Genomic DNA, 1114935 nt, shown 5'->3' on the forward strand with positions numbered 1-1114935 from the left:
AGTCATGTCTGACCCTTGGGGTGACGCCCTCCAGCGTTTTCATGGCAGACTCAATACGGGGTGGTTTGCCAGTGCCTTCCCCAGTTTAACCCAATAAGCAGACACAAATTTGACATTTAGGATGGCAATGGTCGGAGGCCACCAGCCCAATGGAATAATATGTCAACCTCCCGGGATATTCTGTCTGCTGTCTAAAAAGAAAAACCAGTGTTCTTCAGCATAACTGAAATCCCAGTGTGAAAACTGCAGGGCAATCGTCAGGCATGAGGATGAAGTCAGTTCCTTGCAGTTCATTGTTTGCAAATCCAACGACGGAGCTTGACATGTGAAACGTTCCGCATTCCAAAATAAGCACTGATCCAATACAAGTCATAAACCTCCACATTCTGGGGACTCTGTTGTGCAAGGGGATCTACCCTGCCCTTCAATCAAGATCTGGGTTTTGGACTAATTACTCCAATGTGAGATGGTGGCCTCAGAAGAAATGGACTAAGAAACTAGGGACAGTTGCTAACCACAGGCTGGGAAATTCTTGCATATTATTTGGGGGGGGGGACATATAAGGTTGCAAAGCTTTGCCTGGCCACCAGAGACAGGTGGGGGGGTTGGTTGCCAGCTCCATGATGGGAGTCTCCTGGATATTTGGGGGCAGGAAGCCTGGAAAGGACACAGACCTTAGGATACAATGCTATAGTGACCACTCTTGTAGTCGGGAGCCGAATTGTAATTCCAGAAGATCTCCAGCCACAACCTGGAGATTGGCATCCCTATGAAGGTGGGATTTGGGGAAGGCTGGATTTTAGCAGGGTATGATGCCCTGATAAAGCAGCCAATGTATCTCGGGGAAAGGATTTATGTTGCTTGGAGATCAGCTGTAAATCCAGGAGATTGCCAGCCGCCACCGGGAGGTTGGCAAGCCAGCTGTCTCGAATTACTAAGACATTTCCAGATCTCACACACAAACCAGACTGTGGGGATTCCCTGAGCCCTCAAAGGAAAGCCTGGCCCTCACAGGAATCTCATAACGAAGATAGTATACTACATCTTAAAAAAAAACACTGTTTTTACTGGAGACAAAATTTTCGTTATATCGATGCCACGTTAACTGCGCATGCGTCAATCCTTCCCACTCTCTCTTCTAAACCGCGTTAGACGCCGGTGGGCACGACACGCATGCGTACTACCCGTCGTCCAAAACCCCCCACCCACCCCCGCCGTCATGTTCGCCAAGAAACGCGCTAGTGGAAGCGCGCGACAAGAGCCTGCTTCCTCCCTCACCCGTCCCACCGTTCTGATCTCCTCAATGCGCGTGCGCGCTGAGCCCTACCGCGCCCCTCCTTTCGACGACTGCGCCGCACGCCCGCCTTCCCTCCACCGTTCTCTCCGCCCCGTCAGCGCGCGTGCGCAGCACGATCCGGGAGCTGCTGTCTTGTCAGTCCGCGCCTGTCCGTTGAGAGGGGCGGTCGCGTGGAGGAGAGGGTCCCGTCGCTGCTTTCGCCCTTCGCCGCCATCGACGCAATGGCTGAGCCCGCCGCCCAGTTCCCGTACATTTCTTCCTCCGCGGGAGGGGGCTCCTCGGAGCCGGGAGGACGAGACGCCAAGGGGGCTGGTTCCCCCCAGTCTTGTGCTGGTAAGGGGTGGGGACCAGGAGAAGGAACAGCGAGAGAATGTGAAGGGTGGAGGGGAGGGGGGTGGCTCGCGAGGGGAAGAGCCTTGAAGGGTGGGGGTGGGGGTCGCCCAGACCCCGAGCAGGTAGCCCACAAATTAATTGGGGCTATTAAAAAACGATATTAATGTTATTACACTATTGCCCCCTCATGCATTTAGGTGTGCCAGCTTTGGGGCTCTGCAGAATTCCTCTTAAAACTGTTACCTTGGAAAGGGGAGGGGCTTGTAATTGAAAAAGGAACATTTATTTGCAGCAAAGCTACCAAAGAATGCATCTGTTAAGACCAAATGGCATTTTTTTCATTATGGCCAACCCAGGTAAGCTTTTGAGTTACCCTGGATCCCCTGTCGAGGTAGATGCCAGAAAATTAAACGGTCGCTTTTCCAGGGGATAAGGCCACTCCGAATATATTTTTTCAGGTGCAATATGGGGATGCTGTGAGACTTCTGATCGTTTGGTATTGCCTGCAGCTGTTCCTCAGGCAGGGTGTGTTATGTTTAAGAACCTCACTGTTACTATGGCACAATTTTAGGAGCAATTCTGACAGTGCCTGTAGAAAGTCCAGGCTTTGTTGGGCAGTGCACAGGATCACAAGATGTGACATTATGAGTTATACAAAGTCCTTCCTCAGGCTGGAGGTTAAAATAAGCGTGGAGGTATGAAGTGGGATGTACAGGGAAGGATTGAGAATGTAAATTAGGGTCTGGCAATGCAGAAGTGGCTAGGAAGATGCCACGAGACAGGCGGCCTTCAATAACAAGAAAAATTAAAATAATGCCTTTTATTATAACTACCCCATATTTGTTGTGCCTAGTTTTTTTGAGCCCTTCCTTGGTTGAATATAATTTTTGGAGGAACTCCACGCCTTTCACCCTTCAAACCGCTCCCTCCACCCCCCATTTGAATTTTCTCTCCTCCAAACCAGAATTTCTGTATAATTCAGCAGTGTGTGTGTGCTTTGTTGGTCTTAAAGGTGCCACTGGACTCTACTTTGTGATTGTTAGGCATTCTAAGAGTATTATTTTAATCATCCCTGTGGCAGTTTGGTGGGGGAGGGATTAAAATCTGAATGAAGGAGAAAAGGAGGGGGAGGCAAGGGAACCTGAGAAATAGGGGTGTGGCAGATGGGTTTGGGTGGATCTATTCCGGAAGAAAAGGGGGACTGGGTTTTAAGGCAGGTTGGAATCCTCTGGAAATGTGCACCTTTAAGATTCCCACTGTAATATGTGCAAGTCAAGAGGGTTGATTTACAAGCAGGAGGTTCTCATGGGGACTAGATTGCCCCCCCTCCCCTTGCCCTGGCACACACCGCAAGCCTACTGAGAATTGCTATGAATGTGATGCTCTTGATAATTTTTTTCATGGGTGAGGGAGCTGAACAGTTAAGAGTGCGTTTACGACAACATTGCTGGTAAATGTTAAAAAAAAAACAAAACCCACAACAAGAGCAGAGTGGGCGGGGGAGGTTGTAGGAATCATGAGCAGCAGGTTTTGCGATCTTCTCTGGAGGAGGCCCAAAGCACGCTCAGTTGAATCCTCCTTTCCACACGGCTGCTTGGATTCTCCGCCAGTCATTCCGCTGTTTTCGTTTCAACCATTTCGGATGCCTTGAAATCTGTCGGGCATGATGCCTGATTGGAGGGCTTCGATTGGGCAAATTCTCCCTGCCCAGTGTGGAGTGGGGCAGGGGAGATTGTTCACGATAAGGAGGGAGCCCTTGGAGGTGGAGGAGCCTTACAAGCAATTTCCTTCGGGGGGGGGGGCAGCTATTTGACTGGGGCAATGGACCTGCGGGCAGCAGGTGCCGAGCTCTGCTTTTGTACCTTTTCGGAATAACTCCTGAGCAAAATGAGCATGGTGGCTCGCTAAGCCGAGTATGGGGAAAAACACCAGATGGGCTGGAGGCTGGGAAAGGAGTGATGCCTGGGTTGGAAGGTAGGGATCCAAGGAGTTTTGTGTCCGTCCCCCCATTGGTGGAGCCGCCCCCGTTTCTGACTGAAGATGCCTCCTAACACAGCAAAACAAGAAACCAGTTCTCCGATGCCGATGCCACCCCCCCCCCTCTTCAGTTTCAGTGGTACCAGCTATAGCTTGGGGGTGATTCAGATCTTCCTGGTGTGAGCTAATTCCTTCTGAAATCCCCCCCCCCTAGAAAAAAGCAGGTGAACCAGCTGAAGGGGGCGTTGGCTTTGCCCGGGCAGATGCACTGCCCACACTGCCTCCTGATCTTGCATTGTTAGCTCCCACTTGAAGCCCGAGAGCTCATTTGGGTCTTCAGAAAATCCCGCCGCAACCCTGCCGTAAATATTTCTCGGGGGGAGCTTCGGGATCCTTCTTTGAGAAGGCCACACCGAGGCAGCGAATCCCTTTTGTGATGGCTTCTGGCAACTGGCGAGGGGGCAGGGACAGAGCCCTAGACAAAGCGAGGCGCTATTTAAAATATGCACCCCTTCTCTCCCCACCCTCTCAGTCGCCTGGGGTGGGCTGGAAACCAGAGGGGTGCTTTCTTTAGCCGGCTCAGCCTCGGAAGCCAAGAAAAGACCAGCTCTTTGGTTAAAAAAAAAAAAGCTGCACTGCAGATGCTTCTCTTTGAGGCTGAAAACCACAGCCCGGTGACGAAGCTTAAAGGGACCAACCGGGTCCAGCGACTTTGATGTGACGTGACTCTTGTCCTTTCGAGCTGGGTCAGAGCGGACCTGCGTTTCTAGTCTGTGGGGTTTGTTTGGAAATGCCCGACTCTTTCCCTTGCATGGGCATCACATTGTCTGCCCCTGATGTGGTAGCGGCTTGAAGCGCTGATCTTGTATTGTTTGAAGCATATTGTGTACTTCGGAGCCATTGTGTTTTTATGTCTCCCACCTGTCGGGGCTATCACAAAATCCTGAGCCCTGCGTGGACGACGGTATCCTCTGCAAGGGCGTGAGCAGATTTTCACCACTGATCTGCCTTGGAGTCAAGGTCAAAGCCACATTGGCTGGCTGACCGGTGGTTGCGTGCAGCTAGCGCATGACTTCATGAAGATGGGCAAAGAGGAGGCGCTGCTATTTTCTATGTTCTGAGCCCAAGTCCTTGCCGGTGGCCTGAGCATTTGTCATCTCTGGTGCCACTGTTCCAGAGGGGTGGGAAAGAGTGCCTTTTCCCAGTTCCGAAGTGGCCTCTCCAGGCCCTCCAGCAGGTTGCCTCGGGAGTCAGCCCCTTATTTATTTATACCTAAATTTCTCTACTCCTTCTGGCTCTGCCTACTCAGGGCAGTTTATATCCTAATTAAATACATTAGTTAAAAGAATGAAAACACGGCATTGATAGATGTTCCTACTGTTGTTGTTCGCCTCTGTTGATTGTCCCGTACAACCTACTCTCACCTTCTGGGGAAGACTTGATGGAGGAGAACCCATTCCCTGTTGTTTTGTCGATGGTGCATTGGTCTCAACCAGGGGTAGTCAAACTGTGGCCCACCAGATGTCCATGGACTACAATTCCCAGGAGCCCCCTGCCAGCATTCGCTGGCAGGGGGCTCCTGGGAATTGTAGTCCATGGACATCTGGAGGGCCGCAGTTTGACTACCCCTGGTCTCAACCAAACACCAGGCAGAAGAGCTCCATTTTGCAGGCCCTTTGGAACTGTGAGAGCTCCTGCTGCAGGGCTCGCTGCTCTTCTGGGAGCTCAGTCCACCCGCTTAGGGCCAGGACTGAGAAGGCCCTGCTCCAGCTGAGGACAAACGCCCATCTTTTGGGACGGGGACTACCAACCTGTTTGCATTGGCAGAGCAAAGTGCTTTTTGGGGAACATAGGCGGTCCCTCAGCCATACCAGGCCCAAACATGAATGCCTTGATGGTCAGTGTCAAGATCTTGAACTTGATCTGGGATTCTGCTGGGAGCCAGTGCATCCTGAGCTGGTGCTTCAGTCTTGCCATGACCGCTGAACCCTCTGGGAAGGCTTGTGAGGCTGTGGAGTCTCCCGGCTTTTGAGGTTGCTCACTGTGGAGTCCAATGAGGGCTCTTGCCCCTGCTGAAGGCCGATATTCCTGCATCGTCTTCCAAGGTTGCAAAGGTGATTTTGGTGTTGAGCTATGCATTTGATGCCTCAGAAGCTGGTTTGTGTGCACACAGACGTACGTGATCTCAGCAGACATTCTAGCCATAGGGGAAGGAGGCATACCTTGATAATGCGCATAATACCTAGTTTACAGATGTAGAATGCATTCTTCCAAATGAGAGAACGAGTCCCATGGTTTTTGTGCAAAGCGGCTTGGATCCCATGGATCTGTTCTGCTAAGAGCGGCGCCTACCCCTTAGTCCGTGGACTTGTCCTCTGACGCAAGAACCTCTTCTGTCTGGGGAATACTCCTGGTATTGGGTGGGGGATTGCTGTCAGGACTGCCCCCAACCCACCCACGGATGCATTCTGCTGTGTTCTTTGGGGTCTTAACAGTGCAGACGCTCAGCATCTCTTTAAACTGTAGGCGCAGGACAGAGATGTGACGTTTGTCTTAACAGTACAGAAGGGGAAATGCTTTCGTGCCGCTGTACCGATTTATAACAACCCCATTAGGAAGCAAGTGGCGTATTTTGCCTGTAGAGGAGGCGATAACCGAAAGGAACCGGAACAAGAATCTGGCAGCTAGACGATCAGCTGCTGAGTCATTCTGACAGGACCCAGCATCCCAGTCCTTGAGAGGGGAATAGCATCAGGCCTGCCTCACAGGCCCCTGACCCAGGTAGGCCATGCAAGTCTCATCTCGGAAGCTAAACAGGGTCGGCCCTCTTAATACTTGGGGGGGAGACCACCGGGGAAGGCCTCAGTGAGCCACCCTTGTTTGTCTCCAGCCTTGAAAACCCTGCGGCATCATGAAAGTTGGGTGTGTCTTGACAGCAAAAAAAACACACAAACATACAGAGGGTGGAATGCCTTTTCCATTCACCACGCTTGATTCCTCCCGACAGCAAGGTGAGGATCGTCCAAATGATGAGGCTATCACAGTTCGTTCTCTTCCCCTCCCAATGGAAAGGGCGGTGTGCCGGATTGCATAACCTGGTCTGCAGAACGTGGACGTGGGCGGTTCCTCCAGCGTCTTGTCAGTCTTGGGTCCGGCTTTGCCCCTGGTTTGTGGGCTTTCTCCTCCGTGGCTGGCGACCATCCTTTATCAGAGCACGGCCCGCCGAATCCATCATGCAGAATCGCTCAGTAATACGGGCATCTTGGTAAAAATCCCACGGTCGTTGGCGTTCCTTCCCCACTGCATCGTTTTCTGTGCCCTGCAGCATCGGGACTGCACAAGTGAATGAAAACCACAGCCTTGCAAGCGTACCGTCTTGCGAAACGCTTCCAGAACAGCACGGAACCATTTTGCAGTTGGTTGCACTGCCTGCTGTTGGTCCTGCTCAGGTCTTGGGCGGGTTTGTATTGTCCTTGAAGCCCCGTCATTTAAAGGGAGGGGGAGAGAGACAGTTGTCTGCCCGTGGGCTGAGCTGAGATTCCAAAGCTCCGGCTCAGTTCTCCTTCACAGCTAGAAAAATCTAAATTATGCAGCAGCTGTATATTGCAGTCAGGTCCTGCTGCAGCTATGAGCCCCCTCGAAGTCTGTGGTTAAAAGCAAAACCAATTAAAGGGCTTGAATATAAATCCATTAAGAGGCACTTTGGCTCTGGGGACCATGGCGCAGTGTCCAGACATAATGTCAGATGGCAGCTTGGCGCTTCGTGAACGATCCCCATGCTTTCATGCTCCTCCTTCGTCTCGAGGACCCAGAATCAGCAGCGTCTGCCATAGAACAAGCAGTAGTTTGCCGTGACATCTGAAGAGGCAAGGCTAGATCTTAGGTCTTCCTCCAAATCGGGGTTTAAAGCTGGTTTTGAATCCAGTTTGGAGGGAGTGCATCATTTGACGTTGCTGTATACGGAGACTTGCGCGGGGGGGGGGGGATTTGGGGAGTGTTGCTGCCATCTCGCAATCACAGTCCACTTTCTCTTAAAGCACTGGTTCTCCACCTTCCTACTGCCGCGACCCTTTAATATAGTTCTTCATGTTGTGGTGACCCCCAACCACAAAATTAAGCTAGTGTTCTTTCACAGCAATTAAACCGAAACTGAACAAAGGTGAGCAGATCCATGGTTCATGATTGTATATAAATTCGGGTTTTTTTCCTGGGTTTCTCAGTTCAGTTCTACCTCTTGTCCCACCATGCCGATCTCGCTCTTTTCCGCTGCTCCAGGCAGACGAACGCTGTATCTCGATCTACCCCGCAAGGCTGTTGTGTGGATAGCGCCCCTCTGGCCAAAGCTGCTTGCCCTGCCGTGAACCCCGTGAAAGGGTCGCTCGACCCCCAAAGGGGTCCCGACCCCCAGGTTGAGAACCACTGTCTGAAAGGCAGAAGGGCCCCTTGTCTAGAACCAGATTATTTAGTGAATGTCCCAGTGCTTCCTGAATTCATGTTCTTGTCGTATTGCAGTCAGTGGGACTGTGTGATCTTTTGACTGGAAAAATCCGGCTTATTTGCTTTTGGCCACCTATTTGTGTACCTATAAGTGGTGTTTTTATGTTGGGTGACTTTTCAATCTTTCCATGTTGTTGCCGGAAAAGCAGGCACGCAGTACTGCCCAATACCGTCAGAATCCTACTTTTATTGGGTGCGGGGTATGCGTGATTCATTTTGGCCATGGTGCTGAGACTCCCTAAATGTGTCAGGAAGCTCTTAAAATGGCTGACACGTTTTTGACTTTGTCACGTGATTATTGAGGCTGTTCAATACAGGCCATCAGTCAAAGTATAAAAGCTGCAGGTTGAATTTCTGCTTGTGTATCCCCGAGAAAATGAATTCTGAGGCCTGGTCTTAAAGCTACTCTGCAGCCTTGATTTTGAGGGTTGCTTAAACCAGGGGTAGTCAAACTGTGGCCCTCCAGATGTCCATGGACTACAATTCCCATGAGCCTCTGCCAGCGAACTCATAGAGTTGGAAGGGGCCATACAGGCCATCTAGTCCAACCCCCTGCTCAACGCAGGATCAGCCCAAAGCATCCTAAAGCAGATGGCTTGTGTCCGAAAACAACATCGCTCTGGGGTCTGTTGCCGCCCTTGAAACAATGTTGTTTGTTTTTATCCCCCCCCCTTACACAAGATGTCCTAATTGTGCTTCCACCTAAAACAGTAGCAAAGTTGACAACCCGGCTTGCCTGTCCTCTTTGTGTGTGTGTGTGTCTGTACGCACACGGGGGGGGGGGGGCGCATTAGGAATACACTGTACTCTTCCACAAAGGCAAATACTAGGCAGCGTTCCAGCTTTGTCTTGGCTGGCAAGGAGGGACACGCTGCCATCATAACACGCAGCGCTCCGCTGTGACCTGCAGCTAAAGCGCAGGCTGCTGTTTAGCCAGGGTGGCTTTTATGCTGCGTATAAAGGACTGTTCCCCTCGGTATTGCATGGAAGTTCAGCCAGGGAGGGGTAGCAACAATACCCGTGCAAGGGAGATCCTTCGCTGTCCTCGATGAGTGGAGAAGGCAGCCGTTGTAGCTGAGCGGCTCAGGAAGGCCCTGGCTCAGATCTTGTATTGTCCACAAACTGACAGGGCTATGGCTAGAAACACTGGGTTGAGATCACCTTTTCACTCCCTTGCCTAAGGGCGACAGTGAAATGAAGTCTGGAAAGGAAAGGAACCGTCCTCTTTTGCCCATAGCCCTGATTAGAGGACTTCCCTTATTTATCTCTCTACATCAGCCTTTCTTAACTTGCTTTACCCTTGAGGAACCCATGAAACATTTTTGGGGCTTTGAGAAACCCCAGAAGTGGCACAGTCATGCAGAATATGGTCGGGAAGCACAGCTGTGTCCATGCCTACTAGGGGCCCCTCTCCTTCCCCACCCCTCCAGGCCCATCATTGGCCATTTTGGGAGGCGGGGCAGGTTGACATGCCCATATAGGGTCATATCATCCAATAAATGTTTTAACAAATTTTAAAATATATTTGAATTATTTAACCCACCCATTTGGGAAACCCTTCCAGGGCTATTAAGAAACCCTAGGGTTTCGCCAACCCCTGGTTGAGAAAGCCTGCTCTACGTACACCCTGAGCATCTAATGTAAGGGCCGTACCAAGCCGATCCCAAACCGTTCTTTTATATATACGATGGGATGGGATGAGGGGAGGCAAAGTGCTGGTCTTCACTGCAGAACAAAAGCTGTGCTCTTTATCCCAGACACATGAGAGCCGGTGGAGGCCGTTCGGTAGGGAGAGTAACTTTCCTCATCCTTAAAAGGCCTTTTCTTTCCATCAAACCCACAGTGGCAGTCAAAATTAGTTCTCCCAGGTAAAATTATCCCGTTCAACTGATTTTTGTTCTTTTGCCGATGTTCATTCTGATCCTTTGGAATGTATGCTCTTTAAAAACATACGCAGAGACAAACCTCAAGTATATCTAATGCCAAGGTCTTATTTGAGGCTTTTTGAGATTGCCACATTTGTCCCTCGCTGCCTGACATTTTTGGGTAAGTGACTTTAGGTCTGGCCAGTCTTCTTGCAGTCCTTCCATACCAGTGATCATCTCTTCTCCCAAGTTATTTTGAGTCTAAAGGTAAAGGTATCCCCTGTGCAAGCACCGAGTCATGTCTGGTCCTTGGGGTGATGCCTCTAGCGTTTTCTTGGCAGACTCAATACGGGGTGGTTTGCCAGTGCCTTCCCCAGTCATTACCCTTTACCCCCCAGCAAGCTGGGTACTCATTTTACCGACCTTGGAAGGATGGAAGGCTGAGTTAACCTTGAGCCGGCTGCTGGGATTGAACTCCCAGCCTCATGGGCAAAGCTTTCAGACGGCTGCCTTACCACTCTGCGCCACAAGAGGCTCTTCAATTTTGAGTCTAAGTCTTTGCAAATAGGACCACAGAGTTTACCGTGGTGCCTGCCAAGGTGATAACTGCCCCACTTTGCCACTTGTGGCTCAAGAAGAAAGCACAATAGCAGTTTCCCTGCCTGGAAATGAATCCTGCTCATCCCAGATGCACAGGCAAGCCCTGATTTACATGGTGTGCAAATCACTTATTTGCATGCCATCAGCCTCTATACCCTTTATGTTGAGAGTCAAGATGGTCCAGGTTTTGATGATTGCTGGGAGCATCTTTCTCCCACATGAAACCTACCCATGACTGGCCACTGGTTAACAGTGGTGGGCTCTTGAAGTGCCATAAGCAGGCAAGGAGATTGATAGTTGTTCTGTGCATGTCTCATGCTTCTCTTTAGCCAGCGCTGCTTGTAGACTTCTGGCAGTATCTGACCTTTGAAGGATCTGAACATCCAAGGTAGCCCAATCTTGTGAGAATTTGGAAGCTAATCAGGGTTTACCAAATGGGATTTGGGGCTGTGTTAAATGGAGTTTCGTGTCCAGATCACAAGAGGTGATGGTACCACTTTACTCTCCTCTGGTTCGGCCTCACTTGGAGTCCTGTGTTCAGTTTTGGGCACCCCAGTTGAAGAGGGATGTAGACAAACTGGAGCGTGTCCAGAGGAGGGCAACAAAGATGGTGAGGGGGTTTGGAGACCAAGACGTATGAGCAAAGGTTGAGGGAGCTTGGTCTGTTTAGCATGGAGAGGAGGCGACTGAGAGGGCATCTGATAACCATCTTCAAATATTTAAAAGGGTGCCATAGAGCAGAGTTGTTCTCTCTTGCCCCGGAGGGACGGACCGGATCCAATGGGATGAAATTAATGCAAAAGAAATTCTGTCTAAACCTCCAGAAGAAGGTTTAGACAGTTAGAGCGGTTTCTCAGTGGAACAGGCTTCCTCGGGAGGTGGTGGTTTCTCCATCTTGGGAAATTTTTAAGCAGAGGTTGGATAGCCACCTGATGCAAAGGCTGATTCCGTGAAGGCTCAAGGGGGTGGCAGGTTACAGTGGATGAGCGACAGGGTTGTGAGAGTCCTGCATGGTGCAGGGGGTTGGACTAGATGACCCAGGAGGTCTATGATTCTATGACCCTGGCTAGTACTTTGGTGTGAGCCCTCCAAGGAATACCAGGGGTATAATTTGGAGGCAGGCAATGGCAAACCCAGATCTGAATGCCTCTTACCTTGAAAACCCTATGGAGCAGAGACAACCAAGCTGTGCTTCTCCAGGTGTCTGTTGGCTACAGCAGGGATAGGCAACCTGTGGTCCTCCAGATGTTCATGGATTACAATTCCCATGAGCCCCTGCCAGCAAATGCTGGCAGGGGCTCATGGGAATTGTAGTCCATGAACATCTAGAGGACCACAGGTTGACTACCCCTGGGCTACAGTTATCACGAGCACTTGCCATGTGACAGGGGCTCATGGTAATTGTAGTATATGTACACCTGGGGAGTCACCATTTGGCTCCCCCTGCTGTGGGTTCACCATGAGTGAGTTGTAATTTGACAACACTTTTCCGCCACCAGCCTTAAGGAACGGCCCAACTGATATTCCTGCGGTATAAGAATCAGCAAAAATGGAACAGAGTTCCCCTTCAGCGCTGAGCAAATGCAGAGTGGCTTAGCAGAGTAATTGAAGCATGTGAGCTGTAAAATCCTGTGGTTCCAAGCTCATTGGGTGGCTCTAGGTCAGAACATGCTGGCAGGGGCTTATGGGAATTGTAGTCCATGGGCATATGGAAAGCTGACTTTTGGCCACCCCTGCTCTAGGTCAGGGGTAGTCAACCTGTGGTCCTCCAGATGTCCATGGACTACAATTCCCATAAGCCCCTGCCAGCGTTTATTGGCAGGGGCTCCTGGGAATTGTAGTCTATGGACATCTGGAGGACCACAGGTTGACTACCCCTGCTCTAGGTGACCTGCCATTGTTGCCAAAAATGTTCCAGAATAGTTTTAAGCGTTCTTGTTATTATACTTGCATCTCTGCTACGGTTCTCTTGATAACCCTGAGTGACTCAGTTCTAAAAGGTTGTGGCTGTGTAAGAAAGTGAGACGGATTTGGCCCTTAGTGACCATTCCAAGATCTTAATTGCTCATCACACCCGGTTTAAACTCTCTGCCAGCAAAGGGTCTTCAGAAATAATGATGTGTAAAAGATGGCGTTGAATGTAATTTGGCCTATTTAATGTCCTTTTAATGATCTGTGTGATTAATGGATTGTTATGTAATTGGATTGTTATGCATGGTTTCAGATAGGTTTTGCGTTCCTTGTAAGACACTTTTCGGTTGCATTGGGCATGAGCCTGTGGAGTAAATATATAAGGTTATTAACAGCAGCTTCTACAACGAGAGGAATCCTTCCCTCCCACTGAGAGCTGCCCCAGACAAGATGGAGAAATGCTTGATTTTTTTTTTTTAGTATATTCCTACCTTGCAGTTTTATTCCAATGCAGAGTGCAGCTTGTGTGTGTGTGGGGGGGACTTCGCAAGGCCCCTGCACAGAAGCATCTAGAGCTTTACGTGCAGGCAGGCCGCACGCAAGCCTCTTACAAGGTCTGATAAATCAAAATAAAAGGTTCTGTCGAAAGCAAATCCTGTGGGCTCATGACACTGAATAGCCCCATTGGCAGCGCAGCTGGGGTTGGAGGGATGATGGATAAGGGGGTCCAGAGGCTGAGGCTGAAAAGTCTTTTCATTATTCATTGATTCCTCCTTTCTCACAACAGAAAAATACAATCCGTGCTCTCCCTCTCTCCTGCCCAAGTCTTGCTTGAGCCTAGGGAAGACATTGCAAAAAGGAAAAAAAAAAGAAAACCTGAACAATGCGCTTTTGTAAGCTAGGCAGAGCCCCTGTGGAGACCCCTGGTGCTCATTGTACACTTGCTATCTGCGCTTTGCTGCAGACAGAGATGCTGTTCATCACTCTTAAGGAGCGCTCCCATTGACAGGTTCCCCTCGGGTAGAGAGTGGTGAGAGAAGGGCCTGGCAAGAACCTCCTCCCTTTCTGCTGACCGAGTAGAATCCTTGCCAATAAACTTTTCCCCACCCGGTGAGTTCCAGTGGAAAATATGAGTCATCTGTCGAGGCCTGCAGTGAGTTGGACAAACGGGTTCCGCGATGGCTTCGAAATGCGCAGGGCGCCACCTTTTCATAGATCTATAGTGTTGGAAGGGGCCTCCAGGGTCAGCTAGTCCAACCCACTGCACTATGCAGAAACTCACAACCACCTGCCCACCCATGGTGACCCTGATTTCATGCCCCAGTGATTCCCCAACAACAACAACAACAACAAAAATCTCCAGAATCCAGTCTGGCCTGGAGGAAATTCACCTACCATCCCACAGTGGTGATCAGCAATTCTCTGGGTAGGCAAGGAAGGGCCCCAAGAGACGAACACTGGCACATCCCTTCCTGCCCACCCACTCACCATCTGCCTAAGTTCACAAAACCAGCATTTGTTTCAGATGATTATCTAGCCTATAACAGTCCTTCACTGAAGTGTGGCTTCTGTTTCCTACAGTGGACAGTAGATGGCTAGGTTGAGCCATTACTGGGGCACACCTGAGGCTTGTCAGTGATGCACCTTGCTTGGCGTGCTGGCAGTCCCAGGATCCCAATCTGTGCCAACTCCAGTTGAACAGGGGTTTGTTTATTGAGAATATTTATCAGCCACTTTTCCTCTTTTGGGAGCTTGAGGCAGATTACAGTATCCATATTCATAAAATACATAAAATAGATTGCATGAATGTTAAATCAAGGTTTAAAATCACTGTTTAGGACTGCATTAATCTAATAAAACCATCTTCAGCTCGACAGGGAGGGGGGCCAGCACTATCCGGGCCGTGGCGAGCCCAAGGTCACCCAGCTGGCTGCATGTGGGGGAGCGGGGAATCAAACCCGGCCCGCCAGATTAGAAGTCTGCGCTCCTAACCATTACACCAAGCTGGAAGGGTGGGGTGTAAATGTAAAAATGAATTAATGAATTTTTAAATTAAATAAATTAAAAAGACAATGGGGGCTGTAGGGATTCAAACCATTTATTGCAGCCTAATGAAACATAAGTATTGCTTAAGAAGTCAAAGCATCTTGGTTCATTTTGTTTTCTGTTTTAAGCCTGCTCTTCTTACGGGATGTGTACCTGGGCTGAAGGCTACCCAGCAAGCTTCATGGCAGGGTGGGAAATCTGAACCCTGTTCCTAAGAGAGCCAGTATGGTATAGTGGTTAGGAGTGCGGACTTCTAATCTGGCATGCCGGGTTCGATTCTGCGCTCCCCCACATGCAGCCAGCTGGGTGACCTTGGGCTCGCCACGGCACTGATAAAACTGTTCTGACCGAGCAGTGATATCAGGGCTCTTTCAGCCTCCCCTCCCTCACAGGGTGTCTGTTCTGGGGAGAGGAAAGGGAAGGCGACTGTGAGCCTCCTTCGGGTAGAGAAAAGCGGCATATAAGAACCAACTCTTCTTCTTCTTCTAATCTGTCACTCCGAGGCCAGGGCTCTGCAACCGTGGACAGTTCAGTACAAGTGATCAACAAAGGGGGTAGCAAGGAGTTGTTCGTTTGTGTAACTGAACCTGACCAGCCGGACATTACTGATAACTGACCTGTTGTGGAAAGTCTTTTATTAGGAGGTGAAACCAGTTTGAGTCCAGGGGCACCTTGAAGACCAACAAAGTGCTATTCAAGGTATAAGCGTTCATGTGCGAGCTCACAGCCATGAGCTCGCACACGAAAGCTGATACCTTGAATAAAACTTTGCTGGTCTTTAAGGTGCCCCTGGGCTCTGGAATTTGGTTCTGCTGCTTCAAACCAACATGGCTTCCCACCTCAATCTGTATTAGGAGGTGGCAAGCACAAAGTCTAGTGAGTAAAAAAACTGTGCAGTAGTGTTAGAACACTGACCTGAGTCTGTGAATCGTTCACCCTTGGATTACTGGCAGCTGGTCACCTCGGTCATTTCCCAGTCTGTAAAAGATCTCTGAAAAGTTCATTAGTCCCATAAAAATCTTTGCCTGCCATTTTCTTCACATACTCATTGCTCTAGCACAGGGGTAGTCAAACTGCGGCCCTCCAGATGTCTATGGACTACAATTCCCAGGAGCCCCCTGCCAGCGAATGCTGGCAGGGGGCTCTTGGGAATTGTAGTCCATGGACATCTGGAGGGCCGCGGTTTGACTACCTCTGCTCTAGCATCCCTCCTTCCCAACCAGTGTGACTTATTTTTTTCCTTTAAAAAGCCACGCTTGGTTCCATGTCATGTCTACATTTGACTTGAGAGCTGCCGGTTTTAAAGTTGAACCTGCACCCCTCTGGGTCCATGCCCAGTACTTCCAGAGCTGCCTCGGCACCTTGTGTGGGAAATGCAGCATGAAGATTTCCTACTTAGAAGTAATCAACAGGAATCATTGGCTTCTTCAAGACTAACCAGTTTTTGTTCTCGCATAAGCTTTGGTGACCCAGAGCTCACTTTGTTGGGTGCATACCAGTCTGTTTGCGCCTGTGTTGGACTCTAGTGTGTTAAAAACTGAGAATGAGAATCCTAGTTTGTTGGCCTTCAAGTCATCACAAGACCCTGGTTTGTTTCATGTCAACACTAACTATGCTAGCCCTCTGAAACAAAGTGTATAGAGCAGGGGATCCCCCAACATGGTGTGTGTGGATGCCATGACCCCTTGCCAAGTGAGTTTAGAATATGGGTGTAGCCAGGTGGGTCTTTTACCCAGCAAGGACACTGATTGGCCATTGGAGATTTGATTGGCAATGCAAGTTTCCTTTTTAAAGTTGCTGTGGCTGTGGCTGCCATTGCTGCACAAGGATTTTCACTGTGTGACCGAAGGTGAGCTGTGGTGGTCCTTTTGTGTCAGAATTTGTGACAGACCGTCCTGTGTCAGAATTCCATAGCGCCCATGGGCTGAAAAACCCTTGGTATCGACAGAGGTAGCCAAACCGTGGCTCTCCAAATGTCCATGGATTACAATTCCCATGAGCCTTTGCCAGCATTGGGCTGACAGGAGCTCATGAGATTGCAGTCAATGGACATCTGGAAAGGCATGATTTTGGCCACCCCTGGTATAGAGGGACACGTGGCCAATGGTGCTGTTCACATTTAACATTAGTCCTAGTAACTACCCTATTAATGAGTCCTATTAGAAATCTCTCTGTGTGGGGCATGCCAAGAGCATAGCCTCCCTCAACTGGAGGAACCCATTTCTCTCCGGTACTGTGACCTTCTTGCGGCATCTAAAATGTTCTGGTCATTAGAGTGAGATTGCATTTAATGCTTCTTCTCCTGGCATTTCTAGCAAGGGGGGAAAAACTGTCTTGTGGATATTGCTGTGCAACTCGGGTTTCTTTTCTCTTCTTAAGCAGTCAGGTCAGATCCTTCAACAGGCTTTGCAACATTGAGACGAGGCTTTGCCACAAGGTGAGTGAAGCCCCACTGACCCTCTTTTCTCCCCCGCCCTTCCCCAGGGCCTGCGTTGCAGCTCAAGACCCGGAACCCGAGTGGCCGAAGCAGGATGAATGAAATGTGTTATTTCCCTCCTCTCCAAGGTCTTTGAGTCTCATCCTCTGTATTTTCCTTTCAGATTCCTTTGTTTCTTCCTCTCAGCCTGTCTCTCTCTTTTCGACCTCGCAAGGCAAGTCTGTCATTTTTCTTGTACCCTAATAAAAGAAAAATGTTGAGAAAGAGGCTGTAACTGGGGACAGAGTAGGGTCCTTCTTCTCAAATTCCTCCGTGAAACCTCCAATTCGCACCAGAGTATCTTGTCAAGTTACATTCGGCAGGTATTAATTCATAGCCAGGTGGATCTGGGGCTTCCACCTGCAGCATCGCCACTTTTTAGAAAGGTATTCAGCATTATACACACAGAGACACACAAATTAGCCTTGAAACCTGACATGCTCCCCCAAAATATTGATTGGGCCCCATAGATATGCTCCATTAATGATAGCGCTTTCCCCGGTGTCAGGATAGTACCTGACATGAGGGGTTTCTTGTGTCAAAGGAATTATGTCATACTTGGGGAAGGCACTCCCATTAGCCGAATGGATCCTCGAGATGCAATCCTATAGTTCTGTGGACCCAGATTGTCAGTGGTGGTCTTCAAAAAGGACATTCTGCACACATTTGCCAAAGAAAATTAGCAAGTAAATTCAAGCAAGTTTTCTAGGCATTATTTCCAATCGCAGAGATGCTTGCCCAGAATTATCTTTAAGAATCTGTGCAATGAAATGGCAGGCGTGCACTGGTTTTCCGGAGTTAGGATGTTTGAGTCGCAGTTTCTCAGAAATAATGGTTGCTGGAATTACGAAGAGGAAGTGCTGTCTGTGTTAACAGACGTCTTCTAGCTGGGCTCTCATCTCTGCATGGGTTTTCTATGCTTAACCCTACAAAATGACACCAAGGAAGTGGCTGTGCCAGTGGAGAAAGGTGCTTACAGCCCTTAAGACCCTTGGATCCCGCGGCCAGTCCGTGGTTTGTATGTAGGCATTAACACTGGATAAGAATGCCATTCTAAAGGACTTCAGTGATTGAAGCAAGCTTAGTAGAACTTGCTGGAGCCAGTGTTGTGTAGTGTTTAGGAATGTCAGACTCTAATCTGGAGAATCGGGTTTGATTCCCTCCCCCTATTCCACATGCAGCCAGCTGGGGTAACCTAGTCACAGTTCTTTTAGAGCTAGTCTTTTAGAGCAGTTCTCTCAGAGCTCTCTGAGCCCCACCTATCTCACAGGGAGTCTGTTTTGGCAAGGGAAAGGTGTTTGTAAGCCACTTTGAGACTCCTTGGGTAGTGAAAAGCGGGGTATAAATAAAGGCTCGTTTGGCTCAGTTGACTGAGACAAGACTTGCTCTGAAGCAGAAATGCTGCATTTCATGCCTGTGAAGTTTCTCATGGAGGTCATAGAATCACAGAGTTGGAAGGGTCCATGCAGGCCATCTAGTCCAACCCCCTGTTCAATGCAGGATCAGCATTGCCTCATAAGCAACCACTGAGCGAGCATGTGAGACAGGGCAAAAGATCTCACGTGCTGTCTTCAGTTAAAGAGGCGACTTTTGACTTTTCTACCTGTAGAACCCTTTGCTTCTTTGTCTTCCAGTCAAGTTACTCTAGCCAGTGGAATGGGAGAGCGGCAGAGAACACGCTTGGCATGCAGAAGATCCTAGGTTTGACCCCAGGCTCCTCTTATTAAAAACCTTCTCAGTCTGAGGCTTTGAAGAGCTATAGCCAGTGACCCTCCTGCATTCAAATTGATGTTCTCCTGTTTCAAGGAGGGCCCACAGTCTAGCATTGGAAGCTCCTTGCTTGCAGAAGGTCCCAGACTTAGTCCCCACCATTACCAGTTAGAAGTAATTCAGCCAGCAGAAAACAGGAAAGATGTTCTGCTGGTTAAGAGCAGAATAGGTAGAGGACACATCAGAAGGACATATAAGGCAGCTTCATGCAAGAAGAGGTTTGAAAGGCATATCCAGATCCGATGGGTTGCAGCCCTGGTCTCATGGTACTCAACACTGGCTCACGTATATATCTGAGAATGTAACCAGCCCTCCCTTGCCTCTGTGCTTTGCCAGGAAAGGTCAAGGGACAAGCTGCCCTTGTCAGAAAGCTTGTCTTCTATTAACAGCTACTTTGTTGGGGAGCATCTGGGTTCCCTGAAACGTGACTTGAAAGCAACATGCTCATGGAAGCTCAGTGGTAGAGCATCTCCTTCGTGGGTAGAAGGTCCTAGGTTCAATCCCTGCCCTTTCCAGTTAAAGGACCTGGTAGTAGGTGATGTGAAAGACCTCCTCCTGTGCCCCTGGGGAGCTGCTGCCGGTCTGAGCGGACAATGCTGATGTTCAATGGACCAAAATTCTGGTTCTGCATAAGGCAGTTTCATGAGCTTGGCATCTGCTGAGACCACTTTGACCCAAGGAACTGGATGTCACTCACAGATATGTCCTCCTTTAGCCAGTATGTTCCAGTCTGCCACTACTCTATAGCACCAGTTGCTCCTCAGAACTAAGCAGGTTCCACCCTTGCCACTTTTTGTGTGGCTTGCAGGAAGCACCTTGTGACCCCATCCTCCCAAGGAGTCAGTGTGGAAGCTTACTGAAGGATCACCCTTTTTGCTCAGTCTTTTAACAACAGGAGCCCCAGCGGCACAGTCAGTTGGTCTTCTCTGGCATCTTATATCACCCCATCATGAGTGCAATCCTGGAGGGATCTGATTTGCCAAGCTTGCTGCCACAGGATGCGGCAGTGGCCTTCAGCATGGGTACTTTTAGAAGAAGAAGAAGAGTTGGTTCTTATATGCCGCTTTTCTCTACCCAAAGGAGACTCAAAGAGACTCACAGTCACCTTCCCATTCCTCTCCCCACAACAGACACCCTGTGAGGTGGGTGAGGCTGAGAGAGCCCTGATATTCCTGCTCGGTCAGAACAGCTTTATCAGTGCTGTGTTGAGCCCAAGGCCACCCAGCTGGCTGCATGTGGGGGAGTGCAGAATCGAGCCCGGCATGCCAGATTAGAAGTCCGCACTCCTAACCACTACACCAAACTGGCTCTCTTTTGAAAGGGGATGGGCTAAATTCACAGAGCTGAGGTCTTGTTGCTAATTATAATAGCTGGAGGGAACATCTTTGTTCAGAGGCAATAATTCTGTATAAGCCAGTGGCGGAGGTGGTGGGCTCAGAAGGGAAGGCTTTGGCCTCCAGGCCTTGTTGGTAGACTTTCTAGGAGCATTTGGTTGAAGGGGTGGAATCATTAGTAATGGCAGGACAGGCTTCCTGGAAGTCCATATGCCCACTGCTACCAACCTCTCCTGTAATGTGCGGCTGCAGAGAAGTGTTGGGTGTGCCCAAAGACCCATTCTCTGTTCATGTGGGCCCACTGGTAAGACCTCAGGGGCCTTGAGCAGAACCACACCTGAGTTGCAATGTCAGCAACACCGGGATCTTCTCTGATGTGCAGATGCTCCTAGGCAGACATGGGAAGACTTCCATCATGGAAGTTCCACGTTTGGAAGCCACAGATCTCCTCCAAAGAGACCATTTTGGGGTTCTTACACGAAAGGCGCACAGGGTACCGAGGTATCATGCAGAACCGCAAAGGCCCCTCAATAGTTCCAGGCAGCACGAGATTTTTCAAAATGGCGGCTGGGGACAGCCCTCCCACCCTGTGAAAGAAAAAGGGGGTTTAGAAGAAGGAGAGTTGGTTTTTATGCCCTGGTTTTCACTGCCCGAAGGAGTCTCAAAGCGGCTGACTGTCGGCTTCCCATCGTCTCCCCACAACAGACACCCTTTGAGGTCAGTGGGGCTGAGAGAGCTCTGAGGGAACTGGGACTGACCCAAGGTCCCCCAGCTGGCTGCATGTGGAGGAGTTGGGAATCGAACCCTGCTTGCCAGGTTGGAAGCCGCTGCTTTCAACCACTACTCCACGCTGGCTCTTTTAATTATAAAAATTCTCCCTTTATTTGGGCGGGCTGACTAGCTCCCTCCCAAAGTGGCCAATGATGGGCCTGGATGGGGTGGGCCTCCAACCATTTAAACCAGGGGTAGTCAACCTGTGTTCCTCCAGATGTTCATGGACTACAATTCCCATGAGCCTCTGCCAGCAAACACTGGCAGGGGCTCGTGGGAATTGTAGTCCACGAACACCTGGAGGACCACAGGTTGACTACCCCTGGCTTAAACCATAGCCTGTGCCCCTGAAGCACCACCTCATTTGGGTAAGGAGGCCAGAACTGCCCTTCTGGATCAGCCCCGAGGTCCATCCACTCCGGCACAGAGCTATCCCTTGCTGTTTCTCCTCCCTGTCGAGTATTCAGAGGTGCCCCTGCCTCCGAACAAGGAAAATCAATTTTGCTGCGATGGCTAACAGCAATAGCTGCTTTCTTGCCTTTTGGAAATGCACGAAGTTTCCTGGAATAGAAAAGCTTTAAAAATGAAAAACGTTCAGCACAAATTGCAGGAAACCAGTTACAGCCTTTTTTGGGGGGGAGGGGGAGACATTTTTCTTACAGACCCTCCCCCCACTACTTAAAAGTTCCCATGAGACCCAGCTTGGCTGCCGAGTGCTGGCTGACTTCTTCTCTTTGGTGCTGTGGCTATATCACGTGCTGTTATGGCTGCTTTTGCACGCACTGTCCTCCTCCCTTTAGTTTCACCTTTGTCTGTTTCACTGGCTGTACTGAAGCAACAAGAGCACAAACCAGTTCCAAATAGTTTTCCACCAGAGGTTGTTTGTTTTGGTTAGTTTTGTTTGTTTGTTTTTTTGGGGGGGGGTAACAACCAGAAGCCATATAGAGGGTGGAGCAGAATTGTTCTCTCTTGCCCCGGAATGGACGGACCAGAACCAATGGGATGAAATTAATGCAAAAGAAATTCCGTCTAAACATCCGGAAGAAGTTCCTGACAGTTAGAGTGGTTCCTCAGTGGAACAGGCTTCCTCGGGAGGTGGTGGGTTCTCCATCTTTGGAGGTTTTTAAGCAGAGGCTGGATAGCCATCTGACGGAGAGGCTGATTCTGTGAAAGTTCAAGAGGGTGGCAGGTTACAGTGGATGAGCGATTGGGATGTGAGTGTCCTGCATAGTGTAAGGGGTTGGACTAGATGACCCAGGAGGACCCTTCCAACTCTATGCTTCTAAGCAAGGATGACAGCAGATTGCTGAAGGGCCTAGCGCCCTCTTCATGTGACTCCTCAGTCCCTATTGTGGAAATCTTCCCCCTCCCATCCCCACACATCTGGGAGACTCAATGACAATGGGAAAGTGGGATAGCAAGAACTCCCTGGTTCCCCTATCCTAAGCTCTTCATAGAGTCTGTGTTGGGCTCATCTTGACAGCCTGTTGGAAAAAAGGGCGGACGGTTGAGTCTAACAGCAAAAGTTCCTTCTTCCTGTTTTTGTTTTTTAATCTGGGGCTTTCCAGGCTGCTTTCTCGCTTTTTGAGGGTTGAACGAGAGCTGGAACGCCATTTTTTGAGGCTCCTTGCTACCCTTTCCAACCTGATGTGTCTTCCAAAGAACCCATGCATGCTGCGTCACAGCAGATAGTAGGGTGGCCCCTATAGGGCCTAGGATGTGCCCATTCTCCCACCAAGGGCAGGGGTGGCCAAACTGAGGCTCTTGAGATGTCCATGTGCTGGCAAGGGCCCATGGGAATTGTGGTCCATGGACATCTGGATAGCCAGCCCTGCACTAGGGTGTGTGTTGCTGGGGGATACTGATACTGATAGGCAGGCTGTGGAGGAGGTTCCAGCCTTAGGGGTACAGAATTTGCTCAGCCTATAGAAAGTCTCGGGTTCAATCCTTGGCATGTCCATTTAAGAGGATCAGGTAGAAGGGTGATGTGAAAGACCTCTGCCTGAAGCCCTGGGCAGCTGGCTGCCTGTTTGAGCAGATAATACTGCCCTGGATACTGCGATGTTCTGATCCAGTTTAGGTGCAGCTTCATATGTGTTTTTCAGGCAAGGTTTTCCAATTAGCTGACTGTTAATAAGCTCCCATGGAGCTCTAGGTTTCCTGTGAGTACAGCTGGGAGGTCGTTCTAATTAGCCTTTCTCAGACCCTCGGTTTTTCCTTTTTAGAAGCATTAAGCACCAGAAATGTGCTTTTGAGAACACATTAGCTGCCTGTCTTAATGTTACTTAATGCGATTATGCATATGGCGTATTGTAGCATGCGTACTAGGAAAAGACACCATACTCATAAGGGTATAGCTACAGCTGTGGGATTGAAACCAGTTGCAGACTTTAGTGACCAGCTCTGCTTCCAGAAGGAGGCGCTTCATAGAATGAAGGCGAGAATGTTGTTTCCCTTCAGATCTCGGTGGCGTGCTCAAGAACAGCAGCCTGTAATCTGGAGAGCTGGGTTCGATTCCCAGCTCCCCCACATGCAGCCAGCTGGATGACCTAGGGCCAGTCACAGCCCTGTTAGAGCTGAGCTCAGAGAGAAGTTCTCAGAGCTCTCACAGGCCTGCTCACTTCACAGGATATTTATTGTGGGGAGAAGAAGGGAAGGCGATTGTAAGCCATTTTGAGACTCCTTCAGGTAGTAGAAAACAAGGCATAAAGACCAACTCTTCTTCTTCAGGCCTTGCTAGTTCATCTCCATTTTGTTTTGTCATGGGCTGGCTCTTATGGGAGGTGAGGGTGTGTTCTAGGTACCGTAACAAATAACTGAATTGTATAAGGAAAAGGCCCCCAAAATGGTCCTGTGGGCACCATGGCACCTACAGAGACCTTTTCTGAGGCCCACTAAGAGTTGTGTTTTCTTTTTAGTGGGTGACTCCTGATTGACTATTGGAGAGCTGATTGCCTGAGCAGAGCAGGTTTTTTAAAATGCTTCTTTGGCAGCAGCTGCCATCCCAACGCAAGGATCTTCACCATGCTGCTGGAGTTAAGCTGTGGCAGTCCTCTTGCGACTGACTCTACCTCCTGCGTCCGCCATTTTCTGGTGGCACCCTGTAGGCTCAAAACGGTTGGGGACTCCTGGTGTAAGGGGTAGCCATTTCTCTAGGTAAAGGTATCCCCTGTGCAAGCACTGAGTTATGTCTGACCCTTGGGGTGACGCCCTGTAGCGTTTTCATGGCAGACTCAGTATGGGGTGGTTTGCCAATGCCTTCCCCAGGCATTAGCCATTTCTCTACACATATCCTATATGCAGCTGTAGCTTTCCAAGGTCTTGGGTTTGCCCCAAACTGCTCCCTGCAGTCTTTTAACCAGAGTTGAAGCAGGAGTCCTCCCAAGCTGTGTAGGTGATTTGTACAGTGAGTCCATCTAGTGCTCTGCTCTGTCCAGCCTGTGGCTGTGATTCTTCCCTGCTACCCGGTGTCCTTTATTTGGAGACACCAAGGCTTACATGTGGGTTTTCCTACACGCAAAGCACGTTCTCAGCCTCTGACATCTCGCCCTTTTTCTCTCAGTGGCAGCATTTAAATACCACCGACCTGTTCCACTGACGCCACCTGCTTGAAGGGCCTTAATAATTTAAAGCATGAGCTCGCTGTAATATATTTCTTTGCCCTCCCACTCGAAGCAGAGCAAACGGTATCATGGAGAGGCTTTGAAAAGTTGCTTTGCAAACCGGTTATCCGCTGGCATATCAGCAAGCTTCCCTGCACCACTGAAAGCCTTTCTTAAGTTTTCGGAACTGGCCCATAGCTGTGCCAGCTTGGGTGCTGGAAGCAGCGAGTTCCCTTGGAGGTGTGTTTGATCTCAGGCAGAAATGCCTCGGGAAAGCAGAGTCGTGGACTGGTGGCATTGCAACATGAATCTCCGCCCAAGCTCTGCCTGTACCCATTCCACAGAAGGTATCCATTCCCAGATTCGACAAACTTGTAAGGTGTCAGGAAGTGCTGCACGTGTGTGTTCGTCCTGTGTTCCCATGGCTCTGCTTAATATAGGAGATCTCAGGAGCCTTATTACCCTTCTGTTATGATTGCACATTCAACGTCAGCCTACTGTCTACGGACGGAGCCAAGTTGATTTCTTACCTAAGAGAGTTTTTCACCTGCGTTGCTCCCGTATTGGGCATTTTGAGTTTCTTACTCCGCGGTAGTGGTGACCGTGAACGTTTTCTGTTTGGAAACATGACTCCACTGAAATCTGTGAGATCTGTTGCCAGGTCAGAATAGCACGTCCATGTTTTGGAAGAGTGGGTCCACCCAATGAAAAATCGGTTGCCGAAACAGCTGGCTGAACAAGCAGTTGAGCCCCTCAAAAATTTTCTCCCCTGTGCGTCATTTCTAGTTAATGCAAGCAACACGCAAGTAGGGATTTTGGCAGTTCACTGCAAGCCTCAAGTCTTAGTCTAGGCCTCAGTTGTTCCCGAGAAGTTCCTTTGTGGATTACATCCTCTGGCTATAGTAGCACTCTGGGCCAAAAGATAGCCTTACTTTCCCATGGTGTTGCAGCATCAAGTAATTTAGGAGTAACTCCAGCTCTGTTGTCAGATGTGTGGCCAGATTGCTTTGGGGCAATGCACCTTCAGTACCTTTCACAATCACAGTCCCGTTTTGAGGAGAAGCTCCCAGAATTGTACCATGGTGTAAATGCCACCTTGGTAAATTAGGGATTATTTTGGTGGGAGCACCTGCCTATCTAGCTCTTCATTGTACGTTCCCTGTCTGCCAGTTTGCCAAGGCTTTCGTTTGCCCCGAGATCCCGTCCAATCTGAGTGAGGCCGTTTCAGTAGGACTAGATAGCCTCCTTTGACACCCTTGTTGCCTTCTGTAAACATGCACTGGCATTCACAGGTACTTTCAGACACTCAGATGCACTGATGATGTAGCTTCTGTTCACCCACCCAGCATGCCACGTTCTTTTGCACACTTGATAATTTTTTTGCTGGCTTCAGCGCTCCATGTGCTATGAAACTCGACCATTGGTAGCTTTATGTTCACGTGGATGGCAGCCCCCCTGTGAAGTGGCTTCCCTGTCCTTTGGGTGATGGTCCCATGCATGTTTGCCAAGGCTGGTGTTTTGGCGTCTTGTCTTCCCCTCTAGTTCTAAGAGCATGCTGCCTGCTTCACTGTGTGAAATCTGTAACAGCTACTGTATGCATCTCTCCCTTTCTCTACTCTGGACTCTCAAGAAGGGACAACACCTCATCCTCTGGCGGAAAAATTGCCCTCCAAGGCTGTCTCCCCCCCTTCTCCCGGATGCTTTTCCTCAGCAGACTTCCAAATGTCTCACTTGGCGCATTCAGAAAACCAGAAAGAAGTGATTGGTAAACCAACGGCCTTCAACTCAGAAGAGTTCAGTGATGGCAAGAGATTGAGCCGTTTCAGTGGGACCAGTGAAGATTCGGGCATAGAGGCAGCTTCTGTTGGATCCCCTGGCCCAGAGGAACCCTTATTCTCAGTTGGATCCAAAGCTCATAATTATGAGCCAGTGAGTCAGAACAGCTCTCTTGAGTGCGATAACTCTGTGGGAGAAGTCACCAGAGGCAGTACGCCTGATCTGAATAGCCATGACCAACCGAAACAACATGCTCCAGATAAAGAATCCAAATTTACAGTAGCAGCCAACTCACAAGAAGGACCTGAGCAACTGTCAACCAGAGTCATGCATTCTTCTTCCCCTTCCTCCTCCTCTGCACTCCCTGGTGATTCTGTTGTGGACAAAGATTCCCCAGAATCCCCTTTCGAAGTCATTGCCGACAGAACGGAGTTTGATAAAGAGTTCAAAGAGGCCCTTGCCAGCAACTCCAATGACATCGGTAGCAACTGGGTCATGCACGGTGAACGGGAGCTGCTCACGGACATCCCAGAAGATAGCGTTTGTGAGTTTCGGGCCAAACCTCGTGTTGGGGGCAGAATGCCACCGGGGCCCGGGCTGTCACGCCAGTCTTCAGGCACAACCGCAGCACTGGAGGAAGTGTCCAAATGTGTCCGTGAGATGCACAACTTCACGAGCGAGATGATGAGCTGGGACTTGATTCCCAAAGATCTCGGGGAGAAGACTGCCAATGCAGGGAGCTCAGACAACTCTGCGTCGCCTACCAAAGAGGCAGACGGTGGAAAGGCAGAAGCAGGTAGAACGTCCACCCTCAAGATCAATGCCCACCAAAAAGAAAAGGCACCTTCAGATACGGAAAAACAGCCATCTCAGAAACGAGTGAATGGGGAGACAGCTGCGGTGAAAACCGCTCCCGCAGTGGAACGGAAGGCTGATGTCCATTGGCCAAATCCAGGCTTACCTGAAACTGCTGATGGCGACAGCTCCGGTGAGTCAGATGACACCGTCATTGAGGACGGTGTGGCAGATTCAGCCTTGCGAGGCGAGAAGGGCACAGAGCAGTCTCGGAAGCCAACCTCTGCGCCAGCAGCCTCTGTCAAAAAGAACGGGTCACATAAGCCCGGCCAAGGAGCCGAAATGCCATCTAAGACTCCAGAGGGCAGCTGGGGATTTATTGATGACTTTGAAACCATCCAACCTAAGGTCAGCGTTCTTGGAGGAAGCCCAGTTGGTGCACCACAGTTCCCCAAACGGTCCAATCCAAGCTTACCTGGTAAAGAGGTACAGGATGCAGGTGATCGTGAGCAGGGCTTTTTTGGGAAACAGCCCAGAATCGAAAACATTTCCCCCAAAGGAACATCTGCTAAGGACAATATCAAAGAGGTTGCCCATCCAGATGCTCCAAACGGCGAGAGCTTTATGGACTTTATGAAGGAGTGCTTGAAATCCAAGGGGAACGAGTCTCCCGAAGACCCCATGGAAACGTTCTCCGAAGCAGAACTAAGAGCAGCGAGATCCGAAGTGTTGGCTCCACACTTTCACGATTTTGAGCAGGAACACCTCACCATCAAGGCCCTCAAAGAAGCTGGGAGAAAGGCAGAGGTAGAAAAGCCAAGCAAGTTCTCCCGGCCAGGATCAAGGCAGTATGGCGAGAGGTTGCCAGATCCCCCCGCGCCCACTCAGAAGTCCGCCCTGGAGAAGAGACCCCTCTGCCTCGAGCAGGCCGTGGATGTGAAATTGTCTCCAGCCTCTGCTAGCTTTGGCATGCATGATGTTCCCCGGGCAACATCTCAGGCCCCTCCTCCTGAGCTTCCCATACCCAATGCTATAGTGAAATTGCTGGCTAAAGTTTCAGGTAAACTTGCTGTTTCACATTACCGCTTGTACCCAACTTCAGAAAAATAGCAGCTGTTTTCCTTCATGGGGCGGTGATGGTAATGGGACATTTCACTTGTTGTTCATCAGCCTTGCCACCAGAAGCATAAAGCATCTAGGAGTATATCGGGAGTGTGCAGACCCTATTTGTGAGAGCTACATTGCCAAAATACAACCCTTTCCCCCTCTCTCTACTGTCCTCCCATAAAGCTGGCAGGTCCCGGGCTTGGAGAGCGGCTCTGACTCAGTAGTAGAGCATCTGCTTGGCATGCAGATGGTCCCAGGCATCTCCAGTTGAAAGGATCAGGTCATAGATGATGTGAACCCCCCCAGAGAGCTGCTGCTGGACAGACAATATTGACCTTGATGTACCAGTGGCCTGATTTCAGTATAAGGCAGCTTCATGTTCAGTCATTGGCATCTCAGTATAAAGGATCTGGAAAAGACTCCTATGGTGGGCCTGCTCAGGGCCTGCTGGACCTATGCCCACTCCAAGGTGTTCCCAGCACCTGGAGAAACTTCTTTCTCTCCCTCTTTCTTGTAATTCACCGCTACCACCTGACCTTTTTTGCATAGTTGCCCACTGAGGGGTCAGGATTACCTGCTTCTCTTCCAAGTTCTGAGGCGGTGCCTCTGTGTCTTCCACTACCCAGCACCTGGTCACCATAGGGACAGTTTACTGCATTTTGTGCCCCTGGAGGAATGGCCATTTGCCAACTGCTGTCCTTCCTTTTGGTGCTCCTTTTACAATCGCATGTCTGAGACAGTGGAGGTCCGTGTGGTACAGAGAACCACTGCCAGCATCAAAAGTTATAAAGTATTGATTAAAAAGAAAGTGTTCACAAGCATGCTTTTAGCACAGCACCAGATTGAGCAAGAGTTCCAAAACAAAAGAGTAAAACACAGTTCCTCTGCCCCTTTTTACCAATTCCTAGAATATAGGGCAGGCTCCTTAGCCTAGGACATTACAGATGGAAAATACTTTGATGCTTTCTTCAGCTTTCCCAGCCACCACATGGCTAATGGCTGTCTCCTTGGTTTTCTGTCTCCTCCCATGGACTCAGCCCAAAAGAAAGCCCTCCTTGCTGCAAAGATTTTTTGAATCACCACTCTTTTCCCAACCACTGACCCTGTCAGGCCAGGTCAGATTATTCTCAGAGCTTCTCTAGTATTTTGTTCCTCCAAATCTCTGTTCCCTAGTTGGCGAAGGGTGAGAACTGGACTCTCCTATTGTCTCCAGCTAGACCCATTAGCATTTGTATGAAGGTGAGCTATATCTGGAAAACTCTTCAATTGACTTCTTCCCCCCTCCCTCCCAGTCTTTTCTCTCCCCAGCAAAAAAAAAAAAAAAGGAAAAAAAAAGAATGACGATTTTGCTCAGTTCAAACCTCCAAAGCGAAAATGCATTTCTTCTCAGCCCCTAAGGGCCATGGCCAGTTAGACTAGACAGCACCGGCTTAGACTAGGTAGATGAATAGCCCCACTGTGTTTTGGGCCGTTGCATCTGTTTGTATTCATTTGTGCAAGAGCTTGGAGGGTCCTATTTTTAAAGAAAGGGTACAAAAGTCAGTTGGAGCACAAAACTATGCTCGGGGGGGGGGGGGTGCTCAAAATACACTCTCGCCCTCTTTGTCCAGTGGCTTCTGAGATGCTTGCTGTCTTCTCTCTCCAGCTTCTTGTGCTGAAGTCCCCAAACAGCTGGCCAAGATTGCATTTCAGCAAAGAATCTCAGTTCCCCTCTAATCCCGTCGATTCCGATGGCCCCCGTGGGTCCGGCAAGGAGTAGATGCCACAAATGCTTCTGTTGATGGTCTCCAGTCACATGGCTGAGAGATTGTGCTGGAGGTATTTGTGCTAGAGATCAACTTTGGCCCAGGGAGGCTTGGGTTTTGTAAGAGGTTATTGTCAAACTTGGTTGCAGATTGTGATCGAGATTAGTTCTGGGGAGGGATTTGGCCAGGAGAGCTGCTGGTGAAACTGTTTTGAAGGCCGGGGGGGGGGGGGGGCGAGATGCAGCTCTGAATTTAAAGATTTCCACCCAGGAGCCTTCCCGTTAGGTTAGGGAGTCCTGAATCGGGGCTTTGTTTGGTCTTGCAATATATGCTTAGAGTGGCCTTTCTAAAAGTAGTATTTAAGTGGATAGCCATGTTGGTCTGAAGCAGCACAATAAAACACCATCAGGGCCCAGGGGCACCTTTAAGACCAACAAAGATTTATTCAAGGCGTGAGCTTTCGAGTGCTTGCACGCACTCGAAAGCTCACGCCTTGAATAAATCTTTGTTGGTCTTAAAGGTGCCCCTGGACTCTGATTTTGTTTAGGTTAGTATTTGAGAGACTGGATGGGAGTCTTTTATGCCAGACTTGTGACTGTTTTAAAATTCCATCGTGGTGGATGTAGACTTCATTTTTGAGTTGTAATTGTCCGCTTAGGAGCGAGGTGGAGTTCCGCTCAGTTCTTGTAAGGCCTCTCTTGCCGTTGGGAGGAAACCTCAGGACATCTGCGCAAACCTCCATACTGCACGGAGATCCTCCGAGTCTGCTGACACAGTGTGACACAGGGGTTCAGATGTCTGATTAGAGCCTGAGAGATTCAGATTCAAGCCCCCACTTGGCCTTGACCATTATTGGGTGACTTGGGCCCAGTTGGTTTCTCTCAGGCTAACCTACCTCACAGGGTGGTTGTAAGTACAAGCTGTTTGTTCTGTGCTCCTTAGACCAGTGGTCCCCAACCTTTCTGAGGCTGGAGACCGGCAGGGCAGAGGGCCGCACCCGCGCAGCGCGCATGCGCGGCACTTTCGCGCATGCACGAGATTCGCGGGCGCGGCCCTGATTCCCTCTCCCCGCCCTCCCGCAATAAGAAGCTTCCCGGGCCGCAAGCTTGCGGCCCGGGAAGTTTTTTTACTGCGGGGGGGCGGGGAGAGGGAGCCGCGGCCCGGCGCCATGGCCTTTGCGGCCCGGCACCGGGCCGCGGCCCGCAGGTTGGGGACCACTGCCTTAGACGACGGGAGAGGTCAAAGAGACTGAGTTAGGAACAAAGAGGAGCCCATTCTTAAGCTTACCTGTACCATTAACTCTGAGGGTGGCTTTTGCCATGTCTCCGCCCTGCTCCTACCCGTTTTCTGACCGAGCAATTAGTGGGGGGCCTGCAAGGATTTTCCACTGTCTGCCTTCCCTCGCTGTTTCCTCTTTCCTTGCCTCAGCAGGCCCCATTGCCTTTCTCTTCTTCCTGCTTTCTTCTGTCCTGCCTGCCAGCCCACCTTGATTTGCTCCCTCTTCAGCTTTCCCTAGGAAAAGCCACCCTGGTCGCGCCACTGGGCCCAGCAGTATGAATAGCAAGACTCCAGTGCTTTCTATCAGGCATGGCCTCAGGAAGTTTTCCATCCAGAGACATGGGAGGCAATGGAGACGAGGCCACTGCTGCTTCTGCCTAACATGGCTTCGCTTTGCAGAAAGCAAAGCTTGGGAAGTCTCAGCACAATTGTTGCAGTTACCTAGCAACATCCAAAATGGCCGCTAAGAGCTCAGTGGGCATTCTTTTCTGAAAGCTAGAGGCATTGTTTCTATTATTCTGGGGGTGCTTAATCCCACTGTGTGTTGTTGTTTTGCTTTGTTGTTCAGTTCTCAAATTCTTCTGGTACCTTCTTCAGGTTCGTAGAGGAACTCCCCCCCCTCCCCATCTGTCCCTCGATCTCCTTTGCAGATCTATTAATCCACACTCTGGGTTTGATTTGACACTAGCTAGGATACTGACCTGACCTGTCCTGTTTTTATACTGATAAGCACCGGGAAACTGCCATAGCTCAAAGGCAGAACACCTGTTTTGCCCGCTTCTGGCTTTGGCATCTCGAGTTAAGGGACTTTGAGTGGCAGGCAGAAAGACCTTTATCTCTGCTTAACACCCTAGAGAGCATCTGGCAACCAGGGAAGATTAGTATTAGAGCAATGGTCTGGCTCTGTAAGACAAAAGGTGACACCACACGGGGTTCAGCCGTTTCCCCCGCTAATGTGAGAAAAGTGAACGGTTCACTATCAACACACTTTACATGCACTCGCTTGATAATCACTAGGGGCCAAGCCCGCTGCATTCAGGAATACAACAGGCACTAGATGCGGGGGGGGGGGGGGGTTGGAAGAATTGTGGGGAAGGCCTCCCTCTCCCCCCAGGACCTGGAAAGGCTCACCGGCAGGGGCAGTTCTCATTCAGCAGGGATCTGCAATCTCTGAGCCTCAGAGGGAAGTGGAAGGAGGAGGGGGTGGTCAGGGGTGGGGGGACGGAAGGCAATTGGCTGGCTGCTGAACAGACAGGCATACAAGTTGGAGGAGGAGGCACTCAGGGACGGGACAGCTGCCCTGAGTGGCTGTTAAGAGCGGAGTGGCACTTAAGCCATGAGACACGCTCCTCCTCCTAGGCCGTATAGCCAAAATAATATATTATGTGGAACAGATGGGAAGCTGCTATTTGTCAAGTCAGACAGCAAACGCTGGCAGGGGCTCATGGGAATTGTAGTCCAGGGACATGTGGAGGGCCACAGTTTGACTACCCCTGCCATAGGGGCATAGGGATGCGGGTGTTAGTCGGAAATGGGACAAATATTTCCCGAGCCTGTGGTTTTTCCCTTGAGGGGGGGATGCTCTGCCCATTTTGCAATAAGAAGCAGGCCATTGTTCCAATTCAAGGCTCACACCCTCGCCAGTCCGACCAGGACACTCCAGGCTGCTGTGCCTTCTCTGGTGGCGGTGGAAAGTGCGATCGAGTTTCAGCCGACTTATGGCAACCCCGTAAGGTTTTCAAGGCAAGATTCATTCGGAGATGCTTTGGCCTGTCTCTGTGTCACAGCCCTGGATTTCCTTGGTGGTTTCCCATCCCTGCTTAGCTTCCAAGAGCTGACAAGATCAGGCCAGCCCGGGGAATCCAGGTCCGGACATCCCTTCTTGAGCGCAAAGATGCCCTTCAGAAATGAGGCAACGCCGGAGAGACTTGCACAGAGGAAAAGAGAACTAGTCAGTGTGCGGTAGCGGTTAAGAGTGGCGGCCTTTAAGCTGGAGAACTGGATTTGATAGCCAACTCCTCCGTATTCAGCCTGCTGAGTGACCTTAGGCCAGTCACGCTACTGTCAAAGCGCTCTCTGCTTACCTCACAAAGTGTTTGTTGTGGGGAGAGGAAGGGGAGGTGATTGTAGGCCGCTTTGAGGCTCCTTCAGGCAATAAAAAGCGGGATACAAAACCACCAGTTCTTCTTCAGGAGACTCGAAGTCCAGGCCTTGGCAACTGTGAGGAGTGTTTGCGTTGGTGTATGCACCCTGGCAGACTCCCTTTTGTCTCTGTCATGCTTGCAGGCTGCTGCTTAACTAATGGGTGATCTTAGCTTCCTTTCTGTTCTCCTGGGAGCAGTGGCTTCAATGACATGGACTTTCCCTTTGGGAGGGTTAATGAGGGGGAATCATCATTCTGCCCTCCCCCCCCCCCCTTTGTAGGTCAGGGAGCAAGCAGTCTAGAAAATGTTTTTTTTTTATGAACTTATCTTTGGAAAGCTGCCCATTGCCCATCTCCCACAAGGAAGGAGCAGCCCTCCCAGTGTCAGAACAGGGAGCGTGTTGTGCTCAGTTGTAAATGCACCTTCTGTGTCACTGTGAGGCTGCTGGATGGTGGGAGGGGCCGTTTCTGCATGGTAGAGCACGTGCTTTGCATGTGCAGAAGTCCCAGGGATGGTCTCTTGGATCTGCTGTTCAGTGAGAACCAAAGGATTCCAGATTCTCTTCCTCTCCCTTTCCTTCCCCCCCCCAAGTTAAACAACTCTTCTGTAGCAGACCTGGACTAGAGGGACCCTCATTGGTGTGATCCAGCAGACCACTCCTGATGTTCCTATGAGGGGAAGGCCTCGGCCTCCCTGCCCTGTTGCTGGCCCTGCAGAGGGACTGTCTGGCCCCTGGGTGAGGCAGGAGGCTGGACTGGAGGGGACCCTCCCAGGTCTGACCCAGCAGGGCTCTCCTCTGTCCTTATGAGGGGAAGGCCTCGGCCTCCCTGCCCTGTTGCTGGCCCTGCAGAGGGACTGGCTGGCCCCTGGGTGAGGCAGGAGGCTGGACTAGAGGGACCTCCCTGGTCTGACCCAGCAGGGCTCTTCTGTGTCCTTATGAGGGGAAGGCCTCGGCCTCCCTGCCCTGTTGCTGGCCCTGCAGAGGGACTGTCTGGCCCCTGGGTGAGGCAGGAGGCTGGACTGGAGGGACCCTCCCTGGTCTGACCCAGCAGGGCTCTCCTGTGTCCTTATGAGGGGAAGGCCTCGGCCTCCCTGCCCTGTTGCTGGCCCTGCAGAGGGACTGGCTGGCCCCTGGGTGAGGCAGGAGGCTGGACTAGAGGGACCTCCCTGGTCTGACCCAGCAGGGCTCTTCTGTGTCCTTATGAGGGGAAGGCCTCGGCCTCCCTGCCCTGTTGCTGGCCCTGCAGAGGGACTGTCTGGCCCCTGGGTGAGGCAGGAGGCTGGACTAGAGGGACCTCCCTGGTCTGACCCAGCAGGGCTCTTCTGTGTCCTTATGAGGGGAAGGCCTCGGCCTCCCTGCCCTGTTGCTGGCCCTGCAGAGGGACTGTCTGGCCCCTGGGTGAGGCAGGAGGCTGGACTGGAGGGACCCTCCCTGGTCTGACCCAGCAGGGCTCTCCTGTGTCCTTATGAGGGGAAGGCCTCGGCCTCCCTGCCCTGTTGCTGGCCCTGCAGAGGGACTGGCTGGCCCCTGGGTGAGGCAGGAGGCTGGACTAGAGGGACCTCCCTGGTCTGACCCAGCAGGGCTCTTCTGTGTCCTTATGAGGGGAAGGCCTCGGCCTCCCTGCCCTGTTGCTGGCCCTGCAGAGGGACTGGCTGGCCCCTGGGTGAGGCAGGAGGCTGGACTAGAGGGACCTCCCTGGTCTGACCCAGCAGGGCTCTTCTGTGTCCTTATGAGGGGAAGGCCTCGGGCCTCCCTGCCCTGTTGCTGGCCCTGCAGAGGGACTGTCTGGCCCCTGGGTGAGGCAGGAGGCTGGACTGGAGGGACCCTCCCTGGCCTGACCCAGCACGGCTCTCCTGTGTCCTTATGAGGGGAAGGCCTCGGCCTCCCTGCCCTGTTGTTTGTACTCCAGAGGAACCAGCTGGCCACTGTGTGAGGCAGGAGGCTAGACTAGAGGAACCACGGTCTGATACAGCAGGCCTCCTCTTATGGATTTTACTCAAAAAAAAATCTTGCTGGGCTGTAAGGTGCTAGTGAACTGGAATCTATGTGCTATTGCAGACCAACTCAAATTACCCTGAAATTGTCTACACAAGTGAATTTGGGAAACAGGCATTCCCCTCCCACTCCCTCAACAGAAGCTTAGGTAGCTTAGAAAAGTGCGCAGTAGACCGACAATTCCCCTCCCAGTCAGCTCTTGGGATCTGTCAAGGCTTTGCCTCATCCCGTCAAGCTCCGTCCCCGTCCCCCAGAGACAGGAACTCGCATTTGAAATAAAAACAGAAAGCTGAGGGTCTGAGGCTGATGCAAGAACAACAAGCAGAGCCCTGTCTGTTCCTACGCGGAGGCTCATGAAAAATGCAGGTTCAGAGGGCCGGAAGGCCAAGAGCCATCTTCAGATTTCCCAGCAGCCGGCCACAGCAGAGCAGTAAACTTGAGCCAGAGTGCAATGAAAGCGGAATCACCAGGGAGGGTCCCTCCAGTCCGTTTCATTTAAAAGAGCAGCCGAAGGGCTCCCTCCTCCTTCTCCCCCCCCCCCTTTTCTGGCTTTGCCATCCCTCCTCATTCGCCATCGATCGCTCTTGAGGCGCTTTCCTCCGCTGCGTGTGCAGGAGGAGTTGCCGAGATCAAAATCAAAACAGTCTCCCTTGACAATTCTCTAGCAACCTCCTTTTCTCCTGTGTTTTTATTTTCATTTTGCCCTTGCTCTGGGCAAAACCTGCAAATCCTTTCCTTAGTCCTTTCTCCTCCAGAGCCCTCCCCCTCGTGGCCCTCTTTACAGCTATTGCCGAGGGGTTGGGGGGGCAACCTCGCCAGGGCGTCGCTGCCGGCAGGGATTTTGTGCAGGTAACAATCAGGCAGCCTCCCCGCCGTCTTCCAAGAAATAGGTCTGCTTCTGTTACCTGTTCCATTGAGGGACCAGCACCCATAGTGCAGCTGCGGGAGTTCACATCGCCTCTCCAAACGCCCATGCCCACACACAACCCCGGGAGCGTAGAAGCACACGTTGGGCTTGGGGGTCAGCCCAGAGGTGGCTTGTTGGGCAAACCCTGGCGATGCTTCCGCTTCTTGTTTCTGTGTTTTGTGCAGGCAGACCTGAAATGCACCCTTCGCGTGGAGTTCAGCCGGGTGACTCAGAGCCTGCTGCTCCGGAGGGGTGGTGGCAGGCAGCCCCTCCCTGCTGCCTCAACAAGGGGCTGACCTGGCTGCCAGCTGCCTGGCAGTGCCCTTTTTAAAACCCAGAGGGTTGAGTGGGTCCTTGGTTTGAGACAACAGTGCCTTCTTCTTTGAGAGAGCTACATATTGCAGACAAAGCTCACAGCCAGGAGCATTTGCACATTCGCCTGTGCAAGTGCACATCATCGGAGAACTTTATCTCCCTCCTCACCATGATCAAGCACCGTCTCCATACTGGGTTCCTGTCTCGTACCAGACACTGCCCAGGCCAGCTGTTGTGCTGCACAAAATCTTGTTGAAGATTCGAGTCCACCCCTGTCAGCAGGTGTTCTCAGGGTTTCTTTCCTCAGCGGAGGGATGAGTGTTAGTTAAGCCCTAACTCAGGAGAATCCAGAATCTTTGGCTTGCCAGGTGTCTGCCAGAGTTCTTCCAGCTGGAAGCCCAAGTGTGTGGTGTTCACTATTATTATTTGTTATTTGTTATTTATTTCGATTTATGTGACCGTCGCTCTCGGAAACCGGCTCGCGGCGGTTCACAATATTTCAATACAAATACAGTACGTTAAAGATCATTAAAATTCCCCATTAAAACTCCATAAACAATGACTCAGTCACAGTGATGGCAATTTAAGAAAAAACTATTCCCATAAAGGCCTACTGGATGAGCAGAAGGGAGCGGGTGGATAATTGGGCATAGGGTGGAACAATCTGGGGAACCAGGCCAGTCCCCTCCAGGGAGAGGGGCCCGATTTAGTTGTTTTTGTTCAAGCTCAAAGCTGGTTACTACTTTGAGCCCGTAAGTTGTAGAGTAAAACCAGAACGACCCATTGGTCTGCAGCCATGGGGGTGTTTCAGTGCTGGTGGTCGTGGTACCAGCTCGCTTGGGTTCTTTCGGCGTTGCGGATGGTCAGCGGGCAATCTGGAGAGGGCCTCGAGGGGCAGGGGATGTCAGATGTGTGGAGATAAAAGCCCCTCTCCAGCTTTTTGAGCCCCATCCACACCTGCATGGAAATGGTCACCCTTGCATGCTGGCCTGTGAATGAGGTCTTGGAGACCTGATTCAGCTCAGTGGGAGAGCATCCGCCAGGCACACTGAAGGCCCCTTGGCCAATCCATGGCATCTCCACTTAAGGAGCAGGCAGCAGGTGATCTCCAGACTGTCTGTCAGCCAGGCAAGAGATATGAATGGGTGATTTGCCACTGCCCGCCTCCACATCCTGACCCCTGGTGTTCCTTGGAGCTCTCCCATCCAAATTCTAGCCAAGACCTGAGGAGGTGGGGCTTGCCTGGACTCTCCAGGCCAGGGCACCAGTGGTCTGTGTAAAGCAGCTTCATCTCTAGTGGTAAAAATACTGTTTTGTGTATTATTGAGGGGGCAGGTAGGAAAATAAGATGTGGTGTCCCGTCGTCGTCCCCCACAGGTATTCTAGACGTCCCCCATCGCTTCTGCCTTAAATTCAAAATAGTGTGTGCTTGTCCTGGCACCCAGGAGCCATCCCTTCACCCACACAGGAGGAGATTCCAAAGAGCAGCGCGGGGGCTTTATCAGCCTTCCTTTGCCAGTCGCAAAAGCAGTAGTGCTGGCCTGAGTCGTTTTGTGTTGATTCCAGAAGAAAGATGTGGTCACTAGGGAACTGTCACTCAAAAGGTTTCCTCCACTGTGCAGGGCGGGGAGGGGACATTCGACTTTGGATCCCTGTGGAACGCTTGCCGCTTTTTTCCAGTCTTCCACCGTCGCATTGCCCATCCCGGGACCTTCTTCCCGGCAGCATCGGCCTGTGCCTGCTCACGGTCCTCCATTTCTTTCCCCTCTCCGGCAGTGCGCGATCTGATCTTCTGGCGGGACGTGAAGAAGACGGGCGTCGTCTTCAGCACCACCCTGATCTTGCTGCTCTCCTTGGCCGCCTTCAGCGTCATCAGCGTCATCTCGTACCTCATTCTGGCGCTCCTCTCTGTCACCATCAGCTTCCGGGTCTACAAGTCCGTCATCCAGGCCGTGCAAAAATCCGAAGAGGGACACCCATTCAAGTGAGTAGGCTCCGGTTGGCACCAGGGGCTGTGCCGGCATCGCAAGCCGCAATCCTGTCTCATTGGCTACTGAGGCATCTTTTGGCCTTGGTTTTCTCTCCTGTAAACCAGGCATTCTTGGTGTAGTGGTTAGGAGTGCGAACTTCTAATCTGGCGAGCCAGGTTTGAATCTGCACTCCCCCACATGCAGCCAGCTGGGTGGCCTTGGGCTCGCCACAGCAATGTTAAAGCTGTTCTGACAGAGCAGTGATATCAGGGCTCTCTCAGCCTCACCCACCTCACAGGGTGTCTGCTGTGGGGAGAGGAAAGGGAAAGTGACTGACTGTAAGCCACTTTGAGACTCCTTCGGGTAGAGAAAAGTGTTATCTAAGAACCAACCCATCTTCTTCTTCAGTACTATCAGGGCTCTCTCAGCCTCACCCACCTCACAGGGAGACCCTGTGAAAGGGAAGGTGAATGACAGCCGCTTTGAGACTCCTTCGGGTAGAGAAAAGCAGCATATAAGAGCCAACTCTTCTTTTTCTTTCCTGAAAACCCTCGTGAATTCTCCAGTGGGATGTTAGACTGCGGGACTGTCTGCCTCAAGGCAGCACAAAGGCTACTAACTTATATGGCTCTTAAATAGATTTAAGAAGGTGGATCGGTAAGTGGGTGCTTGTCATTATTTGTTTATTTTAAGATTTTTAAACTACCCCTCTCTGAAATCGGTCTTGAGGTGGTGTACAACAATAAAGATACAAAGTACCAATACATCAAATAAAATACTAAAATTCAATTAAAACCAAATTCTGAAATCCTACTGAACTTACTTCGCTCTGGACGAAACAAGCCATTAGGATATATCTCATAAGAAATATATCTTATGACATATTTGGGGTGGGGGGGGATGTATTCCAACAGAATCCCCATAATAGGGGTAGGCAGGGGAAACCCAGTTGGATAGTTAAGGTGCAGCCTGGACCTCAGCCAAATGCCCGGTGGAAAAAGGGCTATTATGCAAGCCCTTCAGAGCTAGTTAAATGACCTTGAACTTGATTTGTTCCTCAGTCTGAAACCAGTGCAACTGGGAGAGCACAGGTCAAATGTTGAGCTCTCCTTTGGGTCCCTGTACGGACCTGTGCAGTCACATCTTGGACCAGATGAATTTTCCAGATCAGCCTCAATGGTGCACAGAGGCCAACCAGGGGCCAAGTTCTTTCCCTGACTGCCTCTGAAGGTGGAGGTTCCTCTCAGTCACCGTGGCTAGTAGCCTCATGGACCTATCCTCCATTTATCTATCTAGTCCCCTTTTAAAGCTGTCTATGCCTGTGGCCATTACTACATCCTATGGCAGCAGATTCCCCATTTTAGTTGCTCACGGTATAAACCTTTGGTACATTCAGAACCTACTGCCCATCAGCTTCATTGGATGTCCTCAACTTCTGGTCTTTTGGAAGTAGGAGATAAAGTCGTCTTTGTTGACTCTTCCCACCCCATGTGTAATTTAGAATCATAGAATCATAAAGTTGGAAGGGGCCATACAGGCCATCTAGTCCAACCCCCTGCTCAACGCAGGATCAGCCCTAAGCATCCTAAAGCACCCAAGAAAAGTGTGTATCCAACCTTTGCTTGAAGACTGCCAGTGAGGGAGGGGGAGCTCACCACCTCCTTAGTCAGCCTATTCCACTGCTGAACTACGATGACTGTGAATTTCTTTTTCCTGATATCGAGCCTATATCGTTGTACTTGTAGTTTAAACCCATTACTGCCCATCCTTTCCTCTGCAGCCAGCAGAAACAGCCTCCTGCCCTCCTCCAAGTGACAGCCTTTCAAATACTTAGAGGGCTATCATGTCCCCTCTCAACCTCCTTTTCTCCAGGCTGAACATTCCCAAGTCCCTGAACCTATCTTCATAGGGCTTGGTCCCTTGGCCCCAGATCATCCTCGTCGCTCTCCTCTGTACCCTTTCAATTTTATCTACGTCCTTCTTGAAGTGAGGCCTCCAGAACTGAAGAAGAAGAAGAAGAAGAAGAATTGGTTCGTATGTGCCGCTTTTCCCTACCCGAAGGAGGCTCAAAGCGGCTTACAGTCGCCTTCCCATTCCTCTCCCCACAACAAACACCCTGTGGGGTGGGTGAGGCTGAGAGAGCCCTGATATCACTGCTCGGTCAGAACAATTTTATCAGTGTCGTAGCGAGCCTAAGGTCACCCAGCTGGTTGCATGTGGAGGAGTGCAGACTCGAACCTGGCATGCCAGATTAGAAGTCCGCACTCCTAACCACTACACCAAACTGCACTCAGTACTCCAGGTGTGGTTTGACCAGTGCCATATACAATGGGACTATGACATCTTGTGATTTTGATGTGATGCTCCAGTTGATACAGCCCAAAATGGCATTTGCCACAAGTACCCCAAGGGTCTAGTTCACACACAGTGTTACCTAGAAGTGTATCCCCCATCCAGTAGGCATGCTTTTCATTTTTCTGACCCAGATGCAGATAAACTTCAATCATGTCCCCGCCTTAATCTTTTTTCCTAGCTGAACCCAGCCTCTTCTCCTTGATCCTGTGCTGTGAGCATCCTTCCCACTCTGGCTTTTCAGGAAGCCAATAAGCATCAGTCCAGTTCGACCGGCCGGGGGTGGGGGTGTCATCTTGTACAGCCCTGGTGGCTTCATGCAGTCTGATGCCTCTGTTTTTACACTGTGCTTCTCCCCTTCTCCTCCCCCTTTTCTCCCCCCCCCCCTCTTTCCCAGAGCCTACCTAGACCTGGACATCTCCCTCTCCTCAGAGACCTTCCACAACTATATGAGCTCCGCCATGGTGTATGTGAACCACGCCCTGAAACTTGTCACCCGCCTCTTCCTGGTGGAAGACTTGGTGGATTCGCTGAAGGTCAGTGTTGGCTCAGATGACTCTTACTGTGCTATGCAAGCTACACAGCAGAGCCCTAAACAGCAGCCTGGTGAGGGAGCCCCTGTCTGCCAACGGCAGGCCTGCTGCTGCCTTTCAGAGCTTTGCTGCTGCTCAAAGCGTGGACGCTCTTTTCTTATTGCTCGACCGGAAGCAGCAGCATGCCAGAGCTGCCTCCTAATTCAAACCATTTGCTGAAATCATTTTCCATTTGTAACCAGGTTAAGCGGCAGGGGTTGTTTGTTTTATTTAAAACAGAAAACCAAGAAAAAACTTTAAAGATTAGCAATTAGTTAAGACTTTGAAAAGATACACAAAGACAAAAATGCCCCAGTGGTGGTAGAACTACCTATACGTTTCTATAAATGGCTTCCAAATGTCTAAAAATGAGTCCATGTGATCCATTGATTTACTGGAGGGGGACTTTTCCAGTAAGAGTCTTTTAACAGGCCCCGACCTGGTGGGATGAGCTCCAGGAAGAGCTGAGGGCCCTGAAGGAGCTCTCACAGTTCCGCAGGGCTTGCAAGACTGAGCTCTTCCAGCAGGCAGTCGGTTGAGGCCAGGTTATAGACGATCTGGGATGCCCTGAACACCAAGGCTGGTGGGTGATTGTGCAGGGAAAGGGCCATTGGCCCCTGCTAGACTGGGGAGGTGGGAGGGAGTAAAATGGGATTGTGCTGCCTGGGAATTCTATCATTTTATCAACTTCTTGCTCATTCATTGCGGGTGAGATAGGATGGGAAAAGTTTTGCCTGAATAAGTTGGCCCAGCCTTGCTGATAAGCAGCTCAAATTATCCATGGTAATCCTTTGAGAGTTTGTTTTGCCTTCTCATGGCCCCACTGAAGCTTGCTATCAAAACCATTCTAATAATTCCATGGATAATTAGTAGAAGGGCTATAATAATCACTTGGAAAAATTCAGAGCTGGCATTGACAGCTCAGTATAGTTGAGAGCCAACTTCGTGTAGTGGTTAAGAGTGGCAGCCTCTAATCTGGAGACCCAGCTTTGATGCCTCACTGCCTCTCAGCATGCAGCCAGCTGGGTGACCTTGGGCCAGTCACAGCCCTGATAGTGCTGTTCTCACAGAGCAGTCCTGTCAGAGCTCTCTCAGCCCCGCCTACCTCACAGAGTGTCTGTTGCGGGGAGAGAAAGGGAAGGCGACTAGAAGCCATTTTCAGGTTCCTCCAGGTAGCGAAAAGCAGGATAGGACAACCAACTCCTCCTCTTATTTCATCCCAGTTGGCATCAGTATAGCGCTTAGGGTCAGAGCAGTTAGGTGGTGTCAGAGCAGTTAGGTGGTGTAGTGTCATGCTAGGATTGGGAATCCCCACTCTGCTGTGGAAGCTTGCTGGGTGACGCTGGGCCAATCACGTGTTCTCAACATCACCTACGTCGCAGGATTGCTGTGAGGATCAAATGGGAGAGTAGTGACCAATGTAAGCTGCCTTGGGTTCTCATTAGGGAGAAGGTCAGGGCATGAACAAAGTACCCCAGCTCCAAATCCCTGCCCCGCCGTAGTGCTTCCCAGGCCAGGCCAGCTCTGTTTCGCTCTGCCTAACCCACATCAAAAAGATAAAGATCGTAAAGATAAGATCGAGAATGGGGAAATCACGCTCAGCGTTCTTGAGTTCCTTGGAGGAAGGACAGGATGGAAATGTGCTGGATCATCCACATGATTGGCAGGCCTGGTGCAAGCTCCCTGTGCCTTGATGAGATGGGCAGGACATCAAGTGCTAGAGGGTGTTTTCCCAAAAGGTGGTTGGGTTGAATTTTTAAAAGGCCCCTTTTATCATTCATTTTTTAATTAATTTATTTATTTATTGTTTGGACTTAGAGCCCGCCACTCTCATGACTGGCTCGTGTTAAAAAAAAAAACAACATTAAAACCATTCTGGACGATCATCTATATACAAACAGATAGAGCCTCTTGTGACGCAGAGTGGTAAGGCAGCAGACATGCAGTCTGAAAGCTCTGCCCATGAGGCTGGGAGTTCGATCCCAGCAGCCGGCTCAAGGTTGACTCAGCCTTCCATCCTTCCGAGGTCGGTCGAATGAGTACCCAGCTTGCTGGGGGGGTAAATGGTAATGACTGGGGAAGGCACTGGCAAACCACCCCGTATTGAGTCTGCCATGAAAACGCTGGAGGGCGTCACCCCAAGGGTCACACATGACCCAGTGCTTGCACAGGGGATACCTTTACCTTTAACCCCCGCAAGAATCTAGTACAGGAGTGGGAAAAGGGATAATCAAATAAAATGTTAGACTCTAAACAAACCCACTTTTAAGCCCAGCTTTTCAACAAGCCCATTTCACAGCAGTGGGGAATCGTGCTAATAATTCTTTTTCCAAAGATTGTGCTGAAGGCATCATCTCTCTCTGCCTTACACCAGGGGTTGTCAAACTGCGGCCCTCCAGATGTCCATGGACTACAATTCCCATAAGCCCCTGCCTTACACATTCTGTGCAATCGTTTCCATCATACCCCAGAGCTTGAGCAGCCATTCTGGTTTGCTGGGGCACAACTGGTTCTTCCCTTATCGTGCAAAGGCTGTTTTTGCTTCTGCCAATGCATTTAGCAACATTTCTCTGTATATTATTGGCACTAATCCTTAACACGCCGCGGACTAAATAATTCGTTAAGCCCTCAGGGGGAGGGCTTTGTCCGTGATGAGGAAGGGGCCTGATTGGCCCCTTCCTCCTGACAGACCATCGGCTGGGCCTGGCCGATTCCCAGCCTGCTGAAGGAAGCAACTGCGAGCCGCTCTCTGCGCGGCTCGCAGTTGCTTCCTTGAGTGTGGCCTGACGCGTCAGGCCACCAGCAAGGGAGCCCCGGGGGCTCCCTGCCCAACGGCCTGATGTGGTGAGAGGCGCAAAGCGCCTCTCACCGCGTCAGGCCCGACAAACGGAGCCCCCGGCAGCCACGCTCCGCGCGAATGCCGGGGGCTCCCTGGTCTAGCGCCCACTGTATTTAGATACAGCGGGCTTGATTACTAGTCTCAATATAAAAAGCTAACATAGAGCATACCGTCATAACAAGGGCGGTAGAATGCACCATACCACATTAGAGGGCAGGGGAAGGTTTCAATTTTTCACAGCATGCAAATGGCTGGAAGAGCACCTTTCTCCCCGAAACGTATGGAGAAGGATTAAGCATGTGCGACCCCACCCTGGGCTGAAGTGGTGCCCCGTTGGGTGGGTAGACAACAGAAAAAAGAACCTATCCTAGGCTACAATAAACAATTTCAAATGAATGCAACTAAACGTGTCTAATCTCTTCTTTTTATTTGAACAACCAAAACGGCCTCTAGATTATAACCGCTTTCAAGTGAGTTTTCATCAGTGGTTGTTTTTCAACTTACTGTTTGCTAATGAAGTCCTTCAATAGGATCAATTCTTCTTGGCAGGATTTAAATAATATATATGTGGCCTTTGGCTTACAGGTACGGGGCAGTCTAGTCAAAAGACTGTTCCCCAGCAGGTCCAGCTGGTCAGCTGCGATTGGCCACCTTGATGTAACCTCCATGCTGTCTGACCAGAGACCCTCTGAGGAGGAGGGGGCAGCTTCCTTTGTGCCCTGCTTTCAGGGCTTCCTAGCTGGCTGCTAAAGGAAGGTGAACTAGAGGTTGCACACACCCACCCACAAACACACACAACAATTTCTATTTTGTATTTTCGGTTGATGCGACCATTTAGAATCATAGAACCATCGATTTGGAAGGGGCCCTACAGCCCATCCAGTCCACCTCCCTGCTCAATGCAGGATCAGCGTCCAGCATCCATGAGAATTAGTCACTTGAAGACCACCACTGAGGGGGATCTCCCCACCTCCTTAGACAGCCGATTTCACTGCTGAACTACTCGGGCTGTGGAAAAACTGACAGTCTGTCCAATGGTAGTTGACAAGGCACCCTACTTGCACGTGATGGTTTTACGTGCCAGGACTGCTTTTCAACCACTGTTTCCAAAAATGGTACACAAACCAGTTTGAAAAATACCAGCTTGAAATTGCACACCCAAAATTAGTGCCGCGACAGGCTCGGCAAACACTTGGCAGAGCTGGCTTTTGACTTGCTTTTGAGAGAGCGAGGAGGGCAAAGGCAACACTTGAGTAGGGGGGTCCAAAGATCCTTGGCAGCTGCTGGGGTCAGCAAGGGAGGTAGCATTTCCTGAGCAGCCCCAAGACACTGTATTGCTTTGCAGAGTAAGTAATCTCCTGTCCCTTCCCCACCCCAGGCCCCTCTTAGAGGTAGTTCCAGATTTTAAAAATTCATTAACTTTTAGAGGTCTGCCTTTCTCCTTGACCCTCCTCAAGCCTGATTCCAGGATACAAAACAGTGCAGTCTGACAGCCTAAGGCAGGGGTGACCAAACTCGCCCTCCAGATGTCCTTGGACCACAGTTCCCATGAGCCCTTGCCAGCACGCGCCTGGCCTAAAGCAAACTTAAGCAAAAGATGACAGGAGGAGGGATAGGAAGGCCTGGCCAAAATTGGGGAGGAGAGAGAAGGAGACTCTGAGCAGACATGGGGAGGATGAAGGTGGCTGGGAGAAAAAAGGTGGCCGGAAATCCACTGGGGCGGAGACGAGACACTAAAGGGGAGAAGGGCCATTGCTGGAAGCCGCCATCCCTCTCTGCATCACTGCAGCTTCCTCTGCTCTGCGTCAAGAGCCGTGCAGTGCTTTTGAGACCAGGAGGGCCCTGCAGTCTCACTGTTGCGTCAGCCCCAAGCAGCCCATCGCACACCTTTGATTCCAGCTAACGGCCCGCCTCCTTTCTTCCCTTGCAGCTGGCAGTCGTCATGTGGCTGATGACCTACGTCGGGGCCATCTTTAACGGGATCACCCTCCTCATCCTCGGTAAGGCGCTTCTTTGACCACAGCAGCCTAATACAGGGTCTCAAAGGGCACTACGGACTCTGTGAAGCCCGTTCAGGGGTTGCTAAGGAGGCCCATCCCAGTGCCGTAGTGGTAATCTGTAGGAGGACCTGGGGGCTACAAACGTTGCCCTTATGCTTTATGTTCTATGGCAGGGGTAGTCAACCTGCGGTCCTCCAGATGTCCATGGTCTGCAATTCCCATGAGCCCCTGCCAGCAAACGCTGGCAGGGGCTCGTGGGAATTGCAGGCCATGGACATCTGGAGGACCACAGGTTGACTTGCCCCTGTTCTATTGGACCAGTCCCGCTTAGGCTGCCTGCCTTGGTTACCTTTGTGAACTCTTGTCTTCTCTTTTTTTCCTCCCCCAGCGGAGTTGCTGGTTTTCAGCCTCCCCGTCGTCTATGAGAAGTACAAGGTGAGTGATACTCTTTTGCCGCAACCCAAGTAGCCAGATCTAGCCTGAGTTCCTTGAAGTTTGGAAGTTCAGCAGGGTGCGCCCACCCTGTTCCTCCTGGCCACGTTCAGCAGGTAGACAGGAGACTGCCAAGGATGCTAGAGAGAGGCAGGCCTCTCTGCTCATGTTATAAACTGAAAGCCCCATGAAGCATTTCCAGACGTTGGCTGCAAGTTGGTGGCCTTCCTTCTGAGCTCTGGGCAGCTTTTTGCGTCAGCCACATGAACACCAGCTCCCCAAAGCGTAGCTTCTCCTTGAGGCTCTCAGCCAAAGGCCTGACCCCTTTCACTGCATCTCCCTGGGCTGTCACATAGCTGGGTGGCCATTTCCTCCTGGCAACTGGGGTAGGAATTTGGGAGTCCCATGGGAGGTTCCCAGACCTGTGCTGATGGCAGCGGGTATGGATGGCATGCTTGGGTCTTCATGTCCTCAAACTTTGCCCTGTGTTCTAGAGCTCTAAAAAACAAGTATTGGGGCGTGAGGGGAAGCGGGACATGGCTTAGTGATGGGACTCTGTGTTGCACGCAGAAGGTCCCAGGTTCAATCCCCAGAGGACCCAAGCAGTAGGCGATGTGAAAGACTTCTGTCTGAGTAGACCAGGGGTAATCAAACTGCGGCCCTCCAGATGACCATGGACTACAGTTCCCATGAGCCCCTGCCAGCGAATGCTGGCAGGGGCTCGTGGGAATTGTAGTCCATGGACATCTGGAGGGCTGCAGTTTGACTACCCCTGAAGTAGACAGTCCTGCCTTTGATAGACGAATGGTCTGAATTTAGGATACACGATGAAAAGGCCACACGGTGTAGGTTGCAATGTGTGAAATTAGAATTTGAATTTAGCATACAGCCGCTTCGTACGTCCATTCTGAAGCATTGCAGGGAGGGAAGACGTTGCGCAGGCGTGAGTTTGACTGCACATGCGCAACCCCTGCAATGACAACGTCATGCTTCTTTCTTGAATGCCTTCTTTGGATTCCTCCAAACGTCACTGGTTGTTCATTCGTTTGCCCTCAGACCCAGATCGACCACTACGTCGGGATCGCCCGGGATCAAATCAAGTCGGTGGTTACAAAGTAAGTCTCTGCGAGTCCCAAGCGTGAAATCCCTGATATGTTGCGGGGGACCTTCTGCCATCTCCCAGCAGCCTGTCTTGAAGGTCTGCCATGTTGCGACGGTTTCCCTTTCTGTGCTTTCCGTGTCTTCAGGCAGCTAGGTCTGCCTAATTCTTTGAGGGGAGGGGGATTCTCCACCTCATCTCCCTTAATGGCATCCATTCTGCTCTTTCATCTGGTTCACCCTCCAGTCTGCTCCTCCTCCCCCCAGCCTTGCATCGCATTCCAGCAAAAGCCCTCAATTTGTGTGAGACAAGCCACAGTGAACAAGCCGTTTCCTTTCATAAGGATAGATTCAAATTAGTAGCCGTATTGGTCTGAAGTAGCACAATCAAACCAGAGTCCAGTAGCCCCTTTAAGACCAACAAAGATTTATTCAAGGCGTGAGCTTTCGAGTGCAAGCACCCTTCGTCAGACGAAGGGTGCTTGCACTCGAAAGCTCACGCCTTGAATAAATCTTTGTTGGTCTTAAAGGGGCTACTGGACTCTGATTTGATTAAGCCGGTTCCTGTAAAGCAGCTACCGGGGACGCTGTGGCTTCTCTGTGCAGAGTTCATTTTTTGTGGCCAGCTTTTTAACCCCCCTGAGAACCTCTCTAATTTCATATTTTTAATCACTGGTTTCTAGCTTCACTTGAGCCCCTTCTATCGGCTTCTCAAAAAAAGATCCTGAATGTGTGCTGTACACTGTGTGTGTGTGTATAAAATAATAGATATACAAATGTATGCAAATAATATATAAAGCCTGTATGTTATTGCATATTATTACAAGCTTTAGCCAAGTGCGCATCCTACTTATAACTACAAAATATAAAAAGAGAGAAACCATTGATTTATGTTTCTTACCGTTACTTACGCTTCCCTGCCACGCCCCCAGAAGTGACATCACCTCATGTAGGACGAAAAGAAGAGTAGGAGCAGAGAAGACAGGCTGCCCCACCCCCCCATACCATCCCACTTCAGAGTTTCCATGGACCTCCTTAGAAGCTCCCGCAGGAGCCCAGGGAATCCACGGATCCCTGGTTGGGAATCCCTGCTCTAGGCTGATCCTGTCATGAGCACGGGCTTGCACTTGATGGCCTCCGTCGCCCCTTCCAATTCTGTGTTTCTTTGGGAGACGATCCATTTGTCATTGTTTCTCTCTTCTTCTCCTTCCCTCCGCAGGGTCCAAGCAAAGGTTCCCGGAGCCGCAAAGAAGAAATCCGAATAGCCTTGCCAAGGAGCCAAGGGCCAAGTCACCATCTTAAAGCAAAACGAGAAAAACACACACACACACCCCACCCCCGTGTCATAGCTATAACCATCGTTACTTGTACCTATGAAGGAACATGCCGAGTCAGCTTGATGTCTGCATTGCAAGCTTACTGGTTTTATTTTTAATTATTATTATTATATATTGCCCCCTCCCCTCCTCCTCCCAATCCCCTTTTAAGCCTCAACACTTGGCTCAGAATACACTGGACTGCACACAAACTGGTGTCGGGTGTTGGAAGCTGCGGCGGGGGGGGGGGGGGGAGAGAACCAGCACTCCAGGCGATCCCGGCTCAGGGGGCACGTCAGCTAAGTCACCGGAAGCGGGTGCTGCTGTCTGGCTAGCGATGCACGGCTCCGCTTGGCGGGAATGGCTGTGATTTCTTTCCCCTTACACGAGCCTGTTAAGCTGAAGTAGTTGCGCAGCGGTGGCAGCTCCCTCTTTTCTCTCTCCTGCCTTCCCCCCGATGCCCCGCCCCCAACGAACGGAATCCTGGGGTGAGTCTTCCGCCAGAGCGGAAGGCACGCCCGCCTCCGTCGGTCTGCCTCTCTAGGCTCTTCTGCCTTTCTGGCACGGATTAATCTATCATGTTTAAGGGGAGCTTCCCCCCCCCCCACCCTCCCAGCCACACCCTGCGTTCCTCTCCATCTGCCCCACTGAAGGAGAGGGGGATTCTCCACCCCGTCTCCCTTAATGACATCAGTTCTGCTCTTTGGTCTGGTTCCCCTTCCAGATTGCCTCTCCTCCCACCCCCACCCCCACCCCCGGCCTTGCATCACAATCCAGACCAGCCAGTCCTTCAGCCTCGCCCTCCCCTCTCTCCCCCCCCCCCAGGTTAATAAAGTTGTAGCTTTCCGATTGTGAAACGAAAATGTCTGTAAACTGCTGTATATGTTCTTCTCCATAAGCTATCGAAAGGGTCCGCGTGGGACTGCCCAGCCACGGTCATCCCCCTGCAGTCCTTAAGAGAAGTGGGGAGAGGGGGCAGAGCCACGAGCTCACGGCAGGGGCGGGCAGGAATCGCAGGGTGCGCTCTGAGAACTTGCCCTGGCTTAGCCACCATACCCCCAGCTGAAATCTTAACTGTGGTCGTCCTCCTTGCCAACTTCAAGGCGAGATGGGGAGCCTTGGGCAAGCTGAGTGAAAATAAGAGGGGTGCAAGGTCGGTTTGGTCCTCGGGCTGACAAGGGGGACCCATCCTGTGTAGGGAAGGGCTGGCGAGGGGACCAGAGAGAGAGAGAGAGAAATGGCAGCTAAAACTGACATGGACCAGCTAATACTGACAAGGACCAGCTCAGTTCCCTCCTCTGTGATGGTTCCCCGAGTGGAAAGGAGGGTACGGGAGGCAGCTTGTCTTGTGCCATTCCCTGCATGCCTTGCCCAGCAGCCTTTCCTTAGTCCCGTTTTCACTTTACAGCCTGCAGGTCCGGGAAGCAGCAACACAGGCAGGAGCAGAGCACGAGCGGCGGGCCTCGTGAAAACCGCGCAGTCGCGCCCGTTGCCTCTTGGCCCGCCTGCCTCGCAGGAAGCGGCCGGGCATGAGCATCCTGCTGCAGTGGCCGAAGCCCGCAGTTGCTTGCCCCCGTGGTTTTGCGGGCCTGAGAGCCGGCAGAGGCTGTCCTGCATCAATTTTCAGAGGCAAGAGAACCTGAAGCCGTATCTTCCCATTTAAAAAACGTGGAACAGGATGGGCATGCGTCAACGAGAAGCGCACCAGTGTCTGAATTATGCGCTCCTGCTCGCAAACGCACCTCCTCCCTCCGAGGGGGACCGGCACTGTCTCCTCACAGATCTCCCCCTAGCCCCACCGCTGCCTCCTCCCGTCACCTCCACGGGGCCTACATCTGCACTGGAAGCCCTCCGGGTCCCCTCTTTCCATCTCTGCTCTTACTGCTGTGTTTGAATACCGTGAACAGACCTCTCTGTGCCAGGCGGGCTTACCTTTTTTTTATATATATATATATATATATATATAAATACACAAAAAAGAAAATGTACGTAGATGGGAGTCCAGAAACGACAGAAACCTTAACTAACTCAGCTCTTGCGTTCGTGTGCGTGTTTGTACTGTGCGTGCAGCGGTTAAAAAATAAAAAATAAAAATTAAAAAGGCCGGTGTAGTGCCAAGGGAACAAAAAAGACCTGGCCGAGAAGTTGAAATAAAAGAAATGCAATTTGATGTGGTATTAATAAAAAGAGCACAAAGTACAAATCCCATGGCGTCGTCCTGCGAGAGTTTTTTGTTGGCTTTCTGTTGGGTTTTTTTGCGCTTTTGATTACTAGAATCCCGGAAGAGGAGAAGCTGGTAGCCAGCCCATTTGGCAAGGGGATTTGAATGTTGTTCATTCGTTGAGATTGACCCTCAAGGTGGGTTCATAGTTTGTGAGTTTCCTGCATTCTAGATGGCCCTGAAGATCTCTTCTAACTCTGTGTTTCTGTGATTCTAGGGCAGAGGTGTCGGTCCGCAGAACAGTTCGATTCGAGTCCAGGAGCGCCTCTGAGACCATCAAGAATTTCAGGGTAGAAGCATTTGGGAGTCAACCAGCTTTGGAACTCTTGTTGGGCTCAGACGTGCTCCTGGACTGAAATTCAGCCATAAAGTGTTGGGCCCTTTTCCGTCTGCTGCTGCTCACACTGAAGGAGAGCAGTGGAGAGACCTTGCCGCATGCTGTCTTCTAAATCTAAGCTACATCTTCAAATTGGGGAAGGCCCTTGTGGGCTGCCTAATGCAACACACACCCCTGCTGCATGCGGGATAGCCACAGCTGGAGCCTCCTGGCCAAGATCTGCTTCAAGACCACCAACGTGGAACTCAGCACTACCGATGGCAAGAGTCCTGGTTCTGTTGCCCAACTGCCCTTTCTACCAGGAAATTTACACAGATGCACAACCCAGGTCTCCTCATCTGAAGCTTACAACTATTCGCCACAGTCTTGCCTTTGGTAGATTTTCCTCTTCCATGTGACGGGCCTTCCAGTAGTTGAGGAGTGCCATCACATCACCCCCTTCATCTTCCTTTAAAGGGCTTCTTCAGACCAACTGCAATCTTGACGTGCCCTTTGGAACCCATCCTTCTTAGGTATGCTTTCTAAGCCCCCTCCATCTTCTTTAAGGGGCTTGTTCTTCAGACCAACTTCAGTCTTCACATCCCATTCAGAACGCATCCTTCTAAGGCATGCTTTCTAAGCCCTCTCCATCTTTCTTTAAAGGGCTTGTTCTTCAAACCCACTACAAAGTTGACATCCCCTTTGGAACCCATCCATCTTCCTTTACAGGGCTTGTTCTTCAGACAAACTACAATCTTGACCCCCCCTTTGGAACCCATCCTTCTAAGCCAGGGTTTCTTGTTAGCCCGGGAAGGGTTTCCTGAATGCGTGGAGCTAATTGTTTATATATCTATATATATTAGGTTAAACATTTATCAGTGATATGAGCATATGTGGACATGTCAACCTGCTTCCCCCTTCCCAAAATGGCCAGTGATGGGCCTGGAGGGGGTGGCAAGGGGAAGGGCCCCGAGTGGGCATGTCCACCACTATGCTTCCCAACCGTATTCTGCACGATCACGCCACTTCTGGGGCTCCTCAAAGCCTGAAGAATGTTTCAGGGGTTTCTCAGTGGTAAAAATGTTGAGAAAGGTTGTTTCAAACTGAAGTGTGGGTCCCGCAGCTGGTCACAGGACTCCTGATGGGAGGCAGAGTCAAAAGAGCACGGCTACCTAGCCAAGCTCCAGGAACAGCAAAGCTCTGTTCAGCTGATCAGAGTTGGCTTGCCTTGGGAAGGAGAGCCTAGAATCGGGGTGCCCAAACTCTTCCAGCTCGCGGGCCCATTTGGGATTTTGACACAGCAACAAAATGGCTCCCGCAGGAGGCAGATCCAGCCACAAAATGGCTGCTCTGGCTATCCTTTAGGTGCCCCGTCAAGAACCTTGTGTTGGGATGGCAGCTGATACCAGGGCAATGTGTTTAAAAAATCTGTAGTCAGTCAGGAGCCCCTGCTTGGCAAAAGTTCTAGGTGGCCTTGTCTGCTTTCTAGACCAGCCTTTTGGCCATGGAAGAGCCCCTGAAATAATTTTTCAGCAAGGAGGCCCAAAAGTGATGTCAACTGGCCACATCTCCCTGCCACACCCCTGGAAATGACATGTCAGTAGAAGTGACATCACCACCCGTGTTAATGGGCAGGCTAGAGGACTGTGGAGGAGTGATAGGAGGTGGTTTGAGCTAGGAGAAAGCTTGTAGGCTCTGTTTCCCCCTCCCAGGCACAGAAACCACGAGAACAATGGAAGTGGCCATATTCCTAGCTTGCGGTCGAGGAGGAAAAGGACCTCCAGGGCTACCACAGACACACACACCCCAGACACCTGGTTGGGAATTCCTGTTCTAGACACACTGGTGCCATGGACGGGCTCACACAGAAGCCAACCAGTAGGTCCAACAAAAAGGCACAAAGGCTTTCATAAAAACACAAGAGCCCTGCATGATCAGTCCAGGGGTCCATCTAGCCCGAACTTCCCACCCCAACAGTGGCCAACTAGTTCTTCTGGTGGGCCAACAAGAGGGCAGAGGCCGAGGCCTTCCCTTCATAAGAACGTCAGGAGAGCCCTGCTGGGTCAGACCAGGGAGGATCCCTCCAGTCCAGCCTCCTGCCTCACACAGGGGCCAGCCAGTTCATCTAGAATAGTAATCCCCAACCTGTGGGCCGCGGACCACATGTGGTCCTTTGACTAATTGGAGGTGGGCCCCGAAGAACGCCTTCTCCCCCCCCCCCGGCCCTTTACTTCATCCCCCCCGGCCCTTTACAACACACTTCATTGTTGTGGCGTGTCTGTATCTTATTTTGAAGGGATGTTTAAACATTACCATAGCGATCGGAGAGCGTTAGGGCAGTGGTTGAGAGTAGAGGAGTAAACTACCCCACACAGACACACCAGGCCTCAGTAAAAGGCGTTGAGTGGCCCCCGGTGATAAAAAGGTTGGGGACCACTGCTCTAGAAGGCCAACGCCAGGGCCTTCCCCTGATGATGTCTCCTGGCTCCAGGATTCAGAACTTGACTGCTTCTGACCAGAGAGGTTCTCTTCAGTCATCGTGGGCAGTAGCCTCAGCTAGACCTCCGTGAATCTTTTAAAGCTTGTGGCCATCGCTATACCCTCTGGCAGCCAATTCCTCTTCCGAGCTTCAACACCTCACGGCTGCCAGAGGTTTGTTCCTAGAAAGTCAGCCCACGAAGCATTTAGAGGTTTTCACAAAGACAACCGGAACTCCCGAAGTTGCATTTTAAAATACTCATTTTAAAGGATTTATTTTTGACATAACTTGTTTTACAAAACTTAGTGCTTATATATATATAATATTTATTTTAAAAAAACACGCTGCATATTGATGCAAAACACTTCACGAGAGACACAGACGAGGTTTCCGACATAGTCACAAGGTCATAAAGGGCCAGGGGAGAGGGGATTGATCCTATACTTCTGTGTTTAAATGCTTTATAAGAGGAGCCGGAGATGGGAAAGGTTCGGGGGTCAAGGCAAGTGCTAAATGGGGTTGATCAGGAAGGGGAAAAGTCCCATCAATGGAAATAACAGATGTCCAGCGAGGTTCTATGAACAGCATTGTAAGTGCAACTTTTCTAGGCATTCTTGCTGCCGCAGGACGAGGCTCGTAACAAGGCCTTTCTCTTCTAACTGAAGGGGAAAGCAGCAAGGTACTAGTCCTCATTGATCTCCAATTATTTTTTTCTTTCCAGATGAAGGACTCTTGTGGGAAAACATCTTAAGGACTAACGCAGATCTGTTTCCTCTATAACAGGGGCTACCATCTCTGGATGTCCATGGACTACAATTCCCATGAGCCCCTGCCAACACTTGCACGGGCTCATGGGAATTGTAGTCCGTGGACATCTAGAGCAGTTGTCCCCAAACTTTTTATCACCGGGGACCGGTCGACGCTTGACAATTTTACTGAGGCCCAGGGGGCGGGTAGTCTTTTGCCAAGGGATGTCGCCGCTGCCTGAGCTTGCTTTCCCACCGGCGCCCTTGACTTCCCGCCGTCCACTAGGGGGTGCTGCTAGCAGCAGCTGCACAGTGCCACACTAAGGGGGAGCCCCAGCTATGGTGACCACTGGAGAGCACCAAAGGTGAGCCGGCGGCAGAGTAGCAGGGCAGCCCCCGAGGCAGCATGCAGGGAGGAGGATCAGGAGCTGGGGCCCGGTACTGAATGATCCAAGAACCGGTACCAGTCCCCGGACCGGGGGTTGGGGACCACTGATCTAGAGTGCCACAGTTCAGCCACCCCTGCTCTTAAGGTGCTGCTGAGCTGAAGCCAGGACATGGATGGCCTAAGCTACCACAATCATGTCAGATCTCAGAAGCTACCCGGGGTTGGCTCTGATCAGTACTTGTACGGGAGCCTACCAAGAGTCAAGGGTTCCCCGAGGGTGACTTCATAGACTCATAGATTAATAAGAGTTGGAAGGGACCTCCTGGGTCATCTAGTCCAACCCCCTGCACTATGCAGGACACTATTGCTCATCCACTGTAACCTGCCACCCCCTTGAACCTTCACAGAATCAGCCTCTCCGCTTTGCAAAGGCGGGCAACGGTGACCCACCTCCGTTTGCTTCTTGCCTTGGAAAACCCCACCAAGGTCACCTTCAGCTGGCTGCGTCTTGACAGGACCAGGACCTACCTTGTGGATGCACAAAAGCAAGATGATTCAAAGGGACAGGAAATGCAGGAGCAATAGGGGGAGATGGAAATGCAAACATAACCCAGAAAAATGCAGATTCCCTTTGCAACAGCAGTCACTAGTAACCGTTTCTCCGGCTTGGCTCAAGTGGTTAACATCTGCGATGTATGAGGAATCCCAGGCCCTCGCTAACCGGTAAGAACCTGTTGATGCAATGTCAGAAATGACCGCTGCTGTTAAGTGGCCTATTTCCATTTTTCAGCATTGTGTCTCAGTATTGTGTACTTTCATATTTAGTGGACTTTTGCCATTCACCCACCCATAACTGCATTATAAATACATCATCTGGCTGGTGAGGACCCCCTCCCCAAGGTGAATCATACAATCACAAAGTTGGAAGGGCTCCTACAGGCCATCTAGTCCGACCCTCTGCACATTACAGGATCGATCTAAAGCAGGGGTAGTCAATTTGTGGTCCTCCAGATGTCCATGGACTACAATTCCCATGAGCCCCTGCCAGCAAATGCTGGCAGGGGCTCAAGTCTCCTCAAATGCTGGCAGGGGCTCATGGGAATTGTAGTCCATGGACATCTGGAGGACCACAGGTTGACTACCCCTGATCTAAAGCATCCATGAGGGTTTCAGGTCGGTAATCGGGCACAGGGGGCTGTTGTCCAGCAAAGGATAAAACAGAATAAAAACTGGTTTGTTTTTCAAGTGCTAAAACAGTCCAAATAGATGTCCCTTCTGCACACTCCCTTCCGCAGCGAGTGGAAACTAGTAACAAGAACAAGCAGCCAGGGGTTTCTGGCCCTTGCCAGTTTGCTTCTGAACGAGCTGGCTCCCCAATCCTTTATTCTTAAAAAAATAGGTTTTCTATTCTGTGAAAATCCAACCCAGTTATAAAATATAGAGCAGTCCGGTCCCACCCTCCACATCTGGGGACGGCAGGTGCTTGTTCCAGCCAGGGAAATGTAGAATGTCCGACCATTGTCTCTCTTTCCCCAGGAGGGCCGAAGCTGAAGGCAAGACCCTAATCAGCATATTGGGACAGTTAATACGGAGAGGGCCAAACTAAGGCTCCCCAGGTGTCCAGGGGCCTCTCCCCAGATGGTGGGATCATGCTAACTGTAGTCCATGGACATCGGGGGAGCTACAGTTTGGCCACGCCTGGTTTATACCACCAGCTGTAGGTTGTGGAATGGTGTGGTCTAACCTGATCAGGTCACAGAACATAAGATGGGTTGATATTTAGATAAGGGGCTCCCATAAGAAAAGCCCTGCTGGGTCAGACCAGGGAGGGTCCCTCCAGTCCAGCCTCCTGCCTCACCCAGGGGTCAGCCAGTCCCTCTGCAGGGCCAGCAACAGGGCAGGGAGGCCGAGGCCTTCCCCTCATAAGGACACAGGAGAGCCCTGCTGGGTCAGACCAGGGAGGGTCCCTCCACTCCAGCCTCCTGCCTCACACAGGGGCCAGCCAGTCCCTCTGGAGGGCTAGCAACAGGGCAGGGAGGCCGAGGCCTTCCCCTCATAAGGACACAGGAGAGCCCTGCTGGGTCAGACCAGGGAGGGCCATCCAGTCCAGCCTCCTGCCTCACACAGGGGCCAGCCAGTCCCTCTGCAGGGCCAGCAACAGGGCAGGGAGGCCGAGGCCTTCCCCTCATAAGGACACAGGAGAGCCCTGCTGGGTCAGACCAGGGAGGGCCATCCAGTCCTGCCTCCAGCCTCACACAGGGGCCAGCCAGTCCCTCTGCAGGGCCAGCAACAGGGCAGGGAGGCCGAGGCCTTCCCCTCATAAGGACACAGGAGAGCCCTGCTGGGTCAGACCAGGGAGGGTCCCTCCAGTCCAGCCTCCTGCCTCACACAGGGGCCAGCCAGTCCCTCTGCAGGGCCAGCAACAGGGCAGGGAGGCCGAGGCCTTCCCCTCATAAGGACACAGGAGGGCCCTGCTGGGTCAGACCAGGGAGGGTCCCTCCAGTCCAGCCTCCTGCCTCACACAGGGGCCAGCCAGTCCCTCTGCAGGGCCAGCAACAGGGCAGGGAGGCCGAGGCCTTCCCCTCATGAGGACACAGGAGAGCCCTGCTGGGTCAGACCAGGGAGGGTCCCTCCAGTCCAGCCTCCTGCGTCACCCAGGGGCCAGCCAGTCCCTCTGCAGGGACAGCAACAGGGCAGGGAGGCCGAGGCCTTCCCCTCATGAGGACACAGGAGAGCCCTGCTGGGTCAGACCAGGGAGGGTCCCTCCAGTCCAGCCTCCTGCCTCACACAGGGGCCAGCCAGTCCCTCTGCAGGGCCAGCAACAGGGCAGGGAGGCCGAGGCCTTCCCCTCATGAGGACACAGGAGAGCCCTGCTGGGTCAGACCAGGGAGGGTCCCTCCAGTCCAGCCTCCTGCCTCACCCAGGGGCCAGCCAGTCCCTCTGCAGGGCCAGCAACAGGGCGGAGAGGCCAAGGCCTTCCCCTGGTGTTGCCTCCTGGCATTTGGTGTTCAGAGGCTGACTGCTTCTGAACATGGAGGTTCCACTTTAGCCACCATAGCCAGTGGTTGGTGATAGACTTACCAAGGAAAGCCCTACAGTGGAGGAAGCCAGTGGCACACTTGCCTTGAAATCTCCTTCTCTGTGTCTCACTTGCCTTGAAAGTTCCTTCCAGGGTTGCCATCCATTGGCTGTGACTTTGTCATGACATAACAACCGCCCTACCTGAGGTACAGCTTTCCCTGGACGGTGCCTATCAAAATCTGCCCTGCACGTCGAAATGTGTTCTGTCACAGAGACAGGCTTGGCCTCACCATTTCATGATCTGCTGCATTTCTGCATACAAGGGAACTCAGTTCACAGCAGTGCAATTGGAACAGGGAAGTCATCACAACCAGGACCAGGGAGAGGGACGGTCTTGCTCAGTGTTGGATCCCTTGGCCGTTCGTTCATCTAGGGTGGGCCTTCTCAACCAGGGTTTCACAAAACCCTGGTGTTTCCTAATGGCCCCAGAAGGGTTTCTCCAACTGGGTGGGAGGTAATTGATATTTTATATATGCTTTTGAAAAAAGTTAATGATCGGGTAATATGACCTTTCCCTTAACCTTCCCCTCCTCCAAAATGATGGGTCTGGAGGGGGTGGGTAAGAATGGGACCATGGCCAAACGAATCCTTGTCTTGTTCAGTCTTGGGTCCCTTGGCCGTTCGGTTCATCTAGGGCAGGCTTTCTCAACCAGGGTCCAGTGTGAGTGTCTGGATGATGTCACTTCTGGTGACATGTGATTTCTGGGGGCGTGGCAGAAAGGTGTGGTCTGCTGACATCACTTCCGGGGTTTCTCAAAGCCTGAAGAATGTTTCAGGGGTTTCGCAACAGCAAAAGGGTAGGAGAAGGCTGGTCCAGTGTCGGGCCTCCAGCTTCACCCAGGGGTGGGTCTTAAGTTACCAGCAACATTATCACAGACCCAAGCTACATACTGGGAGCAAAGGAGTGGCGGCTTCTAATCTGGCAAGCTGGGTTTGATTCCCCACTCCTCCACAGGCAAGTCAAAGTCCTGATATGGCTTTTCTCACAGAGCAGTCCTTTCAGAGCTCTCTCAGCCCCACCTACCTCACAGGGTGTCTGTTGTGGGGAGAGGAAAGGAAGACAACTGGAAGCCGCTTTGAGACTCCTTTGGGCAGTAAAAAGCCGGGTGTAAAAAATGACTCTTCTTCTTCCAAGTCTTTTTCCATCCATGCTCTTCAGGCTGACTCCATGAGCTGCTTGCCGGGACCTTGACAAACAGGCATTCGCACCCAGAGCGATAGAATGCAGGCTGTCCCAGCCTGAGAGAACTGGAAAGCTGGCACAGGATCCGGGAAGATAATGGGAAGAAAAGGAGAGCCTTCTAAAAGGGGAGGGGGGAAACTGTTGCAATTCTGCAGCTCACCAAAGGTCAGTACTTATATACCACTTTGTACAGCAGGAATCCTCAACCTTTCTGAGCCTGTGGGCACTTTTGGTTTTCCGACACAGGCCGCTGAGCACTATCACAAATGGCTGCTGCAACAGGAGACCTTTTCACAGGAAACCTGAGCAACCAATCAGAAGCCCTGGGGGAGGAGGAAGCTCCACCTAGCTCTGCCTACTTTCTAAAAGCGCTTGGAAGGTACCAGAAAGATGCTGGCAGATGCCATGATGCCCACAGGCACTGCGTTGGGGACCCCTGGCCTACAGCATCTAAGGCAGGGGCGACCAAACTGTGGCTCTCCAGATGTCCATGGACTACAATTCCCATGAGCCCCTGCTAGCTGGCCACCCCTGATCTAAAGGAGCAACGTTTGAGTCTAGTGACATTTAAGACCAACAAAGATTAATTCTGGGTATAAGCTTTCATGGGCATGCACAGGCATTTGGTTGAGATTGGGCATGATGAGCAACGGGGAATTCCAAACTTCCCTCCCACACAAACACACACTGGTTCTTGGGTATTAGACCTACAGAACGACCCTGCTGTGATCCATTCCACTCCAGACGACCAAATCAACTGTCTTGGAGGGGTGGAGGGATCTCTCCATCATACCGCCATCTTGTTTTATTGTGTTTTGCTGTATTCTATTGATATGTTTATTTTATTGGGGCAAGACATGGGGATTTTATCGTTGTGACATTTTACGTGCAATGTTTTACGTATATGCTGCAAACCCCCGCGAGCCAGTTCGCTGGGAGCGGCGGTCTAGAAACCAAATTATAAATAAATAAAAATCAAACTCTTGGTGTGCGTGCACAAGAAAAGCTCATGCCCAGAATTCAACTCTGCTGGTCATAAAATTGCCACTAGGCTCCAACGGTTGCTCCAGACCAGGGGTAGTCAAACTGCGGCCCTCCAGACGTCCATGGACTACAACTCCCATGAGCCCCTGCCAGCATTCGCTGGCAGAGGCTCCTGGGAATTGTAGTCCATGGACGTCTGGAGGGCCGCAGTTTGACTACCCCTGCTCCAGACGAACACAGAAACTGCATCCAGCATCCAAAGGAGTAAAAACTGCCACAAAAGCAGGCGATCTTCCTGCAAAGCAATTTGCAGCAATAAGGGGGACCTTGGGGGACTCACCCAGGAACACCCTACCCAGCCACTGTCATACCCTACTGCTGGATTTATCTAACCGGGTTGGATGAGCAGTGAGAGGCCTTTCACTTCACATGCCGGCTGTCCCTTTTCATGGGAGACGAAGGGGACTGAACCTGCCAACCGTTCCGCTGCCATCTCAAGCCCTTCCATTTTCGCTTGACTGGCAGCCCAATTCTGTCAGATCTCGGAAGCTACGCAGGGTCGGCCCTGGTCAGAACTCAGGCGGGAGGCCCCCAAGGAAAACCTGGGCTTCTACACCCAGGCAGGCAACAGCCTCTGCTCGTCTCTTGCCCAACAGGGTCGCTGTACGTCAGCGGAGACTCAAAGGCACTTCCCACCCCAATTCATGCGCCGCCGTCGCTCCATCCTAACCCCTCCCTTCCCCTCGGCCTCCAACTCCTGGAGCAAAAAAAGAAGAGCGGGGGGAGAGGGAGAAAGAAAAATCCCAGAACCCTGTAAATGTGTCGTAGTCCGAACAGAACATGCAAATTAAATCGCCATTTTGACAAACAAAATCGAACTCTTCCTGGCCTCGGCACCACCCCTTCCAGTTGCCCAGCTTTGGAAACGTCGGCTCCCCGGGGTCTGTAGAGTTCAGGGAGGAAGAGAAGCAGCCCCCTCCCCTCGTTCAGCAAAGCCCACCTCTGCTCCCGCCGCAGGGAAGCGCGAGTCTACCGGCTATGCCGTACACACAGGCCGATTGTAACCGAACGCCATCTTCGCCGCTCCTTGGATGGTGGGTTTGACATCCCGGGACTCCGAGTCAAAGCTGGCTACGGGTCTCAGGCCCAGCTGGCCCGGATGCAGCGCCTGGTCGCTTTCCGCGTAAGCTTCGAGGATCGTCTGTTTTTCCGAGGCCGTGTACTCCAGCGAGAAACGGTGGACCTGAAGGATGTGCCGTTTGATGGTGCTGACCTTCAGGGTCGCCAGCGTGCCCCCGCACACCATGCAGATCAGCCCGTGCCGCTGCTCATCGTAGTCCATCAAGTACTCCACCCGCCAGCGTGGCTGGTAATTCCGGCGCTGGCCGCGGCGGGACGGGGTGCCGGCCAGCAGGGAGACGGCTTCCGCGGGTTGCTGCGAGGGAGCCAGTCTCGCCCCTGCCGATTCCTCCTCTTCCTCCTCTTCCTCTTCGCCCACAGCCACGGCGCCATCTTCTTGGGACTCCTTGGGGGATGAGGGCGCCTGGAGGGCAGGCAGGAATTCCCCTGGAAAGGCAAAAAATAGGAACCCATAAGTTCTGTGAAGGTTCAAGGGGGTGGCAGGTGACAGTGGATGAGCAATAGGGTTCTGAGTGTCCTGCATTGCGCAGGGGGTTGGACTAGATGACCCAGGAGGTCCCTTCCCACTCTATGATTCTATGAGTCTATGAAGTCACCCTCGGGGAACCAGATGGGTGTACGGTCCCAACCGGCCCTTGCGGTGCTGAAGGGGAGGGACACGCCCACTTTGGCACTGCATTTTATGGTACAAAATCCCACACTGCAGGGTGAAATTTGAAGATTCTGCAGAATGTATTCAAGATGAGTCCTGGAAGAGGACTGTGGAGGTCAGTTTGCAAGGCATGGAAAGTCGAAGCAGGGATGCTTTCTCCATCGGTATTTCGTGACAGTCTTGGGGTTTCTTGTTGGCCTTAGAAAGGTTTCCCAAGTGAGTGGGAGTTAATTAATTTTGTATAACTTTATTTTCATAGCCTGCCCTTCCCGGTGGGTCATATATGGTCATGCTGACCCACCCCTCCCCAAATGACCAATGACGGGCCTGGAGGGGCCCCAGGTGGGCGTGTCCACAGCTCTGCTTCCCCACCATATTCTGCATGATTGCACCACTTCTGGGTTTTCTCGAAACCTGAAGAATGTTTCAGGGGGTTCTCAAAGGTAAAATTGTTGAGGATGGCTGCTTCAGATGCTTTTTCATGAGGGCTAGAAACTTTCGTCCTGTTATTTAAGAAAATAAAACAAAAATATTTTATGGCACTTTATCTGATCAAGAATGTTTTGCCTGCGCTGGCCAAGAATCATAAGGTCCTCAAAGATCACATTAATATTTTTTCGCAGCTTCTAACTAAAAATGTTTTTGTCCTGTGTCTGTCCGGACCTGAATTTGTATTGAATTTATTCTCTCTAGCTTTCCTCATGTAGTTCCATCTGTGCCATTCATCAACTCAGAAAGATTCTCTTGAAATCATTAGTTCAGCAGTGGAATAGGCTGCCTAAGGAGGTGGTGAGCTCCCCCTCACTGGCAGTCTTCAAGCAAAGGTTGGAGACACACTTTTCCTGGATGCTTTAGGATGCTTTGGGCTGATCCTGCGTTGAGCAGGGGGTTGGACTAGATGGTCTGTGTGGCCCCTTCCAACTCTATGATTCTATGAGATGACATTTAAAAATAGAAACATGCTTTTTTCCCTCTTGAACCAACTGGGCAAGAATATTCCCTAGGAGGAAGCAAACCTAAGGCTGACATCCACGCAGAGACACAACAGGAAACTCACAAAGGAAAGGTCTGCAGTGAATCATTCAACCACAGTGAGTGCTGGCCGCAGAGTTTACCCCCTTAGGAAAAGACCTAAGCTATCATTTATGCATGCCATCATACAGAGATGCAGCAGAGAGCGTCCTCCAAAGTTCCCACTCCCAGAAACTTCCTAATTTTTTAAACTAATGTATTCCTCAGTAAACAGTTTGGAAATTTCTGCTACACAATTGAAATCCACATATCCATCCCGTAATGCATGCATGCAGGAATTGCTTTCTGCATGAAAAAGAAAACCATGGAATCTGCATTCTGATTGAGTTTAATATTGGCGGTAACATTAAAAAGTATGATTCTGTTTCTACTCCTTATGATGGCGGAGAGAAGAATTATACCCAGTCCATCCTAGATTCCAATTCATAGGATCACAGAATGATAGAATCAGAGTTAGAAGGAACCTCCAGGGTCATCTAGACCAACCCCCTGCATAATGCAAGAACTCACAACTACCTGCCCACCCACAGTGACCCCAATTTCATGCCCCAGGGATCTCCCCCCCAAAAAAAAAATATTCCAGAAGCCAGCCTGGCCTGGAGGGAATTCCAGTGGCGATCAGTAATTACCTTGGTATGCAAGGAAGGGCCACAAGAGACAAACACTGGCCCATCCTGCCCACCCACTTCCAATTCACCTTAAGTTCACAAAATCAGCCTTTCCGTCAGATGGCTAACCAGCCTCTGCTTAAAAACTTCCAATGAAGGAGAACCCACCACCTCCCAAGGAAGCCTGTTCCACTGACAAATCGCTCTGTCAGGAACTTCTTCCAGATGTTTAGCTGAAAAATCTTTTGAATTAACTTCATTGGTTCAGGTCCGACCCTCTGGGGCAACAGAAAACACCCTCTAAGAGGGGTAGTCAACCTGTGGTCCTCCAGATGTTTATGGACTACAATTCCCATGAGCCCCTGCCAGCAAATGCTGGCAGGGGCTCGTGGGAATTGTAGTCCATGAACATCTGGAGGACCACAGGTTGACTACCCCTGCTAAGTGACAGCCCTTCAAGTATTTGAAGATGATTATCATATCACCACTCAGTCACCTTCTCTGCAGGCTAAACAGAGGGAGCTAAAAAGGTCCCCCAACCTTTCCTGATACAATGGTCTCTAAACCATTTCTCTACATTTTTCTTCAGTTGTGGTGCCCAAAACTGAACACCGGACTCCAAGTGAGGCCTAACCAGAGTGGAGTAAAGTGGTAATATCACTTTGCATGAACTGGATACTATACTTCTTTTAATACAGCCCCAAATCCCATTTGCCTTTTTAGCCACCGAGTCACACTGCTCACTCATGTTCAGTGTCTGGTCTACTAGGACCCCCAGATCCTTTTCACATAAACTACTGCCAATACAAATCTCACCCATCCTATAGAAATATATAAGATTTTTCCTACTTAAATTAAGAACTTTACATGGGGCAGGATGGCCAGATCCAATTTGGGAAACTCCTGGAGATTCAGGGATAGATCCTGGGGAGGACGGGGACCTCAGTGGGTGACGATTCCACCGAGTCCACCCTCCAAAGCATCCGGATTCTCCAGGGGAACTGATCCCTGTAGCTGAACTGTAATTCCAGGGGGTGAGAGTTTGAAGGGAGTATCAGCTCAGAGATGAGAGATAATTGGAATCCTGAGGAATAACTGGAATCCTGATGACATTTTATGATTTGAAAGCAGCGCTGCTGGATACTAGAATCATAGAATCATAGAGTCATAGAATCATAGAATCATAGAGTTGGAAGGGGCCATACAGGCCATCTAGTCCCACCCCCTGCTCAACGCAGGATCATAGAATCATAGAATCATAGAGTTGGAAGGGGCCATACAGGCCATTAGTCCCACCCCCTGCTCAACGCAGGATCATAGAATCATAGAATCATAGAGTTGGAAGGGGCCATACAGGCCATTAGTCCCACCCCCTGCTCAACGCAGGATCATAGAATCATAGAATCATAGAGTTGGAAGGGGCCATACAGGCCATTAGTCCCACCCCCTGCTCAACGCAGGATCATAGAATCATAGAATCATAGAGTTGGAAGGGGCCATACAGGCCATTAGTCCCACCCCCTGCTCAACGCAGGATCATAGAATCATAGAATCATAGAGTTGGAAGGGGCCATACAGGCCATCTAGTCCCACCCCCTGCTCAACGCAGGATCATAGAATCATAGAATCATAGAGTTGGAAGGGGCCATACAGGCCATTAGTCCCACCCCCTGCTCAACGCAGGATCATAGAATCATAGAATCATAGAGTTGGAAGGGGCCATACAGGCCATTAGTCCCACCCCCTGCTCAACGCAGGATCATAGAATCATAGAATCATAGAATTGGAAGGGGCCATACAGGCCATTAGTCCCACCCCCTGCTCAACGCAGGATCATAGAATCATAGAATCATAGAATCATAGAGTTGGAAGGGGCCATACAGGCCATCTAGTCCAACCCTCTGCTCAACGCAGGATCAGCCCAAAGCTGATCCTCTTTAATACTCGATAGGCCAGTCATAAGGGAGTTCTCGAGAAGCAAGTTAAAATGAGGAAGGCCTTTTCGAAGCTCTTATTACCGCAAAACAAAACTCGGAACATTCATTCTACATTTGCCTCTCACGGTCTCCATGCTCCGCTACCCGTACCGTGTGGACAATGTATTTTTGTGATTTCCACCTAGAGCAGCGGTTCTCAACCTTCCCACCGCCGCAACCCCCCGCCTTCCATGATCGCCAGTGCGCCGGAGTGCGCAATCCTATGACCCCCTTTGTGTCGCCAATGCCGCAGGTAAATGGTTCACAACCTTCTCCCCCTTTGGTTCTCCGAGGCCGCCTGAAAGGGTCGATCTACCCCCCTGGGGGTCGCGACCCCCAGGTTGAGAACAGCCGACCTAAAGGCTGGCAGCCCTAAAGGCTGACCCTCCCCCGTCTCCCCACAGCGCCCCCCCCTCCCCGACCGCACTCCCTCACCCTTGTCCGTCTCAGGATCCGTTTCCGGCAGGGAGTCCTCGGCCTCTGCCAGACGGGAGACCTTGCGGTTCCACTCCCTCACGATGAGGGCCTTGACCGGGTGGCTGAGCTGCGTGGAGTCCGGGTGCTTCTGCTGGATGTGGCGCTTGATGGTGCTCATCTTGAGGGTGGCCAGGGCACTGCCGCACACCATGCACACCAGCCCGTGGCGCAGGCCGTTGTAGTCCATCAAGTACTCCACTCGCCAGTGCTCCTGGAAGTAACGGCGGTGGTCCCTGCCGCGGGGAGGGGCGGACAGGCCGCACCCTCCCGAGTCCCAGGGACTGGCCTCTTCGGACCCCTCCTCGCCGGCGGGAGGGTCAGGTGACAGCGCTGGGTCCGCCTCCTTCATGCTCAGATCCTGGGGGCCTGCTTCAGCGTCTGCCTCTGGATGGGGGAGGAGGGGCAGACAAGATGGATGTTAAGTCCTAGAACAGCTGCTCTGAGCTCCTACAGGGCTCAAAATTACACGGGTGAGAAAGAGATCGGTGGCTGTAAAGGAAACCCACCGAGCTAGGGGTGCCCACCCTCCAGATGGCATCTGGAAATCTCTCAGAGTTACAACTAGGGGTGTACACTTCAGCTCGGTTCGGCCACCTTCGCGGTCACCAAAGCCCTGAAGCGGTGCATAGGAGGCCAGCGGCCTTGGGCTTCGGTGATCGCCAAGGCAGCCAAACCAAGCCAAAGTGCACACCCTTAGTTACAATTGATCTCCAGACAACCAAAATCAATTCCTTGAGGGGAAATGGCTGCCTTGGGGGTGGGGCGGGAAGTCTATCGCCTTGTACCCTTGTTGGACCTTCCTCTTCCCCAACTCCTCCTTCCCCAGGCTTCACCCCAAAATTTCCCGGTATTTCCTCACCCAGAGTAGGCAACCCTAACAAAAGACCCCCCGATTGGAAAATATCTGCCCCAAGAAACCAAATAAAACAGACCTAAAGACAATTAACAGTTCCTATTCACCAAGGACTGTCCCTGTTTTCTGACCCTTGTTTTCTAAGATCCCCCTTTTGGCAGGAGGGGTCTTCCCATTTTGAGAGTTGCTCGTAGTGGCAACTTTCAAAGTTTCTACCCCCTCTCCCTGGGTCTCTAGAAGTTCAGTCTCTGAACAGGGAAGAGATGGATCTTCCCCCTAGCACATAGCCATATACATGGCCGCCATGTGACACAGTTCCTTTTGAACTGCAGCTAAAACTTTATAGACCAATAGCACACCCCACCCATAAAGCCAGTCAACTGAGAGGGTGCAGAGGAGAGCAACAAGGACGATCCGGGGCCTGAGGACCAAGCTCTATGAGAAAAGGCTGAGGGACTTGGGAATGTTCAGCTTGGAGGAGAGGAGGAGGAGAGGGGACAGGATGGCTTTCTTTAATTATTTGAAAGGCTGTCCCTTGGAGGAGGCTAGGAAAGATTCCTGTTGGCAGCAGAGGAGAGGACCCATAGTCATGGGTTTAAACTACGTACAGAACAGCACCAGCTAGATATCAGGGAGGAAATTCTTCAAAGTCGGAGTAGTTCAGCAGTGGTTTTGGCTGCTCAAGGAGGGGGGGAGCTCCCCTTCACTGGCGGTCTTCAAGCAATGACTAGACAGATACTTATCCTGGATGCTTTAGGCTGATCCTGCGTTGAATGGGGGGTGGGACTAGATAGCCTGTAGAGTCCCTTCCAACTCTATGACTCTATGATCACCCATTTGGCTCTTAACTCTGCAGATCATAAAGCATCCTAGAACAAATAAATATATCGAGCGAGGAAGAGTGATTTGCAGTGTGCAATGGGAGATATGGATAGGAAGAAAATGTGCTCAAAGAGCGATCCTGATTAGAGTCACCAGTTATCCTCATTATAGAGGCATGTCCTCTTTATTCTGTGGTATCTGTCTTTTCTTCAAAAAAATGCTTCCGTGTGCCAATAGAGTTCAGCAAGAGACCAGGCTTCTCTTCCCTTCTGAAGAAAGGAATTCTATTTCCAGAAAACAGCTTCATCCAGTAGCTGTTCAAGCCTCTTTTGGAAGGTCTCAGTGGTCTGAACACACTTTTAAGTTGTCTTTGTAAAGACTTTTGTGGCAGAATAAATCACATTATAATCAACATTCTGTGCCTCTCACGGGGTTTTCTCAAGCTCCCCCTGTAGGCTGGCAACCCTAGAGTGTTCCTTTCAAAGTCCTGTTTTAATCCATGGCATCTTTTCTTAACTTGTGGTGAGTAAGGGTAAGAAACCGTCTGGATTTTGTTTTTCTTGTAGGTGATAGTAAGATTCATTTTTATACTAGAAGCAAAGCCCGTTGCACCCAGGGAAACAACAGGCGCTAAGATACACAACTGCACTGTGTCCTATTACTGTTAGGTGGATTGAGTACTGATTGACAGATCGCACCCAAAGGGTGCTCGTAAATGGTGTAAATAGTTCAGCATCTTCTTGGAGAGGAGTGATGAGTGTAGTGCCTCAGGGAACATATTTATAAATTATTTGGATGAAGGAATAGAGGAGGTACTTATTAAATTTGCAGATGACACTAAACTGGGAGGGGTAGTAAACATACCAAAAGACAGAATCAGAATACAGGATGATCTTGACAGGCTGGAAAACTGGGCTAAATTTAATTTCAATAGTGATAAAAGTAAAGTTCTGCATTTAGGTAGGAAAATCATATGCATCACTATAGGATGAGACTTGTCTTGGCAGTAAAGGTAAAGGTATCCCCTCTGCAAGCACTGGGCCATGTCTGACCCTTGGGGAGTTTTCATGGCAGACTCAATATGGGGTGGTTTGCCAGTGCCTTCCCCAGTCATTACCGTTTACCCCTCAGCAAGCTGGGTACTCATTTTACCGACCTCGGAAGGATGGAAGGCTGAGTCAACCTTGAGCTGGCTGCTGGGATCAAACTCCCAACCTCATGGACAGACAGCTTCAGACAGCATTTCTGCTGCCTTACCACTCTGCGCCACAAGAGGCTCTTACGTCTTGGCAGTAGTATGTGTCAAAAAGTTCTGGAGGTCTTAGTAGACCGGACGCTGAACATGAGTCAGCAGTGTGACTCGGTGGCTAAAAAGGCAAACGGGATTTGGAGCTGTATTAAAAGAAGTATACTGTTCAGATCACGTGAGGTAATGCTACCGCTTTACTCTGCTCTGGTAAGACCTCACTTGGAATACAGTGTTCAGTTTTGGGCACCACAACTGAACAAAGATGTAGAGAAACTGGAGCATGTCTACAGGAGGGTTACAAACATGGTGAGGGGTTTGGAGACAGTTATATGAGGAAAAGTTGAGGGAGCTTGGTCTGTTAGCCTGGGGAGGAGACGGCTAAGTGGTGATATGAAACCATCTTCAAATATTTGAAGGGCTGTCATATGGTGAAGAGTTGTTTAGTGTCGCCTCAGAGGGTCAGACCAGAACCAGGGGGTTGAAATTAACTCAAAAGAATTTTCGGCTAAACATCCAGGAGTTCCTGAGAGCTGTTCCACGGTAGAACAGGCTTCCTCAGGAGGTGGTGGGTTCTCCTTCTTTGGAAGTTTTTAAAGCAGAGGCTAGATAGCCATCTGGCAGAAATGCTGATTTTATGAACTTAGGCAGATGGTGAGTGGGTGGGCAGGACCGGATGAGCCAGTGTTTGACTCTTGTGGCCCTCCCTTGCATACCCAGGGAATTGCTGTTCAACATTGTGGGATAGTAAGTGAATTTCCACCAGGCCAGGCTGGATTCTGGAGATTTTTGTTGAGGGGATCACTTGGGCATGAAATGGGGATCATTGTGGTTGGGCAGGTAGTTGTCAGTTCTTGTACTGTTCAGGGGGTTGGACTTGATGACTCTGGAGGTCCCAACTCTATGATTCTATGGAGAAAACGGCTATTTGGAACAGAGAAGGAGGCTGTGTGGCACTCCCCTCTACAGAGAGACAGAGACAGAGAGAGAGACAAAACATCTCTCCCATCTCAATTTGCTCTGAGAAGCCATTGGCTAGAAGGTCCAAATTTAAAGGAAAATAATCCCATAACAGTCAATGAGGAAGTCAATACACCATCCTCCTGCAACAGCTTCTTCTGTCTGCGCTGTAACTAAATTTAAGGCAATGGCAATTTGTACAGCTTGTTGTAATTGTTAAGAACAGCAGAGAGCTGGATTTGATTCCCTGATCCTCCACATGCTGGGTGACCTTGGGCTAGTCGCAGACCTGTTAGAAAATGTTCCCACAGAGCTGCTTCTCTCAGAGCTTTCAGCCTCGCCTACCTTACAGGGTGTCTCCTGTATTGAGAAGAAGGGAAGGCAATTATAAGCCACTCTGAGATGCCTTTGGGTAGTGAAAAGCAGGGTATAAAACCCAAGTCTTCTTTTGCTGGGAAGGTGCTACTGGTAAACAGTGTCTCACCCCTCCACATGTCCCCATGGTACTTCTGTGCCCCATCTACATTTCCCCATCTTCCACGCCATCGGTCTTAAATGTGCTTGGAAAGACTGCAGCAAGACCAAAGTGGTAACCATATGGAAAGAGAAAGTCTACATCCTCCCATTCCTACCCACATCAGCATTATTTTTCCTTGCTGCAATTGCCTGTGACGGCTACTTCCAATGGATTCCTCCCTTCTCAGGTAACAAATTGCAAACCTCACATGACTTACTCATGGGTAAACATTCCCAGGGCAGAGGCTTTTTGTGGCCGCCCTGGGTTCCAGAGGGCCAGCAGGGGGGTATTTCTGGGTCTCCCATAACCCCACTCCCTCCAGAAGGTGCATAGAGGCTGCGCTAGGAGGTGGCTCACTGCACCCTCCCCTGTCTTCCAAGTTGAAAGAGGCCAGGAGGCCAGGGCAACTTAGTGGCAGTGGGGCATGCTCTGAGGCTCTTCTTCTACCCAGCAAACTTCTGAAATTGGTAGGAAGTCAGAGGCAAAGAGCTGACTCCTTATTAGCCCTTCTTGGCAGAGGGCTCCCTCCTGGTTGGGGTTAAACTACCAGGGCTGGCTATTTCTGGCTGAGGGCTATCTTCTATTGGGGGAATACTTCCATGGGGGCCAATCAGGTTGCAGATGAGTGGTCCTTATGCAACTTTTAAAACATAATGTTTAGTGATAGTGGATAGTCATAGGCCTTTACAAAATATGTTTTCCTTGTAATTGCTGCCAATTTATGTTTTTAGGGTGTTTTTTTAAAAGCGTGTTGTATTTATCATAGATTGGGAATTCCCCTCCCCCCTCCCCCAAGCTCTGTCAAACCCTTTTGGGGAGGAAAACAAACATTCTCCTGTGAGAAAATGGGTCTAACGCATTTCAACATGGCGTCTTCCATCCAACCCGGGATTGCAATATCAGTCAACCGGCCTGCCAGCTCCTCCCCTCCCCACCACGGCCCTCTCCCATCTCACCCCCGGCTGCCGCTTCTCCTTCCACGTCCTTGGCAACCAGTGCCGATGCGCGAGAGTTCCAGGCCTCAAGGATGGCGGCTTTCTCGGCGGGGCTGAAGCCAAGGGAACTGGGGTGCGCCTCCATCACATGCCGCTTGATGTCGTCCAAGTTGAGGCTGGGCAAGGAAGAGCCGCACATCATGCAGAAGAGACGGTTGCCCTGTGGGTCGTAGTCCATAAGGAACTCGGACTGGAACCAGCTCTGCAGGGACTCCTTCAGGTACCGCTCCAGGTTCTGGGCCTCCCCAACTGAAGAGCCTTTCAAGGCTAAGCCAGAGGACCGGCAGGCCCCACGAGATGACAGGGGGCCGGGACCACGCCGCTTCCTGCGCCCAAGGCCCAGCGGTAACTCTCCTGTAGGGAAAAGCAGGTAGAAAGAGCATGACCCCTAGGGGCATCAACCATCAACCAGGGCCTGGAGACCTCCTGGAATTAGAACTCATCTCCAGGTGACAAAGGTCAGTTCCCCTGGAGAAAAGGGAGGCTTTCAGGGGTGTATGGTATGGCACTGTGACCTAATGAGGACCCCGACCTCTCCACCCCCAAATTCTCCAAGAATTTCCAACCCAGAGGTGTCAACCCTTCTTCTCTTTGCAGGGATGATGGACGTCCCAAAGGTGTCTGTAGGAACCAGGATGCTTGGCTATAGGAATTCTTGGGATCCCCCGGAATTACAAATCTCCTGACTACATAGAACAGTTCCCCTGGAGAAAAAGGAGGCTTTGAAGAAGAGCTGGATTTTTATATCCTGCTTTTCACTACCCAAAGGAGTCCCAAAGCAGCTGACAAATCCCTTTCTCTTCCTCTCTCCACAACAGACACTCTGTAAAGTTGGTGGGGCTTAGAGATCTCTAAGAGGACTGTGAGGTCACCCAGCTGACCACTACACCACGCTGGTTTTGGAGGGTGGACTCTATGGCATTGTGCCCCACTAAATTCTCTGCCCTCCCCAGGCTCAACCCCCAAATTTTTGGGAGTTTCCCAATCTGAATCTGGCCACCCTACCTCCCCATCCCTTACCAAAGACAAAGGAGGACCTAATAACTCTAGAAATTCAGAAGGGCTTGTCCCTACTCTGCCATAAAGATAAAGGTAAAGGTATCCCCCCTGTGCAAGCACCGAGTCATGTCTGACCCTTGGGGTGACGCCCTCTAGCGTTTTCATGGCGGACTCAATACGGGGTGGTTTGCCAGTGCCTTCCCCAGTCATGACCGTTTACCCCCCAGCAAGCTGGGTACTCATTTTACCGACCTCGGAAGGATGGAAGGCTGAGTCAACCTTGAGCCGGCTGCTGGGATCGAACTCCCAGCCTCATGGGCAGAGCTTCAGACAGCATGTCTGCTGCCTTACCACTCTGCGCCACAAGAGGCTCTTACTCTTCCATACGCCCACTGAAAACCCAGCAAGCAAAAGCATCCTACCTTGGCACCCCTGCTGGGCGCCGGATCCCTCGGTGGGCTCCCTGGCTCCGTCAGTCTCCGCCTCCAGGCCCAGGTGGGCGTCCCAGCTGTTCATGATGCCCTCCTTCTCACGGGCACTCCAGGCCAGAGAGTAGGGATGTTTCTGCCGGATGTGTCTTTTGATGGTGCTCAGCTTGAGCGTGGCCAGGGAGCTGCCACACACCATGCAGATCATGCCATGGCGGGCAGCGTTGAAATCCATCAGGTACTCGGCCCGCCAGTGCTCGTGGTAGTAGCGTCGGTGGTCCCGGCCAGGGATACGGCTCTTCCCAGGCCTCGAGGCCCGCTCTTCGCAGTGGTCCGTGTACTTCCGGCCTCCAGAAAGCAGGAGAGTGGGGTCTTTGGGGGTCCCTCGCAGCAAGCCATTCCCGGCAGGGTGTAAGGGACGGCCCATGCTCCGCCCCGAGCCGTTCGCGGAATCAAATCCCTCTTCCGGGAACCGGAGCTCTTCTGGAAAGACACAAACCCTTGACTTGTAAGGGAGGGAAAAGACAGCAATATGATAACCATCTTCAAAATACTTGAAGGGTTGTCATAGAGAAGATGGAGCAGAGTTGTTTTCTGTTGCCCCGGGGGGGGGGGGGGCAGAACCAATGGGTTGAAATTAATTCCAAAGAATTTTCAGCTTAAACATCCGGAAGAAGTTCCTGACAGAGCAGTTCCCCAGCGGAACAGGCTTCCTCGGGAGGTGGTGGGTTCTCCTTCTGTGCAGTTTTTAAGCAGAGGCTAGATAGTCATCTAATAGAAATGCTGATTTTATGAACTTAGGCAGATGGTGAGTGGGTGGGCAGGAAGGGATGTGCCAGTGTTTGTCTCTTGTGGCCCTTCCTTGCATACCAAGGGAATTGCTAATTATCACTGTGGGATGGTAAGTGAATTCCCTCCAGGCCAGGCTGGATTCTGGAGATTTTTGGTTTGTGGGGGGGGGGATCATTGGGACATTAAATTGGGGTCACCGTGGGTGGGCAGGTAGTTATGAGTTCCTGCATTGCACTGCGGGTTGGACTAGATGACCCTCGAGGTCCTTTCCATCTCTATGATTAAAATAGACAATGAACTATATTTCTTAGTAGAGTGTTCCAAGCACCACCTGTACATGAACTTTTCCACTCTTTGAAAGCCCCCTGTAAGGTAGGTCAGTATTAATTATCCTATATTGCAGGAGAAAAGGCCAAGGCGGAAGAAGAATGACTTGCATAAGGCCACCTCATCATGATTTGAACCAGGGATTTCTGGACTTGGAGCAGAATCAATAGAGGACAAATCCAGGATAGCAGATGGAAAAGCACGGGTTCAAATCTCCATTTGAAGACCATCCAGTCAGTGAGTTTTATATATTTTATTTGGGCAATCTTTTGTCTCCCAACCTAACGTAGCTCAGGGCGGTTGTGAAAATAAAAGGAAAAGAGGGAGGTCCCTATAGGATTAAAATGTAAAGAAATTAATATAACATCAGTCTTCATGAAATCCATAAAAGCTCAACAGAACCTCCAAATGCAGAAGCACTCTAGCTTTGAATACCAGGTTACAAACAACACTATCTCCAAGTTAAAAATAGATGGTTGGGATTAAGCAACCTGATCTAAGAAAGCCATTCTGGACTTCTCCTTTCTAGGACAACCGGCCAAAATATTGTAACAAAAGATGCTAATTTTGCTGAATGGAGTACAAGGTCCCTTTAAAAAAACACAGCCCAGGTTAGAAAGTGAGGAGGATCACAGTCTTAAAGGGGCATGGGGGAAGAAAGGAGGGGGGTTCTTAAAGGGGCAGGGATAGAACTAGTAGGTCATTACCATCTGTTAGAGAAAAATCTTAGAGATATTGAAGAAGAGGGTTATTACTAATAGATTTGGATGAATGACCCAAAAGCTAAAATCTGACAGTAGAGCAGAGTGGGGGGTGGGGGTGGATGGGGGGGTAAGAAAGTAACCTCTCCAGGTATGTCAGACATCTATAACTTTAAATAAGCTGATAGTGGGGGGGGGCTGATCTTAGAGAGGCACAGAGAACAGATGGGGGGTTCTTAAAGGGATAAGTGCACTATATTCGAGCCGCCAGCTTCAAAGGGCTCAGAGGTGCCTAAGGATAGGGACCCTCCAAACCACATCTGGCTAGAGAGAAGGAGCAGGAAAGGTGTGCGTGTCTCTCCCCACCCCCCTCATCCTTTACCAGGAGTGCACAACACGCTCCCCCTCCCGCCTGCCCTACATAAGGCGCAGCTGGATCCATTTTGCTGATGACCCTGAGAGGGGGGGGGGAGGAGGAGAAGGTGGGTGGTTCCCACCCCCACCCCCTTTTTTGAATGGGATGTCCTCTGCTGGGCTCCGGGGGACAGGAAGATGGCAAGAGGAGACACGGGGAGAGGGGGGGGAGATCTTAAAGGGCCCCCGCCTCTTCCTCTTCCTCTCCTCCCTCCCCCCTTCCCCAGATGTGCAAGCTTCCACCCCACCCCCATCCTTTCGGGTGCCCACCTAAGGCCGGCAGGTGGCGTAGAGAGAGGGAGGGAAGGAAGGAGAGAGGGAGAGGGAGAGGGAGAGGGGGGGAGGTGGGTGGGGAGAGGAGGAGGAGGGGGGAGAGGGAGAGAGAGAGGGAGATTGGCAGGCCCTGCCTTTTGTTCTCACCTGGATCGCGGGGCTCGCGCTTGATGGCGAAGGCGGGGGGCTCCATGCCCGGCTGCGATGGCTGCAGGCATCCGTCCCTCGCCCCCAGCCGCGCCAAGAGGCCTCGGCGCGCTCGCCTCGGCGGCGGCTGACCCAAAGCCAGCGCTCCGGAGCGGCTCTCGAGCGGCGGCGGCGGCGGCACGGGGGAGGAGGGGGGCTGATTCACTGGGCTGCTCTGAGATGCGGGGGGGAAACGAGAAGAGGGGGGGGGGGTTGTGGTTATAATTGGGGGGTTTTCTGGCCGGGGGTTTCCCGCGCGGCGTGCCAAAGGGGCCCTCGGCGGAACGAGGAGCCAGCAGGCTCCGGCTGGGCAGGGTGGGGATGCCTTTTTCCCCCCCGGGGCCCCTTGGGCTCCTTTAAGGGCTCCTGGGTAAATTTAAAGGGGCCGCAGTCTATTTCTGCCGGAGAGGGGGGGAAGCGGAGAGGGAGAAGGGAAGGGGGGGGGGAGCGCTGCTTTGACACCCCACCCGCCCGAAAAGGCGTGATCCGCAGGCAGCCCTCCCCCGGCTCCCGACTCCCTGGAGCGCAAATCCATCCGGAGATCCCCTTCCCCCAATATTTTCATTCCCCCCCACCCACCACCCTCTGGATCTGAGAGTCTGTGGGTGGGGGGGTGGCCCCTGCAGCTGCCAAGCACCACCACCACTCTCCCCTCCCCCCCGCCCGCCCCCACCCACCCACCCACCCACCCACCCGTGCCATTCAATCCGACTGGATCACCCCCCACCAGGGCTTTCAAAACCACTGGCTGCAAACCTCTCCGAAGGAGGCGAGATTCGTGTCCAGGGGCGCCTGGGAGACCGAGGAGAAGCTCTGCAGGGGGTTTTGCCTCCCCGAAGCTTCAGCCCGGGTGATCCAACCTGACACGGGGTTGGACTAGATGGCCTGCAGGGTCCCTTCCAGCTCTGGGATTCTTGCTGCTCCTGTGCAAACTACATACTAGGGAATTGATTTTTGCTCTCTGTCATGTAAGGAGCTCATAGTCTGAGGAAGAGTGCTTGCACCCTGAGTAAATCTTGGTTGGTCTTAAAGGTGCCACTGGACTCTTGATTTTATTGTGCTGCTTCAGACCAACACGGCTTACCCATTTGCACCAATTAATACATACTAGGGAGTAACGCTTAGCTTAGAGGTGGGGGAGAGGCAGGTGAGGGCCTGGGCCGGGGGGTGTGCATGCCTGCCTGCCTGCATTTTTCATTCATAGAATCACAGAGTTGGAAGGGGCCTCCAGGGTCATCTAGTCCAACCCCCTGCGCAATGCAGGAATTCATAACTACCTGCCCCCCCCCCTACAGTAACCCCAAATTCATGCCCAAGTGATCCCTTACCATCAAAAATCTCCAGAATCCAGCCTGGCCTGGAGGAAATTCACCTACCATCCCACAGCGGTGATCAGCAATTCCCTGGATAGAAGAAAAAGAAGAGTTGTTTCTTATATGCCACTTTTCCAGGAGGAGTCTCAAAGCGGCTTCCAATCGCCTTCCCTTTCCTCTCCCCACAACAGACACCCTGTGGGGTAGGTGAGGCTGAGAGAGCCCCGATATTACTGCTCAGTCAGAACCGCTTTATCAGTGCTATGGCAATCCCAAGGTCACCCAGCTGGCTGCATAGGGAGGAGGAGCGGGGACTCAAACCCGGATTGCCAGATTAGAAGCCGCTGCTCCTAACCACTACACCAAACTGGCTCTCACTACACCAAGCTGGGTAGCAAGGAAGGGCCACAAGAGACAAACACTGGCACATCCCTTCCTGCCCACCCACTCACCATCTGCCTAAGTTCATGAAATCAGCATATCTGTCAGATATCTAGCCTCTGCTTAAAAACTTCCTATGAAGGAGAAGGAGGAATTCCTATATTGCCCTCCTGTCACAGCTTTGCCAGTTGCCCAGCAGGGAGAAATTCAGGTGTGGGACTTTGCAGCATACCAATGCAATCCTTTGCTGGAGGGGAAGGGCCCTTCCTGGATTTTTTGCCTGTTGGAGGTAAAAGAGCCAAGCTGGGAGAGGAGTGGTCCTCCAATTTAGAGCCCTGCTGCTTTAGAGCTGGGTAGTCAACCTGTGGTCCTCCAGATGTTCATGGACTACAATTCCCATGAGCCCCTGCCAGCATTTGCTGGCAGGGGCTCATGGGAATTGTAGTCCATGAACATCTGGAGGACCTCAGGTTGACTACCCCTGCTTTAGAGAATTGGGGGGAACCAAGAAAGAATTCAGCCTATCCCGCTAGTATTGCAAAGTGACCAAAGGGAGCCTAGCTCCTATTGTGCCTTCCACAGAAACTCTTGTGCCTTTCAGAAGAATAGAATCATAGAGTTGGGAGGGACCTCCAGGGTCATTAGTTCAACCCCCTGCACTATGCAGAAACTCACAACTACCTACCTACTCACAGTGACCCCAATTTCATGCCCAAGTCATCCCCCCACCACCACCAAAAATCCCCAGAATCCAGCTTGACCAGGAGGAAATTCACCTACCATACAGCAGCGATCAGTAATTCCATGGGTATGCAAGGAGGGGCCACAAAAGAAAATCACTGGCACATCCCTTCCTGCCCACCCACTCACAATCTGTCTAAGTTCACAAAATAAGCAGAAGAGTTGTTTTTTATACCCTGCCTTTCTCTACCGAAAGGAGTCTCAAAGTGGCTATAGAAACTCCTTCTGTTCCTTTCCCCACAACACACACCCTGTGAGGTAGGTGGGGCTGGGAGAGCTCTAAGAGATCTGCCCTGTGAGAGCAGCACTAACAGGCCTGTGACTCATCCCAGGTCACCCAGCTGGCTGCATATGGAGGAGCAGGGAATTGCTGCTGCTCTTAACACCACGCTGGCTCTCATAAAAACCTGCAGAAATTAGCAGCCGATGTTTTTCACTGCCTGCAGAGAGGCACAGCATTAGGAGCAGTTGTCCTCTTGTCCAAGCCACAAGAGCGCCGACCCTTTCAACCAGGGGTCCCCAACATGATGCTCACGGGCACTATGGTGCCCACCAAGTGTTTTTAGGTAATGGGTGGGGCTCTTGCCCAGCAGGACTCCTGATTGGCTAGTGGACATTGGTGGTGAAAATATTTAAAAAGTTGCTGCAGGAGCAGCTGCCCCCACAATCTTCATGGTGTCTCCGAAGGGAAGCTGTGGGTCTGCAGAAAAAAAATATTTTTAAACAATGCGTTCCTTTGAAAAGGCTTCCTGCTTAACAGAGGTTCTGCTTGAGCTGTTTTGTGGCTGGCCCCGCCTATTACGGTGGTCATTTACATGGCAGAGTACTTAACACAGCAAGGGTGCACAACTGGATTAAAAAGTAGATAAAGCTTTAAGGTAGGAATTAACAAACCTGAGAGGAAAGAGGAGGGGCAGAGGCAGGTTCCTAACTGCATCTCTAGCGGAGAGAGTAAGATGGAGGGTGGCACACCTGAGAAGGTTCGTTCTTCTTATGCCCCCCAGATCTGCCCACCAGATGCATCACAAGGCAACTCCTAGTCCAGCCAATCTGTTAAGCAGTAATTGCACGTTAAATGGTTAATGATTTAAATGTTTAATAATATCGACACAATTCACCGAGTTCCATTTTCAGGGTATTGCATTTGATATTACAATGTACACTGTCCTAGGCTGTAAACCGCCCTGAACCACAAGGAAGGGTGGTATAAAAATGTAATTTAATTAATTAAACGATTGATTGATTGATTGATTGATTGATTGATTGAGGGGGGAATTGCCCTGAGAGGAGCAGTCTGGAGGCAGACAAGGAATTACACTCAACAGAAGAGAAGAAGAAGAGCTGGTTCTTATAAGCCGCTTTGCTCTACCCGAAGGAGTCTCAAAGCAGTTTACGATCGCCTTCCCTTTCCTCTCCCCACAACAGACAGCCTGTGAGGGAGGTGAGGCTGAAAGAGCCCTGAGATTCCTGCTCGGTCAGAACAGCTTTATCGGTCAGGTGGTGAGCCCAAGGTTACCCAGCTGGCTGCATGTGGGGGAGTGCAGAATCGAACCGGGCTCCAATCTACGTACAGGAACTAAGGCCTTCCCCTGATGCTGCCGCCCATTGCTGGGTTTCAGAGGCTGACCGTCTCAGTTCCTGGAGGTTCCCTGTAGGCATCCTTTGGCCCACCTGCCAGATTGTTACAGAAATTGCTAGGCAAGAGCGGAGGAGTTCTGGCACAAGGAATGCCAACTTGCATTCATACCAATGCACTTACCCTCTTGTTTGCCTCCTGCACACCCGGGTCCTGCTGACACAGATCATGCCCAGCCTCACTCGTACCATCTGGATAAATTGCTCAAAACTGCTGCTGGATCTCCCACTTTGCTCACCCCACCCTGCCTTTCTCTGACAAAGGGTCCCTCCTTGATCGTCCTTTCTCTGTTGGAGGATCTACAAGAAGAAGAAGAAGGAAAAAGAAAAAGAAAAAGAAAGAGGAGGAGGAGGAGGAAGAAGAAGAGGAGGAGGAGGAGGGAGGAGGAGGAGGAAGAGTTGGTTCTTCTATGCCGCTTTTCTCTACCCAAAGGAGTCTCAAAGTGGCTTCCAGTCGCCTTCTCTTTCCTCTCCCCACAACAGACACCCTGCGAGGTAGGTGAGGCTGAGAGAGCCCTGATATTCCTGCTCGGTCAGAACAGCTTTATCAGCGCCATGGGGAGCCCAAGGTCACCCAGCTGGCTGCATGTGGGGAAGCGCAGAATCAAACCCGGCTCACCAGATTAGAAGACCACACTCCTAACCACTACACCAAGCTGGCGCAAGGTGATATGCTAGCCATCTTCAAAAATTTGAAGGGCTGTCACATAGAGAGAGGATGGAGCAAAGTTGTTTTCTGTTGCCCCAGAAGGTCAGATGCGTTAAAATTAATTCAAAAGAATTTCTGGATATACATTAAAAAGAAATTCTAGATAGGTAAAGTGGTTCCTCAGCGGAGAACAGGCTTCCTCTTTGGAAGTATAAAAGCAGAAGCTAGATAGCCATCTGACAGAAATGCTGATTTTGTGAACTTAGGCGGATGGTGAGTGGGTGGGGAGGAAGGGATGTGCCAGTGTTTGTCTCTTGTGGCCCTTCCTTGCATACCGAGGGAATTGCTAATTGCCACTGTGGGATGGTAGGTGAATTTCCTCCAGGCCAGGCTGGATTCTGGAGATTTTTGGTGGTGGAGGGGAATCACTGGGGCATGAAACTGGGATCACTGTGGATAGGTAGGTAGTTGTTCAGGGGGTTGGACTAGATGACCTTGGAAGCACCTTCCAACTATGTGATTCTATGATTCTAGCTTGGTGTAGTGGTTAGGAGTGCAGCCTTCTAATCTGGCAAGCCAGGTTCAATTCTGCACTCCCCGACATGCAGCTAGCTGGGTGACCTTGAGATCGCCACAGCACTGATAAAGCTGTTCTGACCGGGCAGTGATATCAGGGCTCTCTCAGACTCACCTCCCTCACAGGGTGTCTGCTGTGGGGAGAGGAAAGGGAAGGAGACTGTAAGCTGCTTTGAGATTCCTTCAGGTAGAGAAAAGCGGCATATAAGAACCAACCTTCTTCTTCAAAATACTAGGTGATAAACAGGTCGACAAGCAGGTACTGCTGTTAATGGGTGGTGTGGTATTTTATGCTGAAGCATACAGAAGAATTCCTCTGGTTGTCTGCCCAGAATCCTCCCCATCCCCCTCAAGGAAGGTTCCCTGATTATTCCATATTATTACAGGCCTTATGTTCCTCTTTCACCCTGCTTTGGAGCTCAGTCAGTTATCATTTTGACCACAAACCTCCAGTCACTCCATTTTCTTTCCTCTCCATTGCAGCCGAGGTGCCATGAAATAAATAAGTAAACCTGATGAACTCATACAGTCCTAGAACCATAGAGTTGGAAGGAGCTCTACGGGCCATCTGGTCCAATCTGCGGCTCAACGCGGGATCAGCCTAAAGCAGGGGTAGTCAACCTGTGGTCCTCCAGATGTTCGTGGACTACAATTCCCATGAGCCCCTGCCAGCATTTGCTGGCAGGGGCTCATGGGAATTGTAGTCCATGAACATCTGGAGGACCACAGGTTGACTACCCCTGGCCTAAAGCATCCAGGATAAGGATCTATCCAGCCACTGCTTGAAGACTGCCAGTGAGGGGGAGCTTACCACCTCCTTAGGCAGCCCATCCCACTGCTGAACTACTCTGACTGTGAAAATTTCTTTCCTGATATCTAGCCGGTACCATTCTCCACATAGTTTAAATCCATTACTTTGGGTTCTGTCCTCTGCTGCCAACCAGGAACTTTCCCAGTCCTCCTCTAAGACCGTTTATGCACTGGGAACCTCACTGCCCCACCCCCCTATCAGGAGGACAGATAGGGGGTGGGTGAGGCACACTGGGCCAAATGCTCCCCCATGTAGGTGCAGGAAGAGGTGGTGCAACCTGCCATGACTAAAACTCCACCCTGCAGCCTGGCATGAAACCTCCAGTGCATAAACGGTCTAAGTGACAACCTTTCACATACTTCAAGAGAGCCATCATGTCTCCCTCTCTTATTTATTACAGTCATAGACCATTAAATATCAAGTATTTAAAAAATCTGAATAGAAAGAATATGGAACTTAAACATTAGACATCATAACATGCTCCCTCCACTATTACCATTAATTATCTTCTAGTTCTGCACAAAAGGCCTCATGTCCCCTCTCAACCTCCTCCTCTTCAGGCCAAGCAGTCCCTCAGCTTTTCCTCATGGGGCTTGGTCCCCAGGCCCCAGATCATTAATCGAATCATAGAGTTGGAAGGGAACATAGAGGCCATCTAGTCCAACCCCCTGCTCAAGGCAGGATCATCCAGTTTCAGCTTCCCTGGTTGCAGAACAAAGACAGAGTCTAGGGGCACCTTTAAGACCAACAAAGTTTTATTCAAGGCATAAGCTTTTGTGTGCAAGCTGACTTCCTCAGATGCAGTAAAATAAAATTTCTTCGACCATTACATAGAAGGAGAGAGAGGGTGGGAAGGGTTAATTTCCAGTATGGTTTAGCTGAAGTTCAGATGCCTAATTAACTGGGTGATCATAGCTGAGGCAGTTGTGAATATTGTAAATCAGCATACACGTACAAGAGTTAAACAGAATAAGTTCAGTGGTAGCCCCAAGGTCTACCCAGTTCAACTGAAGATGCATAACTAGACAGGCAATAAATACAGCTATGACTGGAACAGCACATTTGGTACGAAATTTAAATAGCAGCATATTGGCATTAAAATGATAAAGGAATAAATAGATGTGAGAACTGTGTGTTAGTCCTATGGTTGGAATAGACTGACAAGTTCAGTTTCTGCGTATAATTTCTGGGTCTATGTAGTGAGATAATAAGCCAATGCCCCTGTTAAGCCCAGGGGGCTCCATTATCCTGAGTGTTTGAAATAATTTGCAATTCAGCAATCTCCCATTCCAGTCTGTTTCTGAAATTCCTTTGTCGGTCTTAAAGGTGCCACTAGACTCAAACTTTGTTCTGCTGCTTCAGACCAACACGGCGACCCATCTGAATCTAGCTTCCCTAGTTAAGAGCTTTATTGGGACCCAATCTGACATGGATGGACCAGGACAGCTTCAAGAGAGGATTGGATTAATTTAGGGAGCAGTGATCCATCAGTGGCTATTAGCCACAAGGTATAGATGGATTCAAATGGGTAGCCGTGTTGGTCTGAAGTAGCACAATAAAAACAGATTCCAGTAGCACCTTTAAGACCAACAAAGATTTATTCAAGGCGTGAATAAACCAGTTATGATGGTCAATTCTTAGTCTGACGAAGAGAAAGCTCACGCCTTGAATAAATCTTTGTTGGTCTTAAAGGTGCTACTGGATTCTCATTTTAAGGTATAGATGGGACAATTTAAGGTATAGTCTGGGGCAATGATGCTATGCATTGGGGGGGAACTGTGGGAAGGCTTCCAGAGTTCTGGCCCCACTAGTGGACCTCCTGAAGGCCCCTGGGTTTTGGCCACTGTGTGACACAAGAGTATTAGACTGGACAGACCATTGGCCTGATCCAACATGGCTTCTCTTATGTTCTTATGGTCAGATCTCAGAAACTAAGCAGCGTTCACCCTAGTGAGTCCTTGGATGGGAGACTGCCAAGGAGATTGCCAAGGATGTCCAGGGTTGCTATGGCAATGGCAAACCACCTCTGACCTTCTCTTGCCTTTATAACCCTGCAAGGTCGCCGTAACTGAGACGTAACTTGACGACACTTTTCTTCCTCCCATCTTTGGGAGCCATGTGTATCAAAGGGGGCCTGTCCTGTGGCAGGTCCCTCCCCCCTATATGTTTGCCTGACAGTGGCTCTTAATAATCTTAAGCACTGGTTAGAAGCATTTCTATTTATACTCTGTGGCCTAATAGGTTCTGACAAAATCAGATTATTTTTGTACTTCACGTACACTCGCCTTTCACTCTGTTTACATCGTTTATCCCCACAATACCACTTTGTGGCAGGTTAGGCTGAAAGTATGTGATACCCTGAATCCTCAGATGACTTAGGCCAGTGGTTTTCATGCTGGGGCTGGGGACCCCTTTGGGGGTTGAACGATCCTTTCACAGGGTTCTCAGCAGGGCAAGCAGCTTGGCTGGGGGGGTGCCATCCACACAACGGCCTTGCAGGGTAGATCAAGATAGAGCGTTTGTCTGTCTGGAGCAGGGGAAAAGAGCAAGATCGGCATGGTGGGACAAGAGAAAGAAATGAACTGAGAAACCCCGGGAAAAAAACAATTTATATACAATCATGAACATTGGATCTTCATGCCATTGCTCAGTTTCTGTTTAATTTCCGTGAAAGAACACTTGCATAATTTTATGGTTGCGGGGTCACTACAACATGAGGGACTGTATTAAAGGGTCGCGGCATTAGGAAGGTTGAGAACCACTGACTTAGGCCAAAAACAGGACTTTGAAAATGTGTCCAGAAACAAACCGGCTACTGGTACGGCTCTGGCGAAACCCAATCATTCCTCCTTCCGGCTCACATTTCTGAACAGCCTTCAGTCTCCAGGGTAACCAGGAAGTCCCATCTCCACATCAGTCTAGTTAGTACTTTGAAAAATTGCAGGTCATGTTAGGTTTTGGTTTATACATGAAGGAGAATGAGGCAGCAGGACCCTGTGGTGATAGAAAAGACTGGTGTGCTTCTCAGTGCAGGCGGGGGATTCCTCCTTTGAATGTTTCTTTACATTAACAAAAAACGTGCCAACAGAAGATTAGCAGCCCAGAGATGAGCCTGAAAATGCATTATAACAGGCTGCCCACTGATACCTTTTCTGGCATCAGTCAAGTGTCTTTAGAAAGTAAGTGGGCCTCATGGGGCTTTTGTCAAGGAAGGCTTCTGATTGGCCACTGGAAATCAGTTTGGCTGTGCAGATGTTTTTAAAATGCAGGTGTGGCAGCAGCTGCCAGGACAGCAGAAGGAGCTTCACTGAGTGTAAGCTGCAGGAGCCATTATGTGCAGCAACCATTTTTCTGGCAGCCATTTTGTGGCTGTGCCAGAATTCCATTGGCGCCCAAAGGCTCAAAATCATTGGGGACCCCTGCTTTCCAAGAATCCCGTAGTTCAATGTTATTGTTGAGCATTCAACACATTATCCCATTTTCCTCCCAGGGAGCAGTTATAGCTCTCCACCATTTTGTGCTCATAACCATCCAACGGCCTGTAAGACAGAGCTCTATCGCCAGGCATATGGTTGAGGCCACGGTGGAGTCCTAACAATCGATCTAGGACTCCCTGTGTCCTTCTGATTGATCTGGTGCCTCACTCCCACTAGAACAGCAGAATGGTTGTCCCCTGGCTGAACAAGGGGGAATAGTTGTTTTTTCCTGCCGCCTTGGTATTAATAATATTTATTATTAAGGGGAATTATGGGGTTTTATTGCTTTTTATTCTTTTATCCTTGTAAACCACCGTGGGCCCAGCCAGGATCAGCGGTATATAAATCCAAGATATAAATAAATAAATAAAAGGAAGGAGGTTAGGCTTGCTTTTACTTCATGAATTTTTGAATTTGGAAATCTCTAGGTGTAATCTAACATTCCAGCCACACTGGCACTGTTGCCCCCGACACTGCAAAAATGCCAGCTTGAAATACACACCGGCTTGAAACAAGCCTACAACATAGTCTAATATTACTATTTCCCACATTGTGGGGGTATGCTCCAGCATGATATACAACAATCCTGTAATGCAAATTGGGGTCCTAACCCTGAATATTCTGGGCTGAGACAAATCTGCAGCAACAATCCTGTAATATAGCGCCAATCAACCTTGTTGACTATACTCAAGGTTGCTAAAGACAGGGTGGCTAACCTCCAGGTAGGATTTGGCGATCTCCTGGAATTACAACTGCTCTCCAGCCGACCAAGATCAGGTCCCCTGGATTGGGTTACCAGCTCTGGGTTGGAAAATACCCGGACACTTTGGGGACGGAGCCAGTAGCAGGCGGGATTTGGTGCGGGGAGGGACCTCAGTGGAGTAAAATGCTATGGAGGCCACTGTCCAAAGCAGCCATTTCCTCCAGGGGAACTCTCTCTCTTTACTCTGGATTAGCTACAATTCCAGAGGATCCTCAGGTCTCTCCTAGAGGCTGGCATCTCTGCCCATGGAGAAAATGGCTGCTTGGGAGGGTGGGCTCTATTTTCATTTCTTACATTATTACATTATTTCTTATCCATGGCATTACGCGCCTTGCTCAGGCTCCACCCTCACATCTCCAGCAATTTTCCAGTCCAGAGTTTGCAACCCTTCTAAAAACAGTGCTGGAAACTGCACTTTCTACTAGAAACGATTCCGCCTTGGCGGCCTCCGCCGCGCCTCGTGCCCCTCTAAGGGAAAATGGAGACACGCTCTCCTCCCCTCCCGCCCCCTCCCAGAAACAGGAAGCGCGGGGCGTGCCCCTCTAGCGCCCGCGGCTCTATGGCCAGGCCCCTCCATCGGACAATGAAACCATAGAGCGGGGAGGGGAGAGGCGCGGAGGCTGGGGGAGCCGCTCTGCCGGGCTGGAAGCAGGGGCCTCTATGGTCCGAGGAGCCCGGGCCAGCCAGCCAGCCAGCCAGCAGCTGCAGCAGAGCCGAGAAGGGTCCCCTCGCAGCTGGGCAAAGGGTGGGGGCGCTGGGAGGCTGGGGAGGGGGCTGCTCCGCGCCCCCTGCCTGCAGTGGGGGGAGGGGCTGGCTAAAGGTCACTTGCGGGGGGGGCAAATGGCCCGTGGAGGGGACGGGGGGGGGTGGGCGGGGAGAAGAAAGGAGGAGGGGGGCATATTTTTTGGGGGGAGGGGGGGTCAGCCAAGGCCCAGGTGGAAATTCCAGTGGGGGGGGGGCAGGTCAGGAGGGGATGGGCCTGTGGGGCCTTATGGGGTGGTAGAGGGGGGGGGGGCCTGGCCGGGGTGGAGTGCAGAGGGGGCATTCAATGGAGGGGGGCAGGTCAGATGTGGATGGGAGAGGAGAGGAGAGTTTATTCAGGGTTCAGGTGGTTGGGAGCCAGGTGGGTGTTGAGAGACCAGGGGGAGGGGGAGGGTTGGTAAGAAGCACCTGAGTGGGTTTCAAGATGGTAGGCAAGAAGGAGGCCCTGGGCCTATGGGGGGGGGGTGAGAACATGAAGGGGATGGATCAAGATGGGAGAGGTGGAGTTTGATGGTAGAAAGAATAAAGATGGAGAACCTGAGGTAATGGGGGGGGGGAGCTGGAAATGTATGGTTTCGGGGCACAAAAGGGAAATTCAATGTTTGAAGGCTGAGTTGGGGACAGTGGGGATTCTTTGGGTTTGGCATTGGGAAGGCTGGACTCCAGAGTGAAGGAAGTGATTTCCCCCTGTTTTTCCCCATAGTGGTTTTGTGATTCCCCCCCTTTCCTTGTTCAGCCAGCAGTGAGCTGATTCTACCCTCTGGTCCAACGAGATCCCCCCCCTTCCCCAACACCCACACAGAGGTAAGAGATTTTCTGTAAAAAAAAAACAGATTTCAAGGTAAAATGCCAATCTCCCCTACCTAATTGTTTTTTTAAGGGCTTTGTATGTATTTTAGATCTGGTTTTAATTATTTTAATGATGTGGTTTTTTGTTGGTTGTAATGGCTTTTAATATACGGTTTTATGATGCATGTTTTTAGTTTGTTGACTGCCTTGGTGACCCTTATGAGGGCAGAAAGGTAAAGTAGAAATTGATGAAATGAACACTTGTTTCTGTAGCTCTGTAACTGCAGTAGGTACACAAGGGCAATCTCAGTATTCCCCTTGGGGAAAAAAGTAACTTTAGCCATCATGAGGGCTAGAAGCTTAAGTTCAAAAACATGAGGATGTCTTTAAAATAAATTCTCAACAGAAAGCACAGAATAATGCAGCAGGTTATTTTGACTTCTTAAAACTTCTGTGTTTAAAACAAAAGGGTGGGGATCCCTGCCGCTACACACCCCTTGATCAAATTTTGATTGTTTATTCTCCCAAATCATATTTAAAATGCGCCGTGGATGGGCCAGGCACACAAACTGGCTCTGCCTCTCTATCTTATGATAGTTTCCAATCTCATCCAGTAGGTTGCCCAGGATCTCTGCCCACATCCTGGTTTCTGTGGTCTGAAGACAAAGATGCTTTTGTCAGCAGGGATAAGTAAATAATTTTGGGTGGAGAAGCGGGGAGAATAATCTGATTGGGAACGGTCTCTGGTATCCCTATTCATTTTCATTTTTAATCATATTTTAACCCAGACTTTCTCAAGGAGTAGCAAAGAGTGTACTTCTCTCTGTTTTTGTCCTCACAACATCCCTGCAAGGACCAAGTGTGCATGGTCCTTGCCCGTGGCTATCCAGTTAATTGAATAGCTCATTTGGGATTTGAACCTGGAACTCTGCGATTTAACCACTACATCAGATGGTTCTGAAAGCTGTTTCCTTTTAAGAGGCAGCGAGATGTAGTGGTTAAGAGCAGCAGATTCTAGTCTGGAGAACCCCCACTCATCGTCTGTTGTGGGGAGAGGAAAGGGAAGGCAACTGTAAGCCGCTTTGAGACTCTTTTGGGTAGAGAAAGCGGCATATAAGAACCAACTCTTCTTCTTCAGTAATATCAGGGCTCTCTCAACCTCACCCACCTCACAGGGTGTCTGTTGTGGGGAGAGGAAAGGGAAGGCGAATGTAAGAAGCTTTGAGACTTTTTCGGGTAGAGAAAAGTGGCATATAGGAACCAACTCCTCCTCTTCTTCTTCAGGTAATACATGTACCTAGAACCCCAAAATTAAATGTTCCAACAGGACGCAAGAATCATTTGCATACAGCATCGCGTCTACATGCCAAAGGGACAGCATGTAAAAATACTGAAAACCCAAATAAAATGCTTACTTTGTACTTTATATAGAAGCATAGAGTTGGGCCCTACAGGCCATCTAGCCCAGCCCCCTGTGCAATGCAGGATCAGCCTAAAGCATCCAGGATCAGTATCTGTCCAGCCTGGGAGATAAGCAGGGTGAAAATATTTTGAGCACTTCCTTCTGGTGTGCTTGGGGCCTTTGCCACATCTTCCGGCTCGCTCATCCTAATCTCGGGGGAATTAGAGTGTTGTGGGGGCACTCAACCGCATTCAAGGAGAGGGCTGCCCCTGTTGACGCTTTTCATTCTTCTGCAGCTGGGCTTCTGTGCCCCCACTTCCCCCCTTGCAAATTGCTCATGGCATTAAAAGCAGAAGCTCCCCTCCTGGATTACATTGAGGTATCTCTGAAGTGCAAAAGAGACGAAGAGAAAATGGTTGCCAATCCGCTCGTGCCGGCCCGTGACCCCGTGACCCAGGATGGAGCCAACAAAGGCCTTGTGGGCAGAGGTAGGAAGTATGCCCCACAGGAAGGACCCCTCCCTCCCTTTTTGGCATACCTCCATGGGGCTCTTAAATAGATGGCACGGAAAAGGCAGTGGAAACTAGTAATTACAAAAACTGTGAGGAATCAGAACAAGTGGGTCCCATGACCAAATCGGAGATGGGGCTGCCCCTGCGGCTGAAAGACAGGAGGTAGGGTTGGATAGGGAAGAAGCACCAGAGCTCCACTCCCAATTCTGGAAAGTGAGTCGGGTTGGTGGTCACGGTGACACTGATTCTTGATTTTTGGAGTTGAAAAGGTAGTGAAAGAAGTAGGAAAGAGTCCGCCGTTCTTGGGAACTGAGCTTCATTATGAACACCACCGCTTTTGGGGCTGGTATTGAAAACTTATCTGCAATGTCCATGGGAAAATTTCCTCTCTCGGGTCTGGTTTGCTTCATCGTTGGTGTTTTATTTGCGAAAACCCAAGTACCATCATGCAAGAGGGGGAGGTGCTAATGCAGAATCATCATCATCGAGTTGGGAGGGACCTCCAGGGTCATCGAGTCCAACCCCCTGCAGAATGCAGGAAATTCAAACTGCCTGCCCACCCACAGTGACCCCAATTCCATGCCCCAATGATGCCCTTCCCCCCCCCAAAAAAAACAGAATCCCTGGCCAGAAGAAAATTAAGTCTGTGCCCCACCTCAAATTTATAATATAAATTAGACCATAAAACTCCAAATGCTTGTTGTCATTATTGCAAGGGGTAGTCAGACTATCTCTATCCATCCATCCATCCATCCATCCCGCCCTCCCTGGAGGCTCAGGGCGGTTTAGATAAAATGTATAAACAATACATGAAACAATCCATAACATATAAATAACCATAACATTAATACTAATAACTGATGATTATAACAGTACATAGTGCAACCAGGTCCAGTGCGAACTGAATTCTGGGATGGAGGGAGCAGGGGCTTTAGTTTTAGATGATGTTGGTTATGCCTGGTCTCAACCAAAGTATGATGAATGAATGAATGAATGAATGAATGAATGAATGAATGAATGAATGAATGAATGAATGAATGAATGAATGAATGAATGAATGAATAAATGCCTGGGGGAAGATCTTTTTGCAGGCCCTACGGAATTGTTTTAGCTCCGTCAGGGCCCTGATCTCCTCTCCCTGATCTATGGCTGTCCAGATGTCCGTGAACTACTCTGCTGACAGAGGCTCATGGTAATTGTAGTCCATGGACATCTGAAGAGCCAGTTTGGCCACCCCTGCCTACACCAGTGGATTAGCTTGATACGGAACAGGAGGAAATTACACATGCCCCTCTCAGTTCTCCTTGGCTGCCTCTCCTTATAGAATTAACTGGCTAATTGCTGATTCCACCCTGGCCAGTAAATAAAGCATCCTGTAAGAACTGAAAAAAATCTCAGCAGTTCCATGAAGACTTGGTTTTATAGTAGGCACTGCAAACCGAGTTTGGAATCCGCACTGAGGAGAAAGGCACAATACAAATGAAATAAATAAGTATAACATCGATGTATGTCTGTATGCATATGTGTGCCTAAGCTGTATCCCATTAGCAACCTGTCCCCCTCCCATCTGTGGATGTCTAAAACTGTAGATTGGGGCCATGTGGATTCTGAAAAGATGTTTCCGCATACTTGCAGGATCGCTTCTCCCCCCCCCCCCCAGGTTTGCAGGAAAATCTGACTTTAAGAAGACAACAGTGAAGGATTTAAATCCTCACACACACCCCACCCCAAAATAAAGATGTGTCCTTTGCACAAGTGCAGAAAATGCATCAAATTTCCAGCAGCATCACAGCAGGTCAGGAGCTTATTGGGACTGATTGTTTGGGAAGGACCGTAGCTCAGTAGTAGAGAATCTGCTTGCTGTGTGGGTGGTCCAGGGTCCTATCCCTCACATCTCTAGCTAAAAGGAAAGACCTCACCCTGAGACTTTTGAGAGCTGCTGATCTTGATGGACCAAGAGGGCTTAATTCAGTATAAGACCGCTTCATGTTTTCATGTACATGTGAAGCTGCCTTATACTGAACCAAGCCCTCTGTCCCTCAAGGTCAGCATTATAAGACCAGCAGCGGCTCTCCAGGGTTTCAGGCTGAGGTCTTCCACACCACCTCCTACCTGGTCCTTTAAATGGAAATTAGGAGCCACAGCACAGTAGCAGAGCCCCTGCTAGGCATGCAGAAGGTCCCAAGTTCAATCCCTGGCATCTCCAGTCAAAGGGATCAGGTGGTAGGTGATGTGAAAGACTTCCCCCTGAGACCCTGCAGAGCCTCTGCCGTCTGAGTAGGCAATCAAGGGTTTGATTCAGCATAAGGCAGCTTCACGTGCAGAACTCACACAAACAGAAGGGAGCAGGAGCTGTTAAGTAGTGCCTGATGCGCAGTTGGGCTCCATCTTGACCCACTTCGTTCCCCCTCCTAGGAGACCAGCCGGTTCCCCCCTTGATGGCTGGGGATGGCCAAGCAAAGAACTGCACTTCCTGGAAGCAGGAGTACCTGATCGGCAAGAGCTCGGGACACGACCGGCTGGTGTGCATGGTGTGCGGTGGAGCCTTGAGTGCCTCCGGTCCGGCAGCCGCGCGGGAACACATCCTGCAGCATCACGCCCACTCCTTGGACTTCAGCCTGGAGGAGAAGCAAAACATTCTGGAGGCCTGGAGCGAAGGAGTGATGCTTGCCGATGGAGCAACGCAGCCTGCCTGCGAAGGTACAGCCCGTCTCTCTTTCACATGGCTTTGAGCGTCTGAACGTCTCTTCTTGGAGATGAGCAGCGCTGGGAAAGTTCAGAATGCACAGAGCACTCAGTCAAAAGGCTTGGAGATCAAAGGCATGGAAGAGCAAGGCCGAGGCCGGTGGTACAAATTAGGTAAAATCATTTTATTGCTCCGTTTTATAAAGCTACCAAACCAACGTGGTTAAAAGCAGCGGCTTCTCATTTGGAGAGCTGGGTATCATTCCCCCCCTCCTCCACATGCAGCCAGCTGGGCGACCTTGGGCCAGTCACAGCCCTGTGAGAGCTGTTCTCACAGAGCAGTTCCATTAAAGAATCATAGAGTTGGAAGAGGCCATTCATGCCATTATTTAACCCCCTTCGGGTCATGAAAAGTGGTGGATAAAAACCAACTCCTCTTCTGTTTCAAAAAATCTGATGAATTCCCCCAAAAAACATCTTCATGGAAATCTGCAAAGTGTAATACAATAATAACATGGCTGAGTTCAAGTCACACAACATGTATTATATTAAAAATTCTAACCTGGCAAGCCGGGTTTGATTCCCCACTCCCCCACATGCAGCCAGCTGGGTGACCTCGGTAAAGCTGTTCTGACCGAGCAGTAATCTCAGGGCTCTCTCAGCCTCACCTCCCTCACAGGGTGTCTGTGGTGGGGAGAGGAAAGGGAAGGCCACTTTGAGACTTGGCATCTAAGAACCAACTCTTCTTCTTCAGTAATCTCGGGGCTCTCTCAGCCTCACTCACCACACAGGGTGTCTGTTGTGGGGAGAGGAACGGGAAGGTCATTGTAAGCCGCTTTGAGACTCTTTTGGGTAGAGAAAAGTGGCATATAAGAACCAACTCTTCTTAAAAGCCCCACCCCAAAATACACAGAATCATTAGCACTTGTTATAGCCTTGAGATTACTACAATAAGTCTCAGCATTTCTGTGCAAGCTCGGGTGAGGGGTTTAATTTTTAGGTAGTTAAAAAAAAAAGAAAACGGAGTAATGAAATAATTTCCCCTAACTTGCGCCATCGGACTTGGCCTTGTTTTGGCTCGCTTCGCGACTGGCACGGCTCTTTATCTTAGGCTTGGAGATCAAAGGGCCCCGTTGCCCGAACGCTGGGTGCCGGTTCTCTTCTTTCCCCGCCCCTCTCTCTCCCACTCACACCTGTCTTTTGTAGCATGGCGGGAGGAGGACAGGGTTGGCGGCAGATGGGTGTGGGGTGATCCGTTGCCAAGGGCGGAACAGACTGTGCTTGCTCGGAGAGGGGAGGGGAGGGAGACATGACGGATGGGGAATAGGTTGAAATTAGTCTCTTGGACTGCATCTTCAATTCCACGCAACAGCCTTGCGCAACTGAGCAGAGTGTGTTGGGGTGCGTGCCTGCTACAGAATTTGAATGCTTGCCTCCCCCTCTCCCTTGAGTTGGCACGGACTTCCTGGGTCATCTAGTCCAACCCCCTGCACTATGCAGGACACTCACATCCCTATCGCTCGTCCGCTGTAACCTTCCACCCCCTTGAGCCTTCCCAGAATCAGCCTCTCCGTCAGATGGCTATCCAGCCTCTGTTTAAAAATCTCCAGAGATGGAGAACCCGCCACCTCCGAGGAAGCCTGTTCCACTGAGGAACCGCTCTAACTGTCTGGAACGTCTTCCTGATGTTTAGACGGAATTTCTTTTGAATTAATTTCATCACATTGATTCTGGTCCGTTCCTCCAGGGCAAGAGAGAACAATTCTGCTCCATCCTCCAAATGGCACCCTTATAAATACTTGATGGTTATCAAGAATCATGGAAGGGACCTCCTTGTTCATCTAGTCCAACCCCTGCACTATGCAGGACACTCACATCCTAATCGCTCATCCACTGTCACCTGCCGCCCCCTTGAACCTTCACAGAATCGGCCTCTCCGTCAGATGGCTATCCAGCCTCTGTTTAAAAGTCTCCAGTGTCTTATACCTTGCAATCTCCCTGCAAACAGCAATCCGGAGTCTTGGGTAAAAAGGAAGTCTGACCCGCCTCTGATGTCAGGTATCTTCATCTGGAGAAAGCATGCAGAAGGTCCAAAGTTAAAGCAAGAATCAAACTTCATTGCAGAAATTAAATGTGTCAAGTGCCGTTTAGGGGGGCAGGCAACTTCAGGTGACCTCACGCACCATTGTCAAAGCATGAGGTGAGCAGGTTTAACTTTGCTTGCCTCCACGTCACAACCCTGGGCCCTCGTTGGTGTCCCACCCAAGTAGTAACCAGGGCTGAACCTGCTTAGCTTCCAAGATCTGACAAGGTCAGTCCAGCCTGGGCCAGCTTGGCCAAAGTGGAAATTAACTAGACTGAGCTTATCCACGTCTGTGTTTTCTGAGCCTTTGGGGAAGGACAGGCTATAAATAAATTTTGGTTGTTATTATCCGTTCATCACAGGGAGAGTGAAGCCACCTCCAACCATCTTTCCCAGCCCCCACTTTATCCGCTGTGATTTCACCAGTGCTCACCCAAGCCAGGCGAAGTCTTAATCTTTAAACTGTAGCTGGTATACCAAGGGCGCTAAATCCTATGCCCGCTTTCTTTGCTCACCTAACTCATTGGCGAAAGGCACTTGCCGCTCAGCACATGGAATTGAGCTCCTTGTCCATTTTACGAAACTTCTTTCCCTCCCCAGCACCAGGAAACCCCCAGAAGCGCCCGGAGCCAGCGGAGATCGAAGTTCTGATAGATTCCGAGGAGCGGCCGGCGAGCTGGAAGCACGGGCAGCCGAAAGCCCGGGGCGGTGGGTGCTGGAGTGTGGGGCAGGGGGAGCGAGGGAGGATGGCCATCTAGACTTGGACTCCTCTGATCCTCTAATCTTCTGTGGCAGAGACGGGACGCTCCGACCCCGGGCAGCAAGCGCAAGGTCAGCGGAGGCTGCACAACGCTGAGAACGCCAAAGACATCTGGAAGGACCAGCCTGCCAAGGTCACAGGTAGGGGGGGCTGCAAGGGTGCTGGTGCCCCCCCCCCCCGCGGGAGGGTCTTTCCTTCATCGCACCTCAGGAGTTGGCGGTCATTAATATTGTGGCACAGAGTGGTAAGCAGCAGAAATGCTGTCTGAAGTGATGTCCATAAGGTTGGGAGTTCGATCCCAGCAGCCGGCTCAAGGTCAACTCAGCCTTCCATCCTTATGAGCTTGCTGGGGGGTAAAGGGTAATGACTGGGGAAGGCACTGGCAAACCACCCCGTATTGAGTCTGCCATGAAAACGCTAGAGGATGTCACCCCAAGGGTCAGACATGACTCGGTGCTTGCACAGGGGATACCTTTACTTTTACCTTTACTTTTACCTGTGTATTCTCATCCAATGGGTGAGAGTTAATTCATTTTTAACACATCCTTTAAATTTATTAAATGTTTATTGGGTCGTAGGACCACATATGGTCATGTTGACCTGCCCTCCGAAATGGGTGGAAAGGGGAGGGGCCTTGGGGTGGGCGTGTCCACAGCTCTGCTTCCCAACCACATTCTGCATGATTGCGCAGCTTCTGGAGTTTCTTGCATCGTGAAGAATGTTTCAGGGGTTTCTTGACGGTAAAGAAGTTGAGAAAGGCTGTCTTTATCCCATGCAGCCCTGCTCAGACACCCCCACGCCTTGCTGCTCACGGGTGACCGCTTTGTCCCCTGCGCCCACCCAGGTTCCCTTTTCTGAGGACTCCGCCTCCTTTTAATTGAAGCACTTTTCCATTTTAATGTTGATCACTGCTGGCTCTTACCGTTCTTGTTATGGTTATTGTTATTACGGTTATAATGTACTCCCCTATGTTTTATGTAAACCGCCCTGACAGTCAAGTCAGGCACAAATGTGCTTCTGTAGTAAGCACAAAGCCAAGAACTGCCCCCAGTTCTTGTTTTCCCATTCAGTCGATGTTTTTCTGGAGTAGTTTAGTTTCAAGCTGCTCGGATTTTGCTTCCAACTGGGCCAGATGGCTGTAGCAGGCTTGTGCGAAAGCGCCTGGAGGTCTCAACGCCAGACTCCAAAACTGCTTGCCCTTTCGGGAGGGAACAAAAGGTGCACGAAGCTCTCTGGAGCTGCCTCCGGAATACTAGCTCATCCAAAATGATTTTGAAGGAGGTGTCTGCCCAGGACTTAGGTCACCCAGAGCTGTGCCCAGGCACAAGTTTTCCAGCTTGGCTACAGGGCTCAAGAGGAGAGCAACAAGGGCCTGGGGACCAAGCCCTCTTGAGGAAAGGCTGAGGGACCTGGGAATGTTCAGTCTGGAGAAGAGGAGGTGGAGAAAGGACAGACAGGATGGCTCTCTTGAAGGATCTGAAAGGTTGTCTTGTGGAGGAAGGCAAGGAAAGGTTCCTGTTGGCAGCAGAGGAGAGGGCCCACGGTAATAGGTTTCAACTATAAGTAGAACAATATTGGCTAGATTTCAGGAAAAAATGTTCACAGTGTAAGTAGCTTGGCCTTGGGAGGTGGGGAGCTTCCCCTCACTGGCGGTCTTATCCTGGATGCTTTAGGTTGATCCAACATTGGGGGGTGGGGGTGGCCTGTAGGGCCAACTCTAGTCTAGGCAGGTTACCACCTGGAACTGCCCTTCTGGGAACAGCCATGCTTGTATCTTGGTGGTTATTTGCAGTTTGGTGGCAGATACAAGACATCCAGACTACTGGCAGAGGTGAAAATATTTCTTTTTCCTGCCAGCGGAAGAAAGGGTTTCTTGACAGCCCTGGAAGAGTTTCCTGAACGAATCGGAGTTAATTAATTTATTGTATATTTTTAAAATTTGTTAAATGTTTATTGAGCGATATGACCATACTAGCTTTAAAGCCCGTTCCTAAGAACGGGCCTAGAAAGGGCCCCCTCCCCTAGCCCCCCGACAGGCAGCTTAAGGTGGCTTTGCGCGGCAGCTCGCAGCCAGATCAAGTGGGGCGGCCGGGGGCTGGCCAGCTCATTAGCAGGCCCAGGACAGAGCTCCTTAGCAGGCAGTAAGCAGGCCAAGAGGCCCTCGTTAGCAGGCCCTCCACCACGACCCTTTGACCAGGGCCCTCTCCGTTTACCTGCTGCTGGCTCCAGGCACTGAGGTGTGTCTGAGAGCAAAGAGGCTAGAGTCCAGGGATGGAGGGCGGGAGCTGCAGGGGCAGGGCCAATCAGGGTGCAGCCAACTTTGCTGGCTTCACCCTGATTGGCCCTATTCCAACTTGGACAGCCGGACACGTTCCACGCCCCAGGCAGTTTCACAAATATATAGAGCAGTGGTCCCCAACCTGCAAGCCGCGGCCTGGTGCCGGGCCGCCAAGGCCATGGCACCGGGCCGCGGCTCCCTCTCCCCGCCCCCCCCACAGTAATAAACTTCCCAGGCCGCAAGCTTGCGGCCCGGGAAGCTTCTTACTGCGGGAGGGCAGGGAGAGGGAATCAGGGCCGGGCCGCGCATTGCGCATGTGCTATGCGCGGGCGCAGCCCAATGCACGGGCCAATGCGTGGGTGCGGCCCGCGGGCGCGGCCCGGTGCGTGGGCGCGGCCCCTGTGGGCGCGGCCCGATGCCCTGCCTCAGAAAGGTTGGGGACCACTGATATAGAGGAACCATGGATGGATAAGGATATGGTCCTGTCGGCCCTCCCGTCCCCAAATGGCCACTGATGGGCCTGGAGGGTTGGGGAAGGGAGGGGCCCCGGGTGGGCTTGTCCACAGCTCTGCTTCTCAACCATATTCTGCACGATCGTGCCACTGGTGGGGTTTCTTGAAGCTTGAAGAATGTTTCAGGTGGTTCTCAATGGTAAAGGAGAGAGGCTGATTTAGACAGAATGCTGGACGCTGCTGGCAGAGGGGGTGTTGCCCTTTGGCTGCTCCTTCTGCAGGAAGAGTGAAGGGAAGAAGGGAGTTGCTGCTCTCCTTGTCTCTCCTCGCAAATAATTCGTTCCCGTCCTGATACTGTCTGTGACGTCCAGCTGCAGAATGAGGCAGGAGAGGGATCGGTGCTGAATCCCGGAGGGTTACTTTGGCGTCCAGGGTGGGGAAGGACACATCAGTGCTTCATGCCATCCCTTTGCCTCCTAGGGAAAGAATGGCCGTCGGAATGCGGTGTCCCCGGTTCAGCGCCTGCCGAAATCCGGATCTTCACTGATGGCAGCTTCCCCGCCGGCTTTGCCTTGAAGCTGTACTGCCGGACCCAGCCAGGTGGAGGCGCTGTGGCCTTTTTTATTGTTAGAAAACAAAATGGGGACCAGTAGCATCTAGCAAACTGAAATGTACTCGCAAACAGACCCAAAAGGTTGTCAGTTCAGGTTTGGTGCATGCATGTGTGTACGTGTGAGAGAGAAAAATATGCTACCTCATCATATCTGAAAGGCTGTCCTTTGGAGGAGGGCAGAGAGCAGTTCCTGTTGGCAGCAGAGGGCAGGAATCAAAGTGATGGCCTTAAATTACATGTAGGATGGCTAGCTATTGGGAAAAAGAATTCCACAGTCAAGAGTAGTTCAGCAGTGGAATCTGCTGCCTAAGGAGGTGGGGAGCTCCCCCTCACTGGCGATCTTCAAGCAGTAGCTAGACAGATACTGATCCTGGATGCTTTAGGACAGTGGTTCTCAGCCTGGGGGTCAGGACCCCTTTGGGGGCCGAACGACCTTTTCACAGGTGTGGCGCCATTCACAACAGCCTTGTGGGGTAGATTGAGATAGAGCATTTGTCTGTCTGGAGCAGCAGAAAAGAGTGAGATCGGCATGGTGGGAGAAGAGGCAGGACTGAACTGAGAAACCCAAGGGAAAATCCAATTTATATACAATCATGAACGATGGATCTTCATGCCATTGCTCGGTTTAATTTCTGTGAAAGAAAACTTGCATAATTTTATAAGGAACTGCATTAAAGGGTCGTGGCATTAGGAAGGTTGAGAGCTGCTTTAGGTTGATCCTGCACTGAGCAGGGGGTTGGACACGACGGCCTTTATGGCCTCTCCCAACAACCAAATGGGGAGGAGCGTTCAGAGTCGGGCTCAGTTGCCTGTAGGCTCAAGCCGCTGCCCCCTCGTTTCCCTCCTTTGTTACCTTGGAAAGATCACAACGCGGGTTCTCAGCTAGATGCTCACGGTGGAATTTAGGAGCGGATGCGTGGGAGGGGCTCAGGGGCATTCTGGTAGCACTGCAGAAGGACAAGCGTACAACCCATCTCGTTTCAGAACCACCCCAGGACTCGGAAGCAAAGCCAGCTGCCAAGAAGAGAACGGGGGAGAAGCCGTGTAAGTGGTTGATTCTCTGCTGGAAATGGAATTTTGTAATAGTGACGGGGGCTCAAGTGGGAGGGGCCATTTCCTTTCCTTTCAAGGAAATCTTGCAGCTGGCATCTACAGGGAACCGCCTCTCAATGTTCATTTGGAGGGTCCCAGAAGAAACCGCTACTCTCTGGTCCAAAGAACAAATGTTCTTTTAAGTTTTCAGGACACAAACTTTTGGGAACCCCCCCCCTTTAGAAAAGCCACTGGCCCTCATAACTTTTGAGAAATCCTTTTAGAACTCTTAGAATCTGATCACCCTTTTTAAGGGGAAAAAAGTAGAATCTGTCTTGTACATTTGTGTTACTTTGTTTATCCCAGAGCGAGAGCCAACTTGGTGTAGTGTTTAAGAGCGACGGCCTCTTATCTGGTGAACTGGGTTTGACTCCCCACTTCTCCTCCCCATGCAGGCTGCTGGGTAACCTTGAGCTAGTCACAGTTCTCTCAGATTCAACTACCTCACATGGCGTCTGTTCTGGGGAGGGGAAGGGAACGGGCCTGAAATCCGCTTTGAGACTCCTTTGGGTAGTAAAAAACAGGGTACAATAAACCAGCTCTTCTATACAATCCCCATTTTTACCTCAAAACAATCCTGTGAGGTAGGTTATGCTGAGAAGGTGACTGGGTCAAAGGTCCCCTGATGAACTTCATGGCACTGTGGGGATTTGAACCCACGTCTCTTAAGATCCTGGTCTGACAGTTGTATCACTGCATCAAATGGGCTTTCTTTGAAGGTTTAGGTAGAGAAATGTAATTTCAGACTTTTGGGGGACGTATGTCTTTAAAAGTGGTTTATTTGCTTAAAACCTTGAATATCTGCCCCAAGGGACTTTTTGGCAGCTAAATGACTCCCTGTCTCACTCCCTTCTTGCCAGATCGGGATTGCTCCGTCTCTCTGCTGCGACTCCATTCCACAAACTCTCCCCACCGCCTGGGCTTGACCCAGTCCAAAGCCCCCCATCCCCTTGGCAGCTCTTTTGCCCGTGGCAACGTCAAAGACTGTGGTGCCAAACTGGGACAGCGGAAAGCCCTGGAGGTCAAGGCGGGAGACCCCTTGCCCCCAGCCAAGAGCTTTGACCCCGCCTGGCGAGCCCGTTTCCTCATGGACTTCAACACTGTCACTGGCCAGCTGGTGTGCATGGTCTGCGAGAACGCCCTGCGCCAGGTGTGCCTGGCCACCGTCAAGCAGCACATCCTCCAGTGCCACGCCGAGACCCTCCACTTGCCCCGCGAAGTCCGTCGCACCATCCGGGAAGTCTGGGAGTCCCGGGGACAGTCCCCCACTCCACCCCTGCAGAAATGAAGGGCTGGCCAGACTGTTTCCTAACCCACTGGCCTCTGGGATGCGGGGAAATAGCAGTTCCAGATAGCGCAGTCTGAGGCTGGAGGAGAAGGTGATGGCATCCACTGTTGAACTGGGCCCATAACCCTTTTGGGTGTCTGTGCAGTTGTCGGAGTTCCTGTATGTAGGTTTCCACGTTCGTTCTCTCTGTCTCTCTTAATCACTACAAAATTGTGTGATGGGGCAGCAGTAGTAGTTTCCCCAACTCCTGTCTTTTCACCTCCTGTGTCCCTCCCTCCTCCCCCTGCTGTCCTTCTGGAGTCCAACAGACAGGGCAAGCCCCACAGACCAGAGAAGCCAGAGCGGCGGCGTCACCCACCAGGAGGCGACTTATGAACTCTCCAGACTGCACCGCCAGCCGCCTTCTTGCTTCGATCTGGGAAACAGTCCGTCCTCCTGTGTCTCCCGCAAGGGAGTCAGGAAGCGGACGCGTCAGCGCCGGTTAGGAGTGGCCTTTCGAACCGTTGGTCGTACCCAGTCGGTTCCGCAGACGTGCAGCGGGAGAGTCAGCCGGCGGTTCCCCACCTCCTGCACCAAGCAATAACCAGCCTCTTGCATTAGCAATAATTCCTCATCCCGCCTGACCCCCTTCCTCCCGCCCCGAACATTCCACTGACCCCAGCGCTAGCATCACGCACCATTCGTAGCTGTGACTGGGCACCCCGTTTCGGGCCCAACTGTGACGTTTTATTTTGTAGACCATTTCACAGGGACGACTTGTATTAAGGGACAATAAATTATTTTTGATGATATCTTGTAGCTCTTGTTTACTTGCCTGCAGCTCTCCCTCCGTCTTTTCCCTTTTCGTGCTCTGCCCAGCCCGGAGGCCCTGCCACTTTTTGGGGATGCTTTGGAGTGGGCGGTGGGGGGAACGAGATCAGTCTTATTCCCTCTTGGATTGGCTGGAGGTTTTAGCAGTGATGTGGAACGGCTCATAAAGCCTGCATCTGCAAGGATGCACGGAGCAACTTCTAGGTCAGTGGTAGGTTGTGACAGAGGGCCACTACTTGCTCTAATGACTATTAGAGAGCCAGTTTGGTGTCGTGGTTAGGAGTGCGGACTTCCAATCTGGCATGCCAGGTTCGATTCTGCACTCCCCCACATGCAGCCAGCTGGGTGACCTTGGGCTTGCCACGGCACTGATAAAACTGTTCTGACCGGGCAGTGATATCAGGACTCTCTCAGCCTCACCCGCCCCACAGGATGTCTGTTGTGGGGAGAGGAAAGGGAAGGCAACTGTAAGCCGCTTTGAGCCTCCTTCAGGTAGGGAAAAGCGGCTTATAAGAACCAACTCTTCTTCTATTTTTTAATTTAATTTGTTTTCAAACTTGTATGCCGCCATTCCCCGAGAGCGCTGGGCGACTTACAACATTTCATAAGATAAGAATGAGGATGAAAGCATATTAATCATTTAGAAACCGCCCTGAGCCTTCGGGGGAGGGCGGTATATATAAATATAAATAAATAAATAAGGAATCAGATTTATAATAAAACAATTGGAAAACTCAACAGTTTTCTGTAGGAAGTGGAGAGGTACAGTGCTTTGTGTTCATTTCGGCATGGCACACAAGAGGTTTATCATTTTTTGGAGGGGGGCTAATTTATTGGTGGCGTTTGTGGGCCTCGGCTACAGTCCCGGTGGAATTGCTCTGCCTTGCGGAGATATTTTAAGCCCCACATTGTTTGTCTCTTGCGGCCTTTCCTTGTGGGCCCAGGGAATTGCCACTGTAGGATGGTAGGTGAATTTCCTCCAGGCCAGGCTGGATTCTGGAGATTTTTGTTTCGGGGGGGGGGGGGGGGGGATAACTTTGACATGGAATTGGGATCACTGTGGGTGGGCAGGTAGTTGTGAGTTCCGGCATTGTGCAGGGGGTTGGTCTAGATGGCCCTGGAGGTCCCAACCCTATTCTAGGGCCCTGAACTTTCTAAAAGGAGCCTCCATGCTCAGAGGCAGTGCACCTCTGAATATTGCTGGCAGCATAGAGGTGAGAAGGCCTTGTCCTCTATGCCCTGTTGTTCGCCTGACACAGGAACTGGGCAGCCACTCCGTGAAACAAGATGGTTGACTGGATGAACCATTGCTAAGAAGGGGTGGTGGTCTGTTGGAGGTGGTCCTGTGAGCCTTTGCATGCGCACGAGCATAACGGGTTCTTTTTCTCCCCTCCAGGCTGCGGCCCAAATGCCTCCGCCCCAGTGCTGCTTCCGGGAGAACAGTATTTGGGGCTGGAAGGGAAGAAGTGAGAAACTGAAGCTCATCCTATGGGGCTCCTCTGCCTCCTCAATCTACCCACTGGGGGAGCCATCTGCTAGAGCAAAACTTGTATCTCAGTCTTCCACTGACAGGCAGATGTTTGTCAGGCGGCAATGCTCCCGGGTGTGTGGCTGGGTCAGATTGCCTGTGGGATTTCTGGCTGGGGCATCGGAATGCGTGTTTGTGTGTGTCCAGCGCTGTCAATTCCCTTCTGATTTGCAATGACCCTGTTAATTGTTATTGTTGTTATGTGCGAAGTCGTGTCCGACCCATCGCGACCCCATGGACAATGATCCTCCAGGCCTTCCTGTCCTCTACCATTCCCTGGAGTCCTTTTAAGTTTGCACCTACTGCTTCAGTGACTCCATCCATCCACCTCATTCTCTGTTGTCCCCTTCTTCTTTTGCCCTCGATCACTCCCAGCATTAGGCTCTTCTCCAGGGAGTCCTTCCTTCTCATGAGGTGGCCAAAGTATTTGAGTTTCATCTTCAAGATCTGGCCTTCTAAAGAGCAGTCAGGGCTGATCTCCTCTAGGACTGACCGGTTTGTTCGCCTTGCAGTCCAAGGGACTCGCAAGAGTCTTCTCCAGCACCAGAGTTCAAAAGCCTCAATTCTTTGACGCTCGGCCTTCCTTATGGTCCAACTTTCGCAGCCATACATTGCAACTGGGAATACCATAGCCTTGACTAAACGCACTTTTGTTGGCAGGGTGATGTCTCTGCTTTTTAGGATGCTGTCTAGATTTGCCATAGCTTTCTTCCCCAGGAGCAAGCGTCTTTTAATTTCTTGGCTGCAGTCCCCATCTGCAGTGATCTTGGAGCCCAGGAAAATAAAATCTGTCACTACCTCCATTTCTTCCCCATCTATTTGCCAGGAATTGAGAGGGCCGGCTGCCATGATCTTTGTTTTCTTGATGTTGAGTTTCAAGCCAACTTTTGCACTCTCCTCCTTCACCCGCATCAACAGGCTCTTTAGTTCCTCTTCACTTTCTGCCATTAGAGTGGTATCATCTGCATATCTGAGGTTGTTGATATTTCTCCCTGCAATCTTGATCCCAATTTGTGACTCCTCTAATCCCGCCTTTCTCATGATGTGCTCCGCATACAAGTTAAATAGGCAAGGCGACAGTATACAGCCTTGCCGAACTCCTTTCTCAATTTTGAACCAATCCGTGATTCCATGTTCAGTTCTCACTGTTGCTTCTTGACCTGCATATAAATTTCTCAAGAGACAAATAAGATGCTCTGGTATTCCCATCTCTTTAAGAACTTGCCACAATTTGTTGTGCTCCACACAATCAAAGGCTTTAGCATAGTCAATGAAGCAGAAGTAGATGTTCTTCTGGAACTCCCTAGCTTTTTCCATGATCCAGCGTATGTTGGCAATTTGATCTCTAGTTCCTCTACCTTTTCGAAATCCTGCCTGTACTTCTGGAAGTTCTCGGTCCACATATTGCTGGAGCCTAGCTTGTAGGATTTTGAGCATAACTTTGCTAGCATGAGAAATGAGTGCAATGGTGCGGTAGTTTGAACATTCTTTGGCATTGCCCTTCTTTGGGATTGGAATGTAAACTGACCTTTTCCAATCCTGTGGCCATTGCAGAGTTTTCCAAATTTGCTGGCATATTGAGTGTAGCACTTTTACTGCATCGTCCTTTAAGATTTTGAATAATTCAACTGGAATGCTGTCACCACCACTAGCTTTATTGTTGCTCAGACTTCCTAAGGCCCATTTGACTTCACATTCCAGGATGTCTGGCTCCAGGTCAGTAACTACCCCACTGTGGTCATCAGGGATGTTAAGCTCGCCCTGTTAATTAGCATCCTCCAAAGCAGTGGTCCCCAACCTTTTTATCACCGGGGACCGGTCAACACTTGACAATTTTACTGAGGCCCGGGGGGGGGGGGGGGGGTTAGTCTTTTGCCGAGGGATGTCACCGCTGCTGCCTGAGCCCGTGTTCCACTTGCTTTCCCACCGGCCCCCCTGACTTTCTGCCGCCCACTGGGGGGCGCTGCCAGCAGCAGCTGCACAGTGCCACGCCAAGGGGGAGCCCCAGCCATGGCGGCCGCTGGAGAGCACCAAAGGTGAGCCGGTGGCAGAGTGGCAGGGCAGCCCCTGAGGCAGCAGGCAGGGATGAGGGTGAGCTGCAGCCCGGTACTGACTGATCTACGGACCGGTACCGGGGCTTGGGGACCACTGCTCCAAAGCAACCACAGCCTTGCTCAGGCATGCAAACTGAGGGTGGTGGCTTTCTTGACAACTCTGATTCTATGAAGGCTCAAGGGGGTGGCAGGTGACAGTAGATGAGCGATTGGGATGTGAGTGTCCTCCATAGTGCAGGGGGTTGGACTAGATGACCCACGAGGTCCCTTCCAACTCTATTATTCGATTAGTCCTGTGAATCGGCAATCTGCACCCTCTTCCATTGCAACATAGGAGTCTCAGGCCAGCCCTTTCAAAAGGCCACTACTGCATTCTGCCTCATTCGTTCTCTTCGTGTCCTCCTTGCTAAGCTCTCACACTTCGGCTCTCCACCTTTTTCGACCACGACGGCGGAGGGTGTGAAATTCACCTGGCAACTAATAATGGGAGTAGCAGCTGGAAGGAGAAAAAAAGGCTGGGCCTGCCAGGAGCTGGTCAGTGCACGGACAAGCAAGAGGAGAGAAAGAGGGGCAAGCCATAGGTTAGGATACACTGGCCCAGGCCCCCAAATCCCTTAGGTTGGGCCTGGATGGATCACCATGCCAAGTAAATCTGGACTCCGTACCTAAAAGGTTGGGAGTTCCTGGTGTCTAGCTGTGTTGGCTGCCAGCAGGGGGCGCCCTTCACCTCAGGACAATGAGTTGTCTCACCTGGGTGCTGAGATTTTGAGCAAGGCTGACCATTTCGCCCCATCGCTTGGCGTAGTCTGAATCTGCGCTGCTAAGGATGGAACTTTCCCCAGGGACTAGAAGCTCGGAGCCTGGGGGAGGGCGCCGTGCATCATGGGAAAGTAGTGCCCTTGGCGGAGGAAAACCCTGAGATCCGGCCTGTTAAAAGTTCAGCGCTGTGTGGGTCCCTTCTGCCAAGGCTTCCAACAAAATAGGACTGACCCCCATGGAGTTAAAAACCCTGGACTCAATCGATGTTCCTAAGTTCCTGCACAGAGGCTCCAGTCTGAGCATGCAGCTCTTACGTGGCCATCCTGTCTCAGGATCTGGGGAAACGCCCCATGGCTGTCCATGTAAGGGGAGGGATACCTGCTGACCACATGGTTGATGAGCAGACACAGGTTACTAAAGCCGGCTGCAAGGAGTCACCCACCTCCCCGTGTCTCTTGCACAGCTGCGGCAGGGTCTGCCTGGACATTTTCTTGTATAATTATAAATTCCAGTCCAGGAGTACTGCAGAAGCCAACAAGATGGAGGGGGGGGGGGGGGAGAAGCTTTTGAGAGTTGAAGTTCCCTTTGTCACATACAATTAAGGAAGCTTTGGACTAGATGGCCTGTATGGCCCCTTCCAACTCTATGATTCTATGATTCTTTGAGTGCAGGGGGTTGGACTAGATGACCCATGAGGTCCCTTCCAACTCTATGATTCTACGAGTCCTGAAAGCTTACACCTCCAATATCTTGTTGGCCTCCAGAACCCAGCTCTTTTACTGCAGGCCAGCATGACTTCCCTCCGGAAATGAGTATACTCCTGTTTCATTTGCCAGGGGGTTTCCGCAGAGGCACCTCTATAGCTCTGTCAGTGTGTGCAACTTTTTTTCAGGGGGGGGTCCCATATTTCCCCAGAGCCTGCCCCCATTCCCCAAGACAGATGGACCACCTTGTTACAAAACAGATCACGTTTAATAAATTACGGCGGAGGCCCGACACATGGGCCCAATAAATAACAAAGACAAGAGCCAAAGAAAAAACGGCTGGAAAGGGAGAAACCCCCAGTGGGGTCCTGGACACATCTGCTTCCTTCCCAGTTGTGTGTATGGGGGGGGGTTCTTCCAGTTACTTGGAGGACAAATCTTTTAGACATCATACACTCACTGTGGATGGGTGGGGAGCATTTCAGTGGTCACAAGGGCTTGCTGACACAGCCTGATTTAGAGTGCTGTCTATGGGGAGTGGATTCCCCCACCCACTAATTCACTTTTTAAAAATATAGCAACTGATCGCTCTTATTGTCTTTTAAAAGAGAAATTTCTCTTTGAAGAGAAATCAACGCACCCTTTAGTAACTTCTGCCCTTGCAGCTGTTTTGTTGCACACCACAGGGGGCGCTCTGATAGGAAAGGTCTAGAGCAGGAGTGGCCATACTGTGGCTCTCCAGATGTCCTTGGGCTACAATTACCATGAGCCCCTGAAAGTGGCTCATGGTAAAGGTTGTCCGTGGACATCTAGAGAGCCACAATTCGGCCAAACTTGGCCTAGAAAGACATTGACTTCCTATGAGGACCTGCAGAGAGAAATTCTGAAAACGCGGCCTTCCTTTCTCTTTGAATGTCTCTTTGAGGCGTTCATTAGAAGCTGAATTCCAATTCCTAAAAAGAGGAAAAGCAGCAAGTTGGATCCCAGGGAGAAAAGAGATAAAGAATTAAGAGATTTTCTGTTTATGATTTCCACGCTGCCCCAGCCACAGCAGCCCAAAATGGCTGCCAAGTGCTATTCTTGGGGGGCAGAAGGACCCTCTCAAGAACCAGATGGGAGGGGAAAACATTCTAGGTTGCCACAGAAGGGAGGAGTGGAAGTTATTGTACCCCCAGAAACCCTAATTGGGAACCATCTTTGCGACTGTTTTGTTGTGGTACATATCATTTGCAAGCAAGGCTGGGCCCAATGAAAATCTCCCCATCTCTCACTGTCAAAAGGCAAGCACGGATGTGTGCCTATCTGGGACACAAATTTCTTCTTTGCAAATCTGTTTAAGTGGACGGGGAAGGACTCCTTGTGTTGGGCCTGGCAGAACAAGCGTAGCCCTTCGCTTTCCCCCACCATCTGCTTTTGAAAGTGAATTTTCTAATTTTGGGGGGGATGCAGCTTTCCTGCAATGGCTGCAGGGGTGTATGTGTTGTTTTTAATGCATTCCTGCGGTGTGTTTTGTAACACTGCTCTTTTCAGATGTGCCAGGGTTGCCAGCTCCAGGTTGGGAAATACCTGGAGACATTGGGGGTGGAGCCTGGGGAAGGGGAGTGGCCTCTGCAGGACACAGTGCCCTGGACTCCCCTCTTCCGAAGAGGCCGCTTTTCTCCAGGTGAGCAGATCTCGGCCTCCTGCAGATCAGTTGTACTCCCCGGGGATCTCCAGCCAGCCCCTGGAGGCTGGCAACCTAGGGCCGCAGGGCATATAGCAGGTAACCTCACAACTCGCTTAGACAGTGGTGTACTCTGATCTGGGACAGAGAGGGGGAACGGACAGACTTCTCGGAAGCGGGGACCCACGGTTGATGCTTAAATTTGCTGAAAGAATTTTGAGCGGGGTAGGTGGAGGAATTACGGATAAGCTGCCCAAGTCTGCCAATGCAAACCCATAGGCGGGGGATAATCGTGGGTCAACCGATGCACCTTTTTCCTAGGGGGAAGAATCCTCCGTATATGTCTCCTTGGAGGCCGCGTTTGAGGAGGTCTTCCTATATATCCCCCCCCCCCCCATGCAATAAGCCAGTCTCTTGCCTAAACACCACTGCTGCTCTTCCAGAAGTCGTTGCTGGACGTTGAACAGTGGGAATGCCCAGAAGACGAGCAAAATTAAGGGAACCAAATTAAGGGAACCCGCCAGCTGATGACACACACCGGTACAAACCCCGCCTGGCCTTCCAGGATCAGGCGGCAAGGAACAAAACAGCGAAAATCCACCCCCAAAACATACAAGAATATTGCATCGCAAGATCAATTAGAAAGACACCCCTTTCTGAATTCTTTGTGTCCTTTGCCCCAAGGAATCCAGAGTAAACCCTAGAGGAGACTTTTCCTCCCACCTGCCCCATATCCCCCTCCCCACAATAAAAAGTTCCCATGTTCCAACCCCCATGGCCTTAAAAGTGGAAGACTCATCCGTATACTATATTGTCCTGAGAAGAGGGACAGAGGAAAAGTGTCTAAACACTTGATGGGGGGGGCGGGGGGGAGACAGGAAAGAGATTCTCGGTGCCCCCTCTATTTCATTCCCCCACCAATATTTATCAATAGGTTGACGGGTTACAAAGGAACCTCCCAAATTAAAAAAAAAAAACCAGCAGTGCAGTTCCAATAAATAAATATGAGAAGAGACCATGAGGCCCCCTCCCCGAGAGGCAAGAAGTGGGGAAAGGTGGTCTCATTGGCAGCCCCCTCCCCAAATCCTTTCTACTCCACGCCAAAATGTTCACCCAGAAGAGATTCGGTGATCCTGAGCCTCAAGATCTGAGGAAAGTCAAAGGGGTGGGAGGCCGCTCTGCCCGGCCCCCCTCCCACACACGCACCCCTTTCAACCCGCAGGGCGGCCCCGTGCCCCTCCTTTCTCCAAAAAGGGTTGAAAAGGAAACAGAAGCAGCGTCTGGATCAAGAGGAGAAGGGGGGAAAGGGGTGCAGAGTAGCCCCCCAATTATACACACCCTCTCCACCCCCAATAAATTAAACCTGGCCGCAGCACACACCCACACGCAAACCCCGCCCGACCCCAGGTAAGAAAGTCTCGAGAAGCCGACGCCGGTGTAGAAACACGCTGTCCTCCCCATGCTGAAGCCAGGCCCACAAAAATGGGCTTTTCTAGAACTTGGGGGACTTGCCAGTCCGCGGGGGCCTGAAGGCAGCTGACGATCAACTCGGTGTTCCGCGGGATCCAGTCCAGCAGCCGCGAGGGTCCCCGATCCCCCCTCCCCAACCTGTGTGCCTCGCTCTGGTTTGGTCCAGCAGCCTTCCCATGCTGTCCGTCGGTCCCTTATTGCACGACACCCCCCTCCCTTCCCGGTCCTGAGATCGACGGCGGCAGCCGGGCCTCTTCCCGCCGGCCCACCTGGCTCACACCTCGGTCTCCACCCCGGCCAGCTTGGGCGTGAGGATGCGGGGCGTGACGCCGGCGTTGAGGTCCGTTTCGAATTCCAGCAGTTGGCCCATGAAGTTGAGATTGGGGGAGATGACGGGGCGCCGGCCCTTGACGTACTTGTAGGCGTCGCCCATGGTCATGAGCGTGTGCTTCATCAGGTAGGCGATGACGATGGTGGCCGAGCGGGAGACGCCCGCCTGGCAGTGGATGAGGACGCCCTTGCCGCTCTGGTGCGCCTCCTCTGCAGCAGAAACAGGGCAGGGTTAACGCGGGAGATGAGCTACAGGCCTCCCCCCCTTATCACTGCTCCACAACCCAGAATGTGCTGTGCCATCACCCCCGTCAATGGCTGTGCTGCCTTTTTCAACCTTTTGACTATGGTGGAGCCTCTGAAATAATTTTTCAGGCTTCCAGGTACCCCGGAAGTGATGTCAGATGGCCACACCTCCCTGCTTCGCCCCGTCCCGTCCCGCCAGAAGTGATGTATCCCTGGAAGTGACATCACTGCCTGTGTTAACAAGCAGGCTAGAGGAGGATGGAGGGAGAGAGACAGGAGACAGTTTAAGGTGGGAATAGGTGTGCAGGCCCCGCCCCCTCCCAGGTGCAGAAACTGGGACAGAAGTCACCCTGGAGAGGGGGGAAATGAGCCAGTTCCCTAGCTTGCAGTCAAGTCTATTCCCTAGTTGGGGATCCCCGATCTTGGGTGATCAATGAATGTTGGCCAAGGCCTTTTAGGAGCTCTTCCCAGGTTCCAGGGGCCCCTTGTCGTAGGCAGGCCGCTTGCACTGTGAACAAGGCTAAAGAAAGCCTGAGCTAGGAGTGAACTAACTACTGTGAACCTCAGCTCTCCCAGGAGCTCTTTCTACCTGGTCGGGGCCAGGACCAAAAAGGCCCCGGCCCCAGCTGAGGCCAGGCGTGCTTCCTTAGGGCCATAATAAGTAATGAGGATGATGTTCTACTTCTGAACCATGTAGCTGTGGAAGATCCAATTAAAAACCTTCGCCTGCTTGCTGTCTGCCAATTGCGTTTTAAAATTACAGAATCTACTTCAGGGATAGTCAAACTGCGGCCCTCCAGATGTCCATGGACTACAATTCCCAGGAGCCCCTGCCAGCATTTGCTGGCAGGGGCTCCTGGGAATTGTAGTCCATGGACATCTGGAGGGCCGCAGTTTGACTACCCCTGATCTACTTGCTCAGTCTCATAGAAAATGAAGGAGATGCAGATGTTTGCCCACCCCACAGCAGGCCGTACCGATGAACTCGAAGGCCTCCTCGAAGTACTGGCGGAGGTCCTGGCGGCTGTTGTCGGTGGCAGGCAGGCGCTTGTAGCGTAGGCGGCCGCTCTCGGCGTGGTAGAGGGGCAGGTGGGTGGTGACGTTGAGAACGTGGCCCACGTTGAGGCTCAGCATCCGCTCCAGGTCCTGCGCGTCTCTTTCGTTGCCCAGGAACAGGAAGGGCAGGATGGCGCTCAGCTCGGCATTCTCCAGGTCGGGCGTCAGCGGCGGGCCCAAGTCATCCGGCACATCCGCAGTCTCCGACGTCACCAGGCTGCCTGTGGTGGAAAGAGCAGTGGCCGTTCCTAGACTGCTTTGGAGTCTACAAGTCCTGTCCGTCCCTTTAGAAATCTGCCCTCCAATCTCAAGAGTGGGACCCAAAGCCAGTCAGAACGACCTTATTCCCCCTTCCGGTCATCCTCGAAACAATCGCCCTGTGAGGTAGGCCAGGCTGGAAGCGTGTGACTGGCCCAAGGCCACCTGGTGGATTTCTGTGGCACAGGTGGGGATTCGAACCTGGGTCTCCCAGGCCCTAGTCCAGCCTTTCTCGACTTTTTTACCCTTGAGATAGCCCTGAAATATTCCCCAGGCTTCGAGAAACCCCAGAAGGGGCGCAATTGTGCAGAATGTGGTTGGGAAGCAGAGCTGTGGATACGCCCACCCGGGGCCGCTCCCCTTCCCACCCCCTCCAGGCACATCATTGGCCATTTTAGGAGGAGAGGCGGGTCAACATGACCATATAAGGTCATATCACCCGATAAATGTTTAACAAATGTAAAAATATATATGAAAACTAGCGAGAAAGCCCATTGCAAGCAGGAATAAAATGGGCGCTAGGACCCAGGGGACACCGGGAGGTGCACATCTCTCTCTCTCTCTCTCTCTGTCTCTCTCTCTCCCTGCATGTCTTGCAATGTGCCTTGCAGCAGGAGGCATAGCAGGTAATTAGGGCTCGTTCTTAGGAGGGAAGGAGGGCTAGTGTGCAGTTTGGAGAGAGAGAGAGAGAGAGAGAGAAATCTCTCTGTCTGTATCTCTCTGCCTCCGTCGCAGCAGGGGCGGCTCTGTGTCACTGTCAGCAGCTAGGGGCAGCTCTCTCTGTGTCTCTCTCTGCCTTCCTTGCAGCAGGAGCAATAGGGGGGAATGAGGGCTCGTGTTTGGTCTGGCAGGGCTCTGTGTGTCTCTCTCTGTCTCTGGCGTGTCTGAGAGGAATGTGGCTACTGTCCAGGGAGGGAGGGCAGGAGCTGTAGGGGCAGGGCCAATCTGGTTGCACCCTGATTGGCCCTATTCCAAGTTGGACAGCCGGACACGTCCCACCCCCCAGGCTGTTTCACAAATATACAGAGGAACCATGGATAAGGATTAATTCCCACCCATTCAAGACACCCTTTCAGGGCTGGCAAGAAACCTCAGGATTTCATAAAAACCCCAGTTGAGAAAGCCTGCCTGAGGCTAACCATGACACCCCTCCAGCTCCCCTGTAGCAAGGAAATTGCTAAAAATTGACAGGGCTCAGAGAACTGACTGGGGAAAACCACAGCTATGCAGGCAAAAGAGATCACCCCCCATGAATCACCACTAGGGCTTGTTTGCCAAAAGACGGGGCTGTAGCATGAGGCGTATTCAGGCCAAAGCAATTACAACCCTCAGCAAGCCATGGAAACCTGTAGACATGACCGGTTTATCCTGTCCAGGTTGCCTGTAGGAATACAAGCCATTACTTTGCACAGGGGGAAGAGACAGAGAGAGGGTGCTTGCTGAAGTTGGCCCTGGCTTTCCGAAATTAAAGGCGATGGGTTGGAGCGGGAAGATCTTTTCAACTGGGGCGTGTTCTTCCCTCCCTGGTTAGTCCTGGATCGGCCCCAGTTAGTCCTGGGATGGGAGGCTGCCGAGGCAGGCCATGACAGAGAGACAGGCCATGGCACATCACCTCTGAACATCTCTGGCTTTGAGAACCCTATGACGGTTGCCCTAAATTGCATCCTGCTTCTCACGACCCGAAGGAGTCTCAAAGCAGTTCGGAATCGCCTTCCCTTCCTCTCCCCACAACAGACATCCTATGAGATGGGTAAGGCTCTGGGAGAACTGCAACTGGCCCAAGGTCACCCAGCATGTGGAGGAGCAGGGAATCGAACCCGCCTCTCCAGATTGAAGGCCGCCACTCTCAACCACTACACCAAGCCGGTTCTCTGGGAGAAAGCTGCTCCTTGCATCATGGCTGGTTCCCTTCCCCCTTCCTTGCCCCCTCCCAACTCACAGAGGTCTCTGCTGAATTTTTTTTGTGAGCGCCATTTCCTTTGCGGTTTGCAGGCCTTGGCAGGGCAGGCCCTCTGTTTCCCTGCCCTGAAACATCTGCTAGGTAAAAGGACACCAACCCTCCTTGTGACTCCCAAGTTCTCGGAAGGGGTGGGGAGAGGGAGAAAGGGAACCGGCCAGTGCAAGGAGGTCAAAGAGATGATGTCATGGGCCCAGCTGGGCAGAGCGCCTTCCCCTTCAATAGGTTGTGAGCAGGTGCAACAAGGGAGGGGAGGGCTGATGGGGAGGGGAGTGAGGCTTGTTCCCCCCCTCGCCATCTGGTCACCCAGTCAGGATGAGGTCACCGAAAAGAAGGGGAGGAAAATTGGAGGGCAACTAAGAGGATGAGGGTATTGGGGCACCTCTCTCACGAGGGACGGCTGAAGAGTTTGGGGCTGTTCAGTTTAGAAGAGTCGACTAAGGGGGAACATGGTGGAGAGTTTATAAAGTTATGCGTGGGGGTGGAGAAAGTTGACACAGAGGAATTTTTCTCCCAAAAGGCTGGCACTCGGGGGCATCCCATGAAGCCAACAGGCTGAGGGTTCAGGACGGAGAAAAGGAAACACCACTTCACGCAGACTGAAATGTGGAATTCGCTGCCAGAGGATAGAGTGAAGGCCACAGGAGGAAACAGCCTGAACAAGGAATTGGGTGATTCGTGGCAGAGAGATCGATCAGTACCTACTAGCTATGGTGACTGAGGGGGAACCTCCACATTCTGGGGCGCTAATCCCAAAGCTAGGAAGCCACACCTGGGGAGGGCCTCGGCCTCCCTGCCCTGTTGCTGGCCCTGCAGAGGGACTGGCTGGCCCCTGGGTGAGGCAGGAGGCTGGACTGGAGGGGCCCTCCCTGGTCTGACCCAGCAGGGCTCTCCTGTGTCCTTATGAGGGGAAGGCCTCGGCCTCCCTGCCCTGTTGCTGGCCCTGCAGAGGGACTGGCTGGCCCCTGGGTGAGGCAGGAGGCTGGACTGGAGGGACCCTCCCTGGTCTGACCCAGCAGGGCTCTCCTGTGTCCTTATGAGGGGAAGGCCTCGGCCTCCCTGCCCTGTTGCTGGCCCTGCAGAGGGACTGGCTGGCCCCTGGGTGAGGCAGGAGGCTGGACTGGAGGGGCCCTCCCTGGTCTGACCCAGCAGGGCTCTCCTGTGTCCTTATGAGGGGAAGGCCTCGGCCTCCCTGCCCTGTTGCTGGCCCTGCAGAGGGACTGGCTGGCCCCTGGGTGAGGCAGGAGGCTGGACTGGAGGGACCCTCCCTGGTCTGACCCAGCAGGGCTCTCCTGTGTCCTTATGAGGGGAAGGCCTCGGCCTCCCTGCCCTGTTGCTGGCCCTGCAGAGGGACTGGCTGGCCCCTGTGTGAGGCAGGAGGCTGGACTGGAGGGACCTTCCCTGGTCTGACCCAGCAGGGCTCTCCTGTGTCCTTATGAGGGGAAGGCCTCGGCCTCCCTGCCCTGTTGCTGGCCCTGCAGAGGGACTGGCTGGCCCCTGTGTGAGGCAGGAGGCTGGACTGGAGGGACCCTCCCTGGTCTGACCCAGCAGGGCTCTCCTGTGTCCTTATGAGGGGAAGGCCTCGGCCTCCCTGCCCTGTTGCTGGCCCTGCAGAGGGACTGGCTGGCCCCTGGGTGAGGCAGGAGGCTGGACTGGAGGGGCCCTCCCTGGTCTGACCCAGCAGGGCTCTCCTGTGTCCTTATGAGGGGAAGGCCTCGGCCTCCCTGCCCTGTTGCTGGCCCTGCAGAGGGACTGGCTGGCCCCTGTGTGAGGCAGGAGGCTGGACTGGAGGGACCCTCCCTGGTCTGACCCAGCAGGGCTCTCCTGTGTCCTTATGAGGGGAAGGCCTCGGCCTCCCTGCCCTGTTGCTGGCCCTGCAGAGGGACTGGCTGGCCCCTGTGTGAGGCAGGAGGCTGGACTGGAGGGACCTTCCCTGGTCTGACCCAGCAGGGCTCTCCTGTGTCCTTATGAGGGGAAGGCCTCGGCCTCCCTGCCCTGTTGCTGGCCCTGCAGAGGGACTGGCTGGCCCCTGGGTGAGGCAGGAGGCTGGACTGGAGGGACCCTCCCTGGTCTGACCCATCAGGGCTCTCCTGTGTCCTTATGAGGGGAAGGCCTCGGCCTCCCTGCCCTGTTGCTGGCCCTGCAGAGGGACTGGCTGGCCCCTGGGTGAGGCAGGAGGCTGGACTGGAGGGACCCTCCCTGGTCTGACCCAGCAGGGCTCTTATGTTTTTATTCTAACACCAAATGCCCTAGGTTTTTAGAATGCAACCTGAGTTATAAGAGTTATAAGGCAAAAAATATGCTTTTGGGGAGGATCTGGGTGACTTTGGGCTTTTTTTCCCACTTGGGAACCTTGCTGTTCTCTCCCAGCTCCTGCTGGTCTGGACCAAACTTTTCTCTAGCCCAGTGCCCTGTTTCCAACAGCCAGAGAGCCCAGAAGATACCCAAAGCTTAGCACTGAAAGGTAGACTGCCTTTGGACATTGAGGTTCCTTTTACATATCACAGCAGCAGTATAAGCCTATCCTCTGTGAATTGTAGCGGTTCAAGTATAGGACTTTGATCTGTGAGACTCGGGTTCGAATCCACACTCTGTCATGGAAGCTTCCTGAGTGAATTTGGGCCAGTAGCATGCTCTGCCACTCTAGTCTACCTCACAGGGTTGTTCTGAGTATATAGTGGAGGAGAGGAGAAGGAGTCTCCATTGAGGAGAACAGTGGGGTTTAAAAGAATTAACTTAATTAGTTAAATAACAATATTATAAGATCCCTACTGGACTGGACCAAAGCCTTGGACAGGAGCCAGCTGGATGCTGCTGGAAACCCACACGATACACCTTTCTTCTGGTTCTCCCAGGTATACTGACTCTATTCATGGAGGTTTCATGATCACAGGCAACACCCCCCTCTAGCAGCTTTCATAGAATCATAGAGTTGGAAGGCACCTACAGGGTCATCTAGTCTAACCCCATGCAGAATACACGAAATTCACAACTATCTGCCCAACAACAGGGACCCCAATTCCATGCTCAAATGACCCCCTCCCCCCCAAAAAAGCAACACACCAGAATCCCTCGCCAGTCTGGCCTGGAGGAAATTCACCTCCCAACCCTAAACCGGCGACCGATATTTACCTGGGCATGCAAGAAAGGGCCACAAGAGTCAAGTGTTGACACAAGCCCTTCTGCTCAGCCACTCACATTCTGCCCAGGTTCACCCAAGCTTCCTCTGCCTTCTTTTAGTTCTTCTTCTTTGAGCCATCCAAGTTAATCTGAGAACCCAGCTCAACTGAGATTGCTCCTGACCCACCGAATGTCACCCCACAGCCTTGCCCCTTTCCTTCCCTGCTCCCCACCTCCCTGCTCACCTCTCCTGCCCGTCCCCTCCTGTCCATCTTTGTTGAGCAGATCCAAGACCAGGTGCAGGTTAGGCAAGGGCTGCTGCGGTTTTGACGGTTTGGGAAGGCCAGCCGGAAGAGTCTTCGTCTCTGGGCTGGCACAGCCATTCTGCTCTTCGGGCCAGAGGCGCTGCAGGGAGGAGTCCCTGCCGTCGCCGACCCCCCGCGAGGAGATGAAGTCCAGCATGGCCAGCTTGCCCTGCTGGAGGCGCCACCGGCCCGCGGCGTCGGCCGCCCCGAAGTGCATAGCCCCCTGCAGGTGGCTCTTGGTGAACTCCATCAGGTTCCGGCAGTCCAGGATCAGCGGGGAGGGCTGCTGCTGGGCCCGCGACTTGGTCATCTTCTTGGCCAGCTCGTCCGGCCAGATGGTGCGGACGCTGTAGTCGTCGTCGTCGTCCCCGCCGTAGCAGCTGGGGGCTGGCGAGGAGCCCCCCCGGGGGTCGTAGGCCACGATGGGGTCGCTGCTGCAGAAGCTGCAGGAGGAGCTGCCCGACTTGACCGACGGGTTGCACGCCAGGCAAGCCAGCGACCGCAGGGCTGCCGGCGCGCAGGGGAGGCAGCCCAGCTTCTTGACCGACGGCGGGCTGGAGCAGCTCAGGGAACGCAGGCTGGAGCGGCAGGAGAAGCAGCCCAGGGAGCGCAGGCCGGACTTGGGGTTGGGGTCGTCGCAGCGCATCAACCGCCAGCAGCCCCGGCAGCCGCATTTCAAGGGATGCATGGTGCCAGCGGGGCTGGAGAGGCAGGAGGAGCTGGTGGAGGTATCCAGTACCGGCTTGGAGTTCTCCTTGAAGCACCTCTTCTTCAGCTTAGCCTGGGGCAGAAAGACTTTCAGCGGGGGCCCCAGCACCTTCTTCTCACCGGCCTTCAGACCCGGCTCCAGGGAAGGGTTCCTCTCCTGCGTCTGGCCTTGCGTTCCACCTGCTGGGAACTTGGTCTCGGCGGGGTGGGACTGGTTGGGCTGGAGCACCGTCTTGCGGGCCTCTTCCCCGGGCCCCTTTGGAGCTGGCGCGGCCTGGCCTGGCGGCTTGCAGACCGGAGAGTGCTTCTCGCCGCCACCGTTGTTGGAGAAGCTGTGGTTGAGGCGCAAGGCCAAAGTTTTGGGTCGCTGCAACACGCCGATCCGTTCTTCCAGAGGCGAGGGAGGCATTGGGAAAGGTGAGCTGCAGGGAGAGAAAGGGGCAAGGGAAGATTGCTGGGTCAGAAGAGTCTTAACTCTTCCAAGACTTAATTAGGGGGTCCTTATATTTCTAGTTGTAGTCATGGAAAGGATGCTTAGAAACACACCTTGCTGGTCTGCTCCGCTAGAATTCCGAAGACAGGCCTTAAAAATGTATCCTGTCTCTGTGGCAGGCCGCCTACACACTTCCTCACACTGAGGAAAGATTTTCCCTCCAAAAATAGTGTTGTTCCCTCACTGACTATACAGATCATAGTTTTTTTTTAATTATAAAATGAGAAAGATGATTGTCCGACCCTGTCACTGACAGAAGATTTGGCATTTAGCTCAGCCCTGGAACTTTATTGGGAAACTCTAGAAACCTTGTTCACTAAAGCCTTTTCAGTACTGAACTGAGACAATGTTAAAATCCAACAACAAATTAAAAGATTTTATTTAACATACAGGGGAGGGTTAGATGGATGAGGAGTTAAAGCTTTGATATAAAAATCAGTTATTATCCCTGGAAGATTTCTCCCCTTTCCCTTGGCCTGAATTGGGAGTCTCACAACACAATTCACTCTACCAATTATCTTTCCCAGTCCTCCCAAGCTGTTTTCACCCTATGCCTCTCCGACTTATAGAATCATAGAATCATAGAATCATAGAGTTGGAAGGGGCCATACAGGCCATCTAGTCCAACCCCCTGCTCAACGCAGAATTAGCCCTAAGCATCCTAAAGCATCCAAGAAAAGTGTCTATCCAACCTTTGCTTGAAGACTGCCAGTGAGGGGGAGCTCACCACCTCCTTAGGCAGCCTGTTCCACTGCTGAACTACTCTGACTGTGAAAAACGTTTTCCTGATATCTAGCCTATATCGTTGTACTTGAAGTTTAAACCCATTACTGCGTGTCCTCTCCTCTGCAGCCAGCAGAAACAGCATCCTGCCCTCCTCCAAGTGACAACCTTTCAAATACTTAAAGAGACCTGTAACTGCTCTCTCTCTCTCTGCCCCTCACTCCTCTGCTTCCCAATGATGAAAGTGGAAGAAATCATTCAGAGAAAGCACTCTGTACAAGCTCAAGAGCCAGGGCTTCCTCAACATTTGAAATCACTTTCTCTCATGTTAATCATGGATCAAGTTGCATTAATGTAGTCTATGCTGTCATTGGCCAATTCAGAGGAAAGAGAGGCGGCAGAACGTTCCCACCATTCACAATTCTTGGATGAGTTGCCTCTGAACCTGATTGGTTCTTTGCTTAAACATTCGCAATTGGCTGAAACATCTATATAAGCTTCCAGCCTTTGACATGCCCTCATTCTGCTTTGTTCTTTTCTGTGCTTGAACATTTCAGCACTGATTCCCTTACAATGGAGCCTGATTTATACTGGGCTCTAATCCTTGCTCATTCCTTCTGACCGCTGAAATTGTTTTTCTTTTGTTTTTACTCCATTTTTATCTCCCCTTACTCCACCGTGGGGACGGAAAGTGGCTTACATTGCCTCTTCCTCTATTGGATCTTCACAACCACCTTGTGAGGTAGGCTGAGCTCAACATGTGGGCTGGATCACCCAGAGATGGAGACTCAAACCTAAGTTTCCTGGATCCTAGCCCAGTATTATGAGCTTCTTGTGGCGCAGAGTGGTAAGGCAGCAGACATGCAGTCTGAAAGCTCTGCCCATGAGGCTGGGAGTTCAATCCCAGCAGCTGGCTCAAGGTTCACTCAGCCTTCCATCCTTCCGAGGTCGGTAAAATGAGTACCCAGCTTGCTGGGAGGTAAAGGGTAATGACTGGGGAAGGCACTGGCAAACCACCCCGTATTGAGTCTGCCATGAAAATGCTAGAGGGCGTCACCCCAAGGGTCAGACATGATCCGGTGCTTGCACAGGGGATACCTTTACATTTACCTTTAGTCCAGTATTCCCAGCTACCACGCTACACTGGCTCCCAACCAGCAACATCCCTTGAGGATCGGAGTTTTCCTCCCCAGATGTTGAGCAGAAAGATCTGGGTTCAAATCTCCACTCAGACCTGAAGCTCACTGGCTGACCTTAGCAGGTGTGCCTAACTTAAATGGCTGGGAAGGTAAAACCAAGGCACATGTAGGCTGCCATGAGATCACTGCAGAATCAAATCGTAATAAGATAGTTATGTTGGGAATGGAATGCCAAATGAAGTAGGTAAGCTCGATTCAGCAGAGCTGCTACCGGTTAGCCAATCTCAAGATAGACAGTTCTCTCTGTGTGTGTTTACTCCATGCTCAAATAATAATCGTTGCCAAATTCTGCCTCAGGAAAAAGGAGCTTGCATTCCGGAGGTGGTAATTTAGAAGGCTTGCATCATGTTTTAATTTATTCTGCTCCTGCCAGCCAAGGAGATGAGAAGAAAGTCCAATCCCTGACAGCGAGAGAGAAATCGTTGCAAGCCCGTTGGGCTCTGGAGATTTCATAAGCTACAGCTCAAGACTCTTTCAAGCTTATTGTGGCGCCCATGGGGGCCTGGTTGTTTGCTTAAAGGAGGTCAAGGCACTGAGCTACTTTCGGATGAATTTCACAGCCAATGGCGTGCTTGCATAGAATTACAGCGGGGATCCCTAGCTGTTTTTGAGCCTGTGGGCACCTTTGGAATTCTTGACACAGTGGTGGTGGATGCAGACCCAAAATGGCTGCTACAAAATGGCTGCCCAAGGAGGCGGAGTCAGCGACAAAGTGGCTGCCGAGCTTCTTTCATTCACAGTTAAGAATCATAGAATCATAGAGCTGGAAGGGCCCAGACAGGCCATCTAGTCCAACCCCGTGCTCAACGCAGGATCAGCCCTAAGCATCCTAAAGCATCCAAGAAAAGTGTGTCTCCAACCTTTGCTTGAAGACTGCCAGTGAGCAAAGGATGGATACACACTTTTCTTGGATAAGAGTCTTTATGCCATGTTAAAAGCTGCTGACAAAGCGGTTTTTAAAAATCTGCACAGCCACTCAAAAGCCTTGTTGGGCAAAATTCTCACCTACTTTCTGAAAAACCTTAGGGGGCACCATGTTGGGGACCCCTGAATTGGAAAGATGGTCCTTTCTGCCATACACTGCTTGCTTGGCAGGTCTGGCCTAATCCCCGCTTAAAGTGTCTTTTGGCTGAGCAAAGGCATGACATAGAGGAAGAAATAGCAGCTGGATACCACAACTTTGATCGGCAGCTGTCAGAGAAACTCTACCCTCTGGGACAGCTATTTGTTTCCAAATATTTTTGGGAGAGGGATGGTGGACCAGGATGGAGGACACCACCCAAAGAGGAGTGATAGCCCCGTCCAGGAAACCTTCGTTGAGAGGAGAGACTCATTCTGGTTAGTGTTCTATTTGCCAGATGACTTGAAGACGAGGTAGCCAACTCCAGGTCTGGGAAATCCCTGGAGATTTGGGGATGGAGGGACTTCAGCAGAGTATAATGCAGGCTTTCTCCACCAGGATTTCATAAAACCCTAGCGTTTCTTGACAACCCTGGAAGGGTTTCCCAAATGGATTGGAGTTAATTAATTTGTTATATATTTTTTTAAATTGTTAAACATTTATTGGGAGATATGACCTTATATGATCATGTCAACCCACTCTGCCCTCCCAAACTGGCCAGTGATGAGCTTGGAGGTGGGGAAAAGGGGAGGGCCCTGGGGGTAGGCGTGTCCACAGCTCTGGTTCCCAACCACATTCTGCACGATTGCGCCCCATCTGGGGTTTCTCAAAGCCTGAGGAATGTTTCAGGGGTTTCTCAAGGGTAAAAAAGTCGAGAAAGTCTGATATGATGTTGGACAGTCCCGCCATTCCCTCATAGCAAACCGGTTTCCGTAATCTGGAGATCAGCGCTCCTTCTGGGAGGTCTCCAGGCCCAGTAAGGAAAGGGGCACCCTTCCACTTCCACTTCCTCCACCTCAGCCCCGTTTCCTGTTCCTCCAACGAAATCAGGGATCAGTCTGGCCTGCCTCCCGGGGCCATCAGACACCCAGTTCTTGCCCTGCCCTTTGGAGAGACAAAGTCCGAATGGCAAAAGAGCAGCTTGGGAACTGTGGTGCTATGGTGTGGACATGTGCATCTCCTCATTGATGTGCATTGCCTCTGGAGCGTACGTGTGCGTTTTCCTGGTGTGTGCACACGTGCGATTTTCCAATATCTTCCTCCTTCTCCCTCCATGAATATTCCTCAAAGCTGCCTCCCTCTGGGAGCTCTGAGGCTGGGAAATGCCTCTCTATCCAGGGAGCATTTCCCTCCTTGCTGGAAGAACCAGAGGACGAGGCAAGAAGAAAGCCCGACACATCTGCGCATGTTGCATATTAGCATTGCTCCAAATCAGGTCTATACATGAATGTTAGGTCTTTCTCAACACCAGAGAGTCTTTCAGCTAGTTAGTTGGCAAGGGCTGAACCCAGGTGTAGTAGTTAAGGGTGCTGGACTAGTATCAAGGAAATCCAAGTCTGACTCTCCACCACATGCTAACACCTTAACCTACCTCACAAGATTGTTGTGCAGGAAAACCTGAGAACTCTGTAAGCTACCAAGTCCCCATTGGGGAGAAAGGCAGGGTACAAATGAATTAAATAAATAAATGCAAAGCAGGTGCTCTGCCAATAAAACACAGCCCTTCCCTTTTCTTTCCTGCCTTAGAGGAGTGCTGGATTCGAACTTGAGCCTGAATTGTGGCTGTCCTGTTGAACGACCACCGTCATTTTAGATGCCACCATGGTTATGGCAATTAGGGTGTTGCATCTGGGAGACCCAGATTTGAATCCCCCATTCTGCCATGGAAACTTGCCAGGTGACCTCGGGTCCTACCTCGCAGGGTTGTTGTGAGGATAAAATGAAAGCTAGCAGAAAGATGGAAGCTGATTTGGGCTCCAACTGGGTAAAAATAATATTTAAATTTAAAAAGAAATCTGCAGCTGGTTGTTGTAGGTTGCAGAGAACAGCACTGGTGCCTCTGGAATACAGGCACAGCCCCACACACAGCAGAGGGTGTGAAATTTAACTTTTGAGAGACTTCCATTGTAACAGCCAAGTTTCGAGCCCTTATGGCTGCAAAGGGTAGCTCAGAATCATGTGCTCAGTTCCTTTGGCCGTCTCCAAACCCAGAGAGATGACTGACCCAGATTTCACAGTAGTTGCCACAACACAAGGAAGCAAGAATCATGGAATCCTTTTATTAATCATTTACAAAATATTATTTTGCTTGCTCCTAATCGATCAAGGTTATCCCATGGGCTGTGTTTGTTTGGGTTTTGCTCTGGACTGTCCTGGGAAGGAAACCCTCAAGGATACACTGTTTCAGAGTGGTCATTATTCCGGGGCGTACAAAGAAGATTCCGGCGTAAAATGGCTGATTTAGAAAGTATCAGGGAGTTGCAGCCCATCCAATTATGCCGCAGTCGCGATACGCGTTTCCTCCCAATGACAGGCGTTACATTAGTTGAACAAGCCTTCCTTATCGCCTCAGCCTTCTGCTGTGAAGGATCATGGTATTCGGGGTGCCTTCAATTCGGCTTGCCATAGGAATTTCGCAGGCGGGACCTCTGGAAGTTCACACGGTTCAGTTTTCCCCGTTTACGGTTTTTCTGCTCGGCACATAATATAGCAGAGGTTGCCCTTCATGCAATGGAGGAAGTGGGCTTTTGCCCATAGCAGCTTCTCCCCTCCCTCATCTCTTGGGCAGGCAAGCAGAATTTGGGTTAACGGGCTGGGCCATAAGCTGAGAAGTCCTCGGCGCTGAGAAGACCTGTGGCCAGAGCTTGCTTCACAGTCTTAGGTTTCCTGAAACCTCTCAGCCTCATCTGCAGTAGAAGGATAATATTGGCCTACCTCACAGGGCCGTTGCAAAAGGTTTGCAGCAAGATAAGCCTTCCGATTTGAATTAGGGGGATAATCACACCGATCACTTTACAGGACCGTTGTTAAGGATTACTAGGTGATGCTCAATATTGTATTATGATAAATTTGAAAAAATCAATCTTTGTGTGGTTTTTCATAGAATCATACAGCTGGAAGGGGGCCTGCAGGCCATCTAGTCCCACCCCCGGCTCAAGGCAGGATGAGGCTCAAGCATCCAGGATAAGGATCTGTCCAGCTGCTGATTAAAGACCACCGGTGAGGGGGACCTCACCACCTTCATCCTCGGCGCTCTCCTCTGAACCCTCTCGTCATTGTTCTTTTTTGTTGTTGTTAGGTGCGAAGTCGTGTCTGACCCATCGTGACCCCATGGACAATGATCCTCCAGGCCTTCCTGTCCTCTACCATTCCCCGGAGTCCATTTAAGTTTGCACCGGCTGCTTCAGTGACTCCATCCAGCCACCTCATTCTCTGTCGTCCCCTTCTTCTTTTGCCCTCGATCGCTCCCAGCATTAGGCTCTTCTCCAGGGAGTCCTTCCTTCTCATGAGGTGGCCAAAGTATTTGAGTTTCATCTTCAGGATCTGGCCTTCTAAGGAGCAGTCAGGGCTGATCTCCTCCAGGACTGACCGGTTCGCCTTGCAGTCCAAGGGACTCGCAAGAGTCTTCTCCAGCACCAGAGTTCAAAAGCCTCAATTCTTTGACGCTCGGCCTTCCTTATGGTCCAACTTTCACAGCCATACATCGCACCTGGGAAGACCATAGCCTTGACTAAACTCACTTTAGTTGGCAGGGTGATGTCTCTGCTTTTTAGGATGCTGTCAAGATTTGCCAAAGCTTTAAGCTATCCTAAAAAGTAGAGACATCACCCTGCCAACTAAAGTGCGTCTAGTCAAGGCTATGGTCTTCCCAGTTGCAATGTATGGCTGTGAAAGTTCTTCAAGGTGTCACAAAACTCTTTTTACCTTCAGAATAAACTGCGTATATTAGCCACATGACGGCTGCAGTCCCCAGGACACTTTTCTGGAGGAAACCCCATTGATTAACATGGGAATTACACCTGAGCAACGTCCCCATAGTTGCATAGAGACATACACAGAAAGAGCAGACCTGCATCTAGTGACGCAGGGCTCAGGATTCAGCATTTCTCAGCACAGAATCTGCATCTTCCTGACACAGAACACTGATTTTAGTTTGGTGCATACTTTGCATACTTGTGAAATGCATCTCGGTCTTACTTGTGTTTCTTCCTGGCAAAGCGATAACTCTGGGTCTGTACTAGGAACATGGTGCTTTGAAGAGCAAAGGCTTGTTACGAGAGCTCCCCAGTCCCCTTCGACTCTCACTCCTTCCACAGAACCTCAAGGTAGTCTTTGCCAAGGCATTCAGCCTCAAAAGGGGCACCATAATACTGGCCTACCTTACAGGGCTGTTGGAAAGACTACAAGATTGAACACTGAAATGACGGCTGATACTATTTTGGCCTATTTTACAGTCTGGGGGACCAGGGGAGGGGTCTTGCCTTTAACCTCACGTCAAACCCTTAACAGGAGTGAGATTTGAGTGAACTTTGGCTCTTTGGGGGAGGGGGCGAATCCTATATTATTTATTTCTTTTGTATCCCACCTTCCTCACCAACAGAAACTTCCTACATTATTCTCCTTTTCTCCATCCTGTGGGGCAGGTTAGGCTGAGAGAGCATGACTGGCCCAATACACACACACACACACACACAGAAACTTTCATGGCAGAGTGGGGATTTGAACCCAGGCTCTGCATCCCAGTGTGTTAACCACCACCCCACACTGGCTCTCCTCATACAAGAGAGGATCTCTCACTATTAAAACCTACAAACCGGCCTTTACAGCCTTCCATTTGGATTCTCTCTATAAGCACGCAACTTGCTTTTTAAAAAAATACGTATTACAACATCAGCATCAAATCTGATTTTTTTAAAAGCCAAAAAAGCTAAGAAATAATTTCCCAAGCCTTTATCCTCCCTCTATGCGTTTTTTTCTTTAATTTTGGTTTTTAAACCACAACATAATGGGTAGAAATTGGGTCGAATACAGCAAAAGAGCTCTCTGATGTCAGAGAAACACAGCGGGGGTTTCCTGCGGAGCTGTCGGCAGCCTGGCATATCAGGGGGCTGCTGGGGGGGGGGGACAGGAAGATTCTGGATTCCCCCCCAAACCTACATGCTCCATTCCTGCCCCAAACCAGTTATCGAGCCCTCTCCAGACTTTCCTGCAGGGCTCTGGAGGAAGGTTCAAAGGCATTAATTTCACACCCAGCGGTGTGCCAAGGAGAGATTAAAAAAACCCCTTTCCAAAATTGGCTCATCCCAAAAGCTATCTGAATGCTCTTGTATGACAGGCCTTTGAATGTCCAGGCCTGTGTATGTTTTGGGTGCTACAGACCCTGGAGGGCTGCCACAGCTGATCACAGATGTTGGAAACACATTTCTTGCGACAGAGCAGTTGTGAGGTTAGCTAGGAACTGTAGCTACATCAACTGGCCCCGTGAGATATTCACAATTTATGGGCCCTGGTTTGTCCCCGTGCCTGGGGGCATGGTCACTGTAGTCCAGGGACACCTGCTGGAGAGCCACCCCAAAATCAAATGTCCAACAGGACAAATTTTCTGCCCAGCCTAACTGCATTAGGAAAACCCTTTCCAGGGGTTGCAAATATTATAATGATGATACATGCAACATACATGTATTCTCCCCCAATGTAGGACAAAGTCCTTGTTGTTCATGCACACACATTCCCACGTACCCAGCTTCCAGTTGAAACACACACACCCCTCCAGGATCACAATTATTATTATATTTAATCCCACTTTTCCCCCTGATTGGAGACTCAACGTGGCTTTTCATGTCTCCCCCCCCTCCATTAATCCTCACAACAATAGTAGGTTATGGGGCATCAAGCCCCCCTTGGCCACTAGCAGGGTTGAGGGGGCAGAGCTGCCAGATCCAGGTTGGGAAACTCTTAGGGATGTGGGGTGTAACCTAGGGAAGGGCAGAGGCATCAATGGGGTACACTGCTATAGAGTCCACCTGCCCCACCAAAGTGGTGGTGGGTTCTCCTTCTTTGGAAGTTTTTAAGCAGAGGCTAGAGAGTCATGGGACAGAAATGCTGATTTTGTGAACTTGGGCAGGTGGTGAGTGGGTGGGCAGGAAGGGATGTGCCAGCGTTTGTCTCTTGGGCCCTTCCTTGCATCCCCAGGGAATTGCTAATTGCCACTGTGGGATGGTAGGTGAATTTCCTCCAGGCCAAACTGGATTCTGGAGAGTTTTGGTGGTGGAGGGGAATCACTGGGGCATGAAATTGGGATCACTGTGGGTGGGCAAGTAGCTGTGAGTTCCTGCATTCTTCAGGGGGTTGGACTAGGTGACCCTGGAAGCCCCTTCCAACTCTATGATTCTACAGGGGCACTGTTCTCTCTAGTCTGGAGATGAGCTGCAAATCCAGGGGATCCTCAGGTCCCACCTGGAGTCTGGCCTCTGGAGTAGGTTAAGCTGCCTGTCATGGACCTAAAGTCACCCAAGAGGCTTCCATGGTTGACCCTGGGTCAAGGGCTTGGTTAACCTTGCCAACCTCCAGGTGGAGGCTGGAGACCTCCAAGAATCACAGCATTCAGACAACAGACTTTGCTAATTTCTTTATTATTTACCTATTTATTTAAAGCATGTATTCCACGTCTCTTGGAGAAAACAGCTGCCTTAGAAGATGGACTCTATGGCATTCTCACCCCCCTAAACCCTCCTCACTCAGCTCCCCCCCACCCCAATCTCCAGGTTTCTGAACCTGGAGTTGAAAAACCCCTCCCTGCTCCAGCCCCCCTGCCCCTCCTGCCCTGCTCCGCTCCCGGCGGCCTCCTTCCCCCTCCCAAGCCGCCACAGCCTCCCACCCCCCAATCCAGCCGGCACGCAAAAGCATCTTCTCCGCAGGCCTTCTGCTCAGGAGCCCCCCAACGCTAACCAGCCTTGACAGCCTCCACCTCCCTTCCCCCGGATCCTGCAAGCACGGAGGGCGGCTGGGGCGAGGGGAGGGGGGGCGGAAGAGAGAGATCAGACCGAAAAATGGCAACTGCAGCCTCTCGCGGAAGGGAGGCGAGAGCACTGAAAGGCCCCCTACCCTCCCCTCCACGTCCCCGTCCATCTCACACCACCTTTGGCAAAATATTCCCCCCTTTTCATAAGTCAGAGACTCAGGCTCTCCTCTCGTCACAGATCCTGTCAAATGGTCACACACACAAGCACATTCCAGAGCCCTCAGGACGGAATGGCTGAGGAGATCCAGGGGATTCCTCAAGGTGTCCCCTCAGGGCTTCCCTGTCTTGGACTGGGCAGGCCTCAGGTTGCCCAAGTACCTGTTGGAAATTTGGGGGAGGGACCTCTGCAGGGTGCAATGAGTCCACGTTCCAAAGGAGACTTTTTCTCCAAGGGGGACAAATCTCCATCGGCTGGAGATTGCTTGTAATCCCAGATCTCCAGGCCCCTCCTGGAGGCTGGCAACCATGCTTAACTGAGGTACACAAATGTCCTTTCTTCCCCCTCCTGTGCCCTTCTGAAATGGCACACTGCATGCTGAAGCTCCTATGCTCTCCCCTCAAATGCTCAACATTATCCAGAAAACACCTTGACTTGTGAGGTTCAGAAAAGGGTCCTCTTTGTTTGATGGGGCTGCAAATATTATAATGATACATGCAACATACATGTTTATATTATAATGATACATGCAACATACATGTACGTTCCCCCAATAGAGGACAAAGTCCCTGTTGTTCACATACACAAAGCACCTTCCTGCCCTGTAAAATACTGGTGTACAGTGACGTGCACAGACAAATCCACGCGCCCCCAAGCTGTCATGAACATTCTCTCCAGACTGATCCATGTACGTCTACAACTTTGTGTTCTTCTGTACACTTAACACCCAAAGTGCACGAGAAGGGATTCCAACCCCCTCAGCCCGGAACCAAGATGCAATCCTTCTGTACTGGCCTACCTTGCAGGACTCTTGTGAGAAGATGCGAGCAAAAAAATCGCCAGGCTCCAAGATGCTATGCGCGCAACTCGTGTGTTCCTTTACACACACGCACACACATATGTACAGGCTTTCCTCTGCGGGCGTCACACAGAAATGCGCTAACCTCTGCAAGAGGGGACTTGTGCACCAACAAGCTAATTTCCCCCTTGATCGTTCATACAGTTCTTGTTCACACTCCTCACTCCTTGAGGCTCAGCATGACCTTAAAAATGCACCTATAATGGGCCCCCCACACGCACACTCACCCCAAAGCACACGGTGGATCTGTCGTCTCCTGGCTTCCTTTTGGGCAACTGTTCTGCTCTTCCCTGAGCCAAGCGGAGAGGTACTGTCTCTAAAAATACCACCCTGAGCTCATGGCATGGCAGCACCACCCAATGAGGGCATCTGCTCCTCGCGTTTCACCCCATGAGCTCATCACTTGGCCCCAGATGTGCTGTGTTGGTTAATGGGGGAGGGGAGGCGGGAAAATGAGGCCAGCAGAGCGGGAGGCCAAGGGACTTTCCACAGGCCCTGAGCCTAAAGAGGTGGGGCAGGAGGGTACTGCTCAAGGAACTATTCACGAAGACAGTTTTATAAAGCGCTGTCAAACTTTTAGGCAGTGTTCTTGCACTATTCATTGTGTGCCATTTTATGGTTTAATTGCATTTGCTTTTAAAATAACCCTGTGCTCCACCTGATGTCTCAGCAAGACAGGCGGACTGCAAGTGGAATCAGTCAATCAATAAGGCTCTCCAAACCAGCTGATGGGCAAAACCCATGGGCACACCAGGCACACAACCGAAACGGATGCCGTGGTGATCGTGAGGGATTCAGTGTGCAAGAGCCTGGTACGCCATGGTTAAGAGCATCCGCTATGAGCCAGTGGTCACCTGTTTGAATCTCAGCTCGGCCACAGAGTTACGGGCTCAGTTCACAAACGCTGGGCAAGGCAAGGGTTAAGGGAGCTTAACCGCGGTTTGGCATGCAGGAAGAAACTGGGGTTTGCAGTCAGACAGCCACTGAGAAGCCCTGCTCTGAAATGGATTTGCAAACTTTGGTTTAAGCAAACCGTGGTTTGATAGGGCATCTGAACTGTCAAACCAAGGTGTCACTCTGCGACCTGAGGCCTCCGTACTTGGAGACTGGCACGCTCAGCAGATGGGAAACAGATGTGGAACGGCAGCCCCAAACCGCAGTTTGCCTGCTTTTGGTCCAGAAACTCCAAATATGGATTGGGTTCTCAACTCTGGGTAGCCCCAAAAGCCATAGTTTGGCATGATCCTGGACGGTATGATCTTTGGTTACTCCAAGAAGGTGTGATCTCTGCCATAAGCTTAAAAAACGTTTCCCTGCCAATGTGCAAAATGCATATGCAACTGGCCTACTTGACAGGGACGTCGTAAGGATTGCTGAGATGGCGTGCTTGAAGTGCATTCTGCAAGGGGAAGAGCCTGCTCTGAACCAGCAGCGCACACCTTTTCCCGCCCTGCCATCCTGCACCCACCCAGCCAAAGGTGACATCCGCCTGGGACAGTTTCTCTGTATCTAGAAGAGCCGTTTCTTCCACCCTTAGACACCAAAGGCTGAACACAGGCTGAGTGTTCCTGATCCATCGTCCACAACCTTTCCCACAACTCCCTCCTGCCGAGCCGTAGAATTCCTGCTTTGGTCGCAGAAGATTCCAGGGTCAACCCCTGACACCTCCAGTTAGCAGGATCTCAAATACCAGACATGGCAAAATTGGGCAATGTACTTTCAATGTGCTTTTGCAGCTGGATTTTCCTGTGCAGGAAAATCGACTCCTAAAGTGCATCGAAAGTGCATTATCCAACGTGTGCAGAATGGGCCAGGCCAGAGTTTGCAATATTGGGCAAAATAATGAAATCTGTATAGGGCATCTTTACGACATGCCCCTTCTACCAGCAACCTTGTTCTGCTACTTCGTTCTCCCTTGCCCTTGCATCGACCTTGTGGCAGTCGTAGATTCACACATTCAGATAAGCTACTTCATTTCTCATGTGCCCCCCCCACACACACACACTGTAGAAGGCAGAAGGGCCTCCTCCCCCTGCATAGTGGTACTGAGATGAACTGAGCCCCAACAACAGGTCTGGCTGGGCAAATAGCAGAATTGGGTTAGGGGGAACCTTAATTCAACTCGCACCAGATCTAAAATCTATTTGGGACCAGAGAGGATACGGTGGGTTTTTTTTTACCTGTCTTCCTTGATCCACGAGGGTGCATGCTCACATGCATTCCCCAAGGGATCACTAAAATTCCATGCGCTCTTTGGTAAAAGTAAGAGTGGATCTAGCCCTGAAATAAGAGCAGTCTATCTGATTGGGGGCGAGGGGGGTCAGTGGGGAATCTTTAAGGTAAAAAACAAGGGAATCTGCAAAAATATGCACGTACAAGCTGCCATTGCCTACAAAGCACCCCTCCAAGCCATGTCCTGAAAAATCTACCCTTCCTTATCTGTTTTGAAGGAGTACATGCCACACTCCATGAACGGAAGTAATAAAGGAGCAGACATTAATAAGCTTGTAAAATCTTCTAATTGCAGGCAATCTGCTTTGATCACAGCCATATTTGCATTCATACACAGGATATTGTGCATGCTCAAAGCGCTTCACACATTTAGTAATCCTCCCAACATCCCTGTAAGGAAGGCCAGTATTCTTACCCCCTCCCCCAATTCCTGACCTCGGACCATCTCCACAGCTCACGGCAGCCCCCCCGACTTTCATTTTAAAGGCAGGGTCTACATGCTGCGAGGCAGAAGAACTACAAACTGGCACGTATCCTGCGCCCAAGAAGGTGGGCTCAGTCGCCGCTGACAGACGGGGACGCATGTGCGCTCGTGCGTGCAACCCGCGCACCACTGTTGGCGACACAGGCGCACGCGTGTACGCTTCTTATGCACGCCTGGGGTCTTTGGAGTTCGCACGTCGTGAAGGTGTTGGGCAGCTGGCCACCTGCCTGTCAGCCGCTTCTCCAGAGGTAGAGGTGGGCGCATGCAAGATCCCTGCAGGTAGAGTTCCAGCGCACGTGTACATGCACGCCTAACTTAGGGCTGCGGGTTGCAACCCGGTTCTATATAAAGCCGCCTCTCTGGTGTCCCCGGCCTGGCATCAGCGACCTAAAATAAGCCCTCGATGTCACTGCGGAGGCCGGGAGGCGTCAAGATACCTGTAAGGGGAGAAGCGACCAGCCTCCCGTTCCCTCGTTGAACCTCTTGTGTTGATGTCTTACCAAGGAAACCGGATTCTCTCTCTCTCTCTCTCTCTCTCTCTGTTTCCTCCCCCCCCCCATGCAAGCCCAGCGCCGCCCCCCCCCCGCTTCCACCTCCCACGCGCCCCCCGAAGAATGATCTGTCACAACAAACGAAGGCGACAGCCACCACAAACAAACACCCACTCGCGGCCACCTTAGGAAGAAGCGGGATCCTGGCTCCGACCCCCTCCCCTTTGCAAGTCCTCCGCTTTGACGTTGCAAACCTGGAAGATCCAAGCCCCCCCCCCCTCCAAAAAAAAAAATCAGGTCAACCCGATCTCCCCCAGCGTTGCCTCTTCGCAGGTATGCAACCTATCCCCCCCCCCCCCAAAAAAAAAGAAAAACTAGCAATGCCCTCTCTGCAAATGCATCTGTCTTCTAGACCCTGCCGTGACTAATTTATTCCCCGGGCTTGGCCACGATCCTCCAGCCAGCATTGCACGCGTTCCCCCCACCCCACCCCGCCCCATCCCCTCCGCGATCTCACCTGCATCAGATCCTAAGGGCGAAATCCATGGGGCTTCGGGGCTAGCAGGAGAGGGCTGGGAGGGGGCGCGCAAATGGGGATCCTCTGCTGGCTCTGGATTTGGCGGTCCTGCCTCCTGACGCCCTCGGAGCCCCCCAGTGCCAAGTGCCCCCCTCCCGCTGCCGTTGCCTGTCCTTCCCCTCGTTGATCTTTCTTTCCCTCCTCTGCTCCCGAGCAGCTTTTTGACGGGAGAAGGAGAGGGAAACAGACCGGGGAGGGGGGGGGAGGAAGGGTTGTAGGGTGACATCATCGGCAGCCAATAGGAAGGCGGCCCGGCTCGCTGGGCGAATATTACGCGGCCGGGCGTCACGTGACCCGGGCAGGCTCCTCCATTCATCGGGGTAGCAACTCTCCCCCCTCCCGGCGGGGGGAGTGCTGTAGGGTTGCCAACTCCAGGTTAGGGGGATACCTGGATCTTTCAGGCTTCAGACTGGGGAGGGAGAGGTTTAGGGAGAGCTGGCACCTTGTAGGGCAGGGGGGCGTGCAGCCCGCCTTCCAAAGCAGCCGTCTTCTCCAAAGGGGAAGAAATGTTTGAAAGAAATAAATCCAGTTTTCATTCCGGGAGATCCCCAGCCGGCCCCTGGAGGTTGGCAACTGTAGGGGCTTCTCTCCCCCAGGGGTGTGTTTGTGCCTTTCCGCATCAGGCCGGTACGCGAAATGTTTCACCGTCACGATGAGGAATCGATAATAAGAAATGTCAGAAGGATGATGATGACCTAGTTAAGCGGGAGTCCTTTTCTAATGATTCCTGGTGGAGAAAAACGAGGCTTCCGTCGCAATGCCAGAAGCAGAGTTGTCACGATTAATGACTCTATCATCACTCGCTTGAAATTATTATTTCGCCTTATTCGCGTGCAGGGGTGGGGGGTGGGGGTGGGGATGAGATTGCAGCTTCAGGGTGACCGGCCGTCTCTCCCGGTTGTCGAGAGCAATTAAAACAAACATGATGCAGTTGGTGCTTTTTACTGTCCCTTTATTTACAGGCGTGGAAAAGCTCGGATCAGCAACATTTCAGTGCCAGGATTTTCTGCTGGGGAGCGAAGCAGAGAGCTCAATGACAGGAGAAGCAAGATTTTTTCCCCCGTGCCAGCAAAAGGCCTCCTATTTTACACCAGATGAAACTGCAAAACACACCAGCCAACCCACAGTAACGGTATCTGTTCTGCTTACTTGGTGATATCTAATAATATATCCCTTGTCCCTCTTTGAATGTACGATTAGACAAACTGAAGAAGGATGTCCATCTCGGGAACACATATAGCTAAATGGAACCTCCACATTCAAAGACAGTATATCTCTAGCCATCGTTGAGGGATAAACAATGAATGAGGCCCTCCTGGTTTGCTCTTTTGTCCATTGGAAACAGGAGGCTGAGATTTGGGCCTCATCCGGCTGTGCTCTTACCCATAATCACATTTGGGCTGACGATCCCCCACGGTGACAATCAATCTCCAGATGGCAAAGATTAGTTGCCCTGCAGAAAATGGGTACTCTCAAGGGTGGGTTCTACATCATCGTACCCTCCTGAGGCCTCTCCCTTCCTCGAATTTCACCATCCCCAGGCTCCACCCCCAAAATCTCAAAGTATTTCCTGACTTTAAATGTGGGGAGAGGAAAGGGAAAGCGATTGTAAGCTGCTTTGAGACTCCTGGGAGAGAAAAGCAGCATAGAAGAACCAATTCTTCTTCTTCAGTAATATCAAGTTTTTTTGAAAATAATTCAAAAGAAATTCCATCTAAACATCCGGAAGAAGTTCCTGACAGTCAGAGCAATTTCTCAGTGGAACAGGCTTCCTTGGGAGGTGGTGGATTCTCCATCCTTGGAAATTTTTAAACAGGCTTGATAGCCATCTTACAGAGAGGCTGATTCTGTGAAGGCTCAAGGGGGTGGCAGGTTACAGTGGATGAGCGAGAGGGTTGTGAGTGTCCTGCCTAGTGCAGGGGGTTGTACTAGATGACCCAGGAGGTCCCTTCCAAATCTATTATTCTATGATGATTCTATGCTTCTTCTTCTTTGAGCCACTTTGAGCCTCCTTCGGGTAGAGAAAAGCAGCCTATAAGAACCAACTCTTCTTCTTCAGAAATATCAGGACTCTCTCAGCCTCCCCTCCCTCACAGGGTGTCTGTTGTGGGGGGAGGAAAGGGAAGGCGACTGTAAGCCGCTTTGAGCCTCCTTCGGGTAGAGAAAAGTGGCATATAAGAACCATCTTCTTCTTTCAACTTTTTATGATCCTATGAGTGGGGATTTGAATCTGGGTCTTCCAGATAGTAGACTGAGGCTTCTTACCACTAACCACGTTGGCTCTCACCCATTCATCTACCAACAACAAACCATCTTGAAAAAACTGGGACAGTCTCTATTCAGAAAATAACCTTACAACCTTGCCCTCCAAAAATAGCGGATATCAGGAAAAAAAAAATCACAGTCAGAGTAATCCAGCAGTGGAATAGGCTGCCTAAGGAGGTGGTGAGCTCCCCCTCACTGGCAGTCTTCAAGCAAAGGTTGGATGCACACTTTTCTTGGATGCTTTAGGATGCTTAGGGCTGATCCTGCGTTGAGCAGGGGGTTGGACTAGATGGCCTGTATGGCCCCTCCCAACTCTATGATTCTGTGATTCTGAATTTAGATTTTGTGTCCTCGCCATAGCTTGCCTATTTCTTTCAAGAGCCAACATGGTATACTGGTGAAGTGCGGTGGAGAACTGGATTTGATTCCCCACCTCCTCCACATGCAGGCAGCTGGGTGCTGTTGGGCCAGTTACAGTTCTCTCAGAGCTCTCTCAGCCTCACCCCCATCTGTTGTGAGCAGAGGAAGGGCAGGCAATTGTAAACCCCTTTGAGACCTCCACCACTTTCAAAGGTCCTGTCTGCCACCATCTCCAGCAGGCATCTTGACATTTCCAGCAAGGCCTCCAAACCTACCTTCACAGCTATTTACACTTCAAATATGACTCATCTTCTTCCTCTTGGTATCAATCCCTACTAGGGATGACAGGCTCCAGGTGGGACCTGGGGATCCCCTGGGGTTACAGAGGATCTCCACACTGCAGGGATCAGCTCCCCTGGAGAAAATGGCTAATTTGGAGGGTAGCAAATGCCATGGCATTATACCATGTCAAGGTCCCTGTCCTCCCCAGGCACCAGTTCCAAATTTCCAAAGGTTTCTTAACAAGAATCTGGCAAACTGACCCTGCCCCCATCCCTGGGGAACTGGCCACCCTAATCCCCCCTTCAGTTTCCCTGCCCAGTTCCCTCACTCCTCTCCTTTCAAATCCCTTACAAGCCCAACAAAAAACAAACATCTTCTCCAGTTTTTATATTTTAAGAAGGCGGAATTCTTCTTTGTTTAATTGTTGTCATCCAACTGGCTTGTGACCAAAATCTTGGCCATTTGGAACCGTGCCTGTTGGGATCTTCAGATCGTTCCATCCGCCTGGATTATTTATCTTAAATTTGAGGTTTTAAAAAACAAGGCAAGCCAGAGCTGCAACCTTTAGCCTATCATATAGATCAGGTTTATAGACTAAAACCTATTGATGAGCCCCTCCCCCCCGGCCTTCTTAATTAATCGGGCAACAGATTTTTGGAATGTTTATTGTTAAATACTGACCCGATACCATTGGTCCATCCAGAATAAGAGACTGAGACTCCTTAGGGTAGAGAAAAGAGGCATATAAGAACCAACGTTATTGTTATTGTTATTGTTATTGTTATTGTTATTGTTATTGTTATTGTTATTGTTATTGTTATTGTTATTGTTAATAATAATAATAATAATAATAATAATAATAATAATAATAATAATAATAATAATAATAATAATAATAATAATAATAATAGCAGCATTTCTATGCTGCCCTCCCTTCATAAGCCATGATGGGCAAAAGCCCTACCCGGCCCTACCCAGGTGTCTCCTTATACATGAAACGCAGGGGTCTACAACATGGGGCCTGTGGGCCCCATGGGACCCCCAACAGCACACTATGGACCCCTGCATTTCATGTATAATCCTCATCAGAAGCCTACATAAAAACATGCAGCCCATCTAAAACAATTGCGGCAAGTGTGTGTGCCTAGCGAAGAACAAAGGAGAGGGTTTGATTGTCTGCCTTTGCATGCAAAGTTATGCAGGTGAGATCAATGGAAAGAAACAAAACTGGGGAGGAGAGGAAAACACAGGTTGCCTAATTCCCTGTGCCCTGGATCTGGCGGCCTTTTGCCTTGTATTTGCCTTGTATTGCGATAGAAAAACATCATTTGCCGGGTGACTCAACAGCCAGGCGCCTCGTGGGCCTCTCACAATAGGATGAGTGTGCCTGTTGGTCACTGGGATTGTTTGTGTCACCCTAGGTGTGTGTCATGCAAACGTCACACAGCCCTGTGGACTGGCGCCCGGGTGCTTGGCTGGGGCCTACCAGTTAACCCTTTGGTGGGCAGGGCCCAAGTAACGTTCCTCTCCTAACAGGGGCCTTGGCTCCTGGACGAGCCCATCTTGGACGGCCAGTCAACACTCCCAATTTTGTTTCTGACACGGCATAAAGCGAACGGATAATGGCAACAGACTTGCAGGCTGGTAAAGAGCCCTTCTTCCCCCTCACACATCCCAAGCTCAGGCCTGCTGGTTTGGATCCTAACAGGGCTGCCAACTCCAGGTCTGGAGTCGGGTTTAGAAGTATTTATTTATTTATTTATTTATTTATTTATTTATTTATTTATTTATTTATTTCCACCCCTGAGATCTACATCTAGTGCCATGGTTGGGGGGATTAGAGGGGTTTCTAAGAGTGCCGAACACACATTAGGTGGTCATTCTAAGCTGATTGTAGTTGCTACAAGTACAACGATATAGGCTAGATATCAGGGGAAAAAATTTCACAGTCAGAGTAGTTCAGCAGTGGAATAGGCTGCCTAAGGAGGTGGTGAGCTCCCCCTCACTGGCAGTCTTCAAGCAAAGGTTGGATGCACACTTTTCTTGGATGCTTTAGGATGCTTTGAGCTGATCCTGCGTTGAGCAGGGGGCTGGACTAGATGGCCTGTATGGCCCCTTCCAACTCTATAATTCTGTCATTCTGTGCTAAATAGAGATAAGGGTTTTTATTTTGTGGGCATGTTAATTCCTAACAACAACCATGTGACTTAATGAAACCAGAAATGCAGGGTGCAAAGGGAACAAAATGGGAGGCAGAGAAGCGGGCCCACAAAAGCATGATGAGGGCGGGGAAAGAAGAGAGAAGCCACTCGAATACTGACCATACGCATTGGATTACTGTGAATTCCATCCCCTGTGAATTCCCTCCCTGGAAACTCCCAAAAGAAACCTTTCCTCTGAATCCGTACCTGACAGCAGCTCTTTCCACCAGGTTGGAACCACAGCTGAAAAAGCCCTGGCTCCAGTTGAGGCCAGATGCATCTCTTTAGGGCTATCACTGTCAGGTTGTTGTTTGCTGAGCGGAGAGCCCTTTGGGGGGCATATATGGAGAGGCGGCCCCTCAGGCATTTGAGGGATGGGAGCTGGGAAGGCTGGTACTTCTGTGGAGTACAGTGCCATACAAAAGCAGACATGTTCTCCAGGGGAACTGATTTTGGTAGTCTGAAGATTGATGGTGATGGGGGGGGAGATGTCCAGGTGTCATCTGGAGGCTGGCGATCCTAGTTACCACCCAGTCATCCACTGCCCTTTACTCCTCTGCTGGGAACGGGGGTGGGGGGTTGCTGGGTCACCAGAGAGGCAGCACAAAGGCCAGGGTCTGGAGTTGCCAGGGGTCGTTTGGAGAAGGGCATGGTGAGGGGGAGCCTTGGCAGTGCCATGAGACCACTTCTGAGAAGACCCAGGAGTGACATCACCCCCGTGTCACAAGACCCCCCTAGGAATTCCCCCAATCTCCATGGTAAAGACCATAGAGTTTGGAAATGCAACCGGAATTCCCCCAACCTCCCTGGTAAAGACCATAGAGTTTGGAAATTCAACCAGAAGAAGCAACATTGCTGTGTCCACAAGGTGATTCTATCCCTCTGATTAATCCCCTCACTGAGAACAGGCAGTGTGGGGGGAGAGCTGGCATTAGCATTTCTGTGCCAATTCAAGGGCTGCAACTGGAGACCCGACATCAGCAGTGGGTAATTCAGGGATGGGATGCCCACTCCTTCAGCACTCCCTGCCACTCTTTCCCCACCCTTCTGTGGAATCAGTGCTGCTGAACACTGGACGGGCATGGAGAGATTCCTTATTTTATAAGCATGAAAAGCAGCCCTGGTGGGAGTGAAAGAAAGCAAGGAAAGGAAGGGGATCCAGCTTCGGAACCCATTCCCTCCTGCCATTTGCGGGGTCAAAACCACTCTCCCTTCACTGTAGGATGGTAGGTGAATTCCTACCAGGCCAGGCTGGATTCTGGAGATTTTTGGTGGAGGGATCCCTGGGGCATGAAATTGGGGCCCCCATGGGTGGGCAGGTAGTTGTGAGTTCCTGCATTGGGGGGTTGGACTAGATGACCCTGGAGGCCCCTTCCAACTCTATGATTCTATAGGGGGAGTGGGGGAAATGACAAGAGGCGGTGGCAGAAGCTGGCTTTCTCCGTGGCACTCTTCCTCCGTCACAGCCTCAGAGGCAGCTTTTCACTTCTAAAAGAATTCAAGGAGACGCTTCTCTTGGCTCTTGCAGAGGGTCTAGCCGCTTAAGAGGATAGCTTATCAGCAACTCAAGGGCAGAGCTGTTGTTTTGCATGCAAGGGCCGGTCGGCCTGCCCTTTGGCCCTTGGGATCTGCAGTGCAAGGGTCTCCAATAAACCTGCCTCTGCTGTGGCAAGGAACACTCTGGAGTTCATTTTGAAACAGTGGTTTTTCTCTCATAAATGCAGCTGCCAGAACCTCTTTTTCAAGCCGGTGTGGTGGTGAAAAGGGCCAGACAAGTGCCTTGAAGATCCAGGTTCAAATCCCCACTTCCTGGGTCACCTTAGGCCAGTCACAGACTCTCAGCCTAACCTACCCGGCAGGATTCTTATGTGGATGAAACGGAGGGGAGCATAAGAATGTCACCTGCTTTGCATCCCTAAGGGGAGAAAGATGGTGCCAATGAATTTAGGACATCAGTTTGAGAAAGGGGCAAAGGAGGGGACTTTTAACCCCTTCCTCTCCCACTGGGAAGAAGTCAAGACTCCACCTGCTTCTAGCCCCACTGGGGGCAACTTTTTGGCATCAGTTAATTTAGCAAGCGGCTTCCACTAAGGCTGCCAATTTCCAGTTGGGAGCTGGAGTTATTCTGGAATTACAGTGGATCTCCAGAATGCAGAGAGCAGTTCCCACGGGGGAAATGGTACACCTTGTGACACTATTGCTACTGGCCCCAAATCTCCAGCATAAACCGCTTTGTACCAGATACACCGATGGCCTGGCTTGCTATAAGGACTGCTTCCGGTATATCTGTCTTAGATTCCTTTGGGGAACTCTTTTCCCAGCTGGCTCCATGCGGAGTGGGAAATAAAACCCGGCTTGCCAGATTAGAAGCTGCCACGACGCCACACTGGCTGGCCTGCATTTTGAACCTGATGCTCAGTTGCCAGCTTGGGAATGAGAAATCCTTGGGGGTTGCCTGTGAGGAGGGCAGGGTTTGGGGAACGGAGGGGAGGGTCTTCCGTGGAGGATCATGCCATGGAGCCCACCTTCTGAAGCACCCATCTCCCCCAGGAGAACTTATCTCTATTGCCTGGAAACCAGTTTTAATCTTGGGACATCTCCAGCCGGCACCTGGAGGTTGGCACCACTCTGGTACTCCCTGCTCCCACCCAGCTTCTCAGGGATAGTCAAACGGCGGCCCTCCAGATGCCCATGGACTACAATTCCCATGAGCCCCTGCCAGCGAACGCTGGCAGGGGCTCATGGGAATTGTAGTCCATGGACATCTGGAGGGCCGCAGTTTGACTACCCCTGCGTTAGATGGTTGGTTTGTCCCCTGCTTGGCCATTTAAATGAATCCATCTGAACGGAGGCCTGGGTCCCTCAGAGGCAGCAGCTTCCCGGACCGGCTCAGAGGCCTTTGCCTTCTTCCTTTCCTGCAACAACAATAAACTCATTCCAGGGACTTCACAGCAGGTGTTGGCTTTAATTACACAGCGTGTGTTAGTCACTGGTGCACACCCTTGCGCTGGGTTAAACCGGCTCATCGGGAACTGGGAAGCAGTGTGTGTGTGTCCAAATCCGTCTCCCCCCTCTCTTCGCAGGGCCCGGGTGGGCAAAGTCTGCCTTTCCTCCCAAAGGGTGGGATCTGGCCCAGTCGGTCTAGACTGGCCCGCTCAATGCCTGGCGAGAATCTGACGGAGAGAAGGAGCAGAGCTGGATTTTCCCTTGGCTCACATCTGTGCTGAGCAGGGTGGGAAAAAGTGGAAAGGAACTGCTGGGAAAGAAAGACCAGGAGTGTGTGTGTGTTCTCTATGGGAGCAGTATCTGCCTATCTGCCTGAATCAGGCTTTCTCAGGGGGTTAGAATCATAGAATCATAGAGTTGGAAGGGACCTCACGGGTCATCTAGTCCAACCCCCTGCACTATGCAGGACACTCACAACCCTCTCGCTCCTCCACTGTAACCTGCCACCCCCTTGAGCCTTCAGAGAATCAGCCTCTCCGTCAGATGGCTATCCAGCCTCTGTTTAAAAATCTCCAAAGGGGTTCTTGATGGTTCTGGAAGGGCTTCCCAAATAGGTGGGAGTTAATTTTAAAATATATTTTAAAAATTTGTCAAGCATTTATGGGGTGATATGACTATATATGGCCAGGTTGAACCCCTCTCCCCAAAAGATGGCCAATGATGGGTCTGGAGGGGGTGGGGAGGGGAGGGACCCCAGGTGGGCGTGTCGATTTCCCCTAACCTTATTCTGCATATACCACTTCTGGGGTTTCTCAAAGCCGGAGGAATGTTTCAGGGGTTTCTCAATGGTAAAAAAGTTGAGAGAGGCTGGCCTGAATGTTTATATATCCCCTCAGCCAGGTGGCATAGAGAAAGAGATGAATACTGTCCTGCAGGTGGAACTATTGGGGGGGAGGTACTTAAGAAGGGTTGCCAACCTCCAGGATCTCCCCTACCTTAGGCCCCGCTCCTCAGATCTCCAGGTATTTCCCTACCCAGAGCTGGCAACCCTGGACTTAAGAGGCTAGTAACAGTAATAAATAGGACACATTCAGTATGTTTTAACCTTAGGTAACACAGGTCCATTCCGCACAGCGCTAACGTTGCCGAAGTGTTACCATTGTGTAACGCTATTTATTTTGTGTTATTCACGACGTCGTACACAATCTGCAACACTCCTGCAACACTCCCGCAAAAATCGCTTCGTTGTAGCGATTTTCGGGGAATCCATAAAAGTGGATTCCCCCCCAAAAAACCGCTTGACTCTTGAGAACAACCTGCAACACATCCAAAAAAGACATGTGCGTTCTCAAAACAGCGGTAGCAAGCATGTCCCTCCCTAATGTCTCGTACCCAAACTTCCGGCGTCCCGATCGCCATTTTTTCGATTGAACTGGCTGTGTGCGTTACCGAGACCTGCCGCTTTTGCTTCCAGCGCTTTTCAATAGCGCTCAGACTTGGTGAAATGGCCCGTTGTGCGGAATTGCCCACAGTGTATCGCCTTTGAAAAACGGTGCAAGGGGCTTGTTAAAGGCAAGGTTGCCAACCTCCAGTCCAGGGCTGGAGCTTTCCCAGAATTACACTGATCTCCGGACTAACATCTATTTGTTTAAAACATTGATCTCACTTTTTCTGGAGAACGTGGCTGCTTTTGAAGGTGTGCTGCAGGGAATTATACTGATGTCACCCTTTCTCCGTAAACCTCACCCTCTTCAGGCTCCGCCCACAAAAGCTCCAGATATTTCCATGCTTGGAGTTCAGCAACCCTATTAATAGGGCATCTCCATGCTAGGAACCTCTACCAGGAGCTGTCCTCTTGAAATGCAGCGAGGCCTAATGCTTAGAGGTGTACTAGCATTGCCAAAGCACTAGATAAGATCCCCATAAAGAATTAATGGGCCTTACTATGTATCTGTTTTGAAGGCCATGTTTGGGAAAACTGCAACATGGCACATGGAGCTCCCAATGGGGAATCTAGCTCCCCCAGTGCTGTTTTGGGCTGGGGGAAATTGGGGGGGGGAGGGGTGAAGAAGAAAAACTGTTTTATATCCCACTTTTCACTACCAGGAGTCCAAAAGCAGCTTACAAACACCTTTCCCACAACAGACACCCTGTGAGGTGAGGCTGAGAGAGCTCTTGAGAGAACTGCTATCTGAGAACAGCTCTAACTGTCAATAGCCCAATGCCGCCGGTTCTCCAGGTTAAAGTCCACCACTCTTAACCACTATGCCACACTGGCTCTCTTCTTCCCTGCCATGGTCCAGGGATTCAGTTCCTCTCATAGAATTTGCAATACATGCTTGATAGGGTGAGCTACCTATGGATAAGGTTGACAGCCTACAGGTGGAGATCTCCTGCTATTACAAGGATTATAATGGATTTCCAGACAGTAGAGATCAGTGCCCTGGAGAAAATGGCGCTCCATGGCAAGGGTGGCAAGCCTGTGGACTACAGCAGGGGCTCATGGGAATTGTAGTTCGTGGACATCCGGAGAGCCAGTTTGGCCACCCCTGTCAAAATCTCAGGAAATCTCCAACTACGCCTCCCCCGTCCGAAGATTGGCCACCAAGACACAGCCCTGTCCGTTTCCTTTGCAAAGACCGGGGTGTCGGAAAATAAAGTTTTCTGCGTCAGGCCAAGGACCAGTTACTAAGCCAGCCGCTCCGTCAAGGTCTGGCGCCAGGCGTCTCCTTGCTGATGGGTCAGGCCTAGGAGAAAAATCCATACAGCGCCTTGGCTTGTTGGGCCAAGTGGAGGAGGCCCCCTCCCTCCTCACCCGCTGACGGCATCGCCGGGTTGCCGTTATCTTTTATGCATTCCGGGCAGATCCGTCTAGATCCTGCTAAATGCAGCTTGCATTTTGCAAGCGTAGCAGCCTGTCGCTACCCGGCTTCCCTGCGCCTCTGTAGGGAGTCGTTTTCTTTGTGAGATGAGTTCCAGAAGCTTGCAAGAGAGGAAGAGATGGGCCGCTTCCCAACATCCTGTCTCTCTCTCTTCTGGTATTCCGTCACTCTGTTGCATGACCAAGAAGCAGGACCCACAACGGAGCTGTGCAGGGTACGAGGAGGTGAACTACCCACATAGCTATGTGTGCGTGTGTCACCATGTCTGCCCCACTTGCAGTTTCGTCCCTAGCTGACCCCTTCTGTTTTCTCCCACTTGAGTGAGAGCGATCAAGAGGGGTAGCCGTGCTAGTGTGTCAGGAGCCGTAGAAAACAGCAAGAGTCCAGGAGCACCTTCAAGCAGCCTTCTTCGACCTTTTGACCGCGGAGGAGCTCCTGAAATAATTTCCCAGGCTTGGAGGAGCCCCGGAAGTGATGTCAGCTGGCCACGCCTCCTGGATGTGACATGCCCTTGTGAGTGACATCACCACTCGCGTTAACAGGAAGGTTAGAGGAGGTGGTTTGAGGTGGGAATAGGAAGGCAGGACCCAGCCAGTCCCAGGCACAGGAACCATTAGAGCAGGGGTAGTCAACCTGTGGTCCTCCAGATGTTCATGGACTACAATTCCCATGAGCCCCTGCCAGAAACAGCATCCTGCCCTCCTCCAAGTGACAACCTTTCAAATACTTAAAGAGGTCTATCATGTCCCCTCTCAACCTCCTTTTCTCCAGGCTGAACATTCCCAAGTCCCTCAACCTATCTTCATAGGGCTTGGTCCCTTGGCCCCAGATCATCTTCGTCGCTCTCCTCTGTACCCTTTCAATTTTATCTACGTCCTTCTTGAAGTGAGGCCTCCAGAACTGCACACAGTACTCCAGGTGTGACCAGTGCCGTATACAATGGGACTATGACATCTTGTGATTTTGATGTGATGCCCCTGTTGATACAGCCCAAAATGGCATTTGCCTTTTTTACCGCTGCATCACACTGCCTGCTCATGTTTAGTTTACAATCCACAAGTACCCCAAGGTCTCGTTCACACACAGTGTTACCTAGAAGCGTATCCCCCATCCAGTAGGCATGCTTTTCATTTTTCTGACCCAGATGCAGAACTTTACACTTATCTTTATTAAATTGCATCTTGTTCTCATTTGCCCATTTTTCCATTGTGTTCAGATCTTGTTGAACTCTGTCGCTATCTTCCGGAGTATTTGCCAGTCCTCCTAATTTGGTGTCATCTGCAAACTTGATGAGTAGTCCCTCCACCCCCTCATCTAGATCATTAATAAATATGTTAAAAACTACTGGGCCGAGCACTGAGCCCTGAGGTACCCCGCTACTCACCTCCCTCCAGTCTTATGAAACACCATTGACAACAACTCTTTGCTGAAATAATTTCCCAGGCTTGGAGGAGCCCCGGAAGTGATGTCAGCTGGCCACGCCTCCTGGGTGTGACATGCCCTTGTGAGTGACATCACTCGCGTTAACAGGAAGGTTCGAGGAGGTGGTCTTGCTCTTCTGTGTATTGCTGGAATAAGCAAGATCTGCAGTGTGCATAACTGAACGGAATATAAAGAGTATCCTGCAGGGGGCATCGGGGGAGCTGCATAATTAGCAGGATAGGGTCTTCTGGAGGATTTTAAAATTATCTCCTGATTTTTGAGCACGTTTCCTGCTTGCTTGTCTCCAGAACCAACCGAAGAAGGACTGCAGACAACAGATAGACAGACAGCGAGGACTCTCCGCTCCTCTCTCTCTACATTGGGGGTGGGGGGCGTGAACTGTAGCTTCTCCAGATGTCCAAGGACTACAATTCCTATGAGCCCAGGGCTCATGGGAATTGTAATCCATCTGGAGGGCCACAGTTCAGCCGGCCCTGCACTTGACCGTATCGTATTTCTTACGGCATCAGAGCCGGCTGGGGATTTATCCATCCCCTCTTTTTAAACTTGCCCCCCGTTTTGAGAGTTCTGGCCAAGGAAACCTTAAGTCCTATGTGTCAAACACAGAGGGAACTTTCATTAACCTATATTTTAAAATAAAACCCCAAACTGCAGTTCAATATTACCACCTGCACTTCCAGGTGACCTAGTCGGGAAAGGAACCTTCAGGAATGAAAAAAATTGGATTCTGGTGTGCCCCCCCCCCCCGAAAAAAGAAAAGAAAAGAGAAAAGAGAAAAGAGAAAAGAGAAAAGAAAAGAAAAGCACGCTGGAATGGTCTTCTAGGCCCTCCATTATAACACAAACAACAGCCCAAGAATGGTGCCCCCTCCTTTCCAAAAGGGAGGGGGGAAACAGAAGGGAAAGATTTGCAAACCCTTCCCTCCCCCTGCAAGAGTGATGTATTCTGATTGGCTAGCAATGACATCATGCTTTGAGCGGAGGGGGGCAGAAACGGGAGGGGGGTCTTTATTGCATGTGCAGGCGAAGGCCAGCTGGGGCAGCAATTCTCAAGGGAGATTTCCACTCGCACACAAAGCATTTCGCCCCCCACAACTCCCCATTGCCTTTGTTATCAGCTTTAGAAGGTGCCAAAATATCCTGATTGTTAACACACATAGAGCACATATCGTTCACCCTTTGCCCATTGCTTTACGTGAACTCCAGCAGAAAATGGTCTAGAAATTGCATTGTTGTTATTGCTATTGCAATTAGATCATGTGCCAACGTGGAGCGTTAACACACTCCTTTGTAACTTGGGTTGTAAGGGCTGGGTGGGTGGAGCTGAAGGGCCTTCTGTGGCCAGCATTTATGATTCCCAAGAGCCGTGAACCTGACAACTGCTTGAGGTGAGTTCACAAACAGGGCATGAAGATGGCAGATGTCCTTCCTAGTTCTCCTTCACCACGGAGGCCCGCCATGGTACGAGTCCGCCTGCTGGCGACGCTCAATCCCTGCTAGATTTGTCAGGTCCCTCCTGGAACCCAGCGGGGATGGGGGGGGGGATTTACCAGGAGTGATCGCTACATCACTTTTGTGGCCATGTTCCAGCAATGCTCCAGTATGGGGGCAAAGCAATTCTACAGCAAAAATAGCTTTGGCCATGGAGATTTTGCCCAAAGACCAGAGCATTGCCGTGACATGATAGCGTTGCTTCCCGAACACCCTGGAAGTGATGTCACCCCATCACTGTCAACTGAGCATGGGCCTCCTTCCTGTTACTGGTCAGCCCCCTGAAAGTCAGTTGATCATTGGAGGGAGGCACAGCCTGGTGGTGGGGGATACGCTGCCTGTTACCTGATGGAGGGGTGGGGGAATGAACACCCTGGGTTCTGTGATGTCATTTCCAGAGAAACCCAGAAGTGTAATTGGGTAGCTCTAGGAATCACTAAAAACTCTATGGTTTTCCTAGTACTACCCCCAAATGACTCCCAAGGTTTTCCCCAGAACTGACACTGTGGCACATAGGATGACGCGGTCTCCTCCATGTCCCCATCCCTGGGACTCCTGCCAGTTGCCATTCTCCCCAACCTTGTCAGAAATTCTCCTCAAACCAGCCCACCTCACAGGCTTGTTGTGAGGCTAAAGGCAGGGAAGGGAAGATAGGCATGTCTTCTTGAGTGTTAGAGGAAGGGTTGATTTATAAAACAAAATAGGTGTTTTCCTCACTGTAGCCAGCCGCCAAACATGGGTTCAGTATGATTTAATGAGATGTTTTGTTTTAAGGAGAAGCATTGGGAGAAAATTGTTTAACCTCACCTTCACACACAGAGAGGGAACCAATCCGCCTGAAAACCCCTCTCCTCCAATCAGTTTAAGATCCAAGCTGAATCCCGCTGTGGAACCCTGGAGACTCACACAGGGGATTTCTCCCCACACGGAAAGCAGGAATCCCCGCCATGAAAGGGCAACATTCCCATGATGTCACCTCCATTCCGAGCATGAATTGTGGAGACTGCTCCCTTTCAGCCTCTGGGGGAAAGTCCGCTTTCAATATGACTCAACAATAGATTCGCCGTCCTGCGTTGGGAAAATCTTGGATATCTTGGATCAGACCGTGGGGAAGGACTTCAGTTCCTCTTCTGGTAAGCAGCAGAGTCATAAAGTTGGAAGGGGTCACACAGGCCATCTAGTCCAACCCCCTGCTAAGTGCAGGGTCAGCCTCAAGCATCCAGGATAAGTAACCATCCAGCTTAAAGACCACCAATGAAGGGGAAATCAGTCCTCCCCCTGAAGGGAGTAAAGGTAAAGGTATCCCCTGTGCAAGCACCGAGTCATGTCTGACCCTTGAGGTGATGCCCTCCAGCGTTTTCTTGACCGACTCAATTCAGGATGGTTTGCCAGTGCCTTCCCCAGTCATTACCGTTTACCCCCCAGCAAGCTGGGTACTCATTTTCCCGACCTTGGAAGGATGGAAGGCTGAGTCACCTTGAGCCGGCTGCTGGGATCGAACTCCCAGCCTCATGGTCAGAGCTTCAGACAGCATGTTGGCTGCCTTACCACCCTGTGCCACAAGAGGCTCTCTGAAGGGAGTAGGGGCCCCCAAAGTGGGCAATACGACCAGTGGTGGAAAGATCCAGAGGGGCAGTGAGGAATTTTGGGGCGGTAGAGGGTGGCTGCATTTTCTGCTGTGGCTGCATTTTCCTAGTGAGAGATAGAATCATAGAATCATAGAATCATAGATTCTATGTTTCAAGGTGGCTTGCCATGGCCTGCCTCTGGGTAGTAGTGACCCTGGACTTCCTTGGTCGTCTCCCATCCCAGTGCTGGCCACAACAGCTTCAGAAAATAGGCAGTATGGGATGCTATTTCTGCTGAGCTCCCCCCTTCAAATTCTGCCTTTCCAGGCTCCATCCCAGATCTCCAGGAATTTCTTAACCAGGGTTGGCAACCCTTCCCCAAAAGTCCCCATGTCTGGGAGGCTGGGAAAGCCTTTTCCTGCTTGCTCTTGGCCATGGGATTGCCCATTGCTTACCTCTCTCTCTCTCTCTCTCTCTCTCTCTCTCTCTCTCTCTCTCTCCCCACCTCTTGTCTTTCTCCCCAATGAGGACCAAAAATGGCTTGTACAAATGACTTTTCCAAAGAACTTGTGTGTGTGTTTGCAGGCTAAAATATGGCCACTGTACAACAACTACGAAGAAGTGTAGGCAATACAGTTTGTTTTGAATGTGCAATAGTCCTAACATCAGGAAAGAGGTGTGTATTAATATGAGGAGGGCACTAGGGATGTGGCCTAGGGGCCAAGGGGGCAGCAGGCTGGAAAAAAATTGGGAACTACTGCTCTAGAAGAACTGATCACTCTTGTCTGGAGATGAATAATCATTCTGGGAGATCTCCAGTCACAGCCTGGAGGTTGGTAATGGTATAAAAGGAAGAACAAGAGCTTCCCCCACTACCTGAAGGAATCTCAAACCCACTTATAAACACCTTTCCCCACAACAAACACTTTATGAGGTAGGTGGGGCTGAGAGCTCTGAGAGAACTGTTTTGCAAAAACAGCTCTAAGAAAACTGACTAGCCCAAAGTGGAGGAGTGGGGAATCAAACACAGTTCTTCTGATTAGAGTCTGACACCCGTTGACTGCTACACCATGCTGGGTAGCCTTGTCAGTCTACCTGTTGTAGCAGAAAAGAACAAGAATCCATGGCACCTCAAAGACTATCAAAATTCGTGGCAGGGGATGAGCTTTCGTGAGTCACTGCCCTCTTCTTTGGATGCAGCTAGAATGTAAGTTCATCTTATATCTTGGAAAGTGGAGTGATTGCAAAGGCCGAATAGCAGGAGGATGTCAGTAGCAGGCGTGATTGGATTAGAGGTTCTATGCAGACTGGTAGCAGGCATGGAGAAATCAGCATTGGTAATGAGACAGGAAACCTAGGTCTTGATTCAGTCCAGGAGAATGCATTGTCCTGAGCTTCATTCTCAGTGCTGTGGTAATTCACCCTCCGAAATCACTCCAAGATACAGAGGGATTCACCTTCTAGCTGTATCTGAAGAAGTGAGCAGTGACTCACGAGAGCTCCTCCCCTGCCACATATTTTGTTAATCCTTAGGGTGCTTCTGGACTCTTGCTGTTTTCTACTGCTACAAAGGAGAATCTGAGGAATGCACTACAGGGGAGTGTCTATCATAGACTGTCTCTGCCACTATGGTGGAGCACAGAGCCAAGCTAGAAGCAGACCATGAAAACAACTTTAAAAGGCAGAACCCCTCAGGAAAAAGCCTAGTGTTTTGGCCTAGTGCCTGAGAGACTGTGAGCTAGGCACCAGGTGAGCTTAAGAACAAGGATGCACTCAAAAGGCCAGGTGCTCCAGTAGACACTGCTCTGTACCTAACCACTTCTATATAAGGTTGTCATTTGCTCACCATGAGTGGAGGAATGCCTGCTTCCTACAGGTGCTCTCCCGTTCCCTTGCAGCCTCTCAATGGGGCAGCAGGAGAGAAATTGATCCACTGACATTGTGACATCACTTCCATCTACATAACCAGAAGTGATGTCACCACTTTGTGGGACAATCTAGAATTTACTTCAAACTCTATGGTTTTCTGCCATACAGTTTCCAGTGAATCCTAGAGTGTCCTGTGCCGAAGTGACGTCACTCTTGGTTATATAACCATTAGTGATATAATCACATAGGAAAAATCCCCATTTGGGTGAGTCCAGCCACCAGCAGTCTCCCAGGTGTTTCCAGGACCTCTGCAGGTGAGGAGCATGAACAGCGGGCTTAGGGAAGAAGATCTTAGCTGGAGGACTTGACCTGCTGTTCCCAAACTTTTCAGTCGACTGGCCCACAAGTCCAAATTTACTTGATATGGTGACCCATCCGAGGCTGGCCCAAGGTTTTGGAATGCCCTAGCAAACTATAGGATGCTTTAAGATGCTTTGGGCTGATCCTGCGTTGAGTAGGGTGTCGGACTAGATGGCCTGTATGGCCCCTTCCAACTCTATGATTCTGTGATTCTATGACCTTATCACCCATCTAGTTGCGTGTCTTATTTGTTGCAGTGGTTTTGAAAAACCGACAAACATCTCGGAAAGACTGTAGCTGCCCCCACTAACCTAACTGCGGGACCTTTTATTTCCTTATGTCCCCCATAGGGCTCTTCGCTCTGCAGGTATGAATTTGCTGGTTGTCCCAGACCCCAGGAAGTACGCCTGGCCTCAACAAGGGCCCTGCCCCCGACCTGGTGGAATGAGCTCCAGAAGAGCTGAGGGCCCTGTCGGAGCTCTCTGGGTTCTGCAGGGCCTGTAAGACGGAGCTCTCCCGAATAGCCCCAAGCAAGTGGCATTCCAACATATGGGGGGTACATTCCAGGCTTAGACCACCCTCTCCTTTATTCCCTCTGATCCCTCCTACGTTTCCAAGAAACGTGGGCAGGTTTTATGTGGTCAACCTGTCTACACAGACATGGAAAAATATATGACATGGAAGAAACAGCTTCCCAAATACAAAAGGCACCAATGGAAATGGCGGCGGGGGGGGGGTGTATTACGAAAGACTGGCCTGAGGCCCATTTTCAGAAACTTCAGGACCCACTTTTGGGCCCTGGCCTTGGGAAACACTGGCCTGCACCGATTCAGACTGTGTCAGTCTGAAGCCACAGGGCAAAGCGGGAGTCCGCGGGCACCTTGAAGACCAAAGAAGTTTTATTCGAGGTATAAGCCTTCTGGTGTGCATAGTGAGAGCTGCTCCCTGGAATAAAACTGGGTCAGCATTCAAGGTGCCCCTGGAAGCCAACTGTACTCCAAGACTGTTAGGGAAGTGTTGGTCCTTGAAGAACTCCAGCGGGGCTGGAGTTGGTTCTCCGTTGGAAGGTCTCACTGATCTGATGACTCAACAACAGGGGATAAGACTCATTGTCACCACTGCCAGCCCCTGCCTTTCTCCCCCTCGGTTCATGTTCTATGGAATAGGGCTGAGGAATGGGACCCAAATCCTCGAACAGTTTGTCTGAGTCGGACTAGGGAAACTGAGTTACTTCTTCCACCCTATGGTCCTTCCGCCCTGCTCCGTCATTATTTTCCCGGAATCAGCTGCAAACAGGATATCAGCTGGGGACCCATGAGGCACTGGGCCATTCCGCACCCATTAAAAATACTGTGAACTGTACTTTTTGCAGACACTATATTTTTGTGATTTCACATGACATCATCCGCATCCTGCCTTCCTACAGAAAAACTCTCACTACATCCACCAATTTGTAGTGAGAGTTCGGAAATCCCAAAAAGTCAATTCCCCGAAAATAAAGTGTTAGCTGGCGGTGAGCAACCAGCTCGCCACCAGCCAAAGAAAGGTATAGAGGCGAAGTAGCATGACATTCACCTTTGAAATGTCCCACCCTCGCTCCCGCCTCGCTTATTTCCGGATATGGGGATTTTTTTTCTTTTTGAAAATAACGAACAGCCTGGAGCAACAAATACCTGTTCACGCAGGCAAAGCTGCAAAATGGTGAAGTTTTCCTGTGATTGGCCTGAATTGTGCTTCTCGCATGTTCTCTTTCCCCAAACAATCAAAAAACCCTTACAAAAAAAGCCTTCCCTTTCCAAATACACATAGGCACACTACTTCCCCCTTAAAATAAAAGAGAAACCAGGCAACAGCCATTCCTAAAGACCACACTCTTCAGATGGTTGCTTGCAGTTAACTCTTGTTCGGCTTCTTACTGAAATTTTCGTTCTCTTGACTTGTTTACAGCCCAATCAAGACTTCCTGTTCTCTCACAGTCATACCATTCATGAACCAATCAGTCAGGTCCGGTTGGGCTGCTTTGGCTCCCTCCAAAGCAACAAGAGGCGGGTTCAAATCCCAGCAGCAGAGACGTTCAAAACCGCCTTCTGGCCTGAACGCACCCAGACAGGGCTGGGTAATACCTCGGAGTACCTTGGGGTCAATACCTCGGAGGGAAGATTTGCTGAAGGGAGGGACCTCAGTGGGGACGTGATGTTATAGGCTCCTCCCTCTTAAAGGGCTGCTCCCTCCAGGGGAACTGATCTCCGTAGTCTGGACTCTGTGTTATAATTTCAGGAGAACTCCAGGCGACACCTGGAAGTCGATAATTCTAAAAAGATGAATTAAGCTGGTGATTGGGGAACAGAAGGTATAGGGTCGCCAGCTCTGGGCAGGGACACCAGTCCCCAGGTGGGACCTGGGGATCCCCTGGATTTACAGGTCATCTCCAGGTGATAAGAGATCAGTTCCCCTGGGAAAAAAGCTGCTTTGGAGGGTGGACTCCCTAGCATTACACTCCACTGAAGTCCTACCCTGTCCCAAATCCTCCCACTCCTGGCTCCACCCGCAATATCTACACAAGCTCTGGTTTAAGAAATTCCTAGTTATTTGGAATCATAGAGTTTGAAGGGACCTCCTGGGTCATCTAGTCCAACCCCCTGCACAGTGCAGTACACTCACATCCCTATCGATCATCCACTGTCACCTGTCACCCCCTTGAACCTTCACAGGAGGTAGCATCTTGGCAGGGCAGGGCTTGGGGAAGGGAAGGAGCTCAGCCAGATATTATAATAACAAAACACCTACCCTCCAAAGCAGTTGTTTACTCCCGGGGAACGGATCTCCAGGCCCCACCTGGCCATTGGCAACCCTGGCAAACCAAGCAGACAGAAGTGTGATTATGCCCTGGGAGGAGGAATGACACAGGGCGAAGGCACACATGCACCACAGCAGTGCTCAAATGCAGGCTGAAGAGACGTGCGCTCTTGTGGCAGCGTCGCCCACGCTGAAAATTCTCCATCCAGCCACGTGCAGTTCTAAACCCCCCCCCCCCAATTTGAGCAGGGTGGGCCACAGTCTGAGCAAAGAGAAAGGCGAATGACTCAGGCCATTGAATTCTGGATAGAGGTGGGGTGTGTGGCAAGGGGACATTGCTGGTATTAAATCGGTGGCTTCAGTGAGACACGGAGACACAGCTCCAACACCCAACAACTTTAGTAGAACAAGACAACACTGAACCAGAGGTTCAGGTAACCAGAACTGGGGAACTTGCATACATTCTTGAGTCTTCCACCAAGGCACGCTATTGGCTGTTGGAGACCCAAGATTGGGCCATAATGTCTATCGAATGATTGGCTACAAGCCCAAGGCTTGAGAATCCCTAGCAAGGGGTCAGGATCCCAGCTCTCAAGCTCAGGGTCTCCTGTGTCCCGACACAACAGTTGCCGTCTTTGTCACTTCCCTCATTTGAACAGTTGCCGTTTCCCAAAAAAGATCTCAGGGTGTAGCCGACAAAACCAGAAAGTGACTCATTTCTATATTTTCGTGCGTTTGGCAATTCCAGTTGCCTGTTCTACCCAATGAAGGGCCTGTTTTTAACCCTTGCCATGTTGACAGGAGGGCCAAGGTACGGTTGCAAAGGATTCTGGGGCAGTGTAGGCCCACAATCAGTTCATGCAGACATACGTTTGGAACTCTTGGACTTCTTGCTGGCCCAAATACCATGTAGCCCATGTTTGGTGTAGTGGTTAGGAGTGTGGACTCTCTCAGCCTCACCCACACCACAGGGTGTCTGTTGTGGGGAGAGGAAAGGGAAGGCGAATGTAAGTCGCTTTGAGACTCCTTCCAGCAGAGAAAAGTGGCATATAAGAACCAACTCTTCTTCTTCTTCAGTAATCTCAGGGCTCTCTCAGCCCCACCTACCTCACAGGGTGTCTGTTGTGGGGAGAGGAAAGGGAAGGCGACTGTAAGCGACTTTTAGCTTCCTTCGGGTAGAGAAAAGTGGCATATAAGAACCAACTCTTCTTCTTCAGTAATCACAGGGCTCTCTCAGCCCCACCTACCTCACAGGGTGTCTGTTGTGGGGAGAGGAAAGGGAAGGCTCCAACAGGTCCTGCCAGACCAACCTAGTTTCCTTTTTTGACCAAGTAACAGGTTTGCTGGATCAGGGAAATTTGGTTGATGTCATTTACTTGGATTTTAGTAAAGCTTTTGACAAGGTTCCCCATGATGTTCTGATGGATAAGTTGAAGGACTGCAATCTGGATTTTCAGATCGTTAGGTGGATAGGGAATTGGTTAGAGAACCGCACTCAAAGAGTTGTTGTCAATGGTGTTTCATCAGACTGGAGAGAGGTGAGTAGCGGGGTACCTCAGGGTTCGGTGCTCGGCCCGGTACTTTTTAACATATTTATTAATGATCTAGATGAGGGGGTGGAGGGACTACTCATCACGTTTGCAGATGACACCAAATTGGGAGGACTGGCAAATACTCCGGAAGATAGAGACAGAGTTCAACGAGATCTGAACACAATGGAAAAATGGGCAAATGAGAACAAGATGCAATTTAATAAAGATAAGTCTAAAGTTCTGCATCTGGGTCAGAAAAATGAAAAGCATGCCTACTGGATGGGGGATACGCTTCTAGGTAGCACTGTGTGTGAACGAGAACTTGGGGTACTTGTGGATTGTAAAATAACATGAGCAGGCAGTGTGATGCAGCGGTAAAAAAGGCAAATGCCATTTTGGGCTGTATCAACAGAGCCATCACATCAAAATCACAAGATGTCATAGTCCCATTGTATACGGCACTGGTCAGACCACACCTGGAGTACTGTGTGCAGTTCTGGAGGCCTCACTTCAAGAAGGACATCGATAAAATTGAAAGGGTACAGAGGAGAGCGACGAAGATGATCTGGGGCCAAGGGACCAAGCCCTATGAAGATAGGTTGAGGGACTTGGGAATGTTCAGCCTGGAGAAAAGGAGGTTGAGAGGGGACATGATAGCCCTCTTTAAATATTTGAAAGGTTGTCACTTGGAGGAGGGCAGGATGCTGTTTCTGCTGGCTGCAGAGGAAAGGACACGCAGTAATGGGTTTAAACTTCAAGTACAACGATATAGGCTAGATATCAGGAAAAAGTTTTTCACAGTCAGAGTAGTTCAGCAGTGGAATAGGCTGCCTAAGGAGGTGGTGAGCGCCCCCTCACTGGAAATCTTCAAGCAAAGGTTGGATACACACTTTTCTTGGATGCTTTAGGATGCTTAGGGCTGATCCTGCGTTGAGCAGGGGGTTGGACTAGATGGCCTGTATGGCCCCTTCCAACTCTATGATTCTATGATTCTATGATTCTAAGGCGACTGTAAGCCACTTTGAGACTCCTTTGGGTAGAGAAAAGCGGCATATAAGAACCAACTCTTCTTCTTCTTCTAAGTGTTCCTCTGGAAACTCAGAACCTGACTTCTGGAAGGGAGTTCTCAAAGGCTGCTCTTCTCGCTTCAGAAGAGACCAACCTAGAATTCCTTCGGCACAGCCTGAGAACTGCTACAAGAATAACAAGACACACTGGCAAGGGCTCATGGTAATTGGAGTCCAAGGAGATCTGGAGAGCTACAGTTTGGCCACCCTTGCACTATTATAAAGAATAGACCTAGTACCAAGGAGGGGACCATGGTTCAGTGGTAGAGCAGTTCTGGCACATAGAATTTTAATAGGTTCAGTCCCTGGCCTCTCCAGTTGAAAAGATCACATGACAGGTGATGTGAAAGCCGATAGCAGTCAAAGTTGACCAGGGATTTTCAACCAGGGGCCTGAAGGAGTCCGGGGGAGCACTGTAGTGGTTTGTATGGAGGGGTCTGGACTGTCCTCTCAGCTTCTACTCTTTCCGGCCTACATGAGGCAGAGCCGCCATAGTAGTAGTAAACACAGGGGGAGGGAGGAAAAGATAGGCTAAGGGTGCGAGTAGTGATGTCACTTCCAGGGGCCAGGCCAGCTGACATAATTTCCGGGGCTCCTTGGAGTCTGAAAAATTATTTCAGGGGCCCCTCCACAGTCAAATGCTTGGAGAAGACATGAGTGACTTTGACGGGCCAGTAGTCTGGTTCTGTATAAGGAAGTGTCCTGCGTCCTCCACCACAAAGACTTTAAGTCAGAGGCCCCCAGGGAGTTCCCCACTGAGAATTAAGACTCCAGCGGGAAACTCCAAGGACATATCTGACAGAAGCCTGTGTCAGCGATAGGCACGGACTTTGTCACGTTCAAATCATCCTTTGTTCGCATTGTGTACTCTCTGCTGGGAAATTCCTGGCGCTTTGGAGGCGGAGCCTAGGGAGGGCAGGGTTGGGGAACGGAGAGACCTCAGCCATAGAGTCCACCTTCCAGAACAGCCATTTAGAAGAAGAAGAAGAAGAAGAAGAAGAAGAAGAGTTGGTTCTTATATGCTGCTTTTCTCTACCTCAAGGAGTCTTAAAGCAGCTTACAGTCACCTTCCCTTTCCTCTCCCCACAACAGACACCCTGTGAGGTAGGAGAGACGGAGACAGCCCTCATATCACCGCTCGATCAGAACAGCTTTATCAGTGCTGTGGGGAGCCCAAGGTCACCCAGCAGGCTGCATGTGGGAGAGTGCAGAATCGAGCCTGGCATGCCAGATTAGAAGTCAACGCTCCTAACCACTACACCAAGCTGGCTCTCAGGGGAACTGAAGCCTGGAGAGAGGGGAGGGTTGCCAACCTCCAGATGATAGCTGGTGATCTCCCACCATGATCTCTAGGTAACCAAGTCAATTTTCCCTGGAAAAACTCAACTCTATGGTATTGCATCCAGCTGCTTAAAGTCCCTCCCCTTTTCCAACTCCACCTTCCTTAGGCTCCACCTCCAAATGTCCAGATATTTCCTACCCCAGAGCTGACAACCCTAAGAGTGACTATAATCCGAGGAGCTCTCCAGGCCCAGTTGGGTGCTGTCAATTCTTGCAACCCCTTAAATGCCGAGTTTTATTTCACCATAAGCTTCCGAGTAGTGAGTTTGTGGCTGAAATAAAATAAAATGTACTCATACCAGAGAGGTGTCCTCAGTTGTTTTGAAGTCTGCCATCTGGTGGTGGACACGTGGCATGGCCCTTTATTCTGCACCAAGTTCTAAGCCAGTGGGGTTCTCAACCTTCCTAATGCCTCGATCCTTTAATACAGTTCCTCATGTTGCGGTGACCCCCAACCATAAAATTATGCAAGAGTTCTTTCATGGAAATTAAACCGAAACTGACCAATGGCGTGAAGATCCATTCTTCATGATGGTATATCAATTGTTCCCCCCCCCGGGGGGGGGGTTTCTCAGTTCAGTTCTGCCTCTAGTCCCAACATGCTTACTCTTTTCTGCCTGCAGGAGGAGCGGCAACAGTGGCGCCCCCCCCCCCCAAGCTGCTCTCCTTGCCGCGACCCTGTGAAAGGGTTGTTCGGCCTCCAAAGGGGACCCGCCCCCCAGGCTGAGAACCACTGTTCTAAGGGCTTGAATACAAATGAAGAAGAAGAGTTGGTTCTTATATGCCGCTTTTCCCTACCCGAAGGAGTCTCAAACTGGCTTACAATCGTCTTCCCTTACCTCTCCCCACAACAGACACCCTGTGGGGTGGGTGAGGCTGAGAGAGCCCTGATATCACTGCTGTCAGAACAGTTTTATCAGTGCTGGGTTGAGCCCAAGGTCACCCAGCTGGTTGCATGTGGGGGAGCGCAGAATCGAACCTGGCATGCCAGATTAGAAGTCCGCACTCCTAACCACTACACCAAACTGGCCCTCATGTTCCTTCGGTAGCTGCACTGGATTGGAAGAAGAGCTATGTGTTCGTGTTAAAGGTAAAGGTAAAGGTATCCTCTGTGCAAGCACCAAGTCAGGTCTCACCCTTGGGGTGATGCCCTCTAGCGTGTTCGTGTTAGAATACCCTATATTATATGATACCATATGTATGTCAGGGCAGGAAGTTCAGCCACCAAACTAGTTCCCTCCTTCCGCTCCTCAAATCGCTTTTTCTCTCCCATGAACAAATAATATTTTCTGTCTGTCATAGAATCATAGAGTTGGAAGGGGCAATACAGGCCATCTAGTCCAACCCCCTGCTCAACCCCCTGTCCTCTCACCCTGAAGCGGGAAAATGATTTATGGATTTTTAAATTAATTTTTACATTTTTTCTAGGGCAAAACAGAATATAAAGAATACAGAAAAGAAAGAATTATAAGTAGTGCATATGTAACAAATAGTATATATAACAAATCATATTGCAGTCAGAAAAAAATGATGTAGGTTTGATCTCCATTTGCCTGTCCTATCTGGCAGGACTGGAGATGCTGGGATGCATGATCAGGGCTATTTTGCATGGTGTCTGGGACAGCCAGGTTCGGATCCTGACTATGCCTTGAAGGCTCCCCCAAGGTGACCTCCAGCCCCTCCCCCTCTCTCTTTCAGCCTCACCTACCTGTTAGGGTTGTTGTGAGGAAGGGAGAATGGTGTTGTAGGCCTAGAGGAGGACATGGAAACAAAACCAACCCTGAAAAGTATTGACAGAATTGGAATATGCAAAGAGGTCGGAGCACCAGGCTGCTTAAAGAATAAAATAGTTTATTTATGAAGTGAAACGACCATGTGTAGCAGCCTTTTTCAACTGTGGAGGTACACCTGAAATATTTTTCAGGATTTATTGTACGGCACAAGTGATGTCAGTTGACCCATGGCTTCTGCCACACCCCCTTACGCAAACAAAACTCAAAAATAACATTAAAATATGCAAATATGTGGACCTACTCTTGACCCAGAAATTGCAGCTGGTGCAGAATGCAGCTGCTAGGGTCTTCATTGGTACACCTTGGAGGGCTCATATTCAGCCTGTGCTGAGGGAGCTGCATTGGTGCAGCCCGGATCAGGTACGAGGTTTTGGTATTAACCTTCAGGGCCATCTGCAGCTTGGCCCCCACTTATCTAATGGACTGCCTGAATGGACGCTGCAATCCTTTAAGGATACTTGACTCAGATCACCTCCCTTGGCATTGTTCCATCTCCTGACTCTGATTGGCTAAAGGGGCACGCTCACCAGCCAATCAGACTGCAGCCCACTGAAGACGGGCAAGCCAAGCGGATTTCCTGCTTCTTCTCCAGGTGAAAGAACCGACGGGGCTTCTTAAGTCATTTGAGAAAAGATCTGAGAAAAGTCTCTCGGCAAGTGAGATCCGAGCCCTGCCTGTATTTATATCTGGCACGAACCAGGGTGGAAATGTTTGCATTTTCCTCATTTCCCCCCTTCTGTTTGCTGTTTTGGCACACGTTTTCTGCTTTCTAACTTTTACAAAAACATACAGATTTCTGTTTCGGTGTAACTGAAGAAGGGTGCATGCACATGAAGGCTTATGCCTGGGGTTACATGAGAGCTCCCCAGGGGTTATATGGCCTTTCCCAGAAGTTTGGATGGCCACTGAAATCACTAGATCAGGGCTAGTCAACCTGTGGTCCTCCAGATGTCCATGGACTACAATTCCCATGAGCCCCTGCCAGCAAACGCTGGCAGGGGCTCATGGGAATTGTAGTCCATGGACATCTGGAGGACCACAGGTTGACTACCCCTGCACTAGATGACACTGGAGCCCACTTCCGCTGCTGCTCTACCAGGCTAGTCCCTTTCTCCCCAATGGAAAAACGTTGAATGATCGACCGATGGATCTGCTGGCTCCTGCGTGTTATTTTTGTGGTTCCTCGAAATTTTACAGATATTTCAGGGATTCCTCTATGGTCAGAAGGTTGAAAAAGTCTGGCTCATACCTACAATAAAATATTGATGGTATTTAAGGACTCAAACTTTGTCCATGCAGATTTCTGCTTTTTCTTTTATAACAAACTAGTAGAAAAGCTGAAGATGAAGCTCAAATCCTTTGGCCACCTCATGAGAAGGAAGGACTCCCTGGAGAAGAGCCTAATGCTGGGAGCGATCGAGGGCAAAAGAAGAAGGGGACAACGACAGAGAATGAGGTGGCTGGATGGAGTCACTGAAGCAGCCGGTGCAAGCTTAAATGGACTCTGGGAAATGGTAGAGGACAGGAAGGCCTGGAGGATCATTGTCCACGGGGTCGCGATGGGTCGGACACGACTTCGCACCTAACAACAACAACAACAAAGTAGAAAAGCCCGTATTGAAACTAGGCAGTAGAAGGGCAAGAGGCTAGAGGGAGGGCAGGCTCATGGACAGCAGGGCGGTGCAGCTCACTGGCTGAGCCACCCTGCTCTGCATGAACCCTCTAGCCTCCTGCCTCTGTCTTGATACAGGCAGCTCAGCTTGCTGGCTGGGCTGCCTGCTCTGCAGGAACCCTGTAGAGCCTTGCCCTCCACCTTCCAAGTTCTGCTCCTGTAGAGCATGAGTCCGCACTCCTAACCAGTTGGCAAGCTGGTCAGCCAAAGGAAAGCAAAGGCAGGCAAAGGAGGTCAGAGGCTGGTGCTATGCCTGTGGCAGGGTGTGGCCAGTCTCCTGCCCCATCTCCCCAACACCTTCTGCCAGCTCTTCCTCTTTCCTCCAAGTGCTGGGACGTGGCATGGAGGAAGAGGAGGAGGAGGACAGGGTGTGGAAAATCTGTGATTGGCCCTCAGTGGGAGACTGCCCTCTTGGTATTGGGGGCATCTCCCACTGAGAGCCAATGGGAAGGTATGAAATGTTGAACACATCGTTGGAAGGATAGTAAGCTTTATATATATACTAGAGTTAAAGCCCATTTTATTTTTAAATAAAATGGCCGCTAGACTGACCTTGTGGCGGTTCTGCGGGAGTGGCAGCGGTCGTCGTCGGGGCGGTAGGCAGTGCAGGGTGGCGGCCTAGCGTCCAAGCAAGGTGGTCGGCGTGCGGGCTCATGTCGCAGTGCAGCGGCGTCGAGGCAATGATCCTGAGGCCACGAGGCCGCTGCAGCAGGCGGGAGAAGGCAGCAGGGACCCCGCCGGCAAGGGCAGCCATCTTCAGCCATTTAAAGATGGCATGATGATGCCTGGTTGGGTTGAAATTATAACCCTGTGTCTTCACCCACTGCCTGCATCTGCCTACCAAGATATAACCTTCCTGTTTCCTGTTCATTTTGGGTTTCTTTTAGTTCTTAGAGAGAACAAATATAAAAGATGTTAGAATTGCCACAAGAGGCAGGTAAAGGTGCTTGAAATCCACAATACTGACAGGTGATTTGTTTAATTTTAAATTTTGGAACTTTGGCTGAGCCAGGAGATGTCTGGAAAACTAAAATTTTGAACACATGAATCTGTCTCATATTGAATCAGACTCTTAGTCTGTTGTGGACTCGGACTGTAGTGGCAGCTCTCTGGGGCCTCAGATATGAGGTTTTTCTCATCTTAAATTGCTGGGGGGGAAGGTTGAATATGGGACCTTCTGCATTCCAAGCAGATGTTCTATTAAACGATGGGGACGAGAGAGCCCTGACAGAACTGCTCTGTGAGAACAGCTCTAACAGGATTGTGACTAGAACAAATTTAGAGTCTAGTAGCACATTTAAGACCAGCACATTTTTATTCAAGGTATGAGCTTACGTGTGCACACACATTTCCTCAGATACAATATGATGAAATAGAAGAAATGAGTTCATGCTTACAGGCAAATGTGAGGGTAAATTAACATACGTGATAATTACAATGGTTAACAGATACCAGAGATGAATGGGGGAAAACAGCAATTTGGATTTGAGGACTGTGACTAGCCCAAGGTCACCCAGCTGGCTGCAGGTGGAGGAGTGGGAAATCAGATCCAGTCTACCAGATTAGAGGCTGCCACTCTCAACCATTACACTACACTGGCTCTTCACAATGCAGGGGGGGGTGTTTGCTGTGAATACAGAGAATAAGACAACCTCATAGCTGCATCAGAGGAAACTCTCCCTGCAGAAGAATGAGGAAGAGAAAGTTGCCCAATCTCCCCCTTCCCCACGTCCATTCATGGGATCTAACTCCACACATGCAAATTTGTGCATCAAAGTTGTGAAATCTCTGGGGTGTCAAGAGTCAGCTCTGGGTCCAGTCTGTTATATTTCTATGCAAAGCTGGAATGCCACAGGGGAGGCCCATGGCTCAGTGGGACAGCATCCTCTTGGCACACAGAGGGTCCCAGGTTCGATTCCCGACTTCTCCCGCTTAAGAGAGCAGGGAGCAAGTGATGTGAAAGACTTTAGCCTGAGACCCTGAAGAGCCACTGCCAGTCTGAATAGGCACCACTGAGTCAACCCATCTCATGTTAGGGCTTCCTCTTTTCCTGCTGCCTTCTGCTTTTCCTAGCATTATTGTCTTTTCCAGTGACCCTAATTGGCTCATAATGTGGCCATAGTTCAATAACCTTCAGTTTAGTCATTTCAGGTTCTAGGAAGAGTTTAGGCTCAGCATGAGTTAGATCACACTGATCTGTCTTTCCGGTGGCCCACAGTATACAGGAAATTCTCTTCGCCATCACAGGAAGGTCAGGAAGGTGTCACACAATTCCTGTTTTGGGAATCTTTTTTTGGGTTCACAGGGCTAACTATATTGCCGTGCAAATCTTACGTATAAAAAAAGGTAAAGGTATCCCCTGTGCAAGCACTGGGTCATGTCTGACCCTTGGGGTGACGCCCTGTAATGTTTTCATGGCAGACTCAATACGGGGTGGTTTGCCAGTGCCTTCCCCAGTCATTACCGTTTACCCCCCAGCAAGCTGGGTACTCATTTTACCGACCTCGGAAGGATGGAAGGCTGAGTCAACCTTGAGCCGGCTGCTGGGATTGAACTCCCAGCCTCATGGGCAGAGCTTCAGGCTGCATGTCTGCTGCCTTACCACTCTGCGCCACAAGAGGCTCTGCTTACCTATAAAAGGCTCCTAGAATGATTAATCGATGAGATCATCATTGTAAAAACATTCACTAGAAATACAGGGGGGCATCAGTGAAATAAAATAAAACAAAAAAATAAAATGAAAGCCAATAAAGACCATTCAAACTGTATTATTATTATTATTATTATTATTATTTTAAAGGCATTTTTTCCATCTTTGGAGATTTTTAAACAGAGGCTGAATAGCCATCTGACGGAGAGGCTGATTCTGTGAAGGCTCAGGGGGGTGGCAGGTGACAGTGGATGAGCGATAGGGATGTGAGTGTCCTGCATAGTGCAGGGGGTTGGACTAGATGACCCAGGAGGTCCCTTCCAACTCTATAATTCTATGATTCTATCATTCTAACTAAAATCCTAATGGGAACTTTTCATCTAGTATCTCAAACTAGAAAGCCGGATCTCGTCTTCAATAACTTGATAGCAGTAATGAGATAGAAGCTCTTCGTCTTGATTAGGGCCGGAACAAATAAAATCAAATTTGCCGAGAAATTCTCCTCCAGCAATTTCACGACCGGCTGTGCGGGGGTGGAGGGGTAAATTCTCTTCCCAACCGTAGAACTGCAGTGCTGAGCCTTCCCCACCAGGGGGCAGAGCGGAACTGCAGATTCCTCTCGCTCAGGCGGATCCCCAGGTTTCGGAAGCGCCCAGGTGTGTGTATTGTGTTTTCAACAAGAAGCCAGGCCGGTGGCTGCCGCCTTCCCTTCCGCCCCTGCCTCGGCAAGAACGGGGCCACGCAGGCATGATTTGCATCCCGTCATCGCGGCTGATGCTCAGCCACGCAAGGTTTAGCGCCGCATAACTTCTCGCCTGCCTTGTTAGCGGCTTCCCAATGTGAGACTTCCTGCCACAGGAATAGGAACTAGTTGACGGGGGGGGGGGGGTTGCTTGGCTGCGCAGGCGCGGACAAAGAGCCCAAGAATGGGGCTTTGTGCAGCCCTTGATAGCTGACCCCCTTTCAGTGTGGGGTTGAGGTTAAGAGCGGGGGGGGGGGGGTGGCTCCAGTCTGGAGGGCCGGGTTTGCTTCCCTGCCCCCCCCACATGCGGCCAGATGGGCAACCCCGGGCAGGTTGCTGTTCATTCAGAGCTGTTCTTGCAGAACAGTTCTGTCAGAGCTCTCAGGTCCAACTACCTCACTGGGTATCAGCTGTGGGGAGAGGAAGGGACCCTGGGTATAAAAAACAATTCCTTTTTTCCAACCCACAGCACCTCCTTGGAATTAAGCTAACCTAGAAACAAGGGGGAGTGGAGTATCCAAAGTAATGCTTAAGTTACTGAAGAAGGGCCTGTGCAAAGTTGTCTCCCCAGCATGAGGATGTCGGCCAGGCCTGAAATTGCTTCATCTCTGTTTGACGGACAGTCCTCCTGATCTCTAACATGGTCCCTATTTTGATTTCTGTGACGGTCCATGGTGGTCCTTTTGGGTTGTTGGGTTGATTACCCTGTATGGCAGGGGTAGTCAACCTGTGGTCCTCCAGATGTCCATGAACTACAATTCCCACAAGCCCCTGCCGGCTTAAAATAGAATAATAATAAGAACAACAGGTGACCAAAGGACAGTAGCCTTGGCTTACTCATTTCTGCTTTTAGGGGGACTTGCAGTTTGATTTGATCTAGAATCCAGATATGCCTGTTGTTTTGGTGATCCCCGATATCCATAAAACTCTTTGCCAACATGTTTTGAATGAACGCTTGCTTACAAGGGTATAATTCTGGCCAGAGTTGCTTTGGGAGTGAAGTAACAGTGTGAATGGGGCAGCCTCCATGGCTGCCACGTCACCACTTCTGCGAACTCTGCCGCTCCCAAGCCACACCCTTCCTAGGCTCCACCACCAAATCTCCAGGAATTTCCAAGCCGGAGTTGGCAAGCCTAGCCACAGGAGTCACTAACCCTGGCATATAGCCCTACCTTCAGACTCGGGCCCTGAACTGCCCACTCTGGAGCCCCCTGCACCACTAGAAGTCTCTCCCCAGTCGACCCCCCCCAGACTCACAAAGCCCTGAACCCCGCTGCAATCAAGCAAGGCTCCTTTAAAAACAGGATCCAGGAGGGGCGGGGCTTGCAGCAGCATCTCCCTGCTGAAGTATTTAAGGCCTCCCATTATTCCTCGGCCTGAGTGGGAACAGCATCTCATAGAATCATAGAATAATAGAGTTGGAAGGGACCTCCTGGGTCATCTAGTCCAACCCCCTGCACTATGCAGGACACTCACATCCCAATCGCTCATCCACTGTAACCTGCCACCCCCTTGAGCCTTCACAGAATCAGCCTCTCCATCAGATGGCTATCCAGCCTCTGTTTAGAAATCTCCAAAGGTGGAGAACCCACCACCTCCCGAGGAAGCCTGTTCCACTGAGAAACCGCTCTGACCGTCAGGAACTTCTTCCGGATGTTTAGATGGAATTTCTTTTGAATTAATTTGATCCCATTGGATCTGGCAAGCAACAGGATCTTGGGGTGGGGAATCCCCAACCCTGACTGGGGAAATGCTACCCCTAGCCCAGCCTTTCTCAGCTTTCTTACACTTGAGAAAGCCCTGAAACATTCTTCAGGCTTCGAGAACCCCCAGAAGTGGTGCAATCATGCAGAATATGGTTCGGAAGCAGAGCTGTGGACACGCCCACCTGGAGTCCCTCCCCTTCCCTCCCCTTCCAGGCCCATCATTGGCCATTTGAGGCGAGGGTTGACATGACCATATATGGTCATATCACCAGATAAATGTTTAACACATTTTAAAAATATATCTACAAATTGATTAACTCCCACTCATTCGTGAAACCCTTCCGGGACCATCAGGAAAGCCCAGAGTTTCACGAACCCCTGCCCTAGCCAGTGAATTAATTTCTGGGTTTTTGTTTGCAGGTAATTGTTGGTGCGTAGTGTGATATCACATCCTCCCCTGCCCTGCTGCCAAGATCCCGGTGGCGCCAGGCCGCCTTCCCATCTGCAAGACGTGGATAATAATCCAGTATCGATCTACCTCGCAGGGTTGTCGTCAGGATTACAACAAGGTGCTTTGGAAAGAATAATAGACGTTTTACCACATTAACAAACGTAACGGGAATGTATCCGGTAAGTATGTGGCGAGAAAGTGCGGCTCCCCTTCTCCGCAGGCCTTTCCAAACCGCAGAAAGAGCCCTCATGGAGAAATAGCTGCATGAGTTTTTTTTGCGGGGGAGACTGGAGCGAGGGGGAAAGGGCGTGAATCACCCCTCCTTGTTATTCCTCAAGTGCCACTCTGCCAAAGAAAGGGGTCAATTTTCCTCCCTTAACCAAGAGTGAGAAAGAGTTACAGGAGCAGGGGGGAATGCCGGAAAGCTGGATGTGTGCCATTATTAATAAGCACACTGCTATTATTAATAAACGGTGTTTTGTGATTAATAAACCGTGCAATGCTGAATGTATTAGAGCACCTTTGTTGTTTTTTTCCCCCTTCAGGCATGCCCTGCTTTTGAATTAATGAAAACTGCTCAGCTTCCGAAAGGGTTGGATTTTTCTACGCCAGGGACTTGAGATTCTGGTTTTAATCTCTATTTGCAATGGTTTTTAATGCTCCGGTTCCATTGGTGGTGAGGAACTGGAAGAAAGACACGACTCTCCTTTGAAATGGATGCTGGCGAGCTCTCCAAATGTCTCACAGGTGAGGGCGTGGTCTCATGGTTAAAGGGCAGTGGACTCCGATCCGGAGAACCGGGTTGGATTCCACACTCCTCCTTCACATGCAGCCAACTGGGCGAGCTTGGGCCATTTGTGGCTGTCGCAGAGCGGTTCTCACAGAGCAGTTCTCTTGGGGCTCTCCCTGCCCCACCTAGCTCACAGGGTGTCTGTTTTGGGGAGAGGAAAGGAAAGGTGTTTGTACGCCGTTTCGGGACTCCTTCGGGTAGTGAAAAGCAAGGCATACAAATAAAATAAGCTGGAAGATTTGAACTTGATGTTCATACATAGTAGTTTGATCCTCAATAAGGGATGGCCAAACTGTGATTCTCCAGATGTCCATGGACTACAATTCCCATGAGCCTCTGCCAGCACGTGCTAGTAGGGGCTCATGGGAATTGTAGTCCATGGACTTCTGAAGAGCCACCCTGCTGTAACCACCGCACTGTTCTGGCTGTCCACAACTAATGGTTTGGGCTAGCCTGACCTTGGCAGATATTAGATGCCAAACATAGTCAGCCCTGGTGAGTACTGGAGGGGAGGCTGCCAAGGAAGTCCGGGGTCGTTATGCAATGGCCAACCACCTCTGAACACCTCTTGCCCTGCAAACCTCATGAGGAGTCACCAAGAGTTGGTTGTGACTTGGTGGCCCTTTCCACCACCCATCGCCAGTGCTCTGATCTGGATGGCCCAGGCTAGCTCAAACTCATCAGATCTCAGTAGCTAAGCAGGGTCGACCTTGGTTAGAACTTGGATGGGAGACCTCCAAGGGAGGCCACAATGCTCCACAGAGGTAGGTCAAGGCAAGCCATCTCTGTTCGTCTCTTGCCTTGCAAACTGTACAGCGAGGGTGGCCAAACTCTCCAGGTGTCACTGGACTACAGCTACCATGAGCCCCCGCTGGCTGGCATTTGTTGGAGAGTCACAGTTTGGCCACCCTTGAATGATTGCCTCCTCAAACCAGCAATTGCTCTCCTCCTGCCTGGTCCTTTCAATTTAAGATGCTGAGGATGGGCGGGAGGATTAAATGGAGGGCAGGAGAAGAACAGAAGCTGCTTTGAATCCCCAGTGAGAATAAAGGAATGCGTAAATAAATTAAAGTCAAGGTCCCCTTCTGGCCTCCACCGGGAGATGAGGGGTAGGGGGGGCATTTCCAGGTTGGGAAACTTCTGGAGCTTTGGGAGATGGCACCTGGAGAGGACGGGACCTCAGTGGGATACAATGCTACAGAGTTCACCGTACAGAGCAGTCATTTTCTTCTTGGGAATTCCGGGCGGTCCCCAGGTTCCCCCTGGGATCTGGCATCCTTAGTTAAGGCTTTTAAACTACCAAACAAAAGTGACGTATTCCTTTCTGTTCTAGTCCTGGTGTTGCCCTCTTCGTTATCCAGAACACGGGTTGTACATCTGGCTCATTCCACCCCCCAGCCGAGGCCAAGAGGGGAAAAATCACAGAGGTAGTTTTCTCAAAGTTGTCTATGGCAGCATCTCCTCCCTGATTAACGCCAGGAGGGAGAAGCCATATATTTGGTTGCTCAGCTCACCCTTAGGGGGAACCAGAAATTCCTGTGAGTCCGGGTTATGTGCCCATAAGCGATCCCTCTGTGTCAGGCACAGGAAAACTGGAGAGCAAAGTTTCTCAGGATGAGTGTGGGGAGAGACCAGGGTTCAGAGTCACAGCTGGAACTGGAGGAGGGGGACAGTGGGAAATTCTTCCCCCTCCCCAAACCTCCCCCTTCAGGATTCCGGGGCTTGGGACAGTGGGAAATTCTTCCCCCTCCCCAAACCTCCCCCTTCAGGATTCCGGGGCTTGGGAGAAGAGAAGAGCTGTTTTCTTTTTATACCCCGCATTTCACTCCCTGAAAGTAATTCACAAACACCTTACCCTTCCTCTCCCTACAACAGGCACCCTGTGAGGTAGGTGGGGCTGAGAGAGCTCTGGGAGAACTGCGACGAGCCCAAGGCTGCCGAGCAGGCTGCATGTGGAGGAGGAGTGGACAATCATCCCTGGTTCTCCTTCTTAAGAGTCCGCTGCTACTCTCCAGTGTTGTAACCCAGCTTTATACACCTTTCATGGTATGTTTTGGATCATTCCTACGGAATCCTTATCCATGGTTCCCTTACATATTTCTGAAACGGGGCTGTGGGCGGAGCGTGTCCGGCCCCATGAAGACTGTCTGAGCTCGATTCCGGCCCCTAAAGCTCACGCCCTCTCTGGCCACCCGCAGATGACCCTGGCTGCTGAGGGCGACGCTCCCTTCATGGGGCTACTAGATGTGTGACTTCACCTTTACAGGCATTATAATAATTATTATTAGATTTCTAGCCCGCCGCTCCCCTGAGGCTCGTAGCGGGTAAAAGCATGTAAAACCCCCATAAAACCCGTAGTACATAAAACACCTAAAAACAATCCCCAACCCACCCGACCCAGCCTACCTGATGGCGGCGGAACTATCCGAAAAACCCAGGGGTCACTGCTGATGTAGATCTAAAGGGGGGGGCCAATCTAATAAGGGGGGGCGCCAGCCTCAACAAAAGGCCTGGCGGAAGAGGCGCAGAACTGGCGGGACAGGCGCAGAACTGCTGCGCTTGTGCGTTTGCGCCTGATGGTGCACCGGTGCACTGGAACCTCCCCCCCACCACAACTTGGCACTCACTATGCCAGGAGCGATTGGCTGCTGAAGTGGTCGATCGCTCCCGGCGCAGTGAGCGCATGCTGCAGGGGAGACAGAGGCGGGCCCACTGGCACCCTGACGCCCATGCCTACCCCCCCTCTCCGCAGCCCAGTACCGAGGGTTTCAAGGACTGGTACCGGTCTGGGGCCCGGGGGTTGGGGACCCCTGCTCCAGAGGAACTAGTTGGCCCCTTTGTGAGGAAGGATGCCAGACTAGATGGCCCCACCCTGGTCTGACTAAGCAGGGCTCTCCTGATGTTCTTATGAGGGGAAGGCCTCGGCCTCCCTGCCCTGTGGCTGGCCCTGCAGAGGAACTGGCTGGCCCCTGGGTGAGGCAGGAGGCTGGACTGGAGGGACCCTCCCTGGTCTGACCCAGCAGGGCTCTCCTGTGTCCTTATGAGGGGAAGGCCTCGGCCTCCCTGCCCTGTTGCTGGCCCTGCAGAGGGACTGGCTGGCCCCTGTGTGATGCAGGAGACTGGACTGGAGGGACCCTCCCTGGTCTGACCCAGCAGGGCTCTCCTGTGTCCTTATGAGGGGAAGGCCTCGGCCTCCCTGCCCTGTTGCTGGCCCTGCAGAGGGACTGGCTGGCCCCTGGGTGAGGCAGGAGGCTGGACTGGAGGGACCCTCCCTGGTCTGAGCCAGCAGGGCTGTTCTTATGTTCCTAAGAGGGGAATGCCTTGGCCTGTCTGCCCTGTGGTTGGCCTTTCAGAGGAAGTGGTTGGCCACTGTATGAGACAAGATGCTGGACTAGATGGACCTCTGGTCTGATCCAGCAGGACACTTCTCATGTTCTAAAATGTTCCTGTCAGATGCCTGTGTACGTCTTAGCCTCTTTGAACAACTAGCAGCAGAAATGTATGGGATGAAGAAAAACAGTTATTTTTAAATTCAGAAACATTTCCCAGCTTATAATTAGCATCTTCCTGAAATAAAGAATACTTGTCACTCCTTTTCAAGAGTCTGCCAGGCACACAGTCACAGGGAGATTCTTTTCAAGGTGTTAAATAAAAAGCGGTGTTGTGGACCTGAAGAAATCTATCCCAACCCAAGGGGAGTCCTGGGTGAGCAGACGCTGCAGGTTCAGTGGAAGGACGAAACAGGGTCACTTGGGGGTTGTGGGAGCAGGACCAGAGCTAAATCAGTGTGGTGGCTAAGAGTGGGGAACTGTAATCTGAAAACCACATTTGATTCCCTGCTCCTCCACATGAAGCCTAAAGCTTCATCTTTAATATTTTTCCAAGACTTGATTTTCTGTGGAGCGTTCTGTGGAGCGTTCTGTGGATGCTACAACTTTTTTATTTTTGCGTTCTTAACATAATGAGCTTCTTCTAGGGGCATAAGCAAAGAGTGTGAGGGTCTCAATGGATTCCGTCATGTAAATAACATTTTCAAAAATCCATCTCTGTTTACATGAAATCATTCTTGTGTTATGATCTTTTTTTTTAAATCATGCCAATTGACATTTTCTCAACCCAGTGCAATGCTTCCTTCGAGATAAGAATCGCATCTAGCCTAGAGAATGATCCATGTACTGTTGAATAAAATGTATATGACTTATCTGAAGGGTATAATTCAGACCATGAATCACATAAACCATATTTTTCAATTGTTTTAAGCAAATTATATGGCTTACGTTCTGAAGGTGTAAATTTCCCCTTTGCTTTTTTATCTAAGCCCTTCCTCATATGAATCAAAACATATGAATCCTTTAAACTTATTTCTTAATCCATAAGTGATTGTGTAGGCCTCCATCAAGATCTGCTGATTCTAATTCTACTTTTCTTTGTCTTGGGTTTTTAATCCAGTGCTCAATCCAGACTTTACCTACTGCTTGGTAATATAATTTGATATTTGGGGCTGCTAAACCTCTTCTCCTAATATTTGGAAGCTTATTCTTAGTTTATTTTGCTATTCCATATAAACGTATTTATCCTTGCTTTCAATATTCTTTCTTCTATGTATATGAGTAACATTTGGAGCAAAAAGTTTAGTTGTAGCAGCACTTTCATTTTAACAGTAGAGCTTCTCCCCAATAAATAGGTTTTTAGGGGTTTTTCATCCTAATAAATCTGCTTGAATCAATTTCCAAATATTCCGAAAGTTATTTTTCAAAAGATGACGGTTTTGCTCATTCATGTTTATTCCCAAATATTTAATAGGGTCAGTGACTGTTGAGCACTTTGTGCTCTTTATACTCATGTCTTCTTGTTTCTGGGTTTAAAATTTAATTATCATTTTTGGCTTGGTTTTTGTCTGTTAATTTTAGAACCTGATAGGGGTCCAGGTTCCTCAATATGTTTCGTTACATATCGCAAACATTTTGGGGGACTCAGGACTGTTAGAGCCACATCATCTTTATAACTTTTCATTTTGAACTCTATATCCTCCACTTGTTTCCCCTTAGCTCTGTTGTCTTGTTTAATCTTTATAGCAAAAATCTCTATTGCAAGTATCTTTAACCGCTCGTAGCGATTAAATAAAGCGGTAAGGGCCCCGAGGGCGGGCCCTGTCCGTGATGAGGAAGGGTGCTGATAGGCCCCTTCCCCCGGACTGACAATCGGAGGGCCCAATCGGCAGGTGCAAAGCAATTGGTCTCTTGTCGCCGGACTGACTCTATTTGTAGAACTTACATAGACTGATTATGCATAGGGTGGAAAGGCCACACTGGCAGCAGCAGGGCAGTGAGGCTAATCCCCAATTGCGCATGACACCGCCACCGTCCAGCCCTGACCCAGCCCTGTCCCAGCCCCAGCATTGTGCACGCATGCTATGTTGAGGCAGTCCATGTGAGCCAGGGGATTCCATCCCCTGTGCATTCTCAGGATGTGGCAGGGCATGCCACCCCACTGCAAGGACCCGGCAGTGGCCCAGCACAACTGCTGCCGTGCACAATCAGTCATAGAGGAACAGAAGGAGAATCTCCAGGGAATTCAAAGCAATCTGCTAGTAGCTCAAAGCAGAGTTCACAGACCAAAACCTCTGAAGAAGAAACAAGCATAGAAAAGGATATGTTGGACATGGCAACAACATCAGGGCAAAATACATAAATATCAATAGACTGAATTCTTCTTCAAAATTTGTGAAAATCTTCAACCAACTTGTGAAGGCTACAAGGAACTCATATAAAGAAGAAATACAGACATATTTTTAAATATACAAAATTGGACAAAGCACATTTTGCTGCAGCGTAGAATTAAAAATGTAGAGTAGCCATTCACATAAACAACAATGAGTGTTAGAAGAATTAAGAGACTCAGATGGAAGATACCTACGTAATTTAAAAAAAATACTCCCGGAAGACAAAATATGCACAGTAGCAACAATATATGCACCAAACAAGCTGAAGTTAAAAATTTTAAGAACTTTTTCCAGGAGGAGGAAATAATGCTTCTTGATAATATGAACAGAGGACTAGACTACCCCAAAAGCCAGATCAAGGAATATTAAAGGTGGGGAATTCCCTAAAAATATCCTTCAATACTTGGAAATGCTGGAATTAGAAGACTCCTGGAGGATCAAACTTCCAAAAGGTAGAAACTTTACTTCTTTTCATACAGACATCAAACATATTCAAGAACAGATGTGTGTTGTCTGTCAAGAAGTTTGACCATTTAGAAAAAATAGAGCTTCAACTGAAAATATTTGCAGACCATAATCCCATATAAGTAATCTTGCAATGGTACAGAGCAGTGGTCCCCAATCCCCGGTCCAATGACCGATACCAGTCCGTGGATCAGTCAGTACCGGGGCGCGGTTCCTCCTTGTCCTCCTCCCCGGCTGCTGCCTCGGGAGCTACCCTGCCAATCTGCCGCCAGCTCACCTTTGGTGCTCTCCAGTGGCCGCCATGACTGGGGCTCCCCCTCGGTGGATACTGTGCAGCTGCTGCTGGCAGCGCCCCCCAGTGGGCGGTGGGAAGTTAGGGGCATCAGTGGGAAAGCAAGTGGAACAGGGGCTCAGGCAGCGGTGACGTCCCTTGGCAAAAGACTACACACCCCCTGGGCCTCAGTAAAATTGTCAAGCGTTGACCGGTCCTCGGTGATAAGGTTGGGGACCACTGGTATAGAAAATCAAGAATAAGATTAAGATTAAAACATACCCTTTTAAAACATACTCCTTCTGCCCATCTCCCACCCTCACCACCCTTACCTCTGGCTTACCTGACAGCTTTCTTCATTGTCCAACTTTCACATCCATACATAGCAATGGGGCACGAATTAGCTTTATCTTGGTCACCAAGGACACATCCTTACACTTAAGGATCTTATCTCGCTCTTTCACGGCTGCCCTTAACTTCTGCTGACTTGGTTGCTGACTCCCGTTTGGTTGATGATGAACCCAAGGAGTAGGAAATCTTGAGCAATTTCAATGTCTTCATCATCAACTACAAAATTTCATAATTCCCCAGTAGTTATTGCTTTTGCTTTGTTGGTGTTTGGCTGTAATCCTGCTTTGCCAATTGAACCTTCACCAGGAATCATTTCAGTGCCAATAATGTGCCAGCATCTGCATATCTCAGATTGTTAGTGTTCCTTCCGCTAGTGTTCGCTCCACCTTCCTATAAATCTAACCCTGCTTTCTTTATTATATGTTCTGTATAGAGATTGAAGAGATAAGGAGATAAGATACATCCATGTCTGGCACCTTTACCAACTGTAAACCCTTCAGTTTATCCGTATTCTGTCCCAACGGTAGCCTCTTTTCTGGAGTACAGGTTGCACATCAAAACATGCAGATGTTGTGGCATACCCGTTTATTTAAAATCAGCACTGATAAAGCTGTTCTGACCTAGTAGTAATATCAGGGCTTTTTCAGCCTCACCTCTCTCACAGGGTGTCTGTTGTGGGGAGAGGAAAGGGAAGGCGACTGTAAGCCTCTTGGAGACTCCTTCAAGTAGAGAAAAGCAGCATATAAGAACCAAAAAATCTTCTTCTTCAGTAATATCTGGTCTCTCTCAGCCTCACCTCCCTCTGTTGTGCGGAGAGGAAAGAACCAAAAAATCTTCTTCTTCAGTAATATCTGGGCTCTCTCAGCCTCACCTCCCTCACAGGGTGTCTGTTGTGGGGAGAGGAAAGGGAAGGCAATTGGAGGCCACTTTGAAACTTCTTCAGATAGAGAAAAGCGGCATATAAGAACCAATTTCACTTCCTTTGGACTAGGTGTTGTTCTGATTAACTTAACACTCTTTTGGGGATATAAGGGAAACGGTCCTGACTGGTTGCAGCTTTCAGACAGATGCTCCGTAGTAAAAACATCCCATTCCTTTTGTTCTCCTTAGACCAAGGAAGAGCAGAATAGGCTCAAAAGAATACAGACAAGGGCTGAATCTGCACTTTGTTTTTTCTGTTGTGGATCCTTCTGAATCCAGATCGATCTGAACTCAGGCCTTCCTCTATCCCCCCCCCCCCCATTGAACCAAAAATGTGTTCTGCCCGTGGTTAGAGAAGCTCAGAAGGGTGGGAGCCAAGTGCAGCAGGAGACTCTTTATTTTTTTTTCTTGAATGGGGGGGGGGGGAGAGGATTGGAGACAGCAGAGGAGGGAGAAAAAAAACAAGAGGCAAATCTCTACTGAGAGAAGTTAGGGCTTCTGGAGCTTCTGCTGAGAGAAGTTAGGGCTTCTCCTTTAAGACAAGCTTGCAACCTGGGAACAAGGAAGCCTTATTTTTCAAATATTGAGGGTTATATCTACTCTAGGATATCGCGGGGGAAAGGTAGGGTCACTCTGGATCAATCTTGCTTGTTGCAGAGGGAAAATTTTAATCGGACAAAATCAAAATGGAAATTGCATTCAGTGGAGGCGGCAGGGACTGAATCGACCTGGGATTGGAATAAAAGCTCTGTGCAGATTCAGCCAAGGAGTAATTTCTCTAACCATTATTCTGAGCCAAGCAAACAGCCTCTTGTTTCACTAGCAATGCTAAAAAGGTTAGTCCATATAAGCATTATGACAGATGGATAGGCTGGTTTCCCCCAACCCTAGAGTTGCCAACTCAGGACAGGGAAATTCCTCCAGATTTGGGGGTAGAGCCTTGACACGGTACCATGCCTTAGAGTCCAATCTCTGGCTTCTGGTGGAATGAGCTCCCGGGATAGCTGAGGGCTCTGTTAGAGCTTTCTCCGTTCCGCAGGGCCTGCAAGATGGAGCTTTTCCAACAGGTCCCTGGGGGAGGCCAGGGCAATTAAAGCGAGGCCCTCCCCACAGATTGGTTACTCCCCAATTAACGTCTGTTACTATCTATCCCCTGAGGCAGGGGGTTGGGATGTTGCTGAGTAGGGGAGGGAGGTTGTTTTTGTTGTCAGGATGGGATAATTTATTTTATTGGGGTTTTAATATGGGGGTTTAAATGTGTAATAAATCAAATAAATAAATCACATTAATAATAATAATGTACTTCAACTGTATGATGATTTGCTCTTGCAGAGTCTGCTCAAGTCAAATTTTTTTTTGTCTTTTCCGCCTTCACATTCGGCCATTATGCATGAGATACCTAACACTCCCACTCACCTTGTTAGGGTATTCACTTTAGCTTAATGCCATTCCCTCCAAAGTATTACGGGGCAGATTTAATCATATTCCATATTCTCTGCCCTTGCATGTGAAATTGACATGCTCACAAAATATCGGCATGTCGGTTGTTGTTTTTAACTACTTTTAACGTGCTCTTTGTTCATTAAACTTAAAGGAGATAATTTTCCCTATCTGATGCTAGAGAGTGACCCGAACACATATGAGCCTTTAGTAAATAATGTTTTATTCTTTTAGTCACTGTTCAAGATCATCTGACTGTGGGAACTCGGAAAAGGAAAGAATAGTCCACCCTTCAACGAACCCATTTTCACCAGAGGTGATTTCTGTCATCTGGGAATCAGTTGTAATTCCAGGAGATCTGGAGGATGGCAACCATATAATGAAGGGAATCAGTTTTCCTGAGGAATCAGCCTGGTCTATACCACATCCAGGTTGGTGCAGTGGTTAGGAATGCGGACTTCTAATCTGGTGAGCCGGGTTTGATCCCCCACTCCTCCACATGCAGCCAGCTGGGTGACCTTGGGCTTGCCACAGCACTGAGAAAGATGTTCTGACCGAGCAGGAATCTCAGGGCTCTCTCAGCCTCACCTCCCTCACAGGGTGTCTGTGGTGGGGAGAGGATATGGAAGGCAATTGTAAGCCTCTTGGAGACTCCTTCAGTTAGAGAAAAGCAGCATGTAAGAACCAACTCTTCTTCTTCTTCTTCTTCTTATATATATATATATATATATATATATATATATATATATATATATATATATATATATATATATATATATATATATATATATATATATATATATATATATATATATATATATATATATATTTAGATTCCCACTATCATGATGGTAGTTCTTAGTTTGAGGAAGAGTGCTTGCACTCGAAAGCTCACGCCTTGAATAAATCTGTGTTGGTCTTAAAGGTGCCAGTGGGCTCTGATTTTGTTTTGTTGTGCTAATTTATTTGATCCAAGATAGGCAAATACGAAAGAGACTTGCATTCCGATCAGTCCACAGTGAAAGACAATTGCATTCCAATCAGCCAACAAAATCCCCTAGGCATCCTTAGGAAAATAATTTCTGGCAAGTTACAAATTTTAAAATTAAGAACTCACTTTCCTACAAAATGAACTAGATGCAAACAAGAGCAGGGAATGGCAAAAGGAAAAAAAAAAGCATCACATCGGTATTAACTATTTATGATAGTCTTCTTGCTACCTAGAGCTTAAAACGTGTGTCCATTTTTACTAAGGGTTTTAATTGGTACTCTTTTAATTTTCCCTCGATTTGTTATACTGCAAACCAAACTGAAGAAGAGGTTGGCAAAACAGTTCAATAAAACCCATCAGTGAGGAAAAACAAAGGGAGAAATAGTTGAAGGAAAGCACCAATTGGCCAGAAACACAGGACACCCAAAGGATTTCTTTCCTGGAACTGAAACTGAGAATATTTCCACTGAACCTCTTACATAATTGGCTGTCCCAAATTCTAGTGTTTTGGTTTTATTTGTTTTTTAACCTATTTCTCATACAGTTAACCATGCTTTCTGAATCTCCTTTCTTCCCCAGTTCCCTTATCCCATTCAACATAACATGGGTCTCGGGCGGGTAGTTTAGAAATCTAATACTAAATTGAATAATAAATAACAATAAAGAATCAATCTAATTCCTGGGTTCTTTTTTTGTGTGTGTGGGGGTCATCTCATCTGATTTAATATCCTGCTTGCTGCTGGATTTCACTCCCCCCCCCCCAGCTGCCTCAGTAGTATCAGTTCCCTCTGATTTTGCACATCCATTAATTCAAAAGAGCCGGTATTGCATAACGAATATGTCATGCAGTCCCATGCTACACGCCTTGGGTTCAGATAAAAAGCAAACCAAAGTCCTAGGAGCCATCGGGCTCAACTCTGGTTTCCCTGGTTTCCCTCCCCCCTTCTCCTCGTATGGCTCTCAGCACACACAAACACAATGGAGTCCGTTCCCCAGGAGTTAGAGAGTGTCCTTCACAATGCTATACCTTAGTCTGCATATTATGACTTCAGCGAGTAGTTCCAGCTGCCTTTTGGCCACTAGGTGTTAAACATGTGTATTTTACTTTGTTCTGACTGTCCCTTGAAGACAAAAGCCCTTCTGCCGTGGGAATAGCAAATGGCAGGAAAGTAATATAGTGGTGGGGGCAGGTGGGTGTCAAGATGTATCCTAAGATTGGTCAAGCCAGTCATTCTTAGCAATAGTCTTTCTATCATGATGCTTCCAGATGTACCCTCTTGGGCACAATAAACATCATTGAACTATTTTCTGTGAAGAGTATCTCAGTTGTCTTGTCTCCTACAAGAGAATAGCATCGGTTTGTCACAGGATAGTGTTGGACTTGTTAGAATATGAAAGATCTGTAGTGTGCATGATTCTACAGCATACAAGGTGCAAATGGGGAAATATGTAGATAGCATATTTCAGTTAAAGGTAAAGGTATCCCCTGTGCAAGCACCAGGTCATGTCTGACTCTTGGGGTGACGCCCTCTAGCGTTTTCATGGCAGACTCAATACGGGGTGGTTTGCCAGTGCCTTCCCCAGTCATGACCGTTTACCCCCCAGCAAGCTGGGTGCTCATTTTACTGACCTTGTAAGGATGGAAGGCTGTCAACCTTGAGCTGGCTGCTGGGATTGAACTCCCAGCCTCATGGGCAGAGCTTTCAGACTGCATTTTTGCTCCCTTACCACTCTGCGCCACAAGAGGCTCTTATATTTCAATTAGGAACTTCCTATTTTTCAAATAACCTTCTCCTGTACTCTGATTGGCTCACTTGGAGACATCCTACTCCTTTCAACACACTTCCTCTCTGCATTCCCTCCACAACAGTTAAGACTATTATAGGCAGAACCACAACAGGTAGGACTATCACTCTCCTCCATTCTTTACAAAGTTGTTTCTCTTCTCAATGGAACTATTATTTAAGCAGCTGGTGCTCGCCTCCTCCTTTGCATATGAAAACTCTGCTCACAGGGCTAGGATCCGGGAGGCCAATAATTTCCTCAGTGCTACTGTACGGCCTGCGTAGAAAAGGCTTCTTGGTGTGGACAGCCAGCGTAGTGTGGTGGTTAAGATTGGCAGCCTCTAATATGGAGAACCCGGTTGGATTCCCCACTCCTCCTTCACCTGCAGCCAGCTGGTGACCTAGGACCACTCACAGTTCTCTCAGAGCTCTCTCAGTCTCATCTTCCTCACAGGGTGTCTGTTGTGGGGAGATGTGTCACTTGGACAGTTTCTGCACCGGGCATTAGCCCGGCCTTACTGGCCGTCTGGGGGCGGGGCAAATTCCCAGTTATGCTCCATGTCAGTGGTAAGTCACTGCCCTCCTGGGCATGGCCCAACTCAGGCACTCCGTTACCCTGTGGCAAGGAAATGCAGATATATCGCTTTTTTTGCAATGGGGCCTAGATCAGGGCAGACCCATGTGGCAGGAAAAGAGTCAGGCCATCCTGGCCTGGCTCTTCCCCTGACTATGGCATCCCAGAAGGGACAAAAAATGCCTCAGGTAGACTGTAGTGGACTGAAATACCACATTTAAAAAATCCAGGCCCTTGCAGCCCCAAAGTGGGGTGGAACCTTGCCTCCCCAGCTGCCATGTGGGGGCACAAAAAGGGCGGACAAGCTATACTGGACCAAATGCTCCCCTGTGTGGGAGCAGGAAAAGGCAGGGCGATCTGCCCCGGCTCAACCAGCAGGCTGTAGCTCAGAGCACCGGCGTCAGCGCAGTAAATGTTTCTGAGATTTTGGTGTGAAGGATAGAGAAAGTTACCTGATTATAAGGTATACTATAAGATTATACTATAAGATTATACTATAACAATGTAGTAACTGGAGACACTAGCAGAGGTAAAATATTTTTATTAAATCATCTCCATTCTACAAACACTATATGTACAGCTGATTTTTCAAAATATATATAAACACGTTTTATGTACAAATCTTTCAAGTAACTAACTCCAGCTTACAAATTACACCATTCAACATTAGCAGCAAGACTTATAAATTACAAGATTCAAAGTTACACCAGCCACAAAACAACACTCCAACGGTTGATTAATCCCCCCAAGCAGTAGTTTATAGATACTGTCCCCCCACCTCCTTATGTGATCAGAATTTCGCAAACCTCCAGCCACAGCCACCATCTGCACCAAACTTGTACCGTTTTTCATTCTTTGTCATGTGCAGACATGCTTTTTAACCAGGGTATTATGTTCTCCACTGTCCTGTCTACCGTCTCTCTGTTTAGGAATGTGTCATTAATTGCCCATTTCTTGTTCTGGTGGAAAGCCTCCTTCATATTTCCCCATACTCTTTTTTTACCTCCCCATTTAGCCATTAAGTCACAGCTGACGTATGGCGCCGCTGCAGAGATCTCAGGTCAAGGGATGTTCAGAGGTGGCTTGCAGTCTCCCGTCTATGCATAATGACTCTGGAGTTCTTGGGTGGTCTCCCATCCAAATACTGACCAGGTCCGACCCTGCTTAGCTTCAAAGACCAGATGGTATCAGACTAGCCTGGGTCATCCAGGTCAGGCTTCTCCGTTGAGCAGTGAGATTCTCGACTGCTGTGGCAGTGAAATGCAAGTAGTCCATTTTGTGAGAGCCAGCTTGGTATAGTGGTTAGGAGTGTGGATTTATAATCAGGCAAGCCAGGTTTGATTCTCTTCTCCTCCCCTACACGAACCCAGCTGGGTGGCCTTCGGCTCACCACAGCCCTGATAAAACTGTTCTGACCGAGCAGGAATCTCAGGACTCTCTCAGCCTCACCCACCTCACGGGTGTCTGTTGTGGGGAGAGGAAAGGGAAAGCAACCATAAGTCACTTGGTGCCTTCAGGTAGAGAAAAGCGGCATATAAGAGCCAACTCTTCTTATTCAGTAACCTCAGGGCTCTCTCAGCCTCACCCACCTCACAGGTGTCTGTTGTGGGGAGAGGGAAGGCGATTGGAAGCCACTTTGAGACTCCTTTGGATAGAGAAAAGCGGCATAGAAGAACCAACTATTATTCTTCAGTAATATCAGGGCTTTCTCAGCCTCACCTACCTCACTGGGTGTCTGTTGTGGGGAGAGGAAATGGAAGGCGATTGTAAGCCGCTTGGAGCCTCCTTTGGGTAGAGAAAAGTGGTATATAGGCACCAACTCTTCTTCTTCCACTACTACTATTACTACTACTACTATGCATTGCTCACAGTGTTTTGACTGCGGAGGAATGCCTGGAATATTTTTCAGGCTTCGGTGCTCCGGAAGTGGTGATATGACCCTTCAGAGAAGTGGGTGCCAAAGTAAAGTTCAGGAGCCAGCCAGTCAATCAAGGGATCATTTACTGTTGAACCAGTCTGACCTCTCTGGGGGCCTATCTAAGTTGTCCTTCCCATTATATTGTTGTCGATTGAAATTCAGAACCACTGTTGGTTTACTGTGGTTGTTATTTTTGACTATATGTTAGGTCGTTCCATGTACCCCGGACGTTATATGTAAACCGCTCTGAGCTGTATAGAAGGGCAGTATAAAAATCTAATAAATTAATTAAAATTGTGCAAAGGAGACGAGGGCTGTACAGCGGGGGCGGGGGGGGGAGGGTGCCTGAAGTGTCAGCAAACTGGTTGAACCCAAAATTCTAGCCTTCTAGAATCTCCTTCCAGAGCAAATTATATATGCTCACACATAACTGAAGCAAAGACAAAAGTCACATTCTGTGGTCAGAGATCCTTCTGTGCACAGAAATGTTCTGTTGGATTGTATTTTGTGGTGGAATTCAGTCCCACCTTGTTATTTTAAAGGGTGGACTTAGCCTGGTTGGCAATTATAATTGGGTTGTATACGTGTGGGGTCTCAGTGAACTTTTAAAAAGTTACATTCTCAGTTCTTACAGTAGTTTCCTACGCCGCATCACTACATTGGTTTCAATTTTGTTTGCCACCAAGTCACAGCGGACTTACGGTGACCCCATAGGGTTTTTAAGGCAAGAGATGTTCAGATGTGGTTTGAAAAAATTAATTCCCATAGTTTTTTAATCAAAAGATAATACATATGTATACTCCTCCTGTTAAGCAAGATAGACTTACTACTACCTCTGTATATATTTCTACCATTTGCTGGCGGTATGTTATATTAAAACACATTCTCAACAGCCTCATAGCATTTTAGCTTCTTATTGAATTAGACACTCCCTGTTCCTGCTGAGAGCCAGTGAGGTGTAATAGTTAAAGAAGAAGAGTTGGTTCTTATATGTTGCTTTTCTCTATCCGAAGGAGTCTCAAAGTGGCTTACAGTCGCCTTCCCTTTCCTCTCCCCACAACAGACACCCTGTGAGGTTGGTGAGGCTGAGAGAGCCCTGATATCACTGCTCAGCTAGAACAGCTTTAACATTGCTGTGTTGAGCCCAAGGTCACCCAGTTGGCTGCATGTGGGGGAGCACCGAATCAAACCCGGCTCACCAGATTAGAAGTCCATACTCCTAACCACTACACCAAGCATCAGGCTAGGATCTGGGAAATCCAGGTTCAAATCCCCACATACCATGGATACTTGTTGGATGATCTTTGGGCCAGCTGCACACCCTCAGACTGGCCTACCTCACCAGGTTGTTGTGAGGATAAAATATAGGCAAGGGGAACAATGTGTGCTGTTTTGGGTCTCCATTGGGGCCAATGGCAGGATAAAATATCTATATGCCGTTCCATGTAAGTTGTGTTATATAATGTTCAATGTAAACCACCTAGAGCTGCAAAGAAATGGGTGGTATAGAAATCTAAATAAATAAAATAAAAATAAAAATACTCCTTCGAGTAGGGAAAAGCGGCATATAAGAACCAACTCTTCTTCTTCTTCTTCTTCTGTGCAGGGGGTTGGACTAGATGATCCAGGAGTTCCCTTCCAACTCTATGATTCTATGATGCAGGATGAGACCAGTGTCCTTCATGGGAACAACCAGAAGAAAGATAACAACAGCCATTCAGCAGCACTTGAAAGGCTAACAAAACGTATTCCAGCATCAACTGGAATAACAGGAACGCTGTTGTGTCATTCAGATGTGTGCAGACCAAGCCCATTAAATCCTGAACAAAGCCGTGCTGTTGATGCAAACACATCAATGCAGCGATTTGCCTGGAATTGGCCATTCTGTCCTGGCAGCCCTGCCCTGGACCGGCCAGGCCAGCCGGATTGCATCAGATGTCAGAAGCGGAATTAGGGCTGGCCCCGGTGAACACTTGACCAGCCTCCTGGCAGAAACGGAGTTCCCCTTTATAAGGCTTTATCAATGGTGGGGTTTTAATAATATAATTTAATTAATGTTTTAATTAAAAAACAATCCAACGCAACGTTACTTCTTGCTTATGCCTTGTTGATACCAGGAAAGGTGGAATAGACAAATAAATGCAAAGGAATAAATAAAAGTTCTTGTTGAATGGGAGACCTCTAAGAAAGACCGGGGTTTTTAGGCAAGAGGTCAGCGACAGCAAGTCACCTCTGTTGCACTCCTGCCTCTAAAACCCTGCAGAATCGCCATTAAGCAGCCTGCAAGTTTGAAAGCACTTTCAACAGGTAAGCATAGATTCAAATGAGCAGCTGTGTTGGTCTGAAGTAGCACAATAAAATCAGAGCCCAGTAGCACCTTTAAGACCTTTAAAGACCAACAATAAATCTTAAAGGTGCTACTGGACTCTGATTTTATTGTGCAACAGGTAAGCAGATCCTGATCTACCCTAGAATCCCGCCCATGCCAGGAGGCATAGCCCAGGTGAGAAAAAGAATTCGGATTTAACTTCCCAGTTCCGGATATTGGTCTCCCCTCTCCCACCCCCACCCAACAGGGAAATTGCCTCCAAGGGGGGGGGGGGAGAAGAGCACGAGAGAGAGAAAGGGATAGCCACGCCCCCTCTCTCGAAACGCCCCGCCTTTCCCTCGTGCTCGACCAATCCCATCTCCTCTAGGAAGCTCGGCTCTTTCCGCGCACCGTGGGAAGAAAGTCGGCTCGGGGTTCGGCTCTTTCCGCCGAGGAGGTTGAATGACCGCAGCGAGGCCCGCGAAGCAGCTGTTGCCGCGGAGGCCGCTCTCGGGTGTTTCCGGAAGTCCCGCGGAAGTTCCCGAAGCCCGGCAGGGGCGGCCATGTTGGGAGCCGCCGCTGAGTGAAGCCAAGGGGGAGCGAGCGGAGCTCCAGCACCGGCGAGGACGGGAAGGCGGTGCCGGAGCTCGGCCGTGGCGGCGCGGCGGGACTTGGAGGCCTCGGCCTAAGCCTGCGCTTGCTTCACTGCTCGCGTTTTCCCCACTTCGGGGTTTTCGACCGGCGCGGCCTCCACCCAGCGCCTCATCCCCGGTCTCGCGTGATCCGTCAAGCCGGGCAGCCTTCACCGAGACCGGGCTCGGCGACGACCCCTTCATGTGCAGTGGGTGCTGGTGCTTCCCGGCCGTCTCTTGAGCCCCATTTCCCCCATGCTGGTGGCTTGGCCGCCCCCGTCCCCGTGAGGAGGAGGAGGAAGAGGAACCCGACCCCCTTGCAGCTGGGTCAGGGGCTAGGAAGGAAAGGAGCCGAGCAGCTGGGGGGAGACCCCCTCGGGCCCTGCCAACGGGAGCCATGTCGAACAGCGGCCGGAGCCCCCTGCCCACCGTCATCGAGAAAGACACGGAGCAGGTAAGGGTTGGAGGGGCGCCCCTGTGGATTTTGTAGGGGTGTTATGGGCAGGTGTGGGGCGCCTTCCACCCCATGTGCCTCGCTTGGGATTCCCGGTGCAGAAGGTAAGGCTTCCCTGGGCTTTATAGAATTGCACAGAGAGGAAAACCTGAGCAGATGTGACTTCTCTTCTTCTCTCCCTGCCTGCAATCTTACAACGCTGGCGTGGGGGGAAAGCTGGTCATTTTTTTTTTTTTTGCTGGTATTGCTCCTGTGCGTTTTGATACCTTCGCCCTGCTTCGGATGCCGGAATGCAGAGGGTGAAACTGTCCAGGTCAGGGGAAAAACTTCAACTCTTTCATTAGTGTGTGTAATCGGGATGCTGGTTAAAAAAAAATACGATTGGATGGTGGTGACTAGAATGTATAGCTTGTGAAGTGGAATGGACATGCTTTGGGGTGGGTTGATCAGTGACTATTAGCTGTCATGACTAAAGGGAGCCTCCAGGTTGAGATGTAGTGTGTCTTTGAATGCCAGCTGCTGGAGGGGGCTTTCATAGGCTTCCCAGGGGCATCTGGTTGGTTGCTGTGGAAACAGGATGCTGCATTCGGTGAAGCTTTGGTCTGATCTAGGGATGCTCTTATTTGTTGATGGCCCGAGAGGTAAATGGGGCAGGGCTAAGCGTCTCCCACCCTAGTGCTGTGGAAACAGAAGGAAGTTGAACATGGCTGGGTTCTCCCCGCCATGAGAGTTTTAACAGTACAGGAAGATGCTGATTGTATAAGGTTTTTATCTTGAAAAAATAAAGTCTCTTTGCTGCTTGCTTTTAAAAGCACTCTAGACATGTAGAAATGAAGCAAGTGTCTTTTCCTATCCTTTCTGCTTTATGTCAAGAGAAGAAGCTGTATGTTTTAGGCTGTTGTCAAAACAGGTAGGGTCAGTGAGACAGAAGTGGCAGACTTAACAATGTATTGGGGACAAGGACTAAGGTTCACAAAGGGGGTCCTTGAGGACAATTCTTTTGGCTCAGCTCTCTCTTTAAGAGGCATGCAAGTTGGATGTGTGGGCTTCTTTTCTTGGTCACATAAGTGCAAACAATTTCCAGGTAACAGGCTAACACCTGGAGGGGGGGAAAGGTGAGTGGAGGTCTACATTGTGGGGGATTCCCCCGCCACCTTTCCCTTACAGTCATATATGGGTGGGGAGGGGGACTCACCTGCTTGACAGCTGAAGAACAGCGTGAAAGAAGGAAGCAGAATCAAGGACTGGGGCACGTGGGTGAGGGAAGACCCATTTCTTGCCTCTAATGCCAGAGAACTGTGTTATTGAGACAAACTCCCTGTTCAGCTTTCCTGCATTGGCTGGTGGTGCTCTTAAGTGGGAGATGGTTAGGGAGACCCACATGTCTATCCTTTTCACTACTATTGACAGATTCTAAATTACTCTTTGAGTGGAATAGGAATGCTCCAGTCTCTGTACTTTCCTTTTGTTTGCACGCCTACTCCTGCCATGAACTACATGTACCTGGGCATGTGTAGTTTGAGGTAACCCACCCTGACCATATCCTCCTCTTTTCAAAGGAGGTATTCCTGTGCATTGCTGATGCCTCCCTTCTTATAACTCTTCCCTTAAGGGGCTTTATCCTAGAGGTGGAAATACTTGGAAAGTACTTTTTCAGGTAGTGATGTTGTAGAGCAGGGGTAGTCAAACTGCAGCCCTCCAGATGTCCATGGACCACAATTCCCAGAAGCCCCTGCCAGCATTAGCTGGCAGGGGCTTCTGGGAATTGTGGTCCATGGACATCTGGAGGGCCGCAGTTTGACTACCCCTGCTGCAGAGCAGTGGTTCTCAACCTGGGAGTCGGGACCCCTTTGGGGGTTGAATGGCACTTTCGCAGGGATTGTGTCAGGGCAAGCCGCTTGGCGAAGGGGGCGCTGCCACTGTTGCCGCTCCTCCTCCAGCCACCCGCCAATTTATAGCCAATTTATATACAATCATGAACAATGGATCTTCATGCCATTGGTCAGTTTTGGTTTAATTTCTGTGAAAGAACCCTTGCATAATTTTATGGTTGGGGGTCACCTCAACATGAGGAACTGTATTAAAGGATCGCGGCTACGGCTGTGCGTGGCGGCGTCCAAATCGGCCGTTCCAGCCAGTGCCGGCACCTGCATGTGTGTGCCGAGTTGCGCACCGACGCCCGTGCCTCCCCTCCCCCAGCGCGGCGCTGGCTGCGTCGCGCTGGAACAGCCGATTCAGACGCCACTACGCACAACCCTAGTCGCGGCATTAGGAAGCTTGAGAACCACTGCTGTAGAGAAACATCTTGTATGGTGACCTGTGGGTCTTGAGATGTTTGTAGTGAACACCATACTCAGCTTATCCGTAGCACACTTCAAGCATTCAAACCACTCCAGGTGTGATATTTCGGTGATCTTACAGCTGATGATTACAGGGCAATATCTTTAATTATTGCAGTTGAAGGGTGGAGGCTGAGGTTTGCCTAAGGGCAGCTGCTGCGGCTGAGGTGTGGCGGGATCTGGGATTTGCCAACTTGTGCTGCTAGCCATGTCTGGGGTTCTTATTGGATACTTAATCTAAACGCTTAATTACTCATGGGCACACTAATCCGTACTAGGACTTTAGACACCACTTATTTCTCACGTGCAGATCCTGCATTGAGCAGGGGTTGGGCTAGATGGCCTGTATGGCCCTTTCCAACTCCATATTGAATGGGCAGCTCAACAAAGAATTCAAAGAGGAGCCGCAGTGCTCCCTAACTCCTGCTTCACAGGCAGGAGGTCCCAGTTTTCATCCCCAACATCTCCAAGATGAATCTTGGATTTAGACGTTGGGGGAACACCTTTCTCTTCCGAGCCACTGAGATGCTGCCAATCAGAGGAGACTACTTGAGGCCAAAAGGGACCAATGCTCTGATTGTCCAAGTTAGCTGCTGTTTCCAAGCAGAACTTTGAAGACCACTGTTAGGAAAATCTCAGATTAGGCCTTAAAATGAGGTGCCGGTGAACACTAAATATGTTTCTGGCTCTAACCTGGCAGTGGTGCACTGTACAGACCAGCCCTGCTTTCTTGTACAGATTCATCCCTTGGGCGAACCAAAGTTTGCAAAGCATGTAAAACAAACAATGGCAGTGGAGGCTTCGTTTCTGAGTTTTTAGATCCTGCAGCACACCTTATATATACTGTGTCCTGCATAGCTTGCGCTCTGTGACCTCTGTGTTGGCCTTCCAGGGCAACTGATGGGCTATGGCAGGGATAGTCAACATGTGGTCCTCCAGATATCTATGGACTACAATTCCCACGAGCCCCTGCCAGCAAACACTGGCAGGGGTTCGTGGGAATTGTAGTCCATGAACATCTGGAGGACCACAGGTTGACTACCGCTGGGCTTTGATGTGAAACCATATGGTGGCCTCGATGGGCCAGTGGTTTCACCCAGGAGTGCTTTTCCAATTTATCGTTCGGCTGTCTGGTGATGTCCACCAGGATTCTGAGGGTAGGGCGGTAACTGAGGCAGGATGACTTTTTGGTGGTGATGGCTTGAATTCTTTCCGTCAGACTCACTGTTGTCCAAATTAAGTTGTGCCTGTTTTGGGGTGGCGGAGAGCGCTGTCAAGTCACAGCCAACTTACGGGGACCCTGTAGACTTTCCAAGGCAAGCTTGTCATTACCTGCCTCTGTGTAGGAACTCTGGACATTCTTGGTGGTCAGTCTCCCATCCAAGCACTAGTCAGAACCAACTCTGCATAGCTTCTGAGTTCTGATGCGACGGGGCTAGCCTCAGTCATCAGGTCAGGAGTGCTCCCTTGTGCGTGTATTAGACCAGTGGTCCCCAACCATTTTATCACCGGGGACCGGTCAACGCTTGACAATTTTACTGAGGCCGGGGGGGGGGGCTAGTCTTTTGCCGAGGGACGTCACACTAGCCTGAGCCCCTGCTCCGCTTGCTTTCCCACTGGCGCCCCTGACTTCCCGCTGCCCGCTGGGGGTGCTGCCAGCAGCAGCTGCACAGTGCCACACCGAGGGGAAGCACCAGTCATGGTGGCCGCCAGAGAGCACCAAAGGTGAGTCAGCGGCAGAGTGGCAGGGCAGCCCCTGAGGCAGCAGCCGAGGATGAGGAGGAGCTGCAGCCCGATACCTACTGATCCACGGACCGGCACTGGTCGCCGTACCGGGGGTTGGGGACCACTGTATTAGATGGCCCTTATGGTAACGCGCTGTTGCAGTATGCTGCTGCTTTACGGCTCGTGTCTTGTGGGCTTGAGACCCACCCTTGCTTTCTCGCATTATGATTCCTGTGGATTTTTAATCTTATTTTACACATGGAATTGTGCATGCCACTTGGAGCATTCTACTGGAGCCAGATATAGCTCTTTAAAAATAAATCTTCCAGTAGGGCTGAGCAGGAGAGATGTGTCCCATAATTAACCCTTTATAGGTGGTTGCTTTCCCATTTATCATTGGGGTTGGTGTGGAGCAAGATTCCCCTAAATGCCGTGGGCAGATATCTGTTTGCCTGTTACAGCTTCCTCTGTACTCTGCCCAAGGAAAGGTCTTCTGTAGAGTCTCCTCCTACGGACGGCTGCGTGACTGCCCACGGAACAAGCGCTGGCTGATTGCGGAGAAGAAGGGGAAAAAACTGCTTCCCACCCTTTTCGAGTCATTCATTCCTATATGCGCCTATCTTTCTCACTAACTTCCTGTTCTTGTGGGCTATTCCTCACGGCTTCTGCAATCTCTTAACTGCATTGGTGTGGGTGATATAGTCTTCTGCAGAAGGGGGAAGGAATTCATCAAGGGTAAGGTGGGCTGTGTATATAGATGCTGAAAACGGCCAGTGTACTTTGAAAAATGCTATAAAAAGAACTGTTTTTGGGGGGGATTCTGGACCCCAGAAGCAACTTTTCCACACAGTGTAATGAGGCAGCAGCTAAAAGCAGTGGATTTGGAGTGCCATTCGGGAAAGCAGCACGAGAGATAGAGAGAGCAGCTTAAAATGGTATTTTTAAAAAATCTGAATATGGGAGAGCAAAATTTTTTCCCTTGTTTCCAGGTTCCAAATACTGGTTTGATATTTGAATCAGTTTTTTTCCCAGGGTGCCGTCATTATTCATCTCTATTACTCCCTATTGGGGGGGGGGGGCTGGTTTTTGACCAAGCTGTACCAAAACTGCCATGGAACTGCTGGCACCTATCCTTTAGATCGGGGGTAGTCAACCTGTGGTCCTCCAGATGTCCATGGACTACAATTCCCAGGAGCCCCTGCCAGCGAATGCTGGCAGGGTCTCATGGGAATTGTAGTCCCATGGACATCTGGAGGACCACAGGTTGACTTCCCCTGCTTTAGATAACGCCCACATTTCAAATAATTTTGCAGTCTAGTTCTGTTGGCCCCTGAACAAGGTGCCACCAGCCCATCCTTCACTCCTTGTTACGGGTGGGGAATTCCATGCTTTCTCCAGGGCAAAGGATAGCCAGACACAAGAGCAAGCAAAGTAATCCTTGTCTAAAAGCATCTCAAAGCAAACAGTGTCAATAAGACCAAAGACCAAAGAATCAGTGCAGCATTAGGGAGCCCTGGCTGAACCACAACAAATGTACAACCTGAAAATCCAACACAATGTCAAATCAGAGAATAATTCATGACAGCCTGACTAGAAAGGCTGTTGCATGCCTAACGATCATGAAGCAGGAGAATCTGAGCCCGTGGACAACCTAAGAATCTATTGCAAACCTGACAAAAACCAACTCCCTTCCAACTCTGTGATTCTATGATTCTATACCATCTCAGTCATTCTCCCCTCCCCCCCAGTCTCTCTAAAATCATTTTGCGCATCTTTTGTGGTAAAGTGGTTTGTGTGTTGGGTTAAGACAGAAGAGGTCTTGGTTCAACTCTTGCTTAGCTGTGGTGTAACCTTGGGATAGTTATCAGTTCTCCTTACAACTTCATAGGATTATTGTATAGGTAAGAAAAAGAAGGGGGTGGGGAAAAACCAGGCAGGCTGCCCTTGGTAAACTCCCCCAAGCTGCCTCTATGGTGCTGGATTGTCTTCTGGAAACAAGTAGGCCCAGTCTGTACTGGTCCTAATCGACATCATCAACTTAAAATAAAGTTGAATACACACCTAGCAAAGCTGTCTTGGCCACTCTGCAGAAGAACAGGGGAGCCAAAGAGCCTCGGGGCGGGAGGGAATTCCTAGGTCTTTGAGTGCATGGCTGTGCCTTGGGTGACCAGGAAATGCAGAGCAGGGTCTCTCGCATTCGCTGGCAGGGGCTCCTGGGAATTGTAGTCCATGGACATCTGGAGGGCCACAGTTTGACTACCCCTGTCCTAGAGGATCTACAGACCCTTCAGGGGCTCTCGCAATTCTGAAGGGTCTGCAAAACTGAGCTCTTCCACCAGACCGTTGGTTGGGGCCAATGAATTATCTCGGTATAACATTGACCTCCTCCCACAAAATCCCAGGAGAGCTCCCCCTGGAACAAATCACATCTGAGGGATCTAATATCAGCAACTGGGCTGAGCTGAATTGGAATTCTAGTTCCCTTTCATTGTACTGTTTTACTGTTTAATGATGTATGTTTTAATTTAATGGGTTTATTATGCTGTGAACCGCCCTGAGCCGTCATTCGGGAGGGGCGGTTATATAATATAAACCCAAATATAAAATAAATAAACATTTCTGCCACCGCTCCTTTTCCTCCTTTTCTTTCCTAACTTGGTGTTTCTTTAAATGCATTACTGGGAGGTCGCCCAGGAAGAATCTTTCGTTGGGGGACTGTAGTGGCCCTGCTCCGTGGGTTGTAAAGTGGGATATAAATAGCTGTTTCTCTTGGGAAGCCTGTTGAATCTCTTTGCTTCTTGGGTCTGTTTCTGTTTTAGTCGAGACATTTTTGTTCACTGAGTTTTGGGTTGTTTGTTTTTTTTTTAATCCAAACTATTTCTCGGTAACCAAATAGTTTATTCGTTCTTGGACTGCTGCTATTTATAGGCCATCCGTTTGGACCTTTGCTGTTTAAGCTTTAAATCTGTACTTCCCTCTGAGCAACTTTCTCAACTGGCAGCATATTACTAATAGCCTCATTAACAAAAATAATAATCGATCTGTTTCGGGCTTCAGGCCCGAGGAGTGGACTTTTGCCCGGATATGTTCCGAAATTTTTGCACACTTGTGGATCCAAGAAGACTAAATTGCCGTTGAAGAGATCTTTCCTCCCTTTGGGCATTCCTTGACTGTTTCGTTTTCTTTTCTTTTTTCCTCTAATGAAGGGGGAAGGCTCCGGTTCTCAAGGAGAGAGCCGAAGGGTGGGGCTGGACAAGGTGCAGCTATTCCGGTTCTGCGAAGTCTGGCGAGCTCCTTGTGACGTTCTCACCAGATTACAGGGGAAAGGTAGAAGGGATAGGTAGTGGTGGCTACGAAAAACGGCAGCCGCGGCACACGGGCCTGCCAGGCTCCGAATCCCGTCCCGATGAGCCTCCACCCACTTGCTTTGCTGTCCTCTCCTCCGGTGAGTTTCCTTAGACCCTGTGGGACCCTGTTCTTCCTCTCTGGGGCAGGGTGGGGCTACATACCACCCACAGCTGCCTTTCGCTTCTCCCCATCAGATAGCGGTCACCTTTCCTGTGCCTGGCAAAGTGGGGAAGCCTCTAATTTAGGGGTTTTTTTTGGGACTCTCCCTTATGTGCCAGTGCTTACTTGTGTCTTAGCAACAAGGCCTGGGGAGGAAGGCTTAACAGGGAGATGAAGCAAGTAGACTGTGGGACTAAATATATCTCTAGCATCCCTTATGTCAGGGGTGGTACAAAAGAGAGGAGGGTGTTTGAGTCTCAGGCCCCATCGTACTGTTCCTTCCGAACATGTCGCTTCCCATTCTCCCCCACCCCCCCTTCCAGCAGCAGGTTTTAAACGAAACGTTGGGAAAGTGGAAAGAATTCCCCTCTTTTTGCCAGGAAAGCAGGCGCGCTGCCCTTGTTTCGTTCGCCATGCTCTGCGTCTTTCTTCAGAAAAGCTAAATCTGGCTGACGTTTAATCGTGACTGATGTGGGATAACAGGAGGAGCATTCTTGGCTTTGTTACTTCATCTTGAATGGGCTGGAGCAGGAAAAACTAGAGCAGATAAGTTGTCCGCTTCAGGTAACCTCATCCCGAGGACCGTTGCCCTGGTTTCTGCCTCCTGATGAGCGTGAACTTTTCTCCCCTCGCCCTGAAGTTTCAAATTTTGGGAGGAATGTTTGGGCCCATTTTTTTGGTTTTCTGCTTAGAACAGATTGAAGTTCCGTTTATAGTCCCTTCTTGATAAATCTCCTCTTGTTGTGTGCCTGTGATGGTAAGCGGTTTATTCAAGTACCCAGGCATTTAGAAAGCATGGGGTGGGGGGAATGGGTAAAGTCTTCCTTCTTGTTTGCTTGGATTAATCTCTTGTGTATACAGACCCATTTCCTAAATAACACAAAACTTCCTGTTTAACAGAAGCTCAGATCCCCAGGGAGAACAGGTACACTCCTCAATTATCCCAGTGTATAGGCCAGGGGTAGTCAAACTGCGGCCCTCCAGATGTCCATGGACTGCAATTCCCAGAAGCCCCTGCCAGCGAATGCTGGCAGGGGCTTCTGGGAATTGTAGTCCATGGACATCTGGAGGGCCGCAGTTTGACTACCCCTGGTATAGGCTCTCTCCGGAACATTTCAGAGCCAGTTCTGGGATCGCACTTTACTTTCAGTGGTCTGCCAGTTGGTGAGCTTCCATTCCCTTTCGACTTTTCCGTAGTCTCCCTCTTGACATGACCCTGCAGTGTGGTCTTGTCTGACCCTCATCCCCCACCACTGTGAGACTGTCAGGCAGGCAGGCAGTTTGTAATGTTAAGGGATACATGTGATCCTTTAGGAGAAAGATGTAGGGTGGGAATTGGTCTGCACTCCCAGCTCAGCAGCACCATCTCCCGTGTGGTATAGTGGTTAAGAGTGGCAGAGTCTAATTTGGCAAACCGGGTTAGAGTCCCTTTTCTTCCACATGAAGCATGCTGGGTGACCTTGGGCCAGTTGCGGTTCTCCCATCTTAAGGATGGCTGTTCCACTGTTGACTCCTAAACAAGATCAGAATGGATGTAGAAAAGAGGTTTCACTGCTGATACTGCTGTGGCTATTTGTCCAAACCCCTTTAAGGATTGTGCCAGTAGGACAGGCTTAATCCCAGGGTATTCCCCTAACAACCAAACGCCTGCATGACTAGGCTGAAGGGAGACATCAGAGTTCACACGGAGCTAATTTGCACTCATAGATGAGATGTATACAGCACTTGATGTATCTCAACTTTGCATTCCTGCATTCTTGCTGGGATCCCCCCCCCCACGATCTCTCTTTTGTTGGCATTCTTCTAAGACTTATTTCCTCCACTCTTGCTCCTCCCCCCCTTTTATTATTTCCGACATTTTATATTAGGTACTCCTAAGGGATAGATACAGATGCGTCTGACTTGTCAGATGCCTGCAGACCGGCCTGTGCTTCTCTGTTTTGTAACTGTGCTTTGTTGTTGTTGTGATGTGCAGCTGTGGCAGGTGAAACGGCACTGGCTTGATGCGATGAGTGTTCTAGTGCATATTTAAAAAAAATTCAGCCTGTGTAGGAGGAGGGTTCTTATCCCACCCTTTGCTTTTCATCAGGAGGGTGGAGAGGAAGGAGGGTAATGTTTCCCGCTTGCTAAACTGGTTGGGCAGGTTCTGATAATGATTGGTGTTCTTTTCTTTTTTTTCTGGGCCACTTTGTGCTCCGAGAGAGATCAAGAAACGAAAAACTCCCAAGTCAATTTTGCAGGCCAAACTTGATTTGCTACTGCAAACATTTAAAGAGGAAAACAGATCAACGGCGAGCAGATAAATACAGCCAAGGTTTTTCAAGCAAGTAATGCAGTTTTTAAAAACGAGCATACACACCGAGAGCACCAGTGTTGTATAAAACAAGCTGGGGAACTGCAGGGACTTGTGGGGGGAGGGAATCTCATCTTCCACTCCCCCACTATTTCATGGAGAGGGGTTGTGGTTCAGTGCTTTGTGTGCAGAAGGTCCCAGGTTCAATCCTTGGCATCTCCAGTTGAAAGATGGTGTGAAAGACATTAGCTTGGAACCGTGAAGAGCTGCTGCCAGCCTGAGTAGACATTACTAACTGCGATGGGTTGATTCAGAATTATTATTATTATTTGATTTTTATACCGCCGCTCCCATAGTTGTCTTGCGGCGGTTAACGAATAACAAAATCCATACAGTGTAAAATCCCCATAACAGTAAAAACAATAAAAACAATTTACAACATATAACAATGACAATTTGCAAATAGCAAATAACAAATGGCAACGACTTAATAGAATAAGGCAGCTTCATATGTCCCTGAAAGTTCCCATAGCCTCTCACCTTTTCTTGCTTATCTTCCCACCCACCAATCAGCCTACCTGTATATGTCCCCTGTCTTCAGCTTCTTCTCCTTTCCATCCCTGGCAGCTGCTCCTTGGGACAATTCTATACTGTTCTAGCTGCTGGGCCATGTGGAAATCTCACAATTTCTATTTTATGGTGTTATTGTCATGATCTTGTTAAGTTATTATTGTTACTATTAATCAAGCCCGCTGTACGAAAAATACAGCGGGCGCTAGGTTCGGAGCCCCCGGCAGTCGCGCGCAGGGCGGCTGGCGGGGGCTCCCTTGGCCGGTGGCCTGGCTCCGCGCAGCTCGCAGTTGCTCCCTTGTCGGCAGGGCGAGAATGGTCTGTCCGGAGGAAGGGGCCAATTGGCACCCTTCCTCATCCCGGACAGAGCCCACCCTAACTCCTCCCACTAAGCCCTTCCAGCTTTATTTAGCCCCGCGCGCTGTGTTAAGATAATATTACTGCTGTTACTGTTACCTGTTACCATGTGTTAATTGTATCCTTCCCTGTTTTCTGTAAACCGCCCTGAGCCCTCAGGGAGGGTGGTATATAGATATAATAATGAATAAATAAATAAATGTCCTGGCCCAGTTTTGTGGTGCCAAACCTGCAAAGACTTGAAGGGGTTACCTCACTTTGACCGTTTATGCCCTGGGAACTTCACTGCCCCAGATCCTGTGCAGGAGCACAAATCGGGGCCGGATGAGGCACATCAGACAAAATGCTCCTCCATGTCGGTGCAGGAATAGATGAGGCAACCTGCCACAACTAAAACTCTAGCCTGCAGCCTGGCATGAAACCTCCAGTGCATAAACGGTCTTACACATAGAAGGATGGGGATCCTAGTCAGAAACTACACAATATTGTTGTTGGTGGCTTTTTTTTGAGAGGAGGAGGAGGAGGCTGCTTTTGAACAGTAGCAAGCAACTGGACCTAGGGAGTCATGCAAGTTGGATGTTTCCCAGTGGTTGCTGCAGGTCTTGACCCCGGGAACTTTCCCTCTGAGGCTTAAACAACCCCTTCCCAATGCCTTTTACTGAAAGAGACCAAGGCTGGAAGGTTGGTGATACTGCTTTGGTTGCTTAGCATTGACTGTTGAGGGCATTTGTTTCTTAAAGTTATAGACACTGCTTCTTATAATTTAAAGGATTTTACCCCTCTCCCAGTGTTTTTTTTTTTTTAAAGCTTTAACATTTTTTGTAAACTTTTTCTCAGGCCTGTAGAAAGATTTGTCTTCTCTATCCATGGCTCCCATCTCTGGATTGAAGTATCCACAGATGAGGTCGTGTTGAGAACTAAATATACTGATAATCATTTTGGTTCAAAACTGTATGGTAATATCTTTCCAAAATGGTAATCTGTAATGGGAGATTTGGGGTCTTGTTGGGTTTCTGGTTCTGTACAATATCTGTGTGGGTCTCTGTACAGTACACTAATTCAGTTTACCTATGAAGAAAGGGTTGATTACCAGGCTATAATTTACCAGAATGCTTCAGAGACCAACTTTGGTTGGGCAGGCATTAGTTCTGCAAGGCTTGGCTCAGGAGAGCCTACTGAAAATTCTTCCTGGGAGTTATACTGTTTGGTCCCTTTATGTGAAGATGAACCCTTGCTTGCGTTACATCAGCGGTCCCCAACCTTTTTGTAGTCGGGGACAACCTCCGAGGGTGGGAGAGAGCCGGCGGCCGGGCCACAGCAGCTGCACGTAAACGCGCATGCGCAGTTGCCGCACATGCGCATTTTTGGCACTAGGTGGTGCTAATGCGCATGCGCAGAACAGACGCACATGCACGTTTTCGCCAGCAGGGGGCGCAAACATGCATGCGTGGCGGCTCTGCACATGCGCGTTTGTGTCGCTGGCGTGCCAGCGGCCGCGCCTGCCTCTTCCCCCTCTCTCACTGCGGGGGGAGGGGAAGGCAGGCGCGTCTGCTTGCGGCCCGGTACCATGGCCTTAACGGCCCGGTACCGGGCTGCAGACCAGGGGTTGGAGACCTCTGTGTTACATGGTTCATGACAGCCACAACAAGCAGGAGACCACTGTGAGGTTTTCATAATCCACTTCTTGGTTCCACTCTGTCAGTTATAGGGATCACCCATATAAATGGCCAGCTTTCGCATTCAGGTGGTAAAACCAAATGATCCCTTAGTATACTTCCAGGAAGCTGATTCAGGATAAGGCTGCTTCAAAAGCATTCGTGCAGGAAGTGCTCTTTTGGTGGGGAGGGTTGCCAGCTTTGTGTTGGGAAACACATGGAGACTTTGGTGGTGGAGCTGGAAGTGGGCTGGATTTGGGGTGGGGAGGGACCTCTGTGGAGTATAATTTTATGGAGTTCTCCCTCCAAAACAGCCAGTTTCTTCAGGGGGACTAGTCTCTGTTATTGGAAATAAGCTGTAAGATTGGGGGATCCCCACAATCCACCTGGAGATTGACATCTCTTAGAAGACTTAGAGAGTCATAGAGTTGGGCCATACAGGCCATATAGTCCAACCCCTTGGTCAATGCAGGCCCAACTAAAGCATCCAGGATAAGTATCTGTTCAGCCACTGATTGAAGACTGTCTGTGAGGGGGAGCTCACTACCTTCTTAGGCAGTCAACTCTAATGCTGAACTACTCTGACTGTGAAAAGTTTTTTCCTGATATCTAGCTGGCACTGTTCTGCTCATAGTTTAAACCCATTACTGTGAGTCCTCTCCTCTGCTGCCAACAGGAACCTTTCCTTGTCCTCCAACCTCCTTTCAGATATTTAAAGGCAGCAATCATGTCCCCTCTCAACCTCTTCTTCTCCAGGCTGAACATTCCCAAGTAGGCTTGTGCACTAAGGGCCCAATTTGTTTTCTGTGCCCCCATCCGTTCCATTATATCCTACTAGCCAGAAAGCCCGTTGCAGAGGGGAATGCAATGGGCGCTAGAGGGTGGTGGGAACTGGCTGGGTGCTTCTGGCTTGGTTTGGCCACTTCGGCAAAGCCTGTTTACCTTTGCCCAATGTTAAAAGGCATTTCAAAGCAAGAGAGAAAGAGGTAGGACAAGGTCTTCTCCATTATGCTTCCTGCTGCATCAGATCCTATCTCTAACCAGTTCTCTAGAGACCGTTGTCTTTTTCTGCACAGTGGGCATTATTACTACTACCTGAAGGTGGAGATGTGTTGAAAGGTGAGCAGTGCCTCTTCTAGAAAGCCACACTTCTGATTTTAAAAAAGAAAGAAAGAAAAAAGCCTGGGGAAAATGCCAAAGCGTTAGGGGGTAACACATGCTGTGTGTAAATCTACTTTTAATTAAAAATTACCTAAATGGAAGCTTTGAGTGTGCCCGTTTTTGTTTCCTTTTGTATTCTCCTGTACATGATCCATCTTAAGGGGACGTAATGTTCTGTTACAGTCTCAGTCCGGCAAACCCATTTTTCCTGAGCTGCTGACCTTGTTGCGGAAGCACATGAGAGTTCGGTCACGGTTGGGTTGCAATAGGTTTGGTGGCTGCCGGAGTCTGAGAAATAGAGATGAAGTTCTTTTCTTTGTAGGGCAGCTCTTACTTGAAAAAAACAGTTCTTCTTTGAAAGTGTGCCTTTTCGAAGCAAACATTGTTTTTTAGTAAGCGTCACATGCAGGAAGTGACTTGGTGGTGGGCTTGGTGCCTTCCGCCCAGTTGCCACGGCCTAGTCTGATTTGGCTTGTTGCTCCTCAGGACTGCAGACATGATTGGCGGTGGGAAAAAGTGACTTTCAGCAACCAACTGCGGCCCTCCAGATGTCCATGGATTACAATCATAGAATCATAGAATCATAGAGTTGGAAGGGGCCATACAGGCCATCTAGTCCAACCCCCTGCTCAACGCAGGATTAGCCCTAAGCATCCTAAAGCATCCAAGAAAAGTGTGTATCCAACCTTTGCTTGAAGACTGCCAGTGAGGGGGAGCTCACCACCTCCTTAGGCAGCCTATTCCACTGCTGAACTACTCTGACTGTGAAATTTTTTTTCCTGATATCTAGCCTATATTGTTGTACTTGAAGTTTAAACCCATTTCTGCGTGTCCTCTCCTCTGCAGCCAACAGAAACAGCATCCTGCCCTCCTCCAAGTGACAACCTTTCAAATACTTAAAGAGGGCTATCATGTCCCCACTCAACCTCCTTTTCTCCAGGCTGAACATTCCCAAGTCCCTCAACCTATCTTCATAGGGCTTTGTCCCTTGGCCCCAGATCATCCTTGTCGCTCTCCTCTGTACCCTTTCAATGTTATCTATGTCCTTCTTGAAGTGAGGCCTCCAGAACTGCACACAGTACTCCAAGTGTGGTCTGACCAGTGCCGTATACAATGGGACTATGACATCTTGTGATTTTGATGTGATGCCTCTGTTGATACAGCCCAAAATGGCATTTGCCTTTTTTACCGCTGCATCACACTGTCTGCTCATGTTTAGTTTACAATCCACAAGTACCCCAAGGTCTCGTTCACACACAGTGTTACCTAGAAGCATATCCCCCATCCAGCTTTTCATTTTTCTGACCCAGATGCAGAATTTTACACTTATCTTTATTAAATTGCATCTTGTTCTCATTTGTCCATTTTTCCATTGTGTTCAGATCTCGTTGAACTCTATCTTCCGGAGTATTTGCCAGTCCTCCCAATTTGGTGTCATCTGCAAAATTGATGACTAGTCCCTCCACCCCCTCATCTAGATCATTAATAAATATGTTAAAAAGTACTGGGCCAAGCACCGAGCCCTGAGCTACCCCGCTACTCACCTCTCTCCAGTCTGATGAAACACCATTGACAACAACTCTTTGAGTGCAGTTCTCTAACCAATTCCCTATCCACCTGACTATCTGAAAATCCAGATTGCAGTCCTCCAATTTATCCATCAGAACATCATGGGGAACCTTGTCAAAAGCTTTACTAAAAGCCAAGTAAATGACATCAACCGAATTTCCCCGATCCAGCAAACCTGTTACTTGGTCAAAAAAGGAAACCAGGTTGGTCTGGCAGGACCTGTTGGAGACAAATCCATGCTGACTTCCTTGGATCACCGAATTGTCCTCCAGATGTTTGCAGATCGCTCCCTTTAATATCTGCTCCATTATCTTCCCCACAACAGAGGTCAGACTCACTGGTCTGTAGTTTCAAATGCTGGCAGGGCTCATGGGAATTGTAGTCCATGGACATCTGGAGGGCCGCAGTTTGACTACCCCTGCCGTAGGGCCTTCAAGGCAAGAGGCAAAAAGAGATGGTCTGCCATTGCCTTCTTCTGCATAGCGACCCTGGACTTACTTGGTGGTCTCCCATCCAAATACCGACCCTGCCTAGCTTTCGAGATCTGCTGAGGTTGAGCTATATAGGTCAGGGCACCCAAACCATTGCTATCTAAAAGCACAGTGATCCTGCACTTGGGTTATTGTAAGGAACTCGTTGGAACACTAATGCATGCTATGGAGGGCTGCTATAGTCATGCCAACCTGCCCTCCAGCCATGGCCAATGAGTGGGTGGAAAGGGGCGGGGCCCTGGGTGGGCATGTACACAGCTATGCTTCCCAACCATACTCTGCACAATTGTGCTACTTCTGGCGTTCCTTGAAGTTGATGAATGTTTAAGGAGTTTCTCGATGGTGGAAAAGTTGAGGAAGGGTGATCTACAGTGAGCTGTTTTGGTTCCCAGTCTATTTCTGGGCCAAGTTCTAAGTGCTGGTTTTTGCAATTTAAAAACTTGTTTGTGACCCGGATACCCAAAGGATCAACTTTTCTAATGTGAGCTATTTGCCCTTGGTGCCACCACCACTATAGGATATTTGATTATTATATCTGCAACAGGGCCTTTTTGGTGGTAGCACTGACACGGTAGAATGCCCTCTTTTAGAGGGCATGTCTGGCTCTGTCCCTCCAGATTTTCAAAAGGTTGCTTAAATCTCCCCCCAGCACTGGGTGAGTGAACTGAGGTGACATCAGCGGTCCACAACAGCACTTGTCAGGCTGCCAGTGGTGTTTGGTTTCATGTTTTAAGCAATTATTGTCTTTTAAGGCAGAGTTATCTTACAGCCTCACCTTGTTCTGTGCCCCAGAGTCATCCCAGCTGTAACTGGGGAACCTTTCTTTCATGAGAGCCAGGAAAAGGAGCAAGCAAGCAAGCAAAATACCACTGTAGAAGGCATCCTGTGCTATCCTTGCTTTTATGTTCTCTGGCAGAGAGAAGAAAATTCTTTATAAGCTTTTTCAAGACCAGTGGTAGAGATGTAAGGGCCTGGGGAAAAAAAAACCCTTCCAATTTTCCAGCAGAAGATATTGGCATATTAAGGGGATGGAACACTGGGAATAACCTGTCCTTGACCTGGAAATTGCAGCTGGTACAGAATGCAGCTGCGAAGGTTTTCACAGGTACATCCTGGAGAATCTACTTGCAGCCAGTGCTGCAGCAGCTGTATTGATTACCAGTTGTATATCAGTTCATGGTAAAGGTTTTGGTTTGGACCTTTAAGGCTGTACATCATCTGGGCCCAGGTAGCCTGAGGGGACCATCTAACCCACTATATCCCTCACAGGGCCTTGTGCTTTGTGGGTTTGAACAAATTGGTGATCCCTGGCCTATGTGAAGTTTGCCTGGCCTTGGGCAGGGCTTTCTTGGGCCTGGCCCCTAGCTGGTGGAATGAGCTCCCAGAAGAGCTAAGGGCCCTGACGGAGCTGTCTCAGTTCCACAGGGCCTCTAAGACAAAGCTCTTCCACCAGGCATTTGGTTGAGGCCAGAGCAAGAAAGATCTACAAGGCTCCTCCCCTGAGGCGCCGGGCCAGAGGGGGTCCGCTGGGTCCTTAGAGTTTGGTGGCTTGAGGAGGCGATTGGGAGATTGGGCTTTATGGTTTTATGGCTTCTTATTGTAAACTGCCATGAGCCAGCTGGCCCGAGAGCAGCAGTGAATAAATCAAACAGATAAATAAGCAGCGTGCAATATTTGAGCATGTTTAAAAATTATGTATTTGCAGGCAGGAAGAAATTAAGAATTTGGAATGGCAAACTTCCTAAAGATACAGAGTTAATCAGAGCTTAAAAGTTAAAACAAAAACCCGTTCATTGATTTTGGCAAACCTGAGGCTAGCAAACACTAAAGATAATAGTTTCATAGTGTAGCCGTGTCACTCTGCAGTAGAAGGGAGCTCTGACTCTCAAAAACATATACCCCGCAATGGTTATTTGGTCTCTTAACGTGCTCCTGGACTCAAAATCTGACTAAAGATAATAGTGAGATTAACTTTTTCAAAAGTTCAAACAATAGTTTTCCTTTTATTGTCACTGTTTCTAATAAGGTCTGATTAGCTGGGGACTATTGTTGCTGATAATATTGTGGTAGGATTGTCTTGTCATCTTCCGAGGCAAGGTATTATTTGTGGATGCTTCTCTGAGGTAGTTGTGACTGAGAGAACTGTGACCTAGTGAGTTTCCACAGCAGGGTGGCAATTCGAATCCGGGTCTCCCAGACCCTAATTCAGTCCTGTAGCTGCTATGCCACACAGGCATTTACTGCTCCAGTGAAATAAGAGCAAAACCACAGTGCTAATAATCATCAAATGCTAACACATGTGAGAACAAACCTGGAAACGTTGCTCTCCGCTCACTTCCTCAAAAGCCCTGTGGAAAGATAAGATTTTAACTTGTTGCCTAGAGCAGTGGTCCCCAACCCCTAGTCCGGGGAACGGTACCGGGCTGCGGCTCCTCCTCGTCCTCCTCCCCCCCAGCTGCTGCCTCGGGGGCTGCCCTGCCACTCTGCCGCCAGCCCACCTTTGGTGCTCTCCAGTGGCCATCATGGCTGGGGCTCCCCCTTGGCGTGGCACTACGCAGCTGCTGCTGGCAGCGCCCCCTAGTGGACGGTGGGAAGTCAGGGGTGCCAGCGGGAAAGCAAGTGGAGCAGGGGCTCAGGTGGTGGCAACTTCTCTCGGCAAAAGACTACCCCCCCCCCCCCGGACCTCAGTAAAAAGGTCCCCGGTGATAAAAAGATTGGGGACCACTGGCCTAGAGCCTGCCAGTGGGGAAGTCTCAGGAAGAGGAATGCTACAGTCCAGTTGGAGCTGCTGAGAAGGCCCTTTATCTTCCCACTGTTCCTCAGATGTTATAGAGCAGAGGTGTTAAACTCATTTGTTACGTGGGCCGAGTCTGACATAAATGTGTGCCATAAAATGTAATGCCAAGTGCCACAGATATGAACTTAATGAAGGACACAGGCAAACTCAATTAACAATATTTCTTTTTACTCAAAATACAAACATGCTCAAAACATTAACACTCTTATAATATTTTCTTTATTTCACAATCTTTGAGAGTTAGTCTCTCTTGCTCTGAAATATTGGTAGAACTCTCACTTTGGTAGAATTCAAAATCTGGAGTCGTTGCTTCTGCTTTAGCAGTTTTGAGTATGCTGTTTAGGTATATATCTGTAAGCTGAGAACATACTTTTGATTTATTGACATTCATGACAGAGGAGAGCTGTTCACATGATAGCCCTGGGGGCCTGGCTGGCATACAGGTGAACCTGGTCTCAAATATAGATGGCATTTTTAGAAGCAAAAGTTGAAGGGAATTTAGACCCCAAAACTGTAAAAAATTTGTTAATGCTAAGATCAGAAAGCTCATCCTTCAGTACAGTATCACATTGCTCCCCTACCTATCTGTGATTTGTGGCATCCTTTCATTGGCAGGTGAGGAGCAAGGTGAACGTCCCATTTTGTCACCTGTATTGCTATCTATAAATCTACCTTGAGAATGAATCTCATCTTAGAGAAACATTTCCTGCCCATCTCACTTTCCTCCCTGGCACCAGTAATTCCAGGGGTCCGTCTCCCTTTCTGAAAATTCCCTTCTCACCAAACAACCCCCACCCATTTCATGCACTTCAGCCTTTCCCTTCGGTGCCCCTCCCTCCAGTCTTTTATACCCTTCCTTCCAGATCCCCATTCCTACACTTCTCCCAACGCCCATTTCCATTGGCATCTCCCCCCTCCCCGCCTTCATACATAATAACTTTCTTCCTCCTCTCTTCTTCCTTCCCTCCTCTCAAAAGGCCATTTCTCTGGAGTTGTGCCATAGAAAGAGCAAGAAAGGCAGGCAGAAGAGAAGAAGGAGGTTGAGGTGACAGTGATAGGCAGCTTCTGAGGCTAAAGCAAAGGGAATGCGTTCTGACGGGTTGGTGGCAACCACCCCACCTATGACAGAATGAGGAGGAGGAGAGAGCAGCAGCTGCACATGTGCAACCTGGACAAACCAAGGGAGAGGGGAAGAGGGTATGGACCCTTCAGCCAGCCAACCTGACATTGGTCCTTTCACTACTCTTGCCCCCCTCCCCCTGCTCTTGGGACGGAGAGCAGACTTGGACGGGCTGGTTCCGCTCCTCCCTTGGCCGTCTGCTTGACGCCCTGGAGTAGAGGCAATGGAAAACAGGTAATTCTGAATGTCTAGGCAGGTTCATATTGGGGAAGGCAGTCCCTGCAGTATGGATTTCTTGCGGTATTCTACTTTTCAGCCTAAAACTGGCTCTCAAGGAATCAGTCTGATACAAACAACCAAGCGCCATTTGAAATGTTCTTTAGGGTGAGGAGTCTCAGCTGCCACCGGATCTGGGCATGGCCGGTGGGTGCCAGGCTGGCGCGTCTCATCTTTCCTGTCGCTTCAGCAGCAGCAGTGGAAAACTGGACAGAGGGAACCTCTGGCTCCAGGCTCAATAGATAGGAATCTGGCTAACCCCTCCCCCCCCTTAAAGAGCTTTGGCAGATAGAAGGCTGGAGAGATCCAAATTTAAACACACACACCAATGTTTGGTAGAATTCATGTGTCAGTGAACTTGTAATGAATAATATTTACCCTTTGTATATATACCACCATTGGAATGTCCTACGCACTTCCCTTCCCCTTGGTAATCCTAACAAGTTGTAAGGGAAGCCCGGGATCTTGACGGATGCCGAAGCTGAGAAAATGGAGGGTAATCATTTGAATGTGGGACTCCTCTTGAATTTGTAAAGACCTGTCCTGCATCATCTCCCAGCCGGATTATGATCTCCTGGGCTGAGAACCGCTTCTTCGTTGTCATGTCAGTGCTGTTGGCTTGAAAAGGATGCTCGTTCCAGGATGAAGGTGTGGAGTGTCAAGATCCTTTCTCCCTTTTTTGATCTCTTTAAATATCCGAACAGAGACATAATATGGAGAATAGCCTTAGCTTGCCACTGACTTTTTGGCCCTTGGCGCTGTCATTAATTGTTTTTCCCCAATCAATCATTATGCGCAGTGAATTTATGCTCGCTACGAAGGGCAAAGGCTAAGGGATTTGGTTTGGGGATGTTCCAGCTTTAACCAGCCACTGGTAACAGAAATGTTTCTGGCCACATTTATAAATGTTGCAACAATCCCCCGTCAGTGTCCTGTTGGATGGAATTCGGACGCAATTTTCTGCTGAGCATTTTTAATTTTTTTTTTGAGGGAGGGAAATCCCATTTTCCATGTGCTTTCCCTCATCTTACAACTCCCTCAGCCTTGGATTGATTCTATAGATAGAGAATGCAACTAGCTCTGGAATCCTTTGGATCATAGAGTTGGAAGAGACCTCCAGGGTCATCTAGTCCAACCCCCTCTGCACGCTGTAGGAACTCACAACTACCTGCCTACCCACGGTGACCCCAATTTCATGCCCAAGTGATCCTCCCCTCCAACAATCTGCAGAATTCAGCCTGGCCTGGAGGGAATTCACCTACCATTCCACAGTAGCAACCAGCAACCTGGGTAGGCAAGGAAGGGCCACAAGAGACAAACACTGGCACATCCCTTCCTGCCCACCAACTCACCATCTGCCCAAGTTCATAAAATCAACATTTCTGTCAAATGACTATCTAGCTTATGCTTAAAAACTTCCAAAGGAGAACCTCCCACCTCCTGAGGAAGCCTGTTCTGCTGAGGAACTACTTGGTCATGAACTTCTTTTGGATGTTTAGCCAAAAATTTATTTTGAATTAATTTCAACCCATTGGTTCTAGTCCAACCCTCTGGGGCAACAGAAAACACCTTTGCTCCATCCTCTATGTGGCAGCCCCTCAGGTATTTGAAGATGGCCTATTATATCACCTCTTAGTCGTCTTCTCTCCAGGCTAAACAGACCCAGCTCCCATTGTTCTGAATGTGTAAAGGAAGCCTTCTTGCCGAAGGTGGAAGAACTTAGAGGGGGAAGGCAAGAATGTCTTGGGAGGCATGTTAATGGGGCAAGTGACTTGGGGAGACACACAGGGCAAGTAAGGGGGAGTGAACGAGCAGCTCAATTTCAGGTTTTTTGAGGGCAGACTTCCCCCATCCCCAACTTCCTGAGTTCCTGCAGCAGGGACATGTAACAGTGTGGAGCTGCCTTGTGCAGAGGGCGATCATTGGACCAACTAGTTCAAAGTTCTTTAGAACGTATAAAGCTGCCTTATACCTAATCAGACCCTTGATCCATCAAGGTCAGTACGGTCTACTCAGTGGCAGTGGCTCTCCAGGGTCTCAGATGGAAGCCATTCATATCATTACTGCTAGGTTCTTTTAACTGGAGATGTTGGGGATTGAACATGGGACCTTCTGTATGAGCCACAGCCCTTATTCACTGGCTTTCCAGGGTAGCAACAGAGAGGAGTTACGTTCATAAACCAACACCTGCTCTCTGAGAGCCATTGGTCTGGAGAAGCCAGGGATTGAAATAGTGTAGAGCCAGGTGCTGTACACTATGTGGGTGCAGATTCTATTTAAATGGATGAAAGAAATATCCCAATCCTTCTCTTTTCAGATGGTGTTTGGCCCTTGCCTAGAACTTTGTGAAACCAAGTTATGTTGTCTTCAGTTTATTCTTGAAGAGTGTTAAGCTGTTCCTTCCTTGACTTGGTGTCACAAAAGATAACTTTTAATTGGATTGGAATGGTCCTCCTAAGCTGCACATGGTGATACTCCCTCAATTGCTTGAGTCTTTCAGATAATTGAATGGGCCCATTGGAGGGACCAAGGCAGGCCCCCCCTAGTGTAGAGCTCTTATCTCCTGTTGTGGCGTCTGGTGCTTTACAGAGGTTTATTGTGTGAATGTGGGCAGCAGCTTGGCCGACAGCATGCGTGTGGGCAGCTCAATGATGTCAGGGGCTAGGAAATCATTTTGGATTCCTTTGTATCCTCGACCAGTTCTTAAACGTTGACCCGAGACTTCTCGTGCAGACTTGTGTGGCTCTATTGCTCCCAGGGGGTTCGCCTTTGTGCGCCATTAAATCATAGGATCTTATCTCTGTAGGGAAATATCAACAGGATTTCAAATGCTTCCAGTAGCTGTGTCTCAATTAGGCTTTCCCGTAGTATTCCTTGAGTTGTTTAAGCTGCAAGAATGTTAAGTCATCTAAGTGTGTGAGCTGCAGTTCATGCAGCGTGTTCTCTTTGCACTTACCCTCAGCTTGGCAGATTAAGACAGAAATTACATTCTGTTTCCCATTTCCCTTTGGCCATATTGTAGTCCCAGGGTGCCCTAAAGTATGGTTTGCAGGGCTGCTGGCAGGAACACTTACCTTAACAGGAATTTATTTTAAGACTAGATCTGTGTGTTTAAGTAGGAAAACGGAGGCGTTTTCTGACTTGAAAAGTGTGCAGCTACCTCTGGTAAGGTGGAACTAGAGGAATAGTTGAGCCGATGTTGGGCACTCGGTACTCCAGAGAGCACGGCACCAACAAGGTTGGCACCGGATCAGTTGAAGCATGAACTTGGGAACCATCTGATAGTAAGAGGCTACAGGCAAAAAAGAACGAAGGGGCACTGTTCTTATATGGTACCTTAAGAAGAACTAGTGGATCAGAAAATGACCTAAGGACCTGGATCTGTCATATGGATGCAGTGGTTGATAGTGGGGCAATTGCTCAGTCGAAAGAAGCCACCTGCTTCAAATTATTTAAAAGGGACCACCTCACATCTGCTTTTCTAGTCAGTATCCCAACTTTGACTTGAAGGATGGCATTCACCTATCTGAGATTCCAAGCAATGGTGACTGCAGTCCGCCGGGGCAGATTTCTTCACTCCCGTGTTTCGGACTGGCTTTGCATCTGTGGTAATATAGCAATTGAGGACTCTGTACTTCATGTCCTAGACTTTTCTCTCTGTGATGACCAGAGAAACAACTTTATTGGGAAAACATTGCCCTGAGGCACTACAAAAACTGAGAACTTGACCTTTCTGTTGTCAGACAAAGATCCTTATGTCTCCATTAGAGTGACCCTTTTTGCACCGGCTGCCAGGAAAACAAGGGCCAGTGTATGCAAACAGCACTTCTAATGTCCGATGGCCTTCTCTTAAAATGCCAGTCTTATTTCTGTATTTTATTGATCTCGCTATTTTTGATTTGACCATCTTAACATACTGTTACATACTGTTTGTTTGGTTATATCCTTTTTGTACAATCCTGTTTTCATATGATTGGGATGACCAATGGCCAATACAACAAAACATTTTTTTACTACTACTACTACTACTACTACTACTACTACTACTACTGCTACTGCTACTACTGCTACTACTGCTACTACTGCTACTACTACTACTACATGGTACCACGATGGCCCCAGCCTGAGCCCAGCTGTGCAAGCATAGGAAGATGCCTTGGTCCACCTCATTCAGTGTTACCTGCTCCGACTGGTGGCAACTCATCAGGATATTGAACAAGCTGCAGTCTTTCCCATCATTTGCTGCTTGAGACCCTTGTAACTGAAAGTGCAAAAGATGGACCAGATAAGGACTGAACATAGAAGTATAGAGTTGGAAGGGGCCATGCAGGCCATCTCGGGGCAGGATCAGCCGAAAGCAATCTGCCAGAGAAGGGGAGCTTACCACCTCACTAGGCAACCCATTTCTCTGCTGAACTACTCTTACACAAAGCTTCCTTCTACCAAGTCAGATCATTGGCCTGTCAAAATCTACCCAGGCTGGCAGCAGTTCTCCAGGGTCTTGGGGAGAAGTCATTCACATCTGTTATGAACTGATACTTTTTGCTGGCGGACTTTCTCCATGCAAGGAAGACCGCCACTGAGCCCCTATAAAATCCAGTTAGTAAAGTGCCTTAGGCCAGGGGTAGTCAACCTGTGGTCCTTCAGATGTCCGTGAACTACAATTCCCATGAGCCCCTGCCAGCAAATGCAGGTTGACTACCCCTGCCTTAGGCCACATAATACGTTGATGGCAGGGAAGATATTCAAGCGGTGAAGTTCCTGAGTCATAGCTCAGTCAGGCCATGCTACACGTTAGTCGGCTTAGTCCTAAGGAGGAGAAGCCACAAAGGCAGAGGTACTCCTGCCCGCAGAAAGAAGACCAACAGAAGAGCAGTCCTTGAAAAACAGTATGTGCTAACATTTTTTCTCCATAAAGCGATACACAGCTGTGCAGACATGGAGTCATGTCAAAATGAAATGCAAAAATTATACCATAAAACAGGTTCCAGAAAAAACATACGTTAGCAGTAGGGGGTGAATGGAAAAGTTGCAGTCCTGCAGAATCTGACATATAAAAAGCAAGCCAGTAATTATGTGTGGTAGTTTGGTATTGTGATTGTGTTCACATATGCTTAGATATCAGTTGCATATTAGTGATGTTACATATCCTGCTCTGTTTTTTTGAGCTCCTCTTCTCTGACTTTGACTGTTTAGATCCATGTTCCAGTGGGCAGACTGTAAATTGGGTCATCCCTGTCTACCCATACTCACCACATTACCAGTTGATTTATTTTCAGTGTAGAAGTTCTAGGCATGGGTTGAAGTATGGATTAGTTTTGCTTGCGCCTTTCTAAATTCACTTCCACCTAGCCTGTTTCCTGTCTGCTGCCCGGCTGCGTCTTTCTCCTCTAAAAGGGCCAGCTCAGCATTGACCTGTGAGATGGAGACAAATCCTGGCTTTGATTCTGCATTTTCCATACATCGTCTTGAACTTCTGCCCGTTCCGCTGGAAATCTTCCGGCAGCACTAGACCCTTTTCTGCAAGCGTTCTGTCCCGGTCTGTTTTGGCAGACGAGTCAAATAGATGTTACAGGTTTGTTACAGATGTTACAGGGAGAGGAATAGGAAGGCGACTACAAGCCGCTTTGAGCCTCCTTCGGGTAGGGAAAAGCGGCACATAAGAACCAACTCTTCTTCTTCTGGTGAAGAGATGATCTGATCAATGCTGAAAAGAAATAGATGTTACAGGTCTGTGGAAGAGATGAGCTGATGAATGCTTTCTTTTCCTTCTGTTTTTTAACCAAAGGGGTTTTGAACAGGATTTAATTTGCTGCTGAGTTTATGGGACGGGATTTATAAGGTGTGGGATGGAACCTTAAAAGTAGCATAACATCCTCCCAGGTCATTTTTTAAAATAAAAATCTTCCCAAGTGCCTCTCCACACCGCAAGGAGAATGCCAGCCTGGTACAAGAAGCAACTCCTAATTTGAAAGATTCTAGAGGTGTGAAGAAATCCAAATATAGTGTTGGCACAAGGGCTTAAGCAGAAGCTAAGCAACATCCTCTTTCGATGTAGCGTTTCCTCCACATCGGCTGCAAAAGCACTGCTCGTGTGGGCCCGGAGTGGGAGCTGGGCGGCTTCCGGAGCAGCTGCCCTACCCACTGGAAGGATCCAGGAGTTGGGCAAGGCAAACCGTGCCAGCACTTGAGCCTCTCTCTATTTATTTATAACATTTCCTTTATGCTTCTCCAGCACTTAGGGCGGTTTCTAACAGAAAATACATATGAGAGTGTTATAATTTATCAGGAAAAATTAGAATACGCTACAACAGTCAGCATGGGGACCCCATTGAAGAGGAGGAGGGCTGGTTTATACCCCACTTTTCACTACCCGAAGGAGTCTCAAAGCAGCTTACCAACATCTTTCCCTTCCTCTCCCCATAACAGCCTTCCTCTCCTGTCAGGCAGGTAGAGCTGAGAGCTCTAAGAGAGCAGCTCTAAGAGAATTGTGACTAGCCTAAGGCCACCCAGCTGGGTGCATGTAGAGGAGTGGGGAATCAAACCCAGTTCTGCAGATTAAAGCCGGGTTACTATTATTATTAATAAACTTATACCCTGCCCCACTTGACAGGGCGGCTTACAAATAAGGCAAACAGTCTTTATAATAATAAATGCAATTGTTGGTTCTTATATGCTGCTTTTCTCTACCAGAAGGAGTCTCAAAGTGGCTTACAGTCGCCTTCCCTTTCCTCTCCCCACAACAGATACCCTGTGAGGGAGGGGAGGCTGAGAGAGCCCTGAGTTTACTGCTCCGTCCAAATAGCTGCACGTGGAAGAGGAGTGGGGGAAAACCTGGCTCGCCAGATTATGTTGGTGCTCCTAGCCACTACACCATAGCTGGTTTTCTTGTCCTTCACTCTTTAAGCACTGCACCATTCCGGCTCTCAACCAGTAACCAGTTGGAGGTTTCACAAGAGTGAAGTGTTGCATTATTTCCAGGAAGCCACAAGAGCAGAACAGCTTTGAATTGGGGAGGGGGGTGGGCAAGATCCATTCACATCATTGGAACCAATGCACCTTGAACCATGACCGAACTGGGCCCATGCTTCAGAATGTAAAAAGCAGTTGGAATTTTATGCAGACAGATGGTTTGTGAGGTGGACCTGTCTCAAATTGAGAGTCAGAGCAAGACTAGGAGCTGAGCAATCCAGGTTCCAATCTCCACTCATGCCATGGACCACTCATGCCATGCCTGACCTATCTCGCAGAGTTATTGAGAGGGTAAATTGGAGGAGAGCAGATCATGATGTAAAGCTCCCTTGAGCCTCCATTGGGGTGAAAGTTTGGACATAAATAAAAGTAAGACAAATTTGGCCTGGAAGCTGCCAGGTCACTAGGCCAGTTGCTGCAAAAATAGGTTTGGATGTGTTTTCATCTCCCTCCATCTGCCAGGAGGTGGGCAGCAGCCTTCTGTGCTAGCTGTAGCCTCCGAGTCGTTGGCCCAGAAGCTGAATGGCTGCAAACTATTTAGAGCGTCGCTAAGCCGCTTATGGATACGCCCTGAACGGACAAAGGCTGCCACATGTCACTCGCCATATTAAAGTGGAGTGGGTAGCCATGTTGGTCTGAAGCAGTAGAGCAAAGTTTGAATTCATCGGCATCTTTAAGCCCCGATTCTGAAGAAGTGTGTGCATATGAAAGCTTATATCCTGAACAAGACTTCATTGGTCTTAAAGGGGCCACTGGAGGCAAATGTTATTCTATCCCAAATCGACACACTGCACACAGAAGCCGAGGCATTGTCCACAGAGCTCCACCTTTCGCTGAACCGGATCCAGACAGAATTGGCCATTTCCACCAGATCCTCCTTCCCGCTGCAGACGTCCCTCAGCATCCCCTATCCCCTGGGAGTGGTATTTTGTGGAGAGCACCGGGTGAAGGGAGGCACAAGAACCCCATTCTGCCGCTGAGTAATTTTTGTCAAGATCTCACCCCGTGTTCTTTGCTTCCAGCTGTTTATTCCCTTCTGACTTTGCTCCCTGCATCCTGCTCTGCTCCTGACCCGAGATCTGGTGTGCCTTCCATTTTCTACTCTCCAGCTTTTGCATCCTGTACTTCCTGCCTGCAGCCCCTGTTAATGCTTTATAGCACCCCCCCCATCTCTCTGTGCCATTTGTTAGTTTTGGGGAGTGGAGCCATAGTTTGGACACTCCAGCTGCTCCTTGCAGCCCCTGGGATGGTTGCCTGCAAGCTGCCAGTTAGGCAGTACGAGCCAGAAAGGGCTCTTTGGGTTTGGCTGTGGTTTGCCTCCAGTAAAGGATAAAGCCAGTTGAGATGTTCTGCATTTAGTTAGGGACAATTGAATGCATCACTATAGGCTGGGCGAGACTTGTCTTGGCAGTGGTAAATGTGAAAAGGATCTGGGGTTCTTAGTAGGTCTACTGAACATGAGTCAGCAGTGTGACTCGGTGGCTAAAAAGGCAAATGGGGTTTTGGGCTGTATTAAAAGTAATATAGTGTCCAGATCACACAAGGTGATGTTACCACTTTACTCTGGTTCGGCCTCACTTGGAGTACTGTGTTCGGTTTGGGGCACCACCACTGAAGAAAGATGTGGAGAAACTGGAGCGTGTCCAGAGGAGGGCAATGAAGATGGTGAGGGGTTTGGAGACCAAGGTGTATGAGGAAAGCTTGAGGGAGCTTGGTCATTGTGGAGATCCCAAATCCCGCCTGTGCACTGGTTACCAGTTGAATCCTAGATCAGGCTTAAGGTCCTGGTACTCACTTTTAAAGCCCTATGCTGGCTGGGCCCTGTGTACCTGAGGGACCACCTCTCTCTGTATACTCCACAAAGAGCTCTACCAGCTGGTGATCCCTGGCCCCAAAGAAGCATGATTGACCTCAACCAGGGCCAGAGCCTTCTCCATCCTGGCTGCCACCTGGTGGAACAAGCCCCCAGAAGAAGTCTGGGCCCTGTTGGAGCCACCACAGTTTCACAGGACCTGCAGAATGGAGCTCTTCTGCCAGGCCTTTGGTTGAGGTCCCACAGCAGCAACAGCATCCACTGGGCCCCCAGGACCCCTCCCCTCATAGGTGTGGCCTCGGAGCAACCCTGGACTGACCAACCAATGGGATTCAGTTAACTGTTAATGTTTAAATTAAGAAATAGTCATTATCACCAAATGTATTATGATTTCCTGAGCCAGGGTGGCATATAATTATAATTAAGCAAACAAACCCAGTTAGAGCTGTATCTTACAATCATATAGTTGGAATGGACCTCCAGGATTATCTAGTCCAGGTGTAGTCAAACTGCGACCCTCCAGATGGCCACGGACGACAATTCCCATGAGCCCCTGCCAGCAAACGCTGGCAGGGGCTCATGGGAGTTGTCGTCCATGAACATCTGGAGGGCTGCAGTTTGACTACCGCTAATCTAGTCCAACCTCCTAGCACAATGCAGGAGGGAGACCTACCTGCCCATCCACAGTGACCCCAATTTCACGTCCAAATGATTCTCCCCCCCCCCCACCTAAAATCTCCAGAATCCAGCCGGGCCTGGGGGAGATCCACCTACCAGTAGCGATCTACAGTTCCCTGGGTATGCAAGGAAGGGCCACAAGTGACAAACGCTGGCGCATCTTATTAGCTTGGTGGTGTTGATGTGAAGAAGGCAGCTGCCACATTCTGTGGCATCCCAAAGCTAGAATGATTGCTAAGGCAGATGCTTCACATTGCAACCTGGGGAATTTTGAGGCCTTTAATGGGATATGCCTCTTAGTGCTTCAGTACAGCATGAATTCCCAGCAAGAGGAAGTGGGGGGGGGGAACTTTATCTTTAATTACTCTGAGCAAAGTGATGGCTGCTAACCGGTTAGGCGATGGGCTCGGGAAACCCCTCACCGTTCCTGATTTCAGCGCACAAGTGTCCTAACAGCTCCGTTTCCCCTGTCGCATTCCTTCGCCTGCTGCAGAAAGCGATTGCATTCCCTGGCTTATTCCCTGGCAGCCTTCAGCCATCTGACAAGCTGTGCTTCTGCCTCGTTGCCACAGTAGCATGGGAGGGGGGGGGGGATTTTGTTTGTTTGACAAGGCAGGAGGGACTTAAAAGCAGCCAGCCTTATTCAGAAACACATGGGAACCAGGAGAGACCTCGGTTTGCTTTGTGCAGGTGCATCATGCTGTCACATATCAAATCAGGATTCCGGCCTTCCTTTCTTGACTCGTGCTGAGATATTTTTTTTACAATTGGGGTTGAGACAGAGACCTTTTGTGCACCCGGAGCGTGTGTTCTACCACTGTACCTTTCCCCGCCAGGTACCCAAGGGGCAAAAGAAAACCCTGCAGGGCATTGGTCCTCTGCTGCCACGAATAGCAGTTCTTCTTGGGCTTATCCTGTGGCAGTCTCAGCGATATCATTGGAGGTCACTGTTAACTTTATTTGGTTCAGACTTCAGCTCCGTAGGAAGAGCAGGATGCAAAAATAAAGTGTGTGTATTATTCCTGGTCTGCCTTTCTTGTGGGGGCTCGAGGTGGATTGCACAGAGTGAACCAGTACAGTCAACAGAGATGGGACCTTTGATCACCAATGCACCATCTGTATCAGAAGGAGTGAGCACTGACTCATGGAAGCTCCTACTCTGCCACAAGTGTTGTTAAGTCTTCAAGGTGCTGCAGGACTCCTGTTCTTTCCAAGGCATTCGGATTTTAGAATTCTGGAACCACCAGGAAGAACTCAAGCATGGCATAAGTCAGGGGTAGTCAAACTGCGGCCCTCCAGATGTCCATGGACTACAATTCCCAGAAGCCCCTGCCAGCATTTGCTGGCAGGGGCTCCTGGGAATTGTAGTCCATGGACATCTGGAGGGCCGCAGTTTGACCACCCCTGGCATAAGTACTCACATGACAGGTTAAAACAGTACAGAAATGAAATCAATGGGACCTTCCTTATAATGAGCAGTACAGACCCTAATCGCTTATCCAAGCAAGCTTGTAAAACCGTTTTGTGCAGTGCAAACCTATTACCCGTGCAGAAAAGCCTTCTTGAATAGTACAGTTTTCAATTGCTGGAAAGCCAGGAGAGTGGCAGACCATTCCACCAAGGGGAGAGCCACAGCAGACAAAGTGCATGGGTGCCAGCATGGTATAGTTAAGAGCAGCCGGCTTCTAATCTAGCAAGCTGGGTTTGAATCCCTGCTCCTCCACATGCAGTCCTCTGGGAGACCTTGGGCTTCTCACAGTCCTGATAGTGCTGTTCTCACAGAGCAGTCTCTTTCACTCTCAGCCTCACCTACCGCACAGGGTGTCTGTTGTGGGGAGAGGAAAGGGAAGGCGGTTGTAAGGGGTTTTGAGACTCCTTCTGGTAGAGAAAAGCGGCATATAAAAGCCAACTGTCTTTCTTCTGTTGGCTGTTGTTGGTTTTGCCCATTTGCTCGCCAGGACCTGCTGAATTGAGCAAAACTGAGGTGCTGAGTATCCAGGCCCATCCTTTACATAGGACACAACCTTTCTCCGAGTTGGAAGGTTGGTCATGGGTATTATTATTTTATCATTATTTGATTTTTTTGCCCCCCGCTCCCTGATGGCTTGTGGCGGGTTACAACCTCTGAGTAAAAAACCCCCATAAAACACCAATTGAAATCCCAGATAAAAATCACAATAATTAATCAAACTGTGAAAAGACAAAAAGAGAGACAGTGGAAAAACAGTGCCCTCAATAATCTCAGTTATCCCAAAGCATCTCAAGAGGAGTGGGAGAGGGGAGGGTGCAGATGTTACTAGCAACTGTCCTTTCAGATCACCTGCAGCCTGATCCTTATGAAACAAGGCCTTCTGCATGCAAAGCAAGTTGAATGCCAGTGAGCCATAAGCCATGGCCCTGTCCCCAGCAGGTTGCGAGCCTGATTCCCAGGAGAGGGAAAGATCTCCCCACCTCCTGTTCTTCTCCATTTCCCAGCTGTCCCTCTAAGGCAGGGGTAGTCAAACTGCAGCCCTCCAGATGTCCATTCACTGGCAGGGGCTCATGAGAATTGTAGTCCATGGACATCTGGAGGGCCGCAGTTTGACTACCCCTGCTCTAAGGCTTCTGTTGAATTCTGAGGAAAGTAATTCCCAGAGCATCTGACAGATGTTGTTAATCTTGGGAACTGCATTTCCCAAGATGCACCATCATCAGGAGTGGCCTGCATCTCTGGCACTTGGACAAGGAAAGGTAGGAAAGAGGAGTGTGGATAGAGAGAGAAACTAAGCTTCTTGGCCTTCTGCTGCCACACTTGTCTTCTGCTGCAGAAGGTAAATATGTAAGAGCAGGGGGAATTCCCAGAGAAGAATTTAGAAGGAGAAGAAGAGCTGGTTTTTATACTCCGCTTTTCACTACCCAGAGAAGTCTTAAAGCAGGTTACCTTCCTTTCCCCACAAGAGGCACCCTGAGAGGTACGTGGGGCTCAGAGAGAGCTTTTAGAGAAGTGTTCAGCGAGAACAGCTCTAACAGGACTGACTGGCCCAAGGTCACCCAGCTGTCTGCATGTGGAGGAGTGGGGAATCAAACCTGGCTCTCCAGATTAGAGCCTGCTACTCTTAACCGCAACTCGAAGCTGGCTCTTTAGGGCCTGTAATGCTTGTCATGATGTGAAATGACTGACACGAGCTGCTGAATCTTGTCCTCCAAGCCAAAGGGGTGTGAATTTTGGCATTAGTGCTGGGGCAGGAAGAGAGGAGGTCTATGTGAACCTGTAGGGACTGTTTGATCTTTTAGCCCTGATAGGGAGGGATCAGGAAATGTTTTGTTTTCCCTGGTCCTTAAGCCCTCACTTCCTCTTCTGCAAAATGTGTGCGATGGTGTCCAGGGGGATCGCCAAAGCACCTTGTGCTCAGAGAGCGCTGTGTATGTGATGGATCACTTCCTTTTAGTGTGTCACGGTATTTGCGTATTTAGGAACTTAAGGGCCATTATCAAACATTAGCACCGTATGACCTGTCATGAGGGACCGGGGCTCTTTATACCCCCGCAGGCTCCATCGATATTTGAATGTGCAATTGGGCTCTGCCTCCCCTTTCACTTTAAGCACACGGAGCTGCCTATTACAGCGTCAGAGGATTGGTTTAAATTTTTTTTTAAAAGATAATTTCCCTTGGAAGCTCAGAAGCTTTACGTAGTATCCCCAGTCTTCCATGTTTTTCAGTTAAGGGGAAAATGCTGTTCAAACAAATTACAAAGATGATGCGATTCCAGGGGTAGCGAGAGAGAGATTTGACTTACAAAAACAGAAGCATGCTTTCCATGACACATTCATGGAGGTACGTTCGATTTCAGAAAGGTCAGCTTAGAATCAAAGAGTTGGAAGGGGTCTCCGGGGTCATCTAGTTGAACCCCTTGCAGAATGCACAACTACCTGCCCACCCACAGTGACCCTCATGCCCATAGGATGCCCGTTCCCATGAAAACCCATGGCCATTTGCCAAGGCTCCAAGCCCAGGTAATAGAGAGAAGAGAATGGCCTATAGGAGATGAAACAGAAGCAGCAGCCAACGAGGCTCCAGGTCTAAATAAAGAGAGGCTTGGGGGCCAATAGCCAAGGGCAGGGGTAGTCAACCTGTGGTCCTCCAGATATTCATGAACTACAATTCCCATGAGCCCCTGCCAGCATTTGCCGGCAGGGGCTCGTGGGAATTGTAGTCCATGAACATCTGGAGGACCACAGGTTGACTACCCCTGGCCAAGGGTACCCCAGTGAAAATATTCTCTTAACCCTTTCCCTACCAGATCCTCTTGCATGCAGACTTAACAGTATCTGTTCTACTTAATATTTCTGGTATGGCCTTGGAGAAGGAGCGTGTCTCATGGCTTAAGTGCCATTCAGCGCTTAACACCCACTCAGGGCAGCTGTCCTGCCCCTGAGTGCCTCCTCCTCCAACTGGCTAGCCTTCCATCCCCCATCCCTGACCACCCCCTCCTCCTCCCACTTCCCTCTGAGGCTCGGAGGCTGCAGATCCTTGCCGTGTAAGAGCTGCTCCTGCTGGTGAGTTCCCTACCAACTGCCTGCAGCCTTTCCAGGTCCTGGGTGGGAGGGGGAGTCTGTCTGCAGAGTTCTTCCATACACCCCCCCCCCCCATTATAGTGGCCATTGTATTCCTGAATGCAGTGGGCTTAGCCCCTAGTCCAGCATAATCAAGGTAGATTCAGGTGTGCAGCCGTGTTGGTCCAAACCAGTAGAACAATGTTCGAGTCCAGCAGCACCTTTAAGACCAGTGTAGTTTGATTCTGGGTATAAGGTTTCATGTGCATAGGCTGCCACGTTCCAGGATCTCCATTGGTCATCTCTCATATCACCTCCTGGTTGGCCCTTTTAACTGGAGACGTTGGGGGCTGAACTTAGGGCCCCACCCGGGTTTTGTCCATGTGATCTCCACTACGCTACATGTGTTGTCCTGTGAGGCAGCTGAAAATGTCAGGCACAAGTACGTTTGGGTGACGGATGGCATTAAACGATTGCTGAAGCATTTCAAGAACAGTGGTGCTATTATATGGACTACATAAATAAGCAGCTTGGTGAACTGGATTGGAGAATGTGAACATTGTGAGATGTGAACATTGGAGAATGCAAAATGGTGAAGTTTAACTAATCGAATCTGGCTCACCAGGTTAGAGGCTGCTAATCTTAACTGCTATACCAAGTTGGTCTCCTGGGTTAGAGCTGATTTAGTGTTCTTAACCTTCCCAATTCCTGATGCATAGCTTCTCACAAAAGCGCATTAGCTCAAGTCATGTCTGCAGCCTGAATGTAGGGAGGGTAACAAGAAGCATTTTTCAATTTCAGGGCCTCCATCCCCTGCTGTCGCCCATCAGATGTCCAGTTCTGCTAAAACTAGCTGGTTAGAAGATACCCCTATATTGATCTGTATATGTGTTGCAGTAAGAACCAGTGAACTTCAATGGACTCCGGGGAATGGTAGAGCACAGGAAGGCCTGGAGGATCATTGTCCATGGGGTTGCGATGGGTCTGACACGACTTCGCACATAACAACAACAACAAGAACCAGTGAATTGTTCTGAGTGGCCTCCATTCATTCATTCATTCATTCATTCATTCATTCATTCATTCATTCATTCATTCATTCATTCATTCATTCATTCATTCATTCATTCATTCTCTTAGATTTTTATACCGCCCTTCCATACGGCCCAGGGCAGTTTACATGGGAACATTGTGTGATATATAGAATGTTATACATTAATAACAGTAACAAGAATATATCAATAACAATTCCAACAGTAAATATAAGTTTAACAGGTTACCATAATTATCTCATTGAACAATTTAAATAGAAGAACTTTAACAAAGCTCCTAGGGAGGTCAGAAACGTTCAGATTATGGAGGGTATGATTTGAGGGGGACCGCCGAATGTTTTTGGGTCGCATTAACCTTGGTCGAATGCCTGGTGGAGGAGCTCCCTTTTGCAGGGCCTGTGGAATTCTGGGAGTTCAGTTAGCCTGATCTCATCAGATCTCAGAAGCTAAGCTTGATTGGCCCTGCTTAGTGCTTGGATGTCCAGGGTCACTATGCAGAGGCAAGGAAGTCTAGGGTCACTATGCAGAGGCAAGAAATGGCAATCCTTGCCTTGAAGACCCTATGAATTAGCTGTGGGCTTCTGGAGCCCAGCCCCTTGAACCTTCTTTTTCCCAAGTTCTCCTTGGTCTGTAACCTTCCTACTTCACAAGATACTGCTTACGTGCTGAGACATCTTTGAGGGCCTCTCTTTAGGTGTTGTTGGCTTTGGACGGAGGGCATTCTGTGGCATAAAATTCCAATTTCCCAAAAGGCATAGTTATGCATTGTCCTCTTGGACCCCAAGAAGGTAGTGGAAAGTTCCACCTTTTCAGTAAGACAGGCTGAGAATCTGTTTAGCTGTATGGCTTTCTGGAACACGGCTGCTGCTGGTTTTCCAAGAGCAGAGGCCGCAGTTCAGTGGTGGATCACGTGTCTTGCAGGAAAGAGGTCTCTGGTTCAACTTCCAGTTGAAAGAATCCCAGGTAGCACATTCTGGCAACGGTCCTGTTCACGAGCTTCCTGGTGACTCCTGGCTGACCACTGCTGGAAACAGAATGCTAAACTGTTATCAGTCCCAGAGGCATGACCACCTTCTGTTGATGTACTTCCAGCACTGGGGTGTTGCATTACATTTTGAATGTGAGCTGCCTTAATCTTTATCTTGGAGGGGGGGGGGAAAGAAAAAAAAGCAAGATAGGCACTTGACTGTACTACTCCTAATCAAATGGGTCCTTCTGTCTTCAGCTGCCTCCATTAATCCCAAAATAGGAGCTGGTGGCACATCGCAGGCTTAACACCATTTATCCCAGCATCAGCATTTGTGAGTAGGCACTCGCTAGAGCAGGGGTAGTCAAACTGCGGCCCTCCAGATGTCCACGGACTACAATTCCCAGGAGCCCCCTGCCAGCGAATGCTGGCAGGGGGCTCCTGGGAATTGTAGTCCGTGGACATCTGGAGGGCCGCAGTATGACTACCCCTGCGCTAGAGTGATGTTGATGAAGATGATATCATCCGACCCTCAGCGATTATATATAGGAAAGTCTTCTCCATGCGTCCCTGTCTCTGACTGCTTCTGTTAGTTGGTTCATGGTCATCCCTGTGTCGGCTTTGATCGTGTCGAGCCAGCGGATCCTTTGGCGACCACGTTTCCTTTTGCCGCTGCTAACCATGCTAAGCATTCATGATTTTTCTAGCGAGTTTGATTGCATGATGTGTCCAAAGTAAGTGAGCTTCAGCTGTAATATCTTCCCTTCTAATGACATAGTTGGTTTGCTCCTCTCTAAAACTTTGGCTGTCCATGGTAATCATGGTATTCGCAGCTAAGAGTAAGTATTTCTAATCTTTAGGCTGCCTCCAGACTACTGTTTTCATTTGTAGACCATCCTTTCCCAACCTTTTTGCCACCGGGAAACCCCTGGAATATTCTTCAGGCTTCGAGAAACCACAGAAGCGGCGAAATCATGCAGAATTTGGGTGGGAAGCAGAGCTGTGGACACACCCTCGCCCAGCCACTCACCCCCTCCAGGCCCACCATTGGCCATTTTGGGAGGGGGAAGCGGGTTGACATGACCCTATACGGTCATTGTTCTGGTTGTCAGGCCTTCAGTCGTGTCCGACTCTTGGCGGTCCCACGATCTTCGGTCCCACACCGCCTCCCTCAGCCGTGCACACTTGAGCATGCCAGTCCCAAGCCCAGGTAAATGGGGAGGGTTAAGGAAAGAACTTTCAACCTACATTATTTTTAAAAATTGCCAAAAAAATCTTATGGTACAGCTCTCAAATGATACGGTCCTATCACCCGATAAATATTGAACGGTTTTTTAAAAACATATAAAATGAATGAATGGTTCCTTCCCCACAAGAGGTCCCCTTAAACTGTCTTGGGTCCTCCCATTCCCACCCATTTGGAAAACCCTTCCACGAAACCTCAGGGTATCATGAAGCCCTGGTTGAGGAAGCCCACTGTAGAGTGACATGACTGCCCATTGGGAATTCTTCCCAACACTAACTGGGGTGTTTTTTTTTTTTTTGTGCCTGTGCTGCTTTCCGCATTTTCAGCTGCTTGCATTTGGGTGTCTCCCCGTCTCCTAGGGTAGGTTCACAGTGTGCTAGAAACCAGAGCTGGGTCAAATGGAGCAGTGAACTCTAGCTGCTGCTTGCGCCGACTCCATTGTGCGAGGGACAGTGGGGCATTGTGGCAGGACCGATTTAGCAGCGACAGAATAGGGCGGAGGGGGGGGGGAGAGGAGACAGAAGCACAAAAGAACTGTAGGTTCAAAGCGGTTGGAGCAAATCTTGACAAAAGAATTAGGAGGGCTGGATATTGGGCCAGCCCCCCCCCCTCCCAAAAAAAGACAACAACACCCATTGGTGATCAAGGGTGGAATGCGTTTATTTAGTAGTTTAAAAGTTATTGGTCGAGGCATTGGTGTCATTTAGTCAGGGATGCAGGGTGGAAAATTTCCCACAGCCCTTTATTTTTCCAGCGTGTTCTTTTTTTTCTCCCCCCTGCAGAACGTTTTCCATTTTCTATATTGTTTCGTGGAGTTAATCACCATGAATGGATGCCATTGCCGATACAATATCGGGCAAGCCTGCCAGTTTAGAAGTTGTAATTAATGTTTTTTTTCTGGTGATTGTCCATAGGAGTTGTGTGACAGAGTACATTGTGTGAATTTGTAAACAGGTGGGAGATGAAAGTACAAATACATATCATTCAGGTTTAGGAAATCCAATTATGAATTAATCTGATTGGGGTTTGTTTCCCCTGAGTAGCCAGAGCTACGATTCTTATTTATGTGTCTTCTCAGACTTGCTTATTAAACTGTCTAGACCCCCCACCTTTCCCTACAGCTTGAATATAATCCTGTAATGCAGGGGTAGTCAACCTGTGGTCCTCCAGATGTCCATGGACTACAATTCCCACGAGCCCCTGCCAGCATTTGCTGGCAGGGGCTCATGGGAATTGTAGTCCATGGACATCTGGAGGACCACAGGTTGACGACCCCTGCTGTAATACATAGTGGCTCAGCAGGCTCATGTGACTGGCAACATAAGGAAGACCTTTGCTTGGTAGGACTTGTGGAAGGCAGGTAAACTGCGAGCCTCCCTCAGGTGTAAGACTCATGGCAGAGATGGAAGGGCCCACGCTCTCCAACAACCCCAAAACTCTCTTCCACACCCTGGGTGTCTGCCAAAAGAAGAGAAGCAAATGCAAGAAGTCTGACACCATTGCATCTACCCAGAAGAAGAGTAAGCTGTCCCCAGTGGACTTGCTTTCCTCTGGATGCCTTGGCATTCTCTTCGTTACCCAACCATTGTCCTCAGTCTCTTTGGCCGACCCTCTCTGGGAGTTCCACTACCGAGTTTTGAGGCATGCGTGTTGCTTATCGGCCACCCAGCTTCTGCAAAGATATTGTGAACAGCTGCCGCTGGCTTTTATCTTGGCCCTGCAGGAGCAGCCTAAACAATCTGCAGGCTTGTAATAAATACACAGGGGCAGCTCCAAGGATGGCGGGTGATAGTTCAGCGCACCTCAGTTTTGATGCTGTGTGAAGCAAAACAAAATAGCTTGTGACCAAGACCCAGGAGACAGTGGCAGGCCTATGTGTTTTGCTATTTGTGGAAATTATTGGATGATGTCACCAGTGCGTCTAGTCAAGGCTATGGTCTTCCCAGTTGCAATGTATGGCTGTAAAAGTTGGACCATAAGGAAGGCCGAGCGTCACAGAACTTAGGCTTTTGGACTCCGGTGCTGGAGAAGACTCTTGCGAGTCCCTTGGACTGCAAGGCGAAGAAACCGGTCAGTCCTAGAGGAGATCAGCCCTGACTGCTCCTTAGAAGGCCAGATCCTGAAGATGAAACTCAGATACTTTGGCCACCTCATGAGAAGGAAGGACTCTCTGGAGAAGAGCCTAATGCTGGGAGCGATTGAGGGCAAAAGAAGAAGGGGACGACAGCGAATGAGGTGGCTGGATGGAGTTACTGAAGCAGTTGGTGCAAACTGAAATGGACTCCGGGGAATGGTAGAGGACAGGAAGGCCTGGAGGATCATTGTGCATGGGGTCGCGATGGGTTGGACACGACTTTGCACCTAACAACAACATGACCATATATGCTTTTGTCGACCCATTCCCCCTCCCAAAATAGTCAGTGATGGGCCAGAGAGGTAAGTACTCTCATTTTCAATTAACCTTGTTGGGGTGGTGTTGACAGGGGGTAATGGAGCAGAGGATGCCTGCCCCAGCCCTGTTCCTGGCCCAGTGGAGTAGGCCGCTGGGCTTTTCCTGGTGTTGGGGGGCAGGGGGCAATGGAGCATGATGTCACATCCAGTGGGAGTGTCTGGGAGTGGGAGTGACATGTGACTTCCAGGGGCATGGCTGGGAGGTATGGCCTGCTGACATCACTTCTGGGTTTTCTCAAAGCCTGAAAAAAGATTAATGGGAAAAAGTTTTAGTCCAGTAGCACCTTTAAGACCAACCAGGTTTTATTCTAGGTAGGTCATAAAAGCGCCATTAGGTCCAGACTTTGTTCTGCTGCTTCCGACCAACATAGCTGCCCACCTGAATCTCTAGATAGGTCAGCCTTCATATGGGGCAGCCCATTGCAAATAAGTGATCCCTATGGTGAGGGGCGGTAATCAGTACTCTCCCTAACCTGGACAGCTCAGACTAGCCCAGTCTTCATTGGCTCTTGGATATTCTATTCTATTCTATTCTATTCTATTCTATTCTATTCTATTCTATTCTATTCTATTCTATTCTATTCTATTCTATTCTATTCTATTCTATTCTATTCTATTCTATTCTATTCTATTCTATTCTATTCCATTCCATTCCATTCCATTCCATTCCATTCCATTCCATTCCATTCCATTCCATTCCATTCCATTCCATTCCATTCCATTCCATTCCATTCCATTCCATTCCATTCCATTCCATTCCATTCCATTCCATTCCATTCCATTCCATTCCATTCCATTCCATTCCATTCCATTCCATTCCATTCCTCTGATTGGCCATTGGAAGCTAAGTGGGGTTGTCCCTGGTCAGTATTTCAATAGGGGACCACCATGGGAGTGCAGAGTTGCTCTACAGAGGCAGACTGCGGTGACCCACCGCCCTGTTCATCTCTTGCTTTTTAAGCCCTACTGGGTTGCCCTAAGTTGTCCACGACTGTATGGTACTTTTCCGCCACCGCTAACCAAACAAGTCCCATACAAAAAGACCTATCTAACCAAAATAACAGCTCAGCATCCGTTTTACACCCCTGTGCGTGAAATGCAGGCTCAGAGCTGCTAAGTTGCAGCTGCTGTTTCCAAGGGGATTCTGTAAACAGCTTAATTCGGTCGGGAGCCCCAGGCAGACAGAAAGGCTCCTTGGAAACTTCAGCTCCTCCCTCGGATGCCCCCCTCCCCACCCTCCCCCCAAGCTGTTGGCAGAAGTTTGCTCAAACCGGCTAAGTTTTAAAGCTACCTGTTTTAGCCTGTGCTTGCTTTGGCCGCCTTGGAAGGGTAATCCAAAACATTCCACTTGAGCGGTTGCTTATTCAGACTCCCCCCCCCCCCCCCACACACACCCTTTGCATAGTAGGCAGTGTTCTGGTTAGTGGCTGTCAAGGACTGGAAGTCGAAACTGTCAGTGTGACTTCCTGAAAGAGCAACCCTGCCACAAGCATGTCGGACCTGTTTTATCTCCCCCCCCCCTAGAGGAGCCGTCTGCATTGATCAACGAGAGCCCGTGCAATAGGTCCCCCCCCATCTGATCAGAGGTCTCCGTAGTGTTTGTTTATTTATTTTGGGATTTATAGCCCACCCTGTCCTTGGGAACTCAGGGCAGATTGCAATTTATACATTATAAATTGTCATTACAAGTCCATTCAGATGGATACGACATCAATAAAACATTCTGTTAAAACTCATACTTAAAAAATAGTGTGTGTGGGGGGGCAGAAATCAAGAGCAGAAGGGCAGGGGTAGTCACACTGCGGCCCTCCAGATGTCCATGGACTAGAATTGTAGTCCATGGACATCTGGAGGGCCGCAGTTTGACTACCTGGCAGGGGCTCCTGGGAATTGTAGTCCATGGACATCTGGAGGGCCGCAGCTTGACTACCCCTGCTAAGCCCTCCACAAGGCGTTGTCCTCAGCAGGTTTTTTTAATAGCAGAGGTGCAAAAGGGGAGGGTGTGTGTGTGTGTGGGGGGTCAGGCTCAGATTACACAGCTCCAGCCCTGTAGACCGGCCAATCCGTGCCCTCTGCCGACCTTGGCAAAGGTTTCTGCTTGGGGATCCGCTGTAGCTTCTGTGCACTTTTGTTGGCAGAGAGGTTGTGGTGTCGCTTGCAGAAACTCTTTCTCTGGCCAGCCTATCAGGAAGCACAAAGCTCCAAGGCGGTGAAGGCAGCAGGCACCGACACTATCTCCAAGGCGGAATCGCAGTTCCCTTGCGGTTCCCTTGCAGTTGGACAGGAAGCATCATGGGCCTTGCCAAGCCTGAAACAATTGCCTCCAATGGCTTAAGGCAGGGGTAGTCAAACTGCGGCCCTCCAGATGTCCATGGACTACAATTCCCAGGAGCCCCTACCAGCGTTTGCATTTAAAATTGCCAGGAATTTTAAATGGCTGTCTGTTCAAAGTTGGAAATATTACTCCCACCTTAGGCTCTGCTTCTCCTGCCCTCCCAGTTGCTGCAGCACCGAGGGTTCCGTGTTGGTACTTTTCATCTTTTATCTTATTTTCTTCCCTACCTCTAGCACCAGAGAACCGTATTCTCCTCATTCCTTTCCTTTGTACTTTATTGTGTGCTACGGAGCTGTGGTCTAGGCACATTGGACTCTCTGAGCGTTTAGCCTCGAAGCAGAAGTGCCGGTCAAGGTTTTCAAGAACAGTATGGACATGCAGTCCCTGTTGCTCCCGACAGTCTGGGATGCCTTGCGTAGACCTCCTCTTTGCTTACATTATCCTGGCTAAATCACAAGGACAGGTCATAGTTGTGTTTCCCCGATTCCATTGCTCCACACTGCTCCTCTGGTGCTTGGAAGGACCGACAACAGTTTTAGAGGACCTCTTGTGGGGAAGAAACCATTTATTTAGGCTGATTCTGTGAAAGCTCAAGGGGGTGGCAGGTTACAGTGGATGAGCGATAGGGTGTCCTGCATAGTGCAGGGGGCTGGACTTGATGACCCATGTGGTCCCTTCCAATTCATTCATTCATTCATTCATTCATTCATTCATTCATTCATTCATTCATTCATTCATTCATTCATTCATTCATTCATTCATTCATTCATTCATTCATTCATTGTATTTCTAGTCCGCCTTCTTCCTTAGACTCAAGGCGTGTTGCTAAGCTCTTGGATCAAGGAACTGGTTGGCAGCAATAGTAGTCGGACCCTTTCTCTCTGGCTTTCCTTTATGGAAGTGCAGTGCAGTGCCGTGTGGTCAAAGTCGTGGGCAGCAGCCTCTGTTGTTGTTGTTAGGTGCGAAGTTGTGTCTGACCCATCGTGACCCCACGGACAATGATCTTCCAGGCCTTCCTGTCCTCTACCATTCCCCGGAGTCCCCGCAGCCTCTGTAGATAGAGCCTTTTGCAAAAATCCAGAATTTGGCAGTAGCGTGTAATCTGGCTCCAAATGGTCAGCGGGTCTTTCTTTCCTCCCTCTCCCAACAGGTCTGTAAACGTTGATTCAAGTGGGTAGCCATGTTGGTCTGAAGTAGCACAATAAAATCAGAGTCCAGTAGCTCATTTAAAACCCACAAAGATTTATTCAGGGCATGAGCATTCGAGTGCAAGCACTCTTCGTCAGACTATGATCTTCTTACATGACAGGGAATAGCAAAAGTCAATTTATTACAAAACAATACTATGACATACCCAGGACTCAACAGGGACACAGGTATTTTATCTCACTATTCATGCTAACCTTGTTCAACTTGTGTATCCATATTCCTCACTGTTTGTTTTATTTGTGATAATGTGACTGTAAGATATGGCAATGTAATGGAATTTTGAGTTTGACTCCCTGGCCTTGGGATAAAAGGTAAAGGTATCCCCTGTGCAAGCACAGAGTCATGTCTGACCCTTGGGGTGACGCCCTCTAGCGTTTTCATGGCAGACTCAATACGGGGTGGTTTGCCATTCCCTTCCCCAGTCATTACCGTTTTACCCCCCCAGCAGCAAGCTGGGTACTCATTTTACCGACCTCGGAAGGATGGAAGGCTGAGTCGACCTTGAGCCGGCTGCTGGGATTGAACTCCTTGGGATAATTACCAGCAATTCCCTGGGAAGAATGTCTCACAGTTGTATGGAGATGGATGGAGCAAGCAACATATGGGGAGGTGAGATCCTTTGATCACTGATAAAAGGCAGTTTGGTTTCTCCCTGTGTTTTTGTAAAGTACACTGAATTCTAGGGGATTGATTGGCTAGGGGAAGATTATCATTGGCTGTATTTGGTTGTGACACAGTCTACTGATGTAACAGAATTGATTTTTGCTATATATTCCCTGTCATGTATGAAGATCATAGTCTGACGAAGAACAGTTGCGCTCAAAAGCTCACACCCTGAATAAATCTTTGTTGGGCTACTGGACCAACAAAGGTGCTACTGGACTCTGGTCTGTAAACGATTCTTTTTCTCCTTTGAATGTTACCCCCCCCCTCCTTCCAGCCAGTGTGACAACAGACCTCTGGGCAGAGCTGGAAGGAGGCCCACAGGTAGCTTGGCCCTTCTCTGTTGTCCTATAGCAGGGTAATGCTCCATAAGGATAGATTTAAGGGACTGCATTGTAGAGCTGACCAGGGAGAGCCCAGCTTCAGGAACACAACTTTTGCTGAATAAATTTGCCAAAGATTCTAGTCACCATTATTCTTAATTTACATGGATAAGTATAGTCTCTGGTTCATCAGTAACCTGAGGTATGTGTGTGGGGGGAGAAGCCGTTATCACCCAATCAAACAAACTTCCTCTCCCTGGGAATAGATTCTGGTGGGTAGCTGTGCTGGTCTAGAACAAAGTTTGAGCCCCTTGGCACCTTTAAGGCAAACAAATTAGAACTTGTTGATCTGAAAGGTACCAGTGGACTCAGACTTGTTCTGTTACTGGCCCGGAGGTAATCCTAGCCAAAGGTGAACAGTTACTTAAAAGCCTTGTGCTTTCCCTTGTTTCGCTTTCCAGATTTTGTCCAGGGCAGGATTTTCTCCACCTTTTTACAGTCGAGAAACCCCTGAAACATTCTTCAGGCCTTGAAAGCCCTGGATATGATGCCATCAGGCCACACCTCCCTGCCACGCCCCCGGAAGTCACATGTTTCCAGTGTGCATGGCATCACTAATAAAATAAAACCCAGTCAATCTACTTCAAGCGTCAGCCAGCAAGGATGTTTATGGCCAAGCCACCTCCCTTTCCCACCCCCTTCAGGCCAATCACTGGCCATTTTATTTATTTATTTGTTTGTTTATTCATATTTATATACCGCCCTCCCCGAAGGCTCAGAGCGGTTTATGTATAACTGAAACTATACATGAAACCATACATATACTATAATACATATAATACATGTATAATATAATATAATACATATAATTTTGTGAGGGAGGACAGGTTGGCATGATCATATATGGTCATCTAACCAGGAGATTTTAAAAAATCAGTTAAAATATATATTTTTAATTGTTTTCCCCTCTTGAACATCTGAAACCCGGGGCAGGGGGCGGGGAAGGAAACCAGGATTTTATGAACCCCTGGTTGAGAAAGCCTGGTCTAGGGCCACCGTGGGCAAATCTTGGCCTTGTTGCCTTTCGCCCTTTTAAGAGAAACTGACCTTAAGGGGATTTGGTGGTATCCAGCGGTCAAAGTCACCGTGGGAAAGAAGCAAAGAGACCTGCAGTGCCCCTGGCTGGGGCAGTGGGGCATCTTAATTTGCCAGTAATGCCCCTTGTGGGTTGGTGCAATCTGAAGATGGGTGCTGGTCACACGTGTTGTAGTGCTCTGGCATGCGTTGAAAGCCCTTCATATAATCCATAACCCTGCGAGGCGGTTCAGTATTACAGTCTCTGTATTGCAGAGGAGAAGGTCAAGAGACCGGCTTGTCTGAAGCCTCTCAGCATGTTCATGGCAGGTGTGAGATTTGAACAGGGGACTCCCAACCTGCAGCTAAGCTGCTCCACACCGAAACTGACTTAATGCAGGGAGGGAAAGGATGGGCCAGTCACCGTGGAGTCTCTTCCCTTCCAGGTGAACCTCCGCAGTTGTTCTGCTGCTGCCCCCCACGGTTGTGGACTCCCCTCCCCACAAGCGAGACTTTTAAAAGAATATTTTCCACAGCCATGTTTCTCTTGCACCCCTGGCTCCCCCTGGACCTCTCCTGCATCCTGCTTGCACTGCTGTGATATCCTCTCTGTCTCTCTCTCTCCTCCTCTCTGTGTCTCTGTCTCTCTCTCTTTCTCCCCCTCTCCCTCCCTCCCTCTTGTGGTCTTTCCCAGCTGTGGCTGCGTCTCACTAGATTATTTGTGACAAGGTGTGTTAAGTTCCTGGAAGCCATCCATCCAGCCAGCCCCTTTCTGTCCATGGGGCGAACTCATGGGGGAGGGTGCACCGGAGGGGCCAGGGCCCTGTTGCCAGTTTCGGTTTTCCTGCGTATAGCTTAGCACATTTCCCCCAGGTTTCTCACGGCGCGTCAGAGTGGATGCGGGCTGCCAAACAGCAGGAAGCTCTGTCTAAAAAAAAAAAGTGAACAAATCTCTTCTCGCTATTCCCCCCCCCCCCCCGGCTAGTTTTGCAGGGAGGGAGGAAGAGGCGGTGCTAAATGCCTCGCACACAGGGAAGTAACCTTTCCGCGCTCTCTTGCAAGGAATAGGACAAACAAGGAGGGGAAGAGCGGCCACCGCCGGCTTGACGTCCCATGACCGCTGCAATATGGAAGAGCATTAGACTAGTGAGTAGCTGGGGAAGGGGGGGGGGGGCTCGGATCTGGTGACAGCCCCACGGTTGGGGGGGGAAGTGTTTATGGGAGCATTTGTCACTCCGGACTCCTCTGGGAAGCTCGGAGAGGAGAAGCAAGGTGTCTCTCCATTCATTTGAAAGTAGCCCAGTTTGTACTGTTTACTCAGGCTTGGGGGGGGGGGGGGACAGAGAGAGAGAGAGGGAGGGAGGGAGGGAGGGAGGGTGGGTGGGTAGGTGGTAGGACATAAGGGTTATGCTGGAAAGTAAATGGTACATCCTGGTTTCTCTCTTCCTTACTGGCTCCCCCTTCCTTTAAGTTTGTCTTTCTTGTTGGTCTGTGGGACTACATGTCCATGGAAGAATTTAAAGGGTTTTTTTTGCAAGCCCAGTAAGAGCATGGCAGCAGTCTGTCTGTCTGTCTGTCTTGGGTCTGCCACAAAGCATACCGTGAGCCAGATTCATTCACACTTGGGAAGAAGACAGAAATTCGGATCCTGTCTAGGAAAAAACATGCATTTGAAATCATTAATCTAGTCCTGGTGGGGGAATGAAACTCTCTTCGTTTGCTTGGGGCAGGGGAGACGACGACTTGTTTTCCAAAGCCTCATTCCCAGTCTAATGTTTTGCATTTTGTCAACGTCGTCCGGAGAGCAGAGAGCGATGGCAGAAGCAGAAGGATATGGATGGAGCAATAACCATCGTCTGCCCCGGGGCACCGTGCGTGGGGGGAGGGAGCGGAGAATAGGCGGTCGAGGGTCGTGAAATTTTGTTTGGTGACTTTTACGTGGGTGTAGACCCCATCGACAGTTTTTCACACCCAAACTGCTATATAGTCCTGAGGTCTAGAAACTTTTTAGATCCCTCCCCCCACAAATATCCAACCTGCCCGCTCCCCTTCCGAGCTAGGTACCAAGACTTCCGAGTGAGATCGCGGAAGAAGAGCATGTTATCACGGCAAACCTCGGCCGGACCCTGCAGTCCTGCACATAGCCTCTCAAGCGAGGCGCTGAAGCCGCCTAATGTATGTGTCTCGGCAGTCCTGCTATTAACGGCTCTTTTTATACCTTGGCTATTTTTATTGGTGGCATGCGTACTCCACTGCTGCTAGGGGGAGGGGGAAAGAAAACAGAGGTGCCTGGGGTTTATTTTGGTGTCATTGAATAATCCACAAACAGGTCATCTCCAGGGTCTTCCTTGGCATGCTAGAAAATCAGGAGGGGGGGGAAGGACTTTATTGTAGTTGTGGATGCTTCTTTTTTGTGTTTTGCTGAAGAAAATTGGAGCAGTTCTTTTATACCCTGCTTTTCACAACCCGCAGGAGTCCCAGAGCAGCTTACACGCACCTTTCCTTTCCTCTCCTCACAACAGACACCCTGTGAGGTAGGTGGGGCTGAGAGAATGCGAAGAGAACTGCTTTGCACAAACCACTCAGAGAGGACTGTGACTGGCCTAGGGTCACCCAGCTGGCTGGATGGAGAGGAGTGGGGAACCAAACCCGGTTCTCCAGATTAGTGGGGGGTTTGGCACTGTGGGTTAGGGTGGGTTCTTCTGCGTGATTTTCAAGTGAGTATCTAGCCTTCATGGTTTCAGGGAATACGTTTGGGAAAGGTGGTATCCAGCAACCCAATGTAGTTTCCGATTCCCATTTTACCAATTGGGTAGGGGAACTGAGGTTGATTGTACGAGTCGAGTAGCATCTTAAGGAGTGACAGAATTTGTGGCAGGGGATGAGCCTTTGTGAGTCCCTGCTCACTTCAGGTATCTGAAGAAGTACGCAGTGACTCATGAAAGCTCCATGCCAGCCACAAATTCTGTCACTTTAATTGTCACTCTTTAAGGTGCTCCTGGACTTCTGCTCTTTTCTGCTGCTATAGACTAACACAGCTAAACCAAAACGATGACTAGCATAATGTAATGTAATTTGGAATTGTGTGTGTGTGTGTGTGTACTTTTCTCTGGTCTGTGAACAGAGACAGCCAAATGCTTTACTTCAAAGAAGATGATGCCCCAAGAAGCCTCCAGGCTTGAGAGGACAGACAGGAAGCAGAAGGGCAAGGTCTCAGCCAACTTGTTGTAGTGAGGAGGGCAGACTTCTAATCTGGCACGCTGAGTTTGATTCCCCGCTCCTCCTCCACATGCAGCCAGCTGGATGACCTTGAGCTCGCCACAGCACTGATAAAACTGTTCTGTCTACCTCACAGGGTGCCTGTTGTGGGGAGGGGAAAGGGAAGGCAAATATAAGCCGCTTTCATATTCCTTCTGGTAGAGAAAAGTAGCATATAAGAACCAACTCTTCTTCTTCTAACTGCTGTCAGCAATTATAATTATATATTTGCCCACTATTCTCTTAATATAGAGATTTTTATTGTATGCCAAATTTTCCCCATGCAATTAAATTTCAAGTGAATACAAACAAATCCAGATTGCTGTTTTCCCCCCTATTTATCTCTGGAATCTATTAACCATTTTTTTATGCTGTAAATTTACTCTCACACTCTACCTATAAGTTTGAACTGGTTACTTCCATTCCATTATATTTTATCTGAGGAAGAGTGCGTGCACATGAAAGCACATATACCTTGAATAAAACTTTGTTGGTCTTAAGGGTTCTAAATGTGTTCAACCAGATTTTGTTCAACAAAAAACTCAACCATCTTGAGGTTGGCTGTGTGTGACTTGTTTAAAGCCAGGGTGCACGTGAATGGTGGCAGAAGTGGAATTTGAACCCAGGTCCACCTTGTCAGCTGCATTGCCCTGCTTTTGTCTCTGGGGTCTTGTGATTTTAAAGTTCTGGATCAAAGCTGCCTGATTTTCAAGATCTTGGGTTTCCCTGCTTTTCGTTGTAAATATTTCAGAAGTGGATCTGATAAGAATCTTCCAAGTATTTAAAAGGCTGCCATGTAGAGGATGGAGCAGAGTTGTCCTCTCTTGCCCCAGAGGGACGGACCAGAATCAGTGGGATGAAATCAATGCAAAAGAAATTCCATCTAAACATCCGGAAGAAGTTCCTGACAGTTAGAGCAGTAGGCTTCCTCGGGAGGTGGTAGGTTCTCCATCTTTGGAAATTTTTAAACAGAGGCTGGATAGCCATCTGACGGACAGGATGATTCTGTGAAGGTTCAAGGGGGTGGCAGGTGACAGTGGATGAGCGATAGGGTTGTGAGTGTCCTGCATAGTGCAGGGGGTGGACTAGATGACCCAGGAGGTCCCTTCCAATTCTGTGATTCATTGGAGGTTGCCTTCTGTTCTTTAACTAGTCACTCACCACCGTACTAGAAACTTACCTAAACCTTTATGAATCATATCCCAGCGAGTGCAATGAGAACGCCATGGCCTTCTAAGTGAGCCTGGCTTCAGCACGAGGCCAAAACATTATGGAATGGCTGTTGCAACACAGTCTTCACTTGATCACGGACGATAGGATCGCTGGCATTGAATTATACCTGGCTGCTACTTTCGTTTTTACACTTGGCCTCTGATTCAGGAAACCGATGTCTTCCCCTGTCTGCCACAGAGTTTCGGAAACAGATATTGTGAAAGGACTCCGAAGCGACGTGGTTATCTGCCCAGATGACTGGCGGAAAAATCCTCCGCTCTCCCAACCTGTATCGTTTTCAAAGAAGCAACAGATCCTCGGACTTTGGCCCGGAGAGATCCCCATCTCGCCATGTCTGAACTCTGAAGATGCCAGCAAAAAGATGGGGCCTAAAGGTACCGGACCATGGCTACAACGCTCAGCAGGCCCACGACAGCCAAATCTCAACCCCCTTCTGCATCGTGCTTTGGATTTGGTTTGCAAGGCGCCTTCCTGCGGGGAGTGATGGGGCTTGACTGTGAGAAGATCAGGACTGACCCGGGAGGAGGGAGGCCGTCATCTCAGAGAACTATGTGTCTCTCCTGGCAACATGCAGTAGTGGGAAGAGGATTGGGGTGTTGTTGAGTCTCATGGGATTAAATTAAAGCCCATTCAGTCCTCTGTAGGAACGGAGCATGTCATCTTTGGTGTAGCCAGTTTGGTGTAGTGGTTAGGAGTATGGACTTCTAATCTGGCAAGCCGGGTTTGATTCTGTGCTCCCCCACATGCAGCCAGCTGGGTGACCTTGGGCTCGCCAAAGAACTGATAAAACTGTTCTGACCTGGCAGCGATATCAGGGCTCTCCCAGCCTCACCCACCTCACAGGGTGTCTGTTGTGGGGAGAGGAATGGGAAGGCGACTGTAAGCCGCTTTGAGCCTCCTTCGGGTAGGGAAAAGCAGCATATAAGAACCAATTCTTCTTTCTTCTTTCTTCTTTCTTCTTTCTTCTTCTTCGAACAGGGGTAGACAAACTGTGGCCCTCCAGATGTCCATGGACTACAATTCCCATGAGCCCCTGCCAGAGAATGCTGTGGCCCATCTGGATGGCCACAGTTTGACTACCCATGTCTTAGAACATGAAACAAAGGGATCCTCAGCCAGCAGTTCAGTGAGAGAAAGGATTGGTAGCTACACTGCACCCTGCTTTATTTTTGCATCTTCTGCCACGGAGCACACCAGAGACCCTCACACACAACTGCTTCTGGACAAAATGCTGTGATTTGACGTGACGCCTTGCCAGGGAGCCCAGTGGTATACTCCCCAGGGTCGAGGAGCAGGGTGCGCGCCCTTGAAACTGAAACTTAATCCGGCCTCTCTCGTCATCACCAGTCTAAGGTTGGTGGGAGCCCCCTGAGCATAAGTGTTTTCCCTTCTGGCCGCCTTCCAAGGAGCAGCTTGAGCTTTGCAGTCCCAGAAGAGTGCTGAATCCGCATGGCTGAATCTGCAAGGACAGCCCGTGTGAATGGTATGAACGAGAGAGCAGCAGACGTTGCCGGAGTGGGAGCAAAAGCGGTAACTGTGGGAAAGGAGCAATGAGCTGTGGAGGCAGCTGGAGGTTGGGACCAGGGCTGGAAAGCAGTCTAAAAGAAGAAGAAGAGTTGGTTCTTATATGCTGCTTTTCCTTACCTGAAGGAGTCTCATAGCGGCTGACAGTCGCCTTCCCTTTCCTCTCCCGACAACAGGCACCCTGTGGGGTGGGTGAGGCTGAGAGAGCCCTGAGATTACTGCTCGGTCAGAACAGTTTTATCAGTGCCATGGCGAGCCTAAGGTCACCCAGCTGGCTGCATGTGAGGGAGTGCAGAATCGGACCCGGCATGCCGCACTCCTAACCACTACACCAAACTGGCTCTAGGCTTACAGTTGCCCAGGCACCTCAAAGAAATTGACACTTGTCACTAGGAATTTGAACTGTTTGTATGGGACCGAGACTCTTTCTGGGGCTGCCACAAAGCTCATCCCATATGCTTGGAAGATTTTCTCTGTCACCGCAAGGGCTTAGGCGGCCATCATTTCTTTTAAAGAAGGGCAGGGGGACAGAGTTGAGTCCTGTGTGTTCTGATAACCTGGCCCCGTGTGGGTGACTGCATCACTTTATGTTTTCTCCTTTCCCCCCTTTTTTTTCTTCTGCCATCAAATCACAGCTGACTTATGGCGAACCCATAGTGATTTCAAGGCAAGAGACGTTCAGAGGTGGGTCGCCATCGCCTGCCTTTGCACAGTGACCCATGTCTCCCTCGGTGGCCTCCCACCCAAGAACTAACCAGGGCTGACCCTACTTAGCTTCCAAGACCTGCTAAGATTGGGCTAGCCTGGCCCATCCAGGTCAGGGTGATGTTTTCTTAGGGGCCGGAATAAACGGTAACAGGGCCGTCTCCAAACACGCCTGCATTTTCTGCCTCTGAGTCAGTTCCCCTCCTTCTAGGCCAAGTTATCTCCAGAGACCGTTCTGTTTCTCGAGGCAGGGGTAGTCAAACTGCGGCCCTCCAGATGTCCATGGACTACAATTCCCAGAAGCTCCTGCCAGCGAATGCTGGCAGGGGCTCCTGGGAATTGTAGTCCATGGACATCTGGAGGGCCGCAGTTTGACTACCCCTGCTTGAGAGAATCTTCGCTGCCGCTGGCATAAATAAAAACGCAGCCCAGTCCGAGCAGGGACTCAGAGGTTACTCGCTCGTATTAGCTGCGTGGCATTTGAAAGTTTCGAAGGGGAGTTGCATTCTGTCAAGATCACACTAAAACGGTTGCGGTGGTCTCTGGGTATTTCCGAAAGCAGGAGATTGATCAGTTGGAGGGCCTATCGCCCTCCTGGCGTCAACCGCGCGGATCCCTCCCTCCCCTGTCCGAAAGTTTTAATCCCCTTTCCCTTGTAAACAAGCTGGGCACAACGTGCTCATTCTCCGGCGCTTATCTTAAGAGCGCAGCGCGGGTGTCGGTTTTTGAGATACCGCAAATCATTTGGCTGGCTCAAGGGGTCCTGACGGAATGCCAAGCGGTGTGGCTCAATCTCGGCTGCAGAGTATAGGGATGATTTGAACGAGCTAGTCCCATCGACTGGATCCGACAAACGTAATAATAGTTTTGAGAAACAACGCTTCCTTCGTCAGGTATCTGGAAAGTTTTTCTCTCCCTCCCCCCACACGAAAACCTGTAGGTCGCTAAGGTGCTACAGGACTCGATTCTAGATGTTCTACTGCAGACGAACACAGCGACCCACATAGAATCAGAGAATCAGAGTTAGAACCAGAGAATCGTCGTGTTGGAAGGGACCTCCAGGGTCATCTAGTCCAATCCCCTGCACTATGCAGAACACTCACAACTACCTGCCTACCCACCAATTTCATGCTCAAGTGATCCCCCCCACCACCAAAAATCTCCAGAATCCAGCCTGACCTGGAGGAAAGTCACCAACTATCCCACAGTGGCGATCAGCAATTCCCTGGGCACGCAAGGAAGTGCCACAAGAGACCAACACTGGCACACCTGAAACTAGATGTTTGAGGCTGATCCTGCATTGAGCAAGGGGTTGGATTACATGGCCTGTATGCCCCCTCCCAACTCTATGATTCTAATAATAGCTTGGATTTTATGGAGCAGTGTGGAACATCCAGAGTGCCTTTATAATAAGTACAGAAAAGAACAAGTGTCCAGTAGCAACTTAAAGACTAACAAAATTAGTGGCAGGGGGTGAGTTTTCGTGAGTCGCCTCTGGTTTCTTCAGCTACTGAAGAAAGCATGAAGCTGCCTTGTGCCAAATCAGACCGCCGGTCCATTGCAATCAGGATTGTCTCTACAGACTGGCAGGACTGCTGGTTGAGGCCTTCCATATCACCCATCCCATTTAACTGGAAATGCCGGGGCTTGAACCCAGTGCCGTCTGCATGCTAAGCTGATGCTCTGCCCCTGAGCCATGGCTCCTCCCTCAATGAAAAGGAAATGATGAACGGAACCCTTGCCTTCACAGGGCTCAGGTTACCTTAACTCAGGTGGGTAGCTGTGTCAGACTGAAGCAATAGAACAAAGAGTCCAGTGGCACCTTTAAGACCGATAAAGCTTAATTCTGGATATAAGCTTTTGTGTGTGTGTGCACCCTTCAGTACGCACAACACAAGCTTACATGCATAATTAAACTTCGTTGGCCTTAAAGATACCACTGAACTCAAACTTTGTTCTTTACATCAGGGGTAGTCAACCTGTGGTCCTCCAGATGTTCATGGACTACAATTCCCATGAGCCTCTGCCAGCAAACGCCCTTGTCCCTGCTTTACATTATCTCAGTAATTCTTAACAACCTCTCTGTAGCATAGGTCAGGGGTAGTCAACCTGTGGTCCTCCAGATGTTCATGGACTACAATTCCCATGAGCCCCTGCCAGCTGTAGTCCATGAACATCTGGAGGACCACAGGTTGACTATCCCTGGCGTAGGCCACTGTTATCCCATATTTTTAGTGGCTGAAACTGGGCCTACCTAATTGATGTGTTGTCTCTGCACTGGCTCTGGTTCTTAGTAGCCAAAAACTTCCCATGCGGTCAGGTGAGCATTTCAGAAAGTGCTTGGCTTGTCAGCTTGAGCTTCTTTGGTGCTGATTGTGCTGCAGATACATATAATAAGAACTAGGGGCCAAGCCTGTTGCATTCATGAATACAGCAGGCGCTAGATTGGGGGGGTGATGGAAGAACTCTGTGGACGGCTTCCTCCAAGGACCTGGAAAGGTTGCAGCCCGGAGGCGCTCGGCAGGGAACTCAACAGCAGCCCTCACGCAGCAGGGATCTGCAGCCTCCAGGCCTCGGAGGGAAGTGGAAGGAGGAGGGGGTAGTCAGGAGTGGGGAACGGAAGGCGATTGGCTAGCCACTGGACAGACAGGCAAGCCGGTTGGAGGAGGAGGCTCTAGGGGCTGGACAGCCGCCCTGAGTGGGTGTTAAACGCGGAGTGGCATGTAAGCCATGAGACACACTCCTCTTCCTAGGCCTTACCAGACATATTAAGTGGAACAGATAATAACAATAATAATATTACATTTTATTTTTAATCCGTCCTTCCATAACGCTCAGGGCGGGTTACAACAATATAAAACGCATACAGTTAAAGCTAGACATTAAAAACATGACATTACTGAATGCTCCCAATTTAAGACCCCCAGGCGGGCAATGTTTAACAATGAGCTGACTCCCTCCCCCTCCACTGGCAGCGAGGCCGGCCTCATTGGTGAATGCTGTTTCACTTTGGGCCTCAACCATAAGCCCGGCGGAATAGTTCCGTATTACGGGCCCTGCAGAACTGATTTAGGTCTCGCAGGGCCCAGACATATATTCCGCCAGACCGAGGCCAGAGCTGAAAAGGCCCTGGCCCTGGTTGAGGCCAGTTTCACCTCCTTTGGGCCAGGGACCCTGAGAAGATGCAGATCCATAGATCTTAGCGCTCTTGGGGGATTGTAAGGGGACAGACGATCCTGTAGGAAGCCGAGCATGCTATTTCTACAGCATGGAGGAGTTGCTGCTGTGTGTTTTCTCTGAAGGCAGGCGGTTCAGTTACAGCTCCATGCCTTGGGAGTGTTAACGGGAGCTAACGAGGCTGCCTTTCTGGAGCATCGTGGACAACTGGAAGCCCTTGAATCTGTCCCTTGGCTTGCCCTCCCGCGTGGCTTGCTTTCTCCGCTTGTTTCCTCTTGGCCTGTTTCCTAGCTGTGCTTGGCTCTGTGGCGAGTCTCTGGGATTGCAGTACAACACCCCCCCCCCCCCCCCCGTTTGGTTTGACTTCACAGTGCGAAGGGCAAGGCAGGATGCTTTCGGAGCGGCCCAAGGTGTTTATGTGCGTCTGCAGTGCACCAAAGATGCTTCTCTCTGCAGGGATACGTCTGAGCAGAAGGGCAGGGAGCCCCCACTGGGCAGAAGGGTGTCGCATACCTGAGTTGGCCTGGCCCAGCCTCGGTACCGAAGCACTTCCAAGGGTTCTCTCCTCTGCTCCAGTGTCATGCCCAAGACACGGAGCTACTGAATTGCATTGGCACGGAGCACTTGCTTTTAATCACGTTTTAATCAGGCCCTGTCCCTGAAGCTGTCTTATTAAACAGAGGTTTTTTAAATAGAGGCTAGATAGCCATCTGGCGGAGAGGCTGATTCTTTGAAGGCTCAAGGGGGTGGCAGGTGACAGTGGATGAGCAATGGGTTGTGAGTGTCCTGCCTAGTGCAGGGGGTTGGACTAGATGAACCAGGAGGTCCCTTCCAACTCTATGATTATACAAAGGCAGAGCGGTGGTCTGTAAAGGTCAGCCTTGTCCACGCTGACCGGCAGCAGGTCTCCGGGTTCTCCAGGTGATCTCACCTGCGGCCTGATCCTTTTACTGGATGCGCAGGGGACCTTCTGAAAGTTTGTTACCCTGCTGTATTAGCATAGCTCAGGTGTGGCCAAAACAGTGGCTCTCCAGATGCTCATGGACTACAATCCCCATGAGCCCCTGCCAGCATGTGCTGGCAGGGGCTCATGGGGATTGTAGTCCGTGAGCATCTGGAGAGCCACCGTTTGGCCGTCTCTGGCATGGCTTGTCGGCTTTGCTTGCAAGCCACAGGCCCGTAACCTTTTGCTTCCCTTGTTTACCCACAAGCTGGAGAGAACCACCCTCCCACGTGCCAGCTGCGACCTGCAGAGGCATGTAGAGACGACCTCCTTAGTGGCCGCCGTGCGGTTGCGGAGCCCTTCTCCCGCTGTGAAACTTTGTCCCTTGGGCTTGCGTTAAGTCGCTGGAGCGATGCAGGCGTGGGGTCCTTTGAAAGGAGGTTTTCTTTTTAGCTTTCGTAACAAGTCCTCGGGAAACTGCAGGGTAAGGAATGGAGCTAAGCAAATTTGCATGCAGCCTCAGTAAATTGCCTGGATCGCTCCTGATAAGTGACATTGATTCACCAGGCAACCAACTGATGGGTCCCAATGAAAGAGACTGTGAGACTGAGGGACAGGCTACAAGTGACCGTGATCATGAGTCAGAAAGGGCCACACAGGCCATCGGGACAGGATCAGTCTGAAGCATCCCTGCCAAGTGTTCATCCAGCCAGTGGTTGAAGACTGCTTGTGTGTGTGTGTGAGCTCCCCACCTCCCTAGGCAGCCCACTCCACTGCTGAGCTGCTCTTACTGTAAATCCCGCCCATCCAGCTGGTACCTTTCCACTTGGGTTTCAATCGATTGTTATACATTCTGTTCTCTGCTGCCTACAGGAACTGCACCGTGCCCTTCTCTAAGTGGCAGCCTTTCAGATCCTTAAAGAGAGCAATCATGTCCCGCCCCCCCCCCCATGTCTTCTCCAGACTTGCCCAAATCCCTTAGCTTCTCCTTGCAGGGCTTGTCCGCCAGGTCCTAGAATCTCAAAAGGGGGGGGGGGGCAGACTGTGGCTCTCCAGATGTCCATGGACTACAGTTCCCACGAGCCCCTACAAGGGCTCATGGGAATTGTAGCCCATGGGCATCTGGAGAGCCACAGTCTGGCCATCGCCTAGATCAGGGGACCTGTGGTCCTCCAGATGTTCAGCAAACGCTGGCAGGGGCTCATGGGAATTGTAGTCCATGAACATCTGGAGGACCACAGGTTAACTACCCCTGGCCTAGATGATCCTCAACCCTCTCTTCTGCACCTGCTCCATTCTCTCCCCCATTGCTTTGCAAGGGTGTTCTCTTGAACTGCACACAGTAATGCTCCTGACCAATGTGGTGCGGTGTTCAGTGTGGCTATATCATTTTGCCGTTTGAGCATTTGGCCCTCATTAAGGAAGGGAAGAGGAGGCAGGCGGCTTGATTAGACCCTGGTCTGCTAGTCGCTTAATGGGGACCCTTTGTGAGATCGGTGAGTTTGACCAGCCTCTCAACAGCAGCCAGAGGAAGAAAGTTCAGTGTTGTTACCCCCCCCCCCCCCAGCCCCCTTATATACGATGTTTGCAGCACTCTAAGGGAGAGCTGCAGAGCTGGCAGGTGGCCTGAGGTGCAGTTAATCTTGTGGCGGGTACAGAAGCTGTCCGTCATTTTTCTCTTCCTCCTCTTCGCCTGGCGACTTCCAGAGCACTGGTGCCTTGCCAGCTTAACTGCAGCACTACTTAACCCCAGAGCAATGGTGTACGTAGCTATAATTATCTCGATCATTTTAGCTGGTGCCTGGTTGGGTTCCCCACCCCACCCCCCTTGGAAAGGCTTCAGTACTTAGAGCCTTGTTTGAAAACATCAGCAGCTTGTATATATGCCTGTTCCCAAAGAAAGGCATGGTGGACAGACGTAAATCCACGGTGATTTGTTGGGGGGAAACAGGGAGAACACAATTCTGGCCAGGTTTTATTCGAGTAGCACCTTAGACCAACAGGCATTTCAGAGTACAAGCTTAGATTCAGGTGAGCAGCTGTGTTAGCTGTATTAGTTAAATTAGCACGAAGCTTGAGTCCGGGGCACCTTAAAGATAAAGTGACCAGAGTTGGAGGGAGGTAAGGCGGGACGCATTGCCCCTCATCCCTCCCCGGCTCACCGTCGCCTCCCGAGTGTGTGGGTGGCAGACGCCGTGGGACGTTCCTCCAATGGCTCGGGACGTGGGACTTCTGGCGAAAAATGTTTAAGCAGGAGAATTGACAAAGAGCTCTTCTGCTCCCAAAATATTAGAATTTAGGGGCACCCAGTGAAGCTGATGGGCAGTAGGTCTAGGATGGACAAAATGACATACAGTGAACTAGTAATCAAGCCCGCTGTAATCAAAATATAGCGGGCACTAGGCAAGGGAGCCTCCGACAGTCGTGCACAAAAGTGAATCATTAGCGTGCGGGACATTTATCCTACACCGATTTTAATAGCTTGCCTGTTTTTGTTTTCTTAGGAGATGGGAAACTTGTACCTTGAATGCTGTGGCTGTGCCTTAACAATTCAGTTGAGGCCTTGCGTGTCCTTCTTAAGTGAGCAGAAAGCCTGCTTTATTATGCCATGCCTACTTCCACCACCATATTAATATATGCTTTTAAAATTATTATTTATTATAATAATTCTCTGCCCTTTCTCTTCAGACTCCAAGATCTTCAGACAGCAGAGACCTGTTGTAGGAGAGGCTTCTGGGTTTGTGGAAGCCTTCAGTTTGGGTGTATTGGGAGAGGGCGGCGGAGGTGCTTGAGTGAAAGAATTGGAAAGAGCAGAGGGTATTACACAAACTGAGACTTTCCACTGGCGTTGTGTGTGGGGTGGGGTGTGGAGAAGAGAGAGAATCGTCATCTTGTCCTGTCATAGCTTCGAGCGAAAAGCGTGAGTCAGCATTGATTCCAGACGGTTGTCTCTGCTTGAGGTAACTTCCCCCAAAGTAAACGATCCTGACAGATTTTGTGTCCCGCAGCCAGGTTGCAGGAGTATGATACTTGAGTGGTTCATGTCTGGTATCTTGTGAATCAAGATAGTCTTCTACTGGGAGCCATCTCACCTGTTGCGGGTGGGGTGGGAAAGAGGCATGCTTATGCATATACACGCATCCACACGTGAACACACTCCTCACAGCCTATCTGTGCATACAGTAAAAACTGTATGTTCAGTTGGACGTCCGCTGCTCTAGAACCTCCTATTTCTGTGGTCAAAATTGTGGACACAGCTCATACGACAAGATGGTGGAGGGAGTCTGTCCTTTTCTCCCCATCATAAGTGTAGCAACCAGACTTGCATGGTCTTTTTATTGACTTCAAGTATTTCTTTTCCAAGGCAGTGAGCGGTGCTTAAACAGATTGGGTGCATGAACATGCACCCAATTAAGGTGGCCACGGTTAATGCTGAACAGCCATGGTCCAAATAAAACGTGGCAGCTATATTCAGGGAGAAGTAACTGAGGGGCGTGTGTACCAAGACCCAGCAAAAAGCAGAGCCCCCTTCACCTTAAGCCTGAACGATGCCAGCTCCTGTGCCAGTTTTGCAGAGCCAGCCTTGTGCGTAGTGGCCAAATGTGGCAGACTCTAACCTGGAGAACTGGGTTTGAGTCCTCTCTCCTCCACTTGAAGCCAGTTCTCCCAGGATTCTCTCATCCCCACCTCTCTCACAGGGTGTCTGTTGTGGGGAGAAGAAGGGAAGGAGATTGTAAGCAGCTTTGAGACTCCTTACAGTAGAGAGAAAATTCTTCTTCTCCTTGACTGGCTGCCTCTGAGCCATGCCTTCCTTTCGAAAGCAGAGACAGGCAAAACAGGCCCTTTCCAGGAGAGATCTAAGGGGATCTGGCTTAAAGGGAGTTACCAAAGAGGTGTAAGTAATCCACGTTAGATAGTGTTGAATATGCATCTGAACATCCGTATGGGATTATGAAATAATTAAACTGTATTATCATCAGCTGCCTGAAGCTCTCTTGCTTCCTTGCAAGCTAAAAAAAAAAAGTCTTGTAGTGTGTTAATATCCCTTCTCATATCTCATCTTTCTCTTGGCTTAACTCCTCTGACACCGTTCAGAAACTTTAAAAACTTTTATTATACACATATGAACAAAAACTACACCACAAAAACACAACAGGACGAAACCACCTGATATCACAAATAAAAATAAATTATCATAAAGCACTATTGTTCTGATCAGTGTAGAAGTGACACAAAAAGCATAAAAATATATCTAAGATAAGAACAGAGACCAAATAGATCAGGGGAGGGTGCGGAAGAGTTTCCATCCGAGTTGGCATTCTTTCTACGTAAAATCATTGAATCCAGTTCTAAACAGTATTATATACCTAGCCTTAATCTAATATCAAACCATTTTTTCTTCAAAAATACCTCATCCCATTAAATGAAATATATTCCGGAAATTCCATCAGATGCTTTATAAAAGCGTTTTCGATGATCATAAAAAGTCTTTTTTCTTCCCTGAATTAATCTTATTGCATTTGTGAGTTTCTCAAGGGCTGCTATGTTCCTTATTTTTGCATGCCACCTCTCAAGAGAGCCAGCTTGGTGTAGTGGTTAGGAGTGCAGACTTCTAATCTGGCAAGCCAGGTTTGATTCTGCGCTCCCCCACATGCAGCCAGCTGGGCGACCTTGGGCTCCCCATGGCGCTGATAAAGCTGTTCTGACCGAGCAGCGATATCAGAGCTCTCTCAGCCTCACCTACCTCACATGGTTTTTGTTGTGGGGAGAGGAAAGGGAAGGCGACTGAAAGCCACTTTGAGACTCCTTCGGGTAGAGAAAAGCGGCATATAAGAACCAACTCTTCTTCTTCAAATTCACTCAGTTCGATGGCTGCCGCCGCCACCTTCTCCTCCTCCTCCACCACCACCACCACCACCACACCCACCTTCACCTTCACCTCCACATCCAGAATCTTGTTTCCCAGAGTGGCCAGCCAATTTACCTGGAGAATCATCAACAGAACACGGAGGTCGAGGCCTTCCCTTGATGCTGCCTGCTAGCACAGGGCTTTGTAGGTGTGCTTCCTCTGTGCAAGGTGGTCCTTTAGTGTCTTTTCCCCCTTAGGAATGCCAGCCACCAGGTGGGGCCTGGGGATCGCCCAGAATTACAGCTCCTCTCCCGAACACAGAGATCAGTTCCTTGGGAGACAATGGATGCTTTGGAGGGTGGACTCTATGGCATTGTACCCTACAAGAGGTCTTTACCTCCCTGGACTCCACCCCCAAAGCTCAAGGAGTTTCCCAATCAGGATCTGGCAGTTCTCTCCCCCCCCCCACACCCCGTATTCCCCACTGGTTGCCAAGGGGAATCTGGCAACTCTCTTTTTCTTCCAAGAACCTGTTCAATCCCCTCTTAAAGCCCTCCGTAAGTCCTCTGTAGAGTTTAGCTACTCTAAAAGGCCGCATTAGTGAAAGATGAGCTTTGCATGCCGTGTCCACACCCTTCCATGCTGCACGCAATAAAATAATGGGACGTCTTACAAATGGGCTGCGTCAGGATGATTTGGAAAACGATTGAGGTGGCCTGGTGGAACGAGCACAGCCAGAAATACTACCTCTAGCTAGGGCTGAGTGAGAAAGAGCTGTACGGGCTTGTACATGTACTTTCTCTCTCTATGAGTGCATGTACCTCCAAAGAGAAAGTAAGCAAACAAGGCTTATCTCACCCCAGGGCTGTGCGCATCCAAACCCGACTTGCACAAATTTGAAGGGGGAGGGGGGAAGAACAATCAGAGAGAAGAGATGGGATCTGACTTAATAATTCTGTCTCTCTTTACATTCTGGAGGCTGTTTGCTCTGATTCACAAAGCTGAACTCGCCACTTGTGGTTGCAGGCCCTGGGTGCACATGTGTGAGGTGAGAAGCCAGCCTTAAACTGGTAAACTAAGAGGGTTGTATCTAAGAAGTTGGGAGGGGGCCATGGCTCAGTGGAAGAGCATCTTCTTGGCATGCTGAAGGCCCCCAGGCTCATTCTTCTGGGACCTCCAATTAAAAGAAGCAGTAGGGGCTTTGGCTCTGTGGCAGAGCCTCTGCTTGGCACGCAAAAGGTCTCAGCTTCCATCCCTGGCACCTCCAGTTAAAGGACCTGGCAGGTGGTATGAAAGACCTCTTGAAGAGCTACTGCCAGCCAGAGTAGGCAATACTGCTTCAGTAAAAGGCATCTCCACGTGCATTCCCTTACAAAGCATCTGTCTTCACATACTTTGCATGCAAGGATGGACCCAGGTTCCATCCCTGGCATCTCCAGTTAAAAGACCCGGCAGAAGATGAAGGGAAGGACCTCTTCATAAGACTAGAGAGCCACTGCCAGCCTGAGTCCAGTGGGCTAAAAGTCCGATTCAGTATAAGGCAGCTTCAGGTAAAATGTCTTGATACTTTCAGATTAAAAATGTTATTTCAAAGGCATAAATTCTCGTCCCAATTGAAGCGGCTTCCTCAGTTGTCTCTCAGGCTTTTAAGTGCTTTTCTCCCCTAAGTAGATGATTGCTTGGTTTGTTGTTTGTTGACCCTTGGGTGTCTTTCCAGATGTCAGCAGCTGGGGGATTCCAAACTGTGTTATATTGTCTCGTAGGGCAGCTGGATTGGTGCTGTCTGCCCCAGGAAGCGTCATGCTCCATAAGCTGTTACAATTATTGTTGACACGATATTGCCAAGGAACATTATTTAATTTAGGAAATTTATGTGCTGCCTCTCCAGAGGCTCGCTCGAAGCAGCTTGCAAAATAAAAAATAACGCTATAAAATGTTTAGGGTTTTTTTTAAGCCTTCGTTTGTCCACCAGGGCAACCGGGTGGCCGCTGTATGAAACAGGATTCTGGATGAGATGGGACCACTGGTCTGACCCAGCAGGTTCTTGTGATCAATAACCAAACAAGCCACACAGTCAAACCATTCACCAGCCCAAAAGTATACTCATAGGAATCTTCAGGCTAGAAGTGGGCCATAAAAACAGCTTAAGAGAGAGGTATTTATTAGTATAAGCACCCAGCGCTGTTTTATGCAGATAGCATGATCTTTTATTTGTATTGTTTGTTTGTTCTTGGAATTGTATTGGTTTTAATGGTTGGGCTGAGCCGGCTGGGTTGGGAGCAGAGGGATAAAAGGTGCAACTGCTCAGCTTGTAGACTGCGCAAAAGTAATAAGACTGACAGTCTTCAAGTAGCGGCTGGACAGATACTTATCCTGGGTGCTTTAGGCCAGTGATCAACAACCTTTTTATCACCGGGGACCGGTCAACGCTTGACAATCACTGGCAGTCTTCAAGCAAAGGTTGGATACACACTTTTCTTGGATGCTTTAGGATGCTTAGGGCTGATCCTGCGTTGAGCAGGGGGTTGGACTAGATGGCCTGTATGGCCCCTTCCAACTCTATGATTCTATGATTCTATAATTTTATTGAGGCCCGAGGGGGGGGAGTAGTCTTTTTCGAGGGACGTTGCCGCTGCAACCTGAGCCCCTGCCCCACTTGCTTTCCCTCCGGCGCCCCTGATTTCCTGCCACCCTCTGGGGGGCGCTGCCAGCAGCATCTGCGCAATGCGACACCGAGGGGGAGCCCCAGCCATGGCGGCCACTAGAGAGCACCAAAGGTGAGCCGGTGGCAGAATGGCAGGGCAGCCCTCGAGGCAGCAGCCAGGGAGGAGGACGAGGACGAGCCGCTGCCCGGTACTGACTGATCCACAGACCGGTACCGGTCCCCGGCCCAGAGATTGGGGACCACTGCTTTAGGCTCATCCTGCGTTGAGCAGGGGGTTGGACTAGATGGCCTGTATGGCCCCTTCCAGCTCTATGATTCTGTGATTCTATAAGTTGGCCATGACTTGACAGCACTTTCCGCCATCACAAAGAAAAAAGTCCTCGGACGTGAATGACTCAAGAGTAGCCTGGTCCTGCCAGACTTTGGAAGTTAAGCTCAGAATTGGTTCTCCGGCAGGCCGTGTAGACCACCTCTGAGCATCTCTCGTCTTGAAAACCTCCTGCAGGGTAGCTGTATGTGGGCTGCGACTCAGCGGCACTTCCCACCTCCAGAAAGAAATGTGTGCTGGTGCCTAAAGGACAGTAGGGTGGGCTTGGGATTTGAGGGGTTAAACCTAAGAAGACTTAGAAGATAAAGGGAGGGACAACATGTTTCTTTGTGTCATTTTAATCAGCAAGAAGTTGAAGTGGCTTGTGTTTAACTGCAGGTTTTGTTTTCCCCCTGTATGGTAGACTTTGCTGTGATGTACCCTGAACTGGCTGGCCCAGGCTAGTGCAATCTAAACATCTCAGAAGCTGAGCAAGCTTGGCCCTGTTGAATACTTGGATGGGAGACCACCAAGGAAGTCCAGGGTCACCGTGCCGAGGCAGGCCGTAGCAAACCATCTCTTGCCTCAAAAACCCTCCTAGACTGGCATTAGTCAGCTGCAGCTGGATTGCATTTTCCACCATTGTATGTGAATTGCTGGGGGTGGGGTGGAGTGCACTGTGACCTACAGTGAACTGTGAATGGATGAGAAGTTGGCACATAAATGGTCAACGAGACAGCCTTTGGGGACTGGGTACATCAGGAGGGCTCAGCCAGCAGCCGACCCCTGGAGCCTGGGCAGCTACTGCGCGACCCACAGGGACCGAGACAGCTACAGAGGAGCATAAGGAGGAAGGGGGGGAGGGAAGGAGGAGTGTGTATTATTGTGTGTGCATGTGCATTTGTTTGGAGGGAGGGAAACCAATAAGTAAAGGGGGAAGCATCAAATCCCCAGGTTGTGCCCCAAGAATAAAAAATTGTCCTGACAGTCTGACTCTCAGAAGGTATGTGGGACACATACCAGCTCTGGAGTGACTTGGTCAGTGCCCCCTCCCTCCCTTGCAAGCAAACACACACACACAGAATCCCTTCCCTCTCCCCCTTTCCCCGTTACCTGTTTGTTTCCCAACCTCCTCCTTGCTTCCTCCCCCCCTCACTTGCAAACGCACACACAGACGCACAGAAACTCCCTCTCCTCCCCCGTTTCCCTCCTTACCTGTGAGTTTCCTAACCTCCTCCTTGCTTCCTCTGCCTCCTCACTTGCAAACAGACACACAGACTCCCTCCCCTTCCTCCCTCCTGTTTCCCCCTTTACTTGTTGCTTTCCCTCCCTCCAAACAAATGCACATGCACACACACACACACACACACACACACTCCCCCTTCCCCTTCCCTTCCCCCCTTCCGCTCCTCCATAGCTGTCTCGGTCCCTGTGGGTCGCGCAGTAGGTGCCCAGGCTCCAGGGGTCGGCACGGCTGCTGGCTAGGCCCTCCTCATCTTCTGGCATGCCCCGTGGACGGGACAACGGACATTTCCGTTTGACGAGGTGCGCCAGAAGATGTGTCCCACATCAATAAAGTGAAGCTACAGTGAGCAGAGGTGAGCCATTGGAACGAGCCTGAGCCATCTGTATATCTTTCTGCTCCCAAATCAAGGCCTTAAGCTTGTTCATCCTTCTTGCTTGCTTGCCTTGCCGGTTCTTGCTTGCATACAGAGTGTCTCTTGTCATCCCTTCCTGTTGCCTGTCTGCTCTCCTCTGGGCTGTAAGGCTCTCACACACGATGGATGAAGGGGGTGGTGGTGGTCTGGGGAGTACAGATCCTCTTGGCGGTGCAGAGAATTCCTGCTAAAGCAATATCCAACCGTGGAAGAGAGGAAAAAGAAAACATAAGTAGAATGCATCTTACCCAAGCAAGGTTAAAACTAACCACACGAAGGCGGAAGGGGGGGCAGCATAGAACATATGCCAAACGCTAGAACGAATGTTAAGTAAAAGTTCATATGCTCAGCTCCCTATTTTTAGCTGGTTTCTCAGATGCTAATTGTAGCCTCCCCCCCCCCCCCCCTTTACCCAAATGAGGGCTCTGGTGTTAAACAACAAACCAGTTTATTCCAAACCACTGGTTAAGGCCGAGGGGATTTATCTTTCTTCTGAGAGCCAACATGGTATGGTAGTTAAGAGTGTCAGACTCAAATTCCCTGCTTTGGTTCTCTGCTCCTCCTCCTGCTGAGTGACCCTGGGCCTTCTCAGTTTCTCTCAGAACTCTTTCAGCCCCATTTCCCGCACAAGGTACCTATTTTGGGGAGAGGAAGGTGATTGCATGCTGCTTTGAGACTCCTTATGGTGAAATATAAAAAGCTACTCATCTTCTGCTTAGAGGAGGGCACTGGACTGTATGTTGCTCAGTTTCTTGTGTCTCTCTATGTACTGAAGTACGGTTGCTCTGTTATTCTGCCCTTTCAAGACCTCATGACTCCTATGGCCCTTTGAGGTATGTGATCCTGGCACCTCTGCCCCCACTATTTTTGTAAGATTGTTCTTCCTCTCTGGCAGGTCACAGTCCTCGTCACTGGAAATGGCTCACGTTTCTTTAATCTCCCCTGTCCTTTAGATCAGGGGTAGTCTTGTGGTGCAGAGTGGTAAGGCAGCGACATGTTGTCTGAAGCTGTCTGCCCATGAGGTTGGGAGTTCGATCCCAGCAGCCGGCTCTAGGTTGACTCAGCCTTCCATCCTTCCGAGGTCGGTAAAATGAGTACCCAGCTTGCTGGGGGTAAATGGTAATGACTGGGAAAGGCACTGGCAAACCACCCTGTATTGAGTCTGCCATGAAAACACTGGAGGGTGTCACCCGGTGCTTGCACAGGGGATACCTTTACCTTTAGTCAACCTGTGGTCCTCCAGATGTTCATGGCCTACAATTCCCATGAACCCCTTCCAGCATTTGCTGGCAGGGGCTCATGGGAATTGTAGGCCATGAACATCTGGAGAACCACAGGTCGACTACCCCTGCTTTAGATCCTAAGGATATTTTTATCGTCAAAAGGTGTTTTCCCATAAAAAGCATGTCGCCTTTCTGTCCAATAGGCATCCCATGCAGTTTTGCAGCAACCGAGCGAATCCAAAACAATCAATAAAAGAGCATTAAATCATAGCCCTCCCAGATTGAAGCTGCAGCACAGGTTCCACAGACTGCAAAAACAGGAGCTTAGCACAAGGGAAGGAATCAATCCCCCAAGTCTGGAGCAAACAGGACAGGATGTTATCTGGTGCCTGAATGATGACACCGGAATCCTTCGCCAGAAATTTCTAGAAACCGGCCATGGCAGCAGAAACGGTTGCTCACCTGCCCCATTTTGGAATTTCAGGGCATCCAGAGGAGGAATTCTAATGATGATCTTAACTGATTGCCAGCTTTCTTATTGGATAAGGGCCATCGACAGATCTGATCCATACGATTTAGAGAAGGTAGCATGCACGTCCTGCAGACTCGCGTGAAAACGTGTGAAATATTAAGCAGCTAGTTGTGTTCTGTTTTTATTTTATGTTTCCGTGCCCAATTCAGTTAGGCTAACACGAGTTCCTACCCAATCTTCTCAGGGTGAGATATGCTCATGGCAGCAATCTCCATGGTGCTTTCTGTCTGTGTTCCTCACATTGCAGCTATTCTCTGCCTTATTAACAGTGTTTGGGTGCAAGGATGAAAGAAAAACCAGTAGCATGCGTTTAGCTGCATCCAACATAACAAGTTAAGGGAGAGTAAACAGATCCCTGGGGCCCCTCTCTCTTACTAGAAAGCTCCCAAAATGTCAGAATTGCTTTTGGGGATGCTGTGTGATCCCCAGAGGCAATCCCCCAGGCCTGTTGTCTTGATAAAAAATTTTCACAGTCAGAGTAGTTCAGCAGTGGAATAGGCTGCCTAAGGAGGTGGTGAGCTCCCCCTCACTGGCAGTCTTCAAGCAAAGGTTGGATGCACACTTTTCTTGGATGCTTTAGGATGCTTAGGGCTGATCCTGCGTTGAGCAGGGGGTTGGACTCGATGGCCTGTATGGCCCCTTCCAACTCTATGATTCTGTGATTCTATAAATCACAACCAACGGTTGCAGCAGAGATCAACAATGGAATCTTTTCAGTGGGATGGTATTATACCAGGAGGCTTCTTGGGAATATCAGTGCTCTGGTAATCCCCCAGAGAAGGTTGAGTGCAAAGAGCCTCCAGCTTTGCCCCTCCTGTCAAAAGCCTCTGTATGGATGCTACTGCCTTTGTGATGTATTGTGCCCCAAGAACGTGACGGCTCAAAAATGAGTATGGAGCTGGGTATGGTGGGAAGAAAGGCAACGGTGGCAATCGAGGGCTTGGAGCCCTTTGCAAATGAAGAAAGGCTAAATCAGGGGTAGTCAACCTGTGGCCCTCCGTTTGCTGGCATGGGCTCATGGGAATTGTAGTCCATGGGCATCTGGAGGACCACAGGTTGACTACCCCTGGGCTAAATGACTCGAGGCTTTTTCATTCATTTGTTTTTAGAACAGCGAGGACCAGGAGGGTGGAGAGTCAGGAACAGCAATGCGAGGAGAGGTTTTGTCTAATTGCCCGTAGTACTCGACCCTGTGATTGTCCAGTGTAATTGATGGGAAGTAGGTTCAGGACAGCCCAAACAATGTGCTGTTGCTACTACCCATGGGAAATGCTCCCCCTCACTGGCAGTCTTCAAGCAAAGGTTGGATACACACTTTTCTTGGATGCTTTAGGATGCTTTGGGCTGATCCTGCGTTGAGCAGGAGGTTGGACTAGATGGCCTGTATGGCCCCTTCCAACTCTATGATTCTGTGATTCTATGAAATATGTGGAATTCACTCCTACAGGATTTAGCAGTGGTCAGGTACAGAGAAGAAGAAGAGAGAAGAGTTGGTTTTTTGGTACCCTGCGTTTTACTACCCGCAGGAGTCTCAAAGCTGCTCACCCTTCCTCTCCCCAGTGCAGAACCCTGAGAGAACTCTAACATGACTGCTCGGTGAGAACTGCTGTAAGAGAGCCATGACTGGCCCAAGGTCACTGAGCTGGCTGCGTGTGGAGGAGTGGTGAATCAAACCTTAACTTCTACACCAAGCTGTCTCATGCTGTTAGCCTAACCTACCTCCCAGGGGTGTTGTGAGGATAAAATGGAGGAGAGGAGAATGATATAAGCCATTTGGTATCTCACCGGGGAGAAAGGCAGGGTGTAAATGAAGTCAGTAAATAAATAGGATCGTATTTAAACAGCCAGAATCATAAAGTAGGAAGGGGCCTCCAGGGAGAGCCAACTTTTAATCTGGTGAACTGGGTTTGATTCCCTGCTCCCCCACATGCAGCCAGCTCAGTGACCTTAGGCTTGCCACAGCACTGATAAACTGGTTCTGACCAAGCAGTAAGGGCTCTCTCAGCCTAACCTCCCTCACAGGGTGTCTGTTGTGGGGAGAGGAAAGGGAGGGCGATTGTAAGCCGCTTTGAGTCTCCTTCGAGTAGAGAAAAGCGGCTTATAAGAACCAACTCTTCTTCAGTAATCTCAGGGCTCTCCCAGCCTCACCCACCTCGCAGGGTGTCTGTTGTGGGGAGAGGAAAGGGAAAGCAACCGTAAGCCACTTTGAGACTCCTTCGGGAAGAGAAAAGCGGCATATAAGAACCAACTTATTTTTCATCATCTAGTCCAACCCCCTGCACAAGGCAGGAACTCACAGTTGAGCATTAGTATTTCCCGTCAGTGGCTGATTATTTGACTGTGGCCACAAACTCCATATCATCACCAACTATATAGTCAGCAGCCTTTGGGTGGTGCAGTGGGCTTGTGGTGGTGCCATCTGAGGACAAAGGCAAGAGCTGAAGGTCGTCTGAAACTTGCAGGTCTGCGTGGCCCAGGATGGCTTCTCAGGGAGCTTTTGTTCTTCCTGCCCCAAGTTAAGCTACCTGGCCCAGCTGGTCTCATTGCAGCTGCAAGCTTTGCTGAACAGGGCCCCAGGGCACAGGGCTGAATCGCGTAATCAAGAGCACATGAAACAGCCATCTGCCTGGCATGGGTCTTAAGGTTGCCAGCGATCCAGAAATTTATGCTCTTGACCGCTTGCTAGAATTGGAGAATGGAAGGCCGGGAAAATATCCCAGCTGAGTGATGTGAATATTTTTGCAACCAGCCTGTCTATGCTGTCAACGGGGCTTAAATGCACCGCCTCTTGGAGTTTGGGGATGCATCTTTTTTTAAAATTATTATTATTATTTAATTTTTAGACCGCCCTTCTCCAATAGGTCTCAGGGCGGTTTACAACATAAATAGTTAAAACACCATAAAATCCCCATAAAAACCCCAATTAACATCAACAAAACTTACATATAACATATAGCGGCGGTGGTCACAATTCTGATCTTAGTTACCTGAGTTCCCCCCCAAGTTCAGCCTGGTGGGGAGAATAATAATCTGTGGCTTATTGTGCATGCATGCATTATACGTGGCTTGTGCTGCAGGTGCGGAATGGGGGCGCTTGCTGTGCCGCTCCGCTGCTTGACGGCCCAGTCTGCCACAACTGTGAAGGTGGCCGGCACCATTTTGCCGTTGAGATGGCACAGGTGGGAGCGTTAGTCTCCCAGGTACATACAGACCAACCAGCAGCCGCCCCAAAAGGAAAGGCCACACCTGTCCCCACGCACGGAACAACTTCCCGTCTGCCATCTCGCCTTGATTCTGTGAAGACTCAAGGGGGTGGCGGGTTACAGTGGATGAGCGATTGGGATGTGAGTGTCCTGCCTAGTGCAGGGGGTTGGACTAGATGACCCAGGAGGTCCCTCCCAACTCTGTGATTCTATGAGACACTTCCCAGGCAGTGCAGGCCTTGTGGGGCGGCTGTTACCCAAGCCTTGGCTGTCTGAGAGTGAGGCACTAACCACAGTCAGCAGACTGGGAAAGAAGCATTCCCTTGAGGGAAAGTTCAGAGCAGTTTGTCCATGATTCATTTTTATTTAAACATATATTCTTCTTTAGGGGGGTGGGGAAGTGGGGAGCTTTGCACATGCTCCAAAATACTCAGCCCTGGGTGCAGGCCTCTTCATCAACCTTCCCCTCACGGCCCAGGGTTGCCCCTGGGCCAGCTGAATTTCATTGTGAGACAGTGATAACCCCCGTGGCCTGTGACTCACTGTGAGTTTAAGGCTGAGCATAATAGGATGAGCCAGTGCTCGGCTCTTGTGACCCTTTGTGACCAGCCCAGAGTCGTGCCACCTTGAGGTCAGGAAGGAATTTCTCTCCAGGCCAGATCTGTGCCTTCTTCAGGGCATAGATCAGAGGTGAATGAGGGCAGGAGAACTTAATTTTCTGCACTGTGCAGGGCATTGGACTAGATCAGTGTTCCCTAACCTTTTTATCACTGGGGACCGGTCAACGCTTGACAATTTTACTGAGGCCTGGGGGGGGGGGTAGTCTTTTGCCGAGGGATGTCGCTGTCACCGCCTGAGCCACTGCTCTGCTTGCTTTCCCGCTGGTACCCCTGACTTCCCTCCACCCACTGGGGTGCGGTACCAGCAGGAGCTGCGCAGTGTCATGCTGAGGGGGAGCCCCAGCCATGGTGGCCGCTGGAGAGCACCAAAGGTGAGCCGGTGGCAGAGTGGCAGGGCAGCAGCTGGGGAGGAGGACGAGGAGGAGCTTCAGCCCGGTACCGACTGATCCATGGACTGGTACAGGTCCCTGGACCGGGGGTTGGGGACAGCTGTGTGCTACTACCCCAGCAGTGTTCTACCAAGGTTCTGGGAGAGTCAGGACTGGAGCCTTCTAGACGATGCTGTGCCTGCATCTAGTATAATTATATTCTGTATCGGTTGTATTCTCAAGTTCCAACTTACTTCCAGTGACCCCATAAGGCAGCCTTTCTCAGCTCTTTTGCTGTTGAGAAACCCCAGAAACACCAGAAGTGGCACAATTGTGCAGAATATGGTTGGGAAGCGGAGCTGTGTACAGGCCCACCCGGGCCCCTCCTCTTCCTCCCCCTCCAGACCCATCATTGGCCATTTTGTGAGGGGGGTGGGAGCAACATGACCATATATCGGGCTTTCTCAACCCGGAGTTTGTGAAACCCTGGGGTTTCTTGACAGTCTTGGGAGAGTTTCCTGAATCGATGGCCACTAAAAAATGTGTAATTAAAAATTCAATTTAATTTTTGTAATGGTTAGGTGCTTATCAAGTGATATGACCATATATGTCATGTCAACCCACCCACCCCTCCCAAAATGGCCAATGATGGGCCTGGAGGGGATGGGAAAGGGAGGGTTCCCAAGTGGGCATGTCCACAGCTATGCACCCTTTCACAACTTTGGGGGTTTCTTGAAGCCTGAAGAACGTTTCAGGGTTTCTTCAACGATAAAATGGTTGAGAAAGGCTGCCCTATAAGGTCATATCACCCAATAAATGTTTAACACATTTAAAATACATAGAGAAAATTAATTAACTCCCACCCATTTGGGGAAACTCTTCCAGGGCCGTCAAGAAACCCCAGGGTTTCACAAACCTGCCATGAGGTTTTCAAGGCAAGAGACATCCAGAGGCGGTTTGCCATTGCCTGCCTCTGCATAGTGATGCGCCAAACTTCCTTATTGGTCACCAAACTAAGTACTCACCACGGCTGACCCTGCTTAGGTTCCAAGGTCTGACAAGGCTGAGCCAACCTGAACCATCCTTCGCTGGTGTTTGTAAAGCTGCAATTTCTACACGCTTGACCTTCTGTCTGAACAGTCAACCAGGGTTTGCTGGGGGGGTGGTTGTTTTCGATTGATTAAACCAGGGGTAGTCAAACTGCGGCCCTCCAGATGTCCATGGACTACAATTCCCAGGAGCCCCTGCCAGCGAATGCTGGCAGGGGCTCCTGGGAATTGTAGTCCATGGACATCTGGAGGGCCGCAGTTTGATTACCCCTGGATTAATCGCTAGTCCTGATTTCTCAGGTGCCTCCCAACCGCGACGCGATTACCTCCCCTGGCAGCGTGTAACATTCAAATGGCTCCCAGGCAGGAATTTCAACGGATCGCACGCTAGAAAATTCCAAATGAGGTGGTGTGGGTTCCGCCCATGGCGCAACCCAAATTTTATTGCATGGAAGAGGGAAGTGATGCTGCTGTTAGTTTAAACAGGGGAAACATTTGCCCCAGGTGATGGGAATCCTGGACAGGGAGGTAAAAAAAAGTGGGAAGAGGTGGAGGCCAGGCCTTGACGTGTTTATGAACAGGAAGAAGGCAGGTGGGAAAAGCTTTTGGCTTTCTCAAGCTACCCAGAGTGGTGCTACCCAGAGTGGTGTTTGCCCAACCAAGGACAATTATTTCTGCAGGGCTTGTTGAGGAACGGTGGCGTCTTGACTGTTTGTGTACTTAATGTACCGTTTTCTTCCACAAATACAACGCCAGGCGTCGTGGATTTATGTAGCGCACCTGCTGCTTTTTACCTGTTCCACCAGGACTGCACACCAGCTCTCACTCCACTCATACTGGAAGCATCAAATGTAAGGAAAGAGTTGCTTCTAATTATGATGAACAGAGGCATGCTTTGCAAATGGTGAGGCGTGCCCTGTTTCAGCGGCTTCATAAGACACCTTGGGAATAGTTAAGAGTTGAGTTCAGTTGTGTCTTAGAAGCCAACAGGAGTTTCAGGGTAAGCAGTTGGCTGTCCAAGCTCCCTTCGCCATACTCTTGAAAACTCACACCCCTGAAAGTCCTGCTGGTTTCTAAGGGGCTCGTGGACTCAGAATCATAGCGTTGGAAGAGGCCATCCAGGCCATCTAGTACAACCCCCTGCTCAACGCAGGATCAGCCTAAAGCATCTTTGATAAGTATCTGTCCAGCCACTGCTTGAAGACCGTCAGTGTGGAGGAGCTCACCACCTCTTTAGGCAGCCCATTCCACTGCTGAACTACTCAGACTGTGATTTTTCCCCCTGATATCAAGCTGATATCGCTCTCCGCGTAGTTTAAAGCCATTACTGTGGTTCCTCTCCTCTGCTGCCAACAGGAACCTTTCCCTGCCCTCCTCTAAGTCAGGGATCTTCAACCTGTGGTCCTCCAGATGTTCATGGACTACAATTCCCATGAGCCCCTGACAGCAAATGCTGGCAGGGGCTCATGGGAATTGCAGTCCATGAACATCTGGAGGACCACAGGTTGACTACCCCTGCTCTAAGTGACAACCTTTCAGATACTTAAAGGCAGCAATCATGTACCCTCTCAACCTCCCCTTCTCCAGGCTGAACTTTCCCAGGTCCCTCAACCTTTTCCCATAGGGCTTAGTCCCCAGACCCCAGATCATTCTCGTCCCTCTCCTCTGAAGCCTCTCAGTTTTGTTCACATCCTTCTTGAAGAACTGAGCGCAAAACTCTAGGTGGGGTCAGTGGGACTATGACACCTTGTGATTTTGATGTGATGCCTCTGTTGATAATTTTGATGTGATGCCTCTGTTGAGAGACAGAAGCATTAAACAGCTACCCTCTCAAACTATCTTAGGCATAGGCGAGTGTATGCGTAGGATGTATCTACATTACCAGCTTGTGCCATTTCATACCAGTTTTGACAGTTGTCATGTTTGCTGACGAACGTTGGGAACTGTATTTCTGTGGATGATCTTTAACCTTTCTTGCAAAACTACACTTCAGGAGCCGTTGCTAAACCCCTTTAAAACCGTGCCGAGATATGCCTTTTTCCTCCATTGCTCAGAAACATCTACCGTTGAGAACAGGAGAGGCATTAAAGGAACGGGTTTTTCTCTACCCTTTAAACCATTCCTGAAAACATTGCCCGGCTTTCCAGAGGCTCCGATCTGTGGTGTGCAGGTAATCTTAAAACGGGCACAGCTCTGCTTGTCTCAGCTGTGTTAACTGTCTTGACCCACTGGCGTTTTCTGCCCCTAGTTCTGCCACAGCCTACCCCCTTTCTATAATGGTCGGGTTAGGAAAGAGCGCCCGTCTGTGTGAGTCAGAAAGGATGTTGCAAGATCTTTATTCCCCTCCGGAAATGATTGTGACAAAGCGATTCTCTGAACCATGGTTTGGAGGATGGTAAAGGGGCTGCAGGCATACTTCCCCCATTCTTGTGCTGAGCACAGTCTTGTCCAAATGGTCTAGCTACAACGATTCCTTGTCTTCCAAGCCAGCATGGGAAACGCTGGTGTGAAGCAGGTTTTCTGAGTTGGAACTCTAGGGGCAAGCACTGGTGCAGAGGTTGTTTCGAACCGAGGCTTGTGCCAAGCATGAAACGGAGAGGGAAGCGGTGTGCAAAAGGGGTGCAAGGTTATTTATTGAGTATTGTAGCTTTATTGTATGGGGTTTTTATTATTGGGATTGTGTTGTTTTATCTGTTATTGTAAACCACCATGAGCCAGCTTGCTGGGAGTGGTGTTATATAATTAATAAACGAATAATCTTAACCCCGCCCGCAGCGCCACGGGCGCCGCGGACTAAATAAAGCCGTAAGGGCTTGGGGGGAGGAGTTAGGGAGGGCTCTGTCCGGGATAAGGAAGGGTGCCGATTGGCCCCTTCCTCCGGACAGACCATCGCGCCTGCCGATTGGCCTCTGCGATTGCCTCCCTGCCGCCAAGGGAGCAATTGTGAGCCGTGCACAGCGCGGCTCGCAGTTGCTCCCTTGCCGGCTGCCTGACGCGTCGGGAGGCACGAAGCGCCTCCGATGCGTCAGGCCGCCATGTCCCGCGTGCTGGCGGCCTGCCGACTCGCCAGCCGCGAGTTCCTGATCTAGCGCCCGCTGTATTGTAAGTACAGCGGGCTTGATTACTAGTAAATAAATAAGAGTTTACATTCAAGATCTTCCAAACCATGGGTTGGGTGACCAGCTAGCCAAACTGAACCAGTGGTGCACGCACGCTTGTGTGCATGCCTTCCCCTTACTGGAAGGGTTTGGAGCAGAACTGAGGCATTTCCTGAAATCCTCGTTGAACCTTTGAGGACTAGATAGCAAGGAGGAACAGGAATCCATGCCTCAAGATCTGCTTCCAGTAATAGAAAAATGAGACTTTTGCACAATGAGCTGAATTGCCCTGCACGGCAACTGCTGGAAAATAGGGCAGGTGGGTACTTACTGTGTGTGTGGGCGAGTGATTGTCATCACTGACTGATGATGTCGCTTTTGGTGCACCGGCATCATGTCAGGGCAGTGCTGTAGCACCAATCCAAAAGTCTAATTTTAGTGCAGCTGTTAAAGGTAAAGGTAAAGTTATCCCCTGTGCAAACACCGAGTCATGTCTGACCCTTGGGGTGACGCCCTCTAGCGTTTTCATGGCAGACTCAATACAGGGTGGTTTGCCAGTGCCTTCCCCAGTCATTACCGTTTACCCCCCAGCAAGCTGGGCACTCATTTTACCGACCTCAGAAGGATGGAAGGCTGAGTCAACCTTGAGCCGGCTGCTGGGATTGAACTCCCAACCTCATCAGACAGCTTCAGACAGCATGTCGCTGCCTTAACACTGTGCGCCACAAGAGGCTCTTACTGTGGTGCATCTCCGGTGCTTCCGGGTCACCCCAGAAGTGGCATCATCAGACGAGAGCGATGGCTCCCCCTTTTGGCCGGCCTGTTCCTACCTACCACCCAGCTCAGTGTCGGCGGGCACCGGCCATAATCGCCAGGAGTTTGCCCATTACTTCCAAGTTCCTGGCTAGGCTAACATAGATGCTTAAATCATAACTTCCTCCTTTTCATGGTGGGAAAACAGCGTTCCAGGGATTTGCAGTGAGTCCATAGCGCCCCCCGAAGGAAAGAATAAGATGCCGCTGGCATTTTTTCGAGAGTGTTCACACATTGCATTTGGTTTCACAGTTAACAGCTCAGTTAATTATTTACTTAACAGGGCTTTCAGCGGTAACAACTCCCAAGATGGTTTAAAGAAACAAGACACTGATTCAGAGTTAAAACCAATCATTAAACTAGGTGCAGGGGCAGGCGGAAGCCATACGTGTGTGCGTGACGGTCAGTCTGGCCCTCTTGGCCACAGGTGCCCTGGCCCTGGGTCTTGAGGTCCAACAGTGAGTGTATCAAACTAGGATCAGGGAGACTCTGGTTTGGACCCTCCCTCTGCCATGGAAGTCGGCTGGGTAACCTGGAGCTGGCTTTCCCCCCTCCCTAACCTACCTTACAGGTCTGTTGTAAGGGAAAAATAAGAGCCCCTTGTGGCACAGAGTGGTAAAGATAAGGGGGGGTGTCATTAGCTGCTGTATTGAAAGTGCCATATTTTATTTGAATGAACTTCTGTATAAGATTTCCCACCTGGGGGGTGTCAAATGGTTAATTCTCCAGCATGGGAGGCTTGGCCTTGAGCAGCAACTAATAAGTTGAACTATAAATAAGCAAATAGATGTATTAACTGCTCCGTTTAGTTAAGAGGTACAAGAGCCTCTTGTGGCACAGGGTGGTAATGCACACGACATGCCGTCTGAAGCTCTGAACATGAGGCTGGGAGTTCGATCCCAGTAGCCGACTTAAGGTTGACTCAGCCTTCCATCCTTCCGAGGTCTGTAAAATGAGTACCCAGCTTGCTGGGGGGTAAATGGTAATGACTGGGGAAGGCACTGGCAAACCACCCCCGTATTGAGTCTGCCATGAAAACCCTGGAGGGCGTCACCCCAAGGGTCAGACATGACTCAGTGCTTGCACAGGGGATACCTTTACCTTTAAGGGAAAAATAAGGAGGGGGAGAAGAATACTGAAGTCTATTGCTGTGTGGGCCCCGTACCAGTAGCGCCTCCTTCCAGTTGATTTTTCCCCATAGGGCTGGACTTTTCCCACCACAATAACCTCGTTTCTGCATGTGCGTGGAGCCTTTTAAAATTAAATCGCTCTCAAACCTGCCGTGCTGCCTGTCACACAAAACTGTGATCTTTCATACGCCCTCCAATTCTCAGCTCAGCTCCTCAAACCAGTCAGCAGCCCCGCTATCATAACCAGCTGTGACCCAACGAGTAGCAATGGGCACAGCCTGTCCATAGTCCTACATTGGCTTCATGTGACGAGAGTCAAGCTCCACCAACCAGAGCCAGAGGTTTGCAGAAGGGCTGCTTGAGTTTTGTTAGTCCACATGCTGAACTTGAAAAGCCTCTTGTGGCGCAGAGTGTTAAGACAGCAGACATGCAGTCTGAAGCTCTGCCCATGGGGCTGGGAGTTCAATCCCAGCAGCCGGCTCAAGGTCGACTCAGCCTTCCATCCTTCCAAGGTCGGTAAAATGAGTACCCAGCTTCCTGGGGGGTAAACGGTAATGACTGGGGAAGGCACTGGCAAACCACCCCGTATTGAGTCTGCCATGAAAACGCTAGAGGGCGTCACCCCAAGGGTCAGACATGACCCGGTGCTTGCACAGGGGATACCTTTACCTTTACCTTTATGTTGAACATGAGTCAGTAGTGTGGCTCGGTGGCTAAAAAGACACATATGATTTTGGGCTGTATCAAATGGAATATCATGTCCAGATCATGGGAGGTGATGGTACCACTGTACTCTGCTCTGGTTTGGCCTCACTTGGAGTACTGGTCTGTTTAGCCTGTAGAGGAGGTGACTGAGAGGGGATCTGATAGCCATCTTCAAGTATTTAAAAGGCTGCCATGTTGAGGATGCAGCACAGTTATTCTTTCTTGCCCTGGAAGGATGGACCAGAACCAATGGGATGGAATTAATTCAAAAGAAATTCTGTCTCAATATCCGGAAGAAGTTCCTGACAGTTAGAGCGGTTTCTCAGTGGAACAGGCTTCCTCGGGAGGTGGTTGGTTCTCCATCTTTGGAGATTTTTAAACGTAGGCTGGATAGCCATCTGGCGGAGAGGCTGATTCTGTTAGGGCTCAAGGGGGGGCAGGTTACACTGGATGAGCGATAGGGTTGTGTCCTGCATAGTGCAGGGGGTTGGACTAGATGGCCAGTAGGTCCCTTCCAACTCTATGATTCTATGATTATGATTCTATGAAAGAGAGGGGGGTCATTAGCTGCTGTATTGAAAGCGCCATTTATTATTTGCATGGACTTGTTTATAAATTTCCCTCCTGTCAGATGGTTAGTTCTCCTGCATGGGAGGCATCCCGTTGTCAACCAACTGGGCTGACCAGCCCCTCCCCAGCAGCCACTTGGAATACATGTTACTGCAGGAAGCTGTTTATTAACGGATTGATTTTTTTGAGCTACCGGATGCCGAAGCCCAGGGTGACAGAAATGGAACTGGGAATTAGCAGGGCCGGAGGTATCCCTCCCCACCCTGTCCTCCGCTGGGCCAGCTGTGCATGAGGGAGGCAGCATTTCTCCGGGGGTCAGCGCTGCAACAGCATTATTGCAGCTACCCTCCTCCCCCTTCAAGCTGCAGTGAGGCACCCAGGAGCTGGTCCAACCAACTAGAACTAGGCCTTGATTTGGAGCCATAGAGAGAAGACAAGGCTAGACAGACCTCTCTTCCTGGTCCCAGAGTTACTGTTTTGGGTGGTCAGACCGTGATGCAGACACCTCTTGCTATGGAACGAGGCCCGTGTGCCTGGTACTGGTCCCTGTGCTCAGGTGGGCTGCACCCCTTTGGAGCCACGTTTGCAGCCCTGGAGCTGCACCGCGGCACCATAGCATTTTTCTCCAAAGGGGAGCGCAGATCTGTTCCTCTTTGCCTCCTGAAGAGAGACACTCTCATTTATCTTGAAAACGAAACGTGATCTGTTTTTTTTCCCTAGGCCAGCTGTCTTCCAGTCTGCAGACGCTCAGAAAGGTGTGTGAGAACACCTCTCGGCAGCAGAGGGAGCTGCCTTCTAAGCAGAGAAGAAATGTTTCTTTTCAGTGGCCGGCACTGGGCCAGTGGCTGGTGCATGGGGCCTGGGTTCTAATCCAGATCTGTTCTCTTGTTAGCTGGTACCGGCTGTCCCACTGGTTGATCGGTACTGGTTACGTTAGCATCCTCATCTCCGTTTATCGGGGGAAATGTCAGAATAATGCCCAGTGAGAATGAAAGAAAGAAGACTTCACATCAAAATCACAAGATGTCATAGTCCCTGTATGGCCCCTTCCAACTCTATGATTCTATGATTCTACAGCTTTCAGAAAGCACTCTTCAGATAAACCACAATGGAAAAGATTTTTGGAGAAGGGGGTTCTCGGCGAGATCTGGTGCCAGGCACGAAGAAAATGTGCCTGGCGGCTTTCTCTTCCCCCTCTGGCCTCCATCACGGGAGCTGATAACTGGGGAGGAGCTTCCTGAATGGAGCTGGACCCAGTCTGGTGTCTGGCTGCATCCCCCCTTTCTGCTTTACTGGTGACAGCTGGGCTCAACTGGAGCCCAAGGGAAGACTTTCTGGGACAACTTCGCTAGGGTATGTTCTCTAAAGCAGGGGTAGTCAACCTGTGGTCCTCCAGATGTCCATGGACTACAATTCCCACGAGCCCCTGCCAGCGTTTGCTGGCAGGGGCTCGTGGGAATCGTAGTCCATGGACATCTGGAGGACCACAGGTTGACTACCCCTGCTCTAAAGCACTCCACAATGGGGTACTCCCCCTCCCCCAGGCTGGGAGCCCCAAATCTTCAGTGCCCCATTGTGACAATTTGGAAATACACTCGCCTTCAGGGTTCCCCTTTAGCACAGTCTGGATATTCAAGCAGGCCCAGCTGGTACACTCGTGACTTTGTCATTTCAGAAAGGACCATTCACGAGACCTCAGAAGGATTGTTTGGATTGGGGAAGGGGGGGGAGAGGAGGGCGATGTTGAAAATTTGCATGAGGGAATTAATTTCTAGCTTCTTGGCTACCAAGAGGTCTCTGGAGTACAATTAAAATGGGCCAAGGTCTCAGAGGACAAATTCCAGTTTTATACTGGAGATCCCTTCATCGGATGAAATCCAGGACGGCATCCATTCCTCTCTCACCTTGCAGCGCCTCTGGTATCTTTTGTAGCAATGGGAGCAGGTGGAAACTGGATTTAGAATAAATTACTGCCTTGTGCCTAGTTAGCTAGTTTTCCATGGAAACGTCCAGAGCCTGAGAACTGTAAAAACCAGCCAGAGAGCCGTCCTGCTCTTGAAGGGTGTTCCCACTGCCTGTGTAAGAGAATCCAGTGTGGCATAGTGGTTAAGAGTGGCAGATTCTTAATCTGGAGAACCAGGTCTGATCCCCCCCACTCTTCTACATGAAGCCTGCTGGGCCAGTCACACAGTTCTCCCAGGACTCTCCAACCTACAAGATGACTGTGGTGAGAGGGAGGGGAGGCGACTGTAAGCTGCTTTGAGAGTCCTTGAAGTGGAGAAAAGCATAAGAAGAATTCTGCCACATTAGACCACTGGTTCACCGAGTCCGGCATCCCGTCTCCCTCCGCACCTAACCCCGGTTTTGTCAACCAGGGTTTTGTGAATGGTTTCCTGAATCGGTGGGAGATAATTTGTAACGTATTCTTTAAATGTGTTAAACATTTATTGGATCATGTCGACCCAGCTCCCCCTCCCAAAATGGCCAGTGATGGGCCTGGAGGGAGTGGGAAGGAGAGGGGCGTGTCCCACAGCTATGCTTCCCAGCCAGTTTTCTGCACAATCACGCCACTTCTGGGGTTTCCCGGAGCCAGAATAATGTTTCTAGGGTTTCTCAATGATAACAAAGTTGTGAAAGGCTGACCTAACCAGTTCCTCTGGAGGGCCAACCACAGGGCATAGGGGCTGAGGCCTTCCTGTAACGTTGCCTCCTGTCCCTGGAATTCACAGGCTGACTGCCTCTGAACATGGAGGTTCCCATCAATCTCCATGACCCAGTAGCCACTCATAGACGTCTCCATGAATGTGTCTAATCCCCTTTCAAAGCTTTAGATGCCTGGGGCCATAGCTACATCCTCTGGCAGCAAATTCCAAATTGTAATGACTGTCTGTCCGTTCAGTTGGCTGGAGCTTTTTCATGCCTTCCCAATCCCTCCCCCCGCCTTCCTTTCCCAGCCACTGCCGGAAGAACAGTCTATGAAATATCAGCCATGTGCTTGTAAGAAACGCTGAACATTGAATTTACGACAGTTCTGAACACGCTGGGTTTTCGCCAGGGTGGTGTGTCATCCTAGCTGTTCCGAACGCACCCTGCGACACTTTACCGCCGCGCTCGTGAAGTTTGCCAGAGGAGTTAAGAGTCCCAAGAGCGTCTCTCGTGTGCAGGCCGTGTTCCTCGGCAGCAGGCAGCCAGGGCAGCGTGTCAATATTGTAGGAGCGGCAAGCCAAATAAACAAGAGAGGGCCTGGTCCCCGGAAGGTCCAAAGATTAAATGCTGAGATGATCCCAGAATGCACAGGAGGAGCTGTAAGGAAAACGGAGGGTCGGAGAGCAGACGGAGCGAGAGGCATGCCGGCTGGAGCGGACCCGGCGAGATTCCCCAGCATTCTTTGGGGCTTTTCTCAAGCTCCTGTCTTCCAGGGGCCCAAAGAACCACACGAGTGGGCAGAATCTTTCTTACAGTCCCTGGAATGGGATGGCGTTTGCAGCCTCTGTGGCTCATGGGGCCGAGGAGCCCATGCTCTACCCGCCCATATTCCAGCAGCCCCTCAAAAGATTCCTGTGGCTGCCATAAAAAAGATCTGGGGCCAAGAACTGGGAGGACCCTTGTTTGGATTTGGCAGCTGCCATCCACTGAGAGGGTGGTCTTGGACGAGCCCTTTGCACTCTCAGTCCCTCTACGTTCTGGCGTCTCACAGCCCTTCCAGCTTGAGGGACTTGGGAATGTTCAGCCTGGAGAAAAGGAGGTTGAGAGGGGACATGGTAGCCCTCTTTAAGGATTTGAAAGGTTGTCACTTGGAGGAGGGCAGGATGCTGTTTCCGTTGGCTGCAGAGGAGAAGACACGCAGTAATGGGTTTAAACTTCAAGTACAACGATATAGGCTAGATATCAGGAAAAAAATGTTCACAGTCAGAGTAGTTCAGCAGTGGAATAGGCTGCCTAAGGAGGTGGTGAGCTCCACTTCACTGGCAGTCTTCAAGCAAAGGTTGGAGACACACTTTTCTTGGATGCTTTAGGATGCTTAGGGCTGATCCTGCGTTGAGCAGGGGGTTGGACTGGATGGCCTGTGTGGCCCCTTCCGACTCTATGATTCTGTGATTCTGAGCCACAAGGGAAAACGGGGTTGAGCTATTTTAATAAATAAATCTGCATTCGGGCCCTGGAACTACAACCCCTTTTTTGTGGGGACAATAGACGAGGCAACAAAAGCTTCGCCGTGTTTACTGTATTTATAAACCCAGTTAGTTTTCTTGTGTTTCTTGGGTTTGCAACCATGGAGATCCCTACAGTGGTTCACAGCAGGTGATTTTAAAGCCTTGAAAGAAGTTGGCCCTCCCAGGCGTCGCTGATTTTCACTGTTGAAGAGAAGGGTTTGCTTTTTTAAAAAACCCAAAAACCTGGAGGCCTTTCACATGGGGTTTTTGTTTAATTTCATGAGGGTCGATCATCTCTAATCACAGAATGGAAACCCATTTTAGGCTTCTATGAACTCCTTTCCATCGTGCCTCTTCTGATAATTGTCTCTTAAATTCTTCAGGATAAGGACTGCCATGTTTTTCCCCCCTGCTCTCTGCCTTGCAGAGTGTGCATGTGGGGTTAATGCCAGCCCAGGGAGCCAATTGCGTTTATATTTGCAAGAGAGTACCCTTTCACCTTATTTATATGCCACATCTCTCTGCCTCTGGAACTTTTGGACAGGCAGTATCACCTAACCCTATTAAATTTGTCTCATGGCCTTTGCATTCTGTTTTAAGGCTCTGCATCAACATATTTGACAATTCAGGGTTGGGAAATACCTGGAGGTTTTTTGGGGGTGGAACCTGAGGAGGATGGGGTTTGGGCTGGGGAGGTTCTTCAGTGTTGGTTTGATGCCGTAGATTCCACCTTCCAAAGCATAGAATCCACCTGTGTTGTCCGGGGGTCAGTTCCGATAGCCGGAGGGCGAGAGAACTGAGTGTTGGGTATTTATCTCTGCTTTTCTCTCTGTCTAAAGGAGTCTCGAAGAGGCTTACAATCCCCTTCCCTTCCTCTCCCCACAATTGATACCTTGTGAGGTAGGTTCTGGGAGAACCATGACTGGCCCAAGGTCACCTAGCTGGCTGCATGGGGAAGAAGAGTGGGGAATCCAATCCAGTCCTCCAGATTAGAGTCTGCTGTTCTTAACCATGCTGGCTCTCAGGAGATTTCTAGATTTCTAGCCACTACCTGGAGGTTGGCAACCCTGCCTTTGCCCTCAAGCGCTCACCTCTCAATTCCTGTCCTTGTGGATCCTTGCTATCATTAGCTCTCATTTGATATAGTTTTCCATCCCATGTACTGTTGCTTCCTCCTTCCCACATAACCACAAGTTGAAGTTATGGGAGATGGGACTCATCTCCCAGTTGATCTCTCTTCCTTTCTGAGTGACCCTGGTTCGAATCTTCCCTCCTGCCATGGAAGCTGCCTGGGTGACCTTGGACTAGTCATGCACACAGCCAGCCTGGCCTGACTCAGAAGTCTGTTGTGAGGGTATAGGTAAAATAAACCTAGGTGACAGAGCAAAAGCTACCATTCCTTCTAGGGGTGGCCAATCTGTGACTCTCCAGATGTTCATAGAGGACAATTACCAGGGGCTGATGGTAATTGTAGTCTGTGAACATCTGGAGAGCCACGCTTTGGCCACCCCTGCAGACTATTATGGATTCTTAAAAAACTGAAATCTCTTTTCTCTTGCATTTCATGTACCTTGATTGAATTTTTGACAACAGGAACATTTATTTAAAACTAGCTTTAAAAAGAAACGGCAGCTGTCAATCTCCCTGTCTGTGCTTGCACATTCTCCCTCTCTCCCTCCCTCTCCCCCCTCTCTCTCTCTCTGTCTCTCTCTCCCTCCCTCTCCCTCCCTCTCTCTCTCTCCCTCTCTCTCTCTCCCTCTCTCCCTCTCTCTCTCCCTCTCTCTCTCCCTCTCTCTCTCCCTCTCCCTCCCTCTCTTTCTCTCTCCCTCCCTCTCTCTCTCCCTCTCTCTGTCTCTCTCTCCCTTTCTCTGCCTCTCTCTCTCTCTCTCTCTCTCTCTCTCACACACACACACACACACACAAACACACACATGCATGCACAGGGGCTGCTCTTTGCCATTGAGGGCAGGGTAGTTTAAAGGTTCTGTCTTCCATTTTTCCTTACTAATTCTCTCCCCACCACCACTACCACCAAGGAACCAATGGTGCCTGTAACCTCCTCCTGCCAGGAGTAAACAGTTTTATCTCCTTCAGCAGTGTTTATCTAGAACAAATACAGTGCAGGGGGAGACGCAAACTGGAGTGAAGCTGCTAAACGGAGTAACCGGCTGAACGGGTTCTGGCAGGAGAGCCAGCACGAGGAGCAGTCGTCGGGGATGGGTGGGCGCAGGAGAGTTTTTTCTAAGGCCGTGCATCGGAAAATGCATGGATTCGGAGGGAAGGGAGAGGGCACATACTTCCTAAGGCCGAGAGCACGCCCGCCCTTGTGGGGAAGAGAGGGAGACTCAGGTGTTTCCCAGCCTCTTGGCTTGCCAGGTGCACTCCTTGGCATCGCCAGCAACAGGATCTCAGGTGGCAGCTGTCGGGGAAAGACCCTTCTGCATCCAAGGTTTGGGAGACCTACTGCCAGGAGCAGCACAGAACTGCATAGGCTGATGAGCCACATAAGGCAGCTTTTATCTCTCTCTGGGCATTTGCTGGCAGGGGCTCATGGGAATTGTAGTCCATGGACATCTGGAGGGCCGCAGTTTGACTACCCCTGCTTCAGACATACAAGTTGCTGTTGGATGGTGTTTGCTAGCCAAAGGACAGTAGCTTCACCTCTTTCTTTCTTGAGCCCTCCCTCCTGCATTTTCTCCCTTTCCATAACACTGTGAACATTTAAGGAAGTTTTGGTAATACTTGGGCTTGTCCAGGGGCAACCGGGAGGGGGCCATGGCTTAGTGGTAGGGCGTCTGCCTGACACATAGATGGTCCCAGGTTCATTTCCCAGCATCCCCAGTTAAAGGAGAGGGCAGTAGGTAATGTGGAAGACTTCTGCTTGAGACCCAGGGAGCGGTTGCCCGTCAGAGTAGGCAATACTGACCTCAAAAGGGTCCGACTCACTGGACTGCAGTTTGATGTGCGTTTATGTACTTTGGTTGCTGAATGTCCCGTGTTCAATCCCCGGCATCTCCCGTTAAAGGATCAGGCAAGTGGCGATGTAAAAGGCAGAGCAGATAGTACTGAGGGAATGGGCAAGGGTCTGATTCAATTTAAGACAAGTTCATCTGTTTTGAAGTTAAAGGGTAGGCATTTTATTTCAAGGAGGAATTTTTGGGGATACAATATTTTGTTCAGATTTATTTTATTATCTTTTTATTTTGTTTATTTGTTTGTTTGTTTGTTGTCTCTGGGCGTGTGCATCAGAGGAGGTGAAAACCCGGAGGGATTTAACTGCTAGCAGTATGGCAGGGGAGCTGGAGAGAGGGGTAAAAATGGAATTGTGCTTTTTCTTTCATTTGGAGGAAAGAACAAAACCAGGGGGAGATGCAGGGACTTTAAAGGAAGAGGCAATAAGCCATGCATGTTTGGGATGCAACAGGGGAATTCTACACCATGAAAGTCTGCATCAGTTTTGCACTGTGAATGAATTCGGGTAACTGCAAAATAAATACTGTTCCGAACAGGTCTCTGGAAAGGTCAGCTTGCCCTAGTTTGAACCCAAATTCCCTTGGTTCTCTTGAGCTCTGTGCTGTACATAAAACCTGGCTGTGGTTCATTTCCAGCCTGCTGTAGCATCTACTTGTTTTCACAAGCAGTGTGTGACCGTAGGCATATGACAGCTACCTGGTCTTTGTGGCCACAGTGAGATGGTCCCGGGTACCTGTGAGAGGCGTGGTTTTCCAGGAGAGAATCTCCGGTTCATCTTCAGGTTTTGTGCAGTCCCACATTGGCCTCTCTTACAGCTATGCTTGGGGAAGGCACTGGCAAACCACCCCGTATTGAGTCTGCCAAGAAAACGCTAGAGGGCATCACCCCAAGGGTCAGACATGACCCAGTGCTTGCACAGGGGATATCTTTACCTTTACAGCTATGCTAGTATTTTTAGAGTTCATTAGAGGCCGTTCTCCTGCCTAATGACCACATGATCCACAGGGAGGAGCTCCCCCTTTTCCTCAATCCTTTCTTCACCACCGCATTGTGACAAGGTCTTCTCTTCAGCTCTTGGTGCTGCGTTTTTTTCATGAACTTTCTTCTCTCTTTGGAAAAGGTTGCCGAAGACTGTGTTTAAAAAATGGATCCAGTGCAGTGCAAAAATGACCCATTCAGCGGCCCATAATACAGCCACACACAAGATCTTTCTCCAGTTTATCCCAAAAGACCTCTCAGATAGAGCAGCTTGCTTGAAGGCAAGTTTATGGGAGCAAATGAACTTTTGCTCTGATAGCCCGGCAGTGAAAACATCTGCCCCAAAAGCCAATCCTTGCCTCCGAAACCTTCGGATTAGAACTGACCAACTTGCAAGCTTATCATCAAGCCCTTTGATTCCAGGGCCAGAAGTGAAACATCAGGTCTGGTTGCCCATTTCTTCAGTGTCCTGCATAGTGCAGGGGGTTGGACTAGATGACCCAGGACATCCCTTCCAACTCTATGATTCTATTATTCTGTGAGTCTGGCCAGAGTTCCCTGGTGGTTCTGCTGCTAGCCCTCCATCAGAACCATCCTCCCCAGCGCCATGGCAGAGGCTGCCCTTATTTTCCATCTCTGAGACCTCAAGAATGGGGCAAATGGCAATCATGGAAAGCACCTCCAGAACTGAGGTACCCATTTTCATAGAACTGTAACACCGTGGGTTTGCCAGTCTGGTATCCTCCTACCGCCTCTCCTAAGCCTCTTAACGGACACTCCGATTCCGAGAAAGAGCTGAGGTCTAACTCCCATTCTGGTCCGGTCTCAGACTTATCATTGGGCCCTTCCCTGGATGACACTGTAGGGGATCCTGATCCAGTGTCACCTAATGACAATTTGATGCTCCTGGCCAAATCGATAGAAATGGAGGTGATTTTCAGCAACCCAAGACCTCTAGACAAGATCTTAGGCAAGCTCTAGGCAGAGTCGCCTAATATAATCACCTTCCCTCTGGTAGAAACTAGTTAGCACGGCTGCCACATCCAAAAAAGGTGGGCAATTTATACGGAGTGCAATAAGGTCATGCCTATTTATTCTGCCATCCTCTGGCTTCATCCCTCATAGCCAAGGGGATGCAGGCAAGACAGTGTACAGGTGCACGTTCCTTGCCCGCTAATAGGGAAGGGCAGTTAGCACAAAAGTTAGCTCCTCCTGTTCACTCAACCTGCACATTGCCAACTATCGTTCCATTGTGGGAGGATTTCATTTATATTATTTTCTATTTATTTGCATTTATTTACTGCCCTCTCTTACAGCTTAGGGTGGTTTAAATAAAATGTTAGATGGGTAACAGAGTACAAGTAAATTTGGTAATTGTCAGCAATTTTAGCAACAATCATAACATAATAGCATGTTCGATGACAATATCAACAAACTTAGTGGCAACAACATGTTTCTGGTGGTATTTCGTCTGCAGTCCCATAGAGTGTATTTGCTTGGATAGGAGGAGGCGGGGCCCAGTAGGTGTTATTGTTGGCCTAGGGAAGAGTTCCATTTTGAAGGTCCTTCAGAACTGAGCTAGCTCAGACAGGGCATGGAGCTCCTCTGGCACCTTGTTTCACCAGGTGGGGACTAGGACAGAGAACGACCTGGCCCTGGTCAAAGCCAACTGTGCTTCCTTGGGGCCAGGGATCACTAGCCAGTAGGTATTGGCTGAGTGTAGCGCTCTCTGGGGGGTATAGGCAGAGAGACAGTCTCTCAGGTATGCTGGATATCTGTTATTCTTCTGGGAAAAGATGTCTGCTGATAGAGAGCTTCTGTCTTGGGCTAAACTCCTCCAAGTGGAAGCACTGCACCTATCCAACCATGAGATTAATGCAGGTGGACCCCCTGCCAATTCCTCCTCCAGGACCATGGCTTGAGAAGGTGTGCTTGGCCGCGATCCACAGCTCCCCCTTCTGCCACCTAGCAGAAGGTGGAAGACCTCTCTTTTGACGGGACATCACTGTTTGCTTTGTCAGCTGATGATCTTTTATCCCAAATCAAGAAGAACAAGAAAACAGCTAGTTCATTTGGCATCACAGCAGGTTCCCCCAGTCCATCCAGGCCTCAGCAGATGTATAGATTCTAGCAGTCGCCATCCTGTCACTACTCAGATCAGCAGCCTCGCTAGTCGCAGTATCCTGTGCAGTGGCCCTTTTCAGGATCTGTGGCACAGGGCAGGTGCAGGTCCAATCATGCAGCTAGACATTTGGGCTTACAACATCAGCCACTGCCTAAAAAGCCGCAACAGGCTCCAAAAGGGCCTCTAGTAGGCCAGCCCCCTACCATCTTTAAAGACAGATTGGCTGCTTTTGGTGAGAAATGACAGGAGGTTGCTTGTGACATTTTGGTTTTGCCAATTGTTTGGGTTATAGATTAGAGTTTTGGCAGTAGCCACCACTCCAACATCTGGATCAGGCTCTCAGTAACACCATGCCTGAGCTGGAACGAGAGCTGTCGTCCCTTATCTGAAAAGAGGCAGTACAGAGAATTCCTAACTCATACCCATCATAGGCTTCTACTTATGGTTTTTTTCTTGTTATTCAAGGAAGATGGAAGCTTTAAGCCAGTGTTGGATCTGAATCCCCCCCCCCCCAAATGTTAGAAAGTTTAAGATGTTGTTTTTGGAGTTAGTCCTACAACTGTTAACATTAAACTGTTGGTTTTGTGCACTTGACTTTCAGGATGCTTATTTCCATATATTATTTCCACCCCTGTTATCATAAATTCCTGCACTTTAAATATAACCATATTTTTTACCAACACATGACTCTTCCATTTCCAGTAGCCCCGCAGGTATTTTCAAAATGTGTTGCAGGTACATTAGCACACCTAAGGTCTAAAGGTTATTCTTTCTACCCATATTTGGACGATTGGCTCATTGTAGCACCTTCCCATGAGGAACTGGAGTCACAGGTTTCTCTGGCTATACAAATGTGTCTTAACCTTTAAACTTTGACATAAAGGGACAATTGGCCAACAGTCACCAGGTTACATCTGGCCAGATGACGTAATATAGCAGCATAAACTTAGTATGTGTCACGATGTCACTGCATGAACCAACATGTCTACCCTCCTGACGCCCATTTATTTTATTGTGTAGCCTTTTCAGACTAGGAAGCTCAGCTTTGCCTTTTGTTATTTACTCCCTTCCAACTCTATGATTCTATGAAGTATGCTTACCCTTCCTGGATGGGGTTCAACTAACTCTTGCTTCCTCAGCCAGAAATGTGACTTCCGATACCCCCTTTTCCATGGAGGCGCTGGTCTCGAGTAGCTTGTCTGGCAGAAGTGGTTCTAGTCAACGGGTTGTTGATAAACCTGAATGCCATTTTTAACTTGAACATCACTTAATTGTTGTAATTTAATTTTAAATTTTAATCTGACACTGCATACTGGCTTGAGTTGGTTTACTGGGAGGGTGGTATAAAAATCAAATAAATTAACGTCAGGGTAGGGGCTGGGTAGGGTCATAAGGGAGCAGGTGATCCTTCTGGCATTCTGATCCAAAATCATACAAGGCTTTAAAAGTCCGCACCAGCACGGCACGTTCAGTTGTGCCTGTAAACAAACCGGGAGCCAGTGTAGACAGGCCGAGACCGGAATGATTCGGTCCTTACAACCCATTCCAGGCAACATCCTGAGCTGTCTACATGCCTACCCCAAGGCCTCTCCCCTACCCACTCCCTCCAGCCCTGTCATTGGCCATTTTGGAAGGGTGGGGCAGGTTGACATGACCATATATGGTCGTATCACCCAATAAATGTTTAACATATATTATAGTTGGATTAACTCCCACCCATTCGGGAAACCCTTCCAGGGCCATCAAGAAACCCCAGGGCTTCATGAAACCCTGGTTGAGAAAGCCTGCCTTGATGGGACGGTGGTGGAAAGTGCCATCAAGTCTTACGGTGACCCTGCGGGGTTCTCAAGCCCGAAGACATCCAGAGTTGGTTTGCCATTGCCCACCTCTGCATCACAACCTTGGTATCCCTTGGAGATCAAATACTAACCAGGGCCAGCCCTGCTTACCCTCCGAGATCCGACAAGATCACGCTAGCTTGGGCTACCTAGGTGAGGGATAAGTTACCTGAGGGTAGACTTGGGCTTTCGAGAGATCCTCAGGTAACCCAGAGAACAGAACGATCACACATGACTCCTCTCTCAGCTGCGCGCAGCTTGCCTGAACCGCAGCCATCTGCTGCAGGGTTCCCAGATCGCTGCCAGACAGCTTACAGTACAGGAGAGAGTATCATTCCTTGAGAGACGGTTTGCATTTCAGAGCCTTGCTCTGGGGAGCCTTTTAAAATAAATGAAAGGGGGAAGGCAGGATGGTGATGAATGTTCACGGAAACAAGCAAGGCTTTCAAATTTGAGCTGCTACAAAGGTTCCATCAGGGCAGCTTCCTCGCCAAGGAGTCTGAAATTTTCACCAGGAAATTTGCTGGAAGCAGATCAGGCTTGGGGCTTTGTGTGTGTGCGCATGTGCGCATGCACGTTCTGTATCTGTGAGATCGCAGTAGGTGGTGGATCAGCCATCTGGTGCAAAATTTGACTCCATGACAATCTTCGTTTCCTTGCTTTACTGGGGGGAAAAAAACCCTAGCCCTTGCTGTTACTTAACAGTCTTCCCTAAGGGGCTGTTTTTTACTGTGTTTACAAAGGGTGATGGCTAAAGCCGGGGTCCCCAACATGGTGCCCATGGGCACTGTGGTGCCCAACACTTTCCCTGGCACCTGCCTTGTATTTTTAGAAAGTGGGTGGAACCAGGTGGAACTCCTGCCCATCAGGGCTTCTGATTGGCCATTGGAGGTCTGGTGGGCTGTGTAGGTTAAAATAACATTGCAGCTGCGTCTTCAGGGTTTTATGCTTCTCTTGTCCCGTGTACTTTATTTATTTGATTGATTGATTGAATTCTTACCCGCCGTTCTCAAGATTGTCTTGCAGTGGGTTACAATAGAATAAACCTCACATAAGAACATTGAAACAACATACTTCCTTGGTGAGAAAAATAAAGGTGAATAAAAATCCACCCCAAATCCTAAATCCTAGTCAAGCTCTCTAACCCCTACCCCATCTCATACAAATATTCTATTTGTACAAATATTCTAGATGGTGGTGTAGTCTAGGTAGGTGGTTTGCATTATTATTAAGTCCATATTATAGGACTCTGCAGCCACCCGCCCACCTGCTCACATGGCATATAGTTGCACTCCTTTCCCTCTTTTGGGCTTGAGTAGAATTGGGTGTTAACAGCTTGGTTTCCCTTTCGTTGGTACAGTTGACGCTGCCCACCTGAGTATTGTCCGTTCCAGGGTTCCCCAGCCTTTTTGACCCAGCAGCCCTCCTTTGGAATGCTGACACAGCTGCACAGCCAATCAGAAGTCTTGCTGGGTGAAAGCCCCACCCTCTTTCTAAATCTCTTGGTGGACACTCTGGCTCCCATGGGGGGGGGGGGGCTGCTCTATTCTGTTAGGCAGCAGAACTCTAGCATCTTAGGCGGAGCAAGGTCTTTTCCCTGCACCTGCCACCAGAGATCATCTAGCAGGAAATGTCAGTCATTGAACCTGAAACGCTCCCATGCAAAGCATGCCTTCTTCCCCGAGTCACGGTCCGGTCCAGTCCCTTCCCTCCCCTCCCCTCCCCTCCCCTCCCCTCCTCTAGTTGGAATTTCCTGCCACTGATGGCTTGGATTGCTTGAGTGGGGTGGTTTACTTTGCTTATTATTAGTCTGCTCATGCTACTCTCGTTAAGTGTCTAATTCTTCCGTAAGCTACTTTCTTAAGGGGCTGCAGCTTAATAGTCAAACAGAAGGATTGGTCATAGAATCATAAAGTTGGAAGGGACGTCCTGGGTCATCTAGTCCAACCCCCTGCGCTATGCGGGACACTCACAACCCAATTGCTCATCCACTGCAACCTGCCACCCCTTTGCCTTCACAGAATCAGCCTCTCTGTCAGATGGCTATCCAGCCTCTGTTTAAAAATTTCCAAAGATGGAGAACCCACCACCTCCCGAGGAAGCCTGTTCCACTGAGGAACCGCTCTAACTGTCAGGAACTTCTTCCGGAGGTTTAGACGGAATTCCTTTTGAATTAATGTCATCCCATTGGTTCTGGTCTGTCCCTCTGGGGCAAGAGAGAACAACTCTGCTCCATCCTCCATATGGCAGCCTTTTAAATACTTGAAGATGGTTATCAGATCCCCTCTCAATCTTCCTCGGCATCAATGATTCACAAGGGCCTCGGATAGCCAGTGACAGGAAACATCATGCTCTGCCTGAGACTCGGGCAAGCTGCTGTCAAGCCGGTTGAAAAGGCAGCTTCTCACATTTGTGTGGACCAGGTTGAAATGCAAATTTTAATGACTTAACAGTAACATGGCCACAGCCTTCAGTTTGCAAGAACTGAGCAAGGCTCTTAGCAATCAGGCTTCCCCCCCCCCCAATGTAAAGTTGCCCCTGGCTTATGATGACCCTAGGTCTTCAAGGCAAGAGATGGTTTGCCATTACTTGCCTTTTCATAGTGACCCCAGACTGCCTTGGCGGTCTTCCATCCAAATACTGACCAGAACCCACCCTGCGTAGCTTCTGAGGTTTGACCAGATCAAGCTAGCCTGGCCTGTACAGGTCAGGGTAGTTAATTCATAGCGATTGACCATCCATATGGCCAGAGCTGCTGCCACCAATCACCAAGAGTGGAAACATATTATAAACAAGGCAAAAAATCCAGCATCACCTACAGCGGCATATTGGCTGAGAGGACAACCAGCTCCACCAATCTCCAGCTGAAGAATAAAAATCTGAAAGAATTCATAGGGTTGCCATAAGCTGGAACTGATTTGATGGCGCATAACAACACACACAACACAACACAGTCTAGATACGATGAAGGCCACAAAGTTAATAGGAGTGGGACAGGGCTCCATGAACTTTCACAGAAGCCAAGTTACCATGGCTTTCACATCTGTTGCTCTGGAAAAGATGCTTCTGGTTGTTTGTATTGGCCCATAAAAGCAGCCCCCCCCCCAAATCCTGACCTCACATGTGAAGCATGCGTGTTTGAATCCTGTCGGCATGAAGGAGGCGGGAAGAGGCCGTTCTCCGCTAGGATCGGATGGTGCCTCTCCACCACCAGGGCTGCGCTGGGACGTCTGGGGAAGTGAGATAACGTGGAGTCGTTAAACGGAACAGCACGCCAGGATTTAGAGAGCTCCGAAATCCCCCGGTTGCTGTTGTGGAAGCCCGAGGAGCGCCGTATTAATTGCGCCGCGGCCCATTTGCAAGTCTAATGGGCAAACGGATCAGCAGCGGAGCATATTAATGTCAGGAGCGCAACCGCCACTGGTGTTCCTCGAGGGGGACGGCGCTCCCGGATCACTCGGGCTCTCGCGCACGGATGGCTTGTGCCACTGTGGTACCCCCTACGCTCCTGTAGCAAACCTCTGATGGGATGGAGCAGAGAGGCTTTCGAGGCCCTGGCGAGAAGATGAGGGAATGCTGGGCCAGGGCGCTGTGTTAAGCGGTCCGAGAGCAGTGACCTGGTTTGTGGAGTTGTGTGACGGAGTGTAGCCGCAGAGCCATTCCTGGCGCTTTCCAGGGTTTCACGAGCGCAAGAGGCAGCTTCCCGCGTCCCGTGCCCTTGCTATCTGCATTCTGATAGCGGCGATGACAACCGGGAGGGGGAGAAGGAGGTGGCAGAGACGCGGGGAACAAGATACAAATGGGGAAGGAATTATTATGAGAAGGCGCAATTTAATGGTAGAGAATCTGCTCGACATGCCCCAGGCTCGGTCCCCAGCACCTCCAGTTCAGAGGACCAGGTAGCAGGAGATGTGAAAAACCTTTGCCTGAGATCCTGGAGACCCGTTGCCAGTAGGCCAGGGGTAGGGGTGGGTTCTGCTTTTAGCATAAAGGCAGCTTCATGTCATTGCAGGGCATGTTCTGAAACAGGGTTAGTCAACCTGTGGTCTTCCAGATGTTCATGGACTACAATTACCCTGAGCCCCTGTCAGCAAACGCTGGCAGGGGCTCATGGGAATTGCAGTCCATGAACATCTGGAGGACCACAGGTTGACTACCCCTGGTCTAAAAGGACACGGTACAGCAAATGTTGCTGAAGCTGCACAGGGCTGGGTCCTTTCAGTGCCTGGATGGGAGGCTGCCGCACAGCCTTATGTACACTGATGATTCTACTGGGAAGGGTCGTGACTCAGGGGAAGAGCATCTGCCCGGCATGCTGAAGGTTCCAGGCTCCGTCCCTGCAGAGAGTAGGTGACGTGAAAGACCTCCCCCGCTGGAAATCCTGGTTAGCTGCCACCGGCCTCAGGCTATAATACTGACCTGGGTGGACTAATGCAATGGTTCTCAACCTGGGGGTCAGGAAGAAGAAGAAGAGTTGGTTCTTATATGCCGCTTTTCCCTACCCGAAGGAAGCTCAAAGCGGCTTACAGTCGCCTTCCCATTCCTCTCCCCACAACAGACACCCTGTGGGGTGGGTGAGGCTGAGAGAGCGCTGATATCACTGCCCGGTCAGAACAGTTTTATCAGTGCCGTGGCGAGCCCAAGGTCACCCAGCTGGTTGCATGTGGGGGAGTGCAGAATCGAACCCGGCATGCCAGATTAGAAGTCCGCACTCCTAACCACTACACCAAACTGGCTCTTTGGGGGGGGGGGGTCAAATGACCCTTTTACAGAGGTTGTGGCAGTGCAAGCAACTTGGCCGGGAGGGGCGCCATCTGCACAACAGCCTTGCAGGGTAGATCGAGATAGAGCGTTCGTATGTGTGGAGCAGCGGGGAAAAAGGGAGATCGGCATGGTGGGACAAGAGGCAGAACTGAACTGAGAAACCCCCGGAAAAATTTTTTTTATATACAATCATGAACAATGGATCTTCACACCATTGATCAGTTTCGGTTTAATTTCTGTGAAAGAACCCTTGCATCATTTTATGGTTGGGGGGGGGGGGGGTCACCACAGCATGAGGAACTGTATTAAAGGGTTGTGGCATTAGGAAGATTGAGAACCACTGGACTAATGGGTTTGATTCATTGTAAGACACTTTCGAATGCGAGTTTCCCCGCTGGAAGAGAGGTCTGCTTTCCATGAGAAATTGGTAAAGGTAAAGGTTTCCCCTGTGCAAGCACCGAGTCATGTCTGACCCTTGGGGTGATGCCCTCTAGCATTTTCATGGCAGACTCAATACGGGGTGGTTTGCCAGTGCCTTCCCCAGTCATGACCGTTTACCCCCCAGCAAGCTGAGTACTCATTTCACCGACCTCAGAAGGATGGAAGGCTGAGTCAACCTTGAGCTGGCTGCTGGGATTGAACTCCCAGCCTCATGGGCAAAGCTTTCAGACGGCTGCCTTACCACTCTGCGCCACAAGAGGCTCTTGAGAAATTGGTAGTGATAGCATTAAGTCACACCTGACTTAGAGTTTTCAAGGCAAGAGACATTCAGAGGTCCTTTGCCATTGCCTTCCTCTGCCCAGCGACCGTGAAACTCCTTGTTGGTCTCCCATCCAGGTCATGACCAGGGTCAGCCCTGCTCAGCTCCCAAGATCAAGGTATCCTGGGCCATCCAGGTGAGGGCAAATGAAAAATGTAGGAGTCCAGTGGCAGGTAAACAAATTTGTGGCCGGGTCTGAGTTTTTGTGAGGCACCTGAAGCAGTGAGCAGCAACCCATGAAAGCTCCCAGCCGTCCACAAATTTGGTTGGTCGTTAAGGTGCTCCTGGACTGTTGTACAGGCCAGTAGGGCCATGCATCCTGATTCGTCTGCATGGAGGGCAAATGAGAAATTACTAATCAATACAAATGCATTTATGCGTGTGCCCAGACAAGGTCAGGGTTTGTCCTGGAATAGCCGCTATTGTCACAACAGCCGTAGACTAATGTGTGAGTATACTCATCTGAGAGCCTCTTGTGGCGCAGAGTGGTAAGGCAGCAGTCTGAAAACTTTGCTCATGAGGCTGGGAGTTCAATCCCAGCAGCCAGCTCAAGGTTGACTCAGCCTTCCATCCTTCCGAGGTCGGTAAAATGAGTACCCAGCTTGCTGGGGGGTAAACGGTCATGACTGGGGAAGGCACTGGCAAACCACCCCGTATTGAGTCTGCCAAGAAAACGCTGGAGGGCGTCACCCCAAGGGTCAGACATGACTCGGTGCTTGCACAGGGGATACCTTTACCTTTATACTCATCTGGTTAAAGAGAGCCAGTCTGGTGTAGTGGTTAGGAGTGCGGACTTCAAATCTGGCGATCCGGGTTTGATTTCCCACTCCTCTTCCACATGCTGCCAGCTTCGTGACCGTTGCACATTTAGTCCCTGCCGTGCTTTCTTGAAGTTAAAGGTAAAGGTGTCCCCTGTGCAAGCACTGAATCATGTCTGACCCTTGGGGCGTTTTCATGGCGGACTCAATATGGGGTGGTTTGCCAGTGCCGTCCCCAGTCATTACCGTTTACCACCCAGCAAGCTGGGTACTCATTTTACCAACCTCGGAAGGATGGAAGGCTGAGTCAACCTTGAGCCGGCTGCTGGGATCGAACTCCCAGCCTCATAGGCAGAGCTTCAGTCAGCATGACTGCTGCCTTAACACTCTGCGCCACAAGAGGCTCTTCTTGAAGATAGTGCCACGCAAGTGCCCACAAGGCTGCTGGTTATGTCCCCTGTTGTACACCATTCTTATTCCTGCCACTGTCCTAGCAGAAAAAGTGCAGCAGGCCAAATCAGGATGCGTCATTTCGGGAACTTCCGAGTGGTAAGGACCGGAACGACTATCAAGCGCTCACCACCGTGAAGCTGTACTCTGCATCCCGTTTGGGGGCAGGGTTGACCCTCACTGATTCCCAGTTTGTCACCAAGGCCAAACTCTCATGTTGGGTTTGACCTTGAAACACCTTGAGGAGAACAAATGCATCGTACCATCCACTCCCCTTTGAACTGTGAAGGTCATTTCAGGTTATCTTTGGAGGCCTTTCTCGATGGACCCCGAGGGGCGTGGCATGCCGGAAGGGGCGGTTCTGCGACACCATCCTGACTGGATCTCAAACGCCTGATCTCTTGTGCGTTTGATCATGTCTGAGATCACTCCCCTTGGTTCAGCCACCTGCCCTCACTTTAGCTCTTCTGTTTTTATCTTTTACCGCTGGGCCTTTTTAATTGGTGTCTTTTAATTACTGCATATGTCAGAGTGTCACTTTCTGTTGGAGGCAGCCTTGAGGAAAATTCTCTGTCAAAAGTATATAAATCCTATAAATAAAGAGTGAGTCAGAGCGCAGTTTCCAGCTTGGTTTGAGTTGCTTTCTGCCTGGGTTGTTGCGGTTGCAGGGAGGAGGACGAGATGTGGCTGAAAGACTTGTGAGAGCTTGTGGGGTGTGGTGTGGTGATCAGAGGGTTGGGAGATCTGCCCTGCTACAGAGACTTGGTGGGTTGGTGATCGTGGGTTTAGACTGGTCTGCCTCACAGGGTGGTTGTGAATATGGAAGAGACTGGCGTAAGCTGCTTTTGGGTCCCCGTTGGGAAGGGAAGGTTAAACGAAGGAACTAAAAAAAAGCTACCAGGGTAAAGTGGATTAAATACAGATCATAACGTTCAAGGACTGTGGTCTTTCTCATTTAGCTTCTGGCTTCCGATCGCAGATTGTCTCAGGAAGGGGTCCCTGACCTTTCTGAGCTTGTGGGCACATTTGTAATTCTAACACCGCATGGTGGAAACCGCAACAAAATGGCTGCCACAAGAGGCGGAGCCAGCCACAAAATGATTACCACCACTTAACTGCAGTAACACAGTGGAGAAGAAGAAGAAAACGAGTTCTTTTTTTTAATACCCTGCTTTTCACTGCCCGAAGGAGTCTCAAAGAGGCTTACAATTGGCTTCCCTTCCTCTCCCCACAACAGACACTCTGTTAGGTAGGTGGGGCTGAGAGATCCCTGACAGGACTGCTCCATGAGAACAGCACCATCAGGACTGTGACGAGCACAAAGTCACCCAGCTAGCTGCCTGTGGAGGAGGCAGGGAATCAAACCCGGCTCACCAGGCTAGAAGCCGCCGGTCTTAACCTCTACACCACGCTGGCTCCATTGAATTGTGCTGGGTTGTGGCCGCAGCTGTTGCCAGAGCAACATTTTAAAAATCTGCACAGCCAATCAAATCTCCAGGAGTCAGTCAGAAGCCTTGAGGGACAAAACCCCTACCAGGCCCCACCTACTTCCTAAAAACTCCTGGTGGGCTCCCTGGTCAAAGGTCATAATCGACATGGCACCCATGACCCTTCTTCTTGGGTTGGGTGTCGCAGGTGTTCCTGCGGTGGGGAATCCTTGTGCTTCTACGAGAAATGCGCAGTAAACGGAAACAGACGGCCTTGCTAAATTTAACAACCCACAGTAGCTTTCGCCGCACATTAACTTTCACTTTCCTCATTAGCTCAAACAGGTACCTACTTAATAAGCTAATGGCGCACCAGATTGGCGGGGGGGGGGGGAGAGTCAGAATGCGGTCGGAAGTCGAGTTGACACCCTCCTAGGCCAATTGGCTCCAGTGATCTCAGAAGGGGCATAGCTCGGTTTAGGATCGCCCTGGCAGCTTCAGCGACTCGTAGTTGCCTGCTTAATTCCCGAGAGGCCTGTCCACGGAGGGAGCTCCTCTGTGCGGCGTGACAGTCCTCGGGCAGAGTCGTATTGCTCCAGTTGCCAACCCCCAGGTGGCTTTTTGAGGACAGAGTTCAGAGACAGCTTCCTGGAAAACGAGACGCGACTGGAGTAAACCGGGACGGCTTGGCAGCCCCCCTGCTCCTGGCTTTCCGGGAAACGGGCCTCTAAGGACACGTTCAGCAAAGCAGAAATGGGAAGACTTGATGAGCACAACGGCTGGTTTCCCCGCAGACCACCCCCCCCTCCGTCCGCCTTCAGTTGCAATATACTCTTGCATTAGTGCAGCCCCATTAACGGCCGCAGCGCCTGTCCGTCATGTTGAAAATGCAGTCGCTGGAAATGGTTCTTCTGGCATCAGTGCGCACAAGACAGTAGTGATGGGGGAGGGAGTGTTTGTGTTTGTGTGCATGTGAGGGGTTGCATTGTTTTGGAGCTGCAGAATCCCATATAGGTACTTGTGAGGTGGGGGAGCCAGCCTGGTGTGGCGATTAAGAGTGGCGGATTCTAATCTGGAGAACCGGGTTTGGTTCACCGCACCTCCACACGCAGCCAGCTGGGTAACCTTGGTTCCGGTCATAGTTCTGTTAGGGCTGTCCTCGCAGGGCAGTTCTGTCAGAGCTCTCTCAGACCCACCGACCTCGCAGGGCGTGTGTTGTTGGTTGAGGGAAAGAAAGCCGCTCTGGGACACCTTCAGGTAGCAAAAAGCAGGTTATAAACCCCGGGTTTTCTTCTTCTCCTCTTCTGTTTGCCCGGATCAGGTGCAGAACCCCCAGCAAGGAGAGCATAGCATAGCGCCCAGGCAGCTGCATCACAGGGTGGTCACAGGGGCTGGAGATGGAGCAGGGCACTTAGCCGCCGAGAGGTCATTTGTACGGGCTGCAGGAGGTTAAGTGAAATGATGTTATCCATCCAATCGTGTCTGGCCCTCTACAATTCTATAGGAAAGTCTTCACCATGCGCCCCTGTCTCCGACTGCTTCTTTTAGTTGGTTCATGGTCATCCCTGTATCGGCTTTGATCGTGTCGAGCCAGCGGATCCTTTGGCGACCCCGTTTCCTTTTGCTGCTGATCATGCCGAGCATTCATGATTTTTCTAACAACTTTGATCGCATGATGTGTCCAAAGTAAGTGAGCTTCAGCCGTAACATCTTGCCTTCAGCACCCTCTCCAAAACTCCTCCTCCCAGAGTCCCTTGGTGGCACATGCTCGAAAGAGGCAGCCGAAAAGCATGTCGGGCGCCTCATGCAACCGGCACATCATACATGTATCATTTTTTCTATCCCACATTTTGCCACTTCCGTGTTATTTATTACATTTGACGCCCTGCGATTTCTTCCAGCGTGGATGGCGGCATGCGTAGGTTTCCATGAGGTCTCCCGTCTGCACAGGAGGCAGCCCCTTTGTTTCAACAGCGCTCCTGTCTTATGCAGACCCCAATCATGCCCTGATTCTGTGAGAGTAGAAGAAAAAAGTCTCAAGCTGGCGATGGCGAAGTGATTTAATGTTCAAAACAATATCACAGCGTTCCAAACAATTTCAAAGCGGATTCCCAGGCACAGGCTGTTTTCGATATCTTCCTCAGTGATATTCTCAATATTGTAATAATCTTCTCTAATGGTGTTTTTATGATTGTTGGAAATAACCTACTTAGTTTCTTATGATGTCTTGCTTATGTAGTTCAATCCCAAATTGGTTGCATAATATCCAAATTTGTAAGGTAAAGGCAAAGGTATCCCCTGTGCAAGCACCGGGTCATGTCTGACCCTTGGGGTGATGCCCTCCAGCGTTTTCATGGCAGACTCAATACGGGGTGGTTTGCCAGTGCCTTCCCCAGTCATTACCGTTTACCCCCCCAGCAAGCTGGGTACTCATTTTACCCACCTCGGAAGGATGGAAGGCTGAGTCAACCTTGAGCCAGCTGCTGCGATCGAACTCCCAACCTCATGGGCAGACAGCTTCAGACAGCATGTCACTGCCTTACCACTCTGCGCCACAAGAGGCTCTTTCCAAATTTGTAGGAGTCTCCTAATATTTGTAGGGGTCTACTATTCCACCAGGCTGGGGCCCTGGACCTGATCGAGACCTTCTTTTGGGCCAGGGGCTTTCAATTTGTTTGCACTTGAAGCTCTTAGTGTTCTTCTGGGGGCGTATTGGGAGACATGCAGGACCCGGATCGCAGAAGGCTATAAAGGTTAAAACCAGTTGAATTGGCTGCCAGTCGAATTTGATCTGGAATTCAATTGGCAGCCAGTGCAGCTGCTGGAGGACAGGTGGAACATGGAATGTGGGTTCTGCTCAGTTTTCTAATAAGGACAGGTTTGCCTGTCCCCTCCCACATATTGCAGCCCTTTGCGCAAGGGGCACGATTCAGCATGGTGTGGCGGCCTAACCTACCTCAAAGGGTTGTTGTGAGGATAAATTGGAGGAGACGAGAGTCATGTGAGCTGCTTTGGGTCCCCAGTGGGGAGGAAGGCAAGGTATAAAATGAACAAAAAGGAGCATCCATCCAGCTTGCAGGATATTACGTGGGTGGAAAGAAGAAAACATCCTTCGCCAACTCCTTCCGCATACTTCTCCGGAAAGTGGACTGAGCCATAGGATTCGTTCTCCTGGGAATCGCAGCATCCATTAAAAAAGCAAAGTCCTGAAATTTGCAGAAAAGGGTGGTTGCAGCCATGCGGAGAACGACTGGCGAGATTTTAAGGGAGGAGGGGGAGCAGAACAAGCGATCCAGCGGTCAGAGGAGCCTGACAAGCAGAGGTGCATAAATTACACAGATCGTCTGAATTCTCACAGATTTTTGGGAGTCTACACCGGCACACCGTTGGCAGCAGGGTTGGCTTCCGTTGGCACGGAGTCCGCACAGCCCTGCCCGGAAACGGCTCGTTCCACGTGGCCTCTGCACAGTCACACCTGCACTGCCCCTCCCTTGCCCTCTTTTTGGGAACTGGCAGCCTTTTAAGGTCCACTGTTGTGACCTTTGCAGGCTCCCTGAGACGCTGCCTGCCAGATCTCACAGGTGGCCTGACGGCAGGTCAAAGGTGCAACGCCATCCCCTTCTCTTCTCCTTTCTCTTCTTCTCCCCCTCCCCGGCTCTCTCAAAAGCCTTGCCTGCAGTTTGCCAGGGTGGGGCAAGGCAGCTTCCTGTGGGGGAGAAGGTGACGTCTCCATAACTCACTCTCCTCCCGCCAAACGAAAGGCAGGTTTCCTCCTGTCCTATCTGGGAGGAGAGGGGTCCCGGGAAGCAAGACTTCCTCCTTGGGTAACTGCCGGACGATCCGGCAAAGGGCGATCCGGCAAAGGACGTGCCGGCTCCCCCGCCCCACCCCGCTTTCGACGGTTCTCCTTTAAAAGAGGGCTCTTCCCCTTTTCCCGCCCATGCCCCTCCCCGGACTTGAGAACAGGCTCCAAGGACCTGACAAACAGCCCCGGTGCTCTCTGGCTCTCAGCAGCTGGGAGGAATTGCGAAAGGTGTGCTGCCTCGCTCAGGTATCGGAGGTGGAGACTGAGCACCGGTTGGATGAGGAAGCGCCAAACTTCCTCGGGGCTGTTGCTGTACTTTGCTCTTTCGGGACAGTTTCACTTTGAGTCAGCCAATGAAGGGGTGCACGCCAGTTACCCTCGTCCCGGAGAAGCCGTGATCCGTCCCTCTCTGCTCAGGCCCTCTGGCAGCAGCTTTGGATTTTGCCAGCCCCGTTCCTCCCAGGCCTGCTTTTTTCTCGGCCCCGTTTTGGTCCTCCTGGAGACGGCACCGCCAAGCGATTGGCACCTGGGCCTTTTCTCTTTCCCCTTCAAAGCCACGATGGATTGATCGGGATCGGTGGCGGCGGGCACCCCGGAGCTCGAAGCCCCCCTTGCCAGCAGCGGCTCCGTTGTGCAAAGTGGCAGAGAAGGCAGCGGCATTTAATGAGCGGAGGAAATAGATACCTACACGCCACGCCCGTGACGATGAGAGTAGTAAGTCTCCTCTCTCCGCAGACTCGGTTTCGGGGTTGCTTGGGGGGCCCTAAATCTGGTAGAAGTTTTGGTTTTTGTGGGGGAAGGGAGGGAAGTATATTTGGGCTTGCTTGGTGATGCAGGGTCAGATAATGGGGCTAGAAGGTTGGGTTTGCATTCGGGACCCACTTCTAATGACGGCCTATCGTGTCCTGGAGCGTGCCCGGAGAGACATTCGGAGATCACCTGCCCGCCCCTTTCACTTGCCTTCTGATCAGAGGAAAGAAGCCCTCAACCAAATGTTGCAATCCAATGGGCCAAATCTCTTCGACCAAAAATGGAGAACTCCTTCTTGTCCTCCGAGGTTAAATGTGACCGAGAGAGCAGGTTCTGTTGTCTGAGATTCAGAGTTGTCAGCGGCAAGATCCCTTTTTCGTTGGCCCTTTCCAAAATGTTTGCGGGCTTGTGCATTAGAAATGCTGATTCTGTGAGCTCAGGCAGGTTGTGAGTGGGTGGGCAGAAGAGATTGTGTCTGTGCTTGGCTCTTGTGGCCCTTACTTGCATGGCCAGGGAAGTGCTGATCCTCACTTTGGGGTCAGAAGGCGAATTTCCTCCAGGCCAGACTGGCCAGAGATTCTTGTTTGGGGGAGGCATCATCTGAGCATGGAATTGAGGGTCACTGTGGGAGGGCAGGTAGTTGAGAGGCTCCTGCATTATGCAGGAGGGGTTGGACTAGGTGACCCTGGAGGTCCCTTCCAACTCTATGATTCTAGGGGGGGGTGAAATGGTTGGCCATAGCCTACCTCTTACTGGAAGCCAAAGAAATACCTGGAGGGCTGGCAGGGACTTGGCGATCAAAACGCCTGTCTCCGCTGGCCTGGGATAGGCTTCTTATGGGTCATTCTCCTCCAGTCAGTTCCTGTGGGTGGGACCCTATTGAAATCTGCCAGAATCGCCAGCCCAGGAAATTTGTTCCTTTTCGAGTGTTTTAGGTGACTCAAACTTTAGACATCTGGTTTATTTTTTGTTAACGTTGTTCGGGCAATTAGTGCCGCCACTGACCCGTTGATGAAATTGCGTTGCCGAACCCCCATTTTGCAGTGTTGAAGGACATGAGAGTTGAATCCTGGGTCAACACATCCCGTCTCTAGGCTCAGTACAAGCTTGTAACGTGTGTGTGGATGTGTGTATGGAATTAGCTCCCCATCAATATCATCTCATGAATCACAAAAAGAAAAATGTATTTTATTTCTGAAACCATACAAATGGCCCATTTGCTGGCAGGGGTTCATGGGAATTGGGCCCATTTGCTGGCAAGGGTTCATGGGAATTGTAGTCCATGGACATCTGGAGGACCACAGGTTGACTACTCCTGTCCTAAATCATGGTTTTCTTTCAGTGCTAATGATCTGAGTTTGCTGGGTGGCCATATTGGCCTCTCGTTCCCTTCTCAACCAAGGCCCAGTTTTCACAGAGCTCTGCTGTGCTTTGCGGCTGGGTTGCATGACTGCTGGGGGTTTCATCCTGCGCTTGTGTTCTAATGATCTCCTGTCAATTTCTGAGAAGTGTGTACATGTTAATATTGGAGAGCCAGCTTGGTGTTGTGGTTAATAGCAGCAGCCTCAAATCTGGAGAACCTGGTTTGATTCCCTCCTCCCTCCACATACAGCAAGGTGGGTGACCCTGGGCCAGTCACAGTTCTCTCAGACCTCTCTCAGTCTCACCCACCTCAAAGGGTGTCGGTTGTTGGGAGAGGAAGGGTGGGTGATTGTAAGCCGCTTCGAGACTCCTTCAGTTTTCGTTGTTAATTGGATATGGATACCGCCCTCCCACCTGTTTCCAGAATAGAAGAAGAAGAAGAAGAAGAAGAAGAAGAAGAAGAAGAAGAAGAAGTAGTAGTAGTAGTAGTAGTAGTAGTAGTAGTAGTAAAAAGCAGGGTACACAAATCTTCTGTGTGTCCCAATCCATTTTTTTAGTGATCATCCCTATCCAAATGTGTATTCAGTGTGTATCTCCCCCTCCTTCATAAAGCCCTGAATATTCCAACACGGAATATTTGGATGCCTCCTGACATGGCAGGGCTCTTGTGATAGAGCCCATTTATTCACTGGAAAGCCATTCTGCCCAGAGGACAGCAGTTCTTCCTTTCTAGCCCATTTTCCTTTCCAACCAGCGCCTTCTTTCTAGAGACAACGTGGAGGGAATTTGTGAGCGTGAGCGTGAGTTCATGGAGAACTTTTTCAGCAGGGTCCCAGCTATGCCCTCCTTTCCCCTTTGTCTTTTTTTCTTCTTACTACTTACTACTACTACTAGTAGTAGTAGTAGTAGATTTATTATTAGATTTATTGCCCACCGCTATCAGCAAAGCTGTCTCACGGCGGGTTATATACGATAAAACCCTGCAATATAAGATTAAAAATTTAAAAATTGAAATAACAACCCGGCAGCAAAGTCCCAACCCCCCACCCTCAAATCCAATAGCCCCCTCTGTGGGAGAACTAAGGGGGTGCCAAAATCCAGGTACATAGGTGAATAAGCTTGCCTTGGCTGGAGGGGCCCCTATGAGGGGAGGGGCCCCTTGGCTGCACCCTGGAGGGGCCCCTTGGCTGCACCCTGGCCTCAACCAAGACCTGGCAGAAGAGCTCTATTTTGCAGGCCCTGCGGAACTCTAAGAGCCCATGTAGGGCTCCCAGTTCTTTCAGGAGCTCATCCCATCAGGTCTTAGACTGCTTCTGCCCTGTGCACATGTGGCACATGTGGTTGGCTGTTCCAGGTGGATTGAGTACAGCTTCATGAAACTTTGGGGGGCGCTGACATATCTGCTTCCGGCTTCAGAGCACCGAACAATTGTTTGGTTTGGGGGGGGGGGGCTGGGTGGATGCAGTGGTTCTAATGAAGCACAACTGTGGAAATGATTCCCTGGTTTTTGGTTGGCATCTTGTGCTTCAACCCATTGGGAGATAGGATCAGGTGGGTAGTGATATTGGTCTGAAGCAGCAGAACAAATTTAGAGCCCTTAAGACAAACAGAGTTTTAGCATCCATGAAATTGTATCTGAGGAGGTGTGTGTGCATGCAAAAGCTCACACCATGAATAAAACTTTGTTGGTGTTAAAGGTGCCACTGGGCTCTAAATTTGTTCTGTCATTGGGAGACAGATTGCTTGAGATCCCAGCAGCATTCATTTTCTTGCTGTTGTGGTATAGATCAGTGTTTTCCAAACTATGGATCAGGACCCCAAATTGGGTTGTGAAGCCTCTGAAAGTGGGTTGTAGGCTGATGATAATGATCATAGAATGATAGAATAGTAGAGTTGGAAGAGACCTCATGAGCCAAATGATGGAAGCCATTCAGTCGAATCTGACTCTTAGCAATCTTATGGCACAACTGTCATAGAATCATAGAATCCTAGAGTTGGAAGGGACCTCCTGGGTCATCTAGCTGTCCCTAATTGTCACCCTTGCCCTTTCCATAGCTTTCTTTTGTATTTTGGAAAGCAAGATCTGACCCTGGAAGCGGCACCTTCCATATCTTACATCAGTTGGCATTTTTCTCCTCACTGCATGTACAATGCACAACAAACAAAATGTGTCTTGATGGTTACTAGAATGAGTCTCTTATAATCTTAGGGGGGATCACAGGAAATGAAGGAGAGGGTGGCGAGAGGCTACAACGCAACCCCCGTGTAGAAAGTCTGCATGTGTTGGAATGCCACTTGTTCGGGGTTCAAAGTGGGGGCACCTCCGCCTTTTGTGAGATGTCTGTTTGGTCTCTTGAAAACATCCAGTTGGCACCTACAGAAAGCGGAATGCTAAACTAGACGGGTGCCAAAGTCCTAGTTTCCCTACAGCACCGTAAAACCCTGGGCCAGCACTGGATGGGTCACCAAACCAAGTAAATTTGGACTTGTGAATCACTGTAGCAAAGAAGCTGGGAACTATTGGTTTAGATTAATTTCAGGCTTGGAATAAATACAGTAGAACAGGGGCTGTCAACCTGTGGTCCTCCAGAGGTTCATGGACTACAATTCCCACGAGCCCCTGCCAGCAAACGCAGGCAGGGGCTCGTGGGAATTGTAGTCCATGAACCTCTGGAGGACCACAGGTTGACAACCCCTGCAGTAGAACAGCCACAATTTTGTATGGATGTCCACCCTGCTAAAGAGCAGTTCAGAATCTCCTGATTTCACTCTGTTGGATCTTTAAGATGGTGATTCTCTGGCTGGAAACCAGCTGCAGCCTGAGCGGAGCTTCCAGATAACTCAGACATGACCTATGGATCCCCGATAATATACACTTTGGGAGCTGTTAATTTCTTTAGCAAGGGTGTCACTAATGACTTAAACCGTCTCCCCTTAGAAAGCGGAGCCATGACGTTCCTGAGCTCTCACAGGACAGGCTGCCTAGAACAGAGGTAGTCAACCTGTGGTTCTTCCAGATGTTCATGGACTACGACCCTTCCCAGTAGAATCATCAGTGTACATAAGGCAGCCTCCCATCCAGGCACTGAAAGGACCCAGCCCTGTGCAGCTTCAGCAACATTTGCTGTACCGTGTCCTTTTAGACCAGGGGTAGTCAACCTGTGGTCCTCCAGATGTTCATGGACTGCAATTCCCATGAGCCCCTGCCAGCGTTTGCTGGCAGGGGCTCATGGGAATTGTAGTCCATTGACATCTGGAGGACCACAGGTTGACTACCCCTGGCCTAGAAGATCTTTAGCTCTGACAAATGGGGTAGAGGGGGAAAGTGGGGGAGCTGCTGTGGGGAGAGCCACTTTTCCCTCTACGGCCCATTGGACAGCAAGAGGCATGCCGCACGGGCACGGTAGGTGGAGAGCACCAGCCAGTTCTTGAAGTGCGCAAGGGTCGAAGGCATTTAGGGCCTTAAAGCTTGAATGCCAGTTAATTGCCTTGTTGGCTGCTTGGGAGAACCTGGCAGCCGTGGGCACAAGGGGAGCGTGTGGCGTTTGTGGGCAGTAAAACCATCTGGAGCGATCCTTTTAAGTCGTAGTGCTATTCAGGGCACCTTTCTGATCCCCGCCAGAGCTTTGGGTGTGTCCCTGCAGGCTTAGTTCTGTTCGGATTCAAGGTTGGTTTGTTTGCCTGCTTTGTTTGAGTAGGTCAGGAAAGGGCCCCCGCAAGGAGAAAAAGCGGCCCGCAGGATTATCAGGCGCTGCCGCGTTTCCGGGTATCTGCTGCCGATCCAAAGTGGGTACGTTACAGATTCTCTGAAGCGTAACCACTTCCTGGAGTGGAACCTGAGGCTCACAGCTGCACAGACGACGCTTCCCAGGGCTTGGGAGTTTGCGGCTTTACTTCGGTAATCCTTTCACCAGGAAGTCCCCCGCAGCTGGTATTGTGGAGGGTTTTCTGGGCATCTCGTTTTTGCGGCCGGCCCAAACGCATTCTTTCAAGTGGCCAGAAAGATGCCTTTGAAATGGCAGCTTATTCCGTGCGGTGCTTCAGATGAGTTGTCTGGCAACAGAGAGGATGTTTCAGATTTGCCACTCTCAGGGGGAACTCTTTCTACAGGGCCTTGTGGATCTGGTGTGAACCATTCCATGCTGCAGAGGCTTCCGGCACATCTCCTCCTGGAGGCTGATTATGTGCCAATCCTCTCTTCAGAGGTCTTACTTCGGAGGCTCTGGTGTAAACCATTCCATGCTGCAGAGGCTTCCGGCACATCACCTGGAGGCTTATTAAGTGCCAGTCCTCTCTTCAGAGGTCTTACTTCGGCGGCCTCTTGCCTTTTGAGGTTTAGTATTCAGTGCCTTGAAGATGAAACTCAAATATTTTGGCCACCTCATGAGAAGGAAGGACTCCCTGGAGAAGAGCCTAATGCTGGGAGCGATCGAGGGCAAAAGAAGAAGGGGACGACAGAGAATGAGGTGGATGGATGGAGTCACTGAAGCAGTAGGTGCAAACTTAAATGGACTCCGGGGAATGGTAGAGGACAGGAAGGCCTGGAGGATCATTGTCCATGGGGTCGCGATGGGTCGGACACGACTTCGCACATAACAACAACAAATTCAGTGCCTGGGGATGGGGGCCTTCTCTGTGGTGGCACTTTGGTTATGGAATAACCTCTCCAGCTATGCACATACTTTGATACCAAAACGAAAGCAGGTTGAGATGCTTTTCGTCTCTTATTGATGTTTACTAGTCCTAATTTTGAAACCCTTGTTTTATCTCCTTTTTGGAACCGTGTTTTGGGGAACTTCTCTTCCTCACCTGTAATACTGGATTAAGCCACTGAAGTCGATAGGCAGGTGATTCAGGGCAGGAAGAAGGAAGAAACATTTCACACAAATGCGGAATTAATAGGTGGAGTGCACCAAGGTGTGGGAGCGGCCATCAATTTAAATGGAGCTAAGATGGCTCTAAACAAATAGTTGAGAGGGAGAGGTCTATCCGCGGCTATTAGCTATGGTGACGGAATGGACTCTTCATGTCCAGAGGCAATCTAGGTCTCTTAGGAACATCTGAGTGGCAGATGTAGGAAACAGAATGCTGGAATGGGTCTTCATTTGTGTCTCTGGGATGCACTTGGGTTCTTGTTTGGTGAGCCAGTTTGGTGTAGTGGTTAGGAGTGCGGACTTCTAATCTGGCGAGCCAGGTTCGATTCTGCACTCCCCCACATGCAACCAGCTGCCCTTGGGCTTGCGAGGGCACTGATAAAGCTGTTCTGACCAAGCAGGAATATCAGGGCTCTCTCAGCCTCACCCACCGCACAGGGTGTCTGTTGTGGGGAGAGGAATGGGAAGGCGACTGTAAGCCACTTTGAGACTCCTTTGGGTAGAGAAAAGCGGCATATAAAAACCAACTCTTCTTCTTCTTCTTCTTCTTCTTCTTCTTCTTCTTCTTCTTCTTCTTCTTCTTCTTCTTCTTCTTCTTCTTCTTCTTCTAGGAATAGATTCAAAAGGGTAGCCATGTTGGTCTGAAGTAGCACAATGAAATGAGAGTCCAGGAGCACCTTTAAGACCAACAAAGATTTATTCAGGGCGTGAACTTTCGAGTGCAAGCAAGCACTCGAAAGTACACCCCTTGAATAAATCTTTCTTGGTCTTAAAGGTGTTCCTGGACTCCCATTTTATTAGCCTAGGAATGTTTCTGCTGCCACATATTAGCCTTTCAAGATGTCACAGAAAAATGCGAGGACACCAAAGGTTTAGGACAGCGTCCTCCATTGGGGTGGGTGGAATGGCGCAACCTTCCATGTTCTTCCCTTCCCCTAGTTCCCGCTTCCAGAATTGTGGGTCCATTGTAACATGGGAAAGAAAAGAACAGGTGACGCTGCCTTATACCGAATGAGACCACTGGTCCATCAAAGCCAGAATCGTCTACCCAGACTGGCTGCAGCTCTCTGGGGTTTCAAGCTGAGGTCCTTCACATTACCCGTTGCCTGGCCATTTTTAAGCCAGAGGTGTCAGGGATTGAACCTGGGGCCCTTCTGCACACCAAGCAGAAGCCATGGCTCTTCCCAGCGAAATCGGAGTATTTGGGGCTGCCCGGTGACCTCGCAGCCAGGCAACCTGATCCTTCCTGAAGGTGTCAGGGATTGGAGCTGGGGCCGTCTGAGTCACAGCCCCTCCCCGAATGAAACCAGAGAACCCTGTTTGGCCTGAGATCCAGTCAGATCTGCTGGGGAATGATGGGTCTGTAGCGGCAAGCCAAATCCGAATACCCGCCCCCATGTGCGCCCCGCCATCTCCAGCTAACAAATGCTTATTGGAAAATGCAGCCAAATGAAGCCCCCTCCCCCCCTCCCAATGCCCTCCAGGGTGAAAAAGATGGTGGTTTCGTCTTTCGACAGCGCTTAAGTGTTCTTTCCCATCCTTTCATCCCCTGCCTGGGTGTAAATTATAGATGAGCGCTGCAGCGTTTTTTGATTTGCTCCTCCTGGGTGCCGTTTGGAACGGCGGCTCAGCTGTTGCGGTGGCCCCGGGAGAGCAACAAGCCCACGGCGTCCTTGAAGAGCCCGCCAAGTGCAGGGCACGGATCCAGAGCAGAAAGCTTTATGTGCATCCATCCGCAGTCTCTCTGTTCGGAGCTCAGAGGCTAGCACGGGGTACAGAAATTGGGCGCGCACAACTTTTCAGGCGGGGCTTGTTTAACGAGGGATGAGTGCAGGCCCCGGAGGGGATCGTGGGGCATGTTCTGTCGAATCTCCGGCCCTGTAATCTAGACTCCCATCTCCTACCACCCCAAGCCCGGCCATTAAAAGAGAAATCAGGCACTATGGATGTGATTGTCAAATGCTCGTTTCCTCTTGCCTGTTGCTTTCACCTCCAGACTCCCTTAGATTAGCGATCCCCAACCTGTGGGCCGTGGACCACATGTGGTCCGTCGACTAATTGGAGGTGGGCCGCGAAGGATGCCCCCCCCCTGGCCCTTTACAACACACTTCGGGTGTCCTTGTCTCCCATCACTCCCAGATGGGACTATCTCGTTGCAGAGAAACAAGCTTAGGGTTCCCATTGATTTGTCATTGTCATGAGTTAAAATTTCCATGAAAATAAAATGTTCCTTATGTTCCTTGTTGTGGCGTGTCTGTATCTTATTTTGAAGGGATGTTTAAACATTACCATAGCGACCAGAGAGCGTTAGGGCAGTGGTTGAGAGTAGAGGAGTAAACTACCCCCCCCCATCGGGCCGCAGTAAAATTGTCAAGCGTTGAGTGGTCCCCGGTGATAAAAAGGTTGGGGACGACTGTCTTAGATCACTGGTTCCTGCAATAAGTGGGGCGCAAATAGTGTGCTGTCACCTCCAGTTCAGAGGGGTGTAAACGAAACCCTTGGCACAGCCCCCAAAACAAGGCCAAGGAAACCTGCTCTCATGTCTCAACACCATTGGCTGTTTCTGTTACACGTTGATGGCATAATCGCCCACTGCAACTCGCTGCCATCTTCTAGAAATGTATAATTTGCCGGTCTTCTTCCTCTGATCACGCTTGGTTCTAGCCCTCACAAGTGCCACAGTCAGGGATGAAGCTAACCAGGGTCCAGGATGCAGGTGTTCAGGAGATGGGGTGGCTCTGGGTCACCGAAGGTGTCAGGGGGAGGTGGTTCCAGGCAGGCAAAACAAACCCGAAGATGGAGGGGTAGGGAAACAAGGGCTATTGGCTTAAAAGTAATGGGAACTATGAACTGGGTCCTTCCCATTCCCCGTCAGGGCTGTGAGGCCTGGAACCAAATGGCTCCTTTTTTCCCATCTGTGAAATGGGTCTAATAATCATTGGGTGTTTGTTATCACCAAGATAAGGTAGGCGGCGGCATTTCCTTAGAGGTTGTAGGGCTGGTTGCAGTTAATTTAAAAACAACTTAGATGGGGCATCAAGTTTTAAGCTCCTCAGTTTGTTCTTTCTTCCCGCCATCCACAAAGTCTGCAGATTAGATGCCGCTTCCTCCGGCGTTATAGCTCCTTTAACACACTGAAAGGGGAAAGTGTTTTTTTTTAAGCCGTGTGGTCTTTTTGAGCTCTGAGGCTCAGTGTGATTCTTACGCGGGGGTCAGGAAGTGTCCTCTCTGGGGGTCTGTATGCGTGCTTGAGAGAGCTGTACTTCATTGAGTGTACACTGTTCCATGCCTGGCCTCAGCTGGATTTTGGAGTCCGAATCTGACCACTGGATGCTTATAGAGCAGGGGTGGCCAAACTGGCTCTCCAGATGTCCATGGACTACTCAGGGGCTCATGGGAATTGTAGTCGATGGACATCTGGAGAGCCACAGTTTGGCCACCTGAATTATATAGAGCAGGGATAGTCAACCTGTGGTCCTCCAGATGTTAATGGACTACAGTTCCCATGAGCCCCTGCCAGCAGTGTCCTCAACTGACTATCCCATTAGGGGTATCCTTATTAGAGAGGGAGATGTTTTGTAGAACTAGTGCACCAAAGGGCTTCTGTGTAGTTTATGTTTGTTTTCTTTCTTAATCTGATGGTTGCTTCAGAGTAATTCAAATGGTCCCATAGTGTATAGCCAGACCATCTGCAAGCAGGTGAGCGGCTGGATGTAACCAGCAGTCCATCTAGTCCAGCATCCTGTCTCGCACAGGGGCCAGCCACTGTGATCCGGACAGGAAGAACGTTTTACGTTCCTCAGTGGCCAAAGTGAATATGTTGCCGTTTTTTTTGTAAAAAGAAAAAAGCCATTTACAAAAAAATGTACATGGCCCCTGCCATGCATTAAAAGCATTACAAGTCTCAGGCATCATTCTGCTTGGCCTAGGGCTAAGAACAGCAGAGGGGCCCCAGAGGCTAGTGGGCCATCCCGTCCAGCATCCTGTCTGATGCAGTGGCCAACCTGTTCTTCTGGACAGCCGACATCAGGGCATGGAGGCTGAGGGCTTCCCCTGATGTTATCTCCTGGCTAAATGTTTGCGGAGTAGAAACATACAGCCTTATTGTAAGGCACTTAGAGCACCTGGAATCCCTTACGATCCCGCGCCTGTCACGTTCCTGGTGATAGCTGCGAGGTCATTGCACGGAACCTCTGGGACTCTCAATCCCAGTCTCATGACCTTTGTGTCTTTCTTTCTCTCCCCCACCCCTTCCTTCCCCCCACTGTCTCCTCAGCCGGCCTTAGGACATCCAGAGTCCAAGCCCAGCACAAAGTCCAACATGCTGCGAGGCCGCACCTCGGCCACCTCCGCAGACGAGCAGCCGCACATCGGGAACTACCGCTTGTTGAAAACCATCGGCAAGGGGAACTTCGCCAAGGTCAAGTTGGCACGGCACGTCCTGACGGGGAAAGAGGTGAGCAGAGCCCCGAGAGGCGACTGGAGGGGGTGGGGAAGACGCTTTGTCTCTCGCTGAGTTCCAAAGTGGACATGGCAGGCTGTGTGTGGAGGAGGAGTAGGCCAGCCCCTGAAACAGTAAGGCAGCTTGATCCTGCATCCTGTTAGTGTTTGAAAAGTACGGCACTCATTTTACCTGGCGTTACTTTGAGATCTGAGGGTGATGGTTTTTATGGGCTTCTGGAATCATAGAATCATAGAGTTGGAAAGGGACCTCTTGGGTCATCTAGTCCAACCCCCTGCACTATGCAGGACACTCACATCCCTATCGCTCATCTATTCTGAGTCCGATGACAGAGAGAGATGAGTCCCAAGAAGAAGAAGAGCTGTTTTTTCAATACCCCGCTTTTCACTTCCAGAAGGGGTCCCAGAGCAGTTTACAAACATCTTTCCCTTCCTCTCCCCACAACAGACACCCTGTGAGGTAGGTGGGGCTGAGAGAGCTCTGAGAGAACTGTGGTACACTCTCGAGATTAGAGTTCACCACTATTTAACCACTACAACACATTAGGGAGGGTCAGTGGGAACCTAGAGAGCATCAGCGGAAGCCACAAGGGAGAGATCAGCTTTGTTGCCAAGCGTAGAAAGTTGGTCTCCAAAGGCTACAGGTTGCTGCCCCTTCTGCAGCTATGCAGCCATTCTTTATGACATCCCTCCCACCCTTTGACTGGGACAAAAAGGACTCAGTTCTCCATTCCTAGTTGTGTTTGACAAAGGGAACTTGGGCTCTCAAAAACTTTTATCATGAAGATCTTGTTGGTTTGTAAGGTGCTACTGGACTCAAATGAGCAGTTCTTCTGCATCTTTGAGGGCTGGTTCTCCCCCCCCCCCCCACACACACACACCGGTACAAAATTTTGAAGAACTTCACTCAAAGAAGGTTTTCATTGTTACAGGACTATATGTATTCTACCAGCTTCCCTGTTCAGTCTTACCCAAATCCCGTCTTCATTATAGTTCCCATTTCGTGGGGGATTTCTCCCTATTGAGGGCTCTGTCCCTAGATGCAACCTTTGCAGTGGTCAAAGAAGCTCTGTCCTCCATTTTGCCAGCAGAAAACAAGCCGGTTAGCCGAGAGCGGCAGGAAATAAATAAAATAAATAAATAAACTAAAAGCTGGTAGGATACAACCTATGATTACTGTTGTGAATCTGGAGGGTCTCGGTTTTTAAATAATCACCCGATAAAACAAATAAAAACATTTATTTATTTAACACTTGAAACATAAAATAACAGAGGATCACAGGCTTGCAGATTCTGCACCTCTCTAATTGCCCTGCTTGCTTTTGAACAATGAAAGAACTCCAAATGCAACAGCTCAACAATTCTAACTCTAGTCCTATAAAGATAGCTTCAAGCGGGTAGCCATGTTGGTCTGAAGCAGCAGAACAAATTTTGAGTCCCGTAGCACCTACATGACCAGAAGGTTAACAGTATTATCGTCCATACATGGGGTAGGATGGAGTGGAGGAAACCAGTGGTTTGAAGAAAGATCAGTACAGGAGTAGGTCAGTGTATTACGGGAATCCAAAATAAGAAACTTAACCCGTACAATGAATAAGTGTTGAAACACATATAAATAATATGTAGTAATACCGTGTGTGGCATGTGAGCACCAAGTCTGTGACGCATCCAGGGAGTAAGAAACAGTATAATAGCTATACAATTGGCACTCATTGTCCAAAGATGAAATATTCAGAAAATCTAATTCACACTAACGCCCATGAAATCACAATGCCCCTGGCAAAAAACCACTCAGAATCCAATTAATACCACTCAAGTACTCGCGTTTTTCTCCTTTTGTGTTTATTTAGAGGTCTGCCACCTCTTTCCATTCTGTTTTGCTTAAGGCTGCCTAGTGATTTCCTTATGCCGAGTTAGTTGATTCATCCTTCAGACTCAGTTGTGTGTGCTCTGACCGGCAGCTGCTCTTCTGGGTCTCACACAGACACATTATCTTTCCTGTCATCTGCTGTGTGAGATCCTCCTCTCTGGAGGAACCGGGGATTGAACCGGGGACCTTCTACATGCAAAGCAGGTGCTCTACCACCGAGCCACAGTCTCCCTTCCGGGTAGTCCCAGTACACACACGCAAAACTGCCTCCAACTAAGTCAGGTCATTGGACTTTCTAGCTCATTGTTATCAACTCAGCCTAGCAGTGATGTTCCATCACCTGTTGAAAGGAGATGTCTTCCCCAACACCTGCTATCAAGTTACAGTGAAATTTTAAGGTGTAGGAAAGTGCGGTCAAGTCACAGCTAACTTATGGCCACCTTGTAGGGTTCTTGAGGTAAGAGACATTCAGGGGTGGCTTATAGCATGACAAAGTTGGGAGGGGTCATACAGGCCATGTCGTCCAGCCCCCTGCTCCGTGCAGGATCAGCCTACCGGCAAGGCAGTCACCAAGAAGGATCTATATACCGAAGGCCTTGATTTGAGAGCAGCTACATATGCAGCCAACTCCGGCTGTCTCCTGCAGCTCACCTGTAATAACTGGCGCTTCGCAGTATTATTCTTGGTTCAGAAGATGGGGATTAGATGCAGGATGCGGGCCAGAGCACTCCTGATGTAGCCCATTATCCCAGCGGCTGCCTCATTATTTGACGACCAACATTTATGCGCTGAGTCCTCATCTGTGTTGCAGACCACGCCAAGCCTCCTTGTCAAGCGGGGCAGTCTGTAAACCAAATAACCCTTATCCATTGTTGTTCCTCTATATATTTATGAAACAGCCTAGGGAGTGGGATGTGTCCGGCTGTACAAGTTGGAATAGGGCCAATCAGGGTGCAGCCAGCTTTGGCCCTGCCCCTGCGGCTCCCACCCTCCGGCCCTGGACTGTAGGCTCTTTGCTCTCAGACGCCTCAGTGCCTGGAGCCAGCAGCTGGTAAGGGGAGAGGATCCTGGGCAAAGGGTCGTGGTGAAGGACTTCCTAATGAAGGACTCTTGGCCTGCTAAGCAGGGCCTGCTAACAAGGGCCTTTTGGCCTGCTAGGCTGGGCCTGCTGATGAGGGCCTGCTGACTGCATGCTAAGGAGCTCTGTCTTGGCCCTGCTAACGAGCTGCCCAGCCCCCACCCGCCCCACTCGATTTGGCTGGGAGCTGCGGCCCAAAGCCACCTTAAGCTGCCTGGCCAGGGGAGGGGACCCTTTCAGGACCCGTTCTTAGGAATGGGCTTTGAAGCTAGTAATAAATAAAATCCATTCGCAGTTCACTGCTCCCCCCCTTCACTATTAACATACACAACGGTGGACAATGCAGTCACATAGCAGCTGCCTTACAGCAGCCCCAGAGACTTTTCAAGGCAAGAGGTGGCTGAGCTGGTTTGCCACAGCCTGCCTCTGCGTAGTGATCCTTGGTGGTCTCCCCTCTTAAGTACTAACCAGGGCTGAGCATGATGACGTGTTGCAATGTTTGGCTATCCCAGGTCAGCACAGATTTTAAGGTTCCTTGCACTAGTAGCTCCTGCACCCCAGGAACATTCACCACTGTCTTTCTTTAGGTATTTGTTAGGGGAGAAAAGAGCTTCTTGTGGCGCAGAGTGGTAAGGCAGCAGAGATGCTGTCTGAAGCTCTGACCATGAGGCTGGGAGTTCGATCCCAGCAGCCGGCTCAAGGTTGACTCAGCCTTCCATCCTTCCGAGGTCAGTAAAATGAGTACCCAGCTTGCTGGGGGGTAAACGGTAATGACTGGGGAAGGGAATGGCAAACCACCCTGTATTGAGCCTGCCATGAAAACACTAGAGGGCGTCCCCCCAAGGGTCAGACATGACTCGGTGCTTGCACAGGGGATACCATTACCTTTACCTTTTAGGGGAGAAAAGCAGGGTGCAGAGACCAAAAACAGCTCACAGCTCTCCTCTGTTTTATTCTCACAATAACCCTATGAGAGAGTGACCGGCCCAAGGAAACCTAGCAAGCTTCTGCAGCAGAGCTGGGATTCAAACCTGGGGGAAAGGCAGGGGGGGGGGGTCTCCTAGATCCTTAGTCCGGCATTGTAACCTTGCACCTCAGTGATGCAAGTCGTTTGCTCCAGGGTTCATTCATCTTCATTGTATAACTCATTGTATCCGCAGGGGCTCCAGTTAGGTAACAACCATGGGACGGTACAGAATATTGCTTACACTTGAAAAGAACATATTTCCCCTCTTAAAACGTATTGCTTGCATGTGTCAAAAAATGGCACCTGGCAGCTTACTGCGAGTGATCTGCTGTAAAAATAAACCTTTACCTCCGGCCGCTAAACCACGTGCGCAGAGAACAATGTCTTGCATCATGTCCTCAAGAGGTACAGAAATGTATAATGCTTAAAACCACAACACAGTCACTGTGGCGGAAGAGACCGTATTGATTTTTTCCCCCTTCCCGAGACCTCTGTGCGCGCCGTGGCCACTGTGTCCCGATCTCTTCTGTCAACCAAGCATTTTCGACCATCTTTGCTTTATCTCTCCCCCCCGTGCCCCCCCCCCTTCCTGGCCTTTCCCCTTGCAGTCCTGGGTCCTGAATCCTGAAGAATGTACTTTCTAGCCTTGAAAAATGCTAACTTATCTATTTGCACGGCTTGCCAAGAACCCATTTCTGACTGCTTCCCTGGCAGATGGTGGGCTGATGGGGGTGCTGTCAAACGTGGGCTTTCTTTCAGGTGGTCTTGTTCTTCTTCTGCTGGGGGAGGGGGGCACATGCACTCACAGTCAGGGCCAGTTCTGAAGCCTTTCTTGCACACTGAAGCTGCTTTCAGAACAATGTGAACATAAGAAGAGCCCTGCTCCAATCTAGTCCGACATCCTGTCTCACACAGCGGCCTCAACCAGTTCCTCTGGAGTTCGGAAGCCGAGACCTTCCCCAATTGATGGATTCAGAGGTTTAATGCCTCCGAATGTGGAGATTTCTCCCCATTACATAGAATCATAGAATCACAGAACCATAGAGTTGGAAGGGGCCATACAGGCCATCTAGTCCAACCCCCTGCTCAACGCAGGATCAGCCCAAAGCATCCTAAAGCATCCAAGAAAAGTGTGTATCCAACCTTTGCTTGAAGACTGCCAGTGAGGGGGAGCTCACCAATGGCAAGTGGCCACTGCTAGACCGATCTTTCATGACTCTATCCAGTCCCTTTTTAAAGCTGTTTATTTCTGTGGCCATCACTACATCCTCTGTTTGCGAATTCCACATTTTAATCACGCTCTATATAAAGACGTATTTCCTTTTGTCCGTCCTGAACCTACTGATCAGCTTCATAGGGGGAGAGGGAGAAAAATTTCTCCTTTCAACTTTCTCCACACCTTGCGTAATTTTATAAGCCTTGATCATGTCTCCCCCCCCCCCCCTTAGTTGTCTCTTTTCTACACTGAAAAGTTTGAGCATCTCACAACTTTCCCCAGCACCTTCATGGCAGCTGGGTGACCTTGGGCCAGTCACAGTTTCCTCAAAACTCCCTCAGCTGCACCTACTTGGCAAGATGCCAAGGGGTCAGGAAGGGAAAGGGTTTGTAAGCCACGTTTGAGATTTCAGAAGGTAAAGGTGGGGTATGGAAACTTACTCTTCTTCTTCTTCCTCCAGGCCAGCATGCATCTAGCTCCAGTCTTTTTTTTAAATTTTTATTTCTATTTTGACTTCTATACCACGACTCCTGAATGGCTCGTAGCGCTTCACAATAAAAAAATCTCACCACAATAAAATCTTCATGAAACAGTCATAAAACCCCAGTCATAACATTAAAATCCTAATTACAACCTCCTCCTGGCAGCGACAACACCCTCCCACCTCCCAACTCACAGACCTCCTAAATCAGGGGTACTCAACCTGTGGTCCTCCAGGAATTGTAGTCCATGGACGTCTGGAGGACCACAAGTTGACTACCCCTGTCCTAAATAACAAATGTCTCAGGGAAACCATCTCGGGAGCCATGATCTCACACATCACTGAGGGGCCCAGATCTTCCTTGCCCCGGCCTCAACCAAAAACTTGGCGGAAGAGCTCTGTTTTGCTGGTTTTGCTGGTCCTGCAGAACCGAGAAAGTTCCGACAGGGCCTGCAGTTCTCCCAGGAGCTCATTCCCCCAGGTAGGGGCCAGGACCAAAAAGGCCCTGCGGGACCTCCCTTGGGCTGGGAATCTCCAACAGATTCATACCCACAGAGTGAATTGCCCTACGGAAGGCATAAGGAGGTAGGCGGTCCCGCAGATACGAAGAGCCCCAACAGCAGATGACAAATTTCCTTTGGCTGGCCCCAAAATTTAAGACCCAGGGTCATTTTTCAGCCTTCAGAGCTCTGGCTTTTAAGGGAAATATTTTCTGTGTGTTGCTACCATGAAACCTAATTTGAATCTCTTCTTGCAGCTTTATCTAAACCATGAAAAAAGTGTGGCGTATCAATAGTTTTGTATCACTATAGCTGTCAAGGGTACAGACCTGTGTCCTTAGGTGAACTTCTTACCTATTTCAGACTATTCCATCAGTTCTTTAAAAAAGCACCAATTAACCGAGTATTGGAACCTACGTAGAAAACTGCTTCAGAAATGAAACCTCTCACTATTGTATGGTGGAAGGTTAACATATTCACAAACAGTCGCAAAATCCACAAGTATTTTCCTGCCATGTGATAAAGTTTTCAGATGTCAAATGAGGGATAAGCTTTGTGCCTTGACGGAGGATTGCTTGCATCAGACAGTGAGGTTTTTAGGCACCTTGGTGATCTGGCATCTGGGATTTGCGAACCTCTGGTCTATCCTGTTCTCCTCTGAGGACCCACAGGGGTGGCCAAACTGTGGCTCCCCAGATGTCCATGGACTACAATTCCCATGAGCCCCTGCCAGCCACACTTTGGCCACCCCTGTTCTAGGAAACGCCTGCTACCCCAGAGGAACAAGAGTGAGTGGAGTGAAACATGACTGTTTCCCGTGGATCTTCCCTCCTCACTCCACAGCGTCACATTCTCCACTGAGTCCCAAGGCGGTTGGACTGCGGAGCAGGCCTCGGGTCAGGATCTTCCAGGAGGTGGCAGGTCCTCTCTCTGCATCGGAGAAGCTTTTAAATAAATCACAATTGTGACGAGGTTCCAGCCGGCACCTTCCCTGCCGGGGCAAACGCTCCAGGACGTCTTCTCAGCCAAAGGGAACATTCGTTTGAGCGGAAGGCAGAGCCAGGGTTAGGGGAGACCGTAGGTCTGATGGACACTTGAACGGAGCCGGGTGCTCCTGTTGGGGAGTGGCGGTATACAAATTAAAAAATAAATTAAAAAATAAATTGCATGACCTTTTTAAAAACACAGAGCTGGAAATGTCCTCAGGGATCATCTAGTCCAGTGGTCCCTAACCTTTTTCAGGCTGGGGACCGGCGGCAGCAGGGAGGGCCCTGCTTCCCCCCCCCCCCCCCGCCCCACAGTAAGAAGCTTGCCGGGCCACAAGCTTGCGGCCTAGGAAATTTCTTACTGCCGGGGGGGGCGGGGAGAGGGATCCACGGCCCAGTGCCAGGGCCTTCGCGGCTCAGCTCCGGGCCGCAGCCTGGTGGTTCGGGACCACCGATCTAGGCCACCCTCATGGTCATCCAAGTCCAGCCCCATGCAGGAGGAGATTCACAGCAACATTCCCTCCCCCACTGCCCTGGTGACCCCGGCTCTGTGTCCAAGGGAAGGCTAAAAAACGTCCAGGATCCCTGGGCCAATCTAGCCTGGGGGGAGATGCTTTCCGATCCCAAAGTAGTATTGACATGAATTTGGCCACCAGAGAGGAGCACTGTCCCGTCCCTCCCTGCTCTCCCTCTCACGCTCTGCCTAAATCCACAGAAGCAGCTTTGCTGCCAGACGGCCATCCAGCCACTCCAGCCACTTGGGAGATGGAGATGGAAGAGCCAGCAGCAGATAAACTGTGAAGGAGAGGAGGAGGAACGCCCATCTCCTCCTAAGGAGGCCTGTTCCATTGAGAAGCTGTCCCACCTTCAGGAAGTTATTCCTGATGCGTAACTGAAAACTGTTTTGATTTCACTGCAACGCACTTGTCCCGGTCTGACCTTCTGCGGCTACAGCAGCTTTGCCTGAACCAGAGCAGGCCCCGGGTTTTACATAGCAGGAAGCAGAGGGTGCCGGAGAGACATCTATCTGTATGCACGCACATGCAAAAATTGGGAGGGGGGGGCAGTGAGACTCACAGGGGGAATCTGATATCCCCCCACATGCTGCTGAGCCCACAAGGCTACAAGCCCCCCACTCAGCATTGAGTCTGGTGCCCTCGTGTTTCGATCCCAGGCCCATAGGGGCCACTAGTGTCCACTGCCACAGTGCTTGGTGCCTGAGGGGTTGCCTGCTTCCTCACCTGTCAATCTCAGGACCCCCAGCGTTTTCCGGTGTCTGCCGCTGCAGGGCCTGCCAGCGTCCTCCTCCGCCAGGTCCACAGCTGCTGCCAGCGTCAGCCGCCAACGGGCCAGAGCAGCAGCCAGGATCCTACTCTGCCACGGCGCCCAGCCGTAGCACTTTCCCAAAGTATGTTGATGCAACTGTATTTGGGGGAGAGCGATTCCTGCATTCTGCAGGGGGTTAGACTAGATGCCCCCGAATGTCCCTTCCAACTCTATGATTCTATAAAATCCCCCTATGCATTTTTTTTAATTGAAGATTTCACTACACCACAAGCGTGCCGACGAATCCTTTTAGCCCTGATCTGCAGATTTAGCCATTGAAGGATTGCGGCCACTCATGGTTAATGGGTTATGGTTGTATCGTTGTACTTGAAGTTTAAACCCATTACTCTTTAAGTATTTGAAAGGTTGTCACTTGGAGGAGGGCAGGATGCTGTTTCTGCTGGCTGCAGAGGAGAGGACACGCAGTAATGGGTTTAAACTTCAAGTACAACGATATAGGCTAGATATCAGGAAAAAGTTTTTCACAGTCAGTGTAGTTCAGCAGTGGAATAGGCTGCCTAAGGAGGTGGTGAGCTCCCCTTCACTGGCCGTCTTCAAGCAAAGGTTGGATACACACTTTTCTTGGATTCTTTAGGATGCTTTGGGCTGATCCTGCGTAGAGCAGGGGGTTGGACTAGATGGCCTGTATGGCCCCTTCCAACTCTATGATTCTATGATTCTACTACGCTCCAAAGGACCCAGCAGAGCTGCTGTGATTGGTCTTGAAGGATTCTTGGAGTGGTCCCCTCCTGCTGCCCCAGCGTCTTAGGAAGCAGTTTCCTTGAAACGTGGAAGACGATGACTAAGGATTTAAAATCACCACCGAGAACAGAATACAAAGCCTTAATCAGCAGCAACCAAAGGAAACCTTCACTGGGAAACAAGTCACCTGCTGAGCTGTTTAAACCAAAATCCGGACTAGAAAATCCCAGTTTTCGCACAGTATGTGCCCTACCAGAGGAGTGCGTTTTTCTTAAGTGGGGCAAACACACCTCACAGAGCATGGAGATTCTTGGTCCCAGGACTACCAGCGAGAAGGCACCGTCACACGCAGCCAGCCATCTGCTAATATTTTTGCAGGTGACAAAGTGCAGTCACAGGGCCTCTCCGAGTGACTCAAGCGCGTGGGTAGGCTCCTATTAGAGGCAGCAGTGCCGACTAAAGATGAAGGTTCTAGTCCTCATTGTTAAGGCGTCTTTGAGGACGCAGTGCAAAAGTCCGCCCCCCCTTCCCAGTTCCTGCCGTTTCCATGCCCGTTCCTCTCTTGCACCCTCCAGCAATAATACTCCCCCAAAGACTTGTATTCTCACAGTCCTTCCTCCTGCCTCCCTCACTGCTCTCCCCTGTGGAAAGCCGAGCCTCGCAGTCAGGGCTGAACCATGCCTTAATCAGCCAGCTTTGCACATGCATCTTAATTGATTTGCAGTAGCGGCTTTTCTTGGGGAGGGGAGATCAGGGTCTCCATGGAGCGGGATTGTAGAATTCTTCGGATGCAGGGGTGTGAACCGGCCTGGCCTTGCTCTGTCCAGGAAACTGGAGTGCTGGTGCCAGTCTAGGGCCTCCCCTCTAGTGGCAATCATTCCCCGCCGCCGCTTGACGAGAGACGCAATTACCAGCCATGTTCTGGCCGACCGGACTCGCTGCTGGCGTGTTTCCACCTCTCATTTGCGGGCTGTTGGCTACGTGTCTCCCGTCTCCCTCCGCCCTCCTTCTTAGCACGCCTTTAACTGATTGCATTTGCGGAGGGCTCCACGCCTTGGCCTTTGCTTATTTGCAGCTCTCTCTTGACCCTGTGCTTAAAAGGAGGGCTCTGCCTTTATCTCTTCCCTCCTCCCGCCATGGCTGTTGGGGAGGGGGGGGGGGTCCGATTTATTGGTTTGCCAAGCAGACAACTGCCGCCAGGGATTGTGAGCGCTTGGCGTTCTGGTCACATGAGCCAAAAGTGCACACCCTTTCTTGCCGCAGAGGTCTCCCGAAGGGCATCGGCAAGCGTTTTGCATTTGTGGACAGAAGCGCCGCCTGTCTGAAAGGAGGCCAAAGTCCAGCATTTGGTAGGGCTTGGAAGCTATTGAGCTGGGGGGATTCGGTTCTGGCCCCAGCCAGAGTATGCCGGCCCGGCAGAATCACGAGTTGCAATGAATATATTAAGATGCCTTACTAGGGAGCCAGGCCGCTGTCACGTTTGCCACAAAACTGCCTGGATTGGCTGTCTGTGACTTTCTTTCCCACAACTGTCCTCCAGGGGATCTCGGGGACTGGCCCGGGGCCCTCTTTCATGAGGAGCGCATGGCCTGTCATTGAACTGGGACCGCTTCCAGAAGGCATCTTCTGTTTCCTTTGAATGGGGATGCTTGAAATTGAACATGAAGTCTTCTGCTTTGCAGAGCTTGCCTCAGCCCTCCTTCCCCCAAGGAAGGGACCAGCTGGATTGGATTAGGATAGCGGTTCCCAGGCTTTCCAGTATGAGGTGACCCACAAGTCCAAATGAGAGCCGGTTTGGTGGAGTGCGGACTTCTAATCTGGCGAGCCAGGTTCGATTCTGCACTCCCCCACATGCAGCTAGCTGGGTGACCTTGGGCTTGCTGACAGCTACGGCACAATGCTGGATTAGTGTAGGTTAAGAGTGGAAGGCTTCTAATCTGGCAAGCTGCTTTTGATTCCCTGCTCCTCCACATGCAGCCAGCTGGGTGACCTTGGGCCAGTCACGGTTCTTTCAGGACTCTCTCAGCCCCACCTGCCACACAAGGTGCCTGTGGTAGGGAGAGGAAGGGAAGGCGACTGTAAGCCGCTTTGAGACTCCTTCGGGTAGAAAAAAGCAGGGTATAAAAACTAACTCCTCTTCCTCTTCTCTTCAGAAAGCAGCAAAGCATCTAAATTGGTGTGGGGGTCTGTAAGAAGAGCCGGGAGGGAGGGGGAAAGATTTCTCTATCCTCCATGCTGGGCTCCTACCCTTCCCTCTCAGCTGGGAACTGGAAGCCTCAGAGATGCTGGGAGCGCCTCGGAAGCTGGCTGTGAAATGCCCATCCGCCAGTATTCCCCATCCTTTTCCCTTCCCTGGGGGCAAGCATGGATTTGGACAGGCTCTCAGAGTGGCTCAAAATCTGTGGACCCTGGATGGTTCCATTACGCCCACCTCCCAAGGCTTTCTATAACCCCACAGCTCCACCCCAGGGTGCCAAATGGCAGAGTGCGGGGGCACAGAACCCGTGTCAGCGGTCAGTCGCTGAGGTGAGGTGGTTATGCCTGGTCCTCATACCGTTATTGTTGTCCTCGACCTGTGCAGGACATGTGAGTCCCGAGAGACATGGCTTGCTTTTAGAATGTCTTTCTTCTATAAAAAAATAAAAGCAAGGCCCAGGGTTACTGGTAGCCACAGCGGGTGAGGGAGAGGGGCAGGTTACTCCAGTACTATTCATGAAGTCAGTCCACAACAATTTGCTTCAATTAACGGGCAGACCTAATATGGCCTTTCTTGTGTCCCCCCGCCTTCAGGTGGCCGTGAAAATCATCGACAAGACGCAGCTGAACTCCTCCAGCTTACAGAAGGTAAGGGGTGTACACAAGTGGCTTTGATTGCGCCTCTTCTGGAGGAGCACTATATAAACACGCACGCCGCTCTCGTTTTTTGCTTGCCTTCATAACAGCTCTGTCAGGTTGCTGGGGTCTTGTTACAAATCTCAGAAGAACAGGGGCCCCCTCTGTGTTTGCCAAATAGAGCAACGATGGCAGCAGTGAGGAGAGTTCTGGTTGTGATTGGCTGAATTGCTGTGATGTCATAGAAGGACATAGGACAGAGGGCTCCTCCCCCAGGTTCTGATCCTGGACCGTGAGCTAGGCAACCAGGCTTGGGGAAGAAGAATGGAAAGGAATGATGCGCGTAGTGGGGTGTAAGGCTAGAGAGTCAGGAGGAGGTGTTTCCCTTCTAGCACATTAGAAGTCCACATTTAAAGCTCCTTTAAAATCAAAATCAGTCTAATGTCTAAACAGTCTAAGTCTGTGGTTCTCCACCTGGGGGTCGGGACCCTTTTGGGGGTCAAACAGCCCTTTCACAGGGGTTGCAGCAGGGCAAGCAGCTTGGCCCGGGGGGAGGGGGTGCCGCCACTGTTGCTGATCCTCTTGAAGGCGCCCGCCAATTTATATACAATTTATAACCATTTTATATACAATCATGAATAATGGCTCTTCGCACTATAGGTCAGTTTCGGTTGAATTTCTGTGAAAGAACCCTTGCATAATTTTATGGTTGGGGGTCACCACCACATGAGGAACAGTATTAAAGGGTCATGGCATTAGGAAGGTTGAGAACCCCACTGGCCTTGTGTTGCCTTGTCCCAGCTGTCCAGGACCTTCAGCAGAGACGTTTGCTATCCATAACTAGAGAGGCAGGGACCTTTTTATGCAAAGCACGTGCTCTTTAACTGAGGCGCTCCCCTCCCTCCAGTTCTGGAATTAATGGCCTCCTACCTTATTCTTGACTGGTTAATTATCCCTCCTGCTTGCATTTTCTCTCTCTGTTTCTCTTTCTCTCTCTGCCTCCCCTCCCCACTTTCCTCTTGCCACGTGCCAAGGGGGAGCACTCCCGTCTTCAGTCTCTCAGTGCCAAGGGATGAAGCAGTGCATCAAATTAGCACACATCACAACTGCACCGCAGCTTGTTTGGGGCGTTTAAATCTAGCCCTCTTTTAAGACTTTTAAGCCTTGGGCAGACCCCGTATGTCTTGGTCCTCACTGTCCCTTGTCATCTTCAGCAGACCACTGCAGCCATTGTCCAGTAGGCCCAACCAGGACAGCGGTTTTCTGCAGCTCCCAGTTCGGAGGGTCCACTGGCTATGATGTTTGGCTCTCTCTAAGGCGGGGGTCCCCAACGTGATGCCCACGGGCACCCTGGGCGCCCAACTAAGTGTTTTTAGGAAGCAGGTGGGGCCAAGGAGAGCTTTTGCCCAGACAGGCATCTGATGGACTATTGGAGATTGTGCTTTTTTTTTTTATGTTGCTTTGGCATCTGTGCGACTGAAGTTAAGCTGTGGCAATCTTAGTTTAGTTTATTAATGCAGCGCTGGACCAGAGACAGCAAGACAAACAAAGTAAAATGCACTAAAAGTTAAAACGGGAAAAGATTCCAACCGCAATAATCAGTAGCGCTACAATTTGAAATTAAGATACACTCCCGCTAGTAATGAACACAACTTACTCAAGATTGCTTCAGCTTCAACCTGGTCTTCCTTATTTCAGCCGCCTTCCCTGCAGATTTAGCAACGGCTGAAGTTAGCATTTTATAGCAAAGCAGTGTAAACATTCTCCCGTGTTCAGAGACAGAGATGGTTCAAATGGTGCAGTCTGGCTGCGATAGCTGTCACCCCATTGATTGCCAAGGTTGATTCAGCTGAATTGGCTGGCTAGGTAGGTGTCCCCTACCTCCCTCACCGCTCTTCGTGCGTCCCTCCCGAAGCGGCACACTCGGTGGAAGAGGGCGACCATCCCAGATAGAAAGAGTGTACTGTTCTTCAGTCAAGGGTATCTGAGAACTGCACTCCCCTGCTAGAACCTCCAAATAAGATCAAGCTGTGGCAGTCATTTTGGGGCCGGCTCTGCCACCTGTGGCTCTGCCACCCTATGAGCATTCCAGACGTGCCCACAGGCTCAAAAAGGCTGGGGAACCTAAGATGGTCTTTCTCCCCACGCCCTTGCTTGGTTTCCCAATGCCAGCGCTGAGCTCTGAGCCAAGGAAGAACGGAAACCCTTCTCTTTGCCTCCCCCCTCCTTTCTCTTTTTCCTTGTGCATTTGGGGGACAAACGTGCAAAGGCTGGGGAAAGGGAAGCGCAGAGAAAATGGGCGACTAGCCAATATTCCGCGAGCCATGCGCACATCTGCCATGTTTTTCTCCCTCTTTAGCCGCCCTCGGTCAGGAGAGGCACGTCGGCCACCTCGGCTCTTTGTTGCCCCGCGATATCCTCCCCCAGCCCCTCCTGAGAGTTGGGCCGGTCCGGCTGGGGCCTCTGCCAGAGACGCCTGATAAGAGCCCCACTCCCTCTCACTTCCTCTCCCCAGAGGATGCGCCTGTCAGCATGAGCTGCCACCAGTGGCTGAAACGTGACCGCTGGGTCCATCTGGCCTGGGGTTCTGCTTGACTCTGAGCCTGACACGGCCGGCTGCCCCCCCCCCCCCCCACGCAGCTGCTGACAAGGCCTTCTAAACAAAAGCCCAAGTGAGCCAGTCAGAGACTGCAGCAGCTCCCTCGATCCGAGGAGGAACATCTCCTGCTCTCTTGTCTCTCCAGGGCAGGGTAGTCAAACTGCGGCCTTCCAGATGTCCATGGACTACAATTCCCAGGAGCCCCTGCCAGCAAATGCTGGCAGGGGCTCATGGGAATTGTAGTCCATGGACATCTGCAGGGCCGCAGTTTGACTACCCCTGCTTTGGAGCCTTCTGGCATTGCTTTTTCCCCTGCTGGTTGACTTCTCTCCTCCTTTGCTGACTCATGTGGAATCCCTTTTCTCTCCTAGTTAGGTTTGGCTTCACAAGCTGCCGGGCAACATAAAAAGGCCTCCTTGGTCGGGTTGGTAGGGAAGCTGGGCCTGGTCCCTGGCCACAAGAGTCTGGTCCTTGCCTTGACCGTGCAGGAGCACTGGTCCACAGCCTAGATGTGCAGCCAAAGCCGGGGGTCCGAAAGATAACTGGAAGTGGACATCCGACTTCTTTTCTTCTAAGCTCAGCTAGTGGTGAACTTGCAGCAGTTAGACGCTTGGTGGCATCGCGGAGGACAGGAGAGCTGTTCAGGATCCAGGCGCCTGGCAACTGTCTTGGAGGCTGCCGTGGGCATCATCTCTTTAAGCATCAAGGACCTCTAGGTTGTTTTGTGGGTGTGTTTAAATTTTGAGCCCTCTTGAGGGCACAGTTCCCATGGAGCTGAGGATAGGGCTGCCAGGTGGTAGCTGGGGATCTCCTGGGATTACAGCTGACCTCCAGGTATCAGAGGGTCAGTTCACCACCTGGAGAAAATGGCCACTTTGGAAGGAAGGCTCTGTGTCAGGGGTCCCCCACAGGGGTCCGTGGATACCATGGTACCTGCCAACACCTATTCTGAAGCCTACCATGTTCTTAGGAAGTGGGTGGAGCCAGGAAGGGCTTTTGCCCAGCAAAGCTTCTGATTGGCTAGTGGAGATTTTATTGGCTGTGCAGATTTTTTTCAATGTTGCTTTGGCTGCAGCTGCCAACATAGCATAAGTCTCTACAACATGTTACTGAAAATTTTCTCTGTGGCAGTCGTTTTGTGGCAGGCTCCGCCTCCTTTAGCAGCCATTTTGTTGCCGTGCCGAACCAGAATTCCAAATGTGCCCACAGTCTCAAAAAGGTTGGGCATCCATGCTCTGTGGCATGATGCCCCTTTGAAATCCCTCCCCACCAACCCTGCCCTCCTCAGGATCCATCTCCAGGTCCTTAGCCCCTTATCCTGCCACACCTACCACCTCCTCCTCATTTTACGTCCTGCTCCTTCTCTGTCCCAGACCCCACCACCTCCCAGCTGGGGACCAAACAGGTCTCTTTATATACTCCGCGGCCATTTATATAGTCAGAATTCATTATGCGAAAGTAAACATAAGACTGTTTGCATAACTGATTCCATCTGCCAGGTTTTGGCATGAAACCGAAGATTCCTCCAGCCAAACGTTCCCCTTTCCACCTTCACCCTCCCCCAAGCGGTAAAATGCTCCACTCCTCCGGCAGCTTGAGAGCGGTCCCCACCTTGCTCCTGCCGTTCCACAACAGCCACATGCAGTGCTCCGCAAGAGGCTGAGACGGGGCTGCAAATTGGAATCCCCCCCCCAACATGTGAAATGTGTTGTTTTCCCACCTGCCTTCTCTCAGAGCCCTGGCAAGACGGTCATCTCCCCAGGGAGCCAGCTCCTGTGTAGACTCAAGTTTGAAGCCGGTTGATGGTTACCATATTAGGCTTTGCCCCCTCTGCATGCTGCCTTGGGGGCAGGAAGTGCTTTTGGAACAGGGCATTATAAGTGCCGAGGCCTGCCCCCCAAGGGACAGAGGGGGAGCCGGAGGGCAGAGCTTCCACTGCCCATGGGGAATAGTGGCGTAAAGACACCTGCATCTTAAGATGCGTGCCGTTGCAGTACAAAAATAGGCACAAACTCACCACCACTTTCAGTACATATAAATTGCACGCAGATCTCTCACTGTCTGGTCCAGGCACCTTCCTGGATGACAGCTATGGCACAATGCTGGATTAGTGCAATGGTTAAGAGCGGCGGCTTCTAATCTGGCAAGCTGCTTTTGATTTCCTGCTCCTCCTCCACATGCAGCCAGCTGGATGACCTTGGGCTTGCCACAGCAATGATAAAGCTGTTATCTCAGTCTCACCTCCCTCACAGTGTGTCTGTCGTGGGGAGAGGAAGGGAAGGCGAACATAAGCCACTTTGAGACTCCTCCTGGTAGAGAAAAGCGGCATAAAAAAAACAACTCTTCCTCTTTATTAAACTGGTCCTTGGTTTCCTAGAACAGAAGAGCCCTGCTGAATCAGACCAGTGAGTGTCCATCTAGTTCAGCATCCTGTCTCACACAGCGGCCCCAACCAGTTCCTCTGGAGGGACAACAACAGGGCATGGAGGCTGAGGCCTTCCCCTGATGCGGCCTCCTGGCACTGGGACTCAGAGGTTGACTGCCTCAGAATATATGGGCCTCTTTAGGTACCACAGCTGGTATCCACTGATAGACCCATCCTCCATGAATCTCTCTGACGCTCAGTTAATCATAGAATCATGGTTGGAAGGGGCCATAGAGGCCATCTAATCCAACCCACTGCTCAAGGCAGGATCAGCCTCAAGCGTCCATGATAAGTACTTGTCCAGCCGCTGCTTGAAGACGGCCCGTGAAGGGGAGCTCACCACCTCCTTAGGCAACCCCTTCCCTGGCTGAACTACTCAGACCAGGGGTAGTCAAACTGCGGCCCTCCAGATGTCCATGGACTACAATTCCCAGGAGCCCCCTGCCAGCGTTTGCTGGCAGGGGGCTCCTGGGAATTGTAGTCCATGGACATCTGGAGGGCCGCAGTTTGACTACCCCTGACCCAGACAGTGAAAATTCCCCCCCTGATATCTAGCTGTTACCATTCTACATGTAGTGTCCACTCCTAACTTTGGGTCCTCTCCTCTGCTTCCTACAAGAACTACTCTCTGCCCTGCTCTGACCACCTTTCAGATACTTAAACCCAACAATCAGGTCCCCTCTCAGCCTCTTCTTCTCCAGTCTGAACATTCCCAGGTCCAGCTGATCGCCTCTTTGCGGAGAAAGCGTGGGCATGGCTGCAAATAGGCTTTAGAGGTGTTCAGTAAGCGAGCCTTTGGCTGCTTTTACCAGAGGCAAGGAGTCAGCAAGGGCAATAATCCCCACCTGCACCATGTCTGCTCACTTCCCATCTTGTGTCACGCTAGCCCCAAGGTAAGGCAGGCGGAACCCGGTCCAAGTATAAACCAAATCCAAAGGTCTTCTGGCTCCAAAATCCCTCTCTGGTTACTAAGGGAAGGACTCAAAAGCCCTGCCAAATGAAGCAGTCAAAACTATAAGCCAGCCTTGATGCCTGTGATGTTTTGGAGGAAGCATAAAGGAGGGGGGGGGCCTCCTGGGTGTGAAGGGCCATCTGTCAGCCTTACCCGTCTGCTCGGTCCAAGAGCGCTTCCCAGGTGCCTCGGCTGGGCCAGCTCGGCGGGCCACGGCTCACATGGTCGCTCCGGCAGCCGGAACATCTGGCCTTCCAGCGGCTGCCAGCTTCACCGTGTCTCCAGATGCCGCCTTGAGTTTGGAAATAACGCACTCATCTTTCCCCACAAGCAGTCGCTAGGGGATCCCGCCGGCTTCTTAATTGCCGTAGCTCTTGCAGCCGAGGGAGAGGGGAGCGTGGTTGAATTGTCTGGAAATCAGGAGGCACCCCAAAGGCGCAAACCCCAGCAGGTGATGAGCGCGCTTCAAAGTGTTGTGTTGGGAAGGGGGTTTTCCCCGCATGAACGTTCAAGCAAAATCAGGTGCACATTCTGACTGCTGGAGCCATTCTCCTCAGATGTCATTCAAAGCAACCTTGGGGTGCAGCTGAGTGTTTAATGCCCTGGCTGAGGGGGAAGCACATCTTTGCCATGGCCACTGGGGATAGCAGGAAGAAGGACCTGGGGAAGGGAAGGGAAGGGAAGGGAAGGGAAGGGAAGGGAAGGGAAGGGAAGGGAAGAAGGGAAGGGAATGAATGAATGAATGAATGAATGAATGAATGAATGAATGAATGAATGAATGAATGAATGAATGAATGAATGAATGAATGGAGCAGGAGGAAGAAGGGAAGGCAGATCATAGGCAGTTCAGATTCCTAGAGTTGCCGAAACACACAACCCTTCAGAAAGCAGGGCTTGGTCCGCTCATGGACTGACAGCATGGAATACAAAACGGGGACCTGTCAGCAAACGCGAGGCAGTAGGTGCCATTGGCCACAGTGAAAGAGCCCAATTTTTGCAGCTGGGGATTCGACTGCCATGTCCCCTCTGGCCGCCAGCGGGAGGGATGGGGGCCAGGGTCGCCAGATCCATCTTGGGAAGCTCCTGGAGACTTGGGGATGGAACCTGGGGAAGAGCTCAGTAAGGACCAACACCCCAGTCCCGCCCTCCAAAGCCTCCCTTTTCTCCAGGGAACTGATCTCTGTAGCCTGGAAATGAGCTGTCATTCCGGGGGATCCCCTGGTCCCACCTGGAGGCTGGCATCCCTAGTCAGGGAATCGGATTTGAAGACAGAACCGGGGGCTTTGCAGTGCCGTGAACGATCCATGTGGTGTTGTAGGCCACGGTAGAGTTTGCTGGCTTGAAGTTGTGTGTTTCTTGCTTGCGGGGGGCTGATGGCCTTTGCATCCTGAATGAAACTGCAGCCCTTCTGTGAATAATAGCAAGACATGTGCCTCCTTCAGGCCCTCACTTTGTGTGTGAGAGAGAAAGAGAGAGACAGAGACAGAGAGAGAAGCCAGCCTCCAATTCTCTCTGTTCTAGGCCAGCGTGTACATGCCCCCCCCCCCCGGGTAATATCCCCTTGCTCGGCTCCTAGCAGCTTATTACCTTGACTCATGGCAGGCAATCGGATTGCCTTTTTTTAATTAACGGATTACGGTAATGCATTATCCCTAAAAATGTCTAATCCAGAGAGAGCAAAGATTGTGTGTGTGTGTGTAGGGGGGGGGGGATTGTGCAAGTTCTGACTGAGCCCAGGAGGCAATGAGAAAAACGAGCCTTGGAATACAGCGGGACCTCTGAAGGTCACTGCGTCCAACCACTTCCTGCCAGTCTGGGTCATCAGCTTACCATCCTTGCTATTAACAGGAGGCTCCCGAGGGCCTTACGAAGAAGGGCCCCGATCCGCACGCTGCCCGACAAAATGTATGGCGGGCGTAGCTCCCCGCCCACGTTTACCCCGCTGTTTTTGTTCTTCTGTTTCTTCAGCTCTTCCGGGAAGTGCGAATAATGAAGGTCTTGAATCATCCCAATATAGGTGAGTCCAACAGTTACCTCTCTTTTTCCGTTGGCTGCCATCGTTCTGATCGTCCCAGTCCTCCCCGAATTAGCCTAATCCTTTGTGAAGAACGTGCTGTCCCTCCGCAGAGAGCCCTGCTGGAAATGCCCGGGGCATTCAGTTTTCAAATAAACCTATTGAGATTGTCCGGGGTGTGTTGTTCATCAGCAGTAATCCCTTTTTAATGGATTTAAGCAAGCAGCCGTCGCAACATCTGGTTGGCGGTGAGTTCCGCCCGTTAGTCGTGCTTTGGGCAGAGAAGCCTTCCTTGCGTCCTTGTTTTCCGCTTTCTTTCTCCTAATCCTCAACTTTCTGTCAATCAGTTCTCGGGTTCTAATGCATGGAACCATAGAGTTGGAAGGGGCCAGACTGGCCACCTAGCCCAACCCGCTGTTCAATGCAGGATCAGCCTAAAGCAAGGGTTAGTCAAACTGCGGCCCTCCAGATATCCATGGATTACAATTCCCATGAGCCCCTGCTGGCCGGGGATCATGGGAATTGTAGTCCATGGACATCCGGAGGGCCGCAATTTGACTACCGCTGGCCTAAAGCATACCAGGATAAGTATCTGTTCAGCTGATGTTGGAAGACTGCCAGTGAGGGGGAGCTCACCACCTCCTTAGGCAGCCCATTCCACTGCTGAACTGCTTGGACTGTTAATTCCCCCCGCCCTCTAATATCTAGCCGATATTGTTCTGTACGTAGTTTAAACCCATTTCTGCAGGTCCTCTCCTCTCCTTGCCAACAGGAATCTTTCCTTACCTTCCTCTAAATGACAACCTTTCAAATACTTAAAGGGAGCAACTGTGTCTCCTCTTAACCTCCTCTTCTCCAGACTGAACTTTCACAAGTCCCTCAGCCTTTCCTCACAAGGCTTGGTCCCCAGGCCCTGGATGATTCCCGTCGCTCTCCCCTGAACCCTCTCCATTTTGTCTACGTCCTTTTTGAAGTAATTGGTGAGGGGATTTCCCTGCTCCCTTTATGTAACTTTATAATCCTTGGTCAACTGCCTGCTCTTAGTCTTCTCTCCTCTTGCCTTGCAGTTAAATTATTTGAAGTTATAGAGACAGAGAAGACACTGTACCTCGTCATGGAGTATGCCAGTGGGGGTAAGTGTGAGTCTGGAGATCCCCTGAAAGGCGTTTTGGAAGGGATGGGGCCGGGGGGGGGGGATACCAACCCAGATGGACACCTTACTAGTTACCTCTGTTCCAGTTCTATCCCGGGGCAGAAGTACATTAGGGTTGCATGCTCTGGTTTAGGTAATTTGTATATATATATTTTGGGGGTGGAGCCTGGGAAGGGTAGGGGTTGGGGAGGGGACGAGCCTCAGTGGGGCATAATGCTATAGAGTTCACCGTCTAAAGCAGCCATTTTCCCCTGTCGAAATGACCTCCGTAGTCTGGAGATGAGATCTCCAGCCACTACCTGGAGAATGGCAGCCATAACGGAGGTGCCTAGATGTTTTCTTGGCGGCTCAGGCCTGCTCAGAAAGATTCCAGCATTGGCTTCTCCCTCTCCCTTGTCAGAGCATTGTGGGAGGAGACAGGGCCTCCTGGAGCAAAGATCTCATTGGAGGGGTGGAGCAGGACGTTTTGCCAGCGTCTGTCTTTCCTCCGTGCACATTTTTTCCCTTCCGAAAGCCTCGCCGATTCATAAAACTAGTAACAATGAGCAGATACCCTTTGCCGGAACAGTATTAGCCAAGCTTGGTAGTTTCAAAGCTGTAATTAACGTTTTGCAGGTGATTAGCCTTAGGGGCCTCTTGTGGCGCAGAGTGGTAAGGCAGCCACCTGAAAACTTTGCCCATGAGGCTGGGAGTTCAATCCCAGCAGCCGGCTCAAGGTTGACTCAGCCTTCCATCCTTCCGAGGTCGGTAAAATGAGTACCCAGCTTGCTGCTGGGAGGTAAAGGGTAATGACTGGGGAAGGCACTGGCAAACCACCCCGTATTGAGTCTGCCATGAAAACGCTGGAGGGCGTCACCCCAAGGGTCTGACATGAGTCGGTGCTTGCACAGGGGATACCTTTACCTTTACCTTTAGCCTTAGGGGTTCTGTGGAAGAGAGTGCCCTTTATCGCTTGGTAAACCAGAAGGATGGAATGGAATCAAAACAATCAAAAAATAACATATAAGAAGTTATGAATTCGGCCGGTGGTTTTGTGGTTTTTGATTTGCCCTGCACGGCCAAAGTCACAATGCGTATTTATGCGCCTCCTTGCGCTGCGCCTCCTTGCGCTGGTTGGAAGGGATTCGTTCATCTCCTGCTTGAACAAGAGGCTCAATTGATGAGAGCCCCCGTGACCTCTGTGGAGTGGAGTTAAATTCTGTCAAAGTAGATAAATAGCCACATGCGTGCGCCTAGTGGCAGTTTTTAGGGCTGTCATGTTCTTCCATCGATTACATAGGGGGAAGTACCTGATCCACTGGCTTTACAATTTTTACAAATTTGCAGGTATTTCATATAGAGACTGTCGGAGAAGCCCAGGGGTGGCCAAACGGTGGCTCTCCAGATGTCCATGGACTTCAATCCCACGGGGGGGCCTTCCTCAAACATTGGTTCGGGGGCTGGGAACCGGGCGAGGTTCATGCTGATTTTTAGCTCATGAACCGGTTCGTGTCCTTCTCTGCTTGCCAGTGCACAAATGTTATGTGAAGCTGCTGAGTTGGATTTCACAGGCAGACAAATGAGGCTTTAACTCTGAAAAACGTATATCCCTCCCACCCCCAACTCCAAGGAAGCTCCTCGAATCCAGATTTCGACAGGCGGCTTTTATACTGCCAAGCTTGGGTTCAGCAGAGGCAGGGACTGACTAAGCCAGGGGCAGTCAACCTGAGGTCCTCCAGATGTTCATGGACTACAATTCCCATGAGCCCCTGCCAGCATTTGCTGGCAGGGGCTCATGGGAATTGTAGTCCATGAACATCTGGAGGACCACAGGTTGACTGCCCCTGGACTAAGCAGTCGTCCCTCGTTAGAGGTTTATTGGCATTCTTCTAATTGCTTTGCCAACCCATTTCAGGTCGGGAGCGGTCCGGGCCTTCCCAACAGGCTTCGTTGGTTCTTTCCACCAGATCTGGTTTTCATCCATGTCTCTAGGCTTGCTTCTCCTCCTCCTTGTGTAATTACGCTTCCGCCACCCGTCCCGAAAGCCTTCCGCCAATTAATCAGTCCACCTGCTGACAATGATGTTCCCTCATTCTGAGGAAGCGAGCCTGGCTTGCAGAAATCTTAATGCGATTTTGGGAATAAATGTATTTGCCCAGTTGTAGGGTTTCGTTCCGGTGGCAAGAACTTGGGGCTCTGGCCTTTCTTTCCTTGCCCCCGCCCCTGTGTTCTATCGGAAGCCTGACTCCAACCACTGGTTTCTTTCTCTCTGCCGCCCCCTGCAGGCGAGGTTTTCGACTACTTAGTAGCCCACGGAAGAATGAAAGAGAAGGAAGCACGGGCAAAATTCCGACAGGTAGGTGTCACCCCCCCACCCCACCCCTTGCAAAGCACCGTAGCGTTTTGCGGCCACCCTCTCGGTGGCCTGGCAGAATGGGAAGGGAAGCCCGAAGGGGGAATGGAATTGACCCCTGAATATGGAGAACCCGGATACATGCCAGTCCTCCTGACACCCTGTTGCAAAACCCTGTCATTTGAAGGAGGGCAGCCAATAACAAGCCCTGCCTTACAGTGGTCCCACCCACTTTCTGAAAGCACTTTCTGAGACACTGTGATGCCCCCGTGCACCATGTTGGGGAAGCCTGCATCTAGCCCTCGCAGCTGGCTGTCTCGTGTGGCCCCTCACCCCTTCCTCCATGCGTTCAAAGCTCCTGACTGTGACCATGCCTGGGGGTGGGGGGTGGGGAGAACAAATTCCATGGGTTTAGCTGCACACCAAGTGGCATGAGTGAGACCAGATGAGCAGCAGGCCTGAATCCTGCAATCTCTTGAGGTGGGAAGGGGACCTCTGTCTGGAGTCCAGAAGGCCCCGATGCTGCTCTCCCTTAGCGCTCCACTCCATCCCAGTGGATTGGGTCATCTGTCCATGAAGCAAAGTTCTTGGCCACACAGGAGCCATTGTTCCGTGGAAAGATGCAGCCGTGATTGTGTGAACAAGGCAGCCGTGAGCGGGTGTGGCTCATTTCGTGGTCCTTTCCCTCCCGGGTGCCGATTCTGCAGGGAAGTCCCATGCAGTTATAACAAAATCAGAATCCAGTAGCACCTTTAAGACCGACAAAGATTTATTCAAGGCGTGAGCTTTCGAGTGCAAGTGCTCTTCACATCCACACCCAGCATCCTTTCTACCCCTGTTGTCGTCAACCCTGTTTCTTGGCTGCTTGGACCCAAGACAGTACATACTCTGACGAAGAGTGCTTGCACTCGAAAGCTCACCCCTTGAATAAGTCGCCATTGGTCTTGAAGGTGCCACTGGGCTCTGATTTTATTGTGTTGCTTCAGACCAACGCGGCTGCCCATTTGAAATCTGTTCATGAGCAATTGAGACTGTATTGAAAAAAAGCAGCTCTTGAGCAGCTGGGGGGTTGGGTCAGAAAGGCTCTTGAGCGGCCCAGGCTTTAGCCAGCGAGAAGTCATTTCTGAGAAGGTGCTTGGTTCAGGCACAGCCCCTCCCCCTGACCTCTCCGTTCTCTTCCAGATAGTGTCTGCTGTGCAGTACTGTCACCAAAAATTTATTGTACATAGAGACTTGAAGGTAAGCATACACCTTTAAAAGCACTTAGGGGCAGGGATGGATGTGATCTCCTCACGTGCCCAAAGCCATCCTCTGCCCAAGGCAGCATGCAGCTTTTATTGGGGGCAAGGGAGGAGGGCCAAGTATCCAGCTCTCAGGTCTGAGGGGGACAAATGAACACGTGAATCTGCCTTAGTTTGAATGGGTTCTGGAGGGGAAGGCCAACATTGTGTACTCGGTACTGGCAGCATCTCCCCAGGGTCTCAGGCAGAGGTCTTTCACATCACCTATCCCCTGGTCCTTTAAACTGGACATGTCGCAATATGAACCCAGGACCCCCTGCGTGCCAGGCCTAGATGTTTGACCACTGAGTTGCAGCAGTGAAAAAAGCAAACATTACGCTAAGGAATATTAGGAAAGTGCCTGAGAATAAAAGAGCAGATATTGAAATTCCTCTGCAGAGATCTTTGGTGCAGCCTCATTTGGAGTTCTGTGTTCAGTTCTGTTGGCCCTGCCTCAAAAAGGAAATTGCCGAGCTGGGAAAAAGTTCAGAGGAGGGCAACCCAAATGATTAAGGGGTGGAGCAACTTCCCTGTGAGGGAAGGCTGAAGAGTCTGGGACTTTTCGGTTTAGTAAAGAGCAGACTAAGCAGGGACATAACAGAGGCTTGTAAAATCATGAATGAAATTGAGAGAGTTCAAAGAGATATCTTTCTCCCTCTCCCAAAACTGAGGCAGATTGTGAGTGGTTGGGCAGAAGGGATCGTGTCCATGCTTGGCTCTTGCGGCCCTTTCTTGCATGCCCAAGGAAATACTGACCGCTACCTTGAGATCGGGAAGGAAATTTCTTCCAGGCAAGACTGGGGGGGGGGGGCATCATCTGGGCATGGAATAGGGGTCACTGAGGGTCGGCAGGCAGTTGTGAATTTCCTGCATTCTGCAGGGGGTTGGACTAGACGACCCCAGAGGTCCCCTCCGACTCTGTGATTCTGTGATTCTGAGATACTAGAACTTGAGGGCATCCAGTGAAGCTGATGGTAAGTTCAGGGCGGAGAAAAGGAAATAGTATTTTAAAGTGTGAAATTTGCTGCCAGTGGTGATTGCCCCAGAAACAAACAGCCTTAAAAGGGGATTAGGTAGATCCATGGAGATTCATTGATAGTAATCTGCCAATGACTGCTAGCCATGATGACAGCCTTGGGAGAAGGCCTTGGTTTCTATGCCCTGTTTGTCGGCCCTCCAGGCGGACTGGCTGGCCCCTGTGTGAGGCAGGAGGCTGGACTAGAGTGACCCTCACCGGGCTGATCCAGCAGGGCTCTCCTGTGTCCTTATGAGGGGAAGGCCTCGGCTTCCCTGCCCTGTTGCTGGCCCTGCAGAGGGACTGGCTGGCCCCTGTGTGAGGCAGGAGGCTGGACTGGAGGGACCGTCCCTGGTCTGACCCAGCAGGGCTCTCCTGTGTCCTTATGAGGGGAAGGCCTCGGCTTCCCTGCCCTGTTGCTGGCCCTGCAGAGGGACTGGCTGGCCCCTGTGTGAGGCAGGAGACTGGACTGGAGGGACCGTCCCTGGTCTGACCCAGCAGGGCTCTCCTGTGTCCTTATGAGGGGAAGGCCTCAGCCTCCCTGCCCTGTGGCTGGCCCTGCAGAGGGACTGGCTGGCCCCTGTGTGAGGCAGGAGGCTGGACTGGAGGGACCCTCCCTGGTCTGACCCAGCAGGGCTCTCCTGTGTCCTTATGAGGGGAAGGCCTCGGCCTCCGTGCCCTGTTGCTGGCCCTGCAGAGGGACTGGCTGGCCCCTGGGTGAGGCAGGAGGCTGGAGTGGAGGGACCCTCACTGGTCTGACCCAACAGGGCTCTCCTGTGTCCTTATGAGGGGGAGGCCTCTGCTGGACTAGATGAACTGCTGGCCTGATATTTTGGGAATGTTTTGGGCTCTCCTGATATTCTCCTGAGCCACAGCCCTTCCCCAGAAATTGCCATATGTGGAATGTCAGAAGAAGCCAGGGTTGGGTGAAGAACCTAATCGGGTTTGAATGCTCTGTGGTGATCTCATTCTTCCCAGTGCGTTTTCTGGGAATGCATCTCAAGTAGCCTATTTGTGGGAGGGGGGTCCTCATAATGAGGAGCAGGTGGGAAAATTGCACCCAGCAGGGCTGGTTTGTCGAGGGCCTTCTCTCTCCACACATCTCAGTCCTAAGAACAAAGTGCCTCTTTCAGTTTTAAGCTAAATGGAGTGTGCTAATGAAAGGGGGGGGGTAAAATGTAGGAGCCATTTCTCCTACGCCCATCTGTCCATTTCTTCCCCACAGACCCATGCCAAGGACCTGGGGAGATGGGGCACAGGCTGAGGCAGGCTGCAGTCATAAGAAACCTTTTTGTTCCCAAGGGAAGCCTAAGACCAGCCGTTGGCAATCCATCCGAAGCATTAACTTGAAAGGCAGTGAAGATCGGCCCCTGCGTGTCTCAGGGACACTGGGATGTTATAATAAACACAGGCCAACATATTGTCCTTTCTCTCTTGAGACTGACGCAATCCTGACAAAATTGGGGGGGGGGGCCAAAAAGCACTCTGAGACAAAAAGAAATCTGATTTTTTTAGACTCTCACATTCCCCATACAGTAAATTGAGTATGCCCTGTTCTACACACAAAGCAGAAAGAACCCCCCCAAGACTGTAAACCCCCCCCCTCCCCAAAGACCAAGAATATCCCAAAGAGGGCTCCCAGCCCAGCAGAGTTATGCTAACTCGTGGAGAATTTTGGCATGCCCTTTCTTCCCCCGTCTGCCATGTCCTCGCTTGGCATTTCTGGTGGGAAGTTGTGAACTGGTCACGGGCTCTTCTCCCTCCTGCCACCTCCAGCTCATGGAGATGCCCCGGCAGGGTTGAACGTTGTCTGAGTCGAAGTTTCCTCTCCTTTGCAGGCAGAGAATCTGCTCTTAGACGCCGACATGAACATTAAAATTGCAGACTTCGGTTTCAGCAACGAGTTCACGTTCGGCAACAAGCTTGACACGTTCTGCGGGAGCCCCCCGTACGCCGCCCCCGAGCTTTTCCAGGGCAAGAAGTACGACGGGCCGGAGGTGGACGTCTGGAGCCTGGGGGTCATCCTCTACACACTGGTTAGCGGCTCACTGCCCTTCGATGGGCAGAACCTCAAGGTAAGGGAGTCGAGGGGACGGCTGACCTTTCGAGGGCTTGTCCGGGCAGTCGGGGGCAACAAAGGCAAAGCGTGCCTTTGAGTCATCGCTGACTCACGGCACCCCCGTGGGGTTTTTAAGGCAAGAGCCGAGCAGAGGCGGCTCGCCATTGTCTGCCTTTACAAAGGAGCCCCATTCTTCCTCGGTACTCCCATTCAAGTATGAGACATTCTTAATTTCTGAGCTCTGGCAAGACCGGACTCGTCTTGGCTATTCGGGCTGCTGCAGAAGATAGCTGCGTGCTGTCAAGACAAACCCTCTGGGGTTTTCAAGGCAGGAGGTGAGCAGAGGTGGCTGGTGATCCCCTGCCTCTGCATTGCAACCCTAGGCTCCCTTGGTGGCGGCGGGGGAGGGATCTCCCATCCAAGTACTCATCAGAGCCACCCCTGCTTCGCTTCCGGGATCTGACCGGATCAGGCCCGGCTGGGCTATTAGGGCTGCAGGGGTAACTATCACGGGTTTGTCTCACGGGTAAAGCATCTTTTCCTCCGCAGCAATCCAGGTTTACAGCTGCCCCTGTCCGTGGCATCGTCCGTTGCGGTAGCCCGTGCCGTTCTTCCATCACCTTTCCTCTCCTCCCTCTGCAGGAGCTGCGAGAACGGGTCTTGAGGGGGAAGTACCGGATCCCCTTCTACATGTCCACGGACTGCGAGAACCTGCTGAAAAAATTCCTCATCCTTAACCCTAGCAAAAGAGGCACTTTAGAGGTAAGCAGGCTTGACATCCGCCGTTGGGTACATCGCTGTACGCACCAGCGTCTAAGCTGCCTCTGCTCCGTCAGAATGTGGAAACCTGATGTGCTGAGCTTAGATGCCCACTCCCCTGCCTTCAGGCCTCAGCTCAGCCGTTCTAGGCTGGGCTGCTGAATGAACTCTGCTCTCGGCTCGGGGGAGACCATTGGTCGAAGGCCGTATTCCGAGTCCGGTCATTGGTCCATCTAGGTCAGTATTGTCTTCCTCTCACCAGCTGTAGGTTTCTAGGCAAAGTCTATCCCTACGTCTGCTAAGCTGGACTGCCTTTGAACTTGAGAAGGCCCAGGCCTCCTTGAGAACTTGAGATGCCCGGATCTTACGTCAGCTCTGCCTCCTGAGCAGCGCGCCTCGTGGGCCCCCCATCCAAGTGCTGTCCGTGGCCGACCCGACTTAGCTTTGGAAAGGCACCCGGGGAGGGGGGGTGAGGGGGTTGGATGTTGTGGCCACGTTCTGTGGAGCCACGAAGGCCCTTGTCTAGCAGCAGTTTCCCACAAGAGCAAAGGCGGAAGGATTTGCATATTGCAATTGCTACTCTACCCACTCCTCACACACACACACATGCCTTTGGCCCTGCTCCTTAACCACAGGCCCCTGTTGACTGACTTTTGGCTCTTCCGTCCACTCTGGATTGTGTGGCATGCATACAGAGATCTAATCCCGTTTTTTTTTTTAATTTAAAAAAAGCTCCTACCAGATCTGGGCTGAAAGCCAAGGACTATTCGGTCGCTTGTGAGGTTGTATGTTTCACTTGTGTGAGTCTTCTACATTTGCATAACCGGCAAAGAATAGCTTGAAAATCTTCAGAATGTAATTTCATAATAGATCATTTCCCAAGCAGGCACGGTTCCCTCTCCTTACATTTCTTATAAATTAACTGTGCCACCCTACGTGGAATTCCAGTCTAAGCCCATTTGTCTTCAGGAGACTTCAGGACAGGAGGGACTCTGCATAAAGAGTCCAGTGTCAGTGACTAAGACCTTGCCTGTTCAGGGCTTTAAAAAAAATCTTCTTGCACATTAAGGAGGCTGCAAACTCTGAGTGTTTACCTGGCTGCATCCTTGACAGCCAGCAGAGGCCAATCCTGCCTCCTGGGCTAGTTTGGCGGAGTGGTTAGGAGTGCGGACTTCTAATCTGGTGAGTCAGATTTGATTCCCCGCTCCTACCCCACATGCAGCCAGCTGGGTGAACTTGGGCTCGCCACAGCATTGAGAAAACTGCTCTGACCAAGCAGTGATATCAGGGCTCTCTCAGCCTCACCCACCTCACAGGGTGTCTGTTGTGGGGAGAGGAAGGGAAGGCGACTGTAAACCACTTTGAGATTCCTTTGGGTAGAGAAAAGCGGCATAAGAACCAACTCTTCTTCTTCAGTAATATCAGGTCTCTCTCAGCCTCACCTCTCTCAGCCGTATATAAAAAACAACTCCTCTTCTTCTTCTTCTTCTTCTTCTTCTTCTTCTTCTTCTTCTTCTTCTTCTTCTTCTTCTTCTTCTTCTTCATAAACAGTTAATTTTTCACTGTCTGTTTCACAGAGTTTTAGGTATATGGTCTTTAATAAAATAGCCCTAGCAATACATGTAAAAAGTTTAGATTTGAGACCAATAAGATTGGGGGTGGGGGGGGGTATACGCTTTCAGGAGTCAAAGCGCCTCTCGTCAGGGACTCTGAGAAATGTGTACTGTGCCCAAGGGGCCATCAAGCTGCAGCCAATTTATGGCTGAGAAGCAGAGGCGGTCAGCCTTGTTCTGCAGAGTCTTCTTTGGTGGTCCGTCTTCCAAGCACTGTCTCTGCTTAGGTGACGAGATCGGGCTATGCCAGGCTGCCTGCCCTCCCCCAAATGACCTAGAAACATGGAGATTGTCCCTTTGTAATCTTCCTTGCTTCTCCTCTCCCCTTCTCCACCAGAGGAAATCATATTTGAAGCTCTACTGTCCATTATTCCTAACTATTGGTCTATGCCAGCCTTTCTCAGCTTTTCTACCACTGAGAAACCCCTGAACCATTCTTCAGGTTTCAAGAAACCCCAGAAGTGGCGTCATGGTGCAGAATACAGCTGGGAAACAGAGCTGAGCACATGGCCACCCGGGGCCCTTCCCCTTCCCACCCCCTCCAGGCCTATCATTGGCCATGGCAGGGGTAGTCAAACTGCGGCCCTCCAGATGTCCATGGAATACAATTCCCATGAGCCCTTGCCAGCATTCGCTGAGAGGGGCTCATGGGAATTGTAGTCCATGGACGTCTGGAGGGCCGCAGTTTGACTACCCCTGGGCCATGGGGAGAGGGGGGTTATCAACATGACAATATATGGTCCTATGTCCTGACAAACGTTTAACAAGTTTTTAAAATATATAAAACATTAACTCCCACCCTTTTGGGGAACCCTTTCAGGGCTGTCAGGCAACCCCCAGGGGTTTCACGAAACCCTGGTCCAGAAAGCCTGGTCTGTGCCTTGTTTTTATGGTTGATGTTTCCTGATTTTAACCTTTGTACAAATGTTATGAGGTAAGCTGCCACAGGCCTGCTGTGGAGGGAAGAGCGACCTGGATGGATGGATGATATCGAGCCACTCTTTTAAAAAAATAAATAATTCTTAGTTCCCTTTTTTGCTTTAAAAGGCCCAAGCAGTTTCCCTGGGCTTTGGCAATGTGGGGAACTCTGTCCTTTTCGCTGGCAATCTGTTTTTAATTTGCATTCTTTTTCTCCCCTCCCCCCCTCGCCTTCCCCCCCTCCCCCCGCGCTAGCATAAATAGGCCACAGTTCACTTTGCAGCTCCTGGCTCCTGACTTCGTCTGGCTGGGCTGCAGTGCCCCCTGCCAACCAAAATTGCCTCTCTGCTTGTATGTGTGTGCATCTAGGCAGGCTATCGAAACCGCCCCCTGGCCTTCTCTTCACACAGGGGGTGGGGAGCGGCTTACGTTCTGGCAGCGGGATACCACCGCTGGGCCCTCCTCCCCTGCCAGGTATAATTTTAGCCCTCAGCTGCCGGGATGCGGGGACCCTCATTGCTTCCCCCAGGGGCTGTTTGGCGTTTCCTCATCGGAGGAGAGGCACGGGCGAGGTCCCCTGCTGCTTTCCTCAAGAAAGGGGGGAGGTAGCTGTATGGTTGAGGAGGAGCAACCACTGGAGGGGGGATCTTTGCACGTGCTCAGAGCAAACTGGGGGTTCCGGTGAGCCACATGTCTTCCTCGGATGGAGGCATCCCTTTCCTGTCTCCCTTTTTGCCCTTCCCCCAGAACACCGTAGATGTGTGTGTGTGTGTGTGTGTGCTTTTTAAAAATTACACAGGAATTGCTGCATCAGCCCAAGTATGTGCTTGAAGTTGTAAAAACATGCGCTGTTAGTTCATAGGGGAGGAGGATGCCGAAAGGCTTCTGTTATCTTAGAACCATAGAGTTGGGAGTTACCGTGAAGGTCATCTATTCCAACCCCCTGCTCAATCATAGAATCATAGAATCATAGTGTCATAGAGTTGGGAGGGGCTAGACAGGCCATCTAGTCCAACCCCCTGCTCAACGCAGGATCAGCCTCAAGCATCCAGGATCAGGACCTGTCCAGCCGCTGCTTGAAGACTGCCAGTGAGGGGGAGCTCCCCACCTCTCTTGGCAGCCCATTCCACTGCTGAGCTACTCTTACTACAAAAGAGTTTTTCCCAATATCCATCCAGTGCCTTTCCACCCATAATTTAAACCCATTGTTGCCTTTTCTATGTTTTATTACCACGACCGCTCTGTGAGGTAGGCAAGCCTGAGCTGGCCTCACAGTCACCCAGCAAGCTTCCTGGGTAGGAGGAGGATTTGAACTCGGGTCTCCCGAATACTAGTCCAGCATTCTAACTGCTGTACCACACTGGCTCACAACTTCTTTCTCTTGGACCTTTGGAGCAGACAATACTGACCTTGAGAGGGCCAATGGTCTTACTCCCTGATTATTTGATCCATGACCACCTTGACCAGGGGTAGTCAAACTGCGGCCGTCCAGATGTCCATGGACATCTGGACGGCCGCAGTTTGACTACCCCTGACCTTGACTTTATGTGTATGATTGGTATGCGGGGAGGGGGGGGCAGAATACTGCAACCCTTTTTATTTATCTGGTGACGATACAATTTAAAATTGGGGAGGGGGGGGAACAATACTAGTCCAAGGGGCTGTGGCATGTCAGAGGTCCTAAACTGGAGAGGCCAGGGACTAAAAGGACCAGGCAGTAGGTGATGTGAAAGACCTCCACCTGAGACCCTGCAGAGCTGCTGCCATCAAGGTGTGGCCTTGATAGACCAAGGATCTGTCTCCGCAGCAGGCAGCTCCATGAGCATTCACACATTTTGCCCGTAGAAGGTCCCAACTTCAGTCTCCAGTGAAAAGGGCCGGGCAGTTGGGGATGTGAAAGGCCTCTGCCTGAGACCCTGAAGAGCAGCTGCCGGTCTGAGTAGACAATTCTGACCTTGACAGGGTTTGAGTCTATATAAAGCAGCTTCATTAGGATTCAGCTTGACCATCTCCCGGCACAGGGCATAGCCTCACCATTCTCGCCCTTCCCCCCCCCTGCTCACGTGTCTCTCTCCCCACAGCAAATCATGAAAGACCGCTGGATGAATGTGGGGCACGAGGACGACGAACTGAAGCCTTACGTGGAGCCTCTGCCCGACTACAAGGATCCCAGGCGGACAGGTGGGGAAACGGGGCAAGGAAGGGCGGGAGGGGGAGAAGCCTTCGCAACCTCAGATCTCGATTTGCCTCCCGGCTCCAGACCCTCAAACCCGCTCTTTTTGTTTTCCTTGAGCACATTTATCACGGAAGGAGCTCTGACCTTTTCCCTTCCCCCTCCTGCTGTCCCGCAGAGCTCATGATATCCATGGGATACACCCGCGAGGAGATCCAGGACTCGCTAGTCAGCCAGAAGTATAACGAAGTCATGGCTACATATCTGCTGCTAGGATACAAAAACTCAGAGGTGAGAGAGCGGCGGAGCCGGATGGGGTGGTGGCTGGAGGGGGGGGGGGGATGGGAGGGAACAGGTTCAGGTGTCTCCAGGTGCCAAGGCAACAGTTTAGGCTGCAGCAGTTTCCCTCTGCCTCCTGCATTTTTGAAGCTCCATCGGGGAAGGGCTCTGGTGTGAGGCTCCCCAGCATGTCCCTTTCTGGAAGCGAGAACCGGGCACGTTCTCCTGGGCCACCTTGCTCAGCCACCCCAGCAGCGCCCCGGCAAGCTCTCCTTTCCTCGCTCCCGTCTTGGCCGCCTCCTACAGCCAGGATGGTGCCTCTTTTAACCCCCAGCCTGAACTTAGCGGTAAACCCAGGAAGCCGAGGCAGTCCCCCATGGGCACAGAGCACCATCGCTCTGCCTCTTTGCCCCTCTAAAGTGGTCCTCACGGAGGCGTGTCACGGCGGGGACCCGCTTAGTTCTAGGCTACAAGTGCCAGACTCACTGGGGAGGGTCACTCCGGCCTGTTCCTGTCTGGAACGTTGTGCACAGGCGCTGAAGAGGTGGTTGGGGGCGAGTTCGGGAATCCAGCTTCCTGTGTGTCCAGAGGCTTCCGAGGGCTGAATGAGGCTCTTCAAAGGTCAAGTCAGTGGCTTGCAGAGATGTCTGGCCCTTCTCCAGGGCATGCCGGAGCAGGACAAAGAAATATTATGCACTTTGCTTTTACTTTGCGTACTTAACTGGGGGCAGGATCTGCTTGTGTGCGTGTCTGTGTGTGCCCGCATGCTCCTGCATAAAGTGCCATCGAGTTGCAGCTGACTTCTGGCGACCCTGCGGGGTTTACAAGGCAGGAGAAGTGGCACCTTCAAGAGCAACCAAGATTTATTCAGGGAGTGAGCTTTCGAGTGCAAGCACTCTTCCTCAGACTATGAACTGACCATCATGACAGTGGGAACACAAAAAAACTGAATTCGAGGGGACTGATTGGCTGTTTTGGTAAAGAATATGGCTGTATTTGGATGTGTGGCACAGTTTACTAATTTAACAGAATTAATTTTTGCTTTATTCCCACTGTCATGATGGTAGTTCATAGTCTGCTGAAGAGTGCTTGCACTCGAAAGCTCACGCCTTGAATAAGTCTTTGTTGGTCTTAAAGGTGCTAGTGGACTCTGATTTTATTGTGCTACTTCAGACCAACACGGCTACCTGTTTGAAGGCAGAAGAACAGTGATGCTTTGGAGTTTTTTAAACAGGCTAGATAGCCATCTGACGGAGAGGCTGTTTCTGTAAAGGCTCAAGGCGGTGGAAGGTTACAGTGGAAGAACGATAGGGATGTGAGTGTCCTGCATTGTTCAGGGGGTTGGACTAGATCACCCATGTGGTCCCTTCCAGCTCTATGATTCTATGATTCCCTCTGCACAGTGCCAGAACTTCCTTGGCGGTCTCCCATCCAAATGCTGACCAAGGGTGACCCTGCTTATCTTTTGGGATCTGACAAGATTGGTTCGCCTGGGTCATCCAACTCAGGGCCGGGAACTTTTGGATGCCTTTTATTATGTTTTTAAAGGGCACCAGAATCTCTGCCCTTGCAGGGGAGACATTATTTATTGTAAGCACCTGCAAGCCACTCTTCTACTTTTTAAAACACCACTCCAAAGTGGAGCAGACTGAAAATGAGATCAAAAGAAGCAGCCAAGCAGAGAGACCCGAATCAGAGACCCATCAAGCTGCGAAGCTGCGTCCGTCTGCCTGCAGCTGTAGAAAAGTGCAAGAGTCCAGCAGCACCTGAAAAAGGAAGCAAGCGGTGACTCACGAGAGCGCTCCCCCCGCCACAAATTTTGGACTCTTGCTCTTTTCTGCTGCCGGAGTCCCGTCAGTTACAAACAAGCACAGGCTTGAGTAGAAACCCGTAGGGCGTTATCTTTATAAAAGGCTTTCAACGTAACCCCAAAGAAAATAATGTGTATGCTTCATTAACCTGTCTGGAACAGGAACTCCGGAGGTGGGGGTGCCTCCGCTCAAAAGTCCATCCCCCCCCCTCTGTTTCCTGCCCACCTAACCTCTGAAGGAGGGGCTGCCCTGAAAGGAGCTCAGGCGAGGCCTACATTTTTGTCTGCCGGGTGCCGCTCCCTCCTCCCTCCCGAGGCTCCTAGCTAACGCAGAAAATGACCGCCCGGATGTCGGATGTCGATTTGCCGAGGGCTGGGCCCTGCCTTTGGAAACACTCTCAGAGTGATGACCTGACAGGCGTTTTTTGAAAAATTAACACCCCGCTTGCTCAATACCCGTGTGCCCCCACCCCCTTTCTACTGCAAGTTCTCTGAGGCAGGTTCTAGTCCAAATAAAGCATCCAGTAGACCAGGGGTAGTCAAACTGTGGCCCTCCAGATGTCCATGGACTACAATTCCCACGAGCCCCTGCCAGCATTCGCTGGCATTCGCTGGCAGGGGCTCGTGGGAATTGTAGTCCATGGACATCTGGAGGGCCGCAGTTTGACTACCCCTGCAATAGACCCTTCAGAGTGAGACGCTAAAGAGGCAGGCAGAAGTAAAATCAACAGGTTTCAAGCAGAGGACAGACTGTGACTTTAGTTGGCCAAAGATCATTTGTGTTTTTATAGAAGGAAGTCTTGGACAGTGGGAGTAGAGAGGATGCTGAGAGGACTGCTGGCCCTCTGAACTGCTCTTCTGCTGCCCGTTGGAGAACGTTGTTGATGTGTAATATTCAAAACAGAGCTTTTCCACAAGGTCTATGTTTGAGGCCAAGGTGGCGAGGAAGATCGGTGCCCAACCCCCACCTCCCCGGTCAGCTAGCAGTTAGTCTTGTGATCTCGACCCCCTCTTTCCATCCCTCCAGAGGTAGAGGTTGGGTGGGGAGTTGGGGAGTTTGGAGGTATTACTGCCATGTTGCTCGGTTTTTATTGTGGTTTTTGTTGTCCGTTTTAATGGAGTTTTACTGGGGGTTTTATTGGATGTTTGTAACCCACCACAAGCCAGTCTCAGGAGTGGCAGGAAAATCAGATGGATGGATGGATGGATGGATGGATGGATGGATGGATGGATGGGTGGGTGGGTGGGTGGGTGGGTGGATGGATGGATGGATGGATGGACGGATGGACGGATGGACGGATGGATATTAGTTTTGGGTGTAATAAATAGCTCATTAGCTCAGGACTCCTGTCGCCAAGCTGTTGAACCTCTGCCCCCCCTCGGTCCTGGCCCCCCAACATTTCCTCAAGGGACCCCGAGGGTCTGTCCATCCCTTATACTACCCACAGATATAGGGTGGTGGTTGTTTTTCAAAAAATTTTAAAAAGGGAAAGCTTGGTGGCCTTGTACAATCATTGGCGCGTTTTGTTTTTGATTTCTGCCCTCTTCTACATACCTGTATTCCCTTGGGTGGTATCTTAAATTTTAGGCCTTCAGGCAAGGACTCCCTCTTCTAAGCCAGCATGCACTCAGTTCACGTTCAACTCGGTGCAAACAATTAAGGATACCTTTTTAATCAATGGGCGATCGGCCCCTGACACTGCATCTGCCTGAACTTTCTGGAAGCTTTTCCTGAGGGAGCCCTGAGATACCTCCCCACCCCCACCCCGCCACCTTCCACGCAAGCACCCTCAAAACATTCGCCGCCCAAAAATTTTCTCAAGGAAGAAGTTACGTAACGTCAAGGTGTGAGGTTGGGGGTCTCGTCCCCAGTGACAGGACCATGGCCTTTGTAGCAAGTGTGTTTCCATGGCTGCGTGGGCGGGGCCTGAGGGCAGCAGGGATTGGGCGTGTCTTGTGGCGGGAGCCCTCTCCAGGGGCGGGGCCTCCCTCTCACTTTCCACTCCCCCTCGTCTCTTTCAGCTTGATAACGACAGCATTACCCTGAAGCCACGGCCCCAGCCCGACCTCACCAACAGCACCGCCCCCTCCCCGTCACACAAGGTACAGCGCAGCGTATCCGCCAACCCCAAGCAGCGCCGCTTCAGCGACCAGGGTGAGTCCTTCCTCCGCATTTCCGGGGCTACGGGGGGCTGGAGGAGGAGCGTTTGACCTTGGGCCAAGGGCAAACAAAACAGCCGGTGGTGCTGAAGCAAGGGATGTTGCCTCCCGCTCTGATCCTCGCATCTTGAAAAGGGCACGGAGAGCTGGAAAAGATGCCAGAAATGTCAGGGAAGAGAAGCCTGGTGGGTAAACTGGAGGGTGAGGAAGCCATGCTTCCCTACCAAGCTATTGTGATGGCAGATAAATAAATATAAACGAGTAAAAGTTGATTTATTGTCATTTATTTATCCACCATGGTTTGGTAGTTGAAACAGGCTGAAGTTAACGGATTGTTTCTGCTGATGGATTATTTCTGCAGCCTGTTTTTGCCGATTCCCCCCCCCCACACACACACACAAACACACACTTTGCAGTGGATCTTAGAGCAGTGCTAGTCAAACTGCGGCCCTCCAGATGTCCATGGACTACAATTCCCACGAGCCCCTGCCAGCGAATGCTGGCAGGGGCTCGTGGGAATTGTAGTCCATGGACATCTGGAGGGCCGCAGTTTGACTAGCCCTGAGTCTCCCGTCACGCACACTGTCCTCGGGGGTCCTTGTCCCCCGGAAGCAGCATTTTGGAAGTGGGGGGGAGCTTTTTCTCCCTCTCCCATGATGCTAGAAATTGGGTGTCATAAAATGAAGCCGATGAACTGGTGGGCACATTCAAAGTTCTCGTGAGCACATCCCCTTATTCAGTTTGCTGCCACGAGGCGTAATGTTGGCGGTGAGAGTATCTGGCAGGGGCTGATGGGAACTGTCGTCCGTGGACATCCGGAGAGCCACTGTTTGGCCACCCCTGTGCTAGAGGATTATGAAATTAGAGAGGTGACAAAAGAAGAAGCATTTGCTCAAGGAGTGATTGAAATGTGGAATTGGCTGCCAGGGGATGAGGTTATGGTCACAGGCACTGACGGCTTTATAAGGGGATTAGACAGATTCATGGAGGAGCGGTCTCCCAGTGGCTACTAGCCATGGCAACGGAAGGTAGCCTCCACATTCAGAGGCAATCAGCCTCTGAAGCCCAGAGCCAGGAGGCAACATCAGGGGAAGGCCTCGGCCTCCCTGCCCTGTTGCTGGCCCTGCAGAGGGACTGGCTGGCCCCTGGGTGAGGCAGGAGGCTGGACTAGAGGGACCCTCCCTGGTCTGACCCAGCAGGGCTCTCCTGTGTCCTTATGAGGGGAAGGCCTCGGCCTCCCTGCCCTGTTGCTGGCCCTGCAGAGGGACTGGCTGGCCCCTGGGTGAGGCAGGAGGCTGGACTGGAGGGACCCTCCCTGGTCTGACCCAGCAGGGCTCTCCTGATTTTCCTACAGTGTGGCGGGGGGGGGGGTGGGGGGAGGTCGACACTCCCATTTTCCTTGCTCTCTGGGCTCTAAAGCAGCCCCGTTTTGGTTTGGGGGTATTTCAATCTTTTCGCACAGCAGAGAGGACTGGGATCATATTCTCCTTTAACACAATACCCACCGTGCTCTGTGCAATTTGCCGCCATATATTATCCTTAGAAGGTTCTTCAGTTGGAGTTGGAGTCCCACTTTGGGGCTCAGGAAATTCCCGCTCCTTCTCAGCACCCTCTCCTGCTGACACTTTTCTCTCCATCCTCCACCCCCCCAGTACCAACGATCCCGACATCCACGTCATACTCCAAGAAAACGCAGGCAGCCAACGCAGAGAACAAGAGGCCCGAAGAGGAGCGGGACCGGAAGGCCAGCAGTACCGTCAAAGTGCCGGCCAGCCCGTTGCCAGGCCTCGAGCGGAAGAAGAGCACCCCCTCCCCCTCCACAGTCAGTCTCTGCTTGCGGGTGTGGGCTCTGCCCCTTTCGCTGACATTCGAGGGGGGAATCACCTCTGAGTGGCTTCCAGGAATCACCTTTCCTGAGATCCTCCTGCCTGGAGGTGCCAGGGATTGAACCCAGGGCCTTCGGCATGCCAAGCAAGGAGCTCTTGGCCGCTGAGCTAGAGGCCTCCATGAACACACGCAGGGCCTGGTAGTTACGGGGCAAGAATCGGGTGATTTACAGGGATGCCGGGTGGCCTGCAAGGCGGGTTTAGTCCTGGCACGAGTCTACCGTCCTGCAGGGCCTTCAGTCAGTTCGGGAACCTGCCAGAAGCACCTCTAATGATTTCCCGGTTTTTGCATGTCAGAAATGCTAGATTGGTACGTTGCGATTTGTCACGTCTCTCATGCCAAAGCTGAAAACTGCTGTTTGCAGCAGACGTTGAACCCTTTATGGGGCAGAAGAAATAACAAGAAAGGAAGTGGAGCTTTAAAAAAAAAAAAAACCAGTTGTCTTGGCAATTGCATGTTCTTGGGGACCTCAAACTCACCCCTCTGAAAAGCTCTTCCCTGAAGGAATGGGTGGGTGGTGCTGCCCCCTGCTGTTCGGCAGGATCTGTGCATCTGGGGTGGGGAAGGACTTCTGCTCACACTGTCTGTCCCCCCACAGAACAGCGTCCTCTCGACCAGCACGAACCGGAGCCGCAACTCGCCCATGCTGGAGCACACCAGCTTGGGCCAGAACTCCATCCAGAACGGCAAAGATAGGTACGGGATGATTTCGGGGGCCGGGGAGCTCGGGGGGGGGGGCGGGGGGCCAGACCTCAGGAGCCAGGCTGCAACATCAGCCCATCTTGTTTAATGTTCTCGGCAACTGAGAGACGGTGAGCTTCTCGCGCCCATTTCTCAGGCCGCAGTCTCCGCACAGCCAAGCAAGGCTTGTAGGCACGAGGTGGTTCACGCCCAATTGGCCGCTTGTCCGTTCTCGTGGCTTCCGTAAGGACCAGTCCTCTCCCGTTGCAGGGGGCTGAGATTCAGCCTCTTCTCGGGAGCCCGGCCACGTGGCCGCTTCAGCCACCGCTTGCTGACCTGTGGCTGAAGGGACCAGTATAGCCCAACTGGCCGTTGCTCAGTGAAAACTGTTCCTGCCGTGGAGACCGCAGGAGGGTTGCGTGTTCAGATGCCGCCCTTCTCCTCCCCTGCGGAAAGACCGTAGTAGGTAGCCATGCTAGTCTGTCTGGAGCAGTAGAAAACCGCAAGGGCCCAGGAGCACCTTAAAGGTTGACATAATTTGTGGCAGGGGAGGAGCTCTCGTGAATCGCTGCTCACTTCCTCAGATGCAGCTAGAACGCGAGTCCCTCTGTCCTTATACCTCGGAGAGTGATTTCAGAGGCCAAACGGCAATAGCAGGCCTGGTTGGACGAGGTGCAGCATGCAGAGAGGAAGTGGACATAGAGAAAGCTCCTCCCCCCACCGCAAATTTTATTAGTCTTGCAGCTGCTGCTCTACACTTGCTCTTTCCTGCTTATCCTCCCTCTGACACACGTGTTTACTGTGTGCGGAGAAGCATTGTAACACCAGGGAATCAGCAAATGAGCCTCGCCCCGGTGCAAGGAGGGAACCACAAGGCCACCGGCGGAATGGATCAGCAGGGACGTTTTGCCACGGCCCAGGCCAAGCCTCAGAGGCCAGGTGGCCATCGAGTGGTTCGAATAATTCCAGCTGGAGAAATTTTGAATGCAAGAGTACTTTGGAGACCGGCAAGATTTTCAGGTTGTAAGCTTTTGGCAGTCCAGGCTCCCTTTGCGAGAAGGGAACATTGACTCTCAAAAGCTGCTACCCTGAAAATCTTAGAATCATAGAGTCGGAAGGGAACCCTGGGGTCATCTAGCCCAACCCCCTGCAGAATGCAGAAACTACCTGCTCACCACAGTGGCCCCAGTTCCATGCCCAGATGATCCCCCCCCCCCCCAAAAAGCAGAATCCCTGGCCAATCTGGTCTGGAGGAAATTCGCCTTCCCGACCCCAAAGTGGCAATTGGCATATCCCTGGGCATGGAAGAAAGGGCCACAAGAGCCAAGCAGCAACACCCTCCCCTCTGCCCACCCCCTCACAATCTGCCTAAGTTCACAGAATCAGCATATCTGTCAGATGATGCTCTAGCCGCTGCTTAACAACTTCCAGAGAACCCACCACCTCCCGAGGAAGCCTGTTCTGCTGAGGAACTGCTCTTAACTGTCAGGAACTTCTTCCGGATGTTAAGCCAAAAATTCTTCTGAATTGAATTTCATCCCACTGGTTCTGGTCCAACCCCCTGGGGCAACTGAGGGTCAGTCTCTAAAGTTCTTGTCGGTCTTTGAAGTGACACTGGAGTCGAATGTGGCTCTCCTACTTCGGGCCAACAGGGCTGTCCTCTGAAAGCAGCCCCATGAGTCTCATCGTGCCAGCTGGTATCAGAGCCAGACAAGGATGGGGTAGAGCCATCTGATGCACTCTTCCCTTCCTGTCTAGCTCTTTTGACAGTCGCTACTTGCCATGGAGAGTAAATGGAACCTCCACCTCCAGAGGCAGTGCACCTGTGAGAACCAGTGCCAGGAGGCAACATCAGGGAATGGCCATGGCCTCTCCGCCCTGTTGTTGGCCCTCCAGAGGGACTGGCTGGCCCCTCTGTGAGGCAGGAGGCTGGACTGGAGGGACCCTCCCTGGTCTGACCCTGCAGGGCTCTCCTGATGTTCTTATGAGGGGAAGGCCTCGGCCTCCCTGCCCTGTTGCTGGCCCTGCAGAGGGATTGGCTGGCCCCTGTGTGAGGCTGGACTGGAGGGACCATCCCTGGTCTGACCCAGCAGGGCTCTCCTGTGTCCTTATGAGGGGAAGGCCTCGGCCTCCCTGCCCTGTTGCTGGCCCTGCAGAGGGACTGGCTGGCCCCTGTGTGAGGCAGGAGGCTGGACTGGAGGGACCCTCCCTGGTCTGACCCAGCAGGGCTCTCCTGTGTCCTTATGAGGGGAAGGCCTCGGCTTCCCTGCCCTGTTGCTGGCCCTGCAGAGGGACTGGCTGGCCCCTGTGTGAGGCAGGAGGCTGGACTGGAGGGACCCTCCCTGGTCTGACCCAGCAGGTGTCTCCTGGTGTTCTCACAGCCCTTGTGAAGTCCAAATGAGGGGGCACCACCAGGAGGACACTGGCCTTCTCTTTAATTTCCCCTCCAAGCCCAGGCCTCTTTCCCCCTAACCCTACCCAGATCTCTTCCATCACTAATTAAGCTGTCACTCATGTGTCCCGAGCTCCTTGGAAGAAGGAAAGGACAACAGTGTGCTAGACAAGTTGAATTATGGAACTTCCTCCCCCCAAAAGTCCCTACACTTCTCCACACGGAGACAACCACGTGCCCCTTGTCCAAGGGCAGTAAATACTGAAGTACGGAGGAGCATCCCCCCGCTGGCAGTGGGCCGACTCCAGGCAGAGAGTGGCCTACCACCAATGACTTTGCTCAGTTTAGCCGCCAAACACAGATGTGCAGGGCCTCTGCCCACCCCCCCGCTCCCCCCTACAAACGCAGCACCAGAATTCATCTCAGACTGCGCCCCATCTAGACTTCGGCTGGGCGTGACCAGAAAGGAGCAGCCCTGTGACCCTCCGTTCTTCATCCATCACGCACACGCACGCATCCCCCCCTCCCCGTTTTATTTTTGCCTGACAATGTGGCCGCCAGGGTTTCCTGTGGCCACAAGCCCCCTACCTCTCCATCTTCATCCAAATCCATGCCTCCCATTATGGCTGTTGCCTGCCCCTATATACACATATACTGGGCTGTATATTGTATATTTGCTTCCCTCCCCCCCCCACCCACCCACCCCAGGACGTCCACCTGTAGCTGTATCCGTGGCAAAGAGTGTCTGGGACGTGGGGGTCAATAGCAGGGCCCTCACACTCCTCCCTTGATGGACAGAAAGTCTCACCAGGGTTAGTTCCAGATTAGTCTGAAGTCTTGCCCACATCTAAGGGCTTTATCCTCTGCAAAGGAAGATTACTCTGTGCGTGTTGCTTGGCACCCTTCGCCTTGCAACATGCCCCTGTGCTAAAGGGTAGAGGGGCATGGGGCATCTGCTGAGTTAAAGGGTAGAGGGGACCAGGGGCCTCTGCCGAGTTAAAGGGTAGAAGGGGCTGGGGGTATCTGTCAAGTTAAAGGGTAGAGAGGCCAGGGGCATCTGTTGAGTTAAAGCGTAGAGGGGGCCAAGGGTAGAGGGGGCCAGGGGCATCTGTTGAGTTAAAGGGTAGAGGGGGCCAGGGGCATCTGTTGAGTTAAAGGGTAGAAGGGGCCAGGGGCATCTGTTGAGTTAAAGGGTAGAGGGGGCCAGGGGCATCTGTTGAGTTAAAGGGTAGAGGGGGCCAGGGGCATCTGTTGAGTTAAAGGGTAGAAGGGGCCAGGGGCATCTTTTGAGTTAAAGGGTCGAGGGGGCCAGGGGCATCTGTTGAGTTAAAGGGTCGAGGGGGCCAGGGGCATCTGTTGAGTTAAAGGGTCGAGGGGGCCAGGGGCATCTGTTGAGTTAAAGGGTCGAGGGGGCCAGGGGCATCTGTTGAGTTAAAGGGTCGAGGAGGCCAGGGGCATATGTTGAATTAAAGGGTAGAGGTGGCCAGGGGCATCTGTTGAGTTAAAGGGTCAAGGGGGCCAGGGGCATCTGTTGAGTTAAAGGGTCGAGGGGGCCAGGGGCATCTGTTGAGTTAAAGGGTCGAGGAGGCCAGGGGCATCTATTGAGTTAAAGGGTCGAGGAGGCCAGGGGCATCTGTTGAGTTAAAGGGTCGAGGGGGCCAGGGGCATCTGTTGAGTTAAAGGGTCGAGGGGGCCAGGGGCATCTGTTGAGTTAAAGGGTCGAGGGGGCCAGGGGCATCTGTTGAGTTAAAGGGTCGAGGGGGCCAGGGGCATCTGTTGAGTTAAAGGGTCGAGGAGGCCAGGGGCATCTGTTGAGTTAAAGGGTCGAGGGGGCCAGGGGCATCTGTTGAGTTAAAGGGTCGAGGGGGCCAGGGGCATCTGTTGAGTTAAAGGGTCGAGGGGGCCAGGGGCATCTATTGAGTTAAATGTCGAGGAGGCCAGGGGCATCTGTTGAGTTAAAGGGTCGAGGGGGGCAGGGGCATCTGTTGAGTTAAAGGGTCGAGGGGGCCAGGGGCATCTGTTGAGTTAAAGGGTCGAGGAGGCCAGGGGCATCTGTTGAGTTAAAGGGTTGAAAGCAGCTAGGGGCGTCTGCCATGTTAAAGTGTAGAGGCTGTTAGAGTCAGTGCCACAGGGCTGATGGGTTGGGCAGTACGGAAACCCTCTTGGTGCAGGTCCCTTTGGGGAGCACCCCCCCCCCAAAAAATAAAAAAGCTTGTCCTGCTTATGGCCAAGGCTGCCCAGTGGGGGGGCCTGTGGGTTGGGGGGGGAAAGGCAACGGGGTCTAGGTGGGGTAATGGGCAAGGGGGGTCCTTGGGCACCATTTGGGATCAGCAACGGATACAGCCTCTGTCCTCCTTCCTTTCCCCTCCCTTTAAATCTGTGCTTCTCCCCTGCTTGTTTTTTTCCCTTCCTAGCCTAACCACTCCAGGCTCCAGGGCCTCCACTGCTTCAGCTTCCGCCGCCATGAGCTCCGCGCGCCCACGCCAGCACCAGAAATCCATGTCTGCCTCGGTGCATCCTTCCAACAAGCCCGCGCTGCCCCCTTCCGACAATAACTGTGAGGCACAGCGACCTAGGCAAGTGGGCAGCTGTGTGCACCTCCGTGCCTCTTCTCCCCCCTCCCCCCGCCAGTGGCCCTTGCCCCGTTCTGGTTTTCTGTCCTGCCCCACGTCTGGCGCCAGACCCTCCTCCCGCCGCATGCTCACTTAGGCCCTGGAGGCGAGTGGCAGGACAGGTAACCCCCAGGGGCAGCGAGCTGAAGATATCTATGGGGGCACAAGGCGCATTGTCTTCCAAAGCCCCCTGGAGACACGATTAACTCACAAGAGGGATACCGGGGATCCTGTCTTGGGGACGGCAGCTGCACTGAAGAGAGCCAGGTTTGGGCACCAGCAGCGAGCGAGAGAAATTTAGAAACCAAAGATTTGGGCATTCAGCCGCACACACACACCGTTGCAGCTGAGTGGTTGTCCCCACACCACCTAAAATACAGGCAAGGCAATGTTTGACACATTGCCCCTCCCACATCAGCAGCCAGAGTCAAGGCTGCAGGAGGCTCCTCCCCTTTTATGCCCTTTCAGTTCCTTCCCCATTGGCCTGTCTTCACGGAGAGGAGCAAAGAAGTGAGGGGTCCCGAGGGGTCTCCGTTCGCCCTGGGAAAGAGGGAGCCTTGTTTCTGCTCCCGCCAACTGTGGCCACATTCCCCGCCTTGGACCAAGACCAGGGGCAGCCCCACTGTATATCTGGCTGTGGACTGGGGGCCGAAGGAGCGTGGCCAGCTGGAGGGGAGAAAGCTGTGAGTGGGCATGCTGGCTCCTTATGGCGACAGAAGCTCCAGATCCACCTGTGAGCTTTGCAATCCGCAGCACACCCGACAGGTCGGGCTACGGCTCTCCGAGAGAGGTCCTTCCTCAGTGGGCCTTCTCTTCCTTTCAAGGGGCCGTGGGGGATAGCCACTTGGAGAGGACGCACAAAGTCCCCACGGTCCTTCCACACAGCCATCGTATTTCGGTCCCGGCAGTTCTCCGAGACAAAGCCACAACGACCAGGCAGGTTGACGGCCGCCCGGGCCCGTCCAGAGCGCTGCTGTCCAGCCTGCGTCCAGCGGGTTGGCGTCTCCCGGATAGGCCCACCCTTTGGAAAGCGGCATCCCCCCTGACCCTGCTTCTCTCTGCTCCTTTCCCGCCCCCACAGCACTGCGCCTCAGAGGGTCCCCGTCGCCTCTCCCTCGGCCCACAACATCAGCAGCGCCCTCCCCGAGCGCACCAACTTCCCCCGGGGAGTCTCCAGCCGCAGCACCTTCCACGCCGGACAGCTCCGGCAGGTCCGGGACCAGCAGAACCTCCCCTACGGCATGACCCCCGCCTCGCCCTCCGGGAACAGCCAAGGCAGGAGGGGCGCCTCGGGAAGCCTCTTCAGCAAGTTCACGTCCAAGTTCGTGCGCAGGTGAGACGGGGAGCGGGGAATCTTGGGGCGGGCGGAACAGGCGGGGTCCTGTCCCCTCCGAGCCCCATTCACATAAACGACTGTCATTCTTTGCTCACTACAAATCCCAGGAGAGATTGCTTCTGGAGCAGTGCAAGTGGGGTGGGTGGGCAGAAGGGCCTTGATCCAGGTTCACTTTCCCCCCCTAGAGCAGGGGTAGTCAACCTGTGGTCCTCCGGATGTCCATGGACTACAATTCCCATGAGCCCCTGCCAGCATTTGCTGGCAGGGGCTCATGGGAATTGTACTCCATGGACATCCGGAGGACCACAGGTTGACTACCCCTGCCCTAGAGGGATGGTTAGCGTGCATGTTCTCCCATGCGTCTCTCTTTGGGATTTCTCCCTGTACAGTGCCCTCATCTCCCCTCATCTCCCCTCTCCCCTCACCAGAGAGCCAGTTTGGTGTAGTGGTTAGGAGTGCGGACTTCTAATCTGGCATGCCGGGTTCGATTCTGCACTCCCCCACATGCAGCCAGCTGGGTGACCTTGGGCTCGCCACGGCACTGATAAAACTGTTCTGACCGGGCAGTGATATCAGGGCTCTCTCAGCCTCACCCACCCCACAGGGTGTCTGTTGTGGGGAGAGGAATGGGAAGGCGACTGTAAGCCGCTTTGAGCCTCCTTCGGGTAGGGAAAAGCGGCATATAAGAACCAACTCTTCTTCTTCTTCATTATACTCAGAGCTCAACGCCTTGCATGTCCCGTTCCCCCCCCCCCCCATACACACCCTGCACGTAGTAGCTGAGGACAGGAGTGTAAGCCACTTTTCTCGGAGGGTGGGGAGCTACCTGCCTAACCACATTGTCGTTAGTGGCGGGGTATAAATGGAAGCATGAATAAGTAAATACAAAACGGGTGAGGTCTAGCCTCATGGGGGGGCCTGGGTAGCGTTGCTGCTGCGGTAGCTGCAGGCGGGGTGAAAGGGGAGGGGAGGGGAAAGGCCTTGCTTCCTCCACCCCTCACCCCACACCGTTCAGTTCTGTCCTTTGTGGAGCCAGCACAGAAGCGGAGGAGATGCCTCTAGGAAGGGGCAGTCAATCCCGGCATGACATCAGGAAGGGGCGGGGGGGGGGGCCGTAGGCCCAGGGTTGTTGGGGATAGAATGGAAGATGGGGGGGGGTGCCAGACAGGGCACTCCAAAGGAGCCTCCCCAGTTGCCCCTCCCCAGCGTCTTGAAGTGCCTAATCGCCCTGCAGACTCCAGTAGCTGAATTGTTCCTCCCCTCTCGGACCCCCTCCCTTGCCTTGGAAAGCAGAAGGGTCCGAAGGGGTCTGGAGCAGCAGTCATCGGATCGTGGAGCTAGCGGGGAGGGGGGGGGGCTTCCTCCCCAGGAGGTCGCAGCAGATGATTGTTCAGGGCGGCCGTGGGGGAGGAGGGCTCCAACTGCCTGCTTCCCTGCCCTCGTGTCCCCATCCCCCTGTGCAAACATGGAGTCCAGAAGTTTGGGGCCGAGCAGGGGGGGGGATGTTGCTGCTGAGCCACAGGAGTGGGGGGAGGAGAAGAGGAATGGAGCAGGGTGGATACATGGGGAGCCCACCTCTTAAGGACTGATAATCCGTGGGGCTACAGCAGAGGTTTGGGAACGGGAATGTCGTAGGTGGTGTGTTGACTGCCCCCCCCCCCAATCTTCCAAAAGAGAGCTCAGACTCTCACCCTCTGTCTGAGGAGCACAGCACACATTGGGCCCTTGAGAAGAAGAAGAGTTTTATACCCCGCTTTTCACTGCCCGAAGGAGTCTCCAAGCGGCTTCCAGTCGCCTCTCCCCACCACAGACGCCCTGTGAGGGAGGTGGGGCTGAGAGAGCTCTGACACGACCGCTCTGGGAGAACAGCTCCAACAGGACTGTGACTGGCCCAGCTGGCTGCATGTGGAGGAGGAGCGGGGAATCCAACCCGGCTGGCCACATGAGAAGCCGCCACTCTTAGCTGGGACAGCAAGCTAGGCTGTAAATGCCACTTGATCTTTTCTTGGGGTCTGGGGAAGGGGGCTGAACTTCCCTGTCCCTCAAGGCAGCTTTTTTGTCAGTGTGGAAAATGCCTTCCCTACTCTTCCTCTAGAGGCTGAAGGATAGGGGTGAATTGGGGGGGGGGGTTGGGGGTTGGCGTGGTTTCCTCAAAGCCTTTTGTCTTTTGTAAGGGGGAGTTGATTTGTGATTGGGGGGGGGGGTATTCTGTACAGTCCAGCACCTCCTGCCCCACCCCTTCTTTCTTTGCTATAAATGTTAACCTCCCCTCCCCTCCCCAGCCCTCCCTTCCGAAGGCTGCAGCAGGATTCTCGGGCTCCCTAAGGGGCTTTCCTGCAGCCTGGCAGAGCCCCCACCCCACCCCAGTCTGTTTGTCCCTGCCTGGAGCCAAGGAGGACACAGGGCCGGGGGTGGGGGTCCGGGTGAGGAAGCCAAGACGTGAGCATTCTTGATGTGAACCCAGAGATTTGGGAGGGAGGGATGAGGGAGGGAGGGAGGGGGTCCCGGCCTCTTGGTTCACTTTCACACTCCCATGCTTGCTCCGCTGCCCACCCACCCACCGTTTTTCCCCTTCCTTTTTTTTTTTTTTCCCTTTTAGAAATCTGTCTTTCAGGTTTGCCAGAAGGTAGGCGTTCATCGCTCTGGTTTTGTTCTGTCCTCCTCCTGTTCGGTACTAACCCTCTTCACTGGCTTCCCTTCTCCTCCTCCTCCTCCTCCTCCCCCTCCCCCTCCTGTATGCCTTGGCTGCTAATAGTGTCTGTGTGTGACTCCCCCCCCCCTCCCAGCACACTTAAAGGCACAGCGGTGACCTTGGGAGAGCTTCCTGCCTGGGGGGAGCAGGGCGGGGGAGGGGGAGGGGTGGCCCTGGTTCTGGCCCTTCTCTGGGCGGTGGGAGGGCAAAGCTGCAAAGGGCTGCCGGCTGACCTCGACCCCAGCGGGCCCCCTCGACGGGAAACACTCTGTGCCTCGGAAGGTGCTCCCCCTCTCCCTCGGATTCCCCAGGCTGGGCCTCTGCTCTTCTTCCTCTCTCCCCGCCCCTCCACTAATCCCCCTCCTCTCCCTGCATGGGGCTGTCAGGAGGCGCTGGGCTGTCCTTTCTCTCGCTTGCCTTGAGGGCTGGGGGGGGGGGAGTGACCAGGGGGGTGCCAGGCTCCCCCAGGTGTGGCCAGGAGCCTTGGGGCAGGGAGACACCGGCCTGTTGCTTCCCTGGGTCGGAGATTCCCCATACGGGCTTTGGGCTGCCAGCCACCCAGTGAGCCCAGGAGATTTCCCAGAATCACTGCTGATCTCACAGAATCCTAGCGTTGGAAGGGGCCATACAGGCCATCTAGTCCAACCCCCTGCTCAACGCAGGATCAGCCCAAAGCATCCTAAAGCATCCAAGAAAAGTGTGTATCTCCCCGGAAGAAGCAGCTGCTTGGGCTGGTGGATCTCCGTGGCATCACGTCTCTGGCCCCCAGCGCTCCAGGAATTCCCCGCCTCGGAGTTGGCATCCCTACGTGGCACCCACTTTCTTTTTAAGGGCCAGTCCTCATGGCTGCGGAAACCAATCTGCAAAAATGTCCCTCCACAAGTCTTCAGATGGATCTTCTTGTGACTGGGGGTGGGGGGGTTTCAAGAAGCCCCCCCCCCTTCTCTTGCTGCTGATGCTTTTTTTTTTTTTTAATCATGTTGGGGTCTAACACTTCTTCCTCCTCACCCCCCAGTCAAACTGGCGCGAAGTCCTGGGGCAGTCCATCTCCCAGAGTGAAGAAACCCCCCTTATCTGTGGGGTAGTTTGATTGGAGTCCAGTAGCACCTGGGAGCTGTTTGCCGTTGGATGGACTGGGGAGGGGGAGACCGCAGGGAGGTTGTGGCCGTGCAGCCTCCTCCCAGCTCTCTCCTGCTACTCCAGAAAGGGGGGGCTGCCAGGGATTGTGGGGGTGGGAGGGGCGGCCCTCTGTTGTTCCTCTCCTGCTTCCTGGCCCTTGTTGCCAGGGAGGCCTGTCCTCTCCCCTCCACCCCACCTCGGAGGGAGGAGTGACCGCAGGGACAGGACCGCAAGACACACGTCACTTCCGCGAAGGCGAATAATCGTAATAAAAAGATGTGAATTGTGCTGATGCTGAATAACTGTGCTTGTTCACGAATGCTGGTAACCAAACAGGTCTAGTGTTGGGTTTTTTTTTATGGTAATAATTCAAAACCGCTAAATGCCGATTCAGAACCCAGGCAGTGTTAACTTTTTCCAAGAGGCTGCCATTCCCCGAGGCGGCTGAGACGTCCCTGCCACAAAACAGCCCTCTCTGCAGGGAGGGGACCCCCCCCCCCGGGCTTCAGCCCCTCTGCAGGAAGACCCCGTTCTCCTCCCTGCCCCTTGGCTCAGGAAACAGAGCAGTGGGGGAGTCCCTCCAACGGGCCCAGATGGGGCCCAAAGCTCAGTGCCATGTCCAAAGCGCTTCAGGTGTGTGCCCTTGGCAATCTGCGCAGTAAGGTAGGCTGTGGCTACAGGCCTAAGAAGAGGGCGGCTGGCTTTAGGCCAATGTGCAAGTTGGGGCTGAGGATTCTTCATTCACCGCTCAGCCTTTCAACCAGCAGTTCTCCCCCCCCCCCCCCCGCCCCCATCCCACGGCTTGGATGTAGCTTCTGCTTGCAGAGCAGGACTGGGGAGAAAGGGGCCGCCTGAGGTGGTCTCACCCCATCTCCAGGGTCAAAGGCCTGCCACCCCCTCTCCCCTTTCGCCTCCGCGCGGTGTCGGCCGTTGCACCCCAGCGGCCCGTGGCCTCTGCTCCCCGTCCCGTCCCCATCAGAGCTGGAGCGGCTCAGCAAAGCAGCCCCCACTCTTTGGGGAGGAGAGGACCTCAGGTGTAGGAGCTGCTGACTGAAGGGTACCTGACATCTTGTTTCCCCCTCTGTTTTTTGAGGAACCTGCATGAGCCCGAAAGCAAAGACCGTGTGGAGACACTCAGGTGAGACGCAGCCAGTGCCCGGGGAAGACTCCGCTCCGCTCTGTCTGTCTCTCCGGCAAGGCCAGGCTGCTCCTGGGCCTCTGCCGCTCTCCGTGTGTGTCTCTCCCCTACCCCCCTCCCGGTCGCGCTCTAACTCTCCCCCTCGCGGGCTCTCTTTCTAGCTCTCCGTGGCCAGTTGGGCTGGGCAGGGCACAGGGGCCAGGCCTCCTCCCCCCACCACCTCACTGTCTGTCTCTCCCTCGTCTCAGGCCCCACATGGTAGGCGGCAGCGGGGACAAAGACCGGGACGAGAACCGCGAGGCCAAGCCGCGCTCCTTGCGGTTCACCTGGAGCATGAAGACCACGAGCTCCATGGAGCCCAACGAGATGATGAAGGAGATCCGCAAAGTGCTGGACGCTAACAACTGCCAGTGCGAGCTGCAGGAGAAGTACATGCTCCTCTGCATGCACGGCGCGCCGGGCCACGAGGCCTTTGTGCAGTGGGAGATGGAGGTCTGCAAGCTCCCGCGCCTCTCGCTCAACGGCGTCCGCTTCAAGCGGATATCCGGCACCTCCATGGCCTTCAAGAACATTGCCTCAAAAATCGCCAATGAACTGAAGCTTTAACAAGCCCCCAGGGGGGCCCGGCCTGCACGCGCATGGGGGGGGGGGAGGTTAGGAGTAAAGCTGCAGTTTTAACTCTGGAAGGGTTTATTTTTTGATACCCTGGTGCAGGACGGGAAGGGGGCAGTTGGGGAAGGAGAAGGGGGGAGGGGCAGCCGTGGTGCCTGGGGACATCCCCCTGCCCTCCCCCCTGCCCGATCTCCATGGAGACAGAGTGCGTGGGGTGGTTTCTGGCAGCCACCGGGCCAGTCTCCGTGGCAACGGTAGTGGGAGTGTACCAAGGGCTGTTGGTCTCTATAGCAACGGTGTTGGGGGCATCCCTTTTGGTCTCCGTGGTGACCATGGTACTTTTTCCTCTCTCTCTTTTTTTTTTTTTTTTTTGCACATTAGACAGGGTTTTAAATTACCAAACACAGCAAAAAAAAAAGAAAAAGAAAAAAAGGCCCACTTCCCTTCCCAGCAAGAGCTCCTCCCCTACCCTGGCTTGGAGTCTCCCGCGGGGTCTCTCCCATCAGCCCGCCCTCCTTTCCCCTCCGGAGTCTGTATCCTGGTGATGGTTTCGGGGCCTGGGCTATGAATGCAGGGAGGGGTGGGGGAGCCTGGCATGCTTGTGCTTTGCAATGGGCATTACTGTCAAGGTGCTTCCCTCCTCAGGCTGGTGGAGGGGGGGGGACAGGTAGGAGGGAACTTGGGAGCTCTCCCCCCACCCACCCACCCATCTTCAGGCCCTGCTCTGGGAGTCAGGGCCACCTTTCCTCCCTCCCTGTTGCAGTCAAGGGCACCTGGACTTCAGCTGCTGCCCACTCTGCTTTTCCATACGTGCGTTTGGACCTGGAGGGGGGAAAGGACAATCCACCAGCCAGCCCTTCTCCCCACTTCTTTTCCACAGGGGCATTCCTTGCCTCTCCTCCCCCCCCCCTCCCCTGGCCGCTTTGGATGGGTGGTTGTAGCCCCGCAGGGTTATCCCCCCAGTTTGGGAAAGCGGAGTATGTTGGGATGGGGTCGGGGGGGTTAAATCCACATTGAAGCCCTTTTTCCCCTCTGGATCCTCCGTCTCGCTCCTGCCAGTGGAGAGAGCTGCTGGAGGTCTGACAGTGTTAAAAACAGCAGGGGCTGCTGGGAGCCAAGAAGGGCTGCACCGCTCCACTGGGTGCCTCGTTCTCTGCCATGGGTCCACCGACCCTGTGGGGAAGCCCTCGTTGACCCCCTCCTGCAGGGGAGCACAGCCTTCCCCCCCATTGGAAAAGGACAGCCTTCTCTCTCCCTTAATCCAAAGCACAAGAGGAAAAACGGGACCCTGGGCTGCAGTTCCCTCTCCTGCCCCGCCCCCCCTCCCTCCCTTGAGCTGGGTTTCTTCCATTGTCATATCTCCACTCGAGAATGTATTTCCAAAACCCCTCTTTGGGGTGGTCCCTCCCCCCCCCCCCGCTGAGCAATCCCACCACCATCTCTCACATACACACACAGAGGGACACACCTGGTTTGTATATAACTGTACTGATACCTCGGTTTTGTGAGTGGTTATTTTTTGTTTAATTCTGATCACAAAATGCCTTTTTTAAAGAGAAATCATGTTCCCCTCCCCCCCCCCTTTTTTTTTTGTTCATCCCCCCTCCCCCTTCTCCCTCTAGGGACGCTGCCGTTTGATGTAGTTTTACAGGATCTAGATTAAACTTTCCAGAAAGCATTTGCCTGGCTTGGCTTCCGCTGGTTTTTGTTTCTAGAATACTCCCACCCCTACCTGCCTACCCTGCTTGTGCATCCTGAGAGGCTGGGGCCGCGTGAGGACCACGGAGGCGTACCTGCTGGGCCTTCCCAAGGGAGTGGGGGCGAGGGAGGGGGTTCTGTAGGGAGCCTGACCTCCGTGGGGGTGCTGCCGCCAGCCAGTTAGCCAAGGCCGAAAGGCAGTGGGCCAAAAGGGCCCTTTCCAACTTGTGTTGATTCCAGGGTGGTTTTTGCTCGGTGGCGCACGACCCCCGGCAGGAAGGGCAGTCCAGGAGCCACCCAGGGAGCTGCATGGCTCACACGAGGCTGCCCTTCTCTTTGAGCTGCGACTGCGCCAAGAGCCCACTAGGCAGGGCTGGCATGAGAGGAAAGGGCCCAGAGTGAGCACAGCCCCCCGGAAGAGGGGAGGAAGGGCCTCTGCCCCCTGGCCTGATTCTCCCCCCAACCCCTCAAATATACCCCTTGAGCCTCCAGGCAGGTTTCCCAGGAAAGGATAGGAAAGGATTTTCCTTGAAGCGAACCTTGGTGCGAAACAGCTCTTTGCCAGAGCGGCCAGCTGGTCTTCCTCCTTCGTGCTGCACTTCCCAGTGCCACAGATCCTGCCCCCCCTCCCCCCCAGTCTGTGCCCGGTGCCAGACGCAGGGCGAAAAGACCAGCCGCTTTTAACAAAATACCTTTATTGGAAATGCTCTGTGGACAAGGAATGCTTCTGCCCGTCTCCTGGCGATGGGAGGGCAGGAGGGGAGTAGCGCGCACACAGGCTGGCTCCATGATTTCCGTTTTGCTAGCCGGGCTCCCGCTTGGGCCAGGGGGATCAGGCAACACTCTCCCTTCTTCTCTCCCAGCCTGAGCCAGCGTGTGGCTTTTGCCAGCTGCTTCCCTGCCTGCAGAGGGGGGGGGGGGGATTTCCTCCGGGCAGGATTCACTCAGGGCTCTCTCCGGCTCCTGACTGCTCAGGTAGACAGGCCTCCCCTTGGGCTGATCTCTCCCCCTCTCCCCCCCCCCCACCTTGTGGCCCCTCAGCCCCTTGACCACACCCATTTGCCCCCTCCCCCCATCCATGCAGGCACTGATGCAAACCAATCCTGCAAAGTGTAAACATAATCCGCCCTCCCCACCCTATGCTACTATCCCTCTACCTGTTCACTTCTCCCCCCCCCAAAAAAAGCCCCCCATCCCAGTTCATCTGGGGACTAGGACTCTGTGCCAGCTTTCTAGACCCTACCTGAGCTGGACCAGATGACAGGTGAGACCCTGCAGTCCCTGCGCTCTCCCCCACCCCTTCCTGTCACGACCACAGCAGCGCCCCGCGTTCCCGCGCCGGAGCTGAGGAGCGCAGGTCGTACCAATCCCAGCGGCCACTGCTGTGGTGTGAGGCTCACCGATTGCCTAGCAGGAGGCGGAAAGCTCTCCTCAGAGGGAGGCCGAGGAGGGCGGGGGCGGCTCTCCCGTTCCTCCGCCAAGGAGCGAGGGTGGGGGCTGGCCTCCCCGGGCTGCCTGTCGCGACGTCGCTGGCCGGATGAGCGGAGGTGGGGGCTGGTTGAGCGAGAGTCTGGGCTGCAGGAAGCGGCCTTGCTGCAGGGGGGGCGGCTGGCGGTGCAGCGTGGGTGCCGTTGGGAGCGTGGGCCTCAGCAAAGGGGGTGGCTGGGAGAGGGCTGCGGGGGGCGGTCGGGGGGAAGCCGGGAGAGGAGGGGGCGGAGGGGGCGGCGGCGGCTGCTGTGAGGACGAGGTAGTGGAGGAAGAGGAGCGGGAGACGGCCATGATCTGGACCTGCGAGGATAGGAGAAGGGCGGTCAGTGTGAGCGGCCCGGGGTTCTGTCCCGCGGCAAGCTTTCGGCAGGCCCCCTCACCTCATCCTCTTCCTCACTGCTTGCTAGTGAAGCACTGGAGCTCTTGGGGTCCTGGGCGGGGGGGCTGTCCCGGGAGGCTGCGGGACCCCCTCCATCCTGTTCTGCTTCCCACTCCTGCAGCACCTCCTCCAGGTTGAACCGACGCCGGTAGCTGACAAAGAAAGTCTTCACCTGAGCGACCGTCTTGTTACCAATCACCTCTGCGATAGCCTGGAAGTCCTTCCCGTACTTTCGGATGGCTGAGCAGGAGAAGAAAGGTGCATTTCAGCGTCATGGAGACATGGGGGGGGGGCTCTTTCGGCACTCAGAACTAGGCAGAGGATGGCGGAGGGGAGCGAGGAGAGAGAACCCGGCAGCCCATTTCACAAGAAGAAGAAGATGCCGCTTTTCTCTCCCCGAAGGAGTCTCAAAGCGGCTTCCAATTGCCTTCCCTTTCCTCTCCCCTGTTATGTAGGGGAGGTTGAGAGAGCCCTGATATCACGGCTCGGTCAGAACAGCTTCATCAGTGCTGAGGTGAGCCCAAGGTCACCCAGCTGGCGGCACGTGGAGGAGGAGCAGGGAATCAAACCCGGCTCGCCAGAGCTCCTAACCACTACACCAAGCTGGCTCTCACAATGGTACGTTCCTCACCCTGCCCATCTGCCCGGCTGCATGGGGCCTGGTTGCCCAGAAACAGACTGCATGGGGCCTGGCTGCCCTCCTATCTCCATCAACCTGCACTGCAAGGAAATCGCCCTAGGGGAGCCTCATTCCACATCCACAAGGACTGTTTCCCCCCACAGAGGGGAGCAGCCCATTAATTAGGTGTACAGAGTGAAATCCAGAAGGGGGGGGGGTGTTACAGCCTGCCATTGCTGCCCTCCCCCAATCCCCACAGGCCTTCTGGGGCTCACCTTGCACAGCCAGCAGCTGCTCATCCGTCGTCCAGCGTGAATTAAATTTGACATTGGTCTGGAAGAGAAAAGAGCATTGTCCAATCTTTTGCATCAGAAAATGGGCAGCTCTCGGGTGTGCCGTTTCCCCCCCTCTGCCGGGCACACTCACCTCAGGCGGCCGCACTTTGTCTATTCCTCCTTCTAAGACCTGTTTCATGCTGCTGTTGATCTGTTTGATGCTCTGCACCTAAAACAGATCAGAGGCTGGAAGTCCGGATGCCCTCGTGCCCACCTGCCTGGGGCTGCGAGGCAGAGGAGTTCGGATCCCGCAAGGGGGGAAGAGCCTTTCCACAGACTGTTCCTCCGTGCACCCCTGATCGTTGCCGGGGAGGGCAGTCAGGGGCAGGTGGTTTCCCTACCTGCCGTTTGAGGGACACCAGCTGGGAGTCCAAGTGGCGCAGAGTGAGGGAAGCCATGTCGGGGCTGGTGGAGAGGCCGGTGATGTCTTCCTGGCTCAAGTACATGCCCTTGGGGGGTCTCCGGCGGGCGCGAAGCGGGTGGTGACGATACTGTGACAGTTGGACCTCTTTCTTCACAGGCCCCGGCTTGTTGTTGAGCGGCTTCTGATAACTTGGCTGGGAGAGGGAAGGGGGGAAACCTGAGCAGGAGCCCCGATGGGGACGTTCCTCAAACCTCGCTTCCTGCCATGGTGCGTTGCTTGTGCAGGGCTCTTCCATGCACTCAACGACCCCTGCTGGAAACATCTGCCAGTTGTACTGACCCCCCCCCCCCCCGAAAAAAAAGACACACACTTTTCAGCCTTTATGATTTTGATGGTTCTACCTCAGGTACCGGCAGAACACTGTCTATGTAAATCCTCTTGCTACACACAGTTATCATTTTGTTCAGATTCCTGCGTACTTTGTTTTGGAGGTGGGAGTAGATGCACATGTGCTCACGGTGAAGCATGTTGTCCTAGTTGTACACAATGGTGTATCAAGAAGATGGTGCGTAGTGACGTTTTAGGGGTATGCAAGGTCAAAAGCGTAAAGTCAACACAGGGCTAACAGTGTCATTCTACAATGAGAGTTGTTTTCAGGGGCTGCTTTATTGTCTTGATTTAAACACAGGGCAAACTTTCCCCTCATTTCTGCCATCGAAAGGGGGAGAAGCCGTTTTATATTTGCATACAAGTTAGTTATGCCCAGTCATAATTTGTTTGTGTGTATGACATCGGTGTGTGTATGTGTGTGGGGAGGGGGGAAGTCATCCTGTGTTCAGATTCATCTTCCTTTTGAGTAAATATGGCCTTTTTTTCCTAAGGAAAGTCCCCTCTCCCCACGCATAGGTATTTTTTAGAGCCAATGTATTCCCAATATCTTTGCCATGAGTAACTGCAGCCCTTTAATACCTAGATTTGTTCTACATCTGTAAGGGATAAAATAAAAACTTAAGAAGCGGAAGCTTGAGATTCATTAGGACGATGACATCTGAATGACATTCCGCATCTTATACATATAAGGAATGAAGCCCTGACCTGGATAGCCCAAGTTGGTCAAGTCTTGTCAGAATGAGGAAGCTAAGCAAGGTCAGTCCTAGAAAGGGGCGATTCGGTTCGGATAAGCCAAAAAGTACCTGAATCAATGCTGATTTGCTACTTTTTGCCCACCCCTGTACTTTAAGCCAGCTGAATCAACGATACCCAAATCATAATTCAGCCAGTTTAAATGAAGGTTGGTGGGTGAGAGCTCACCAAGCAACTGATATGTCATGATCAGCTGCTTGGTGGGCCCTTTAAATGCCTCCCCCCCCCAGCCTTTAAAGGGCTCGCCAAGCAGCTGATCATGACAAGTCAGCTTCTTTGGGATTTCTCTCCCCCCTCCTTGCTTTCTTAGGCAGCAGAGATGCTCTCCACTGCCTCAGAAGGTGGGGCGGGGAGCCATGTGCACAGAAAAAAATTCAGACTGTTTCGGATTTAGCCAAATCCAACCCAGTGAAGGACAATTTGAGTGATTTGAATTTGTCCAAATCCGAAACAGTCCAAATATGTACCCTGGTCAGTATTTGGATGGGTGACCACCAAGGGCATCTAGGTTTGCTATGCAAAGGCCATGGCAAACCACCTCCACACGTCTCTTGCTTTGCCGGTGAAGTTGCCATAAGTCTTCTGCGACTGGACAGCACTTTCCCCACCTACACCGCCATCACCCAGCAGGATGGGGCTGAAAACAGCACTGGGGGTTAACCCTAGCTGTGTTTATCCCAAGTCTATCAGTGCTCAGACATTACGGTGCTGAGAGAACGATACCAGCTTGTATGTCATCAGTTTCATCTTAGCAGTGCATTATTTCCCCTACCTCCTTTTTGGGATCCAGGACATCAAATTCACCCTCGCTGGCCTGCCGCCCTTCCTCCAGCTCATCATTGCTGTAGGGGAAATCCAGCAGCATTCAGAAGCCATTCTACTCCAGGGCATTCCCCCCTCCCCCTCCCCCTCCCCCTCCCCATTTAGCCATTCCAATTAGATGCTCTTGCCTCCTTTCTCCACAAGCAGTGGGTCTGGAATGCTGGTGCTAGTAATGGGGTCATTATGTGTTTGAGACTGTTGGGACATTCCCATGATTTCTTTTAAGAACACCTCGGGATGCCAATTCCAGACAAGTCGCTGTGTTAGTCAGCCGGCAGCAAAACAAAACGAGAGCCCAGTGGACCCTTGCAAACGAACTAAATTTATTCCACCATAAGCATTCACGGGTCTCAAAGGCTTCTGTGGGAATAAGTGTCTAGTCTCCATGCTGCCTCTGGACTCTTGTTTGATCTAGGGATGCTGTCGCCCGACTCTGAATCCGGGCTGAGGTGCACCACTTCACTGAATCGCATCAAGGAAATACAAATCTTCTGGCTGCCCCTTATTTGCGCTACCCTTTCCTTGAACCTCTTGTGGCGCAGAGTGGTAAGGCAGCGATATGCTGTCTGAAGCTGTCTGCCCATGAGGTTGGGAGTTCAATCCCAGCAGCCGGCTCAAGGTTGACTCAGCCTTCCATCCTTCCGAGGTCGGTAAAATGAGTACCCAGCTTGCTGGGGGGGTAAACGGTAATGACTGGGGAAGGCACTGGCAAACCACCCCGTATTGAGTCTGCCATGAAAACGCTAGAGGGCGTCACCCCAAGGGTCAGACATGACTCGGTGCTTGCACAGGGGATACCTTTACCTTTACCTTCCTTGAACAGGGGGAAGCTTTCATCCCAGGTGGATACGCGGCAATGTTGTGACGCGCTTGTTTAAAAAAAAAGCACACTGTTTGCCAACTGTAGCTTCTGACACATCAGGCAGCCCCGCTCTTGGAAGAGGTTGTGCAGCGTGAAAAGCCAGGCTGCCTTTGCCAGGCTTCTACATCCTCCACGTGAGAAGGTGGCTTCCTCTCTGCCAATGCTTTGCCTGGGCATTTACCTGCTAGGCTTAGGCTAGCTTTCTGGGCAAACATCTCCATTCCATCTGGCTGTTGAGCCAAACTCGCCTTCAGGTTGCTTTAGAATCATAGAATCATAGAGTTGGAAGGGGCCATACAGGCCATCTAGTCCAACCCCCTGCTCATCTAGTCCAATCCCCTGCTCCACAGTGAAGGGGGCCAGCAATTCATCTGAGCCACTGGAGTTCCCAGTGCGGTTGTGTTGGACCAGAAGGCAACTTCTGCCACTATTGTGAACTCAGCTCCCACCCGTGTCCATTTGTTTCCTCCTTCCCTCTGACCTGTCATCCTTCTCCTTCTTGCTGAGCAGCTTGCGGGCCTGCCGGTCCATCACGCTGGTCCTGCTCCGGGTTTTCTTCCAGGAGTAGTAGTACTTCACTAGGCTGGGAATCAACTTATCAGGAAGCTAAAGGGACAGCAGAGGAGGAAGGCGGTGAGTGGAGGAAGGCTGAAAATGAAGCCCAGAGTAATTTGTGAATAGGAGAAGGGACGCAACTGTACAATGAGGAGGGGTAATGCTGACGTAGGCTTGTGCGCTTTGGCGGCCGAAGCAGCCGTTGAACTCGTGGTGCCGTGGCGCTGGCTGCTTCTTGTTCGAACGGTGGCCAAAGCGCACAAGCCTAGTTCAGGGCCACTCGATCTTGTCTACACTCGGCTCGTGGGTCAAGGAGCCAAAAGCACTGTCAGGGGTCTGAATGGCACGGAAAAGAGTTCAAATCTCACCACTGGCTGACTTCCTATCTTTCCCTGCTTCACCCTCCCTGCCCCAGTATTATTATAATTTTCGGTAAGGGTATTACAATTTTCAGTAAGGCAGGAAAGTACAATGGCACTACAGTCAGTTCAGGACACCACAGAGAGGTAGATCTGTATGTGCAGTCCTGGGATATCTCATGACAATGTCACCTATTTTACCATTGATGTAAAGCAGTTTTGGGGCCGCATTTTTCAACACACACACCAGTCTTTGGGCCGCATTTTTCAACACACACACCAGTCTTTGGGCCGCATTTTTCAACACACACACACATTCCCCAGAGAGCAGTAGCCACCTACCATCTGCTGGATGCGAGCAAAGCTCTTGCCGTGGAAGCTGAAGGCTTGTTCAAACAGGACTTTGTCCTCTACTGTCCACTCGTCAGGAAACGGTGTGAAATTAGCCAGATCAGCCAGGGACTTCTCCACATCGTGTTTGTGCCACAACAGCATCCCCAGAGCCTTTGGGTAAGACCAACAAGAACGACTACTCCAGTGACACAACAGTGGCCACAATAGTATGGGGGAGGGGGGTTGTTCCAGAAAGTCTCAAGTCATATTCTTTCTTGCAATACAAGTTTCTAGCCCTCATTGTTTTGAAGATAAACTCTGAAGGAGATGATGGTAGACAGATTAGAACGGGGTCCTCTAGGAAGGACATAACTGAATGGGGAAAGGACATTCTTCAGCTCCCTGCCTCGGTATCCACTATCCAGTGTGTCTGCCAGTCTTTCAGTGTGTTCCTGTCATCACATGGTTTCGCTCTGAGAGAGAGAAAGAGCACCTAACACAAAAGTGGGTAGCCCTGGTCTCCAACCAGTTCTTGTTCCAGCTGATTAGCATCAATGGCATTTGTGTGTAATAAATCAAATTTTGGTTAATTAAGTCAAATAGCGTTACATCGTTTTGTGTCATTTGTTCTGCTCGTGCAGAACTTGTTCGGTTTCAGTTTCTCTTGGCAATGCTGCGGTCGGCCAGATAACAAGGAATCTGGTGTGTGTTTTTACCTGCTCTATATTGTATCCGTGCTTCTCCTTGGCCATGGCAATGTATTTGTCCACTAGAGGGAGAAAGAGACAAACATCAGGTGCTGGAGGGGGCTGAGAATGGACAGGCCACCTCTGACATCTCTTCCCTTTGTGGGTGGCTGGCCAGCCTGCCTGCTCTGGACGGGAGTGATCTTTTCCTCCTCCTAGGGGACGCCCACAAACGTTCACGAGGATCCAAGTGAGAGAGCTGCAGGGACAGAATCCAAACACTGTGCAGATGAAGGGACAGGCACTCATGCCCCGGGAGACTACGGAGCATCTGCAGGGACTGTGCTCAGAGGACAATGGTTGAAGCTATTTGCGGGCAGAGCCTAGGTAAGCCCGTATTTAGAGAGATGAAGGGGATTCTTATACATGGTGTGTGTGAGCGAGGGAGATGCTAAACAATATCGCCCCCTCAGTGACAAGAGCTTAAGGGTGGCAAGCAGCTGCACTCTTAACACTTAAGGGTGGCAAGCAGCTGGTGTTGGGGGGGTCATCCTGTCAACAATACTTGGGGGAACCGAACCACAGTTTGGGTCCTCATCCCCCCCCCCAACATTTCAGCACAGCCAATGTTCCCACCCCGGAAAGCTGCCTGCACCAGCCAGATTAATAACCCAGGAGCCAGAGGCAGCGCACCAGCCACACGGTAATTGCTTCTAGGAGTCCCGGGAGGGGGGGAAGAGGGGAGCTGTCAGTCAGAGGCTCTGTTACCAGCTGAAGATGGAATGTGTTCCCCCACCCCCTCTCCTAGCAAGGCTGGCTTTTGGCTGCTTCTGCAACTGGTTCAGATTGGGGGTGGAAGCTGCCAGAACAAGATGGGTCAGAGGAGCAGAGCTGCAAACAGCCGTTGATTTGACCCCCTTCCCCTCCCCCCCCACTCCCACAAACATTAAGGGAGGAGCGACTCACACTTGGCATCCGACACACAGTGATTAGGAGACCAAACCAGCATCCCTTTCAATTCCTTGTTGCTGTAGCGAGCAGGGCTTTCTGGATGACAAAGAAGAAAACAAGGGTGACTGGAGCGCTTCCTTGAGGCACGCCTGGCTCGCCTCTCCTCTTGGGTTCAAGAGCTGGTGCCTCAAATTCAAGACAGTGAAGGGTCATCATCACCCCACCCCCCCCTGGGCAGTTCAGCTCCACCCGTGTTGCAATTCCAAGGAAAGCCGTGTCCACCCTCACCCGGACCCAACGGCGTGATTAATTGTGCTACTCCTACAGATCCCATTCCCTCACTCTTGGCCAAGCACATGAAAGGCTATTCCTCCCATCCGGAGAGTAAAACGTGGACAGAGCTTCCAAGCTCAGAAAACAGCACCTGTGTGATGCCATGGGGGGGGGGGAGGGGCACAGGAAGCGCCAAAGGCTCAGCATTGGAAGAGACCTGGGCTGGCAGGTGGGAGAGGGAGGAGGATGGGTGGCAGAAGTCACCCACCAGGCAGGGGCTCCTTGGCCGCATCACCTCTTCCTCCGCCTCTCTGGGGCAGAAAGGACTCATCCGAGAAATCATCATCTCCCCGTCTTGTCAAGTGAGCGCCTTCACTTGGAAGAGCTGTGGGTGGTTATTGCTTAACGCTTTCCTGCACGCATGTTCCTTTACCTGGTTTGCACTCTGGGATCACGGCTTGATAATCTGCTCCCACACGGATCATGCTGTCTGCAAGGGAACAAGAAGGGCGAGAGTGAGGGAGAAGGGCCACTGTGCCTTCCCAGCAGAGCCTTGGTCCCAGAGGAAGGCTTCCGATCGTTGGTGGGTGTGCCTTCCTGCTCGACTTGCCCAATTCCAAAGGGATGCCGGGTTCAGAGAACCCCACAAGGTACTCTCTTCGAAGTAAAGCCTAAGTACGGTAGCTCTATACAGGTGAAGGAGTGTGTGTGTGAATATATATATTTTGGGATGAGGTTCTCATTGGAAGGGCTCGCCCCCCAAAGCACGTCCAGCTCCTAATTCTTTGCGGTTTCTCTTCTCCGGTCCAGATCGCTGTGTGGCTTCTTTGTGTTCACACACTTGCTTGGCTGCTGTCCTCTTCAGCCCAAAAGGTGGTGCTGATTCCATGAGGGGGAGCCTCGGGACAAAGGTCTTGACCCACTCTCAAGAGCCAAGCCAAGAGAGCGTGCCCACACGCACACGCAGCCATGTGTGTGCCACCCGAGAAGCCCACGCCCTTGGCCCTTGAGAAGCAAAGCCCCCTGGGAGCTCAGCAGATGCTCCCCGAGCAGCGGAGGATGGATGGTCCACCGTTCCATTCCCTCCTCTCTCAATCCCATTTTTGTTTTTTTTTTAACACACACAAATCCAACCTACCGAACAGCTGCTGAGCAGCAGGCAAGATCTGGAAGCATTTAGCCAACGTCATGCCAAGGAGCTCCCGAGCTTTCGCTTTCTGGCACAAGGGCCAAGAAACACATGTCAGGCTGGGGACTGAGTATCGGCTGAAAGGCTTCCAGATCCTTTCTGGGATACACCCTCACAAGCGTACTCGGGACACTTCCGTAGCATGTGGCTGAATAGGCAGACCTTGGCGGGGGAACGGCGACTGGTGCAGGGCAGCCTTCAGCACACACCCCTCCCCGCAGCTGCCTGTGCCTGACAGGCATAATCAGGGTGCTGTCAGGGGAGACAGTGTTGGTGGCAGAATCTTCAAGCAGGTTGGGCGGATGTCACTTAGGAGAGAGACAGATGGCGCCATCAGCCGGACCATGCGCTTCCCCATCAGCCAAGCGAGATCCTGCGGAGGGAGGGAGGGAGGGTGCGGAGGGACCGCCAGAGAACTCTGCAGGCCTTTTCAACAGCCCAGCAGGGTTAAGTGACACTCTGTTACCTAGCTGATGGGCTATGCAGCCGGGAGATGGAGTGCTCCGTGCCTCCCTGCAGGCGCGCCTTGGAAAGCAGGTGACCTAAGGAGGCATCGCCTTTCCTGGGTCCCTGGCGGGGATAAGACAGATCTGACTGGAGTTAAATTCAACTGTGGACACCAGCAAGTCAAAGGTTGTTGCATAACTCTAGGAACAGATGCCCCAATGCCTGGTTAGAAGTGGATTGTCTCCACCCCCCTGGCGTCCTCACAAAGAGGGAGGCTAACAAAGCCTGTACAGGAGGCCACAGCAGAGTTCTGAGGGGAGAGAAGTGACATGGGAGGGCTCAAAGGGACAATAAAACTGAGCCCAAACCAAACCCCTCTTTCCAATCCAGGTCTGAGCCATCTCCTTTGTTAACCTGGCCAGGCGGTGGGGCTGGAGAGAAGGTAAAGGGGCAAAAACAAGGGATCCCTAGCCGCCTTGTGTTTCTGGAACTGACTGCATAGGCAAAGCAGGTCAAGAGTTAGCTGTAAGGTGACAGGGTGATCCCTAAAATGAGATGGAGCCCAGAAAGATTCAGGGACAGGAGGTCTTTTCCCAGTCACAGTGCCCTGGAATCCATTTTATTCAATGTTCTTGAGCAATGGAACGTATGTTTGGAGTGACATTTTGGGAAGCCAAGCAGAGGCACATTTAACTATCACTGTCCCATTATTAGGACAGTTTTGGGCACCCTTCAGCCCCAGGTCTCTATCTGCTCCCCCAATTTAGCCCTCAAGGCACCCAACCATCTTGGCACTCCACCCAAGGAAGTGACCACCTCCATACTTGCACCACATGAGCCTACACACACAAACACATCCCTCTTTTCATCCTCACTCCCACATCTCTGTTGCTTTAGAAAGCAGCTTTCCCCACCACCACTGCCCACACGCTGCCACTCTGTACATCCCCAACGGGTATGATTTCCTCCGTGCATTTTCCATCACAAGTGCCCCAGGTCAGGCACCTCTTACAGAACACGGTTGCCCTTTGCTGCCGCCACGGCCACCCTGGGGAGATTCCCCTAACCGGCTCTCAGCCAGCCCCTGCTCTGCGGCCACCAGAGGGCAACGTGAGCCGCCAGAGGGCCCTTCCCCTCCAGTGAAGAAAGGCAGACAGGGGGGCTGTTCATGCCACAAGCCCACTGGCCTCTAGTCCATCTCCCAAAGAGTCCCTGACGCTGAACTCTTTGTTCCACAACAGCACAGCCTTGTAAACTTGTCTTAACTGGGACACACCAGACCTCCAACCCACGCGGTCACAGATTCAAATCCTCCACCCTCTGGAGCACAATGAAGTCTTGAGGAACAGCCAGCTTCAATCACTCCCCCTGTGCGCACCGCATAATGCCCCAACTTGGCTCACCATGGGAGTGTTCCTCCTCGCTGCTGTCATCCTCCGAGTTCTGATGGTTGCCGTTGGTGGCTGACTTGGACCGGCTCCTGGACAGGATCCCCGATTTTTCCATTACAGAAGGCATCTCTGGAGTCCCTCAAGACCACCAGGTCAGGGGAAGAGAACAGCCTCCCCTCCGGGGTCTTTGCTCCCCTTTCACGAAGTCAAAAACAGCTTGTCTGATGCTTGAAAGGACAAAACCGCTGCTGTGCGAGCTGAGTGCTCCCCCTCTGCCAACTTCAAGATGCTGAGTGTCCCTTGGAAAATCCAGAGGGGTAGAGAGGAGTTCCAGAGTTGGAATTGCAGAGGGTCAAGGTAAATTCCGTCCAAAGGGGCAGAAAAAGAGACTTCAGGGTTTCCTCGTCCACTTTGGAATGAGAGGCAAAAATTTCAAAGTTACTGTAAACTTCCTTGTAATGAGTATGAAGAGTGAACAAAAACTCTTGGGACTGAAGTTATGTAGGAGACACACCAGGTGTGGGGGGAGGGGGGCTCAGCACCTGGAACAGGGGGTGGGAAAAGCAGTAACCCCCAATGATAACTTCTAAATTAAGCCTTTTCTTCAAATAGGATTCCAGGTGTCTCCACTCTGAAAAGAAAAGGGAAAAAAAGAGGAAAAATACATCTATACCACCTTCAAAATTCTAGGAAGACCTCAAAGGGAGACACGCCATGCGGCCCCTAAAAGTCTTCCAAAGGTCCCCCAAAACAGATTGGTCCTCCTCTCTGTTTCCCCCTTCGGAGATGTAGTAACTTGTGCAAAAAGAGAGAGAAAGAAGAGGGGATCTGCGGATCAGTTCCGAGAGTCCCCGTTTTTTGCCCCACAGGAAAGGAGGAGGAAAGCTTCACTCCGCACATGTGAGGCACTCAGAGGAAAAGTTGCGCTTTGAGGGGGATTTGCGGGAGCTGCCGCCGCCTCATCCTGCCGCTGCCGCCACCATCTCTTTTCCCCTCCCTCTCACACAATGAGTCTGTGGCGGCTTTTGCTCTTGCTCCTGCTGCTGCTCCTGCTGCTGCTGTGAGAAAGTAGTTCCAGTTCCCTGCCTTAGTGCCTCCCCTCAGACCCTTCCGCCTGCTTGCACATCTGGCCAGAGGAGGCACGCAGGGGCAAGAGGCATGCAGAAAGGGGAGGGTGGAGGCCAGATGTGCTAAGTGCAGAGGAAAAGGTCAGGGAAGGCTGGATCCTTTCTCTGAAAGCGCAAGTTGCTCTTTCTTTAAAAAATATTCCCTTTTCTTCAAGGGAGAAAAGGAGAGAAGGATGGAAGATATTCAATTCCCAGCAGGAGCCACGTGGGAAGTCTCTCTCTCCCCCCCCTTCTCCATTTGCTGTTGCTCTAATCTCAGTTCTCTCACTTTCTCCCCATCCAGGAGAAAGGCACTGTTGGTAGCAGCATAACAATGACATCTTGATATTTTTGCAAACTGTAAAGTCAGTTCATGTTCCCAAGATATCTACTGTTTGTCTTTCTTATGCTTGCTAAAAACAGTTTTCAATATTGATGGAAAAAACATTCCAAAGTGAGGAAAGGGTGTGTGTGTGTGTGTGGGGGGGAGAAGTCCCTATTGCATACTAGAATGGCCTTTCCCTCAACACAGCATTTTTTTCTGCTTCTAAATCTGAACTCTTATGTTTATTTACTTATTTGTTTCATTCATTTAGAGCAGCCCCCCCCTTTCTCCCTAAGGGGGACTTCAGACAGCGTACATCATTCATCCCTACTCCAGTTTTTCCTCTCAACAACCCTGCGTGGTAGACTAGGCATGGAAAACTCTTATCTTCTGTACTCTTATCTTCTGTACCACGCTGGATCCCAGTGATGCAGACCACACAGTAGGCACCACTGGTTTCACAAGAATGTTTCTGAAACCCATGTCCATCACAAGATGTTGTGCTCAGATTAAGATTAGTTTGAGAACGCCCGACAGGCTGGTCATCTTCAGCAGGGGTAGTCAACCTGTGGTCCTCCAGATGTCCGTGGACTACAATTCCCATGATCCCCTGCCAGCAAATGCTGGCAGGGGCTCATGGGAATTGTAGTCCATGGACATCTGGAGGACCACAGGTTGACTACCCCTGATCTTCGGGACCGTTGGGTGAGTAACACTAAACTGAGATGCAGGGAAAACACAATAGAGCAAGCAACCGCTTGGATTCAGACCAACCTGCATGATGGATGCCTTGAAGGAAAAACATTTCAGTTTTCAGGAAGCAAGGAGATATTTCAAGATCCAAAAGGCTACATTTTTTAAAAAGAAAAGGTTTTAAAAATAAGGCTCATTTCCATAATTCCACATAAACCTGAACTGGTATTCTTTCTTATAGCAATTTCTTGACAAAAGAAACACCCGTCCTTCCTCCCCCCCCCCCACCCCCTTCCCAAGTAAATGGACTTCTCTTTGCTATGACCATGTAATACAGAAGCTCGTTTTATTGTTTTAAGTGTCGTGGTGAGCCAGAGATTTAGCCAGAGCCTGTTCCTGAGGCATACACGGTCTGAAACACATGAAGGAGGGAAATAACAGCTTCCTTTTGCATTCCCTAAATAGGGCCCCTGCTCAACTCCGGCGTACTCGCCTGTAAGACCTGCCTGCATCTACCTCTGCCGCCAAGACTCTCAGATCTGCCCATCCAGTCGCCTGCTGCTAATCCAATAACCCTACCATGATTCCCCCCCCTACATACTTCCCTCCCTGACTGTACCTAAATGCCTAGAGAGAAAACTTACCTCCCCTATCCTTGCAATGCACTTAAAACTCTGCTCCTGCCTTCGGTATCTCCAGCTCATTTCTACACATTCACTTTCTGTTGCTCCCCTCTTGCTCAAACCTGCCTTCCCTTGGGTTATCTCTAGCATTCTCTTACTCCGTTTCATAAATATCAGTCTCTCCCCTCTCTCTCTCTCTCTCTCTCTCTCTCTCTCTCTTCCTTGTCATTTTATTTGCTATAGGATTCACCGCGGGAATAGACTGCAGGCCTCCCAGGCGGCCAGGCGGATGATTCAGGAAGGTTTAAACAAAAAACAAAAAACTAGTGGATATTTTGAAACCACATGGCTCAAGCCAAAGATGGATTTTAAGCAGTGCCTCTAAAACAATGGCTGGGCGAGGAAGGCTGTGGGTGGGTAGGTGGGTGGTGGAGAGACACAGGGTGACCCAAAAAAAAAATGTGCCTGGGTGCAAAAGCATGGTGGCCGGGTGATGTTACTGAGAAATTCCCTGCTGGAGGGAGAGAGCAAAGGGGGAACAATAGGTTCCTCCCTGGTGTTTGGTGGGAGGGGGGAAGCAGAGCAGAGGGTTTCTGTAGGTGGCAGAGGGGAATTCTGTTTGTTCACAGACTCTTTGTAGAGGCCCTTTGATGTCAAGGGAGCCGAGTCCTAGGCTGCCTTCCAGCAGTGTGCAGGAGAGATGGGGAAGAGTCAGCGGTGGGGGGAGGCCAAGCTGGCAGGAAGGGAGGTCTCTGGGAGCTGAGGCCGTCCACCCCGTCTCTCATTGGAGTCCTGTTTGTTTCCTGGTCAATTAGCTGGAATGGAATTCAGGGGCCAGGTTTTGCTATCTCACAGGAGGGCAGTTACTCTGGGTTTGTGGCTCTGGAGTGGGCTGTGGCAGCGCTGAGCCTTACTTTTGTCATTTGTGTTTGCATAGAGCCCTTGTAAGGAACAGCCGAGAAGCGGGAGCAGCCAGAAAGGGGGAGCAATTCCCGCCTGACCGATCGGGTTATATACGGAGCTACAGTCCCTCAGGCGGGAAGCAGAGCCGGTTTTTCTCTTCCCTGTACAAAGGAAAGGGTGCGAGAGATTGCTGAGCAAGCTGAGTTGTGGAGGAAAGGTGGGAGCACGCGGCACTTGCCCATTCACGGGGACATCTCAAGAGAGTTATCACAAGAGGTTTGACAAAGCAATTGGCTCTTCTTGAGGTTCAAAGACTGAGACAGAGCAGTCTTCTTAAATCTACCTGGTAGACTCATGGCTCTGCTAAAAAGCATTGCCCTTTCTGTGCCTGCTAAGTCCCTCGTTTGCCCTGAACTGACTAGCTGAGGCTAGCCTGATCTCAGCAGATCTTGGAAACGAGGCAGAAAAAGCCCCGGCTGATATTTGTATGGGGGACCGCCAAGGAATACCAGGATTGGGACCCAGAGGGAGGCAAAAGCGAACCACCTCTGAACGCCCCTTGCCTCGAAAACCCTATAGGGTCTCCGTAGGTCAGCGGTGACTTGACGGCACTGTCCACCGCCAAGTCCCTCATTTATTCATGTGTGCATTTAGTGGCTGGGGCAGAATTTGAATCCACAACTGAAAATGTGAATGTAGAACCCTGAGTCCTACAAATGGGAGATTTTGTGCCCACTAGTGCATATGTGTGAACACCTGCCAAAACCAACATGCTGGATTTGGTGGACCCAACACTCAGCACAGCAAAAGTAACACTGCAAGACCTGCAAGTGGCCCTTCAGGCCTGCTAGCAGGTCTGAATTCTAATAAGGAAGATGTGCTTTTTTGGCTAAGTGTAGGCCAGAGGTATGGAACTGCCAGCTACAGAAAGGACCTTGCTTCCTGCAGACAAAACCAGACCTGCCTCCCTCCCCAAAAATTGGAGGACAGACATCCACAAAAGATGCACACACACAAAGAAAGTAGGCCTTGGTTGGGCAAATGAACAGAGGCGGCCATCGCACAGGGTGTGCCTGTTGGTCAGCAGTGGAACAGCGAGATTTGAGTCCAGGAGCAGTTTAGAGACCAACGAGATTTTGGGACTATAAGCCAGGGATCCCCAATCAGGGTTCTGGGAAACCCTGGGGTCACGTGAGAGCTTCCCATGGGTTACATGTCCTTTCCCAGAAGTTTGCATGGCTGCTGACTTCACTAGATGTCCCTGGAGACCACTTCCCCTGTTGCTCTACAGGCCTCATCTCTTTCACCACAATGAAAACAGTACATAATCAATCGATTGATTGGCTGGCTCCCACATCTTACTTCTGCACCACCACGTTCTCCAAAGGAGCATGTCATAACTTCTGGAGTTCCTTGGAGCCTGAAAAGTATATTTCAGGGGTTCCTCCACCGTCAAAAGGTTGAAGCAGATAAGCTCTCAAGAGTCAATGCTCCCCTCGTCAGACAGGACAGAGGAGAGGAGGAGGCAAATTATTACTGATTGCCATCTTCTGGTGTTATTTTAAGGGGTTTTACGGGGTTTAATGTGTTTTATTGATTGTAAACCGCCGCAAGACATTTGAGAGCAGCGGCATATAAATATAATTATTTATAATTATATTTATATGCCACTGCTCTCAAATGTCTTGGGACGGTTTACAATCAATAAAACACAAACAAACAAACAAACAAATAGCCAGCCATTGAAGCCAAGCGATCAAATTTCCAACAGATGCCTTCCCTCCATGCCCCCAGCACAGGCACATGTGCATGCATACCTGCCCACATTCCTTCACTGAGATTGCCAGATCTGCCCATCCCCATCTAACATGGTGCCTAACACAGTCATGGCAGGAAGTTCAAGGACACTCTGGACCCCTAGTTTCACTACAGGGGCAACAAATTGCTCTTGAACACGTCTTCCCTGCTGCTGTCCATCCATTCAATCACCTGCCCCCCTCTCCTCGGTCATCACCTCCTATCACATCCATTTGTGTGTATGCGAGCACACAGTCATCGCTCTGTAGGGCTACCTGAACCTGTGCAGGACCTGCAATAGCGACGCACTGTCTGCAGGCAAGTCAGTCTCCCGAGCAGACAAGGGAAAGCCTCCTCTAACCTTTATTTTCCCCCCCACTCCCTTCCTTCCCCCCCCTCCCTACCCCATTCTCCGCCCCTCCCACTGGAGTCTGAAAAAGCAACTGCATTGTCTAAACAGACACCTGCTCTCGCCTGCCTCTCTCCCTCTGCTCTTTGCACGCACACAGACCCCATGGTGTAGGCCTGGAAAAATGGCCGCACAGGGGAGACTGTGGTGTGTGTGAAAAGGAACAATAGGATGGGGGGGGGGGCATTCTATTCTGGATGGTGCTTCTGCGAGCTTTGCAGAGGCAAGGAAAGCCAGGATCTGGATGCCAGGGTGGGTGGCAATACAGGCCGGGGAGCTACAACAGCGGAGATGCAAACACAAAAGCAGGGAGGCAGCCTGCCTGCTTCCCACACACCACAAATCTGCTGACTCCCTGCTGGACCTTTGCCTCTCCCATCGCTTTGCTGTATTTGAGTGATGCTCTTGGGGTGGGGTTGTGGGCTGGAGCCCCGGCTACCGTCCCAGGAAAGAGCACGTGCTGAGCAAGACTGGCAAGGTGGGTTTTCCCCCTTTGTCACTCCGAACACAGACCCAGGACGGGGCTGAGAAAGTCAGAACATGGCTGCTCTGCTGCTGGAGCTATTTATGCTTGCCTCACCAGGTCCAGCCACAGATCGGTCAGTTTGTGTGTGTGTCGGTGGTGCTTCCAGGACGGGTGAGGCTCACACTGTGTGTGTTCTCTGGGCAATACTGAGACGGCAGTGGCATAATGTTCTTGCTATCCGCTCTGTTTGCAGTGGGGACAGACCAGAGCATTTGGAGAGGAAGCAGAAATGAGGTCTGAACCAGCCCACGATCTCTGCTTACAGGAGCAGCGGGATGGCTTCATCCCTCTGCAGACTCTCAGCCCTGCTGGCTCAATGCTTTAAGTGGAATTCCGCTTCCATGTTGGCTCAAATGGGAGAGGTGCCACCTCCCCTCCTAAGGGCAGCAGTGTTGGGAGGCCTCTCTGGGAGAGACCTTTTGCCACAGCAGTCTGGAAAAACTGCCTCTTCTGCAGTGCGCCCCAGAAGGGCCTCGACTGATGTGGAGTGGGGACCACAGAAACAAAGGGACAGATATTCCAGGGTATGGCAAACATACATGCATTTGTTTTCTGGGCTAACTGTAACCCTGTTTTCAGATATGCACACATCTTTGAAGTAAAATAAACTGTAATGTAATTTAACACTCTGGTAGGAAAAGCAAAGCGATGCTTGTCCCAAGTTGCCACAGAATTATTGCCTTCTAGGGAAGGGATGACGCCACTGAAGAGGAAGAGACTTCTGTACGTGTGAAATAGATTCACACACGCAAAAGATACACGGTGCACGTTAAAGCACAATGTTTACATCGCTGGCTGCAAGCTTTTGAACGATGTAGAACTTTTACAAACAGACCATTTTGCCTGCTAAAGAACTCTGCGCAGCCGAGTCGCTTGCATGCTGCCACTCAACACCAACAGATGCCACTCCATTAGAAGATATCACCCTGATTTGCATTTCTGTTTTGGGGGTCAACACAGTGGCAGCTGCCTAAACGAACTGTGTGTACAAGATGGTGTGTGTGTGTAAAACAGAGAGCGATAAGAAATGTTTTATATGAGTCAGAGAGACTGTGACAAACCTCTGTTTGTATGTGTGTGTGTGTGTGTGTGAGAGAGAGAGAGAGAGAGAGAGAGAGAGAGAGAGAGAGAGAAGGGGTGCAACTGCTTCTTGCGCACACCATGTGCATGCTCTTTCTCTCTCGTGATGTGTAGCCATGCTGGATTACATGTTCTGCCTCTTTCTGCCCAAAGCCCCATTTTGATTTGATGGGAATTTTCCTCTGTTCTTTCCAAACTCCAAACTATAATCAGGATCCTAAATTTAGAAGATAGCAACCAGGGGCCTGCCTGGTCCCTCAACCACATTTGAGGCCATTCAGGCCTACCACTGTCAGCAGGGAGCTCTGGCCTCATCAGCCCACCCACTGCCCGCCCTTCCTCCCACTAGTCTCCTCCCTCCCTCCCTCCACTGGGGCTGTGGGATGAGGCACCCGCAGTCCGGGGAGCCTGGAGTTAGATGCTGACTATTGAGGCACATTCACAAGGCTCCTCAGTGCGCTGGTTGCCGCCCCTGTGGCACTGCCCGGTCGATCCAGCATATGAGTCCTGTCTTCATATGTGTGTGAGGAAGAAGGTGTGTGTGTTTTGCACACGGATATACTCCTTCATATCAGTCTCTGAATACCCCAGCCCGGCTGCTTTTCCATGGTGAAGCTGAACATCAAAGCCAAAGGACAAGGATGTGTGTGGGGGGGGGGGGGGGAGGTAGCTGAAGCAAGTGAGAGTGAGAGCTCTGAACAGACCCAGCCGTTTTCCATCCTGCTGAAGATTAAAGGATCTGATTGCCCTCCAGGGAGCATGCCGGGCCTGCAGCTCTGCCCAGAGCAGAGGGGAAAGGAAGGGCCTGATTGGGGTCACGTACACACTCCCCCTGTGTCCGCACACTGTGTGTGCACACGCACACACAACCTTATGCTCCTACCCTCACCCAGAAGCACTGCCATGCTCCCTGAGGTCCGGTCACACAGCCTGCCTTTCCCTCCTCTGCTCACAAAGAGCCGGTCTCTCCATTGTCACACACAGCTACCCCTCTGTCACCCTATTAACACACAGACGCGTCTCCCACTGCTTGCCATCGTGTCCTCCCTCCTTCGTTCTACAGCTGCAAAACTGGCTTTCCTCTGTTCCCCACAAGCGCCATCACTACTTGGGCAGCATTGCGTACAGACTGCATGTGGCTCCCGTCTCCACCTTGAATACATAAAACCACAAGCCACACCAGTGTGAGTGACACCTCAGTTCATAGACTCCCTGTCTAATACTACCTGTCCAAGGGTCCCATATACATTATAGTAAACGTCAGAAAAGCTCCACTGGTAGGGGTGCCAGCTCTGGGTTGGCGACTTTGGGGGTGGAGCCATGAGTGGGCGGGTTTAGGAGCGGGGAGGGACCTCAATGGAGTATAATGCTGTGGAGTCCACCCTCCCGAGCAGCCATTTTCTTCTAGAGAACAGATCTTTTGCCTGAGGATGAGCTATAAAACCAAGGGATTCCCAGGTCCCACCTGGGGACTGGAATCTCTATCTACTGGGTCTCCGAGCATCCTTGCTCATACACACGCACAATTCATAGTATCCACACATACCCCTCCACATGACGTTTATAGAAAAACGACCTTTTACTACTAATCTGCAATTTACCATTGCTCTTCACAGCCCCCTCTCCTGACATGAACACACATCATGCCCCACTTCTATGACTCTAGCCCCTCCCCCATTACTTTGGGGGTTTGCCAGATAACTTAATTCACATTGTACTTAAGGGCTGCTCTCACTGATGGTGCCCACCTTTTCACTGGCCTCTTTTAACCCCTCCCCCATGATTTTGGCAACTGGGAGAGGGGGAAACTTTGGTGTTGCATCTGTGCAATGCAGTGGGTCAGCGTGAACAATGAAAGAAGCCCTCGGCTTCCTCATTCTCGAGTCTAGTGCACAAAGGCCTGGCAAATCCAAGTTTACTTTTGCAATAAATCTTCTACGTTTGTTCCCCCCATATGGTTCCGTCCCTTCTTCCTCAGTCAGCTTCAAACCTCCCCCCCACCATTCTCCCTGCACCCAGCTCCACCCCAACACAAGGGGGGGGGCAAATTCAGGAGAGACAGGCTCCCTCTTTTGTGCAGCCACACAAAGAACAAGGACTGGAAGCAGATGCCATCTGCTCCCTGCAACCTGACAGTCTTAAAGAGACAGACACTTCCCCCTCCCCCTGTGTTCCTGCCAGAAAGGGGGGGGGAGGCTGCTGGTTGATTTTGTGTGTGTGTGTGGGGGGGGGGGGTAAGATGAAGAAGCACAATTTTCACCAGGAAATCCTCAGCCCATTTGGTTGGGCACAAGATTAAAAAGAAATATTTGAACTAAGTCTGAGAGGAAAGGAACCCCCAGGATTCTCCAAAGGAACTGAGTCCTCGTTCTGTTGACCTGCGCTGGGGCAGTACTATAGAACTGTAGGACTGAGGGATGGCGGTGAAGCATGCCTGCTCAGGCAGATAGGGGCTGACCGCTCCTGGAGCCAGCTAGGGAGCCTCCTGGCTGCGGTTCCCAGAGTCCTATGTTGCAGCATGGCTGCCCCTTTTGTTCCCTGAAGGTAGAGCAAAGTCTAAGCCCTGTGCCCTGGCGCTTGAGGGGTTAAGCTTTCAGCAGTGGCAGCTGTGCCTTCAGTCAAGCTGTGCCAAGCCATGCTCTTGCCCGCTCTACTCGTGGGGGGGGGGGAGAGAGAAGCACGGGAAGAGAGATGATCCAAACTGCCTTATCCCTCTGGCCATGTCCATTCAGGCTGGCCAAGAGAGGATGTAGAATTGGACTGGCACAAACACCAAACCTGGAGAGGCCTGAAGGGGAAAGCAGTAAGGCTTCTGTGGATAATGCCAGATATGGGTGGAGGGAGGGGGGAGAGAAGATTAAAGAATCCTGAAGCAAGGAGTGGTCTACCCCCTCCCCCCCCACCTCTGGGGTTGAAGTGGTCTTAGGGCAGACCAGTAATACAGGCAATAGCAGAAAAGCACAGTGCATTGTTCTTCACCGATGAACCACTAGCCTTTCTTCCCTCCGGCTGCTTTTTTGAAGGGGGGGGGGAATTAGGAGTGGGGGGTGACTCCCCTCCGGAAGAAGGACACAGGAGCTTCTCTCTAGCAGCCTGGGAAAGGAGCCAACGTGCTGAAATGCAGCCTTCCCTCTGCCTGCCGTCACCTTGGCCTTTCCCCTGGAGACTGGATACATGAGCTGGCTGTGCAAGGAGCCTCTCTATCACAACCCCCCCATCACTGCCACCAGCAGTCAAGGAAAGAATACCTGCATTTCTTGAGCAGCTTTGCCATTTATTTGCCAAGAAAGAGTGGCAGATTTCTGGTTGCAAGCTGAAACAGTACCCTCATCCCTGCAAATAAGGGGGGGGGGGAGCTGTGCTTGTAAGAACTGAGAGGGTATAGCGAAAGAGACGGTTGTCGGATGGTGGTATATCTCTTAGGCCGATGACTTTTGGGTGCAGGCCAGCAGAATTTAGTTTGCAAACAGAGAGGGGAGAAACCGCCTGTCATTCACACAACATACTTTCTGCACTCATCTATTAGAGCTTGCAACTAGAGCCACAACTGGCCCAGTGTGTGAGGCGTGCAAAGAGAGCTGCAGCTCTTGACAGAGAAGAACCGTTGTAGCTGTAAATGTGAGGGGCAGGCTCCAGAATGGCAAAATCATGGGGGAACAGCTGAGCTGAAATGGGGCCAGTCCTTGGAAAAGAAGGAAGAAGGAGAGCGTCCCTTGGGTCTCGTAAACTGAAGGTCAATTCAAATGTGGAAGGGCAGAAAACGGAGGGCTCGCATCAATGGTGAGAATACAAAGCCTGAATATTCAGGTGCTTTAGCGTAGCTGTAGGAGAAATGCTTCCGTATGAGAAACGACATCAAGAAGGAGAGTTTAGAACTCTTTAAAACCCGGGAGCTACCGTTTGGACCCAGAAACATGCCTCAGCTGATCACACAAATAAAGATGAACTTTATTAAAGAATGCCAGTGGGGATTATTCAGATGAGCTACTCCCATAGTGTTCACATGTGCAAGAAAACACGCCATTTACAAAAGGACTAAAAGATGTCAACCTATAGTCTCATCTGTTTTAAAAGATCCCTAGTGTATCTCTAGTGTGCGAAGAGAGTAGCCTTTTTCCCTTTCCAGAAAGCTTTTTTTGCAGGTTGAGACCAGTTACACCAAGCGCCACTGTACTAAAGCCTGCAATACCTCCTGTCAGACTCCACTGGGGCCTGAAAAACATTTTAACCCCCTCTCTTCCAGCCTTCTGGAGTGCTTGTGCGCTTGCACACTATTTTGTTCGATCCTGATAGGTGGCAACACATGACATTTGTTGCAGGAGTTGGAGAAACAGTTCATCTGAACACAGCACCTGCATTTGCAAAACTCAGAGCAGGAGCCCAGGAGTACTTCCTGTATGGACCGCTAGAACTGTTATCTATCTCTCCTTGACTGCGGCATCTGTTCTCCCTAACAAGGTAGGTTTGACACCAGCGGATTCTTATGAGGCCAGGCTGCTAGACTGTTTTGTATTGGTACCCTGGAATAAAGGATGAAAGTTATATTTATTCACAGGAGGAAGGCTGATTCACAAAGCCAGGGGCTGGGAGGTCTGACCTGCATGACCTAGCCCAAGTCACGTGATCTCTCGAGGTTCCTGTTCTTTCAAGAGGAGAGGGTGATGATGCGAACCAAATGAGGGAAAGGAATGTGTTTGGAATTGAAGGTGTTAATGAATGTTAAAGGGGGGGAAGTGGGTAAGTGCTGAGAAGAACTGCACATTGTTGTAAGATATTACTGGTGAGAACTAAAAGCACCGGGCAGCATTTAGAGATGGGGGGAAAGGAAGGTAAGGGGGAGGGTGTTTGTCTTCCATCAAGTGGTCTCAGTTCCATGGATTCAAAGAAAACACTGCCTGCCTACCTCGTCCACATTTTCTCCAGAGGTGACACTGGGTCTCTGGAAGACAACCTGAGCTCAAGATCATATGACTCAGTGAAAAAGCAAGTGGGGCCCTCCCCATGATGCAGTGCGAGATCCTCAGCAAAATGACCCCAGGCAAGAGACTTTACCACCTCCCGCTTTGCCTTTACAGCTTCTGCCACCCCACCCCATCTTCTCCACCTAGTGAGAAAGAGGGGGGAGGGTTGTGGAGAACCTTTTGCTTTTCTCAACTAGCTTTGAGGAGAGTTACCTGTAGCACTGGCGCCCTCTGGTGCCTCATTCAGCATGAACGCGCACAAGGTTTAGCAAGGAGTGGCAGGAGGTGCAGGGGGGGGGACCCATTTACAATAAATCTCATTTTAATCTACACATATGCCCTGGAACCAGGAGCAACACAATTTATGGCTCTGGGTTTTTATCTGTAGGAGAAAAATGTGAGCAACCGGCAGTTCAGCACTCTGAACCTCAAGGAGATTGGCTAAGAGGGTAAGGGGGTTTTAATTGTACACCGTGATCCAATTCTATGCAGAGTTCCACAGGTCTAAGTCCATTGACAGAGCTGGGAAATCTCTGGCTCATTATCCCAGTTATAAAGCAAGTGACATACACAGCCTCTTCTCCCCATCTGCAGTACAGGGATGGGAATTCTGCCCTGCTTTACAGAGATGCTCCCGACGATTCCCGTCTCATTTTTATCCAGCCTGCCCTGCAAGGAGATCAGATCAAGATACAAGGTTCTCCCCTCTCGCCGTTTCATCTGCACAACTCTGTGAGGCAGGCTAGGCTGAAAGACTGTGACCACCTCCCAAGATCACCCAGGGAGCTTCAAGGCAGAGTGCGGATTTGAAGCCTGCTCAGCACCCTAAGCACTATATCTCAATGGCCCTTGTGTGACAAATGCTCCATATACGTTTAAATGCCGTGTACCAGTGCTGAATACACTGTCTCATATCCAATCACAGAGTTCCCATCTCGGGTAGACGGGGAGATTTCTGCAGGAAATCCCCCCCCCCCCCGCTTTGTCCCCCTGTTCTCTTCTTAAGCAATTGCTGATCTCCAGGAACCAAACTTGGGGAGGGCTTATGGGCTTCAATGAGAGGGGGAAACAGGAAAGACCTGCTCTGCAAGCAGGATACAAGCCATTATGATGATTAGACAGAAATCATTATATAAACCAGCATATTTACATGCATTGTAACCACTGTCTATACACAGTTAGGCCTAAGGAAACTCAGTAGAACTTCTCATCAAGTAAACATGCCCAGGACTGGTATGCAAATATGGTTGCCAACCTCCAGCTGGGGCCTGATGTTCTCCCAGAATTACAACAGCTCTCTGGGCTGCAGGGATCCATTCCCCTGTAGGAAATGGCTGGTTTGAACGGTGGACTTTCTGGCATTATATCCCTCCCCTCCTCAAACCCCACCCTCTCCAGGCTCTACTCCCACCTAATGTCCACGATTTTTTCAATCTGGAGCACGCCACCTTAACTGCAAACCAGTGGTATGTGGATTTCAGCCTTAGGCAACAAAGCCATCCCCTCCAGCTACAGGAATAAAAATAAGCATCTAAGGGGAAGGGGGCAGGAGGGCAGATAAAGATCCAAAGCTCTTCTGTCTTTGTGCTTCAAAGTAAGGGCTTCTCATTACCAGCTAGACTCTCAGGGATCAGTTTGTTGTTTGATGATGAAAGAGCAAAAGGAGCCCTGCCATCTCCTCCCCATCACCTCCATTCTTATTGCTTCTTCTCTTGACACTCCACCCCTCCCCATGTATTCTACTCACATACGCAGGAAACCTTGTATGGCAAGAGATGGCTGGCTGGAGGTCAGAAGCCGGCTGGCGGGTACCTTTCTCCCGGGATGCAGCTGTTTCTGGCCTGCCTCAGGAGGACAATCTGCAAAGGGCAAACGTCCTGGCTGGCTGGCCGGCCCTGACCTGGTCCACCTGAACATGTGAAGCAACTTCACCAAATTAGTATTTCTTCAGACATCTTGGGGAGCTGCAGCTGCAGGGTTGGACAGGATGGGCTTTAATGCTCACTCTCTTCAAATATGGCATAGCTGGAACCTTACCTTGCTCGGAAGGATCGGATGTGCCCTGTTGCAGAGGTGATAAAGATGGGCAGGCTGGAGTCCAGGCACTGACTTAGCTTTGAGATGAAAGATGAAGAGGCTTCTGCCTGAGGCCTGAGAGTCCCATTGTGGAAGCCCTTACCTGCGATCCCAGGCTGGCGGTGATTATTCAGTTTAAGGAAGAACACTCTGCACACGGAGAAGAAGAGTTGGTTTTTATACCCCACTTTGAGACTCAAAGCGGCTTCCAATCAACTTCTCCACACAAATGATGCCCTGTGAGATGTGCGGGGCTGAGAGAACCATTCTGTGGGAACAGCTCTAACAGGACTGTGACTGACCCAAGGTCACCCAGCTGGCTTTATGTGGAAGAGCGGGGAATCAAACCCAGCATGCCAGGTTGTCACTTGGAGGAGGGCAGGATGCTGTTTCTGTTGGCTGCAGAGGAGAGGACACGCAGTAATGGGTTTAAACTAAAAGTACAATGATCAGGATGATCAGGCTAGATATCAGGAAAAAATTTTTCGCAGTCAGAGTAGTTCAGCAGTGGAATAGGCTGCCTAAGGAGGTAGTGAACTACTTAGGGCTAATGGATGCTTAGGGCTAATCCTGCGTTGAATCATAGAATCATAGAATCATAGAGTTGGAAGGGGCCATACAGGCCATCTAGTCCAACCCCCTGCTCAACGCAGGATTAGCCCTAAGCATCCTAAAGCATCCAAGAAAAGTGTGTATCCAACCTTTGCTTGAAGATTTCCAGTGAGGGGGCGCTCACCACCTCCTTAGGCAGCCTATTCCACTGCTGAACTACTCTGACTGTGAAAAACTTTTTCCTGATATCTAGCCTATATTGTTGTACTTGAAGTTTAAACCCATTACTGCGTGTCCTCTCCTCTGCAGCCAGCAGAAACAGCATCCTGCCCTCCTCCAAGTGACAACCTTTCAAATACTTAAAGAGGGCTATCATGTCCCCTCTCAACCTCCTTTTCTCCAGGCTGAACATTCCCAAGTCCCTCAACCTATCTTCATAGGGCTTGGTCCCTTGGCCCCAGATCATCTTCGTCGCTCTCCTCTGTACCTTTTCAATTTTATCTACGTCCTTCTTGAAGTGAGGCCTCCAGAACTGCACACAGTACTCCAGGTGTGGTCTGACCAGTGCCGTATACAATGGGACTATGATGTGATTTTGATGTGATGCCTCTGTTGATACAGCCCAAAATGGCATTTGCCTTTTTTACTGCTGCATCACACTGCCTGCTCATGTTTAGTTTACAATCCACAAGTACCCCAAGGTCTCGTTCACACACAGTGCTACCTAGAAGCGTATCCCCCATCCAGTAGGCATGCTTTTCATTTTTCTGACCCAGATGCAGAACTTTACACTTATCTTTATTAAATTGCATCTTGTTCTCATTTGCCCATTTTTCCATTGTTTTCAGATCTCGTTGAACTCTGTCTCTATCTTCCAGAGTATTTGCCAGTCCTCCCAATTTGGTGTCATCTGCAAACTTGATGAGTAGTCCCTCCACCCCCTCATCTAGATCATTAATAAATATGTTAAAAAGTACCGGGCCGAGCACCGAGCCCTGAGGTACCCCGCTACTCACCTCTCTCCAGTCTGATGAAACACCATTGACAACAACTCTTTGAGTGCGGTTCTCTAACCAATTCCCTATCCACCTAACTATCTGAAAATCCAGATTGCAGTCCTTCAACTTATCCATCAGAACATCATGGGGAACCTTGTCAAAAGCTTTACTAAAATCCAAGTAAATGACATCAACCGAATTTCCCCGATCCAGCAAACCTGTTACTTGGTCAAAAAAAGAAACTAGGTTGGTCTGGCAGGACCTGTTGGAGACAAATCCATGCTGACTTCCTTGGATCACCAAATTGTCCCCCAGATGTTTGCAGATCGCTCCCTTTAATATCTGCTCCATTATCTTCCCCACAACAGAGGTCAGACTCACTGGTCTGTAGTTTCCTGGGTCATCCTTCCTCCCTTTTTTGAAGATCGGAATAACGTTTGCTCTTTTCCAGTCCTCCGGGACATCTCCAGTCCTTAAAGAGGTTCCGAAGATGATGGACAAGGGCTGTGCAAGTTCTCTGGAAAGTTCTTTGAGTACTCTCGAGTGCATTTCACCTGGACCAGGGGATTTGAACTCATCCAGTGCAGCTAAATGCCTCTCGACAACCTCTCTATCCATGTTAACCTGCCACCCAGACACTATCCTTTGGCTACAGCCATCTCTAGATGTGCCTAAACACTTTGACCTGTGGGAAAAAACTGATGTAAAATAGGCACTAAGCCTTTCTGCTTTCTCTGCATCTTTCCTTAGAGTTTGTCGATCTGCACCCAACAGTGGGCCTATTGCCTCCTTGACTTTACGTTTGCTCCTCACATAACTGAAAAATCTTTTCTTGTTACAATGGGCTTCCCTGGCCAATCTTAGCTCACTCTCAGCTTTGGCCTTTCTGATGATTGAGCAGGGGGTTGGACTAGATGGCCTGTATGGCCCCTTCCAACTCTATGATTCTGTGATTCTACGATTAGAAGCCGCCACTCTTAATTACTACACCTAGCTGGCTCTTGTGTTCAAGGACTCTTGCCAGTTCCAAAATTGAAACTCATGTTCTGTCCTCTGATGATCCTTGGTTCAAGGAACAGCAAGATCCCTTCGTTCAAATATATATAGTGTGTGTGCATCTGTGCAGCCAGGGTTATCAACCTTCAGGTGGGGTCTGGAGTTCTCCTGGAATTACAACTAATCTCCAGATAACAGAGAACTTCTCCTGGAGGAAATTGCAGGTTCACAGGGTAGACTTTATGACATCACATCCCCACTGAATTCCCTTATCTTCCCAAAATTCCTCCCTCAGATTTCCAGGGATTTCCCAAGCTGGAGTTGGCAACCATACTGTGCATGCCTGTGTGCTTGTATATATATTGAAAATGTCCCTTTCGAGACAGAAAAGCAGCCTGACAGCCCAGCCTAGCCCAGCCTCATCAGAGCTTGAAAGCTAAGCAAGATCAGACACAGAGTTCCTATGCTGAGGAAGGCAATGGTAGATCACCCCTGTTCATCTCGAGCCTTGAAAACCCCAGGGCCCTGCGGTCACCAAGGACTGAATCATAGAATCATAGAATAATAGAGTTGTAAGGGACCTCATGGGTCATCTAGTCCAACCCCCTGAACTATGCAGAACACTCACAACCCTATCACTCATCCACTGTAACTTGCCACCCCCTTGAGCCGTCACCAGAATCAGCCTCTCCGTCAGATAGCTCTGTTTAAAAATTTCCAAAGATGGAGAACCCACTACCACCCAAGGAAGCCTGTTCCACTGAGAAACTGCTCTAACTGTCAGGAAATTCTTCCTGATGCTTGGACGGAATTTCTTTTGAATTAATTTCATCCCATTAGTTCTGGTCCGTCCCGCCGGGGCAAGAGAGAACAACTCTGCTCCATCTTCTATATGGCACCCTTTCAAATACTTGAAGATGGTTATCAGATCCCCTCTCAGTCGTCTCCTCTCCAGGCTAAACAGACCAAACTCCCCCAACTGGTTGCCACTCGATTGAAGACAATTATTTTTAGAGACAGAAGAAGGTGTTGGCAACCTGGAAACATTGGTGGGAAGACTGTGCACAGGAGGTGATATCATGGAAGGATCAGAATGGACGTTAGGTGGCAGCACTGGGAAGAAGCAAAGGAACTGTTCCCCAAAGTCAACAAAGTAACATTAAAAGAACATTCTGCTCCCTTTTGCATTGAAGCTATAAAACAGCCTTTCCCCATCCTCCATCTTTGCTACTACCCCCACACAGCTGATGGGCAGTTAAAATCTAAGGGCCCCATAGGAAAGCTGATAGCAGTGCCTAACATTTTTACGGCAGTTTAGAGTTGGCTGTGGTCAGTACTTGGACAGGAAACCATCAAGGAAGGCGGTGGCAAGCCACTTCTGCTCCTCCCTTGCCTTGAAAATCTCAGGGTCCTACGGTTACAAGTCAGTTGCGACTGGAGAGAGTTCAAAGTGTTTTGTTGTTGTTGTTATGTGCGAAGTCGTGTCCGACCCATCGCGACCCCATGGACAATGATCCTCCAGGCCTTCCTGTCCTCTACCATTCCCCGAAGTCCATTTAAATTTGCACCTACTGCTTCAGTTACTCCATCCAGCCACCTCATTCTCTGTCGTCCCCTTCTTCTTTTGCCCTCGATCGCTCCCAGCATTAGGCTCTTCTCCAGGGAGTCCTTCCTTCTCATGAGGTGGCCAAAGTATTTGAGTTTCATCTTCAGGATCTGGCCTTCTAAAGAGCAGTCAGGGTTGATCTCCTCTAGGACTGACCGGTTTGTTCGCCTTGCAGTCCAAGGGACTCGCAAGAGTCTTCTCCAGCACCAGAGTTCAAAAGCCTCAATTCTTTGACGCTCGGCCTTCCTTATGGTCCAACTCTCGCAGCCATACATTGCAACTGGGAATACCATAGCCTTGACCAAACGCACTTTTGTTGGCAGGGTGATATCTCTGCTTTTTAGGATGCTGTCTAGATTTGCCATAGCTTTCCTCCCCAGGAGCAAGCGTCTTTTAATTTCTTTGCTGCAGTCCCCATCTGCAGTGATCTTGGAGCCCAGGAAAATAAAATCTGTCACTATCTCCATTTCTTCCCCATCTATTTCCCAGGAATTGAGAGGGCCGGATGCCATGATCTTTGTTTTCTTGATGTTGAGTTTCAAGCCAACTTTTGCACTCTCCTCCTTCACCCGCATCAACAGGCTCTTTAGTTCCTCTTCACTTTCTGCCATTAGAGTGGTATCATCTGCACATCTGAGGTTGTTGATATTTCTCCCTGCAATCTTGATCCCAATTTGTGACTCCTCTAATCCCGCCTTTCTCATGATGTGCTCTGCATACAAGTTAAATAGGCAAGGCGACAGTATACAGCCTTGCCGAACTCCTTTCTCAATTTTGAACCAGTCAGTGATTCCATGTTCAATTCTCACTGTTGCTTCTTGACCTGCATATAAATTTCTCAAGAGACAAATAAGATGCTCTGGTATTCCCATCTCTTTAAGAACTTGCCACAATTTGTTGTGCTCCACACAATCAAAGGCTTTAACATAGTCAATGAAGCAGAAGCAGACATTCTTCTGGTACTCCCTAGCTTTCTCCATGATCCAGCGTACGTTGGCAATTTGATCTCTAGTTCCTCTGCCTCTTCGAAATCCTGCCTGTACTTCTGGAAGTTCTTGGTCCACATATAGCTGGAGCCTAGCTTGTAGGATTTTGAGCATAACTTTGCTAGCATGAGAAATTAGTGCAATGGTGCGGTAGTTTGAACATTCTTCGGCATTGCCCTTCTTTGGGATTGGAATGTAAACTGACCTTTTCCAATCCTGTGGCCATTGTTGAGTTTTCCAAATTTGCTGGCATCTTGAGTGTAGCACTTTTACTGCATCGTTCTTTAAGATTTTGAATAGTTCAACTGGAATGCTGTCACCACCACTAGCTTTATTGTTGCTCAGACTTCCTAAGGCCCATTTGACTTCACATTCCAGGATGTCTGGCTCTAGGTCAGTAACTACCCCACCGTGGTCATCAGGGATGTTAAGCTCGCTCTTGTATAGTTGTTCTGTATAATTTTGCCACATTTGTTTAGTCTCTTCTGCTTCTGTGAGGTCCCTACCATTTTGGTCCCTTATCATACCCAACTTTGTATGAAACGTTCTCTTCATATCTCCAATTTTCTTGAAAAGATCTCTGGTCCTCCCCATTCTATTGTTTTCTTCTATTTGTTTGCACTGTTCATTTAAGAAGGCATTCTTATCTCTTCTAGCTTTTCTCTGGAATTCTGCATTCAATTGGTTGTATCTTTCTCTTTCTCCCTTGCCTTTCACTTCCCTTCTCTCCTTAGCTATTTGTAAAGCTTCCTCAGACAGCCATTTTGATTTCTTGCATTTCTTTTTCTTTGGAATGGTTTTAGTTGCTACCTCTTGTACAATGTTGTGAACCTCCGTCCATAGTTCTTCAGGCACTCTGTCTATCAGATCTAATTCCTTAAATCTCTTTGTCACCTCTACTGTGTATTCGTCAGGGATATGATTTAGTTCATACCTGAGTGGCCTAGTGCTTTTCCCTACTTTCTTCAATTTAAGCCTAAATTTTGCAACAAGAAGCTCATGATCTGAACCACAATCAGCTCCTGGTCTTGTTTTTATTGACTGGATAGAACTTTTCCATCTTTGGCTGCAGAGCACATAGTCAATCTGATTTCTGTGTTGACCGTCTGGTGATGCCCATGTGTAGAGTCGTCTCTTGGGTTGTTGGAAAAGAGTGTTTGCTATGACCATTGTATTCTCTTGACAAAATTCTACCAGCCTATGCCCTGCTTCATTTTGTACTCCAAGGCCAAACTTGCCTGTTATCCCGGTTATCTTTTGGCTTCCTACTTTAGCATTCCAATCCCCCATGATGATAAGCACATCATTTTTTGGCGTTGCTTCTAGAAGGTGTTGTAGGGCTTCATAGAGCTGATCAACTTCATCCTCTTCAGCAGCAGTGGTTGGGGCATAGACCTGGATCACTGTGATGTTGAATGGTTTGCCTTGGATTCGAACTGAGATCATTCTGTCATTTTGGGGATTGTATCCCAAGACTGCTTTTCCTACTCTCTTATTGATTATGAAGGCTACTCCATTTCTTCTGCGAGATTCTTGTCCACAGTAGTATACCTGATGGTCATCTGAATTAAATTCACCCATTCCTGTCCATTTTAGTTCACCGATTCCTAAAATGTCGATGTTCAGTCTTGTCATTTCTTGTTTGACCATGTCCAGGTTGCCTTGATTCATGGATCTGATGTTCCAGGTTCCTATGGAATAAAAATCTTTACAGCATCGGACTGTCTTTTCGCCACCAGTTACTTCCACAACTGAGCGTCCTTTCGGCTTTGGCCCAGCCGCTTCATTCATTCTGGCGCTACTTGTACTAGCCGTCTGCTCATCCCCAGTAGCATATTGGACACCTTCCGACCTGAGGGGCTCATCTTCCGGCGTCATATCGTTATGCCTATTGGAACTGTCCATAGAGTTTTGATGGCAAAGATACTGGAGTGGTTTGCCATTTCCTTCTCCAGTGGATCACCTTTTGTCAGAGCTCTCAGCTATGACCTGTCCGTCTTGGGTGGCCCTGCACGGCATAGCTCATAGCTTCACTGAACTACGCAAGCCCCCTTGCCACAACAAGGCAGCGATCCTTGAAGGGGGTTCAAAGTGTTACTTTGTCATAATTTTCATCACACTCTCAGATATAAAGTACCTTCATTTTCCAGATGGGGCTTGCCTAAGGCAACCTAGTAGGTTCCAGGCAGAGGTAAGATTGGAACTCAGAACTTCCCGAGTCATAGCTTTACTTCTTCGCTGCTTTACTCTACCAGCTCCCTGTAACAAAGAACAGCAACAAAAATTGAAAGGCTGCACGAGGAGATCTTCCCTGTGGTGGCAATAGGCACAGTGGGTTGTTTGATGCTGCTTCCGCGTATGCATTAGCCCAGTTGCGTGGAAATCTCGTCATTTCACACTTGGATCCCCACACAGATAGGAGCAGATTGGAGCTAGCTGGCCATGATATACTAACTTGGATTGAGGTTCTGAAAGCTTGAAGCTGCTGGGCAATTAATGGGCATTTAATGCAAAAAATAATGGAAAATATCAGATTTGCCACTGAAGAAATATTGGCAATTGAAAACGGGTGATATCTGGAAACCGTTTTGGCAGAAGTCCTGGTGAAATAAATAAAAACCAAGGAAAGAAAGGACATTGTTTGTTTGGACATCTATTTATCGACACTTTACGCCATTGGGATAGGTCTCTCTTCTTCCTTTGTTGTTAACACAAGACCATCCTGTTTTTTTTTATTCTTTATCGTTCTACGCAGAGTGGGCTTGGTCATTTGACAGGTCAAATGTATATGTAGTTCATTGATCCGTTAGTATCATGTACTTTTAAAGCATTCATGTTATTGGAGTGTGTCTGAAAATATTGGGCTGACCTGTAGAGGAAAGACAGCCATCTGCAAAGGGTGCTCTGACTATGGGTTTCTTGCACTGAGTAGGGGGTTGGACTAGATGGTCTATAACAGGTATGACCAAACTGTGGCTCTCCAGATATCCATGGACTACATTTACTTACTTATTATTTAACTTGTTACTCGCTGCTCCCAGCAAGCTGCCTCACAGCAAGTTACAAATAATAAAAATTCCACAATAATAAAACAATTCCCCAAACCCTTTTTCAAGTGGTGAAACACCAAAACCTCATCCCTGATGCTCACCAACCTCCCCTAATGCCTCAGGGGAGAGGTTCATGGAGAGAAGCCTGCTGTCCCGGCTAAGCGCCTGGTGGGAAAGCTCCATTTTACACACCCTGCGGAACTGTGAAAGCTCCATCAGGGTCCTCAGTTCTTCTGGGAGATCATTCCACCAGGGTGGGGCCAGGACCAAAAAGGCCCTGGAAGCCACGCACCTGCAGAGTGCAGAGCCCTGCTGGGGGCATAAGGCAATAGGCAGTCCCTCAGATACGTGGGGCCCAGATTACGGATGGCCTTAAAGGTTAACACCAAACCCTTGAACTTGATCCGGGACATAATTGGCAACCAATGCAGCTGCCTCAGCACCGGCTGGAGTTCCAGTGAGGGCCTGAGCGGCTACATTCTGCACCATCTGCAAATTCCAGGTCAAGGACAAGGGAAGGCCTGTGTAGAGCAAGTTACAGAAATAAATCTTGGAAGTAGCCGTTGCATGGATGACTGCGGCTAGGTGCTCCAGGGACAGATAGAGCACTAGTAGCCTTGCCTGGCGCAGATGGAGAAAGGCCAGCCGGGCTACTCTTGGGTCCTGCACCTCCATTGATGAGGCATCAAGAATCACCCTCAGATCCCTGGTGGAGGGCAAGGTGTTATGTTGTACCCTCGCCAGGCTTGGGTAAGCATGCTTCCTGATCTTGTCCCTTCCTACCCAGCCACAGGACCTCTGTCTGGTATGGGTGGAGCACTGAAGCTTCAAGTATGCCAAGAGCTAGTCTGCTGCAGCCTTTTCTCCTGATGTTGTCTACTGGGTCTGGAATTTAGAGGTTAATGCCTCTGAATGTGGAGGTTCCCCTCAGCCACCATGGCTAGTAGCCACTGGTAGACTTTTCCTCTATGAATCTATTCTTGTGGCCATCACTACATCCTCTGGTAGTGAATTCCACATTTAAATCACATATATAGATATGCCAATTTAATTGGGTTACCTTTTTGTGACCTTGCAATACACCATTTTAAAAAACTATAATCGTCTAATTCACCTTGGAAAGGAAGGTGGTAAGGTATAGTCCAGTCTCATCAGATCTCAGAAGTTACGCGGGATCAGTACTTGGATAGGAGACCACTGATTGCAGAGGAAGGCCATGGTGAACCACCTCTGCTTCTCACTTGCCTTGAAAGCCCTTTGCTGGGGTCACCATCAGTCTGTTGCAACTGAGCAGCACGTATGTATATATAGGGTTCATCTTGGAGACGTAACAAGAAAGGCTGGCAATAAATGAAGTAAATAAATTAACAAATGAGTAAATAAATTTGTGTGTGGTCAAATAATACAAAGTAATTAACTGATGAAATGACAGCTCTAGCACGTGTGACCCAAAATGCTAAAATGTCATTTAACATTACTTAGAGAATGTGACAGTCACAGTCTACAAGGCTGTATAATCATTATAGGCAAAGGAGTATGTCTCTCCAGGGCTGCCAGGAAAATGCAAGCTGCAGGATATAATGTCTGTGATGGGGGAGAAACAGCTTGATGTAGTGGTTAGGAGTGTGGACTTCTAATCTGGGGATCCGGGTTTGATTCTGCACTCCCCAACATGCAACCAGATGGGTGACCTTGGGCTCCCCACAGCACTGATTAAGCTGCTCTGACCCAGCAGTAATATCAGGGCTCTCTCAGCCTCACCCACCTCACAGGGTGTCTGCTTTGGGAGAGGGAAGGCGAATGTAAGCCACTTTGAGACTCCTTTGGGTAGAGAAAAGCGGCATCTAAGAACCAAGTCTTCTTCTTCTTCTCCTTCTTCTGCATAAGAGCTGGCTTATCTGTATCTTTTGGCCATATAAAGGCTCCCCCCCGCCCCCCCATGTGATTCTTGAGATTGGTATTTACTAGGGAAGCCAGCTTCCAAGTGGGACCTGAAGATCCCCCCCCCCCATCCAGACTATAAAGATCTCTTCCCCTGGAGAAAATGGATGCTTTGGAGGGTGGTGGACTCTGTGGCATTACACCCCACCGAGGTACCTATCCTTCTCAGGCTCCATTCCCAGTTTCTAAAGAATCCCGAGCAGTTTCCCAACCTGGATCTGGCAACCCTACCCCTCCATCCTCAGCCAGTGGCCAGGGGGGACCCGGCAACCCAAGTATATTGCCCCTCCCATTTTTAATGCATGTTTATACATTTCAGATGTTTTGTTCCTGTATGATGGGAAACGTTATTTATTATTTGAAGTGATAACTACTACTCCTGGGCCAAGCTGGCTTGGCAGTTTACAACGAAAACCCAATAAAACACAAGTAAAACAACAACAATCTCCTGGCAGCATAAATTCCCACTAAACCCCTTCCAACTCACCTGTCCAGCATGTCTATCCACTGCCTACAAGCCTTGGGAGGCACTCCTCCAGCCCTAGATATTCAGGGCATTCTGAGGAGAGACCCCGATCTTCCACAGCCTTCTGTGCTATACACAGAGAACAAGCTTAAACAGGTCAATTCAGAAGTCAGTCCTAATTTATTCAGTGACTCTTATTCCCAGGAAAAGGCTCTTAGGATGGCAACCATTCCAGCCTTCTGCCCATAATCCTGCGTTGAACAGGGGGTTGGACTAGATGGCCTGTATGGCCCCTTCCAACTCTATGATTCTATGATTCTATGATTCTATGATTCTATGATTCATTGTTGGGTGTTTCTTTTGTTGGGGAAATGGCAGCCATAGATGGAATTTGAAAACCAAGGTACGATCTTGTGTAGTTCTAGATGATGGTGAATAATTTTAAATTTGTATTTATTTATATCATTATATTTATATACCACCCTTCCCTTGTGGCTCAGGGCGGTTTACATATAACACGGGAAACAAGAAGGTAAGTACATTATAATTCAGAGTAATATCTAATGAACCACAGTAGTAGTAACAGTGGTTGCATAATAATTTATAACTGATCTAACATAGCTAACATGGCAACATTAATATATTAACTGTAACCCCAAGTGTTGGTCAGTTCAGGAAGGGGAGGGGGTTCTGGGGGACCCAATACATGGTTGTGGGTGCAATTGATCTCATTCCACAAGGTGGGGGCCGGGACAGAGAAAGCTCTGGCTCTGGTTGAGGTCAGGCATGCTTCTTTGGGGCTAGGGATCACCAGCCAGTTGAAGGTAGTGGAGCATAGAGTTCTTTGTGGGTAAGAAGACAGTGAGGCGGTCCCTCAGGTACACTGGGCCCAGACCGCATATGGCCTTAAAGGTGATTCCCAAGCCCTTAAGCCTGATCTAGGATTCAACTGTTAGCCACTGCAGTTGTTGGAGGGTGGGCTGGATGTGGAACCTCCATGATGTTCCTGTGAGGACTCTGGCTGCTGCATTCTGGACCAGTTGTAGTTTCCAAATCAAGATTAAGGGTTGGGCTGCATAGAGTGAGTTGCAGAAACCTAGCCTAGAGGTGACCATCACATGGATCACTGTAGGTAGGTGTTCCAGGGCATGTCACATACCCATGCTTGTGGGGTATTTATCATTTATATAAAACATTTAAAGATTCCCTTCCACCCAGTTTAATATTCTATATTTTCGGTGCCAGAAGGTGTTTTCTACAGCTGCCATGTATTTGGCTTCATAATGGTTAGGATCTTGGACTGGGACTGGGACTGGGAAGACCTAAGTTCAGATCCTCCTCGACCAAGGCCACCACATGTCAGTCATTCTCTCATTGCATAAAGGGCCTCAAAGAGTTCATGTAATAGGACTACCAGCAATAAGTTAGATTTAGGTGGAAATTTTGAGGGTAGCGCCTGAGAAGGGCAGAATTTGGGGAGGAGAGGGACTTCAATAGAGTATAATGCCATCAAGTCCACCTTCCAAAGCAGCCATTTTATCCAGGTGAATTGCTCTTTGTCGCCTGGAGATCCATTGCAATCCCAGATTTCCAGCCAACAGGAAGATTTTCTTGAAATGATTTAAAGAAACGAGATGGTTCTGGCTGGATGGAAAAAGAATAATTGTTATCACAATTGTTGTTCATTGCCTTTGTGTCCACGTTTTTTTCTGTTGGAGACTAGCAACCCTATGATGTGAGGAGACTGTGCAATTAATAAATAAAATACATTTGAACTGTTCAAGCATTAAAAAAACATTTTCAAAACCTATAATATGAAGTATGCAAATTATCAAACTGGAGAGTTGGGGGCAGAGAGAAATGGTTTCATTTGGCCACAGAAAATGCTTGAAGCCGTCATAAATTCAAATGGACTATTGACCAGTTCCCATAGAGAAGAATAGAATACGGTCCAATTTCACTTGAAGGGAATTTCAGCATCATTTTAGGAGTGTAATTAATTGTAAGTTAAAGAGGCATTAATTCCATAAGGACACCTCAGTCCATTTTCAATGCTTAGGTTATTTTATTATTTATTACATTATTATACCACCCTCCCTTGCAGCTCAGGGCAGTTTAGATGAACTCCAGTCTTTTATCGTGAGTGGCAAACTGCCTGTAATGCGCTGAAAGTACAGTGGCGCATAAAGGTGTCAAATAAATTTTATTTAAGGAATTTAGAATCCATCCTGTCTTTGGGAACTCCAATGGTATGAACACTGGACGCATTCAATAAATGCTAACCAATAATGACCAGGTGGGCTTGTAAGAACGCCTCTTTCAAGAGACTTTCCTTTTGTTTCCATACTCAAGTAAATAATTGAGCGGGTTTTTTGTGTGACGCGCGATTTGAGACACCATGTTGAAGACAGGCTGTTCTTTTCTCCAGTTGTTATAATTTGCCATGCTTATGCAGAGAAAAGAATGCTCAGAGAGAGAAATCTCTAACGGAGGATCTGCCTCACTGAGGCAAAAACCGCCTCCCGCTTCAGGGACCAATCAGCGTCGAAATCCACCTTTAACAACCCCCGGCGCGAGCTCCGCGACCGTTGGAAAGAGCTCTCCCACTACTACGGCGCACGCGCGACCAGTTCCTCGTTTCTTCCCCCCCCCCCTAATTCCCCTCGCCAACCCGCCTTGAAACGCTTCAGCGACCACCCTTTCGGCGCAAGCGCGCCAGAACCTCCGCATCTCTGCCTTCCGCCCTCTTCTTTGCCCAAATTACGTGCTGCGCATGCGTGGGAACACCCCTTTTCACATGGATGTTTCCCACCTCCACGTTGTGCGTCAGGTGCTGCTGGGTTGTCCCGTCCTGCCCCGTTGTTTGGGGCTGTGCGCAGGCGCACTAGGCGTATACCGTCCCCCCCAGTTCTGTTGCCCCCCCCCCGCCACGGATTTCTGAGGAGATTGTGGGGGGGTTGTAACCGCCGCCACCACCATTATGGGAGTAAGTAAGGCCTAGGCTACAGATGGGGGGCATTCAGGGGATGGGGGGCGCGGGGGGACAAATGGGGAAGTAGAAAGTTTTATTTTGGGATGGAAACCAGAAGCCATTTGGAGGAGGGGTATGTTTGGGTTTTATGGGGGTCCTGGGATTAATTTTGGCCTATGGAAAGTCGGGTTAGGAGGGAGAAAGTTGGGGGGGGGCACTTGGGATTGCAGAAGGGGGAAGAGTGTATGGTTTGGAAAGAAAAATATTTGGGGAAAATTGGGGAGAGGGTTCTGAAATAACTTCAGGGATAGGAAGATGGGGGTTGGAGGGAGGTGAGAGAATGTATGGCTTCATTGAGAAGGGAGTTCAGAGTTTCCTAAGGGAGGGAGAAAAAGTGGGGGAACTTCAAGGTGTGTCAGCATTTGGGCCTTAAAGTAATTGTGCAGAGGGGAGTTTGGGGAGGGATTTGCAAGTTTAGGGTGTGGGATTAAAATCTCAGGATAATCTGTGGAGTGCGTCTGGGCGTGGGGATAGCGTGTGGTATTAAAGTTGGTCTGCACAGGTGGGAAAGTTTTGGGTTGGGTTTATGTGTTTGAATTGTTTCCAGGGTTGTTGTTTTTTTCTCGTCCAAGTGGACCCCAAAACTGCAGTAGAAAGTATTCATAATGGAAGGGGATTTTGGATCTGGGGATGGAGGGCTGCAGAGCAAGTATAGGGCCCCTGTGGGGGAAGAAGGGAAGTAATTAGGTCATTTGAGGTTGAGGAAAGGTGAGCATTAGGAATGGTAGGCAATTATGCAAGGAATATATAACAGTTTTTGTCTATTTTTTACTTTGATAATCTTTATAAAATCACAGTTTAAAAAACAACCTTCAATTATCATGCGTGATTCTCATAAAAGGGTTCTCCTTGTATAGCTTCTGATAGGTTCTCCTTAATAATAACATTGTCGCTCCATCTTTATCAACATGCTGAGCTAATTGTGCATGTCCAGCTGTGTGCAACACAAATTGTTTGCTTTTGTGTAGGTGCTGTGTCTTATAAAGTAGGCCTGACTTCTGAATTTACACCTCATTCCTAACTGGAAGTGAGTGACCGTAATTTAGGTATATTTCTGAGTCCACAAAAGGACTTATTTCTGGCCTTTTCTGACCTCTGCACCCCTTTTACATCTAGTGTCGGCACAATAAATCACTTACCGCAGAAGTCCTTAAGTGTGTCAGTAAGACAGGAGGGAAAGGCTTGTGCAGTGTGATTAGATTAGATTAGACACTTTGATAGCAGGGAAATTGGGCAAATGAAAGAAATGAAGCTCCACCCCTAGAGGACTGTTCAGCCTTTGTCTTGTTTAGGGAGTTTATGGTGTGCAAAGAAGCTTTTCCCCCTTTTGGAGCCAGACTAGTTTCACAGCCAAATTGCTGGAACGCTTATGTGCTTAGGGTTAAAAACAAATGACCTTAAATTGGCTGCGATGTGCATTAAGCACTTGTTGCATGCAAAGATTTGGACAGCATAAAAACTCTGTCAGAAATCCTTTTCCTTATTATGGATTCTGAGAAGAAAGTGTAGCTCCTGGTTCTGGGTAAGTGTTCTCCCCCCCACCCCCTATAAATAACCTCCGTTATCAGAAAGCCTTGTATTTTCGGGATGGGGGGAAAGGGGCTGACAGGCTGCCATAGATGAGGGAGAGTTCATGTCAATCAGAAAGCACTTTTGCCCTCTCCTTTAAACCGAAGAACTTTCTTTGTACATGCAAAGTGGCATCTGCAAGGTTTTTCTTTGTCATTTACAGATACCCATTGGGTTCAGGCAAGGAAATACACACACACAGCTGTATGGACACGTCTGTGTGTGTACGCCCTAATGCTCTTTCCCCAGATATATAAGGTGTCTTTGTGACCAGGGAGAGGCAGGCAACCATTCACTTCTGTAGCTGGCAGCCTGGCTGTGTTCCTGCTCTAGTTTTCTCCAGCTAGCCGCAGATTCTCAGCTTGCTTCCCAGCCAGCCACACATTAGAAAGGGGGGGGGGGAGGATGTCCTTATTTGAACTTTAGTGGGAGTGGAAGGGTTGAGTTGAGGTTAAGTGCACGTTTTTTGGCTCAGAACTGCCAGCATTCATTGACTCACCAGCCCGGCAAAATGTTCAGCTCTTTTGTAGCAAGGGTTTTGGTTTTCTTTTCTTAATGGCAATATATTTCCAAGTCAGATTTTGCTTGGTGTGCAGAACAGCAGGTGGGGAGGGGGTGCACTACAGGAAGCTGTTTTCTCTAAGCAGGAGGCTTGGAGTTTTCCCCATTAGAGTTTGGCTCCCTGTCATTTTTGAAGGGCTGCTTGGCAGGGGAGGGATACGCGCATGGATCTCTGACAAGAGCAATATCTGTGTAGGAAAAGTCTAACCATTGGGACGGAGCTAAGTAACCCATGAGCAGGGGTCCCTTGGCATCACCCGGCATTCCTTAGTCACTCTTTCGCCGACTTGCCAAGAATGTGCTGCTTGTGCCTTCATTAGAACGCTCAGCGTAAAGCTGTCATTCATACCACTCCCCTTCCCCCAGACTTCCAAGCTTTACTTGGTTTAGCTGGTAGATGAACGGAGCTTTTATTGAATGGTGGAAACAGACTTAATCTGTAGAACTGTCAGGAAGGAAGGGCACACCTGCTTTTTATTTGGATTATTGCTCTGTGGCAGTAACAGGGAAGAGCTACCCTGTGTATGAATTTGCATCAACTTAAGTTTTCATGCCGGCATAATGAAGGGATGGTTCACAATACCTCCTGACGTAGAGCTTCTGCCATTACAGAACTCTTATTACGATTTATTATTCTTTGCTTCATTTATACCAGGGGTAGTCAACCCATGGTCCTCCAGATGTTCATGGACTACAATTCCCATGAGCCCCTGCCAGCAAATGCTGGCAGGGGCTCATGGGAATTGTAGTCCATGGACATCTGGAGGACCACAGGTTGACTACCCCTGATTTATACCCTGCCTTTCTCCGCAGTGGGGAGCTCAAAGCCGTTTACATCATTCTCCTCTCCTCCGTCTGAATCCCACAGTGCAATGTGGCTCTTAAAGAGGGATGTGGAAAGTGTAGTCTTTGAGTGAGGAAGCCACACTTGCGTGGTCAAGCATTTAGGTGGAGCTTAAGTGAGCCAGGAGGTGTTCTGCTGTTAAGGTTTCAACCTTCTCGTTTCAGAGGAAGTCCAGTAAAGGAAAAGAGAAGAAACAGAAACGACTGGAGGAGCGGGCAGCCATGGATGCTGTCTGTGCCAAGGTGGAAGCTGCCAACAAAGTGAGCCCCATTTCTGCTCTTGTTTCTTGGCACGGGTGGTGTAGATCAGGGGTAGTCAACCTGTGGTCCTCCAGATGTTCATGGACTACAATTCCCATGAGCCCCTGCCAGCGTTTGCTGGCAGGGGCTCATGGGAATTGTAGTCCATGAACATCTGGAGGACCACGGGTTGACTACCCCTGGTGTAGATGGACCAGGGAGACATGATATAAAGCCTTATCCAGCTGCGAAGCTCCCTGGGAGACCCAGGGCCAGTCCCAATGGCTTGGCCCAACCTTTCTCACAGGGTTCATGTCAGGATAATTTTAAAAAATAGGTGGTAGGTGGGGAAGAATTGTTAACACTGCTCTGCCTGCCTGAAAAAAGAACAGGCTAAAAATACTCTTACCTTTGTGGACTTCCTGGTGGCATCTGACTAGCCTCTGCTGGAATCAGAGCCATTGCTCTGATCTAGTGTGGCTACTATTATGTCCTAACATATAATAAATTCATCTCGCCCTAGCCTTAACAGTGACTGTTATTCAGCAGCTAAGAACAAGAAGAAAATGTAATAACCTGGAGCAGGCTCTCAGAATGCCTGCATGATGCCCCTTCTCTGTCTTCAAATTCATCCTCAACAAGTTTTGGTAGAACCTCTTAGTCCACATCCTCTACCCAAATTAAGCCCGTGTATGTGGAATAAGTGCATTGTCTTGCCTTGTTTAGCTTCCTGTCCATAGATCGTCTCCCTCTTTTTAAGGTTGTAAGCTCCTCGGGGCAGGAACCTGGCAATTTGTGTTTTGTAAAAACCACATGCTAGTAGGTGGTAAAGGTAAAGGTATCCCCTGTGCAAGCACCGAGTCATGCCTGACCCTTGGGGTGATGCCCTCCAGCATTTTCATGGCAGACTCAATACTGGGTGGCTTGGCAGTGCCTTCCCCAGTCATTACCGTTCATCCTCCAGTAAGCTGGGTACTCATTTTACCCACCTCGGAAGGATGGAAGGCTGAGTCAACTTTGAGCCGGCTGCTGGAATCAAACTCCCAGCTTCATGGGCAGACAGCTTCAGACAGCATGTCGCTGCCTTACCACTCTGCGCCACAAGAGGCTCTTAGTAGGTGGTACTGAATAATAAACTGAAATTGTTCTTTGTTGTGTAGTGTTCTAATCAATGAACCTCCCTAAAACTTTGTCAGTTATGGAGGTTTCTTGTTGGGGTAGACAGAATTTTTAATCTAGACTGTCTTCTTCCTTAGGTCAACTTTTTGACCATTGGGAAACCCCTGCAACATTCTTCAGGCTTCAAAAAACCCTAGAAGTGATATAACCATGCAGACTATGATTGGGAAGCATAGCTGTATATGCACAGACCCCTCTACTTCCCACCTTCTCCAGGCCCATCATTGGCCACTTTGGGGGAGAGGACAACATTACCATATATTATCATATCACCCAATAACTATTTAATATATTTAAAAATATGTATAAAAAATTAACTCCCACCCATTTCAGGAAACCCAGGGCCATCAAGAAACCCCGGGGTTTCACAAAACCCTGGTTGAGAAAGCCTGGGTTAGAGTTTTGACATTTTGCCATATCAAACTGAGAAACAGGGTCCCTAGAACATGAGGCAGATTCTTGCTTTAGTGCGCTGGGGAAATACATGGATATAAGCTGGATATGAAGGGGTGGCAGAAAGCAAACTCCAGAGTTATGTATCCTTTATTCTTATCAGCTAAACAGGAGGGAAAGTATCACTCAACTCTTGTGAGACTTCACTGTTTGATTCCTCAAAGTCGTGTTTGGCTTGCCTCAAGTGAACTGTCCCCTCCCTCCAGGAATGGTCATTATAACCAAGAAAACTAGTTATTTGGAATCAGCGTCTCAGTTTATTAGAGCAGCCTTGCTGGATCAGACCAATTGTCCATCTAGTCCAGCATTCTATCACATACAGTGGCCAGCCAGTTTCTCTGGATCCAACAGTATAAAGGCCAAGGCCATCCCCTGGTGCTTCCTGCTGTCACTGGGATTCCAAAATCTACTGCCTCTGAATGAGGAGGTTCTCTTCAATCACCATTGTCACTGATGGGCCTCTCCTCCATGAATCTGTCTAATCCCCTTATACAGCCATCTATGCATGTGGCCGTTGGCAACAAATTTCACATTCTAATTACTTGTGTAAAGGAGTTCCTTTTGCCCTGCATCTGTTGTCCTTGGGTTCTAGGGTTTCAGGGGAGGAAGAAAGGCTTAAAGGTTCTCTTTTGTCAACTCTGTCTACCCTATGCATAATTTTATCAACCTCCATCATGTCTCCATTGCCAAAATCTTTATCACATCTAACACAACAGTAGACCTGTTCAAAACGTTTTACAGTTGCACCTGCCTAGAATGGTCTGCTTAGTGCCTCTTACCTTCCCCACCCCCCAAATATTTTCAGTTCTCATATTTTAAAGGTAAAGGTATCCCCTGTGCAAGCACCGAGTCATGTCTGACCCTTGGGGTGATGCCCTCCAGCGTTTTCATGGCAGACTCAATACAGGGTGGCCTTGCCAGTGCCTTCCCCAGTCATTACCGTTTACCCCCCAGCAAGCTGGGTACTCATTTTACCGACCTTGGAAGGCTGAGTCAACCTTGAGCCGGCTGCTGGGATTGAACTCCCAGCCTCATGGGCGGAGCTTCAGACAGCATGTCTGCTGCCTTACCACTCTGCGCCACAAGAGGCTCTTCTCATATTTATGATGGGCTAAAAGAGACAAGCTTTTTCTCAAATTGTTTTAGGAAACAGAAGAGGGGGAAGCACAATACCTTTAGACGTTCCTGACCACTCTGTTCTTATCAGGGAGCTCTGTAGACATCAGCCTCTCAGTTACCCTTTTTTCCTGTAGCTGGTTGACCCCTTGGAAGCCTTCCCTGTGTTCAAGAAATACGACAGAAATGGGTGAGTAAAATCTCTATGCTCTTTTTGGTTTAGGACAGCCTGCTGGTCCCAGTACTCAAACCAATAGCATTGCATTTGACATTTGCAATGGTTTCCTTGTGACCCGTAAGCCCCTCTCCTCTCCCTGCACGCCATAAAATTTGTCCCTGAAGTCTCCTGATGGGGGACTCGAGGGGGTTAGCCACAAATCCTAGTCCTGCGCCCTTCCCACATTATCATTCTGGTCTCTTCACAGGTTAAATGTCTCCATTGAATGTAAACGAGTATCCAGCTTGGACCCAGCCACGCTTGACTGGGCTTTTGAACTGACCAAGACAAACATGCAGACATTGTAAGGCCTGGGGAAAATGCCTGATGGGGCAGGGAGCGGGATGCAGTCCGGAACATTCACCTGCAGGTGTTGGGATGGGCAGGAGCAGGTAGTGTAGGTTGTCGCCATTGGGGATTTCTTCCCTTCAGGTCGTCTCCTCGTTTTCTTTCTCCTTTTTCTCCTTGTTCTCCTCCCCCTCCACCAATAAGTTTGAAGAGTTTCTTTCAGAATTAGTTAGGGCAAAGGAAGGGAATGCAATGAGTAGGCAGGAGTTGGCCACTGTTCTCCCATTGCAGCACAAATGAAATCTGTGAGACATCTGCAGTAGCCTCTAGTCCTTCACACAGCTGTGTTTCCATTTGTTTCGGTCAGGTTTCAACCCCAAAGTCAGTGTTTATGGTTTCCAGGAAGCTGCCTTTTCCCTAAGAAGTTGGCGCTTCACTCCTCTCCTCCCTTTTTCCTCCTCTGAAGGTATGAGCAGAGCGAGTGGGGTTGGAAAGATCGGGAGAAACGGGATGAGATGACAGATGACCGAGCGTGGTATCTCATTGCGCTGGAAGACGGCTCAGTCCCCGTGGCTTTCTCACATTTTCGCTTCGACGTGGAGTGTGGAGAAGAGATCCTCTATTGGTAAGTTGGCCTACTCAGAATGCTTCCCAGTACCTTGTGGGCAGGGGGACAGAATTGTCGCAGGGTTCCTAAATTCCTACAGTCAGAGAAACTCAGTTTGGGGGATGAAATAAATGATAGAAGTTTGGTTCATTCCTAGAGACAATGGGAGGATTAATAAATTAATCATGGGTAGCATTTATATCCCATTGTTTTAGTGTTTGAGGCTCTTCACGTGGAATTGAGTGTACTGTTGTGATTAAGAGAACAAGCTGGGTTCTTCCTCTGCTCTTCCACAGAATGTTTATGGTGCTAAACCATATGGTTATGGTGAGCAGTGATATCAGGGCTCTCTCAGCCTCACCTACCTCACAGGGTGTCTGTTGTAGGGAGAGGAATGGGAAGGCGATTGTAAGCCGCTTTGAGCCTCCTTCGGGTAGGGAAAAGCGGCATATAAGAACAACTCTTCTTCTTCTAATAGTAACCTACTTTGCAAGGCTGTTGTAAAGATTATGAGAAGGTAATGTTTTATGAAGTGCTTCGCTTTCAGTGGTTACTGTATAAATGCGCACTTATTTAATGTTATATATATCAGCATTCCTTACAACAAACATGTAAGCTAGGTCAGTTGAGTACTCGAAAGCTCACGCCTTGAATACATCTTTGTTGGTCTTAAAAAATGCCATTGGATTTTTGTTATCCTAATTTTGTAAGAGACTAGTTGGCTTTTGAATGAGAAAAACTGCCATCTCTTTGCACTGAATTGAAAAATGTACGGACGTTCTAAAGCTGTAGGGAACAGCGTTCATGGTGTCCCCACTTCTCTTGCTAGTTACGAAGTGCAGCTGGAAAGCAAAGTGAGAAGGAAAGGTCTGGGCAAATTTCTCATACAGATACTGCAGCTCGTGGCAAACAGGTAAAGGTGTCCCTTAGCATGTGAGGGTGCGATTTTGAGCATGCCTACCTGGAACAGATTCCGTAGGTATCAATCAGTGGGTCTCTTGCATCGAGTAAAATGTGATACCTCTGAAGGAATAACAATGTGAACTCCATAAGCAGAGACGGGGGTGGGGGGAACCCTTCTTTGTGGGTTTATGCAGTCAGGAAATCAGATTCCGCATATTTTTCAAAGTAAAAAATCTCATATAGGCTGGGGCAGACTATTTGTGTTACTTAATCACCTTCACATTCAGTATGGAGGGTGGAAAACAGGAGGTGGAATAAAACCCAAGCAGTCAGTGTATTACCGTACTCAGCAGAGACATAATTTAAAGAGCATATCCCTTCCAGAAGCAATTTACAAAAATTTGGTACAAGAGGAAGAGGTATCTTGTGGGACCAAGGAGGCAGGGATATCAACCGCTTGAATAGCCCAGACTTTCCCAGCTAGGAATGCCCCTAAATACTTAGAGCTTGCAGTTCAGGGACTGGCTTTATTTAGCTTCCCCCCCCCCTCCTTCTGAACATCATTCTTTGAACTGACTGTGGTGCCTCTGTTTTTTTGTTTTCTTTTTCCAGCACACAAATGAAGAAAGTAATGTTAACAGTATTTAAACACAATCATGGGGCGTATCAGTTCTTCCGAGAAGCTTTACAGTAAGGAAACAGCTTGATTTTTTTTTCTGATGTGGAAACGCATTGGGGTGAGAAAGCAGTTTTGTAAACGCAGAGCTGTTTCTCCAGTGTTCTGGGTTCCAGCAAAATAATAATAATAAGAGTTGGTTCTTATATGCCGCTTTTCCCTACCCAAAGGAGGCTCAAAGCGGCTTACAGTCACTTTCCCTTCCTTTCCCCACAACAGACACCCTGTGAGGTGGGTGAGGCCGAGAGAGCCCTGATATCACTGCTCGGTCAGAACAGCTTTATCACTGCTGTGACTGGCCCAAGGTCACCCAGCTGGCTGCATGTGGGGGAGCACAGAATCGAACCTGGCATGCCAGATTAGAAGTCCACACTCCTAACCATTACACCAAACTGGCTCTCTAACAGCGTTGGCGAGAATATCATCAAAGGTGGGTTGGGAGAGGATCATCTAGTCAAGTGATGAACCATCCCCAACTCATTGACTGAGTGCCATGTCAAGGAGTGGCTCTGTCCTGATGAGCCGCTGCTTGAAATTCCTGATTTTCAACCAGCATTCCCTGGTGAAATATACGAAGATCGAGGAGGCAATGGCCCTGTGCCTTTCCCCAACTTCTGAGCATCCACAGCTAGTCTCCTGGTGTGAAGGGACAGACAGCAGAGCTCCCATGGGGTTTGGCTTTCAGCTCTGGCCCTTGTCTTTTTAGGGACTATTCCATTACAGGTAGGGGGAGGGCAAAGGGAAGCCTCTCAAGGAGGACAACATTGTATCCTGAGATCACTTTGGGAGCAAGGCCTCGATAGCAGAGGCTACGACCTCATTCTTCTTCAAAAGGTTTATCCGTGCGCATCCACTTCAGGCTGTAGGTGGGGGGGGTGGGGTTACAGATGACATGCTGCTGGATGTTTCAAAAAAAATCCATGAACCTGAATAACTAGCATCCTAGGACTGAGAGATTCTTGGCTTCCCTTTGCTCTGGCCTTGCTGATTTTCTACCTGCTTTCCCCAGGTGCAGGTTCGATGGCTTCAGGCCACATGCAGACTGGATCCTGTGGTCCAGAAGCATGCCCATTTCTGCTGCACAGCCCTACGAACAGGGGGGGCCAGCCCAGGTGTTTCTGCAGCACCCTGACCTGCCTGTCCCCACTCATGCACGCCCTCTCCTTGTATGCAGGCTGTGGATTAGATTGCAGTTCTTCATGAATGGAATGAAGTGTTGTGTCTACACATTACACTGTTCACACAAGCAGAGTCCCATGAATTTCTAGCATACATACTGTGCCGGACGATGGTCTCTGCATGCACGGTTTGCTCCCCTCTTCTCTTCTTATTCTGCAGGTTCGAAATAGATGACACTTCACCCAGCATGTCTGGCTGCTGCGGGGATGACTGCTCCTACGAAATCCTCAGCCGAAGAACGAAATTTGGCGAGAGCCAACATACTCACCCGGGCAGCCACTGTGGAGGATGTTGCCACTGAGATCGTCCTCTGATCCATGTCTCCAAAAGAACCCGGTTCTTCCCATAAACCTGCCCCTCTCTCTCTCTTCGTTTCCCGCCCCCTCCCACCTGATCTCACCATTGATATCTCTTGCTCTCCTCCCACCCCGCCCCACCCCTGGAGCCGTGATAAAGGACTCTTGCATTCTGAACCCCAGGATGAAAGATCTTCCTCCGTACTGGAGGGTCTGGAAACTAAAGTCATGCCTAACTCTCAGGCCTAGCCCCAGATCTCACCTGTGGCCTAGAACTGAGTGTTCATATTTCTGCAGTAGAAAAATAGTTGCCACTTAGAAAGTGAGCATTAGGATTAATTTACTCTCCAAGCTTAAGAGGAAGAATTGGCTTTTCACGCGTTTTACAAGTCCATTCCTGTAGAAGGGCCAAATGTGTGAACTTTGCATGGAATGTGCGCCTCTCTCCCTTGATCGTAGCAAAGTTTGACGACTGTTTCTCTGCAGAACCGTAAATGTGTAGTAAAACGGCTGTATCTCTCTTTAGAAAGCATTTGGAGAATACCGGTTTTCCATTCTGTCGGTTTGACGCCAGTTCTCGGAAAAAAAGGTGCTTTGTAGAAGTCTGGAACCAGTTCATACTTGATATACTGGCTCCATAAGATGACTTCTGTAGGCGTTTTCCCGGGATGCTTGAGATAAAGCCTTGAGCCAAATGGATCTCTTGCACCCATTTCTTCTAAATTCCTGAATCTGGATTCCTAGTTTGATTCAGTTCGAGTAGATGCATAGACACCTCCCTCTGTGGTCCTCAAACTTGTGGTCCTCAAAAGTCCGGCTCGAAGGACCCGTGCGAGATTGCAGGTGACGAACAGCTCGCTTTTGTTTAGGAAAAGAGGAAAAAGCATTTATGAGTTTTGTGTCTGTGATGGTTAGTTGTAAGATCTTCTCCAAAGTCTCAGCTCCTTTTTGCTATCTGGGTGAATTTAAGACCCATCCCTGGACTAGGCTTTTCCCTGTCTTCTTAACCCCGCCCCCCAGTGGGAAGGATGTGGCTTCCTAGTAGAACCACAGTTTAATTCCTCGCTTGGAACCCTGTTGGCTTGCTGCAGCATTGGCAGCCAGTGGCTTTCTTCCCCGTGGTTTATGGAGTTATGATGAGTTACAGCGACCCACCAGGGCCACCCTCGCCAAGGCATAACAATCTACTGCAGCTACAACCTCAGGGCCTCCTTTCTATCTCAGGGTCTTGGCCCTTCCTGCTGAAGTGTGGGTCGGGGAAATCTATTCTCCCAGTCTGGTCTCTTGTTTGCCACTTTTTGTGGGGAGAGGTTTTTAAAATGTGAGCTAGCCAGTGCACCCACCCAGTTATGCACTTTGGGGGATATTTTAAGAGCCTCTTATGTTTTGAATCATGGCCTTCTGGATGAGTTCCATCTTGAGAATGGCTGTGATTGTCTCAGTTCACACGAGATCCCCACAAGGTCAGACTTGTCATGCAGGTCTAGGGCTAAAGGGCTAGCCTACAGGTCTCATGGATGGCTTTTAGCAGGGCCAGCCAGCTTCTTGGGGGCAGGAATATCATGGCAGGTTCTACAGTGCTTGGGGGCCAGATAGCTTCTTTCATTCCCCCCCTTCCCACCTATTCACCGAAGTAGTTACCCTCTTTGGTACTCCAGATATCATTCAGGAAGGAGAGTGTCTGCGTAATGGAAACAAGCTGGGAATAATTTTCCTACCACCTTACCCTTCCAGGTTCCTCTCCCTTAAGAAAGGAGAACCTGGCCTGTTTTCAGCTGAATGAAGCTTTGGGGGTAAGTCTAGCTTGCTGAAAGCAAAACATGTGAGAGACACAGGTTGTTTTCAGACAAAGAGGCATCTTTTTGTTTCCACCTTGGTGAAACAAGAGGATACCCTGAAGGACTGGGGCCAGCCCTTTGTGTCTCAGTGGAAGGGCATCCCATAAGGTAAGAAGTTCAGCATGGCCCTTCAAGCCCTGTGCCAGACCGTCAGGGCAAGGCATGGCACAATGCCTTGCCGTCTCCACTTCCTGCCTTTTGGGGAAAGGACAGGGCAGCCAGTAGAGGGGAAGAGTTTCTGACCATCTCCATGTCTTACCACATCTGAGCTCTCTTGCTGCTACCAGCGTTGTCCCATCACAGATTCATCCCTCCTCAGTTCTTTGGAGGCAGGTCTTGGGTGTTCTTCTGGCTCATGCAGGAACTTCGAAAATGAGCAATAAGACATGGGAGGGGGATTTCAGCCAAGAACAAACCAGGTAACCAAACAGATTGGGGTTTGGGGAGAAAACCCCACTATAGAAAATATCATTGTCAATTACCAGAAAAAGCTAATGTTACTCAAATGGTAAATATTACAAAAAGAGGGCATCAAAACCCATCCGTTTGGGTTACATATATTGGGGTTCGCCATTAGTACCTTCCCCTAGTGTACCAAAGCGTTTTTCGTAAAATTGCACTTATTGCTCGGGGATGTCACAGACTTCCAAGCTTCTTGACTGTGACCAAGTACAGTTAAGCACAGGTAAACCCAAAACATTTTTCAATGTGCGTGGTAAAAATTTAAACTACCGAAGGGAACCTCATGACCAAAACGCATTTGGTTTACATGTATTTTGTGTTGTTAACTCCATCATAGAAAGGATGCTTGGAAGTCTGTGACATTCCCATGTGCAATTTTACTTTTAAAAGGTTTTTGTAGATTAGGGGACGATGCTTTACCTATTGATAGATTTTGATGACCAGCTAATACGGTTTTCGCTTTTTCGGACTTGACAGGATTTCAACCTTCTGGGTGACCTTGCATGCAGGAACAGTCCTGCTTTTGCCGTCCTAGCAGCAAGAAACATGGAGGCCCAATCTGCCTCTTTGCTCTCAGTTCGGTTTTCCCAAGATATGAGCTTGCTCAAACAGCTTGTAGGGGCATGCTTCCCAATGCAAGGCCGTGCCTTTCCAGGAACTATCCAGACCTCACACAGCAGCCTAAAACTGGTTGGGAAAATTGCAACAGACACAACTAAAACATGAATGATTCCATGCCCCGCCCCACCCCCACCAATAAGATTCCCATTCATTTTCTTCTCGCTACCGTTCCTTCTCTTGCTTCCAAGCAATGGGAATTTCCTTGGTTGCTCGTTGAATACATCATGGTTTTTTTTTTAAAGGGGAAGCCTTCCAAGACCACTATAAAACACACACATACGAGGGAATTATTCTTCCTTGAGTTTGTGTGTTGGAAATATCGAGAACGGTTTCCAAAATTTCCAAATCTGAAGTTTTTTGACCTGTGGGTAAATGAGGAGCTCGCCAAATAAATTGTTTCCCCCTCCCCTTAATCTTTCTGATGTAGCAGTTTGCTATATTGTGCTTCCTGTCCACCTCATTGCCCACCAATAAGTATCAAGGGAAGATGGATGAGACTGACTCGCTTGTATTTCTTACTTTCTCCTTCCTCCCCTCCCCCCGCAAAGAACATTGGGCGTGTTTAATACTTTTTTTAAAGCTACAATAATTCTGTACTGTATACTTTTTTTGTGTGTCTGATACATACTTTGGGGTTTTTTTGTTCTTCCACTTCTTCAGTTTTTAGAAGAAATCTTGAGCTAATTTCTTAGCAAATATTTTCACAGGAATCAAAAGGGAAAGAGTGGACTTCTTTTTTTTATTTGTTAATAAACCTTTTGTTCAATCTTTAGACGGCTCTCAGTGTGTGTGGAGTGTTGCTGTCTTGAGTCTTGCATGACTGCCCACTCATCTGGGTGACAGTGGCCAGTATCCTGGGCTCTGATTCTTACAACTTCTTAATAATCACTTTGATGAATAAGGTAATGAAATAGTGGGCTATGTCAGGCTTATGTATTTGAAATATTAGCCACCTTTCTACCTTATTGGGATTCAAGGTGGTTTACTATGCAAAAGCAATAAAGCACAGAAGCCACAAAATAAAATTAACATTTTAAAACTGCCAGTGGACTCAAAATTAAGCAGGTGTTTTGAATATAATATAATTTTGAATACAGCTGCTTCCTGAAAATTAAGAGTGGGATGCCAGGCAAAATTCCTTGGAGAGGTTCCGTAATCATGGGGCTGCCACTAAAATGGCCCATGTGTGTGTGTATATACTTATCCATTGTTCTCTTTAATATTTGTGAAACAGACCTGGGGGTGGAGAGTGTCCTGGCTGTCCGAGATGGAATAGGGCCAATCAGGGTGTGGCCAGCTTTGCCCTTCCTCTCCAGCTCCCACCTTCCTTTCCTAGCCACTTTGCTCTCAGACGCCTGAGAGAGACACAGAGAGCCCTGCCAAATCGCAAACGACCCCTGATTACTTCCTATGGCTCCTGCTGAGAGAGAGAGAGCTGCGCCTGCTGGTGTTCCCTGGGTCCTAGCACCCATTGCATTCCTGGTTGCAATGGGCTTTTTTGCTAGCATATATATAAAGAGATCAGCTACTTGGATTAAGAGACCCTCACCCTGCTAGTTTAGTTCCTGGACAGGAACATATGGGAGATGACGACTCTAGATACTCCAATTCCAAGCCATTGTAGGGCTTTAAAGATCAAAATCAACGCCTTGAACTAGTATAAAATTGGCATATTTCCCGGGGGTGCTGAAAGCAGATTGTGAACAAAAAAGGGAAAGGGGTGTTGGTCAAAGAGACAGTCTCCTATTTTGTTGAGAGAATTAACTTGGAGACAGAGCAAAAGCTGGGTAACTGATTCTCCACCTATGCATACAAGGATTTTTCCCTTAAGAGTTTCCTCAAACCTTGCAGATATTCAACTGGAAACGTTTTTATTCAAAAGAGAAAGAATCATAGAATCATAGAGTTGGGAGGGGCCATACAGGCCATCTGGTCCAACCCCCTGCTCAATGCAGGATCAACCCAAAGCATCCTAAAGAATAAAGCAAAATGCACACAATAAACATGTATACAAAAGCTAACTAAAACACAGGAAAAAAGGGGCAAGCAGGGGAGGGGAGCAGGGGAGGGCGATAATTACTGTTCCTGCAGAGGAGTTTCCAAGGCATGCTCATGCTTGCTTGCTCACACAGATTGTCTGCTGGAAAGCAGAGTGCCACTGATGAAGGACTAAATGTGCACTTTGGCGGGTATCGTGTTTGCTAGAAAAACAATTATCTAAAGGCCTTTCCTGAGGTGGACAATTCCTGCGGGAATTGTCAGCTTTCCGTAGGACCTGTAAGACGGAGCTCTTCCACTGGGTTTATGGCTGAGGTCAGTGCAGGAAGATCTAACAGGCTCCCCCCTTTAAGATGTGTCTCTGTTGACATAGCTCCTTGCTCCCCCACTGCCATGTGTTCTTGCCTAATTGTTATTGGTGTTTTAATGGAATTTTATTGTTACCAGGTTTTTATCAATTGTTACCTGCCATGTACCAGTGACAGGGAGTGGCGGGATATAAATGTAAATATAAATAAAATACATATGTGCGAGAGGTCCCTGGCAGAAAGAGCTGATGGTTTAGAAGAAGAAGAAGAGTTAGTTCTTATATGCCGCTTTTCCCTACCCGAAGGAGGCTCAAAGCGGCTTACAGTCGCCTTCTCATTCCTCTCCCCACAACAGACACCCTATGAGGTGGGTGAGGCTGAGAGAGCGCTGATATCACTGCTCGGTCAGAACAGTTTTATCAGTGCTGTGGCGAGGCCAAGGTCACCCAGCTGGTTGCATGTGGGGGAGCGCAGAATAGAACCTGGCATGCCAGATTAGAAGTCCGCACTCCTAACCACTACACCAACTGTAGTTATTTAGGTGAATAAAGTGTTGCTTAATTAAGGTAAATGGCCATTTGGGGAGGGGGGTCAGGCTGCTTTTTAAATTCTCAGGAAATTTAAAAAATATATTAAAAATAATTAACTCCCACCCACTTGGGAAAGCCTTCCAGGGCTGTCAATAAATCCAAGGGTTTTAGGAAAGCCTGGTCTAAATTGCTGAGTGGGGGGGGGGGAGCCAGGAGGCTTAACAGTCGAGAAAAGGACTGATAGTAACTACAGATAGAAGAATCTCTCCTTCCAACTTCAAACAACATGCCCTGCCTGAAAGTGATCAGTAGGGAGAGACCTACCACTAGCTAGCAAATGCCTCTAGCTAGGAAGCTCAGTGAAAAAGGACCCACAAAGGTTGGGTTATTGGAGCCCGTTCTTCCTCAAAGCCTGCAGATTAGGCAATGTGTCCAAAAATGCAGATGAAAAATGACAAGAATTAGCAAAAAGAAATAATTTTCCAAAAAAGGAAGCAGAATATGGGCTTTTATTCTTAGGGCTATTCAAAATGCTGGGTGCTGGCCCTGGTCCCTGTGATCAAAAAAGCAGTTGTGAGGACAGAGGACTCTTAAGGGGGAGTCTGATTTTTTCATACAGGAGAGGGTCAGACCCTCAGGGGAGAAAAGGAAAAAAATGAGGCTAGACAGCCTAAGCTGACCTGGGCTTCTTGCGTCTTGCTAGAGGCTGGTGCAGGTGTGGAAATTGGAATAGAATCAGGGCTGACAGGGGCCATATAGGTCATTGAGTGCCCAATGCCCTCCTCAGTGCAAGAGCAGCATAAAGCATCCCAGATCATCCCACCTAAAGGCTTATGGCAGGGGCTCATGGGAATTGTAGTCCATGGGCATCTGGAGTGCCACCATTTGGCCACTCTTAGAATGTCTCAGAGTGGGAAGAGAAACAAGGACTGGGAGACATATGCCTAGAGATCCTCATAGCCCAAAATCAACAGCAAAGGAAAAGCAATGAAAATATCCCTTCATTATACCACAGGGCAAAGTTTGATTCCAGGGGCAGCTTTACGACCAATGAAATTTTATTCAAGGTATGAGCTTTCGTGGATATGCACACTCTGTCATATATACACAAAAGCTTGCATAAAACTTAGTTGGCCTGAAAGGTGCCACAGGATTTAAACTGCTTCAGAGCAACACGGCTGCCTGCCTGGATCTGTCTTATATACAGGCGTTGGTCTTCCTGCTAGACGAGGCAGTTCTGTAATGTTAGATTGCCTCAGAGTTCTGCTGTTTTGTTCTGCACATGCAAATGGGGCTGGAGATTTCACCAGGTGAGCTTATGTATCTCTTCTTTATGCCACCATGGACTTTACACAGCCGGTTTCTTCTTTTTCTCCAAATGAATACTTGGGCTTGTATCCTAGGAGTCTCCATCCGTTAGCTCTGGGGTGGGTGGAACAGATTTATAGCAGCAAATCCCGTTCATCTTTCAGGCACAGAATTGTGTGGCTTCTCTGGGGAAAAAGTTGTCTCCTGGAGCATCAAATCTTCCATTTTTAGACAGAAGTGGGGGGGGGATCAAGTTCTTAACCACTAGATAGGAGTCCAGATACCTGACAATGACTGTTTACGCCCTGGGAACTTCACTGCCCCAGCTCCCGTGCAGGAGCACACATTGGGGGTGGATGAGGCACACTGGACCAAATGCTCCCCCGTGTGGGTGCAAGAAGAGGTGGGGCAACCTGCCACCACTAAAACAACCTGCAGCCTGGCATGAAACCTCCAGTGCGTAAATGGTCAATGGGAACTTTGAATGTCAGAAGCTTGTACCCAAAAAAATCTTGTTGGTCTCAAAGATTAATCTAGCTGTTCTACTCCTGACCAGTCTGGCTGCCGTCTGAAACTAGTTTTTAACAGGATGGGCCTGCCAAAACAGGCCTGTATTTATGCAAATCGCTAAATAGGGTTAGAGAACCATCATTCAGGCATCATCCAGAAGGCTATGTGTAGGAAAGCCAGTTGGTGTTGTGGTTACCAGCAGTGGCTTCTAATCTGGCGAACTGGGTTTGATTCCCTGCTCCTCCACATGCAGCCAGCTGGGTGACCTTGGTCTCCTCACAGCCTTGATAGTGCTGCTCTCACAGAGCAGTCCTTTCAGAGCCCTCACAGCCTCCCCTCCCTCACAGGGTGTCTGTTGTGGGGAGAGGAAGGGAAGGCAATTGTAAGCCACTTTGAAATTCGGGTAGTGAGAAGCAGGGGATAAAAACCAACTCTTCTTGTGGGTATGCCAGACTCCAGGTGGGCCCTTGGCATCCCCCAGAATTACAACTCATTTCCAGACTACAGAGATTACTTCCCCCGGAGAAACTTAATGTCCCTGTGCTACTCAGACTCCATCCCCAAACCTTATTCTTTCGAAATGCACACAGCCACCTACAGCTGATTTTACTTAAGTCCATAAAAGGTTTACAGAATGGTGTCTTTTTGAAAATTCAGGCTAGTGATAATGAATTCTTTACATCCATAATGTAGACCCAGGATATTTATTGGTACCTCATTATAGTAGAGGCTTATGTTTAATCTTCCTGGCTGTAAAAGTTTTTTTCCCTGTATATAGCAGCGGTTCTCAACCTGGGAGTCAGATGACCCTTTCACAGGCGTTGTGGCAGGGTAAGCAGCTTGGCCGGGGGGATGCCATCCACATAACAGCCTTGCGGGGTAGATCGAGATAGAGAGTTCGCCTGTCTGGAGCAGTGGAAAAGAGCGAGATCGGCATGGTGGGACAAGAGGCAGAACTGAACTGAGAATCCCTGGGGAAAAAAACAATTTATATACAATCACAATCAATGGATCTTCACGCCTTTGATCAGTTTCGGTTTAATTTCTGTGAAAGGACCCTTGTGTAATTTTATGGTTGGGGGTCACCACAACACGAGGAACAGTATTAAAGGATTGCGACATTAGGAAGGTTGAGAACTGCTGGTATAGATATTCTATTTATGATAATTGAAGAAGATCCAATTGGATCAAAATACATTGGATCATTCTGCCATCTATACCATTTTTGGCACTATATGTGTCACCCAAAAGGTTTTTGAATATTTTCTACTACAGTTATAATGTATTTTTGTAATTGACGTTGTTTAGCACTCTGTAGTAAAAGGTGTGCTTATTTTTATTATAATAATTTTCACATGTCTCAGTCTTTTTGGATCCATCCCCAACTCTCCAGGAGATTCCCATCCTGGATATGGCAACCGTCTCCCCACCGGTGTCCGGGGGTGGTGGTGGTGGTGCTGGAACCATGGCTGTGCATGCGCTAGAACAGAACTTTCTCCTGCAGTATCTGGCTGTAAAAACACATTTTTTATTTAAGACTTGGTGAAAGAAAAGGGCAGAGAACTCTTTTTTAAACCACTGTGTTTTTTTTTTACAAAGTTTAATTTTTATTAACACACAAACTGGAGCTTTTTAGAAGGTTCAAGCACCTGTGTGTATGTGTGTGTGTGTGTGTGTGTGTGTGCGCGCGCGCACGCGGGCATTACACAACTCTTGTGATGGAGAAAAGCATTCCCTGAGGATTCCAATTGTTTTTGCAAATCTTCCCTTTTGTTCTAGGCACCTTTGGTAACCTTTGATGGTGAAAATACACGGGCGGGAGGGGGCAGAGGAGGAGGAGGAGCTTGTGATCGCCCCCACATGAGCAAAAGGACCTCTACCAAATTGATGGGAGAGGTGATTGTTGGAGCATGAAATGAGAAGCAAGGAAAGGGGGGAGAGAGAAGGAGAGAGCGAGAAGGGGGGGAGAGGAGATTTAGAAGCACTTCCTATGAACAATGGAAGGCCCTGCTTCGTCGTATTCTTGCTTGCTGATCCACATTTGCTGGAAGGTGGAAAGAGAGGCCAAGATGGAGCCGCCGATCCACACAGAGTATTTCCGCTCTGGAGGAGCAATGATCTAAAACAGGAGAGAAATGGGAAGAGTTGTTTGTTATCTGAAGGCTACATAGTGGCCTGGCTTTTTAGTACCTGATCTAGGTAATTCTGCTAGGTTTGGAAAATACCTGGAGATTTTAGGGGCGGAGCCAGAAGAGGGTAGAATTGGGCGAAGGAAGGGGCCTTTCCCAACAGATCCCACCCTCTAAAGCAGCCATTTTCTCCAGGGGAATTGATCTTGGTTGTTTAGGGAACAACTGTAAAAGCAGCAGATCTCCAGGTCCCACCTGGATGTTGGCAACCCTACATATCACTGCCTTTGGCGGTGATTCTTTTATTTTAGTATGAGTTACACACATTATCACTTTTCAGGGTACCGTGGCCTTTCCAGGATCTCCAGAAATTAATCTCCGAGTAGATAGAATTGTGTCTCAAGCATTCATCATTGTCTCATTCTGCACATGGTGGAAAATGCACTTCCAATCTGCTTTTGCAGCTGGGTTTTCCTGTGCAAAACCTACTTCTCAAGTAAGGTGGCCAAAGCATGGGCATAGATGCTGAGGTACCACGCAGTGATCCCCGTAACTGTCCTTTCACAGTCTGCCGCAGCCTAGGTTGGTCTTCAACAGCTAAAATGACTGCAGGACCGCTTGTACGTTTTCTGAAGCATCGTTACTCATGTGTCTTTTAGGACTACACAGATTGCTTATTTATTCACTCAAAACCTTTACTCTGCTTCTCCTGGAGAAAATGGCCACTTTGGAAGGTAGACTGCCTGGCATTCGATCCTATGGAGCAGGGGTGGCCAGACGGTGGCTCTCCAGGTGTCCATGGACTACACTTCCCATGAGCCCTTGCCAGCATGTTCTGGAAGGGGCTCATGGGTATTGTAGTCCATGGACATCTGGAGAGCCACCGTCAGGCCACCTCTGCTATAGAGGTCACTCCTCTCCCACTATCCCAGGCTTGACCCTCAAATCTCCAGGGATTTCCAGACCCTGAGTTATCAGCGTTATACAAAGTAAATTAATACATCCAGCTATCAGCCACCAGGTGGCAGAAAGTGCCACTGAATTGCAGGCAGTTTACAGCGATCCCGTACAATTTTCAAGGAAAAAGACAGAGGTGATCTGCCATTGCCTTCCTCTACATAGCGACCTTGGACTTCCTTGGTGGTGTTTCATCCAAGTACTAACTGAGTCCTGCCCTGATTAGCTTCTGAGATATGAGATTGGGCTCTTCATGTCTTCCAGAAATGCTGGCCGTTCTCCTTGGACATCTGCATGTCATGAAGGTAGCTATAGCTTTCTTTTCCTCCTCATGCTCCCCTATTGTACCATCTCATCTCTACCTTTCCTCTTGTGTGAATGTTTAGTTTAATTCATGTGCAAGTGCACTAGTTTTGTTTTTAATTCTTTAAAAATCATCTTCATTTCATTTGAAACTGGTCTCTGTGTGAGTTTCTAAGGGAAGGACCCAAGTATACACAGGTGGCTAATTTTGTTGTTACCGGTCTCATCAGCTAAATTCCCCAACTCAGTTCTCATTTGAGTAACAGGGCATCTTAGTGACCAACAAGATTTGGGAGGCGGGGGGGGGGGGAATGCCTGACAAAGATAGGTTTAACTCTTGCAAGCCCATACCCCCAAAGCCATATTGGCCTCCAAGGCCGTCCTGGATTCAGTTCTAGCTGTCCTACTGCAGACTAGCACAGTTACCTTCTGAAATTATTTTGAACCATTGATACCCTGGGACAACTCTACTACTCTTGCTGAATTTATTGATATTTAACTGGGGGTTCTTGGGATTGAACCAGGAACTTTCCATATACAAAACTTGGTGTAGTTGCTAAGAGCAGTGGCCTATGATCTGGGGAACTGCATTTGATTCCCACTTCTTCACTTGCAGCCAGCTGGGTGACCTTGGGCTAGTCACAGTTCTCTTAGAGCTGTTCTTGCAGAGAAGTTCTGTCCGAGCTCTCAGCCCCACCTACGTCAACAGGGTATTTGTTGTAGGGAGAGGAAGGGAAAGCGAGAAGTAAACCACTTTGAGACTCCTGGTAGAAAACAGCAGGGCATAAAAACCAACTCTTCTTCTTTGTCATTGAGCTGTAACTTCTTCCAATATTGAGCAAAATAAGCAAGTGCTTTGGGCACCAAAGGAAGGGGAGCACCCACAGAATTTCTTCCCTTAGCTATCATGTCCTTAACTCGTTTCAATGCCACACTCAAGTTTTGTATTTGCATTTCTCCCTTTATACCTATTTTATTTTAAAAAGGCATTAAAAGTGTTGAAATTTTGCATTTTTTCCTGTTGTCCTAGTTATAAGTAAACGATTTACTTCTATTGCTTACTGCTGTTTAGTGTTAAATAACTTTAACCAGGGCGACAGGTAAATTAACCTAAAGTTAATATTTATTATATTATATTTCTCATTTATTATAGTTGTTGGGTCTAGCCTGGAAGAAAAGTGAATGTTCAGCCTCTTACTTTGCCTCCAGCACTTATGAAGTCTTAATGCCCTGTCAGTTAAGTCATGGAAGGGCTGAAGGGCACCCCTGTTGGGCTGTGTTCAAGGTATCTGTGCAAGTACCGAGTCATGTCTGACCCTTGGGGTGACGCCCTCCAGCGTTTTCTTGGCAGACTCAATACGGGGTGGTTTGCCAGTGCCTTCCCCAGTCATTACCGTTTACCCCCCAGCAAGCTGGGTACTCATTTTACCGACCTCGGAAGGATAGAAGGCTGAGTCAACCTTGAGCCGGCTGCTGGGATTGAACTCCCAGCCTTGTGGGCAGAGCTTTCAGACTGCATGTCTGTTGCCTTACCACTCTGCACCACAAGAGGCTCATGTTCAAGGTATCAGTTGGCCTTAATCCTGTCTGCTTTACGGGGAAGGAAAAGGAAATAGCTTTGACCAGATGGTAGGCTGCCTTGGAATCAGAATGGGTCACTGCAGAATGAAATCTAGCTCCCAAGGTCCTTTAGAGAGAAGGAGGAGAAAGAAGAGGGAGAGAAGGAAGAAGAGTTTGTTTTTTGTACACCACTTTTTACTACCCGAAGGAGTCTCAAAGCGGCTTACAATCTCCTTTCCTTCTTCTCCCCACAGCAGACATCCTGTGAGGCAGGTGGGGCTGAGAGAGCTCTGACAGGGCTGCTTAGTCAGAACAGCACTATCAGGGCTGTGACTAGCCTAAGGTTGGCAGCATCTGGAGGAGCAGGGAAGCAAACCCAGCTTGCCAGATTAGAAGCCGCCACTCTTAACCACTACACCACACTGTGCAACCACCCCTAAATATGAGGATGTTCCCAGCCCTGCTTGGATTTTGAGGTTTCCACACGTTCGCCGGTCTCACCTTGATCTTCATGGTGCTGGGGGCCAAGGCTGTGATTTCCTTCTGCATCCGATCAGCAATGCCAGGGTACATGGTGGTGCCCCCGGAGAGGACGTTGTTGGCGTACAAGTCCTTGCGGATGTCGATGTCACATTTCATGATGGAGTTGTAGGTGGTCTCATGGATACCAGCAGATTCCATGCCTGGGAGAAAGATAATATTTGCAAAGTCACAACGCACATTTTGTATGTTCGTGGCGGTGAATAATGTCAAAGCCAAACGGCAATATTTGGCAGCATGAACCCTAGCGCTTTGTGCATGGAATTGGGGGTTTCCCTGTATCCCTTGCTGTTCTGACCAAGCTCTTTCTGTGTCAGGGGTCCCCAATTCCTTTGAGCCCGCAGGCAACTTTGGAATTTGACATAGCACGGCGGACACAGCTACAAAATGGCGGCCACAAAAGACGGCGTTAGCAGGGGTAGTCAAACTGCGGCCCTCCAGATGTCCATGGACTACAATTCCCAGGAGCCCCTGCCAGCAAATGCTGGCAGGGGCTCCTGGGAATTGTAGTCCATGGACATCTGGAGGGCCGCAGTTTGACTACCCGCGGCGTTTGCATACAGTCGGTACTACAGCTTATCTTCAGTCATACAGTGCGGAGCTTTGTGCTTTGGCCAGAGCATTTTTTTAAGAATCTGCAGGGCCAATCCAATCTCGAATGGCCCATCAGGACCCTTGCTGGGTTAAAGCCCCCCATGGTCCCATCTACTCAGTGGGTGCCAGAGGAGGTAAAGGTGGCCACCATGGTGTCCTCAGGGGTCATGTTGGGGACCCCTGACCTGCACTTCGATAACAAATAACCCCTACTGGTAAGAAGGTATCTTGACTTGCAAAGGTGAGAACCCCCTTTGACAAGATGGTAGAAATCTGTAAGTCTTGCCTTTGCAAGATGGAAGAGAAGATCACCCTCCACCTGCTCCACCTGATATTATGTAAGTGTTTAAAAGGATGCCATATAGAGGATGGAGCAGAGTTGTTCTCTCTTGCCCCAGAGGGACAGACCAGAACGAATGGGATGAAATTAATTCAAAGGAAATTCCATCTAAACCTCCGGAAGAAGTTCCTGACAGTTAGAGCAGTCTCTCGGTGGAACAGGCTTCCTCGGGAGGTGGTGGGTTCTCCATCTTTTGGAGATTTTTTAACAGAGGCTGGAGAGCCATCTGACGGAGAGGCTGATTCTGTGAAGGCTCAAGGGGGTGGCAGGTTACAGTGGATGAGCGATTGGGATGTGAGTGTCCTGCATAGTGCAGGACCTATGAGGTCCCTTCCAACTCAATAATTCTATGATTCTAAAGCATGCAACTAACTATGAACAAAAGTGGACCACATAATTAGAGAATGATGCACTATAAGTACTGATACATAGCACATTAATTCATTCATTTATTATATTTCTATATTGCCCTCCTATAAGGCTCATGGCGGTTTCCCTAAAACATGGAGGTATACATTGCATCAAGATAACAATAATCATAATAGTAGGTTTCAAATAACACATTTACAAGAGTTTATAATATGAAGGCAAAGGGGTGCCGGTTACAGTAGATGAGCGATTGGGATGTGAGTGTCCTGCATAGTGCAGGGGGTTGGACTAGATGACCCATGAGGTCCCTTCCAACTCTATGTTTCTATGTCCCACCCTGTTGCTCTTCCCATCGGAGAAAGGCTGAAATCCAAGCCAGACTCCATCTCTCTTTTCATTCTCATTTACACTCCTCTGGTGGCATTTACGCAGGGCTCTTTGGTGACCATGTAAGGCTAACCCCAACGCTTGGAGGAGCCCGAAGAAAGAAGCATGGGGAGGTTGACGGACACAAGATCTCTCCGAGGAGGAGATCCAGTGGAGGAGAACCCTTCGTCAAGGGCAAAAGTCAGTGGGTTTTGTGACAGCCTCGGGTTACTGCAGCTGCCAAGAGGAGCTGGAGCTCCTCTTAAATAGAGCGAAAGCGGAATTCGACGCAGCCTCCTTGCCTATTTTGGGGGGGAAAAGAGCAAGGATGTCAAGCCCAGAGAGATCAGCTGTCATCTCCTCCCACTCGCAAATCCTTCAGCCTGATCCTAAGCGGAATGTCTACCTGATAGCCCTTGGGGGAGGCTGGTATCCTCACGACTCCCACCCTGATCCGCTTCCTGATGGGTGTCAGTTAAGGTTTAGCGGTTCCTTACCACTTGTGACATTTTTAGAGGCCTCGAAAGGAACGGGTTGACCTTTCCTGCCACTGAAATGCCTTCCCCCTTGAACATCTCTTAATTGCTCGGCAACCTGGCATCGCTTGACATTTCCCCCCAAGTGACAGCTTCCCCTACTAAAAACCGTCAGAGCGATCCAGCATTTTCCTTCCTTAAAGATAATGGCAAGAGCAATCAGAGGGGGAGAGATCAATGGGACTGGGGTGGGGGGAGAGCAGGCTGGAGCTTTGCCAAATCCAGAGAGCCGGGGCAGAAGAACGAACAGGGGGTCAGCCAGTTATGCATTGTTTCCAAAGTGCCCCTCCCCAACTCCTTAGGGACCCTCGTGTAAAATTAACAAGGTGACATAGAAGCATTTTAAAACTTATTGGTGCAGGATGCTGTGACAGCCAATATGAGGATGAAAGGCTGGTGTTCTGAGTTGATTCACCCCCCCTAAAAAAAAAAAGGCAATTGGTAGGAGTGAATTTGTCCTGACCTGATTGTTGCTAATAATGTGTATGCCCTAAGCTGGAGAGCCCAGGCTAGTCCGATCTCATAATATTTTGGAAGCTAAGCAGAGTCAAGCTTGGAGGGGGTTACTGCTTGGAGGGAGGACTGCCAAGGAAGTCCAGGGCTGCTATGCAGAGTGAGGCAAGGAGAAACTGCTTCTGTTTGTCTTGTGTCTTGAAAACCCTACAGCAGGCGTTCCCCTTGGGGTTTCTTGATGGCCGTAGAACGCTTTCCCGAATTATGGGCAGTTAATTTATATATATAATTACATATTTAATGGGTGACATCGACCCACCCCTCCCCAGCATGACCAATGATGAGCCTGGAGGTGGGGGAAAGGGGAGGGCCCTGGGGGTGGGTGTGTCCACAGCTCTGCTTCCCAACCATATTCTACATGATTGTGTCACTTCCGGGGTTTCTCGAAGCCTGAGGAATGTTTCAGGGGTTTCTCAAGGGTAAAAAAGTCGAGAAAGGCTGCCCTACAGCAGTGGTCCCCAACCTTTTTATCACCAGGGACCAGTCAATGCTTGACGATTTTATTGAGGCCCAGGAGGGGTAGTCTTTTGCTGGGGGACATTGCCGCCTGAGCCCCTGCTCCACTTCCTTTCCCACCGGTGCCCCTGACATCCCGTCACCCACTGGGGGGCACTGCCAGCAGCAGCTGCGCAGTGTTATGCAAAGGGGGAGCCCCAGCCATGGCGGCTGCCAGAGAGCACCAAAGGTGAGCCGCAGCAGAGTGGCAGGGCAGCCCCCGAGGCAGCAGCCGAGGAGGAGGACGTGGAGGAGCTGTGGCCCGGTACCGGTCTCCGGACCGGGGGTTGGGGACCACTGCCCTACAGGGTGACCTAACAAACAACACTTATCACAACCAGCTGTGGTTTAGCGATGGAAAGTGGATGTGGATTACTTGAGTTTCAATCCCCATAAAGCTAATGCAACCGCTATTCAGCAGGGCGACTGCTAAAGAAGAGAGCCAGTTTGGTGTAGTGGTTAGGAGTGCGGACTTCTAATCTGGCATGGCGGGTTCAATTCTGCGCTCCCCCACATGCAGCCAGCTGGGTGACCTTGGGCTAGTCACAGCACTGATAAAGCTGTTCTGACCGAGCAGTGATATCAGGGCTCTCTCAGCCTCACCCACCTCCCAGGGTGTCTGTTGTGGGGAGAGGAAAGGGAAGGAGATTGTAAGCCACTTTGAGCCTCCTTCGGGTAGAGAAAAGCGGCATATAAGAACCAACTCTTCTTCTTCTTCTATTCTTCAAGGCAATCCAATATCTTAATCTCTTGGAGCATCCTCTTCTTGTGCTCCATGCCCGGGTTCCGTCTCCTCCCTGTCGCCCGCCCAGCCCTGTAAGGTTCTAAGTCCCAATATCTCACCAATGAAAGAAGGCTGGAACAGGGTCTCCGGGCAACGGAACCGCTCGTTGCCAATGGTGATGACTTGGCCATCAGGCAGCTCATAGCTCTTCTCGAGGGAAGAGGAGGAAGCCGCCGTGGCCATCTCGTTCTCGAAGTCCAGAGCCACGTAGCCCAGCTTCTCCTTGATGTCGCGAACAATCTCCCGCTCGGCTGCGGAAAGAGAACGGGATTTGGCTCACGCTGGAGAAGATGGCCCCGGTAGAGACATCTGGTTCTATTTATTTATTATTTATTAGGTTTTTATGCCGCCCTTCCATATGGCTAGCACCGCCGCTAGGCCAATCCGACAAACTTAAATTCAGAGTACAGCACAAAAAGAGGACGGCTCAAAATGAATATAGCAGCCAAAAAAGAGAAGAAACCTATCCTAGACTATAACAAACAGTTATACAATTTGACAATGAATAAAGATGGAAATACAGTATATCTATTTTTTTAAATAGTAGTTAACCAAAATGGACTCTAGATTTGTACCGTTTTCGATGTAGCATCCTCATCAGTGGCTGTTTCCTCCTATTACTATTTTACGTGCATCAAGAAAACAAATGCCATTGTTCCAATAGGTATCTAACTAATATGTGATGAGGATCCGGTCCTTCACTAATTCTATAGTCTATTATTCTCTATTTCAGTTTTAACAATATATATATTGTTGACTGGGGAAGGCACTGGCAAACCACCCCGTATTGAGTCTGAGGGCGTCACCCCAAGGGTCAGGCATGACTCGGTACTTGCACAGGGGATACCTTTACCTTTTATATATATGGGGAAGTCTATAGTCAAAAAACTACTCCCCAAGCTTAAATTCACTCAAAGGTAACCTCCTCACCAGTGGTGACGAAGGAGTAGCCCCGTTCAGTGAGGATCTTCATCAGGTAGTCCGTCAGGTCACGACCGGCCAAATCCAAGCGCTGGATGGCGTGGGGCAGAGCATACCCTTCATAGATGGGTACGTTGTGAGTGACACCGTCCCCGGAATCCAACACAATACCTATGGAAGGATAAATCTCAGTTACCAGAGAACAGTGTCAGAACTGTAGGGAATACAGAGACAACGAGATACTCCAACCAAGGTCAACAGCACCCCATCTACCTATGACTTCTGCTCCTCCCAGTTACAGGTTGTGGTAGATATATGAGCCGCTAGCCTGTTGGTGGCAGAGCTTGGAAGATAAGCAGGGTTGACCATGGTCCTGTACTTGGACGGGAGACTGCTAAAGAAGATGAAGGTCACTACAGCGAGAGAGGCAATGGCAAAACCATCTCTGTTCATCTCTTGCCCTGGAAACCTCATGAACCGCATGACCTCGCTTTACAAGGGGCATGGACAAAATTGAAAGGATTTAGAGGAGAGCAATGAGGAGGATCCAGGGTCTGGGGACTAAGCACTATGAGGAAAGACTGAGGGACTTTGGTTCAGTTCAGTTCAGAGTCTAGTTTGAATTGAACTGAGGGACTTGGGAATGTTCAGCCTGGTGAAAAGGAGGATAAGAGGGGATATGATGGCTGTCACTTAGAGGAGGGCAGGGGAAAGTTCCTGTTAGCAGCAGAGGATAGGACCTTCAGTAATGGGTTTAAACTACGTATAGAATGATACCGGGTTCTAAGAGGAGGTAGGAAGCACCAAAATGGCTGCCATAGAAGGCGGAGCCAAACACTAAATGGCTGCCTTAGGAAGCAACTTCCAATGGAGTAACTCCCTCCTCATGCAACCAGCTGGGTGACGGGCTCGCCACGGCACTGATAAAGCTGTTCTGACCGAGCAGTAATATCAGGGCTCTCTTAGCCTCACCCACCCCACAGGGTATCTGTTGTGGGGAGAGGAAAGGGAAGGCGATTATAAGTCACTTTGAGACTCTTTTGGGTAGAGAAAAGCAGCATATAAGAACCAACTCTTGTTCCTCTTCTGTAATATCATGGCTCTCTCAGCCTCACCTCCCTCACAGGGTGTCTATTGTGGGGAGAGGAAAGGGAAGGCGATTGTAAGCCGCTTTGAGACTCTTTCGGGTAGCGAAAAAGCAGCATATAAGAACCAACTCTCCTTCAACAGAACAGTTAGATAGGTCTCTATCTCTCTCCTCTTTCTATACAACGTGTGTTCCTCTTGCCAATAAAAACCATTCTGTTCTTTTAAGCTGCCTGGCGTTTCACTCTTCTCTTGCATATTTAAATTCTCCCAGCCCAAATTAAGGAAAATCTATTTATCCGGATGCAAAAAGCCTCCACTGCTTTCCTCACCACCTGACTTTGAATGCACTTTTGAATGCAGCAACCAAAGCACTTTGCAGATCTCCGTCTTACCGGTGGTACGGCCAGAGGCATAGAGGGACAGGACCGCCTGGATGGCCACGTACATGGCGGGCACATTGAAGGTCTCAAACATGATCTGGGTCATCTTTTCCCGGTTGGCTTTAGGGTTGAGGGGGGCCTCCGTCAGCAAGGTAGGGTGCTCCTCAGGGGCCACGCGCAGTTCATTGTAGAAGGTGTGGTGCCAGATCTTCTCCATGTCGTCCCAGTTGGTGATGATTCCGTGCTCAATGGGGTACTTCAGGGTCAGGATGCCTCTCTTGCTCTGGGCTTCGTCTCCCACGTAGGAGTCCTTCTGGCCCATGCCCACCATGACGCCCTAGAGACAACACACAGGCATGCAAAGAGGTGGTGAGATTCCATTGCGAACTTGCTCCACGCACTTTGGTCTCAGATGGAGAAAGTTCTTTCCCAAAACCTGAGATCCTTTAAAAGGTTGATTAAACCTGAAACATTCTATATGCCAATTATCTGGATATATATGAAGCTGCCTTCTGAGTCTGACCTTTATTCTATCAAGCTCGGAATTGTCTACTCTGGCAGCAGCTGCTTCCTGATTTTTTTAAAACTGGAGATGCCAGGGACGGAAGCTGGGACCTGCATGCTAAGCAGATGTTCTACCAATCCTCCTCTGCATGTCTTTTGTCACTCAGCTATTGGTTCTCAATAAGAAGACCCCCCCCCAAATTCTGTGCTGGACCATGGAGAAAGTCCTTGTAGTTTATTGACTGACTTTACACAAGGGAGGCTTCCAGGAAGCCTTCAAAAAGGGTGTGAAACTAACTGCTCTCCCCTCACCCCCATGTCAACTTTTTCAGAGGTATGGCAAGACTCACTAACATGGTTAATAAGAAACCACCGGAAGAGTATGATGAACAGTGGAGCGATTACCTGGACTTTCTTAAGAAAGACAGCAGTAACTGTTAGGTTAGGACTAATATGCAATGGGAACTGACTACATATTTCTTGAGATAATATCAGACTATACTATGTATGGTATACATGTATAGACGATGTATAGACTATGTATTGTTGTTGTTGTTAGGTGCGAAGTTGTGTCCAAACCATCGCGACCCCATGGACAATGATCCTTCAGGCCTTCCTGTCCTCTACCATTCCCCGGAGTCCATTTAAGTTCATACCGACTGCTTCAGTGACTCCATCCAGCCACCTCATTCTCTGTCGTCCCCTTCTTCTTTTGCCCTCAATCACTCCCAGCATTAGGCTCTTCTCCAGGGAGTCCTTCCTTCTCATGAGGTGGCCAAAGTATTAGAGTTTCAGGGATCAAGGATCTGGCCTTCTAAAGAGCAGTCAGGGCTGATCTCCTCTAGGACTGACCGGTTTGTTCGCCTTGCAGTCCAAGGGACTCGCAAGAGTCTTCTCCAGCACCAGAGTTCAAAAGCCTCAATTCTTTGACGCTCAGCCTTCCTTATGGTCCAACTTTCGCAGCCATACATTGCAACTGGGAAGATCATAGCCTATTAATAATTACTTATTAGCTGGTCGTTTTTTTCCCTCTTTTACCTTTCTGTAAACGCTTTATATAATAATAAATAATACAAAATCCAAACAAAACAAAAACTTTTTCAGAGGTACACTGTCACTGAACATGGAGGTTCCATTTAGTTTCCATAAGGTCACAAATACAAACTGCTCTCTCTCTCTCTCAGACACAGCCTTCCAGCTGCAATATGTGGGGGATAATACTGTCCCGCCTTGCAGGTTAGTTGCAAATATTACAATAAGAAACGACAGAACAAAGCACGAGTCCAGTGGTACCTTTTAGGGCCAACAAAATTTAATTCTGGGTAGAAGCTTTCGTGTGCATGCACACCTTCACACACACTGAAATAGAATGTGGCCATGTGCATGTCAAAAGCACAAGGTCCTGCTGCCTCTGGGGATGGGCAACCGTTCCTGCAGGGGTTGGATGCTTGAGAGAGCAGCCACCTCCAGAGTAGAGTTGCCAGCTTCGGTTGGGAAATGCCTGGAGACTTTGGGGGTGGGACTAAAAGTGGGTGGGATTTGAGGCAGGCAGGGGCCTCAGCATAGCACAATGCCACAGAGTCCACCCTGCAAAGCAGCCCATTTCTGCACAGGAACTGACCTCTTTAGTCTGGCGATGAGCTATAATTCCAGGGGATGCCCAGGCACACGTTTTCCATTCTTACTCTAGCCCTCCCCCCCCCCCCCCACTTCCAAAATGACTGCTGCTTCTCTCAGCAGCTGCCGGGCCAAAGGTCAAGAGCATAGCTTCACACAGCGGAGGAAAACCTTATCCTCTTGGAATGCCAAAAGGCAAATTATCTCTTAATTACTCAGGCTGGAATTTGTCAGGGATGCCTCCGGCCACGACAAAGTGATCTCCTGTGGCCTCGCCAGCCCTTTCAGGTCAGGAGAGCTGAAAGGCAAACGGGGGTCTGTGCCACATTTATTCCCGCCACGGAGAAGGCAAAAAAGGGGGGGGTCACTGTCTTGGGGGGCATCTTCAGTAGCTTTGGATCCTGCAGACCGTTCCAGGACCAGGGGATTCTTCCCCTGCCTCAAAGCACATTACTCTGAGAGCTCAACAAGTGCTTTGGGTCAGGGATCAGGGAGATCTCCTACCTCGACTTACAATAGATCGCAAATTGCAACAAACGAATCATAATTTTGGAGGCTGGACTCTATGGCTAGATTAGAGCAAAAGCTCTCTAAATTCCATGCTCTGTCTCCAACAGCAGCCAGTTAGATGCCCCAGGGAAGTGCATAGGTGGGCCATGAGAAAAGATGTGGCTACCCTCACCTTCATCCCCTGCATCTGTCAAGCAGAGATATACTGCCTCTGGACATGGAGGTTCCCTATTTCTGCATTGGTGGCTGATAGCCACTGCCACGTCATTGGATCCAGTCGTCTAACCCAGGGGTAGTCAACCTGTGGTCCTCCAGGTGTTCATGGACTACAATTCCCATGAGCCCCCTGCCAGCGTTTGCTGGCAGGGGGCTCATGGGAATTGTAGTCCATGAACATCTGGAGGACCACAGGTTGACTACCCCTGGTCTAATCACATGTCTGTCGCTGTATCATCAGATGAACAACCCTGAGCACTAGATGAAGAAGAAGAAGAAGAGTTGGTTCTTATATGCCGCTTTTCCCTACCCAAAGGAGGCTCAAAGTGGCTTACAGTCGCCTTCCCATTCCTCTCCAATGCATGGAGAAATCTCTCTTCTAGACTCATAATATCATAGAGTTGGAAGGGACCTCCAGGGTCATCTAGTCCAACCCTCTGTAGAATGCAGGAAGCAGAACAGAGAGATGGTTCTTATATGCCGCTTTGTTCTACCTGAAGGAGTCTCAAAGCGGCTGCCAATCTCCTTCCCTTTCCTCTCTCCACAACAGACACCCTGTGAGGCGGGTGAGGCTGAGAGAGCCCTGATATCACTGCTAGGTCAGAACAGTTTTATCAGTGCCGTGGCGAGCCCAAGGTCACCCAGCTGGCTGCATATGGAGGAGCGCAGAATCAAACCCAGCTCGCCGGATTAGAAGTACGCACTCCTAACCACTACACCAATCTGGCTCTCCTACACCAAGTTGAAAATTCAGAACTACTTCTGTCCCTGAGCTTGCTTTCAGTAGCCTTCGCTGTAATTTACCGGACGAAAGAGGAATTGTGTTTTCTGTCTGTCTCTTGGACTGTAAGGGAAGGATTCTGGAATGGTTCTCTCTGTGTAAAATTCCCCACAAATAGGACCAGCATGGCAACCAAAAGGTGGCGAAGGTTACGGCCTTACATCCAAGCTGTGCCTCTCTTTTAAATGCAAAGCCGAAAGCTACCACCAGCAGTCTTAGTGGTACCGTCCCTTCTACCACCTTCATTTGTGCTTGTTTACAAAGATCAGCCTTTCTCAACTTTTTTACTCTTGAGAAACCCCTGAAACATTCTGCAGGCTCCGAGAAACCCCAGAAGAGGCAGGATCCTGCAGAATTTGGCTGGGAAGCAGAGCTGTGGACAAGCCCACCGGGGCCCCTCCCCTTTCCATCCCCTCCAGGCGCATCATTGGCTGTTTGGGGAGGGTGGGGCAGGTGGACATGACCATATATAGAGCAGCAGCAGAGGGGCTGATCTGAGGCCCGCAGCAGAGGAAAGATTGGGGGGGGGGGTAGCTGTCAGGTGTCACTCTGTCCAATGCAAGCAGCCACCTTGGGTTCACCGGGGGGGGGGGGACGACACCAGGCTGCCTGCCATGCCATCTTCCACCCGCTGGAGCAGGCCTGTCAGGGCACAAGGCTCCCACCGCCCGCAGGGACTTGACAGGACCCAGTGCACCCCCCCCGTCAAGGATGGCGCCCAAAACCTGCATCCCATCCCGCTCATAGAAGACACAAAATTCCTCAATTCTGCAGGGCCTGCAAAAGGGAGCTCCTTCACCAGGCATTTGCTTGAGGCCGACCAACTCAAAACATATGCTGCCCCCCCCCCTCCACTTCCATGACTGAACAATCTGACCTCCCCAGGGATATGCCAGCGTCATTGTTCTGTTAAAATATTGTTCTGGTTGGCATGCTATGTTATGATATGATTGTTATTTGGCATATTGTTATAATTGTTCTATGGAACTATTTTACCACGTTCTGTGTAAACTGCCCAGGGTGGTATAAAAATCCAAATAAATAAATAAATAACGCCTCGAGGGGGTTTGTAGGGAGTTGCATAGATCTTATTCGCTCGAGGGGAAGCCCAGATCTTAACAGCCCTGGACTCAGCTACGGACCTGGCAGAAGAGCTCCGATTTGCAGGTCCTGCAGAACAGCAAGATTTCCAACAGGGCCCTCCGTTTTCCCAGGAGCTCATTCCACCAGGTCGGGGCCAGGACCAAAAAGGCCCCGACCCGGGTCAAAGCAAGGTGAACCTCCCTCGGGCCAGGGATCTCCAGTAAGCTTGCGCCTCCAGAGCAAAGGGGGGCAAAAGCAGGTAAACGGTCCCGCAGGTAATTGGAGCCCTGACCATAAACGGCCTTAAAGGTTTGATGCGTTCCCCAAAAGGAAACCATTGGCTTGATGCATTCCCCAGAAGAGACCTATGCATTCCAGCATTTGGAGAGGATTTTGCCCTATTCAGCTCTGCATGGACCACTCCCTTACCTGGTGCCTTGGGCGGCCGACGATGGAGGGGAAGACGGCACGGGGGGCATCATCACCGGCAAAGCCCGCCTTCACCAGGCCAGAACCGTTGTCACACACCAAAGCGGTGACTTCCTCGTCGTCACACATGGTGTTGGTTCACTGGGGAAAAGAGATTGTGCACAGTTAAGGCGACGCTCAGGACATGAGTGGCAAAGGCAGTTCCGCGTGTTAACCCTGTGGGCAGTGGTTTCAGGACGCACCAAAGGAGATACTTCTTTACCCAACCCAGGAATTAAAATCTGGACGCTGCTGCCAGAGGATGTAATGATGGTCAACTACAGACCTGTAGTTGCACAGGTAGCTTTAAAAGGGCCCTAGACAGATTCATGGCATAGAAATGGTTCCTGGTCATGGGGATCACCACGTTTAGAGGCAATCACCCTTTGAATACCAACACAAGGACGCAGCGCTCTGAATGCCACAGGTTCAGTCCCTGGTGTCTCCAGTTAAAGAAATGGCTTTCAGCTGAATTGTGGACTGTTTTTTTTGTCAAAGGAGAGAGTTTCTAGTCCTTATGATAGTGGGAGAATATACTGACAGTCTTCAAAAGTAATGGTAATCCAGGCAATGCTTCCAGTAGATGTGTGCATGGGTGGGATGGCTCTTATTTTGGTGAGCCAGTTTGGTGTAGTGGTTAGGGGTGCGGACTTCTAATCTGGCATGCCGGGTTCGATTCTGCGCTCCCCCACATGCAGCCAGCTGGGTGACCTTGGGCTCGCTGGCACTGATAAAACTGTTCTGACCGAGCAGTGATATCAGGGCTCTCTCAGCCTCACCCACCCCACAGGGTGTCTGTTGTGGGGAGAGGAAAGGGAAGGAGATTGTAAGCCGCTTTGAGCCTCCTTCGGGTAGGGAAAAGCGGCATATAAGAACCAACTCTTCTTCTTCTTTTTGCTCATCTCTAGGAGGAAAAGCATTCTCCTGAATTCTGAATTTCCTGTGTTCTGCAGGGGTTGGACTAGATGACCGTGGAGGTCCCTTCCAACTCCTATGATTCTATGACATTAATTCAGTGGGCATTTTCATTATGCCTAAAAAGGTATTAGGGGCAACATGAGGGAAAATATTAGGTGCGATGTCTGGGTGGGTGGTGGTGGAAAATCTTGCCAAATTTTCATGAGTTCACAATCCTGGCTTTTTGCATAGCTTTTGGTAGAGCCATCCACGTTCAATAGTTTTATTCAGAAAAAAGCCATACAAATGGGTCATGTTGAAAATCTGGACATTAATTGTTAAAAACAAGTGTATAGTCCTTACAAATGAAAAAAGGTTTGGAAGGAAGAAGAAGAGTTAGTTCTTATATGTCACTTCTCTCTTCCTAAAGGAGTCTCTAAGCATCTTATAATCACCTTCCCTTTCCTCTCCCCACAACAGACACCCTGTGAGGGAGGTGAGGCTGATAAAGGTAAAGGTAAAGGTATCCCCTGTGCAAGCACCGAGTCATGTCTGACCCTTGGGGTGACGCCCTCTAGCGTTTTCATGGCAGACTCAATACGGGGTGGTTTGCCAGTGCCTTCCCCAGTCCTGAGGCTGATAGAGCCCTGATATTAAGTGGGGAGCCCAAGGTCACCCAGCTGGCTGCATTTGGAGGAGCGGAATCAAACTGACTCACCAAATTAGAAGTCCAAATTAGAAGTCTGCGCTCCTAACCACTCTACACCAAGATGGCTCTCTCAAAGGGCAAGCCATAGAGCTCAGTTAGAAACACAAAAGAGCAAGCAATAAAAACACCCGAGTTGCTGCATTTTGACTCCTTTGTGGTTACAAAACTCAAAGACCCATTGGATGGAGAAAAGGGGGGAAAATTCCCTACACGTGTTCTTTATTACCCCATTACCTATTTGAAAGCTGAGCTCCTATGAAATTAGATATCGGTTGAGAACATATGGAGCTGCCTTCTACTGGGTAAGAGATCATCAGGAATTCCACCTCATGTTTTTATCCTGACCTCCCTCCAAGAAATGGCATGCATGGGGCTCCACTCTGCTCCTGCATGCTTAAAACAGCCCTGTGAGGCAGGCTGACTGTCTCGAGCCAGCCCTGCAAATGACCTCCATGGCGAAGGATTTGAACCTGTGTCTCCTCTGTTCTAGTCCAGCACCATACCAAACCGGCCCTCATGCGTTTCTCCGCTTTACACTTGCTTCACAAAGTCTCAGGCAGAGACAGCGTCTCTGCAAGATCACTTAATCTGCAAGATCACACAACACCACTGATCGCTGGGATCCTTTTAACTGGAGATCCCAGGTGAGAATTTATACACCCAGATCCATTGAGCTTTAGTCCCTCTCCAGGGATTGGAACCCACAATTGTTTGGGGGGGGCACTGCATCAACCTGCCAGTGCAGCATAGTAGTTAGAATCAAAACCAATCTCTGGGGGAACCAGCAGGGTCCTCACTCTGTCCTGGAAGGCTACAAGCTGTCCTTGGGTCAATCTCTTGGCACCTGATCTACTTTGCCAGGTGGTTGTGAAGATAAAATAGCAGAGGGAAGAACGTTGTAAGTTTCAAAAGGGACCGTGTATTTATTCCCTTTCAGTGGGTAGCTGTGTTGTTTGGCAGCAGAACAGCCTGAAATTCAGGAGCACTTTAGAGACCAACAAAGGTATCATGGTAGAAACTTTCGAGAATCAACTCTGCCAGATCTGACAATTTTGGCTTTAAAAAGCTCATACCCTGAAACGCTTGCCCGTCTCTCAGGTGCTCCTGAATGCAAGTCTGACTGTATTCATTTAGATATTTATATCCCACTTTTTTCCCCAGTGTCGATCCAAATAAATACACAGGCCCCTCTGTTTTGAATTGCTCAGCAATTCAGATCCCCTTCCCACGCCAACCCTCCCCGGGTCTTTTCCAGCGCATGGTTACACATTCTGCACGGATCTTCTTAGGTACAGAACCTCAGACGTCGCCAGTATTTTGGATCGATAAAGTGACGCCGAGCCCAAGCGATTTGATTTTATGGACCTAAGAGCTGTGACGTTTCTTGTGTGCGTGTGTCCCCATCCCCCCCCCCCATACTGGGTGCAGTCTCTGCCCCCAAAGAGCTTCTAATGAAAGCCGACCCCCCTCCCAAAGGGTACTCACCAGCTCCTGATACAGCCCAGAGCAAAGAGAAGGGAGCAAAAGGTGGCCGCGCCTGGACCAGCTTTCGGAGATTTATAACCCTGAAATCCCCGCTGCTCCGTCCCGCCCCCCACCCTGCCCCTGCAGAAATAAAGGGACAGCTCCCTGCAGGCCATATTTGGAGAGGGCACAGGCCACCTGTCACTTGGGCCTTTCATGGACATTCGTGGCTGGGCCGCTCGAGAGGCCCCAACCCCACCTCCGACCCCGTTTCCTATCCCTGGAAGCCCATGTAAGGTCAAAAGGGGGGAGACCCCCTGCTTGAAGTAACCATGGCAAACGCCATTCCTTGGCCATAAACAGCAGTGACACCCTCGGCTGGGCATTCCTGCGCATCCAAGGACGCTGTCGGTGTCCTGATAGCCGAGAGATGCAGGGAAGGAGCTGAGCTCAGGCTTTTCTGAGAGGAAGGCGAGCTCACAGGCAAACGTCTCCGGCTGCGTCTTGCGGCGGCAAATTCCGGAAGGAAATAACAACACACGGTGAAATAAAGGAATCTGCAAACCACAAGATGGCTTGGAGCATAGGGTTGCCAACTCCCGGCTGGGAAATTCCTGGAGATTTGGGGGACGGGGGGGGGGGGGTCAGCTCGGTTTGGGGACAGGGTTGCCAATCTCCAGGTAGTTACAATACGAGAAAGGAAGGTTCAAAACATAAACAGAGAAAAACAGAACCTTTCCAAGGCAATTGGTACAATAAATTTTATATATCAATAATTAAACCTCTGGTTGGTCCTTAAAAATTATTGATAGATAAAATTTATTGTACCAATTGCCTTGGAAAAATCTCCAGGTGGAGATCTGAGTTTACAACTGATTTCCAGGAGACAGAGATCAGGAGGTATTTTGCACGGAGCCAAATAAAACAGTTTCAAAACCAACCAGAGTTCAGACCACTGTATTATACTACAATCATTGTTCTGCATTGAATATATTCTGTTGAAAAACTACGCTGCAATGTTTTCTGCATGGAACAAATAAGGAGATTCTCTGCATGACTAGTAGAGCGCCTGAGGCAGGCAGGAGAGAAATGAATCGGTGAAAAGCCTCTTTCAGAAACAACGCTTAAAAGACGCTTAAAGCACCAAAGAGGCAGTTCACCATGGCCTATTATGCACGGCCGCTGAAACAGCGGCATGGAGAACACGGAGGAGGAAGAAGCGAAGCAAACCGCTTATGCACGGGACGGAACGCAACAGCGGCAAAACCCAGAGTATCCGATTATGTATGCAGCTACTCTGGAGCCGCTTCTGATTGCGCCCTGGTCCTGGGAAGCTCCACTTTCTTCCGCATCTCGCTAACGCGGCTTTTTCGGTGGCATACGTTGACTCTGCGCCCGGTTGCCGCCTGCAGTGTGCATAATTGGTGATTTTAGCCGCCGCCATTCCACCCCGAATGCGGACCTTCCACTTCATGCATTATGTGCCCATGCCGGGCAAAATCAGTTTTGTGGAGCAAATTAACTCCCCTGTGCAGAGATCAGAAAAACTACGATGTATTTAGTGAGTTTTCATCGGGTTTTCCGTCATGCAGAAGGGGCCCAGGTCATCCGGAGAAAATGGCCAGTTTGGGAGGGGGACAGTATGGGATTATATCCCACTGAAGTGTAACTCCCCAGCCCAAAGGCCGCCCTCCTCAGGCTTCTCTGGCATAATCTCCAGGTATTTCCCAACCTGGAGTTGGCAACCCTATTTTAAACAATTCCACAGGGCCTGTAAGAGTGAGCTATCCCACCAGCCCTACGGTTGGGGCCAGCAAAATAACATCTAAAATACTGGCCTCCTTACTTGAGAATCTATTCACCCCTCTAACCCCCTCAACATCAGGTAGCCCCACTCTGTAAGGGTACACATTGAAATAATAGAGGCCGTTTTAAATAATTAATCAGTTTAATTCATATTTTGTTATTAATTGTGCAGCACACAAAAATAAAATTATTATTCTAATAAATTATTATTATTATTATTATAAATTTTAGTAAATTATTATTTTTATTGTTGTTATTTGTGGAGGGCATAGAAATGACTATAGAGCCATCCACTGAATCTGCCATTTTCTTCAGGGGGATCTCCAGTCCCCAGCTGGAGATTGGCAAGACTGTTGGCTGTTAATTGGGCAAACTGGGGTGAGGTGGTAGTTCACTATTTACTGCTTCCAGATACAGATTACATGAGTAATTCCTTGCCAATGGAAATCTAACACAACAGGTCGAGGGGCCAGGCTATTTCTTCTGGATGTGGTTTTCAGTTTGGCTTAGTTTTGCAAAGGAAGACCGCTCAATATTCACACACACCCCTGCAGTCTGAAGTGGCACAACCTGTTCTATCACTTCATCTGGCTGCAAAATGAGGAGTTAGAATTCTGAGAGGGTAGACAGGGCTGAGGTGCTCCCTGTAAGGTTGCCAACTTCCAGGTGAGGCCTGGAGTCCTTCTCAAATTATACCTGCTCCTTAGACTACAGACATCCCTAGGGGAAATGGCAACTTTGGAGGGTAGAATTCATCCCCTCCTCACTGAGTTCTAGGGTTGCCACCCTCCAGGTAACACCTGGTGATCTCTCACTATTATAATTGTTATCCAGACAATAAAGCAAAGTTCCCTTGGGGGAAATGGCAGCTTTGGAGGTCGGACTCAATGGCATTATATCCTGCTGAGATTGCTCCGCTCCCCAAACTCCATCTGTCCCAGGCTCCATGGCCAAATCTCCAGGCATTTTCAGCCCAGAGTTGGCATCCCGAGCTCCACCATGAAAAAACTCCTTGCAAAATAGAAAGTGAGCCAATCAGGAAGAAAGGCCTTATTGCATACTATGCGACTTTTCTACTTGCAGGGAACAATTAAACTAGGAACAGTCAGGAACTCAGAATGCTTCCCTTGCAGCCTGAGGTGTTGAAGTCCTTCCTACAACCTCAAGACTCCACCAAAACATTTCGTTGCAAATCTAACAGGGTCTACTCTCGCAACTGCAGGCTTTAAAATTCATGCCAGGGTTGTCCTCAACTCTGGGTTGGGAAATACCTGGAGATTTTGGGGGAGAAGCCTGGGAAGGGCGGGGTTTGGGGGTGGGAAGAACCACAGCCAAGTGCAACTGTAATTCCATCGTCCAATTATAATCCCAGGCGATCTCCAGGCACCACTTGGAGCAGCCTTTTTCGACCTGTTGACATTGGCAGAGACCCCAGAACCTTGAAGTTCAGGCTTCAAGGAGTCCCAGAAGTGAGGGCAGCTGGCCACGCCTCCCAGCCACACCCCCTGGAAGTGACATGCTATTGGGATGACATCACCACCTGCCTTAACAGGCAGGGAGGGAGACAGTAGGCAGTTTAAGGGGGGAGTAGGTGTGCAGCCCCTCCCAGGAGGGAAAAACCAAGGACCACCTCAGGAGTTCCCGTGAACCCCCAGGAGTCCGTAGAACCCTGGTTGGAAATCACTCACCTGCAGGCCGGCAACGCTACATGAGACTCATCGTGCTACTTCCTACTAGCCCCGCTGCAGGTGACCCATCCACATGCTGACTCCCTGAACATATAGAGCAGAGATGCCAGCCTCCAGCTGGGTTACAGTGGGATGCTGCTCAGGACAAGTCCTTTTTTATGGCAACTCGATCTTCGGCCGGAAGGGACAGGACCGCTTGCTGGGGGAAATCTCAGGGGCCTTTTTGGTCAACAGGGTGAGGTCCAAGGAGCTGGATGAGTCACATGAGTTGGTTTGGGTCGGGCTGGTCTTGAGGATGGAGAAATGGGAGGGCAGTCTTTCTCTGGGGGTTCTTGGAAACCTTGTATGAAGATATCAGGTTCCTTCATTTTGTTGTTTTTTAAGCTCCTAAAACAAGATACTCCTTTAGCAGAGAGCTTTCAGAGGGGGTACCTTGTATTTTGTGTGTACAGTTGCCAGATCCCCTGGTCACTGGGGAAGGGGAGTCCAGTTGTCAGATCCAGGCTGGGAAACTCCTGTAGAATTGGGGGAGGATCCTGGGGAGGATCCTGGGGAGGACAGGGACGCCAGTGGAACCCTCCAAAGCCTCCTATTTTATCCAGGGGAAGAGTTGGTTCTTACATGCCGCCTTTCTCTACACAAGAGAATCTCAAAGTGGCTTACAATCCCCTTCACTTTCCTCTCCCCCCAGCAGATACCCTGTGAGGCGGATGAGGCTGGGAGAGCCCTGATATTGCTGCTTGGTCAGAACAGCTTTATCAGTGCTGTGACTAGCCCAAGGTCATCCAGCTGGCTGCATGTGGGGGAGTGCAGAATCCAACCCAGCTCACCAGATTAGCAGTCTGCACTCCTAACTAAACCAGGGTGGCTCTCTAACTAATCTCTCTGGCTGGAGATCAGCTGTCACTGATCCCAGGTCCAACCTGGATTCTGGCATCCTTAGCTGTGTACTGCTGCAAACATTTGGCATTTATGGATTAATTCATTTCACTGGTCTATTTTTTTTAATAAATTTTTAATTTGGAGGGGGGGGAACGACCCAAAGTGGCTGACATCCTTCTCATCTCCTGCATTTTATCCTCCCGACGTTTAATTTGGGCTTTGGCTTGTAACTGAGCGATTTAAACACTGAAGTACTTGTTTGTTTGCCCTCCTGGAGATGGGAATCAATAGACATATTTTAGCAATTAAATTGCAGGCCTCTGACGGCCAGCCCCAGCAAATTTACAATCTCTACGTGAGGAGGCTGAGCAAGAGAGAAAGTCAAGGAGATACTTATGCTTGGCTAATGGTTAAAGGGGAGGGTTAAACCATCAAGGGAAGTCCTGGGAAGAGATTTAAAGCAGGGAAGCCGGGACATGTAGAGGGACGGAGTCCCAAGCTGGCCATCCCTGCCAGATTACCTCAGAGAGACTCTTCACCCCATATGCCCTCACTCTGCAAGCCAGCGATTGTTCTGCAGACAAGAAACTGCAACGACAGAATAGGTTGAAATGCCTGAAGGAACTAGGATTGAACTTTGTGGCATTAAGGTTGAGAACAACTGATTCAGACAGATCTTGCACTGAGGAGGGGTTTGGACTAGTTGGCCTGTTTGGCCCCTTCCAACTCTATGGTTCTATGATTTATTTACTTACTTATGATGTTATTTATTTAATTCATTTACACCCCACCTTACTCCCCAAGCAGTTGACATCCTTGAGAGCCAGTTTGGTGTAGTGGTTAGGAGTGCGGACTTCTAATCTGGCATGCTGGGTTCGATTCTGCGCTCCCCCACATGCAACCAGCTGGGTGACCTTGGGCTCGCCACGGCGCTGATAAAATTGTGATATCAGTGCTCTCTCAGCCTCACCCACCCCACAGGGTGTCTGTTGTGGGGAGAGGAATGGGAAGGCGACTGTAAGCCGCTTTGAGCCTCCTTCGGGTAGGGAAAAGCGGCATATAAGAACCAACTCTTCTTCTTCTTCTTCTTCTTCTTCTTCTTCTTCTCATCACCTCCATATTATTCTCCCAACAACCCTGTGAGGTAGGTAGGGATGCTAGCCTCCAAATGGGACCAGAAAAAAAACCCTGTAATGACAACTCATCTCCAGAAGGTGAAACACATTGGAACAAAACAACTCTCACCTTAAGTATATGCTAATAAAGTCTGTGAGGGAAAGAGACCTTGGGGGTTATAGTAGGTAGCCCGATGAAAATATCTACCCAGTTAGCCACAACAGCACCAGCCTTTTTCAACCTTTGACCTTGGAGGAACCCAAAAATATTTTTCAGGCTTCAAGGAACCCCAGAAGTGGTGACAGGCCCCTTCAGAGAAACAGGGGCAGAAGTAAGATGTGGGAGCCAGCCATAATATATTTACCATTTCCACTGTGAAGAAAGAGATGAGGCCTTCAGAGCAACAAGGGAGGTGGTCCCCAGTGACGTCTAATGATGTCAGTGGCCATCCGAACTTCTGGGAAAGGCCATGTAACACATTCATAGTCAGTCAATTAGGAGGCATCAGGGGAAGGCCTTGGCCTCTCTGCCCTGTTGTCGGCCCTCCAGAGTAACTAGTTGGCCATTGTACAGGGGGGGGGGGCTAGACTAGGTTGCCAGACTGTAGATGATAACCCCCAGGATCCTTTAGGGGGCAGGAATTGGCAGGCAGGCATCACACTTGGGCACTGACATCCCCTTCCGTTTTCACTGGAAGTGACATCACGGACTGCTCTAGGATTTGCAAAACTTTGTGGTATAAGGTTTCCTTGTCTGCTCCAGTCCCTTAGGTCTTCATCCCTATAGGGTTGCCAACCTCTAGGCAGGACCTGGAGATCTCTCCAGACAACAGACATCAACTTCTGTGAAGAAAATGGCTGCTTTGGAGAGTGGATTCTGTGTCGTCATATCTCATGGAGGTCCCTCCTAAAATCCTGTCCTGCACAGGCTCCATCCACACACATGCAGAGACTTTCCCAGGGACTTTCCCAGAGTTTGAAGGAGGCAGTGGTTAGGCCACTTGAAAAAAAAAACAGGGCTCGAATGTTCTGACTCCGCCAGCTACCGGTCAGTTTTGTGTCTGCCATTTCTGGGTAAGGTGGTTGAGCGGGCAGTTGCTGGACAGCTATGGAGTGACCTGGAAGAAACATCGGCCCTTGACCTGTTCCAATCTGGCATCTGACCTGGCCATGGAATGGAGACAGCTCTGGTCGCCCTCACAGACAATATCCGGAGGAAGCTGGATCTAGGTGGGTTGGCTCTGCTGCTTCTCGTAGATTTGACAGCAGCATTCGACACCATCATCCTAGCTGATGTGGGGATTCAAGGCACAGCCTTGAAATGGTTGCAGACCTTCCTCTGAAATCAGGGACAGAGGGTAGTCCTTGGGGAGAGGCCCTGATATGTGGGGGCCCACAGGGAGCTATTTTCTCCCCAATGTTATTTATCATCTACATGCATCCCCTCGCCCAGCTGGTCCGGAGTTTCAGGCTGGGCTGCCATTAGTACACCGATGACACTCAGCTATTTCTGTTGATGCATGGCCATCTGTCAACACCCTCAGACACCTTGGCCGTGGATCTGGAAGCCGTGGTGGATTGGCTCAAGCAGAGTTGATTGAAGTTAAATTGAGCTAAGAAGGAGGTCCTGTGGCTGGGTCAACATACTGAGGCTACTACGATGCAACTGCCAGCTCCTGACAAGGTCCATTTTAACACCTTTGACCAGTGGTCCCCAACCTTTTTATCACCGGGGACCGGTCAACGCTTGACAATTTTACTGAGGCCCAGGGGGGGGGAGGGTAGTCCTCTCCTCTCGACCACTGCCCTAACGCTCTCTGTTGCAAAGACATCTGTTTCTTATTCATTTTGCTCGATTGTGGGTTCAGTGTGCCTCACTATTTCTACAGCTGGGTTGAAGCACGCTTTTTGCCTTTTGCCAAGGAACATTGCTGCCACTCTAGCCCCTGCTCCACTTGCTTTCCTGCTGGCGCCCTTGACTTTACTGGGGGGCGCTGCCAGCAGCAACTGTGCAGTGCCTTGCGGAGGGGGAGCCCCAGCCATGGCAGCCGCTGGAGAGCACCAAAGGTGAGCCAGTGGCAGAATGGCAGGGCAGCCCCCAAGGCAGCAGCTTGGGAGGAGGATGAGGAGGAGCCACGGCCTGGTACCAACTGATCCATGGACTGGTTCCGGTCTCCGGACCAGGTGTTGGGGACTGCTGCCTTTGACCCACCATCAAGAATCTGGGTGTGATCCTGGATGCTTCCCTATCTGTGGCGGCTCAGATCACAGTCATTGCTCACTGGGCGTTCTTCCATTTACACTAGACCTGGCAGCTTGCACCTTACCTGGTGATTTCTGACATAGTCACTGTGATCCATAGAATCATAGAATCATAGAATCATAGAGTTGGAAGGGGCCATACAGGCCATCTAGTCCAACCCCCTGCTCAACGCAGGATTAGCCCTAAGCATCCTAAAGCATCCAAGAAAAGTGTGTATCCAACCTTTGCTTGAAGACTTCCAGTGAGGGGAACTCACCACCTCCTTAGGCAGCCTATTCCACTGCTGAACTACTCTGATTGTGAAAATTTTTTTCCTGGTATCTAGCCTATATCGTTGTACTTGACGTTTAAACCCATTACTGCGTGTCCTTTCCTCTGCAGCCAACAGAAACAGCATCCTGCCCTCCTCCAAGTGACAACCTTTCAAATACTTAAAGAGGGCTATCATGTCCCCTCTCAACCTCCTTTTCTCCAGGTTGAACATTCCCAAGTCCCTCAACCTATCTTCATAGGGCTTGGTCCCTTGGCCCCAGATCATCTTCGTTGCTCTCCTCTGTACCCTTTCAATTTTATTTACGTCCTTCTTGAAGTGAGGCCTCCAGAACTGCACACAGTACTCCAGGTGTGGTCTGACCAGTGCCGTATACAATGGGACTATGACATCTTGTGATTTTGATGTGATGCCTTTGTTGATACAGCCCAAAATGGCATTTGCCTTTTTTACCGCTGCACCACACTGTCTGCTCATGTTTAGTTTACAATCCATGCAACAGTCACCGCCAGATTAGACTTAAGTGACTCGCTCTACCCAGGGTTACTCTTGAGGCTGCTCCAGAAACTCCAGCTGGTCCAAAATCCGGCTGCTCGGCTCCTGACAAAGAGCCCCATGGAGAACACATATTACACCAGTGCAGTCACGATCCCAGTTGACTCTTCAAATAAACAGACTTGGCATATTCAGCAAAAGCAATTCATTGAAAAGAAACAAACTAATCTCATGATACTTTTTGTTAAGACTAAATTTAATTACGAATACAGATCAATATATTCCCCATCGGCCTCACCCTCATGCCACCTCATTTCGGAAGGTAACCTCACCACCTTTCTAGACCCATTTATTACACCCACGTGCAAACTCCAACCGCCAGACACCAAGGATAAGATAGCTTTAAAGCCTCCTCTCCCCCCAACACCCGTATCCTACACTGAGATTTTTGTAATCAATAAATCTAGACACAGGAGCTGCAGAACACAACTTCTTTATTTGCAACCAAAAATGAAAGCAAGGAAAAAGAATAAATTGAGGGATGGAGTTTATCTCTGCTCCTAATATGGCTTCTTTACTATCGAGTTTACTACATCCCCCTTTAAGTTTTGTTGTTGTTTATTTAAGTCATCCTCCGAATATAGTATTTCAAATACTCTGAAGGTCTTCTTGCACGCCTGGGATAATGGTGTTCTTCCACAGCCTCCTTTTCCTCACGTCTGGAAAGTTCAGGTTCTGTATCTTCCCTCCTCGGTGACCTCGACAGAGACCTCAAAGAACATGGGTCATCTACTTCTGAAATATTGCTGGGGTTCTGGTCTTCCAGGCATTGCTGTTCCTCTCCATGCACGGACTCTTGCACATCGGTTCTTCTGCGGATGTGATCCTGATGTCACTTGAGGACTCTGCCATCCGGTAACCCAATCTGAAAAGACAGAGGCCCTGTCTGTGCTTGGATTCTACCTGGAATCCAGAGAGGTCGGGAGGCACTAAAACTTTTGGTATAGACGTGATCCTGGATTTCCAAATCTCTATCCTTTGATGAGCCTCTTGTGGCGCAGAGTGGTAAGGCAGCAGACATGCTGTTTGAAGCTCTGCCCATGAGGCTGGGAGTTCAATCCCAGCAGCCGGCTCAAGGTTGACTCAGCTTTCCATCCTTCCGAGGTTGGTAAAATGAGTACCCAGCTTGCTTGCTGGGGGGTAAACGGTAATGACTGGAGAAGGCACTGGCAAACCACCCCGTATTGAGTCTGCCATGAAAACGCTAGAGGGCGTCACCCCAAGACATGACCCGGTTTACCTTTACCTTTATCCTTTGAATGGTAATCATGGTTGCCTTTTTGAAGAGTCTGTTTTCTTTGCACTTCCTCTTCTATTTTGGGACACATTAAATCCAGGTGGGCCCGTAACCTTCTCCCCATCAACAACTCAGCAGGACTCACTCCGGAGGTGGTCTGTAGAGTAATTCTATATTTCAGAAGAAATCGAGCCAGTCGTGTCTCCACAGTCCCATTTGACATCTTGTTTATTCCCTCCTTGAATGTTCTGACAGCCCGTTCAGCTAAGCCATTGGAAGCTGATGATAGGGAGATGTTAAAATATGTTTAATTCCACTCTTCCTCAGAAATTCTGTAAATTCCTAGCTAGTGAAATCTGGTGCATTATCTGTGAGAAATACCACTGGAAGTCTGTGACAAGGAAACATCTGTCGAAGTTTATCACATGCTGCGGCTGAAGTTGTGGTGTTCATTGCGTGAACCTCCATCCACTTGGAGTGGGCATCAATTATAATCAAGACCATCTTCCTCAAAATGTCATAGTCCCATTGTATACGGCACTGGTCAGACCACACCTGGAGTACTGTGTGCAGTTCTGGAGGCCTCACTTCAAGAAGGATGTAGATAAAATTGAAAAGGTACAGAGGAGAGCGACGAGGATGATCTGGGGCCAAGGGACCAAACCCTATGAAGATAGGTTGAGGGACTTGGGAATGTTCAGCCGGGAGAAAAGGAGGTTGAGAGGGGACATGATAGCCCTCTTTAAGTATTTGAAAGGTTGTCACTTGGAGGAGGGCAGGATGCTGTTTCTGTTGGCTGCAGAGGAGAGGACACGCAGTAATGGGTTTAAACTTCAAGTACAACGATATAGGCTAGATACCAGGAAAAAATTTTCACAGTGAGAGTAATTCAGCAGTGGAATAGGCTGCCTAAGGAGGTGGTGAGCTCCCCCTCACTGGCAGTCTTCAAGCAAAGGTTGGATACACACTTTTCTTGGATGCTTTAGGATGCTTTGGGCTGATCCTGCGTTGAGCAGGGGGTTGGACTAGATGGCCTCTATGGCCCCTTCCAACTCTATGATTCTATGATTCTATGAAAAATGGTCCTGCAAAATCTAGATGAAGCCAAAACCAAGGTTTCCCTCCCAGGGGTGTAAAGGAGCCAATGCTGGTGCCTGCTGGTGGTACTGACATTGGGCACATTGCTTGCATTCTTGTTGGAAAATCTAAATCCTTTTGCAAACCTGGGAGCCTTTTGTCTCCAGGCTTCTCACGATGCACTAAGCCTCGCAAGAGGGAATAAGTTTTGCTGCCACAGAGGCTGCTTTCTGTTCAGGGGCATCAGTGATTCTATTAGCTAAAAATAGTGATCTAATCGTTCCATATATAGTTGCCATTCCTCCTTTTCTGAATCAAATTTCCTCAATTTTGCCATATGAAGCCATGTTTGCACCTTCGTCGCCAATTTTGTAATCAGTAAATCTAGATACTCACAGGAGCTGCAGAGCACAACTTCTTTATTTGCAGCCAAGCTCCAACTAACTTGGGAAAAAATGAAAGCAAGGAAAAAGAATAAATTGAGGGGTGGAGTTTCCCCCCATTTCCTAAGAAGGCTTCAGATAACTCTTTACTATCAAGTTTACTACAGAGATCACAGTGAAACTCTAAACCAGGAGTAGTCAAACTATGGCCCTCCAGATGTCCATGGACTACAATTCCCAGGAGACCCTGCCAGCATTTGCTGGCAGGGGCTCCTGGGAATTGTAGTCCACGGACATCTGGAGGGCCGCAGTTTGACTACCCCTGCTCTAAACAACCCCATACTCCCAGATTGTCATGTACTGAAATAAAGTCTCCATAAAAACAGGCAAACTTTGTTTTTCCCCCCTTTATAATCACAGAATAATTTTCAGCAGGAGGCCCACATAGATCTAGCTTCAGTTTAAGGTTGCTATTCTGAATGGGGAGTTTGGGGTGGGCGGGGTTAGAGGAGGGGAGGACCTCAGCCCCATACAATTCCAGAGCACCCACCCTTCAAAACAGCAATTTTCTTCCAGGGAAACTGATCCTGATTGTCTGCAGATTAACTGTAATAGCAGGAGATCTCCAGGCCCCACCTGGAGCTGGCAATCCTACGTTTGGCTAGCCCTGCCGGAAGCTTTTGGGAAAGTCAGGGCTCTCAGAAGGTCTCGATAACCCTTCTCCTTTCACCATCCGAGGCCTCCGTCAGCCAGATGGCTTCTGGTTTCTGCCTCAGATGGGTTTCTTTTTTCTTGGCCTGGGAGCCGGAGGGGGAGAGAAAAAGGGGCCTTCTCCCAGCCACGAGGCTTAGCGCGTAAGCTGTAGGAGCACGGCCGGATGCCAAGAACCACGTCCAGCCAAGGGACGAGGGTGCTTGGCTGTTCAGGTCTTTGTATGCTGCACAGCAGAACGCAGAGGAGCGAAGCCAATTGGTTTGGCTCCTCACCGCTCCTTAGGAGGGGCAGCGGCGTGGCCAGAGATGGACAGAGAGCAAGTGTCTGCAGGCGAGAAGGTGTCATCCCTGCGAAACCGCTGGCAGCAGCTGAGCCAGAAATAGCTGAGGGCCCCCAGCGAGATCCTAGCCCTTATGTGGAGAAGTTTATGGGGGGAGAAAACCGGTTTGCACCTGGCTTCCCTTCTAAGGTTGAGAGGGAAACGGTGCGTGTGGGGAGGGATGAAATGAAGCCGAAATCTCCATCCATTCCTGGGAGATCAGCAATTTGCGCACAAGTGCAGACTTTAAGTTCTCAAAGATCACGGGCCCTGCATTGAACACGAAGCCCTTGCCAGACAGGGTAGCACCTCAGGGGAAACCTCTTGAGGGAAAGCAAGGAGATTTGCGGGTTCTCTCAGGGGCCGTCTCACACAATTCTAGATCGCTGCCTGATTTTATCTTCAACTGACGGGGACTTTTGGGAGGTTCAGACCAAGGGTCCATCCTGTTCCTAGTAGGTCAAATGCTTCTGTGTAACTCCCAAACTATGGCGCCAGGAGCCCCCCTCTGTGTTTTTTGGCTCCAGCAGCTGGTATTCTGAGGTATACTCTCTCTGTTCGCAAGTTATCTACAATCCCTGTGCTTGATTTTTGTTTATATGCGAGTTGTCGTTTTACATTCAGCACACGTACCAGCTGAATGTGTGATTGAAATTCCAGATTTATCCAGGAAATGGTCTCCGATTTCATTTGCAAAGTGAACATGCATTGGCTGTTTCTCACAGACGGATGGACGTGCAGGATGTAAAACAAGCAATAAATTGATCCAGAAAGGAGGGATGATGGGGGGAATGGCAGATGACAGATCCACATGAATTCAGGCAAGTTCCCTTTTCATGCCTTCTGAGCCAGTGATCATTTTCGTATCTTGTGGCTTTGGGCACAAGCTCTTGGGCGTCTCTCAGTAGGGTTGCCACCTCCAGGTCGTACCTGGAGATCTCCTACTATTACAGTTGATCTCCAGATGGCCAAAATTGTTTCCGTGGAGAAAACACGGCCGCTTGGAGGATCAACTCTATGGCTGCTGACATTGCGCCCTTCCCCTCACCCTGCCCTTCTCAGGCTCCAAACCCCGAAATATCCAGGAATTTCCCAACCTGGAGCTGGATTCTTGCATATGCATTTTGCACATTGCTGATGCAGTTATAGTTCTGTGACTTGTGTTCATTTAATCCAGAATACTGTCCACGGAATTGTTATGCAGTTTTGACCCCTGGGACAGGAAACTTCCTTGAAGTTTGGAAGTGGGGCCTCAATAGTCCAAGGGGTGAGAGGAGTAAAGAGTGCCCACCAGTCCCATGGGACCCAGCTTGGCTCTGTTCCCCTCCCACCCTCCCAGTTGTTTCTCCAGAGGAACTGGTGCCTGGAGATAGGTTGTTATTCCTGAAGAGCTCCAAGCCCGACCCCCCCCCCAGAGATTGGCAACCCAGCTGGCTGCACATGGAGGAGGAGTGGGGGATCAAACCTGGCTCTCGAGATTAGAGTCTGCTACTCTTTAACCCGTTCCCCAAGCTGGGTTGCATTTCTTTTGTGCATTTGATGTAGAACATAAGATGTGCCCTGCTGGATCCAAACAGTGATCCATCTCGTCCAGCATCCTCACTCAAAACAGTAGCTGGCCAGTTCCTCTGGAGGGCCAACAGGGGACAGATGTTGCCACTGGCTCTGGGATTCAGGGCATTAATGCCTCTGAGTATGGAGGTCTCCCTCAGTCACAATGGTCAGTAACCACTGATAGACTTATCCTCCATGACTCTATTTAATCCCCTTTTAAAGCTGTTTATCTCTGTGACTCTCAGTACAGCCTCTGAAAGTGGAGTCCACATTTTAATCGATCTCTGTGTAAAATAGTATTTCTTTTTGTCCATCCTGAACCTACAGCCCATCAGCTTTGTTGTCTGTTCTTGGGAGAGGGATAAAAATGTCTATCAACTCTCTCCACCGTATTATTTTATATATAAAAGTAGTATCAAAGCCCAGGAGGGCGTGAGAAGGTGGGCATGGCTCCCTGTGGCCCACAAAGTGGGCTAAAGGGAATGGGAAGCTTCCCCCCCCCCCCCGGCAGCCATAGGGCTCTGCGTCCCGCAGGGAAGCTGCAAACTCCCCCCCCCCCCCAGCTCCCTCCCAGCAGGAGCGTACCTGCGGGCTGCAAAGCCCTGTAACTGCCTCTCTCCTCTTGGGTGACAATGGAGGCCGCAGCCACAAGGCTTCTAGCAGGCAAGGAGGGAAGGTGGGAACTGGAAGGAGAGGGCCAATCAGGGTGGACCTGGATGGACAGGGCCCTGGACAGTCTCCTCCCAGGAGGCTGTTTCCCAAATATATAAGGGAGCGATATAAGGGAGCGAAAAGGATGACCCTCCTTAGTCTCTTTTCTAAACTGAAAAGTCCCAGGCTCTTCAGCTTTTCCTCATAGGGATGGTGCTCCAACCCCCAAATCATCTTCACTGCTTTCTTCTGTCATTGTTCTGTTATCAAATCTAGGCCAGTCTCCTGAATTTATGCAATGTAAGAGGGGCAACAAGGGAGATGCTCCTCAGTGTATATGAAGAGATTATCTGGTCAAAAATCTTAGGCAGAGGGGATTCTTAAAAATTAATAAAAAGGATTTTTATTAAAACAAATAAAAAAGGGTTCCTGACAACATACATTCAATTTAAGCTAAATGCAACCATACAGATGAAAATAAAAAGATGATTGGGTGTGATAGGGGTAGAATTTGGGTCAAAGAAAATTATGTTTACCATCCAATGAAAAGAGAAGTAGTCCGGAAGTAGCAGCCCACCAGCAAGCTGGGCTTCGCGTAAGGAACAGCTAAGCAAAAGAACAGATATGGCTTGTCACTGTTTCCTTTTATAGTGAATTTTGTACCTTGGGGCTAAGAACAGAGTCCTGAGACAATGTCTGACAGGATTAATTGAGCAATGTCAAAGAAATGGAGGCTTCATTAATGGGCATCCCAGATTTTGTTAAAGAAACTCTAATGGGCTCCAGGAGGATCGTGGCATGTTGGTGACATCTGCATTTTGACCGGAAGCGGGAGTTCAGGTGTGCTGGTCCCGCTGCTAGTTGTGAATTTCCTGCATTCTGCAGGGAGTTGAACTAGATAACCCTGGAGGTACCTTCCAACTCTATGATTCTGATTGGGTTTTGCTGTGCCAGTGATTAGAGGACAGGAAGAAGCTGCCAGAAGAATTATTTCATCAGGAAGAGGCATTAAGGAAAAACAATACAGGGTCATTGGTAAGATCAGCCAGTAGCCAGGTGTTGTCCTATCCCTTTGTTCCTACTGTGCCAGGAGTGGGGGAAGAGCAAACTGCTCAGCCTTGTGTGCAAATTAATTGGATCACTCCTGAGACAGCAGGAAGCCACCTGCATGAGGCAAGCCTCACACAGAGCCAGCATTTGGCTTATTTCTGACACACAAAGCTTTCTGGGTAGGCTACTCTTGGCCTGACCCGTTTTATTCTCAATCCCTTTCCTAAAGAGTTTTCCTTTTCCCCTGCAGCAGCACCCTGGGCTGACATGTTCACTGAGTTATCCACTACAACTCTCAGTCTCAGCAAGTTGAGTCTCCAGTAGTCTATACTAGAAGTTGGGCTTGTTTGTAGCAATGTTTCTCCCAATCAAATTTGTCCCAATCCTATTTAACATCTTCATGTACTCTCTTGCTCAGCTGGTGCGGAAGATTGGGCTGGGATGCCATCAATACGCAGATGACAACCTCCTGATGGATGACCGCCCTAATTCTGCCCCTGATTCCTTAGCAAGATGCCTGGAAGCAGTGATGAGGTGGCTCAAGCAGAGTAGTCTGAAGCTCAAACCTTCAAAGATGGAGGTCCTGTGGCTGGACAGGAAGGGTCCAAGCAAGGAAGCGCGCCTACGCAACCTGGACGGAGTGCAGCTAAAAGCGGCCAACTCTGCCAGGAACCTGGGTGTGATCCTTGATGCCTTTCCAGAGAGGCACAGGTCATGAGGGTAGCATGGCAGGCCTTGTACCACCTGCACCAGGCCAAGCTACTAGCGCCATAGTTGGACCCAGAACATCTAGCCACAGCGATCCATGTGAGAGTCATCTCTAGACAAGATTTCTGCAACTCGCTGTACGTAGGCCTGCCCTTAGCCTTGATCAGGAAACTGCAACTGGACCAAAATGCCGCAGCCAGGATCCCTACAAATACACCATGAAGGCCACATATCCAGCCAGCACTCCAATAACTCCACTAACTCCCAGTTGAATTCCAGATCAGGCTAAAGGTTTTAGTCTTTTAACCTTCAAGGCCATACACAATCTGGGCCCAGTGTACCTAACAGTCCATCTCTCTGCATATATCCCCAAAAGAGCCCTACGCTCTGCCACCACCAACTGGCCGAAGGCCCCTGGCCTCAAAGAACCTGCCTAAGGAGTTCATGTTTGAAGTTATAAAAGTTATTATATTATAAACTCTTGTAAATGTGTTATTTGAAACCTACTGTTATGATTATTGTTATCTTGATGCAATGTATACCTCCATGTTTTAGGGAAACCGCCATGAGCCTTATGGGAGGGCAATATAGAAATATAATAAATTAATGAATTAATGTGCTATGTATCAGTACTTATAGTGCATCATTCTCTAATTATGTGGTCCACTTTTGTTCATAGTTAGTTGCATGCTTTAGAATCATAGAATTATTGAGTTGGAAGGGACCTCATGGGTCCTGCACTATGCAGGACACTCACATCCCAATCGCTCATCCACTGTAACCTGCCACCCCCTTGAGCCTTCACAGAATCAGCCTCTCCGTCAGATGGCTATCCAGCCTCTGTTTAAAAATTTCCAAAGATGGAGAACCCACCACCTCCTGAGGAAGCCTGTTCCACTGAGAAACCGCTCTGTCAGGAATTTCTTCCGGATGTTTAGACAGAATTTCTTTTCAATTAAAATCCTTTGTTTATACTGTTCTTATTGCCTTGTTTTGTGTGATCCGCCTTGTGTCTCAGCAGGTAAGAGGGGCTATAAATTACATAAATAATTTTTTTTAGAAAACCTTCCTTCTATCATTGCACTGCAAATGTGAATTAGTGTCTTTACTTTGTATTGGAAACAGTGTACGGGAAGGGAAATCCTGCCCTTGAGTGACCTTCAAAATTTCTGGGTGTGAGAAGCCCACACAATCTGTCACAAAGAGAACAAATCCATTTTCCCAGCTAAAGACTATAGAACATGTTGAGGCTCCAGTTTGGCAGAAAAGCCCTTTCTTCGTCCCAGAAGTATAATGCCTCTACTCTCAGCTATGTGGAGAGCCGGTTGTGATAACTGTACAATAATGTAAATATCTAGAAGCACATGCCCCTTTAATTTTCACATCCATTGATGATTGTGAAGAAGTGCTGGACTCCAGCTAGGAAGAGCTGAGTTCAAATCCACAATCAGCTATGAAGGTCATAGTGCCAGTCACTCTTTCTCAACCTAACCTACCTTGCAAGGCTATTGAAACCAATAGCCAAGTGTTTGTCCTAGAATGAGTCACAGATTGAGGGAAGACAAATGCAGTTTGGAGAAGGGATGATAGGATTTAAGCATGATAGGATGATAGGATTTTAGCCTATAGGCTAGATATCGGGGGGGGGGGAATTCACAGAGTAGTTCAGCAGTGGAATAGGCTGCCTAAGGAAGGTGGTGAGCTCCCCCTCACTGGCAGTCTTCAAGCAAAGGTTGGATACACACTTTTCTTGGATGCTTTAGGATTCTTTGGGCTGATCCTGCGTTGAGCAGGGGGTTGGACTAGATGGCCGGTATGGCCCCTTCCAACTCTATGATTCTATGATTCTAAGCCTTCTGCTCACTTTAACTAATGGGAACTGGGCTCCCCATGCTATTAATAACCGTTTCAAAGGAAAATCCTGTCTTCTCTCCTGTTGAAATACTAACAACAGTTTGGGGATTTCACTTTCAATTAGTTGAAGGGTTATATCCCCGCTTCCTTTCAGGCAGAAGCAAGGGGCTGTTTTAAAGGCTGCACTTGGAGCCAGGCTCCAAAATCAAACTGGAATAAAATAAGCATTTTGTGATTTGATTGCACATCTGCGTTGTGCTCTAGATCAGCCTTTCAAAACCTTTTTACAGTTGAGAAACCCCTGAAACATTCTTCAGGCTTCAAGAAACCCCAAAGTGGCACGATCATGCAGAATATGGTTGGGAAGCAGAGCTGTGTACATGCCCACCCAGGGTCCCTTCCCTTCCCACCCCTTCCAGGCCCGCTGGCCATTTTATGAGGGGGTGAGTCGACATTTATGGTCATATATTTATGGACATAAATGTTTTCCAAATTTGAAAATATATAAACATTGACTCCCACCCCTTTCGGAAACTCTTCCAATCCCAGAGAGCCAGTTTGGTGTAGTGGTTAGGAGTGCGGACTTCTAATCTGGCATGCTGGGTTTGATTCTGCACTCCCCCACATGCAGCCAGCTGGGTGACCTTGGGCTCGCCACAGCACTGATAAAACTGTTCTGACTGAGCAGCCTCACCCACCCCACAGGGTGTCTGTTGTGGGGAGAGGAAAGGGAAGGCGACTGTAAGCCGCTTTGAGCCTCCTTCGGGTAGGGAAAAGCGGCATATAAGAACCAACTCTTCTTCTTCTTCTTCCAGGACCATCAGGGTTTTCTGAAACCCTGGTTGAGAAAGCCTGCTCCAGATCTTGATAAACTGCAATTAGGGTTAAAATACAAAGGGAGAAAACGGGAGCACATCCAGACATAACAAAGATGGTTTAAAAGAAAAAGTCATCGTCTTGAGTTTCCTGTATTGTGCAAGGGGCTGGACCAGAGGACCCTGGAGATGATTCACAGAAATTCACTGCACAAGAAAAACAGTGATGCGGAAAAGTCTAGAGAGACAGATAAAGGAACATACAATCACAGACACAGAAAACGAGCCACGTTTGAGTCCAGTGGCACCTTTCAGACCAGCAAATGGGTCTAAAGCGGTATAAAAGTCAAATAATTAATTCACTGCTTAACTGTTTGATGAATGAATATAGATATATAATGAACAATTCTGGGCCCTGAATGCTGACGCCCCTATTGAAACTTCTTTGGTCCGAAACTCTTCAGCCCGCAAGAAGCCGCCCTCAAGCCAAGCGCGCCCTGGGGCTTCCACCATAGAGATTCCACGGCCTAGAGCGGCGCCACCCCCCCTCCCGCTTGCCCCGCAGCCAATCCCCTCACTCGGCTGGCCGCATAACGGAAGTCCCACCTTCCCTCTTCCGCTCGGAGACTGCCATCTTGCTCCCTCGGAAAAGAGCAGGAGGGTCTCCGCCGCCGTCATGTCCTTGCCGCTGTTGAGGAAGAGGCTGCTGCTGCTGCCCAGAATGGCCGCCCGCCCGGCCCGGCGCGCCTACGAAAGCAACCCTCCGCAGGGCCACGTCGGGCCGATGGTGAGACCTCGTGACGGGGGCCGGGAGGTTGGGAACTAGAAATTAGCGGCGGGGGGGGGGGAGGGGAGGGGGCCAGGGCTGGGGAGGAGGGAGGAGAGGAGGGGAGGGGGCCAGGGCTGAAGCCCTAATCTCCCCCTTCCCCCGCTAGGAGACTCTCTGGGTGACCTTGGGCCGTTCGCTGGCCTACCTCCAAGGGTTGTGGTTGGAGGAGGGGCGAGACTGTATGCCTCGCTGGGTGGAAGGGTGGTTTGGGGTGCAGCCCGGCGAATGAGAAGAAGAAGAGTTGGGTTTTGCAGAAGGTGACCAGATTTTAACATTGGTAAAGGGAGATACCATTGACGGGGGGGGGGGGTCTTGAATTTGGTCTATATGGAGCAACAAAATTTTTCATAGAATGTAAAAATAGTATTGTAAAATATATTTTTTTACTTGCAACATAAGTACAGTTTGCCAGGTGCCCCCCGATGTCCTCCAAAAGTGGGACAATCTGGTCACCTTAGTTTTGCATCCTGCTTTCCACTGCCCAAAGGCGTTTTGAAGAGGCGACGATTCGCCTTCCTTTCCTCTTCCCACAATAGGCACCCTGTGAGGCAGGTGGGGCTGAGAGAGCTCTGAGAGAACTGTGACTGGTTCAAGGTCACCCACGGAGAGGAGTGTGGAAGAAGAGGAGTTGGTTTTATATCCTGTCATTCACTGCCCAAAGGTGCCTAAAGCGGCTGACAATAGCTTTCCCTTCCTCTCCCCGCAACACCGTGTGAGGTCGGTGGGGCTGGGAGAGCTTTGACAGAGCTACTCTGTGAGAACAGCTCTAACAGGGTTATGACTGGTCCATGGTCATCCAACTGGTTGCATGCAAGGGAGTGGGGAATTGAAGCCCGCTCTCCAGATTAGAGCCTGCCACTGTCTCTATGAAATGGGGGGAGGCACTTGTGGACCTCTCTACTTCTGAGGGTTGGGTTTAGAAGCAAACTTATGAATTGTAGCATCATCACACTTCAAGAAATGCGTTAAGTTCTAAAATGTCGTTGAGTTTTTTTAGGGGAGCTTGTGACAGAATAAGACCCAGAGGACATGCCTCAGCCAGCTATGAAGGCTAAGGCAAGGGTCCCCAACCTTTTGGAGCTTGCAGGTATTTTGGCGATTCTGTCACAGGGGTGGTGGGATCAGTTACACAGGAGATGAAAACAGCAGCTGAATGGTCACCCCTGGCTCAACCTTCACTTGCACAGTGAACAATTTTGGGCTGTGGTAGCAGCTGCTGCCAAAGGAATGTTTTTTGTTTTGTTTTTTTAACAGCCAGACAGAAATGTTGTGGGGCAAAAGCTGCACCTTACACCAGAGAGCCAGTCTGATGTAGTGGTTAGAGAGAGCCAGTCTGGGGTAGTGGTTAGGAGTGCGGATTTCTAATCTGGCATGCCAGGTTCGATTCTGCGCTCCCCCACAAGCAGCCAGCTGGGTGACCTTGAGCTCGCCAGGGCACTGATAAAACTGTTCTGACCAAGCAGTGATATCAGGGTTCTCTCAGCCTCACCCACCCTACAGGGTGTCTGTTGTGGGGAGAGGAAAGGGAAGGCGACTGTAAGCCACTTTGAGCCTCTTTCGGGTAGAGACAAGCAGCATATAAGAACCAACTCTTCTTCCTACCCACTTGCTAAGAATGCTTGGTGAGTAACAGAAAAGGTGTTGATGGGCTGGGTTAGGGAGTGGAAATAAGGTATCCAGGGAGCAGGAAACTTATTTTAGAACTCTTTGGAGTTGGAAGTCCAACCCCCTGAAGAATGCAGGAACTCACAACTACCTGCTTACTCACAGTGCCCCTAATTTCATGCCCAAGTGATCCCCACACCAAAAATCTTTAGAATCCATTCTGGCCTGGAGGAAATTTACCTCATACAACTTGGTCTCCAAACCCCTCACCATCTTTGTAGCCCTCCTCTTCACACGTTCCAGTTTCTCTACATCTTTCTTCACTGGTGATGCCCAAAAATGAACACAGTACTCCAAGTAAGGTCTAACCAGAGTGGAGTCAATACGTGATGTATACGGGAAATAGTTTGGTCAGGCTGCATGCTGTTGTTGTTAGGTGCGAAGTCGTGTCCGACCCATCGCGACCCCATGGACAATGATCCTCCAGGCCTTCCTGTCCTCTACCATTGCCCGGAGTCCATTTAAGTTTGCACCAACTGCTTCAGTGACTCCATCCAGCCACCTCATTCTCTGTCATCCCCTTCTTCTTTTGCCCTCAATCGCTCCCAGCATTAGGCTCTTCTCCAGGGAGTCCTTCCTTCTCATGAGGTGGCCAAAGTATTTGAGTTTCATCCTCAGGATCTGGCCTTCTAAGAAGCAATCAGGGCTGATCTCCTCTAGGACTGACCGGTTTGTTCGCCTTGCAAGTCTAAGCGACTCGCAAGAGTCTTCTCCAGCACCAGAGTTCAAAAGCCTCAATTCTTTGATGCTCGGCCTTCCTTATGGTCCAACTTTCATAGCCATACATTGCAACTGGGAAGACCATAGCCTTGACTAGACACACTTTCGTTAGCAGGGTGATGTCTCTGCTTTTTAGGATGCTGTCTAGATTTGCCATAGCTTTCCTCCCCAGGAGTAAGTGTCTTTTAATTTCTTTGCTGCAGTGCCCATGTGGAGCCCAGGAAAATAAAATCTGTCACTATCTCCTTTTCTTCCCCATCTATTTGTCAGAAATTGAGAGGGCCGGACGCCATGATCTTCGTTTTCTTGATGTTGAGTTTCAAGCCAACTTTTGCACTCTCCTCCTTCACCCGCATTAACAGGCTCTTTAGTTCCTCTTCACTTTCTGCCATTAGAGTGGTATCAGCTGCATATCTGAGGTTGTTGATATTTCTCCCTGCAATCTTGATCCCAATTTGTGATTTATCTAACCCCGCCTTTCTCATGATGTGCTCCACATACAAGTTAAATAAGCAAGGCGACAGTATACAGCCTTGCCAAACTCCTTTCTCAATTTTGAACCAATCAGTGATTCCATGCCCAGTTCTCACTGTTGCTTCTTGACCTGCATAAAGGTTTCTCAAGAGACAAATAAGATGCTCTGGTATTCCCATCTTTTTAGGAACTTGCCACAATTTGTTGTGCTCCACACAATCAAAGGCTTTAGCATAGTCAATGAAGCAGAAGTAGATGTTCTTCTGGAACTCCCTAGCTTTCTCCATGATCCAGCGTATGTTGGCAATGTGATCGCTAGTTCCTTTGCCTCTTCGAAATCCTGCCTGTACTTCTGGAAGTTCTCGGTCCACATATTGCTGGAGCCTGGCTTGTAGGATTTTGAGCATAACTTTGCTAGCATGAGAAATGAGTGCAATGGTGCGGTAGTTTGAACATTCTTTGGCATTGCCCTTCTTTGGGAGTGGAATGTAAACTGATCTTTTCCATTCCTGTGGCCACTGCTGAGTTTTCCAAATTCGCTGGCATATTGAGTGTAGCAAGATACCCAATAAGCAATGCTATAGAACTACATGGGCTGTGAAGTTACTTATCCCTGGGCGTTGATCCACAATGGAATGGGGAAAACATATAAAAAGCATCACAGGTGCGCTCACGTGCACTTTGTTTCCGGTTGACACCTTTGACACTTGGTGGGGGCAGAGAGATTAGGCCCATGGGCCTCTGGTTGCAAACTGCTACCTTCTGGTCTCAAATCTGAGTGTTCCTGCTCTGTTTTGCCCTCTACAGGAGACTGCGGTTGGCCTGTTTGTTATCTTCACGGCGTGTTTGGCGCCATCTTTCTATATCATGGCAAACCTGGAAAGCTACAGGAAGAGAGAATGAGAAGGGAAAGCGAAACTCCTATCCTGAAGCGTGAGTGCCATCCCTCTGCTCCAGAATTGCCTCCATTCCAGAAGTTGGGGCTGGCATCTCCCGTGCCCTTACTCCATGACGACCAGTGTCCTGAAATACATTCTGTGCTGCTTCTCAGACCACAGAGGATGTAGCTCAAGATAGCTTGATGTCTGTTACAATAAATGTCTGTTACAATAAATCCTCTTACTGACTTGTGTTGCTGTGACTTTCTCTGTCTTTAGTTAACTTTTAGCGGCTCTTAAATTGGTGGCAACATGCACAGGAAACTGCTGATATACAATTAGTCCATCTAATAATAATAACTATTTTTATTGGCTGGCAGAACACCAGCAGACTCAGGTTGTTCTTATCACCTAATGTCTGATAGCTTTTACGTGGAAATGCCCGGGATTGAACCTAGGATGTTCTGCATGCCAAAGCACATGACGTACAACTGGGCTACAGCCCCTAAGAGACATGAAGCTGCCCTATGTGGAATCCGATCGAGCTCAGTGCTGTCATTCAAGCTCAGCTTGCCAAGGTCTCAGGGTTGCCACATCACCTGCCTGGGGCTTTTAGCTAAAGATGTCAGGGATTGAACTTGGGACCTTCTGCATGCAAAGCAGATGATGTACCACTGAGCCACAGCCCTTCTCCTGGTGCGTGTGTTGTAAGTAGCACACCAGGCTGTTTTTCTTGGTGTGGAACCATAAAATCCCATCTGAAAACAGGACCTTCAAAGGTCGAATGTCTTTATGAACAAAATTATATAACTTTTATTGTGCAGAGTTTAAAAAGTTTAAAAATTAAAAACATACACAGCCCATATGCTATTGCAAAACAGGCACTGTATGAACCAATAGACCTGATGCGTTTTGGCCCGTGTGGGGCCTTCAGAGGTCTGATTATAACACCCCCCCCCCATTCCTTACACATATGAAATATGTACAGCTGCCAATGAAAGCACCAAAGTAAGAGCTGTTAAGTAACAAAAGTCAATGAATGAAGATGTCTATCAGCCATTGGCTGTCTTCCAAAGACTGCCAAAAATTTAAATGCTGTGTTCTCTTATGAGTGCATGTAAAACAACCCCAGTTCTACATGCACAATAATAAAAGTTATATAATTTTAACATTCAATCTTCCAGGTTCCCCCCCCCCCTTTGGTTTTTGTTTTTCTTGGTGTCTTGGGCCAGATCTCTGTTCATGGTTTCTGTCCCTCATTGCTTCCCATACCGGTACAGTCCTACCAGCTGAGTCCTGGACAAATATCTCAGTTGCTGACAGTACCCACAGGAGCTGGACTAGCGCCTGTCTGGCTAAGCACAACCCTTGATGGTCCCATCCTTTGTTCTGTTTCCTGGCACTCCAGCATTGTCAAAATAGAGACATTTCGGGGCATTTGGGGCTCAAAAGGGTTGCCTGACTCTTGGTTAAAAGCTGTGACAAACTTTCTCCAATCTCCAGCTGAGTCACAAGAAGTAAAATTGAGTGAGCCCAGCATATTCAACCCCATCACGTACTTCAGGAATTAATCCTTTGGAATGTATTCTAGAAAACAATGTACCTATTTTACAGATAGGGAACACTTGAGGATGAGATTCTAAAGGAGAATCTGGGTACACGGCAAGTAACCCAAAATTCATGAAGCAAAGATCATGCAACAATATTTGAGCACAGGTGGAGGCTATTGTGTACATGTGCAAATACATTAGAATGGAGTTGGGTCTCAGGTCAACTAGTCCAACCCTCTGCAAAATGCAGGAAACGGAAGCTACCTGTCCATACGTACAGGTAGAATGTGTGCAACAAATTAGCATACAACACAGCAAGGATGTTTAACAGATGCAAGGACTGAACACACAACACCCCCGGAAAACTGGCTTCTGCGGTGGCTCACAGAAACCAGAATAGAAATGCTAGTTAAAACCAATTGCAAAGTGTTCCTTAGAAGGAAGATTCTCAGCAGAGCTGCATTTGGGGCATGACAAAAGAATACCTGAATACATCCTGTTTCCTCTATCGGCTTTGTCCAAAATGTACCCACTGTCTCTAATTTCCCAGGCCTTCTCTCTAAGATGGTGGAGGGAAAAGAGTTTAAGACAGTGGTTCTCACCCTTCCTAATGCTGCGAACCCTTTAATACAGTTCCTCGTGTTGTGGTGACCCCCCCCCCAACCATAAAATCATGCAAGTATTCTCTCACAAAATTAAACCCAAACTGACCAATGGCATGAAGATCCATTGTTCATGACTGTATATAAATTGTTTTCTCAGTTCAGTCCTGCCTCTTGTCCCACCATGCCGATCTCGCTCTTTTCCGCTGCTCCAGATAAATGAACGCTCCATCTCGATCTACCCCGCAAGGCTGTTGTGTAGATGGTGCCCCCCCCAGCCAAGCTGCTTGCCCTGCCACGACCCCTATGAAAGTGTCCTTCGACACTTCTACCCCAAAGGGGTCCCGACCCCCAGGTTGAGAACCACTGGATTAAGAAACTTTGATTCACCTTACTCTCTAAGGCAGGGGTAGTCAACCTGTGGTCCTCCAGATGTCCATGGACTATAATTCCCATGAGCCCCTGCCAGCAAATGCTGGCAGAGGCTCATGGGAATTTTAGTCCATGGACATCTGGAGGACCACAGGTTGACTACCCCTGCTCTACTGCGGCCCTCCAGATGTCCATGGACTACAATTCCCATGAGTCCCAGGGGCTGCTCTAGGCATTCTATCTGCCACCTTAGGTGGAAGGATGGGCAAAACCTGGGCAAGGGCCGGATTTCATTCTTTTGTAGCATCCGGATCAGCTGAACTGCTTGAAAGGGCTAATTATTTCCAGCAGGGGGAGCTGTTGCCTTGTGCTGTGTCATTCTTCAGTTAAAGGGATATCAGCTTTCTTCCTGGTTGGTGCTTACCCACTAATACCTGTAAGACCAAGACAGTTTTATTCAAGTTATAAACTTTCACGGGCAGGCATGCGCCTTCAGCTACCCACCTGAATATACAAGAGCACAACGTGCGTCAACTGGATATTTGTGTCTTGTGGTATTTGTGTCTTGGCTGACGATCCCTTAAGCAGCCTCTTCTCCGGTAGTAGAAAGTACCATTGAGTCACAATTTATTTATGGGATTGATAGTCTGCCCTATCCTTGGAAGCTTAGGAAGCCCCATAGGGTTTCCAAGGCAAGAAACAAGAGGGTGGTTTGCCATTGCTTGCCTCTGCATGACAACCCAGGGCTTCCTTGGTGGTCTCCCATCCATAGAATCATAGAGTTGGAAGGGACCTCCTGGGTCATCTAGTCCAACCCCCTGCAGTATGCAGGACACTCACAACCCTCTCGCTCCTCCACTGTCACCTACCATCTGCTTCCAAGTTCTAACCAAGACGCCCTGCTTAACTTCTGAGATCAGGTGACCTTGGACTCGGTCAGAAGCATCCAGGCTGGAGCATACTCTTTGCTGGTCCTGTGAAAGGTACTCAGTGAGACATTAAGGGCGATGTAATGTCTGCATGCTGGTTAGCCCTCATTCAAGCTGTAGTCTCCCTTGCCATCAACCAAAAGAGCCATGCAGCTCCTGTGACACCAACTTAGCAGGGCAGAGTCTGAGGAGGGGAGGGACCTTAGCATAGCCCTCTTTGCAGAGTCTACTTTCTTCCTTCTGTCCTGTGATCACATCTCTCTGCTCTGCCTCATGCTAACTGCAGGTGGCTTTTTGGCAGGGAGGCCTAGATGTTCTTCTGACCTCAACCAGAGTCCTGGTAGAAGAGCTCCATTTTACATGCCCTCAAGAATTGTTTGAGATCCCCAAAGGCCCTGATCTCTTCAGGTAGCATCTCCCATCAGGCCAGGGTGAGGCCAGTTTTAACTCTTTGGGGTCCCGACCTTGAGCAGATTTTGGCTGCTAGATCTTAACCCCAATTAAAAGACTACAGAGGCTGTGGAGAAGGGTTGGGGGTGCTGGAGAGGATTGTCCCTTCCAGCCCTGGCTTGAAACTCCTGGCTTACCTATTCTTCCAGTCCCTGCAAACATGACTGAGTAAAGGGCTTGCTCACAGAGAGGATGGAGTGGAGTCGTTTTCTGTTGCCCCGCAAGGTCAGACCAGAGCTAATGGATTGAATTTAAATTAAGCAAGTTTTGGGCAAAATGTTAGGAAGAATTTCCTGACAATTAGAGCAGTTCCTCCATGGAACAGGCTTTCTCAGGCGGTGGTGGGCTTCTTTGTGGTGGGCTTCTTCTTAAGCAGAGGCTAAATGGCACTTCCACGAGTGACCACTGTTTGCTTCTGGAACGTAGGTGGGGCCATTGTGAAGGCAAAAGGGCTTTTCACCTGGCTCCTGCCTGCCCCTTTCTGGAGGAGGACCAAGGAGCCTGTAAAGAGGACCCGCGGATCAGGTGTAAGGCAATAGGGGCTTGGGAGCATCAGCACACATATTTCCTCCTTTTTCCTGTCTGTGCATGTTTACCTTCCTGAGCCCTGTTCTTTGTATATGTGTGTGCTTTGGCTCTGCCTCCCAAGACAGCCACTTTTTGCTTGGCTCTGCCTCCCACGGCAGCAATTTTGTGCTTGGCTCTGCCTTTGTGCTTGGCTCTGTCTCCCATGGCAGCCATTTTGTGCTTGGCTTGACTTCCCATGGCAGCCGTTTTGTGCTTGGCTCTGCCTCTCACGGCCACCATTTTGTGCTTGGCTCGACCTCCCACGGCCACCATTTTGTGCTTGGTTTGACCTTCCATGGCAGCCATTTTGTGCTTGGCTCTGCCTCCCATGGTAACCATTCTGTGCTTGGCTTGACCTTCCATGGCACCCATCGTCGTGCCTCTGCAATAGGCTAGCTCGCCCCCTCGTCATTGATCTTCCATGGCACCCATTTTATGCTTAGCGCAACCTCCCACAGCAGGCATTTTGTGCTTGGCTCTGCCTCCTCTACTCCCACCCTGCCCCCAAAGTCCCAAGTGCCAGGAGGCTGAGAAAACTGGAGGACCCCTGACCTACAGCAATTTCCCCCCACCCGATATTTTCCTTTGAGATCTTTTCAACATTGGCGTTCTCCATTTCTACAACACATGAGTGGCTTGGCAGTGGGATGATGGTGGTGAGCGGCAACCCTTGACTTCCTTTGGATGATTGATGGGTTTTTGTAAGTGCAGAGATGGGGGGGGGGAGAGGCAATCCCACAGGGCCACTGCTTTGTACTTCCAGTCCGGTCTCACAGAGTGGGCTGCTTTGCTACCTACCCAGGTGCCCCCTGGGGACAGGACAGCTTCCATTGCCTGCTAGTGGGGTCAAAACAGTTAAAAATTACCCAGCAGGGCAAAGGTGTTGCATCACTTCCAGGGGAGGAATCAGAAGTGACTTCATGCCTCTCTAGGAATCAGTGGTCGCTGGGCAATTCCTAGAGAGGCATGAATATCACTTCTGCATTTCCCTTGTATTCCTGCTGCCTGGAAATCTTACTGCTACCCTAGAGAGAAAAGCTGTGACCTGAAGTCTTTCACATTCTTGCTCTTCCTTTGTGTGTTTCACACACACACAGACACTGAAGGGCTTAACACATTCTTTAAGCCAGCCTTCTTCAACTCTTTGGCCATGGAGGAAGCCCTGAAATAATTTCGCAGACTTCAAGGAGCCACACCTCCCTGTTACACCCCCAGAAGATGCCTATCACCAAAAATGACATCACCACCTGTGCTAACAGGCAGGTGGGGGGATGACAAGATGAGGTTTAAGGTGGGAGTAGGCTCGGAGGCTCCGCCCCCTCCCAGGTGAGGAAACTGCCAGAGATCTTAGAACGGGAGAGGGGGAGCAATGGAAACATCGAGTTCCCTGCCTTGTGGCTGAGTCCATTAAGGCAGGAGGGGAAATGCTGAGGACCCCCATGGAGTTCCTCCAGACTCCCAGGGTCAGAGTGACACAAATGGCCACAAAGGAGAGTGGAGTTGTTATCTACCCTTGGCCCTGTGGGGGAAAAGCTGATGAAAGCTCTTCCAGTTCTGCTTCAATAACCTTTGCATTTTATATCCACGATAAGAGGATATTAGGAAATGGCTAATTAGCTCCTATCAAGGGACTGTCAGTGGCCGTTTCCAGTATTTTGCCATAAACTGGGGTCCTTAACATGGAAGAAAAAGAACTGTCTTTTGTGTGTGTGTGTGTGTGTATTCTGCTTTTTACTACCCAAAGGAGTCTCCAAGTGTTTTCAATCGCCTTCCCTTCCTCTCCCCCCACGGACGCCCTGTGAGGTAGGGAAGGCTGAGAGAGCTCTGAGAGAACTGTATCTGGCCCAAGGTCACCCAGCTGACTGCATGTGGAGGAGTGAGGAATCAAACCCGGTTCTCCAGATTTTTCCCAGATGAAGTTTTGCCATATGTTGGGGTCTCCAAGAGCAGTCTCTGAGAGCGGCGGGTAAATAAATAAATAAATACACAAAATAAACTCAGGGCTGGTCGAACCGTAGCTCTCCAGATTGTCCCTCTCCAAATGAGTCCTGGCAGGGGCTCATGGGAATTGTAGTCCATGGACACCTGGAGAGCCACTGTTTGGCCGCCCCTAACAATTCTGACCTTGAAAGACCAATGGTCTGATTCGGTATAAAGTAGCTTCATGGGCTCACAGGTTGTTCTCCTTGGGTCTAAATAACGGCTTTCAGTCGATGTGGCTACTCACAATCTCTGTGTGCGTCAAGTGTGGAGCACTTTTAAAGAGATCTGAGATAATGCACGTTGGAATGTTGAGACTGTGTCTCTTCTGTCATTTCTAGAAGATGCGGGTGGGGGGGGGGGTTTAAGTGCATGATCCTGACCTTCCTTCAGCCGCTTGGCCCCTCCAAATCAAAATCGGTACCTGACTTTTTCCCTTTGCTTCAGTTGCTCGTCACCTTTGGGTAATTGCCGTATTGATCGCTGTCTGAAATGTCAACATCTTTAGCTGCCCTTCTGAACAAGATTTCATCTTTCCAAGCCTTAATTATGATGCTTGGTTACAGTTTGCAGTAATACTAAAAAGGCAGGATTTAAAAGGGGGGAGGAAAAAAAAACAAACAAAACATATGACCCGTTGCGGGTAAGTGAGAATTTGCGCAGAAATGTTTTTGTGCGTTTTTTTTAAAAATGTTTCCCATTTTGTTTCCAAGTGTTGCTTCAAACAAATTACAAACAACTGATTTATAAACAAAATAATACCGGATGGTCCCCAATGGGAAAAGCGCCCCTCCTGACAATCTGAATATATGTTTACTAATTGCAGGTAACTTTGCATGAGTCGCTTCTGACCTTCAGTTAATATGGAAGAAACATTTCGCAGGGCTTTGCGTGAGCTGTGAATAAGTAAATTAATGAGTGCTAATGATGGCGCCAATCTGTTGCAAAAGCAATTAACACAAATCAGGTGGTGGTTCGGAGGAGTTTGAAGAAAGCGCCTCCCTTCCCCGGTTTCGTGGGAAAAAGTGGCCTCTTTTTTCTTGCTGAAGGGAAGGCATTGCGCTGACGGACGGGGTTCTTCCCCCCCCCCTCAAAATTGGATTATTGAAAGGGGTGAACAATAGGCTTGACTTGTAATTGACTTTGTCGATTTTTTAATGCAGTGGCATCAAGCAAATTAAATGTAAAAAAGGCCAAGCCTCGAGTCGTTAACAACCAAAATGAGTGACTGATTTGGCATGGGAAACCATGGCAGAAGTGAACATGACTTGGGTATTTGTAATTAACAACAGACTGCAAACAGAAGAGGAGCAGGCATTCCTGTGTCCTTCCAACCTGATGCTCTAATCTGGAAGAAGAAGGGTTGGTTTTTACACTGCACTTTTCACTGCCTGAAGGAGCCTCCAAGCGGCTGACAGTCGCCTTCCCTTCCTCTCCCCACAACAGACACCCTGGGAGGCAGGTGGGGCTGAGAGAGCCCTGAGATTACTGAAGAAGAAGAAGAGTTGGTTCTTATATGCCGCTTTTCTCTACCAAAAGGAGTCTCAAAACGGCTTCCAATCGCCTTCCCTTTCCTCTCCCCACAACAGACACCCTGGGAGGCAGGTGGGGCTGAGAGAGCTTCTGACAGGACTGCTTGGTCAGAACAGCTTTGTCAGTGCTGTGGCGAGCCCAGGGTCACCAGGCTGGCTGCATGTGGGGGAGGAGCGGGGAATCCAGCCCGGCTCAGCAGATGAGAAGCTGCCACTCTTAACCGCTACTCTAAGTTGGCTCTCAGGAAGGTTTAATTTAAGGAAAGACCCATTCTGCTGTATTTCAGACAGTGCATGGATGGTCTTCAGTCTTTCTTGCCAACTCACCAGTTCTAAACACCTTTTTTATAGATGTAAAACAGATAGACTGGGATCCAGCACTGGATTCTGGGCCCAACCTAAAGTTGGTTGTCCTGTTTTATATTTTATCCGTGAAAACAAAAGGAAGTGAGAAAGGGAATTTAGGGAGGCTGGCAACTGGCAGGAGGGCTGAAGGGTGGAGAAAGGGGAACAGTGGAACCATGTAATGTTGCAATGTTGTTTCCAGCCACAAAGGAAGAAGCAACACCACCATGTTGCACAACTTGTGTTGCTAACCTCTGGGCGGGGCCTGGAGTTGGACCACTTTTACTACTCAACTCCAGATGCAGGGGTCAGTTCCTCAGACTATTTAGTAACCATTTCTGTACAAAAACTTCGAATGGCGTTTGCTCATTTACGCTTTCAAGTTATTCCATCAGCCCTACTCTCAGGCCGTTTTTCTGGTGTACCTTTTGCCCTTCGCCTATGTATTTGTGGAGAACCTGCTGTTGAAGACCTTAATCATTATGTTTTGGATTGCCCACTATACTTGGAGCCAAGAACCAAATATATTGAGAGATGTTTGAGTGGCCAGAACTTCCCTCCCTATTTGGACAAAATAGTCTTTTTATTATCGGATACCAACCCCCTAATTAGTTATAATGTTTCACTATTTGCATTACCAGCAAGGAAAATTCGAGCCAAATTTACACCACTAGAGAGCTAGAAATCTGAATTCTGATTGTCTTTTATTATCTATGGACTACCGCATGTATTGTTCTAATTCTTTTACTGTTTTTATATCAACTGATATATTGATCGCATTGTAATGGCCTATGGCTGGAAACAATAAAGTCTTATGTAACTAATAGGGTTTTTATGGGGTAATTGTGAGCTGGTTCGAGGCGACAAAAGTCGTGAAAAGTGTGATATAAATCTAAGAATAAATACATAAAATAATAAATCTAAACATAACAATAAAATAACATTAATTCATCCTCTTGATCTCTACGGCATTTTCCATGGAATTTGGGAGGATTCTTAGAATATCACCCTGATGTCCCTGCCATATTTTCAGCCAGGCATTACATTACAGCATTTTTTAAAAGTGTCAGTTCAGGTGTGAATGGAGCGTCTAGAATCTAGCTGATAGTACTGCAACCAGGTCCTTGTTTTGGTTAAACAGAATGGTTTTCGGGCATGGGAGAGGGGGCTTGTCTGCAGTCGCTTGGCCCAGGTTAGTACCAGTTCAATATATTGTTGCTACTGGAATATGTTATAAGATAAAGCATTACGGTTGCTGGAAGACTGGTGCACAAGACTGTACACAGAGCCAGAAATCTGCTCGTGTCAGGGAAACCAGAAGGGCACAGCGAAGGTGAAAGAAAGACACGGCTTAGAGCTGCCTTATGTGAGCTGAAAATGCCAGAAGAATCTTTGCAAATCCCCAGTAGGGTTACTGCACAGAAGAGCCAGCTTGATTGCTCTCCTGTTTCAGATGCAGGCTATATGATAATGACTTTTTCTGTTTTTGAAAAAAAAAAAAAAGAGAAGGGAAAACCATGCTTACAAAGCATTGTTCCTTCTATACCGGCATCAGATGTTCCAGCCTCTCCTGAGACACAAGCTCAGGTATTTGGGACAAATTGTTCATCCCTGTCCCAGTTCAATCCCTGGTTGAAAGCAAAAGCATTTCTAAGAGGGTGCAGTGCTTCGAGCATTGGACTAGGGCAGTGGTTCTCATGCTGGGGGTCGAGACCCCTTTGGGGGTTGAATGACCCTTTCACAGGGGTTGCGGCAGGGCAAGCAGCTTGGCCAGGGGGGCGCCATACACACAACAGCCTTGAGGGGTAGATCAAGATAGAGCGTTCGTCTGTCTGGAGCAGCAGAAAAGAGCGAGATCAGTACAGTGGGATAAGAGGCAGAACTGAACTGAGAAACCCTGGGAAAAAAACAAGTTATATCAAGCCCGCTGTATGCTTAATATAGCGGGTGCTAGGAGCCTTAGTGGAGGCCCCCCTGCTGTCGTCACGGCGGCACCCCTGCCCCCCCCGGGACCCCAGCCTAGGAGAAGGAAAATCGTCCCTGATCGTTTCCCAGGCTGTGGCGGCCCTGAAGCCCCCTCCCCCGGGTGTCCCCGGGGCTTCAGGACCAGCAAAGAGACAGCCCCGCTTTGCGCCTGCCGATTGGGCCCTCCACTTCTCAGTCTGGGGCAAGGGGCCAATGGGCGCCCTTCCCCATCCCGGACTGGGACACAACCCAACCCCCCTTACCGCTTTATTTATACTGCTCCCGTGGAGCGGTTAAAGATAATGAATAATGGATCTTCATGCCATTGGTCAATTTCGGTTTAATTTCTGTGAAAGAACGCTTGCATAATTTTATGGTTGGGGTCCTCGCAACATGAGGAACTGTATTAAAGGGTCACGGCATTAGGAAGGTTGAGAACCACTGGACTAGGTCTGGGAGCCCAAAGTTTGAATCCCCCCTCTGACATGGAAGCTTGGCCCAATCACATACTCCCAGTATCAGAATCTGCTAGTATAGTAGCCTCCAGACATGGTTTCAGTGGGGCAGGGGGGCGTTGTTGCTCTTGCTAGATTTATGTTGACAGGATGGCGCCAAGAGACCGGAGGAAGCTGAAGTGTTTTCTGTAGCTTGGCCTAGGGTGGCACCTGGGTGTAACTGGGACATTTGTTCTCCTGGGAAAGTAGTGAACCCACCTCTTCCAAGTTGGGGGCATATTTTGTATGTCATGGGGCCGGGATGATCGGGAAATATATCTATCCGTATGTACCTGGCAAATCAGTTTCCACAAGAAGTATCATGAGCTCTGTTTTGCGTTATCCATAAACCGCTTTTACTGACGTGCCAAGACTGGTTCATTGAGGAGTCAATGGGGATGTGACACTTTGCCTTACCTACCTAACAGGGTTGTTGTGAGAATTAATCAGGGAGAATTATGTAAGCCTCTTTAGGGACCCACTGGGGAAAAATGAGGGGTGTAAATAAAGTGTATAAATAAATGAATACCCGGATAAGAACTCTTTCAAGTGCTACTGGAAGAGGAAGAGCTAGATGGGGGGAGAAGCAGGGCTGCCTTATAGGTGGGCACTGGAGATCTTCCAGGGTAACGACTCATCTCCAGACAATAGAGATCAGTTCTCCTAGAGGAGAGGGAAAGGAAGCAATGGGAGCGACAGGTTCTCTAGTTTGTGGCCGAGTCCATTAAAGGTTGGGGGAGCTTGGCCTGTTTAGCCTAGAGAGGAGATGACTGAGAGGGGATCTGATCACCATCTTCAAGTATTTAAAAGGGTGCCATATGGAGGATGGAGCAGAATTGTTCTTACTTGCCCCAGAGGGACAGACCAGAACGAATGGGATGAAATTAATTCAAAAGAAATTCCATCTAAATATCCGGAAGAAGTTGCTGACAGTTAGAGCGGTTTCTCAGTGTAACAGGCTTTCTTGGGAGGTGGTGGGTTCTCCATCTTTGGAAATTTTTAAACAGAGGCTAGATAGCCATCTTTCGGAGAGGCTGATTCTGTGAAGGTTCAAGGGGGTGGCAGGTTACACTGGATGAGCAAAAGGGTTGTGAGTGTCCTGCACAGTGGAGTGGGTTGGACTAGATGACCCATGAGGTCCCTTCCAACTCTGTTATTCTATGATTCTATGATTCTATGCAGGAGAGGAAAGACTGTGGATACCCTCTGGATTCCCCATGAACCCCCAGGGGTCTGTGGACCTCCAGTTGGGAATCCCTACTCTAGGGGAACTGATCTCTGTTGACTAGAAATCAATTGTAGTACCAGAAGATCTCCAGGCCCGACCTACAGGTTGGCAACCCTAAGCATGGTAGAGATTCAAAATGGATCCTGAATCTAGCAATGACAGAGGCTCAGTTATAGGGATGTATGGAAAGCCAACCCCCAAAGGATTCATCTGCTTTCCCCCCTCCCAAGAGACAAGCCTTAGCACAAATAGGCTAGATTGTACCTCAGTCATTTTATCACAAGCTAGGACTTAGGCAAGGGACTCTTCAACTCCTTCTCCCCCAGGTAATCGGCAAGAGAAGCTTTAGCAAAGGGCAGATTTCTCCCCAAACCCTCTGCAGGCTCCACCTCTGTATCGCCAGTATCTTCCCAACCCAGAGTTGACCATCCAACTCACTCGAAAGATAAAATTTCATGCCCGAGTTGTGGCACAGTGAAATGGTGAGCAGCTACACTGCATTGGGGATCCCAACCCATAGGGCCTGTAGATCTCCTGTGATTACAACAGATCTCCAGATGACATAGATGGATTCCCCTGGAGGAAAAGGCTCCTTTGCAGGGTAGACTCTGTGTCATTATACCCCTTTAAGGTTCTTCCTCTTCCCAAACCCTGCCTACCTCAGGCTCTGTCCCTCAGATCTCCCGGTATTTCCCAGCTCTGAACTGGCAACCATAAATGCCTAAGGGAAGGACTCTTTGCCCTGAGGGAGAAGAGAATGAAGAGCCCTTTGTCTATGGCTCAGTTGGTGTGAGAACGACATGGAACCAAAATGGCTGACCTCTCAGAACCTGTCAATAACAAACAGCTGCCAACCTTCAGCAGCAACCCCTTGTCTATAGATGAGTTGTGTGAGCCAAATGCACAGATCTGTGGCTTAGAAGAAAAAGGTGTGTGTGCATGTCCTGTCCTAAAGGGTTTAAAGCAGTTATTCTTCCCACATCTGTCTGAAACTCAGTGATGTAATGATTTTGAAACTGTATGTAATTTGGTGTTTCAGCAAAAGTTTTTGGCAAATGGGTTACTTTAGGTTCCAGTTAAGTTCATTGTGCATTCCCTTTGCCACGCAAAACCCTTGTTTGCGTGGCATGAAACAACTATTATTTACAGATCCATGGAAGCAGGGTTGCCAACCCCCAGGAGGTAGATGGAGATTTCCCTGGATTACAATAGATCCCCAGGCAACAGAAGTGAGTTCATGTGGAGGAAATCGTAACTTTAGAAGCTATACTCTCTGATGGTGTACCCCATTACAATCCCCGGACCCTCCCCAGGCTCCACTACCCAAGTCTCTAGGTATTTCTCAACCCAGACCAAGCTACCCTAAGTGAAGGAATATATAGTGATAGACCACCAATTCCATAACATTGTTTTGTCATGTCCTTTGCAGTGGGATAAACTGTGTGCAGGAGAGTGGCGACATGATAAATTATTCCGTTTATAGCTGGTAAGGTCTTAAAGCTATACCAGAGTAAATGTGAGCCCCCTCCTTTAAGTAGGGCTTACCCCACTGTTAGATCTGTGGTGGATCTTGTGGTTCAATGAGTCACAAACACTGGAATCACTGTAGCTCTTTATTGGTGCCAGAACGTGATGTAAATAGTTCCAAGACTGCACTGAGAATCCCGCTCAACAAAGGGTTAATTCATGGCTGTGTGCATTGGCCGGATCCCTCTTGGTTTGATTCGATTGGATCCTACAGCAGCGATCCTCACAGCATATTGGTTGAGAACATGCCCGCTTCAGTCCTACTTCAGACCTCAAGCTCGGTCCTCTGTAGTAGCGATCCCCAACCTGTGGGCAGCGGACCACATGTGGTCCTTTGACTAATTGGAGGTGGGCCCCGAAGGATGCCTTCTCATGAGTTAAAATTTCCATGAAAATAAAATGTTCCTTATGTTCATTGTTGTGGCGTGTCTGTATCTTATTTTGAAGGAATGTCTAAACATTACCATAGCGATCAGAGAGCGCTAGGGCAGTGGTTGAGAGTAGAGGAGTAAACTACCCCCCCACCGGGCCTCAGTAAAAGGCGTTGAGTGGTCCCCAGTGAATGGTCCCCGGCGTTGAGTGGTCCCCAGTGATAAAAAGATTGGGGACCAATGCTCTGTAGGATCATTAACGTGGCCACATATATAACACCCATTTTAATTCAAGGCGGTGACAGGTTACAGTAGATGAGCGATAGGTTTGTGAGTGTCCTGCATGGTGCAGGAGGTTGGACTAGATAACCTAGGACGTCCCTTCCAACTCTATTATTCTATGATTCTATGAATCCCCCCTTGATGGTATATATGGAGACAGGAACTGTAACCCAGAACCTGTGTGATGGTGTCTCTGTCATGTGCTTCAAGTTCAAACCTGAAATCTTTTACAGCAAGGATTTCTAGTACTCACTTCCTCACTCCAAATATGCCTCAGGGCATCTAACTTGTTTAAATACCTTCCTGTTGGCTCCTTTCACATTTTAGATTGTATGCCCCTCAGGGCAGGGGTCTCAAATTCTTGTACTCTGTAATCCATGCATGTTGACAATATCATATAAGAAACAGCAATGCAAGCTTTCAGTTTCACAGAACTTTCCCTCAAAACGAGGCTTTGGGGCTGAGCTTGCATGACTGGGGATTGTTGGCTGATGCAAACTCTGGAGGAGCTTTCTCATGCCCCAACATTGCATTTTTCTTAGAGGCCAGTTCCCGTCAAAAACACACTGCGGCTGTGTGTTTTGCGGAGGCACGCATAAACGAGGTGACGTCACAGCCCATGTCGTCACAACAGCTACCATGACGTCAGGGACCCCAGCTTTCGCTCCCTTTAGAAGGGAGGCTCGGAGGTCTTCCCGCCCTGCGTTACATCATCATACCTCCGCGTGCGCGCATGGGGGAGGGGGCGTTGCTAAGGGAACGGGCGGTTGCTAGGGTCCGGTTGCTAGGGGGAGAGAGAGAGAGAGAGAGAGAGAGAGAGGAAGAGAAAAGTGCTTCCGGTGCGCCTGGCTCTGACCAGGAAGCGCTTCCTAGAGGGGTTGCAGCGTGAAGATGGCGGCGGAAGAGCCTCAGCAGCAGCCCGAGCCCCTCGGAGGAGACACCGATGGTAACGATGGGGTGAAGGCTCGGGGTGCGTTGGTATGAGTGTGGGGGGGCTTCTTCTCCTGTCTCCATGGCAACACCCGCTTCCGGCCAGGCGCTCAGCGTTCTGTGGAAAGGCCCCCCCCACGTTCCACCGACCCCCGTCCCTGCCTGCATGGCCAGGAGACCCCCTGGTGCCCTTCTGGCACGGCCTCACGGTCTCCCTGGCAACCGTGACCCCCGCCCCTCGCAGTGCCGGGCGGCCCCTCTCGCCATGGCAACGGCGCCCTTGCTCTCCATTCCACCCCCCCCACCTCCCCGCCCTTAGGACGCAGGCGCCCAAGGCCAGGCTGCCCCTCCCCCGGTTTCCATGGAAATGCCCTCCTCTCCCGGGGGAACCCCTGAAGAAGTGACCCCCCCCTTCCTTTCAGGCCTCGCTTTAAGAGTCAGCCTTGAGAGGGGCCCGGTTCCTGGGCGGAAGGGGCCCTTCCAGTCGCAGAGGGCCCCAGGGGTCGGGGCGTGGGCGTGGGGCTGGGCCAGACCTGGGTCGTCGTCCCTGCCCACCCCAGCCATTGCCTGGGTGACCTTGGGCTGCTCTCTCTCAGCCTTACTGAGGAGACGGGAGATGGCACCCAGCCCAGGTCAGCAGCTAGCGTGACCCGTGTCCAGATGAGGCCTGGGGTGCCCGCAGTTTTGCAGCCGATCTGCAGGCTACAGTTCCTGTGCCATCATATCCCCACAGAGGTCCCTCCCTTTCGCGGGGGCCGCTGCACATCTCTAGGCATTCCCAAGCCACAGCTGGCAGCCCCTCTACAGCTAAGATTATCTTAGAGGAAGACTAATTAGGAGAATCTTCAAGAAAAGTTCCTGTTCTTTGGATCTGTTTCATCTTGGCTTCTCTTACAGGGCAACTAAAACCTTTTCAAGAGCACTTTATTACTAAGAGGTCCCTGCTTCTGAGGAGCTTACAGTCCAAGTCTTGACATGGAAATAGCAGCAGAGTCAGGGCACAGAGTCATTCATGGTTAGTGGGGCACAGGTACGGTTGCCAGCCACCCATTGGGGGCAGAAATCCCCTAGAATTACCACTGATCACTGATTAGTTCTCCTGGAGAAAATGACTGCTTTGGACCATGGACATTTCAGTGTTATAGCCTGCTGAAGCCCCTTCCACTGCTCTCCTTAGGTGCCAGCCCTGAGTCTCCAGGGATATCCCAACCTGGAGCTAGCAAGCCTAGGTACAGGTGAGCAAAGGAAGATGCAGCAAACCATCACCCCATTCAGACCCATGCTAAGCTGACAGGCAGGCGCTCTTCAGGGACAGTCTTTCTCTGCTCAGCTACATGAGATGCTGAGGACTGAAGCTAGGATTTTCTACCTGCAACACACGTGCTCTTGTCGCTGAGCCTTGGCTGCTCCTTAAGAGTGCATTTGCTTATGTTTGGCTGCAGTTGAGGGTGAGGACTAAGGGGTTAAAGCAATGTCATCTTGGGAAAAGAACATTTTTGAGAAGGGCTAAATGCTAATGTAAGAGCCTCTTGTGGCGCAGAGTGGTAAGGCAGCCGCCTGAAAGCTTTGCCCGTGAGGCTGGGAGTTCGATCCCAGCAGCCGGCTCAAGGTTGACTCAGCCTTCCATCCTTCCGAGGTTGGTAAAATGAGTACCCAGCTTGCTGCTGGGGGGAAAACGGTAATGACTGGGGAAGGCACTGGCAAACCACCCCGTATTGAGTCTGCCATGAAAACGCTAGAGGGCGTCACCCCAAGGGTCAGACATGACTCGGTGCTTGCACAGGGGATACCTTTACCTTTAAATGCTAATGGGTGGAGTAGATTGCGATGGTAGCTTTCAGCCTGTTCTGTTCTTTGTAACAGCAGCCTGCAAAATACTATCCACTTTTAATTTCTTTAAAAATATATAAAAACTCTCCCTTTTCTTGCTTACTAGTGAAAATGGCACTTGGGAGATGCTCCTTGTTCAAAAGGCTTGTCAAAAACTGCCCTGAATGATAGTCTTTCATTACAGGAGTCCTGCCCTCTTTTACTTTCACTTTAAAAACAAAAACAAAACTACCTGAAATGGAACTGATGCAAGTGGAGGATCCACTCTCATGTCAGGGTGTGACTCACTTATTGGTCCCAACCCCAAAAGTAAAAACCAATAGTAGGATGGTATCCCCCCACCCTCTTTCCTATACTTTCAGCAGCCTTATCACAGAGTAATTTAAAAGGAGGCTGTCTTTCCCCCAGTTCTTTCAGGTATCAGGCCAAGCCATGGTTCAGACATACTGCAGGCAAACCATGGCTTAGAGCCTCTTGTCTGCTGCCACAGTTTGAGGTTTAAAACATGAAGTTGGCCAACTGGTTTTGAGCACTTTTCCTACTTTCATTTCCCATCTGCTCAGCCTTCCTGATTCCGAGGGCAAGTAGCCTCCAGGGGTAGAAGAAGGAAAGTAGGTTTTTATACCCTGTTTTTCTCTACCTTAAGGAGTTGCAAAGTGGCTTACAGCCACACTACCTTCCTCTTCCCAGTTGGCCAGTGTGTGAGGCAGGATGGTGGACTAGAGAGACCCTCACTGGTCTGACCCAGCAGGGCTCTTCTGATGACAGGAAAAGCTTCACCTCTGGAATTTGTATGTGAGAGCCTTGGAAGCATTTTGTGGTGTACAGATCTCTCAAAAAAGATGAGCCCCCATCTTTCTTTCCTCGTTTCTTCAGTTTACAGCATAAATCTTGCATTTCCAAACTCGAAGGATGGAACCCACATTGATCCCTCCTCTTTAAGGACCCCACCCCTCCTTAAAAGTCCTCCAAACTCTGCTGTTGCTTTTCCTCATTCCACTCAACAGTCTGGAAAGACCCAAGGTCAACTTCCCACTCTGCCAAGAAACTCTTGTGAGAGATCTTGGGCCAGTTGCATGGTCTCAGCCCAGCCTAGCTCACAGGGTGATTATTAGAGGATAAAATGAGATTCACTTGCGCTTCCTGAACTACTTGGGAAAAGGTGGGACAGATACGTAAATGGATAATATCCTAGATAAGCAGTCCCCAGAATGGTCTTTTAGGGCCATGTGCATCTTTCACCCTGCCATTTCTCTAGGGGAAGGGATTTCCCGTCTTGTCCCTGGGTCATGAATGTCCTGTTGCCTCTGGAGTGTGACATCCCCATGTGTAGTGTCAAGCATGCATAATCCCTTTGCACTAGACACAGATTGTGTATGTGCATTCCTATATAATGTGGCAAAGTATTCTCGTCGGGGGGGGGAATACTGTGGCATGTAATGCCTTTAACCTATTTTAGTTGGTTGTCCCTTCCTCACTGGATCCTTGTAACGGCCCAGAGGGGCTAAAAAAGAGGGACTCAACCCATGAGGTGCCCGGTAGCAGAAAGGGGATCTTATTAGCTATGCTCTGATCACAGCCTGATTAGATTACCACCGCCTGCTCTGAAACAGTTTGGAAAGTCAAAATATGGCTGCAATAGTACAGTCTGGTGCAGTGCTTAGTATTGCACTGGTAACGAGTTTGAAATGAGCCTCTTGTGATGCAGGGTGGTAAGGCAGCCGACATGCTGTCTGAAGCTCTGACCAGGAGGCTGGGAGTTCGATCCCAGCAGCTGGCTCGAGGTTGACTCAGCCTTCCATCTTTCTGAGGTTGGTAAAATGAGTACCCAGCTTGCTGGGGGGTAAACGGTAATGACTGGGGAAGGCACTGGCAAACCACCCCGTATTGAGTCTGCCATAAAAACGCTAGAGGGTGTCACCCCCAGGGTCAGACATGACTTGGTGCTTGCACAGGGGATACCTTTGATTGGCTATTCATTTGTATGCTGGCATAATTCAGACGGCTGATTCTTACCCTTAAAGCCTTACGCAGACTTGGGCCAGGCCTGCATGTTGCTGTGTGAAGCTGTCCAGCAGCTAAGATCTGCACTCTCTGCAATCTCCTTGCCTTCAGAAATGAGGTCGAAAAACCCCCTATGAATGTCTCTTGCCTGGCTTCCAGACAATCCTCAGATCGTTTGGCTACACTGCTCATGCCATACGATAAACGCATCATGAGGCAGGGATAGAGCTTTCTCTGTGGTGGCACCTCAGCTTCACTTTACCCTTCCTGTGTCCCCTTAGCCAGCGAACGCTGCCAGGGGCTTATGGGAATTGTAGTCCATGGACATCTGGAGGACCACCGGTTGACTACCCCTGTGCTAATGCATTTTGTGATTGGCTGATATGGTTTTAGGCTTACTCGATTTGGCTGTCTGGATTTGCTTCTATTGTCAGTATTCCGGTCCTTCCCACCGCCTCATCAGTAATGTCGCTACTCTGATGCAACTACTATGGCCCTTAGTCCTTATGATTATTTGTGGTTGTTAGGTCAACTGCCCTGGGTTTTATATGTACAGTAATAGTCTATTGTTATCATTTTAAACAAAGAGTTTTTTTGCTGTTTTCTTTTGCTGGTTTCTTTAATGCTGGGCCAGTCTTTTGCAAGCCAGCTTGGGTATACATTTTTAGTTAAGGATGGAGGGTAATAATATCTTGAACTAAGAGACACTTAGGACACGGAGGTTATGGGGAATCTGGGTGGTCCCAAACCATAGCAGCCCCATGGGTCTTTGAATCTAGAACCATAGAGTTGGAAGGGGCCATCTAGTCCTTGCTCAAGGCAGGATCAGCCTAAAGCATCTGGGATGAGTATCTGACCAGCTGCTGCTTGAAAACTGCCAGTGAGGGAGAGCTCACCACCTCCTTAGGGAGCCAGTTTCTCTACTGAACTATTCTGACTGTGATTCCACCCCCTTGATACTTAGCTGATATTGTTCTACACATACTTTAAGCCCATCACTGCAGGTCCTCTCCTCTGCTGCAGCCTTTCTCAATATTACTACCCTTGAGAAACCCCTGAAACAATCTTTGGGCCTCCAGAAACCAGAAGTGGCATGATTGTGCAGAATATGGTTGGGAAGCAAAGCTGTATACATGTCTCCTCTTCCCACCTCCTCCAGGCCCAATTTGGGGGGGGGGTGTGGATCAAGATGACCACATATGGTGATATCACCCAAGAAATGTTTAACAAATTTGTTAAAAGCTTGGTGTAGTTGTTAGCGGCTTCCAGTCTGGCAGCTGGGTTTGATTCCCGCTCCTCCACACACAGCCAGCTGTTCTGACTGAGCAGTGATATCAGGGCTCTCTCAGCCTCTCCTCCCTCACAGGGTGTCTGTTGTGGGGAGAGGAAAGGGAAGGTGAACGTAAGCCGCTTTTGAGATTCCTTCAGGTAGAGAAAAGCGGCATATAAGAACCAAGTTTTCTAAAAATTGTCTAAAACATTAACTCCCAGCCATTCTGGAAAGCCTTCCAGGGCTGTTAAGAAACCCCAGGGCTTCTCAAAACCCTGGCTGAGAAAGCCTGTTCTGCTGCCAACAGGAACCTTTCCCTGCCCTCCTCTAAGTAACCTTTCAACTTGCCGTGTTGTCCTCTGCCCTGAGGCAATCCAGTATCTTTTTACAAATCCTTCAAGGTCTCCCATCCCATTCTGCAGGTGAGACCCACTGGTGGACTCCCTGTGGACTGGCTGGCTGCAGATCAGGGGTCCCTGACCGTTTTGAGCCTGCGGGCCCTTTTGGGATTCTGGCGCAGCGTGATGGGGCTGCCCTGGCTGACCTTCAGGCACACAGTGAAGAGCCTTGTGTTGTGGTGGTAGCTGTTGCCAAAGCAACATTTTAAAAACCTGTGCAGCTGATGAAATCTGCATTGATCAATAAGAAGCCTTGCTGGGCAAAAACCTCACCTGACCACACCTGATTTTGAAAAGCAGTCGGTGGGCACCACTGAAGGTGTGGATGGGCTTCAATGGGCCCTCTGTTGAGGACCCCTGCTGTAGATTCTGACTGGTGCTTCCTCAGGCGCTGACTGTGAAGGTTGCTGCAACCTGGGGCTCTCCTTCTCAGTGATTACTGTGGTCTTGACCCTTTTTACTTAAGCTCTTGATATTTATAAAATTTGATTGCTGCCTTATATTTTCCTGCAAAGTGAGAGGCTGGGGATTGTTATCAGCAGCCAGTAGCTCTGTTCCTGAGCTAGTAAGCAAGCTCAAATATGGGGTTCTCCATCTTTGGAAATTTTTAAACAGAGGCTGGATAGCCATCTTGACAGAGAGGCTGATTCTGGGAAAGTTCAAGGGGGTGGCAGGTTACAGTGGATGAGCGATAGGGATGTGAGTGTCCTGCATAGTGCAGGGGGTTGGACTAGATGACCCAGGAGATCCCTTCCAGCTCTATGATTCTATGGACTCCGGGGAATGGTAGAGGACAGGAAGGCCTTGAGGATCATTGTCCATGGGGTCGCGATGGGTCGGACACGACTTCGCACCTAAGAACAACAACAATGATTCTATGATTCTAGCTGCATGATTTCTGCATCAAGCAAGTGAAACTCTTTCGCCTCACATTTTCAAGAGGCGGCTAAAGATCTAGAATGGAATTTTCATCACCTTCTCTAAGAGAACACCTTGCAGGGTTCTATACGGGAAGCCAGGGGGAAGGAAACCATGTCAATCTGAGAAGTTTGTAGCATGGATGTTCCCGGCATGGGGCTTCTGTTTTTCTATTGTGGCTCAAACTAGAGTCTTCTTTCCCCTAGCGGTGGGGGAAGAAATTAGAGGAGGCCCTGAATCTAGATTCTTTCTTTTGGGGCACTGAAGTTCCTGGTGTCCCATGAGTAACAGGAGCCTCTTTCCCAGAGCCATCTTGGTCTAGTGGTTAGGAGTGCAGACTTCTAATCCAGTGAGCCAGGTTTGATTCCCTGCTTCCCCACTTGCAGCCAGCTTGGACTGTTCTGACCAAGCAGGAATCTCAGGGTTCTCTCAGCCTCACCCACCTCACAGGATGTCTGTTGTGGGGAGAGGAAAGGGAAGGCGACTGTAAGCTGCTTTGAGGCTCCTCCTGGTAGAGAAAAGCGGCAAATAAGAACCAACTCTTCTTCTTCTTCCTAGGTCAGATTTCCAAGTCGTCTTGGCTATTGGTGGGGGGTCGGATTGTCAGTTTAAGGTTGGGAAAGTCCTGTAGATTTGGGAGCAGAGCCTGGGGGAACAAGGATCTAAGTGGAGAGCAAGCTTGGTGGTTAGGAGCAAGAAATTCTAATCTGCCTAGCTGGGTTTTATTCCTTGGGCATGCCACAGCACTGATAAAGCTGTTCTGACTAATCAGTAATATCAGGGCTCTCTTAGCCTCACCTCCCTCAGAGGATGTGGGGAGAGGTAAGGGAGATTGTAAGCCACTTTAAGACTCCTTCGGGTAGAGAAAAGCGGCATATAAGAACCACCTCTTCTTCATATTGTTATAGAGTTCACCCTCCAAAGCAGGGGCGGCCAACCTGCAACTCTCCAGATGTCCATAGACTACAATTACCACAAACCCCTGCCAGCATGACCAGTTGGCAGGGGCTCATGGTAATTGTAGTCCATGGACATCTAGAGAGTCACGTTTGGCCATCCCTGCTCCAAAGGATCTAAGCTCTAGGAGAATTGATCTTTGTAGTGTCGATATGACCTGTAATTCTGGGAGATCCCCAGGCTCCGCCTGGAGGCTGGCAACCCTGATCCCTGGAATTATAGCATCAAGAGCTTAATCAGACACACACAGGCTTTGCTGTCCTGTGGCTCTATGTCCCTCAGAGGGCCCTTTGGCGGTAGGTCTGGGCTGGGGGCACTGCTTGGAGGGGAGGCTGCCCGATACCACTGCTCTCGTGTTGTTTAGGAGTGAGGGGCGATGTGCCATCTCCGGCCCAGCAGTGGGGATCACAAGCGGTTGCTTCTGCCTCTCTGCAGTCGGGATGTCTCTCTGTTAATGATGTACGGCACAGAGCGGTCCCAGGCCTCTTTCTCGGCCCTCTGCAGTGCTGGCAGCCGCTCCGAGCAGATGATGCGAGAGGGAGCATTTGGTGCCTGGCAGTGAGGCAGAGCAGGAGAATTCCGTGCAGGCTTTGTGGGTGTGTGCTGGGATCGGGGGCGGGGGCTGGAAATCAGCCAGGGGGGGCTTTGGGATTAGGGCCAGGAGACTTGGGCTTGAACCCTTTGTCTGCTGTGAGCTTATTGATCTATATACGTGGACTTTCAAAAAGGTACCTCACCAAAACCTGGCTAAATTTAGCAGTCATGGGATAAGAGGACGGGTTCCCTTATGGATTGAAAACGGATTAAATGACAGACTCTCGTGGGTGGCTGTGTTGGTCTGAAGCATCAGCATAGGATTTGAGTTCTGTGGCACCTTGAAAATCAACAAAGGGTGCCCTTGGAGAGTCAGCGTGGTGTCGTGATTAAGAGCGGCAGCTTCTAACCTGATGAGCCAGGCTTGATTTCCCGCTCCTCCACATACAGCCGGCTGGGTTCCCCACAGCCCTGATAGTGCTGTTCTCACAGCAGTGCTGTTATAGCTCTCTCAACCCCACTTATTTCACAGTAACATCAGGTCTCTCTCAGTCTCACCTACCTCGCCGGGTGTCTGTTGTGGGGAGAAGAAGGGAAAGCAATTGTAAGCTGCTTTGAGACTCCTTTGGGCAGTGAAAAGCGGGGTATAAAACCAACTTTTTCTGTTGTGTATTCCATTGAATGCCAACCATGCCCTTCCATTCTCTACATAGGGCAAACAGGCCCTCTGTCAAAGGATAAATGGTCACATATCTGACAATAAGAATCTCGAGACCTGTAGGAAATCCCTTCAGCCTTCCAGGGCATTCCGTGGGTGACTTCAAAGTAGCTGCTTTATTGCAAAGGATCTTCAGGGACAGACTGGAAAGGGAAATTGCTGAATTACACATTCAGAACAACCCCCCCCCCCCCGAATTTAACAGGGATATTTGTTTCTTATCTCACTACAAATGCTAATCTCATTCAGTCTTACATCTGCATTCTTACCAAGAGCCATACGTTGGCTTTATTTTATTTCTTTAATTGTGTTTCTTATTTGGATTAGTAGATTGGAATAGTGATTGTAAATGTAATGCATTGAATAGTAGAATGTAAAGTCATTCGGAATGGTAGATTGGAATGTGTTTCTGTGGTCTAGCGGCAGAGGAAACCTTACATTGCACAACCAAAAACCCCACCTTAAAGAAAAGCATGTTGTTCGTTACCTCCATGCTTGAGAGGAGATAAATGGTGCGTAACAACAGGTTGATCACTCCTAGCCTCCCAGAATTAAGGAGGGTACAGTTAAGACATCAGTCTCCAGTTTTGATGTGTTTATTTGCTTCTCTATATTTTCCTCTGGAATTAAATACAAATAAATGGTGACCATATAAACTAAGCTTGTTATTCCTTTTTGGTCGTTGCATCTGTTAAAGATCCTCATGATGCTGTATGCTAATTTACTGCTTACCTATATGAACGGCCTGGGGAGTTCCATTTCAATATATCCAAAGAAGTGTGCATGCGCACAACAGTTTATACCTTGAATGAAACTGGGTTGGTCTTCAAGGTACCACTGGAGTCAGTTTGTTCTGGTTAAATGACAGGAAGCTAAGAGCAGGAATCGATGGGCAGGTCTCACAATAGAAAAAGTACCAACGCTGGTCTAGAGGGACCATTGGTCTGATCCAGCAGGACTCTTCTCATGTTCTCATTGAGCAGCCATCGACCTAGCATCAGCCTAAGCATCCCTCAGTGGGTAGGTTCATAAGAAGAGTTGGTTCTTATATGCCGCTTTTCCTCTACCCGAAGGAGTCTCAAAGCGGCTTACATTCACCTTCCCTTTCCTCTCCCCACAACGGACACCCTGTGAGGTGGGTGAGGCTGAGAGAGTCTTGAGATTACTGCTCGGTCAGAACAGCTTTATCAGTGCTGTGATGAGCCCAAGGTCACCCAGCTGGCTGCATGTGGGGGAGTGCAGAATCGAACCTGGCATGCCAGATTAGAAGTCGACACTCCTAACCACTACACCAAGCTGGCTGTCCTTAGGGGAAGGAGTTGACTTGTGAAAAGGGTGATCCACAAGTGCCCTACTGAGTCCCCTTGGAGCAGTGGTCCCCAACTCCCGGTCCGGGGACCGGTCCCGGTCCGTGGATCAGTCGGTACTGGGCCGCAGCTCCTTCTTGTCCTCCTCCCCGGCAGCTGCCTCAGGGGCTGACCTTACACACTGTCGCCGGCTCACCTTTGGTGCTCTCCAGTGGCCGTCATGGCTGGGGCTCCCCTTCAGCGTGGCACTGCGCAGCTGTTGGCAGCTCCCACAGTGGGAAGTCAGGGGCGCTGGCAAGAAAGCAGGTGGATCAGGGGCTCAGGTGGTGGTGGCGATGTCCCTTGGCAAAAGACAACCCCCCCCCCGGGCCCAGTGAGACAAAGGTTGGGGACCACTGCCTTGGAGGAAGGAAGAAGAAGAGTTGATTTTTATACCCTGCTTTTCACTACCCAAAGGACTCTCAAAACGGCCTAAAATCGCCTTTCCTACCTCTCCCCACAACAGGCACTCTGTGAGGTGCAGCTGGTGAGGCTGAGAGAGCTCTAACAGGACTGGTCTGTGAGAACAGCTCTGTGATTAGCTGAATGCCAGCTGGCTGAATGCGGAGGAGCGGGGAATCAAACATGGCTCTCCAAATTAGAAGCTCCCACTCTAAACCACGGTGTCACGCTGGCTGTGAGAAAGAATGTGACATTTATCAGCATAAAATTAAACAGGAGCCTGGTGGCATCTTATCAGACCCAGCCTGAACTCTCCCTAGACGCTAAAATGACCAGACAGAGGCTATCATACTTTGGAAATGGAAGGTGGCAGGAAAAGATGGATTGACTCCAGAGAACCATGGCCCACAGTCTGCAGGATCTGAGCATGACTGTTAAGGGTAGGCCGTTTTGGAAGACAGGGTCACTGTAAGCCATAGAATCATAGAGTTGGAAGGGGCCATACAGGCCATCTAGTCCAACCCCCTGCTCAACGCAGGATCAGCCCTAAGCATCCAAGAAAAGTGTGTATCCAACCTTTGCTTGAAGACTGCCAGTGAGGGGGAGCTCACCACCTCCTTAGGCAGCCTATTCCACTGCTGAACTACTCTGACTATGAAAACCTTTTTCCTGATATCTAGCCTATATACCTGTACTTGAAGTTTAAACCCATTACTGCGTGTCCTCTCCTCTGCAGCCAACAGAAACAGCATCCTGCCCTCCTCTAAGTGACAACCTTTCAAATACTTAAAGAGGGCTATCATGTCCCCTCTCAACCTCCTTTTGGGACTATGACATCTTGTGATTTTGATGTGGTGCCCTTTTTGATACAGCCCAAAATGGCATTCACCTTTTTTACTGCTGCATCACACTGCCTGCTCATGTTTAGTTTACAATCCACAAGTACCCCAAGGTCTCGTTCACACACAGTGTTACCTAGAAGCATATCCCCCATCCATTAGTGACTGAATGGCACTTAACCCGCACCCGCACACACAGTGGCCCCCTAGAAAGACAGACAAAATTATTCCAGTCTTATGTCTTTAAACATGTCTTTAAGGAGCTTCCCCACCTTTGGAACGATCACAGGTGCATTTCAGCTTCCTAGTCTGAATGTTCATGTGCATTCTGAAAGGTACAATTTTAGGATTAGAAAAGGCTCTTCTTTGGTGTTTGAGGCTTTAGTGTTGGGAAAATGTGTCTGGAATCAGAAGGGTCCTACATATTTTGTGTCAGAAAACAATTAGCTGGGCTGGATCCTGTACTGTGATGTTTTTTGTATGTTTTGTAAAAAGGAGATAAGAAAATGTTTTAAATTTGGTCTAAGGCGCAGGAAGTCAACCTGTGGTCCTCCAGATGTCCATGGACTACAATTCCTATGAGCCCCTGCCAGCGTTTGTGTTCAGTTGTAACTTTAGAAGAGCAAGCCTTCTCTTAACCTTTGTCGCCCTGCCAAGGCCGAAATGGGTGTGAAGAGCTCCTGGACTCACCTGGCTTCCTCTCCTTCTCTTTCTCAGGGGTGAATTGCTTGGCCTACGATGAAGCCATAATGGCCCAGCAGGACCGAATTCAGCAAGAGGTGAGCACTGGGAAGAGGGAGGCTTGGTCCGCGGCCTCTGTTTTTTGTGGGGGTTGTGTTCCAGTTTAAGGACAAGGAGTCACTGATTGAAGCTTCTCATCTACATTAGTGTTTATCTAGATATTTTCTGTTTTCAATATCTTTTCTTCCATGGTTGAGTCCTCCAATATAAGATTGTTGTAACAATAGTGAAAGTTAGTCCTTATATTAGTATTTTAATAATATCAATAGGCTATTGGCTTAAAGGTATCGGGGAATGTTAGTCAAAGGTCTAACATGGTCTTTGACTAACATGGTCTTTGACTAACATGCTCCAATACCTTTGAGCCAGTGGCCTATTGGAGGGGTCATACAGGCCATCTAGTCTAGCCCCTTACTCAAGGTAGGATCATCCTAAAGCATCCAGGATAAGTTTCTGTCCAGCTGCTGCTTGAAGACTGCCAGTGAGGGGGAGCTCACCCCCCACTTAGGCAGCCCATTCCACTGCTGAACTACTCTGACTGAATGTTTTTTCTTGATACCTAGGCAATCTACATGTAGTTTAAACCCATTACTGTGGATTCCTCCTCTGCTGCCAGCCTTTCCTTGCCCTCCTCTGATCACCTTTCAAAAACTTACATGTGGTGTTAATAATGTCTGATTCTACAAAGTCACACATCTCTGGTTTCATTTTTATATAGAGGGTTTTTACCTGTATACTTTTCTTGGGGGGCGTGGGGGTGTGGGCTCAGTTAAGGAAACAAATGAATGGGGGCTTATATTCCCATCTTATTTTAAACCAAGTTTGAGGATACAGTTATTTTTACATTTTAACAGTCCATTTTTAAAAAATCTGGTTTAATTTATCCCCATTATTGTCTTTATCGACTCTGCATTCAAGCAATCCGTTGCTTTGGGGGGGATGGGGGTGGAGGGTCGCCAGGTGGCAAGCCTGCCAGTGTGAAGGGGATGTAAGGGGCTGGTGGTTTCTTGCAATTCCTTATGAAATGTGCCTCTAACTCTCTGTATAAATAGAGTGGCTCCGGGTGAATGAGAGTGGGCTGGTGCAATCTGTCAAAAAAGAGCAGCAGCAGCAGCAGGGAAGACAGTTCTTCAATGCCCCCTTCTGTTGAATTGTACCAAATCGGGCCTTCTAGTTTGGTGTTGTCTCCTTTGACTGGCAGTAGCTCTCCAGGGTCAGGGGCAGCGAAAGATCTTTTTCCCACAACTCCTACCTGAAATGTGGAGATGCCAGGGACTGAACCCAAGACCATCTGCATGCAAAGCCTTGTCCCCTTTTCTGCACAGAATCATACAGTTGGAGGGGACTTCTGGGGTCATCCAGTGCAATCCTTTGCAGAATGCAGGAAATTCACAACTAACTGCCCACCTGCAGTGACCCCAATTCTATGCCCAGATGATGCCTCCCCCCAAAAAACACTAGAATCCCCATAGTGGTGGTGGGCATTTCCCTGGGCATGGAAGAAAGGGCCAGAAGAGCCAAGCCCACCTACTCAGAATCTGCCTATGTTAACAGATTCAGCATTTCTGTCAGATGGCTATCTAGCCTCTTCTTCAAAACTTCCAAGGTAGGAGAGCCCTCCACCTCCCGAGGAAGCTTGTTCCAATGAGGAACTGCTCTAATTGTCAGGAACCTCTCCCAGGCGTTTAGCTGAAAGTTCTTTGGAATTATCCCATTGGTTCTGGTCTGACCTTCTGGGGCAACAGAAAACAGCAATGCTCTATCATATGACAGCCCTTCGAGTCCTTGAAGATGTCTATCAAATCACCTCTTATCTCCCATTTTTTGCACATTACACTTTGCAGATCGCCGTCCAGAACCCGCTAGTTTCAGAAAGGATGGAGCTGTCAGTCCTGTATAAAGAATACGCAGACGATGACCATATCTATCAACAGAAGATCAAGGTAAGTGCGATGGGAGGCCGCTTGCATGCCCAGCTCTGTGTTCTTGCCCAGGGGCATGAGAGCAGTGTGGGCAGCTGCTTGGGAAGTGCTTCTGACAGGCGGGCCCAGACCTGCCAAGCGAGATCCCTCACCCACCCCAACCCCCGAATTTGTGAGTGGTGCATGGGTGGCCTTTGGAAAGAAACTTCCAAAGAATATAAGAAAAGCATTGCTGGGGGGGGGGTGCAATAAGCAACTGCAATGTCCCGTTTCCAGGTGTGGCCAGACAGAAGGCCCAGGGAAGCTTCTCAGCTGGACACGTCAGGGATCCATCCCTCCCCACTTTCCAGTCCTCCTCATATGATTCTCGGAAGGTGGTGCCTCCCTTTAGCTATCTTGGCCAGGCCGTGCCCTGCCTGGAATTGTTTGACCCCTTCATAAAACCATCCGAGTAGTATTCTGTTTTGTGTTGGCGATGCCTTGTGCAGGGAAGGAAAAGCTCCCTCACTTCACTCCATATGAGACTTTTTAGTGTTCTGTTGCCCCCCATCCCCACCCAAAGCCCTGAACTCTTTAATCTTTCTCCACTGTTCCAACTCTTGAGCCATTTAGGTTGCCTTTTTCGGCATGCTCTTCAGCCTGACAATCTGTGAACTGTGATCAGGCGAGTCAAAATGGGTTCTTCACATGTTGGCGGAGAGAGGACCATAGATTGGGTTGGAGGTGCAGGAGCTGGTTGCTTTCCCAAACACAGTCAAGTTATGAAGTAGACGGTTGTATCCCCCTCTTTACGGGTGAGGGGTTTGTGGGGGTTGCGAGCAGAGGCAGGGTCTTTTCCGCAGTGGCACTTAGGGCATTCCCATTGGCACGGCCAAGATAGCTAAAGGGAGACACAGATACTTAACATACTTATCTTTCTTTCTCTTATTTTGCCTTTTCTGTGCATGTTTTTCATAAGCGGCTGTCAAAACCGGGAATAAATTTCTCCCATGAATGAATGCATTGTCTTTGCTTAGGCTGTTGCCGTAAGGCAGATTGGAACAAACCACAGATTTGTGATCCCCCCCGTTTCCTTGCGCAGGATTTGCTGAAAAAGTATTCGTACATCCGGAAGACGAGGCCGGACGGCAACTGCTTCTATCGGGCATTTGGCTTCTCCCATCTCGAGGCTCTCTTGGAGGACAGCAAGGAACTGCAACGGTAGGGCATGGACTGGGGAGGAAAGGGGGAAGGGGAGAGAGAGAGCTTTGGGGCAGGGAAGCGGCTTAGCTCGGGTCGTCCAACTGGGTTTCAATGTGTGGCGGCATAGCAGGCCTTGGTAGGTTCTGTCATGTGTGTCTGCAGCCTGCCCAGCGGGGTGCAACTGAAGGCAGGCTGGGATGGATGTAGGAGCTACAGTGCTGGGCCTCCAAAGTCCCGCCCCTCAAGGAAGGCTGGCCACTGGGGGGGGGGGGGGGGGCTCTAAAAAGAGCTTTGTCTCCTGCTGTCCCTGTCTTGGCTGGTCTCTGAACTCCTAGGGGGCTGTGTTCCTCTGGCTGGAAGAGCCTGGGCCTGTCTTCCCTTGGCTCGTTCCAGCTTTGGCAGCTTCCCCTGGCTGTGGCCGGGGACCGTGCTGGGACAGTGGAGGCCTACAGCCTTGTCTCGCTTCCTTCCCACCTGGTGCTGTTTCCATGATTTGGGCCAGCCAGGCACACTGCAGACCAGCTGCTGCAGAGCTCCCCCCCCCCCCCCCCCCGGGACATTTGGGGCCCAGACTGAGACCCGCATGGCACTCTGGAGCAAAGTGCAGGGCATCAGGGGACCCTTTGGTGCCACGATCGGTTATGCCGTCCCTCTTGTTGCATGCAGCTTCAAAGAAGTGGCCGCCAAGAGCAAAGATGTGCTGGTGTCACAAGGCTTCACGGAATTCACCATCGAGGACTTCCACAACACCGTAAGGCCTGCTTCTCTCCACCCCTCTCAGCAACCCTAGGATAAGGAGGAGCAGAAGCAAATGCTGGCAGGGGCTCATGGGAATTGTAGTCCATGGACAATGGAGGACCACAGGTTGACTACCTCTGCCTTTAGACATCCCCACTTGAGCCCGTATGCAGGGATGCCCAAACTGTGGCTCAACCGGACGTCCATGGACTTCAATTCCCATGAGCCCTCTGTGAGGGGGCACATGAAGTCCACAGTTTGGCCACCCCTGCCTGTGGTCCACTTCCAGGCCTCCTGGACGCAGGAGACAGAGTTTCTTAAATGTGGGGAAGAGAGGCAGAATCCTGTTGAGAGGTCAGTCTCTGCCCCTCTTCCTTTTCTTTCCTAGCTCTGTCATTTGCAGAAAGTTGGATGCTAACTATGGTTAGCGTTCAAGCTCAGGTTTCAACCACGGTTAGAAGCAGGTCTCAAGCTAGGTTTTAAAGCTGGCTGTTGAGAGCGATGAACTTGGTGCAGATGTAACATTATTCACAGTGTCCGTGTGTGTGTGGGGGAGAGAAACAGATGTGTGGAAGAACATACAAGCCTGTAGGGCACCCCCAGGTTGCTTACCTGTGGTTTAGAGACTGGGGCATCACCTCTGCACCAAAAAGAATGGTGTGCTTGCGAATAAATGAGCAGACATCTGTCCCACATAATATATTTCTGGCAAGGCCTTGGAGGAGGAGCATGTCTCATGGCTTAAGTGCCACTCAACGCTTAACACCCACTCAGGGTGGCTGTCCCGCCCCTGAGTGCCTCCTCCTCCAACTGGCTTGCCTGTCTGTCCAGCAGAGAGCCAGCTTGGTGTAGTGGTTAGGAGTGCGGACTTCTTATCTGGCATGCGGGGTTCGATTCTGCACTCCCCCACATGCAGCCATCTGGGTGAACTTGGGCTCGCCGCGGCACTGATAAAGCTGTTCTGACTGAGCAGTGATATCAGGGCTGTCTCAGTCTGTCCTACCTCACAGGGTGTCTGTGGTGGGGAGAGGAAAGGGAATGCAAATGTAAACCGCTTTGAGACTCCTTCGGGTAGAGAAAGCGGCATATAAGAACCAACTCGTCGTTGTCTTCTTCCAATCACCTCCTGTTCCCCACCCCTGACCCTTCCCTCCTCCTTCCACTTCCCTCCAAGGCTGCAGATCCTTGCCACATGATAGCTGCCCCTGCCAGTGAGTTCCCTTCCCGGGGCTTCCAGCCTGCAGCCTTTGCAGGCCCTGTGGGGAAGGAGAATGCATCCACAGAGTTCTCCCCCCCCCTCCCTCCATCTAGTGTCCGTTGTATCCCTAAATGAAGTCTATGAAAGCAATAAGGAATCTGGGATACCCTCAGGAATCCCACCTTGAGCATATATAGTAGGGGTGGCCAAACTGTCGGGTGGTGGAGTAAGTAGCCCCATAGTCTGGTCCAGCCTGCAAGGCACGGCAGCCTGACAGAAAGCAAGCTGCCTCCCAAGGAGGAGGGGGGTTCTGCTGATCGATCCGGCTGCCCTCTGCCAGTTCCTTTCCGTGCTTAAGCCCAGGCTGCCCTCCTTGTCCCGTCCATTGCAGAAGTGGGCCCCCTGCTCTTCCTCTGCTCTCCTGATATCTTAATGCTGCCTTGATCAAGTACAGTCCAGGCTCTTTGAGAAGGGGGGGTGGGGAGCCTTAGCTGCTTTTGAGGCTCCTGTGCAGGAGCAGTTTAGGCATCTCCGTGTGTGAGAGAGAGACCAAAGGGCTTGGCTGCGGTAGGTTCAGTCTCAGCTTCCTTCCCCCACACCTGCATCAGAACTGAGCCCGAGGAAGAGTCTAGCTCAGCATGGGACCCAAGTTGGAGAGGCTAGGAGAGGCTTTTGCCCAGCAGGGCTTCTGATTCCCCGTTGTCGATCTGATTGGCTGTGCAGATGATTATGTATCGTAATATAGATAGCAGCTGCCACCTCAGCACCAAGGCCCCCCCTGCACGGCCGAAGATGAGCCGTCTGCAGGCAAGAAAATGCTTTTCAACAGCCTGTTCATTTCGGAAAGCCCCCTGCTCAAGGGAGCCGCTGCTCAAAATCTTGATAGAGCTGCTGTTAAGAGTTGATGCATCGCTTCCCTCCCTGGCGGTTTCATGTTTGGCTCCACCTCCTTCAGCAGCCATTTTGTGGTTTCGCCCAGTCCCCTGGGTCAGAATCCCTAAGATGCCTTCGAGCACTAAAATGTGGGTCTGTCACCTTGGAACATCTTCAGAAGGGCAGTGGCCTTGGTGGTTCTCCTTCCCCACAGCCACCCCCATGGTCAGGTAGACCCCCTTGCTTGGCCTCAGCCCTCTCTCTTTCCCGCAGTTCATGGACCTGATAGAGCAAGTGGAGAAGCAGACCACGGTTTCAGAGCTGCTGGCCTCCTTCAACGACCAGAGCACCTCAGATTACCTGGTGGTGTACCTGCGACTGCTCACCTCCGGGTACCTGCAGCGCGAGAACAAGTTCTTCGAGCACTTCATTGAGGGGGGGCGCAGCATAAAGGAGTTCTGCCAGCAGGTGAGAATTGCTGGGGGGGGGGCAGGAGGAGACAGTAGGGAGGGAAATCTGTTATGGGGAATGGGTTGTTCTGCCAGAGAGGAAGAGGCTTCTGGATGCCTGTCCTTTTCTTGCTTCCTGCAGAGGATCCATGCTGCTTTGGGACTCTCCCTGGCTGCACATTTCATGTGGAATCCTTAGTTTTCAGCCTTCTATTTCTGAGGTTTCTAGTCCTCGAGTGGGGAAAATATGGGTGCTATCTGCTGAAAAAGAACAACTAGGCAGAACTAGTGCCAGGGGCAAGCCATTGGTTTCCGCTTTCTCTTTTGCCTGTAAAAGTCTTTTCTCTTGCTGCCTGGATGCCTCCTTAAGCTGCTTCCTGGCCGCCTGCCTCTCTAAAGAGATAGAATCATAGAGTTGGAAAGAACATCCGGTGTCATCTAGACCAGCCTTTTGCAACTTTTTTATAATTGAGAACCCCCTGAAACATTCCTCAGGCTTCGAGAAGCCCCAGAAGTGGCACCCTGGTGCAGAACACAGTTGGGAAGCAGAGCTGTGGACACGCCCACCTGAGGCTCCATCCCACCCTCCACTGCAGGGGAATTTGGAGGCGGTGGGAGGAGTTGCAGACAAAGGCTCAGAAATCCATTGCAGGGCTTCCGCTCTCTCGCAAGTGTTGAAGTCAATACGCCAGCTTCTATTTCTAGCCAGAACTCCGTGTGCTGATTTTGACCTGCAAGGCTTAATGCATTTTGGAGCCAGCTAAAAGAAGGGCCTGTTTCCATCTGAACCTGCCCAGTCTATTAAGGCAACAGAATTGGTGAGGGGTCTGGAGACCAAGACGCAGGAGGAAAGGTTCAAAGAACTTGGGCTGATTTAGCCTGGGAAGAAGACAGCTAAGTGGTGATATGATGGCCATCTTCAAGGACTTGAAGGGCTGTCACAGAGAGGATGGAGCAGAGTTGTTTTCTGTTGCCCCAGGAAGACGGACCAGAAGCAGTGGGATGAAATTAATTCAAAAGAATTTACAGCTAAACATCCGGAAGAAGTTCCCAACTTAGAACGGTTCCTCAGTGGAACTGGCTTCCTTGGGAGGTGGTGGGTCTGTCTGCTTAAAAACGTCTGTTTTTAAGCAGACACCCCTCAGAAATGTTGATTCTGTGAATGTAGGCACATTTTAAGCAAATTTCCTCTAGGCCAGACTGGCCAGGGATTCTGTTGTTTTTTTTTGGGGGGGGGGCATTATTTGGGCATGGCATTGGAGCCATTGTGGGTAAGCAGGTAGTTGTGAATTCCTGCATTCTGCAGGCGGTTGGACTAGATGACCCTGGAGGCCCCTTCCAAGTTTATGATTCCATGAAGACCATCTTCAGTGGCCCTTCTCCAATTGACGCTCTCCCCTTCAGAAATCAGGTTGATGGTCTGGAGGATCGGGCCTTTTTTTGTGTTTGCACCTTACCCAGAGAGCACCCTCCCTCAAAACCGCTTGTCCAGCATTGCCTCGCCTACCTTTCAGGCACCAGGCCAAAACAGCCTCATTTCCCCAAGCTTGCAATTGATTCTCTTCTGTTCCTGGCCACTTTATATCCAGCCTGTTTGCTTTATTGTGACGTCTAAAGCGTAGATCTGCAGCATTTCTTTAGATTTTGTTTTGGAGTGGCTGAGAGTAATAATAATAATTGTGTGTGTGTGTGTGTGTGTGTGTGTGTGTGTGAGTGAGAGAGAGGCTTCAGGGCCCCCGAGTGCCCTCTCGAGGGGTGGGCTACACTGACGGTGCCTCCCCTCTTTGGTCTCCTCTCTTTTGCCCCAGGAGGTGGAGCCCATGTGCAAGGAAAGCGACCACATCCACATCATCGCGCTGGCCCAGGCCCTCAACGTCTCCATCCTGGTGGAATACATGGACCGGGGCGAGGGCGGCGCCACCAACCCCCACGTCTTCCCCGAGGGCTCGGAGCCCAAAGTGTATCTACTGTACAGACCGGGACACTACGACATCCTGTATAAATAGAGGCGGCGTGGAGGGGGCCCCCCTTTCCCTCCGCCTCGCCCACGTCTCCCTGCCCACCCGCTAGGCAGCGTCGTCTGTGGTTGTAAATGGTGATCGCTCTTGCTGCCATCTCGCTCACTTGGTTTATTATTATATTTTTTTTCCTCCTTTTGTTGTTACACTCACACACGTCTGTGTTTTATTAAAGGGGATGCCGGTGAAGTGCTTGCCTGGTGGCCTGTTTGGTGCCTTAAGGGGTGGGCTGTCATCCTCCCCCCACCCCCCACCCCGGAGGTCATCAACCCCTGGTTTGCGGACCGGTACCAGGCCGCGAAGGCCACGGTACCGGGCCACCGGCAGCCGCGCCTGCCTCCCCCCCACAGCGAGAAGGAAGGGAAGAGGCAGGCGTGGCTGCTGGCACGCCGGCGATGCAAACGCGCATGCATGCAGTTGCTGTGCATGCGCATTGCCCCCTAGTGGCGAAAACGTGCATGTGTGGCAACTGGTGTGCGTTTGCGTGCAGGTGCCGTGCATGTGCGTGGCACCCGGGCCATCGGCTCTCCTCTCACTCCTGGGGTGGTCCCTGACCTCAGAAAGGTTGGGGGCTGCTGCCCCACCCCTTCATCCTGTCCTCCCGCTGGCCCCAAGGAAGGTGGTCTGTCTAGGCACAGAAACCACCAAGCAGTGGTGGTCTCAGGCCATACATTTTATAAGCTGGCAGCTGGTTCCATTGCAGCTCCTAAAGAGCAAGATTCTAGTCCTCAAGGGTGATTTGGGAGAAACAAAGCCAGGGCCTGGTGAAATCCTGGGAATCAGAGGTCTGAATAGGGCTTTTGCTGCCCAGCTATTGCCCGTCTGCAGAGATTAGCCTTCCATTTACTCAGCTGTGGTTTTCTGCCCCACCCCACCTCACTCACAAGAGTGGGAATTTCTGGGTTGCCAGACTGAGGCCGGGCTGGCCCGACCTCATCAGATGTCAGATGCTACGCATGCTGGGGATGGTTAGTACTTGGATGGCTCGAGAGAGAGGTTCAAGCGCGGCTTGGTTCCCTTGGTGGACAGAATGGCTGCCTTGAGTGTTACTGACTCAGCACTTTGCAAGGCCGTGTTCTCCCAACATGAAGCGGCTCATTGCAGGTGGGGCTGGGGAGGTGGGCCGCCCTCTCTCTTGTCTGTCTGGAGAAGATGCTTCTTGACTGTCTTCCAGGGCAGCCCCATGAAGGGACCTGGCTGCACAGGTGTGACATCCTACATGCCTCTTGGCAAGACCCTAACCTTGCATTCAGAAGCCTTGACCAACTGAGTGCAGATCTAAGCTGTACGGTTCTCCCCCAATCTAGACCACACCAAAAGAAGAACTTAATTTTTGTTATGCGCAATTTGTTATACCTCATGTTGTATTCGCTTAGATGACTTCCTGGAGGCTTTGTTGGTCACGAGGGCTAATCGGAACCTCCACATTCAGATGCAGCAGACACCCGTATACTGGGGGGGAAGGGAAGGGAACATTGGGGATCTCCCGCTCTCTAGCCTCTCTCCTTTGACTTCTCAAGAGGCCGCTGACTGATCACTGTTGGAGGCTGGAGCTTTGGGCTGTTATTGACAGGCCAGGTAGGCCCAGGAAGACACCACGGATGGCATGAACAGGCTGACATTCCAACTCCCCCAACAAGGCGTTGGAGTAAAAGGTCAGCTTAGACCCTTTCCCTCTCGCCTATGCCTGTTTCCGACTTCCTTCCAGCCCAAATGGACCATGCTGCCGCTTAGGCCGACGTCTCCAGCTTGGTGGGTGCCTCTAATTGTGCTCCATGCGCTGTTCTTGCCTCCCCCTTCTCCCCCACACCTCTGTGGTGTTCAGCTGATCCATATTCCACCCTTGTCTCTTCCTGCTGCTGCTGCCTCTGCAGAGCGGTGGGTGTGCGTGCGTATGTGCGAGAGAGGAAGAGACGGGGAAGGGATTGCTGTTTGGATTCCCCTGAAGAGATAATGGGAGAATTAATTAACACTAGCCTTCTTGGAGGCAGCTGGGATGGGGGGGGGGGCGTGTGGCTGGCCTTTTCCCCGTTGGTGAGGTGTGCTCACACACTCCTGTGCTAGCCTGTATTGCCCCCTCCCCTGCTTGACTTGGGACCCTTGGGGTGGTGGTGGCGGTGGTGGTCTTGGGCAGAGGGCCCTAGAAGCCGCCAAATCTGGTATTATGCATTTTGCTGGTGCCCTCAATCCATGCTCCAACTTTTGTTCTTCTTCTTTTTAATGGAGGAGGGTGGTGGTTCTTGGTGGTTGGGAAACAGTCTCGGGATGTTTTCCACTAAAGAGGGGGATTCAACGTGATTTCCGGGATCTGGGCTTGATTATAGCATTACTGTTCTGCCCCCCCCCCAAAAAAAACAGCTTTTGTGGTTCTGCTTACCAGAAATGGCTTTGCTCCTCCTTTGCATACTCCCCCCTCCCCCCCAAATCCCAAACAGCCTTGTAGTTGGAAAACACACCTGCGGTGCCTGCCAATTCCTTCCCAGGCAAGGACCGAAGCTGCCTTCTGGCACGGAGGGTTCTCGCTGGCAGGTGGGCCTGTGCATTTTCCCGGCGGCCATATTTTCCTGCCAGGCTTGGCTCCAGCTCTTCTGACATCTTCTTTCCCTTCCCTTGCCCTGCCCTCCCCATCTTACAAAGCGTGCAATAGGAATGGGGGTGCAGGATTTATTCCTAAAACAGCTGCAGGCTCTGTCTCTCCCCCTCCCCGCCCTTCCCAAGCGGGAGATGCCTGTGCCAGTGGCCCGGAGCGAAGGAAGCTCAGAGGGGTGACTGCAGGTCTTCACTTGCATCTGTGGGGGGAGGAAAGGGGCAGGGGTCAGCGGTGGCGGGCAAGGACTCTTTCCACAGCCCTGCCCTCCCACTCAACTCCAGGGTCCTTCAGAAGCTGTGGACTCTCCCCTCTATACTGATCAGGTCAGCGTTCTAGCAGTTGGAGGGTGGGGCTGGGATCTGGGGGTGGTGGGGGTGATGTAACAGTGATTCAATATCCAGCCAAAAAAAATAAACTGGAGGAGAAAACATCACCCCATCCCACCCCCTACAAGCCTCTTGTTCCTATGGCGGAAAGAGGACCAACTCTCAGCCTCTTGGACTGTAGGGAGCAGCCCTACCCTCCTCCCCACTTTTTAACTGGTCTCCTCCCTAGGCCCTCTGCAGTCTCTTCAGGCCACCTGCTGGTGGTTTTTCATGCTCCCCATAAGCCCCTTCTGCCTTCTTGCTGCCCTAGATTAGGGGTAGTCAACCTGTGGTCCTCCAGATGTCCATGAACTACATTTCCCATGAGCCCCTGCCAGCATTTGCTGGCAGGGGCTCATGGGAATTGTAGTTCATGGACATCTGGAGGATCACAGGTTGACTTCCCTTGCCCTAGATGAGCCAAGCAGCCCCCGCCCCCGCCCCCGCAATGCAATCCTTTTTCTTGCAAAAATAATTTCCGCTCTCCACCAAGGCAGGGCTACCACCCTTGGGCTCTGGAGGTTGCACGAACCTGCCTTATACTGAAAATAAGACTGCGGGTCCATCAAAGTCAATACAGTCCAACTCAGGCATAGGGCTTTCCCTTTGCCGACTGCCTGGTCCTTTTAACTGGAGTTGCCAAGGATTGAACCTGGGAACTTCAGCGTGCCAAGCAGAGGTTCTCCCATTGAGCCACAGCCGCTGAGACTCAGACATGAGCACACAAAGCTGCCTTATATGGAATCTGACAGCTGCTCCATCTATTTGGATGGTTCCAGGATCTCAGGCAGGGGTCTTTCACATTGCCTTCCACTGAATCTAACTGGAAATGTCGAGGATTGAACCTGGGACCTTCTGGATGCCAAGCCAGCCAGTCCTCTGCCGCTGGGCCACAGCTCCCCTCCCTGTTCTTGAGGCTCTGCACGCCCTCTTAGCTGGGCAGCCATGCGATTCCCTGCTTTACCCTCCGTAATCCGGTCCCTACCCGCTCGTTGATCTGTGGAGGGGACCCGGGACTCCCGGCCTGGAGCATTAGTGAGCTGAGAGTGCGAGCATATTAGTGCCAGCCAAGCACACCCATGCCCCCGCCCGCCTTTTAAACACAGCAGCCGAGGGGAAGGGAAGCTCTTACCCCCTGCAGAGACTGGGAAATGTGGTCAAGCTGGAAACAGAGGAAGAAGAAGTGAATCCCCACAAAGACCCCCTTCCCCCCGCCCACCCTGCTGACGCCCCACGCATTCTGGGCGTGCGAAGGGCTCGGGAGCGCCCACCCCTTGACGAAGCCCCCAGGGAGGCGGTCTGGACCCACCGACGGGGAAGAACCGAGGCAGCTTCTCCTTGTAGATCATTTCGTCTGTCTCCAAGAAGACGCAGAGGATAATTCGGTCGACCTGCCAGGAGGACAGCGGAGGGCTACGTGTCAGTCAGGGGAGGGGCTGAGCAGCTATGTCCAAACGGAGACCATCCGTGCCAGTTGCTCAGTTGTGATTGGGCCGGTGGGCGCCTCGTGCATAATGCGTTTTACTTTTGGATGCCTGGCCTGGGTTACTCAGGCTACCCCGATCTTGGCAGCTCTTGGGGGCTAAGTAGGGTCAGCCCTGGCTAGTCCCTGGATGGGAGGCCACCGAGGGAGCCCAGGGTCACTACGCAGAGGCAGGCAGTGGCCAGCGATCTCCGTTCACCCCTCCCCTTGACAAGCCCATTTTGCCTTCACTGCAACATCCTAACTTTACCAACAGCGCTGTGGGTGCATTGGCTGAGGGGCTTCCTCTGACCCTTCGTGTGGGTGCTGCCCCCTTTTGCCAGAGATTTTATAAACCTCTTCTGTTTAATTTGCATTAATCCACTTCGTCTGTCTTCAGGTAGAGTGTGTCGTCGTCCCCCCCCCCCCCCCGCGATGCACATTTGTGCATATCTCCCCCTTAAATCCTTCACTGTTTTTCTGTCACTCCCCTGGCCCACTTCACTGTGGACACTGCGATCCCCAGAGAGTTCTGCTAACACCAATTGCTTGGTGATACCTGGCCCTAAAGACATTTGCCTGGTCCCCACCAGAGCCAGGGCTGTTTGGGCCCTGGTGGGGCTGCCAAACCTCCACAGGGCCTGCAAAATGGCCAGGCTTCCATCAGGCTTCTGGCTGAGGCGTCCCTCCTTCTCCTGTTCCTCAGGAGCCAGCGTGGTGGTGTGGTGGAGAACTGGATTTGATTCCCTGCTCCTCCACACAAAGCCAGCTGGGTGACATGGGGCCAGTCACAGTCCTGTTAGAGCTGTTCTCACCAAGCAGTCTCTCAGAGCTCTCTCAGCCCCACCTCCCTCACAGGGTGTCTGTTGGGGGAGAGGAAGGGAAGGCGATGGTCAGCCGCTTGGAGCTCCTATACCAGGGGCTATTATTCTATACCAGGGGTAGTCTAACTGCGGCCCTCCAGAAGTCCATGGACTACAATTACCATGAGCCCCTGCTCATGGGAATTGTAGTCCATGGACCTCCGGAGGGCCGCAGTTTGACTACCCCTGTTCTATACTGTCTCCAGTGTGGGTAGCTGCTGGAGGATGTTGAAGGGAGTGAGGAGCTGTTTTTTAACTGTGTTTTTATTATTGTAAACGGCCCCAAGCTGGCTTGCGAGGAAGAGCGGCACAGAAATTAAAGAATTCACTAATAAATAACAATGAAGCCAGAGGCCTGTGATGTTCTCCTGGGAATGCTAGCCTAGCTCTCCAGTAAGAGATGTTCCCTGGGAGCAGCAGGGTCAGCATTGGGTACCGCACCCCCCCCCTCACCTTCTCCTTGTTCTCCTCGAGCCACTTGTGCAGAGTGTGCAGCACGACCTCGGCAGCGGCCTCGTTGGGATAGCCTGCGGAGAGTAGGAGGTGGGTGTTGCAGAAGAGGCTCCCCTCCGCCCCCCCAGGAGGCAGGGGCACTGCTACCACGCCCCCTCCCCTTCCACTTACCAAACACGCCAGTGGAGATGCAGGGGAAGGCCTGGGGGGACAGAGGAAGGGTGGGTGTTAAAGACAGTCTCTGGGTTGAAAGCCCTTTAACATGACCTGACCCTCTGGGAATGCCTCCCCCCCCCCCCCCCGCCCGCTTAGTCCCACATGCTTGGTTGAGGAGCAAGAGGGAGGCACCAACTGCCTTTTTATCAGGGGTGGGTGGGAAAGGAGCTCTGCGCATGGGCAGAGACACAGGCCTAGGCCAGCTGCGACAGAAGACCAGGCTTAGTTAATGTAGAGAGCCTGTGTGCAAGGGACAGAGTGGTGGACTAGGACGGTGGACGACCCGGGTTCGAATCCCCACTGCTACCCTCGAAGCCTGTGGGTTGATTTTGGGCCGATCGCAAACTGTCATCCTGGCCGACCTCTCAAGGCTGTTGTGAGAGAACAGGGGAGGGAAGGATGAAATTCTAAACTGCCTTGATTCCCTCACGGGGAAGAAATCAGGATACAAATAAAGAAATGCGAAAATAAACGCAATGTGAGATTTCAAGGTTCTCCTTGGTGGCCTTCCCACCAGACAGTTGGGCTTGATGCTTTTGTACCCTTGAGTCAAAATGACACATGCATGCACACGCACACCTCCCCAAATTGACCATGCACTCCTTTAGAGCAGGGGGCCGAAATCCTCCTAGCTGGCAAGCACAGAACGGGCCCCATGGTGGGTGGGTCTTCTGCACAAGGTGCTCGTGTGTGCCCAATGGAGAGTTTTAGTTTGGCCTGTCTAGTCTTCCCTTTCCCAATTCCTTTGCTTTCTTGGCTCCTGTCCCTTCTCAACAGCCTTAACACAGGGGGCCTCTCTGCTCCCGCTGGAGGCTTTTGCATCCTCCCTTCGGAAGCTTTTGCCTCTGTCCTGTGCTCTGTTCCCTAAATGGTTCACCTGACGGTAGGCTCTGAGCACAAGGTTGCTCGTCTCCAGGCAGTGGCTGGAGATCACCTGGAATTACAACTCAGAGCAGTTCCCTGGGAGAATATGGCTACTTTGAAAGGTGGGCTCAATAGCGTGATACCCCACAGGGCTCCCGTCCCTCCCCAAACCCTGCCCTCCCGGAGTTACACCTCCCAAAACCTCATGGAATTTCCCAACCCAGAGCCGGCAACCCTGTCTGAGTGCCTGATGAGCCACTTGAATCCCACTCCCTGCTCACTTTTCCTGCCTGTTCCTGCATCCAGCCCTGACTCCTTGCAAAAAGCGTGCCATGGCCTTGCCTCTCTGTTCTCAGCCTGGCGCAAGCCTGCCCAGAGCCCACAGGACACCTCTTCTGCCCCCCCTTCCCCCCCATCAAATCTTTGCCTTCCCCCCCTGCATCCCCATCCCTGAGAATTTGCAACTGGGGCACAGGTGCAGGAGAAGGAGGTGGCAGACAGTGGAGGTAGCAGACTGTGGAATTGCAGACGCGGAGAGGAATCTGTCGTGAAATTAGACATCGGAGCAGTCTGACCATGGACATAAAGCCCTCAGATTGAAACGGAACCCCCATTCAGTGGGCCTTTATAAATGATCACTGGGTTTTGAGATGCAGTGACTGCCCTGAGGGGGGGGTCTGTCTCCCTTGGCCGGTGCTGAGCTCCCGTTTGGAAAGCTGCCCGGGCCCCTGGAGGCTCAGTTGGCTGTTGCGCCAGACTGGACGACCCCTTTCCCCAAACGGGCAGGGTTTTCCTGCCAGCCAGCGGGTTTCTCAGGAGAGGCCCCTTCTACAAGGAAGCCGAGGGTCGCAACGCAGAGGCAGGCAATGACAGACCGCCCCTGAAAGTCCCTGGTCTTGAAAGCCCTCTGGGGCTGCTGTATGCTGGCTGCTGCTTGAAGGCAAAACCAGAAGCAGAAAATAGCCACCCTCTGTGCTTCTGGCCGTTTCCTTTCTTGAATTCTGTGCATGGGAGCAGGCTTCAAGGCACGAGAGTAAACGAGGTCAGCTTTTTGCCAGTCAGCTGGCAATTTTCCAAAGTCTTTCCTCCACCACCCAAGATCTGAGCACTTGAGGATGATGATGGGGATTATGTGAGCCGTTCAGCCGAATCTGACTCTTTGCGATCCTATAGCACAACCGTTGCTACGATTTCTGATCTTGAACCGTTTCTTTTAGTTGTGTAATGTTCTGACCGGTGCCCATTTTGATTGTATCAAACCACCGTGTTCTGTGTCAGCCTGGTTTCCTTCTAGGTAAAGGTAAAGGTATCCCCTGTGCAAGCACCAGCTCATGTCTGACCCTTGGGATGACGCCCTCTAGCGTTTTCATGGCAGACTCAATACGGGGTGGTTTGCCAGTGCCTTCCCCAGTCATTACCGTTTACCCCCCAGCAAGCTGGGTACTCATTTTACCGACCTCGGAAGTATGGAAGGCTGAGTCAACCTTGAGCCGGCTGCTGGGATCGTACTCCCAGTCTCATGGGCAGAGCTTTCAGACTGCATGTCTGCTGCCTTACCACTCTGTGCCACAAGAGGCTCCTGGTTTCCTTCTACCAATCCTAGCATGACTGCTCTATCGTTGTTGGTCTTAAAGGTGCCACAGGACTCTGTTTTGCTGTGCTTTATCCGTTGAGTTGGATCGCAGGATATGGCCAAAGTAAGTGAGCTGGAGTTTTGTGATTGTGCCTTCCAGTGATATGTCAGGCTTTATGCACTATAGTATTTCCTTGTTGGTGACTTTTGCCTGTTCATGGAATCCGCAGAAGCCTTCTCCGACACCAGAGTTCAAATGAATCAATTCTCTTGTCCGATTTTTTCATCGGCCAACTTTCACAGCCGTAAGTGGCTGTTGGGAACATGATAGATCTAATTAATCTACATTTGGTTGTCAAGCTTATGTCCTTGTGTTTCCATGTTTGGTTCAAGCTTGTCATTGCTGAGCAACCCAGAGCAATACGACGTCTTAGAGTCCCATACTGCAGTCACCTCTCCCCTCAATTTGTGATCCAATAAAAAGGAATTCTTGAACGCATTCAATCTCTTCGCCATCAACTGTTATGGTGACACGTCTGTTTTTCGCAGTGGTCGTTATTTTTGTATTTTTAGTGTTTAAGAAAAGGTGCCAGATTTCTTGCTTCACTTCATTGACCTTTGTAATCAACTGTTCTAGGCCTTCCTTCGTTTCTGATAGGAGGGCAGCGTCATCAGCACACCGAAGATTATATTCCTTCCTCCAGTTTTAATTCCAGTGTTTGATTCTTTGAGTTCAATCTCTCTCATAATGATCTCCATATACAAGTTAAACAGGAAGGGGGAAAGAATACAGCCTTGGTACACTCCTTTCTCTATTTTGAACCAGTCAGCATCACCAAATGGTGTACATACAGTGGCTTCTTGGTTTGCATAGAGTGACTGTATCAGTTGGATCAAATGCACTGGCACCCCCAAATTTTGCAGGGCTTCCCACAATTTGTTGTGATCCACACAATGAAAAGCTTTCAAGTACACATCAGCCCAAAGTACACATCTCAGCAATTCCACGGGCATGATGTCAATGACCGTTTATGCCGGGGGAACTTCACTGCCCCACCCCCTATCAGAAGTACAGATAAGGGGTGGATGAGGTGCACCAGGCCATATGCTCCCCCATGTGGTTGCAGGAAGAGGTGGGGCAACCTGCCATGACTAAAACTCCAGCCTGCAGCCCGGCATGAAACATCCAGTGCATAAACGGTCAATGAGAGCTAGCTTAGTGTAGTGGTTAGGAGTGAGGACTTATAATGTGAGTAGTGGGGTACCTCAGGGCTCAGTGCTTGGCCCGGTACTTAACATATTTATTAATGATCTAGATGAGGGGGTGGAGGGACTACTCATCAAGTTTGCAGATGACACCAAATTGGGAGGACTGGCAAATACTCTGGAAGATAGAGACAGAGTTCAACGAGATCTGAGCACAATGGAAAAATGGGCAAATGAGAACAAGATGCAATTTAATAAAGATAAATGTAAAGTTCTGCATCTGGGTCAGAAAAATGAAAAGCATGCCTACTGGATGGGGGATACGCTTCTAGGTAGCACATTTTCCCAACACTAAAGCCTCAAACACCAAAGAAGAGCCTTTTCTAATCCTAAAATTGTACCTTTCAGAATGCACATGAACATTCAGACTAGGAAGCTGAAATGCACCTGTGATCGTTCCAAAGGTGGGGAAGCTCCTTAAAGACATGTTTAAAGACATAAGACTGGAATAATTTTGTCTGTCTTTCTAGGGGGCCACTGTGTGTGCGGGTGCGGGTTAAGTGCCATTCAGTCACTAATGGATGGGGGATATGCTTCAAGGTAACACTGTGTGTGAACGAGACCTTGGGGTACTTGTGGATTGTAAACTAAACATGAGCAGGCAGTGTGATGCAGCGGTAAAAAAGGCAAATGCCATTTTGGGCTGTATCAACAGGGGCATCACATCAAAATCACAAGATGTCATAGTCCAATTGTATACGGCACTGGTCAGACCACACCTGGAGTACTGTGTGCAGTTCTGGACGCCTCACTTCAAGAAGGACATAGATAAAATTGAAAGGGTATAGAGGAGAGCGACGAGGATGATCTGGGGCCAAGGGACCAAGCCCTATGAAGATAGGTTGAAAGACTTGGGAATGTTCAGCCTGGAGAAAAGGAGGTTGAGAGGGGACATGATAGCCCTCTTTAAGTATTTGAAAGGTTGTCACTTGGAGGAGGGCAGGATGCTGTTTCCGTTGGCTGCAGAGGAGAGGACACGCAGTAATGGGTTTAAACTACAAGTACAACGATATAGGCTTGATATCAGGAAAAAAAAATTCAGTCAGAGTAGTTCAGCAGTGGAATAGGCTGCCTAAGGAGGTGGTGAGCTCCCCCTCACTGGCAGTCTTCAAGCAAAGGTTGGATACACACTTTTCTTGGATGCTTTAGGATGCTTAGGGCTGATCCTGCTTTGAGCAGGGGGATGGACTAGATGGCCTGTATGGCCCCTTCCATGATTCTATAATCTGGCGAGTCGGGTTGTATTCTGCAACCAGCTGGGTGACCTTGGGCTACCCATGGCACTGAGAAAGCTGTTCTGACCGAGCAGGAATATCAGGGCTCTCTCAGCCTCACCCACCTCACTGGGTGTCTGTTGTGGGGAGAGGAAAGGGAAGGCGACTGTAAGCCGCTTTGAGACTCCTTCGGGTAGAGAAAAGTAGCCTATAAGAACCAGCTCTTCGTCTTCAATAATATCAGGGCTCTCTCAGCCTCACCCACAAATGGCGTTCAGAACCTTGTATGAAAACATTTTCAGTGTGTCCCTTTTTTGTAGTCTTCTTACTGCTTGCATTTCTGATTCCAGTAAGCTTCACTGTCTATTCTTGTTGCCCTTTGAAAATTTGCTTCTACCTTTTTGCAGAAGATTATTATCCAGTTATTTCGTTTGCATCCTGCCTTTCAGACAGGAAATTATAGTGGCTTACAATGTTCTGCTCTCCTTTGTTTTATCCTCACAACAACCCTATGAGGTAGGTTAGGCTGAGGAGAAGGGAGCGGCTCAAATTCCCCCGGCAAACTTCCACAGCAGAGTGGGGATTTGAACCTGGCTCTCCAGAGAATCAAGATCAGCTCCCCGGGAGAAAAGGGCGGCTTAGGAGGGTGGACTCCATGGCATGATACCCTGTTGTGGTCCCTTTCTCCCCAAACTCTGCTCCCCTCATGTTCCACCCCCCCCTAACCTCCACGTATTTCCCACCCCAGGCCTAGTGTCCACACGTACAATTCAGCAGCCGTAAGGAACAAAAACCTGCTTTAGAAAGAGGCTTGGGAAGCTGCATTAATTCCACTGAGAAGTTATTCTAGGGCTGCACTATTCCTGTGCAGGGTGTCTGTGTGTGAGTTATTTTTTTTTCAGGAGCAAGGAATTGCAGGCAGCAGGGATCTAATTTCCTGTTTACGAATCTTTCCCTGAGAAATCCGCACAGGCATTTTTCGGGTCAACAAGATTCAGGTTGAAACACTGGTGAGAAAGAGAAACCATACTTCACTGAGGCTCCACAGCCGAGTAATGATTCCAGCAGGGGAGGGAGTGCTAGCTGCAGAGGGGAGAACATCCCCTCTGGATTGCTACCTTTAGAAAACAGGGCCAACACAGGACGCATGGTCACTCGGGATCTCAGGGGCTAAACAGGGTCAGCCCGGGTCAGTACTTGGATGGGAGACCATGATGCAGAGGCAGGTGATGGCAAACCACCTTATGGACGTCGCTTGTCCTGAAAACCCTATAAAACAGCTGTAGGTTGGCTGCGACTGGATGGCACCTTCCATCATCATCACCCTTCAGAAGAGCCCTGCTGGATCAGAGCAAAGGTGCGAGTAGAATCCCAGAACCATAGAGCTGGGAGGGGCCACACGGGCCACCTGCCTAAAGCATCCAGGAGAAGTATCCATCCATCAGCTGCTTGAAGACGGCCAGTGTGGGGGAGCTCGCCACCTCCTTTGGAAGTCGATTCCACTGCTGAGCTACTTGGATGATGACATCCCCCCTCCCAATCCTGTTTTCTGCCCCATACTTGCCAGATATTCCCAGAAGTTCCTAACTAAGCCATTAGGGTTGCCAGCTCTGGGTTGGGGAATTTCTGGACATTTGTGGGTGTGGCCAGGGGAGGGCTGGGTATGGAATATAGTGCCACAGTGGAATATAGTGCCACAGAGTCTCTAATCTGGAGAGCCAGGTTTGATTCCCCACTCCTCCTCCACATGCAGCCTGCTGGGTGACCTTGGGCTCGTCACAGTCCTGATGATGCTGTTCTGACTAAGCAGTCCTGTCAGAGGTCTCATCCCCACCTCCCTCGCAGAGTGTCTGTAGTAGGGAGAGGAAGGAAAAGTGATTGCAAGCCACTTTGAGACTCTCTTGTGTAGTGCAAGTGGGGTATAAAACCCAACTCTTCTTCTTCAAAGCAGCCCTTTCCTGCATGGGAACTGTTCTGTTGACTAGAGATCAACAGGAGAGCTTTCAGCTATGAAAGTGATCACCCTTCTTTTCAATCCTGAGCTGGCATGTCTCCAGCGGAAACTCTTGCTCTTCTTGATCCCAATTCCCATCAACTGAGCTGCCAGCTCCAGGTTGGGAAATATCCGGAGATTTTGGGGGTGGAGCCTGAGGGGGGCAGGGTTTGGGGAGGGGCGGGACTTCAGTGCGGTACAATGCCATCAGAGCCCACCTTGCAAAGCGGCCATTAGCTCCAGGGGAACTGATTCATGTTGCCTGGAGAGCCATTGTAATCCCAGGAGATCTCCAGCCACCACCTGGAGGCTGGCAACCCTAATAACCACATCCCTGAAGCTTCATCCTGGCCTGCTTACCACTGTCCGTAGCTTGTTCTCCACGGCAAGCTTCAGGCTGTTCTTGTAACAATTGCCGAGTTCGGCTTCTTGGGCAGCGCTGGGTTCCCCTTGAGCAATTGGGCCTACGGTGTGAATGACGTCTGAAAGGAGATATGAGAGTCACAGCCCAGAAGCGAAATGGACTAAATCCATAGCACACACAGACACACACAACTGCAGCAAATAGAGCTTGCGGGAACTCAGTAGTTTACACGGAAAGCTCGACGCAACACGAGCGCTTCACAAAGAGCTCCCGTGCTCATTTCGTAACATCGGCTTTCTGTGCAAGTCGATTCCTTACCAAGGGAGCAGAGCAAAGATTACTATTGCTAGCCCTGGGGCACTTTAATAAATATTACATGATGGTTACTTATTGGCTTTATTTATTTTACATTTATACACCGACCTCCAGCTAGACTAGGGCTCCGAGGTACTTCTGCCAGCTATGTAATTCAGACTTAAATTAGTGCTTTTGTGTCACGCCGTGATTTTTTGGTGCCTTTTTTTGTATTAAACCTACATTTAGCAATGCGCTGATCAAGTAGCGATATATTTTTTAATGCTCCTGTTTTATTAGCGAGCGAGGTTATACGCTTCCACGAGAGTGCGTCCCGGGGATGATTCACGTCAGGGTCTTGGGATTGCTGCCTTCCAACCCTCGCTCTTCCTGTGCGCTGTGCTCATTCCTGCAATACCCCTGTGTCCGCCCATCGAAAAGCCAAGCAAATGTCGGTTCTTTGGTTAAAGGTATAAAGGGAAAAGAAACGGAATTGCTTTCCACTGCATTATCAATGGGGCAGGTCAGCTACAGTGCACTTGACACGGAAAGCGGGGAACTGGACACATGGAGCTCCCTCAGGGCAGTACTGCCTGTTAGAATCATAGAATCATAGAGTTGGAAGGGACCTCCTGGGTCATCTAGTCCAACTCCATGTGCAGGACACTCACAACCCTATCGCTCATCTATTGTAACCTGCCACCCCTTTGTTCTCCAAGATCTTTCCCATCCCCCATGACAGGGATTGAATTGACGACCTTCTCCATGCCAAGCAGATGTTGAACTGCTTAACCACTGCGCCTCTCAAGAAATTGCACGGTACGTTAGCATCGATACATGCAAAACACACCAGCCCCTACACATACAGTGGCTTGCCAGCCTCCAGGCGAGGCCTGGAGGTCTCCTGGAATTCCAAATCATCTCCAGACGACCTACGTTGGTTCACCTAGGGGAAATGGCCACTTTGGAGGGAGGGCTCTCTGGTGGGATGTCCTGTGGAGGTTGTTCTCCTCTCCAAAGCTTGCCCGCCACCAGCTCCGCTCCCCAACTCTCCAGGTTGTTCTCAACCTGTCATTGCAAACTCTACAACATACATAGCTTTGACTTCTTGGGACCCTGAAGAAGGAGCAGAAACCTTGAAAGGAGTGGGGCATACCAGGTACTCACCCACACAAAGCATCTGTGAGGTACCCTGCCCCCCCCCCCCACCATGACAAGGATGGGCCACACAGGAGCCAAAAAACTGGGACTGTCCCCCTGGGAAATAGGAACTGTTTGACTTTTCAAACAAAGCAGCAAAATGGAGCCCAGAACTTTAATTGCAAAGAAATTTTCAAGTAGTACAGGATCCAACCCAGGGTTACAGCCATGAAAACGTGAAGCTGCCTTCTCCTGAATGGGTCCATCAGAAGAAGAAGAGTTGGTTCTTATATGTCACTTTTCTCTTCCAGGAGTCTCAAAGTGGCTTCCCTTTCCTCTCCCCACAACAGACACCCTGTGAGGGAGGTGAGGCTCAGAGAGCCCTGATATTACTGAAAAAGAGTTGGTTCTTATAGGCCACTTTCCTTTGCCTGAAGGAGTCTCAAAGTGGCTTCCAATCGCCTTCCCTTTCCTCTCCCCACAACAGACACCCTGTGGGGTGGGTGAGGCTCAGAGAGCCCTGATATTCCTGCTTGGTCAAAACAGCGTTATCAGTGCTGTGGAGAGCCCAAGGTCACCCAGCTGGCTGCATGTGGGGGAGGAGCGGGGAATTAAACCCAGCTCACCAGATTAGAAGTCCGCACCCCTAACCACCATACCAAGCTGCCTCTCGGCCAGAAGTGGCTTCCCAGGATCCCAGGGAAATGTCTCTCACAAAGCCTGCTTCCTGTTCTGTTTTTTCAAGCTGGAGATTGAACTTGGGACCTTCTGCATGCCCAGCAGCTGCTCTTCCAGCTCCTCCCAAAGGCATGATTTTCTTCAATGAGGGGGCAGGGGGCTCCCAAACACAGGAAGACACTGAGTCCTCTCGGGTGGCGTGAAAATGGGGGAAGGGGCAAGTGGGGTGCTAAGCCGCAGGGGCCAGGATTCCTGGTGTGCCAAATGCACCCCGTTTCCTTTCCGTGCGTTTTTCAATAGAGAGCTGCGCTGCTTGCTTATGAGTAAACCATCGTTTGACTCCCCTGCACAGTCCACGTTAGGCAGCAGGGGGCGCTGTTGAGCCAGCAATCCCCACCCGTGGAAGTGGAAGGGCCTGGGTTTAAAGGCTGTGTGTCTGCCACTCTGTGTGAACCAGGTAAGCTTGAACGTGGCCAAAGCTTCAGCAATCCGTTGCCGGCACCTGCCCTCAGCCCTGGATCTCGGCAGAGCAGCACGAAGCCCTCGTGCAACAAAACAGAGGCCACCACCCCTCAACCCCTGCTGGAACCGCCTTCAGTCCCCGGCTATCTCGATCCAGAACAACGGCAAGAGCTTCGTAGTAGTAATCATGTTGCGTTGTTGCAAGCCCCCAGCCTTCCACCGCAGCTCCGGCCGTGGCCTCGGGGCACAGGAGACATTCCCGCGAGGTAGATCTACGGTTGCCAACTCCAGCGTGGAAAATTCCTGGGGCTCAACAGGGATGTCTTGCCAGAGTCCAACCTCCTGCCGTTTCCTCCAGGGCAGGGGTAGTCAACCTGCGGTCCTCCAGATGTCCGTGGACTACGATTCCCATGAGCCCCTGCCAGCGTTCGCTGGCAGGGGCTCATGAGAATTGTAGTCCACGGACATCTGGAGGACCGCAGGTTGACTACCCCTGCTCCAGGGGACCTGATCTCTGTAGTCTGGAGATCAGCTGCAATTGAGAGAACCTTGAAGTTGGCAATCCTAACTAGGTTGTTTCCTAGGTGGGGATGGAGTTTGAAGGCTCCTTGCTGAAGTCGGTATGGCCAGAGTCTGGGAGAGAGACCTCCCGTCTTCTCTGCTCTTGAGGACCATGATGGGTGAAAGAAAACACAAGTGCATTTTGATGGCTGAACCCGAACAGCGGAGGACACGCCTCCTGAGCAGCAGTTGTGAAAACAGTTCTGGGTGGGGCCTGCATTGATCCACCAGGCTTCTGGATTTATTTATTATGGGGTTTATATCCCGTCCTGTCTTAGGGCGGATTTTTAAAGAAGAGCTGGGTTTTGCACCCCGTATTTTACTCCCCGGTGCAGTCTCCCCCAGCAGGCTCCATGGGGAGGAGCGGGGAAGCAAACCCGGTTCTCCAGATTAGAAGCGGCCGCTCTTAACCCCCGCGCCGGACTGGCTCACACTAACTGTTCCCCCCAAGTTCCCCCAGAGGGAAGGTGGCCTGGTATGGCCAGATCTGCTCAGACCCCGGAAACGCATCAGTCCCTGGAGGAGAGACCTCCAAGGGAGGGTCTGCAGAGGAAGGCCATGGCAGACCCCTACTGCGGATCACTTGCTGAAAATCTGTTGCAGCTGGTCTTTAAGTTATTGCAGTGAAATCAATCCAGAAATTGTTTTTAGAAAAAAGGGTTTTGCTTTTTTAAACTAATATTCCCCCCCTCTCCTCCCAAGCTGGGGAAAGGACAAGGGAGTCTGGCTTTCGTGACTTGGAATCGTCCCCTCCCCCACGGCTTCTCCAGTGTTTTGGCTGCCAGATGTCTCCCAACTTCTTCTCAGCGGTGACTCACTGACCCCAGGGAGGGCTTGGCTTTCTTTTTGTGCCTGCAAGCAGCTCACCGGCTTCCCTCCTGCCCATTTCCCCCCTGTCCCCCAGAGGAAGGTCCGTTGGGCAATCTGGTGTGTCTGCAATTTTTAACGGAGTCAGCGGGGAGCTTTTGCCAGTGATTCAGTGCCCCCCTCCCTGGGATGTGCTTTCTTTGCCATGATCTACATTCCCCTCCTATGTTCCCTTCTTTCTCAGGAGGGGCCGTGGCTCCAGGGTAAAGCTCACACACTGTTTGCAGAAGATTCCCAACATCTTTCCTTAAAAGGCTCTGGGTTCCTAAGACCTCTGGCGGCCTCTTACAGCAAGCAGCCCTGGGCCAGAGGGGCCGACGGTCAGCACAAACAGTTCCATATGCTTGTGATAGACGCATAGTGCAGACACCCTACAGCGGCCCAGGCACGAGACAAAGAGGCAGCTTTCTCTTACTAAAGCCATGTTAATTGCCTGAACAGGCAATGCTAGGTTATGCTGGGCTCCAAGTAAAACGGAATGAAAACCGACACAGCAAACAGAGAACCCAACACTACAGGAGGAACGGATGTGAAATGCTGACAGAGGAGAGAGCTGTATTGGTCCAGAGTGATGCCCCAAAGCAAATGCCACATCACCATCTTTATTTGGACCAATTGGAAGGAAACAACGCTGTTTGCAAGCTTTCAGGTTCTGCAGGACTCTTTGCCAAGCGTGATGTCAAAAACGAAGACATCTTTCAGTGATGCTGGGAAGGGCTCTTGGGCCACATCCTTTAGGATGAGGGTCCCCAGCTGCTTTGAGCCTGCACGGCACCTTTGGGACTCTGACACAGCATGGCAGACGGAGCCACAAAGCGGCTTCCAGAAAATGGCTTCCGGAAGGAGGGGCAGCCAGCCACAAAATAATGGCTGCCACGGCTTACCTTCAGTTGCACCAAGAAAATCCTTGTGCTTTGGAGGCAACTGCTGCCAAAGCAACATTTTGTAAAAATCTGCGTAGCCAATCAAAATTGCGAGGGTCTGTCAGAAGCCCCGCCTGGTCGCACCCACTTGGTGAGAGCCAAGAAAGGTGCTGGCAGGCACCCGTGGGCGCCCCTTTGGAGAGCCCTGCTCGAAGCTGTTCTGGTCGGTCCTAAGAAGAAGCAGTTTTTGTTTTGGGATCCGGGATACAGATGGCTCTGAAGTGGGGCAGCCCTATTGCCAACAATGGAACCCTTCCGCAGGCCCGTTCTGTGGGGCACCAGTACCCCCTAGTGGAATGGCAGGGTACAGCAGCTGGCAGAAAGACAAAAGAGGGTCGTTTCCAGAGGAGATGTCTTTCATCTCCAGCCTCCTCTTTGCTTCAGTGCAGCCGCCGGAGGTTCAGCACCCTTCTCCAGGGAAACGCAATCAAAATGCAAATCTGCAGCTGACACGCCAACGATGCCCCTGATAATAAAGACGAATCGCTCGTGCAAACGCCACGAGAGCTGCCTGCTATAAATCAGCCTCCACAGTGACCCTGCAGGAGGGGCGATGGCTCATCCCCTGGGGGGGCTGTCAGCCAGGCTGGAACCTCATTGCCCCCTGACCCTGCTGTGTGCATGTGGAGGTGTGTGTGAGAGAGAGAGACAAGCTGTCATTCCCTTCTGCTGAGCCAGCCTCAGGAGCAGATGGGGAAAAAGGGGTTTGCCTCAAGCAGCCGGTTTGAGTCGACCCTTCAAGGCAGGAACAACTGATTGTTGTCTTTTGACTTTTCACTACCATTGTTTAGGGATGGGTGTGGCTGTGTCATTTGGCTTGTCTGCCTGCACTGGGCTGCAAGAGGTCTTTGGATCCCTGCTTCTCCAGCGTAACCCTTACTCTCCCTAATTCTCTCTTTCTAGTCCATGAGCTGACAGGGCAGGCCGGGGAGTAGGGCTGCCAGCTCCAGAATGGGAAAGATCTGGAGATTTGTGGGGGAGGAGCCTGGAGAGGACGGGGAGGGGAAGTCATCAATGCTGGTTGTTTTTTTTTATATATATATCCCACTTTTGAGTACCTGAAGGAGTCCCAAAGTGTCTTACAAGCACCCTTCCCTTCCACAACAGACATCCTGAGGTAGGTGGGGATGAGAGAGCTCTAAGAGAACTGATCAATGAGAACAGCTCTATGACAGCTGTGACTAGCCCAAAGTTACTCAGTGGAGGAGGAATCAAACCCACTTCTCCAGCTCAGTCTGACGCTCTTAACCACTGTACCATGCTGGCTCTCAGTGGGCTATGATGCCATATTACCTTGCAAAGCAGCCCCCCCCCCCAGGTGAACGGATCTCTGATGATGGAGATCAGCTGCAACCCCAGGAGACCACCAGTCACACCTGGAGGCTGGCCACTCTACCTGGGTACCTTCACCCGATCCCACTGCTCGCTTGGTCTTCAACAGGGCTGAGCCACCAGGTGGCCTTGCTAATTCCAAGCAGGGAAATTCTTGGAGATCCTGGGAGGGGAACCGGGGGGGGGCACACGAAGAAGGGCGAGACATCCGGGGGAGTATAATGCCATATAGCCCACCCCATAACGCGGGTATTCTTCCAGGGGAATGAACTTCTGCAGTCCGAACAGCAGCCGTAATTAGAATCATGGAATCATAGAATGACAGAAGGGGCCATACAGGCCATGTAGTCCAACCCCCTGCTCAACGCAGGATCAGCCCTAAGCATCCTAAAGCAATTCTGGGAGCTTGGCATGGGGACACCTGGAGGCTAATCAAAAGGATACCTGTGGGGCCCATGAAGTTGGAAATGAAAAATGGAATCACCAATGGCTGTATAATAAAGTCCATTTTATTTGAAGTTCACTTGTCTTTTTTTTTTTTTTTTTGCAATACAACCAAGATAGCCCACCTGACGGCGAGGCAGATTCTGTGAAGGCTCAAGGGGTGGCAGGTGACAGTGGATGAGTGATAGGGTTGTGAGTGTCCTTCGTAGAGCAGGGGGTTGGGCTAGATGACCCAGCAGGTCCCTCCCCACTCTGATTCTATGATTCTATGATTCTAAGACACGCGGAGTCTGCCAGAACAAGGTCCGGCTCTTACTCTCCTTTTCTAAAGGAAATGCTTTCATCAGTGGCTGACTCCTTAAACATTATGTCACACTGTTCCTCCAACCCCCCCCCCACCAATTGCAGAAATCTCCCTAAGTCTCAATTTGTCCCTTAAACTTCCTCGTTTTTGGAGGGCTCACCTGCGTGGTCCACCAAAGGGTGCCTTATAGATCAGGGGTAGCCAACCTGTGGTCCTCCAGATGTCCATGGACTACAATTCCCATGAGCCCTTGCCAGCGTTTGCTGGCAGGGGCTCATGGGAATTGTAGTCCATGGACATCTGGAGGACCACAGGTTGGCTACCCCTGTTCTAGATGGTCCAGAGTTCAGGGTGACGACCTTAAATGCCGTTCTGGGCACCTCCAGTCGGTGGTGGGAAGAATGGGAGGTAATGGGAGGCTGCTTGCAGCTTCTGGGGATGGCAATTGTCTTCTTCCGACTCTGCGGAACGCCGCAGGCTCCCCCTAGATCTGCCCTGTTGTTCTCGCTGCCAACACTTTTAGAGATATTATCCCATTTGTATTTATAAGGTTTGTAAGCCACCGTGGGAGTTTTCGAAACGGAGGGGGCAGGAGGTGCGCGTCGGAGAGGGATAAATATCCCTGCAGAACCCTTCTCTGCAAAGCCATCGCCGTGGCCGGGAGTGCGGAATGATCCGCTCAGCACCTTGTCAAGTTCACTTCCCAGCTGCCCCTAAACGGGAAGCCCGAGCTCTTCCTTGCTTCGGCCCCCACGGCCTTCCTCGCCCCAAAGGCTCAGGGCGGATCGCGAACGAAATCAAACGAGCAACCGAATCCCAGGCAAGCAGAAGACGTCGGATGCACTGGCTTTGCCTCTTCCTTCCCCACCTTAGCCCTGGGCTCTGAAAGGCCACCTCCGGCAGGTAGGTCTTTCAACACTTTGGCAAGCTGCTTTGGCTGAGATGTGAGAGCCAGTGGCAGAAATGTCGATTCTGTGAATTTAGGCAGGTGGTGAGTGGGTGGGCAGGAGGGACTGTGTCGGAGCTTGGCTCTTGTGGCCCTTTCTTGCATGCTATTTTGGGATCAGAAGGCAAATTTCATCCAGGCCGGGCTGGCCAGGGACTCTGGTTTGGGGGGAGGGAGGCATCCTCTGGGCATGGAATTGGGGTCACTGTGGGTGGGCAGGGAGTTGTGAATTTCCTGCATTGTGCAGGGGGTTGGACTAGATGACCCTGGAGATCCCTTCCAACTCTATGATTCTATGATCAGTGTGATACAGAGGCCAAGAATGATGGCGTCTAATGCTGGAGAATTGGGTTTGATTCCTGACCTCTCCACTTGAAGTCTGCTGGGTGACTTGGACCAGCCACCGTTCTCTCAGAGCTCTCTCAGCCCCGCCTGCTTCACAAGGTGCCTGTTGTGGGGAGAGGAAGGGAAGGCGACTGTAAGGCACTTGGAGACCCCTTAGAATAGAGAAAAGTGGAGTATAAAAAGAAACTCTTCTAGATTTTTTTGAACTCCTCTTCTAGGATGAAGCTCTGTTATGGGGTGGGATGGGGTGGGGGTGGATCCAGGCTGATAAAGAACACGGCGGTTAGATTCTGGCCAGAACATTATTCAGCTAAAAGAAGTGGTGCAAGATTGAAAAATGTGGCAACAATTGAGCCATAGGATTGCCCAAAGTCAGACATGACTGAATGGCTCACATCCTCCTCCTCAAAGCAGGGACCTCTCTTTGGCCCTTATTGCTGCAAACAAGCTATATGGATGGTACTATTTGAGCCTGTTAATTTTAGAGGGTCCCTCAGTGGCACGAAGACATGGTGGAGGCGGAGGAATATGCTGCAGAAATCAGTTGACTTAGGCAACCCTACAGGATTCTCCAAGCAAGACATGTTCAGAGGTGCTTTTGCCATGCCCTGCCTCTACACCTCAACCCAGGTCTTCCCTGGAGGTCTCCCATCCAAAGAGTAACCGGGGCTGACTCTGCTTAGCTTCTGAGAGCTGACAAGGTTGGCCTAGCCTGGGCTGCCAGGTCAGGGGAAAAGGCCTCTGTGCAGATGGTCCTTGGGGCATTTGGAGACTGTGCTTTTTACTCACTAGACTGAAAACCACCTTCTCCAAAGTTCTCAAAAGCCAGTGTGGCACAGTGTTTAGAGTGTAGTCAATGGCAGTCTTCAAGCAGCGGCTGGACAGGGACTTATCCTGGATGCTTTAGGCTGGTCCTGCATTGAGCAGGGGGTGGGACTAGATGGCCTGTCTGGCCCCTCCCAACTCCGTGATTCTATGATTCTACGAGTGTATTTGGACCCTGTGAGGGAGGTGAGGCTGAGAGAGCCCTGAGATTACTGAAGAAGAAGAGTTGGTTCTTATATGACGCTTTTCTCTACCCGGAGGAGTAAACGTGAACTGAATTGAGCGGAATTTCTCAGTTCCTGCTTCTCCTCAGTCTTCTCTTGCAAGGAGAATTGTGCTCAACATGGCAAAATCATTTTATGTGATGAGGGATGGGACTTGTGGCCTAGGATCACTGTAGGCAACATCCGAAGAGTAGGAGAAGAAGGAGACTGTCTCAAGCTACCCCCTGCGCCACCTCCTGGATGTTGACAGAACTGCTCTGACTAAGTTCTATTCAGTTGGGGGACAGGATTTTATTTTTCCAGAGTGTTAGGTAGGGGTGGACGACCAGAGGAGAGCAGCTGGGTACTCAGCTGGATCCTCGGTATAACACCCTGGATAGCTAGTGGGTGGGACCAGTATAGCTGTAGTTAGTCGAGGGTGGGTTTGAGGGAGGGTTTTTTGAGGGGGGATTGGGACGGGAGGGATTGGGTTGGGAGGTTTTTAGACAGCTATTAGAACTGTTAGATGAAGGACTGCCCTACATGGTGGCCTAGGGAAGAGAGTGTGGCCATTGAGATGGGGATCCGGCCCGGGGCTATAATTCCAGTTCTTCTGGGCCAAGGCAAACATAGAGGTGGGAGGAGATTCAATAATAGGGGGGCAACGACATACGTAGGTCCAAGAAGGCCCCGGCCGTGGAATTTCCACGGACGGTGGCCTGGTCGATATGGACGTTGCCCTTCAAATCTTCGTCCCATCCCCAGGTTCATGGGGGAGAGGGCTAGGGTGGAACCGGTGTTGATCCTATGCAATGCCAGGTCAATAAACAACAAGTCCTCAACCCTGCGGGATTACTTCGTAAGGCATGAGGCTGACCTGGCTTGCGTGACGGAAAGCTGGGTGCGCGAAGGCGAGACCGTCGCCTTGAAAGATCTGGCACCGCCTGGGTTTTCCGTCCTGCATCAACCCCGGCTCCATGGGAGGGGAGGGGGGGTGGCAATTCTGGTCAGAGAGACCTTCTCCTTCAGGGCTCTCCCTGCGCCAACGATTCCGGGGATTGAGTGTGTCGGTCTTGGGTGGGAATCGGTCGAGAACGTGGCGATCTGGTTGGTGTACCGAGCACCCACTGCTCCGCCCGATTCCCTGCCAGGCCTGCTGGAGGCGGTGGCTGCCTGGACATTGCAGTACCCAAAACGTTTAGTTTTGGGGGACTTCAACGTTCATGCGGATGCGCCGTCTTCAGGACTTGGCCTGGATCTAGTGTCAGCCATGGAGACACTAGGGTTCTCGCAGATTGTTGCTGGTCCCACCCATCAGGCTGGTCACACCCTCGATTTGATCTTTGGTGCAGGTGTAGCGGTAGATCTGGTGGCGAATAACATCGTTCCATGGTCAGACCACCATGCCCTGAAGGCTCGACTGAGGATACCACCCCCTCTCCGTTTGGGTGACGGACGTATTCTAGTCCGCCCGCGGAGACTCATGGAATCTGAGAGATTCCTGAATGCCCTGCGGGACCCGATGCCCTCCGGCACCTCGTTGACGGCCTTGGTGGAGGACTGGCAGTCCCGCCTTACGGCCGCCATTGACGAGATTGCTCCTAGGCGCCCTCTCCGCCTTCGCCTCAAACAGGCTCCATGGTATTCCCAGGAGCTTCGGGAGAGGAAGAAGGAAGTGAGACGGCTTGAGCGAGTGTGGAGGAAGACTCGTGACGAAGCTACAAGGACATCTCATCGCACGCTTATGAAGGCGTATGAGAATGCGGTGAAAGCGGCGAAACGAGACTTCTACGCCGCAGAAATCACGTCCGCAAGCTCTCGCCCAGCACAATTATTTAAGGTAATTAGATCACTTACCGCCCTGGAAGAAGGGCGACAAACGATAAGGGAATTGGAATTGAGCTGTGTGGCATTATCAAGCTATTTTGCGGACAAAGTCCTGTCGCTCCGCCGTGACCTACCTGCCACGATTGATACAGTTAGTGAACTGGAAGCTCCGTGGCCGTCAAGGGGGTTAGTGTTTGATGGCTTCAGGCGGCTCTCTGTAACCGAAGTGGACAAGTTACTGGGTTCAGTGAGGGCAACCACTTGCCCCTTGGATCCCTGTCCGTCCTGGTTGCTCAAATCGGGCGACCAGCGGATAGGAGGCCCCTTGAGGGAGATTGTCAACCTCTCCTTAACATCTGGAGAGTTTCCCAAGGGGCTTAAGGAAGCAGTGGTACGCCCCTTACTGAAAAAGCCATCATTGGACCCGCGGAACCCCGCCAGTTACCGCCCAGTTTCGCATTTGACGTTTCTGGGTAAGGTGATAGAGCGGGCCGCAGCGGACCAACTCCTAGGTTTCTTGGATGAAACTTCGGCCCTCGACCCATACCAGTCTGGCTTCCGCCCTGGCCACGGGGTGGAGACCGTGCTGGTCGCCCTCATGGATGATATCCGGCGCCAGCTGGATCGGGGCGGCTCCGCCATTCTCGTGCTTCTAGACCTGTCAGCCGCATTTGATGTGGTCGACCACGAGTTATTGGTACACCGCCTCGCCGGAGCTGGAATAAGGGGGACTGCGCTTCAATGGCTGGTCTCCTTCCTCCAGAACCGGACGCAGAGGGTTGCGATGGGGGAGAGTTTGTCGAGCCCTTGTGAGCTCCCTTGTGGGGTTCCGCAGGGGGTGATACTCTCTCCCACACTTTTTAACATCTATATGCGCCCTCTAGCCCAGCTGGTCCGGGGCTATGGGCTGGGTTGCCACCAATATGCGGATGACACCCAGCTCTACTTCCTAATGGACGGCCGGCCGGACTCCACCCCGGATACATTTGCCAGCTGTTTGGAAGCGGTAGCTGGATGGCTCAGGCAGAGTCGCCTGAAACTCAACCCCTCCAAGACGGAGGTCCTGTGGCTGGGCAGAAGAGGGCAGGACCAGGAAGCGCGCCTCCCATGCCTGAACGGGGTGCAATTAACACCTGCACCAGTTGCCAGGAATTTGGGAGTGACATTTGATGCCTCCCTCTCTATGGAGGCTCAGGTCACCAATGTAGCTCGGACAGCATTTTTCCATCTTCGCCAAGCCCGGCTACTAGCGCCCTACCTGTCCTCGGAACACCTGGCCACAGTGATCCATGCAACGGTCACTTCCAGATTAGACTTCTGTAACTCGCTCTACGCGGGCCTTCCCTTGTCTTTGACTCGGAAGTTACAGCTGGTCCAAAATGCGGCTGCCAGGGTCCTCACTAGAACACCTTTGAGGGCCCACATTCAGCCGGTGCTTCGTCATCTGCACTGGTTACCAGTCTGTTTCCGAATCAGATTCAAGGTATTGGTATTGACCTTTAAGGCTATACGCGGTCTGGGTCCCATCTACCTGCGGGACCGCTTGGTTGCTTATGCCCCCCGCAGGGCACTCCGCTCTGCGGGTATGAATTTACTGGTTGTCCCGGGCCCACGGGATGTGCGCCTGGCCTCGACCCGGGCCAGGGCCTTTTCAGTCCTGGCCCCAACCTGGTGGAACGAGCTCCCAGAAGAGCTAAGGGCCCTGCAGGATCTACCAGCTTTCCGCAGGGCCTGTAAGACGGAGCTCTTCCGCCAGGCATATGGTTGAGGCCAGGGCAGCTCTCCCACTAACCCATCAGAGGATCCCCTCCAATATTGAGATCTCTAACACCGAGATCATGGTTAGATCTATTGTATTGGTGCCACCCTCTTCTGAACATTATTCTCTCCACCAGGCTGAACTAAGATCAGAATTGTGACCACCGCCGCTATATGTTATGTTATATGTAACTTTTAATTGGGGTTTTTATGGGGATTTTATTGTGTTTTAACTATTTATGTTGTAAACCGCCCTGAGACCTATTGGGAGAAGGGCGGTCTAGAAATTAAATAATAATAATAATAATAATAATAATAATAGGGTAAACACCCAGCTCTTCTGAGCCAGATGAATGGCATCCAAGGGTACTAAAAGTACTTGCAGCAGATGTAATTTCTGAGTTTTTAAGCAGAGGATAAATAGTCATCTGACAGAGATGCTGATTTTATGAACTTAGGCAGAATGTGAGTGGGTGGGCAGGTAGTTGTGAGTGTCCTGCGTAAACAGGGACACTGACTGCTCACTTTTGATCTCACAGTCCGTAGAAGGTAATTTCCGGTTTCCCCAGTCTCTCTCTCTTCCCCTCTTGTCCTCCATTCCTCAAGCCTGCAAAATGATGGAGCAGAGATACCTCAAGCATCTCTCTCCATCCAGCTTAGATAAGAACAGGAATAGGAATAGAATGTGGCATAATTTGGATATTATGACACAGTTTTCTAATTTGCCACTAATTTACCACTAATTTCTATATATCTGTACTCTCATGATTCTTGTTCCATTAAGTCTGAGGAATTGTGCCTGCACATGAAAGCTCATGCCCTGAATAAACCTTTGCTGGTCTTAAAGGTGCTGTTGTACTCAATTTTTGTTATGTAGAATTACGTTCACTAATAAATATAATTACTATATTAGTCAAGTACCACCTCAGAGAATGTGCTTTTCTTTGTTGTTTCCTCACCACATGCACTCAGCATGCCGCACTTATTAGCCATGCCAGGCACTCTGCTAACATCCACGATATTAAGATTTTACCACAAATCAACCACCAACCAATATTTAATATCCTTCAGATCCACCCCCCCCCCCAATCTCCAGAAATTTCCAGCCTGGAACTGGAACCCTATGTTTACTCTGCTTTGGTTCTTCCTCACTTGGAGTCTTGTGTTCAGCTTTGGGCACCCCAGTTGAAGAGGGAAGTAGACAAACTGGAGCATGTCCAGAGGAGGGCAACAAAGATGGTGAGGGGTTTGGAGACCAAGACGTAGGAGGAAAGGGTGGGGGAGCTTGGTCTGTTTAGCATGGAGAGGAGGCGACTGAGAGGGGATCTGAGAACCAACTTCAAGTATTTAAAAGGCTGCCCTATAGAGGATGGAACAGAGTTGTTCTCGCTTGCCCTGGAGGGACGGACCACAACTAATGGGAGGAAGTTAATTCAAAAGAAATTCCATCTAAACATCCGGAAGAAGTTCCTGACAGTCAGAGCGGTTTCTCAGTGGAACAGGCTTCCTCGGGAGGTGGTGGGTTCTCCATCTTTGGAGATTTTTAAACAGAGGCTGGATAGCCATCTGACGGAGAGGCTGATGCTGTGAAGGCTCAAGGGGGTGGCAGGTTACAGGGGATGAGCAATAGGGTTGTAAGTTTTCTGCATGGTGCAGGGGGTTGGAATGATGACCAGGAGGTCCCTTCCAACTCTATGATTCTATGATATGATTCCATGATTCCCCTGTCCCCCCCCACTGGCGGCCAGGGGGAACCTGGTAACCCCCCCCCCATCCTCTTCTTTCCCTCTGTGCTGCTGGAATTCCAGTCGCATCCATCATGCGTCCTTCTCGCACTGTGCCATGTGCACACATCAGAGCCGGGGAAGGCACAAACGGCCTCTGGGTTCTTTATACTCTCGCATTCTATTAATTCATCTGACAAATCATCTTCCACGCCGTCTGAGAACGGAGAGAGGCACGCTCGGAACAACGCCGTCAGCTCTTGGAGAGCGGCGGTGACATCCCCCCCCACCCTAATCCCTATTTAAAAGAAAAGAAGTGCATCTCGTTGATCTTCTGTTTAGCGAACGAATCAAGTTAATCACGCAGATTGCCGTCGCCGCTGCGCCGCTGCCTTTCTCCGAGCCCGAGAAGATGGAAGGTAGAACAAAACAGAAAAGAAAATCCCGCCCGCCGCGGCCTTGCGGTGAGCGGGACAGAATGAGAAGAAATTCACAGCCAAAAACGTTACTCAGAGGCGGGCGCCCAGCCTGGCGTGAAATTCAATTACAAGGCAGGTAGGTGGAAACACGAGAGCCCCAGGAAGGCAGAAATGCAGCTTGGGAATTGATCTCGCAAGGAGTTAAAACCTTTGTGACTCGGCAGCAAGAGGAAACCTACTTCCCCAAACAATAGGCGAGAGAGAGGCCTGCGTGGGAAGGGGGAGAGGAGAGAATCAGGGCATCTTCTCAGTTCCTTGGCTGCCCTCTGGAACACGTGATTTGAAACTAGCTGGGAGTGCCCCTGAGCAGGTGCAGAGTGCAGTCTGCCCACTAGAAAGATAACAGAGAAATGATATGGGGGGGGGGGTCCTCATACCTCTCAAATTTGGTAGACTGCTTTCCCATCAGAGGCGGCTGCTTTCCCGCTGACCTGCAATATCTAGGGTTGCCCTGGTCCCAGTAGAAGAAGAAGAAGAAGAGTTGGTTCTTATATGCCGCTTTTCCCTACCCGAAGGAGGCTCAAAGCGGCTTACAGTCGCCTTCCCTTTCCTCTCCCCACAACAGACACCCTGTGAGGTGGGTGAGGCTGAGAGAGCCCTGAGATTACTGCCCGGTCAGAACAGTTTTATCAGTGCCGTGGCGAGCCCAAGGTCACCCAGCTGGCTGCATGTGGGGGAGTGCAGAATCGAACCTGGCATGCCAGATTAGAAGTCCACACTCTTAACCACTACACCAAACTGGCTCTCCAAGTAGGGGTGAGTAATCTGCCATTCGCCAACTGATGCCCGATGCTGGCTTGCAAGCCGCCACAGCAGGAAGCCTACCAGTCATGCAAGATGGTGGGCTGAGGATGACGATTTTAAATTTGAATTTTGAAAGGAATAGAATCATAGAATCATAGAGTTGGAAGGGGCCATACAGGCCATCTAGTCCAACCCCCTGCTCAACGCAGGATCAGCCCTAAGCATGACCTCCCAAGACGTGACCTCCCAAGAAGGAGTGGGGTTTGAGAATGTGAAACATTGTGATATGCCGCCAGTTGACCATTTCACTATATTTATCGGGTGCGGAATGGCCCTAACTCTTCTTCTTCTTCCAGCTATCTCCCATTCAGGACCTGTCCACCTTAAGTATCACTTTGTTCCCAAGTAAAAGAGTTAGCTATAATGGCTCAATGGAACCTCCATATGCAAGGGACATGTTCTTCCGACCACCAGCTGTTACTGGCAGTGGGGAGAAGTAACAGACTTTTTTGGCCACTCCAGGAACATCCAGTGGGGCACTATGGGAAACAGGATGTCAGACTACCAGAAGGCCCTTTGGTCTTGTCCAGGAGGGCTTTAGTACCGTTCTGATTCTGAGACAGGAGAGCAGTAAGAGGAAGCGACATTTTCCCAGCACCAACCCAGCATTTTAACAGCCTGTGTCTGTTCCAGAGGTCCCAGCCTGACCAAGAGTTCACATGCTCCTTCCACTGTCTGGGAGCCTTGGTGTCCCTCTGCCACTGTGACCATTTTCACACGGTGTCACCTTTGGCTTGAAAGCGATAAGCTGGGAACAAGCGGCCAGCAGAAAAGCGATGCACTCTCAGCTGCAGAGGTGAATTCAAATTCTCATTCACTCTTGTTTAATCATGAAGCTGGAATAAGGGACTGAGGATCAAAAAAGAGGTGGAGGTAAGTTGGCTGTGAACAGCCCTGCTGTGATTTTTACAAATGTTTTTAGGGGCTGGTTTGGGGTTTTCTTTTTTTTGGGGGGGAGGTGTCACATCCAAGGGGATTTATTTATTAAACCTTTTTATGCCACCTTTCCATCCAAACATGGTCTCCAAGGGGGTGAACATGAAGGCATTAAATCATTTAAAACAAACCTTAAAACATGTATTTAACAATACAATAAAATCATACAGACATACGAACACGCCTACACACGCAGCCTGAGAGGAGGGCCAATAAAAGTTTACTGAGGGCTTGCTAACAACCACAACAACAGAAAAAGAAGCATTTCATCTCTCCCTTTGTTACAATTATCCCTTCTCCTTTGTGCCATTTCCCCTCTGCTACCTGCCTCTCTCCCCAGAGCTGACATTTAGATCACTGGTAGAGAACGGGGGTGGGCGGGTGTATGCGGCTATCTGTTTTCCGATGTAGCACAAATGGGAATTTAAAGATACCGAAGAAATGAGCAGTGATTAATGAAAGCTCATATATTGTTTACAAATGTTGTTAGTCTAAGATGCTACTGGACACTTGCTCTTTTCTACTACTACAGGCAGACTGACACGGCTACCCATCTTGATCTACTTCTCTTGCCCCGGAGGGACGGGCCAGAACCAATGGGATGAAATTAATTCAAAAGAAATTCCGTCTCAACATCCGGAAGAAGTTCCTGACAGTTAGAGCGGTTCCTCAGTGGAACAGGCTTCCTCGGGAGGTGGTGGGTTCTCCATACTGGGAGATTTTTAAACAGAGGCTGGATAGCCATCTGACGGAGAGGCTGATTCTGTGAAGGTTCAAGGGGGTGGCAGGTGACAGTAGATGAGCGATAGGGTTGTGAGTGTCCTGCATAGTGAAGGGGGTTGGACTAGATGACCCAGGAGGTCCCTTCCAACTCTATGAATCTGTGATACTATGATTCCATTAAAGAGTTGAGCCCCCCTCCCCTGGGTGTTGTGGTCCCAATCCAAAATGCTGTCTCTAATTGGTTTAGATTCAGATATTTTAAAATGTGGGAGGTTTAGTCATGCTGTTCCCCTATGGTGCCTGTTTTGCCCCTGAGAAGTGTATCTACAGGATGCAAATATGAAGTCTCCCCTCTTCAACATTCTGCAGCACAGAGATTCTCACCCTTCAGGTCGGGACCCCATTTGGGGTCGCCTGGCCCCTTTCCCAGGGTCAGCAGGTTGTACGCCGCTGCGGTGGCAGGTGGCATCGTGTGGAAGCTTGTGGTGGCAGGGTCTGGTGGCAGTGGAGGTGGGCGGAGGCAGCAACCAGCGGCCGGCTCAGGCGATGGAGCCATGGCAATGGCTGCCTCCACCCCACCTTGATTGTTGTGTGCATGTGTGTGCACATGCGTTTCCAGTGCCCCACTGGCTCCTTCTGTAGCTGCCCAGCCTACCTGGAGGGTTGCGCGGCGCCTTCGCTCAGGGCTTTCAGAGCTGGCAAGAAAGCAAACCCCTCCCCCCATGGGTCCAAAGTTACCCCATCCCGCCTGACTCCATCCGGTAAGGCCCGTATGCTCTGCAGCCCGGCTACTGCAGACCCCCCCCCCCCATATTTTAAAGAGGGGAGAAAGTAGAGAAACATTGAGCCAAGGGAGCAAGATGTGCGCCCAAGCCCCGCCTGGAGTGGGACAGCAAGCAGCAGCAGCAGCCCCCTCCCCCAGGCAGGGCCCTCTCCCCTCTCCAGTCACCTCCTGCAGGGGGTTGCACATGGCCATGGCTGGGGGGGCTGGTGGAAGCACACCCACAGTGCTAGCTGGCAGCTCCTCTGGCTGGGTCCCTGCTGGGCTTCGGTGCCGAAGTTTGGGGTCACAGTGAAGAAAATGTTGAGAACCACTGCTGCAGCGGGTTGGACTAGATGACCCAGGAGGCCCCTTTGAACTCTATGATTCTACGATTCTATGACTTTTCAATTCAGCCTATACCTTGTCTTCAGTGAATAAAAATTACGTTCCAAGCAAGTGGCGCCTGAAGACACATTTACAGCAGAAAACTGGCTTCACAGGGTTGGATCCTGCGGATCTAGCCCGCAGCCCGGGGTGCTTTCCCCCTAAGGAGCTTTACTCATGTGCTGGTGTGAAGGAGGCTTCTTGTAACGGAGAAAAACGCAACCTGAAGAAATACTGACTAGGGGCCGCAAAATTTTGGCTTCCTACTGTAAATGGCAGCTCATTCCAAGTCCAGGGAAAACAGAATGTTCTTATTTCCATCTCAATAACAATCCTGCCAATCGCGAACTGAATGCCTACCTTAACGGCCCTTGACTTACACACAACCATACTCCTAAGTCCCTTGACATCGCCCTGGGCAGGACCTTCAGCAATAAACATCATCTTACCAATGTGGCAGCAAAAATACACACATGAAACAATGTTCTCCCAAAATTATATAGTACAGCTTGCAGTGCGTCTGCTACAACATTGAAATGCTCATCTTTGGGGTTGGGGTTTACTGCGGAATACGGTGCTTGGTGCAGTGGTTGAACTAGCGGGGTGGAGTGCTTAAGAAGAAGCAGCTTCTTATCCAGCAAGCCAGGTTTGATTGCCTGCTTCCCTACGTGCAGCCAGCTGGGTGACCTTGAGCTAGCCACAGTCCTGATAGAGCTGTTCTGACCGAGCAGTGATATCAGGGCTCTCTCAGCCTCACCCACCTCACAGGGTGTCTGTTGTGGGGAGAGAAAAGGGAAGGTGATTGGAAGCCGCTTTGAAACTCCTTCAGGTAGAGAAAAGGGGCATTTAAGAACCAACTCTTCTTCTTCTTATTCTTCTTCAGTAATCTCAGGGCTCTCTCAGCCTCACTCACCTCACAGGGTGTCTGTTGTGGGGAGAGAAAAGGGAAGGTGATTGGAAGCTGCTTTGAGACTCCTGGTAGATAAAAGCAGCATATAAGAACCAAGTCTTCTTCTTCAGTAATATCAGTGCTCTCTCAGCCCCACTTCCCTCACAGGGTGTCTGTTGTGGGGAAAGGAAAGGGAAGGCGATTGGAAGCTGCTTTGAGACTCCTGGTAGATAAAAGCGGCAAATCTGAATTAAGGGAGTTGGTGCCAGCTGGAGACCTCAATAGTTATATTACATATTGAAAGAGAAACTCTTAGAATCATAGAATAATAGAGTTGGAAGGGGCCTCATGGGTCATCTAGTCTAACCCCCTGCACTATGCAGGACACTCACATACCTATCGCTCATCTACTGTAGCCTGCCACCCCTTTGCCTTCACAGAATCAGCCTCTCCGTCAGATGGCTATCTAACCTCTGTTTTAAAATCTCCAAAGATGGAGAACCCACCACCTCCCGAGGAAGCCTGTTCCACTGAGAAACCGCTCTAACTGTCAGGAACTTCTTCCAGTGGTTTAGACAGAATTTCTTTTGAATTAATTTTATCCCATTGGTTCTGGTCTGTCCCTCTGGGGCAAGAGAGAACAATTCTGCTCCATCCTCCATATGGCACCCATTTAAATATTTGAAGATGGCGATCAGATCCCCTCTCAGTCGTCTCCTCTCCAGGCTAAACAGACCAAGCTCTGCCAACCTTTCTTCCTATGTCTTGGTCTCCAAACCCCTCACTATCTTTGTTGCCCCCCTCTGGACACGCTCCAGTTTGTCAACATCCCTCTTCAAGAAGAAGAAGAGTTGGTTCTTATATGCCGCTTTTCCCTACCCGAAGGAGGCTCAAAGCGGCTTACAGTCGCCTTCCCATTCCTCTCCCCACAACAGACACCCTGTGGGGTGGGTGAGGCTGAGAGAGCCCTGATATCACTGCCCGGTCAGAACAGCTTTATCAGTGCTGTGGTGAGCCCAAGATCACCCAGCTGGTTGCATGTGGGGGAGCGCAGAATAGAACCCGGCATGCCAGATTAGAAGTCCGCACTCCTAACCACTACACCAAACTGGCTCTCCTAACCACTACACCAAATTGGGATGCCTTGCTTCTTCTCCTTGTTCAGCATGGCTCAAAGGCACCCACGTCCACAAACCTGATGTCCGGCTCAATACAACAATGAGAAACATCAGCAGATGTATCAAATCCACTTCTCCCTGTTGGCCCCTGCCGTGTGCCACATCACTCCCCCGCATCTCCCAAGGCAAAAATGCTCTCCTTCATGAATGCAGGAAGTTCACTGAAAACGGAGCTGAACACTCACAAAGTCACGGCTGATGTGGGCTTATGCAAACTAGAGTTCCAACCCCTGGCAAGAAGGTCTGCGCAAATCCTGCCTTGGGCTTGTGAATGCCCACCTTGTGGGAGGGGAGCCCCAGAGACCGACTGGGTGATTCGGGCACCCTGGAGCACATCCCTTGTCTTCGTGGTGCTCCGAGGTAAAGCTGAGCCACTGGTCTGCTTTCTGTCGGGGTGATTGATGGCCCCCAGGCCAGCCCATTATCACCACTCCATGTCCGATTTCTGTCAATAGTGGACGGGCCTCCGTCCTTGCCCTCCACCGGGTGATTTAGAGACCGCTGGCATTTGCCATTAAAGAGGTGGTTTTGCTATTAAAGCCAGGCAGGGGGAGATTGACTCCTGTGGGTGTGATTTACGGAAGGACGGGGCCTGGCATCCAGCAGCTTTTATTGACGCCTGGCCCGTGCCGTCCTTCTCCCATGACAGCCCAATCAATAGTCCTTTGCATTTGCCGTCTGAGTCTATAATATCGGCATGATAAATAGCTGGCAGCCCTTCACTGCCCAGGCTGGCTCCCCCTGTGTACTGGCTGCCCTGTCAGGATGGTTTCAGCAGCAGCAGCAGCAGCAGCAGCAGCAGCCAGTCTCAGGCATGGGAGTGGCCCTTGGCTCCGCTGGGGATGCTTTTGGGTACCTTTTTGCACAGAGTGCTTGTGTGGTTGGAAATCCGAATGAAGGGAGTTGGTGCCAGCTGGAGTCCTCAATAGTTATATTACACGTTGAAAGGAAAAGAAGTGTCATTCCTATTTTGCAGTCATTCCAACTAGCACCTGGGTCCTATGGAGGGATTAATTGTCACCTCGGAAGGCCTTAATTGTTTGGCACGAGAGAAGCCGGGTCTCTTGATATAGCAGGAAAGCTCCCACCCTGAACCCCCAAACCTCACCCCCATTTAGCAGGGTGGTGTGTGTGTGTGTCAGTGTCTGTGTGTGTTTGTGTGCAGAAGGGGGGTACGGACAATCTGACATCTTTCTAACTCTGCAATATCACTTCTGAAGACGCCGAGATTGAACCAGCCGCCAATCTCGGCTTCTTGAGCTCTGCCTCTGAAGGGGTCGGGGGGGGGGGGGTCATGACATTTGACATGAGGATGCTGATTCTGTGCACTCAGGCAGGTTGTGAACGGGTGGGCAGAAGGGGCTGCGTTGGTGCTTGGCTCTTGTGGCCCTTTCCTGCATGACCAGGGAAAGGCCAATCGCCATGTTGGGGTCAGGAGGCGAATTTCCTCCAGGCCCGAATGGCCAGGGATTCTGTTTATTTTTTGGGGGGGGGTCGGGGGGGGGTGTATCATCTGAGCGGAGCCTCTTGTGGTGCAGAGTGGTAATGCATCAGACATGCAGTCTGAAAGCTCTGCCCATGAGGCTGGGAGTTTAGCCCCAGCAGCCGGCTCAAGGTTGACTCAGCCTTCCATCCTTCCGAGGTCGGTCAAATGAGTGCCCAGCTTGCTGGGGGGTAAACGGTAATGACTGGGGAAGGCACTGGCAAACCACCCCGTATTGAGTCTGCCAAGAAAACACTAGAGGGCGTCACCCAAGGGTCAGACATGACCCAGTGCTTGCACCTTTACCTTAACCTTATCATCTGGGCATGGAATTGGGGTTCCTGTGGGTGGGCAGGTAGTTGTCAATTTTTGGCATTCTGCAGGGGGTTGCCCCTGGAGGTTCCTTCTGACTCTACGGCTCACCCCAAACACAGAGGTTTTGGTGACACCTACAAAACTGCCCTGACATTATGACATCTGGTTCATGCCGGAAGGGACTCTGCAATAACACCAATCAGGCAAGTTCCTGGCCCCTGCAGTCTTTCATCAGGTGCAAATGCTGGGCTAGCAATGCTAGCAACATTACCTACTGCCCTGCCCCAGCAAACACTCAATTCAGCAGGGCCTTCTGAAGGAGCTGTGCAGCAAAACAGTGAAACCAGTGCCTGTCCATACCCCTGTGGCAGCCTTTCTCAGCTTTTTTACCATTGAGAAACCCCTGAAACAGTCTTCAGGCTTCGAGAAACCCCAGAAGTGGGGCGATTGAGCAGAGTATGGTTGGGAAGCAGCGCCGTGGACATGCCCTCCTAGTGCCCCTCTCCTTCCCACCCCCTCCAGGTCCATCATTGGCTATGGGGGGGGTCATATCACCTGATAAATGTTTAGAGCAGGGGTAGTCAAACTGCGGCCCTCCAGATGTCCATGGACTACAATTCCCAGGAGCCCCCTGCCAGCATTCGCTGGCAGGGGGCTTCTGGGAATTGTAGTCCATGGACATCTGGAGGGCTGCAGAGCTTCACGAAACCGTGGTTGAGAAAGCCTACCCCATGGGGTATAACCTGGTGGAATAACCTACCGGACGCAAATAGGAAGACTTTTCACTAAAGAGTCTTACGGCGGACTGTGTAAAATGGAACATTTTAGGAGGGCGTTCTTCAGTTTTATCCATTTGAAATATGGTATCAAGAGGAGAGGTTTTGAGATACCACGGATTGCCAAAAAGACAAGCCAGTGGGTTCTAGATCAAATCCAGCCTGGGTTCCTTCTAGAAGCTAAAATGACCATGCTGAGGCTATCCTGCTTTGGTCGCAGGAGTCCCTGGAAAAGACAACAATGCTGGGAAAAGTTGAAAGCTGCAGGAAGAGAGGAAGATCCAGTGTGGGATGGATTGACAGTAAAGGAAGCCGTGGCCCTCAGTTTGCCAGTCCTGAGCAAGGCAGTTCACCGCAGGCCATGAAGGCAACGTAACAGCACTTAAAACACATTATTATGAATGGGATACTGCTGTGCTTTTCAAGATTTGATGAAAGCTTGTTAGTGGCTTTTATTGTACTATATTTATTGCTAGCTTTTAATTTTTGCAATCTGTGCCTTGAGTCTTTATGAGACAGACAGACTAGAAATGCAGTAATAAATAAATATTTTAAAAAGAATTCCTGATTGGGGGGGGGGGGGCTCACATCTCCCTCTCAATAGTCTTCTTGGCACCACAACAGAGTGACGGGATAAGAAGGGTCTAAAACGGACCAGAAGAGAGATACATCCTATCCTGGCAGCCATGAAACCTTTAACAGCTGGTGGTTCAACAGAAATCCATACAGGAAACTTCTTGTAGCACAGAGTTAAAGTGTTCCTCCATCTATACCAGGGCTGGAAAAACTCTGGATCTCCAGATGTCCGTGGACTACAATTCCCACGAGCCCCTGCTAGCACATGCTAGCAGGGGCTCATGGGAATTGTAGTCCATGGACATCTGGCGAGCCACATACTATTATTCTGTTCTTCTTCCAAAGAAGCTCAGGGCAATCTGCACCTGGTTCTTTTCCCCCCATTTTATCACCTGCTGAACAAGCTGCTGTTAGGGAGTAGCCAAGACTATTTCCGCTGCCTCCAGCTGTTGCTAACTCAGAAAGGAGACCCTCCGAGTTCAGTAAGGCTTTCTCTCAGGTGTAGGGTCTGGAGATCAGTGAATGCATCTCTGGAGACCAAGACGTATGAGGAAAGGTTGGGGGAGCTTGGTCTGTTTAGCCTGGAGATGACTGAGAGGGGACCTGATCACCATCTTCAACTATTTAAAAGGCTGCCATGTAGAGGATGGAGCAGAGTTGTTCTCTCTTGCCCCAGAGGGACAGACCAGAACCAATGGGATGAAATTAATTCAAAAGAAATTCAAAAGAAAGTGCAGGGGGTTGGACTAGATCATAGAATCATAGAATCATAGAGTTGGAAGGGGCCATACAGGCCATCTAGTCCAACCCCCTGCTCAACGCAGGATTAGCCCTAAGCATCCTAAAGCATCCAAGAAAAGTGTGTATCCAACCTTTGCTTGAAGACTTCCAGTGAGGGGGAGCTCACCACCTCCTTAGGCAGCCTATTCCACTGCTGAACTACTCTGACTGTGAAAAACTTTTTCCTGATATCTAGCCTATATCGTTGTACTTGAAGTTTAAACCCATTACTGCGTGTCCTTTCCTCTGCAGCCAGCAGAAACAGCATCCTGCCCTCCTCCAAGTGACAACCTTTCAAATACTTAAAGAGGGCTATCATGTCCCCTCTCAACCTCCTTTTCTCCAGGCTGAACATTCCCAAGTCCCTCAACCTATCTTCATAGGGCTTGGTCCCTTGGCCCCAGATCATCTTCGTCGCTCTCCTCTGTACCCTTTCAATTTTATCTACGTCCTTCTTGAAGTGAGGCCTCCAGAACTGCACACAGTACTCCAGGTGTGGTCTGACCAGTGCCGTATACAATGGGACTATGACATCTTGTGATTTTGATGTGATGCCTCTGTTGATACAGCCCAAAATGGCATTTGCCTTTTTTACCGCTGCATCACACTGCCTGCTCATGTTTAGTTTACAATCCACAAGTACCCCAAGGTCTCGTTCACACACAGTGCTACCTAGAAGCGTATCCCCCATCCAGTAGGCATGCTTTTCATTTTTCTGACCCAGATGCAGAACTTTACACTTATCTTTATTAAATTGCATCTTGTTCTCATTTGCCCATTTTTCCATTGTGTTCAGATCTCGTTGAACTCTGTCTCTATCTTCCGGAGTATTTGCCAGTCCTCCCAATTTGGTGTCATCTGCAAACTTGATGAGTAGTCCCTCCACCCCCTCATCTAGATCATTAATAAATATGTTAAAAAGTACCGGGCCGAGCACGGAACCCTGAGGTACCCCGCTACTCACCTCTCTCCAGTCTGATGAAACACCATTGACAACAACTCTTTGAGTGCGGTTCTCTAACCAATTCCCTATCCACCTAACGATCTGAAAATCCAGATTGCAGTCCTTCAACTTATCCATCAGAACATCATGGGGAACCTTGTCAAAAGCTTTACTAAAATCCAAGTAAATGACATCAACCAAATTTCCCCGATCCAGCAAACCTGTTACTTGGTCAAAAAAGGAAACTAGGTTGGTCTGGCAGGACCTGTTGGAGACAAATCCATGCTGACTTCCTGTTGGAGACAAATCCTGTTGGAGACAAATCCATGCTGACTAATGACCCATTAGATCCCAACTCTATGATTCTATGAAGTTAATTCACAAGAAATTCCATCTAAACATCTGGAAGAAGTTCCTGACAGTTAGTGGAACAGGCTTCCTTGGGAGGTGGTGGGTTCTCCGTGGAGATTTTTAAACAGAGGCTGGAGAGACATCTGACAGAGAGGCAGATTCTGTGAATGTTCAAGGGGGTGGCATGTTACAGTGGATGAGCGAGAGGGTTGTGAGTGTCCTGCATAGTGCAGGGGGTTGGACTAGATGTCCCAATTGGTTCCTTACAACTCTATGATTCTATGATTCTACAATTCTATGATCCTTTTTTCATGGACAAGGAGCAGCTGATTCTGACAGGGAAGGGGTTAATCCCTCACATGCTGCTTTTAATATGAAAGTTACAATTGAAAAAACACTTGAAAGGAAAATTAAAACCACCCCCATGGATTTCCCAATTGCAGCAGGGGAAAGGTGCTGCAACCAGGAGGAACCCCCCCACCCCACACACACAGAGGAAAGCTGATTAAAATCTAACTCAAGCTCGCTCAGGATTGGATGACATGTCCTGAAGCATTTTCTTTCCCCTGTTTTTTAATTAATTAAATTTTGAGTTAGACCCAGCCTGAAGAAGAGTTCTGGAGAACTTGAATCCTCCCCCACAATTATGTGTCATTTGGTTGGTCCCCATTAAAGGTGCCCTGATCAGGATGGCTCAGCCTAGCCCCATCTTGACAGAAAGTAAGCCAGATCACCCCCGTTAGTACTTAGATGGAAGACCACCTAGGACTACCAGGGCCACAATGTGGAGGTAGACAAGGGCAATCCACCTCTGGACATCTGCCTTGAAAATCCCAGAGGGTTGTTGTAAATCAGTGGTGATCTGACAACCAAAAAGTAAAATAAAAGGTACGATGTGGACGGTGCCCTGGGTTTTTGCATTTTTCCTTCGGATCAGGCCGTCAGACAACAACTCCTTTCTGCTCTCCAGGCTGCCGATGACAGGGTACATGGAGGCTGGTGGAGAGGCCAACCTCCTCGGCTTATAAAAGTCAGTGAACAAAAAGCCAGGGGGAACCCCAATATCAATGGCTCTTGCAGAATGTTGAGGGCCTTTCTGCATACCATAAATTTAGCGTCACTTTTACCTTGTGAAGAGGCTATATTCCGGGCACTCCGCATGATGTCACTCACATCCCGCGTCTCTCCAGCAAACTGCTTGCTACATCCTCCATTTTAAAGCGCTACTTGGGGAATCACATATAGTAGATTCCTCAACCTATTAACACAAGATACGGGAGAGCAACCAGCAGGCCACCAGCTAAGAAATGTGCATAGGCAAAGAAGCGCTATCTCCATCTCCAATGTCCCGCCCTCGCACCCGCATCCCTCTCCCTTCTCCTGGGGACAGGATTATTTTTTTTTTAAAGCAAACTGCCTGGAGCAATGTATAGGTGTTGACCTCCTCCTCTGCGCAGCCTCGGTGATCTGCACGACTTCCATGAGCTCTGAGGCAGCATGGAGGTGGCCAAAACCTTGCTGCTGAGCTGTCTCAGCGACCCCCAGGGAAAGGGCTGAATGACCCCTCGAAGGGTTGCGACTCCCATGTTGAGAACCACTGCCCTAGAGGGTGAATTCCTGTTTCCCCAGTCTCTCTCTCTCTCTCTCTCCCCCCTTCTCCATCTCTTAAGCCTGCAACATGATGGATGGGAGATGCCTCAAGCATCTCTCTCCATCCAGCTATTTAGACTAGACTAGGAACCTTCTCTTTACCTCTAAGTATGTAGAATTATCCTTATCCATGGTTCCTCCTGATATTTGTGAAACCGACCGGGGGGTGGAGCGTGTCCAGGGTGTCTGAGTTGGAATAGGGCCAATCAGGGTCTGGCTCCCTCTGCGAGGCTCTCAACCATCGCAGGAATGGAGGAGGAAATGACTGCCACCTCCCCCCGGTCCCAAAGCCCCCTGGCTCCCTCCGTGGGGCTCTTCAGCATTGGAGGAATGGGGAGGGATATGGTTGCTGCATCCCCCCCTCCCAAAGCCCCATGGCAGCCTCCCTGCTGCCACGCGCGGCTCTGGAGGGGGCTGGAGAGGAAGGGGGGAATGGCTGCTTCCTTCCCCCATCCACCCCCCAAAGTTCTGCGGCCACCCGTGTGCTCTTTGCGCTGCCGCCACTGCTGGGGGAGGGGGATACAGCCCGTTGTATTTGGCATACAGCGGGCTTATCTGCTATTGCTCTCTAATAAATCGTTCTTATATCAGTTAAGTACCATGTCGGTGAACGTGTCTTTGTTTGTTGTATGTTCTTGTGAACTACAAATGGGTTTGAGGGGTCTGATGGGCTGGTTTGGCAGGGAATTATCATGGGGCTGTGTGTGGATGCTGTGACACAGTTTACTAATGCAACTGGATTAACTTTTGCTTATGTATTCCTACTGTTATGATGGTCAGTTCTTAGTCTGACGAAGGGTGCTTGCACTCGAAAGCTCACGCCTTGAAGACCTTGTTGGTCTTAAAGGGGCTACTGGACTCTGATTTTACTGCCATACTAAGGCACTCTTGCTAACTTTCTGGATATGAAGACCTTACCAATGCTTAACATCCTTCAGGAGGAAGACCGTTTTGTCACCGAGTGCCTCTGCCAGTTAGAGCAGGCAAGACTGAGCAAAAATTGTGGCCGGGTATTGGGGGCAAGGGAGCTGAACGGGGTATAGAATCCATACTCCAAATCAGACATTTCCCCCAAAGAGAATGATCCGTGTAGCCTGAAGATCAGTTGTAAGTCTAGGAGAACGCCAGGTCCTGCCTGTAGGTTTGCGACCCGACCAAGCTGAACCCCTCGAGGCAATCTTCTCTGGGACATGTGATTTTTGCTCCTGGTCCAGTCAACGTGGACATTCACCTCCGGTTTGAAAACCAATTCCGTCTTGGAGCAGCTGGGCAGCCTAGCTGTTGGACTGCTAGCTACTTCAAGTAGCAGCTTCCCCAACAGAATCTAAAAGAGGAAGCTAAAAGAGGCTCCTCTCGTTTGCTCCCATGTCTTGGACACATCTCTGGCCAGCCCAAGAGAAGGCGACGGGTGGGATGTCTTGTTGCTGAAAGAGTCACGTGGTCGCAGCCAGCTTTCTTCCAGGTTCAGAGGCCCAGGGCGCAGGAGAGAGGGATACGAATGAGTGGACGCAGCATGTTATCTGCCGGCTGGCGAAAGCACAGCAGTGGCCCGTTTATGGCTTATTCCTGCGCTGTGATGCCTGCATTGAGAAGTAGCCTTGAATCCAGTCCTAGGGGAAAGAGCCTCAGAGGCTGCTGAGTTTGACTTCGGCTAAGTGCAGCAAATCCAACGCTGCAGCATCCCCAGCAGATGAACGGTGACGATGAACCCACAATCTCCCAAAGGCAAACTGCTTTTTTCCCTTAGGAAAATTCTCCTAAAAGCCAACTGCGATCGACCCTCCTGTAACATATTTTTATTTCTATCTACGGTATGCCAAGAAAGGTACTCTGACTCCTTTTATTTGACATATACTGCCTATCCTGGTAAACTGGTTCTCATGCTTGTTGGAGAGGCTGATTCTGGGGAGGCTCAAGGGGGTGGCAGGTGACAGTGGATGAGCGAGAGGACTGTGAGTGTCCTGCACAGTGCAGGGGGTTGGACTAGATGACCCGTGAGGTCCCTTCCAACTCTTTTATTCTATGATTCTATGATCCTCATACCCTCTGGGACAGCAGAGAAGCAGCCCTTACGCTCTCTTTCCTCCCTTTCTTCTTCAGCAGTTTGGGATTTGGGGGGCTGCTTCTTCCTGCACCAAAGGCCTGGTCCATTCTTAAATATCAGCAATCCACGCCTGTGCGTCATACCTACCTTTTTCTGTAACAAACTTCACTGGAGTCGGCATCTGCTTTCAACTCCACCTTCTTTGTTGCATACAGCTGACCTTGTTCCATTCCCCCTCTTAAGTTGTAGGTTCACAAAGGGATGAGAACGTAAACAAGACATGACCCGCTGCCTTATTACGGGGATCTTTCCAAGATGTTTTCTTATATGCTCTCATAGCTTTTTCAACTGCATCAAGTTGCATGTTGGAATCCTCCCGTTTTAAAAATTCCTCTTTTCTGTCCAAGGAAAGCCAGTTGGAGATAGAACCATGGTGTGTTGGGTCCTTTTCTACCCATCTGGCTACTGAAATTACGGCATGGAATCCAGACCCGGAAAGACTGTTTTTCATTCCTTCCTGTCATAGAGTTAGAAGGGACCTCCTGGGTCATCTAGTCCAACCACCTGCATTATGCAGGACACACACAACCCTATCGCTCATCCACTGTTCAGGCTGCTGACTGGTCTTCTTGACCACATCTCCAAGGCTTTCTTTAAGCCAACGATGCCCCAGAAAGGAAAGTGTTAAGTTCAAGCTTCCTACCAGATTTTCACTTCTTAACGTGGAACTTGGGAGCCTCCAGGATGGCTTGGTGTAGTGGTTAGGAGCGTTGGCTTCTAATCTGGCGTGCCGGGTTTGATTCCCCGCCAGCTGGGTGACCTTGGACACACCACAGCACTGATAAAGCTGTTCTGACCGAGCAGTAATCTCAGGGCGATCTCAGCCTCACCTCCCTCGCAGGCTGTCTGTTGTGGGGAGAGGAAAGGGAAGGCGACTGTAAGCCGCTTTGGGACTCCATCGGGTAGAGAAAAGCGGCATATAAGAACTGACTCTTCAGCTCAGCAAGTAGCACGTTCAAGTCCTGCTTAGATTCCTTTACGTCTTCCGAGTTGCAAAGGCTGTTTTGTATTGGGAAATGACCTTGAGGGAGGCTTTGCATCATCGGGAAGAATTCAGCAGTGAAAAAGTGCCTGGCTGAAGAGTCCCATTTATGTGCCTGCAGGAGATGTTCTCTGTTTTGCCCTGGGGACACTGCTTGGAATATAAAGTCTGAAGTACAGTTTCCCAGTAGGATCTCCACTGTGTAGAAAGATGCTGGCCACAGGGTCAGCCATTTCATCTCTTGAGTACATTAAGCTGTCATCCTGGAATCAGCGTCCCGGGAATGATTCCCTCAGGACACGGCTTTTGTTAGCGGCCCAGGGCCCAAGGGGGGAAAATACATCTAAACAGCCAAGCGGTTGTGAGTTCAGATCCCCAGGAATGGCTTTCTTTGTGAGTGTCTTCTGCCCAGCAAGACTGCTTGGAACTGAAACCTGAAGAATGACCCCAGGGGCCAGGCAGCTAACAGCTGGTATAATCCTGGGGGGAGCAGAGGAGGCTGGCTACAGGGGCAACTGTTGTGGGTTCGAATCCTTGAATTTCTTCCATCCTTTTTGGAAGCGGTGCTTAAGAGTTCAAGCATGCAGAGCGCTGGTTGTGGTCAGATTTTTTGCCCTGAGTTCTAACCTCCAGCCCGTACCCATGGGGAGAACTTCCAGGCTCCATCAGTAGGCTGTTGCTATCCCACCTTTCCCCCACAGAACTCAGGAGGGCATCCATGGTGTTTCTTCCTCCATTTTATCCTCGAAGTTACGTCATGCGGGGTTCTGAACCTTGGGCTCCTAGTTTAACACTCCAGCCCACTAACTTGCACAAGTGGCCAGGACCCATCCCTTAGGCCAGGGGTAGTCAACCTGTGGTCCTCCAGATGTCCATGGACTACAATTCCCATAAGCCCCTGCCAGCGTTTGCTGGGGCATTCTCGCCGCATTACATTCTGGATGCAGACCCCGGATTTGCGCCTGGCATTCTACATTTGTGGTTTTCTCTGGCACTCTCCAAGAGTCCATTCGCGGTTTGCATTCTGCACTTCCATCGGGAGAGTGGGCATTCCTACCTCCTGCCTCCAGTCTTGCTGCCCTCCCCCTTTGTAAAAAAAAAAAAACCTGAGCAGGCGTAATAATGCAATTGAATCCCGACATGATCAAAACAGGAAAATGCCCCCCCCCCTTATTTCTCGCATCTGGTTTTCATCGCCATCCTTTCTCTACCATGGGAAAGGTGTCCAAGGCCTCCCCTCTTCCACTTGCTGTGCATCTAACTCTCCCCTCCTAAAAAGCCTTTTCAGGAGTAACACCATAGAATAGAATCATAGAATCATAGAGTTGGAAGGGACCTCAAGGGTCATCTAGTCCAACCCCCTGCACTATGCAGGACATTCACATCCCTCTTGCTCACCCGCTGTAACCTGCCACCCCTTGAACCTTCACAGAATCAGCCTCTCCATCAGATGGCTATCCAGCCTCTGTTTAAAAATCTCCAAAGATGGCGAACCCACCACCTCCCGAGGAAGCCTGTTGCACTGAGAAACCACTCTAACTGGCAGGAACTTCTTCCGGATGTTTAGATGGAATTTCTTTTGAATTAATTTCATCCCATTCGTTCTGGTCTGTCCCTCTGGTTCATGAGAGAACAGTTCTGCTCCATCCTCCATATGGAATCCTTTTAAATACTTGAAGATTTTAAATACACACTTTTAAATACACCAATTCATAGGCAACTTGGAAGAAATGGTGCCTGCTTGCTCCTTTCCGTCAAGTGTGCCTCTTCATTCAAGCATTCTGTGCCTTCAGTTGCCTCCCCCTTTCCCCCAGTTATTTTAAAAAACACACACAAACCTTGATGATCATGTTACAACACTCCCACATTGTAACCCTGAAGGACTGTGCTTTTTTAATGCTCACAAACAGCAGCGGGATGCTGTTGCTGGGGTCCCTTGGCAGCGGCCCACAGCACAGAGGCACGGAGAAGCTCGCTCCCTTCCCTCTCCTTGCAAGCCTCAGCATCCACTTCCTGGTGCGGGGAGAAGGCAGGGTGCTCTGGGGATGCTGCCAGCCCGCCCTGCCTACAGTCACTCATCAGCCGCCATTACTAAAAGGTTTTCCTGCATCAAATATACAAAGTGTCCCTTTAACATTCCATCATGCCGGAGGGAGAGACAGTGGAGGCTGTGTGTGTGTGTGTATAGTGCTTGTGCTACTACAGAATCATGTTGTAACGCAATCATGATCAAAATTTTAAAAATTCAGTGTGGATAGGAGGGGAGGAGAGGGAGGGCTGGCAGAGACACAGAGCACTGGTCAGATCTGAAATGTCACCATTTGAGGCAGGAAAGTGTAAGCCAATGCAACTCTTTTGAGCTTCCACTTTGGGCGAGTGCAGATTCCCTCTCAGGGATCATGTTGTGTGTGTGTGTGTGTGTGTGAGAGAGAGAGAGAGAGAAAGAGAGAGAGAGAGAGAGAGAGAGAGAGAGAGAGAGATCCAGGGCCATTCCGCACTCGTTCAAAATTGCACAACAGTTGCAAATTGAAATCGGTACTGTTTTGCTGTTATGCACAACGTCATTGACAATCTGCAACACTCCTGAAACTGATCCGCAAAAAGCGCTTCGTTGTAGCGCTTTCAGGGAAATCCCAAAAAGTGGATTCACACTCTGGAAAGCGCTACACTCTTGCAACCAATCTGCAACACTAGCGGGAAAGTTCTGTGCGTTACCATTGTTGCGGTTTCTGCAAAGTCCCTCCCCCTAGCTCTCTCCTCTGATCTTCCGGCGAAGCGATCGCCATTTTTTTTTCTCGGAGCGAGCGGAGATCAACGCACCAGCGAGCCTTCGTTTACCCAGCGAGGCTTCCCTGGCTGCAGTCCCTCCCCAGAGCTGTTTTAAGTCACCAAGCACCAAGCAACACACAGCCCCGTTTGCTGGTTTATTTTCCCTTTATTTTTCACTCTATTTTCAGCCGAAAATCGTGCCCCTGCGGGGGGGGGGGGTTCACTCGGGGGGAGCATGGCAACGATGAAACGGCAGCTCAAACACCAACTGCTAGCTAGATGGGTCTCTCAGTTGCAATGAATCAACGCAGATTCGTTGCAACGTGTGTGTGTGTGTGTTTTTTTAAAAAACCTTCCTTAAAGGGAAAGGAGCTTTTGGGGAGCATGATAACGGCCTCCCATTGGCTGCTTGACGGCCAGGGGCGGGACAAAGCTCGGCAATAGCGCTTCCTGGCTAGCAATTTTTGCAGAGACCGGAAACCCGTGGGAAACGATAGAAACGCAACTGGATTCCACTACAAAGGCAGGTATGCATAACAACGAATTCCACTATTTAAAATGGCGTTTTTTCGTTCCGCAACCAATTTGCTACATAGATACTGGTGAGGAATGGCTCCCAGTTTTAGCAGGATGCCCAAACTGCAGACAGGGAGCACATTCAGCATTGTGTCTGAATTGCAAGATTTTTGTGTGCGATGCTTGTAATTCCATGGCACCTTAAAACGGGCATTGCGCCATTTTTTCTGGGTGTGGAAAGGGTCAGTGATGCCTGGTGGTCAAGGTAGACATCATCACAACAGGAGTTAACAGTTCTCTGTGACCCTGTGGCTCGGTGGGTAAAGTTTTAGCTGGCATCCTGCATCTTGCAGGTTATGGGCTCAACTATGTGCAGCCAGATGCTGGGTGGCCCCCTCCTAGCAGCTAACAGGGGGGTGATCTCATAACTGCTGGCCCTACAAAATCCATCCTTCCCCTTGAGTCTATTCCACCTGTTTAAAAGGTTTCTGGGGAGCCTCACAGTATACTTTTGAATTTTTAAAATTCCAAGCCACCTTTTCGGGGCAAAAGCCAGCACTGCCCATCGGCTTTGCCTGCTGGCCCCTTTGCCACTACAGCTGCAGCAGGTGTTAAACGGGAAACCGGGGAGGTCTTTTGGGGAGAGCCAGAAGCCCACACAGACAATGCCAAAGTGCTGCAAGTGACAACAGCTGACTCTGCAGTCAGATTCTCTTCCCACAAAGCAACACCAGCTGCTAGGAGAACCTCCTGGGGGATCCTTCCCCGGCTTCCTTTCAAAGTGACAAAGGAAAGAAGCAAAGGTAGGATTTGAAACCTTCAAGGGTTGGTTCCTTTACCAAAAATTTCCCCCCTAGGGCCATCATAGAAGAGTCCCACCCCCCAAAACGATGGTCTTCCCTAGAGGATCATTTGTCGGTAATAATTTCAGAAGTGCAGCCAGTTAATCTTTTGCAGCAAACATAAACAGAACTCTTGTGGCACTTTAATGAGGTCTGAGTCTAGCGACCAAACTGTAAAATTTTATACTGGAATACAAAGTCTTTTACAGATTACGGGCCACGGTCACACCATCTGTCAAGGAAACAGGCAGGGTCATGGTAGTTTTCCCACAGAAAGGACATCCCTTGCTCTCCCTCCCCACACATACATTTTCTTTCCTGTTAACCCCTTCAGCCTCACAGCAGGCAAGGACCTTAACTGGCTGCCAGTATTCCGGTTCTAGGGCTTTCCTGGAGGGGGCTCACAGCACCCCCCCACCCCTTTTTTGTTAGGGTATGCTTTGCTATATGACTGAACACAAGGCACGGACCCAGGCAGTGAGACACAGTTATAGAATAATAGAGTTGGAAGGGGTCTCCAGGGTCATCTAGTCCAACCCCTAACACAATGCAGGAACTCACAACTACCTGCTTACCCACGGTGACCCCAGTTTCATGCCCAAATAATTCACACCACCACCAAAAATTTCTAGAATCCAGCCTGGACTGAAGGAAATTCACCTACCATCCCACAGCGGCAATTAGCAATTCCCTGGATATGCAAGGAAAGGCCATAAGAGACAAACACTGGCACATCCCTTCCTGACCACCCACTCACCATCTGCCTAAGTTCATAAAATCAGCATTTCTGTCAGATGACTATCTAGCCTCTACTTAAAAACTTTCAAAGAAGGAGAGCTCACTACCTTCTGAGGAAGCTCTGTCAGGAACTTCTTCCGGATGTTTAGCCAGAAATTCTTTTGAATTAATTTCAACCCACTGGTTCTGGTCTTGACCCTCTGGGGCAACAAAAAACATGACAGCCCCTTAAGTATTTAAAGATGGTTATCATATCACCTCTTAGTCACCTTCTCTCCAGGCTAAACAGGCCAAGCTCCCTCAACCTTTCCTCATATGACTTGGTCTCCAAACAGCTCACCATCTTTGTACCCCTCCTCTGGACACGCTCCAGTTCCTCTACATCTTTCTTCAGTTGTGGTGCCCCAAACTGAACGCAGTACTCCAAGTGAGGTCTAACCAGAGTGGAGAAGTGGTAACATCACCTTGAGCGATCTGGACTTTATACTCCATTTGATACAGCCCAAAATGCAGTTTGTCTTTTTAGCCACTGAGTCACACTGCTGACTCATGTTCAGTGTATGGTCTACTAAGACCCCCGGATCCTTTCCACACATACGTCTGCCAAGACAAGTCTCACGCATCCTATACTGATGCATTTGATTTTTCCTATGTAAATGCAGAACTTTACATTTTTCACTATTAAAATTCATTTTAGCCCAGTTTTCCAGCCTGTCAAGATCATCCTGTATCCTAATTCTGTCTTCTACTGTGTTTGCTACCCCTCCCATAGTATCATCTGCAAATTTAATAATCACCCCTTCTATTCTTTCATCCAAATCATCTATGAATATGTTGAACAACAGAGCCCTGGAAAAGATTTCTAAACTAATACTATAGCAGTTAAGTAAACAAGAGAACAGTTACAAAAAAGGGGCAGAATTAACTACGCAGGGGAAAACTCACGCAAGAAAACTCACACAAGAAAACAACAAGGCCTTATTTGTGCCTGTGTCTAGCTTGCCCTACTAGAATCAAGGACGCCACATTCACACCACTGCGGAAGGAGAAATCGACTTCCTCCGTATACATCCCCTCTACTGCACAGTGTCAGGGGCTGAACACCCACCTGGGCCATCCGGGTCTTATATACATTCTGTCCAAGCTCTACCGTCTCACTATTGATTGGTTTCTGCTTTGCCCTCAATTTCCCCTCAGGCCAGTCCTGGAGCTTGGGCGGTGCTTGGGAAATATAGGTCTGAAGGGAAAATGGCTGCCAGACCTGAGGCTTATAAATGGCAGAAAGGCTGGCCTGAGGCCTACAAGTAGGGTTGCCAGTCTCCAGGCGACAGCTGCAGATCTCCTGGGATTACAACTGACCTTCAGGTGACGGAGATCAATTCCTCTGGAGAAAATGGCTGCTTTGGAAGGTGGACCCCATGGCCCACCAAAGTCCCCCCCTCCCCAAGCTCCACTCTCCCACCAGGGTTGCCAGCTCTGGATTGGGAAATACCTGGAGGTTTTAGAGGCAGAAACTGGAGTGGGTGGAATCCACCCTCTGGAGCAGCCATTTTCTCTAGGGGAGCTGATATCTGTCATTTGGAGATCTTCAGCCACCACCTGGAGGCTGGCAACCCTAGGCTCCACCCTCAGAATCTCCAGATATTTCCCCACCCTACCTATAGGTTTCTCTGCTTTATATCATCATCATCATAATCATCATTTTTAATAATAATAATAATAATTATTATTATTATTTATAATATAATTATTATTATTATTATTATTACATTTCAATTTATTACCTGCCACTCCCAAATGGCTTGTGGTGGGTTACAGGGTCTGAAACTTCCATTAAAACCCCAGACATAAAACACAGACCCGTAAATACAATCAAGGAAAGATACGGCGGAAAAAACAATGCAAACCACAATCCGTTCCCCTCACTAAGAAGCCCATAGAGGGAGGAGGGAAGAAGGGGGCAGATGGAACCCATAGCTGCCGTACACACTGCATTATCCTGGACGGGGGGGAGGGGGCATACAGATCTTCCTTGCTGCACCAGCCTCAACCATAGACCTGGTGGAAGAGCTCCGTTTTGCAGGCCCTGCGGAACCTCAGGCTTTGGAACAGCATCACGGGGTTTAAACCAGCGTTCGCTGGCAGGGGCTCATGGGAATTGTAGTCCATGGACATCTGGAGGGCCGCAGTTTGACTACCCCTGGTTTAAACCTTGAGACCAGCAAGAATGTAAAAGTCTGAAAAAACGTGTAATTGATTATCTTCTTAGCAGCAGAATTTGGACCTTCTGGTTGCAGAACCTGAGTTCCCATGAAGGAAGACAATGATTGCACGATTCTTCTCAGGACTCCAAAACTTTAACCGTAAAAAAGAAGTCAATCTCCCCCTAGTATGTTCCAAAGAGCGTAAAGGATGCTGTTAATTAACAGTAGTGTCACTTCGTAGAAAAGGTGTTAGCTGAGCATAATTCTCCCCATGGCTTTCCAGAGTCAATTGTTAAAAGGTGACACCCACCCTGCTGAATTCTGGCTCAGCTATTGCAGAATATGAAAGACTGTGGTGGGGAGAACGTAGGTGGGATGTGTATTTGCAAGGCTGACCCAGGGGTCTGACTATCCAGCATATTTTCTGCGAGGCGTGTGATTTCTTTGCAGCCACTCCGCAAGGTTGATCCTAGCTGTTGTTTGAAACAGCATGGAGGCATTTACTTGGTCAATAGCTGGCATTTCCTGTGGGCGTAGACAGTATTAAAGTACATCGATCAAGTGACGTGGCTTGGTCTAAGGCATCAACAGCTTTGTGGACAAGGCCCCTGCCCAGGCTCGTGGGCACATGCTAAGCTCTATGCAGAAAGTTCATGCCCAGTGGAAGTGGGGAAAGGTCCTGTCCTTCCGACACAAAGGAGACAATAATGTGGATACCAATTAGGTAAGGCAGAACCCTCTTGGGGGGTTGTCTAACACAGGGGTAGTCAACCTGTGGCCCTCCAGATGTCCATGGACTACAATTCCCATGAGCCCCTGCCAGCATTTGCTGGCAGGGGCTCATGGGAATTGTAGTCCATGGACATCTGGAGGACCACAGGTTGATTACCCCTGGTCTAACACATACTCGGAAAGCAAAGGCTGTCATGGGGTCCAGCCTAGCCTCCCTGCTAGGTTCAAAGGAAGCCGGGGCTGAGAAAGACCATCCTCTGTCCAAAAGCAGGCAAGACTTAGCAAGATGGGCCAAGGGTTGCAGGTGGTCTGGTGGATTCTTAAGTGTTGTCAGCCTCCAGGTGAGGCCTGGCGCTCTTCCAGGATTATGCCTGATGTCCGTCTAGATTTGAGACCAATAGCATCAAGTAGAGAGCGCCATCTTTTTCAAGATGTTACTAGTTCAAGTGGCAGAGGCAAGTCAGGAGCTTTTATTCAAATCCCAGGTCGATTCAATTCCTGCTGTCTACACTGGATGCAATTTCCATTTTGATTTTGGATGATTTAAATTTTTCATCTGCAGCAAGCAAAATCTTTGGATATAACCCTTGATATTTGAAAAATCGTCACGAGTAAGTGTGCAGCTGTCTGCTTTCTCTGAAATAACTTGCTGCTGAGCCTCCAACGCTGTAGAGAAGCCCTGATTGGCCAGGACGTCAGTTCAAAGGCTTCCTCGTTCCCAGGCTGCAAGGTTTCCCTTAAAAGGGAAGCTCTAACTTGTCTTAGCAGAAGCTTCAGAAGCCCTAACTTCTCTCAGCAGAGATTTTCCTCTTGGATTTATTCCCCCTCCTTTGCTGTCTCCAATCCTCTCCCCCCTTTCAAGAAAATAAAGAAAAAGGCTCCAGCTGGGCTTGGCTCCCCTCCCCCTTCTGAGCTTCCCTAATCATTTACAGCAGGGGTAGTCAACCTGTGGTCCTCCAGCAAATGCTGGCAGGGGCTCATGGGAATTGTAGTCCATGGACATCTGGAGGACCACAGGTTGACTACCCCTGATGTACAGAACATTTTCTGTTTCAATGGGGGAGGTAGAGGAAGACCCGAGTTCAAATCGATCTGAATTCAGCAGGATCCACAATGGAAAAAACAAAGTAAGTGTACAATCAGCCAAGGACTCTGAGGTAAAACTGGCCCTAGTCAAGCCTTTTTTTGGCGGGCCTTGGCTCCAGCCTGGTGGAACGTTCTACCAAGTGAGATCAGGGCCCAGCAGTACTTCAAACACTCCCGCAGGGCCTGCAAGATGGAGCTGTTCCGCCAGGCCTATAGTTTAGGCCAGGAAATAACATCAAGAAGATGCCGACCTCCCTGCCGGAAATCCCATCCAGTCAACTAAACCCTCCAAGCACTGACCAGTCCCCCTCAGCGAGATTTTAATTTGTAAAGAGGCTTTGAAGGCTTTGAAGTGATTTTAAAACCTTAAATGGAAAATCTTGATTTAACGTTGGACATGTTGTACGCGTGATTAATTTGCCTGATATTGTTTTTAAGCCTGATAGGATCCTCCCTGAGGGTGCCAGGGAAGGGCGGAATACCAAAAAAAAAAATGATGATTATTATGCAGAAAGAGGCACAGACACCATCCCTGATTACAATGATCTTCAGAGACGAAGAGCTGCTACTGGTCACAAGAGATCTTCCTGGGCTTGGAGGGATCTTAGTTCCAATTCCACTGAAGATGGGTTTTGTGATAGAGCTCCTTTATGTGCAGAACTGCCTACGGTCAATCCTGGGCATCCACGCTTAAAGGATTTCAGCAGGGGCCAATCAACGTTGAGGTTAAGCCAAGGCAGCTTCATATGTTCAGGTGTGTCTCTGTTGACAAGGCTGAGCTTGAGATTTTAGCTCTACGTAGCTTGGAAGGAGGAAAACAACGAAAGCCAGGGATGTCGGTTCCCAGCCCTGCGGTTTTACGAGCAAGAGCTCCTTGCCTGCAGGCTGCTACGAAAAAACAAGACAGGGATATTTGGCAACAAGCAGCGGTTCAGGTGGCCCAGGACTGATCCTGCATGGAAAGGATCTGAACTCAGCACTGTAGGCCCAATCACCAGATCAAGACTTAATGGACCGTGTTAGCAAGCTGAGCTCACAGCCTGTTGTTCAAGGAAGGAGGAAAGTTTAGAATTCATCTGAGGGCCGCATATGTTTATTGGTTTTAGGACATTTATATGGTACCTCACAAGAATCCTGCTCAAACCCTGGAAAGTTCCCTTTGCATGTTTTATGACCAGGCTGTGGGGCTTTCTGTGGCTTCCACAGAAACACCTTGGGCCATAAATTCTGCAAAGCGTACAGAAGGGCACATGTTTTTAAGCAAGGAAAAGTCATTGTATCTCAAAAGGACTTGACAGAGCTGGAGAAAGTACAGAGGATCATGGGACTGGAGAATCACCCCTTTGAGTCTGGAACTTTTCACTTTAGAAAAGAGACAACTAAGAGGAGACGTGATTGAAGTTTATAAAATTACGGATGGGGTGGAGAGAGTTGACAACAAAATTTTTCTCCCTCTTCCAAAATACTAGGACCCAAGGACATCACACAGAGCTGATGAGCAGTTGGTTCAGGACGGACAAAAGGAAACGCTACTTACAAAGAGCGATTAAAAATGTGGCCCATTCCGCACAAGGATCAATGTGGCAAATTGCTTACAGAAAGAAAAAACGGAATTTAAAATAGTGGAATTCGGCGTAACGCATACCTGCCTTTCTAGTGGAATCCAGTTGCGTTTCAATTGTTTCCCACAGGTTTCCGGTCTCGCCAAAAATCGCTAGAAAGGAAGCAATTTTTTCCGTGCTTTGTCCCGCCCCTGGCCGTCAATCAAACGAGCAGCCAATGGGCGGTTGTTACCATGCTCCGGAAAAGCCCCTTTGCCTTTAAGAACAGGTTTAAAAAAAAAAAGAAAAACACACGTTGCAACGAATATGCCTTGATTCCTTGCTTCCTTGCTTCCTCCTAACATAGAGACCCATCTAGCTGGCAGCTGGCGTGTGAGCTGCCATTTCATCGTTGCCACGCTCCCCCGAGTGAAAAAAAATCCCCCTCCCCCTGCACGGGCGCGATTTTCGGCCGAAAATAAAGGGAACTTGTGAACAGGGCTGTGTTGTGCTTGGTGACTTGAGGGGAGCTTTAAAGCAGCTCTGTGGAGGGACTGCAGCCGGAGAAGCCTCGCTGGGAGAATGAAGGCTCACCGGCTCGTTGCTCTCCGCTCGCTCCGAGAAAAAAAAATGGCGATCGCTTCGCTGGAAATTCAGAGGAGAGAGCCAGGGGGAGGGACTTTGCTGAAACCGCAACAATGGTAACACACAGGTCTTTTTCGAAACTGTTGCAGATTGTTTGCAAGAGTGTAGCGCTTTCCAGAGGGTGAATCCACTTTTTGGGATTTCCTTGGAAGCGCTACATTGAAGCGCTTTTCGCAGGTCTGTTTCAGGAGTGTGGCAGATTGTGTGCGGTGTCGTGCATAACTGCAAATTAGTAGCGTTTAGAATTTGCCACATTCCTGCTACATTTAACTTGTGCGGAATGGGCCTGTGAATTTGCTGCCAGAGGATGCAAGGACGGCCACAGGAGTAAATAGCTTTAAAAGGGGATTAGACAGATTCATGGAGGGCAAGTCTATTAATGGCTGCTAGCCATGGTGACTAAAGGGAACCTTCATGTTCAGAGGCACTAAACCTCTGAATCTCAGGACCAGGAGGCCACATCTTGGCCTCCCTGCCCTGTTGTTGGCTCGGTAGAGGAAATAGTTGGTCATTGTGTGAGAAAGGATGCTGGACTAGCTGGACCACTGGTCTCATCCAGCAGGGCTCTTGTGTCCAACATGCACAGGGACATCCTAACTGGCCAAGATTTCCTAGGGTCGCATGTCCCTTCCAGCGATCCGCTGACAGAAACAGGGATGCGCTTACTCTTTCTGATTGAGCCTCATCCCCCACCTCGCACATGATTACCCATCGCTGAAGGGTTTTCTCCGCCTGCTGTTTGCTGAATTCATTTGCTTTGCAATAGTCTCTCTACCAAGAGGGTGATTATCTTTGCCAAAAGAACATACTACAGAAAGTCAATTATCCTGCAATATGTTCAAGTGTGCTTCGGCAGGTTCAGTGTGCAAAACGGCAGGTTATGTTCTGAACGCGCCTTATTGTTCATGCGCTTGCATTGGCGGGGATGCGTGTTAGAGAAAAGATTAACCCGTTCCATTCCTGCTCACAGATGAAACTTTTCCGTTGGCTGTAAAGGAAAGGACGCACAGTAATGGGTTTAAACTACAAGTACAACAATATAGGCTAGATATCAGGAAAAAAAATTTCACAGTCAGAGTAGTTCAGCAGTGGAATAGGCTGCCTAAGGAGGTGGTGAGCTCCCCCTCACTGGCAGTCTTCAAGCAAAGGTTGGATACACACTTTTCTTAGATGCTTTAGGATGCTTTGGGCTGATCCTGCGTTGAGCAGGGGGTTGGACTAGATGGCCTGCATGGCCCCTTCCAACTCTATGATTCTGTGATTCTATGATCTTGGGAACGGAACTGAACAATGTAGAAAGACAATGGCAGCGCACACACAAACACAATTTTTAAGAATGCATCCCCCAGCGGCAAAAATAGGGATTAAACAGGGACCAGAAAATACAAACATTTGTGAACACCCTCCCCAATTTTATGATGTTTGCTCTTCTAGACAATGGTGTGTGTTATTTAAATTATTTATCCTGTTTATTTAAAATATTTATAACCTGCCTCCCAGCTATGGTTCTCCAGGTGGCTTAGAATATTAAAAAAAAAATGTTGGCACAGCCATTCATGCTTTAGATACCTGAGAACTGACTGCTGTCAGGTGGAGCTGCCTTTGAAGTGTCCAGAAGCCACAGTGGGGGGAGACGACAGCATCTGGCAAAGAGCATGTTGCATCAATTCCGCAACAATCACAGGATGTGGGTTTTTTCCAGGCCCTTTTTAAAGTCCTGGGTTTGTCTATTAGACCAGTGGTCCCCAACCCCCGGTCCGGAGACCAGTACTGGTCTGTGGAGCAGTTGGTACCAGGCCGTGGCTCCTCCTCGTCCTCCTCCCTGGCTGCTGCCTCAGGGGCTGCCCTGCCACTCTGCCGCCGGCTCACCTTTGGTGCTCTCCAGCGGCCACCATGGCTGGGGCTCCCCCTCGGCGTGGCACTGCGCAGCTGCTGCTGGCAGCACCCCCAGTGCCTGGCAGGAAGTCGGGGGCGCCGGTGGGAAAGCAAGTGGAGCAGGGGCTCAGGCGACGACGATGTCCCTTGGCAAAAGAATACCCCCCCCCTTGGGCCTCAGTAAAATGATCAAGCATTGACCGGTCCCCGGTGATAAAAAGGTTGGAGACTACTGTATTAGACACCTTAACTGGTACTTAAAAGGGCCACATACTCCCACGGAAATCTTACCACTTGCTAGGATCTGCCTCTGAGCTCTACAGGTACCTTGGCCAGCAGGTGTGCTGGGCTGGCCTAGTGGGATTTTGCTTCCTCCCCAAACAAACTCACCTGGCTTTTAGGTAAACGTTGCGCCCTTTCTCGGGTCATGCGGCACCATCCTACGCAGAGCGACTTTGCCCACCGAGACAAAAAGAAAGACTTCTTTCCTCAAGGAATACTTAAACTGCAGAATTCACATGAGTAGCCGTGTTGGTCTGAAATAGCACAATAAAACCAGAGTCCAGTAGCACCTTTAAGAGCAACAAAGGTTTATCCAAGGCATGAGCTTTCGAGTGCAAGCACCCTTCGTCAGACTATGATCTTCTTACATGACAGGGAATATAGAGCAAAAATCAATTCTGTATTTGGTTGTGACACAGATGTAACAGAATTTACAGAGACTTGGGAATGTTCAGCCTGGAGAAAAGGAGGTTGAGAGGGGACATGATAGCCCTCTTTAAGTATTTGAAAGGTTGTCACTTGGAGGAGGGCAGGAGGCTGTTTCTGTTGGCTGCAGAGGAGAAGACACGCAATAATGGGTTTAAACTGCAAGTACAATGATATAGGCTAGATATCAGGAAAAAAAATTTCACAGTCAGAGTAGTTCAGCAGTGGAATAGGCTGCCTAAGGAGGTGGTGAGCTCCCCCTCACTGGCAGTCTTCAAGCAAAGGTTGGATACACACTTTTCTTGGATGCTTTAGGATGCTTAGGGCTGATCCTGCGTTGAGCAGGGGGTTGGACTAGATGGCCTGTATGGCCCCTTCCAACTCTATGATTCTATGATTCTATGATTCTATGAATTGATTTTTGCTATTTATCCCCTGTCATGTAAGAAGATCACAGTCTGACGAAGGGTGCTTGCACTCGAAAGCTCATGCCTTGAATAAATCTTTGTTGCTCTTAAAAGTGCTACTGGACTCTGGTTTTATTGTGCAGAATTCACAGTTAGTAGAGGTGGCAACTGCCCTGTCCTGGATGGCACACGCTAGCCCAAAGTTATCAGATCTCAGGAGCTAAGTACAAATACTGCTAGTATTTGGAGTGGAGACCATCAAGGAAGTCGGGTGTCACCATGCGGAGACAGGCAATGGTAAACTACCTCTGTTAGTTTCTTGCCCTGAAAACCCTACAGCAGCCTTTTTCAACTTTTTAACTGTGGAGGAACCCCTGAAATAAAATGTTAGGCATCAGAGACCCCCAGAAGTGATGTCATCTGGCCATGTCTCCCGGCCCTGTGAGCTCACAGCCTTGACCCTCCATTATACAAGAGCATTTGCCTCATTATATTCAAACATTAACAAGGACGGACTCATTGCCACTGACGAAAGCCAGACTGAAAACGGAAAACAAATGAATCTAGAGACCGTTTTGGCAGAGTCAAAGTCTAAATAAATGAGATAAGAGACTTTTTATCTTCTTATACTTAAGCCACTGGACAGATTCTGTCTCTCCTTTGTTACATCCCTGGAAGTGACATAACTACACGTGCCCTTTGACCTCCTTTACTTCCCTCCCGCCACCTTCACTACTGCTATAGTGGAGACCAGAAAGAAGGGCAGAAAGAAGACTGTCCAAATCCCCCATGCCACACCACACCAGCTCCTTCTCCATTACTCATCGTAGACGCCCTAAGATTCTCGCTGTATTGACTACTGGGACACGTTTCACTTGACCAACAAGTATATAGGCCCCCTTTTTTTCATCTATCCCAAGCAAAGCAGCCAGTGTCCTATCTGGCCCTGGAACATTTAGAAGAAGAAGAAGAGTTGGTTCTTATATGCCGCTTTTCCCTACCCGAAGGAGGCTCAAAGTGGCTTACAGTCGCCTTCCCTTTCCTTTAGACAGTAATTCACACAATGGTCACCTCCAGGTTAGATTACTCTCTCTACATGAACCTTCCCTGATCCGGAAGTTGTACTTGCTCCAGAAAATGACCATTTCTCCAACAGCTGCACTGGTTGCTGCTTGAGTTCCAGATCAGGTTTAAGGTGTTGCTTCCAGGTTTTGAGGCCCTATACGATCTGGGACATGCATACCTGAGGGGCTGCCTCTCCAAATGCTTCCCCTAGGAGAGCTCTCCATACAGTCAACTCCAACCAGCTGGCGATCCCCGGCCCCAGAGAGGTGCACCTGGCCCTGGCTCCAACCTGGTGGGATGAGTTGCTGTTGGAGGTGTAAGCCAGGGGTAGTCAAACTGCGGCCCTCCAGATGTCCATGGACTACAATTCCCAGGAGCCCCTGCCAGCGAATGCTGGCAGGGGCTCCTGGGAGTTGTAGTCCATGGACATCTGGAGGGCCGCAGTTTGACTACCCCTGGTGTACGCCCTCATGGAGCTTCCTAAGTTCTGGAGGGCTGGTCAGACAGCACTCTTCCACCAGGCATTTGGTTGAGGCCAGGGATCACCATCACCACCCAAGGCGGCCCCCCCAGCCAAATCCCCATCATCCTCCACTCTGCCTGGCCAGTAATGGGACATCTCAGTAGCCGGGTTTGTAAGGGCGTTGGCCATGAGCTGGTTTTAATGTAGTTTGATTTTTAACCTTGTATGAGCTTTAATTCTCAATGAGAAGGGCGGCATATAAATAAAAATACAAATACAAATATCAATCAATCAATTACTAAGGCAGTGAAGAGAAAAACACTAACTAATGTACGATACGGACAGGATTAGAGCTTGTTTTCCAAGAAACACAACAGAGCAACGGAAAGAGCAGGGGTGGCCATCAGGGAGGGATGGCCTGCGACCCTCCCTTGCAGATGCTTTGTGACCCACTTTTGGGGCCCAGCCTGTAGGTTTGAAAACACTATTCTAGAATTCCATTAAGGAAACCCAGATAATCTCAGGGTAAGCGCACAAGAAAGCCACCCGCGTGGACACCCCCCCCTGACTATAAGGTGACCAGATTTTAACATTGGTAAAGCGGGACACCAATGACTGGGGGGGTTCTTGATTAAAAATTTGGTCTATATGGAGCAACAAAAAGTTTCATAGAACACATAGAGCACAAAAATAGCATTGCAGTATATATTTTTTAATTTCAACGTAAGTACAATTTGCAAGGTACCACCAGATGTCCCTCCAAAAGTGGGACGATCTGGTCACCTAACCTTACTACTGCAGATGCTTCAGCATTCACAGCACTGAAAGGGCCATGGAACCTTGTTCTGGAAACTACCATTTTCCGGTAAGGTGGGGTGAACTTGCAAATGGACTTTTCCCGCTGCCCTCCGTAAGCTGGAGAACTTCCTCCCCCTGGGTATATTCAGGCCACTTTTACAGGTCTTGTTCTGTAATTCGAAAACCATATTTTTGGGAGGGGGGGGGGTTTGGTATGCAGAAGGGGAACTCTTTGAAATTAATTGACTACTTAAGTCAGTACCATGAGGCCCACGGCTCTGTTACGTTTTAGTGCTGTTTGGCGACATAGTTTTGATTGATGTGCTGATATTGTAGTATTTACTGTAGCTTTATTGGTTGTTTTATATGCTATTTCATTGTTATTACTGTTCGCTGCCTTACGGATTCTTTTAGAAGCGAAAGGCAGGGAATAAATCCTTAAAACAAATAAAGCAGGAGCAAAACCCGCCCTGTAGCACAACAGCTGATAGCCTTGGAAATAAGGCCCTGCTCCTTGCTGGCAGAATGTCAGAGAGGTGCCTTTAACATTCCCAGGTTGCAAAGGAAATGCCACTATTGAAGGTTGGGATGGGGGAGAAAAGCAACCCAAATCCCATAGAAAGACAAAATACTTTAGGATGCTTTGGGCTGATCCTGTGTTGAGGAGGGGGTTGGACTGGATGGCCTGCATGGCCCCTTCCAACTCTGTGATTCTGTGAAAAAAAGTCAAATTGCAATAATGGGAGATAAGGAATTTGTGTTAATAAACTACGGCAATTCTCAAACTTCGGCTAGCTGAGTGTTCTTTTCGCCAGAACCGATAATTGGGGCACGCTTCACTTTTATGCCTGAACGCCATGTGTGAGAATTCTATAGGGTTGTCAACCTCCAGGTGGTGGCTGGAGATCTCTTGGGATTACAACTGAGATCATTCCCTGGGAGAAAATGACCACTGCAGAAGGTGAACTCTGTGGTAAGTAAAGGTAAAGGTATCCCCTGTGCAAGCACTGGGTCATGTCTGACCCTTGGGGTGACGCCCTCTAGCGTTTTCATGGCAGACTCAATACGGGGTGGTTTGCCAGTGCCTTCCCCAGTCATTACCGTTTACCCCCCAGCAAGCAAGCTGGGTACTCATTTTACCGACCTCGGAAGGATGGAAAGCTGAGTCAACCTTGAGCCGGCTGCTGGGATTGAACTTGGTCAATAGCTGGCCAGCCTCATGGTCAGAGCTTCAGACAGCATGTTGGCTGCCTTACCACCCTGTGCCACAGGAGGCTCGTGGACCCTGTGATATTGTACTCTATTGAAGTCCCTTCTCTTCCCTCCCCAAACCCTGCCCTCCTTAGGCTCCACTCCCTCCCAATCTCAAGGTATTTCCCCATCTAGAATCATACAATCATACAATCATAGAGTTGGAAGGGACCTCCAGGGTCATCTAGTCCAACCCTCTGCATAATGCAGGAATTGATAGAGATGGCAGCCCTAAAATTCTGTGCCCTCCAAGGTTATCTATGTGTTGCTACACAGGTCTGAGTGCAGCGGTTGTTGCAATCGAGGTGAGCCTGGAGAATAGACTCATGCAGAGATACAGCAGGCACCCTCTTCAAATAATTGTTTCAGAAGGTTGCTGTGGTAGTCTGCAGAAGAAGAGGTGGAGCATCTTATGAGCCCAGTAGCACCTCTGAGAGCAACAGGATATCTGACAAGGGGACCTCTGGCTTTCAAATGCTTATATTCCAGAATTCTTGTTGACCTCTAAGGGGCTACTGGACTTGTAAGATAAGTGCTCTCTCTGCGCAAAACGTCTTATTGTAAGTAGGATCCTATAGTGTAATTTCTATAACACTAAATGTGTCACATTAATACTTATGCCACCCTTCAGCCCCTTCTGGAGGCTCCTGACTTTGAAAATCCTCACGTACGGTTATTAAACGTCACATTTTGTTGACTGTACTGACTCACTGTGTGAGAAGGCCCACTGTATTTATTCATGTAAATAAATAACTAAAAAATCAAGCAGAGAAGCAGCGGGTAGCCTCTTCTGCAGGGGCCTGCCTTGAACTCAAGACGAGCTTTTAATCGCTTGACGACTCTCTTGTGGTATACGAGCCGTTCACCGGCACACAGTTCGGGAGCTATCAGCGGCCTAAGAAGACGCTGCGGTCACGTTACCTCTGCAAACTAGTTAACGGATGCCGCTTTGGTCAGCCAGAGGTTAAAGCAAGAGCCAAAAGCTTGGCCCAGCCAGAGGTGCACGCACCATTCCTATGGAGCTCTGTTGCTTCCCCCACCCCCTTAAGACGTCCTCGGTGGAAATGGATTTAAGGCCGGAGACATGCTTGTGATTGCACGAGATCCCTCTCTCCCCACCCTGCCGCCGGTCCTCTCGCCCGCACGGCTGCCGTGGTTGCTCCTGGAAGAGGTTGTCGGAGGAAACTGCTGCTCCCTGCGCTGAATGCTAAGCACCTGCTTAGAATGTGACTTGAATACCCGCCCGCTGGAGAAGGGGAGACGGACGTGTGCCTGGCACGCTCTCCCGGAGATTGGCATTCTCGGCACGGAGTCCGTGGGCCTAGTTCGGGAAGGCAGGCGGAATTCATAGGGCTCGGATCATGCCCTTCCGGGGAGCAGGAGTGACTCCCTGTTTTGTATGCAGGACCTGGGATCTGGGCTGGGAAGGCTTTATTTTTGGGGGGTGGGGAGGCATTCGTTGCAGGGAGGGTCACCTGCCTCTTCTAGCCTTCCTGCCTTCGTGGCTCAGCTTCGTCGGAAGAAGGGAGGAACATAACTGATCGGCGATCGAAAACGCAGAGTGGTCCGGCTGGAGCTTTTCCAGTTCAGTTCTCTGTGCTCTTAAAGCCGCTGCAGCACAGTGGTTGAGAGCAGGAGATGTGAGCAGGGAAGTCCTCGCTCCAAAATGCGGCTCAGCCACAGTGCTCATTTTCTGGCTGGCTGGCTTTGCATGCTTTCAATTGTAATTGATTTTTTTTTTTACAATCCATTTGGACTAAGTCTTCGACAATCAATACAACCAAGCTGGGTGGGGGAATATACAGAATACCTATCACATCTGGAAAGGCAGCAAATCATACATCATCTGTCTAATGGCTGCTTTGCATGAAATACTGCTGGGCAGGCTGCTTCAATCACACGCGATACCCGTGACCGCCAGGGCATTCGCCAACACATATCCCCCCCCCCCATGTGACTTTATAAAGTGGGCGGGAGAAGGTCTCATGTTCAATCCCTGGCCTCTCCAATTAAAAGGATTGGTCAGGAGGTGATACGAAAAACCTACTGCCTGAGAGGCAGGGAAGCGGCTGCCAGTCTGAGCAGACAACAGTGCTTTTGACAGACCAAAGGTCTGACTCAGCAAACGGCAGCTTCCTGTGTTCATGGGTGTTCAAGACAACGGAGGCGGGGGGAGGTTGTCCTGGAATTTCCTAGCTGGCTTAATATAGAAGAAGAAGAGTTGGTTCTTATATGCCGCTTTTCCCTACCCGAAGGAGGCTCAAAGCGGCTTAGAGTCGCCTTCCCATTCCTCTCCCCACAACAGACACCCTGTGGGGTGGGTGAGGCTGAGAGAGCCCTGATATCACTGCCCGGTCAGAACAGTTTTATCAGTGCCGTGGCAAGCCCAAGGTCACCCAGCTGGTTGCATGTGGGGGAGTGCAGAATCGAACCCGGCATGCCAGATTAGAAGTCCATACACCTAACCACTACACCAAACTGGAAATATAGAAATTCCCAGCTACTCTCTACGTCACCCGCATCTCTGCGCCAAACAGGGAAGTAAGTTGGAAGGGGTATTACAGGCCATCTAGCTGGAGATGGCAGGGATTGAACCGGAGACCCTCTGCATGCCAAGCAGATGCTCTGACTCTGAGCCACGGCTGCTCCCTAAGGTTTAATGGTTAGGCCAGGGGTAGTCAAACTGCGGCCCTCCAGATGTCCATGGACCACAATTCCCAGAAGACCCTGCCAGCGAATGCTGGCAGGGGCTTCTGGGAATCATGGTCCATGGACATCTGGAGGGCCGCAGTTTGACTACCCCTGGGTTAGGCCTTGCCCTGCTGCAAGAGCTGTCTACTTCTCAAAGTATTACAAGCAGGGGAGAGGAGACCAATGAGGAAAGCAGAGCCTACGTGCGACCGTAAGGAGCTGTTCCTGAGGCCTTAGCGGCATTTCCCCGATGCGGAGAGCAATCAGAAGCCTAACCGAAGCCAGTTCCCCCTGCCTGCCATTCATCCATCTCTCTGTGCTCATCTGCTGTGACTCCACCCGTTCTTCGTTTGCTCACTTAGCGAGCCGCGAGCTAAGAGCCGTATTTATGGGCTTCTGATTGATATGCCGCTGCCACATTCGCTTACGTTTTTAATTAAGAAGGGCTGATTTTGAGCAGCGAGGAAGCCACCTGCACACTTTTTAAAGGAGAGGGCGGGAAGGAGGGGACCGGAGGGAGAATCTCTGAGCCTGATACGGGATCGCGAGAACCGGTGGAATGGAGAACAAGTAGGGTTGCCAGGTGTGTCCCCCACCCCCTCCAACCACTGGTGGTTGCCAGTTCCTGGAGATCCGGGGGTGGAGCCTGGGGAGGGCAGGGACCTCTGTGGGGTCCAGTGACATAGAGTCTACTCCCCCCCCCCCAAAGACTCCATTTTCTCCAGAAGGATGGATCTCTGTAGTCTGGAGGTGAGCTGTAATCCTCAAGTCCCACCGGGAGGCTTGCACCCCTAGATGGGATCCCAGTCAAACTTCTTGGTGGGGACAGCATTTTTTTAGCATGCTATTCTACCCACAAATAAGAACAGCTTTTCCTGTTTGTTTTAAAAAGGCTTTCATTGTTAAGCCATTTGTCTAATACAAGGTATGATGACACCTTAAAGGCAAGATATGTTCAGAGGTACTTTGCCATTTCCTGTCTTTGTAAAGAGACCCTGTACTTCCTTGGTGGTTCCATCTATCCATCTGTCTGTCCAGCCATCATCCTCTATCGCAGGGGTCATCAACCCCTGGTCCGCAGCCCGGTGCTGGGCCGCCGGCAGCTGCGCCTGCCTCCCCCGCAGCGAGAAGGAAGGGAAGAGGCAGGCGCAGCCGCCGGCAGACCGGTGACGCAGATGTTTTTTTTTTTTTTTTTTTTTTTTTTTCCAAAATAAATTTTTTTTTTATTCAATCTTTGATTATTGACAATAGTTGTTCATGTTATAATTACATTTCTCATTTTCTCCCTCCCTCACTCCACCCCCACCCTCCACCCTACCTGCCGTTTCCTTATAACTCTTTCAACCATGTACACAGCTTCTTGATCCCGCTCAAGGCTTTATTCTTACTCTCCCTGTTCCCAGTCGACCTCAACCAATGGAAATACTTTGTCCAATTACTATTTATCCTTTCCTTTTTCTCTTCCCATAAGGCCTCCCCTCTTAAACAGATCACAATTTCAGAGCTAACATCCTCATAGAGATACTGAAACCAGCTTTCCCATGTCCACTTTGATTTATCTTTCCATCCCCTAGCAACAGCGGCTTGTATTGCAAGTACCATGGCTTTATATAATTTGAGATCCTTTTTTTCCTTTAAATCATATCCCAAAATACCTGCAAACAACATATTTGCTTCTTTCACTATTGTAATTCCTAGAATATTTTCCATTTCCTGAATTATATTTCTCCAATATCCAGAAACTTCGGTACACTCCCACCACATATGTATATAATATCCCTTATCCTTTCCACAGTGCCAACATTTTGGGGTCAGCCCTTTTATCATATACGCCAACTGGGCCGGCGTTCTATACCATTTCCAAATTAACTTTCTAGTCATTTCCTTATATTTGTCTAATTTTATCTGTTTATTTCCCTTTATAATTTTATGTACTACTTGATCAGGCAATTGGATGTCCCTCTGCCATTTTATTTGAATCACACGTCCTATATAATCCTCATCGCTTACCATTAGCTTATATAACACCCCCACTACTCCTTTTTTTGCAGTTTCCATTCTTTGCATAATCCCCTTCATCCGACTATCCTTAGATAATATCCCTAAGCGTGAGAGTTTACTCATAGCCTCGTATAGTCCGTGGACCCTCAACCAATTCCTTTCCCCCAACAATTCCATACATTTTTCTTTTGATATCATTACTCCCGATTGGTCTAATAAATCCTTTACTCTATTCAACCCTTTCTTTTTTAAATTTTCCCACCATATAGGGTCATCTAGTTCTTGTAGTAATTCTACTGGTATCCATTTCACGAAGTCTGCTGACCATACTCCTTCCCATCTTTTCCAGGCTCTGAGGGCAATCGCCCTCGGCCCTGTTGTTTCTTTAGTTTCTAATGTTAAATTCTTTGTAAACACCCCCCATTTTCCTTTCCCCTTATTTACTTCGTTTTCTATCCTTACCCATTTTCTTTCTCTGTTTATCTCCGCATCCAATAAATGTTTAATTTGAAATGCCTCAAAGTATCTCTCTAAATTTATTAGGCCCCATCCCAACTCCTCTTGTGGAATATAAATTAATTTTTGTTTAAACCTAGCTATTTTGCTTCCAAAAGTCCAATCCCTCAGCTGTCTATTCCATTCCTTAGCTTGTATTCTTGGTATTTCTGATGGGAGTACCTGGTATAAATAGCTAAGCTTTGGAATTAAAAACATTTTAATTGCTCTAATTTTAGTTAATATATTCATTGTTTTAGACTTCCAAGCCTTCATGTTTCTGCGTATCTTCTTCCATATTTCCTGGTAGTTATTTTTTCCTATTTTGTTTATTCTTTTAAAAATTTTTATGCCTAAGTATTTTAACATTTTACATCCCTTTGGTATATCTGTTTCTTTCTCCACTAATATCTGATCCCCCTTAGGTATGTTAAAATATATAATTTCGGATTTCCCCATATTGACTCCTAACCCTGAATATTGTTCAAAGTCCTTTAATATTATCTTAATTTCCTTGGCTGCTGTTAGTGGATCTTTAAGTACCAGAAGAATATCGTCTGCAAAAAGATTAAGTTTGACCTCTTCCTGACCCACCTTATATCCTTCTATTCTAGGGGAGTTCCTTATTCTATCTGCCAAGATTTCTATAGCCATTACAAATAATAGGGGTGACAATGGGCAACCCTGCTTTACCCCCCTTGAGATTGGAAATTCTTTTGATCTGCCTCCATTTATCCATAGTGTTGCGATTCCTTGTTTATAAAGCTCTTTTACAGCTTCCAAGAAGCTCCCTTCTATTCCACTATCCCTTAGTGTTTCCCAGAGAAAATTATGTTCGACAGTATCGAAGGCTTTGAATATATCTAGTTTCAATAGTGCCAATTTCTTTTCTTTATGTTGCTGTTTATGTGCTAGTACATTTAAAATATTCCTTATTGGGTGAAAAATTTGTCTGTTTTTAATAAATCCATACTGGTCCTCCCCTATTATTTTTGGTAATATTTTTTCTAATCTGTTAGCTAAGACCTTGGCGAATATTTTGTAATCTTGATTCATCAAACTAATAGGCCTATATGAGCCAACATCTTTGGGATCCTTAGACTGCTTTAGTATCACCACCATCTCTACCTGTTTCCATGTATTGGGGATGTTTCCGCCTGTCATTATATCGTTAAACAAATATGCCATTTCTGATATTAATATTCCACTCATTTCTTTATAATATTCGGCCGTATATCCATCTGTCCCCGGGGATTTTCCTATTTTTAATTGTCTAATTACCCCTTCTATTTCGGATGCACTTATATCCTTATTAAGGGATTCCTGATCTTCTTTAGTTATTTTTGTGTACCACTTCTCCTTGAGTTGCCCTTTTCCTGAGGACTCATATAAACTTTGGTAATATTTGACAAACGCTTCTCTTATTAGGTGCGAATCCACCAGCTCCTTCTGGCCCTGTCTTATGCTTTTTATTCTCTGTTTGTCTTTTTTCCTCTTTAAATATTTGGCTAATTTCTTTTGTGAGTTTATATTTGTTCTATGCCATTCGCTTTTAATTAGGGTTTCCCTTTTCCACACTAATACTAAATCTTGGGAGTCTAGATCATTTTTTAAGATCTGGATTTGTCTTTGCCGTTGTGTGTCAAATTTATTTTGCTGGTGTGCTTGCAGAATTTTTATCTGCCCCAATTTACTTTCAATTTCTTCATCTCTCTGACGTTTTAATAACTTTTCCGTCCAGATTAGGTGTCCCCTCATAACGGCCTTCGCTGCGTCCCACACAATATGGGGCTCCGCCGATCCTATATTTTCTTTAAAATAATATTTTAGCTGTTTCACTATATTTTCCCTGTTTTCTTTTTTACTTAGAACTATGTTTTTGTATCTCCACCTCCCTTCCGATTTTTCCTTTTGTATCGTCAAGTCCACAATAATTGGAGCATGATCCGAGATCAATATTGGCTGTACTCCTGCGTCATTAATCTTCAGTTCCTGTGAATCTGAGATCAAGACATAATCAATGCAAGTATATTTTTTATGTCTCGCGGAAAAAAAGGTTGGTCCCGATTTTTTGCCCATTGCTTCAAACACTTCGATTAGGCCCCATTTCCTGACCTTCAATGCCGAGAGATCCATATTAAAGTCCCCTGCCATGACTATTTCTCCTTCGCTATAAGCCTGTATTCTTTGCAGGATTCCCCGCATGAAACTCTTTGATCCCACATTTGGTGCATACACATTAACCAAAGTAAATATTTTTTTATCTATCTTGCACTTCAAGAAAATATATCTGCCTTCCTTATCCACTTTACGCTCCAGTACCTCCAGATTCATATCCCTTTTTGCCAAGATGGCTACCCCCCTTGCCTTTGCCGTTCCCCTTGCCTCTGCCACTACTTCCCAAAGTGGAGAGGACAGAATTGGTTTAGTATCTTTTCTGGCCTTATGAGTCTCTTGAAGGTATATTAATCCTACCTTTAGTTTCCTAGCCAGAGCTATGAGTCTATATCTTTTCACGTTTGAGGTCAGACCGTTCACATTCAGAGACAAAAGTTTGACCATGACCCGAACTGTGCCTTTTATAGTTGAACAAAGTAACAGCAGTAATCCCCACCCTGTGCAAAGAGTTCGTACACACAGAAAGAACCTTCCTGTTCCCTTTCCACTCTTCTAGGTTCCACTGGTCCTTTCCCTCTCCCCCATCCCTACTTATCTATTTTTATTTATTTTTACTATTGAAACCCAACACTTTCTCCCCCAAAATTAGTATTACAGCTTTGGACTAGTTTGCACTCGACGTTTTTTACCCCTCCCTCCTGAAATGGGAGAGCTGCTGCTCTCTTCTTCTATCATTCCCTCCTCTTCTTCCTCTTCTTCTTCGTCAGGGGGCTAAACCCCCAAATCAGCTAACATTTTTGACGCTTCCTTCTCGTTTCTTGCCATGTATCTTTGTCCGTCTCTGAACACTATCAGAGTAGCCGGATATCCCCAGGAAAAGAGAATGCCTTTTTCCAAAAGTTTTTGAGTCCATGGCTGTAGCCTCTTCCTTTCCTGGAGTGTCTCTGGAGAGAAATCTTGACGTACAATCACTTTCCGGTCTTTATACTGAGGCTCCTTTTTCTTTTTAAGTTCCTTGAAAATTGATGCTGCTTGCTTCTCCCGTGCAAACCTCACTATAATTTCCCTTGGAGTCCCAGAAGCTCTCCTTTCTCTCACCCGATAGGCTCTTTCTATATCGTTCTCCTGCAGTTCCAAACCTTGGTTTTGCAGCCATTTTAACAGCTCTTTCTCCACCTCTTGCCGTGGGATATCTTCTGAGAAGCCCGTAAATCTCAAGTTTGATCTTCTTGTTCTATCACTCAGTCGCCCCATCTGGGCAGTAAGTTGATTTATCCTTCGGTCATTGTTATCTGCTTTCCTCTTTGCTTCCGCCGCCACCTTTTTTGCCTCTGCCATCTCTGCACCGACAGAATTCACTTCAGCCTGCAGGTTACTAAGGTCCCCTCTTATATTCTGTTCCATTTTAAACAGCATTTCTCCCACTTCCTTTAGGTTTTTCGGTGGATTGAATTGTGCAGGTGTGGCCATTTCCACGCTTGTTACCAGCAGCCTTGAGAGCAAGAGAAGCTAATTAGCAGGCTTTTTAGTCTTCACTTACAGATTCTGAAGTTTTCCTTGGCAGCCGTCCAGATGAGGCTTCCGAAGATAACAAATTTATTTCCCAAAAAGCTGTTTTGTTAATTTGTTGGGTTATAATCTCTTCTGTTGTCGGAGCGGGGAAAAAGGCGACCTCTTCCTTCTACCGCATGCGCAGAACCCTCAGACGGTGACGCAGATGTGCATGCGCGCAGTTGCCATGCATGCGCGCTAGCGCCCCTGGTGGCGAAAACACGCATGTGCGTTTTCGCAGCACCCGGGCCATCGGCTCTCCCCTCACCCTGGAGGCCACCTGAGAAAGGTTGGGGACCGCTACTCTATTGTCTGTCCGTCCGTCCGTCCATCTAATTTTCAAATATTTAGACCGCCCCTCCCAGAAACACTGGCTCGTGGCAGTTTACACGGATCTAAAATCCCATAAAACAGTAAGATCCCAATAAAACCCAAGATGGCGGTAAAAACACAACAGCACGATGAAACCACAGTACCCACCCTCGGCCCCCACATCTAACAGTCGCAAATCCCCCAGGGTGCAGCTACAGATACGTCCTGGCAGCTTTATGGGCCAACACAGGGAGGGAGCAGTTCTTCCTAGCCCGGCCTCAACCAAACGCCTGGCGGAAGAGTTCTGTCTTACAGGACGGAACGTTGAAAGCTTGGACAGGGCCCTTAGCTCTTCTGGGAGCTCGTTCCACCAGGTTGGAGCCAGGACCGAAAAGGCCCTGGCCCTGGTCGAGGCCAGGCACACCTCCCGAGGACCAGGGCCAACCAGCAAATTCCCACCCTCAGAGTGAAGTCCAGATGCAGATTCTGCTTAGCTTCCGAGATCTATCGAGATCTTGCCAGTCTGGGTTCTTTAGGACAGGACCGCAGGTTCTTAACACAAGAATAAATGGACCCACGGCTTCCCACCCAGTGTACCAGCTTCCACCCGAGAGCAGCAAAGAGGGTGGTGACAGAAATCTGCCATCTGACGCGGTTGCCCCTCTGTCACACTTCCGTACAAAGAGGAGAGGTCAAAATGTGGGGAAAAGCTATTCTGACATGCACGTGAGTTATAAAAGGGAGGGGGGCAGAGGGCTTAAAATGTGCTTCAAATAGAACACGTCTGTCTGTTCGCAGATGACGCAGGGGGGAAAATTCAAGGAGGTTCAAATGAAAGTGTAAAATTTATCTTCCCGCACGGCTGTCTGTCAGCCAGCTCATCTGAAACTGTTTTGCTGTCTTCCGCAAATGCGCACCAAGCGTGGGAGAGATGTTCCAAAGCGCTTCAAGAGCCACAAGTGAAATCTGCCTTGGCTTATGACTGGTTCTACCACCCCCCCCCCCCACCATTGCTTTTCAGCCTGTCTGTCCATGTTCAAATCTAACTTTGTAGGGCAGGGATTCCCAACTAGGGGCCCATGGACTGCGGGAGCTCCAGAGGGGGCGTGACCTTTCTTCTCCTGCCTTAATGGACTTGTCCACATGCTAAAGCAGGACCTGTGGACCTCCAGATGTTCATGGACTACAATTCCCATGAGCCCCTGCCAGCGGTGCTGGCAGGGGCTCATGGGAATTGTAGTCCATGAACATCTGGAGGACCACAGGTTGACTACTCCTGTGCTAAAGAGCTGGTTGCCTCTGCCCAGAGGGCTCAGTGTAGGTGTAAAAATCAACAGGGAGGGGAATTAGTTGTGGGATGCTATGGGGGATCTGGGCCGTCTTCTCAGCTCCAGACTTTCTCTCCAGCCTACATGAGGCAGAGCTGCTGCAGAAGTCAAAGAAGGGCAAAGAGTGCGGGTGGTGATGTCACTTCCAGTGACACGGCACTTCTGGGGGTGTGGCCAGCTGACATCACTTCCGGGGTGCCCCGAGGCCTGAAAATTTATTTTCATAGTCAAAAGGTTCAAAAAGGCTGTTGTAGGGTTAGATGTCTGCTTTCAACGGGGGAGTGGGGCAGGATACAAAAGAACGGCAAGGCATTAAAGATGATCAATTCTTTCCTCCCTGTGAAAGAGAGCCAGTGTGGTGTAGTGGTTTAATATCTGGGAGACCAGGGTTTGAACCCCCACTCTGCCATGGAAGCTGGCTGGGTGACCCTGGGCCACTCATGCTCTCTCAGCCTGACCTACTTCACAGGGGTGTTGGGAGGATCAAGCGGAGGGAAGGAGAACATTTTAAGTGGCTTTGGGTCCCCATTGGAGAGACCAGCAGGGCACGCGTGAATTAAATAAAAGCAGTCTCTCCCTCACTTTGCATTTCGCCTGTGTGACACAGACCCTGGACAAATCTTGGACTGCCAATCCAAATACTCGCCCCAGACAAGGAGGGCTCTCCGCCCCCCCCTACTGTTCCACTCCTCTTAAGCGTCCCATTCAGGCATGATTTTCTTAATGAAACCGCAAGGCTGAACCCCCAGTCCAAATGTGAGAGACGCGAGCTGGCATCTCCCACGGCGGTTTTCGTTCATGCACTCCGCTGCTTCTCATACTGACAAGCAAAGTTTGGAAAGTGAAGGGGAGGGGAGGGGAGGGGTAGGGAGAGGCACATGGATCGGAAAGTATGAGCAGAGGGGGTGGGAAGGATTTAAGTTACAACCTTCCTTTCTACAGGGAGGACTAAACACCAACTGCTGGGTTAGGGATACCTCTTTCTCACATACTGGCTAGAGGAGACGTTGCAGGTAACCCTGATTCTTATCCAGATGGGAAAAGTTAAGACATAAGAGGAAAAGGAAGAGGAAGAGGAAGAAGAAGAAGAAGAAGAAGAAGAAGAAGAAGAAGAAGAAGAAGAAGAAGAAGAAGAGGCCAACGAGACATTTGAGTATCAACACAACCTTGTGAGGGAGTTTATGCATAGAACCAGTATGTGTACTGGTTGAAAACACCATGGTGTAGTGGTTAAGAGCAGCGGACTCTTAACTTGGAGACCTGGGCTTGGTTTCCCCCCCACTCTTCCACATGAAGCCTGCTGGGTGATTTTGGAGCATCACAGTTCTCTCAAAGCTCTCCCAGCCCCGCTCACCTCACAGGGTGCCTGGTGTAGGGAGAGGAAGAGAAGACAATCGTAAGCCACTTTGAGTCTCCTTACGGTAGAGAAAATCAGGGTATAAAACCCTACCCTTCTTCTTTCAACAGGCCTTAGACCAATCATTCTTTCTCATCCAGTCCCACCTCACAGGATAGTCGTACGGATACAAAGGACTGTTTATGTTGCTTGGAGGAAAAAGAAGAGGGATGGGCTTGTGGCTCTGGGGCAGAATATCTACTCTGTAGGCAGAAGGTCCCAGGTTCAGTCCCTGGCATCTCCAGTTAAAAGAGATCACAGCTGATGGGAAAGACCTGAGATCCTGGAGAACTGCTGCCTGCCAGAGCAGACAGTAGTGACCTTGACAGACGAAGTGCCTGATTCAGAAGGCAGCTGCCTCCCAGAGAAAGGCACATTAGATCAAATCGAGACTGGCCTGGAAACAGCGTCCGAACACCCAGGGATTTGGAATTCTAGGCATGGAAATGCAGTGATTGGGAAAGCTTCCCCTCTTGAGTTTCTGCCAACTCTGCAGGTGCTAAAAGCCCACCAAGCCCTTTCCAACGCCACAAAGCCGATGATGATGATTCATCACCCTCTCGGCAAGCTTGCGGTGACTTACGCTTGGCCGGGAGACGGTACCCGCTGCTGATTTTGGCTTTGCCCGTCTCGCATCCGTTTAGGGTCCGGCATTCTTCTTTGAGCAACGGCCCCGCAGCCCGATGAATGCAGCCGTCCACTGCGAAAGGAAGCAAGAGCACATGGTCAGCGAAGGAAGAGAGGGGGGCTGGGAAATTATTTGCGGTTCTGCGGCTGAGATAATAAGCCGTGGGGAATTGCTCTCGGCTTTGTACCCTCTGTCCGCATCTGGATGGCCCAGGCTGGCTCGATCTTCTCCGGTCTTGGAAGCTAAGCAGAGTTGGCCCAGGTTAGTACTTGGAGGTGAGACCACCAAGGAGGCCCCAGGTTGCTACACAGAGGAAAGCAACGGCAAACCACCTCTGAAGGCCTCTTGCCTTGGAAACCCCACAGGGTAGCCCTCAGTCAGCTGCTGCTTGTCAGAACTTCACATGTACTCTCCAGGACTGAGCTATGACATTTTAAAAAGGTTGCAGAATAGAATCATAGAATCACGGAATCATAGAGTTGGAAGGGGCCACACAGGCCATCTAGTCCAACCCCCTGCTCAACGCAGGATCAGCCCTAAGCATCCTAAAGCATCCAAGAAAAGTGTGTATCCAGACACCCTGTGAGGGAGGGACGGTTGAGAGAGCCCTGAGATCACTGCTTGGTCAGAACAGCTTTATCAAGTCACCCAGCTGACTGCATGTAGGGGAGGAGAAGGGAATCAAACCCGGCTCCCCAGATTAGAAGTCTGCACTCCTAACCACTACACCAAACTGACTCAGTGACAGCCTGCAGGGGAACTCTCCCTCCCTCTAGAGACAATGCCCTTTTGCAGGCAAGAACTCATGCTAATCTCATCAACCTCTGAAGCCTTCCTTCCTTCCCACCACGCCTAAGGAACTCCATTAACCCTAATTAACCTGCCTGCCACACCTCAACTCTTGTCTCAGGGGTGTCAAGATAGCATTTGCAGTTGGCTTAATTTGGCCAGTGTAATCTCCATGCTTTATGCTTTGCCCATTCTGGGTGTGTCTCCTAGATTTCTTTTGCACCAGCAATCAAATCAAGCCCATTGTTTTAGATGCTGCAGAGTCAACCCTCAGCCTTCAGGGTGTGCGGTTCGGATATCCAGCATACACCTGAAGTGTTGGCGGCTTTAGCTGTTATTTCTGTGGACATCGACACACCGGAAAGGTACATATAATCTTCCTTACTGCACCATCTCACCTCTATTTTTCCTTGTGTGTGTGTGTGTGAATGTTAAGTTTAAATTGTACGCAAGTGTTTTAACTTTATTTATTTTTTAAAGCCAGCACAGTGTTCTGGTGGTGGTTAAGAGTGGTGGCTTCTAATCTTGTGAGCCAGGTTTGATTCCCTGCTCCTCCACCTGCAGCCAGCTGGAGGACTGTTAGATCCGTGGGTCAAAGACGCACAGACTCTGGAATTGTTGCAGCTCTTTACTGGTGAAGACACACGATGCAAGTAGCACCAAGACTTTACTGAACGCCCCCCCCCCCAACAAACCCTACAATATATACATGTAGAGAACAACGGATCGACCTACGACTGTAGGTAATTGGGAACGCTATGGTTTAAACCTGAATGCAGAATTCCAGAGAAAAGCTAGAAGAGATAAGAATGCCTTCTTAAATGAACAGTGCAAACAAATAGAAGAAAACAATAGAATGGGGAGGACCAGAGATCTTTTCAAGAAAATTGGAGATATGAAGAGAACGTTTCATGCAAAGATGGGTATGATAAGGGACCAAAATGGTAGGGACCTCACAGAAGCAGAAGAGATCAAACAAAGGTGGCAAAATTATACAGAAGAACTATACAAGAGCGAGCTTAACATCCCTGATGACCACAATGGGGTAGTTACTGACCTGGAGCCAGACATCCTGGAATGTGAAGTCAAATGGGCCTTAGGAAGTCTGAGCAACAATAAAGCTAGTGGTAGTGACAGCATTCCAGTTGAACTATTCAAAATCTTAAAGGACGATGCAGTAAAAGTGCTACACTCAATATGCCAGCAAATTTGGAAAACTCAACAATGGCCACAGGATTGGAAAAGGTCAGTTTACATTCCAATCCCAAAGAAGGGCAATGCCAAAGAATGTTCAAACTACCGCACCATCGCACTAATTTCTCATGCTAGCAAAGTTATGCTCAAAATCCTACAAGCTAGGCTCCAGCAATATGTGGACCGAGAACTTCCAGAAGTACAGGCAGGATTTCGAAGAGGCAGAGGAACTAGAGATCAAATTGCCAACATACGCTGGATCATGGAGAAAGCTAGGGAGTACCAGAAGAACGTCTACTTCTGCTTCATTGACTATGCTAAAGCCTTTGATTGTGTGGAGCACAACAAATTGTGGCTAGTTCTTAAAGAGATGGGAATACCAGAGCATCTTATTTGTCTCTTGAGAAATTTATATGCAGGTCAAGAAGCAACAGTGAGAACTGAACATGGAATCACTGACTGGTTCAAAATTGAGAAAGGAGTTCGGCAAGGCTGTATACTGTCGCCTTGCCTATTTAACTTGTATGCAGAGCACATCATGAGAAATGCGGGATTAGAGGAGTCACAAATTGGGATCAAGATTGCAGGGAGAAATATCAACAACCTCAGATATGCAGATGATACCACTCTAATGGCAGAAAGTGAAGAGGAACTAAAGAGCCTGTTGATGCGGGTGAAGGAGGAGAGTGCCAAAGTTGGCTTGAAACTCAACATCAAGAAAACAAAGATCATGGCATCCGGCCCTCTCAATTCCTGGCAAATAGAAGGGGAAGAAATGGAGATAGTGACAGATTTTATTTTCCTGGGCTCCAAGATCACTGCAGATGGGGACTGCAGCAAAGAAATTAAAAGACGCTTGCTCCTGGGGAGGAAAGCTATGGCAAATCTAGACAGCATCCTAAAAAGCAGAGACATTACCCTGCCAACAAAAGTGCGTTTAGTCAAGGCTATGGTCTTCCCAGTTGCAATGTATGGCTGCGAAAGTTGGACCATAAGGAAGGCCGAGCGTCAAAGAATTGAGGCTTTTGAACTCTGGTGCTGGAGAAGACTCTTGCGAGTCCCTTGGACTGCAAGGCGAACAAACCAGTCAGTCCTAGAGGAGATCAGCCCTGACTGCTCTTTAGAAGGCCAGATCCTGAAGATGAAACTCAAATATTTTGGCCACCTCATGAGAAGGAAGGACTCCCTGGAGAAGAGCCTAATGCTGGGAGAGATCGAGGGCAAAAGAAGAAGGGGACGACAGAGAATGAGGTGGATGGATGGAGTCACTGAAGCAGTAGGTGCAAACTTAAATGGACTCCGGGGAATGGTAGAGGACAGGAAGGCCTGGAGGATCATTGTCCATGGGGTCGCGATGGGTCGGACACGACTTCGCACATAACAACAACAACAAATGGTTTAAACCAGGGGTAGTCAAACTGTGGCCCTCCAGATGTCCATGGACTACAATTCCCAGGAGCCCCCTGCCAGCGTTCGCTGGCAGGGGGCTCCTGGGAATTGTAGTCCATGGACATCTAGAGGGCCGCAGTTTGACTACCCCTGGTTTAAACCAATTGGATCCCAGGAGGATCATGCTGCAAGTCGCCCAAACAGGCTGCAGCCAGTCTGTTTGAATCCACTGGCTCCCACAAGAAAGCCAAGAGCCAGTCAGAGACTGCGAATCTCGATCCTACCTCAGACCTCAAGCTCAGTCCTCAGCAGGGCTGCATACACAACAGTGACCTCGGGCTTCTCACAGGCCTGATAGTGCTGTTCTCACAGGGCAGTAATGTGAGGGTTCTTTCAGCCCCACCTACCTCACAGGGTGCCTGTTGTGGGGCAGAGGAAGGGAAGGCGATTGTAAGCTGCTTTGAGACATCTTTGTGTCATCTACATTCAGGAGCCAGTCTACTTTAGGTAGCAAACTGGTGGATGCAAGAGAGAGGGTCTTTTTAGTGGCAGCCCCATGATTATGGAACAACCTCTCCATGGAGATGCGCCTCGCTCTTAGTTCAAGTATTTAAAAGGCTGCCATATGGATGGAGCAGAGTTGTTTTGCCCCAGAGGGATGGACCAGAACCAATGGGATGAAAATAATTCAAAAGAAATTCTGTCTAAACATCCGGAAGAAGTTCCTGACAGTTAGAGCGCTTTCTCAGTGGAACAGGCTTCCTCAGGAGGTGGTGGGTTCTCCATCTTTGGAAGTTTTTAAACAGAGGCTGGATAGCCATCTGACGGAGAGGCTGATTCTGTGAAGGTTCAAGGGGGTGGCAGGTTACAGTGGATGAGTGAGAGGGTTGTGAGTGTCCTGCATAGTGCAGGGGGTTGGACTAGATGACCCATGAGGTCCCTTCCAATTCTATGATTCTATGAATTTGATTAGCTGGTTATTTCTTTTATCTACCTGCAGTTTTAAATTACCGATTTTCAATTAGTGAGTTTTATGTGTTTTATTGTATTTTATTATTAACATTGGAAGCCCCCTGGAGTTCCTATAAAGAAGAAAGGCAGCTAATAAATGTTAGTTTGCCCCTGACCCCCAACCTCTCTTTCCCTTCACATGCTAGTAATTTAAACACTATTAATTCTATTATGGACCATTATGGACATTCAATACAAAGCCAACCTGCAAATCCTCAGCAGGATTTCCTTCTGCATAAACATACAAAAAAGAAGGGGAATACAGGTAACAATTTATTTAAAAAGTGAACAGTACAGAAGCAACAAAGGGCCCGGGTGATACCTGTAGACAGGTTGGGAATACTTTGTAATGGGTTCAGCAGAGGGGGAAATGGAAGCATGTCTTAATGGTACGACCTACCACAAAAGGTGGAGATAGCCTGGCTTAGCTCAAGACTGTTGTTTTAAAGAAAAAAGTCATGAAGAATAGGTCTAAAGGAACAGCTAAATGGAACCTCCATGTCCAGAGGCAGTGTATCAGGCCCAAACTAGACATGATACTGTCCTTGTGTCTGAGACAAAGTCACCGCCACCATTTTATATACTTTAAAAAATATATTATAAATGCCACGAGGGAGCAGGACCTTAGAGCAATGGTCCCCAACCTGCAGGCCGCGACCCGGTGCTGGGCCGCGAAGGCCATGGCGCCGGGCCGCGGCTCCCTCTCCCCGCCCCCCCCCACAGTAAAAAACTTCCCAGGCTGCAAGCTTGCGGCCCGGGAAGCTTCTTACTGCGGGAGGGCGGGGAGAGAGAATCAGGGCCGGGCCGCACGGGCGCGGCCCGATGCCCTGCCGGTCCCCAGCCTCAGAAAGGTTGGGGACCACTGCCTTAGAGCAATGGGATGAGACGCTCTTGTCCTGGGTAAATGCACACCATAGCAAGTGCTGCAATGGATGCAGGGTTGCCATCCACCAGGTGAGGGCTGGAGAACTGCTATTACAACGGATCTCCGGGTGGCAGATCGTTTCACCTGGAGAAAACGGCCTCACTAGAGGGTGAACTCTGTCACTCTGCCCAAGTGAAGTCCGTTCCTTTCCCAAACCTTGTCCTTCTCTGGCTCCACCCAAAAAATCTCCATGTATTTCCCAAACCCAGAGTTGGTAACCCTAATAACCACGGATCCTCAAATGGGTAAGATCAGTTGGCTGCTTGGGAAGGTGGGCTCTATGGCAGGGTTAGTCAAACTGCGGCCCTCCAGATGTCCGTGGACTACAATTCCCATGAGCCCCTGCCAGCGTTGGCTGGCAGGGGCTCATGGGAATAGTAGTCCATGGACATCTGGAGGACCGCAGTAGTCCATGGACATCTGGAGGACCGCAGTTTGACTATCCCTGCTCTACGGCATTAGACCTTGCTGAGGCCCCTCCCCAAACCCCACCTTCCCTAGGCTCCACCTCCCCAATCTCCAGGTTTATCCCAACCCAGAGGTGGCAACCCTCAGTGGCTGCCGCCCCCCATGATCCCAAGGATGCCATCACATCTAGCATGGACCTTAGAGGATGCTGAAGAGAATAGAATCATAGAAGCATAGAGTTGGAAGTGGCCATACAGGCCATGTAGTCCAACCCCCTGCTCAACGCAGGATCAGCCCTAAGCATCCTAAAGCATCCAAGAAAAGTGCGTATCCAACCTTTGCTTGAAGACTGCCAGTGAAACAATATGGCGGGAGCAGCCACTGGCTTCATGCTTTCCGCAGAGGCACCTGCCTAGGAGCTGCTGGAGAGGGACCGTGGGAAGCTGGGCCTTTGATCCGGGCCGTTGAGAAAGGCAATGCTTAGGTCGACGGTCAGAAGGGGAGGGGTGGGGAGGAGGAGAGCGTGGCCTGGTGCTCCGGGCCACCACGGGACGGGTGATTTGCTGTCCACTCCGAAGTCCATTAGAGAGAGGCATTGATCAAGAAGGTCCATTATTAGCTCATTCTCAGTCCATCTGCTAATCCATAAAACAATATTTTATCTGCTCTGCTCCGTGGGGGGGAGTCAATAGAAACCAGAAAGGCAATGGGTAATTTTCTGTCCACACTTGAGTCGGCCTCATTAACCCAGTTCAGGGTTTGTGCCTGCGCAAGTGAGAGAAAGCGACCTCCCCCCACCCCCCAATGTGTATCCACTGGAGTCGATGGAGAATCAAGACAGGTCGTAATTTAGGTGGTGGGCAAGGGTGGATGATGGGTGTCATTCTTAAAGGGACAGGGCAATTTGAGCTGTCAGTACTCAAGCAAATGCCTGGTGGAGGAGCTCCCTTTTGCAGGCCCTGTGCGATTGTGGAAATGCCTCCCTGGCCACTGATAAGGGATGGGGAGGGGGTGGGGTTGCCAGATCCAGGTTGGGAAATTACTGGAGACCTGGGGATGGAGCCTGAGGAGGACAGCAGAAGGAACAGCAGAGGTCATGGGGGGTTGTATCTGCCAACTCTGGCCTGGGAGATTCTTAGAGATTTGGGGGAGATGAAGGGGAGAATCTGGGGGAGAGATTTCTCTATCATCTTCAGAAAGCCATAGAGTTGCCCTCTGAATTACCATTCTCTCCAGGGGAACCTTCTCTTTGGCATGGAGATCAGTTGCAATTCTCAGAGAACTCCAGGTCAGCATGCCTAGTGGGGAGATTGGGACAGCAGAAAGGATAGACGGGAGAAAGGCCATGGAGGAAGAGGCTGAACCAGGCCTAAGGAGAGAACCAACAGCCTGGGGAAGAGGGACCGCATGTCTTAAGTGCTGTCAAGTTGCTTCCAACTCATTGCGACCCAGTGAATCAGTGACCTCCTTACAAAAGCATGTGGATTTAGTGATTGGTGTTTTAGATTAGGACTGGAGAGTTCTGGGTTCGAATCCCCCTGTTTTGCAGCCTAATCTGTCTCAAAGATATGTAGACAATCTACTGGAGAGGGATGAGCTTTGAAGCATCAAAGTTCCCATCATCAGATTCTTGCTCACGCCCGGCAAAGGGACCTTCTCTCATTTCCTGAGTATCTTCACAGTCTCTAAGGTGCCGCTGGACTCAAATCCGACTCTCTCACGGAGTTGCAAAAAGGTTGGAGAGAAGGGAGGGAGGCTCACGTGAGTCTCGGCGGAAAAGGCAGACTATAAATAAAACGAGTAAGTGAACCCCCGAGTTCCTTGAAGGGATGCAAATGGAAAGACGTGACGCCAATGTAAGGATTTAAGGAGCAGCATCGCTGTTACACTTTCCAGGTTTATCTGTTCAAAGCATTTACTAGCCGCCTTTCTCCCTTGCAGAACTCAAGGGGGTGTGCAACGGAAAAACTGAAATTGCCTGTTGTGCAATTAACGCTGCTGGAGAGCATCTCTCCCACCCGACAGCATTCAAATGCAGAGTGCTAGCCCCTCATATCAAAAGCAAGCGAGCTAGCATGTCCCCAAACAGATGGGAGTAGACATATGCCTCGTCCGCTAAACACAGCCCCGTATTTGTGCTGAATAATAAACCGGGGTGGGGAGAAATTGGGGGCAGGCGGCAGGAATGCTGAGACCCAGGAATCAGTGGGGCGAGAGGAGACAAGGATGTATCCTGGTTTACTGTCCTGGCATTCCCAACAATGGGGAGGAACACAGTGTATGTGTGTGTGTGTGTGGGGGGGGGGGTTAGTGTCTAGACTATTTCTGGCAGCGTATGAAGCAGGGTGCCTCCGGGGAGGCGCCTGTCAGCTCTGCTCACCAGGAAGAAGATGGCACCCAAGGTTAATGGCCTCCCCCCCACACACACACACACACACCACCTTCCCCTCCCACTGCCCTTCTTCTGAGATTTTTTTTTAGTGTGGTGCTATGTGTGACAGGCCGAAAGCCTGAGGCTTACGCAGAATGGAAGCCAGAGACCGGCTCCTTTCCCCCCCTTGAACACCCCATAACCATCATTCCTATGGCTTGCCCCAGCTCTGGATTCGAGGGACGTTTTGCTTCCAGGGTTTATTTGCTGCAGTTCATTTGGGGGTGGCCTGGAGGTGTCCCAGAATAACTTTTGGATCTCCAGGCTACAGAGATTGGTTCCCCCGGAGAAAATTGCTGCTTTAGAGGGTGAGCTATGTGGCATTATAAAGCAACTCCATCCCCTCCTAAACCCTGCCTTCCCTTGGCATCATCTTTCAGATCTCCAGGCATCCCCCAGTCTACAGCTGGCCTCCTTTTATACACAACAAATTCCGTACACAAGGGGTAGTCAACCTGTGGTCCTCCAGATGTTCATGGACTACAATTCCCATGAGCCTCTGCCAGCAGGCAGGGGCTGGCAGGGGCTCATGGGAATTGTAGTCCATGAACACCTGGAGGACCACAGGTTGACTACCCCTGCCCTACACAGGTAAGCAGGGCAGCCAATAACTGGCTGATGCTTCAATGGTCATATTCGTGCTTTTGGGCCACTTGCTATTTTGTAAGCTAAGCGGGATCGGCCCTTGTTAGTATTTGGAAAGGAAACCACCAAGGAAGTCCAGGGTTTGCACTACAGAGGCAGGCAATGGCAAAGCACCTCTGAACGTCGCTCGCCTTGAAAGCCCCGTGGGCCTGACAGGAGTCATCTGTGACTTGACAGCAAAAAGTAAAGTGTCTATAACTTCTATAGAGGAACAGGTAAGTTCACTGCTATCTGATTTTCTCCCTCTTGATACACGAACGATTGCTAGATCGCTTTCAAAAGCGCTTAAACCAATTCACGGGAAACAGGTCTATGAAAGGCTAGCATAGCTAAATCGAGCCTCCAGGTTCAGGAGCAGAATACCTTTGAGTATCAGTTGCCTGGAGAAAGGGAGGCCGTTGCTTATTTGCGGGCTTCTCCGGGAAGTATCTCTCTGGCCACCCTAGGAAACAGGATGCTGGACTAGACGGGCCAAGGGTCCGGTCCGACAGGGCTCTTTGCATTGATGTATTGAGTTGTCTTCATGCATAGTCTGCCTTTCTGACCAGGACTGGAGGTTGATTACAAATAATAGCCAAGCACAAAGAATAGCACACTACACAGAACCGACCGTGTTACAGAACGCACGGCTGTGCACTTGGAAGCCACGAGGCTCTTCCACCTTCACAAGGTGTTGAGGCTGAGCCTCAGCTGTTTTATATCTTGCACCAGCACAGGAAGGATGGGTGGGAGATGCACGGCTTAAAAGCAGTGGGATTGTGTGGAGATATGAACCCGCAGGTGCTGAAGAAGAGAGTGTGCTCCCTCACTCACCCTTCCAATCTCTGAAATAAACTTCTGCCGTTTCTCCTCTGGAGCCAGGGGTACACTGGAGTGCCCCAACTGAGCACTAGGGGGCACTGCACAGCAGCAAGTGGGCACAAACAGGCTCAGGATTATCCCTCCCTAGAGCCTTCCTCCCCCCCCCCCCCCCACACACACACCATGGCATCCATTGCAGAACAATATACAGCAAAGTCTGGAGAGCTCTCTTCTTGTCCATCTGCAACCAGCCATACAATTGGGAGGCGCCATCGTGCTTTAAAAAACCCCAACGGGAGGCAGGACTAGCCCCCCCCCTTCCCCAGCCATTTATCCCAAAGATCAGCTTTATACAATCCAAAAGCATCTCATGCCACAGTTCAGAGAGCAGATGTGCTGCAAGGGAGCTTTGCAGAACAAACAGTGCCAGATGCTTGAAATTTTCGAGGGCCAAGCCGTATTAAACAGGGAGACCTCTGGAATTATGAGGCTGAGAGAGAGAGAGAGGCTCTTCCCTGTCTGGCTCACACAGCCCTCCGGCGGCCCCAACACCCATTCCTTTGTCACAACGTCAGAAAATACAACTGAATATCCAGCAGCTCAGCTTGGCTGACAGGGGGAGAGCTTCATCAGTTGGATTTCTGGCATGTTGCGCAGCTTTTAGAGAAACAAGGATCTTGCTGCTTTGTCAATGGAAGGAAAAAGAAAGCGAGTGAGAGAAAGCCAGGACCTCTTGTTAAAAGGGTTTAGAGTCTTCCCCAACCTATAATCTGGTAATTGGTCCCAGAACTGAGATAAAAGCTATTTAAAAATCTCCCAGAAGAATATATGAAGAGCTCTGCGGATCAGACCATTAGTTGATCTAGTCCAGCATCTTGCCTCACGCAGGGGCCAGCCAGTCCCACTGCAGGGCCAGCCACAGGGCAGGGAGGCCGAGGCCTTCCCCTCATAAGGACACAGGAGAGCCCTGCTGGGTCAGACCAGGGAGGGTCCCTCCAGTCCAGCCTCCTGCCTCACACAGGGGCCAGCCAGTCCCTCTGCAGGGCCAGCAACAGGGCAGGGAGGCCGAGGCCTTCCCCTCATAAGGACACAGGAGAGCCCTGCTGGGTCAGACCAGGGAGGGTCCCTCCAGTCCAGCCTCCTGCCTCACCCAGGGGCCAGCCAGTCCCTCTGCAGGGCCAGCAACAGGGCAGGGAGGCCGAGGCCTTCCCCTCATAAGGACACAGGAGAGCCCTGTAGGGTCAGACCAGGGAGGGTCCCTCCAGTCCAGCCTCCTGCCTCACCCAGGGGCCAGCCAGTCCCCCTGCAGGGCCAGCAACAGGGCAGGGAGGCCGAGGCCTTCCCCTCATAAGAACATCAGGAGAGCCCTGCTGGGTCAGACCAGGGAGGGTCCCTCCAGTCCAGCCTCCTGCCTCACACAGGGGCCAGCCAGTCCCTCTGCAGGGCCAGCAACAGGGCAGGGAGGCCGAGGCCTTCCCCTCATAAGGACACAGGAGAGCCCTGCTGGGTCAGACCAGGGAGGGTCCCTCCAGTCCAGCCTCCAGCCTCACACAGTGGCCAGCCAGTCCCTCTGCAGGGCCAGCAACAGGGCAGGGAGGCCGAGGCCTTCCCCTCATAAGGACACAGGAGAGCCCTGCTGGGTCAGACCAGGGAGGGTCCCTCCAGTCCAGCCTCCTGCCTCACCCAGGGGCCAGCCAGTCCCCCTGCAGGGCCAGCAACAGGGCAGGGAGGCCGAGGCCTTCCCCTCATAAGAACATCAGGAGAGCCCTGCTGGGTCAGACCAGGGAGGGTCCCTCCAGTCCAGCCTCCTGCCTCACACAGGGGCCAGCCAGTCCCTCTGCAGGGCCAGCAACAGGGCAGGGAGGCCGAGGCCTTCCCCTGAGGTTTTCTGCTGGCTCTGGGCTTTGGAGGCTTCAGACCCATGAATATGGAGGTTCCCTTCAATCACCATGCCTAGTAGCCAAATCCATGAATCTGTCCAATCCCCTTTTAAAGCTGTTTCTTCCCGTGGCCATCACTACTCACCCATTCTGTGAGCTCTCTTAGGTAGGGCTGCCAGTTTCAAATTGGGAAATACCTGAACGATTTCTGCACAAGGAATTTTTCACCTCACAGCCCCCTAATGTTGTCGGCTTATTGAGCCCTCTTCAAATGACGTCGACATTTGGAGGCTGTTTCGCGGTGTGGCCATTTTTAAAGCGCGATGTGGTGAAGCCAGGAAAATGGAATGCCCACTCTCTATCGCGCCTCCAAGGGATGAGCAAGCAGCCAGCAGCCAGGGATAAGAACATATGGAGGGGGAAATGCGCTAGTCTGTTGAGTGCTGTCCCACCCTCTCTGCTTGCTCACCATTTCCTGCAGTAGTTCAACCGCCATCTTTATCTAATTAATTGCCACCTCCTTGGCTGTCTCACTGCCCTAGCTGTCAAACCCCGTTCCTTCCGCTCCTCTTCTCACCCCAACCCACCCCACCCTGCTGGTCCGTGCACCTGCCACTCAGCCTTTCCCACTTGCCTTGACCCTCTTCCTCCACGGACACTTCTGTGTGGGCGGCGCTGCTGCGGCCTCCCCCCCATGCACATGCGCACACTGCCCTGTGAGGCCTCGCTGCTGCCACCGCAGCTACTGCTATGGCCTCCCCTATACACACACATGCCTCCCCACGAGGTGCGCGTGCATACGGGAGTTGGTGGCAGAGGTGGGAATCTGCCTCCCTTGCTCTGATGTTTATTTTTTGTGTATTCGTTGTGTTTTACGTGGCAATGCATATTCACTGCCATGCGTAGGTTTCAATTTAAAAAAAAATTGTGCTCAGGAGAACTTTGGAGGCACCCACACCTCTGATTGGTTGCTTCCATTGATTGGCAGGCTGAGGAGCGGTGACGAAAAAACTGCGTTGCTCTCGCTGCTGCCTTTTTCACTGCCAGTGAGAAGGAGGAAAGGCGAGACCCCGTGGCAGGCTGAATTTATTATCACACATTTGCGAGTATGAGACATCATGTGATTTTGCCCCACATGCGGGAGTGGATCTTGAGATTTTGGGGGTGGCACCATGGATGGTAGGGATTGGGGAGAGTGCCATTGAGTCCACCTTCCAAAGCAGCCATTTTCTCAAGGGGAACAGATCTCTCGGGCCTGGAGATCAATTATAATGGTAGGAAATCTTCAGCTCCCATCTGGAGATTGGCAATCCTACTTACATGTCGGAATATATATTCACATGTATCCTGGAGCTGTTGCCTCCCTACTCACCACTTCTCATGTCAAGCCAGATAAAACTAACTAAACGGGAGAACAACCCAGCAGTCCGGGCTCCTAAAGCATTCCCCACAACCGATCCCAGCATTCTCCTTGCGCCCCTGACTCACATGGTCACACACACACAAAAACAACAATGTGAGGAATCCTTGGCCGTGGCTCCCTTCTAGCCTTTCTTACTCAAACAGGTGGTACCTCCTGGGGCACCGTCTCTGAGACCGTCCTGCTAACTAACCGGCCACCTAGATGTCTATGTGGCTGATGCTAGTCAGAGGGGCCAACTTCGGGCCAGGGCAAGCTATCTCAACCAGGGGTTTCTTTACAGTCCTGGGACGGTTCCCCAAATGGGTGGATGTGGATTAATATTTTAGACATTTGTCCAATGATGGGCCTGGGGTTGGAGGGGTTGGAAGGGGAGGGGCCCCAAGTGGGCGTGCCCACTGCCATGCTTCCCAGCCATATTCTGCACGATTGCGCCACTTTTGGGGTTTCTCGAAGGCTGAGGAATGTTTCAGGGGTTTCTTGATGGTAAAAAATTTGAGAAAGGCTGGGCTAGGGCTACTGATAGTCTGGCTCAGTCCAAGATCTCAGTCGCATCCCATCAGACCCTAACCTCCCCCCTCCCCAATTGACTCCTTCACTTTTCCTTACTCCCGTTGTCCCTCCCTTCCATCACTGGCATTCACTACAGGCCGTCCTAAACCGGTCTTATGAAAGCAGCCCATTTTGCCCCCTAGCCCTGTGCGCAGGCCTCTAATCCCCGCTCAAGGGCAACGCCACGGGATAGGTCCCTAATCCACTTTTGCCAAGATCTGCTTACATAAAGGGGGGCTCCGCCAGGCCCATCTGTCGGGGCTGCGAATTATCCCCTCACATCGCATCAGGGCTGGTTGCGTCCCTCTTTCCTTGCCTGCTGCTGGGGCTCCTAGGCTGAGGGGGGGGCAGCTCAAGGGGGGCACAGCAGAGGGGCTGCTGGCAATTGCAACAAGAGGAGGGGGTCTCAAGCAGAACTCGAAAGTCCCCCGTTTCTCTTGGTATTAAAAACCCAAATTCTGAAAATATAATTGAGAGATTTGGGCTTTTTATACAGAAGATACTTCTAAGAGATGCCCCCCTTCCTGAGACAACAATTATTACTCTCCAGCCTAGATAGAGCTGCTAGCTTCCAGGTGGCACCTAGAGATCGCTTGACCAAAACCAGAGAAAATGGCTGCTTTGGAGGGTGGATGCTATGGCATTATACCCTGCCCTCCCCTTGACTCTACCCCTCAAATCTCCAGCTGTTTCCCCATCCAGAGCTGGCAGCCCTGCTCCAGCCATATTAAGTGCATTTTTAACTAACCTCCAGGAAAGTCCAGCCCCAGAGTTGGCAACCTTATCCACTACAGAGCTGACCAGTTTCCTGCAGAACTCTCTTGCTGTAGACCTGCCATGTACCAGATTATGGGCTGGGAACAAAGGGTGATTTTCAAGCTTTATATGGTGGCTGAGATGTTTTGCGTCTTCTGAGGCACAGAATCAAGGCGTGGGGCAGCCGTGGGGCCTGGGGTGATGGCTCCTGGCGCCTCCTTCCCCTCTTAACATTCCACAGGCCAAATCCCAAGTCTGCTCACAACACCCCCAGTTCATACCAAGGATCCCTTCACAAGCGCGTCTCTCCTCAATACTGCACATTGTTCTCCTCTTAATACATGCCGGGTCCACTTGTTCTGCAGTGCTTTGTCCTCCCTGGATTTAAGAGCCAATTAAAGACACACCAAACACAGGCCAGATTCAGAAACGCACTCACCCTTTCTGCCGTTGGTGTGCACAGGCAAAAACCCCAGAAGGGCAGTTCTAAAGGCATCTCTGCCTGGTTCTTGAACCAACTAACAGCGTGACCTCCAGTTGCGTTTCAACCATTCTGCGTCTAACAATGTTCAAGTGACTGAGACTGTAATTGTTCAACAATCTGTTCTCTGCAATTTAAGACTGTCCCTCAGCAGCTGCAGCGTGTGTGAAATGGGCAGGGTGTGGGCTGCATGGGCTTGCACTTACATGCGTGCTCACTGCAGACGGGACGCACTTGGGAGATTTAACTTTTAGAGACCCTGGGGAGGGAACTGAACAGCAGGGAGACTAGCAACTCACGTTTTAAGAATGCAACAAGACATCCTCGAAAGGCGCAAACAGGGACAGCGATTTGCCAGAGCTGGACTGGAAAATTGGTCTCTCCCTGGCAAAGAGGGACAGAGGGAATATAGGCACATCCCAAAAACAGAGGCATGCCAACCTCCAGGTGGGGCCTCAAGATCTGACAGTTCCCCTGGAGAAAACGGCTTCTTTGGAGGGTGGACTTGCAGCCTGCCCAAGTCCCTTCCTTCCCCAGGCTGCATTCCCCAAATCCCCACCCTGAGCTAGCAAGCTTACCAAAATGGCTTTTGGCCTAACTACGTATGCTGCAGTTTCCAACCTCAAGGCGGGGCCTGGAGTTCTCCTGGAATTACAAGCAATCTCCAGACAGCAGAGATCAGTCCCTAGAACAGGGATTCCCAACCAGGGGTCTGCAGGAGCTCCAGAGGGCGCCCCCAGCCTTTCCTCTCCTACTGTAAGGGACTTAGCCATAAGTGAAGGACCTGGCTGCCTCCACCCAGAGGGCTCGGAGGGTAGGTCATGGGTATAAAAATCAAAGGGAGGGGGGTTGGTCGTGGCGTGATCCAGAGGTCTGGGCTGGCTTCTTAGCTCCTGCTTTTCTTTCCAGCTTACATGAGGTGGAGCTGCTGTAGTAGAAGTAAAGGTGGGGGGAGGGGGAGTGAAAGGAAGGTGTGGGTGTTGATGTCACTTCCACGGGGCATGGCAAGGAGACATGGCCACCTGACATCACTTCCGGGGGTCCTCGAAGCCTGAAAATCTATTGCAGGGGCTCCTCCACAGTCAAAATGTTGAAAAAGGCTGCCCTAGAGCAGTGGTCCCCAACCGTTTTATCACCGGGGTCCAGTCAACGCTTGACAATTTTACTGATGCCTGGGGGGCGGGGTAGTCTTTTGCCGAGGGACGTTGCCACCGCCTGACCCCCTGCTCCACTTGCTTTCCCACCAGTGCTCCTGATTTCCTGCTGCCCACTGGGGGTGCTGCCAGCAGCAGCTGCGCAGTGCCACGCCAAGGGGGAGCCCCAGCCATGGTGGCTGCTGGAGAGCACCAAAGGTGAGCTGGTGGCAGAGTAGCAGGGCAGCAGCTGGGGAGGAGGATGAGGAACCGCGGCCCGGTACCGACTGATCCACGGACCGGTACCAGTCTCTAGACCGGGGGGTGGAGACCACTGCCCTAGAGAAAACAGCTGCTTCAGAGGGTAAACTATATGGTATACAACCAATTGTAGGGGAAATCCCTCCTCAGACTTCCTCCTCTCCAGGTGTGACCCAAAATTTTCAGGAACTTCTCAGGCCTGAGCTGGCAGCTCCAATACTACACATGGAAGAAAAGGCCAGGGAGATGGACTGGGAGAACAAAGCTGCTGTAAAGAAGGCCCCTGCCTACCCATCCCATGCAGGGCAAGGGTCAAGGGCTCATGGTTAGGGTGACTAACCTCCAGGTTGGGCCTGAAGATCTCCCACCCTGACAATAGACCTCCAGACAATAGAGATCGGTTCTCCTGGAGAAAACGGCTGCTTTGGAAGGTGGCATTGCAACCCTCCCCGCCCCAAGCCACACCCTCCCCATGTGCCCCTACCACAATCTCCAGGTGTGTCCCCACACAGAGCTGGCAACCCTAAACGGGAGCTCCTGCGTATCTTGTGTGGGGCCACCCTGCGTGAGGCCTTGCATTGTACAGGGTGGTTCCTTGTGTGTGCATAGCCGTGTGTGCATCTCCCCCCCCCATTGACCCCCCCCCATTGACCCACTGGAACTTTTCCGGGGGGCTTTAAGGGCCCTCTTTGTTGACCCGGAAGTTTGCCAATTTGACACGTGTTTGTCGAGAGTCCTGGAAGTTCTGCCCTTGCCAACGTTCGGGGGAGGTAGCCTGGAGATCTTCTAGAAACACAACCCATCTCCCGACTGCACAAATCGCTCGTTCATTTGGGATCGCATCCCACTTTTCGCAAAGAACAGGGCTGCGCGGCATCCTCCCCTCCCCTCCTCCAACCCCCCACCCGGAACCCTCCAGGCGTTTCCGAACCCAGAGTTGGCAACTCCGCGGGGAGCGCTTTGCGCGCAACCTCCTCCGCGGCTGCCCAAAATAGCGAGGCGCAACTGAGGACGGGCCCGCGATGCCCCTCCCGGCAGCAAAAGTAATTACGGATCAAAGCCCGCGCGGGGAGCGGCCGGCGGTCCCTGGCGAAGCTCGCCAGTTTGTCTCTCCTAATAGCCGCGCGGAGGCTGCCGGCGAAAGCAGTTAGCGGCGCGGTCTCTAGGCCGGGGGAAGCGCGGCGGGCGCGGGAAAGGAGGGCAGCGGCGGCTCGTGGCGGGCCCATCTGCGGCGCGGCCCGCCTCTAATCAGCCCGCTGACGCGGCAGCCTCTTTTCTGAGGCATTAATTAAGCCTCCGAGGCTGCCGCCGCCGCCGCCGCCCCCCAGGCTCGCCGCAGATGTAGGGCACGAGCAGAGGGTTTGTGGGAGCAGGAAAGGGGGGGAAGCTTTGGGGTGCTTTGGCCTAAGCACCCCAGCACCCCCATCCCCACTAGAGGAGGCTCCTGCTCAGTTTCGTTTCTGCAGTTTTCTTGGTTTTTTCCATTTTCTACACGCACTACCCACTATCTTTGGAGACACGGCGGCCTGGAAACCTGGCTTGAAAAATATTTGTTTATCACCGAGATGAGATCCTCCTTCTGTGCACTCAAGGACTGCACAGATTTATTATTGATACGTTTATTTAATTCATGTCTCCCCACAGGGAACCCAAAGTGGCTTACGTCGGTCTCTTCACCTTCATTTCTCCCCCCCCCCTCACAATAACCTTGTGAGGTAGGTCAGGCCCAGAGAATGGGTTGGCCTAAGGTCACCCAGCAGGGTTTCCGTGGCACGCGTGGGCATTTGAACCTGGTCCTTCCGGATAAGCATCTGACACTTAACCACTAACTACACCACACTGGCTCATATAAGAATAGGGCTGTCTTCGAAGGAATGGTTTTCAGGGCCCAGGTTGTCAACTCTGACCGGCAGCTGCTCTCCTGTCTCTCATGTGTTTTGTGTGGCCTGTTATCTGATCCTTTTACGGGGAGATGGCAGGATTTGAAGTGAGGTGAGGCACTCCCACACTGACGTGTAAACTCAAGATATCCCAGGACCACATTGGTGTGAGGGCTTTGAGCTCTCCCACTTTTTAAAAAGACCAAGCTTTTATTTGTTGACTCTTCATTTATACCCCACCATTTATTTATTTTATTTTTGCATTTATATACCGCCCTCCCTTGAGGCTCAGGCCAGTTTACATAACATGTAGAAAACGGTACATGGAACTTAGTTTTTCATAACAACAACAACAATAATATTAACATGAACATTATAACAGAGGTAACAGACTATAACAATGTGAACAGGTCCCAAGTGGGAGCTACAGCAGTTAACAGAGGTGTCCTGTCCTGCATTTTGACCTCACGACAGCCTTGAGGAGTAGGCTGGGGAGAAAGCTCAACGTTATGCAGCAATCTTCCATGGCAGAGTGGGGATTCATGCCTTGGTCCAACCCCCACACTATACTAGCTGTCTCAAAGCAGCTGCAGGTGGGTGTCTGCATTGGACTGGGGGAGCCTATGGGGGCTAGGAAAGAGGGAGCAATGTGGGAGGGTAAATAAGATGCCCCCCATGCATTTAAAAAAATTGGCTAGGTCCCTTCCTTTTTTTTCTCATAAACTGGCTAGTGGTGAGTGGTACAATATAAGAAATAAATTGACACTGACATAGCCCCACAGGATTATTTAAAAAGAAAGAGAAACTTGCAAAAGGGGGTACTGGGAAGTGATGTTTCTCATTTCAAGAGGTAGAAAAACCCAGATTTTGAACACCTCCAAATCCCTACTATGTGGCAAATGAGGGAAATTTGTAACAAATGTGAAATCTAGCTTTCCTTTTACTTCAAAATTGTTGGGAGACACGAATACAGTCCGAGGGGAGGGTGGGGGGCACCCAAGAATTCCTGAAGTCAGAGGAGGGGGTTCCAAGAACCCCCCTGCTGGATGGAGGTCTTTGGGCCGACAGGAACAGAGCCACAAGGGGGAAGTATGAATTATACAAGCCTCGGGTTACATAACGGAGTTAAATAATAGATAATAAATAATCGTTAATAAATAATGGATCTGGATGGGGCTTACGTAATGCTTAACGTTGCTCAAAGGGAAGGGGAAGAGAGTGCAAGCTAGGATGTGAGACGGTGGGGAGAGAGCAAACAGGAGCACCTTTTACATGCGCTTATGCGCAAAGCGGGACGGCAGAAGGGCAACTGCCGTAGCCTGGTGGGAAAGTGCTGCCAAACTGCAGCCAACTCATGGCAATCCCACATGGTTCTCAAGAGAAGAGACAAAAAGAGGTGGCTTGCCCCTTGCTAGTGACCGTGGACTCCCTTGGTTGTCTCTCATTCAAGTACTAACCAGAGCTGGCCTTGCGTAGCTTCCATCTGTGTCAGAGTGTGCTAGTCTGCTACAGGGGGAAAGAAACCAACCAACCAAAAGGCAATCCCAGGCAGAGTTATATCAGTTAAACTCAGTAAGGAGGGATCTCAGGCCAATTTAGAGCTGCCAGACTAGCCTTTCTCAACGTTTTAACCACTGGGAAACTCCTGAGACCCTCTTCAGGCTTCGAGAAACCCCAGGAGTGATGTGGCCATGCAGGATATGGAGGGGAAGCAGAGCTGTGGACACCCTTGCCCTGGGTGCCTCCCCTTCCCACTCCCTCCAGGCCCATCACTGGCCGTTTTGGGAGAGGAGGACGAGTCAACATGGCCATATGTGGTCATAACACCCAATAAATGTTTAACAAATTTAAAAAATATATTAGAAATCAATTCACTCCCACCCATTCAGAGCCCTCAAGAAACCAGTGCTTCATGAAACGCTGGTTAGGGAAGCCTGCTCCAGAAAGAGCCTGGAGTTACCACTGATCTCCAAATGAAAGAGGTCAGTTCCCCTGGAGGAAATGGCTGCTTTGGAGGGTGGACTCATCATACCCCTCAGAGGTCCCTCCCCTCCGCAAACTCCGCCTTCAAGTGCCAGGCTCCACCCCCAAATCTTCATGAATGTCACTACCTGGAACACCGTGGGAAGTTTCAGAGTGGAAAGAAAGTGCTGAAGAGCAGTGGTCCCCAACCTGCGGGCCGCGTGTGGGCGCGGCTCGCGGGCACGGCCCGATGCGGGGGCGCGGCCCGATGTGTGGGCGCGGCTCGCGGGCACGGCCCGATGCGGGGGCGCGGTCCGCGGGCACGGCCCGATGTGCGGGCGCGGCTCGCGGGCGCGGCCAATGCGTGGGCGTGGCTCGCGGGCGGGCCGCGGGCCACGCCCCTATGCCCTGCCGGTCCCCAACCTCAGAAAGGTTGGGGACCACTGCTGAAGAGGACAGCCAAGACGATTAAGAGGCTAGTGCACCATTGCTAGGAGCTGAAGAGACCAGGATTTTCCATCCCGCAAGATGGGATGGCTCTGAGGCATGTGCAGAGTGTCTTTTTAATCCAGCTGGCCTTTAGTGGTCAGATGCTTATGGTAGGATAAGGAAAGGGCCTGCAGTACCTTCTCTAGGAAGAAAGGCTGAAAGAATTTAAAGGGTTCTAGTTTAGGGACTAAGAGCCTCTTGTGGCGCAGAGTGGTAAGGCAGCCGTCTGAAAGCTTTGCCCATGAGGCTGGGAGTTCAATCCCAGCAGCCGGCTCAAGGTTGACTCAGCCTTCCATCCTTCCGAGGTCGGTAAATGAGTATCCAGCTTGCTGGGGGGATAAACGGTAATGACTGGGGAAGGCACTGGCAAACCACCCTGTATTGAGTCTGCCATGAAAACGCTAGAGGGCGTCACCCCAAGGGTCAGACAAGACTCGGTGCTTGCACAGGGGATACCTTTACCTTTACCTTTACCTTTAGTTTAGGGACAAAGAAAAGATTACCAAAGGGAGATATAATAAAAGCTTCTAAAGTGGTGTCTTGTATAGATAAAGTTGTCAAAATAACCTTTTCTCTCTCTCCTATAATTATAGAACTTGAGGCCATCCAGTGAAGGTGACGGGCAGTAGATCCGGAAGGAACAAAAGGAAGTACTTCGTCACATGACATAATTAACTCCCAGAACTCACTGCCACAAGAGGTGGTAAGGGCTGGTAGCTCAGACAGCTTTCAAAACACACTTAGACAAATTAACAAAAGAGACTCAGTCTGTTAACAGCTATCAGTGCTAAATGGAACCTTTTGTGTGGACCTCTGAGCCTCTGTAGCTAGGAGGCGGCCTCAGGCTCATCTGTGTCCTTCGGACTTTCCCAGAAGCACCAGGTTGGCCACTTGGGGGGAAACAGGCCAATGGATGGATTCCGCAGTGCTCTTAGGGTAGCATAACTGGGTTATATTTGAGCAAACAAATTCTTCCTGATTACAATAAATGGAAAGAGCAGAGAGCCCTCGTTTGAAATTAAAGGACCACTTTCAAAAATTATCACACCAAAAAGACGATGACAGCTATCCTTTCAGAAGCAGAAAATGCCCGCTTCGGGATTTCGAGCGCTGATTGCTGGGTAAGGAAGAAAAGCCCCGCTCTCTAAGCGATCAGAAGTTCGGGGTGTGGACATTCGCTGTGTGCCACAAAAGCAGCAAGATTCACTTCCTGACCAGCGCACTGTTTGGACTGGCTGGGATGACTCTAACTGCTGGGGAATGTGCCTGTATTAGGCGAATGAATTCCGAACACATCAGCAGGTGAGAAAAATGCTTGCTTGTACCGATTACACTGGCGTGTTCAGAGGGGCCGCTGACATGCATCTCGGGGCGCAGCAGGCTGGGGTGTAAATGGGGCTTCCTGATCTATCCTTAGGCCTGACTATGCTGATGTTGGGGGGGGAGTTGGAATCATAATAGAAGCACCAGCTGATTCCTCCTTCAGCTGGCTTTGCATTCGCACTTCCGCAGCGGCTTTCGGAGAATCAATTTCCAAGTGCAAATAGACCTCATACTGCCACACAAATGGGGCTGGCGTGTCAGGGATGAACACGGGAGCTGCTAGAATGGCCTGTGTGTTCAGGTGTAAAAAAGATAGGCTCACCATCTGAAGACAACGGCAAGGATTGTTTCAACTGATTCTCCTGGCTTAGATTTTCAGACCTGACTTGCAGAATCCAAAGAGCGCCCCTCTCCCAATTGAAGCAGGGAATTGCTTGCACTCGAAAGCTCACGCCTTGAATAAATCTTTGTTGGTCTTAAAGTTTTTCTGGTAAGTATTTGAAATCCAAGAGCTATTTGAGCGAGATAGACATCAAGACATTCACGGTGGACACCCGTATTTCTTTTCAAACTTGGACAAACAGGTTTATAAGGTTTTGGGGGAGAACAGTACTGAAACCTACAAAACCTAGTTGACCAGCGATAAAACTGACACAAGCATTCAACGGTGAGCCCCTCTTTCAAATTGACTTATATTTAGGGGACAGGGGATGACAAAGTGAATCTTTTCTCAACTAGCTAAGATCCACACGTACTGATATCAGTGGGACCTAAAGCCGTGTGCAAGAAAGCAGCTGAAAATTTTGCAACCTTTGCCCTCGCCAATTGAGCATATTTAGGCTGATAAGCCCGTCCTGCTATGGCAAAAATGTAAAAAGCTGAGCTTTTCCAATTACTGGTGTTTTTTTAAAGCTTACTGCCTCTCTTGCAAAGACCTGTACTCTCTCTGCTTATAATCTCTCTGCGGCACCGGTACCCTCTGTTCCGGAGCTAGTTAAACCCAGCCTAGTTAAGGGCTTGTTATCTCAGCCACAGTTTAATTAAAGCTTGTTTATCCAGAACCTCTGATCAGGCCCTTGGGATACAGAAGAGAAAAGCTGGGAAGCCCTGGGGAAGGGGGTGAGCTACAAAACAACTCCGTCCAACCTCTTGATAAAAATCTTTTGCTTTTAGGCTCAGAAATATCTCTCTCTGTCTCTCTTTCTCTCTTTACTAAGGCTGATCTCTATTTTCTCATCTGTCCCTAGTAACTACTTTTTGCCTTTTGGGAGTGCCTTTTAAAAGATTTTTTTTTTTGAGAACATGAGTCACTAGCATTATCATTCTTCAGAATTCTTTGGACTCCACTGAGACTCTAGAAATTCTCAGTATACTCCAAAGCAGTTACACCCTTCTAAGTTCACCAAAGTCCATGGCCTTTGAAGAATGTGCCTCTGCTTAGGATTGCACTGTAAACCTTTGAAAACGTGTGTGTCATGTGAATGCGTCTTGTCCCTAGAGCACATGCTCTGTGGTGCCAGTGCATGAACACTTAAGCAGTGCACATCTTGCAATTTCATACCGTGCAGCGGCTGAAGTATATATTTTTAACAATGATGTATTGCAGGGGAATACTATTTTTTCTGGTATAACCAAAAGAAACTCCTGCCCTAGTGGGCGGGAGGAAGTGACATAATTGTATCAGTGCGACTCTAAAGGATTCACCTAAAGCTATGGTTGAACCTAGAGCGCCATGCTGACAGTATTTATTTATTTATACTGCCCTTCCCTACAGCCCTGGGCGGTTTACATAAAACGTTCTGGAACGTTTACATAGAACACTATCAAAATAAATATAACAGTATAACAATAACAATAACAACAACACACTGACTGGAACAATTAGAACAGCACTTCAACAATAACTTGGATACTCCCTCAAGCAGGTTTGATCTCTCAGTCTGCAGGGGGACACCTGTAAATGTTATGGGTCAGTCAGCCCTACCAGATGCCTGGTGGAATTGCTCCTTTTTGCAGGTCCTGCGGAATTGTGGTTCTCACTGATCTTTGTGGTTTTCACTGATCTTTCCTGATGTTCATGCGGATAGATCAAGATGGGTAGCTGTGTTGGTCTGTCTGCCACAGTAATCATAGAATCATAGAGTTGGAAGGGGCCATACAGGCCATCTAGTCCAACCTACTCAACACAGGATCAGCCCTAAGCATCCTAAAGCATCCAAGAAAAGTGTGTATCCAACCTTTGCTTGAAGACTGCCAGTGAGGGGGAGCTCACCACCTCCTTAGGCAGCCTATTCCACTGCTGAACTACTCTGACTGAAATTTTTTTTCCTGATATCTAGCCTATGTCGTTGTAGTTTAAACCCATTACTGTGTGTCCTTTCCTCTGCAGCCAACGGAAACAGCATCCTGCCCTCCTCCAAGTGACAACCTTTCAAATACTTAAAGAGGGCTATCATGTCCCCTCTCAACCTTCTTTTCTCCAGGCTGAACATTCCCAAGTCCCTCAACCTATCTTCATAGGGCTTGGTCCCTTGGCCCCAGATCATCCTCGTCACTCTCCTCTGTACCCTTTCAATTTTATCTACGTCCTTCTTAAAGTGAGGCCTCCAGAACTGCACACATTACTCCAGCTGTGGTCTGACCAGTGCCGTATACAATGGGACTATGACATCTTGTGATTTTGATGTGATGCCCCTGTTGATACAGCCCAAAATGGCATTCGCCTTTTTTACCACCTCATTTAATAATGAGCAAGAGGCCAAAACAAAATTTGTGGCATTGTATTTTCATGAGTCATTGCTCATTTCTTCAGATACAGTGACTCTCGAAAGCTCAGACCCTGCCACAAATCTAGTAAGATTCAGGTGGGCAGCCGTGTTGGTCTGAAGCAGCACAAGAAGTTTGAGTCCAGTGGCACCTTTGAGACCAACAAAGTTTTATTCCTTACAGTCACCTGTGCATATAATAGGGATATAATGGGGTCCTAAAGGGGTTACTGAACTAAAACTTTGTTTTACAGATTCTGGTGAGTAGCCATATTGGTCCGAAGTAACAGAACACAGTTTGAGTTCACCTTGTTGTAGTAGTTAAGGGCAGTGACCTCTCATTTGGAAAGCCGGGTTTGATTCTCCACTCCTCCACACGCAGCCAGCTAGGTGTCAGCACTGTTCTCAGAGAGCAGTTCTATCAGAGCTCTCTCCAGCTTGGTGTAGTGGCTAAGAGTGGCGGCTTCTAATCTGGCAAGCCAGGTATGATTCCCTGTTTGTCCACATGCAGCTAGCCAGGTAACCTTGGGCTTCCGGTTGGTTGCCTTGGCCATCATGCCTTCTTGCTCCAAGAAAGTTCCCGTTGTCACTGGCTGAATCATTAAATTTTTCTTTATTTATTATGCTTTCACAGTTTGTATGTAATCTTGTTACCCCCCCCCCTTTTTTTTTGCAAGGTAATTCCTTATTGCTAGTTTGTTATAAAGGTTCAATTTTTCATATTCTTCAGCTTGAATATGATCTTTGAATATGATCTTTCTTTTAATAATTGTGTCATCCTTATATTTCTTCATAGCTAACATTGTTTCAATATTTTTGGAGACAGCAGCTCTTTTGAGTGGGTACCTCTTTTCTTTATTTGGCTCGGTTCTGAAAAGGATTCCTTTGTTTCTGTTTTAGGCTCCTTGTGCAAACTGCATTTTGCGTTGCTTCCAGGATAAAAAAATCTGGCAGCACCTTGAACGGTACTAAGATTTCATTCTGCCGTAAACTTTAGTGGACTGGAGGGTTCCGGGCTAGGTAGATATTTATATATGAGATCATAAAAATAAAACAAACAGCAGGGTCAAGGGGCCGTGAAATGCAAGAAACGGAGGAGGAAATGTGATTGCGTAAAATGCAAACAGGAACGCTATTGAAAATGATCTTCTAGCAGACTTGGCTAGCACAACCACACCAAATGCCCTTTAGCGAGCTTAAGGGGCCTTTTGGGGTTTGGCTGCTCTCTGTGGACCCCTACAAGTGTTTGATACTGAGCCAAACCCAGAGCAGGGCTCTCTGGCTGGCAATGGTTTTCAGACATCTTGGAAGTGGTCTTTCCCTCTGCTCTTTTTATTTTATTTATTTTTATTTTATTTTTATTCACATTTATATACCGCCCTCCCCAAAGGCTCAGGGCGGTTTACATGGAACTGAGAACTATACAAATAACCATGCGTATAAATAACTATAACATTAATATTACTAATTGATGATAACAGCGTAACAGAACAACATTAAACAGTAATAATACAATCAGGTCCAGGAGCAGAATGCCTTGATGGATTTCTGAGGAGGGGGGAGGGGGCCCTGCAGATGTTGCTGGTTGTGCCTGGCCTCAACCAAATGCCTGGCGGAAGCGCTCCTTTTTGTAGGCCCTGCGGAACTGTTTTAGCTTTAATGTCAACTGGCAGGGGTTGTCCTCTCCCCAGTCACATGGTGTCATACCAAGAGATCATCAACTCCCTCTAGCCCAGGGCTAACTACTGGGGATAGGATTGCCAGCCCAAACCTGCCAAATGGTGGGAGAGTTCGGCATGTGGATGTGGGGGGGGGGCACAATGTTGGCTGCATTTGTATGTCACTTCCGGGGAAATCCCGGTAGGGATGCAGGATAGTTCTAGGAATTGCCAGGAACTCTATGGTAGAATCAGAGCATTCTGGGCAATTCCTAGAGCTACCGAGCATCACTTCTGCATTTTCCCTGGAAAGGACATAGGGATGCAACCTATTTTTCCCATCCCAGCAACACTTGGGGTAGTGCTGGGAAATTAGGGCTGCCCGTGGGAAGCCCCCCCCCCCATAGTGGGTGCCCTAATGGGGGAGCATGCTTGGCATTGGGACAGGAAGGCAGCTCAGGAGCAGAGCACCTGCTTTGCAAGTCCCCAGGTCGCCGGTTCCATCCCCAGCTCAGGTGATGGAACAAGCTCCTCTCTACCTGAGATCTTCGGGTGCTGCTGGCAGTCATAATACAGGGCCCTGAGCTAGATGGGCCATTCACTGGAGTTGCTACAAGGCAGCTTCCACCCTCCTGCCACTGGGGGCGCCAGGGCTTGTCCTTCTGCATGCAAAGCACATGTTCATTCTCCTGAGCTGTGGCGTTGACAGACCAATGCCTCCCCACCCGTTCCCAGTTCCCGCCCCCTCGCGATCTCTGCCGGAAAGGAATTCTTAAATGTGCCCGTATCCCAGAAGTGTCCGTTGGGAGCAGTTTTAATAAAAACTGTTTTAGCAATCTGTTCCGGAGATATTTAGGGTCCTTGTAATATTCATGAAGGGGAGATTAAATATTGAAATTTATGCCAATAATAAAAAAAGTTTTAAACAAATGGAGACGGGGGGGCGGCAGGGTGCGAAGAGGCCCACGTCAGTTTATGCTAAACAAGAACACCATGCGTGGTCGTTAATAATTTATGCTGCAAAAAAAAAAATTCATTAATAGCTAGAACGGAAGCCTCGAATGGCACAAAGCAGAATGAAATTAGAGTCAGCAACCTGTGGGCAGATCTTTTTATGTCAACCCTAGTAAATCAGCCTAAACCCACCAGATAATAAACCTTGAGGTCCCTTGTGGGGACAATCACTGTCTCGCAGCACTATCTGAGATTGCCAAGGAAGAGTTTGGGCAAAACTCACAGGGCCCAGATGGACAGAAGCCAAGTGCATCTTCCATGAGCGTAAACGGTCCTTTGTCAATGGGGCCAGGCTGTGGGGGAGAGTGGCCATGGGGCAGTACAGCTCGGGTTAACCCCCACCAAGGTGGGGCAAGAATGCCCCGATGAAATGCAATCTAGGGCGGGACCTGAGCTTGCAGACATCTTCCCAGACGTCCTGGCCGACGCCCACGCTAGTCCGAGTAAAAACAGCTGGACAGATAGTGGCTGCCATTGTGGATTCCAGGAGCTCAATCTCCATGATCTGCTACTAATTGGTCCCATGTGGCTTACCTGTCAAGAGGGAGGCCCTAATCGCCTGCTTCTGTGGACACGTGGAAAGGTACCCTGTGGTGACGGTGCTTGTGGGATATGAGGGCCAGACTCACTCAATTGACCTGGCCTTGGGGAGAAAGCTCCCCTACCCCATGCAGCTGGGAAGGGATGGCCCTGGGTTTAAAATCCTACTGCAAGGAGAGGCATGCAAAGAGAGGGAAGAAGCTACCCCAGCTGAAGAAGAGGAATCAGATGCTACCCCAGGGACATCAGCAAATCCAACCCCGGGGGAAGTCGGCCGAAGTCGAGGAGACTGCCGAGAGATGGCAGGGAGACCCCTAATCCCAAGCTGCCAAACTGCCGTGTCTCTGGAAGACCTCCGGAAAACTGTGGCAGTAAGTGGAGGCAGGGTGGTCAATGCCCGATGAGACCAACTCCTGAAAATAATCTGTGAGTCGGGAGTATGGTACAGGGCTGTATCAGGGAAGGTGGGAGTACAGCTGCAACTCCTCGTCCCTGCATAGTATTGATCCGTGGTATTATGGGCATCCCATGGCCATTAAGGGCCGAGCATTGGGGGAGAAGAACATGCTGAAACACGTGACCTCCAGTTTCTTCTGGCCACCAGTGTCTAAGGACATGAGGTTTCGTAGAACCTGTGAGTTGTGCCAATGCATCTCAAACTGAGTGGTTCTGAGTTGTGCTTTAGGATGCTTTGGGCTGATCCTGCGTTGAGCAGGGGGTTGGACTAGATGGCCTGTATGGCCCCTTCCAACTCTATGATTCTATGATTCTATGATCCTGCGTTGAGCAGGGGGTTGGACTAGATGGCCTGTATGGCCCCTTCCAACTCTATGTTTCTATGATTCTATTCTATGAAAGCCCCGCTGGCCCCTCTGCCTAGAACTGCTGCTCCCTTCGAAAGGTCAGTGATGGACTTTGTGGGGACACTACTGAGGATCCCCAATGGAGACCCTTTACTTATTAGTCATAATGGACTATGCCACACACTGCCTGAAGCCATTCCTCTTCAGAATATGAGATGTGCAGGCATTAATGCACCTCTTCACCCATGTGGATTTACCTGGGGAGGTTTTCCCTGGCAGGGCCCCCCCTTTACAACAACACTGAAAAGGCAGGTGTGTGGGGCACTACAGACAGCAAGTGAGAGGTATAAGCTGAATGGATGAATTAATTAATTAAATAAATACAGAGCAAGTCTTCATCACCCACAAACTGACAGGCTAGTAGAGCACTTGAATCAAACAATAAAAACAATGCTCAGGAAGTTAGCTCACAACTGCCCTAATACCTGGAACTCAATATCGACTCCCTCATGTTCGTCACCAGCAGCAACTCAGGCCTCCGATGGGTTTGCATGAAACCCTGGTTGAGAAAGCCTGGGGATGCTGCCCAGCAGAAAGCTGGGGCTTGGAACTTCGGCTCGTGTGCCACCTAGGCAACCGGCTCAGCTGACGGGTAACCCACAGCCCAACCCACCAACCAGGGGAGAAGCGAGAGCTGTAGGTGCAGAGGGAGAGCCACACTTGGCCAGGATGAAGGCGGGACTAGGAAAGCCCACCGCAGCTTAAGAGGATGAGGTTCATGGCGGAGGCAGTAGCCAATGGGGGACCTAGGAGGGAAGGTGGACTGGGGGAATAGCAAAAAGGGTGGGATGTGAGGCAGGATGAGCTCAGAGGTGGGGGCCTGGGAAAAGGGAGAAATTGAGCTTGTGGTGGACAACGGGGCAGTGTGTAAACCAGGGGTAGTCAAACTGCGGCCCTCCAGATGTCCATGGACTACAATTCCCAGGAGCCCCTGCCAGCTTTTGTTGGCAGGGGCTCCTGGGAATTGTAGTCCATGGACATCTGGAGGGCCGCAGTTTGACTACCCCTGGTGTAAACCCTTGGAGGAATTGCTAGAGAGACGGAGGACGAGGAGGATGACAGCTGAGAGAACAGAGGCTCCCCCAGGGATCAGGGAACAGACTCAGCAGAGTCACTGGAGATGGATTGGCTTGGCATGGACCCCCTCCCCTTTCCCCTTGGGTGACGGGACCCCCTCCCCTTTCCCCGGCAGAAGGCAAAAAGGGGCAGAATTAACTCCTAGCTCAAGGCGCACAACGACAGAAGGCACCAGACCCTCAGGGCCAAAGGACGGCTTTCACACCCCCTGCCGCCATCTTAGCTCCTCCCCTTGAACTTCATAAGCCACACCCTTGCTCTGAGGTGGTATCTGATGAAGGGAGCATTGACTCTCAAAATCTTGTGAGTCTCTAAATTGCTATTGGACTCAATCCTAGCTACCTCTGGGTGAGTTACAAACCTATGTACACCCCGCTGATTTAAAAGAATGGAAGAACTTAAAACAATAAAAATCAACATTATCGTCTCATAAAAATAAACAGAAGCGTTCTGGCACCTCCAAACCTAACCAGTTTTTATACTAGCATAAGCTTATGTGAAATGCCAACATAGCTATTCCTCTGGAATTATTTTACACATTTCCTTTTTCTCTCTCCTCTTAAATCACATTTCCAACATAATGGAGACGGAAGACAACCAGGCAAAGGGAGGAGGGTAAAGCAAGATTAGAAATATGGAGACAAATCCTCCCTGTGTTGTAGCCCTCTAAAACTGCAGCCGGAGAGGTCATCAGAAAAGGTGGGGGGAGCAGAACCCCTCCCCGCATAATTTGTTCATTGCCCATCCATTCACGAAATTGCAGCTGCCTACATCCCAGGAAACTGTAAAAGTTAAAAAGCTCCCAAATTGGATTGAACTGCGAAAACCACTTGAATGCACTGACATGGCAATCTGCATGGCGTGGTTAGGCTAGGGGGTGGGGGGAGATGCCTTTACCCCCCGTTAATCAATTCCCATTAGAGGCCCGAATTTTATATGGGTTAGTTGGCCTCCGTTACATAGCCATGGGGACTTTACTCATGTGGATTAAATGGATTTCTCCCTCCCCAATTAAGATTAACCCGGTTTGCAAAGGGATTAAGTTTAACTCAGAAAAGGGATTTAACATGTATTAACAGTGCCCGAGGCTTGGGGATGGGGGGGGGAGGAGGCCAGGGGAGAGGAGAGTTAATCAGTATGGCCTTGCTCCTATTAAACCCACACTCCCCAGTTATAACAGATTAAGGTGACCTTAGATGCACTTACAAGTGAGTAAATCCCATGGATTTTCAATGAGATTTACTCATCAATAAGTGCACTGAGAACTGGAGCTGGTAAACATTTCTAGTCAGAATGATGTGAATCGTTATTAAACCCCCAAGAACTTTTGATCGTGAGGAGTCCCTTGCTGTCAGCTACACCTGATATGCATTACATGACCTCTGGGAAACAAAAGGCTACGCTCCAAACCAGGGATAGTCAAACTGCAGCCCTCCAGATGTCTATGGACTACAATTCCCATGAGCCCCTGCCAGCTTTGGAGGATGGACTCTCTGGCATTATACCCTAGTGCAGGGGTGGCCAAACTGTGGCTCTCCAGATGACCATGGACTACAATTCCCATGAGCCCCAGGGGCTCATGGGAATTGTAGTCCATGGACATCTGGAGGGCCGCAGTTTGACTACCCCTGCTCCAAACCCTGCGCGTGAAACATGGTCAGAAGTTTCATCTCTGCTCTGAATGCCGCACTCATTTGCTCTGCCTCAGCTTCTGCTCCATTGATTTAAAAGCAAAAGAAGGCGTTTTTATTCTTTCGGTTACAGGCATACCGGGGAGGAGAAAGAAAACATAATTTTCTTACAATATGTAATCAATGGCGCAAAATATACTTTGGAAGCCACGGCATACCAGGCGGCAAGCTGTGCGCTGAGAGGCGCCTTAGTGTTCATGCGCATGCCTTGACGTTCAAGCACCTTAGAAATGAGACACGTTTAGCGACCCACTCGGAGAGTTTGCGCTCAGAGTCCTTGGGGGAAGAAAGCAAAACTCTGAAGAAATGAAAATACGAGCAGCGCGCACTAACAACATTTTAAATCAGGTATCCCCCCCCCCCCCCATTCCACAAGAACAAACCCAGGGACGATACACAGGCAGTGTTGTATGGAGAAGAACCACTGGTCCAGCAAGGCCAGTAGTAGAAGAAGAAGAGTTGGTTCTTATATGCCGCTTTTCTCTACCCGAAGGAGTCTCAAAGCGGCTTACATTCGCCTTCCCTTTCCTCTCCCCACCACAGACACCCTGTGAGGGAGGTGAGGCTGAGAGAGTCCTGAGATTACTGCTTGGTCAGAATAGCATTATCAATGCCAAGGTCACCCAGCTGGCTGCATGTGGGGGAGTGCAGAATCAAACCCAGCTTGCCAGATTAGAAGTCCACACTCCTAACCACTACACTAAACTGGCGTAGATTTAGCAGGAAGAAAATCAGGATGTCCCCAGCATGCAGGACCCTTGGAGGTCCTGCAAATAGGATGGAATTATCCACTCACCCAAGTCTTTCCATGTGACCATGAATAGAAACATGACTTTTCCAAAATATTTACTGAAAAAAACAGCAGACCCTATCCCATGGGTGTGTTCTGCTAATGGAGGGCTCTCCACCAACGCATGGAGCCTTCTCCTAACGAGGGCTTCGAGTTGGGGAGAAGCACTGTTGTTAGCTGAATGGCTCGGCAGAATCCGAGAAAGTATTTTAATTTACACATTTGCAAGTGCCAAAAATGGAAACCCATCTTAGCAGAGGACAAGAGAGAGGGTGAAATCAGTATGCAGGTCTTGAAATTCATTCAAATAAAAAGTACCCAAATCTTGACACATTTTGAACCGGGCAGGGAATCCACTGTGGGGGATATTAAGAATAATTTGTTGGTATAGTTCTGGATGAGAGAATGATGAGGTTTGCATTCTCAAAAGCAAATAGCGTATTACAGCATAGCCCACAGGGGTAGCTGTGTGAGTCTGCGGAAGCCAAACTAACACTCTGTTTTATGGCACTTTAAAGACTAATGACTTTCTTTGTGGCAGAATCTTTTGGGAAAATTTTGTTGGTCTCGGATGCTACAGGCCTCGAATCTTGCTGTTCCACGGCAGTCCAGCACGGTCACCCTCTGGAACTGTTCTGTTGATTGGGCTAGACCATACCATTTACTCCATACTGGACAGGTCTGTGGGAGAGCATGCGTTGGATTCTCTCCCAAAAATTAAAAGGGGAGAGGGTGATGCCGCCCCACACATGATATCAAATACTGCCTCTCTGTGATGCACCTCCACATTCATGCAGACGTGGAACGGGGGATATCAGGGGCAACGGGACGTGGTATGATATTTTTATTCATTTTCATTTATTAATTAGATTTCTGTCCCACTGCTTCCGGCCCAGCTGGCTCATAGTGGCTCACAACCATAAAACCAATACAATTCCAATAAAAACAACACAAATAAAACATCAGTGTACATTACATAAAACAGCATCAGGTGCTTATACTAATAAATACATTTCAAACGCCCCTGCATTGTCATCTGATTTTTATAACAGGGGGGTGCTATTGTACAGAGGAGGGGTCATTAGATGGCAACCATCTCCTGGCCTCAAGCGAATGTCCAGCAGAAGAGCTCCATCTTGCAGGCCCTCCGGAACTGAGAGATTTCTGTCAGGACCCTTTGCTGTTCCGGGAACTCATTCTGCCAGGTAGGGGCCAGGATCGAAAAGGCCCTGGCCCTGGTTGAGGCCGGGTGGACTTCCCTTGGGCTGGGGACCATGAGCCTGTTGGTATTTGATGAGCAAAGAGCCCTCTGGGGGGCATGGGCAGACAGACGGTCCATCAGCTACACTGGGCCCAGCCTTAAAAGTCAAAACATTGAACAGGATCTGGAAATCAACTGGCAACCAGTGCAGCTGCTCAAGAATGGGGCAGATGTGGCTCTCCATGTTGTTCTAGTGACAACCCTGGCTGCTGCATTCTCTACCAGTTGCAGTTTCTGGGTCAGGGTCAAGGGTAGGCCAATTTGGAGCCCACAGGGTTGCCAGTCTCCATGTGGGACATCACACCTGACTACAGAGATCAATTACCCTGGATGAGCTGGTTGCTTTGGAACAGGGGTGGCCAAACTGGCTCTCCAGATGCCCATGGACTACAGTTCCCATGAGCACATCAGTACATGCTGGCAGGGGCTCATGGGAATCATAGTCCGTGGACATCTGGAGAACCACAGTTTGGCGACCTTTTCTTTGGAGGGTGGCATCTATGGCCATATAACCTGCTGAAGTCACCCCCAAACCTCCAGACATTTCCCGAGTTGTTGCTGCGGCAGACTTACCATGATAACCTGCTTTAGTACAAAAGCAAGAGAAACAACCCTTGGAAAATGCAAAGAGGAGCTTGTATGCATTGTCTCCAAAATAAAAACAGGACTTCCAGTCAACCCCTCCCTCTACCCTGCACAAAACTCTAGACAACAAAGCCCATTTTTATACCACTAAGTGAGAAATGCAAGGTTCACGCAGGACGCAGGAAGCCTAACAGCTCCCCCCACCCCAAGAAGAGTTCCACTTATAGTTGTTGGTAGAAAGGGCTATCGTCGCAGCTGACTTATGGCAACCCTGTAGAAAGGCAAGAGATCAACAGAGATGGCTTCCGCTCATAGTTCCTTAGAGATTTAATAAAAAACTACTCTGTACATGCACAAAGAACCTTCTTTCAGCCAAGCCAGTATTGTCCGCGGCCAGCCCAATTTATTTAGAGTTTTTTTGCTACTGGACCCACAGCCCCTCCACCCTTCTATTCTGACTCCTCCCCAAACCCCATATCTCCCATAGCCTGGCACAGTTTATACCCTGGCCTCGCCCTGTTCCCTGCAATCCAAGACGGGCAGCCTTTGCAGGCCCTCTCTCTGTCTCTCTCCCGCCTCCCCGCGCTCCATAGAACGAAAGAGCCCCCGGGGGGGAAAGAGAATCGGAGTTTGCCAAGTTTAGTGAAAAAGACTCCATTTAATATCCCCCAGTCGCACGCATTTTATTCATCACTCTGGCTTGGAGCGAGTTATTGGAAACACACTTTAATGGCAGGAGTGGGTCCTGCTGTTTGCCGCTGGCTCTCGGCATCCCTCCTTCCACTTGGCAGCTCCCGTGGCCACCCCTTCCCCCCCCCTTCTCCACTGGCCCCTTCTCCTCCCTGCCCCGACTTCCCCGGTGCTGTTTGTTTCCTTAAAGGAAATGTGTTCTAAATGCCAGCCTTGGCAGTTTGGAGTCTATGAATCACTGCCACCTGCCAGCCCTCCGTGCTGCACTCTATCAGCACGACAGGGGGAAAAAGAGCAAGCGAGAGGCAGGCTCTGATGGAAATTAACGGGCTCCGTATCGATTGTGTACACGTGCAGGCATCTGGAAGGCCTCCCTGCACCCGGGAAACGCACGCCGAGTTGCCACTGCCAAGCGCACGGAGCCACCGTTCCGCCCCGCCTCTTGAAAAGTCCCCAAAGCAGGAGGTTTTAGCGGAAAAACACACACACTCTCTGAAAGAAGGGAGGAAAACATCATTTGGAACCCAGCGAGCTTTGAGAATTTTGGAGGTTGACCTTACGGAGATAAGAAGGTGCCTCACGGTGCATCGAGGCAGTTTCAAACAGACCAGCATTGATCGCTGGGCAGCCAGCCGCCTGGGGAAGAGCCGCGTGCTGTTGGAAAGATCCCTTGCTGCCTGACGTTCACAAAAAAGGAAGCACTCACACAACACTGGCAATTGAAATGCACGGGGGGGGGCTTTTTATTTAAGGGGGTTAGACAAATTCACACAGGACAGGTCGGCCGGAAATGATCTGCCCGGATTGCTGTTGTGGAAGTCCAGAGTCGGTAAAGCTGAATACTGGTCATGTTGGGGAAACAATGGGGAAACAACGGGGCTCTTGGGGAAAATGGCCGACTTTTCTCGATCCCTAGGCTGATGGGCACCACTTCTCCAAAGCAAGGCTGGTGCTGAAGATGAGCATCCCTGAACGCATGAAGGACATGCACTTTCCCATCTGAGCTTAGGCTCTTCTAAGGTAATATATGTGCCTATGTTAGCTTGCAACGTTCATATGAAGCTGCCCTCCCATCTCAGATCATGGGTATTTCTAACCAGATATTGTCTCATCTTACTGGCTACGTCCGTCCAAAGCCTGAGATCGTGATCTATAAATAGTAAAGTCCGTAAAACAATGCCTTTGTGAAGATTAATCATGATGCAATGCAGAGGAGATGGTCTCAGCTCCACGTGTTACTGCGAAATGATATACAGTATACAATTGTGATTTATCGATGTTTTTAATTTTTAACTTGAGCACTTTATTGTCATAAAAATTTGCACTTAATAATTATCCTTGTAGCTCAACCTTCCGGTTCCTAGCAAGGCAGAGGGTGTCAGCTTTTGGGCTGCGGACAACCATCGCGCTCGAGAACTATCAAAGGTCTATTTCAAGGGTCCCAATTTGATGGCTGAGGGCGCCATGATGCCCGCCAACACCTTTCCTGTTGCCCACCAAATGTTTTTAGAAAGATGGGGCTTTTGACACGCAAAGCTTCTGATTGACCACTGGAGATTTGTTTGGCTGTGTGGATTTTCGTTAAAAAACAAAACATTGCTTTGGAGGTAGCTGCCACCACAGCACAAGGATCTTTCTCACTGATGTTAAGCGGTTGTAGCCATTTTGTGGCTCGTTCTGCTTCCTCCGGCAGCCATTTTGTGGCTCATTCTGCTTCCTCCGGCAGCCATTTTGTGGCTGCACCCACCATGCCATGTCAGAATTACAAAGGTCTCTGCAGGCTCTAATAGAATGGGAACCCCTGGTCTTTTTAGGCTACAGCAGCCAGCACATCTTTAAGAAGCTTTTAAAAAGCAAGGAATGAAAACATGTTTCCCTGGGATTTGTACAGTTGCCACCTTCCAGAGAAGGGGCCTAGAGATCTCCTGGAATTACAAGCGATCGCCACACTATGAAGATCAGCTTCCCTGGAGAAAATGTCTATTTTGGAGGGTAATTGATGGCATTGTACCTTCCCCAGGCTCTGACTCCAAATCTCCAGATATTTCTCAAGCAATTTCTCTAGCAATTTGCCACCCCTCCACAGCATCTGGGACTAGGAGGTTCACTACCCCTGGTAGCTGTCGACAGACATTTCCTATGAACACTGGTCAATCCTAATAAAGCCATCCTTTTACTGCCCGCTTGTGGGATCCAGGTTTAAATGGGCTGAGTTGATGGAGGAATTTGACTGTGTCTTGGGGTTTGGATAACAGAGTGCCCATCCCCCACGAAACTCGGGGACTTCTCCGGCACCCAGAGATCAAAAGCAAAAGGCAGACAAGCGCTGCAGCTCGCCGCGATGCAATTCCGCGTCCATTATTAAGAGCGATCAGCTTCCTCAATTGATATTTGAAAACATTAAGCTTTCATAATGGGTGCGCAAGAGACGGCTCCTCATTCATCACATACAATCATTTCCTTTATTAACAACCCCGTCCCACATCCCCGTCAAACTCCCGCAGAACGGCCACCCAATCGGATGGCTCTCCATCCCCAAGTAGAGAAATTGTCTTTCCTATTCATTACAGACAAAAGAGGGAATGAGTCACAAGGGGACAGAGGGTCAGGGAAGCAGAGGAGGGTGGATGAAAATCAATGCGTTTTTTTTTTTTAAGTAAAACCATATGCTTTAGATTTAAATTGGATTTTTTAAAAAAGAAATTATGAATAAGCTGATTCACAATAAAGTCTGGATTTAATGCCTATGTATAATCTGTTAAAACTGAAGCTGTGACCCTCTTAAGAATTTCTGCTTTTCTCTCTAAAGAGAGAATTGTGGAAAAGCGTCGTAGGAGTTAACACACTAGTTCATATACTCAAAGTCTGCGACTGGAGGCGGAGACTGGACAGTTACACAAACTCGGCCAATTGACCCACCTGGGAGACCTTATCTTGGGCGGCATTACTCGATCTCTGCAGTCTCCTCAGCGCTCTAATTTATAAATATCACTTTTTAAAAAATGACCGTTTACTTTCCACCTCATGGGAAAGAGTGTCCTTTCCAGTAACAATTAATAGTTCTTCCTTCCTTCCTTCCTTTTGAGAGTATTTATTATTTTGTAAAAGGCGAGGGGAGTTATTGGACAAAGAAAAAGGGGCAAATGAACACAGAAAGGAAAACAGGAGAAGCCCTTCGAGTGCCTTTTCCAAGCAACATCTGTTGACAAAAAGCCCAACGTGGCCATAGGTTATAGCAGCCTTTTTCAGCCTTTTGACCATGGACCCTGAAATAATTTTTCAGACTGTGAGGAGCCCCAGAAGTTATGTCAGCTGGCTACGCCCCCTGCCACACCCCCAGGAACCTCCTCACTACCCACACCTTTAGCCCTCATTTTATTCCCCCCCCCCTTGCCTTGACTATTACTATGGCAGAAAGAAGATTAGGAGCTGGGAAGACAGCTCAGACCTCCCTCCATACCATGCCACCTCCCAGCTCCCACGGACCCCCTACAGAACTCCTGTGGACCCCCTGGTTGGGAATCCCTGGGTTATTGAAGAAGAAGAAGAAGAAGAAGAAGAAGAAGAAGAAGAAGAAGAAGAAGAAGAAGAAGAAGAAGAAGAAGAAGAAAGACAGACAGACAGACAGACAGACAGACAGACAGACAGACAGACAGACAGACCCTGTGAGGGAGGGGAGGCTGAGATAGCCCTGATATTACTGTTCAGTCAGAACAGCTTTATCAGTGCTGTGATGAGCCCAAGGTCACCCAGCTGGCTGCATGTGGGGGAGGAACGGGGAACCAAACTCAGCTCACCAGATTAGAAGTCTGCACTCCTAACCACTACACCAAGCTGGCTCTCAAGGAAAGACTGATCAGCTTCATAGTAGTCTAGAGCAGTGGTCCCCAACCTTTTTATCACCAGGGACCAGTCAACGCTTGACAATTTCACTGAGGCTTGGGGGGGGTAGTCTTCCTGGGGGACATCAGCGCCACCACCTGAGCCCCTGCTCCACTTGCTTTCCTGCTGGTGCCCCTGACTTCCCATCACCTCCTGGGAATTGCTGCCAGCAGCATCTGCGCAGTGCCACGCCGAGGGGGAGCCCCAGCCATGTCGGTTGCTGGAGAGCACCAAAGGTGAGCCGGTGGCAGAGTGGCAGGGCAGCCCCCGAGGCAGCAGCCAGGGAGGAGGACGAGGAGCCGCGGTCCGGTACCAACTGATCCACGGACTGCTACCGGTCCCCGGACCGGGGGTTGGGGACCACTGCTATATAGTATCTCACTTACTAAAACAGCAACATTCATTAACACACAATTAAATACAGTGCAGTCCTAAAAAGAGTTAGAACCCCTCTAAGACCACAACCTTCAATGAATTTAGAAGGGTATGATCCTGCTTAGGGCTGCATTACTAAATAGTACCCTCTAAGGCAGTGGTCCCCAACCTTTATTAGGCTGGGGACCGGCAGGGCATCGGGCCGCGCCCGCAGGGGCCGCGCCCGCAGGGACCGCGCCCGTGTGAGCCACGCCCACGCTTCGGGCCGCGCCTGCGGGCCGCGCCCGCGGATCGAGCCGCGCCCGGCCGCGCCCGCGGGCCGCACCCGCGGATCGGGCCGCGCCCGCGAGCCACGGCCACGAGCCGCACCCGTGGGTCGGGCCGCACCCGCGGGCCGCGCGGGTGCGGGCCGGCCCTGATTCCCTCTCCCCGCCCTCCCGCAGTAAGTAGCTTCCCGGGCCGCAAGCTTGTGGCCTGGGAAGTTTTTTACTGCGGGGGGGGGGCGAGGAGAGGGAGCCGCGGCCCGGCGCCATGGCCTTTGCGGCCCGGCGCCGGGCCGTGGCCCGCAGGTTGGGGACCACTGCTCTAAGGCATCCTTATCACTATGTATGGATGGGAAAGCTGGACAGCAAAAAAAGGAGACAAGAAGAACATTGATTTATTTGAGATGTGATGTCATAGGATAGTTTTACGTGGTCCACTGAAAAGGCAAATCAGTGGGTTCTAGATCAAATTAAACCTGAATTCTCCCTAGAAAATGACTGAACAGAGGATATCTTACTTTGGCCGCATTATGAGAAGACAAGAATCACTAGAAAAAGGCAACAACGTTAGGAAAAGTGGAAGGCAGCAGGAAAAGAGTCAGGAAGCCATTCATTCAAGGAAACCACGGCCTTCAGGTTGCAAGACTTAAGCCAGGCTGTTAACGACAGGACATTTTGGAGGACTTTAATTCACAGGGTTGGAGGCAACTAGATGGTCCTGCCCTCCTCTCAGACACGAAGGAAGGCCTAGAACAGCTGATTACAAAGGTCAGTGAAGAAATCTGGCCTTTTCTTAAACACTAAAAAGACAAAAATAATGACCACTTCAAAAAACAGACATGTCACCATAACAGTTGATGGTGAAGAGATTGAATGCGTTCAAGAGTTCATTTTTCTTGGATCACAAATTGATGGGAGAGGCGATTGCAGTATGGAACTAAAATGTCAAATTGCTGTGGGTCGCTCAGCAATGGCGAGCTTGAACCAAACATGGGAAAGCAAGGACAGAAGCCTGACGACCAAATGTAGGTTAGTTCGATCTATCCTATCATGTTTCCAATAGCCTCTTATGGCTGTTGAAGTTGGCCGATGAAAAAATGGGACAAGAGGAGAACGGATTCATTTGAACTCTGGTGTCAGAGAAGGCTTCTGCAGATTCCGTGAACAGGCAAAAGTCACAAACGAGGAAATATTACAGCACATAAAGCCCAATCTATTACTGGTAGGCAAAATCATGAAACTCTGGCTCACTTTGGCCATATTGTGTGATCCAATTCAATGGAGAAAGCAATTATGCTAGGATTGGTCAGGGGAAAAAGGAAACCAGGCCGACAAGGGTGTGGTGGTTGGATGCGATGAGAATGGACACTGGCCAGAACACTGCATTCCTGAGGGAGGTGGTGTGGGATCATGGCTTGTGAAGACAGCTGTGTCACTGAATCACCAAGAGTTGGACACAACTGAATGGCTGACAACAACTACAAGATGGCACTTAACACGCAAAAGTCCACGCAAAGTCTTCATTTACTTTTAAGTCAGCTTGGTGTAGTGGTTAAGAGTGGCAGCTTCTAATCCGGTAAACCAAGTTTGATTCCCCTCTCCTCCACATGCAGCCAGCTGGGTGACCTTGGGCTTGTCACAACTTTGGTAGTGCTGTTCTCAAAGGGCAGTAATATCAGGGCTCTCTCAGCTCCACCTCCCTCAAAGGGTGTGGAGAGAGGAAGGGAAGGCGACTGTAAGCCGCTTTGAGACTCCTTCGGGTAGAGAAAAGTGGGGTATAAAAACCAATTCTTCCTCCTCCTCCTGATTGTGGCAACCAGATAGTATGCACTTCTACTTAAGAAATATCCAAATAAGACATGGAGAATTTTGATTCTGTCGGGTCCCCTCCTCTGGCAAGAAGAAAGAGCCATGTCTTCCCCATTGGGGAGAAATTTCTGAAGACATCAATCCACACTGAGGCATAGTGGCCAGATCAACATTTCAGAAAGAAGAGTCTTCCCTAAATCGCGTGGGTGGCAGAGAAGGAAGTGCAGAATTTGTTCTGTCCAAGAAAGAAAGAAAGAAGGAAGCTTCGAGAGAAGCGAAAGCAAGCCAAGTTGGATGCAAGACATTTTTGGTGCCGTGGAAGCAGAAAATCTAAATGTCACACACGCTCGTCCATCCGTTTGGGTGATAAATGTGATGAAATAAATGGCTGTCATAAGAAAACGAGAAGAACCCTGCTAGATGAGATCGGTAGTTTATCAAGTCCAGCATCCCGTCTCACCAGAACAAAATGCTGTCGGCAGAGGGGTGAAGGAGGGGGGCAGGCTTCTGGGGTTTATTCCAGAGCCACCAACTGCACGGACGGCCTGCCTCACAGGTAGCTGCCTTATACTGAAACAGACCACCAGGTTCACCCAAGCCAGGATTGCCTACTCAGGCTAGCAGCAGCTCTCCAAAGTCTCGGGTGGAGGTCTTTCACGTCACCTGCCGTCTGGACCCTTTCCACTGGAGACATCGTGGATCGAATCTAGGACCTTCTGCATGCCAAGCAGGTGCTCTGCTTCTGAGCTATGGCTCCTCCCCTAACGAGGCTGAAGATGGAAGGTCAGGGGTGCCTTTTATGTGAGAGAGACCAATGGAAGCATTTCTGCGGAGGAGGTCTGGAGGTTCCATTTGTGGGACTATTTCAGCTGGGCGTGTTCCTGAAGATGAGTTATTGCTTTGATGGTGTGTCCAGATGCCCGCAGGTGTGAATCAGGCCTGAGGGATGTCCAGAGATTAAGCCAGCTCAGACCCCTCTGGCATTTAGGCGATGGTTTATTTATGTATTCTATTTTCATGCCACTTCCCAGCCCTAAATTGTCACACAAAACAGGTGATTTCATTTGAATCAAGACTAGGGCTGCCAACTCTGGGTTGGGAAATACCTGGAGATTTCAGCGAGGTGCAGCCTGGGAAGCATGGGATTTGGAAAGGAGATCTTTACATGTTAGAATAATGATTTTATTAATTCTATTGCCGTCCTCTTGACATCTACATGCTTGTAATGGTTTTACTAATTCCATTGTCCTTTTATTATGCTTATTATGCTAAATAAAGCTTCTTGATCTTGACCTGGAAAGGAGAAGGACCACAGTGGGTTATAACGCCACAAAGCAGGCATTTTCTCCAGGGGAACTTATTTCGATTGTCTAGAGATCACCTGTAATAGCAGGAAAACTCCAGGCCTCACCTGGAGGGTGAGAACACAGAAGAAAAAAGGAAATCACGAGGCACAATGATATAGTAGTCTTCTCTTTGTTTATAAGGTTATAACATAAAATGGTCTAAATCAGGGGTAGTCAAACTGCGGCCCTCCAGATGTCCGTGGACTACAATCCCCAGGAGCCCCTGCCAGCATTCGCTGGCAGGGGCTCCTGGGAATTGTAGTCCACAGACATCTGGAGGGCCGCAGTTTGACTACCCCTGGTCTAAATGGTCAAACATATGATCAAACATAACGAGTCAACCAAAACGGGATCCTAGGTTAAGTGACCCGCTTTCTGTTTTATCTTCGCCAGCGGTTGCTCTTCCAATATTACTGTCATAGTAGTAGTCGTAGTATCACATTGGCAAAATGCTCATAATCGTCTGGGGATGTCATAAAGTGCCCACCTGGAGGGTGGCAACCCTAAGTTGGGAGTATGCCCAAGTTCCTCTCGGTGACGGTGCTTGATGGGGTGTAGCTCCTTCACACGGATGAATCTTCACTCGATTCTGTCGAAGTAATGAATGTGGAAGTGTGTGCTAGACCCAACCTCAGTCCTCGATGTCAGGAGGCAACCCTTTAAACCCGCCGAGAGGTCCTTGCCCAAAGCTGCCCGCGTGGCCACCACACAAGACCTTCTCCTTGAGTCAGATACGGGCTCAGAATGCAGCCTGGATTGGATCCACCGCGTGTGGGAGGTGGTGGCTCCAACCTTCCCTGTGCTGTCTCCCCCCTGAGATGAAACAGCCACAAGAGAATCGCTATCGATCCAGATGGGGAAACATATGTGGTGATGGTGGAAAGGGCTGTCAAGTAGCAGCAGCCAACTTACGGCGAGAGACACACGGAAGCGGTTTGCCACTGCCAGCCTGCCTGCCTGCGCAGAGCACAGCTGGACTTATTTTTGTTGGTTTAAAACATGCTTTCTCAGCCAGGGTTGACAGTCCTGGAAGGGTTTCCTGAGTGGGTGGGAGTTAATTTTGAATGTATTGAACATTTATCAAACGGAGTATCATGTCCAGATCACGGGAGGTGATGGTACCACTTTACTCTGCTCTGGTTCGGCCTCACTTGGAGTCCTGTGTTCAGTTTTGGGCACCCCAGTTTAAGAGGGATGCTGACAAACTGGAGCGTGCCCAGAAGAGGGCAAGAAGAAGAGTTGGTTCTTATATGCCACTTTTCCCTACCCGAAGGAGGCTCAAAGCGGCTTACAGTCGCCTTCCCTTTCCTCTCCCCACAACAGACACCCTGTGGGGTGGGTGAGGCTGAGAGAGCTCTGATATCACTGCTCGGTCAGAACAGTTTTATCAGTGCCGTGGTGAGCCCAAGGTCACCCAGCTGGTTGCATGTGGGGGAGCGCAGAATCAAACCCGGCGTGCCAGATTAGAAGTCCACACTCCTAACCACTACACCAAACTGGCTCTCCAGATGGTGAGGGGTTTGGAGACCAAGATGTATGAAGAAAGGCTGGGGGAGCTTGGTCTGTTTAGCCTGGAGAGGAGGCGACTGAGAGGGAATATGATAACCATCAAGTATTTCAAAGGGTGCCATATGGAGGATGGAGCAGAATTGTTCTCTCTTGCCCCAGAGGGGCAGACCAGAATGAATGGGATGAAATTAATTCAAAAGACATTCCATCTAAACATCCAGAAGAGGTTCCTGACCGTTAGAGCGGTTTCTCAGTGGAACAGGCTTCTTTGGGAGGTGGCGGGTTCTCCATCTTTGGAGATTTTTAAGCAGAGGCTGGATAGCCATCTGACGGAGAGGCTGATTCTGTGAAGGCTCAAGGGAGTGGCAGGTTACAGTAGATGAGCGATAGGGATGTGAGCGTCCTGCATAGTGCAGGGGTTTGGACTAGATGACCCAGGAGGTCCCTTCCAACTCTATTATTCTATGATTCTATGATATGGCCCTATATGGTCATGTCAACCTGCCCCCCTCCCAAAATGGGCAATGATAGGTCTGGAGGGGGAGGGGAGGGGCTCCAGATGGGCATGTCCACAGCTCTGCTTCCCAACCATATTCTGCACCATCATGCCACTTCTGAGGTTTCTTGGAGCCAGAAGAATGTTTCAAGGGTTTCCCAATGGTCAAAAGTTGAGAAAAGCTGATTTAAAACATTCATTAGCTACGTCCCTCCCTTATGCAGCTCCGTGTCACAATTTCCTCAGTGCTCTCCCGTCCAAGATACTAACTGGGTAAGATACTAAGCTAACCTTGCTAGCCTGAGCTATCCATCAGGGCAAACCTTTATGCATCCAATCGTGTTAAGCTTCCACAGGAGGGAAAATAGGGGCTCCCTGGGCCTCTCATGTCGGAGAAAGGACTTAAGGCCCCCCTTTCCCTGTGTCCATGGTGCAGTCCAACTCAGCCTCTCCTGTGTCCCTGGGAACTGAGCTCTGAGAACGGAATTTGCAGGACGTGTCTGACCATCCAGGTCCATGGAGGACATGGGGAAATTCTAACATGTAGTTGGGGCTTTGGTTTGTTCTTAGATTGGGGGCTGGGAGCTATGCCTTCTGGATTCCACCCCGTATTTTGGGGAAGAACAGAATTAGGATTGCTCCCCCCCCGGGTACTGGCACGTGGGATGGTGTAGTACAGTGGCTGCTACAAAGGAACTTGTCATCCTCAGCACTCCCACTGGTAAACTGGAATGCACAGTAGTGGCCTACCTTACAGGATTGCTGTGCCTGAAGTGCTTTGAACTCTAAAAGTTATATGTAAATGCTAAGCATAGGATCCCCACCCCCCGGCCTTTTAATAGATAACAAAGAAACTGAACAAGTAAAGCTTTGCCTGACATGGAGAGAAAAGGGACAAAAAAGAAAAGGCAAGACTTTGTGTGATGTTTTTTTCTCCTTCTCAGGTTTGCTGTTAAAGGCACAGGAGCAGGGAGAGTTAAAAATGTGGGAATTCTAGTCTGGAGAGCTCAGGTGAAGAAGAAAAAGAGTTGGTTTTTATATGCCGCTTTTCTCTACCAGAAGGGGGCTCAAAGCACCTTCCCTTTCCTCTCCCCACAACAGACACCCTGTGAGGTAGGTGAGGCTGAGAGAGTCCTGCTCTGCGAGAACAGCTCTATCAGGACTGTGACTAGCCCAAGGCCAACCAGCTGGCTGCATGTGTGGGAGCGGGGAATCAAACCTGGCTCGCCAGATTAGAAGCTGCCACACCTAACCGCTACACCAAGTGAGCTCAGCGTCTGCCATTCTTAACCACGACACCACACGGGCTCTCATGGTTTCTGGGCCCCCTTTCTCTCACTTGACACATCTCCTTCCTCTAAAAGTGAGGTAAAACCACAAGTCCTGGTTCAAAAAGTCCGTGCGACGCCCTCGTTCTTCCACCCCTCTGAAGCGCAGAGAGAGTCCCCAAAAGGATGTAACCGACAACCACCCCTTTGACCTATGCTGCAGATTCCCATGCTACTTCGAACCTTGGCGCACAATCCCCTTTTTCTTCTCGGGGCAGTCCAAAGGAAGGCGGGCTCCGCTCTCTGAGGGCCTCGGAAGAACGGTAAACAACCCCGCCATGAATGCTCCCCATTCATGCCCCCAAATAGGCTGGGACGCCATCCCCAAAGCGCATGGAAGGTTCTCATTGAAGGGGCGATGAATCTGTCCTCGCTGGGCTGCTGGCTGAGGCCCTCACAGTGGCATGCTTCATCCGGCATAAAAGAGCCTCACTTCTTTGCCTGACTGAGACTCTCTCTGTAAGGTGCAGCGGGAGGCAGAGAAAAGCTGTTCCTGGCTCTCCATGGGGGGGCGGCGAAATTGCTAAAAGAAGGCCCTAGGCTAGGGAGAACGGGCCAGGCCAAAGTGCCTCTTGAGTATCCACCTCTCTTAGGAACGAAATGATTGCTTTGCTGGGGGGGGGGGATGTGGCTCAGGGGTAGAGCGGCTGCTCGACAGGCGGCCTCAGCTAAAAGGATCAGGTAGGCGGTGGTGACCTGAAAGACCTCCACCTGCGATCCGGGATGCCAGCTGCTCTTCTGAGTTGGCCATACCTTGAGGGACTGAGGGTTTGGTTCTGTATAAGGCAGCTTCATGAGACGGGGTCAGACCGAAGGTCCTCGGGGAAATTCGCACACATGGCAGGAAGAAGGACACCCTCCTCTCTTGTGGCTTGTTCCCAGCCTTTGATATCCAAAGGTATGCCGCCTCTGGAGGCTCCATTTAATTATCCCAGGTAATAAAGTCTGCCTTGCTGCATGAAGGTAAAGACCATCAGTCTCACACTGACCAAGACGAGGAAGTCAGCGGCAACAGACGGGGCCTTCTCCGCTGTGACGCTCCAGTGATGGAAAGCCCTATCCGTCTCCCTGACTCTGAACCTTTTAAGTAGGCAGTGTCAGGTGAAGCCAAAGATCTTTCTCCAAGCCGTCCTGCTGATTTATATTGCCCATGTGCTGGTATTTCTCCTGGTTTTTAGGGATCTAGTGTTCGTTACTTGCACATGTCCCTCCGTTAGTTTTAAGAGCTGTGAGTGCTGCTGCTCTCCTCTTCATGATCTCTTTTAAAAATTGCTTTGATCATGGGTTTTTAAATATTGTTATTTCTAATTGGTGTGGTGGTTTATCTGTGTATGCCAGCACAAGAGGCAAATTTGGCAATTTGTAAAATGATAAGGTTTAAATTGAATACATAAATAGAATAATATCCACTAATAGACCTATGCTTCTCTGTAACTTCCTTCCTTCCTTCCTTCCTTCCTTCCTTCCTTCCTTCCTTCCTTCCTTCCTTCCTAGCATGGCAGCTTCCAATCTGGGTGAACTTGTGCCAGTGACAGTTCTCTCAGAGCTCTCTCAGCCCCACCTGTCTCAGGGGAGATGAAGGGAAGGCCATTGCAAGCCGCTTTGAGAATCCTTAAGGGTAGAGAAAAATCGGGTGTAAAAACCTACTCATCTTCTGCAGTCTGGGCGGGTGAACCTGATCATATCTTGTACCAGCGGTAGATTCTTTTAGTCATTCCGGACCCAGCTGCCAAGTCAGTCTCCTTAGGTGGCCATGAATTTTTATGTTTTAAAAAGCCACGTAAACTGTTTTTCAGTAAATGTGAAACGAGAGAGGGAGTAAAGCTTCCCTCTCTCCTTCCCATTCATAAATTTATCAGCTTCGCTCCCTTCTTAGTGGTCTTGCCGCTTTGTAGATAGATTGCCGCTGTAATACTTTTGCGGGATACCTAAGATCTTAAAGGGGGCAGGGGAATAAACAGCAAGGCAGTCTTCACAGGTGCTGTAATAATTTATGACCTGTGTACAGCACCCAGGAATAAAGTTACCACCGGCGGCAGGCCGCAAGTTATAAATCAAGGAAAACAAATAATCATATACAATACCGAATAAATGTTCAAAGGAAACTAAAACCGTTTGGCAAATGACTGGCAATGGCCCATACCATCCTTGCGGAGCTAAGCCACGAATTCAGGCCGACTTTATGAAACAAAAGAGCAATGGGCCAGGTAAAAAGAGGAGAGGGGATTATTATTCAGCTTTTGGGGGACAGGAAGACCCCAGCCACCTCCCGGTGGGGGATTAGTGCCCCCTCCGCTGTGGGTTCACTGGGGCTGCTTTTTTAGTCAAATAGCCATCCCCCTTCCCACCCGCAGTGAATCCTCTTCACTCAGCTGCCGTCATTCCTCCCCACCTCCCAACGAACTAATCTCGTGCTGAATAGTTTCCAAATCCTTTGGAAAAGCAATAAGGTTTTAGGCAGGTTAATGCTGATTGAGAGAAAGGACCTCAGCCATCAGGGGGCTAGAGGGGGAGGGAGATGAGAAAATGAAAAGGGGGGGGGGAAGCTGGTACCTAGGATAAATACTTAAAACCACACATGCTCCTGTGATTCTCTCCTTTCACCTCCCCCTCCTCCCCCCCCCAGATCAGCCTTCTCATCCTTTTTCCGGGGGGGGGGGGCACGGTGGTCAGGACCATCAGACGGTTGGAATGAAAACAGCCACGCAGAAGCAAGAGGGGGATTCTTTTGTGGGCAAATTTTAAAATGAGGAAGAGAGGGCGATGGATTTTGCATGCATGCTTGCTCAGAGGGGTTCAATCAGGCATGTCCCAAAGTATCCCCCCCCCTTTTTGCTAGGGCTTAGCAGCACTAGGTCTTAGCTGGCCACTGGTGAGGGATAGCTGGGGGGAGGTTTGGGAAATTCCTAGTGATTTGGGGATGGAGCCTGGGGATGGGGACGGACCTCAGTGGGGCACCATGCCATACAGTCCACCCCCTAGAGCAGCCCCTTTCTCCAGTGGAACTGATCTCTGTAGTCTAAAGATGAGCTGCAATTCTGGGGTAATCCCAGGTCCCACTTGGGGGCTGGCATCCCTACCGTTGCTTGTGCTTTCTTCCATTCTTTGGTTGAGGCTGGGTTTTCAGGAACAACACATTTTTATGTGTTTTATGGGATTAAGGGATTGCAGTTGGTTTTATTGAGGTTTTGTTTCTGTGCAACCTGCCACGAGTCCACAGAGAGTGGAGGGATATAGAATAAATTATTGTCCTGGGCCCCCGGGACGTACACGACCAGGGTCAGGGCCTTTTCGGTCCTGGCTCCGGCCTGGTGGAATGAGCTCCCGGAAGAGCTGAGGGCCCTGCTGGAGTTACCAGCTTTCCGCAGGGCCTGCAAGATGGAGCTCTTCCACCAGGTGTATGGTTGAGGCCAGGAAAGAGTCCTGGGTTTTTCCAACTGGATCCCAAGTTCCACCAGACCAGCTCCCGCTCTCGCTAGAGGAAGATCTGGACCCCACCCTGAACAAGGTGGGAAGGATAAGGATATACTGCCATCTTTGTTATATTGTTTGATTCTGTCATTGGGATTTTATTGTTTTTAGAATTTTATGCGAGACCTATCAGGGAGTGGCGGTATACAAATCCGTAAGTAAGTAAGTAAGTAAGTAAGTAAGTAAGTAAGTAAGTAAGTAAGTAAGTAAGTAAGTAAGTAAGTAGTAAAGGTAAAGGTATCCCCTGTGCAAGCACCGAGTCATGTCTGACCCTTGGGGTGACGCCCTCCAGCGTTTTCATGGCAGACTCAATACGGGGTGGTTTGCCAGTGCCTTCCCCAGTCATTACCGTTTACCCCCCAGCAAGCTGGGTACTCATTTTACCAACCTCAGAAGGATGGAAGGCTGAGTCGACCTTGAGCCAGCTGCTGGGATTGAACTCCCAGCCTCATGGGCAGAGCTTTCAGACTGCATGTCTGCTGCCTTACCACTCTGCGCCACAAGAGGCTCATTCCAAGTAAGTAAGTAAGTAAGTAGAATTCAAGTACGTATGCATCTACAGGTCTGCCAAATAGCTAATGTTTCGCCAGATGATTTGGCTAAACCATATCTGATCCAGGGTGTGTGTGTCAAATGTCCCCTGAAGAGCCCTTCGCTTGAATCTGTTGGTTGTCTCTGGCCCCCGGGAAGCATGCCTGACCTCGACCAGGGCCAGGGCCTTTTTGGTCCTGGTCCCGATCTGGTGGAAGGAGAAGAGCTGAGGGCCCTGATGGAGCTCCCACAGTTCTGCAGGGCCTGCGAGACGGAGCTCTTCCACCAGGCATCTGGTTGAGGCCAGGCCAGGAAGATCGGGTCCCTCCCTGTATGGACCTATGTGCTGGACATCTGGGCAGGACTTAGCCTCCCTCCCTGGGGGGGGGGTTGCTGTTGGACATGGGCAGGAGGAGGGGGAGGATGTTTGCTGCCAGTATTGTATTTGTGTTTTTATGCGGGTTTTATGATCTTACTGTAAACCGCCAGGAGGGTCCAGGAGTGGTGTTCAATAAGAACAAATATGAACAAACTTGAGAGCCTGAGCTGGCTCCAATTCTAGCGTTGCCAGCCTCCGGGCTGGGGGAGCGGGGCTTGGCTATCTCCCAGTCTCCACATCACATCAGGAGAAGACGGCTGCTTTGAAGGGTGACCTCTGTGGCACGCTACCATACTAAGGTCCCCTCCTCCCCAAGCCCTGCCCTCCCCAGGCTCCACCCCCAACATCTCCACAGACGTCCCAGGCTAGAATTGGCACACCTGCGCATGACCCCAAAAATTCCACCCTGGCTCCTCCCTTCGAGAAATCACCCAGATATTTATGCTCTGCTGTTTCTCCCCACTGGGGCCCTGAAGGTGCTTACGTCATCGTTCTCTTCCATTTTATCCTGACAACAACCCTGTGGACAAGATTCAGGTGCGAGAGAACGCCAGGCCCAACGTAACCCTGTGAGCTTGCAAAGTGGGGATTCCAACCTGAGTCCCCCCTCCTGCCCCGAACATAGCCTGATATTGTAATCACTACACCAGGGTGTTCCTTCACTACCCTATGCAGCTATGTTCCACCTTGCTTTCCCCTTTCAGGTCTCTGAGGGGTGTCATTATTGCTAAAATGAAAAAGTGGCGATAGGTACCTTGTGTCTCAATTAGGAGATACACCTTAAATTTCACTGGGATCCAGCAAATCAGAATTCCTGTCAACAAATATTCTAAAGCAGCTAATAAAGTTTGTCATTCATTTTCTAAGCACCACTGAAAGGGATGATTCTGTAGACAAGGGAAGTTAGTTCTGTTATCAGTATCCCAGTTTGGCAAGAAGCCCCTTTCTGCTGACCTCTAGAAAGTTATATCCCCCGAACATGATTACTATTTTGACCTGGAGACCATAGTAAAGAAGAGCTCCAGGTAAAAGGTATCATGTTCAAATGAATTACCAAGAAATAATATCTTTTTAAAACCAATGGAGGTACAAACCCCTACCCGTTCATACCGTTAATACCCGAGAGGAGCTCAGCTGAGGCCCACAAGGAAGACACGTGGACCCAAGAAGCTGTCTCATTCTGAGTGAAACCTACTCAGATTGGCAACAGCTCTCCCAAGATCTCAGCCAAAGGTCTTTCCCATCACCTTCTGCCGAGTCCTTTGTAACTGGAGATGTGGGGACTGAGCCTGGGACCTACCACATGGGAGCCAGCATGCTGCATTAATTAATTACATTTTTATACCACCCTGCCATATGGCTCAGGGCGGCAGAGGTTAAGAGCCACGGACTCTAATCTAGAGAACCCGTTTTTTCCCCCACTCATCTTCTGCGCAGCCTTGAGACAGTCACAATTCTTTCAGGATTCTCTCAGCCCTGCCTACCTCACAAGGTGCCTGTTGTGGGGAAGGGAAGGAAAGGTCACTTTGAGATGCCTTAAGGTAAAGAAAGGCAGGGTATAAAACTCAGTTCCTCCTCCTCCTCCTCTTCCTTTTATTCTACTTCATGCCAGGGAGATGTTTTACAGCTGAGCCACAACCACAGCTCCTCCCTTAACACCTTTCATAGATTCCAGTGGCTGAAAGAAGCACACAAGAATAAGAATAAGAATAAGAATAAGAATAAGAATAAGAATAAGAATAAGAATAAGAATAAGAATAAGAATAAGAATAAGAATAAGAATAAGAATAAGAATAAGAATAAGAATTATTATTATTTAATTTCTAGACCGCCCTTCTCCCAATAGGTCTCAGGGCGGTTTACAACATAAATAATAATAATAATAATAATAATAATAATAATAATAATAACAATAACAATAACAATAACAATAACAATAACAATAACAATAACAATAACAATAAGAAGAAGAAGAAGAAGAAGAAGAAGAAGAAGAAGAAGAAGAAGAAGAAGAAGAAGAAGAAGAAGAAGCAGCAGCAGCAGCAGCAGCAGCAGCAGCAGCAGCGTTGGTTCTTATATGCTGCTTTTCTCTACCAGAAGGAGTCTCAAAGCAGCTTACATGAAGCTGCCTAATACTTAATCATATCCTTAGCCCATCTAGGGCAGAGTCTGCACTTACTTTGTTTATTCCATTGTCAATCCTGTTGAAATCAGATTGATTTGAACTCGGGTCTTCCCCCCCCCCCATTGAAACAGAAAAGTGTTCTGCACGTGGTTATTGTAGTTCAGAAGGGGGGGGGGAGCCAAGCCTCTTTATTTCTTTTCTTGAAGGGGGGGGGAAGAGGAGCCAAGCAGGGAGCCTCTTTCTTTTCTTGGAGGGTAGGGGAGAGAGGATTGAAGAAGGCAGAGGAGGGAGAAAAAAATCCAAGACCCACAGAAATTGTGAGAAATTAGGGGCTTCTCTTTTAAGGCAAGCTTGTCACATGAGCAGATTTGGCCAATCAGGGGTTCTCTACCACGGAGCAAAGCCCAGATTCAAAACAGCCTGCTTTCTCAATTCGATTTAAAAAATATTTTAAAAATATTGAGCATTAAAAGCACTCTAAGATATCACACAATAAAGATAGGGTCACTCTGGATCAATCCTTGTTGCAGAATGAAAATTTAAATCGCCCAAAATCAAAACGGAAATTGCATTCTGTGTAGACGGTAGGGACTGAATCGACCTGGGATTGGAATAGAAGCTCTGTGCAGTTTACACCTAGGTCTATTTGGACTGGCAGTGACTCTCTAGGCTCTCAGGGGGTCTTTGGCATCACCTGCTGTCTGCTCCTTTTAAATGAAGATGCCAGGGGACTGAACCTGCAATCTTCTGCATGCCAAGCAGATGCTTTACCACTAAGCCATGGCTTCCTCCCAAAATTTACTGTGGGCAGTTTTAGGGATGGCCTCAGCGTTATGGCTGACTTTGTCCACTGAAGCAAACCGATACAGAAGGCTATTAGGAAACGGGTAAGTAATGGGCTTGCCTATTCCAGAGCCACGTAAGCAGGCAGCAACTTGCTTGATAGCCCTGGGGTGCCGAATACTCGTCCTTGCATTATCTACCAGGTGATTTGAGTCTTCCCCTTTCCATTGACCCTTTCCTTGTGCCAGGATTTGCTCTATGCTTCTCCCCAGCCACAGCAAAGCTTTTGGAGGAGACATAACAAGCTTGTCAATCCTAGCTGAGACTCCTCTTGTTGCCTAAGGCAACAAAAGATGGAAGTCACTTTCCCCCTATATCCACCAGCAATTTGGACCCACTCCAGTTTCTGAACAGTTTTGTAGAGTGTGCTATAGTAGTCTAGCCCAGGGGTACTCAACCTGTGGTCCTCCAGATGTTCACGGACTACAATTCCCACGAGCCCCTGCCTGTTTGCGGTCCCTATTTTGTAGATGGCCGTTTGAGAGAGAGAGAGAAAGAGAGGATGAATGAGGTAACATTTGAAACAGGGGCTTCCCTAGGCTTGCCAGCCTCTGGGTGGGGCCTGGAGATCTCCAGGAATGATCGAAGGTCAGTTCTTCTGGGGGGAAATGCTGCCTTGAAGCGAGGGTTCTCTGATGTTATATTCAGCTAAGATTCCTCCCCTTTCCCAATCCCACCCTCCCCAGGACCCACCCCCAAATCTCACCCTGGAGCTGGCAAACCTCGTGCAATTAACAGACCGCAGCCCGTCTCCTCTATGTGTTGCATTGACTAAACTGCGCCTGGGTCTTCTGGAGGGGAATCACAGCTTAATTGCAAAGAAAGGGAAGATGACAGGAGGGGGGGGGGGCGGGGAGGAAAGAAGGAAGGAAAGAAAACTAGAAGAAAAAGAGAGCCTTGAATTAAACTGTCAAGAGTGTGCAACTGCAGCGGCCGGCCCTGGCGTGTCCGTGATTTAGATGAATAATTGAAACGCTCCGATACATTTATTATCCCTTTAGTGCAAAAGTGGCAGAGAAAGACGAGTGGTAATTGAAAAATAGAACACAAATCTCCCAGTGAAAGCCCCGTTTCTTATCGCAGAGTAAACATGTCAGGCCTAATAAACAAGAGCGAGATGCGAGTCGAGGGTGGGGTGCAGCGTGTTGATTTAGCGGCTGATTTAAGGCCCTCGCTCCTGCCTGTTTCTTAGTGCACGAGGAGAAAAGGGCCTGGTGTCCTGTTCTTTTTTTTATTGTTTTGGGGTGCGGCGGGGGCTGCAATAATCGTAAGGCTAATAAAAACAGAAAAGGCCTTTCTCTTCTTTTCTTTTATCAGCCTAGTAAAAAGCCTTTTATAGTTGCGCTGGAAGATTGTGGGGCATGGCGTGTTGGCAGTGCCTGCAGTACGGGGCCCTATTCAACTTTGGCACCGCAGTGCCCTTCGAGCGCCAGCCCCGTGTGCTGTGGGCTGTAAACTGAGCAGGGTCTCCTTGCAGCACGGATGGGAAGCCGGAAACTAAGCAGGGTGGAGCCTTCTTGCAGGATGGATGTTTGGAGGTGAGAATTGCAGGCTGTTAGCAGGATCCAAGTCTGCCCCCCCCCCCCGTGAGTGGGGGATTTAGGAGGGGGAGGAAATTTGTTCCCTTTTGCTTAACACTGTGATTTTCTAATGATAAGAGAGAATTGGCAGGGCTGCAGGGAAGGGCACTGAAGAGGTAGGGATACGGTGGTGTAAAAACGCACTGTGAAAGGCATACACAAATTTGGAACATCCTAAGCATGTGTGGAAATGCATTGGACAAGAATGTTTGCTGAGTGTAAAATATGGGGGGCGGGGAGGCAGCCGGGTGGATGCTCAAGCAGGAAAAAATCATACACTCCAACTCTCCCCACTTTTCCCTTGGCCCCTGTTCAATCTTCGTCCCCATTTATAACTTTTGAGAGCCAGTTTGGTGTAGTGGTTAGGAGTGTGGACTTCTAATCTGGCATGCCAGGTTCGATTCTGCACTCCCCCACAGGCAGCCAGCTGGGTGACCTTGGGCTCAACACAGCACTGATAAAACTGTTCTGACCGAGCAGCGATATCAGGGCTCTCCCAGCATCACCCCCCCACAGGGTGTCTGTTGTGGGGAGAGGAAAGGGAAGGCGACTGTAAGCCGCTTTGAGCCTCCTTCGGGTAGGGAAAAGCGGCATATAAGAACCAACTCTTCTTCTTCTTCTTTGAGGGCTGTCTTTATTAGTGCTCAGATCCTAGCCTCGCCATTTTCCAGGGTTCTTCTCCGTCCCCAGTGGCCTCCGGACGTTCCTTCGAAGTTGGGCATCAGTGGATCCACCTGGTCTAGAGTTGCAAACTCCAGGATAATTCACGCACATTTGGCGTGGAATCAGAAGAGGGTGCAATTTGGGGGAGAGGAAAGAATTCAGCAGTGATGTGATGCCACACAGTCCATCTTCCAAATTTTCTTCCCATCGCACCAATGTTTTTTCTTCCTCTCATTGGGAGTGTCCTGCAAAGTGCAGGGGGGTTGGACTAGATGATCCAGGAGGTCCCTTCCAACTCTATGATTCTATGATTCGTGGCTTCAGTGGGTATGTCCCTTTATTTTCTTCCCCTTCCAGGGGAACTGTTTTTCTCCATTTTCTCCAGGGGAGCTGATCTCTATTGTGATTCTGGGAGACCTCCAGGCCCCACCTGGAGGCTGGCAACCCTAGCCTTGTCTCTAGCATCTATAAATGCATAAAACAGTGCCATGTACAAGGCAGCCTATTGTTTTAATGTATCGGCAGTGAATGTGCAACGTAGGCCCCATGCAGAGGAAGCTGACAGGGTGGATGACAGGGGCAGTTGCCCAGGGCCCTCTGTTTAGAGAGGCCCTGACTATTCACAGCCGCTGAAGGAAGGGGGGAAGAAGAGCAGATTCCTGCTGCTGCTTGTAGTTTCCCCCATTTGGGGCTGGCAGATGGCTCCTGGGGGCACTGGCACCACCCACCCTGCATAAGGCACGGGTCACCTCCTGCTTGGTCCTGGCAGTGTGAGTTTGGATCCCCATCCTGGACTCTTTGCCTAATGCTCCGGAATCACTAAAACTGCCCCTGGCCTCATAGCATGGCCAAAGTACATATGCTTTTCTATGGTTGAAAGACCCCCACCCCCATGGAAGCAGGGGATCCTCCTTTGCCGTGCAGATCAGCTGGCTGGTGGGGGGACTTCAGAAAGGGAGGAAGACCTGGCAGTATCACTGGTCACATGGCACTGTCACTTCCTGTCTGCACCAGAAGTGATATCACGTTGGCGATGTCTCAATGATGCTCTGCTATTGGAGCAAAAACTCTATGATACAAGCCATATTTACCATAGAGTCCTCCCTCCTCCCCATACTTGACCATTGCCCTGACGGCACAGCGGGACAACTTTGCTTACAGTGCATGCTGGAAGTGACATAGCTACGTCACCAGCAACGCCTCCTGGGGCTCCATCCTGCTCCTGGGAAGATCCCCCAACATCCTCTGCAGGTTGCCAGAAGGGACTTTGCTAAAATGGGAACAGTCTCAGGTCACTCTCTGGAACCTCTAGGAACCCAGCTGGTAGGATCTTGGGCTCCACCACAGAAAGTTTTCGAACTGTTGTAGGAGAATTATAGGGTTTTTTTCCTCTATCACATCTTTTTTAAACCCAGGGAGCAAACGTCATCTTGGCTTTTAAATCAACGGGGGAAGAGGCCTCCAAAGAAGGACGAAATGCAGCAGGCAGAGCAGGACCTTCAGCAGTCTAAAGAACATGACAGACTGAAGGTGGGACTCCTGCAGTCATTCGTGCTGTGAAAAGAGAGGGATTAAAAGCAAAGCCCTTGTGTTCTGGGGAATTCAGGAGGATATACTTTACTGTTATTTTGGGCATTCATTTGCACACTGCCGCATGATATGGAGGGCAGAACTTCGCGACCTGAAAACCTCAGTTCTTCATCTCTTCCACGCAAGGGTTGCTGATCTCCAAGAATTACAACTGAGCACCGGGCTTCAGAAATCAGTTCCCCTGGAGAAAATTCCTGCTTGGGAGGCTGGAAGCTATGCCATTATACCCTGCTGAGGTCTCTCCCCTCCCCGGACCCATTTTCCCCAGGCTCTGCCCCCAAATCTCCAAGGGTCTTCCAACCCAATAGCTGCCAATGTTGCCCTTTATATCTGATGAAGGGAGTGTGTATTTTTGCTGGTCTCTAAATGATCTCATCTTTCCTGGCTCTATGATCAATCAAAGTGGTGGATGCAGCCGTGAAATCAAACGGCGAATATCACTGGGCCGGAACGCAATGTTAGGCATGAACCGAATATGGAAGAGTAAGGATGTCAGCCTTAATACAAAGTGCCGGCTAGTCAACGTCGATGTCTTCTCCATAACAACCTATGGATGCAAAAGCTGGACCCTGAAGAAAGAAGACAGGAGGAGAATAGATGCTTTCGAATTATGGTGTTGGAGCCGAATGCTGCAAATCCCATGGACAGCCAAAGTTACCAACAAGTTTTAGAGAGGAGCAAACCAACTATGTCATCAGAAGGCAAGATATTACGGCTGAAGCTCACTTACTTTGGACACATCATGCGATCAAACTTGCTAGAAAAACCATTAATGCTCGGCATGATCAGTGGCAAAAAGAAATGTGTTCGCCAAAGGATCCGCTGGCTCAACACAATCAAAGCCAACACAGGGATGACCATGAAACAACTAAAAGGAGTGGCCAGAGACAGGGACGCATGGAGAAGACTTTCCTATAGAATCGCCGATGGTTGGACACGACTGAACGGATAACATCATCATCATCATCATCATCATCAAATCTTGTGGGCCTCTAAGGTGCTACGGGACTCAAATCTGACCTTGAAGCACCAGTTACAAGTCTTCACAGCTGCTGATCAGAGTCTGCGAACAGGTGGGTGGCAAGCCCAAGAGGAATGGATGGCAGGGGCACCTTGGACCTCCATGGCAAGAAAGGTAAGCCAAGGCTGATCCAAGGCAAGTTGGTGCTTCAGGAGAAATGCACACCCTAATTCTTGTTGGGGGGATCACTCGGGCATGAAACTGGGGTCACTGTAGGTGGGCAGGCACTTGTGAATGTCCTGCATAGTGCAGGGGGTTAGACTAGATGACCCTGGAGGTCCCTTCCAACTCGATGATTCTATAATTGATCAACAAGAGATACTTTGTATAGAGGTTTGTGACTATTGACATGTTAATTGTACGCTAAAAACGGTAGGCAGCAGTTTTTCTTTCATCTTCATACTACATCTTTATCTTGTTCCCCCCCCCCCCCCCCACAATGGTTAAATCTGGTTTATTAGACCCTGCAGTTTGTAACTTCCAGGATGCTGTGTTTATTATACTTTTATGAAAATCCCATTGTTCGTTGACAGTGTAGTCCAGGATGCAGGATTTTATTAATACGGGTCAAGAGCCAGCAAACAAAATACATTTGATTATTTGATTATTAACATGCGTCAGACTGTAATCCATTCATTGCATTATTCATTGTATGTATTACACCATGCTTTATGGCACTGGTCTTGTAACTTCTGAATCCATCTTAAAGCCTTAATGAGAAACGTGGACAATAAATAAATACATGAAAACATCTAGCGGTATTGATGAAATTACGGGGAGTTTATTTTTTTATTGGATTTATAGCCCGCCCCTCTTGGAGACCGGCTCGCAGCACGTTACATAAACAATCCATACAATATCATACAATAAAACCCTGTTAAAAGCCCATGAAAACCCCAGTTACTAGAATACAACAATACGACTACCACAGATGGTAACCATAGTCTCAATTTAAGACAAACCATTACGAAGACGGCATGGGGGGGGGGACCAGGATGTTCGGCACCAAGTTGTTCAGGGGCCCAAGGGAGAAAGATGTTCAGGTCCCAGTGATATTTCTTCCTGTGATTGCCAACCTCCAGGTGGGACCTGGGGATCTCCTGGAATTGCAAATGATCTCCAGGCTACAGAGATCAGTTCCACTGAAGAAAATGGCTGTTTTGGAGGGTAGGCTCTACAGCACGGGTAGTCAACCTGTGGTCCTCCAGATGTTCATGGACTACAATTCCCATGAGCCCCCTGCCAGCATTTGATGGCAGGGGGCTCATGGGAATTGTAGTCCATGAACATCTGGAGGACCACAGGTTGACTACCCCTGCTCTACAGCATTATACTGTACTAAGGTCCTTCCACTTCCCAAATTCTGTTGTCCCCAGGCTTCACCCCCCCCCCCCCAGTCTCCAGAAGTTCCCCAACCTAGAGCTGGCAACCCTATGGCTACGCCATGGATCTGACCCATCTGTTTCCTGCTGGACTGTTCTTAGTGATGTTCAAAATCTGCCACCTCATTTCCATCATAAATACACGCAAGCAAAATGGATATAACCAAAAGCACCTGCAGTCAGTGCTTTGTCTATGTACCCTGCCATCCCCTCCCCTAGCTGCTTCCAGGCCAGAGTTTGGCCTCTGTGGTTAGAGAGGCTGCCAATGGACTCTCTCCAGTCCCCAATTTGCCTTGAAAAAATATTTTTAAAACAGAAGGCCTTTGAGAACATGCTAAGCTTTTACTGCTGCATCCATGCCACGGTAACATCGAGATTAGCTGCAGGAATGCACAGTACACTGACCTTCCCTTAAAACCGAGGCAGAGAAAACTACTGGGTGCAGAATGCCACAGCTTGGCTATTATTGAGAGCTAGATGGAGCATGCATAGGACTCCAATTCTGCAGACGCTACGCTGGCTGCCCATCAGTTACCGGACTCAATTTATAATATTGGCTATCGCAGTGGTCCCCAACCTTTTTATCACTGGGGACCGGTCAATGCTTGACAATTTTAAAATTGAAAAAGACTATCAAGATCTGGGGAGGAAGCTCAAGCAAATGGGGGCACAAGTGGTATTCTCTTCAATCTTGCCTGTCAAGGGAAGAGGAATGCGTCGGGAGAGGAAGATAATGGAGGTGAATCACTGGCTGCGTAGTTGGTGCCGGCAGGAGAGATTTGGTTTCTGGGACCATGGGATAGGCTTTCTTGAGGAAGGCCTACTAGCACCTGATGGACTGCACTTATCAAAACTGGGGAAGAATGTGTTTGGCAGGAACCTGGGGAGATTCATCAGGAGAGCTTTAAACTAAAGCCACTAGGGGAAGGAGACGATCAACATAGGGAGTGTATGGAAGGAGAACTATCGGAGGCAGCCCAACCGGCAAGGCCAGCTCATAGGGAACCAAAAGTAAAAGGATTCAGATGTCTTTATACTAACGCCCGAAGCATGGGCAATAAAAAGGAAGAGCTGGAACTTCTCATGCTGATGGAAAGGTATGATCTAGTAGGCATCACAGAAACTTGGTGGAATGATTCTCATGACTGGAATGTAATGGTGGATGGATATGAACTGTTCAGAAAAAACAGAATAGATCGAAGAGGTGGAGGAGTGGCACTGTATGTGAGAAAAGGGCTTACCTGTCAGGAAATTCTAGTGAAGGAGAGCATATCTACAGTGGAAAGCATCTGGGTGAAAATAAGCGAGGGGAAAACAAACAGTGTGGTGGTTGGTGTCTGCTACCGACCGCCTGACCAACGAGAGGATGTGGATGCTGCACTTTGTGAGCAGCTTGAGAAAATATCCAAACGGCAGGACCTTGTCATCATGGGTGACTTCAATTTCCCAGATGTGTGCTGGGAAACAAACTCTGCGAAGCGTCCTCAGTCATGCAAGTTTCTGACCTGCCTGGCTGACAATTTCATTTATCAAATGGTAGATGAACCCACAAGAGGTTCAGCCATACTGGACTTAATACTGACCAACAGGCAAGAGTTGGTGGATGAGGTGAAGGAGGTGGGGACCCTAGGGGGAAGTGACCATGTCCTCATAGAATTCCTTTTGAGATGGGGAGCCAAGGAAGCTTGTAGCCAGACGCGGATGTTGGATTTTCGTAGGGCAAACTTTAATAAACTCAGAGACATGATGAGTGTCATACCATGGACGAGAATGCTGGAAGGGAAGGGAGCATGTGAAGGGTGGGCGCTACTCAAACAAGAGCTATTGCATGCTCAATCAATGACTATTCCAGAAAGACGAAAACACTGCAGGAGCTCTAAGAAGCCTATTTGGATGAACAGAGAACTTCAAGAGGAACTAAGAAAGAAAAGGAAAATGTTCAGGAAATGGAGGGAAGGACAGAGCTCTAAAGAAGAGTACCTACAGGTTACTAGGCACTGTAGATCAATCATCAGAAAGGCCAAAGCTGAGAGTGAGCTAAGATTGGCCAGGGAAGCCCATTGTAACAAGAAAAGATTTTTCAGTTACGTGAGGAGCAAACGTAAAGTAAAGGAGGCAATAGGCCCGCTGTTGGGTACGGATGGACAAACTCTAACGAAAGATGCAGAGAAAGCAGAAAGGCTTAGTGCCTATTTTACATCTGTTTTTTCCCACAGGTCTAAGTGTTTAGGCACATCTAGAGATGGCTGTAGCCAAAGGATAGTGTCTGGGTGGCAGGTTAACATGGATAGAGAGGTGGTCGAGAGGCATTTAGCTGCACTGGATGAGTTCAAATCCCCTGGTCCAGATGAAATGCACCCGAGAGTACTCAAAGAACTTTCCAGAGAACTTGCACAGCCCTTGTCCATCATCTTCGGAACCTCTTTAAGGACTGGAGATGTCCCGGAGGACTGGAAAAGAGCAAACGTTATTCCGATCTTCAAAAAAGGGAGGAAGGATGACCCGGGAAACTACAGACCAGTGAGTCTGACCTCTGTTGTGGGGAAGATAATGGAGCAGATATTAAAGGGAGCGATCTGCAAACATCTGGAGGACAATTTGGTGATCCAAGGAAGTCAGCATGGATTTGTCTCCAACAGGTCCTGCCAGACCAACCTAGTTTCCTTTTTTGACCAAGTAACAGGTTTGCTGGATCGGGGAAATTCGGTTGATGTCATTTACTTGGATTTTAGTAAAGCTTTTGACAAGGTTCCCCATGATGTTCTGATGGATAAGTTGAAGGACTGCAATCTGGATTTTCAGATCGTTAGGTGGATAGGGAATTGGTTAGAGAACCGCACTCAAAGAGTTGTTGTCAATGGTGTTTCATCAGACTGGAGAGAGGTGAGTAGCGGGGTACCTCAGGGTTCGGTGCTCGGCCCGGTACTTTTTAACATATTTATTAATGATCTAGATGAGGGGGTGGAGGGACTACTCATCAAGTTTGCAGATGACACCAAATTGGGAGGACTGGCAAATACTCCGGAAGATAGAGACAGAGTTCAACGAGATCTGAACACAATGGAAAAATGGGCAAATGAGAACAAGATGCAATTTAATAAAGATAAGTGTAAAGTTCTGCATCTGGGTCAGAAAAATGAAAAGCATGCCTACTGGATGGGGGATACGCTTCTAGGTAGCACTGTGTGTGAACGAGACCTTGGGGTACTTGTGGATTGTAAACTAAACATGAGCAGGCAGTGTGATGCAGCGGTAAAAAAGGCAAATGCCATTTTGGGCTGTATCAACAGAGGCATCACATCAAAATCACAAGATGTCATAGTCCCATTGTATACGGCACTGGTCAGACCACACCTGGAGTACTGTGTGCAGTTCTGGAGGCCTCACTTCAAGAAGGACATCGATAAAATTGAAAGGGTACAGAGGAGAGCGACGAAGATGATCTGGGGCCAAGGGACCAAGCCCTATGAAGATAGGTTGAGGGACTTGGGAATGTTCAGCCTGGAGAAAAGGAGGTTGAGAGGGGACATGATAGCCCTCTTTAAGTATTTGAAAGGTTGTCACTTGGAGGAGGGCAGGATGCTGTTTCTGCTGGCTGCAGAGGAAAGGACACGCAGTAATGGGTTTAAACTTCAAGTACAACGATATAGGCTAGATATCAGGAAAAAGTTTTTCTCAGTCAGAGTCGTTCAGCAGTGGAATAGGCTGCCTAAGGAGGTGGTGAGTGCCCCCTCACTGGAAGTCTTCAAGCAAAGGTTGGATACACACTTTTCTTGGATGCTTTAGGATGCTTAGGGCTAATCCTGCGTTGAGCAGGGGGTTGGACTAGATGGCCTGTATGGCCCCTTCCAACTCTATGATTCTATGATTCTATGATTCTATGAATTTTACTGAGGCCCGGGGGGGGGGGGTAGTCTTTTGCCAAGGGATGCCACCGCCTAAGCCCCTGCTCCACTTGCTTTCTTGCCAGTGCCCCTGACTTCCTGCCACCCGCTAGGGGGTGCTGCCAGCATCAGCTGCACAGTGCCATGCCAAGGGGGAGCCCCAGCCATGGCAGCCGATGGAGAGCACCAAAGGTGAGCCGGTGGCAGAGTGGCAGGGCAGCCCCCGAGGCAGCAGCCGGGGAGGAGGATGAGGAGGAGCTGTGGCCCGGTACTGACTGATCCACGGACCGGGACTGGTCCCTATACCGGGGGTTGGAGACCACTGGGCTATTGCATATAAAGCCCTACATGGCCTTGGCGCTCATACCTGCGAGATTGCCTCTCCCCCTGTGCTCTGCTGTGACAGCTTTGCTCACCTGAGCAGAGTCTTCTGCAGGTAGTCAGCTTGCGAACGGGCAAAATCAACAGCTGCATATATACAAGACTTTTCTGTATTGTTGTCCCCAACTCATGGAATGGCTTGCCTGGAGAGGTCAGGCTCCTGCTCTCCTGGCTTTCTACAAACTATGCAAAACCAAACAAAGGGCCATTCCGCATCCCATTAATGTAGCATTATACTTGTAGCATTATACTTGTACATTATGAAGACACTAAATTTTTGCCATTTCCCATGACATCGCCAACTTCCCGTGTCTGGCCAGCAAACCTAACGTCACATCCGCCATTTTAAAGTGCTATTTTGGGAACCTAGTGGATTCCCCAACCTAAACAACGTGAGCTACAGGAAAGCAACCAGCAGGCCACACGCTAAAAAAATGTATGGAGGCGAAGAAGCGCTATCTCCGCCTCCAATGTCCTGCCCTCACACATGCCACCTTTTCCCTTCTGCTGGGGATGTTTGTGTGTGTGTGTTTTAGAGCAAACTGCCTGGAGCAACAAATAGACATTCAACAAATAGATATTCAACAAATAGACATTCAATCATGCAGTCAAAGCCAAAAAGAATTTTCCCCCACAGTTTAAACAAAAAGCATTCCTCTCTAAAGTCCCCCCTCCCAAATAAGGAACGAGATTAATTTCTAAAAGATCCACGACTCGTGATTTTATAAGGGGCGGCTTTCAAAAAGCACTATAGGCGTTTCAACGGAGAAGGATTGAATAAAAATAAATTAGTGGGCATTGCGGGCCCTTTAAAACGTTGAGAAAGCCCAGGTTGCCAGGATTGGTTGACTGGCAGAAGAGAGTTGTGTGTAAAGCACATTGCTCTCTATCAAGCAGGCATGTGGAGTGTAAGAAGCATGAAAAGGCAGCATATGAAAGCAAGACAGCAAGAAGCTGAGGAATGGCCGGAGGCACCATTATGTTGGCATAGCGCTATTTTTTCAATGTGCGGAAATATCCAAAATTTGAGTCCAGTGGCAGCTTTAAGACCAACGAAGTTTAATTCTAGGCATAAGTTTTTGTGTGAATGCAATCCTCTTTTATACAGGTAATAGGGTAGCACTTTACAAAATGGCTCACAAATTTACTTGGATCAATTACTAGCTGCTTTAGTCTATACTCCTTGCTGGAAATAAGATCACACAGTGTGATTTTTGCACCATTTGATGCATCATGTTAGCACTTATGCTTGGGTTCAGTTCTGCTTTGCGGATTTCTGGTTGGCTCCAGATTCCTACAGTCCAGATCCCCTTGCAGTGTTTATTGGATGTCCCATCTTGTCGATGGTATTGACCCTGTGTCGTGCACCTTGAGTGCCAGTGAGAAAGTGGTCTATAAATAATGTCAATATAAATAAGAATAAATAAGCATAGCTGGTCTCGGAAGGGCTCCCAGGGCCCAGCGTGTTTTCTTCCAAGCAGATAGTTTAAGAGGGTAGTTATGTTGGTTCATCTGTAGTAGTATAGCTAGAGTCAAGTCCAGGAACACCTTACAGGCCAACCAGATTTTCAGGAGTCAAAATTCCCTTCATCAGATACTAATGAAGTCCAACGTGTGGGATCTGACAAAGGGATCTTGGACGCTTGAGAGCTTATGAACCCAAACTCTTGTTGGTCTCTAAGGTGCCACTGGACTTGAATCTAGTTCTTCCAACCAGGTCCTCTCAGTTTATATATTTATGAAACCTAAGCCTGGGAAAAAAACCATCCCATGAGAAATCGCAGTTCACGTACATCTGATAATGTTGGGGGATTGGTGGAACGGATGGTTTGGACCCCCATCACCACAGCAGTCTTTGGGCTCCAACAATCCCTGTCCCCAGCCGGCGCTGACCGTGCCCCCTCCCCCCCAATCCTGCAGAAAAGGATCCCTTTACAAAAAGCTCCATCCCGCTGGCCATAACATTTTTCTCCCTGTTGCTAACCATTTCGCATGGATAAATCCCGGATCCTCTAGCATCTTAAAATACATGATGTGTCCACCACCATTTTCTGTATTCCTTTCCCCAGGTTAAATTCACATAAGCATAATGGAAGCGATTTTTTTTTTGGGGGGGGAGGGGTGCTTCTCCCAGCAGGCAATTCCCCTGGTCCATTATCTCTGATGATCTAGGGGCTTACTAGGGGGTGGTGAAGGCTTTGGAGAGAGGCCTCTTGGCCTCTTCTTTGAAGCCCAGAACATCCTCTTAGCTCACGTTCTGAGGAAAGCAATTTTTGCTTCAGAAAAATTAGCTCCTCTCTCTCTCTCTCTCTCTCTCTCTCTCTCTCTTTCTCTCCCCCCCCTCCAGAGCCTCCCTGGTCTCTCCCTTTCTTTCCATCTCTTGCCCCCCCCCTTCAATTGCAAACCCGAGGGAAAGCACTAGAGCAGAAATTCTTAAACTGATTATTCTCCCTGAGGGGTGAGGCAGCGGCAGTGGTGGGGCCTTAAAAGGCTGGCTCCTTGTGAAGTGGTAGCGAAGGGGACAGGAATTTCTTTCTCGCTGCTGAGAGACGCCAAGTCGCTCTGGGGAGCTTTAAGGGCTGGGCTGTGCATTCGCTGGCTGGTGTGTGCTGTGCTGTTGCTGGCAGGATGGGGAAATATCAAATAAAGCATCCACTCTCGCTCACCCCTCCAGTTCCTTTATGGCTGTTAGAAATGGGAGCCAGGAAATGGGCTGGGGGGGGGGGGAATTAACTTAGGGGCACAAATGGCCCTGGGGTGAATCTGCATTTTTATCCCCGGTGACCCCAAATTAAAGAACGTCATCTACATGTTATTCGATTTCCATTCTGATAGGTAGGCGACCCTACCTTTCCCCTGCAATATCCAGGAATGGATAAAAGTCACTACATTTGAGGAAACCGCTCAAAGACCCCAGTATTAAGTGTAGGTGTTCTGCGTTTTGCCGGATTAACTTCCTGCCCCGTCCCTCCAACACTAATGTAGCAAAGCTGTCACTGATTGGTCAGGGTGTCAATTCAATGACCGCCTGGTTCCCGGATGCCATTTCCTTGCAAGACTTAGTTTTACTCTCATTTTGGGATCTGTTTTAAAGTGACTGTGCTCCAAAAGCCCACACTTCTATGAGCAGAGATTTGCCTCTTAGATTTACCCCCTCCCCTCGTTCTCTGTGAGGCTGCTGCCTCCCCTTCCGCGCACCCTGCTCCTGTAGAAAAAGAAAGATAAACAAGCAGCCTTGTGCTCCACTTGTCCCTCCCCTGGCTTTCTCTGGCTCTAGACTTGGGAAACAATAGGCAGGAAATAAAGCACTCTCCAGCCTTGTGCTCCTTTAATACCAGCTGAAGCTTCACCCAACCACCGCCCAAAATTCAGAAGGGCAACATGTTTAAAATCAGGAAAAAGGAAGGCTGTAGATACAGGTTCAAATTAACCAGAATTCGGCAACATTTACAGTGCAGAAGGGGCCCTAGTTTCTCTCATGAACAGAGAAAGCCCTAGTGAGGGCAGAATATAGCGAGGCAGAAGGAGAAGAAGAAGAGTTGATTCTTATATGCCACTTTTCTCTACCCGAAGGAGTCTCAAAGCTGCTTACATTTGCCTTCCTTTCCTCTCCACACAACAGACAGTAAGGTGGGTGAGGCTGAGATAACCCTTATTGCTGCTCGGTCAGAACAGCTTTATCAGTGCTGTGGTGAGCCCAAAGTCACTCAGCTGGCTGCATGTGGGGGAGCAGAGAATAAAACATGGCTTGCTGGATTAGAAGTCCACACTCCTAACCACTACATCAAGCTAGCTCTCAGAGAGGCAGTGCTAGGCCCCGTCAGCCTAGAATTTGGGACTGAAGAGCAGAGCCAGGGAACTGACTAGAGGGAACTAAAGGGGGAACATTTCAGGAGTCATGGTCACCTTTACATATCTGTGAGGTGTTTACACAGTGATGTGAAAGGATGGGCTGCCAACTCTTGGTTGGGAAAACTACTGAAATTTGGGGAGTGCAGCCTAGAGAGAGGCAGGGTTTCTGTGTGTGTGCAGAGGGGTATTATGCCATACAGCCCACCCTCCATAGTAGCCATTTTCTTCACAAGAACTGATCTCCAATGTCTGAAATCAGTTGTGTCCTAGAAGTCTCTGGAAGATCCCTGCGATGGTTCTCAGTAATCCCGAGCACAGCCCCAGCAGGAGGGCAGCCAGAGTGGTGAACAAAGATGGCGAACAAAGATGGCGGACTGCAGGCAGGGTGTCTTTAGAGAAGGGATTCCTAACCAGGGCTCCCTGGAAGCCCAGGGCTCCGTGAGAGATCCCCAGGTGCTCCCCGGTCTTTCCCCTATATCCTGCCTTAAAGGATATGGCCACAAGCATTGCAGTGAAAGTAGGGAATCCACCACTTCCATTGACCTGGGGGTACCATTCTCACATGGCTACCATTCCTGGGAAAGAGGGCGGATCCTGGACACCTACTCCTGCCTCAAACCTCTTCCTTTCTCCCCCCCCCCCCCAATCCTCCTTGGGTGTGACAGGGACCATTTCCGCACCAGGAATCCAGTTTGGTGCAGTGCTCACCCAGTTGCGGGGCTCATTTCCGCTTCCAGACGTCATCAGTGTCGGTCCGGGGTGGTTCCAAACCCAGCGACACAGGCCATCAATTGCCCCACGGCAACAGGCCAAATTCCTGGTGTGGAAAAGGTCAGGGAGGAGTGGCCAGATGGCATCACTTCCAGCCCAATTCTGAAAAATATTTCAGAGGCTCCTCTGTGGTCAAAAGGCTGAAAAAGGCTGCTTTAGAGGCAGGTTTTCTACATGGCTAGGACAGAGAGAGAGAGATCACACCCACCCCAGGATCTTTATGAGATCCTCAGCATTAAAGATAGTCTTCACTATGAAAGCATCCTACTCTGTTGTGAATTCTCCTTCCTTGCTGGGGAGAACAGTAGCCATTCTCTTATATTGGAGGAAAGGAAGTCATGTTGCAATTAGGATAGGGCTAAATCTGTTCTGTACAATCTTGAACAGTGTTTCTATCTACGTGTGTATTTTTGCCCCTTCATCCACATATGGGCCCATGCTGGTTAGGGCTTCTTGGGTGTCAAACAGATGACACAGAGATCCCACATCCAGTTCAGTCCAAAATAACATAAATTCTTTAAGATGCATATATTTCTCCCCTCTAAATGCGGAGAACAAAACAGGTAGCTCGGTTTCAAATAGTAAAGCCAAGCAGAAGATGAAGGGTTAAATGCCCTCTTCATCCCTGGTATGGCCCAGAGGGACATTGAAGTTGCACTAGGGATAGAATCAGACATGTGGTCTTTATCTCTTCCCTTTGAACCCTTGATCAATACTTCATTGTTACAAGGCATCGGGGACTGTCCCTACATTGCTTGCTAAGCAGGATACCTTGCAATGAATCCTTTCCCTCTTTTGGCCTTCTCCCTTTTAGGCCCAGCTGACGGCAATGTCTTCTTTCATGGAGAGCCATGGTATTTACAGCTGTGTAAGGGTCACTTGTGGTATACATTTGAATAGGGGGTGTGGGGTATGGTATATACTCTAGTCTTTCTGTCCTGCTGCAGCTTCCGGTCCAGCAGGCTTTTGAAGCACACCAAGGAAAGAAAAAATAAGTTGTTTGGCCAGAGACAATGCTGAGAATATGAATTTCTTCTGCTAAGCTGGATTCTGTGACCCTAGTTTGCTGCCTTCCTTCAGGGAAGAAAGATTTCCTTCAGTGGAGAATGACTTTTTTCTGATGGAGAAAGACTTCCTTCTGATGGATAAAAGAACTTTCTTTGCAGAAGGAAGTATTTTTCTGTTGGAAGGGGTTTACACCCAAGGTGTAAACTGCATCGAACTTTTATTCCAATCCCAGGTCGATTCAGTCCCTGCCATCTACATAGAATGCGATTTCCATTTTGATTTGGAGCGATTTAAATTTTCTTTCTGCAGCAAGAAGCATTGATCCGGAGTGACCCTACCTTTATTGTGCAATATCTTGCTTTTAATGCTCAATATGTCAAGATTCGGATTACCTCCGTGGTAGAGACTCCCTGATTGGCCAAAGGTGGACATGTGACAAGCTTGCCTTAAAGGAAAAGCCCCTAATTTCTCTCAACTTCTGTCGTTTTTTTCTGGATTTTTTCTCCCTTCTCTGCCTTCTTCGATCCACTCCCCCTCCACAAGAAAAGAAAAAGGCTCCCTGCTTGGCTCCTCTCCCCCCCCCCTTCAAGAAAAGAAAGAAACAGCCTTGGCTCCCCCCCCCCTTCTGAAATACCCTAACCATGTGCAGAACACTTTCCTGTTTCAATGGGGGGGGGGAGGAAGACCTGAGTTCAAATCGATCTGAATTCAACAGGATTGACAATGGAATAAACAAAGTAAGTGCAGACTCTGGTGAAAGAAAATCATAGGATCATAAGATTACCTGAAATAGAGGATCCTACTCTCTCAGATTTCACCTTTATGTTAATTCAATGACTGGCGTATTTACCCTACCCAATCAATGAAAATCAGGGTGTTCAAAAGAGGGTGAAAAGCAGAGCAAGATGTACTATGAAAATATATAATCTACCAGTAAAGTGTTTACAAAAACTCCCATGCTCAGACTGTGTACAACCTACATGGCTGTGTGCTGAGTGCAGGGATATTAGTAAACTAATTTCCTTCCCATTTTTTCAGATAAACCCTTTTTGTTCAAAGTAGCAAACAGCAATAAAAAACAATCCTGCTCAATACAAGCAACCAACAATAAAAAATCAAATTATATCATGACATCAAAATGAGCGGAAAATGCATCCGAATACTCAGTCTAAGCAACCAAATGGCAGTCTTCAAGCACACTTTTCTTGGATGCTTTAGGATGCTTAGGGCTGATCCTGCATTGAGCAGGGGGTTGGACTAGATGGCCTGTATGGCCCCTTCCAACTCTATGGTTCTATGATTCTATGAAATGATCAAGGCATCTGAATGTCCAGTATAACAAAAGCACCAGACAGACTTCAGAGGGAAGAGCACTCTGGAGGTCAGGAGCCAAAACCGAGAAGGCCCTGTTCCAAGTCCCCACCCTTCTGCAGAGCCTGGGGAAGAATAACTCAGAGCCCAAATCTACAGTGGCTGGATCAACAGCTGTGAAACCAAGCTGACCAAATCAACTATGTGGGATGCCCAGGCTGGATCAGGGTTACAATACTGGGGGAGGAATTTTTAAAAACGCTTTATCTGATCTGACAGTGGCCAAACCATAACCAAACCCATTTGGGATTCAAACCAAATTGAATTGGACCTGGAAACAAACCTGGAGCCAATGCAGATCTTGTAAAACCCAGGGGACATGATTCTTGCTAAACATTATCTCACATCGTTTTGGACCAGTCGTTTCCAAACGGCCTTCAAAGGGAACCCCATATAAAGAGCACCGTGATCATCCAGCCCTGCTGTGTGCCGTGCATGGGTAAACCCATGCTCACTGGATGGGGTCAGATGCAATTGCAAAGATGCTATTCTCAGGTGATGGATGAGGTTGCGAAGGAGCAAACGGGGGCTGCTTCCAGTGGACACCATTTAGGATTTTACACGTGAAAAAATTAATAATCCCGGACCTTGGAATGTGCCTGGAACAGAAGGCAAGAGGACTTTGCCCATGCGGGTTCTGGTGTGCTGCGATCTCAGCGGGCTGCACCCATTTCTGCAGAACTGGAGGCGTAGGGGAGGAGGGGCGCAGTGTAGCATTCTGGCAGCTCTTTGGGGTAAAATTAAGTTGTTTTACCGTCCTTGGCTCCGCAGCCCATAGGAGAAAAAAAATTGGCTCTTTGCCTGTCCTCAAAAAAGCACTCCCTTGACATCCGGTGTGAGAAGATATAGGGGGCCTGCAGGGAGGGGCCCCCTGGAAGCTTCTCCTATTGACAGTTTGTTGTTCTCTTCATTAGCTCAGCTTGACAGAGATTTATGGGGGATTTTTGTGAAATAGCCGAGTTCTGAGGTCCAGCTTTTTAACGCCATGGGGAGATTTATGGCACTTAGCGGGTGCGAGAGTGCATTAGCGGAAGGGCAGAATTCTCCCCCCCACACACACCACCACCCTTTCCTTCCTCTCTTTTTAATTTGATTGCAAAACAACTTTTAAAGGCAGGAAAATAAAATCCAAGGTAATGGGCTTAATTGTACTTCTGGACAAGGACGTTTGGGGAATGACACGGGAGTGCTGTGGGTAGGGAGGAGGAAAGGAAGAGAGTCGCTCGGATATGGGAGGGCCTGCAGGCATGCCTCAGAAGCCTGATGAGGCCGTGGGATGTGTTTATAAGGGGCTCAAAGGGACTGCATCCCTGCCGGCCTAAGGTGTTTGCGTGCGGAATGGGACCCAAGGTGACCTTCGTTCCCCACGCCCTGCATGAGGCGACGATCCATGACAAACAGTGCAGAACTGGGATGAAAGCTGCTTCCCTGCTGGAAGATGGCTGCTGCCATGGATGGAGCAACAGCGCCCTGCAGTTTGATAGGACTGCTTTCTTTAAAAGGGTGTTCGCGGATATCATATTACTTAACACTCGAAGAGCACTCAGAGCGTTTCAAGTGCTCCCTGTTAATTACCCAAGTTGGCTGCCGGGTGCATTCGATAGCTCCTCACTGCCGATCACCTGAAGTCATCGAGGCTCATTTAAGGGACGCTGCTTCTAGCCACCAAGGCCCGCCTGTCTAAAATGCTGTCAAATTGCAGGTGACTTATGCCTGCCCCCCCCAAGGATCTTTCAAGGCGGGTGCGAAGCCACTGCCTTCCTCCACAGCAGGGGTAGTCAAACTGCGGCCCTCCAGATGTCCGTGGACTACAATTCCCAGGAGCCCCTGCCAGCATTCGCTGGCAGGGGCTCCTGGGAATTGTAGTCCACGGACATCTGGAGGGCCGCAGTTTGACTACCCCTGCTCCACAGTCTTCCTCGGAGGTCTCCCGGCCAAATACTAGCTGGGGAAGACCCTGTTTAGCTTCTGAGGTCTGAAGAGATTGGCCTGTATTGAGCTGCCTACCCTCCCAACGACCGACTTGGGCCAGCAGCAAAATGAAGCAGCTCCCGGCGCTTACAGTACGGTCTTCCTGCCCCCTGCACAGTCCAGTTGTGCTTCAAAACCTTTCGACGCTCGCCTCTCCAATGCTGCCTCTGGATGCTCTGTGTTGTTGTCTTTTTGAAATCCAGGGTGGTTCTGTTCCCAGGTGCAAGGAAAACATCTGGATGAACACTCGCTGGCACAGCTGTGCCCCAACAGAGGCATTTCACAGGAGCTATTTTTAGCTCTTCTGGCAGCAGCAAAAATAAAATAAAAAAATAAAAAAGCGCGTCCCCAGTTGTCGAGAGTATTGCTCTCCGCGGCATCAATCTTACCCTGGTTTTAAGTGAGCGCTGTCACTTCCCATTTAGGGGGAGATATACTCATATCCTCCTGGAGATGTAGAAATTGATTTTGTTCTCTCTCTCTCCCTCTCCCTTTAGTGCTGAGCTATTCTGCTGATTAGGAATTTAGAAAAAAAAATTATTATTTTTTTCCGCCTGGTGGGCTGAATATCTTTGGCTATTCAAGGAAATAGATCCCGTGTCGTTCGGCAGAGGTGTTTTAATGGTCGGAAGGATGGACTCCTCTTCCTGTCTCTCTGGCCATGGGAGACTGTAGCGCCCTCTAGGGACAGGGGACCATCCTACCCGCGTCCATGGGGTCCTTGGATCATGAGCCCAGTCGCTGTCCCCTTATGGGGGTTGCTTTGCTTTTCAATCCAGACCCCCGAGGCTGACGTCCACTTCACCCACCTCGAGGTTACAGCGCATTACACAGGAGAAATGCCATGACGCTGCAATCTGCCTTCTTCTTCTCCTCCCATGTCCCCCTCCTCATTTTTTATAGCTTCACCCCTGGCCCTTGAGTGGTGCTGTGCCCTCTTCTCCTCTGTCCCCTGCCTTGCCTCCAAACAGAGCCCTTGTTCCCCACCCAGGCTTGCTCCCTGCCCCCACACCTGGGCCAGGCTGCAAAGGCTGCCTTGTTGCTAAGGCTTCTTGCCCTTGGAGCGACTCAGGTGAGTCTAGTTGCAGGGCCCAAGGACCTGTCCTGCCCTGCCAGGGAGTTGTTCCTGGGTAGCCAGAGACAGATGCACCCAGAGGTAGCCACAGCATGAGGCAGGAGTCCCACAGCTCTGTGGGAAAGCACACATTTTAATCTTTTATCTATTTTATTTATTTATCTTGACATTTCTATCCCGTTGCTCCCACAAAGGCTTGCGGCGGCTCACAATATAAAACCCCGATACATCACAAGTGCAAAGAGCCAGCATGGTGTCGTGGTTAAGAGCGGCAGGTTCTAATCTGGAGAGCCGGGTTTGATGCCCCACTCCTCCACATGCAGCCAGCTGGGTGACCCTGGGCCAGTCACAGTTCTCTTGGGGCTGTTCTTGCAGAGCAGTTCTCTCAGTGCTCTCCCAGCCCCACCGACCTCATAGAGTGTCTGTTGTGGGGAGAGGAAGGGAAAGATGCTTATAAGACACTTTGGGACTCCTTTGGTTAGTAAAAAACCCCAGTTCTTCCCTCTTCATTCATTTCAGGGAGGCCTGCACAGTTCCTTAGTAGCTGACCAATCACTCTTCTGAACTCCTCTTGGATTTTGCCCTCCTGGGGGGAAGCTTTGCAGGATGGCCCCTCTTACAATCTGTGTGAGATTCTCCATTTCTGCAGCATCAGCTCCGCTTTCCACTTCCGCTGGGGCTGCATCCACCTGCGAAGGATTCTCCATTTTGCATCACCTCTAGGAACGCAGAGGAATGTGCATTGGCAGCAGAGCTACCACAGGGGGGGGGTTCCTGTGCAACTCCTGACTCTGTCTCTTGAGGTTCAATCCATGATGGGCACAGACAACCCACAGTGACAAACGTATGTTGAGTAGCAGCTCTTCCGTAATAACTACAGCGAGGTCCGTGGAGAGATGAAGCATTCCAAAGCCTTTTAAAAGGGAAGGATTTACGTTCTGTTTGCTAGCGCAGATTTCACCCGCGGGGAAAAGGGACAATGTTGTCTGCAGATGGCAGGGATGCTCAGGGTGAGACCAGAGAGCCCCTATTTTCACCTGTGGGATGCTGACAGGCATGCCGATGTTTCATGCTCAGTAACTGGACGTGGTATTCCCCACCTGCTCCAGAAATGCCTTTTCTGCTCTTTATTCTGCCTCCTCCCTGGTCACTCTCAGGGTACCTCTGATTTCAGAAATTGATCACACAGTTTCAGCATCCCTGAGTCCAGAAGGCATGCTTCGGTCCACAACACAATCGGTCCACAGACGGTGTGTCTATCTATGACATTTTTTATCCTGCATGTCCTCCAAGGAGCTCAGGGTGGTTTTCATAATGCTCCTCTCCTCTGTCCTTTCCTCCCAACAATCCTGTGAATTAGGTTATGGGATGAAACAAATTGATAGGTCCACAGTCACGCAGTGGAACTTGGGCTGCTCACACCCCCTATTCTGATTCTGTATACATTTTTTCCCTGTTATTTCCTCCCTCCCACCCAGATTTCTTTTTACTACTACCACAGTGCTGTGACATGGGTTTGGTTTAGAGAGTCCTAAATTCACCTGGTGAGCTTAATGGCCAATGGTGTGTATGTTAGACCCAAATCGTGCTGGTCCTAGTCTTCTGATCTAACTACTATAGAATCATAGAATCGGAAAGGATCTCAGGGTCATCTGGTCCAACCCCCTGCAGAATGTGGGAACTCATAACGACTTGCCCACCTACGATGAACCCAATTTCATGCCCAAGTGATCCCTCCACCAAACATCTCCAGAATCCAGCCTAGCCTGGAGGAAATTCATCTACCATCCCACAGTGGCAATCAGCAATTCCCTGGTTATGCAAGGAAGAGCCACAAGAGACAAACACTGGCCCATCCCTTCCTGACCACCCACTCACAATCCACCTAAGTTCATAAAATCAGCAATTCTGTCAGATGACTATCTAGCCTCTGCTTCAAAACTTCCAAAGAAGGAGAACCTGCTACCTCCCGAGGAAGCCTGTTCCACTGAGCTTTAACTTTTAGGAACTTCTTCCGGATGTTTAGCCAAAAATTATTCTGAATTAATTTCAACCCATTGGTTTTGGTTCAACCCTCTCAGGCAACAGAAAACAACTCTGCTCCATCCTCTATGACAGCCCCTCAAGTATTTGAAGATGGTTATCATATCACCTCTTAGTCACCTTCTCTCCAGGCTAAACAGACCAAGCTCCCTCAACCTTTCCTCATATGACTTGATATCTAAACCCCTCACCATCTTCATTGCCCTCCTCTGGACATGCTCCAGTTTCTCTACATCTTTCTTCAGTTGTGGTGCCCAAAACTGAACGCAGTACTTCAAGTGAGCTCTAACCAGAGCGGAGTAAATTGGACACTAGAATTCTTTTAATACAACCCCAAATCCCATTTGCCTTTCTAGCTACCGAGTCACACTGCTAACTCATGTTGAGTGTGTGATCTACTAAGACCCCCAGATCTGTCTCACAAATACTATTAATAATCAGAGTAACCTTTATTGGCACAAACTATTAAAATTCATTTTATTCATTTTAGCCCAGTTTTCCAGCCTGTCAATCATCCTATATCCTGATTCTGCCTTCTGATATGTTTGCCAGTTTAGTATCATTTGCAAATTTAATAAGCACCTCCTACTGTCCTTCATCCAAACCATTTCTGAATACGATGAACAACACAGGGCCCAGGACAGATCCCTGAGGCACTCCACTCCTCACTCCTCTCCAAGAAGATGACGAACCATTTATTAGCACCCTTTGGGTGCAATCTGTCAACCAGTTCTTGATCCACCTAACAGTAATAGGATCCAAACCACGTTTTACTAACTTGCCAATAAGAATATCATGTGGAACCTTATCAAAAGCCCTACTGAAATCAAGGTAAACAATGTCCACAGCATTCCCATGATCTAGCAAGGAAGTAACTTTCTCAAGCCATGCTGACTCTTAGTAATTACAGCCATCTGCTCTAGCTGCTCAAGGACTGATTTGTTCTAAAATTTTGCCAATCCTAGACATTAAACTGATGGGTTGGTAGTTACCCAGATCCTATTCTTTCCATTCCTTGAAGATGGGGGCAACTTTTGCCTGCCTCCAATCTTCTGGCACTGCACCTATTCTCCAAGAATTGTCAAAAATAAAGGACAGAGGCTCAGAAATTACATCTGCAATTTATTTTATGTTTTACCAGTTTCACACAGATGGCATGCACTTTGCATGGATGGTTTTCTGAACTGGGCAGAGGAGATAATGTGTGGTGGTGCAGAAGAAAAAAACCTGATTCTCCCATTCCTAGACATGATGACTCACTCTCTTTTTCTTTCTTTCTTTCTTTCTTTCTTTCTTTCTTTCTTTCTTTCTTTCTTTCTTTCTTTCTTTCTTTCTTTCTTTCTTTCTTTCTTTCTTTCTTTCCTTACTTATGGCAACCCCACAGGATTTTGAAGGTAAGAGATGTTCAGAGGTAGTTTGCCATTGCCTGCACTTTGTAGCAACCTAGACTTCCTTGGTGGTCTCCCCTCCAAATACTCACCAGGGGTGACCCTGCTTAGCTTCCAAGATCCGAGGAGATCAGGCTAGCCTGGATTAATTCAAGTCAGAACAATTTTATACTCACCAACATTCCACTGTGGGAAACAGGGGCATGTGTTTAACAGGCATTATACTGAAGGTGATGGTTCTTTTGAGTAAAAACTTATTATGAAAAAAGCATTGGAATGTAAAATCAGGATGCAGATTGATTTTCATGGTTTATAAGCCCACCATTCTCCCAAATGTAGAACCCAAGTCTTATAGTTCCATGAAGGAACGAGAAAAGATCCTTAAGTGTCAGGACGTGTTGCTGGCAACCAAGATCAAGATAATTCAAACGATAGTATCCATTACTATGTATGGGTGTAAAAATTGGAGAATAAAGAAAGCTAACAGGAAAAAAGAAAGTTGATTCCTTTGAATTGTGGAAGAGAGTTTTACAAGTACCGTGGACCAACAAAAGGTAAGCGGGTTCTAGATCAAATCAAGCCCGACTTCTTCCCAGAAGCTAAAATGACTAAACTGAGGCTACTGTACTTTGGTTGTATTATGAGAAGAGTAATTGGAAAAGGCAATAATGCCCGGAAGAATATAAGGCAATGGGAAAAGCAAGAACCAACATGAGACAAGCTGACAATCATGGAAGCCACAGCCTTCCGTTTGCAAGACTTAAGCAAGGCTGTTCATGATAGGTTGTTTTGGAGGTCATGAATTCATAGGGCCAACATGAGGTAGAAGCAGCTTGATGTCATTTGGCACAATTATACAACATGGGAAGACAAGAGTCACTGGAAAAGACAAGAGTTCTAGGGAAAGTTGAAGGCAGCAAGAGAAGAAGGCCCAAAGTCAGATGGATTGTCTCTATAATGGTGGCCGTGCTCTCAGTTTGCAAGAGCTAAGCAAAGCTGCTAATGATAGGACATTGTGGAGGACGTTAATTCATGTCAGAAACACCGTGATCCCCTCAGCACATGCACTTATAGTGAGCCTAGTGATGGATATTTGACATCTTGTCTACCAAATGATTTATTGATAATCCATTTTCTCCCCAACGGGGACTGAAAACAGCTTACAACATTGTTCTCCCATCTCCCGTTTTATCTTCCCAACCAGAACCCTGTGAGGGAGGCTAGGCTGAGAGGGAAAATGGGCCAGTTGTTTTCTCTCTCAGCCTAGCCTCCCTCACAGGGTTCTGGTTGGGAAGATAAAACGGGAGATGGGAGAACAATGTTGTAAAGTCACACAGTTATCACTTATAGTTATGTTTATTTGTCACCCTCCCCACCAGGGATTCAGGCAGAATGGAGATTTGACGGCACAGTGGAGATTTGAACCTGTGTCTTCCGGATTTTAATCCAACATGCCAACTTTATCAACTTCAGGAGCTGGGGAAAATATTACTGGAGCAGGTGCCAAAGGTGCCCCAGCCTTCGGGGAGGGCGGTATATAAATCTAAATAAATAAATAAATAAATAAATAAATAAACAAACAAACAAACAAACAAAAGGTTGAACCAACTCCATAAGAGGTGGCTGCCTTACTTGAGCTTGGCTCCAACCTCCTGATTTGCATCCTGAATCCCTTGCAACCCTAACTGTATGCTGACAAGTCCATGAGGAATACAGTCTTAGTTACTAACAACATCCTTTCTGGACTATCTCAAAAAGGACATTGGAGAGATGGACAAAAAAAAAACAAAACATAGGTGAGCAACCAAGATGATGAGGGGGTTGAAGAACCTTCCCTATGAGGAAAGGCTGAAGAATCTGGGACTTTTCAGTTTAGAGAAGAGATGACCAAGGAGGGACATGATAGAGGATTATAAAATTAGTTGTGGGTGGACAGAGTTGACAGAGAGAATCCCCCCCACACACAAATACTGAACCCTGGAGTCATCCACTGAAGCTGATGGGTGGAAAATTCAGGAAAGCAAAAGGAAATACTTCTGTACACAGAGTGATTAAAATGTGGAATTCACTACCCGAGGATGTAGAGATGCCCACAGGCATAGATGGCTTTAAAAGGTTTTAGACAGATAAATCAAGGATAGGGTCTGTCAGAGGCTACTACTAGCCATGGCGAAAAACTAAACTTCTTCGTTTGAAGGCACTAAACCTCTGAAGACCAGTGCAAAAAGGCAACATGAGGGGAAGGCCTCAGCCTCTCTATGTTCTGCAGTCAGCCCTCCAGAGACACTGGCTGGCCACTGTGTGAGGTAAGATCAGGCTTTCTCAACCAGGTTTTTTTGTGAAACTCTGGAGTTTCTTGACAGCCCTGGAAGGGTTTCCTGAATGGGTGGGAGTTAATCTCAGCCTAGCCTCTCGCCCTATGCCCCCCGCAGAGCCTTACGTTCTACGGGAGAAAATCTGCTGGTCGTTCCCGGCCCTAGGGAAGCACGCCTGGCCTCAACCAGGGCCAGGGCCTTTTCGGTCCTGGCCCCTGCCTGGTGGAATGAGCTCCCGGGAGAGCTGCGGGCCCTGCGAGATCTTCCATCGTTTCGCAGGGCCTGCAAGACGGAGCTCTTCCGCCAGGTTTATGGTTGAGGCCAAGGCTAACATCTAGGCCCCCCCAGGACCTGGGACCTGGGACTGGGATTGAGGACTGGCACCATCAGTATCCCCTCCCACCTGCTAGTAGGAGGAGGGGAAAGTTGATTAGTTGATTAGCCGATCTTGCCAGGTTAGCTTGCTAACTAATAAGAAACTGTAGCTGTTGTTAATGGATTTTAATGGATTTTATTGGGGTTTATAATGTTGTAACCTGCCACCAGCCGCAAGGGAGTGGCGGGTAATAAATCAAATAATAATAATAATAATAATAATAATAATAATAATAATAATAATAATAATAATAATAAATTTTAAACATATATTTTTTAATTTGTTAAACATTTACCAGGGGATAGGACCATCTATGGTCATTTCAACCTGCCCCTTCCCCAAAATGGTCAATGATGGGCCTGAGGGGGCGGGAAGACGTGGTGGGCGTGTCCTGGTGGGCGTGTCCACAGCTCTGCTTCCCAACCATATTCTGCACAATCAACACTTCTGGGGTTTTTCAAAGACTCAGGAATGTTTCAGGAGGTTCTCAATCGTAAAACGGTTGAGAACGGCTAGGTTAGAGGGACCACCAGCCCGATCCAGCAGGCCTCTCATGTTCTCCCTGTGGGTTCGCCTACCTCAGAACGGAATACGTCTTTGTTTGCCTCCTGCATGGATTCCCATTTTGCTGCCGCCTCCCCCACGCTGGGAGGCCGAGGAAAAGGGGTGGGTGGGCCATTCTGAAGCTTGCCGCTTCAGCATTATTTGCGAGCAACAAGATCACAGGTTAATGGACGTGAGGATAAATCCCCCTCGGTTCTTGTTTATCAACGTACAAACTTGGGCGACAGGTCCAGGGCTTCGGAGAGCAGGAATAAAATGGGATCACTCGGGGTCAGGCATAAATAAGGGGCCCATTAATGCTGGCAGTGATGCCGCTGGGATTGGGTGCTCGGGCCTTGTTTGCTTGCCTGACTCCTTCCTATCCTGGCAGTTTCCGCCCTCCTCCTGGCCTGGCCCCTTGGGCGTGGACTCTGTGTCAAAACGTAGCTCAGCAAGGGCTGTGTGCACTCGCAGACCGGGCGTGGATTTCGGGATGGTGGCTGTGGGGACTCACAAAGGGTCACCTCACCTCTCCAGACGTGGCTGGGTTCCACTGGCCTCAGAAAGCAAATTGCCCAAGCTCTTTGCCACTCTGCCGTTTTAGGAATCTCTGTAAGGTCGCAGTTTCTTTTAAACGGATGATCCTCAAACCTCATGCTGCGACAGAACTGCCAGTGGGCCATGATAAAATGAATTCATTAAATATACAAAGGCACCTTTGAGCCCTCCCTGGAAACTACCTGTTGCAACTCTGTATGATTCAGTGTTCTGGCCTGGCCTTCTACCAATCCATGGGGTTATTAGGGAGGGGATGTTTCTGTATTTATCTGTTTATTATTTATTTTAAAATTCATGCCTCGCCTCTCATGACAATGTCGCCTCCCGGTACAGAGATGCATCAACATCTGAGGAAAGTGCTCATTAAATCTCTGCATGAGTTTCTGCTAAGGCCGAATTGGCTTCTACTGGGGTAAGTACTTCTATACTATGTGTGATTGGAACCTTAAACCACTGCCCTGAACATTCATCCTCACAAGAGTGCAACCATTCTGTCTCTCCCGCAGTCTCTGCTCCAGGCTTGCCCCCTTCTAATCAGAAGGCATGTCTAGATCAGTGACTCATACAGATTCATGGGGGTGGACTCATCTGAGAATAGGTAATTCCTGTTCAGAAACACCACTGAAGATAAATAGGCTTTTGTTGCAAGACAGAAGCATCTCTCTGCATTTTTAAATTAAGGAAAATCTGCTAGCTATCAAAAGTTCATGAAATATTGCTTCAAGCAGAGTATTCATTATGGCAGAGCTAAGTGCATGCCTTTTCAGATTTTTGTGTGTTTTAAAATAGACCCACTAAAACCTCTTCACGAAGGTTGTAAACCTAACCCACATTAAGCTCGGGCAACAATATTTCTAACAAGAATGTTCTCCCCACACACACACACACACACACATTTGGTTTTGGGGAGGCCAGCTGCATAACTAATTGCTAGAGAAATATCCTTGATGGTGCAGGGCAGCAGTGTGATGGCTACAGTGTGATGGCTACAGCCAGTGTGGTGTAGTGCCTAAACTCAGACCACAGTTCCATCCTTTACTCTGGCAGGCAGTTCACTGTAGTCAACCTGTGGTCCTCCAGATGTTCATGGACTACAATTCCCATGAGCAAGCGCTGGCAGGGGCTCATGGGAATTGTAGTCCATGAAAATCTGTAGGACCACAGATTGACTACCCTTACAAATTAGTCACTCTTGCTATACACAACCTATCATCATCATCATTATCATCATCATCATCATCATCATCATCATCATCATCATCAGATTCATAGACCAAACCTCTCTGCAAGCCAAGAGCCAATAGAGAGTCATTAGAATGCCCTTTGTCAACATACAGAATTATTATTTTAAATAATAATGGAGCCAGGTGTGGGGCCGTGGACACAATGGAAGCCACAAAAGATTCTTTTTTGTGGTTTTTGCTGCCATCTCACATAAGTGGCCAATAAGGTGTCCTTGATGCTTTGTCACGAGTCTTCCTCCAAACGCGCTGCAGACGTCCCAGCTCCTGTTTCTTTTCATGTAGCTCCCCAATATACCGAGGTGTTAGCTTAAGATGGGGGCAGAGAGGACATCGGGGTGCCACCTAGTTGATGGCAATTGACAGTCATTGTCCGTCAGCAACCAGCTCATTGACCAAGCCAGTCAGCAACCAGTCTGTGACGGCCAGTCAGCAAGCAGCTTATCGACCAAGACCTCGGGAGACCTTGGGTCTCACAGAGCATTCAGGAAACCAACTGGATCTCTGCTGAAGGGCATACATTAACCCCCCATCTAACTGTTGCCCTATGCCCCCCACAGGGCTCTTTGCTCTGCGGGCACTAATCTATTGGTCATTCCTGGCCCCAGGGAAGCTTGCCTGACCGCAACCACGGCCAGGGCCTTTTCAGCCCTGGCCCCGACCTGGTGGAATGAGCTCCCGAAAGAGCTAAGGGCCCGGCGGGATCTTTAAGCGTTCCGCAGGGCCTGCAAAACAGAGCTCTTCCGCAAGGCCTATGGTTGAGGCTGGGCAGCTATGAAGATCTGGGCCCTCCCTACGTGAGTGGCGGTAGAGATGTACATCAGCACCTTTGGTTACCCTCTCCCTGCTAGTGTGTGTTTTAGGGGATTGTTAGATTGGGTATGGATTTTCTGCCGCAGCATCTTTTCTGATTTTTTATTTTTTCAGGTTTTTGTATGGTATGTAAGGGATTTTTATGCCTGTTTTTATGGGGTTTTATGGAGAGAGGTGGGCAATAAATTTAAATATAATAAAAATGATGATGATGACGACGACGACGATAATAGTCATAGTAATAGTAATAGCAATAGCAATAGCAATAGCAATAGCAATAACAATAACAATAACAACAACAACAACAACAACAATAATAATACAGGGTAGGGGTGTTATGTGGAGCCAGGCATTGAGGGCAAAGTGATCCGACGTCTAACTCGGCACCACAGATCTAATCCAGCTTGACGGATAGGACCAATAACAAATCGCAAGAATCCCAGTGCTCCCATGGAAGACGCCAGAGTGGAGTCTGCACTGAGCTTTTATTCCAATTCCAGGTCGATTCAGCCCCTGCCATCCTTACTGAAGGTGATTTCCATTTTGATTTTGTCCCGTTTAAATTTTCCCTCTGCAACAAGCAGGATTGATCCGGAATGACCCTACCTTTATCCTACAATATCTTAGAGTGCTTTTAACCCTCAATATTTGAAGAATCGGATTGAGAAAGCATGAGGAACTCTGGCTGCTTCGAATTGTCTGTAGTAGAGAAGCACTAATTGGCCAGGGCTAACTCCGTGGTAGAGAAGCCCTGACTGGCCAAGGCTGTAAGCTTTTCTTAAAGGGGAAGCCCTAGTTTTCTCTCAGCATAAGCCCTAACTTTTGTCGGTAGAGATTTGCCTAGTGTTTTTTTTCCCCTTCTCTGCTGTCTCCAATCCTCTCCCTGCCCTCGTTCAAGAAAAGAAAAGAAACTGCTGCAATTAGCTCCCCCCTCCCCTTCTGAGCCTCCCTAAGCACGTGCAGAACTCTTTTCTGTTTCAATGGGAAGGGGGGGGGGAGAAAAGGAAAACCCGAGTTCAAATCGATATGGATTCAGCAGGATCCACAATGGAATAAACCAAGTAAGTGCAGATTCAGCCCAGGTCTGGATTCTGGCTGAAGACAGGCTCAACTGCATGAACATCCTACCTCTCAGAGTATTGTGCAGTTAAAACAAGGGAGGGAAGAACACCATCCTGAGTCCCTTGGAGATTTGGTGGGAAAAAATACACAAGCGGGGGAAATAAGTAATTTTGAATTTCCTGCGCTGTGTGTGGGGTTAGACTAGATGACCCTTGGGATCCCTTCCAGCTCTGTGTTTCTAAACAGATATCCACAGTCTCTCTCTCACCACCATCGCTAGGCTACTGTTAGACGCTCGTACAAGGCATCCCTGGATCAACGGTGCTTATAGCTCCGCTCCCAAAGAAGGCAGCATGTGGTAAAAGGTTCCAGGAATAAGAAGATCAGGAAATCAAGTTTGTTTCTTAGAAATGTCAAGGAATACCAGCCGTATCAGCGGCCAGAGGTGACAGCTGACAGGGTAATCATCTCCCGCACTCTGCCTGTGTGTGTGTGTATGTGTGTGTGTGTGTGTGTGTGTGTGTGAGAGAGAGAGAGAGAGAATAGAAGAGACAGTGTCAGGCTTCCATGTACATCCCGCTGCAAGGAGCGCCTGGCTGCCTGCTGCTCAGAGAGCCATGAACATCTTGGAGATCTGGGGCCTGTCAGTGTCTGAGCACAACCCCTTTCCAGCTGGATCTCGGGAGTCACCGTCCTCCCAGGAGCCATGTCAAAAGGCGAGTGCAACCTGCTATTTGCTTGGAGAACAGAGAATCAGGACACATTAGCATAGGACCCCCACTGGGGGGGGGGACGGACCATGGCAGCTTCTTTATTCCAGGCACATGGCACACGGTCTCCCCACTGCTTTGAAAAGGGGCCAGTCCCCCCCCCCCCGCCAACTGACGCTTGTCGTCCTTTTTTATTTTCCATCAAAGATGCTCTCCTCCTGGTGATCGTGATGCCTGGATTGTGCAAGATATTACAAGATGAATACAGGAGGAGGAAAGGCTGTTCATCTTTTAGATGACGGTGAGTCTCCAAAGACCAATACCAATCTTCCTTGGTTCCAATATTTCCAGTTCGGAGACTTCGCCGCCGGCAACATTAGGCCAAGGATAAGAAGAAGTTTCCTGACGACTCTCTAAGATGCATTCTTTTTTGGAATTAGAACACGCACGAGGAGGGGAGGGGAGGAGTGAGAGTCCAGGGATGGACCATCTGTCTCAGTATGTCCCCCAGAGGGCTCAACGCTCAGCCGATGCCAACAGCCTGCTGATCCCCAGCCCCAAAGAAGAAGAAGAAGAGTTGGTTTTTATATGCCGCTTTTCCCTACCCGAAGGAGGCTCAAAGCGGCTTACAGTCGCCTTCCCTTTCCTCTCCCCACAACAGACACCCTGTGAGGTGTGTGAGGCTGAGAGAGCCCTGATATCACTGCTCGGTCAGAACAGTTTTATCAGTGCTGTGGCGAGCCCAAGGTCACCCAGCTGGTTGCATGTGGGGGAGCGCAGAATCGAACCCGGCATGCCAGATTAGAAGTCCGCACTCCTAACCACTACACCAAACTGGCTCTGTGCCTGGCCTCAACCAGAAGTGTGCCTGGCCTCAACCAGGGCCAGGGCCTTTTCGACCCTGGCCCCGGCTTGGTGGAATGAGCTTGCGAGTGAGATCAGAGCTCCAGCATTTCTGCAGGGCCTGCAAAACACAGCTCCTTTGCCAAGCCTTTGGTTGAGGCCAGCGTGCACAAGGCACACCTACCAAGCGTGCACAAGGCACACCTAATGGGCCTCTCCCTACCCACTCCCCACTTCCCCGCCTTCCGGTTCAGCACTAGAAATTGCTCCATAAACCAACCGGGTGAACATACGTCCATGGCCATTAGGAGTTAAATTTGGATGTCCAGTCTTTTAATTGGATGTGTTTTACTATTTTAAGATATTTATATTCTATTTTAATGTAATCCTACGTCATATGAAATTATGCTGTTAGCTGTGGTGAGGGCATGCATTTGGTTGAGACCAGGTATAACCAACAACATCTGCAGGGCCCTACCTCCTTCTCTCTCTCCCTCCCTCCCAGAAATCCATCAATGCATTCTGCTCCTGGACCTGTTTGCACTGTTACCATTGTTAAAATTAACAGTAAATAGTGTTAATGTTATGGTTGTCTATATGTTATGGATTGTTTCTTGTATTGTTTTCTACGTTTTATGTAAACCGCCCTGAGGTCTCCAGGGAGGGCGGTAAATAAATAAATAAATAAATAAATAAATAAATAAATAAATAAATAAATAAATAAATAAATAAATAAATAAATAAATAAATAAATAAATAAATAAATAAATAAATACATAAATACATAAATACATAAATACATAAATACATAAATAAATAAATAACAACAGCAATAATAGTGGTCAGCGCATGAGATTGGGACCAGATCCAAAGCAAACAATTCAGTGGGAGGTGGGGGAGATTTGGAAAGGAAATAAATCAGGAGGTGGGGAGGGGGAACTTAAGCCAGCCTGATGCCTGGAGAAGTCACAAGGAGGTGGCAGCTTTCCTTGATGTTTGTCTCCGGTGTCTGGCAATTTGGGGATATACTGGCCATGGATACGGAGGTTCTATTGAGTTCCTGTATTTTGTAGGCCTGGCTTTGATGAGATACAGAGGACAGGAGAATCCTTAAGGTGGCTGAGTTGAGGGAATGTCTGGTTTGGCAGGAGAAACATGCCGGGCTGCACTCCCATTTTCCGGAAGGTTCTGGCACTTCTTCCCAAGAACCCAGTGGAATTGGCAGAGCGCTCATTCAGAGAAGGCTTCTGGAGAAAATCAAACTGAATCAGCTTCTCCTCCTTTTTGGAGGGTTTTGACTGTGGGGACAGTGCAGAAGGTTGATGCTTCACGATACTTTACACCAAAATGTCCTTTCAGCAGTTCTTGATCTTTTTTTTTTTAAAGTTCCCTTATGAATTTCATAGAGCAAAAATGAAACAAACAAGCAATAACAGTGATGTGCTCTTCAGAAGACGGCGGAATACGACTGCAGTCGACTGCAGTGTTTATTGAACGTATCACCTTCAGTTTACTGCACTGTTTCCAGCCTTGAGACCCACTTTCTGCACTTCCAGCCCCACCCCCGCACTGGGTTGGGCCAAGGACGCCGTGACATCTAGGCCCATTCTGCATGCATTAGATAATGCACTTTCAATGCTGTTTAGAAGTAGATTTTCCCGTTCCGCACAGGAAAATCCAGCTGCAAAAGCACATTGGAAGTGCATTATCCGATATGTGCAGAATGGGTCCTAGTTTGGCCCTCAGGCAGATTTTGTTTCTTTGTTTCTGCCACCATTGTTTGAGTCTGATTGGGGTTGTGGGATTTTTGTTTTGTTTTGTTTTTTTTGTTTTTTAGATCCATGCTGTCTGATTTTGATAATCCACCTTGAGTCTCAATCAGCCAGCTGGGCTATAATGACATAAATAAAGACAGTGCCGGGGTATACTTTTTCAACATTGCAAACCACCTCTCGACTGTATCTCAGCTTGAAAGCCCTATAAGGTCACCACATGCAGCCAGTTGGGTGACGATAGGCTAGTCACAGTCCTGATAGAGAGCAGTCCATACAGGCCATCTAGTCTAACCCCCTGCTCAATGCAGGATCAGCCTAGAGCATCCTTGACAAGTGTCCGCCCAACCACTGCCTGAGGACTGCCAATGCTGGGGAGCTCGCCACCTCCCGAGACAGCCCCTTTCACTGCTGAGCAACTCTTGCTGTTAAAGAAGCACCAGATTCAAGGCAATATCGGAGACCTGCCCTCTGTTTCAACACAACAACTCTGCTGCTTTCCTGTTCTCTTCATGCAAAAACCCTTGCTGGTTGTCAACTGGACCAACCAGTTTCCATTCCCAATTACTCACTGCAGAAGGGAGTAATTAAAAATATGTTCCAGGTGGCTGGCCATCTGAATGGGCTGAATTAATCTCTCTGCTGTGGCAATGATTGCCCATTAAATTAGGGCCCATTGCTGCCCCCCTCCATCAATGACCACTTTTCTATATGGCAAAACAGTATGGCTCAAGATCACCTTGCACGGAGTGGACTGCCCAAGTCTTTCAAAACACACTAAAAGAAAATAAAGTGAACCGAACAGCTGCAAAACAGCCAAAAACATGGCTTAGGTATGTTTGTAATAGGCCTATGATAGTTAAATAGAACCTCCACGCGCTGAGGCAGTATATCTGTGAACACAAGATACTAGGGATACGCGGCACAAGTGAGCTGTTGCCTTTGGGCCTTGCTGTTGGGATTCCTGCGAGGCACTTGGCTAGCCCATGCTGGAAGAGGAATGCTGGACCAGATAAATCCTCAGCCCAGTTTCGAAGGGTGATTCTTTTTGTCCCTGCAGTACAAGCATTTAAACTTTGTGACTGACGCTGTGCTCTGGCAGCCATTTTGTGGCTGGCTCCGCCTTTTGCGGCAGACATTTTGTGGCAGCCATTGCTGCTGCTGTGCCCACTGCGCTGTGTCAGAATTCCAAAGGTGTGGGGACCCTTGGTCTAAATAGCCCCTAGTGACACGGATGGCCAACAATCAGTTTGACTGGTCCGCATTTGTGCACATGCAGTTTTGGGGGAATCCAATACAAACTCATTCGGCAGACTAAACGGAGCGATCGCCTCACCCCCGATCACTGTCAAACACAGTAAATTCAATACAATTCCATGTAGTGTTCTTATGTTGTTATGTAAACCGCCCTGAGCCCCCGGGGAGGGCGGTATATAAATATAATAAATAAATAAATAAACACGAATGCATTTGTGGTCACTCTTGCAACATTCGTAGGCTGCATCAGAATCTCAGAAGTCGAGATTCTGATCCACACCCAGCTACCACGCTGTGATTTATTTCACAGATTCTGACCCTGCCATTAGCTTTCCGAGGCGGCATGAATCAGAACACCCCATCACTTAAGTGAGGGATTTATTTATTTATTAAATTTCTAGACCACCACTCTCAGCCAAGCCGACTCGTGGCGGTTTAGAATTAAAAAAAATAATAAAACCATTAAAACCCCAGTACAGTTATAATAGATATATTTATTCTCAGCCAAGCCTACCTTACTGGGTTGTTGTGAGAATAAAACAGGCAACGGGTAAATCACCCTGAGATCCTTGGAGAAAAAGCCGCTTAAACAATGCACTAAATACAGAGAATGCCCATTAGCTTCGATAACAAAATGTTTGAGTTTGGTGGCGTTTTAACTTTTATTTTCGGGATAAGCTTTCATGTGCACACACGCTTCTTCCCACAGCAGCCTTCCTCCAAGACGCGGATCATTTGGCAGACAAATTTTTGGAAACAGAGCACTGGCGCATAGGGGCCCTCGGGCCATGCCAACAAAACCTCTCCTTTGTGGCCCTGGGGCAATTGGGGAGCCGGGCAGGGCTTCCTTCCCCCTTCCCGTCACTTCCCCTCCCTTCTAAACCAGCAGAGATATTAATTCTCTAACCGTGAAGAAAAAGGTATCAATTAAGAGACTCACCGCCGCCGCCTCCCAGCAGGGAACTGTTAGCTATAAAGAAAACAGAGAGAAAGATGATGTTATTAAATCGCTACCGGCACGAGAGCCATTCACAAAATTATCGCTGCCGCTCCATTTGCACTCCCCCCAAAGTGCGGTTAATGTCCCTGCCAGTCGCTGAACGAGTCCCTCCCCTGGTTGCGTTGGAGGCCTACTTCCTGGGCCGGAGCCGTCACTCTGTGGAAGCCCCGGGTCCTTACAAGCCCAGGAACTCTCCCCAGGAGATGCCTCTCCAGTGATTTATTTCACAGATTCTGACCCTGCCTTTAGCTTTCCGAGGCAGCATGAATCAGAACACCCCATCACTTAAACTGACATTTCACAGATACCCGACCCTCGGAGGCAGAGGGCCTGCGTGGTGATCGGAAGGCCTCAGGCTGAGACGGAGGCATTTCTCATTTAGTGCGGTGAATGGACACAGGAACACAAGACACTGCCTTACCCTGAATCGGACCACTGGTCCAGCAAGGTCAGTAGAAGAAGGAAGAGGAGGATGAGGAGAAGAAGAAGACTTGGTTCTTATATGCTGCTTTTCTCTACCCAAAGGAGTCTCAAAGCAGCTTACAGTCGCCTTCTTTTTCCTCTCCCCACAACAGACACCCAGTAAAGTGGGTGAGGCTGAGAGAGCCCTGATAGTACTGAAGAAGAAGAAGATCTGGTTCTTATATGCCACTTTTTTCTAACTGAAGGTGTCTCAAAGTGGCTTACAGTTGCCTTCCCTTTCCTCTCCCCACACTAGACACCCTGTGAGGTGGGAGAGGCTGAGAGAGCCCTGATATTCCTGCTCAGTTAGAACAGCTTTCTCAGTGTTGTACCCAGCCCAAGGTCACCTGGCTGGCTGCATGTCGGGGAGGAGTAGGGAATCAAACCCTGCTCACCAGATTAGAAGTCCGCACTCCTAACCACTACACCAAGTATTGCTTATTCTGACTGGCAGCAGCACTCCAGGGTCTCAGGGTGAGGCCTTTCCATCACATCCTGCCTGGCCCTTTTAACTGGAGATGGTGGGGATTGAACCTGGGACCTTCTGCGTGCCAAGCAGATGCTCTTCCACTGAGCCACAGTCTTTCCCTAAGGGCCAACAGTGTCAACAGAGCATCCACATATCAGTCTCCCTTGTCCCTCCCTTGCCCCAGCCCCCCATGGCTGCCATGTCCCCTCCACCGGAAGGCTTTTAAATTTTAATTGACATATCGCAGCTACAATAATATGTCAATTGCTAGCATTTTTTAAAAGGTCTCCAGTGGCGTGGGGAGGGGAGAACAGTGGCTATAAAGGACTGCAGAAAAGAGTAAACGTCCAGTAGCACTGCAAAGAATAACACAATTGGTGTTCTGAAGTCTCTGAAGCAGTGACTCATGAAAGCTCATCCCCCTGCCACAAATGTTGTTAGTCCGTAAAGTACTACTGGTGTCTTCCTTTTTTCTATTGCTTCAGACAGAAGATACACACTTTTCTTGGATGCTTTAGGATGCTTAGGGCTGATCCTGCGTTGAGCAGGGGGTTGGACTAGATTGCCTATGTGGCCCCTTCCAACTCTATGATTCTGTGATTCTAACATGGCTGCCCATCACCATCTATCTACAAGGGACTACGGAGGTAGAATGGTTCTGAGTGGGATCTGTAAAACTGAGCATCTCTTACCCACAAAATTGGCAAGGATGCTTTGACAGCAACCTTCCCCAAAAGCCCATGCCAGTGATCTGGATGAAGGGGCGGAGAGGGACTACTAATTAAATTTGCAGAGGACACCAAATTGGAAGGAGCAGCGAACACTTCTGAAGACAGAGAGTTCAATGAGATCTGGACACCCTGGAAAAGTGGGTGAAGGAGACGCAATTCAATAAAGATAAGTGCAGAGTTCTACATCGGGGTCACAAAAATGAGAAGCATGAATACTTGACAGGAAGATGCACGTCTGGGCAGAAATCTTGGGGTACTTGCAGACTATACAATAAATAAGAGCATACAGGGTGGTGTGGTGGTAAAAAAAAAAGGCAAATGCAATCCTGGGCTGTTTCAACAGAGGCATCACATTCAAAATATCACAAGATGTCATAGTCCTACTGGTCAGACTGCATCTCAAGTATTGCGTGTGGTTCTGGAGGCCTCATGTCCAAAAGGACATGGGCAAAATTGAGAGGGTTCAGAGGAGAGTGATGAGGATGATCCAGGGCCTGGGGACCCAGCCCTATAAGGAAAGGCTGAGGGACTTGGGAATGTTCAGCCTGGAGAAGAGGAGGTTGAGAGGGAACATGAGGGCTCTCATGAAGGATCAGAAAGGTTGTCACTTGGAAAGGTTCCTGTTGGCAGCAGAGGACCCACAGTAATGGGTGTAAACTACTTGTAGAACAGGCTAGATATCAGGGGAAAATTTTCACAGCTAGAGTAGTCCAGCAGCTGTCTAAGGAGGTGGGGAGCTACTCCTCACTGGCAAGTCTTCAAGAAACAGCTAGAGAGATACTTATCAGGGATGCTTTAGGGCCCAGGGGTGGACAAACTTTGGCTCTCCAGATATCCAGGAAAAACCATTCCCATTAACTCCCACCAGCAACATGGGAATAGTAGCCCATGGACTTCTGGAGAGCCACCGTTTGGCCACCGCTTCTTTAGGCTGACCTTGCATTGAGCAGGGAGTTGGACTAGTTTGCCTGTATGGCCCCTTCCAACTCTAGGATTCTATGAAATGCAATGATTAGCACCACAGTTTTAAAAATGGAGCTTCAGTTTGTCCTGCTCCTGGCAGAATATTCGCCTGTTGTTGTACTTTCCCTTGCTGAACCAGAAATACACACAGATATATACATACAAGGGAAGGCGGTATATAAATTGAATGAATGAATGAATGAATGAATGAAGGAAGGAAGGAAGGAAGGAAGGAAGGGAGGGAGGGAGGGAGGGTGGAAGGAAGGAAGGAAGGAAGGAAGGAAGGAAGGAAGGAAGGAAGGAAAAGAGAGGGAGGGAGAGAGAGATACAGAGGAAGGAAGGAAGGAAGGAAGGAAGGAAGGAAGGAAGGAAGGAAGGAAGGAAGGAAGATAGATGATCCCAGGTACACCAGGGCACGTGGCAGGAGTTGAGGGCGAAGATACGGCTGCTGACATGGGGCATACTGTGAGCATGCTGCCAGGACATCACTTTTTGACAAACAAAACCAGAAGTGCCGTCACGTTTTTCAAGGAATCGCCAGAATATGTATGGTTTCACCAAAGAGCTGTGGTGTCGAACCCACTGGCTAAGAGGGCCGCATCTGACACCAGTGTTCCTTTGTGGTGTGAAGCCACATATGCCACAAAACATAATGCCAAATACTGGAGGTACCAACTTTGTAAAGGGCACAGGCAAACTCAATTAGCAATATTAGTTTTCATCCCCAACAAACACAAAAACAAATGATCCCTAGCAAGGAAAGCAAGTGATTTCCTGGCGAACCCACAACAGCCCCAATAAATGTATTTAATCATATGTAAGACTAGAGTTTTTCCTGAAAGAGATAGCATAAAAGGGGGGGGTATCTTACAGTTCCATAGTAATTAGCTATTTTTTGTATATATGGCACTTTTAGGAGATGAGTCATTATGCTGGCAAGTAAATAAGGAAGTTTTTTCAGCACCCTCCATATGCCCTGCCTCAGCAGCCGAGCATCGCTACGATCTGTCTCCCATCCTATGTTTCCTCTCTCCCCACCCCAGCTCAGAAAATCTCAAGGAGGCCTACGAGACTCTCCTCTCCACCATCCCATCTACTCCACCCCACACCAACCCTGTGAGGTGGGCCAGGCTAAGCCACTGGCTTGGGTGACCCAGAATCCTGGTTCAGGAAAAGGGGGGGCACTAAAACCTGGTTTTCCCATATCCCCCACCCCCAGTTCTCATCCCCCCCCTGCACTTCCCACGGGAGCAGTGGGGCTGAGGTAAATCCTGACAGGGAGGCTTCCCCCCAAACCTCCAAGGGGTGCTTTTTTGGCCTCTTGTGGCCCCTTATTTATTCTTTCAATTTTTATTTTGCTCTCTCTTGGCAAGACTCGGGGAGGGCAGGGGGTCACAACATAATTAAAATCACTCGCCATTCTAAAATACAATATGGAATCTAATTAATTTAAAATTCCAATACAAATTGAGTTCTAGAATTGCCCATAAAAGTCCTATCATGGGATTGGGGTGGGGCATGATATAAGCTTCCCTAAAGGAGTATAGTCTGGCAGATGCCTTTTCACTCACAGGCTGAGAACTGGGGGGGGGGAGGTCACACCCCCCCCCCAACCTGCCTCCGTGGCTGTTCAGATGTGCAGATGTCCCTTTTCCCCATCACCCCACCACATGCGGCCGGGAGCAGCACACACAGCCCGGTGCCCCCCCCCCCCCCGACATGTGTACTGGCCTTCCTCCTCCTCCTCCTCCTCCTCCTCCTCTCTCCTCCAGTGGCTTTGTCCCCTCAGGGTCTAACGGTCACTCTGCACGCCCCCTTCTTGCCAATTGCCCTCACAGTGGTCACCATTTGAAAAAAAGAAGAAGAAGAAGAAGAAGAAGAGTTAGTTCTTATATGCCGCTTTTCCCTACCCGAAGGAGGCTCAAAGCGGCTTACAGTCGCCTTCCCATTCCTCTCCCCACAACAGACACCCTGTGGGGTGGGTGAGGCTGAGAGAGCCCTGAGATCACTGCTCGGTCAGAACAGCTCCAGTGCCGTGGTGAGCCCAGGGTCACCCAGCTGGCTGCATGTGGGGGAGTGCAGAATCAAACCCGGCATGCCAGACTAGAAGTCCACACTCCTAACCACTACACCAAACTGGCTCTCCAGGCTAGTCCTCATTGAGCTGTGGAGGTTGGGGGGGGCACACCATGCCTCCTTATTCTCGGCTTTCACTGCAGCTTCCCCCCCCACACACACACCCACACCCACTATTTTATCTCAGGCTCTCAACCCAGTCCCCTTGCGATTTTCTTTTTATTTCTTGACAGCTTCGACCACTCACACACACACACACACACAGAGCTCGCCGCATACACCCTCTTCCCCCCGCCCCCTGCAGCCTCCTGCCTTCCTTCCCTCCCACCAGAGCCCTGGACGGTCCAGTTCCAGCCCTGAGCTTCACGTCTGACCCCTCTGCCGCAGCACGACATCATAGCTGAGTTTTTCCCCCAAAGTGTATCACACTGGTGCGCTGCTGGTGATTTAAAAATTAATTAATTAAATTAAAAATTAATTTTAAAAAACGAACTCCCACAATTCCGCAGGGCTTGCAAAAGGGAGCTCCTCCACCAGGCATTTGCCTGAAACTGACCACAGGTCCCCCCTCAGACCTCCCCTCCATGGCCTGAACCCCAGTCGGACCTCTCTAAGGGCCTTAGCTAAGCTCCCGTTCCTGTTCCTGTTATAATGTTGTTGTTTAAGATCACTGAAATTGTGTTATTTAGAGCCACTGTTAAATTATTGTTGCTGCTGTATTTGTTTATGTTATATATTAGCCCACTTTAAGTATTTGAAAGGTTGTCACTTGGAGGAGGGCAGGATGCTGTTCCCATTGGCTGCAGAGGAGAGGACACGCAGTAATGGGTTTAAACTTCAAGTACAACGATATAGGCTAGATATCAGGAAAAAGTTTTTCACAGTCAGAGTAGTTCAGCAGTGGAATAGGCTGCCTAAGGAGGTGGTGAGCTCCCCCTCACTAGCAGTCTTCAAGCAAAGGTTGGATACACACTTTTCTTGGATGCTTTAGGATGCTTTGGGTTAATCCTGCGTTGAGCAGGGGGTTGGACTAAATGTCCTGTGTGGCCCCTTCCAACTCTATGATTCTATGATTCTATATCAAGGGTAGTCAAACTGCGGCCCTCCAGATGTCCATGGACAACAATTCCCATGAGCCCCTGCCAGCCATGGACATCTGGAGGGCCACAGTTTGACTACACCTGTTCTATATTATCCCCCATGTATCCCCCCCCCAATGATGTTGTATGTAAACCACCCTGAGCCATATGGAAGGGCGGTATAGAAATCAAATAAATAAAAATAAAATAAAATAATATTTTTGTCCTGCTGGCTTGAAGAACAGCGGTGGGAAGCAGGGATTGCCGTTGTGAGTGTGTGTGTGTGTGTCTCCCACCATAGCAGGACACCAGCCAACTCTGCCCGAGCAGAGTCTGGATGTGGCAGCATTCAAATACTTCCACCTGATTGTTCCCTGAAGCGGCAATCTAAAGGGCTCTATCCCTTAGGTGTTGCCCCTTTAGTGGCACCCCCTGACAGCAAATGGTTTCCTCAGGTAAGCCTGGTGAAAGACAGAGCACCCCCCCCCCCCGCCCCTGAAGTTAGGGATTGTCAAGAGGACAGGGGCCCCTCTCCACCAGCTGCAGATCATACAACCCCCCCCCAGCTGCTGAACCCCTTGACAGCAAATGCAACAGCCCAAGCCTCCAGGGGAGCCAAGCTGTCAGCTCCTGCTACACAACAGAGGTGTACCTCTGTGCAGGCTGTGCGTGCCCAAAATAATTCCTGACACCGTGCCAAGGTAATTCAAATTCGACATGGGGAAAAGTCAAGCATGCCATCCACCCGAGCAACTTTGCATATTTGCATAATTTAAACTGGTTAACCAGAAGGGACAAGGAGTTCGGCAAGATACCGATGCCTAGTTCCCCCAGACTGACACAATTCGCGGTCTGCTCCCTTCTGGCTTTTGGAATTGCATCAAGGTGGGTTTCACCCAGGGATGGCTGGCACCATTTTCCCACTGCTGGCGCGTGCGGTTACTATAAATTTGGAAACTTTGGATTGGTGGCTGTTTCCCCTGACCTTGTCTCCCGTGTGGAGAGGGACGGAGTGTCCAGAGGGTCACTGTCGTAAAGCCTGCAAAGTGAGGTTCGGTAGATGCTGAATTGAATTCTGGGAACAGCGCTAATCTCCACACTTGCAAAATGGGATCATGAATTGTGCCGAATGCACAGCTCAGAATATGAATTTCTTTGTGTGACTGGGGGGCACAGAAGGGCTTAGGACAGAGGTTATAAAACTTTCTTGGGGTGGAATCTAGCTCTGAATGTACAGCATAGTTGCAAAATAATTCAAAGCTACTTTCCCCTCTGCCCTGACCTGGATACACTAGACCAGTGGTCCCCAACCTTTTTATCACCGGGGACCGGTCAACACTTGACAATTTAACTGAGGTCCGCAGGGGTGGGGGGAATAGTCTTTTGCCAAGGGAAGTTGCCACCACCAGAGCCGCTGCTCCACTTGCTTTCCTGCCAGTGCCCCTGACTTCCCGCCGCCCGCCAGCAGAAGCTGCACAGTGCCATGGCAAGGGGGAGCCCCAGCCATGGCGGCCACTGGAGAGCACCAAAGGTGAGCCAGCGGCAGAGTGGCAGGGCAGCCCCTGAGGCAGCAGCCAGGGAGGAGGACGAGGAAGAGCCGCAGCCCCGTACCGACTGATCTATGGACCAGTACCGGTCTCCGGACCAGGGGTTGGGGACCACTACACTAGACTATCTCAATCTCATCACGTTTCGGACACTGAACAGGGCGGGCTCTGGCTGTTATTTGGATGGGAGACCACCAAGGGAAACCAGGGTTGTGACACAGAGGCAGGCAATGGCCAACCGCCTCTGTGTATCTCTTGCCTTGAAAACTCCACCAAGAGTCGCCATAAATCAGCTGTGACTTGACCACACCTTCCGGCACCACCCCTTTCCCCTCTCCAACATGAAAAACAATGATCTCACATTAGTTATCTATGAACAAGTTCATTCATTAATTCATTTCTCCCCAATGGGAACCCCAACCAGCTTGCTTCATTCTGCTCTCTTTGATTTTATCTTCACAACAGCCCTGCCAGGTGGGCAAAAACTCATCGGAAGCATCTCAGAGCTTCCAACTTGCCTTGTTCTGCTTGGGAACACCCTGATGGTCCACAGTGTGAGACTACTAGCTTCAGGGTAAGAGCGGGGTACTCTGGTGAAGAAAAAAGAACTCTGTGTATGCTCAGAAGCACTTTCCAGCCTGCTTATCGGTGCAGAGGAAAGCAGAAGCTCAGTTCCGGGTTGCAATTTTTGACACTGGTGGAACAGAACATAAGAAAAGTCCTGCCAGGACAAAGAAAACCAGCCGTTACTCTGTTTACAGCTGCCACTATCTTGATGTCTCTGCTATGAAATATACAAAAGGAGCACGAAGACTGTACTCAGAGCTCTGTTGCGCCTGAACATGGAGGTTCTGATTAGATATTACAAATGGTAGGCTCTGACAAATCTATTTATTCTCTATTAAAAACTGAGGAAGTTAAGCTGCTGGCCCTTGCCCCATCACGGGGAAGCAAATTCCATATCCCACACCTGGGCCAAACCGAAATGCGCTTCATCTCGAACTCCAGGGCTGGAAGGAACCTGCCATCAGAGAACCAGAACAATGACTGGATTGCGGGAGGGGTCTCCAACTGTGGGATAAGCCCGGCTTGTGCCTCAAAAAACACCCCCCCCCCAGGTTACAGCTGAAAATAAACGCAGTTCCAGACTTCATTCATGCCCTAGCAGTTTGCTGAAGGTTTAGCACCTGTTACCGAGAAGTTACCTTGGCAACGGGAGCATCGCATATGATTGCTGTCACTTCGGAAAACACCCACTGCGGAATCATCCCCATATGGCCGGCTAACCTGGCCAGGATCTTCTCCTTGGCATGGCATGAGCTGGGAGAACTGGGGTGTGTCACGGGGAGGGGAGGGCATGTGCGAAGGCTGCAGAGATTACCCCGGTGTGCGTCCGTGCGTGCATGTGTGCAAACAGACAGCAGGCAGCGTCTGATGTGGGAACAAAGGGGTGAGAGCGGAGGGGATGCCGAGGGAATGGATCTTCCAGCTGCGCTCCAGAGAACCTTTGCAAGTGAAAAGACGGGAAGAGCCTTCTAGCTGTGGCCCTAGAGACCGCCCAGAATTACAGCCAGAGAGAAGTTCCCCTGGAGGAAATGGTGGACCATACGGCGTTATACTCCCTCTCCAAACCCCACCCTCTCCAGGCTCCAGCCCCCAAATCTCCAGGTATTTTCCAACTCAGAGCTGGCAGCCTTAGCTACTGAATGATGTAAAAGACAACAGTGAAGACCCTTGGGGTGCTGCTGTCAGACTGAGTAGGCAATACTGACCCTGAATAGACCTTGCCTGATTCAGTATGGCAGCTTCATGTGTTTGTTTTAAAAGGAACCCAGTACGGTGACCCTCCCAACTGCAGAACCTTCAAAATTAGAGATGGGCTTGCGCTGTATCACTGAGACAGAGGTTTATTATTATTATTATTATTATTATTATTATTATTATTATTGTTGTTGTTGTTGTTGTTGTTGTTGTTGTTGTTGTTGTTGTTATTATTATTCGATGTATTGCCCGCCACTCCCTTGCGGCTCGTTTCCGTTAGTTATGGATTAAGCTATCTTCCTAGGGCTGCCAACTTCCAGGTGGCACCTGGAGATCTCCTGCTGTTACAATTGACATCCAGAGGAGCAAGATCACTTCCCCTGGAGAAAATGGTAGCTTTGGAGGAAGTTCTCTGGCATTATACTCTCTGGCATTATACCCTAGTGCAGGGGTGGCCAAACTGTGGCTCTCCAGATGTCCATGGACTACAATTCCCATGAGCCCCAGGGGCTCATGGGAATTGTAGTCCATGGACATCTGGAGAGCCACAGTTTGGCCACCCCTGCTCTAGTGAGTTCTATCTCCTGGTTTCACCCCCCCAAAACTCCAGGTATCTTCCAAGCCAGAGCTGGCAACCCTATGTCTTCTACATGAGTCAGCCCATTGGTTCATCTAGTTTGGTATTGTCTGTTTAAGCTTGCTTTTTATTGGCTGTTGGCCTCTCACTAAAAATGGCTGATCCGGTGCCTATTGTGATGATGAATAATTAACACGATTGATTATGTAGATCAGGGGCCTCCACGTGCTGCCCTTGGGCACCCTGGTACCTGCTGGAGACTTCCCCGGTGCCTGCCAATTTTTTAAGAAAGAGGGTGCGGTGTGAATGGACTCATGCCCAGGAGGTGGGGATGCCAATCCCCAGGTGGGATCTGTGGATCCCCTAGAATTATCTCCAGGCAACAGAGATCAGTTTCCAAGGAGAAAATGTAGCATTATACTCCACTGAGGTCCCTCCCTGTGCCAAATCTGGCCTACTCCCTGCTCCACCCTCAAAGTGTCCAGGAATTTTCCAACACAGAGCTGGCAACCCTACCAGAAGAGCTTCCGACTGGCCACTGGAGATCTGCTTGGCTGTGCAGATTAAAATAATACTTTTTTGGTGGCAGCAAATGACAAAATGTTGGTATTATTCTCTCTCACTCCTTCCCCCCGAGGATATAATTTCAAATTACCTCTTGCCCTTCTGCCCTCTGTTGGGGGGGGGGTTCTTTGCATCCTACAGCAGCCATTTTGTGCTTGTGCCCATTTGGTTAGGTCAGAATTCCAAAGGTGCCCCCATGTGAACGTGTCAATAACTAATTACTGGGGCTGGCTTGACAGAGAAAACGGGTTAGGAGAAGCAGATTTGCAACTTTGTTATTCACAATATATACAGAATCACTGCAAAGATTTGCGGGGAGTAAAAAAAAACACAAAAGTTTCCTTAAGATCGATTGGAAAACGTCTGGAGTAGACAGCATTATCAAATTGAAAATTTATTTCAGCTCAAGTGCGAGACGGAACGTCGAACCCACGCCCACCCTTCCTGAGGAAACCGAGGGCTGGTTTACAGTAGCTTAATGCAGAATGGTCTCAGATAATATTTTTCTCACAAAGAAGAAGAGAAGAAGGTTTGGTTTTTTTTACACTCTGCTTTTCCCTTCAGAGATGTTGGGGGAAATGCTCTATCGTGAATAATCAGCCTCAAACCAGAGAGATATGCTCAAAACCCAGGGCAATTCCGCACATTGAAAAAAATAGCGCGACGCCAGCACAATGGCTATTCATCTGTTCCCAGGAACAATTCAAAATGCTGGTTCTCACCTTTAAGGCCCTACAGGGTTTGGGACCGGATACTTGAAGGACTGCCTCCTTGTATACTGTTCAGCCCACCAGCAAGTATCTTTCTCACTCACAAACCCTGCACTCGTGCCTCGCCTGAAGAGGTGAAGCAGGTATTAACCAGAGACACGGCTTTTTCAGTGGTGGCCCCTTGCCTTTGGAATGCCCTCCCTCTCAGGGCTCATTGCTCTCCCTTAGAGCAGGGGTAGCCCATGGACCAAATGCTGGCAGGGGCTCATGGGAATTGTAGTCCATGGACATCTGGAGGGCCGCAGTTTGACTACCCCTGGGCTAGGCTAACACACTGATTTTCATCCAGGCTTACAGTTGAGCAATTCCACCTTTTCAAGCCAAACTAATGCTGTGCTTCTAGCCCGAGAACTGTTGCATGATTATAATTTTAAATTGTTCTCTCTGGTTGTTTCGTACCATTTTGCTAACTGGCAATTTTTATGTTTTTTTTTTACAAATGATCTGAATGTGTTGGATTTCTTTTTCCTTTGTGGCTCGCCTCAAAGCCAGTCTCTCAGGAGAGGATACAGATTTTCTGACCACATACATTTTCTATCCATATTATATTCAACATGCATTTAGGTTTTGCTTGGCCTGGGACCCTTTCTGCCCGTATCTATGTCCATATTTACCCCCAAGGGAACATAACGCAGGTGGCTATTGATGGAAAAGGATAGTGAGGAGGGAGAGACCACCGCTTTGGCCTTGAGAAGGGAGTTTTCAGAATCCGACCCCAGCTGTCAGTCTCAGCAACCATCTTTCTTTCTCTTGCTGCTCCCCTCATCACTAGGCGCACAGACCGGCCCACCCGTACTGCTTCTTCCCGGGTCAGATTCTGCCCCTCTGTCAGACATTCAGACAGCCCGTCTCTCCACGGACTCCTACACTTTCACCGGCTCCTGTCAATCACAGTGGAAAAAGCTTAATCCGCCAGCTCCCTGAGAGGGACCAGATCGAGTTGTGAAGCTAATTGAGGTTGTCAGTCTTTCCCCAGCTAGATGGCGTCCAGGTGAACGGCGGCCTGGACGCCTCGCTGCATTTAGATGGGCAGAGAAGAAGCTTCAGAAAGGGGCGTCTGGGATCCCGCCTCAACCTCGAGAGCCTCGGCTGTCAGGATCGGCAAGGCTTGGGTTCAAATCCCCACTCTGTCATGAATCTTGCTGGGAGAAGTCACCCTGGGCAAGTCACTCATTTCTCTAGTGCCACTACTTTGCAGGGTTGTTGTGAGGATAACTAAGGAGAGCCACACATGCTGCAGTTGAGCCAATTGGAATGGTCAGGGGGAAATGCTCTAGATTTATTGATTTATTTATTGGATTTATATACCGCCCTCCCCGAAGGCTCAGGGCGGTTCACATAAAGATAATTTAGATTAACAATAATGAACGAAGCGAAACAAGAAGCCACATGGAACAGTAGAAAAATATGGGAAACACTAAATTAACTCATACAGATAGCCCAGTGGGTTGGGTGGAATTATGGTGGGTGCCATAGGAGGGGGCTCAGGAGGGCCCTTGGGAAGTGATGGTTTGGGTCGACCCCAACCAAATGCCTGGCGGAGGAGCTCCCTTTTGCCGGCCCTGCGGAACTGTTCAAGTTCCATCAGGGCCCTGATCTCCTCTGGGAGCTTGTACCACCAGGTGGGGGCCACCTAGATGGACAGATGAACAGACAGATGCAGCCTTTCTCTTTCCTGTGACTTGCAAACAATAATGGCCACCTGGGACCAAAAGTGCTGGTTTTAAGTCTTAAACCATCCAATGTCTTCAGACAAAACATACGGCAGAATATCCATAAATCTGCGTGAAATGCCTCAAACATAAATGCAAGTAATTCAATGCATTTGAAGTCATTTAATTCCTGAAACAGTTTTCACAAAACAGAATAATTGCATAAAGTGTTTAGAAAAGTGCCCAGGTTCTGATACACCTCAAGCATCTGGTCCATCGACTGGAATGCTGGTAGGCAGGAAGGGGCTTTGTTCTTATTGAGCAGTTGGGTAGAATCCAGTGGTGTCGTGGTTAAGAGTGTTGGATCAGTATCTTGGAGATTTGAATCTGCACTCAAGCCATGGAAGCTCACTGGGTGACCTTGGGACAGTCATATACTCTCATAGAATCATAGAGTTGGAAGGGGCCATACAGGCCATCTCGTCCAACCCCCTGCTCAATGCTGGATCAGCCTGAAACACTCATGATCAGGATCGGTCCAGCCGTTGCTTCAAGATTGCCAGGGAGCGGGAGCTCCCCACCTCCTTAGGCAGCCCATTCCACTGCTGAACTACTTTGATGGTGAATATTCTACCCCACCCCCTCTCCCGGATATCTAGCTGGTACCATTCCACACATACTTTAAACCTATTACTGTGGGTCCTCTCCTCTGCTGACAACAGGAACCATCCCCTTGCCCTCCCATAAGTGGCAACCTTTCAAATACTTTGTTGTTGGTAGGTGCGAAGTCGTGTCCGACCCATCGCGACCCCATGGACAATGATCCTCCAGGCCTTCCTGTCCTCTACCATTCCCCGGAGTCCATTTAAGTTTGCACCTACTGCTACAGTGACTCCATCCAGCCACCTCATTCTCTGTTGTCCCCTTCTTCTTTTGCCCTCAATCAAATACTTAAAGGCAGCAATTAGGTCCCCTCTCAATTTCCTCTTCTCCAGGATGAACATTCCAAAATCCCTCAGCCTCACCTACCTCACAGGGTTGTCGTGAGGTTTAAATGGGGGAGAGCATAATGAAGTATGCTGCTTTGGGCCCCCACTGGGGAGAAAGGTGGGATATAAAATAATTAACTAACTCAATAGATCCAGCCTGCCGCTCTCGCATTCTAATCCGGTGTTCTGATTCCAGTAGTGGATGGCCAAATGCCTCCGAGAAGCTTCCAAGGAAGACACAAAGGTGGCAGCCTTCTCCCACTCTCACTCCACAGTTTCTAATACTGATACACTGCTTCTGCACATGGAAGCTCCACTTACCTCTCGGCACTAACAGCCATTGACTTCAGGGGCACAATTCTGCTTTAGGGCTGCACCCCTACCCTCCTTTGTGAATTTGCTTAGTCCTTAAAAGCCCTGGACCTTTACCTCCAGTAGCAGTGAGTTTCATTAATCATCATTGTTTCCTTTGCAACCCTGTACATCTGGGCTTGATCGGGAACCCACATTTACAAATAAAACCTGCATTGACTGAGCCATCCAGAGACGTGTGTATACGCGAAACCACCAAGGTGCCTGCGCCCGAGTGTATAAGAAGGTGTGCAAGGACATGGGAGGGGCGGGGGGAAGTGACATGGAGCGCCCACGGGCTCCTGCCAAGAAAAAGCAGCCACGCGCAAGCCGGCCTGCTCAGTGTCTGCCCTGATCAAGGAAGCCACCTGGGAGAAACTGAAAGGAGCTCAGCAGAAATACAGGGAGAGTAAATGGGATTGGACAGGCAGAACGGCAGCAGGGCCATGTGCTGGGCTCTTGGGAAGGAGGGCAGCACAGATAGAGAGGCAGATTAAATAGATAGGAAGAGATGGGACCGACGGGCCAAAGAGGGAGGGGAGGAAGGAGGGAAGGAGGGAGACAGCAAGGGGCTGGATGGATGGCAGGCAGGATCCAGGCACATAGAGAGGGAGAGAGTATTCTGCACCGGGGGCTGCATGCGCGGCACAATTATGCATAAGCACGGAGCAGTGTAGGGGGATGCCCTGGATCTCAGGGATCCATTCTCCTAACGGCAGTCCCTTCCCCCGGCCAAGTAGCTTTCTCTTGATGCAAGAGGCTCAAGGGAACAAATCCAAGTGAAGACACAACATGAGAAACGTAAGCTGCCTTATCCTGAATGAGACCCTTGGTCCGCTAAGGTCAGTATTGCCTCCTCAGATGGGCCATGGCTCTCCAGAGCCTCAGGCAGGGATCTTTCACATCGCCCTCTACTTGACCTTTTAAACTGGAGATGTCGGACAACTGAACGCAGGACCTTCTGCACGCCAAGCAGACACTCTGCTGCTGAGCTGCAGCCCCTCTCACTGGCATCATGGTGTAGTGGTTAGAGTGCTGGGATGGGATCTGGGATACGCTGGTCCAAGTCGCTGTTCTGCCAGGATGCTTGCTGGGGAACCCAGGTCCAGTCACCGCTTCTCAGCCTCACTTCTTGCAGAGAGAACCCAGCAGCATCTTAAAGGCTAATGAAATTTGTGGCAGGGGAGGAACTCTCATGAGTCAAGGCTCATTCAGATTCTTCAGGCCTTGGGCATGCCGGATGAGTATTCTGGTCATGGGGCAGGAGGAGAAGGATTTTACACAGAAATGCTTATGCAGACGTATTGGGGGGGGGCAAGGAAGTATTTATTGGAAAGCAGACCTTTGAAGGCCCTGACGTTGATGAATGTCAAGGCAAGGGCTTAGCCAAAAAGCCCTACAAGGAGTTTGGCAAAGGTGGTGCCAGATGGTACAGAGTACTGTAAGCAACTTTGGGTCCCCCTGCCCTGAGCAGACAGGTAGGGTATAAATGAAAAAATTAAAATATTAAAGTGTCAGGAGTTCAGTTTTATTACGGAAGCCTTGGATTTGGTGTAGCCAGTTTGGTGTAGTGGTTAGGAGTGCAGACTTCTAATATGGCACGCTGGGTTTGATTCCTCGCTCCCTCACATGCAGCCAGCTGGGTGACCTTGGGCTCGCCACAAAGCTGTTCTGACAGAGCAGGAATATCTGGGCTCTCGCGGCCTCACCTCCCTCACAGGGTGTCTGTTGTGGGGAGAGGAAAGGGTAAGCAACTTTGAGACTCCTTCAAGTAGAGAAAAGCAGCATATAAGAACCAACTCTTCTTCTTCTTCTTCATTTTTGTATAGAAATAGAACAGATCAGGGACACCAGTGATGAGCATGGGTGAAATGGAAAGGCTCACGACAGCAATGCCCCCTCCTTTAAAAAGCAAAGCAACCCCCCCCCCAAAGGGCACATTTGTGCACCCCGAACTCCACATCTCCCTGAAATCTCTGCACAGTCCAAGAAACCGCACAAACCAAACCAGCAAAGGCTACAGTGCAAACTGAGGAAAGTTGTGCAAGTCTGCTTAATTTGGCTGGAGATATGCAAAGCTGCCCAATATGCATATTTCATTCCATTGCATAATTCATGTAAATCCATTGACTTATGCGAATGGCTTCAGCTTTCCCATGGCCCAGAATTTGGTGTGAGGTTTTTGAAGCGCAGAATACCCCAGGACCTTGAGCATGCAGGGCAAATATTCTGCTCATGGGGCAGGAGAAGAAGGATTTTGCACATAAATGCTTATGCAGCCATATTTGGGGGCGAGGCAGTTTTTATTGGAAAGCCGTCCTTCAAACATTGATGAATGTCAATATAAGGACTCCACTAGGAAGCCCTACAAGGCAAATTCAATTTTACGAAAGTGGTCTTAGATGGTGCAGAGTCCAGTCCTGTAAGAATGCCTATATGGTCAATGTGATATGAGATGATGTGCAAATTTGTGCTGTGTGCCCCCAGGCTTGTAAGGTGTCCCTGTATAGCCAGCATGGCATAGTACAGTAACTAGATGGCTGCTCTTTGCCCGGAGATCTCTGGGCATTACACCTGATCTCCAGACTCCTCTGGAGAAAATGAAACCCTACCCTCAAATCTCCAAGAATTTTGCTACCTGGGCAGAGTCTGCACTTACTTTGTTTATTCCATTGTCAATCCTGTTGAATTCAGATCGATTTGAACTTGAGTCTTCGTCCCTCCCCCCTCCATTGAAACAGGAAAGTCTTCTGCACGTGGTTAGGGAGGCTCAGAAGAGGTGGGGGGGGGCAAATCGAGACTCTTTCTTTGTTTTCTTGAAGGGGGGGGGGAGAGGATCCAAGAAGTCAGAGGAGGGAGGAAAAAATCCTTTCTTTTCTTGAAAGGGGGAGGGGAGGATCGAAGAAAGCAGAAAAAAAATCCAAGGCCAACAGAAGTTGAGAGAAATTTGGGGCTTCTCCTTTAAGGCAAGTTTATCACATGACCATTTGTGGCCAATCATGGGTTCTCTACCATGGAGGAGAGCCCAGATTCAAAACAATGCGTTTTTAAAATATAGTAAAGGTAAAGGTATCCCCTGTGCAAGCACCGAGTCATGTCTGACCCTTGGGGTGACGCCCTCTAGCGTTTTCATGGCAGACTCAATACGGGGTGGTTTGCCAGTGCCTTCCCCAGTCATGACCGTTTACCCCCCAGCAAGCTGGGTACTCATTTTACCGACCTCGGAAGGATGGAAGGCTGAGTCAACCTTGAGCCGGCTGCTGGGATTGAACTCCCAGCCTTATGGGCAAAGCTTTCAGACGGCTGCCTTACCACTCTGCGCCACAAGAGGCTCTTTTTTAAAATATATTTTAAATATATTTTAAAATATATTGAGCATTAAAAGCACTCTAAGATATTGCACAATAAAGGTAGGGTCACTCTGGATCAATCCTTCTTGCGGCAGAAGGAAAATTTAAATCGCCCCAAATCAAAACGGAAATCGCATTCTGTATAGAGGGCAGGGACTGAATCGACCTGGGGTTGGAATAGAAGCTCCTGGAGTTGGCAAGCTCCCCTGAGAACCCCACACTCATCTCTGAAACTCACTGGATGAACCTGGAAGAGTCATTCTCACCATCTCTCTTGCTTGCGTATATAATACTGTCTGAATGTGCATTATGTATAATTAATGTATTTGTAGCCACCGAGGAAGGCTGTAGACGCCAAAACACGTCTGGTTTTATGTGGTTCATAGGATATATTCATCCACCAGGAATGTCTGTGAATTGTACAGCCTGATAGTCGGATCCCTGACGTCTTCAATTTTATATGTGCATGCTATATAATAAATATTTTATTTTCTTTATTTGTTGAAGCTTGACCCTTTTGACATAAATTGGAAAATTTCGGGCTGAGTTTGTTCCCCCTCTTTTGTTGTTTGCTTATATTGCTCTGGAGGACTCCATGGAGGACAGAAATGAGATGCATAGTTTTCCCAAGAGATGTCCCAGATCCGATTCCCAGCTGATGTCTAAGATTTTGGATTTAGTCCTGGGTTTTCGTAATGGAGAAGCCAGTACCTTCTTTGACATGCCAAGCTAGAACACACTGATCTGCTCTCAGGGTAGGGATGCCAGTTCCCAGGGGGGTCCTGGGGATCCCCCGGAATTACAGCTCATCTCCAGACTAACAAGATCAGGGCCCCTGAAGAAAATGGCTGCTATGGAGGATGGACCCCACGATATTATAGCCCAGGGGTAGTCAGCCCGTGGTCCTCCAGATGTCCATGGACTACAATTCCATGGACTACAATTCCCAAAGGCTGGCAGGGGCTCATGGGAATTGTAGTCCATGAACCTCTGGAGGACCACAGGTTGACTACCCCTGCTATAGCCCACTGAGGTCTCTTTTTGACCCAAATCCCACCCACTCCCAGCTCCACCCCGAAAATCTCCATGTATTTCTGTTGGAAGTTGTGAGGCAAAATCATAAATGTCCCAACCCTGTCTTGGGAACTGCTGCCTTTTGCATTTAGGGGTACCAATACCAAATTGGGAAATTCCTGGAGATTTGGAGATGGAGCCTGTGGAGGGGAGGGTCTGAGGAGGAACGGGACCTTAACAGGGTATAATGCCATATTGGCCACCCTCCGAAGCAGCCATTTTCCCAAGGGGAACAATCTGCAGCCTGGAGGCTGGCAATCCTATTTGCAGCTGTGAAGAGCAGAAGAAGCACAGCTTTAGATTGCCCTCCCCAATTCAAACTTGTCTCCATCCCGTGCAGAAAGGACGTGCAGGGCATGTGCGGCGTGGTGGTGAGAGTGCTGGACTAGGGGAGGCCCAGCTTCAAATCCCCACTCTGCCATGGAAGGTTACTGGGTGACTCTGGGCCATTTGCTTTTCCTTCAGCCCAAAGTACCACACAGGGTTGTTGTTGTGAGGTGAAAATGGAGGGAATGAGAACCACGTACACCACTGTAGAGGAAGAGTGAGAGACCCCAGAAACATTCTTCAGGCTTTGTGAAGTCCCAGAAGTGACGTCAGCAGGCCACACCCCGGAAGCCATGTCACCACAAATCACATTGCCGAAATGTATGGTCATATATAAAAAATTAACTCCCAACCCATTTGCAAAAGCCTTCCAGGGCTGCTGTGAAACCCCAGAGTTTCACAAAACCCAGGACGAGAAAGCCTGACCTAGGAGCTTCCAATAACTGTCCCCGGGTTTAAAGGATGACGTTGTGGAAGACAGAAGATCTTCTGAATTCTTGCTAGCACTTCCCTCCACTCAGCCAATTCCGCAAGCATGCATATTACCAGCTCCTGTCTCCTGCTACCAAGACTCAATCTCCTTCTCACACCTTCCCCACTCCTGCATTTTGGGGAAGAATTAATTTAGCAGCCTGAGCATAGGAGGGCTACTTTCCTTTGCCAAATTAATACGAGAAGCTAATTAAGACAGAACACATGCGACCTAACCTGCCGTGGGGGGGGGGGGTAGACGAAGGGACAGTGTGGGAAAACGGGGTGCTAAGCCAGCCCCCCCTATTGAAGGCTTGCACACAAATTCAAAGGTCCCCTATCTTGGCTGTGGGCTTTGGGGCACCGTCCCCCGCTTTCACCCCAGGCACTCCTGCTGATTGGCAGTCCCACATCTTTCCCATTCTCTCGTTGTTAATTAAAGGCACTGCAGATAAGCTGGCAGCGGGAACAGAAGGGACCTGTGCCAACCTAGTCTGGCACTGGCTCAGTGCTCTGCAAGATGCCCGTGACCCATGCATGACTGTGGGGCATCAGTTCCCTTTTAAAGCAGGTCAGAAGCATCGGAAGGGATTTCCCCACGTGATCCCTAATTTCGGCCGGGGGGGGGGGGTTCCCGAAACTCTTACAAGCCCCCCAGGATCCGTTCCTTATTTATTTATTTATTTATTTATTTATTTATTTATTTATTTACAAAATGTATACCCATCTCCCCAATTCTGCCCTCATCAGGGCCACTGAAAAGGCTAATACAATAGAAATGTAACTAATAAAAACACACCTTAAAAACTGTTTAAACAAAGAAACCATACAGAGGTCAAACATATAAAACCAAGTTAAAATACCCACTCAATAACATTCACACAAAAGCTTATACCCAGAATTAAGCAAAGTTGGACTCCTGTGCACAATTACAGACTCAGGCTGGTTATCCCACCACTGAGAGTGACCCATTTAGCACCCACCGGAGCCAGGACCTTTTCCATTGTGGCTCGACCTCCCTGGGACGGGATCCCTGAAAGGGAGGGGGCTTGGAGATCTATAGCTGGTGCTGCCAGACTTTTGAGGGACTCTGACCTGTTGAGCATCTTTTAAGGCAGTGGTAGTCAACCTGTGGTCCTCCAGATGTCCATGGATTACAATTCCCATGAGCCCCTGCCAGCGTTGCCCTGCCAGCCTGCCTACAATAAGTGTTCAAGTCGTTTGCAGTTTAAAACCAAAGACAAAATGGCAAACCCCAAATCTCTCCCACATCCGCGTCCCTTAAAACAGGGGTAGTCAACCTGTGATCCTCCAGATGTTCATGGATTACAATTCCCATGAGCCCCTGCCAGCAAATGCAGGGGCTCGTGGGAATTGTAGTCCATGGACACTTGGAGGACCACAGGTTGAGGACGACGGAGGGAGAGGCGAGCATCTGTCCCTTTGCTCCTTTGTGAGGCTGTAGCAGCGGGAGCAGCAGGGAGAGGTCCCTGGCAATCAGGGACCAGAGACGAGCCACCGTCCCCTTGGCAGCCCCCGCCTCTAGCCCAACAGATGGAACTTTGCCACGGCTGGTATTGACACTAACACCCGTGCTTCTCTCCTCTTCCCCAAATCGCTGTGCGGTTTATGCTCCGCTGGTTGTATTCGCAACACCCATTCGTCTCCCTCTGGCTTGCTTCCCTCGCCTGCTTTTCGGCTTCCTTGGCATAGGCGTTTCGGTTGCCGGGCAACCACCTTGCGAGGCTTTCCCTCGCGTTGCTCTATCCGCACCCGATCAATTTCAGCAGCCGTCGGCCCTCAAACCGCAACTCACCTGCTCCCCTGCTCCTCCCTGTCTGGGACCCATAAAAGGATGCAACCTAGTCAGAGACAGTCTGTCCCAGGCATGTACTACCAGGAGAAGCAGTTAAAAACAACCACCACCAACAGCTGCCTATCAGGATCTTACAGGGAGGCTGCAGAACTACCTCATCATAGCGAGATGCACGAAACTGAAGGCAGGCTCTCGCCTCGTATCTGAATAGTGGTTGTTTGGAATTTTAAATTCAGAGAGGAGACAATGTCATGCCTTCATTCCTGCATGCCTATTGTGTATAGGAAACCCGCCTGTCCGTGTATCCTCATGTTTAAATTTTACTGCTTAATTATACCATGCAAATGAGGCATGCTGTTGCGTGACATATTCCATTTCTAATTCCTACAAGGAGGGGCAAGGACCACAGACAGCGCACAATCCTATGCGGACTTAACTCAAGTATAAATCCCCTGGAGTCAATGGGTTTAGATCAAAAGGAGTCTGCGTAGGGTTGTACCATGAAACCCCCTGCCCCGCATCAGTCCCTTCCAACCCACCTCTACTGGTTTCTCAGATTTTCTGCACAATTAGGAAGACCAGAAACCTGCTGATTAATTTTTTTAAAGGGAAGGTGAGATTTCCCAGATGCTCTTGTGTGTTAATTGTCATCAGTTCGCTTCCGACTGACGGCGATTGGGTGACCCTACGAATGAACGTCCTCCAAAATGTCCTTTGGTTAACAGCCCCGCTCAGATCTTCAAAAGGAGGGCTGTGGTTTCCTTGATTTTGAGTCCATTCATCTCACGTTCACGTTCCTAGCATTATAGCCTTTTCCAAGGACTCTTGTCTTCTCATAATACAGCCAGAGTAAGATAGCCTCCGCTTAGTCATTTTAGCTTCTAGGGAGAATTTAGGCTTGATTTGATCTACAACCCACTTCCTCGTCCTTTTGGCAGTCCACGGTATCGGTAAAACTCTCCTCCAGCATCACACTTCAAAACAACCAGCTTTCTTCACTGTCTTTCATACCCATACACAGTCATGGAGAATACTATGGCATGAATTACCTTGATCTTGGTCACTGGGAACACATCCTTGCACTTGCACAGAGCCAGCTTGGTGTAGTGGTTAAGAGTGCAGACTTCTAATCTGGCAAGCTGAGTTTGATTCCCCGCTCCTCCCCCACATGCAGCCATCTGGGTGACCTTGTGCTTGCCAAAATACTGATAAAGCTGCTCTGACCAAGCAGTAATCTCAGGGCTCTCTCAGCCTCACCTCCCTCACAGGGTGTCTGTTGTGGGGAGAGGAAAGGGAAAGCTATAGGAAGCTGCTTTGAGATTTCTTCTTGTAGAGAAAAGCAGCATATAAGAACCAACTCTTCTTCTTCAGTATTATCAGGGCTCTCTTAGCCTCACCTCGTTCACAGGGTGTCTGTTGTGGGGAGAGGAAAGGGAAGGCGACTGTAAGCCACTTTGAGACTCCTTTGGGTAGAGAAAAGCAGCATTTATGAACTAACTCTTCTTCTTCTAAGGATCTCTTCTAGCTCCTTCATTGTAGCCCTCGTCTCTAACCGCTTTGAATTTCTCGGTTGCTGTCTCCCTTTTGGACGATCATGGGGCCAAGGAATACAAAATTTGGAATAATTCTGAGGACCATTACAATGCTGTTACACCGCCTGTATATATCTCTCTAACAGGAATAGCAGCATCTGAGGAAAAACAGCTAGCAGGGACGGGTGTTGATGTATTTATTGATTCGCAGCATTGATATCCTGCTGTCCATCCGACCGGCAATGCAAGAATAACACGGTTAGAAACCGCAACAAAAACAACACCGCCATAAAAACAGGCAGCAGTACATGATTGGCAGCTACTCTCTGGGGTCCCACAGAGGGAAACGGTCTGCTCGGCAACCCGATGCCTTTTAAGTGGGACTGCAGAGGATCAGAGCTGCATGCTGCATGCAAAACGTGCTCTGTCGCCCCAGCCCCTTGGGAACAGGCTGCTGTCTAAAAGGAGGGTGCCGCCTCCCTTGGGAGGGAACCATTGCAGAGGGATAGAGGTGTTCGTCGGTTGCAGCAAAATTAAGCCGAAGTTCACCAGCACCTTAAGGACCAAGAAAATGTATTCCAGCGTTAGCTTTCATGTGACAGAGCTCCCGTCATCTGATAGGTGATGAATGAATCATGAAGGCTGACATGGGAATGAATTTTGTTAGTCTTTTCAGGTGGTCGCTGGACTCACGTCTAATTTCCCCCGGGAGACAGATTGCAGAGTTTAGACTCCACAGCATCGCATGCCCGATCTCGAGGAGCCACCCGTTCGTGGAAAGGATACGGTGCTGTGTATACGAGGGCATGTGTGGAATGCAAAGCTGGGCTCGGGCAGACGGGAAGGTGCTTTGAGATCCCGCTGGCGGGAAGGATTTAGATATCTTACTTTTCAAAAGGACAAATAAGAAGACCTGTGTGGGATGGGACGCTCCTTAAGATATGGCTGGGGGTGGGCAGACTATTTGCCTGTCAGCCAGAGATTGTACAGCCCCGTTTCCATAGTCCAAGGCTAAGCTCTGGCGCTGAAAATAAAATTTAGGCACAGTCTACTGATGTAACAGAATTGATTTTTGCTATATATTCCCTGTCGTGTAAGGAGATCATGGTCTGACAAAGAGTGCTTGCACTCGAAAGCTCACGCCCTGAATAAATAAAGGTGCTACTGGACTCTGATTTTATTAGACACCGCACCTGACATTGCTGTTCCGAGATACATGTGGGTACCGGGATGTACTGCCAACAGAGGGCAGTGCCAACTGCATGTGTGATGGCAGAGCCCTCAGAAGGTCTGCAAGCTGGCACAATCTGCTCAGAGATCAAGAAAATCATTAACGGGTCAAGCGTCGTAGGGAGCGGGCATTAAACATCGTTATCAACCTTGGCACATGTCCCTTTCTAAAGGCGGTTTGACGGAGAGGCTGAACTTGGAGCGGATCTGGAATGAACAGGCTGTTTTTCTGTGACCAAAAGACTAACTGTTCGCTGAAAATCACTCCGCCTTCAGAGACAACATATACCATTGTGGCTGGCTGCGATTGGAATGACTGATGTCCCGTATAGTCATCATCATGCCCAGAGAGGCTCTTGGGCTGCCCACCTGCTCAGCATGGCATCCCTGATAGGTTGGTGTGGTCCATCTGGCAAATTCGGGAAGGAGGAACAATGCCACAGAAGCAGCAGCAGCAGCCAGGTTGGGTGGAGGGTGGGCAAGCCATCCAGACGAAGATTAGGAAAAGCGGAAAAATCCAAGTCTTGAAAATCCAAGTCTTAAAAAAAAAAACATTTTTTTTTAAATGTCGATCCTTTGGAAGATACTAATTCAGACCTGAAAACTGAAACGGGCAAAGATCCAAAGTGTTCCCCGGTTGAAAAGAAAATCGGGTTACGCTTAAATCAATCTACAACAAATATCTAAATCCCAGTGTGGAAAGGACGCAGATTCAGTTTCTCTTCTGCAGTCTCTTCTGCATTATTCATGTGTGGCAGAAGAGAAATTCAAATGCCGTTCTCTGTTAGGTATAAAGATAAGAGGTTCGGATTGCTGGATCAGACTTATCTGTCCCTGCAGCCGGGTACTCTGCTCTCAGTGGCAGCCAGAAAGTTCACAAGTGGGAGTGGCCCCGGTTGTTACCTGTCCCCAACATCTGGAATTCAGAACAGGTTCGCATTTTAATGTTCAAACTCATCAAAAAACAAACCGAAGAAAAGCCTCCTCATTAAATCTGTTCAAGGCAGCAAAACTGAATGGAAATAACGCTGAAGAAATGAACAGTATTTGTCTCATCCACTTTGCCTTTTGTTGCCGCATTGTGTTTAGCCTTCTGTTGCTATCATGCAGGCCCCCTTCTTCTTAATCCGTCCAAAATCAGGCAGTCAGGATCTTTTCAGTGAGAGGGATAAAAGCTGGCCAAATGGAAGACGTTCCAGGCCAAAGTATTTCCCAGTGAAAACCAACAGAATCAAAACCAAATACCATGATAAAATTTGATAGGGAAACAGCAGAAAACAACAGAATGTTGGAACCAAAACTTAAACCTACCCCGCCCCCCACACACACCGCTAATTTATACATGGGAAGGTAGGCAGCGTGGCATAGCCTGACTCCAGAAGCTAAGCCGTGGTGGGACTTGGAAGAGAGGCCACTAAGGAAGATTCTGTAGAGGCAAGCCACCTGTGCTTCTCACTTGCTAAGTCAGCTGCAACTCAACGGCACGTTACACCACAATGGGCACATCCCTAGGTAAGACCTGGGGAGCCCAGGTTAGCCAGATCTCATCAGGTCTTAAGAAGAAGAAGAAGAAGAAGAAGAGTTGGTTCTTATATGCCGCTTTCCTCTACCCGAAGGAGTCTCAAAGCGGCTTACAGTCGCCGTCCCTTTCCTCTCCCCACAACAGATACCCTGTGAGGGAGGTGAGGCTGAGAGAGCCCTGAGATTACTAAAGAAGGTGGTTCTTATATGCCACTTTTCTTTACCCGAAGGAGGCTCAAAGTGGCTTACAGTCGCCTTCCCTTTCCTATCCCCACAACAGACACCCTGTGAGGTGGGTGAGGCTGAGAGAGCCCTGATATTGCTGCTCGGTCAGAACAGCTTCATTAGTGCCGTGGTGAGCCCAAGGTCACCCAGCTGGCTGCATGTGGGGGAGCACAGAACCCGGCTCACCAGATTGTCCTTGGGCACCAGGTGTCCTTGGGCAGGATTTCAATGGACAGCCACCAAAGAAGACCAGGATCTTGATGGGGAGGCAGGCAATGGCGAGCCACTTTCCAATGTCTCTGGCCTTGAAAACCCTAATGGGTCACCACAGGCCTACTGTGAGTTGATGCAGGTGGTGGGGAAGACCTAGCAGGCCCGGACTCCAGATCTTGGAATCTAAGCAGGGTCAGCCTTGGCTAGTATTCGGATGGAAAACCACCGAGGGAATCCAGGGGAAGGCCATGGCAAACCACCTCTGGACCTCTTGCCCTGAAAACCCTACAGGGTCGCCAAAATACTTGACAGAACACCCACCCCCACGGGTAAGAGACACCTTGCTTCTGACACAGGCTGACCACACCACACCATAGACAAGGGAGAGGAGGACACACTCACATGTGAAGACCCCGTTGTGGTGATGAACCCAAGGACATGGGAAGAGCCAGGATGTATTTGGCCCGACACACCAAGGAACAATCTGAGCCCCTCTTAGGTTTTCTGGTCTCTGGGGGTGGCTGGAGATCTCCCAGTATTACAACTGATCTCTAGGAGGATTTGCAGGGCCTGTAGCACCAGAGCCAGTGTAAGGATTTACGGAGCCCTACTAGAGTACAATTGTGGCAAGAACAGCCAGACTGGGGCCCCCACAATGAAAATGGGTGTCACTCCAAGTCTTCCTAAAGAAGGAAAAGGAGGCAGAAGAGAGGCTACGACCTTGATCCTTTAGGGGGGGGAAGGTACTATGCGGGGATCCTGGATGCGCAGGGCCCCCAGCATGTATTCCACAGGGATAAACCAGCCCTGCTGATGGAAACAAAATAGATCAGCCCTCGTCAAGAAAATGGCTGTGTTTTGGTTGTCAGAAGTGGCAACTCAAGCATGTATTAGAAATCTCTTTATCAGTTTCACTTTATTTATGGTCAGAAATCTCATATCAAAAATATATATGTTTTATTTTCTTTTTTAGCTATTACATATTCCTTTCTTATCTAGAAGGATTATAAATTGGGAAGGTTTTGCTTTGTATTTATTAAAAGTGGCAACTAAGTTTGTATCAGAAATCTCTTAATATCTATATCTATATCTATATCTATATCTATATCTATATCTATATCTATATCTATATCTATATCTATATCTATATCTATATCTATATCTATATCTATCCTTTCTTTCTTTCAGCTATTAACTATTGTCAGCTCTTGCATAGCTTATGCCTTGGAACTGCAAGTATGACTTTGCTTCTCTTTAGACCTGTCTATGTGTCAAGATCTTATCGGAAACCCATGAACTGTTATTAAGGTATAAGAACAGCGGGTACTGATGAAGAATATGAGCAAAGATTGTATAGCAAACAATTTTACCGTGCAAGTTTGATCAAATGTCATGCGTGCTGCACTTCATGTTTCTCTTCCCTTTTCCCAAATAAAATATATGGAGAAAGAAAGAAAAAGAAAATGGCTGCTTTTGAAGGTGGAGTCTACACTATTATACCCCACTGAGGTATTATATTGTCCTTCCCCCAATTCCCTAGACACCAACCCCCAAATCTCAGGTGTTGTTCAACCAAGAGCTGGCAACTCTTGTCCCAGGGGCAGTAGATGGTAGATGCCCTGGTGCTAGAGGCAGCACAGGGTACACACCATGCCTGCTTCCTGCTAGCCCAGCACCCCTGCCAGGGCCTCAGGGGCTCACCGTGGCTGCCTGGGCCAAGAACTGGCATGCTGAACAAAATGGTCTGATGTGCCGCTGCTGGGCACGCGTGCCAGGGGTTGCCAGCGCTGATCTAAAATGACAGCTCGGCCCAGAAACAACACTTTTCCTGACGCTCGCTCAGCCCTGGAACGCTTGGCAGGAGCCGCGAAGGCGGGACGGCCCTCGATTTTGAGCAGGGAGATTTCCTCTTGCTAGTGCATCGCTTCCTGCCAGGCCTTGTGCATCTGGAGCGGAGGAGAAGGGCGAGGGAGGGGGAAAGTTGGCGGCTCTCGTTCATGCACGCGTGCACACGCATACAGGGAGCGGGATTGAGCTCCGGCGTCTTTCATGTTAGGGATTATAGCCGTGCCAGGCCAGAGATGGGGAAGGGGTGTGTGTGTGTGTGCAGAAGAGAGCAACAAAATTTGTAAGGAGGAAAAAAGAGCGGTATGGCAAAATGCAAGAATAAATAAATTTTTAAAAAATTGGCAGGGACTATTGGAGACTAATAAGGAGGCCTCATTAATGACACGGAGCAAGCAAACAACGAGGGGTGGATAAATATTTATAATGCTTGCCACCGTTCCTCCCGGATTCATTACGGAGAGGCATAGCCCGAAAGAGCTCCTTTCTTTGCCTGGGTGCGTGATGAGTTGGTGCAGGGATGGGACGGAATACTATTTGCAGTCGGGTGTGTCGGGAGAGATGGGGACCTTAGAATCATAGAATCATAGAATCATAGAGTTGGAAGGGGCCAGACAGGCCATCTAGTCCAACCCCCTGCTCAGGATTAGCCCTAGCATCCTAAAGCAAAGCTGAACCTTGTTCAGCTCTGTGCGGAAGCCTACCTCCCACCCCACTTTAAAAGCACTTCATTCGCTTCCCAAACATAAGAAGAGCCCTGCGGGATGCAATAAAGGAATCTATCTAGTCCAGCACCTCCTTACCGAAAGCAGCCAATCAGTTGCTTCGGAAGAAGCTCACAAACAGGGCCTGGTCCCACCCACCCCGTTTCTTCCCTAGACTGCTGTTCAGAGGACTGGACTGGAGAGTCTGTCCCCGGAACACCTAGCCGCTGTGATCCACACGACGGTCACCTCTAGACTAGACTTCTGCAATGCGCTCTATGCAGGCCTAGCCTTAACCTTGAGCTGGAAACTACAGCTGGTCCAGAACGCAGCGGCCAGGGTCCTCACAGCAACACCATGGAGGTCCCACAACCGGCCCATTCTCCAACAATTGCACTGGTCACCAGTCGAATTCTAGTTCAGGCTTAAGCTTCTACTAATTACCTTCACGACTATACATGGTCTTGGCCCAGTGTACCTGAGGGACCACCTCTCTGCCTATGCCCCTCAACAAGCTTTGCGCTCTGCATCCTCCAACTGGCTAGTGATCCCTGGCCCCAAGAAAGTCCGCTTGACCTCAACCAGGTCCAAAGCCTTCTCTGTCCTGGATCCCACCTGGTGGAACGAGCTCCCAGAGGAGATCCCAGACGGAACTAAAACAGTTCCGCAGGGCCTGCAAAAGGGAGATCCTCCGCCAGGCATTTGGTTGAGGTCGACCAAAATTAACAACATCCATCGGGCCCCAAACCTCCCTCCCATGAACCCATGAATCCACACGCTTGAGCTGACCAACCATGGGTCTGTTAGGTTGTTATTCGGTTAGAATTGTTATCCTCTCTGTTTATTGCTACCGTTATTGTTATCCATTTGTTATAGCTATTGAGTCTGATGTACTCTTCTTGTTCCCTACGTTTCACGTGAACTGCCCCAAGCCTCTGGGGAGGGCAGTATATAAATGTAATAAACAAACAAAGCAACACAAATGGTTGACAGACTTGAGCACCAGCAATTTAAATCATGCTTTATCTAACAACTAGCCTAAGAGCCCATTGAATTCAGGAATGAAACGGGCACTAGTGGGTCCCCCTAGAGGGCGCCGGCGTCGCCCTACCTTTTGTTCCGGCTCGCGGCTGGGCCGATCCCATTTAGATCTGTCGAAATCAGCCCAGACCAGGCTGTCATTCTAACCTGATGTACTACTGCATGTTTTCCAGTGGCTGAAAAGGACAGCAAGGGAACCTAAGCTGGAGGAGAAGGGGCTGTAGCTCACTGGAGGAGCATTTGCCTGGCATGCACAAGGTCCCAGGTTCAATCCTTGGCAAAAGGACCAGGCAGGAGGTGATGCAAACGACCGCAGCTTGAGACCCTGGGAATGCTGCTGCCTATCCAAGGACCAAGACAGCAATACACACGGGAGGATAGGCGCAAACAGGAAAAAAAATGTGACTCATTAAGTCCTGGAAGTTTCCAAAGAATTTGTTTCAACTGCAGTGATGGAGCCTTATATTTCAACTGGAGGTCAACATTAAGCCGAGCAAGAAGAAAAGTATGTTGTCTTCAATATCTTGAATAGCAACCATCAAAAACAACGAAGACTTGGTATAAACTAGTTTCATCAGACTTCCTCAGCTCTATGATAATTGCACGTGACCACAAGAAATTCATCAGCTCTGACATAACAGAAAGGGCCTGTAAGACGGAGCTCTTCCGCGAGGCATATGTTTGAGGCCAGGGCAGGGTCTTGGAGGTACCATCGGAAGATCCCTTGATATGTGCTAGATCAGAACCCTTTCTACCACTGACCCAGCCGCTGAACGGGGGCGGGGTGGGGGAGGCGGACACTAGAATCCTTATTGATTGCCATCTAGTTAATGTGTTAAGGGGTGTTTTAGGGAGGTTTATTGTGTTTTTATTGACTTTGTAAACCACTGCGAGTCTCTAGACTGCAGTGGTATATAAATTGAATGAATGAATGAATGAATGAATGAATGAATGAATGAATGAATGAATGAATGAATGAATGAATGAATGAATGAATGAATGAGGCCTGACCAGGGAGATGATAATGACCTTGAAGGACCAGTGGTCAGATTCAGTATAAGGCAGCTTCATATGTGGAGGAAGGATCCAGCACCAGCAGGAAGCAGAGTGTAGCTGGTGAGTGTTACCAGCTAGTCAGGTTCCCATGCCAAGGATGGGGAATTGCCAGCAGTACTGGTGGAAAACCAAAGGCAAGACTGATGCGCTTTTGGTCCTGGTGTGCAAAACTGTTCACCTGCTGTGCCTGCCTTGATCTGTCTAGCCTCACACGGTCTGACGGATCACTTAGCCGCCCGCTTCCCCCCGACTTTGCTAGGTCCTTTGGCAAGCAGGTGAGGGAAGCTCAGTCTAAGCAACTGTTCAACTTGTGTACTGTCATCCCTTCCTGTGTGGATACTGCTCAGCAGCTGAGAGCACTCATTGTGGCTCTGACCTAGTCCCTGGTTTGTGGAGATGGGAATTCAGCAAGATGCTGTCCAGTAGACCGTTTCCTGCAGGGCTGTGGGAATCCACCTGGCCGCTGGTCAAAGATTTCCCCTGGACACCTGCTTTCATATTCACGACAACGGCTAACTAGAACAGGTATGCTGCTACAGGCAGCTGGTGGCACCTCAGCAGATCCATGGGTCCCCAAGTTAGACCCTGCCTAGTCACGTGATCATATGAGGCTGTCTCATACTGAAACTTCAAGGTCAGCATTGTTTACCCTGTGGCTCTCCACGGTCTCAGGGGTTTCCCCAACACCTACTGCACCTGGGACCTTCTGTATGTCCCCAATCCTCTCCCCCCATCACCAGCTGGAGATGCCAGTGACTGAACCTGAAATCTTTTGTATGCCCCAAATTCTTTTCTATCTGGTTGTACCAGCGATTGAACCTGGAACCTTCTAAATGCCCCTAGTCTCCTTGTTTAAAAAAAAAATGTGATGCCAGGGATCGAATCTGGGATCTTCTGCATACCTCCGATTCTTTTTTTCAGCTGGAGATACCAGGGACTACACCTGGGACATTCTGCATGCCGAGCAGATGCTCTGCTCCTGAGGCACGGCCTCTCCCCTTGGTGCTCTTTGCTACTGGCCATTAAGTGCTTGCTTGGGCATGTGATTAAACAGGGGATAGTGGTAACTACTGCTGCCTGACTTCTGACTCTCTGGTAGAAGGGGGAGGAATAAGCAGATAGTCTGCATGCTGAGGGGGAGGGCTGAGCAGTGGAGCCCTCCTAGCAGGTCCCAATCCGACTAGTGTTTCCACCCAGACAAAGAGGGTGGGATGCAATGAGCACAGCCACCACCCGGCAGCAGGGCCTGTCAGGGCAACGGAGCCTCCAGGATAACACCCCCAGACGACATTCTCTGCCGTGGGAGCTCTCTGGGTGACTCTCGGCCAGTCACTCGCTCTCAGTCCGGCCAGCATGAAAGGGCTGATGTTGCAAAGATCGAATGGAGGAGGGGGAAATGAGACTGTAAGGCACTTTGGGTCCCTGGGAAAGAAAACAGAGTATGAAACCTAAGTCAGGGATTCCCAACCAGGGATTTGCAAACCCCAGGGGTCCGTGGGAGCTACAGCCTTTCCCCTCCTGCCTTAATGGACTCATCCACTGGCTGCTTCCATTGCTCCCCCGCCCCCACTTGAGTGAGCTCTCCTGCGGTTTCTGTGCCTGGGAGGGGGCGGAGCCTGCACACCTGCTCCAGACTTAAACTGCTTCCTCCCCCCCCCCCCACATTGCACCTGCCTGTTAAGAGAAGTGGTGATGACACTTCCAGAGGAGTGGCGTGAGGGGCAGGGCAGTGTGGCCAACCAAAATTGCTTCTGGGGCTCCTCCAGTGTCAGAGAGCCAGCTTGGTGTAGTGGCTAGGAGTGCGGACTTCTAATCTGGTGGGCCGGGTTTGATTCCCTGCTCCTCCTCCACATGCAGCCAGCTGGGTGGGTGACCTTGGGCTCGCCATGGCACTGATAAAACTGTTCTGACCAAGCAGTAATATCTGGGCTCTTTCAGCCTCACCACCCTCACAGGGCGTCTGTTGTGGGGAGAGGAAAGGGGAGGCAAATGTAAGCCGCTTTGAGACTCCTTCAGGTAGGGAAAAGCAGCATATAGGAACCAACTCCTTATTCTTCAGTAATCTCAGGGTTCTCTCAGCCTTACCTCCCTCACAGGGTGTCTGTTGTGGGGAGAGAAAAGCGGCATATAAGAACCAACTCTTCTTCTTCCTCGTCGTCCTCCTCTTCCAAAGGTTGAAAAAGGCTGATATAAGTACATAAACACCCCAGCTCAGACACAGAATATTTCGTAGGGCTAAAGGAGAGAACCCTGACCTGCACGGCCCAGGCTAGCCTGATCTCATCCAATGTCTGAAGCTAGCCCAAGTCAGCCTCAGTTAGTCCTTGGATGGGAGGCCACCAAAGGAAGTCCAGGGTGGCCACCCAGAGGCAGACAATGGCAAACCACCTCCAAACCTCTCTTGCCTTGAAAACCCCATCAGGGGGTCACCGTAAGTCAGGTGTGACTTGATTGAAAAAGAACAAAAGGCTCTAGCTCGACATCCTTGCTCATGTGTAACAGGGAATTTGGTCTCGTGGACATCAGCAGATTCTTTGTATCATTTCACATCATCTCATCGTTGCCACGCAGCCCTGCAAAGGGCCTTTTTAACCTCAATGGGATTCTGACTCAATTGATTTTGCTTGAGTGAGATTTAGGCTGTTCCATTTGTCTCCTGTGTCTTCTAATGCGATTCGCACCCTTCTTGCCCCTCGGCCTTGAATACCAGAGTGCCATCTTTATACCATTTGTGCACTTTGCCCGAGCAGATCCAAGGAGATGGCAAAGTTGAGTTTTGCAACGGGAATTTGGACTCGCTTCTTGGCCCCAACCCACAGCCCTGTGGTCATGCCTCTTAGGTGGCTACACAGGTAAACAATTCCAGAAAGATTTCTGGGTCATCCTGCTGCAGCCGGAACTTCCAAGACGAGCTTACAGCCTTGACTCTCCACACCAAGAGAGCGTTTTTCGCCTAATTATATTTTCAAGTGATTATCGAAAACGACGGCACTTTCAGTGAACATAGTGAATTTATTAATAACAACTATGTGGAGGACTCGTTTTGCCACTGATGAAAGCACTGAAAACGGAGAATAATCTAGAGACCGTTTTGGCAGAGTCCAGGTGGAAATAATGAGACAACAGAGGCTCTTAACTTTGATGAAGCCATTGGACAGATTCTTTTTTCCTCTGTTGTGTTTTTGGGATCGCCCACTTTCTTCTTGCAGCTCATCAGAGGCTTAGCAGGAACCACTGACCTCAGTTAGGCACAACCGCGGTCTCTGCACATGTAGGGAGGAGGGTATTACGGATCGAAGCTGAATGGTCCAGCAACACAAGAACACTGCGCATGTTACATTAAGAGAGACCGCCTGGTATAGTGGTTAAGAGCGCTGGCTTCTAAACTGGCAAACCGAGTTTGATTCTCCACTTCTCCATATGTAGCCAGCTGGGTGACTTTGGGCTCATCACAGCCCTGATAGTGCTGTTCTGACAGAACAGTTCTGCCAGCGCTCTCTCAGCCTCTCCTCCCTCACAGGGTGTCTGTTCTGGGGAGAGGAAGGGAAGGCGACTGTAAGCCGCTTTGAGACTCCTTCTGGTAGAGAAAAGCGGCCTATAAGAACCAACTCTTCTTCAGTAATATCAGGGCTCTTCTACTGTGTGTGTTTTCCGTCAGGTCACTTCTGACTTCTGGTGACCCTAATGATTAATGACCTCCAAAACATTGCTCAGGTCTTGCAAACGGAGGGCCATGGCTTCTTTCCTAGAGACAATCCATCTCCTGTGGGGCCTTCCTCTTTTGCTGCTGTCTTGCACTTTCCCTGGCGTTATTGTCATTTCCACTGTTGCGTCTGTAGATCCGCCGAGGGCCGAGCTGGAGGTCCGAGGCAGGATCGTAAGCCTGCACTGCAATTAGCCAATGCACGGCTAGATTCCGCCTGCAGGATCCCGTCCTTCAGTGCTCCCTGATGGGAAGATCCTATTCTCTGTGCATGTATATAAATTCAGGCTTTTGGCGGTTGGGTGGGGGCGGGTTCAGTTCAGTTCTCTGCGTTCCATGCTGGAGTCCTGATAAATAGCTCAAATCTCTTCCAGAGTCAGTGTCCACCTCTAAACCCACACATTTAATAATCACCCAACTCTCCAAATATTCATAGAAATCCCTCACCCCCCCCCTTTTTAATGGAAATACCTTATGGAAATATCTAGAGATTGGGGCAGGCCAGCCTCAGGAGGTCAGCGTTTTGAGGGAGAGGGATTTTAAAGTAAGGTGACCAGATTGTCCCACTTTTGGAGGGACATCTGGGGGCACCTGGCAAATTGTACTTATGTTGAAATTAAAAAAATATATATTACAATACTAATTTTGCGTTCTATGTGTTCTATGAAAATATTTGTTGCTCCATATAGATCAAATATAGACGCCCCGGTCAATGGTGTCCTTGAGCCGGCTGCTGGGATCGAACTCCCAGCCTCACGGGCAGAGCTTTCAGACTGCATGTCTGCTGCCTTACCACTCTGCGCCACAAGAGGCTCTTGTCCCGCTTTACCAGTGTTAAAATCTGGTCACCTTATTTTAAAGGGACCACGGAGTCCAGTTTGCAAAGAGGCCATTTCCTCCCGGTGACCTGATCTCAGTCCCCTGGAGATCCGTTGTAATAGTGGGACATCTCCAGCTAGCGCTTGAAGGCTGGCCCCCCTACCCACGGGGGAAATAACGCAGCCCCTTCCTATCCAGACAGTCTCCCGGCCCCCCTCCGACATTTCAGCCGCCCTGTGGCCATCGGAGCCCTGTGCCTGTTCCGTTCAAGACTGGCTGGAGGTTGCAAAACTTGCAAGGATGCTGAAAGCATCAGGGCTCCCTTCCTCAGCCTGGACCATATTCCCATCCACGGTGGCGGCGGCAGCAGAGGCAGCCGGGCGGGTTAGTACGCCAACAGCGCTCTCCATCTCATCTGGCGTGTGTGTGTCACAGCATCCTCCCTTTCCGGAGCATGGCACGCTGCTCCCGCACACACACACACACACACACACACACACACACACACACGCACGCACGCAGATCTCAGCATCTCGCTGCCTTCTGCTCCTTACAGGAACAATACCCCCCGGCCTAATCCCTCTCCCTGCGTGTGTGTCAGCCTCCCCGTCTCAGAGACACACAAGCCCACCCCGCCCCATGTGTCCTGGTGCTCCCATTTCTGCACCCCCCACCATGACATCTTCTCCTCCTCCCTCCCTCCGTTATTGTGCTCCTGCTCCTGGAATAAGCGGCTGGCTGGCACGGTAAAACTTTGCAAAAAGAGGCAGAGGGGCTTCTCTGCCCACCCGCCCCCCACCCCTCCCAGTCCCACAGCACAACTCCATCCGATCAGGTAAGGCCACGTCATTTTTAAATATTTGTGTGTGTGTGTGTGCGCCTTTCGCCAGTGTTGCCTTTTGGAAGGCTGGTGGATGCCTTGGGTACCCAAAGGCAATGCTTTGACTAGCCCAAGTGGTCAGCCTGCAGGCGGTGGGTGGGCTGGTGGGATGTAACGGGGCGGGGGGGGGGATACGGGCGGGAAAAGGAAGAGAGTCCTTGCCTTGGCTTTTCAGTGTTTGGATTTGACTGCGTTCTTGCCATTGCTCAGGCAGAGAAACCCCATAGAGAGGGACAGAGATGGTCGTGCACAGGAATATCTGCAGAAGGTGTGTGTTCAAACTCTCTTTGCTTTCTAGCCGGTGTTTACTTCTTGGGTCTCTCTGTTACATGGGGTTGGGGGGGTTGTTTTATAGCTCTCTTGAAAACAAAATTGCTAGCTGGCTTTGCAAACCCTCAATGAATGCACAGGGTTGCCAACGCTCCCCGGGAAGGAGGAGAGGGGAATCTCCTCTGGGCTCTCTCTTGCTCCTCGCCATGGATGGCCAGGGCTGCCCAATGCACTTGGCAAAGTATCTCTGCCGCTGCTTTTGAAACCAGCGTGGATGCTGGCTTTTCACCTCGGTCAAGGTGTGGGAAAGAGATAAATCTGGATCAGCAATGGGGGGAAATGCAACCCCGGGCTCCTCTGCCAAGATAGAAGGCAGATGCTTTAAAAAATAATAATAAGGACTAAAATAGGAACACCTGCAGAGAAATGGAGGTTGTATGGGTTATTCTTGCAGCGAGAATGACTTCTTTTCAAAAATTGGTTGTGTCTGTCTTCGAGGTTGTGTGTGTGTGCGTTTTGTCTCCTGGTCCACTCATGCCTAGCTGATCCTCCATATACACACACACACACTCTTCTCCCACCGCCCCAGCACACAAACACTTTCCTAACACCCAGAGGGATGCTCTTCACCGTTCGCCACCCTTTCCGAAGGAGAGGGGAAATATTAAAATTTCTTGCCATGGACAGCAGAGCTGGGCAGCTCTCAAGAGTGTCGCAGGGGAACGGTTTGGCAAATCCGAGCTTCCCCCCCTTTTAAAGAGACATGCCCCCCCCCCAATTCATCTTTAGAAGCCTCTCGGTCACTTTGGCAGGGTGGCAAAGGCAATCGTGACGGAGAGCACAACCAAACCGTCTTGGGTTGTCATTCCTTTCATTATTTGAACAACACACACAACTGCACTGAAATCCTCCCTGGATTGTCGCAAATGGAAACTGACATTTTGGGTTGAGACACACGGAGGTTGATGACAGGGTGTCCCTTGTCTTCCGTGGCTCATCGCCAACCTTCCTGTGACTTTTTTTTTTGGGGGGGGGAGGTAGCGATTGTGTGCCCCTCCTTGCCAAGAGGCACGGTCCTGAACCAGAGCTGTTCCCCCTCCAAAGAAAAAGGAACACTTAGATTTTAACTGCACCTCCGTATTTGCCAGTGGAAGGCTCTTATAGCATCTACAGCTTTACACATAGGTGTAAACCTGATCCTTAAATTCTAATGCATACTGAAGGGAGGATAAACATCCCTGTGCTCACCCTCCCTCCCCCCCCCCCCCCATTTTGCCACTTCCCTGGGCTTTGGAGCGCTGGTGTTTTCCCTTCGGCGTGGCAACTCAGCGACCGGGAAAGTTGGAATGCTTTAATTAATAGATGTTTGCAAAGAGCTTAGGTGGCCGGTGACGGGGAAGGGCAAAAGGGGGATTATTATATTAGCAAAGCTTTTCATCTTATACTGTCAACCTTCGAGGCAGTACAGCCTTTTCCTTTCTTCCTTTCTCTGCCACAAGGGCAGACCCTTGATTTGAAGTAAATACACTCCCAATATATCCGAACCTCATAGTAACCACCCTGCTGGATCAACAGGGCTGGTGGGAAAACCGACGTCTTGCCTATAATCAAACTCGAGGCGCTGCTTATTAAGCTGCGCTGAGGGCTTCTAATTTATAGATTCCATAAAGCCGATTTTGCCGGAGGGTAAGATTGCAAAACTTCCAGGTGTTCAGCTTATTCCTTATGAAATGTCTGGCAAAATATTAATTAAGCTCTGCCTTGGCTTCGCTCCTGCCTGGCTTTTTTGGGGAGAGAGTGATATCTTTCAAAAAATGATAATAATCAGGAGGAACAGACATTTTAAAACCCATCCATTTATCGGTGTGTGTTCTGGTATCTGCTCTTCGGTTTGGTTTCGTAAAGCGGGTTGATTTCGCACTGCCTCCGGTCTGCGTTGTGGTTGTTTGTGACTCCCAAGTCTGCCCCCTCCCGTGAATTTGTTCTTTTTTGTGCATCCGTTTTAAAAGACGGGGTCTGGCAGACAGCAGGGCAAAAGAAATCGGGATTGCTCGGGAAGGAACCGGAGGGAAAATGAAAATAGTGGGATTGGGGACCCAGAAGGCCTGCGTGGGTGCAAGAAAGGGAGTGCGCAGTCTATAGAGAAGGTACTCGTGGCAGTTTTGCCCCTTCCAGCGTCGGTTCATCGCCGCGGCCTTTAATGCAGGACACGGATGGACAGGGAAATCAGAAATCAGGCCCATTGTGAGCGGAAGTTCTGCTGCAGAAGCGACACTTGAAACAACCCGGAGCCAAGCTCCTGACTGTTTCAAGGGGGCTTGGCTCGGAACGTCCCCAAAGGATCTGCCCAAAGTTTATAAAACTTGGGCTTTTCATCTAAATCCCTTGTCGGCCTGCCACCTCAAAAGGTCTGCTGTTTAACCTGATACTTTTCCTTTTCGTTTCTGCACAATTCCAATCCAGCCTGCTTAGGGTTGACTGAGATTCCCCCCGCCCCAGAGGTGACATACTACGAGGATCTGAGACGGTCTTTAGAAAGGGAGGGTATACACATCTATATTATTCTCAGAGCTGTCCTTTCAGCCCTAGTCCTGATGCTCTGACGTTGGAGTCTTCATGTGAAAAGCTGCTTTCTCCAACATTTTGCAAATATGTGGCTGGATGTTGCAGATGAGGCCGATATCGGGGAGCCTCTGCCAAATTGGTTTTGGGGGGGGGGCATTTTAACCTGCAATCACTGTGGGTGTCTCTTCCTCCTTTGCAACGGTAGCAGCTTTTAGCCTGGCTGCCCCTGGTTTACATTTTCACTCCTGCGAGTAAATTAACTCCGGCCTCCGCTCTTCTGGAGAGACTTGTAACTATTCAGAAGTAAACACAGCAGCTAAGGAGTGAAACAGAAGGGCAGGGAAAGCCCTCAGGGCTGGGAGAGTCTTTTTCTTTTTCTTCTCCTCCTCGGGGGTATTTCATCATCTGTCATCAGCAGTTGCACACCCTGGAGGAAACCTCCAAGGGACTGGAAAGTGTAGTCCTGAGAAGGTAGGAGCGTGTGCTGTGAAACGTAGGAAGCAAGTCAGTCGGAGTCTTGGCTCTCGACCACACAGCTCCATAGCCTGCACTCGGTACCAAGAGCTTGGTTCTGCAGCACAGGTGTCCCTCGGGGTGGCTGACCAATGGCAGAGTTTTGAAGGCAGTTAATCCTCTTCCTTGCAATCAAAGAATCAATGACATCCAACTCCCTGTTTGCACATAAGCAGCCCTCTTAATTGGAATGGGAATTGTAGTCCATGAACATCTGGAGGACCGCAGGTTGACTACCCCCGTCCTAGAGGCCAGTGTGTGTGAGCAGAATGTTGGACTTGATGGCCCTTTGGTCTCATCCGGTAGGACCCCTCTTCTCTTCTGTGATGAGAACAGTTGCTCTGGAGGGCAGCAGAATTCCCCGGAGATGCTGGGTCAGATCTCTGGCCGTCTAGCCCAGAGGTACTTCTGCTGGCCACAGCTTTCTTAGGACTCAGGCAGAGAAAGGTCTTCCTTGTACCACTGCCTGACCCTTCAGTACAAGGAGACAGAACCTCCGGAATTCAGCCTGCAAAGCATGCGCTCTGCTATTGAGGTCCAGTATCTCCTTGCGTTACCATGCCAGTGGGCAACAAGAAAAAGATGGCACTTCCATGGGGGTGACCCTCAGGCGTACACCATGTCCTGTGAAGGGAGGCTGCAGGGGTACCTAGACCGAGAGGTGGCAGAAGGCCCAGGCTGCTGCATTGCATGACATTCCGCAAATCAAGGTTCTAATCTCATGGTGGTAACAAGTGTAGACTCATTGCAGTCAGGGGGGCAGCTGGTCCTAGAAGGTAGGGTTGTTAGCTCTGGACTGGGAAATTTGGGGGGATTTTGGGGGTGGAGAGCCTGGAGAGGGTGGAGTTTGGAGTGAGGAGCGGTGTCTGCAAGCCACGATCCAAAGCAGCCATTTTCTCCAGGGGTAATGATCTCTGACGTCTGGAGATAGGCTGTAATTCTGGGAGATCCCCAGGAGGTTGTTCTCTACCAGAAGTCTGTACAAACATCCCAGCATTGATCCCGACATGGAAATAATATCTTTTTATATTGGGGCTGATAACCCACCAAAGAACGATAGATTATAATGGTGAGGGGTTTGGAGACCAAGATTCATGAGGAAAGACTGAGGGAGCTTGGTCTGTTTAGCCTGGAGAGGAGGCGACTGAGAGGGGATCTGATAACCATCTTCAAGTATTTAAAAGGCTGCCATATAGAGGATGGAGCAGAGTTGTTCTCTCTTGCCCCGGAGGGATGGACCAGAACCAGTGGGACAAAATTAATTCAAAAGAAATTCCATCTAAACATCCGGAAGAAGTCCCTGACAGTTAGAGCGGTTCCTCAGCCAAACAGGCTTCCTCGGAAGGTGGTGGGTTCTCCATTAGGGTTGTGTGTGGCGGCGGCCGAAACGGCCGTTCCAGATTGACGCAGCCAGCACTGCGGGGCAGGGGGGAGGCACAGGAGCCGGTGCTGGTGTGCAACTTGGAGCACACATGCAGGTGCAGAGCTCCATGCCTGCATGTGTGTGCCAACTGATGCACCAGCGCCCCCCCTCCCCTCTCCCCCTGTGGTGCTGGCTGCGTTGGCCTGGAACTGCTGCTTTGGACGCCACCGTGAACAGCTCTATTCTCCATCTTTGGAGATTTTTAAGCAGAGGCTGGATAGCCATCTGACGAAGAGGCTGATTCTGTGAAGGCTTAAGGGGGTGGCAGGTGACAGTGGATGAGCGAGAGGGTTGTGAGTGTCCTGCATAGTGCAGGGGGTTGGACTAGATCACCCAGGAGGTCCCTTCCAACTCTGTTATCCTATGATCTGGCCTTTTAGCAGATTTATCAGTTAACAGCAAGGATCAACAGGAGTCTAGTGGCACTTCAAAGACTCACAAGATTTTAATCCCAGCATAGACCAGGGGTAGTCAAACTGCGGCCCTCCAGATGTCTATGGACTACAATTGCTAGGAGCCCCTGCCAACATTCACTGGCAGGGGCTCCTGGGAATTGTAGTCCACGGACATCTGGAAGGCCGCAGTTTGACTACCCCTGGCATAGACTATTGCACCCTAGAGAGCCTTTTGCCCTGACCTGGACTGCGCCTTTAGCCAGATCGGTCAGATCTCAAGAGATAAGCAGGGTCAGCCACAGCAGTCCACCAGGGACGTCTAGGACTATAACGGGGAGGCCGGGAGTGGCAGTCCACCTCTGTGTATCTCTTGACTTGAAAACCCTACGGGGGTTGTTGTAAGACAGCTGCGGCTTGACACCACTTTCTACCACCACGAAAACTCTTCTCGGCAGGAGCAGGTAGCAGGTAGCAGCTCCTCGGGTTACAGGAGGTTACAGTGGAATGCAGGAGGTTACAGTGGAGAAACAAACCGCGGGGTCAAAGGGTCCGCAAAGTGCCGGAAGGACAGCCGCTTCTCAGGAATCAGGCTGATTCAATTTGAATGCATTTGCATATTACCAGCCCTCACTATGTGTGTGTTTCTTTATTTACTTTGCGTATACCTTCCTTTCTCCCCAAGAGGGACCTGACAAGGTTACATCATTCTATATGTCTCCTTCTTTCTTCCCTCCAGAATGAAGGGGAAGAAATAATACAAAGTGTGCCTTAATGCACAGCTCATTTAATTACCATTCTCCCCTCCCCATCAATCAAGAAAAGCTTCAACAGATTTATTTGTAGATTAAAACCATCTCCGAAGTGGTCCTGCCCGGAACGGAACGTCATCTTCGGCTTACTATTCTTGATACCGCAAACACTCGTCCCTTGTTTGCTTGCGTGTGTTCCAAATGCACCTCGTATCTTGCGGGGGTTTCTTTGCGACTTGCCACGCCCTGCAGATGCACGAGGAACAAACCGCTAAGGCTGAGAAATGCTTCGCTCAAAGGCTGTTGGGGTCCACGAAATATCTGCAGGTCAACGAAATATCTGCAGGACCTTGAGAGTGGCTGAACTCCCACGGCCCCCAGAGCACCACTGGTTTAATGTTGCACCAATAAATGACAAGGTCAGGGGTGGTGACTTCTCAGTTGTGAGAGGGGAGGCAGGAAGGGATGAGCCAGTCCTTGCCTCTTGTGACCCTTTCTTACATGGGTAATGCCCATCACCTCTTTGGGATCTTTGGGACCAAGAGGCAATTTTCCTCTGAGCCACATTGTCCGAGGGATGCTGGAGGGTTTTGCCTTCCTCTGGGCATAGAACAGGGGTCACTGGGGGAGTGGGGGGGAGGGAGCTGCAAATTTTCTGCATTGTACGGTGAGTTGGACTAGATGAGCCTTGGTGTCAATTCCATCTCTATGCTTCTGTATCTATTCCAAGTACATGGAGGCTGTCCCAGCTCCATCCATCCATCCATCCATCCATCCATCCATCCATCCATCCATCCATCATCTGTACAATATTACGGTTATTGATATTATTTTAGCTTGTATAGCCCAGGCTACCCCGATCTCATCAGATCCCAGAAACAAAGCAAGGTTGGCCTTCGTGGGAGACTACCAAGGAAGTCCAAGGTCGCTGCACAGAGGCAACCAATGGCAAACCACTGCTTTGCCTTGAAAATCCTAGAGGGCTGCCTTAAGTCGATTGTGACTTGATGGCTCTTTTCACCAACGTCACCAACGTTATTGTTTCGCTGGCCGCCACTGGGTAACTGAATAGCGCAGCCACCAGAGGATCCGATGCATTTGCATGTGCTGGCGTCGGAGGTCGGCCTTCTAGTCCATCCCGTGTTTCCTGGCCGCGTGCAGAACCTCTGACACGGACATCTCTGACTGCCCTCCTGGACCTGGACGGCTCCTCCTGCCTCCCACAGGGAAAGGGATTGGGCGAGCTGTCCCGTTGGTACCAGGCAGGTTCTGCTGACAGCAGACAGCGCCAGTGGCTCACCCAACTCTGAAAGCAAAAGGGCTTCCCGGATCAAATGGAGAGAGTCGTTCACCCTAACCATTGTTTTCTTTTTGTGTTCCGGGGATTTGCTTTTGTTGACAGGCAGGTGCTTTAAACTTTAAAGATGCTTTATATTTAATGAATGGATACAGCCGAAAGAAAGGCCTTCTCTTCTCCCCTCCCTACACGGGGAGCAGCTGCAACATTATTATTAGCGTCTACAAGGGTTTGTTTCCCCTTTTTAATACAGAGAAAAATTTAGTAGCCTTCCGCAAAGAGCCGGGCCAGAACTAAGAATCTAGGAGCTGCCCTGCTGGATCAGAGCAAAGCGAACTCCTGCTGAGCATTCTGATGTCAAATGTGGTCAATGAAATGCCTCTGGAAACTATCAAGCAGGGCACGGAAAGTGCTTGCTGCCTTCTCTTCTTGCCCAGCGTCTGGTATTCAGAGGTTAGGCCTCTGCATGTGGAGGTTCTAGTCTGAATCTGTTAAGAAGATCCCAGCTGGATCAGATCAGTGGTCCTAGTCCAGCCAAGTCCTCTGGAGGGCTAATGAACAAGGCATAGAGGGCAAGGCCTTCCTCAGTGCCTCCTGGCGCTGCTGTTCAAAGGTGTACTGCCTTTGAATATGGAAGTTCCCTTTAGTCACCATGGTTAGGAGCCACTGATAGACATCTATTATGACAGCCAGCGGGGGTTAAGAGTTTAATAGTGGTTAAGAGTGGCGGCCCCAGGGAGGTCCGTCTGGTCTCGACCAGGGCCAGGGCCTTTTCGGTCCTCACCCCCACCTGGTGGAATGAGCTCCCTGAAGAGCTGCGGGCCCTGCGGGAGCTTCCGGCATTCTGCAGGGCCTGTAAAACGGAGCTCTTCCACCAGGTCTATGGTTGAGGTTAGTACAGACAGGGAGATCTATATGGCCCCCTTCCAGGATGTGACGGTTGCTAGTACCATTTGCACCCTTGTCTCTCCCACTCCTTTTCGTAATATGGGGATAACTGAGATTTTGAGTATATTATTATTTTTTCACCATGTATCATTATGAGTTGTTTAATTGTGTCTGATTTTATACTGGGATTTTAACTGGAGTTTTAATTGGGGTTTTATGGGATTCTGATCCAATTATTGTAACCCACCACGAACCATAAGGGAGTGGCGGGCAATTAATTAATTGATTAATTAATTAATTAATAATCTAGAGAACCGGTTTGATTCCCCACTCCTCCTCCACATGCAACCAGCTGGGGGACCTTGGGCTAGTCACAGTCCTGTTAGAGCTGTTCTCATAGAACAGTTCTGTCAAAGCTCTCTCATCCCCACCGCTTCTTCTTCGTCACGTTCAAATAATATAATAGTTCTTCTCACGGCTCCAGCCCAAGGTCCAAGTCAGCCTTCAGGAGGCCACAAGTAAAACACAATGGTGTTAGTCCTCCCCTTGTTGTCTGTCCCCAGCTTCTGATACTGAAAGATAAACTTCCTCTGCACAGTGAGGTTCCGCTGTTTGTTTGTTTTTTGTAGTGTCTCAAGGCAAGAGACTTTGGATGCACTTTAGAAGTAGACATTCTGCACACATAGGATAATGCACTTTCAATGTGCTTTGGCAGCTGGATTTTCCTGTGCGGAACAGGCTTGCCATTGCCTGCCTCTGCCTCACGGCCCAGGTATCCCTCAGTGGTCTCCCTTCCAAATACTGATTGAGACCGACCCTACTTAGCTTCCAAGATGTGAAGAGATTGGACTAGCCTCAGCTATCCTTTCTGCGTACTTTCAATAATGCACTTTCAGTGTGATTCTGCAGCTGGATTTCCCTGTGCTAAACTGGGCCTATTCTGAACACAATCGATAATGCACCTTCAAGGCACTTTAGAAGTAGATTTTCCTGTTCCGCACAGGAAAATCCAGCTGCCAAAGCACATTGAAAGTGCATTATCCTATGTGTGCAGAATGTCTACTTCTAAAGTGCATCCAAAGTGCATTATCCAACCTGTGCAGAATGGCACCATTTCTATCTAGCTACATCTCTGAGGCACGTTGGGCTTGGCTGAGCTTTTCTCTGCGCTCCGTTCTTATGTGTCACGAAGCTTTTCCAAATGGGAGCAACATCCAGACCTGTTATTTCCAGCCGAGGGCACGAGCGTGTTTGTTCCTCCCTGCCAACCTGCTGGGGCCGCCGGGGAGTTTGCAGCTGATGTAAGAGCCGTGTGGGGTGGCGTCAATGCCTCTGTGCCACCCGAGTCCCGCTTCTGTTGCCGTGTGACATTTGTATAATAAGCAGGTTGGGGGTTTGATTTCCCCAGCCCCGAGCCAACTCCCGGCTGCCACCTCGGGTCCTCATCCGACGATGTAAGCGGAGGGCGATCGAAACATTTTTCTGGCACTGACGACACAGCCCGCGAGGTCAACCGATTTCATGTGTATTTTTAACGCTGAGACGGTGACCCTCGGGTCCTGACCCTCATTGTCTGATGATCTATAGACTGAGCTGTCCGTTTGAGTCTGGCTGAAGGCTAACAGTGTCGGAAGTGCCGCTCTGGGGCGCTGCGTTCAAAACTGAAAACGAAATGCTCTGGAGCCCCGAAGATGGAAAACAGAGAAAACTTTTTTCCCCTCCCCTTCTCATAATGGTATGCCTCTAGGGGGTTGCCACCCGGTGAAGTTGAACTGCTGTACATCCAGGGCAGACGAAAAGGGACTTCTCCTTCGTGCAACGTGAGAGAAGCCTGGGCTCAGTGACAGAGCCTCTCATTTGCATGCATAAGGTCCTGGGTTCAAATCCCACTCCTAACATCTCCAGTTAAAGGACCTGGTAGTGGGTGAGGTGAATGACCTCTGCCTGAGGTTGATTTCCTGAATTTAGGCAGATTGTGAGGAGGGCAGGAAGGGATGAGGCAGTGCTAAGTTCTTATGGCTCTTTCTTACATGCCCAAGGTAATGCTGCTTGCCAATTTGAGGTTAGATAGGAATATTTTAGAGCCTCTTGTGGCACAGAGTGGTAAGGCAGCGGACATGCAGTCTGAAGCTCTGCCCATGAGGCTGGGAGTTCGATCCCAGCAGCCGGCTCAAGGTTGACTCAGCCTTCCATCCTTCCGAGGTTGGTAAAATGAGTACTCAGCTTGCTGGGGGGTAAACGGTAATGACTGGGGAAGGCACTGGCAAACCACCCCGTATTGAGTCTGCCAAGAAAATGCTAGAGGGTGTCACCCCAAGGGTCACACATGACCCGGTGCTTGCACAGGGGATACCTTTACCTTTACCTAGGAATATTTTTGCCTTCCTCTGGGCATGAGGCAGGGGTCATTGCGGGAGAGGGATAGTTGTGCATTTCTGTGTTGTGCAGGTATAGGACTAGATGAACTTTGGGATACTGTTTCTACTAGGGGCCAGGCCATTGCATTCAGGAATACGAGTGCTAGATTGGTGGGTGGGGTGGAAGGACTCTGCATACGGACTTCCCCCCTCAACCTGGAAAGGCTGCAGGCAGCTGTTAGGGAACACACCGGCAGGGGCAGCTCTCATATGGCAGGGATCTGCAGCCTCAGAGGGAAGTGGAAGGAGGAGGGTTGGTCCGGGGTGGGGGATGGAAAGCATTTGGCTGGCTGCTGGACAGGCAAGCTGGTTGGAGGAGGAGGCACTCGGGTGGGACAGCCACCCTGAGTGGGTGTTAAGCATTGAGTGGCATGAGACACGCTCCTCCTCCAAGTCCTTACCAGGAATTTTATTATGTGGAACAGATGAGACCCTGGAAAGCTACTGCAAGTCTGTGTAGACAATACTTCCCGTGCTGGACAGATGGCTAGTTCAGTATAAGGACAGGTTATTTAACATGGAACTGGCTGCCCCATTATGTAGTGATAACCACCAGCTTTCAAAGAGGATTAAACAAATTCGAGGTGTAGTGGCTCGACAGAACCTCTATGTTCAGGGGCAGTATACTAGGAAAAAGTAAACAAGGGAAGGCTGAGGCCTTCATTCCCTTTTTGTCTCCCCCAGAATATGAAAAGCAGAATGCTGAACTAGACAGAATTCTAACCAATCCAATTGGGCTCTTCTTAGGTTCAAGGTTATCTATAAGTTAGGGAAGGAAGGTGGCACAGTACACCCTGATCCTTTCATATTTCAGGAGCTATGCAGGGCTGATGCTTGGAAGGGAGGTCTCCAAGGAAGACTGCTGAGGGAGGCCATGGCAAACAACCTCTGCTTCTCCCTTGCCTGGAAAGCTTCTTGCTGGAGTCACCATCAGTCAGTTGTGACTTCATAGCGCTTACGTACGTAGTTACATGTTCCTGTTGGTTGCCTTTCCCCCTTGATCCCAGGGAACATTTGAAGACAGATGTGAACATCTGTGAACATGAGACCAAAATGCATCTCAACAGTACTCGGCTGGGTAGCAATGTGGGAACCTCCACTGACATCATTGGAGGTCCACAGCAGGCCAAGATGTGTGTGTAAAGTCCCATCAAGCTGCAGCCGACCCATGGTGACCCCAGCCAGGGGCATTCAAGGCAAGGGAGAAGCAGAGGTGGTTGGCCATGGCCTTCCTTGGTGGCCTCCCATCCAAGGACTGACCCTGCTTCGCTTCCAATGGACAATGACCCCAGCAAGGGGCTTTCCAAGCAAGGGAGCAACAGAGGGAGTTGGCCACGACCTTCCTCTGCAGAGCCTTCCTTGGTGATCTCCCCTGCTTAGCCTCTGAGATCTGATCAGTTCAGGCTATATCAGGCTGCCCTCCCTCCCAAGGCCAAAATATCAGTGTAAAAAATGAATAAACCCCAGTTCCATAAAGGGAGGTTTGTGACAGTGGTGAAAGAAAAGCATTCTGCACCCGCTCAGCTGTTTTGCTCACTTGATTTTGCAAAGGTAAATCCTCCAATGCCTGAGGCGAAGGTCTGGGGGATATGCGTACTGGAGAGGGCGACCCATTCCATGAAGGCGAACCTGACACAGGAGCCAACCAAGCCCCTCGACCAGAGGGACCCAGCCACTCTGCTTTGCATGTAGGCAGGATGCCTAAACAAGTGTGGAGGCAGTGGCCTCGGGTGCCCTGTTACGATGACTGCCGACACTCGAATGCAATTTGCGTCTCATAAATCAGACGATAGATTTGCAAGATCAAATAATCCTAATAACATTTGCATAACGTGTGCACTTTGCATAAATTGTCAAGGCAAGCCGCAAACGTGCGGAGGCTCTGGAAATATTATTATGCTTTTACTGGCAGGAGGTAGAGATCCCTGTTCTGTGCACAGTTAAAGACAGTAGCAGAGAGAGAGAGAGAGAGAGAGATGAAATTATGCAGGTAAGCACAGGCAAAATTACAATGGCATGAATGGACAGGGGGCATTGGTGAGACTGGAGAGCAGTTCAGCAGCACTAAGGAAGCACCTTTACTAAACTTTCATTAAAAAAACCCTAAGTCTCTAGTCCCTGTTGTTGCAGAAATATAAGGGTAAGAAAAGGGGCTAGAGCAGGGATTCCCAATCGGGGTCCATGGACTCCTGGGGGTCCGGGGAGTTCAAGAGGGGGTCCACGGCCTTTCCCCTCCTGCCGAAATGGACTTGGCCACAAGCTAGGGAACTGGCTGCCTTCAGCTGGGTGTAAAATTCAAAGTAGGGGGAATCAGCTGTGGCATGGTATGGGGGGTTCTGGGCTGTCTTCTCAGCTCCTGCTCTTCTTTCCGGCCTTCATGTGGCAGAGCCACTGCAGTAGTAATAAAGGTGGGTGGAGGGAGAGAAAGAAGAGCGAAGGGTGTGGATGGTTATGCCACATCAATGAAGAATAAAGGAAATCGTGAGGCTGAAAAATACATTCTTCAAAACTAATCATGTCTCTCAATGATTCATTCCAATTCAGAGCAATCAAATGGGGTCTTAGGTAATAAACCCGTTTTTCCAGGTCCTTCACTAGTAAAGAGACCCCATAACGTATGAGCAGTGCCTATGTGAGATCATGTAACTTTGTTTTGGGTTAAATCATCTTTATACTGAGGAGTAATCACTGAAGAAGTACCTGGAAAACAGGTTTATTACCAAGGACCCTGTTGGATTGCTCAAAATTGGAATAAATCATTGAGAGATGTAGTTAGTTTTGAAGAATGTATTTTTCAGCCTCTCGATTTCCTTTATTCTTTGCTCACTTCTGGGGGAGGGAGGTATAGCCAGCTGGCATCACTTCCAAGGGTCCTTGAAGCCTGGAATTTCTTTCAGGGGCTCCTCCCCAGACTGGGCTAGAGACTCCGTTAAAAAGATACAGGGGGAATTCAGAGAACCTGACATACAGATTGTCATACTGTTCTCTGTTCCACTTAATATTTCTGGTATGGCCTTGGAGGAGGAGCATGTCTCACGGCTTAAGTGCCACTCAGTGCTTAACACCCACTCAGAGCGGCTGGCCCGCCCCTGAGTGCCTCCTCTTCCAACTGGCTTGCCTGTCTGTCCAGCGGCTAGCCAATCGCCTTACGCCCCCCCACCCCTGCCACCCTGCCCCCTTCCCTCTAAGGCTTAGAGGCTGTCCGCAGAGTTCTTCCACTCCACCCCCTAATCTAGCGCCTGTTGTATTCCTGAATGCAACGGGCTTGGCTCCTAATTATGCTATATTCAGTGACAGATTTAAAATCCCTCTAGTGGTGGGGGGAATGGCTGCAGTGGGGAACTGGGGTAGAGAAAATGTGGGCAGGACTGGAAGATCCAGACTTCCCCGTCCACATGGGTTCTTCTCTGGCTTAGCCACAATCTTTCCCAAAACAGTTCTGCAAGGCACATTTGGCAAAGATCTCAGAAAAGACCGGTAAGCTGCTCAGAACGGCCATGAGGCTCTGGAAAGTTGGAAACAAATCCCCCAGCTGCATTGAAGTCGGGGCAAACAACCCCTGTGCAAGAGCCCTGTGTTGTCCACTGTACTTCAGCTGACAGCCTTCCCATGTGCTCCAAAGGCAGCATGTCAAACAAACTGAATCTTTAATTCAATACTGATGCAAACCTCAGTGCTGTGCCAATCATGCAATGGGACATCTCACTTCTCCCTCAACCCATGGTGATGGTGGTGGAGAGTGCCATCAAGTCACAGCTGACGTATGGAGACCCCATAGGATTTTCAAGGCTACAGATGTTTAGAGGCAGTTTTCCATTGCCCTGGCATTCCTTGGGGGCCTCCCATCCAAGTCCTAACCAGGGCCAACCCTGCTTAGCTTCTGCGATCTGGCAAGATCAGGCTAGCTTGGGCTACTCAGGTCAGGCCCTTGTGTGGGCTTCAATGTCGGGTGAATACAGATGCTTCTTCCCCAAACAGCATCCAGCCAATTAAGGAGACAGGCCATCCTGCTGTCCTGACCTGCACTGGAGGGAGAGTTTTGGCGTTGTTCCCGTCCCATCGTGGTGTAGTGGTTAGGAGTGGCAGCTTCTAGATTTCCCGCTCCTCCATATGCAGCCAGGTGGGTGACCATGGGCTAGTCACAGTCCTATTAGAGTTGTTCTGACTGAATACTGATATCAGGACTCTCTCAGCCCCACCTATCTCACAGGGTGTCTGTTGTGGGGAGAGGAAGGGAAGGGGATTGTAAGCGGCTTGGAGACCCCTTCGGGTAGTCAAAAGCAGATATAAAACCGACTCTTCTTCTCCTTCTCCTCCATGACTGGGAGTGGAAGCGACACCAGCATCCTTCCTCACTATGTGAGCCACGGCAAGCTGACAGCCCACTCCCATCGTGGCCACGTGGCCCAATTTCTGGACTAGGTGATCACTCAGTCAATGGTGGACTGTACACATCCCATAAATCTTATAGGCTTCTGCTCCCGGATCCGGCCCAACGAGTCATCCCTAATGGCGATGCCCGGCATGCACATCAGCTGCTGTGTTAACAGGGCCATTAAATGTAATCAGCTTCCCCCCCCCCCCAGGCCTGGTTCTCTTCATCACGAACCGGAGAAGTGGATTTTTCATGTTTAACAGCCGTAAAAGGAATCGCTGACTCTGTAGTCGGAATAATAAAAATGGACACTAAGCAGACTTCTGCCTGGCTGCTCCTTCATGCCGCTCAGCCACTTCCCTCCTCTGTTCTGTCAATGGTCCTCAATTCTGGGCTGCCCCTCTACCTCACCCCCCCCCTCACTCACACCACTGCTCAGGGCTGGCAAGAGGACCCCCCCCCCCCGCCTCCCTGAGAAGGGCCAGATGAGATGCTCATCCCACAACCCAGTTCCTTTCTGCAGCTCTGCGGTGATGTTTTACATCTCCACCTTTCCGCTTAGACGCCGGGGCAACTAGGCTTGCCAACCTCCAGGTGGGGCCTGGAGTTCTCGGTGACGGAGATCAGTTCCACGGGGGGAAATGGTGACCTTGGAGCATGGATTCCATGGCAGTATACCTCAATGAAATCCCTCTCTAGGCTTCAGCCCCAAATAGCCAGGAATAGTCCCACCAGGAGTTGGCAACCTGGCTCACAATGCACTCCGCCCCCCCTCCCCCCAAACAACCAAGAGTTTTGTGACACCTTAAACCAGGGGTAGTCAAACTGCGGCCCTCCAGATGTCCATGGACTACAATTCCCAGGAGCCCCCTGCCAGCAAATGCTGGCAGGGGGCTCCTGGGAATTGTAGTCCATGGACATCTGGAGGGCCGCAGTTTGACTACCCCTGCCTTAAACAGTGCCAGCTTAATTTCAGCATAAAGCTTCCATGGGCAAGATAGAGCCTATGTATCTAATGGAGTGTGGTCCACAAAATCTTGGGGCCATATGGTGTCTTTTGGTTGCAGTGGGTCAATGTGGAGATACTCCTCTGGAACCCAGCTCCTTCCCAGCTGTCCGAGAACAATTTGCTTTTAGCTTTTCCTGACTCAGAACCCTCAACCTGATTTTTAAATTTGCATGTCCCACTTTCTTCTTTTTTTTTCTGTCCCTCTTCCTCTGCTTCTACCCGCCCCAGGCTTAAGGCAGCATATCTTCACAGCAGACATCCCAGCATAGCAGTTAATTCCTTCTTCCTAAGGAGTCTGGGAATTGTAGTGAGGGGTGATGGGGAAGGGGAAGAATTCATAGCACCTCTACTAAACTACAACTCCCAGGATTCTTGATATGGAGAGTACTAGAATCTAGAAGGTGCAAGTTTGACTCCCCAACCTGCTGTGGAAGCTTGCTAGGGCTGGGGCAGTGATACTCTGGAGGGCAAGAGTAGGAGGCTTCTGGAGTTCTGGCCCCACTGGTGGACCTCCTGATGGCATCTGGGTTCTGGTCATTGTGCAACACAGGGTGTTGACCTAGATAGGCCATTGGCCTGATCCAACATGGCTTCTCTTATGTTTTTAGGTCTGAGGCAGTGATGCTCTGTATTTTTGGTGCTGGGGGGGGGGCAGTGGGAGGGTTTCAAAGTTCTGGCCCCACTGGTGGACCTCCTGCTGACCCATGAATTCTTGGCCACTGTGTGACAGAGTGTTGGACGAGACTAGCCACTGGCCTGATCCAACACAGCTTCTCTTATGCTCTAATGTTCTAGGTGGCCTTGGGTCAAACACATAGCCATCTGACATAGAGACTGCTTCTGTGAAGGTTCGAGGGGGTGGCAGGTTACAGTAGATGAGCGATTGGGATGTGAGTATCCTGCATAGTGCAGGGGGTTGGACTAGATGACCCAGGATGTCCCTTCCAACTCTATGATTCTGTGATTCTACATACTGTCAGCTTCACAGGATAAAATGGAGGAGAGGAGAATGATGTAAGACTCTTTGGGTCCCCATTTGGGAGACAGGTGGAGTACAAACAAAACACGATGCCCTCCCACTGTGCTTTCCTGCCTGAAGAATGGCCTTTGCCTATTCCAGTTAATGCTAATTCTCCAGCCCCGGTGCCACCCCTCCAGCTACCATGCTGAGTAGAGTGGCCAGGTCCCCCTGGCTGTTGGTGGGGTGCAGGAGGGATAGGGTTGCCAGTTCCAAGTTTGGGAACTGCTGAAGATTTGGGGGTGGGGCCCAGGGAGGACAAGGACCTCAGTGGGGTACAAAGCCACAAAGTCCACCCTCCAAAGCATCCATTTCCCCCAGAGGAACTGATCTCTCTAATGCGGAGAGTAGCTACAACTCTAGGATCTCTCCCGGCCCCACTTGAGAGCTGGCATCCCTAATGCTGAGAGTCTCAGGCAATCTGCCCGCCACAGAAACCAGCCTGATCTTTCTGCACAGCAAAATACTAGACTGCAGGACAGACCTGACCTCTTCTACACACTGAAGGCCACTCTGGGGAGCCCGGCAGCATTTCCGCATGACTGGAAGGTTGCTGGCTGGCACGATAAAATGCATGTTTACAATATGCAGAATCCAGGGCATCTTCCCTTCTCTGCCGGGGAAAGGGAAATCACACTCTCCCTGCTTTTCGTTAATGGGAAAATGCGACTCCCTCCCCCTTGCTCTCCTTTCCCCTCCATTAACCCAATTATTGCAACAGTTGTGTAAGCGTGTCATGGGGATCATGTTGCCTCAGCACACGAAATCACTAGGGATGAGTGGCACGGCTCTCTGCCCTGCCGCGTCTGTCCATAGTGTTGTCTGAGCTCTTTAAAAATAACCCCGGGTTGCTGACAGTACTTCAGAGGGATCTCTCAGAGCAGGAATGAAAGCTGGGGGAGAAAAGAGAAAGAAAAGCGACAAGGTTTTAAAAGCAGTGGACAAAACTAGGCTTTGCCATTTTGGTTTCCTTCGTTTCAAATTGTTAAGTATTTCAAATTTTTGCCATTACATTATCTAATCAGCTAGATTTGAGCACCATGGACCATCAGGAGTTTGAGGGTGCATGCTTTTGAGAGTCAGGAATATGCACTTTTGAGGTCAAAGTTGCTTGCATATCTGACGTATATCTTGAAAATCTTGTTGGTTCTTAGGTGCTATTGGGCTCAAACCAAGCTCTTCAACTTGCTGGCTACCCTCTGAAATTCTGTAACCAATCTCAGGAATCTTGACAACTAGAAACTTTAAAAACGCATGCTGGGATTCCATTTTTGTCCCACCATCCTGCCAGGGAATTTAGGACAGCTTGCATGATTCACCTCTCTATCTTATCCTCTCAATAATTCTGTGAGGTGGGTCAGGGTTGGTGTGTGTGTGTGTGTGTGTGTGTGAGAGAGAGAGAGAGAGAGAGACAGACAGACAGACAGACAGACAGACAGAGAGGTCCAAGGTCGCCTTGTGAGCTTCTTAACTGTGTGGTGATTTGAACTCAGGTCTCCCTGATCTGACACACTCCTATACCACACTTTCAAGTGCCTGCGGGATTTGTTCATCAGATCTGACATGCTTAGAGCTGATTTCCTAGGAACCTCAAGTGGCATACAGTGCCACCGAGTCCACCCTCCAAAGCATCCATATTCTCCAGGAGAAATGATCTCTGTAGTCTGGAGATGAGCTGTAATTTAAGGGAGCTCCCCAGGTCTCACCTGGAGGTTGGCATCCTTAAGTTCTGGGCCTGAGCTTTGCCACCAATTCTGAGATAAACCCTGGTGGGCTCTGGCTCACACAACACCTTGGCACGATGAACAAATCACATTTTGCCGTTGCGAGCCCTCAGTGTATGCTGTGAATGAAGTCCTTTGCACAGCAATGCCAGCTGCCCAAGTGGGTACTGTGTAAAAGTCCATATGCCTGGGCCACTAGGTAGCCTTGGGCTACAAATCTCATGGCCTGCATCTTCTGCCGGCCGTGACCTAAGCTTGCCAGCCTTGGGTTGCGAATTACCTGGAGATTTGGGGGGTGGATATTGAAGAAGGCAGGGTTTGGGTCATGACACTACCGTCCAGCTTCCAAAACCACCATGTTCTCCAAGAGAACTGATCCCTGTTGCCAGAAGAACATTTGTAATAGGGGGAGATCTCCAGCCATGACCTGGAGGCTGGTGGCCCTATGGTGCACACAGACTGTGTGTCTCGGTCGTGGTCTGCACCCTCCACCGACCCGCCAGGACAGCATTTCACTATGAGGTATGCAACAGCCGTCCTCCCCCTCCGAGGGGCTAACGATGGCCAGACGGATGTCATTCCCCGGGTGCGGGAATCTGCTTCCAGACAGAGGCTTGCAACTCAGACAGGATTTGTGAATCTCTCTGTCCAGACGGCAAAGTGATTTGAATGGAGGGCGGAGGAGATGAGCCCTGCTTCCCTTCCCGGGAAGGGAACTAGCAGTCCGAGCAAACGCAATGCTGGGAGCACAGACTTGCCACGTCCTTCTTTTATTCGATCGAGCGTTGAAGTGAGGGAAGGAGTGCTGACGAACTGGAGCAGAGGGGAGAGGCCTAGCGGGAAGAGTGGCACTCAGCCTGTGTTAGGAGTGGTGTTTAAGGGGGTCTTTCTTGCCAGCCACGCAAGGTCTGTTCATGGCTACGAACTGGGATTAGTGAGTAGCCTACAGTATGCCAAATGGCCCTGAGAGATGCGATCATGGGTTCAGAATATATCTAGAGCAGTGGTTCTCAACCTTGGGGTCGCAAGGCCCCTTCCGCGGGGTTGCCCTATTGCTGGCCACTGCGGTGGCAGCGGTAGCGCCAAGGAGAGGCGGGCGGAACCGCTGATCTAGATCATGCGTAGTCAAACTGTGGCCCTCCAGATGTCCATGGACTACAATTGCCATGAGCCCCTGCCAGCATTCGCTGGCAGAGGCTCATGGGAATTGTAGTCCATGGACATCCAGAGGGCCACGGTTTGACTACCCCTGATCTAGTGGCTGTGGTGTGTGAAGGAGTGGCTTGAGGACCAAACAGCATGTGATGTTCAAGCTCAGGTTTGACCTCTGACATGACATTTAGCTGCAAACAAAGAAGAAGAGTTGGTTTTTATACCCTGCTTTTCACTTCCCAAAGGGGTTTCGAAGTGGCTAACAATCAATCGCCTTCCAACATCCTGCCTCACACAGTGGCCAACCAGTCCTTCTGGAGCGCCAACAAGGCGGCATAGAGGCTGAGATCAGCCCTTGATGTTGCCACTTGACCCTGGGATTTAGAGGCTGACAGCCTCTGAACATGGAGTTTCCCTGTAGTCACCAAAACCTGGAAGAATGAGGACACTGGCAACTGATGTTTTAACAAGGAATCCCTGAGGGTATGAAATCTGGGCAGCAATTTATCAGAAAAGAAGGGCTGTGCCTGGAAAAGCCCAGGAGAACTGGGGGGGTAAAGGATTCTGTGGGAAAACGCTTTACTTCCTCTTATTCCTGATGTTGAGCCACAACAGGAAACACTGACCTCTTTCCATAAAATCTACTAGTGGCAATGTGGGACACATCCTGTATCATAAGAACATAAGAAAAGCCAAGTTGGAGGTGGGTTTGGGGAACAGTTTGGGTTTATTTGAATAGCCCATCCAGTGCAACACTCTGTGTCACACAGTGGCCAGGGTGCCACCAGGAGGTCCATCAGCAGGGCGAGAAGTCCAGAAGTCCCCCCACAGTTGGCCCCCTCAAGCACCTGGAATATAGAGCATCACTGCCCCAGACAGAGTGTTCCCTCTATACCTTAGGGTGAACAGACTCTGCTTTAGGATGCTTAAGGCTGATCCTGCGTTGAGCAGGGGGTTGGACTAGATGGCCTGTATGGCCCCTTCCAATTCTATGATTCTATGATTCTATGACTCTGATGGGCCTCTGCTCCACATGTTTCTCCAACCCTTTCTTGAAGCTGTCTGTGCTTGTGTTGCCGCCAACTCCTGCAGCTGTTAATTTCATGTGTTAATTCCTCTTTGGGCGAAGAAGGACTTCCTTTTACCTGTTCATTAAGTTCATGGAGTGCCCGTCAGAAAGGGAGAAAAGAACTTCTCTCTCTACTTTTTCTGTCCTTTTCTATTTTGTAAATCTCTTTTTGGTCATGGAAGGTGCCTGCTCCTCTGTGTATCTAAAGTGCTGTCAAGTTGCAGCCGACTGATTGGGAGCCCAGCTGGGGCTGTCCAGGCAAGTGAGAAGCAGAGGTGGTTTGCTGTGGCCTTCCTCTGCAGTCTTCCTTGGTGGTCTCCCATCCAAGTATCAACCCTGCTTAGCTTCCAAGATCTGAGAAGCAGAAGTGGTTTGCTGTGGCCTTCCTCTTAAGAGTCTTCCTTGGTGGTCTCCCTTCCAAGTACTGACCCTGCTTAGCTTCTGAGATCTGACGGGATCAGGCTACGTCGTGCTGCCTTTCCTCTCCTTGCTCCCCACTGCATCCAGCCCTTTGGCCTATCCCCACTATGAATTCACACCAGTCTGAAACAAGCGTAATTTGTTCTTGCCATCGGGAACACCAGGGAATCTCTTTAGCGACAATTTGTAGCATTTGCAAAACCTCTGTCCCCCAAGAAAAGACTTTAAATCCAGGTGGGAACCCTTCTAGATGTGCAGGGCATAACCCTGTCTGCATCTTCACCAACCCGTGCTCCGCCTGGCAATTCCGCTTTCAATCTGAGTTACATCCCAGAGGTGATCAAATCTCTCCTTGAAAGTGCAAGAAGTTGTTTTTTCCTCCCAAATTGGTTGCCAGTTCTTGTGACACCATCACACTTGCTTTGTCTAAATCTTGCTAGTGTGCTTTGGCAGGAAGTGGGGAGGGAAAGAGAGAAGAGGAAGCTGCTAAAAGACTTATTTTTGTATAGACCGGGGGGGGGGGGAAGAAGAGACAAGACGATGTGTGGAAACTCCTGAATCCGAGGGCTTGGAAGAGGCTCCAAGAGGTCATCTAGGCCTGCCGCCACAACCTTAAGGGATGACTCCATTTCATTGTCTCCTACTTGGCTTTGCATATCTCTTCCAAGGGAACATTCAAATGGGGAGCTGTGTTGGTCAGAAGCAGCACAACAAAACAAAATCAGAGTCCAGTGGCGCCTTTAAGACCAACAAAGATATATTCAAGGCGTGAGCAAATGGTGGGATGGCAGCTGTTGATCTCTGACAGTTTTATTTCTCCTACTAGATGTAAAGCCCATTGTATTTAGGAATACAATGGGCGCTAGCATGGGCACTCATGGGCCCGGCGGGCTCGCAGGGCTCCTGGCGGGCCCCTCTGCCGTGCCATGCCATCCCCCCACTGAGGTCCTGGCTTCGGCGCGGTGACAGGAGCAGGGCCTGCTCTTTTCACTGCCCCAAAGCCTTTCCCTCATCCCCCTCCCCAACCAAGGTCCCATCTTCGATGGCGGCTCCCCCTGGCCACCTCACCTCCGAGTCTAGGATGGGCCAAGCGGCCAGCCACTTGGCCCCGGACTGACATTCGGACGGGCCAAACGGGAGCCGCAAAGCGGTTCCCAATTGGCCCCTCTGAGTTTTTATCATGGACTCCCCCCGCCCCTTTCTCCGCCCACAATGCCCTTACTGTGTTATTTTTACCGCTCCACAGGAGCGGTTTACAGATTACAGATGTTTTTGTGAACTACAACTGAATTCGAGGGGTCTGATTGGCTGTTTAGCAAAGAAGTATCATGTGGCTGTATTTGGCTGCTGTAACGCAGTTTACTAATTTAACAAGATTAACTTTTGCTTATATATTCCCACTGTCATGATGGTCAGTTCATAGTCTGAGGAAGAGTGCTTGCACTTGAAAGCTCATGCCTTGAATAAATCTTTGTTGGTCTTAAAGGTGCCATTGGACTCTGATTGTGTTTCCGTCCAAGGGAAGCAATAGAATATGCTAGGAAGGTAAATGAGCATAGAACTGAAGCTGGGATGGAGTCATCAGTAATAGCTCTTCTGCTCCAAGAGAGCAGTGATTTAAAGCACATACACAGAGAGAGATGTCTTACTTTGTTTCCATCTTCTATGTAAGAATGAAAATCTTGTGCTCAGAAGATTAAAAGTATTTAAAAGGCTGCCATATAGAGGATGGAGCAGAATTGTTCTCTCTTGCCCCAGAGGGACAGACCAGAACCAATGGGATGAAATTAATTCAAAAGAAATTCCGTCTAACATCCGGAAGAAGTTCCTGACAGTTAGAGAGGTTTCTCAGTGGAACAGGCTTCCTTGGGAGGTGGTGGGTTCTCCATCTTTGGAGATTTTTAAACAGAGGCTGCATGGCCCTCTGACGGAGAGGCTGATTCTCTGAAGGCTCAAGGGGGTGGCAGGTTGCAGTGGATGAGCGAGAGGGTTGTGAGTGTCCTGCTTAGTGCAGGGGGTTGGACTAGATGACCCAGGAGGTTCCTTCCAACTCTTTTATATTCTACTAGTAAATAAGCCCGCTGCAGGCTTAATGCAGCGGGTGCTAGCGAGGCTGGGGAGTCTGGCGGGGTGCGACCGGGCAGGGGCGGCTAGGGCTGGGCCCACAAGTCCGGCGGCGTGGCCTACCTTGGCGCTGGCGACCCCCAAACTGGCTGTGGCCATCGGCAGCGAAGCGATCAGTGGCGGGGCCGGGCGGGTCGGCGGAAGCATGGTCAAAGGGTGTGAGGCCGGGCAGGCTGTAGGCGCGCAGGGCAGAGGGCGGCAGCGCAGTGGCGGGCGTGGGCGCAACTTGGTACGGGCGCGGTGGGTGGCGGCACGTGTCGGTGGTAGCCATGTTGGGCGTGTGCAGGCGTCTCGGAGGAGGCGGCAGCGGCGCGGCAGCGGACCGTTGGAGGGCGCTAGGTACTTACAGTCTGTCCCGAGCGGCGGTCTGTCGGCGGCGGCTCCCTCGGGCGGCGGCCTGACGCAGTGAGAGGCGCTTCGCTGCGCGCCTGCCGATTGGTCCCTCCGATTGTCTGTCCGGAGGAAGGGTCCAATTCGGACCCTTCCTCATTCCGGGCACATCCCGGACACATCCCGGACACATCCCGCCCCAGAACCCCTTACCCTTTTATTTAGTCCGTGGCGCCCGCGGCGCCACGGGCGGTGTTAAGATGATTCTAAGAACAGGCACATTTCTGATAACAAAAATTATCTCCCCCCCCCCCTTACAGGAATTCTCCAAATTCAATCTGACCTGCCCGAGCTCTGCCTGAGTCTCTTTAGCTCTGGGTGGATTTTTCCAGATAAGTCTTTAGCTACTAGGATTATAAACCTGGCAGGGTGTTTAACTGGGGCGAGGAAGTTATGATTTATGCAAGAAAGGTGATCATTATGAGCAGGTAAAAGCTTTTCAGCTTAAAGAGAAAGATTGTTGGTTTCCTGCAGGAACGACTCGCAGGCACCCAAGTACACAGAGAAGGCTGGGCTTGGCGAAAGAGTAAAAGGTGTTTCCGTGGGTTTTGAGAATGTCACCGATTTTCCATCCGCCCTTCTGAAATCCCACCTGCACAGCTGCCTGTAGCTCTGAATTTTGAGGCCAGTAGCTGATACACAATGACGATATCCCAAGCTGGCATTTGCAGGCAATTTTTGAGATGCCAGGAGGTGGGAAATGTCAGAGATGTTTGTGTCGGGAGTTTTCTTTCTCATCTTGACACCCATGGTTGAATACCTTCTACCAGAAAATGATGGGAATGGAAATGACATTGGGATGCTTACTGAAGGAACCAGATCAAGACGGTTAGCTGTGTTAGGCTGTCTGTAGCAGCAGAAAGGAGCAAGAGGCTGGGGGCGCAAGCATTTGGGAAAGCCAGCTTGGGGTCAGGGTCAAGAGCAGCAGCCTCTCATGTGGAGAACCAGGTCTGATTCCTCACTCCTCCCCCACATGCAGCCAGCTGGGTGACCCTGGGCCAGTCCAGTTCTCTCAGAGCTTTCTCAGCCTCACCTACCTCTCAGGGTTTCTGTTTTGGGGAGAGGAAGGATAGGGGATTGACAGCTGCTCTGAGACTCCTTTGGGTAGTAAAAAGCAGGGTACAAAAAAACCTTCTTCTAGAGGAAATTTTTAAACAGAGGCTGGATAGCCATCTGACGGAAGGCTGATTCTGTGAAGGCAAAGTGGTGGCAGGTTACAGTGGATGAGCGATCATGAAACCTCATACCCTGCCACAAATGCTGAAGGAACCTAGCCAGCTTCCAGATTCCCTGGTTCAGTGTTAGAATTCTGCTGTTCTCCTCTGGCATTATTAAGAATGCCAAACAGTGGAATTATTTGACAGTCTCATGCATAGACTTTCTCTGTGGAATCCGCCTTAAAGTCCAACACGATTTCCAGTGTGTAAGCTTTCAAGAGTTAAAGCTTCCTTTATCAGATGCCAGTCTCTTGAAAGCCTCTAGCCTGAAAATCTTTTTAGTCCTTCAGATGAAAGCTTGCTCTTCTACTGCAGACCAACACAGCTACCGGCCTGAAACATCTTCCCAATAAAAGACCTAAACCACACAGTTAGATTCGAGTCCAGTGGCTCCTTAGTCATCAACAAGAATTTCATAGAATCCTAGAACTACAGAGTTGGAAGGGGCCAGATAGGTCATCTAGTCCCACCCCCTGCGAGATGCAGGCTCAGCCTAAAGCATCCGGGAAAAGTATCTGCCCAGCCGCTGCTTGAAGACTGCCAGTGAGGGGGAGCTCCCCACCTCCTTAGGCAGCCCATTCCGCCACTGAACTCTCCTTAGTGTAAAAAGAATTTCCTAATATACAGCTGGTACTCAGTATGCTTGTACAAAGCTTTGGCATGGATGAATCTTGGGGTGAAGCAGGAATGCCAGCCTCCATTTGGGACCTGGGGATCTCCCACAATTACAGCTCATCTCCAAACTACACAGATGAGTTCCCCCTAGAGAAAATAGATGCTGGGGGGGGGGGGGAGGTGAACCCTACGGCATTGTACCCCACTGAGGCCCCTGTCCTCTCCAGGCATTATCCCCAAATCTCCAAAAGTTTCCCCAATCTTAGCCCAGCAAACCTACCTCCCACCCCCCTGCCAAATCCCCCCTGGTGAAGCCATACTGCAGAGGTAAGTCCTGTCCTTTTTGTGTCACCGGCCCTGCAGCTGGATCGCCCAGGGCTCAGGAAGAGGGTCTCTTGCAGGCCAGGCTGGGCCGTGAGACCGCCACTCATTAAATGGAAGCTTTTAACCTCTGTCTCAAAGGCTCCATTGTGGTCGGGAACGCAAGGACCGCCAGCCCCAGACGGAGGCCAGGGTGCGTTTACAAGGAGGAGATGGATTTAAAGAAGCCAAAGGTACAGCAGGCTCTGTCTCACACACACACACACAGAGACGCACACATGCCTCCACCCTCGCCAGCCCCTGAACGTCCACCCTTTGTACCAAGTCAGTTGCTGCCAGCGCCTCTGGTTTTAAAAGGATCTCACGGCCAATGTATGGCATGCAAAAAGTCCACGACCTGGTGTTTTTATTAGTGGCATGCGGCCACGGGGCTCCGGATTGCGCTGCAGCCGTGGCACTAAGATGACTGCTTCCCGTGCCCTTATCCAGATCTAGACTGCCCCCTGAAGCTGCTTGAATTCCTCGACCTCATCCCAAGAAAAATATAGACGATATCTCTATGCAGAGGCAGGTCATGGCAAACCACCTGGGTTTCTCTTGCCTTGAAAACCCTTCAGCAGGCTTTCTCAACGAGGGTTTTGTGAAACCCTGGGGTTTCTTGAAGTCCCTGGAAGGGTTTCCCAAATGGGTGGGAATTAATTTTAATATATATATATATATTTAAAAATTTGTTAAACAGTTATCGGGTGATACGACCATATCCTATTCAACATCTTCATGCGCCCTCTCGCCCAACCTGTACAGAATTTTGGGCTGGGTTGTCACCAATATGCAGATGGTTTCCAGCTCTTCCTCCTGATGGAACGTGGCTGGCAGGCAGGCAGGGGAGAATCCTGGGGGGAGAGCTGATGGCCCTTTGCTCTATGCCGTGGGGCCACCTCAGAGTACTCTGACACCGACCGTGAATTATTATTATTATTATTATTATTATTATTATTATTATTATTATTAGATTTATTTCCCGCCTCTCCCGACAGGCTCGAGGCGGGTCACAACAACTAACCCCATTAAAATTCCCATTAAAACATCCATCTACTAACATGACGGCTAAAAATCCCATCCCTCCCCCAATTATTAAGAGGTGAAGAGGAAAGGATAGGGGAGTAGCGTACACTCCAACTCCTAGGGGGGGAGCGATGTCCCTGATTCGCTGACCCCAGCCTCAACCATAGACCTGGCGGAAGAGCTCCGTTTTACAGGCCCTGCGGAAAGCTGACAAATCCCGCAGGACCCGCAGATCACCCGGGAGCTCATTCCACCAGGTCGGGGCCAGGACTGAAAAGGCCCTGGCCCTGGTCGAGGCTAGACGCGCTTCCTTTGGGCCGGGGATGTTCACGCTTTTGCAGCTCTAGGTTGTAGAGAACCCAAACCAAACACCCAAACACAATGACCTCCACCCTGCCCCGATATGGTGTGGTTCAGGCTGCTTCATTTTGCTTCTGCTCACTTAGAAACAGCCTTTTCCAACCCTTTGACCATGGAGGAGACCCTGAAATAATTTTTCAGGGGCATCAGCTGGCCACGCCTCCCTGCCACACCCCACACAGGAAATGACATCACCACCCATAGGAACAGGCAGGCTTGAGGAAGACGAGGGGAGGGAGAGATAGGAGGCGAGTTAAGGTGGGAGTAGGCTGTGCAGGCTCCTCTTCCTCCCAGGCACAGGAACCACAAGAGAAATCACAAAGGCTTGAGAGGGGGAGCAATGAACGCAGACGGTTCCCTGGTTTGTGGCCAAGTCCATTAAGACAGGAAGGGAAAGGCTGTGGACCCCCTCTGGAGCTCCCAAGGACCCCTGGTTCGGAATCCCATCTTAGAAGCATTGGCAAGGGGGGGGGGAGAATTGGCTTGTAGCCCTTTTGGTCCGACAGCTGAGAGGCTGGCCTGCCTCAATGCCAAGCCAGAAAGGGGCTGCAAGCCTTTCCGCCACTCCACATTGCTCTTCCCCCCAAGCAAGGGAAGCAACCTCATGCGCTGAAGTATCTTGCAGCCATTTCAGGTTGACACCAGGGTGCAGGCACCTGTCTGCCGTCAGCCTAAAATGGCTGCCAGCCGAACTGCTGAACCAGACTGGACAGAGGTCTGTGAAATGTTCAGGGGAGGTGGCCTCTTCCAATCCTCGGTTTGGGAGGCACAAACTGGGGCCTTTTTGTGAGCAAATTTCCCTACTAGTTAGTAGGGGATATGGAAGACTGCCTAACACCCTGGAGAGCCTTTCACCTGTTCCTGGGGCTGCAGTTCTAGTGCGGCTGGGCTTGTGGTAAGGCAATTTGCTTAAGGGGGAATGCAGCTCAGGGGCTGAGCATACAGAAGATCTTAGGTTCAATCTCCAGGGGAAGGATCTCAGTCCACAGGTATTGGGAAGGATACTGGAGAACTGTGTCCGGTGGAAAGGAAGCAGAAGGCTAAGTGGACAGATGGTTCCACTCATTACAAGGTACTTCCTTACAGTTTATAAGCAACAAACCTTTTGACTTCCCTCCATTAACTGAACCCAGAAATAACTGGGGATGGTAGAACACAGACATCCCAGGCTGGTTTCAAGCATCTTCATTCCCATTCTATCCTCTTGGTGTCGAAAGCCAGCTTGGTGCAGTGGTTAAGAGCGGCGGTTTCTAATCTGGTGTGCTCGATTTGAGATCCCCCTCCTCCACATGCAACCAGCTGGGTGACCCTGGGCTAGTCACAGTCCTGTTAGAGCTGTTCTCATAGAACAGTTGTATCAGGGCTATCTCAGCCCCGTCAACCTCACAGTGTGTCTGTTGTGAGGAGACAAAAGGAAGGCAATTGTAAGCCACTGTGAGAGCCAGCATGGTGTAGTGCAGGGGCAGTCAAACTGCGGCCCTCCAGATGTCCATGGACTACAATTCCCAGGAGCCCCCTGCCAGCATTCGCTGGCAGGGGGGTCCTGGGAATTGTAGTCCATGGACATCTGGAGGGCCGCAGTTTGAATACCCCTGGTGTAGTGGTTAAGAGTGGCAGCTTCTGATCTGGTGAGCCAGGTTTGAGTCCCTGCTCCTCCACATGCTGCCAGATGGGTGACCTTGGGCTCGTCACAGCCCAGATAGTGCTGTTCTCACAGAGTAGTGATATCAGGACTCCCTCAGCCTCCCCTACCTCACAGGGTGCCTGTTGTGATTGTAAGCTGCTTTGAGACACCTGGGCCTATTATGCACGTTACAGTTTTCAGCACAATCACTTCGCCAACCATTTAAAATTGTCCTTTTAAAAATCGTATTTAAAAATTCCCATTTATGCACAAGCTGCGATGCTGGGTTTTTCCTCCAGCAATTATGAACCTCAAAACGGCAACTCTGGGAGTGGGTTGAGAGTTTGAGGAGGGACAAGATGTCATAGTCCCATTGTATACGGCACTGGTCAGACCACACCTGGAGTACTGTGTGCAGTTCTGGAGGCCTCACTCCAAGAAGGACGTAGATAAAATTGAAAGGGTACAGAGGAGAGCGACGAGGATGATTGGGGCCAAGGGACCAAGCCCTATGAAGATAGGTTGAGGGACTTGGGAATGTTCAGCCTGGAGAAAAGGAGGTTGAGAGGGGACATGATAGCCCTCTTTAAGTATTTGAAAGGTTGTCATTTGGAGGAGGGAAGGATACTGTTCCCATTGGCTGCAGAGGAAAGAACACGCAGTAATGGGTTTAAACTACAAGTACAACGATAGAGGCTAGATATCAGGGGGAAAAAATTCACAGTCAGAATAGTTCAGTGGAATAGGCTGCCTAAGGAGGTGGTGAGCTCCCCCTCACTGGCAGTCTTCAAGCAAAGGTTGGATACACACTTTTCTTGGATGCTTTAGGATGCTTAGGGCTAATCCTGCGTTGAGCAGGGGGTTGGACTAGATGGCCTGTATGGCCCCTTCCAACTCTATGATTCTATGATTCTATGAATTCCATTGCCAGGCAACATCATTCACATTCCAACTAACATTGTCCGCGATTAGCATTTTAATTGGAGCCAGTATCTTTAAGACAGAGAGCCTTGATCTATGGACTGATTTCTGGGGGAAATGGCTCTAAACTGTTGACCAGAGAGTCCTTTCTTCCTAAAAAAAAAGCCACGTGGAACACCCGAGCTATCCTCGGGCTATTACAGACAATGGGAGAGTGAATCCAATTGCATGTTCACCTGCTCGCTGACACTGAGGAAGCAGAAATTAGCAGCAGGAGCCTTGACACGCCCCCCCCCCTCTAAAATGGTCACTGATCAGTGGTAGAGCTTTGTAGTCTCAGGAGCCTTCGCATAAGGCTGTGGAGGAAATGGATACCACAGGGTAATTTCAACTAATTTACATAGCAATAAAGTTGGCTGGGTTGCCAGGGCAAATGGCACGTTCACGTTGTTGCTCACAAAAGCAGAGTGTCAGCAGTAGGCACTCGATCTCCCATTGGTAGACAAGGGACTGAGAGTAGAAAAGGGGAAGAGACCAAAAACACGCTAACACTTATGCATTAAAAAAAAGACCGTTCTCAGTGCCATAACACAAGAAAAGTCGCTGTAAAACTGGTTTCAGAAGCCTCGCTGATAAAACGCTGCAGGAACTGTGGCCAGCGTTTGTTATGCCAAAATGAAAATAACACGATGGGTTTCACACTGCGAAAATGGTGTCACGTTAAGAATTTTAAAATAAGACGTTGTTTTTGGCAGTCTTTTTGCGAGTTTTCCGTGATGCATAATACATCCTGGTAGCGAAAAGCAGCACGTAAAAAACAACTATTCTTTTTCCTTTGAATAGTGAAAAGTGTGATATAAAAACCAGCTCTTCTTCTTCTCCAGGCCCTACATCCCTACCAGAAACCAGGAGCCAGTGTTGCCCCATTGTTAGACCATCAGAGAACTCCCCCCCCCTCAAAAGACCCAAGTTCAAATGCCTGCCTTGCTATAAAGCTCCCTGAGTGGTGTTGACTTACTCTCTCAGCCTAACCTACCCTACCCCACAGGGTTGTTGTGAGGAAAAAGCACGAGAGTCTAAAGAAGTATGTGTACCACTGTAAGCTACTTGGAGGAAGTTTGGGGGGAATGCATGGGAACAGTGGGAGTGCAGCCTAAGGGAATCATTTATTTTGTTCAGATAGCTGTAGCCTTTTGCCTTTCTCTGGGCAAAGAGCAAGGGTCAATTGGGGAACCATGGGGAGGTGGAAGCAGCTAGGAATTTCCACCACAGGGGAGGGGTGGTTGGATTAGATGACACCGCGGGTGTTTGTATGTCCCACCCCCTCCCCGCTTGTCTCCAATTGGGAGCAACAGAGGTTATGACCCTCTTCTCTCCACAATTTTACCTTCCCAACAGCAGCCTGTGAGGAGGAGAAAGACTTGCCCAAGGCCACCCAATGAGATTCCATAGCAAAGTAGAGATTTGATCCTGGGGCTCCCTTGTCTAAAACTCCAACCGTGATACATAGGTCTGACGATCTCACGGAATGACAGCCGACCTCCAGACTACAGAGAAGGGTCTCCCTGGAGAAAATGGCCTTCTGGAGGGTGGACTCCATGGCTTTATAGCCTGCTGAAGTTCTTCCTCTCCCCAGGCTCTGCCTCCAGATCTCCAGGACTGTCCCGACCTGGCACTAGCAGCCCTATGTGGAGCCAAGAACTGCTGGCCTCTCCGTCCTCTCCTGCTTGCCACTTCTGCCTCCTCCGCTGGAGCCTGCATGTTCCCCCGCGAAGCTGGCCTTAGATCCCGGGAGCCCTGGCTGCCTGCCTGTCCAGCCTTAATCGATATGCTGTGCCGCCACATTTGGGGAGGAGAGTGGGTGGCGTTTTTGCTGGATTAACTGAAAAGGGAACGTTCAGCACGATCGCTAATGCTGAGCTTGCTTTCTAGCAGGGATCCTTGTTTGGTCAGGACTTTTGAAGCAGCCGTTTGGGCTGCCTTGCTGGGAGGAGAGGGGAACCCAGACCCAGGGGGGTCTCACAGCCCTGTTAGGCCCACCCTTGACTCGCTGGGCCAAGAGCCAGGGTACCAATAATGATAACTGGCAGCGACTCCAGGCCGTGTTGCGCCTCTCCCCACCACATGTGTCTGAGCCGGATCTCTCCCTCTGCCAAGCTGGGCTGTGTTCCCAGTACACACCTGAGGCTCTGAGTACCCAGCACAGGATGGATATGCAGCGCCACCTTCTGGCCAGGGCAAAGCAGTGTAGCCTGCAATTGCTTCTTTGCAAGAGAAGGGAAACTGCAGGGACGTCATCTATAACAATAGTAATTGTTGTTGTTGTGGTTGTTGTTGCTTTTCAAAATACTTGAGGTCCAGTCAGTATTTAGAAGAGGGTTCGGTTTTATAGCCTGCTTTTCACTGATCGAGGGAGTCTCAAAGCGGCTTACGATCGATCGCCTTCCCTTCCTCTCCCCACAACAGATACCCTGTGAGGGAGGTGGGGCTAAGAGAGCTCTAGCAGGACTGCTCTGTGAGAACAGATCTATCATAACTGTGACTGGCCCAAGGTCATGCAGCGAGCTGCATGGGGAGGAGCAAGGAATCAAACTCGGCTCTCCAGATTAGAAACGGCCACTCTTAACCACTGGCTCTTGGATCATAGTTTGGGGCATAGTAGTGGGCTCAGTCAGGGTGCCGGCTTTCCAACCGGCCAGTTTGCTGTGAAAGGCACAAGAAAAAGCTTCCTCCCCCTAAGCAGCTGGCGGCTCTAGGGCTGGCCATGGTCTTCCTACGGTCGCCTAGTTGGGGAATTAGGAGAGGGATCATCGCTAGTTGGTAGAGTCACTGCCTGGCATGCAGGAAGTCCCAGGCTTAATTCTGTCAGCAGGTGATATGAAAGACCTATGCCCAAAATCCTGGAAAGCCACTGTCCATCTTGGGAGATAATACTGATTTTGACAGTTCAGGGCCTGCTTCAGGAGAATATATCTCCCCAACCTGCAAATGATGGCAGCAGCATCATCGTTTTCTTTATTTGCTTCATTTACGACCTACTTTTTTCTCCCCTGGCTTAGAGTTACCTACTGCCCTCTCCCTATGTAGGCGGAGAGCAGATTTACGATCACCTAAAGAGACTTGTGGATCCTGTGGGAATCTGGAATGCTCTGAGGGATCCGAACCTCCCCCCCCCCGGCAATTCAATCAATGAGGTGGAAGAGGACTGACATGTTCAACTCTCTGAAGCCACTGATGAGATTGCTCCCCGATGCCCTCTCATCTCCCGCCTGAAGCTGGCTCCTTGCTACACACCAGAGCTGCAGAAATGGAAACAGGAGAAGGGAGGGCTAGAGTGGCTCTGGCGGAAGGCTTGTGATGAAGCATCAAGAACCTCTTATAAGACGTTTATGCTTATTATTATTATTATTGGATTTCTAGCCCGCCGCGAGCCTCAGGGGAGTGGCAGGTAACATGTAAAAACCCCATAAAACACCTAATACATAAAACACCTAAAAACAATCAACCCCACCTGATGGCGGTGGAAGTATCCGGGAAACCCGGGGTCACTGCTGACGTAGATGCAGAGGGGTGGTGGTGGTCTGATCTGAAAAGGTGAGGCGCCGGCCTCAACCATAAGCCTGGTGGAAGAGCTCCATTTTGCAGGCCCTGCAGAAGGATGGCAAATCCCACAGGGCCCGCAGCTCCTCCGGGAGCTCGTGCCACCAGGCAGGGGCCAGGACGAAAAGGGCCCTGGCCCTGGTTGAGGCCAGACGCGCCTCCCAGGGGCCAGGAACCACCAATAAATTAGTCCCCGCCGAGCGTAACGGCCTGCGGGGGGCATTATGACACAGCAGTGAAAGCCACAAAGACCTCACACCCAGCACAATTGTTTAAAACAATTAGATCACTGACATCCTTAGGACTGTCCCAAAATTCGAAACTGGATATAGGCTGTGAACCCCTTGCAAACTATTTTGAGGAGAAAACCTTGTTGCTCCTCCAGGACCCTCCCACCAGGTTTGATGCCGAATGTGAACTACAGAGTCCTATTTTGGAGCATCTCAGAGTCCTGGTTCGGACCAGGTCTCCTTGGCGGTAGATTAGGCCTTGGCAGTGGGCCAGCCGACCGCATGTCCTCTTGACCCATGGCCCTCGTGGCTAGTAAAAGCGGATGGTGAGGAGATCTGGGTTCCTTTCCGGGACATTATCAACTTGTTTCTACCCTCAGGGACATCCCCAGAGAGGTTGAAAAAGACAGTGATGCGGATTCAATGGAAAACACATAAAATACCTGTGCTTAAAATACCTCCACTGGCTCCAGATTGGAGACCGAACCAGGTTCAAGTTGCTGGCGCTAGCCTTTGAAGCCCTACGCGGTCTGGGACCAGCATGCCTGGAGGACTGCCGCTTCCCTTATAACCCTCCAAGACCTTTATCATCAACTCCTTCTCAGAATCCCCATCTCAAAGGAGGTGAAATTGGCTTCAGGGCCAAGGCTTTTTCCACCCTGGCCCCAACCTTGTGAAACGAGTTGCCAGAAGAGACCAGGGACCTCTGGGACCTCAATCAGTTCCACAGGGTCTGTAATACAGAGCTGTTCCACTGGGTTTATGGTCAAGGCCTACAATAGTACCCTCCAAGGCTGTGGCTTCACCACAGGGAGGAGGAGAAAAAGACTCACCTGTCTGGGAATTTTGCTTGTACAATTTGTAGATGTTTTAACATTTTAAATTTGTATGTTGATTTTACCGGTGTAACCCGCCCTGAGCAATTCAGAAGCCCAGATCAGAAATAAAAATATATTATTATTATTATTATTATTATTATTATTATTATTATTATTATTATTATTATTATTATTATTATTGTTAGAGTTGGCTCTTATATGCCACTTTTCTCTACTCGGAGTCTCAAAGCGGCTTACATTTGCCTTCCTTTTCCTCTCCCAACAACAGAAACCCTGTGAGGGAGGTGAAGCTGAGAGAGCCCTGATATCACTGCTCGGTTAGAACAGCTTTATCAGTGCCGTGGCGAGCCCAAGGTCACCCAGCTGGCTGCATGTGGGGGAGCGGGGAATCAAACCTGGCTTACCAGATTAGAAGTCCGCACTCCTAACCACTACACCAAACTGGTAACAGCTGGTGTGAAAGACCTCTCCCTGAGGACCTGGAAAGCAGCTGCCCGTCAGAGTAGACAATGCTGACCTTGACGGACTGATGGCCTGATTTGGTAGAAGCCACCTTCATAGACAGAACTCCAGCCAGTTTGCGGTGGGATCTGCAGCGGAAACATCTCTAATCGACACCAGCCCTGCCTGGCGGAGACCAGTTTCTTTCAAAGCACCCCCTGGTGATTTCCGCAGGCAGGGAGATTTAAGCGTCGCATATGACTCCCTCCCTCCATCTTCTTTTCAGTGCCTACTTACGGGTGAAACAGACACCTTCTTCCATACGGGTGACTGTGGCCTTTTTTGAATGTTAAGAGAAAACCTGGCATTACGAAAGAATAGCAGCAGCCGCGGCGGCACTCGATACACAAAGCTGTAAACAAAGTGCTTTGTACACTTCAGACATTCGACGGAAACGCTAAGTGCTAGGTGGCATTATACGCCTGATAGGATTACACAAATGCACAACACCACTTCGGGTAGCTGTTGTCGCTGTGGCTTTTTCGAGAACAGCAAACCTGGAGATCGTGTGGTGGGGTTATGAAAAGAAAAGAGCGGCATGAAATGGATATTGGGAATTACTGGAAATCCACACTGCTAATGCGGGAGGGCGATGGCGTCTCTGTTTCGCCTGGGGAGACAGAGGTTGGGGGTGCCAGGAAATGCTGTGGTGTCCCCATGCCCACGAGCCCTCCCATCCTCACAATCCACTTTGAGCACCGAATCTGTTTGATCTGCAGGGATGTCACAATAAGTACCATTAGATCTGTTGTGAAAATCGTCTTGTTTTTAGAAAAAGAATCGTGTTGCGGTCAGTAGACTTGGATCAGGCCAGTGGTCCATCTAGTCCGGCATCCTGCCTCACCCAGGGGCCAGCCAGTCCCTAGGCAGGGCCAGCAACAGGGCAGGGAGGCCGAGGCCTTCCCCTCCTAAGGACACAGGAGAGCCCTGCTGGGTCAGACCAGGGAGGGTCCCTCCAGTCCAGCCTCCTGCCTCACACAGGGGTCAGCCAGTCCCTCTGCAGGGCCAGCAACAGGTCAGGTAGGCCGAGGCCTTCCCCCAGCATTGCCTCCTTGCCCTGGGATTCATAGGTTGACAGCGCCTGAACTGTGGCGGTTCCCCTGTCACCATGGCTAGTTGCCACCAATAGACCCACCCTCCATGAATCTGCCTGATCGCCTTTCAAAGCCGTCACACCTGAGTGGGCATTTGAAGGCAGGTCTCTCGAGTCCTGCTCTGACACTTCCCGCTCTCCTTCTCCGTGTCTCTCCGGGGACAGTGTTCCTGAGGACGGTTACCAGAAAGACTAAGCAGGGACAGCCGGGGGCCTAAAGCTGCGCAGCTGGGCCTTCCCTTTGAAATTCGGCCTGTTAACACACAGCTGTGAAAAGCACAGAAGGCCTGCCGGAAAAACGGGGGCCACTCCACATGGATAGGCGCATCCGTGCTCAAGCTCGGCCCAGTACCAACACCCTGTTTGCTCCCTCACTCTAATTAACTGCTTCAGCTCTTCCCCAATTAAAGTTTCGTTTCCTCCTTCCCCCACCCCCTTTAGACGTGTCAGTTTTTGCAAGAAATAGCAAAAAAAGAAGCAAAAAAAAAAAAAAGCAGCTCATTAGCAGCCTGACTCTGCCTGATTTATCCCGGCAGCGTCGTTGGGGAGACGTGACGTTATTCAAAATGGCAAGAATCGCAGGCGCTGTTCCCAGCAGGTGAGAAACTGCACGCCCAAGATGAAGGAAGGCATGGCGGAGGGTGGGCTGGGGAAGGCAGCGGGGCTGTACAGGCTGGTGGCGCGTGGAGGAGTGAGACAACAGCCACGGAGCGCCGTGTGGCCTCCAGCCCCGTCCCTTATGTGCTTCCCCTGGCTTGGGCACAAGGCTGCCATCGGTTGGGGCTTCTGTGACCTTTCTCAGCAGAGTCAGCAAAAGGCCACTGCTTCCGGGCAAAACATCCCTGACTGCAGTTCTATCAGTCAATCAGTGGGAGGGGTGGTGATGACGGGCATCTTTTGGCCTCTCCAAAACTCCCTTGAAAGGCACCCATTGGACGAAGCTTTTGGCTGGGGGTGCTCAGGGGCCCAAGAACCTCTGCCTGCTTTGAAGGGGGTCCAGATCTGATGCCAGCTTTCCCGTTTCCAGCCTGCCAGCTCAGAAGGCCGCCTTCAGGTTAGGAGGCTCCTGGCGATTTGGGGGAGGGTGGAGTTTGGGAAGGAAAGGGAACGCAGCAAGGATAGGATACCTTACACAGGTGTTCCCCAGCCTGTGGGTTGGGACCGAAAAGTGGGTCACAAAGCCTATGAAAAGTGGGTCGTGGGCCAACACTCCCGCATGGCCATTCGTGCCCTTTCCATCGTTCTCTTTTGTGTTTTCGAAACCAGGGTCTGACCCTGGAAGCAACATCTTCCGCATTATGCATCACCTGCTGTTTCGTCTTCACTGCACGTGCATGAGGGTCAGGTCAAATGTGTCCTGGTGGTCATTTTAGGTGCATTTCTTAGAATCTTAGTGGGGGATTTGAGGGAAGAATGGAGAAGGAGGTGGCCAGAGGCTGAGATATAACCCTCATATGCAAGGGTGTCAGAATGCCACTGGCTTATGGTTCATAGGATGGGCAGCTGTGCCCTTTGTGTCTCTCTTTGTAGGTTTCTGTGTGGTGTCAGCTTGGTGTAGTGGTTAAGTGTGGCAGGCTCTAATCTGGAGAACTGGGTTTGATTCCCCACTCCTCCATATGCAGCCGGCTAGATGACCTTGGGCTAGTCACAGTTCTCTTAGAGCTCTCTCATCCCCACCTACCTCACAGGGCGTCTGTTGTGGGGAGAGGAAAGGAAAGGTGTTCGTAAGCCACTCTGGGACTCTTCTGGGTGGTGAAAAAGGGGTTAAAAACCCAGCTCTTCTGCTTCTCTATAGGAAATGGAATGTTGAGCCAGATGGGTATCAAGGTCAAGGGCACCGAAAGCTCTAGATGGTTCCCCATATCGAGCAAATGTGAACTTGTGCATCACCATACGGAAAAGGTTGGGAGCTGTTGCTACAGGGTCCACCCTCCAAAGCTGCCATTTGCTTTGCAGGGATGGTCAAGCTGTAGCTCTCCAGATGTCCATGGACTACGATTCCCATGGGCCAGCAGGAACTGGACTTTGTATTCTCAAGCTCAGTTGTAATTCTGAGAGAACTCTAGGCCCCACTTGGAGGCTGGCAACCCTGGCACCAGTGCTAGACACAGGAAACAGGGTTGCCAGCTCTGGGTTGGGAACTATCTGGAGATTTGGGGAGTGGAGCCTGAGGAGGGTGAGGTTTGGGTGGGGAGAGACCTCTGCAGAGAGCCCACCCTCCAAAACAGCTTCCCTCCTCCCAGGGCAACTGATCTTAATTGCTTGAAGAGTGGGAGATCTTCAAGTGCCACCTGGAGGTTGGCAACCCTAGCAGGAACAGGCAACGTCCAACTGGGAGCCCTTAAAGAGAATGGAGATGTGTGTGTGGCCCTCTCTCCCCACCTTCTGTTACTCTGGGCAGCTCTGAAAGGCCCTCAAGCAATTTAACCATGCTCCCAACCAGCTTTTTGATGTTCCTGAAAAACTGTCAAACAACATGAAGACTAGATGTGACCTCCCCTGACCCCCCAGCTGCTACTGCCCCACCTGTACAGCCGTACAGCCATGCTGTTAACTGGTTGGCAGCAGTTCTCCAGATCTCAGGCAGAGGTCTCTCCCAGCTCTCCTACCTGAGAACCTTCCACCTGGGAATTTATGCATGCAAAGCAGGTGCCTACCCCCCTGAGCTATGGCTCCGCTGTTCATTCCGAACACGCGCCTTGAAAATGTTCAGTCTCTTCATGCAGCTGTTTCTGAGGCATATGGTCTTAACATGCACACGCACACAATGGTTTCTGCCTTGCTTCTCTAGAGTGGAAGCCAGCCTTACGGAAAATCTCATCCACTACGTCTAAGCCAAAGCATATACGCACATTAAAAAGGCTCTTATAACAAGGAGCTCTGACATGCTTTGGCTGATCGACTCCTGCACAGCTTATTCTGCATATCTCAGTGGGTTTCACACGCTGACAAAATGCTCCTGGCCACTTGGGCTTGTGCAATTATTTATATACAGAATAGCCAGAGATTTAACAGATTATTTCAGAGTCATATGCAGCCCACAGTGAGTAAATAGCTCAAGCTGTGTCTATTCTGTTATATATATATAATATATATATATACTTTCTCATTTGGATTCCAGGCGGATTACACAACTGACAGGATGGGACATTCTAAAACCATATGATGGGATTAGGGATTGTGGAACAAAGGGCCGCCCCTATTTCTTTTTGCACTGGCCCTTAATAAATCATTCTTCCTATTTCAAAAAGGAGGAGGTGGACAAGCTGTTCAGCAGGACACACAGAATAAGTGTGCCAGAGATTGTAGCCATGATTATGTACTGACTTATATGGAGACCCCAACACAGAACCTTCAAGGCAACTGAGAACCAGAGGTAGGATGCCACTGCTGTAGCCTGCCTCTGCAAAGCACCCCTGGACTCCCGTGGCAATCTCCCATCCAAGCGATCTTTGCACCCATCAAGTACTAAAAAATCAAGTACTAACACCCATCAAGTACTAAAAAGGCAAATGCCATTTTGGGCTGTATCAACAGGGGCATCACATCAAAATCACAAGATGTCATAGTCCCATTGTATACGGCACTGGTCAGACCACACCTGGAGTACTGTGTGCAGTTCTGGAGGCCTCACTTCAAGAAGGACGTAGATAAAATTGAAAGGGTACAGAGGAGAGCGACGAAGATGATCTGGGGCCAAGAGACCAAGCCCTATGAAGATAGGTTGAGGGACTTGGGAATGTTCAGCCTGGAGAAAAGGAGGTTGAGAGGGGACATGATAGCCCTCTTTAAGTATTTGAAAGGTTGTCACTTGGAGGAGGGCAGGATGCTGTTTCTGCTGGCTGCAGAGGAGAGGACACGCAGTAATGGGTTTAAACTACAAGTACAATGATATAGGCTGGATATCAGGAAAAAAATTTTTCACAGTCAGAGTAGTTCAGCAGTGGAATAGGCTGCCTAAGGAGGTGGTGAGCTCCCCCTCACTGGCAGTCTTCAAGCAAAGGTTGGATACACACTTTTCTTGGATGCTTTAGGGTGGTTAGGGCTGATCCTGCGTTGAGCAGGGGGTTGGACTAGATGGCCTGTATGTCCCCTTCCAAATCTATGATTCTATGACTAACCAGGGTCATCAGGGGTTGCCAACCTCCAGGTGGTGGCTGGTGATCTCCTGCTATTACAACTTGACCTCCAGGCAACAGGAGATCAATTCACCTAGGAAAAATTGGTGCTTTGGAGAGTGGACCCTTTGGCATTAATATTGAAGTCCTTCCCCTCCCCAAACCCATCCCTCCTCCAGTTCCACCTCCACATATTTCCCCCATTGGAGCTGAGAACCCTTGGGGCAACCCCTCTTAGCTTCCACGATCTGATGAGTGTAGGTCTGAGTGTCCTGATTATTTAACCCGGCACTGCAGAGAGACAGGATACCCAAAGGTCACCATCCTTTTTAATGCTTCACTTCTGGGTAAACATGCATCTGATCAGGCTGCAAGCACTTATCCTATTAAATGCAAAAACCTGCTGTGGCCGGTTCTCCTGCTTCAAAAACCTGAACAGATATTGCAAAGTAAAGGAATAGAGGGTGTGAGAGGCAGATGAGTCCCCTCAGCAACATCGGAAGGACAGGCAGGCAGTGATCCTTGGAGTGACTGCAGATGCTTAATAAGTAATGCAAGAATGGGGAGGAGGGATGTCTTCAGTGCAGCAGTAAAGCATCTGTTTTGTGCGCAGAAGGTCCCAGGTTCAATCCCCGGCATCTCCAGTTGAAAGGATGAGGGAGTAGGTAACGTGAAAGCCTCTACCTGAAACCTTGGAGAGCCACTGCCAATCCATGTAGACTTTACAATCACAGAACCACAGAGTTGGAGGGGGTCATACAGGCCATCTAGTCCAACCCCCTGCTCAATGCAGGATCAGCCGCACGCATCCTTCATAGACCAAAGGTCTGAATAGGCACAAGGCAATGCCCTGGTCATGCACACAGCCATTCTGTTTCCTTTCGCAGCTTTCCTTTCAGGGCCAAAATAGATATTTCCTTTGTAAGGACTTGGGTCAGGGTTCCCTGGGTCAACTCTAAGATATTCCTTCAATCAGATAGCAGATGCTGGGAAATTTCCTCTGCACCATAGAAGCCAAACTGGATCAGGGCCACAGTGCAGGGGGAAGATAGGCTTCAGGCTCTTCTCCTGATGTTTCTCTGGCCCCAAATGGCCAGGGGGGTGCTGTTTATCCCACTGCATATACAAGCAACCTCTGGTCTGTCCCTACACAAGTAACTGAGGTCACTGGGAAATGGGGTGGTCAACCTTCAGGCAGGGACCGGAGATATGGAATGACAACCTATATTCAGACAGCAGTGATCCATTCCTTGGAGAAAATGGCTGCTTTGGAGGGTGGGGTCTAAAGCATTATACCCTGCTGAGGCTCCTCCCCTTACTAAACTCCACCTTCCCCAGGTCCCACTCCCAAATTTCCATGAGTTTCCCACCCCAGAGCTGGCAGCTGTACTGGAAAAAGTGCTGGGGGGCTGATGGCCGGGGAGGGTGGGGCCTGTAAGGGCCAGCTAATGCAAAGAGAGGGGCAGCCCTTACGCCATGTAAGGTGGACAGGAGGTGCCACTGAAAAGCAATAGTCTGAGCCACTATGGGTAGCTGCAGGCCACTGCCACTGCCAACAGACAGCCTGAGATCCATGGGAGCCTGCTCTTCCTAATTTCCTCTCTGAATTCGGGGGAGGGCCGTGAGCAGGCCAGAGGATAGGGCCGTTGCCAGGGCCATTTCTGATTCTTGGTCTGCCCTTGGGGCTAAGGCTGCCATCCTCTCAGGGGCTGTGGACAAGCTTCCAGCCTGGGCTCCAGGCCTCACAGTGCCTCTTCAATCCAGTGGAAGCAAGGGTTGGAGACAAGGAGTGAAGTTGCGCAGTGCTGTGCAGCATCATGACATCGTTTCCGGCTCGTATCTGGCACAATGCGATAGGAATTTGCACATCTCTATAGTAAGAAACCATAGAGTCTAGCGGATTCCTAGAATGTCATGATGTCACTTCAGGTGCATACTGGAAGTGATGTCACAGCGTCGCTCCCTGCCTGCGAAGGCTTCCCGCCGCTTACCAAATTTAAACTAGCAATCTTATTTGGCCCTCAGATGGAAAAGGTACTGTTAGGCCCTCAGATTTATCCCCCTGGCGCCTCCCTCTCTTCGCCTGCACTGCTCCTTCCTTGACTATGCAATCTGTTTCCTAAGCCCCGCCCCTCTCGACCTTCGCCTTCTCCCAGGCTCTGGCACCTGCTTCTCTCAGCCTCTGCTCCATCTGTCTGGGCCACTCCGCCTGCCCTCTTGGATCACTCCCGCCACAGACCTTTCAGGCACATGACACCACGTTGTGCACAGATTGCCGTTTCATGCGCTGCAGATGCTAAAGTGTATTTTGATCTGCGATAACATATTGCCAGGCCATTATGTCGTCTTCTAATATATCTTTAAGCAAAAGAACAAACAAGCGGCGTCTCGGCTTTTAGCTCGGTGGACAATGGGGCTGTCACAGAGTCAGTTAATACCAACACCGCAGAGCAGGGTTCCCCAATATGGTGAGGGGGGAGGCTGGTGCTGTGGTGTTTGCTGGGATCTGATGGCTTACTGACTCTTGCGAGAACAAAATCTAAAGGGCCCTCCATGGGAGATGGGGGGAAATAGTCCCACTCCCAACGGCGTGCCTTTGGCTCGGCCCTAAGCACACACTTTGTTATGTCTCTGGGCTTGGCAGACACTCTCTGTGCCTACAAAGGGAGCAACACCCACCCACCCACACCCACCCACCCACTTCTCTTTGGGAACTGGAAATGAAACAGACTGTCCTCACCAAAGCAAGCAGCCAATCTCAGCTTCCCCCACTGCCACCTTGGAGCAGGAGGTCCTTCAGAAGGTCTGAAAGGCATCACCTTTGCGTTTGCCAAGGGCGCCCATCTGGAAGCGGCAGTTTCTGTTACAGGAAGAAACTTGGCTTGGAACCTCCTGACATTTTGCCCTTAGCCCTGCTCCTGCAGCAACCCTTTAGTGGTGGCAGCCATTTTGGGATGGCATCCACTACCCTCCACTTGCAGTTGCTTCCGCCAAGGACCCCCTGGAGCAAAGCTTCAGCAAAGCATTATGGGTTGTCAGCTAGAGCATGAGAATGTTTCCAGCACTGTTATTTGCACTAAACTGGAAGCCATAAATTGACTCTCAGCATGCAAACCGACGATTGTGTAAACGCAGACTTGCCTCCGGTTTGTGGTCACTCCTGAACTAACCCAGGTTCCCTGAAGAGCCTCTATCCATTCCTCCATTAACAAACACTGGTTTGTTTGGGTTTTGTTTTATTACAGTGAATGTGATTCTCTCTGGGTCCGCTCAGTTCTGAGGGATAGGGATGCCAACTCCTGCTTTTGGATATTTGGAGGGCAGAGCTCAGGGAGGGTGTAGTTTGGATGGGGGAGGGACCCCACAGAGTCCGGCCTGCAAAGCAGCCATTTTCTCCAGAACTGATCTCTCACGTCTGAGGGTCAGTTGTAGTCCTGACAGATCTCCAGCCCTCATCTGGAGATTGGCAGCTGAGGGGTGTGGCTCCATAACTTGCTGCCTCGTAATAATCACCCAGAGATGGCGCAAGTCCACTTGCTTGCCAAGCTCCTGGGATTTCCGCTGGGAGACTTTTTGTCTGTGTATCTGCTTGCTGTAGCCTTTGGGAACACAAGCAAAATAACAACCCTTTCAGTAACCACGCAATATTATTGCTAAGAGGTTTGGGACTCAGAGCAAACAGTGGTTGGGAAGGGAAAAAATTAAAACACACACACACACACGCACAGACCCCTCTATCCAACAATCTGGCAGAAAATATGCAAAAGGGGGATAATGACAATTATTGCTGCATTTAAATGCTCAGGGGGTCCTGCGTGCTGGGTAAACATTGATACATCCTTAGCTTTTTTGGGGGGGGAGGGGGTTGCTGCTTGTCTTATGGGCACACTCCTGAATGGGGGAGAGGAGGAGGCGGCTCAGGGTTAAAGACAGATTAGACAGAAAAGAGTGTCTGCAGAGAGATTGGCGGGCGGCTGATTACCGCGAAGGCATTCGCCGGCTATGAATAAATAATACGGGAGATTAAGAAAACAACTGGACAAGGGTCACGTTGGGATTCTGGTTGTCGTTCGATCTGCGGAAGAGCCCTGGACCGGTGTGTCCTTGTGGGGTCCTGAGTTCCGAGGCCTAGTTCTCGTAGCAGGGGGTAAACATGCCCGGATTGTAAGGGTTCTGCTCATGTGACTGCCCACCCAACTGATTCTCTGCACTGGGAGTGGGGGGGGGGGGAAGCTGTGGCTCAGTGGTACAGCATCTGCCTGGCATGCAGAAAGTCCCAAGTCTAATCCCTGGCATCTTTAGTTAAAAGGCCCTGGCAGTAGGTGACGTGAAAGACGTCCATGAGGCCCTGGAGAGCCACTACCAGTCTGAGCAGACAATACCGACTTCGGTGGACAAAGGGACAAATTTATTATTCCCTAATAAATAGCTTAGTAGGGAAGCTATTTACCCATTTCCAGCATGAAGGCGCCCACAAATCCTCCCTAGTTTCCACCATAGCATTGCCTCTTCCCCATTCTCGCCTTGCTACTCCCTTGCAGTGGTCCCCAACCTTTTTATCACCGGGGACCACTCAACGCCAGGGACCACTCACCGGGGACCACTCAACGCCTTTTACTGAGGCCCGGTGTGTGTGTGTGGGGTAGTTTACTCCTCTACTCTCAACCACTGCCCTAACGCTCTCCGATCGCTATGGTAATGTTTAAACATCCCTTCAAAATAAGATACAGACACACCACAACAATGAAGTGTGTTGTAAAGGGCTGGGGGGGAAGAAGTAAAGGGCCGGGAGGGGGGAGGCGTCCTTCGGGGCCCACCTCCAATTAGTCGAAGGACCATATGTGGTCTGCGGCCCACAGGTTGGGGATCGCTACTTTAGGGGAAAACGCTGTCAGGTAATGTTGCAACACCATATCCAGCTGAAAAAATAGAAGTGACATGACACTAGAAACCCCGCCCCCCTCAAAACTCTACGGTAAAACCACAGATATGCACAGCACCAGTTTAGGTTTCTCATCCGGAAATGGCATTGCACTGTTGTGACACCCCATTTCTACCCATCCCCATCAATGGAGCCCCCCACCACTGGAGCTTCGAAACCTGGCAGTCCGAGATCTCATACATGCAAACCTTTTGCACTCTCATTGAGCTGCCATGGAAAACCCCACCATACACACAAAGAGAGACAGAGAGAGACGGAGAGAGAGAGAACCCAGTGCAAGCCCTGACCCTCTGAGAAGATTGCATGCCAGATGAGGTCCCTCCTGACTTCAGGAAAGGGTTCCAGAAGTTTCCAACACATGTGGGCTGAAGCGCTCTCAGAATTACCACTGAAAACCAGACTAAAACTTTCCCAGGAGAAACCATTGAGTCTAGGAGAAATAGAAGTCCTCAAGTGGCTATAGAAAGCAGACGCTCTAGGACTTCCATATCAGCAATGGTATACTGTTGTCTATAGTATATCATAGAGGTGAGGAGAAAATCACTTGTAAAAGCAATAAAGGCTACAGGTCAGTTTACGGATCACAGGTTTCTTGCTATGGTAGGAAACCTCCTGCCCTGGACCCAGCATCTCTTGCTACTGCTCAATAGGGGAGCCGGGGGATATGGAGTCAAACTGTCATCATGCCAGTGCCACATCTCTTCTGGATATAAGACCCCACTGGGTCACAGCAATGGACTATCTAGTCCTGCATCCTGTTTCAAACAGTGGATAATCATTTGGGTCTTAAGGATGGAGGCTGAGGTCTTCCTCTAGAGCTGCTAGCTCCAGGTTGAGAAATATCTGGAGATTTGGGGGTTGAGCCTATGGAGGATAGGGTTCACGGCATAATGTCACAGAGTCCACTTTCCAAAGTAGCCATTTCCCCCAGGTAATCTGAACTCTGTCACCTAGAGCAGGGGTAGTCAACACACACTGGCCGACTAATAGCCTTTAGCATTTGCTGGCAGGGGCTCATGGGAATTGTAGTCCATGTACATCTGGAGGACCGCAGGTTGACTACCCCTGACCTAGAGATCAGCTATAATAGCAGGAGATCTCCAGCTGTAGGTTGGCAATCCTACCTTCCCCTGATTTTGCCTCCCAGTACTGGGATTTAGAGGTTTGCAACCTCTGAATATGGAGGTTCCCTTTAGTTGTTACAGCTAGCAGACACTGATGGACTTCCCCACCATGAATATTATCAGTAGTATTATTAGTATAAAAGATAAAAGATGATGGAGCCTCAGAAGGGATGCGACGATTAATTTTCAGTATTTGGAAAAGGGTAAGAAAAATGGATCTTCTGGGCTGAGATGAAATAATTACGGCTAGTTTGTTTTTGGTTATATTTAGCTCTGCGTGTCAAATCCGGGTTTAAATGTGGACCTCGTGCCACATTTCCCTTCTAGTCGTTTGCACGTCTCCAGAATTACGTATTGGAAAGGTATCAATACTCTCGACTCGAGCGAATTGTGATCCCGTGTATCGCCTTACTGGGCCCTGTGGATTAGGGATCATGTTCGAGTACATAGTCATTAAAACGGTAGGGTAGCCACAGGCTTGGGTAAAGATATGGCCGCTCCGGACTAGATAACAGGATAAAAGCTAAGAGCAGCGGAAGAGGCAAGCACTGTCCTTAATACTTGATACTTGGCTTAATACTGTCAGGCTGGCTAGCACTGGGGCTGCCTGCTGTAAACCTGGCATTAATAGGGCGCTGCCATGCCGTGTTGACCCTATTCCTGCGCCAGACAGAGAGCTGGCCTTCTGCTGCCCAAGGGAAATATCTAGCAAGCACGCCCCACCCTCCCAACACACGGAACCTGGCTCCTCTGGTGGGGAGAGAAATGATGCAACAAGCAAGACCCACGAGGGGCCGTTTCTATTTAGAGGGTGAGTCCCAAAGTGTTCCAGCTGCTTTCCGAAAGGAGATGAATAAATGAATTCCCCCGATGGACATGGGTGAACGGTCCCTAAGCACGATCTGCTAAATAAGAATTGTACCTGTTTGGCAGAATTGCCTCTTTCCTATTGCCCCAAACCATTTCAGAGCCCCAGTCTCTGTCTAGTTCCCTGTTCACCTTGAAAGGGGAATGGGAAGGGAGCCAGCAAGACTGAACGGCCTGAATGCTGGTCCCCCCCCACACACACACACATACACATGTGACAACTCAGAAACTGAGAAGGCCAGGCCAGTCCTCAGTAATACGGTGCCCGTGGGCGTCTTGGCACCCACCCGCATTTTCCATTGAGCTTTTTCGAAACTGGCAGAGGCCATCGTAAGGCCGGGCTTCTTACTGACTTCCCTCACTCATACGAAAGGGCAGACTCTAATCTGGAGGAACAGGGTTTGGTTCCCCACGCCTCCTTCATATAAGGCCTGCTGGGTGATGTTGGGCCTGTTACCATTCTCTCAGAGCTCTCTCCGTCCCACCTCCCTCACAAGATGCCTGTTGAGGGGGGAAGAAGACAGAGAGAGAAAGCTGTTTTGAGACTACTTATGGGTATAAATATCAACTCTTTGTTACCTTAGAAGAGGCATTCTCCCTTCTCTCCTTTAACGGGGGAGGAAATGCCTTTTTCTAAAATGGCACTTGCAAAACTTTTAGATGCATAGGTATTGACATATATTGAGCCAGCTTGGTGTAGTCATTAGGAGTGTGGACTTCTAATCTGGTGAGCCGGGTTTGATTCCCCGCTCCTCCCCCACATGCAGCCAGCTGGGTAGCCTTGGGCTCGCCATGGCACTGATCAAGTTGTTCTAACCGAGCAGGAATCTCAGGGCTCTCTCAGCCTCCCCTCCCTCACAGGGTGTCTGTTGTGGGGAGAGGAAAGGGAAGGCGAGTGTAAGCTGCTTTGAGACTCCTTCGAGTAGAGAAAAGCAGCATATAAGAACCAACTCCTCCTCTTCCTCCTCCTCCTCCTTCGTTGTCTTTTTCTTCACGTATTGAGACCCCTTCGGGTAGAGAAAAACGGCATATAAGAACCAACGCTTCTTATTCTTCTAACTAGTTTTCAGAAATAAAACTGCTGACCATTCAATTAGATACACCCATTTAGCAAGTTGATCAAAATATTTTAACCCATTAATTATTAATCCAACTGCACCATTTAAAAAAAAAAACATGACCCACTCATCATGTGCACAATGAAGCCTTACATAAAACCAGTTTCTCTGTTCACTTGCGTTTCCTTTCTTCTTTTAAACTCCAGGTTTGATGTAGCCACTTGTTTGCTCACCTATGGTGAATTAAGGAATTCCTCCGGGTGACTATCTGGGGAAGCTATAGAAAACTTGGTTCATTCTTTTGGAGGGAGAGGACATTTAACCTACGAATTGTAACATAAGTTATGGTGGGGGCAGCTTGTGAATTTGTTTATTACTTTACTAGGGTGTCAAAGTGAGCCCACTAGCAAATGGCATCATCGCTGCAAGTAGAATACACATTGCCCTGGTTATCTGCATGTGTGCCGAAGCGCACATTTTTGTCCGTCCCCATCTGGATTTTTAATTTCTGTGCTTGTTAAGCAGCTGCGTTTTAACTTTTGCATGTTTAATACATAATGCATTTCGGTAGGCTTTGGGGAGGGGGGGTGAAAAAGGGCCTAGGATGCAAGGGAGGGGGACCGACAGCTGTTTGCTGTGCCTAAATTTGCACTTCCTTTGACAGACGAGACCCGCTTGTAGAAAGAAGACAGCAATTTGGGTGTCAGGAGCAAAGCTGACAACTGACGGCAGTGCCAGCCCGACACCTTTCTCCTCTCCTGGCGCACCTACTCAAGGGATGTGCATGCAGCCTCCTTCCCTGGTTCCCCCCCTCACCCTCCATCTTGGCTCACGCGAGCCTGGAGGAAGGCCAGGCTCTGAATCATGCCGCGTGAGGCAAACAGATTTGGTTTCACCAGCAAATCATTTCTAGGGAATCCCTTTACGCCGCATCAAAACGGCGCCCGCCATCTGGGGGGCCTTAGGGGATGCTCCTGTTACACCCGCATTGTCCTCACAAAGGTCATGGTTTAACTGGGGCGGGGGGGGGGGGACAGAGAAGTTTCTCCGAGTAGTGGTGATGTACTGCATTGCCAAAAGCAGCAGCTACGTTTATGAGCAGACGTTCCGCCCCCTGCAAATCTTAACCGCGTGACGCGAAAACCAACAATTGCATACAAGGCATGAAACTCCGCGCCTGACAGTTCAGAGCAGACGGAGACAGGCAGTCGTAATTTTTTCCCTCTTTTCCAGCGAACTGCGAGTGGGTTGAGAACGACATTCTGCCTCTAATGTGCACATACTTATTTTTCTATCCAAATTGTCACCTCAGGTCAAACACATTTGGCAGGTTTTCAGGAATAAGAGTAAAAAATAATAGGAAAAGCTGTATGATCAGAGGCAGAAGTGGAGAATATAATTCAAGCACCAATTCGTCTTTCAAAACCGATTTCAAGCCTCGGGGAGGGGGGGGATCTATCTTTGGCCTGTTCAAGACCTAGAGCTTGAGATTTACTTGATATGGGAGAGACCTTTCCCACTCATTCCAGCTGAGCATTGCCTAGGGTTGCCAGTCCCCAGGCACCGCCTGGAGATCTCCTGGCATTACAATGGATCTCCAGTCCACAGAGATCAATTCTCCTGGAGAAAATGGCTGCTTTAGAGCAGGGGTAGTCAAACTGCGGCCCTCCAGATGTCCATGGACTACAATTCCCAGGAGCCCCTGCCAGCGGTCGCTGGCAGGGGCTCCTGGGAATTGTAGTCCATGGACATCTGGAGGGCCGCAGTTTGACTACCCCTGCTTTAGAGGGTGGACTCTCTGACATTAGACCATGTTGAGGCCCTCCCCTCCCCAAACCCTGACTCCCCCAACTCTCCATCCCCCCCCAAAAAAAAAACCTGCAGGAATTTCCCCACCTGGACTTGGCAAGGTTCCTGGCTGTGGTACCTCTTTGGCGACAGGAAGGCTCTCTGAGCATATTTGCATGCCCTCTTTTTAAGGTTCAAAAATATCTTGAAACAGCGGTTGGAGCAAAAATGCCTTCATATTTTTTTTAAAGCAGTGATCTCCCTGGGATGCCAATTCCATGACACTGAGCCCAAACCATAACCTGCTATCCCTATCCCGCTCCTGTTGTAGTAGAGCTTCCCCTGCAGGGCGGTGCGCTCTTGGATGAAAAGGCCCAACCACCAAATGCTGAAAGAGGCAGCCCCCCCCCCCCTGGTGGAATTCAGCTCAGCCGCTTTCTGGAAGCTTCCATGCCCCTAGCAGGAACCAAAGTGTTCTACGCCTTGTTGTACTGAGGAAAACGGTTCTAGGGACACCGTGTAAGTAGAAGGGAGCTATGGCGGCCATCTTATTGTTGGGTAAAAGGGGCACAAGAGAAAGAGCAACGTTCCGCCATCTTGCAGTCCAGTCTCCTCTGCCTGTGAATAATTTGTATAAAGTCTTTAGCAGCAACGGTTCTAAATGGGTCAAGAGGAGCCTCTGTCTGCTGAATACACAGATTGCTTTTTTTGCTAACAGTTTAATTGCTTTGCTTAGATTCATCTCCCCCCATCCACCCCCCCCCCCCGGCACAGAGAGTCAAAATTTAGACTGCAAGCTCTTCTTTTCCTTTTGTTACTTTGACCACTGATGGGAGGTAAATGCCAGTGTGGAACGTTCAGCATGGCGTGTGCTTAGCTCAGGTTGCTCCTTGTGATGGAGGGGGGCAGGGGCAGATGACGCAAAGCCTTTGTGTTTAGCAGCATAAAAGCACAGATCTGAAAGGGACCCAAGGGTCATCTAGTCCAACAGCACAGGGGTGGGGGAGGCCATCAGATTTGATTTCCCCACCCTGCCATGGAAGGTCTATGGGTAGCTCTCCCTGCTTCCCGTCAGCCTGGCCTATCTCACAGGGAAATTGTTGTAAGGATAAAACTGAGGAAGGGAATATGATGTTGTCAGATGTTTTGAGGAGAAAAACGGTGTATAAATATCTAAGTAAACTCTAACATGCCGGCCTATTTCAGATATTCTAACAGCGGTTATCGAACATGGCAGGAGCCGGATTGGGGTAGTGGTTAGGAGTCCTCCACATGCAGCCAGCTGGGAGACCTTGGGCCAGTCACAGTTCTCTCAGAGCTTTCTCAGCCTAGCTTACCTCACAGGGTGCTTGTTATGAGGAGGGAAAGGTGTTTGTAAGTTATTTTGAGGTTCTTTCGGGTAGTACAACACAAGGTTCAGAAAAGCAGCTCTGTTCTTCTCTCAGGACTGCAGTGGGAAGCTCAGCCCCAGCTTGCATGCATTCATGAGAGCCCACGTTTGGAGCCTACAACCTTTACAGTTCTCTCTGTGCATTTAGAACATCGGCTTTTTAAAAGGGGGGCGGGGTCCCTGGCCTTGGAGAAAGTATACACACTGCCAGCAGGGTTTGCCACCATAATACCTCTCTGCCTCCACCCCCCATTCATTACCCCCCTTTGGGATACTGTGCATGAATAAGGGCTTTGCCTTGCCCAGGACATCCCAGTGGCTTTTCAAAAGAGCACGGCTTAGGCATTTAATGCTGGGACCTAATATCCTAGCCCAGGGCAGTGGGTATGCATACAAATAAGAATCCCCCCTCCCAAGGATCCAGGACGGACAATGGAAGGTCATAGGGCAAAAACTATAGAGGCCCCTGGAGAGGAAAGGTCATTGAGGGCCAAGTGCCACCAGGAAGGTCAACGCCGGACCTCAGAGATCAGAGCCCCCCCCCGGCCCCCACTCACTCATTTTGCTGATCTGGCTCTCTGTACAAAATAAGACCGTGCTGGGAAAGAGCCGGAGGGGGGTGGGTGGGGGGACAAGGATGAAAACAGACACAAAAGCCCCCCACCCTAGAGAATTGTAAGCGGCAGAACAGAAGCCCCAACAGGTGTGTGTGGATTCTCTGATCACAGAATTTTGCAGAGCTTGTTTAGTTTTTTGGTAACCTGCCAACTGGGAGGAGGTAAAATTAGCAACTGCGGTGCCTTTATCATATCACTGTCAATCTCACACACACACACAAAACAACCACCCAAAAACCAAAAGCACAAATAAACCCCCAAAACCTGTCTGTCCCTAGCCACTTGCTTGTCCTGATAGGCAAGCCACACTCCCAGATCCTGAGCTGCCTGCACAGGCCATGGCTCAGTGGAAGAGCCTCTGCTTTGCACACAGGAAGTCCCTGGTTTGATCCCCAGCATCTCCAGTTAAAAGCTCAGGGGAGGGGAGGGGGAGATGATGGAAAAGACGTTCACCCAAGACCCGGAAGAGCTGCTGCTAGCCACAATACTGACCTGGATGGAGCCGGAGTCGGATTCAGTACAAGGCAGGAGGCCGCCACGAGGGCACCCTCCTTTGCGCTTCCTCACATCTTAATGTATGCAATGTTGTGGCTGCAGCTTCCCGGTGGCCCAGGAGGGGCTGTTGTGCGTCAGCCTTGCCACTCTTAACACTTCTTATTGACTGGGATTTATAATTTCGTCTGCTGCCCTTTCTTGTGGTTTGACAGATGCCGGCTGAAAGCTGAAGCGTAGGTGGGAGCGACTTTGGAGGTGATGGAGCTGGCTGCAGGCTCTTCTGGGGTTTGATAGGCGGGGAAGGGAGGCCCTTCTCGGAGAGGTTATTTTTAGTCTGGTAGTAGGAACTGCAAGACCTTGCCCACACACGTGGAGTAACTCTGGGAAGATCCATACTCTTTAGGCTCTTTTACTGCCAAAGGAAGTGGCATAAACCAGGGGTAGTCAACCTGTGGTCCTCCAGATGTTCATGGACGACAATTCCCATGAGCCCCTGCCAGCAAACGCTGGCAGGGGCTCATGGGAATTGTAGTCCATGAACATCTGGAGGACCACAGGTTGACTACCCCTGGCATAAACCATTTCAAGAAGGGATTGGATAAACATATGGAGGAGAGGCCTGTCAGTGGCTGTTAGTCACATCACAGGTCCATTGGTGGCTCTTAGCCACAAGAAATAGTTGGAAGTCTTTGGGGCAGTGATGCTCTGTATTCTTGGTGCTTAGGGGGCAGCAATGGGAGGGCTTCTGGAATTCTGTCCCCCCTGGTGCACTTCTCGATGCCACCTTGGTTTGGGCCACTGTGTGACACAAGTGTTGGTCTGCATGGGCTGTTGGCCTGAGTCACCAAGGCTTCTCTCATGTCCTTATGTTCAGATGCGCACACACAAAAGCTGCGTATTCATTAGGGACCATCACAGGACTCTTGTGTGTTTCCCCACAAGAAGGCAAGTGCTACAACGGTATAGGTGCTCCTGCTTTCTATATTGTACCTATGCAGTCTATTATTGAGTGGTATGTACAATTGCATTATGTCTATCATGCTGCCCCACAGGTTCAAATGCACTTTTAAGTCTCTCGCATGAAACACGGTTTTAACAGCTAATAAGGAGTGTGAGAGGAGCAATATGCCAAATTCTTTCAGCGCCAGCCTGACCCCCTGGTTGGGAACCTGCTTGTAAAAACCAGTGTGTCCAAGCAGACAACTAGGATTGCCAGATCAGGGTTGGGAAATACCTGGAGATTTTGGAGGTATGAAGTTTGGGGAAGGACTTCAGCAGGGTATCATACCATAGAGCCCGGCTTCCCAAACGGCCATTGTCTCCAGGGGAGCTGATCTTTGTTGCCTGGAAGTCAGTTATAATCCCAGGGGAGCTACAGCCACTACCTGGAAGTTGGCAACCTTGGCACCCACACACTTAGATTCAGCCACCTTGCTCTCCCCCAAACGAAACATAGGTACAACGTAGGAAGAGAAGAGAAATTGCACCTTCAAAAGCAATGTGGAAAATCAGGGCCAAGCCAAAATCTTGGCAGACAAGAGGAAGAGGAGGAGAGTTGAAACAGACAGAAGAATAAGGCCATATTTCACACTTGTCTGCTCCCTCCCGTCTTGCCTACTCCCATGTTATTCCAACCCCACCCTATCGGCTAGCTGCTTTCCTCAGTGCTCTGCCCTTGCCTCCCTATTGGGGGTCCACCATGCAAAAGACCTGACCTTACTGCTGACCTGGTGCTAGCGGGGACCCGCCCCATGTTAATTCTGTCCTCTGTAATTCTCTAATTTTGCTCCAGGCCAGACAGTGGCAGGGAGGGGGCAGAGTATCTTTAAATTAAAGGCTTCAGCACCAGAGCTGCTGCAACTACAAAAGAGGACAAAGGAAGGGAACCTGTGAAGATCCTGACAAATATTGAGCTTTAGAAGGAGAGTCAGGAGGGAAGGCTGCATGGGACCAGTGGTCTTTAGCAGGGGCAAGATTCTGATGAGCTACTGCCCATTAGATTCCACTGGACTTGTTCATGGAACCAGAACATGGGACTCCTTTTACAATTATTTCCTTTCCCTGCAGCCATGACCTGGAGTTTGGGAACCCTAGTTTGCATGCATGTTTGCACTAGTTCAAGACACAGAATCTGGACTGCTAGCTGGTATGACTGATGGGGATCATATCCTGCCAGTTGCAAACATTTTTTTTCTGGCTGCTAGTTCACTTCTGGGCACAATTCAAAGTGTTGGTTATGGTTCCCATAAAATGCTTTCCTGACTGGGACCAGGGTAACTGAAAGACCACCTCACAGAAGACCGCCTGCTAATTAAGAGCTGTTTCAGAGGCATCGGGCTGCATCCAATGGATCCATTCCGACAATTGTTCCGCAATGCAGAGAAACATCAGGGAAAGAAATCATTCATTGTTAGCAGAATGGATTCATGAAATTTCCTGTGCTGCAGCAGAAGCAGAGACTTCTTAGTGGCAGCACCCAAGTCCAGGGACTCCATCCTCCCAGAACCTTATCTGGTCCTGAAGCTACACAGTTTTAGGTACCAGGCAGGCCTTTTGTTTTACCAAGCACTCTGTTGCAGAGTTTCCTCAGCTGTTCTGCTTTTATCCTATCCTTGTGTTAACATGATTTTCTTTGATTTTATGCAGGTTTCTTTGAGATTTTAAAATCTTCCTGATTTTATTTTGTTCTCACAGGTATATCTGAGAGAGAGAGAGAGAGAGAGAGAGAGAGAGAGAGAGAGAGAGAGAGAGAGAGAGAGAGAGAGAGAGGTGGGTTTGATTTAAAGCAATGGTGAAAGGTGGGGTTATTTAAAAATAAATAAGAGAGGAGGGGTTATCTAAAAATAAAAAGACACCACTGATATTCCCCCAGGTCCAATGCTGTCTCCTCTGCTTGCTGTTCTTTGTATTGTTGACACTTCCAGTGATTTTGGATAAAGGGTATAAATGCTATTTATAAGAACAAATTATGTGCCCTTTATCTATATATCACTATATCTGGTGCCCCCCTTTGATAATGAAAGCAGTCAAGTCAGGTCACCCACAGGTATCTCAGAAAAATAGGACTTTGGATGAGAATTGAGTGTGTTTTGTAAACCACAGCATTTTAAGAGCAGTTGTGAGGCCGTGAAAAGGAGAAGGGGGGAAGGGAAATTAGCCCCCTCTGCCCCCAACTGAAATAGAGACCTTTAGGGGGAAATTGGGGGGCACGCACACACACACACACACAGAGCCTTGCAGGCTCCCAGCTTATCTAAATGTAAATGTATTGTTATTTCCTTCTACCTGAAAGCAATAATTTTATTCATTTATTTCAAATGTATGTCTTACCTTTCCATCTGAAAAGATCTCCAAGGCCATTCACAATGAGATACAATATAAAAAGAAATCGATTCTTTAAAAATAGAACCAGAGTAGCCAGTAATGAAGTGACCACAGCAAAATGGAAGCAGTAGGAGAAGACGAGCATCTACAGAGATGGATCCCAAATGTTCCCTTGCCTGCATTTTCATGGCTTGTCAAAAAGGTAACAGTGAGGAAGAAATGCAGGTATCACAGAGTTGCCAACCTACAGGTGGGGTCTGGAGACCTCCTAGGGTTTTTCTGCATGCCATAAATGTAGCGTCATGCTTATCCCATGAAGACATTATATTCTGCCTGCTCTGCATGACGTCGCCAGCAAACTGCATGCTACATCCGCTATTTTGAAGTGCAAGTTGGTGAATCCCAAAATCGGATTCACCAACCTAAGAAGTGCTATCCCTCGGCAGGCCAGCAGCCAGCAGGCCAGCAGCAAAAGAAATGTATGGAGGCGAAGAAGCACTACCTCCACCTCCAATGTACCGCCCTCGTACCCGCCTCCCTCTCCCTTCTTTCCAAGAATGGGATTTTCTTCTCTTTTTTTTTAAGGCAAACTGCCTGGAGCAACGAATAGGTGGGCACACGCCTTGGCGAGCCAGCAGATACACAGAAGCACTTTATAATCAGGTTCCCATTTCACACAGGTTACAATTTGACACAGCCTCACCAACGCAAGATTCTCATTGTGTGCCCCGGAACCCCCCCCCCCCCAAAGATTGTCTGCGCCTCTATGAATATATGAATAGGCATTTAAACGAATAAGTATATTAAAAAAAAATTCGGCAATCACAGGAAGTGCAAGAAAGGGATTGGTTGCCAATAGTGATTGACAGTGCTAGGCAGGCCAAAGCGCAACAAGCTAAAGCACGTTGCTTTCTCTTCTTGCTTTTCTGACAGCAAGTGAGGAGTGAAGACATGCAAAAAGTAGCCAGAAACATGTGAGACAGCTTGAGAGGTGTGGCATGCCAATGAGTCGCGATTAATTTTAGTGCTTTGCCATACAGCAGGCTTCATGCTACAATGCCCAATGTGCGGAAAAGCCTCTAGAGTTACAACTAATCGCTAGACTACAGAGATCAGTTCCCCAGGAGAAAATCGTTGCTTTGGATGGTGAACAATTCCCCCCCCCCTCTGAAAAGTTTGACAGACACTAGGGAAAGTACTGAGGAGTGCCAACATGCCACTGAGCACCATGTTGGGAAACCTTGCCATGTACCTTGACTCTTCTTCTGAATATAGGAGCATTACCTTATTTTCTTCTAAGAAATGTTGCCGGCTAAATAACAAAGACATTAATTCTGGGTTGCACTGGCTGCAAAGTCAATGCATTTTGAAACCACGTCTATCCCTTGCTACTGGGGTGGGGTGGGGGAGTCAGATTTATGGTCCCCCAGGTGCCATGGTGACCACATCCTGGCATCCCATAAATAGCTAATCCCACTCCAGACTCCCACTACTCCCTCCCGCCCCGAGGCTTATTCCCAGGGTCTCCTGTTGTTGAGACAAAAGGCTCTGTCTCTCCCCCCTTTTATCTGATGGAGAGAAAGGATTTAGCAGTGTAATCCGCTTAGTCTTGCTCCTCTCCTACCCTAAAGCCTGACCTCGATACGCTTAATTACTGGTCGGGACTAAGGAGTGACCAGGGACTTGTTTGGCCTGTTGCGGAGCACTCCTGGTGCCAGGGTCGTGCCTGAACCTCCATGGCAGAACTGCCCAGCACCATATCGGAGTCAGGATCCTAACCCCTCACCCATGCTAACATGGTCTAACAGCGTCAAAATACACTCCTGCCAGTGACGAGGGGGAGGAGAGTTGCTTCCCCAGACCCTTGTTCTTTTCTATTGATTGGGGGAGTCTGACGTTATTAATCTGGGACTGAATTGAGACAAAGGTTTTATCACCCACGACAGGTTTTTAATTAGCTCGGAAAAGGGAAACAGATTGTGTTAACAGCCTTTACTGCTGTTGGGAATGGTCACCGTATTGATCCTGACTACATTTGAGCTTTGCAATGGAAAGTGTCACGGGCGGCAACCCGCGCACTGCCTGGCCTTTTGCTCCCATCATTTACATTTTCCTCTGTGCCAGTGTGTGGGTGTAAGAGCTTGCGTGCGCCTGCCTGCCTGCGTGGGCGTGGGTGTGGGTGTGCTTCCTGGGCTTGGTGAAATGTGCTGCAGTCCGGGAAAATTTATGTCACAATAACTCAAATCTCTAAGAGCTAGGGTTGCCAACTGTGGGCTGGGAGATACCTGGAGAATTTGGGGTGCAGCTTGGGGAGGGACCTCAGCAGACTACGATGCCATAGAATCCATTCGCCAAAGGAGCTGTAAATCAGAGGAACTGATTTTGGACATCTGGAAATCAACTGTGATAGGTACCCCCTGGAGGTTGACAACCCCAAGAGTCCATCTTAAACAAGATGTCCAGGGTATACACTCAAAAGGAGGAGCAGATATCGGACAAAAGGAGCTTTGACTCTTGACAGAGCTGTTTCTTATAGCCTGCTTTCCGCCACCCAAAAGAGTCCCAAGAGAACTGAGACTGGTCCAACGTTACCCAGCTGGCCGCAAATAGAGGAGTGGGGAATCAAACCCCATTCTCCAGATTATAATACGCTGCGCTTTAACCAATAAACCCTGCTGGTCCTCACAGAAAGGAAGAAAGCCTGCTGAAAGCATATCTCCGGAAAATTTTGTTGTTCTCTGAGCTGCTACTGGATTCTTCTCCTACAAATGGCTATCCCGTTGAAATGATCAAGTCCCTAAAATGGCACAAGGCTCCCACTTTTTTTAGCTACTGTTCCTCCTGCGGTTGTAGGTTTCTAAAATGATGGGTGCCGTGCCTCCAAATATAGCCTCTGCCTTGAATGCCCTAATTGCAGCCACACGGTGTTTATAGAAACTGCACTCTGCACACACCCAGAGGCATCCCTATATTCTCCTCCCTTAAAGCCATTTAAAATGCTTAGACTACCTAACTGATGAGCCCTTTATGTATCAGGCTCCTGACATTTATAGCAAATCCCCCCCCCCCCAAGGGATGTTTATGTCTTCCCAGACATGAACTATACTGCCTCTACTTTGAATTAAAAAGTGCCACTGTCTGAGGAGGTCACATTCCAGCGGATATGCCAATAACCTCCCTTACCAGATGAACCATCGGTCTATGTATATTTCAAGAAACTAGCGGCTGAGGAAGTCAATGGAAAACGTAGGTTAAAAGCCCAGAACCCCATTTTGGCTCATTCTCGCTTTGAATAAATTGAGTTCTTCTTGGATTTCGTTTCTCCGGATCTTTACTTCTTCACCTGCCCCTGGATCTCATTCATCGTCATTTCAGGACCGCTTCACCCTTTCTGTTCTACTCTTCAGGGGCTTCAGCGGAGGTCTTTCACATCACCTCTCGTATTCACCAGATCCCTTAAGTCAGGGGCAGTCAACCTGTGGTCCTCCAGCTGTCCATGGACTACAATTCCCATGAGCCCCTGGCAGGGGCTCATGGGAATTGTAGTCCATGGACATCTGGAGGACCACAGGTTGACTACCCCTGCCTTAAGTGGAGATGCCAGGGGTTGAACCTGGGTCCTTCTGCATGCCAAGCAGATGTTCTGGCTCTCCCCCCCTGTGGTTATTCGCCACGTCACTCTGGTATCTGATATTAGTCCCTGGCCCTGGGATAGAACAGCAAGCACAGCAAACTGCTGGTTTTTACTTTTTCAAAAGGAAAACTGTGTGTTTGGCTCAGCTCCCTTTGGAGTAACAGAGATCCTTTTCTTTTATTTTTGTACCTAACTTAATTAAGTCTGCATCACACCTCCATCTTGTCAAATTCTGCAAGTCTGGGCGTTCTTCCATCATGCTCAACGACATCTTTTCTCTCCATCCTATCTCTCCCCCTCCCCTTTTTTTTTTTGCTTAGCATCCGATCTGAGGAAGAGTTCTGCAAAACTCAAAGACTTGCTCATTCTTTTTAAAAACATAAAACCCAGCAGTTATTCTCATCCGCTTGAAGAGGGAGGGAAAAAAAGCTTTGGGTAATTCTGTACCTGCTGACTGTCTACTTGGCCATTTGTTTTGGGTTTTGAAAGCCCCTGTTCTTGGCCATGCGGGAAACAAACACATCTTTTCCCCTGGAGACTGAAACAAGCAAGCGAACAAGATTAGACTTTCCATTTGCCTATCTGCAGTACGTAACCTCCTGCTTTCAGACCCAATCTCAAGATCTTGAGAAATTAAGGAACACGACAAAAAAACTAAAATAGCCCCCAAAGTGATAGTCTAGGAATTTCACCGTTTCTCCATGACAGCCTTTCTCAAACCTTTTTACCATCGAGAACCCCCTGAAACATTCCTCAGGCTTTAAGAAACCTCAGGAGTGGCGCAATCGTGCAGAATATGATTGGGAAGCAGAGCTGTGGACACGCCCACCTGGAGCCCCTCCCCTCCCCACCCCCTTCAGAACCATCACTGGCCATTTGGGGAGGGGTGAGCAGGTTGACATGACCATATGTGACCATATCACCTGATATGGTCCACCTTCCCCAGTCACCATTCACAAACTATCCCAGCATATGCCAAGGCAGGGTTGGCAGTCCTGTCCCTACTGCAAAGAGCCAGTCCCTCCATGGTGGACTTTTTGTGTTTGCCCTCATGGAAGCCATTTTGTGGTAACGCTCTCTAATCTTTCTTAAAATACCAAAAATGCCTAGTCTTCATAACTATAGCATGAAACTCACTGAATTGCCTCACTTGTATCACAGGGTTATTGGAAGGACAAAAATTGTGTACGGATACACCCCACTAAAAGAGCCTCTTGTGGCGCAGGGTGGTAAGGCAGCCAACATGCTGTCTGAAGCTCTGACCATGAGGCTGGGAGTTCGATCCCAGCAGCCGGCTCAAGGTTGATTCAGCCTTCCATCCTTCCGAGGTTGGTAAAATGAGTACCCAGCTTGCTGTGGGGGTAAAACAGTAATGACTAGGGAAGGGAATTGCAAACCACCCTGTATTGAGTCTGCCAAGGGTCAGACATGACTCGGTGCTTGCACAGGGGATACCTTTACCTTTACACCCCACTACACTTGGAGAAAAAGCTGGATCAAAACACACAGGCTCCTGCACTTCAAACTGCAGTCTGGGTTCAGCAACATCTCCACACAGATACACTCATTTTTGTTTTGCTTATCCCTTTAACACCCAGCTTGATGTCTGTTCACAGTAGAAAATAGGTTTTCCCCAGAAGGGGGACCCACAAGGACCCATAGGGGAGGGGAAATCCCACCCCCACCCCGCCAATCCCTGCTTCTTTCCCTCTTGCTCCACTAATGATTTTCAACCCTTCAGACATAGCCATCCCATATTTCCCCTTTCTCTGTACTCCCCAGCCCACCCCGTTGCCCATTCTCCACCCTACAGTTGACTCCTACGCTGTAAAAAAGGTTTTTGTACTATTTTTTTTCTCTGACGTGGGCTGAGGCACTGGACATCACAGGCTACTTGGATTTTATCTAGGGTCTGCACCCTGCATATCTAAGGGGCTGCCTCTCCAGTTGACCCCCAGAAGAACATCTCCAGAACATGGGGAGGGGAAGGACCTCGACAGGGTGTAATGCCAGACAGCTCACTTTCAAAAGCAGTCATATTCTCCAGGGGAACATATCTTGGTTGAATGGAAACCAGTAGCCATTCAGGGAGATCTCCAGCCACCACCTGTAAGTTGGCAACCCCTGTCTCTCACTACACTTTCCCCCCCCTGCTTTTACTCAGTCCTGAATGCCTCCCTAAAAGAGTTTTGATCCACACAGAGGAACCCCCGTTGCGATCAGAGACATTATTCTCCAGCCAGGGATTATTATACATTAATTGGTGGCTCCTCTTTGTCATCCATAAATCTTTTCCCCCCCTCTCCCTTTCTGTTCTGCACTGGCTTGCCCTGCGCTGTTTTTAAAGCCAAGTGCCAAGAAGGTGTTTGTTCTGTTAGAGTAAGAAAAACATAATTTTTCTGCAATCTGTTGCCAACGGTTCAAATTGAGCATCCTGCAAAATGGCAGGCTGTGCACGGCATGGAGCCCCAGTGTTCATGCAAAGGCGTTTTCAGAGATGTGCGCTAGGAACAAGATGCAGCCATTCCTCATTCAGAGATCGAATTTCGAGAGTCCCGGGGAGCAAAATGAAATCTGAGGAGGAATTCACACCCGTGAAAATTTAACAATGCTTTTGTGAAACAGCAACAAAGCTGGACAGATGGACACCAATAAAGAGGGATCCCCCCCTAGTAAGTAGCAACTGTTCGAGTGGGCATAAAAGATGCCACCCTACTGTTGCTTTTGGATATTTTCTCTATGGACAAACACAGCTCCCTGCAATTTCAGACTACCATTCGGCTCCTCGTTTGTTAATCGGGGGGGGGGGGGATCAAATACACACAGGTTACTAATGAGTTGTGTTAACTGTCCATTGCACAAAGAGACTCCTGTTTGCTTTACTGCAATAAGAACATCAGGAGAGCCCTGTGGAATCAGACCAGGGAGGGTCCCTCCAGTCCAGCCTCCAGCCTCACACAGGAGCCAGCCAGTCCCTCTGGAGGGCCAGCAACAGGGCAGGGAGGCCGAGGCCTTCCCCTCATAAGGACACAGGAGAGCCCTGCTGGGTCAGACCAGGGAGGGTCCCTCCAGTCCAGCCTCCTGCCTCACACAGGCGCCAGCCAGTCCCTCTGCAGGGCCAGCAACAGGGCAGGGAGGCCGAGGCCTTCCCCTCATAAGGACACAGGAGAGCCCTGCTGGGTCAGACCAGGGAGGGTCCATGTAGACCAGCCTCCTGCCTCACACAGTGGCCAGCCTATTCCTCTGGAGGGACAACAGCAGGGCATAGAGGGCTGGTCCTTCTGGCTCTGGAATTCAGAGAACTATGCCTCTGAATGTGGAGGATCCACTCAGTCACCATGTCTAGTAACCAGTGACTTATATCCAGTAACGAGTGAATCCAGCTAATCTCCTTTTAAAACTGTTTATTCCTGTCGCCATCACTATTTCCTCTTGCAGCAAATTCCACATCTTAATCACTCTCTGTGTAATATGCCATTACCTTTCATACATCCTGAACCTACTGCCCATCAGTTTCACTGGATGTTCCCGATTCCAATATTTAGGGAGAGGGAGAAAAAAATTATCTCTGTCAATTCTCCCCCCTCCACATAGTTCTGTCAACCTCTATCATGTCCCCCCTTAGTCGTCTCTTTACTAAACTGAAAAGTCCCAGGCTTTTCCGCCTTTCCCCATAGGAAAAGTGCTCTAATCATCTTTACTTTTTCCAGCTCTGAAATGTCCTCTGGGAGATATGGTCACCAGAACTATACACAGTATGAGCAATGTCTGTAAACAGTTTCAGAGGCATAAGAAGATCACTTCTGGATCAGACCAATGGACTCTTGGGCCCAACAGCTCATTTCCTTCAGGGACCACCACAAACGACCCATAGTATGGGCACAAAGACCAAACCTTGCCTACTGTTGCCTTCCAGTGACTGACATTCAGAGATAGATTGCTTCTGAACATAGTTCCATTGGGTAGCCATGATGGTCTTCAATAGAATAGCTAGGTTTGAGTCCACATTAGAGACCTACAAGATTTTCGGGATATGAATTTTCGAAAGCCAACACTCTGATGAAGGGAGCTTTGACTTTCGAAAGCCGTTACCCCGAAAATCTTGTTGGTCTATAACAGGGGTGGCCAGACGGTGAGAACCACTGACTGGCCACCCCCGGTCTATAAGGGGCCATTGGACTCAAATCTATCTGTTCTGCTTTGAACACAGAAATTCTGTCATCACTAACTAATGGCCAGCATTAGACCTGACCTTCCTGAACGTGTTTGCTGGGAGCAGCGCTATACAAAACCAGTTAATAAATACATAATAAATAAATATAGGTACATTTACAATATGAGCTATTTTTTTTGTTTTCTTTCTTCAAAATCCTGAGCACAGAATTTGTTTCCACACACACACATACACACAGACACTGCTACATACACACACACTGAGTCGACATTTGCAGTGAGCTGCCCACTGGAAGCGGTGGCACGAATTCGTGTGCGTGGACGATGGGCCAGGCAGCGGTGACTTCTGAAACAAGGGTCAGAACCCATGGCCGGTGCGCATACTGGGAAAGGCAGAGGGTATCAGCTAAAAGGGGGGTCAGAATCTAGAATTAACAACGCTCTTCCCGCTCCGGCTTCCGCTCGACTGTCACAAAGGCAAGCAGGGAGAGACAAAACACACGCACATACACACCAACGCCCCCCTCTCGTCCCCCCTGGAGTGCCTACGAGCAAGAAGAGAAACCGCAGTCACAAAGGAGGCTTCGTGGTGACTGATCCATTAATGCGCGCACGGGATGGGGAAAGGGGAGGCAGAGGCGGGGAAGGGGGGGGCCTCCTCACGGCTCCCTGCGGGACGACTAACAGACCAATTAAACTGCCAATAAAAAATTTAATCAAGTAATAATGCACCTTACTTTGTTTAATTAGTGTTCTGTCAAGTGAATGAATATTTAAGATGAGCGTCGCAGAGCCCCGTGCCAGGGCCAGCCCCCAGCAGGCAGGCGAAGGCAATAAGCGAGCTGGCAGTCCTGCGGCCACATTTCAATTAAACTGACAGCTTCCCCTCGATGAGGTAGTATTGATCGCGGGCAATTAGGCAGTGGGAAGCAATAGGCCCCGGTGCGACAACAGGAGGAAAAAATAAAATGAGGCGCAGGGATGGGGAGCCGGAATACGGCGAGTGGGACGGCAAGAGAGCATCTGGAAGGGAGTGTCCAGGTAGCTTCTCCGTGTGTTTTGGGCTGCCGCTTCCAAGTATCTCTTGGCGGCTTCAGTACCACAAGCTGTGGTTTCCGTACTGCTATGTTACAGGAGGCAGGGCTACCTCTTCGTTAGGGTTGACAGATGTCCAGGTAATACCTGGAGATCCCATGAAGACATGAAACTGCCATACTGAATCAGACCAGGGGTCCAGCCAAGGCAGTACTGTCTACTCAGACTGGCAGCGGCTCTCCAAGGTCTCAGGCTGAGGTCTTTCGCGTCTGCCCCGTCTGACCTTTTAGCTCTACCGCTGAGCTGTAGCCCCTCCCACTATTACAACTGATCTCTAGACTATTAAGACCAGTTCCCCTGGAGGAAATGGTAGACTCTATGAAAAAAGAGCCTCTTGTGGCGCAGAGTGGTAAGCGGCAGAAATGCTGTCGGAAGCTCTGCCCATGAGGCTGGGAGTTCAATCCCAGCAGCCGGCTCAAGGTTGACTCAGCCTTCCATCCTTCCGAGGTCGGTAAAATGAGTACCCAGCTTGCTGCTGGGGGGTAAGACGGTAATGACTGGGGAATGGAATGGCAAGGCCACCCTGTATTGAGTCTGCCATGAAAACGCTGGAGGGTCAGACATGACCCGGCGCTTGCACAGGGAATACCTTTACCTTTACCTATGACACTATACCCTGCTGAGGTCTCTTTTCCCCCAAGGCCTGCCCTCCCCAGGCTCCATGCCCAAAATCTTTATTTCCCAACCTGGGGCGGGCAAACCTATTGCCAGGGCTCAGACACAGGAACTGTCTTCATAGATGGTAGGGAAATGCTTTAGGATGCTTTAGGATGCTTAGGGCTGATCCTGCGTTGAGCAGCTGGTTGGACTAGATGGCCTGTATGGCCCCTTCCAACTCTATGATTCTGTGATTCTGGAAATCATTCCCTTTTCCTGGACAGCCACAGGCTTATAAATATCCGTCCCTATTTAATATTTATTTTCTTTATTTATATACTGCTCCTCTTCCCCAATGCAGTCCCATAGCAGCTCATGCCATTCTCCTCTTCTCCCTTTTATTCTCACAACCTTGGGCGGTAGGTTAGGCTGAGAATGTAGGAGTGGTCCAAGGACCACTCAGCGGGCTTCCATGGCATAATGGGGATTCAAACCTGAGTTCCCCGGATCTTCGAAGTCCAACATTTTCACTACACCCTGCAGGCCGAATTGTTGTTATACCGGGGGGGGGGGGGGGTCATGTGAAGAAGTTTTGCATTTTGTATGTTTCAGCCACACGAATGGAAAAAGCAACTTGGTAGGAGTAATTTGCAGTAGGCATTATTATTAGTAGTATTAGTATTTATTATTATTACTAAATGTATAGGCTGTCCCTCCCTGCGAGCAGGCTCAGGGTGGCTTGCTACACATCAATAGATAAAGCAGCAATAAAACATTGTTAAAACATTATGGTTTATTTATTTATTATTAAATTTATATCCCGCCCCTCCCAACAAGTCGGCTCGGGGTGGCTTACAAAGGGCCCAGTAGCCCTAATACAATAAAACAATAAAATCATACACTCCCTCCAAATCTGTTCCACTTAACATTTCTGGTAAGGCCTTGGAGGAGGAGCATGTATCATAGAAGTATTACTCAGCACTTAACACCCGCTATCCTGCCCCTGAGTGCCTCATCCTCCAACTGACAGGTGAAGACCCGTCAGCCGTAATACAAGCAAATGAAATGGTCTTCAAGCTGCCGATGGCAAATAACAGTTTATTCCACTATAAACAATTCCTCAGACTTCCAAAACATCAAAACGAACTCCTAGGTATTTTTTTGTTTTTGATATCTTCGTCAGTGATGTAAGATACTCCTTAACCTTTAATAAGTCCTCTTTAAATGAATTCCTATCGTATGTCAGAAGGATATGACCTTAATCCTATGGTAATATGTATGTGGTCCAATCTCCAAATGTTTCCATGGTATCCACTAGAGAGGTCTACAAATATTATAATTACCAAGTGTAAATGCTCATTAGTAGTGACCCCACTACTACTATAGGATTAAGGTCATATCCTTCTGATATATGATAAGAATTCATTTAAAGAGGACTTATTATTAAAAGTTAAAGCCATGTTGTGCTTTTCTGTACCCCATCACACTTGGTCAGAAATCTAAAGGTCTGGAAGACTCACAAAGGCTGGGAACCCCTGGGACAGAATGAGAGTGTGTGTGACTGGCCCAATGTCACCCAGAAATTTTCTATGGCTGAATGGGGATTTGAACTTAGCTCTCCCAGCTCTTAGTCCAGAAATCTATTTACTGCCTCATACTAATATCCCTTTCCTGACAGAGTTGCAAACAGGCTTGTGCACACACACCACATACACAAATCTAGACCATTTCATATTCGGTCAGAACCGATTTGGATCAAATCTAAAGCACATGAAACACCCTTATTTTTTCAGATTTGGAATCAATCCAGCCAAATCCAAGAAGTTTTGAGTGGTTGTGTGTGTGTGTGTGTGTGTGTGTGTCTCTGTGTGTGTGCACATGCTCCCTTTCCCAGGCAGCAGAGAACATCTCTACTGCCTGAGAAGGGGGAGAAGAGAGCGGCCACCAAACAGCTGGGCTGTTATTGTCAGCTGTTAGGCACAGAGCTCTGCAAAAATGCCTCCTTATGCCTTTGCATGCAGCGCTGCCTGCAAAGGCATAGGAGTCATTTAAAGGGTGCCTCCTATAAGAGCTGATCCTGACAGGCACGGTGCTATATAAATGCCTTCCAAAGTACTGCCTGAAAAGGCATTGAGAAGTAATGTAAAGAGCTCCCTGCATGATGGGTATGCTGTCAGCTCCCTTTAAATCCTTCCTTGAGTTTGGGAGTGGCACGTCTGTCATGAACAGCTGTTTGGGAGGGCTCTCTCCCTCCTGCCTTCTCAGGTGTTGGCTGAGAAAACCGGGAGGAGGGGATGTATTATTTAAATCATGATCTGGACACCACTGATTTGGACCATTTAAATGCACGGGATGGGTGGTTCAGCTCAGATAGGTCCAAAAAGTACCCGAATCAACATTGATTCGGGTACTTTTTGGCTTATCCGAACTGAATCGCCCATGTCTAGTTGCCGGTTCTGAGTTCGGAAATACTTGGAGAGGGGAGGGACCTCAGCATGGTTTTAGGGACTTGGATTGGTTTTTATCGTTTTATTGTAAACCACTGTGAGTCCGAATGGTATATAATGCGGTGGTATATATGTGGTGGTATATAAATACGGAAATAAATAAACAAATAAATAAATAAACAAACAAACAAATAAATAATGCCATAGAAACAATGTCTTCCGAAGCAGCCATTTTTCCGGAGATCGGTTGTCCGGAGACTAGCAATCCTAATTATGAACACTCTTCTGGGCTCATGTAGACCCATTTCCTCTCAATCTGTCTCTCCTCTTTAGCTGCTCGCAAAATGCTGAGACCTCATCAGGCTGGGTTTTTGGGTAGGTGGGTGGAGTGACGTTTTCACTTTACAAAATAGTATTTTCCTGCATCCCTAGAAAGTCCCCCGAGTGTTCAGAAACCGCATCTCCACAAGGGAACGGAAACAAAATGGACCAACTTTTTCTTTTTCAGGGAGCAACACGTATAGCCCAGTTTTGTCTCAGCTCCCACCTGGATCCAACCGATTTAAATGGAAAGCATTCTTCCTTCTTACACCCTGCAAAAAATAGTTTTTCTTCTGCAAGAGCCAGAATTGCCTTCTGAAAAGAATTCCCGGGGTAATCCTAACCAGAGCTACACCCTTCTAAGTCCACTGGGTTCTGTTTGTAGGGCCCTTTCATTCTGTAATTACTTCACTATTGGTTACATGTTTAGTGGTTCTCCGGCACAATTTGGGAATTACCGTAACAGAGAGAAAGATAAAAATCGCAGGAGGAGGAAAGGAAGAAAGCAAGCACCATCTCCCCCTTTCCCCTGCCCCCCGCCCTTCGCCCAGCCCTCTGAGCCCCAGGAAAAGTGCACGGTCCCCGCAAGGCCTTCGATAATTGTTTGTTTCACTTGAGCTGTTTTGTGGCCAGGGTAGGGTGAGTCTTGTAATGAGTATGGATTTGCCAGTAAATAAGTCCCCTGCTCTTCAGCCCTGTAATAAATGCATTTGCGGTAATCTGGCTATCGCACAGTGTAATTGCTAGCTGTCAGCCCAAATTGATGCGGCGGGCCCTGACTTTGCTTCTGCCGTGCCCTTCCTTCACGCAGCGATTCCTTCCCCGCCCCATCTCCGGTCACACACTCACACACACATGCCTCGGCCTGGCTGGAGGACTCCTCTTTAGCACAGGCACTGGACTGAGACGATCCCGGAGAAGGAGATTTGAGATCGCTCCTCTTTCCCTCTAGAGGGCTCATCGGCATCTGGGGATGTGGATTTTTGGGTGTGGCACGGGCGGCTGTGGCTTAGTCATGAATGTTATCGCAATTTGGTGTAGTGGTTAGGAGTGCAGACTTATAATCAGGCGAGCCGGGTTTGATTCCTCGCTCCCCCACATGCAGCCAGCTGGGTGACCTTGGGCTCCCCACAGCACTAATAAACCTGTTCTGACTGAGCTCTCAGGGCTCTCTCAGCCTCACCCACCTTACAGGGTGTCTGTTGTGGGGAGAGGAAAGGGAAGGTGACTGTAAGCTGCATTGAGACTCCTTCGGGTAGAGAAAAGCGGCATATAAGAACCAACTCTTCTTCTTCTTCAGTAATCTTAGGGCTCTCTCAGCCTCACCTCCCTCACAGGGTGTCTGTTGTGGGGAGAGGAAAGGGAAGGTGAATGTAAGCTGCTTTGAGACTCCTTCAGGTAGAGAAAAGCAGCATATAAGAACCAACACTTCTTCTTCTTCTTCTTCTTCTTCTTCTTCTTCTTCTTCTTCTTCTTCTTCTTCTTCTTCTTCTTCTTCTTCTTTCTCATAACAACAGAACTCAGGGTCACCCACTGAAGCCTGGGAGATTCAGGACACACAAAAAGGACACAGCGTCTAGTTAATTTGTGGAACCCTTTGCCACAGGGTGTGGTTATGGATGTCAACTGGGAGAGCTTTAAAAGAGAAGTAGACAAATTCATGGGTGCTGGGCTATCAATGGCCACCCCCTCCAGTACCAGAGATCCTTTGCCTCCTTAAATCAGTCACTGAGGAGCACAGGTAGAATAATGTTGTTGTAGCCGTCCTTCTTGTGGGCTTCTGAGAGGTTGGCTATTCTGAGAACAGAATGCTGGACAAGGTGGACCTTTGGTCTGATCCAGCAGGACTAATTTTTATGTTGGTGAAGTAGTTGGCCTTAGACAATACAATACAATTCTGGGGGCTATGAATGGTTTCTTGTCACCGTTCCTGGGCATCATCCCTTATTTTGCCTCAGGGATGGAGGTAGGAATATTCTCAAAATTTTAATGATCACACATTGCTCTAGTCATTCTCTAGGGTTCAGCTTTTCTTTGCTGTAGAAGTTCTATGACTGAGTAGGAAATTGATGCATCTTCCCTTTAGTAAACGTGCACACCAGTGGATAAGCATGAGCAATAAAGACACTGTGCAGTGTGCCTGAAGATAGGGTTGCCAGCTCCAACTTGCAAAATTCAACTTGCAAGATTTCCAGGTGGTGCCTGGGAGAGCAGATGTTGGGGGAGGGGGAGGGTGCTCAAGGTTGTGATGTCATACAAAGCTGCCATTTCCTCCAGGGAAATTGATCTTCACCCTCTGGAAATCACTTTAAATCTTAGAGAATTCTACAAAGTCAGGTAGCCTTACCTATCTGCCGCAATTCCCCTTGGCTTTTACACTGATGGTGATAGAGTTTCTGCACAGTAGATGAATACCACAGGTGGGTAGCAAAGCTGTAGTAAGTTGGATTGGTGAGGTGAAATTTTGGGAAGTGGTCCTTGATATGAGAACAGCAATGTTGCAAGGATGTCCATGTTTTCTTCTTTGATACACTGGAGGGAACAGATCCGATCCCCATAACGGTAAATTAAAGTCTCTGCCAACCCAGGAGAAATTCATTGGGCTTCCAAGGCAAGAGGAGAACAGATATGACTTGTCATTGCTTGCCTCTGCACATAGCAGCCGCACTCTTCCTTGGTGGTCTCTTGTCCAAGTACTGACTGTGGTCAGCCCTGCTTAGCTTCCAAGCTCTGCCAGGATTGAGTGGGTTTGGCTGAAACCCATTCTCCATAGGATAAAAATCATCCACCAGGATATTCTCCTGGACAGACCTCCTTGTCCCAAACAGGAGCTATGAAAAAGCAGCAATAGCAAGGCATGTCCATGTCCTTTCTGAAGGGAATTCATCAGGAATTTCTCTGTGTAAGCCACACAAAACAGTGTGGCTTACACAGAGAAATTCCTGATGAATTCCCTTCAGAAAGGACATGGACAATACTGAGAGGGTGCAGAGGAGAACGATGAGGATGATCCAGGGTATGGAGACCAAGCCCTATGAAGAAAGGCTGAGGGACTTGGGACTGTTCAGCCTGGAGCAGAGGGGGCTGAGAGGGGACATGATTGCTGTCTTGAAGTATTTGAAATGTTGTCCCTTGGAGGAGAGCAGGGAGAAGTTCCTGTTGGCATCAGAGGAGAAGAACAGTGGTAACGGCTTTAAATTATGTGTAGAACAGTAGTAGAAGAAGAAGAATTTGTTCTTATATGCCGCTTTTCTCTACCTGAAGGAGTCTCAAAGTGGCTTACATTCGCCTCCCCTTTCCTCTCCCCACAACAGACAACCCATGAGGTAGGTGGGGCTAAGAAAGCCCTGATATTTCTGCTCAGTCAGAGCAGTTTTGTCGGTGTTGTGCCGGGCCCAAGGTCACCCAGCTGGCTGTATGTGGGGGAGCAGGGAATCAAATCCGGCTCGCCAGATTAGAAGTCCATGCTCCTAACCACTATGCCAAGCCAAGGTATCAGGGGGGAAATTCAATCAGAATAGTTCAGCAATGGAATCAATTGCCTAAGGCAATGGTGAGCTCCCCCTCACTGGCAAGTCTTCAAGCAGAAGCTGGACAGATCCTTATCCTGGATGCTTTAGGCCAGGGGTAGTCAACCTGTGGTCCTCCAGATGTTCATAGACTAAAATTCTCATGAGTCCCTGCCAGCAAATGCTGGCAGGGGCTCATGGGAATTGTAGTCTATGAACATCTGGAGGACCACAGGTTGACTAACCTTGCTTTAGGCTGATCCTGCCTTAAACAGGGGGCTGGGCTAGATGGCCCCTATGACCCCTTTCAACTCTAGAACTGTACCCCATGCTAATTAGGAGAGGGGGTGTGGCTCAGTCACAGACCACCAGCACAGCGTGCAGAATGTGCCAGGTTCCATCCCCAGCATCTCCAGTCAAAAGGACTAAAAGTAAGAGGTGTGCTTTTTCGCTGGTGAGAATCAGGCCCTGCCGCTGTTGTAAAGACCTGATCCACCCCAGCGCTCTTGAGCTCATTTGGGACGGTACTTCACTGCTCTTGCCTTTACACTCTTGTCTGCCGATCACCCAGCTGCTGATTTAAAATTAGGCATGCAAACGGGATGTTGTTAATGCAAAACCGGCGTTATTTGCATAACACTGTATTGATTGCGTCATTTATTTTGAGAGCGCAGGAATCTAGACGTTTCCTCGGTGGAGAGTTATGAACAGCCCCTTGTGACAAATAAATAGATGGCTCGAGAGGAAGAGAAACGCCGAGCTCTAAAAATTGGGGAAGTTTATGCAAAGTGAGCCGCTATTTGCATAATGCGTTTTCGAGGTGGGATTTTGGGGTTGTTGGGGAACGTCAGCAAGAGGCCCGTTGCAGCTAGATATGTAGCCAGTCCCGTGGATTAATCAATAGAAAGATATAAAGCACACAAATCGAGCCAGTGAAAATGGAGATGGCAGATTCCCATATCTGAGATGGAACTGAATTCAACTCGGGAATGGGAAGAATTGTGCATGCAGACACCTTTCCAGCAAAATAGAGCACAAACTTCCGTTTCTGAATAACCTCAGCATTCTCGCTTTCCTTCTCTGAAAAAGCAAGCTTCTAGCCCCATTTTTAGTAAAGAGGAGCTTTTTAAAAGGGCATAGATTACTTTTGGGGGGAAAGTCCCCAAAGTACTCATCAATTTTTATTTAAACAAGAAAAAACACCCAAGTTTCTAACCATTTTGGCCACCTCAGAAACTAGGAGTGTTTCTGCCTACGGTCTCCAGTAATGAGAGGTCATCTGCACAGCCCCTCCCCTTATAGTAGTGTAATGTAGTGATGGCCATGGGCACAGACAGCTTTTTAAATGGAATTAGAATCATGGAGGGCAGGTTTATCGGTGGCTACCAGCCATGGTGACTGAGAGAACCTCCACAAGAGACATTCAACCTCTGAATGCTGGTGCCAGGAGACATCTTCAAGGGAAGGCCTCGGCCTCTATACCCTGCTGTTGACACTCTGGAGCAATAGGTTGGCCTCTGCTGGACTAACTGCTGGCCTGATTCAGCAGGGCTCTTCTGAAACTCCTATGAGGGGGAAGACCTCAGCCTCCCTGCCCTGATGCTGGCCCTCCAGAGGGACTGGCTGGCCCCTGTGTGTGGCAGGACTGGATGGACCCTCCCTGGTCTGACCCTGCAGGGCTCTCCTGTGTCCTTATGAGGGGAAGGCCTCGGCCTCCCTGCCCTGTTGCTGGCCCTGCAGAGGGACTGGCTGGCCCCTGTGTGAGGCTGGAGGCAGGACTGGATGGCCCTCCCTGGTCTGACCCTGCAGGGCTCTCCTGTGTCCTTATGAGGGGAAGGCCTCGGCCTCCCTGCCCTGTTGCTGGCCCTGCAGAGGGACTGGCTGGCCCCTGTGTGAGGCAGGAGGCTGGACTGGAGGGACCCTCCCTGGTCTGACCCAGCAGGGCTCTCCTGTGTCCTTATGAGGGGAAGGCCTCGGCCTCCCTGCCCTGTTGCTGGCCCTGCAGAGGGACTGGCTGGCCCCTGTGTGAGGCTGGAGGCAGGACTGGATGGCCCTCCCTGGTCTGACCCTGCAGGGCTCTCCTGTGTCCTTATGAGGGGAAGGCCTCGGCCTCCCTGCCCTGTTGCTGGCCCTGCAGAGGGACTGGCTGGCCCCTGTGTGAGGCAGGAGGCTGGACTGGAGGGACCCTCCCTGGTCTGACCCAGCAGGGCTCTCCTGTGTCCTTAGGAGGGGAAGGCCTCGGCCTCCCTGCCCTGTTGCTGGCCCTGCAGAGGGACTGGCTGGCCCCTGTGTGAGGCAGGAGGCTGGACTGGAGGGACCCTCCCTGGTCTGACCCAGCAGGGCTCTCCTGTGTCCTTATGAGGGGAAGGCCTCGGCCTCCCTGCCCTGTTGCTGGCCCTGCAGAGGGACTGGCTGGCCCCTGTGTGAGGCTGGAGGCAGGACTGGATGGCCCTCCCTGGTCTGACCCTGCAGGGCTCTCCTGTGTCCTTATGAGGGGAAGGCCTCGGCCTCCCTGCCCTGTTGCTGGCCCTCCAGAGGGACTGGCTGGCCCCTGTGTGAGGCTGGAGGCAGGACTGGATGGCCCTCCCTGGTCTGACCCAGCAGGGCTCTCCTGTGTTCTTATGAGGGGGAATAATTATGTGAAACCTAAGAGATGGCACACCAATATATTCTTTATAATTTACACAGGAGGCAGAATCCAGACTTTCTTGTCGCAGAATACTTCAGGACTGTGGCCTGTGTAAGATTTCAGAGGCCTGAATTTATCAGAGAGATCACAGAGGATACAAGTGTGGTCTGCAATGGGATTTCAGCTGCTTTCCAAAGATAGATCTCTGAGGACCATTCCCCTTCTCGCTCTCTCTCTCCTACCTCTTAGCACAATAAGGTTTTCTTGTCACGCGCAACAATTTGTAAAGCGCCGGGCTCTCCCGCTGACACGCTGCTGTGCTGCTCATTTCCCCGCAGCTGTCAAGCCGGCAATCACGTTTAATAAAGGCGCAGAAATTAGATAGCAGAACAAGGAATCTCTTTGGCCTAACAATGCAATTATTACAGACAATGCCTCCATATTCCCCCCCCCCTCCTCTTTTCCACCTCCTACACAAAATGTCCTCCTCTGATTCAGAATGGAGTGTGGGGAGGGGGATGCAGGCGGACAATCCCACAAGGATGAGGCATCACCGGCACAGGTTTGGTTGTTTCAAATGGCGGGGGGGGGGGGGGAAGTGTTGACAACAAAGTTTTGTGTGTATTCTGGACATGTTCACGCACCTACGCAATGAAGCACAAGTTTGCACACACCTCCACGGATGTGCAGAGAAAAAGAGACAAGCCCACGTCAGCTCACGAGCTCACAACACATGCTCACAAATAAGAGTTTATCAGTGGGACAGGTGTTGGGGGGGGGGGGTGGACAGCAATTAAAAATATGGTTTGCCACCGCAGCTCTCACCCCTTTTCCTTTAGGGACACCCACTCAAGAGCACCCTATCCTGCTTTTTCCATCATCAGCTATCTCTCTTCTCTAAAGAAACAGCTTGGAAAAAGGAGTAGGAAAGCAAGTACCTTTGAGCATGCACAGAGTGTTCAGCCCTCATTCCCGAGCAGCCTCTCGAAGAATAAGTAAAAATCCAAGTTAGACAACAGACTCCTACACAAACCTAAGTTGATATGGTTAATGTTTTAATGGGGTTTATGGGTTATACTGTGTTTCTTGTGTTATAAGCCGCCATGAGACGACTTTCGTTGATATAATAAATAAATAAAATAAATGAATACACAAAACCAAGTGCCGCAACATCATGCAAACCTGCACTGAGTTCTTGAGACTGGCTGCTAAACTTCACTCATCCGCTTCATTTATACTCCCTTGTCGACTCATAAAAGGAGATTACGGAATTAGAAAATGCAATAAAAATTAGCGTAATAAATACAACAAACAGTGCAATAAAATGGGATTACTCAATTAGGGAACAATGAAATAAAAACAATATATAATCCATCCAATGAAAAGACAAAAGGAAAACAAACTGATTTTTTCCCCAAGCTTTAAAAAACGACAGTTCTGCTCCTTTTATAAAAAGAGGCATCTTGAACAATTCCATCTTACTGAACAGAAACTTTCTGCTTCTGGCTCCTTAATTTCCCTCAAAAGCACAGCTGGCAGTAGGAGGGTCTAAAGCAGCTTTTTGTAACTGTTTTACTGTTGAGAAACACCTGAAACATTCTTCAGGCTTCAAGACACCCTAGAAGTGGCACGATGGTGCTGAATATGGTTGGTGTACATATAGCCGTGTACGTGCCCACCAAGGCCCCTCCCCACCTCCTCCAGCCCATCACTGGACATGGGGGAGGGGGGTCATGAGCCTATGTGGTCACCCAATCACCCAATAAATGCTTACCAAATTTAAAATAAATATAAAAATCAATTAACTCCCACCCATTCGGGAAATCCTTCACAAAACCCTGGTTGAGAAAGCCTGTCCTAAAGGTTTGTATGCTAAATCTAGGGACCCTGGATGATGTTCCCATGCACTCCAACTGTCCCTGTTAACCAGGATAGCCCCAATTTCATCTGACACTGGCCAATGGCAAAACACATTGGCATAACACAATCCCTCACTTACCCCTATTTTCTCCTTTTTAGAGATGCTTATTAAAAACTGGTAAGGGTTAAGCTAGGGCATCTTGTGGCGCAGAGTGGTAAGGCAGCAGACATGCAGTCTGAAAGCTCTGCCCATGAGGCTGGGAGTTCGATTCCAACAGCTGGCTCAAGGTTGACTTAGCCTTCCATCCTTCCGAGGTCAGTAAAATGAGTACCCAGCTTGCTGGGGGGTAAATGGTAATGACTGGGGAAGGCACTGGCAAACCATCCCGTATTGAGTCTGCCATGGAAACGCTAGAGGGTGTCACCCCAAGGGTCAGACATGACTCGGTGCTTGCACAGGGAATACCTTTACCTTTAAGTGTTAAGCTACAATTATTGCTGTTCTTTCAGGGTTCAATTTCTGCTTCAAAGTGTGTAGAGTTTAAATCTCCCAAGTGAATGCGGTTTTGCCTGAGACACACGTGAACATCAACGCCTGTGCATGAGCACTAAGGCACAGGGTTGCCAATGCTGGGTTGGGAAATTCCACTAGATTTGAGAGTATTGTCTGGGGAGAGTGGTGTTTGGGGAGGGGAGGGACTTTGCTGAACAACTCGCCCTTCAAAGCAGCCATTTCCTCCTAGAGAGTTGATCTTGGATGTTTAGATATTTGTTGTAATTCTGGGAGATCTCCAGACTGGAGACTGGCAACCCTGGGCACACAACATTTCACCCGCACAACTGCTGAGGTATATTTTAAAAGGTTCAGGACTAGGGCTGCCAGCCCCCCTTCCCCAAACTCCTCCCTCTCCAAGCTCCACTGCCAAAATCACCAGATTTTCCCACCCTAGTATGGCTTTAACCTAACTTTTTGGATTCCGAATCAGTATAGGACAGCCTGTAGCGGAGTAAATGAATTCATCATTTTGGCTGAGCAAAACTGGGATAAGCACAGCGGAAGACGGTACACCGTGGAGAGCCCACATCCAGCCGGTGCTGAGGCAGCTGCACTGGTTGCCAATTGCTGCCCGGATCCGGTTCAAGGTTCTGGTTCTAACCTTTAAGGCTATATGCGAGTTGGGACCCACATACCTGAGGGACCGCCTATCGCCCTATGCCCCCCGCAGAGCCTTACGCTCTGCGGGAGAAAATCTGGTGGTCGTTCCCGGCCCGAGGGAAGCACGCCTGGCCTCGACCAGTGCCAGGGCCTTTTCGGTCTTGGCTCCTGCCTGGTGGAATGAGCTCCCAGGAGAGCTGCGGGCCCTGCGGGATCTTTCATCGTTCCGCAGGGCCTGCAAGATGGAGCTCTTCCGCCAGGTTTACGGTTGAGGCCAAGGCTAACATCTATGCCCCCCCCCGGGACTCGGGATTTGGGATTGGGATTAGAGATGGGTAGCACCAATACCCCCTCTCCACCTGCTAGTAGGGGAAAAGGGTAGTGGATTAGCCAATCTTGCCGGGTTAGCTTGCTAACTAATAATTGCTGTACTGTAGTTGTTTTAACTGGATTTTAATGGATTTTATGGGGTTTTAGAATGTTGTAACCCGCACCGAGCCGCAAGGGAGTGGCGGGCAATAAATCGAATAATAATAATAATAATAATAATAATAATAATAATAATAATAATAATAATAATAATAATAATAATAATAATAATAATAATAATAAAAGACTGCATGGGGAAACTTCGCACAACATGAAATATGCCTCACATGTTTTACTGATAATGCATGTTCAAGGGGGGGTCGCTGCGCTGCCGTTCCCACATGTCCTCTGTCCCATTTGCTGTGGCAGCCATCGCTTCAAGGGTCAATGCATCGTCACAGTCCCAATCAGCTGCCGCTGTACTGGTGCCACTGGTTCCCAGCAAGGCTGACAGAGCCAAATCTTAGAATCGTGGAAGAGGCCATACAGTCCATCTAGTCTAACTTCTTGCTCAACGTAGGATCAGCTTTATTTCCGTTTCCAGGAAACTGGGATAAAATTGGGGGAGCGGGTAACACCAGCGCAGCAACTGGCCAGGGTGAACCATTTGGGGAAAGTTCGCATAAGATCTGGCCATCCAAAAAGGACTACTTCGCACTGAAAAAGTTCACTGCCAAATCTTCGACTCAGCAGATAATGTAGACAGCCTTTAGCAATATGTAAGGGAGTGAGGGGGGTGCTTGAGCAGAGACCCTGTTTTCATCTGAGAGATGCTGAAGACTTAGCGTCTCCTGATTTTGGAAGAAAGGAGGGCCTCGTGTGTTGGAGAAGGCTGGGAGATGGGTCTTCGGAGCTTCCACATCTGCTGTGGAAAGGAAGTGCTGTTCAGTGGCCATTGGTAGTTAACAGTCATTGTGAACATTCAGCAGCCTGGCCCAATGACAAATGATTCCCGCTTCTCTCAACCCCGGCCCAATTTCCTCTGCCTTGGCTCCTGGCTCCCCAGCCACTTTGTCCCTGCAGCCCAGCGCTTCCTGATTAATATTACCCTTCAATCCTCTCCCCTCTATTAAGAATCCAAGCGTGTCCTTAACTACATTACCGCAGCGTGGGGGGGACAGGACGGGAGCTCCATTCAAGCGGGAAATGGCAGAGGCCCGAAGGCCTTCCTCCACGCCTGACCTCCCTGGCCGTGAGGCCGCTCTGGCTAATGGCTTGGTGCCCCCCTCCACTTCAGCTGCAGGGGAGACTGGGGCAGCTGCTAATGGGGATGCTCACCCTTCCATGGCATAACATGGCAGCTGGGTCAAGGTGACATCTCTGGGGATACGTCCGTGCTGCAGGAAGGGCTGAGTTCTAATGTCAGCTCTGGGAGGAGAACAGGACTCTCGGGCTGGCGTTTTATTGCTCCAGCCAGTGGGAGGCACCCTTTGGGGTATTTGCGTTTAAGAATCCCATGCTCTCCATGTTCTGACATGCACGGTAGGGTTGCCCACGCCTGGGTGGACAGAGATTAGCTCCCCTGGAGAAAATGGCTCCTTTGGAGGGTGGAGGGTATGGCACCATAATCTGTTGAGGTTCCTCTCCCCCGTAAACTCTATTCCCAGGCTCCTCCCACCCCAAATCACAGGTATTTCCCAAGACAGAGTTGTCAACTCTACCTATAACCTGCAAGACCCCATCTTCGCTCTTCCTCTGACTCTCCATCCTGGCTCCTCTTTCTCCCTCCAGTTTTGAGAGGTGTACGGTATAGTGGACAGTAATAGTATCTGAGAAACAGGTTCAAATCCCCACTCAGGGCCTAACTACACAATACATTGCTTACGGGTCTTCCCTGCTTCCAGTAGACCAGACATGCTCTAGAGCAGTGGTCCCCATCCTTTTTATCACCGGAGACCGGTCAACACTTGACAATTTTACTGAGGCCCGGGGGGGGGGTAGTCTTTTGCCGAGGGATGTCGCCGCTGCCGCCTGAGCCCCTGCTCCACTTGCTTTCCCGCCGGCGTCCCTGACTTCCCACCACCCGCTGGGGGAGCTGCCAGCAGCAGCTGCGCAGTGCTATACTGAGGGGGAGCCCCAGCCATGGCGGCACAAAGGTGAGCCGGTGACAGAGTGGCAGGGCAGCCCCCGAGGCAGCAGCTGGGGGGGAGGATGAGGAGCCACAGCCCGGTACCAACTGATCCACAGACCGGTCCCGGTCTTTGGACCGGGGGTTGGGGATCACTGCTCTAGAGTTCCATATGCCAATTAGGACAGAGGTCATGGCATACAGAAAAGGGGGCTTAATCCCTGTGCCAAAACAGAGTCTCCCAGAGCCATTTCAGGTTAGAAAACTGGCTAAGTCCTCCCTCCCTGTATGCCACAGTTCCGATCTGAATTGGGTTTCATAGCACCTGAGAATCTAAATTTCAACCCAGAACCTCCAGTCCATATCTGCTTGATGAGACCCAGGACAGATATGGGTCGGATCCATAAACAGTATAATGTGTGGCTAGGCCCTTAGCCATGACGGGTGGACTTTGGGTCAGTTATGCTTTCTCAGAGTAACCTACCTCTCAAGGTACTCGTGACCACACCCCCAAGACTTTGGGATTCTTTGCAGTATTTGCTACATGGAAATAAACAAGTAGAACACAAATGGAAGCAAACGGATGCTCCTCGGAGGCAACACATTCACCTCCCCACATCAGGTCCGGAGAGAGATCCAGCATCTCAAAGGGCTTTATCTCAAAGGGCTTCACCTCCAGACTACTCTCCCCCCCTCCCTCTTTCTGCCCCACCTCCCAATTCAAAACTGTCCATTGTTGTCATTCATGCACAATCCGCCAAGTGCTGGCCTCGGGCTCCCCATGCCAATAGGCGAGTTGCTCATTCAGGAAACATTCGCAGCCATTAGAAGGCCATTATCGCTCTTTTGTCAAACCAGGGGTTTTAATCAAGCAACACTTTCAGACAACGCCGCAGTAGTGACAGATCCCATTCAGAGCAATCAGACGGCCAAACTCACAACAATGCTATTAATAATAATAGTAATAAAGGTGCCGCTGGGGGAAAAATGAATGGGGATTTTTTTAAAAACAAAAATAATTCTAAGGACGAGAAGAAAATAAGGACATTGAAGTTCGACAATAAAATCAGAGTCCAGTAGCACCTTTAAGAACAACAAAGATTTATTCAAGGTGTGAGCCTTCGAGTACAAGCGCTCTTCCTCAGACTAAGTTAGAGATATTTTTCAACTTCCACACTTTCTAATGCTAGATTCAAATGAGTAGCCGTGTTGGTCTGAACTAGCACAATAAAATCAGAGTCCAGTAGCACCTTTAAGACCTACAAAGATTTATTTGTGAGCTTTCGAGTGCAAGCACTCTTTGTCAGACTAAGTTCGAGATATTTTTCAACTTCCACACTTTCTAATGCTAGATTCAAATGGGTCGCCGTGTTGGTCTGAAGTAGCACAATAAAATCAGAGTCCAGTGGCACCTTTAAGACCTACAAAGGTTTATTCAGGGTGTGAGCTTTCGAGTGCAAGCACATTAAGGAAGAGTGCTTGCACTGGAAAGCTCACACCCTGAATAAATCTTTGTTGGTCTTAAAGGTGCTGCTGGACTCTGACTTTCTGATGCTGACAGACTCACAGGATATACAGTATGATCCTTAGGACACTTTCCCGGGGAGTAAGCCACACTGAGTTTTAAGGTAAAGGTAAAGGTATCCCCTGTGCAAGCACCGAGTCATGTCTGACCCTTGGGGTGACGCCCTCTAGCGTTTTCATGGCAGACTCAATACGGGGTGGTTTGCCAGTGCCTTCCCCAGTCATTACCGTTTTACCCCCCAGCAAGCTGGGTACTCATTTTACCGACCTCGGAAGGATGGAAGGCTGAGTCAACCTTGAGCCGGCTGCTGGGATCGAACTCCCAGCCTCATGGGCAGAGCTTTCAGACGGCTGCCTTACCACTCTGCGCCACAAGAGGCTCTGAGTTTTATTTATTTATTTATTTATTTATTTATTTATTTATTTATTTATTTATTTATTTATTAATTATATTTCTATACCACTCTCCTTGGAGGCTCAGGGCTGTTTATATTAAACTTATAAACTGAGTTCATCTCAGTAGGATTCTGGGGCGACCTGCTGAGGATTGTTCCAATGGGCATTTTACACTTGAGGCAAGAATACAATGCTACTGAGCATTCAATGAAGTTGGGCAAACCATGCCAAATTGTTACCCCTAAAATGGGTTCAGGTACATGAACTCTGCTGAAGTCAGGGCCAAACTGGACATTGTTGCATTTTTAGGGGAGATTTTGACCAAAGATTGGGCTTGTGGCATGGGGGAACACACACCAAGAAATCTTGTTTCCTCCCATGCCTTTTCAAGTACCCCTGGGGGGGGATAACAAGACTACCTGATGCCCGTACCGTGGGGCCAATCAGGATCAGGTCCTCATAGCGTTTTTAAATTCTTCCTTAAAGGGGCAGTGGCTACATGTTAAATCTGTAGCTGCCACAGGATTTAGTTTGGCCCTCAGTCTGTTGGTCTCCCAAAGTCTACTGTGAGTGGCAGCAGCTCTCTCAGCCTGAGGTCCTTCCCGTCAGCTACTGCCTGATCCCTTTAACTGGAGATGCTGGCAAATGAACCTGGGACTTTCTGCAAGCCACGTAGATGCGCTGCCATTTAGCCAGAGTCCCTCTGAGCCACAACTGCAAAATTACTAGCTCTCCAGCACATCTGTCTCTTTAAGCAGCCCGTATTTGTCCTACCAGGTAAACAAGAGGCCATAGCAATGAGGGGTCGGGCTGGCTTAGGGATATTCCGGGAATATTGCCCGGAAATGTGAGGATACTTTGCCACCCAGTTGCTAAGTAGAAAAGAAATCTTGCCTTCAAGCGTCCAGGGCAATGTGTGTCAAGGCATCAGGTTTACCAATAAGGACTAGCCACTTATTTATGTTAAATTAAAGGTAAAGGTAAAGGTATCCCCTGTGCAAGCACCAAGTCATGTCTGACCTTTGGGGTGATGCCCTCTAGCGTTTTCATGGCAGACTCAATATGGGGTGGTTTGCCAGTGCCTTCCCCAGTCATTACCGTTTACCCCCCAGCAAGCTGGGTCCTCATTTTACCGACCTCGGAAGGATGGAAGGCTGAGTCAACCTTGAGCCGGCTGCTGGGATCGAACTCCCAGCCTCATGGTCTGAGCTTCAGACAGCATGTCAGCTGCCTTACCACCCTGCACCACAAGAGGCTCTTATGTTAAATTACGTTTATGTAATTAATATTCACTACGTTTCTTTCTGGCTTTCCTGAATCAATCCCCACCTACCATCACTATCCCCCGAGCTCCCACCCACTCGACTTTCTTGAAGGAGCCTTATAGTGAATCACAGCACTGGTCCACCAAATCCATTATTGTCTACTCAGACTGGCAGCAGCTCGGCAGTGTTTCAGGCAGAGGTCTCTCACATCAGCTGCTATCTGGTCCTTTTAACTGGAGAGACCCGGGCTTGAACCCGGGATCGCCTGCATACCCAGCAGATGTTCCACCACTGAGCTACCACTCCTCCTCCATCTGCGGGGTGATCCGTATCATGGTTTGAGAAGGTATTAAAATCTCTGCTAAGATTGCTCCAGGTGCCATCTATGAGTCACCGGAGAGCTCTGTCCCCTGGCTGCCAGCTTCCCAGAAAAAGTAGCCTGGCTCACTAACGTGCCGGTAATAGCGTAAAAGAAGCGGTCCATCTAGTCCAGTATCCTGTATGTCATGGAAGCAAAGCAGAGGCTTCCAGGACATCCATAAACAGTGAACACATGGAATTCCCCTCTGCACATTCATCACAACAGATGTCCATTGACATACTATCCTCCATAAAGGTGTGTTGTTGTTGTTGTTAGGTGCGAAATCGTGTCCAACCCATCGCGACCCCATGGACAATGATCCTCTAGGCCCTCCTGTCCTCTACCATATCCCGGAATCCATTTAAGTTTGCACCTACTGCTTCAGTGACTCCATCCAGCCACCTCGTTCTCTGTCGTCCCCTTCTTCTTTTGCCCTCCATCGCTCCCAGCATTAGGCTCTTCTCCAGGGATCCCTTCCTTCTCATGAGGTGGCCAAAGTATTTGAGTTTCATCTTCAGGATCTGGCCTTCGAAGGAGCAGTCAGGGCTGATCTCCTCTAGGACTGACTGGTTTGTTCGCCTTGCAAGTCCAAAGGACTCGCAAGAGTCTTCTCCAGCACCAGAGTTCAAAAGCCTCAATTCTTTGACGCTCGGCTTTCCTTATGGTCCAACTTTCACAGCCATACACTGCAACCATAAAGGTGTAGTGCCCTCTTTTCCTGCTAGTATGATCTTGTCAGGGATTGAACCCAAGACCTCTCGGATCACATATAAAAAGGTCAACATAGAGGAATATGCAGGTGAGACTTTTTACCCTGCTAATGCCTTTTAGAGTAAGCTATTATTAAAAGCATGGGTGAGATGGTTTCATTTGACATTTGGCAGAGTGACCATTGGGCCCAGCCTAGAAGGCAGCTAAGTTTTAGATTAAAATTTGCCAACCTGATGCTACCCTTTCTCCAGAATCACAGATGACTTGGATCTTTGGGCATGTTAGGTGGCTCCAGCTCTAACCACTGTATCACTGTATTCTTGGGGCATTCCTGGTGTATAGCCTCTCTCTGCTTGCTGAGCAAACCGGCCCCCACGGAACAAAACAGAAAGGAGAGAGGAAGAGAGGGAGAACAGGAGGGGAGACCTTCTTTAACTCACTTTTATTTGTCTTCAAAATTGCTATCGATCAGGGAACGCTTGATCTCTGCTCAGTCATTTATTTTTTTTGCTCATGATGAGAAAATGATGTCAGCTCGAACTCAAATCTTTTCAGGAGATGAGGGTAGGGCACCGTGTAATGCAATGGGCAGACCTTGGCCAGCATGCCCGGGTTCAAATCATTGTAGATCCTCTCAGCTTACCCTGCCTTGGAGGAGTTGTCGTGTAGATGTCATGGTAGGGAGAGGCAGGTTGTGTTCTGACAACTTGAGGGGGTGATAATTTCAGTTCCTTGGCAGGATAAAAATATAATAGTGTATTCATCAAAAGAGAGCTGGGTTCAAATCCCCATTCAGTCCTGGAAGCTCACTGGGTGACTTGCAGCTAGTCATTCTCTCTCAATGTAACCTGATGTGTGTGTCTAAAATGTGGTCAAGTCACAGCTGGCTGCTGGCAACCCCAGCAAGGGGTTTTCAAGGCAAGTGAGAAACAGAGGTGGTTTGCCATTGCCTTCCTCTGCAGAATCTTTGTTGGTAATCTCCCTCCAAGTATCAACCCTGCTTAGCTTCTGAGATCTGTCAATATCAGACTAAACTTTCCTTCCTAAAGGTAAAGGTATCCCCTGTGCAAGCACTGAGTCATGTCTGATCCTTGGGGTGACGCCCTCTAGCTTTTTCTTGGCAGACTCAATACGGGGTGGTTTGCCATCCCCTCATTTTACCGACCTCAAAAGGATGGAGGGCTGAGTTGACTACTAGGATTGAACTCCCAGCCTCATGGTCAGAGCTTCAGACATCATGTTGGCTGCCTTACCACCCTGAGCCACAAGAGGCTCTTGTTTTTCCTTCCTAAACTACCTCATAATGGAGGGTTTTTTGCTGTTAGTTTTGCTGGCATAGTCACAACTGACTAATGGCAGAGATCAAGTGTTCCCTGATCGACAGCAGTTCTGAAGACAAATAAAAGTGAGTTAAAGAAGGTTTCTGAGGGCAAGAGAAATTCAGAAATGATTTGCCCTTGCCTGCCTCTGCTTTGCAACCCTGGTTTCCCATCCGACTACTAACCAGGGCTAACCATGCTTAGCGTCTGAGATCTGACAAGAACCGACTAGCCTGGGCCATCCAGGTCAGGGCCATGGGGTTGTTTCAAGGGTTAAAGGAAGAACCACGTATTCTTCCCTCACATTCTTGAAGGAAGGGTGATTCTTTTTTTTAAAATCTAGCAAATAATCTAATTTTTACCCCAATCTTCTTTCGGAACCTTAAAAACCTTGCTTTAAATCAATGCATCGGGGTTTTCTCTCTACAATTGGACCAAAAGAACCCAGGTGCTTGGTCTCTGGTACTCTTAACCATTCCCCTCCTCAAGTAAGAAGCCCCCCCCCAATCCCCTTTTGCCCATCTGCCCCTATTCTTCAGCCCAGCTCTCCAAAATGGCTGTTGCCTTTGCCGAAGAGCCAGCTCCTTCTCCCTGCCACGGCATTGAGAGACCCCAGCTGTTTATGTCCATAACTCATTTTCGCATCAATATCCTTGATAACAGGGTTTTTATTCTCCTGGGAAGCGGGCGGCTGTGAATTAGCCAAAGCCTTTTCTATCACTCTCTCTCCCTCGCTCTCTCTGCCTTCCCCGAGTCTCTCCTCCTTCCTCTGGTGTGGTGTGAGCAACAGGCAGGCAGGAAGGGGGGGGGGGGAGGCACGATTTAAGGGCATTCTGGACTGCCTGGTATTTCTGCAGCAGTAAGGCCAGTGGAAAAAGAATGGACAGAAACCTGGCCTTCTAATGGAGAAATGAATCCAGATTTTTGCAAGAATTCTCCAGCAGCCCACCCACCCCCCTCCCCGGAACAAGGTATCTCCCTCTCCCCTAACATAACAGGACACCCCTCTCATTCACTCCCATTATCTTTATTTCCTAACATTTGAGTGGTCCACTTAGTCCGGTATCCCCTAGACCAGTGGTCCCCAACCTGCGGTCCGCGACCCGGTGCCGGGCCGCAAAGGCGAGGGCGCCGGGCCGCGGTTCCCTCTCGCCGCCCCCCCCCGCAGTAAAAAACGTCCCAGGCCGCAAGCTTGAGGCCCGGGAAGCTTCTTACTGGGGGAGAGGGAATCAGGGCCATGCATGCGCACATGCACGTTGCGCGGCCGAAATCGTGCATGTGCTGCACTTTCGTGCATGCGCGCATGCACGGAAGTGCCACGCATGCGCGATTTCGGCCGCACAGTGCACGCGTGCGCATTCGTGGCCCAGCCGCACATGCGCAATGCGCGGGCGCGACTATGCATGCGCGATGCGCGGGCGTGGCCGTCGCCCTGCCGGTCCCCAGCCGAAAAAAGGTTGGGGACCACTGCCCTAGACCAGCCATTCTCATTCTTTTATAGACCACAGCCCTTTTAGGAGTTCTTCCCAGGTTCCCTGTAGTAGGCTGGCCGCTTTCACAATGAGCTAAGCTAAAAAAGGCCTAAGCTAAGAGTGAACAAACTGTACTTGATGTACCTTGTCTTATATGAACAACAGATTTCTAGAACGTTCTACCAAGAGAAGTATTGGCATTCTTTTTTTTTTCTTGAATGCTTAATTTGAGCACAAACAGATTACATAATTTCTTTTTCTTTCCCTTAACAAAGGCTGAACTTTCCATTATAAGTGACAAAAAGGGCATTTAATTGGTTCAGTTACCAGGGGATCCCCATAAACCCTTTTGTTTCCCCTTCTCACATTTTTCTGTCTATGGCCACCGTAGAATCATAGAATCATAGAGCTGGAAGGGACTTCCTGGTTCATCTAGTCCAATCCCCTGCACTATGCAGGACACTCACAACCCTATCTCTCATCCCCTGTAACCTGCCACCCCCTTGAACTTTCACAGAATCAGCCTCTCCGTCAGATGGCTATCCAGCCTCTGTTTAAAAATTTCCAAAAATGGAGAACCCCTCACCTCCCGAGGAAGCCTGTTCCACTGAGAAACCACTCTACCCGTCAGGAACTTCTTCCAGATGTTTAGACGGAATTTCTTTTGAATTAATTTCATCCCATTGGTTCTGGTCCATTCCTCCAGGGTAAAGTGACCAGAATTCTGGGGCCATGAGGTGGGATGTGCCGCCACAGCAGCAGCAATCTCCCTCCCTCCCTCCTCCCTCCTCCCTTGTCTTTGGCGGCCACGCCGGGTGGCGGGAGGCTATGCGCGCAGTGCGTCCTCCCGCCCCACACGCAGAGTTCGCGCCCAGCCTGTCCTCCTTCCCTTTCTCCCTGTGGCCAAGGCGGGCCCTCCTGGGCGGGGGAGAAAGGGTGCGAGGCCGACTCCTGCGCGCACCACCAACTCCCGTCCTGCCAGGGAAGGGAAGGGGGAGAGACACGCCTACTCCACTTCGACACCGTGGAACAATATGGCAACTGTCCGCAATGCGGGGCATTTGGGGGAACCCTGGGCGGTTCCGCCATGTGTGGGGAGGATGGGCACGTTACTCCAGGGCAAGAGAGAACAACTCTGCTCCATCCTCTATATGGCAGCCATTTAAATATTTGTAGATGGTTATCAGATCCCCTCTCAGTCATCTCCTCTCGAGGCTAAACAGACTAAGATCCCCCAACCTTTCTTCATACGTCTTGGTCTCCAAACCCCTCACCATCTTTGTTGCCCTCTTCTGGACACGCTCCCTCTTCAACTAGGGTGCCCAAAACTGAACACAGGACTCCAAGTGAGGCTGAAGCAGAGCAGAATACAGAGATACCTGTGATTTGAACATGATACTCCATTTGATACAGCCCAAAATCCCTTTTGCCTTTTTAGTCACTGAGTCACACTACTGACTCATGTTCAATGTGTGGTCTACTAAGACTCCTAGATCGTTTTCGCACATAATACTGCCAAGACAAGACTCTCCCATCCTATATTGATGTATATGTGTCAAAACCCCGAGGGGACCAGATGGCCCCCACTGAGAATGGCTGCTCTAGAGCAGTGGTCCCCAACCTGCGGGCCGCGGCCCGGAAGGCCATGGCGCCGGGCCGCGGCTCCCTCTCCCCGCCCCCCCCTTGCAGTAAAAAACGTCCCAGGCCGCAAGCTTGTGGCCCGGGAAGCTTCTTACTGCGGGAGGGTGGGGAGAGGGAATCAGGGCCGGGCCGCGCATCGTGCGGGTGCGGGCACGGCCCGTGCGCGGGCACGGCCCGCGCGGGCGCGACCCGATGCCCTGTCGGTCCCCAGCCTCAGAAAGTTTGGGGACCACTGCTCTAGAGGGCCATCAACAGGACACAGAAGCTGAAGCTTTCCCCTCAGGTTGTCTCTTAGCTCTAGGAATAAGGGTGACTCCCTGTGAACATGGAGATTCCCCTTAGTCACCATGACTAGTACCCACTGACATACCTCTTCTGTCTAAGCCCTTTTTAAAACCTATGTCTGTGCCCATCTATGTCTGTGCCCATCACTATATCCTCTGGCAGCAAAGTCCACATTTTAATCACTCACTGAATAAAGTATTTCCTTTTGTTCTATCTGAAGCTACTGCCCATCAGCTTCATCGGATGCCCTCGAGTCCTGGTATTTTGGGAAAGGAAGAAAAAATTGCTTCTCTACCCCATGTAATTTTATATACATTTATTTATAAATTTGATAATTGTCTCTCATGTTCTCCCTTAGCTGTCTCATTCCTAAACTGAAAAATTCCAGGCTCTTCAGCCTTTCTGCTTAGAGAAGGTGTTCCAACTCCTTAAAAATCTTGGTTGTCCTTTTGTGAACTTTTTCCACCTCTGCAACACCCTTTTTGAGATACAGAGACCAAAACTGCGAACAGCATTCCAAATTAAGACGCATCATAGATCTATACAAAGGCATTATAATATTGGCTGTTTTATTCTCAATCCCTTTCCTAATAATCCCTAACATAGAATTTGCCTTTTTTACTGACATTTTCATTGAGATATCCACTATGACCCCAAGATCTCTTTCCATCTAAATCTCAGCAAGTTGGCAAATAGTGCCTTCCAGGGAGATGTGATTGAGCTCTTTGTACTCTCCCCAGCTACAATTGAATGGATTGAAAATTTAGATGTTAAAATTTAGGAGGAGGATTGCCCAATCTGTCTGCATAATCTTTGTACATACTTGGCGATATATGCTTCCTATGTGTAACTCTGCCATGTAATAAATCTTTAACCATTAGTGGCTCTAATATTTCGGCAGAGCTACTATGGGAGGAGCGGTGTCCAGGACACGTCCATGTGTCCGGACACCGCTTCCGGCTGCACGGATCAATCCGGGCGTGCCCAGCAAAGCCAGCCCCTAGAGCACCTGTCCCCAGAAGCTGGATGTGAGGCACGCTCGCAGCCTCATGGGCAAGTGTTCCCTGGCCACGGAAGAGAACGGTCCCACGCCCTGCCCAGCTGGCAACCATGGCCACCTGCCAGCCTGGCTGGCTGCCGAGAACGCCGACCATGCCATCAATGCTGCGGCAAGGTAGGAGGGTGCTGAGGACAGTGGTCCTGCAGCGCCCTGCCCAGGTGCAGAGGAGAGCAGGTCCGCGGCATCCAGCCCACCACTTTGGCCGTCTGCCAGCCTGGCTGGCTGGCTGCCCAGAATGTTGCCCACGCTGCCAATCCCTCAGCCAGGTAGGGCATCAGCATGGCCGTCGTGGACTTCCGCAACTAGCACCCATTGCATTCCTGAGTTCAATGGGCTTTCAGCCTAGTAATAGCATATAGTTAAAGTTGGGATTTTTGTTGTTGTTGCTGTTGCTGTTGCTGTTGTTGTTCCAGTGTACCTCACCTTACTCTTACCAACACTGAACTTCATTTGCCACATTTTTTGCCCACTCACCCAATTCGAGAGATTCTTCTGGAGCTCTTCAGATTCAGGATCGGCTCTCACCATCCTAAGTCATTTAGTGCCGTCTACAAACTTGACCAATACACTATTCATCCCTAATTCCAGATTGTTTATGAACAGCATAGATACCAATAGCAATCCTTGTGGGACCCCTTTGCCTACTTCACTAAGATAATTACCCATTTATTCCTACTGGTGTGCCTCTGGAGAGCAGAGAAATTACTGCTCTGGGCGCTGGACTCTGTGGCATCACATCTCTGTTGAGTATCCCTCCCCAACAAAAAAACATGCTCTCTACAGGCTCTCCCCCCAAATACCCTGGAATCTCCTAACCCAGAACTGGCAACCCAGGACAATTTTAGAATCAAAATGGCAATCTCTCAACAGCTAAAGTTTGAGAATTTTCCCCTTGCCCACCCAGGCTGGCTGTTAACTTCCCCAACTAGCAACTAGGATGAAAGTTTCTTGTTCTTGGCTGAGATTCTGCCTGGCCAACAGCAGCGCTCTCCATCCCTGGTTGGAAATGCCTGCTGCTTCATGACCCCCTCCTCCTGTCCCTTAGCTCTGACGGTGGGTCAGGACTGTGGCACATGGTTGGGGAACTCTGGGCTGAGGGACACAGCAGGAGTCATTATGCTACCAACCTAGACACACACACACAACACACACACACCCTCTGCCAGAGCTCCAAGAAACACAAAGCGAAACAGGAAATTTTCCCAGAGCTTTGGACACCTTGGAGAGTTGGAAATTGCTTGCTCTCGTTTTTACGACGGGACTGGGTTTGGGGCTGGCCCGAGTGCCTGTGTTTTGTGGTGTTTGCGGGGGGGGGGGAGGAGAACGACTCCCCAATTACAGCTGGCATCAGGACTGGAGCAGAACTCGTTTGATTTTAAACAGGCCCACAATAAAACAACCCCGGGTTCTGGAGTCTAGGGGGACATTTAACAGATTGCTTGGTGGATAAATACATTAAAATTATCCACAAAGGCAGCGGAGAACAATCTACTGCCTTAAATTATAGGCTGCAGAATCCATCTGGAAAGGAGGGGCCCAAAGGGAACGGGGGGGGGGCTTGGCACTCTCTCTGTGTGTGTATCTGTCCCCCCCTTTACAGTCTTATTAACCAGCACAGCCACCCACCCTGAGTTACTAATATTTAGTATGCCTCAGTTTGACCCAAATATGCCACATAGGAACCACACACGTAATGTCCTTTAAAGCCCGCCACGGCGACATTATTTCTCTTACGCCACAGCCAAAAAATAAAAAAGACAAAGCTAAGTGCATCCAGGTAAAACATCTGATCCAGGCATTTTAAATGCCAGAGAACGTTGGCTTAGCACAGGCATAACAGAAGTCCCAGCTCAAATCTCACCACAGGCCACAAATATGTGTCCTTGGGAAAGTCCCTCTTGGCTACATGGGGAACGGGATATTGATCCACCTTACAAGTCCACTGTCTGGAATATCAACATAGCGTAATGGCTAAAAGAGTTTTGATTAAACAGGAGGTAGAGACAGTTGACAAAAAAATCAAGGGTATCCAGTGAAGCTGATAGGCAGTAGATTCAGGATGGACAAAAGGAAATATTTCTGTAAACAGCAAGGGATCAAAATGTGGAATTCATTGGCAGAGGATGTAGCGATGGCCACAGGCATAAACAGCTTTTAAAAGGGATTAGATCAATTTATGGAGCAGTCTATCACTGTCTACTAGGTTGACTAAACCTCTGAAGCCCACAGCCAGGAGGCAACACCAGGGGAAGGCCTCGGCCTCCCTGCCCTGTTGCTGGCCCTGCAGAGGGACTGGCTGGCCCCAGGGTGAGGCAGGAGGCTGGACTGGAGGGACCCTCCCTGGTCTGACCCAGCAGGGCTCTCCTGTGTCCTTATGAGGGGAAGGCCTCGGCCTCCCTGCCCTGTTGCTGGCCCTGCAGAGGGACTGGCTGGCCCCTGGGTGAGGCAGGAGACTGGACTGGAGGGACCTTCCCTGGTCTAACCCAGCAGGGCTCTCCTGTGTCCTTATGAGGGGAAGGCCTCGGCCTCCCTGCCCTGTTGCTGGCCCTGCAGAGGGACTGGCTGGCCCCTGTGTGAGGCAGGAGGCTGGACTGGAGGGACCCTCCCTGGTCTAACCCAGCAGGGCTCTCCTGTGTCCTTATGAGGGGAAGGCCTCGGCCTCCCTGCCCTGTTGCTGGCCCTGCAGAGGGACTGGCTGGCCCCTGTGTGAGGCAGGAGGCTGGACTGGAGGGACCCTCCCTGGTCTGACCCAGCAGGGCTCTCCTGTGTCCTTATGAGGGGAAGGCTTTGGCCTCTCTGCCCCGTTGCTGGCCCATTAAGGAACTGGCTGGCCCCTGTGTGAGGCAGGAGGCTGGACTGGAGGGACCCTCCCTGGTCTGACTCAGAAGGGCTCTTCTTGTGTTCTTATCAGTGGAAGGCCTCGGTCTCTAAGTCCTGCTAGCTCTCCAGAGGAATTGGTTGTCTGCTATATGAGATGGGATACTGGACTAGATGGGCCACTGGCCTGATCTAGCTTGGCTCTTGTGATGTTCTTACCAGGGGAAGACCTCAACCCCTCTGCTCCGTTGCTGGACCTCCAGGGGAACTGGCTGGTCCCTGTGTGAGGCAGGAGGCTGGACTGGAGGGGCCCTCCCTGGTCTGACCCAGCAGGGCTCTCCTGTGTCCTTATGAGGGGAAGGCCTCGGCTTCCCTGCCCTGTTGCTGGCCCTGCAGAGGGACTGGCTGGCCCCAGGGTGAGGCAGGAGGCTGGACTGGAGGGACCTTCCCTGGTCTAACCCAGCAGGGCTCTCCTGTGTCCTTATGAGGGGAAGGCCTCAGCCTCCCTGCCCTGTTACTGGCCCGGCAGAGGGACTGGCTGGCCCCTGTGTGAGGCAGGAGGCTGGACTGGAGGGACCCTCCCTGGTCTGACCCAGCAGGGCTCTCCTGTGTCCTTATGAGGGGAAGGCTTTGGCCTCTCTGCCCCGTTGCTGGCCCATTAAGGAACTGGCTGGCCCCTGTGTGAGGCAGGAGGCTGGACTGGAGGGACCCTCCCTGGTCTGACCCAGCAGGGCTCTCCTGTGTCCTTATGAGGGGAAGGCTTTGGCCTCTCTGCCCCGTTGCTGGCCCATTAAGGAACTGGCTGGCCCCTGTGTGAGGCAGGAGGCTGGACTGGAGGGACCCTCCCTGGTCTGACTCAGAAGGGCTCTTCTTGTGTTCTTATCAGTGGAAGGCCTCGGTCTCTAAGTCCTGCTAGCTCTCCAGAGGAATTGGTTGTCTGCTATATGAGATGGGATACTGGACTAGATGGGCCACTGGCCTGATCTAGCTTGGCTCTTGTGATGTTCTTACCAGGGGAAGACCTCAACCCCTCTGCTCCGTTGCTGGACCTCCAGGGGAACTGGCTGGTCCCTGTGTGAGGCAGGAGGCTGGACTGGAGGGGCCCTCCCTGGTCTGACCCAGCAGGGCTCTCCTGTGTCCTTATGAGGGGAAGGCCTCGGCCTCCCTGCCCTGTTGCTGGCCCTGCAGAGGGACTGGCTGGCCCCAGGGTGAGGCAGGAGGCTGGACTGGAGGGACCTTCCCTGGTCTAACCCAGCAGGGCTCTCCTGTGTCCTTATGAGGGGAAGGCCTCAGCCTCCCTGCCCTGTTACTGGCCCTGCAGAGGGACTGGCTGGTCCCTGTGTGAGGCAGGAGGCTGGACTGGAGGGACCCTCCCTGGTCTGACCCAGCAGGGCTCTCCTGTGTCCTTATGAGGGGAAGGCTTTGGCCTCTCTGCCCCGTTGCTGGCCCATTAAGGAACTGGCTGGCCCCTGTGTGAGGCAGGAGGCTGGACTGGAGGGACCCTCCCTGGTCTGACCCAGCAGGGCTCTCCTGTGTCCTTATGAGGGGAAGGCCTCGGCCTCCCTGCCCTGTTGCTGGCCCTGCAGAGGGACTGGCTGGCCCCTGTGTGAGGCAGGAGGCTGGACTGGAGGGACCCTCCCTGGTCTGACCCAGCAGGGCTCTCCTGTGTCCTTATGAGGGGAAGGCCTCGGCCTCCCTGCCCTGTTGCTGGCCCTGCAGAGGGACTGGCTGGCCCCTGTGTGAGGCAGGAGGCTGGACTGGAGGGACCCTCCCTGGTCTGACTCAGAAGGGCTCTCCTGTGTCCTTATGAGGGGAAGGCCTCGGCCTCCCTGCCCTGTTGCTGGCCCTGCAGAGGGACTGGCTGGCCCCTGTGTGAGGCAGGAGGCTGGACTGGAGGGACCCTCCCTGGTCTGACCCAGCAGGGCTCTCCTGTGTCCTTATGAGGGGAAGACCTCAACCCCTCTGCTCCGTTGCTGGACCTCCAGGGGAACTGGCTGGCCCCTGTGTGAGGCAGGAGGCTGGACTGGAGGGACCCTCCCTGGTCTGACCAAGCAGGACTCTCCTGATGTTCCTGTGAGGGGAAGGCCTCAGTCTCTATCATCTCTTGTTAGCCCCCCAGAGGAACTGGCTTGACACTGTGTGAGGCAGGAGGCTGGACTAGATGGACCACTGGCCTAATTCACTGACCTGATCCACGTTCTTATGATTCCGAAGGTCAACTGTTTCAAATCTCATTTCAGTCACAAAGTCAGTACTTATCTACAATGCTTAATTAATATTTATATCCTGCTTTTCTCCCTGCTCAGGGACCCCAAGGTGGCTTTTCACATTGCTCCTACCCCTCTCCACTTAATCCTCACAACAGCATCCTTGTAAGGGCAGGTTAGGCAGAAAGATCGCGGCAGGTGCAAGGTCACCCAACTGGATTCCTCGGTTGAGTGAGAGATTTGAAGCTAGTCATCTCAGGTCCTAACCTGACACTAGCCCCTATGCCAGACCAGCTCCTGCTGGTGGACTTTAGCATTCGAGTCTCCCTCAATTCCATCTTGCCTCCCACTGCACTATACCAGCCTACCTCACAGGGCTGCAATGTCTTAATGTGGTAATTAAATAAATAAATGCTGGGATAATGTAGTAGGAAAGGCACCTTGAGCACCAAGAGCACTCATGCAAATGCAGAGATACATTGAGGATTGTTTGGCCTTCCTGGATAGCCCAATCTAAGCCAGTCTTGTCAGAGCCCAGAAGCTAAGCAGGGTCAGGCCTTGGATGGGAGACCACTGAGGAAACTAATAGGAGCTATCCAGAGGCAAGCAACAGCAAACCATCTCTCAGCATTTCTTGCCTTGAAAAGCCCACAGGCTGTGACATGATTTGGGGGCTGGGGTGTAAAATTGAGAGTCAATGTAGTGTCTTAGTGTGGGACTAGGATCTGGGAGACTCGGGTTCGAATCCTTCCTCTGCTGTGGATGCTTGTTGCAGAACCTTGGGCCAGACTCATACTCTCAGCCTACCTCACAGGGTTGCTGTGGGCATAAAATGGAGGGAAAGAGAAGGATTTAAACCGCCAGTTTGGTGTAGTGGTTAGGAGTGCGGACTTCTAATCTGGCATGCCAGGTTCGATTCTGCGCTCCCCCACATGCAGCCAGCTGGGTGACCTTGGGCTCAACACAGCACTGATAAAGCTGTTCTGACCGAGCAGTGATATCAGGGCTCTCTCAGCCTCACCCACCTCACAGGATGTCTGTTGTGGGGAGAGGAATTGGAAGGTGATTGTAAGCTGCTTTGAGCCTCCTTCGGGTAGGAAAAAGTAGCATATAAGAACCAACACTACTACTACTACTACTTCTTCTTCTTCTTCTTCTTTGGCTCCCCACTGGAGAGAAGGGCAGGGTGTAAGTGAAGTAAATAGATGTTATGAGGAAGGGGTTTCGGAAAGTGAAACAGGCTCAAATGCTAATTGTTTTTTTTATCACCCCCACCCCACATTTCTGACCGGGCGGGTGGCAGAGGTGGAGAGAAGGGCAGCCTGCCAAACAGCACTCACTTTGTGGCTGAGGTGACAGTTCAATCCCTGCTGCCAGCTGCCGTCGATGGGAGGCAGCAACCGGGCACCCCTCCATCATGCCTGGGCCAAGCTCCATTCACAGAGTGTCGTTACGCATAATTCCAGAGGGCCAGCCGCGTTAGTCCATCGCAGCCAAAATGTCAAACAGCCTCACGGCGCCTCAGAAGACTGACCAATTCATTGCAGCAGAAGCCTTCACACACCACAGCCAACGCGGCAAAAGCTGCCGCCGCCGCAATGAATTGGTCAGTCTTTAAGGCGCCGCGAAGCTCTTTGACGTTTTAATTGCTTTGCCTCTGAGAACCCTCAGATTGAAAAAGCAGCACAGAAATGCCTCACGTTAATAAATACACAGCAAATCCTCTTAAGCCAGTTTGGTAAAGTGGTTAGGAGTGTGGACTTCTAATCTGGCAAACTGGGTTTGATTCCCCGCTCCTCCCCCACATGCAGCCAGCTGGGTGCCCTTGGGCTCACCACAGCACTGAGAAAGCTGTTCTGACCGGGCAGTGATATCAGGGCTCTCTCAGCCTCACCCACCTCACAGGGTGTCTGTTGTCAGGAGAGGAAAGGGAAGGCGAATGTAAGCCACTTTGAGACTCCTTCGAGTAGAGAAAAGTGGCATATAATAACCAACTCTTCTTATTCAGTAATATCAGGTTTCTCTCAGCCTCACCTACGTCACAAGGGCTCTGTTGTGGGGAGAGGAAAGGGAAGGCAAATGGAAGCCGCTTTGAGACTCCTTCAGGGAGAGAAAAGTGGCATATAATAACCAACTCTTCTTATTCAGTAATCTCAGGGCTCTTTCAACCTCACCTACCTCACAGGGTGTCTGTTGTGGGGAGAGGAAAGGGAAGGTGATTGTAAGCCGCTTTGAAACTCCTTCAGGGAGAGAAAAGTGGCATATAAGAACTAATTCTTCTTCTTCTTAACTGCTGTGCCAGGTTCTAGACGCTTGGGCACAAGGTGCCTTTGCTTTGGGAAAGGCACTCTGTGTCTGCTCAGAGACACTCCCTCACTGGGCCACTTCTAGAGGATGAAAAGGCTGGGCATCACTTGATCTGTGACTTGACAAGGCACGGAAGTGTATCGAGACCTCCCTTTTCATAAACAGCTAGAAGACCAGAGGATTCTTGGTTAATGTGCCCATGCCTCTTCCAGTTGAAGACTGTGGATTTGGATCTAGTGCTGACGGCTCCCATGTTCAGGACTTGGCACAGAAAACTGATTTGGAGGCCTAGTTTGCCCGAGACATCCTCAACTAGGATTTACAACCCAAAATTGCTCCGAGGAGGTGATGAGTCATACCGTACAATCCTAAACACAGTTGAACTCAATGGATTTTGAAGAGTGTAACAGTGGAATGAACTGAACCGGGCTCAAATGAAACCTTTTCCCTTCAGATTCTGGTCTTCTGCCTGCTTGTTTGACTAGTGCAAGGGTCCCAAAGATTTTTGAGCTTGTGGGCACCTTGGGAATTGGCATGTAGCACAGGTAAAAGTCCTTGTGCTGTGGTGGCAGCTGCTGCCAGACCAAGATTTTTAAAAACTTACATAGCCAATCAAATCACTGATGGTTAATCATAATCACTCATGGTTAATCATAGTTAACCATCTTCAAGTATTTAAAAGGCTGCCATGTAGAGGATGGAACAGGGTTGTTCTCTCTTGCCCTGGAGGGACAGACCAGATCCCAATGGGATGAAAGTAATTCAAAAGAAATTCTGTCTCAACCTCCGGAAGACGTTCCTGACAGTTAGAGCGGTTTCTCAGTTGAACAGGCTTTCTCAGGAGCTGGTGGGTTCTTCATCTTTGGAAATTTTTAAGCAGAGGCTGGATAGCCATCTGACGGAGAGGCTGATTCTGTGAAGGCCAAGGGGTGGCAGGTTATAGGATGAGCAATAGGGTTGTGAGTGTCCTGCACAGTGCAGGGGGTTGGACTAGATGACCCAGGAGGGTCCTTCCAACTCTATGATTCTAAGAAGCCCCGCTGGACAAAAGACCCACCTGGCCCTGCCCACAGGCTAAAAAATCTTGGTGGGCATCAGAAAAGTTAGTGGGAGGTTTCCATGGGCATCACGTTGGGGACCTCTGGTCTAGTGCACTTTTCTCCCACCCTTCCTCCAAGAAGCACCAGGCAGTGTGCGTGGTTCTCCTGTGAGTCCCTGATCAGACAGCAAGATGATTCTAACCATCTCGCTGCTTTCTACCTAGGAAAGCAGGCCTCCATTCATACCACCGAGACTCGGCTGGCACTGAACCAGGATACGGGCAGCTTTTAAGAAGATCCCACAAGACAGAGGCAGGATTAATGAGTCGCTGAGGTTAACCTTACACCGACCGGGCATCCCTTGATAGATTTTATCTTTCCCCTGGCCCTCTGGGGTCCATGCCTGAGCCCCTGCTTGGAGCGGCCCTTCTCCTTAAATGAATGCGAGAAATAATCGTCATTGTGCTTGGTAAAAGGGGGAATCAGGGAGCAGATGCTGTTTTTTCGGGGAGAGCTGTGAGGAGGGCAGAAACTATTGTTTTCTTTCCAAGTCCACCGATGGATCTGATTGCTCTGTTTTCATCCCTCCTCATAAATCCGCAGCGAGTGGAAACGAGGAGACTAGACTGCGTCTGTTCCCTGGAGCTGGAGGGCAAAGGGTGCTATTAGACCACCTTCCTGGCACGATGATGCCTTCCGAAACGGCGAAGCCCTTGGCAATCCCCAGGTTTTAATTATGAAAGGGCAGCTGCTGGTTACATGCAAAGTTTAGCTGTCTCTGGCAGGGGAGGGGGAGCACCCTTGGTGCTTTTAAAAGTCAAGGAAGGAAAGGGAGGAGGGGAGGCAAAAAAAAAAGGGAAGGAGAGATAAGTGTTCACAACAGTGGCTTAGCTATTATTGTTGCGAACCACTAAGCCAAAAGAAATCCATCAGGCCAAGGCCTTGATGGACCTTCCCATTTTTCTCACCTGCCTGAAACTGCTAAGACGGATAAAGTGGGAAGATTGTGAAGTACCTGGAAGGGAAAGGGGGCTGGTGGGGAGGGAGGCATTGAGCTTTGGGAGTTATGGACTGGTTTAAACTGATTTTTTTAAATTATTTAATTCATTTATAGCTTCCCTTTCTCACCAGCGGGGTCTCTAAGTGGCTAACATCATTCTCGTCACCCCCTTTTTATCCTCACAACAACCCTGGGAGATTTATGGCACAAAGACAGCTCAATTACAATCAGGCCATGCTGCTTCCATTGCTCACCTGGGGCGAGTAGAGAAATGGCCATGGGTGAGCAGCCTGCCCATTTGAATCACTTCTGGAGCAGCCATTGGAGAGGGCCTTGTTTCACTTCGAGAAGGTGAAGGAACTATGGGAAGGGCAAAGAAGCTTCTCCTTGCACACCTCTCTCCTTGCACACACCCCTTCTTGCACACCCCCTGGAGATGAGATGGGGCAGATTGCTATCAAAGAGAGACAGCTTGGTATGGTGATTAAGAGGGATGGCTTCTAATCTGGCAAGCTGGGTTTAGTTCTCTGCTCCTCCAAATGCAGCCAGCTGGGTGACCTTGGACTAGTCACAGCCCTGATAGTGCTCTTCTCACAGAGCAGGCTTGTCAGAGCTCTCTCAGCCCTACCTACCTCGCAGGTTGTCTGTTGTGGGGAGAAGAAGGGAAGGTGATTGTGAGCCACTTTGAGGCTCCTTCGGGTAGAGAAAAGTGGGGTATAAAAATCAATTCCTCCTCTTCCTTCAAAGACAGGGCTTTTTCCGTGATGGCCCCTAAACTTTGGAACTCTGTTCCTCACACATATTTGCCTACTATACATATTTATGTAAAGGTTGCCAATCCCCAAGAGTGGCCTGCAGATCTCTACGATATTTTACCCCACTGAAGTCCCTGCCCTTTCCAAACTCTCCCCTCCTCATGCTTGAACCCCCAAATCCCCAGGAATTTCCCCAACCCAGAATGGGCAGCCCTCATTTCCATCCTGGTTTGAATTGTTTTGATAGCTGATTCCGTTTTTAGAATTTTCTCTCTCCATTTCTACCCCGTACTATAAGCTATCTAGAAGCCTCTCTGTTGAAAGAAATCAATATAGTGTAGGAAGGAAAGGAATGGCTGGGAGGGCAAAGAAAGGAGCCAAAATATCCTGGGAAAGAATGGAATTGAGCAATTTTAGGTGAGAAAAGGGACAGCTGGCCTAAGTGTCATCATCTAGGAGCTGTGCAATTGTGTTTGTTGCATGATTGGGGGTGGGGGAGAGAAGGAATTACCCACTGCCATTTTGCTGTTAATCAGATTCCCAACTGTGCAACGTCTGGGCTATCTAGGGAGGCCTGGCATAATTTAATAGGCTTTTCATTCCTCCCCTCCCAAACACCAGGCTATACTGCAAACAATCTCTATTTCACTACAGGGTATTTAAAAAAAAAATCTATTGGCTGGTATATTACAGCCATCTGATGACGGGAAAATGCCGTAAACTATTCCAGACGCTCCCCAGAAGGAGACTTCACTGCCGGATTAGCAGTAGGGAACATGATAGGAATAAATAAAATACGGTTTAAAAAAAAAATCTCACACGCACGCTACACATAGACACACACGCAAGCATGCACCACAGTGCACCCTTCCTCAGCTACAATAAAAGTGGATTTATTTTCCTACCTGGAAATTGAATAACTATCGTAGCGTACAAGCCTTGAAGGGCCCTGCTTGGTAATGTTATAGACATAGATGGACGAGTTTGTAGGGTTTAAAAAGAGAGGAGGAAAGAATCGGAGAGAATCGGAGCGAATCAGAGAAAAGCAGCAGAGCTAATCTCTCTGCTGACACCGAATTCTGGGCTGACTCAGGGTTTAGTGGATCTTACTCCTGAGTAAGTATTTATAGAAGGCTGTAGCCTTAACCCAAAACAGGGAACCTGTAAGGTGGACATTGACTTCTTAAAGCACCTCATTGCTCCATGTAAGAATGTTTTGTGGGAGGTCTGGTACAAACACACAAACAAATGTGCATTTCCCATCAACTGACTGCTGGCTGGCTGGTAGCAGCAGACTTCATTGGGTTTGAATGTCTTTTTTTATGCAATCCCATTCAATCCTTAATTTGGAAATCTCATTTTGTAATATAAATGGGTGTGCACAGGGCCAGGCCATTAAACACAGGCATGCACAGTGTCTTAAAATATATGCAGGTGTCTTTTGGAAGGAAGGGGAAAGAATCTGGTGCATTTTACCATGGTGGGAAGGGGAGGGGGGATTCAGGCAGCACCATCATTGACTTTAAGCTTCCTTGTTATCATGCTATGATCTGCTTATACATAATTTTGATAACAAACACAAATTGGAGGCCTGCAAGTGGGAATAAACAATGAGGAAATTTGCCATGAATCCCCTTCAGAATGCAGGAAACGCACAATTTTCTGTCCACCCACAGTGACCCCAATTCCCAGATGATGCCCCTCTCCCCCCAAAAAACAATAGAATCCCTGGCCAATCTGCCCAGGAAGAAATTTGCCTCCCGATCCCAAAGTGGCAATCAGCATTTTCCTGGGCTTGCAAGAAAGGGCCAAGCACTGACACAATCCCTTCTGCCCAGCCACTCACTCAGGGATTAAACTAGGCCATTCTTTCCTCTCCTCTTGTTTTATTTAAATAAACAAAAAATATGATTGCCAGCTCCAGGTTGGGAAATGCCTGGAGTTTTGGGGGTGGGGCTTGAGGAAGGGAAGGTTTGGGGAGGGGAAAGGACTTTAAAGAGGTATAATGGCCTTTGAAGTCCACGTTCTGTGTGAACTGATCCCTATCACCTGGACATCAGTTGTAATCCCAGGAGATCTTCAGCCACTGCCTGGAAGATCATGTAATGGTGCAAATAAAGTCTGAACAGATAAATTCTTAGTCTCATTTTAACTTGCCACAAGGCATATTTTATTTATTTATTTATTTATTGGATGTATAGCCTGCCGCTCTCGAAAGCCAGCTCACGGCGGGTCACAATTTGATCCAACAATAAAAACCCAACAAAATACCCGTTAAAACCCCAATCGACAATATTACAACTTCATACAGGAGAAAACAGAGGGCATATACATTAAAGTTAAAAACATGGAAGACAATTATGTGGTCCAAAAACAGTCCAGGTAAAGCAAAACAGTATAGGAAAAGCCAGTCTGTTCATCTAGTTTTTCTTCACCTGGATTATTTTACCTATAGTGCTTTGTTTTACCTGGGCTGTTTTTTGACCACTAATTATCATCCGTGCTATTAACTTTAATAATATATATGCCCTCTGGCAATATATAAGATAAAAATTTCAACAACAACAACAACAACAAGCCTTTAATAGCATATAAAAGTACAATATAAGAAGGGAAAGTGCAAAAGGATCCACTGCTAGTGAGAACAAAGGCAAAGATCATGCTTTAGACATAATACATTCACGATTTCTCATGGCAAGATATAAAAACTGTAATAATATATATGCCCTCTGGAAATATATAAGATAAAAATTTCAAGTAAAAATTAAATTGATAAATTATCCATTCAGACTTTGTGCCATTATAGGATTCTCCTTGTCTGGTGTGATTCTATTACTGTGTGCCCTCTTTTTTGTACACTGCCTGGGAGCAAGCAACCCTACTTGGAGGGCTCAGCCCTGACAAAGACATTTTTGGGCTTTTTAGACTTCCTCTCCTTTTCATTCACAAAAGAGTCTTCTGAGCATACACACACCGTTACCCTTTTCTGTGAATGACCTGCTTTTAATGTCAAACTGCTATGTTTGCTGTTATAAAGAGTGATTTTTTCCTACCCATGAGACTGAATTAATGATGAGGTAGTAGAAGTTGAGTGTGAAACTATTCTGTACTGGTCACAAAGAATATATACCTGGGGAATCACAAATATTGTGTGAGAATGCTGTGTGTTGCAAGAAAAGTGGGGTCCAAGAAGGCAATTTTAAAAGGCCTCTGCTTAAGCATTTAACAGAGCACTGTAAACATTTTTAAGACAAAGCAGTCAGAGAATTTATTCCCTACTTCTTTTCCCCTGCTGCTTAGCAAAATCCCTAGATTAATGTACTTATTTATCTAACCCAGCATCCTTTCTCTAGCATTGGGTTGTTTTATGAAGTTGACTCAAGACATCCCCTAGTGGACAGGTACAATAATGCAACTCTCTTAGGGAAAGGTAGCTCCTCCCATACAGGCCTGTGCCTAGGCATGTTTCATCTCCAGCCGGCCACTGGATCCTCTGACCTTCTTCCCATCCCAGCCAATCACCTCCCTTCTCCTTCCATGCACTCCTGATTATGTACCTGAGATTATGCCGCACCAGCAGGGAGGGAAACTATAATAATACTCCGGATGAGGGAAATATATCCATTAGTACATTAGTAGAAACTACCAGTTTGTACTAACTGCCACCAAGCAAAATTACAGATGCTATATTCTCTCACATTATTTTTAGCAAGCCATTTGTAATTTCATTTAGCAGCATTCTGCCCTGCTTCGTTTGGATACGTTCCATCGGATTCGAGTGCCGCAATTCTCAACTGAGCAGGTCCCAGGCAGCAGGCTCGGGTTCAAGGTGCATTTCTGGGTCAGGAAAAGTGGGACACTGTGAGGGTTTGGGGAAAAGGAGTCAGGGAATAGGGCTGCCAGCCCAAGGCTAGGATATTCCTGGAGGTTTTGGGGCAGAGCTTGGCGATAGATGTAGCTCGGCGGGGATGGGATGCCACAGAGTCCACCCTCCAAAGCCGCCCTCCTCTCCAGGAGAATTGATCTCTGCAGCCTAGTTAGGCTTTCAAGAGACATCCATGTTGGAAACCCAGCTTGGTGTAGTGGTTAGAAGTGTGGACTTCTAATCTGGCAAGCCGGGTTCAATTCTGCACTCCCCCACATGCAACCAGCTGGGTGACCTTGGGCTCACCATGGCATTGATAAAACTGTTCTGACCGAGCAGGAATATCAGGGCTCTCTCAGCCTCACCCACCTCACAGGGTGTCTGTTGTGGGGAGAGGAAGGGGAAGGCGAATGGAGCCTCTTTGAGACTCCTTCGGGTAGAGAAAAGCAGCATATAAGAACCAACTCTTCTTCTTCTTCTAACTGGGAGGAAGGGCAACTCTGGCTTGGCAGAAAGCCTTGGTATTCACTTTCAGCTGGGACATGTGAACACACATGAAGCTGCCTGTGTGGCTGGAAGCCTGCTTGTTGCAGTGGTTAAGATCAATGGACTCTGCTCTGGGAAACTGAGTCTGATTACTTGCTCAGACGAAGTCTGCTGGGCGACCTAAGGCCAGTCACTGTCCTCTCCAAATTCTCTCAGTCCCACCAGCCTCACAAGGTGCCTGGTGTGGAGAGGGGAAGGGAAGGTGATCATAAGCCACTCTGAGCTTCCGTAGGGTAGAGAAAAGTAAGGTATAAAAATGAACTCTTTATTTCACGCTGACTCAGACCACTGATCCAGCAAGGTCAGGACAGTCTACTCAGACCAGCAGCAGTTCTCCAAGGTCTCACACAGAGGTCTCACATCACCCGCCGCCTAATCTTTTAAGCTGTAGATGCTGAGGACTGAACCTGAGACCTTTGGCATGCCAGGCTGAGCCGCAGCCCCTCGCCTGTGTGCCCAAAAGAGAAAGAAAGAGGGGGAAGTGTTCTTTCAGGACAGGCCCCCTCTCAAAGTGTATCTTGGCTGTCTCCCGCCTGCTTCCCTCTCTCTCCTCGGAGATGACATTGGTCTGGCAGTGAATTAACACTCCATAGAAGCCGCTCAGGGCAAATAAACAGAGGAGTAAATAAATCACGGGCAGACGTCCCTTTCTGCCGTAGAAGAGCCGGGCCAGCCGGGCGAGTGAATGCCGTGCACGGGTTCCTGTGATGGGGAGATAACAGGGGACAAGAATAGCCATGTCAGTGGACACAAGCAGAAGAAGGCCTTTTGTGTGCTCTGAAATAGCATCCTTGCAAGCCTGGAGATATTACAAGCTATTTCTTTTATTGAGAACAAGTGTTAACCATGTGAGTGTGTGGAGGGGGGGGGGTGAGGAAATGTGGCAGAAAGGGGGAGGGGAGGAGAGGCTTTCAAAGGACTGAAGGATCCTTAAACTGCTCTCTCTCTCTGTTCCATGGCAGCGGGTACAATGGAGTCTCTCTGAGCGGTGGACAGGGGAGAGGCATCTAGATACTGGGCACTGTAGGCTCCTCGGTTCGATTCCCTACCTGCCTTGCGAAGATAAAGTCCCTGGGTGGTTCATGTGTACTCTGCTAGGGGCTGATGAGCTCTCTCCAGGAAGGAAGTGGAGCTCAGCAACAGCGACAGACAGAACTGGAAGCCAGGACTTCTGTCCTCAGTATAGCCAAGGCCTAGTGGCTACAGCATGGTATTTATATGCAGGACACCTGGGGTTTGGTCTCAGTTTTGGGAGTTCAGAGATGGAGAAGGGCAACTGAGCAGTTATAGCAGGGATGAGGTTCGAAGTACGGATGTCAACCTCCAGGTGGTGCCTAGAGATCTCCCACTATTACAATTGCTGCCCAGATGACCAAGTTAGATTCAAGTGGGTAGCCGTGTTGGTCTGAAGCAGCACGGCAAAACAAAATCAAAAGTTTGCACTTGAAAGCTCACGCCTTGAATAAATCTTTGTTGGTCTTAAAGGTGCTACTGGACTCTGATTTTGTTCAGATGACCAAGATCATTTCCCCTGGAGAAAACAGCTGGCATTATGCCCTGCTGAGGTCTCTCCCCTCCCCAAAGCCCACTTTAACCAGGATCCATCCACTAAATCTCCAAGTATTTCCAAACCCAGAGCTGGAAATCCTGGTTCTGAAGACGACTATTTGGAGTTCTTTCCCCCTCCACAGTGGCCTAATATGCAAAACGAAAATGTGTGTTTTCCCTTGCTTTTACTGCGCATGTCCATTGGGATTTTTTGTTTGTTTGTTTTGCATTGATTTCCCTCCCTTCAGAGCTCAGTACGGTTTGGGTCACTGTTTCGCCGTGTTTTCTGAGGTTGGTTTTATGCTGGGTTTCTTTTTCCTTTTCCAAAAGGACACAAAAAGTTTCCAAAAGTTCAAAAGCACACAGATTTCCTTTGATTTTCCCTGTCCTGCCCTTTTTTGCCCCTCAGAGGCCACTCCCCCCTCCATATTGAAGTTGATCTTCCCACTCTGCACCTTCCAAAATCCCCCCTTTCAGCAATACACAAGCTCTATTACTGCTTACTGTTTCCATCGTGTAAATTGTTGACAAGTGGGATGTATCTAGCACTATGAATTTATCACTATACTTGACTTGTTGAGGAAACGATTATTGACAGGGAAAGCTTTAACATTTTTGAAAGTGGTAGTGTTGCTCTGCAATTCTCTGGATACAGCTCTCAGAGGAGTTTTCCTTGCATGTTCTGAAAAAAGTTTAGGGAGAGGGGGAATTCAAGACCGACATCGGCTTGTGTGCCACCTAGCAAGCACAGTAGCAAGAACAGTGCTGGCAAACCTCAACTGGTGTGTGTGCTTTAAAGTTTTTAAAGATGCATTTAACAAAACAATTACCCATGATGGCAGCTCAACACAGCAAACCCACCCCTTCCATTAAAATCCTCCTGTTTTAAGTATTATGCGTGAAAGGGAACACAAAGAAATGCAGTCAAGCCGAAAAAATTCATGAAACTGAAAACATTTTTTGGAGATGTTTTGTTTATTGCTGAAGTTGATTCTGTCCTACCAACCCCCCTTCATTGCCACACAAGCACCATCTTTTACTCTGTTGTTTCTCTTTTCTTTTCTTTTTTTAAGGTAAGTGGCATGAGTCTAAAAACATTCTGGGACTATCTCTAGTCTCTGTTCGCTGGGGGGGGGAAGTGACAGGGAAAAAAGTACTTCTCTGGCAGCTCCCCAAGAAGCCTCTTTACAAGCTTTGAAAGAGAGCGGGGGGGGGGGGGAGAGAAGACCAGCAATAAAAGAGGAGGACGGTAGAGGCTTTTCACTCTTTTATTTATTTTATTTATTTATTTTTCAATATATTTCCCGCCACTCCCTAAGCGGCTCATGGTGGGTCACGATGTCTTAAAACCCCATTAAAACTCCCATTAAAAGACTTAAAATTCATCACAACATGGCAGAAACACAACATTTTACACAACAGAGAATCTGCTAGAGCAGTGGTTCTCACCCTAGGAGTCGCGACCTCATTTGGGTCGCCTGACCCCTTCGTCGGGGTCCCCTGGTTAGTTGCCGCTGCCATGGTGGCAGTGTTGGGTCAGGAGTGGCGGGCAGCGGTGGCAGCCACAAGCGTTGGCCGCAAGAAGCAGCAACCGGCAGTGGCAGCAGGCGGCAGCAGATGACCGGCGGCAGCAAAGCAATTACAATGGCCGCCATTGTGCACAAGCGCGTATGTGCCGCCGCTGCCGTGGACACTACCTCTCACGAGTTCCGAGTGAATGATGCCACCCCAGTTAAGAAAAACTGCATTTGGGGGTTCTAGCTGCAGAATAAATATACCCGAGAAAAAAGGATGGGACGTCTGGCAGGAACAGAAATCTGAAGTCAAGCTTAAAAACTCAGATTCTGCAGTAAGTTGTGAGTGCATAATAGTCTAGTAACTCCTTCTGCTCTATATCAAGAGAAGCCAAGAAATCCGTTTGCCACCATCGAGGGGATTAATTAAGCGTTTTAAAAAAAATGAGAGCAGCTATTAATTGCTGTTTATATTAAGCGTGCACAAAAGTTTTCCATTTTGTTCCAAGCCTCCGACTGATCTCTTCTCCCCACTTGTGCTCTCCTCCACCTACAGGGTGGTCCAAATCTGTGTTCTGAGAAGGGAGCCAGGACTTCCCGCTGAGTCTTGGCTCCGAGAAAGGGTGCCTAATTCAGGGAGATCTGATGGGACACATCTGAACATTTATTTAGTCAACCTTGGGGTGGGATCCTAGTTCACATAATCAGAACTGCACCAGATGAATTCCCACACGTCCTAATGCAGTGTGCTGCGATGCAAGGGGGATACCAGGCCTCGGAAACAGCAAATGGAGAAAGGGGAATCATCCCCTCACTCTTCCGCAGCATGCAGAAGTGTCTTCTGCAAACAGGAAAGGATTAACAGGTATCTTCTGCAAACAGGAAGGGACCATACTGCTGTATGGTCCCCAAGTCCCCAAAACAAGAGGCCCCAACCCCATCCACACACACATGCACAACAATGTATACAAACATCTTGCTCCTTCCTTCTGACCCAAGGATGCCTCTGGCAGTTCTCCAACCCACATTCATAGCCAATTGTGTTCCACAAAACCACACCTGAGTGTTCAAATGCTCCTTTTCATAGAATCATAGAGCTGGAAGGGACCATACAGGCCATCTAGTCCCACCCCCTGCTCAACGCAGGATCAGCCCAAAGCATCCTAAAGCATCCAAGAAAAGTGTGCATCCAACCTTTGCTTGAAGACTGCCAGTGAGGGGGAGCTCACCACCTCCTTAGGCAGCCTGTTCCCCCAGGGATAGTCCCCATTTTTCTAGTTACTGTGTCTATTAAATCACCATATCCACTTTTAGCCCTGTTGGGGATACATTTTTCAATTTTTAGTGGGAATAAGCTACTGTCGCCATTCTCCCTCGGTAGAATCTCTAAAAGTTAAATCTCAGAGTGGGGAAGGTTTGCATTTTGCCTCTAATGCTTGCACATGAACACTAAGGCGTCCAGCTGTGCAAAGCCTTCTATGCTGCACACTGCTGCTGCTGGGAATATACTTTGAATGGTAATAGCATGCTGCAGGATGACTGTGTCTATTTTGAATGAACAATCACCCACTTTGCTTCCAAATCAGCGGAGGACAGGCTGTGACAGGGGAATTGAATGTGGCATACAACAGGAGGCAAGGAGCATTCAACAGTAGAGGGACTGGGAGACTGAGAAGCAGTCCTTTGGAATGGCATCAGGAGTTACAAGCAAGGCCCTATCTTTAGGAAGAGAAGGTGGGAATGGGTGGACCGGCAATCTCTGTTGTTTTCTGAGAGCAAGTCTAGGACCCTAATTGTGACCCCTCGGTCCAGCCGAACCATCCTGCATGCAAAGGCGCACCCTTTCCCTTCTGCACCTGAGTGCACATAGAAGAAGAAGAGTTGGTTCTTATATGATGCTTTTCTCTACCCGAAGGAGGCTCAAAGCGGCTTACAGTCACCTTCCCTTTCTTCTCCCCACAACAGACACCCTGTGAGGTGGGTGAGGCTGAGGGAGCCCTGATATCACTGCTCGGTCAGAACAGTTTTATCAGTGCCATGGCGAGCCCAAGGTCACCCAGCTGGCTGCATGTGGGGGAGTGCAGAATCAGACCCGGGTTGCCAGATTAAAAGCCCGCACTCCTAATCACTACATCAAACTGGATCTCAAGCACAGAGAAGCAGAGCAGGTCTTATTCCAACCTGAGCTAATGAGCTCCTGGATTCTCAGACAGGAGAGTTTATTTTTTGCAAGCCAAACCCCCCAACTCGGCACTGGGGTTGCTGGGTTTGGGTTGGAAAATTCCTGGCTGTTTGGAAGTGGTGCCGAGGGCAGGGCTTGGGGAGGGACCTCAGCAGGGTGTAATGCCATAGTTCACCCTCCAAATAGCCATTTTTTCCCAAGGGAATAGATCTCAGTGTTAGCAGAGTAAATAAGTCACTGCAGTTGCACACTTCAGTATTAAGAATAGGAAAAAGGATTTATTAAAGAATTACCATACTTGATAGTGCAGAGGAGGGACAGAGACACAGCCTGACTATATGCCTAGCTGAGAGAGAGACAGAAGATGTGGCTTCCGAGAACAAGCAGGAAATTGCCCCTAAGAGTAGCGATCTGGAGACAGACAAGGAATGACACTTAACAGGAGAGAAAGATCCTGACTCCTGACCTCACTTTCCTAACAGTCTTCCTGCTGCCCCCTGCAGAATCTTCTTCTTGTCTTTGTACACCAGGCATTGTCTATTCCAACACTCAGTAGCCTGGAGAGCTATTGTTATTCCAGGATATCTCCAGGCCCCACCCAGTAGTTGGCAACTCTACTGGTCTGAATTAGGAGCAGACACACATGAACACACGAAGTTGCCTTATACTGAATCAGACCACAGGTCCATCAAGTCTGCTCAGACTGACAGTGGTTCGCAGGCAGAGATCTTCTACATCACCTACATATGTATAACTGGAGATGCCGGGGATTGAACCTGGGACCTTCTGCATACCAGGCAGATACTCTGCCACAGAGCCAAAGTCCTTCCCCAGCTGCCTTTGCGCCTAAAGCCATCTATGCCTGTGGCCATCAGTTCATCTTCTGGCAGTGAATTCCACATCATTCGATGGTCAAGTGATAGCCTGTTAAAAAACAACCACTTCCATTGCAGGAGGATGCTTGGCTTGCAACCTCCCAGCACCCATTTTGTTATTGCCTCCCAAGGCGGCCATTTTGTGAGGCCACCCCATTTTCAAAATATCCTTACAGCCTGCATGCTGAACAGGATCGGGAGCCCCTGGTCCACAATGACTAGGGTGAGATCTCCAGGGTCACAGGCAAATATTCTTCATATGACCTTCTCCCTCTTCTTTGATCTGTGATGCCAGAGACTGAACCTATGAACCTTTTCACTTTCTACTGCTAAGTGACAGCCACGCCACAGGGAGGACATAACGCCTACCTGGGCCCCACACAAAGACGCCCACTAAATGTGAGAAGCAGTCAATGAGCAGGACAACAGGAGTGCCAGATAGATATTAACTGGTTGACCGTTTTTGATTTTATATTGAATTATTATTGTTTCATGTTATATTTTTGCATAGTTTTAAATGTTGTGAACTGCCACGAGTTGACCATGCCAGAAGGGGCGGTTATAGAAATAAAATAATAAATACAATAAATAAACATTTAATATCTTTATACTGCATCTCCGAGCCCTTGATACGTATCATCTCACTGATATATAACAACACCCCTAAATGGGCAGGGATTTTTGAGGCCGAGGGCACTGTTTGCAAACTATACGTAGCACCTAGAATCATGGAATCTTAGAGTCATAGAGTTGGAAGGGACCTCCTGGGTCATCTAGTCCAACACTCTGCACTATGCAGGACACTCACAACTCTCTCGCTCATCCATCCACCTGCCACCCCCCCGAACCTTCCCAGAATCAGCCTCTCCATCAGATGGCTATCCAGCCTCTGTTTAAAAATTTACAAAGATGGAGAACCCACCACCTCCCAAGGAAGCCTGTTCCATTGCAAGAGTCTGCTTTTTAAAAAAATTATCTTAATTCTTAGTGATGGAAAGTTCCTCTGTGCACACCGCTTATCCTTTTACATATCCAGCTCTGATACTTAACACCGGTTCTGGTCCTCAGTCCTCAGGAGCCTGGGTGATCGTCTCCTCTGGAGCAATGCCTGGCTCAGCTGGGAAGAGAATCAGAGGAATCCTGGCTTCCATCTCCCTCAGCCTGCTTGAAACGGTTCAGCCCTTCCTTCCCTTCATCAAATGGATGAGGGCGGTGATGAACCATATCAGCACGGCAGGAATCCTGACCTCCGCCACCTTCTCCTCTTCCCTGTGAGCCTCTCCACCTTTTGCTGTTTCTCTCTCCTCAAGGAAGCTGTGTGGTTGACCTGCAAGTGAGCTCTGTTTATCCCCTCTCAGCGTCTTCCAGATGTGTGCTAATCTGTTCTCTGTGTGAGGCGGGGGATGGCTTTCCTTCACCTCCCTGCTTCTTGCCAGCACCAGCTGGCAGAAGTAACCCTTGCCTGGACGGTGCCAGTCTTTGGCTGAGGCCTCCTTGGGGTCCTCAGAGCTGCTGAAAACAAGCCTCCTGGTGGTTTCGCTAGGTCTAGCTGACTCCGGAGGGGCAAAGAGGGGGCGAGGATGTTTGGTTTTCTCAATGACAAGAGGCAAGACCGGTTCATGTAGGGTTCATTCCCTGACCCTGCAGCAACTACTTCTGCAGGGATGACTGGCTGGGCTCCAAGCCCCCCATCACACATAGCTCAAGTCCCTGTACCACCTTCTGGATGCTGCATTGGTTTGCTTTGCAATAGCCTGTTCTCCTTTCAAGGCCAAGAGGATGATTTTGGCAAAGATAGTTTTGGGAACAAGAATCATCCTGCAGGAACTTATCAAGTGGGGTCCAGAAGTTAATATGTCTTGGACTAGGATCTGGAAGATTTTGCCTGGTGCCGTAAGGACAGGCACAAAGCCTAACCCACCTTACAGGGTGGTTGTGAGGATAAAATGAAGGGCAAAAAAATGCTTGTAAGCCAGGTCCCTACTGAGGGAAAGGCTAGATATAAATGGAGTAAATAAATGAATTGTGTGAAACCAACAGTGGCAAGGTCCAAAATAGCAGCTGAGCGTTACTTGGTGCCTTAGAACTCATGGGCGTGCATTTAACTGTTTGAGCAATAAGGATGAGATACAGTGACCTGCTCTGAAATGTAATGTCCAAAGACATGAGCGAAGGAAGCGATGAACTCTGAAGAATGAGATCCTTAATGTGAAACATTTTTTCCTGTATCTAGTACTGTTCTCCATGTAGTTTAAAGCCATTACTACTATCCTCTCCTGCCAACAGGAACCTTTCCCTGCCCTCCTCTAAGTGACCACCTTTCAAATACTTCAAGAGAGCCATCCTGTCCCCTCTCAATCTCCTCTTCTCCAGGCTGAACATGCCCAAGTCCCTCAGCCTTTCCTCATAGGGCCTGGTTCCCAGGACCCAGATCAAACTCCTCAATCTCCTCTGTCCCCTCTCCATTTTGCCCACATCCTTTCTGAATATCCTTTTGAGTGAGAGAAAGAGAGAGAAATGCCCTCACACCACAATGAAGACACCCAGCTCCGTCTAATGCTCTCTACTCCTCAAGAACATTTTAACACCCTGCACTTGGTGGGGGGGGGTGCCCATTTCCCCACAATGCCAAAAGGTAGGACTTGAGGCTCCTAGCTCTGGCTGTTCCTCAGGCCTGCCTCGGGAGCCTCTGAAGTGAGCTGAGAGAGAGGCCATTTTGAAGGGCTGCTGCTCCGCCTGACAAGACTCTCTCCCCCTCTCTCTTTCTCCCTCTCGCCTGCCGTGGAGTCTCTCTTTCCGAGAGATGCTATCGGCTTCCCTGCCTTGATGTTTGCTGACGATGCTGCGGGAATCGTAACGAGGCAGCAGCCGGAGGAGACGGCGGCTACTCCAGCTGCCTTTGTGGCCTACAAAAGGAAGCGGCAGGCCTTGCAGGGAGGAAGCAAGGAGGCCTGTAGTGCGTCGGTTTCAAGGGAAGGACTTAAATCGCCTTTGAGGGGGGGCTCTTTCTAATGCCAATTAAACCTCAATCTTTTCTTCCCCTACCAAGACAGCTGAGCTGGAAGGACTCTGATAAGGTGCTTGAATCCGGCATTTTGCTAAGCTACTGTAGGAGCGTTAAGCAATTTAGTCGGAAAACACACTTTGGAGTGTGCAGTTTCTAAAAAATGAAGGGGGGGGGGTCATCAAACCAGCCTGAAAGTCATGATCTCTGACTGGAGGCTTTCTTCTCAAATCCCAGATGCCCAGGCCCTGAGTGCGGATCTTCACTGGGGCGACAGCATTCTGGATGTGCTCAGAGATGTTAGGTTTCTCGCACTGAGAGCAGGTTCTGAAGAGTGCAAATGAAACCCTAACTGCATATTTGCATCCAAAGCAAAGTTGGCCCCATGCATTAAATTACACATAGGAGGATAAATCAGCCAACGACTCAGCAACTGAGGGATGATTAACGGCATAATTTTGCACTCTGAAAAAAAAATATGATAAAATTATTTCCTCTCCCCCTTCCTAACCTCTAGCCCTTCTCATCCCCCTTTTTATGCACCCCGTCCCCTCTCTTGTCATATCTGATCCTCAAACAGCGTCAGTATAGATCAACGAAAATTTTACGAAAATATTTTTTTCTAACGTTTCAGCGGGTGGATCACAAGCTAAATTAAAAGCAAGGTCAGGGCAGTGGGCTCATTGTATTGAGGTCTTGCTTTCAACCCCCACCATCCTTTCCCCACCAATAGCATCAAATGATATTATTTCTCCTTCTCTGAATCCAGAGGATTCCAGGCCTGAGTCTAATTAGGTGGGAGGGGGAGAGCACTCTGACGCAGAAGGCCCAGGCTGGCACTGTCTCATCAGATCTCACTAAGCAGGGTCAGCCCTGGTTAGTCTTTGGATGGGAGACCACCAAGGAAGTCCAGGGTTCATAGAATCAGAGTTGGAAGGGACTTCCTGGGTCATCTAGTCCAACCCCCTGAACCATGTAGGGCACTCACAACACCATCGCTCATCCACTGTAACCTGCCACCCACTTAAGCCTTCACCAGAATCAGCCTCTCCGTCAGATGGCTATCCAGCCTCTCCTTAAAAATCTCCAAAGTTGGAGAACCCACTACCTCCCAAGGAAGCCTGTTCCACTGAGAAACCGCTCTGTCAGAAACTTCTTCCTGATGTTTAGACGGAATTTCTTTTGAATTAATTTCATCCCATTGGTTCTGGTCCATCCCTCTGGGGCAAGAGAGAACAACTCTGCTCCATCCTCTACATGGCAGCCTTTTAAATACTTGAAGATGGCTATCAGATCCCATTTCAGTTGTCTCCTCTCCAGGCTAAACAGACCAAGCTCCCCCAACCTTTCCTCCTACGTCTTGGTCTCCAAACCCCTCACCATCTTTGTTGCCCTCCTCTGGACACGCTCCAGTTTGTCTACTTCCCTCTTCAACTGGGGTGCCCAAAACTGAACACAGGACTCCAAGTGAGGCCGAACCTGAGCAGAGTAAAGTTGCTACGCAGAGGCAGGCAATGGCCAACCCACCCCTGTTCACCTTGTGTCTCTTTCAGGGTTTGGGGGGACCTCAGCAAGTAAAACCCCTCCAAAGCAGCCATTTTCTCCAGGGGAACTGATTGTTGTAGTCTGGAAATCAGTTCCGTTTCTGGGAGCTCTCCAGGCCTGATCTGAAGGTTGGTAACCATAATATGTACTCATTAACATGAACGTTTGTGTAGTTAACTGCTGTGAGATAGTTGGTCCAGGAGCGGCGGTCTACAAATGCACTAAATAAATAAAAAATAAAACCTAGTTTCAGGAGAAGAAAGGGACTGGGGGATTGTACTTGAGAGTTCCCAGGAAAGTTAGTTTTAAAGGAGGGAGCATAGAGAGGAGAGGCTTGGACGACAAGGGAGCAAAGGACAGGAAGAGGAGGAAAGGCTGTTCTCAGGAGTAAGTAATGTACAGAAGGCAAAGGAGGGGGGGCTGGTCTCCCCCTTCCCTCTCATTTCAGTCCTTTTACAAGACTGTTTTCGTAGGCCGCAAACAATGTCTCTCCTGAGATTTTTTTTTTAAAGCACACTGACGCAACTGGAGAGGTAGATATGTAGGAAATTTTTTTTAAAACCACACAAAAATCAATCCAACTGCATCAGCAAACAAAAACAAGCCGTTTAGAGTAATTTGGTTATTCCACCTCTTTTTCCACCATCCCAAGTATGCTTCCTGGCCTCTGATTTGCAGCTCGCCTCCCTCGAATAAATGCTTATTAAAACACCCACCTTTCCATCTTGGCTTCGGCGAGGAGAAGATGTGGGAGGGAAAGGGAGGGAGACGGGAAAAGGCAGGCAAGTGCTTGGCTCCCATTGTTATCATGACCACACGTGAAATGGAGATGGCAGGTCTAATGCCCCCAGATCACGGATTTCGATCGGGTTGAGCCGTTCCTGTGCTGTTGGCTTACACACTTGTTGGGGAGGGGCAAGGCTTGCGGAGTAGAGAAGGACCCTCCAAACCAGCAAACGAAGTCACTAAGCTTCACGTCAAATACCTCGCGGGCCATTGTACAGGTAGTGAAGTAACTAGGCTGGGGAGCCACGGGACAGCAGGGCTGGATTTACTCCCAGTCTCAACCAGAATGACATGTTGGAATCCTCAACTGTATCAGGTTTTAAGAGGCCTCATAGCATTATGTGTTCAAGTCAGGAGGAAGAAATTCGGTTTCTAGATACTCTCAATATCTAGTTTGGTGTAGTGGTTAGGAGTGCAGACGTCTCATCTGGCATGCCGGGTTCGATTCTGCACTCCCCCACATGCAGCCAGCTGTGTGACCTTGGGCTCACCACAGCACTGATAAGACTATTCTGACCGAGCAGGAATATCATGGCTCTCTCAGCCTCACCCACCTCACAGGGTGTCTGTTGTGGGGAGAGGAAAGGGAAGGCGAATGTAAGCTACTTTGAGACTCCTTTGGGTAGAGAAAAGCGACATATAAGAAACAACTCTTCTTCTTCAATGACTGTGCCACGCAGCAGATGGTCACTGAACCTACCCCAGGGAGAGGGGATTGTCAGAATTCCCTCCCTTTTGTTAGTATGCCATCATTCCCAGGACTGTTGTTCCGGATGGCCATATAGTTATCGCTATGTTTCGAGTCTGAACTGTGCCTGGTTCGATTTCCCAGAGGAGGGGGAGAGAACCCCTATATTGCCTGTGCTATGCTTTGTACCTCAGTCCTGACTATGCTTGTGCGATTCGGATGCCAAGGCGGCCGTTCCCTCCGGGCACAGCCAGCGCCGCGCCACAGGGGGGTAGGGTAGTGCGGGCGGTGGTGTGACGGCGGGCGCAACCACGCAGGCGCGGAACTCTGCGCCTGCGTGGTTGCGCCCGCTGTCATGCCGCCGCCCGTGCCCCCCCCCCCCACGCCACGGCGCTGGCTGCGCCCGGAGGGAACGGCCGCCAAAGCGGCTGAATGGCACAAGCCTAGTCCTGACTATGCCTTCGTTGTAGATGCTTTCATTTGTCATAAGTAAGGAAAACGTTCATTCTATGAGGTTACTTATTTAGAAATCGAAGTTTCTCACAGCAATCCTGGACTTGGTCCTATGTGATGCTCAAGACCTGATGAGAGAGGCAGACGTGATAGCACCTATTGGGAACAGTGGCTATAACACTATTACGTTTAGCATTTATGTAAATAGGGAGTTGCCTCCAAAGACCAATACAAACCACACTTAACTTTAGAATGGGTAATTTCTCTCAAATGGGGAAGGGGCAGCCCGAGGAGAGGAAGCTGAAAGGTGAGGGTCAAATCCCTTTGGGAAGCTTCCAGACTATTTAAAACTACAATCCTGGAAGCACAGATAAAATGTATACCGCAGGTTAGGAAAGGTACAAACACATATATATAAAAAAAGAGGTCTGCATGGTTAACTAACAAAGCAATGGAAGCAGTAAAAAGTAAGGATTCATTTAAGCAGTGGAAGGCTAGTCCAAATGAGGTAAATAAAAGGGAGCTTTGGCAAATAAAATGCAAGTCGGTGATCAGACAGGCAAAAAGGGACTATAAGGAACATATTGCAAAAAACATAAAGACCAACAATAAAAATTTCTTCAAATATGTTAGGAGCAGAAAGCCAGCCAGGGAAGCAGTGGGGCCCGTGGATGATCAAGGAGTGAAAGGATTACCAAAGGAGGAGGTCTGGGAGTTCGATCTCAGCAGCCGGCTCGAGGTTGACTCAGCCTTCCATCCTTCCGAGGTTGGTAAAATGAGTACCCAGCTTGCTGGGGGGGGGGGGGGGTAAAATGGTAATGACTGGGGAAGGCACTGGCAAGGCCACCCTGTATGGAGTCTGCCAAGAAAATGCTAGAGGGTGTCACCCCAAGGGTCAGACATGACTCGGTGCTTGCACAGGGGATACCTTTACCTTTAATGATTTGGAGTTGGGAGTAAGCAATGAAGGGGCTAAATTTATGGAGGACACTAAGTTCTTCAGGGTAGTAAGAACCAGGGGGGAATGTGAGGGATCTGTCAAGGCTGGATGAGTGGGCATCAATGTGGCAAATAAGATTTTATTTATATGTATGTATGTTGATGGGGCCTCTTGTGGCGCAGAGTGGTAAGGCAGCCGTCTGAAAGCTTTGCCCATAAGGCTGGGAGTTCAATCCCAGCAGCCGGCTCAAGGTTGACTCAGCCTTCCATCCTTCCGAGGTCGGTAAAATGAGGACCCAGCTTGCTGGGGGGTAAATGGTAATGACTGGGGAAGGCACTGGCAAACCACCCCGTATTGAGTCTGCCATGAAAACGCTAGAGGGCGTCACCCGAAGGGTCAGACATGACTCGGTGCTTGCACAGGGGATACCTTTACCTTTACCTTATGTTGATGGGGTCTAAACTGGTGTTAACTGACCAGAAGAGAGATCTTGGTAGATAATTCATTGAAAATCTCAACTCAGTGCATGACTGCAATAAAAATGGCAAATGCTACGCTGGTGATCATTAGGAGGGGGAACAGAAAACAATCAGCCAGTATCATAATGTCTCTGTATAAATCTATGGTGCCGCCTCATTTGGAATACTGTGTATAGTTCTGGTCACTGCACCTCAAAAAAGCCATTATAGCAATGGAAAAGGTGCTGAAAATGGCAACTAAAACCATTAAGGGGATGGAATATCTTCCCTATGAAAAAGGTTAAAGAGCTTAGGGCTCTTCAGCTTCAAGACATTACGACTAAGATGTGACATGACAGAGGTTTACAATATTATGCATGGAACAGAGAAAGTAAGGGGGGAAACTACTCCCTTTCTAATAATACAAGAATTTATGGATACCCAATGAAATCAGTGAGAAGTTGGCTTAGAACAAGTAAAAGGAAATCCTTCTTCACCCAAAGAGTAATTCACATATGGAATTTACTGCTACGAGCCCAGACAGCTTCAAGAGGGGATTGGCCAAACATCTGGAGCAGAGAGCCATGAATGGCTATTAGCCACAAGGTATATAAATGAGACACTATGCCTGGGGTGGTGATTCTGTGTATTCTTGATGCTTGGGGGACAACCCTGGGAGAGTTTCTGGTCCCACCATTGTACCTTCTGATGCCACTTGGGTTTTGGCCAATGTGTGACACAGAGTAGGGTTGGCCCGCTCCAACATGGTTTCTCTTATGGATTTCTCACCCTCCGAAACGCTAACCTAGTATTATATTTTTAGACCCTCATAAACCCTCATCTGGATGGTCCAGACTAGTCCAACCTCATCAGATCTCAGACAGGTTCAGCCCTGGTTTGTATTTGTATGGGAAACCACCAAGGAAGCCCAGAGTTGCTACACAAAAGCGGGTAATGGCACATTACCTCTGTTTGCATCTTGGAAATCCTAAGGGGTCCATTCTAAGTCAGCTGGGACTTGATGGCGCTTTCTAGGACCAGTCACCAGAGCCCTGACCTGGAAAGCACAGGCCAGTCTGACTTTGCCAGATCTCAGAATCCCTGCTTGGTATTTGGATGGGAGGAATTCCAGGGTTGCTATGGAGAGGCAGGCCGTGACAAGCCTCCTCTGTGCACATTTTGCTTTGGAAACCCCATCATGGGTTGCCATAAATCAGTTACGACTTGACAGTACTTCCCACCACCACCTTAACCTGAGGCCCTAAACCAGGGGTAGTCAAACTGCGGCCCTCCAGATGTCCATGGACTACAATTCCCATGCGCCCCTGCCAACAGGGGCTCATGGGGATTGTAGTCCATGGACATCTGGAAGGCTGCAGTTTGACTACCCTTGCCCTAAACTGTAGCTTAGATAGCTTGTGTGTAAATCCAGCTTTGCTTTCAGCACTTCTCACCACTTCAAATTGGAGACCGCTGCTTCTTAAGATCGCTGGCCCCGAGGAAATTAAACTGGCCTCAGCCAGGGCCTTGGCCTGGGTGGAATCCTCTGGGCAGCAAGATCAGAGCCCTGCAGGGCACTAAACAGTTCAGCAGGGCCTGTGAGACAGAGCTGTTCTGCCAGGCCTATGGTTGAGACCTGAAGGGCTTCATCATTCCGGATGACCTCCCTGTTCAGATCACGGCCTCTACCTATACTTATCCTGGCCAGCTTGGAGTAGTGGTTAAGAGCGGCAGCTTCTAATCCGGAGAACCAAATTTGATTCCCTGCTCCACATGCAGCCAGCTGGGTGACCTTGGGCTAATCACAGAGGATGTGATGTCACAGCTCTCTCATCCCCATCTTCCTCACAGGTTGTCTCTTGTTGGGGGTGGAAGGGAAGGCGAATGGAAGCTGTTTTGAGACTCCTTCGTGCAGTGAAAAGCTGGGTATAAAAACATCTCTTCTTCGGCTTCTAATATCTATCTGTCAATCCTGTACTTTTAACTTATTTTGGAACTGACACAGGCATTGTCCCCACCTCCCTCTTTGGTTTAATTGTGGCACTAACAGTATGGTGCATTTTTTTAGGAATGTATTATAATATATTATTATATATTATAATAGCTTTGGGTTAGATTTTATTGTGATTTTATAAAATTGAATTGTAACCCACCCTGAGCCTCTAGAGAAAGTTGGGATAAAAATACAAAATTAAATTACATTAAAACAAAATCCTCATACATGGCAAACTAGACGTCAGAAAGATGATAAAACCCTTCTGCTTGAAATGTCAGTGTTCTAGGCAGAAGAAATCAGACAAGGCAGCACCCCCCCCCCCGCCACCTGCAGTCTGAAGTGGTTATTCTCAGATTCAGGTTTCCACCATGAGAAGAAGACTTTAGCACCCTCTTGACCGTGAAGGTACTTCTGAAATATTATTCAGGCTTCAGGGTACCAGGAAACGATGCCAGCCCCCTGCCACACACCCTGAAAGTGAGAGGAGCCACAGCAGGCAAAGGTTTCAATGGCCATGGCCCCTCCCCTTCCTGTCCCCTCTGGGCCCATCATTGGCTATTGTAGGAGAGGGTGGGTCAACCTGCCCTAATAAGGATAGATTAAAAAAATAATTAAAACCCTTTTTCTTTCCTCTTCGCTGAAAATGGCAGGCAGAGGGTGTCAGGGCACTTCCCCGCTGCCATTTTGAAGAGCCCTACCCCACAATACCACTGAGGGGTGATACCACAATCCCATTGAGGGCCCTTCGGAACCATGGTTGGGAAACCCTGTCCTAAATCCAAGCATGCAGCTACGCAGCTATGCGCCACCAGTGGCCCGGAGCGGTGGTGCTGGTGCAGAATCGACCTGTGTCTCACAGTGTGTTGTGCTAGGTGTGCCTTTGGCCTGATCCAACATGGCTTCTCTTATGTTCTTAACCGTAACATGGCCCATGACTGGAAATGAAACAGTGGAGTCTCACAGAGGTCAGAAGCTGCTCAGATCTCCTTTCTAAGAGGTGCTTCTCTTTTCAGCAACATCCCTTGATTAGCTGACTCTGTTGGTGGCTTCTACTGCTGTTGTTTTCTCCCTCTATGGGTAACTCTCCCCACCCCCTACCCCCATCAAATGCATCTTTAGAAACAAGAGGAGAAACAGGAGGGAAGGGCAAAGCTGGGGGAGACCTGTTCAATATTTAACTGGATGCAACCCTGCTGATTCATAACATCTTGCTCACTTTCAAACACAGCGGTGGTGCTTCAAATGCAGAGATGCTCTCGAGGCAGATGGAGGAAAAGGCGCGCTGAGCAGGGGATAGAATTTCCCAGCAGCAGGGGAAATCTCAGGCCTCCGGAGAGGGAAGGAGGGCTTCAGGGGGGAAAAACAAGAATTTCCACCAGCCTTTTGCAAGTGACTCCCACTAATTGAGCTCCAACTTGGGCTTTTTACTGAATGGAGGGGGAGGACTCTCTTAAGAAATGGCCTTATATCAAGTCTAATAGGATTTGGACACAAAAACTCTTTTATTGGCTTTCCCACTCCTGCCTAAATTTAGGTGGCAAGGTCATAAAAGCAAAGATCAGTCCTTTGACTTATGCCAGGCTTACTCAACCACAGTTTCATGAAAACCTGGTGTTTCTTGACAGCCCTGGAAGGGTTTCCTGAATGGGTGGGAGCAAATTAATTTAATGTATTTTTTAAAAACTGTTAAACATTTATCGGGTATATGACCATATATGGTCTTGTTGACTTCCCCCTACTCCCCAAATGGCCAATGAGGGACCTTGGGGTGGGTGGGAACGGGGTGGGCATGTGCACAGCTGTGATTCCCAACCATATTCTGGACCAGGGGTAGTCAAACTGCAGTCCTTCAGATGTCCATGGACTACAATTCCCATGAGCCCCTGCCTACTTTTCCCTATGTGTATTTATACAACAAGTAATGAAGGCCTAATTTCCTAGGAAGGTGACCATGATGGAAAGCAGGAGTAGTCAAACTGCGGCCCTCCAGATGTCCATGGACTACAATTCCCATGAGCCCCTGCCAGCAAACGCAGTTTGACTACCCCTGTTCTGGACGATCCTGCCACTTCTGGAGTTTCTCAAAGGCTGAAGAATGTTTCAGGAGTTTCTCAATGGTAAAAAAATTGAGAAGGGCTGGCTTATGCTATCGGGGGGGGGGGGAATACACATTAATGGTGACAGGTAGATATACAGGTAATCATCTCATGCCTTTGCCGAACATCTAAATATGGATACGTGAATGCACCAGGGACAGCAGTATCAGCAGCAGGACTGGTTCCAAAATAGGAACAAGCTTCTGCTCCCGTTGTGATGCTGAGGGGAGGCGGATGTTTCTTGCTTCCCGTTCCAAATATATGTGCCAGACTAGGATCCGGGAGACCCAAGTTCGAATCTCCACTCTGCCATCTCACTGGGGGAATCTCACTGGGGGACTTTGGGCCAGTCATGGTCTCTCGGACTAAGCTACTTCACAGGGTTGTTCTGAGGATAAAAGCAGGGGAGGTGAGAATGGTGCTGTAAAACACTTTGGGACCCCCACTAGGGAGAAAAGCAGGGGACAAATGATGAATGAAATCGTAATTTGATCTGCAATAGCAGGCAAGGTCTGAAGCTGAGAGACTTCTCTGCATGGCTTCCAGATGATTCTAACGAAAGATGCCATCTGTGATCTAGCAGAGCTATGGAAGACTGCATTAATTAGACCACATGTAAAGTACTGTGTGCTTCAAAAAGGATTTAAGGTACAAAGAGGTACAGATGATAGTGAGGAGGATGATCCAGGGCTTCATCCTGCCCTGAGCAGGGGGTTGGACTAGATGGCCTATATGGCCAAACTCTAATAGAATCACAGAGTTGGGAGAGGCCATATAGGCCACCTAGTCTAACCCCCTGCTCAATGCAGGATCAGCCCAAAGCATCCAGGATAAGGATCTGTGAAGACGGCCAGTGAGGGGGAGCTCACCACCTCCTTAGGCAGTCGATTCCACTGTTGAACTATTCTGACTGAAAACATTTCCCCTGATATCTAGCTGGTACCAGTCTACATATATCTGAAACCCATTCCTGCAGATCCTACCCTCTGCTGTCCACAGGAACTGCTCCCTGCCCTGCTGTGACAACTTTTCAAATACTTCAACAGAGCAATCCTTTCCCCTCTCAACCTTCTCCAGGCTAAACATTTCCAAGTCCCTTAGCCTTTCCTCCTAGGGCCTAGGCCTCATAGAATCATAGAATCATAGAGTTGGAAGGGGCCATACAGGCCATCTAGTCCAACCCCCTGCTCAACGCAGGATCAACCCAAAGCATCCTAAAGCATCCAAGAAAAGTGTGTATCCAACCTTTGCTTGAAGACTTCCTCAGATCATCCTCATCGCTCTCCTCTGAACCCTCTCAATTTTGTCCATGTCCTTTTTGAATGCTGGCAGGGGCTCATGAGAATTGTAGTCCATGAACATCTGGAGGACCACAGGTTGACTACCCCTGACCTAGACTCTGGGAGTAGCCCTGGGTCCATATGGATGCCACCCCGGCCTTTTCCGCCAGTGCGGAATCAGCCACTGACAGCCCTTCAAGTATTTGTAGATGGTTGTCATATCCTGATAGAGAAAGCGATCTTGGGGTTGGGAATGTTGTCTCAGTGCGTGCCAGTGGTGGAAAAAGGGAAACTTCATCCCGGTGGTTTTAGGAAAGGAATTGAAAATGAAGTAGCCAGTATTGTAATATCTAGACAAGGATATTACAATCCTAGACAAGGATGTACTATGCTCAGGGCTGGATTTTCCTATAGGCTAACTAGGCTTCAGCCTAGGGCCTCAAGATCAAGAGGGGCCTATATTCCACATTTTTTATAAAGGTTAGTACCAGTCACAACATTTCATTTAATATTGATATATATCACAGTAATGTATTTTATTATCTCTCATGTAATTTACAAACTTAAAAATGGGAGGTGAAAGGGCCACATAAGTGGAATAGCCTAGGGCCTCTTTTCATGTAAATCCGGCCCTGACTGTGCTGTCTCATCTGGAAAGTAATGTTCAGTTCTGGTCATAGCAAAGCTGTAAAAAGCACAGACAAGGGCAACCAAGATGATTAGGGGATTGGAGCACCTCTCTTATGAAGAAAGGCTGGAAATTCTAGAAAAAGGAATTTGAGGGGGGCATAATAGAGGTTTATAAAATTATATTAGACGTTTATAACATTATATATATGGAGTAGCGAAAGTAGACAGAGGATATTTCGTCTCATGTTCACAAAACCCTAGAATGGCCTTTTCTCAACCTTTTTACTGTTGAGAAACCCCTAGAACATTCTTCAGGTTTTGAGAAACCCCAGAAGTGGCGTGATTGTGCAGAACATGGTTGGGACGCATAGCTGTGTACATTGGGCCCATTCCTTCCCACCCCCTCCAGGCCCATCATTGGCCATTTTGTCCGGGGGGGGGGGTACATGACCATATATGGTCGTATCACCCAATAAATGTTTAACAAATTTAAAAAATATATTAAAAATTAATTAACTCCCACCCATTCAGGAAACCCTTCCAGGCCCATCAAGAAACCTCAGAGTTTCATGAAACCCTGGTTGAGAAAGGGTTGAGAAACCCTGGTTGATGCTTGATGCATCAAGAACGTGGGACCATCCATTGAACTTGCTGGGATATACATTCAGGGCAGTCCAAAGGACATCCTTCTTTACTCAGTGAGCAATTACACTGTGAAATTCACTGCCAGCGGGTGTAGTCATGGTCACAAACACAGACAGCTTTAAAAAGACAGGTAGACGGATTCACGGGGGACTGGTCCATCAGTGGCTACTAGCCATGGTGAGTAAAAAGCAACTTCACGTTCAGAGGCAGTAAACCTCTGAAACCCAGCACTAGGAGGCAATGTTGTGGAAGACCTTGGCTTCTCTGCTTTTTTTGTTTGGTCTTCCAGGGCTGCTGTTTGAGACCATTCAGGTCCATTTTGCACCTGGGGTCAGCAGGTGTACAAGGCCTGGTGACATGTGGCCCAGGAATGGGGCCTCCACAAAGAAATGGCCACCTGCAAACCAGCCCCTTTCTTTGGTGCCCAGTGTCTTGCCACCCCCACTGAGGGGCAGAGGCAGAGGGGCCAGCTGCCTCAACCGAGTGTTCCTTGGCTCATCCCCACTGTCAGGAAAGTGGGATGTGGGACTGGCAGTCATCAGAAGGGTGGCCCATTCTGATGCCTGCACCAGAGGGAAGGCTGCAGGGATTCACACTGGTGGTTATTGGCCATTGGTCCATTGCTGTGAGCAGCCACTGCGCCCAGCCTCAGGCCTGCAGCGTTGGGGAGCTAGATCACCCACGGCCAATATGCGCACCGCTGAGCTGTCCTCTGATTGCAGGGCCAGGTGCAGGCTGGCGACTTGACAGGGCCCACTGCTCCCCCATCAAGTATGACATGCAGTAACATTAAGGCCCCTGCGTGAAACAGTACGCTGAACTAGATGGACCACTGGTCTGCCCCAGCAGTTATGTTCCCTCGTTCCTTGTCAAGCCACCAGTGTAATTCTGACTCTCCTTTGACAGAACCAGGTCTTTCCCAGCACTTCTGCTTGAGGTCTTTCTAATCGGAGATGCCTGGTATTCAACCTTTCTGCATGGAGAACATGTACTCTGCTGCTGAGCTCTGGCCCAGTTTGATTTTGACTGCCTGCGGGAGGGGCGGAAAAAGCGTTCTCCTTTCTCTGTTTCATTGATTACTGCTGAAGAACCACTGGACTGTGTGCGTGATTTTTTTTTTTTTTTTGCAGAAGTGGGACAGTTAGAACGTTGCAGTTATTTTGCTGTAAAGAGCCCACTGTGATCTTCCGATGGGTAACTACAGCCTGTTTAGGAAAGAAAGGATGCTGTACACAGCATTCTTGACTGACGCGTCTCCTCCTCCCCTGCCTGTGATCCTCATTTTTACATCCAAAGGCTGATCAGATAAATATTGCCTGTTTTCTTCTGTGATGTGTCCATGCAACTTCTAGAAAGAAAACCGTAAATCGGTCGAGGCCACAGAGACAGCCTGAGACGTCTGGGTGCTTGAACCAGAAAGCCTGCACGGCAGTCCCCGGTGGTAAAACAGACCAAGGAATCATATTTCTTAGCCTCGATTCTGCTGCCCGAGGCAAGTTCCTTCTCCGGTTTTAATGACAGGCTCTTTCCTAAAAAGCCTTCCAAAAGTGTCCAGTTCAGACAGATCAGAAGGCTTCTGGGGGTTACGGATTGCAATCTCGAAGCCTGCAGTGCCAACCCTGCCCGGCATTCATTTAATTTATTCTGAAAATACTTTTTGGACAGACCTGGCCTGCAAAAGCCTGCCCGAGGAGGTCGGGAAAGCTCCCACTCTCCCGGCTTTCTGCAAACGGTGCACAACTGCGCTATTCTGGAGGGCTTTTCTGTGCAGGTAATAGGCTTGCGCTGCACAAAATGGCTTGCAAACGTACTTGGGCAAATGATTAAGGGCTGTGGTCTATAATGCTGCGTGAAGCTTACTGTAAGCAGCATCCTATTATGTAATTTTTTGGACAGCTTAATGTGTCCCGTTAATGCTTATGCCAGGCCTCCGTTCTTTTCTGGTGGGGTCCAGACTTCTACGAGCCTAGCGCTCTGCTTACCGACTGCCTCGTTTTGTTGACTGTACTGACTCGCTACATGTAATCCGCCTCGAGTCCCTGTGAGAGAGGCAGACGATAAATAATGCAAATAAAAAACGAGTCGCTTAAATTATTTAGAACGGGGTAGTCAAACTGCGGCCCTCCAGATGTCCATGGACGACAATTCCCATGAGCCCCATGCCAGCGAATGCTGGCAGGGGCTCATGGGAATTGTCATCCATGGACATCTGGTGGGCCGCAGTTTGACTACCCCTGTTTTAGAAGATACTTTTGGGACAGAACTGTCCCCCAGAAGCCGCTCCTCGTTATAATTGGCAAGGGTCTCAAAAACCCCAAACAGAAAGGCATCCAAGAAAGAGTGAGAACTACGAGTCAGTTTCAGAATTCACATAAATGCCACTGAACCAAGAACATCTTCAGCTGCTACCCAGGCAGCTCAGCCTCCTGTAAACCCCCCCCCCCCTTTCCCTCCACAGTCTGGGTGTTGAGAGCAGGATCCCTCTTGATGGGTTAAGGCAGTCTTTCTCAATTTTTTTATCATTGAGAAACATCTGAGACATACTTCAGGCTTCAGGAAACCCCAGAATTGGCGTGACTGTGCAGAATATGGTTGGGAAGCATAACTGCGTACATGCCCACCTGAGACCCTGCCCTTTCTCACCCACTCCAGGCCCATCACTGGCCATTTTGGGAGGGCTGGGTTGACATGACCATGCTTGTTGTTTCTCTTCATTCATTAATGTTAATCTAAGTTACCTGTATTGTTACTGTTCTTTTTATGTGAACCACCCTATGCCTTCAGGGATGGCGGTATATAAATATAATAAATAAATATAATAAATTCACAAGTGGATAAGAGAATTGTGGATTTATTTTATTTATATAATAAACAAAAACAAACACACATACACACACAATTCTGTTATCCATTTGTGTATTTATTTATTTATTCCCTATTCGAGAAACCCTTCCAGGGCCATCAAGAAACCCCACGGTTTCATTAAACCCTGGCTGAGAAAGCCTGGCTTAAGGGAACAAGCGGACTCACTATGAAGGCAGACTTTGTAGTACCCTGTACCCAGCCATGCAAGAGTTTTAAAGGTCAAAACAAGCACAACATGGCATGGTGGTTATCAGAGTACAGCACTAGGAGCTGGGAGACCCAGGTTCAAATCCTCACACTGCCACAGAAGCTTGCTGGGTGACCTTGGGCCAGTCTAACCTACCTCACAGGGTTGTTTAAAGGATAAAACGGAGGAGCAAGGAATGGTGTAAGCCACTTTGGGTCCTCACTGGGGAGAAAAGTAGGATATAAATGGAGTAAACAAACTAGAGAGCAGTGAACTAGGTCCGGAAATCAATGGGAAAGCAGAACATTTTGAGCTTTCTCGGTCCAAACAGCCACCAGCCCCGAGAAGTCTGGGCTATCACATGAAACCTGTGCTCATATTATCCAGAAGAAGGCAAGACCAAGAGTCTAAAATCAGAGAAGGGGAACGCTCATTTCTATCTGCTGAGCATCCGGCTTGCTGGTGTTATCTCAGATGCTAACTATTTTATCATGCTAACTGGCGGGAGCGTAATGTGGAAGGAAGCTGAGATGGTGCGAGATTAATAGGAGGGCAATCCCAGTTAGAGAGTTCCTGCAGGGAGCGGTGTAAACTGGCGACCTAAGTGAGATTGATAGCCGCACAAGGAGGCATTTGGCTTTGTGATTCAGAGCAGCTTGGACAGAGGCCTGTGGAAAATTAACTAACTGGGGAGGGGCACAGAGGGAGAGCACCAAGCGTCCTCCCAAGCCCTGACCGAAGTGGCCTCCGTCCGGGGACCCTAAAGACTTTTGCGGTGGAAACCTGGGAGAAGGAACAACAAAGCACAGCGTGGGAGCTTTGCAGGGTTAGCAGTCAACAAAGAGGAGAGGCAGAAAAGAGGCTGGGGATGAGCTGAGGGCAGCAGATGCAGAATTCATCAAGTGTTAAAAACAAAGCAAAAAAAAAACCCGAGGGCAGCAGGGGAGAGCCCAGGTCTAAAGGGAAAGGGTAAGCGTCCTGGAACAGTCATGGAGGGGTGACATGTGAACCATTCTCTGTGTGTTTTCCCGCATGGGCAGCAAAACATGCTGGGGGAACATGATTTGGAGCAGCCCTCCCCTGATCACGTCCTCCCAACTGCAACTTCTGGAGCTACTCTTCATTGTTAAAGGCTCAAGTACATTTATGTACATGCTGTCAAGATGCAACAAATTTATGGTCTCTCTGCTAAGGTATTTCCTTGGCAGAATCGTCAGTGGTAGTCTCCCATTGAAGGATAAACTCTGCTTAGCTTCCGAGATCTGAGAAGTAGAAGCGGTTTGCCATGGCCTTCCTCTGCAGAGTCTTCCTTGGTGGTCTCCCATTCAAGTACCGACCCTGCTTAGCTGTCAAGATCTGAGAAGAAGAGGTGGTTTGCTATGGCCTTCCTCTGCAGAGACTTCCTTGGTGCACTCCAATCCAATATCACCTCTGCTTGGCTTCCGAGATCTGAGAAGCAAAAGTGCTTTGACATGGCCTTCCTCTGCAGAGTCTTCCTTGGTGGTCTCCCATCCAAGTACTGACCCCGCTTAGCTTCCAAAATCTGTTGACACTGGGCTGTACAATACCATTCCACATCCCAACTATATATTAACAACGGGTTTTTCTGTGTTTTTTTTTAAATTGCCTTTTCTTTTGCAAATTCAACCACCCGGGTTGTTTTATCAAGGAGGAAAATGATGTGGGAAGACAGGGATACCTTAACTATTTATTTCCCAGTTTTATTTCATAGAATCATAGAATTACAGAGTTGGAAGGTACCTCATGGGTCATCTAGTCCAACCCCCTACACTATGCAGGACACTCACATCCCAATCGCTCATCTACTGTAACCTGCCACCCCTTTGCCTTCATAGAATCAGCCTCCCTGTCAGATGGCTATCTAGCCTCTGTTTAAAAATTTCCAAAGATGGAGAACCCACCACCTCCCGAGGAAGCATGTTCCACTGAGAAACCACTCTGTCAGGAACTTCTTCCAGATGTTTAGATGGAATTTCTTTTGAATTAATTTCATCCGATTCGTTCTGGTCTGTCCCTCCAGGGCAAGAGAGAACAACTCTGCTCCATCCTCCATATGGCAGTTTTAAAAATACTTGAAGAGTAAGCTTTCATGACATGTACACTTCTTCAGATATCAGTTTGACGAAGTATGGATGCACACGAAAGCTTATCTATTTAATATATATACCGAATTAAACTCTCTTAGTCTTAAAAGTGCCATTGTGCAAAACTTTGTGCTGTTGCTTCAGACCAACATGGCTACCCACCCGAATCAATTTCTTTCCCTGTCATTTACTGGCCGAGAAAAAAAATAGATCTACTCCTGAGTGGTGTTTACCCCCGCTAGGTAAAAAACACAGATACCTGTAAGTTCCCTCCAGCAGCATTAAGGCAGAAGGAAATGAAACTCCACCATCACAGCCACTTCATAGCCAGAAAGCTGTTAAGAGCATTGCTTGAGTGGTAAGACAAGAAGATTGAAGGCTCGGCGCCCTAGCGATTGCGGCTGCCGAAAATGGTACGTTTGCCTGCCAAACGTGCTCACCGTGAAGTTCTCAGCATCCCTGGCCATTGCTACGCTTTCCCCTTTGACATGCGGTTTCTTTTATTTATAACATTCATTACCCACCTATCTACCTCACGGAACTCAGGGCCGCTTGCAACGTTAGCAGTGCACAAGACATAAAAGGCTAGGGTGGTTCACCCTCTAACAATAACAACCTGGGACCCCCGGCATTTTCAAGCCAAGAGGTGAGCAGAGGTGGTTTGCCATTGCTGCGTTATATTTGGGGGGTCTCCTGTCCAAGTACGAACGGCGGCCAACTCCTCTTAGCTTCCAAGCTTCGATAAGATCGGGTACTCAGGCAGCTGAATACTCAGGCGCTTTTCTGCCGCCAAGTCACAGCTATGGCGATTTCCGAGGGGTTTCAAGGCAAGAGATTTTTCGGAGGTCGTTTGCCTCCCTCTGCGTAACCACCCTGGATTCGCTTGGTGGTCTCTCTTCCAAGCACTGACCAGGGCCGACTTCCTTAGCTCCTGGGATCGGGCTACTATAGGTCCCCCCCTCTAGCCTTATTTAAAAACTAACAGCTGTTGCCACAGGAAAAGCGGCCTTGAATTATGCGTCGTCGCGTGAAGCAGCACCGCCTGAGAATACCCGCGGCTTATAAATAGGCACACTCGTCTTCTGCTTGACCATGGCTTTCAAGCCAGGCAAGGGAGAAAGCTTTTATAAATGTTAATGAGTTATGTGGATCCTTTGAATTCAAACGCAACGCTAGAAAGTCAAAAGCGCCGTCCCCTTGGATTTCGCTCTTGCGTGGCGTCCGGTTTAAGCTGGCCTGCCACCCAGGCAAAGCATCCCAGTTTACTCCAGGCACTGGTCCCACTGCAAATGCCACAGGACAGTTCCCTGCAGCGGTGCCCGGTTGAGGCCAGGCCTTACAATGCTGGCTTAGGCTGCTGGCACCCTATGGGCAAGGAGGCTAGTGATGGTGGCAGGGGAAAGAAGCAACTTATTCAAATTTCTCTTTTGCAGGGCTTAGATCAGGGGTAGTCAAACTGCGGCCCTCCAGATGTCCATGAACTACAATTCCCAGAAGCCCCTGCCAGCATTCGCTGGCAGAGGCTTCTGGGAATTGTAGTCCATGGACATCTGGAGGGCCGCAGTTTGACTACCCCTGGAGATTATCTAGCATGCTTCCGTTTAGAACAGGATACGGTGACAAAATTGCATCCAATTTCTAGTCCGCCAGAATGGAGCTGAGGAGCCCCTTAGAGACTCACAAGATGTCTGTGGTCTAAGTTTTCACACTTCCAAAAGCTTGTGCCCCCCATGATTTTGTTGGATTCCAAGGTACTACAGAACCGGAATCGTAATGTTCTGATGCAGACCGACATAGCTGCCCTCTGAAACAATCTTCGAGTCTAGATGGTTTTAAGTGTCCCCACTTGACAACTCCTCAGAAAGATATCACTTCTTCCTGAGCTGTTACTGCCTCCCTCCCTGAACTTCCCTTTCCTGGATGCCAAATGGGGGGGGGGGAATATAAACTGCTCGGAGAGAAAAGGAGCAATTAATCTTATTCAGGAGCATCGTAACCACATGAGCCCTGCCACCCAAATTAAATTTTAACTTGTCTCATAAATCTTCCCCTTAAACTCCCCTTCTCACAACCAGCTGCTCTGGCAGACGGACTGGAAATGTCCTTGAAACTCGGGGGACCGCAGTGGAAAGGCTGCCTGGCTCCTGAGCCTCTTCCCCCCACCCCATGCCCCAATTCAAGACAGGAAAAATGTGGGGCTACTGGAATGCCAGGCTACCACAGCAGCAAGTTGGGGAAGTGGGACACGAAATGGGTTCTGGGGACAGCAAGTGCGCTGTAATCGCTTTTTTTTTTTTAAAAAAGAATCTGCCAGGGTTTTTTTTGGCAGAGCTTGTATTTCTGCTCCTGGTGCCCTGGATTTCATCCAGCTCAGGTAATTAAAATCCTAGCCCCTTTCAACTCCGCTGCTCATTCCGAATGCATGCATCAAAATTGCTCCTTTCGTGCAACGGCTGGCGTGGGTGTAAACACAGCCCGGTTTGCCCTGCCCTGGAGGCACCAACCTCTCAGTGAAGTCAAGGAACCAAACCTATGCTCCGCCCCAGAGACGGCTGCATCTTGGGGAAGGGGGAAATTCGAGCATGGGAACCCGGTTCGGAAATTATCATTGCTGGAGGAACAGCATCGCTTACGGAGAGGCAGGAGCCGCCGCTGAGGGCCTGGGAGCAGCCGCTGAATTTTAAGAGCTCTCACGGATCAAATAGATGCCCTTCCCTTCCTCATAGGAGCTCATGGTGGGACAGATTTCAACTTCTCAGCAAGCCTGAGAGCTGGGGTAGGCTGGCGGGAAGAGAATGGTCCACTCAGTTCAGGGCTGAGAAGCGCTGAGGCCTCAACTGTCCTAGACGAGGGATGCCAGCCTCCAGGTGGGAGCTGGAGATCCCCCAGAATCACACCTCATTTGCAGATATCAGTTCCCCTGCAGAAAATGCTTGCTTTGGAAGGTGGACTGCATGGCATTGTAACCCACTGAGGTCCCTGTCATATCCAGGCTCCACTCCCAAACTTTCAGGAGTTTCCCAATCTTGATCTACCAACCCTAACCCCCATCCCTGGAGGCAACCTTCTCCTATCATAGAATCATAGAGTTGGAAGGGGCCATACAGGCCATCTAGTCCAACCCCCTGCTCAACGCAGGATCAGCCCTAAGCATCCTAAAGCATCCAAGAAAAATGTGTATCCAACCTTTGCTTGAAGACTGCCAGTGAGGGGGAGCTCACCACCTCCTTAGGCAGCCTATTCCACAGCTGAACAACTCTGATTCTACCCAGGAGCAGCAGTAGTGTGCCCTGTGAAACATGACTGATCATGTATGGAGCTTGCTGTGAAAAATGATCGTGCGATCCTCCTGCCCGTGGACTCAACCCTAAAACTGACCTGCGTTTTTGAGGTATTTCACTGGAAACCTGCCTCAAGTGAGAGCCCTTCAACACCACCCTCTGTGTCGACATGTCAAGGCTGGCAGGCCGAAGGCGCAGGCAAGGTAGAATCCGGTGGCAAGTTGTAACGGCGCACAGGGGGCAAGGTGATACACGCATAGAGGACAGGCAGTCAACGGCTCTGTTCTTGCTTCAGAGACAAACTGTTTCAAAGTGAATACTCAAGGCAGTTTCTGGGGATAATGCAAGGTGAACCATTATAGGTCTTTTGGGTCACCTGCAGAATTCCCTGGTTTGCCAGCCCATCTCAAACCCCAGCCTGCAGTACTTCCTCCTGGCCAGCTGCAGCAGTAGCACTGCAGAAATTTAGTGTGGACATTCATAGGTGGCAGGGTTATACCTTTAAGTTACGGTCAGAAGAAGAAGGGTTGGTTCTTATACGCTGCTTTTCTCTACCCAAAGGAGTCTCAAAGCGGCTTACAGTCGCCTTCCCTTTCCTCTCCCCACAACAGACACCCTGTGAGGGAGGTAGGGCAGAGAGAGCCCTGATATCACTGCTCGATCAGAACAGCTTTATCAGTGCTGTGGCAGGCCCAAGGTCACCCAGCTGGCTGCATGTGGGGGAGCGGGGAATCAAACCCGGCTCGCCAGATTAGAAATCCACACTCCTAACCACTACACCAAACTGGCTCTCTGTAAAGAAGAAACCCAACAGTATCCAGCTTGTTTTAAATGGGATACGTTTCTACTTTGAAGGTGCTGAGTGTAATAATCTTTAACCACTCCTGCTGAGCGGATTAAATAAAAGGGTAAGGGCTCCCGGGGAGGAGTTCGGGCGGGCCCAGTCTGGGATAAAAACTTGGAGGGGCCCAATCAGGAGCTGCAAAGCAGCTCCTGATTGGGCCCCTCTGACTGCCACTCGGGGGCCAAGTGGCCAATTGGGAGGCGTGCGAAGCGCGCCTCCCAATTGGCCACTTGGCCCGCCCTGGACTGCCTGCCCAGATGGTTTGCCGCTGGGAAAGCAGCAGGGTCCTGCTCCTTTCCCACCGCCAAAACATCGCCCTGGCCTGTGGAGAGGCCGGCCGGGAAAGGAGCACGGCCACCGCGTCGCCAACGCCCTGGCCCTGCTCCTTTCCACCAACCTAGCTGGTGGACTCAACAATGCCGCCCGGGGGCCCTTGCGAAGCCTCCCCTCAGTCCTCCTCCCTAGGCCGCCCTTCCCGCTCGCGCCGCCACCACTGTGATTAGCTGCCTGCTGGGAGGCGTCAGGCCGCGTCTTCGTGGAACGGGACCCCTCTACACGCTACAACGCTGAAGGTAAGCCTACCCACCGAACACCCCCCAACCCCCCGACGACCCCGCTCACTGCCGCTTCCCACCCTCCTAACACCCGCGCACCCCCATTCCCATGCCTCGGCGACCCCCACCCCCACCCTCCGCTCGCTGCGCCCCACCACCCCCTCGGCCGGACACCCCCTCGCCCCTACTTACGCCTCCAGCCGCACGTCCCAGCCGCGCCGCCACGCAGCCGCGAACAGGCCGTCCAACCTGCCCGGCCGCCGCCCCTCGCTCACACTGAACCACGCATGTGCAGACCTCCGCGCATGCCTGGTTCCTATCCCCCATTGCCTCCCCCCTGCTCCACCCCACCACACAACGGGCATGCACCGACTGCGCTGCATGGCTGGCCCCAGCCCCGTCGCCCCCTCACCACCCACCCCCACCCACCCCAGCGCTGCCTCGGATCGCCCCAAGCCACGTGAAGACGCCACGATTTCCCCGGGACCGCCGCACACCGTCCACACCGATATTCTCAGGTATGCGCCGCCACGGGGTCGCAGCCCAGCCAGCGTCAACCAGCCAGCCTCCGCTGTGGAGGCACCCACGCCCAGCTGGAGAGCCGGCCGAACCCCCATGCTACTCCAGCTAGCGCCCGCTGTATTCACACCACAGCGGGCTTAATTTCTAGTAATAATACTAAAGAGGTTGATGCCCTAAGATGCTTCCATGCTTGAGAGGGCAGGCAGAGGGCAGAGGGGCAAGATCTCAGCTAACTGCTGTCAGCTATTGATTATCTAGTCACCCATTATTCTCTTAATGGAGACATTATTGAACCCAAGATGTTTCCCATGCAATTCAGTCTCAAGAGAACACAAACAAATCCAAATGGCTGTTTCCCCCCATTTATCTCTGGTGTCTCTTAGCCATTTTCATTATGCTGTATGTTAATTTACCCTCCCTCTTGCCTATAAGTATGAAATGATTACTTCCATTCCACAACATTGTGTCTGAGGAAGTGTATGTCCACTCTAAGTTTGTTCTGCTGCTTCAGACTGACACAGCTCTCCACTTGAATAATACTAAAGTTACATTAATACTATCATTTATAAAACCATAAAAATTCTTAGCTGAAATCATTGGCTCTTCCATGTTAAAACTTCTTTTTTTTACTAATTAGGTAGGTTTCTTTTTAGATAGGCATAAAATGCATTGAATATAGCAAGCAGAGGAATTCAAAATAAAATCAACACTCATTACGGCTTTAGATTTTCCTCCATAAGGAGTGTTATATCAACATATAAAGTATTTTAAGCATAAAAATGTCATAAACAGTACTTTAAAAGGTTCAAAGGTCTAAATAATGAAATGTGAATTCATAAAGCATTTTGTTTCCCTGATTGCTTTCTAGGCCAGTATGGCGTACTGGTTAAAAACAGTGGCCTTTAATCTGAAGAACTAGGTTTGATCTCCCACCCCTCCACATGCAGCTCGGTGACTTTGGGTCCGTCACAGTTCTCCTAGAGCTGTTCTCACAGAGCATTCCTGTCAGAACTCTCTCAGCCCTGCTGACCTCATAAGGTGTCTGTTCTGGGGAGAGGAAGGGTTAGCAACTGTAAATGGCTTTGAGACTCCCTCAGGTAGTGAAAAGCAGGGTCCAAAAAACAGCTTTTGTCTTTTCCCCTGAGATGAGATTTTTCTCCACACAAGAGAATTCTCTCTCTCTCTCTCTCTCTCTCTCTCTCAGTAGGGTTGCCAGCTTTGGGTTGGGAAATACCTTGAAATTTTGGCAGTGAAGCTTGGAGAGGGCAGGTTTGGGGAGTGGAGGGACTTCATCAGGAGGGCATAATGCCACAGAGTCCACCTTCCGGAGTGGCCATTTTCTCACGGGGAACTGATCTGTCACCTGGAGATAAACTACAGTCCAAGGAGATCTCCAGCCTCCACTAACTCTCTGTGTTGAATCTCTCTGGGGTTCAACTTGGAAACACAACAAGAACTTGGGCTGTAACTGCTGGAAACAAAAGAGGCCATTTACTGCTTGGCCTTTGAAAGGAAGGAGGACATCTGGGGTTTGCCCGGAAGAGCCGGAGTAACATTCAGAAACCAACAGATGGCAAAAGGCAAGGGGGCAACCAGGGAAAGTGAGTCGCGGGGGATGTGTGGGGAAAAGTGGCCACAGTCTGAGTAAATATTTACAGGGGCCTGCAGGCAGCAGCAGCCTGTGGGAAGTGGCGGATGTGGAGGCTCCACGGAGGTTGCTGGGTCGTGACCGGGCTGCCGGCTCAGCAGAGAACTGGGAAAAGGAGGGCCTACGAGGAGTCCAGCTGAGACCTGCCTGTTCCGATTGTGTCTCCCACTTCCTGGAAGATGCGTGCAGCATCCGTGCTGGAAAAACAGCCTACAAACGGAGACTGTGTTGCTGCTGTCACCCCCCCCCCATACCTTAAAATAGGTTTTGGCACTCTTTGGTGGGGGGTGGGTTACAGTCATTATGCTGATCTTGTGGAGTTCTCTCTTGGAGTTCTTCCTTGGGTCAGGCTGAATCTTCCCGACGTCACACAATGAGGCGGTAGAGTCCTGGAAAGAATATAATATTCCTGCCTGCAGGCAGGGGATAATTTTTTTTGGGGGGGAGGGGTGCTCCTCCATGTAAGATTTCCTGAGAACAGACAGCTAGCGCATTAAAAAGAAAGTCCCTAGCAGCCTAGTCCCTTCCTTGCCCTGCTCATTTTCTATCTGAAAATAACTTTTTTTAACCCACAGGGAAGCATTCGAGCATGTGCATTTTTTGCACAGAATGCTCCACAGATAGCTCCAAATTTGGGCAAATCATTCCCCACATCCAGCCATTCTGGGTAGGGAAGGGTAGGAGCCCCCCCTCCCCCTCCCGTGGTCCAAGCCCAGTTGGGCTCCTGGAAAATTTTTAATTTATTTATTTATTTATTAGATCTTTAGCCTACCACTCTCTGTAGACTTGTGGTGGGGTCTGTTGGGGTCTGCCTGGGTCTGACTCGTGGGGCTGTTGTATGATTATGGGGACAGGGAGTCTGGTGCCAACTCTTCAGAAGACATCAAGCGTAGTTTGGCCTCCAGATTCCAGCTGCAAAAGAATGACCAACCCCTCACAACCACCATCAAGGTTAAAGTTTACCTAAATGCCCCAGACTTTAATGGAGCTGCTTCCAACCTTTTATCCATCTATGGTGCCACCAAGAGGTAATCACAGCAATGGCTCAAAGTCTGCTTTCCCATGGCTGTGTTGCTCTGATCTGGCTCCAAAACAGAAGCAGTCTACACAACACTGTTGCACTATAGTGCACCTTAAAACCTCCTCCCACCCCCACCGATTTAAGAACATAAGAAGTGATAGTCCCGCTAGACCAGCATCTTCTCTCACAGGGTGGCCAATCAGCTTCTCTGGAGGGCCATCAACAACAAATTGAGGTTGAGGCCTTCTCCAATGTTGCCTCCTGGCTCTGGGATTCAGAGTGCCTCTGAATATGGTTCCCCTCAGCCACCATGGCTAGTAGCCATTGATAGACTTCTCCTCCATGAATCTATATAACCCTGTTTTAAAACTGTTTCTTGCTGTGGCCATCACTACATCCTCTTGAATCACTTTCTGTGTAAAGTAGTATTTTCTTTTGGCTGTCCTGAATTTACTGGCCATCAGCTTCATTGGATGCCATCAAGCTTTAGAATTTGGGGGTAGGGAGAAAAAAAAGTTCTCTTTGGGCTATTCCGCACGAGTGGCACCACTCTAGGCTGCCATCGGTACAATACTGCGAAACTTCATGCTCCTCAGTGTACGGCGTCCCCACGGGGGAAACATTTCACTGGGACCCCCGGTGTCCTGCTGAAAAGTGTCCCCCCAGGAAATGCAGTGGCAGCAGATAGGTTCCACATGCAGGGAGGTGGCAAGGGGCGTTGTAGTTTGCAGGATGATGTTGTAGTTTGCTGGACACCTTCCGGCAAACAAAAAAACCCAATGCCCTGGCTCACCCTGCGGCGCCAGGATGCGCTGCGAAGCCATCCATGGCATTGTTTGTCCCCTACAGGCCTCCGTAGGGCAAGAAGGAGCAGGGCTTACAAGGCCCAGCACTTCCCGTCCTAACGGACCTGCTGCGGGACAGGCCCCTCGTAGCGGCAAAAGGGAACACAGAAGAATCTGTGTTCCCTTAGCACAAGGCTTCTGGGGCCTGATCCACACCAGGCCTGGGAGAGCGGCAGCCTGGCAGCAATGTCATATGGAGGCAAAATTTGCCCTGCTGCCATATGGCTGCCCTTTCAGCCTTTTCTACCTGTGCGGAATCGGCCTTTGTCAACTCTCCTCGGTGCTCTGGGCTTTTCTGCTATCTTTTACAAGCCTGCTTTAGGGCAAACTTTTTCGGAAAGAAATACCCTCTCCCCCAAGATTTGCACAGCATGGACAGGAAGGCGCATACGTTTTCAGGTCCCGCAAACATCAATGCCACTTTCCTTCCCAATTCCCCTGGAGCTGACACCTCCCACCCTGCAACACCGTGAGTGTGCTTTTAAAAAGAACTGATGATTGACATATCACTGTAGCCTCCCTGCCCCTGTGCTTTATTCCCAGGCGAAAATGGCAGGAGGGGAGAGTAATTTGCCCATCTCTGGAACTGTTTGCAGAGTACTTGCCCTAGAGGGCTGGAGGCAAAGGAAATATTCGGAAAACCGCCATGCAGATGCTCCGCTCCTGCTAAGAATGCTACTACATTCACAGCAAGAGCATAAGCCAGGTAGAAAATTTTCACCTTGTGGAAGTACCTGAAGAGAGCAGAATTTTTGAGACACAGAGATGGTGGTCTGGCTCGTGAATCATCAAATCTCTCTCCTCCCTTCAGATGCCCCCCCACACACACACACACACCGTTACATATCAAACAACACCTTGGTAGCTATTTTAAGGCTCTGGAGACATGCTGATTGGATTTAATCTGTCTTTTTGATAAGCTTTAGTGGTGGAAAGTGCTGTCAAGTTGCAGCCAATTTATGGAAGCCCCCTGGGGTTTCCAAGGTGAGAGACGAAGAGACGCAGTTTGGCATTGCATAGTAACCCCGGAATTCCTTGGTGGTCCCCCCTCCAAGTACTAACCAGGACTTTAGCTTTCGAGATCTGCTGAGACTTGACTAGCCTGGGCCATTCAGAGAAATAACCTTTCCCTCCTCTCAAACAAAACTAAAACATTTTCCTCCCCATAGTCTAGGGGTGAGAAACTCAGGTATAAACTCAGTAAGCAGGCCAATGAAACATTATCAATGGAATTCAGGTAAGTGTCTAAGAACATAAGAGAAGTCATGTTGGACCAGGCCAGTGGCCCATCCAGGCCAACACTCTGGTCAGACAGTGGCCAAAACCCAGGGGCCATCAGGAGGTCCACCAACAGGGCCAGAACTGCAGAAGCCCTCCCACTGTTACCCCCCCAGGCACCAAGAATGTAGAACCTCATTGTTCCCAAAACTGTATTCCATCTATACCTTGTGGCTAAGATTCACTGATAGACCTCTGTTCCATAAGTTTATCCAATCCCCTCTTGAACTTTCTGGGCTTTTCTGCACGCAGTAAATAGAGTGAAATGTTTACCTAGTGTAGTTGTTATATTCCAGCCGCTTTGCATGATGTCGCCAACCTCCTGCGTCCAGGAAGCAAACTGCTCGCTATATCCGCCATTTTAAAGAGCGAGTTGGTGAATCCCAAAAAGTGGATTTGCCAACCTAAAAAGCGCTATCCCCCAGCAGACAACCAGCAGGCCAGCAGCCAAAGAAATATATGGAGGCAAAGAAGCGCTACCTCTGCCTCCAATATCCCGCCCTCGCACCCGCCTCCCTCTCCCTTCTTATGGGGGACGGGAAGTGCTTTTTAAACATGGAGAACAGCCTGGAACAATAAATAGGAGTCCAAGCATGCAGGCAATGCCAGAAATAAATTTTTTTTTCCCCCAAAGTTGTGACACAAAGTATGCCTCTCTGAAGTCCCACCCCCCCAAAAAAAAATCAGGAACAAGATTAGTTTTTAAAAGTATCTAAAGACTCTTGATTCCATCAGGGGTAGTGTTCAAAAAGCACTATGCATCTATGCATTGGTGTTTAAACAGAGAAGTATTACTTAAAAAAAATTGGCGGGCATCACGGGGCCTTTAAAACATGGAGAAAGGGGATTGACTCCCTGGCTTGTGTAAATCACGTTGCTCTCTTCCACTATTTCCAGCAGCAGTTGTGGAGGGTGAGAAGCGTTAAAAGGCGGCAGACTAAAGCGGGACAGCAAAAAGATGAGGAGTGGCCGTGAGGCGCAATAATATTTAGCGCTACGCCATTCAGCTGGTGTAACACTGTTTTTACCAATGTGCGGAAATGCCCTTAGCCACCACCACTTGCTGTGACAGCGAATTCCACATGTTAGGTGACAGAGCTTTGTGAAAGGGCCACTGAATGTCCCACCAATTTCATTTTTTAAAACACTATTAACTAAACATGCTTAGATCTGCCCAAAAGCCTAAAGCTTAATTCAGTGGGAAATTATTTTGTTGAGTCCCACGGAAGCCTGATATCTGGTGCTCAGACGGGAGAACCCTCTACTGGACTGCCTCCCTGTTTTAAAACAATACAGAAGTCCAGTGGTACCTTACAGATTCATGGCATTTACTCCAGCATTTCACAAGTCAGAGTTTGCTTCCTCAGATGCAATGTACTAAGCCTTTTCAGCTTGGGAAATGGTGATATGCAACAGAGCTGCTTTAAATATTCCTCCTGGCAAGTTGCATTCCCAGGACATAATGTAAGACTTTTGTTGAGCCAGTTTTTGCACGGCTGTCGCTTGGTAAACACAGGTGATTAAGTTCAGTTTTATGTACACAAGCGTAGTCAAGTTACATTCTAATTATGTCAACACTGGCAAGAGGCTTTCAAGTCAAGTAAGAAGTAGAAGCGGTTTGCCATTGCTTTCCTCTGCAGAGTCTTCCTTGGTGGTCTCCCATCCAAGTACTGACCCTGCTTAGCTTCCAAGATCTGAGAAGCAGAGGTGGTTTGCCATGGCTTTCCTCTGCAAAGTCTCCCCTGGTGGTCTCCCATCCATGTACTGACCCTGCTTAACTTTCAAGTTCTGATAAGCAGAAGTGGTTTGCCATGGCCTTCTTCTCCAGAGCCTTCCTTGGTGGTCTCCCATCCAAGAATCAACCCTGCTTTGTTTCTGAGAGCTGGTAAGATAGCCCTATAGCATGCCTCCTTCACTTCCAAATTCAACCATGCATTTTGGTTACTCTAAAAATGGGGAACGAGTGTTAATTTTGTCGGCCTTCTCTTGCTAAGGATAACAATTTCTTGTGATCCATTCTGGAGACTTTGCTTTGGGAAAATCCTGTTTTAGGATGCTTTAAGACAGTGGTCCCCATCCTTTTTATCACCGGGGACCACTCAACACTGGGGACCACTCACCGGGGACCACTCAACGCCTTTTACTGAGGCCTGGTGGGGGGGATAGTTTACTCCTCTACTCTCAACCAATGCCCTAACGCTCTCTGATCACTATGGTAATGTTTAAACATCCCTTCAAAATAAGATACAGACACGCCACAACAATGAAGTGTGTTGTAAAGGGCTGGGGGGGATGAAGTAAAGGGCCGGGGGGGGGGGGAGAAGGCGTCCTTCGTGGCCCACCTCCAATTAGTCGAAGGACCACATGTGGTCTGCGGCCCACAGGTTGGGGATCGCTACTTTAAGATGCTTTGGGCTGATCCTGCATTGAGCAGGGGGTTGGACTAGATGGCCTGTATAGCCCCTTCCAACTCTATGATTCTGTGATTCTGTTTTCAGTGTCTGGGTGCTGGGACCGTGGTACAATATATGCAGAAGCCTCCAGGATCAAACCCAGTAACTCCATTTAAAAGGCCTCTGGGAAAGATCTTTCTTTGTCTGAGAGCCTGGAAAGCTGATGCTGGGCTGTACAGACGAGTGGTCTGACAATGCAAGGCCCGTTTGGCTGGCAGGGAGAAAAGGGCACGTGAGCATCTGGGAGACACAAAACCCCTGTTGAACACCTGCTTCCACGTCCTCGTGTTTTCACTCAACAAGCACAAGAAGCTCTTTAAGAATTCATATGGGTAGATAACCTGTCAATCATCAAGTGCCTTTGAAAGCCACAACATGGAAAGAAGGAAGCAGGTGTACTTCTTGGGAACTGAGTGATAACTTGGCAGCAGCCACAGATTCGTTGGTAGAGCGCATGTTTTGCATGCTGAAAGTCTCCTAGATCTCAAGGCCAAACTCAGGCACAGAGAGTCCATGTGGAGCATCTAGATTGGGGAATAACCCAACCAGCAGCACAGCTTTCGTATGGGAAAACGGCTTGGGGGGGAGGCGGGCTCCCCCCGCGGCACCCGCCAAGCCTGTTTGAGCACTTAAAAAAAAATGAAGCTGGCCCAGGAGCTGCTGTATGGGAGCAGGGAATGCAAGCTGGATACAGGGAATGGGAAAGAGCTGCTGCCAGTCAAAGTAATGGGGTACTAGATAAACCAATGGTCTGTCTCAGTACAAGGCTCCTTTGGCGGTTACTATGACCAGGGAAAAGACCTTCTCCAAGGTGGCATCTGGTATGAAATAGCCTCTCCCAAGAAAATCCTACCATTTTCCAGACTTCCAGTCAACAATTGGAGGATGAGCATTGCTTTTGAGAGTGCCCGCTCTTGTTTTAACTGGTTTAGGTGGATTCTGTCCAGTTATCCTGTTTATATATTTGCTGTGATGTGCTATAATTGCCAAATGCAGGGAGCAAAAGAAGAAGGGGACGACAGAGAATGAGGTGGATGGATGGAGTCACTGAAGCAGTAGGTGCAAACTTAAATGGACTCCGGGGAATGGTAGAGGACAGGAAGGCCTGGAGGTTCGTTGTCCATGGGGTCGCGATGGATCGGACATGACTTCGCCCCTAACAACAATATTTGCTGTGAGCTTCTTTGGAAGTGTCATAATGGAAAGGAGGGATAAAGAAATGGAGGCAACAAGTGGGCTATGTTTTCCCAGGCCAAGGTGACATGGCAGAGCCGCAAGTTTAGGAGGGAAGGACGGTCGGCTGGGGTGACCTTCCAGGCAGTGAGATTATCCTGCAGAACTCTCGGGAGGGCCTGAGGCTGGCATTTGCCACATCTGGCCCTTCTGCTTTCAAGGACAGGATATGGTACTTATGGACTGCCGGATGAAGCCAGATGGGCTGTTCCTGACATTCTACTGGTCCCTACAAGACTCCCCCAACGCCTGCTACTCTGTTAATTTTCCTTTATGGAAATCACTCCCCTTCTCCATTGGCCTCCGAAGACCCATCGCCCACCGAAGGCGGGAACAGAACTTGTGCTTCGGTCCGACATGCCTCCCCTGAGCCCGTGGGATGCGAGCAGCATGTGGTGTCGGGGGGCCCGTCAGTGGCGGGTTTAATGGGGGAAAGGGGGAACAGCATCTGAAACAATGCCCACAGAGGCGTTAAAAGAAATTAGTTTGGCCGTTAAGGCTCGGCGCGTGATTCGCATCGACAGGAACGCCTTCCCCTCCTTCTCCCCCACCACGTACCAAGCGCAGCGGCTGGAAATTTGCCCAGCAAATATACAGGTCGACAAAATCCTGCATTTTCTTTCAGTTCTTAAGTACCTGGATCTCTTTTTATTTATGCATCTGTGCGTATGTGTATACAGAGAGAGTGGGAGAGGGAGGGAGGGAGGTAATACAATTTGATGTACTTTATGTCATTAAAAATAAAGGGTTTAGGATGTTAAGCCAGGAAATATGAAACTCAGCTAGGTTACAGAGCCATATTCCTTGTCCTGAGGTCACTGACCTAAGAACATAATGTGTGTCCTGCTGGATCAGACTAGTGGTCTATCCAGTCTTAGACTCCGGCCAAATAGTTGCCCTAGAAGGCCTTGCCCTGATGTTGCCCCCAGCATTAGTACTTAGAGGCTGGATTGCCTCTGTGCAGGAAGATTTCCTTTAGCCACGACAGCTAAGAGCTTTTGCTTTTCACTACAAGAAATTCCACCTGTGCTGAACACTCAAGTCAATTCCATGGGGAATGTAAGAAACAACTGATGCAGCTTGGGGCAAGGCATCTATTCTTCAGCATTTTAAAACACATATATGATGTCAGAAAGGTATTCGAACAGGGGTAGGCACCTCTCCACAAGCACGCATGGTAGAACAAGAGCACAGCAGATAGGGATGCCAACCTCCAGGTAGAACCTGGAGATCTCCCACTATTACAGGGGTGGCCAAACTGTGGCTCTACAAATGTCCATGGACTACAAGCCCCAGCCAGCACGTAGCCTATGGACATCTGGAGAGCCACAATTTGAGAGCCAGCTTGGTGTAGTGGTTAGGAGTGCAGACTTCTAATCTGGCAAGCTGGGTTCGATTCTGCACTCCTCCACATGCTGGGTGACCTTGGGCTTGCCATGGCGGTGATAAAACTGTTCTCACTGAGCAGTGATATCAGGGCTCTCTCAGCCTCACCCACCCCACAGGGTGTCTGTTGTGGGGAGAGGAAAGGGAAGGCAAATGTAAGCTCTTCTTCTTCTTCTTCTTCCTCTTCCTCCCCCTTCTTCTTCTTCTTCACAACTGACCTCCATACAACCAAAATCAGTTCCCCCGGAGAGAACAGCTGCTTTTGAGGATGGACTCTATGGTATTATACCCCACTGAGGTCCATCTCCTCCCCAGGCTCCACCCCCCAAATCCCCAGCTATTGCCCAACCCACAGCTGGCAAGCAGATGGTTTGTCTTAGCATACAAGGCTGGTTCTCCAGTCAATAGAGCTGAGGAAAGCTGCTCAGGCACTGGCAGAATGGAAGAGAGTAGCAGCATGGCTTAGGCCCATCTTCTTCATCGTCTCACAGGTCAGCACAGCTGCAAGCCAGGTCCCTAGCTATTTGGGAACAGCTAGCTCCCACTGGTGTCTGGCCAAGTAAAGTGTTCCTCTTCTCCGTTTTCTTTGTGGCGCACTGACATTTTCAAAGGTGGACTATGCATTTTGTTCAGGGTGAAAATGGGTTGCCCACCATTGTAGAGCAGTTTCAGAAGAGAATGAGACAAAATCACACTTTTGTCAACACCTATTAGCCACAGTGGCTATATGGGTCCTTCATATTTAGTGGCAGTACCCGTCTGAATGCCAGATGTTGAGGGGGGGGGGAAACCAGGGGAAGTCTGCTGCTATTTTCCCTGCTAATGGGCTACGACAAGCATCTGGTCAACCATTCTGGGAAGCAGGAAACTCAAGGAGATGAACCCTGACTCTGAGCCAGAGGGACTCTTTCGTATATATATATTCATATGTAATACTTCACTATGGCCAGTACATAGCAGCCATGAGTGAGCTCCTATTGGAAGAAAAAGAAGAGCACCTTTTATTACTCAAAGGAGTCCCAAAGCATCTTATAAACACCTTGTCCTTCCTCTCCCCAAAACAGACACCCTAGGGTAGAAGGGACTGAGAAAGCTGTAACAGAACTGCACTATGAGAGCAGCTCTAAGAGAACTCTGACTAGCCCAAGGTCACCCAGCTGGCTACATGTGGAGGAGTGGGGAATCAAACCCAATTCTCCAGATTAGAATTCACCGCTCTTTAACCTCTATACCACGAGTAGTCAACCTGTGGTCCTCCAGATGTCCATGGAGTACAATTCCCATGAGCCCCTGCCAGCAAACGCTCTACATCACGCTGGCTTTGGCTTCCTAATCCTGAAGACAGTTCAGTTATTTGGGGTGGGGTGCCAGCAGCCACACCAACTTTAGGACAGCTTGATGGGAAGGAAGGAAGCAGGAACAAGTGGGGATGGGGATCCTCCCAGGCATTAAAAGAGAAATAAATATAGAAGAACCACCTCCTCCCATATTGTCCAGCCCACCAGTTAATATCTAGCTCACAAGCCCTGCTCTCTGAGCCCCTTCCCTCAGCAGTAAGGTGGGCAGCAATCAGAGACAGAGCTTTTTCATAGTAGCCCCTTGCTTAGGGAATGCCCTTCCCCATGAGACTTCCAGCTTGGTGTAGTGGTTAGGAGTGCAGACTTCTAATCTGGCAAGCTGGGTTTGATTCCGCACTCCCCCACATGCAGCCAGCTGGGTGACCTGGGGCTCACCACGGCCTGGATAAAACTGTTCTGACCTAGCAGTAATCTCGGGGCTCTCCCAGCCTCACCTCCCTCACAGGATGTCTGTTGTGGGGAGAGGAAAGGGAAGGCAAATGAAAGCCGCTTCGAGACTCATTTCAGGTAGAGAAAAGCAGCATATAAGAACCAGCTCTTCTTCTTCTCTTGTGCCTACATTGCTTTGTCAGGAGCCGAGGCAAAATGCTTTTGTACACCCAGGATTAGTTTGCTTTGGTTCGCTTTTCTTCGCTTTTGCAGCTTTTGGTCACTCATAAATAATTAGACCTCAATCCTGCAGGACTTTCTTACAGCCAAAGCAAATGAAACCAATAGGCAAAAGGTTGTGTCTTCTCTTCAAGAAGACACAACCTTTTGCCTGTTGGTTTTGTTTGCTTTGGGTGTATTTCTACAAGAAACCAATGGAGTTTCTTCATATGGACTTTCTTACAGGTCAAGATATGGACATGGCATGCCTGACAGAAGCCTGGGTGCAGGGGGATGAGACAATTGCCCTAAGAGAACTGACCCCTCCCGGGTTTTCAGTCCTTCACTCATCCTGGACAAGAGGTTGGGAGGATGGGGGTGGCAGTGCTAGTCCGTGAATCCTTTTCCATCTGGGTGCTCCCCATCCCAAAGATCCCAGGAACTGAATGCGTGGGTCTTGTGTGGGGGACAGTGGAGAGTTTGGTGCATCAGCCACCTAACGCTCCATTTGGTTTCTAGGGGGGCTTTGCAGTTGCCAAGATTGTTAATTCTGGGGGGCTTCAATGTCCAACCGACTCTTTGCAGAGGGCGGACCTGGTGTCAGCCATGGCGACACTGGGACTCACCCAATTTGTTACCGGCCCCACACATCAAGCAGGCCACACCCTGGATCCAGTCTCTGGAATGGGGTCAAAGTATATTTAAATGTTGTTACCCATCCTGAGCATATGGAAGGACGGGATACAAATTTAGAAAATTATATTATTATATTAATGAAGGAGTTGATGTTTTTAAACACTACTTTAGTTTGGAAACTTATTTTAAGCTGTTAGTGGTCTGTTTTTATTGTCTATGTTTTTGTATTTATTTTGTATGCCACCTCAGGCAGAATCTTGGAGAGGTGGCAAAGCATTTTTCTAAATAAACAAACTGTACATGCCTCTTCCTCTGTCCTCATACATCTGCAGTTAAAGCTTTGCAATTGCCCACATTTCTTTATCTATGGGGACTGCAGCACAAGTATGAAATCTAGTACCTGGGGTTGAATTTGTGATCCAGAAAACCTTGATTCGCTCATTTTGAAAAGGCAAGTTTCTAGTCCTTATGGAAACAACAAAGTCTGATAGCATGCAGATATATCCATCTCCAGTTTTGCAGTCACGCTGCACAAGTATTGAAGGGTATAAAATTTTAGCAACCTGAGTTTTCTTTGTTAAAAAAGAGGGAATAAGTTTCTAGACGTTAAGGATGGAAAAGTGAGTGAGTTTGAAAGCATGGGGACAAGGCATGGTAAAACCTGAGATATCAGAAAAGAGGAGGAGGAAAACTGAATGACCCATGGTAGAGGGGCTCAAGGATAGGAAGTAGGCCAATGACAGGATACAGGATACCTTTTGCAGTCCCCATACAGTAGCCATGTTAGTTTGCTGTAGCAGAACAAAACAGATATTCGGTGGCATCTTAAATACTAGCAATTCTTCTCCCAGCATCAGCTTTCCTGAGTCAGAACTTGTTTCTGCAGTTGTTATATGGAAGGAAATAACTTAACAGATATTTATAAGGGCCTGCCCTGGCAATTTTCTGTAGAATAATCTGTCAAACTATTTCCTTCCATATAGCATCTGAAAAAGTGATCCCTGACTCACAGAAGCTCTTGCTGGAATACATGCTGCTGGTCTGTAAGGTGCCCTCGAACACTTCCTTTTTATTTTACATTTTGCAATATCAGCAAGGAAGCGCCTCGACCCTAGGGATGCATCGACTGAGAGGTGGGATGGGGAGTCTTGTTTAATCCTGGCTAGAGGGAGGGGGCTATCTCATTTGGCAAGAGGGTGGACTTCTAATATGTGTCAGCTATGCTCCCAACAATGCCTAATCCCTGACCTCTGCCTGGCCCTGGATTAGTCGACCTTCCCCATCCTTTTCAACCGCTGAGAATTCGAAATGCCAAATGAGCAGAGCAGAATCCCATTGGGACTGGCTAGAGCGGGAAGCACACATTCCTTGCCCTTTCTCTCCAAAGGTATAAGAAAATAGAAAGACATTCTCAATAAGGTTCCTGTTTGTCTGGAAGCAACAAATACGGGACTGTTGGTCCTGGAGGGTTTTGCAGGGGGAGGGGGGGTCATCCAAATATGCAATGGCTCGCTTTATTTCACCAATGCAATTATCCCAAGCTGTTCGCTGCACTGGCACAATGTGGATTTATTACCTTCCCGGCTCTCCGGGGGAGTGAGAGAGAGAGTTTAATCACCAGGTTTAAAAATCCTGGCAGCTCTAGGATTTAAGCACAAGCCAGGCGGACTCTCCGTGGCCTGACACCTTGTTCGAGCGGGCATGGATGATTATGGCTATAGACTAATGTGTGGAGGGGCAGAGGGTTCCATGCTTAAAATTAATCATGCACAGGCATACATACGATCCATCTGACTGCAAGGCTTGCTGTTAGTACCCTCCCAAAATGGAGTTATTTTGATGACAAGGAAAGTGCTGCTATAAAAGCAAAGCAGAGAAAAGAGAGCAGAAGAACCTCAGGGCTCAGTTCTAAACTGCAGGGGGGCTGTAGGGTACTCTTTGTTAGAAAGCCACAGTACTACAATTCCCAGAGTGCCTTGGATGGGAGCCATGATGGCATTAGCAAGCTTGCAAACCGCATTTCATTTTGCAATGTAACCCTTTCAAAGCCAGGTCGCCCAACGTGCTAGCAAGCAGGCTGCGAAAGGCAAAACAACTAGCCATATTAAGGCTCTGCCACCCATCAAAAAAGGGCATGGGAAGCAGCAGATGGCAACATGAGCATGATGTGGTTGTCTCTTAGTGCAGGGGGAGTCAACCTGTGGTCCTCCAGATGTTCATGGACTACAATTCCCATGAGCCCCCTGCCAGCAAATGCAGGTTGACTACCCCTGTCTTGGTGCGTGACACATGCCAGCCATGTTCCAGTTCCGGTCAGTTCCGCTTGGGAGAACAACCCATCATATCCTCTCATTAGCATAATAACAATATCTGTACAATGCTAGGCAGTAAGAGCCCGATGCTGAAACACTGCATCCACAACCAATTAAAAATCAGCCAAAGGCACAGAAGCCTTTGAGAGATGAAGGGTCATAGAATCATAGAATCATAGAGTTGGAAGGGGCCATACAGGCCATCTAGTCCAACCCCCTGCTCAATGCAGGATTAGCCCTAAGCATCCTAAAGCATCCAAGAAAAGTGTGCATCCAACCTTTGCTTGAAGACTGCCAGTGGTCTTTCCAAACAAAGTAACATTCCATATAGGCAGCCAGATTTGAGTCCCTGGGAGCTTGGCAGAAAGTGGAGGCCTCGGTGCCAGAAGGCTGTCCAGCTCTACCAAGACAGTGAGAAGGAGGTGTAGCAGGTCACCTATAGGTAGGTGAACTGACCCAAAGAGTGGCTGTCACTCTTTTATCAGATTGGAGGGAGGTGAGCAGCAGAGTGCCACAGGGTCTGGTGCTTTTCAACATTTTTATCAATGATCTGGATGAGGGGGTAGGGAGACTCATTATATTTGTGGATGACACCAAATTGGGAGGAGTAGAGAACACTCCCAGAAGATAAGAGAGAGTTCAATGAGATCTGAACATGCTGGGAAAATGGGCATATGAGAACAAATATGCAATTCAATAATGAGAAATGTAGAGTTCTACATCTGGGTCACAAAAATGAGAAGCATGCCTACTGGATGGGAGATACCCTTCTGGGTAGCAGTGTGCATTGACGTGATCTTGGGATACCTCTGGACTGTAAACTAAATATGAGCAGACAATCTGATGAGAGGACAAAATTGAGAAGGTTCAAAGGAGAGCAATGAGAATTCGGGATCTGGGGACCAAGCCCAATGAGGAAAGGCTGAGGGACTTGGGAATGTTAAGCCTGGAGAAGAGGAGGTTGCGAGGGAACCTGATGGTTCTCTTGAAGGATCTGAAAGGTGGTCCCTTGGAGGAGGGCAGGGAGCGGTTCTTGTTGGCAGCAGAGGCCCTACAGTAATGGGTTTAAATTACATGTAGAACCATATCAGCTACATCAGTGGTCCCCAACCCCCAGTCTGGGGACCGGGACCGGTCCATGGATCAATCAGTACCGGGCCGCGGTTCCTCCTCGTCCTCCTCCATGGCTGCTGTCCTGACACTCTGCTGCCGGCACACCTTTGGTGCTCTCCAGTGGCCACCATGGCTAGGGCTCCCCCTCGGTGTGGCACTGCGTAGCTGCTGCTGGCAGTGCCCCCCAGCGAACAGCAGGAAGTCAAGGGCCCCAGCAGGAAAGCAAGTGGAGCAGAGGCTCAGGTGGCGACACCCCCCCCCCCCCAGGCCTCAGTAAAATTGTCAAGAGTTGACCGGTCCCCGGTGATAAAAAGGTTGGGGATGACTGGGCTACATATCAGGAAAAAAATGTTCACAGTCAGAGTAGTTCAGCAGTGGAATAGGCTGCCTAAGGAGGTGGAGAATTCCCCCTCACTGGCAGTTTTCAAGCAGCGGCTGGACAGATCCTTATCCTGGATGCTTTAGGCTGATCCTGCCTTGAGCAGGGGGTAGATGTCTTGTAGGGCCCCTTCCAACTCTATGATTCTATGATTCCACTCAATGTTCTCCAGGCTGGTTCAATAGTTATTTAGAGGGCACATAAGGAACCCCCTGGTGTTTACACTGCCTCCAGGATCAAGCTTGGCTCTTCAGCCCAAATGACCTATGTCCACAGCTAAGGACTCTGTTCATTAACCCCTGCCTTGCCATTTGAAGACTCTGCTCAGTTTGACTACCCGCTCCCTGAATACCTTACTATGCCCTGCCTGCACTTTCAGCTAGGGCTAGGATAAAGTCAAATCAAGTTTTCATGTGTGGAAATAGGCAGCTAAAGCTTTTAATGGCATGCAGGCAACTGATGCCAGCTGTTAAATGGTGGCGGAAAGTGAGGTCAAGTTACAGCCAACTGGTGGAGACTCCTAATGGGATGTTCAAGTCCAGAGACCTTCAGAGGTGGCTTTGGCATCGCCTGGACTTCCTTGGTGGTCTCCCATCCAACCACTAACTGGGGCGATCATGCTTCACTTCTGAAATCTGATGAGACTGGCCTTGCCTGGCAAATAACACCCCATTAGGCCTCTATTAAACAGATGGATGTTTATTTTTTTTCTTCCAGACAGTTGGCAACCGGCCCTGATACAAGTTCTGCTAGGGCTCTGCCAAGGGGCCAGGGGTTGCTTCTGCCCCCAAAGAATTCCTGCCCCCCATCATTTGTGCCGCTCGATGTGCAGTACCTCCTCACGTGGCGATGGATTCCAGAGGCTGATTAGGCATGGCACAAAGAAAAGATGTCCGTCTCTGCACGGTGGTTCATACATACAGAATTAAATAAGCTCCAGCCGACGAACGCTCCCTTGGCAATCCGTTTTCCAGACTTTAAAGGGGCTGCAAGACGCTGCTGTTTACTCTCCCTTCTGCTTAGCTTAGCCCCACAACCCATCATTTTAGCTGGATGGATGACCTTAAGCTCCTTGTAGGCCGAAGTGAATTATTCCCTGCACCCTCCGCCCGGTTTGCTCTCTCCACGCCACTCGGAGAAGGCCTGGAAAGACTCCATTATTTTTAACTGCTTTCTCCTCCGATTAAGCAAGGGTGAAAAACTACCCTGGCAACAGCCTGTGGACTTAAATGAGTGCATCCCCACTTAAACAACCTCAATATGTTTAGCTTAAAGGAAGAAGGCTGATGGCAGCATTTAAGTGCCTTAGTGGGCAGGGAGAGGGGGAAAATGGCCAGAGCTGGAGGTGCAGATAAAGAGTCTCTGGATCAGGCCAAAGGCCCATCTCCCCAGCATCCTTCGTCTGTAGGAGGCAAACAGACTCCCCTGTTGCCTGGCTCCAGAATTGAAGGTGTGCTGCCTCTTATACAGACGTTCCATTGGCTCCAACAGCTGTAGCTTAGTGGAAGAGTCTCTGCCTTGCATGTGGAAGGTCCCAGGTTCAATCCCTGGCATCTCCAGGAAGCCAATGATATAAAAGACCTAAGACCCTGGAGAGCCACTGCCAGTCTCAGTGCAACACTAACCTTGATGGAAGGATGATCTGATTCCATATAAGACAGCTTCATGTGTGTTCTTATATGTGGTAGACCTATCTTCTGCCAGGATTTTAGCCTGCATTTGTTAAAAAGCTATATAAACTAACCATCGATATTACATTACTGGGGGCCAAGCCCATTGCATTCAGGAATACAACGGGCGCTAGACTGGGATGTGTGTGGAAGAACTCTGCGGACGGCCTCCCCCTCACCCAGGACCTGGAAAGGTTGCAGGCAGCTGTTAGGGAACTCACCAGCAGGGGCAGCTCTCAGACAGCAGGGATCTGCAGCCTCCGAGCCTCGGAGGGAAGCGGAAGGAGGAGGGAGTGGTCAGGGGCAGGGTACAGAAGGTGATTGGCTGGCCGCTGAACAGACAGGCAAGCTGGTTGGAGAAGGAGGCACACAGGGGTGGGACAGCTGCTGAGTGGCACTTAAGCCATGAGACGTGCTCCTCCTCCAAGACCTTAACAGAAATATTAAGTGGAAGAGATGGAGCCTTGTATCCTGTACCTCACAGCAATGGGGTGGGTGACCTACTTCTTTCAGGTGGGTAGCTGTGTTGCTCTGAAGCAACAGAACAAAGTTTGAGTTCAGTGGCATCTTTAGGACCAACAAAATTTAATTCTGGGTATAAGCTTTTATGTGCATGCTGTTATATCTCAAGAAGTATGCATGCACATGAAAGTTTATACCTAGAAATAAACCTTGTTGGTCTTAAAGGTAACACCAGACTCAAACTTTGTTCTGTCTTCTTCTTATCAGAGTTGTGGCTTGGGGAGGGGCTGTGGCAGAGTACTTGCTGGGCATGCAGAAAGTCCCAGCTCCAATCCATAGCATTTCTAGTACAAAGGGCCAAGTGATGGGGAGGACCTCTACCTGAGACCCTGGAGAGCACCTGTCAGGCTGAGTGAACAATACTGGTCATGATGGACCAAGGGTCTAATTCAATATAAGGCAGCTTCAGTATATTCAGTGTGCATATTCAGTATAAGACAGCTCCACAGGTTTGTGTGATTGTGACTTTGGGAACTGGGAGGCTAAGCTGTGCAAGAGCTTATAAAACACTTTGCAACTCTGCTCAGCTCCTCAGTACTCTAGCTGAGAAGGAACCAGAGCAACTCTGCTCAGCTCCTCAGTAGTCTAGCTGAGAAGGAACCAGAACTTCCCTTTTCTAGAATTTCAAACTCAGTCATCTTGTGCCTTATCCTGAGGAGGCAGCAGCCAGGAAACTCACCCTCCAGAGACTCAGCTCTCCAATCACCCTAGATGGTATTATTCCCTGAAGGTGTCAACAGATCTACCTGGATATTACTAAGCACCGTCAAAGAACATGGCTTTAAGCCACACCTGCTCTCCACTGAAGGACATGGCTTAGAACAGGGGTGGGCAAATTGTAGCCCTCCAGCTGTCCATGGACTACAATTCCTACGAGCCCCTGAAAGGCATAGCCCCCCTGAAAGGGGCTCATGGGAACTGTAGTCCATGGACAGCTGGAAGACCACAGTTTGGGCAAATTGTAGCCCTCTAGCTGTCCATGGATTACAATTACCATGAGTACCTTTCAGGGGCTATTCCTTTCAGGAGCTCATGGGAACTATAGTCCATGGACAGTTGGAGGGCCACAATTTGCCCACCCCTGGCTTAAAACAATCAAGAAGGGCCCCCTGCTCTCTACTTGGAGCTGTCCAGGGTCTGATGAGGTTCTGGCCCAGTTGTCACTAATCAACCTGTACTTGGCCCATACTAATTGTCTCTGCAGGTGGGGCCTCACATGAATGAATAATTCTGGATTTAAAAAATAAGAGATGCCATGATGGGTGAGGCCAATGGCCCATCCAGTCCAAACCCAGGTGCCATCCGAAGGTCCACAAGGAGGGGCAGAACTCCAGAAGCCCTCCCGCTGTTGCCCCCCCCCCACTAGGAATATAGAGCATCATTGCCCCAAACATAGTATTCCATCTATACCTTGTGGCTAATACCCACTGGTAAACATCTGCTCCATATATTTATCCCATGCCCTCTTGAAGCCGTCTATACTTGTAGCTGCCAACACTTCTTATGACAGTGAATTCCCCATTAATTACTCTTTGGGTGAAGAAATACTTCCTTTTATCTGCTCTAAGTCTACTGCTCACTAATTTCATTCCTTGAGTGCCCATGAGTTTTTTTTTTTTTACTGTAAAAAAGGAAAAATACTTCTTTCTCTACTTTCTCCACCTCATGCATAATTTCATATCATATTACCCCAAATCATTGTTTCACTTTGCATATAGAAAACTGGCATGTTAGGCTAGACCGTTCCTCATATTCTGGAATTGCATGTGTTATGTTGTGGAGAGCTGTGAATTTGGTGATGTTCCTTTATTGCATTGCATAGTTATTTTAACAGGATCCTTTTAGGGAAAATCCGTTGTTTTGGTTTCCCTTTTGACTCTGTAGTATCTGAGGAAGGGACCTAACTCTCAAAAGCTGACCCCCAAAACCATGTTGGTCTCTAGGGCGCTCCTGGATTCAAATCTAGCTGTTCTACTGAAGACCAGCGCACTTACCCCCTGAAACCAACTTTTGACTTGGTGTGTGTGTTTGTCATAGCTGATTTGGGCCTAACTTCTGTTTGGGCCTAACTTGAATTTTTTGGGGGGGACTGGGTGCTGTAAAATCATTACAAGCAGGAAGTGTGTGTATGTACTATTCAGTCATGTGAGCCTGCAGCATGAACTGGTACAGCCAGCTCTGTGTTGGGAAATTCTTGAAGATCTGGGGCTGGAGCCCTTGGGAATAGGGCTGTTTGCTCTGGCCGCCAAAGCAGCCGTTCCAGCCTGAAGCAGCCAGTGCCGTGGCACGGAAGGGGGAGGGGCAGCGCCGGTGCTGCGGCGCTGGTTGCTTCGGGCTGGAACGGCTGCTTTGGCAGCCGAAGCGCACAGCCCTACGAATGGGTTTGGGGGAGGGAGCTAAACAAGGTTGAAATGCCGTAGTGCAGGGGTCGTCAACCTGTGGTCCTCCAGATGTCCATGGACTACAATTCCCATGAGCCCCTGCCAGCAAACGCTGGCAGGGGCTCATGGGAATTGTAGTCCATGGACATCTGGAGGACCACAGGTTGACGACCCCTGCCGTAGTGTGCACACTCCAAAGCAGCCGTTTTCTCGGTGGGGGGGGAACGACACTGTGTGGCTTGGAGAGTCGTTCCAGGAGATTTCCAGGCCCCGCCTGGAGGCTAAACAATTAGAAGGGGAACAGCAGGTATCACCGAAAAGGAAAACACTACAGCCTGCCGAGAACACACTTAATGTCAACAGAAAGCATGATTTGTAGCAGTTTCAACAGTTATCTTTATGTAAATAACCCTAAGGAGTTTAACACCAAAATATGCCATCCAATTCTACACAAAATAACGTTCTATTTCTATTTACATTCCAAAGACCTGAGCCCACGCCAACTCTTCTAAGCACAGCGCTCCATGTCGTCCCGACATTTCAGCTTTTGCTTTTTTCAAGGGAGGATGTTTGGGGTGTGCCAGACAATCTCCAGTGGGTCTTAGAAATTTCTTACAAACAATATCAGCTGATAAGCAATTTTCAAAGTATTACACTAACTTCCTAGTCCTCAGTATTATACTACAAATATAATTGTAGTAGCATCCTGATGTAGGAATATAAAGACATGGGACTGTGTCTCACATCAAAAGAGATAACAGGGAACCCACTGGCCTGACTAGGGATGCCAGCCCCTAGATGGGACCTGAGGATCCCCTGGTTTTACAGCTCATCTCCAGGGGAGAGCCAGTTTGGTGTAGCGGTTAGGAGTGCGGACTTCTTATCTGGCACGCGGAGTTCAATTCTGCACTCCCCCACATGCAGCCAGCTGGGTGACCTTGGGCTCCCCACAGCACTGATAAAGCTGTTCTGACCGAGCTGTGATATCAGGGCTCTCTCAGCCTCACCCACCCCACAGGGTGCCTGTTGTGGGGAGAGGAAAGGGAAGGTGACTGTAAGCCGCTTTGAGACTCCTTCGGGTAGAGAAAAGTGGCATATAAGAACCTCCCCCCCCCCTCCTTCTTCTAGTATTATACTTCATTGAGGTCCCTCCTTGCCCCAAATCCCACCCACTCCCAGCTCCACTCCCAAAGTCTGCAGGTATTTCCCAACCCAGAGTTGGCAACCCTACCTGACTCTTAAGGTCACCAGATCCAGATTAGGAAATACCTAGGGCCTTTTCGCACAGGGATCTTTGTTGCAAATTGTTTGCGGAATGAAAAATCGCCATTTAAAATAGTGGAATTCGTCGTTATGCATACCTGCCTTTGTAGTGGAATCAGTTGCGTTTTTTAGCGTTTCCCACAGGCTTCCGGTCTCGGCAGAAATCGCTAGAAAGGAAGCGCTATTGCCAAACTCGTCCCGCCCCTGGCCGTCAAGCAGCCAATGGGCAGCCGTTAGCATGCTCCCAAACAGCCCCTTTCCCTTTAAGAAAGGTTTTTTTTAAAAAAAAACGACCCATAGCAACGAATCTAGGTAGATTCGTTGCTACGGAGAGACCCATCCAGCTGCCTAATGTGAGCTGTCGTTTGATTGTATGATTGTTTGCACGCTGCCTCGAGTGATAAAAAAAAAAATCCCCCCCCCCCTCTCACGGGCTCGATTTTCGGCTGAATTTATTTGTAAAAAATAAAGGGACTTTATTTCAGCAAACGGGCTTTTCAGTGGTTTGTGCTTAGTGACTAAAAGTGAAGGACTGAAGCCAGGGAAGCCTCTAAACAGAAAGAGGCTCGCCGGTGCGTTTATCCCCGCTCGCTCGGAGAAAAAAAAATGGGGATCGCTTCGCCGGAAGTTTGGAGGAGAGAGCCAGGGGGAGGGACTTTGAAGAACCAGCAACAATGGTAACGCACAGGTCTTTAGTGCTACTGTTGCAGATTGGTTGCAGGAGTGTATCGCTATCCGGAGGGTGAATCCACTTTTCTGGATTCCCCTGAAAGCGCCACAACGAAGCGCTTTTTGCTGATTGGTTTCAGGATTGTTGCAGATTGTCTACGACGTCGTGGGTTATGGCAAATTAGTAGCGTTTCCAAATAGCAACCATTGTGCTACTTTGAAGCCGTGCGAAATGGCCCCTAGTGATTTTTTTTGGGGGGGGGAGCCTCAGGAGGGTGGGGTTTGTGGAGGGCCTTCAGTGGGGCATATTGCTACAGATTATACCTTCCAAAGCAGCCATTTTCTCCAGGAGAACGGATATCTGTCACCTGGAGACCAGTTGTAATAGCAAGAGTTCTCCAGCCACTACTAGGAGTTTGACAGCTCTACCAATATATATATATAACAGGGCTGTATAACAGGGGTAGTCAAACTGCGGCCCTCCAGATGTCCATGGACTACAATTCCCAGAAGCCCCTGCCAGCGAATGCTGGCAGGGGCTTCTGGGAATTGTAGTCCATGGATATCTGGAGGGCTGCAGTTTGACTACCCCTGCTGTATAAGGTAGCTGGAAGATGTGTCTTTTCCTACTGGCATCATCCCGCCTCCCATGGCCCGTGACCACAAGCCAACCGCAACAGAAGCCCGGACATCTTCAGGTTTCCGTTCCTGTTGCCTGGCCTCTCTCCTTTCAGGATATTTCAATGGAAACCTGTGGGATGATGTCTCCCCCCGGCCCTCTTGGAACAACCTCCTTTTTCTAAGAAGCATAAATTTAGAATAAGGAAACAGGCAGCAGCTAATTTACAAACAACAGGGAAACTGCTTGTTGCCCATTCATAATTAATGGCGCTCCCTGCTTACAATTGTTCCGGCAGTCCTCTCTCTCTCTCTCTCTCTCTCTCTCTCTCTCTCTCTCTCTCTTCCCCTTGCGCACGCGTGTGTGAGTGCATACACACACACATGCACGCAAACACCATGTCTGATTTGTGCACAAGGTCCACAGAGAGGCAGGTTTCTGTCCTGCCCATTCCTCCCCTTCACTCTCACACAAGACAGCAGGCCACGAGACGGGACTGGAGGGGAACCATGTATCAGGCTGAACTCCCCAATCCCAACACAGGCAAGATACTACTGGGAGGAACTGGCAGAATGGGGGGTGGGGTTGGGGGATGCTTGTTTATTCTGCTTCCCATCTTGAAAAGCCTCCCTGCCTTTTCCCCATAACTTGAAAACATTTCTTGCTAACGGGGAAAATCAAAATTAGCATGCCAACCAAGGTGGGAGGTTAACAAAACCTGACAGGCCGCTGCCGGAGCTCACATGCCATCAACAACCTCCGGGCTCTGCAGCGGCTCTGTTTCAGAGCCCGGTTTCAGGACGGAGAAAGTGTGTGGCCATGATAGCCCTGGGTGGAAAGAAAGATCTAGGGAGGCCTAGTGGGGCTTAAAAGAATGAGGCACCCCACCCCACAAAAAAAAAACCCTTTATCATTCTTTATTTTGCATGGCCATGAAGGCGTCAGATTAGGATTTAAGACAGCTGGGTTCAAACCCCTGCCCAACAAGAGCCTTGCTGCATGACCCTGGGCAAGCCACTCACTCTCAGCCTCGCTTGGCCAATATGGATGTTCAGATGCAACAGAGGAGTGGAGAGCCACATATGCTCTCTTCCTAGAGCTCCTTAATTGAAGCGTAAGATAAACATCTTTGGAAGAGGAAGAAGATAAGCAGGAGTCAGACTAGAGATCCACAAATGCCAGATTGGGAAACACCTATTCTATCAAGCGTATCTCTAGCTGACATCTGCTTGGCATGCGGAAGGTCTCAGGTTCAATCCCTGGCACCCAATGGACAGTTCCAAAAGGCAAAAAGATTGCGTTACATTACTATAACAATTCGAGTCCATTATCTCAAATCTCTAATACAACCTTTCTCAATTTTTTATGATTGGGAAACCCCTGAAACAATCTTCAGGCTTCAAGAAACCCCGGAAGTGGCGGGATAATGCAGAATATGATTGGGAAATATAGCTGTGGACATGTCCACCTGGAGCCTCTCCCCTTCCCAGGCCCACAATTGGCCATTTTTGGAGGTGGGGACAGGTCAACATGACCATATATTTATTTATTACATTTGTATACCGCCTTCCCCTAAGGCTCAGGGTGGTTCACATAGAACGTAAACAGAACAATACATCACACTCACTGATTATAATGAAGGAAAGGTAATAATAACAATCAACAGAGAAAATAACATTCTAGCATAGTGAACAATCTAACAAACCTATGGTTATATCACCCAATTAATATTTAACAAATTTTAAAAAAATATAAAAATTCAGGAAACCCTTACAGGGCCTTCGCAAAACCCTGGTTGAGAAAGCCTGATCTAGTACATCAACAATCTACACAGGTTACAACCTGAGAAACTCTTCAAGTAATTCACCAAATCAAGACAAATTATATTGTAATCTCATTTCTTTTTGTCCCCTTTAATTACTTTAATGATATAATTTACCTGTAACCCGCCGTGAGACAGCATGCTGAGAGTGGCGGGATAGAAAACAAACACACAAACAAATAAATAATTTGTCGTTTTTTCCAAAATCATAAAATTGCTTTAACTTACATCGCCAATTGCCCACTGAAATGCTTTCCAATTACTCCAACCTGTGGCGACCACCCATGTTGGCTGCCACTATAAGGAAATTTACCAGAGTTTTATTTTTACAATGAGCATTCCCATCCACAAATCAATTAAGTAGAACTAATTGAATGGAAGGCACTCAAAGGGTGCTCTATGATTTTTAATTTAACAAATACTTGTCATACGAGGACTAGGGCCGGGCACAACTGGGAAAATGTTGGTTCGGTTTGTGGCTCATGACATGTCCTGTTTGCGAACCAAAGACCGTCACAAAGGTTTAGCCATGTCACAAATGAATTCAGTTTGTGAGGTGGTAGAACAGCCCCCTGAATGTGCTAGAAACACGAGAGTCACCAGCTGACTAACTTCTATCTGCCCTCCAAGGTTGGTGAGGACTGCCTCTATAGCAGGGGTAGTCAACCTGTGGTCCTCCAGATGTTCATGGACTACAATTCCCATGAGCCCCTGCCAGCAAACGCTGGCAGGGGCTCATGGGAATTGTAGCCCATGAACATCTGGAGGACCACAGGTTGACTACCCCTGCTCTATAGGGTCTAATCCAGCAGGGCTGTTATGTATTTTGGTCAAGACGTATCTCTAAAATTGGCTATTGACTTGTGAGAGGACAGGGGAAGGTGCCGTTCCTTTCAATTGTGGTATTCATGACTTGTTCTGTAATAATTTGAACTGAAGCAAGCATAAAGCACTATTAATTGATTAGTTGAGTCTGCACTGATTTGCATACGAAGATAACTGAAGGGGAAAAAATACATTTTGTTTCTAGATTATGAACATATCTATCCCAGGAGGCATCACTGCAGAAGTAGTATTCTTCCCTAAAAGAGAGACGGAGACAATGCCTTTTCTTAGTGCTCTTATAGCATTGGTAGTCAGTAAGTAAACAGCAGCATTCCCTCCTTTTAACACATAAGAAAAGTTGTGCTGGATCAGGCCATCTACACCAGCACCCTGTCTCACACAGTGGCCACCCTGGAGGGCCAGCCCCAGGGCAGAGGCTGAGGCCTTCCCCTCTTAAGAACATCAGAAGAGCCCTGCTGGGTCAGACCAGGGAGGGTCCCTCTAGTCCAGCCTCCTGCCTCACACAGGGGCCAGCCAGTCCCTCTGCCGGGGCCAGCAACAGGGCAGGGAGGCTGAGGCCTTCCTCTCATAAGAACATCAGGAGAGCCCTGCTGGATCAGACCAGGCAGGGTCCCTCTAGACCAGTACCCTCTCTCACACAGTGGCCACTCTGGAGGGCCAACCCCAGGGCAGAGGCTGAGGTCTTCCCCTCTTAAGAACATCAGAAGAGCCCTGCTGAGTCTAGACCAGCATCCTGCCTCACACAGTGGCCATCCCATTCCTCTGAATAAATATTGCCCATCACAGCAGGCACCAGAAGAAATATTCCTCCCTGTAATGTGATCAAAGCTGGAATACATCTTCCTAGACTGTGCCTGAACTTATCAAAGGTGGTGTATTCTTGGAGAAGGCACTTGTTCTTGCATGAGGCAGAGAGGCAGAGACCTTCCCCTAAGGTTGCCCTCTGGCTCCGTGATTCAGAAGTTCACCGCCTCTAAATGTGGACGTTCCCTTTTAGTCACCATTGCTGGAAGAAACTGATAGACAACCTCCATGAATCTATCTAATCCCCGATTAAAGCTGCCGATGCCTTTGGCCACCACAACATCCTCCAGAAGTGAATTAACAGCTAAAACGATCACATAGTCTCAGAGCAGCCAAAATGCTTCATGCTGCCACACAGAATCACATATAGAGTGCCCCACTTAAGAAAAAAATTTACTTAGGCACTTATACCTCACTGCAGAAGAAATTACGAGGGTTCATTATGATAGTTAGCAGCACGCGTGACTCGAGAGAGTTATCAAAGTGCCTCTCTGTTTCTTTGCTGCTAAATGAGAAGAAAGCTCCAATCAGAACATCAAAGTTGGGGAATTAAGCGGAGCTTCTGAGCTCGGAGGAGCAAATGCCTACATACAGGCGTCCCTTTTATTTTTAAACATATATCGCCGTATCGCAACCCCTGGGAAGAAAGGAATGGCGCTCCCTGTTTGTCCTTCGGGGGCTCTGTGTGATGGCCGTTTCTCCTTTCATTAGCCAGAGCGCCTTGAGACCAAGAAAGGAAACCCACCGGTGGATTAATTAGGAAAAGGGGACTTTCGGAAAGCTTGGACAGAGCCAGTGTCAGGATTGTAGGGAGCCCCGCACAGGAGGACCTCAGTCACCCCCAGAAGCCTTTGCCAGAGAGGGGGAGTAGGGCAGGCAAACAGAGGACACGCCCCTTCACCTCCAACTTTCCGCAGGTGGAAAGTGGGCTGTGTTTGGAACACCTCAGATAGCATGCTAAAGATGGCTCTGCCAGCACCGCCGCCTCCACTGTTACGCATTGTTGAAGGCTCTTCGCTGCCCAGCTGGCGGCTGCATTCTTTTGTTCTGAGGCAGCCTTGCCTTCCATTGATTTAGAAGCTCGGAGTGTGATGGTTCTTTTGGTTAGAGACACGTGCGAAAAGGGGGAGGGGGGGAGAAAGCCCTGTAATTGTCTATCAGCCGTTCAAAGTCATACCTGAGACACTGAAGGATCTGAGATGGCAAGGCCGAGGGCCGCGTGGCATGTGAGTGTTCATACACAAGCATGACAAGCCTGCCCACTAGGGACGCATCCATTCTCCATTCTGACTTCTAGAACAGCGTTCCCCAACACAGTCTCCATGGCCGTCATGGTGCCCACAGAAACCTTCCTGGTTTTTAGAGAATGGGCAGGGCCAGGTGGGGCTTTTGGCCCTTGGAGATTTGATTGGCTGGGCAGAGTTTTGAAAATGTTGCTTTGGCAGCAGTTACCACCACAGAGCAAGGATATTCACTGGGTGGCTGACAGTAAGCCATGGCAGCCATTTTGTGGCTGGCTCTGCCATCTGCGACAGCCATTTTGGGGATGGGCTCATTACCTGGTGTTAGAACCCCAAAGGTGGCAACACTGGGGATCCCTGCTCTAGACAATGGAGATGGACCCTCAATAATGAATATGGCAGCAGCTCACAATCAGAAATGTTAAGAAGACATCCTCAGGGGGTAAAACATGAATAAAATAAGAACTATGATTTTTATGAGGAGCAAGTAAAAGAAAATAGGGCAAATATCTATCTATATGAAGCTTTTGAGGTTTCTTGACAGCCCTGGGTTTCCAATATGGGTGAGAGTTAATTATTTTTTATATATTTTTTAAATTTGGACTCTTTCAGCCTCACCTACCTCACAGGGTATCTGTTGTGGGGAGAGGAAAGAGAAGGGGATCGTAAGCCACTTTGAGACTTCTTCGGTTAGAGAAAAGCGGCATAGAAGAACCAACTATTCTTCTTCCTCTTCTTCTAACCCTCTCTGATAATCTCTTGCCTCGAAAACTCCACAGCAGAGGTGGTTGAACTGTGGCTCTCCAGATGTCCACGGACTACAATCCCCATGAACCCCTGCCAGCATGTGGGAATTGTAGTCCATGGACATCTGGAGAGCCACAGTTTAGCCACTGCTGCCCTAGGGGGTCACCTTAGGTTGGCTGCACCCTGACCACTATAGCATACTGGCTGACAAAATTCTGCCCTGATTCTGCCTCGCTAGCCAAGCTGGACAGTGGGGGCTGGGAAGAGGAAGAATTTCTGAAATCAGTAGCCTGCGTTCCTTGTCTCCCTTCCGTGCTCGCCACAGGCAGCAAACCAGTCCAGCTGTGCCCATCCCTGTTAGCCCTGAGCGCACGCCCTTACTAAAGCAGGATGGGAAGCCTTCAAAGGAGAAAGGCAAGAAGATAAAGGATCACAGCTAGGCTATCGGGCATCACCCACCTCCTAATGAAAGGCAAGCCTATGTCTGCAGGGTTTTGAAAAACCATTTCTCGCTAACGTGGGGTTCTTACAAATTGGCTTGAAGCTTCCAGGCTGCTCATGCGACCGGGGGTGGGGGGGAGATACGGAGGACAGGCCTCCCTTCTCCTGGCACTTTTGTCTGCATCAGCAAGGGGCACTGGCTCTTCTGTTATGGAAATGGGGATCCGGAAGTGGGGGCTCCCAATTAATTCTGGGCAAAGGAGGACATTTTGCAGCCTACCGCTGTGCAATCCGGATCAGATCCTAACCCTCTTTGGTCTCTCTCTTGCTCTTTCCCCCACCCCTTTCGCTCCTGCAAATTAATCTGAGGGCCTGGTCGCAACACAGGAGGAACGTGTGTGCCGTGAAAAAGATACCTTGGCAACACTGTCATTCGAGGCTGCCTTGAAGCGCCAACCGTCCAATGGCTTCTGAACAGATTAGAACAATATCGGGCCAGAATTCCACTACCTTTTACAGAGATCTTGAGGGTGGAACTGTGCATCAAAATGGGCATGAGGCTGCAGCTGAGAGTTGTACGGTCCCCCATCATCCACGTCCCGTTCACTCCTGCTCCTGTGTAGTCTCTAGTTTCCCTTGTACTGCGTCCTCCTCTCACCAATGTGCATTTCCTCCCATCTTCCAGCAGTAGAGCCAGCTCTGGGTTGAGAGATACCTGAAGATTTTGGGGTGGAGCCTGGAGAGGGTGGGGTTTGGGGAGGGCAGGGACAACCCCATAATTTCCATCCCCTACAGAAAGTAAGAGGGACTTAATTCACCCATGATGCTTCCTGTGCTTTCCCTGATATGGGTGGACCAGGCTAGCTCAAGTTCGCCAGATTTCAGAAGATTGGTTTGGCTTAGTCCTTAAATGGGAGGCTGCCAAGGAAGTCCAGGGTTGCTATGCCGAGGCAAGCAAGGCAAAACCATCAGGGTTTTCTGCCACCAGTTGGTTCCTGTGTTCACCCCAAACTGCATCTCCCTTCTCTCCCTTGGCTGTTTTCCATGTGCCAGAACAAACTTAGAGCCCAGTGGCATCTTTAAGACCAATACAGTTTTATTCAAAGTAGGAGCTTCATTCAAGTTCATCCCTTGAATAAAACTTTGTTGGTTTTAAAGGTGCCACTGGACTCTAAATTTGTTCTGCTGCTTCAGACCAACAGCCACGTGCCACTGCATGCCACTCCTGCATGCCACTTCTCAGAAGTGGGTTTAACCCTGGATTTTCTTGGAAATTACTCAGAAGTTACACAATAGTCCACCAGCTTCCCTAAGAGAGATCTGGCCCACTCTGGTTGCTCTTGTTCCTGCAACATGTAAACACAAAGAATGGCTGGTTGTGTTTTGGGTCACTCTCTTTGTTCACCTGAGGCGACAGTGAGGTCCTCCAGCTAGCCTGGCTTGTCCTTGGCATGTGCTCTGAATGGGTATCCCAACACGTGTCCCAGAATCCTTTGCAATACACACAGGGGTTCCATGGCAGAGGAGCAGATGGTGAGAAGTGTTCCTGGGATACTGCTGCTCTGCAGGACCATTTTGTGGGGGAATACAACCCTGTATGTAAAGCAGGGAGGGGGGAGGGAGGAGGGAGGGAGAGAGTGAGTGAGTGCCCAGAGTGTCCTTTGTCACTCAGTGCTCCAAGGCTGGTCCTCCAGCGGCTGACTTTGATCCATCGGGCTCAGAAGGGCTGCAAATAGAAGCCCCCAGTGTGCAAAACTCTCTAGGGTGAGGGGGACCAACTCCCCCACCTTTGCTGCCTCTCCCTTGACTTTAACAACCTTGTAAAATGACTTTTGCAGGTCCCAGAAGCCGTTGCTGTCTATGCTTTGATTCTGTCCACCCAGTGTCGCTGGGAGGATTTATCCCCATTGGCACTTTGATCCCTTTGTGGGGGAAAAGAAAACCCACTCTTTTCATCCTGCTAAACAACAGGCCCAACCATCCTTGACAAGCGAGCTGTGTGGGTCAAGCAGGCCGAAGATTCCCTCCTTCCTTGCCAGATCCTGAAAAGACACTTCTGAGGGCTCCTAGGAAGAAAGATCCTTCCATGGGCTGTTTGGAAAGCCAAAGTTCCGTTTCTGGGAAGAGCTGTTGCTGGACGTAAGCTCTGGAATTTCCTGGCCTTTTTAACAGGGAGTGGGAGAAAGGGGACAAAACAAGTTTTTTGGAAGAAGATGACTGAGTTTGGGCCGCTTTCAAACCACTTCATCTCAGATGGTAAAATTTAAGGGAAGACACCGATTCACCACTGGGATGGAGTCACAAAGCAGAGTCAAGTCAGACCATCGGGTCTCAGTGTGAGACAGTAAAAAAAAAGAGAAGAGCCACTGTGAAGAAAGAGGTCTTTTTTCCCTCAGAGAGGCATCTCTTTAAGCCGTCCCGGTGGCCTATGGTGGCCCAGAAGGCACCCTTGGAATTTACTTGCACGCTCCGAGAAGGAACGGAAAGGAAACTGGCAGACAACACGCCGAGAATGTAAAAGAGCTTCTTTCAACTTGCAGATTGAGTTAAGGCCTTTGGAAAGGTCGATGGGCAGAAAAGGAGGAGGAGGAGGAGGAAGATAGCCACATTAAAAAGAAAACCACATATAAGGGGACCCCCCCCCCCGCACCTCAGCAGGCACATCTCTGAATCCAACAGGCAGGTAAGACTGAAGCACTGATCTTACACCTATGCCCATTATGGGGCACCAAGACGTACTATTGCCCTTTAAAGCAGGAGTCCCCAATGTGGTTCCCATGGGCACCATAGTGCCTTCGGACCTTTTTCATGGCACCTACCTGGTGTTTTCATAAAGTGGGGGTAGGTGGGGCTTTTGCCCAGCAAGCCTTCTGATTGGCCATTGGAGCCTTGACTGGTTGTACAGGTTTTTAAAAATGGCAACAGCTGCTAGTACAGCCCAAGAATGGTCACTGTGTGGCTGAAGGTTAGCCACGGCACCCACTTAATGGCTGGATTTGCCTTCTGCGGCACTCATTTTGTGGCAGCCGTTTTTGTGGCTGTGCCCATCATGCTGTGTCAGAATTCCAAAGGTGCCCTCGGGTTCAAAAAAGTTGGGGACCCCTGGTTTAATGAAAAACGGTGGGAGAGCAGGAGGAGGTGAAAAGTAGGGATGAAACACAACTGGACAAAGTAGGGACCGTGATTTCCAGCCATTGCTCTTGTAGAGGTATGGCGCATAGTACTTGTGCAATGCATCTAAAAGACAGCGCGCCTAGGTCAGAGATGCCAAAATGCTCCTTCCCCCCCCCTCCCTGACAAAGGTATCTTCTGGGACCTCTGCAACACCCAGAGCCAACATGAATACATGCCAACAATAAAAGAAGTGAATAAAAATGTATCTGACTCCATGAGCCATCCTTCCAGATGACTAGGCCCTGGAAATTTCATCACCTACCCCACACACACTCTCTCTCACACACACACACACACACACACACACACACGCATACACGTACTTTGTAAGCAGCACCTTAGGCCAGGTGATAGTATCAATGCAAAGCTCAGGTAAAGCTTTTTCTGAATGGTCTCATGTCAAGTTACAGGTGACGAATGAAACATATTGTGATAATTACACTCATTAAAAACCGCTCCCTGTCTTGCTAGTTTTCTACCTGTAGGGAGTTTTACTTTTTATTCAGACATGTGCAGACTCATTCACATTCTCTCCTACTCTTTAACCTGCAGCCCAGAACAGACCAGCACAGTTAAAGTTTAATCTCTGGAGTCTGCTGATTATGTGAACCTGACTTTAAATACGGGCTATCGGAAAGAATAGAAGTCATCAGAAAAATTACTTCCCAAGTTTACACTCCCACATTCCACAGATGAAAACAGGGCCACAGCTTGCTCCTGCACTCAGCATTAAGAGCGGCGGGGGGGGGGGGGGGCAGAGAGCACACTGCAAATGTTATTAATTAATATTTATGATTTCATTTATATGCCGCTCTTCCCTAGAAATCTCCAATTTCTAAAGGGTGTGGATGAGTGGGTTCAGGCAGGGAGGCCATCAGATGTTAATGGTAGTCCTCAGCCTCAATCTCATTTGGCAAATCTCTTTAGGGCCAGGGATCCTCAGTAAATTTTTGTTGCCTGGCTTAGCTCCCTTGAGGTGGGGCAGAGAAGGAAATGCTTATGGGAATTGTAGTCCATGGACATCTGGAGAGCTACAGTTTGGCCACCCTGCCATGGGGCTTTAAAGGTAATAAATCTCCATGTGGAAACTCCATTACCACTGTGAACACCTCTGCATCTCTGGTGGCAATCAGAGCAGGATGGGGAGTCATCCCCATGTGGATCCCCATGCTTATAACACCCCAATTCTTCTATGAAGCATTCCTTTGTGCCATCTTCCCCACTGCCAGATTTTTTATTTTTCCAAAGGCTCTTCTCTTGACGAACCTTGATTGAAGTATACCTTATACCAGGGGTAGTCAACCTGTAGTCCTCCAGATGTCCATGGATGACAATTCCCATGAGCCCCTGCCAGCATTTGGTTCATGCATGCTCATTCACAAAAAACATTTTGCTCATTAGCAAAAAAGATGCACCTACCCCATAGAGATTTAACTTATAGAGCGGAGCTGGAAATTCACACACTCTTTTTCACAAGATGAAAAGAAGGACAAGCAGGGAAAGCAATATAGCAGAGACCTGTTCCTCTTAAGCAAAAATGATTGCTCATGCATCCTTGACCAGCCTGCACCACTGCCTCACCTATGCATTTCCAAGTCATGGTGTGCATGCATGCGCGCATGCACGCATGCACACACTTTCCCAAGCCTCAAGTGAGCCTCCATCCCTGACCCCATACCACAATTCTTCCAGTCATTGTTCCTCTAAGTGCCTGATTCTCAGTCCCCTGCCTCACTAGCAACCCTGATTCTCAGCTACCTGGAAACAATGTGGTGTAACTGTTAAAGTGCTAGTCAGGAGGGAAATCCAGATTCAAATCCCTGCTTGCCATGAAACTCACTAGTTGACCTGGGGCCATTAGTGCCCTCACAACCTAGCATAACTTGACTGGGCTGTTATGAGAATAAAATGGCAGAGGGAAAAGAACCACGACCACAGCCCACATTCCTTGCCAAAGAAAGTAATCAATGATGAAAATTAAAGCTCGGTTACTGGTTACTGGAGAACGAGTTTGGTGCAGTGGTTAGGAGTGCGGACTTCTAATCTGGCGAGCCGGGTTGGATTCTGCACTCCCCCACATGCAGCCAGCTGGGTGACCTTGGGCCACGGCACTGATAAAGCTGTCCTGACCGAGCAGGAATATCAGGGCTCTCTCAGCCTCACCTCCCTCACAGGGTGTCTGTTGTGGGGAGAGAAATGGTAGGGAAAAGCTCTAAGAACAAACTCTTCTCCTCTTCTTCTTCTTCTCCTCTGTCCAGCCTGCCTCACACCCTCAAAACACATGTCAGGAATTGTGGAGACAGGAACTGATAGTACATGAGGCCAGCCAAAGAGATTCTAGTGCTCAGTTTCCAGCTTTGGATTTGAAAATACCTGAAGGTTTTGAGAGTGGAGCCAGGGAAAGGTGGGGTTTAGGGAGGAGAGGGACCTCAACAGGGCAAACTTACCAAACCAGCCATTTTCTGCAGGGGAGAATCTACAAATCAGTTGTTGTACCAGGAAATATCCAGGCCCCACCTGGAGATGGCAAGCCAACTTAATGCCTGTGTTGACTCATCCCTAAGGCACCTCCCTGCTTATGTTAAGCTATCTCACAAGACATTCTCCAGCACAGGGGAGCCGCAAGAAGAGCTCCGTCGTAGCCAAAGATCTGGTCCAAAACCTAGATGCTGGAACTCCTAAACACTGGAAGTCCTAGATGCTGGCGCTGGGTTTCGAAGCCGGTGGTCGGCCAAGATTTTTCACCCCACTTTGTCTTCCTTCTTGGCCCTAAGTGGCCAGAGCCGCAGCTGCAGGGTAAGGCCAGCCAGGGAGCCGTTTCAGCACCACTCAATGAAGGGAGCAGAGAAGGCAGGCTGCCGCTATCCCAGCAGTAGCTTTTCACCAGCTGCTTCCTGCTGGATTTATCTGCCTTCGTAATCAATAACAATTACCCCCCCTGTCCAGGGGGAATCTTCCATGACTTTAGGGCTTGCAACAAAGCTGCTAATGCCTCGATAAGCCAGGCGTTTAGGGCTTCATCCGGATGGGTCCTGGCACCTCTCCTCTCCCCCTGCTGCCCATCAGTTCTCACAGACCAAGGTGGGAATTGAGGCCTTGTCCACGCCTTGCCGTGAGTAATGTTCAGGGTCCTGGAGTGCCAATAAATCCGAGATTTACTAATCTCATGGTCTCCTTTTCAGGCGTGGTAATGAATCGTCTGAAGGCCTAGCTACTCCGCCCCCTGACCCCTCCCACCATTGATTACCAGTTTATTAACCAAACTTCCCTTCTCTTCATGCCGAGACAGACAGATGCGTACAGCGCGTTAACACGCAAGTGTTGCAAATCCAAAATCATGGCAGGGATACTCGCCCTGTTTGGTTAACGATCAGAATCGCAGCTTGGAGCCGGGCAGAACTAGTTGAATTGACTGGCTGGTTTGATTTTCTCCAAGAAAATCTGGTCTCTTTTCTACAAGAACCTCAGGAAGACCGACGTACGTGGTTCATCCCTTCATTTTATCCATTTTTGCCCTTCCCCAACCATATTCACATAATACCAATGTGTCTGACTTGCAGATGCCTCACTCAAAACCGTGGCATAAAAGATTACAATAGTTGAGGTGTTTTATTGCTGCTGCTATCTCAGAATCTGCTTTTATTTAATATTCTTTGTTTGCTTGCTTGACTGCTAGAGTTTGATTAGTTATCTTTTATTGTAATTGGATTTAATTAGGAAGGAGGGAGGTTTAAGACTACACAGGGATAAGGCAGGATACAAAGGATCTTCCAGGTCCTAGTTCGGCTCTCCTACCTTTGCCATGAACTCACCTGTTCCTCTATCCTTTCTGCTTCAACTCCTCCCCCCACTCCAATTTGAAAAAGGTGATTAAGTGCAAAAGGGGCCTACCTTACAAGATTGCCATGAGCATGGCTGAGCTGATGAATGTGAACCATATTGTAAAACCTCTGCCACTGGGATGAAAAATCACACCCCTTGTTACCTTTTCCAGGCTCCATCCAGTAAATCTCCAGGAACAGCCTGATCCAGATTTGGCAATCCAAGTACATGCTCTTATAAAACCTGGCAACAGGTAATAATTACCTTGGGCATCAAAGATAATCATACCTTCAAAGCACACTGAAATACTTTAAACGTTCCCTAATGGTTGCAGCAGCCAATCTGCAAGGCAGACCGTGGTCCTTATTATGCCTGTATTGCAGGAAAGAGGACTGAGGCCAAGGCGGTTAAGTGGCTCACCTAGGACGCCTAGGGAATTTGTGGCAGAGACAAGATCCCAACCAGGCGCCTTCCTAGCTGACAGCTCAGTCCCTGGGCCACTAGCCTGTAAAAGCCAAAACAAGGCTTTGCAGCCGTTGTCACTCGCAATGACAAGAGTCTCGGGGATCAAGGTGCTTGCTAAAGGATCGAGACGGAGATCCAACCCGCTTTGCTTGCAGGAGCGGTGGAGGAAAAGATGTTATCGTGACACGAGCCTCCAGCGAGCTCGAACCAGTGCCAATGCAGCGTCTGTCTGATATTTATCTGAAGGTGTCTTTTTATAGAAATGGCAGTAGTTACGTGTCCCTCTCCCCTTCCTGCCCCCCACAAAATAAAAGGGACCCAGAGCTAATTATTTTCTCCCAATTTCAAGCTACATGCATTATGCATCTTACCTTATCTCCACTGTAATTGCAGGCAGGTATTCAAATCATTTTTAAAAAAAAATATATACACTGATAGTATTGTAAAAGAAATTTGGGGTGCTTTCCAACCAGTGTTGGGGGGGGGGGAACTATTGCAAGTTAATAGAAAACACTGTACTTTGTAGGTGGAGAGTGAGAAAGGATTTCAGACTTGTGCCTTGGGAGGTTAATTATATTGATAGCAGCATCTGATATGAAAATGTTTTTGCTGGGAAGGGGAGGTTGGGGAAATAAAGGAATTGAAGGCTGCAATTTTGAGCCGGCTTTCATTAGGAGATAGACTCTTTTTGCTTCCTGTGTTGGGAGCTGCTGTAACAAGGCTGGGGGATTCTGATATAGTTCTACTGCGCAAGTGTGGCTTCTTAGATTTTTTTAAAAACCTGGAATTGCCATAGATTCTGTTACAAAAGGATGTCTGTGGGACTTAGATGCACAAACATGAGCACAAGCAGGATGCTGACTTTGACTGCGTGCAGGATTTGATCTTCGGTAACACAGCCACCTGGGGAATATGAGTTGCAGTGTGCAAGATCACAAGACCCTTTTCAGTGGTTCAGATTTTGTGCTTTAGTCGTGCATGAGAGCACACGCTCTCCTCCTGATACTCGCAGTCACTGTTTTCTATGTATTTTCCATGTGCGCATAGCATCAGTACATGTGAACGCAGGCTCACAGAACTCTGGGGTTTGGTATGCGCATACTGAAGCTGAACGAGGCTGAAGATACACACAGTGCCCCAATTGCACAAAATGGTGACTGCACAACTGGAGCACCAGAATGGAACATCTCAGAAGATCTCAATCCACTGCAAAATCTGTCAAAGATTTGGCACCCCTTTTTATTTTACTTATTTATTTATATTGGAATTTATATTCCACCTTTTCTTTGGAAGCCCAGGACAGAGTAAACTTTAAAAAGGCAAGTTACTGGTCGTTAGGGTTGGCAATCTCCAGGCATCTGGAGATGTCCTGGGATTATAACTGATCTCCAGGAGATAAGGTAAAGGTATCCCCTGTGCAAGCACCGAGTCATGTCTGACCCTTGGGGTGACGCCCTCTAGCGTTTTCATGGCAGACTCAATACGGGGTGGTTTGCCAGTGCCTTCCCCAGTCATTACCGCTTACCCCCCAGCAAGCTGGGTACTCATTTTACCAACCTTGGAAAGATGGAAGGCTGAGTCAACCTTGAGCCGGCTGCTGGGATCAAACTCCCAACCTCATGGGCAGACAGCTTCAGACAGCATTTCTGCTGCCTTACCACTCTGCGCCACAAGAGGCTCCTCCAGGAGATAGAAATCTGTTAACCTGGAGAAAACAGCCGCTCTGGACGGCTGATTCTATGACATTATGCCCCCAAAAAGTCCATCCCCTCCCTCAAACCCCACCCTCTGCAGGCTCCACCGCCCCAAATCTCCAGGTAGTTCCCAACTAGAAACTGGCAACCATAGTGGTCCGTATGGTTGCACAAAAGGCCTGGGGAATAATGGGGTGGATTCTGGTATACATTCCGAATCTAAGCAAGGTGTGGGAGGAGCTTCAAAGGCCATGGCATAGCTCCAGAAAACGTCTGGTTTGACTGCTACGTGAATAGTTCCAGCATCTACAATTTGGTTGAAAGTGACAGGAGGCAAGGGTAATGATAAAGCAGCATGATTATGTGAGGTGTGAAATGACAGGTCCACACAACAATCTATACTTAGTAGGTTCCTGGTTGGCCATTTTGTAGTGCTGCAATAAGAAATTCCGCATGAGTTTTACTATCGTCCTGTCTATTTTCTTTGTAACTTATTTTGTAATTGTGATGCGAAGTTAGAGTAAGTCATTTGTAGGTCTCTTTAATTATTGAAAATTATATCATACACAAAACGAGGCTGAGAAGCAGAAACATAAAAAGCTTACAGTGAAGAGAGCATATTCAAAATTCGTTTTGCAAAAACAGCCGATATTCATAAAAATAACTGAAATGTGTTGAAATGTGTTAAGTGTTTAGTTCGGAGCTATTCGTTTCCCTTAGATTCACAATGGGCATTTAGACATGAATAATAATAGTAATAATAACTTTTAGAGTAAGCAAATTGAAGTAACTTTTTAAAGTAAGGACTGAGCCAACAGTATTTATGGGCAACATAAGTGGAGCTCGGTTTTCCATGTCATCCCCTCCCTCTGTTCTCTTCCACCGACTCTTGGTCCTTGCCAAACCACTTCCAGTTCTACATAAATCTGAATTTAGGGAGCAGAACGAAATGGCCACCTTTGTAGAGCCCATCGATCAAATGTTTAATGGTGGTTTTCCACATTATGTGACTTGTTATCCATATTTGCAAGTTTAGACTTGTCTTTTTATAGGCCAGAGATAGAAGAAAGGCGTTAACCTCCTCTGCAAAAGCATCATGTAATCCTGAATTTGATCGTGTGCATTTAGACTCCAAAGTACTCAGTGAGTACCCACTGTACTCATTGAAGTTTACTCCCAAATATAACTGAATTCATATAGCCTAGATAAAGCACCTCACAGACTAGCCTTTTTCTACTGTTTTACTGTTGAAAAACCACTGAAATGTTCTTCAGGCTTTGAGAAACCCCAGAACTGGCATGATCATGAAGAATATGATTGGGAAGCACAGCTATGTACAAGCTCACCTGGGGCCCCTCCCCTCTTCCCACCCCCTCCAGGCCCATCACTGACCATTTTGGGAGGGCTGGGTCAACTTGACCTTATATGGTCATCCCACACATTTAAAAAAATGTATTAAAATTTAATAAATTCCCACCCATTTGAGAAACCCTTCCAGGGCTGAAAAGAAGCCCCAGGGTTTCATGAACCCCTGGTTGAGAAAGCCTGTGCTAACTCTTCCCTATTGTTCCTGTGCATGGACAAAAGATAAATCAGCTGCCCTCTGTGCACTTGTGCACACATTTGGGGTCAAATAATAAGTATGAAAGAAAAGTAAGTTTGCAACCACTTTCCCACCTTCCCTTAATTCTTGTATAACTTGTGAATGGATGCTTTCTATCTGACTCTTTGAATCTGTTTCTTTCCCACGGATATATATAAGTTTAAGGTTATTTAACCCACATATACCCGAAGACCTAGGCTTTCCAACTTCCAGGTGGGGCCTGGAAATCTTCCAGAATTACAACTGCTCACCAGGATCGTTTATGTACTGGGAACTTCACTGCCCCAGCTCCCATACAGGAGCACAAATTGGCGGCAGATGAGGTGCACTGGGCCAAATGCTCCCCCATGTGGGTGCAGGAAGAGGAGGGGCAACCTGCTACGACTAAAACTCCAACATGTAGCCCAGCATGAAATCTCCAGTGCATAACCGGTCCAGATGACAAAGATCGTCTCTCTTGGAGAGGATGGGGGGTGGACTCTATTGCATTATACCCTACTGTAGTACCTACTTAAGCCCTGCCTTCCCCAGGCTCCCCCACCCCCAAATCTTCAGGAATTTTCCAGCCCAGAGTTGTCAACCCTAGGAAGTCCAAGTATACATTTCCTAAATTTAAAAAGGTCCTTTTTGTCCATGCTAACACAGCAAAGTAGAACACAGGAGGGATATTTGGAGGTTGCAATGGTAACCCATGACAAAGCATTATGAGGCTTTCTCTGCAGTAGGGAGCATCTTCTCCTGTATTTTACCTGGAAGGCTACCTGGTCACAAACTATAGGATAATGAGGTCGTAGGCAGCCACAATGGCCTATAATAGCAGAGAGGCATTTGGTTAATTGCTAGCTTTGATATTCCCAAATGAAGACTGCCACTTTCTGCCTCCTTCCCAGCAGGCTTCAGCACAACTTGAAACCAGTTACACCCAGCACCACCTAATCTAATTAAGTCTGCCACACATCCCATATGAGCTGCATATCAGTGCTCTGTCCCTCATGACCCCCGAAAATAACTTTTGGTCTCCCATCCCTCTTATTAAAAAAAACAAACAAACATACAGCTTTGGTAGGGACTGTGGCTCAATGTTGGAATGGCTGCTTGGCACACAGAAGCCCCCAGGTTCAATCCCCGGTAACTCCAGCTAAACGGATCCGGCTGTAGGTAATGAGAAAGACCTTTGCCTGAAATGCTGCGGAGCCACTGCCAGTATGAATAGACAGTACTAACTATGCTGGACTAAAGGTCTGATTCAGTAGAAAGCAGCTTCATGTAATCTTGTGATGAAAAGTTGTGATGAACTCAAAAGCTTGCAGATTATTTTGTGATATCTTGGCTGGTCCTAATAAAACGTGTGGCATACATTTTGCCACAGGGGAAAGGCAAACTGTGAGTGGCAATAATGCCTGTTAACAAGAGCAAAAGTAGATTGAGTTGCGAAAATAGCGGTAATTGGAGAGCATTTTTTACGCTAGAGACAGCTGTGTGCGTTATCAAACAATGCCGGTTTTTCTCGTACCGATACTAAGTATCACTAACATTTGGCTACATTGTAGCGTGTGCGGAATGGCCCCTAGAGTCGCCAGCTTTGGGTTGGGAAATACTTGGAGATTTTTGGAGGTGGAGCCAGAGGAGGGCAGAGTTTGGGGAAGGAAAGGACTTAAAGGGGCATAATTCTACAGGGTCCACCTTCCAAAACAGCCATTTTCTCCAGGGGAACGGATCTCTGTTGCATTGAGAGCAGTAGCAAGAGATCTCTTGCCACCACTCAGAGGTTGGCAACCCTGTAATATTCCCCAGGTTTTAGCACACAGTGCACAGAGCCACATCTGTCTCAGTCCCCTGACTCTAGCATAGACTTGCAAGGATGTAACTCTGCTTAGGAATGCACCTCAAAATGCATCTGTGACTCAGTCCTAAGCTTGGACAGGAGTTTAACCTCAGTCTGGACAACCAGTTCTTAAGAGAGCTGAGGATTTCACGAAAGAGGCATTTCTTCCCATACCACACACAATAATTTATTTTGTCATTCTTCTCACTTCCAACCCCAACCTGGTTTGCGGGATTCCAAATCAAAACCCACAAAACCCGTCCACCAGCACCAGGAGGCGGATGAACTGTAGTGCTTCTTTCAAACCACCACTGTAAACTTTCCAGCTGTGTGTTGTTGGGAAGCCTGCAGGTGGTTGAATAGAAGATATTGCCTTGCCTTTAAAAGAACAACAAAACGTTTGCACATTTTCAGTGGCGGAGTCATGAGACCTAGAAACTTTGCTCCATAAAAGGAAAAGGAAAGAAGCTGAAGGCCAAGCCTGAATCCAGATGTCTTCCAGATGCAGACCTTGAGCTCAGCCCAGAGACTGTTTTGCTTCTTCTCTTGCTCTGCCAGAGGGCTCTCCCCTGGCTGCAGGGTCCAGGAGTGCTGAGCGTGGCAACCCTAGAGGGAGAGATCAAGGGGCACCCAAGTTTATGGATTACAGAGAAACGCAGCACAAGCCGTCTCTGCTCCCCGGAGCCAGTGGCCCTTTTAATAACAGCTACGGCACAAAGGCCTCAAGCAAGCCGCAGCCAGGGTAATTATGGTCTGCCATACAGTTCGCTCTTGAGAGATGAAAAGGGGAAAAAAATGTTATTATTTACTTCAAAAGGCTCCATAGATATTAACTTAATGGAGGCTTGGCACCTCTGCCAGGGGGGAAATTATCCTTCATACCTTGCTTGAGATTTGTGGGGAAAGAAACATGGGGAAAGAAGGAAGGGTTTTGGCTCTGAAAGAAGGCAGCGGTACACCTGTCACAAATCTGGCAGGAGGGGTCAAGGCATAGGGCAGAGAGTGGGCTCCCCACTTACTGGACCCTGACAACGCATCCCCAGGCAATGATTTCAGTCAGCTTAGACTAATTAACTTTTTATTTTACAAAATGTATATCCCACCTTCCTGCCCTTACAAAGGCCACCAAGGGAGCTAGCAAATTAAAACATACATAATAAAATCACATTTTAAAACTAAAAAACCTCCCCAAAATGCTAGAGAGGACCTCCGTTTTAGGATTGCCAGCTTCCAGGTGGCACCTGAAGCTCTCCCAAACCAGATCAGATCCCCTGGAGAAAACGGCTGCTTGGGGGTGGGGGTGGACTCTATGGAGTTCTGCCCTGCTGAGATCCCACCTCTCCAAACTTTCCGGACTCCAACCCCAGACCTTCAGTAATTTCCCAACTCAGAGCTGGCAGCCCTATCAGCTTTACTGGCTCCTTCATTGCCTGTTTATAAAGGAAACCTGTTTAAATCTTTATTCCCTGCTCTTCTAGACGACTTTGAAATAGGTTAAACTGAAAATGCAGGAGGCCTCATCATCTGGACCCATCTGTAAGCTTAGTTTAGCATATAGGTCAGCCTTTCTCAACTTCTTTGCCATTGAGAAACCCATGAAATGTACTTCAGGCTTTGAGAAACCCCAGAAGTGGCACGATCCGTGCAGAATATGGTTGGGAAGCACAGCTATGTACACACCCACCCACAGCCCGTCCTCTTCCCACCCCCTCCAGGCCCATCATTGGCCATTTTTGGAGAGGGGGGGTAGGTCATATCACCCAATATTTAAAAAATACATAAAATATATAAATCATTAACTCCCAACCATTCAAGAAACCCTTCCAGGGCCCTCAAGAAACCCCAGGGTTTCACAAAACCCTAGTTGAGCAGGTTATTCTGGGAGTCCCTGATTCAGCCCTCACCCCAGTGGCTTCCCCCTTACCAGGTGGCTTCAGTCAAGTCACAACCGCTCACAAGTCATTCACACACATAGAGCATTTTAAAATACTTTCTATACTATGGGTTGGACCCTAAGGGCTGAGCAACTAAACTTAATGCTAACAAAACAGCACCTTTCATTATATAAGGGAGGGATGATTTTTGTCAGGTCTTCCACCTGCTACGAATTCCCACATCACATCTCATGTTGTTCATGAAGGCTTCTGACCCCCCCCCCAAAAAAAACCCAGAATTTTGGGGAGGGGGGGATTCAGTGGGCTCCAAAAAGTAGAGAGAGACAGGCAAGTCCCATTCTGCAAGCTTCATTCATAGTAAAGGAGCCGGGTCCACGTGGACTCCAGTTACAATATAAACTCTGCAAACACATTAGGGCTGCTGCCTCATACAATCAATCTTTGTCTCTTAATCAATGTATCTAGGTTTATTAATAAAGGATATCTGCATACATTTGCATAAAAACAATAGTTTGGGAGGGGAAAAGCTTCCTTTGTTTTTTGATGGAACTAAGTTGGAGTCCAGTAGCACCATTAAGACCAACAAAGTTTTATTCAAGAGACACGCTTTCAAGGGCAAGTACATTTCTTCAGAAACACATTTCTATCTGAAGAAGTATGCTTGCACACGGAAGCTCTGAATCTTTGTTGCCCTTAAAGGTGCCACTGGGCTCAAACTTTGCCCAGGTGCTTTAGACCAGGGGTAGTCAACCTGTGGTCCTCCAGATGTCCATGGACTACAATTCCCATGAGCCCCTGCCAGCATTTGCTGGCAGGGGCTCCTGGGAATTGTAGTCCATGGACATCTGGAGGACCACAGGTTGACTACCCCTGCTTTAGACCAGGGGTAGTCAAACTGCGGCCCTCCAGATGTCCATGGACTACAATTCCCAGGAGCCCCTGCCAGCGAACGCTGGCAGGGGCTCCTGGGAATTGTAGTCCATTGACATCTGGAGGGCCGCAGTTTGACTACCCCTGCTTTAGACCAATAGAGCAATCCACCTGAATCTATTTGTTTTTTGATGGGTATGTATCATAGGCACTAGCTTTGAAGAGACACTCCATCCTGTGAGAAAGAAAATGAGGTGAGGGGCAGATAGAGAGAATGCCTCTTCATAACATTTGTTAAAAATAATTAACGCCGCCAGTTAACCAATTGAGGTCTTTTTTCAACTAACCCCCAAATTGGTGTTCTCTTCTTTTCCCCATCTTTCTAGGTTTTGACCTACAAAAGACAATGATTCAATTCACACTGGATGGTCAAACCATGGTTTAGCCACCAGATTCGCACGTTTGGCTTCTGTGTTGCGTTCTACTCCACCCTTAGAGAGCCAGCTTGGCATAGTGGTTAAGAGCGTGGACTCCTAATCTGGTGAGCCAGGTTTGATTCCCCGCTCCTCCACATGCAGCCAGCTGGGTGACCTTGGGCTCGCCACAGCACTGATAAAACTGTTCTGACCGAGCAGTAATATCAGGGCTCTCTCAGCCTCACCCACCTCACAGGGTGCCTGTTGTGGGGAGAGGAAAAGGAAAGAGCTTGTAAGTCGCTTTGAGACTCCTTCTGGTAGAGAAAAAGTGGCATATAACTCTTATTCTCCTTCTTCCTTCTCTTATCATGTGTTCCATTTCCCTCCAGAATTTCCTTGTCTACCTCATACCACATCTGTCTATTACATCCAAATCACCCAAACAAACCACGGTTTATCTCTGAATCAAAAGTGGAGATCCCAATCAAAAATGTGGCTTTCAGCTGAAGTCTGGAGACAAACCATGGTTTATCTGATTCAGGCATAACAGCCAAATAGCCTTGCTGAAAGGAAGGAAGGAAAGAATAAGGGAAGGAAGATACTGAACGGTGAGAGGGGAGAATGGGCCACGTGACCCTTGGCTGACAAACCCTGGTTCAGCCATTGCATCTGGGCCAGGCCACTCCACAGAGCAGCTCTGCAGAAAACCCTACACACAGTTACTTGAGGATCTAACACACTGAACTGGGTCGAGATTACTTCCGGCCCAGGCTAGACAGACCTCTGAAGCTAAGCGAGGTCACCTCTGGTTAGTATTTGGATGAGAGACCACCAAGGAATCCCAGGATCCCTATGCTGAGGCGGGCAGTGACAAACCACCTCTCTTAATCTATTGCAGGGGTAGTCAAACTGCGGCCCTCCAGATGTCCATGGACTACAATTCCCAGGAGCCCCTGCCAGCTGGCAGGGGCTCCTGGGAATTGTAGTCCATGGACATCTGGAGGGCCGCAGTTTGACTACCCCTGATCTATTGCCTTGAAAACCCTACGAGGCCACTGTGAGCCGACGGCATTTTCCACCACGAAGCTTATGCACCTGTACATTTAGAGAAAATGTTTTTTTGTTTGTGAGCAAGGAGATTAATGCTGAATGCTTTAAAAAAAAAAACCAATACCTTCACACCAAACTCCTCCCTTTGAATTCCATGCAGCCATCGTCAGGGAACGAAGGCGTCGCGGGAGAGGCAGGCAGGGAATGACAGCCGGATCCTGTCTCCCTTCCCCCCCCCCCCAAAAAAAATTCCAGATGAGTCAAATGCGGGAACTGATGAACCTGCCCAAGGCTGTAAGGGGAGTACGTAGCAGAAGTCAGGGAAGCAAAGACGCCTTTCCCGCGCAAGATGCTTTCCCCCACAGGGCCGAACCTGCCACTTTAGACATATCGTTCATCTCACTTAAGGCACTTTGGTGCACTGAGCGAGCCTGTTTTAATTAAAATAATATTTTGATACATTTTCCCTGTTGCCAAGGAATTAGGAATAGAACTAGCTCCTTTCCAGACTCTGCCAGGGACGATAGGTGCCACTGACTCGGCGTGGCTCCACCCCCTCTGTCTGGAGCTCGGTCCCTTCGGGTCTGCGGCTGCAGGTCTAACAAGTGGCCTGCCTTAGCCCTTTACTTGAGTTCCACCCAGGCCAGAAGGGAACTCATCTCTAGCCAGACATACGGGGGAGGAGGAGCTAGCGATGCACTGAGATGCCATTGTAAGGTACTGTGCTGCAGTTTTGGAGAAGCTACTCGGTAGGCTACATTGTTGTTGTTGTTAGGTGCGAAGTTGTGTCCGACCCATCGCGACCCCATGGACAATGGTCCTCCAGGCCTTCCTGTCCTCTACCATTCCCCGGAGTCCATTTAAGTTTGTACCTACTGCTTCAGTGACTCCATCCAGCCCCCTCATTCTCTGTCGTCCCCTTCTTCTTTTGCCCTCGATCGCTCCCAGCATTAGGCTCTTCTCCAGGGAGTCCTTCCTTCTCATGAGGTGGCCAAAGTATTTGAGTTTCATCTTCAGGATCTGGCCTTCTAAGGAGCAGTCAGGGCTGATCTCCCCTAGGACTGACCGGTTTGTTTGCCTTGCGGTCCAAGGGACTCGCAAGAGTCTTCTCCAGCACCAGAGTTCAAAAGCCTCAATTCTTTGACGCTCGGCCTTCCTTATGGTCCAACTTTCACAGCCATACATTGCAACTGGGAATACCATAGCCTTGACTAAACTCACTTTTGGTAGGCTACATAAAACAAATACAATTTTAATTTTTGTGTGAAGTCTGCCTCTTTACCATACGTTTATTTTTACTTGGCCAGAATGCGGAGAGGCCATAACTCAGTAGTAGAGCATCTGCTTAGTATGCAGGATGTCCCAGCATCTCCAATTGAAAGGGTGATGTGAGAGACCCCCGCCTGAGAACTTGGGAGAGCGGCTGCCGGTCTGAGTGGACAATATTGACCTGGGTGGGCCGAGGGGCCGATAAGGCAAGTTTACGTGAGTTCAATGGCAGGAAGAGGTCGATTTCCTGTTGAGCAAGTTGAACATTCAGGGAAACAGAATGAAATACCTGTCTATTACTCTCTTTTTTTTTAAATCCTGCCCTTCCTCCCAAAGAGCTTCCATGCGCAGGGTTCTCCCCTTTTCTACTGAAGCCTCCCCATAAGCCCCAAGGCAAGAGGGAGTGCTAGCCCCAGAGTCCCATTCTGTGCAATCCTAGCACATTCCTAACTCCACAGAAGTCGAAGGGCTGAGAAGGTTTGTTAACTGTTTTTATGATTTCACAGGGCAATCCTGGGAGAAAGCCCCAGTAGTAGTCTGAGTAGTCCTATTTTAGGACGAGGGATCTAGATGGAGCCCACCACTACATCATATCAGACCTTAGGACAGGACTCAAATTAGACAGGGCCCTTGGCAAATTAGACAGGGCCCTCTTCGACTACTTTTAGAAAGCCATGGGGCCGAACTAGTGCAGTAGGTACAATATCATAGTCAGACCCCCAAAGCAGCCCAACCCTGCTGAGCTCCCGAGCCCTGACAACCTGAGGCCAAAATGGCCTGCTGTGTGTTTCTTTACAACACCAAGTAAAAACAATTCAGCTGGCCCAACTGCCTGACTAATGCAGTACAGAAAATCTTACTCAGCTCCAGGAACCCTCCTCTGGGACCTGGCACCAAGACCAATGCGCCCCCCCCTCTTTGGGTAGGCAGCACCCATCTGCTGTGAAAGAACCCCAGTGGGATTTTGACACCCCCTCCGAGACTGGCATCTTTCACATTTGGTGGGGAGGTTGCAGGCCAGGGTTTGTGTAGGCAGATGCAATCTGGCTAGGACGCCTGGAGGAGGCGGAGGGCCACAGCAAAGGCAGCGATCCTGGCCATGCTTACCTGGGTGTAAATCCTTCTAGGCATGCCACCGGGCTACAATCCTATGCCCCATTTGTTACTTGGGAATAAGCCCCACAGAGCTCAGTACAGGTTGCTCACGAGTGGGGTGGGGGTGGGGGGGGAGACTAGGAGCCGGCCATCCTACCTGCGCTTCATTCCTCGGGAGCAAGCGTGTAACTCTGGATCTGTCATTTGCTTACCGAACAAGAAGCTTTTCGGGGTGAGGAACAGAAGGGGATCTTAACCCGTAGCGCCCCCGTAAAACAGAACTACTCGCGGTGGTTTTAATTTTGGGGGGGGGGGGTGCATCTGACCTACTGCAAAAGGTGACAGGAAAATGTTTTGCTTTGGGTGTGTGGGGGGGTGTGCCTTCAGCTGCCTCGCATGACGCTATCTCCCCCCCCCCGCGGTTGCGGGAGAGGCTCTGCTCCCGCCACGAATTGGGAGCACCGCCTCCTCCGCCTTCTCCTCCTCCCTCCCTCCCACCTCCTCCAAGCTCCCCCGCCTCTCCCCCCCCCCCGCACACGGGCCTTTTGCACACACGAGAGACAGCCCACAGTAGTCATCCCTCCGACTTCTCCGTTTGCACGGCTGCTCCAGATGGGGCCCCGGAGAGCGATGAATCCGGAGTAGTCGAGACAGTAAAAACAGAAGGAGCGAGCGAGGGTGGCGAGCAGGGTCGCGATCCGGGCGCAAGCACGGCCGCCGGAATGGCACCGCAATGCCGGAAAAAGCATTTCTCGGCGCACGCTGGACAGAGCCGCTGACCCGCCGTCGAGAGGGAGCCCGAGCGCGCCCGGCTCAGCTGGAGATCTCTGCCCTCCGACCGGGGGGGGGGGGGGAGGGAGGTGGGAGGGAGAGATTGCTATATAGACTGACAGACGCACATTTGCCAAAAGGGACTCGCCGCCACAGCAGCAGCAGCAGCATCTCCGGGGATGCCAAGTCGCAGTGAGTAGCCCCACGCCCGGCCAGAAAAGTTTGCAATGGGGGGAAAAGGGGGGGGGAGTACCCGATGATGTGGGAGGGGAACTCGGGCTTTGGATCAGCTTTGAACTCTTGGAACTAGTTATGGGGTGGAGAATTTGGGGGGGGGGGCGTTGGTGCCCTGGCCAGGGTGGGCTTCCCAGGGGTGGCCTGGGCTGAACAAAGGATGCTGGACTGAACCGACCCAGTGATCTGACGCTGCCACATTCTTTTACAGGTTGTTTAATTTATCTGCGTTGCATGTTTTTTTAAATTATTATTATTATTCAAGGAGCCTACAGCAGCATAGGTGCATCTGTTTTATTTTCACAACAACTCTGGGAGGTAGATTAACAGGCCAAAGGTTACCCAATAAGCTTGAAGGCCAAGTGGGGATCTGAACCCTGGTCTTCCCAGTCTTAGTCTGGCGACTTGGGCATGAGAACAAAATGGAACCTCCATGTGAAAAGGAAGACTATCAGCTTCTGCAGACGTACAATGGGGAGGGCTCATACTGTCAGGCTTCCTGGAGGTATCTGGTTGGTGGCCACTAGAAACAGGAGGCTGGACTAGATGGACGTTTGTTCAAAGCCTGCCAGTCATCATACTCAATGGAGCCTCCAAATCAAGAGGCAGTATACCTTCAAGTACCAGGCACTGATGACACTTGTGTGCCCTGCTTGCAAACTTCCTGGAAGCACCTGGATGTTTGTTGCTGGAAACAGAACACTGGGCTCTTCAGCTGACAATAATTAGACTTTTAAATTGCTATCCTATTAACAAGAGGAGTGTGCGAAGGCAAAGACAGCGATGGGGACTCTGGAGCTGGCAGGCTTCTCGCCCGCCTCTCCAACCTCCACATCCTCAAGCGAGTCACCCAGTGAGGGGCTAGATCTCAAACACCCACCAGTTCAAATATCAAAGTTCTCTGGGCAGCCTTGACTAAATCGCTGCCTCACAGGGTTGTTGTGAGGCTTTAAAAAAAGCGCCCTTTCCCTAAATTCATTGGAATAAGGATAAGATGCAAATAACAGAGATGGGACGAATCCGATTAAGATTCTGACTTGCTGTCTCTCTTGGTTGCTTTGGAGGATGAGTTGGGCTAGATCCCCGAGCTACAACAGGTCATGCTGGTTTCTGTTGCCCTGAAAGGGCCTAGATACTGACTTGATTCCCCACAGAAAAGACAAGTCACAGAGAAGCCCTCCCCACTCCTGATAGGAGTCAATCAGTTCAACCTGCTTTACAACCACTGGAGTGGTTGATTCTGTGAGAGGCTGATTCTGTGAAAGCTCAAGGGGGTGGCAGGTTACAGTGGATGAGCGATAGGGTTGTGAGTGCCCTGCATAGTGCAGGGGGTTAGACTAGATGACCCAGGAGGTCCCTTCCAACACTATGATTCTATGAGTACAGTGAGATTCTCTGCTCGCTGATAGTTAATCATCATCTCTGAGGGGTTGAGGTTAAGCCCCAAATTGGATCTAGTGAAACCAAGGGAACCAGAGCAACTCCTTACTGTAGTAGGCCTTTGTTTATTTTAGAGGAAATTTGATCTGATGTATACGTACTATGGGTTAACCTTGCTCTGCTGGAGTCAGCCCCGACCACAACTTGGTTTAAATTGGCCCTCTGGAGATGACAGGCCCTGTCTTGTGGCAGGTGGGGCTTGAACACTAGGCCAGAATCCCAACTGGTAGAAGCATTACTTGAAGCAGACCTCCAGCAGTGGACAGAGGCTGGTCCAGTTTTCTTAACGACAGCGGATTGGGAACAATACCTCTTTTCTGCAACCTGCTATCGTTAAGAGAATTGGAACAACCTCTGTCCACTGCCCTCAGGCTCTCCTTAACTTAGCAGAGTTTGATTTTGATGAACTAGAATTTATAGAGCCAGAAACTTAGTAGACATGACTGAGCCACTGGAATGATTTTATTATTAACTTATTATTTTACTAGGAGCCTCTTGTGGTGCAGAGTGGTAAGGCAGAAGTCATGCTGTCTGCCTATGAGGCTGGGAGTTCAATCCCAGCAGCCGGCTCAGGGTTGACTCAGCCTTCCATCCTTCCGAGGTCGGTAAAATGAGTACCCAGCTTGCTGGGGGGTAAACGGTAATGACTGGGGAAGGCACTGGCAAACCACCCAGTATTGAGTCTGCCATGAAAACGCTGGAGGGCGTCACCCCAAGTCAGACATGACTCGGTGCTTGCACAGGGGATACCTTTACCTTTACCTTTATTATTTTACTTCCTTTATACTCTACTTTCCTTCCCAACGGGGACCAAACACACCTTATGCTATTCGCCTTTCTTCCATTTTATCCTCACAACAGCCCTGTGAGGTAGGTTAAGACAAGAGCGTGTGATGGGTCCAAGGTCACCCTTCCCTGGCAAATTTGAACCCGGGTCTCCCAGATCCTAGTTTCATACTTGAACCACAACAACAGACTGGCTCCCAGTATGCTATCCCCATGCTTTGATCTACTGTAGTCTAGCCGGCCAGATTCTCAGCTGATGTGAATTAAGTGCAAAACTATTCTAATTTGGGAAGTGGAGCCCCATTAGATGTAAGCAGCTGCTGGCCTCTCTCCAGATATTTGTACCAGATCTGGCCTTTTTTAAAGAAGAGAGGGAGAGAGGTTTTATAGAGTCAACAATCCGAGTTTACTTTTCCTTTTTCTGCTCAGCTAATATTCTTTGCCTTGAACGCAGCCAGCCTGATGGAAACTTAAAAGGCGCAAGAGCTGATTTTAATGTTTGAACATGTGTTTCTTCAGGCAAGGGAGGTTTACAAATTCGGGGGCTGTGGACAGGGATTTAACTGCGTTATGAATTATTAGGCAGATTAAAGACTCCAGCAGGAATCATGTTATTTTCTTTGAGTTTTTTTCTCATTTGTGTGTGTGTGTGGATGCTGAGGAAATGAATGAATGAATGAATGTTCAGCTGTTCAGAAGAATTGCTCAGCAGCAATAGGAGAGCCGAGCAGGGGTGGCCAAACTGTGGCTCTCCAGATGTCCATGGACTACAGTTCCCATGAGCCCCTGCCAGCATGGGAGCCACAGTTTGGCCACCTCCGCTACCATGACTGTGGAATCACAACTTCAAGCACCAAAAAGAGCAGTAGGGCCTTCAAGATGCTCTCAATTTGGCTGGCCCGTTGTCCAGATAGTTCTGGCCTATGAATACATTGATCAATCACATTTCTTTACCCTGCTTTTCCTCCAAGAAGCTCAGAACAGCTAGATGCGTTTTTTTCCACACCACCTCCTCTATGCTATCATCACAATAACCCTGTGAGGTAGATGAGGCTGAGAGACAGCAACTACTTCAAAGTCGCGCAGAGAGTGGGAATTTGAATCGGATTCCCCGGCCCTTGTATCCCCCAGACACTTGGCACACCGCATCACCTTAATGAGACAATAAATGGCCTTTAGCGGGTGAACAGGGAAGGAGGAAGCCTGTTTTGGAATATTTTTCTATATTAAAAATTCCCCATATATCACATGCAGAGTGCAGTGCGCTTCTCCCAACCACAGTCCAAAGTGTTACAATCCATTTTCCCCCTTGTCTGTACATATGCAGACTCAGCTGAAGTCTCCAGAATTGCAAAGAGTTCATAAAAACTGTTGGAAACAAAACCCAGATGGGTCTGACTAAAGCCCTCTCGATCCCAGCTTTGTGTTTCCACCAGTGGCCATAACCGTGACAACTGACAGCTATCACTGAAGGCTGGCCCTCATTGAAATTCTGTGGACTTCTGCATCTTTCGGCTATCCAGCAGGAATCAAATCATCCCTGAGTTTTGTCACATACACTACAATTATTCTCAGCCTTCCAATGTATATCATACGCAATGCAACTGCTAATTTAGAATACTTGATTCTGTCATCGGCTCTGGGAGGGTTCTCCCCCCCTCCTTCTTTTCGGGTTTCTGTCCCACAGCGACCAACCTGACACATCCTTCTGGGAACCACAAGCTGGCTGTGAAAACGGAAAACACAGTGCTCAGTTTGCCCCCAGCATCTGGCTTTCAGGGGTAGGCTGCACAGGCATATTTATTATTCAAGTTGACATAGCTATCCTCCTTCTATGCATTTCTAATTCCTGCATAGTGCAGGGGGTTGGACTAGATAACCCATGAGATCCCTTCCAACTCTATTATTCTATGATTCTGAGATTCTCTAAGCAAATAGCAAACTTGTGACACTGAGTTCCGTAAGTTAAGTTTGCATTGTGTGAATAAGTACTGCCTTTTTGTCCCAGCCTAAATTGCTTGCCTACTGTCAGCTTCCTGGGGCAAACATCCCCCCCCCCACACACACACACACACACACACGCACCAATCCTCGCCGTTTCTAGTCTTATCAGAGAGGGAGAAGAATTTCCACCTCACAGCAGAGAGGGAGGCATCATGAAAAATTAGGCATCACGGGTCAAACTGGGAATTAGCACAGATGCCAAGTGCTAAAAATCTAGCTACGCGCACACATGCACGAACACAAACAAACATACACCGGAAGCAGATGGGATGCCGAATCCTTTTGGGGAAAATAACATTAGTATTTTACATCTGATCAGGCTCATCTGTAGTGACAACATCTGGGCATCAGAGCAGAACCGTTTTCCCATGCTGAAAAATTGCCATCAGGTTGGAGAGGAGTAAATTTCATCACTTTAATTTACCTTACTAGGGGAAAGAGAAAAAAGGGGGGTGTGTGTTTATGTTTAGATAGAAATCCCAAGAATTGGACCGCTGCCTCTGGTTGGGCCTGTCGAATCCTTGTTAACTCCTTTGTTCTCTTATTCTTTGTGGTGTTCCTCCCACCCAGCACAAATAGAGAGGTTGTCTGTGGGGGCAGATCTTACCTATTTAGCAGATTTCACAGACTGCAGCCTGTTCTGTATGTTTGTCTACCTGTCAAGAGTGGATGATCTGCTAGGTAGGCTGCCATTGGCTTAGTTGCTGTGATGTCACCAAAGGGTTGCACCACCTAAGGCTCTTGCTAATGAGGGGGGGGGGAAATTCTAACGTTGAGGAACAACTCTGATTTTTTTTGTCTGCTCTAAACACCACGGGCTTTGAATGACATCTTGCCGGAGCATAGTAAATTTTAACAGCCTGGCCCTAAGCTACCACCAAGTAGTACTTACCATTTCTTATAAAGGACTAACAAAATGTCCATCATTATGATGGGTGCTGCATGCAAAGGAAGGGTCTGAGCGTTGTATGTCGCAAGACCTGGGAAGTGGGTCTTGTACAGAAATACTTTTAAATTTTAAATATTTGCAAGAGACAGGCCTTGAGGAATTTGCTGAACAGAGTCCTATGCATAGTGGAGACCTAAATGACATCACCTGCTGCACACCATGGACTATCCTCCACCAAAGACTAACCTTAGAATAACATGCTTACTAGAACAGTATGCTTACTAATGTCTGAAATGTGGTTTTGGCATCTCCAGTCAATCTCTGGTCCTCCAGTGCAAGGGACCAGGTATTAGGTCTGCCGGAGACCCTGGAGAGCTGCTGCCAGCCTGAGTAGACAATACTGACTTTCATGGACTGCTTGTCTGATTCAGTACAACCTTCATGTGTAGTTAAAGCTTATGGTGAAAGACAAGAAAGCCAGGGGTAGATGTTTGCTTTTATTTACACCTAGTGTGCATCATAAGAAAAATCGCTGGTTCGACTCCTTCCCTCCTCACCACTGAAGCGAAATCTAAATATATTAAATTAAACTAGATGAACTTTCTGTTCTTATGGGCTCCTCAACTCATCTACCCCCCTCCCAATCTCTTCTGCATCCAGCCCAAACTTATAAACTCCTCAGGGCATGGACACATCTTACTATTACTGGCTACAGCTCGATGCACTTTGACATTGCTACAAAATGCAGATCCCATGAGTTTTTAGGCCATGGCCCCAGAGTTCCTCCTTCACCCACGTTTGTTTTTGGCAATGCCCTTTTCTTTGAAGGAGCAGATGTCAAACACTGTTATTGCTCAATAAGTAGATGTGACTCTGAGCACATACAGAGTGGCTTTCCCTCAGCACTAAGCCAATGCATCCATTCATGCATTTTAAAAAGGTTTCCTTCCAGAGCACGGGCCAGCATTTGTCGTGATAGTGGGAAGTCCCAGCTGTCTTATACTAACCAGGGCCGACCCTGCTTATTTCGCGAGATCTGACAAGATACCATTTGTACCCAGGCCCCTCCCTGTGCTTCCCTTGACTGCATGCCGAGAACACGCTCCAAAACCTTTAAAACTTGTCACTTAGGTTAGCCTGGCATGCTGTTGCTAAACCTTATAGTCGTGCTCCATACCCAGAAAAACACACCTACTAATTTTCCACCACCAGATAACAAGCAGAAGCACAGATGCGTTTTGCACAGGCATGTTTTCTGGCCTGCAGAGGTAGATCCCAGCCTTTAGTCTTGTTCTTTTCTTTTCTGAAGAGGGTGGTGGCTTCAAGGGCGTCCTCACAAGATCTTAGACGTCAGCAAACGTTTACTTTGACGTGAAAATGTGAACGGCCCTGCTGGATCGCACCTGAAGTCCCTCTGATTGCATGGCCTCTTTTCTGCCACAGTCAACCAGATTAAAAGGAGAGGTATCGTGGGTTTTTTGATCCAGAGGGGTTAACCATCTTAAGCCTGTTGTGACAAAAAAACCAAAACAGGAGCCTTGTGGATTAAAGCTTATGTCTTTACAGTGCCACGAGTTGCTTGTTTATTATCATTGTGACAGGATAAGCCCTTCTGGATCAGACCAAGGTCCAACCTGTCCAGCATCATGCTTCAGACTGTGACCAGTGAGATCAACCTTTTGACCATGGAGTATCCCCTGAAAATTTTTGTAGATTTCAAGGTCACAATGAAATCATATCAGCTGTCCATGCCTCCCTGCCATGCCCCTAAAGTGACAGGTCACCTTCCCCTCTCTCCCTCCAACCTACCCACCAACAGAGTAAAAAACAAAACAAAACAATGAAACAACATCCTCCCAACCAACCCCAAGAGGAATCTCCCAGCCGGAGAGTAGCAACCAGCTCAGCTCACCACTGGGACTAAAATGCCAGGATGCAGTGGCAGGGGGGAGCTAGGCCCCAGTCCACCCACCCATCTCCATGCCCTGAAGCAGCCCAGCCAGGCTGAGCCTGAAGTCAGGGGAGGCTCCCCCCGTCCCTCCAATCCAACCCCCCCGCCGGGCCATCATTGGCGATTTGGGGAAGGAGCAGGTCGACCTGACCAAATAAGGTGAAAATCACCCTAGGTCCTTGTAAAAATCTTTAATAACATATATTTTAATTAAATCCCCCCTGCCAACCAGCATAAACCCTCTGGTTGGGAAACACTGAGTTAGATGCCTCTTGGGGAGCCCACAAGCCCCTCCACCCCCAATGTCTTGCCATTCACGTGTAATTGTGAACACTGTTGTCTCATTCAGGTTCAGCAAGGCCTAGTTATGAAGGCTGAGGCTTCCTATGTTTAAAGAAACATGCTTTGCTAAAAGCGGAGAGGGGTGGGTAACTAGGGCAAAACTAGTTGCAGGAAGCCAAGGAGTGACAAAGGCCTTTATTCCATGGACATAGATGTTGGCTAAATAATTACACTGCAAACGAGACATCAGAAGGAGGTTGAGACTGGGAAGGGCAGTGATGAAGGAGCTAGAAAAGATTCTTAAGTGTAAGAATGTGTCACTGGTGACCAAGTACAAGATAACTCATGCCACAGTATTCTCCATCACTATGCATGGGTGTGAAAGTTGGACAACAAAGAAAGCCGACAGGAAGACGGTTGATTCTTTTGGAAAGTGGCACGGGCTATGTGAGTGATGGATGCCATGGACGACTAACAAGACAAATGAATAGGATTTAAATCAAATCAAGCCTAATCTCTCCCTAGAAGCTGAAATGACTAAACTGAAGCTATCATGGTTTGGTCACATTATGAGTAGATGGGAGGCCCTGGGAAAGACCAGAATGCTAGGGAAAGTAGATAGCAACAGGAGAAAGGGAAGACCCAACCGAAGGTGGATGGACTTAGCCAAGGACACCACAGCCCACAGTTTGCAAGACCTGAGCAAGGCTGTAAATGACAGGACCTTTTGGAGGGCATCAGTTCATAGGGTCACCCTAAGTTGGAGGTGACTCGAAGGCACTACACATTGCTCTAGACCAGCCCGTCCCAACTTGTTTACTGTTGAGAAATCCTTGAAACATCCTTCAGGCTTCAAGAAACCCCAGAAGTGGTGTGATTGTGCAGAATATGGTTGGCAAGCAGAGCTGTGGACACAGCCACACAAGGCTGCTCCCCTTGCCATCCCCTTGAGGCCCATCACTGGCCATTGGGGTGGGGTGGGGGGTTGACATGACCATATATGTTCATATCATCCGATAAACGTTTAACAAATGTTAAGTATATAAATAAAAAAATGAATTATCCATCATGAAACCCTGGCTGAGAAAGCCTGCTCTAGACCTATTATTATTATTATTATTATTATTATTATTATTATTATTATTATTATTATTATTATTATTATTATTATTATTATTATTCCTCGCCTTGCCCCAGAGGCTCCAGGCAAGTTACAGTGTATAAAAACCCCAATAAAATCATACAATAAAACATATAAAAACAACACCATACACAATTCCCAAAACTGTGAACAAGATGCGGTAAAAAAGCTCACCCCATATCTATGCTAACCCTTGATAATCCACCATAGAGAGGGGGAGAAAGAGGGCGCTAAATGGTCTTCGCTACTGTCGCTGTAAGAAGGGGGGCAGATTGTCCTTGCGACCCAGCCTCATCCCATGACCTTAATGTGAAACCTGGGGTGTGGGGAGGGAAATATCTGAGTGGAAGCATCAGCTTTCCTTGCTTTGGGTTGCCTGAAGACAAGATGGAAGGAGGATTACAACTAGCAAAACGGCAAGCTGTGCCCTTGGCAAGCTATGCCTTCTGTGTTCAGTTATTGGGCCCCCAGGGCAACTGGTTGGCTGCCATGTTAAGTAAGATGCTAGACTAAATAGACTGCTGGTGTGATCCAGTAGGAGGCTACCGCACTTGGCGTTCCTGAGTAAGGCAGTTGAAAGGGCCGCAGTGGACCAGCTCCTGACATTCTTGGATGAAACTTTGACTCTCGATCCATTATCAGTCTGGCTTCCATCCTGGCCATGGGGTGGAGACAGTGCTGGTCGCCCTGATGGATGATCTCCGTCACCAGCTGGATCGGGGCGGGTCGGCCATGCTTGCTCTATTAGATCTGTCGGCTGCCTTTGATGTGGTCGACCATGAACTGCTGGCCCACCACCTCGCAGGGACGGAGACACAGGCCATAGTGTTTAGCTGGTTAGACTCCTTTCCATAACTGGACACAGAGGGTGGCGGTGGGGCTGTTGAGCTCCTATCAACTCCCTTGTGGAGTTCCTCAGGGTGCGGTGCTCTCCCCCCACGCTCTTTAAATCTTTATCCGCTCTCTGGTCCAGCTGGTGCGGGGCTTTGGGCTGGGCTGTCATTGTTATTATTTTATTTATTTTCCACCATTCCTGAGACCGGCTTGTGGCGGGTTACAGAATGTCCAATAAAACCCCATTAAAAACGGACAACAAAGCTGGAACAACATGGTGGTAATTCCTCAAAACTCCCAACCCCCTGACCAATTTCTGGAGGGGTGGAAACAGGGGCATGATAACAATGGACTAACTGCTGCCTCACACTAAGCCCCACCCCCCAATCTTCCTCACTGCCCCCGCCTCAACCATAGACCTGGCGGAAGAGCTCCGTTTTGCAGGCCTTGTGGAATGCTGGAAGCTCCCGCAGGGCCCGCAACTCTCCCAGGAGTTAATTATACCAGTTAGGGGCCAGGACAGAAAAGGCCCTGACCCTGGTCGAGGCCAGGCAGGCTTCCCTGGGGCCAGGAACAACCAGTAAGCTTGAACCCGCAATATGCTGATGACACCCAGCTCATGGACGGCCGCCCCGGAACCATTTGCCAGATGTTTGGAAGCAGTGGCTGAATGGCTTGAGCAGAGTCATCTGAAACTCAACCCCTCCAAGACAGAGGTCCTGTAGCTGGGAAGTAGGAGGGCAGGCCAGGAAGCATGCTTACCCATCCTGGCTGGGAAGAAACTGATAACCGTGCCCCAGGCCAGGAATTTGGGAGTGACCATAGATACCTTGCTAACTGCCAGGCAGGCACTCTTCCACTTTCGCCAGGCTTGGCTACTAGTGTCCTACCTGTCCTCTGATCACCTGGCCACGGTGATCCATGCAATGGTCACCTCCAGAATAGATTTCTGTAATTTGCCCTATGCGGACCTTTTCGGTCCTGACCTCCACCTGGGTGGAATGAGCTCCCAGGAGAGTTACGGCTCTGCGGGAGCTTTCTGCTTGTATCTTACAAAAATATCTTACAAAAGAACTGAGCCTAGTTATATGTAACCACTTTTTAAAAAACAGTAATAAATTTAGTTCTCAAATGCCTAACATGGTCAATGACTGTGTTAAGAAAACAATTAGAAAGAGGAAGAAGGCCAAAAACAAAGATGAAAACGGGCAACCATATTTCAAAGAGGGCTAAATCCAGAATAACCAGCTAAAGTGAAGGTGTTGAATGCATTTCTGATCCAGAAGCGTGAGAGATGCAAACCAGGGGCCAGATGAGAGGAGTACTTTGCAGAATGCAAAAATAATTGGATGGCTGATAGAAGTGAGTTAACGCCTGTCAAATTGGCACCCAAGGGGATACTTGCCAGAAAGATGTGTGGTGTGTTTCTTTGTTGTTTTAAAGCCAAACATTTCAAAATAGATTCATCTGAAATAAATGCCTTCCCCGAACTGCATTTTGTCTTTAGGTCAGTTCCCGTGGTTCCATCACTCCTTGGGCATCACACCAAGAATGTGGATCTGGGGTGGTACCCAGTTCTAACACTGCATTCCGTGGGACAAACTCAGGTAGCCACATTCCAAGAGAAAAACTGGGGAAGGAAGCCAGTGTGGAGTAACGGCGGCAGTGCTGGAGTAAGAGAATGCACTTTCAATGTGCTTTAACAATTCTTTACAGCAGGGGTAGTCAACCTGTGGTCCTCCAGATGTTCATGGACTATAGTTCCCATGAGTCTCTGCCAGCAAACGCTAGCAGGAGCTCATGGGAATTGTAGTCCATGAACATCTGGCGGACCACAGGTTGACTACAGGTTGACTACTGCCAGCAAATGCTAGCAGGAGCTCATGGGAATAGTAGTCCATGGACATCTGGAGGACCACAGGTTGACTACCCCTGCTTTACAGGAAAATTTACTTGCAAACAAATGCTAAAATACACTGGAAGAACATTATCCAGCCTGTGTGAAATCCGCATGAGACTCCGCATCTCAATTCAGCTGTTCATTTCACAGAGTAATTTTGAGCCAAACGCTCTCAGCCTGATCTGCTTCACAGGGTTGTTGTGCGGACAAAGTAGGAAACTACGTCCAGGTACATCAGCCCCCTTGAGGAAAACGTGGACTAACTGCAATTGACAGAAATTAAAACTCGCCCTTCTATTAGCTCTTGCCCTGTCTCTAAGTTTTACCTCTTGTCCACCTGCTATGCATCCCAGTCAGCAGCGGGATCTACTCTACCAAGTTGACTGAAATGATGCATAGGAAGTATTTTGCACTCAAGTGCTAGATGAATGCTGCGTTATTGAGTAAATGGCTGCCATGTGCTCCTGCAGAAGACAATGAAAAGACTGCCCCTGGAATATGCCACAGTGGGGCCAAAACAAAAAAAAATATGCCACAGTGGGACTCACACTGACAGGGCCTCCGGTGCTGGTGTGTGATATTTAGAGACGCATTGCAAACACACGGTGAGGCAGCTGCTTCAGACAAACCCTCCCTCCATACACACACACCCTTGCCAGCCATAATGACACACATTTTTCTAGTATCTAATAAAGTCTAGAATTTGCGCTGCATAAACTGGCACCCATGCACAGTCACTTAATCCACATGAGCTCCTATCAACGCGTTTGAAACGCCACTCTCTCCACACACCCCAAAGCACTCAATTTAAAAGGCAGGTGTCGCCCTCCCCCCCCCCATTTTTCTTTTGTGTTTGTCACATGCTCCTGAGCTTATGCATTCCAGATTAACTAATCCGGACCTTTCACAATTGTCAATTTGGATTAGAATCGCCTCTTGCTGCTCTTTAAAACATGCCTACACTCAGCAAGGAATGAGACCAGTTGTGTAAAGCTCCTCAGTAAGGCGGTAGCGTGACATTAGGGTGGGAGCTAGTCCATGGGCGAGCCGTGGCCTAAATGGAGCTCAGCCACACAAAACAGGAGCTGCATTTGCTTGGGATGCCGATCACAGAGTCCTACTGACGGGCAGAATGAGCAGGAACGCATCCGAGGCCAGAGCTCCATTTCTGTGGCTGCGGACTCAGTGGCAGGCAGAACAGTGATCGCTGGATTTGGGAGGCAGGGGATGTGCAGACAAAGCTGAGCTAGCATCACAGGGCTGATTCATTTCTCCATTACTCCGCTAAGAGACAGGCTGCGCTTTAAAGTGGGGAGCGTGATGCATAACTGCATGCCATAATACGTACACAATGCACAAGAGTCATTTCAGCCCTTGCTAAGGGAAAGAGCACTGTGCTTTTCGAACAGGGCACATGATGTGCAGTGAAATCATCCGCAGCCTGTAACATGCACAATGCATAAATATGATTTAATCTGCACTGTGAAATTTGCATGTCTGCTCATGCGAGTCAGTACACTGAATGCGAAGTGCCAGAGTGTCAAAAGATGGAAATGTGTGAAAAAACAAGGGAGTGTGTTTTACAAATCCCTAACTTTTCACAAAAACCTGAGGTTTCTTGCGCACAGAATTTGAGTAGAGGTAGTGTAGAATGTTCATGTGGTTTTTTTTTTTTATGTAAGCCTATCTGATTTTTTCTGGTAACAACCTGCGATGAAGGACAGAAATGGAGGCTTGCCCAGAACTACCTGCTAAGTCGTAGCATGTAGAATCAGAGTTGGAAGAACCCAAACAGTTCCTCTGCTCAATGCAGAATCAGCCTAAAGCATCGCTGACAAGTTTTTGTCCAGCCATTGCTTGCAGACTGCCGGGGAGGAGGAGCTCACCACCTTCCCTAGGCAGCCCATTCCACTGATGAAGTACTCTCACTGTAGAAAAGGTTTTCCTGGTATTCAGCCTGTACCTTCCCACCTGTAATTTAACCCATTATTTCAAGATAATGGGTGGTAAGAGTGGTAAGGCAGCAGAAATGCAGTCTGAAGCTCTGTCCATGAGGCTGGGGGTTCAATCCCAGCAGCCGGCTCAAGGTTGACTCAGCCTTCCATCCTTCCGAGGTAGGTAAAATGAGTACCCAGCTTGCTGGGGGGAAATGGTAATGACTGGGGAAGGCACTGGCAAACCACCCCGTATTGAGTCTGCCAAGAAAACGCTGGAGGGCGTCACCCCAAGGGTCAGACATGACCCGGTGCTTGCACAGGGGATACCCTTACCTTTATCCTCTGCTGGCTCACTGAGCGAAGCAGGGTCAACCCTCGCTGGAGACCTCCCAAAGAATAATTGGGTACTGAGACACAGGCCATGGCAAACCGCCTCTGAACACCTCTTGCCCTGAAAACCTCATGGGGCCAATGCAAGTCAGCTGTGACTTGATGGCACTTTCTATCAGGAGTTTGGGGGTGATTGGTGCAGGTCACACAGGTAAACTTGGTAGGTGTTTTCCATCCGCACCAAGCCAAGCTACTAGTGCCCTTCCTGGCCCAGGAACATCTCATCACATTGATCAATGCAACACTCACCTCCCAGCTAGGTTACGGTAACTTGCTCTATGTGGGTCTACCCTTAACATTCACCCAAAAATTACAGCTGGTACAAAATGTGGCTGCACAGGTCCTTACTAGGACCCCATGGAGAGCCCATATTTGACCTGCTCTCTAGCAGTTGCACTGACTACCAATAGAGTTCTGGATCAGGTTTTACCTTCAAGACCTCTGGACCCTACCTATCTGAGGAACCACCCCTCGAAATATGCCCCCCAGAGAGCACTACCAATTCCAAATTATTGGTGGTCCTTGGCCCCAAAGAAATTTGACTGGCCACAGCCTCTTGGAATGAGCAGAAATCCGGGCCCTGCTGGAACTATCAACGTTCTGAAGGGCCTGCAAGATGGCACTCTTCCACCAGGCATGTGGCTTGAGGTTCAGGTAAGCACACGGCAACATCGGGCTATCAGGACCACCTCCCCCTCCTCCCCACCTCCCTCTACTGTCAATTTTTAGGGATGTGTGATAGAGACATGGATAGCCTGCCCCCTCTCGGGAAATGTATCAGAACATTTTTTTGTATTTTATTTTAATATATATTTCAAATCTGTCTCAATTTTAAATTGAACTGTTTTTAACTACACATGGGTGGGTTTTTATATGTTGTCAACCGCCTTGAGACAGTAACTAGAAAGAGGCGGTCTACGAATCAAATCAATCAAACAGTACATTTCCACCCACCCGTCCTTTGCTGCCTTTCTAGATAGGTCTTCTTGCTACTTCCGTTCAGTATTTCAAAACAGCACCAATATGTTGACAGTGTCTCGAAACAACCAGAGGACTTACGATATAATCAAATGGGTAAGACGAAGAAGAAGGGGTGGGATGTAAGACAAGGCAAAGAGACAGTCTGACAATGTTCGGCGGTGCCAGTAAAGAAAGAAGGATGCTCCTGCCAAATCCGAGAGAGAAAAGGTTGAGCAAGGCAGTTGGGAAATAGCAAGAACACAGAAAGCTGACTTATAACAGGCCAGACCTTCTTAACATCCGCCTGAGCCCAGTGCTGTTTATTCTGACTAGCAAGCAGGCTCAGGCAGAGAAAGGTCTTCCCCAGCAGCTGCCACACAAGAGCTGCGCGATGCTGAGGCATGAACTTGTGACCTTCTGCATGCAACGCAGGTGCGCTATGACTGCCCTCCACTTTGGAAAAAAGGAAAGCAAAGGCAGGTTTATGGTAGGAGAGGGGTACAGCTGAGCGGCTTAACATGCAATGCAGAAAAGGAAAGGCTGGCAAAGTGAAAGAGTGATGTCAGGCCCTGGGGATACTCTATCAAGCTGCCTACCACTGGTGTCAGATCACTGGGTCGTTCAGCTCAGTCCTGGCTACTCTCCAAGGTACCAGGCAGAGTCTTATGCCAGGGATGGAACATGGGAGCTTCTGCATGCAAAGTGTGTGGGGTGCAAAGTGCTCTCGGCTAGTCACAGGTGACTTATGGAGATCCCTGGAGGATTTTTAAGGCACGAGATGATGGTTTGCCATTGGCACTGCAACCTTGGACTTCCCTGGTGACCTCCCACCCAAGTACTAACCAGGGAAGATTCTGCTTAGCTTCCAAGATCAGACGAGACTGAGCCATCCCAGTTCAGGGCATCCAAAACCCCGAGGCCAGTGTGAAGAGACCCTAGTAGCGCCGCTGCTTCCCCTTGACAGGCTTAAGAAGACATATGGTCAGCACTTCCTGCCTCCCTGGAGTCACCAAGGGTCGCTTCTGACTGTGGCTTTGCCCTGGTTCCCCAAATCCTGCAGCCAGCGTAGAGCAACACGATTACAGCAGCGAGAGAGGATTTCAGCCGTCTCCAGTCCACACCTTTCACTTAGTCCGTGCAGACCGCCAGTGCCGGCCGCCTTCTTCCCCAGTAATCCCTTCTTAATGCACCCGAGGATTGCATTAGTTCTCTTAGCGGCAGCGTCATGCTGAGGGGCTCACAGCTGCTCCAGGAAGGTTAAAAATATTGTCTAAAGCAATTTATGGAGTTTTGGAGGGGAGGAATCCCACAGCGGTTTGTTTTAGTGGAATCTGCAGCGATCGTCGTCGCAAAGAGGCTGGAAAGCGTGTCCGGTTGGGCTCTCTTATTTGACACCGTGAAATATTGAGCTATAAAGGATTTTATGTCTCATAATGGAGAATATGGCCAAAGTAGGAGTAAGCCAGAGGGAGAATGGGGGGGGGGGATCGACAGAAGATAGGTGGTGGGGCGAGAAAGAAAAAGGAAATGTAAAATTTATAGAGGGATTGAATGCATAATGAAGTCGAGGCAAGAGAGTGGTTTCTAGTGATTTAACGGGCACTGGCCCAGCAAGACACCTTGCCGACTCAAATCTTCCATGAAAAGGGCCTTGTAAAAAATAACATTGGAAGGAGTTTAACTCAGCCGAGGTTAAAAGGGATGCGCCGGAGCCCCGTAAAGGGTAGCCTTCTGTAGCGAAAGCTGCCAACGTCCCGCATGAGTGAGTGCTTGGCTCAGCAAGGCAGGGACGGAAAGTCAAATCTGGAAGGACGGGCTGAGGAAGCGTTCAGAGCAGGGGAGGAGATAACACGGAGCAGGGACGCTAGATGAGAGAGCGGAGAGGCAAAGGAGTGAATTAGAAGGACTGATTAGGCAGCTGACACAAGCAGTGCTTCCCTAGACAGATTTGTTACTGCTTTTTAAAGTCATGGGGATGCTTAATTGTGGCAAGCTTCTCTTACGTCCGGTAGAATATATGAACATCAGAAGAGCCCTGCTGGATCAGACCAGTGGCCCATCTAGTCCAGCATCCTGTCTCACACAGTAGCCAGCCCCTGTGGATCTGGTCTGGAAGAATGTTTTCTATTCCCCAGCTGTCAAAGTTTGCCATTAAAAAAAGAGAAAAAGTCATTTTCTTAAAAAATAAAATAAAATAAAAGCACTGCCATGTATTTAAAATATTAAGAATCACAAGCATCGGTACTCCACATCCTGTCTCACACAGTGGTTTGCCGGAAGCCCAGAAAACAGAGAGGCCTAGGCGTCCCTATGACCTGAGATCCTGCAGCGTTGCTTCCCATCAGAACAGATAAAACTGGCTGGATCACATCTCCCTGGCATTGTTGAGCCCGTGGGTGCTTTGTGATTCTGAGAATAGATAGGGGGTTTCACAGGATACCAACAGCCAAGGGGAGGAGCACAGCCAAACTAGCTGTCCTGGGGGCTGGGGCTGGTCACAAAATATTGGAGGTTGCTAAGCTATTTCCAATGGGGTGCTTCTTGCAGACCCAAAAGAGGTCACCTCCTGAGCTGTGAAGTCCCTGCTGCTCCAGTGAGGTGAAGGAAAGCCAGGACAAACTGTTTGCTCAACAAATGTTGTACCCCCCTTGCCACCCTGCCCATTCCAAGGAGAGCAACAGCCCACCTTGGTCCTAGACATGCTGTATATGAGGGGGAGAGAAAAGCACTTCCTTCTGTACATCCTCTGCCAGGTCCAAGGCAGACTGCAGAATCTAGACACAGCAGCAGCAAGTCTAGGAGACGACAATAGTTGCAGCATAAGCCACATCAGCCATCTTTTCTGCTGCCCTCTGGGCCCACAAAGCCCTAAATGGCTTGGGGTCAGGGTACCTGAAGAACTGTCTCCTCCAGTATTATCCAGCCTGCCAGTTGAGCTCTCCCTCCTGTGCCCTACTCTCTTTACCTCTTCTGGAATGCGTTCTTTCTTGACGCTCATATGGCACCTACTCTGCACCAGGCTAAACACACATCCTTATAATCCAGGCTTTTAATTAGGGTTCCTATCAGCTTTTTCAATCAGTTTTATGCTGCTTATGTCCCAATGGCTTCTTTTAATACTGTGAGTCTTTTTTTCCATTGTAACCTGCCTTGAGGAAGTCTCTGAAGAGGCAGAATAGAACTATTCTAAAATACACACAAGTACAGTGCCCGCTTGAAAGGCAAGCCAGCAGATTGGCAGAATAAAAGTTATATGTGTGTGTGTGTGTGTGAGTACATTGACTTCATTGGGGCTGAAGTCAGGCAGTCCCTCCTAAAACTTCCTTTAAGGTTTATATATGAGGTCTGCTGCAACTAGAAATGGGATGTTGGTTGGGATGGGTGTACAACTCACGTTGCACTTCCCTTTTAGGAAATTATACCAAGTTGTTTCAAATTAGGGTTAGGTAGAGAATATTGTGGCTGAAAAATCAATTCCTAGGACTCGGTGCACAAGTGTGGCATATGTCTCTCCCTGCCATTGTATGCAGCATGGCTCACCGGCTTGAGCTTCCTGAAGTTACTTACCTCGTGGTCACCTTCGGTCAATGGGCTGCATTTGTTCCTTCTGTCTATAGGAGGATGAGGGTGGTCAAGAGCTGAAGTTTTAGAATGGTCAACCATTTCAAACTACAGGTGGTAGATTCTATTTTTGATCCTTCTCAAGCTTCTTAAAAAAAAAAAAGTCTTCCTCCAGCAAAGAAAAAATTTGGTGGTGGAAAGTGCAGTCAAGTCACAGCTGATTTATGACAACTTCATAGGGTTTTCATGAAAAGAGACATTAAGAGCTGGTTTCCCATTGCCTTCCTCTACGTCACGACCCTGGCAGACTATGAAGGCCTCCTATCCAAATATTAGCCAGGACCAACGTTGTATAGCTTCCAAGGTCTGATGACAGTAAACTGGGCTATCGAGGTCAGGGTAAGATTATTTATCTGCTTTTTGCCTACTATCCTGGCTTTTTATTTGCAAGGGTTCCATTTTTAACATCAGGGAACATTTAAAGTGTGATTCTTTCACCTGCACTATAGGAATGCAATCATTCTAGCAACTCAAGACCCTTCTCCCACCCCATCCCAGTCCAAAACTCAGGAGGCAGCCAATTCAGGAAATGGATTGGGGCAGCTATTAAAATCAGCCAAATGGGAGTTTTGGGGGCACAATTAGCCAGGAGGTTCTCTAGCAAACACTGGAGTAGAAAGGAGGCTGTTGTATCTCTCCCATTCATTGTAATGACGCTTGAGAAGAGAATTTACAAATGGGTTGGGTGTTATATTAATTAGCAAGACAGTGGGTGGGTGCTTGGATCGTCCCGTTTAGACCCCAAAATGTTGAGTTGGCACTGGGCTGAGACATGCAGTGCAACCCTTACCAGAGAAGTAAATCTCACTAGGTTCAATGGAACTCCCTCCCTAGCAAACGTCCTTAGCGTTGCAGCCACAGGGAACCTGAAGGTTGGAAAGAGCTACATCAGTCGGGGTGGGGAGTGGATAATAGTACTTCTGAAACCTGCAATTTGGGTTGCTCACTGGCAGACAAAATACATCAGGGCCAAGGCGCCTTTGCCCCTGCCAGCCTTCAGGTGTGCTTTCACACCCACGATACACACCCACACCCTACCGCACTTTCTTCTGCCTTCGGGTTCTCTCTTCCTTTCTCAGCAAGATCCAAGGGAGTATTAAAGAGACAGACAGAGAGAGGCCATAAAGCGAAGCCAATTTACTGGCCTTAATTTGATTGGCTGCATAAACTGTGTAATATAAACAACAGGGGCATAAAGGAGCAGCCAAAAGCATGAGGCTCCCTCTCAGGCCCCTGTTCTCCAAAGCCAAGCCCTTTCTTCCTCCTTTCTCTCCAAAGGTCTTTTGTGCTGGGTAATTGGGAAGCCCACAACGAGAGGCTGACTCGAAAGCAGCAGTGGGAAAGGGATAAGGGCAGGTGGATGAGGTGGGACATGCCCATACTTCCCAGACTCCAGCAGGGCTCTCTGTCTGGTTTTCAACTAGCTCCCTTTTTTTCTCTCTAAAAAATGACCTGTTGATACAAGCCGAGATGTGTCGTGCCCCCCCCAAAAAAAACAGGTTATTTTGTATATCCTGCAAAACACCGATATGAAAGTGACCCAAATTCTGGAAGCAGAGAATCCTTGCTGAACCCAGCATTCTGCACATTTGCCGAACAAAACAAAAATACAAAAACGCACACAAAAGAAACATCTCTTATTGCTGGAGAATACTGGCCTCTAAGAAACATTGCAACACCTTTCAGATACAACCTAAATAAGGGGGGGAAAGAAGTCTTGCCAACAGCAGCAGGAAAATCAGGGAACCAATTCAGGTGCCACCAAAGAGCAGGAGAACATTGAAGATGATATGGGAAGGATGCTGGAAAGAGAATGGTGGAAATGGAGAAGCCAGGAAATCAGACCTTTGGCACAGTGGCCTTTGCTGGGCAACACAATGGGTCACAAGTGGAGGAAAGGGAGAGGGGCTGTGGCTCAGAGGCAGAGGATCTGCTTGTCATGCAGAAGGTCTCAGGTTCACTCCCCAGCATCTCCAGTTAAAGGGTGATGAGGAAGACCTCCACCTGAGACACTGAAGAGAGATGCTGCCTGTCTGAATAGACCAGGGGTAGTCGTGGGAATTGTAGTCCATGGACATCTGGAGGGCTGCAGTTTGACTACCCCTGGAGTAGACAATACTAACCTCGATGGTCTGATTCAGTATAATGCAGCTTTATGTACTGGCTGCCAGGTGGCTGCCAGGAAGGCACACTACCTTGCCCTTTCTGGCATCTTAATATACGCAGTGTTGTGGCTGCATGGAGGGCTATTGTGCATCAGCCTTGCCTCTCTTATACTTCTTATCAACTGAGATTTTATAATTTCCTCTGCCACCCTGTCTGTCGTTTGACAGATGCGGCGGAAAGCTGAAATGTGTGGGGAGCGACTTTCGAGGCTCTTTTGGGGTTTTATAGACAGGGAATGGAGGTGCTTCTTGGAGAGGCTGTTCCTAGCCTGGCAACAGAAGTTGCAAGACCTTGTTCACACACAAAGCGACTCTGGCAAGACCCGTTATACTTATTAACTGACCAAATAATAATAATTCAGAATCAGAATCACAGAAAGATGGAAAAGAACACAAAGGGTCACCCAGTCCAGCTCGCCACATTCTCGGAGACTCCATAAACATGTTCATCCAATCTCCTCCTAAAAACTTCCAAGGGAGACTCCACCACCCTCCGAGGCAGCATATTCCATCTATGAACAGCCCTATCAGTAAGGGCATTCTAATATTTTGGGGGAACCTCCTTTCCCATAATTTGAACCCACTGCTTCTCATCCTTGTCTCTAAAGCAGCAGTAATTAAACACAGCTATCCTATCACCCCTTGCCCTCCTCTTCTCCAAGCAACACATGCCCAACTCTCTCAGCCTCCCCTCGTAAGGCCTGGATTCCAACCCCTCAGTCATCCTAGTTGCCCTTCTCTGAACACCCTCCAAATTGCCAATATGCTTCTTGAACTGCAGCACCCAGAACTGGACACAACATTCCAAATGAAGTCTAACCAATGCAGTATAGAGTGGGATTCTAACTTCTCTTGCCCTAGATTCTATGCTCCTTCTATGCCATCTAATATTGCATTGGCCTTCTTAGCTTGTGCACCATAAACTCTCAACCAACTCATGGTAACCTCAGGACCACAGGGTTTCCAAGGCAAGAGGCCACAGAGGTGGTTTGCCATTGGCTGCCTCTGCGCCACTAAACTACACCCTAGACTTCCTCAGTGGTCTTCCATCCAAGTGCTAACTCTAGCTGACCCTGCTTAGCATCCGAGATCTGATAAGATCAGGCTAGTTAGGGCTACTGTATAACCCTCCTGTCTTAGACATATTCAAAGCTTTCGTTTCCTGCAATTTAGACTAGCCTTTAAAGGAACTGAAAGCCAGGCTATGCTGGATGAGGAAGGTACACGCTGTTGGGAGAAAATGATGTTTCGGGATTCTTTTAATGTTCAGCCCTGTCTGGCCTGGATACCCTAGGCTAGCCCATTCTCATCAGATCGTGGAAGTTAAACAGGGTCAGCCCTGGCTAGTATTTGTATAGGAGACCTCACCAGCATTGTGACGAGGAAGCAGACAATGGCGAACCGCCTTGGAATGTCTCTTCCTTTGAAAACCCTATGAGGTCACCATAAGTCAGCTGTAATTTGACACTTTCCAAGTCCAGCTCAGAACTGCAATATGCAGCACGATGAAGGTGTCTTCCCTACCAGGTAACTTAAGGTTAAATACCCCAAGGCAAAGATTATACCACTGGAGGACTTTAATGCCCACATTTGCGTCTGTAGTCTAAGAGGCAGTAGCAGTAGGCAATGTGGATCTCTGTAATGGGAAAAGAACAAAACCCATTTTGATTAATAAAGCTGGAATACCTTTTTATCAGTAGATGAATAAAACTGATTTAGTAATATTAAATGGCAACGCGGAAGGAGACAAGCGTAGTGAATTTAACTATTTTCCCTGTATATAGCAACAAAGGCAGGATAAATTGTCTTAATAAATAAGCAGCTACCTTCCTGTATCAATTCTCTCCAAGAGTGCTTTTGTCTTTGAGAGCTGCCAAAGCCTCCCATTTGGTCTGGTTCTGAATGGGAGAGGTACAAAGCTGTGGCAGGGCTGACAATTCTTCATCCTAGACTAATTTTTTTGGGGGGGAGGAAAGTAATCCTGTAATGGGCTGTACTTTCTGCATGCTCCAACGGGAGAGAGTGTGGGAAAGCCCTGGAGGTCCGTCTGGATGACTCCATTAGTTCCCTCTCCAACTTTTGTGTCTTTCAGAAATGCACACCATTTGCTTGCAAGACAGCCAGGGGCACCAAATTGCATTCTGGGGGGGCCAGTGAGGGGAGCAGGGAGGCGAAGAGCTCTGATTAAGATCCAATTAAAAATACGATCGATGCTTTCACACTAATTAAAGCTGTTGTTTTAAAAGGCCTTGAAGCCTCTCAGGCACTTAGTTATCAAGTCTGGTGCTTCCTAACAAGACGAAACAAGAGGCCAAGATGGCTGACATGTGCTCCTCCCCTCCCAATTGTATCTGTCGTCTCACTGTGTGCATGCTGGTCTTTAGCATATACCTTATCCCTATATGCCAAGTCTTAAGAGGATCTAGCTGGCTAGCAGAATACCAGATACTGGATCTAAGAACTAATCCATCCAAACATACAGAAATAACCTTTTCTTAACTGTAACATTTCAGCTTTTGTTGCTCTTTAAGGTTTTTTGAAGTGCAGTCGAAGGGAGAAAAGTTTCAGAGAAGCAGTCCTAGAATCATAGAATCATACAGTTGGAAGGTTCATCTAGGTTCATCTAGTCCAACCCCCTGCACAATGCAGGAACCTGCAGCTCTACTGGCAGCTTAAAATGGGGGCAGAAAAATAAAGGAAAGTGGATGGCTGTTGAATAAATTCTTCCAAATGTTGTTATATGACAGGAAAAAATATCTAGATTTTTACAAAAATCTCTCTCTCTCTTTTGCAGGTTGCAAGGGCTAAATTCAGGGTCAGTTCCACAGCCCAAGCACCATGGCGACCGCCTCCCCGACAGCTGCGGTGGTGACAGCCACTGTAGTGACCACAGCAGCGGCCATGGACTTGCGAGATTGGCTCTTCCTCTGCTATGGGCTAGTTGCCTTCCTGAGCGAGGTGATTGACAGCACCACCTGCCCGTCAGTCTGCCGCTGTGACAATGGCTTCATCTACTGCAACGACCGGGGCTTGACTTCCATCCCGCCTGACATCCCGGATGATGCCACCACCCTGTACCTGCAGAACAATCAGATCAACAACGCTGGCATCCCCCCTAACCTGAAGAGCAAGCTCAATGTTCAGGTTGTAGAACTATGGCCTTGCTTGAACTAGGTTTTCTTGATATTTATTAATTGGTTCATCTGGATTTTAGCCTAGCCATTTCCCCCTCCCCTTCCAACATGTAAGAGTTGTACAGAAGAAGCCTTTTCCCACTCCTTGAAAAGCCATTTTGGGAAGAGTCCCAAACCCAAAACTTTGGGGGAGAGGTTGTGGCTCAATGGTTGAGTATCTGCCCTGAATACAGGAGGTCCCATATGCATCTCCATTTTAAAAAATCAGGTAGTGGATGATGGAACTGCCTGGAACTGCTGCTAGTTTAAGTAGGCAATACTGACTTTGATTGGCCAAGGATCATTGGCCAAGGGTCATTCAACGTAAAGGAGCTTCATGTGTCCATGTAAAAACTGAAAATATGATTGGCACTTTTCATATTTGAATGCAAGATGCTTCTCAATGATTTGGGGGGTCCCAAACCTCCCAGTGCCTCATTCCAAATACTTTAAGCAAGCGTGCAAGGCACTGATTTGGCAACCCGTGTTTTCTTATTTTGAAGATCCCTTCCAGATGTTAATAGTTGGAACGCTTGCAAGTCTAGTTTGACGTGTCCAAATCTGCCAAGTCAACTTGTATAGAAGTCAAAATGTAAAAAAACAAACAACACAGAATAGAAGATGCTGGGGGGATGCAGGCACACAACATGTGCTTAAGGCCCTTGGTTCAATCCCTAAATCCTCCAGTTAAAAGAAGCTTAGGTAGAAGTTTTAGAAAGATGGCCTTAGGCGTCAGAGCACTGGTGCTAACCAGAGTAAACAATAACAAACCGTGGACAATCCAAAATTCAAATTGGTATAAGGCAGCTTCATGCAATGCTTGGTCACTTGGCTGCTGCTGCTCATGTTAGCCATTTGGTTGTGTCTGACTTTGGTGATTCTATGGTTCAACTGTCACCACGTTTTCCAATCTTGCCCTGCTTCTTTTTAGTTGATTAATGCTCTGGCCAGTGTCCATTTTAATCTGTTTAACCACCATGTTGTTTGTCGGCCTGATTTCCTTTTACCACTGGCCAGTCCTAGCATAATTGCTTTCTCCGTTGAGTTGGATTGCACGATATGGCCAAAGTAAGTGAGTTGGAGTTTCAGGATTTTGCCTTCCAGTCATGTAGCAGACTTTATGCATTCTAGGATTTCCTTGTTTTTGACTTTTGCTGTCCATGGAATCCGCAGAAGCCTTCTCCAGCTCCAAAGTTCAAACAAATCAACTCTCCTCCTGTCCAATGTTTTCACTGTCCATTTTTCAAAGTCATAGTTACAGGAAATATGATAGCTCTAACTAATCTACATTTGGGAATCAGGCTTATGTCCTTGGTTTTCCATGCTTAGTTCAAGTTTATCATTGCCCACACACCTGGGCATGCCAGTCCCAAGCCCAATAAATACCTGGCAACCTACCTTGTAAAAATTCTGCCAAGAAAATCCTATGGAATAGCTCTCAAATGATTTTATTAGATTGGCTACGTCCATTTATTTTGGGTACCTGGGTGGATCCATTTATTGAGTTCTAAATCTTATACCCTCAACTCAATAACTCAGTTTTTTGCCCTGATACCTGAGGCTAAGCCAATCTCATCAGATCTCAGAAGCTAAGCAGGGTCAATCCCTGGGTAATATTTGGATGGAAGACCTTCATGGAAAACCAGAGGCATGATGGCAAACCACCATCTATACATCTCTTGCATTGAAAGCCCTTTGAGATTGCCATAAGCTGTGACTTAATGGCAAAAAATACCCCAACAACAACAATTTATACCCTAGCCTTCTATTTAAAATTGGGACAGTTTTCACTAAGAATATGATAATACATATGATAATACTTAACAAAAGTAATTCAACTGAGGGCAGCAACCACTAAAGAAATGATACTGCTTACATCTTTACCTCCACACATCCCATTCTGGAAATCAAAATATCATATTGAAGCTTTAGGGCTCCAGTGACATTTCAGTTTTGGAGTGGATTTCAGGGCAGGTTTATCATGCTTGAACTTTTAGTAACGATCTAGTCTTTTCACAGAAAGTAGCTTTTTGAAACTCGGATCTTTGTTCTTCATCGTTAAGTTCTCAAAAGAACATGAATGTAATAAATTAGGCCCCTTTACCAGAGACGAGTGTTATGACCTGGCACGATAAGCTGAGTATTCCAGTATTAAGAAACTAAAACTAAAAATGAATGTTTTGGAGATTTAACTCAATTGGGTTGGAGAGGGACTGTGGCTCAGTCATAGAACATCTGCTTGGTGTGCAGAAGGTTCCAGGTTCAATCCCCGGCATCTCCAGTCAAATGGACCAGGCAGCAGGTAATGTGAAAGATGAAACCTGAGAGCTGCTGCCAATCTAAGTAGAAAATACTGACTTTGATGGACCAATGGTCTGATTCGGTATAAGGCGGTTTCATGTGTGTTCATTCAATTTTGAGTTATGCATAATTTCCAGTCTCTCTTCCATGTCTATCTTGTTGAACCTCCTCAATGTTCCATTCCCATCAGGTCATCTACCTCTACGAAAATGACCTAGATGAATTCCCCATCAACCTTCCTCGTTCTCTGAAGGAACTTCACCTCCAGGACAACAATGTCCGCACCATCGCCCGGGACTCCCTGGCCCGCATCCCTCTCCTGGAGAAGCTGCACCTGGACGACAACTCAGTTTCTACCGTCAGCATTGAAGACGACGCTTTCGCCGACAGCACGCGCCTCAAGCTGCTCTTCCTCTCACGTAACCACCTCAGCAGCATCCCATCTGGCCTGCCACGCACTCTGGAGGAACTGCGTCTGGATGACAACCGCATCTCTACCATCCCCCTCCATGCGTTCAAGGGACTGAACAGCCTGCGGCGACTGGTGCTAGATGGGAATCTCTTGGCCAACCAGCGCATTGCCGATGACACCTTCAGCCGCTTGCAGAACCTCAGTGAGCTCTCACTGGTGCGCAACTCCCTGGCTGCCCCACCTCTCAACCTGCCCAGCACCCATTTGCAGAAGCTGTACCTCCAAGATAATGCTATCAGCCACATCCCCTACAACACTCTCTCCAAAATGAGAGAGCTGGAGAGGCTGGACCTATCCAACAACAACATAACCACACTACCCAAAGGTCTCTTTGACGACCTTGACAGCCTATCTCAACTCCTACTAAGGAACAACCCCTGGTACTGTGGTTGTAACCTTATGTGGTTGCGGGACTGGGTTAAAGCCCGTGCTGCTGTGGTGAATGTGAGAGGGCTGATGTGCCAGGGCCCTGATAAGGTCAGAGGCATGGCCATCAAGGACATAACTAATGAAATGGATGAGTGCTTTGAGGCAGGGCCACAGAGCAATTTGGGTCCAGCAGTGGCCAAGACAACTGCCAGCAATGCTGCTGTCACAACCCCACAGGGCTCCCTGTTCACCCTCAAGGCCAGGAGGCCGGGCATTCAATTGCCAGACTCCAACATAGATTACCCAATGGCCACAGGAGCTGGGGCCAAAGCGCTGGTTCTGAACGTCAAGCCGTTGACTGCTGACAGCATCCGCATCAGCTGGAAGGCGATGTTCCCAGCGGCCTCTTTCCGCCTCAGCTGGTTACGCCTGGGACACAGCCCAGCTGTGGGCTCCATCACAGAAACTTTGGTGCAAGGTGACAAGACTGAGTATTTGCTGACAGCCTTGGAGCCCAAGTCCACCTACATCATTTGCATGGTGACTATGGAGACTGGCAGCACCTACGTCCCCGACGAGACCCCAGTGTGTGCCAAGGCCGAGACAGCAGATATGTACAGCCCTACTACCACCCTCAACCATGAGCAAAACGTGGACCCGATGGCTGGGCTGCCACTGGCAGGGATCATTGGTGGGGCTGTGGCCTTGGTCTTCCTCTTTCTGGTCTTGGCTGCCATTTGCTGGTACGTCCATCGGACGGGAGAGCTGCTGACGCGAGACCGGGCCTGTAGCAGAGGCAGTCGGAAGAAAGATGACTACATGGAGTCTGGCACCAAGAAGGATAACTCCATCCTGGAGATCAGAGGTCCTGGTTTGCAGATGTTACCAATAAATCCTCATAGGGCAAAGGAGGAATATGTCATCCATACCATATTCCCTTCCAATGGAACCAGTCTTTACAAAAGTACCCACACCATCGGCTACGGCACAACTCGTGGGTATAGAGACGGCGGAATTCCAGACATAGACTACTCATATACATGATGCAGAATTCCCTCCCTCCCACAAACATCCCCCCACCCAAAACTCTTCCCTGTTTTTGCCCCCTCCTCATCACACACCCCAGGTTTTTTGCCAAGATGGAAAAATTGCAACGCAAAAAACAAATGCAAACTGTTTTCCAAGCAGAACCAGGTGGAACAAAAGGGAGGGGAAGGGAAGGAAATTTTACAAAAAAAAATTGCCTATTTTGTAGAAAAAATACAAAAGTTTTAAAAAAGTAGACATGGAGGGGAAAAAATACATAATTTATATTTAATATACCAGATTTAAGGAGGGGAGGGGGAAGAAAGCCAACTCAGACCATCAAGGAACACTGGGTTTGTTTTCCTAAGGGTGGAGGGAGGCAGGGGGAAGACCTGGAAAAGAAAAGAGGAAGCTAAGCAGAAAAACAAAAACAAAAACAAAATGCTACCTGTTTTATCTTTCTTCCTGTATAAATCTTCTATTTTGTTCAGGGGTTAGATTATAAAAAAAAAACCACATCAAAATGTCTTTCCCAATGGTTAAACGGTTGACTGTACAGGGGGAGAAAACTAGTGTGAATTTTCGGAGAAGGGCAGTCAGGGCTCCGAGGCCTCCTTTTGATTCCCATAATTCTACTTTCTTTACAGGTTCCAAGTTTATCATAAACATTAAAGTGATAAGGGGAGGAAAAGTTCACCTTTGGGAGGTTTAAAAATTTTTTTTTGGGAGTTAGCAGAAACAAACTCCTTCCTCCCACACCTTTGAGACCTCTTCCTCTGTTGCAACAGAAGAATTCTTCAACTTGGTTCTTCCGCGTTGCACAAACTGATCGTAAGAGTATCCATTTTGTTACCTCCTCACACATTTCTCCCTTGGGACAATCATTCAACATTATTCTCTTTGTAGGAATAATTCAACATGTAGCTCTTTTGTCTTTTTAGCAAAAAAACAAAAAACAAAACAAACAAAAACTGAAGCAGGAGTGGATTGTGCGGTGTCTTCCAACCAGCAAGAGGTTCCTTCCAAGGTGGGAGTCACGGAGACTTAAACAAATCTCAGGTTCACATCGAGCATGAATTGTTTTGACATGTTAGGGAAGGCTCAAGGCAGTTCAAAGTGGGCAGGCTAGGCCATCAGCCAAGATAATCAAGGGTTTTATTTGGTCTACTGATGATGCCTTTGTATACAATGTTTGTCCCTTCTCATGGTATAAGGTTGCATGTCCAAATGTACATCTATGAGTACCATACTTATGGGCAGATCCCCAGAGCTACAGCTTTTTGATATGCTATTAGGAGATGTTCTGAGTGTTTCTTCCTAGACTGGTCTTTGCAGCTTGTGAATCACCTCTAGACAAACAGTCTGTGGCGTGTGACCTGCCAGGTGGTTGACAGTCCTCTTGTTTTTTGGCCTCCCAAGGACAAGTCAATAGCACATGGCAGATTTTGTCAAATTTACTGGTGACAATGGTGAGTCACAGGCTGTGCATGCAAGTCCTGGTATTTGAATGGCTTTCCAAGTAAGGTTAGGTTCCTTGTAGAGTGATCTGAAGGATTCAAGGCTGGTAATAATACCAGAACAACCAATTTCCTCTATATGATCTCAAGTACTTGAGCAGCTGCAGTAATGAAACCCCTAAAAAGGCCATATTGGAAATACCAATATATCAGAATGAACAAGGAGTGGAGGGCTGTCAATCAAGATGCTGGGCACAAATTGGGCCATATCTCAGTTTGCTAGAAATTTGAGAACCTATGAAAAATGGGCTGGAAACTGAGTGGTAATGCACACATCATTTATATGTGGGAAGATCCTGGTCTGATCCCCAGCATTGCCAGTAAAGAATTTTCAGGAAGAGAAAATAACTCAGCTGGAGAAACTCTAAAGTTGAGAGTGGTTGACACTAGTATGATGGATCATTAGTCAGAGTTGGCGTGAAGGAGCTTTAACATTCACAGGTGTCAGTCCTAAAAGCTTTGCTTTCCCCGTACCTTCAAATAGACTAAAGAGCTCTACAAGATGTTTAGGATAAGGAATGTAGTGGAGAAATTGAAGGATCCTTTGATTTCCCTTGGGAAAGGAGGAATAAAAACACAGAACTGATGTCTAGTATCGCTAATATCTAACTAGAACCTCCATGTGCAGAGAAAGTTCACTTCTGAGTAACCAGAGGATGGAAAAGGGAAGAAACAGAGGAGAATGGCCACTATTTCCTATCAAGAGCTTCTTGCTTGGCTGGCACTGGTTATAGAAATCTGGCCTAGGTAGATGTTGGTTCAACAGTTAGATGGTTTTCCAGCTCAACACAAAATTCAGAAAACAGATTCCCCCACTGCAGACCCACCTTTATCCTACAAGCAATCATGACAGTTCTCACAGCATTAATATAAAATATTGCTTTAAAAAATCTATATAAAATAGGATCAGGCTGAGCAGAACTAAGTATAATTTTACATGAAAAGGCAGTAGCAAGCAGGAACTCTACCCATTTATATATTCCCCAAACAGGGAGCCAATGAAAAGGCTCTAGGCTCGGTAGGTATAACTTATGACCTCTCCAGACAGAAGCCTCCTCCTCCTCCTCCTCCTTGTTGTTGTTGTTCTTCTTCTTCTTCTGACTCAAAGGTCTTGAACAGATTGAGATGCAATCCTCAGATTGAGATGCAATCGCCACAGCAAAATAGTTAGCGATTAGCAAAAATTAGTCTTTCCTGTCATGTATAAGAAAATAGGGGCAAGTTTCTCAAATGAGAAATTCACATAACCTATTTAGAGGGAGGACACATATGTTTCTCTCAAATCAGACCAGATTTCGCACTCTGATAAAATACATTCTAAGGACTCAAGATGATCCACATTTACAAATCTTGCCTCTGAACTGGCCTCCGAGTATGGCTGAAGGACAGCACAAAAACCAGGCAGTGTGACCTGCCAAATAGGAGGGGAAAGGAAGAGCTTCTCTTCTCCTAATGGGCTTTTTACTTTAGACTAGGAGAAAACATTAAAATCAGTTTTTAAAAACCCTTATGAGCAGGGGTAGTCAACCTGTGGTCCTCCAGATGTCCATGGACTACAATTCCCATGACCCCCTGCCATATTTCCTTTGCTGGCAGAGGCTCATGGGAATTGTAGTCCATGGACATCTGGAGGACCACAGGTTAACTACCCCTGCTTATGAGCATCCAGGGAAGTTTCCCCAAATGCAAAGTGTTACCCAGAAACCCTGCCCTCCTGCACCATCAGCCCCTCCCAAGACCCACATCTTCTCCAAAAGCAAACGAATCCCTGGAGAAAGCTGATTAGCAGCCACTTTATGTGTCATTCAACATCCCGTGTGTGTGCGTGTCTCTCTCTTTTTAAACATTTCCTCTTGTTCGCCTTCTCGTGTGTACAAAAATGCAGTGTTTCAACCCCTTAATTTCCAGGAATGGCAATAAATGGGATTAGCTGGCTAACTGGAGAGCAGGCAATAAACACGCCATTAGATGCATCTTTTCCTAGGAGGCCTCTCCTCGCCACCGGGCCTCTCTGACAAGCTTGTGTTCCTTAATAGCAACAATAATAAGCATTCAGAAAAATGCTTTTTAAGCTGCTGGTGACAAAACAAACTGACAGCAGAAGGGAGGGAGGCCGAAAACAGAATAAGCAAGAAGCTTTTAAAAGCCAGGCCAACCGCCGCAATGATGGCACAATAACGATTCTGCATCTATCAGTTGCCTGGTGGGCAACGCATCCTTCTGAATTACAGCAGAAACAGTCCCCCCCTCCCCCCAACAATGCCTGTTCTTGGCAGGCCTACTTTCTGGCTGTTCCCTCAATAACAGTAACTCTAGATTTCTTCCCCACCTCCTTTTCTCTATCCCCTACCACTCCAAATCCAACCGCCTCTACAGCATTTGAATTTGCAGAGTTATTGGGTTTGTTTGTTTTTTAATCCCACAGTATCATTGCTGGCCTGCTCTCATGCAGTGGTGATCATGCCATCATAACATGATCCTCCTTGAAACTTCCAGCATTATACTGAACTGGCTTGTGTTCTGCTAAATCAATGCTGGGCATGCAGAGTTCACTCCACAGAGGAGCGTTTCTCAACTTTTTTACTGTTGAGAAACCCCTGAAACATTCCTCAGGCTTCGAGAAACCTCAGAAGCAACACGATGGTGCAGGGTATGGTTGGGAAGCAGAGCTGTGGACACCCCCACATGGGGCACTTCCCCTTGCCACCCCCTCCAGGCCCCTCATTGCCCATTGTGGGAAGGGTGGGTGGGTTAACATGACCATATATGGTCATATCACCCGATAAATGTTCAACTTTTTTTTTAATTAACTCCCACCCATTTGGGAAACCCTTCCAGAAACCCTTCAAGAAACCCCAAGGTTTTATGAAACCATGGTTGAGAAAGGCTGCCATAGGGAGTCAAGGATAGAGTTATGTCCTTGTCTGTTTTCTGTTGAGAGTATCAGTCCCTGGTGACATTCAGTTTAATACCAGATATTAAACTGCATTCCACTCTAGTCTTAATCTTAAGGGGAATGCTAGGAATACCATATGTGGCCCAGGAGGACTGGGACTTTTAGCTTATGCCTTGCTTGGCAAAGGACAAGCGCTTACTCGCACTAAACTCCACAAGACCTCAAGTAGCCCTTAAAGTAGAGAAGCAAGCCTCCTACCTGGATTATGTGCAATTTGTGACCCACCAAGCTGAACACAGCCCTCCCCATCAAATGCTGCCCACAGGTCCAGTCCACCTCATGGGGGTCCTAAGAACAGGAGACACCAGTTTGTAGGGGATGTTGAGCTCCCAGGACGCAAGTAGGGCAGGCATGCTGTGAAGTGCCTCTGTTGCAGACGTTTGCCGCCTGGTCAATCTAGCATCACCCTTGAGGGGGCAGAAGGAGAAGGTGCAACTTGTGTGCCTTCCTATCCAGTCCTTCCATTCACCCTCGTCTCCTACCTGCTGCAGAGCAATATTTAAGGTTCTCTTCTTACAGCATGCAAGGCAGGAGATCAAGCAGAAGGACCAGGTGGGAGACATAGCAAATGCAAAACCATCACCCATAAATTGTATCTGCTAAAAGGCTTTCCAGGTGCTTGTCTGCCAGTCTTTTAACGGCAAGGAACACCGTCTCCCTCAGCATTCCACTTGAAGGAGAAAGGTGTAGCCCCTGCTGGCAAGAAAACCTACCTGGCCAGCAGTCTTTTGTCTTCTCCAAGCCTGCGTCAATTCCTGCACAAGTCAAATGAATGCAGACGGACAAGTGTCCAGTTACTGAAAGGCAAACTGGAGCAGGATGGGAATGAGGGAATAAAAAGGAATTTGAGGAAGAACAAAAATGCCATTAATTGCTTGGAAATGGCACCGCAGCAGGAGCTATAGGACTTAAGGGGCCAAGCCAAGGCAGCAGGTGGGCAATGCAATATTCTGGGAATGTCTCGAGGGTCCCAGGCCTCTTAAAGAGACAGGCACCCATAGCTCCGCTCCTATATCACAGACATTCTCTCCCGAGCACGCCTATCTCTCTGTTATGTACCCGAACCCTCAGTTCTCTGTATGCAAATTTATGCAGCTCATTAGCTGTGCACTGAAAGAACCAGTGGGGGGAAGAAAGAAACAAGCCATCCACAGAAGTCATTTTAGAGAGGAGCGGCGGGTGGGTGGCTTATTTCCTTACTATTAAACACCATCAACAAGGAAAAACACAACCACCCCCACCACCCCCAAAAAAGAGAGAGAGAGAGAGTGCTCCAGGCTGGCTCATACACTAAACATCACTTTGCACAATCCGGGCCTTGGACCCGACGAGTCAGTCTCGCCTCCCGCAAAGTGTAATTTTATTAAGTGTTTAACTCTATATACAGTGCTTAACAAACACAGCTAATGTGAGCAGGCTCTCGGGGAGGATGTGTTTAGCACAATGCAAAAAGGTAGAGGGGGGGGTAGAAAAACCCTACCCTGCCTTCCACCAGCTTGCTCATTAATTCAGGTGATTCGAGGGTTGCTCTGTGTACGCCGTCACTGGCACGCACACAGAGCTTACAGTAACAAGCCATTTGCAGCTCAGCTTGCAAGTTCTCATTGCTTAGGAGAAGGAGGGTTGTTTGTTGGTGTTTTAAATGGACACTTGTAGAAAATGGGGACAGAAGATTGCTTCTGAGGGTCACCCACCACCACCACTGCTGCCTTTTTAGGCTTTAGAGTAGCAGGACTCAGATTTCAAGGATGTGCTCAAAACAGGGTTCTTATGGGCCACCATAATGAGATACATGGAACTTAGAGCTCACTTCAGGCACAGGAAGGAAGGAAGGAAGGAAGGAAGGAAGGAAGGAAGGAAGGAAGGAAGGAAGGAAGGAAGGAAGGAAGGAAGGAAGGAAGGAAGGAAGGAAGGAAGGAAGGAAGGAAGGAAGGAAGGAAGGAAGGGTCAGCCACACCGAATAAGAGACTGTATGAAGCCTTGAGGTTAGCCAGCCCCCTCTATTCATATCATCTGCGAGCTCCAGTTCAAGTTATGCCCCTGTGCAGCATGACATCCCTATAATCCACACAGTCTCAATTCCATCTCTATCAAAAACAGCCTTTGCAGCTGTAGCACCACCCCACAAAGTCACAGCATAAGTAGTAACAACGGCAGCCTACCATCTAGGGCAATGTTACAATTATTGTGGTGTTCTGTGAGAAACTGTTGTAATACTGAAAATGCTACACAAATGCAAAATATTGGTTACTAAGTCCTGAGCTCCAACAATGGGCAAGGGAGCAAACTAGGCTTGACATTTGTCCAGCAGCAGCAGGAAAGCTCCCAATGATGCTCCCCTGTTCCCAATAACAATCAATGAGTGGCAGGGGGATAGCCATGGACAATGCATTGATGTCTCTTCTGGCTGGAACCCAGAAGTCAAGCTGGCAATTCTCGAGGGATCTTCCCAGTCTCTCTTATTTTTACCATAGAGAATGGGTGAAATCCTAGAGCATTGTCAACATCCCTTCTGGATTCATCCTGAAGTGACCGCAGTGGAAAGCCTTTCCCTCATGCCCTGCCCCAGAACTTTCCCAGAGGTTCCAGCCATGCTTCTGGCATCACTAATGGAAAGCCCACACAGTACAGGTTTGGAGGATGGTAGCCCTCCCTTGACCCTGGCAGTGGCTTCAGTAATATGTGAATGGCATGGCCTCCCCATGCTTAATACCCATATTGCTGCTCTCTTGTGCATGAGACAGTGTGGTTTAGTGGTTAACAACGATGGACTCTAATCTGGAGAACTGGGTTTGATTCCCCATTCCTCCACCTGCAGCCACCTAGATCAGGGGTAGTCAACCTGTGGTCCTCCAGATGTCCATGGAGTACAATTCCCATGAGCCCCTGACAGGAAATGCTGGCAGGGGCTCATGGGAATTGTAGTCCTTGACATCTGGAGGACCACAGGTTGCCCACCCCTGACCAAGATGACCTTGGGCTAGTCGCAATTCTCTTACACCAAAGTTGCCTTGTGTCCATTTAGTTTCTGGGGATGAGAAGAACAGAAGCATAATTAGCACCTAGATTTGCAAACTCTTGCACAAGTTAGGGAGAAAGGGAGCAAGCTGCATTATGCCTATTGTGGAGAAAATGCTCAGAGGAGGGTTTTTTTCCCCTCACCAGGATATTAGGGCTTGTATCTTACCACCTCCACTCAGCACAGTTTGACGAATTCCTCCAGCTCACATGGCTGTTTCTCTGGTGGAAGAGCTACTTCAGTAGAGAATGGAGGCTTAGGGGAGAGGCAAGCTTCAGACTTTATGGCAGGGGTAGTCAAACTGCGGCCCTCCAGATGTCCATGGACTACAATTCCCAGGAGCCCCCTGCCAGCGAACGCTGGCAGGGGCTCCTGGAAATTGTAGTCCATAGACATCTGGAGGGCCGCAGTTTGACTACCCCTGCTTTATGGAGTGGTAAGATGGACGCTTAGAAAGGCAGCAGCAGCACCCAATCCAGCTGACAGACCAGACCATTCAGAACAGACCAAAACATTCACACAATGTATAATAAATCTGGAATTCTCTGTGATAGGATACAGTGAGAGCCACTAGCACAGATAGCTATAAAATGGGATTATGCAAATTCATGGAGGCTCTTAGCCATGGAACCTCCTTATTCAAAGGCAGCATACCTCTGGATAGAAGTTGCTGTCATCAGCAAACAGATGACGCTTTAAGCATTTATGCCCCTGCTAGAGCCTTCTAGTGAAACGGGATGCTAGCCTAGAGCGGATACCGGTCTGACCCAGCGTCGTCATTCCTGTATTCTTATTATTCCTGATGATGGAGTCCCATCGTCAGCTGACATGCATGTTCCAGGCACAACTGCTTTTCCTGGGGAGCAACATCCCTCCCTCAAGAATCCCACATGCGTTTAAAGCATTCTGCAGATACGTGAGAGCGTAAGAGAGGCAAAGCTCCACGGATATAAAAGGGGATATGTTTCACATAGCCCTAATTATAACCAAAGCATTCTTTAGCCACAAAGTCTGATCTCGAGTCAAATCTTAAGATGCCGGCGGCAGTACACAAAGTGGCTGAGGAAGCCGGCCTTGCTGAGGGCCTGCAGGGTGCCTTCCGATTCTTCCTCCCTACGAGGCAGCCTTAGCCATCAGACTTGTTCAGCTCTTTGCGGCGTCTGCCCCATCTAACTTGACAGCTGCCTTGGGCTTCCCACTTGCTCAGCAGAAGAGCACTTAACTCTTCTGTGAGTGACAAACACACACACACACACACGCACAAACACACACACACACAGAGCTTTGCAGCGCTGCATTCCCCATCTTGCTCCTGCTTTCTCTCTCATTTCACAACTTCCCCCAGACCAGACGCATTTCAGAAGCCTGGGATCCGGAGGAGGCCAGTCACTTTCCCGCCCCTTTTCTCCTCTTCCCACCAAAATAGTGTGTCAGAGCCTGCTGCAGTTTGCTTCAGCAGTTTCACAACTAGGTCACAACTCTAAATCACAAATGGCGTCCTGGGACACACCTTTCTGCTCATTCCCCTCCCCCATCCTGGCAGCCAATTTTCTCCACAGTCTCCCGTGAAAAACAAAAGCAATGCCATTGGTGCAAATCATCTCTCATCGGGACAGGACCCAGTTACGGGTCACCCAGTTGCAAAATAGTCATCTAGAGCAGGGGTAGTCAACCTGTGGTCCTCCAGATGTCCATGGACTACAATTCCCATGAGCCCCTGCCAGCATTTGACTACCCCTGCTCTAGAGCAATGGTATGGTAACACAGAAGCAGTCTAAGTGGGATGAAGGGTTTTCATAACAATTACAAAGAAGCCCATCTCCCTCAATACAGGTGTGGCATGCTGCCTTGTGCAGACCCTCCCCACCACAGAAGGAACCTCCAGGGTCATCTAGTCCACCCCACTGCACTATGCAGAAAATGGCCACAAGAGCCAAGCACCCTGTTGTTATCATGGGCAGACCCTGGTTTTTGAAGAGTGACTGGTGGCATGTAAGATACAAAAGATGAAGAACTGGCCTAGAGTACTTCTCTCTATGTAGGCTTTATTTTTAACCTTCTCTTATTTCCATCTTGACAAGGCTGGCTCAGTCTCATCAGAGCTTAGAAGCTAAGCAGGACCAACTCTGATTAATGTTTGGATGGGAGACTTCCAAGAAGTCCAGGGTTGCTATGCAAAAGCAGGCAATGGCAAATTACCTTGGAACATCTCTTGCCTTGAACCCCAGGGGTGGCCAAACAGTGGCTCTCCAGATGACCATGGACTACAATCACCATAAGCCCCGAAGTAGAGCTCATGGTGACTGTAGTCCATGGATATCTAGAGAATCACCCTTTGGCTACTCCTACCCAACAGGTTTGCTGAAAGTTAGCTGTGACCTGACCGCGTTTTCCTCCACCACCTTTCTTCTGCCGACATAGAAACCTCTCTCTGACCGTTTATGCACTGGAGGTTTCATGCCGGGCTGCAGGCTGGAGTTTTAGTTGTGGCAGGTTGCCCCACTTCTTCCTGCACCCACATGGGGGAGCATTTGGCCTGGTGCACTTCATCTGCCCCCGATCTGTGCTCCTGACAGTGGGGTGGGGCAGTGAAGTGCCCAGTGCATAAACGGTCTCTCTCTCTCTCTCTCTCTCTCTCTCATATACTGCTATGATTTCTTAAGTCTGAGCTTCTGGGAAAGGGTCAGTGATAAGCCCAACAAGAGGCCTCTCATCATGCAGTTTTTTTTTTAAGTGGCCCTACGGCATTTTATCTTCTTAGCACAGCACTCCTGGCAAATTGAACACCAGTAGGACAGCATTCTGTTGCTAGGGTGAAACAGCTTTGCTTCAGGGGGTTAAAGCCTACTTAAAAAACAAAACCAGAAAGAACAGAACTAGGAGAGCTGTCCAGAGCTAGCTTTGCTCATCAGGATAAACTGCAGCCCTCAGAGGGGGAGGATTTTTCTAAATGAAAGACTTCTGAAAGGACAAGGCAGTACAGAAGACCAGAAACTTGCTTCCTATAAAAAAAAACAGAAATTCTTAAGAACTCTGCCAGAGAGCAGATACCAAATTCAACTACAAAAATGCCTACAAGCATGGCATCCCGACAACACATCAGGCCTGTCTTTGGAAGTGTATTTATTTAGAAAAGTTTAATGTCTTGTCTCCAGGGACCTGCCCCCAGGCAGCTGACAAAACAATTAAAACAAAATAGTAAAATATATTAATTAAAATCCAGTATTAAAAACACAGCCTGGCATAGCAACATAAATCGTAAAACGTATGTTCTGGTAGGTTAGCTGTGTTGGTCTGAAGCGACAGAACAAAGTTTGTGCCACCTTCAAGACCCACCAAGTTTAACTCTGGGTGTCAGATTTCATGTGCATACATACTTCTTCAGATTGAAAAGTTATGATTAAGGTGACTTTCTCTGCATAATCCGCTTTGAGTCCAAGTCAGAAAGGTGGGCTACAAATGACGTAAATAAATAAATAGAATTAAGCAAGCCAGCTTCCCAAAATATTTGGACTGGTATATATGATTAACTCTTTTAAGCCAGTTTCTTATACACGGTGTGTCCAGTTGCATGGATCCATTATGTCAGTACTTTCCCATGGCAGTATGGGCCTTTTCCAGATCCCAAAGATTCTTGCATCAGGAAAGGAACCTTGCATTTGGAGGTGAGGGGGAAGCACACACTACCATTAGCAGAATAGAACCATTGTCTCCGACCCTCACTCCTGTGCTTTGAAGCAAGCATCTACCAACGTTGCAAGGCTCCTGGAAACATCTCAAAGAATAATCCAGTGAACAGTTACAGAACTAAGATAAGACAGGGACCCAAAGGCTATGTGGTGGCCTTGCCTTTATGTGCACTCACTGCAGATATAGGTACATAGCCCAAAAAGCTGTTGGTGGAGTGAGGCGTGCCCACTTGGCTCCAGGCAAGGGAGTCCCACAAATATACTAAGCTGCTTTCCACCAAGTCAAACCTTGGGTCCAAAACTGGGAAGCCACTCTCTGGCATAGAGAAGCTTTCTGCAGAACCTAGAACCAGAGATCCTTCCAACTGGCGATGCTGTGCGTTGAACCTAGGAGCTCTGGCCTGTAAAATTGTGTGCCCTACTGCTGGGCTATGGTTCCAGACAAGAAGCAAAACGTAAAATGGAAAGGGATGTATGGTTTGGGGGGAAAGGGAAGGGCTGGAAATTACTGAGATGCGGGAATTTCTCTTTGTGGTAGAAAATGATAGGAAACTACAGATAAGCATGATGGTCTCAAATGACGACAATGCACAGAGGAAGGAAAGTGAGTCTGTACATAGCCTTCTGGATCCAAAAGAACTAAGAATTTTCAATTCCCTTTACTTACAGAATTTGTATATGCTATGTGAATGGCTAACAAGTTGCCCAATCCAGCCAGTTTATCATGATAGGGAGAAATAAGCAGGGAGACGTCAGTGCAAGGTCAGTTGAGCAACATTCAGGAGTGCTTGCTAGCACTCTTGGATCCAAGGCAGAGGAAGAAAATACAATTTGGCTTGTTCTAGGCCAGACAGACCCACTGGCCATCTGTGACCCTTATTTCCAGTGCCCATAAATCCCTCCGCCATCTTGAATCCATGTTTTTTAATGATCAAATCATATTTGCTGGTGGGGAGGGTTGTTGAACAGAGGGAAAAGGTAGTTTGTCCAGCAGAAAGGAACCCCACTGAAAGATGGTAGGTAGTCACATTTTCTTACAGGGATCCAAAGCCGAAGGCAATTTTAAAGAAGGAAGGCCAGTTCGGGGGGGGGGGGTGGGGGTGGAGAGAAGTCAGTGAAGGCAGAGAAGCCAAAAACTTGGGAGAGCCATTCAAGCCAGCTGAGACCAAGAACTGGGACTGATCTGACACAGAATGCAGCTTGTAGAACTCCAAAACAAATCAGGAGGCCACTGGGGGAGCCAATTCAAGCCTGAGAGATTCTGTTAGCACTGAGAGAAAGGCCAGGCAAGCCCTGAGCATCTCCCTCCTTCCACCTTGCCTGGTTGGTCAGGGTCTTGGTTGAAAGACCCAAATTGCTGCAGAGAGGGGGGGCTGGTACCCAACAGTACAGGCTTCATGATCCAGCACGGAAAGCTAAAGAGTATAATGAAAAAGCAGGGCTAGTTGTGAAATCCAAATCTTCAAGATGATTCTCTCTTGTGTGTTCATAATATTTAGCTTCCAAACCACCTTCACCACCAATACATACACATGTTACTGGAGGCCAGCTAAGATCACTCAGAACATGCAAAAAAAATGGCTTCCTAGAAACTGGAAAGAACCCACTTCAACCTCATCGTCCACATTTTTGACTGGACAAGCTCCCTACGTTTCCAGTGACTATGACAGGATGAAACCATCGATCTGTGCTGGTGGAAGGTCCAGCGAGAACAGAAGATGCATCGTCAACAGTCACGATCCTAGGGCAAGCACTGACACTCAACCTACTGCGTTTCTTGTTTAAGGAAATCCCTTGCAAACCGTCAAGGACAAAGGAGGACTGTATCTTCCGAAAGACTGTTTTGGACAAGGCAAGCCTCAGTCTCCCGCCCTTTGCCGCCTCCTTTCCTTCTACCCACCCACCAGTTCTCTTTAGTTCCATGCAGCTGTGTGTGGATGACAGACGAAATTCCATCCCAAACTCTCTCCGCCAAAATAAGGGTGTCTTTTTTTTTCTCCTTTTTTGGTCTCCAGAGAAACCAAAGTGCACTCTTTGCTCGCCCTTTGGCCTCCTTCTCGTTTTAGGTGCCTTGAAAATTTTCAAATGTTTCAAATGAATGTGTCGCAAGTTTCCTTAGTCCTTCCCCCGCCCCACCTTCGTTTTTCATAGAAAAACAAAACACATAAAAGTACAAATTAAAAAAGAGATAATTATAAAACAAAAAAAAAACCCTTTCCTTGCCCTTTCTTGGAATAAAATAGAAAAAGATTTAACTTTGAACGGCGTCTTGGTGGCATCACTTGGAGGGGGTGGCACACAAAAGGGTTGGAAAGGAGAAAGCCTCTTCTATGGTTCAATAAAGGAATTTTTGGTGGAGCGTTTGTATGTGTAAGGAGAGGGAGGGAGCGACATGGGACATGGTACTAAAAACTGTCATTAGCTATATCAAAACACACTGCATTAATGCTTCAGTAGAAAGCCGTCACATAAAGTCTGTTCATGCAGCTGGGATTCAGAAGTTGTTATCCCAGGGTTATAAACCTACAGATTAAAGCCCCTGTCTAAACCAATAAGGAATTCCAGAGTCTGATTCAGCTACCCTCCCTCCTATCTGTCTTGAATCATTCACAGGTCAAAATGCTTCCCTGGGGAACTGTAAGCCCTATCCACTAGAAAGCTACAGCCCTGCTTTGTGCATGATTAGACTTACTGTGCATGTTTGGACATATATTTTTGTGAAATGCTTGTTCAAAAAGCTAAACACAAAGTTTGGTCAGAAAAAAAAGAAAGAAAAGGTGATTTTATAATTTAATCCAGACAAGGAGATACCAGAAAGCAAAGTAAAAACTTAAGGAGAGGAGAAAGCCAAACACAATGAAACAAAAGCTCATTAAAATAAACAAACCTTCACATACTCTAAAACAACAAAAAAAGAGGGAGAAAAGCGTGTGCTGAATAGCAAAGAGTTCCATAGATAAAAACTGAGGGCCAAAATAAGTGTTACGTTATCCACAAGTCCATCCCAAGGAACACCAACGCATTTTAGAGAAGTGCTTAGCCATTTTCAAATGCCCCCGTGGCCTTTCTAGCTCTTGAGAAGGGGTGTCCTGCTGCTCTGCCATCTTGTCCTGCTGCTCTGTAGCCTCACAGCATTTCTAAGTAGCTAAATTCTCCTCTAAAATAACATCAGCATGGGTTGGATCTGTGGATGATGTAACATCTAGCTTGGCCTACAGGGGCAGGAAGTAGAGGAAGAGATCTAGAGCAGGGGTAGTCAACCTGTGGTCCTCCAGATGTCCATGGACTACAATTCCCATGAGCCCCTGCCAGCATTTGGTGGCAGGGGCTCATGGGAATTGTAGTCCATGGACATCTGGAGGACCACAGGTTGTCTACCCCTGATCTAGAGGGTGTCCAGCCAAGGAAGATCAGAAGAATTAAAAAGACAAAGATGAAACGTACAGAAGAGCAAGATCTCCTTGTTACTCCCAGTGCAGGCATAGAATTTGAGTGGAATCAGGGAAGAAAGTAGCCATAGCAAGCTCCAGCAGCTGCTAAATGGCCATTCCAGGACTGCTTCTGATTCTATTCTTCCACATGACTCTTGCTGTGGGGAACTTCATGCGTATTTTGTGTATATGTGAGTTCTTAACAAGAAGTACATCTGCCATTTGTTCATCTGCAGCAGGTGAACTCCTATCCCCTGGCCCATATTCTTCATTTTCAAGAAATTGAGGCACAGGAGCAGGATTGGAAAAAATAGCTGGAAAATTACTTCCCTAATGTTTCTGAAGAGCATAGAAATTTCCCAATGTTTTTATGTACCACAGAGACTAGAGGAAATCCCTAGAGCAGTGGTCCCCAACCCCCAGTCCGGGGACCAGGACCGGTCCGTAGATCAGTCGGTACCGGGTTGCAGCTCCTCCTTGTCCTCCTCCCCAGATGCTGCCTCGGGGGCTGCCCTGCCACTCTGCCGCCGGCTCACCTTTGGTGCTCTCCAGCGGCCACCATGGCTGGGGCTCCCCCTCAGCATGGCACTGCACAGCTGCTGCTGGCAGCACCCCTCAGTGGGCGGCGGGAAGTCAGAGGCACCAGTGGGAAAGCAAGTGGAGCAGGGGCTCAGGCAGCGGTAGACTACCCCCCCCCCCGGGCCTCAGTAAAATTGTCAAGCATTGACCAGTCCCTGGTGATAAAAAGGTTGGGGACCACTGCCCTAGAGTTTCTTCTGGATGTGCCATCACATCCTCCCCAAACTCCGCTCTCAAAATCTTCCAGCATTTGCTAAGGTAGTGCTGGGAATCTGAAGGAGAAGGCAGCTGGAGACAGGAGATCTCAAGTGAGTCGGGAAGGGAGAAGCCCACCACTCCAGGGCTAGCAACAGGGACGGCTCCATCCAGAGCAATGCAGACGCTGGTCACAGGAGGAAGCTCTCATGAGCGCAGCCGCTGGTCTTCTCGCCCTTTCCCAAACTCACTGGGAACAGTAGATTAAAGGGCTTCAGAACCCAATTTGGGCTTAACACACAGCCAGGGGTTCAGTCACAGGCTTGGCAAGCAGTAGTTATCAGACCCCTCCCTTTTCCTGCATGCAAATTATTTTGCACTGGCCTCTTTCTTTCCATCATCCCTGGACAAAAAGATTTTTCAGGTTACCCCCAAGCAGCACAAAAATCTTCAAAACAATAGCAAGAAAACAATGGCTCAGTTGTTGTTGTTGTTGTTAGGTAAGAAGTCGTGTCCGACCCATCATGACCCCATGGACAATGATCCTCCAGGCCTTCCTGTCCTCTACCATTCCCCGGAGTCCATTTAAGTTTGCACCAACTGCTTCAGTGACTCCATCCAGCCACCTCATTCTCTGTCGTCCCCTTCTTCTTTTGCCCTCGATCGCTCCCAGCATTAGGCTCTTCTCCAGGGAGTCCTTCCTTCTCATGAGGAGGCCAAAGTATTTGAGTTTCATCTTCAGGATCTGGCCTTCTAAGGAGCAGTCAGGGCTGATCTCCTCTAGGACTGACCGGTTTGTTCGCCTTGCAGTCCAAGGGACTCGCAAGAGTCTTCTCCAGCACCGGAGTCCAAAAGCCTCAATTCTTTGACGCTCGGCCTCCCTTATGGTCCAACTTTCACAGCCATACATTGCAACTGGGAAGACCATAGCCTTGACTAAATGCACTTTTGTTGGCAGGGTGATGTTATACACTATCAACTTTGTGTGTGTGCGTGTGTGTGTGTGCGCGTGTGTGGTGGGCAAGGGGGAGAAATAGCCTTCAGTCTTTAGCCAGAGAGTGTTTCCACCCAAAGGTGTTATACAACATGGCTTTACATTCATGCCTAACCAAACAAAGGGACCCACACCAAACTGAGACTCCATGCAAAAAGCCATTCACCTGCACTTCTGCTCTACAGGCACAGTGCCTCACCCCTTGTTCTTTCATTGCAGGCTGCAGCCATTCTTGCCACTTCCTGCTACGTCACAGGAAAGAAAATGAGCATGTCCTTCATTGGGCCCTGCTTTGATACAAGGGCCACCTAGACTCCACCGTGTTCCCCCGATGAAGCATAATCCCTCCCTTGCACACAACACACACCCCAGGCTACCCGCCTGCCTGCCGGCCTATCACACTCCCCGGGGGAAATTATTTTCTGTCACTTGTAATAGTGGTTTCTGCTAAATTTAACATAAAACCAGAGCTCATTACTTCTGCATTAGACAGGCTCCAGCGTCTGCCCGCAGGTTAATGGATTTCTCCTGGGGATGGAGGTGCCATTTTTCAGCCTGCGGATACGACAGGGTGGCGGGAAGGCATTTTTGGCCCTCGGAAAGCCAGGCCGGGGGCTCTGCAGCTGTTGGGGGTTTCTAGCCCTCTGACTGCAAGGCCAGACAGCCTAGCTGGAATTAAAGGAGGCAGGGCAGGGGGAATAATCAAAGCTCCCTTGTAGCCACTGAGCATGCAGGGTGACAAAAAAATCATTCATGCTTGGAACAGCTAGACATGCGCACTGAGCGGGCCCTTTTGCTCGCATTTATCAACCCAGCCGTCATTATCCCGCTGCGGAAGATGTACAGATTCACGCAGTGAACAAGAACACGGTGCAGAAATTGCGATTGATCAATGTTGCTGGATCAAGGGATCAAAAATGCTGCCATGGGAAGTCTCTCTGTGCACGTGTTTCAACAAGGCTTGCAGGGGTGTTGGGAGAAAAGGGAAGGCGGTCCTATGACAACGTGAAGACAGAGCAAACAACCTCTGCTGATAAAGTTGTGGGATGATTCAGGCACATCCACACAAGTCCCACTCATTTCAGAGAGGCTTCTGCAGGACAATGTCCCCCGTTACTTGCGTCCCATATGGCACAGAAGGAAGGGGGAAAAGATTTGGATTTGCAACCTGGGATGCCAAGATTATCTCAGGCCAGTTCTGCTACAATGATCATGTCTCCCATTTAGCTATGGTAGTTATATCGAACTTCCACGCTCGGAGGCAATATACCCGGCTGTACCAGATACCGGACAGGGCTGGTTACAACAGATGAGTGCTGCTTTCCGGCCCTGTTTGTGTGCTTCTCTGAGGCACCTGGCTAGCCAGAATTTGAATGAGAGAAGGTGAACCTTTGATCTGACCCAGCATCCCCTTCAGAGGTCCAGCACCAGAACAACAAGGACAATGGAACAAACATCTTCCACCATTCTCCATCTCCCTGCGGTGAAATATTTTTATGCCTGCTAAATGTGATACTGAGCAGCGCTTCTGTTCCTCCTCTGCTGCGGGGACTAAGAGCCCAGGTCCAGCCAGAAACACACACCTCTGGGGAACAGGCTTCCTCGTGAGGTTGTGGGTTCTCCATCTTTGGAGATTCTTAAACAGAGGCTGAATAGCCATCTGATGGAGAGGCTGATTCTGGGAAGGCTCAAGGGGGTGGCAGGTTACAGTGGATGAGCGATTGGGATCTGAGTGTCCTGCATAGTGCAGGGGGTTGGACTAGATGACCCAGGAGGTTCCTTCCAACTCTGATTCTATGGGGGGGGGGTTGTTCTCAGTCTCTGGCTCTTAGCCCGCGGCATGTAGCCATTTCACCTTGAGTGTGCCTGCCCAGTGTACCCAGGAGTTGAATGCATGCTATATTTTTCTTCTCTATACAAATGTATTCTAAGTCTAAATTCTGCTTTTTGTTTCATGGTAACTTTGAGACCTCCCCCCCCCAAGTGGGAAGAAAAGCAGGAGAGAAATACCTAAATAAATAAACAGGGCTATACTGACCCCTTTCCATTCGATACAGACAGGATATTATTATTTCAAGTGTTACACTGAACAAAATCTGTGTTTGAACGCCTTAGAAATCCCTTGAGCTCTTTAATCCCCTTCTTTTGCTTCCCCCCCTCCCCACTTTCTCACACAAAGTTTCATATACAGCACTGGCCCCAAAGGTGTGTGTGGGGGGAGAAAATCAGAGCAGCTAGCAAAGCCCCCGATCACCACCAAGGAGAGCAGAGCCTTTCCAAGTCATGCCGTAGACACAATCCATCTATTCATAACGCCCAAAATGGCAGGTGACTTTCTCTTTTCTTGAGGCAGCTAAGAAAACCATTAGGCCCTCCTCACTCAAAGGCTCTGTGGCAAGTTTAATGCCAGGCCGATAATACCTCATCGCCCCCTCCCCTCCCCTCCCCCTTCTGCTCTCTGTTCTTCCTTGCCTGTGGGTAAACACGTCCCCCTACTTGCTTTTTATAAGCCTTGCCTTTATTGAGCTACATCGCTAAAGCCGTATTTATTGACCTACATTGGCCCCCTCACAGGGCAAAAGAAGAGGAGTGGGAGCGTTTTGTAAACATTCCACTTAAAAAGTAGTCCTTGGGTAAGGCGGGGGGGGGGGAACCCTTAAAATCTGTATTTAAGAAGCGGACCTCGGGAGAATAATTGGTTACGCTCAAGCAGAGCAACTCATGCACATGTGCACAATCTGTTTTGATCACCAAATCTGGACTTCTTCCGTGACCCGCATTACCTTGGAGCGAAGCCTTCTTTCGGGGGAAGGAAACAAAAACAAACCATCGGTCCTGTCAATAACCCTGGAAAATCAAATGCCAGCTTTCGGGGCTTAAAAAGAAGATGGTCTCATCCTGTACGAAGGCACAGCTGAGGAAAGCTCCAGGGCACCCTGGACCAATGGGAATGGATCGCGAGTCTCTTCTTAAAAGACTAATGCACAGACAACCGAGGGCGCGGAAAAGGTCAGACGGCAGGCAACGCAAGTGCCGGAAAGATACCTTCGAGCAGGAACTGTGCCGGCTGAAGCAGTGCACGCACGCACATTGATCGATCTGCAAAACCAGTTTAAAGCTGAATGTTTTAAGTTCAAGACAGCATAGCCCCGGAGATGAAGGCACCGCAGGCAGGTGAACATATGTTATATTGCTGTTTCATCCATATCTCATTTCCAAGTGGAGTACTTCAGTTCTGATTCATCTCCGCCAGTAAATTTGAACATACTTTCCCCCCCAAATTGACTGTGCCTCGTGCTCACGTTAACCCCCCCCCCCAAATCTGTCTCAAAGAGATCATCCGGTGCCTGTATGAAGATCCAAGCCATACCTGTTGTCCTAAAGTTCTTTTCAGCCCCTCTCCTGTCATCTGCGCAAATAGGCATTTTAAAATGCTCTGATCTTCATTTTCAGAATCAATTCAGGGCCGAGCAAGAGGGCTGATTTACAATCCTGTTCCATCCTTTCACTGCTTTACAACACCTGTGTGATTTTGGTTTGGCAGGCAATTCTTCTGGCTGAGAAACCTTGAGAACGCTCCTTGGGAGAGCAGGGTTAGAATTTGCTCGCTATGATTCCTGTCTAAAACTATTTGAATATTTCCCTTTCGTTTCCTCCTTGTGGGAAGCGAACCTTCGGCCTCTTTATTTTCACACCTGTTTCTCTACCTTGTACTTTGTGCTGATTTTCCCCTGTTAAAATTAACACATTTTTGTGTCATCTGCACAAAAAGGAATATGATATATAACTGATGCTTAAAAGGATCACAGATGACAGCAGCAGAGTCAATGACAATTATAATATACAAAACGAAAAACAGCTCATATCTGTTCTCGGTGCCCTCACACTACCATTCCCAGAACGCCTCTGAGAGAGCTATATTCATAGTGGGGTTGCCAACTCTGGATTCAGAAATACCTGGAGATTTGGGGGAGTGAAGCCTGGAGAAGATGGGGTTTAAGAAGGGGAGGTATCTCAGCAAGGTATAATGTCATACAGCCCACCATCCAAAGCAGCCATTTTCTCCAGGGGAACCAATCGGGATCATCTGGAGATTGACTGTAATAGAGAGAGAGGCCCAGGTGCCACCTGGAGGTTGGCAAGCTTAGTTCATAGTTACCAGGGAGGGTCTCTTTCCCTCTATATCCAAAACTCAGTATTCAAAAAAGCCACCACTGTTACACAAATGTTAGTTAGCACATCCCATCAAATGCTATTCAATTTGAAGATTTACATCTCTCTTTACTTTAGGGTTGCCTCAGGCCCTAAGACTCAAGGGGGACAGAAGCCTACAGGGTAGTGCCAGGAAGACCAGGAAGCGAAGACTAATAAGTAAGACCCATGGGTGGCTGGCACCTTGTGTCTCAGGCAAACAGCCTACCTTGACTGGTGCCTCAGAGGGACAGGCATGAGACCAAAGAAAAGAAATCCCCAAGCCATGCAGAAAATAGAGTTTCTTCCTTTCCCAGAGACCAGAGGAGAGAGGGAGAGAGAGATTATTACACGTCTCCCAGTACCTTCAAAGATAAATTTTAGGCACCCCCAGTTCACATCAGGGACCAACAGAGGCCATCCCTTTCCATCTCCACACAGTTGTTGTTGTTATGTGCGAAGTCGTGTCCGACCAATCGCGACCCCATGGACAATGATCCTCCAGGCCTTCCTGTCCTCTACCATTCCCTGGAGTCCATTTAAGTTTGCACCTACTGCTTCAGTGACTCCATCCAGCCACCTCATTCTCTGTCGTCCCCTTCTTCTTTTGCCCTCGATTGCTCCCAGCATTAGGCTCTTCTCCAGGGAGTCCTTCCTTCTCATGAGGTGGCCAAAATATTTGAGTTTCATCTTCAGGATCTGGCCTTCTAAAGAGCAGTCAGGGCTGATCTCCTCTAGGACTGACCGGTTTGTTCGCCTTGCAGTCCAAGGGACTCGCAAGAGTCTTCTCCAGCACCAGAGTTCAAAAGCCTCAATTCTTTGACTCCACACAGTATCACCTACCAAAAACATCAGGCCTACCTGTTTTCTTTCCAAGGCTAAAAGCACAGAGCATGGGCAATTGGAGGTACTGTACACGGGTGGAAAGACTGAACCCTTTCCCCACCACCACCCCTGTAGACCAAACCTGAATGGGTAGGGGCATAGGGAGACCCATGATTACCACCTCACATAGTCCGACTCTGTGAAAAAAGTTAGCATCCTAAAACTTCATGTCAAACCCCTTATGTATCCCTACCCACTGGTTGGATGATTGGTCCTGTGGCAGTTGTCCACACATTAGATGTTCACATGAAATTGCCCAAGACAGAAGATTAGTTCATCAAGGTCAATATTGTTTCCTCTGACTGGCAGCAGTTCAGGCAGAGGCCACTTCTATCCCCTACCACCTCATCCCTTTACCTGGAGATGCTGGGGATTAAACTAGAGAGCTTCTGCAGGCCAAGCTCCACTGCACACCCTTTCCTCCTGTAAGCAACTAAGTTTCAACTGGGCCCCAAAGAGGAGTCTCCTACTTAAATTTTTCAATCAACTCCTTTTTTGATCTGTCCTATTTCCATCCCCAGGTATAAAATATTACAAACGCAATCAAGCCCTACATTGATTGAGCATTGATTGAGGGAAAGGAAAAGAATGGTTACTTTGACTTTCAAAAATGGCACTCCAAACAACAACCAGGAGGTTTTCTTTGCAAAGCTTTGCGGGGCAGAATTTGCCAATTTGTGGAAAACTTCATGGAGCTCCCTAGTCATCCCTGGTTTTCACCAACCTGAATAATTCTGTGTTGTCTGCAAAGTTGGCCGCTGCACTACTGAGACCTAGGTGTAAACTGCACGGAGCTTTTTTTCCAATCCCAGGTTGATTCAATCCCTGCCGTCGACACAGAATGCGATTTGCGTTTTGATTTTAGGCGATTTAAATTTTCCTTCTGCAGCAAGAAGGACTGATCCAGAGTGACCCTAGCTTTATTGTGTGACATCTTAAATGCTCAATATTTTTCAAATCCGGATTGAGAAAGTAAGCTGTTTTGAACCTCCGTAGTAGAGACGCCCTGATTGGCCAAAGGTGGCTATGTGACAAGCTTGCCTTTTAAAGCCTCTAATTTCTCTCAACTTCTGTCGGTCTTGTATTATTTTTCCCTCCTCTGCCTTCTTCAATCCTCTCCCCCGCCTCCAAGAAAAGAAAGAGGCTCCCTGCTTGGCTCCTCTCACCCCCCTTCAAGAAAAGAAAGAGGCTTGGCTCCCCCCCCCCCGCCCTGAACTACCCTAACCACATGCAGAACATTTTCCTGTTTCAATGGGGGGGTGGGAGAGGAAGACCCGAGTTCAAATCAATCTGAATTCAACAGGATTGACAATGGAATAAACAAAGTAAGTGCAGACTCTGCCCTAGTTTCAGATCATTTATGTACAAAATTAAATGACAATGGCCACAATATCAATTCTTGTGAGAACCCATTGCTTCCATCCCCACATTTATTTCTACTAGTTGCTAACAACCTTTTATCCCAATCTTATTCAGGAGTCTTGGATGAGGAACTTTGTCAAAAGCCTCTTGAAAGTCCACATCTAAAATATCTAACAGGCCACCATTATAAACATGTTTTTCACTTTCTCAAAGAATTCCAAAAGGTTGGTGAGGAAGGACTTCCCTTTACGGAAGCCATGCCGATTTTCCCTCAGACTTCCTTTCTCTATGCCTGCAGGGTGTAGTGGTCAAAGACCAGCAGACTCTAATCTGGAAAACCAGCTCCCCAGCGCTGTCCCACAGATTTTCCCCACTCCGCCATATTTCTGAGATACCCACTAGGTCTAAATTGTCACTGAGTATCAAGCACTCTAGCTCTCCCATCTTGGCTGGAAGACTTCTAGCTCAGGCATATAGACAATCTCCTCTCTAGTAATGCTTGCCTCCCCCAGCTCCCTTGTCACCACACATGGCCCTCCTTGACCACCCTACCCTCACTCTATTATATTCCTATCAATATTACCCTGTGTTTATACAATCATCCCCTTGTCCCAAACCGGAGGCTTACCAGCTCCTGTCAGCTTTTCCCTTAGGATTAGATTAAAGCTGCTCTGCTGCCTTTTTGATATTAAGTGCTAGCATTGTTGTTTGCTTTTGGTTCAAGTGAATCCCATCTCTTTTGTACAGGTTCAGCTTTACCCAGAATGTTCTCCGGTGCCCTTCCTCCCAGCATCATGCACTGAGATCTCCAATCTCTGCTTAAATGGTCCTGTGCGTGGAATTGGAAGCACTTCTGCGAATGCTACCTTAAGTAACTTAATTTTTTCCCCCTTCAGCAGTGGTCCCCAACCTTTTTATCACTGGGGACCGGTCAACGGTTGACAATTTTACTGAGGCCCCGGGGGGGGGGGATAGTCTTTTGCCGAGGGACGTCACTGCTGCCTGAGCCCCTGCTCCACTTGCTTTCCCGCCGGCGCTCCTGACTTCCTGCCCTCCACTGGGGGACACTGCCAACAGCAGCTGCGCAGTGCCATGCAGTGCCACACCAAGGGGGAGCCCCAGCCATGGTGGCCACTGGAGAGCACAAAAGATGAGCCGGCGGCCGAGTGGCAGGGCAGCCCCTGAGGCAGCAGCCGCCCAGTACCAACTGATCCACAAACCGGTCCCTGTCCCCGGACTGGGTGTTGGGGACCACTGCCCTTCAGGACCACATAAATACATTTCCCAATGTCAAAGGGGCCAACATGGACCATAACTGATGCCTCCTCCCCAGCACTATCTATAAACCTACCTAGGCAGCATGTGATATCCGCAACCTTTGCACCAGGCAGGCAAGTCACCATGTGCTCAAAATGCCTGCCACGGAGCCCTCTCTCTAATAATCTAATCACCCACTACTGAAAATGCGCCTAAGAAGATATCCTTGATATTTGACAATATTGGTCCATCAACCAAAGAAGGGGTACTTTCTGGGATCAGATCCCTCCTTTTTAGAATGACACCCTCCGATCTCAAGACTCTCCACAACGGCAGCTGTTAGCACAGGAGCGGGACTGTTCTGGTAAGTCCCTGAAAGAATCAACCCCAAACCTCTCTCTCTCTCTCTGCATCAGCTTCTCAGCAACATGAGCCTCGAGAAAACAAACCCGTTCCCTGAGAACCAAGAACACACAATCATCATTTCCACCTAGTGGGTAGACAATCATATATGTGGCACTCCCCGTCAAACACCGGATATCCCCTGCCCCCCTACTGGCTTTCCACCTCTATAACTGGTTGTTTTTTTAAAGAGACATTAGAGTGAAATAGGTTACTAAACAGAACTTTCTGTAGCAGGAAAGATACAACAGCACACCACCCTCCTAGCTGATGTGGAGCTTGAATTTCATTCTCAGGAAACTCAGACAGAGGGGTTCTTTCTTGCTCCCCCTCAGCCTCCTTCACTGACTCTTAAGCTCAGCTCCCTTGTAAGAAACCTGTTTAAAGAGAGCCAGTTTGGTGTAGTGGTTAGGAGTGCGGACTTCTAATCTGGCATGCCGGGTTCGATTCTGCACTCCCCCACATGCAGCCATCTGGGTGAACTTGGGCTCGTCACAGCATTGATATAGCTGTTCTGACCCGGCAGTGACATCAGGGCTCTCTCAGCCTCACCCACCTCACAGGGTGTCTGTTGTGGGGAGAGGAAAGGGAAGGCAACTGTAAGCTGCTTTGAGACTCTCTCAGGTAAAGAAAAGCGGCATATAAAACCTTCTTCTTCTTCCTTCTTCTTCTTCTTCGCAAGGGATTCCACGGGCCAGGGATTCCACGTGCTTCTTAAAGAATCAGCTGCAGAGTGCCAAAAATAACTATTTGGGTGGTGAATTGACCCCAGGGATGAGAGTCAATGCCATAATCCTGCTTTCAAATCAATAGCAGTATCTTCCATTACCAGCCTAAACTATGAATCAGAATCACACAGAGCTGGAAGAGGACTGAGTGCGTCATTCAGTTCAGACCCCCACCTTCTTAGGAACTTAAAAAATACACCGTCCTGACTAGTGGTCATCCTATCTCTTCCAAAAAACTTCCGCCGAAGAAGTCTCCTCCACCCTCCAAGGCAACATATTCCATCTACAGACAATTCTCAGGCCCATTCCGCACAAGTTAAATGTAGCAGGAGTGTGGCAAATTGTAAACGCTACTAATTTGCAGTTATGCACGACGTCACATACAATCTGCCACACTCCTGAAACCGATCCGCAAAAACCGATTCGTTGTAGCGCTTAAAGGGGAATCCAGAAAAGTGGATTCACCCTCCAAAAAGCACTACACTCTTGCAAGCAATCTGCAACCATTTCGAAAAAGTTCTGCGCGTTCCCATTGTTGCGGTTTAAGCAAAGTCCCTCCCCCTGGCTCTCTCCTCTGAACTTCTGGCGAAGCAATCGCCATTTTTTTTATCGGAGCGAGCGGAGAGAATGAGCCTTCATTCACCCAGCGAGGCTTCTCCGGCTGCAGTCCCTCCACAGAGCTGCTTTAAAGCTCCCCTAAGTCACCAAGCACAACACAGCCCCGTTTGCAAGTTCCCTTTATTTTCGGCCGAAAATCTCACCCATGCATGGGGGGGAATTTTTTTTTCACTCGGGGGAGAGTGGCAACGATGAATTGGCAGCTCACACACCAGCTGCAAGCTAGATGGGTCTCTACGTTAGGAGGAAGCAAGGAATTATGGCATATTCGTTGCAACGGGTATTTTTCTTTTTTAAAAAAACTGTTCTTAAAGGGAAAGGGGCTTTCCCGGAGCATGATAACAACCGCCCATTGGCTGCTCGTTTGATTGACGGCCAGGGGCGGGACAAAGCATGGAAAAAATTGCTTCCTTTCTAGCGATTTTGGGCGAGACCGGAAACCTCTGGGAAATGATTGAAACGCTACTGGATTCCACTACAAAGGCAGATATGCGTTACGCCGAATTCCACTATTTTAAATTCCGTTATTTCTTTCTGCAAGCAATTTGCCACGTTGATCCTTGTGCGGAATGGGCCTCACTTTACTGAGAGTTTTCTATTATTTAAGTGGAGCCTTCTTTCCCATAATTTTTAATCAACTGCTCCTAGTCCTTGTCTCTAAAGCTGCAGGAAACAAGTTGGCACCCTTTCTACATGTCTAACACAGTTAAATTCAGCTATCCTATCACCTGCTTGTCCTCCTCTTCTCCAAGCTACACACACCAAATTCTCTCAGCCTCTCTTTGTAAGTCCTGGATTCCAACCCCTTGACCATCCTAATTGCCCTCCTCAGAACGCATTCCAACTTGTCAATGTCCTTCTTGAACTGCAGCACCAAGCATTGAACACAGCATTCTAAATGAGGTCTCAACAATGAAGAATAGAATGGTATTGTAACTTCCCTGGCTCTAGGTTCTATGCTCCTAGCAATGTAGCCTAAGACCACCATTGGCCTTCTTAGCCAATCACACTGGTGGCTCATATTCAACATTGTCCACCAGAACTGCTAAGTCCTTTTCACATGTACCACTAAGAGGGCCAGATTGGTGTAGTGGTTAGGAGTGACTTCTAATCTGGCCAGCCGGGTTTGATTCCCCGCTCCTCCTCCACATGAAGCCAGCTGGGTGACCTTGGGCTCGCCACAGCAATGATAAAGCTGTTCTGACTGAGCAGTAATCTCAGGGCTCTCAGCCCCACCTCCATCACAGGGTGTCTGTTGTGGGGAGAGGAAGACAAGTCTCGCCCATTCTACAGTGATGAATTTTCCTAACTAAATGAACTTTGCATTAATCACTACTGAAATTCATTTTATTCATTTTAGCCCAGTTTTCTTGCCTGTCAAGATCATCCTCTATTCTGATTCCGTCTTCTGGTGTGTTTGTTGTCCCTCTCAGTTTAGTGTCTTCTGCAAATTTAATAAGTACCCCCTCTATTCCTTCATCCAAATCATTTATAAATATGTTGAACAACACGAGGCACAGGACAGCGCCCTGATCATCATTCCTCTCTAAGAAGTTACATAGAAACATAGAAATATAAGAGTTGGAAGGGGACACACAGGCCATCTAGTCCAACCCCCTGCTCAATGCAGGTTCAGCTGAGAGCATCCTAAAGCAGCCAAGAAAAGTGTGTATTCAACCTTTGTTTGAAGACTGCCAGTGACAAACCATTTACAAACACCCTTAGAGTGCGATCTGTCAACCAGTTCTCGATCCACCTAACAGTAATAGTATCCATACCACATTTAACCAATTTGCCAATAAGAATATCAAGAATATTCTTATTCTTATTTGCCAATAAGAATATGCTTTAGGATGCTTTGGGCTGATCCTGCGTTGAGCAGGGGGTTGGACTAGATGGCCTGTATGGCCCCTTCCAACTCTATGATTCTATGATTCTATAAGTGGAACATTATCAAAAGCCTTATTGAAATTATGGTAAATTATGTCCACAGCATTCCCCTGATCTAGCAAGGAAATAACTTTCTCAAAGAAAGAGAGGAGGTTAGCCTGACATGACTTGTTCTTCAGAAAGCCATGCTGACTCCTAGTAATTACAACCATCCACTATAGCTAAAGGACAGACTGATGACTTGTTCTAAAATTTTGCCAGCTATAGACATCAAGCTGACAGGTTGATAGTTACCCGGATCCTCCTTTTCCCTTTCTTGAAGATGGGAACAACATTTGCCTGCCTCCAATCGTCTGGCACCTCACCTGTTCTCCAGGAAGTGTCAAAAATAATGGACAGTGGCTCAGAAATTACATCTGCAAATTCTTTTAGTACCCTTGGATGCAATTCATCTGGCCCAGAGGATATGATTTCATTTAAAGAAACTAGGTATTTATGGACTACCCCTACACTGATCCTAGGTCGCAACTCCCCCCCCCCATCTCATGAAATGATTTTGCCACATGGAATATGATTCCCCCTGAGGAGAAGTAGGAATTGAGCAGTTCTGCCCTCTCTTCATCGCTTTCTTGTCTCTGCAATGGTTTATTCTTTTTCTTACTTTAAATATAATTAAAGAACCCTTTTTTGCTGTTCTTAGCATATCTTGCTAGCCTAAGCTCATACTGAGCATTATCTTTTCTAACCTTCTCCCTACAAGCATTGGTGATTTGTTTATATTCCTCCTTTTTTATAAGGTCCCCTTTTCATTTCCTAAATGTCTTCATTACTCAGTTCTTTTGAAAGCTGTTTATGGAGCCACCCTGGTTTCTTTAGGTTCCCCCTAGTTTTCCTTCTCAAGGGAATTATCTGCGATTGTGCCTTCAGTATTTCACTTTTGAGAAACTCCCAACCTTCTTGGACTTCCATATCCTTAATTTTTTCTGACTACAAGCTTTAAATAAAAATTTGCTCTCCTTTGTGTGACTATGTACAGCTTTTCTCTTCCCTGAGATCATAAAATCCAAAATCACATGGTCAATACTACCAAGCACATCCACAACTTTTACCTTGTCAATCAGTTCTTCCCTATTGGTGAGAATCAAGTCTAAAATAGCAGACACCCCCGATTCCACTTTCTGGGAAATGAAGCTGTCAGCAAGACAATTTATTGGACTTTTACCCTTGGGAAACCCCTGAAACATTCTTCAGGCTTCAAGAAACCCCAGAATTGGCACAATCGTTGGGAAGCAGAGCTGTGGACACATCTACCCGGGGGTCTCTTCCCTTCTGGCTCATCACTGGCCATTTGGGGAGGGGTGGGTACGTCGACATGACCATATATGGACAGATCACCAAAAAATAAATTTATTTTTGTATTTATTTGGATTTTTATACCGCCCATTCTTTATGGCTCTGAGCAGTTTACATGGAACATTGCATAAATTTACACGGAACATTATAACAATCTATAACATTATACAATTTTCAATAGAACATCACAACAATCTATCGGTAACAATTACAAAACAACATGAATAACAACAACATTGGGGAGATCAAATGTTTCAGTCATGGAAAGGTATCTGGGTGCGGGACTAGCAAATGTTCTGAGTTGGTCGGCGAATGCCTGGTGGAAGAGCTCCCTTTTGCAGGCCCTGCGGAACTGTGGAAGTTCAGGCAGGGCTCTGATTTCCTCCGGGAGCTCGTTCCACCAGGTGGGGGCCAGGACCAAGAAGGCTCTGGCCCGCACTTCTCTGGGGCCAAGGATTCGCAGCCAGTTGGAGGTGGTGGAGCGTAAGACTCTTTTGGGTGTATAGGTTGGGAGGCGGTCCCTCAAATACACTGAGCCCAAACCGCATATGGCCTTAAAGATGATTACCAAAACCTTAAGCTTAATCTGGAATTCAACTGGGAGCCAGCCAAGTTGTTGGAGTACCGGCCGGATGTGGGATCTCCATGAAGTTTTAATGAGAATCCTGAATTTAAAAATATATTATTAACTCCCACCTGTTTGGGAAACCCAGAGCTGTCAAGAAACCCCAGGATTTTGTGAAACCCTTGTTGAGAAAGCCTGGCCTAACCTACCTCACCAGAGGAAAAGGGATTATTATTATAAAGATAAAACAGAAGAGGAAAAAACTCCCGAGCTTCTTGGACAAAGGCTGGAATTAAAATGTGACGGAACATCCTGCAAATGCTAAGTGTTATGACTGTTGTTAAAGGTCTGTCCCATCAGTGCTGTGCTGTGGCAGGGCCCAGCCTATCGGGGAGCACAGTGCAAGTGCTAAGTGTTACGATTACTGTCTGTTCTGTCAATGCCATGCTGAGGCAGGGGCTGGCCTGTCAGGGAGCACAGCACTTTCAAGGCCCACCGGACAATCGCACACCCCACCAGCTGCAAAGAGAGGCAGATGGAGTGCTAAAACAGCTGTCACCCATGGTTCCGTTTAGCACCACTAAAGTGGGCCTGACAGGGACTTTTCAGATCCATTCTGTAGCTGCAAGGCTATGGTAGCCCGATGCGCCGACAAAAAAGACCCTGCTGTTTTCGCAAGGAGGCCTCACATATGGTGCCTGACTCAGAGGATATCCAGAGCAAGGAAGTGTTGGCTTAAAAAGCTTCGCAGTTTCTTCTTTCCTCAGTTTAGATGCTCTCTAGGTAATTCACGCATCGATCCTTAAAATATCCACTCGGTTAGACCAGAAGTGTCTTTAGCATGAATGCGGAGGGAGGAGCAGACCTCACAGTGTTCCTCTCCCACCAGCTCACCGGAGTGCTAGAAATGGGTAAGACAAAAATGCCAAGCACTTCTTCCAGCAGGGAACAGGAGGGTTCCAGAGGCTATTTTTAGAAATGGGTGTCAGCATCGTGACAACTGCAAACGTGTCGGAGCACACACCGACGTGAGTCAGAGGCTGCCTGGGCTTAGAAAACGTGAAAGCTAGAGGAAAAAGGGAGAGGACCACACCCACAGAAAGGGGGGGGGAAGAATCCAAGTGTGTAGAAATCAAAAAAGAAAAGCATACTGTACTTTCTTTTTTGGAGGATAAAACGTCCAGGGTTTTTTAAAAAAACAAATTCAGCCCTTCTATCTTCTGTCCTTTAACTTTTTCCTCCTTTACCTGATTGATTGCAGGAGACCCAAAAAGTACAGTGGCCCTCTGTAGCGTGGACTGCCTGACAGCTGCAAATGGGCTCCACCTTGCCAAAGGAGGTCAGGCTGCCATGATTTAGGGATGTGTTCAGCACCAAGAGAAATTTTGCTGGTCTTATTTATAATTATATACCCTTGGAAAGAGCCTCTTGTGGCGCAGAGTGGTAAGGCAGCCGTCTGAAAGCTTTGCCCATAAGGCTGGGAGTTCAATCCCAGCAGCCGGCTCAAGGTTGACTCAGCCTTCCATCCTTCCGAGGTCGGTAAAATGAGTACCCAGCTTGCTGGGGGGTAAACGGTCATGACTGGGGAAGGCACTGGCAAACCACCCCGTATTGAGTCTGCCATGAAAACGCTAGAAGGCGTCACCCCAAGGGTCAGACATGACTCGGTGCTTGCACAGGGGATACCTTTACCTTTACCCTTGGAAGGAGTTCCTGCAATATTAACCTTTTAGGAGCTGCTGGAGTTAAAGCAATGAGAGGAAACACAGAGCCTGCTTCTGGCTTGTGGCCTGCGTTCAGCAGCTATCCAAATCCCAGCCCTGACACCACCGGAGTAGGAAGCTCCAAATTCATCAGCTACATTTCAAGCAGCCATCCTAGTCCTGGACCAAACCAATTTCACCCATGGCATTGAGAGTTTCCTCAGCAGCTTTAATCGTCCAAGATGAGAACACCCAGCACAGATGTAACATGGCTGACATGGGTCCAAACGCATAGGTTTTCATCCACCCTGCATCTGTGTATTCTGTTAGCAGTCCCAGGGAGATGACAGAAGTCCCAGTGGCTTAGAAGGGCCTGATGCGGTTCTCAGCTGCCACTTATTTGCTCAGCTCTCTGGAAAGAGGAGAGGCCAGCAACTTTGCAAAAGGAGGGCTCTGGTGGGGTCATCTTGTGGTGGATCTCCCAAAACCTGCAGTATGGAATCTCCTAAATGGACCACTCTCCATGACTGTCTGGGACATAGCATTAGGTGGGGGAGGGTGCCGTCACTCAGATTCACATCACGGGTGTCCACGATAAATGGGAACACTCGGGAGGACGGGAAAGAAGCAAAAGGAAAAGCAATTTGCTTGCACGCACAGTAAAACTGACATTTACTGATGTCAGCCAATATGCCAAGGCGGGCTCCCAGGGCCGCATCCCGTATGCTAAGCAGCCCTTCCAACCAACTTCAAATTCCTTCTCCTCCCCTCAGCAGCAACCCCCTCCGAAAGCAGCCACAAGGAGGTGGTTTTAATGATCTTTAAAACCTCCCTGTGAAATATAGCCCGGCGGTGACAATAAAAGGGATCTGAGACAAGAACCATCTGATGGGGAAGTGCTCCCGACTTAGCCATGCAGAAGGATGCCGCAAATCTCTCTTTTTATAGCAATTTTTACAGCCAAAAGGTGGAAAGAGACAGAAGGGGGACGAGGAGGGGACAGGGGAACAGCCACCCAATTACACTTGTTGCAGTCTTTCAAACCAAATAGGAGAATCCCTATAGGCACCCCTCTCCCCAGGGACAGAGGCCGATACTAGGCTGGCCCGGATTCCCAGACCAATCCTTCCATGGCCAACTATTAATCGGCCAGCTTTTTGGACCATCCAAAGAATATGTCTGGGCAATAGTATCTTTATTTTATTGCAATCGTTGTACTGTCTACTGTGTATTATGGTGAGGATTTTAATGGGGACCTGTTGAACCCGGGAAAATCTGAATGCAAAGAAGAAGCTCAATCTCTGAGGGCCAATTCATAGGCACAAAGCCCTCATGGTCACCAGGAGGACTCTTGATCAGACATGTGCCTGGATCTCCCCAGTGGGTGGGTGTGGACCAAACAGGACCAGGATCACAGGGAGGGCACTTCAACCTCCCCCTACCATGCCACTTGCTTGATCTGAAATGGCTCCAGGGAGCTGCCATTTCCTTCACTGAGGAAACTCCATCTGTGCCCATGAGCTTCCTCATTAAGTCAAACAGTGGCATCCTAGAGCCGTTTCAGGTTGGGACAACAGTAAGAAGGGGGGAGGTTGAAGCCCCTTCTTCCTGTGGCCTTGATTGGAACAAGATTCCTCAGAAGGTGGTGGTTTCTCCTTCTTTGGAAGTTTTTAAGCAGAGGCTAGAGAGCCATCTGACAGAAATGCTGATTCTGTGAACTTAGGCAGATTGCATGTGGGTGGGCAGAAGGGGTTGTGTTTGAGCATAGTTCTTGTGGCCCTTTCTTGCATACCCAGGGAAATGCTGATCGGCACTTTGGGGTCAGAAGGCTAATTTCCTCCAGATGAGACTGACCAGGGATTCTATTTTTTTTTTTTAGGGGAGGCATCATCTGGGCATGGAACTGGGGTCACTGTGGGTGGGCAGGTAGCTGTGAATTTCCTGCATTCTGAAGGAGTTTGGACTAGATGACCCTGGACAACCCTTCCAACTCAATGATTCCATGATTCTAGGGCCCCCATACAGTCGGGAAGAGAAATGTATCTGGCAGCGATTGTTGGAGAACTTTATAGAATCATAGAATAATAGAGTTGGGAACTCCTGGGTCATCTAGTCCAACCCCCTGCACTATGCAGAACATTCACATCCCTATCGCTCATCCACTGTCACCTGCCGCCCCCTTGAATCTTCACAGAATCAGCCTCTCCATCAGATGGCTATCCAGCCTCTGTTTAAAAATTTCCAAAGATGGAGAACCCACTAGCTCCCAAGGAAGCCTGTTCCACTGAGAAACCTCTCTAACTGTCAGGAACTTCTTCCGGATGTTTAGATGGAATTTTTAAAAATTAATTTAATCCCATTGGTTCTGGTCCGTCCCTCTGGGGCAATAAAGAACAACTCTGCTCCATCCACTACATGGCAGCCTTTTAGATACTTGGTTATCAAATCCCCTCTCAGTCATCTCCTCTCCAGACTAAACAGACCAAGCTCCCCCAACCTTTCTTCATACATCTTGGTCTCCAAACCCTTCACCATCTTTGTTGCCCTCCTCTGGACACGCTCCAGTTTGTCTACATCCCTTTTCAACTGGGATGCCCAAAACTGAACACAGTACTCCAAGTGAGGCCAAACCAGAGCAGAGTAAAGCAGTACGATCACCTCCATTGATCTTTACACAATACTCCATTTGATACAACCCAAAATCCCATTTGCCTTTTTAGCCACCAAGTCACACTGCTGACTCATGTTCAATGTATTGTCTACTAAGACTCCTAGATCCTTCTTGCACATACTACTGCCAAGACAAGTCTCCCCCATCCTATATTGGTGTATATGGTTTTTTCTACCTAAATTCAGAACTTTACATTTGTCCATATTGAATTTCATTTTATTTAGTTTAGCCCACTTCTAGAGCCTGGGATCCAAGATCACTGCAGATGGAGACTGCAGCAAAGAAATTAAAAGACACTTGCTCCTGGGGAGGAAAGCTATGGCAAATCTAGACAGCATCCTAAAAAGCAGAGACATCACCCTGCCAACAAAAGTGCGTCTAGTCAAGGCTATGGTATTCCCAGTTGCAATGTATGACTGTGAAAGTTGGACCATAAGGAAGGCCGAGCGTCAAAGAATTGAGGCTTTTGAACTCTGGTGCTGGAGAAGACTCTTGCGAGTCCCTTGGACTGCAAGGCGAACAAACCGGTCAGTCCTAGAGGAGATCAGCCCTGACTGCTCCTTAGAAGGCCAGATCCTGAAGATGAAACTCAAATACTTTGGCCACCTCATGAGAAGGAAGGACTGCCTGGAGAAGAGCCTAATGCTGGGAGCGATCGAGGGCAAAAGAAGAAGGGGATGACAGAGAATGAGGTGGCTGGATGGAGTCACTGAAGCAGTCGGTGCAAGCTTAAATGGACTCCGGGGAATGGTAGAGGACAGGAAGGCCTGGAGGATCATTGTCCATGGGATCGCAATGGGTCGGACAAGACTTCACAACTAACAGCAACAACAAAAGCCTATCAAGATCATCCTGTATTCTGATTCTGTCTTCTCTTGTGTTTGCTACCCCTTCTCAGGTAGCAAATATGTGAACAGAAATTTCAGAACTGCCTTGCAGCAAGCTAAACAGTAGCTCCAGTCATTTATTCGATGCATTTATCACTTACTTTATATCATACCTTTCTCCACGATAAGGACCCAAAGAGATTATACCTCCGTTTTGTCCCCAGCTACAACCAAAAGCTAGGCTGAATATGTGTGACTGGCCCACTTAGTAAGATCCTATGGCCAAGGGTGGGAGTGGGGGATTGATTTTGGTTTTCCACCTCCGAGTCCAATGCTAACCCAAGGGCTCATGGCAGCATATACAAAATTCCCTCTTCCTACATTATCCTCACAACAGCCTTAAAAGATATTTTTTATTATGGAAGAGTAATAGGCCAAGGGTGCTTCGCTGGCTGAGCTGATATTTGAACCTGGGTTTCTCTGGTCATTATCCAGTATTCTGGCCACGGCAACATGCTGGCTTTCAAAGTCTTCTTCCTAATCTCTTCGTACCACTGACTGTGCCACCTACTGGCTCTCGAAGGTCTCAGGCCAAAACCTTGTCCAGGTATCAAAGACTGTTTATCTTTGAAATGCCGGGGTCTCACATGGCATCTGCGATTGAATTAGGGATCCTCTGCCCTAGAAGCATCCTCGTTATTTGAAATAACATGTTGTTCCTAAGTGTTCAGGATAAGGAGCTGTAAATGAAGAACTTGATCATCTTCATCTTGTGATATTATCCTTCCCCTTTCTCCCATTGTGTCCCTTTCCCTCCCTTTCTTATCTCCCCCATTACTGAAAGTTAGATTATAAATTTGATACCCCAGGACCATAGCTGAAGGATTTTTCAGACTTCCTTGATTCCATAGCTGTTTTGTTAGTCTTAATGGAGGATTGGATCCTACAGGCCTGTTCCAGGGAAAACGACCCATAAGGAAATTCAGCCTAGCTACTAAAACATAAATATGATCCCGTACTCAGATGACTGACAAGAATTAGTCACTCTTCCACATAAATGTTTTAAATTGTATTAATGGAATTAAATAACGTTCGCTCCATTTAGGTTTTGGCTGTCCTGCAACGCTCCCCCCTCATTGGTTCTAGGCACCCCCTAGAACACTGTGTCCCCTTACCCAACACAGGCACGGCATCATTACCGGCATTCCTTTTAAGCTTACGGCTCCCTCTCGCAACCCCCACCCAGCACAAGATCACTGTAGCATGCCCTTTTCACGTTTGCAGAAAATCTCTTCCCCTTCCAGGAACACAGCCCGGCTGGCTCTCCCATTAACAGTGCTCATTAAATTGAACAAAAGCTCAAATGCCACCAGGGTTGCTGACACAACTCCCGCTCTCCATGAGAAGAAACCCCCACCATTGTTATCGTCTCATGAAAGAGAGAGGCAAGGAAGAGGAGATGAAGGGGCTCCTTCCCCACTGCCCAAAAAAAGACAGGAAATGGGCTATAGGGGCTGAGGGGTCAATAGCTTCCACCCCCTTTGATGTGGCAAAACAACCCTCCACAATGACAGAGAACTGCTTGCACACAAGAAGGCCCAGCCAAAACACAGGGGAGGGAAAGGCAACAGAGAACCCTCCCTCCATCTTTCCAAAAATAGGCCTGGTCCACATTTGCAGCAGAATTAAGTGGCAGCATACAAAGCAGCGGGATGAACTCTTGTCACTTGAAACAAATTGTTAGTTGTCTTTAAGGAGCTACTGGACTGTTTTATAATGCTATATGGCATACAAATATGGCTGTCCCCCTGGTAATCACTGAACACTGCAACTGTGGGAAGAATCACACTTTTGAGTACTCCCCTATACACAACTTCTAGGCGAATAAGAAAACACAACAAGGCTAGGGTGTTTCTTCATACAGGGAGAATGTTGCACGGTTCACCTGTGGCCGCTGTGGCTTACCAATTCAGACCAGCTGCAATGGGGCTTCCACTTGGAGTATTTGTTCACATTTCACCTGCACCTCTGTCACTCCAGATATGTTCTCCACATCAAACATCTGCTGAGGAACACTCCTCATGCTGCAAAGGATTCTGGGGTGTATTCTAGGCAGGTTAACAGATACACAGTGTACCAGTCAGGTCTGTTTGGCCTTACAATTACCTTATAGGAACACAGGGGGAGTGCTACAAATCAGGCCACCCAGAGTGGGCGTTTCGAAATCCTTATACCAGCATCTTGGGACACAATATGGATCAAGGTCAAGATGCGGGAGGGGGAGGTATAACACCACGCCCCATTTCATTCCCCCTCCCATATATTTTAAGGCTGGACACAAAAATTGATCGATACCCATGTCCAGCTCCCTGTCACCCCCATTTTTTTGTTTGCTTTTTGGCTATGAAGTCATAGCCAACTTATGGCAACCCTGTAGGTTTTTCAAGGCAAGAAGCATTCAGAGCTAGTTTGCTATTGCTTGCCTTTGTGTCCTTGGAAATCTCACATTCAAATATTAGTTGGGGCCAGCCCTGCTTGGTGTAGTAATTAAGAGCAGCAGTTTCTAACCTAGCAAGCCAGGTTTGATTTCCCACTCCTCCACAGGCAGGCAGCTGGGTGACCTTGGGCTTGCCAAAGCACTAATAAAATTGTTCTGATCAAGCAGTATTCTTAGGGCTTTCTCAGCCTCCCCTCCCTCACAGGGTGTCTGTTGTGGGGAGAGGAAAGAGAGGATGACTGTAACCCACTTTGCGACTCCTGGGACAGAAAAACGGCATATAAAAACCAACTCATCTTCTTTGCTTCTCTGATCTGATGAATTTTAGTTAGCCTGGGCTATCCCTTATTCCCCTAGTGAGGTTTAAAGCAGCCTGGGATTGTTTATTTCATTTTCAGTCCAGATAATGTTCTGGGATGGGGAATGAACCTCTTTTACCCAAATATTGCAGCCAGTTCCTACCCTAACCTGACATTTCATGCAGTTAAATTCTATGCTGGCAGACCTGGTTGTGAATCTGCAATGTCAACTGCAACTTGACCTCAGGAATGCATTCTCACACAGTGGTCTTGGACCAATTCAAAACTGGGACCTATTGGAATTCCACAGGCAGCAGCACAAGCCCTAGTGAACTGCAAACAGATGGCAGGAAGTCATGTGACATCAGAGCAACATAGCAGGAAGAGGCAAGGGCCAAAAGTATGGCCTCAGCAGTACCAAGGATAGGATGATGGGCAAAAGATCAAGAGACTCGGGAAACAGGAAACACAAGCTGAGCTTCAGAAGTTGCCATATACTGAAATACAAGGGTTTTCAGCACCCTCGGCAAACTACACACACACCACACACACCACACACAATTCAACACAAAGAAAAATGAGGTCTAGAGTAAATGTTTTACTTACTGGGCATTCAAAATAAATCATCATCATACCACATAAAACGTGAAGGTTGCTTCTGATGATGTGCCAGCCTCTGATTGGCCATTGGGGGCCCCCAAGGGCCAGTCAGAGGGGCTGGCACGTTGTCCAGAAGTGCAGGAGGGACTCCAATTGATATTCACTGAGAGGGCCTTCCCCACTGAGGGCCACTCGGAGGGCTCCCAAGCTCTCCCCAGGGCCTCCGATTGGCCCTCAGTGTGAAGGCCGCTCCAGCCATGAGCACCAGAGACCAGGCTGCTCTCCAATAGCATAAGGCCCTTCACCCTGCCCACTGCTTTGTTCACCATACCCAATGCTCCCGGCCGCTGGGTAACTGCACACAGTACTCCAGGTGTGGTCTGACCAGTGTCGTATACAATGGGACTATGACATCTTGTGATTTTCATGTGCATCTTGCTTGATGCATCTTGCCCACCTCCTCCCCACCGGGCTTTACTGCTCTTTACTGCCTCAGTGTGGCTGACTGGGGGGTGGTGGTGTGCTGCAACCTCCACCATGCTCCCACCATGACCTCCAGGCTCCTGCAGTGAAAGCGTGGTGGGGAATGCCACATCCAACCCATTTTTAAAGCAGGCTTCACCACTAGTGTAGAAATAAAAATATATAAATCCCTCCAGTCAATGGGCTGTTATGGGTATTCCGGTCTGTGTGGCTGTGCTCCAGTAGTTTTAGTCCCTGATCTTTCGCCAGCTTCTTCAGAGGTAGGACACAGCAAGACAGGAATCTCTCCATGCCAAAATAGAGAAATTCCCATTTTGCCGTAAGAGAGATTCCCATCATGCTGCGAGACAGAAATTCCCGCCTTGCCATGTCCTTCCTCTGAAGATGCCAGCCAGTTACCAGCGAAACGTCATTGTTCAGGACCTTCTAGAACGTGCCGGAAAGTGGTTCCACCATAAGTATGTTTAATTAATCAAAGCCAGAAAAGCCAGGCAGTAAATCTAAGAAAAGATCTTTTGAAGAGTTGACAGTGTGAGGCGGATTTGGAAAAGGGAGTAATAAATATTACTTCTCCCTGGAATGGGAGGGCCTGGTGTTAAGAGTGGTTCAGTATTTGAACGAGCAAGCGTATGAAGAACGGGGCTTTTGACCTTGGTTGTGAAGCCAGCAGGGCCCAGGGAACGGGGCATTGTGAGTGCCGTGGGAACATAAAGAGTGAGTGGTTTTATTCTCCGAGTCAGAAAGCCGCTAAAAATTATTCTATGCCATAAAAAAAAGGAGGGAGATAAAAGTCATCCATTAAAAACTCAACGCTGGAGCCCCCGACTCGCCCCATCAGATCGGCACTTTATGATGGCTCTTTGCAACGCAGCTGAGCAAGTCTCCCAACTTAAGAGCTGCTCCAAGGAGGAGAGGAGTCTATAAAGATCAGATAACAAAAACGAAGGAGGAGATTGGCCTGAACGTCAGGTTTGTTAAGCGAGAATTGTCAGAAAGTGGCGTCCCAGGCTGGGCCGCGAGGAGCACCCCAGAAAACACGGAGGCCCAAAGTGGCAAGACTTGCTGACAAAAAGTCACGAGAAAATGGATGATGACAAAAGATGCTGGCGATTAGACGACGGATCCTGGATCGACTGGCAAATTAGGTTAGATCTAAACATACAGCGGGAGGGAGGGACCAAAGTGGTATTTTGGACTAAACAACATCATACTGCAGCTTGAAGGATACCATTTTCTTAAATATCCCCTCCTATTTAAAAATAAAAAATCACACATTTTTTTATAAAGTCACAGCAACATGGAATGGGGCTGTGTTAGAATTAATACTCTGACGTACTAGATTCAGGTCTAGTAGCAACTTGGAGACCAATGAGATTTTCAGGGTATGTATACCGAAGAAGTGTTGGTTTTTATGCCCTGAGTTTGGCTGCCCAAAGGAGCCTCAAAGCAGCTCACAATCACCTTCCCTTCCTCTTCCCACAACAGACACCCTGTGAGGGAGGTGGGGCTGAGAGAATCCTGATGTTACTGCTCTGTGAAAACAGCACTATCAGTACTGTGAGGAGCCTAAGGCCACCCAGCTGGCTGCATGTGGAGGAATGGGGAATCAAACCCAGCCTGCCAGGTTAGAAGCCACCACTCTTAACAACTATGCCACAAAAGCTCTTTCAAGAGTCTAGCTCTAGTTGAATCTAGCTCTTCTGCTGCAGACCAACACAGCTACCCTCTGGAACAATTTCCCTGATGTGCCTGTTTTTTTAATTGTGGGGAGTTTTCGGATGGGGGTGCTTTCAAAAACAGTATCCACCCACATGCAATCTAAAATGGTTTGGCCCATTCTAACACAATAGAAATGTACTACCCACTGCCTTCTGTTGCCTGTGGTGAAGGCCAGGACTCAATTGTACCGTTTTCTGATCCAGAGAGTCTATACACTGCTCAGACACAGTGGTTAAGGAGCTGGAGTTCAACACCGACGGTTCACAAAGGGCCGATTAAGTTATTTATAATCTGCACTGAGGAACGAAAAGACCATAGTCACATGGCAAAAAAGAGATTCTTTTTAAACTCACAGCATTTATGCAAATGAACCTCTTTTCAAGAACTATGAACGATGCCCACAAGCTTTACAGTGACAGAAGGGCAAGCAAATTGCAACAAGAGCTGATAGAGAAAACGAGGGGTGACTGGGAAAGAAGGCCAGGTTGTCAGGCAAGGCAAGCAGACGTCTTCCTCTTGGATAACTAGCCATTTTCAAAACACTGGCCCCCACCCAGCTAGCCAGTCGCTAATAACTAAATGGCAATTTAGACACGAAGAAGAAGAAGAGTTGGTTCTTAAATGCAGCTTTTCTCTACCCAAAGGAGTCTCAAAGCGGCTAACAGTCGCCTTTCCTTTCCTCTCACCACAACAGGCACCCTGTGGGGTGGGTGAGGCTGAGAGAGCCCTGATATTATTGCTCCGTCAGAACAGCTTTCTCAGTGAGTTTCCGCCCAGGCAAAGGGCAGGGAAATGTTCTCTAGCTTGGTCTCCCTTTGCATTCCCAGAGCTAAGGGACCAAGCCCTATGAAGATAGGTTGAGGGACTTGGGAATGTTCAGCCTGGAGAAAAGGAGGTTGAGAGGGGACATGATAGCCCTCTTTAAGTATTTGAAAGGTTGTCACTTGGAGGAGGGCAGGATGCTGTTTCCGTTGGCTGCAGAGGAAAGGACGCGCAGTAATGGGTTTAAACTACAAGTACAACGATATAGGCTAGATATCAGGAAAAAAATGTTCACAGTCATAGTTCAGCAGTGGAATAGGCTGCCTAAGGAGGTGGTGAGCTCCCCCTCACTGGCAGTCTTCAAGCAAAGGTTGGATACACACTTTTCTTGGATGCTTTAGGATGCTTAGGGCTGATCCTGCGTTGAGCAGGGGGTTGGACTAGATGGCCTGTATGGCCCCTTCCAACTCTATGATTCTGTGATTCTGTGTGTTGTCACGAGCCCAAGGTCACCCAGCTGGCTGCATGCGGAGCAGGAGCAGGGATTCAAACCTGGCTTGCCAGATTGGAAGTCAGTGCTCCTAACCACTACACCAAGCTGGCTCTCCAGCTTAAAATGCCACAAGAGATCTGGTTCACAGTGCAAGACAAGGCGCTCTTGTCATCATTCCCCAGTCCTTTTCTATGCACTGAAACAGTCAGGGGGGCATTTTTAAATTGCTTGTTTCAGGCTTTTAAATGGTGGCAGAATTCAGGTGGTGGGCATGAGGATGCCTTCCTGTCTAACTTGTCCTTTGGTTGTGAGCAACTGGCTAAATGGTTGTGAGCCAGTGTTCGGAATAGGGCAGAAGTCTGTTTGCCTTGCCTGACAACCTGGCCTTCTCTCCCAGTCAGTACTCATTTTCTCTTTCAGCACTTGTCACAATTTGCTGGCCCTTCTGTTGCTGTAATGCCTGTGCACATGGAGTGTAGTTATTGAAAAGATGTACGTTTGCATAACTGCTGTGGATTTCCTTCTCTTTTTGCAATCATGTCTATTTAGGCCCACAGTTTCATTGAAAGAAACAGAACTTCATGAGTGGCAACAAATTTGTCCCCCGGATCCGGGCCTTTGTCAAGATTTGAAAGGTTGTCACTTAGAGGCGGGCAGAGAAAGGTTCCTGTCGGCAGCAGTGGATAAAACCTGCAGTAATGGGTTTAAACTACGTGGAGAACAATATCGGCTAGATATCGGGTGGGGGGGAATTTTACATTCAGAGTAGTTCAGCCATGGAATCGACTGCCTAAGGAAGTGGGGAGCTTCCCCTTGCTCACAGTCTTCAAGCAGTAGCCAGACTGATATTTATCCTGGATGCTTTAGGCCAGGGGTAGTCAACCTGTGGTCCTCCAGATGTTCATGGACTACAATTCCCATGAGCCCCTGCCAGCAGATGCTGGCAGTGGCTCATGGGAATTGTAGTCCATGAACATCTGGAGGACCACAGGTTGACTACCCCTGCTTTAGGCTGATCCTGCTTTGAAGCTGAGGGTTGGACTAAGTGGCCTGTCGGGGCCCTTCCAACTCTAGGATTCCATGATTTAACTTGTGGTGGATTGTAGACATTGCCCTCAAACATACCACAGCAATAATGGAATGCTAGAAACTTGATGCCATGGCTAATGCCTCCCCTCACTTTCCAACAACCCACCATCTGGGGGGCCTGATCTCGAGGTGACAGCCTCTAAGTGAGATTTCCCAGAATTACAATTCATCTCCGGGGTGCAGAGAGGAGTTCCTCTGGAGAAAATGGCTGCTTTGGAGGGTGGACTTGGGCACTGTACCCTACTGAAGTCCCTGTCCTCCCTAGGCTCCACCTCCAAATGGCCAGGAGTTTCCCAACTGGCAACCTAACCGCCCCCCCCACACACACACACATACACACAAACACAGGCATACACACAACGGTGGCTGGCGGGGAGGGCCTCACAAGTCCAGAGAGCCAGCTTGGTGTAGTGGTGAAGAGTGACAGCCTCTTATTTGGAGAGCAAGGTTTGATTCCCCACTCCTCCACATGCAGCCAGCTGGGTGACCTTGTGCTGGTCACGGAGCTATTCTTACAGAGCAGTTCTGCCAGGAAGGGAAGGCGACTGTCAGCTGCTTTGAGACTCTTCCTGGTCGTGAAACGCAGAGTATAAAAAACAACTCTTCCTCTAACCTTACTGGAGTTTGTCACTCAGCACTTTGTAGGAAGGAGACCACAGGAGTGGAACTTCAGCCACGTCTCCTACTGTAGCGGGTCCATCGGCAGGTATATTGTGTCCCCTCCCTTCCCCGCAACTGACAGGCTTCTGACCTCCATCCTCCCATTTTCCACTCTGCGTGCAGAGAAGAAAAAATTTCCATAAAACAGAAAGACTGCCGGGAGAAAAGATGTCTGGATAGACTTCAGGCGACAACTAGGCAACAACTGCAAAGTTCTTGCGTTTAAACGCTGTGGCTCCGTCGCAGCATGCCTGCTTTGCGTGCAGAAGGTCCCAAGTTCAATCCCTTAAGAGGATCAGACAGGACATGATTTGAAAGACTTCTTAAGCAGACCCTGGAGAGCTGCTTGCTGCCAGTTGTGACAGACAGTACTGACCTTGGAAGCCAATAGGTTGAGTCAGGAGACAGCAGCTTCATGAGGGTCCTCGGGACAGAGGAGACCCCCTGGATCTGTTCGGCCAGAAGTCCCATTAGCCTTTCTCCCACAGTGAGGGAAAATGAGTTGTAGGCAGAGCCCTGTCTACCCAGTATGAAAAAAAATTAGTTGGTCCGAATCAGAAGTATTCCCCTAATGCTTCTTATTTCACATTTAACTTCTTGCTTTCTACCCAAGAGCTGGCTCCCAGAGCTGTTCCACTAATGGAGGAGTTTCCCACCCCTACCCCTACCCTCACCTTCACCCCTCTCAGAGGTCTTCCTTTCATCGCCTCTGGGGAAATTGTCTTATATTTATATTTATTTATTAAGGAATTTATATACCACCCCTCTTGGACGTACAGTCTCAGGGCACTTTACAGAATCTAAAATTCATCTAAAATTCAATAAAACCGGTACATTCCATAAAACAATATAAAAGAGATTAAAATTTCAAGCCCCAAATTGGAAACGGCATCAGCCAAAAATAATAAATTTGTGGTTTATAGCCTGCCAGATGCTGGGTACTAGGAAGTATCAGAAGAGGAAAGGAGGGAAGAAGAGATGAGAGGAAGGCCCGAGATTTGGATTTTTTTGACTGGGAGAAGACACTGCTGTTAGCAGAAAACATCTGTAAGGGTCCCATCTGGTCATGAGGGCACCACAATATCTGCCCCAATCCCAGCAGACAATGTCAGTGGAGGAGAGGACATCTCAGCATGCTGCCGCGCCCATTTCTAGACGCACATCGGAACAGAATTAACCGCAAAAGCAGCTTCCCGAGTCACAACGCTGGCTCAGCTCCCATCTCCTTTCTTCCTCTCCCCGAGCGGCAGCGAACATCCGCAAGCAATTGGATCGCCAAAGTGACAGGCAAAGCGATTTACACTGACAGTTCGGCATCGTAATATCTGCCTAGAGCTTTGTCTCCTGCACTTCGCGGTCCCATAACTATTGTCGTTATAAGGCGACGATTCATAATACAGAGGGATACACAGCAGCTAGATCCATTCATCTATCCATAAAACACCCAGCCGGGGAGAAGGAGCGGCGGTTGGCTTCGCTCTGATCTTTCTGCCAGCCGGCAGTCTGCGGTTTCTTCTCCTCAAACAAAACGGGGTGTCATCGAGGTACCCCTCCCCCCCAAAAAAAGAAACAAATCACCGATGGGTAGCACAAAGGCTGGAATCACTACCAGGTGACCCTAAAGGGAGCTGACTGGTGGCTCTCAAGGAAAGCTGGTCAGGGATTGCTGAAAGAGCATGTGAGGAGAACTTTCCCCAGAGAAGGGAGAGCTAGGCCCAGAAGGTCCTGGGTCAAGAAGCACACTTTAGACCGCTGATCCATCAAGGTCTGCATTGTCTACTCAGACCGGCAGCCGCTCTCCAGTGTTGTTTTGTGGTTGGTGTAACTCTGAATCTTGCAATTTATAATTTTCGAAGTTGCTAATGATGAATTGTCTAATTTGTACGCTGGAGTTAGTTACTTGAAAGATTTGTACATAAAAGAGTTATATATTTTTTTTTGAAAAATCAGCTGTATATATGGTGTTTTGTAGAATGGAGATAATTTAATATAAAAATATTTTACCTCCAGGGTCTTTCTAGTCCCCTATTTTCCCTTTTGGTCAATACATTGCAGCTGAACTATGGCAGCCCTGTAGGGTTTTCCAGGCAAGAGAAATTAAGAGATGGTTTGCCATCAGCTGCCTCTGCTTAGTGACCCTTGTATTCCTTGTGATCTCCCATCCAAGGAATGGATGCTTAGCATTTGAGGTTTGATGAGATCAGGCTAGCCCGGCCTATCCAGGTTACATGATCATAGAGTTGGAAGGGGTTCCCCATGCCATCTAAGTCCACCCCCCTGTGGTCAGCCCAAAGCATCCAGGTGAAGGATCTGTCCAGGCGCTGCTTGAAGACTGCCAGTGAGGGGAAAGGCCACTAAGCCATGCCCTCTCTCCTTTCCCTTCTATATCTTCCAGCTTTACAAGGAGCCCTCAAAGCATCTTACAGAGCAGTAACAACACATCATAATTTCAATTCTTCCCACTCTTGTGCAAACAGAGCCACACACACACACACACATTTGAGCATTGTTGAGAGACAGACCAGAAGCTCCTCAGTTTCTTCCATTACGGCTGTGGGGCTGGGGAAGGGAGCTCTGGGTCGCACCCTAAGCCGTGGTGGCATCAGCAACAGCTTTGGTGGCACATTATCGCCAGCACCAAAGCAGCAGCATGCTGTGTCTTTCTATTCTATATGGAGAATATGTAGCTCCTGCATTGCTATAAGGAGGGGGATGCTTTTCCAGAAACTTTGGGATTCTTTTGAAGAAATTCATGAGTACTGTGGACCATCAAAAATACAAATAAATGAATTCTAGACCAAATCAAGCCTGAACTCTCCCTAGCAGCTAAAATGACTGAGCAGAGGCTATTGTACTTTGGTCACATTATGAGAAGACAAAGGTCAGTGGAGAAGACAATCATGCTCGGGAAAGGGGAAGGCAAAATGTGAGGTGGACAGACTCAAGTCTAGGAAGCCATGGCCCTCAGTCTGCAAGACCTGATAAAGGCTGTTAACGATAGGCTACTTTGGAAAACATTATTTCACAGCACCATCTTAATTTGAAAGCACCATACACACACAAAGGAACTCTAATATCTCCTTAAAAATCTGGACTCCCCTCTGACACACCCTACTTTCACTTTTCCACCACCCCAGCCAGATGCTTTTCTATACCATCCCCACTCTCAAGGGACCAAACGTGACATCTACGTCTTCCCCATCCTGACAACCTGTTTCCAATTCATAAGATTGTGCTTGGATAAGAGACTTGGGAAAAGCTCAGGCTGTCTGCTTGGTGTAGTGGTTAAAACCGGTGGCTTCTAATCTGGTGAGCCAAGTTTGATGGCCCATTCCTCCACATGCAGCCAGCTGGGGGACCTTGGGCTTAGTCATAGCCCTGTCAGATCTGTTCTCTCAGAACAGTTCTGTCAGAGTTTTCCCAGACCCATCTATCTCACAGGGTGTCTGTTGTGGGGAGAGGAAGGCAATGGTTACCCACTTTGAGACTCCTTCTGGTAATGAAAAGTAGGATATAAAACCTAACTTCAGCAAAGCCCTGAATTGTATCATTTTACACTCTGGGAGAAAAGCTGTCATTCTTCTGTTCCCTTATGATTTGTTTTTTTGCAAATGCTCATAGGTAGAAATCTAATACATCAGGAAACATAAGATTGCACATTCTGCCCTTACAGGTCAGCAGGAGCTTCTACAGGTGCCAGCCTGCAAACTGGCAAAATCAACAACTGCCCTTCCATGTGCTTTCTCTGTTGCAGCCCCTGCCTTGTGGAAGGGCGTGCCCGAGGACGTCAGGAAAGTTTAACGTCCCTGGGCCTTCCACAAAGTATGGAAGTATGCAAAACTAAGCTATTCAAAGAAGGCCTACTGGGATAAATGTTCAAGACTGTGGCCTATACTGCTGTTTACAGCTTATGTAAGTAGGATCCAATTATGCTATCTTTGTACCACTTAACGTGTCATGTTAATAATTATGCTATGCTTCAGTTCTTTCTGGTGGTTCCAGACTGTTAAAATCCTAATGCATAGGTTATGGAATGCCCTGTTTTGTTGACTGCACCGACTCACTATGTGTAATCTTCCTTGCCGGCCAGTTTGGTGTAGTGGTTATTTATTTTATTTATTATATATTTCTATACCACCCTCCCCAGAGGCTCAGGGCAGTTTACATTGAACTTATGAACCATACATGGAACAGTCTGCACTAATAATCATACAATAATATTAACAACAGTGGTTGTAACAATTAAATAATACAACAAATAAAGTTGTAACAGCACAACAATACAATAGAACAGCACAACAATGCAACAGTGCAATGGCACAACATTAGGAGTGCAGACTTCCAATCTGGAGACCCTGATTTGATTTCCCGCTCCTCAACATGCAGGGTGACTGTAGGCTAACCACAGCTCTGAAAAAGCTGTTCTGACTGAGCAGTAGTATCAGGACTCTCTCAGCCAGACCTACCGCGCAGGGTGTCTGTTGTGAGGAAAGGAAAGGGGAGGCGATTGTAAGCTGCTTTGAGACTCCTGATAGAAAAAAGCAGCATATAAAAACCAACTCTTTTTCTTCCTTGAGTCCCTGTGAAAAGGTGGATAAATAACAAACAAAAAAATTGAAGCTCACCGACTCACAATTGCAATAATGGATTTGGGGTTTATTGTTACTTGCCTTCCATATTCTGTACTGCTTCCTCATGTTCTACAGAATGTAGACGGGTAGAATTTTACTGATTAGGACTAGAATGTTACTCCAATATAAATACAAATTCCCCTATGTAGAAAAAAAGCACAACAGCATTTGTAGCTGAGCTCTCTCCCTGACAGACTCATTTTCAATGAGAACATTTTTATTTAAAATATACTAGCCAAAAAACCCGCTGCAGCCTGAAATGCAGCGGGCACTAGAGGGGCAATGGGTAGGGAGGGGAGGCAGCAAGTGCGTGGAGAAAGGAGGGAGGGTGTGGCTTCCCTCGCCTTTTATACAGCAAAGCTGTATAAAGATAGGCACACCCCATAAAATAAAGATTTGTTATTTATTTAGTCACAGCCCATGACAGAAACACTCACAGATGACCAGGGAGAGAAGTTGCTGCTCACTTGCTCTTTCAGCGGCTAACCTGGGCACTGGAGAACCTCTTCAGGAAAACAGTCTCTTCCAGATCAAGGTTGTGAGACATATGGGAGACAAGTTCAAGTCCCTAAGAGTGGTCATCATGTACTAAACAGAAGCTTGCAGAAGGTGTCAGCAACTCAGAGATGCAAGCCCTGGTAGCCTCCTCCTCTTCAGGCCTATCTATTTGGGGACATTCTGGAGGTACATAAAGAACATAAGAGAAGCCTTGTTGGATCAGGCCAATGGCCCATCCAGTCCAAAACTCTGTGTCACACAGTGGCCAAAACCCAGGTGCCATCAGGGGATCCACTAACTCTATACAGCCTCATGTTGTTGCCCCCCAAACATGAGGAATACAGAGCATCACTGTCCCAGACACAAAAACATAAAAGAAACCCTGTTGGATCAGGCCGAAAATCTGTGTCACACAGTGGCCAAACCTCTGGTGCCATCAGGACCACCAACAGGGCCAGATCTCCAGAAGCCCTCCCACTGTGGTCCCCCAAGCACCAAGAATGCAGAGCATCTCTGCCCCAGATGTAGTGTTCCATCTATACCTTGGGGCTGATAGCCACTTGGGGACCTCTGCTTTATGTTTATCCAATCCCCTCTTGAAGCTGTCTACTCTTGTAGCTGCCACCACTTTCTAACTACAAACATATGTCCAGAGGTGCCTATTAACATATTACAGCACTCAGTCCTGGTCCTGCTAGGGTCCAGCCACTTTCCTTGCCATGGCCTGGCTGCCTGCTGCTGGTATTAATACCGTAATCATGCCTGGCAAGAGTTCAGGCACTCTCGACCTCAGCAGGGAATCAAGGTTAATAGGAAAGAAAGGCTCCATCTATCTTCCCCATATACACACCTGCACGATGTAGCCCACCCTGAGGACCTGGAGATGCATGATCTTCCCACTCTCCCACCCACCCATCACTTTTGGCACTGCAGCAACGGCAGCTAACAGCTCCTGGCCTCGATCCGCACAGGTAATTTACTTGCGGCTAATGATAATTATCGGGTCTCCTAGAATTTAATGGACACGTATTATAATCCCACTTGCGACTTTACATATGAATTAAGCACATATGGGCTTCATGATGCACAGAGGCAGGATTTATGAAGCGCCAACAAAACCTCTTGTTAGCAAAGACTTTTATTCCACTAATAAACAGCGTGATTTATTGAGGGAGCAGAATTACTCTGATGGGCATTGGAACCGTGAAGCTTTGGTGCCCTCTAGTGTACTTTGCGGGGAATAACATCTATGCCTCACCAATCTCTCTGTGTGTCTTGATGCTAAAACCCTTGAGGAAACCACATGTTACATTTTCCACAGTACCTCCACAACAGATGCATGCCATCAGGATGCTATTTACATAGTTGGAGAAACTTAGGCATAGCCCATCAGTACATGTGGGGCTCTTCTACAGGGCAAACAGCGCCTCCTTGGGCCATTTCAGGCCAGGAAAACCTCAGGCAGAGAAGCCCTAAACCAGTGTGCTGTAGTGGCTACTAGGGGTGGACTGTAATACGAAGAACCTCACTCCTCCACATGCAGCCAGCTGGGTATCCTTGGGCTAGTCACAGTACCCGCAGAGCAGTTCTCTTACAGCTCTCTTAAAAGTTTAAGGTAAAGGTATTCCCTGTGCAAGCACCGAGTCATGTCTGACCCTTGGGGTGACGCCCTCTAGCGTTTTCTTGGCAGATTCAATACAGGGTGGTTTGCCATTCCCTTCCCCAGTCATTACCGTTTACCCCCAGCAAGGTGGGTACTCATTTTACCGACCTCGGAAGGATGGGAGGCTGAGTCAACCTTGAGCCGGCTGCTGGGATCGAACTCCCAGCTTCATGGGCAAAGCTTCAGACTGCATGTTGGCTGCTTTACCACCCTGCGCCACAAGAGGCTCTCTTAATCTCACCTAATTCAGGTAGTGAAAAGCAGGGTATAAATAAATCAGATCTTCTCCTCTCCCTGTGCAGCATGGTCCTGATCCAATAGATCTCGCCCACACACAGAAGGTGCAGTTCCAACAGAGACCTCCATACACAGTCAGACTGTACAAGCCTGAAAGAAACATGCAGCTAGGGCCTTGGCTAAGGGAGTGCACAAAGAGTCTGGCAAAGCAAGATTTGCTGTGGGATAAGCCTTACTCCTGCCACCCTATTTGTCAAATGCACTGCTAAAACATTCTTCTGCTGAGACATTCCTACAAATGATTTGAACACTGATTCTGTTATCAGCCCTGTGCCAACTGCTTCCCTTCCTGGCTTTGAGAGTCCAGGCAGGTAGGTTTGCATAATCTCAGGAACTGGCCAATCTGTCTGAGCTCAACCCCAGGGAGAAGACCGTTCAACTGAACAAATAGTTTGTGTGGCTTGTTATTGCAATGGTCCTCATACTCTGCCCATCCCTCCAGCCAGTCCAGATGTTTATAATCCAGTTTACAAAGTCTTTACTTAAGCCCAACTAATCCTTTCTTTAGAGGACATTCAGCCTCACTAGGTCAACACCAGCCCAGAGATGAGATGGGTTGCATCCAGAAACACTTTGCACCAAACAGAAAGCTCTTCCATCTGAATGGAGTCACAGGATACATCCCAATATCTCCCCGATCACATGTCTATCTGTAATCAAAATGAATCGCCACTCCTTTTTAAAAGGCTTTCTTTTGTTCAGCATTGGGAATGGTAAATTCTGCAAATGCCAACAGGACGGAGGTCCCCAGCCCCTGTGAGATTCAGCTTGTGGGAGAGTTGAGGGCTCTGATGGAGCTCAATATGTTCCACAGTGCCTACAAGATGGAGCTCTTCTGCCAGGCATTTGGTTGAGGCCAGGCAAACAGAGGGGGGGAATCTGCTCCTCCACCAGCACTCTAGCAAATGGCTATAGCATCACTCTTGAGCCATTCAGGAGTCCAGGGGGAGGAGGGGAGTTGACTAGCATGGGTGGGCTATGAGTGGCTAGAGCGCAGTCTTATTGTTTTTATATGCTGCTTACATGTTTATACGTAGTTAGCTGCTGTGAGCCGACACGTTGGGAGCGGCGGCTGATAAGCATAAAAAATAAATAAAGGTAGTCTTAGAAGAAGAAATTCTTTAGGAAAGCTGAAAATAGAGAGAGATATACTTGTGGATTTCTTTTCTCCCACTGTCACATTTGGTACAACAGGTTTTGTGGGGGCAGGGAAGCCATACAGAAATGTACAAATCCAAAGCCGATGAGGGCTGAGCGTATTTTTATTTGCTTACGCCAATGTACGTCCCACCTTTCTGCCCAATCAGGGCAAAGACGCTTTAAAACAGAGCACTGCACAAGCCGATTGTAAAACCAAATAAACACACAGGAGTGGCAATTCGAACACAGGGCAAGCAGGAACGCTGGTGAAACAAAGACCTCACAAAGTATACACAATGGCCAGCAGCTCTCCTTACAAAAAGCCCCCAACATGCTATCATTTGTCTCTAGACTAAAATGATGTTCTGTGGGGCAAACACCATTACTAAAGCTGGAGTCAGACAATTGATTTGAAGGAAGCATAACAGACGCAAACAAACATTTGTTTCTTCCGCTCAAGTACTCGATAAAACTGCACCACCAAAACCTAGGAAGGGGTGGATGTATACATTTGACTTCTCCGCTGTTGCCAAACTTGGGAATTCCACCATCAAATTTCCCATGCAGGCACACGCCATGACCCTCCACCCCTACCGGAAGCCAAAAGAAATTCTGGTCATGAACAATCGCAAGACAAATCCACTCACCAGCATTGACAATTGCATCCACCTCCAGCTTGGTGATATCACCGCGGAAGAGAGAGATCTTCTCATTCAGGTGATTGTCTTTCGGGTAGACGGCCTCTTCTGGGGGCTTAACCCGGGCACCTGGCGGGGGGGGGGAAATGGTGAGAGAGGTCACCTACCTCAGGGCCTGTACAGAGCCCAACCTGGATAGCCCAGACAACCCCGATCCCGTCAGATCTCGGAAGCTAAGCAGGCTTGTCAAGGAAGGGCAACACAGGGGCAGGCAATGGCAAACCTCCAAATATCTCTTGCCTGGCTGCCAGACAATCTTAGGATCTCCCTGCAATATTACACACATGCCATATGACAAATAAATAACCTACATGGACTAGTCACAAAAGGGCATGGGTTTATTTGTGGCCTATCAGCTCCCTTTCAGGATCCTGACTTGTCCCAACATGCTCTAAGTTGTTCTTGCACCAAAGGGTATCACAAGAATGACTGATGAGTAAAGTCCCACTGGCCTGCATGTCTGTGTGTTAATCAAAGAGCTCCAAAACCCCTGAATTTCCCAGCAAAATGAGTCAACAGCACCTGGCGATTCCCCATGGTGATACTTCCCTTTGTTGTTGTGGCTGCCAATACTGCGTGCCAGCAAGATGGCAGGCTTCCCTGGATTCTCCCTGCACTAATACCTACACTGGCAATTCCTCCCCCCCCTCCCCCACCAGGGGTCTTTTTCTGAGGACTCCCCTCCTTCATTAACAAACTTAACAATTTATCTCTGTGTTAACACTTAACAAAAAGTAAGCTCCTCAAAAAAGCCCACCCACCCACCCCCATGTCAAGGTTGGCGGAATGGCCAACACATGGAGAGGGCGAGGGAAAATAGCTGCCGTGTAGGTTGGGACTGGGAAAACCCACACTTTTTCACCCACAGGGCAACTATCCAAGTTCTTGGCGATGGTTCCCAACACTTCGCAGCAGAGCAGGTTCAGGAAAGATTGGAGGGGAAAATAGAGAGAACCAGAGAAGTGCAGCAATGTACCACAGTGCTGTTGGGAGGGTGGGAAAAGCCTACTCTCCACATTACCAAACCTGGGGCGAAAAACCTTATTAGTAAGGACATTTGCTGGCATGGAAGGTCCCAGCACACCTATAGACATATGAAGGTGCTTCACACTGAATCACATCCTCAATCCATCAAGGTCAGTATTGTCTGTGCAAACGTCTTTCACATTACCTACAACCTGTTCCTTTTGACTGAAGATGATGGGGATTGAACCTGAGACCTCCTGCATGCCCAACGAATGCTCTACCTCTGAGTCATGCATAAGGAGAGTGCTTTTGACTCAAGCGGTTTGTCCTATAACTGGAGCCAGAATTCAATACTGAGCCTAGGAGTTTGACCTTTTAACCACCCAGGACTAGGCTTGTGAACAGGGGTTTGTCACAACAAGCGTATAATACCTACCCTGTATCGACAGCGGCTTCCGCTCAGGGGCGATTCCCCCTTTCTGCTCTGCCTTTGCAAACAGGGATATTCTCAGCAGCAACCCAGTTTCTGCACATATTTATTCTGTGCTTTCCCCTCCTGCCAACCAGTGGGCTTTTTTGGAGTGACATACTGCCCACTGATAGATTCAAGTGGGTAGCCATGTTGGTCTGAAGCTGCAGAACAAATTGAGAGTCCAGGGGTGCATTTAACACCAACAAAGTTTTATTCAAGTATGAGCTTTCGTGCGCATGCACACTTCCTCGGAACTGATAGAACTGTCCACTGATACCTTACTTAAAAAAAAATAGCAAGGAAGTTTGCCCTTGGTGATGAAGTGAATGACAGGCAAGATGGGAAATGGCATCGGAGGCGGGGAGTTGCTGAAATCCATACCGCCCCTTCTTCATTTTTTCAAATCTGCTTTAGGTATCATTTTCCAGGAAAGATCACGCCAAGGTTTGGGGAAAATCAAACAGAGCTGGGGAAAACCTGGAAGGTGTAGAACCAATCAATTACCCTGCCTCGTGGCTTGTTTCCAGGTACAGGGCAAAGTAGCAGAGTTGACCTTTTAAAACTTTCAGACATTTTGACCTACAGTACCTGAATGTTCTGCTTCTACCCCACGTATCTCCACTATACACAATTACAAAAGTCCTTTTGGTGGGTCCTGTTTGAGGGCTTTCCCTGCAGCTGACCCTGACCTCTGGAACTCCCTCCCCCTAGAATTACATTTAGGCCCCTCACTGTAAGCCTAGAGTCATCAGCTAAAGACTTTTTCTATTAATTTCAAACGGCCTTTTTAAACCGAGTCTTTCCCACGGTTTCCCATTCTGTTAAATACATTCCGATTGATTTAAATTAATTTTATCGTCCTGTTTACGTTTGAATTTTATTTGCCTCATATATTTTTAAACAGCAAATGACCTAAATGGACAGATTGTTGAGTGCCTGCTAACACATGAAATACATTCCCTCTTCTCCTTCGGATCGTTAGCTGCTGAGACGTTTGGGCTCTTCCCCGAGACTCTTGCTTGGACCTGCACCGCTACAGCCCGCGTTTTACCATCTTGGGCCTGTCACCTTCACTCTTTAGCAGACAATCTTGCCAGCATGTGGGTGCACAGAAGATTCAACTCCTTTCAGAAGGCTGGCTCACACTGTTGAGCAGCTTAACACTATTCTGACTATGTTGGCTAGTGAATTCTCCAGCCCAGCCCCACTGTGTTACTCCTCTCAAACTTTATTTCTGTTTTCTACTTTTTCCTTTCCAAGTTCTACAAACTGCCACACCGTTTGGTCAACCAGAGGCCCCTCGATACTGCCGTGTGGGCCAATGCACAGAACAGAGACACTTTATACACCAGGGTAGACGCGGCAGCTAGTAGGAATGAGGGGGGGATGGAAGAAAAGTTTCTTCCTTATACTCAGCCTAACATTTTGCCCTTATTTTCAAATTTCTGATGGTTCGCCACTGATCTACATTGATAAGGCAGTTCTGGATGGGAATGGAAAGACAGAAGTGTGCACCATGACATTGATCCACCTATGAATTTTCATCCTACCCTTCCTCCAATAAGCTCAAGGCAGTATATATGGTTCTTCCCCCACGCCAACTCCGTGAGGTAAATTATGGCAACCCCTGATAGGCTTCTCAAGGCAAGACAGGGACAGAGGTGGTTCCCCCATTGCCTCCATAAGGCAAGTCAGGCTGAGAAAAAGCAATAAAGTGATGTCCGATCGCAATTTATGGCGACCCCTGACAGGTATTCAAGGCAAAAGAAGGAAAGAGGTGGTTCTGCCATTGCCTTTGTGAAGTAAGTTAGACTGAGAGAAAGTAATAAAGTGATGTCCGATCACAACTTATGGTGACCCCTGACAGGGCTTTCAAGGCTTTCAAAGGCTATTGCCTTTGTGAGGTAAATTAGAAGGGGAAGAGTTGGTTCTTATATGCCGCTTTCCTTTGCCTGAAGGAGTCTCAAAGTGGCTTACATTTGCCTTCCCTTTCCTCTCCCCACAATGGACACCCTGTGAGGGAGGGGAGGCTGAGAGAGCCCTGATATTACTGTTCAGTCAGAACAGCTTTATTGGTGCTATGGCGAGCCCAAGGTCACCCAGCTGGCTGCATGTGGAGGAGGGGTGGGGAATCAAACCTGTCTCACCAGATCAGAAATCCTCACTCCTAACCACTACACCAAGCTGGCTGAGAAAAAGTTAGGCTGAGAGAAAGTAATAAAGTGATGTCCAATCGCAACTTATGGCAACCCCTGACAGGGCTTTCAAGGCAAGAGAGGGATAGAGGTGGTTCTACCTTTGTGAGGTAAATCAGGCTGAGAGAAAGGGACTGGCAGAAGGTAACCACAGTGAGCATCAGGAGAGAGTGAGGACTTTAACCCAATTCCCCTAGGTCCTACTGGTCCAACATGCTAGCCCCTACCCCACACCAGTTATACACCTGTACCCACACAAATAGGCACAATATCCCCATTTCTGAACCTCCACACCCACCCACACACACACACAATCATAGGCTTGAGTTACCCTCAAAAATATACAGTAGCCCATCAAATTACGCTGAGAAGGGAAGGGAGAGCGCATTCAAGACACTCACTTTTTGCCATTTCTTTCCACGAGGGCATTTGCTTCAGTTTAATGAAATCCTTGGTGAAATAATGGTCTCGCCTCTGCTTAGCATTCAGCCCTTTCAGAAACGCTGAATAGGAAACAAAAGGGTGGGAGAGAGAAGACAAGAACAAATGTGGCTATTAAGAGATCCAAATTGGGGGTGAACATATGCAATGAGATGTGGGAGCCAGCCAGCCAGCCTTTACCACAGACACACAAAACATATCCTACAACAGAACAGAAATAATAGAAGCCTGAGATTTCCCTAGGCCAGAAAGGGCCAGCGCTTTGGATAACTGGGCTGGAAAAGAAGGTCCCACCGAACACGCTTTAAATCCATGCAACCTGGGCACAGGTTGGCTTCCCCTGCGAGAACTAGGCCTCAATGGCAGGAGGATTATTAGTCCCTCAGCCACCTCACACACTTCAAAAGACATTTTTCTGGCACAGCAAGTAATCCAATTTGTGTCAAAATAATAGGATGGTGACAAGCTTCTAAAGCATCTATAACAGCTGCGGAATCAAAGCCGCCCTTTGAGATCCGTTATTTCAATATTTACACCTGCCAACATCTTCCGTTTCTTTCAAAGAGTAGATCCAGCCACCTTCCTCTCACCTCTTTCTTCCAAGCCCACCCACCCACCCAAGAAAGAAAAAGAGGACACAAAACCCATGGATAGGCCTGCTGAAGTGGGTACATCTGGATCATGTTACTATATCCTTACTGAGGCTCAATTATGACCCGGTTAAGAGTCCAGTAGCATCCTTAAAGACTAACACATTTTTTTGGTAGGAGATGGGCCTTCGTTTTAGCGGTGACTCTAAAAAAAATGCATCCTCCAACTGTAGGCCGTGACTTCTTCAGGTACTTCAGTGTTTAAAGAAAGTCACATGGAAACCATCACCCCTCTCTGGTCATCACTCCTTGCTTGACAGCCAGTATGGCTTAGTGGTTAAGACAGCTGGCCTAGGATCTCGGAGACCCAGGTTCCAATCGCCACTCTGCCATGGAAGCTTGAGAGATGGCCTTGGTCAGTCATTGTCTTTCAGCCCCACAGGGTTGTTGTTATGGATGAAATGGAGAAGAAAGTAACGTAAACTGCTTTGGTTTCCCAGCAGGGATAAAAATTGGGTATAAATGAAGTAAACAAACACTCCCCCCCCCAAAAAAAATCACTTATTGATTTAATTACTAATACAGCTGCCACAGAAGTGGCAAAGCTTTGCTTAGCATTCTGCTGTTTCAGTGCCTGAGAAGTCTAAAGCAATAGAAAGGAGTATATCTTGTCAATATAAAGAACAGCATGGAAATGCTTATCTGGCATTCATCTGACCAAACTTCAAAGGGTGAAGACCCACCAAAGAACATCTAATGGTATAAAAACTGTGCACTGGGGTATAATTTGTCTTTTTAGTTGACTTCTTAAAACATATTCTCAATTTCTACTTCTGCTGGTTTAATCTGTAAGATTTTTAATCTGGAGGAGGAAAATGGCTTTATGGACATATACCCCATACAGAATTTTCTCTTCAAGCATAAAAATTGATTCAGTCAGTCCTGCTCAAAATGATTTATACATCCTTTCTAAAAGCTTATTGTAGAATTATAGAGTTGGATGGGCCAGACAGGCCATCTAGTCCAACCCCTGCTCCATGGAAGATCAGCCTAAAGCATCCTGGATAAGTATGTCTGGCTGTTGCTTGAAGACTGTCAGTGAGGGGGAGCTCACCACCTCCTTAGGCAGCCGATTCCACTCCTGAACTATTCTGACTGTGAAAAAATTTTTTGGTATCTAGCCTGTATCGTTCCACATGCAGTTTAAACTCATTACTGCAGGTCTTATCCTCTGCTGCCAACAGGAACCTATCCTCTGGTGCCAACAAAGAACTATTAGTAGCAATTGTTCTGTTCTTAGGCCTAACTTTAAAAATAACTTTTTAAAAACAGAAAATTACCAAGGTATCGGAGATTTGGGCTAAACAGGGAAGAAGCTGGTGTCAAGGGAGCTTTTGTAGGTTGCGAACTCCTGGTTGGGAAATACCTGGAGATTTTCAGAGTTAGAACCTGAGGAGGGCAAGGTTTGAGGAGTAATCTCTGCAGCGTACAATGCCATAGAGCCCACCCTCCAAAGTAGACATTTTCTCCAGGTGAACAAATCCCCATCACCTGGATATCAATTGTAACTCTAGATCTCCATGCTATACCTGGAGGCTGACAACCCTAGCTATGTCAAATGGATTCAGAGTAGAGTAAAGGAAGTACTTCTTTGAGTTAGTGAATGTGTTATGTGCTGTTATGTCACTTCTGACCTATGGTGACCCTATGAATTAATCACATCCCAAACATCCTATTGTTAATAGTTCTGCTCAGGTCTTGCGAACCTAAGGCCATGGCTTCCATTATTGAGTTAATCTATCTCACAATGGTCTACTTCTTTTCTCACTATCCATAAAACTCTCTGCCAACACCACATTTCAAATGAAGCACTTCTTTACTCAACAAGTAATTAAATTGTGGAACTGACTGCCAACAGATGTAGTGATGGCCTCTAGCATGGATGAGGGTTAGACTGATTTAGGGAGGATAGGTTCGTCAAAGGCGACTAGCCATAGTGATTCAATGGAGCCTCCACAATAAACCTTATAATATCAATGCTAGAAGGCAACTTCAGGCAAAGCCTTTGGCTGCAAGTCCCGCTTTGTTGGTCCTCCAGATCAGCAAATGGTTCCTGTAACAGGACAGCCGAAGAAGAGTTGGTTTTTATAGCCTGCTTTTCTCTTACCTAAAGAGCCCCAAAGTGGTTTACAGTTGCCTTTCCCTTCCTCTCCCCACAACAGGCACCTTGTTGAGGGAGGTGGGGCTAAGAATTGGCCCAAGGTCACCCAGCAGGCTTCACAGGGAGATGGAATGGAGAATCAAATCTGGTTCTCCTGATTAAAGTCCACCACTCTTAACCACTACACCACAGACTAGATGAACCTTTCTCAACTTTTTTACTGTTGAGAAATCCCTGAAATATTCTTCAGGCTTCCAGAAACCCCAGAAGTGGCACAATTGTGCAGAATATAGTTGGAAAGTATAACTCTGTACATGCCCACCTGGGACCTCTCCCCTTCCTACCCCTTCCAGGCCCATCATTGGCCATTGGGAGGTTGACATGATCATATATGGCCATATCATCCAATAAATGTTTAACAGATTTTTAAAATATATACAAAATTAAATAACTCTCACCAATTCAGGAAACCCTTCCAGGGCCATCAAAAAACCCCAGGGTTTTGTGAAACTCTGGTTGAGAAATCCAGGACTAGGTGGACCATTGCTCTGATCCAGCAAGGTTGTTCTCAAGTTCATTAGTTACCCTGAGTATTAAATTCATACTTGGAGGGGGAAATAGCTTCATCTTTACAATTATGAATAACCAGCAAATTCTTATCTTTCCAGTGTTGTAACATCAACTGCTTAGCCACAAATACGGTCCCAGAATTCATTTCCACTGAGTGGAGGAAATTTTTCACAAGATCACAAAGTATTCCCCCAGAATGATTAGATCTGTGAAGGCGATTTTCTAGAAGTAGGCTTTCATTACACGTTGGTTCATCCAAAATGTGATTACTGGATATTTCCATATCATGTGGGTCATGGTGAGGTGACAACAAAGACAGCTTCTCTGGCCATCTGAAACAGGGTTTTTTAAAACCAATATACATGAAATGATCATCTTGGCTTTTGTAACCTTCATTTTCAATCAATGGGCTAAAATCTTTATGAAAAGTATCCATAGTGTATGTGGCATCCTAATGCCCTGGTCCCAGTGCTCTCACTGAGAAGCCAATTCTGTTTTGGGATCTATCAGATAATCTGTGGGTTAGGAAGACCGTTGAACTGGGCACGGAGGGAAGACTGAAAACACTTTCAAGAGCCTAGAGATGCCATTATATTACTTCCCTCAGACCTTAGAATTTAAGCTCTTGTTTGCATATTGATGCTCAGTGGAAGAACTGGCAGTTTACTGCGTTCAGAAATCTGCTGGAAGACCAACACAATTTCAATTGGCAGAAAATGTACATAGTACTCATGCTGGGACATCGACAAGCTCCAACCCCTGTTCTTACCACTATCCCTGTTTTCTTTGCTCATTCCGTTTGAGGGACTCAAAAAGCTTGCTATGCTATGCTATTTCGGTTGAACGCCGTGTAAAGGCCTTGCGTGACCGTTGGCTTTCATCTCACAGAAACCACTCTGTGAACATTTCTTGCCAAAAGGCAGACGACTGAATATCATAAATGTCTTTTTGGCTTCTCTTCTTTATCCTGTTCACAGCCAAACTGCCCAGTAAGACTGACTTGTAGTGCTTTCTGGCGCCCAGCCTCTGCCTAGCAAAGCCAGGCCCAAGGCCTCCAGATTCTCCACTGCTACCCTCTAGGAATGGTTGCTAGGCAACCAGGCCCAGAGCCTTCTAGTACCCATTAGCGGTTATTGGAGCATCACCCTCCACAGACACCCAAAATGGCCGTGGCATCCTTGCCCTCTGGCTGTGACTGCTAGCCCCCACAGTGCCAAGATACTCTGCCACCCTTGAACGAAGTCACATAGAAGGCCCATAGCACCATTGCTTTCTGTTAGTAGGCCTCATTTGAAGACTTCATATTCCTGTCGCCTTTGTGGGGAGGTCTGGCAAAGCTCCAGGTGCAGATGCATGAACAGGCAACTTGTTTTGCTCCCACCTATTAAATGTTTCTTTGACCTTTCCTCCACAGAGCCCAAGGCAGCACACGTGGTACTCCTCCATTTTACCTTCACAACAACCCTATAAAGCAGGGTATCCTATGAGTGTAATTAGCCCAGGGGAATTTGAACCTGGGGCCCCCTACTCCTTGTCGGACTCCAAAGAGCCAGTTTGGTGTAGGAGAGCCAGTTTGGTGGGAGTTTGGTTAGGAGTGCGGACTTCTAATCTGGCATGCCAGGTTCGATTCTGTGCTCCCCCACATGGAGCCAGCTGGGTGACCTTGGGCTCGCCACGGCACTGATAAAACTGCTCTGACCGGGCAGTGATATCAGGGCTCTCTCAGCCTCACCCACCTCACAGGGTGTCTGTTGTGGGGAGAGGAATGGGAAGGCGACTGTAAGCCGCTTTGAGACTCCTTCGGGTAGGGAAAAGCGGCATATTAGAACCAACTCTTCTTCTAGAAGAATAGTTGGTTTTTATATGCCGCTTTTCTCTACCAGGAGTCTCAAAGTGGTTTACAATTGCCTTCCCTTACCTCTCCCCACATCCTGTGAAGTAGGTGAGCCTGAGAGAACCCTGATGTTACTGCTAGGTCAGAACAGCTTTATCAGTGCTGTGGTGAGCCCAAGGTCACCCAGATGGCTACATTTGGAGGAACGAGAAATCAAACCCAGCTCACCGGATTAGAAGCCGCCACTCTTAACCACTAACCTATGCTGGCTTAGTTATATCAACCTGTGGCACTATCTCCTTCTAACAGTGTTAGTCTAGCACACCACCCCAGTGAAGCGGGTGTTACTGAGTTGACAACTGACAACAGGTAGAATTTCAGGCTTCTAGACATGTCAGAATAGAAAGGCTGGCAGGAAGAAGGAAGGAGGAGAATGCATGTCCAGAATGTACTGGGTTACTTTTTCCTTACTTCAAAAGATATTTCTACCCCATGGTGTAGTGGCTTAAGAGCAGCAGCTTCTAATCTGGCAAAGCTGGGTTTGATTCCTCGTTCCTCCACATGCAGCCTGTTGGTTGACCTTGGACTAGTCACAGTCCTGATAGTACTGTTCTCACAGAGCAGTCCTGTCAGAGCTCTCTCAACCCCACCTACTTCACAGGGTGCCTGTTGTAGTAAGAAGAAGGGAAGGTGATTGTCAGTCACTTTGAGACTCCTCCAGGCAGTGAAAAGCAGGGTATAAAAACCAACTCTTCATCTTCTTTTTCTAAAAAGCTGCTTCCTCTCAGAGTCAAACAGCCCTCTGCATATACTTAAAGGCACAATCTTCTTAGCTCCATCATTTTCTAAACAGCAACAGAACTTTTTACAAACAAGCAAGTGCTCCAGATATACTCAGATACATTTTGCTGTTAGTATTTTTTCCCTGAAAGGAAGAAAATATGTTCAAGAAGCTCTACTTGAAAATACCAACATGTTTTTTCTAATGCACAAAACAGAAATTGGTAATCCTACAGCTGCATAACCATCTTTCATCTAGCAACCATGGCACTTTCTTAACCCCAGCCCTCTGCAAGATTTCATCTATCCTCTAGAAAAATAGTTTCCAGAATTGGTTTACAAGGAACTCTGTGTTGTCTTAAGCTTATTGGGTGCATCTTCTTGAAAATAAAGGTATACAATCCAGCCAAAATGTTATCTTGTCCAGAGTTACTGAGCATTGCCTGCACCTTACAGTCAGACAACTAAGGGACACTTCCTTCTCACACAAGGCTACAACTAGGCCCCAAAAGCCTGGTTGGTAATTGTCCAAACTGAAGACACAACCCTTAGAACAGTGCTATATTTAATAGGATGGAAGCTTAGCCACACCTCAATCAGAAAAGGAACTGAACTAGGATTAGGGATGCCAGACCCGCCAGTAGGGGCAGAGATCCCCTGATCCCAAGCCCTACCTCTAAAAGAGGGAGATAAAGACAAAAAAAGATAAGGACTCTGAGAGGAAACATGCCTACGTGACTTCAACATGACCCGGAAGTGATATAGGCACATACAGACTATATGAACATGGGGGAGGGCGGATTTCCAGACTTCACCCTTTTACACAATTGTTCATCACCACCCTTGACTAATACCTAGAGATGCCAGCGTCCTGGGGATTGCTGTGTGCCCCCCTCCCCATTTACATCTCATATCCAGGCTACAGAGATCTATTCCCCTGGCCACAATGGATGTCTGAAAGGTAGCTTCAACAGCATTGTACTCCACTGAGGTCTCTATCCTTCCTGGACCCGATCCCCAAATCTCCAGGAGTTTCCCAACCTAGATTTTGCAACCCCCCAGTGGCCAGGAGGCACCAGCAACGCCACTGGTACTTTCATGGCTAGCCACCTGAATCTACCCAGAATCCTGCACAATATGCTGGATTATTTAATTATTTATTGTATTTTTATAGCGCTGCCCTCAGAAACTGGCTCGCGGTGTTATAGCAGGCAATACCCAAATACCCCTCTGGAAACACACTAATGCAGAAAAGGCTATGGATGTCTAAACTTCCTCACCAAGGATGGGAAATTTGAAAATCACGGCTCCATTGCATAGTTATACTATGCACCTTCCTTTAAGGAGAGCCAGAATAGCCTGGTACATGGATGGACACATTCATTAGCAGAAGTGCTCCCAGTTTTATAGCCCTATCCTTTTTTTTAAATAGACCTTAACACAGTGAAATTTAGCTACCTCCAGTTCACAGCCCCAGCATCGGATAAACATCGCCCACTTTATTTTTGTGGCTCAAGCTCCTCTCATGGGTCCAGGTGAAAGGCCATTTTTTTAAAAAAAGGTGGCAACATTGTAACTCTATGCCTATCTAACTCCAGTGTATGCCTTCCAAAAAACTCTCAGCTTCCATTAGCTCTGGCATCATAAGAACCGGAGTTATTTTACCAAGGCCTCTGGGCCATATAGGGCTGCCCTAGCCCGTCTCTTAGGAGACCATTTAGGTTTCCCATGATGCATTGCAGGGCACCTTCAAGAGCAAAGGGTGCCACAGATATAAATACCCATAATTCACTGCACAGACACAAGGCGATTTTTTTGTTCAAGTTCTTGCACTCAGACAATTCCTCAAAAATTGAGCCATTTCGCTTGGGTCAGGGTTTTTCTCTCCCCACCCCAACCCCCAAACTCTCACACTATGCCACGCTGCTGTGAGCACTGAAGGCAACTAGGAACATGGGAGTGAAAGCCACAGTTAAGTTCCGAGAGATGTAGTCAGGCCAAGCACCTAGACCCTCTTTAGTGCCCACTTCGTGTCAGCCTGGCAAAAGACAGCTGCACAAAGACACTGGAGACCTGGACTGGAAAAACTAGATGCATGGGACGGGGGAGGGGGCACTGCCATAGAACATACACGCACAGACATACCCAAGGCCCCACATCTGCTCCCTCTCACTTACATTTGGCCTCCTTCCAGTCAGTGGACGTGGTCAGATCCACCTTGGCTGCCATGGCTAAAGGAGCAGCTGCCCAGTTCCGGATGCCCCTTGCAAAGACCCAGTGGGCTGGCACCCTGCAAATGGGGACCCCGCTTCCACCACACACGCCCTTCCTCCCACCACCTTGCAGTGTTATAGGGCAGCTGCCCCACACCCTCCACAACCTCCTAGGGGCTCCAGACAGCCTGCTGACTTGCAGGGACAGAAGGAATCCTGGCATGGTTGCAAGACTGCAGAGGAATGGACTGGGCACCCGGCCTTCTTCTCTGGTTGGCCTTTCAGTCGGGAGACAAATTCTTCTCCCTTATTTATAACACCTGGTATTCAGGCGGGAGCACAGGGGACAGTGTGGCTGGCTGCTGCAGCTGCTGCCACTAGACAGGATAAAGGGCTTTCACTTCTAAGCTTCTTCCCTCCCCTTTGTTGATGCAAGGCCTTCTGGGAAGTGTAGTTCTGCAAAGCCTCTTGCCTGGTCTCGCTGTCTGTGCTTTTCTGCGAAAACAGAACCAAACTGCCAACAGTGGCAATGCAAGGCACCCTAGATTTTGATTTCTTTCACTGATATATATATAAAAAAAAGAAAACCACGAAGGCCCTCATTTCAGAAGAAAGGTCACTGCAAGGGAAATCAAAAACAGCAACTAATTATTTTGATTGTCTTTAAGATTTTAGATAGTCAGCCTGAACTGCATTATCTTGGCTGAATGCCTTTTTAAAAGGACCCCTGTGTATTCAGGTATGCATCCACTCAAAGGCTCTCTCCCTGGGGAAGCCAAGCCTCTGCCGTCTTTTCCAGACTTCACAACGGTATTCTGATATGCACTGTACTTCTCACAGAACTATATATGATTAAAGGAACCTGAAGCTGGTTCCCGGTTCCTTATTTGCATTTCCAAGCTCCTCATCAATGACATATTCATGAATGCAACCACAAATTCCAAGGATAATTTAAAAGCTCTGAATACCAAAATGAGTTCAAATCAGACACCACCACATTCAGGGGACTCTGCTCTCCAAGGGGACATATGCTGTTCCCTGGTCCAAAGCCTGGCTCTCGTGCCAGCTGCTTCAAAGTGGGGTGGCCCCAGAACAAAATGACATGCAGACATTGGGGCCAAGCTGGACCACCTCAAGTTGCCACCTCCGGGTGAGTAAATATCCTGTGATTTGGGGGGTGGAGCTTAAGGAAGGCAGGATTTGGAAAGGGGAGGACTTCAGCATTTTATATACCAAAGAGTCCACCAACCAAAGTAGCCATTTTCTCCAGGGGGAAGTAATTTCTATGGTCTGGAGATTAGGCTGCCAGGTCCCCCCTAGCCACCAGTGTAGGGATGGTGGGCAGGGTTGCCAGATCCAGGTTGGGAAACTCCTGGAGATTTGGGAATGGAGCCTGAATTGGAGAGGGACTTCAATGGGGTTCGGTTCCATACAATCTACCCTGCAAAGCAGCCAATTTCTCCAGGAAAGCTGATCTTTGTAATCTGGAGATGACCTGTAATTCTGGAGAATCCCCAGGTCCCAACTGGTGGCTGGCAATCCTATCTGGAGATCAGTTATAATAGTGAGAGACCTCCAGGCTCTATCTGGAGGTTGGCAACCCTAGGAGCAACCCAAATCACACATTCCCCACGCTCCAGACACTGCCCTCTTCACGAAGTGGTGCCCAGGCCAAACACTGGCTCTGGCACTACAAGTTTCTATTTGGGTTGCCACCAAGAATCCTGTATTGCAAAGAAGATTTTAATCAGGAACTGGAACATTTTAGGGGGGTTCAAAGCTTTTAAGTTGCCCTCAGTATTTGTGGGTGGAATAAGGAATTTGGAAATTCAAATGAGGAACTGGGGACCAACTTCAGCCTCCTTATGTATATGCAGCTGATGAAATTCTGAGTGCTGCAGCTTCCAAGGGAGCCTGGGGGCTAAAGCCAGCAGCTTCCAGCCCCTCTTATTACCATTCTGCTACCTTGAAAGCACTCCTTGCTCATCCCAATTGCTTCAGGTCAAGCTACACCTTAAGCCAGGGGTAGTCAAACTACAGTCCTCCAGATGTCCATAGACTACAATTCCCATGAGCCCCTGCCACCATTTGCTGGCAGGTGCTCATGGGAAATGTAGTCCATGGACATCTGGAGGGCCGCAGTTTGACTATTTGTAAAGCCCCAACTTTTTTGGGGGGGAGGGGGACGAGGAATTTGGAAACCTTTGAAGGGGTAATCTTAGCAGGGCATTTTTCACCTAAAAATCATCTCCTCACCTCCCTCCATGGGATTCAGGGGTACAATTAGAAGGGCTACTCCCAGAGACAACAAAAGGAAATAAAAATTGGAGAAGAGGGATAGTAATAAATAAAAGGAAATCAGGACAGGCCTTAAACATGTGGAAAGGGAGTACCTCAATCTGGAGGTACATGGCCTGATTTTGTAGGTTCATGTTCTAGATAGCTTCAAGAAGAAGAAAAAAGGGACATTTCCCCCACATTATGAGAGACCTGCCCTGCCTTTGTTGGTGTGACTGACTGGGCTAAATTTAGGTAAGTTGCCAAGGCTCCACCAAGTGAAGTCAAGGAGGCAAGCTTCTATTTATAGCTGGGATACTAATCCCTGAGCGTTTTTCTACTGGCCAGAGGAGCAGTATAGCAAGAACAAAGGGTGTGCACTTTTAAATGGCATTTTTGTCGGCCTACCAGCCCCTATCCAAGACACACGAACTATACTGACAAACAATTACAAATAAACATGTTATTTTGTAAGCCAGCCTAAACTTAAACAAACTTTACAAACTATCATTACAAGTCCAATATTAAATTTTGCTATTTCTTTATTTCCTTACTACCTGTATTTATATCCGACCTTATTCTCCACAGCTGCATGCATCTATTTTATCCTCACAACAAACACTGCAAGTTCACCTAGGCTGTGAGTGTGTGATTGGCCCAAGATCACCCAGCAAGCACTGCAGGGATTCATGTTAGAATATGCAGGATCTGTAGTGTGCATGATTCAACAGCTTACGAAGAAAATCCTACAGGGGGCATCCGAGGAGATGTGCAGTTAAGAACTTCCTGGTCCTGTGTCCTGATTGGTTCAGCTGGCGACTTCCTGCTCCTCCAAGCACAGGTCTTCCCTAACTGCCTCCAGATGAACAGTTAGTCAGTTACACTGCTATGACACTCTCTCTCTCCCTTTCAGTTGTTTCAGCTCTCAATAAAGCCCTTTCTTCTTGAAGAAGCTGGTGCTTCCCCCCTCCCCCTTTGCCAGCGCAGTTCTGCAGGGCCTGCAAAATAGAGTTCTTCCGACAGGCATTTGGTTGGGGCAAATTGATTCAACAACTAAAAAGGTAAAGGTATCCCCTGTGCAAGCACTGGGTCATGTCTGATCCTTGGGGTGACGCCCTCTAGCGTTTTCATCGCAGACTCAATACGGGGTGGTTTGCCAGTGCCTTCCCCAGTCATTACTGTTTACCCCCCAGCAAGCTGGGTACTCATTTTACCGACCTTGGAAGGATGGAAGGCTGAGTCAACCTTGAGCCGGCTGCTGGGATTGAACTCCCAGCCTCATGGTCAGAGCTTTCAGACTGCATGTTTGCTGCCTTACCACTCTGTGCCACAAGAGGCTCGATTCAACAACTACTGGGCCCCAAAATCCCCCTTCTCAGATATGCCCACCAAGTACATCATGGGGCATACTGCACTGAGAGGTTGTAGTCAATGTCATAGCTCAGTTATTTGTTATCAATGATGTTATTGTTATTGCTGTTATTCATCGTTGTAGTTACAGATCCTATATTGTATCTATTTTATAGTTTTTGTGTTCCTTGTAAATGCCCTGAGCAGCAAAGGGAAGGGCAGTATATAAATTAATTTAATTAATTCATTAAAATTCTGCCAGCATTCCAATATGGGATCTTCCAGATCCTAATCTAACCACTGCTCTGGCTTTGTGATCACAAGAGGCATGCCGATTTTAGGCTGGGAAATACCTGGAGACTTTGGGGGGTGGAACTAGGGTTTAGTGACCAGATTGTCCCACTTTTGGAGGGACATCTGGGAGCACCTGGCAAATTGTACTTATGTTGAAATTAAAATATATATATTACAATACTATTTTTGTGTTCTATGCGTTCTACGAACATTTTTGTTGCTCCATAAAGACCAAATTTTTAATCAAGAACCCCCCCGGTCAATGGTGTCCCGCTTTACCAATGTTAAAATCTGGTCACCTTAAGGGTGGGTGGAATTCGGGCAGGAAGGGGACTCAGTGGACTATAATGCTATGGAGTCCTCCCTCCAAAGCAGCCATTTTCTCCTGGGGAACTGATATCTTTAGCCTGGAGATGAGCTATAATTCCAGGGGATTCCCAGGTCCCACATGGGGACGGTCATCCCTGGATCACAAAGGCAATCACAACTCCCACTAAAGCCTCCACCTGCAATTTACTGCTTTGTTCCCACCCTCGTTGCTTTTTAAGTTAATTTATTTATATAATATATGGTCTGCCTTTCTCCCTGGGACTCAAGATGGATTACACTGCATAAACCAGCACGGTCAACATAGTGGAATATATAAAAAGTAATGCAATATACACTTGAAAGGACCTGGAAAACCAACCAGAAGTGAAGCACAGCATAAGTGGTCACATGTTAAACAAAAGCAAACAGTACATTGTAGGAGCCTGCTATGGACACAGCTGCACGATCCTAGGGTTGGGCGCTTTGGCACCTGAAGCACCCAACTCTAGTCCAGAGTCTACAGTTCTCCATTCAGGCTGCTCTCCTAACCTCGCTGTTAGAAGATGAGATGCTTTTTAAACCGCCTTTTCACTGCCCAAAGGAGTCTCAAAGCGGCTTACAATCACCTTCCCGGCCTCTCCCCACAAGAGATACTTTGTGAGGTAGGTGAGGCTAAGAAAGCTCTGACAGGACTGCTCCATCAGATCAAGCCCAAGGTCACCTAAATGGCTGCCTGTGGAGGAGCGGGGAATCAACCCTGGCTTGCCAGATACGAAACTGCCTCTTTACCACTATACTGCAGGACTAGGGGTGGTAGAAAGCCATCAAGTCACATCTGACTTGAGGTGGCCCTATAGGGTTTTCAAGAAAAGAGACAGTCATGACAGGTTGCCATTGCCTGCCTCTGCATCACACCCCATTAGAGGTTTCTCAACCAGGGCTGATCTTGCTTACCTTCTGAGATCTGATGAGAGCAAGCTATCATGGGCTGCAGCCCTATTACCTGTGCAAATGTCCTCTTGAATAAGTCAGTTTTGCATAATTATCAGAAAGTCTGGAGGGTGGGAGCCTTCCTGACCTCCTCAGGCAGACCATTTCAAAAGGTGAGAGCCACAACAGAGAATACACAAGAAAAGGTAGCTGTTGATTTTGCCCTTTTGCAGGGTGGCACCAATAGAAGGCCCTGCTCAAACAAGCAAAGCTGTCAAGGTAGAGTATAGAGTAAGGTTGCCAAACTGTGGCCCTCCAGATGTCCATGGACTACAATTACTATGAGTCCCTACTGGGGGCTCATAGTAGTCCAGGAACATCTGAAGAGCCACAGTTTGGCCACCCCTGACATAGAAGGTGGCATAGATGTGAGGGACCAAGGCCACAGGGGGCTTTGTATGCGACAGCCAGTGAGTACCTTGAATGGAGCCCAGTAACTGATGGGCAGCCAATGGAGTGACTGCAGAGCAGGAAAAAATCTCATGTTTGATAACATCACTCACATATCCTTGCTTGAATAATCACTGGTTAGAAATTCAACACACTTAGGAAGCTCAAACGACATGCCTTCCAGTTCATAAACAAGTTGGGTCATATACAGCACAGTTACATGACATCTCATTTCAAGCGCAACCAACATGTTTATTTTTTCCATGTTGTTTCTACGGAACATATAGCCTATTCAGGAGCAAGGCCTAATGAGCGCAATAGGGCTTATTTATTTATTTATTTGGATTTTTATACCACCCATTCTTTACAGCTCTGGGCAGTTTACATGGGACGTTATGAAATTTTACATGGAACATTATAATGATTTAATCTATAACATACAGTTTCAATACCCTTAGCCGGATGTCTGGAAGCAGTGACAAAATGGATCAAGCAGAGTCGTCTGAAGCTCAGCCCTGCAAAGATGGAGGCCCTGTGGTGTACATAGGACCACAGCTTTATAATGCCTTCTAAGTTTTATCTAAATATAACTAGGAGGGGTAGGTTCCAGTGAAAAACACAATTGTGAAACAGTACAGATGCACTGGGACAACAATGGCAATAATAAATCAAAGTAAAGTAGTCTGTCTTCAATTTCAGTTGTTTTTTTAATCCTTCATATAAGTCCCAACGCGTTTCACCTGTTGGCTTTATCAAGGGACAAATATGAGTGTTTCAAAAATACTTCTTATATGCAAAAAAACTTGTCTCTTAGACTAGCGATCCCCAACCTGTGGGCTGCGGACAACATGTGGTCCTTCGACTAATTGGAGGTGGGCCCCGAAGGACACCTTCTCCCCCCTTGGCCCTTTACAACACACTTCATTGTTGTGGCGTGTCTGTATCTTATTTTGAAGTGATGTTTAAACATTACCATAGCGATCAGAGAGCGCTAGGGCAGTGGTTGAGAGTAGAGGAGTAAACTACCCCCCCATACCGGTCTCAGTAAAAGGCGTTGAGTGGTCCCCGGTGATAAAAAGGTTGGGGACCACTGTCTTGGACAGTATGTAAGGTCATATTAACCGCAGCTCTTAGCTAAGTTTTATGGCACTAATCCCCAAAGAAGAAGCATGAGATACACCAACAATTTTACTATTTCAATGCAAACAATGTTTTAAAAATGCATTTTAATTGGCTCCAAGGGTTGCCATTTCTGCATTTGTAAATTCCTAGAGATTTGGGGAAGGGATGAAGCCCAAGTATGGCAGAGTTCGCACATGCCACATAGTCTACCTTCCAAACCATCCATTTTCCTAAGGGGAACTGATCTGTTATCTAGATATCAGTTGTAATTTCATGAGATCTCCAGACCCCACATGGAGGTTGGCAACCCGTGGTTTGTAAGTAAAATTGTAGGCTCATATTTGGGCAAGGACATAGCTCATACAGAGTTTCAGTTTGAGCTTACAACAGTATTAAGCGCCATACTGTAGAATGCAAAATATATGCCTGATGACTATAATTACCTGACAAAACTGAATCCAATAGCACCGTCGTTCTTATATGCATCTTTTCTCTACCAGGAGTCACAAAGCAGCTTACAATCGCCTTCCCTTTCTTCTCCCCACAATACACACCCAGTGAGGCAGGGGAGGCTGAGAGAGCACAGGCAGGACTGCTTGGTCAGAACAGCTTTATCAGGGCTGTGGTGAGCTCAAGGTCACCCAACTCATAGCAGAAGTTAACATTACTTTTAAAACATTTTACTTATTTATTTATAATATATTTATATACTGCCCTCCCCTGAGGCTTTTTTGTGGGTATGTGTGAAGGTTGCATCTAAAAAACGTGGGGAACGAATACACGTGACAATTCTATTTCAACGCGAGAACAAAAAGGTGCCTCTCCCGGTTACCCCTTTTTAAAAGGCATGGCGCTGACGTCACCCTTTACACTCAGAGGGCGCTTAAAAGAAGAAACCTGAAAAACCAATGGGGAAGATTTTGAGCGAACCGGTATCAAGGGATATCCAGCCAATAAGCTTAGCGCTCGATGACGTCTAAACCAACCTCGCCCAATGGGACCCACGCCTGGTTTTGCTCAATGAAATTGTTGGCTTGACTAGGAACATCCCGCTCTTTCACATCGGGGCCAATCAGAAACAAGAACGCCTCTCCTAACCCACCCCCTCCCGTTTTGACACAGGCGGACGCCACTCAACATCTTTGACCTATCGAGCGCGAGGCGTAGGCGGGACGCGAGGTAGCATTCTCACCAATGAAGGCAAGGCAAGGGCGGGGCCGTAGAGAGTGCTGGAAAGCGTGCCCTATGCATTCCTCGCTGAGGCGGGGAAGGGGCGTGTCCCGAGGGGAAAGCAGGGAGCCAATCGCGACGTGGGGGCGGGGCTAGAGGGTTCTAGCAGGTTCCAGAAGGCGGGGTAGAGAACGATAGGCGGGCGCAGGAAGGAGGGGGGGAGATAGGAAGGCTTAAGTAGAAGAGGCGGTAGTGGTGGCGCGGAGACCCGGCCGGCGCCATGGAGAAGGTGGGGGAGCGGGAAAGCAGAGCCAGGCCTGCACCTGTGCAAAGGCTCATGGGATGCGGGCGGGGGTCCTCAGGGAATGTTTTATGAGGGGAATGAAGGCCTCTGCCCTTAGCAGCGATCATGGGCCGGGGGGGGGGATCCATGGTGGGACCTTGGGAAGTGGAGTGGTCAACAGGGGAGGGGTTCCTGGGGGGCTAATGTATGTTGTCAGCGCAGAGCATTCTGGGAAAGTGAGTCGTGAGGGGGGGTCCTTGAATGGGAGACGGTTCTTTAGAATGTAGTGTAACGAAGCAAGGGATTCTGGGGAAAGAGTCAAGAAGGAAGAGGGTCTTGAAGGAGGGGTTTCTGTGCAAAGCATTCTGGGAAGGCTAGTCCTGAGGGGGTGTCCGACTGGGGGTTCTTGAGGGTATGGAGTGGGGAAAGCTAGTCAGGTTTGTGTAGGGTTTTGTATGGAATGATCTGTGTTGTGAAGGTAAAGGGGTGTCCAGGTGGGTGGGTGGTCTTGAGGAAGGAATACACAGGTAATCTATGGCATCTTGGGGGGGAAAAACTCTGTTTTCTTCTGGGATATAAGGGTGGCTGGCTTTTTAAGGTGCCATGGGACTGTTGGGTATGGTAATGGACAAACACTGCTACTCCTGTCGGGTCATTAAGAGAAAAGTGTGAATGTGGGGTTCTCACACAGGAGACTAAGTAGATCTCAAGGTGTGTTAGCTGTGGGGCAATGGCTGCTGGGAAAAAACAATATAATGTGTGAAGGAGGGGCTGAACCAGTGCAAGAGTCTGTGGGAAAGTTGGGGTTGGAGGAAGCAGGACTGTGAGATAGTGGAAGTGTTGATGGGTGGACCTTTGGGGTGGTGTGGAATTAAGCAGCGCAGAAATGGAAATGTGTTAGGGGTGTTGTGTGAGGGCTAGGGCTAACCATATAACCAAATCACACACAAAAACATCAGTAGAGAGCTGCTATTATTGTTTCATGGGACATCTGGGTGTTCAGATTGTTTTGCATATCTTGCAGTAGCCCTGCCTGAGAGCTCTACTTCTTTTACTTTCAAGCAACGCTACATTGGACATCTTTTAGTTTTGCAGATTGCATGGGGCCCTGATTCAGATAGGGCAACCAACTGCCTTCCTGTGTTGAAGGGTGGGAGATACAGACACCATAGGAGTACTTGCATTTCCCCTTAGAGGAGGTCTGGGAATTATACAGGGCAACGGCTAGATTTTGTCCCCGTTTCTCTGTTTGTCACAAGGTCCTATGCCTTTTTAAAAAATGTGAAACCAGCTGAAAGGTGTTCATAGGTGTCTCATAATTTTATCTAGGCTTGCTCTAAGAAATTGCCTCTGGGACAGGGGTCCCTAATGTTTTGTCTGTACACATTATGGGGCCCATCACGTGATTTTAGAAAGTTGGTGGGGCCAGGTGAGAACCTTTCCAGCAAGGATTCTGATTGGCCGCAGGAGATCTGATTGTTTGGGCAGATTAAAATGATGTTTCATGAGCAGCTGCCATCACAGCATGGGTTTTATTGCTCCTTGCTCCTCTTTCTCAGTATGTTTTAAAAATACCTTTCTTCTACTTTACACTGGGACTTCTTCAATGTGTGCATTCAAGTCTTGTGGCAGCTGTTTTGTGGCTGGCCCTGCCTCCCATTGCCAGCGTTTTGGGATTGCACCACCACCCAGTGTCAGAATTCAAAAGGTGCCTACAAGCTCAAAAAGGTTGGAGACCCCTGCTATAGGAGGTAGAGCTTTGGATGAGAGTGTCCAGTAGGCACCTTGAGTGGGCAGTTTTACTGATGGATTTGGAGTGGGGTAGCCTGCAGCAATGGGGCCAATGTGGAATTTTATTTTTGACAAAAAATCAGGGGATCTTGATCAAGGATTGATTCAGGTGGGTCGCCGTGTTGGTCTGAGGAACAGTGCATTCACTCGAAAGCTCACACCTTGAATAAATCTTCGTTGGTCTTAAAGGTGCTACTGGACTCTGATTTTGTTGATCAAGGATTGTGGTTTTTGAAGTTTTGAATTGTACTCAAAAGGACATATACTTTGGGAATATACCTGCAGGGAGCTTTGGTCAGGGCATTTCAAGAGTCAGTCCAAGAAAGTGGAACGATTTCTGGAGCTTGACTCTGGATTCTGTGTCATGGGGTGTGAGACTAGTGGGACGTGCACGTCTGATGATTTATTTGGGGTGAGGTACTTTGCGTTGGTGTTGCCACACACAAAATGGACCCGTGACTGGGTTACCTGTGGTTTGATGGGACCTTATAGCTCTTAAAGGCATACTGGTTTTCAAAGGTGCCTTCTGGGCTGACTGCAGCTTGCAAGTTCTGGCATGTTCAGCAGTTACAAGAAGGAAGCTTGGAGAGAGGCATTTCAGCCTGCCCTGTTTCAGGAGCAATTTCCCATTGTCATAGCAGAGGGAGAACTCGGTTGGCCTTCTGTGCTCATGCTTGGTTGTGTGGATCTCAACTCAACTTTGTGAGAAGAGCTGCCACTTAGTGGAAGCACTTTGCATGCCAAAGATCCCCAGCATCTCCAGTTAAAAAGGACCAAGTAATAGTCAAAGATCCAATTCAGTGTAAGGTAGCTTCAAGGGTGTTGTGCAACTTAGGCGCTTGAATATCTTGCGATGTGAATGTGACATTTCTCTGGTGGTAATGGCTCTATGGTAAATTAAACATCAAGCTCTGGAAGGCCAGATTTTTAATCCAACTGGTGTGGTAGTGCCCTACTCTGATTGACAGCTGCTTCTCTGCTATTTCTGCTACGGGAAAAGTGTGTGTGTGTTTAAGTGGTCGTGTGAATGGGAGGTTGATGTTCACCACCTTAGGGGATGCTATGTGGGTGGGAAAGCAATGCTTAAATGTTTCAAATGTCAGCGTGCAAAGCATGTGCTTTGCCACTGAGCTGTAACCCTGTCCTGACCTCCTCAAGTCAGATGATAGTTCCTGCCTTCCCACATTCATTGCAGGAGAGAAACCCATTGTAGCCTTAGTGTGGGAAAATGGAAATGTGAAAAATACAGCCAGGTAGCATTTTCCATTTTCAAGGGGAAAATTAGGCCTGTACGGCAGGCAGATGAAGGTAAATCTGTGAAGGGTTGCTGCCAGAGCTGAGATGAGGGTAAATTTTAAGAGTTGCTGCCAAGGTGGAGCTATGGCAACCTGGTTATAGCCTGCCTTCTTCCACAAACCCCTGGCTTCAACTCTGATTCTCTCTTCCTGCCTCCTACCATATGTGTGGCAAGAGGGTAAGAGAAATGAGTATCCTTTTTTTTTTCAAGAGAGAGAACAGAGCACCTTTGACGTTGCTTGCAGATTTTGGAGGGTTTTGCCAGTTTGGTGTAGTGGTTAGGAGTGCAGACTCCTAATCTGGCATGCCGGGTTTGATTCTGCACTCCCCCACATGCAGCCAGCTGGACAACCTTGGGCTCACCACAGCACTGAGAGAGCTGCTCTGACCAAGCAATGATATCAGGGCTCTCTCAGCCTCACTTCCCTCACAGGGTGTCTGTTGTGGGGAGAGGAAGGGAAGGCGACTGTAAGCCGCTTTGAGCCTCCTTCGGGTAGAGAAAAGTGGCATATAAGAACCAACTCTTCTTCTTCTTCATAGACATGTATGTTATCTTCCCATATTCTAATGTGCAGCTGTTTCTCTTCTCTAAGTAACGTCACAAGGTCCCTAAATCTCTGCATACATAGCCCAGATGTTCCAGTCGTGCCTCTGAAAGTGGTGATTATTTTCCCGTTAGCCATCTATAATTTTGGCAGTCAGTCCCCATCTGATTGGAGCCGTGATTCAGAACGAGCCGCCTTCGCTTGCCTCTCCTTCCAGGAGTGGACACAATGAGAGTGTCATTCTGTTTGCCCTGGTGGATCATGGGCTGCACATTCATGCCGCCTGGTGAATGCTGCAATCCACTTCTCTTCCTCCGGAACTCATTACGGGAGATGCTACCTGTGGAAGCGGTGACTCATACCCGGAGGCCTTTTTTGTCCATCAGGCTCTCACTGCACTTTCTCCTAGAGCGAAGCCTCATGCAGTTTCTAAGGCTGTTGTAGGCGGGGGGGGGGTGCATGTGTTTCAGTGGCAGAGTATCTGCTTGCCATGGAGAGGGTTCCAGGTTCCATCCCCAGCATCTGCAGGTGGGGAAAAAAAAGTTAATGTATTATGTGAAGACTTCTGCCTAAGGGCCACTCCCAGTCTGAATAGTGCCCATTGTGGACCAGATGTCCGTGGCGATGTCCATCATGCTGGCAGGGACTCATGGGAATTATAGTCCATGGTCTGATTAATATGTGTTGGAAAGGGATGGCTCACTGAAGGCTCATGGGCTGGAGAGGGCCTCCCCATGGGAATGATGTTTGCCCCTTGGAGTCTGTACCGGCCCTTAATTAAGGAACAGCAGAAAGTTTTCCTGCTGTTGTCACCAGAACAAAGTAAAAACCTTTTTGACTTGCAAAAAGTGGTGTTTCTGTATGTTGATTGGTACTACGAAATTGAAAAGTCAAAGCATGTATGCGTTGTATAAATGTGGCCCCACGTACAGATCACTGAGGAACAATTTAAGGGCAGCCTATTAAACTGAATACGTGAAATAATCCTAGACTGAATTGTGGTCCATCAAGGTATTGTCTGCTCAGACAGGCAGCGACTCTCCAGGGTCTTGGGCAGAGGTCTTTCAAATAGGCTGTTACTGCATCTGTTCACTGGAGATGGCAAAGATTGAACCTGAGACTTCTGCATTCTGCCTAGACTAGGTCAAAGGATGTCTAAGGCATCATTCAGTAGAACGCTAAAAACAGGCATCATAGAGGCTTACAGAACCCAGGGATTTCCTATTCCTGAGGGCATAACTGCGCACTCAGTTAGGAACTCTGCTACAAATGCAGCAATGTCCAGGGGAGTCTCAGCTGGTCAAATTTGCAGGGCAACAACCTGGTCAAATATATCCACCTTTATAAGTCACTACAAGTTGCACACCTTAGATGCAGTGGAGACAGCTTTTGGCAAAGGTGTGCTCCAACATGTGGTTCCTTAGGTTCTTAGAAGCACCCACCCTGTTTACTGGGAACTACTTGTTAAGTCCCACCAACTTAATATGTAGGCGTCCTCCTGAATATCTCTACCACTAAATCATGGCTAGTCTCTTCACACCTGAACTCCGCAATCAACTTCCATTCCCCCCCCCCCAAAAAAAATATTCCCTGGAAGAGCAAACCTTGAACCAATTTTGAGCTGCCATCTTACAACCCTGTGTAGACTGGTTGGGTGAAAGGATTTCCTTTTGGGCTGGCATGCCTTCCTGCCTTGTGTGTTTAAGCATGGCACTGGCTGAGGTAGCTGTGTTGGGTGGATAGCAGCCTGGTTAAAATGAAATGCTGTGCCTTGACAATATCTTATGGCAGATGTTCAAACAGAACCTTAGGTGATCAGCCCCGAGCATTGTGTCCTCAAGGAACAGCCAGCTTCTGTGTTTCTTTTCAAAACACCGAGAGCTTTTGTAGTTGGAAGGACCGTTCCTTTCCCTTTATAACCAAAACACCGTTCATAAAAGCAGACCAGATACAAGCTATAATAGGAGATCTAGTCCAGAGGGCTTAGTGTTTATTAGGAAATAGGGCAGTAGGGAAATGGGTTACTTTACTAGGTTACTAGCTCACAGGATCCTTTACAAGCCTTTGATTATTTTTTCTGCTTTTTATTTTTGATGCTCCCCAGGTGAACGAGTTGAAGGAGAAAGGTAACAAAGCCCTGAGCTCAGGAAACACGGCAGAAGCGATCAAGCACTACTCCGAGGCCATTAAATTGGATTCCTCCAACCACGTGCTGTTCAGCAACAGGTCTGCTGCGTATGCCAAAAAGGGGGAATATCTGAAAGCCTTAGAAGATGCTTGCAAGACTGTCGAGCTGAAGCCGGAGTGGGGCAAGGTGAGAAGACCTTTCAAGCTCAGGCTCTCTTCAGGGCAGGAAAATCCTTTGTGTACTTGGAATTCCCTGGAGATTGTCTAGACCGGGGGGAGTCAAACTGCAGCTGTCCAAGTGTCCATGGACTACAATTCCCATGAGCCCCTGTCAGCAAACGCTGGCAGGGGCTCATGGGAATTGTAGTCCATGGACATCTGGAGGGCCACAGTTTGACTACCCCGGAGAGCCAGTTTGGTGTAGTGGTTAGGAGTGCGGACTTCTAATCTGGCATGCCGGGTTCGATTCTGCACTCCCCCACATGCAACCAGCTGGGTGACCTTGGGCTCGCCACGGCACTGATAAAACTGTTCTGACCGAGCAGTGATATCTGGGCTCTCTCAGCCTCACCCACCCCACAGGGTGTCTGTTGTGGGGAGAGGACAGGGAAGGCGACTGTAAGCCGCTTTGAGCCTTCTTAGGGAGGGAAAAGCGGCATATAAGAACCAACTCTTCTTCTTCTTCTTCTAGACCAAGGGTGGCCAAACTGTGGCTCTCCAGATGTCCATGGAGATGTCCATCATGCTGGCAGGGACGCATGGGAATTATAGTCCATGGACTTCTGGAGAGCCAAAGTCTTGGCCACCCCTGGTCTAGATCTACTTCTGGTTCCAGCCGAAAGCACTGTTCCTCCCTCAGCCATTTCCATGAAAGAATTCTGCAACTTTCAGAGAGTCTCATCCAGGCTTGGCATGTGTTTCCCAGACAGTGGCACGCCAGACCATTTTGCTGTCCCCTCGCCAGAGCCAGGTTCTGTCCAAGGGGTCCGTAAACCCCTGAAATGCTGGGAGGACTGCTGAGAATCAGCTCGCTCCAGGTGTATCTGGCCTTCGTCCCTCTGTGTCTTGTTTGCCAATAAACCCAATATCTTCACAAGTAGACTTAGTGGAATTTTTAGTGCTAAGGCAAGAGGTGGTCCACTGTTGATCTGTTCTCTATGAAATCAGTGACTCTCTAGGGTTACAGGAAGAAAGAGGCCTTATCCTATCATCTGCCTCCTGAGATGGCAGGGAATGAATTTGGGGACCTTGTGCATGCCGAGCAGGTGCTGTACCATTGATCCGTGACACCTGCTCATAAATATTCATAGCTAGTTTATTGTTTCCTTGGCTTCAATAACAGCTTCCACTGTCTCCAGTTCAGAGCCCTCTTCCAGGAAAAACACCACCTCCATGTAATCTCAGTTCTTGACTGGCAGATGGAAAGGAGAGGTGGTCTGAAGCGCCCAAAGCAGCCTTCACTGATGCTAGCTATCATTTTTTGGCATCAGTAGTACTTTTCACCTCTTCAAAGGCTGATTTTACCTCTTTCCTGTTGTCTCTAGGGCTACTCCCGAAAGGCTGCTGCCTTGGAATTCCTCAATCGCTTTGAAGAGGCCAAGAAGACCTACGAAGAAGGCCTGAAACATGAGCCAGGCAACGCACAATTGAAGGAAGGTCTTCAGAACATGGAAGCCCGGCTGTCAGGTGAGAGAGCCATTTATCCTTATCCATTGTTGTTACTCTTAATATTTGTGAAACAGCCCTGGAGAGTGTCCTGGCTGTCCGAGTTGGAATATGGCCAATGAGCAAAACTGGCCACACCCTTATTGGCCCTGAACCTACAGCTCCCGCCCTCCCTCCCTGGACGCTAGCCACTTTGCTCTCAGACGCTGCAGGTGCCAGCGCCTGAGAGAGAAACACAGAGCCCTGCCAAACCGCAAACCAGCCCTGCGAGGGGGAGAGAGAGAGACAGACAGAGAGCCGCCCAAAGGAGTCCTCATTCCCTGCTACAGACAGGCCTGATTACCCTCTATGGCTCCTACTGCAATGGGGGGGGGAGAGTGAGAGAGTGCGCATTGGGCTTCTTGCTAGTTTATTTATGTTTCGATGATTTATATGCCGCCCCTTCTCGACCAAGTCATGCCTTGGTCTGAAAGCGTGGTGATCTTAGTTCTGCAGTTGAATTGAAGGAAGAGTTGGAGAAATGTTTCCAAAGAAGTCCATAAAGCCCTGGTCTAGAAGGACTGCCCATTGTCTTGACTTGCAAAGATATACTCCCTGTCAGTAGTCTGCCTGGCTCAAAACAGGAATCAAGTGGGGAGTATCCAATATGTATCTGGTTCATAGGTTCCTCCCTGCTTATGTTCTGGAAATGTCCACTCCCTCACTGGTTGTTTGATATTTATTTATTTATAACTGGATTTGTATGACCGCCACTCCCAGAGATGGCTCGCGGCAGTTTACAATTTTTGGTATACAATCCATACAATAAAATAAAAAAACCCATCAAACCCGTTAAAACATTCTAAAACTCAGCCCAGGCTATGGTGAAATACGATTTAATTTATATCCCACACAAGTCCCGTGGGTGGACCAAAGATGGCCGACGGAATTTGGGATGTTGTCACTGGAGACTTCTTGAGTCAGGCCAATCGAATACTATGGGGAGAGGGGAACCCGATCTTAATCTCTGGGACTGCTCCCCGGTCTCAGACAAACGCCTGGCGGAAGAGCTCCGTTTTGCAGGCCCTGCAGAATAAGAGCTTTGACAGGGCCTGCAGCTCCTCCGGGAGCTCATTCCACCAGGTAGGGGCCAGGACCAAAAAGGCCCTGGCTCTTGTCAAGGCCAGGTGTGCTTCCCGGGGTCCTGGGTTCATCAGCAGATTCCTACCTACAGAGCATAAGGAGGTAAGCGGTCCCTCAAGTATCTATGAAGACTCTGCCGGAGCACTTTCTGGATCTTTTGAGCTTTGGTGGCTTCATTTACCTAGAAGATGGAAGGGATTTGTTTGATACATGCTAAGCCTAATTGCAAGTGGAGGGTCTATAGAGCAGGGGTAGTCAACCTGTGGTCCTCCAGATGTTCATGGACTACAATTCCCATGAGCCCCTGCCAGAATTTCATTCCCATGGCAGGGGCTCATGGGAATTGTAGTCCATGAACATCTGGAGGACCACAGGTTGACTACCCCTGCTATAGAGGAATGAATGGCTTTTATCCTCATGAACCTAACCTGGAAAGGCAAGCACTGTTAAAATTCAGATGTGTGGGATGGTGTTCCTTTGGTGCCTTCAGGAAGGCTGTTGCTGGCTGATGGAATCTAGCCTCTCGTTCCCAGGATTAGAGATCGGTCGTGCCCTGGGAGCCATACAGAATGGATTTCAGGGCTGCTGTGCCACCATTGGCTACTTGTGTGCACATATGCATAGATCAGGATGAGGGACATCTGTCCCTGGCATGTCCTCTTGCATATGTTTAGGAAGTTCTGCCCTATCCCAAAGGCCCTCTAAACTTGCCTGTGGGAACACCAAAGGAATTCACTGCACCTTGGGAGGAAAATAAATACTGTCTTACAAAACACCAAACTGGTGTGTATTGGCGAAACCTCCTCCTGAATTGATTCCTTTGCCCGATACTTGGCACAAGTGGCCTCCAAGCCCTGTGCTGGATGCCCAAAAGAAGGGAGATCTTGCAGAGATAGTTAGGCTCAAGGTTTACTGCCATCCAATCAGTATTGAAAGGCTGAGTCTCTCCTTTTTTCCCCCCTCCCGATTGGGAAGTCAGCAGCTTGTATTTCCACTCCGGCTGGCTGTTGAAAGACATGAATGGTGCAGGCAGGTATTGGCCAAAGGCCATCACAGGTGGCAGGTGTGGTTGGCAGGCGTGATACTCTGATCAAGAGTAGTGCTCCATGCTACTGAAAGAAATGTTAACGTGTTTTTTCCATGCTTGCCCCTTTAGAAAGGAATCTCATGAACCCTTTCAACATGCCTAACCTCTACCAGAAACTGGAGAGTGACCCCCGCACAAGAGGCTTGCTCAGCGACCCGAGCTACAGAGAGCTGATCGAGCAGCTCCGCAACAAGCCATCGGAGCTGGGGGCGTAAGTGATTGGGGGGGGCTTCCAGAAGTCTCCTCCTTTTGGGTGGGGGATCACTTGGGCATGAAATTGGGGGCACTGTGATTGGGTAGCAGGTTGGACTAGATGACCCTGGAGGTCCCTTCCACCTCTATGATTCTAAGAACAGCTGAAAGAGAACTGTGACTAGCCCAACGTCACCCAGCTGGCTGCATGTGGAGGAGTGAGGATTCAAACCCCAGTTCTTCAGATTAGAGTCCATGGTTCTTTAACTGCTACATCATGCTGACTCTTAAGGGGCAAGATTTGGATGTAGAATGTCAGATAACCAGACAGAAGTGTGAGAGCAGCGCATGGCCCCTGAGTTTCATTGGCATGGGAAAGCCATTGATTTCCACCTGAAGTGCCCCTTGGCACGCATCTGGTGTGACAGGTGGTACACACTGGCAGGTCTGTAGTGGGTGTTGGTGTGCACAGTTTGCCTGTCTTGATGGCAGGGTGGCATGCTGAAAAATGCACAGACAAAGCTAGTTCACAGTGAGTCAGATCATGGATCTCTCTACTGTAGCTTTGCTTACTGCAATAGGCAGCTGGTTCCCAAGATCCCTGGCAGATATCTTTGCCAGACTTTCTGAAGAGTTCCTTTAAACCAGGGTTTCTTGACTACCCTGGAAGATTTCCCAAATGGGTGGGAGTTAATTTTTAATTTTTAAAAAATATTCTTAAACATTTATCAGGTGATGTGACTATATGTGGTCATGCTGACCTGCACCCCCTCCCAAAATGGCCAATGATGGAGGTGGGAAGGGGGAAGGCCCTGAGTGGGCATGTCCACAGCTCTGCTTCCCAACCATATTCTGCACCATCGCACCACTTCTGGGGGGTCTCAAAGCCTGAGGAATGTTTCAGGGGTTTATCAAGAGTAAAAAAAAAAAAAAAAATTAGAGAAAGGCTGCTTTAAACTTTAAGTGTCAGAGATCTGCCTTAACCTCAGTGTCCCAGCTGGCCTGATCTTGGAAGCTAAGCAGGGTCAGCAGCTCCAGTTAGTATTTTGAGGGGATAACCCCAAGGAATTCCAGGATCACTACACAGACACAGTAATGGCAAGCGACCTATAATCTTGTGATGCCAGCCGCCTTTGTTTAGATATTATCCGAGATAAATCTGACACTAAGTGACTTGGGTCCTAAGTGGCCCTGTAGCATTGCAGTTAGTCCTAGTAAAAGGTATTATGTCAATTGCATTTTAAGTTTTGGACCAGTGAGGTTATTAACATTTGTCTGTAGCGGGGGCAGTAGTGAGCGCTTGTCTCCAGTCCTCTGGATCCTGCTGTCTGTAGTGTGTAACTTGTTTGCTCCATGCCTGACTTCATAACAGGAAATTGAAGGACCCACGAGTGATGACAACCCTGGGGGTGCTGCTCGGAGTAGACTTGGCCAGTGCAGATGATGAGGATGAAGCGATGTCTCCGCCGCCACCCCCACCTCCTTCCAAGAAGGAGCCAAAACCAGAGCCCATGGACGAAGACCTCCCGGAGAACAAGAAACAGGTACTGCTGACTGAACTCAGAGCATCGCAGTGGCTTCTGCTGTATGCTCCCTTCCTGTCTGGGTGACGGTGGAACCTGGGGAGCAGCCTCAAGGAAGCCTAGCTTAAAAGGCTGCGAAGCTTCTAACGCCGCAGAGCTCCCTTTGGTGGAGGGACAGTGGTGTAATAGTTAAGCATGGTGGCTTCTAATCTGGAGAGCCAAGTTTGATCTCCCACTCCTCCACGTGAAGGCTGCTGAGTGACCATCACAGATCTTTCAGGACACTCTCAGCCCCACTTGCTTCACAATGTGCCTGCGGTGGGGAGGGGAAGCTTTTTGTAAGCCGCTTCGAGACTCCTTAAGATAGAGAAAAGTGTGGTATAAAATATGCTTCATCTTCGAGGATGTGTTTTTCAGACTCGTGTCTGAGCCGTCTCCTTTACCCGTCTGTGCACAGAAATTGTCATTTCCCCCTTCTCCATGGCTGCAGTTGTTTCCCATCTCCAGGAAGATCATTTCTGGGGTTGCAGCATCCTTGCAAAGGAGCCGCCAGGCAGTTGGAGATGCTGGAGTGAGAAAAGGGCAAGGAGTTGGTAACCACTCTTTGGTCTCTTCTGCAAGTTCAGCTTGGCTGAGGGAGGAAGTGCGGTAATTACATCCCACTCAGTCCAGCCTGCCAGCCCTCCCAGCTTTAACTCACCACAGATCACACATAGCTTGTGTTGAATCAGACAGTCCATCCAAATCAGTACTGTCTACTCAGGCTGGCAGTGCCTCTCCAGGATCTCAGGCAGAGATTTTTCGCATCACCTCCTGCCTGGTTCTTTTAACTGGAGGTGCCAGGAATGGAATGTGGGACCTTCTGCCAGAGGCTCTTCAACTGAGCCACAGTCTCCCACAGTTGCAGCAAGCTCCTTGTACCATCCACACAGGGAAGGTAGGATTACTGCCCTTTATCGTGTTCACTAAGAGCCTCTTGTGGCGCAGAGTGGTAATGCAGCAGACATGCTGTCTGAAGCTCTGCCCATGAGGTTGGGAGTTCGATCCCAGCAGCCGGCTCGAGGTCGACTCAGCCTTCCATCCTTCCGAGGTCGGTAAAATGAGTACCCAGCTTGCTGGGGAGTAAACGGTCATGACTGGGGAAGGCACTGGCAAACCACCCCGTACTGAGTCTGCCATGAAAACGCTAGAGGGCGTCACCCCAAGGGTCAGACATGACCCGGTGCTTGCACAGGGAATACCTTAGCCTCTACCTATCATGTTCACTACCCATCATGATTTACCCCTGGTTGGGGGTAGTGCGTGTTCCCTGTGGCATTCTTCCCCGGCCCTTGCTGTCGGTTGTATCTTCATAGAAATGCTGCACACTCTGATCCCTCCCGGTCCTCTGAGTTTAGTGACGGGGCATCTATTTGCCATGCATAAAGTCCTAGGTTCTGTCTCCAGTTGAAAAGGCCAAGGCAGAAGGTGATGTATAAGGCCCCTACTAGGAAAAACCACTGGAAAGACAGCACTGACCTAAATTGATAGATAGGTGGTCTGATTCGTTATAATGTAGCTTCCTATGAACTCCTGTGAAGAGAGCCCATGTGGTGTCATGGTTAAAAGCAGCAGACTCTAATCTGGAGACCCCTGTTTGATTCCCCACTCCTCCCCAAGCATCCAGCTTGGGTGACCTTGGGCCAGTCACAGTTCCCTCAGAGCTCTCACCTCACTGAAAGGGTAGAGGAAGGGTAGGTGATTTTTAAGCTGCTTTAAGACTCTTTCGGATAATGAAAAGCGGAGTACAAAAAACCCAGACCTTTGTGTATATGTATGAACTTATTTCTTAGATTGCTAGGCCTTCTGGCCTTCTTTTGTGTAATGCTCTCCTCCCCCCCCCCCCCCATTTTCCGGTTTGTGCCCACACTTTATCTTAAGCCCTATCGTCTATTTATCCCGCAACAAAAATCTTCACCCCAAAATATCCCAACTTTCTTCTCGACCCTGGAACTGGAACAGAGTAGCTGTCATTAAAAGGCCTCTTGGTTGCCCCCCACAGGCTCTCAAAGAGAAGGAGTTGGGAAACGAGGCCTACAAGAAGAAAGACTTCGAAATGGCCCTGAAGCATTACAACAAAGCGAAGGAGCTGGATCCAACCAACATGGCATATATCACCAATCAAGCAGGTGAGATGAAGGAAGACCCTTTCCTCCTCCCTCCCTATGAGACTAAGCTGAGGTGCCCAGCCACCGAGGAGGCCAGAATGGGAAGTCTAGGGCTGGAGTTGTACCAGGTTAGGAGGTGGACTTCAGAGCTTGGAACAGTCAAATGATTATCCTTTTGCTGGGAAGGTGCAGGAGAAAGAAGCCCATTGAGAACACTTCTCTCTGGGCCCCAGAGTGGAAAATAACATTCTCTTGCTTCCGGACTCACACGCATTCTCTGTCATCTTCACCACAGCTGGGAAACCAGGACGAAGGTAGTTTGGAGGAAGGGCTGAAGCTGAGAGCAGTTTGCTTTGCCTCCTTTTGAGATGACGGGGCTTCCCAGCTGACACTTAGCCATTACACCACATCATTTTGATCAGGAGGCATATGAAACTTTGACTCAGCCAGAACGTCAAGGGGACCAGTGTTTTTAATATCATAACTGGCTCCCTTTCGCCTGACTGGCATGCATGTATATTCTCTCCCCCCACTTATTCCTCCCCTTACCTTCCCCTTAGTTTGAAAGCATGTTTGTAAGCACCTCGGGGCAGGGACTCATCATATAGTTTGTTATGGTTCTGTGGAAGTGCTGGAATGTGTGTTTAATGGCCTTGACAGTCTGCCCATGCTCAGAGACTTTGCTTCTTTATAGCTGTTGCAGTTCTAGGATTGTCAGGGGCTCACTGCTTTTTGTTTTCACCCCCCCTTCTCTCCCCCCCCCCTTTCAGCGGTCTATTTTGAGAAAGGGGATTACAATAAGTGCCGGGAGCTGTGTGAGCAGGCCATCGAGGTGGGGCGCGAGAACCGGGAGGACTACCGCCAGATTGCCAAGTAAGCAGCAAGTCGCTCCCGAGAGCTGTCCTCCATTGCCGGGGCCTGGATATCTTTTGCAGGTCTGATGGGATGAGGCTTCTGTTCCTTCAAGATCAAATCGGGCTTCTCTCCACCCCCCTCCTCCCACTGGTGTTTCTTTCAGTGAGGGGAGGCTCGGCAGTCCCTCCCCCATTGTTAAGCATGCCGTGCTTGAGCATCTACATCTTTCTCAGCAAATGTTTCTGACAGCCCGGTTGCCTGATCTGTATATCTTACAGACTTTGCTTCATTTTGGAGTGAAGGAAATGAGTAGTGGGATTGTGCACGTGGAAGGCGCTCAAAATGACAGATCTTCCCTCTGCAGCTGCTTAAGACTTTTCGGAAAGTCAATACTGCAGGCGGAGGAGGAGTGTCAGAGGAGCCTTGTTGAAATGAGGTAGAGCAGGGGTCATAGAATCATCGAGTTGGAAGGGACCTCCTGGGTCATCTAGTCCAACCCCCTGCACTATGCGGGACACTCACAACCCTGAAGCATTACGAGCCCTCAGGGGTCCCCAGCCTTTTGGCACATGGGGGGGCCCGCATTAGCATGCCCAGTGCCTAAAGATGGCCACATCTTAAACCAGACAATGTTGCTATTGCCTTTTTTGCAAGGAAGACAAGATGAACGGCAGTAGATGGTGCCTCTTGAGGCAGGAAGAACAGTCTGTGGGTCTGAAGGAAAATGCCGTGAGGGTGATAGCTGCAGACAAAAGCAGGTGGGAGGGCCACACAGAAAGAAGTTGGGGGCTGCAATGCAGCCCACGGGCCTCAGGTTGGGGACCCTGAGGTAGTGGATTTTGGATGCAGCATCCTCTCCTCCAAGCACCAGTTGTAAACCTTGTTCCATCAACAGCAGGAATCGCTGGGAGCGGTTTTTTCCGATTTCCCACCTTTCTGTGTGTCCTGCTTGTTTTCAGAGAGGCTCCCTCAATCCCCCCCCAGCATTGACTTCTAGGGGATTTAGGGGAATCTTAGGGGACTGCTGGGGAAACAGAAGAAAATCTACCTTTAAGTGCCTTGTGCTTCCTGTTCAAAGTGCCCAGCCCACCTATTAGCTTTCTTCGGGATTTGCAGGAAGGGGGAGACCAGTCTGTTTTAAAGCTTTGAAAACCTTTTACTCCTGAACAGAGTGGAAGCCAAAATGTGATTTCTTGAAGTGTCCTCTCTGGGGAGCTAGCCTGCATTTACCCATTACTTGACTCTTCCCATCGTCCCTAGCAAAGCCTCCTTGTGTTTGTGGCTCAGGATATTCTGCACTTGCTAAGCGTGTTCTTGTCTACCTAGAGCTTACGCCCGAATCGGCAACTCTTACTTCAAGGAGGAAAAGTACAAGGAAGCCATCCAGTTTTACAACAAGTCTCTGGCCGAACACCGCACTCCTGATGTGTTGAAAAAGTGCCAGCAGGTGAGTGTCAGGTTTTTGAGCCTTGTTACGGCCGAGTCAGTTTGGTCTTGCCCCTCTCCCGTCTCCAGATTCCCCAAAAGCATCTCCAGTCTCTAGCTTCTGTGGCTGGTCCTGCCTCTTTTGCTTCATACCACTCTTCTGCATGAGTTCCTGATGTTGTTGTTGTTAATTGAAGTCTAGTCCGACCCATCGCGACCCCATGGACAATGATCCTCCAGGCCTTCCTGTCCTCTACCATTCCCCGGAGACCATTTAAGTTCGCATCGACTGCTTCAGTGACTCCATCCAGCCACCTCATTCTCTGTCGTCCCCTTCTTCTTTTGCCCTCAATCACTCCCAGCATTAGGCTTTTCTCCAGGGAGTCCTTCCTTCTCATGAGGTGGCCAAAGTGTTTCCTGACATTAAAAAAGGTAAAGGTATCCCCTGTGTAAGCACTAAGTCATGTCTGACCCGTGGGGTGATGCCCTCTAGCGTTTTCATGGCAGATTCAATACGGGGTGGTTTGCCAGTGCCTTCCCCAGTCATTACCGTTTACCCCCCAGCAAACTGGGTACTCATTTTACCGACCTCGGAAGGATGGAAGGCTGAGTCAACCTTGAGCCGGCTGCTGGGATTGAACTCCCAGCCTCATGGGCAAAGCTTTCAGATGGCTGCCTTAACCACTCTGCGCCACAAGAGGTTCTTTTTCCTGACATTACGTGACTGGAAGTCCCACAGACTTCAGTATAATCTTAAGAGCTGAGATGGGTCAAGTCATTTGCCTTGGTCAGGTCTCAGATGGCCAGCAGGGGGGATGAATGCGCTGGAACTCTGTCTTTCCTGTTATATCCTGATTGCTATTTTTAGCTGTTATTAATTACCATAATGACTCCCATTTGCTTCAGCGGGGCTTCTTCCAGCAGGGGGCTAGGTGCACCAGTAAAAATCTTTGTTGTATTTCCAGAAGGGAAATGAGGTTGGTACATTCATTGTTGGTTTATAAATGCATCTTCCTTCTACAGGCTGAGAAAATCTTGAAAGAGCAGGAGAGGCTTGCCTACATTGATCCTCAGCTGGCTTTGGAGGAGAAGAACAAAGGCAACGAGTTTTTCCAGAAAGGTGAGAGCCTGCGCTCACCCCCATCTCGGAGCGTCTGTTCTGCCCCTGAACATACACAGCTGTGTTCCCCGAACTGGTCCCTGAGGAGAGGAGTTGTCTATGGAGGATGCTTAGGGGCAGGGCCCTCTTGGTTTCAGCACCACTGCTCAGACACTCTTCACACATGAGGAGTCACTTGAGATTCTTGCTATCAGCATTTAGGTGCCAGGTGACAATTGCATTGACTCACTAGTAGAACATGCGCCTTGCATGTAGAAAGTATGGCAGATGATGTGAAAGACTCCGGCCCGGAGAGTGTTGCCGATCAGAGGAGAACTTGGTAGGCTAATGATTTCAGTTCAGGCCTTTTTCATGAATAATTAGCAAGTTAACAAAGTTGGAGTCCAGTGGCACCTTTAAAATAAGGTTTAGGGTATAGGCTTTCATGTGCATGCCCACTTCATCGGACACTTTGAAACAGATTTCCTCTAGTCTTACATATAGGTGAAGGGGGAGGGGGGTTAGTCAGCAGGAAAAGTTAGAATCAAGATGCATAAAGTAACGGAGCAATCAGTAATAATCTGGAGATTTTGGTTGGAGGGCTCACTTGGGCATGAAATTGGAGTCGCCATAGATCAGGGGTAGTCAACCTGTGGTCCTCTAGATGTCCATGGACTACAATTCCCATGAGCCCTTGCCAGCATTTGGGAATTGTAGTCCATGAACATCTGGAGGACCACAAGTTTGACTACCCCTGCCATAGATGGGTAGGTAGCTGTGAGTCCCTATATTGTGCAGGGGGTTGATGACCCTTCCAGCTTTGATTCTAAGTTAAAGTTGTGTGAACTAAGTTTGAGTCCAGTGGCACCTTTAAGACCAACCAAGTTTAATTCTGGGTATAAGCAAGAACTGAGTGATTTAGCATACGTATATGCACACTTCAGATACATAAAGCAGGCTTCCTCAAGCATTACATTTAGGTAGAGAGGGCGGAGGAGGGTTAGGAAGGCTCGAGGAAGTCTGTCTCAGAGTATCTGAAGTGTGCATGAATGCACAAGCTTATGCCCAGGATTTATTTATTTCCTTTGATTTCTAACCCACCACTCCCGGCAATGCTTAGTTGGTCTTAAAGATGCCATTGGACGCAAGCATTGTTCTGTTCCTTCAGACCCACACAGCGACCCACCTGGATAGATTTTTGAAGCAAGGTGCACATTTCATTCTGATTGCCTATCTTCTCTTCCCCCCCCCAGGGGACTACCCTCAGGCGATGAAGCACTACACGGAAGCCATCAAGCGCAATCCCCACGATGCCAAACTCTACAGCAACAGAGCTGCCTGCTACACCAAATTGCTGGAGTTCCAACTAGCACTGAAGGTAACTGTTTTCCTGGAGCTTGGGAGGCTTTTGAACGACATTCTAGGGCACCCTGGGGTCTCTCTGAAGTTGATCAGCGTTCCTCATGAGATTAGCCAAGGCCTGGGCAAGGCTGTTCATGTTTGGGAGGTCGTTAATTCATAGGGTCGCGGCAAGTCAGAAACTACTTGATGGCACTTGCCACACACAAAAGACAGATTCAAGTCCAGTAGCACCCTGGAGACTAGCCAGATTCTCAGTGTATAAGCTTTCAAGAGTCAAAGCTCCCTTCAACAGATACAAAAGGCAGGCTGCCCACAGCTGCTGATCCCCGGGGGTTGGGGGGAAGGGCGCACGTTCATGGGTGGCAATACAGAAGTTCAGTAGGATGCTTTGGGCTGATCCTGCGTTGAGCAGGGGGTTGGACTAGATGGCCTGTATGGCCCCTTCCAACTCTAGGCCTGACTAATGAACTTGAGCACATTCTAGGAAGTCATCCATGTTCTGTGGTATAGAAGAGCTAGCATCACAAAGCCGCAGAAAGGATTGGCTGGGATTTGAGGCAGCATCCAGTTCAGATCTCTTCCCTGCCAGCAGATTCATTTTCACTGAGCCACTCTTTGTCTCAGATCTGTGGCTGCAACACATGGATAATATTGACCTTTCTGATTTTTGTTTCTTGATAGTGAGCCTGAAATTGAGTCAGAATAGTTCAGCAGTGGAATGGGCTGCCTAAGGAGGTGGTGAGCTCCCCTTCACTGGTGGTCTTTAAGCAGCAGTTGGACAGATACGTTTCATTGGATGCCTTAGGCTGATCCTGCGTTGAGCAGGGGGTTGGTCTGTATGGCCCCTTCCAACTCTGTTTCTATGATTGCTGTGTTTGATAAATGCTAGTGGGTTGGTTCCAGTTGATTTGGGGAAAGGTTTCTTAAAGGTTAAAGGATTAAAAACTCCTGCCAAAGCATTGTGCGTTGACTTTGAGGAGCAATTTCTGCATGGGTTCTTGCTTCACCTGAAGCCTGAGACTAGAGGCCTTAATGGGCACAGCTCTCTGCTGTTGGCAACTCCAACCTATGCATATGTGTGTCTTGCAGATTTCCATGGTGTAAAATATATGCCTCTTGATTTGAGGGTCCACATATTTTAAAGAGCTCACCAAACGTCTCAGTAAACCCAGACCTCTTATCAGCACCAGGAAGCCCTGACTTTGCCTCAGAGTTAATCTACATGCTTACTTTTAAAGTTTTTAAAGCCCATTTCCCGAGTGCGTGTCTCTCAGGACCGCAACAATTAAGGAGTTGCTTGCTGGCTGAAGAAAACTTGCACGAGCAGTTTGCCAAAACTTTGGCTTACTTTAAATAAGGGCAATAAAATCAAGACCAACAAAGATCACGCCTTGAATAAATCTGTGTTGGTCTTAAAGGGACTACTGGATCTTATTGTGCTACTTCAGACCAACATGGCTACTCATTTAAATCAGGGGTTCTCATTGTTATCTCGGAGAATACCATGGCGACCGCCAATCTTTTTTTTTTTTTTTTTTAAGAAGTGGGCCTTTTTTTTTGGTTGGTGAAGATTTGCCAGGCTGTGCAAGGGGTGGGGTTTTTTTTTAAATGTTGCTTTGGCAGCAGCTGTGTGAGTGAAGGTAAGCTACAGCAGCCATTTTGTGGCTGGCCCTGCCTCCTCCTGCAGCCAGCTGTGGCAACCAGTAGTGGCTAGTGTTTTGTGATGCTGGGGGGGGTTCAGCTGTGTGAACTGGTGCAGGTGAGAAACAGGCTTGCTACCCCCTCTGGACTTGGTGCAGCTGCTTGCCACTTAAATCTGGAGTGTAGATGAGCTGCTGCAATCCCTCCCCTCAGGTTCTGTGGCACTTGGTGGCACTTCTTGAACGGCTGAAGACCAAGTCCCAACTGTAGCGGGTCACTCCGTTGTAGGCCCTTCAATCTCCCAATATACCTGCTCTCCCAAAATTAATGAATAAATCTAATGCATAGTCAAATGAATAAATTTAGCATGTACTTAAAAACCCTGAGTCCTTCCTCCCTTACTGTCAGATTGTTTCACTCATGATGGCGTTCAATGGGTTGTTCCGCCTACTGGCAGTTTTAAATTATTGGTTTTAACTAGTCATTTTTATGGGTTTTATTGTATTTATTTACATTGTAAGCTGCCCTGACTTCCTGTAGAAAGGTGACTAATAAATGCAGTAAATGAATACTCTTGACTTGTATTTCTGTTAAAAGCCGGGGTAAAAAGATGGCTTCTTCCTGGTGCCTAAAGCAGTAGTCCCCAACCTTTTTATCACCGGGGACCGGTCAACGCTTGACAATTTTACTGAGGCCGGGGGGGGGGGTAGTATTTTGCCGAGGGACGTCACCGCTGCCGCCTGAGCCCCTGCTCCGCTTGCTTTCCCGACGGTGCCCCTGACTTCCCACCGTCCGCTGGGGGGGCACTGCCAGCAGCAGCTGCGCAGTGCCACCAAGGGGGAGCCCAAGCCATGGCGGCCGCTGAAGAGCAACAAAGGTGAGCTGGCGGCAGAGTGTCAGGGCAGCCCCTGAGGCAGCAGCCAGGGAGGAGGACGAGGAGGAGCCGAGGACAGTTACTGACTGATCCACGGACCGGGACCGGTCCCTGGACCGGGGGTTGGGGACCACTGGCCTAAAGGACAGGAGGTTTAACATCTGGTGAAGCTCAGGGCATGCTGAAAAGAAAGATGCTGCTCCATTTTTTAAAAGTCTCTGGTTGCCCCCTGCCTTACCTCTGCCGGCACGGGGCTGAAGAGCAGACCTTGGGTGGAGGATCTTAACTGATGGCTTCTCTTTCCACAGGACTGTGAAGAATGTATCCGTCTGGAACCCACCTTCAGTAAGTGTGTAGTCTTGGGAATGCTAATTTGAAGAGGCATTAGGGAAAGATGATGGAGCACATCCCAAAGCATTCTGGGTAATGGGGAAATGGCCCAGAGGCTTGATTATGAGCTTGCCTGTATGTCTCTGCCTCATTCCCAGCAACAGCAACTTATGTCCAAATGTTAAAAACCAAACTGTGGTTTACTGTTACATGCACTGGTCTGCTCAGGCTCCTGCCATAGGATGAGCTAAGTGGATTAATTTGTAGCAGACTGCAGCCGACTGTTGTATTCAAATCAGCACAACTACAGTTTGCACTTCCCCTGCAAGCCCAAAATTCCAGAGAAAGACCTGGGGGTGGCAAATATGGGCTGGCCATTCTTGACGGGAGGGTGACCTGTCGTTCACTGTTGGTTTGCAGTCAAGGGCTACACACGCAAAGCAGCAGCACTGGAGGCAATGAAAGATTACACCAAAGCCATGGATGTTTATCAGAAGGCGCTTGAGTTTGACTCAAACTGCAAGGTGAGTGCATGCTTGTTGGACATGGGTTTTCTTTCCCTTCGCCAGCTTGGTGTAGTGGTTAGTGGTGCGGACTTCTCATCTGGCAAGCCGGGTTTGATTCTGCGCTCCCCCACATGCAGCCAGCTGGGTGACCTTGGGCTCGCCACGGCACTGATAAAGCTTTTCTGACCAAGCAGGAATCTCAGGGCTCTCTCAGCCTCACCCACCTCACAGGATGTCTGTTGTAGGGAGAGGAAAGGGAAGATGATTGGAAGCCCCTTTGAGACTTCTTCAGGGAGAGAAAAGCAGCGTGTAAGAATCAACTCTTCTTCTTAAAGAGGCATAAAATGCCTGAATGCTGCAGGGAACTCTCCTCCTGCTTCCTAGGAGTAAAAAAGGAGTGTTTGGATTGCAGAGCAAGGGCCTTCCTAGGGGAGACCATCTTTCTCTCCCAGTTTTCCTAAACATTAAGCTTTACCCTTTGTTCGTATACGTATTCATGTGACCTCAGCCAGGCATTCTTCCTCCAGCTGGCTGTGCCGAGCTGTCTCTGCGGTCCAAGCATCAATTGCCTTTGCAGCATGCTTTCGTATGGGACAAGAAGCTGTTGCAGGGAAATGCAGATCTTTGAGGGACTGGCCAAGCTCACAGAAAAAGGGGAGGGGCATGGAGGGAAGGCACAGCGGTCCCCCATGCAGAATCTCTCATCCTGCTGCCTTCAACCCCACAGGAAGCCGCAGAGGGTTACCAGCGCTGCCTCATGTCCCAGTACAACCGCAACGACAACCCTGAGGATGTGAAGCGCCGTGCCATGGCTGATCCCGAAGTGCAGCAGATCATGAGTGATCCGGCCATGAGGCTGATCCTGGAGCAGATGCAGAAAGATCCGCAAGCACTAAGCGAGTGAGTGAGGGACAGGGGAAGGAGGCTGGGTTGGTACAGAGAGGAACTGGCTTGGGGTCTCCACCAAAATCCCTCAGGGCAGGAGTTAGTCAAACTGCGACCCGCCAGATGTCCATGGACTACAATTCCCATGAGCCCCTGCCAGCAAATGCTGGCAGGGGCTCCTGGGAATTGTAGTCCATGGACATCTGGAGGGCCACAGTTTGACTACCCCTGCCTCAGGGAGTCAAGTGCTGGTCCAATTGGTATCGATAACACAAGCGATGATGCGCTGCAGTTCTGAACACAGGAGCATCACCCCCCATGGGACATAATAGGCAGTCAGTTGCGGAATGGTGCATGTTTCGAACAACATCTCATGCTTTGAGCAGCCAGGAGAATATAGGAAACACAAGCCAGGGCTGAGACTGGTAATTGCGGCCAGAGATGGTTGGGGCTCTTAAAGCAAAGAATGTTTGTAATCCAGGTTTGATTTCAAATAAATGTTTTGAATAGATTCTAATCTCATAAGCCCTATTCTGAGCGATTTTGGAGTTCGGGAGTTTTAACATTCCAGGAAACTTCTTTATATGTATTTGGGGCATCAGAGTTATGAGGAAGGGCTGGCACTAGTTTGATGCTTATGACCATCTATAGATATTGGGTTGGGGGTTGATTCCTTCAGAGCCTTTTAAAGATCCCACGTATACGTTTCTTTTTTAAATATTTTTCAGAAGAAAAAATAGACACGGGAAAGAAAAAAGAAATGATGCATAACCATTTAGGAGCCGTTATTCATTGAATAATACGATAAAGGATTATTCATAAAAACATTTCTCCTCGTAAAATTCTTCACATTGATTGCACCATCTCCTTTTCATTTAAATCTTAACATTATTTAATATTTAACGAAGTCTATTACTTTATAGCCTCTGTGCCATTCATTATCACTTCTTATTCCAATTTATATTGTGCACTATGCAAACCCACATTGACATTTGAACAAAAACATTGTTATAACTCAGAATAACAGTTCAGCATAAATCAGGAATCAAGGGGAAAACTGTTCTCGTCGTAGACTCTTCATCTTTCCTTAAACTCTCACATAACGATGTTTCTCTTGCCATAGCTGCGTATTAAGTCATTTTAGCATTCCACTCTTTTAACCTTGTACAACCAGCGCTTCTCCATTCTGCTGCACGTACGGTTCTAGCAGCAGCCACCAGACATTCAATACCTCTTCCAAAAGTGTTGGCGTTTCTACGCTCGTGAGAAACGCCCTCTCCCATGAGGCTTTTACTGCAGATTGCTCTGTTGGTATTCTTGTGGTTTCTGAATTCCTCACCTAAAGTGCTTACAAGACTTTATTTTCATTTATACCCGACCTTTCTCTCCAGTGCGGACCCAAAGGGTCTTACATCCTCCACCTCTCCTCCACCTGACAGCAATTCTGTGAACTAGGCTAGATTGAGAGAGAGATGCTGATTCATGGTTGCCTAGAGATCATAGTGCTGATTTGAACCCAGGTCTGATTCGGGCGCGAATGGCTGCTTCGGACGCCGAAGCGCCCAACCCTAGTTAAGAGTGCCAGATGAGGATCTGGAAGACCTAGGTTCAAAGGCCTGGGGCAATAGTCTTTTGCTGAGGGACGTCTCCACCGCCGCCTGAGCGCCTGCCCCACTTGCTTTCCCACCAGCGCCCCTGATGTCCTGCCATCCATTGGGGGGGGGGGTGCTGCCAGCAGCAGCTGCGCAGTGCCATGCCGAGGGGGAGCCCCAGCTATGGCGGCCGCTGGAGAGCACCAAAGGTGAGCTGGCAGCAGAGAGGCAAGGCAGCCCCGAGGCAGCAGCCGGGGAGGAGGATGAGGAGGAGCCACGGACCGGGACTGGTCCCTGGACCGGAGGTTGGGGACCGCTGATCTAGGCCACCTTGAATCAGCACCTCTCAATCTAGCCAGCCAGTGCCCGGCACCATGGCGCTGGCTGCTTCAGGTGTGAACAACCGCTTTGGACACTGAAGCGCCCATCCCCACTCTAACCCTTCTGTGTTGTGCCCCACATTGTCTCCATGCCAGCAGAGGGCTCCTACTGTAGCTCGGAACATCATAATTGCTCAGCCATTTTGGGAGGTGGCAGCCCTGATATGAATCTCCTCGTTTCTTCTCTCTGCAGACACTTGAAGAATCCCGTCATTGCTCAGAAAATCCAGAAGCTAATGGATGTTGGTTTGATCGCGATTCGGTGATGATTTTGACTCCGCCCTCCCTCTCCTGGTTGAAGAGGGCAGCTGGGACTTTTGGATGCTGGCCGCACAGTCCAAGGGCGCCTCTCCTGTGTCAGAGGCAGAGACTTGTACAGTCAAGTGGTGTGCCAGTCTCTCTCTCTCTCCTTCACACATAACATGCGTGTGTGCTCACACCAAACACCATGCCAGCATGGGGGCTGGCCCATCGATCATCTTGCTCCATCACTGCCTCTTGGCACTTGTTCCCATTTGTATGCTGCCCTCTTCCTTCCCCCTCCGCCCCCCTTGCAGTTTTAATTCTCTTCGCCAGTGGCCCTGGCGTGTGGGAGGTTCATCACTTGTTGGTTGTCTGGTTTCTTTTTTTTTCTCCCCTGGCTGTGAGGCTGCATTTTGTCTGCTGCACACCCAATAAATAAAAAAGCAAAGTTAGTGGCCTTGGCTTCAGGTGTTGCCTCCCTTCCTCCTGAATCCTGTCTCGTCTGCTCCAGGGAATGCACATTGGGTTCATCGTTATACATATAACAACAAAGCATGTTTCTTTGGGCATATGTGAGCTAGCCCTGTGGCTGAGTTGTCGCCTCTAGAACAGGGGTAGTCAACCTGTGGTCCTCCAGATGTTCATGGACTACAATTCCCATGAGCCCCTGCCAGCAAACACTGGCAGGTGCTCGTGGGAATTGTAGTCCATGAACATCTGGAGGACCACAGGTTGACTAACCCATGCTCTAGAATGCCCCAAACTTCCTGACTCCTCCCTGCTTGTTTTCTAGCATCTGAACCCAGTCAGGGACTGCACAGTTCAGAGCCATCTTGATAGAACACTCAGTTCTAGAAACTCAGCAAGCTGAATAAATTTGGCACATACACAGATTCTCCCCACCCCAAAAAGAAAAGAAAAAAAACACACACCTGGAGGGCTCGGGCCAGCCTGATCTCTTCAGATCTTGCAATATAAGCAGGGTCAAGTCTGGTTCATAGTTGGATGGGAGACCACCAAGGAAGGACAGGGTCTCTACACAGAGACAAGCGATGCCAAACCACTTCTGTTTTATTTCTTAACCTTTACAGCAGGATAGATTCTGAACCAGAGTTTCACGAAACCCTGGGGTTTCTTGACGGCCCCAGAAGGGTTTCTCAAATGGGTGGGCGTTAAATGTTTAACAAATAAAAAATATGGTCATGTCAATTTGCCTTCCCCATTGGCCAATGATGGGTCTGGGGGCGTGGGAAGGGGAGGGGCCCCAGGTGGGTGTGTCCACAGCCATGCTTCCCAACCATATTCTGCACAATCCCACCACTTCTGGGGTTCTTCAAGCCTTAGGGATATTCCAGGGGCTCCTCAGTAAAAGAGTTGAGAAAGCCTGCTCTACAAGGTTGCCACGAACCTCTTGTGGCGCAGGGTGCTGTCTGAAGTTCTGACCATGAATCTGGGAGTTCGATCCCAGCAGCTGGCTCAAGGTTGACTCAGCCTTCCATCCTTCCGAGGTTGGTAAAATGAGTACCCAGCTTGCTGGGGGGTAAACGGTAATGACTGGGGAAGGCACTGGCCAACCACCCCATATTAAGTCTGCCAAGAAAACACTAGAGGGCGTCACCCCAAGAGTCAGACATGACTCGGTGCTTGCACAGGGGATACCTTTACCTTACAGGGTTGCCATGAGTTAGCTGTGACTAGACAGCTTCTTCCACCACCGCATGAATTCTCATTTTGCATAATTTATTATGCTAGAGGTGGGAAATAAGATTTTCCTCTCCACTGGTGAACATCTAGTCCTCGTAAGATGATTTCACCCAAGCGTTGCCTATACATTTCTAAGCATAACTTTGTGAATATAAAGTCTTGTAACTGAGTTGCAAGTGAACACTACCCCAAGTGCTGTGTTTTATGCTTCCCCGACGCCAGGTGTGTGTGGTAAGTGCTGTGACATCGCTTTCAATTCATGGTGCCCCTATGAATGAAAGACCTCTAAAGCGTTCTCGCTCTCCCGAGATACTAGAAGTTGAAAGCATCCAGTGAAGCTGATGGGCAGTAGGTTGAGGACAGAAAAAAGGAAACACTGCTTTATACAGAGAGATGAAAAGGTAGAATTCAGTGCCACAGGATGTAGTGACGGCCACAGATATATACAGTTTTAGAATCAGAGTTGGAAGGGGCCATACAGGCCATCTAGTTCAACCTCCTGCTCAACGCAGGATCAGCCCGAAGCATCCTAAAGCAGTTTTAAAAGGGGTTTAGATAAGACTGTCCATGAATCTATCAGTGGTTAAGAGTTTGGGGAAAACATGGGAATGCTATGTTGTTGGCAAACCAGAGGTCAGCTCAGAGATATCATCAACTCCTCGAGTTCGAGGGAGTTTCCTGAGCGGCTCAAGGAGGCGGTGGTTCGCCCTCCTGAAAAAACCATCCCTGGACCCACAACCCTGCCAACTACCACCCAGTGTTGCATCTAGCGTTCCTGGGCAAGGTGGTGGAAAGGGCTGCGGCGGACCAGCTCCTGGCATTCTTGGAGGAAACTTCGGCACTCGATCCATATCAGTCTGGTTTCCACCCTGGCCATGGGGTGGAGACGGTCCTGGTCACCCTGCTGGATGATCTCCGTTGCCAGCTGGATAGAAGCAGGTCAGCCATGCTGTGGTCCTCTTAGCCCTCTCAGCAGCCTTCAACATCGTAGACCACAAGTTGGCCGTCATGGGGGTACAAGGCACAGCCTTGTGCTGGATACACTCCTTTCTCCAGAACCGGTCCCAGAGGGTTGCTGTGGGGGAAGAGTTCTCGCGGCCCTATAGACTCCCTTGTGGGGTCCCTCAGGGCGCATTCCTCTCCCCCCCCCACATTGTTCAACATCTTCGTGCGCCCTCTGGCCCAGTTGGTACGGAGTTTTGGGCTGGGGTGGTCATCAGTACACTGATGACACCCAGCTCTCTCTCCTAATGGACGGCCACCCGGACTCCACTCTGGAATCATTTGCCAGATGTTTGGAAGCGGTGTCTGAATGGTTCGAGCAGAGTCGCCTGAAACTCAACCCCTCCAAGATGGAGATCCCGTAGCTGGGAGGCAGGGGGCAGGAGCAGGCAGAACGTCTGCCCTCCCTATCAGGGGTACAACTTACCATCGTGCCCCAAGCTAGGAACTTGGGTGTTACTATTGACGCCTCCCTGACTACAGAGGCGCAGGTCAAGAGAGTAGTGGACCAGGCATTTTTCCACCTTCGCCATGTGCTACCTCTGAAGATAGCAAAAAAATTCAAACAGTGAACACATATTTTTCTCTTTGAAATTTTCTGCAGGGTCTATTAGATCTCTTGTCACTAAGGGAAAAGTTTTGAAAGCGGTTGTTACCAGATGGTGCTTTGGTGAAAACAAATTAGGGGGGAGGAAACCAAACAAGAATAATTTTTCACAGGTTTACTGTTTACGTTAACTGCATTCTCTTCAGCCGCTGTTCAGGATTCTTTATGATTTCTTCCTCTGAAGGTGCCAGCCACAGGGACTGGTGAAATGTCGGGCTAAAACTACCAGACAACAATCATTTATTTTTCTTTGTCCCCCATCACAACCGGGTTTCACCTGAGTGGCTGTTGCAGGTGCGACACTGAACATGGCGAGGTGCCGAACTGCATAGCCCCTTTTGCGTGGTCCAGGAGAGCTGATTTGTGCACATGTTCATACACTCAAGGTGGTTCAGTGGAGAGGATAGCTTTTCAGGGCGGTTCCCTTTCCCTCCTTCACTGCCAATTCAGCCTCAGAAATCCTCATTGCAACAGGATTGGGAAATTCAGGGCCTTAGGAAGGGGGAGGGGAATACAGTTGCCGTTCTCGACAAAGGGAAGCGGAATTGAGAATGCGTGCTGATTATCCTACATTGGGTTGACAATTGCTTGGGGGAAATCAAAGATTATGGATGTATATTCTTTGTATCTGAATAACATGAAATTCAGGAATTGAACAGACAGATCTGCATGAGAGTCAACTTGGTGTAGTGGTTAGGAGTGCGGACTTCTAATCTGGCATGCCGGGTTTGATTCTGCACTCCCCCACATGCAGCCAGCTGGGGTGACCTTGGGCACTGATAAAGCTGTTCTGACTGAGCAGCAATTCCATGGGATCTCTCAGCCTCACCCACCTCACAGGGTGTCCGTTGTGGGGAGAGGAAGGGGAACGGAAAGGCGAATGTAAGCTGCTTTGAGACTCCTTCGGGTAGAGAAAAAGCAGCATGTAAGAACCAACTCTTTTTTCTTCTTTACAAAGTGAGGCAGAAGTAAAACACCCTGTCTTGGAGAAGTAGAAGATCCTGTTTCAGGAGGGTCGTATCACTTTTGGAGGAAGCTGCGAGAGGACAAAGGATTTGGCCTAGCTCACCACTGCCTTGCCTCCTCTCTTCTGAAGAAGTGGAACAGCTCAAGGGCAGGGCCTTTTAAGCAGAAGGCCTTCCAGTGTGGTCACAGCAGCAGGAAACAGCTGGGTCAGAAGGGGAACCTAGCTGCAACTTGTGGTCCCCTCCCATTTTTTCAGACATAAGCATTTTGCTGCTCTGAAACGTGGTCGGGCCGGGCCCTTCTCTGTGTGTCGCCGGCAAGAGATCGATATGGAGCAGCACTGCAGAGGAGAAAAAGCAGTGTCTTCCTTCACCTTCCCCCACATACATGCTGCAGCCCTGAGTTTGCTTCTGTCTCAATTAAGGGCTGCAACTTGGGCTAGTCACAGTCCTGAGTGTGAGAAACTTCCATTTCTAAATAAGTAACATAGAATGAAAGTGTCTTTAAGAAAAATGAAAGCATCTACAACGAAGGCATAGTCAGGACTGAGATACAAAACATAGAACAAACAGTATAGGGGTTCGCTCCCCCTTCAATGGGAATTCAAACCAGGCACAGTTCAAAGGAGTCAAAATATTGAGAGAACCCGTTTGGCCATTAGAACAATAGGTCTGGGAACTATGGGATACTAACACAAGGAGGGGGAGGAATGTGGAGGGAGGCTAGGGAGTAATAAAGCATAGCAGCAGGAAACGACCTTGGGGTGTCAAACCAAAGCATCTTGTGTTACATCCGGGCAAGACAGGTCAAAGCAGCACCTTAGCAGGCAACAATCAAATCGTTGAAACAGAATAAAATCATGGCAGAAAACTTGGGGATTCTGACAGATAGTACTGTTCTCATAGAGTCTCTTGTGGCACAGAGTGGTAAGGCAGCAGACATGCACTCTGAAAGCTCTGCCCATGAGGCTGGGAGTTCAATCCCAGCAGCCGGCTCAAGGTCGTAATGACTGGGGAAGGCACTGGCAAACCACCCCGTATTGAGTCTGCCATGAAAACACTAGAGGGCATCACCCCAAGGGTCAGACATGACCCGGTGCTTGCACAGGGGATACCTTTACCTTACTGTTCTCACAGAGCAGTTTGGCCTAGTCCTTTTCACTGGGAGTGGAAGTGGCTGTGTTGGTCCCAGGAAACTCCTGGTGAGCGTCCAAGCACCTTATACCTTTGGGTTCATGACGGGTTACACCAAGAGAGTGTGATCTATGGCAAACTTCTATGGCAGAGTGGGGTTTCAAACCTGGGTCTCCAAAATCCTAGACCAGTCCCCAAACCATTACACCACCCTGGTTCTTATACGTATTCATAATTTGTCTCTTCACTGGAGTAATGTCCTCAGGCTAGTGAACGAGTGTTGGGGCTGGATACCATTGTAAGTGTTCTGTGTAGAGGAGAAGGTACCCTGCAAGCATAAGATTAACATCTGGGCATGTCCAATCCATCTCTTCCACTAGTTTTCTACTGGCAGAACACTGAGGGATGGGGTTACCATGTTTAGATTAGATGTTCTTCCTTATTCCTTCTCCCATCTGCATGGGTTAGCCTAGCCATTTATACTTTGAGCCTCTTGTGGCACAGAGTGGTAAGCAGCAGAAATGCTGTCTGAAGCTGTCTGCCCATGCGGTTGGGAGTTCAATCCCAGCAGCTGGCTCAAGGTTGACTCAGCCTTCCATCCTTCCGAGGTCGGTAAAATGAGTACCCAGCTTGCTTGGGGGTAAAACGGTAATGAATGGGGAAGGCACTGGCAAACCACTCCGTATTGAGTCTGCCATGAAAATGCTAGAGGGCGTCACCCCAAGGGTCAGACGTGACTCGGTGCTTGCCAGAATTTTGACCCGGAATTACCTTTAAGCATATCCAGTTGCCCACATGTATGGATAGGCATCTCCTTCTCTGAAAGTCTTTAAGCAGAGGCTAGATAGCCATCTGACTGATCCTGTGAATTTAGGCAGATTGTAAGTGGGTGGGCAGGAGGGATTACCTTGATGGTTGGCTCTAGTGGCCCTTTCTTGAATGCCCAGAGAAATGCTGATTGCCCCTTTGGGGTCAGAAGGTGAATTTCCTCCAGGCCAGACTGTTTGGGGATTCTGGTTTTGGGGAGGGGCATCATCTGGACAAGGAATTGGGGTCACTATGGTGGAGAGTTCGTTGTGGGGTTGGGCGTTCTGCAGGGGGTTGGGCAAGAGTAGTGGTTCTCAACCTTCCTGTTGCCACGGCTCTTTAATATAGTTCCTCAGGTTATGGTGACCCCCAACCATAAAATGATGCAAGTGTTCTTTCACAGAAAATAAACCAAAACTGACCAATGGCGTGAAGATCCATTGTTCATGATTGTATATAAATTGGCTTTTTCCCCAGGGTTTCTCAGTTCAGTTCTGCCTTTTGTCCCACCATGCCGATCTACCCTGCAAGGGTGTTGTGTGGATTGTGCCCCCCCGCTTCCATGCTGCTTGTCCTGTCGAAACCCCTGTGAGATAAGTTTGGCCCCTGTGAGAGCCAGTTTGGTGTAGTGGTTAGGAGTGCGGACTTCTAATCCGGCATGCCAGGTTCGATTCTGCGCTCCCCCACGTGCAACCAGCTGGGTGACCTTGGGCTCACCATGGCACTGATAAAACTGTTCTGACCGAGCAGTAATAGGGCTCTCTCAGCCTCACCCACCCCACAGGGTGTCTGTTGTGGGGAGAGGAATGGGAAGGCGACTGTAAGCCGCTTTGAGACTCCGGGTAGGGAGAAGCGGCATATGAGAACCAACTCTTCTTCTTCATTCAACCCCCAAAGGGGTCCCGACCCCCAGGTTGAGAACCACTGGACTAGATGAACCTGGAGGTCGCTGCCAACTCTATGATGGCTCGTCCCCCCTGGCCACTGGCAGAAGTGTAGGGCTGAGAAATGCCTGGAGGAGGTTTGGAGGTGGAGCCGAGGGAGGACAAGGGCCTCAGTGGCACAGTCCCATAGAGCCTACCCTCCAAAACACGTTTTCTCCAGGGGGACTGATCTCTGTAGCCTGAAGCTTGAGTTGTAATCCCAGGGGATCATTGCCGTGTAGCCCAATGCCTTTGTGTACGTTACACAACAGGCTAGCCAGCTTTTCTGCTCCGAAGTGTACTTTGCTGTATTTATAGTGCAAGATACGGCGATAAAGAACCACCCGGCAGGTGTTCGCTTGGCCCTGCCAGCCCAGGGAGCTGAACAGCTTCCTGCACAGGGCAAACGCGCTTGTTCAAAAGTGGAAGTCATGTTCTGTAAGGGGGTGGGTTCAAGCATGTGGCGTGCGCAGGGAGGAAGTTGATAAAGGAGGGGAAGAGAACGCCCTGAGTGTGGAGCAGTGGGGGCCTTAGAGGCATGCTGTGACCGTCCCAGGAATCCTGGACCCACATTCTAATCCACATCAAAGGTACCCAGGTCTTGGTGGTGAAACCAGCTCCTTAAAGGTACGTTTCCTGTGTCTTTTTAAGGTTCCTTACAAGGTTCCTCTTTTTTCTTGACTGTTCCTGGGCAGGGCCACTTCTTAAGGTGATCATAAGTAAAATTCTTTTCTTTTGGGCATTACTGGAGCAGCATCCCATGCTGGGAGTGGGGAGGTGTGTTGACCTGTTACAGCAGAGAATCTTGTGGCAGCTCTACCCTGAAGCATTCAAGGATGTCTATAACACATTTCATTAGAGGCAGGAAGGGTTCCGACACACACACACACACACACGTACAAATTGTTCACCATGTGGTCAAAGCTAAATGTAATTTGTGCAATATATGCTGATAGGTGCTCTAAACATTTTGCATTTCACATGCTATTATTTGAGAAGTGTTATTTCTACAAAGTTCAGATGCACCCGAAATAAGCACAGCATGCCAAGAACAGTAACTGGTGATTTAATGTGAACATCTGGGCCCGGAAATAAAGCTGTGGTCTCGCTTAAGCCCTAAATGACTTGAAACAAATTTGGAGGTGCTGGTCCCGTAGCTTCCTGTTGAAGCTCTCCTTTGAAATTCTTTTGTTGCAAAAGGGTGATCTTCAGGTCAGAAGCAGAATGGCCTGTGCCGCAGAAATAGTCCTTGCCTATTTTATAGATGTTGCAACTTGGACATCAAAATGGCATTTATGGTTTTTTTTTTTAAATGCAAAGCATCATCCATCATATAGTACAACGATATGGGTTAGATATCAGGGGGGAAAATTTCACAGTCAGAGTAGTTCAGCAGTGGAATAGGCTGCTAAGGAGGTGGTGAGCTCCCCCTCACTGGCAGTCTTCAAGCAAAGGGTGGATGCACACTTTTCTTGGATGCTTTAGGATGCTTAGGGCTGATCCTGCGTTGAGCAGGGGGTTGGACTAGATGGCCTGTAGGACCCCTTCCAACTCTATGATTCTATGATCCACATCTCAAGTTTTGTGGCTGTATTGAACACACACTTGAAGTTGCTTTGTACCTAGCCTGACTTTGATCCATCGAAGTTGCTATTGGCTACTCAGTCCTGCCGTGGCTTTCTGTGGTCTCTCATATCACCTAATATCGGATCCTTTTAAATGGAGATGCCGGGGATTTAACAGGAAACCTGTGGATCAAGCAGATGCTCTGCCATTGGCCCCCAGCCACTCCCATTTTATTTCTTGGCGGGAAAACATCTTATGCGGCAGCCATGAGGGAAATCTATAAGATAAACAATGAAAAATACGACAGAAATCTGTTATGGAAGTAATAATGGATTGGCAACTTTTAAAGGATACAGAGACACGAGCTGTAAACATCTGAGGGGTCAGGCGCATGGTGCGCACTCCACTAGGAAGTACGGTACGGCCACAGGCAACAAACATAATGCTCCAGCATTGCATCGCAATATCTCTGTAATTTTTTAGACAATTTCAAGACTTTGAAAACCAACAGCTTTTTATCACCGATCTCTTATATTTGACATAAAATAATTTGACATTAAAAATATTAAAAATTTTAAAAGCAAAAATTTAAAAAAAAACAGAGTTTTAATGTTCATGTTTTCAGATACACCTTATGCGACAATCCAGTTCTCTCGACTTTTTTGTTATTGGTAAAGGACTATTTAATTCCACAGGAAACCATTTTTAAATGCAGTTGCTTTGACTATAAATTGAAAAGTAGTACTTAGGACGCCATCTCTTCGGGAGCACTGAGTTATAATTATCCATTGATTCAAGAATACTGTGACTCTGAGGAGTAACCCATGGAGCTGGACGGGGCAGAAGGAAAATTGCAGCAAGAAATGGAAACTTGGCTTTAAAAAGGACTTGCCTGTGGGAATTAATATGGAAAGATAACAGCCCTATATAGTACTAGTAGAAGAAGAAGAAGAAGAAGTAGTAGTAGTAGAAGTAGTAGTAGTAGTAGAGTTGGTTTTTATATGCTGCTTTTCTCTACCGAAAGTCTCAAAGTGGCTTCCAATCGTCTTCCCTTTCCTCCCTTTCCTCTCCCCACAACAGACACCCTGTGAGGGAGGTGAGACTGAGAGAGCCCTGATATTACTGAGGAAGAAGAAGAGCTGGTTCTTATATGCCGCTTTTCCCTACCCGAAGGAGGTTCAAAGCGCTTACAGTCGCCTTCCCTTTCCTCTCCCCACAACACCCTGTGAGGGAGGTGAGACTGAGAGAGCCCTGATATTACTGAGGAAGAAGAAGAGCTGGTTCTTATATGCCGCTTTTCCCTACCCGAAGGAGGTTCAAAGCGCTTACAGTCGCCTTCCCTTTCCTCTCCCCACAACAGACACCCTGTGAGGGAGGTGAGACTGAGAGAGCCCTGATATTACTGAGGAAGAAGAAGAGCTGGTTCTTATATGCCGCTTTTCCCTACCCGAAGGAGGCTCAAAGCGCTTACAGTCGCCTTCCCTTTCCTCTCCCCACAACAGACATCCTGTGAGGGAGGTGAGACTGAGAGAGCCCTGATATTACTGAAAAAGAAGAAGAGTTGGTTCTTATATGCCACTTTTTCTTCCTGAAAGAGTCTCAAGGTGACTTACAATCGCCTTCCCTTTTCTCTCCCCACAAAAAGACACCCTGTGAGGGAGGGGAGGCTGAGAGAGCCCTGATATTCCTGCTTGGCCAGAACAGCTTTACCAGTGCTGTGGCGAGCCCAGGGTGACCCAGCTGGTTGCACATGGCGGAGTGAGGAATCAAACTCGGCTTGCCAGATTAGAAGTCCGCACTCCTAACCACCACACCAAGCTGGACCCCCTCTCCCAGGTCACAACTCATATCTCAGCCTCTATGCTACACCAGCTCTTTTTAAAGTGGAAACACTACCAGTTGCAGATGGGTCTTGCCAGATTAGAAGTCCACTTTCCGAACCACTACACCAAGCTGGCTATGTGGAACCCCAATTACAATCCTGTTTGCAGCTGTTTATTTAAACGGAATGACTAACCATGGCAACAACACAAAATCTTAGTGGGAAGCAAGCATTGAGCAATGGAAAGTAACCTTTCCCTGCCATTTCAGGCACATCATAAGCATACAATGATGAACTAGGGACAGAATTGCCAAACAGCCTTAAGTAGATCCTTCCTGATCACTTCTGAGTCGGCTGATTCATCTCCTGAACTTTCACGATGGCCCCTCATAGAACCTAGGGATTATGGGCTCCCTTCATCATGTTATTAGACCACTTTTGCAAAATGAGAAGCTCTTTGAACTCTTCACCCCAATTGTTGGTTTCTAAGGACCAGAAATTCGGCAGGCAAAGTGGTGGGTAGCGCCTACCGAGGAATTGGGGCAGCAACTGTGACTCATAAGTGATTTCAGCAGATTATGACTATTGGCTGAGGTGTTTGGAAGCAGCCATATAGAGGATCTCAAAGTAGCAGAAAAGGAAGAAGAAGAAGAAGAAGAATTGGTTCTTATATGCCGCTTTTCTCTACCCGATGGAGACTCAAAGCCTTCCCTTTCCTCTCCCCACAACAGGCACCCTGAGAGGTGGGTGAGGCTGAGAGAGCCCTGATATCACTGCTTGGTCAGAACAGTTTTATCAGTGCCACGGCGAGCCCAAGGTCACCCAGCTGGCTGCATGTGGGGGAGCACAGAATCAAACCCGGCATGCCAGATTAGAAGTCCGCACTCCTAACCACTACACCAAACTGGCTCACAAGGAAAGACTGATCAGCTTCATAGTAGTCTAGAGCAGTGGTCCCCAACCTTTTTATCACCGGGGACCACTCAACGCTTGACAATTCTACTGAGGCCTGGTGGGGAGGGGTAGTTCTCTACTCTCGACCACTGCCCTGACGCTCTCTGATTGCTATGGTAATGTTTAAACATCCCTTCAAAATAAGATACAGACATGCCACAACAATGAACATAAGGAACATTTTCTTTTCATGGAAATTTTAACTCGTGACAATGACAAATCAATGGGAACCCTGAGCTTGTTTCTCTGCAACGAGATAGTCCCATCTGGGAGTGATGGGAGACAATGACACCCAAAGTGTGTGTTGTAAAGGGCCGGGGGGGATGATGTGGTCCACGGCCCACAGGTTGGGGATCGCTAGTCTAGACCGGAGAGATCTGCACGAGCATTTTGACAGGAAGGATGGACGGAAGGGAGATGGGAAGATGTGGTAACTCAGATCTTCGTCATAGCCCGGATCTTTGATCACAGGAAGAGGTTGTGGTTGAGTAGACAGGGCAGCTGCAGGCAGCTGTATGCGTAATTTTTAATTTCTTTCTTTTATTAGCAAATCCCTTGCTGCAAGCACATCACACGGAAGAATGAGCTCAGCTCATGTGCTGGTCTGTCACTTTCGAAGTTTTCTGACTTGTATCCTGAAGTGGTCTAGTCCAGGGGTAGTCAACCTGTGGTCCTCCAGATGTCCATGGACTACAATTCCCATGAGCCCCTGCCAGCGTTTTATTCACCTCTTGCTGAATTTGCTTCAACTTTCCCTGTTTCTTTTGTTACTCTTTTGTTACTCTTTTGTTACTCTTGTGTAATATAAGAATCAGGCATGAGGCAATGGCCAGTGTGTGTTGTCGTGGTTTTTAATATGTTTTATTTATTCAAAGAAAAGAAAGGACAGATTTCATGCTATAGAATATAAAGACACTACAAGTTTCATTTACAGAGCTATGATATTAAGCTGACATGTCACAATATATCTTACATATTTCCCCAGAATGCCAATTGTACCCCCCTAACAATATCCCCATCATTTATTTATATCTCATAAATTGTTTCTTTAAGTCTCATTTTGTCAGTCATAGAATCATAGAATAACAGCGTTGGAAGGGACCTCCAGGGTCATCTAGTCCAACCTCCCGCACAATGCAGGAAACTCACAAACTCTGTCACCTGCTGCCCCCTTGAACATTCACAGAATCAGCCTCTCTGTCAGATGGCTGTCCAGCCTCTGTTTTAAAAGATGGAGAACCCACCACCTCCCAAGGAAGCCTGTTCCACTGAGAAACTGCTCTGTCAGGAACTTCTTCCGGAGGTTTAGACGGAATTTCTTTTGAATTAATTTTGTCCCATTGGTTCTGGTCCATCCCTCTGGGGCAAGAGAGAACAAGTCTTCTCTTGCCATGGAGGGACAGACCAGAACCAATAGGATGAATTCAAAAGAAATTCTGCCTATATATAGTCAATATAGTCTAGTATTGGACTCCATTTTCTATTAAAGTTTGATATTTATCAGTTTTGCATCAATATATATGTTCTATCGGTTTATGTATCCACTTTGTAAAATGAGGGAAGAATTAGGCAGCTGTAACAAGTTCACTATATATTTTAATACTATTTGGTATTATATTTAATAACATACATTTAAGTTCCATTGTAAATCTAATTTTCAATATCTTGTGTTTCATCATGAAGCATAATCCAATATTTCTTTGTTCTCTGACATGTCCACCACATGTGATAAAATGATGCATTTATTTCATTTCATTTATTTAGTTCATTTCCAACATTACCCATTATAGCTCTTATTGACCTTTACTATATCTTTTGAAGCACTACACCTCCTATAAAACATTATATATCTATTTTCATTTAATGTTTGACATTGAGTGAACTTCAGTTCATTAACCCTCAGTGCTTCCCGCTGGTCCATCCTTATGTTCTCTCCAAATGCTCTTTCATTTTTGAAATTATTTGATAATAATGGCCAGTGTGTGTTGAAATGAATCTACACCCTGGGACCTCCAGCTCTTATTTTTTATGTATGTATGTATGCATGTATTTATTTATTTATGTGATTTATATCCCGCCACTCCCATACAATGGCTTGTGGCGGGTCACAAAGTAATTAAAAATCCCATTGACCCCACCCCCCCCCCATTAAAAGAACATACTGATACAATATAAAATACATAGAAACAGGGAAGTTATTCCTTACACAACACGTAATTCATATATATGACTTCACTGTCACAAGATACGATAGCCACTAGCTTAGACAACATAAAAGGCAGTTAGAAAAATGCATGAGGGCAAAGAGGGCACTGTCAATGGTAGTTAGTCCTGATAGCTAGAAGGAACTTCCATGTAAAGGGGCAGTATATCCCTTTATTTATCAGATGCTAGAAAGAAACAGAGGAAGCCCATCATCTTATCCAGGGATTCCCAACCAGGAGTGTGTGGAAGCTCCAGAGGGAATCTCCAGCTTTCATCTCCTACCTTAATGGACTCAGCCACAAGCTAGCGTAGCGATCCCCAACCCGTGGGCCATGGACCACATGTGGTCCTTCAACTAATTGGAGGTGGGCCGCGAAGGATGCTTTCTCCCCCCCCGGCCCTTTACAACACACTTCGGGTGTCATTGTCTCCCATCACTCCCAGATGGGAAACAATCTAAAACAAGCTCAGGGTTCCCATTGATTTGTCATTGTCACGAGTTAAAATTTCCATGAAAATAAAATGTTCCTTATGTTCATTGTTGTGGCGTGTCTGTATCTTATTTTGAAGGGATGTTTAAACATTACCATAGCGATCAGAGAGCGTTAGGGCAGTGGTTGAGAGTAGAGGAGTAAACTACCCCCCCCCACTGGGCCTCAGTAAAAGGCGTTGAGTGGTCCCCGGTGATAAAAAGGTTGGGGACCACTGAGCTAGAGTACTGGCCACTTCCATTACTCCCCCTCCCCCCTTTCTGTGCCTTGGAGGAGGCCCACTTCCTGTCGCTCTGACCCTCAGTTCCCCTCAAGTCTGCCTGTTAACGTGGCTAGTGATGTCACTTCTGGCTCCATGTCAGTTTCAGGGGGTGTGGCAGGGGCGTGTCCAGCTGACATCACTTCCGGGGCTCCTCGAAGCATGTAAAATTATTTCAGGGTCTCCTCCGTGGTCAAAAGGTTGAAAAAGGCTGATCTAAGTATTTGGAATAAAGAGACCTTTTGCTTTGATCCAGCGGGACTCTTCACTCAGGCCACTGTCTTTTCTTGCTTCTCTAGGGCTTACCATGGCTGGTATAAAGACAGCCACCGGGGAATACATCGATGACTCTTGGCAGCTCAGCGTGTTCGTGGAGGATCTGGGACCTGAGGCTGACCCGGTCCCACTCCGGGTCTCCGGCAGCATGCATATTGGAGGTGTCATGCTCCAGATAGTGGATAAATTGAGTAAGTCCTCCATGTGGCTTTCTTTTATTTATTTGAAAATTATGGAACAAGCTTGCGAATGCATACATATTCCATGAAATACTGTATTAGCAACATGGGGGGACTCATGGGGGAGGGGATATTTCTATCTTCCATGCATTGATGGCCCCAGCTTTCCCCTGCATTCTGACCCTGTTAACTGGCTCTTCTTCCATCTGCTCTGGTGGCACAATTAATTCTTCTCTCCTGTCCAGTCTTCCTTCCTGCCCATCCTATTTCTCTCCAGCCACTTCAGGGTCGCTAACTTCCGGGGGAGGGGGGAGGGCATGGAGATCTCCCAGAATCACAACTGATTTCCAGACTACAAAGATCAGGTCTCCTGGAGAAAATGGCTGCTTTGAAGGGTAGACTCTATGGCATTATACTGTACTAAGATAAGATTCCTCCCCAGGCTCCATCCCCAGGAGAGCAGCTTGGAGCCTGGGGAGTTAGAATCATAGAGTTTGGTGTAGTGGTTAGGAATGCGGACTTCTATTCTGGTGAGCTGAGTTTGATTCCCTGCTCCTCCCCCACATGCAGCCAGCTGGGTGACCTGGGGCTGTTCTGACCAAGCAGTAATATCCGGGTTCTCTCAGCCTTACCTCCCTCACAGGGTGTCTGTTGTAGGGAGAGGAACGGGAAGGCGAATGGAAGCCGCTTTGAGACTCCTTCGGGTAGGAGCGGCATATAAGAACCAACTCTTCTTCTTCAGTAATCTCAGAGTTTTCTCAGCCTCACCTCCCTCACAGGGTGTCTGTTGTGGGAAATGGAAAGGGAAGGCGACTGTAAGCCGCTTTGAGACTCCTTGGAGGTACCTTCTTGCTCCTGCTACCCTGGCCCCCAAATTTCTTCCTTTTGGAGTACCAGTTGTTGGTAGCCATTTGCAGTTTCAAAAATGGCACCTGAAGTTCAGGGGGGGGGTGTTTCTGTGAAATTTGTGCATACACATTGTGCACAGCTACTGTTTTTAGAGTATTTTAATGCACCCCTGTAGAAAGTTGGCATGCACATGAAGGCTCACACCTTGAATAAAACTTTGTTTGTCTCAAAGTTGCCCCTGGACACTAAATCTATTCTGCTGCTTCATACCAACACGGCGACCCACTTGAATCTAACTTCTAGTTGAGCCTAGAAATGGATGAGCAGTTAAAAAAACACGCTAAAGATGGTTCTCTATCCAGTTGCATGTATTGTGTGTGTGTGTGAGAGAGAGAGAGAGAGAAAGCCAGTGACTCAGCTAGGAATTATGGTCAGATCCCTTTCCCCCTGTGGGTTTCTGGCACCCCTCTGATAAACATTAGGACACTGTCACCCTTAGGGGCTGATGCTAACCCCCCTCATGCCTGCTTGGTTTAGGGCTGCGATAACCAGGCCAGGAAATGACATAGCTGTTCATAAACTTAGCTTCCCTCTGGTCATTTTGCCACCCAGCTTGGTCTTTGCAATACTGTCCATTTTATGGGGACCTTCAAGGCTATACGCGGCCCAGGCCCTGTGTATCTACAGGACAGGCTCTCTGAACATGTCCCCAGAAGGGCCTTGGGCTCAGCCAATACAGACAAGCTGACAGTCCCTGGCCACAAAGAAATTCAGCTGGCCTTCTCAGCCTTGACCCCAGCCTGGTGGAAATGAGCTCCCAGAAAGCAGCAGGGCCCTGTCGGTGCTCACTGAGGGCCTTTTCGCACAGGGATCTTTGTTGCAAATTGTTTGCGGAATGAAAAATCGCCATTTAAAATAGTGGAATTTGTCGTTATGCATACCTGCCTTTGTAGTGGAATCAGTTGCGTTTTTTAGCGTTTCCCACAGGCTTCCGGTCTCGGCAGAAATCGCTAGAAAGGAAGCGCTATTGCCAAGCTCGTCCCACCCCTGGCCGTCAAGCAGCCAATGGGCAGCCGTTAGCATGCTCCCAAACAGCCCCTTTCCCTTTAAGAAAGGTTTTTTTAAAAAAAAAACGACCCATAGCAACGAATCTAGGTAGATTCGTTGCTATGGAGAGACCCATCCAGCTGCCTAATGTGAGCTGTCGTTTGATTGTATGATCGTTTGCACGCTGCCTCGAGTGATAAAAAAAAAATCCCCCCCCCTCTCACGGGCCCGATTTTCGGCTGAATTTATTTGTAAAAAATAAAGGGACTTTATTTCAGCAAACGGGCTTTTCAGTGGTTTGTGCTTAGTGACTAAAGGTGAAGGACTGAAGCCAGGGAAGCCTCTAAACAGAAAGAGGCTCGCCGGTGCGTTTATCCCCGCTCGCTCGGAGAAAAAAAAATGGCGATCGCTTCGCCGGAAGTTTGGAGGAGAGAGCCAGGGGGAGGGACTTTGAAGAACCAGCAACAATGGTAACGCACAGGTCTTTAGCGCTACTGTTGCAGATTGGTTGCAGGAGTGTATCGCTATCCGGAGGGTGAATCCACTTTTCTGGATTCCCCTGAAAGTGCCACAACGAAGCGCTTTTTGCTGATTGGTTTCAGGATTGTTGCAGATTGTCTACGACGTCGTGGGTTATGGCAAATTAGTAGCGTTTCCAAATAGCAACCATTCTGCTACTTTGAAGCCGTGCGAAATGGCCCTGAGTTCCGCAGGGCCTGCACAACAGAGCTCTTAGAATCATAGCATCATAGAGTTGGAAGGGGCCATACAGGCCATCTAGTCCAACCCCCTGCTCAACGCAGGATCAGCCCAAAGCATCCTAAAGCATCCAAGAAAAGTGTGCATCCAACCTTTGCTAGAAGACTGCTAGTGAGGGGGGAGCTCACCACCTCCTTAGGCAGCCTATTCCACTGCTGAACTATTTGATAATAGCTTTTGCACAAGTCGAGGCCAGTAAAACAGTCAGCATCAACTTCTAATAAGCAGATTCAGCTGGGTAGCCGTGTTGGTCTAAAGTAGCACAATAAAATCAGAGTCCAGTAGGACCTTTAAGTCCAGCAAAGATTTATGTAAGAAGATCATAGTCTGATGAAGAGTGCTTGCACTCAAAAGCTCACGCTCTGAATCAATCTTTGTTGGTCTCAAAGGTGCTACTGGACTCTGATTTTATTGTTCTAATAGGCAGATTAGACAGAGGTCATCAAGGCCCTCGATAAGATGGGGACATCCAATAAACAATGGACTAGGATCTGGCACATTCAGCTGGTGATGAGCCTTCAGGGAGGAATTTTAGCAGATTGTATGTTTGGGTTTTGGAAAGGGGGCCCAGGCAGACAATTCCCAGGAGCTGCCCTCTCCTCCTCTGCCTACTGCCCAATCCCCTGTGTGCCTTCCACTCGCTTGTGTGTCCTTCCCTTTTCACTCCCATGCTTAAAGCTGCCCGTAGTGGCACCAGGCCAAGAATGCAGCAGGGGGCAAGTGAGAGGGCAGGAGGTGCCGGCAGAAACCCTGGGGCCCAGCAGTTGCTTCCCCTCAGGGCATGCTGACACCAGCCCCCGGCTACCTATCTGCTTAGCCAATGAAAAGGTGACACAAGTGTTCATGGCTGCAATGTTGGCTGGTCCCTTTATTTCCAAACACTAACTGGAAAATCCCTGGCAAAACGTGGGCTGATGCAACCGATGCCCAAACACTTCTCTTATTCCTGTGTCCTCCCGTATTAAAAGCAGCGACTGGCTACTGCTGAAAGAGGCTACTGTTGAGAGGGGACATGATAGCCCTCTTTAAATATTTGAAGGGTTGTCATTTGGAGGAGGGCAGGATGCTGTTCCTGTTGGCTGCAGAGGAGAGGACACGCAGTAATGGGTTTAAACTACAAGTACAACGATATAGGCTAGATATCAGGAAAAAAATGTTCACAGTCAGAGTAGTTCAGCAGTGGAATAGGCTGCCTAAGGAGGTGGTGAGCTCCCCCTCACTGGCAGTCTTCAAGCAAAGGTTGGAGACACACTTTTCTTGGATGCTTTAGGATGCTTAGGGCTGATCCTGCGTAGAGCAGGGGGTTGGACTAGATGGCCTCTATGGCCCCTTCCAACTCTATGATTCTATGATTCTATGAAAGGAATGGTTACCATGGGAAACCGGAGTGCTGCAAAACTGCTGGAAAGCTTATGTGGCTCACTCGTGCCGGGGTTTTCACAGCCCCAGAGCAGTAAAGAAACCTCCAGGAAACACTGAGCCTGTGGGACTATTTATATGATAAAAACCACTGAGGAAGAAAATAACTTTGAAAACAGGCTATTAAAAAAGAAAAAAAAATGTGTTTATCCAGAACTCGTTTTGGTTTATGTTTGTACATCATAGATATGAAGGCAACATCTGCAGAATAGATTGGAATAATTATAAACAAAAAAGATTACATTTTTGTACGAACATGAATGTTGAATGTTTCTAATATGAAACGCTGCTGCAGCTGCAACGGCAGCAAGCCTGGACACTCAGAATGTTAGTTTTCTGGCAGGGGCTCATGGGAATTGTAGTCCATGGACACCTGGCGGGCCACAGTTTGACTACCCCTGGTTAAAACCATCGTGGAACTCTCTGAGGCATTTCAAAGTGCCATGGTTTCTTTCGGGAACTGCTGATCAGAAACGTAATGCAAAGAATTGAGTGTGTGTGTGTGTGTCTGTGTGGGGGGGTGCATGCAAAAAATAGTTTCGGTTCACCCTCATGTGGTTTTGGGAAGTGGGAAATGCTATCAAGAGCAAACAACAGACTTGTGTCAGAGATGCTAATCAAGTCACAGCTGACTTGGGGCAGGAATTCCCAACCCGGATTCCATGGGCCTCCGGGGCTCTGCGGGGAGCTCCAGAGGGGGTCCGCGGCCTTTCCCCTCCTACTTTAATGGACTTGACCACAAGCTAAGGAACTGGCTGACTCCACCCAGAGGGCTTGGGGGGGGAGGGGATAGGCATGGGTGCCCTTCTTTCCAGCCTACATGAAGCAGAGCTGCTGTAGAAGGGTGTGGGGGGAGTGAAAGGCGGGTGAAGAGTGCGGGTGGTGATATCACTTATGAGGGGTGTGGCAGGGGGGGCGTGGCCAGCTGACATCACTTCCGGGGGCCCTCAAAGCATGAACAATTATTTCAGGGGCTCCTCTATAGTCAAACGGTTGAAAAAGGCTGCCCTGGGAGTTTCATGGCAAGAGATGGTTTGCTGCCTCCTGCCTCTGGGTAGCAGCTCTGAACTTCCTGCAGCGGAAAGTCTCCTGTCCAAGGGCTGACTCTGCTTAGCTTCTGAAATGGAACAAGATGGGCCTAGTCAGTACCAGGTTCCCTTTGTGTCCGTGTTGTTTTTGCTGGTAAGTCACAGTCACTTATGGTGATCCCATAAGGTTTTGGAGGCAGGAGACGTTCTGCGTATCGATTCCCCAGCAGGGATTGAACCTGGAACTTTCTGAGGAAGTCAAGTCAGAACTTTCTGCACTTTTAGTTTGTGGTCCCCCCCCCCCCCCTTCCTGGTGTCAGGCATCAGTGAGGCCGTTACCATCTTGGCTCCTCTTTCTGCCCTCACTAGAGGTGGTTGTGGGTGGTTGGCTTATTGTGGAATTCCGCCATGTCTGAGCCAGTTGTTCTGTGGTTTTTGTCCTGTTTTAATGGGGTTCCATTTGGGGGTTTTATCGGACACTTTGTAACCCGCCATGAGCCGGTCTCGGGAGTGGCGGGAAACAACAACAACAACAACAACAACAACAACAACAACAACAACAACAACAACAACAGTTGGCTCTTATATGCTGCTTCCTCTACTGAAGGAGGCTCAAAGCGGCTTTCATTCACCTTCCCCTCTCCTCCCCACAACAGACACACTGTGGGGTAGGTGAGACTGAGAGAGCCCTGAGATTACTGAAGAAGAAGAGTTGGTTCTTATATGCCACTTTTCTCTACCCGAAGGAGTCTCAAAGCAGCTTACAGTCGCCTTTCCTTTCCTCTCCCCACAACAGACACCCTGTGGGGTAGGTGAGGCTGAGAGAGCCCTGATGTTACTGCTCGGTCAGAACAGCTTTATCAGTGCCATGGTGAGCCCAAAATTACCCAGCTGGCTGCATGTGGGGGAGTGCAGAATTGAACCCGGCATGCCAGATTAGAAGTCTGCACTCCTAACTGCTACATCAAGCTGATTAGAAGAAGAAGAAGAAGAAGAAGAAGTAGTAGTATTAGTAGTAGTAGTAAAGGGTCTCAACGAGCTTCTTCTCTTGCTCTCTCCTGTAGAACTGCAGCGAGACTGGTCGGACCATGCCCTGTGGTGGGAGCAGAAGAAAATGTGGCTGTTGAATACCCACTGGAGCCTGGACAAGTACGGGGTTTTGGCCGATGCCCGCCTGCTGTACACTCCGCAGCACAAGCCAGTGCGTCTCTCCTTGCCCAACCAGTGCGTTGTGCATATCCGAGCCAATTTTGCCCAGCCGGTCTTCAGCGCAGTAATCGACATCTGCAGGGTACTAGGTGAGCACCTCGCAAGGCAGAGGGTAGCGAGGGTGGTGGTGGGGGGATGAAAGTGGGCAGCTACACCCCTCCGCAACAGCCAGCTAACTATTCCTTATTCTGTGAAGAGAAGGGAAAAACAGGAGCAGTGGGGAAATGATTTTATTTGTAGATCCCTGCGTGTTTTGCATGCCGTTTCACCATGGGATCTAATTAAGAACAACGTTTTTAAAACGCAATAAAAATACATTTAAAACATACAGACTTGTTTCCTGAAAGAAAATGTTAGGACTGGGCGTAATTTTTTTTTTCTCTTAAGGAGCCATTCAATTTGTCTGTTCTGTAAAATTATATTGAAGGTTTTTGTCACAAGATAGGCCTGCAGTTACCAGGGTAAAGTTATCTGTACACATTTTTAGAATAACAAGATGTGCAAAATTTAATATATAAGACAATTTAGAAAAGGAGATAAGCCAATGTTATTATATTCTTTGATTTTGTTCTTAATCAGATCCTCTGGTGAAGCCGCAGGCAAAATGCATGGGGATCTATAAAAATACTTTCATACTGCAATTATCTCCCTTCCCCCTTCTCTTCCTGGAGTCTGTATAGATGCAGACTCCTGTTTTTGATACGAGAGGTCACTATTCTACCCTGATGGATGCCTGTTCAGTATCTGGGAAATCTACCGCAGGGGTAGTCAACCTGTGGTCCTCCAGATGTTCATGGACTACAATTCCCAGGAGCCCCTGCCAGCATTTGCTGGCAGGGGCTCCTGGGAATTGTATTCCATGAACATCTGGAGGACCACAGGTTGACTACCCCTGCTCTACTGCATTGCTTCCAACTCTGGCATTCCAGATGTTGGAAGTTCCGTGATCCATGCAAAGGAAGACTCCAACTCAAATGGCTGTCTAAATGAGAGAATTTGGCTTGTAGTTAAGGGGAAAGACAAGCCGTCTGTGATAAAAAGACATCTCTCCTAGCTCTATTCTCTAGTTCCTCAGTCATCCGCCCCTCTAGTTAGGGATGCCAGTCTGCAGGAGGAACCGGGGGATCCCCTAGTTTTTCAGTTCATCTCCAGGAGATGGACATCAGTTCTCCTGGAGAAAATGGCGGCTTTGGGGGTGGATTCCATAGCAATATACTCCATTGAGGTCCCACCCTGCCCCAATCCCACCAGCTCCTATCTCTACCCCCGAAGTCTCCATCCCAGAGCTGGCAACCCTACCTCTATCTCTTCCATGCAATAATGAGGACTGGAAACTTAGGTGAGCTGGGATTTTTCAAGGGAGAGACTGGATTTTAGACATGATCGCAGATTCATGTCCCAGTCCCTGTAATGAACTGGGATTCAAAGCAAAAAGGTTACAGGGGAATACCAGGCAAAGGTTAGGGTACCTTGCAGGACACCAAGAAAGGATAAAGCAACAGGTGAGATCAGCCAAGGGGCTAATGGAGCTTGCTTTGCAGGTATGCGCCATCCTGAAGAGCTGTCCTTGCTGCGTGTGCCTGCGGAGAAGGAGAAACGGAAGCATAAGGAGAAAGAAGGAAGCACCAGAGAGACCTATGACTTGACAGGAGTGCAGCTTCCAACAGGTGAGTTGCTTGGGGGGAGGCCCGAATGAACATGCATGCACATCCAGGTACAACAGCATGTGCTTTCTAATCTTGCTAGAAGCATGACACTAAAGAAAAAAGAAATCTCTCTCACTATCTCCACCAAAAGTGTTCAAGATGGCATACAGAGAATTAAAACATAACAGACTTAAAATACCACTATAGTAATTGCACATTCAGATCACATATTAAATATATATATGAGCCACAGGAATAAATAAATACGTCTTCAGAGAGTGCCAGCCAGCTGCAGGGAGGAGTCTTCCATAATCAAGGTGCCACCACAAAGCAGGCCCTGTTTGTTCAGCTGCCCACATTATTTCAGAACACAGTGGCACACAGGCTAGACTTTAAAATTATTTCATCATTAACTAGGCAGGTTCATACGGGAGTATGCAGTCTTCTAAATACTAAGGCCTATCTGCCACAAACCATGAATCCCTTGAGCACAGGTTGCCCATTTAAATTGCTTCTCATCTTGGATTAAAGAGCAAGATTTGGGAGAGAATAGCGGCTTTCAAAATGAACCTCAGTGTTCCCTGGGAAGTTGATCAAGGCCTCTAAATCTAAGACATTACTGAATAAATACGTTGAACCTCTTTTTCAACCACAATACATAATGAAGCAGGTATGTTTGAGCTCTTCTATGAAGAAAGGGAGAGATTGTGATCGCTTAACCGCTCTCAAATATATGAAAGGGAGCTGGTTCTATGAAAACCTCTTCCTGAGGGAACTCTTGAGGTAGCGTGGGAAATGGGGCAGGAGAGGACATCTGAGGGGGAGAATTGCCGACGCCTTATTACATAACAGAAGTACCAGCAGCTCATAGAACGGGTAAGTTTGATCTAACCTAGATGTTTTCAGAAAAACTCGGTCACCCCTTATCTAGGGAGAGCTAGCTTGGGGTCGTGGTTAAGAGTGGTGGCCTCTAATCTGGAAAGCCAGGTTTGATTCCTCCACATGCAACCAGCTGGATGACCTCAGGCTAGTCACAGTCCTGGTAGAGCTGTTCTCACAGAGCAACTCTGTCAGAACTCTTTCAGCCTCACCTATCTCACAGGGTGTCTGTTGTGAGGAGAGGAAGGGAAGGTGATTGTAAGTGTTTTGAGGCTTCTTTGGCAGGTGAAAAGCAGGGTATGAAAACCAACTCTTCTTCTAACAGGTTTTGAAATTAAAATACAATGAATTGTTTAAGGTTTTTACAGCCGGAGTCAACTGGTTGTTGTGGGTTTCCCAGTCTGTGTGGCTATGGACCGGTAGTTTTAGTCACTTTGGCATGGAGAGATTCCCATCTTGCCATGTCCTACCACAGTTACTGGTGAAACATTAGGGACCAAAGCTACCTGACCAGATGGCCACACTGCCCAGCAAACCCACAAACACCACTTAAAATGCTCTATTAGTGTTATGTCTGAGGGCATTTGGCCCTGATGCAAATGAGGGTTTCTGCCAGCCAAGGAACTAACCAATCAAAGGAATCTGATCGCTCTGCTTAGAGCCAATCCGATTGCTCTGCTTAGGGCCTATCCGATTGCTCTGCTTAGAACCAATCAGAGGCGGCAGCCGGCTGCCTGAAAGGTATAAAAGTCCATGAGTTTGCCTGTTTTCCTCTGTTCAGTAGTTGTAGCCTGTTGCTGGAGTTGCTAAATAAAAAGAGCCGATCTGAAGACTTGGAGTCTGCGATCACTGAACCCGCAGACTTGTACTGATGCATATCAGTATTTTTCCTTGTAACGATATACTGTTGTGGTGTTGTAGTTTTTCATGGATTATGGGACAGGGGAGAAGAAAATGTGTAGATTTTAAAAGACCATGTTCCAAAGGGGTGTTGGGTACGCCTATGGGGTTTCTCAAAGCCTGAAGAATGTTTCAGGGGTTTCTCATTAATAAAAAAAATTGGGCAAGGCTGCCCTAGAGAGATCACAATGCCTGCTTTGTTAGAGGACCAAGTGGCGGTCCTTCAGAGAACACAAGATGTAACATCCTGACCTTTCCCCCCATCCATCCAAACACCAGGTGCTGATCAGCAGCTGTTCCGTGGGATGCCTGCTCACTTTTCAGACAGCGCCCACACCGAAGCCTGTTACCGAATGCTGTCCATCAGTCAGACCGGGCTGACCCCTGAGCAGATTTTGCGCATGCATCGGCCAGGATCCCTTGTGGAGAAGACTCACATCAACAGCAGGTGAGAAGGAGGGAGGGAAGAAAGTTTGAGTCCAGGGGCACCTTTAAGACCGACAAAGTTTGATTCAGGGTGTGAGCCTTCCTCAGATACAATGCCATGGAATCAGTTCAAACTTCTAGATAGAATGTCATTACTTTCATTCCATGATATTGTATCTGAGGAGGAGGAGTTGGTTCTTATATGCCGCTTTTCTCTACCTAAAGGAGCCTCAAAGCGGCTTACAGTCGCCTTCCCTTTCCTCTCCCCACAACAGATACCCTGTGGGGTGGGTGAGGCTGAGAGAGCCCTGATATCACTGCTCGGTCAGAACAGCTTTCTCAGTGCTGTGGCGAGCCCAAGGTCACCCAGCTGGCTGCATATGGGGGAGCACGGAATCAAACCTGGCCTGCCAGATTAGAAGTCTGCACTCCTAACCACTACACCAAACTTTGTGCACATGAAATCGCACACCTTTAATAAAACTTTGTCAGTCTTAAAGGTGCCAACTAGATTGGTTCTGCTGCTTCAAACTAGCATGGCTATACAATTGAATCTATCTTCAGGGAGGGATTGGGCAGTCAGCTTGGAGAGTGAGGGACGGGACCAGAGCTGGCAAGATAGGACAGCTATCAGAACCCATGGATTCTCGCAGGACTCCCTGCTGCTGACTCACGTACCTCCTCTGATGCCTGCACCTCACACCCTTCCACTGCCTGCTTTCTCACCTGTGCTCCCAGTGGCTTACACAGCCTAGCGCTGCTGGAGGAGCATGAGGAGGATGCAGCGGCTCTCCTCCCACTGTGGCTGCAGGTGGTGGGAAGGCTTGCAGGTGAAAAGAGGAAGCATGCACAGCATGCAAGCGAGGGGATGTGGTTGGGTGGGTTAGAAGGGGAGGCCTAGTAGTGGGCATACAGAGACCCCAGGCCTCTTTGAATGGGTGGGACGGATTTAGGGGAGGGAGCAGAGGTCTGTCAGTGGCTATTAGCCACAGGGTTTAGATGGAACTGTTTAGATGGAACAGTAGATGGGGCAGTGTTGCTCTGTCTGCTTGGTATTTGGGAGTTCTGGCCCGTCTGGTGGACCTCCTCACGGCATCTGGGTTTTCGCAGCTGTGTGACACAGACTAGTATTGGACTGGTTGGGCTATTGGTCTACTCCAACATTTTTTCTCTTATTCTCTTGCTAGGGACAAAGCCCATTGCATTTAGGAATAAAACGGGCACTAGATGGGGGGGGTGGGGTGGAAGAACTCTGTAAATGGTCTCCCCCTCCCCCCAGGACCTGGAAAGGCTGCAGGCAGCTGTTAGGGAACTCACTGGCCGGGGCAGCTTTCACACAGCAGGGATCTGCAGCCTCCGAGCCTCAGAGGGAAGTGGAAGGAGGAAGGGTGGTCAGGGGTGGGGGATGAAAGGTAAGTGGCTGGCTGCTGGACAGACAGGCAAGCCGGTTGGAGGAGGAGGCACTGAGGGGCGGGACAGCTGCCCTGAGTGGGTGTTAAGCGGTGTGTGGCACTTAAGCCATGAGACCAGCTCCTCCTCCTCCTAGGCCTTACCAGAAATATTAAGTGGAACAGATGAGGGGGCACCTGCTGACCAGCTTGTTGAACACAAGGACATGGATTGTGCTTCTAGATAAGACTAAACATCCACTTTGTCCGGGGTTCTCCCTCTCCCAGCAGCCAGCCTGTTTCCCCTGTGGAAGCTATCAAAGAAACATGGAGACAGCCAGTCCTGTTTCTTTGTTGCGTACTGCAATTTTTCCTACCAGAAATAGGCTGCCAGAGCAGCTTGTAGCAATTAAAAGATAACAACAAATAACAATTTGGGTAGAATCTTAATAAGATCCCGGCCCAGGCCCTCTTTTATCATGTCTGGCTGTTGCCTGTTCTTCATCTGGCCCCAGCAGTGGGAGGTTGGAGCTGTTAGTTGTCCATGATGTCACTGGCCTAGGCCTGAGCGGAGTGGCCACTTTGGCCCAGCATGTGCCACTAGAGCTTGTCTTACCTTTCTCCTTGGCTACCAGCAAGCCTCCAGGACAATGGCCCACTAGTAAGCTAAAGCTTGCCCTGGTGCCTGGCTGCTTCATAGAATCATAGAATCATGGAATCATAGAGTTGGAAGGGGCCACACAGGCCATCTAGTCCAACACCCTGCTCAACACAGGATCAGCCCAAAGCATCCTAAGGCATCCAAGAAAAGTGTGTATCCAACCTTTGCTTGAAGACTGCCAGTGAGGGGAGCTCACCACCTCCTTAGGCAGCCTATTCCACTGCTGAACTACTCTGACTGTGAAAATTTTTTTCCTGATATCTAGCCTATATCGTTGTACTTGAAGTTTAAACTCATTACTGCGTGTCCTCTCCTCTGCAGCCAACAGAAACAACATTCTGCCTTCCTCCAAGTGACAACCTTTCAAATACTTAAAGAGGGCTATCATGTCCCCTCTCAACCTCCTTTTCGCCAGGCTTCCTGCCCCGTCTCCCCATTCCATGCACTCGCATTTCCCGTTCTCCTCGCTTTTGTGTGTGGTTAAAGAGGTCTTGCAGGTTTTGAAACAATATGAAAACCTGCAAAAGCTATTGACCAGTGTTGAAAGTGGCACGATAGCCATACCCCACCAAGATGCTGCTTCTAACTCTAAGAGAGGGGATGGGGGACAATTGGCAGACTTGGAGGTCACAGAAAACATCTTCAGACACAATTGTGCCATTTCCTCGCTTCATGATGTCACACGCCTTACTCTTGGCTGCACATGTTAAAGTTCTCCTTTACCCGTCATTTGACTTTTCACTTGTGGAGCCTGTTGAAATGTGTTGATGGCCATTAATTGTTTCGGTTACTCAATGGAAAAGCTTTTGATAGATTTGAAAGTGCCCCCTGCTCAACCAGGCAGCAGAGTTTATAAAAACCAGAGGGTCTCTTACACGTGCATACAAAACCTGCCAGCGGATAGATATCTTCTCAGGACAAAACAACAAAACAACTTCTGTATTTTTAACAAGTTGGGCGGGGGTTCCCCAGGCCCAGCGTAGGTTCCCTGCAGCCGCACAGCACCTCGGGAGCTGGTGGGTTCTCCATCTTTGGAAATTTTTAAACAGAGGCTGGATAGCGATCTGGCAGAGAGGCTGATTCTGTGAAGGTACAAGGGGGTGGCAGGTTACAGTGGATGAGTTAGAGGGTTGTGAGTGTCCTGCATAGTGCAGGGGGTTGGACTAGATGATCCAAGAGGTCCCTTCCAACTCTATGATTCTATGATCAAAGAATACGCCCTCATTTCACTCATGGGAGTGCCTCCTCTAGAATTGTTGTGATAGGTGTGGGCAATAAGAATCAGAATTCTTACCTTCCTCACTCAGAAGGGAATGCCTCTCCCATGATGATCCATAGAATCATAGAGTTGGAAGGGACCTCCTGGGTCATCTAGTTCAACCCCCTGCATTAGGCAGGACACTCACAACCCTCTTTCTCATCCATTGTAACCTGCCAACTCCTTGAGCCTTCACAGAATCATATTGTGTGTACGAAAAGGTTCTTTTTCTTCAGAAAACATATATGCTTAGCTTTGGGTGATTCATTAGCTGAGATCTTTAGTTATTAGAGAAACAAATGCCTGCTCCAATGGGGTCTGAAATCTAAAATTTGATATCAGAAAAATCCTCAAATTCAGAGGCGGGAGGGGAAGAAGTATTTGAAAGGTTGTCACTTGGAGGAGGGCAGGATGCTGTTCCCATTGGCTGCAGAGGAAAGGACACGCAGTAATGGGTTTAAACTTCAAGTACAACGATATAGGCTAGATATCAGGAAAAAAATTTCCACAGTCAGAGTAGTTCAGCAGTAGAATAGGCTGCCTAAGGAGGTGGTGAGCTCCCCCTCACTGGCAGTCTTCAAGCAAAGGTTGGATACACACTTTTCTTGGATGCTTTAGGATGCTTAGGGCTGATCCTGCATTGAGCAGGGGGTTGGACTAGATGGCCTGTATGGCCCCTTCCAACTCTATGATTCTATGAAGAAGCAGAGAGGAAGAGCAGCCCCCTGCAAGCCACCTATGCTTCTCCTTCCAAAGTAAGCCCCACAAGAAACAGGATGGGAAGATGCAACAAAAGACAAGTTTTGCCACAGTCTTCATGTTTGCTCACTTCCTGCTTCCCCAGGTGGTTGGATTCCTCACGGACTCTGCTGCAGCAAGACATTAAGGAGAACGACCACCTGTGCCTTCGCTTCAAGTATTACAGCTTCTTTGACCTGGAGCCCAAGGTCAGTGCCACTCCCCTCCCCAGAGATCCGGGCCTCCCTTAGTTCCTCGACCCCCTCTTCGTTATTCTGTGCATGTGTGTGCAGAGTGGCCAGCTTTTATCTGATTTATTTTACAGAGGGGCCTTTTGAAAGCCTCTGTTTCTCCCAGCCCTGTTTTGAGGGCAGCATCGCAACTCAAGGAATGTAGGTGATGGTTTTTGAGGCAAGGGGTGTTCAGAGGTGGTTTGCCATTGCCTGCCTCCACATCACAATGCTCACGTTCCTTAGAGGTCTCCCATCCAAGTACTAGCCAGGGCCGACCCTGCTAAGCCTCCAAAATTTGACGGGGCTAGCCTGGGCCATCCAGGTGAAGGCATAACTGGAATGCAAAAATCCAGTTTGTGGAACCAAACTTGATTCCAGCAAGCTACACCTTTGGGGTTTTCCTTTCTAGAGAGAGGGAGGAGGGAGGAGAGGAGCTTGTCTTATTCCATCCACTGGCCCAACCGTGTTTTGCTTTCTCGCATCCAGTATGATGCTGTGCGGATAAACCAGCTGTATGAACAGGCCCGTTGGTCTGTGCTGCTGGAGGAGACGGACTGCACTGAGGAAGAGATGGTGGTCTTTGCTGCTTTGCAGGTAACGTTCTCTCCCCTTGCCCAGGAAGAACAGGAAGGGACTGTGTCGGTCCTTGGCCTAGTCTGCACACAAGCGATAATGCACCTTCAATGCACTTTAAAAGTAGATTTTCCTGTTCCGCACAGGAAAATCCAGCCGCGAAAGTACATTGAAAGTGCATTATCTATTGTATGCAGACTAAGCCCTCGGCTCTTGGGGCCCTCTCTTGCATTCCGAGGAAAAGGCCAATTACCACTCTGGAGTCAGGAGGTGAATTTCCCCCCAGGCCAGATTGGCCAGGGTTTCTGGTTTTCACAGGGCGGGGGGGGGGGGGCTTCATCTGGGGTTGAAATTGGGATCCCTGTGGGTGGGCAAGTAGTTTGGAGCTTCCTACATTGTGCAGGGGGTTTGTGTGGAAGTACCTCCCAACTCCATGATTCCATGAGTCTAACATTTGAGTGCAAACTGTTAGATGACTGTCAAGCATTTGGTAGGGTTGCCAGCTCTACCCCGGTCACCAGTGGGAAATGGGGGTATGGTTGCCAGATCCCAAACTCCTAGAGGTTTAGGGATGAAGTCTGGGGTGGGCAGGGAAGTCCATGTGGCCCGATCCCTAGAGTCTACTTTCCAGGAAAACGGGTACCTGTGCTTAAGACATGAGCTGTAATTCTGAGGGATCCCCAGGTCCCACCTGGAGGCACTTAGCTCGGGTTGCCAATCTCCATGTGGCACCTGGGGATCTCCTACTATTAAAACTGATCACCAGAGGACCAAGATCAGTTTCCCTGGAGAAAACGGCTGCTTTGGAGGTGGACCATGCACTGAAGCCCCTCCCTTCCCCAAACAACTCCTACCTCAAGCTGCACCCCCGAAACCTTCAGGTGTTTCCAAACCCGAGTGCCACTCCCCTGCTGAACCTCAAGTAGAACATGTCCATGTTGTCCCGTGGACAGAGAGCCAGTATGGTGTGGTGGTCAAAAGCAATGCCTTCTAAACTGGAGAGCTGGGTTTGATTCCCCTCTGCTCCACATGCAACCATCTAGGTGACCTTGAACTCGTCACAGTCCTGTTAGAACTGTTCTCACAGAGCTCTCTCAGCCTCACCTACACCACAAGGTGTCTGCTGTGAGGAGAGGAAGGTAAGGTGATTGTAGGCTGTTTTGAGACTCCTTTGGGCAATGAAAAGCAGAGTACAAAAATCAATTCTTCTTCAATCCTTCTTCTTCTTCAGTCAAGCAGCCAGCAGGGTGACCTTGGGCCAGTCACAGTCCTGTTAGAGCTGTTCTAGAAGAGCACATTTCTCAGCCCACTTACCTCACAGGGTGTCTGTTGTGGGGAGAGGAAAGAAAGGCGATTGTAAGCTGCTTTGAGACTCCTTCTGGTAGAGAAAAGCTGCAGATAAGAACCAACTCTTCTTGTACTTCAGTAATCTTAGGGCTCTCTCAGCCTCACCTCCCACACTGGGTGTCTGTTGTGGGAAGAGGAAAGGGAAGGCGACTGTAAGCCATTTTGAGACTCCTTCAGGTACTGGAAAGCAGGTTATAAACACAACTCCTTCAACTCCTCTTCCAGTATCGGATCAACCAGCTGTCCATGAACACCAGCCCCACCGACCACGCTGGGGACGCTGGCCTCGATGACCTGGATGCTGCTCTTGCCACGCTGGAGGTCAAACTGGAGGGCAAAGCAACGAGTCCAAATGTTTTGGTGAGTGCTGAACAAGGCGCGGCCTCCTTGAATGCTGAGATTATAGAACGGGACAAGATCTTGCCATGGCACAGCAATGCCAAGCTGCTGAGGTCTAATGCAGGTTGCCAGCTTCCAGGGGGTGGCTGGAGATCTCCTGGGATTACAACTGAACTCCAGACAACAAAATACTCAGGTGAGCCTCAGAACCTGGAGAAAAAGGCCACCATGGAACATAACTATGGCGTTATGCCTCACTGAAGTCTGCCCCCTCCCCAAACCTCACCCTCCTTAGGCTCCACTCCAAAAACCTCCAGGAGTTTTGCAACCCAGAACTGCAGTCTGACTGAGGGTCCTGAAGGTCATAGAATCATAAAATCGGAAGGGGCCACCATCCAGTCCAGCCCCCTGCTCAATGCAGGATCAGCCTCAAGCATCCAGGACAAGTCTCCGTCCAGCCACTGCTTGAAGGCCACCAGTGAGGGGGAGCTCCCCACTTTCTTAGGCAGCCCATTCCACTGCTGAACTCCTCTGACTGTGGGGATTTTTTCCTGCTCTCCAGCCAAAACTACATGTAGTTTAAAACTATTACTGTTCCCATAGGACCATTGAAGCATCAGGCACAGTATGCGAAATCCATAGTGCAGTCAACCCAACCAAATAATTGAAGAACGGCATCTGGGAGTTCTCTTCCCCAAAGGTCCTCTAGAATTAAATATTCCAAGCTAATCTCCAAATTAACAAGAGTGGGGTTGCCAGTTCTGGTTTGGGAAATAGCACTTTGGGGATGCTTTTGAGGGCAGGGTGGTCTGCAGGGAAGGGAGCCATCATGGAAGTTCTCCGTGGGGTCCCGTCATCTTTGGGATGCCGTTTCGCTTGAGACCTGCCTGGCACCCACCCCTACTCTATTGTGTGTTGCCTCTCTAAGAGGCTATCTCAGCAGGCCTTGGAGAGAGCAGGGGGGACTCAGTGCTTCTCTCCTCAGTCTCCCTGCTAGCTGCCTGCAGGAACACAGGGTCTGCTAAGGATCTGCAGAACCAGGCCAGGACAATCCCTGGCCTAGTTCTCTAGGAACAGCTTAGTTAGGTCCTAGAACAGGGGTGGCCAAACTGGAGCTCTCTAGACGTCCATGGACTGCATGGACTGCAATGACCAGGATTCCCTGCAGTTTGCCACCCCTGTACTAGAACAAAGTTGGAGTCCAGTGGCACCCTTAAGACCAACAAAGTTTAATTCTGGATATAAGGTTTTTGTGGACATGCATGCTTCATTGGCCCGCACCTGAAAGCTTTTATGCAGAATTAAACATTGTTGGTCTTAAAGGTGCTGCCAGACTTTGTTCTGTGGCTTCCGGCTGACACAGTGACCCACCTGGATCAGGTAAATAGTGTTATTCTTTATAACAATAGCCAAGTGCCCTGCCCTACAGTTACTGTAAACAAAGAGGCCTTCAGCCAAATGGAACTGGGTGTTTCTAGTTTGCTCCTTTCAGCAAAAGGCACCAGACCCAAAGCGTTCACTTTCATTCAGGATTTTAATTGAAAGGTTGGCTCATCTTTTACAATTTTTTTTCCTTTGCCCTTTGTCGCATTGTTTCATTATGTTAAACGCTGTTTTTTATACTGCCCTTTGCTGTCTGTCTCTCATTTTAGTGCCAGTCTTCATGTCACTGGTTGTCATGATTTTTATGGTTAAGGTTCTTTACTTTCTGAGCCGTTTCGGATGGTTTTATTAAGAGGGGGTCTTTACATTCTCTAAATCAGGGGTAATCAAACTGCAGCCCTCCAGATGTCCATGGACTACAATTCCCAGGAGCCCCTGCCAGCAAATGCTGGCAGGGGCTTCTGGGAATTGTAGTCCATGGACATCTAGAGGGCCACAGTTTGACTACCCCTGCTCTAAATAAAGAATTCATCTTTCCCTTCTAGGACAGTCTCACGGCGATCCCAGAGTTGAAGGATTACCTCCGAATACTCAGGTGAGCCTCAAAATCATAAAGTGGATCTTGGAGTCGCTCTTATGTGGGTCAGATTGCCAGCTCCAGGTTGGGAGAGATTTTTGGGGGTGGCGTCTGGGGAGGGGAGAGAACTCTACAGGGTTTAACACCATAGAGTTCACCTTCCAAAGCAGCCATTTTCTCCAGCTGCCAGCTGGAGGTTGGCAACCCTATAGATTGGCAAGAGCAATTGCTTTGCTTCTGATTCCAGTAGAAACGTTAGCACTGGTAAAGCTTAGGAAGTCAAGGGAAGGATGCTCTGATTCTGTTTCCGGGTCTGGAAACACGGTGATATTCTTGTCCATAACGGAGGGTAGGGGTGTGGAAGATGGAGCCAAGTTCTTGGGGAGGCTGGCTTTTGCGGGCACTTTGCCTAACATTTTGGGCAAGTGGGGATGCTGGTTCCCAGGTGGGACCAGGGGATCCTGTCAGGTAGTTCCTGGCACCTTTCTATGGTTTCTTCCACCTGCTGAACCAAAGTCCCATAAACCCTTTCCCATACCTGGGCCCTCCCCCTCACACACTGTGTATTCCCAGATCCGGGAGCCAAGTGGCCTTGCAGTCAAAGGATCTTTTGGCTAGTGTTCTCATTCCTGTTGTTGTTGTTGTTAGGTGCGAAGTGGTATCCAACCCATTGTGACCCCATGGATAATGATCCTCCAGGCCTTCCTGTCCTCTACCATTCCCCGGAGTCCATTTAAGTTTGCACCTACTGCTTCAGTGACTCCATCCAGCCACCTCATTCTCTGTCGTCCCCTTCTTCTTTTGCCCTCAATCGCTCCCAGCATTAGGCTCTTCTCCAGGGAGTCCTTCCTTCTCATGAGGTGGCCAAAGTATTTGAGTTTCATCTTCAGGATCTGGCCTTCTAAGGAGCAGTCAGGGCTGATCTCCTCTAGGACTGACCGGTTTGTTTGCCTTGCAGTCCAAGGGACTCGCAAGAGTCTTCTCCAGCACCAGAGTTCAAAAGCCTCAATTCTTTGACGCTCGGCCTTCCTTATGGTCCAACTTTCGCAGCCATACATTGCAACTGGGAATACCGTAGCCTTGACTAAACGCACTTTTGTTGGCAGGGTGATATCTCTGCTTTTTAGGATGCTGTCTAGATTTGCCATAGCTTTCCTCCCCAGGAGTGTCTTTTAATTTCTTTGCTGCAGTCCCCATCTGCAGTGAGCTTGGAGCCCAGGAAAATAAAATCTGTCACTATCTGTCACTATCATTTCCACTGGAGAAGGAAATGGCAAACCACTCCAGTATCTTTGCCATGAAAACCCAATGGACAAGTTCTCACTCCTAGATGAATATAAACTCTTTCCTGTGTGATCTCCTAGAGTTGCATATTCATTTGCTAGGAATAGGGTGAAGACTTCTCTCTATAAAATATCTTTGATTACTGTATACGTGTTCAAAGCATCTCAAGGGTTACCCAAGGGTTACCCAAGTCAACTGCATGTTCCTGACCCTGGAAAGTAAACTTCAGGGTTTTTTTGCCTTCCTGAGTTTACCTATTTTCCTGGGGACTTGATTGCAGGACATGATAAACCCCCCAGTTCTACAGCTCATCTCCAGGTGTCAGAGATCAGTTTGGAGGTAGCATTATATTCCACTGAGCTTCCTCCCTGCCCCAAATCCCACCCACTCTGGGCTCCACCCCCAAAGTCTCCAGGTATTCCCCAGCCCAGAGCTGGCAACTCCGTGGGCAAGGCAGTTGTATTAGTATTGTTTTAAGTAAAGCAAGTGGCCTGCGTCGGTCACGAGAGCAGCAGAAAATCCAGATTGTTTGCAGAGAAAGGGTTTCCACGTATGTATCCACAGATATGCAGAAAAAATATATATTACTTTGTAGATTAGCCAAAGGAGGGAGGAACCCTTCTCTTCCCCAGACAGCCTGATGAGGGGAACTGTGCGTGTTCCAAGAGTCATGCAGTTCTGAGTCAGTTAAAGTAAGGAAACAGGAGGAGAGGAGAAAATCTCTCTGCTGATGCCCCAGGGAGTTTATAATTTCTTGAGAGGGGAAGCTGGGCAGGGGCATCCAATTCCCAATAATAATTCTTCCTTCCCAGGTGATTCCTTGCAGGTGCAAGGCCTGTTTCATTTACTTCTCAAGCGCGTCAAACTCGCTTGGGGTAGTACAAAAAACCATAATAAAACAGACTCTGCCGGCGGAGCACATATCTTTGTTTTATTTATGTACAGTTTTTCCAGACAGCCTTTCAACGGAAGACTGTCCATAAGGCAGTTTGCAAAAATTGTTAATTAAAGAAAACCCATGAATGCAAACCACCATACAAAACAGGGACTCCAAGAGGTATCTTGGAAAGTGGACTGGATGAGAACCCCCATCCGCCAAGAGAGCTAAGCAGAACTTCCAGGTTCAGAGGTGGTGTATCTGAAGAGCATTCAAGGGATGAGGTTAGGGTAGCCCTCTCTGGGTTGGGAAATACCTGGAGATTTGGGGAGGAAAGCCTAGGGAGACCAGAATTTGGGAGGGGAGAGACCTGGGTGTGTGTGTTTGGGGGGGTTTACTATGCCACAGAATCCACCCTCCAAACTAGCAATTTTCTCCAGGGGAGCTGATCTCTGTCTGCTGGAGATGAGTTCTAATTCTGGGTGATCTCTAGGACCCCACCTGGAAGTTGGCAACTGTAGAGGGGGCCACAAGGAGTGCCGTTGCCTTCATGACCTGGTCAAGGACTTTCTGAAAGCATCTTTCAATGCAGGATGCTGGAGCAGGTGGACATCTGGTGTGATTCTTAGGATAAACAGAGGAAATGTGTTTCTTAAGGAGGCCCTTAAATGTAATAAGAGAGAAAGAGAGAGTCTGATGCCAAGTGGCAGGGCATCCCAGCAGCAGTCAGGTTGGCCGCTCTGGTTGGGAAACCCCTGGAGATTTTGGAGGTGGAGCCTGAGGAGGGCGAGGCTTGGAGATGGGAGGGACTTTGGGGGGGAGTACATAATGGCAGAGAGCTCACCTTCCACAGCTGCCATTTTCTCATTTTCCAATTGGCCCCCAAGCCATCCCCTCCTACCATGACTGTTAACAAATCCACCCAACCCCTGGGTCTCAGTATGAGTTGAGCTAAGGCTCTTTGCAGTTTCACCATCCTCTAATTGTTATTGTTGTTATTATTATGGTAATGTTATTGTTGTTGCCACCATACTGTTTCCAGAATGATGTTACCTGTACCATTTTGCTGTTTCATGTAAACTGCCCTGAACCTTCAGGGAGGGCGGTATATAAATAGAATAAATAAATACAAATAAGTTTACTGATCTCTGTTGCCTGGAGAGTACTTGTAAGAGAAGGACACAGGTGGGAACTAGAGAGGTAGTTTTAGATTGAGCTAGAAGAGTCATAGTTTCTCAAGTGACGGTCTCTGGAGAGGAAGAAGCTGCTGGAGGAAGCAACACATGGGCTGGCCGGTGTGCAGGTGAGAGGAAACCTGTGAAGGAGAATGGGAAAACAAGGATGGAAAGTCACACGACCTTGCCTTCTTGTCCTTTTCCAGGCCCCGCAAGCTGACGCTCAAAGGCTACAAGCAGTACTGGGTGACCTTCAAAGAGACCTCCATCTCCTACTACAAGAGCCCCGAGGAGGCCCTTGGAGAGCCGGTGCAACAGCTCAACCTCAAGGGTGAGTGACTCCCCTTATTGGGCCCAGAGCTGTGAACATGTGAATCTGCCTTATACCGAGTCAAACATTGGTCTGTTGAGGTCAGAATTGCCTGCTCAGACTGGCAGCAGCTCTCCAGGGTCTCAGGCAGTCCTCTTTCTCATCACCTACTGTCTGGTCCTCTCAGCTGGAGGAGCCGGGGATTGAACCTGGGACCTCCTGCGTGCCAAGCAGATGCTCCGCCACTAAGCCATATCTCCTCTCTTGCCAAAGCCCAGTCCTATGTGTTCAAAGTTAGAAAGACAGTGGGAAGTGGAGAGCTGCTGCCCATCAGAGTGGGTAGTACTGGGTGCGAAACCAGTGGCTCCATAACTTCAGAAGCTGTTACAGGAGAAAAGTTCATAGGGACAGACCCTGATAAAACTTCTGGGGACTCTCAGGGTTCCCCGCAGCACAGTTTTAAACCCACTCTCCCCACATTTATTGCATCTCAGTTCTGAGAGGGGCCATGGCTCAATGAACAGAGTAGGTGCTTGCATACAGAAGGTCCCAGGTTCAATCCCTGGCATCTCCAGTGAAAGACTCTCAGGAAACCCCAGAAGGTCTTTCTCTGCCTAAGACCCTGGAGAGAGTCATTACTAGAGAAATATTGAGTTCAGATGGACCAGCAGTCTGCTTAAGTATGAGGCAGGTTCTTACATTTTTGCATCCTTTCTTCTCTCCGTTTGTAACATTATTTCCTCCCCCACTCCAGGCTGCGAGGTGGTTCCTGATGTCAACATCTCAGGGCAGAAATTCTGCATCAAGCTACTGGTTCCTTCACCAGATGGGATGAGCGAGATTCAACTGCGCTGTGTAGATGTGAGTGACACAGTGAGGAAACAAATCAGGGTTAAAAAGAAGCATGCATTCTATTAGCAAGCTGGTGATGCAAACCTGTTGAGGCTGAATCCAGAGGAGATGGAGGTACTGGGTGTCAAGGGGTTCCGAGACCAGGAAGTTAAGGGCTCCCCAGTGGTGTTGTTCTGCCCCAAAAAGAATGGGTGCAGGGTCTGAGGGTTCTCCTGGATTCCTTGCTGTCATTTGAGACTCCTGTGGCAGTGGAATCCAGGAGCACCTACTCCAACTGGTTCGCCAGCTTCGGCCTTCCTGGGTAGGCGTAACTTGGCCACAGTGATCCATACTCTGGTAACCTCCAGACTGGACTACTGCAATGTGCTCTACATGGGGCTACCCTTGAAGGTGCTCTTAAAGCTGGAATTGTGAATACAGCAGCCTGACTGCTGACACATATCATACCAGTCTTGAAAGATCTGTGCTGGCTGGCTCCCTATTCACTACCAAGCCCAATTTGAGGTGTGGATGGTAATATATAAAGCCTTAAATGGACCCTGGTTATTTGAAGGAGCGCCTTCACCCATACAGACCTGCCCGAGCACTGAGATATCAAGGAGAGAGACTTCTTGTAGTTCCACCTCTCCCAAAGGCACAAGGGGGGCTGACACACAGAAGGAAAAGCCTGGGGGACTTTGGAAAAGCCTGGGGAAAACACGCCTCTTCACCCAAGCCTTCGATATCTTGTTTCCTCTGTGCTGCCCAGGAGGAAGGGAGAGTGGGTGAGTGGAGGTTATGTTGCTTTAAATGATTTTAATGTATTTTAATATATGAGAGCCAGCTCGGTGTAGGAGTTAAGAGCGGCAGCCTCTAATCCAGAGAACTGAGTTTGGGAGAATCACAGTGTGGAATCAGCTCGAGTTTCCCGATACCATCTTCCTCCTCTCCCTGCTGCCAGGAGCAGCAGTATGCCCGCTGGATGGCCGGCTGCCGGCTGGCCGCAAAAGGTAAAACTATGGCAGACGCGTCGTACCAGGCCGAGGTGCAGAACATCCTGTCCTTCCTGAAACTGCAGCGGGCCAACCCCGATGCTCCCGTTGCCACCGAAGCGGAGGGGGCCCAGTGGCTGGTGTCGCCCCGTTACCAGAAGAAATTCAAACCCAAGCAGGTAACTCCGTGCTGCGCTCCCCTCCCCAAACTGCTCTGCTGAGCTCTCCCACAGCTTCGGGGTACTCAGAGCCGCATTTCTCCACCCATACAGCCCCCCCAGTGCCTACTTCCCAGCTCTGTGAAGGCCAAACTCAATGTGGGTGTGCAGAGTCCATGCATCTTATGGCAACATTGTAGGGCAGGGGTGGCCCACTGGCAGCTCTCTAGATGTCCCTGGACTACAATTCCCATAAGTCCTTGCCATGCTGCAGACATACATGGATATCATAGAATCATAGAGTTGGAAGGGGCCATACAGGCCATCTAGTCCAACCCCCTGCTCAACGCAGGATTAGCCCTAAGCATCCTAAAGCATCCAAGAAAAGTGTGTATCCAACCTTTGCTTGAAGACTTCCAGTGAGGGGAGCTCACCACCTCCTTAGGCAGCCTATTCCTATCTGGACAGCTGGAGTTTGGGCACCTCTGCTGTAGGGTCTGCAAAGCAAGAGACCAACGCAGGTGGTTTGCTGTTACCTGCCACAGCGTCACAACCCTGAAGTCCTTCAGTGGTCTCCCACCCAAGTCCTAACCGGGGCAGATCCTGCTTAGCTCCCCAGATCTGCTGAGATCCAGACAGGCCAGGCCACCCTGGCCAAGGTGGGAATTCCATGACTCATTCGGCTGCAATTTCTTTTGTGATGGGGCAAACTGGTTCAGGGAAGCAGCGCCTGTAGATCAGAGCTACTTTCCCACACACCATTTTCCAGATGTGACTCTATCAAAGCTGTGGGAGGCGAACGTGCAAGTGCCATGGAGGTATGCCACGTATGGCCCCTTCCAACTCTATGGTTCTAGGACTCTATGATCGTTAGCAGCCGTGCTCAGGCCTTGCAACTGTGGCTGCCTTCATGGGGCCCATCCGTCTCTTGGTGGATCTTGCTCTTTTCCTGCAGCCTTCAACATTTCCTAGCTTGGAACAGGATAGAGCAAACCTGTCTGGGTTGCTCTCTGCTGTTCTCTAACAGCGTGTCTAGTCCTCATTCGGTCATTTGATGTTCACAGGAAAACCAGGCATTATAGTTTCCAGCCTATTGCATTACAGTCCTTTTTGGGGTGGGTGGGGGCTGGGTATTGTTTCCCCATTGTTTTTTCAGACCCAATTTGTGGAGTTTTTTTATTGTATGCTGAAGCGAGATCTGAAGCGCCTGTCAGTCCACACAAGTGCTGAAGGTTTCTAGGGTCTCTAGGGTTCCTCTGTGTTTCTGCTCCTCAAGTTAATGACTTCCTGAGAGCTCTCAGTAGCCGCAGCATCTGCGCTAATCAAGTTTTCTTCTAGGAAGGCTCTAATTGGTGCTTTGCTTTTCGCAGCCAAACCTGATGCTCATTGCTCTTCCCTCTGTGATCGCATTTCAGCAAGTACAATCATAAAAAGAATGCTAATGAGCAATACAATAATAAAAAAATACCATGCCGCTTGGTTTGCCTACTGCCAGGAGGAAAAAAAGATGCTGTTTCTTTACTGGAGCTCTGACAGGATGTTATTTGCTTGGCGATACCTACTTCTGGGCCATGAAAAATGTCAACTGCCCATTTCCACACAGTAAGCCTCTGTTAAAGGCACAGGGTATTTTCCTCCAGGCCTGTTGGCAACCCTAGGTTGGCCATTGTAGAACGCGGGATTCTGGACTGGGTGGACGTTTTCTCTGATCTAGCACAGGTTGTTTCCTTATTATTCATATCCCTCCCTTTCCCTGTGGCTTCAAGGCCACAAATCACTTCTGATGTTCTCCATTTCTACACACATCCAGTTAACCCCTCGCATCCTGGAAGCCTATCAAAACGTGTCTCAGCTCTCGCTCATCGAGGCCAAGATGAAATTTATCCAAGCGTGGCAGTCGCTCCCCGATTTCGGCATCTCTTACTTCGTGGTCAGGTAAGGATCCGTTCTGTCTTCACACGATATTGACTCCTTTCATGTAAACTGCCCTGAGACTCATGGGAGGGTGGTATACAAATATGATAAATAAATAGTCATAACTGTGCTTTTCTCAGTCTTGCCTGTTCCCAATAATCAGTGCAGTTCATGTTGTAATGTTTTGACGTTTATAATGCAGCCTTTTTATAACATCGACATGTGGGGTGGACTGGGATGCAAAACCAGTCCAGGAACTGGGTAAGCCGGGCTGAGACCACTGTAGTATCAACTGAACTCCGGGGGTCACTTTTCTCTAGCCTAGCCACAATGACAGGTGTATGTTCACCTGTTACCTGTTCCTATGCTGCAAGGTGCAGGAATAGGCAAGAGGCAAGTTGACACAAGTTGAGCTTGCCACTGACCAGGTCCAGGCCAATCAGACCCTGCAGCAGGGGTAGTCAAACTGCGGCCCTCCAGATGTCCATGGACTACAATTCCCAGGAGCCCCTGCCAGCGAATGCTGGCAGGGGCTCCTGGGAATTGTAGTCCATGGACATCTGGAGGGCCGCAGTTTGACTACCCCTGCCCTGCAGCATTGTAGGCTGAGGCCAGCTCTTGCTACCCGAGCAGGAAACTCTTGGGAATTTCTCAATGAAGCTGAGGGCCCCATCTACCCTCACTCCCACACCCTCCTTGCTCTTTTCCTGAAGGTTCAAGGGCAGCCGGAAGGATGAAATCCTGGGCATTGCCAACAACCGCCTGATCCGCATAGACCTGGCTGTCGGGGACGTGGTGAAGACATGGCGATACAGCAACATGCGCCAATGGAATGTCAACTGGGACATCCGCCAGGTCAGTCCGTGCAGCAAGCTGGGGAGGGGTTTCCAGTGTTTTGAGTTCCCAGGACCAGCCTGAGTGGATGTTTGACCCTTCCTCCCCCCCCCCAGCTATTATTTTTTTATTAAATAAAAAGTGCAGAAGATTGCAGATATGCCATTATGCATTCATAGTAAACAGATAATGTCTGTATTTTTGGTGAAATTCCCTTTTCTATAATGAATTGCATCTGCAAACTTATGCATTTGTGCAATTTCTAAGCTGTTCCTTTCGGAGTTGAAGCAATGGCTCATTTCTGTTTTAGCTGCCAGCAAGAAACCTCTATCAATAATGGTTTCGTTCCTGGGGGGAAGGAACATTCTCTTGGATCTATAACTCTGAAACGAGAATGATCCTATTAACGGAGGATATATTTCATTTTAGTGTCTAACTTCTGCAAAGCCTCTTAAGTGGAAACAAAACTCCCAGCCTATATATCACGTACCAACTTTGCATTTATGGATCCAAAATGTTTCACAGATGTTATTTTCAGCAACCCGTGCAACATACTTGCAAGATAGATCAGCATTATCGTCACATGCACACGAACACACACAAAGCTGCCTCATACTGAATCAGACCAATATTAATTTCTCCATGCAATGCCATGCTGCTGAATCAGACCCTTGGTCCATAATGGTCAGTATCGTCTACTCCAGTGGTTCTCAACCTGGGGGTCAGGACCCCTTTGGGGGTCAAATGACCTTTTCACAGGGTTCCCGGCAGGGCAAGCAGCTTGGCTGGGGGGGGGGGGCGCCACCCACACAACAGCCTTGCGGGGTAGATCAAGATAGAGCATTAATCTGTCTGCAGCAGCAGAAAAGAGCGAGCTCAGCATCATGGGTCAAGAGGCAGAACTGAACTGAGAAACCTCGGGGGAAAAAACCAATTTATATCCGATCATGAACAATCGATCTTCACGCCATTGGTCAGTTTTGGTTTAATTTCTGTGAGAGAACACTAGCATAATTTTATGGTTGGGGGTCACGGCAACATGAGAAGCTGCAGCATTAGGAAGGTTGAGAACTACTGGTCTATTTAGACTGGCACCGCCTCCCCACGGTCTCAGGCTGAGGTCTTTCCCATCATGCACTGCCTGGCCCTTTTAATGGGAGAAGCGGGGGACTGAGCCTATTCTGCAGGCAAAGCTTTGGTAGGTGGGGGCTAAGTAGCATTAGATTGCTTACAGTCATTCAAAACAGTCACAGCAGAATTTCTGCAAAAAGTAAACCCGTATCTGGGCAGCACCGTTTCAGACCGAATCTTGGGTTTGTGGGAATGCTTCTCCACGTGAAAACGCTGTCCTGCTTGTAGAAGATTAGCATGTCAGCAAAAAGAGTCTAGCCCAGCCTTCTCTGAAATACTACCTTCTTGTGATCAGGGGATTTTTCAGTGCGTAGGGCAGCTTTTTCCAACCTTTTGACCATGGAGAAGCCCCTGAAATAATTTTTCAGGCTTCGAGAAGCTGGCCAAGCACCCCCCCCCCGTGATGGCCCCAGAAGTTACATGTCACCGGAAGTGACACCACTGGCTTCAGGGGATGTGTTTGAAGGTGGAAGTAGGCGTGCAGATTCCGTCACCTCCCAGATGCAGAAACCACAAGACAGCTCACTCATGCTTGGGAATGGGGTGATAGAAGTGGCTAGTTCCCTAGCTCAGGGGTAGTCAAACTGTGGCCCTCCAGATGTCCATGGACTACAATTCCCAGGAGCCCTTGCCAGCATTCGCCAGCGAATGCTGGCAAGGGCTCCTGGGAATTGTAGTCCATGGACATCTGGAGGGCCGCAGTTTGACTACCCCTGCCCTAGCTTGTGGCTGGGTGCAAAGGTCATGGAGCCCTGTCTGGGAATCCCTGGTGTAGGGATTTGAACTGGGGACTTGACAATGTATTCAAGTTGGTAAACAAGCCCCAGGGCCCCCGAGTCCAGCAGCCTATATCTGACAGCAGCCAATTAAATACTTCCCAGAATCCACAAGCAGATCACGATGGCCACAACTTTACTTTGTTCATTACGAAACAGCCTCTGGTCTTCAGAAGCCGGCTGCTCCATTTAAGCATCGGGATTGTCCAGACAAGTGCATGGAAAACAGGCCAAGCCTCTCAAAGCCATGACCATGTCCTGCTAACTATGGTCTGTGCTGCCATTTGGCGGCAGCCCTTGTGCTGCAGTGCCCACCATGCTGTGCCAGAATTCTCAGGGTGCCAGCAGGTGCAAGACGTCTGGGGACCCTTCTTCTGGGGGAAGGTACCCCTGTGCAAATGACAGATCCACCCCTTCAGGCTTTTCCTTCTAGGACAGATGTGCCAACCCCATAATCACCTTGCGTTTGCCCTCCTTCCCTAGGTCGCCATCGAGTTTGACGAACACATCAACGTGGCTTTCAGCTGCATCTCGGCCAGCTGCAAGACGGTGCACGAGTACATCGGCGGCTACATCTTCCTGTCGACCCGCACGGCCGAGAGCAGCCAGGAGCTGAAAGAAGACCTCTTCCACAAGCTGACGGGGGGCCATGAAGCCCTCTGATCCGGCACCACCCAGCCAAACCTTCTCCCCTGGAGCCAGACGGGCAGGCAGGCCTGCCTCCTCATACCTCTGTCTAGCCACTGCTGGTGGGGGCCTGAGGCGCCCCCTCAGGACTTGAAAAGCCAAGCTACACCTGATGCTGGAGACCAGGGATCAGCATTCCACCTACCACTCACTCCCAAAAGCATCTGTGGGGTCTCTGGGAAAAGGCTGCTCTCCCCTAGGGCAGCCAACCTCCAGGTGAGGCCTGGAGTTCTCCCTGAACGGCCACCAATCTCCTCACACCCGCCTCCCTCTGCCTTGTTCCCGGGAACGGGAATTTCTTTATAAAAATGGTGATGTGCCAGGAGCAACGAATAGGCGGACATGCATGCAGGCAATGCTGGAAATACAAGAGTATTTTTTTTCAAAGTTGTAACACAAAGCATGCCTCTCTAAAGTTTTCTCCCCCCCCCCACAAAAAAAATCAATAACCATATTAATTTTTAGATGTATCAAAGGACTCGTGATCCGATAAGGATTGGCGTTTAAAAAGCACTATGCATCTATGATTCCATGCATAGGCATTGCAATGGAGAAGTATGAATTTTAAAAAAATTAGTGGGTATTGCGGGACCTTTTAAACTGTTGGAGAAAGGGGATTGGTTGCCTGAATTGATTGACAGGCAGAAGCGAGTCGCGTATAAGGTGCATTGCTCTCTTCCGCCATTTCCAGTAGCAGATGTGGAGGGTGAGTTATGCGAAAAGGCGGCAGACACAGGCGAGATAGCAAAAAGGTGGGCTGGGAAGCGTGAAAAAAAATAGCTCTTTGCCATTCAGCTGGATTAATGCTATTTTTACTGATGTGCAGAAATGCCCCCCTGAATTGGCATCTCTATAGTCTTCCCCTCCTCCCAAACACTCTTCTCCAAACAGACACAACCACAATCCATGGTACTTTTTGCCCTATTAGGGGGGAAAAGAAAGTACTTGGGAGTGTGCCTGGGTCTCCCTCCCCCCATATTAGGGCTAGAAGCTGGTGTAGGGCAGTTTCAGGGAAACTATGTGGGGGGAGTTGACCCTTCTCTGGGCTTCTCTCCAGCTGCTTTTGAATTTCCCACTGGCAGGTTTGATCCCTGGAGTCTTGTGTAGTTTGGCTGTAGGAAAAGAGGGCAAAGTAAGAAAGGAACTGAAAGGTGGGTGCTCATCTTATTTTAACAGTATTGAATTTTTAAAAGTCTGTTTTACTGAAGGCCCCTCATCTGATTTTTGCTTCTTGTTTTCTTATCTGCCCCGAAGAGCTATAAATAAAAATGTGTTTCCTGATTCTCAATAATGTATCATCCTCTTTTTCTCTTGCCTTGCGCTGTGACTTACACGGTTTCCATGAAATATCCTTTAATAGCATAGTTAAGACGTATTTCTCATCTCACAATTCATCTTGATTCCCGCCCCCTTTAACTTGGTGAGGTTCTCGTTCTCATTTTCCGGAGGGTATTATTTTTCTAGAGCAAACTAGGTGCTTATTTCTAAGATCTGCTTCTGAACCCGACAAAAACGCCCACATTCCGCTTGTTGTCTCCCACTGGCCAATCAGGAGCCTCCAGCAGATCTATAAAAGTGGCATAAAGCCTTAGAGCAGGAGTCCATAATCTTTTTGAGCCTGTCAGCATCTTTAGAAATGTGACATAATATGGTGGACCCAGATACCCGCGAGAGGCTCGGCCACACTTGACTTAGTATTGACCCACAGGCAAGAGTTGGTGGATGGGCCGAAGGAGGTGGGGACCCTGGAGGGAAGTGACCATGTCCTCCTAGATTTCCTTTTGAGAAGGCCAATGAAGTTCATAGCCAGATATGTATGTTAGACCGGAGAGAAGACATTTAGCCTGGAGAGAAGACAGCTAAGTGGTGATATGCTAGCCATCTTCAAGTACTTGAAGGACTGTCACAGAGAGGATGGAGCAGAGTTGATTTCTGTTGCCCCAGAGACCAGAACCAATGGGATGAAATTAATTCAAAAGAACTTTCGGCTAAACATCCGGAAGAAGTTCCTGACAGAGCGGTTCTTCAGTGGAACAGGCGGGTTCTCCTTCCTTGGAAGTTCTTAAGCAGAGGTTAAATAGCTACCTGACAGATATGCTGATTCTCTTAATTTAGGCAGATTGTGAGGGGGTGGGCAGAAGGGATTGTGTCAGTGCTTGGCTCTTGTGGCCCTTTCTTGCATGCCCAGGGAAATGCCACTCGCCACTTTGGGGTCAGGAGGCAAGTTTCCTCCAGGCCAGACTGGCCAGGGATTCTGGTGTTTTTTGAGGGGTGGGTGGGGGTGGGCATGGAACTGAGGGTCACTGTGGGTAGGCAGGTAGTTATGAATTTCCTGTATTGTACAGGGGGTTGGACAAGTTATGCATCACCTCATTTTCTGACATTCTGTGGTTGGCTCCGCCTCCTGCAGCAGCCATTTTGTGGTTACACCGTGTCAGAATTCCAAAGGTACCTGTAGGATGGAAAAGACTGGCAAGTGCTGCTTAGGAAGGAAAGAGCTGTACCCCCCCCCCCCCAAGTAACTCCTTCATCCTGGACACTGTCTGAAGCCAGATAGTCCATTCTGTTGTCTCCAGAACCATGGGGCCACCGGCAGCTGCAGGAGTTTAGTCTGCAAAAAGGGAAGCTAGTTCCATTCAGTTGTTGGTCCTTTGTCTAATGCAAGTTTTCTCACTTTTTTTATTATTGAGAAAAATTCTTCAGGCTTCAAGAAACCCCAGAAGAGGTGCAATCGTGCAGAATATGGTTGGGAAGCAGAGCTGTGGACAGTCCCACCCAGGGCCCCTCCTCTTCCGACCCCCTCTAGGCCCATCACTGGCCATTTGGGGAGGAAGGATAGGTCAACATGACCATATATGATCATATCATCTAATTAACATTTACCAAAATGTTTAAAAATATTTAAAAGTATTTAACTCCCACCCTGGCTGAGAAAGCCTGGTCTAATGGCTGGCACAAATGTATCATCTGTAGACGAAAGGCCAAAGACAGGCCAAGGCTAGGAGGTTCTCCAGCCCAGACTGAGAGCAGATGCTGTACACAGAAAAATAAAGTGAACGTACAATATTTAAATAGTGAAGTTTACTGTTTAAGTAATAAGTAATAAATAATATGCACACACCATCAATTGTTATCTCTTGGGGGAGATGAGGTAGAAGGCGGCCATCTTGATGTAGTGATGGTTTACTCAAGAGAAAGCTGGCATCCTGAAGGGAAGAAAACAAAAGAGTGAGAGGTTAGGTCGGCCTTTCTCAGCCTTTTTACCATTGAGAAACCCCCAAAACATTCTTGAGGCTTCGAGAAACTCCAGAAGTGACCTGATCGTGCAGAACAGGGGTAGTCAAACTGCGGCCCTCCAGATGTCCATGGACTACAATTCCCAGGAGCCCCTGCCAGCGAATGCTGGCAGGGGCTCCTGGGAATTGTAATCCATGGACATCTGGAGGGCCGCAGTTTGACTACCCCTGGTGTAGAATATGGATTGGATGCATATCTGTGTACACACCTACCCAGGGCCCTTCCCCTTCCCACCCACCCCAAGGTCCATCATTGGCCATTTTGGGAGGGGTGGGTGGGTCAACATAAGCGTACATGGTCATGAAGCCCTGGGTTAGGTGTTACTCAATGGCTTCAGGCAACAAAAAATATCACCTACAATGTACAAAATGAACCCATCCATTTGGGTTGACTGAGGTCAGTGTTGGCTCCTCTGACCAGCAGCTGACTCCCCAAGATTGCAGGCTGAAGCCTTCCCGTCCCTGATCCTTGAAACTGGAGATGTCAGGGAAAACAGGAGTCTTGGAGCAACCAGATGTTACGGAAGCTTTTGTGCTAGACAGAGGTGGCCAAAGTGTGGCTCTCCAGATGTCCACGGACAACCATGACCATGATCCGGCCCCCACTCCAAATGTAGCAAACCCTGAAGCAGAAAAGCCGTCTGGGAACTTACGAACGGGCCGGAGCTGCAGGGCTTCCCGGAAGTAGCAGGGGGCCAGCAGCCCATTGGCATCGCCAGGTGTGAGGATGACGCTGTTGGATGAGCGGTAAAAACAGATTCCATCTGCAGGAGAAGAACCCAGGCCGGTGGGGTTTGCATACAGAACAACAGGAAATTCACCACTGTGGGATGGTAAGTGAATCTCCTCCAGGCCAGGCTGGATTCTGGAGATTTTGTTTTTGGGTGGGGAGTGTCACTTGGGCATGAAATTGGGGTCACTGTGGGTGGGCAGGTAATTGTGAGTTCCTGCATAGTGCAGGGGGCTGCACTAGATGACCCTGGAGATCCCTTCCAATTCTAAAATTCTAACTGCCCTTCCCAACCCCAGAAAGTGGCATGACAGGACCCCTGAATTTCCTATTTCTCCTTGGATTGGGGAGGTAGGAGTGGTGTTTCTGCTTCCTCCTCACTCACCTGCCAGAGCTTTGGCTACATCAATAGTTATGGCCACCTCACAGTTGTGTCTCATTCCTGCAGAGCAAAAACAAAACAAAAACAAAAAAACAAACCTCAGGTAACAATCTGTCAGATGTGGCTCTCATTTTGTGGAGGACAAAAATGAGAGAGGCAGGAAGGAGAAGTCCCCCCTCCCCAGCACACATTCAGTGTGGATGAGCCTGCTATAATCGTAGATGGACTATACCACTTCAGTCTGCAAGGGTGGGATTACTTTCCCCCCAAAGTTCTCTTCCACTAATAATATGCTTTAAGTGGAAAACTAACATGGAATGCCAAGAGCTAGACTGAAACTCAGACGTACTAATCCCCCCCCCCCCTCTGCTGGGAGTTTTTACACGAGAAAGTATTAAAACTGTGACTCCTCACCCCAGTCTTAAGTGATTCAGTCTTAAGGCCTGATTCACACCTGCTGGGAAATGACCCCACACCCTGAGGCTGTTCTGAAGAAAAAGAGTGCACAGGCCTTCCAAAGCTTGAAGAGGAAAAGGAAGCTTTCCAAACTCTCCAAAAACAAGAAAGTGGCAGCCACAGCAAAATGACCTCTTTTGCACTCCAGTGGATAGTCCAAGGGGAGACAATGTTTAAGGCTACCTTGTGGGTTGATGTCAATTTGGCACTGGGGCTGACAGGGAAAAAGGCATTCCTTCCGGGATGCTCAAGGAATTCAGAAGAGGAGGGCTGGGTTTCACCTGGGGCTTGTGGGTTGTTCTAGCTTCGCCATTACAGGATTATTGGCTTTCCCTTCAGGGATGCTCAAGGAATTCAGCAGAGGAGGGCTGGGTTTCACCTGGGGCTTCTGGGTCATTCTAGATTGGCCATTACAGGATTATTGGCTTTCCCTTCAGGGATGCTCAAGGAATTCAGTGGAGCAGGGTCGGGTTTCACCTGGGAGTTGTGGGTTGTTCTAGGTTGGCCATTACAGGATTGTTGGCTTTCCCTTCACGGTGGTGGGCAGTGCCATCAAGTTGCAACCGACTTATGGCCACCAAGGCAGGAGATGAGCAGAGGTTGTTTGCCACAGTCTGTCTCTACATCGCAACCCTGGACTTCCTCAGCAGTCTCCCATCCAAGGGCTAACCAGGGCCGACCCTGCTTAGCTTCCAAGATCAGATAGGATGAGGCTAGGCTTGGGCCACTGTAGTCAGGCATGAGGAGAAAGGAAAACTCACCGCTGAGGACAGCCCCATCCCCTGGCAATCCCGGCGCCAAGTGGATGTGCGTCCTCCCCATCCGGGACAAGCCCTTACTCCGTATTGCTGGCCAGTAGCGCAGGTACGTGCCGTGGGCCACAGTCTCCGGGAAGTCTGCGGGGTCCAGCAAAGGGATCAGTTCCAACTCAGATACCTGCAGCAAGGAATCATGGTCAGGACACAGATTCGTGGCAAATGACCGCCTTACTCCTATTTCCCCTATCCCACTGGTGCTATTGCTGTTCCTCCTTTTGGTGGCCTCCCCTTTCAGCCCTGTGACTTCTGAGATGTTTAAAATGGGCTAGAGAACTGCAGCTAACTGGACAGATTTAAGTGTGTCTGTGTGTACATGTGTACACTACACAATACATTCAGTACAAAACCTAGGAACAGATCTATCCTTGGAAACATTCTCACCCTTTTTTCTCCCCTAGAGGAGAATGCCTCTTGTGAGATTTCGCCTGCTGTGACATCTGTAGACACTGTGCCTCAGTTTGGTGTAGTGGTTAGGAGTGCGGACTTCTAATCTGGCATGCCGGGTTCGATTCTGCACTCCCCCACATGCAGCCAGCTGGGTGACCTTGGGCTCAACACAGCACTGATAAAGCTGTTCTGACCAAGCAGTGATATCAGGGCTCTCTCAGCCTCACCCACCCCACAGGGTGTCTGTTGTGGGGAAAGGGAAGGCGACTGTAAGCCGCTTTGAGCCTCCTTCCGGTAGGGAAAAGCGGCATATAAGAACCAACTCTACTTCTTCAAAAGAGGCATTTCTCCTTTCTCTTGCACAGGAGGGAATGCCTCTTCTAAATGGTGTTGGCTGTAACATTTGCAGAAATTATCTCAGGAGACATATTCCCCCCTCTTCTTTTTCTTCTTTTTCTCTTTCCTGATATCTTTATGCATTATTCTCAGAAGAATTATTTTCCCAATCTTTCTCTCTCAGAACTCCTCTTCTGACACAATGCCTGCAGTTACTCACATATTAAGAGGTTTGGGGCCTGTTGCTGTGGCTATCCTTCTGTGCTTTGCCTTGTGGAATAATGATCTTCATCTAATTATTTGTTATTTACAGTCTGCCTTTCTCACTTGGACTCAAGGAGGATTACAGAGAGCGAGTCAACACAATCTCCAGGATGCGGCATTTGATGAAAAACGCTTATAGGGATTTGGATTGTAAATCTAACCTGATGTCTAAATACAGAACTGAAGGTGGACTCACAGCCCTTTCCCCGGGGGTTCTGCCCTGCCTGGTTTGGATGTACACTCTGCGTCCGCATACTCACCCACCTGCAGCGAGTGCCCCTGATTGGCGCGAATCTGGGGGCGTCCATCGGAAGGGTGTGGCCGCACAGCAAAACGCTGCTTGTCGTTGGTCTCCACGACGCGCTGCACGTCGTCCAGGGACCACGCCTTAAATTGGGGTAAGCGGAGGACCTCGGCTATGTCCACAAATCCATCTGTATTTTAAAAAAAAATCAGGGCCACACTGCTGCCATAAGAACTGTGCAAGCAAAAGCCATACCGAGGCCTTCTCCCAATGCTGCCCCTCTAGCACTGATGTCCCGAGGTTGACTGCCTCTGAAGGTGGAGGTTCCCTTTTGTCACCATGGCTTGTATCCACAGCCAAATTGCTGTGCAGCCTGACTCTGTCACTTAGAACATTTTGTTCTGTGGTTATCCTTTTAGAATGTCCCTGTTCCCTGTGTGTGCCATATCCATGCTGGACCATGTGCATGTGTGTATCGAGGGAGGGGGTCTTTTTTGAGGAAGGGGCTTGATTTATAACCCACATTCCAACTCAGCTGGGTCTGAAAGCAGCAGGCAATAAAGATACCAAATTTCCATGTTTCATTTCTTTTATATTGCTTAATATGCCCTGCCTTGGGAGAGCCCAGATCTCAATGTTAACAGGACGGACTCTGGTTGGTACTTAGAAAGAAGGCTGCTCTGACTTGGATGGCCCAGGCTAGCCTGAGCTTGGAGGATCTTGGAAGCTAAGCAGGGTTGGTCCTGGTTAGTGCTTGGAGGGGAGACTGCCTAGGAAGCCCAGGGTCAATATGTAGAGGAAGGCAATGGCAAACCTCCTCTCTTTGTCTCTTGCCTTCAAAACTCCATGGGGTTGCCATAAAGCAGTTATGACCTGGCAACACTTTACACACACATTATTTATAATCCGCTTTTCTCACTGAAACAGGGTAAAAGTCAAAGCAGGCAACAAGATAGGACATCTAGTAACCTATGCAACAGGAGGATCAGGAAATTAAGATTGAGTGCCATCTGTTTTTTAAGCTCAGACTCTGTGCCTCCCATAGAATCCTAGAGTTGGAAGGTACCTCCGGGGTCATCTAGTCCAACCTCCTGCACATGCAGGACACTCACATCCCAATCACTCATCCACTGTAATCTGCCACCCCCTTGAGCCTTCACAGAATCAGCCTCTCCGTCAGATGGCTATCTAGCCCCTGTTTAAAAATATCCAAAGATGGAGAACCCACTGCAACTGGTAAGGTCTTTCTAGACAGCAAGGCAGGACAGAAACACTCACCGGGCCCCATCTGTAACCCCAGCTTGTCTGCACCGTGGCGCAGGGCATAAGAGAGGGCTTTTGAGAGTCGAACATCTGGATCCTGTAACAAAGTTTGGAAAGAAACCATCAGCTGGTAAGGGAGTACACGGCAGAGGCAGGTCTGTGGGTCTGTAATCCTGGTGCACAAGGAGAAACATGGGGAACGGCAGCTTGTCAGATAGCAGGGAGAATTGCTGCATCAATGGGAATTCCCTCTTCTCTGCAACTGTCAAAGGTCTGTTGTGGTGCTGCAGATATGAACCTGAGCAGAGCTAGGAGAAGGCCCATTTCCCAGAAGCCTTTGTGGCACATGTCAGCTGACCCCCCCTTCCAATCCAAACTGATTACAAATCAGGAAGTCCGTGTTTGAATTTTAGCTCCATCATGAATTCACAGGATGGCTTTAGGATGGCCTCTCTCTCAGGTTCAGCCCACTTGTAATGTGGAGATATAACTGCTGTTCATAAGGTTTATTTATTTATACATTTTTGCATTTATGCTCCACTCTTTTCCCTTGAGGCTCAAGTTGATAGCTCCACTTTGGAAAAAGGGGTGCCAAAGAATTTGTCTTCCCAAAGCCAGGGCTGCATTAGGACTTTCATGGGACCTAGGTTCTTTCATAGGCCCCTCCCACGATAATATTATCAATATTAGAAATTATTTTTGATATAACTTTAAACTTTGTACTTTATACTCTGGTTTCTCTTCAGATCGTATATAACTTTAAATACTTCATTTTTTCTGTTTTAGGCCAAATTCAATAAATTTCTATAGGCCCTAAACATTTTATTTTATTTAAAACATTTTATTAATGTCCTACCCTAAAAGGAGAGTCGATGCCCCTTTTGTCAGATATCCTAACGATATTTGTTAGCAATTAGAGGACATTATACCTCCTCCTTCTCAGAGCATAAGAGAACCATTAAAATCAGTCTTCCCTTAGTGTTTTTATACCCAAAGCAAGAGACCATATTCACCACCCAAATTTCACTAAGCTCTGGTTTGTTTTTGTTTGCTTTTCCTTCTGAATAAATGAACAGGGTTTTCCCCTTTCCTTTCTATATGGAAAGCTGAGATTCCTGGCAGGCTGGGTACCCCTTTCCTGTTAATTTTTTAAACAGCTTCATTGTATTTACCGTGTTTTGTGGTTTAATCGTTTACACTGTTGTAGGCCACCCTGAGAAGACTGGCTCAAGCGGGACAGCCTATAAATGTAAGTAATAAATACAATATATAGAAATATATTTCTGCTCTGGCATAGTACCCTGGTTGAAGCCCTTGGTTCCGTTTTTGACATTCAGAGCATCAGTGTCTCATCACACCCAGGCCCTTGTAACTTACAACGGCTTTACACCTGCACATCAGGGATTGTGTCATCCGGCTTGGGGCGCAACTCCCAAGCAGCTGTACAAAAGTGAGCTGCCCTGAAAGCAGCAAGGAGGGCAATTTGGGGCAGACGAGAAAAGTTACGATCCCAGCCAGCTTGGTGTAGTGGTTAGGAGTGCAAACTTCTAATTTGGCGAGCCAGGTTTGATTCCCCACTCCCCCACATGCAGGCAGCTGGGTGACCTTGGGCTCGCCACAGCACTGATAAAGCTGTTCTAAAGGTATCCCCTGTGCAAGCACCCTCTAGCGTTTTCATGGCAGACTCAATACGGGGTGGTTTGCCAGTGCCTTCCCCAGTCATTACCGTTTTACCCCCAGCAAGCTGGGTACTCATTTTAGTGACCTTGGAAGGATGGAAGGCTGAGTCAACCTTGAGCCAGCTGCTGGGATCGAACTCCCAGCCTCATGGGCAGAGCTTCAGACTGCATGTCAAGCAGTAATCTCAGGGCTCTCTCAGCTTCCCCTACCTCACAGGGTGTGGGGAGAGGAAAGGCAAGGCGATTGTAAACCGCTTTGAGACTCAGAAAAGAGGCATATAAGAACCAACTCTTCTTCTTCAAATGCAGATCCGGCCACGGAGTCCCACCATGCAAACTCAAACTGGTGTTGTTGTTTTTTTTTTGGGGGGGGGGCGACACATCATCAGGGCAAGGAACTGGGGTCCCTCTGGGTGAACAGGTAGTTGTGAGTTTCCTGCCTTCTGCAGGGCGCTAGACTAGATGACCCCGGAGGTCCCTCCCAGCTCGAAGGTTCAACGCTTTGGTGGGAAGGTCTCTGACCTGCTCTCTGCCCCTCCTCCGGCCTGCCTGCTTCCCGGGTCTCCGGGCCGGCTTTGGCGCAGGGTCCCCCATGCCTGGTCCGTCGCCGCTCCGGCGTGCAGAAAACCCTAACAAGGCTCAACGGGAAAGGAAGCGGCGATCGGCTCCTCGCCCCGTCCCTCTTTCAACTTTCCTCCCCGCCCTCTTGGGCCCGCGATGCATAAGGCAGCCCCTCCCCACCCCCCGACGGCGACTGCTGGGCTGGAGAGCAAAGGAAACCTGAAGCCATCGTCGCCTAGGAGCACGCCGTCCCATGCAGGCTTCTGGGAGTTGTAGTTCTCTCCTTTCCCTGTCACCTGCATCTTTCTTTCTGTCAAACTGCGGCCCTCCAGATGTCCATGGACTACAATTCCCAGGAGCCCCTGCCAGCGAATGCTGGCAGGGGCTCCTGGGAATTGTAGTCCATGGACATCTGGAGGGCCGCAGTTTGACTACCTCTGGCCTAGAGCAAAGGTAGAGAGGCCGGCCTCTCCAGGCGAGATCTGGGCGTCCCCTGGCTACAGAGATCAGTTCCCCTGGAGGAAAGGGAGGCTTTGGAGGGTGGGCTCTAGGGCGTTGGACCCCTCCGAGGTCCCTGGCCTCCCCAGGCTCCATCCCCAAATCTCCAGGAATTTGCCAGGCTGGATCTGGCAACGCTACCCCGTCATCCCCCACCAGTGGTCAGAGGGATCCTGACAACACTACTGGAATGGCATCTCAATATTTCAAGCTGACTTTGCTGTAAGCAATAGAGGGTTGAACTCCTTAAGTCATCGGGTTGAGAGAGCCATCTTGATGTAGCAGCTCAGAGTGGTAGACTCTAATCTGGAGAGCCGGGTTTGATTCCCCACTCCTCCATATGCAGTCAGCTACTTACCTTGGGCTACTCACAGTCCTGTTAGAGCTGTTCTCTCAGAGCAGTTCTTCCAGAGCTCACCCATCCCCACCTACCTCACAGGATGTCTGTTGTAGGGAGAGGCAGGGAAGGCGATTGTAATCTGCTTAGAGACTCCTTCAGGCAGTGAAAACTGGGGTGCAAAAACCAGCTCTTCTTCTTTAGCATCGGGCTATGAGTGCACCAATTTCAAATTTCTTCTCTTTTGCAAGAGCACCTTAATCTTTGCTGTTGATTACCCATCACCAACCTGAGACCCCCCCTTTCTGGGTGAACAGCTGGCATAGAACTAGTTCATTTCAATAAAAAGGGAGGGAGAGCTTTGTGAACGAGACAGGTGCTCAAGAGCATTTCCAACAAATCAGACTCAGAGGTTTATTCCTGAATGTATTCTTTATTAATGGTAAGGCAGAATTACGCACAGGAGGAATATCTGAAACCACTGGGAGCGGTATTCATAATTGGTTAAGGCCTAAGTGGGCGGAGAAGTAGGCCCGACTGGCTGAAGTTCGGTGGGGAACGGCCCGGGTGGCGGAGGCTTCCCTGCGGGCCTCCGAGCAGGCCCGCCATGTCAGGGACGCGGTGGGCCTGCTCTGAGGCCTGCACGGAAGCCGGAGACTCGGTGGGGAGGGGGGCTGGCGGGCAGGGGGGTCCCCGTGCAGGGGGGGTCCCCGGGGGTTGCGGGGGCTGCCGCCACGGCCCTCCCTTTCAAAGCCCGCTCTTACGGGTGGGCTTTGAAGCCTAGTCTTATACATAAAAAGCGATTCATACTCCTGACAACAGACTGAAGGTTCCAAAGACTCCTGTTGATAGAATCTCCCCTCCCCCAGGGCCAATTGCTGCTTTTGCTCAGGATTCCTCACTCCCTCCTCCCTTCGGGCCTGCTGTGAAGGAAGCCTCTAACAGCCCCTGACTGAGGCGAGATACTTGTTTCCAAGAGCAGCGCAGAGGAGCCTGTGGCCATAGACGTTCATCCTTTTTGAGGGGAGAAAGCTTTCCCCTTCTGCCTAACAGTTGGCTGACAGAGAGCCACAGAAAAGCCCCTTTTCACTTAATATACAGCTGTGGTCAGCCTCGCTGCTCAGGGGCAGATGCACCCAAGCCATGAATGTCTGTTCTCACCAATTCGCTGAATATTTGAGGCCTACCGCACAAATTGTTGTGCAGATGAAACTGGATGCTGTTGCAGAGGTCCTTTTGGTTCCTGTTTCATCCGCACAACAACCCTGTGCAGTAGGTCTCAAGTGTTTTGTCTCCACAACAACCTGTGTGGGAGGCCTTAAACGTTTCTTCTGTTCAACAACCCTGTCTACCCTCCAAAGAAGCCATTTCTGCCTGAGGAGCTGATCTTTATAATCTGGAGATGATCTCTAATTCCAGCTGCTCTCCGGGGTCCACCTGGAGGCTGGCTACCCCTGGCTTGGAAATATTCCTGGAGGTTTGGAGGAGGGCCTTAAAATGGTACAATGCTTCAGAGTCCACCCTCTGAAGCAGCCATTTTTGCCTGCAGAGATTATCATTATAAGCTAGAGCTGAGCAGTGATAGTAGAGACGATGAGAGAGGCTTGCAGGCTGAGGCTGGGGTGGTGCCGGTGTGACTCACCTGGGCTATGGGCTTTTGCCAGCCCTTACCAACAACTGTTCGTATTTGGGGGCAAAGATAGACCGAGTAGCATGGGTCCTGTGAGTCTGGATAGTGCAGGAAGATCTAAATAAAGACTATTTACAGCCTGAAATGGTAAATGGTGAACAAGTAAATGGCTGGAGAGACATAGGAACTCAGGTGACTTTCCTCAAATTTGGCCTGGTAAATAAAAATCAGTATTGACCAGGAAGGTCCTAGGAAATTGAAGGCATAAGTGGCCCGGAGTTTCGAGTGGAATGAGCTTTACAGGAAAGTAGACAGTGAGACTTTGGTGGGGAACTAGGTGATCCACTCCTGGCAAATAGATGGGGAAGAAATGGAGGTAGTGACAGATTTTATATTCCTGGGCTCCAAGATCACTGCAGATGGGGACTGCAGCAAAGAAATTAAAAGACACTTGCTCCTGGGGAGGAAAGCTATGGCAAATCTAGACAGCATCCTAAAAAGCAGAGACATCACCCTGCCAACAAAAGTACATCTAGTCAAGGCTATGGTCTTCCCAGTTGCAATGTATGACTGTGAAAGTTGGACCATAAGGAAGGCCGAGCATCAAAGAACTGAGGCTTTTGAACTCTGGTGCTGGAGAAGACTCTTGCGAGTCCCTTGGACTGCAAGGCGAACAAACCGGTCAGTCCTAGAGGAGATCAACCCTGACTGCTCCTTAGAAGGCCAGATCCTGAAGATGAAACTCAAATACTTTGGCCACCTCATGAGAAGGAAGGACTCCCTGGAGAAGAGCCTAATGCTGGGAGCGATCGAGGGCAAAAGAAGAAGGGGATGACAGAGAATGAGGTGGCTGGATGGAGTCACTGAAGCAGTCGGTGCAAACTTAAATGGACTCTGGGGAATGGTAGAGGACAGGAAGGCCTGGAGGATCATTGTCCATGGGATCGCAATGGGTCGGACACGACTTCGCACATAGCAACAACAACAAGGTGATCCACTTTGCAGGCAACAACAAGGACTGCAGTTCCCAGCAATGGGCTTCAGGCTTCAGAAGGGCAGACATCACCAGCCAATCAACAATGTGCTAGCCAAAGGGTGTCTGTGGTCACATGCATTCCTTTGAGTGGCTGCATGTGAGGGGGGGGGGCTTTAAGGCTAGTAAATAAATACAGTGGGCTTTAAGGCTAGTAAATAAATAAATAAATAATACATAAAAGTAAAATCCTGCAGGCTTCTCATTGGAGTTTATCAGGTTATGGATACTGAATGGAACTGATTTCATTCATGTTTGCAGCCATTCTTTCCCTAGATTGAATTCTTGTGATTGCAGGATTTGTGCAGGCCTTATTGCCGGAAGACTTCAGAAGCATACAAACAGCTATTTTCGACGCAGATATACTCCGAATTTCTCCCCGGCAGACAAGCTGCTAACAAATTACCCCCTTCAATCAGGAGCTCATCTTAGTTCTCTCGGGGGCATCACTTCATCTTGCTTTGGCAGAACAGCACGTTTCAAATTACTGATTTATTGGGTTACACAAAGTAAAAAAATTCAAAATACCCGTGAGCTGCTAGTCTTTGCGGTGGAGTTGCTGTGCAGGATGACCACTAAGTGGCGCTGTCTGCCTTATTTTCACACTTTTCAAAGTCAGGCTGGGTTTGCTAAAGACTTCCTGGGCTCAGATTTGGGAAGGTCATTTCAAGAGCAAAGAGAGAGACTAGACAGGGGGTGGGGGAGCTGGGCACGGTGTGTGTGTGTGTGTGTGTGTGTGTGTGTGTGTGTGTGTTGCAGCCAGAAATACCAAGGAGCAGGAGATGGGCTGCGCTGGCAGTTGGGACGGGGAAATTGCAGCAATTTAAGGAGCGGAGGAGTCTGGAAACGTAAATGCTAGACAGTGCCTATTAATGGCCGTGGGAAGAATAAATAACTTTCCACAGTTCTTTCTCTGCCCATCCCCTGCTGTCTATTGAAATGTCGGTTGTAATCTCCTTGGGGCCAGGGTCCTCTGTAAAATGCACCTGCATTAAGAAGTTTGGGAAATCTCCACCGGATCAGGCCAAATATCTGGCTAGATGCACCCCCACCTAAAGCCTACAAGCCTAGGCAAGAATACATGTTGCCCTCTCCCCCTCACCACTGTTACACTAAGGTATACGCTGCTGACCATGGAGGTTCCATTTAGCCATCCCACTGTTCATAGACCTACACCACATGACTTGGTTAAGTGCTGCTTAGTCACTTCCGGCTTGAAGTGACCCAAGGAATAAAAGATATCCAAAATATCCTATTCTTAACAGGTTTGCTCAGTTCTTGCAGACGGAGGGCTGTGGTGGCTTCCTTGTCAATCCGCCTCAGGTTGGGTCTTCTTCTTTTCCTGCTGCCTTCCACTTTTCCTAGCATTATTGTCTTTTCTAGCGAGTCTTGTCTTCTCATAAAGTGACCAAAGAACAACAGCCTCAGTTTAGGCACTTTGCCTTCTAGGGAGAGTTCTGCCTGGCTTGGTCTAGTCCCTCTTAAAGCCATCCAGGAGGTTTTATTGATACAGCCCTTGTATTATTGATAATTGTTCTTTTTAAAATTATGCGTGTGGGGAAAATGCCCCATCAAGAGGAGGAGGGGTTGCCAACAAAGCAATCTCCGGTGCTGGATCTTTTTCTATAGCAGACATTTTATGTACAGAAATCCGCCCGTGGAGATATTCCAGGCATGAGATCTCTCTAGCTTGTGTATTTTGACCCTCCCCTTGCTCCAAGCTCAGGTGGAGATGATAGAGATGATAAAAGCTCAGAGATGATAACATTCCTGGGTGTGAGGAGGAGGGTCCATTTTGGGCAAAGTCTATCATAGCAGATGGAGCTCTTAACAGAGGTCTGGGGGTGGTAGCCGTTGCCATGTTCTTAATTTTGAAAAGAGGAGGTGACTTTTCACTGATTCTAGACTTTAGATTTCAATTATATCTTTGGCTAAGATGTTTAATTCATGTGTTATGTTTGATTTAGCTCTATTTTAACGTTGCTTTCAAATTTGACGTCATCTGCCCTGAAATGCAAAATACAAGTGTCAATATAAATAAATAATAAATAAATGTGCTGGCCTGGACAGCTGAAGGAAGCCGCAAGATTATGGAAACTTTGTAGAGATCTAGAGCATTCTAATCTAAAGAGCCTGTTCTATATTTTAACATATTATAGGGCATTTATAAGGGGAGGAATTCCACATTTCTTTTGAATCCCTTGCTCAGTCTGATGCTGTGCTAAAAGTATGCTTGTGAATGTTTTCTTTTAAACATTTATTTTACAACTTTTGAGTCTGGTAGTGGTTTTCTGGACCACATAGACGGCCACTGCCTTGGACTTTTAAAAGGAGAACCAAGAGGAAGGTAGGCAAATGGCTCTTCCTCCAGGGGCACAAAAGGCAGTAGACTGTCCCCATGGTGGCCAGGCACTGGGCAGCGCGAGACGAAGAGGCAAGACCTCAGAACTTGGAAGGGAAGCTGGGAGTCCTGACCTGCCCCTGTGTGCAATTCCTTCAGAGGCCAGGTGGTGGCAGTGGCAGGTAACCGGAGAAAGAACAGCCTCACCAGGTATTGAGAAAACCATGGAGGACACGGTGGAACAGGACCTGCAGGCCAGAGCAGAACAGTTCCATCACAACTCCTAGCACTGGTATGCAGAGATTTGCCATTACTATAGAGTTTCCCTTTAGTCACAATGGCTAGTAGCCGGTGATGGACCTCTACTCTATGAATCCATTGAACCATTCATAAAGCCATCTTTTGCTGCTGGCCATCACTACCTCTGCCGGCAGTGAACACCATGACATAACTGGCAGGGCTTCCCCAGTGTGAACAGAGGTGATCTTACTGACTTTGGACAGGTACCCAGAATCATTGCCAACCCTTGCCATTTTGTCGCTGTAAGTGGGGCACCCCAAGTCCCAGATGGGGTGAGTGTGAACGATGGCAGGAGAAGCCTGCTGTTTTCTTTTTCTGCCTCCATCAAGGACCATGGTGGGTTGGGCCTTCCCAAGTAGCTGCCTCTAATGACCATTGGCTAAGACCCCCCCCCCCAGCGGTGAAATTATTGCCTTCTTGCTGCAGACGCAAGTGCTGCTAATTGCACAGGAGCGGGCCAGACCTCCTTTCTCTGGACAGTTGACCACGTCTGGTGAATTGAATTCACATCACTTACCTAAATGGAAGTGGGGTTAGGGGGAGAATGTTGCTGGTGAGCCAGAGGTAGTTGTGTAAATGCAGCAGCTGAGCCCCTCGGGTCAGAGCTCAGACACTAATCTGCTCAGGGGCCGGGTGACAAGGCTCCTCGTATTGCGGGGACCCGGATCCGGGCTCATTAACTGCCTCCGAGCTGCCAATAATCCAGATAATGAAGGCTCAGGGAGAGGGATCAGCACTTTCCTTGAAATGCGGCCCTCTCACACGCCACCTCTGCCCGCCTATGGTTCGCCCAACTCTGAGGAAGCCCCTGCCGGCGCGGGATAAAGGTTCCGGCTCACATCCAGGTCTACTTGGACGCAAACATGGGGAAGTCCCTGAGGCTTTTCCTACAGCAGCTTTTCTCAACTTTTTTTTACGGTTGAGAAACCCCTGAAACATTCTTCAGGCTTCAAGAAGCCCCAGAAGTGGGGCGGTCCTGCAGAATGTGGTTGGGAAGCAGAACTGTGGACACGCCCACCTGGGGCCTCTCCCCTTCCCTATATAAACTCCTATTCATTCAGGAAACCCTTCCAGGTTGGTCCAGAAACCCCAGGTCACAAAACCCTGCTTGAGAAAGCTTGATCTAGAGCCATCCATGTATTTCACCTTTGGCATGCCCAAGTGCTTTCCTTTGCAAACATGCAATTTGCCCCAAAAGAGGGGAAGGGGAGTAAATTGGAAGTAAATTGGTGAAAGCCAAGGGTATGTTATGGTTGCAGACAAGTGCAGAAATAGCACCAAACACAGAACATGCTTTCCTGGGAATGGAACCAGTTTAGAGTCCAGCGGCACCTTTAAGACCGACAAAATTTTATTCAAGGTAGGAACTTTCATGTGCATGCACATGTGCGTGCACACGAAAGCTCCTACCTTGAATAAAACTTTATCAGTCTTAAAGGTGCCACTGGACTCCAAATTTGTTCTGCTGCTTCAGACCAACACGGCAGCTCAAGAACAGAAGATTCGGCTTAAAAACCCCAAACAGGGTTCTAGTGCTTATGATTGTGAAGACAGACTTAAAAGCATACAAGCAGAGAACCAGAGTGCTCCAACGGTTGAAGTGCTGGACTAGGGCCTGGGAGACCCACGTTCGAATCTCCACTATGCCACTGAAGCTTGGTGGGTGAGCTTGGGCCAGTCACACCCCCTCAGCCTAATCTACTTCACAGGGTTGTTGTGAGGATAAAACAGGGAAGAGGAGAAGGATGTAAGCTGCGCCATGTCTCTGTTGGGGAGAAAGGCAGGGTAGAAATAAAATCAACAAACAGATGAACAATTAATGCCTACTCATTGCAGAAGCTTCTAAAGGGGATAAGATTAGGGGAGGGGAAGGGATTGCAAAAGTTTCTCCCCACTTTTAAAAGGAGCAGAAAACATGCAAATTATGGGTTGCACCATTTCAATATATATAAAAGCACAGAACTCAAAGGGAAAGGTCACTGGTACAGCTGATCAGCAGTCAGGGGAAAGCAAGAGACCACTGGATACTCAGAACACGATGTCACTCTGCTGTAAGTTTTTTCAAGCCTTTATTGAGAAGTAGGTGACAAACAGGCACGGTTAGCCGCAGGTCAGGCACGGCACCAAGAAGAGGTTTGCCTTTTCAATTTCAAAGCAGCAGCAGGGAAGCCTGCTTATTTATAACCCTGAAGTAATATTCCAGCTGTGCCAACAAACAGCTGGCGATTTTGTTGCAGAAAAACGCCAGGAAGTCCTGAGCAGTCCCTGAGTCACTGGCTTCCTCCTACCATTTCAGGTGGGTAGTCACGTCACTGGCGCTGGCCCATCACTCCTGTGTAGAGTCTTACGGCCCCTTTAGCCGAAGGGCACAGCTCTTTCCATAGGTCCCCGCTCTGCTCCATTGTCAGGACATTCTGTACAAAGACAGGAAAGAAATACAGGAGGGGGACATTCAAGGAACACCCCAAGGCCTTGTCAGTAGAGGCTGCAGTTGTCAGGGGCCACAGAAAGGAAGCCATCTGAAGTATGATGTTAGGGTGTTCACGGCCACCTCCCTGTCTTCACACATCAGAGATATCCAGCAGAATGTCTCCATCCTTTTAAAGGGCTATTAGAATTTGACTGCTCTTTCTTTTATTTGTACCTGGACCGCATGAAGCAATAGCTCACCTTTCAGCAACTCCAATCCAATGCACTTCAATGCACTAAATGCGGTTCAGTAAGCTCTACCACACTCTGAATGAAGCTAAGAAGATCTGCTGAACTGGAGTGAAGGTCAGCACAGAGTTCCTGGAAACGGCAGGCACAGGGCGGAAGGGCTCTCCCCAGCTGCCGTTTTGAAAATCCCACACCACGGCACCATTGCAGGGTCTTGGTGGGAACCGTGGTTGGGAAACCCTGCTAATAATCCCTGTGATTCTGCCTAAGTCCACCCAGACTAGCCAAAGAGACTTTGCCTCCGGAAATCCACTTACTTCTCTGGTGACAAATATAATGCCAGTGGACTCCTGGGCTTCGGGGCCTCCAATGGCATAGTTATGCTGCACTTCCTCAGAACTGAGGCTGCACCTGGAAATAAGAAAGAAAGATCCTATGAGGGGAAATGAACGCAATCTGAGGGCTAATAGCAAGAACCTGAAACTATAGAGGCTTGATGAAAGGAGGAAAGATGAGCCATGAAAACACCAGTCAAGGAGGCCTTGTATAACAGAGATGGGCAGGGCCTGGCTACAAGTTTGGAAATTTGGAGATGGAGCCTCAAGACGGCAGAGAGACAGAGAGAGAGAGAAAGACAAAGACAGAGAGAGAGACAGAAAGAGAGAAAGAGATCTGTTAAGAGATTGCCAAGCCCCATTTTGAACTGAGCAACCCCAAGAGATTTCAACCTATCGCAGGACTTCTGGGAGCCAATCAAGGCTTGAGGAAGAACCTCAAGCCCTTATAGAAAATCAGGGTTTCTACTTCCTTCTAGGCTGGCCTAGCTCTGACCTGGACAGCCCAGGCTCTTGGACGCTTAGCAGGGCCTGTCCTGGCTAGTTGTTGGATGGGAGACTCCAAGGCATACGGGGATCATGGTGCAGAGGCCGGTAGTGGCAACCACTTCTGAATGTCTCTCTTTGAAAACCCCTGTGGGGTTGCCATAAGTCAGCTGCAACTACAAAATGTCTGGCCGGTGACCCAAACAAGCTCAGTTCCAGTCATGTGAGCAACCAGAGCCAATCAGGTGGCTCGAGGTCCGGCGTTTGACAAATGGATAATATTATTTAGGAAGTTTTTCCTCTCAGAGCATTTCATTAACATGGTAATCCTTTAAAACAACTCCCTGTACAGTTGGGCAGGATTATTATTAAGTTTCTCACCACAGTCAAGGAATTTGCCATGATGCACGCACCCATTGTGGCATATGCCCATTTTACGAGGCATTCCTGAGCCGGGTGAGAAGTTGGAGGAATGTCTCTTGTTACATAATGCCGATCCATACTGTCGCAAGGTCTCCTGTAGAAGAGGGAAATGGTGGAGACCACGGCTGTTTGAAGCTATACGAGCCTCCCTCCATTTCTTCTTCCTTGCCTCTCCCTGCCTATTTATTATGTCATCATGAAGAGCCAGCTTGTGTAGTGGTTAAGAGCAGCGGCTACTAATATGAGCAGCCAGCTGGGTGACCTTGGGCTAGTCGCAGTCTTGATAGAGCTGTTCTCAAAGAACAGTTCTGTCAGAGCTCTCTTCACTCTCATCTACCTTGCAGGATGTCTATTGTGGGGAGAGGAAGGAGAGTTAATTATAAGCGGCTTTGAGACTCCTTCAGGTGATGAAAAACGGGATATAAAAACCGACATTTCTTCTCCAGTCTGGGATAGCCAGCAGAAGGAGTTAAGAAGGATGGGGCTTTCTTTTTAGTACTGCGTTTTTATTGTTGTATTGCATTTTACTGTGTTTTGTGGTTTTACCGCTATGACCCAGCCCGAGCCCCTGTGAGGAGAAGCAGTATAGAAATTAAATAATAAAAACAGATCATCCCCACTCTTTTAACAGCACTCAATTTCCCAGAAGAGGCATTCTTCTTAATAGATAACAGAGTCCCCCCCCCCGCCCCCATCAATTCTGCTGCAAAATTAACTGTGGGCACTTCTCAAAAACCCATCAGCCTTGCTGATTGACCCCTGCAGCTACAACAATCACGCAATACCTGACATAAAATTCGGCACTGGCCCGGCCTCCGCTGGTCTCATTCCGAGCTATCCCAAGTAATACTGGGCAGCTCAGGGCGGGTGGAGGGAGGTTAACCTAGAAAGAAAAGGCTGGGTCAGAGAGCAGCCAGGGAGGCAAGCCCAGTAAGTGGCCAGCCCCACCCTCCGGGCCCCTCACCTCGTCCTGAATTTCCCGTAACACGGAGGAAAACAATTCTTTCACTACTAGCTCTCCAGGGAGATCCTGATGGCAGACGGGTCCCTCAGACGCGGTTTGTCCAGTCACAACCTGAAAAACAGGGAGTTCGGGATGGGGTGAGTCAGTTCCATTTTCTGCAGACCTCTTTGGGTGGCAGCAGGGTGGAAATGGCTGGGCCTGATGCTACAACTCCCACGGCTTCAATGGGTAGATGGAGGAGAATTCCCACTTAGATGATCCGGGTTCACCAGGGAGGAGGGGAGGCAGCTGTGGCTCAGTGGAAGAGCATCTGCTTGACATGCAGAGACACCCAGGCTCTCCCACTATCTCTAGTTGATAGCTGGGAATGGGAAACCGTGGAAAGCTCCTGCCAGTCTGGACAGACAATATTGACTTTGACAGACCAATAGTCTGGTATAGGATATGGCAGCTTCATGATCAGGGGTGGCCAAACTGTGGCCCTCCAGATGTCCGTGGACTGCAATTCCCATGAGCCCCTGCCAGCAAATGTGAATGCTGGCAGGGGCTCATGGGAATTGTAGTACATGGTCATCTGGAGGGCCACAGTTTGCCCACCCCTGTTCATGATCATATGAAGAGGGCAGGACTTTTTTATTTTTCTGCCGTAGGCTCCACAATATTTTTAATTTCTTTCCTTGTGTCGCTTCGGACAATGATTGAAATTTGCTCCATTCTCTCCCCCCACCACTGTCTTAGAATACACGAGATCTACAGTGGGCATGATTCAAAAACATCTGAAGAACGACCTCCAGGGGGCATTGGAGTAGATGTATATTTAGCATAGTTAGATCAGGAACTTCCTGATATTTTTCAAAGTCTCCTGCTATATTCTGATTGGACCATTTGGAGACTTCCTGTTCCTTTGAGCACACTTCCTCCCAGCTTGCTTTCAGAACCAACAGACAGAATAACTGAATGAACAACAATTGGATAGGACTCTCTTTCTATACAAAGTTGTTTCTAATATAAGTAGTTATTTTTGTTCTTTAAGCTTCCCAGTGCTAGACAATTTTGCATATTTAAACTCGGCCAATACACGGGACAATAATACCAACCTGAGGTTCAGGATGCCCCCCAGGAATGTCGACCTTCCCTGGTGCCTCCCCTACACACAGGCTGCGCCGCAAGAAGACAAACTGATCATCCGCCGTGTGCAGCATGGCACCCACCCCCAGGGGGTCGGCGAGGTAGGCCTGACTGTTGCCGAAATCCTCGTGCCCTTGCTGACGCAGCTGCTCCACGCGGTTGGCCAGGTTGGTGCCCACAAAGTCCTTGTAGCAGGTGAGGCCGAGACGGAAGACTAAGAGGCCTCCCTCTTGCTTGAGGGAGTGGAGGCGGAATTTGGCCCCGTCAAAGAGCCAATGACACCGCTGACGCTGCGCTGCCCAAGCCGTCTCGATCTGGACCCGGTCGCCGGGTAACGGGTGTCGGTCGTACAGAGGGGAAAGTTCAGCTCGGACCTGACTCTCGGAGATGCTCGAAGGGGAGGCACATTGGAACATGAGGGAGATTTCGGGATCCATCCCCTAGCTGCCCTGTCCATCTAAGGGGACTGTCCTCAGGGTGCCTGAAAGATAAAAATGACAGTGCTTGCCTCTTACGGTGCCAAAGTAATTCCAAGCTGATTTTCCGACAGGCATGGCTTAGCAACAGGACATTTGCTTTTGGGGCTGAGCCATCGAACCATTCAGTCCCCCTCCTCAGTATTAAAAGACCTATTAAAATATCTTTAAATGTCAGGGGGGCCTTTCCTATCTGAGACCCTGGAGAGCGACTGCCAGTCGGAACAGAAGATCATGAATTTAATGGGCCACCGGCGATCTCATTGGGCATTACCCTAAATTCTTGCCAACAAAGGAAAAGATTGAGGAAGGCTTGGTGTTTACACCTCGCTTTTCACTACCTGAAGAAGTCTCAAAGCGGGTTACAATCACCTTTCCTTCCTCTCCCCATGACAGAGAGGCAGGTGGGGCTGAGAAATCACTCACATAATGGCTCTGGGAGACCAGCTCTAGCAGGACTGTGACTAGCCCAAGGTCACCCAGCTGGCTGCAAGTGGAGGAACGGGGAATCACGGCCAACTCTCCAGCAGCATACCCCTGTTAGCTCTGAGTTGCCAGGCTACTTTGTTTTGTTCTCTGGTTCCCACCCTGCACCATTGAGAGCTAACTGTTAGAAATTTTGCAGGAATCAAAGCCACCGAGGTAAGGTTGCACCCCTTTCTCAGTGGTCTTGCTCCTCTGCCTTCAAAAGAGATTGACAGAACAATGACAACAAAGGCCTTACTAGCTGAATTACTACCGGTTTGAAGCTGCTGTTCAAATACACACAGGGGATAAAGCCAGTGGCAACCCTGCTCCTTTCTGCAAGGCAGAAATTTAGCAATTACAGCTTCTTCCCGCCACTGCATGCGGAATTTCTACCTGAAGGCAAAGCTGTTAAAAGCAAGCCCTCAGTCATAGTAAGCCGCAGCAAGAAGAAGAAGAAGAGTTGGTTCTTATATGCCACTTTTCCCTACGCGAAGGAAGCTCAAAGTGGCTTACAGTCGCCTTCCTATTTCACGCCCTGGCTACATCAGACCCAGGCTCTAATCCAGGGGTAGTCAACCTGTGGTCCTCCGGACGTCCATGGACTACAATTCCCATGAGCCCTTGCCAGTGTTTGCTGGCAGGGGCTCATGGGAATTGTAGTCCATGAACATCCGGAGGACCACAGGTTGACTACCCCTGCTCTAATCAACGCAGTATCAGCGCCCAGCTTCTCTCCAAGGTGCACTGCCTCTGAACGTGGAGGCTCCGGGCAGCAATGGGGAACAGCTACCGCTCAAGGGCTGGCTTAGACGAGCGGCGCCTCGGTAATGACCGCGCTCTCCAGGCGCCGCCGGTCCTCGACGCGCGCACGGGCAAAGCTGCAGCGGGAGGAGGCCGCTGGTCCGTCTCCGGGCCCTCCTCCGCGCCAGAGGGCTGGGCGGGCGGCTGCTTCACGCGCGGCTTTCGCCCGGGGCGCGGAGGGTGGGGGGGACCAGCCTGGTTCCTGGGCGAGGCTACGGGAGGCTGAGCGGCGCCGCTGCGGACCGGCCGCATCCAGGAGCAGCAAAGGGCAGGCAGGCAGGCAGGCAGGCAGGCAGGGGGGGGACCCGGCGCGCTCTGGGAAGGGCCGGGGAGCGGCGGCCAAAGCACCAGCCGGCGGCGGCCTGCTTACCTCCTGCTGCCCCCTCCCGGAAGGAAGTCGTCGGCTTTCGCCGGAGCCGCCCGCCCTGCCAGGCGCATTCCCCGTTGCAGCTCGCTCGGTGCCTCGCCGGAGCCAGCCGGCTACCGAGACCTGCGCCTTTAATTGTCGTCGACATGGCCTGGGGAGCTGGCCAGTTGGCCGCAAAAATGGTGCTGTGGCGCGGGAAAGTATCCGCGGCCTGGAATTAGGGGGCTGGTTCTTATATGCCGCTTTTCTCTACCTGAAGGTATCTCAAAGCAGCTTACAATGGCCTTTTCTTCCCTTTCCCCACAACAGACGCCCGGCGAGGGAGGTGGGGCTGAGAGAAACCGCTAGGTCAGAGCAGCTCCATCAAGGTCACTCTCATGGGTGCCTGCGGCGAAGCGGGGACTCAAACCTGGCTGGCCAGAATAGAAACCGGCGTTCATAACTACTATGCCAAGCTGGCTCATAAAAATGGTTGCCGGTTTATTATATGTTATATTATTATATGTGTATATGCTGGTGTGGCCTGCTGGTGCCCTTTCAACCGTGGTTTGCTAGAGCTGGCAGCTTCCAGGTGGGGCTCAGATCTCCAGGAATTAAAACTGAGCTTCAAACCACACCTTATTGGACACTGGCGCAGCCTCTTCCCTTTGCTCGGGTGGGCTACACCCCCAAATCAGGACCTGAGTTGGTACTTAATGGGATTGCCAGCTGATTGACTGTATTTTTACAAGAAGATATTGAAGAGAAAGAAGAGTTGGTTCTTATATGCCGCTTTTCTCTACCAAAGGAGTCTTAAAAGCAGGTTACAACGGCCTTCCCTTCCTCTCCTCACAACAGACACCCTGTGAGGGAGGTGAGGCTGAGAGAGCCCTGAGATTACTGAAGAAGAAGAGTTGTTTTTTATATGCCGCTTTTCTCTACCCAAAGGAGTCTCAAAGCGGTTTACAATTGTCTTTCCTTCCTCTCCCCACAACAGACACCCTGTGAGGGAGGTGAGGCTGAGAGAGCCATGATATTACAGACACCCTGTGAGGTGGGTGAGGCTGGGAGAGCCCTGATAGCACTGCTCGGTCAGAACAGTTTTATCAGTGCGGTGGCAGCTTATCTAGTTTGTAGATAAGCTGTCATTCTGGGGGATCCCCAAGTCCCACCAAGAGTTTACAGCAGGGATAGTCAAACTGCGGCCCTCCAGATGTCCATGGACTACAATTCCCATGAGCCCCTGCCAGCGAATGCTGGCAGGGGCTCATGGGAATTGTAGTCCATGGACATCTGGAGGGCCGCAGTTTGACTATCCCTGGTTTACAGCCTTGACTCTCCACACCATGACAGCATTTTTCGCCTAATTCTATTTCAAGTAGATTAACAATACGACAGCACACATTGAGTTGAATATATTGAATTTATTAACACCACTTTGTGGAGGACTAATTTTTGCCACTGATTAAAGGATTGAAAACGGAGAAATAATCTAGAGACCATTTTGGCGGAGCTGGAAATTACAGTAATAAGGAGATAACAGAGACTCTTAGGTTTTGATGAAGCCATTGGACAGATTCTTTTTTCCTTTGTTGTGTTTTTGGGATTGTCCACTTTCTTCTTGCCCCACCTGGGAACTGGCATCCCTACCTGGAGATCAGTGATAATCGTGGGTGATTTCCAGCCACCAGTTGGAGCCTGGCTTGTGTCCATATGGTGGGTTGTTGCCAGCTGTTGAGCTGCACAGTCCAGCCTGATCTTGTGCCTTTAATGGTGGTTTAATTGGAAGAAGTATGCAGCTTAAGTCCTCCTTGGCGTGAGGGAAAAAGCATGGCCACCTGCTCATTTTTGCAGGCCAGGCTGCTGTTAGAGGCACAGAAGAGAGCAACAGTTTGAAAGCTGGCAACCCCTGGCCTGCTTGAGATCTCCCAGGACCTTTCTGGGGTGACCAGATGTCCACCTCCCCCCCCCACCGAAAAAAGTGATGAGAGACTTTTGCTTGGTGCAGATTTTCTTGGGTTGATGTCCAGCTTGGTGTAGAAGCAGTGGTTTCTATGATTCCCTGTGCCTCCACACACAGCCAGCAGGGTGACCTTTGGCTAGTCACAATCACATTAGAGCTGTTCTAACGGAGCAGTTCTGTCAGAGCTCACTCAGCTCCACCTACCTCACAGGGTTTCTGTGGTGAGGAGAGGAAAGGAAGGCGATGTAAGCCACTTTGATCCACCTTCAGGTAGTGAAATGAGGGGTATCAAACCCAACTGCTTATTATTATTATTATTATTATTATTATTATTATTATTATTATTATTATTATTATTATTATATTTGTTACCAGCCGCTATAGGCAAACCATCTCGCAGCAGGTTACAGAATAAAACCCCACCTAAAACAATCATATAAACCCATTACGATATAACAGGAGCCCTGGCAGAAGATAACTATCTTCCCACCCCACAACAATTAATCCCCTCAGGTGCGCCAGGGGGGCGTCAACGGATGGATATGGTCTGGCCTAAAGTAGACTCTCCTGGAGGGACCCATGATCTTCCTTGCCACAGCCTCAACCATAAACCCAGCAGTAGAGCTCTGTTTTACAGGCCCTGCTTAATGCAGCAAGCTCCCTCAGCTCTTCTGGGAGCTCATTCCACCAGGTTGGGGCCAGGACCGAAAAGGCCCTGGCCCTGGTCAAGGCCAGACGGGCTTCCCGGGGGCCTGGAATGTAATTGCCTCTGTGCTTTCAATCAATATATATTAGATTGATTTATAGATACTGAACAAGTGAACTATCCCCACTGTTTTATTTCAAAGCTTCACCTGCTGAACATCTGCATGTCCATTTACTGTGAAGGGCAGAAAAGCTGTGCCATTAATAAAGATGGCAATTCTGAATCAGACCTGAGCAGTCCTAGTTACCTGAATCCCAAAAAACTGGGAATATGCATGTGTGTGAAAAGGGGGAAATATCACAGCTCTATTATAGGATCACAGGCATCACACTGCCGACCGTCCCCAATCCATATTTTCCAAGCTAACAGCTTTCCAATACTAAATCTGATTCCGTTTTTGAACTTGTAGTGGATGTTACGTACTCAGACCGATGTAAAAACAAGTGAGCCCTTGGGTTTCATGTTACAAGATTATGACTCTTCAATTTTATTACAAGGCAAAGACTTTCCCATTTGGTCTTAGTTACGATGTGAATTAGCAGTATAATATTAATGTTTTGGCAGCGGAAGAGGGAAGACTGCCTGGTTCCTAGGCCTTTAGGACAGCAGGAGGATTATTTCTCGTCTAGGGCTGCAGTGCTTAGTTTGGTAGATTTAACCCCTGCTCGTCAATTAAAAATTTTCCCCCAGTGAACTGAGAAACAGGTATCTCATAGAATCATAAAGTTGGAAGGGTCCTCTTGGGTCATCTAGTCCAACCCCCTGCACTATGCAGGGCACTCACAACCCTATTGCTCATCCACTGTAACCTGCCACCCCCTTGAACCTTCACAGAATCTGCCTCTCTGTCAGATGGCTATCCAACCTCTGCTTAAAAATTTCCCAAGATGGAGAACCCACCACCTCCCGAGGAAGTCTGTTCCACTGACAAACCGCTCTAACGGTTAGGAACTTCTGGATGTTTAGATGGAATTTCTTTTTAATTAACTTCATCCCATTGGATCTGGTCTGTCCCTCCGGGGCAAGAGATAACAATTCTCCTCCATTCTCTATATGGCAGCCTTTTCAATACTTGAAGATGGTTATCAGATCCCCTCTCAGTCGTCTCCTCTCTAGGCTAAACAGACCAAGCTCTCCCAACCTTTCTTCATACGTCTTGGTCTCCAAACCCCTCACCATCTTTGTTGCCCTCCTCTGGACACGCTCCAGTTTGTCTACATCCCTCTTCAACTGGGGTGCCCAAAACGGAACACAGGATTCTAAGTGAGGCCGAACTCCAAGTGAGTAGAGTAAAGCAGTACCATCACCTCCCGTGATCTAGACAGGTTTACGGTTGCCAATACCTGGAGATTTTAGAGGTGGAGCTTGGGCAGGGGGACCTTAGCAGGGTATAATGTCATAAATGGCTCCAAATTAGCCATTTTCTCCAGCCGAACTGATCTTGGACAGATCAATGGTAAAAACAGAAGATCTGCAGGTGCTACCTGGAGGTTGGCAACCACACTGGCCCCACCCTACCCCACTGTGTCCAGGTATCTCCCAACCTGGAGCTGGCAACTCTAATTACTCATGGAGGTTGGGGGGGGGAGGGAATCCCCATACATAGAAATCTCTCTACTAACCATTCAGAGACTAACCTCCCTGACAATTAGTTTTCTATATGGAGGGATTCCTGCCCCCCCCTCCCAGGAAGAACACTCAGACCCTGGACTTCTCACCTGCAGCCTGAAATGGAAGAGTCCAGATTAGATTTATAAATGCCAGTGAGTGACAAGTCAGATGAATTGCTAAGTGCTGCATGATGAAATCCCCACCATCTTTTAAACTAGTTTGAAGGGAGATTCAATTTTTTTTGCCTTGTGCCATTTTCCCAGCCTCAAACGGCCCTCCTGTACCTCCTTGCAGAAATAATAGTGGGAGGAAAATGTTGTTAAAGGCCCTTGTCCATCCAAACTCTGGCAGCAGCCATTTAACTTTTTTTTTTTCAAGCTAGAGCTCCAGTCAGGAACCATCCAACATCTCCCTTGCTGTGACCACCTTTGGGAAATCAGCTAAACGTTCCCTGTTATCTCACACACAGGAGGGAACACGGTGTCTTTGTTGAGACACACATGCATCCTCTAAGACAAAATGTCCTGTCCCCCGTTCAGAACTGTTTTTTTAAATGAATATGCAAAAGTATGTAGATTTAAGGGAGGGGTTGTAGTTCAGAGCACCTGCTTTGCATACAGAAAGATCCGACATTCAGGGCCATTCCGCAGGAGTTCAAAGTAGCAGAAGGCTTTCAAATAGTAAACTCTACTAATTTGCTTTAAAACTCCCCTAAGTCCTCAAGCACAACACAGCCCCGTTTGCAAGTTCCCTTTATTTTCAGCCGAAAATCGCACCCGTGAGGGGGGGGGGGGATTTTTTTTCACTCGGGGGAGCGTGGTAACGATGACTCACCAGCTCACACGCCTGTTAGATCTACCTTAGGAAGAATGAAGGCATATTCACTGCAATGTGTGTGTGTGTGTTTTATTTTAAACCTGGGAAAGGGGCTTTTCCAGAGCATGATAAAAACTGCCCATTGGCTGTTCGTTTGATTGACGGCCAGGGACGGGAACAAGCACAGAAAAAAACGCTTTCTTTCTAGCGATTCCTGCGAGACCAGAAACCTGTGGGGAACGAATGAAACGCTACTGGATTCCACTACAAATGCAGGTATGCGGAACGCCGAGATTCCACTATTTAAAATAGCGTTTCCGCTTTGTGAAACAATTGGCAACATTGGTCCTTGTGCGGAAGGGCCCTCAGTCTCTGACATCTCCAGTTGAGGTCTCCTGCAGGGGCAGACTTAGAGATGCCAGTCTCCAGGTGGGACCTGGGGATCCCCTGGTTTTACAGCTCATCTCCACGCAACAGAGATCAGTTGCCTTGGAGAAAAATGGCTGCTTTGGAGGGTGGATTCCATAGCATTACACTTCATGGAAGACCCTCCCTGCCCCAAATCCCGCCCACTCCTGATTCCACCCCCAAAGCCTCCAGGTATTTTCCAACCCAGAGCTGGCAATCCTATCTCCAGATAATAGAGCTCACTTCCCCTGGAGAAAAAAAAATGGATTCTAGAATCATAGAGTAGGAAGGGACCCTATAGGCCAGTGGTCCCCAACCTTTTTATCACCGGGGACCGGTCAATGCTTGATCACTTTACTGAGGCCCAAGGGGGGTAGTCTTTTGCCGAGGGACATCGTCGTTGCCTGAGCCCCTTCTCCACTTGCTTTCCCACTGGCGCCCCTGACTTCCCAGCAGCCACTGAGGGTGCTGCCAGCAGCAGCTGCGCAGTGCCACTCCAAGGGGGAGCCCCAGCCATGGCGGCTGCCGGAGAGCACCAAAGGTGTTCTGGTAGGAGAAGGACGAGGAGGAGCCACGGCCCGATACCAACTGCTCCACGGACCAGTACTGGTCCCCGGACCGGGGGTTGGGTACCACTGCTGTAAGCCATCTAGTCCAACCCCCTGCTCAGTGCAGGACCAGCCTAAAGCATCCAGGATAAGTATCTGTCCAGCCGCTGCTTGAAGACTGTCAATGAGGGGGAGCTCACCACATCCACAGCTATCTGGCATTATGCCCCAAATCCCACCCTTCTGAGGCTCCACCCCCGGTACCAAGATAGAAGGACCAGTGGTCTAACTTGACAAAAAATAGCTTCAGATACGCAATCAGTTAAAAAAGATATGGCGATTCAACAAAGGGTTTATTTCATTCTGATGGCTGTATTACCTGTGTTGACTCCTACTTTCTCTACAGAACAGAATCATTCTCTAAAAATCCCCTTTGCAATGCCGGTACTATAAACATAGAATCATAGAGTTGGAAGGGGCCACATAGGCCATCTAGTCCAACCCCCTGCTCTACGCAGGATCAGCCCTAAGCATCCTAAAGCATCCAAGAAAAGTGTGTATCCAACCTTTGCTTGAAGACTGCCAGTGAGGGGGAGCTCACCACCTCCTTAGGCAGCCTATTCCACTGCTGAACTACTCTGACTGTGAAAAAAACAAATTTAAACCTGCTCCATCCCTGAAAAGTCTGAATTAACAATCTCCGAGAAGATCATGAGATCGTGGAAGAGATTCGTTCAGGTTCCGGATGAAGGCAAGAAAAGGAGACTGATGGATCTGATTAGAATCAGGACAGCATTAACGCGGAGATAGATGAAACCCGTCCAGAATCATCAAGGAACAGATCCTTCATGGTGAAACACCCGTGGAGACGGCCTGTTCTATTATCAGCTGGAAGTGCCGCTGATTTTCCCTTTCACAGGGACTGGTTGTTTCAGGGCCATTTTGGGAAATATAAAAAAATAACACCCTCCTATCTCTATGTGCTCTGGAATAATATTGGTGTCTATAAAAGTCAGGTCCTGATACTTTCCAGCTGTTCTTATTTGTCAGAAACCATCTCTGTTTTCTGGTCCCTCTCCATAGTATCTCAAGCATTCCCATTCTGTGCTTTGCTTTGTCTTTTTCCAGGAAAGGACATCTGGTTCAAATATGGTGAGTGTGAGCTGCTGGCGCTGTCCTTTTTCTGGACCGAGCTCTTTGCCTTTGGACTGTGAAAAGTTACATTTCTAAATAGAGAAGGGATTAATCTTTTTTCTATGGCGCATGAACAGTCATGCAAGCGCATGAACATTGCAAAGAACATTGAAATTTACAGCCAGCCATTTCATAATGGCCTGCAAGACAGAGCTCTTCCGCCAGGCATGCGGTTGAGGCCAGGGCGGGGCCTGAGATCTGAGATCCCCCATGTCCACCTGTTAATAAATAGATCTGTCTCCCCACTCTCACCAGTAAGACAGTCAAAAGGTTGGCCCTGGCTAGTCGAGGGGGTGAGCTTAGTAGTTTTTCCGCTTGCTGTCTTGTTACCTTTAGTAATTGTAATTACAGGTATTTATGGGTTTTATTGCGTTTTTATTATTTTATGGTGTAAACCGCCGTGAGCCCAATCAGAAACAGCGGTATATAAATTTAAATAATAAATAAATAATAAATAATAACCTGCTTCTACTGAAGAACATGCATTGATTTTAACTTGACCACAAATTTCACATTACAGCGCTCAAGGCGCTGTCACATTGTGGCATGACAACAAACAGGACCCAGAATTCACTGGTTCTCTTTTCTGTTTCACTTCTGGCTTCAAGGGTTACATCATACAGCGGTCCCCAGCAATCTTGGGCTTCGTACCCAGCTTTGCGGGAGGGGATTACGACCCTGCGTGAGCAAATTAATCTTGCTTCCCATCTTGTACTTTACTGCGCACAACACCCCTCAGGCAGTGGTTCCATTCAGTAAGTGATTTGCCCCCACAAGAGCCTGCCTCTAATCTGCTCAGTAATTGGCACTAATTAAGTTTAATCTCAGTGGGAACACTTTAGGAGGACAGATAACATTTGGGGAGGGGGCATTTGCTATTCTCTGCAATATCCCAAAACACCGTAACTAGCCCAATTTCATTTTACCCCTTCTTTAACGGCAGCTGAGGTTGCCAGCCGTAGATCGAGGGTTGGAAGGGTTAGACTTGGGGAGGGAGCCTGGAGAGCACATGGCCTCAGGGGGGTCCAATACGGTAAAGCAGGGGTAGTCAACCCGTGGTCCTCCAGATGTTCATGGACTACAATTCCCATGAGCCCCTGCTAGCAAACGTAGTCCACGAATATCTGGAATCCATGAACATCTGGAGGACCACAGGTTGACTACCCCTGCTGTAAAGGTCCACTGTCCAAAGCACATACTTTCATAAGGGGAACTGGTCTCTGTAGCCTGGAGATGAGCTGTAATACTGGGGGATACCCAGGTCCCATCTAGACTAGGCCGGCATCCCTAAAATTGGTAGGGATCTCCACGCCCTGAACAGTTTCATTTCCTGGTTTAAAGAGCTCAAACTGACGCTACAGCTGTAAGAACAACTTGAAGAGGGGTATTTTAATTTGTTTTTTTTCTAATCAGATTTAAATAAGGTTACACACTGGTTGAAGAGATCCTGGATCTTAAAAAAACAAAAAGCCACAATGGATAGATAACCTTGAAGATATAGGAATGTAAAAACCTTTGACCACCGAACTTTTGTCTGGTTTGGGGACCCCCACTGTGGGGATGACAACTGAGTCCTAAATTTGCTACTTCTCTTGCTGGGATCAAAGATTCTACCATGGCCATCAAAGAAAGGCCAAAATGAGGGTAACTTACAAAAGTCCCCTTCTCCCAATTAGGCCAAGCAAGGCCTAAAATGGCAGATTTTAGGCACCCTTCTGTATCAGTACATTTAAATATTTTTTTCACTGAGGTGATAACTGGATTTTATACCACAGGCTCCAGCAGTGTCATTCGAAGCAGAGTTAGGCCCTTCCTGTGTACACTCTTAGAATGGTGTAAATCTGTTTAGGATTTCATTGCACATGTGTTGGATTTGGCCCCCAATAAAATCTGTTGTAGAGTTTACCGGGAGAGAACAGCAGAAGGCCTTTAACATCTCATTCCCATCTAAACTGGAGTTGCCAACAGTTGAATGACCCTGTTCTGGAGGCTTCTGTGCTTTTAATAGCTTGATATCCAGAACTGTGAAAGTTGGACCATAAGGAAGGCCAAAGGTCAAAGAATTGAGGCTTTTGAAATCTGGTGCTGGAGAAGACTCTTGCGAGTCCCTTGGACTGCAAGGCAAACAAACCAATCAGCCCTAGAGATCATGATTGCTCTTTAGAAGGCCAGATCCTGAAGATGAAACTCAAATACTTTGGCCACCTCATGAGAAGGAAGGACTCCCTGGAGAAGAGCCTAATGCTGGGAATGATTGAAGGCAAAAGAAGGGGACGACAGAGAATGAGGTGGCTGGATGGAGTCACTGAAGCAGTGGATGCAAACTTAAATGGACCGAGGAATGGTAGAGGGAAGGAAGGCCTGGAGGATCATTGTCCATGGGGTTGCGATGGGACACGACTTCACAACTAACAACAACAAATGAACAAAATGGAGTCTGGCCTCCATCCCTGACATTATCCACCTGCAAATAGCAGTCTAGGGTTGCCAACTCCAGTTTGGGAAAGAAATCTTGGGTGTGGAGGGCAGGTTTGGCAAGGGGAGGGACTTCAGGGGTTTTATACTATGCAGCCCACTTTCCAAAGCTGACCATTTTCTCCAGAGGAACTGCTCTGTTTTCTGGACATCAGTTGTAATCCCAGATCTCCAGCCACCACCTGGCAACCCTAGGTGACACTTCCTGCTAAAGGCACATTTATTTCTCTTTTGTATGGCATTATCGATTTATCATGTCCAAGGATTGTCTGGCAGCCAGGGACATTCAGAGGTGGCTTGCCATTTCCTGCCTCAATGTCATGACCCCGGGTGTTCCTTGGAGATGTCCCAGGGCAGTCCTCCTTAGCTTCCAAGATCTGACAAGATCGGGCTAAAGGCACAGCTACAGATCCAGGTTCACAAACTGCCAATTTTATTTTGAGACCACATGCTGCAGGAGACAGAAGAACCTTCCTGGTAGTTTCCTCAGCTTTGGGAACGAACCCACAGCCTCTACTGAGCACCTTTTCCTTTGCGGAATAAATATTCTGCCGCCGCCACCACCACCACCACCCCGTAGCATATTCTTTAACCTCTTTTTCACACGACATGGCAATCCCGCCCCCCTTGCCTCTCAGGAGACAGATCTGCAGCCCCCATAGCAACAAGCACTCCTTTCCTCTGGCACTTCCGCTCTGCAGGCCTGACTGAGTCCATTGTGAAAAGAAACCATCTTGAGAGAATGGAGACCATTGTGCCCCACCCAGAGAATGAAGTCAGTGTAACAATTTTGACAAAAGTGTGTTTTGTTGGCCGGTTACACGGCACCCTCTCCTTGGCACGATTCGGATAATTAGCACTAAGCAATTGTGGCCTCCTTTTGGCAAGTTGCTTTAGAGACTACTCCTTTCTATGGCGTCCCTCACGTCAAGAAAGACAAGTCCAGCAAAGGGCCTGACATTTCTTACCTCTATTTCCCTTGCACATTTGCATATTTTTATAAAGCGGCATTAGTATAGCTTGCGTCAGCGATGATCAGCTTGAAATGCGTATCTAGATTACAAGCTTTGTGTGTATGTGTGTGTGTTGACCCTGGACGCTTTGGCTATTAAGAGCAGGACGACGGTTGACACACGAGATGGGAAAGCCGTTCTTTTGATGAAGATCACAACACCCAAGCTGTGGTGAAGGGGCCGTAGCCTGAAGCTGGGATTCTTCCTCTCCATGAATCGCAGACATACGCTTATTCTGTCAGGCTGTCAAATTGCAATTCTGAAATTGTTTTTGAAACGTATTCTGTACGTAGAACCAGGGCATTTCAGAAAGATTGCCCTAATAGAATTTTCTTTTTCTTTTTGGAGACAGATCAGGGGAAGATTCTAATGGATCAGTTTGTGAAGCCAGTAAACTAAAAGTACAAGCAGTTTCTGGCTCGTGATAGGTGACCTCATTCACACTGTACTAGCTATCAATCAAACATAAGGATGCCAGCCTCCAGGTAGGACCTGGGGATTTCCTGGCATTACAGCTCATCTCCAGACTACAGAAATCAGACCCCTTGGAGAAGATGGAGGCTTTGGAAGGTAGACTCTATGGCATTGTGCTCCACTGATGTCCCTTTCCTCCCCAGGACCCAACCCAAATCTCCAAAAGTATCCCAACCTGGATCTGGCCACTCTACCCCACATCTCCTTCTGGGAGGATGTGGCAACCCTAATCAAACCCAAAGTCAAAATACAGAATAGGCAGGAAAAGGATACCTGATTGATGTTTCAAAGGGATAGAAAGTAACAGGAAAACACATTTGTCTGTGTTCATAAATATTCCCTCTGCCACACCCACACACTGTGCTATCATGGCATTAATGCAATCATTGCAAATGTATTTTTTCCTGTAGAAAATCCTTGTGGTTCCTGCTTGGGGAGGCCAGGAAAGCTGCCACTCTCCAGGCCTTCTGCAAATCTGTGCAAAACTGAAATATTCAAGACATTTTTTCTGTGCAGGTTATAGATGAAAAATAGTTGTTTTTACAACCTGCTTAAAGCGGCTTACAATTGCCTTCCATTTCCCCATAACAGACACCCAGTGAGGTAGGTGGGGCTGAGAGAGCACTTACAAAGCTGCTCTGTGGGAACAGCTCTAATAGAACTGTGAATGGCCCAAGGTCACCCAGCTGGCTGCATGTGTAGGAGTGGGGAATCAAGCCTGGCTCTCCAGGGTAGACGATGCCACTATTAATCACCACACCAAGCTAGCTCATAGGGTTGCACTGCAGGAGACGTTTTACAAACGTTCTCAGATAAATGTTTAAAACTGTGATCTATACTGCCATTGACTTACTGGAAGTAGGATCCTATTTATGTCATTTCTGTACCGTTTAATGTGTCACGTGCATACTTATGCTCTGCTTCAGTTCTTTCTGGTGGCCCCAGACTTCTAACATTCTAACACACTGGTGCTTATTGGTGTTCCCATTGTGTTGTTGATACTGGCTCATGTGTAATCCGCCCTGTGAGTAAGGAGGACAAGAAATAATGTAAAATAAACACATAAATAATATCCAGTTGGGAATTATTACAACACTAAAATCATTGCAGAAAAATGGCAGAAAGTGAAGAGGAACTAAAGAGCCTGTTGATGCGGGTGAAGGAGGAGAGTGCAAAAGTTGGCTTGAAACTCAACATCAAGAAAACAAAGATCATGGCAGCCGGCCCTCTCAATTCCTGGCAAATAGATGGGGAAGAAATGGAGATAGTGACAGATTTTATTTTCCTCAGCTCCAAGATCACTGCAGATGGGGACTGCAGCAAAGAAATTAAAAGACGCTTGCTCCTAGGGAGGAAAGCTATGGCAAATCTAGACAGCATCCTAAAAAGCAGAGACATCACCCTGCCAACAAAAGTGCGTTTAGCTATGGTCTTCCCAGTTGCAATGTATGGCTGCGAAAGTTGGACCATAAAGAAGGCCGAGCGTCAAAGAAGTGAGGCTTTTGAACTCTGGTGCTGGAGAAGACTCTTGCGAGTCCCTTGGACTGCAAGGCGAACAAACCGGTCAGTCCTAGAGGAGATCATCCCTGACTGCTCTTTAGAAGGCCAGATCCTGAAGATGAAACTCAAATACTTTGGCCACCTCATGAGAAGGAAGGACTCCCTGGAGAAGAGCCTAATGCTGGGAGTGATCAAGGGCAAAAGAAGAAGGGGACGACAGAGAATGAGGTGGATGGAGGGAGTCACTGAAGCAGTAGGTGCAAACTTAAAAGGACTCCAGGGAATGGTAGAGGACAGGAAGGCCTGGAGGATCATTGTCCATGGGGTCGCGATGGGTCAGACACGACTTCGCACATAACAACAACAACAAAATCATTGCTCTAAATGTGCAGATGCAGAACCAGCAAATCTGGGCTCATTAATTCTGTGGCAGGCAACCAGTGGCCCTCAGGTGAAATTTGACTCATGTTTGATGGGAACATCATTTGGCCTTTTCTTCTAGGTGATTCAATGGGGTGTAACTAATTTTGGAAGCCACCTCACAGCTGAGCTCTGGAGTCAGCCCTGGATGGCTCCTGTAAGAAAGTGGATGCTGGGCTAAATGGACTTCTAGCAGGATGTAATTCTTCATAGGAATAAGTCCAAGAAATATATGGGGTTGCATGCCCTGGTTTCTTTTATGTGGGGTAGCCAACTGTAATAATTATTTTGTGTGTGTGTGTGTGTTGGCCTTACTCTGGGGCTTTAACATCTGCCAGACAGCACATAATGTTAATCAAGTAAAGACTTTCCGTCTACTTGTGGACAAGCCAGGAAAAGTGTTGCTTTGTTAAATTTCCATGTATTAAAAGGGAACAATGTATTAATAGGGAACAAAACGCAAGAAGACGAAAAAAATCTGGCAATCTCAAGGGCCAAATCTACCATCTATTTTCCTATACATTAAGAGTTCTGCCATCCCATATTCTGAATTTGGGATTTCTATTCTTTTTAATCAACACAGTAAGTAGATCAGTATGGACAGTCGCATTAGTCTGTCTATAGTAGCAGAAAAGAGCAAGTCCAGTAGCCTAAAGACTTAACAAAATTTGTGGCAGAGGAGGCACTTTTGTGAATCGCTGCTCATTTCCTCAGAAATATGTGAGGGTCTGAACAGTGACTTACAAGAGCTCTTACCCTGCCACCAATGTTGTTAGTCTTGTGCTTTACTACACAGTAGGCAGGCATTCTGCAGGTTCAGTTTTTCTTGGCGTGGGGATGGGAAGATGCCTGTTATTATAGAGCAGTCAACATGCCTGAGAAAAGGCGTGAAGGCACAGGAGGCGAGGCATAACAGGAAGAAATTCAATAAGTGACTTTTTTCCAGCATCGAGGGAGCTTCTCCTGTTGAGATTCCGCTTGTCCTAACATTACAGGGGAAAAATATGTCTGGTGGAAAATTGTGAACGTGTGGATAGATTTATTAACTATTACATGACATTACAGATTTAAATATTATATAACATCATGTTACATAAAACACTCCTATTATTATTATTACTATTTATTATCATTATCCTTATTGTGCGTGTGACATAAAACAGATGCTATCCAACCTAAACTCAGATCAAAAGGTCAACACGATTGAGGAAGTGCCCGGATGTCGCTTCTTCCCTCCGCCCTCTTCCGAAAGGGGCGGGGCCACGCCGGCCGGAGACGCGAACCCGAGTCGGGGGTATCAAAATGGCGGTCGAGGCCCGCGCGCCAAGTGTGAGTTTCTATAGTAACCGCCGTCTCCCCACCATTACCACGCCCTCCTTTCTCCTGCAAATTGCCCTCGGGGTGTTTTTTTTTTTTTTTGGCAGGGGGGGGGTCGGTGGGAGTTGATTTAATGATCTCCCAGCAATGCAGTCCGCCCGTTCCTTTCCACGCTATGCAAAATTACCATTGTTCAGCTCGGCTTTTTTATTGCCATTTATCCCTCCGGTATCGTTCTGCAGATCAGGGCTGCACTTGCCATTGGTGTCACCCCGTTTTTCTACCCGGGAAACGTCTGCCCTCTTAGGCGTTCCGCCCTTCAGATTAGTGACCTCCGTCCTCCAGCGCTTTTGGCTGTTTATATTTTGGGAATCCTGCACGTGATAGAAACGGCGTGAGGGGAGGGCTTAGGGGGGCGTTTATTTTTTTCCCCCTGAGAAACTAGAGTTTGCTACTCTGTTGGTGTGTTAGGTAACATCCACACTGCAAAAAACGAAAGCATTGTAACACCTGTTTATTAGGAGCAGTCACATCGTTACCATGTAGTTAACAAGGTTTTGAGCCCCACAGATCTCTCTTCTTCAGACCATGCGTTCCCTTAACAGCATGAAAAGAGGAGAAAGGAGAGCCCTACGAACTTCAGGGCATGATGATGGAAGCATTTTGTGATCCCCTAATGACTTCAGTCAGTGTTAAATTCACATTCCAGAACAGGCTGGGTTTGGGTGGTTTGAGAAATTACTGGAGATTTGGCGGCAGTGCACTGGAGATGTTTGGGGAGGGATCTCAGTGGGGGTTTGATGTCTAACTAGACCCCCCCCCCGCTGCTATTCCCTCCAGGGGAGCGGATTGGTGTTAGCCAGAGACCAATACTGGGGAAACTCCTGGCCTCATGGGGCAGTTGGCAACTGTATAGTGTGCATGCAGCCATCATATCCCAGTGTCATGATGTTTAGAGTGTTAGACTAGGATCAAGGAAATCCACACTCAGCCTTGGTCAAAATGTAAAGATAGAACCTTGTACTAGAGTTACTTTTCTCTGCCACAGTCTAACTGCATGACAAGGGTCTGAGGGTGAAATGGAAAAGTTGAGAACCATTTTGAGTTCTTTATTGTTTATTAAATTAATTTATATATTACCTCTCACTGTGAGGTTTCGGGTGTTTGGGTACAGGAGCCTTGAGGGAGGGAACATTCCTTGCCCCTTTAGCAGAGGACTAATGTAGGGAAATGGAGGATGTGAAACTTTTAATGGAATCAAGGAAATAACATTCCATGAAGCCTCCGTTAAAGGGGCAGGACAGTTCCCTCCAGGTTGTTGGGAACCATACATTGGAGGAAGAGTAGGACACTACGAAAGTTATTATGACCACTAGATATGAGCTTGACCGGAGTTCAAAGTCTATTGAAATAAATATTTGTATAGCATTGTCAGTGTTAGCACTGCTTTCCAAAGTAAGAAGTCAGTTATTATGCCAAAGGAGTGTCAAAGCAGCTTACAATCATCTTCCCTTCCTCTCCCTACAACAGACACCCTTTGAGGTAGGTGGGGCTGAGAGAGTTCTGACAGAACTGCTCTAACAGGACTGTGACTGGCCCAAGGTCGCCCAGCTACGTGCGTGTGGAGGAGTGGGAAATCAAACCTGGCTTGCCAGGTTAGAACCTGTTGCTCCTACTCACTACACCAAGCTGGCTAGTAAAATATACTAAAATGGCTACTAAGAGCTCCTCCACCAGGGATTTGACTGAGGTTAATCCGACCTATAAACTATCTAATCTAAACCTGTTTTGTTGCTTTAACAACATAAGATGCATAATTTCATTTATAGCTAGCACATAAAATTGTATTAATGGGCAAATGTATGGAATTAAAAATATAAGTACCTTTTTCTACTAGCAGAATTGCAAATACAATCAATACTAAATTGGCAGAAAGCTACAAACTGAAGCAGCTATGCAATCTTGGTGGCGGAAAATGCCCTCAAGTCCCAGCTGACTTCTGGCAACCCCTCGGGTGCCCCCATCTGCTCCATTTTATCCAATGGGATGGACTCTCCATTGGATAGAATGGAGAGATGGGGGCACCCTCCTTCAGAACCCCTGGACGTGGACCCCGTGGTCCAATCATTGTGAAATTAAGAGGGGGGTCAGGATACAGCCTCCCGGAGCTATCCTGAAAGTTTGGAGGCTGTAACTGGACCTCCCCCAGGCCCCGGGAAAGATGGGAACTCTGGACTTCCCATTAAAGTCAATGATGCCATTGACTTTAATGGGTGCCAAAGCCAAATTGGTCCGGATTGGGCCCCTGGTGCACAAGCCCACTCTGGCCCTGGTTGAGGTCAAGCAGAATTCCTTGAGGCAGAGAGACGGTCTCTTAGGTACACTGGGCCCAGACCCCATGTGGCCTTGAAGGTAATTACCAGAACCTTAAGCCTGATCCAGAATTTGACTGGTAACCAGTGCAATTTTTGGAGAATGGGCCGGATGTGGGACCTCTATGAAGTTACTGTGAGGACCCTGGCTGCTGCATTTTGGGCCAGCTGTAGTTTCTGGATCAAAGTTAAGGGGAGGCATGCATAGAGCGAGTTGCAGAAGTCCAGTCTAGAGGTGACCGTTGCATGGATCACTGTGGCTAGGTGTTCCGGGGTCAAGTAGGTCAGTAGTAGTTTGGCTTGGCAAAGATGGTAGAATGCCAGCCACGCTACTCTTGTGATCTGAGCCTTCATTGAGAGGGAATCATCCAGGATCTCACCCAGGTTCCTGGCGGAGTGAGCCACTGATAGCTGCACACCATCCAGGTTGAGTATTATTTGTGTAGTCTGACATCCTAGTACAGGGCAGTTACCTGAGTAACATAAGCAATGCTCCAAGGTGCGCACATCCTGCATTTCAGCAGGAGGGAGGAGAACCAGGGGCAACAAGGAATGAATGTGAGCAATGACTGCAGGGAGGCGTTGGCATTGTGACCTCTGAGCCATTCTCTTCCTTCTGTGTGTAAAACACAACTCTTCAACTATACAGCAGCCCTTGTAGTGTGGGGAGGCCAACCACGGGGAGCATACAGAACCCAAGAAGAACCTGTTTCTATGCTCTTGTTGTTGTTTGCTCTGCTGATGTATTTTGCCCTTGTGTGGTAAGATATTTTTTCTTCCTTGGGAGTTTTAAAAGGGCAGTAACTAGGCCTGAAGCTTGATGAAGCATAAATTCAGGCTTAAGTGTGAATGAAGGTGATCTATAAGTTTGGGAGTTTGTTGGAGATATGAGTGTGTTTGTGCCATCAAGTCACAGCAGATTTATGACAACCCCTCATGTTGTTTCCTACATAAAGGTCATTCAGAGGGGGCTTGCCATTGCCTGCCTCTCAGTAGTCACCCATCCAGGGAGTAACCTGGGCTCCCCCTACTGAGCTTCTGTGATGTGATGGGATCATGTTAGCATGGGCCAGCCAGGTTAGGGTAGGATAGGAGATGTTTGGAGAGCCAGCCTTTTAGCAATCCTTGTTTTCGTCAAGTTGCTTGAGTCATGCTAAGAAAATCCCAGCAGCCAGTTTGGTGTAGTGGTTAGGTGTGCCAGGTTTGATTCTGCACTCCTCCACATGTAGCCAGCTGGGTAACCTTGGGCTCCCCACGGCCCTGATAAAGCTGTTCTGACCGATCAGTAAAATCAGGGCTCTCTCAGCCTCACCCATCTCACAGGTTGTCTGTTGTGGGGATAGGAAAGGGAAGGCAACTAAGCCGCTTTGAGACTCCTCAGCGTCCCGGCTGCGCATGCACATTGCGCATGCGCGGCCACGCAATCGCCCTCCCTGAAAAAGGTTGGGGACCACTGTCCCAAAGATCCAAGAAAAGTGTGTATCCCACCTTTGCTTGAAGACTGCCAGTGATGGGGAGCTCACCACCTCCTTAGGCATTCTATTCCTATTTATCTGGAGATCAGTTGTGATACCAGGAGATCTCCAGGTCCCTCCTGGAGGCTGGCAACTCTGTGAACCATGAATGAAAATTGTTCTCTACCAATTAATCGATTAATCGACGGGTAGGCCTGTTGGACACACATGCTCCACCCAGTGGACTCTGTTTTGGAGGCTGTCAGATGGTTGTCCTTGAATTACCTTTAGGTTCTCTCTCAATACGTTTTACTCCAGGGCATTTGGATCCTCTGTTGCTCATTAAATCAATAACCGATTCTGATTCAATTGCAAATGGCCTCAGTCCCAGTGGGAACATTACAGAGCCGCCAAGGCGTTTCAGGGTGCCGTGCCAAACCAGCACAAGGGACTGCTGCTAAGCTGGTAAAGCAGCTTTTAAATTGAAACCCTACTCCGAGTCTAACGTATGCTTCTGCGGAACCGTTTGGCGAAAAAAATGTAAATGTGTTGCCCAGTCATGCTTTTTATGGTTGCATGCAATCGTTTTAACTTGCAAGGAACTTTATAGCCTTCCACTTTTCCGGTAACCCTCATTTCCTGTATCCAGGTGGAAGTTGTAAATTGCTCTGTGCCTCCTCCCCATCTGAAATAAAGCATCCTGTGTGTATGATTCCCATTGTATTCCCAGTGTTTTGCCCAGTGCCACCTGCTGCCCCCACCTGGGTGGCCCAGGCTAGCCTGATCTTCTCAGATCCTGGAAGCTAAGCAGGGTTGGTCCTGGTTGGTACTTGGATGGGAGACCATGTGCTAAGCAGAGGCATTGTTGCCTTGAAAACTCAAAGGGGCTGCTTCTAATTTGCTGTTTTGCTTCCCCTCCCCAAGTTGATGAATGATCTTGGATCTCCTTGCTTCATGGGTATCTTGGTATCATTTTAGGACTGCCAGCCTTCTGATGGTGACTGCAGTGCTCTTGGATGTACAGCTGAACTCCAGACCAGGGATAGTCAACCTGTGGTCCTCCAGATGTCCATGGACTACCATTCTCATGAGTAGTCCATGGACTACCATTCTCATGGGAATGGTAGTCCATGGACATCTGGAGGACCACAGGTTGACTACCTCTGCTCCAGACTACAGATATTAGTTCCGCTGGAGGAAACATAGGGTCTTTTTTTGGACCTGTGAAGTTGCAAGTGCCTGAAGGTGACACTGTAAGGTCAAGAGATTTCCAGAGGTGGCTTGCCATTGCCCGTCTCTGTGTAGTGACGCTCAATTTTCTTGGTGGTCTCCCATCTAAATATCAACCAGGGCTGCCACTGCTTAGCTTCTGGAATCTGACAAGATCAGGCCAGCCTGGGCCATCCAGGGCAAAGATGTTGCAGAGAGATGAGGAAAAACTGCTTGATAGTTGCCAGCAAAGACACTGAAGTCAAGAGGCTGGCTGGGGGGGAGAGATGTGACTGCTTGTGAGTTGGTGTCCTCTTCAGGGTCTTCAGACTGGATTTTTCATTTTAACACTGAGAAAAAGCCTGAAGACAATTTTGAGAGGTTTGCCTGTTTGTTAAGTGAAGGGATATAAGGCAGAAAGTTTAAATTTAAAATTAGAATTTTAGTGGGAGGAAGAGGCCTCACATGAGGGGTTTGAGGCACTGGCCTTCAAGCTGGATGTAGCATCACAGGGCATGGCGTGCTGAGCTGACTCCCATCCCTCGCCTCTGCCTTCACCCTAAAAAAATCTTGGATTTCCACACCTGAGTGGGCAGCCATATATCCACTGAGCCATAATTGCTCTGACAACCAGTGGTTTAGAGAGGCCCAGCACTAGATGATTTTGCTTCTTTTATTACCTGAGTTTGTAAAAAGTCATTCTAAGGTGATCTAATGGTGGTTGCCAATCACGGAACAGCAGGGAGTGTTTACTGTCATGTTTACTTAGCTTGCTTGCAAATGACCCCGGAATAAAATTATGTCCTAAGCCAGGGGTAGTCAAACTGCGGCCCTCCAGATGTCCATTGACTACAATTCCCAGAAGCCCCTGCCAGCAAATGCTGACAGGGGCTTCTGGGAATTGTAGTCCATGGACATCTGGAGGGCCGCAGTTTGACTACCCCTGTCCTAAGCCATAATCTATTTCATTTTCATTTATCTTTACATTTATATCCCACCACTCCCACTCTAACGTAGCTTCTGGTGGGTAACTATAGTTGACCCACCTTATGATCCCTCTAAAACAATAGTAAAATCCCTATAAACCTACCCCCTCGGTGGCAAAAAGTCCCACTTCCCTCCCTAGTACCATAGATCCTATGCTCACCATGCCTCAGGGGGCAACTCCAGGGATTCCCAATGACCTGGCTAGCCAGTAAGGGGCCCAGATCTAACCTACAGAACCCAGATCTAATCTATAGAAGATAAGCTCTGACCCGGAGGGCCCAGGCCTTGTCAGATCTCAGTAGCTTAGCGGCATCTGCCCTGGTTAGTTTATGGATGGCAAACCCTTAAAGAAACCCTTAAAGAAATCCAGGCTCATGGCACAAAGGCGGGCAACAGCAAGCCATATGTTAGTCTCTTGCCCTGAAAACCTATGGGGTTGCAATGTACCGGCTGCATCTTGGTGTCTCTTTCCACCACAACAGAAGATAGTTATGGAGCCCTGCCCATGCTCATCTCCTCTCCCCCTGCAGCATCACTGAACTAATTAAGCTGACTCACAGACATTCCTGGAAAGGTCAGGTCTTCAACTCTATACCTTCAGAGATGTGTTTGTGCTGAACATCTGCTTGGGCCGATTTCCAGAGGGAAGCCCTTCACATCTTGGGTTGGTTGTTATGGTCCTTCGTGTACTCTGGACCAGAGCTGGTCAGGGCTTTAGAGGTCAAAACCAGCACTTTGTATGGCGCCTGGAAACAAACTGGAAGCCAGTATAAGTGAGATATATGTAGAAGAGTCTAGGAACCTCTGGCAGTTGCTGTTTGGTTTATTCCCATCAAAGAAGATACTGCCGCATGTGGAGCTCCCTCCAGTTTGTGAAACGTGAATCTCAGGCATGTGGGAGCTTGATGCAGATCAGGACTGCAGTGCGTGAGGAAAGGGGGATTAAGATGCTTTCCTCACCCAAAATGGCCCACTGTATATCCCACTGGGGAAATAGCTCATCAGATAGTTTCAGGGGGTAGCCATGTTGGTCTGCAGAAGAACAACTAGATCTGAATCCAGCAGCACCTTAGAGAACAATAAGGTTTTGGAGTGGTTTGAATGTCAGAGTTCTGAGGAAAGGAGCTTTGACTCTCAAAAACATATGCTCAGTACACACAAGTTTCTCCAGCAGGACAAATGCAGGCTCACCAGGGTCATTTCAGGTTACAAAAATAACACAAGTTCTCCCCACTTGCCATAAGCCTTCACAATCAGAATCAGGCCTGAGAATTACATTTCAAAATGGATTTACCACCACAGTTGTATTTGGACCAGGCATAGAGTGAGCCTGTCATCAGCGTGTGCATAGGCCCTGAGACTGGCCAGTTGGCTCTTATTTTTATTTTACTGATGATTTATTTGCTACATTTTTAGTTCCACCTTTCTCACTGACTCTCAGGGTGGATTACACAGTGTATGGCAGGGGTGGCCAAACTGTAGCTCTCCAGATGTCTATTGACAACAATTCCCATGAGCTCCTGCCAGCACATGCTGGCAGAGGCTCATGGGAATTGTAGTCCATGGACTACAATTGTAGACAACAGTTTGGCCACCCGTAGTGTAAGGCAAAGCAGTCAGTGTTGTGCGACCTAATAAGCAATGCAGTAGGACTAGGATTACAGAAATCGGAATGCACGGGATATTAGGCATGATGTGTTAAACAGTTCTGAAACTGGTACGATGTAAGTTGAAAATAATGCAGTGATAGCAAGATACAGCATACTACTGTACAAAGCAGTATATTCTATAGTCCTGTTCCCTTTATTAAAGTATATTCCTTAATCTTTCTTTTGTAATAGAAGAGATAGTGTAATAGAAGAGATAGTGGGGGTTGCAGGAATGGTAAAAATGTTATTATTTTTAAAGAGAGCCATTTTGGTGAAGTGGTTAGGAATGCGGACTTCTAATCTGGCGAGCCGGGTTCGATTCTGCGCTCCCCCACATGCAGCCAGCTGGGTGACCTTGGGCTCGCCACGGCTCTGATAAAACTGTTCTGACAGCAGTGATATCAGGGCTCTCCCAGCCTCACCCACCCCACAGGGTGTCTGTTGTAGGGAGAGGAAAGGGAAGGTGATTGTAAGCCGCTTTGAGCCTCCTTCGGGTAGGGAAAAGCGGCATATAAGAACCAACTCTTCTTCTTCTTCTTCTAAATCATTTTATTATGTTTTAAATATGGTTTTAATGTGATTATGTGTTGTTAGCTGCCCCAAGTGGGGAGGGGTGGCCTAGAAATCAAAGTATAAATAAAATCAAATAATTAAAATATATAGAAGAAGAGTTGGGTTTTTAGCAACCCGCTTTTGACTACCTGAATGAGTCTCAGAGCTACTTACAAGGGCCTCCCCTTCCTTTCCCAACAGACACTCTGGGAGGTAGATGGGGCTGAGAGAGTTCTGAGAGAACTGTGACTGGCCCAAGGTTTCCCAGCTGGCTGCCTGTGGAGGAGGAGTAGGGAATCAAACCCGGTTCTCCAGATTGGAGGCCACACTCTTAATCACTACACCCAGTTGGCTCAAAACTTGTTATCCCTATTAACTTTATAAAAATGCCCTCTGAAACAATTCTGTTTTACATAGTGCTGCAAGGGAATGCGTGGTAAACTGGTATACTCTCTTGATGACGAGAGTTCTTGATGGAGAGAGAGTTCACTGATGAAGCTGGTTGCTGCCCATAGTTTACACAGCAAGATATTATGTTTAAGGATGTGTGTAGAGCTTCCAAATGTCCAAGGTACTTCGTTGTATTACTCTTTTAGCAAAACAGGCTAATTTGTAGTTACAGCTCATGGATACTCAAGCTTCAACTATGTTATATCTGTAAACTGCTCTGCGGGAGCGGTAGTAATAAAGCGGTAAGGGCAATGTGGGAGGAGAAAGGGGCGGGGCGAGTCTGGGATTAAAACACGAAGCGGCTCTTGATTGGCCCCTCCAAGTGTCAGTCCGGGAGGTAAGGGGGCTGGGGATGAGCGTTCGCCACCAGGAAAGGATCAGGGCCGCGGCATCAAAGACGCGGTGGCCCTTGTCCTTTCCCACCGTCGAAGCTGGGACATGGGCTTCGGGGCCTCAGGGGGGAGGGGGGGAGGAAAGGCTTTGTCCCGGGGAAAGGAGCAGGCCTACCGTGTCGGAGATGCAGCGGGCCTGCTCTCTTCCCTGGGATGAGGCTGGGGCCTCGGGGGGGGGAGGGGGGCGCCCAGCCCAGGTGGGAGGGGGCCCGGGGGGCCCTCCCGCACCCAGCCGCCTGCCCACTAGCGCCCGCTGTATTTGGGCTACAACAGGCCTTAAACCTATTTATTATATAATGCAGTTTTATGTGGGTATTTTTCCTACAATGCACAGTGGATTTATTGTCATGTTGCAGACGCATTCAGAGGAGGTTCGCTATTGCCTGCCTCTATGTAGCGACCCTGGTAATTTCTCGGTGGTCTCCCATCAGGGCAATGATATAATATTACTTTGTATATTACTTTGGACAGTTGTAAAGTGTATTCAGTCCTTTTCATGCATTATCTTTTAGTTGTCCTCACAACAGGCCTATAAGAAAGGCAATGGTTATGAGCCCCGTGTTGCAGATATAGGGTAAAGAGAGTCTAAAGCTGTGAAGCAAATTCATAGCACATCTGAATAAGGGAGGAGAAGAAGAAGAAGAAAAAGAAGAGTTGGTTCTTGTATGCGGCTTTTCTCTACCCGAACGAGTCTCAAAGCGGCTTACAGTCGCCTTCCCTTTCCTCTCCCCACAACAGACACCCTGTGAGGTGGGTGGGGATGAGAGAGCCCTGATATTCCTGCTCGGTCAGAACAGCTTTACCAGTGCTGTGGCGAGCCCAGGATCACCCAACTGGTTGCACATGGCGGAGTGAGGAATCCAACTCGGCTCGCCAGATTAGAAGTCTGCACTCCTAACCACTACACCAAGCTGGACCCCCTCTCCCAGGTCACAACTCATATCTCAGCCTCTATGCTACACCAGCTCTTTTTAAAGTGGAAACACTATCAGTTGCAGGTGGGTCTTGCCCTTCTCGGGTCTTGAGTGCTCCAGGCAAGGGTAGAACTCTCCTCAGCAACCCCTCTGAAATAGACCAGTGGGTTTTTACTCTTGTATCTGGATGTCTCCATCACTAAACAGATCTAATATTTGCATAGGGTAGCTGCGCAGGGTGGTTCCCTCATCACCCCACTTGGTCCTACTTTGAGTTCGAGAGGAAGGGTGGAAATGAAATCTGAAGTTTGATAATATTGTCATCCTGGTTTGTATCTCTTTGACCAAATGGTTATTGAGTTTGCAAAAAAGCTACAGCTGCATTTCCTGTCTTTGTTTTGGGGCATCTTTCAGGGCTGTTGTGCAAACAGATAGAGGTGGGCGTGGGGCACAAAGACAACGGTAGGGAGGGCAGCATCTCCCTGGGCGTGCCCTCCCTCCTCCCTCTTTGAGCGGGCTGTGTTAATATTTATCCCGTTGCTCTCTCCTGTTTGCAGCGATAAGGATGCTTATGATGGGCTTGTGCCATGCCGCCAGGTGCTTTTTGTTTTTGGAAATTCCAGCCCCATTGTGAGTGCAGAAAAGGAAATTGTGGTCAGCTGCTTCTTTGGATTACTGTGATAAAAGGTTGCAGTGGAGGTCTTACGCACAAAGGATGGTAGATCAGCTTGTCTCCGTCTCTCTGTGAGTCACCGGCATCTTCAGGTGTTCTAGTCTGATTACATTCCTTGGGTCTGGTGCACAGGACACAGAATCCTAGAGTTGGAAGGGGCCATATAAGCCATGTAGCCCAACCCCCTGCTCATTGCAGGATCAACCTAAATCAGGTTGCCCAGCCAGGATTTTGTGACAGCCCTGGGGTTTCTTGACAGCCCTGGAAGTGTTTCCTGAATGGGTGGGAGTTAATTAATTTTAATGTATTTTTTAAATGTGTTAAATATTTATCTTGTGATATGACCATATATGGTCATGTCAACCTGCCCCCCCCCCCCCATGGCCAGTGATGGGCCTAGAGGGGGTAGAGAGGGGAGGAGCTCTGGGGGAGGGTGTCCACAGCTACGCTTCCTACGGGTTGTTTCAGGGGTTCCTCAACGGTAAAAATGTTGAGAAAGGCTGACCAGTTTGATGTAGTTGTCAGGAGTGCAGACTTCTAATTTGGCGAGCCGGGTTCGATTATGCACTCCCCCACATGCAGCCAGCTGGGTGACCTTGGGCTCACCACAGAGTAGGAATATCAGGACTCTCTCAGCCTCACCCACCTCACAGGGTATCTATTGTAGGGAGGGGAAAGGGAAAGGCTACTTTGAGACTCCTTTGACTAGAGAAAAGCGGCATACAAGAACCAACTCTTCTTCTTCTTCTTCTTCTTCTTCTTCTTCTTCTTCTTCTTCTTCTTCTTCTTCTGCTGCTGCTGCTGCTGCTGCTGCTGCTGCTGCTGCTGCTGCTGCATACACACGCGCACACACACACACACACAAGAGATCAACAACTTTAATTGGGAGGCTTGAGACTTGAGAGTTCACCTTGCAAGAAAGGGGTGATCAGAACCTAGTTCAGCTGGTGCACAATTCAAACACTGAATGCCAGTTTTGTTGCCAGTTTTGTTTTTACTGGCGTATGAACTGCTGGCTTTTGAAGAAAGAGGTGGAGGAGATGCTGTTGTGGTGGTGGTGGTGGTGGTTGGTTTTTATGTGCTGTACCAGGAGTCTCAAAGGGGACGGTGGTTGTCTTTGGTTTTTATTCTACTGGCTTTAATGCAGGGGTAGTCAAGCTGCGGCCCTCCAGATGTCCATGGACTACAATTCCAGCATTTGCTGGCAGGGGCTGATGGGATTTGTAGTCCATGGACATCTGGAGGGCCGCAGTTTGACTACCCCTGCTTTAATGTTTTAATAGTGATTTGTATGCTATCTTGCACTGCGAGGAAAGGCTTGAGGTAAACACTTAAATGAAATAAATGCTTGGGTTGACCCTAAAACACAGTTCCCCAGTCTTTTTGAGCCTGTGGGCACTTTTGGGATTCTGACACCGGGTGGTGGGCACAACCACAAAACGGCTGCCGCAGGAGCTGGAGCCAGTGCAGAAGAGAAGAGGGGTAATTTTATAAAACTGGGAAAGAGAACTGAGAGAGAGTAAGCCAACATTGTGGAGGCAGGTGCCTTTGAAACGAGGTTAGCTTAATCTGCACAGCCAGCCAGCACTCCAGTGGCCAATCAGAAGCCCTGCTGAGCCATTGTCCCATCTGGCCCCACCCATTTTCTAAAAACAATTAGTGAACGCCAGGAGAGAGGTTGGCAGGCAGAATTGGTGCGCACAGACACCACGTTGGGGGCCCCTGCAGTAAGACACCTCAAATTTTAGTTTAGAATGCACACTAGTCCAGTTACAGAGCTGTTGAGCACAGGGTCAGAATGCTACTTGGGATAATCCCAAGGGTATTGGCCAATCAATAGCAGCATTTTGGTTTCTCTTTGTAAAGTACACTGAATTCTAGGGGATTGATTGGCTGTTTTGAAAAAGGATTATCATTGGCTGTATTTGGTTATGACACAGTCTACTGATGTAACAGAATTGATTTTTGCTATATATTCCCTGTCATGTAAGAAGATCACAGTCTGAGGAAGAGTGCTTGCACTCGAAAGCTCACGCCCTGAATAAATCTTTGTTGGTCTCAAAGGTACTACTGGACTCTGATTTTATTGTGTTACTGTGGGCTCATTTATGGTGGATTTGCTAGGACTTGTCTGTCCCAAATCAACCACTCACACATTTTGTTAGGTGAATCTGGAGTTCTAGAACCGGGATCCCAAACGTTTTTTGCATCTGTGACCACCTTTGGAATTGTGACTGAGGGTGGTGGGAACAGCCACAACATGGCCACTGGGAGGAGCGCATACACATAAAAGAAGCTCAAGCAAAGGAGACACAAGGAGGAATTTTTTAAAATGCACGGGGAAAGAGAGGCGAGAGAGAGAGAATAGAAAGGACAATGTGGTGGCAGCTGCCACCAAAAGGATGTTATTTTAATCTGTACAGTCCATCAGAAGTCTGGTTGGGCTGATGCCACTTGGCAAGCAGCAGAAAAGGGGGAAGCAAGCTTGGGCACAGCTTTGGGGGCGCGTATTGTCATTTTATGGGAAACCCAAGAGTTGTTCTCAGTTACTCTTCCTTTTAAAATTAAAAACAAGCAAAACACACGGGTGGAGGGGGGGAGGATACAAAGGAGACTGCACAACACTGCAGCTGGCTTAACCAACTATTGTAAGATCTCATGTGAGCATGAGAGCCCTCTTTTTAAACAGGCTTACTCAGCATCAGAGTCTGGGATTGGCCAGCAGGGCGAGGTTTCTGGATTGGCCAGGCCTGGTATAAAAAATTACAGGTTCTGCCTCCGGCCTTCACGGAGTGGACAAAACAATCTCCTGCAAACAGCAAGAGCCAGCATGCTGTAGTGTTTCAGAGCGCCAGACTCTAACCTGGAGAACCAGGTTTGATTCCCTGTGCCTTCACATGCAGCCAGCTGGACTAATCTTGGATTAATTACAGTTCTCCTGGAGCTGCTCTCACAGAGCAGTTCTCTTAGAGCTCTCAGGCCCACCTACATCACCGGGTGTCTGTTGTGAGGCAAGGAAGGGAATAGTGCTTACAAGCTGCTTTGGGACTCCTCTGGATAGTGAAATGCAGGGTATAAAGAAACCCAGCTCGGCTTCTTCTCATTCGTGCCAGGGAAATGGCTTCCAGACACGCTCTTCTCTGCCTCTTCTCTGTAGAACTCACACGCAGCCTGCCAGCTACTTAACATTCCTGAGGGTGAATGGAATCTTTTTTTCTGTAGCTAACTACTCAGCAGGACTTGGATGAAAAACCAACCGTGGGTTAATCCCAGTAGTGCTTACCCAGGATAAATGTTTCAGGAACGGGACCCTACGTGTCCTGTGTTTCCTGTGTGGGGTTTTAATGTCACCCACAAGAAGACAATTGGACATTGTTTGCATGCATCGCTACATGCACGCATGGCTATGCGCAGTAAGGTGGCACATAGTTGGCTGTGGGTCTGATGTTTGGAGGGGTTTCCCCCTTTGAAAGGACGATTGCCTCGAATCGCTTTGGCCCTAAATTCCAGCGTTCTGCTCGGCTGTGGAACCTCTCCCTGGGGCGCAAGTAACCCGGCCCAGTTTAATAGTTGGCGCTTTCGGGAGTAAGCGATAGGATCGTTGTAAAAACAAACGGCCTGCCGCTTGCAGCTGCTTTGTTTGCTTGTAAAAAATTACGGGAAAGAGAGCTCAGAGGAGAGGGTTCCAGCCATAAAAACGGCAGACGGACGAGTCCCCACTTGGCCCTCTAGCCAAAGGGAGCCAGCCAGCGTTCGCCGTTTTAAAAATGAGCTACTGCCCGAGTGCGAGCCATTCTAATTAGCATTAATTTTGATTATCCTCGCAAAAGTTGCCGTGGGGATTTTGGAACCCCGGGAGGCTCTTCCTGGAAGCTTTGTGAGACGCATCTGAACGGAAACGACTCCTCGGGGAGGCCGGGAGCACATCTCTCCCCAGAGAAGGGCTCTCCAAACCATTTAGCCTTTGCTAGCGTGGAAGGTCAGCTCCCCAAACCGACATATGTGCCCGTTTCAGCCTGCCCGGGCGCCACATGCCCATCTCACTCGCTCTGGACAAATGGAATTCTGAGGGCCAAACAACATGTTTGGGTTTTTAATGAGGCAAGGCCAAACCAGCGCTGTGGGCGAGTTATTTCCCTGTTTTTACCGCAGGGCGTGGAGAGTTCTTTTCACGTGCAGCAACAACAATGGGGAATAACCCCCTCCCCAGTGCTGTTTCGACACAGGAAAATAGCTGGGGGAGGGGGAAGAGGCTGGAGTCATAGAATCATAGAATCATAGAATCATAGAGTTGGAAGGGCCATACAGGCCATCTAGTCCAACCCCCTGCTCAATGCAGGATCAGCCCTAAGCATCCTAAAGCATCCAAGAAAAGTGTGTATCCAACCTTTGCTTGAAGACTGCCTGTGAGGGGGAGCTCACCACCTCCTTAGGCAGCCTATTCCAATGCTGAACTACTCTGACTGTGAAAAACTTTTTCCTGATATCTAGCCTATATCGTTGTACTTGTCGTTTAAACCCATTACTGTGCGTCCTTTCCTCTGAAGCCAATGGGAACAGCATCCTGCCCTCCTCCAAGTGACAACCTTTCAAATACTTAAAGAGGGCTATCATGTCCCCTCTCAACCTCCTTTTCTCCAGGCTGAACATTCCCAAGTCCCTCAACCTATCTTCATAAGGAGTCCCCCCCTTGGCAACGTTCTGAGCTTTCTTTTTGTTTTAAAGGCCATTCTCTACTATTTCTGGGAATGGTTGGAACTGAAGTTTGGCCCTTAACCATGGTGGTTAAGCATTGTATTCCATCATCCTAAACCAGGGGGAGTCAAACTGCGGCCTTCCAGATGTCCATGGACTACAGTTCCCATGAGCCCCTGCCAGCGAATGCTGGCAGGGGCTCATGGGTATTGTAGTCCATGGACATTTGGAAGGGCACAGTTTAACTACCCCTGTCCTAAACTGTATTGAAGGATCCGCCTTGTTTGCAAATAATGGTTAGTATTAACCGGGGTTAAGTGTCGAAGGCCTAGGGCTGCACAAATGAGGGTTGGGTAGTTTCTCTTGGGTATCTCTGTTTGCAGTACAGCCAGCAGGCCTCCGGTCATGACCGGAAACCAACCACGGCAGCCAGATTGTAACCTTACCATGGTTAGCTTCAACCAGGGTTGAAGCGTTCTGTAAGTTCTAAGCCTCTAGTCAAGTCACAGCTGACTTATGGTGACCTTGTGGGGTTTTCAAGGCAATTGACATTAAGAGATGGTTTGCCGTTGCTTTCCTTGGACATCCTTGATGGTCTAACATCCAAATATTAATCAGGGCTGATCCTGTTTAGCTTCTGAGGTCTATCCAGGTGAGGGCTAGGACTCTGTTAAATTTATATACTGCCGCTTCTGGCCAGCCAACTTGTAGTGGCTTGCAGCAGTAATCCTTACTCTCTCTCTATTTTCTCTATATAGTTTCTCTATATATTTTCAAAAGGGCCATCAGGGCGGTGCTGTCCGGGTCTTGGGTCTGTTGTACGGGTCTGTCCAGCCCTAGGAAACCACAGGCAGGGGGCCAATCTAGAAGTGCTCATCAAAGCTAGGCGCCTCCGGAAGGGGACAGCCCCGAGAGCGTCCGCCTCCCCCAGCCGCATAAGGCCACGTGCCCAGCATCGCCGCCACACAGTTCCTGGGTGGTGACGGCTGCGCTTGGCCAACTCACCTCCTTCCTGACTCCAGGGCGCCCCGTGGCCCTCCAGCTGCCTGCCGTCAATGCACCCACTCCCTAGAAGCATGGCCGGCAGCGGCAGCCCGCACCCCTCCGCCCGCCACAGAGCCACTTGCTCCAGAAACACCTTCTTGGCGGCGGCGCCCCATGGCCCTCCACCTGCCCGCCACGGAGCCACCGCCTCTAATGAGGCCTTCCTGCCAGCGGAGCCCCACGGCCCTCTGTTTGCCCGCTATCGAGCCAGGAGCTCCGAACGGCCCTGGCCGCCAGCGTAACACTCCCCAACCACTCGTTGCTCGGCAGGGACGCGGCATGACAGCCGCCATTGCCCAGCCACCGCCAAGATGCTGGCCGTCAGTCCTCCGTGTGCCCGCCGCCGCTCTGCTTGCTTCCCAGCGGCCTGCCTGCCACTGACCTGCTCGCCACCAATGCACCCATTGCCTCTGGTATGCCCCCTCCGGCACGCTCTCCCTGCCGCTGCTCGCTAGCGCCCATTGCATTCCTGAATACAGTGGGCTTTTTGGTTAGTAATTTATAACAATTGATAACAATAAAATACAAAATAAGCAATAAACATTTTAAAATCATCCCCACCCTACTTCCTCTCTGCCATAAATCCAGGGAAGATGTTCTAGTGGAGAAGGGGCTTTAGATCTTTCCTCAGCCTGGCCTCATCCAAACGCCTTGTGGAAGAGCTCCGTCTTGCAGTCCCAGCAGAACTGAGTCAGTTATGTCAGGGCCCTCAGCCCTTCTGGGAGCTCGTTCTACCAGGTAGGGGCCAGGACCAAAAAGGGCCCGGCCCTGGTCAAGGCCAAGCGAGCTTCATGTGGGCTTCTAGTTCTATTAGATATGAAACTAATGGTGGGTGAGATGACCAAGGCTGCAAACACGAGCCAGTTGTTGTTGTTATGTGCGAAGTCGTGTCCGACCCATCGCGACCCCATGGACAATGATCCTCCATCATCCACGAGCCAGTAGCCAGAGGTATTATCTGAATCTAGGCATTTGCCTTGCCAGCTGCCTTCAGCCCCACTCTAGCTCCCATTTGCCCCTGGAGTCCATGAGTTCTTAGTCTCTTCTTCCTGTGCTGTGAAGGGGAAGCCCAACAGCCGCCTCCCCTTTGGCCTCTGCTGCGGCCAACAAGTAATACTTCTGATTCATGGAGTGTATTCCAGATGAATCACAGACATTGTCCTTAAGCCAGCCCTGTGTGGATATAGGGATGCCAACCTCCAGGAGGTGGCTGGGAATCTCCTAGGATTGCAGCTGGTCTCCAGGTAACAGATATTTCCCCTGGAGAAAATGGCTGCTTTTATGCAGCTGGCATTTTATCCAGCTGAGGTCCCTCTACAAGCCCCACCTTCTCCAGGCTCTGCCCTCATATCCCCAGGAATTCTCCAGCCCAGAGCTGTCAGCCTACACTGAGACCACTCATTCATTCATTCATTCATTCATTCATTCATTCATTCATTCATTCATTCATTCATTCATTCATTCATTCATTCATTCATTCATTCATTCATTCATTGTATTTGTATACTGCCCTGAGGCTCCGGGCGGTTCACATGGAACATAAAAAATACATAGAACTTTGTTTCTTCATAATGTAACATGTGGACTGTAACAGTAATCACAATCGCAACTATAATTGAAAGTAACATTCTAATTCATAACAGTTCAACAGGTCCACGGTTCAGGTGTATGTATTCTTAAAGTATCAATATACATCCTGCCTTTCATTTGAAATCTTTAAAAAAGTTCCCCATGAACGGTAAAACTTCCACATGAACCAAAATATTTTATTTTTGTAAAATATTTCTGTGCTGACGTTCTACCCAGTTAGGGTCCCCGATGTGACTAGGATGTGTACAGTCTAAAATACAGTCTAAAGCCACATGGAACATACAGAGCACCAGAGCCCTGTTGGAACAGGGAAAACAAGCAAGCAGAGAGTTAATAGCAGCAGTGATCCATATCATAGCAGTCAATGCACCCTGAAAAACCCTTTGAAAGAAAGGGATGCCTTGACTTGGTGCCTGAACACTGGGGGGGGGGGGTGTTTGAGCCGGATGAACTTCCCTAGGGAGGGGTTTTTGTCAGCTTGGTGCCACTGTCGAAAAGGCCCTGTCCCAATGGGTTGCCCTCCATTTGTCAGATGGTGCAAGCAGACCGGTCTCTCAAGAGACTACAAGGCAGCAGATGGTTCTTCAGAGATCTGGGATGCATATTGCCGAGGCTGAGCAAATGGTAGCTCGCCCTAGGCCGCCCGCTGAGGCCTGGCTGCCGAGGGTGGGCCGAAATGTCTCTGCCACTCAGCGCCAGGCAGCTGACCTCCCGTGGCCCTTTCCGGGGAGAGACAGAAAAGGCCGTGCCCCGATCGCCTCGGTTTGCCGTCTCGCCACCTGCTTTGTGACAGGAGCTCCGGGGCCTTCTGACAAACGGCCCGGAAGGTTTCACTGCAGCTTGACTAAATGCCAGCTGTGCCCGCTGCTAAAAGGACACGAGGTCGCGTCCGAAGGGCCGGGCAGACAGCGTGCGCAAGAGAGATGTCTCTGTCACTCCTAGGGCTGTGCGGGCACATGACCGTCATGGCAGGTTGTTCTCTTTCCCTGTCGGAAAAGGATACCTTTCCCCACACCAGAATTCTGTCTCTCTTTTTCTCTCTTTTTCAGAAAGCAGGGTACTTAAATGGAACTTATTTCCGGCCAAGCAGTATGCTCTGTTGGATTCGGGGTCAGACAGTAGGGGCGGGGGGGGGGGGGCGCTTCTGTTTCTGCGACTGTTTTGTTTTTCCTGCCGTTCCAAGAGAGAGAGAAACATCTTCCAATTCTGCTTCCCGAGCGGTGCCCATGCTATGTACGGCCATGAGTGTGAGCCATCGCCCTTCTGGAGTTTGGCGAGGGGGAGGATCCCGGTTGCATTTTATTTAATTCTGTTGAGTCTGACAGTCTAGTCACTACTCTGCCATCCTGGCGATTTGGAGGTAAAATCAAGCCCGTGGTCCATCAAGGGTCAGTATTGTCTCCTCCGAGGGGCAGTGGCTTCCCCAGAGTCTTGGGTGGAGGTCTTTCACATTGCCTATTGCCTGGTCCTTTTAACTGGAGATGCCAGGGATTGAACCTGGGACCTTCTGCATGCCAAGCAGAGGCTCTTGGACAGCAGGGAGTGGAAAGAAGACACGGACCTCGGTGGGTTACAATGCCACAGAGTTGACCCTCCAAAGCATCAATTTTCTGGGTTCTCTGGAAATGAGCCGTAATTCGGGGAGATCTCTAGACCTCTGGATGGGCAGATCTGAGATGGCTGTCCTTTCCGTTCAAAGCATGGCCCCCATCGTCTGAAAAATAAAATAGTTGCTGACCAGAAAGCTTACTCTCTGCTTCTGACCAACGTTGCCAGAACCTCTAGACTCCCCCCCACACACACACACACAAGTACCCCCAGAACTGCCCTTTGGAAACTCTACTTGGCATCCCTTTTATCTGTTTATTTTTGACCTGGTTAACGGTGTAGAATTGATTTAGTGGGCTCCGGGCTCTGGGGCTGTAATGAGCCAGATGGTGTTTTTGCAAACTCTGCAAGGAGAACAAATAAACACCTAATAGCGCAGAGTAGGCAGAACGGTGGCTGAAAACGGAGGGGGGGGGTATGCGGCCAGGGGAGGGAGGGAGGGGGCCAAGAGGGAGCAGCTGGTCCACCTGAACACTGGGGGGCTGGAGAGCGCCAGCTGGGGGTGGCACTCAGAGGGTGGCAGTCCGTGGGGCTGGCGAAATAACAGCAGCATCAGAATTGTCTCCCTCTTTGCAAGGAAGCATTTGGCTTGGCCGGCTTTCAGCCTTCTGCTTTCGCTGTTTCCTGGTTCTGTGTCTCTCTGGCTTTAAAATATTTGTGTGGCCGATGCGGTTTTATTTATAATTTTTGGAAGCATTTTTATTACTCTGGTTTTATTCTGTCCTTACTCCAAGTAGCTCGGAGACAAAGGGGCGGGGGGGGGGAGAACATGGAACAGTGGGAAGAAATACTTGATTCCAAATGTTTCCTTAAATGTTTTGCTTTATGCTTCTTCAGGGGGAGGTGTAGAATATTAGTTCTGCAACGAAACTCGTAGGGGGATCGGTAGCGGGAATACAGTTTTTCTTCCCACCGCGACATCTCTTTTTCTTCCTCTCTCGCTCCAGTTCATGTGCCCCTTCATTTTCTTTTTGTGACGAGCTCAGGTCAGTTTTACGGATCTTCTCTCCCAACTCCGCTGTTTCACCCCGACAAATACACTGGGAGACAGATTAGGCCAGGGGTAGTCAAACTGCGGCCCTCCAGATGTCCATGGACTACAATTCCCAGGAGCCCCTGCCAGCATTGGGGCTCCTGGGAATTGTAGTCCATGGACATCTGGAGGGCCGCAGTTTGACTACCCCTGGATTAGGCTGACAAAGAGTGATGGACAGGTCTTTGTGCCTGCGTGGGGATTTGAACCCAGATCCGCCAGATCTCTTGGCACACTACTGCTAGGCCACACTGTCTGTTGTTTTTGGGGTCTGTTTCCATGTCTGTTAGGTGTCTCTAGAACAGGGGTGAGCCAACAGTGGCTCAGGAGAGTCCGTGGACTACAATTACGATGAGCCCCTGCCAGTGGAGGGAGTTCAGCAGGGATGTGATGCCTCAGAGCCCCCCCCCCTCCAAAGCAGCCATTTTCTCCAGGGAAACTGACCTCTGGAGCCAAGAGATCAGTTGTCATTCTAGGAGATCGCCAGGCCCCACCTGGAAAATGGCAACAATGGAAAGGGATAGAACTTTTCCCAGAACTTTTCACCACAGTGGGGACCCAAATCAGCTTACATCGTTTCCCTCTCTCACATATTAGCCTCACAACAGCCCTGCGAGGTAGGTGAGGCTGAGAGTATGCAACCAGCCCAAGCTCACCCAGCAAGCCTCCCTGGCAGAGGTGGAATCTGAACCTGGATCTCCTAGTCAAGGGTGGCCAAACAGTGGCTCTCCAGATGTCCGTGGATTACAATTCCCATGAATCCCTGCCAGGAGGCAGGGACTCATGAAAATTGTAGTCCATGGGCACCTGGAGAGCCACCGTTTGGGCATTGCCATCCTAGATCTTCACCTGACACTCTAACCCAGTGGTTCTCAACCTTGGGGTCGCGACCCCATTTAGGGTCCCGTTGCCCCTTCTGTGGGGCCCCCAGGTTGCTTGCTGCTGCTGCTGGCAGAAGCAGCGGAAGGTGGTGGGAAACAACTTTACCAGGTGGCAGACGGCACACAGCAGCAGCAAAGGGCCATCACCGCCCGCTGACGCTGCCTACCGCCCACTGCCATCGCCCACTGCAGCTTCCGGCTGCCGTCACTTTCCCCTGAAGGTACAAGCCAGGCCCGCCCCTGCCTTCTCTGGGGGGGGGGGAAGGGGCTTCCCCAGGAGCTTCCCCAGGTGGGCCCAGCCTGTACCTGGGTGATGGCGGCGGGCGGCCAGCGGCGGAGGAGCCATTGCAATGGCTGCCTCCATGCTGCTCTCACTGTTGTGCACCTGTGCGCGTGTGCGCACATCCTGCACGCATGTGCACACCGACCCCGCCACCGCTGCCGCCAGGGTCGCCGCGGTCAAGCAACTGAGAACCGCTGCTCTAACCACCACACCCTTGGAATAAGTCTGCTCTCCCACGGATGTTGTAAAGCTCAGGAAGGTTGAAACAAGATTGCAGACCGGCCTCCCTGCACGGCCTTAATAAAGCTGAGACCCCCGCATAGGAATGGGCCTCCTCTGTTTTGCACACGGGCGACGTCTCATTACATTTGAGGGATCAGCGTGCAGACCCTTAGGCCGTTCAGTGCCTCTGTCCTTCAAGTCAAGCCCTCGCTGTCGGACCCCTCAACAGCAGGACTGGCCCAGCGCTTGGTCCGTCGGACTGAGTTTAATCACAACAATTAATTAACTCGGCATTGGGTGGGCATCCCTGATTCAGGGAGTCAAAGCGGCTTGCTAAAAATACGCCAGGCAGCGGCGGCATCCGAGAGTTCGGCGGGGGCCGGCTCTGCCAGGGCAGTTTGCTCACACGTGTGGAAAATGCAAATAATTTCTTAACCAGCCCTAGCCTTGTTGCTGGGGAAGCCAACAAGGGGAGGGGGGTGGATGGGGAAGAAGACAGAACATGATCCGTGGGTAAACTGGCATCGCAAGAATGCCACTGTCTGCCATCCTCCGTCATATTTGATCCAAGGCCGCTGCAGTTATATTTTTAACTTCAGGAGAAAAAAAAATCACAGTTATCAGGGAAGGGGGGGGGGGGAATAACAGAGCAAGGACGCCAGGCACCGTAAGCAGCTTTGAAAAGCCAAGCAGACGAGCCGTCCATTTTTATCTGTAAATGGCAAGAAAAAGGACAGCAACCCATAACCTCCTCCAGCAGCTCTGTTTCGCTTAGCGCCTTTTTAATTTAACTTTTTCTTTTTTTGGGGGGGGGATCTGAAGCCCCGGTGCTTGTTTGCCTCAGCATGACATCTGTCGGAGCAGGCCAGGCGTGAATTTCGGGAAGGCATGCCCCCCCCCTTGATCTCAGGGCAGCTCGAAGGACAGGGCTCCAGAGATGGCAAGAAATCGTTCCAGGAGAAAGGGCAGGGAGGCGTGCCAGGGTGGGACGCAACCGAGGAAGGGTCTTGGGTGGTTGCTGTGGCAACAAGTTGATGGTCCAATGGGGGGGGGGTGAAATGGAAAGAGTCTCCTCGTAATTTGGCTCTGGGTTAAAGAGGTGTCTGGCAGAAGTTTTTCACCGTGGGCACTTCAAGGTCAGAAGGAGACACGGGCAGCGCACTCCAAGAGTTTGTTGTCGTCTGGCTGCATGGAGATATTAAGGCTGACAGCCTGATAGAAGGCACATTCATCCGGGAGCAGGTTGGAGGCCAGATTTAGCGCATTGAAGAAACACATTCAGCCTGCCCCTTCTCCTTGACATGCTTTTTCCCTTGGGCACGGAGGTTTTTAAAATAATAATATTTATTAACCACCCTATCTTATGAGACTCTGGGCTGTTTGCAGTAGAATAAAACATAAAACTTGCAATGTATGGCTGCGAAAGTTGGACCATAAGGAAGGCCGAGCATCAAAGAATTGAGGCTTTTGAACGTTGGTGCTGGAGAAGACTCTTGCGAATCCCTTGGACTGCAAGGCGAACAAACCGGTCAGTCCTAGAGGAGATCAGCCCTGACTGCTCTTTAGAAGGCCAGATCCTGAAGATGAAACTCAGATACTTTGGCCACCTCATGAGAAGGAAGGACTCCCTGGAGAAGAGCCTAATGCTGGGAGCAATTGAGGGCAAAAGAAGAAGGGGACGACAGAGAATGAGGTGGCTGGATGGAGTCACTGAAGCAGTAGGTGCAAACTTAAATGGACTCCGGGGAATGGTTGAGGACAGGAAGGCCTGGAGGATCATTGTCCATGGGGTTGCGATGGGTCAGACACAACTTCGCACATAACATCAACATCAAAAACATAAAACATTAGTTTTTGAAGTATCAATGCAAATAACATGGAATAGACTGCCTAAGGAGGTGGTGAGCTTCCCCTCACTGGCATGTCTCTGTTCTCACTTGGTAGACTCCTCCAGCAGGCTGCAAAGGCCCTGGCCCCGGTTGAGGCCAGTTTGAGCTCTTTGGGGCTGGAGAACCTAAGCAGATTCTGCCAGCTAGCTATTAATGCTGCCTGGGGATTTAGTGGGAGAGGCGGTTTGGGGCTGTAGCATACATGTCTAGTGCCCGAAGTTGGACTTTTTCCACACAGGCTGTCTGCCCGTGCTCATTTGTTTACTTTATTTGTTCCCTGCCCAGTAGGGACCCAAGGTGGTTTACATCCTCTCCATTTTATCCTCACAACAACCTTTTCAGGTAGGCTAGGCTGAGAGGGTGTGTGAGTAACCCCAAGGTCACCCAAGTGAGCGTCCATGGGGATTCAGACTTCCCAGATTTTTGTATATTTTCAAAATTAATTAACATTTATTGGGTGATATTATCATATACGGTCATGTCAGCCTCCCCTCCCCCCTACAATGGCCAATGATGGATTGAGGGGAGGGGCCCTGGGTGGGCGTATCCTGGGTGGGCGTGTCCACAGCTCTGCTTCCTAACCATATTCTGCACGATTGGACCACTTCTGGGGCTTCTCGTAGCCTGAAGAATGTTTCATGGGTTTCTCAATAGTAAAAAAAAAAGGAAAGGCTGTATTAGATCATCTGAATTAAATCATCTGTTATTAGTTACTAGTGATGTTATTATCTTTAAGACCAACCAAGATTTATTGAAGGCGTGAGCTTTCGAGTGCAAGCACTCTTATTGTTATTGCTATTATTACTGCAATTATCAATGGATGCAGTTACGAACCTTCGCTTTACCTGTTTATGACTTCCCATTCGATGTAAACCATCCTGAGCCGCAAGGGGAGGGAGGTATATGAATAGAATAAATACATGCATAAATAACCATCCAATAAAAGTCTAACAAAATTTTAAAAATAAATTAACATTATTTCACTCCCACCCATTCGGGAAACCGAACGCAGGCAGGGGCTCATGGGAACTGTAGTCCATGTACATCTGTAGGACCACAGGTTGACTACCCCTGGTATAGAAACCTGCTGTTCACCAAATTGGCCTAGCTGCATCTGGAGTAGTGTGTGCAGTTCAGGAGGTCTCCTTTCCACAAGGGGAGGAACAGAAAGGAATGCAGAAGACAGGGACCAGGACAATCAGGGGCTCAGAGGCCCAGCTCTGCAAAGACAAGCCGAGGGGCTTGGGAATGTCTAGTCTGGAGAAGAGAAGGTTGAGGGGGGGGGGGCATGATGGCTCTCTTTGGGTATTTGAAAGGCTGGGAGGAGCTCCTGCTGACAGCAGAGGAGAGGACTCGCCATACTGGGTTTAAATTAACGGTGGGAAACATACTGTCTGGATGCTAGGAAATAGTCCTTCACAGTAAATGAATGGGGCAGCCTTGGGAGATGTTCAGCTCCCCCTCCCTGCCAGTCTTTGATCAGTGGCTAAATAAACACTTGTCAGGGATGCTCTAGACTAGTGATTCCCAAATTTTGGGAGCCACCCTCACCCTGGCTGCTAGGCCATATCCCTACCCCCCCCCCATACATATAGAAACACCCACCTCTTTCCTGGTCTTATGTCTATTGCAAATTCAAAACACTCTAAACTGCCAACACCAGGGTTAGTCAACCTGTGGTCCTCCAGATATCCATGGACTACAGTTCCCACGAGCCCCTGCTTGCGTTTGCTGGCAGGGGCTCATGGGAATTGTAGTCCATGGACATCTGGAGGACCACAGGTTGACTACCCCTCTTTTTTAGTTTTTGTTCAGTGGTCATATTTTAGTCTGGGAGAAAATATGTAAGTTCTTTGTAAAAGCCACTTTGAGACCTCATTGGAGAGAAGGACAGAGAGAGAGGGGGGAAAGCAATGGAAAATCCCTTGGCCAGGAGCACGCAGGAGAAGGCTTTTTCAGCCTCCCAAAGATGGAGACTTTGGAGGAAGGGTTGCCAACCCTGGGTTAAGAAATCCAGGAGATCAGGGTGGAGCCTGGGAAGGGCAAAATCTGAGGAGGGGGAGGAGCCCAGCAGGAATATGATCCCACCCAGCCCACCTTCTGAAGTTGTTGTTTTGTTCAGGAAGCTAAGCAGGGTTGGTCCTGGTCAGTATTGTGATGGGAGACCGCCAGGGCAGTCCAGGTTTGTTATTACCCAGGGGCCAGCAATGGTAAGCCCCCTTGGAACATCCCTGCAGCAGGAAAAGTCAGACTGCTGCCCCCCTGCTGCCCCCCTGCTGCCCCCCTGCTGCCCCCAAATTCCTCACCGGCCCCCTGGATCTTTCCACCCCTCCAAAGGGGGGGGGGGAATGCTGCCCACTTTGGGAACTGTAGGCTGATCCTGCATTGAGCCAGTGGGGTCGGGCTAGATGGCTTCTGTGGCCCCTTCCCACATGTGATTCTGTGACCCAGTACAAAGGGCCATAAAGAGCACTGGTTCAACGTGTCCTGTTGGCAGGGGGAAACCTAGAAATCTACCACTGGCACCAATTCTCTGTAGACATAGAGAAGCGACCTGCTTTTGGTCACACAATCTCTCCTCATCTTTGCTCTTGCAGGCAGTGGAGGTGATCAGACAATGGATGGGGGAAGACATGTTTGCAAGGAAGAGCCGTGTGAAGCGCTTGCAGCTCTGGGGCATTCAGGAAGGAGGCGCTGCTGAGTGGTGTTATTAGGTGGCTTGGTCTGATTGTCTCCCTGTGCTCTTTCCCAGTGATCGCCGGCCTGCCGCTGCCCAGAACCTGGGTGTGGCGCTCTTTGGGGCCGAAGATGATTTCAGCCGTTCCTTGCCACATCTGCAGATGGTGCCGACAATGCCAGAACGTGAGGCGCCGAGCATTCTCAACTGCCCCCTGCAACTGGTGAGCTCTCTCCCCTTCTTCTATCCGGGGTGTCTGGGACTCCAACCCGGTTGGGAGGGGCCTGGCTAGCTGCCTACCTGGGGGACCAAGAGCCTCGGGACTCTCTTCAGGCCCAGGCGGGGTCAGGGCTGCCCAGGGAGAGCCATTGTGGTGTAGTGCAGGGGTAGTCAACCTGTGGTCCTTCAGATGTCCATGGACTACAATTCCCATGAGCCCCTGCTAGTGTTTGCTGGCAGGAGTTCATGGGAATTGTAGTCCATGGACATCTGGAGGACCACAGGTTGACTACCCCTGGTCTAGTGGATACAGTGGCAAACCAGAACTCTGGGTGTCCCAGGTTCAGATCCCTACTTCAGCTGTGAGAACTTGCTGGATGGTCTTAAGCCAGGGTGGCCAAACTGTGGCTCGCCAGATGTCCATGGACTACAATTCCCGTGAGCCTCTGCTAGCACATACTGGCAGAGGCTCGTGGGAATTGTAGTCCATGGGCATCTGGGGAGCCACAGTTTGGCCACCGCTGCTAGGCCTTTCCTTCTTAGCCTGACCTACCTCACAGAGTTGAGAGAAAATGAGAGAAATTGGAGGAGGGGAACAATATTCCAGTCCACCTGTGAGTGCCAACTGAGGAGAAAAGCAGGATATAAATAAACAAACGTTTGCGTGTGTCTTGGGCCTCTGGAGTCGACAGCCTCTTGATTGGTCAAGCCCAATCTCAGTCCTGCCAGCCTGACCCAGAGGGGCTCTCTGCTCACAGGACCCAAAGAGCTGGAAAGCACACACTGCAGGTCCACGTTCCGACTTCCTCAGAGAACGCCCCCATCCCTATTTTCCCAGGGTGTTAAACATCCGTCCCGTGGCTGTGTCCAGTGGGCGGAGAGCATCATGCCGCCCATGCCTCAGGGCCACACCTGTTTAAATAAAACAATTATTTACTCTGGTTGAATTAGTGAGATTTATTCCCAGAAGAACAGGGGAGCCCTGGAGAAGAGGGGGGAAAGGCAGAAACCTCACTTCTGCTGGCATTTTTCCCGCCTCCCAGGCTGTCCTGATAAAGGGGGAGGCCCTTTGGTTGGCTGATTCAAGAGATATTATATACACAGCTGGCGATTGTTATAAATATCCTTCTCCAGCCCTGTCCTCTTAAGTTTGTGATGAACCTCCTGTTCTTTCCCGTTCGGCACACGTGTGTCAGGAGGAGAAACGTGCTCTCTTGTGCATAGTTCCCCCAGGTCTCCGTGGGTACCTTGTCTGAACCCTCACTCACAATGCTGGTAGCCACCTGGTGAAGCTCACCGCCTTTTCTCTGCCCGTATGTCTCTCTGGGATCTCCCAGCCTAAAGGTCGCAGTGCTTTTGGGACGACATTTTGTAAAACAGTCTCCACGGAGAACGCTCCATAGAAATGGAATATCTTGTCCATCTTGCTCGGATGAATTCTTTCCCTTCTAATGTTCTCTTAGGGAGGTTTAACCGCATGCATTTAGCGGAGAGACTATGTTTTCATGGTTGTATGGTTCCTGATCTTCTTCCTCATATTATTTTGTTTTGCCCCAAGTTTTCTTTATACCGCTATGTGATATCTGACATTCTATCCTCCCTTCAATTCCACTGTGACGAAACTGTAATAGTTAATAAATTACTTGATATCAAGGATCCTGCCCAAATCACCTGTATTGCAGCATTTTTAGGTAATGTTTTAGAATTAATTCCTTGTTTTTAACAAAACTGAGTAACTCCGCTTGATTTTTAAATTTTTTTTACTTTGTATCTTCCTTCTTGTGTTGTTCATTATGCCAATAAAGGCTCCTGTATCTGTATCTATCATGTTGGTCAGCAGGAGAAGAGCAAAATTCACAGACCGACATGACTAAAATTGGATTTTAGTAAAGCTTTTGATAAGGTTCCCCATGATGTTCTGATGGATAAATTGAAGGACTGCAATATGGATTTTCAGATAGTTAGGTGGATAGGAAATTGGTTAGAGAATCGCACTCAAAGAGTTGTTGTCAATGGTGTTTCATCAGACTGGAGAGAGGGGAGTAGCGGGGTACCTCAGGGCTCAGTGCTCGGTCCAGTACTTTTTAACATATTTATTAATGATCTAGATGAGGGGGTGGAGGGACTACTCATCAAGTTTGCAGATGACACCAAATTGGGAGGACTGGCAAATACTCCAGAAGATAGAGACAGAGTTCAACGAGATCTGAACACAATGGGAAAAAAATGAAAAGCATGCCTACTGGATAGGGGATACGCTTCTAGGTAACACTGTGTGTGAACGAGACCTTGGAGTACTTGTGGATTGTAAACTAAACATGAGCAGGCAGTGTGATGCAGCGGTAAAAAAGGCAAATGCCATTTTGGGCTGTATCAACAGGGGCATCACATCAAAATCACAAGATGTCATAGTCCCATTGTATACGGCACTGGTCAGACCACACCTGGAGTACTGTGTGCAGTTCTGGAGGCCTCACTTCAAGAAGGACATAGATAAAATTGAAAGGGTACAGAGGAGAGTGACGAGGATGATCTGGGGCCAAGGGACCAGGCCCTATGAAGATAGGTTGAGGGACTTGGGAATGTTCAGCCTGGAGAAAAGGAGGTTGAGAGGGGACATGATAGTCCTCTATAAGTATTTGAAAGGTTGTCATTTGGAGGAGGGCAGGATGCTGTTCCCATTGGCTGCAGAGGAAAGGACACGCAGTAATGGGTTTAAACTACTACAACGATGTAGGCTAGATATCAGGAAAAACAATTTCCCAGTCAGAGTAGTTCAGCAGTGGAATAGGCTGCCTAAGGAGGTGGTGAGCTCCCCCTCACTGGCAGTCTTCAAGCAAAGGTTGGATACACACTTTATTTGGATGCTTTAGAATGCTTTGGGCTGATCCTGCGTTGAGCAGGGGGTTGGACTAGATGGCCTGTATGGCCCCTTCCAACTCTATGATTCTATGACTTTCAGGGTGTACGCTTTGGAGCAGGGGTAGTCAAACTGCGGCCCTCCAGATGTCCATGGACTACAATTCCCAGGAGCCCCCTGCCAGCAAACGCTGGCAGGGGGCTCCTGGGAATTGTAGTTCATGGACATCTGGAGGGCCGCAGTTTGACTACCCCTGCTTTGGAGAGTCATAGCTCTGACAAAGGGAGCTTTGACTCTTGAAAGCTCATCCTCTGGAAATCTTGTTGGTCTGTAAGATGCTGCTGGACTCAAATCTTGCATTTAGACATGCTGATTCGGTCCAGACCTTATGCCAAACTATGGGCTGGCTAACTTCAGTTTAAAACCCAAACCATGGTTTAATGCCTCCTAGCATACAGCAGGCAGACTATACCTGAGAGATTGTTTTCTGGACTTTGTTTGTTTGTTTGTTTGTTTCCCCGCTCCTGTCTAGTCAGAGGTGCAGTGGCCTTTGGAGACATAATAAATATAAAGGTAATCTCATGTGCAAGCACTGAGTCATGTCTGACCCTTGGGGTGATGCCCTCCAGCGTTTTCTTGGCAGACTCAATACGGGGTGGTTTGCCAGTGCCTTCCCCAGTCATTACTGTTTACCCCCCAGCAAGCTGGGTACTCATTTTACCGACCTCGGAAGGATGGAAGGCTGAGTCAACCTTGAGCTGGCTGCTGGGGTTGAACTCCCAGCCTCATGGGCAGAGCTTTCAGACTGCATGTCTGCTGCCTTACCACCCTGTGCCACAAGAGGCTCTTTAATAAATATAACCACAGCCATAAGTTTGGTTTGTGCACTCAGTCAGCTTGGCAAATTGCAGCACCAACTATGGTTTGTAGACCCTCTTCACACTGTGATTTTGTCAATCCAGATGTTACGCTTTGTCATAATTACTGGTTTCATGTGATGAAATTAGCCTCCTGATGCAGTTGGGTCCACTTGCTCAGAAGACATTTAATAAAGGATTAGATCTGACATATTTAGGAACAGTCTCCCTCTAAGTATCTCATGCTGGGGGAAACTAACAGGGCACGGCCATCACTTTTCACTGCCCTGCTTGTAGGCTTCCAACAGCCAGCTGCTGTTAGAAACAGGGTGCTAGACTAGGTGGGTCACTGATCTGATCCGACAAGACCATTCTTACATTTACTCAGTTTGATTTCTTTTTATCCCCCCCTTCCTCCGATGAGTTCAGAAAGTGTACACGGTTCTCACTCCCACCCCGTTGTTATTCTCACAACATCCTGGTAGGGTAGGTTAAGCTGAGAGAGAGACAGAGTGACTGGCTTGTGAGTTTCATAGTGACGTAGGGAACTGATCTTCCTGGTCTTAGTCTAACACCCATTATTCCACACTGCATGGAACGGCTGTGGCCCTTGGTTCGCAAGACCTGAGCTGTAGAATGTTTGGGAGGATAGAATCATAGAAGTATCATAGAGTTGGAAGGGGCCAGACAGGCCATCTGGTCCAGCCCCCTGCTCAATGCAGGATCAGCCTCAAGCATCCATGAGCAATATCTGTCTAGCTGTTGCTTGAAGACTGCCAGTGGGGAGGAGCTCACCACCTCCTTAGCTGGCCTATTCCACCACCGAGCTACTCTGACTGTAAAAGATTTCCCCCCCCCCCCGATCTCCAGCTTTCTACATGTACTTTCAACCCATTATCGCGGGTCCTCTCCTGTGCTGCCAACAGAAGATGTTACCGTAATTTTAGGGTTGCCATAAGTCAAAAGCGACTTGGCAGCCCTTAATCCCCAGCCACCATCTCTGAACAGCTTTTACTTTGAAAACCCTACGGGGTCTCCATATGTTGGCCGGGACTTTTCGGCAAAAAGCAAATAAAAGTGGATGACGCCACCGTGGCCATGCCAGCAATTCTGCTCTCTTCTTCATAGGTCTCCGGCCAGGAACGGCAATTACTACGACTTATTGGGTATCAAGCCAGATGCCACTTTGGAGGAGATCAAGCGTGCCTTCTTCAGCAAATCCAAGAAGGTACGTTACAGAAAGGGGGGAGGGGGGGGCTTTGGCTCGTCCAGACAAAGAACATTTGCAGGAGCAGCGGATAGAGCTGAATACCAGGGGCT

At 49.4% G+C, this 1114935-nt stretch overlaps 16 protein-coding genes and 4 long non-coding RNA genes across 57 annotated transcripts in view; 11 read left to right on the plus strand and 9 right to left on the minus strand.

The window, feature by feature from the left end:
* The first annotated feature begins 1371 nt into the window (after positions 1 to 1371).
* Positions 1372 to 51329, plus strand: RTN3 (reticulon 3). Of its 3 annotated transcripts, XM_077323631.1 has the most exons (9): positions 1372 to 1630; positions 17127 to 17177; positions 26110 to 28110; positions 38319 to 38526; positions 41262 to 41400; positions 46206 to 46275; positions 46664 to 46710; positions 47764 to 47822; positions 49025 to 51329. In XM_077323631.1, exons 1-9 carry the CDS (start codon positions 1519 to 1521, stop codon positions 49068 to 49070), a joined length of 2733 nt encoding a protein of 910 aa, XP_077179746.1. In that variant the 5' UTR covers positions 1372 to 1518; the 3' UTR covers positions 49071 to 51329. The 3 variants fall into 3 exon arrangements, with proteins under 3 accessions (XP_077179746.1, XP_077179764.1, XP_077179756.1); XM_077323641.1 differs by lacking the exon at positions 26110 to 28110 and having other exon boundaries at positions 1404 to 1630; XM_077323649.1 differs by lacking the exons at positions 17127 to 17177; positions 26110 to 28110 and having other exon boundaries at positions 1376 to 1630.
* Positions 51330 to 54379: 3050 nt separating this feature from the next.
* ZFTA (zinc finger translocation associated) lies at positions 54380 to 76305 on the minus strand. 3 transcript variants are annotated; one of them, XM_077323663.1, is made up of 5 exons: positions 75879 to 76305; positions 73219 to 73707; positions 71759 to 72151; positions 66363 to 66788; positions 54380 to 62085 (listed from the first exon to the last, which is right to left on the minus strand). In XM_077323663.1, exons 1-5 carry the CDS (start codon positions 75922 to 75924, stop codon positions 61556 to 61558), a joined length of 1884 nt encoding a protein of 627 aa, XP_077179778.1. In that variant the 5' UTR covers positions 75925 to 76305; the 3' UTR covers positions 54380 to 61555. The 3 variants fall into 3 exon arrangements, with proteins under 3 accessions (XP_077179778.1, XP_077179787.1, XP_077179797.1); XM_077323672.1 differs by having other exon boundaries at positions 73219 to 73729; XM_077323682.1 differs by lacking the exon at positions 75879 to 76305 and adding an exon at positions 74835 to 74909.
* Positions 76306 to 86847: 10542 nt separating this feature from the next.
* On the plus strand, positions 86848 to 101769 carry SPINDOC (spindlin interactor and repressor of chromatin binding). 8 transcript variants are annotated; one of them, XM_077323695.1, is made up of 9 exons: positions 86848 to 87007; positions 87728 to 87828; positions 89512 to 89703; positions 92143 to 92427; positions 95096 to 95203; positions 95291 to 95395; positions 98466 to 98585; positions 99583 to 99642; positions 100551 to 101769. In XM_077323695.1, exons 3-9 carry the CDS (start codon positions 89553 to 89555, stop codon positions 100976 to 100978), a joined length of 1257 nt encoding a protein of 418 aa, XP_077179810.1. In that variant the 5' UTR covers positions 86848 to 87007; positions 87728 to 87828; positions 89512 to 89552; the 3' UTR covers positions 100979 to 101769. The 8 variants fall into 8 exon arrangements, with proteins under 8 accessions (XP_077179810.1, XP_077179829.1, XP_077179839.1 ...); XM_077323714.1 differs by having other exon boundaries at positions 86849 to 87007; positions 89566 to 89703; XM_077323724.1 differs by having other exon boundaries at positions 86849 to 87007; positions 89569 to 89703.
* A 7110-nt stretch (positions 101770 to 108879) lies between these two features.
* On the minus strand, positions 108880 to 133281 carry LOC143830778 (dual specificity protein phosphatase 10-like). Of its 2 annotated transcripts, none has more exons than XM_077323775.1 (4): positions 133024 to 133281; positions 117179 to 118368; positions 111520 to 111819; positions 108880 to 110506 (listed from the first exon to the last, which is right to left on the minus strand). In XM_077323775.1, exons 2-4 carry the CDS (start codon positions 118353 to 118355, stop codon positions 110241 to 110243), a joined length of 1743 nt encoding a protein of 580 aa, XP_077179890.1. In that variant the 5' UTR covers positions 118356 to 118368; positions 133024 to 133281; the 3' UTR covers positions 108880 to 110240. The 2 variants fall into 2 exon arrangements, with proteins under 2 accessions (XP_077179890.1, XP_077179899.1); XM_077323784.1 differs by lacking the exon at positions 133024 to 133281 and adding an exon at positions 129527 to 129606.
* Positions 133282 to 164318: 31037 nt separating this feature from the next.
* LOC143832242 (uncharacterized) lies at positions 164319 to 167240 on the plus strand. The gene is made up of 3 exons (XR_013229163.1): positions 164319 to 164439; positions 166469 to 166678; positions 167045 to 167240. It is a non-coding gene; the product is annotated as an uncharacterized LOC143832242 (long non-coding RNA).
* A 17599-nt stretch (positions 167241 to 184839) lies between these two features.
* Positions 184840 to 353052, plus strand: MARK2 (microtubule affinity regulating kinase 2). Of its 10 annotated transcripts, XM_077324002.1 has the most exons (20): positions 224370 to 224678; positions 231360 to 231443; positions 299222 to 299401; positions 311323 to 311376; positions 319309 to 319357; positions 320422 to 320487; positions 322772 to 322842; positions 324022 to 324078; positions 326973 to 327209; positions 327836 to 327955; positions 332565 to 332664; positions 332835 to 332947; positions 336768 to 336900; positions 338558 to 338727; positions 339391 to 339488; positions 344280 to 344441; positions 345559 to 345810; positions 348413 to 348439; positions 350718 to 350762; positions 351011 to 353052. In XM_077324002.1, the coding sequence occupies exons 2-20, from the start codon at positions 231411 to 231413 to the stop codon at positions 351366 to 351368; spliced, it is 2325 nt and encodes a 774-aa protein (XP_077180117.1). In that variant the 5' UTR covers positions 224370 to 224678; positions 231360 to 231410; the 3' UTR covers positions 351369 to 353052. The 10 variants fall into 10 exon arrangements, with proteins under 10 accessions (XP_077180152.1, XP_077180143.1, XP_077180160.1 ...); XM_077323976.1 differs by lacking the exons at positions 224370 to 224678; positions 231360 to 231443 and adding an exon at positions 184841 to 185120; XM_077323993.1 differs by lacking the exons at positions 224370 to 224678; positions 231360 to 231443 and adding an exon at positions 192490 to 192629.
* A 1258-nt stretch (positions 353053 to 354310) lies between these two features.
* On the minus strand, positions 354311 to 367562 carry RCOR2 (REST corepressor 2). The gene is made up of 13 exons (XM_077324100.1): positions 367474 to 367562; positions 365281 to 365899; positions 362675 to 362731; positions 361984 to 362064; positions 361048 to 361100; positions 360341 to 360502; positions 359566 to 359690; positions 358173 to 358242; positions 356235 to 356450; positions 355985 to 356062; positions 355834 to 355891; positions 354941 to 355179; positions 354311 to 354860 (listed from the first exon to the last, which is right to left on the minus strand). Exons 2-13 carry the CDS (start codon positions 365393 to 365395, stop codon positions 354504 to 354506), a joined length of 1611 nt encoding a protein of 536 aa, XP_077180215.1. The 5' UTR covers positions 365396 to 365899; positions 367474 to 367562; the 3' UTR covers positions 354311 to 354503.
* Positions 367563 to 386671: 19109 nt separating this feature from the next.
* Positions 386672 to 392988, minus strand: LOC143830973 (uncharacterized). The gene is made up of 3 exons (XR_013228632.1): positions 392646 to 392988; positions 389201 to 389295; positions 386672 to 387164 (listed from the first exon to the last, which is right to left on the minus strand). It is a non-coding gene; the product is annotated as an uncharacterized LOC143830973 (long non-coding RNA).
* Positions 390747 to 407213, plus strand: NAA40 (N-alpha-acetyltransferase 40, NatD catalytic subunit). 3 transcript variants are annotated; one of them, XM_077324185.1, is made up of 8 exons: positions 390747 to 390765; positions 396532 to 396627; positions 399492 to 399544; positions 399780 to 399875; positions 400326 to 400484; positions 401296 to 401379; positions 401982 to 402059; positions 403384 to 407213. In XM_077324185.1, the coding sequence occupies exons 2-8, from the start codon at positions 396589 to 396591 to the stop codon at positions 403523 to 403525; spliced, it is 651 nt and encodes a 216-aa protein (XP_077180300.1). In that variant the 5' UTR covers positions 390747 to 390765; positions 396532 to 396588; the 3' UTR covers positions 403526 to 407213. The 3 variants fall into 3 exon arrangements, with proteins under 3 accessions (XP_077180300.1, XP_077180303.1, XP_077180293.1); XM_077324178.1 differs by lacking the exon at positions 390747 to 390765 and adding an exon at positions 393137 to 393348; XM_077324188.1 differs by lacking the exons at positions 390747 to 390765; positions 401296 to 401379 and adding an exon at positions 393129 to 393348.
* Positions 407214 to 412603: 5390 nt separating this feature from the next.
* LOC143830786 (actin, alpha cardiac muscle 1-like) lies at positions 412604 to 431376 on the minus strand. The gene is made up of 7 exons (XM_077323798.1): positions 431242 to 431376; positions 428112 to 428252; positions 422984 to 423308; positions 421512 to 421673; positions 420641 to 420832; positions 416546 to 416727; positions 412604 to 413214 (listed from the first exon to the last, which is right to left on the minus strand). Exons 2-7 carry the CDS (start codon positions 428238 to 428240, stop codon positions 413071 to 413073), a joined length of 1134 nt encoding a protein of 377 aa, XP_077179913.1. The 5' UTR covers positions 428241 to 428252; positions 431242 to 431376; the 3' UTR covers positions 412604 to 413070.
* An 8916-nt stretch (positions 431377 to 440292) lies between these two features.
* LOC143832273 (uncharacterized) lies at positions 440293 to 446359 on the minus strand. The gene is made up of 3 exons (XR_013229183.1): positions 446272 to 446359; positions 441047 to 441316; positions 440293 to 440665 (listed from the first exon to the last, which is right to left on the minus strand). It is a non-coding gene; the product is annotated as an uncharacterized LOC143832273 (long non-coding RNA).
* A 4353-nt stretch (positions 446360 to 450712) lies between these two features.
* Positions 450713 to 454976, plus strand: LOC143830792 (uncharacterized). Its single transcript, XR_013228597.1, has 2 exons — positions 450713 to 450949; positions 454658 to 454976. It is a non-coding gene; the product is annotated as an uncharacterized LOC143830792 (long non-coding RNA).
* Positions 454977 to 469711: 14735 nt separating this feature from the next.
* OTUB1 (OTU deubiquitinase, ubiquitin aldehyde binding 1) lies at positions 469712 to 490378 on the plus strand. Of its 3 annotated transcripts, none has more exons than XM_077323830.1 (7): positions 469712 to 469868; positions 481786 to 481847; positions 483654 to 483752; positions 484813 to 484931; positions 485580 to 485664; positions 487996 to 488190; positions 489980 to 490378. In XM_077323830.1, exons 1-7 carry the CDS (start codon positions 469814 to 469816, stop codon positions 490175 to 490177), a joined length of 813 nt encoding a protein of 270 aa, XP_077179945.1. In that variant the 5' UTR covers positions 469712 to 469813; the 3' UTR covers positions 490178 to 490378. The 3 variants fall into 3 exon arrangements, with proteins under 3 accessions (XP_077179945.1, XP_077179934.1, XP_077179955.1); XM_077323819.1 differs by having other exon boundaries at positions 469715 to 469892; XM_077323840.1 differs by lacking the exon at positions 469712 to 469868 and adding an exon at positions 469882 to 469900.
* A 2442-nt stretch (positions 490379 to 492820) lies between these two features.
* Positions 492821 to 967002, minus strand: MACROD1 (mono-ADP ribosylhydrolase 1). Of its 4 annotated transcripts, XM_077324148.1 has the most exons (11): positions 966591 to 967002; positions 958439 to 958540; positions 954354 to 954473; positions 653753 to 653782; positions 564277 to 564393; positions 503409 to 503530; positions 496094 to 496124; positions 495923 to 495996; positions 494454 to 494535; positions 494277 to 494306; positions 492837 to 492978 (listed from the first exon to the last, which is right to left on the minus strand). In XM_077324148.1, the coding sequence occupies exons 1-10, from the start codon at positions 966847 to 966849 to the stop codon at positions 494302 to 494304; spliced, it is 942 nt and encodes a 313-aa protein (XP_077180263.1). In that variant the 5' UTR covers positions 966850 to 967002; the 3' UTR covers positions 492837 to 492978; positions 494277 to 494301. The 4 variants fall into 4 exon arrangements, with proteins under 4 accessions (XP_077180255.1, XP_077180281.1, XP_077180271.1 ...); XM_077324140.1 differs by lacking the exon at positions 494277 to 494306 and having other exon boundaries at positions 492821 to 492978; XM_077324166.1 differs by lacking the exons at positions 494277 to 494306; positions 954354 to 954473 and having other exon boundaries at positions 492821 to 492978.
* Positions 689222 to 905054, plus strand: FLRT1 (fibronectin leucine rich transmembrane protein 1). Of its 3 annotated transcripts, none has more exons than XM_077324075.1 (4): positions 689222 to 689565; positions 856058 to 856902; positions 897497 to 897846; positions 900367 to 905054. In XM_077324075.1, exons 3-4 carry the CDS (start codon positions 897541 to 897543, stop codon positions 902059 to 902061), a joined length of 2001 nt encoding a protein of 666 aa, XP_077180190.1. In that variant the 5' UTR covers positions 689222 to 689565; positions 856058 to 856902; positions 897497 to 897540; the 3' UTR covers positions 902062 to 905054. The 3 variants fall into 3 exon arrangements, with proteins under 3 accessions (XP_077180190.1, XP_077180200.1, XP_077180180.1); XM_077324085.1 differs by lacking the exon at positions 689222 to 689565 and adding an exon at positions 689794 to 689878; XM_077324065.1 differs by lacking the exons at positions 689222 to 689565; positions 856058 to 856902 and adding an exon at positions 873941 to 874360.
* A 7689-nt stretch (positions 967003 to 974691) lies between the features above and the next one.
* STIP1 (stress induced phosphoprotein 1) lies at positions 974692 to 999960 on the plus strand. Its single transcript, XM_077323853.1, has 14 exons — positions 974692 to 974817; positions 980548 to 980757; positions 982115 to 982256; positions 984514 to 984655; positions 986009 to 986180; positions 988201 to 988327; positions 989077 to 989179; positions 990488 to 990608; positions 991610 to 991706; positions 992939 to 993063; positions 995871 to 995907; positions 996313 to 996416; positions 997126 to 997298; positions 999449 to 999960. The coding sequence occupies exons 1-14, from the start codon at positions 974809 to 974811 to the stop codon at positions 999519 to 999521; spliced, it is 1635 nt and encodes a 544-aa protein (XP_077179968.1). The 5' UTR covers positions 974692 to 974808; the 3' UTR covers positions 999522 to 999960.
* Positions 999961 to 1007099: 7139 nt separating this feature from the next.
* Positions 1007100 to 1044495, plus strand: FERMT3 (FERM domain containing kindlin 3). Of its 2 annotated transcripts, XM_077323864.1 has the most exons (15): positions 1007100 to 1007267; positions 1014237 to 1014404; positions 1020559 to 1020792; positions 1022245 to 1022370; positions 1024408 to 1024576; positions 1028706 to 1028808; positions 1029319 to 1029426; positions 1030978 to 1031112; positions 1033020 to 1033069; positions 1036594 to 1036718; positions 1037452 to 1037558; positions 1038490 to 1038699; positions 1040489 to 1040613; positions 1041306 to 1041447; positions 1043817 to 1044495. In XM_077323864.1, the coding sequence occupies exons 2-15, from the start codon at positions 1014245 to 1014247 to the stop codon at positions 1043994 to 1043996; spliced, it is 1974 nt and encodes a 657-aa protein (XP_077179979.1). In that variant the 5' UTR covers positions 1007100 to 1007267; positions 1014237 to 1014244; the 3' UTR covers positions 1043997 to 1044495. The 2 variants fall into 2 exon arrangements, with proteins under 2 accessions (XP_077179979.1, XP_077179988.1); XM_077323873.1 differs by lacking the exons at positions 1007100 to 1007267; positions 1014237 to 1014404 and adding an exon at positions 1019632 to 1019648.
* TRPT1 (tRNA phosphotransferase 1) lies at positions 1036365 to 1054585 on the minus strand. 4 transcript variants are annotated; one of them, XR_013228606.1, is made up of 8 exons: positions 1054398 to 1054585; positions 1052212 to 1052293; positions 1050954 to 1051123; positions 1049646 to 1049820; positions 1048432 to 1048488; positions 1047970 to 1048080; positions 1047142 to 1047226; positions 1036365 to 1036527 (listed from the first exon to the last, which is right to left on the minus strand). XR_013228606.1 is itself a non-coding variant. In XM_077323904.1 (8 exons), exons 3-8 carry the CDS (start codon positions 1052219 to 1052221, stop codon positions 1047204 to 1047206), a joined length of 546 nt encoding a protein of 181 aa, XP_077180019.1. In that variant the 5' UTR covers positions 1052222 to 1052293; positions 1053369 to 1053437; positions 1054398 to 1054570; the 3' UTR covers positions 1047089 to 1047203. The 4 variants fall into 4 exon arrangements, 2 of the variants coding, with proteins under 2 accessions (XP_077180019.1, XP_077180002.1); XR_013228607.1 differs by lacking the exon at positions 1036365 to 1036527 and adding an exon at positions 1046442 to 1046472; XM_077323904.1 differs by lacking the exon at positions 1036365 to 1036527 and adding an exon at positions 1053369 to 1053437 and having other exon boundaries at positions 1047089 to 1047226; positions 1054398 to 1054570.
* Positions 1054586 to 1062627: 8042 nt separating this feature from the next.
* On the minus strand, positions 1062628 to 1068879 carry NUDT22 (nudix hydrolase 22). 2 transcript variants are annotated; one of them, XM_077323923.1, is made up of 6 exons: positions 1068685 to 1068879; positions 1066539 to 1067050; positions 1065442 to 1065552; positions 1065263 to 1065360; positions 1063551 to 1063644; positions 1062628 to 1062989 (listed from the first exon to the last, which is right to left on the minus strand). In XM_077323923.1, the coding sequence occupies exons 2-6, from the start codon at positions 1067004 to 1067006 to the stop codon at positions 1062885 to 1062887; spliced, it is 876 nt and encodes a 291-aa protein (XP_077180038.1). In that variant the 5' UTR covers positions 1067007 to 1067050; positions 1068685 to 1068879; the 3' UTR covers positions 1062628 to 1062884. The 2 variants fall into 2 exon arrangements, with proteins under 2 accessions (XP_077180038.1, XP_077180030.1); XM_077323915.1 differs by lacking the exon at positions 1068685 to 1068879 and adding an exon at positions 1068304 to 1068601.
* A 14047-nt stretch (positions 1068880 to 1082926) lies between these two features.
* DNAJC4 (DnaJ heat shock protein family (Hsp40) member C4) overlaps positions 1082927 to 1114935 on the plus strand; it is a 74059-nt gene continuing 42050 nt past the window's right edge. For all 3 annotated transcript variants that reach the window (XR_013228625.1, XM_077324113.1, XM_077324123.1), the window contains exons 1-3: positions 1082927 to 1083117; positions 1109755 to 1109902; positions 1114744 to 1114843. Coding sequence is in view for 2 of the 3 variants with exons in the window: in XM_077324113.1 (XP_077180228.1) it covers positions 1082952 to 1083117; positions 1109755 to 1109902; positions 1114744 to 1114843 (414 nt within the window). In the remaining variant the exon portion in view is untranslated. The remainder of the gene's footprint in view (positions 1083118 to 1109754; positions 1109903 to 1114743; positions 1114844 to 1114935) is intronic.

This window comes from Paroedura picta, chromosome 1 (assembly GCF_049243985.1).
Source record: "Paroedura picta isolate Pp20150507F chromosome 1, Ppicta_v3.0, whole genome shotgun sequence".
NCBI lineage: Eukaryota > Metazoa > Chordata > Lepidosauria > Squamata > Gekkonidae > Paroedura > Paroedura picta.

Coding starts and splice junctions, on each gene's coding strand:
- RTN3 (XM_077323631.1), top strand. CDS start 1,519: ATGGCTGAGCCCGCCGCCCAGTTCCCGTACATTTCTTCCTCCGCGGGA. Junction 28,111..38,318: donor ATTGCTGGCTAAAGTTTCAG/GTAAACTTGCTG, acceptor CCTCTCCGGCAG/TGCGCGATCTGATCTTCTGG. Junction 38,527..41,261: donor GAAGAGGGACACCCATTCAA/GTGAGTAGGCTC, acceptor CCTCTTTCCCAG/AGCCTACCTAGACCTGGACA.
- ZFTA (XM_077323663.1), bottom strand. CDS start 75,924: ATGGAGCCCCCCGCCTTCGCCATCAAGCGCGAGCCCCGCGATCCAG. Junction 66,789..71,758: donor AGGAGAAGCGGCAGCCGGGG/GTGAGATGGGAG, acceptor TCCCCCATCCAG/AGGCAGACGCTGAAGCAGGC. Junction 62,086..66,362: donor GGATCCTGAGACGGACAAGG/GTGAGGGAGTGC, acceptor TTGCCTTTCCAG/GGGAATTCCTGCCTGCCCTC.
- SPINDOC (XM_077323695.1), top strand. CDS start 89,553: ATGGCATTAAAAGCAGAAGCTCCCCTCCTGGATTACATTGAGGTATCT. Junction 95,204..95,290: donor GCAGCCGAAAGCCCGGGGCG/GTGGGTGCTGGA, acceptor CTTCTGTGGCAG/AGACGGGACGCTCCGACCCC. Junction 99,643..100,550: donor GAGAACGGGGGAGAAGCCGT/GTAAGTGGTTGA, acceptor CCTTCTTGCCAG/ATCGGGATTGCTCCGTCTCT.
- LOC143830778 (XM_077323775.1), bottom strand. CDS start 118,355: ATGCCTCCCTCGCCTCTGGAAGAACGGATCGGCGTGTTGCAGCGACCC. Junction 111,820..117,178: donor GGAGGGGACGGGCAGGAGAG/GTGAGCAGGGAG, acceptor TTTCCACCACAG/GCAGCCTGGTGACGTCGGAG. Junction 110,507..111,519: donor GGAGGCCTTCGAGTTCATCG/GTACGGCCTGCT, acceptor TTTCTGCTGCAG/AGGAGGCGCACCAGAGCGGC.
- MARK2 (XM_077323976.1), top strand. CDS start 185,064: ATGTCGAACAGCGGCCGGAGCCCCCTGCCCACCGTCATCGAGAAAGAC. Junction 319,358..320,421: donor CTTGAATCATCCCAATATAG/GTGAGTCCAACA, acceptor CTTGCCTTGCAG/TTAAATTATTTGAAGTTATA. Junction 327,210..327,835: donor TCGATGGGCAGAACCTCAAG/GTAAGGGAGTCG, acceptor CTCCCTCTGCAG/GAGCTGCGAGAACGGGTCTT.
- RCOR2 (XM_077324100.1), bottom strand. CDS start 365,395: ATGCCTTCTGTAATGGAAAAATCGGGGATCCTGTCCAGGAGCCGGTCC. Junction 361,101..361,983: donor CTGTGTGTCGGATGCCAAGT/GTGAGTCGCTCC, acceptor TTCTCCCTCTAG/TGGACAAATACATTGCCATG. Junction 355,180..355,833: donor GCAGCTGCTGGCTGTGCAAG/GTGAGCCCCAGA, acceptor TCTCCTGCTCAG/CCATCCGAAAGTACGGGAAG.
- NAA40 (XM_077324178.1), top strand. Junction 400,485..401,295: donor GGAGAAGAGATCCTCTATTG/GTAAGTTGGCCT, acceptor TTCTCTTGCTAG/TTACGAAGTGCAGCTGGAAA. Junction 402,060..403,383: donor TTCTTCCGAGAAGCTTTACA/GTAAGGAAACAG, acceptor CTTATTCTGCAG/GTTCGAAATAGATGACACTT.
- LOC143830786 (XM_077323798.1), bottom strand. CDS start 428,240: ATGTGTGACGACGAGGAAGTCACCGCTTTGGTGTGTGACAACGGTTCT. Junction 420,833..421,511: donor CTACTCCTTCGTCACCACTG/GTGAGGAGGTTA, acceptor CTCTTTCCGCAG/CCGAGCGGGAGATTGTTCGC. Junction 416,728..420,640: donor GTTCCAGCCTTCTTTCATTG/GTGAGATATTGG, acceptor TCTTTCTCCCAG/GCATGGAATCTGCTGGTATC.
- OTUB1 (XM_077323819.1), top strand. CDS start 469,814: ATGGCGGCGGAAGAGCCTCAGCAGCAGCCCGAGCCCCTCGGAGGAGAC. Junction 481,848..483,653: donor AGGACCGAATTCAGCAAGAG/GTGAGCACTGGG, acceptor TACACTTTGCAG/ATCGCCGTCCAGAACCCGCT. Junction 483,753..484,812: donor TCTATCAACAGAAGATCAAG/GTAAGTGCGATG, acceptor TTCCTTGCGCAG/GATTTGCTGAAAAAGTATTC.
- FLRT1 (XM_077324075.1), top strand. CDS start 897,541: ATGGCGACCGCCTCCCCGACAGCTGCGGTGGTGACAGCCACTGTAGTG. Junction 897,847..900,366: donor AGAGCAAGCTCAATGTTCAG/GTTGTAGAACTA, acceptor CATTCCCATCAG/GTCATCTACCTCTACGAAAA.
- MACROD1 (XM_077324140.1), bottom strand. CDS start 966,849: ATGCCAGGATTCCTTCTGTCCCTGCAAGTCAGCAGGCTGTCTGGAGCC. Junction 494,536..495,922: donor TCGAGGAGAACAAGGAGAAG/GTGAGGGGGGGG, acceptor TCCTCCTGGCAG/GTCGACCGAATTATCCTCTG. Junction 492,979..494,453: donor GCCTCGGTTCTTCCCCGTCG/GTGGGTCCAGAC, acceptor CTCCCCCCACAG/ATGCAAGTGAAGACCTGCAG.
- STIP1 (XM_077323853.1), top strand. Junction 993,064..995,870: donor AGTTCCAACTAGCACTGAAG/GTAACTGTTTTC, acceptor CTCTTTCCACAG/GACTGTGAAGAATGTATCCG. Junction 995,908..996,312: donor CCGTCTGGAACCCACCTTCA/GTAAGTGTGTAG, acceptor GTTGGTTTGCAG/TCAAGGGCTACACACGCAAA.
- FERMT3 (XM_077323864.1), top strand. CDS start 1,014,245: ATGGCTGGTATAAAGACAGCCACCGGGGAATACATCGATGACTCTTGG. Junction 1,020,793..1,022,244: donor CGACATCTGCAGGGTACTAG/GTGAGCACCTCG, acceptor CTTGCTTTGCAG/GTATGCGCCATCCTGAAGAG. Junction 1,031,113..1,033,019: donor CAACGAGTCCAAATGTTTTG/GTGAGTGCTGAA, acceptor TTTCCCTTCTAG/GACAGTCTCACGGCGATCCC.
- TRPT1 (XM_077323887.1), bottom strand. CDS start 1,054,469: ATGGGGGACCCTGCGCCAAAGCCGGCCCGGAGACCCGGGAAGCAGGCA. Junction 1,049,821..1,050,953: donor ATCAGGGGCACTCGCTGCAG/GTGGGTGAGTAT, acceptor TCCTTGCTGCAG/GTATCTGAGTTGGAACTGAT. Junction 1,048,489..1,049,645: donor GGATGGGGCTGTCCTCAGCG/GTGAGTTTTCCT, acceptor TTTGCTCTGCAG/GAATGAGACACAACTGTGAG.
- NUDT22 (XM_077323923.1), bottom strand. CDS start 1,067,006: ATGGATCCCGAAATCTCCCTCATGTTCCAATGTGCCTCCCCTTCGAGC. Junction 1,063,645..1,065,262: donor AGTGCCGAATTTTATGTCAG/GTATTGCGTGAT, acceptor TCTTATTTCCAG/GTGCAGCCTCAGTTCTGAGG. Junction 1,062,990..1,063,550: donor TTATATTTGTCACCAGAGAA/GTAAGTGGATTT, acceptor GTCTTTGTACAG/AATGTCCTGACAATGGAGCA.